Source organism: Micrasema longulum, unplaced genomic scaffold (assembly GCF_059751315.1).
Source record: "Micrasema longulum isolate JH-2025_06_02 unplaced genomic scaffold, ASM5975131v1 h1tg000383l, whole genome shotgun sequence".
Classification (NCBI taxonomy): Eukaryota; Metazoa; Arthropoda; class Insecta; order Trichoptera; family Brachycentridae; genus Micrasema; species Micrasema longulum.
This window is the reverse complement of record NW_028277584.1, coordinates 226,625-1,284,363: the sequence shown is the minus strand read 5'-3', so window position 1 is coordinate 1,284,363 and position 1,057,739 is coordinate 226,625. Positions and strand designations below refer to the sequence as shown.

At 31.6% G+C, this 1,057,739-nt stretch overlaps 14 protein-coding genes and 2 long non-coding RNA genes across 21 annotated transcripts; 5 read left to right on the top strand and 11 right to left on the bottom strand.

The window, feature by feature from the left end:
* Positions 1 to 2,363: 2,363 nt before the first annotated feature.
* Positions 2,364 to 16,012, bottom strand: Gasz (ankyrin repeat, SAM and basic leucine zipper domain-containing protein 1). Of its 4 annotated transcripts, none has more exons than XR_015822197.1 (8): positions 15,728 to 16,011; positions 15,230 to 15,359; positions 12,513 to 12,638; positions 10,531 to 10,754; positions 8,323 to 8,573; positions 5,795 to 6,067; positions 3,546 to 3,753; positions 2,364 to 3,012 (listed from the first exon to the last, which is right to left on the bottom strand). XR_015822197.1 is itself a non-coding variant. In XM_088225733.1 (8 exons), the coding sequence occupies exons 1-8, from the start codon at positions 15,797 to 15,799 to the stop codon at positions 2,869 to 2,871; spliced, it is 1,407 nt and encodes a 468-aa protein (XP_088081859.1). In that variant the 5' UTR covers positions 15,800 to 16,012; the 3' UTR covers positions 2,364 to 2,868. The 4 variants fall into 4 exon arrangements, 2 of the variants coding, with proteins under 2 accessions (XP_088081859.1, XP_088081860.1); XR_015822198.1 differs by having other exon boundaries at positions 5,795 to 6,046; positions 8,323 to 8,425; XM_088225733.1 differs by having other exon boundaries at positions 5,795 to 6,046; positions 15,728 to 16,012.
* A 6,894-nt stretch (positions 16,013 to 22,906) lies between these two features.
* LOC148282027 (cytoplasmic polyadenylation element-binding protein 2-like) lies at positions 22,907 to 36,303 on the top strand. Its single transcript, XM_088225761.1, has 8 exons — positions 22,907 to 23,090; positions 24,095 to 24,166; positions 26,699 to 26,821; positions 27,054 to 27,166; positions 28,688 to 28,984; positions 30,395 to 30,496; positions 31,077 to 31,181; positions 34,031 to 36,303. The coding sequence occupies exons 1-8, from the start codon at positions 23,024 to 23,026 to the stop codon at positions 34,145 to 34,147; spliced, it is 996 nt and encodes a 331-aa protein (XP_088081887.1). The 5' UTR covers positions 22,907 to 23,023; the 3' UTR covers positions 34,148 to 36,303.
* Positions 36,304 to 39,236: 2,933 nt separating this feature from the next.
* Positions 39,237 to 40,429, bottom strand: Ssu72 (Ssu72 CTD phosphatase). Its single transcript, XM_088225717.1, has one exon. The coding sequence runs from the start codon at positions 40,141 to 40,143 to the stop codon at positions 39,559 to 39,561; it is 585 nt and encodes a 194-aa protein (XP_088081843.1). The 5' UTR covers positions 40,144 to 40,429; the 3' UTR covers positions 39,237 to 39,558.
* Positions 40,430 to 62,871: 22,442 nt separating this feature from the next.
* GlyT (Glycine transporter) lies at positions 62,872 to 111,214 on the top strand. 2 transcript variants are annotated; one of them, XM_088225732.1, is made up of 13 exons: positions 62,872 to 63,486; positions 76,780 to 76,972; positions 89,976 to 90,254; positions 92,976 to 93,129; positions 95,766 to 95,898; positions 97,253 to 97,387; positions 99,700 to 99,803; positions 100,532 to 100,769; positions 104,143 to 104,271; positions 105,900 to 106,109; positions 106,902 to 107,075; positions 107,218 to 107,406; positions 107,484 to 111,214. In XM_088225732.1, the coding sequence occupies exons 1-12, from the start codon at positions 63,433 to 63,435 to the stop codon at positions 107,359 to 107,361; spliced, it is 1,947 nt and encodes a 648-aa protein (XP_088081858.1). In that variant the 5' UTR covers positions 62,872 to 63,432; the 3' UTR covers positions 107,362 to 107,406; positions 107,484 to 111,214. The 2 variants fall into 2 exon arrangements, with proteins under 2 accessions (XP_088081858.1, XP_088081857.1); XM_088225731.1 differs by lacking the exons at positions 62,872 to 63,486; positions 76,780 to 76,972; positions 89,976 to 90,254; ... (6 more) ...; positions 105,900 to 106,109; positions 106,902 to 107,075 and having other exon boundaries at positions 107,353 to 107,406.
* LOC148282025 (uncharacterized) lies at positions 83,890 to 87,309 on the bottom strand. Its single transcript, XR_015822194.1, has 2 exons — positions 87,151 to 87,309; positions 83,890 to 84,186 (listed from the first exon to the last, which is right to left on the bottom strand). It is a non-coding gene; the product is annotated as an uncharacterized LOC148282025 (long non-coding RNA).
* Positions 111,215 to 117,594: 6,380 nt separating the features above from the next.
* LOC148282023 (uncharacterized) lies at positions 117,595 to 121,735 on the top strand. The gene is made up of 2 exons (XM_088225714.1): positions 117,595 to 118,311; positions 118,669 to 121,735. Exons 1-2 carry the CDS (start codon positions 118,129 to 118,131, stop codon positions 120,157 to 120,159), a joined length of 1,674 nt encoding a protein of 557 aa, XP_088081840.1. The 5' UTR covers positions 117,595 to 118,128; the 3' UTR covers positions 120,160 to 121,735.
* Positions 121,736 to 121,848: 113 nt separating this feature from the next.
* On the bottom strand, positions 121,849 to 125,104 carry LOC148282022 (uncharacterized). The gene is made up of 2 exons (XM_088225716.1): positions 124,775 to 125,104; positions 121,849 to 124,045 (listed from the first exon to the last, which is right to left on the bottom strand). Exons 1-2 carry the CDS (start codon positions 124,903 to 124,905, stop codon positions 122,878 to 122,880), a joined length of 1,299 nt encoding a protein of 432 aa, XP_088081842.1. The 5' UTR covers positions 124,906 to 125,104; the 3' UTR covers positions 121,849 to 122,877.
* Positions 125,105 to 126,022: 918 nt separating this feature from the next.
* On the bottom strand, positions 126,023 to 129,519 carry LOC148282021 (E3 SUMO-protein ligase ZBED1-like). Its single transcript, XM_088225703.1, has one exon. The coding sequence runs from the start codon at positions 127,916 to 127,918 to the stop codon at positions 126,023 to 126,025; it is 1,896 nt and encodes a 631-aa protein (XP_088081829.1). The 5' UTR covers positions 127,919 to 129,519.
* Positions 129,520 to 134,649: 5,130 nt separating this feature from the next.
* LOC148282020 (transmembrane reductase CYB561D2-like) lies at positions 134,650 to 136,798 on the top strand. The gene is made up of 2 exons (XM_088225730.1): positions 134,650 to 134,973; positions 136,078 to 136,798. Exons 1-2 carry the CDS (start codon positions 134,749 to 134,751, stop codon positions 136,597 to 136,599), a joined length of 747 nt encoding a protein of 248 aa, XP_088081856.1. The 5' UTR covers positions 134,650 to 134,748; the 3' UTR covers positions 136,600 to 136,798.
* A 2,563-nt stretch (positions 136,799 to 139,361) lies between these two features.
* LOC148282019 (cytoplasmic dynein 2 heavy chain 1-like) lies at positions 139,362 to 164,773 on the bottom strand. 2 transcript variants are annotated; one of them, XM_088225725.1, is made up of 27 exons: positions 164,629 to 164,773; positions 163,539 to 163,737; positions 161,695 to 161,860; positions 161,331 to 161,523; positions 160,160 to 160,374; positions 159,021 to 159,254; positions 157,820 to 158,029; positions 156,383 to 156,596; positions 156,202 to 156,302; positions 155,128 to 155,284; positions 154,296 to 154,450; positions 153,979 to 154,205; positions 152,612 to 152,721; positions 151,802 to 152,089; positions 150,387 to 150,542; positions 150,193 to 150,306; positions 149,917 to 150,112; positions 149,598 to 149,758; positions 148,620 to 148,868; positions 147,562 to 147,724; positions 146,350 to 146,597; positions 144,742 to 144,862; positions 144,527 to 144,666; positions 144,270 to 144,419; positions 142,981 to 143,212; positions 141,521 to 141,666; positions 139,362 to 140,211 (listed from the first exon to the last, which is right to left on the bottom strand). In XM_088225725.1, the coding sequence occupies exons 1-27, from the start codon at positions 164,767 to 164,769 to the stop codon at positions 140,053 to 140,055; spliced, it is 4,845 nt and encodes a 1,614-aa protein (XP_088081851.1). In that variant the 5' UTR covers positions 164,770 to 164,773; the 3' UTR covers positions 139,362 to 140,052. The 2 variants fall into 2 exon arrangements, with proteins under 2 accessions (XP_088081851.1, XP_088081852.1); XM_088225726.1 differs by lacking the exons at positions 161,695 to 161,860; positions 164,629 to 164,773 and having other exon boundaries at positions 163,539 to 163,670.
* Positions 164,774 to 178,217: 13,444 nt separating this feature from the next.
* Positions 178,218 to 187,312, bottom strand: LOC148282018 (cytoplasmic dynein 2 heavy chain 1-like). The gene is made up of 9 exons (XM_088225702.1): positions 187,308 to 187,312; positions 186,133 to 186,352; positions 182,902 to 183,138; positions 181,323 to 181,702; positions 181,104 to 181,245; positions 180,911 to 181,030; positions 180,156 to 180,344; positions 179,656 to 179,879; positions 178,218 to 178,427 (listed from the first exon to the last, which is right to left on the bottom strand). Exons 1-9 carry the CDS (start codon positions 187,310 to 187,312, stop codon positions 178,226 to 178,228), a joined length of 1,719 nt encoding a protein of 572 aa, XP_088081828.1. The 3' UTR covers positions 178,218 to 178,225.
* A 7,286-nt stretch (positions 187,313 to 194,598) lies between these two features.
* Positions 194,599 to 202,407, bottom strand: LanB1 (laminin subunit beta-1). The gene has a single exon (XM_088225724.1). It carries the CDS (start codon positions 202,262 to 202,264, stop codon positions 196,904 to 196,906), a length of 5,361 nt encoding a protein of 1,786 aa, XP_088081850.1. The 5' UTR covers positions 202,265 to 202,407; the 3' UTR covers positions 194,599 to 196,903.
* Positions 202,408 to 249,014: 46,607 nt separating this feature from the next.
* On the bottom strand, positions 249,015 to 250,338 carry LOC148282016 (uncharacterized). Its single transcript, XR_015822196.1, has 3 exons — positions 250,312 to 250,338; positions 250,061 to 250,228; positions 249,015 to 249,121 (listed from the first exon to the last, which is right to left on the bottom strand). It is a non-coding gene; the product is annotated as an uncharacterized LOC148282016 (long non-coding RNA).
* A 296-nt stretch (positions 250,339 to 250,634) lies between these two features.
* On the bottom strand, positions 250,635 to 266,912 carry LOC148282015 (cytoplasmic dynein 2 heavy chain 1-like). Its single transcript, XM_088225701.1, has 20 exons — positions 266,876 to 266,912; positions 266,647 to 266,780; positions 264,883 to 264,988; positions 264,315 to 264,441; positions 262,413 to 262,546; positions 262,097 to 262,326; positions 261,458 to 261,557; positions 261,106 to 261,248; positions 259,713 to 259,937; positions 258,867 to 259,010; positions 256,862 to 257,083; positions 256,015 to 256,200; positions 254,497 to 254,625; positions 254,235 to 254,380; positions 253,981 to 254,133; positions 252,395 to 252,607; positions 251,249 to 251,498; positions 251,020 to 251,169; positions 250,725 to 250,934; positions 250,635 to 250,649 (listed from the first exon to the last, which is right to left on the bottom strand). Exons 1-20 carry the CDS (start codon positions 266,910 to 266,912, stop codon positions 250,635 to 250,637), a joined length of 3,054 nt encoding a protein of 1,017 aa, XP_088081827.1.
* A 916-nt stretch (positions 266,913 to 267,828) lies between these two features.
* On the top strand, positions 267,829 to 278,380 carry CCT2 (chaperonin containing TCP1 subunit 2). The gene is made up of 10 exons (XM_088225728.1): positions 267,829 to 267,908; positions 268,095 to 268,268; positions 269,747 to 269,882; positions 272,490 to 272,703; positions 272,783 to 272,921; positions 273,430 to 273,638; positions 273,770 to 273,944; positions 275,104 to 275,281; positions 276,447 to 276,650; positions 277,842 to 278,380. Exons 1-10 carry the CDS (start codon positions 267,906 to 267,908, stop codon positions 278,012 to 278,014), a joined length of 1,605 nt encoding a protein of 534 aa, XP_088081854.1. The 5' UTR covers positions 267,829 to 267,905; the 3' UTR covers positions 278,015 to 278,380.
* Positions 278,381 to 285,458: 7,078 nt separating this feature from the next.
* On the bottom strand, positions 285,459 to 921,382 carry LOC148282013 (semaphorin-2A-like). The gene is made up of 13 exons (XM_088225727.1): positions 920,336 to 921,382; positions 388,495 to 388,582; positions 336,449 to 336,500; positions 309,078 to 309,248; positions 306,250 to 306,520; positions 291,822 to 292,052; positions 289,408 to 289,669; positions 288,309 to 288,463; positions 288,026 to 288,218; positions 287,488 to 287,763; positions 287,015 to 287,149; positions 286,831 to 286,939; positions 285,459 to 286,288 (listed from the first exon to the last, which is right to left on the bottom strand). The coding sequence occupies exons 1-13, from the start codon at positions 920,490 to 920,492 to the stop codon at positions 286,220 to 286,222; spliced, it is 2,169 nt and encodes a 722-aa protein (XP_088081853.1). The 5' UTR covers positions 920,493 to 921,382; the 3' UTR covers positions 285,459 to 286,219.
* Positions 921,383 to 1,057,739: the final 136,357 nt, after the last annotated feature.

Genomic DNA, 1,057,739 nt, shown 5'->3' with positions numbered 1-1,057,739 from the left:
GTCTTTAGCCAAAAGCGCTGTCATCAGCATTTCTGATGTTGGACAGATTTACGCCACCAATGGACACTCCTCTGTCCCATCCATCAAGAGCCCTGTGTATTATGTACCTACATCAGGGTGTCATTTTTAAAAAACAAAATAGTTTCTGTAATTTTCAAAAGTATGATATATGGAAAAAATCTATGTTGAATGAGATTCGACATTAGACCGGTAAGGGTTAAATGCGATAATTATCATGGTTTGAATGACCGGCATGATACAGACCTTGTTTTGACAGAACTAGTGTTTTTGCGATCCATAACGTAAGAAGTGTTGGTGCAACAAGTAAACCACGACAATGTGAAGGTGTTGGACTTTTTGATTCCCTGTCACACACAATCAATGGAAATATGCGATGTCTTGGTGAAAAAAAATACGAGAAGTTTTTATATGCGCCACACAAATTTGAAAAAAGCGATGCAGACATTTAATTCTAAGAAAGATTTTAAATTAAGTTTGTTTGCTTATTTTTTTTTTGATGTACTTTTTTATAGTTATAAAAACTTTATATTTTATTTTATTACCCATAAATAAGCTTTAAAAAGTCTAATGACTGCCTTAAAAACGCATGTTAAATTTCGTGTCCAATATGCTATTTTTTTTGTTTGTTTTATCTGTAGTAAATTTAATTTTATTTTGTGATTTTGTTTTTTAATGAGTAATTCAATTAATGTTATATGTTTTGAAAAAAAACATAAAATTTTTGTTTTTTTTATAATTTTTTTCTTTTAGAGCAATAATTTTATCATTTTTTAAATTTTAATCCATTTTAGAGAGCCAACGATGATTTTTTTAGAAGTTGTTTTTTACTTTTCTTATTGCCATAACCCAAAAACAATTTTTGAGACCTATTACACCAAAAACAAAATAGTCTATTTTTTTCGTATGGAGCGTGACACAAATCTACATATCTTCAGATTTCTGGCACAAGTTGGTAACTAAACTTTACTACTTATGAGATATCGCACTTATGAAGTGAAAAGTTCATCCCAAATCAACTATTCAAATAAAACTGTAAGTTAAATATTATAAAATATTCTTTTTTGTTTTTATAAAATTTGAAATAATTTTATTACTTTTTAAATAAAGATTATTTGATGCCATTTATGAAGACATCTTATCTTTCGACAATTTGTAATAACCAATTTGTGCCAGAAATTCGATGATATAGGAGTTTCAGAAAGGTTAATTTTTTTAAAAGGATTAACCTGCTAAGCCTCTATTTAGAGGCTTGTCAGCAGGTGGGAAAGAAAGGATATAGAACACCCAGACTAATTGAGAAAAAAATCTTCCTTGAATTTTTTTCTTGCAACTGGCGGGAATCGAACCCGCAACACCAGTTTCAAATTTAGCTGTCTAACCAACTGCGCCACGGCGCCTGCCTGTTCATTCTAGTAAGGTGTTTATTCAATCTCCAGAGCCCTGTAAGGGGTACAATCAAACTTGGCAGGGACAACCAAGAGGTGGAGATAGCGAGAGGTCTGGTATGGGCTGCCTTTGAGAGCTATCCTATATTCTCAGGCCTAAAAATTTTTCAAGTCATTTAAAGAAAAAAATATTTGACATTTGTATCCTTCCAATATTAACACAATATGGTTTTGAAACTTCAACTTTTACAAAACTCACGATGCAAAAACTCCGTGTAACAAAACGAGCAATGGAGGGGATTTTTAATATTAGTTAGGGAGACAGAAAACGTAATAAATGGATTGGAGAAAATATTTGGGTTATGCATATGTATGCAGCATACAAAACAGCCTTACTAAAGTGGAACTGGGCTAGCCATACTATTAAAACCGCAGATTATAGATGGACCAAACGGATCCTGGAATGGCGACCGAGAACCGGCTACAGAAATCCAGGCAGGCCACAAGCAAGATGGTCCGACGATATTAAGAAGATGACAGGGCATCAATGGCACAGACTGGCAATGGACAGGGAACTGTGGAGGTCAGGAATGGAGGCTTTTTTTCAACACCGGACGAATGAAGGCTGATGATAATGTTTTAAAAGAAATACAGTGACAATAGCTGAAGCTATAAACTTAGGAAAATGATGGCCTTTGTGTGAACAGACCAAGGAATTAAATTAAATGTTTATAAATACTTCCAAAATAAATGTGAAGCATTGATGGAGGTAATTATTATGTTAATATTCTAAATATTAATTTAATTAACAAGTTTGCGGTTGTGTCAAACTAAAAGGCATTGGTAGTGAAAAGACGGCTTTAGCCTACGTAAAACTTAAGTAATTTATGGTAGGAGATATTGTGTCCCTATAAAAAATGAGGGAACATTTTATGAGGAGATATGACAAACAAGCACTCGCTGTTAGCATTATAATTTAATTATTTTTTTTTTCACCACAATAGGCCAGGAAGCCCAATTACAATGGTGAATTACATCACAGAACACTCAGGCTTGAGAAAAATCACATTTATTTTTTGTATTATCACCGGGAATCGAACCCGGAACCTTGCGTGTATGAATTAAGCATCTTGACCATTACACCACAGAGGCCACCAAGATGTTTTGCCAAGATATTGAAATATTTCTTAGATTTTGATACTGGGCTTTTCTTTGTTTTTAGGATCATAAGTCTTTCAAGGACTTAAACTAAATCAACAACGTTGGACATTGGTTTCGAAAATTTGCTGTAACGAGTGTTTTTGTAGATATAAATGTGTTTTTCTTAGTTTAGATTTAGATTGTGTAGAATTTGATTCTCAAGCCCACTGCATTTAAAGATCATTTTTGTCAAAAATGGTCAATAGGACTAACAAGTACTGGGGCGACGACGTGACATATTATTTAAGCAGGTCCTCTACCTTTACTTTTTTAAACTAACAAAGGCAATACACACTACTACAGATGATGCAATGCAAAATATGATTTTAGTTTTCTTGAATGACTTTGCTGATAGAGGATTCTTTGGCTTGATCAAGTCAGGGGGAGATAGATTGTTCTTGTTTATCTGAAAGAAGATATGTAGTTAAAATTTTAATTAAATGGATTTGAAGCATTTTTATCATTGATATTTAAAGCATCAATATTACGATTTTGGATGATAAACCATTTACATTGTTTAAAGTAACTAAATTATAAAATACCTTATTAAAAATGTGTTATTATTAAGAATGTCCCACAAAGCGATTGCTCCTTTTCAAAAATCCTCATTCAGAATGCAGAACATATACGCATAGTATTATTTTGAAATGTAAGGGATAATACAGTGTTAAAACACGTTTGTGACGTTGGTACAGTAATTTTACTGTGCCGACTTTTGTGTGCGCAAAATAATAATGTTTCTTTAAATATTCAACTGTGAAAATGTTTTTTTTTCTTTGCCAATCAATAAATTAAAAACCCGTGGTATAAATTAATGCTTTGCTGTAAAAGCAAGATTTTTTATGAATTTCTTTTTTTGTCCCAACTTAACACAGGACAGAAGTCCTATAAAATTGGGACATGGTATATATAAAAAGACAATTGTAAATGTAACATTACCTTAAGAAGACTTTGTTTCAAATAATATAATTCAATTTTGGTATCCTTTATTACATCCAAAAAATTATAGCCCAACTTAATTACTTCCTCGGAATCAAAAATTGTTGGATTATCCTTATGTATTCTGTTCTCGTTGTATTCTAAATTAGATTTCAATACGGAAATAATTCTGAAATAAGATCCCAGGTCAGTGAGACATTCCGCAGGCCTGAAAGAGAAAAATAAATTGTATTCTAGTGCAATGAACATTACAAATTATCGGAATGTTAAAAATGCACGCACTAGTCAAAATAATTCCACTAATGAATAGATGTACGTATATATACAAGAAAAAAACTTTATTTGTGGGACACTGGATTCTTGTATTTAATAAAATAAGTTTTCAATTATGTAATTTAATATATGTTTATCATACAATCATAGAAAAAATAAACAAAAACATGCACTTTACACTTTCAAAAAAACATTTCTTGAACTGTCTAAAACGAGCTCGTTGCAGCATCATTGCATTTTGGCTGTTTTTTTGCCAGCCGTGACCTCATATTTATTTCCTTCAATTCATATAACAGAAAGTCATATTTTGTTAGCTCTGAATATTCCATTTTATTAAACTCGAACGAGTAGGGGAAAAAAAATGGCATTAATATCTCAAAAATGGAAAAAAAGAAATGAGACTGTTTTAGCCGTAAAACTATATAAATAAACAACTTTGTATCTATTAAAATTTGGTTTTAATCAAATAAGTACGCACATTTGTGCCATATTTTCAGTGGCACAAATAGTACAAAATGGTCTTAGTAATATAAGTAGACACATTTCTATCATTCATTGAGTGGTACAAATAAAGTTAGTTCTAGTAGTATAAGTAGACTGAATTCTGTCCCATCTTTGATTGTTCAAGTAGTGTATTTGAAATATTTCTGTTATTTATTAAAATTACTCCTAACACAGAAAAAATGATCTGTAAATAATAACCCATTTCGCAAAATATGAGTTCTGTAGCGAAATAATTAGGTTCATAATAATGTAAGTTTGCTCTCCAGAAGTTACACTTTTGTGATTTTACTATTATGTCTGCCAATCAAATATTTATGATTTATATTAATTTGTCTTGTATTATTTCATATTGTTGACTGTTAATCATGATCTGTATGCTTTTTATGGTTATTGTTATTTTATCATAAACATAAAAATATAGATGTACAAAAATACATATATTTTTAATAAAAATATTCATATTTAGATTTCACACTACATGAGTATCTTCTGGTTGTAACAACACTGTCTCCACATAATCAAATCAGTCTATTGTAAATTTCTTATGTTTGTCTTACCTGTATATTTTTAGATAATTCTGTACCTACCATTTAAAAGAAAAAATGTTTTGCTGAATATTTTTTTAAAACTAAAAATAGCATACATGTTTTTTTTTATGTGGAATATTTATTTTGTAAATTTAGAATTTCGAAATAACTTTGAAGGCAATGAATTTTCAGTGACATTTTGTAAAATTACTCCTCTAACTTAGTCACAAAATCTCAGGTATCAACTGGCATAAAGATTTAATATAAACGTTGATTGGGATTTGTGTACATTTTATTAAAAATAGAAAATTAAAAATAGGGATTAAAATGATAAAGTCATTGTTTGCTTTGTTAACCTCTATAAGAACCCGTATCTTACATGGCTCAGCCCATTTAAGGATTGTGGAATATAGAGCCATATTCTATTTCTTTCTTACTATAAAGATTGCAAAACATAGACAACACAATGATGAAGTTCAGTGGTTTAAAAATAAATAAATTATTAATAGACTATCAAATAAAGCAAAATAAAATAGTTTTTATGTATCGTATTATCAAGGCTATGGTTTTTTGAAATTACTCTGCCCGTGGCGGTTACATACGGCACATTAAATGCTTTAATTTTTTATTATTACCATAATTATTTAACTTTTTGTACATAATGTAAATTTCACTATGGCAGGCTTATTGCCAAATGGCAATTTTTTCCAACCAATTGATAAAACAAAAGTTTTATTTATATTATTTAAGTTACAAAACGTATTCCATAGAAAATAAAATAAAAAGCTAAAGGTATACAAAAATAAAAAAAAAACTGTATATACATTACCTTAAATAAATACTATTACTCAATGGGAAAAAAGAAAAAAGAGGAAAAAGGAACGTGTAAGAAAACATTTTTCTTTTCTTTTTACACTTTTCATTATTACAACTTTGTAAACTTACATGAATTTTATTCGTTTGGTTGCTTTAAATCCCAAGACTGTTTGAATATTCCAAGGTCGCATGTGAAATTTTTGTAGGCCATTTAAAATTTTTTTCCTTTCAAAGGGAAAATTTACACCTATTTTCAATAATGTTTTATCATCAGCAGCAAGGAATGTTGCCAAATCAATTTCCTTCTCCACAAATAAGGGCGTTAACCTTTCGCATTTCATCCCATGTAGTATTGGAGGAATGTCAAAATAGAAAGCTGGTCTAAAACAAAATATTATTTACCTAAAAAAACAAGAAAACTAGCAAAGGAAAATACATAGTAACGGAATAGAGTAGTATTGTGTATTTAGTAAAACAACTCGGTAGTTGATAGAAAAAGGATATCGCTTTTTGAAAACATACATTTTTACATAAAACATGCTAAAATTTGATGCTCTTTCATATGACAAAAGGATAATATCGTCTATTCAATTCTGAACTATCTTTAATGCCAAAACGTTAAGTTTGCTGGAGAGCGATTTTTCAACTTCACAAACAGTATGTTTGAGAGTATTGTAAATGCCGTGTTATTGTAAAATTGTTAAAAGCGAGAAAATCCTGTTAAGAATGCAAAGTATAATTGCCATTTAAGAGCATCCTAGGGCCTTAGGATAGTTTAGATAAATGATTTTGAGTGTTTAGGATAAACTTAAATTTCATTTCAATTTCGAAGGAAAGATAGAGGGCGGGCAGGGTATGGGGCGGAAAAGAGCATCGTGGTTCAGTAATTTTAGACAGTGGTTCGGTGTGCTGGATGCAGAAGCTGATTAGACTGGCCCAGGATCGTGATGAATTCAGAATGATGGTCGCCAACCTCTGGGAGGAGCGGCAAAAGAAGAAGACAGAAATAATTATTTGGTTGTCCTGTACAGTTAAGAAAATTACAGTTATACCCTTTTGCCATCCTGCTACCGAACTACGTCTTTTACTATTTATTTTTCTAAATTATAAATACAGTAAAACCTCGTTTTTACGTTCTTCGATTTTATTTTTTCCCGCTTTTTACACCGAAATGTTCAGTACACATTTTTCTTCATACATTGTCATGCAAATATTTCCCCCCAATTAACGTTCTTTACATTTTAGATCACCCTGGTTTAACGCTTAAAATTTTTCAGAATTCATTTGATGTGTCAAAAAACCTAATTATGTCGTAATAATGATGCCGCGGCCCGCGCGCCACTGCGTGTGCCACGTAAATGAAGAATAAAAACGGGTAAACAACTAATAAAGGATAAATTATTGTCAACCTAAATTCAAAGCAGGTTCAGTGTAATTGACCTTTTTGTTTAAGTGTCTTCCTTTAGGGTTGTCTTAGTTTTCATTTGAACAAAAACATCGTATTGAATTGAACAAATCATAATACGCAGTTGACAAACGTTTAGAAACAATTTTAATATCATTAAATTGCGATGTTTAAAACATAACAATACATATTTAAAGTTATAAAAAAGATGGTTTAAAAAGTTGACATAAAAGTGGAAACAATTTTTCAGCGATCTTTGAGACAGTTGTTTTGAGTGATGCCATAGAAAAAAAGTGATACCATATAAATAAAATTTCCCAACATGTAGGGGAAAAAATATTGTATGTTATTTTATGCAAATTAAAAACTCTAATTCCATTTTTTTTTTATTTACACACAAAGTAATTTTAACACGCTGTTTTAAATCAAATTTTTAAAAAATTGCACAATTTTGTTTGAAAAAATTATGGAATATTTTTAGTGAATTTTTTGACAATCTCCACTTATCACCGTTTTTACATTTTTTCTGGAAGTATACAGGCAGTTCATTAAACCCTGTCACATCCGTATGATGGTCAGTATGAGCAAAAAGACATATTGGCACATAAAAAAACATATATTTAAAAAAATATTTAGAACAAATAAAATTTAAAAAAATAAAATATCAAAAAAAGCAAACGGTTGCTTACTTCTGCAGGAGAGAAACGAGGAGGGAGGGGGGAGTATGATACTGCACCGCGCTCCCCTCCTTTCCTCCTGCAGAAGTAAGCAACCATTTGTTTTTTAAAATTTTCTTTGTTCTAAATATTTTTTTTAATATGCTAAAATGTCTTCTTGCCCATACTGATCATCGTGTGGTTTCGGATGTGACAGGGTTTAAAGAACACCTGTATTTACACTATAGTGCAGCAAATCAATTTTATTTTGATGTAATTCCTATATTTTCCATACATTTTTCATTTCTCACTTTAGCGTTTTCCTCAGTTTTACACTTTTTTTTCTTGCTCCCTTGAAAAAGGTAAAAAGGGGGTTTTACTGTATTCACATTATTCATTTGAAATATTAATGCACTAAGAATATTAGATTAACCATTACGAGTCATATAACTTTTATTACTATGAGGCTTACTATCGGAATGACAAATTTACCAATGATGTATACGCAATTGTCTCTTCTCCCTACCTTTCCTTTTAGAGAAATGGTTACAAGTTATAAAAAATTAAATAGGTTTGTACATTATGTACCCACTTACTTTTTGCTTAATATTCCTGGAAACAAATCTTGCCAACATTCATCAGTGCTTAATACATTTTTTTCATTTTCATCACAGTCATCTTGAAGAAAAGAATATTGCCCTAAGACAAACAAGATATCAGGATTATTTTTACTAAGAGCGAGGTATTTCAATTTTTTTTTATCTTCAACCTCGTTTCCTAAAGCTCCCCTTTCAGCAAGTTCTTTTAAAATATCTGCTTTTCCGTGGTCTATTGCATAGTAAGTTGCCTGAAATAGTTGTAATGAAAACCTTTATTGTAAATTCTTGAAATTAAATAAACAATAGATTAAATACTTTTTGAACACCATTATTAACATACAATATTTTTAATGATTTCCTCTGATATGGCATAGTGAGTAAAAGGGGAATAACCTTTTACATTTTTGGAAAATATGAACCAAAAAATTATTTTTTTGTATATACATTTGGAATTACTAATAAATTAACAATATGTATTCATATTCATTTATTTATTCTAAATTAAACGAGGTTAACATATTACAATACGAACTTATGAATATCATATGAACTTTGAAGAATATAAAAAGTAAAGGATAGTAAATATAAAAATAAAGCAAGGATAGTAATTATAAAAATAGAGTAAGGATAGTATGGGGAAGTTCAGGCCTATGAGAAATTGGACATAAAAAATGTTTTCTTACAAGTGGTAAAAATTGGAGCATTAAATTGTACGGCAAAGTTTCTTAAAAATGCATTTTTTTTTTGTATATTTTAATAAAAACAAACTATTTTGCATGACGTTACTAGTTCTTCCAAATCAACCAACGATAAAAGAGTTGTGATACATTTCCAAATTACAGTAAATCAACTGACCAATCAGCAGAACTCATCGAGAAGAAAGGAAAGAGAACTTGAGATATCACACGCAGAGTAGTTTCAAAAATTTATAGAATCACACCCTTAGAGTATATACAAATAAAGAGGGATAACAAAACATTTTACCAATCCAATGCATGATGCCTGTTATAGCGTACTCATTTTTTACAATATGTTCTAAATGAGAGAAAGGAAGACAAAAAAAAATTCGTGGGTACGGTCCTCATTTTTTGTTTTGTAGTCGATTTTAGAATTTTACGATGCTTATTTTTTACGTACGCGGCTAGTATTGCTTCGAACTGTCAAACGCTCTGTCGGTATTTTGATGATTGTTTAACGTATTTAGTGCTTATTACATCAAAATTCATTATGCCGACTTGTGCCATGAAAGGATGTTCAAATAGAACTGGAAAAGGGAGAAAACGCTTCAGTTATCACAGGTATTTATCAAATATTATACATTTTCACATTAATACGTTTTTTGGTAGTTTTCAACATAAATGCACCACTATTTTTGTACTATCATTTGAGCAATTATTATGGCATTTGTTTCTGTGTAATTCAAATACCTTATACATTTGATTTATCTACCTTTTCGGTGAAACGGCGTGATTTCTCCAAATCACCAAATTGGAAGCGGTATCTTCACTCTATCCAAAGATACGAGTTTAAATAAAAAAAATAATAAAGATTACTGTTTTCAGTTTTCAAATCAAACAACGAATTCGGAAAATATTTTGGCATTGGAGACCCCCAAACGGGGGTTTAACCAGTTTAACCAGTTTTTAAAGATGTTAGTTACAACCTGCCGTCAGAGTAAGCCAATATTTTAACAAATTAGTTAATTTACAAACTCAATAAATTGACTTTATTGCAGTTTTACTCGTTTATTATATGTAATTGCATATTTGTTTATAAAATTAATTTATGTACCCAACAATGTCATTTATAATGTTTATTATTGCTTAGTTTTATGTATGAAAAATATTTTTGGTAAACTTGTTACTAAATTAAAATAAACATTTTTATTGTACTTCCTACTCCCTACCAATCTCTGTAAAAAAAACGCCTTAAGTCGTGCATTTGTGACAACCCTGTTTTATAAACATCTGGAAACTTAAAACGTCTTCACTAAACAAACGACCACGCCCCCTTTTCAAAAATTTTTACAAACTTTGGAATAGTACGGACTCTAAGATGTATATACTCTAAGATCACACCGCTGCGCTGATAATACACTAAATAAATATTTGGCTTTGTTTAATACTTTATTTACAAATAAAAAATTTAAAAAAACCAATGAACTTCCTCATTATAAAAATAAAGCAAGGATAATAATTATTTTACCGTATTTCTGGAACAATCCTGCATTTCTATGTTGGCGGAGGTTAGCAATAATTTGACAACATCAACTTTGCCAGTGATGACCGCTTTCATAAGCGGAGTAACACGGAATTTATCACCAATATTAATGATTGCATTTTTATCAAGCAAACTTTTCACACATTCATAATTAGCAATTAAACGTGTACTAGGACTTGAGCACGCACACATTAACGGTGTCTCTGAATCTGTAAAAATAATGTACAGACCAATTATTTCACCGTGATCATAGAACAATGACGGATGTACGAAAAATGCAACATTGACTTTTTTTATATAAGATCTTGGTGGGAAAACGAATTCCCACGCGGGTGGGTGCGGGGCGAGTACCGGTACCAGTACCGATAAGGGCAGGTATGAAAGTCATAAAAACGTTAATAAGATATTGTTATAAATTGAGTATTACAACCAGAATTATCTTCTTTAAAAAAAAAGTTTTAACTAAAATATTTCAATAAAGATTTTTTTTAAAGTATTACTGAAGGCATAATTTTATGTAGAAATAAAGAAAAATGTCACAAAAATGTATGTGATTTAAAATGCTTGTAATTCTTTTTTAAAAAAATAAAAAAAAATTGTTTCTGCCACTTCCATGTTTAATTTATTATCTTCAAATTATTACAACAAATTTTAATTTGATACATAGTCTTTATTGAGATCCCAGATACCTAAGTTTAGTCTAAATTTAAAATGGCATAATATGCAGCTTTAAGTATATTTTTTACCTATTACCTTTAAAAATTATTGTTTTTTTCTAATTTGTTTTTTTATTATTGCGCGATTAAAAAAACATTGGTTTTAAAATGGCAAAATCGTATGATTTCCTCGTTTTGCGTGCGTTTTACCAGACTACAGCGTTAATGGTTTTTCATGTTGGTTTAAATTTTTTTTTTAGAAAAAGATAAATTTACGTTCTTATGATTTACCCAAATATTTAATTTTGAGGGCCATTTTCAACGAGTTGTAAATAACTCATTATTAGAAAATGAGAATCAAGTTGGGGTAGAGTGGAATTCAAACCACGGACCTTTCAGTTGTGAGTCCGAGACACTAGCCATGGGACAACAACCCGAGTCAATAATTAATTAATAAATAATTGGTGTCCTGACAAAGAGACAGGTACATCTTGAAAAACCGGCAGACATAGAAAAGTCGGTTAGTGGTTATATCCAAATATTTAATAACATTTAGTAAATTAATTATATTATTTCCTTGTTATACTATTAGACTTTCCCAATTATATCGATGTGTTAATAATATACATAATTATTATTGATATATGTCTCGTAGTGTAGTAGTTCTACACTGCAGTATTTCATTGTTTCTGGACTAGCACCTGAAGCGTAAGACTGATCACTCACCTTCAACATAACAAAAATTATCAAGATATTTTGCAATTGGAGCGCCAATGTAGCACCCTATGCACCACTGAGCATGGAAGGGGAAATGATAGTGATGGACATTTACATAAAATGTCTTTCAGGTTACTGAGAGTTAAATATTTAAAATTATTGTATATTATAAAGAAGACCTAAAGACATTGCATGACCAAATCCAAAAAATACATTAAGATAAGTCAAAAGTCAGAATAATCAGTGGGCATGAATGAGAATAAGTATGAATGCAGAGGAAGCAAGGTACGTTTGTAAAGATGGAGTGGTGTGGCATTCTATCCACTCTGCCTGCCCCTAACGGAAAACAGTGTGATGGTTTGTTTGTTTGTTGATGTGTTTATAGACAGCATAGAAAGGATGAATTTTAGGGAAGATGTAGGTTAAACATAAAATAAAGGGGATATACATCCCAAACGTAGGAACTTAGCAATTAATAATCAATGGATTCCTCGTCAATACCGCACTCTAACCAATAACTACATACATTGAACTTAAAAAAATGATTATATACAATACAATGGTCAATTTTCAATCAGATAATTAGCGCCTTACCATAGTGAAAATTTGGATCTGCTCCATTTTTTAATAAGAATTCTACGATATGCGATTGCGATTGATAAGCTGCACACATCAATGGGCTTTTACTTATTAAAACTGTATTCAGATTAAATTGAGGATCTGAAAAAGAAAAACTGTGTTTTACATTTTATTTATTTATTAACGGACATTGTCCATGTATACAATTTATAAGGTTTAAATATTACAATAAAAGAATAGTTTAAAACGTTTAAAAAAAAGAAAAGAAGCATTGACAAACATAAGGGACATCGAGACAAGATCTGGACTATTTATGTAATAAATATACAAGGAAATTGAATGTAGAGATCATAAAACCAGAGTTTGCCGCTGGTACGATTGAACAATTAAAGGTAACCATTTCAAAACAGAACATTAGCTCTTTCAGCCCGGATGTTTATTAAAATACATATATACAAAATTTAAGACTGATTTATTTATTTATTACCCACTGAAATTAAAAAGCGGTAAGTTTTTTAAAAAATCACTGGTATACCGTCACTATTTTTTTTTGCTTAAGTTGGTGGTCAGAATTACACAGAAAAGTTTGCTTTTTAGTTTGACAGCTGACTTTTGGCTGGTTTGTTTGTTTTAGATTAATTTCCTGTTGGCCTTCTAAGTTATATTTAAGGCAAGTTTAAAATATATTTAGCTTAAATAATTTGATTGAATAAATATACATTGTAAGACAATAATAAATTTTTCATGAAATGCTCTATTATCAGTTTGAGAGCCAGCATTTATTAATAATTAATGTAAGATCATTTCTAAAGTATAAAAGAAAACATATATATATGTCAAAAATTTAGAATAATTCCTAACTGTGTTTTCATTATTTCTGAAAATTCATATCCAAACTGTGAGAAAACTTTAATTATAAATCTCCTTTTAGCAATTAAAAAATCATAATTAATCTGCAAATTATTTCACATAATCAATACATCAAAATGTACTTTACCATTATGTAAGTTGATTAAGATAGAGAAAGTGAATTACAGTCAAACTTTGTTATAACAATTGCGGAAAAAACAAGATCTCGGATGTAATGAGAAAACATTAGTTGACATTTTAGTTTATGGTTTTCTCCATACATTCATTCACTTTTATAAAGAAGTTTTTCTCGGACATACTGAACAAAAATATTGTCAACAGTTTAGCAAAAACTCTTTAATTATTTAAAACCATAATTTTCAAAATAAGAACCTGAGTAATAAAATCCAAACGGGCGGTTAACTGAGGATCTATGGTGCTGGGTGTCAGGATCGGACGAAATTTATGACACCGTGTAAGTGACAACATTGAAAAATCTTACACATGGTTAAATTGGGTATAAAAAATCCAAGCTTTGTGCTCATTGAGTACCAGCTTGGTACCACATTACAAGTTCTTTTGTAGTTTTTGATCGACATCCTTATTTCAGGGGTTTTTACAATATTTTTTAGATTTTAAAATGTTCTATGGTCAATGCGTAATAAACATTACGAGTGGGTGATAATGTATAAGTTAAAAACTAACCCTTGAATTATTAACATTTCTACCAACAAAAGAAAGTCTCACAATTCAAGAAAAAATGCCAATTATTTGTGAAATAGAATGTGACACGAAAAATGTTGAAGTTTATAAAAAGTTTTCTTTATACTTATCCACAGTGTCAACATTGTAGAAAAAAAAATAATGCTTATTTATTTGCATTTGAAATTTAGAAAGTGGTATGTTTGCAAGCATTTTTAACTATCTGTCTATTTATTTATCCCACCAAATACTGAGTGTGACCTTAGAGCCGTGAATACACGGTTTGGTCGTCGACGCGGATGCATAGCCGGAAAATCCCCATGATTTTGTATACTTGGGGTTATCGTGTTCGATCCATTCTTTGTCCCCAGTCACAATGCGATGCAGAAACCCCTTCCATCTTTACCTTTCAAGCAACTGTAAGCCACAAGCGAAGAAACGTCGTTCAACATTTCTCTGTTTCCACACGTATTGCACCCAATTTTCTTGATTTTGAATCATTCCCATGGTTTTGAGGCATTTTGAAATTGCTTTTTGAGTCACTCCCAATGATCGTGCGAATTCTTTTTGCCTTCATCAAGTAATGCCTCTAATTCTGCATCTTTGAAAATCTTCTCTCTTCCACCGCTACAGAGGTCTTAGACGTGAAAATCACCGTACTTGAAGCATTTAAACCTCTCACGACACGTTCTTCCACTAACATCAGCCTCACCACAAGTACTTGAGAGCATTCGATGAGCCTCAGCTGTAGATTTCTTCATGTTGAAGCAGAAAACCTCCCGCATTTGACAAATTTGGCTTGTAAACTGTCATTTTCAATCGTGAATAACTTTGTGATACAGACTAGTGATTCTATGAAGTTAGGTTGACAGATGCCTAAGTTTATTGCATAACGCGTATGATTTATTTATTTCGACCACTACTTACCCCTACAGCCGTTTACAGGAAATTGGCAGAAGCAAAGTTGTTCGCCTAATAAGTGTCAGTATATATTTGAATAAATGTAATATACCTGTCCCTAAATTAGTTATTTTGGAAAAACACGTATGGAAGTTTTTTTTTTATGTAAGCAATATGTTCTTAGATAAATCAAATTAACAAAAAAAAAAAAGTGGCAGCAAAAGCTACATGCCGCAAAAAATCTGAAGTTTAAACATAAATGTGTAAATAAGTAACATTACCACTGGAAAGAAAATCAGTAACTGTAGTTAAATCTCCATTCAAACATGCAGTCTCTAATATTTCTTCTTTTGGCTTCTGATTTGAAATAAACTTTGTGTTTGGGTTGATAACACGTTTTTTTATCTTATCCTGTAATATTAAGAAACATTAGTATGCATGTAATAATAGTAGTAATTTTATACCCAAAAATGTAAAAACACAAATTTAATCAAAACTGTTAGTTATGTGTTAAGCACTTACTTAGTTGGATAATTTATTTTTATATATTAATTAAGTGGGGAATATGATTTAAATTGATTTGTACATCATCCCTGATTACAATCTTAATCGACCGTTAAAATAAGCAAGCATCTAATAATTTAAGTGCCTTCCGCACCATTAAGGATAATATGAAATAATATGGAAATATAGTTATTGATTTCATATGAACATCAAATTATTCGGCCAAAACACCATTAATAACCATATTAAATATAATAAAACATATTTTCACTTACGAATGAAGTCGAAAAGTTATCAAAAAAATAATCCTCTTCACTGTCAGTGTCCGAGTAGCCACCTGCAAACATCTTTTAATAATTGATGGAATACCTTTGGTTAAAAAAATGCAGATTGCACGATGTGCAATAAACTATAACACAACTATAACGTATTAAATTAAATCACTCTGAATCACTCCACTGGCCACCGGCCCAAATTCGAGTTATTTATTGTTCGGTCGTTTCGTTGTTTGTACCGATGAAAGTAGTCGACTACATTCGATGGGTAAATGTAGTCGACTGAAAGCCCGAATGCAGTAATGTAGACGAATGAATTCACTCAGAATATTAGGTAGCCTCCTCCCAAGCCAAGGGTAAACATCTTTTCCAACTGAAGCCAAATGTAACAGAAAAGCCTTGGTTTTCCAAAGTGATTCTGAACAAGTTTGAGACATCCTCCATATGCAGAATGCGCATTGGGCACTGCTGCAATGGTTCTCACCTGTTCAAAATCCATGTCCGGGACTCTGCCATTTGCGAATGTCAGCTAGAATTATGAGGAAAATTTAAACCATATTTTTTTTGGATGCTCCATAAATGATTGTTATCCTGATTTCCTATCCGACCTCTCTGATATTAATATCCCATTCCCTATTCTAACTCTCCTGTCCCCACCCAATAAACGTGTATTTAAAATCCTATGTAAATATCTAGTTGTAAATGGTGTCAAGCTGTAAACATGTTTTATTATTATATGTATATATTATATTAAATACTAACATACTAACTTGTACATATTATATTACTAACACATGTGTATATTTGTAAAAAAAAAAAACAAAAATACTCGACACTGGCCAGAACACCCAAGTTGAGATGTGAAAAGGCCATGAAAAAACGAAGAAGAAGAATGAATTCACTCGACTACAAATAGACCAATGGGCGAGCTTTACGCCGACTATCGGATGAATGAGTAATTTCCAAACTAATGAATTCACTCGACTACGAATAGACCAATAGGCGTGCGTTATATTTATTCGAGTACAAATAGACCAATGGACGAGCCTCACGCCGACTATCGAATGAATTAGTAATTTCCAAACTAATAAATTCACTCGACTACAAATGGACCAATGGGCGAGCTTTACGCCGACTACTTTCATCGCCAACTAATTCGTTATTACGTAATGGGCGCTGGGATCTGGCGGACGGGATAGTTGAAATAAAATGCTTTTGTTTTTGGTAGTTATGTCAGCACAGATAAAATAAAAATGTAAATTAATATAATTAATATATAAAGTGCATCATTTAACAATAAAATAAAGTGACGTTTGTTTATAGGTCTGCTATAAAATTTATATCAAATCCATCCGATCTAAAACATCAACACAATAACAGCTGATTGTAGTTTTACATGCGTGACCTAAACAATAATTATGAAACAAAAATATTTTTATTTTCATCCTTTCTTTGGCAGATAAATATTAGGTTATGTCAAGTAAAAATAACCACATACTATTACCCATGTAAATACTTATTCTAAATACCATAAAATAAGGATCATGGTTTACATGATTATTATTGCCATAGTAAAAAAAAAAAAAACTGACGTACCTAATGTTTGGATAATGTATATAGCGCCATTTTTGTGAAAATCGCCTCCTACGTAGGTTTATAATTTGTTGCTCTACGGGTGGTATTTTTTAATTTTCAAACCATGTCTCCATTTTCCCATTTGTTTGTTTGAAAATCAGTATTAATTTGTTTTTAAAAAAAAATATTTTTTTGAATTACTTTTTTATTAGGGTCACATACAATAAACACACGACTTTTTTTATATTCACGTCCCGGCTTTCTAAAAATAAAATCCGTATTAGTACGTGACTTTTGTTTTTCATATTATATTATTAGTTTAAGTAAAATAAAAATTCAAAACATTTGAAAATATTCTAGAATGTAACCAACTCTAAGTTTTCATACAATGTAGGTATCGTTTTTTGCTTGTGTTCATGTTGTTATTCCTTTATATTTGTGTTGTTTTTAATTTTAATTTGTAAATCTATGTCACTTGTTTTTGACCGATGTTATCGCGTTTTGGTAGAAGGCTCTTTTTCTTATAAAGAAAAAAAAGTACCTTACATTCCCAAAGCATGGATATTTCTCCCGAAAAACGGAGTTTGTCTTTGAATAAATTTCTGTGTCTATTGTCTATGGTATACCGGAAATAAATGATTCATTCGAATGATTATTTCGATTATTTCCTTCATTCGATTAGTAAATTTAGTCGATTATTTTCATCTCTAGTTGTTTGCATAGATTAAAAAGATTGTAAAAGATACTGACAGTTGTGACATGTTACAAGATTGATAAAATAAATGTTAAGTACCTACTTAGGTGTTTTAATATGAGGGAAAAGTATATCACGGGGGAATACATGGAAAATGAAAAAGATTGTATTATTATGGGGAAATTTGGTTATTTGAGAGAGTGGCGAGGTTGAGAAAAATTGAAGATGAGATTTGATTATCCCGGAGGCTGTAAAAATCAAGTTCTGCGTTCGCGCGCATGAATAGACGGAAGCTGTCTGTCTCTCCGCTAACTAAGGGAAAGCGAGAGCATTCACCGAACGGAAACTTGAGATGTAATAGAAGATCGCGTCTTCCTGGTGCCATATCGAATATGTGGTATACAAGTTGATTCGCCATGTGTTTCTTTGTTTGTATTCCCCATGGTAATAATGTTATTTTAATTAAAACTTAATGGATTTAAAGCCCATAAGAAAATAAAGAAAACTTAAATCTTTTCTGAAAACGTGTAAATTGGAATATAATTGAAAAAGCTTGAATGTTTTATGTACCTATGTTTGTTAAACTAGAAAATGGAAATAATCCTACAGCTAATTATAAACATGAGAACAAAAAAAGAAAATACTTGCAAAGCTAGGTCCTTAATTGAAATTAACAATAGACGGAATATTTGTAAATACTTGGTAACAGCTCAGGTAAATGGATTTATTTTTAAATGTGGTAATTAAATGTGGTTCTTTTCAGAATTGACAAACATGAACTAAAAAATTATTATAATCAAAATGTATTGTTGTTGAGAAATCCTAGAATAGAAAACAAAAGAATGTACTGGAAAGTTTTATTTGTTCTTCTTGAAATATTTTTAAATATCTCCGCGTTTTTTCCCATTACAAACAAAGGTTGATTTTATGGTGAATAATGAAAATACCTGCTTATTTTACGGGAAAAAAGGTTTTAATGCATACATATTTTAGCTTGTATCAAATATGGTAATTTTAAACTTCTTCATAAATTTGTGATATTGTTTGCATTATCTATTGATAAGTAATCACTGACTACTGAAGGCAAAATAATTACAAGTTAACAATTAATGTTTACATTGAGTTATTTAGATAAATACCATTTAAGTTAAAGTTATTGTTGTAGTGATTTTAGTTAAAAAATTACAAAATATGTGTTTTTGCATTGATGCTATTAGATCTTTATTTATTTTTAAATCATGGCTATCCTATGTCCGTGGTTCATAATAAATACACTGTAAACGGTAGGTATTATTCATAATTAATAACCTTATGTGGATATTCATACGTATAAATGATCTAAAATTTAAAATAATGTGAAAACATCTCTAGTATTCAATATTATACGAAGCAATTGAAAATATTTTCAATGGAATGTGAAAAGAAAAGCGCCAGAATGCCTTGCGTTTTTTCTGCATATAGTGTTGTAAATGTGCATATTAGGTAACACATAGATATGTGTTACTTTAATTACATATTGCACATAAGCTTGACAAAATGTTGAAATTACTACATAATTCAAAGCCGATATCCATAAAATTAGGAGAGCGAATGGACGAAGAATAAACGAATGAAATATTTGCAGTGCGAACATCGAAGGGTGCATAACTTAAAAAAATCACAATCAAACCCAATAATTTCCTGAGAGTATAAAACATCGGAAGGTAGTAAAATCTAGGAGTAGGTACAATATTTCATAGGTACTCTTCATCAATTTAACATAGGGGAAATGAAGTGCTTAGTTATGTGTTTTACTTAACATCACAGCTTATGTAAATACATTTAAAAAAAGTCATATAAATATTAAAGGGGAGACTCACATACTTCGACTTCTTGAAATTTCTTGATTTGGCGATCTAGCGGCAAAAAATATAAGCTTTCAGAATTAACCCAAAAATGTAATCATTTTATGGTCATTCTAGTTTGGCTGTGTTTTCAGAGATGTCTCTAAAAGTCACCGTAAAGGTCATTCAGAACGAAGTACTATTTAAAAACAAAACACTGCAACGCATTTTTTTTTTTTACAATTTTAAAAAATATATTTTTTTCTCAAATAATCCAAACACAAGATAATTGCTACCTTTTCTGACAGTTCAAAGAATGTTTTCTAAGATTAAATGTAAGGAAAAAGCATCCGAGACATGTTTATGTTTTAGAAATATACCAAAAAACATTAATAAAGTTACAGAATACATCTCACTAACCAAATATATTATTTAACTTCTTCCACTGAATAACAAAACTTCTAACTAGAAATTAATGTGTAACAAAAACGGGCCATCCGTCGATTTGTTATGTAGTAACTTTTTTTAACTGAGGTAGGCAGTCTGTGGCTAATTTTTTGCTTTTGCGCAAAACAAATTTTTTACGCACCGTCAAACGTGACAATTTTGCCCAGTTTTACCAAACTTTTACAATATCATAATTTTTTTGTATAGGGCTACTCCTATCCATTTTGTTGAATAGTGATAGGTAATGAAACTAAGCTGATTTGGTATTTTAATGTCACAATCAGCAATGCCAGATAATTAGCCACGTGACTCGAATCTCGGCCTTTGGCAGATAAGTGATTTTTAATACTAAATCAATTGAGTAGATATCCAATTTTGAAATCAACATCGATTTTTGATTACGTTTTTTCTTCATACTTGTCACACGTATATAATACTATTCGAAAGTGTGAGTGAAAAACAAAAATCGATTTTTCCCTAAATTTTGACCTGAATGACAAATTCTGTGACAGTCTTCTACATCAATGACATTCTTCTTCAAGTTAAGTCATGTCTTTCTCGGTCTTCCTTATTGTCTTCATTCATTAACATGCATTCACATGGTCCCTTAAGCTATTTTTTGCCATCCATTCGCTCTACATGTCCAAATTAACACATCACTCCATCATATTGCAAGGATCTTGATTTAGTCGATAATGCTTGTCTCAGTCTTATACAGGTGGCCGGAGAAGTGACGTCCAAAGGAAAAATGGAGACGCCTCGTGTTGAGGGGTATTCGAATCACCCCTATGTATGTTCCGCGATATTGCATAGTTTTCGAGTTATGATTTTTTAAATTGGTTTTTAAAAATTTTCGTCTGGATCGGTTTTCATTTTTAAAAAAATAATTTGTGGAAAGTTTTTTTGTTTTTTTTTTGCATCTTATTAAATTTAAATTGTGCTTTCACGCATAAAATAATCAGCTTCATAACATTAATAAAACCTACGGAAGTTTTGACTTAAAATTGAGAATTTACGTTCGAGCGAGTCGGACTTGAATTTTCAAGTTTAAATCAAAAATCCAAAAAGGTGATTTCATTGTTTTTAAATAACTTTGAAAACTGCTCTAGACTCTCAGCTTTCATAATAATACAAAAAAAGTATAACTTAACATTCGCTGAAATCAGCCTTCAAAGTTATTAAAGCGGAAAATTCCTAAGATAGTCATTTGATTAAAAAAATACATTATTGCAATTTTTATCATTCCCAAGGCAAAAATGATAAAAAGTGTGTAAAGTAAATAAAAATGTAAGAAAGCTATGATCTGGATATTTTAAGTTTAATCATGAATATTTTCTCCGAAATGTTTTCAAACATTGGGTTGTCCGTTAATTTTTTTTACCTTACATGTTTATCGTGTTTATGAATATATATTGTATACCAATATTGTATTGCCCTTGTTTGTCTTTGCTACATAGTTTTATGTTATTTTTGTTAAGTTTCTTGCATACACTCGTATGTTTCTTTGTGTAACTGTTGTAATTGACTAAGGCCGTATCCATAATAAATAAATTGACATGTTCAACTGTATTTATTAATGTAATTTATATAGATGGTGTAGAGTACTATGTTTTATGTTTCTTATACTATGTTTTCTTACTATTTTGGATGTATTAACTATGTATGCTATTATGTATTGTCACAAAAATGTTTTCTTTTTATGTAGGTAGGGTCCCAAATAAGTTTTTTTTAAATAACTCCTGGGGTCTGATTTTAAGTCCGTATCACAAGTTAACGCTGAAATCAGCTCGGCCGCGCTTTAATTTAAACATAAATACAAATCCGTATTCTAGGCTGGTATTCCAAACGCTCTCGTGCCCGTATTATCTCGTGTATTTACATACAAAATACAAGAAAAAAACTGTTTTCTAGTGCCGCGAGAGTGGTTCAGAATAGCACCCCTGTTAACACGAGCTTGTGTTAAATTATCGCGAACTTAGAATCAGACTGCTAGGATTATAATATCTACTATATGTATTATATGTTTTATTGGTAAAAAAAAGTATCCGCCCTAAACAACATTTTAAAATTTACTTATTTCTCTATAGCATTTTAAATAGGATTTTAGGAAAAAAAAGGCAACCTCAAAACGACATAAAATTAGAATAAATCGTAATAAAATAAAAAAGTGGTCGGTGGTACCCCATTTTATCACTTTGAATGCGTGGGGTATTTGAACTCTCAGTACATATCAATTTACTTATCTCAAAACTTGAAGAGACGGGGTCGGTAGTAAATCTTCGTGATCACTCGGGAGATTTTATCTTCAACCGTATTATCATAATAAAGGTATGTCACTCTAGTACCGAGAGGTACGTGTCTCCTTGGTACATATCGATGTACCTACCTTAAACTTGAAGATACAGAGTCAGTAGTGTATCTTCCTAATCGCTCAGGAAAGGTCATCGTCAACTATACTGTCAAAGCGAAGGTATGACCTGTGTATCTTCCGATTGTGATTATTGCCCTCCTGATCCAAACGGTTAACCAACCAGCCCCGTTAATATATATATATATTTTTTTTTGAGTACTTCATGAAGAGTTTTGTTTAATGGCAATAATAGTAAGCGCGATAGAATAATTTTCAAAATGATTGTGAATGCATTTCTGTGCATTTATTTTTTCAGTACTTTACCGCCAGTTATAACTTTCGTGTCATTCAAGTTTTCAGTATTATTTTATTATAAATATATTTTGCTGTAATTTAACAGTATACACATGGCGTTTAGACTAGTGCCCCCTTCAACAACGTACATCCGAATTTCACACAACAATTCGAAAAGAAGTGAGCATTTAATTTTCCAATTTTTCAAAAATTTTCTTGTTGCTACGGAGACATGATTTTCCACAAATTAACTTATTTTAAATTTGATTTTACCTCATTAACACAAAATCATGTTATCTGATATTAAATGAGGATTTTTATAAAAACCTTTCTTTCCGTAGCACGTATGAATGAGAGTATTGTTATAAAAGGAAAAGAATAAAAAATGCATATTGTACATACAAAACGATATTTGTATTTTTCACGCTTTGTAATTCAATGTTCATTTTATTTACAAAAAAATATAGCCCAGATCCTCAGATGCACAACGTAATTTTGAAAAAAAAAATTCTTTGAAATGGTGTAAAAATGGCGAAAAAACCAGATTACCGCGTTTTTACATAAAAAAAAAAAAAATTACCACTCCGGTTTCGAATTTTTCTAAAATATTATTTTCTTATATATACTTCCATATTCATTTATAGCAATGCATAGGTCATTGTTTTATATTAACGCAAGGAACATACAAAATATAGATAATAATCCTGTGTTTTTTATAGTTAACATATTTCAAATATTTTTATAAACCCGTAACCCGGTAAAAAAAATGTAACCCGTAAAATTGAAGCGCGTGTATTCAAATTTTCAAGATCATCAAAATATAATACATTTGGATTTACAATAACCTAAATGCAATTAAAACAATCCGATATTATCAAATTACCATTTTTTTAAAATATAACAGTTGAATCAAATAAGAATAATACGAATCCCGAATTTTTTATTTTTCAGTTGTTCATTTTGGTAATTTTTTAGTTGGTACAAAATAGTTTGAAAAATGCAGCCAATGACGAATCAAAATCCCTGTAAATGTCCATATTTTCATTTTCGATTCTCAAAGAAATTCTCTATCTTAGTTGAAAATTTTATCTTTGTGAACTATCTGAATGGTTTAACCAAATATTGGACATAATTCATAATTTGTTAACATTTGTTTGCGTAAGTAATGTTTTTTATATTCGCAGTAAAATATCCATTCTTTCTGGGCCTGGAGGAGCAGGGAATAGGGGCGGCGGGGGGTGACCACCCTTCGCCTGGTAATTTTGATTTATTTTATTTTTTGTACCGTATTAACAAATTTATGCAAAAATTATAATGGCAACTTTAAATAATATTTTACTATGGTTTTTTTCTAGGAATATTTTTCTAAAAATCAGTTTCGCACCTCTTAATTTTTAATTTGTACTTTTAAATAATGAAGTTGATAACAGCTCAGTACAATAAAAAAGTACTAAAAAATTTTTTTCTTGTACTTAATATTGATTCTTACCATTCTAAAATGTATGGAAAAACCATGTAAAATATTAAATAGGTAATTAAAAATATATTTTACCTATGTCGTCATTGCTCACAACTTAATTGGCTAATCATAAACATAAACTCATATCCACATATATAATATATTCTATGTATATATTAAAAATGCATTGAAAAATGTTTTTTTACAGTTAAGCCGTTGCAATTTTAAGTCACTATTTTAAAAAATCAACCATAATATAAAATTTAATTTAATAAACAATATTGTAAAAGGGGTTCAAATTTTAAAATAGTCACCTGAAAAAAGGGAAACTTTAAAATATTTTAAATCAATAAAAAAAACGTTCGTCATAAATTTTTGTTGATAATTTTAATACTCCGAAATTGATTTCTTGCGTCTGTCACTTCTACTCGCGCACTGGAATTTAAGCCTTATTAACGTGGTATCAACGCTAAATCAGGGTCATTTTCGTCAGGTAAAATTTGGCAAATCGCTATCCCAGTAATTTAATCTCCGTAAGCTAAAACTGTAAGAACGGATTGTCAAATAAATGTAAAAATTAAAAAAGTTAAGAGATTTCAATTAAATAGTTGCGGCGAAAGATAAATAATAATTAATTTTTAGATAATTCTCTATATATTTGTAATATTATTACAATATTTACCTCTCAATTTTTTTTTTTAATGAGTTACTAGAATATTTTTCATTTACTTTAAATTTATTAGAATTATTCATAAATTTTTAAATTATCCGATTTTCGATTATAATTCAGGAATATTTTTATTTGGGCATAAAATTTAAATGACTACAAAAATATTAAATTTTCATAAATGCCAATAAATTAAATTATTTTTTACATGGTGAAAATAATTCAATTATATCAAAAATAACATAACTTTGTTTTATTATTTTAATTATTATGGATAACTTATATAAGTATTGCAATTTTTTTAATTTAAATTGTGTATAACTAATATAGAGCGCATCTGAGATCCTAATTTACCAAGGGCCTAAGAGCCAATCAGCTGAGGCCGTTGAACAAGACTATGACAGATTAATTAGTAGGGCTGATTTAATAAGGTCAAAAGAACAGATGCATCAGGGCCCGTAGGGCCGATTCAGTGAGGCCTTAAGGGCCGAATTTAGTATAAAATAATTTAAATTACAGATATTTCACTTTTCAATTTTAATTGCTTACTAACCAAAGTTTTTTTATAGATTTTTAATTTACCTATTTTGTGTGGCATTATTTTATGTGAGAGATTCTTTTTACTACATTCAGACGGCTCTGAAGAGCGTGGCCACCACACTGCATCTGAGGACATAAGTCTATTTGGCAGTGCCCACATACACGGGAAAATTGGTCATTGCCAAACGAAAAAAGCAGCCAGAAGGAGCTCTCTGGCTATCTGGTAGCCTTAGCGTCTAGTACTGTAAGAAGGTAATCCAGAAGTACATAATATACACTTCATTGGATTGAGTAAAAGATAGACGTGAATTGTTCACTGACTGGGATTTAATTAATTGTACATGATCGATTCGCCGAAATGATAACAAAACCTTTTAAAAGCCTTGAAATTCAAGGCACTAGATTTATATATCCAACAGGACCTATAACAGGGCCAAATATAGTAGCGAGAATCTCCATTTAGTAATCATAGAGGGAAAATACCACTGGATGTGTTCAAAAGATTGGTTAAAATATCCGCAGCAGTACGAAGGGGAATTAAATATTTAAATTATTTAAATATTTAACTCTTGTGTGGCTATGATGTCACATTGGTCTAGATAGAATACAAGACTACATATCTCGTCATATTTTGCTATAACAGGCCATAATTATTTAGTTATTTTTGTAAATAATGAAAAATATATTATTATACACTATATAAAAATGCATTCAATTTATGTTTTTAAATACATGTATTTCAAAATATCTCATCTTCCACTTATGAAAAAATAATGATATTACAGCACCGCTTCCAGAGAGATTTTTTGCCTTTTAACAGTTTAAAGTTATTACTTACATGTTAAGTGAAATAGTTATGATTTTATATTAAGTTATTTTCTACAGTGCTTTATATACTTTGAACTGTTTATTGTAATAGCCCTCGGGCGTTTATTAAATAAATAAAAAGTGTCTTTACACCGCAAAACTTCATAGTTTATAAGCATAAGACTGATAATCTTGCCTTCATGACGTGAAGTTAGATGAAGTTAGACAAATCAATATTTGATACGATCGATTGATATTTGATACCATAAGGAGCGGATAAGGGAACAGTGATAGTAAAGTTTACAATGTCCTCAGGTCTGTCGGGCATGATGTCTCCCGATTGCTCATCTTCAACCAGCACGGGCTCAGAGGGGGGCCCTGTGGAGCGCTTCTCGAGGAAGGTGTTTGTGGGAGGTCTACCCCCAGACATCGATGAAGGTAAAATAAGATGCGGAGATCTCTAGGTGGCCTAAATTTTTTTTATTTAATATAATTAAGTATATTATGGTAAAATATGTGTTTATCTAAAGATTCGCCCTTATACAGACATTTAGTTGCTGTGATTATATTTTTATACTTGCATATTAATATTTAATATGTAGGTATGATATTTATGAAAATTGAATAAAGAAATAAAACAAAAATAAAAATTCTGAATTTTTTGTGGCAGATGAAATAACTTCTTCATTCCGTCGATTTGGCCCCCTGGTAGTCGACTGGCCACACAAAGCTGAGAATAAGACTTTTTTTCCTCCTAAGGGATACGCCTTTCTACTCTTCCAGGTAAAGTTTCATGGTGCGACCCTCTAGATAGAATCATTATAAATAAATTTAATCATAGAATCTCACCCATTTATTTTAACTTCCTGGCAGGCAGTTCTCTCATTCCATCGTAAGGTACAAATGCTGCACCTACATTAGTAAAAAGATCCTCAATTTAACCTGTTCTGTGTCAGGCAGAGTTTGGTCATGGAAATTGTAGTCTATCTGGTATCGTCCTGTGGGATAAGTAAGTGAGAAAATGTTTCCGGTTCCTTGATAAAACCAGGTCGAAAGTGAGATTCTTCTTAACCTCATAGGGAGCTGAATAGCTTCTCTGAATTCTGAGGTTGAGTCACATAAAGCCGCCAAGAACTTGAGCAGACACCAAGCCGATATTTCTGTAACCTTTGCAAGACATGATGGCTAGTTTTCATTGAATGAAGTCCAATTTCTTTCTTTTGACTTAGAATTGAATTAAGATTTACCAGTATTATTATTAGTGTAAAAAACATGCTCCTGTGTTCTTATCTGTTCTCAAGACAAGGAAACACTACTTCCCTTTGATGGGAAAGGAGGGCACAAAATATTTGTTCGGTTCATTCCCAGAGACATGACAATATACAAAATTTACTAACCATTCTGTACATTCTCTCGAAGAGAGTTCGGTAAATACCGGTCATGGTATTTATGGGCACCCCTGAAAATCTCCCATTTCTCGATCCAAGAGCTAACAAACAAACCTTTACAGACAATGTTCTCTTTGCAATATGATGTCGGACTCTCTTCACTTCCTTTGCCACCCCTGTAGACATCGACCCGCATTTGTCAACGTTCTCGTCTAGACTAATAAATATACATATGCTAACACCTGAAATAAGTGGAAAAACTAGCCACCAATCCTGCTTTGCTTCGTCGGCCTCGTGGTGTAGTGGTCAGCGCATTTGCCTACCACCCAAGAGGTCTAGGGTTCGATTCCCGACATGAAATATTTATTTTAAAAATGTGTTTTTACTCAAGAATATTTCATAGTCCCCGGACTGGCACCTTAAGCGTAAGACTGATCATATAACCTTTATGTAACAATATGATCAAGATATGCTGCGATTGATTTACCAATGCAGTGCCCTATGCACCGTTAGGTGCGGAAAGGGAATGATGATGATAAATCCTGCTTTAAATTCCACTGCTGATTGTTTGATTTGTTTTTTGTATAGATTCTATGAATACATTGAGAACAATATTCTGTGTGTATTATATTTGTTTTATGTCACCCATCAATGGGAGGAGTAGGCTCCCATACCTTTAGTTGGGTTAAGAATAAAACAAATTTATGATTAAGTGTTATGAAGTGAATGCTGATTCAATTAATACTGCCACGGCCGATCTCTCCTTTTACTAAATGTAACACAACATTACATCACCGTTTCCAGAGGGAGACTTCAACATTCCTTCTCAAGGATTTTCCCTCTGTCAAAATATTTATCAACTTGAACATTTGCAAACATAACTGTTTGGGCTAAAACAAAGTGTGTTTTTCGGCAGGAGGAGAGCTCCGTGCAGCGCTTGATTGAGGCATGCATTTCAGAAGAAGAGAAACTGTACCTGTGCGTGTCCTCGCCCACCATTAAGCTTAAACCCGTGCAAGTTCGACCATGGCGCCTGCAGGACGCTGACTGCGTACTAGACGTACGGGCCTCGCTGGATCCGCGCCTCACGGTGTTCGTGGGCGGCGTCCCGCGCCCGCTGCGTGCGCTCGAGCTGGCCACCATCATGGACCGCCTGTATGGGGCCGTATGCTACGCCGGCATTGACACAGACCCCGATCTTAAGTATCCCAAGGTATCAACCAATTTTTTTTGCCTTGAATGGAATAAATTTCCTTGGCATATTATATGACGTACATGGCGAGTAAAAAAAGGATATATCTTTCTTCAATGGCGCTTCAGACCAAATCGAGCCTTAGCTTTCTTCAACTTTTGCCTCCTACTCCGGCACCATTTTCCAATTTGCAACTTGTAGAAGCTGTGCTAGGTCTTCAAATCCTTCTTCCCCCTGGATGTCCAGTCATGATTCTCGTAGGTACCCGCACATTTGGCATTCTTTGTACGTGTCCAGCCCATCTTAACCTTGCACAGTCTTAATGTGTTGAGATATTAGAGGCTTCATAAATGCTGTACAATTCATCATTTCGTCTACTGCGCCACCACAAAGAACTCTACTTTTGAATATGTCCAGTGCTGAAGCAGACTTTTCTGTCAGGGTCAATGTCTAGTAAGATGTACTTAAACTGAAATAAATTTGGGATTTGTGGAAGCGAGATATCTCGTGCATAGCAGTGTGATACGAGTATTTGTAAGTAAATATTCCGATTATTTTTTACCACTTTCTGAACCTATCTAAATGAATAAAGATCATTCTGTTTTTGAGTTCGCATAATGAGTATCTTCTTACAACACATGTCCCCATTTAAGGTTTATTGGCGGTGATACTGCAATACCGTATAACTATCAATTAAATTTTTTGGCAGGGGAACCTAAAAAGCGTCTTGTTAATATAATACTTACGATTTTAATCAACCAAAAATACCACTGGAGCATCAGAAAAACGATCATTATTTATAATAAAAATAGCAGTGTATGGAATGTATTAAAGTAAACCATTTTCATTTAAAAAAAACAGGATATGTATTTTTTTAAATTATTATTTTTTGCACTACAAGAGGCCAGAAGGCCCGGCCCAATCACAGTGGTGAATTACAGTACAATACAAGCAGGCTTGAGAAAAATTTATTTCACATTAGATTTTTTTTTCACCGAGAATCAAACCCGGAACCTTTCGTGTGTGAGCCAAGCGTCTTAACCACTTCACCACGACGATTGCAGTATCACTGCCGATATGTAAATAATTTTGTAATTACTTGAGCATGTTTTTAATTTTAAATTAAATGTTAAATTAATTTCAGTTTTGTTATTTTCTTCCTTTATAATACTATTCTTGTACTTGAAATAATAAAAATATTTAATTCATAAACTTAGCATGTAATATAATATGGAAACTTCACTGGTTCATTACAATTAAGTCAAATTTAATTAAAACTATGAAACTGTACTGTATGTTTCCTAAATAAAAGTTGTTTTTTTTTAAAAATATGTTTTTCTCAATAACATTCCAAAATCAGTTAAATTTAGTTGATTCTTATGTAATTTCCGGTATGTTTCGTAAATATTTTATTTCCTATTATTTTTGCAGGGTGCAGGACGTGTGGCGTTCAGTAACCAGCAGAGTTACATCGCCGCCATCTCGGCCCGGTTTGTGCAGCTGCAGCACGGGGACATTGATAAACGAGTTGAGGTCTGTTCATTCATGTATCTTTATTAAGTACATTATGGACACTTGTCCTACAAACTTGTAAAGAAACCCCAATAATATTGCGTTTAGGAAATTTTCAAAATATGAAATTACATGTTGATAATTTAATTAATTGAAAAAACAAATATTTTGATACTAATAAATATCTAATGAAAAATGTAACGATTAGTTTTGTTATGTTATCGCTTTTCTGAAATGTAATAAATGCAATCATACATCCATAATAATTTTTCTTATCATTGGAGGCCTTGTCACTGTCCAGAATAGTGACATGTATTCGAAGTGTCCATTTTTTGTATGATTTCTTCCAGTATTAGCTTTCATTTGTGCATTCCGGAATTCTCACTTTCTCAGTAATTTGACACCGGTAAGCTAAGACTAGAAGAAAGGATATTCAAATAAGAGTACAAGTTGAAAAGATCAAAAGTTTAAACGATGTGTTGACCTTATATATGTAAGGCGTAAGTTGTAGAATTTTAAGGAAAGACCAAGTATTTTGGTTTAAAAACATTTTCCAACTAATGTAGTAGGATAGTAGAGTACAGGTATTTCGGGATTGCAGGTGAAGCCGTACGTGCTGGATGACCAGATGTGTGATGAGTGTCGTGGAGTGCATTGTGGAGGAAAGTTCGCCACCTTCTTCTGTGCCAATGTCAATTGTCTACAGGTAGATCACCATATTCTTACACATTTATTAATTACACACTAAATTAATATTTGCGTGGTCACGGGGTCAAAGTCACACTTTGGCAAAATATCTATGAGGTAATTAAAAATTACCTTTATTTTATCTGAGTAAAACGATTTATGCCAAAGGACATCCCCTTGAATGAAAAAACAGTAGAAAATATGGCTTATTTTTTATAATAATGCTTTTTCACAGTAAATTTTTAATGATTAAATATTTTTTTTAATTTTCTACTTGCAGATTTTATTTTGACCTTACTGAAAGTTAAGACTTATGCGTAATAGCCTAATTAGTTTATTTTCATCATAAATATGTACAGAAAGAACACAAAACTGTACATGGCGAGAATGAACGCTAACGTGGGACAAGGACGACCAAGGAAGACGCGGCGTGATCAGATAAACCAAAATCTTAAGTCTGGTTATATCAAAAGTAGACAGAACCAAAGGGCATGTACGAGAAGATGGATGAATGTGGAAGAAACTAGAAATGTATGCCAGGATAGATGTGTGTGGTGGTCCATTCTCTCTGCCTACCCCTACGGTGAAATGGCGTAATGGTAGTTGTAGTCGAACACAAAACTACATGATTGTTTATGTATCCATGTGGATCCACTTCAATAATTATAAATTGATTTGTTATAATATCAAAGTAGCACTTCATTAGTAATCTATTTTGCGTCACACAATATTGTGAAATACCAATCTATCATAATGCGCTAAAGTCTAAAGCATATATGGGCAACCACCGGCCCTCCCTAGCTATTTTGCCAGGCCCTCAAACATCTCAGCAAAGTAATAGAGAAAGAAATGAATAGTTCCAGGGAGGGATTAAATAATGGAGATGGCACGGGTGCTTGCAATGCTCATTTTCTTCCTTGTGGTGGCTTATTTAGATGATTTTGATATTTCAAGTCTTAATTTTAAAATAATGCAAAAAAACATAAGGAGTATTCATCATAACTTTAATGAATTCCTAACGTTTTGTGATGGTCTTAATTTTGAATTTGAAATTATTATTTTTAGTGAATGTTGGCTTTATGATGCTTAGGTCCCCAAATATATACAAAATTATCAGGAATTTTATACTATTAATAACTTTAACCAAAACTGTGGCAATGTTGTCTATGCTAAAGATAATATTCACATTAAAATCTAAGAGATTAATTTCACCTATGCCAACTGCCTTAAAATGATTGTAAATAACTCTTTTTGTATTATTGCCATTTACCATTCACCAGCTACCCAAAATATAGACAACTTCCTAACACAATTTGTCAAATTTTTTAATTATATTAAATCGATGAAAACGCAAATAATAATTGGAGATTTAAATATCAATATTAATCAAAAGATGACTCAACAAGCATCAGACTATCTATGTTTTCTTGTTGAATATGGTTTTGAAGCTACTATAGATAACACAATCATGACCCGAATTCTATTATACAAATTTGTAATAAAATGGTTACTGGATTTAGGTAAAGAAAAATCGGAAAACTTACTAAAAAACATTCACAAAAAACAAAAAGTATATGTATTGTATAAATTTATAATAAATTAACAAGTAGGTAGTCATGTGATTGTTTATTTTTGCATAAAAATGTGTGCCTTAAAACAGGTTGTACCTAGTTAGGCAGACTAGACATAATCCAGAGAAATCTATTACCCAGGTATGTATGTAGTAGATAAGGAAATTGTCATTTTTGTTAATAAACCATTATTATTTTTATTATTCCACTAGTTCATGATCACTAGCGTTCGCTATATTTGCTCGTCCGATGGACGCTGATGTAAATAATGTGCTGGCAAATTTACAGATGAAACTTATTGAGCTTCAGGTGGATTTAGTGCTAAAATCACAATTTAACAACATTGCTTTGACGGTTTTTTATAAATTATTTGTAGTTAAAGAAAAATATACAAATTTACACGCATTTTCAGAAAAATCATTTGTCTTTTTGGCAGCACATATACGAGTGAACAGTTTTTTTCGAGGATAAAACACACTAATTCAAACGATAACAGGTGAAAATCTCGAAAATTCTATGTGATTATCCTTAAGGAGTTATAAACAGTTAGAACCTTGCGAGAATAAGAGAGGCGTCGGAAGACCTAAACAAATATGGTTAGACGACATAGCCCCTGTGTAGGGGGTAACAATTGGCTGCAGGCAGCAACTGAACGAAAGAAATGTAAGGGTATGGAAAAGGTCTATATGTAGCAGTGGAGGACAGAAGGCCGAAGAAGAAGAAAAAGATTATGTCGTTGATTATAAAAATGAAAATATATAAAAGAAGTAGCAACGTGAGTTGAGGAAATATGGATGTTCAAATAAAGGCAGAATGGTGAATGTTACACAGTGTTTAATGTGGCCACTTAAACCAGCCAATAACAGGTCATAAGCCTTGTAAATGTCTAGACTTCCATATTTCCTTCTCAAAAATGTTTTCCCTCTCTGTTGCAATAAATTAAAAAAAGTGGCAACGTGTTTTATTCAATTTAATATTACTTTATTATGTTAAATAATTTGGTCCGGCCCTTGACTCGGAGACAGAATGATAATTTGGCCGGACACCTGGGAAAGGTTGCCCATGCCTGCTCTAAAGCGTCCTTAAGTTGTAAAAAATCAAGTGAGCAGCTTAAAGCTGAAAAATAAACAAATCTTAACAAGAATAAAAAGTCTTATGAGGTTTTGGATGGATTTATACAAATCTTGGTTCAATTTAAAGATCGATTATTGATTAGAGTCCTGAAAATTTCTCTTTCTTTGTGTGGAACAAACATATTAATTAGAGCATAGGTATAATAGTGTGATTGTGATTGCAGTATTTCTGCGAGCACTGCTGGGTGATTTTTCACAGCCAGCCAGGGAGAGAGTTCCACAAGCCGCTGGTCAAGGAGGGAGCTGACCGCCTGCGTGCCGTGCCCTTCCGCTGGTATTAGAGTCATGCATTTTTTTGAAAGATGAAGATTTTATTTAATTATTTAAATAATCTGTTATGTAATATTATAGTAAATTCTTTAGTAAATAAAAAATAAAACCCAATTAAAGTGAAAAAAATCAATGCCAATTTCACTATTCCTGTCAAAATTTTGGCAGAGTATTTTTTTTACTCTAGTTTTTAAGTGATATATTTAATTTTGAATAGTTCAACTTCTTTGTATGGTTATTTATTTTTGTAATACAAAAATGATATAATATTTTAATATAATTAAGTATTTCCATACATTTCTTAGATTTTCCAGCCGTTCGGATGAACAATGAGGTTTTCAAAGTTATTATGCCATGTGCCATATGCAGTCTTTTCCAATGTTTCGGATCACATCACAGTGTCTGTCATTAGGTTTGATATTATTTATGTAGATATATATTATACGACATTATATACCGTGTTGTATAGATTAACAAGCTGCATATTACAACGACTGCAATATGGTACAAATCCCAAGTACACGATATTACATTGCTGTAATGCATACCGAAACATTGGAAAAGAGTGCGAAGAGCACACGACATAATAACCCAGAAAAACTCATTGTGCATTTCTGTACATATCAATAGGGACGAAACATATATAACTGATTTTTTAAAGCTCTTTAAATGAATCTTTTAATCCCGGTGAGTACAAAAGACTGAATTTTACATAGATTTAATTAAAAAATTATTTCATTTCACAAAATCGATAAAAATCTATAAATTTGTATCAGAATTTTAAAACCATAAAAACTTTTCTCAAAAAAGTATTTTACAATGTTTAAAGCAACACTCCAATTTAGTACAGACAGGTGAACGAATTTTCATTATTGGACGTATGATTTGTATTCAAGGGACAAGAAAGATGTTTATTGTATTGTTTTGCAAATGGTTAATTTACCAAACCAACAATACAATTTACATCAGAAAAAAGCTTATGAAAAGTACATTGTTTTTTAACAGAACACCTAGATAATTAATAATAGACAAAAATACAATATAATTCAATTAAATTATCACTTTACTTTTCCAAATAATTGGCTTTTTGTTTCTGATGCGGTATCTGAAGAATGGTTTTTCAAAACATCAAGGATATTTAAATGTCATTCTTACCTATTGCAAAGAAATTAAAAAGATGCTTATTGAAATAATCAAAATGACAGTTTCATCACACATTAGATTAAAAAAAGTTACTAATAGTGCCCATTAATTTATTGATGAGATTTTAAAATTTTAACATTTTACTACCCAAGTATTTATAATCCGAGAGAAATGAAAGTATTATTGGGACAAATGTTCTTTTAAAATACACTTTTTGCATGCATTTTAACTGCTTGTCTATTGAGACATATATTAATATTGTCATTTGATCTGTGTTAATATGTAAACCTACTTTTGTGGCAATTTTAAGAAATCAATCTATGGATATGTTTTTTTCATTTTGATTTTTATAACTTTGTTTCCTGTAAAAGTTAAAATAATTGCTTAGTACAACAAATATTTATTTAATTGGAATATGTTATCATTTTAGAAATTGGAAATGACGAATAATAGTATAAATGAAATCAAATTATAAAATAACATTAAATGTTATTAAATATTTGTATATAACCACTTACTGAAATTTCTATGTCTTTCATTTTCGAGACGTACCCGTCTGTTAGTCAGGACACGAAATAAAACCAACATGCAAAACCCACTATGCACCTTCACCATAGTTGTTGCACAAAAATATAAAACCAAAATGCCATGCGTTGCATCGCAGACGGGTACGTCTCAAAACCGGTAGACATAGAAAAGTCGGTAAGTGGTTAAATACAAATATTTAATAACATTTAGAAAAATGTTTGACCACAAAGTTAATATTTTAAATATCAATAATAATAAAATATTAACATTTCAATTGAATTTGCATTATACAAATCAACAAACAAATTAAATAATAATTTGCCCAAATTATTCCTCTTTATTATTTATTAACGTAGATGATACAATTGTAAAATAAATAATATGTTTTTCACTGTTATTGTTTCAAATATATACATTTTATTTATTGCTGAATCTTATACTATTAAGTTATTCAAGTGCTTTGTGTGAAAAGTAACTATCTCATTAATTTATCTTTTCCGGCAAAATAATTTATTTTCTTCTTAAATCTTATTAAAATGTAATTTTCTTGTTTTAATTGTTTATAAATATAATTATAAATATTTGAAAAAATGTTTTTCATTGTAGTTTTTGTACATACGCAAAGGATATTGAAAATGATGCACAATAGTTATTGAATCAGTATTACTAGTAAAATGAAGTAAACGGTTGACAATGTGGTACAAAAACTAAGAACGATATTTAAATGGAAAGAGGAATATAACATGCTTTGTTAAAAAAATATAGGTACAGTCCATTCAAATCTTTAATAAACTTTGCTTATGTTTCCATATAAATCATGCAAACATTGGTTCTCCAACGAGCACAGACACAGGATCATTAAAATTTGAACGCGCTGTATTTGTTTCTATTATTCATAAATTATACTCGTATTTATAATGAATTTTGAAAATTATGTTTTTGATGCGCTTCAGAGGTCAGAAAACAGATAAATCTAATGACAGTGAATAAAGCGGTTGGTAGAAGGTATGTTGAAATAAAAAATGTATATAATGAATGTAAAAAGAGAGTAGAACAAGTAGTGAAAAAACAATAAAAAACACCCGGGTACTTAAATTTCTCTCATAGTTAAAAACAAAAATTTTACTGTCCATAAAATAAAAACCGTTTAAAATATTTTCATAATTTTAATGATCACTTGCCAAATTAATACGGTTAATAAGTATATGTTTCATGGATTTGGGAAGTTTCCATCCCTGCGCTTTATTTCTTTCACGAAAATATATTTTCAATTAAAATAATACTTTTGAATGTTTTTTATTTGGGGGTTAAATTCTTTTTCTACAGTGACTACACTTAACACTGACAAACGCTTGTATAAAAAAACCGGTTTTTTAAATAATGAGGGTTGCTCTCTTTTTCTCAAATACGGTTGATTTCAATAAATCAATTCAGTGGCAGTGATTTTATGAAATTTTCAGTTAGGTAAATGTTAGGTAACCGTCGGATATTGAATTACTAACCGGTATCCAGCTGGATATTGAGCTACTATCCGTTATCCGGGTAGTAAAATTAGGCTGGATACTGGATTTCCGTTTATCTCTAGTAACAAGGTGTCAAAATGAGAATTGCCGAAGGAAAGGAAATCAAAATGACCAAGAAAGCCCAAAAAAATATCAAAATATTGAGTTCTCCAGAATTGGAGAGTGATAAAAAAATCCCATAACAGTAATGAAAGTGGATCTATGATAACAGTAAAAGGAAAAGATTTTAACAGAAAAATTTCTTGCTATAAAACAGAAGCTTTTCTGCGCATTTTTTTTTCTCTTATTTATTATGGATAACTTATATAGCGCCATTTTCGTAATAAAATACCTCAAGGGCGCTTTACATGGTGATTCTATTGTTAAATTAATTTAATTGAAGCTTTTAAATTTGTAATTTAATTAAAATAATTTATTTTGTTGTCACGTGCTACGGATTTATTCAAATGATTTAGAGAACAAGTGGGTTTTAAGCTTTTTCCGAAACATCACTTCACTTTCACAGCCTCGCACCTCTGCTTTCATGCCATAGGGCCTGCGACCGCATATGCGCGTTCACTAAATTTAGTGCGCTTTGCACCACAACAGGCCAGGAGGCCCAATTACAGTGTTGAATTACATCACAGAATACCCACACGGGCCATTGCTTCTCTGTACAAGGACAGCGCAGCATGTGTTAGGGTAAAAAAAACTCACATCGTGGTTTGACATTCCTAAATGAGTCAAACAGGGATGTGTGGTGTAACCATGGCTTTTCAAAGTACGTATTGATAATTATATGAAAGAACTGAAATCTTTGACTGGGAGCAAAAATGGGTGATTTAACTGTCAATTGTCTTTTGTATGCTGATGATGCCGTGTTTCTTGTTAGCAAACAAAAAGGACCTGCAATACTTGTTAACAAGAGTCTACAATATATGATAAAACAAATGTGATAATTTTTGAAAGAAGTAAAAGTATGATTAAATATGAGATTACTGCGAATGGGGCTATACTGAAATAGGTGAAGAAATTTGTATATCTAGGAAGTATGTTTACTAGGGATGGAATGATTGAGAAAGAAGTTGAAAGGAGGGTGAGTGCCGGGAACAGAGTGAACGACGCACTTAAATCAACCTTGACAAAAAAATGTTTGTCGAAAGAGGGAAAATTAGCAGTTCACAATAGAGTCCTGGTGCAGACCCTGATGTATGGGAGTGCAGAGTGGAATTGGAAACACAAGGATAAAAGTGGGCTGAATGCTGTCAAAATTTGATATCTCAGGCGAATGTGTGGAAAAATGATGTACAAATATTGAGATCCGTACATAATGTAAGGCTAAGAGAAGTATTATCAACAAAGTAAAAAAAGGAGGTCTGCATTTTGTACATGTAGAGCGAATGAACAGTAAAATAATGACTAAAAAGATTTATAATGCCAATGTTAAAGGATGCAGAAATCGAGGAAGACCGGGAAAGATATGGCATGACTAAATCCAACAAATATTTTAAGATGGACATGTCAGAAGTCGGAATAATCGGCCTATGAAAGTGATGCAAAGAAAGAGTGATATGGGAAACAACATGATAATCTCTTTTTTGATTATGCTTTGTAATTTTAGAGATAGGGAATTCATTTAGTGGTTTATTCTTGATAAAACTATTTTGGAAAAAGTATAAGTTAAACTTTCGATGGCGATTATATTTTCACTTGGAGCTAAGGTCGCTTATGCTAGAAACACTATTGTAAAGGGGAATAATATGTAAAGTTTTAATGAATTAGTCTGTAATAATTATATTAAGATCTTCGTATTTTATTTCAACTGATCCCAGAATGGATGTGAAAAAAAAACCAAGTTAAATGAGTTTTTAGACAATTAACTAAAATTTGGGTATCATAATCAAGAAAAGTAAATGAAACAAAAACATTTGCGCTTTATATCAGTTTATTTATAGTTGATTAAAAGTCTAAAGCTGTACAGTAAAAAGTATGAAAATTCTATTGGAAGAATGGATCGTAGCAACCATTATTATAACATATAAAAATATAAGTCATATTGCGAAAAATCGTGTCAATATTTTCAGTCTTCCTTCAATAAAAAAATTTCTGAATTTGATTTTTCACAGTGTATGTAATGATAAACAATTGATAATATAGAGATGAAAATTATGAATAATAATATAAATAAAAAAAAAACACAAATTTACCAGAAGATTAACATAAAACAAATCGTATGGAGTTTATAACTATTAATAAAACAAAACACAATTCAAAATTGACCTATTACATTTGCCTTCAAATTCATGAAGTAATTCATCGATATCATTATCTAAATCAGAGCTCTGTGCCATTATCGAAACCATATCACTTATTAGAAATGCTCCGATGGTAGCTTCTTCGTGGTTATCTTGAATGTCAATATTGATTATATGCACAGGTTGACTATGGCGTGAGGGCTGAGAGGAAAGCCATTCTACGACTTGATCATACACCCTTTCTTCACATGTAATTATTACATCGAACCTTTCTTCCGAAACCTGGAACTTTTCTGGGTGAGGTTTTATTCTTCTATTTCTGTCTAACATATGAAGAAGACCATTTTGTGTGTAGAAAGATTTATCTTTTTCCATCAAATCGTTGTATATATCGTCATACAGCACTCCGAACTCGTAACAATTCGGTCTATCAGCAGAAACACCAGGTAACTTGACTTTTTCTCCAGTACCAAATGATTTCACTCTGAATCCTTTCTTGGCTAGGAAAGCGTGAGCTTCCATGCTACGGTTCATGTTGGACGAACAAATGACAGCGACGTATAAATCTGAATCAGTCATTTTTAATTATAAAATAACCCCTCAAATATAATAATAGGGATGATTTTAACTGAATCCGCTGCTTTTAAAAGTTGTATCCATTGATTGTCAAACGGGTCCAAACAATAAAATTTCTAAATCCCAGTTCATGTTAATTTGATAACTAATAAGGCAAGATTGTGTTGTTGATATATTTATCATAATTTTATTAACGAATATGGCAGAAAAATGTGATTAATACGAACACAAACTTATTTATATTAAACCGGGTTCCCAGCAAAAGTGACGTTTACTGCATGCTGAAACAGAGAATAGAAAGTCAGAGAAAATAACCAAAGATGAACGCGTATTTCGATGAAGCACACACTCAACCATAAACAATTGTCGACTGTAAAAATAATAACACGACCAAAAAAATGTTCAGAGCCTATACAAATTTTATAATAAATTGTAAAACACAAAAATATATGTAAAATCATTGATAATAATTATTTAATTACTCCATCACGATAATGGCTTTATCTTTTTAAAAGCCAAAGCGCAGCACGAAAAACAGATGATAGTTCTTTAATGTAAATGGGCTGTTTAGCATAATAATTATTTTCTCTGAATACATAAGTCTTGACATTGTAATAACGTATGTTTTGATTTAAGATCTGATCATTTTATTAAACAAAAAAATAATTTAATAAATTGTGTTTCACAGTGTATTGGGAGAAAAATAAAAATACCGTTCTCTATGTGAAATAAAACCAGAATCTCAGAAAAGTAATTTCAACTCGATAGCTACTCTCAGATAAAAATAATGAAAAAGATAATCAAGTGTCACTAAAAATAATTTTAATTATTTTTAGTGACACTTGATTATCTTGATATTAAAAACAATTATGTCACAAAAAATAATTTTACTCTTTTTTTAAGGTCCCGGTTGATCATTTTTTTTAAACAACTCTTTTTTAGATAAAATGTCCTCCTCAATAGTTATACGTTTGTTGATGCATTCTTCTTCGTTGTCGGATTCGTTTATTTCAATTGCAGGGACATTATGGCATGACAAGCCCCGACAGAAATGACAGTGAACAGAGCACTTTGGCCCTGTTTTCTGGCACGTGCAACCTCGTCTAGTGCACCTTCTACGGCACTTGCAAGAAATGAATTTTAAGAGAGCTTGAGGAGCTTGGTCTTTTAGTGAAAAGGCCATGAAAAAACGAAGAACGAAAACGAGCTTGGTCTTTTGTTGAAGTGACGGGTTTTTTTTTGTATCAATTGACAACTGAACTGAATTGAATAAAGGTTCTAAAGTGCTTACGTAATTTTACTATGTAGAGTATTTTTATTAACGTAATTTTAATATGTAGAGGTATATTGATGATTTAAAATGAACAACATTAGCTGCAAGATTGTTAAATGGCTAAACTTCCATAACTCTTCTTGATTAATATATTTTGATAAGCATAGTTTTACTTTTGATTGGTCCTTGAGTTGAAATAAATTAATATGATTATAAAATCTAATCGTCAAAAAACAGTGATAATTTATTAGATGTTAACAAAACTATTTTCATATATTATTTAAATTAATGGCCTTTTGTGTATCCCGACTTGCTGGAAATTGAATCCGTGTCAAGTCGGGACGGGACATAGGTTTTTTTTAATTTGTTTTAAACATTTTAACTTCCGCTAATACAAAAATGACATAATAAGAAGTTGGAATATTAAAAAAAAAAAAAAAAAAACAAATTATCCACCACAAAAAAGAATCATACTTTCATACTTATAATATCGATCGATAAGATCGATTTTTAATTTTAATTTTATGAATGTAAAAGGAGTTTGTATTTTTGTCGCGTAGCAATAGATCGACGTGATTTTTGCATAGAAATAACTGGAGAGCTGACGAGTGTCATACCCTGCTACTTTTCATCCCGAAAAAACATCTCACTCCCTCGTGAAAACTATTATTGGATGAATTAATTCTTAGTGGAAAATAAATTAATATCAAAACAGAATAACGGTGCTACGTCGCTATAGACTAACTGATCGTCATATCAATTTATTTTGTGTAGTTTTGGTTGCATTATTTTGAGGGACAGATTCTGTTTTATTACATTTTGATTGCTCCGAACAATAAACAAATATTCTGTGGCCCAAAGGTGCGATAATTCTAGGTGTCCGAAAATATAATCAACCGAGGCCCGAAAGGCCGATCAACTAAGGCCCGTAAGACCGATGAAACCAGGGCACAATTTTCTATCATGTTTTCTAGCATTTCTTATATGTTTTCTGCAAGTACGATTATAAATAAAAATAGTAGAATTAAATACAAATTACTTTGGTGATTAAAATATTTTTAACTGAACAAGAATACGTACTAATCTTAATAAGAAATTAATAATACTTTTAGAAAAGAAAAATTACTCAACCGATATTACCGACGCAACGACGATGTGCTGAATTTTCTATGATATTTATAGTTATTAATAATATAATATGTGTATTTCCGCACAATTTTTATTACAACACCTTTTTTTCAGTGGTAAACGCCATTTCATGGGGATTAGGCAATCAGCATGACACAAGATAGAAAAATATTACAGTTCCGTGCTGATATTCATTTCGAAATACTTTTTCAGTACAAGTTTACCATAAACTAAAGTGCAGGTTGACAAACTTGACGTTAGTTTATGGTGAACTTTATGTTGATGAAATGAACATTTGATGGCCAGTGAACACCGCACGACCGCACGAGCCAGCACAGGTTGCACACTGCACAGTGCATGCTGATAGTTAAGTACACAGACTACAGATATCTTGTTAAGTAGGTGTTCTCTGTTGTCGATAGATGATGCTCTAGTTTCGTTATGACCCGACCTTGGGTAGACAGACATCCAATCGATATAGCTGAAAAGTCCTTTGGCGGCTCGAGGCTGCTCCAGTAACTAGCAACCTGTTAAGTTGAACTTCACTTTTAATTTTTATTGAAAACATGTCTACGTTCCCTCAACTGTCACTGCCATAATGCAATAAATGTTTTTCTCGATCTGTAAAAACATAAAATCAAACCGTTCTTATTTTGAGTTGCGAAAATATAAACATTAGGGTTTTAAATATAAAATGGCGCTGTTTTAGAAATTTAAATATTTGTCGCATTTAATTTGTACAAAAATTGTATTCTTTTACAAATTGACACATTTTGTGTGCTCGTAATAAATAATATTAAAAACAATCATTTTAAGATATTCAGCAGTATTTTGAGTATGTCCTAATCTATATAGACATTTAGATATTTAAATAAAAATGTAGAACGCTCTTGGGAAGGAAATACATAAGTCAAGGTGTACAGAACGCATTTTTTAAATTTGTTTATTTTTTCATCCATATATCATTTACATAGAAATATAATCACAAAAATACACTTTAGAAAAATACATCATAAATTGAAAAAAATGCCCACAAAGACTTCAGCGCCTGAGCGTGGGCCATTCTTTTTTTAATTATTAAAAAGTTTATAGCTCGTAAATATGGTATAAAATGACAATGAAAAGAAAAAAAAAGGAAAAGAAAAGAAAAACCAAATTAACATATGCTGATGATACGAAAACATGATTTCTTACATTTCCTTGGATTGTTTGAAAGACCGCTTTACGCACTATGTAACATTCATTCATTTAAAAAATAAGTGTTTACGTTCTTACGATTTAGCCATATATTTTTATTTTGTGGGGCATTCTTTTCATTTACTTTTTTTTATAATTAAATCATACAAATTTATTTGGTACTCCCAGGAGTTACAAAAATTCATTAAACGTGTTGTAAGTAATCCACTGTAAGAAAATGGAAATCATGTTGTGATAGAGCGAAATTTGAGTCTAGGATCTCTGATCTGTGAGCCCGCGACACTAACCGCTAGATATTTTTTCAGTTCTTCCATCTGTTTATTTTTGTGAAAATCATAAGCTTTGTAAGTGTCTACCATTCTATATTACCTTCTCAACGAAGTTCTCCGTCTCTTTTGAAATACATGTTAACTTTGGGATACAAGGATGAAACGATGGCATAGGAAAAAGTGATAGTTTTTATGTTATGGAGATTACTAACAGGTATGCTGGACCTTTTACTCAAAATGTATGCGTGCATGCACGAACGTTTGTGTTGATCTAGGAGCATAAAGTTGCATTTTGTTTGGTTGTAAGTGTGTAGGTATCTAGGTAAATTAAATAATATATTGATTGTGGATGGATTCGAATATTCAGAAATCTTTTAGAAGTCTTACTGTGCCGTGATTATAATGGGAATTTATTACGGATTAAAGTTGTTTCTTGAAACCGTTCTAATTCATGATTTAAGTACCTAAATAGTAGGTACACGCTTCTTGTATACTGCTCGCCAGATAAGAATGACTACGCTTACTTAGTAACCGTATTGTAAAATATATGTTAGCGTAAGCATTCTTATCTGGCGACGACTTTATCTGGGGATTTTTTCTGAAGATTTTGAGTTATCGCTAGTGGGGTTCTTCTCATCAAAATGTGATTTTTAAAACGGTTTTTTAAAACAGTTGTTTTGATAACGGACAGAAATTGTAACGGTTTCACAAAAACGGTCAAAAATCAAACTGTGTTATGGTCCCGCGGCTAGTATCGCGGATTCACAGATCAGAGATTCGAGGTTCAAATCTTGCTCTAAAACAACTTGATTCGACCGAGTTATTTCAACTCGTTAGAAATATCCCCAAAATATAAATATTTGGGTTACTCACGAAAATGCAAATATTCCCCCTTTAAACGAAAAAAACTCCGATGTATACAACACTATTTAAAAAATATAGGTTTGTCTTCACAAATTCATTACAACTGTTAGAATGAATGTAAACATTGTAATTGTTGGTTGCGGAGAATTCGACAAACGAGAATAAAAGGTCACATTCTCTATTGCGCTATTGATAAAAACTCCGAGTTTTTAATTAAGCAGATACCTGCATTTCTATAGCAGTAACTGTTTTCATTTACAAAGGTAAGCGATGCGGAGGCGAGGCTATACATCATCATTAATATACACTGGGAGTTTTATTCTATAGCATATTCGGAGTTTGGAAGTAGCTACTGCTTAACCAATTTTCCAATCCTCAGTGGGATAAAGCGGGGTAGTAAAATAAGAGCGCAGAATAAAAAACCCTTATTATTTGTTCCATAACGTTCGGTTGACAGGCTGACTTACCGGCGATTTCTAGGTTGCTTTTCTCGGTGGCCCATCGAAGACTGATACATAACATATAGTGGGAATAACTGTTTATGAAAATCGGAAAAATGCATTATTTTCATGACGGAGATTTTCTATTATATTATATTTACGTAATCGATAAGAAAATAAGTTACGAAAATCTCGCCAACCAAAATAATAAATTGACTAGCTTGCAATAGGCAACTGTTACATGCTAGAAAATTCGGTTATTCGTGCCTCATGTTAACGGCCCTGCAGGGTTCGATCAATCGACCCTACGGATCTTAGTTAATCGGTCTTTGGGGCCTCGGTTGTTTCTAATCTCGGGCACTAAGAACCCCTTCATATACTTCCGGATCATTAAAATTAGGGATCTCGATATTATTCGCACAAGAGAGATCTGAGATGAGAATGTACATACTTTCTGCGGGGAATAATAATTGTTTAGTCGTTATAATGATCTCGATAATATTTGCGGGAAAATATTTATTATTTGCACGATATACATTCCAATGTTTGAGTGAGCGGCTCGATTGGCGATAGTAATGAACTCGCTCGCAACTGCGATATGAGAGGAGCTAAGAATGTACTAGAATGAGTCGGCCCCTTGTATGATATTAGTAGACAGCTAGACCCTAGCGTAACTGAGTTAAATTATGAAGATATCATTGTGCCCAGAATAAGCAGATGAAAGCTAATACAGGTAGATAATGGAAGAAATCATACAAAAATGGACCTTTTGCATTATTCGCGTTCGCGACAGATAAGGGAAACGCGCAATTCGGGTTCAAAATCGGGTTGTGGTCCTGTGGCTAGTATCTCGGACTCACGGACCGAAGGTCCGTGGTTCGAATCCCACTCTACCCCATCATGATTTCCATTTTCTAATTGTGAGTTATTTACAACTCGTTGAAAATGGCCCTCAAAATGAAATATTCGGGTTAATCATAAGAACGCAAATATTTATTTAAAAAAAAAAAAATTGGTAGCATACTTATGCATTATCGTTGAATGCAGCCCTGGTGTAAATAATTAAACTTAGTAACAATGGGTTCATTTTTGTGTGACTACTTTTAAAAATATTTTACTCTATTGGGAATGTCCATGTATTATATGTCAATGTACAGAGTTAAAAATAATATACTAGTATAATGCAATTAAGAATTCATAACGTTGAATTTTGAAAAAAAAAACCTACAATGGCTATAACTTTGGTGCGTGGAGCATTCTATAGATAATCTCCATCATCATATTCTTGTTTTACCCGACGGTGCGTAGGGCGCTGTATTGATACACTAAACGCAGCATATATCGATCATCTTGTACATGCAGGTAAGGTGGTTATCCTTACGCTCGGGAAGCATGAAATATTGCAGTGTAAAACCACCATTCTAATGGATATTTTAAATAGACTTTTCCAGAAGTCAAGCAGGCGAACATGCCTAGCACTACACTATAAGGCGTACTTATATTCATTCGATTACCTTATTCAGGATTTTTACGTAAGACTAGTCATCAAATCGAAAGCACTTGTCCAGGATTCTGGTTCCATTTCACACAAATACATATATTCTTAAACAGCCCGGACACCATTGAGCTATAATATAAAGAGATGATACTCCATACAGATCCGAGCTAAAATGTAGTCCCCAAAGGAAAGGGAATGACCAGCGGAGGGAGTAAGTATCGCTACGTCATATCACGTCGACTTTGGCAGGCAAAACAAGAAGTTCAGTAAAAACCACGGACTATTTACATCAGTCCACTGTGAGTTCTATTCAGTATGTCGCTCCCTTCCGCATACGCGTCTTCACCTTTGTTTATCGTTTCACTATACGCCGACTATCTAAACAGGACAGAAAAATGAGATTTGAGTACTGGTAAAATATTAATAAGACGTTTTTTAACATAAAAATGGCTATTTTAAACAGGTATTGATTATGATAAAAACATTACTAACCGATGAAAGGTTATATCATCGCTTTTTCTATATTTTCCAGATCGATTTGTGCAGTATCTTAGCGTACGGCATAGGCATTTTAGTAATTGCGAGGAGACCAATGTTTAAAAGTAACCGGAGAATGCTCTCAATAGACTAAAGTCCGTTCTATCAAACATGTGCTAATTGACCGCAGGTTGAGGGACCATATTTCGAACGCTCATGTTTACTCTAGTTACATACCTCAATGCCGGACACAGAGACTTGTAGATTGTTAGAGGTTTAGGCATGTTCGCTGGCAACAATAAACATAGCTACATTATCTGAACAACCACACATCCTGGCCGAGCCATTCCACGATAGTCTCTCCTATAGTAAACAGCTCGGATCACTTATTACAATAAATGAGTATACCGAATATGAGGTTTTCACTCATTCACTCACTCACTACATAGATCAATCGATGATAATCGGTTGATTATTTCAAAATCGGTTACGTGAATCACTAGTGAGAGGCACATAGATGTGAGAGGCTACAGATTTTGCCGGGGGTGGGATATGTTCTCCTCCCCTAACTCTTGATCCCCCCTATCGATCGACCCGCGACTGCCCCCAGTCCCCTCACCCATGTCCCTGTGGTGACTTAATACTGAAAAGATTGCGCAGATCACGGAAAAAATACCCTTTTCAATAACACATTTATTTCCGATAACTTGAAATAAGAAAAAAACCAATGGCTACAAATGTTAAAACCGTAATAAAGACATTTTTTGTCTTAATGTTGTTTTTTTCAATTAAAAATATTATTTTTTATCTAAATTTCCTTAGCCGCAGCTTGTGGTGCATAGGGCACTGCATCGGCGCTCCAATTGCAGAGTATCTTGATAACTTTTGTTACATGGAAGTTTAGGTGATCATTCTTACTGATTGCCATTTCAGGAACGTTGTGCAGTGTGGAACCACCGAAAAAAACTAGTGTTTCACGTACTAGTAATAGTCTTTTTAGCAATAAACCCGCCAAAATGCACATATTTTTCTACTTGAAGTTTTAAATAAAGTTATGAAATGAATGAATGAAACAACTACAGCACAACATCATTATACTTAAAGGGGATTTAAAGAAAAATAATTGAATAAACAAAGGAAATAACAAGTTCAGTCAGGAATACAACATATTTAAGAAAGAAGCGAAAAGTTATATTTATAATTCTTTTTTGTGCAAGCAATGACTGAAAACACACTTAATTATTTTTTTTTGTGATTTATATTTTATTCTAAAAATATTAATAATTAAAATTACAATAAAGAAATTACTGTAAGACGTCGCTCCTTGTTATGTACACAAGAATAGTTTTTTTCTTTTACGTAACGGGAAACGTCAATGTAAATATATATATATATTTTCTTTATTCAGATAACAAATTTAAATACAATTTTTACATGAATTAAATACATATATTTATAATAACGTTTCCCATTACGTAAAAGAAAAAAACAATTCTTGTATACATATTAGGGAGTGACGTCTTACAATAGTTATTTTATTTTATTTTTAATTATTAATATTTTTAGGATAACATATATAAATTACAAAAAAAATATATTAACGATGTTTTTAATCAGTGCTGCACAAAGAAGAATTATAAATGTTACTATTTCAGTTCTTTCTTAAATATATTGTAATCCTGACTGTACTTTTCATTTTCTTTGTTCATTTCTTACAGAAAAATATTCCTCTGTAAGTATAATGATGTAGTTCTGTGGTTGTTTTTAATTTGGGAATTAAGATATTATTACCACCTGTTCTAGGGCGCGTACTAACGTTTTGTGACCTAGAAACACTACTATTTATTTTGTCTTTATGTATTTGAAGCAAACAATTCATTTTATACAACAATTTTATATCTAAAACCTTCAATTATTTAAATAATTAAATAGTGGGAAAAGTAGACGGATTTTTTCAAATAATTACTTTTAGTATTTTTTCGACCGGTAAAATATTTGTTTTAAAAGCACCCCCCCCATCTGATTATTTCGTACTGTAATATGGATAGGGCTAATGCAAAGTAAATTGATTTCAAATTTTTCGATGGTTATATATTGCTTAATTATTTATTTGCTCTTTCCATTTTATATTTTTATCAATTGTTATGCCTTAATATTTTAGGCTTATTTTTAAATTGCTGCTAATATATTAAATTTATATAAAAAAATATATTTAGCAGTAATATTGTATACTTATTATTTTTAATCTAAATAAACTTGAAAATATAAAATAACGAAAAACAAATATTCCTAAAAATAAACAGATTATGCGAAAATAAATTCTGACTCCGAGCGAGTAAAGAATTACAGTTTTGAATGTGAAAAGAGCCAGAGTCTAGGACGGGCGTTTTTGACATGTAACGAAAATTATAAAAAAAAGCTTGTCAAACGCTACTCCCTCGTTGTCCAGTAATAAATAACCCGCTGACAAAAAGTAATAATATTAACATGGACAAATTCCAACTGTGATGGAAAACATTTTTGAGAAGGGAATATGGAAGCTTAGGCATTTACAGAGCTTATGACCTGTCACTGGCCGGTTTGAGTGGCCACTTTTTACACTGTGTAACATTTTTGGACAACCTCGAAATATTTTAATTAAACCAACTGGTCCAAGAAGAAGCTTTAAAATCGGAAAATTATTTTCAGGCGTTGCCTAGTATGTGAAATAATTCGATCAGATGAGTCTATTCACAATAAAGGTTTCAGCTCTTTTACTTCACTAAAATCAACAGATGTAAGAATAGAAAAAAATATGGATATTTAAACATAGGCAAAATGGTGAATGTTACAACGTGTGTAAAGTCCCTGTAAATGCCTATACTTCCATATTCCCTTCTCAAAAATGTTTTCCATCCCTGTTGTAATTTGTTAATGACCCCCAAGGGGGTGAAATGTAGTCTTTTGTTAGCAAACATTTGGACAAACTCAAAATATTTTACTTAATTAAATTATATTACGGACACAAAAATTGTATGCGCTTACAACAAAAGACAACCGTTTACTGTCGATGCCACGATACCAAAAAAATCTAGCACTAGAGGGCGCGAAATAGGAAAAGAAAATATAACTTTAGGCGTAACTACAAGCTTATATGAAAGTATTAAAACATTTAAAAACTATATGCGCTAAGAAAATAAGGCAAAGTTTTTTTATAAACAATTGACATATAAACACATAGACGCGCCCTATGGAGTTAAATATTTTACAAAGTACTGACACGAAAATGTATATTACTGAGTTCGTTTATTTACAGCTGCTGCAGCTCAATCACAAATGACTATCGACGTGCTAATTAGCGGCGTGATAACAATTTTTCACCGTGGTTGTTTATCGTATGCGCGGTCACAATGAAACATCCGTGAAAGTTACCGATCGGGATTATTATATTTTTTAATATTGTCATACTTTAACCTGATGCTTGGCAACACCTAATATTAAATGTCAAAATTAAAAATATTTACGTTTCGCAACGCATAACCCGTCACATATTTGAATGTTACCGGTGTAAATATGGAAAATATTCCTAAACTGTAAGTAAAATAATTTTATTTTATTTTTTCTTCACAATTTATCATGCTATTTATTTGTTTTAAATCAAATTGAGAAAGCAATTAAACGAAAAAATTGTTGAAGGTATGAACATGATAAACAGCAAACACGTTTTATTTTCTTTGATTTTACTAGGTAGTTTATTATATTATATTATATTCATATATCTTAAGGCATTTGGTGGAAGAGTTATTCTATATATATATATATATATATATATATATATAGTTGGATAATTTATATAGCGTCATTTTTGTGAAAATCACCTCAAGGGCTTTTATATGTTAAATTTAAACAAACCGACTCGAGATTACACGCGCGTTGACTTTTTTGGTTTGACCACAGATTAATAGATTTGACGTTTGACTACGAAACTTATCTATGGCGTTTTCCAACGCGACCGCGATAACTTCAGCGTTTTCACAATTGTTCGTTGTGATCGCTCAAATACTTAGCACGTTTTTAGCACGTCGATAGTCATTTGTGATTGAGCCCCTGGGCTGCATTCAACGATCATACATAGGCTACCAAAAATTGAAGGATACTCATTTTTGCATAAAAAAAGTTTGTATTTTAACGTTAATAATCAACATTCGTTTTTGGTGGATCCTAATCAGATTGTTTTCTCAAATTCTTTATAATTTGGACCCATCCATTTCATTTCACTAGGTTTTGAGGAATGCAAAAATAATGTCTCTACCTTAGAGAATAAAACACGGTCTACTTTTGCCGTTTTGAAGTTTAAAATACAGAAATTATCGCAATTATTATAATTTTATACACCATTTTAAAGTCCACTTTGTTTTAATGCAAAAAATAGCACTAGTCCCATATCCGCTATTTTAATATGTGTTTTTATTATAAAAATAATCGTTATTTTACAATCAAAGTTTTTTACATTTAAATTTTATTTATTTATGAAAAGAAAACAACAGCCATTACAACAAAAAATAAATATTCACAAATAAATCAAATTTATAGGCCAATTATAGTTTTCTATACATTACTAAATACAATGTCAAAAAAAGAAGAAAAAAAACGTACATTGAAATGGCCACTCCGTATCATTCCACACGTAAAAATAAATAAAATATTACAATATTAATGAAATAACAATAAAAAAAATAAAAAGTATTTTGTTTAATCGAACTTAAAAATCCTTTCGCGGGCGGATCCATAATAATACGGAGCTATCATTCCTTCCCTTTTTCTTATTTCAAACAAGAGAAAATAATTACAATATTAAAGTGCAGAAAAAAAAAATATTAGGTAGGTACAGTTAATAAATAATCTCATTTGGTTAAAAAGTTATGATGTTTTGGAAATTGCAGTCACAAAATCTTGTTTCCTGAACATTTCATTAAATGTGACTACCGTGGTTTATCCTCTAAGGTTATTCACATTTATCGTATTTTAAAATATTTCAAAAGACGTTTTTGCCCTAGAATATTTCATAGTCCCTGAACCGGTACCTGAAGCGTAAGACTGATCATCTTACCTTCATGTAACAAAAATGATCAAGATACACTGCGATTGGTGTACCAATGCAGTGCCGTATGCGATATTAGGTGCGGAAAGGAAATGATGATGATGATCAGTGCACTCCTATAAGTACGAAGAGCTTTGCAATTGCGCCACTAGGCGTAGTTTAACGTATACAAAAAATAACACATGTTTTAATATTAAGAATTCTTAATAATTATAACACGTTTTTTTACTGAAATCGATATATATTTCCTCATTTTAAACACATTTAAAGAATATGCTAGAACCCTAATTGAAAATATACATTATAATTTAATCTAACTGTACCTACCCAATATTTATTTTTTGTACACTTTAATATTGTAATTATTTTCTCTTGTTTGAAAGAAGAAAGGAGGGAAGGCTGATCTGGGGTTACTCCGTATGGATCCGCCGGCGAAAGGATTTTAAAGTCCAAATAAACAAAAACTTTTTATTTTTTTTAAATTGTTTCATTAATATTGTAATATTATTTTTTACGCGTGGAATGATGCGGAGCGGCCTTTAAAAGGTACGCTTTTTTCTTCCTTTTTTGACATTGTATTAAGTAGTGTATAGAAAACTATAATTGGCCTATAATTTTGGTTTATTTTTGAATATATTTTTTTGTTAAACTAGCTGTTGTTTTATTTTAAAAAATAAATAAAATAATAATTAAATAAAATAAAATTAATGGTTTTAAGCTTTGTTACTCTGTTACTCACGAACAAATATTTATCAATAAAAAGTAACACAACCCTTACAATGTTTATCCGAAAGGTTTTTACACGCTTTCATGACACAAGCAGGTATTTTAGTTTCGATTCTAAATGTCACGCCTGGCTGCGGTCGAAGAACGACTAAATACGCATTGGGCATGACTGAGCGTTTGGGTATGAGTTAAGTTATGTTTGCTTTAAGATGGTGTAAGTAAATAAAGTGTAACTGTTAGTTTACGTACTATGTAATATAAGCTAATTTTAGTTTTTTTGAAGTGTCATCTTTTTTAAGGGGATGTCTATAAGTATTAATATGTCAATGCTGTAAACGTTATAAGTTGCCTTAGCTATAGGCACAATGAGGAAATTCACTGGTTATTTTTTAAATTTGTTTATAGATTACAAAAGTAAGCCAAAACAAATGTAGTCTTATAGATCGTATTATAAATAAAGCCTTTAGAATCATTTTGAAAAAAAACAGATATACGAGGGTAAAGTCGATGGTAAATGAAATGAAATTATTAACATATAAACAAAGAATATTTTACAATACAATGATATTTGTTCATAAAATTATAAACTCTAATAAAAAAACAGAATTTTGGAAAAAAATTGATCGGAACCAGCATGAACACAATCACAATACTAGAGAAAAGAACAAAATTAGACTTCCATTTAGGAAAAAGGCAAAGTCACAAAATTCAATTTTATTTAAAGCAATTAAAAAGTATTACGAAATGGAAAAAAATATTTATGAAGAAAAAAACATATCAAAATTTAAAATAATGGTCAAGACATATGTGATAAACAATTTATAAATTAAATATATTTGCAATGTTATTATTAGAACACACATAACAATATGTATGATATGTGTGCCCTATTTTAAGATTTAAATAAATAAATAAATAAGCGATATGATTTTTTAATTTTTATTATTTTGAAATTACTCTTCGGTAAGGTGTCCCGATTGGTGAGTTGGCTTCCCGGTAACCGGTAATCTATCTCAACACTATCATTGATTTATTTAGGAGAATACCTAAACGAGACTATTAATCCGGCTCCTGGAGGACTGAGTCACCGTCTCAGTTCTCACTGGAGTAATTCTCATTTAGCGCGTCCTTTTGCTTCAGCAGACCGAAGTGTTTAGGTGGCAAAGTTCGGGTGAGTAGCCAGTATTGCGGGGTATAACGCGACCCCTTGCCCAGGGCTACGGGTGAAGACCTCAACGGCTGTGATGGCGGAGATGAAGTGCATCAGTGCATCGGAACAGGCGGAAGGGGCACAAATCTTCTCTCGGGCCACCCGGACATACTTCGGGCCATGGGCTGTTGGAAGGTTCTGCTGAGGATGGCAACGGATGGGCGTCACGTGGCAACCGGCCGTAAAACAGAAACCGAACAACAAATCTCCCAGTCCGACGTGTAGACTGAGGACTACCAGTTCTGACCTCAAATAAATGGGACATACAGCAAGGAGAAAGAAGAATGACGTCGTTCAAAGTAGTTATTATTTTTTTCATACGTTTTAGAGAAACTTTGCAATACAATTGAACGTAGTTATGCAAAAAGCAGCCAGCCATAAGAAAGTGAAACTGAGATAATGGCAATTTTGTGAAAAGGTGATTAATCATGTCTACACAACAATTGGAATGTTTTTGGCTTAAATAAATGATAAACAATGAAAACATTAGTTTTTTTATACGACAAACAAGAATCTCATTATATATTGGACCAGTTTTAATGATTTTTAAAGAACCATAAGAATTTTTTATTGCTGTGGGTGTTTTCTGCAAATTGAAAAATGTCATTTTTGCAATCGAAACTATTTTCAGAAGGTGATTAATATAGTTTTTTTTGTATGAAAGTGGACTGGCTGTTTTTAGGAGAACATAAAATTGACCTTACTGTACCCGATAACACTAATTTCTTATTTTTTCCTAATTGTGGACTAGCTGCTTTCTGCATAACTACGTTAAATCAAGTGTTTTAATTTTTACCGCGCGTAAGAAAACGTTTTTAATATCCAATTATCCGTAGATATAAAACTTCCTCTTCAAAAGGCTTACAGGCATGTTTACTTCAATTTTTTCCTAATAAAAGAACGTCAAAAAGCTAATAAAAAAGTTTATTTATTCGGTCATTTGTTTAAATTTTCATTGATTTTGCTTGCCGCGAGTAATTTTCGCATAATAAATCTTAATTAACTGTAATATACAATGTCATCCACACAAAAATAATAACAAAGGTATACATAGTTAAATGGCGGTCTTATTACTACTAGAAATTTCTTTCAGTCTTACCAAAACTAAATACAAAATTCAATAATAAAAAATAATTTTAAAAATTAAAAAACGTTTAGAAAATACAAAAATTATAAATGATTATGGTGTCTATTGTTTGCATTATTTATATTTTATATATTTTAATTTATTCTATAGCGTCTTCCAAATATTCGTTTATAGTAAACAGACATATTTATTTACACTTATTTGTTTATAAATTTGTATAAACCAGTGTTAGTTGTCAGTTAAATTCCTGACGATGAGGTAGTAACCTCGAAACCGGTCGAAGTGTAATTTAAAAAAATAAAGTGGTTTATACAAATTTATAAACAAATAAGTATAAAATCTCACACCACAAAGTGAAAAATGTTTTTGATAACAATAATACACATTTATTTATTGAAAAAATCCTTTTAACACTCCTGCAAATTTTTCAATAAAGTTTATTTCCTTAACTTTTTTGGGGAGCTTAATATATTTTTTTACTGTTAGGCATACGGGTCCTCTTTGTATAAATGATTGTTTCGCCAATGAAATTTTCAATTTTTTTTATTCCTGGTATATAGAGTGAACCAAATGAATAATTTTATTTTCTGTCGAACGCAAACTAGTATTTAAAGGGTCAGTCTAGGATAAACAGAGGAGCCGGGCGGATGTTGCGTCGCTTGAGTTATTGTTGATACATCTGCCTACAAAAAAAGGTGTTTTTGTGAATCGTATAAAACACTCAACTCACTCGTGCTCGTTAGCCTAGTGCCTCAACACCGAGAGGGTAGTAGATTAAAACCATTGACAAAAGTATTAACAGAAAAAACTATTGACGAGTGGCAAATTAGGTGGGATGCATCTCTGGCGGGGCGCTGGACGCGTACATTTTTTCCGGACATACGAAAAAGACTGAGCCTAAGGAAAATTAACCTGAATCACTGTAATGATGTAATAACGGTCAAAATTATATGACCTCGTACTAGTGAGAGATCCTAAATGTATTTGCGGGGAGCCCCGTCAGACAGCTGAACATATCCTATGGCATTGTCCGATTTTAGATACTGAAAGGGAAAACATGCTGAACATCTTGACGGAGGTGACAAGGCCGATGTGGAATCCAAGCTTATTGGCTAATCCAACTAACGTTAAAGCATTTTTTCATTTTGTGAGCGAATGGGTGGAAAAATGGGAGGAACTGGGTAAAGGTCCACCATGAGTACTAAATCAGTTCAAGATAAAAGGATACATACTTGTGTACTAGCATCGGTTGTCTGAACTGAACTCTTGTCTGTCCGAGTTGTTTTTGTCCCATAGAAGGGAAGTGGTAAATTACAAATCTAAATAGTAGACTAACTCGAGAGAACCACGCGCCGACCATGCTCTAGGACCCGTTTCGTCTGCTCTAAGGTCTGAGAGATTGTTAGGACGATTAGAGTCTTTGCTTAGGATTGATTCTACTGTTGGTATTAGGATAGTGGTTTTTGCGAGGGATCCAGTATTATGACGAGAAATAATTTTGCCTGAGTTCAATAGGGATCATGCTAGGTTCTGTGTTAGGATTTTGCCAGTAATGTCTTGATAATTTGATGTTCTTCTGTGAGTTGGTATAGATACGTATTGTTTTTCTTCTGTTGCTTGAGTGCATGTTGTATAGGGCAAATCATTCTAATGTTTCCTATATGTATTCGGGTTTTGTGTCGTTGTTTGATTTGTTTGTATTACTACGTTCTTTTTTCTTTCCGAGGCGGGATCTGGAGCATGCGGCCGCGGTCTCAATTTGGAACTAACACTGTATTCATTCACTGTCATACTGGGAAATGAGAAAAAGGTGAAAAAGTGAGGAGGACCATGTGATAATACTTCAGTGAGGGTTATAATAAAAGCTTTTATAGCTGGGTAAGCTGTGTTGTTCTTTTCGCGGTTTGATTGTAAAGAAATATTAAATTTTCGCTTAATTAGTTTTTAAAAAATTGATAGTGATATGCGAAACTGAAGAAAGACACAAGTCTTTATGAACAGTTTCGGGAAAAGGGGTGGGTGCTTTCATTGTATCCTAGTGCCTCTTCTTAATATGAAATAGCGCTGCCCGTGTTTGTTGCATACGCAGAGGGTGATTATTTTTCAGGGCAATTTCCATAGCGTGTTACGACACTGTTTCTGAAACTGAGGCAAGAGGCAGGAGCTGTGTTGTAATAGCAACTTAGTAATTAGTCAGCACAATTAACTAAGTGCACGGAGTATCTCTAGTCCCTAGTTCCTGTTCCCTAGTGATAAGGTTGTACTGAAGTTTATAAGGCACCTACCTAGTATTTACACTTTGCATGTAGGGGAAGTTTGGGTAGCCCCGGACACCTTAAAAAATTGCACATAAAATGTCTGTTTACATTTTACTCTTATAACAAAATTAGGAACTTATTTAATCACATAAATATGAAATAATATAATATTAAGAAAAAAAAAGTCAAATATTTAATACGCATTTTTTTGGCAACACAAAAGACGAATACTAAGAAGTAAATAGTGTCCTAAACGTTTTTCGGCCTAACAAACGTCACGGTAATCTTTGGTATTTTTTATTATTAATATTATAAAGTAATGCCTAGTAGGAGAAGACCCGTGCTAAGGCAGACTAACATAATAAACGTTTATTTATATATTTCCATATACATACACACACACGTGTGTACACATATAAAGATACATACACACATCCATAAACATACATACACGCATACATACACATACATACACACATACATACACACATACATACACATACATACACACATAAACATGCATATATACATACATGTACATACATATATATGTACACACATAAAGATACACTCACCCACATACACATACGTACATATATATATATATATAAATATATATATATATATATACACACACACACACATTTAAACTTTATCCTTCTTTTCTTTGTATTGTAAAGTGTTTAAACTGTCGTTGATACAACTAATAATATTACGTATCTTGCAATGTAGTTTAATAAGCTTTCAGTTTCTTTTCTTCCTAACTTAATAAGCCATTGTTTTATTTTATTTTTTGGCTAGTATTTACATCGGGTTGGGTGAGTAATGTATACTTGAAGCATCAAACACAGTCTTCGTAGGCTTAATCATTGCACTTGTGGCATTGAATTCAGTCTTCCTCAAAGGTTTCTCCACATACGATGCATTTGATCTCTTTACATTGATTATATTGAACAGCCTGAATAATTTTAATTAAGTTTTTAGGGCCTTACTTTTCTTTTTTGCCTCTTGGTCCTTTTGGTTACCCTTATTTTTCTTTCATTCTTCAACATCCTTTTTATATGGTGAAGATGTTAAAGAACTCACTCTGGGGAGTCTTTCTTTTGAGTATTTGTTTACTCTCGAGAGGGCGCATTTAACATAATAATTTATTATTAACAAAAAATTAATTTTATTTCACCATAAAAGTATACCGGCGCACTACTAGAGCCTGTAGTAAAAATTGTAATGCTATATATTTTGTTTATTACCTATATTATTACATTCCGTTTTTTTTTCCAATATTTTTATAAAGCGACTTGTTCAGTACATAACACGTACTTTTAAGGCACTAAAATAACATAATAAAATATTATTTAAGTTTTCTTTTTGTAATGTTAAATTCCTATTTTATACACCTAATTCACGGTTTGCATTTTTTGTAAATCAATAAGTAGAAAACTATAAATGGCCTATTTAGTTGCTACATAACTAAATATGCTATATAAAGCTGTTGTTTTCTCAAAACAAAATAAAATTTTAAAAGTATTACGTTAATGTTTTATTTAATATTTAAGTGTCCGGGGTTACCCGCCATCCGTGGCTACTCGGACTTCTCCTATATATGTTTGAGTGATTAGTTCAGTCGTTTAATTTCGCAAAATCTACCGATAAAATAAATATAGAATTATAGTATTACAAGGAAAGCATGCATTAAGTTTATAATATATTTAAGCATTTATTGGTTAAAAAAATGAATAGATTATTCATAAGCAGGTATCTAATACATGTGGTCCACCTCGTAGTCAAATTGAAAGCGCAAAACACCCAGGCTTGAGAAATATCACATCAAATTTTTGTGATCTCACCAAGAATCGAACCCGTAACCGTCCATGCGTGAAGCAAGCGTATTACTTATCACACAATGGAGGCCACCTTTAGTCCGATTTAGCATTGAAATTCTTTTGTCACAACATGATACGTTATTAGCTTCCTGGATTGCGTATATGAAGCGTTATTAATATTCCAAAAGTTACTTAATTTGATTAGCATATAGTAGATTACGGCAAATGAAAAGCTTTAGGCCCATTTCATACGTGTTGTCTAAATTTAGACGACACGGCAAAATAGAGTAGTTTGACTTTTATTGTATTTCAGTAGATAGATGGCTAAGTATATGTAACTTTTTACAGATTTTGAAGGAGAGCAATTCTAAAGGCTCTGAAAAAATAGAATTTTAGTTTAAAGGCTTAGTTCTAGTGTCACAAGATGCATTGAACATTTGTTGCTCCAAAATTTTTTGTTTACACAAAATGCTAAAAAAATTTTTTTTTTCCAGACTATTATAAATAAGGAAGTTCAGCCTCACTGGAAATTGGATATAAAAATGTTTTCTTAAGCCCGGTAAAAATTAAACCATTTAATTGTACGGCGAAGTTTTTTAAAAATGTATGAAAAATATAATAAAAAATATTTTGTTAAAAACGAACTACTTTGAACGACACTAGTCATTCACTAGTTCATATGAATCAACCAACGCGCAACGGTAAGAGTGATAAGGTAACTTTGGACGATTTTCGTATTCTTCAAGCGGATATATCTAATATGAGTATGGGGAAGGCGAAAAAAAATGAGGTCCAAAAAACGATTATCGATTGTTTTTTTAAATATTAAAAAAAAACTTTATTTGGATAACCAAAAGCTATATTTATCTTAAATATAAAACAAAATAAATTACAAATAAGCCAATTACAGGTTTTCACGAGTAACATCACAGTGAGTTAAAAAATATTGTTGCACGGTATGGTAAAAAATTTTGAGATTCTGATGAGCATTTGTTTTTATGTTCCTGATAATCAAAACATTTAGGTTTGTAATAAAAAATTTTTAACGAACTTCCCATTGTAATTTATTATATTAATAAAAGACGAGTGATACTTTAACCCACGAATTTGGAATATCCAGTGACCGGTTTTATCGCTTTCGCGACATCTTAAAATATAGTGTACTTTTTTGTATGGAGGAATACGCTGTAATGTAATCGGCTAGTTTCATCGTTCACTGAGAACGGGCTGGGGGCTGGGCGCATTTCGTAGATATTTTTTTAGGAAGATATAAACGGTGGTGGTAATTTATAATAAATAAAAAATATTTTATTTATTTTCGCATATTAACTATAAAACATTATTATCGTAAGTCAAATAAAATGGTAAGCTGTGAATAATCGCTTAATTTGACGATTCGCTTCTGATACTTTGCCATCTTTACACTGTTTTTTATATTGATTTAGTGGTTCTTCTTCCTAGTTGGTTCTTCATGACTGATGATCGTGACCACCATGTCGTATTCTTGAGACTGCAGTCCTCCACTTCTGAGGGCTGTCACAAACGAAGGGCCTGTTGTAGTTTTTATCTGGTCCGACCAGCGGACGGAAGAGCTCTCTTGCCCTCTTCTTCCCTTTACGCTGCCGATCCCAAGAAGCTTCGGCAGGCAAACTTCCTCTCTCCTTGCGAGGTGACCAAAATATTGGAGTTCAGTTCCTGTAGAATGGAGACGTTTGTGCGTCTCCTGCCCTGGGTATTCTTAGCATACGCTTCCAGCACCACATCTCAAATGCATCTATACCACTATTGCAACTTTTTTAACTTTCAGAGACAACAGCTGGAGGCATGATGCAGAAGTTTGGGCAAGGAACTTTGTGACATCGGATCAGTGACACTTCATAAAGAACTCACACTTCAGAGGTAGTATTTTACATGGTCAAGGTAGTACAGGACATTGGTAAAATAAACCAAAGTAGAAGACAACATGCAGAACACTCTTCTAGTAGAACGGAGGGCCTGTCGATGACTGTCAACAGGCCGGCCCGCTTCTTCTGAAGAGTTTTAAGTTATTTCCTCTTCGCTAAAGCAAATGCTAGAGAAGTTCCTGATTGGTCCACTTTAGAAAATCCCTTCTGATCTCAACATTTAAAGATAAAATAGAAGCTTATCAAAAGCGGAAAAATCATATTTAATGAATTATAAACCTTGAACATAATACGCAAGATAAATAATTATTGACACTTCCATATAAAAAAACACATTGCAAATATTGCGGTTGTTATTGTTTATTTTTCCGTCCCATATAAAAAAAATTAACAGGATTTACTGGCAAATGTCAGAAAAAATTCTGCAAAGAGAAATCGAGTGAAGATTATTCGGCCTCATGGTGTTCTGATTCGTGCGTTTGACTAAATATTAACGAAAACAAATCATTTTTATACAATAAAAATCAATCCAATCGATGTTATTTTGTCGTGCCGTGTGGATTTTTGCGATCATAAATTAATATAAAATCGGCCTAGACCGAATGGGAACTCGATACTCATTTAGGTCGCACAGTGCCGCACTGATTAGCGCTTCTTCAAACGACGGCTACCCGCAAAGGCCTCACGGCGAACCAAGTTGTTTCAACTTTTACGGATTCCTCTCACAATCACAACAGAAAATAATCATTTCCTCAACCATTTTCTAGCTGAAATTTTACTCCCTAGGCATGTATCAAACGTAACATTGTAATGATTGTTTCCAATCGTATCGAAATAATAATTTATTTATTTAATTTATTAAGGTACAAATAATAAACAGTTGACATTGGTGTTCAAAATTGTTCAATTTACATATTCAGACTGGTTGTTTGGACGGTCAACTGTGCAACTGGCGAAGAGGGTTCGATTTCCGCCAACGCAGTGGCACGAAAATCCAAGAAATATTTGTTCACAATAAGGAAGTTTATTTGTTTTGATAAAGTTCGATTTAAAAGCGTAAGAACTATCTTATTTTGATATTTAAAAATAAAATAAAATGGTAAGGCCAAAGAAGAAGGCGGCCGCTTTTTTACACGCTTTAAGAGACTTGCCTCATACATGTAGGGTTTTGAGTTCGATACCCGGTGAGATAAAAATAATTCAATGTGATTTTTCTCAGGCCTTGGTGTTCTGTGCTGTAATTTATCACTGTGATTGGGCCTCTTGGCCCGTTATGGTGCAAACAAATAGGTCAAAAAAACGAATCATGTATGTAATTTCACAGTGATAAATTTTTCTCCTGTAGGTGATTTTACCGTTTTGAAATTGAATTAGTTATGTTTTCCGAGTGAGATACAGCGCATGGGGATGCTGCGTGGGCGGGGGGGTGGGGGCAGGGCGCCGCGCGCAGCCTTCCCCCCTCGCTCCCCTGTCCGCCCGGCCGGAGCTCCGCCCGCAGCACTCCGGCCCCGGCCGCTCCGTCGTCGTCACGCGCGCCGCTCTCGCCTCCTCCCGCAGCCCTGGGACCAGCCCGCGCCGCCGCCGCCCGCCGCCCCCGCCATGGGGCCCCCTCCCCAGGGCCCCCGGAGACAGGGACCCCGCTTACACCGAAGACTGTTTTAGAAACGCGATATCGACTGAAAGGGTAAATTCGAAATACCGGAATTGATTAAAATGATAATAAATATTTATTCGCACCAGCGCGCGACCCGCGACTCGATACTGACCCTTGGCGTCGGCGTGCCGCCGGACCGTCACCAGGGTTGATTGATAAAAAAATCGGCGCGAATTTTCGCAAAAGCTTTAAAATTGACCTCGAAGGAATTATGATATTTGGATAACCTTTACTAATTTATTCTCGAAGGTGCCGCGAGTTGATGTTTGACATTGACACATATTTACGATGGATCAATTAGCGATAGGCGGCTAAAGGGACACTCAGGTGCTACATCCGAGAAGGTGGACATTCCTCCCATGCAGTCTTCAGCGCAGATATACTACTGACGGACCATCGCCACCATGGAGAGACCGAGCTCCGACTCCAAGATAAAAGTCGACCTAGACATGTGGGATGTGAGTAACATATTTATTTACTCCAATATTATGTGTAAAAAACAAACTGGAGCCCGAAGCTCGTATTTTAGGTTATCAGGGAGAGCGGTTTCTGGATACCGCTGTCGATACTTTCACTAACGATCCGAAAAATGCAATCTTGGGACGTCAACTCATTCATAATTCAAATACTTAAATACAAACACAGCGCTGTGCTTGATTTTTAATACCCCCCAAAAAAACACAGCTGTTTGAATATAATGTTCATTTTAAGCAATGAGTCATTATTAATTACGGCTACCCCGACTTGTTGTTTACACATTGCAAGAACTTTTGCCGCAGATTGAATTCATCTAGTTATAAAACTGCTATTGCGCATTGGATAATTTTCAGAGAGAATGTTATATCAATTTATTGAGTGAATCTAGGCAATATGATGTAACATATTTTTATTAATGCTGGTTGTTGAATTCATGTCCATGATCGGTATAAATTTTGATTGCATATATATTTTATGATTTGGTAATATTGTAATGAATCGAATTTGGAAAAAAAGTCATGTATCTAGAAGGGGAACGAGTATTTATTTCCGTTAAAAATGAATAATTTATTTGTGAATCATATTTATTAGCTAGGATTTGGAACAATGACTGCCATTTTGATGAATACGTATCGTATAAAAATAAATTAAGTTATTCATATCTACTGTATTTAGGACAAAGGCTTCGAACCACAATTTCAGCGAAAGTTGTTTTATTGTGTTTTTTAACTAATAACTTGGGTCATGTACATATTCTGGCAGAAAGGGTGCACCAATAGGTGTTTTCGGTTTAAATACTACTTGCTAGAATATGTATACGAGTATATAAGACTTACGAAATAGTTATACACGTTTAATATAATGAAACTGCTTTTTCCATAATGATTGTGGTTTGAAGCCTTTGTCCTGAACACATTCGATGTGATCTCTTCAGATCTTCGTATATTATCTAATTATATATTTTTTAGTATAAGGTTGCAATTAGACATTAATAAATAATTAATGCTATGTAATGGGCATATGATGATTAATGAAAGGTTTATGATTTTATGCATGATATAAAATTATATTATTTTATTACGTGTCCGGGCAAATAAAATACAAATAGAATTCTGGTTGAGTGCATACGTTCGCACGATGGAGACTAGGTAAAAATTCTAAAAAATAAAATGGAGTAGAGAAAAGTCTGCTCCGTAGTATAGTGGTATGTGTGTTAGTCTACTACATTTGAGGTCCTGGGTTCAATTCATGGCAAGGTCGACATGAAATATCGATATAAAAGGTGCGTTTATCCTCCAATATTTCACAATCCCTGGACATTATTTTAGTGTAAGCATGATCACTTCAACTTCAAGCAATGGATGATCGAAATACTCCGCATTTGTACATCGATGCAGTGCCATATGCACCACTGGGTACGAATAGGGGAATAACGTTTAATATTATTTTATAAATATCAATATCCGTGCATTATGTAAGGCTGAGACAAGAATTATCGACAAAATCAAGAAAGTACTGCGTTGCTTTGGATATTTAGACTGAATGAACAGCTAAAACGATTACGATGTTGATGGATCCAGTAAACGAGGAAGACCGAGAAATATATGGCATGACCAAATTCAACAAATTAATACCATGCAGAGGAACATATCAAAAGTTAAGATAAGATGTATAAATGCAGTAGATACGAGGTCTGGATGCAAAGACAGAGTGATGTGGGGTTATATCATGTTTACCTACCGCCACGGGGAAACATCGCAATGGCTTGTTTGTTGTTTCTTGCAAATAATTTTCATAAAACGGGTAGATTATTTTTAAAAAACGTCCTAGTAATTGAATTCTAGCCTGTTTTAAAAAATTTCATCCAAAATATTGACTTTGAATAAATGCTAGTACATTTGGTACCTACATACTGTATACTTGTGACTTCGCGCGAATGTCGTTTACGGCGTTCTTACCGTGTGACGTAAATACTTCTTAAGCTAGGGTTTCCTAGGACAGCGGTGCCCGTATTTTAACGGCCGTAGTGAACGGTGATGCAGTGGAAAGCCATCGTAAAGGTGATTAGAGAGTGGTTTCCTAGGAAAACGGTGTTAAATGGTGTTGATAACACCGTTTTCCTAGAAAACCACACTCTAGTCACCTTTACGACGGCTGTCCACTGCATCACCGTTCACTACGGCCGTTAAAATACGGGCACCGCTGTCCTAGGAAACCCTAGCTTTACTGAGTGTACAGGTGCTATTCAGGCAAAATAAAAATCGCTTTCAACATCTACCTATAATAAAGCCAAGGGAATGAGGCAGTTCAGTGGTTTAAAAAAAATGTCAGTAGACTATTAAATTAAGCCGAAAAAAATATCAACAATGTTTGAATATGTCCAAATGCTTGCAGAGTAACTGGATTTCCTCCCTAGGGAGTTGTTCATAAATCATAATTAATTGGCTATTCTAAGCAGCTGTTCACTAGAAACTATGACGTTTTAAATTAATTCATTTTCATAATAAAGTATGTTTTTTTAATTTTTTCATATATTTTAGAGAAACTTCGCCAAACAATAAAATGCTGTAATTTTTACCGCGTGTAAAAAAATATGTTTTATATCAAATTTCCCGTAGCACTGAACTTCCTCATTGAATATAGTCAAATCGAAGTGCAGATGGTGTAAATTGGAATAATCATTCTCGTGGTCGAACAAAACAAACAAACTAGCATGCCGTTTCCCTCGTGGGGGTAGGCAGAGAGGATAGAACGCCGTTTTAGTATGCCTTTGCATGCAGACCTCGTTTTCTCTACATTCATACATCTTCTCTTGCACGCACGACAATTATTTCGACATGAATTATTTAAGAATTTTAGTGAATTTTAAAAGTCACGCATATATTGATAAAATGAAGATGCTTGGGTTTGTTTTGAGAGTGGCATCAAATTTAAAAATTTATTTACTGTTAAACAATTGTACTGCACTTTAGTAAGGAGCAGACTTGAATACAATTCTTCATGCTATTGAAAGGGTACAAAATAAATTCTTGCGCTTTATAAACTATAAATTAAAAATACCTTTAGAAGCCTTAAATTATGATTTTCTTAGAAGTGAAATGAGATTTCTTGAATTGTCAGACCGATGAGTTACAGCTGATTTGTTATTCTTATTTAAAATAATGAAATCAATAATTGACAGCCCTGCTTTACTTGAAATAATTCAAATTCGAATACGTGGTAGGTACACTAGAAGTAAAGAATTATTTTATTGTAACAATTCTCGTACCAACTTCGAAATGCATTCACCTATATTCAGGATACATACGTACTGGTGGATTTTTATAAGCTGGCGCGTGCGCTATACTTACACATACGCATTGTGTAGTATCAGTGAATAAGCCCATGGTATGATATCGCACGGCATACGCATTATAAATATAATCTCTGTCTCTCTCGCGCTCAGACGCGCTTATGAGCGTGACATGGACAACTATTGCTTTATTAGTTGCTAATGATGTGGTAATACAATATACACAGGATGCTTCTGCGTTCGTCTGAGTTTCGCTGCGGCTCTTAATAGTAAAAATATAATAATATGTACAAGTATTAAGTTACGAATTAAAAACACTGGTTCATAAATATGTAGGTATTTTTATTCAATCAAATCATGAATAGGTCGATTATGTAGTGATGGCGCTTTCGCAAAACTTACACAAAAACACTTTTAATGTACAGAATACTGATTTTAAAAACCTCGATACATGTTATATTGAATGTTTTTAAAAATCTCTTTTGGATTAGAGCGAAAAAAAACAATTACTTAAGAAAATGTCATATATTTATGAGTTTTTATTCAATATTTAATATTTTGTGTTTATCATAATAATACTTAATAGAATGTAATTAAAATGCACAGTACAAATTATTTCGGAGAAAATATGTATACAAATACCGGTATGGAAATAAGTTCGAACAAATATTTGTAGGATTTAGTAGTTAGGTGTTTGATTGGAGTTCCTACCCCAGTTAGAGATTGACAGAGAAGACACGAGGTTGCTGTTTGATGTTCATTTATTACATGGTGAATAAATAATGAATTATGTCGGACGAGTGCTACGTCGATAAGGAGTTGAAGAAACTGCACTTGAACTACATGCTGGAACTGTGTGATGTCGTCGAGCTGGTATGACGTGAACTGAACTGACTGACTGACTGACTGACTGACTGATGTTGGCTGCGTCCTGTGGTCTCTTTATAGACGATGTTCCTTTGTAGTTCATTTCTTCATGGTAGGGACGGTGTGAATGTACTGTAGAACGATGCCCTCCGATTTCATGTGAAATACTCAGAGTTGCATTTTACAAATGTATAGGATTCGATTGAAAATGATGACATTGCATCGTCGGTCATTAGTCTCTTTTAGGTGAACTAATTTAACACGTGTGTGTCATAGATTATGGACTATGGACCCTACATATTTGATATTTTCAATACAAACTCTGTTAATGCATTAAAATGTAATATCACTCGTTAATTTTTAGAAAAAGAATTAATTGATTAAAAAATATACTAACAAATTTAACTTTGTTTTCTTGGATACGTATTTATGTTTATTTCTCAATATATAAATTGTACATTTGTAGATTTGTTGCCAAATTCCAACTTCTTACAACCAACTGATAAAATAAAGGTGATATTAAGACTATTAAAGTTTTCATATTGCTCTATAAAACGTATTATTTATAAAGTATTATTGTAGCATTATTTTTCTTTTTCATTACTACCTAGCTAAATACTAGCCACATTATGTTTATGTAAAATTATTCTCAACTATACTTTGTTATATTTATATTTAGAACATAAGATTTTCTCACTTTAATTATCTACTACTACTGTTTTTATTTTTTATATTTTACTTTCACTAAGTTGTTTAGTTTTAATTATTCAACTATATTTCATATTATATATTACATAATCAATTGTTTACTGCTGTGATTATTTCTGTAAAACTTTTTACTGTAAAAGGTTCTTTGGACCGTTGATATTTTATATATTTTCAATTCCTCTGTACGTGTGATGTCACCAAACGTCTCCTAAACGGCTCAATCGATTCATGTGCAGTTTTCAGAGAAATATAGATCTTTGCGCTGTGCGTGTTCGTAGATATTAAAATCTTCAATCTAATTTGTAAAAGAGAAGTAAGAAGCCTAAATGTTTCATTTATTGATCTACTTGGGTTGCATTCGAGGAGAATGCATTTACAAAAAGATGTTGTTTTTTGTGTATAAAAAAGTTTGTTTTTGAATTTTTACAAAAAGCATTTGTTTTTGTGGATCTCAAACAGATTCTTCCCTTAAATTCCTTATAATTTCTACCCATTTATTAACTTTAATTGGATTTCTGGTAATACTTATTTTTTTAAAAAATAAATACATTTTTAAAAGTCGTATTCCTACATAAGTACACCCCTTTGTTGGTGAGAAGACCGTTTGACGTTTGCAAAAAGAATGCCATATTTGAAAAAAAACTTATTTTATGTTTTGGAATTCAATCATAAACAGGTACCAACTTAAAGTCAATATTAAAATATTAACAATTTTTAGTTTTGGAATTTTATCACAAACATGTACCTAGGTACCTACTTATCAATGAAAAGTCTTTTTCCAAGGTAATAGCAGGCAAGCCAACGTTTGGGCAGGACAACGTCTGTCGGGTTCGCTAGTATATAAATAAATAAATATATTGCATTTAATGAAAATCGGTCCAAAAAGGAATTAGCCAGTTTGGCATTATAACCCTATAATTTGCGACCCTGAGCTGAGGGCAGGTACTCGTTACTGAGTGCAGGCACTGTGCAGTGTGCAGTGTGCACTATGCAGCTGTGCGCATATTTCAGGGATGTTCGATAAAGTGCTAACTCTATTATAACGTGAAAACGCTTTTGGAAAAGCTTTTAAAAGGTCCCAACAGAGTTAGCGATGAAACGCTTTTCCCGAGTATTTGAATAAAATTAATATTTTAATTAGTCGTGAAGTTTCGCGGTAAATATTATGTATTCTATTAAATCTGGGCCCCGGTTACAATGGGAAGTTAACGTAGGCAAAATGGTGAATATTACACAGTGTGTATAGCGGCTACTAGAATTCCATACTCCCTTCTCTAAAATGTTCTCCTTCTCTGTTGTAATATGTTATTCTTAATGACCCCCTAAGGAGTATCGAGTATTTTGTCTAAAAACATTTGGACAATCTCAAAATCTACTAATAAAATCAACTGGTCTAAGAAACAGTTTAAAAATTTGACAACTGTCTTTAGGCGTTGCCTAGTATGTGAAATAATTCAATCAAATGAATCTCTTCACAACAATAAAGGTTTCAGCTCTTTAACTTCACTAAAAAATCAGCAGATGGAAGAATTTAAGGCATATGTATGTTCAAACATAGGCATAATGGTGAATGTTACGCAGTGTGTAAAGTGGCCACTTAAACCAGCTAACGACGGGTTATAAGCCCTGTAAATGTCTAGACTTCCATATTCCCTTCTATAAAATGTTCTCTTTCTCTTTTGTAATTTGTTAACAGAGTTATCTAAGATAAAATTCAGTGATTTAAAAAGAAAAAAAATATTTGTTAATAGACTATCAAACTATTCCAAATTAATTTTTTAATGTTTATATGTATCGTATTAATATCGTTCTGACCCAGGGTTTATAAAGAGTAATTGCAACAACTGATATTCGTAAAATGTAACCGCAAGATTTAGAAGGTTTTTGTGTTATATCATCGATATGATGATCGCATTTAAGTCTGAAATTAACTATTAATTATTGTCTATTTCATATGTACAATACGTTTTTATTATTTTATTTGAGAATTGAATTGATAAGCATTTATCTTTATTAAAGTAAAGGACATTGTCGTTGCACCATGTAACTAATGTATCAAGATTTTTTTGTAAATCTTGACCGTCTTGAATTTTTTTCCATAGTTTTAAAAATTTTTAGGTCGTCAGCAAACAAAAGGAATTCAGAAAATTAATGTTTGTTGTTATGTCATTAATATATATCACAAATAGTAGAGGTCCGAGGTTTGATATTTGTTGAATACCTGCAGTTACGTAATAGAGATCACCAGAAAATCCACTAATTAATCCGATCTGTGATCCCCGCGTGAAATATGTTTTAAACCAATTTAAATTTGTGATTTTAGAAGTAATATAATTTAATCAACTCTGTTTAAAGCGTTACAGAAATCTGTATATACGGCATTCACCTGTAAATTTTTGTCAATATTGCTGCTGATAAAATGAGTATATTGCATTGATGCTACAGATCTTCTGGAAAAGAAGCCATCTTGTTATGGTAAAATGAGTTTTTGCACATGAGGAAATAATAAGTCGTAAATGAGTGATTCTGAAATTTTACTGAGTCTATATTTTTTTACGTGTCACCTTTTTTGAAGATAGGAGAGATATGATCAGTTTTCAAAAGTGATGGAAAGATTCCAGTTTCGATTGTTTTATTATAAATAATATATAGTGGCATTCCTAAGAATTCGGAGCAATTTTCAATGAAAAGGGAAGGGATTCCATCGGGACCTGCACCTTTCAGACATTGAATAATTTACATTTATTTTTCATATTTTATATTAAAATAGTAAATTTGCCTACACAATTAGGTCCTATTGCGTCTTATTGGGAGAAAGTGAAAGAGTTGTGAGATATATTATATACTGATTTAAAGTATTCAGTGAACAATGTACTAATTTCTTTACCCGCAGTTGCGATTTTTTTTCCTATAATTGTAGAATCTAATGGTAGTTCAATGTACATTGCTTAGGTACTCGTATGTTCGAAGTTGTTTTATGACTATTTATGACAAAAACAACAACAAACCATCACGCCGTTTCCCCTTAAGGATAGGCAGAAAGGATAGAACGCCACATTACTCTATTTTTTCATACAGATCTCGCTTCCTCTACATTCATACATCTTCTCATGCAAGCGCGCCGATTATTACGACTTTTGACATGTCCATATTCAAGTACTTGTTGGATTTGGTCATGCCATGTCTTTCTCGGCCTTAATTTATTTCTGCATCTATCAACATTCGCATTGTAAATGTTGTTAGCCGTTCTTTGGCTGTCCATTCGCTCTACATGTCCAAACCAGCGCAGAGCTCCTTTCTTGATTTTGTCGATAATGCTTGTCTCAGCCTTACATAATGTACGGATCTCAACAATTGTGCATCTATCGTATATAGTTTTACCACATATTCGCCTGAGAGATCACATTTCGACAGCCTTCAGCCTACTTTCATCCCTGTTTTTCCAAGTCCATACTTCGCTCCCGTACATCAGGGTCGGGACCGGGAATCCGTGAATTGAAATAAACTATATGTGTCAATGTTTTTTTATTTGTTTTTCGAGATAATTTTTACAACATTTATTTACATATTTTTTTTAGACTTCTCAACAATTTAAAGACAAATTGTCTAACTCGTTCTCATATATATATATATATTTTAGTATCTGCATTTTTCCTTAATTCTTTTTATAAGATTTTTAGAATTTCGTTTAGGATATCCTTTACTATTTTTTTTAAGTGGCGCATGCTTTCGTATTACGGCGTTAATATTTTTATAAAATAATTTTAATGTTTCATCAGCATCTAGATTATGAAATAAGTGAGTGCAGTTCATGTAGTTATTTGTCCGAGTTAATTTTGTCATAGTCACATTAAAAAAAGTTTGATCTTATTATATTGTTATGAGGTAAATTGTTCGTGATAATCTATCGTTACTTCTAATGCAGGGTGATAAGGATCTTCTTTTGTTACTGTATTGAGGCATCTATTAATTTATAGTCACTAAGAATTAAGTCTAGAATTTTACCTTAATGGTTTAGTATATCGTCAAATTTTAAAGTCAATTTTTGTGTCAAGTCATGTCAAGTTTTTAACTGCACGTTGCATTTGTACAGAAAATTTCTTCATGGGGTCGATTATTTGGGATAGTTGCTGAATGTGCATCTTGAGTGGTTTATGCTATGTATATGTGCCGCATGTAATGTATATGTTTGTGTATGTTTTATATGTGCATTCATGTGTGTGCGTGGATGGCTCGGTGTGTACATTCTGTATTTTTATTTATTTTAATATATTACCTCCATGGAAAACGAAAATGTTAACAATTATTCTTTTCTCACCTGAAATTCGCATTTATTTATTTTTTTGTCACATTTAATGTTTATATCTTTTGCATAATTTATGAAAACTTAATTGGTCTTTTAATGTTAAAAAAATGTAGTTTTTAATACTTATTATGTACGACTGTATGTTGTTTTCTGAATAAAATAAAATAAAAAATAAAATAAACAAAATAAAATAAAATAAATTGCTTGAGATGGTAAAATGAGAGTACGAGTAAATTACAGTTTCGTTAATATTGTTAGAAATTTAAGAAAAAGGAATTAAGTTATGGTCTGGTTTGAAAAACCAGGAGAGGTAATGGGTCAGAAGCTTATAAGAATTGAATTATATTATAAGGTCTCCCATCCACGATATCCATAAAAGCGAATTGAATACGCGCAACGCATATTTCTAAAAACAATTTTACCTATCAAAACAATTTCATCAATACTTAAGATAATTATTTCGATGGACTGTAATATATTCATATTTTTTACTTGGAATTCAGGAGAACTTTAGCTTCATCGAGAGTTTTACATAAAATTTTATCCTATAAGATGGATGCTCAAGATGTTATATTTCAAATTAACATCAATGTTCCAAATCTTGCCATTCGTAATAACACTTTATTTGCTGTGGGAAATTACAGAACCAACACTGGCTTCTTTTCCCCAATGATGAAACAGCTGTATGAAACGGGACTTATGGTTTTCTTGTTGTATTACTGTAGAATGTTTTATTATTTAAAATTTCTACTGAATATGCTGTAAATTTTAGGTTAATTTTTTTAATATAAATTTTGTACAATTTTTAGGTTTATTTTTTTTTTATAAATCTTGGGTATAAGGAAATTTATGTTTTTAAAAAAACTTTTTTTTTAAGTAAGCCAAATATATAGTATTATAAATGTTTGTAAAAGGCAGATTTGCCGTTTATGTTAATAAAATAAAAATAAATAAAATAAAATTACCTTCTCAAAAATTTGGACAAACCCAAAATATTGTTGGTATATAAATAAGTTAAAATATTATAAAATACTTAAAGGGTTAGGTGTAGTCAGAGGCGTAAAAAATTGTCATATACGAGTATATAAAGGTATACTAATATAGATATTATTAACTTAACAAAGGTAAAACATTTTCTATGAAATTAAAATTGCATACTACTCTTACTACACGACATTCAAAGTTACAACATGCAGAAATATATGAAATGGTTATAAAGTGTGATATCGGTTAAATATACCGCTCAAGGGTTATTAATTTCCCAACCTTCGCTTTGGTCCCGACGCGGAATCGATAAATCATTTATGCAGATGTCCTATACATGAGATATTGATAAAATTTCGCTGACGCCAACAACGCTTATATCTCTGGGTATGATTATATTAGTCGCGTGCATACAGTTTTAAACCAGGGTAGGCAGCACTAAAATAACGCACTCCGTATTATATGTGAAAGTTGAATCTTACCAGACAATTTCCTTCACACAGGTGTTATGAATCATTATGTGTTGGCTTGTAGTGGATATTGAAATTACTCGAGCCACATCAAATATCCAAATAAGCGCTATATTTTTTATGTCATTCCGAATTTTCGTAGGTTAGAAAATAATATACAACTGGAACAATATAAACGGTTGAAACCATAGCATTAAGAATAGTCCAGAAGGAGCGTAGAATCATATTTGAATACATCGGACTGTGTCCAAAAATGCCCTTACTATGCCCCCACTTTCGACGCGCGCATTCGTGATGTCGCCGCGTAATGTTGCACGATGGGACAAAATATAATAATAACACAAATGTAAAAAAAAAGAATCCGTTAATTTCTCTAAAGTTATATTGTGCACGCGGAAATATTGATTGACACAACAGAGTAAATAAGTAAAGGGTCATTTAATAAGAGTGATTGAATTAATGAACTTTGAACTTAAAATAAAAAACAAATTTTATTTTTATATCATGTTAAAATATTATTTAACGAAGAGAGGAGAGGAGATGGGACAGAAAGAAGAAGGTGAAAGGAACAACTTAAATATTTAGATAGTGACAATCTTGATTTAAAAGTAAATAAAGATGGGGAGTCTCTAACATTAGTGGGTTGATTATTCCACAATCGAGCAGCTACTATTGTTAAAGAGGAGGCAAAGGGTTCTCTCATTACTAGAGCGAAGAGAAATTCAATGTTGTGATAGTTGCGTGCGATATTCGGTTATGTGGTCGAATTTGCGACGATTAAAGATATACCGTATACAAACATTCTGCAATCGTTCCAACTTATTAAGCAATTCAGAGTTAGCATCTGGATATCATGCATCTGCATAATCAAGGAGTGGGAGAAATAAGCCCTGGACTAATAAAACTAAAGAACTAACGATAGACATTTGACATGGAAAATTCATATCAGCAATTTAATTAGCAAAGTAGCGACATTATCGAGTCTTATTTTAAAATCAAAAATTTTGTTTCAAAAACGAAAAAAAATAAAATATATGAAGCCTATGTATAAACTAAAATATGTTATATGTAACTACAATGGGGGAACAGGATATAAAAATGACATAAACAGACTACAAAGACAACAAAATAAAATATTATAGTTAGTATATGACCTTCCCTATCTAACAAATAAACAATTAAATGTAACCGAACTCTTTCAACTAGAATCACTAAAATGTCTCCATAAATTAGCCACTGATGTAATTGTAGACAAATAACTAAAACTTGAAAAAAAATGTAGTAAACATGGGCACAATACGAGAATATCAGAAAAATATCATATCCAACCTTCTAAAACGAGACAAGGACAGTTGAGACTAATAAACCAGGAACTAAAATTAAACATTAAACTACCAGACCAAACTAAACAAAAGACTCAGACAAACTTTTCCGAAGATGTAAAAAATATTATTATCAATATGGAGTTATATATTATTTTTGTAAAATGAATGTAATAATCCGTAAGGGTTATTAAATAAATTAATTTGCAAGAAATTCTGCAATTTTTTAAGTTAGTGCAAACTGCTATAAAGTTTACGACTAACTTCGTTAACCTGACCGTGCCACCCTAAATGCTTATGTACGATAATACCTAAGTTTTTGACTGAAGTCATGAATGGAATTTCTGTGCCATTTAGTTTTTAAAAAAATTAGAGAAGTCACCGGAGATAATATTCATTCAACTTCGAATTTGAACGTTGAATCCCAAACAATAGCTTTGAATTCCATGGCTTTCACTTTAACAAATACAGCCTTATTGTTTTAATACACGGCGCTGAGACAAAGGCAAACAGACAAACACGCTTCTCATAAATAATAATTTACTAGAGTTATAGAGTATATATTTGAAAGATAAATAATCAAATCCGATTATCAAAGAATAAATCCACCATTAATAGGATCGCATGTTGAAAATATTATCCTACAAAAATGCGAATAAATTTTGCTTCACATATGGCTACACTGATGATTAAACGTCAAATAATGAATATAAATGTCTAAAAAAAAAAAAAAACAAATACGCTTTGTTCAATTCGCCCTAATTAAGTTCTTGTAAATGTCGCAAAATGTTCTAAATTAAAATCATCATGTTTGTTTTCCCGTGTTCATATTTATTTGGCCTTTAATCAAAATGCAAAAAATAAAAACCCCCAAATCAATCACACGATTCAGAATAGCATCACAGGTGTGTTGTTGAAAAACACGTTACCCGTGATATGCTGCTCAAAATGAAAAATTAATTTTAAAAAAATTGCATGTTGAATTATTAAACGATTAAAAATATAGGATAGATGAAGATAGTTTGAAATTATGCCAAATGAGATCTGGTGGCAAAGACAGGACATGGATATTTAAAAATAATAAATTATTAAATATTATGGCAGTACACAATATTTCATTTAAACATGAATAAAGCATTAGCTTTTTGTTAAAATTAGCTTAAATTAACATAAGAAAAAGGTTGTTTTTATCTCATTTTAATTAAAAATATTTTTTTAATAGCGCGTTTTTGAATAAACGATCTTTTAAAAAGTAAACATTGTATATTTTCGTGCGTTTAAAATGATGGTATTTTGAATCCTTGCTAATTGTTGTTTATTTCCAGTCGGACAAGATATCCGTGGCCAACTCACAGGCCCCTCTAGCGCCGTGCCCCTCGCCGGGGGCGCGCGGGGGCCCGGAGCCGGAGAGGGGTAATTGGACCGGCCGTTTTGACTTCCTGCTCTCCCTGCTCGGGTACAGTGTGGGCCTTGGGAACGTATGGCGGTTCCCATACCTGTGCTACAACAATGGAGGAGGTCAGTTTTACATTACATAAAAAACGTGTAAAATCATCACAGCACAGTGCGTTCGAATGTTTCATAATCCTTAGTGACTGTCGGTAAACCCAGTAAACATTTTTTTTTGAAAACTGTTTGTCACGCACACATAAACACAGGATATAAAGGTTTGAATGGACCATAAATGTTTCTTGAGTTCATGTTTTTTTTCCTTTGCGTAGTAAATATTCTTTGCGTTTTTATGATTTACCCAAAAAGTTCAATTTTGGGTGCCATTTTCAATAATTGTTAGTAAATATTAGTATTTAACACTTATCGACTTTTTTGTCTACCGGTTTCAAATATTTGAGTTAAAATAACTCCCTATTAGAAATTGTGAATCAAGTTATAGTAGGGTAGGGTTCGAACCTAGGACCTCTGATCCGTGAGTCTGCGACACTAGCCATGGGGCCACAACCATTTGAAGTAAATAAATAATTTATAAATTATTTAAAACCAGTCGATAACGCTAGACTTCCATAGTGCTTTCTCAAAACACATAAATAATGTTCATTAAATTTGAAATCCACCAATGACAGATCGTGAGACGTATGCTCTATAAATGCTTAGGCTTCCATATTCACTCAAATCGGTTCTCCATTTATAAAGATATATATGTCAATCTTAATTACCTCCGTAGAAGGTTAGGTTCAATGCTCGTCTAAAAAGATATAAACATGGGTAGCTACTCAATATTCTGTTAAAATCATTATGTACCCCATGTACTTATAATAATGTAACATGCTTTTTTTAAGGGAACCAGAAAGGTTTGAAATTTCGAAAAAATCCATATTTGTTTTTTTACATAATCGGTTAATACAATCTTTTAAAAACATTTTGGCCCAAAAAAACTTCGATATTCCCAAAAATGAGTTCAGGAGAGACAAAAATGTAAGGCCGTGCACGGCCGGCAGAGTGCCCGTAATCCTGTTCCAAAACTTTGACTGCGTTTTTCTTAAAACATCATTTCCGCTAGTTTTGCCGCGATGACTCAAGAACGGCTAAAGGTATTGACTTAATTTGAAAAAAAATGGAAATAATGATAAATTACTCGTACATAAACTAAACCAATCTCTGGATATAAAAAATATTTTTTTAATACCGTTTTAACCACAAATAACTTAAATTTTTCGACGTTTTTGATTAATTGGCCGCCATTGCTCCATTTTGACGATTCTTAATAGAATTTAAGTTCATTCTATAGAAGAAAACTTTACCAACAAAATGGCGCTAAGAAAAAAAAACTCCAACTCGTTCACCCGGAATCGCGGCAAGAAGAAAGCAGTTCGCGAGTTGCGCGGTCGCCTTTAGATATAAATATACCTCCCAATTATAAACGTTTTTGGAAATTTAGATGCTTGTTTTGTTCATCAAGAATGCATAAAAAACTTGCAAAACGAAAATTCGTTTATGTGTATTTGTTCGTCCACAACCGTCATTCGAATCTCACCCAGTGTTGGGCTGTATAAACCTTTCTGGTCCCCTTAAGCGCATGTTTTATGTCAAACCATTTCAGTAAAGGCACGCCTGGTTGAATACATTCCGCATAACATTAAAACATTTTATTGACTACCATGAAATTACAACACAATACAATTTTTTTTTTTTAAAAACTAACAAAAAAGTACTCAACTGAAATATTCTTTTTTCAAATCTAGGCAGGTCCTAAGGTACCTATCTAAAAATATCAGGAAACCATAGAAAAAAAATCAATTTTGGAATTCATTCGAATCAGCGTGAGTTTTGTTACCATTTTTGTAGCGTTCGTTTGTTTTAGTATTTGTTTGACAAAAAACGAAACAGTTTTAAAATATTTGTTATTAAAGATAAGAACTAGAAAAATACTGTTTCTGGTATATTTAGCAGGTTACATAAATTTTCAATTGTAAAAAAGGAAAAATAACGAATGTAAACGTATATTTATCAGGGTGTTTTTTTCATATTCAGTGATAGTTTATTTACATTATGAATTATTTACCAGTATGTTGTGTTGGTGTCTTACTATGCGTGCTGATCAACTGTGTCCACTAGTTTAATTCTGACGAAATAACAATTTTCGTCGAGTCGGTGATGACATTCTGTTTACAAACATAACTAAATTAAAGAGTTGATGTTGTTGAGCTAGAGAGCGAAATAAACAAGAGAGTGCTAATGATCACGGGACTTGATTACATGGTTTGTATGCAAATGATTTGATTAAAGGGTTTATGTATTTTCGATGGTACCTGTTTTACAAGCAGATTGGAATTACAGCTAGGCAGATATTTCCATGTTTGTAATTAATATACGAGCAAGAATATTTAAAAATAAATACGTAAGCGTATAAAATTAAGAATAGTACAGAAACCGCATACGCACATCAAACAAAAGGCAACTAAACTACTCATAAATGAGTAGGTTTATGTTTGGACCCATTAGTTTCTTTATAGATGTCGCTCAGTGCGCTACTCCTGATTTGAATTCAACTATGCCGTGTTGTGTCCTTTTAAAGTGTAAAAATACTGCTAGGATCTTAAAGAAACAGTATGGTATTACATTTTATGTGTAATTATCAAACGAATGTTTAGGTAGCGAATGCATTACTTAAACATTGAATTATTTTTCTATCTTTTAGATTGTCGAAAAAACAAAATGAAAATTTCGTTAGTGTTGCCAGGGTATTATTTTTTTTTACCCTACTTGACTTATTTCATAAGAGAAAAAATGAAAATTGAACCTCAGATTAAACAACTTTGTGGTGGACATTTGACCGACATTATTTTAAAAACATCAAATATTATTTAACATGATATAAAAATATCCGTTTTATGTAAAAAAAAATTTTTTTTATATTTTAAGTTTAAAGTTCATTAATTCAATTACTCTTATTAAATGACCCTTTACTTATCTACTATGTTGTGTCAATCAATATTTCCGCGTGCACAATAAAACTTTAGAGAAATTAACAAATTGCTTTTTTTCCCTTACATTTGTGTAATGATTATTTTTTTTCCCATCGTGCAACATTACGCGGCGACATCACGAATGCGCGCGGTGAAAGTGGGGCATAGTGTGGAGATTATTGGACACAGTCCGATGTATTCAAATATGATTCTACGCTTCTTCTAGAGTATTCTTAATTTTATGCGTAAGCGGGTTGTTTTGATTTTTTCAAAATTTCATTCCTTACTCGACTCGGTCCACGTGTTTGAAAATATATATTATTAATACGCAGGTTGTGGTCCCGTGAATAGTGTTGCGGACTCCGGATAAGGAGGTCCAAGGTTCGAATCCCGCCCTGCTCAAACGTGTTTCCCATTTTCTAACACGGTTATTTATAACTAAAAGAAAATGGCCCCAAAAATTGAAATATTTGTTAAATCATAATAATGGAAATATATTTTTTTCCCAAAAAAAAAGATGTTTTAAGCCATAATTTATTTTCAAAATTAAAGACGAGTTATATTTCGGTAGTCAGATGGCAGAAGGGACCATCTGTAATTTTGAAAAATGTTCAGGAGAGCTGAAATCCGTCTCAATTTCAAGACTTTAATCGACAAATTAAAATATTTTAGTGTTGCTTTTCAATAATAAATTACCATTCTGAATGACGCTGGTTTTTTAATTTTTTTCATGCGTATATTTACTGAAATATTAATTAAAACTTTTGAAAACTTAAACATAGACCAAAATACAGATGGTCCCTTTTGCCATCTGACTACCGATTTCATCAGTTTAATCGCTTTTACGACAGCTTCAATACCAGATTATGTTAAATTACAATAAACTTACACTGAATAAAAATTCTGTGAAATTTCACTGAAACTTTTATTTTTGCTTTCTATTAAAAGTGTTAATGAAAACAAAATACTTTGGATGTTTTAAGATTTTTTTTCTGCCAGCCTTGGGTTTGCCTACCATGCAAGAGGTACCGGTTTCGATTGAAATATTGATTTTGAAATATTGATTTTAAACGGTGTTTTAAACTGGACTGACACCTGAAGCGTAAGACTGATTATCTTAACTTTGTAAAACAAAAATGATCGAGACACGCCGCTATTTATTTATTTACGCCTAAAGGGCTTTTGTATATTCAGAGGTTATAAACAATTTACATATATAAAAAAAAAAACTAAATGAAAAATACATTTATTCACACCTTTTATCAAAAATACAATTTTACTTTCACTTTGCCCAGCTAACAAGGGTACATACCCCGTTCCAAGCTAGGCAATTACATTCTAATAAATGATAATAGTTAACAAATTAATAGAGAGCACAGACTAGAAAAATATAAACTTACTCGTATACACGTTTTGATACATATACATTCACACATACGCATCTCGTATACACAGATATATATATATATATATATATATATACACACACATATGTATATATACACGTGTAGTTACATACACACACACGTACATACACCCATGCGCGTACACATACATACATTCATAAAACATAGACAATTTATTTATAATGCGAAACTTCTGTATTTATTTATTTTAAAATGATTCTTTATTTTCATATTTTATTTTCGACATCCAGTAAGAATCTCCAATCCGTGGCATGCATCATCTTTCCTGACTCCCTACGACCAATGTCTTGAAAGTGCGAGTACTTTTATTTGTATATATATATATATATATATACCTATATATATATATAACTAAAAGTACTAGAAACTAAATTATTATTTTTAAAATTTAGAAACAATTAGTTTTTGAAGTTTGATAAAGTTATAGCAAATGCATCTATTTATTGTCGTATGTGTGTTTGTTACCGAGGGGGTGAATTCTCGGGAACAGAGAATTAATGTGCGAATTTGACATAGATATGCAAATATAAATAAATGTATATATCTAAAATAAGTATGATACCTCACTGGCCTATCTGGCCTATAAGGCATATTGAAATATATATATTTGACCAAATCAGGAACATCAAAGGAATTATTTACAACTTTATAAAAAAAAACACATAAATTATCATTCTTCTATCACTTATTTTAAGTAAATTCAATGTATACAGGTTGGCCGAAGAAGTGACGTCCAAAGGTAAAATGTAGGAGCCTCATATTAAGGGGTATCCAAATCCCCACTCATGTCCCGCGATTTTGCAGTTTTAGAGTTATGATTTTTTTAACGAGTTCAATGCTATTGGTGTAACAACGCAGTGCCCTATTTACCATTAGTGTGCAGAAAAGGAATGATGATGATTTTTTTCTCAAAATTAGTCTGTCTTTGTCCATCATTTGTACCGTGCGTTTGCATGTTTGTGAGCCTGTGTTAATGTGTAAGTGTCTGTCGGCAAACAAAGTAAATAAACATTTTTTTCTTGTGTAAGCACGCACATTTAAATTATTTATATTTAAAAAAATGACACTCACGCATCAGCAAAGTTTACTAAATATTTGAATGGACTGAATTTTATTAGAAAGAATCTAAATGCATAATGTAAGATACAATTTTTATTATTTATATTTTTCTATTATAATTTTTATTATTTATATTTCTCAATTATTATTTTGTATATTGTTTTGATTATTTTGTATATTGTTTTGATTATTTTGTAAATTGTTTAAATATGTTAATATTTTTTTATATTTATATATCGAAGAGTCCCGACTTAACACGGAATTTTCTAACAAGTCGGGACATAAAAAACATACAGTTGTGTCTATGATAAAATTGTGTATTTTTGCATTTATTAAAAAATTAATTAATTAAATAAAATGTAATATTTAGGCAAAGAATTATAATATACCAGAAGGCGAGTAGAACCAAGTTTGTATGCATCGTGCTGTGCCCAAAAGTCCCCCCTCTACCCGAAATCCCGTCTGCGCGCATGGGTGAAGTGGCCCCGTAATGCTGCCAGACAGTGAACAATATAGACATATATAAGAAAAATTCGTATTATGTTATGTTATGTTTTTTTTTTTAATATTTGACTGACTGGACTGTAAAAAACAGGTACTTTTACTAGTCAAACGTTAAAAAACTGTGAAATGATCATTTAGTAATTAAGTAAATTAATACCGTTTGATGACCAAGGCTTATTAATAGAAAGTAGGGTAAAAAAATGTGACGACCCTGGCAATACTAGTACAAAATTTCCACCTAATTTTATTTAACAATCTGACAGATAGTAAAAAAATCGAATTCTTGAATAATATTTCTTGTGAATTCGCTTCTTACACATGAAATATGATCCTACCGTATTCCTTTTTAATCCCAGCAGTATTTTGACACTTGCCAACGACACAATACGAGATAGTTGAATTAAAATCGGCAGTTGCGTACTAACCAACGTCTACAGAGTACCTAATGGCCAAAACGTAAAACTACTCATTTGGGAGTAGGTTAGTCGAATTCAGTTTGATGCGCGTATGCGGTTTCTGGGCTACTCTGATTCTATGTATTTAGGTTTTTAAATTATTATTTTATTAAAGGCTTAAATAAAAAATAAAACTGGGATTCTAAATAAAATCGGCACGTAGCAAGCTGTAATTAAATAGTTAATTAGTAAAATTTTATATGTAATTGACAGAATCCTAATTAGTTTGAAATAAATTGATGTTTTTCCATTCATAAGTTTTTCGGGAAAACACGTTACAAATTATTTATGTATAAATACGCAAATAGTAAAATTACCAATTAAAATTTGTTATAAATTAAATATACAACTAAATATTTATCGATAACATATTTTGTTCATATTATGCAAACAAATCATTTTTATTTTTATTCCTACAATTTGCGAATGAACTATTGAATAAACGACTGTTTACTCATGCTCATATATAATACAAATAACTTTGTTTCACAAATAATATAAAAACGCTACTACGGAAGCCAAATAAATAATACAAGTTATGGATATTAAAAAATAAAAGATCTAATGTATAATTTTGAATGAGGAAGTTTATTGGTTTTAAAAAAAATAAAAATTTGTTATAGACTATCAAACTAAGCCTAAATTAAATTTAAAAAAGAAAATGCATCGTATTATCAGCGCTATGGTTTTTTTTCTTCTTCTCTAAGTGCCCTGTCAGGTATCCCCAGCGTTGGGAGTCAATCTGGCGAAGGTCTCTCTGTCCTGTGCTGCCCGGAAAATCTGATCCACGGTCCTGAAGTCAGTTCAATCTCGTATAGCCGGGACATCTTCCTTCTTCCAGCTCCTCGGTGACCCTCAATCTTGCCCTTAAAAATGAAATGAAGCAGTTGGTACTTTTTTCCACGAATTATATGCCTTAGATACGAAATTTTATATACTTTTATGATGGTTCTAGCTTGACTTAAGACTTCTGAGTTCGTTATCAGGTCTGTCGAAGTTGTCTAAAGCATTCTGCGATGCAACCATATCTCAACAGCCTCCAGCCTGTTTATAGTATTCACCTTTAGACCAAGTACAACAACGTTTGTCCAAGTCTCACAGCAATACAACAATACAGACCACACATAACACATAACGCTTATCCAATATTTACCTAATTTTAAAGATCAGATAATAATCATTGCAGAAGAAGGATTTCATTTTGTTAAAAACCGCTCTTGCTGCCTCAATTCTGCATTTAACTCCTATATCTGGGTCGAGGGTCTCTGTTAAAATGTTGCCGAGGTGCTTAAATTTGTCCATCTTTTTAATGTCACTACCCTTGAATTATTTAGAGAGAAAATGCGGAGTAGTATGATTTTCTTAAATATTGATATTACTATGCCAGTAAAGTCACAAATTCTAGTCTGTGAGGTCTACTGATTGGTGAGTTGCCTTCCTAGAAACTGGCAATCTATCGCAACACTCTGTCATTGGTCAATTTGGAAGAGCTTGTGTAGTAGTTAAAGTAGGGAACTCATTTTTGAGAAGGGAATATGAAAGTCTAGGCATTAACAGGCCATTAACCTGTCATTGGCTGATTTTAGTGGCCTTTTTACACACTGTGTCACATTAACCATTCCACATTTTTTTAAACAATCACATTCCCTCAACTCTTCCATCTGTTAACTTTTGTGAAGTAAAAGAGGTGAAACCTTTATCATGTGGGAGAGATATACGTGGCCACTTAAACCAGCCATGACAGGTCATAGGCCCTGTAAAAGCCTTGACTTCCATATTCCCTTCTCGAAAACATTTTCCTTCTGTTGCAACAAATTTAGATATAAAACACTCCCGAGGTACATTTTGACATACTTAAAGCATTGTTAGTTCAGTGTGTTTTTTTTTCATACACTTTCGAGATAGTTCTATATACATACAATTTTTTTTATGCTTTGATTTTTACCGCGTGAAAGAAAACATTTTTTATATCCTAACTTCCTGAATCCTACTTTATACAACGTACATACCTAAGATGTGAAAGGAGGCTGGAATTATAATTGCCAGCTTTATCTATGCTAGTACAAAGTTTTATTGTTTAATATTTTAATGTTTTATTACAGTTTAAATACATCGTTAAAACATATATTTTTTGGCAACTAAAATCCCACTTTTGATGCCTTGAAAAAATTCAAATAATAATAATAATACTTAAAAATTCAAAATAGATTGGAAATAAAATAATAAAATGGAAATGAAATAAATTGGAAAACTTACCAATAATAATAAAAATTTAATAATAATTATAAATTAGAAAATATACCGTTAATTATTAGAAAATGAAACATTAATGCAAATTACAAAATATAACGATAGTGCTACAAATTGAAGCATTAATATAAATTAGAAAATATATCACTAATAATTAAAAAAAATGAAACATAAATATGAATTAGAAAATATACCATTTATAATTAAAATAATAAATGTAAATGCTAATAAGAAAATTAAAACAAATATAAATTACAAAATATAAAAAGTAAAAAATTTATATATAAATAAAAAGAAAAAGGAGATATTCGACATTAGGATAATAAAAAAATAATTACTAAAAAATAACGTAGAAAATATTGGCATACATATTGTCTGTAATGAAAAATGAATACATGCGAAAAACAGCTCTTAAATCTAAGACTTTATAAACTAATTAATTATAAACTTAAATTGACTCATTAAGAATATTGTAATTTAATATTATACATGTACTCGCATGTCTTTGCCGACCTCGTGGTTTAATAGTCAGCGCGTTTGCCTATCATGCAAGAGGTCTCGGGTTCGATTCCCGACGTGGTTGATATGAAATATTTATTTAAAAGGGTGTTTTCACACGAGAATATTTTATAGTCCCTAAAGCGTAAGACTGATCACCTTACCATCATGTAACAAAAATGACCAAGATACACTGAGATTGGTGTTCCAATGCAGTGCTCTATGCACCATCAGGTGCGGAAAGGGAATGATGATGATGATGATGTCTTTGTTCTCAGGGTGACACAATTAAAAAGACCATTGAAAGGCAGGGGCGAACCATGTATAAAAGCATTTATGCGCAACTTAACATTATATTTGACTGACCATAATAATGTTTTCTGTAACTTTATTTACAGAAAAACAAATAAATAATTACTACAGAAAAAAAAAAGAATAATTACTATTTTTTTAAAATCATTTCCACCGTTTGTATTTTTATCCTAATATAAATATTGATATTAATAAAGCGCGCCTAGCGTCTGCGGTGAGCCAAGAAACTAGCCGATTATTACAGCTTATTTTTTCATACAAATAAGTATACTGTATTTTTAATGTCTACCCCAGCACGGGTTTTTTCTGCCAGATTAAACTTGCAGATTACACAAATTATTAGAAGATTCTTGATTTGGAAAACAGTACTTCAAACATTATTTCTTAAGGGCTATTTTTCTTTGAGATGGTACTTTTGACATAAGACCATTTACTTTCATGCGTAATATTGCAGAATATATAGCGCTCGACGCGGCCGTTTTTAGCACTATTAATTTCTAGATCAATTCGGCCATTGGACATTTCAATTGAATATTTAATATCGACTAAATTTGAAGTGCTATTTTTTATTTATTTTTAAATGAGTTTTGTATTAAAGGAATGGATAAAATATCAAGAAGTTACGTCGCTTAAGTTCATTTCAAGGATGAAAGTTGTTTTATCACACAGAACCACACAAAAATATCAATTTATAGTATAATAATACAACTTACATTATATTATGTACCTTCTATGTAGGTACAAATATATGATATTTTTTAATAGCTTACCTGTAAATAAAATCACCATTCGCCACTGTTGAAAGGTGTACTATAATGGCTTCATAAAGCTGAGATAGGATGTTACGTAACATTTTGTAGGTGCGAGGGAAATTCAACACAATAAAGCACGGATGTACACTCTTAAGTTCCTAGTTCCTGTCGCTTGTCACCGAGCGGAAGAGAATGTTCCGTGTATGCTATTATCTCTGAAGGCAAAAGATACATATGTACATTCGTACACATTTACTAGTAGACTGATAATATATGTCGCTACATAAGCATATTTCCAGCGTGCAGTGTTTCTACTGGACTTTCCATTTTCCAACGGATATTGGAAATGCTGTTTGCCTATGTCTCTCGTACCGGGATTGATCGTTCATATTTGGAACGCGTTCAATAATCAAACTTTCCACAAATTAAACAAAAAATACATGCACTTTTAAAAAAAAGTTTGTTTTATTAGCTAAGCTTGTGAAATGCCGTTCGCAGAATTACTAAGTTGCTAAATCTTTTATGGCAATTTTTTAGTTCAAATTACAATTATTTGTATAATATACATAGTTTGTTTGATTCTCCATCATCATCATTTTCTTTCCGCACCAAATGATGCATCGGGCACTGCATTAGTACACGAGCCGCAGCGTATCTGAATAATTTTGTTGCCTACACGAAGACAGGATGAAAGGCCTTATTTTCATTTCATATTATTTACGTCCGGAGGGCTTTTACATGACAGGTACAAAATTGAAATTCAAACGTTTTATGGTATAAAAACTCAATATGTAGGTCTAATAAATATTTATCTAATAAACATGTATTTTTTTTTAGTAAATTTCGAATAACATTATGATTTATAAATAAATTCATCATCATCATTCCCTTTCCGTACCTAATGGTGAATAGGGCACTGTATTAGCATATCAATTGCAGAATATCTTGAACATTTTTGTTACATGAAGGTAAGATAATTAGTCGTACGCTTCAGGTACCAGTCCAGGTTCCTGTTGGAATGGCAATAATTATGGTAGCAGAGGTGAAATAGGCTCGAGTATCTAGATCTATACCTACTGTAAATATATGATGGGCTCATACAATAAATATTGAAGTGTAAAAACACCCTTTTAAATAAATAATTTAAATCAACTATGTCTCAGGAATCGGACCCGAGATCTCTTGCATGATAGGCAAACTCGTTGACCATTACACCACAATGCCGATTTATTTAGAAGTACGTAAATATGCACCACGAGGCCGACTATAATTATATACAGGGTGTTCATTAAACCCTGTCACATCCGAAACCACGATGATCAGTATGAGCAAGAAGACATATTAAAATATTTTTTTAGAACGAATAAAATTTAAAAAAATAAAATATTTAAAAAAGCAAATGGTTGCCTTCTTCTGAAAAGCTGAAAACGAGGGGGGGGGGAATCTGATACTGCGCCGCGCTTCCCTCCCTTCTCCTCTGCACAAATAAGCAACCATTTGTTTTTTTAAATATTTTATTTAAAAAAAAAAACTTTTTTCTAAATATATTTTTAAATATGCTAATATATCTTCTTGCCCATACTGATCATTGTGGTTTCGGATGTGACAGGGTTTAAATAACATCCTGTATACATAAATTACCTCTCTTTATTTTTCTTCAATCCGTCAGCGCTTAAATTTTTTTTTGGGTTATCTCTGATCACTGGACTTCGCAGTTTTTATAAGGCCGCGGTAATTTAATGTCAAACTATTTGATTATAATATTATTGATATCCAAATAAGTCTTCATCATGTGGTCTTGCACCTTTCCCCCTCTCTATGATTACCGAATGGAGCTTCTCGCTACTATCCGTGGCCCTGCTGTAAGTCCTGTCGGATATACAGATCTGGTAGTTTCCAAAAAGAATTTCAAGGCTTTTAAAAATGTGTGTAATCATTTCGGCGAATTGATCATGTCCAGTCAGTTTAATAATCCCAGTCAGTGAAGAATTCACTTCCCTCTTTTCTCAATCCAATAAAGAGCACATTATGTACTTCTGGATTACCTTCTATTAGCATAAAGTCTACCAGATTACAGAGAGCTCCTTCGGGCAGCTTTTCTCGTTCTGCAACGTGCAACTTTTCCGTGTATGTGTGCACCGCCAAGGAGACATGTGCGGTATGCGCTGGGCAAGTTACATACATATATATTATAGATAAATATAAAATATTACGTAAAAGTATGTAGGTACACGATTCGGCAAAAGTTTTAGGCAAAAAACTTAAGCAAACAGTAGGTATGATTTAAGTGTAGATAATTAAAATGCAAAAACTTCGTTTACATTATCATTGAAATAACCAGTGTAGGTTTGTATTTTAAAAAAATCAAATAAAAAGCACTAATACTCTGTGTCGGGCTCCGTTGGATTAAGTGCGGCTCCCAAAGACTTGATAAAAATATAGATATTTACTTCTTTCCCCCTTTTATAAATAAATGTTGCTAGCATATTAAAAAAAATAACAACGTTCAAAAAATTAAAGATATTTTGGGTACTGATAAATAAACTTTTTATCGTGTTTTATTGAATACATTTTGACGTTTCTTTCTCATATTTATATTTTCTTTGGTGTGTTTTTTTAACATTGCGTAACAACTAAGATTTATTCAAAATATTTGAATAAATTTGAACTTGCGTATTTAATACTATGTGGGAACATGACTATGGTGTGGGTTTTTGTATATACGAAAATCGAGAATGTGTCTTCCGTTTACCCTTATTCCGCACCCTCGGTATAAGGAAAATAATTGAAAATACATAAATGTAGAGAAGTGTTATTAAATGTTTTATTTCTTTGTTGGTTAGGGGCTTTCCTGATTCCGTTCACCATCATGCTGGTGATAGCGGGCCTGCCGCTTATGTTCATGGAGCTGTCGTTCGGGCAGTTCGCGGCGTTGGGTCCCGTGGCCGTGTACAACAAGTTCTGTCCCCTGTTCCGCGGACTCGGCTACGGCATGGTCATCGTGTCCACCGTGGTCATGCTCTACTACAACCTCATCATCGCCTGGACTATCTACTACATGTTCGCCTCCGTCACCACGGTGCTGCCCTGGCAGAACTGCGAATCCGGTTGGAGCACTCAGCGTAAGTCAACCTTACATATTTACTAAATCTATGTCCTCTTCCTAGGTGGAACATTTGACGAATTTATAAAAATAATAATGCAATACGGAAATATCACTTAATGTTTTTTTACATTTTAAATCAATAAATATACCTATGAAATATTGTCTAATAAAAAAAAACTTTTGCTGCTTATTAGTTCCATTAATAATATTTTAAAATTCAAAATTTTTAATTCGCCACGCCTCTGATACGTCATGACGCCTTTTTATTGGGACATATTTTGTTTATATTTTCTTTTTAAAAGTTATATATGAAAACATTTTTCTACAATATCCATATTGATTTTGAAAACTCAATTTATTTTTGTAAATCCATTTCATATATTTCTATTGGTATTTGTAGTATGTGATATTTTCTCATTTAGGCGTGACAAACCAAAATATGACTTCATTATTTAAAAAAAATAAGAGACATATTATATCAATTCTATGTAGACTCGTGTGAAATCATAGCCATGATTCACTAAGTCTCTCCAAGCCTCTCTCAAATCGGATCCGCGTCCCTTGGTCAGATCTGATATTGTAGACGAATTGTTAGCTGTAGACGTTCAAGACTGCGAAAACCCGAAAAAATTAGGATATTTTACTCTATGATTAACACAACGATATAATTTTGGGGATCATTTTCTACATATATAATATACAGTTGTTAATAATTCACTATGCAGTAGTAAATAAAATCTATATCAATGTCGCACCTTTGTGTGCCTATAAAAGTAAGGAAAAAAAAGACTGTCTAAATCTTTGATTTTAAATGTTACATTTTACCATAAATAGACTTTTTTTAAGACGGCGATGGTGACATCTGAATATGAACGCGGGGATACTTTCTATGCCAGTAAACATATGAATATAATATTATTATGCTCTAAAAAATTAATAATGCCACACCAATATTCGAATTTTTAGTGTATTTTATCGACACTGATATAATTTTTAAAAACCCATTACAGTTACTTATCATATCACCCTCTAATCTGCATCTAATGGTGCATATAGCACTGAATTAGTACACCAAGTGTGGCATACGTCATTCATCTATCACGTGAAGGTGCGGTGATCACATTTACGTTTCAGGTGTCAGAAACAATTAAATATTGCAGTAGAACCACCTTTAAACCGAATATTTTAAGTCCACCCTGCCAGAAATCTAGCCCGGGATTTCAAGTATGATACACGAACGTATCAACCACTACACTTAAAGGCGGATTTATGTCCAGTTAATTTATTTTTTTAGGATTTTACCTGAGAGTAGCCATTGAATCGAAAACACTCTTCCAGAATTCTGGTTCTATTTTACATACATAACTGTATTCTTTATTCGCCCGAACATTTATTTCATTATTTATATTTACTGGGTATTAAATCATATGAGGGGGAAACCGCCAATTTGCATGATCACTGTTTTTGTTAAAACCACAAAAAAAACATAATTTATTTTAAGTTCAATGTGCAACTTGAGCATGGTATAACAGGTAGCAAAAAGACTATTCATTTTAAGTTGAATGTGCACATTGAACTTAAAAGAAATAGTCATTTGACTACTGGGTTCTTCCTATAAAATAGTAATCATACACAGTGGCGGTTTATAGGAAATTGAGATATAGAATCACTTTATACAGTATACGCGTATTTGATAAAAAATGTAAAACGTGTAAAAGACATTTTTAAACTCATCAGTTATGCATGTATTCGAACTGAGGAAAATCGCAATCTGTTTTTGTCAGCAAAAAAATCTTTCGTCTTTGTGTTCAGTGCTAGCCAAACTCTTAACTTATTTTTGGCATTTTCCAAATTGGCAGGCACTTACATAATATATAGGTACACTTTAAGCGTCTTTATATTGAATATAAAAAGGTACCAACAATGTACATACCACGACAAAACGCATTATTACCATTCTCAATATTCTGAAGAATTTATTTAATGGGAAACGTTTATCTAATGATATTTGAATATCTATTTTATATTATTATAAATATAGTCCGGGTAAGTATGTAATTGCCAGTTATATCAATTGGCTTTTAACATGTTTATCGATTATGTTTAGTCGAATATAAATATTTTTTAAATCTGTCATTTATGCGATAAAATAATGATTTTATATTTATTTTACCTACCTAATTCAATTCTTATAAAAACCCGGTCAAATCAGCGTGCTTTTATGTTAAAATATATTTTGATCACACGAAAATCTTATCCCGTTACTAGACTGCATTTAAAAAAAAAAATATTTTGCCTCAAACAATTCTACAACAAGGTACCTCTTGAAATTCAGGCTTTGCCAACAATTTTTTTAAAAGATTTTGTTAAGCTCAGGCTGTTTGGAAAGAGTCACTATAGAGTCGAAAAATATTTGCAGGACAAGACAGCTTTGCATTCGATTCGTGTTTATAGATTTTACTTTGTTGATTGAAATAGTGTTGATGATTTGAATTTATTCGTTTGTTAGGTTTAATTAATGTTGTTGGTTGTATCAAATCAAATCCAAAACAATGAACATTAGCTTAAAAGCGCAGTTAAAATCTACTGAGAGAGTTATAATAATTATACAGAGTTCTTTAAAAATAAAAAAAATTGTTACGATCATTTTGGCATCGGGTCTTTCAGTCATTGGTTGGAATATCTGGTGGGTGGATAGTAAAAATAAGGTGTTGTTACTTTTAACTCTCGGTTTCAGATTGCTATTCATACGAACAGGCAGACCAGTGCCTGGCAACGAACGGAACCTTCTACCTGAGGAAGTGTTACAACCAGAGTGATACGGAGAAGTATAACATATCGGAGTTGGCTGACAATGCTGTGAGGAAACCTCCCGCGGAAGAGTATTTCACGTGAGTTTTCACTGTTCGATTATAGAGAAACCTGTTTTCATTGCGCTTAAAAGTGTACAATGTGAGACAGTATGTTTTCATTGCGCTAAAAAAAATATATTGTGAGGCGATAGTTTGTTTTTATCATCCTTTGATTATAAAATATTGTCGTCTTGTGGAGGATAAAACTGAGCCACAATATCATAGTTTTGAGAAAAATTACTTTTAAGTTAGTAGTGTTGTCACTTATTTAGCAATGTTAATAAAAACTTTATGAAATTTCAATTACCTGCCAAATATAGGTAGGTACAGAGTTGTAAGGTATTTTCATCATTGATCTTTTCAGTGTAGACGACGAAATGTTCACTAAATTATTATTTTTCTCATCATGGCCCTCCAAGAAACTAACATTCTTCATTATTTGATAGTCCAATTGTATAATTTGTTGGCTGGTTTAAGCGATTTATTTGCATACCATACACTACAACTTTCACTATTCGTGTACCTATTAAAATTATTTATCTGAAATTTACATTGGTTAGCAGGAAATATATATATAACGAGCTGAACCCGGCAATGCTTTTCTATTGCTTTATTTTAGTACAAACTCGTATTATTTTTTGTGTTTCGGTTTACATAAATTTTGAGGACAGATAATTTTGATAAATGTGTATTCGAACATTGTTTTCCTGTCACTGTCTTGCAGATGCCTTCCCGGTACTGTGCGAAAAAGACAACTGCATGTCAGACCTTTTCTTAGAACATACAAAATTGACGTTTTGTTGTCCCGTTTTCCACGCCTCAAAAGTGAACCGATTTTGTTATTTTTTTAGACCGAGCATCTGAATAAAATTTTCTGTATCGGTATGTTTTGTGTTTTCCAAAAAAAGTTATATTTGTATACTCTATGCGCCCGAAGAGAGCAGATAAAACGGTTGTTTTTTACAGGTTTGTGAATGGTTCTAGTTCCCATAATAAACAATTTTTATAAATACGAAATAATTGAGACACGCCAATGGTAAATATCTATAGTGTGTATTAAAAAACACTGCTCTTGTGCCATTATTGGATGGGCATGCTCTACTATTTTTAAATATACATTTTTTCAAAGTTTCTATTTACAATCATTTAATTTGTACATCTGTTTGTATTCGAAATAAATAAAATAATATAAAATATTTTTAAAATCCAGAGAGAAAATGTTAAACCTAGGTACTTGTTTATGATTGAATTCCAGAACTTAAAATAATTCATTTTCAAATACTAAATTTAAGTATGTACCTGGGTACTTGATTATTGTTGAATTCCAAAACATTAAATAATTAATTTTCAAATATATTTTTTTTGCAAATGGCGGACATGGGTGCACTCTATTTAGGAATGCAAATTAAAAAAATGTATTGAATGTCAGTTAATAATATTTTAGTTTACCAAAAATCCAGTAAAAATCAACAAATGGGTAGAATTTATAATGAATTTAAGGAATATATTCGATTAGGATCTATAAAAAACGAATGTTATTTGTAAACATTCGCGACTAAACTTTTTTTAGAAGCAAAAAACCACATCCTTCCATTTTTTAGTATATGCATTCTCGTCGAATGCAACCCTGGTGATGGATGAAAAAACATTAACGCTCCTAAATTTCTTTCTACTTAATACATTGAAGATTTTAATAGCCATAAATACGATCGTGGGAAAGATCTACATTTCGCTGAAAATCTCACGTAAATCGGTCCGGTAGTTATTCATTCTATTGAGGACACATATACGAACATAGCCTTTTTTGTTGCAGATTTTTCATTTATTTGTAATTACATAACGTAATTGAACATAAACGAACTTGTTTCGCATTTCAGTTAGGAATTAAAAACAAATAAAATTAAGCTTATGTTTTCATGTTTGTTTCGGTATATGCGCATTTGTTAACACAATCGAATTATTTTTCCTTTATAGTATAATACCTATGTAAAATTTCGATTATTGAATACTACCTGTTCGTATTACGTGCCGTAATGCTTCATATCTTAAATTTAATTCATTCTACAAAACACAACACAGCACGTTAATTTTTTTGCTTGGTTTAAATGAAATGAAAATATAAAAACCGCCAATAACTAATTTTGGTATTACTATAGGCGTTCTATTAATTTAAGGATTTAATACTTTTAGGGGCTTCTTTGAATTAATCGGATACATTGTCCGCTTGATTTAAATGAGTAAAATGTAACGGGGAATGTACCGAAGCCATGATAAGGCTTCGGTAGTCTAATCCAGGTAAGACTCGTTTGGTCAATTCATCACCTTTCAGGATTTGTACACTGATAACAGAAGGCTTGTTGTGGACTGTATAGAAATGTTAACTCACTGTTAAATTCTTCCGTAAGTTTATTTAATTAAGCACTTCACTTTTATTATCGCACAGATACCAGTGTCGTGTAGATGTTGATGAGATGTATGTTTTGGGCTGTTTTTGTAACACTATTTTCACTTCGTCAGAAGTATGCAGATGCAGGTATATTATAAAAACTTATCATAGTAACAAAGGAAGAATGTAGGTAGGATCGAAATATTTACAGCCTTATGTGAGTGGCAAGTATAAAAAATGTAAATATAGTACTTAACACTCGTATTAAATCTTTTTTGTTTAACTCCAGGAATCACGTCCTGGGATTGTCCTCGGGAATAGAGGAAACGGGAACTATCAAAATTAGTATGGCGCTTTGTCTGTTTGGTGCGTGGGCGATAGTTTTCCTTTGTTTGTGCAAAGGAGTGCAGTCTTCTGGAAAGGTAATAATTTTTTAAAATTATTTGTTAGCTGACCCAGTTCACCCTTGTTGAAATATTTGTTGAGAATAGTTTAGAGTATGTTTAGGTTGTGTATTGTAATATTCATTTTTCATATTGTTTATTGAATCAGCAATAAAACTTTATGGAATAACATGTTTTTTTTTTTTTAATAAATATTTGCGCTCTTATAATTTACGCAAATATTTAATTTTGAGGGCCATTTTCAACGAGTTTTAAATAACTCAGTTGGGGTAGAGTAGGGTTCGAACCACGTACCTTTGATCCGTGAGTCCGAGACACTAGCCACGGGACCACAACCCGATTCAATGTTTACCGGTTTTAAAACGTACCCTTAAATGCTTGACCACAAAATTAGTATATTGTATTTATTAGTGCTTTAAATATAAATATTATAATATCTTACGGTTACCTTTTATATTTATTTTTGACTGGCGTTATATTTTACGTATTACATTAATTTATGTAAAAAATACTTAATGAATAATATTCATTAGTGGATAGCAAAGCCGACATGTCTTCAAAAGTTTTTGTTTCAATTTTGGTTTGACATAATTATATCTAAATCATCAAACCCTTATCCGCACATGATGGTGCATAAAGGACTGCATTGATATAGCAAACGCAGCGTATCTTGGTTATAGTCGTTACACGAGGGTAAGGTGTGATCGTCTTACGCTTCAGGTGTCAGTCCATGGACTAATATCATATTAGTCCATGGACTGACACCTGAAGAATGATATCATAATATCATTGAATAAATATGTCATGTCAACCCACGTCGGGAATCGAACCCGAGACCTCTTGCATGGTAGGCAAACGCGTTGATTAATACCAACGCAAATTGTATTTAGTAATTTTCCATCCATTTTTTTAAAACAGTAAACACCTTAATTGTGAAAGCATTCCGAAATGAAATATATAAAAATTAAATAGAACCAAGTAAAGGTCCTGAATAAAGAAATCGAGTACAGATAAGTCCATCTTGTTGTGTAGTAGTTGACACATCTCCTACCATTCTTGAGGTCTTGGGTTCGATTTGGCAGAACGGACGTGAAATACTGATTTTAAAGGTTTTTTGAACTGCACTTTTTTGTTGCTGGACTGGCACCTGAAGCGTAAGACTGATCACCTTGCCTTCGTGTAACAGTTGATCGAAATAAGCTACATTTGGTTTATCAATGCAGTTTCATATGCACCACTGGGCGCGGAAAGGATGGTGATGATTATGATGATGAAATATCTAAATTGTGAAAACATTCTGTTTTTTTAAAAATTATATATTAACGTAATGAGCAAAAGAAGGATGTTAGCTGAAACGAAGGGATGTTTTCAGGTGGTATATTTTACGGCCCTGTTCCCTTACGTGGTGCTCGTGATGCTGTTTGTGCGCGGAGTTACCCTCCCCGGAGCGGGAGATGGGATCCGCTTCTACCTCACCCCGGACTGGACTCAGCTGGCCAACGCTCAGGTCGGCCCTCCTATCTGTCCCTCCTTATTCCCTGTTTTCTTTCTATTCCCTGACCTGACGTATGTAAAATTATCAATAGAATATATTTTATTGTGATAGAAAATTTTGAGAAAATAATTAAATAAAAGTTTCATGTTTTAAACCAGACGTTAAAAATACCTTAGGATTCGCTATCGATATGAATCTTCAAATTTTAAAAAAGTGAGCTGTCGTTTATAATAAACAAAACTTGTCGGCAATAGCGAAATATCGCATAGTACGAATACCGATAAAAATATATGGAATGGATTTAGAATAAGTAATGGTATTTTCAAAATCAATATGGGTGTTGTGGAGAAATGTTTTCATACATAACTTTAAAAAATAAATTATTTAAAAAAGGTGTCACTAGAAAAACACAACATGGCATTGATAATTGTAACGTCAAGATTCGTGACGATGTTCTATAAAAAAATATGATTACGAAAAAAATTCAAAGTTAACATGAATCGTGACGTATTAAGGACATGTCCAATGCAATGACCGTTTTTGCTGGAATTAAAAATTACAAGTTTCAAATTATTTTTTTTGCTACTTTTAAAATTTTTTTTTTTACTCGACAGTATTTCATAGACCCTTATTACTTTAAAAATGTTAAAAAAATTAACGTGTATTTCCCTATTCTGGCAAAGAAACCATCTATTGCGGGGTTAACAAATTTTTGTAATGTTATTATTATTTTTTAATATACCATTTTATTTTAGCACAATTATTTTTTCCGACTTGTTAGAAAATTATGTGTCAAGTCGGGACTCGATCATTGACTCGAGATCATGTTAGCCACATGTAGATCTCAATTCGCAAAAATGCGTGCATCTTAAAGCGGTGTTACATTGTTTTTAGTCCAATTGCACGGATTTTGGTTAACAAATCGAGGTATTGCGGAAAATTTCAAACCCATCAAACTATTTTTTCAAAGTAAGAATCTCACTTTATAGGAGGCGCTACTGAATGAGGAAGTTCAGCCCTACAGGAAATTTTGTGTAAAAAATGTTTTCTTTCTCGCGGTAAAAATTAGAGCATTAAATTGTACGGCAAAGTTTCTTGAAACTGTATAAAAAAAAACATATATGTGTATTTTAATGAAAACGAACTACTTTGAATGACGTTACTAGTTCTTATAAATCTACCAATGATAAGAGAGTTGTGTTGAATTTACGGATTACTTTAAGTCAACTGACGAATCGGTAGAAATGATCGAGAAGAAGGGAAAGATAACTGACGTCTCACGAGGAGTAATTTGAAAAATACAGAATTTATAAAAATCGTAGCATTGACAATACTATAGTGTGTGCGGACCAACTACTGCTTCACAAAATTATGACAGGAATAGTTGATTGTGCAGAATTACTTAGTTTAATAACCATACATGTTCCAGTCAGGATTTGTAGACGGGACCACCTGTTTCATGTACCAATAAGTAAAACATCGTATATTAAAAATCCTTTTTTTGTAGGACTTTTTCAGTGTACAATACAGAGTTTAAAGACATAGACTACACAAACATCACTATTTCAGATTTAAAATTGACACTAAAAATGCATTTTGTAACTTAGTAGACATTATAAAAATAAATATCTACATCTCTCTTCCCCTTCTTATCCTCTCTTCATGCATACTTGTCCTAATTCCGCCCAATTTACAATAACTTACTCTTCATTTTAAAAAAGTATTTTCTTTGATTATCAATAAATATATACGTGAAAATAACATTTTTATATGTATTTACACAATATGTTTTATATTTTCTTAACTAACTTTGTACACTTTGCGGAAATCTGTTATTGGTTCTGCTTTTACTTTTCTTACTTTAAATATGTATGAAGAACTGTTGGTTTCCCAAATTAAATTACATAAAATAAAAAATTAAATTGGCTTAGTTTAATAGTCTATTAACAAATGAAAAAAACATTAAACAACCACTGAGCGTCCTCATTATTTCAGTGATTATAGCCATAAAATTTATATGTATTTTTTCATTGGGATTTTCCCCTTTTTCACATAAATATTATATGAATTCTTCATAAGTATCCATATTCTTTTGTTGATGTCATTTTATGGCGTCATACGGTATCATTTATTATTATGTATTATTGGTAAAAGGATTGGTTCTGAAGATTTACAGCGTATTGTAACTGTAATGCCGAAGGAAGCAGACATTTATTTTGTATACTAATAATCTACTATAATGGAAGTTTATTTAAATAAATATGATTTAGTTACGATATTGAAACTATCTGAGTATTAATGGGGATGATAAAACCCTTTTTTAGGTTTGGGGAGACGCTGCTGTCCAGATATTCTTCGCTCTGAGTCCCGCATGGGGAGGTCTCATCACGCTATCGTCTTACAATAAATTCTCCAACAATTGCTACAAGTAAGTTCTCTTCATTAACAGTAAATAAATACAGCACTTATTATTTATTTATTTTCAAACTTGAAACAGGGCGCACATAAACATATTCTTATGTGTGCTTCAATAATAACAATGTACATATATTTAATTTATATGTTATTTAACACATATTTCCTCAACCTTCTGTTTGAATTTTGATTTATTTTTTCCCATTTCATAATATTTTTTAACTGCCTTATATAAAATTTAATTTTGTGATTTCGCCTTTTTCCCAAATAGGAGTTTGATTTTTACATATTCTTTGGTATTGTGTTCATGTTGGCTTTAATAATTTTTCCCGAAATTCTGTGGTTTTAAAAAATATAATAATATTATACACAAACATCGTCGTATTGTAAAATATTATTTGCTTTTATGTTAGTACTTTTAATTAATTGAACATTAAATTTACACCGGGGGGGGGAGGGTGTTGCCAACATTTTTTCTTTTTTACTCATAAAAGATTTAAGTATTCAAAAAGGCTGAAAAACATTGCATAAGAGAAATAAATCAATTTAAAAAAAAGCGCAATAGGTTTTTTTTAATTTTTACACATTCTTGCATAATTTACGTGTTGCCCTTTACAGCATTTAAAATTTCCGCCGAGTGCGTCAGTATATACGCGGAACCAAAGCGTTTTATTTAAGGATTACTTCAATTTAAAATTTATCGAAACTATGGTATTTTAATGAGGGTGATAATTCTTCCAGGGACTCCCTGATAGTCGCCATCTCCAACATTCTGACGTCATTCTTCGCGGGGCTGGTCATCTTCTCCGTCATCGGCTTCCTGGCGCACGAGCTCAACGTGGACGTGGAGAAGGTGGTGGACCAGGGAGCCGGACTGGCCTTCATCGTGTACCCTGAGGTGGTCACGCGCCTCCCCGTCTCCCCGGTCTGGTCTCTACTTTTCTTCGTCATGCTGCTCACCCTCGGCCTCGACTCCCAGGTGATGAGTGAATATTTTTTCAAAACTACATCGATATAAGATCATATGAATATTTAATTTCTTATATTTTTACGAAATTATTATGCTACGGCATACGTGTCGTTCATACTCTTTTCTGGCGTTTCGGATCACATTACAGCGTCCATCATCAGAGTTAATGTATAAATAAGAAATTGGTAAAAGTGACAACATTAACCCCGATGATGGAAATTGTAATGCAGTCCAAAACAGCGAAAAATATTTCATTTAAGTCATTTTGTACATTAATATTATAATTTATTTATTTATATTCTTTGTTTTTATAAACGTATGCATTCCATACTGGATTTTGGGAAAAAAAAAAATTACTGTTTTAGAATGGGGTTGTAGTAGTTGTGTAGTTTTACCCTAATTTGACGGTAAAAGTAATATGTATTAACATATTACAACAGAGATAGAAAACATTTTAGAGAAGGGAATATAGAAATCTAGGCATCTACAGGGCTTATGGCCTGTCATTGGCTGGTTTAAGTGGCCACTTTACACACTGTGTAACATTCACCATTCTGCCTTTATTTGAACATCTACATGCCTTCAATTATTCCATCTGTTGATGTTTGTGAAGTCAAAGAGCTAAAACCTTTATTGTTGCAGGTGAGATTCATCTGATTGAATTATTTTACTCACATACTGGGCAACGCTTGAAATAATTTTTCAATTTTTATACATCTACTTGGACCAGGTGGATACATCAACAATGTTTTGAGTTTGTCCAAATTTTTGTAGACAAGAACTGGATTCAACCCCCTAGGGAACTGTTAATATTAACATGTTACAACAGAGATGGAGAACATTTTTGATCATATAATATCATTGGCTGGTTTATAATATGTATTATTAATGTTTTAATTAAAGACATACGTGGGTGAAGGCTTTACGTCACAAATTTTCAAAAATTCAAATGTCAAAAATTTCAAATTTTCAAAATTTTTTTTTTTTACATGGATGAAGATTTTATGTAGAGCCCAAGTAATTAAGAATAGTTTATAAACCGCATACGCGCATCAAACAGAAGGTGGCTAAACTACTCCTAAAATAGTAGTTTTACATTTTGACCCATTAGTTTCTTTGTAAACGTCGCTCAGTACGCAACAACCGATTTGAATTAAACTATGTCGTGTTGTGTCGTTTTAAAGTGTAGAAATACTGCCTGGATCTTAAAGAAACATGATAGGATCACATTTCATGTGTAATTAGAAAATGCGTGTGTAAGTAGCAAATGCATTACTTAAAAATTGAATTATTTTTCCATCTGTCAGATTGTCGAAGAAAACTAAATAGACATTTCGTTAGTGTTGCCAGGGTAGTAAATTTTGTTACCCTACTTTGCTCATCTAATGAGAGAACTAATGAAAATTGGACCTTGGATTAAACAACGCCGTGGTGGACATTTGACCGACATTATCTTTAAAACATCAAATATTATTTAACATGATATAAAAATATTCGTTTTATGTAAAATAAAATTTGTTCATATATTCAATTACTCTTATTAAATGACAATTTACTTATCTACTCTGTTGTGTCAATCAATGTTTCCGTGTGCACAATAAAGTTTTAGAGAAATTAACAAATTGCTTCTTTTTTTTTTTTTACCTTACATTTGTGTTATGATTATATTTTTTCCCATCTGGCAACATTACGCGGCGACTTCACGAATGCGCGCGGTGAAAGTGGGGCAAAGCGGGGGTATTTTTGTACACAGTCCGATGTATTCAAATATGATTCTACGCTCCTTCTGGACTATTCTTAATTCTATGGTAGAGCCGTTTTATAAAAAAAACTAACAACACCATCAAAAAGTGGCAGAAAAACAATTTTGAGAGCGAATGAAGGTGTTATACTCGTATTATCAATTATTGTACTGGTGTTCCAAATTTTAACTCCAGATGCTAGGATTGCCAGTTTTAGACTCTTCCTCTCTAACTATGTATCGTAATGTGTTTTAGTGACTTATAAATCTTTGTTTACTATTGGTTTTATGGACCTTATAATCTATTGTGCTGTTTTCAAAAATGTTTTTGAAATTACCTAATAATATAATTAATGTACACTGTAATTGGCAGTAGTACCGATTACAATAGTACATTTAAATAAATAAATATATATATCTTTTTTTTTTGTCACACAAACCTTAATTCACTTGTGTCTTCAATTTTAAGTGTATATGATAAATAAATATGGCATGCTTTGAATATATATGAAAATATGTTCGTTCTAGGGAGCCTGACAATCTTATAGAATATATATTTTTATTTTTACTACTGGAATAAATATTGTAATGGGCTGTAATGTAAATGCTAATTTCAAATAAATTTGGCAGAATAAATTCTGTGTGCGAAACAATAGTGTTTACCATGTGTTGAAAATGTGATTGCCTACCTTATTTTATCAATGTATTATTTATCGGTTGGGACACATTATTTTTGATGTTTGATATTTTGTAGTCGGCCTCGTGGTGTAGTGGTCAGGGAGTTTGCCTACCATGCAAGAGATCTCGGGTCCGATTCCCGACACGGTTGACATGGAATATTTATTTAAAAGGGTGTTTTTACACTAGAATATTTTGCAGTCCCTGGACTGGTACCTGAAGCGTAAGACTGATCATCTTACCTTTATGTAACAAAAAAATATCAATTTACACTGCGATTGATCATCTTTTCTTTGACGGTAACGTGTTATTCCTTACGTTTCGGTTTCCAATCCGAATAAAATATTGCAGTGTTAACCCAATATTTATTCATTTTCATTTATTTATTTAAAGAAAACAACAATACAATAAAGAAAAAACAACATTTACAAATAAACCAAAATTAGAGGCGAATTGCAGTTTTCTGTATGTACTCGATACAATGCCAAAAACAAAAAACAAGCATTCTTGTGTTGGGCCACTTCGTGTCCCTACATTAAAAAAAAGTATTATAATGATATTGAAATTGAAATAAAATCCAAAATGAAAAAGTTTTTTGCGGACTCTGTTTTAAAAAATCTTATCGCTAATGAATTCACAAAGAGTAACCCCAGATTAGTTAACTTAAAAAAAAAAACTTTTTTATCAGTTTATTTTTTTGCCATGCCGACCTTGCCAGAAATCTAATTCGGAATCTCGAACACAGTAAACAAATGCCTTATTTGTGGACTTATTTCCACTCCTTATAGATTATATAACATTAATACACAAATATAGCAGCTATCGAGTCAAAAATACCCATCCAGGATTGTGGTTTTATTTCACAAACATTCTTTAGCCACCCTGCATCATTGCATAGAGACATTATTATTATTTTAGAGTTGTAAATTTTTAAAATATGTTTGTGTTTTATTTCTTTTTTAGTTTGCTCTCATGGAAACAGTGACTACCGCTATCTTGGATAGGTTCCCCAACCTAAGGGAGAAGAAGATTTGGGTTGTCCTCGCTGTCGCCATCTTTGGCTATTTCGGAGGCCTCATTTTCACTACAAACGTAAGTGATAGAAAAAGCTTGACCGCGGCGCGAGGGTCAAAATGGAAGATATTGCTACTGTCAGATTTTTTTTCTCTATTTTCGTGATTTACTCGGTTGTCTTTTTGTGGATAGACCCAGTTTTTATTGATTTCGGGGGTTAGGTTTATTAAAAAAAACATACATTAATCTCATAGCGTCACTCTATTTTTTTAAAATACTGAGAAATTTAATATTCTAGATAATATCTTCGATTTAAAAAAAAGAGAATTTTCCAACGTATTTCTGATAAAAAATATTCTTAATAAAAAGTTTTTTTCAACAAATATAAACACTTTTCTATCGGAATGAAACGAGTCTTAAAATTCAGACAAAACTTAGTACATTGGTACTCATATAAAGACGAAGTTTTAAAGTGAAATTCGTTCTAAAGATTTAAAAATAAATGATGCAAGATAAATAAACAAATCGTACAAGAGAGTTATTAAAGAAAACACTGAAATTTTGGTTTTAAAATAAAATTAATAATTTTAAATCACACAAATTTTGTGGTATTTTTGTTAAATTATATGTAAAGTTTTGCCTTCTCAATATCCTTATATATTTTAACTCATAATTGTATTCTTTATCCACCCAGACCTTTAAATCAGACGCAATAAATACATATTATCACGGTGTACGCGCGACAGATTTTGTAAAAAAAAAAAATTGAAATTTCGAATAATATACCGATTCCAGTAAGAATCTAGTTATATCGTCCTAAAAATGAAATGTTACCGATTTTAAGTACGTAATAAGTACCTATTGGGTGTTAAGTAACATAAGTTGTGTCTGTTTTTTTTCCAAATTAAGAGGACACAACTAATAAGTCAATAATGCATTCTCCTTAATCATTTTACAACAAATTAGTTTATTATTTATAGCACCTTCACCGTACATTGCGAGAGAAATATCGCGAGCAGCTTTGGCAGCCCTATTTCCTCGATTGAACGCAAACAGAAAGAGATTTCGAAAATGTAATCATGACATGAAATGGCTTGTAATCAAACAAAATAATATATGTAACGTAAAAGCAAAGACAATATCTTGTAGAGTGAAAAATTCTTTTATTTCTTTCCAATGACGTATAGTGTTTACCATTTTGTTTTTCTTTTGGTGCTCATTTTAAAATTTTGAAAAAACGTACATAACTTATGTTAACCTGATGTTTACAGGGGCTCGCAAAATTTGAGCGAAAAATACAATCTCGTGATGGGGCGAAAAGCAAAAACACCACTGTCCATGATTTTTGGAAAGACTAACAAAATCAGTAGTAAAGAGACAATTTCTTTTAAGGTCATTGTGCACATTGAACATAAAATAAATAGTATTTTCGCTACACCACGCAAATTGCACTTAAAAAAAAAAAGTATTTTTGCTACTGGTTTTGTTTATACATATTCCCAAAAACAGTGGTCACAGACGGTTCCGTTTCCCTTTGAACCCCCTCATTTATACGATTTTGACGGTGTTCTACACTACACAATATTTCCAATCAAGTCATAATCTGATCAGTTTTCTAATTCGGATAATACAGATTTAAGACTCGATAAAATCAGTTCTTATGTTTGGAATGTTGATAATGTTTCGTGGCCTTCTACGATCCACAGAGTGGCATGTACTGGCTGCAGCTGATGGATAAGTACGCGGCCAACTGGTCCGTGCTGCTCATCGCCATCAGCGAGTGTATCCTCATCTCGTGGATGTATGGAGCCGAGAGGTTCTGTCAGGACATACAGGACATGATCGGGCCTCGCTCCCGCGCCTGGGTCCTCTTCTGGAGCTGCATGTGGAAGTTTGTCACTCCCTCCGCACTCTTGGTAAAATTTCTTTTTGCCTTTTTTAAATACAAAAATATAAATTATCAAGACTTCCTTTTTTAGTTATGTTTTGGTATTTATTTTTTATTGCGCAACCGGTATAAGATTGTTTAATGCCAAAAACTGTTTAAATGTCGCTGAAGAAGATATGCGGTATGTTAGGATTTCGACGAATAGGTAATAGAACATTATTTTTCTGTCTCTTTTTCTCAGATGCCTCCCCTATACAGTGCAAAAAAGACAACTGCATGACGGACTGATTTTGGCCAACTAAAATTGACAAAAACGACATTTCGGTTTTTGTACCTCAAAAACTGAACCAATTTTGATATTTTTTTTGGAAGATTATAAAAATAAAATTTTATGTGTCAGTGCCTCAGTTTTTCAGAATTAATAATCATATTTGTATAGCGTACGTCCGACGACGGCAGTTAAAACTTGGTGCTTTTTTGGGTTTTTGGATGATCGTAGATCCCATAAGAAACAATATATCAAAACAATAAAGACACGCCAATGGTAAATATCTAGTGTGTAAAAAACAAAAATTACTGTAGTACCATCTGCTCTAGTAATCGAGGGAGAAAATATGGTACTACGATTGTATTTAAAAAAAGTAAGGCCGTGTTTCGTCTTTTCAGATCTCTGGCTCTCGGAGCCTCATTTAGTCTACACAAAGGAAGAGTCTGTTTTTATTGGTGGAATGATTATCATATTTAAAAATTTTTGACATTAAATAAAGATAATTTCAGTTCTGATTTTTTACAATTTTCATGTTTGAATATTCATTTTCAGTTTATTCTATTCTTCAACTGGGTGGAGTACAAGCCTGCCTCGTATGGCCACTACGTGTACCCACTGTGGGCGGACGCAGCTGGGTGGGTTATCGGGGTTCTGCCTGTCGTTGTCATTATCATCATGGCCATTACGCAGCTCTTCAATGGCCCGAGTGAACTAAGCATTTATGAGGTAAATAATATTATACCTTCTCCTAACCTAGAACCTTTTAGTCTCTCATCTTTGCGATCGAATTTTTTTAACTAAATACGACTGCGAAGCCGACCGTCACTGACACCTGTAACTTATATTTAAAATGTTGTGATATTTTCAGAAAGCTTGCGCTCTAGTGCAGCCAACTTCAGAGTGGGACCCTTCCTGCCGCGGGGAGAGTAGCACTCAGTCCTCGTATCAGGCAATACAGAACACCATCATCATGGTCAACGGGCGCCCCACTATCCGCAGCCGCGGGGCCTGAGGGCGGGGCCCGGCCTGCCTACAGCAAGCGCCGGGACTTTATCAGGTTAGCGACATCAGTAATTTACATTCGATAATAGACTCCTAAAATATATAATTTTTAACGATTTACTTTTATTCTAGACCAAAAATGGAGATTGCGATACGCCTATAACTAAAATGCTAGAAGCGAGTCCGTGTAAAGTTCCCGGACCGAGCATTCTCAAGTCATCGAAAAATATCAAAGCCAAGAACGAGATCCTCGAAGATAACGACCCGGCAGCGGAACCTCTTATTAAAAAGTGTGACAAAGAAGGACACGAGGAGGGAGCTGCTACAGGAGACACGAAGAAACACGCCAATAAAGATATGAAAACGAACGATTCCTTCTCGAGGCCGCTGTTACTCGATAGTCCAGAATTTTCCAGGAAAGAATTCGGAACTTCTAATGACTTATCGACTGGTGGTATACTGATGCGAGAAACTGGTGATTCTAATCGGCTAGCCAGTCAAAATTTACACAAAGACAATATCAAAAAAGTTGCCGAAATTAAACAAATTAGAAATACGTGTATATCGAGTTTCTCGTTACTAAGCGAACAAAACAAGTCAAATACATTGGAAGAATTGGTCAAAAGTAGTAATAATTCTATTAACTCTAAAATCGATGTAAAAATACCCCAAATTGATTCGGAAGTTAATAAATTACGCAACGATGCTGTTTTAAAGACCGATTGTGAACCATTGATACCATATAAAACGGATTCATCCAGTATTATAAAAAAAGTAAAAGATAGTGATTCGTTTATGGGAAATGGAAGCCAAGGAATCGGAAAAGGTTCGATCAATTTTAGTAAAAAATCAAACGCGCTCGATGGAGGAACTGTAAGTTTACCAATTGTGCAAAAGAATCCAATATCAAAAACTAAGCCTAAAATATTACTCAATGAAATCACTCCCAGGGTGCCAGTAACAAGTGCACGCAAATCTACTGACGGATCCACAATATTCACTGTTGCCAAAATGGGTGTCAAAGAAGACGATTCGACTAAGGCTTGTCAGTCTATCGCAGCGCCGATTTCATCATTTTCTGAGAAAAGTGATTCCAACAAACCTAATGACTCAAAACCTCCAGCTAGTACTACTACGCTAGTAACGACACCGCCGAAAACTTTTCAGCCCAGCGTGAATCTTGAAAAAATTAATCCCTCCAAAATTATATGTTCAACACCTAAAACTTCTTCCCAGCACTCTCCTTATATTTTCAAGGATAGCAAACTTCCCGATGCATCAAAAAACAGAACAGAACAGAAAATAACTAACAGTGAAAGTGTTATTAATGTCCCTCTTGTAAAAGTTGTTCCTAACACATCAATTTCATCGATACATAATAATAATAATAATATTAAAAGCGCAACAACATTGTCCCAGGACCATGTCGCCAGCAATTCCAGAAATGACCTAATTCAAGAGAACAAGGAGTCATTGACAGGAGCAGGAGAACCCAAGTTGGCGCTCTCCACAGTAAAAGGTGGACCATTAAGTGACAGAGATACCAGTAAAATGGTTCCACAAACTAATAAACCCATAACTAGTATGAAAAGTAGCAATGATAACAAAGATAATAGTATTAAAAATTCTAGTACCAAAAAACCGTTTATTCAATCTGCGACTGTAAGCAGAACAGCTGCAGCCGCAAATAAGCAGACAGAAATTGTGCCCTTACTTCAGAGCATTATTAGCACGACAGACAAAAAACAAGAATCACTTCAATCAAAACCAAACAGATCCGAAAAAAATGATCTTCAGAAAAAAGGTGACGAAACAAAACAGAGCGTTAGCCTAAAAAGCGGCGATAAAGATGTCAAAACCCCGGAGGTTTCAGTGTCAAGTGACTTAGGAAAATCGGTTAAGCCGTCTAATAACATGTCTGAAAACAAAGAACCAAAAAAAAATTCCAATAGACAGGATACGAGTAAAGTGAAAAGTGATAACTCTAAATCTACTCCAAACCCTAAACTTTTAGGTAAATCGGATCCGTTTCCGTCAACTGTAACTCTCGCTGGTAGTACTTGTAGTGCTCCCAGTACAACGGAAGTAGTGACGACCCGGACTGGTGAACCCGCAACCGAGTCAACTGTAACCCTCGCTGGTGGTAATTTTAGTGACCCCGGTACAACAGGAGTAGTGACGATCCGAACCGGTGAACCCACAACCAAGTCAGCTGTAACCCTTGCTGGTAGTGCTCATAGTGCTCCTAGTACAACAGGAATAGTGACGACCCGGACTGGTGAACTCGCAACCAAGTCAGCTGTAACCCTCGCTGGTAGTACCTCTAGTGCTCCTAAGACAACGGGAGTAGTGATGACCCGGACTGGTGAACCCGCAACCAAGTCAACTGTAACCCTCGCCGGTAGTACTATAATTACTTGTAGTGCTCCCAGTACAACTGGAGTAGTGACGATCCGAACCGGTGAACCCGCAACCAAGTCAGCTGTAACCCTCGCTGGTAATACTTCTAGTGCTCCTAAGACAACGGGAGTAGTGACGACCCGGACTGGTGAACCCGCAACCAAGTCAACTGTAACCCTCGCTGGTAGTACTACAATTACTTGTAGTGCTCCCAGTACAACTGGAGTAGGGACGCTCCGAACCGGTGAAGCCGCAACCAAGTCAGCTGTAACCATCGCTGGTAGTACTCGTAGTGCTTCCAGTTCAACAGGAATAGTGACCAACCGAACCGGTGAACCCGCAACCGAGTCCGCACTTGGGACAAATAAACCTGGAAACGAACAGTTAATAAGGGAAAATAATAAAAAGTTACCATCGGATTCCAAAAGTGTGGCCAAATTAAAATAATTATAAAACACTATTTATTTAATTAAATTTAGGAAGATTTTATTCACAGAGGCTATACGACTTACGGTACTTATTGTTGAAAATATTAATATTGTCGAAAAAGTACTGAAAAATAAGCGCGAAAATAATTATTGTTCGGTTATCGTTTTATATTATGTGACTTATTCACTGAACTAACAGGAATATGTGTTCTCTATGTACAAATATTTAATAAAGTAGAAGAACATTACGGAATATGACACTTGTTTAACAATGGATGTTTCTCAAATCAGAGATAGATTTGTTTCGCCAAAAGACTTTAGCGTAGTACGTAATTATACAATAATGTAAGTGACGAGTGACGAGTGATGAGTAATGGCGTGTACTCCTATATATGTCACTCGGAACTTGTGACTGCAAAAGTATTATATTCTTCAGTCCAGAGTTGTGGACGATTCGAGAAAGCTATACTATGAATAGTCGAGTTGCTGCTACTGTGGGCTTAGTTACCACTTACCACTCGAGCGGATACATTGTCGTATTTTAGCCACCAGTATTCGGATAACTTGTATAAATATTTAGATTGTTGAATGTTCGGTGTACCTTAACCTAGTGACTGTTTTATTAGCTGTGATCGTTAGCTCGTAATATGGAAGGATGACAAGAGAACGCTGCCAATAAATTGTTTCGATATTTGCCTTGAGAATTGCACTTATCATTCAAATATTTTTATACCGTATACAATATATTTACAAAAGTATTTTTGAATGCGTGAGTGCTAATTTTCACAACGAAGTTGTTACTCTACCTGGAATGTGATAATGCTGGAACTTTGGATTTCCCTACTAGGAAGATGTCATAAGTTTAGTATTAAAGTAGTTGAAGACTGTAATATAGTAATAATATTCCTCCAATCGTCCGCCTGTGTATGCCCAACGCCCACCGAACCCCCCGCCCCCTCCGGCAACTGTCACCTGGCGCAGAAGCGAACGGTGCAGACTGCAGGGTGCAAGCGATGATGACGCGGTCCCAATAAACTCACCCTTTCCGTGTATGTACATAGATAGATAGTTTGGAGAATCGATAGTGTTTTCTTATGATTGCGAGCTTTTAGGACAGATATAGTATGTATACGTACTATGGACCTACTTACCGTTATCATGCTTAGAGGCGGAACTTGCTTGTCTGAGTACCACTTGAAACAATTTGGTTCACTGTAAAATAATTCCCTTGCAAATACCCAATAATATTATACCGTCGTAACAGAGTTAAAATATAAGGTAATCTATACCATAAAAAGTATTCATATTGACAAGCCACTCCCTCTGAGAAAAAAAACATCAAAAATATATTGTATGTATGTACCTAATGTTATACAGTTAAATGTTTATGTATGTATGTAGGAGAAAATAATGATTTGAAATCGACTAATTTTCTCAAAGCAAATCTGTTTATAAATTGAATAATGGTTTTAGCTGTACCTAAATGTTATTAGATATAAATGTGCCAAATCTATAAATAATATAATGTACCTAATAAAAACTTGGTTTTATATTCAATGTAATTAATTCTGCATTCAAAATGCAGCGTGGGTAGTAGAAATATCACGATATTGTCAATTATGCACTCTGATATGGATCATTTAATTTTGTGTGTATATTATATAATATTTATGTATTTCCTATAAATGAAGTGCTAATTGACTATTTATTTTTTCTAAAAATTAAATGTACCTAACAGTTAATGTTTCGATAACATTAAAAAAATATTTTTTGAAATAAAAATAATTAATTACACATTCTGTACGTATGGATTTCGGAAATTCGCTGAATTTTAAAAATTAACTTAAAATATTTACGTAATAAATTGGTTGTTGATATTCTTCTGAGAAAACAGATTGATTAAGAAATGTAACAATTTTATATACATATTTAATGTTTATCTATGAGAGCTTATTATATTTGACAGAAAGTTCACTATTTGAGTTAGTAGAAAAGGGAAGATTTATAACCATTTTTAATATACACATATTTTTTTTATCTATTCATGTCTGTTATTTTTTCGTCCTTGGTATTTTTTTATAAAACTTTTACACATTACTTGTGTATTACATTAAATTTCAGATAATAATTTCTGGAATAAAATACTTTCCCAATTTTTCTAGAAAGGGTCTAACTGTTAAGAAAATTAAATACGTGAAAAATAAAACAAGTACAGTGGAAATCGTTTTTGACAAAGTATTTCAATACATCTTACCATTTTAAGTTGAGAAGAAAATCTAAAACCTAAAAAATATTAGTTACTAAATAATACTCGTAATATAGAACACCGATTGTTTATTAGGCGAAAAAAACGCAATATCTCCATTATTTTACCCTAAATTATGAAATATGATAATGTATTTGAAAAATACTGTAATACCAAAAATTATTTTGAATAAATATCAGTTAAATTATTTTGTATAAGACAGATTTGTTGTAAACATTTTTTTTTTGTGCGAAGCAAAATTACAAACATTTTAACGAAAAAAAAATTATAATTATTATTACGAGTATATTTTTTTATGATGAAATACAGCGTTAAACACCCAATATTATTGGAATTGATTTCTGAATCTTTGGGCATAAAAAAGGCTCCGATTCACCACAGAGGCTGTCTGAAAATGAAATCATTATGTTTGATTTCATAAACAATAATATTTTTTTGGACTAAAACTATAAATTCGATTCGCTGTATTTGATGTGGTGGCAGATGATGCACATTTATCGCAATTTATGCGTACCTACCTCCATTGCCTAATTAATGATTTACAAATCTACATAATCTTGCGCAAAATGTATAAGTCACCCGGGTCGAACCGATACCTATAGACATTTACATAATAATACATAGGACATGCCCTGAGCCCTAAAAAATTTATGACACTTGACGACTTGACTTGTGCCCAAACGCTCAGTCATGCCCAACGCGTATTTAGTCATTCTTCGACTGCTAGCGGGGCGTGACGTTTAGAATCGAAACGAAAATGCCTACTTGTGTCATAAAAACGTGTTAAAATCTTTCGGATAAACATTGTAAAAAGGATTGTGTAATTTTTTTTGGTAAATATTAAGGCTTAAAACTATTAATATTCCAATAAAAATGATATTTTTTGTGAACATGAAACTATGCCAAACAGCGCAATAGGGAAATATCACATACTACGATTAGCGATAAAAATATATGAAATGGATTAAGAATAATTAATTGTATTTTCAAAATCAATATGGATATTGTAGAGAAATGTTTTCATACATAAATGTAAAAAAGAAATTCAATAAAAATATGTTAGTAGAAAAACGCGATGTGTTTGACCTTGGTTGTTGTGACGTCAAGATTCATGAAATTGTTCCACACAAATTTCGATGGCAGGAACAAATAAACATGAATTGTGACGTATTAGGGGCGTGGCCAATGGAATCACCGTTTTTGCGGGAATTCAAAATCACAAATTAATAAGTATTTTTTATGCTACTAATAATTAGCAAAAAATTTTTTTTTTACTGGACAGTATTTTAAAAACCTTTATTACTTTTTTTTTTAAAAAAAAAAAACGTGATATTTCCCTATTGCGAAGCTTTTCTTGATTACAGTGATGCACTGATAACAATATGTTTTTTAAATATAATAAACGTGAGTTTATATTATCTTTTCGTTCCTAAAAATCCAGTGAAAAGAAGTAAATGGGTAGAAATTATAAGGAATTTTAGGAAAGAACCTGATTAGGATCTATCAAAAACGAATGTTAATTGCTAATGTTAAAATACAAACTTTTTTTATGTACCAAAAATGAGTATCCTTTAATTTTTCTGAGCGTATTCATGCACGTTGAATGCAGCCCTGGTGTATAAACACCACTTGGTAACTATGGGTACGTTTTCGTGTCACTACTTTTAAAAATATTTACTCTATAGGGCATGTATTTTATTTAAATTTATATATGGATGAGCAAATCGAAAGATTGTAACCGTGTCTATGATGCTTAAGTACTTACTAACGAATTCTCAAACATTCTTAAAATTACAGATGCCTTACAGCGAAGCTGGGTTGGTCATTTTGCTAAATAATATTTTGTTTTGAATGTAAAAACAATATATACGATACAAACCTACAATTATGAAGGAAAATATAAGCTTTCTCTATTATTCATTCACCAAATGGGAGTGCAATTTTTTAGGTTATAAATATTTCTTAAAAACTATGCTGTAAAAAAAATATGAATTATTAAATTAAATTAAAAATATAAAGTTTGAAATGAAGATTTATAAATATTTTACTCCATAAAATATATTTTTTGTGATCAAAAATATATACAATTATTTATTTTATGTCTGTATACCATTTGAAAGTATTTTTGTAAAATACACTACTTGTATCAATTTAAATTTCTTGTGAAGTGAAGATTAAGAAGAGTGTATTTCAAATGCATTAATTATTGTGTGCTATAAAACCCCACGTGTTGCAGTTATCCATTGTATTATAATATATTTACACAAAAAAATATCGATGTATTGACGCTGAGCGTATGAAAAAATAATCTTTAAAATGATTTAAATTTTAGAATTGAAAAAATATATCTGTAAGTTTTCCAAAAACAATTAAGGATTTAAAGTGTAGGTTTTCGAAAATTGTTATTAATTATTGTAAAAAATGTATATGGACCCTCCCCCCTCAATGGAAATTACTTACTTGATGTCAAGAAAAGAATGAAAATTATTTTATTTGATTTTTCATTGTACAATATTAAACTTAAATGATTTTATTTCAATTTGAAGTGCTCGCTGTATTTGTGAAATATGTTTTTGTTTCTAAAACCCACATATCGTTCCTTCGATCAATAAAAAAATTATGAAGTATGGATTCCCAGTATCAAATTAATTGTATAAATATTTGATATACTGTTTGAGGAAATAAATAGTATATTTTTGTGTCGTTGTTCTATTACTTTTATTAGTTTCATTAAAAATACCCTCTCGGCCCCCTAGCCCTAGTGCATAGTTACCAATACATGAACATTTTAGGAAACACGAATTTTATTTACCTAGAAAGACAATTTGTTTTTTATTTTTATTTTTAAACCAACAGGCATGCACTCCCTAAAAAGAAAACTTTTACGGTCTAGCTGCTATACGGCATAACATTTCACTGGATTAATTTTATTATAAAAAATTAACTTTATATTTTATGTAGGAAAACCACAAATTTTATTGTTCATTGTAGATTTTCTGTTTGAAATGAATATTTTTATAAATTTAAACGCTCTCTGCCGGCTATTACATTTTTTTAAATGATTACATCGTTACATGAGTACACAGGTACACAGATTTCTAAATGGTAAAGTGATATGATATACAAAATAATCAAATACATGTGGACAAAAAAACAAAAATTAAAAATCATTATTATTAAATATTATAAAATCATTAGTCCGATTGGACTCTAACACAAAACGGCTGAATGACCCAATAAATATTTATTTTATTAAATGATATTGAACAGAAAAAGAAAATCATATCAAATACAGATTAATTCATTGCAAAGTTTATGTAATTGAGTGAATGATATGATAATTATTAGTGCTAGAGTATTGTTGTAACTTTGAACTGTCAATTGGTAGACATAATTCTAACGCTCATTGGTCGAATATAACCAGAGACAAAAATTTTACCATAACCAATAGTAGACTCAAAACCATAGACCTTTTACACAATTGTGCATATTTATATCTGAGGAATCATAGACAATTTTTAAGTTGCTTCTTTATTTTTTAAATACGAAATGAACTGTAGCAAGTGTGTTCAATCGGTAAGTCCCGTTAAAGCTCTAAAATGTGCACGATGTTATCTAACTGTACATCCCAAATGCGTGGGAACGACAACAGAAATGTTTAAAAAAATGTCTAAAATATATCGAGCCAACTGGAAATGTGACGAGTGTAAGATAGATGATCCACGATCTAGTACCAGTAAATCTCCAATAGTTTTTACAGAATCCTTTAAGGAGAAAAGCGTAACATCTTCTGGAAAAAAAAATATGGATATTGATTGTAAACTAGAAAAAATTCTCAATCAGAATGATAAAATATTGGAAACTATCTCTTTCCTGTCATCAAAATATGATGACTTACTACTTAAGGTCACAAATCTAGAAGGCGAAAACAACTCCCTGAAAACCGTTAATAATGAACTAGTGACAACAGTCAAAGAGCTAAATTTTCGTGTCTCACAGATGGAACAACAGTCAAGAGAACATAATATCGAAATGCAGTGTATTCCGGAAAATAAAAATGAAAACCTTATTGATTTGGTGACTCAACTGGGAAGGACTGTCAGAATGAAATTAAATGATTCTGACATACTTTCATGCTTTAGGGTGTCTAAATCAAACAAAAGTAGTGATAGACCTCGTTCAGTCATCGTAAAGCTATCTAGCACTAAATGTAGGGACGCCCTGCTTGGTGGTGTTATGAAGTTTAACCGGGAAAACCCAGGAGATAAAATAAATACTTCGCACGTTGGAATTGGAGGAACAAAATTTCCTATATATATTAGTGAACATCTTTCTCCTTCAAACAAAACCCTCCACGCAGCTACGAGGATTAAAGCAAAGGAGAAAAAAATCAAATATGTGTGGACACGAAACGGTCGTATTTTTGTTCGACGGAATGATACATCTCCAGCTATTTTAATTAAGAGTTTAGATTGTCTAAATACTATTAGTTAATTTATAGGTGATTTCTCTTCTTATTTCTTATGCAACAAATGTACATGAAATTGAACAAATAAAATTCTTTTCACTTCGTTAAATATATATTATCAAAATACAAGAGGCATGAAGACCAAAACCGAAAATTTTCATCAAGAGGTTTTAAATAATAACTATGACATAATCTGCTTGACGGAAACTTGGCTTAACTCAACAATATTTAGTGAAGAAATATTTGACCGGCGATATGCTGTCTTCAGAAGAGATCGCGAAACATCAAGTTCTACTTCAAGGCAAGGTGGAGGAGTTTTGATAGCAGTCTCGAAAAAGCTAGTGTCCAATAGAAATAAAACATTTGAAAGTGAAAATGAAGACATTTGGGTGGAAATCAAATCGAATATTACTTCAAACTTTAGTATTTATCTTTGTGTAGCATATATTCCTCCAAATTTAAATATCTCTAACTATAATAGCTGCTTTCAAAAGCTTCAGTACAGATGTCTTCAACGTAAATCAAATTCACAATGCATCATTCTGGGCGATTTTAACATACCTGAAATTAAATGGGTATCAGATGCTTCAGGTAATAATAATTTTCTCTGTCCTACAAATTATACTAGCCCAAAATCATTAATTTTGGTTGACTTTGCATGTATCTGTAACGTTTATCAATTTAATGAGGAAGTTCAGTCGTTTTTTTTTAAATTTTTTTTTGTTAGTGAATTATTAAACTAAGCTAAAAATATTTTTTTTTTTTTTTTGAGTATCCTAATACCATCGCTATGATTTTTTTAAGTTTTGTGATTTTGAAAATTCCCACAAAAACTTCTAAATTACTCCGCGTGTGACGTCACAGGTTCTAGTCGGCTAGTGATCAAAACACACATTTGAACGAAGAACGTAACTGACAAGAAGCAAAGAAAATAGGGGTTTAAGTGACATTTACTTTTCGAACCGCCGTTTGCATGAGTTTAACGACATTGTTTGACATGATCGGACAAGTTTGTTAGAACGACATACAGTTTATTTTTATTGCTGACGTTTAAAAGGTAGACCCCGTAGAATTTATTATAATCACAAACTAAACAATCTAAACATATTAAATACTGTCATAATTGATTCGCTCTTTGTTGAGTTAACTGCTTAGTAAATTTCGATTTTTCGATTAGATTTTATTCTGTGTCCTTATTTGTGATTGTATTTAAATATGCCTTCGAAAGCATGTGCAGTTTTAAAGTGCAGAAACACGTCAAAAAATACAAAACTATTTTTTATGTGTCCGCGTGACGGCGACAGAAGAAGGAAATGGTTTAGCGCTATAAAGTTTCACGGAAAATACAAAAAAGAAGAAACTAAGTCCGTTATTTATGTATGTGGAGACCACTTTAATGTAAGTTTGATTATATTTTAAGTACCTATACCATAACATGAACGTTCTTTTGAAGTTTTTTATAGTTTAAAAAATAATTATTACCTCACCTTTATTATTTTTGTTATGAAAACGTAATAATTTGTTTTAACCTTTTTAAATATCGTTAGGAATGCGAATGCTTTATTTACAAGTTTATAATTCATCTATTCAATTAGTTTGAGAAGAAACATAACCTCTAAACTTAGAAACTTTTTAAAACAATGCAAAACAAATTATGAAGAAGATATTTAACATATTTTGACTATTATAATCTTAATTATTTTAATAATTTTTCACAAAGATAATGCCAATATAAAAAGTGTTTTTTTTTTTCAGCTTGATGAAGATGTAGAGAATTTAATTTCGCATAAGATAACTGGAAATAAAATGCGACTCAAGAAAGAGGTTGTTCCACATGTATTTAAATGGCAGCATAAAAAAGCTGGAATATTACAAAATACGCCTCCAGAATCAACTCGTATCAATTTATTTGCAGAATCCGCTCCTTTCAACGTTGATGATATTTTACTGCCTTCAACTAGTTCACGTTCAAAAATAGATATATCCCCGCACATACTTGGAAGTCAGCGCTCGGCTATCGTTACACACACGGAAACCCCTCAGCATCAGCATACCTCCGCTGATAATATGCAACGGATCTATGAACTGCATACACTAGACCACCCGCCAAACTCTACTGTCAGTTCTGTATGTGACAAAGCGGTGCAAGCAAATATCAAAGTGCGTTGCCAAAGCTTGGGAACTAATACAGTTTCCAAACTAACGTCACTTTTATGTTCTCCGACTAAAGTTAGAAGCGAGAATATAATGTATTCACCGAAAAAACCGCAACACCTTCTCCTGCAATCTTCTGGCAGTGATGTTTCATTAGAAGAAAAAGAGTTTTCAGTATATACATCTGACACAGATTATTTAGCATCAGAAATAGATGTAGAAGAATATAAAGCCACTATGTTAACGGGAATTTTAATGTCTGTTCTGAGGGAACCAAAACTATGTTTAGGTATACCGAAAAAGTCTTACTATCTTATTTCTGTTCTGCAAGAAACTGTTCCTTTATCTTATAGAAATATTTTGATAACTCTAAAGAAGCTGCGCTTAAATGATTCATACGCAATTTTAGGCATGCATTTTGGCTTATCTTCATCTAGTATTTGTAGTATTTTTAATGATTGTTTATATCCATTATCCGCTTGTTTAAAGCAACTTATTGTGTGGCCTGAAAAACATACTTTAAAGCATTTTATACCAGAAGCTTTTAGATATAGATATTCCGACATCACATGCATAATAGACTGTTTGGAAATAGAAATTGAAAAACCGACTGATTCTTTGAATCAGTCTTTAACATGGTCAGAATACAAAGGCTGTAATACCATGAAGTATCTAATCTCGTGTACAGCCGATGGATTAGTCAACTATGTTTCAACTGGTTACGGAGGGCGGGCCTCTGATAGTTTAATCATTCAAGATTGCGGTTACTTAGATTTATTAACACCGGGAATGAAAATTATGGCTGACAGAGGGTTTAAAAATATTTCTGGGGCCTTGTATGCCAAGGGTTGCGAGCTTGTGAGGCCTCCTAGTGTTGTAACCAGCACAAAACCCACCGCCGAAGAAGTTATGGAAAGCAAGAGAATAGCTGCATTAAGAATTCACGTAGAACGAGTGATAGGAAGGCTACGAGAGTTCAAAATGTTGTTACCTCATGCTAGAATTGACAATCACCAAATACACACAATAGATAATCTAATTCTTATTGCTTCTGGCATCATTAACATTCATGATGCACTCATCAAAATGTAATATTTTTTATATTTACATAGGTTTGAAGGCCTAAACTTGTAGTTTTGCATTTTTATTCTGATTATTTTTCTTATATTTTTTCCATTGTGTACTGTTTATTTTTTCTGACCAACTGACTTTTATCAGGGTACTTATAACCTGTATGTCATTATGTTTCTACACATGTTTTCAATCAAATCCGTTTCAAACCTTTTTTTATTCTAGACTTATAATCTGATATGTTATTGTATAGTTATTTTCTTTCTGTAAATGTACCTGTAGATACAAAGTACGTTATTTTCTCTCAAACCTGTTTTCATACTAGATGTGTAACCTGATATGTTATTGCATACTTATTATCTTTCTTTACATGTGCCTGTATATACAAAGTACGTTCTTTTCTCTCAAACCAGTTTTCATACTAGATGTGTAAACTGATATGTCATTGCATACTTATTATCTTTCTTTACATGTGCCTGTATATACAAAGTACGTTATTTTCTATCAAACCTGTTTTCATACTAAATGTGTAACCTGATATTGCATACTTATTATCTTTCTTTACACGCGCCTGTATATACAAAGTACATTCTTTTCTCTCAAACCAGTTTTCATACTAGATGTGTAAACTGATAGTCATTGCATACTTATTATCTTTCTTTACATGTGCCTGTATATACAAAGTACGTTATTTTCTATCAAACCTGTTTTCATACTAAATGTGTAACCTGATATTGCATACTTATTATCTTTCTTTACACATATACAAAGTACATTCTTTTCTCTCAAACCTGTTTTTATACTAGATGTGTAACCTGATATGTTATTGCATAGTTATTATCTTTCTCTAGACGTGCCTGTATATACAAAGTACATTCTCTTCTCTCAAACCAGTTTTCATACTAGATGTGTAAACTGATATGTTATTGCATACTTATTATCTTTCTTTACATGTGCCTGTATATACAAAGTACGTTATTTTCTATCAAACCTGTTTTCATACTAAATGTGTAACCTGATATTGCATACTTATTATCTTTCTTTACACATATACAAAGTACACTCTTTTCTCTCAAACCTGTTTTTATACTAGATGTGTAACCTGATATGTTATTGCATAGTTATTATCTTTCTCTACACGTGCCTGTATATACAAAGTACATTATCTTCTCTCAAACCAGTTTTCATACTAGATGTGTAAACTGATATGTTATTGAATAGTTATTATCTTTATTTACATGTGCTTGTATATACAAAGTACATTATCTTATCTCAAACCTGTTTTCACAGTAGACGTGTAACCTGATATGTTATTGCAAAGTTATTATTTTTCTTTACATGCATGTGTATTTACAAAGTATATTCTTTTCTCTCAAACCAATTTTCATACTATAATAGACTTGTAACCTAATAGGTCATCACATAGTTGTTCTCTTTGTCTATGTACATATTACCCATTACATAATAATAAAAAAAAGCATCTTTTCAAATACACCTTCATGAAAAATGTGTTCTATAATAATTTCTAGTGACCAAAAACATGTACTCATATTTAATGATACGTTTTATTTTAATAAATATATTCTTTTTTTAAAGCGCATTTTGTTATATTCCAACAATATTTTTTTAAAAACTATTTATTGAAACCATGGATTAGTTATTAAATATAAAAAAATAAGTGTCTATTTTAAATTATTATGAAAATAAAACTTTGTTATTAGTGTTACACAATTTTTATTCTTTTACAAGAACACTACTACAGTTTCGGGAGAGCACTCCTCCCATCGACGGGTGATATAAAACTAATATAGTAAACACAGAATATTGTTCACAATGTCATAGAATTTAAACAAAAATAAACAAATTAATCAGTGAAACTTGGAGCAGGGGTTTTTTCCCCTTATCTAAGGTGTTAGCAATCCAAGTTGTTCGATCACTTTTTAGTGCTCTCATTGATGACACACCATTGAGTTTAATTTTTACGTTAACATATTTCGGAACTAAGCTATGTTTGAGGCACTGTTGGTTAAAAAATAAATCTAAACAAATAGTTCTGTATCTTCACATTAAGTTTTTATACATCATTGCCTGGTTTGCCGTACTGGCCAACATTTTTAATATTATGTATATGTATGCAAGTAGGTAAAACATATTTTAAGATAATATTCAACAGTAAAAAAAAAATACAAAACATATGCACTACTTTTTATTCTTCAAATATATACATAATTTTCCCGAGTTTTTTAATTACTCATTTTTCAACAGTGTCAAATGTATACAAAATAACAAATGTGTGTAGTAAAAAGTAAATAAGACAAACGGTGTAAAAAGTAAATCAGTATTTTAATATACTTAAAAGTGAAATAAACTAAAACAACACTTAGTAAATTATACAAATAAAACAAGAAACAGGACAATTTTTTTTTTATTAAAGCACGGTAAAGAATTAAGTAACGTTAAATAGGAAAGTTAAATAAATTAAAACATCCATAAATACAGTAAGAAGCAAAATATAAGTAATTTATATTATTATTTAGCAGGAAACAAAAATGAGAAAAACAAAATAGAATTTAGAGTCTACATCTATGCCAGTCGGATATTCTTATGATTCAGGAACCACAGCCAGGAAGTTCGCTGGATCACAGGGGTAGTGTCTTGCTGGGAAGTCCTCAACAATATGAATAATAAGTGATTATAATGCGGGAAAAGATTTTTGTTAAAAACAGTACATGTACACATTTATTTTATTTTGGGGTAAATGGCGTTAAACCAAAATGTATTGCATTTTTTTATCAAATCCTCACAAAATATTTTGTCATACTCTACAGTCAATGTAGTGATGTTTTTGGTTTTCTCAAAGTCAGGATGAGCTATACAAAATATTCCGGAAGTTTTCTTGGCAAAATGCATCTGTAGTTGTATCTGCGCTAAGTATTTGTTAGCTGGCTTCTGACCTCTAGTATATGTTTTAAAAGTATCCTCGTTGATTGGGCACTTCACCTCCACAACAAAATCATCCGCTATTGCATCTGGAGATGCACCGAGTAGCGGACACTCTCCGTTTAGCAAAATGCCAATTTTCTTCATTCGTTTATTTAGCATTTTACTTAAAACGCCGATAACCTCAGCTTCCAAGTCTCTGCCTCTTTTCATTGCCTTGGTATCTTTAATCGATATGCCACCGAGGATTCTTTCAACAAGGGTACCGTCGAATGTGTGGCAATGTGCAGCTTCGTTTGCCTTGGATGCCGTTATCCTTCCATACCGAAGCTCAGACCAGAGGCCACTATTTGCTTGCTCTTTTGTGGCTTCTGCGGCTTCTTGGCATTGTGTTGAGCTCATCTTAGAACGGAAAAAATTGAGAACTCCAGGAATTCCGATTCCCTCTTCTCGGGACTTCAAAGTTAAATGCCAGAGCGACAGTAGCCTAGTAGGACTTATGTCACTATAGTATTTAGTGAGTTGGGTGTCAGTAACACCTAACTCTGCAGATTTTTTTAAAAAAGCATTTAAAAACTTTCCAACGGGAATGGTTTTTGATGATTGACTGGGTACATTTTTTGTAAAATCTTTGGCCTTTACGAATTTTATTGTTGTTCCAATTTTCGATAAAACTGACTTGGTCCAGTAGCACTTTGTGGATGTAGTTGCCGGCTCCTCACTTCGTCGGTGCATCCATGTGAGAAAGGCAATAGCGTGTTTACAACCACCTTGGCTTGCAGCACAGCCTTCACACTTGACGGATTCTATTTTTCCATCATTTTCATTGCAGACCAATGTAACTCCATAGCCTTGGCTGCGCACTTTATGTTCGGGAGTTATTTTTGCTTTTACACTGCAAACACCTCCTGAACGCCTCAGCTGGACATAACCAACAGCATTATCACCGTAGCTCTCTCTTGTTGATCTGAAAAATAAATACTCACATTACTATCATTTATGTGTGAAATATTAAAGATATTATTTTACTTTTTTCAATGTTAAACAGCTTTGAAAAAAAAATTCATCATCATCATCCCCCTTCCGCACCTTATGGTGCATAGGTCACTGCATTGATCGCAACTTATTTTGATCATTTTTGTTACATGAAGGTAAGATGATCAGTATTACGCCTCAGGTACCAGTCCAGAGACTATGAAATATTCTAGTGTGAAAACGCCCTTTTAAATAAATATTTCATATCAACCATGTCAGGAATTGAACCCGAGACCTCTTGCATGGTAGGCAAACGCGTTGACCATTACACCACGAGGCCGACATTTTTAAAGAAAATTATTAAAATAAAAAAAATTTAAAGGAATGAATATTTTCATAAAAACTTTCAATAGTAATTTGAAGATTAACATTGAAAAAATAAAAAGCAAAAATCGATTTTGAACTATTTATGAATCTAAAACACCAATAAAAATATTTATTTTAATGTTAAGTTGAAGTCTTCATGAAAACATATCTGGTTTCCATTATATTCCTTAGACAAATAAAAGAACTTTGAACTATTTATTACTTCGGAAATAAATCATTAATAAATAATGTGAGTAAACATTTTGAAGTTTATTGAATATTAACTTACAAAATAGATGAAACTACATCGACGTGATAAAATATATTACGGGAAAAAGTAATGAAACAAACAAACCTTGCTGCTTTAACTCCTTTAATTTCTGCACTTATAAAATCCTTATTGTTACAAAAATACTCGGCCATCATTATCGAATCAATTTTTGGCAGGTTATCGGATCTCGCCTCGACAAATCCACTTTCCGTCATTTAAAAAAAATGGTTATGGAAATTATATTATATATGTATGTATGTTTAGAATACGTAATTCTAATTTTTAAACCGTTTTTCGTTTAAAACGTTGAAAGCACAATGAAAAAATAACAAACACAAACACGGCAGGCGAATCAAGACCGAAAACATCAGATGTAAACAAAGTTATGTCAAAGCACCGGCTGTCAAGTCAAAACAAAAACACGCTAACGTTGCTGGTAATGGTGGGAAGAATCGAATTAAAATAATCGAAATATTCGATTATTAAAAAGATCGAGACATTTCGAAATGCTTAAAACTAATCGAGTTCACTCGTACTAATCGGAAAAATAATCGAGATATCTCGAATGAATTCATTCGATCTTGACATTTCGAGACAATCGAGATATGATTTCGATCTTGACATTTCGAGACAATCGAAATATGATTTCGATCTTGACATTTCGAGACAATCGAAATATGATTTCGATCTTGACATTTCGAGACAATCGAAATATGATTTCGATCTTGACATTTCGAGACAATCGAAATATGATTTCGATCTTGACATTTCGAGACAATCGAAATATGATTTCGGACTTGAGATTTCGAGACAATCGAAATATGATTTCGATCTTGACATTTCGAGACAATCGAAATATGATTTCGATCTTGACATTTCGAGACAATCGAAATATGATTTCGGACTTGACATTTCAAGACAATCGAGATATAAATTTGGACATGACATTTCTAAAGCAATGGTAATCAATTTTAATAATTTTTCGGAGGTGTAAAATATCACTCATGTTCATTAAAATTCAAATATGTAATGTTAAATAAATTGTTGCTATGGGTTCATATTTAATATTTATAATATAAAGGGACTAACCTGATAAGGATGTAGGTAAACATTTACAACTTTTAATTGATTCCAAAAATTGATACAAATGTTTGAATGCTGATTTAAAAAAAATACAAGTTCCAACATGGTTTTAACACGACACCTTTGTTAAAATTATCACTTATTCACTTAAAAATATTGTAGTAATATTATAATATTGTTTTAAAGTAGACAATGTTTTTTTTTTTGTCATTCATAAAATGTTTTTTTATACACATATACATAATATTTTTACTCAATTAAATTATCGTTACTATTTAAAAAAATTAAGAAATCCAGATTTTTTGGCAATAAACGATTTCGCCGTAAATTTGTAAGTTGTCCTGCTTTGGAAAAAACTCTTTCAGAAGGTACAGATGTTGCCGGTAAGCACAAATATTTTTTTTGCAATTTATATATTTCCATCAAAGATTTTGCGTGGGTCTGACAAAATGGTAAAGGGTTATTTGAACGCTGTAGATGGGGCAAGTCTATAAACTGTTTAATCATATTGGTACTCGTAGAAACGGGAGTGACAGTTGATTGTTTTTCGGAAATTTTTGCGTCAAAGTGTGACCAAACATCATCTAATTCTACATCCATTATCTCACTTACTGGCTCTGGATCTATTTCAATTGCATGTCTGGAAGAATTGATCAGAGTTGACAATTCCTCTGTGACCCATCTCTGGGCATTATTGGCATTGTCTTCTGATCCAAAAGCGGTTTTCTTAAATCTGGGATCCAGGAATGTTGATTTTGCTACCACTTTATCATTTTCTAAATTGCCAATTCGCCTTGAAATAATTTCAGTTAATTTAAATCGCAATAGTCTCCCGCTCTCCGTAGTAGAGCTTCTATTTCTAAGTGTGAGTTGAAGTCCTCGAATTAGTGGTATAATCATCGACATCGTGGGATATTTTTCTCCTGACAATTGTGACGTGATGCTGTCTAGTGGCTTTAATATTGGCGTTATATCAGAAATTAATAACCAATCATCGGCATCTAAATTAGATGATTGTGGAAGAGAAGACAATGCTGCTGAAAGAGGAAGTTTCACCTGAAGAAGCCGCTCTAACATAAATAAGGTAGAATTCCACCGCGTGGACACGTCTTGCTTTATTTTTAATTGAGGTAAATTCATCTGCTCCTGAATTTCCCTCAATTTTTCTGATGCTAACACACTATGTTTAAAATACCCAACGAGTGACCTGCATTTTTTTAAAGTAGCTGTTACTTGAACCACTGACTCTATTGCTTCCTTTACACTTAAATTTAAGGTGTGAGCTACGCAGGGATGATGTCTTTTTTTTAAGTGAACTGTTACAGCATTTTTCATATTTGCTGCATTATCCGAAACGACAACAAAAACTTTATTTAATATATCCCATTCTTTCAAAATGCAAGAAATAATGGACGCAATATTTTCTCCACTGTGCTGATCCCGCACTTCTTTCGTGGCAATGGCTGGAGCGAATAATTTGTCTTGATAAATAAAATGACATGTAACCGTTATATATGCCTTGGTACTGTCGGATGTCCACATATCTGTAGTTATTGCTATATGTTCAACGTCTTTCAGCATAGTTTTTAATATTTGTTTAATGTTATCGTACATTTCAGGCAACATTTTTGTTGAAAGTATTTTCCTACTCGGAAGTGTATACCGTGGATTTAGCTTTTTGAGAAGATTGCGAAAACCAACATCTTCAACTATAGACAATGGTTGGTAGTCCGTTACTATCATTTGGACAACGGCTTTGTCTATTGCATCCATTTCCGATTGTGGTAACTCCGTTGACTCGTACTGTGCCATAAGCCTAACTTGTCGAACGCGTTTTGGCTGTGAAGGCGCGGATGAAGCACACATTGATGCTGATGCTCCTGACGTAGATGGAACATCTATATTCCCTTGTGCTCGAGATGTGGAGGCTTGAACCTCGACGTTGATATTTTCCGGCTCAATCGTTATTGCTAATGCCCTATTCAATTGAATAGGATGTTTACATTTTATGTGCACATTTAAATTAGTTGTATTACCAAAATACTTTATGTACGTTTTACACAAATTACACACACAATGTTTTTTATCATCAGAAAACTTAAAAAACTCCCACACGACCGACCTTTTTTTCCCTGACCTCATCATTTTGATTTAGGAAAAATATTTTGCGAACCGACTTGAACCACTCGAATGAGCTAGACCAAACAGACGAATTATAACAATTAACAATAGAAGTAAAATTGTACAGATAAAATGTTACGTATTATGGAATTCCCATTGCTATGGGAATCCCCGATGTCAGCCGTCTAAAGTGGGGGATTTTGTTTCCATTAGCTACCTAGCTATTATATTGAGGAATGTTTAAAATAAAAATATATTGTGTATTGTATAATGAGGAAGTACGGTGCTACGGGAAATTGAATTTAAAAAAAGTTTTACCATGCGCGGTAAGGTTAGGCGAAGTTTCTTGCAAATGTATGAAAAAAAATATTTTGATGAAATATAACGCGGAGTAATGAAATTTAAAAATGACAAAACTGTACCAAATTAAATACGTACCAAAGTAAAAACGTACCAAATTAATAAGGAAGTTCAGTCTTTTTAATTAAAAAAAAAAAATAGTTTTATAAAGCGCTATAATTAATAAAATTAAATATTCGTTTTTATTAAAACAATTTTTTAATATATTCTCATGAAATTTGAATGCACCGTTTATTGCTCCTAAACATGTTTTATACTTAATTTCCTGTAGGGCTGAATTCCTCATTATTATTTATTATTTTGATATACTTTGTTATTACAAGTGTACATGTTTATCCCTCCTCCTCTCAATGCTTCAAATAAATGTCAGCAGGTTTTTTTTTTTTTTTTTTGGCCGTTTTCTGACATTTCACGCATTAAAAAAAAAAATCGATTAATTCGATGTTTGCATTCGATTATTTGCATGTCTCGAATGCTTGTATTTCGATTATCTAAGTATTTCGATTATTCCCATCACTAGTTGCTGGTATCGAAAAAATGGCTACGCCGGAAACCGGAAATCTCTCACCGGTCGCCATAACTACATTATAACGTTATGATTTATTGGCTATTATAAGCACGTGATCATGAGAACCAGTGACGTATTAAAGTAGTGCATTTTATTAAAATCATTTTTAATAATTTTTTCGTACATTTTCCAGAACTTTCATAATACAATTAAATGTTTTAATTCTTATCACGAGTAAGAAAACATTTTTTATATTCATTTTCCCGTAGGGCTGAAGTTCCTCATTATCAATGCAATCATAATGGTCGAATATTGGATCTAGTTTTCTCTGATAAAAATAATTTAAAAGTTTTTCCAGTCGACGGTCTTGTAGCAATTGATCAGCATCATCCAGCAATCGAAATTTCATTTGAAATTGAGAATACTCAATTATTGAATGAAAATTGCGAAACTTTCAAATACAACTTTAAAAAATGTAATTACGAACTCTGCCGTCAAGACATATCATCTGAAGACTGGAAGATGAAGTTTGGAGAACATAATACAAATGATATGGTCTTGATTTTCTACAACATTTTATGGGAAATAATAAATAGACACGCCCCATTTAAAAATAGTAAATCAAATTGTAATTATCCACAATGGTTTAGTAAACCATTAATTAAGGTTTTAAAAGAAAAACATAAAATGCGGACGAGGGCGAAAAAATACAATAATCCACTGGATTATGAGGCATTCTCCATCCTAAGAAAAAGATCCAAAGCTTTGCAAAAGAAATGCTATAGAACTCATATTAAATCTGTTGAGGAAGGCTTAGTAGACAATATGAAGGTATTCTGGTCATTTTCTAAAACACAGCGTGCTACTAACTGTATTCCAAAAGTTATGATATATGAAAATGAACGCGCCAGTGATGGAATTGCCGTAGCTGAAATGTTCTCGAATTATTTTGCCTCTGTTTTCAGTAAATCAAACATTGTTCAGAATGTATCAAATACATCCAAAGTATCAAATGATAGATACTACCAATTTAACCTATCTGATTTAAAAATTAACGAAGATGTAATCAAAATTTCTCTAAAAAATTTGGATATTAATAAGGGTCCAGGGCCTGACCAGATACCAAGTATGTTTTTAAAAAACTGCAGTAATGAATTAAGCAAACCATTGTACATGATATTTAATAAATCTCTTAATGAATGTATTTTTCCTGATCTGTGGAAGATTGCTAATGTGACCCCCATCCATAAATCTGGGGATAAATCGTCTGTCACGAATTACAGACCTATTTGTATTCTTTCATGTTTTGCCAAAGTTTTTGAATCGTTAATCTATAAAGTTGTTCTGGAATATGTTAAGCCATTAATTTGTCCCAAACAACACGGTTTTCTTCCTAAAAGATCTATTAATTCTAACCTTCTGGAATATTGTGACTATATTTGTTCATCATTTAATAAAAAATGTCAGGTGGATGCTGTGTATACAGATTTCCAGAAGGCCTTTGATAAAGTTAACCACCATATATTGATACAAAAGTTGGAAGCAATCGGTATACATGGCGATCTTCTAAATTGGATGATATCTTATTTGAAAAACAGAACCCAAATTGTATGCATAAATAAATTTGAATCATCACCTTTAACTGTAACATCTGGTGTGCCGCAGGGCTCTAATCTTGGACCATTATTATTTTTAATTTTTATAAACGATCTTGGCTCCCTCTTAGAGTGTAATTATCTTTTCTATGCTGATGACTTGAAAATATTTCGTAAAATTGAATCAACAGATGATCACGCAATGCTTCAAAAAGATCTTGATTCCTTAAGTGAATGGTGTAAACTGAATGATATGCACCTTAATGTTAAAAAATGCTATCAAATAACGTTTACAAGAAAAAGAACTCAAAACTGTTTTACTTATAGCATTAATAATATTGACCTCAACTCAGTAAGCACAATCCGAGATCTTGGAATCACATTTGACTCACGTTTAACTTTTTCCAATCATTTCAATATTGTTAAAGAGAAATCTTTACAAATGCTGGGCTTCATACACAGAATATCCAAGCCATTTAGAAATGCAGCATCAATAATTTGTTTGTATAATTCTCTTGTACGTAGTAAGTTGGAATTTGGAAGTATTGTTTGGTCACCTCATTATGTGATTTATAAAAATATAATTGAAACTGTACAGAAAAAATTTCTTCGTTCTTTGTCGTTTAAGTGTAACATGGGCAGAATACTTCAATGTTATGAAGAGCGCTTGGAGTATTTTAAAATTGAAAAGTTAGAAACTAGGAGACAAATTATAGATATGATGTACTTGTATAATATAATTCACAATAATGTTGATTCAGTGTTTTGTGTTCAAAGTGTGTCATTGTACGTTCCCCGTAGGCGCCTTAGATCACCTAATACATTTTACCTTCCAATTTTTACAAACAATATGGCACATTTTAACCCTCTTGCAAGTATGTTAAGACTCTATAACAAAATGGAAAAAAAAGTTAGCATTGACATTTATCATGATAGAGCAAATAGTTATAAAAAAAACATTACTATGTATCTTAGATCAAATGCCTAATCCATAGTTTTGTGTATGTAAATTAATTTTGGTCTTTTTTTATTATATCTTATATGTTTTTAATTTCTCTTTTCTTTTCTTTAAAAAAAAAAAAAATCTTTCTTTATTTTTACATTTCACTAAACTTAATCTTTACCATTACTTAAATTGAATTTACACTCTTATTTTATATAATTTATGAAAGATGTTGAAGTTCTGTAATTGAGAATATATGTAAAGAACGTTAGTTATGCTCACTTGAAAAATGTATGTATTGTATGTATTCTTGTTGAACTTCCAAATAAATTAAAAAAAAAAAAAAAAAAAAAATTTGTAAATATTAAATAATGCTGTCTGTGTTTATCGTGTACAAGTTATAGGAACATTAAAATTTATAAAACTCGAATAAAGCGAGGGTGTTCAACCAGCCATTAAAAAATAATATAAAATAACCAAATCACTAATTGTCTTTCTTCTAGATATGTTTTTAAATTATGATATAAATAAATTAATTACAATGATTTTTTCTGATCTGATGATGCTGGTGAGACTTGTAAAAAGGAGAGCAAACTGCGGAATTATATTCTAAATTCTTTCCAACATGAGCCAAACAACATTTTGATTTATTTTAATATTTTACTGTTCCTAATATTTTATAATACTGGTTTTAACCAAGACATTTTATGGCTGTATTGTTAATATGTACATTGATCAAACGTGAGACCCATTTTTGTGAAACGATATACGAGTAAAATGACACTTATCCAAAAATTTGGAAAATGACACTTATCCAAAAATAAAATGAAATAATTTTGATTACCTACATCATTTACCTGATTTTTCTAGATTTGACTCGAAAACGTTATGATGAGGTTCATTGGTTTTTCAAAAAAAATATTTTTTTTTGTTAATTAGAGACTATTAAACTAAACCAGAAAAATGATATTATCAGCTATAGGATTTTTATTTATTTATTTATTTATTTATTTATTTACGGACAAAGTCCATTATAAACATTACAATTAAAAGAAATTTTTACAAAGGAATAAAAAAATATAAGGAACAGAAATAAGCAGCAAAGACAGATGATAGATTTTTTAGATTAAGTAAAAAGCATAGGCTAACTATACAGATTCTTTAGCTGATTTGTAAAGAAAGACATCCTTACACCATAATAATCAAGATCTTGATGATCGTTCACCCGCCTGATCATTCTGGGCAAAGGCGACTGTGCACCATAATTGGTCCTGTAGTGACCGAGGAAAAGCATTTCATTATTTCTTAGTCTACGGGTGGGAACGTTAAAAAGAATCTTTTGCAAAATTTCAGGGGCATCAATGAGACAGTTCATAATTTTATACATGCAGATTATATCTGCAATGCATCTGCGTTTTTCAAGACTTGATATGCTTAAAAACCTCTCCATATCAGAATATGAATAGTCTCCTCTTTCCAATCCCATCTTCCATGCAATTTTTCTTATAAAACGATGTTGAACTGATTCAAGGCGCTTGATATGAACAGCATAATGAGGGGACCAGATTACAGATGCATATTCAAGAATAGGGCGAACTAAAGAGCAATAAAGTGTTTTAAGTGTAAGCATACTTTGGAAATCAGACGTAGTTCTATTAATAAAGCCTAAAATTTTTAAGGATCTGTTTACTATATTATCAAAGTGTTCCAGAAAAGTTAGTTTATTATCTAGGATCACTCCAAGATCTCTTATAGAGGTGACAATCGAAAGAACTTGGCCATTAAGTTTATAATCAAAAATAAAAGGATGTTTACATTTATGGTATGAAATAATTTTGCATTTATCGATGTTAAGTTCCATGTTATTAGTTTTGCACCAAGTATGAAATGCATTTATGTCTTCTTGGAGTCTGACACAGTCATCAATATTTTTAATTTTTGAAAGTTTTGTAATTTTTAAATTACTCCACCTGTGACGTCATAAGTTCTAGTCGGTGAATTCTGCTGATTGGTAAGTTGGCTTCCTGGAAACCGGAAATCTATCACAACTATCATTGGTTGATCTTGCGAAGTAGTTCGAAATGGTTCATTTTTATATTTTTTTTCATACGTTTTCAAGAAACTTCGCAGTACAATTAAATGCTCTAATTTTTACCACGTATAAGAAAACATTTTTCTATCCAACTTTCTACAGCATTAAACTTCTTAATTGTCAAACAAGTAATATGTGTGAATTTTTTAGGTCATCAGCTAATAAAATTATAATAACTCCATCAAATACATGAACCGACACGTCATATCAGTATCAGTAATGGTCCCAAATGAAAGCCTCGCGTTACACCAATAATTGATGTACACGTTAGAATTCGCAACCGTTTAAAGAAAAGCCTTTTTGCTGTATTGCATAGAACAAAAGCATTCCAAAATTTTGGTTTGGTTTTCTGTTGGTGCAATGGGCGCTTTTGGTTTGATCAGACCTGAGTACCCCATTGTATTGCTATAAACTGTAGCTAACTTCGTGGTTAATAATCATATAATGTTTTTTGTCCATATGGGGGACTCTACTAATGGCGTACTATTACTCTAAGGAATAAACACAACCTCCGATATTCACAGATTTTTTTGTTTGGAACAAAAGGCGTGGAGATCTGATTTATTTAAAAATTAAAGAATATGATTTATTACCTACACCAAACTACAATGATAATATTTTTAAATAATAAAATATTTTACGTTGGCTTGATTTTTTGTGTTTGTATAATAGAAACTGTAAAAAATCGAAAAAGGCCAAGCTAGTACAAACAACGCCATTTATAATATTGACCTAATACTATTAGCTTAGCTTTATTTTTCAAACTAGAGTTTTCTGTAGACCGATAAATTCGGAATCGTATGATAAATAAATTAAGGAAAAGAAAAGACCTCTGGCAGTCTAAGCACCCCTAAACTCTAAAGCCCTGAGCCACCTAAGAATGTCGTTCGAGATAGAAAACGTACATAGTAGGTATCGGTATCAACTCTAAACATCATAAATGTCTGGACAGATTAATGAAAAATAAGACCTAGACTTTTCGGAAACTGGAGTGCAGATTTTTTTTAAAAGAGACAAATTTAATATTATAGTCCTTTCTCCAAAACGAATTTCAATACCATTTGTCAATCAATGAAAGTATATAATTTATTATAAAGTCAAAACAAATATTCCCCTTAACAACATTGCCTTTAAATAAATTTATTTTTATTGTTGTATTATAAAAAGGGTTCGTAGTTCCTACTTAAAAAGTAGGTACTATGTGGTGCCTACCGTCGGTAAACGATCGATATGTCACTAGCCACTAGTTGCTCGCACATTCCCACACATGTTGAATGTTGAATTCTAATTTGACATTGACGTACGATATAAAGTTTTTGTTGTTATCTCGTGACGTGACGTTTTAAACAAAATCAAATGGATTGCTTGGAAGAAGAGAGCGGTCAAGATTTGGACGAGGTGGCAAGAGGCGATTCTTCCGAAAACTCACGGCTCGTAAATCCTCCATCTAACGCAAAAATGAATTATTTAAATATCGTCAACAATGTTGGATGTTTAGTATTTACAGCGTACATAATTTATTTATGTTTTATGGACGGCGTTACACTGTTTTCATTCCACCCGACATGCATGACAATCGGCGTAAGTAAAATCACCAATTTCTCGAATATATTCCTTACCATATGTTAAAAAGTGTACCGAAAGTAATGCATAATGTACGATTAAATTATGTTTATTCTTATATTTAACCTATTCAAACTAACGTTTTGGTTAAATGTCAATATAATTCTTATGTTACGGGTAACATAACACCCACATCAATATTTTATTATAAACACGTAAATAACACAATACCAATTTCAATTAAAAAATAATAATTTGCATATAAATCTATTTATCATTTATATCTAATATTTATCTGCTTAAATGGATTTCATTCTCTGTAAAATATTATTTTGTTAATTTTACTAATAGAAAAAAATATACAATTAAAGTTTTTTGAGTAAAAGTTTAAAAATTCTAATTTTGACCAAGAATTTCTAGTACCTAGTTTTAAAGATCTAGAATTAATTTATTATTTTACCAGAAAATGATGAATATTCTGTGTTAGGTCCAGTATTTGTTTATTTATGTTTTATTAAGTAAGTTTATGACATCTTAGGAACTAATAAAAACATATATTTAATAACATTAAAATTTTATTTCAAAATTTATCGAGACCACATATTTTTTTTTAAATATTTCAAAGCTTTCCATTTCTTTTTCACCGTATAAATTCCTTGAGCAATGAGTTTTGAGACTCTGTTTTTCTCATCATTGGTAATTTTTATATATTTCTTATCTCTAGTTTCGTACATACATATGACATTGTTGGTTAAATTTGATTAAATTTTTATTTTATTAAACCCCTATTTATGTAGGTATAACTGAATGTAACTTGTTCATCATGTCGGTCTCGCGGTGTAATGGTCAGCGCGTTTGCCTACCATGCAAAAGGTCTCGGGTTCGATTCCCGACATGGTTGATATGAAATATTTATTTAAAAGGGTGTTTTTACAATAAAAATATTTCATAGTCTCGGGACTGGTACGTGAAGTGTAAGACTGATCATCTTACATTCATGTAACAAAAATGATCAAGATACGCTGTGATTGGTGATTAGGTGCGGAAAGGGAATGATGATGATGAACTTGTTCATTGTAAATCACCGTCGTCAAACTATTTACAAATAATATTTGTTTTTAGTGGCTTCTACTGATGACAGTAGCTGTGAATTCTATGAGTCCGGGAGATATGGCGACTGAATGGATGCCAGTAAAGAACCGTACCACTCGCCATTGGATATTGCAATCTTTAGCTCTCGTCATACTTACTATTGGCTTTCTGGCAATAGTCATCAACAAATTTCTCTTAGACAAACCTCACTTTGCAACTCTCCATGCTAGTTTCGGACTGTCAGCTTATATTCTGGCTCTGGGTGCAGCGAGCGGAGGAATTTCCGCCAAGTATAGTATGAAGTTCAAAAAGTTTATCGCACCATTGTATATTAAGTTTGTTCACATCGCTGCAGGTCTAGTTACATTTGTCCTCGGAGTGATGACCATTATTCTGGGACTGTACTCTGGATGGTGGAAAGGGGGTGACAATATGCGCTATTTCAGTATTATCATTTTGCTGCTTGTTGTTATCATGACCGTATTACGTCCGGCCGTTAAACTGTTTGTTCGCGTAAGAGAGAGGATTACTTACATTAAATCTTCCTCTTAAATGAGATTATTTCATTATTATTCTGCAGTGTATTTGAATATTTTTTTGGTGCTCGATATACGTACGTTGTATTAGTTACTATTATTTAAGTAAATGCAGCTTATTTTTATTGTATTTCATATAAAATAATCAGCCTAATATTATTTAAGTATAGCTTAGCGCATTGAATAAAGAAAATGAATGTGCAGTGATAAAAAAATACATGAATTTAATATTTAAAATTACCTAAAATATAAAGATGCTAAACAGCAACAAGAAGAATGTTTAAAAATGTACATTTCATTCTTCGTTAATCAAACATGTGAATTTGTGATAGTATATACAATCATGATTATCACTGGAATTAATATTAATTCCCATTTATCTCAAATATTAACATAATTTGTTATTATTATTATTAATAATTAAGGTCAAAAATTACGGGTGATGAATTACAGCATAGTACACTCAAATTTAGGAAAAAAGTATTTGAATTGTTTATGCATAATTAAGCTAGGATTTTATTTAATCTCGCTGGGAATCAAACCCCTAACCTCTTGCATAAAAACCCCGAATCTTGGCCATTATACTACGGAGCCGTCACTGATGATAAGTATTTTTAATCCCTTATATGTGTGACTGTAGATTAGTTATATAAAAGTCATTATGATAAATAAAAAACTTGCATTTTTATTCAACCTTTCAATGTGAATAATCATTTACTTTGACTTTTTAAAGTTGAAGTTAAAATGTATGTATGATTTTAAATTTGAAATATTCCCTTTTACTACTAAAAATCCACATTCCTAAAATATAATAATAATTATAGCCTAAAAATGTTTTTATTATGTTTTTAATCACTTGGTTCTTTTAATATTATAATTTTAACATTACATTTTGTCATTCTTTCAGCGAAAACTTTGATAAGAAATATCTGTACTTTGATAACATTTACAGCACTTTATTTTTTATGTTAATTTCAATAGATACCCACCTATGTGCTAACATATTTACATAATATGTTTTTAATTAGTTTAATTTATAATTTATATGTAATCCTACTTCTTTAAATTTTTCATCTCATTATGTATCATGATAAAATTAATGGATGTTGTGTGTATATTATAAGCACCGTGTATCAGTGTCGAACTATAACTTTAAACAAATTTTATCAAAGGTCTACTAAATTATAGGATCATGTATTTATAACTTATATATTGCAAACAAGTTTATTAAAAACCTAACGCATATCATAACTTTATAATTATGCGCATGTTTTTAAAAATATTTATCAATATAAATAAATCAAATCACACACTTTAAATGCACAGATAACAAATGAGTGCCTGATAAATAATTTGTCACTGAACTATTTCGCCGGTAATATATGAAATATTTAGGTTATATTTTATTTGGTACTGGAAAAATTGACTGGCCAATTTATTAGCATCGCTATCGTGTATCATAAATAATATGACTTAATAATTTAATTCCATGTAGCAAATTAAAATAATAATTGGGTTTGATTGATTAAAAATGACAGATCTCTTAATTCAATGGGATAGGTTTCAGATTTTACTTGAGATTACACAGAGTTTCACCTTTTAATATTTATAATATAGATTATGGCAATCAGTAGGGAAAGTCTTCATACTCACGATACAATTTATGCATTCAAAATATACATACATATATTTAATATAATACATGTGCATATGGTACGGTATTAAGAACTGTTTTTTTTTTTATTTCTTAATTTTTTTCACATTATAAACAATTAATAATAAAAATAATGTGACCTCACTTTTTTTTACCTGTGCTGAGGACACAACAATATACTTTTATATTTTTTTACATGTACATTTTGTTTTATACTTACAAATGAATTGATTTGTAATATTTACGGCCTTTTTTGTAAATAAATCCTGTATTTTCAGTACACCTGTGAAGCTCTTATTTCAGGTTAAAAGAAATTATCATGATGTATTATTTATTATGATTCTTATACATTAAAGTCTACATATTTAACTTAAGCTGCGTTGGAAAAGCTGGAAAAATAAATATATATAAATGCCATTGTAACACATAAGCTGGCCTTGCCTACGCATGTAGATTTTCATGAGATTACATACATGGTATGGATTGCCAGTTGAGTAAGAATCGACCATATAATATAGTATAAAGTTTGAGTCTGGAAGGAAAAATAAATATATAAATAAAATACAAGAGAATACTAGATGGGTGATACTCCCGTGTTCACCGCGCTAGACCAGTTGCCCCACGTTGTTAATTAAGTAAAAAATAAAAAGTTTGCCCAGTGGGAAAGTTTATTGTTATCTGAAATTAAATTCTTAAAATGTTTTCTTAGATTTGACAACAATATAAACATTAGTTTAATTGCATGTAAATACTTCTTTGAAACATACAAAAGAAAATTGTTTCAACTTTTACACATTTCGAATCTTTAACTAATTTATTTTTGGTTTACCAAAAAAGGGATAAACTTTAAAACATCTCATTAATATTTATGTAATATAAATTATGTGAAAAATATAAATTGTTATGCTCATAAACTTATAAGCTTTAATGTGTTGTTTTACAAACATATATTTAATATATTATAACATTATTGTTGTAAAATGTATACAAATAATATTGGTGTCTATAAATTATATTGCAAAGTATATTAACCTTTGTTTTATTGCTAGCATTAATTGTTTCACAAAATTACTTATCTTAAATACTTTTTTGGGTAAAGGGAATAATATAAAATTAGACACATATTCAATTATTTCATTTATTTTAAGGCATAAATAAATAACAATGCTGAAAATAATTAAAACCTAATGACTAGAATCACAAGTCGATCAAAACTTCTTTACGCAGAAGCATTTCTGACCTATTTTTTTTTTACAAAATTTTATACGGTTGAATCAATTATCTCTTAGATTGTCTTGTTAGCGCTACAAAATATTTATTTTTTAGAATCTTTTGCCAAAAAAGAATTATAACCGAAACTCATTTATTGTAGTTGTTCCAAGTTTAACAGATATTGTTCCCGCTAAGATATTTTGAACATTTTAAACTTTAAATAAAAATTGTTAGAATTACTGCGAATATTACTGCCAACTATTTCATCCCTTCCCCCCCCCCCCTTTTCTTTCCTTGCAGTGCTTCTCTTTTTATTTTTGTAATTGTTTTGCTATTTTTACATATTTGTGAAAAACTTTAATTGGGTTCATACTTATATTGTTTTTATACTGTCTGTAATTAATTCATTTGTATTATGTTGTTTGCCCTAATAAAATAAAATATATACATAAAAACACCGTGCAACTATTCCCGGTGAGATCACAAACATTAAATGTGTTTTTTCACTGGGCCTCTTGCCCTGTTGTGGTGCAAGAAAGTAACACAAATAAGTTTGTACTTAATTAATTAAATTAATAATACTTAAATTAGGATTCCCCGGTTCTACGGAATGATTAGAGCAGTTGCATTAAGAAGCCATAGGTTGATATTAAATTGGTCAGCGAGAGGAGCTCCAATGTTGAATACGAGATATTTTCGATCTGATGATGTGTAGATAGGTATTTCCACATTGTTCGTAATGTGCTGATCTTTTGTCGAATTCTGAAATGAAGATAAAAAGAAAGCGATGATAATTCAATTAGAATAAACAATGTAGAAAGCAAGAAGTTGAGTGCTACCAAAACTGTTTTTTCTCTGGGTCCAGGCGGAAGACGAATACGATTCCGTGTGTGGAATAGAACCAGAACCTTAGATGAGTGTTTTTGATCTAATGTCTACTGCTACTCTTGAATAAACATCCTGGAAAGGGGTAGAGGTAAGTTTGCCTCGTGGTGTGGTGCTTTTTGCGTATGCCTGTCACACTTGAGGTCCTGGGTTCAATTCCTGGCAGGATGGATGTGAGATATTGATTTAAAAGGTGATTGGAACTGTAATATTTCATTGTTCCTCAACCCGTATTACAATGGGAAGTTAACATTCATCTTCAATATTATCTACAAAGTAAAATTAAGCTTTCTGTATGGAAAATAGAATGTGGATACACTTTTTTTTCCAAACATATTTAATTACAGGTTATCGACGAAGATACTTTAAATTTTCATACAAATATACACATTTTCGTACATGAATATTGATTTTACTTTATACCGTCTCGATATGTACCGATAAAGACATCGTTTTTAATTGCGGCCCTGCCTTCTATGTAACAAAATTGATTTAGATACGCTGTAATTCGAGTACCAATGTAGTGCCCTTTGCAACACTGAGTATGTATAGGAACACAATGATGGCGATGAAGCATAAGTATAGAAAAATGCTTCCATTTTGTAAATATATAAATGTTAATTAAATAATGTGGACTAAACATTAGCATACAACATCGAATGTACCATTCTCATAACTAGAAGTAAAGGAAATACTTTCTTAATAAATTTTACTTTCGCTTACGTATAATAGGCCCTGTTATAGGTCCTGTCGGATATACAGATCTGGTGGCTTCTAAAAAGAATTTCAAGGCTTTTAAAAAGTTTTGTAATCATTTTGGCGAATTGATCATGTGCAATCAATTTAATCCCAGTCAGTGAAGAATTCACTTCCCTCTCTTCTCAATCTAATGAAGTACATATTATGTACTTCTGGATTACTTTCTTTCAGCACAAAGATGCTAAGGCTACCAGATTTCAGAGAGCTCCTTCGGGCAGCTTTTCTCGTTTGACAACGAGCAAATTTTCCGTGTATGTGGGCACCGCCAAGGAGACTTATGTCCTCAGATGCGGTGTGCGGTATGTGGTGGGTAAGCTACGTATAATAGGCCTTCCCACTAATAGCTATAGCCTATATATTGGGGTACATGTTGTCATATATTAAGGCAAGAAAGTGCTGTTTTGGAAATAAACAAATTGTTACTCACAGTGGGTAGATACTGCAGTGCTATGGGAGGCGCTGGTGTGGAGGTTGCGGTGTGAGAACGGCACGGCTGCAGTTTCCCCCCCTCCCAAACGGCCCCCTCCAGCCGCAAGTCTCGTAAGATCATCTTTCCTTCTGTGACAGATTCATCTGAAATTATTCCACGAAAACACTACGGTAAAAATAAGAAAATGCTGTATTCCATCTCTTACTGGGATTCTGACTGGATTTTTTTTCCTGGGGAACAAATTAGGCAGACCATCAGTCTCAATCAATCCATATTTATGATAAGTTCTTGGCTCTCATCATCATCATCATCATTCCATGTCCGATCCCTGGTTGGAGCATATGGTGTCCACGAAGATCCTCCAGGCATCTCTGTCGGCTGCCAGCTCCTGTGCGTCCTCCCAAGTCAGATTCGCGTCCCGTAGTTCTGATATGAACTGCCGACGAACAGTCAGCAGTGGACGTCCAGGACGTTGAGAACCTGATGCCTTGTAGTAGACAAGCATGGTTGAGGCTATCGGGAGGCATCCGCAGTACATGGCTAAGCCAACCGTATCGCCCCCGCTTGATAACAGTTGTCACTATTACTTCATTCCTTACAAAGTCCAATCACCGCACACCCAAGATTCTTCTGAGACATCTATTCTCAAAACTCAATATTTTGCTGTTTTGGGCCCTAGTGAGGTGCCACGATTCGCATCCATAGAGAAGAATAGGTGTCATGCAGGCGTTATATAGGCGGTATTTGGTTTTCAATGAGTAAATATCCCATCTCCTGATAGCCTTCATATTTTTTAATGTGGCGCCTGCTACTCCTAGCTGGAATCCCAGTTCTTTTTCAAAACTGCCATCTTGGCTCTAGTTTGTCGATAAAATGAAACAATGATATTGAATAGCAAAGAATTCTTGTTTTTTTTTTACAAACAGAATATTAATGTGTTTCTAAATCAAAATATGTTCAATTTTCTTAAAAATAAATAAAATTTATAATATTATTTTGACTCTCATAATTATCATCATACAGATCCATAAATATTTTGAAATAAAAATGACAATAAATCATTGTCATGTTAGATAATATATATTATATTATTGTTTAAGTTTACATATTATTTAACACGTTACTACCTCTCTAAGTCATGTTTAGATATGGAGTTTCACATTTTTTATTTTATTTCCTATTTTACATTAAACTTTTTAAACATTTAAAAAATAATACAGACATTTAAAAAAAATCAAAACTTGCGTTAACTTATGTTAGCATAAGTTATGTCGGTTTTATATCAGTAAAACAAAAAGCAGCAACAATAAAGTCTTTACTATTTAAAGCGGTTAATTGGGACTAATATTTTTTTGTAAAAATATGTCTTTTCTGAATAAAAACTTTTGAATAAATAAACGTCTCAATGTTAATGTTTTCGATGTATTCCTCACTAGTAAATTAAAATATTCCCAAACCTTCATCTCCCCAGGTAGTGATGAGAGAGAGTCGCTCGGGGGGCAGGCCGTAGTGGGTGGCGGCGTCCCACAGCAGGGCTTGGGGGGCGCGGGCAGGGCGCAGTAGGAGGGCAAGGGTCGGTGGCGCGACCGGGGCGGCGCGGGCGGCGCGCGCGCGCACGCACAGTCCCCGCAGCAGCGAGGACGCGGCCCCCGGGCCCCCCTCCCACAGCAGCAGCCAGGACTCCGGACTCTAGAGATATTTTTATTTATCGATTTGATAAATCGGCTGAAATATATTTTTTTATCCTCTAGCATCCCCGGGTACACGTAATATGTGGACTTCTAATTTTCAATTATTTTTTTCAATACTGTGGTGAGGGATGTAAATAGCAGTCGGTTAAATTATAGTTACTTCTTCTTCTGACAATATAAGGAGCCGGTAAAATGACTGACAATTTTTCAAGATAAATATTCTCACACGAGACAAATATGCCATAAACACTAACTTACCTTGAGTTACAGTACTCGGCAATATATATCGTACGTCGGCATTTAGAAAGAGACCTTCGGATATATTTGGCTTTGTAGAGCTTTGTCTTTGTCATATACATGTCACTTGTCATTACAGACATTCTGCCAGTGGTTGTTAAGCGCTCTTAAGGACGGTTGGGACAATTTTAAATTAACTATCAGACTTAAATAAAAACTATCAAACTATAAATAAAATTAACTACCAGAAGTTTCGATAATTAAATAACTGCAAGCATTTTTATAACTGATGACTTATGAGATGTCAAACGTTAGAGAAAAAGTGAATGAAGTGAAAATTTTTGTTCGATTTACAAATTAATATGGTATTTTTAGGTTTACAAATTGTTGGGAACAAAAAAAACCTAATTAGAGGGTAATAATGGAGTTACGGAAAACACCTCACAATTAAAAGAGGTGGGTACATTAATATTCAATCAATTTTGGAAATCCCAAATAAGAAATTATTGAAAAAAACCCATTAAAGCAATTAAAATAAATTCAATTTAGAAGTTATTCGATTAGGTACAATGTTTTATGTGTAAATATGACGAACCGTCTGGGTCATAGTAATGACTCATGAGTTGAAATCGAATATGGCTGCATTGACTGATAAATACTACATTATTAAATTTATGAGTGGTACACAGTTTAGCAATTTATAAGTGGTATTTCGCACACACGTTGGTATCGCCACATGCATTGTCAAGTAAAAAAACTAAAATTCTTTTTTTTAGGAATAAAAGAAAAGAACATTTTGTATACTTTAATTTCCATACCTTGTCAGCAATGAGCTGTGTCGCCAATTTTCTGGATATTGCATCTATTGGTCCAGATCGCAATGATGAAAGGTCAGAGTGTATCGTATGAACTAACACGATAGCTGTCTCCCATTCTCTTTGTATCAATCCATTGTTCTGATTTTTCACCTTGAATAAGAAAAAATATCAATTTTATAAAAAAACCTGCATATTTTACTATAGAGTGTCTAAATGTACAATAATTGTTTGTAATATATAAAAAATGGATAATAAACCTTGACATCACTTAATTTTGCTTTCACTAGTGAATCCGGGCCAGAGTTCAGTTTTTTCCATAGAGAAAATATAGGTGCCAATTTCTTTTTCCATAATTTGTCGTCAAATTGGTAGGATACTTCTCCATGGTCATACGATTCTATAGAAAAATTATATTGGCTTTAAGATAATTAGAGAAAATGACATAATAAACAGGCTAAAGAAAGATACTCGCTTAGTTGCATAATGACAGTGTTGCCAGCGTGGTGTTCTCTCGCTCGGTGTATATTATTGGATAGCCCAAGTTGCGCAGGATTATCATTGTTAGGAAATTGGGTTAAGGCTGCGAGGTAATCCTGAAAATATAAAAGTCATGAACTTATTATAAAATAATACTTAAAAATTACCACTGTTGATCATTCAATATTATATTTATATTGAAAATGTAACTTAAGCTAGCAATGTTTTTACTGTTATCCTTTTGAAATAATTATTGTCACAAATGTCTTTTATGGATTTGGCATGTTTTTATGCTTGCGCAAATGAATTGTTAAAAGTGAAATAGGATGTGCAAAAAAGTATCTGAAAATACCTACCTACAGCATATTATTGTTTTGGTTCTGATTGCAAATGATAGGCTGTTAAATAATTTTTGCATTATTTTTTTAATTATTACAATTGTCAAAGTTTAAGATCAAATGGCTTAACTACTATTTTTTCAGATTTATTTTGTAACATTATAGTTATTATTATGGATAACTTATTTAGTGCCATTTTGTAATATAGTACCTATATAAAGGATGCTTTGCAGTCATTCCATGAATATTTATTTAAATGTAAATTAAAATTTACATAAAACTTTTTAGTAAAACAATTTATTTTGTCATCACATCTAAGAATTTATTCAAATGATTTAGAGAACTGGTGGGTTTTAAATTTTTTCCGAAACAAATTTTCCACTCTCACAATTTCGCGCTTCTGCTGGGAGGGAAGAATTTATTTAGCACAAGAGTGACAGAGTGTTGGTTCATATGTAGCGGAAACGAGAGTAAAATACGATTTCGATAGCGTTGGAGTGAGATGGAAATATGGTATGTGAACTAACTTATAAAACGAAGCATGCTAATTGAAATTGAAAGAAATTATTGATATAATTATTTCATATGTCGGCAATATTTACTAGACTGTTTTTTCTTTATATTATTATTTGTTACGAGTAGGCAGCCTTTACTGGGTGCGCCTATATTTCTCATGAACTGCTTTTTGTTTGCGTCCTTCTGTCTTCAAAGAAGCATCCAAACGGTTGACCCGAATGGAATAGAGAACTAGGCTTGGAAATTTATTCCAGTCTGAAACCAAAAGGAAGCTTTTCTTGGAATGGGGTGGAATTGGGGATGATAGACCTTCCAGTTATGACCCCATAAATTGGTGTTGGGATGAAATTAATACATCTCGTGCAGGGGGCAGTTATAGTAATCTGTTCCGGACGCGCGAAAGTAGAAAGTCCCAGAGCAAGGGACCCCGGTATATGTAAGCTAAGTGCTAGACCGTCAATAAAGACAGATAGGGTCTGGCCTTAGCAATACATATATAAAGTAGGATTTATAATTGATTAATTAAATATAAGCAAAATGTTTTTTCTTGTGCTGTGGTCCTCAGAAGGACAGCTATAATTTGTATGTAATATTCATTGTAATGTGTACATGTTGCGTGTGTCGCGGCTAACGGCAAAATAGCCTATACTGGAGGAGCCTTCCGGATTTGCTTTTTGGCTCTGCTTGGGAGAAGGGTAGTGACCGAATTTTCACCAGTTTTGCGTGAGACATTCATAAAACTAAATAACCTGTAAGTTGGTGGTCATGGGGAGGGTCACATCCAGCCCCAGAGGTTTCCAGGCATGGCCGAGCACCGTCTCGTGAAAGTTCTTCTGTATGATAGCCGCCACCAACCGGGAGTCTCGGGGGCAGGTCACCCGGCCCGCGTACAATGCGGCGCTCAGCCCCCCTGCCGGGCCTCCGCGCCCCCAGCCCCTCACCCCGGCGGCGCTAGCCTCCGCGTCGCTCCACCGGAAGCCGTAGTCGCAACGCCAACCTGACATTACAAAGCGAATAAATCATTATCAGATTTAAAATTTATATTTGAAGCACTAAATTTGTGGTTATTCATTTTATAATTAAAATAAAAACTTTGTTTCTAACCACTGAATATTGATTTTATTACTAGAATATTAAAGTATATCAAAGAACACTTTTTTTAATAAAATGGCGTCGCACATTAAATGATGCTTTTACCAATGTCATGTTGAATTATTTTATGAGCAAACTAGTTTGCAGTACGCAATCAGGTCTAACCGTCGGGTCTGCAATATAAACATAGGCAAATATAACAGTTCCAAGAAAATCCTCTCTTTTCTTGTTTAAAAACTAAAAAGGAGAATCCCTCATAAAATAAAATAAATGAAATGAAGCGCGAGAGTAACGGTGATAACTGAATTGAACTCGTTGAATCGTTTTTTTAAGTTAGTCTTCTTTGTTTATTCTCAAATGTAATTTTAAAAAAGCATATTGTTAAGTGTCCTCGGCACGGAAAATCCCAGTGAGGTCACATTATTTTTATTTTTAATTATAGTTTGTAGGCAAAAAATATGAATAAATAAATAGAACTGATCTAATCTATTTCATATCTAAACTAAACTTCACTGATATACTGTACCACTACCGATGGTACTAAAGGGTGCTACTGCTTTTACAGCAGTTGTCCATAGTGTTCCATTTACTTCTGAGTGGGGAATCGAGGACATCTTCTATTTCCCTTACTGTCAGCAATTTGATATCCATGTTATGTAATTAGTATTTCGTATGTTTTGATATATGTGGAGAAAAAGCATGATTCTGCACAGTCTTTAAGATGATAGCAGGTCAGGCGCAGTGGGCATTGGTTTCCAAGTGAGTCCCAGACATTATTATTGTAATTGTTGTTTTGGTAGAGCATACTCTGCTTGAAACTGTTATTGGTATTTCTTAAAACAACAATTCTTCAAATAAGATAATATTACCCTGTGGAATGTAGGCACAGCGTTCCTGGATGATGCTGTGTGTGAGGGCGAGAGAAAACTCCAGCCGGGTTCTAACTGCATCCCTAGGTCCGGGGGCAGAGCCTCCTTGGGGGGCCCATAGCGACAGGGTGCGCAACAGATTGTTTTTTATACCCGTCGGCGCCTACAAATAACAATAATTTAAATTAAGATGTAATCTAAAATTCCATATTTGAGAGTTGGATATTATGAAATTAGTTAATGCTCAATTCTTTAGCAGTATTTATTCTTGTAAATTTACCCCTTTTTTATGTAAATTATCTACAATTTACAGCAAATAAATGTATCAACTAAGTATTTTTCCATTTAAATATTTCACTGTCTCAAAAATAGCAATAAGATTATTCATATATCGTTTAGTTATCTTCGCAAATACTTGAATATCAATAATCGAATAAGATTTTACGTGTACACTAAGAAAATAACATCAATAAACATTCATATAAAAGTGTTCCAACAGATTTGTGAACAGCTAAAGTCATTGTTGTTATAAATAAAATTGTTATGTACAGTACAAAAATAACAGAAGGTACCCAATAACACGATCAACACACAGTTTCATAGAGATAAGGTTATAGGACACTCGAGATACAGCACGAGGTCACTGCCGAGCGGGAATTTAAAAACTATTTGGCCATTTTTTCGCCCGCTCTGATTAAAATATTTTATAATTTATACAAATATAATACTAGGAGTTATTCAGAGATGTCACTCATCACCAAATGTCCAGGGAATATTTCGGTACAAACTTTTTGGCCTATCATGCACTTATCAAAGTATCAGCCTGTAAAGTCGAAAATGTCTAAAGACAGTTGCCGCGTACGGGGCTCGATTTTTCAGACTGTCTAAAGATAGTTCTCACTGGGATTGGGTTAAATACGGACATAGCTTATAGTAACACATATTCAGGAACAACCCATGACCGTGAACTTGCCCTGACTCGCTATAAAATCCGTTTTGAGTCGGAGCACTGTAAAAAGGTCCTTTAGTCAAAAATAATTCAATTACTAGGTAATTACCTCCATTGTTACATTGACACACAAACTGGCAAAGAGAGGAGGAACGGAGGAAGCATCTTCCGTGACAACCCACAATCTACACTTGGGGTTGGCTTCGTGCGAGTCCAGGAGAATACTTGTCAGGGAAGAGTGAGCCCAAGCTCCTGTACCGATAAGAACCGCCAACCAGCCACCAGAATCTTTGGCCCATTGGACTGAGGATGACAAGTTGGTTAGACCAGCGTCTCCCAACTCTTGAGAAACCCATATCTGAAAAGTAATTAGAAAGATAGGTACACTTATACAACTTAAATTATAATTTATTTTATATTAACCCTTGTCACACGAGTCTACATAGAATACAAGACATTTATTGTTCAAATAATGAAGTCGTATTTTGCTATGACAGGCTTAATTTATATGATTATTTTTATAAATTATGGAAATAATTCTGAATTATCAGAATTATCACTGACAAATGCCTACAGAAGAGCACTAGACAGTTCCAGATGGAGGGAGACTGACCACAGATGAGCCATGCCTGGAGTCAGGCGTAATCACCATCCTCAGACTTGAGGCATGGATTGAAGAGATATATAAACATGTTTAATTTTTGCTTTTAAATACCCGTATTTCAAAATATACCGCATTTTGCTTAATGTAACACGACGTTACGACACAGTTCGAAATGGGTTTTTTAGCATAGTCTTTTAAGAGTTAATAAAAACTACTGTTGTTTAAAAAACAGTAAATATATTTTTACACAATTCCAATAAATAAACTGTTAACTGTGCAATGTGTATTTTAAGTTAATTGTTTTTTTAAATACTGATTGATGATTTGATAATTTAATGCAGAAAAAGATTGTTCTTTTGATAATAATGTAATACTACTTTACTTTAATAATTATCAACATGCAATATTAATTAAAAGTAAATAATTGAATGTTTCGTGACAAGTTATAATATAGTGTGTTTGGTGTGTGGATCCAGACAATACCTGTCTAAAATGAGAAGCTCCAACAATATGGTTCGCTCGTATTTTGATCTGATCTATAGGGTCCGTTCCCGGTGCTCCTACTATTAGGACGGGCCTATCTGGTGCCCCCCAGCGTTCCACCACGGCCAGCAAATCTCCTTCAGGAAACAGCTGATTTACACCTATAGAAATAATTACAAAGGTAGCTGGAAAAATTATTTTTGTTTTGAAAAATGAAGGTCAGTGCTATATAAGCTCGTGACGGGTCACCGTAAAGATTTTACCACTGTCAATTTAATTTTTATTACTGATTGAATGTGTAAAGTTCAAATTAAATTACCTAATATTTGCGAAGCTGCTTTCAAGAAGCAAGAATATAATTTATCTGGTTTCATTGCCCAAATGATAAGAATTTTTTGGAATGGTCTCAGGCGAACATCTCCCGGAATGTGGTCCCAATCACCAGATGCATAAAACTTTGCCCACATGTCTTTATTTGTCAACTGCAGACATTCATAAAGCTCCGGAAGGTTGGTCTACAGAAATAAAAGTGAGTTTATAAACAAGTAAGAAGATACTAAATCGACAAACACTGATGTTAATTTTAACTGTATACCTGAATTATATTAACATATGCTCGCCTGTCTTCATTTACCCATGACGGTATATTTTGTAAATCGGAATTATTTTGTATTTGGCTCTCTGTGCTACTCGTTAAGACTTCCCATTCCTAGAAGTTGCACAATCTGATTAATGGATATATTCCAAAGTAGATGCATTGATATTATCTTGGTTTGGGAGTGGCCGTACCTGAGTTGGAATATGTTCAGGATAAATAAGATGTAGAAGGAAGAGAGTAATGGCACAGTGATGCTCTTTATGCAATGCCGTAAGTACCCTTTCTAGAATTCCAATCACAACATGGCGACTCACTGACTGCTTCTCCGGATCATCAGTGGACGATTTCTAGAAAGATATTCAATGTAGTTTTGATAATTTGAACATTTCTAATATTGCATTAGAACATATTATGTAGTTATGAATCGGTGTTATTAATAAAAATATAAAATTAAGTTGGCCAACTCAAAATCAGTACATTTAGTTGTTTTAGTGGTATAAATTAAATGATTGAAAAGCAAACAATATCGATGTTTAATTAACATTTTTAAAGCAAACAATTGATGCAATATTTTTTTTGTAAATTAATCCAGTTTTATTGATGTTATTTTTATATAGTTAAAAAACAAAATACAAATCAGTAATTTATATATATTAAAATATCTTAATGAGATTCATGGAAAGAGTTATGTATTTGATTTTGTAAACTAAATGTTAAATTGATGTTGAACCGGGTTGTGGTTCTGTGGCTAGAAGACATCTATTAAAAGCTTGATGAAACACTAGGACACAAGCAATTATTAAAATTATTAACATGACAGCAGTTCAAATGAGAGCTGTTTGATGTTTAACTTGCGTCGATAGTGAAGCTAGTTACGCCAAATTACTCTATGTGTGTTTAATACATTGACTAGGTTGAGGTGTTAAAATTTATTTGCTGATTAATTTATTTTATTATATATTTCTTTTCTTTGTGTTGTATTAATTTTGGATAGAAGAATGTACGTTTTATATAATTCCATTTTTTGTTTATTTGTTCATTTTAAAATATATTTTTACTTGTTGGGACCTAAATACGATGTGTTAAAGATTTATTGTCAGTTTTTAAAAATAGCTTCTCCTACTTAAATAATTATTACTTTTTCTATGGCTAAATATTGCTTAAATTTAACTTCGTAAAAAAATCTTGTTTTCTTCTACTGACTGAAAATGGAAGGAGAATATGAATGTATGAAGATATGTATAATGCAAGAAATATATAATGATGTAGAATATGAATGCATGTGGCAAGTAACAACACGGACACTAAAGGCAGCGGTGTCTTAAATGACACATCGTATATTTATTACGTAAGTTTTTATGACTCTTTTTGACACATATGTTTTTAAAATAATTATTTTCAGTTTTATCTTTTCTAAAACTTGCCTTAAATTTCGCGGTCTGCTGAGAATTGCAATAGCAATACCTAGCGGCACAGAAAAGGTTAACAACATAAAAAAAGCAAATACGAGAAGAAACACAATATGACTTGTACCGTGGCTCCTCTGCACAATCTCTCTCCCTCTTTACCTGAACGCCACAGAATTGAAAAGCTGATAAAATCTCACTCTCGACTGTGCTAGAGCTTCCAGGAAGACAGGCAGCACACTGTCCACCGGCAGCGCGGCGCGCGGGTGGCGGCGGGATAGCGCGGCCGCTGCCAGGCAGGCGCGGGCGGCGGGCGCGGCCGGGGCGCAGTACGCCAGCCGGCGCGCGTCCGCAGCCGCGCCCAGCCGCGCCGCGCGCTGCAGGGCTGCGCCGATCTCCTCACTCGAGCGCTGGGTGTCTTCCAAAGACTGGAGGAGAGAGGCGTTGTGCAGAATGTCCCCCGAAGAGAGTTGACTCAACAGTGTAACCTAAAATTTAATATTAACCGCTGAAAACTAGTTATCCACATGTAAATAATCCTTAACTGGGAATGCATGGCTACAGTCATTTGGCGAAAAGAAGAAATGCATTTATTTTTTCCGATTGACGCATGGTATTACGATCAACTTAGGTGTAATGGAAAGTATTTTTCTGTATGTTCCTAATAACTACCTTAGACTTTGGCGGCTTAAGCTGTTTTATCTTCCTGCTTGCAAAACTAGCTTGCCAATGGTGATGTCAGTAGGAAGAGCAATGTCTTTATTTAACCGTATCTCTTTGGATATCGACCTCTTTCATGTTACTAAAAGTTTAGAGGGGATAGCTTTCTTTTACTGTAATTACTGGGTATTCTTATTTTACCATTTTTTCAAATTCAAATTGCCTTGTTTTTTTTTGTGTTATGTATGCCTTGAATATATTTTTCGCAATGCACATGAACCAAATAAATAAATTGAAAATCATACATAACCGGAAGTCAGAATATCCAAATTGAAAAATAAATATTAAACCTGCAGTTTAGTTTGCTGAATATGCAGACTGCTTTTTTCAGCTTTGATTTTGTTTAGTTGATCTTGTAATTCTGGTTCTTCTTGTTGAACAGACCGGTTGACAAATTGATCTGAAAAAGAGATTTTGGATCGTAATTATGAGTTCACGGTACTATTCCTGCGTCCAATGATGTGTAAATAAATAGATGCACTATTACTGCCACCCAAAAATAGTAAAATATCAAATTGGAAACTATAATAATACAAAGGAAAGAAAACAGAACCATTAATGTAGGTATTACAAACATAAAATGAGATACACAGATTTTCTTAATAATTCATATTTTCTCATAATTTTAACATTAATTAAAAGTTTGAGAATGAAGGCAAGTAGAGCAATTACCTTAGTTTCAAATACTATTTATATTTCTATAGTTGAGAACATAATTATCTGCATTATGTGAAATAATTGGAAATACATTACGCAATAATAAATGGAAAGTGGAGCTGGGTAGGAGTAAAATGGATGGTCTCATTCACCCAAACTAATATTGAATGAACTGCTCCACAAATGTATAATTTATGTTATTTTTTTGTTTTTTTAATGTGCGTTTTATAATATTAATAATAAAGGTATACATAAATTATATATAAACATAAATACGTAGTGTTTAAAACTGTCTGAAAATTTGGTCAATTATCTCTATATATTAAGTCTTCTTTGAAAAAAGACAGTTATGTGGTTGGAATCAGTTTTGGCAAAATTTTAATTCAAACAAGGGAACTCGATGTAAAAATATACAAAATTCCATTCGACCTTCTCCCTGGTATAATAAATTGTCAAAAAGAATTGTCTCCAATATTATCAGACTGAGGATTGGCCTCTGTATTATGAATAAAAATTTGTTTGAAATCAACTTAGTGGACAGTCCTTGGTGTGAGTATCGGCTTGACGAGGAATGCATAGACCACGCATTATTCGAATGCATATCCTTTGTATTGGAAACTAAACCTTCCCCTAAATTCATCCCATATCTTGTTAATCTTATCCTCAGAAGTGGTTTTGCACTTATCCAAATTTATGGTTCTAAATTATGTAAATTTTTAATCTAAAAAAATGATATTCTCAATACGGAACAAATCATCCTTGTAAGGATGGGTTGCCTTAACAACAAAAAAAGTCTTCTTTTTATATTCTTAAAAGTAAAAATATTTTTTAAAAAATATATTAAAAAGCGTCCTCAGCACGGGTAACCACAGTGAGGTCACATTATTTTTATTATTGATCATTATTTATAATAGAAAAAAAATATAAAAAAATTACATATTAAAACTTGATAAAATTGTGTAATTTGCTAATTTAGAAAAGTGAATAATTTTTTAGTAACCTATTAATCCTTGTAGTTGGGGTGTGAAATCAACAATGGAAATCAGGGCACGATGGTGAGGATCCATTCTGCTAACTAAAGTCTTGTCTCTCGAGCAGAGAATCAGGCGGAAAGTAGGATTTATACTGTTAATGCCCATAATGCCGGGAGGTATTACTCCTCTTAACAAAGAACTCCAACTATCGTCGATAGAAGTTAATTCTTCAATAATTAAGACTTTTCCAAATCTGTAAATAAATGTATTAAGTGATTTGAATGAAAAAATGTATGTATAAATAACTATCAATGGTACTTTTTTCTTATTCAAAAGAATATACCTTATTGCATGCTGAAGCGAAGTGTTGAACTTTTCGCTATATTGGGGCAAAACATCCTTGGGAGTTTTAGAAAGTCGACTGAGTAGCCATTTTATAGAGCCACCATCAGGATCGATTATCAAAGGTACGAGACCGCATTTTGATTCTTTCAAAAACTGAAGAAATAATAACATTAAATATAATATATCGATGGTCCCTAAGAAAAGAATTGTAAGTGTAAATTTGTTATTTTTGGCTACAATTTTCTAGTATTTGGCGACTCGTAATAAACTCTAACAGTATGAAGATAAAATATTTACTGGTCTGCTATATATTAAGACTTTGTATTAGGTGTTAACATAAGTTGTGTCTGATTTGTACCAAATTTAAAAATGAGCACCAAAAGTAAAACAAAAAGGTAAAGGTCATTGGAAAGAAAATTTTCTGCTCTACGAGATATTGTGTTTGTTTTTACGTTACATATATTATTTTGTTTGATAACAAGTCTTCAAAATGGAATGTCTAGTAGACGAAAGTGAGCATTTTCGATACTTCCTTTTGTTCGCGTTCAATCGAGGGAATAAAGAAGAGAACAAATAAGGAGGATAAATTATTGACCATCTTGTTGTAATTTTCTTAATTAGGAAAAAAGCCGACTTTATTTATGTTAACACCCAATATATTAGTACTAATTACTAATTAGTACATTGCGGTTAATAGAAGACCCTAAAGTACCCAAGAAATATAGCAAACTGAAAAATACCAATAAACACTTCAAATACTTTTCTCGGGGACCGTTAATTTGAAAATAGTTTGTTGAAAACACTACAAAAAAAATTATAACTTGTTTTACCTCATTTATAATTATTGCATTATGCAAAGCAGTAGAATCCGAAGGTAAACCATTGGACGTCCATTGCATTTGGTCATCGTGTGACATAAGAAAATCTTTTATAGAGAAATTATTTACATTATTCTTGATTTGTTTGCACCAACTTTCCATAATATAACTTGAAAAAAGAATGTGCAATTATAATTCCGATAGATTCCGCGTTTACATTCCTTAGCCAACAAATTTAGTTGTGAAATAGACATTTTTAATATGACAATTATCAATTTTAAAACGTTCTTAAATGCACTGTTTGAAACTAATTATTAATGTCGTAATAAAACTTTCTTTTTCATACAATTCTTTCTCTGTTTTTGATGTGTATTATTATTATCTTGTCTCTTTCTGATATTAATTTATCAAATATTTTTGTGTACCGTATATTATATTATTTTCACATATATACTTACTGTTAACTAATTTTCATTATTTGTTTTTAACAATAATTTGTTGATACCATTTTTTTTATACTTATAAGTATATGAAAATGTATTTATTTTTTGTTTGAATTCTTTACAAGTTATTTACAATTTGCTTTTTGATTCAATTACTTTTCTTATATCCATTTAATTTTTAATTTTCTTTTTTACTATGTAAAGTTTTACTTTTTATTTTGCATGGCAGTATGCTTCTTATTGTTTCTACATGTATACAAAAAAGCGTTGTTTATCTTTTAAATTTTTATGCACTATGTTTGTACTTACCTGTATATTTTTTGTAAATGCCCCTTGGGCGTATTGTAAAATTAAATAAATAAAAATAAAAAATAATAACTTCTTAGTAAGTTTTATATCATAACTTGTTTGCGGTTATGCCTGAAATGGCCATCAGTCCAACAGACATTGGCAGTGAAAAGACAGCTATAGCCTATGTGAAACTAAATTAATTATGCAACAAAAGTGTCACAATACAATTTTTAACATCTTTACTTCAAACTATCAACTATGGTCCAACCAGAAGTTAAATATTCCAAAATAATAAAATAAGAAAGATGTGTCCCATGTGAGTGGATTCTATGATAAAAAAGAAAATACTTACGTTCTAACATTCTCTTCTTCATTTGAAAGGTAAGTAATAAATCCCGCAGCAAGGAGCGCCCTCAAAGATATGTCGTCACACTCGGTGGTCAATTCTTTCAACTGTAAATTTAAAAATTGTGAAAATCACGATACCATTGGGTTGATTCTTTTCGCAGTCGATATTTAAATAAAATCTTTACATTTGCCTGCCATCTGAAGAATTCATCAGATAGCTTTGAAACAAGCTGTTCGGCTTTGGCGATAGTTATCTGCGCAGCTGAGAGTTTGATTTCGATTTCGGTGGCTTCTTTGGTGTATGTGTTCAACTGATCTTTAAGTGCAGCCACACGTTCATCTACCGTGGTGAGACCGGTACTGAGATTTTGAACTTGGCTCGCCGTGTCTGTGAGATTTCTAAAATAAAAAAACAAGTTATATATTATTTCAATTGATAGAAGACATACGTGTCCGTATTTCATCGCCATATTCGGCTGATCTTCATGGTGGAAATGCAAAACCGAACACAACTCACATATTGTCTATTTCCGTAAATGGGATGAGGGTTTATCTTCTAATACACTGACGAGTAGGGCTAGGAGGCATGTATCGTTCGGGGGTCGGGCTGGGCTGCTCCATCGCCGCCACAGGTGTGTTATTAAGGACGCTGTCCTAGTATGCAGGATTGGTTTTTCATATTGCGAGGGGTAAATAAGGTTGGTTGATGACTAGGACGATGTCAGGTTTTGAAAAGGTTGATGCTAGGTTTTCACCTTGAATGGGATGGTGCTAGGAATAGATCGAATTTATGAACAACAATTTTCTTTTGGGCATAATGGGCTTGAATTATTTGGCCGGTGAAGGGGTGGTGACGGTTTCTGGTTCTCTCGATTGGACTTGTTTCTACCGGTTTGCTAACAGGCTAATGAACTAACATACCTTATCGCCGTCAGAATTGCGAATATGAGTTAGGAAGTGACAGATAAATTGACTATATGTACTAAGGTTGCTCAGACGACGATAGGGGCATTGAAAGCAGTAAATGTTAATTCTCAAAAAAACATGAATCTTTTGTAAACAAAGAACATTTGAAAGCTAAAAAAATGAATTGTTTTTGAAATATGTGGATCTGAAAAGAGGCCATAAGACCTTTAAAATGGATCTAGGTAAGCGGGTGGGGCTTTTAATGAGCCTAATGTCTCTGGGTATGAACTGATCCAATTATTTTTGTACTCTCCTTTCCCATCAAAGGAAAGTAATATTGTCTATATAATTTACATCATATTTTATATGTTATGTTCAATATTAAATAAATTTTCTACACCATTGATATTATAATACATTTTAAATTTTTTATTTATTTATGGTAATATTGTAAATGGTAATAATTGCAGCAATTCACATTTAGTTAAATAGTTACACATGTTGTTAGTTTTTTCCTGGTGAGTCACAATTTACTATTAAAATTTGAAGAAAAGACTTGTTACTAAAATTCAAGACAGTGGAATGTTAAAAAGTAAATCATTAACATACGATAGTTTCAAACATCATATAACTGAGATAAAAAATTCTGAAGTTCTTCAATAATATTTGCAAAACATTTATAAGCGGAATATTCTAAATTGAATGATTTTTCATACTTGGTAAGGGTCCTTTGTTCCATCTCCAATGGAGCAATTTTATGCAGGACATGTGCATATTTGATATTTGCCAATACCCACGCAGCGAGGGGAGCGCAAGCTAGAGAGGCTCTCTTAGCTGTCTTTTCAGAGAACGAAGATGGCCGAGATGCAACTAGTTTCTCTACTGCTATGAGGCTCTCTTGGGATATGTTGCTTGCATTAAAGTTTCTGTGGAATATAAAATAAACAATTTTAATAAGCAATAAATTAGAGGGAAAGTTTACGGGGAAAGGATACAAATAAATCAATTTTAATCATGGAACTTTATTTTTCATGATTTTTATTTATGCACATATTTTTTACTTTAAAAATTGAATCTTATATGATCTTTTTGCTAGAAAGTAATTTACATAGATTACTTGCAAGCAATATTTTCTCTACCACCACAAGAGCGTTAAGAATCACATTGTAAACAGTAACAGCAATTCACCAATGTAATTCGGCTTCTAGGCCTGTTATTTCTACAATATTATGTATGCAAATGGAATCAGTAAACATTGACTAAAATGTGTGCAAAATAATGCAGAAATATTATTTTCATCAGAGGCTAGAAAAATGTTACAAGTGGTGCAAAGAAAATAATTTTAATTTTAATTATTATTTAGTATGATTTATTTTTGCCTTTGCACGACAAGAAGCCCAGTTACAATGATGAATTACAACACATAATTCTCAGGCTTGATAATAATTGTGATCTTACGGCGAATTGAATTTAGAACTCTTAAGAGGATGTGCTGTCTGACTTTTTTCTTACAAAAGTATTCCCGTATTTTCTTCCTGGATTATGGCACTAGAGTGATTATTTTTTTACACACTATAGATATCTATCATTGGCGTGTCCCTATAGTTTTTTTTGTTGATAAATTGTTTTAAATCATCTTTGGACATATAATATGACGGCTATAAAAAAAAACAAAATCAGTTCAGTTCCAGTAAGGAAAATGGCAATGCGAGACCTTGATTTTGTCGATGTTAGTTAGGCATAGTATTCGGGGAGGCGTTTGTGAGAGGGTGACCGAAAAACTATATTCAAAAACCTATTCATCAAACCGCTCCCTTCCGCCGCATATCTTCTTAAGCATCGTAGCAATTACACCACGAGGCTAGCAAATCTTTTACAAATTTTGAGATTTAATTTTGCGGGAATAAGAATCTTCACCTTATGTCCTCTTTGATGCCCCTCCTAGAGAGAAACTGTTTCATGGAGTGCCAGGAAGTGTCGGCTATATCCATGAGGCGGAGTACAGCTTCCAGCACGTCCCGGACCGGTTCTGGTGGGGCGCGCAGAGAGCGCACTTCGCTGAGCGACTCCGGACGAATGTCCCCCACGGCTGAACGCGCCTCAAGAATCACTGGCTCTACTTCTGACAATTCTGCTTCGATGGCCGTTTTCCTAAGTAACATATATCATTTAACAAAAAACTTACGCTTATAATTTTATGAAATAAATGTTTTTTTTCCTACACTTAGTAGGATTTTCATAAAACTATGTTGCTTAAATTTCTTTTTCACGGCCGTTCACATTCGATATATCCGAGGCCGTAGCCAGGGGTACGCCAGTAGCCGCTAGCCAGAACTTGCTCCTTAGCAAAATATTCTTACCAAATATTATTATTACGAACATTTGTTCTAATTAGATATGAAAATAATCTAACGAATTTACTAATTTAATTATTAATGAGGACATTCATAAACATTACAGATATTACATAAAGTCAACTGCACAAGTGATTACATTTTTGGCTGTTAATGAACTAGGGTATAATTGGGTAGGTAGGAAGAAATTGCCTTAAGGCAATATGCCCTCCCTTATATGTATATTTATTGTATATGTATATAAAGTGTCAATAAAATAAATAAAAATAAACTAGCATTTTGCGGTAAATAACGCGGAACATCCATAATATAAATTGCCCACAGATAAATCAAACTTGCGGAAAACTCTAAATACATACCAGATAAAGCTACGTATTTATCTTAGAAAATATTATTGAAATATTTATTAAAAGTGTGGTTCTCCACTGCAATATTTTTTGTTCCTGGACTGGCACCTGAAGCATACGGTTGATCTCCTTACCTTCATGTAACAGACGATGGGCATCCGCTGCATTTAGCGTACCTACTAATGCAGCACCTTTCAGTTGTGGACGTATGATGATGATGATATTTTCCTATGCATATGAGTATGTGTATAAAACATTAAAAATCAACCTGCCATGACAATTTTCGAGACTGTCGACAAAGCCAACAAAGTCCGGCTACGGCCCTCAATATATCTAATTCTAGCTTCTGCTATACCTTTCTTGCAGTTTGCTATTTTCCACCTCCATGTTTTTCATGAGAATCTGCATCTCTTCCTTGTGGGTGGTGGCCGATTGCATAGTGGAGCCTATCTGGTTCAGGGCTATAGTAGCTTTCTTCTGTTTCTCTGCCAAGATCGTGCCTTGCTCAGCTGCTTCCGCCTTCAGGCGAGCTACTTCATTCTGAGCCTCAGTTAAAGCTGTCACACCCGCCTGGAAAAAAACCATAATTATTAACACAGTTATAGGAAAATATTAGAAGTTACAGAGAGATAAGTTTGTATTACTGCACTTGAAACTATTTTCTAATATATTGTCTAATTTAATTAACTATTAACTCTGAGGTCCATTTCCAAAACAGTAGTCTATTTGAACTCGGAATTATTGTTGCAAGTCTGCTATTTATATATTTTTTTAATTTAAATTTTTTATTTTATTTATTTAAATTTTTTTGTTTTCTTACAATAAACATAATAATCAAACAGAGTATTAAAAAAATAAAGCATATTTACATATCAACGAAATACATATTAATAGAAAAATAGTAAACAAAAAAATCCCACAAAGGCATGGCCTATGTTTATATCTATACAGTGTTATTTATAATATCATATATATTTGTTATGTACTAGAACATAATATAAAAAAATGTAAATAAATGCCTCGACACGGGTTATGCTCAGTGAGGTATTTATATAGAAAAGAAAAAATATAAAGTTTTATGTGAAATGATTCCGATAGTCTGGTACTAAAAAAAACATTTTTAAGACGATTGTTTACCATGTTTCAACTCTTTACTATCTAATATACATGGCGATTAATTAACATATTTCTATAAATCCAATAAAAACACATTGAAAATAATCCAACGATGTTGGGAAAGCATTTAAAAACAATTTAATTACATAATTAGATGAAAAATGTTATTTAAATAACTCAAAATTTCTTTAATTAATTTACTAATGTGGTAGAACCTGTTGGTTATTTTCAAAATAGTTTCTTAAGTTTTCACGGCTATTCAAATTCTCAGAGCAATTATGAGATTTTAGGTGGTAAGTAACAATGTTTCAGTCCTTTTGTGAAAATGAGTTCTAATTATTTTCTTCAATATTCACAGTTGAGATTCTTGGGACACACCATATAAAATATAGAAATAAAATTTTAAATACCTGTAATCTGGATCTCTTTTCTTCCAAACTAAGTTTGCGCTCTTGGTAAATATGGAAATAGGTTCGGAGGAGTGAAACATATCGGTATGGAGTTACCAAGTCATCTTTGGTTATTGTAGAATAAATGTCTAACATGTCACTAACAGGTATAGTGGTGATATTTATTTCACTTTCGCTGCTATGCGACATCATCCTAAAATTATAAACATGTTTGTAGAACAGCTGTAGTTGGAATCAAATTAGAAAGTAAATTGAAAGCATATATTTGAAAGATACAACAGTATGCATTGTAGTAATTCGATAATAATGTGCACTGTGTGTTAACAAATTAAGTGCTTTATGTGCAATTATAGTATAAAAGTACCTTTTAGCCATTAGTAAAGGCATTTCTTTAAGTGTTGTTTCAGACCATTTGTTTAACCAGATGAAATGACACCTCTCATAAAGTAAACGGTTTTGTTCAAGTAGAGTTTTCATATTTTCATTCTTTACATCCAAGAGCAAAACTATTCCCATGTATTTACGCACATCTATAAAACATTTATTTTTCAAGGGTAATGTAATATTACATGACAAAATCGAACAGATTGGTTGAGAGGTGCCAAAGTACCCAGGCAGTACCTCATTCATAGAATTATAACACACTATTTTATAATATTATACAGGTGTTCTTTAAACCCTGTCACATCCGAAACCACGATGATCAGTATGGGCAAGAAGACATATTAGCATATTTAGAACGAACAAATATTTTCCTATCTTTATGTTATCATAAAATGCAAAGTAATACAATTTTCAATATTTTGTGGCTCCTCCGGCAACTATTCGAGACGGCATTGATAATATTACATTTACAATAGTTGTTTCCAAAATCTCTCATCCCACGTATTTTCTAGTGCTTTTCTGAGCTCCTTTGCTGTCTGGGGTTTTGGTCTTTGCATTTTAGCTTGGAAATTTTCAATTAGATTCAAATCGGGGTTATTTCCAGGCCACTGCTAATTTACACTTGACACAATTTCTAAAAACCTCAAAATATTAGCTGATGAAATATCCACAACTGCTATTGTTAGTTATTTGAATATAGTTATTCTGTCACAATCTGGCAGATGTCTCCCCGAATACTGTGCAAAAAGACAACTGCACGTTGGACTGATTGTGTCTCACTTAAATCTACAAAATCGAAGTCTTGTATTCCTGTTTTCCGCACCCCAAAACTGAACCGCTTTTGTTTTTTTTTTTAAGAAAGAGTATCAGAAAGAAATTTTCTGCATAGGAGCATTTTGTTCTGCTTTTTAAAAAAATAGTTATTATATCTGTACCTTAGAGGCAGGAGATGGAATGACATTTCGATTTTCGTATTCAATTTATGATCATGTCCATTGATTTTGAAGAAATGTAAGTCTTATAATGAAAGAACCAATGTATTAAGATACTGAAAATACAAATTAATGTTCTGAATTATTAGAAATTACTTAGAGAAAGTAGATTCTTTAGGCTATTGTTGAACATTTGACGTTTGGATTTGCATCCATCTGCCTATAAGGTGCAGATATTTGTATATCGTACGTCCAAAGACGGCAGATAAAACAAGACACTTTTAAGCACTTTTGGATGGTTCTAGCTTCTATAAAGATAATTTATAAAAAATAAAAAACGACGAGGACACGCCATGCCAATGGTAGATATCTATGGAATATACAGGGATAAAATACAGGAATATGTTTGTATGAAGAAAAGTCAGACTGCGCATCCTCGTGAGAAGTGGGGATTTTTATTTTATACCAAAATATGCTAAGAAGAAGAACAATACCAAATTTTTTGGATAGATTGCAGGAATACAGTATCAGGAATCAGTAAAAATTGAGCCATTTTTATTTATATAAATTACAAGATAAACTGACTAAATGGTGGGTGAGAGTGCCGGATTTGCATAATTCGTAGCCGAGTCTCAACGCCAGATCTAATAGGATTTAGTGCCCCGTCAAAGAGGGATGGGAATATACACATTTGTAAATGAACACGAGCATATTATTTTCTCCTCCCTTGTAAGTGTCTAGCGGTAGGTCTAGATCTGCCTACTGTTACATGCATGCATATGTTCTCACAATTCTTTGTACTCAATTCTAACAGTCACGCGGTAATTGAATTTGCAAGTTTGGAGTTGTTTATTTTTTTGGATGAGTTTTTAGGATATTTACATAAACCTACTTTTGACAAAGCTGTGGATGTTCTTTGGTTCAGTGGATGGTGTTTTGGCTTGTGCAATCATGGCCTCCATCTCTCCCGGTTCTAGCGGCAGTCCGCCTGCCATTATCCCCTCCAGCCGGCCCAGTACCTCCACGTCACTGGCTGCTCCCTCCTCTATCACTACGAGAGTGGGAGTTCCTTCACCACACCAGGAAACAATCTAAAATTACATTAAAAATGGAAATATCAATGAATATTCATGTTGAATACCTAGATAAGACTTATTGATAATATTTGTTGTTTTCATTTCATCATAAACAATCAAAAAGTGTTATTTATTGAATCGGCATCAACTTTATGGAACAACATGATTAAATGAATTAAAATAAGCACTTTGTTATGAAACCACTTTAATTTATTTTGGAGAACTACTTTATAGTTTTGAAAAGCGCAGATCTTTCCATTTACAGGTGTAGTTACATAAGAATATTTTATTATCCTTGGACTGGCATTCAAAGCGTAAGACTGATCATCCTACCTTCATGCAATAAAAAAATATCAAGATACACTGAGATTGGTTTACCAATGCAGTGCTCTATGCACCATTAGGTGTGAAAAGGGAAATGATGATGATGTTTTTATTATACACATTAAAATAAAACTTCAAAACTTTGGAAGTGGGTTTTAGAATGTGTGAAAATTACTTGAAAAAAAAATTACTGAGTGAATCGGACTTTCAAAATTAAAATATTAAACATAAATCTATAAATACAAAATCTATAAAAAATTGTAAAAAATGTAAATATAAATAAAAAACAAAATAGATTAAATTACGATTAAATAAGCATACAATGGTGTCCGATACAGGTCTCTTTCCTTAAACAAAATACAATTATGAATATTTTTCCTTATGGCTTTTGTTTTGGACAACTTCATAATAAATTCACGAATTTAATCCCGGGAATTCCATATCTTTTCCAAGAATATTCCATTGTTGTGAAAATTTTTTTTTGATAAAATGTGATGAATGTAAGAATCAATATGATCTGGGCAATAACAATGATAACGATTTGGACAAAATCAAAGTATTGAACATTTGGGTTTAACTTACATTTTTGAATTGCAACATGAACTGTTGGGAAGTGGTTAGACTGACCACCTTGGCCCCTATAATGTTGGCTGCAATGGTGACTGCAGCCCTCCGCCCCACTCCTGCACTTCCAGCCAGGACTGCCCCCCCACCCCCGCCCATTACTCTCCCCACACACACACAAAGTCGCATTAGTTCTGTAGAACATTCCACCCCGAGTTCGCCAAACGCGCTACTTGAATTGCTATCCATTTCAGAATCTAAAAACAAAATAATTTATTTAAGAGTTTGTTGAAAATTGAAATTAATATTATTAAAATATAGAAAACTGTGTTTTGAGTTAAGAATGACATTTAATAGAATATGGAAAACTGTGTTTTGAGTTAAGTAAGACATGTAATAGAATATGGAAAACATGTTTTGAGTTGAGCATGACATTTTATACCATATGGAAAATTGTGTTGTTAAGTAAGACATTTAATAGAATATGGAAAACATGTTTTGAGTTGAGCATGACATTTTATAAAATAAGGAAAATTGTGTTGTTAAGTATGACATTTAATAGACTATGGAAAACTGCATTTTGAGTTAAGTATGACATTTTATAGAATATGGAAAACTTAACAAGTATGGCATTTAATAGAACAGGAAATTTAGTACACTGTGCCAAACTGCCATAACTAAAAAGTTTATTATAACCGCATATGGAGTGCATAATAGCACTGTAACATAATATTTGTATAAAATCTTTTATAATTTGTCAAGACTAATAATACGAAATCATAGAGTCATAACGTATTAAAAATAATTGTTGTTATTGAATGTATATAAAAGTATATTGAGTAAATTGTTTCATATTGGTCTGTGGTAAAAAATTACAAATGTCAAAATCTTCAAAGCCGTGGGACTCTGGACGGCAGGTGCAAAATAGGCAACACTTAAATTAAATTAATAACTTACTACACTGATTAATAACTTTATTGATAAAAAGGTTCCAATTCTCTCGATCTATCAATTCCATGGAAAAGCCTCTTTGACTAACAACTGCCATAAAGTAATGTTCTAGGGTAGAACTTCTACCGAAAAACTTCATTGAAATCGCATCAAATAGTTTTTTATCTTCATCAGAAATTAACCTGTCTCTAAATATACACACTGCCTCCTCGTAAATTACCTGCAACAAAATGGGAAGCTTTTTACAAATAGAAAGATAGAGTTTTAACTATTGTGGTACAGAAAAAAATAAAATCAATCGTACGTGTGTAACTAGGTCAAAATTATTTATTTTGTAGTTTCCTAAATTTTTACACCAAGCAGTCAAATCTCTGGGAGTCCACTTGTAGTGTGTCTCTGATGTAAATGTTTCCAAACACTAAAAACAATTTCAGAGTATTAGAAAATAATTTAGGAATAAAAATAAAGTGACAAAATTCATATAATGTATTTAAAGGAATATTTATTTTGTGAATGGTATGTATGAGAAATATAGATTAAGTAAAATGCTAATTGAAAACAATATGATCATTTTTTTTGGCGGCCTCCATGGTGTAGTGGTCAAGACGCTTGACTCACACACGAAAGGTTCCGGGTTCGATTCCCGGTGAGAACACAAAAATTAAAAGGTGTATTTTCTCAAGCCTGGGTGTTATGTGATGTAATTCACCACTGTAATTGGGCCCCCTGGCCTGTTGTGGTGCAAAAATAAATAAAAAAAATAAATTTTGTTGTCTAGTCTACCTCCAAATAACAGGTTTAGAGATGATGAGAAAATAAGAACTTTTTTGTATGGTCATAATTTCACGTATTTCAAGGGATTTATTGCAGAAAGCATCTAAAGTTAGTAAATAATTATGCCTTTTTATTAACAGAAACACTAATAATGGATATATGTGTATGGTAAGTACTTCTCTATAAAGCGAAAACATTGGAGTGCTTAGTTCTTGAGTTTTAGGTTTTTCACTTTTAGATTTAATGAGAAACTGAAGAGAATTATCCAAATGTAGTGTACATATTTGAGACAGTTCTTTTTCGTCAGGTCCCCTGTAAAAATAATGTCATTTTATTGATTATTTAGTTTTTTCCATGTAGACATTAGAAATTGTACCCACATTAGGAAGCTTCGGGCTAAAATCAATAACTTCCAGCTAACCAAAATATAAGTGGTTTCATAACCTGTTTGTAGTATTTGATATAATAATTGATGATGGTTTTAAAAAATATAAAATAAAATAAAAATATACAGAAATTTACTTTATTTATATTTATTTATTCATACAAATACATACATATTACAAAAAAAATACAAAAATAACGTATCCCAAACTCTATAAGGCCAAGGGCCAAGGGATACAGCAAAATGGGAAGTGGGAGCACGTACATAATTAAATAATAGCAAAAATAAAAATTAAATATTATTACCTAAACATACATATATTTCAAAGGGCATCTGAACAACACGCTTAATAGTATAAAAATCTATCCAATATCTCGCAGCACAGAGTATTTCATAATTTGCAAATAAAAGTATTCACAAGGTAGGATATATGAGAAGATAAGAAGGATTTAAAGAACAGTGGAATTTGATTAATTATGAATAAGTTATGTTTATATAATATCGGAACATATGTAAGTAAGGAAAGGTAGGAAAAAAATTGAAATATTAAAACAATACATTGTAAACTTACTCAAGAGAAGTAAGTTTCATACAACTGGTGAGGCGAGGGCACAATGTAAAGGATCCATCTCTGGTGGTTGCTGTTATAATGAGCATGAAGGAACGTAGACTAACCCAGCGCAATGCTCCCCCTTCAACTCGTTCCCAAAATCCTGCATGCTGTACTAACTGTAAAAATGGTTTTATTGAAAACATTGTGCTGGCAAAGCTGTGAGGTAACAAGAGTGCTGGAAGCAGATATCCCTACCTATTTGTAATTATAAAGTATTATGTGAAGTAGAGAAGTTAAAATATTTGTGAATAAAATTATTTTACCTGCAAGAGAAAGGCCTGAACAAGACTAGAATTCCACTTATCGAAGCTGGATCTATGTAAAGATCTAATAACCAAGACAACCCTTCCACCAGATTTACTTCCACCGAGGTTAACAGCTGAATTCTGTAAAAATATTTATTTTTTGGATAAATGACAATTAATTTATTATGGAATAATAACAGACAACTGGACATACAAATATAGATAGCATAAAGATATATTATATTCTAGACATATTACCTTTTAAAATTGTTCACAGCATGCAAGGAGTTATAAAACAATAAATTAATAAAAATAATATAATAATAAAGAACAAAAGCTAAAGAAACTAGTTATAATAATAGAAAAAAAATAAGAAAATGAATACAAAATATGTACGTAAAAAAGTGTAGGAAAAATGACTCAATAATAAATTAAGGAAACAGACTTAAAGATAATACATTCTTTTGAATTCCCTTAAAGAATTTCCAAAAATATCTTTATCTTTTGCACTGTGCTTATGAACCTTATTGTAATGCAAGAGAGGGGTTTTTTTTCCATTTATTTATTTATTCATATTTTTCTCTTACAAACTATAATTAATAATAAAAATAATGTGACCTCACTGGTTACCCGTGCCGAGGACACTTAACAATATACTTTTTTTAAATATTTTTATAATGTATGTACAGACTTTCTATATAAAAAATATTATTATTGTTGTACCTGTTTGAGAGCTCGAATAATATGTTGCTCACTGAATACCGGAGTGCACTGGAGGTCAATAACTGTATAGTCGCGAACTTCTTTGAGCAAATGCTCAACAACCAGACTGTCAAAAATAAGAGAGGAATTTCAAAACCGTGTACACATAATTTATACAGTTTGAAAACTTTTTCAAACCAGTATTACCTCTTTCCAGATGCAGGAGGACCGAGAATCATAAAGTGCTGGAACGAATCAAGCCACACTTGAGTGAGTTCTAACATGGATTTAATTCTGTCACTAATTAAAAGCGTATCACTTTGTGTGGGAGTATCCCATCCTAATTCCATGAGAGATTCTGTTTTCCAAAGGAGTACATGTGATGAGATGCTGGTCCATTCAGAAATCTGGGAAAAATAAGATAACTTCGGATTACAGAATACGTTTTGATAATCATGTAGCTATCAAATCAGTAACTACATAAATAAATTATAAATCTCAAATGGGAAGAACTCTTACGAAGGATTCCCATCTGGGCATAAGTATACCTGTTCTATAAGGGCGTCGATTGCTTCCGAGCTCATGATGCAACTTAATCCTCTAGAGAGAGCGACGGCAACTGCTTCTTCAATACCTTTAGCATTTACATCTACAGTATTGAGAAAGCTTAACACTTGATGAACCTGTAAATAAGAGTGAACATAATTTCACCCAATTGTGCTTTGTTTCATATTATAAGATAACATATTATTTATTTTATTTACAATGGACATTGCATGGCAAGGAGCCACACATTTATTTGCATTGTTAGTCATCCAATCGAGTGCCTTGATCATATTCTGTTGGATAAATGGAGTCATTTGTGATTTAGTCTCTTCTGGTGCACCACTAGAAGAAACCCAAGTCTGGATTGCTTCCTTGGAGCAACATTCCTGCATACTGAAAATAAGGAAAACTTTTGAAATATTAATAAGCCATAAACATTTGTCGAGTTATCATTTTATGCAAAAAGTCATTTTCAAAAAATATTGGCGTGATTAATTGATTTGTTTTAGTATTTTTATCTCCATACCTTAATAAAATTATTCCCATTCTTGTTATAGTTGCGGGGGAAGCATAGCTGAGATTGTGAGTCTCGAAAATAAAGTTGACATTGTCACCGAATTGGATTCTCCACCCGGAAGGAAGAGTTAATAAGCGATTGTCATCCAACACGGAATTCAGAGATTCTATCCACTCTGGATCAACATCACCATCGCACACCACCCATGACCAAACATCTGGAATAATAAACATTTAATGTCCAATTGTGAGGGAAAGGCAATCAAATAAAAGTCAGAATTTCTTCATCAATAGTGCATTATCTTACTGAATACGATGTAATATTTGTTTTGAATGAGTAGTAGGGCAATTATTTTTCTATGCTTTAAAAAAAAATTCCTTGTCTATTTACATTCATTAATTTTTTGATCACATCTATTGAATAAAAGTTTATTTATAATTAGTAAAATATACGAGCAATTAAAATGCCGTGACAGCTGTCATCAAGCGGAGGCTATATGGTTGGATGGGCCATATACTGTGGATGACTCCTGAGAGCCATGCCCATGCTTGCCTACTTTATAGGGATTAGGTTGTCAACATCCTGGACGTTCGCTGCTGACTGCTTGTCAAATTACAAGGTTTCAAACTTTTATTTTTTAAATGCCAGTTTTTATTTACCTGAAGGTTGATTGGACACATTTAAAGCTGTGGATGAAATTACACCATCATTCCACTGTCGAGTATCGGCATCAATGTAACCAAGCAGGTCTGTACGGTTCATTGCTTTAGGACAAATGATGTGTTGTGACACATTTTGACCAATTTTAGTCAAAGCCTATAAAAACATTACTCCATTAATCATTACGTAACATCCTATTAAATTGTAAATATGCATCAACCTGTTCGTGAGCCCGAAGAAAATGTTGGTCAGCAACAACAACAACAACAAACCATCACGCCGTTTCCCCGTAGGGTTAGGCAGAGAGGATAGAACGCCATAACACTCTATCTTGGCATACAGACCTCGCTTCCTCTACATTCATACATCTTCTTATGCATGCACGCCGATTATTCCTACTTTCAGGTATGGTCAAATTTTAATTGATCACAAAATAAAATATATTCATTTTACTGGTGTAATTCACAACAATATCAATTTATTTTAAGGTATAAATACGCTTCATAGTTTAGTTTGTAATGTATTATTTATAGGAAATTCGCGGATTGAAATGATGAGATTACGTATTTCGGTAATGTTACAAATTGAGAAAACAGCGAGGCTAAGAAGGTGAGCAAAAATGTGATGTATTAAAGGATTAAAAAGCAAAGGCAGACATAAATAATTGTTAAAATATTATTTGAAATAAAGATTTTTAAACTTACATGTTTGAGAAGATGTCTCACAGTGGTTTTACCTGTACCAGGTGGTCCAACAACAACTACTCCCATTCTTTGTTTCAATTGCTCGTATAATTCTATGCATTTCCGCATCTAGTAATGAAAAAATCTGAATTTGCTGAAACCATCCTATTTTTCAAATGTTATGACCATGGGAGTTTTAAGTACAATAAAACCCCTGTTTTACGTTTTTCAAGGGAGCAGCGAAAAAAAGGCTTAAACTGAGGAAAACGCTAAAGCGAGGAAATGAAAAACTGCAGAAAAATTGTAAAAACAGTCATAATTGGGGTTTATTCATATTTATCTAAGATTTCATTAAAAATATTTTGTATTTTGAAGAAAATATGTTTAAATAATTGTATGCGTATAATAAAAATTTGAATTTGCATAAAATGCATACAATGGTTTTTTCCCTAAATAATGGGAAATTTTGTTTATGTGGTATCATTTTTTTTAGTATGGCACCACATAATTTCAACTGTCATTTACATCGCGGCAAAACTGTTTCACACTTTTATGATAACCGTTTAAACAATCTTCTTTCCAAATTATGTTTATAACTTTAAATACTATTTCTATTGCCAAATTTTTAAACTTTCTGCATCGTAATTTATTGATGTAAAACTTAATTCTTCCTAAACATGCGACAACCGCATGTCACAATTTAGTAAAATGATCAAATTAGACACTTAAACGAAATGGTCAATTGCACTGAACCTACTTTGAATTTGTTTTGAGATAACAATTTACACATTTCTTTATTTACCCTGATTTTATTCACCATTTTGGGCAAACGCGGCGGCGCGTGGCTCGGCGTCTTTTGACAGATGGAATGAGTTTCGAAAAATTTTCAACGTAAAACCGGGTAAGGAAAACTTAACAAACTTTAATTGGGGGAATATTTTAATTCTCATTCTCACATTCTCATGTATGGAAAAAATGGGAATAACACAGCATAATTAAATTTAAATCGGCAGTTGCGTACTAAGCGACATCTACAGAGTAAGTAACGGCCAAAACGTAAAACTACTAATTTATGAGTAGTTTAGTCGGCTTCAGTTTGATGCGTGTACGCGGTTTTTGGACTATTATAATTCTATGTAAAACATTTAAGTTTGTAAGTGAAAATTCTTGATGGAAGTTCATTGTAATTTATTATGTAAATAAAAGACGAGTGATACTTCAATCCACAAATTTGGAATATCCAGTGACCGGTTTCATCGCTTTCGCGACATCTTCGAGACTGGTATCTTTATTAAGGAGTTTAATGTATTTATAAAAAAACAGAGGTAAGGATAGATAATTCACAGTTATTAGTAAAAATATATTACTTTTTACTCTTTGTTTTTCAGAAATCAAAATTTACAAAAATCACACTCACGAAGGACGGGATATTAAAAATAAAATATAATACTTAAACTCATTAAAATAGCATTATATCAACTCATTAGTTAATCCGAAAAAAAATTGATAATGATCCTTAAGATAAAAATAACTTTATTTAATTTACTTTCATATAACTTTGAATTATCTATCCTTACCTCTGTTTTGTATAAATACACTGAACTCCTTAATAAAGATACCAGTCTCGAAGATGTCACGAAAGCGATGAAACTGGTCACTGGATATTCCAAATTTGTGGATTAAAGTATCACTCGTCTTTTATTTATGTAATAAAAAAAATAATTCTATGTGTCTGATTCTTTGTGCCAACTGATCCTATGCTAGGTCCGGTTCTGGTTGGAAGATATTGCTCTGTAGCAATGGGTCAGTCTTTTTATCGTAATTGCAGATAGTGTCTATAAATAAATAAGAGTAAATAGTACCTGATTTTCATTAACAGTAAGATTTAGGGCTTGGTAACTTTCAACGAGAGCTTCGCGTAGTTTATCGGGTATAGTATTGGATATTTCCACTCCTGGGAATACTATTTTGATTAAATTCTCAAAACTAAAACAAAAAGCATATATCTTTCATAAGATAAATAACATGTATCTTAGAAGCCTCCAATTTGTCTAGTGAAGAGGTTCTGCACTAATTGTAAAACACACCAACTAGCATGTAAATATTTTCATGTCGATGATGATTTTCATTTCAGTCGTGATTTCAGAGTGGTATAACTCTGTTTCTGTAATGCACAAAATGACCACTAGTTGCATAAAGACAATAACCTCAAATTAAATTTTAACTGGTAGTTAAAGAGTCAACGGGCTTTTCGACACTAGCTGCAATAAAAACGAAATATCGAGCCAGGTAACTAGTAAGTTGAACTCTCTACATTGCTTACGAGATTTGATAAACTTTGTGCCAATAAACAACAACAACCTTTGCATTGAATTCTGATGCGATGGATGTAGCTGGTTTAAATTATTTTTCAAAATTTATACATAATTAAATATACGCGTACGTGTATGTTATAGCAAAACCTTGTTATTATTCTATTCATTGCTGTTTTCATTTTTTCAAATATTTTTTCATCTGTTTAATCTATATATCTATTAAAAAAATTGAAAACCACTGCCATAGAGAAAATTCTCTGTATCCTTTGTTAGTTCAGAAATTGTAATTGAAATTTAAGACACTTGTAGATGGATATTGAATATAGTATTAAGAACCCATCTCACTTAGAGTAATAATACGCCACAGGCTAATAGTCGCCCATATGGACAAAAACCATTTTATGATTATCAACTACGAAGTTAGCTACAGTTTACAGCAATACAATGGGATGTATGTACTCAGGTCGAGAATTGCAAGCGCAAACCGAAACTGTCCATTACACGTTTGTTGTTAAACTAAAACCTTGCCAAAATTTGGAACGCTTTTGTTCTATGCAATAGAGCTAAAGGGCTTCTCTCGAGCGAATTATTACTCTAAGATTAGATACCTCGCATTTAAGACGCAAGCGGTGTTGTTCATCCTGACTCGCGATGTCACACTTGCCATTTCCGCCTAGATTATGCCATATACCTTTTGTTAATTATACATTTTGTAAATTTAAGTAGATTTTAAGACTATTAAGACTATTAGGGCTTACTTAAGCCTGTTGATTGGCTTATTTTGTCAAGTATGTAAAAATCAACAGTTATTTTTTTAAAATTATATTTATATATATATTTAATACAGTAAGCTTACATTTGATATTATGGAGTGTGATAAAATATACTTGGGTGCGTCAAAATATTATTTTAAATACCAATTTTTATAATGTATGATAACAGGGTAAGAGATTAAAAAGTTAATACCTAGTAGAAAATATTTTTTAAATAAATTTCTGCATAAAATTATACAATACTATGCAGATATTCTTATATTTTTTATTTAAATAATAAATGAGCTATATTTTTCAGTTAGTTCATAATTTTAGAATTTATAAAACCCGTGAACAAATTATGTAACTTCCAGAGTTATTAAGAATACACAATAAAGAAAGTTCAAGGTAATTTGATTCACTAAAGAGCAAATTCTTTTACCGGTACAGAGTACCGTAAATATAAAATTTCTAAAATGAATACGAGAAAAGATAAAACAAGTCCAATAAGTAATAATATGAATGGAGTTTTAAGGTGCCTTAGTTTGATGACTACAGGTTTATCACTCAAACGGACTGTGGGCCATTGGCTATCCTCTAACCATTTATCTATAAACCCAGTCTCAAATATTTTGTAAATCCAGAGATTAGAAGCGTCGACTAATGGAGAAAACTTCTTGAAGGCGAGGGTTACGATTTGGGACCGGAAAATTTCCTTCAAAGTGTTTAAGTATCCATATTCTTTAAACTTGTCATTCAATTCTGGCATTCGAGATTTAAGATGCAAGGCTGCTCCGATGACCTCTCCTGTAGCAATTTTTTTAGTTATTTCATCAAAACCATCATCCGTTTCAGAAATAGCCAAATTTCTCAGGATGTACTCGACCGTTTCATCGGGGATATTTTTCATTAAATTGGCAGACTGATGAGTTCCGAAAAAATAAAAGTTTTGTTCGATCATATCTCTCATTGTAAATACTTTTTCGTAATAGTCATTATTAGTCAAGAAGCCAACCAACGATGCCTGATACAGATTGCGAAGAATCATAGACATATATACCCATAGTGTCAACACGCAGCGAGCGAATCTTCCACCGGGCATGTATTTTATAGTTTGACCGAGAGTCACTTCCCAAACTGACCCCATAACACTATTCACCGAAGTGTACTGGTAAGGATATTTACATTTCAAATAATATAGCAATACCATAATAGCAATAATTGTAAACCAAATCAGGAGCCACGTATAGGGTCCAAAAGGTTTAGAGAGTTTTCCGAACACGGAGACCTTTTCAAATCTTGGAATTGCCCATACTATATCGATAGAGTCGTATCCAAATGAGATATCAATAACATGAAACATTTGGAGATCAGGAATATAAGCGCCAACACCAATTTCCGCTCTTCCATAAATAAGATCTCCACAAGCGCCCGTCCAAAACGAACCATTCCAGGAGCCCCAATTGTATTCGTCTATTGGTTCTGTATAGATCAGAGTAAAGTTTAACAACAAAGACAACATTTTTAATAAATTTCCTTCCACTCCCTCGATTATAAGAGAGCCATTCGAGTATCCCTTGGATTCTGTATGCGGAGTTCTCGCTATGGCGGTGACAACAATAGGACAATTATAAAACTGGTATACTTTTGGAGGATAAAGATTATTCTTCTTTTCCATTGTGTCATTATTCCACCTATTTATTTCTACAATATCCGAGTTGCCGCATGAATTAGTATTGTAGGGAAAAAATGTAAAAATATTTGGTTGGTTACAATGTACCACAATGAGGAGATTTATCATTTTTAAAGTCCAACAAAAGTTTAAAATATCTTGCGCCATCTCCTTGGTGGAATTCGTTACACTTGTATCGGTTTTTAAAATGATAATAATTCTACCATACACGGAGAAAGTAGAGTTTTCGATTGAGTAAAGGTGGTCTGATAACGTCATAACGTCAGTTGTAACTATGATATAGTTTTGATAAACAATTTTTGAAACAATGTTTACATTTGCCGCTACGAAAATGGCTGAATATTTGCTAACATATTGAATTAAAAGGTTTATGGATTCAGACATAGTAACATCACTCATATTCACCGCCAATATGATGGGAACATCTTCAGGTCTGACAAAATATTTTCTACTAATTTCAGCAACACAGCGACCGATATTTTGATTATTAACATATTGTTTATTGTAATTTGATATGGATTGCTGAATAAAGACTGAAGAAAGGGCAAACGAAAACATGCAGACAACAATGAATAATTTCATAATTAAACTGCTATTATAGAGCAATTACTTTGAGAACAAAATCGTATTTGTTGGATCACCAAAATTTAAGTGAAATTCATTAGGTACTATGCACAGATTTTACTTTTTTATTACATTCATATCATGAATCTACCTAATTGGATTGCAGAGAATTTCAAGCTTTAAAATTATATCTATAAGTAAGCTTCAAAAATATTTTTTAAAACCAGCCAAGCTTACACATTTTGATTATATTTAAAAATTTAGAAATGGTTAAAAATTCAAAATAAGTTTATGTAATCGAAATTCTTATTGAAAACTCCACTTAAAAAAGTAATTATTAAATTTAATTAAGAAAGAAAAATCATGTAATTCTAGCCAGCAGAGCAGCTCACCATTATATGAAAGAAGATCTCATATTTATTTATACATAATTTTAAATGTTAAATACAGTACAAAAAGATAATTATTGATTGGTTTGGGCTTTCAAAGATGTTCATTATTTTTTTTTAAAAATGATCTAGAACAATGTTCTTCAACCTGTGAGTAGCGAAGCCTACGGGGTTGAGGGGTTTGCGGTTGCAAGCAAGGTAAAAGTAAAATAGGTCATCCACTACAATAAAATTACAATAATTTCAATGAGAAAGTTACTCTTGCTTATTTATTCAACAATTTGTAGAATTTTGGTTGTATTTTTGAGACAAAAATAACCAAGTTATTTTGGAATTGGAGTCGTCTATTTCTCTTTTCAGTGTTTATATCCACCATTGAAGAGAACCTTAGTTCACACAGGTAGGATGTGGTAAATAGTTCTAATAATTTCAAAGCTTCCCTTGCCAGCTCTGAAATTTTAATTGTCTCCGCGTCCAGAAGATTACAATCTAAATCAGAAGCAAGATTTATAAGATTTATAGACCTTGCTGCTGACGGACCGCAGCGATTGCTCCTACTTTGCGTATTAAAAAGGTTGAAAAAACACTAATCTAAAAGAACAAAAATCTTGAAGTTTGTTCATTTTTCCTTTGTATAATAAATTGCTTATATAGAACAAAGTACATTTATAAATAAAATAGGCAAATCAATATTAAAAGAAAAAATACTAATTTATAAAATCCAAAGATTGAAAACATCATAAAATAATATGGTGTCATTAAAATGCACGATGACATTGCAATAAATTGAGCTATGTATTTTAGTATTGTTTTTATTTTATGTATCATATCACACATATCTAATAGTAAATCCATTTTAAATCAAACATGCAATATGGCAATTAAATTTAGAATCAAAACACTTTCTATTTAAAATTTTATGATTCAAAAATAATGGTGCAAGAAATGGACTAATGGATTCCAACAGTGGTCACTCACTACCATGTTGTGAGACAACTGATGAATTTTTCAAATTCAAATTAATTTATTAGACAAAATAACATAAATAAAAAAATAACATCCAGTCTTTATAATGGAATGAAGTATTAGGGTAAGCTTATAATTTACTATGGATCTTTCTTTCACAGCTAGCCTAGTTTCAGCTTTTTCACATCACAAAAATCAGAATGAAAAAAAAAGAAGATTTTATATAAGCAGAATGCTGAAAGCTTCAAAGTGCGTAAAGTGATCACTTGAAATAACCAATGACAGGACATAAGTCCTGTAAATATCTAGACTTTTATATTTCCTCCTGATGATGTTCTCAATTTCGTTTGTAATATTAAATGCTTTGTTATAATTTTAAAAGTATAGTACTATTTTTTTTTAAACCTGTACATGTGAGCTTTCCAAATTACTATGTTAAGGTGAAACGGCACTAGAGCGTCGTTGCGCTGCACAGCATGGCGCGTTGCAGAAATATGAAATATTACTTTTACTGTTTTGGATTAAACAATCCGCACTCTAGCTGCGCTCCACTGCGCAGCACTCTGTAGAAAATGTTGACGCGCAGCGATGCTCTAGTGCAATTTGACCTTTAAGTAGGTTTTCTGGTACAGATATTTATGGTTCCTGTAGAACTTACTATATTTCTATGTTTGTGAAATGATAAGAAAATAATAATAATTTGTCAATATTTATTCTATGCTAGTACATAAAATTAAATATACCTACTTGCATCGACCTGTCAGTGAATTAATTTGATTTTAACTTTTTTTTTATAAAAAAAACATTAATTAAAAGTTAAAAGTGATTAGGAGTCAATTTTTAGGAGTAAAGTTTTTTTTTTACCTCTGTGCATCTTCAAAGGACAGTTTAGAAAGTGTGTTAAGCCGCAGGGCTTGAACTGCGAGAGTCATCTGCTGATCATCACTAGGGAATGTTTTATTGTTCTGGATAAAGTCTCTAATGGCTGTGCCACAACTGCCGATGACAGTTTTAAGTGCTCTCAAACCCCAATCGTAATGGTGCTTTGGGCTCAAAAGAGAACTACAAAAAAATTAATAAAAATTAGAAATGAAAAAAAGTTTTCCTAAAATTAAAGTTTAGTGGTCAGTTTTATTTAAAGAGCAGCCTGCAACATTCTCAATAATTAAAAATGGATACAATAAATAAAACACAACTTTTAGCTATTTTGTGGCCTAGTTATTTGTTGTACAGTAAAACTCCAATTATTGGATCAATGAGTGCTAGATGTTATCCGGATATGCAGAAATCCGGCAAATTAAATAAAGGCAATGTTTTGAAAGAAAATGCATAATTTACTCTAAGATCACTTTTTTACTGCTTATGAAATAATACAGCGAATTGGAATCACATTAAAAACTTACTTAAACATGTCCAGCAAAGTTAATTGCTTTTATGAAGAAACGCATTTACCCTTTTTTATTTGTTACATCACCTTTATTTTTTATTTCCTGATAACGATCCGGATATTTGGCAATCCGGATGACTGGAGTTCGGATAAACGGAGTTCTACTGTATTTAGAGGATACGCGGTCTGACTTTTCTTCATACAATTTTAGCAACATAGCGATGATTTTTTGCACTCAATAAATATCATTTGTTTTTGTTGATAAATTGTCTTTTATAGAATATTCCTAAGGAATACAAACTCTATGCAGATAAGAGAGGGGAGAGGAAGACAGACAGAGGCCAACATGTTGTCTCCACACCTCAGGATCCCCTTAAAGCTTCTGTTTTTTTTTATTACAAAATAAAGTATCTACAAAATTTACAAACAATATACCGAAATAAACAATTTTAAGTCAATTTGTCACTTATGGACTTTTTACTTCTAAACCCTTTCTTACATTTTCAGGAGTCCCACAGGGCTCTAATTTAGGTTCACTTTTATTCTCTATTTTTATAAATGACATTACTAGCGTAGTATCGCATTCACAAGTTCTGTTGTTTGCAGATGATCTAAAATTGTTTCTGGAGATTTCCACCTTGAATGATTGCCGCCGTAACACAGAACATAGTAAAAATATTTAATATATGATTTTAAAAAAAAACAAGAAGATTTACTGATAGAAAAAAAAATACAAAAACATGAGTATAAAATGAAAAAAAATCATTTCATAATGTATACAATATTAAATTACAATAAATATACTTGTAATTGAAATCAACGGCGCGGAAAATGCCCCGTGTAAAACAGCAAATATGATTGTGCAAGATTTGGTATAATAATTATTTTAAAAACTACAGATACCTTGCCATTTGGTAGCATATAACCAGTTTTTCTGCCAGGAGCGCAGAGTGCGTAAAAGAGTGTGTGGCCAGCAGGGCGCGGGCTATGTGCAGAGAGCGGGGGCTCCACATGGCGGCCGGCCGCAGCAGACGGCTCAGGGCCCCGGGCAGCTCCTGCCGCCCCCCGTACCCTGCCCCCGCTGGATTCAGGGTCACAAACACTCCGCACCCAACACTCACAGAGATCTGTTGATTGAAAGGATACAATATTGTTAAATTGAGACATTAGTCCTGGTCGACATCAAACATTGACATGATTCATTTTACTCTATGTTTATTTTGTAACAATAGTAACAAGACATTTATAAATTACACTTCTCCTTTTATTTTAGTACTAAATATATTTTTTTAAATATTGTATCTTTTAGAACCTAACTAAAAACGTGCATGACTTTTTTTTCCTTCTTTTGTTTTGTGACATTAGGTTTTACATTTTATTTGCATTACAGTATTATAATTTACCTCATTTCCATTAAGAGACGCAGTAGGATTATGATCTTTGCTTCCGATTGCGCCCAACAGAGAAGCAAAGTCTTGAGTCACACCGGAGAGAGTATTCTGTTCCAATCTATTGAATTCATCAAAACATCCCCAAGACCCACTTAACGCTAGTCCAGAAAGCAGGCGAGCAAGCGTAGTCTTATCCATCCCCTAAGAAAAGAAGAAACATATTATTTCCATGAGATATCTATTCTTGAGCCAGGGTGTTTTTAAGTTAACGGTTAGTAATTATATGCAAGGTACATACATAGAAATAAAGGTTTTTCTCAGGATCTAAAGTCCACAATAGAAATTTTGAGAGAAAGGGGATGAAAGAAGGATGAATACTATTGGAGTACAATCTCTCAGGTAATTATAGGCCAAAAGTATAGACAATAGGTGTAAAAGCTGATTTTATTGACAAAATAAAATTAAAAGAACTGATATAAAAAATACAGTGTGCGTGTAAATGGATGGAAATTCTGAGGTAAGCGAGGCATGGTAGGATCAAATTCAACAAATTCTAGAGAGAGGGCATGTAAAAACTAAATAATTGGTGTGCATGGATTAGAAGATTCGTGAATGGAAAAAAATCAAAGAATATTATATAAAGATAAAGTAAAATTATGATCTTTCGTCACTTTCTACTACAACTACAAAAATATGGCGTAGTGGTTAGTTAGTTGGAAATAAAAGATCAAATGATGTGGCAAAACAAAAATGTTTGTAACATCTACCTCATCACAGTTGAAAACTAGAACTAGTCTCCCTAAGAGACCTCCCAAAGCTTTGACCGATTCTGTTTTGCCCGTTCCAGCGGGGCCAAAAGGATTTCCAGCTTGGCCGAGGTGAAGAGCCTGAAACAATTTCAAAAATTAAAATATGAAAGAGATTTCTTTTAGTAACAATAAGAAAAAAAAAATTAGTTACCTGAGTTAAAATCAAGAAACATTGGTCTGTTAACTGAGTGCGAACAAGTGTTCCTGTATTTGCACCGAGATATTCGTAGGTGTAAGGTAATTTAGCCAAACCCATGCACGCAAAAATTTCAGTTTTATTTTCAACATAAAATCTGTAAATATAAAAATATTAGCTAACGATTTAAACTAGCCGTAAGATTAGAGCATGCTGATAATGTACACTACTTACCGTAGTTGTTTCTGCCATATCCAATGGTCCAAAGATGAAACCGAATTCTCAATAAGCTCCATTAAGATATCCAAATGATTGTTACATTGAAGTATCAAAGCTTGGAGTTTGCTTCTTTCCGAATACTCATCTTCTTCGAGAAAGTCAGTTTTAATATAACTTTCCAGTTCTTTCTGTACATTGTCTCGGAGTACATGAAGGCCTCTTCCAGTGATTGCTGCTTCTGCACTCCGAGTGAACTGAATGCTCTGAACTAAGCACAATACCTGGGTCGGGTAAAGCAATGAATCATATTGACCGGAAGCGCCGGATTGTAAACATTGTAATACGCATGTACGTAATGAGCTTTTCATTTGTTCCTCTAGACGCTTCAACCAAATCTGAAACGTTTATTTTAAAACAGTAACATAGATAGATAATGAGAGTTCATTCATTCGGATATGAAATTTAATTCAATCAAATATGAGTACAGAAATAATTGTAAATAATATATGAAATACAATTTATTATGAGGGTTTCCTAACCTCCATAGGCTAGGGTTGTAGGTTATAGATATATGTACCTCGTTCTTAGTCAGTAAAAAACAATATTATTATTACGAAAATGAGAACCTACCTAACACATATTTTTTGTGTAATTATTTTTTTCACTACTGTACACTTGAGCCTCTATCATTCTTTTAGCCCATTTTTCCTAATTATAATTGGATACATTAGAGATCTGTATGGGAAATGGTTGGAAGACATCGCTTCATCCATTCGACTTAGTGTGCTAAGCACAAGAGTCGACAGTTTTTTTGTATGTAGCCAAAATTAACAAAAATTCAAATTACTAGAATCAGAGTGAGATACATGGCTGTATGGGATACGAACAAACTTGTAAAATGAAGTCACGACATGCTATGCGCAGGTTTAACTAACCAGCTATTGATTATATTTTTGGGAAGAACAGCATCGTAGCTAGGGTCATGAGCAAGATTTTAATTTTGCACCCCCCAAGACTTATTTTCTAGGAAGAGAAAGAGAAAAGAAGGGTGTGGGTCTGCAAAGTGCGCCCTGGCAGCCGCCCACTCGGCCAGCCCCTAGCTACAACGCTAGGGAAGAATAATAATTATAGAAATAGTGCACACATCAAAATATTTTATTATGCGTGCTCTAATAATAATATCACATAATTTTTCATATTTAACACATTTTTTTTTTTATTTTTTTATTTTTTATTTTTTTTAAATACCTTTATTTGAGCATAAATAAACAATACATTCAGTAGAAAAATGAAACACTTAAGGTTGAACTTGCCAAAAAAGAGTCTAGCTCTTGTGTTTGGCAAGTTTACAAAATAACATAAAAATAAAACATAAGATGCACAGTAGCGAGCGTGTGTGTTTGTGGTGCAGCGCGCGGGCCAGGTGGATGAAATAACTGATTGTTTTATTAGATTTTTTAACGGGGGATAGTTCATGGATAAACATTTCATTTTAAAACAAAGGCGTAATTCAGTTGAGCTTTCAATAAAATAAGCAGAATTTTTATGCACATATTTTTGTTTTTAAAAACATATAAATCATTACTCAAGTTACCTCTACGGGCACATCAATGTCCACAGGGGAGTCCAAAACAAGTTTCTGGTTCTGTCCACTCGTGAGGGCGGTCAGGGAGCCCCCGCCGGGACCGAGCTGCAGGCCCGTAGCCCCTGGGAACAGTTTGCGAAGGTGTGCCTTCAGAGCAGCCTCGCGCCCTCCCCGGACGGCGCCCGCAAGCTCCAGTAGATCGTCGTCACTTAAGAAGTATAGGCGGGGAAATATCGAACGCTTTTCCTGGTAAATCATCATTTACAATTTTTAATTTAAAATATATATACATTTTAAACAAATAAACAAACCAACATGCCGTTTCCCTGGTGTGGTAGGAGGATAAAATGTCATATCACTCTGTCTTTGCATACAGACCTAGCTTTCTCTACATTCATACATCATCTATGCACCTGCCAATTATTCCGACTTTTGACATATCCATCTTCAAGTATTTGTTGAATTTTGCATGCCTAGCTTTCTGTACATTCATACATCATCTATGAATCTGCCAATTATTCCGACTTTCGACATATCCATCTTCAAGTATTTGTTGAATTTTGCATGCCATGTCATTCTCAGTCTTCTGTTTTTTCTGCACCCAACAAGATTTGCATTGTAAATCTTTTTAGCCGTTCTTTCACCGTTCATTCGCAGTACATGAAAAAAAACAACGCGGCAAAGTACTTATTTCAATTTTTTTTAAATTCACATAGTATTTGTAGAATCTCCTGCAAACATCAATCAATTGAAGACATGAATGGATAAACGCCCCATGTGGCAAATATTTTTTTTTTTACTTTTCTACATAAACAAAAAAATTATGCACAGGCCTTTCACATAAAGCCAACTACACCATCAAAAGGTAGGAGAAAATTAATTTAAAAAGTGAATGTAGGTATTATTTTACTGACAATTGTACTTGTGTTCAAAACTAACTCCAGATATCTCAATCCACTCATGTCTTCAATTGTACTTGTACAATTCAAATTTACAATTTAAAATCAGAAAACATATTGACAAGCTGTTTTATCTTCTAAATATTCGATAATTTTTTAACAAAACTTTTAATATAAACTGACAATTGTAACTTGTGTTCAAAACTAACTCCAGATATCTCAATCCACTCATGTCTTCAATTGTACTTGTACAATTCAAATTTACAATTTAAAATCAGAAAACATATTGACAAGCTGTTTTATCTTCTAAATATTCGATAATTCTTTAACAAAACTTTTAAATTTGGTTATTGACAAAGCTTGAATATTATTCAGTTCTTTGTAATAGAAGCGTATACAGTATACAGTTTGCTTAGAAAAAATTACTCATTTTTTGAAGTTTAGTAGTGAGCACAACTAGTTTTTCGTTATTTCTAGTGTTAATACAAAAGAAATCTCTGTTCATTAATAACACTACATTTTCATAAATATATTGACATGTGACCGTCAATATGTTGATTTCTTTAAACTTATCTCTAAGTGACTCTAGGATTCATAATATACTATATATTGCCCGAACAGCCTTCTTATGCACTGCAAAAACAGAATTTACATCTGCTGCATTTTCTCACAGATGTATATTAAAATCTTTGAGGGTTTTAAAACCCTTATCCTGGTCTGCGATTGCAAACAATATCTTCATCGGTACAAATTGAGATGGCATAAAGTAAAATCGATATTTATGTACGTAAATGTGTATATTTTTATGAAAATTTAAAGTATCTTCGTCTGCAACCTGTAATTAAACATGTTTAGAAAAAAAATTATACATATTCTATTTTTCATATAAAAAAGTTAAGTTAACGTCTTATTGCAATACGGGCCCTGGGCTTTAACTCTCTCAGTATTTATTTTAGAGATGAATAAATTCTTACATACGAATATAAAACCAAGACGAATTAAGAAAAAATCTTAATTTGGATTTTTTTCGTGTAACTTGCAGCAATCTAATCTGGAACGCCAGTTTCACGGTTGACTATCTAACCAAGTGCGCTACAGCTACAGCTACACGCTTTTTAAAAATAAAAGTAGCAATAACAGTTACCGTTTCACAAATTAAGCTGTTTCATGAAGACGTTTAAAAAATACCAGTTTCGTGTATTTTGTGGAATAAGTATTATATGTACATTAATATTAGTTTAACATTTATAATAAGTTACCCACGATAAATTACCAATATTGTGTATACAAGAAATTGTCAGAGCAAACATGAGAATATGTGTTAGTTAAATTGGGCGGGCTTTTTTACTTACACTTATACTGAAATTGAGCCACATAGTAAACTTGGCATTCTTTTTATATTACTTCATCAATGTGTTATCATATAAAATACAATACCCATTTTAAAATATGATATTCATTATTCGAGGCATATGTGTTTATGAGGTCCTAATTATGAATTATTATCATAATGGATAGAACGGCAGGGTCGGCATTTTAAAGAAATTGTGAGCTGATTAAGTGCCTCATTACTGTATGTTAATTCTGATAATATTGTATGGAATCAAGATGGATAGGTCAAAAACTAAAAAACAGCGCCCAGCAACTTTTCTTAGAAATGCGGTTGTTTTCAAATGGTGTAGGCTCACAGTTATTTAAAACAGTGAAGTTTTCCGTTTTTTTTTCAATGTATTAAAGGTTGCAACTGGTTATGACACTGTTTCAGTTTAATTAGCGACTCCGTTGTGGAAACACCTTCAGTTTTTGGTGTTCTTTTATAACGGTAACGACTTGGTGCTGTTTAAAATTTCGGGACTGTGCGGGTGTGGGTGATGTGGAAACGGGCTGGGGAGATTTCATGGCATAATATGCGAATGTACATCTTCCTTGGGAGATTATAATACGAGTAGATAGGTATTATGGATAAATATTTGAAGTTAGGGCAAGGCGCGGTACGGAGTGAGTCGAAATGTTTTTTTTTATTTGCTTCTGAGCTTGGTGATTTAGTTTTCGTTTTTTTTAAACGCTTGAATTTATTTATGTGAAACTGTTTTAGGTGTTTTGGAAGGGCAACTGTTTTAAAACAGCAGTTACATTTTTTTACCACCTCTAGTACCAATGCAGTAACCTATGCGCCATTTGGTGCGGAAAGGGAATGATGATAAAATAATGAGACTTCTAGTAAATACTGAGAGTCAGGACGGCCGCCTTGTTAAGTCCACCGCATCACGACATATCATAGGAAATTTTAGTTGAAGTCTATCGAACTAAGTTCTAGGTAGTACTAGGGTGTTTGACTAACGGCTATATATTGCTGCAGGGCCGCCTGGCAGCGCCGCAGCTGGGGGCCGAGGCCCGACAGCAGGGGGCCCAGCGCGGGCAGGCGCGCCAGCAGCGCCGCGGGGCGTGCGTCCGCCGCCAGCGCGCGCGCCGCCTGCCGCCAGTCGCGGTCCAGGCGCGGGAAGGCTGCGCCCTCGCCCCCGCCGCCGCCGCCCGACAGTATCGGCTCCAGGTACACCCATCTAGTTTATGGACATTTCAAAATAAATAGCGGCGACGGAAATTTGAAATCAAGGGACAAATTGTACGTAAATAACATAATGTCATCCTAACTTGTAAAACTCGTAAGTCCACAAATGGTCAAAAATGATATTTTAGAATTTAAGTTTGATATTTACGAGTTTTACAAGTTAAGCCGACAATAAGGGAAACATACAGGTTATTACAAAAAGATGTAAAATATGATCTACAGGGTGTTCTTTAAACCCTGTCACATCCGAAACCACGATGATCAGTATAGGCAAGAAGACATATTAGCATATTTAAAAAAATATTAAGAGCGGAGAAAATTTTTAAAAACAAAATTACAAAAAAAAAAAATGGTTGCTTACTTCTGCAGGGGAGGCGCAAGGGGGGCACGGCCGTGCGGTTGAAGGCTAAAGCTCGGGTTTCCTAGGACAGCGGTGCCCGTATTTTAACGGCCGTAGTGAACATTAATGCGGTTGACAGCCGTCGTAACGGTGACTAGAGAGTGGTTTCCTATTAAAATGGTGTTGATAACACCGTTAAAAAATAAAACCACTCTCTAGTCACCACTACGACGGCTGTCCACCGCATCACCGTTCACTACGGCCGTTAAGATACGAGCACCGCTGTCCTAGGAAACCCTAGCTTTAGAGTATATCCATCTAAGGTTGACGGTGTATCAGACTCCCCCCTCCTCGTTTCACCTCACCAGAAGAAAGCAACCAATTTTTTTACCTTTATTTAATTTTTTAAGATTTTAGTCGTTCTAAATTTTTTTTTTAATGTGCCAATATGTTTTCTTGCTCATACTGATCATCGTGGTTTCGGATGTGACGGGGTTTAAAGAACAACCTGTATAAGTACTGAAATTAAAGTCAATATTTAAATATCAATTTCTGAAAATGTATTTTAGTTTATCCTTTCCCTTTCTTCTTTCCTTTCCACTTTTACCCCATCATCTCCTCATAGTATAGTGTATTTTTTTTACTTTAGATATTTTCTATTTCCTAAACAAAAGTATCTTTATTTAGTTTTATGGAAAAAATAAAATTAAAACGATTGTATTATACTTACAATATGTTCATATTTGCCATTTATTTTTCATATCAAATAGTTTGGGTAGGCAGGAAGAAATTCGCCTAAGGTAATATCGGGTCTAAAAAAAGTTGCCTTAAGGCTTAAGTCTGAAAGGGTATGTTTATATGTGCGCCTGTATATATATGCGGCTGTATATATAAAATATATAAACATTATGTTGCAAATAAAAATGAATACGTTGTGAAATAAAAAATATAAAAAAAAAATATATTGTCAACAATATTTTGAATGCGTCCGAAAGTTTGAGGACATGTATTGGACATCAATATGTTTATTTTTTGGGTGATAACGTGTGTGTTGGATTTGTTGACGTTTCGGCTACCATTGCAGAAGCTATATTCAGGGTAAACGGTGTGTTTTGTAAAAAGGAGTAAGTGTTTAAGTACTAGTAATTTGTACCAAATGTTACTGACAGGATAGCCAAAGTGCTGAAGAAACATAATATTGAAACACTGTTTGGGATTGTAGGAAAAATAAAAAACTATTTATTAAACCCAAAAGATAAGAATCCCCTGGAAATGGAAGCTGTTTATAAACTAAGTTGCCAAGGATGTGATAAAGTGTACATAGAACAAACAGGGCGGGCGCACAGCAAAGAAAAGGATTGACGAACACAAAAGAGCGTGTAAACTTGGGCATCCTGACAAATCCGCAATAGCTCAACACTTTATAGACATTGGACATATGTATTTCCGCTTTCGAACCAAAAATTTTACATACACCCAGTAATTACAGTGCACAAATAATAAAAGAGGCAATTGAAATACACAAATACCCGAATAACATAAACAAAGACGACGGGCTTAAATTAAACTCAACATGGTTCCCAGCACTACATACTACAAAAACGAATAGAAATGTGTCTACTGCCGACTGCGACACGGTACAAATTACTAGTACTTAAAAACTTACTTTTTTCTACAAAACACACAGTTTACCCTGAAGATGGCTCCTGCAATGGTAGCCAAGCGTCGGAACAAATCCAACACACACGGTATCACTCCAAAAAGAAACATATTGATAACAGTGACCGATAAAACCTTCGCACTTATGTATTGGACTATTTGTCTGTGGATAAAGAATAAAGTTCTATGTACATAGAACCAGAATCTTGGACGTGTGTTTTTGACTCGATGGCTACTCTCAGGTAAGAATCCTGAAGAAGGAAATCGAGTGGAGATACATTTAATTAGTCAACTTATCCACCCTTAAAACTTTACTTTTCATCATATCTTTCCACTTTCTTCCTGGATCCCCTTCCAGACGCCTTGCCTGAACCCGTGGCCTATGCATCATAAAAAAGTATAGTAATAAACCGTTATATATGTACAAGCACTATCTGCCGCTAGCAAAGGGCTTCCCAAAATATGTAAAAACATCAAACACCAATCTTTTTTTTATTGTTAGGAAGAATTACTTAAAGCAGTGTTCAGCAACTCATTAGTCAAAAGAGCCAAAAATCAGCATTACGACAATTCAAATTTCTTTTGAGAGCCAAATTCCTTTTCGTTTAGCTACTGTTTCATGTTCAAAGCCAACGAACCTTATTTATTATGCAGTGAAGATTCCCGTATTTACTTTCTGTTATTGAGTAAACATTCTTTAAATTAGATATGGAAAGGAGATTTAACGAAAATTGTGTTGACAATATAGATTAACAAATCCATAACATTAGAAATTTTTCACCTCTTGATGAATGATGCAATGTTAAACAAGTGCCCGGTGATCAATATTTTATTGACTTTTTTGTGACTTTCAGACCAGCCCCTACCGAAAACGATTAGGGCAGGTCTGAAGGTCATAAAAAAGTCAATAAGATATTGTTTTAAGTTGAATAATACAACCAGAACTATCTTCTTTTTTTAAAAAAAAAGAGAATACAATTCTATAAAAAAAGGTTTCAACTAAAGTATTTCAATATATTTTATTTTACGTAGAAATAAAGGAAAATGTCTCAAAAATTTATGTGATTTATAATGCTTGTATTTCTTTTCAAAATCAAAAAATAAAAATTTGGCTTAGGCCACTTTCACGTTCAATTTTTTATCGTTAATTATTATAACAAATTTCAGTTAAATACTTAGTCTTTATTGAGATCCCAAATACCTAAGTTTAGTCTAAATTTGAAATGGCGTAATCTGCCGGTCTAAAAGTAATTATATTTTAGTTACATAAAACTTTTAAGAATATTCTCTGACAGAAATACCTCTTAAAAACATTGTTTTTATCTTATTATTTTTGAATTTTATTATTATTACGCGATTTAAAAAAATAAAACATTAGTTTTAAAATGGCAAAATCGTATGATTTCCTAATTTTGCGTTCGTTTTACCAGACTACAGCCTTAAAGCTGATATGCTTAAATCTATTTAAACGAAAGTTAGTTGTTGGCGCACTTGAACTTTTCCGAAAACAAATCTAGTCCATTTTTAAACCCATTGAGACTACACATTGAGATCAGCTCTTGTGGCAGCTTATTTCAACCATCAACAACCCTATTGCTCTGGAAATGCTTCCGTGAATTTAGATTGAATCTCGTTTTCTCCAGCCTGAGACTGTGGCCTCGAAGACGAGCATCTTGTTTAAGCTTAAACATGGGATCCAAATTAGGGCAGCGATAGTGACTGTTGAGCATCTTGTATGTCTCCATCAGGTCAACCCTTTCTCGCCGTTCCTGCAGCGTTGCGAGACCGAGAGTTTCCAGTCTCTCCACATATGGAAGCCGTTTAAGGGTCGGCGACAACTTTGTAGCTCGTCTTTGGACTTTTTCCAACAATATTATATTTAAATTGAAATAATTTCATCAAGTTTGATATTATGCTTGTCCATGCATTCGATTACAGTATTTGCAATATCCTCAGTTATTCAAAAGAATAAATAAATTGAACAAAAAGTGTAACTTGCGGTGTGTGAGTCGCACTCGAGTGGCTAGAGCCGCATGCGGCTCGCGATCCGCGGTTTGCCGACCACTGACTTACAGCAACAAGTTTGCCAATCCGAAAAAGAAAATCAAGTGGGGGATACATAAGTCCACATCGATGAATACTGGTTAGAGCATTTGATGATCGGGCTTACAGTTTTGAGTTTAATTCCCCGCAGGATCGACATTTTTGGAAAATTATTTTCACGGCAAAGTTTTCATTTCATTTTTTCATTTTTTTTCACATTATGAACAATAATAAAAATAATGTGACCTCACTGGTGTTTACCTGTGCCGAGGACACTTAAAAATGTTCATTTTTTTTCATGTGAGAATATACAAAGAAGACTCATACAGAGATAAATCACAAAATGATGAGACACTATGAATTTATGTTTATATTTAATTTATGTACACTTATATTATTTAAATTATAAAACGCACAATAAAAGAACAAAAACATGACATAAACTATCTACAAGAGTTGTTGTAATTTAACTTCTATTTTTAAAAAATGGTCTCTTATTTAGTTTTTTCAAAATATCACTTAAACTCTTAACTTCATTGTCAATTTTTTTTTTTTTTAATGTAAATAAAGGCTGGATTTCTTACTGTCCATGCGCTCTGTAGCTGCAAGACGTGCTGTAATCTAGCTCATATATATCATAATTGGAGACGAGGAACTATAATCTCAGCCGTCCATGCGCTCTGTAGCTGCGAGAGATGCTAGGATATGTATTAATTGTACAACGCTCTTGGGGTGATTTTCACAAAAATGGCGCTGTATAAATTATCCAAAGATAAATATATAAATATGTTTGTGGAGCAGATAGTAAAATATTGTTTTTTTATGGTTCTTAGACTGGATCTGAAACGTAAGACTGATCATCTTTTCTTCACATTTAAATATCGAGATTCGCTACAATGAATTAATTATAATAAACAAATACCGGGTTATAGGCACTGTAAATGCCTAGACTTCCATATTCCATTCTCAAAAATGTTTTCCCTCTCTGTTGCAACAAACTTGGACATGAATAACTCCTTAGGGAGGAAATCCAGCCAGTCTGCAAGCATTTGGGCAAACTCAAATCATAGTTGAAAATTTATTAGTATTATCGTGGTAAAAAACATGTGTTTACTAAAATGATGGCAACAATTGCTATTTTTTTAAAATTTTATTAGCTAGAAACCGTAAGGCTATTAATATGCTAAAATTAATATGTTTCCCATTATCAGGTATAGTTCCTAAAATCATATTTCTCCAGAATTTTTCAGAATTTATATCTCAGATTTTTTTTCTCACTAAACCTTCTTTCTCTTATTCCTTTTTTTCGGAAAGGAAAGTTATTTAGGAATTTTTAGGAAAAATTAAGATTTCTCCCTTTCATTTTGAATATCAGATTTTTTTAAAAATGTTTTTTAGTTAATTAGAAAAATTTATAAAATGATCGATCAATATCACAGCGGATTATAATATTATTTATGCGTATGCTATTTTGTTAGGCTAGGCATACCAAGTTGACAAGTTGCCGTAATCAAATTTCAATGAGATTTTTATTTTTCAGAAATCATTGAAATGAGCGATTGCTTGGGAAAATTCTTGTGAATCTACACTGCTAATGCTAAATTTGTCATGACTTGATTGTAAATTATAAATAGACAGAAAACCACAATAGAAAAACTCCAACAAGAACAATATATTTCAATGCATCGGAGCTTTAAAGTTTAGAAGGATAAACTCACGATAACTTCATTTTGTCACTGGTAGGCCCTTTGATAAGTGCATAACAAATTAAATTTTAATTATTTTCAGAGCAATATTATACATAATATATGAATATCTAAAGAAAAGGCAGAACGAAATATACAAATTTCTGACAAAAATGGTTTTTAAATTTCACTTATACGAAATATTTAAATGAATATACCTACCAACTAAAAAAACTTACCCAATTCCGACCTAAATGTCATCGTACAAACCTTACTCCAAAATCACATTTATCCTTTTTTTATTAATTGATTTATTATTAAAAACATTAAGATACATATTATTAGAAATACCACAAAAACGAGGCTCGCACAGAGACATGCATATTTTCTAGTCCCAAAAATTTTCAATTCTCTTTTTACTGATAATATTTCATTGATTCCAAACTTTCAAAATTTTCCTTCTTTTAAAAAACATACACTATCCTGGATTCAAACTACAGATATGAACTCTTTTTTTCTATGATTTATTTTGTTGCCCTTTAATAATAAGGAATATTTTTGTGTTTTTTTAAATATTTTTTATTTCCTTTTTTAATCACAAAAATATTATAACTATAGATTATTTATTATAGGAGCAAAAATTCATTAACACTTTCTTGTATACTCACGAACAGGCAATGCCCTTGTGGGATTTTTTCGTTTACTATTTTTACTATTAATATGTATTTCATTGCTATGTAATTATACTTTATTTTTTGAATACTCTGTTTTTAAAAAAAAAAAATTCACTCGTAACATTTGATTTTTTACAACTGAAATCCCACCAAGCCACGTTTTGTGTCTTGTTGGTAATGTAACCTGTACGCATACATATATTTTTAAATATAGGGTCGTTTTTTACGAGAACAACTCATTTTTCAAACAGGGTAACGTTTTAGAACGCAATTAAAATATGCTTGTTTCAAATAAATTGTAAAGTCGATAAAATTCACAATAATTTGTCAAACAAAAGACAAGAAAACCTAGCTATAATAGACATTGGCCGATTTCAATTGTTCAATTCACGGTAAAAATCCACGCGGCACTTTAAAAGAACATTGAAGTGAATTTATATTTATTGTTATATAATTATTCTTTTATGTTGGATCCCAACTCAACACAGGGCTCTTGGCTTCATAGAGTTAGGGAAACGTTATTATACAGGATTTTTGCCTGATAGTAGCCGCTGAGAAATTTTTTATTAATTACAAAATATGTTATCTAACAAAGGTCAATCCACCCTAATTTTACCGGATCGTGTGGATTTGAACGATACGTGTGAAATGGGCCAACTGTAGGAAAACTCGGATTCTTTAACAATGTTTGAGTATCTCCAAATGCTTGCAGACTGGCTGGATTCTGGCAGCCAGAATCCAGTCAGTCTGCAAGCATTTGGACATACTCAAACATTGTTGAATTAACTAACTGGTAAAAGAAGAAGTACAAAAATTAGAAAATTGTTTTCAAGCATATTCCCTTCTCAAAAATGTTTTACCTCTCTGCTGAAATAAATTTAAATCGGATCCTTTAGTATGTAAATATTCAAAATCGACAATCTCCCCGTTATCCTATAAAAAAGAACTGCAAAATTGCATTGAAGATGATGATAAAAATAAAGACGATACACAAAGCAGGACCAAAAAACTCTGCTTTATTTTTTTGTGATAATGTTTTGCTGACTTACCATTTAGAAAGTATTCTGAATGTAATTCATTTCATAATATTACAAATAATATTATATAACTTATAAATTTTATATTTGAAGCACTAACATTGTGTTATTTATTCATTATAATAAAATAAATTAAACAACTTTGTTTTTAACCACAATTTTTTTTTCATCGACTGGTTTCAAAGCAAACAAGCATCTTATTTTGATTCATTGGCTCCACGTGTAGTATTTAGTAAACACGATAAAAATAAACTAGGAAAGAATTCATTAGTAACGTAAACCTTGACGAAGAAGCTTGTTTGCTTTGAAACCGGTCGGTGAAAAAAAAAATTAGTGGTTAAAAACAAAGTTGTTTAATTGATTTTATAATAATACTAGCTTAGCGGACCCGACAGACGTTTTCCTGCCCGAACGTTGGCTTGCATGCTATTAGCTGGTTGAACAAACATTTTTTTCGTATTTAAAATTACGCACGTTATTTATTTTGGACTTTTTTGAGCAATTTATATATTCGTGATAAGGGCTTGTTTTTCGTTTTATCTCCACATATGATTGGCTAAGAGGTCTCATCGTGCTCAAATCAAAATCGTGCAAAAATCACTAGTCTAGTTATAATAATATAAATACATACCTATTTAGTTTGTCTAAAAACAATAAAATAAAATTTTAATTTATACGGCCATTATATTACATAACATTTAAAATTTACTTTAGTAATTTTACACAAACTAATTACGAATTACAAATATCAATTTTACATAATAAATAAACCAGGAGCTAGGAAAAAGAAAACAATTAACTAAATGTGTTTGTTTATTTTTTTAAATTCCACATATACAAACAAAATATACTTTCGTGCGTCCATCAAGCATCATAATACATATTCGTTAATTTAATAAATGCACATTTTGAATATCTAAGCGAGTGAACACTTGCCTACTTTATTTGTAAGAATATACATGAGAAAAAAATTAAATAAAAAGAAGATGAGTTAAAAATAGATGACAGTAAATATTTGCATATAGCAGTCGGAAAAATTCACTCATACAGTAGTTGTCATATTATTTGTTTACATGATTATATTTCAAAAGTATGCAAAGTATTTTAAAAATCATTATAAAATAATTATGACACATGCATAGGTAGTAACGATAAAATATACGTATTTTACCATAGTGCTAAGTTACATTTTCTGTTCGTTCGGTCGATTTCGTGAAAACATATGGGCCTATAACAGAGATATTCAAACGAAAAAATATCACCATATTCAGATTTGAATTTCGTTAGCATTTTTTTATCGTTTATTGTTGGTTCGACCTGTACTAGGGACCCTAATTAATTAGGTGCAGATACCCATCAATGAGGAACTTCAGCCCTACGGGAAATTGTATTTTTGTAAAATAATTATTTTCTTGCGCGCGGTAAAAATTAGAGCATCAAATTGTACGGCAAAGTTTTTTGAAAATTTACAAAAAAAAATATTTTAATAAAAACGAACTACTTTGAACGACGTCATTAGTTCATATGAATCGACCGATGATAAGAGAGCTATGAAATATATTCGGTTTACTTACCGCCAAAGGATCAATCGGCAGAACTGACAAAGAATAACCGGAAGAGAACTTCTGACGTCACATGCGGAGTAATTTCAGAAATACAAAACTTTTAAAAATCATAGCGCTGGTAATACGATATACATTTTTTTGGCCTAGTTTAATTGTCTTTGACAAATAATAAAAAAACCACCGAACTTCCCCATTGTCTAATGTATATAATATATTAACAAGTTGTTAAATATTAATTGAGACAACCTTTCGTGACGTAACCTTTCAACACTTTCCAGCTATGCAATATGACTACGTTCTAAATTAAATTAAAGATGCACTTTAAAATTTTCTTGATAAAATATAAATAGATTAAGGCATTGTGAACCGTCAACATATCAATAAATAAATCTTTGGGTTACAGATTCTCTTAGCAAATATTTATATAAAAATACAAGTAATCTATGTAAAGAGAGCAAGGATGGTGAGTTTTAAACATCCTTGACAATGAGGACGAAAGCAATTTCAAAATAACTTTAAAGAGAAAAGTGAACATATATTAATATTACTTTACACTTACTGGTTATTTTTAATGTATTCGTTCATCAAAAAAATATATCATTTAACTTAAAGAATATGGATCTTTAGTTCACACAACTGTGCCATTTAAAAAACAAATTAAATTTAAGTAAATTTATAAATGTGTAATATAAAGATCTGATTACAAAAAAAGGTTATATGGGTATTTATTTACTTAATTCGTTAATAACTTTAAACAATAATGAACTATTAAAAAATGTACTAAATTTATTTCCTGGTGATAAAAAACTTTAAATGTATTTATTAAGACTTGTTGATTTCAGAATTCAAATAGCAAAAAATTAATTCCCAATAAAATGTCATTTTTACCAAAAATAGCGGGTACAATAAAAAAATACATAAATGATTATTTATGGAACTCTTTACGTAAATAAACTGAAAGACATGTAATAGTAAGTCTTAATGTAAATAGAATATGATTATGGGTAGGTATTAGGTATTATGTATAAGTATGTATTGCCCGCGTAACTACATAATAATATGATATAAAAATACAAAATACCTTCCGATCCAACACAAAATATAAATACAAACAAAAACACACATGACTTATATTACCGAAATACATTTACATATACTATTATTTTTGACAGAACATGGGTATGTTTTAAGAAGTTACAATTATCAATTAAAATTTAATTCAACTGAAGTTATAAAACAAAGTTGCAATATGAGTCATCGTGATCTTTAAGTAGGTACTGGCATACCCAAACTTGTAACGGAAAACGTAGGTAAAATACGGCAGTATTATTTGAGTGGATATGATAAAGGACAAAATATGGCAATTAGGTGGGCTCTGTGGGCACTACCACTTTATTCATGATCACAGCACGAGTGTAGTAAAAATGTCGCAATTTGTTTCATCACGAAATGGCAACTGAAAAGCACTTTCATGGATGGAGAAAAGTCAAATGAACGCGAACATAATTAAACTTTGGTTTTCGTTTGATCTCACCGCGGCCTACGTTGTACAGGATCTGTAGTCGTCCGATTTCTTAGTGATCTCGGCGAGGTAAAAGGCTACCTGCCTGTTAAGCTCGTCTATGTGCTCTTCCAGAACCTGAAAAGAACCTGCGTGGCTGTACATGCCTTCCATGGAGCGCAACGTTTTGAGCTGTTGGTCCGTGCTGGCAGCTAGAAGAGTGGCCCGGCTGAGCAGCTCTTGAGCTCGCTGGCGCGAGTCGGCGGACTGGTCGGCTCGCTCAGCTAGCGAGACATTCGCCTGCTGGTACTTCTGGCGCAGCTCTTGCGCTTGTTCTTGAGCTTCCTCGGCTTTCATCACTACTTCCTCTGCCTCTACCTTTACTTGCTGGGCGTCGTTTTCTATTTTCAGGATATTTTTTTGCAAATTTCCTAGTCGTAATCGTAAACTTTCTACTTCTTCTGTGGTATCATTGGCTTTCATCTGGGCTTCATCTGTTTTACTTCCTATCGGCGTAAGATCATTCATTGCCGCTTTTATGTCATCATTTGCCTTTTTGATAGCATTTTCAGCCAATGTTTGAGCTTCTGACGCTTTATTTAAAGCCTCGATTACATTTTCGGTCATTTTTAAAGTATTAAGTGCGTTTTCCTTAGTAGAATTAGCCTTTAATTTAAGATCTCTGGCATGATTTAAATCAACACGAGTATCTTCAATAATACTTTCGATATTAGTCAATTGAGAAACCGTATCGTTAATTTCCTTAGATAATTCAGTTATTTGTTCCGGTTTAAGCTCGATAGTCATATTTAAAATTTGATTTGCTAAGGTACGCACATCGGCGGGAGTTGCACCGGTATTTGACAAAAATTGTTTAAGATTTTCAGTTAGATCACTACTTTCTTTAACTATATTTTCCGTAAAATTTTTCGCAGCAATAGCTGTATTGTAGGTTTTTTTAGAAGCCACCCGAGCTGCAGCCATATCTTGTTTAGCCAAAGAAATTCCTCGTAATAGATCATCAGCCATTAGTTCGTGCTCGCGAATTCTAATTTCTGTTTTATTTGCAAAATCCAGTGCTTGGTCGGCTTTTGTAAGGGCTCCTCTTTCACACGAGAGTCCTCCACATTTTCCACAACCAGCTCCACCACACAAGTCACAAGTGTCATTAGCGTGGCCACACATTTTGTCATTCAATTCCGGAATTTCAGATTCTAGTTCTTTCAATTCTTCTTGTAGTTCAATAAGATTTTTGTCATTTTCTTTCTGCGTATCATTGAATGCTTGATATTGTCTATCTACTAACTGTTTTGTTCCTTTTAATTGTCGTTCAGTATCCCTAAGAATGATCTGGGCGCTATCAGCTTCATCAGCCGCATCAAGAGCCCTCTGTTTTGCTTCACGCGTTAGATTAAGTGCACCTTCTAAATTGGCTTCTTGCAATTTAGTAGCGTTTATATCCAATTGAAGAGATTTATCTTTAAGTATGGCACTGTTCTCGCGTAAATCGTCAAGGGCAATTTTAGCTATGTTGATACTAGTTGTTGCGTTAGCTAATTCAGAATTAACCCGAGAAACACTATCGTTAGACGATCTCAGTATATCCTTTAATTCGTCAACTTTATCGTCGAAACTCAAAATTTCTTTTTCACCGACCAGAGTGCTGTCTACTAAATTTTTAATGCCCTTTAGTTTATCTTCCATTTCATCAAAATCACGTGTATATGCTCCTGTTGCGCCTACAGTTTTGATTTTACTAGCATTATTAATAGCATTGTTGGTTTCATGAAGTATACCGGACACAATTCGATCCCAATTATCGAAACATTCCCCACATGGAGAACAAGTTGGCGACTCTCCCAAAAATCCTCGAGCACACACGTCGCAATTGAATCCACCGATTCCGGGGAAACATACACAAGCGCCTGTATCTCTTTGACATTGCTGAGAAGACGAGCCGTATTGGTCGCATTTACAAGGGAAACACTCGTTATTGGGGTCACCCCAATAATTTGTTTGACACTGATCACACTGGCGACCTCCAAAACCTGGTTTACATGCACATTGTCCGTCAAACTTATTGCACTGTTCTGATGTGGAACCCACTGGATCACATTCACAAGGATCACAACCTTCACCACTAGCAATTCTCCAGTGATTTTCTAAACACTCATTACACTGTTTACCAATCACATTTTTATAGCACGGACATTGTCCAGTAACACGATCGCAACAACTTGCAGTAAAATTGGTTCCCAAAATTTCACAAACACATTCATCACAGGTTTGCAGTAATGCATCGCCATAGAAGTTTGGCTTGCAGTATTCGCAATTATCTCCATCTGTATTGTGTAAGCATTGTAAACATTTACCAGTGTGAGGGTCACAATTTCCTGGTCTAGTTACGTCAATATTTTCGTTACAATTACAAGCTTCGCAGGAACCACCAGGTTGTTCTGGGTGACCAAAGTAATTGTCTCCGCAAACATCACAACGCGATCCAGCATAGCCTTGTTCGCAATCGCAAACAACATCTTTAGTCAAATCATCCAGGGCACAACGAGTAGCAAATGAGTGTGCTGATTCTTTAGTACCAGGGCAAGGACAAGCTCTACAAGGAATATCTATTCCTAAGCGTGGATCCCCATAGTATCCTTCATCACATCTATCACACCTGTGACCTTCGGTAAAGTCTCTACAATATGTACAAGCACCAGTTTTAGGATCACAGACATCTGCGTGTCCATGACATTCGCATTGTTCACATGACGGGAAATTCCAGTAGCCTGGTTGACATTCATCACACTGACGACCGTAGGTGTTGGGTCTGCATTTACACTGACCGGAGGTGGCTTCGCAAAAATTATCAAGTGCACCAATATTATTACAGTCACAAGCTTTGCAACCCTCGGGACCAAAACCATAGGTTCCAGGTGCACACCGATTGCATCTTTGCCCTACTATATTTTTTTTGCAAGGACATTTTCCACCATATTCCATGCATTTGTAGCTTGTCGATCCAGTAGCATCACAGTGGCACGAAAGTGATCCATTGAATACATAAAATCCGATGCTAGTATGGAACTTTTTACATATGTCCGAAGCATCGGCTTTATTTATGTTGTAATAATATTCATCTTCACATCGTGCACGAATATATTCTACACGATTTGCTTCTGCCGAAGGTGAAGTAGAATTAAAGAAAGGCAATGTCAGTACTTTTGGAATTAAAACAATAGAATCAATTAGTACATATGCTCTCGAATTCGCTACTTTTGCATCTTGGCTCATGAAACCTATTATTACAGAATACTGCTTTCCAGCTTCTAAACAAACAGATGGTTGAACAATTGCACTACGACTTTGATCAGATAAAACCACATATTTAACGTCATCTTGGGGCATTGAATTAGCACAAGGAGAATTAAGGTCAATAGAATCAGGTCTTATAACCGTTACTGAAACCATTTGCCAATCACCTCGAATTTCTGGTTCATATCGTATTTGTATGTCATATTCCATACTGGTTGTTATTCCATCCACTATAAACTCCAAGTGATCATTTTCAAATACTTTCATATATCCAGCTCCAGTCCAAGAATCCTCACGGCCATCTCGGAAAGGCTCTTTAATATAAATTTGACAATTATTATTGATAGCGTTGTCGTCGGATCCTGAATTACAAGTGGAAACTTCAGCTTCATAAATAAGATTATCTAAAGCACCAGAAAAGAAGTGTTGTAGAGGTTGATCACATTTTCTACCTTGAACGTTAAGTCGACATTGGCATTGTCCTGTTCTAATATCGCAGTTATTGTTCATAGATCCACCCATATCACAATCACATGGGCTGCACCCTTCTTCAATCTCAGAAAGCCCATAAAATTCTGGAAGACACTGATCACAATTATGACCAACGACATACCTTTTGCAAGTACAGTCGCCAGTGTACACGTCACACCCATGATTATCAACAGTACCTAATGGACTACAGGTACATTCCTCACATCCATCGGGATTATTTTCATCGAAATTCCAAAAACCATTTTTGCAACTATCGCACCTCCTACCTTCAATATTGGTTTTGCAATGGCATTTTCCAGCTTCTTGTTTGGTAGCAACGTCGGTAACTGGATCACAAAGTGCTTCATCTAATGAACCCCTAGGATCACAATCGCATGGCTTGCAAATGTCAGGATGTTGAATGTCAAGGTTTGGATCTTGATAAAAGAATGGTTTACACTGTTCACAATTAGTACCCATCGTATTGTGCTGACAATCATCACAAACTCCGCCGCTCACTTTGGCAGTGGATGCATAAACAGCCGCATCAAAATGGCAGGATGTTGAGTGATTGTGACACGTACAGGGTTTACATGCATTTGTAGTTTTTCCGATGGCAGGTTTCCACGGTAAATCATTGAAGAAATCTTCACAGAGTTCACAGTTAAGGCCTTTAGTATGATGGGTGCACTCACATCTCCCGTGAACCATATCTGTTTTAGACTCTACTCCAGGAAGTGGAAGACATCTCGAAGCATGGCCATAGCAAGAACAAGAGCCTCGAACAGTCATATCTGTAATAGCATAGTAATATTTTTCTTGAATTTCAGCACGATTGTCAAGCAAGTCATCACCAAGTGTATGCAATTTGGTAAAGTTAATTCGTAAATTTGTCATTTTTAGAAGATTTTGTACTTCTTGCGAATAAGGATTATCTACGACGATATTCGGTGGTAACACTCTAAAAATAATTTCTCCATCAAATGATGGAGCCACACTGGAATACTTTGTTTCACATACAACATCGGTAAGTTTTGTTGGCGAATCTGTTGACACATTGGGGAAGCTCTCATAGCAATTATGGGCAAAGTATCTGTAAACTCTCCAAGTTTTCCCAAAATCGAAAGATCGTTCGACCAGCATAGCAGCGGGTCGGAATGTTTTGAAAACAATAATCAAATGTGTGAAGTGAAATTCAGCCTCCAGATCTAGTTGAATGGTGACATTTTCAATACCATTTCTCGATTGCCACCAAGATCGTTGTCTGGTGCCGGGGTGATATCTGTAGATAATGTTAGAAACCCTGTGGTTGAGGTTCGGTTGGTTGCTGGTCTCCGGGCGAGAGTTGCACCAGAAACATTTTTTCCGGTCTTCTAAGTGCGAAACGATACAGAACCGTTCTTGGTCGTGTAAGCCACAAGTTGAGGATGCGGACAGCTTTGATTCGCGGCCGATCAGGAGATTTCCAGTGGCTGGGTAGCAGGAGCTTTTCTCGCAAGGGTGAAGTCTTTTGGGAATGAACCCTTTAACAGCGGGATTTCTGGCACGGTCCCGCCCATATTGCGCTGCATCTACCATAAGCCACAGGAGCAGCAGGCTTGTCGCGCTCCGCCACATTTTCCACTGGGCGACCAGTCTCTGCACACATCAACACTCACACTCACAGTACGCGATCTACACCAGACACCGGGCTCTGCACCGAACCGACTAGCAACAAACGCGCGACACGCAACTTCGTGACTCCGCTCGCGGCGCGTACTGTGTACTGTTGCCGCCTGCCGCAGTTGCATGCCCCCCGCCCGTCCCCGTCCCCCGCCGCACTAGCATAGTGCGAGTGCCAGAGAACCTCTTCTGTCTCCTCAAATTACAGAGTCGAATTAAGGAAAAATTTCCTTCACAGTAAAAATGTTTAACGATAATACGAGTACATATATATATATTATTACGTACTACGTAATGAATACTTGCACTCGTGAAAATTATTACTGTGGATAACTTGTATGGCACCTTTTTGTAATATAATTCAAATATAACTCAAACAAACAAACAAACAAACCATCACGTCGTTTCCCCGTAGGGATAGGCATAGAAGATAAAACGCCACATCCTTCTGTCTTTGAACACAGACCTCGCATCCTCTACATTCATAAATCTTTTCATGCACGTACGCCGATTATTCCTACTCTTGACATGCCCATCTTCAAGTATTTGCTGGACTTGATCGTGTCATGGCATGTCTTCCTCTATTTCTGCATTTATCAACATTCGTATCGTAAATATTTTTAGCCGTTCTTTCGCTGTCTAAACCAACGCAGCACCTCTTTCTTGATTCCGTCGATAATGCTTGTCTCAGCCTTACATAGTCCACGGATCTCGACATTTGTGCACCTTTCATACATAGTTTTACAACACATTCGCCTAAGAGATCGCATTTCGACAGCATTCAACCTACTTTCATCATTATGAGTGCTGGGAACAGGGTAAATGGTGCACTGAAATCTACTTTGGCATACAAATATTCGTCGCAGGAGGCAGAGTTCTACTGCCAATCCTAATGTATGGGAGCGAAGTGAGGAATTGGAAAAATAATATCTTAACGGTGTTTTTAAAAGTGATTCGATTAAGTGAGCCTCTTAAATAGAGGTATAGCAGGTTATTCCTTATTTATTTAGAAATAAATATAATTTGACTTAAATGAATTTAAAACACTTTATTACAAATTTAGGATTTAATAAAGTAATTAAGGAAAGAAGTGGGTTTTAAAGTTTTTTCCGAATAGATATGTATGTATGAAAAAATAAATTGAATTATTTATTTATTTTGCACTAATACAGGCCAAGAAAAATGACATTTTATTGTGATCTTACCGTGAATCGAGCCCAGAACCCTGCGTACACCACGAAGGCTATCCGGTTAATTTCTCTGATAGGAACGTACTTATGGTCAAATTAATAAAGGGTTGTGGGTAAAAAAACATAAATTAAAAGTGCATTTAAATAATTTTAATATTTTTTTGATAAATTATGAAGACAAGAACAAACATTTATTATACAGGCGCAGCATCAGCATGTGACAAGCCAAAATCATCAATATTAAAATGGAGTCGCTTGTGTTCGCACTCTCACCGCCGCCACCGGTATCGGTCTCAATCAATTTTATTTCTGGCTCGATTTATGAAATATAATTAAGAGAACACTAGTATACTTATATTTAAAAAAAAAACAACGTTAATATGTCCACACATAAATTACTGTTCATCGATACTTTTTTTATGCAATGAAAGGGAAACTAAAAATATTCTAATTCTACAGAATAACGCAATGAGAATAATACTCAAACGACTCAAAGACAATATTATTTCATATTCAAAGCCCATTTTAGAATAGAATGCTTAAATTGCATTAAAAAAAGATGAGAAAATTGGAATATAATAGAAGTTAATGCCGATTAAAAAAAATAATAATAAGTTCATCCGAAGGGAAGATACTAGGGGTTAAAGAAAAATTTAAGTATACTGGGCTGGTATTCTGAACGGAATTGCGCGCAAAGAGCGCGGTTTTGCGTTCTGAATACCACCCCTGGACATAAGAATTTTAAATGAAGCGCTAAATGAGCGATAAGCGTAAGAGCGGGGATGCTTGCCCGTCAGTTCTACAGATGTAGCGACAAAGTTAAGATACTTTTATTCAGTAGGTACTTCACATCCATCTACGCCAGTAAACTTTTAATAAAATACACAACGTCGCAAATGTCAAAATAAATATACACTTTATTATCTATAATTTTATAATGAATATTTTCTTACTATTCAAAAAAATATTTCAATTTTGGGGGGAAATTTCCACGAGTTGTAATTAACACACTATTAGAAAACGGAAGGCAAGTTGGGGTAGAGTGGGATTTGAACCTCGGACCTCTGATTTGTGAGTCTATTACACTAGCCACGAGACCACAATATAATACTGTAATACAACAGAAATGTTTTGGGAAGGTAAGATTCCTTCTTTCAATTCTCTTTTGGAACGGAAATTATAATAAAAAAGTCTTCTGTAACTAAAATTTTAAAAAGTCTTATACTATAACTAATTCGTTTTGCAAATTCATTCGTATCAGATGAGTGGGAGAACGAGAGCGAAATACGACATTGATTGAGTGAGATGGATATATGAGAAACGAACGAACTCGCGAAACGAAATTGTGACGGAATACGGCCTTTGAAATCCAGGATCCGTAGGTTTCAGGCGATAGTCGGAAAAACAAGAGATTTTCGTGAATCTCCTGATTCTTGCAATCCAACCATGTCTCCATGGCTGAATTCGCGTTGGGCTTGTTAAGATTCTGAAAGATTTATGTTCCGCAACACTTAAAACATAAAATGTAGTCTATTAGTTTAAAAAATGTAAATGGAGAGCAAGTATTGAACTGCATTACTTGCTTCCTGGAATAAAATATTTATTATTTATAACTCCTATTATATTTGTCGGCCTCGTGGTGTAATGGTCAGCGCGTTAGCCTGCCATGCAAGAGGTTTCGGGTTCGATTCCCGACATGGTTGATATGAAATATTTATTTAAAAGGGTGTTTTCACACTAGAATATTTCATAGTCCCTGGACTGGTACCTGAAGCGTAAGACTGATCATCTTACCTTCATGTAATAAAAATGATCAAGATACGCTGCGATTGGTGTACCAATGCAGAGCCCTATGCACCATTAGGTGCGGAAAGGGAATGAAGATGATGATGATATTTCGAATTGTACAATAATTATAATAATATTAAATTATTATTACATTAAATAAAGTAAATAGAATGGGCATTAATTCGCCTAATTCGGCCCGGTTTCAAGAGAGGCGCCTTCCGCCCGCGAACAGGCCGAAGCCGAATCCCCCGGAGAATGGGACGGGCCCTAAACTTCCGAGAAGAGAAAATAAACATAACTCCGGTCTCCGGACTCCGGGCTCCGGGCTCCGGGCATGTGCAGACATTGCCGACTCGCCGACTGCCTACTGCCTATTGCGACTACCATATGCCATATGCCATGGACCATTGAGAGGCGAGCAAATCTGACAACTTCAATTCACAGTATTTGCACTCATCGACTAGTAAACAAATCGACATAAATGAAAAGCTACGTAGGTATTTAAAAAAATATATAATAAAAAATAAATCTTAGAGATTATATTATTTATCCAAATATTTAAATTATCAGTCAGAAAATTTCCTAAAAGTCGTAATTATTATTATTTCGGATAACTTATATAGCCCCACTTTCATAATATAATACCTTAAGGGCGCTTTAAAAAAGTGTTTCTTTAAATAACTTAATTTAATTTATACTTTTTGAATTTGTAATTGAACATGGTTATGCTGAATGCAAATAGGACAATACAGTTAATTTGTGTTGCTGAACGAGTGTTTATATTTTGTTGGGTTCTTTTGACCTCACTTAATTTATCATAAAATTTAAGTAGTAGGCACCTCACAAACAATTGTCTTACATCCAATATCTTTAACTCAGCGAATAGACCTTCCGTTGGATACCTCAAGGGTTTTTTAAGAATGATCTTCATGATCCATTTTTGTGCTATTTTCACTAGTTCAAGGATTGAACGAGAGCAACCTTCCCAAGCTAAATTGCAATATGATAGTTTGCTTTGGCAAAAAGCAAACTATCTTGACTTGCTTTATCTATGGTTAGTTTGGTTTGCTTTTTGTTTTAATTTTGTAGCAAAATTTTGGATTTGTGAACAAATATCGATGCTTCGTCACCATATACTAACAGATTATCGATTTTTTTTTATAACTTTAGTTGGAAGACTAAGCAACTTTTAATCCGGATAAAATATATTATTCAATTCGGAAAACAGTAATTAATAATCAAAAACTCTAATCGATAAACGACGCATGTAATTAATTACCTACATAATTTCTCCCTAATACCACGCGAGCGAAGCCGCGAATAAAAGCTGGTCATATGTATAAGTCACATAAACGGGAAATGTATTTTTCAATTTCTAGGTCGAAGTACTTATCCAAAATAAGGGCACGCACGAGAGTTTCTAGAGAGACAAATTGTTTATGGAAGCCATATGCTCCAACTAGGGAGCAGATGTGGAATGATGATGATGATCCCAAATGAAAACCTGCCCTGCCACAGTGAGTGGATTTCGATATAATTATGTAATAACGAGATTTTCAACAGAAATTTAAGATTTTGTATAAAATATTCAAGAAGGTTTAAAAATTCAAAAAGTTCACAGATTGTTTTATTTATTTATTTTTTATTTTATTTTATTTGGGAAATCAACAGTTCTACATACATATTTTTAGTAAACAAACAGATATAGTGTATAAACTCAAAACTAATAACAGATTTCCACATAGTATACAAAGTTAGTAAAGAAAATATATTACATACAATTTATACATATAAAAAGGTTTTTTTTCATGTACTCAATAATCAAAGATGTTTAAAATATTTATTTTAAGAACATTAAGTTACTGTAAATTGGGAGGGATAAGGACAAAAATGCTTGAAGAGAGGATAAGGAGGGGAGGGGAGATGTACATATTACGTGCGCCGAATCCCGCTCTACCCCAACTTGATTCCATTTTCTAATAGTGAGTTATTTACAACTCGTTGAGAATGGCCCTCAAAATTAAATATTTGGGTAAATTATAAGAACGCAAATATTTCTTTTTCAAAAAAAAAAAAAAAAAACATACGATGTTTTACTTATTGGTACATGAAACAGGTGGTACCGTCTACAAATCCTGGCTGGCACATGTATTGTTATTAAACCAAGCAGCTCTGTACAGTCAACCATTCCTGTCATAATTTTGTAAAGCAGTAGTTGGTCCACACACACTCTGCGGTATTGTAGAGAAATGATTACATGGAAGGTGGAGGCAGTGAGAGTAGATACATAAGAAATACCGGTTTTGTATTTAAGGTACTTTATAAATTTGTTTTGAATATTTTGACATAATCGACTAAAATTGCACGCGAAACAAATGAATATAGTAACAAGAAATTTTTGAGTAAAATACGAGTTATCACAATAGTAAAATTAGTCGGATACAATAACTTTTCATCTTAAAATTAAGTCAATATAAATGTAAGGGTTTTAGATTATCGTAGAATAGTTTATGATATCCGAATCACGTAACAAAAACAAAAAAATATGTAACAAGAACCACGTGTGAGTTAATACATATATGCATAATGCTGTATGTATAATCATTACCTACTGCCTACTAGTATGTAACTATTTCAAATATGTATGTACTTTTGTGAAAATATTAGATTTTTGTGAATGAAATTAGAGCAAAAACACCAATGACGATAACACTGTAAAACCACTATCGAACTTTTGGTCGGGGGTAACACGAAACACGACACTTATGTAGGTACATTGAACAAAATTAGAGCAGATAAAAATATTACTAAGATATTTCGTTTTCGAGACCAGGAGTACCTAACTACTAGATAAAAGCATAAATATGCATAAAACAACTAAAAAAGCTACTGTCAGTTTTTTAGTTTTCGTCAAAATGGAATGCTTTATCTTACTTTCCTTTATAAAGTCATCTTCTTAGTCATGAATTTTAAAATTACGGCAATGCTGTCGTATATGTTAATAAAATAAAACTCATTTTTACGAAAATGTGTCAATTATTTAACTTTTTTTTAGTGCAATATTTTTTTAACTTAGCGAGGATCCAGTTAACTTAAAAAAGTATTCATATTTTTTACTAGATACGCATAATTTAAGGTTTATATTAGAATAAATTATTATTTACAAAATTCATCAATTTCTGATACTAAATTTATGCAATAATAATTAATAGTGATAATAATAATTAGTAGTCTTACAATGATGTCCTTTCTTTTTTCTCTTAAATAAATATTCCTATAATTACAAAGCACAGAGTACTTTTAATTTTTAAATTATTTTGTATTCCTGACTGTACATTTTGTCATTTTATTAAAGCAACAAACCGACAATAAGGAAGTTCAGTGCTACGAGAAATTGGATACAAAAAATGTTTTCTTACGCGCAATAAAAATAAGATTATTAAATTGTACCGCGAAGTGTACGAACGATTGCAGAATATTTGTATACGTTATATCTTCGCAAATTTAACCACATAACCGAGTATCGCACGCAACTACACTGGCTCAGTATCAGGCATAGAAGAAACATTCACATTCTATAACTTCTTCACAATATCTTAAATAATCCCACTTCGCCTTTTTATCTGAGAGAGCTCTTCCAACCTCTTTCACAAAACGGACTATCTCTTCGTTCTAGTAACGAGAGAACCCTTTTAATACCCTGTCACCGCTCTAATTTTCTTGCCTCCTCTTTCACAGTAGTAGCCGCTCGATTGTGGAAAAATCTACCCATTAATGTTAGAGAAGGCAAGATTGAAATGTCACTATCTTAATATTTAAATTGTTCCTTTATCCTTCTTCTTTCCTTCCCATCCTATCTCCTCTCTTCATAGTATAGTGTTATTTTTTAAATATATTTTTATTTTGTTTTTAATTTTTAAATAAAATTGTATGATTCAATATGTCCATGTATTTGTAATTTTCTTAAACTGAATGGTTTGGGTAGGTAGGAAGAAATTGCCTTAAGGCAATATGCCCGCCCTTATATGTATATATATTGAATATGTATATATAAAGTGTTAAATAAAAAAATAAAAAATAATAAGTGTATTAAACATGTATGAATAAAATAATAATAACTAAATACATTGAACGACGTCACTAGTTATTTCGAAGCAATAAATGATAGAGTGTTGCAATGGATTTCCGGATTACGAGAAGCCAAGTCATCAATCAGCAGAACTCATTGAAGAGAACTTGTGATGTCACACGCGGAGTAATTTAAAAATTACAAAAAATTTAAAAATCATAGCGCTGATAATACGATAACTTAATTATTTTTTAAAAATTTTAACTAAGTTTGATAGTCAATTAGCAAATAAAAAAAAACATCACTGAGCTTTTTCATTGCTAATTCGAATATGGCTTAGTAGATACAGCGACTAACAATCTGGGCCGCGATTATAAAGGCTATCTTCATCGGTACATATCGAGTATACTTAATTTCTGTACTATCTCTATCTACCTCGGTATGTTCTACCGACTTATCTGCTCGACGTCATATGGTCGAATCCAACCAATTAATGACGCCGACAATGAATTAGTCCGCGTTCCTTACTTAATTAACATATACAATAGTTTTCATTTATATTTTAAATAGGCTTCTGTGATAAAAAGCGGCCACTTTAAGCGATTATAAACTCTATTAAATCCCAAGTCAAGCAAAAAATGCTGGCTTGGACATGATTTTTCTGGAGACTTCTAAAAACTACCAAAACGGTATGCTTAACTTTCGTCTGTATTTATCTACCGAGGTATTAAAAAGCTGCCTCTTTTGACATCTCGATACGTACACCCAGAAAGATAGTAAAATAGATGTTTTTTTTTTTTTTTTTTAATATTTTTTTTTTATGGTGGGATTTTTTTTACGGCTAGATGCTCTTATATGTTAATAGAGCAGCACCTAGCCAGTCTAGCCACTGCATCCAGCAGTTCAGAATTAAAACTGACAGTTATGTCAGAATTTAATTCGACTTCGAAATTGACTTATTTCTCTTTCGTATATTAAATAGGCTTTTAAGAAAAAAACTGGCCGCCTCAAAACGATTAAATAAATTGTAATTAAAGCAAAAACTGCTCGGAAGAAAAAAAATTGTGTCACTTTCAAGGAGTATATACGTGTACCGTGAGGTACTAGACCCGTCGGTACATACCGATGTACCTACCTAAAACTTGAGGTGGGGGGTCGGTAGTGTATCTTCGTAATCCATCGAGAGAATTTATCTTCAACTATGAAGTCTGTCACGGTGAAGGTATGACGTCCGTAATATGGCCCAGGTGACAGTGCATACAGGTTGAGCACAGCTTGCGCAGATGATGTAATGAATTACCTTTAAACCTAGTATTATTAATGTACGTATAGGTACTACGTGCTACGTCTGCACGAATATTACAAAATGAACAGTAGGCAGTTATTATAACAAAATGTAATCTGATTAGGTCACTGTTTGTTTTCACTTGAATCGTTTATCTAAAATAATATTTATGTCGTTTCCTGTGACAATTGACAATACACCCAGAGAGTAACATGCTGTAAAGAGACAAGAAATTGAACATTAAACTGTTTTGAGTTCTTGATAAAATGGTTTATCTCGTGGTGTTGTGGTTAGCGTGTCGGGCTACCATGCACGAGGTCTCGAGTTCGATTATCGACTGCGAGCAAACACAAATCAAACGATTCCCTTTTATTTTGGGCATTGTGTCACCATGAAACTCGAGTGATTGAGATATGACATATTGTGTTGTTATCTCAAACGGAAAATGGCCGCTTTAAAAAATTGTAGGTACAACACCTGCATAACTCCATAGCGGCTATCTTCATCTACGGATGCGAATCGTGGAGTCTTATAAAACAGTAAGCCATTAAGTTTTTAGAATGGGTGCCTTCGAATAATTCTGCGAGTGCATTGTGCATAATGTGCATGCTCCACACAAATATACCTACAAGTTGCTTTGTTTTGTGGGGACATTTTAATCGTTATAGAAGTTCCCATTCTGGATAAAGTACCTACATATATATAAATGATGTGATAAACAGTCACCTTTGCCCTCGCCCGACCTACAAGCCGGTCCCGTAGATATATTTGTGACCCCGCTAGCATATTTGGAAGAATTTTTATCGGTTTTATATTGACTAATGTCGTAAACTCTTATCAAAGTAGTTTCGTTGACATAGCGTTAGGAATTCATTCAACATTCTAGCACTATTCATTTGTCATCTTTATTCATGTACCTATGTATTGCATCATCATCATCATCATCATCATCATAATCACCCCATATTGGTATAATGCAGTGCGGGGTGCGGGGTGCGTCATAGACCTCCCCGTTCTCTATTTTTTAAAACGCAGATGGCTCGACAATGTCGAAAGTGACATTAGAGCAATGAGGAACTTCAGCCCTACGGGAAATGTTACAAAAAATGTTTTCTTACGCGGGGTAAATATTAAAGCATTTAATTGTACCGCAAAGTTTCTTGAAAATGTACAGAAAAAATAATAAAAAATATTTTGATAAAAACGCACTACTTTGAATGACGTCACCGGTTCATGTGAATCAACATATGATCTGAGAGCTATGGAAGATTTCCGGTCTGCTTGTCGCTTCTGGACCAATGGGAAGAACTGAATGAGAATAAGCGGAAATGAACCTCTGACGTAATGGAAGTCTTTTAGAACCCCGGACGAATGTTTTCGACTTGATGGCTACTCCCAGGAAATAATCCTGAAAAAGGAAATTGAGTGCAGATGGGTCATCCTCCTAGCGTTTTATAAACTAATTCTACACGGCAACATTTCATTATCCTTGCCCTGGCACCTGAGCGCAAACTGATCACCTTACATTTCATCCAAGAAAAACGTCCTAGACACGCTGTAACTACTGGGTTCGGACCGATGATGACGATGATCTTGTAAGTTATAGAGTAGGAATAACTGGCTTTGTGGTGCAGGCCAAAAAGTAATAAGTGGAGACGCGGTGGCTGAGAATTTTGAAGTATAGGTATTAAAACATTGTTTTTCTGTCGCTCTCTCACAAATGCATCCCCGATACTGTGCGAAAGATAACTGCACGTCGGACTGATTATACCTAACTAAAATCGGTAAAATCAACGTTTCGCTGTCCCGTTTTCCGCACCTCGAAACTAAACCGATTTTGTTGTTTTTTTAATAAAAAAAGTATCAGGATGAAATTTTCTGAATGTTTCCTATTTTACCTACCCATAGACTTAACCGGTTTTTTAAAAGGAATATCAGAAAAAAAATCTGTGTCGGCAAGTTTTACTTTTATCAAAAAAACTGAGCGATTTTAAAGGTTTTTGGGTGTTCCTAGTTCCCATAGTAAACAATTTATATATATTAAAAAAAAAAAAAACGATTGGGACATGCCGATGGTAAATATCTTCGTCTACAATTACATCAGTGGCTAATTTTAAGGATTCTAATTTAAAGAGTTCAGTTACATTTGATTGTTTAGTTGGTTTAAAAACTTCTTTAGTTGCTGTTAGATAGGGTAGGTCATATGCTAACTTTAATATTTTATTTTGCTGTCTTTGTAGTCTGTTTATGTCATTTTGATTTCCTGTACCTCATAGTTGTTGCATATAATATATTTTAGTTTTTACTATTATTTTTTTTCCCTTTTTGGAACAAAGTTTTTGATTAAAAAAAAAAGACTTGATAATGTCGCCACTTTGCTAATTAAATTGTTGATATGAATTGTCCATGTCAATTGCCTGTCTATTGTTAGTCCTAAGTATTTAACATGTTCAATTTCAGTTAGTCGTTCATTATTTATGTAAGCATTTACTTTATGTCATTTTTTTCTAGATTCAAAATGGATAATATTGCATTTTTTTTCATTAAGTGTAAGTAAGTTTGTGTTTGTCCATTTAGTCAACATAGTAAGGTCTTCGTTTATGTCATTGTTTGTTAATACGTCGGTTTGATTTTTATAGAATAGTCCAATGTCGTTGGCATACATAATATTTTTACCTTTAAAATTATACAGTGATAAGTCATTAATATATAAAATATATAATTGTGGACCCAAAATAGATCCTTGTGGGACTCCAAAATTTACTGTTTGTATTTTACTTTTTTTTTCATTTACAAAGGTATACTGCTTCCGATTTGTTAAGTATGATTTTAATAGTTTGCATTCTTGAGATTTTACTCCTATTTCATTTAATTTTTTTATCATGGTCTCAATATGTGCCGCATCAAAAGCTTTTTTAAAATCTAATATTACTCCTGTGGTTGGAATTCTAGCATCCATATTTGTTTGAATGTAATTAATTAAATTTACTAGGGCGGTTCCGGTTCCTTTTTTTTCTTGAAAACCATGTTGGTTTAAGCATATTATATTAAGATTTTTTATATGACCCATTAATCGTATATGAATATATTTTTCGAAGATTTTATTAAATACAGTTAAATTTGCTATAGGTCTATAGTTACTAGTGTGTAAACAACCATAGCTTTAGTGCCATAATCTAGGGAAAAAATACGGTAATAGGTTTGTATCAAGAAAAGTCAGACCGCGTTTCCTATTAATGAGTTGAATGGCGGAGTTTAAATCAGAAAACGGACCGGGAATCAGTACCGCCCACGCACAAAGATAAAGCAGCAGCCGAGAGCGAAGCAGAAGCGGCATTGTATGGTGGCTGGCTGTATACATATTAAATTATATTGTCACAATGTGTAGTTTACTGCGCGCTCTTCTTCCGCTGTGATACGACAGGATCAGATTGATAGGGACGCGTGGTGCTTGAAGATGTGGGCGGACTAACTGTATATTGCTGACCATGGTGACGCGATCAAATGATTAATATTGATTAAGTACCGACAGTTCAGGATCAGGATTCACTTGCGGCGACGCCAAACTATTTACTCATAATTTATTCCATTTGTGTTGCAACGAAAGATCTGGCAGCTATTCCACAAATCATTAATTTTTAATTTAATATATTTTGTCTACCTTGGTATGGAAGGAAGACTTGTTATTTAGTATTACCATTTGGAGTCCGTCCAGCATCGTTTTCTGAGAAGAGTCGCACGGTTGCTCCGCTTTGAAAGAGGGACCTATTCCTTTGCTGATATAGAAAAACGTTTACAAATGTCTTCATTGGAGAACCGTACAACAGATTTGGACCTTATATGTATTTTTAGAATACTGAATTCAGTAAGTGATGTCCCTTCTCTGTTACAAACAATCTCTGTCCATGTTTCCTCTCGTGTAACTAGAAACCATAATCTTTTACGTGCTAAATCTTCCAAATCTAACTATGGCTCCAATTCCCCGATGTCAAGAATGTGTAGACTAGTAAATTCTTTCAGTGACCTGGAGTTTCTTGAGCTGGACCATCTGCGTTATGCAGATCTCTTGTTAATTTCAGGTGTGGGGGATACCATGGCTAAACTGAGCTACTGTAAGACTTATTCTCTCTAATTTACTGCTCTTTTTTCAGTGTCTTGATAATTTGATGTTCCCCTGTGATTTGGTATAGATACGCATTGATTTTCTTCTGTTGCTTGAGTGCATGTTGTACAGGGCAAATTATTCTAATGTTTCCTATATGTATTTGGGTTATGTGTCGTTGTTTGATTTGTTTGTATTACTACGTTCTTCTTCCTTTCCGAGGCGGGATCTGGAGCATGCGGCCGCGGTCTCAACTTGGAACTAACAATGTATTCCTTCACTGTCATACTGGGAAATTAGGAAAAGGTGATTGTGCTGACCATGTGTATTTGATTGATCACAAATTGACAATACTACAGCGAGGGGTACAATGAAAGCTTTTAAAGTTTCTTTGTTTTGTTATTTTATTAAATTTTCGCTTAATTATTTTAAAAAAAATGATAGTGATAGGCAAAACTAAAGAAAGACACAACTCTTTATAAACAGTTTCGGGAAAGGGGTGGATGCTTTCATTGCTCTTCTTTCTGTCTTTATATATTTATTTTTGTTCAAATAATAACATGTGTAAATTGGGTTAGGCCGTTAATAAATATACGATAAAGAAGCGTTTACAAGGCTTATGATATATTATTGGCTATTTTAAGGTTTAAATGGTTTTAGTCGACTGTTGGACTGCCGATTGTTATTAAATATAAAGTGGCAAGTATGCTTATTTTGGAATCGTATTTAGTAATATAAAAAAAAAAACAGAAAGCCTATAGTTTTGGTTTATTTTAAAATTTATTATTTTTCGTCGTAATGGCTGTTGTTTTTTTAAAATAAGTAATCAAAGTTTGCCTTGTGACATTTATTTATTTTATGTGGAACACACATAGATTCTTAATCTTTAAGGTGGGGGTCAGTGCTATACAAGCTCCTAATGTCATTGCGACCTGTAAAGATATTTTGTGACGGGTCCTCGTGAATAGTTCTCACCCTCCAAGCCCAGTCTTTGAAGAGGCCGGCTACTGAGTGGAAGGCAAGAATTCTCATTTTGCTAAATCTCTCCTCCCAAGCCCTGATCCGTTAAGTATTGGGCAGGTAGGGGGCCAGCTCTTTAATTACTCGAGGTTTAACCAGTGGTCCCCCGAGGATGCGACTTCTTTTATGATGTAAAGCATCACATTCACATAGAATGTGTATATATAGGATAATACATAATATTGTAAGACCAATCACCCATTATAATGAGGCAGTTCAGTGTTTTTTATTTATTTTATTTTATTTTTTAATTACTATTAAACTAAGCCCAATTAAAAAAAATCATATTATCAGCGCTATGATTTTTAAAGTTTTGTATTTATGAAATTACTGCGCGTGAGACGCCTTAAATTCTCTTCCGTTTCTTCTCGATCGGCTCATCCGATTGCTATGTTAAATTACCGTAAACCGGAAATCTTCCACAACTCTCTTATCATTGGTTGATTTATACAAACAAGTGACGTCGTTCGAAGTAGTTCGTTTTTAAAATATATTTTTCGTACATTTTCAAGAAACTTTGCCGTACAATTTAATGCGTACCTCGTGTAAGAAAACATTTTTTGTCTCCAATTTCCAGTAGGGCTGAAGTTCCGCATTGTTCACAGAGTGCAATGTGTGCAAAACATAATTTAATAAAAATAAGAATTAGGTAAGTACAAAAGTCAGAGAAAAATGACTTCAAATTATGGAAAACCAGCTTACGATTATATTCTGGAATTTTGATAAGCGATTAAAGGCTTCGTTCATTAATTTGATGACTGTGTTCTTTATATTTTTTAGTAAAAAAGTAACGGGATAATGATAGTTAATTAATTAGCGAAATTTTATGAATCTGGCAAGAGAAGAGACAACAAGGGGACCAAACAAAATGCCAATCGGGGATCCGAGTTCCAAGTATCTACCATATAATATAATATAATATGTAGCAGCAAGTTAGTAGACGAGCGGAAGCACTGGACTGTATAATGATATAATTGTCCGGGAGTACATATACAAATGTTGATATCGTTTGTTCCAACTGGGAGACATTTAAAATTTTAAAGGTCGAAGCCGTAAAATTGTTCCGCTGATTTTTTGTTTTATGTACTAATAGGATGCGCCGTCTGACTTTTCTTTATACAAACGTATTCCCGTATTATCTACCTGGATTATGTATGGCACTAGAGCGACGATTTACACACTTAAGATATCCACGATTGGCGTGTCTCTATCGTTTGTTTTTTTTTGTTGATAAATTGTTTTATAGAGCTAGGAATTATCCAAAAACCTTTAAAAGCACCAATGTTTATCTGCCGTCTTCGGACATACTGTATACACATCTGATGATTTTTTTTAGAAAAACATGGAAAATTTGTTTATGATACTCATTTAAAAAAAAACAAATCAGTTCAGTTTCGGGGTAGGAAGAGCAGGAATACGAGACCTCGATTTTGTCAGTGAAAATCGGTAGATTCACTATCCACATAAATCCAATTGGGGATGTGGGCGGCTGCTATCATGACAATGATAATTTTAAAAATTGTTCAACTTTCAGAAAAAAACAATTCTATGATGAAAATACATATTCTATGGAAAAAAAATACAGGGAAATGTTACATAAAGGTTACGGTAGATTTCTCCCAAAAACGGTAGGGTTGGCAACGCTGCACCGAATACTGGGCGAAAAAGACAACCGCACACAGCGAGATATTCGGTGCAACGTTGCCAACCTTACCGATTTTGGGATCAATCTACCGATCTTCCGATTTTTAAACATTTTCCCGCATAGTAAAATTTCAATCTAAAAATGGTTTCATTTGTGCGCAAGGCTACTGTGGAAATAATGATCTAGAAGAGGCCGGAAATGATGGCCGCCCCTCCCCGCCGTCCATGACACTCGGGTTGATAACGAATCTACCGAATTCTATCGATTTATTTTTCAGAATCTACCAATTTACGCTTGATAGGAGGTTGCCATCGTGATTCGGTAAGGCATCTGTGAAAATGAGAGAAAAACTATATTCAAATACCTATTTATTAAACTGCTTTTCGACGCATATCTTCCTAAGGGTAAGCTGTACCAAAAAAGTTAAATGTACCGAGACGAAACAAGCATTATCGACAAAATTAATTAATGAAAGGGGTGCAGCGATGATTTGCGGATGATGAGCGAAAGAACAGCTAGAAAGATTGACGATTCGTGATTGAATGAATTCCTCAATATCCAGCCGCGTTTTGTCAAATTGTTAACTAACTGAACGGTGTTGTTCTACAATCGATCGCACATTGCTCTGTAAATAAAGAGCACACTGCATATTAGTACAGAGAATCAGTGTGTTGAAAAACATTTTGCTTCAGAACATTTTAACAAAAGATATATGCGTACTTTTTGCTAACAACAAAGAAGAACTGCAATTCTTGGTAACAAAGGTCTACGATAGCGATTTGCTAATGAATGTCGATAAATCGAATGTGATGGTTTTTGAAAGAAATGAAAGTATGACTAAAGGTGAAATCACTGTGAATGGAGTTATACTAAAACAAGTAGAGGAATTCGTGTATCTGGGAAGTATGTTTACTAGGGATGGAATGACTGAGAAAGATATTGAAAGAAGGGTGAGTGCCGGGAATAGAGTAAACGGTGTACTTAAATCAGTTCTAAGAGTATGGTGTATTTTACTGACGGAGGAACAAAGGAGTGTCACGTGGATATGTAGAACGAATGGACAGCAAAAGAACGGCTAAGAATATTTACAATGCGAATGTTGAAGGATGCAGAAATAGAGGAAGACCGAGAAAGATATGGCATGACTAAATCCAACAAATACTTGAAGATGGACATATCAAAAGTCGGAATAATCGGCACGCGTGCGTGAGAATATGTGTGAATGTAGAGGAAGCGAGATCTGTATGCAAATATAGTGTTGTGGCGTTCTATCCTCTCTGCCTACCCTTACGGCGAAACGGCGTGATGGTTTGTTGTTGTTGTTATATGCGTACCGATTGTCACAACGACTCTGCTCTACACTAGTTAGGTTAGGTTAAATTATTATATTTTGTCCCAATTGAATAATTGTATTATTTTATATACAATTCATTTTATTTTTCATTATTCCCTTTCCGCATCTAATCAAGCATAAGACACTGCATTTGCACACCAACCGCAGCATATCTTGTTCATTTTTGTTACACGAAGGTAAAATGATAAGTCTTACCCTTCAGGTGGCAGTCCTAAGGCTATGATATATTCGAGTGCAAAAAATTGATTTTTAAATAAATGTTTCACGTCAACGCTGTCGGAAATTTAACCCGAGGCCTTTTGCAAAGTAGGCAATAGGGAAATATCACACACTACGAATACCAATAAAATTATGTGAAATGTATTTAGAAAATTTAATTGGAAAAAAAATCGTGATATTTTCCTATTGCGCCTGGGTATTTGACCATGAGATGGACAATAATACTAGGATACTGATCGAGCCAAGTATTTCTTGGTTAACCTCATCCTACGTCCTCGTATCTTCGTCCTAATCATTAATCCTGCACATATAAATCTACTTTTCTTTTCTTCGCCCATTCTAGGGTCATCTATTTGTTTCACGCGACAAAAACATTTAGGTATTTTTTCCCTTATGTAGTATAATCAATTATTGTTTCAGATTTGTAATCTCGTCTGACTAAACCATTCGTCACCCTGCCATAAATCAATTTTGTCTAAGAGATCGCATTTCAACCACGTTTACTCTGCTTTCCAGTGCAAGTTCTATGTTTAACTTCCAAAAATAAGTGTTAAATAAATACACGTACATTGTTTAGCAATTTACAGAAATACGTATATTTATTTTAGAGTTTCGAGAGTCCGGTTACGTATAAATAGGTCACAAGTTGATGAAATCTTGTCCACTTTTGTATTCTCGCGTTTTCCAAAAATCAAACCAACTCAAGGCTTCAGTTTCAAAATTATCAATGAGGTAAACCTGATTAATGGTAGACATTATATCCTTAAACTGTTGACGATTCAGTTTGCACAATTTCGAAGAATGTAGCAACACTAAGTTGAATTGTGCACTATTGGCTTCACAAAATCAACTCTCCGTTGAGTTAATTAGAAAATCTTAGTATGGAATGAAAACTGTTTGTTTGAAATACTCTTCAACACTTATGATTCCCGGATTACTTCGATGCTTTTATCTTCCACCCTGTCTTGGGATAATCAGTTCAATATCCACTTTCTGTGCGAGTTGTACTGTTTTCTCAAAAATATCCCTGAAATAGTTATCGGAATCACCTCGGTGAATTTTTACTACCCTGAGCAGGTTTTGAACTTGCAGTTGGACTTCTGGAAGATCAACTTGAACAGCTTGAAGAGCCTGAGTAACTGGTTCCAGTATGACAGAGTACTGCGAAATATGACGATGTTGCTCCAGGCTGGCCAACGTTCTGTCTCTCCACACTTTCTTTATTTTCAATCAATCCAGGGGGGGGCAAGTGCCCCCCCTTTTGCCACCCTCTGCGGGCGCCCATGAATAGGTGTCTCTGAAGAATTCTTGGGTGTGCGGAGGTTTGATTGTGTATGGGGAAACAAATACAAATTAAAGCTTCAGTTTTTAAGAATTTTAACACTACTTATGAAAGAAGTTTTGAGTTTCTAAATGCTAATCTGACAAACTTTACATTGTTGCTTCTTGTCTATACATCACTGTGAGATGTAAGCATTAAGTACCAATGTGCATTCTAGTTCAGAAAACCTACATAATCTGAAGCGCCGTATTTACTACATAAACTGCATTTTAATCGGACATTTAAATAACTAAGATTCGAGAAATAAAGCGACATGACCTGGTTGTAGGCGGCGGGAAATCATTCTAGGAAGGACAAAAGAATTAGGGTTTTCAGGTCAAACTACTAGAAGATCTATTAGGCAAAAATGCACAAAGGATTTTTAAAATATAGGATAAGTCTTAGTGTAAGGTCCATTTCAAAAGTGTCGTCCCGATCCACCCGGCACGAAAAAATTAGGATGGGTAGATACTTATCTATGATTTTATATTTTCGCTTTATTTCTTTAGTTTTTATACGCTGGTGAAAATTTTGCTAAAGGAAATCGAGTGGAATTAGTCGCCTTAAACGATGTAAATGGCCTTTGATCGTTTTAATAAAAATAATAAATTTTATTCCAGTAAAGCGGCTAAATAGTGCAGAGCCAATTCTACCATACAAAACAAAAATATATTAAATTTTAATATAACAATGTAGAGATAACTCAAATGCATAATATATTTATTTATTTTTTTAAAGATTAAAACTACATATTTTTTAAAACTATAGTATAATTAATTTATGTTCTATTTTATGTTTATTTATATATATATAATAAAGCATAATGCGATTCAGGTGTATTAGCACGATACATGTGGAATGGGCCTAAAGCTCCAACTATTTCATGTAACCTATACTGTACCGAACATATAAATTGAAACAAGATACAAAGTTTCAGAGAATATTTTTTTAATATTTTTTATTATTAATAAAACGTATAATACATAAAGTCGATATTATGCTACCAGGAGTTATAAAAAAAAACTCATTTGGGACCGTACATAAAAAGAAAACATTCTTTGTGACAATACATAATATCATACATCCGAAATAGTAAAAAAACATTATGTAAGAAACAAAAAACACTGTACTTTACGCCATCTATATAAATTATATTAATAACTATCACTATCAAAAAGACTTAAGTAATATTTTTTAATTGCGAAATTTTTGGATTTGCTATTTTACTTTTCGCGTTTTAGCTCATCGGGCAGTTATTAAATTCGGAAAGGCCAATATTTTCCAGAAACCTTTTGCCGAACTTCGTTGAGCAAAACTTAGATACATAAAGATTCCCTGAGTTACGCGTATTGTAGTTGTGAATATGTGTGAGCAGAAAAGTATTGGTTATGTCATGCACTGGCATCAGCTTGAAAGGAAGTATTTTTGTCTGTCGCTAGATATCCTTGACATGGGAATCCCATTTCAGTCCAAGAATGTTTCTCAGAGCTCTGTTCTGAAGTTCTGTTATTTATCATTTTAAAAATATATAGTTTTAGGGTAAATACCACAAATCAATAATTCGTAAAATGTATTAAATGTATTTTTATTTTTTCTTTTTCTTTTTATATCCCACAAGTTTTTTTTCTCATGTACTCGTATGTTTAAAATTATATTAACTTTGATAAATAAATAACTATAATAGTGTAAATTACTCTCCAAGCACAAGAGCTAGTCTCTAGTTTTTGTAAGTTACAGTTATAGATTTGTATTAAATTTTGAAAAAAACTTCACTAACATCAACAGATTGAAGAAATATGGATGTTTAAACATAGGCAAATTATGAATGTTACACAGTGTGTAATGTGGCCACTTAAACCAGCCAATGACAGGTAATAAGCCCCGTAAATGCCAAAACTTTCATATTCCCTTCTCTAAAATGTTCTCCATCCCTGTTGTAATTTGTTACATTTATTCATACCTAATATTTCAATGAGCGTACCCATTGCACAGAGTAGCAAATTTAATACCTACGTATTTTTCCTAATATTTTTTTATATTTTCTAGGATTTAGAAAATGGAGAAAAAAATATTTTTCCAACCATTTTCAGCATATGAAATATTATTTTAATTCTTAAAAAAAACAAACAAAAAAATCATATTATGAAGAATAAAGTTGGTAAATTGTTTGCAAATTTTCTGAAATTTTGTATGTGCGTTCTGATAGACATCAGAACGCACATTTATGTTTTGCTAAGTAAACAAAGTTATCTACGAGTATAAACAACTCTACATATCTACGCACAATGAAAATGTGACTGATAAGGGTCTGTTAGCAGTTATATATCGCTGCTTCAATTCAAAAGGGCCAAAAATCGAAAACCCCTTACTTTTATTGCAAAAATGATATTTAAATCGGTCATATTTTTCTATAAGAAAACGACTCACGGATTTTGCATTATTTGACCCAAATAGCACAATAACCCTTTTGGCATTTTGCGTTTTGGTGGCTAACTTATGAGTTTTATGGGTGATAATTAGCACAAAACTCCAGAATTAAATAGATGCATATTAAAACATAAATATAAAAAGTAAGATCATAAAGAAAAAACTTAATACGTTAAAATCTTTGATTACCTCGATCGAAAAGTAAAATTTCAATTTGTGGCCTTTTTGAATTTAAGCAGCGATATGTCGATAAAATATGGTATAATAGGTTAGATACCCTAATCTTATACTTCATTCCCAGTGCTAACTTATTATTTTTACTACTACTACTACTACCATCACGCCATTTCCCCGTAGGGGTAGGCAAAGAGAATGGACCGCCACACACGTCTATCCTGGCATACAATCCTAGCCTCTTCCACATTCATACATCTTGTCATACATGCCCTTCGGTTCTGTCTGCTTTTGACATGACCAGACCATTATTTATTTATAATTTTAAAAATCCGTTGTTACTTCATACTGTTGATAGCTTTTTGGCCAGTTTAGCTTTCGTGAATATTATTAGAAATTAGGAACATTGAAATGCAAACGTTCAAAATAGCTGTAACAACATCAGAGTAATAATGCGTGAACCTATAAAGAAGCCCTATGTTTCGTAGAACACAAGCTATGTTGGTTTGTTGGTTAGCAACAGATTGGTGGCCATTTTGTTTTGTTTGACAACATAAAAATAACGGTTCAATCGGATGCTTTTGTCGCTGTCCTTGGCTTTGTTTGTAAATAACTTGGATATTTACGTAATAATAAATCAAAATCGACTATGGTGAACTGCAGTATGTTTGGTTGCAGCGGTGATGAAATTTGTGAATTAAAGTAAGTTTACTGTTTATAATGACAGTTGATTATGGGCAATATGTCAGGGCCGCGCTAGGCATCCATATAAAGTTTGAGTTTTTATCGAGTAGAGGTCGATTAAAGTATTACTGAAAATAGTTAACCTTGAAATCGCATCTAAAATGACGTGTCCAAATTTCAGGCCGCTACGACTCGCCGTTTCGGAGATGTGACGGACAAACAAACAAACTCAACACAGGACTTTGGTTCCATGGAGTTCGGATTTATGCCTCAATAAATGTAACATAAGTATATTGTGAATAAAAAAATAAACACACACATGTATTTTCAGTTTTATAAAATAAATATAGGCGAATTATAGAAAAATTAATTGGAATAACCCTGCAATAATAAATACACAGGTACATATTTAAAAGTGTATACAATGCAAATTAGTATACATTTGGCGATTCTCGACCTGAGTACGGCCCATTGTTTTGCTGCGAATTGTAGCTATCTTTTTTTATATTTTTTATTTATTTTTTTGTTTTTTTTACATTAAACATAAATGATAAAACAGAGTATTAAAAAAATAAAGCATAACTACATAACAATGAAATACATATTAATAGTAAACAAAAAATCCCACAAAGGCATGGCCTGTTTGTGGGTATACAAGAAAATTTTAATGAATTTTTGCTCCTATAATAAATAATGGACAGTTATAATATTTTTGTGTAACATAAGAAAGAAAAAAAATAGATATTCTGTAAAAGATAATAAGTTATTTTTTTTATAGAAATCAAAAAAAGGAAATAAAAAATATTTAAAAAAACACAAAAATAAATCACAGAAAAAAAGAGTTCGTATCTTTATTTTGAATCCAGGATAGTGCATGTTTTTTAAAAGAAGGAAAATTTAGAAAGTTTGTAATCAATGAAATATTGTCAATAAAAAAATAATTAAAAAAAATTGTGCCTATAAAATATGCATATCTCTGTGTAATACCCAACTTAATACCCAATAGTCATAGAATGCTTTTCCTACGTTTGGGCTCCTCTATAGCTTGGCGCATTATTACTCTGAGGTAACAACATTTAAATAATGAACTAATGTTATGATGACTTATGACCAATGTTTACATGAAATCAGAATCAAGATATAAACATTGGTGACGCGATATACCTTTTATAGGACAGCAGTTGTATTTTTGGCACAGAACGGTATTGCCTGTACCGGAATAAAAATAGCATACTAATTACGTTTCTTGCGATGAGCAAGACGCTATTACGGGGTGGAGCACTTCTTTACTTTCGTTTGAACGATACGAACCAAATGGTATTCGGAGACTTGCAGAGTGGAGAGTGGAGACATGTGGCGGCGCGGTCGCGGGGTCGCTAGCCATACATTCCCATAACGGGCAAAACTGGTTATTTGTGACGCCGACCATGCGCCGTTAGAACAATGCAAGCTTAACCACGGACGCCAGATTACACTAAAAAAACATACACCGAAAAATGCCAGATTGTCGTTTATGTTTTTACTGATAAACGGGCCTAAAATTGCTTCTGTTGCGTTGGAAGTTGGAATGGGACGTGGACGGCCGCAGATGATAGCGTCTTTTTCAGAGCACGTACATAGTAGTTGCTATTAAAAAACATTGAAATTAAATTTGACTGGTAGAATAGCAATTTGGGAAGGTAAATTAGTTTGTGTGTATGATTGCAGCGATTTGTATTTTTTCCTTGTGTTATTTTGGCTACTCGAACTTTAAAATTGGATTTATTTATTTATTTTTGAAACAATAACAATTTACTAGCACCACTCGCAAAGATACAAACAAATCAAAACATAGCTGGGCCAGTAATCCTTTATAACTGTCCACATCATGCGAGTTTAAAAAATCATACGAAATTGCAAATATGAAGCAAAACTGAAATCAAAAAACAATAAAAATATTTAGAAAAAACTTGATTTATAGCATAAATAATTTATATGTATTTAAAGGGAATATTAAAAAAAAAAAACGATTTTCTTTTTTTCAAAAAGAATTGGTTTAGATTACTTTATTGAGTATTGATTATATTAAAGCATTTGTACCGTGTTCATAAATTAAATCTCATACACCAAAGGTGACGACTAGAATTTTATACGATTGCAAAATTCATGTTATGTAACGCTATTGATTCTTTTGTATTTCACTGACTGTAGAGATGGCATATTGCAGGAACCACAGAAGATATAATTTTTAATATTTGAAACACTTCACAGAATTTGTGCGTTAGGTTAGGTGAGATTTTTTTATTGATAATTCATAAACTCAATTGAATGAAAATATATTAAACGAGGCGATGTCGGTTTGGTTGAATTAAAAAGTATCTAGTACTTATGTTATATTATATTATTATAGAAAATCATAACTTTTCTTCATACAAACGTACTCCCGACTTACACACTATATATAATTTTGTTTTTTTGGCCCAGATTTATCGGCTGTCTTCGGACGCCGGTATACAAATTACAAATATGAAACTACCGAGTATTTTTGAAAAGCGCAAAAGATACCGATACAGAATTTTTCATTACGATACTCTTTCTTTAAAAAAACAACAAAATCGGTTCAGTTGTGGGGTGCGGAAAACGGGAAAACGAAACGTCGATTTTACTTAGGCATAATCAGACCGAAGTGCGATTGTCTTTTTCGCAAGAGAGTGACAGAAAAATAATGTTCAAATACCTATTCATCAAAATTCTTCCCCCGCATATCCTCTTAAGGTGATTCTAAACGTAAATATGAAACTAATTATTCATAGATGGCGCTTTTATATTTTTTAATAAAAAAATGCCATTTTTACGTTTATTTTCAATGGAAATTTTAACTAGCAGTTCACAACGGAGTTCTAGTTCCAACTCTAATGTATGGGAGCGAAGTATGTAATTGGAAAAATAATGATGAAAGTAGGTTGAATGCTGTCGAAATGCGATCCCTCAGGCGAATGTGTGGTAAAACGATGTATGATAGGTGCACAAATGTCGAGATCCGTGAAGTGTGTAAGGCTGAGACATGCATTATTGACAGAATCAAGAAAGGGGTGCTGCGTTGGTTTGGACATGTAGAGCGAATAGACAGCGAAAGAACGACTAAAAGGATCTACGATGCAAATAACGAGGAAGACCGAGAAAGACATGGAACGATCAAGTCCATCAAATACTTGAAGATGGACATGTCAAAAGTAGGAATAATCGGCGTGCGTGCATAAGAAGATGTATGAATGTAGAGGAAGCGAGGTCTGTATGCCAAGATAGAGTGTTATGGCGTTCTATTCTCTCTGCCTACCCCTACGGGGAAACGGCGTGATGGTTTGTTTGTTTTGAAATTTTACGAAAATTGGTTTGCGGAAACTTTACACTATATTTATTGTAACAAATACCATAGCAATATAATTGAGGTGCCTTTACAAAATGGTGTACAAAACAAAAAATATTTATCTTATTAAAGTTTCCGCAAACAAAGTTTTGTAAAATTTCCATTGAAAATAAACATAAAAATTGCATTTTTCAATAAAAAAATATAAAGGGCACATCTATACATAATTAGTTACATATTTTCGTTTAGGGAAACCTTAAGAGAAATCGCATTTAAGACATTATTGCGATATCACCATGAATCAAACTCAAAACTTACGTGAAGTATTGCATGTTGTAGGCATATTTTGTTCACAGTAAGTTGTTAACGAGTAAATAAATATTCGGAAAGTATTTTCATGGAATAAGAAAAATAAATATTCAGATGCCAATAAACGTCAAAACGAAAAATTTATATTCCATGGCCACAAAAATATGAATTCACCATATTTATTACATTATATTAGCAGCTGTCAGATGATTTGCATACACCACATAAAATAATTCATAATGTTTAATCGAGGCAGGGAATACTAATAATAATAATGAATTGATGTTTCCAAAAAAACAAAAAAAAAACCCTCCTGCGCTAATATTCTAAACGCTCGCGTGGCCGAAGAAAACGCCTGTATAGCGCGTTTTTATTTTATTTTGTTTTATTTTCAGCATTCTGTATAATGTTTGAGGTAGATGTTACACAATATTATTTACCTCTGTTGATATCTACATATTTTTTTATTTAATTAAATGTATTAATTTATTTTATTGAGAAACAATAACAGACAGCTGGCCAAATGTATATTACATATAATATTGCAATACCCGTCACCTTTTATAATTGTTCACAGCATACCATGTATCAGAAACAATAAATTAATAAAAAGAAAAAGTACTAAAGCTAAATAACGCAATTTGAAAAGAATAAACGAAAAATAAACATTTTTGAAAAGACATTGGCGTTGGATTGTACATGTAGAGCGAATTGATGGCGAAAGAGCGGGTAAAAAGATTTAAGATACGAATCCTCAAAGATAGAGAAAATTACGAAGACTGAGAAGAACGTGGCATTTCAAAGTCCAAAAAATAAATAATTGATGATGGACATGTCAAAAGTCGCGTGCATGAAAAGATGTATGAATATACATAGATGAAGTATGCAGAGGTCTGTATTCTGTATGCAAAGACAAAGTGATATGGTGTTCTATCCTCTCTGCGAGCAGCTGCGGGGTAACGCCGTGATGGTTTGTTTGTAGAGTTAAATAACATGATTATAATATTGTAGGTAATGGAACATCTGGGATTATTTTGTTATGTTTTAATAAATTATTTCCAGTGTTTTATAAATACGTAACTCTTAATGGACTGTGTTAAAAAATGCCTCTGCAAATGATGCTGTATCGTCATGTTACATTGAGAAAATAACGGGATATTTTGAAATACAGGCATTAAAAAAACATATCTAATATATTGATTGCTGTTTTTTATATATTTATGACCGTCTTAGAATGGGGTAAATAACCCTAGTTAGACAGTCAAAGCAACTTTGCATAAATTATAATTTTGTGTATGTAATATAATGATAATAAACAAATAAAATAAATAAATATACACTGTTTAATAATCTATTTTCAATAATTTATAATAATAACCGTATAATTTAGGACTGATATAGCAAAATACGACTAGATTGAGAAGTAAGAAATGAGAAAAATAATGTAGCGAGTCTTGTATTCTATGTAGACTCCTGTGACATCATAGCCACAAACAAGAGTTAAGTACAGCAAAAAGTAAGTTCGATTTTTTAATGTTTTGCGAATAATGTATTACGTATTTTATTTATTTATTCATATTTTTCGCTTACAAACTATAATTAATAATAAAAATAATGTGACCTCACTGGGGTTTTACGTGCCGAGGACACTTAACAATTTAGTTTTTTTAAATTACATTTGAGAATAAACAAAGAAGACTAACTTAAAAAACAAACATAATTAACAAATATTCAGACAGTTTTAAAAACAAGGTATTTATGTACATCTATATTATTTATATTACAAAACACACAATGAAAACAACAAAAACCTAACATAAGCTATACAGTTGTGGAGCAGTTGATTCAGCATTGGTATGGGCGAACGAGACAATCCATTTTACTTCTACCTAGCTCCACTATCCATTTTTTTATAGCCTTTTTAAACATTTTCTCATTACTAATTGCTTTAATAGATAGTGGAAGTAGGTTATAGATTTTAATATATATATTTATTATATATATATTTATATATATATATATATATTTACTATAATATTTCACCAAAAGGGTAAGACCTGCGATAACGCTGCGATTGGTGTACCAATGCAGTACCCTATGCGCCATTAGGTGCGGAAAGTGAATAATGAAGGTATCGAAAAACAACAAAGAAAAAAAAACATAATGTTCGTACGTTTTGTATTTTGTATCCCTGTCTGGTGAAACGCAACCTCAAACAAAAGGCAGTAAAGAAATTTAGAGCTGAATTCCCTCTTCCGTGTATCTACTCGTACATAATATAAATATCTAAATACATAGCTTTGTTATAGAGGCAGTGATATTCTTGCAATTTTGTCGCTCCCATAGAACTAATCCCTTGCTTCTAGCAAGTTCTGGAATAGTCTGGCCACATGTGGGCCGCCAGTGAAGCTTACGATGCTGCCTACTAACTGCCTACCCTAACACGTGTTCAAAGAATCTTGAGACCGCTAGCTTTGGTTATAATCTAAGGTCACTTTGTTCTGAGCGAACAAAAAAACATGTAAGTATTATTATTTTTCTTCTATATTGATGCTGTAGTATTTGAGAACCGTGAGAAGAAACTAATTAACGAGGATCAAATTAATAATGGACTCAATTGAATGCTGGTGAAAACATTTAAGAAACAGCCAGTAGAAATACGTATACTCGTATTTACTTTATTGCGGTTATTGCAATTAATCAGGAGGTAATCTTCAAAAATCGTCATGTCCGCTTTTGTTCAAATTGAGTAAATGCGACGTCAATTTAAAAATGTGTAAATGGGGGCAAGATTTCTTATCATCCATGCGCTCTGTAGCTACAAGACGTGCTGTAATTGAGCTCCTATATGTTATAATTTAAATTGATCTTAATTGGAAACGAGGAATTAGAATCCCAACCGTCCATGCGCTCTGTAGCTGCAAGATGTGGTGGGATATTTATTCACAAAAATAGCGCTGTATAAATTACCCAACTAATTATATATATCTAGTTTCTGAAGTTTCTAAATTGAAGCAAAACATTAAGCAACTTAACCAAATTTAAATTTTTGCTATTTAAAAACATTTAAGTTTTGTGCAAATAGAAATGATATTGATACATTTAAAGGAAAAGCGATGCTTGAAAATTAATGTATAAAATTATTCTGAAAAAAATAATTAATAAAATATTTTTGGACTAGACCATTTTTAAATATTACCTCCTAGGCCCCGATAACAATGGGAAGTTAACATATATCTTCAATTTTCTACAAAGTAAAGTGAAGTTTTCTGTATGAAAAGTCGAATATGTATATTTTTTTGTCGAATATGCATACATATGTATATTTATAGTCGAATATGCATATGTTCAATTATAGGTTACCGATGAAGATACTTAAATGTTCATGCAAATATACTTATTTTCGTACACAAATATCGATTTTTCTTTGTAGACAGTCAAAGATAACTCTGTTAACTTCCCATTGTAATCGGGGCCCTGAAATACACGAGTCTGGTTTTATATTCGGATGAATAAAAAAGTAAAATAATCTACAAATACGGGGATAGAAAACGTCATTATAGCATTCGATGAACGGTCGCACGTCCTGTGGCATGGAATGATGGAATAGTCTCCCAACAGAAGTGCGAAATGGTGAGAATAAAGTGAGGTTTCAGAAAACTTGAGACCCACCTGTTTTCTAAATCGTTTGAATATAAATCCTTAGCATGTGATGGCAAAACATTTTTTAACGGGAAAGTTTCATCAAATTTTTAAGTCAATTTAGATTCAATGTTGCATAGAACCGCCTTTGAAAAGCGCCTTTGAGGTACTAACAATGGCGCTGTATAAGTTATCCATAAAAATAATCATCTGAGGTAAAAAAAAAAAGTAACAAGGGTCGATTCTGAACGCTCTTGTGGGAGTAGAGAACGCTTTTTTAACGCATAATTAGTACGTAAATTATTACGTGCAAACGAAGCGTTCTCTACCTTCGCGAGAGCATTCAGAATACCAGCCCTGGTATCCGCTAAAACACGAACAATGTTTAAATTACATTTAAAGGGTACAGGATATAAAGGATGAATGTCAAAAAAGGAAGTTTTGAGACATATTTTTTTTCGTTTTAAAACCTCTTGAACATTTAAATGAATGTATAAAGGAACCTGCCTGATGTAAAAAGCCATAACTGTTTTAGATAATCTGAAATGGTTTTGACTTGACATCCATCCTTCTCTTGTTCAGTACTTGGCTAGTACTTCATTCAACAGAAGTGTAGATCATATTGTGAACTGCCGTCAGATACCATTATAAGTTTAAAACATCAAAATTGACATCAATCCGTTATATCCAGTACCTACCCTTCATTTGTGATTTGACATAATACAACACATGATCGATATTATATAAACCATATCAAAAATGATGACGAAATATCATTTTTAAATCTAAGTCATCGAATTATCGTGGTCCATACATTTTTTATTCAAAACTTAATCGATTCGTTCCACGCATTAAAATCACTAGCAATCATTCAACCTTCTACAGATGACAACATGTAGTACGTAATCTTCTTATACATGGGTGATATTTGGTATAAAATGCTTGTTCAAATGTACCAGTGCCTCGATTATGATCGCTATCTTCATCTGTATATTTATTTATTTATTTATTATTTCACGTTTTACATAAAACTTTTTTACATATTTTTTTAAATATGAATACCTCACTGGGCACAACCCGTGTCGAGGCATTCATTTACATGATTTAATATATTATACTTATAGTGTCTAATATATATATATATATATATATATGTGTGGTAACTTTCTGGCGCATATAATCGGTGTCTGACGCCTACATTTATTGTTAATAGGAGAGAACCTAGCGACATTATTTTCACATCTAGGCGTTCGTTTTATTAAAGTGACAGTTATGTCGGAATTTGATTCGGCTTCAAAACTGACTTATTTCTCTCTTATATTTTTAATAGGCTTTTAAGAAAAAAAGTGCCAACCTCAAAACGATTAAAATTTTTAATAAATCATAGTTAAAGGAAAAATTGCTCGGAGGAACAAAATTTTTGACACTTTTAATGCCTTGATACACGTATCGAGGGGTTCTAGACCCGTCGGTAAAAAATGATGTACTTACATCAAAACATGATGGTGGGGGGGGTATCGGTACTATAGCTTTGTAGTCAGTCGGGAGACCTTTGTATTCAACTATGACGTCATACTGAAGCTATGTCATTTTAGAGCGTAGATATGTGTAACGTGACGTACGCTTTCCCATGATTCATATCGATGTACCTACCCAAAACTTGAAGGTGGGGGGTCGGTAGTATATCTTTATAATCGCTAGAGGGAATTTATCTTCAACGTATGATGTCTTTATCTTCCCATCATAATCGAGGCCTTGAATTATACGAATATCATAGTATAGTCCGCCGAAGAGAAGGATCGATAATAACATATAAAAATCAACAGCCGGAAAGATCAGAATAAACATGTTTATACAAATAATAATATTTAAATTTATTTTTTAAATACAAGAAAATATATGAAAAAATAAAATATTTACACCTAAGCTACTATTCATATATAAACTCTTGATCGAGTAGCCACTCTCTTATTTTGCTCTTGTTACAATGTGAGTTTAATTTAAGTTCTTTTGGTAATAAATTAAAAATTCTAGGTACTAAATATTTGAGAGTTCTATTTCCATATTTATTACATACTTTTTGGTACTACCAAGCCATCATTAGACGTGAAGCGTGTATTATGGTTATGTTTGAGAGGAAACTTGAATGTATTACTATAAAATTGTTCCAAAATGATGCAAAGCCACAGTAAAATAAATTATAGTACCAATAATATTATTATATTTATAATTTATTTTGTTTCTCTTTTCACCATTATACAGGGTGTTCTTTAAACCCTTTCACATCCGAAACCACGATGATCAATATGGGCAAGAAGACATATTAGCATATTTTAAAAAGTATTTAGAACAAAGATTTTTTTTAAAAGTAAAATATTTACAAATGGTTGCTTACTTCTGCAGGGGAGAAGTAAGGAGAGCGCGGCACAGTATCAGACTCCCCCCTCCCTCCATTTGCTTCACCCCTGCAGAAGTAAACAACCATTTGCTTTATTGGATATTTTATTTTTTTAAATTTTATTCGTTCTAAAAAAATATTTTAATGTGCCAAAATGTCTTCTTGCTCATACTGATCATCGTGGTTTCGGATGTGACAGGGTTTAATGAACACCCTGTATAGTCTTATTTTGTATTAAATTAACAATTGGTAATTAAAAATAAATATTTAATAATGTTTTCAATAATTATTATAAAATTTTGTCAATAGTATTCAAAACATGTTTTTTTATTATTACTTTTTGTTTTTTAATTTTGCGCTGTCGTTGTTATGAATATTTGTTTGTATTTTTGAATAAACACACATTCTGATAAACTGTCGCTTCAGTTTTGGGGTGCGGAAAGCGCGAAAACGAAACGTCGATTTTAGTTAGGCATAATTAGTCCGACGTGCATTTGTCTTCTTCGTACAGTATGGGGGGGAGAGAGAGAGATAGACAAAAAAATAATGTTCAAATACATATTCATTAAAATTGACTGGCACCGCGTTCACCGAACCATCGTTCCGCAACGGTCAACAAAAACGAAAACATCTTGAGAATTCCTTTGAAATTACTGCCGCTAAGATGGGATTTGCTTCGGCGAAATTGCCTACATCGGTGTTTTTCAACTTGTGGGTCGCAATCCCCTGGTGGGTCGCGAAGCCTTTTTAGGGAGTCGCTGTCACAAGCAAGGTGTGAAAGCAAAGCAGAAAAAAGTAAGGTGTGAAAAACTAGCATTCTGCGGGGGAGGGGTCACGCCAGGTCTTTTCAGATCCCCCTCCCAGGACCTTAATTTTATTTGAATTTTGCCTTGCTCCTCGTGACTGCGACCCCCTCCCCCCAAGCAAGGCAATATGACAATCCTGGGAGAAGGGATCGCCAGATATTTTCTACTCGTAAGCGGGCGCGTGTTTAAAAGGTCGAATAACACTCGTCTACATCAAAAATTTCTAAAATAGTCGAATTGGGTACATACGTGATAGCAGTAAAATAAAATACGTGATACAAAAAATAAATTGACAAATTACCTACACATAGCATAATATGACTATCATTATTTCTAGAGCAAAAGTATGATAAGTTTTTACTGATAATTTCTTGACCCGGAACAGGAACCATTAATATTTTATCATCTTTTGTCCACAACAGAACTTAACTCGCGTAGAGCGTGACCCTTTGTTCATCGAACAGTTTCATTTTTATCTTTCATGCCAATTTATCTATGTTTTTCTAGCAAATAGGCTAGTAAAATTAATCGTTAGTAATAAGTATTCACCGATGTTTTTAATATGTCGAAATATTTGCAGACAGGCTGAATTCCCTCCATAGGGAGTTATTTAGATCTAAATTTGTTGCAACAGAGAAGAAACATGTCGTTGGCTGGTTTAAGTGTCCACTTTACACACTGTGTAACGTTCGCCATTCTGCCTATGCCTAAAAATTGTATGTTCATCATGATCATTCACTTTCCTCTTCTAACGGTGCATAGGGCACTGCATTGGTACACCAATCGCAGCGTATCTTGATCATTTTTGTTACAATAAGGTAAGATGATCAGTCTTATGCTTCAGGTGCCAGTCCAGGGACTCTTGAATGGTACGCATTCGCGCTGACCATTACACCACGAGGCCGACAAATTGTATGTTTACATAGGCTTATTAAACATTCTAACGCTCTGTACCTATTTATTTTGTATAAAATCACTAAAATAAATTGATCATGCCGACCTGTTTCAGAACACGACATCCTTTGTCAAAGCTTAAAAATAAATAAGCCACCAGCGTATTAAATTTATTTTACCAATTTTAAACAAAATAAATATCAGCATATGACTGCCAGCGCAGTCAAATTATTTTTATTTTTTTGATATGTATGTTTTCATGGTATCTAATCTATTTAGCTATAAATATGTTGTATGAATTTCAGTTATATCCCAATTCTTATTTTCCTTATGGCATGTCAGTTTCTGGTCCCATGGTAATGTTGTTGACATCAATTTAGAGATTCGAAGTTCACTCCCCAGTCTCCGCTCTAACATAACATTATTACAACTTTCTAACACAACGAGGAAGTTCAGTGCTACGGGAAATTGTGTATAAAAATGTTTTCTTATACGCGGTAAAAATTAAAGCATTCAATTGTACGACGGAGTTTTTCGAAAACGTACGGAAAAAATGAACTACTCTGAACTACGTCAAAGTTCTTAAAATTCAACCAATGATAGTGTTGCGATAGATTTCCTGTTTCCGGGAAGCCAACTCACCAATTAGCAGAACTCATCGACTAGAACTCGTGACATCACGGGCGGAGTAATTTGAAAATTGCAAAGCTCGTAGCGCTGATAATCAGTCCGTTTCTCTCCACTGCTGGATGCTGCCTCTTCCAAATTTTTCCATGCTTTTCTGTCCTGGGCACTGTTTACATCCATGGCCCACGAGTTCGACGACGCTGCAGCCCATCTCCTCTGTGGTCTCCCACTTTCCTTTTACTTCCGTAGGGGCTCCAGTTTAGTCACACCGGAACTACCGTCTGATAATACGATATATAAAAATATAGATTTTTTTCTGCTTAGTTCGATAGTCTATTAACAAATAATAAAAAAAAACACTGAACTAACTTATTGTTTACGACTGTTCAATTATTAAAACCTGTTCAAAATGGCCGCGTATCAAAATGTAGCCTCAAAGGGTTTAAAAATGTACTAGATTTATTTTGGAAAAGTTAAAGTGCGCCAACAACGAACTTTCATTGAAAAAGATTTAAGCATAATATCAGCCGCTTAAAATTAATATAATAAAAATAATAAGTAGGAACTCGAATTAGGTTCAATTTCGCGCATTCCGCTTTTTAAATAATATTTTATAACTTCGATTGTTTGTGTCCATATTATTTTTATTTTCTGTTTGCGTTGTTCTTTTGTTTATTGTAAATTAATGTAACTTGTTTTTGGCCGATGTTATCATATTTTGGTAGAAGGCCCTAATAAAGGGGAAAAAAAACCTTCGTCTTCCTAAGTTTTTTTTAATCAAAAATAGACCGGTACTTCCCGATTTCAAAATATTATGGACGATTTCTTTAAAGTAAGCAGAATTTGGAAGCAAGGTTTGTATTTGTATGCAAATACAGAGCAAAGTTGAGTTCTCCTGTGGTTTTCTTTGTATAATTTTAGGTTGTCAGGCGAACGATGCAAGCTTCTACATTGTACAATGTAAATATTTAAATGTTTAACTATTTAGTCAATGCTGCTGTTATAAATAATTATAAGCAAATCGGAAATGAAAATGTAAATAAATGATGTCAGAAGTAGATAACATAACTTTTTCGTTTGCGTATGCAATGTTTCTCTAACTGTAATATCTTTGTGATAGTTTTAAAAATCCGATAGCTAAAAAAATAATTTATTGGACTCGTATTACATAAAAGCTTTAATGGTTTATAGGTGGTCGGCTAAAAATGCATTTACACCTGCAAGCGGCACGCCGATGTCGATGCTTTGACTAAAGTGGGACATAGTACGATGGTACTAGCTACCAGTGGCGAATGGTGATTTTATTTACGGTATTACGGTAAGCCATAAAAAAAAATATCATATATTTGTACCTACATAGGAGGTACAAAGTATAATCTAAGTAATATATGCTATAAATTGATATTTTTCTGTGGTTCTGTGTGATACAACAACTCTCATCCGTGAATCAACTCAAACGATGTAACTTCGTGATATATTATATTATATAGATATATTATGCATGACTTTAATACATAATTCATTAAAAAATAAATAAAAAATACCACTATGAATTCAGTCGATATTAGGTATTTTATTTAAATTTCAACTGGCCGAATTGTTCTAGTAAATAATAGTGCTAAAAACGGCCGCGTTGAGCGCTATATGTCCTGTAATATGACGCATGAAAGTAATTATGGTCTTATGTCAAAAGTACCATCTGAAAGAAAAATAGTCCTTAAGAAACAATGTTTGAAATACTGTTTTACAAATCAAGAATCTTCAAATAATTTGTGTAATCTGCAAGTTTAATCTAAGAGAAAAAACCCGCACTGGGGTTAATACATTCAAAATTAATATAGTATACTTATTTGTATGAAAAAAATAAGCTGGAATAATCGGCTAGCTTCTTGGCTCACCGCAGGCGCTGGGCGCGCTTTATTAAAATTTATATTTATATTTGGATAAAAATACAAACGGTGGAAATGGTTTAAAATAAATGTTAAGTATTTATTTGTTTTTCTGTAAATAAAGTTACAATAAAACATTATTATGGTAAGTCGAATATAATGGTAAGCTGCGCATAATCGCTTCTATACACGGTTCGCCCCTGCTAGCTACAAACTTATTGAAAATATCGATTTTAAAAATTGGATATGAAAAATATAGGAAACTAACATCAGTACAATAACTATAATATTAATAAATAAATGAAGGATAACGTATAATAACTCATAAGGCAATTATTCGGACTGCCTAGGTACTGCAGTGCCTCCGAAATGTTCACAGCTGGACGGGTAAACACCTTTGCTACCCTACTTCGCCAAAGAGTCTGGAGCCTATGGGAACGCCTGAAAAGCTCTAGTAACGCGCTTCTCCAAGCCACTGCAGGGTGGATCCATAATAGAACGTAGTTATACAGAAAGCAGCCAGCCATAGAAAAGTAAAACTGAGATAATAGCACATTTGTAAAAATAGTAATTAATCAAATCTACACAACAGTTAGAATGGTTTTGACTTTGACAAATGATAAACAATGATTACATTAGTTTTTTTTAAATATTATAAACAAGAATCTAATTACATATTTACCAGTTTTAATAACTTTTCAAGTACCGTAAGATTTTTCTAGTGCTGTGGGTGTTTTTTGCAAATTGAGAAATGCCATTTTTGTGATCGGCACTATTTTCAAAAGGTTACAGCTTTTTGTATAAAAGCGGCCTGGCTGTTTTTAATAGAACTTAGAATTAACCCTGCTGCACCCGATAACACCAATATCCCATTTTTTCAAAATTGTGGACTGGCTGCTTTCTGCATAACTACGTTCCATTCACCCTTGTTCGAGCGATGGCGGGATATGTTGAGACCACCATAAGTGCTTCAAATATAAATTTTGTTTTATGTGGTAGAATTAGCTCTGCACTACATAGCCATTTTACTGGAATAAAAAATAAATAAAATAATAATAATATTTGGCTGATTTATATAGCGCCATTTTTGTGAAAAATCATCTCAAGGGTCCTTCACAATAGGGTAATATCAGTTTTTTAAAACATTTTTAAAGTAATAAAGGTCTATGAAATACTAACCAGTAAAAAAAATTGTTAAGTATTAGTACTTGGCATAAAAAATATTTTTAAATTTGTAATTTTGAATTCCCGCAAAAAAACGGTCATTCCAGTGGCCACGCCCCTAATACGTAACGATTCATGTTTATTTGCTCCGAAGATACGAATTTATTTAGAACGTTGTCACGAATATTGACGTTACAACTGACAAGGCCCAAACATGTTGCGTTTTTTTAGCGACGTATTTTTTTTTAAAGTTCTTTTTAAATTTATGTATGAAAACATTTCTTCACAATATCCATATTGATTTTGAAAACAAAATTAAGTATTCTAAATACATTTTATATATTTTTTATCGGTATTCGTTGTACGTGGTATGAGTATGTGATATAATACGTAAACTTACATTCTAACTAAGCTAAAGTTACATATTATATTTTAAATTGAGGGTAAGAATCGGGTTGTGGTCCCGTGGCTAGTGTCTTGGACTCACGGACCAAAGGTCCGTGGTTCGAATCCCACTCTACCCCAACTTGATTCCATTTTCTAATAGTGAGTTATTTACAACTCGTTGAAAATGGCCCTCAAAATTAAATATTTGGGTAAATCATAAGAACGCAAATATTTCTTTTTAAAAAAAAAAAAAAAAAACTGACTGGGACTGTCAATGATTCGCTAGTTTGAAGGCAATTGGTTCCAGGCAGAGGGGCCGGCAACGGCAAAAGCACGATCTCCGAATCTAGTGTTTGGGGAGCGCCGGATTTCGACAAGTTTTCCTCTGCCTGAATCAAATGCTTTTGTAGATTGGAGTAGATTTCTTTGACAATACATAGGTCTAATACATAGGTCCGATGGGTATCTTGGAGTCATTTAATGAAGGGATTTGAATACTGTCCAGCAAAGCTTGTATTTTATTCTGCAAATCTCAAAAGATGTGAGATGTGAGAATATTTTTTTACTTCCGTAATAAGCCATGCTGCTGCATTGAAAACAGATTGAAGTTTATTAGTTTGGTATTTTGGGAGATTTGCGTATATCCTATTACAGTAATCTGGACGCGAAACGACGTAAGCATTCACAAGAGATTTAGTTGCGTCTATAGGAATATTTCTGCATACGGATTTGATTTGTCGGAGACGGAAGAAACCAGCGCTTGCCGTTTTATTGACCTGAGAATGAAAAGAAATATCTGAATCTAAACGAACACCTAGTAGTTAAACATTTATACTAGAAGTAAGATCAGAACTTGTGATTGAAATTGGAGATCGGTCTAAAATGTGTTGTCGCTTTTTGTCGCTGTCAATAGAAGCTCAGTTTTAGATGGATTAAGTCTGTTTGATGACATCCAGTTATTGACGGTTTGGACGCATTGAGACACGCGATTTTTCAAGCTGGTAATATTATATAATAGGTATGATATATAATATTACCAGCTTTCACGGGCGGGTTCGCTCGAGTGGTATTAGGAGAAATTAGTTAATTAATTAGTTTTGTCGTTTAGCAACAAGAATTTTCCTGATAGAATGATACATTTTTTCAGGATAAAAAGTAGCCTGATCGATTACCGGTCCTCCAACTATCGCTATCTAAAAACGATGATCCGTTAGTCTATGGCAACGAAGCTCGTTATTATGTTTGATATGAATGATTTTCATTATTCATTAAGAATTTTCCGAGAGTGATTTTTTTCAGGATGAAAAGTAGCTTGTGACACTTGTCAGCTCTCCGGCTATCCCCGCGCGAAAATCAGTTGCAAAGTGAAAGAAGAATTCATTTTTCCACTTAATTTTTTCCGAGGGAGTAATAATTTTTTTTCGGGTAAAAAAGTAGCCAATTTTACTTCTCAGTTCTACAGATATTTCTATGCAAAACATAAAGTCGCTCTGTTGCGACGCGAAGGTAATACAACAGACAAACACACTAACACACTTTCGCGTTTATAATATCAGTATTGTATGGAACAAACAATTTATTATAATTCTATGGTATGGAAGTATGAAAGCATGGATAACAAGTATACTGGCTTTCAAATAAGCAAGCGGACGCTCATAGGGTAACCATGGTGAAAACATGAAAAAAAGTATTTTATATTTAACATGACTTTAGTTGAAATTATGATTTGCTCATACCAGGATAGTAAAGCGATCGAATATACATTTAAAATAGATTTGAAATTTGAGAAATGCGCTCAATATAAAAACGTAGGTGACTTTGGTATTAGAATGTTTAAATTCAATCGATAATTGTAATAAAAACGAATAAATGAATAATTCTAGAGACAACATGCAGTTTTTTATGTATTCGTTTTGCGTAGAAATGTAGGCATTGAATCCCGTTTTATTTGCTCTAAATTGAAATTAGTTAGCACATCTATATTTTGAAATAATAAATAACCCTTTTTATATTGTTCATAAATTATAGATTTTATCATAGAGAATAACAAAATATTTCAATTATATGGAGTTGTATATATACATATAAAATATAAAAACAAATAAGTAAAGAATATTTTTTTAATCAAAAAGGTAAATTATAGAAAATGAATCAAAATTTATATCACAACAGGGCACCGATTACGATGGGAAATTTACAGAGTTATCTTTAAATATGGGTAAATAAAATGAAATCAGATTTTCTGTACGAAAATCGGTAAATTTGTATGAAAGATTGAAATATCTTCAAGTAACCTGTAATTAAAGATCTTTAAAAAAAAAACTATTACGTAAATAGTTAAATTTTCATACAGTAAATTTCCTTTTAGTTTATAGATAATAGAAAAACTATGTTAACTTCCCATTGTAATTGAGGCTAAGGGCCGGTATTTTATTGGGAAGTTAACATCTATCTTCAATTTAATCTACAAGGTTAAAATAAGGTTTCCGTATGAAAAAAAATTTTTTGAAAAATATTTTTCTAAATATATTAAATCTCCATACAAATATACAAAATTTTTGTGCATACATTTTGATTTTACTTTATAGACCGTCGAGGTTAGTTTTTTATGAGTGTACACGGCACAAATGCCTTTTATTTTATTTTACTCAAACGCCCTAGCGGGCTTTTACGTTATAAAAAATACACGTATATGGTAATTATAAACTTTAAAGTACATAGTGATAGCGAGTTTAAAATAAATTAATACAAAAATACAATTCAATGGAAAGAAATTCAAATAAATAAAACCAAAAAAAACAATAGGGACTCAAACGCAAAATGGCTAAATGACCCAATATCTTTTTACAAAAAATATGAAATAATACAAAAACAAAGTTATATTAGAGAGTTTTCAAAATTATATTAATCTATTGCACTATATTATAATACTGTGCGTTACATTGTATTTAACATACTTAGGTAAATAAAAATAAAATTAAAGCAGTAAATTACGAATCGCAAAAACCGTATTTTTTTAATTTGCTGTAATTATTATTGCAATGTCTTGATATTGAATGCCCTACGTATAATACAAACTGTCTTAGACCAAGACCTCAGAGATTCACAACTAAAAAAATAAAATAATTATTACCTATTTAATTAAAAAATCTAGTCACACGTATATAAATATATATATACGTTAATATACGTGCATCCATACTATATATATATATATATATATATATATATATATATATATATATATATATATATATATATATATATATATATATATATATTTAACATATATTTATTTAAACATTTATTTTTCTCTTTCTACAAATTAACATAAATATTTAAACAGTAGTTAGATTCCTAAATCATTTTTTTAATAGCAAGTTAATTTAATTTTGTCAACTTCCAATTGTAATCGGGGCCCAGGTCTCTCAAAACTTTTGCCATCAGACACGTTAAAAAGTTAAATGATTTTTTGGTGAGATCATCAAATATTTCAATTCCCGTTCCTAATATTTAGCTTCAGACATGGTCACTGTATTTTTCTGTAAACTAACACACGTTGCTATGGTCACCAAACGAAGTTAAGTAATTAACGCAACCAGCGCAACATTGAGATTTAAAAAAAAATCATGTGTTTTCTTATATATAATGAAAGTCAGTCTAGCTATATTATTTTAAAAAATCAACTTCTCCAAAAAGACGGCATTGGATCAATGTTTATTATTTTGCTAGGAACACATCGCACATTGAAAATAATAGTGACACTACACAAAAATTGTTGATTTTCAGAAGTCACTTGTATTATTTTTAGATACGTATAGGTATATTACAAAATTTGTAAGATGGACGCTGTAATGTGATCAGAAACGTCGGAAAAGAGTGCGAGCGACACACAGCATAATAACTAAAAAAAAACTCATTGGCATTTGAACGGTTGCGGCCGTGAATTTTTTATATATTTTTTAAAACGTTGGCAATTCTAGTTCTTATTTGCATTCAAAACCGATATCGATCATTTAACTGAAAACAATATTTAGCTTTCATTTATTTTACTGATAGGGGATAAATCATAAAATGATTGAGGAACCTTTAGTCAGAGTGCATAGAACTTCACGAGTGACTCAACAGTCGACAGCTGAACGTGCATCCATACTATTGTAGGTATGCGTTTTATTTCCTACTACAGATGGAGTTCAAATGAGATTTATAGGGAAAGCTCCCCTCATCCAGAAATACTCGCGTCTAATATTATAAAATCACAAATACGAGTATTCCGACTGTTCAAGCGACCGAAACACAAGACGGGGGAAACATATACAGTTTGTACCTACCTACATACACATAATGGAGTGTTTTTTTTTTGCTACCGTGCTCAGGGACGAAGAAGCATATGAAGCAAGTGAGGCTGAGCCTCACTAAGAAATCATTGATATTCACCAGTACCTAATATGTATTTTAATTCGCATTATATCAACACATTGTGAAGATAAAAAACTAGCAACCAATATAAAACTGCTCAAAGATGCTTACAAACATGGTCCGTACTGTGTTATTTACTGTAGGTACATACTTAACATTTACGCATATTATTTTACTTATCCTTAAAATCTGAGCTCACTAGAAATTTGGTATCAATGACGCCACTGGCCGTGCCAATAAAACGAAAATATCGTAGCAAATAAACAGATAATGATGAAGTATGGCAGGTAAAAAATATTCTTCCCAAAAAACTTTATGTACTTTTTTTGGTGTCTTTTCACTAAAAAACTCAATGACCCTTTTTCGGTCTTCAAAGGTGTTCACGTATTTAGAAATTTTTCACTTTACGGTAAATAAATTCTTCAAAGATTTTTGTTTGTTTTTTTTCAAAGATTTTTTGTTTGTCGGCCTCGTGGTGTAATGGTCAGCGCGTGAGCCTGCCATGCAAGAGGTCTCGGGTTCGATTCCCGACATGGTTGATGTGAAATATTTATTTAAATGGGTGTTTTCACACTAGAATATTTCATAGTACCCGGACTGGTACCTGAAGCGTAAGACTGATCGTCTTACCTTCATGTAACAAAAATGATCAAGATACGCTGCGATTTGGAGTACCAATACAGTGCCCTATGCACCATTAGGTGCGGAAAGGGAACGATGATGAAGATTTTTCGTAGTTTTTCAGTGACGTAAATTGATGGCCTTTTCACGGTTTTGGATTTTCGGTAATTTTTCACTGAAATAAATTAATAACCCTTTTTCGGTCTTCACAGATATTTTGTAATTGTTTTATTGATAACCCATTTTGTCTTCAATGACAGCCTTTTTGGATACATTCAAAATTAATCGGGTAGTGGTCCCGTGGCTAGTGTAGCGGACCCACGGATTAGAGGTCCGGGTTTCGGACCCCACTCGACCCCAACTTGATTTACATTTTCTAATAGTGAGTTATTAACAGCTCTTTGAAAATGGCCACCAAAATTAAAATATTTGCGTAAATTATAAGAACGCTAATATTTATTTTCATCAAAAAGAATAATTAAAAATATATATATGTATTATTGGTAGGTAGGTATTATTGTTAAATACTCAAATGATGTATTATGTTAGCAGCTTAAAACCGATACGTTTAATGCACATGTTTATTTTCAATACAATCTTATATAAAAAAATAATATATCGCGGTCATAAATTTAAAAAAAAAAAAATAAACCGGTCACATTCTTGAGAAGACTACTTTAATAGTTCACGACTAGGTTTGTCAAAAAGTGCTGCCTGAAGTTGGATACGGATGAGGCTGTAATTAACTTTGATAAATAGCCTTGTAGATGTTGATTGTTGTTTGTAGCTGGCACATATCGGCATCCGTTACAATCAACGATCAAAGCGATTAAATAAATGTAAGTAAATATTTGTATATAATCACTTACCGACTTTTCAAAGGTCTATCGATTTAGAGGAGCATGTGTAGGAATGAGCCATGGGGGGGAGTGATTTATTGACCATAGACTGTGAAATACGATTCGAAACGTGTGAAATCAGATTTAATACGTTTCGGATACTCGTGCTCGTCCATCATTTAGTTGTCTCCCGAATTTCGTCACAGGTGTGTGAGCTGACAGTGTCGTCCACGCTTTTCGATGTAAGTAAAATTTACGTAGTTTTTAAAAAAGTGTTAAATCTAGAAGTATTTTATTTATTTAACACTTTATAAACATATAAGGGCGGGCATATTGCCTTGAGGCAATTTCTTCCTACCTACCCAAACCGTTCAGTTTGAGAAAATCATAAATACATGGACATATTGAATCTTAAAATTTTATACAAAAATTTTGAAAAAAGATTAACAACTCTCAAAAAAGTGTTTGAGGTAATATTTCACATAAAATTAAAATCCATTCATCAAATATTTTGGGTGCTTGAGGAGGACTAAACTGATTTCGACTGCATAAGATTGAACCATGGGTGATTCTTTGTCGGCCTCGTGTAATGTTCAGCGCGTCTGCCAACCATGCAAGGGGTCTCGGGTTCGATTCCCGACATGGTTGATATGAAATATTTATTAAAAAGGATGGTTTCATACTAGAATTTTTCATAGTCTCTGGACTGGCACCAGTAGCATCAGACTGACGTCTTACCTTCATGTTACAAAAATGATCAAGATACGCTGCGATTGGTGTACCAATGGAGTGTTCTATGCGCCATTATGTGCGGAGAGGAAATGATGATGGTGATCATGATAATTTCTACCTCGCAATAACTTCAATTAAAAAAAAAATATCATTATTTTTTTGCGTATTTAGTTGTCTCGAAAACATAAAAGAAAAACAGGAAATCCAAGAACTACCAAAAATATAATGAGAAATGCACAGAATTGAATAAATACACAAAAAGTATCGGAAAACCGGGAAAAATATCTAATATTTCATATCCGTCATTACTGGAAGACGGTAAAGTTGGGTAGTGATAACATACTTGGTTCTGTATTACATACATATTCTACCGACTACTTGGTTCAACCCTACCCGTACACGGGTAGGAATGAGCCAGTAGATATCTTGCTATATTTACAAAAATAATAAAGAACTTATATGCATTACGAAATTCGTTTTAATATTTTCACAATTACAAACTTCGCTAACATAAGCAATTTACGCTGCTGATATATCTTGTTCCCTTTTCCCAGGACAACCATTAAAAAAAGTGGTTCATTCCTACCCGTGGTCCCCTACCAGTCTCTTTAGAACACTAATTCGACAAACATGCAAATCCCATTATACACCTTTGCCATAGTAGTTGTAACAAAATATAAAAACAAAGTACTGGTAGTACACACGCTATTATAAGATAACACCAACGTACAGTGGTTTTATTAAAATCAGTTCACTTTGGTATTAGCCAATAACAGCATGTGTTCTATCAGCACATGTAGACGTAGAAAAGTTGCTCTGTAGTTATATACAAATATTTACAATCATTTATTAAATCGTTTGACCACAAAGTTGATGATTTAAATATGCATGAAATTATTATTAGTTATGGTTTTAATTTCATTTTCGAAGACCTCTAAAAAAATCGATTTCCGAAAAGAGGAAATAGGAAAAATCAGATCCACCCAGTTTCTGAAAAGATTTCGCAGATAAAAACATCTAAAAAAGGTCGTTATTTGAGTGAAGAGCGCTTCAGTGCTGGCAACCTGACAGTGTTTATAAGGGTGTGTTCGATTCCGCCACAAGAGAAAGAAATACAAAAAATCGGTCATAAAAAAAGCAAAAACATTCTTTAAAATCCTGAAAAAAATTGTGTCTCCTGAAAAAGCTTGCCCACTTGGCGTAGAAGAAGAATTCTTAAAACTCTAAAGAATTGAACATGGCAATAATATTTTAAAATAAATCAATTTTATAGTTATTTAGTTTTTTCATTCACCGAAAATATAGATAATAGGGAAATATCACGTTATTTTTTATATTTTTAAAGTAATAAAGGTCTATGAAATACTGTCCAGTAAAAAAAAATATTTTTTGCTAATTAGAAGCAGGAAAAATATTTTAAAATTTGTAATTTTGAATTCCCGCGAAAACGGTCATTCCATTGGCCGCGCCCCTAATACGTCACGATTCATGTTTATTTGTTCCTGCCCATTCAAAATTGTTTAGAACATTGTCACGAATCTTGACGTCACATCCACCAAGGTCAAACATGTTGCCTTTGTCTAGCAACGTATTTTTATTAACATATTACAACCGAGATGAAGAACATTTTAGAGAAGGTAATATAGAAGTCCAGGCATCCACAGGGCTTATGACCTGTCATTGGCTGCTTGGACTTGTATATTACATTCTCTAAAATGTTCTTCATCTCGGTTGTAATATGTTGATATAAACAGCTCCCCAGAGAGTTGAATCCAGTCCTTGTCTACAAAAATTTGGACAAACTCAAAATATTGTTTTTTTTTTTTTTTACATTTATGTACGAAAACATTTCTCCACAATATCCATTTTGATTTTGAAAATACAATTAATTATTCTAAATCCATTTTATATATTTTTATTGATATTCGTAGTATGTGATATTTCCTTATTTATGATACCCACAGTAAAAAATGTGAGCAGATTTTTACACTTTCACAGAGCAATAGTAATAGCAAATTTGGCATGCGAATGAAATATAATAAAAATTAGTAAAAGAAATTGACTCACTTGCGCTGGATATGTGACAGAGAAGTCAGGGCTGAACGGAGTTGAGACAAACGTGTTTCCCAGAGGGCCAACTGGTCCGAACCTCCACCCGCAGCTCGCGCTGATCCTGCCAGACTCTCGTATTCCTCTACCTAAAGGAACAGAGTGACAGATATCAGAGTGATTCTTTATTCAAGGAATTTGCTGTGCTTGATTTTCGACAGCAATATTTACCGAGGCAGTGGTGGTCGCTCACACTAACAGAGATGTACATCCATCAGGCTCTCATCATTATGAGATTCGAAATTCCAATAGTGATCTGATTTGACAAAAACCGTGGAAATGTCGTAAGAGTCACATGTTCAAGAAGTTACTGACAGCTTTCCTTAGTGAAATTGGTTGCGGAGAGTCTGAGAGGTTGATGATGGCTGATGACGCCCAACACATATTCTTGGTAAAATTGTTTTTTTTGACCAAGGAATTTTGGAGACCTTTATTATTTTTACTCTATAACCGCCTTTTTCTAAAAATATTGTTATGAATTTGTTTTTTCTGTGCCTGTGGCTAGTGTTGTGAACTCACGGGTCAGAGGTCCGAGGTTACTCTACTCTACCCTAACTTGATTCCTATTATCTAACAGTGAGCTCGTTGAAAATGGCCCCAAAATCGAAATATTTGGGTAAATCATAAGAAAGCAAAAAAAATATTTTTGAAAACCATTTTAGATGATATAAAACAATATAGGCTATTTACATTAAGCAGGTTCCTTTATATTTAAAGGTTGTTAAAATGTCCAAGAGATTTGAAAACTTAAAAATGTTCTGTCTCAAAACTTCCTTTTTTGACATTCATCCTTTATATCCTGTACCCTTTACTTGTGTTCATACATGCCTTAGAAATCAACGAACGAAGATTTGTTTCTTTTTGCTACATAATTTCCCTATCCGCACCCAGTGGTGCATAGGGCAATGCATCGGTACTCCGATTGCAGGGTGTATAAATCAATTTTGTTACATAGAAAGAAAGGTGATCAATCTAACACTTCAGGGACAATGAAATATTCCAGTGTGTTTTTACTTTATAGTGGCTGCAAACGAAAACACTCATTCAGGATTTTGGTTCTATTTCACACCCAGAGCCAGTGTAGTTGCGTGCGATATTCGGTTACGTGGTCAAATTTGTGAAGATTAAAGATACAACATATACAAACATTCGTTCCCACTTTTTAAGCAATCGAGAATTAGCATCATACGTGCCTTATTAAGTATATCCTTGTAATCCTTGATAATTGGAACTTCTTGTCCTTTGCTGTCAATGTGTTTTACAATGATAAACCTTGCACCGGCCAACCATAGTTCTAACTCAGCGACTGCTCCTCTAACCACCGCTTCTTGCGATGCAGATGACCAAATTTTCTAAGGAATGATAAATAAAAGATTAAAAATAGAGAAGAAAAATGCAAATTTGAATTTGAAATTAGAGAGGAACATTAGTTTCCTTTCTCGTGGAATCGAATCAAAACAAAAGAACTACATTTCTTCATCATTATCGTTATTCCCTTTCACTGCATTGGAGCACCAGTCCTTGGTCTCGGGCGATGGTTTTTGGGCATACATTTACCTGACATACCTAAATGAGACCATTAACCTGGCTCCTGGAGGACTGAGTCGTCTTTTCAGTTCTCACTGGAGTAATTCTCATTCAGCGCGTCCACGTCGCGGGGGTGGGCACCTTTCGATTCAGTGGAACGAAGTGTTTACGTGGCGAAGTTTGGGTGAGGATCAAGTATTGCGGGGTGTAACGCGATTCCTTACCCTGAGTAACGGGAGAAGACCTCAACGACTGTGATGACAGTGATAAAGTGCATCAGTACAAAGGAACAGTTAGAAGGGGCACAGATCTTCTCTCAGGCTATCCACACATAATTCGGGCTATGGGCTGATGGAAGACAGTTTTTTTTGGCTTAGTTTAATAGTTACTTTATTAACAAATAATACAAAATAAAAAAACCACCAAACTTCCTCATTGAGGTTTTTCATTTCTAATATTCTGTATTAATAATAAGTCTTATGTCACAAAAATATTGTGGTAACATACACTGGTAAATCAGTTTTTCACTCAGCTTTTTCATAAGCAATAGGTTTATTATCTTAAAAAAAGAATGTATTATATTAAGTTAAAAAGACGTTAATCAACACAAAGTATGTGTCCTATAAAGGGTCAACAAATAAAAAAATATTTTGTGTAGATTTGGAAAGAATACGGCGCATTTAGAGTAGGTATTTGACCTCTGATTCCCTGTTGGTGGAGACTTAAAACTCAGCAAATTAGAAAAACAGTGCTGAATTACATACCTGCAAAGATTTTGAATTAATTTTAATACAATTAGCTACATTCAGTAGATCGCTTAGCAGGAGTTCACCGGGTGGCTTAGTTGGTATTCCGAGTAAAGAATAAATTTCTCTCCAATGGTTTTCAGTAAAATCATTTCCTCGTAGATGTTTCAGAGATGGAATAATATCCTGCAAAAATATAAACAATAATTTTTATCCTGCTGTTGATTAACTAGACATAAGTCGTGATCACGAAAAAATTATATGAGTACCTTGAACTGGTTGATTTCTTTCTTTATAAACAACGTGATGGCTGTAAGAGGTTCTAATTTTTTACTCCATTCATTAGAAAATTCCTCCAAAATGTGTAGTTTCTTTTGGAATATTACCCACTCCTGGGAACCGATGGATTTATAGGCTGAAAAAAGGTGATGTAATATAAAATGATGTAATATTTTATAACCTATGAAATACAAAATATTTTTAAAAATCACCATCATTGTAGAGACTAAAAGGCTCCCAAAAGGTAACTTCCTTGTGAATGTTTACCTCTACTTCTTTCCAAAGAGGTTTTTCTTCCAATTCAAAGTCAAACTTACGACACTCGATTCTAAAAAATAAACATTTGAAACTAAGTACATACAGCTATAAAAAAATATTGTATACAATAAAAGCCTAATTGAACTTGCATCATATTTTCTTTGTTTTCCTTGAAATTATTCCAATTTTCAAGAGCTTCAGTGACGATTTGATATTTCTCCTGCAGCTCCACAAGAGTGGCGTTATTTAGCTGATCAGCTTTTGGTTTATTTTGCATCCATCTTGAGAACCAGACCTCCAGTGAAGAATATAGATTGGACCACTCGCTCAAGAGACTAGATTTAACTGACTGCGCCTGAAAAAGAAAAATGTGTAAAAGAGTTATGATATAAAATATGTTTCATAAATATTGAGATAAAGAGTACAATTTAACTACGTACCTGATGTATAATCAATTGTTCATGATTCTGCATAACTGATGTTAAATTTTCCCACTGTTTAGCTAGATGATCCAAGGATCGAATTCTTTCACCTCCCCAAGCACGAACCATACTTTGTTTTTTACGCAAACCATCAAGAAGTTCAGCCATCTATAATAAAGACAACAATTCATTTGATGTCTTTTAAAACACAACCCATAACAATAACAAGATTTCGTAAAGAACTTACCTGTGTTTCTTTTTCTTTTAGAAAGCGAAATTCCTCATTAGCTGAAGCTAGTTCTTTAGCATTTTTGGGAACACTTTGGCCTAGTGTATTTTGGGCAGAGAAAATATATTCCTCTAAAACAGTGGTGTCTCTCTGTACACTGGCTTGTAGGGAAGTCGTTAAGGCAACCCAATACCGACGGTTGTGAGCTTCAAACTCACTTCTGAGTGATGCGCTGCTAATCCAGATCCAATCTATGCGCTCTTCTTCCCTAAAAAATATTTTAAAAGGGGCTAAAATTACTTCGAAATATTCTATGAAATATTTTGTCAAAATAAGGTGTACAAAATCTCAAACTCTCACAGCACAGTTTTTCATTAGAGTATGAAAAGATGATTCGAAACACACATTTCAAAGTTTGAAATCATTTTCAAAGAATCCTAATCGTTTATAATTTAATTTAATTTAATTTAAATCTTAAAGTAGGGCACACATATCATACATATAATGACAGTTTTAATTTAAGGTTCATCGATTCCATAGAATTTGAGGTATTATTAACAATTTAAAAATGCAAAGGAACTACTAAAGCTCGCATAGGTTTGCCTTTGACCTAATGAAACTTTGCCGAAAGCAAATGATAGTTATCACTAGTGCCATTACAGGGCACTGCAGATTAAATGAACACCTCGCTAGAATTAATCTTTCTGAAACATCTAGATGTAGGTTCTGTAGTGAAGATTATGAAACACGAACACACATTCTACGTGAATGTAATGCTTTACATCACAAAAGAAGCCGCATCCTCGGGGGACCACTGGTTAAACCTGAGAATGTCAGAGCGCTCGCTCCCTACCTAATAACTCGATGCTTCGAGGACCTGGGCTTGGAAGAAGAGATTTAGCAATATAAGAACACTGGCCCTCCACTCAGTAGCCAGGCTTTTTAAAAGACCTAGGCTTGGAGGGGGAGACTAATTTATGGGGACCCATCACAATAGATCTACAAAGGTCACAGTGAGGAGCTTATATAGCACTGCCCCTTATTTTTCAAAACACAAATAATAACTATTTTAAATGTTAAACTTTACTTTACAACATTCCATTTTGCTGCTATGTACTAAAAATAGACAAAACTAAGCAGGAATCAAGAAAATATATTTGTTACATGGGCAGTTTGGCTATAGCCTGTCCGAGGGCCTTGCACTCCTTGAAGTTCCGATCCCAGTCCTGTGGCTGCTGCAGGTGAAGCTCACACAAGCTGTCCAGATCCCCAGCAGCCCCCAGAGCACCCCAATGGCTCCACCTTTTGGTCACATCCTGCACCTTCTGTAGTGTTTTCTCCACTTCTTGCAGAGCACCACCAATCAGCCAGCTGTTCCTAGATAATATACACATATATGTGTTAATTTATTCATTTTCTTTTGTTTACATTATTAAACACATTGAGATACAATATTTGAGTTTGTCCAAATGTTTGTAGACAAAAGACTGGATTTCACCCCCTCGGGAGTCATTAAGATTAATCAATTACAACAGGGATGGAGAATACCTTAAATAAGAGAATATGGAAGTCTAGGTATTTACAGGGCTTTTGACCTGTCATTAGCTGGTTTAAGTGGCCACTTTACACACTGTGTAACATTCACCATTTTGCCTATGTTTGAACATCCATATTTCTTCAATTCTTCCATTTTTTGATTTTAGTGAAGTTAAAGAGCTGAAACCTTTATTGTTGTGAAGAGATTCACTGACATCCATCGTCCCTTATTTAAGGTATTCTCCATCCCTATTGTAATTTATTAATCTTAATGACTCCCAAGGGGGTGAAATCCAGTCTTTTGTCTACGAACATTTGGACAAACTCAAATATTGTAATGAAACCACCTGGTCCAAGAAGAAGTTTAAAAATTGAAAAATTGTTTTCAGGCGTTGCCTAGTGTGTAAAATAATTCAGTCAGATGAATCTCTTTACAACAATAAAGGTTTCAGCTCTTTAACTTCACTAAAATCAACAAATGGAAGAATTGAAGAAATATGGATGTTCAAACATAGGCAAAATGGTGAATGTTACACAGTGTGTAAAGTGGCCACTTAAACCAGTCAATGACAGGTCATAAGCCCTGTAAATGCCTAGACTTCCATATTCCTTTATTTAAGGTATTCTCCATCCCTGTTGTAATTTATTAATATTGAGATACATTTTAAAGTCAGTGAATCAAGTAAACAAACAAATTTCGTTTATGTCAGTTCCCTTTCCGCACCTAATGGTGAATAGGGCACTGCATTGGTACACCAATCGCAGTGTAGCTTGATATTTTTATTTTTTACATGAAGGTAAGATGATCAGTCTTATGTTTCAGGTACCAGTCCAGGGACTATGAAATGTTCTATTGTAAAAACACATTTTTTAAATAAATATTTGATGTCAACCATGTCGGGAATCGAAACCGAGACCTCTTGCATGGTAGGCATATGTGCTGACCACTACACCACGAGGCCGTGTCAGTAGGCACACTGGAATATTTTATTATAAAACTTTTTATCGCTAACACATTAAAATAGAGTTATTGAGCATTAAAACGCATGGCATATTCATAAACATATTTTATAAACTAAAAACTCCCACATAGTCATGGCCTGAGTGGGCATATTAATACTTAAAAAATGTATTTAAAGATTTAATGTGTTAAATTATTTTTGCAGTAATAAGAAAAATTACTTAAATAATATCACATGTAATTGGCAATTAACCTTGGAACTATGGATACAAAAACAGAATCATTTTCTGAAATTGTGGACAGAAGGCCTATAAAGTGACGAGGTAAGGCAATTAATTTCTTCAACTGGGCATGGCAACTCGCTCTCAACTCTTCCAATGGTGGTTGCAAGCGAACTTCTTGCTGCCTGTCAAATGAAAACAATAAACACTATGAATTAATATTGAACTTTTAGTTGCTTTTCTTTGTTTTTACATAAGGACCAGAAGTACATATTACATTGTGTACCTAAAAATTAGTTCAGCTCTGATGACAGCCAAATGCGGAAGGGGATTTATCAATGTACTACGATACTGATGCTCAAGGGCTTTGTAAAGTTGTATATCCCAGTGCGTTTTCCACACTTTATTGTTAGTAAAACCTTTTGCCTCAATCTAAAAAAACATTTCAAAATAAACATTATTTAATACTTCAGATTGTAATTTACCAACTTCGTCTTGCAGACATAGATTCATTCATCAGATTACAAAGTTAATATTGGAAACATTACCTGGTCTAAAATATCTCTCATTTGTCTTACTCCCTTTTTCCAATCTCCTTGTTTCTGAAGAAGTTCAGTATCCATCAATTCCATAACAATATTCCTCATAGCAATGTGTTGTTCTGTTAAATATGTATTCTGCAAGAAAAAGAAAATACAAATAATGTGGTTATTTTAATAATGAAGTAAATTATTCCACATTTTCCTACTTTCAGATAGTGGGAAAGGGAATTATTTATCAATAGACTATCAAACTGAATTTTGTATTTATGTTGGTATTGTATTATTATCATGGCTGTGATTCTTGTAAAGTTTTGTAAATTTTGAAATCCCCTCGAAAACTTCGAAATTACAAGTCGCAACATCACGAGTTCAGGTCGGCGAGTATTTCTGACATTTAAAAGTTGTGAACCCCGGACAAATTATTTGTACCCGCTAAAGCTATAAGCTTTCTCTAGAACATTGTTAATTACCTAATTGACAGCCCAGAAATTGTTAGAATTATTTCATATCGAGTCCCTGTCCGTAGAACTCGTCATTCTGTACTCTTCGACATTCCGAGCTCACTGATTAATTATATGAAAAATAGCACTCATCGAAGAATACAGACCACCTATAATGACAGTTTTGGTGACATCTACATATTACACTGTAAATACTATATTTTCATCAGATCTGTTAAAGACATTTAAAATTTATCTCCTGCTTAAATCTTTACTTTTAGTTTCAACTTATACATATTATGAACACCTACTACTTGCATCTAATTAATTACTGTTGGTTGTGAGTTGTTACTAAGAAAAATAAATGTTAGTGGAAGCAGAGAGAGAGGGGAGGAAATTAGAGTTGGAACTATACAATGAATTCTCCATTTTATTTACTTTTTATTTATTTAATTTTTATAATATTTCTTTTTCCTTTTGTATTCAATTTTTTTTCCCCTCTCCTTCTGTATTCATAATAAATTAATGTAAAATCTGTAATTGGTCTTACTTTTTTTAATTGTTCTCTTGTACCTTGTATTTGTAAAAAAGATGCATGATTTCCATAATAAAAAAATAATCGTTGAAAAACATGGCTACCCCAGAAACCAGAAATCTTTTGCTGGTTGCCGCAACATATACATGGATTGATTATTGTAAACACGTGGTCGCATGAACGCAATGTAGTTCAATTTTTTTTTTTTTTTTTCATACATTTATGAAAAACTTTGCCCTACAATTAAATGCTCTAATTTTTACCACATGAAAAAAACATTTTTTATATCAAATTTCCAATAGCACTGAACTTCCTAATTAACAGGCATTAAACTTCATCTTTTGAAATCCACATTGGTAAAGAAATGTTTTCAGTATAAACTAACAGTAAATATACACAGAAAAATCTCCTGTTAAGCAAAAACATATTAAAAATTAAATAATTATGTACTTTAGTCTCAAGAAAATAGATATAAACTACTAGAATACAATTAAGCCATTTAAGCGCTCTATTCGACTTTGATGTGTTCATTAAAAGATTTGTAAGTACCTGAGAAACAAGATTCGATACAGCTTCTTTAAGTTTATCAACATATTTAGAGACGGTTGATATATCTTTCCATGGTACAGCGGACTGTTCTTTGACGAGTCCTGCGAGCTTCACAGCGCCCTGCAGCATCATGGGTCGCTGGGATAAAATCATACGCTCTGCTTGAGTGTTGTGAAAATTCGCAACCTAGATGTAAATGAAAGAATCCTTTAAAAATAAGAACTAACAATAAAAGCTTTTGCAATATGAAAATAATATGCATAAATTTATTAGAATCTATTTTTATATGAATGCCTATACGGGTTTTGCATGGATACAATCTATACACAAATAATAAAATAATGAATGTACAAATACCAAATTATTCATTCAAGTTTTTTAGAATACATAAAACCTCAAGAGTAATGATGCTCTACTGCTTATAGAGCCACTCATACAGACAAAAACCATTCAAGGATTATCAATCACAAAGTCATCTACAGTTTGCAGCAAAATAATGGGCTATAGGTACTCAGTTCGAGAAGTCCATTACACGTCTGTTGTTTAACTAAAAATTTGCAACGCTTTTGTTCTATGCAATAGAGCAAAATGGCATCACTATAAGCAGGTCGGGAATTACTCTGAGTATAAAACAGATCTAAATCTTTACTGGAATGATTTGCAAGTCGCTGTATGTGGGTAATTGTAATGCCGGATCTATTGGAATCTAGTGCTCCATCACTTACTAAAAAGGGACAAGAATATGGACATTTGTGAATTAACACGAGCATATTATTCTCCCATCCATTGTAAGCAAGTGTCTGGTTCTTCTGAAGCAGTTAAACATAATTTATTAACATTTACGTACCTCCTGCAAAGATCTAGCATGTTCCATAAACTGAGCCGCATGGTTGACCGCTTCCTTCACTGCCGTGGGTACTGCAAATCCCAGAGCTGTCATGTGACGAACATCCCTCTCTAGAGATACCAAGCGGGGGTTAAATGTCACGTGCATTAAATTGTTCTCTGCTGAGAAAACTACTACTGGAGAGTCCGGGGACAAAATAAGCGACTTATTGTTCAATTCAACCTGAAATATATAAATGAAGTTTGAATATTATACACACAAAGCGAAAAGCGATATTGAACAAGACCAGCTTCGCAAGTAGAAAAAAAAGCGTTATTGCACCAAAAAATAACATAACTCGACAAAAATATCAACATCAATTTTACCAAATAGATTGCTGTTCATGACTTGGAAGAAATATATGATTTACTTCTCGTTACCCAGAATTAACTTAATTTATTTTGTAAATAAGTTCATCCATATTTAAAAATTAAAATTCTTGGTAAGATGACTGATACTAAAATCCATGAATTTGTAATAACTAGCTACCGATTTCATCACTTCAACGACAGCTTGAAGCCGGCTTCATTATTTCCGTAACATTCTACGGCCAATGTCAGAAAAGCGATGAAACCGGTTACTGGTTATTCCAAATTTAAGGATCACTCATCTTTTCTTAATAAATGCATAAAATTTAGTAATTTCTGGCCTTAGAACAGGCACATAATATCTAGTTAAGCGGCGATATTGTGAATTAACAGTGCAAAACAGGAAATAAATGTATGGACAGGGTGTGTTCCAGGCCGATGTTATCTGGCTGTCATTTTGGTTTGGTAATCATTTGTCGGCTCATATGTCGGAGCATCTAACTCTCATGCAACCTGTTGATGCATTGCCCCTTTTTCAGCTTTCAAAGACAACAGCTGGAGGCGCGATGCAGAGGCCTGGGTGAAGATCTATGCGACATCCCATCGGTGATAGGTAATAAAGAACTCACACGAGAGGTAGTATCATACATGATAAATATAGCGCAGGAAATTGGTAAAATAAACCAAAGTAGGGAACAAAATGCCGAACACTCCTCTAGTGGAACGGAAGGCCTGTTGACTACTGCCAACAGGCCGGCTTCTCCTGAAGAGTTTTAAGTGGTTTCCTCTCCACGTGAGCAAATGCTGAGAAGTTCCTGATTAGCCCACATTAATATATCCCTCCTGATCCCAATAGTTTAGATAAATTTTAAGATATTTAATAGCAGAAAAATCCACTTTTTGAAATATAAACCTTGTATATTATAAGCAAGGTAAATAATAAAGCAACTCCCATATGAAAAAATAAAAAAAAACTCTCATGCAACGATGCTCATGACGACACAGCTCATGCAACGATGCAAATTTTCAGAGGAACTTTTCTCGGCCAAATAATGTCAAAAGGTGATGATATCAACTGACTTCCACCATCCTCTGATTTGACCACCCACAAACATAAAAGAGAAGGCAATTTACATCAATTGACATCATATTTCAAACAAATTATTAAAAACTATTAAATCAATCAATGATATTTAAACTATGAAATTATGTTTCATTAAAGATATTTAAAAAAAAACGTCGACCTGAAACATAAAAAGCACCCTGTACATTACATGTGTCTAAAATAAAATCCATTATTTCATTATAATAATTTCCTCAGCCACATCCAGTGGTGCATAGGGAACTACACTGGCACTCCAATTGCAGCTTATCAGGATCTTTTTTTTTTAGATGGAAAGAAAGGTGATCAGTTTTACGCTTCATGCACAGTTTGAAACCATAATTTCTCATTCACCTAGCCAGAAACCAAATCTACGACTTAATTACTTCATTACGCCAACCATTACCGAATTTTCATCAGAAAATAGCCATCGAGTCTAAAGCACTCATTCAGGATTCTGGTTTCACAAACAGAACTGTATTCTACAACTGGTCAGACACAGAAAAAAATATTTACAAATTATTAGAAAATATTTTTATGAAGTCATTTTTGTTACCTGAAGCTCTCTAGTCCAATCTTCATAAAGCTGTGTCTGAGAAGTGGATAAATCTTTTTGTACTGATAGCACCAAATCCTTCAACCCGGTGTTTTCATCTAGGTTATTAAGAAGGTTTTCTGTTATGTTATCAATCTCCGATACCTGTTGGTTATAAAACATAAGCATCAAACTAAATTTATCTCAAGAATTCTTTGCATTGCATTGGTATAGTAATTTTCAATCAATCGCATCATAGTGTAATTTGAGGCCAAGATAATAGTAGTCTTATGATTCAGATGCCCGTCAAAGAAAATAACAAAATAGAATAATGAAAAATTTTTTTTTTAAATAACATCTGTTTTTGAAAAATTTCGTTCTTGAGAAGGGAATATAGAAATCTAGGGATTTACAGGGCTGTCACATTTTTTCTTCTTCTTCTTTATCTCTTAAGTGATCCTAAGATCTGTGTGACAGAAAACTAGTTGTTCTCGTGAGATGATGAGCTCCAACTGTTTCTCCATCTCTTGAGTGGTCTTCCAGGCAGACATTGTCCAGATGGGATTTCATTGACTGCAGCGTATACAAGTCTGTCATTGCTCATCCTGCCCACACGGTCCCTTCAATATCTTCGTCTGCATATTCTCCATTGCACGATATCCTCTATTTCACATGTACCTCTAATTATAGTACTACGCAATACAATAAAACAAGCAGAATGTGTGAAGAGACCACTTAAACCAGCCAATGACGGTTCATAAGCCCTGTAGATGCTTAGAGTTCCATATTTCCTTCTCAAAAATGTTTTCCCTCGCTGTTGCAATAAATTGCGGTATCTGTTAACATTTAAAGGCATACTCGATTCACCTTATTCAACATGTTCTTGGTCCACTGCAACTGTTGCACGAGAGGCGACATGTCTGGAATTGTAAATTCTTCTTCCACAAATCTTTTTTCTTCGGTAATTTGACTTTCTATACCCTTTAACAACCCTCCTAAGGCATTACGAAACACTTCACATTCTTTTTGAAGAGCGGCATGGACTGTGGGGCGCTCAATAAGGGCAGAATATCTTCCGAATTCATGAAGCATCTGAAATTATAATCAATGCATAAAAATACTATCTATTTAATGCCTTGTCGCAGTCTCCTGCATATGTATAACATGCTGATCATGGATTCCCGGAAACCAGAGATCTATCGCAACACATAAGTGTGGCTATTCTAAACGGACGTTGACCAGAACCCATGACGTTTTAAAGTAGTTTTTATAAAAACATATTTTTATTATTTTTTCATACATTTTTGGAAAACTGCGCTGCACAATTTAATGCTGTAATTTTTACCAAGTGTAAGAAAACATTTTTTATATAAAATTTCCAGTATTACTGAACTTCCTCGTCATGTTTCATTATAGGTTTTCTAGAGGAGGAGGTTATTAGCTCAACTCGCTGAACTCCAACCTCGCTCAACCCCCTACTAGAGGTCATATGAAACTGCTTAGATTAAGATGGGGAGAATACATACTGGGAATGCCTAATTCACACATCCTTAAAAGACTAATGAGTAGACACCAAAGTGGAAGGAGATCAGTAGGAAGACTCAGGTTGAGATAGGAGGGTGAAGTGAGAAAGGATGCAGCGCAACTTATCCAGGTGGCGAATCGGAAGACAGCGGCTGAGGATAGACGGAGTTGGAGGCGAAATTTGCAGGAGGTCAAAGCTCGATACAAGCTGTGGCGCCATCGGCGAGAAAGGAAGAATTATAATTTTTCACCTATAAGGCAGTAAATAAATGATAAGGTGAAGCGCTTTATACAGTATTATAAAAATAGGTTGGAAGAAATAATAACCCGAACATTTAATGGTTAGGCAAAACTCTAGAATGTAGGAAAAAAATAATTAAAATTGTTTTAAAGTTTGCAAAATTTATGTTGTCAACTTTAACAAATTAGTTGGCCCAATCATAATTATTGTCAGTTGAAAAAAAAACACAGATCTAGAACTGGATAGAAAAGGTGATGCATGATGATGTCACAGGGTAAAATTAAAGCAGGGATAAAAAAGTATTAAACAAAATATTAATGCATTGAAATAACACTGATAAAAAAAACTTTTTGGTAACATTAAATAAAAGAACACTAATAAATTTCAATATTAAAAATGAACACTTAGTTTCATGTTTGTTTCCTCATTAATACATAAATTACTTGAATTTGCCCAAGCATGAGTAAGATATTTATTATTAATTTCCAAACGTACCTGTTTTGTTGAGGAACCAATCAATCTTGGACGCAACTTTGCAGCTATTCTATCTTCAGCCGGTTTTAGAAGTCTTTCAAACTGCGACTTGGCCTTGATCCAGTTGGAATTACTGCTTGGAGTACATTGCCATAAATTGAGACCTATGAAAATCACATTTTCCAACAGTATATAACTAGCAGGTACAAATATAAAAAAAAATAATTATGCCTTATAATTTTACATGTGTCACCCATATGCCACTAATTTATGGATTTAAGTATCAATCGTCTTTTATTTTTGTTTAAAAAATCAAACATGCTCTAAAATGGATGACATTATCTATGTATATACACAATCAATGAAAACTCACCTTCAAATGGTAGAAACATTTGAGATGTTTTTAATTCCTCTTGTTCTGAAGCAGACAAAAGCTTCGTAAGTTGCAAATGTATAGAACGTACATCAGTAACCTACAACATTAGAATATCTATATCAGTTTGTTGAAAGTTAATATAAAATAATATTTAAAAGCAGGTTTTCCAAAAAGTTTTGCTGTTCCTTCAAAAAACGTTGAGTCTCAATGCGTAAGAGTAATGTAATTATGCTAGTCATTTATGGAATTCTCTAAATTGCTATTTTACTTACTAGACGTAGAAAAACATTGCATTTTTACGATTTTTTAACTAAAGAGCAAATTTCTCATTTTTTAGGTTTAAATGCATAGCAATCACAAATATCATGAGCTTGAAAGTGTAAAAGGGAAGTAAGTTTAAATTAAAACATTAACGCATAAAAATAAAAGAACATTTTTAAAAAACCCAGTATTTTGAAAAACTTTTGCTTAAGCAAAGTGAAATCTTCAAACCCTCATATCTCATCTAAGTTTGGCCAGTTCAGCTTTTGTGTATATTAAATACTGAAATGCAAAGGTCCAAATTGATTTATACCACTTTCAAAATAATGGGCAAAATTAAAGAAATATATTTATATTTAATTCAGTATGTTTTACGTGTTTGAGTCTCTCTTGAAATGTTTTCAAGTAGTGTGGAACATGAGGTTGGCCTTCCCAAGCATGCAGAGAATGGTGGGGCCAATATTTTTGTGTTAAGGAGTAGCATGCAGAGAGCCAGCAAGTCGCCACTGATGCGCAGTCTTGAAATAGGGTCAGGACACTAACATCCTGGCCCCATACATTCACAGAACTCAGGATATCTTGGAGTTTTACCACACAGGCATTTCCTACATAACATAATGAAAAAATGATAAAACAATATGTAATTTGGAAAAATAAAATAAATAAAAATAAAATAAAACAGTTTTTATACCTATAACATCCATGAGATGTATCATTCTTTTCTGGGGATAGATATAAGTTGAATGTCTCCATAGATCATCTAGAAGGCCTCCAGAACTTTCTAACGACTCCTGTATTTCTGAAATAGAATTTATTTCCAATGACCTGTAATATAAAGCAATACATTATTTAAATTTTGTAATAACCTAATTTTAATTCATGAAACCTGTAACTTTATTTACAATAAAAAGCATTTTAATATTCTGTATAGTATTTTCTACTATGTAGAATATTCTCCACTCTAATAGTTTATATTTTATATTCATATAGAATATAGATAAAGTTTATAATTTTTCATAAACTCCATTTTACATATTTTTTATATAACTTGCACAAAACAAACATCTGAATAATAAGTAAAAGCAAAAGTTTAGAGATATTTAGGTTTAACTCTTCCTTCCCCGTAATATGTAGCTAGTACACATTGCATCTAATAACTTTATTTATTTAACACTTTATATACATTTACAAGTTATATACATATAAGGACGGGCATATTGCTTTAACGCAATTTCTTCCTACCCACCCAAACCGTTCAGATTGAGAAAATTACAAGTATATAGACATATTCCAGGTTATTATGCAGAATCTTTTAATTTTATACAAAAATTTAAAACAAAAATTACACTATAATATGAAGGAGGAGAGGAGAGGGATCATAGGAAGGAAAGAAGAAAGAGAAAGGAGCAACTCAAACATTTAGATAGTGACATTTTAATCTTGATTTAAATATAAGGGCGTCTCTAACATTAGTGGGTAGATTATTCCACATTCGAGCAGCTACTACTGTGAAAGAGGAAGCAAGAAAATTAAAGCGGTGAAGAGGTATAAAAAGGGTTCTCTCGTTATTAGAGTGAAGAGATAGTCCATGTTGTGATAGAGGTTGGAAGAGCCCTCTCAGATAAACAAGTGAAGTGGGATTATTCAAAATATTGCAAAGAAGTGATAAAATCTGAATATTTTTTCTATGCCTGATACTGAGCCAGTGTAGTTGCGTGCGGTATTCGGTTATGTGGTCAAGTTTTAGAAGATTAATATCTTTCATTAAAATTTATAAACAAAAATTAACAAAATCTAGAAAACTAATAATAAATAAAAATTTATAAGCGCATTTATAATATAAACAAAAATAACAGGAAATTATCATTAATTAAAAAAAATCTATTTAGTATCTGTTTTTGCCTGTTTATTATTTCAATAAATAAAATTAAAAGAATTCATATTAAGCTACCCATTGTGAAAATTATAAAAATATAATAGGTATTGAACTGAACTTCTGTTGCGGCTGCCACAGACAAAGTAAACCATGAATACAGCCAAAAAAATTAGCATACTTCAGGGGCATGTATATCAACGTAAAAAAAACTATTTAACAATCGGACTCTCCAAACCCGCAAAATTGAAAAATTCCCGTTATTTTCTGAGCACACCTCGTATATAGGCAACCTAAAAAATACTATTTATGTCATTAAGGGAAAAATATCATATACGTACAGAGAAGAAGGTAAATTGATTATGTAGAAATGAAAGAAACCAAAGAACTAAAAATTGACTCCTGCCTGTCATGGATAATTTCGGGATCAAGAATAGAGAGGCCTGATGATTTTTGGATGGGGATATTTTTTCAGGGAGGAGTACAGACTATATTAATCTATTATTCAGTAACTAAAAAATATGTGGTCTGGAGTCTTGAGATCCAGACAGCATTCACATTATGGATTTTCCACCACATTGATTTTGAATAGATAGTTATTCACGCTACAGTGACCAATTCGTAACTTATATATGCAAGAGAATTATTTCTTAGACAGGGTTATTGAATGGTACCAAGGAGAGTTTGGAATTCTGAGGGAACAAAATAAATAATACATACCTTATTTCTTCAGCCAGGGGATGTAGAATGGAGATAAATGACTGGGACATGTCTGTTTGTTTGCGTGTTTTGCTATCTGAAGAAATTGTTTTCCAATATTCCAGTTCATCATCCACAGTTAACACAACTGAAAATCAGTAATGTGTTATTTAATTTACAATATATCTTTAAAAATTAGGCAATAGCAAAACAAATCAAAATTATAATGAGACATTATTACTGCATTGTTTTTGGACTGAAGAAATCAAAAATTAATATTCGTACACTACACGGAAGAAATATTATGTTATGTGTATAATATTGTAACGTCACAAATTCACGGAATACAAATCCGAGGTCTGAACCCCTTCTGTACCACAACTTGGTTTCCATTTTCCAATAGGGGGGTATTTACAACTCATCTAAAATGGCCCTCAAAATTGAAATATTTGGGTTAATCATAGGAAGGCAAAACACTTTCTTTTTATTATAAAAAAATTATAAAAAATATTTATCTCGCATAAATTGTAAAAAAAATAATTTTATTATGAGGTTGAGTAATAAGAATAAAATAGAACTGCTTAATTACCCATCAAACTTGGGGCACCATCTTTTCCATAGGCAGCTGACCTTAGCGCTGCTTCTAGCTGAGACAACATTTCCTGAATCTTTGGGTCCAAAGACATCGAATTATCCTATTTAAAAAATGATAACTCAAGGTAAAAATTGGTAGAGTCAGGTCATTTAAGTCATGTGCAAATTATTATGAATCCCATGTGCACGTGGTAGAACTAATCGAAGCAAATTCGGACTATGCCTATGTCAGGGACTCTCGGACTCAGGGACTCGGACTCAGGGATTCTCGGAGGGGAGAAAAACCACTTTTTCTTTATGATGCTTAGCTCCAAGAGAAGCACCAATTATTATACAAGAGTACAAGAAGGGATTCAATAGCTATCTCAGAATTATTCACCTCCCTTTGGAATGGAAGACACAATGAAGGCCTGTCACCAGCCAGAGAGAAATACTACAGAAGAAACTGCTGAAATGCATTTTGAAAATCAAGAACCATTATTTATTTATTTATACTTTTACATTGTTTGTATTCTTTTTTTATACAGAATAATGTTCCCTCACTGGGGTGTCCCGTGCCGAGGGAAACATTCTACAAAATGTGAAACGTGCCTAAGATTAGCTATTTAACAAAGTTAACATAATAATACAACAAAAAAAACGTAATTAATCCAATTAACCTAATTATCATTAACATAATAGACAGTAAAAAACACAACCAATTTATACAGACCAATAGAACAAATTTCATAAACATTACACAAATTTTACCTATTTGGCAACCCACCTCAACTATCCATTTCTTAATAGCAATTTTATATTGTGAGAACTTACTAATTGTCCTTATGGATAATGGAAGTAGATTGTACACTTTAACCGAGTAGTGGGCCAATCCTCTTTGACCAAAGGTTGTATTTATTCTTTTATTTTTTTGCAGCATCAGGGTGGAGTATCTAGTAACTCTTGTATTTGTAACGGAAGGTAGAGAATAATTTTTACGTGCGTATAGTAACAGAGCTTTAACATAAAGTTGTTTTATAGATTTTACATTATGATTTTCAAATATACCGAGGGAGCTAGTTCTGATCGGGACTCTTAAGATAATTTATTAGAGAATCATAGACTGGTTTGGCAAATTTCAGAAATAATGCATCACCACAACCAGTGAGACTAAGACGCCTAGCTGCTTTTCTGTTTAGACTCCTATTATAGAATTAATTAATTTAGGTATGGGTGAGTGTGAAAAATGAACATTCATAAATATTACTTGTTCATTTGTTTTTCGTTTTTTGCTTTGTCAAAATGATGCATATATTTTTCTAATAAGAGCTTTTTTAAGTAATTCTATATGACATGGTAAGACAAGTATCAAATACAGAAAAAAAATTCACGTAGAGAACAGATAAATATTCCACGATTCATAAAAATATTTATGGTGATTGAATAAAAACAAGTAAATTTGTTCATATTACCAGTTGCAACAGAGGTCCATAAATATGATGTAAAGAGAGATATAGAGATTCCACTGGGTTGTTTGTAAAAGCCGTGATACAGACATGTTGCAGTGCATTATCAGACTCTAAGGCCACTGGAGTTATTTTATGGAAATAAAGACATCCACTTGCACCTTTCACAATCTAAAAAAAACAATTAAAATTACACGAAAAACGAGTGTCAAAATTAGTTTATTAGATATGATCAAGACTAAATTAGATTTTAATAATCACAAGGTTAAAAGCAAATACGGTTAATGTAACACGATAACGTGAATTCACCCAACCTCCGAGTAATATTCCAGCGAATTATTGCTGTTCGTTATGCTCAGAGTCAGACAGTGAGCGTCATTTATAAACTTTTCTAAAGGTTCAAATTTCTTCACCGGTTGTGCCAATTCATCCACACCAAAGTAGTGACCTAAAATAATACAAAGATAAGAATATTTTTTAATATTCAGTTTCACTCTATTTAAAAATATATATTAATTCTAAAGATAAAAAGTCTCCACTGACAACTGATTGACGAAATAAATTTTCGAATGTCAGTCATGATGAATAATACCACTCTATAACTATATCTGATTTTTGACTAGTTTTATGATGATTGATAAAATAAACTCAATTGAAATAAAACTGCAATAGTTGTAGTGAATTTCATATTGTGCAAAAAAGTAGTTAAAAGTTGTATAAAAGTTGCAATAATAAAAGTCGAAGATTGAAGAATTTATTTTTCAAATTCATCACTATGGAAACCGATAACACTGGAAACGGAAGCGGTGTTACTATATTGAGAAATTCGAATAAATTATTCATAAACATGCGAGGTTACGTAAAGTAGCGTTTACACAAGGACATGAAAACATTGCCTTGTCCTAGCATCCAAAACAAAAGACAAATTATAATAATAAAAATACGTTTATAGTTTTATTCCACTTTTATTTACAATTTTTACCAGTGACCGGGTTTCTTCATGTCCGACATCGTCAGACTGATGGAGAAAATAAATGGAGAAACAAACGAAACAAATTTCAATGTTATATACCAGTGCAAACTATAAACACATTTTTATCATTATAATCAAAATTCAGTTCCACCAAGAAATGTCAGTAGAAAAACTCAATCTATCAAAATAGAAAAATTGCACAAATTTATTCATAAATACGCACAAACAGATACCAACCGGAAGAAAAAAAATATATTTACCTACACTTGTTTCAAAATAATAATAATATCCAAATAAAAGGTAAAACTTTAATTAAGTTATGTACTAAAAGATTCAATTTATTTTTATAACTGCATTTGAGTTTCAGTCAATTATTCATTGTTTTTATTTAAAAAATAACACGGCCGTACTTTAGTAAATAGTCGCGTAGCTACTTGTGAAGACGTTGTTTGTGAATTTATTCTTCTTAATTGTCTATGGCAGTCTCGTGTTCTTGTTTCAATGATTTATCTTTTTAAACGCTGTTTCTGTGGATTTCTCTGCGTCGCCGGTCGTCGCGAGTTTTTGTTTCTTCACATTTGATTGTTATAATATACTAAAATGGTAAATAAAACGTATTTGATCATTTATCATAACTATTTTTTACGTTATTGAACTTAGTGCTGTGTCAGTTGATTTGAATCGCATTGCGTGTTCTCGAAACACTCATTTTAGCTAACATGATTTTTGACAAACCCACGTGCATTGTGCGGTTCTAGATCCTTCTAACATGAGGATATTATTTTTTAGGTTTCTCTTAACCCCGTCAGAGTGTTAAAGGATAATGCCGAAGAAGAAAAGGGAGAGATTGCCCGTATGTCCAGTTTCATTGGGGCCATTGCGATCGGTGATTTGGTTAAAAGTACCTTAGGACCCAAAGGGATGGACAAAATATTAATTTCCTCTGGAAGAAATTCCGGATCTGTATGTATTTCATTCAAAATTTACTCTTATGTTAAATTTGTTTTATTTATAATATTTAACTCTATTGATATTATTCACATAATTATGTACGTAAAATAAATCGGGGAGTGTCATTTTTATTGAGACTTAATTTTTAGTGCATAGAGTGACCTTATGGCATTAGTAATACAATTCCAATTATTTACCTAGGCTATAAATGCTATGTGTGTTTTTTATTACTTATGAGTGTTAACTATTATTATCATTGGAAGTTGTACAAATTGCACAAGAATGCATCTGTATTTACAGCGGAATGTATCACAATTAAGAAGCTGTCGAGTAAGCCTTAAGCTCACAATATAGAAAGTTCCTTATCCTGTCGGATTCCCTGAGTACCTTACAAAAAATCAAAACACCTCCATCATCTTATCCTGAGGACGAGCTCTGCGTGGAAACTCAATTGTCAGTTGTCTTGTATCCCTACCCATTGTGATATTCCCAGGAACGAAAAAGTGGACGCGTTAGCAAAGTAGGCCGTTCATTCCGGGGATCCTGCCTATAGTAATTTACTACCACTGGGTAATCTCCTCGTTATGACAAAGGAGAATGGCAAGAATATTGGGTTGCCTCCTCCCAAGCCAAGGGTAGAAATTTTTTCCAACCGAAGCCAAATGTAACAAAAAAGCTTTGGTTTTCTAAAGTGATTCTGAACAAGTTTGAGACATCCTCCATATGCAGAGTGCGCATTGGGCATTGCTTCAGTTGTTCTCACCTGTTTAGAAACCAAGTCCGGGACTCTGCGATGTGCGAATGTCCGCTTGAGGAAGATGATATAAACCATGTTTTTTTGGATGTCCCATAAATGATTGTTATCCTGATCTATCCGACCTTTTTGATATTAACATCCCATTCCCTACTCATATTATAACTCTCCTGTCCCTACCCAATAAACATGTATTTAAAATTTGTAAAGGTAAATATATAGTAATAAATGGTATTAAGTTGTAAATGTGTTATATAATATGTAAAGTGTTCAAAATATTAAATACTTACTCTCTAACTTGTATATATTACTAACACTTGTGTAAATCTCTAAATAAACAAAAACTCGACACTGGCTAGAACATCCCAGCTGGGAGCTGAAAAGGCCATAAAAAACAAAGAGCAAGAACTATTAATTTAGCCCTAAACTTGTAATTTATTAAAAAGTATTTTTCACTCCCGTCATTTATGTAAAAAAATCTCTATGATCTTAAAACATCTAAATATTTGAAACTCTTAGTAAATATTCTTCCAAAAATATTTTTTTTATTTTATGCTTCTTGAACCAAAGTTTCCAAAAAAGACCATGAAAACATCTAAAATATTGAAAGCTTTTACCTAAATTACTTGCATCCCACATCTTGTGATATTTTCACTGCTCCGCACTGATAATGTAGGGATTTATGGGATAGTCAATTACATAAATAAGTTTTTTAATGAAATTTTTTGCATTTTAGGTTCAAGTTACAAATGACGGAGCGACTATTCTCAAATCAGTGGGTGTAGATAATCCCGCTGCTAAGATTCTGGTTGACATGTCTAAAGTACAGGATGATGAAGTTGGCGATGGAACTACGTCTGTCACAGTATTAGGTATGGATGTGTTATTACAATATTTGAGTTTGTCCAAATGTTCGTAGACAAAAGACTGGATTTCACCCCCTCGGGACTCATTAAGATTAACAAATTACAACAGGGATGGAGAATACCTTAAATAAAGGAATATGGAAGTTTAGGCATTTACAGGGCTTATGACCTGTCATTGGCTGGTTTAAGTGGCCACTTTACACACTGTGTAACATTCACCATTTCACCTTTGTTTGAACATCCATATTTCTTCAATTCTTCCATTTGTTGATTTTAGTGAAGGTTAAGAGAGATTCATCTGACTGAATTATTACATACTAGGCAACGCCTGAAAATGATTTTTTAATTTTTAAACTTCTTCTTGGACCAGTTGGTTTGAAACTAATCTCTTCACAACAATAAAGGTTTCAGCTCTTTAACTTCACTAAAATCAACTAATGGAAGAATTGAAGAAATATGGATGTTCAAACATAGACAAAATGGTGAATGTTACACAGTGTGTAAAGTGGCCACTTAAACCAGCCAATGACAGGTCATAAGCCCTGTAAATGCCTAGAATTACATATTCCTTTATTTAAGGTATTCTCCATCCCTGTTGTAATTTGTTAATGGAAATCTCCTTGGTGTCTGCTCAGGTTCTTAGCGGCTTCATGCCACTCGACCTTAGAATCAAGGAGCTTGCAGAAGCTTATGAGGTCAAGAAGAGTCTCACTCTGCAAGACTTGCCAACTGATAGGTTTTATCAGGGAACCGGAAATTTTTTCTCCCTTCCTCATCCCGCGGAGCGATACCAGATAGACTATGGATTCAATGACCAAACGCTGCCTGATATGAAAGAGAACGAATTGAGGATCTTCACTGATGGCAGTCTTTTAAATGGCAAAGTAGGTGCAGCATTTGTACCCTACGATGGCGTAAGAGAACTGCCTGCCAGGAAGTTTAAACTCGATCACTTTTGCTCAGTATTTCAGGCTGAAATATACGCTATTAGAGAATCTATAGCTTACGCTTTAAAAAAACCGCCTAATAGATAGAAACATATAACGATTTTGACAGACTGTAAATCATGTATTCACGCGATTGCGGATCGTAATTCGGTGAACCCAATGGTCATGAGTATACGAACTGATATCCAGATATTAAAAAATCGATCGCAAAATGTGTACATTGGCTGGATTCGAGGACACTGCGGAATAATTGGCAATGAAAGAGCTGACGAAAAGGCTCGGGAAGCAACATTAAAAAAAACAGTTCCTGATTTTGCTGACTTCCCAATAAGTTTTGCTAAGAGAAAAATAAGAAGCAGAACTTTACAGCTCTGGAATGATCGCTATTTAGCAGAACCCACAGGAAAGGTAACAAAAATGTTTTTTCCATCTATTTACCATGCTTTTGAATTTAGGAAACTGCAGCGTGCAGGATACGAACTCACACAAATCCTGACAGGACATGGCGGATTTATGAGTTATTTACACAGATTCAAAATATCTGAGATCAACACTTGCCCATGCGATGATGTTACTCTCCAAGATGTCTCCCATCTATTGATGCATTGCCCCTTTTTTAGTCTGCAGAGAATGCAACTGGAGGCGCGATGTAGAAGTCTAAATGAGGATTTACACGACGTGCATGTAGTGATTAGTCACAGGGACTTGTCAAGAGAGGTATCATTATACATGACAGATATAGTGAAGGCAATAAAAGGCATCAATGATAGCAGGACACCAAATGCCGAACACTGTTCAGGTGGATCGGAGGATCTGTTGACGAATGGCAACGGTCCGCCTTCTTCTGACGAGTTTTCTGTCCTTACCTCTTGAAACAGGTCACAGCCGAGACATCTTACTGATCCTTTTATAAAGTGACGAAATAAAGTTTTTCAGTAAAGTAAATATTTTTAAGTAAACAAGTTAATGGCTGTCGCTTTGAAGTGTATATTAACCTTGTACATTGCAAGCAAGGTATTGAATAATGCAACTTCATATATAAAAAAATTTGTTAATGGATGTGTTATATTTCAATACTTCATTTCCTGGGAAGGTTTATCTATTTGTCTGCCCTGTGCAAAAAGGTTATATATATATAGATATATGTATATATATAGTGTATTTGGCTACCATGCGCCATGTATGAGGTCCCAAGTTTGATCTCTGACCAAATCAATGTGAAATATTAATGATATTTTTAACTTATTATTTAAGTATTTCATTGCCATTTAAAATCATCGGGTGATAAGTATAGCGTACATCATGCAATTTTCAATACTAATGAATGCTGTTATTGTTCCCTCTAATTTAATCCACGTAGAGTTAAGTTAACACAAAAAATATCCTACACATAACTGTTTTCCATTTGTTTCAACTTAATTAAAATTAAACAACTTTGCGTTTACTAAATGTTTCGACTAATTTAAAAAAAAATGTATATGCTCTATCATGCTATAAATTATACCTTGATAAGGAAGCTTGTGTCACTTCAAAACCTGTTGGTAAAAACAATAAAAATATGAGGGTAAAAACAGATTTTTTCAATTTGAATTATAACAAATAACCACAAAGTTAGTATTTCAAATATTAAAAAAAATATGCTTTCAACTTGCTTATTTATACGCAGCGGCTGAATTACTCCGTGAAGCAGAGAAGTTGATTGAGCAGAAGATTCATCCCCAGACGATTATTACCGGATGGAGGTTGGCTACACAGACTGCTCGCTCTGCCCTCGAGGCTTCCTCACAGGACCACTCTTCCGATCCGGTTGCGTTTAGAAATGACCTCATGAACATTGCTCGCACTACTCTAAGTTCCAAAATCCTTTCACAGCACAAAGAGTAAGCACCGATACATTATTAACTGTTTTATTCCATAATTTCAAATTATGTCTTATTTAATGCTAATATTCAATTTTAGATATTTCTCAAAACTGGCTGTGGATGCAGTGTTGAGACTTAAAGGATCAGAAGACCTTAAAGCTATCCAAGTTATTAAAATAAAAGGCGGTCTTTTAGAAGATTCTTTCCTTGATGAAGGTTTTCTTCTTGAGAAGAAAGTAAGAATACATGAACAATATTAATTCAATAGTGTCTAAAACTGTCTTAACATTTTGTGATTTCTCTCTGTATATTAAGTATTCTTGGTACATTTTCACATGTAAAAAAAAAGAAAGTATATTGCTAAGTGTTCTCGGCGTGGGTAACCCTAGTGAGATAACATTATTTTTATTATTGTTTATAACGTGAAAAAAAATATAATCAAAAACAATCTCAAAGTAATTTTCTACCAAAGACATATTTTATTTATTTTTTAATAATTTTTGTATTATTATTTTTTTACATTAAAGATAATATTCCCTCAGAAGGAAACATTTTACATTATTTTGAAACATGCCTTAAATACATATTAAACATAGTAAAATCATATAAAATGAAGAAACAAAAAAACTTTAAATAAAAGGGTTTTTTTTAATACCTGTTATTAGACTTGATTCACTTATCAATCTGTGCGAAAGAACTCATTTAAAGAACTTCTGAATACTATTTAAATTCTCTTTATTTCAGGTTGGAGTTCATCAGCCAAAGAGAGTAGAAAATGCAAATATTTTAATTGCCAACACGCCCATGGATACAGATAAAATCAAAATATTTGGTTCAACTATCAAGGTAGACTCAATGGCTAAAATAGCTGAACTGGAGGTTGCTGAAAAAGAGAAGATGAAGGATAAAGTCAACAAGATCTTGACCCACAAATGCAATGTTTTCATCAACAGGTATGGCTTTATTTAAGCTGCATAATTGTATATGTTCATGTTTTGAAACAAGATGAATATTTTGCATTTCAGTGATTTTCATTAGTCATTTATGCAATTTTATTTCAATAAAAATCTTTTTTTTTCACTAGACAACTCATCTACAACTACCCCGAGCAGCTTTTTGCTGATGCTGGAGTAATGGCCATTGAGCACGCAGACTTCCAGGGTATTGAGAGGCTCGCTCTGGTTACCGGGGGAGAGATTGTTTCCACCTTTGATTGTCCTGGAAAGGTCAAGCTGGGCAAATGTGATGTTGTTGAGCAGGTGAATTTTATTGTGTTTTTCTTGAATTTTAAAATTACATCTATTACAATAATACACTCATTGAACCTAATCATTCCCTAATGGTTTTTATGTTAATCAAGGCTGTATATACAAATATTTTATTATGTTTTTTGGGTAATTCTGCTATGATTTTAAATGCAAACATAACTACGTACATTGAAAATGCAAACGGTATAATTTGTCTACAATATTATGAATTTTTCCAATGTAGACAAGCGTTGGATTTCACCCCCTAGGGAGTTATTAAGATTAACATTACAACAGAGATTGGGAATATTTTAGAGAAGGGAATATGGAAGTCTTGCCACTATCGGGGCTTATCACCTGTCATTGGCTGGTTTAAAAAACTGATAGTTTTGAGATCGGTGACATTAAAGTCTATATTTATTTAATTTTACAAGTTATGAACACCCTTATATGCTTAAATCATTCTCATATGACGCACAGAGGTTTCGAATCTAACAAACCTATTTTTTAAAATCTTTTCATGAAAATAAATATAGAACACATCGAAAAATATAAACTAAGCACATATCTTTAAAAAAATTCAAATATATCTTTTTTGGGTGATCCTGTGTAAGAAGAGTTGCTTATTGCCGAATGAGAAAAGCTGGTTGTGGAAAAGAGGGAAGTGAATTCTTACTGACTGGGAATAAATTAATTAGACATGATCAATTTGCCGAAATGATTACAAAACTTTTTAAGAGCCTTAAAATTCTCTTCAGATTTCACCAGATCAGATGTATATCCGACAGGATCTATAACAGGCCCATGGATGGTAGCAAGAGGCTCCATTCGGTATTCATAGAGGGGGAAAGGGATGTTCTATGGGATGAACATAGTTAGAATGGTGAATGTTACACAGTGTTAATGGCCACTTCAACCTGCCAATCACAGGTCATAGGCCCCGATAATGCCTAGACTTTCATATTACCTCCTCTAAAATGTTTTCCATCTCTGTTATAATATGTTAAGCGTAATTTGTGCTTATAGGGCAAATTTTGTACCAATGTGCCTTATTGTGAAATTTTGTGACTGCCAAAAATGCTATGATTTGGGATACTGTTTACTAAAATAATATGTTCTGCTAAAGGTCTACAATATGTATATTATATAATATCCAATGGTTTCCTTTCAGATTATGATTGGTGAAGAAACTCTGTTGAGGTTTGGTGGTGTAGCGCTGGGTCAAGCGTGTACTGTAGTGATCCGTGGAGCCACTCAGCAGATTATTGATGAAGCGGAGAGGTCACTCCACGACGCTCTGTGTGTACTCGCAGCCACAGTGCGCAACACACAAGTTGTTCTCGGAGGAGGTAACGCAAACCTGTTATCCTATCTACATTGTTTATTGATACCAACATAACTTAATGCACAGGTGGACTCTGTCCAAAATCACTCGTGTTTCATTTCATTCGATTTTGAAAACATGTACTATAAATACATATTTGTTTTAAAATTATAATATCATGAGGTAATTGCTACAACTGGGCAACTTAAAAATCAGGATTTCCGAGTTGACAATTAAAAACACATTTTTTTATCTTCTTCCATGAATGCTTCAAATAGATAAGTCTTGTTGTATTTAAATAATATTATGATAATTTTAATGCTCGACGAAATTTAAATATGTCAATCGTAAATATTTTTAGCGAGAGAATGGATAAAAGGATTTACTCAAATCTAGGTAGAGCGAGATTGACGTGGCATGACCAATTCCAACAAATACTCGAATATGGACATATCAAAAGTCAGATCCAGCCCACGCATCGGAACACTAAATCCGCCATTGCTTTTGTTTTATACCCACTAACATTGTACGCAACTAAATCACATAAATTCATACCAATATTCTGTCAGTATGCATGTTCTAAGTAAGCTTACAAGCTAACTACATGTCTGCACATGCGCCAGCACTGCACGGATTATATATATTGTCTTCTCCCTCTAATTCGTGATTTACTGCTATGTAGTATATGTAGATTTCACCAGATCTGATATTTTTTATACAAATTTGGGGTAAAAGCTCGTACAAATCAAAATGTGCACATTCATGATTAGCACATATGTAAAATGACAATATAAGATAAGATAATCGTCTGCTAGAGTTGATCTCGCTAGATCTTTAGGCGCTAGTATTGATTAAAATATACATGTAATGTTACAATGAATCCCCGCTCTTTTATATTACATATACACACATATCTACTATCAATTATTTACATTTTTACCTGGCAGTGCACTTGCGCATACTAAGAAACTGCCTTGGTGATAATATAAACACGGTAAAACCCCCTATCTGCAGTTTTCAAGGGAGCAACTAGAGAAGTCCAAAACAGGTTTTTTTTTTTCTATTGCTGAAAAACACTGGTCTAGACTATAAATGTAAATACTGTCAGAAAAATTGGCATTGTAAAAATGGATATAATTGGAGATTATTACATGTTTAATGGTAATAAAAATGTCTTAATGATTTTTTAGGTTGCAGCGAGATGTTGATGTCCTGTGCTGTGGAAACTGTGGCCGCGCGTACTCCCGGGAAGGAGTCTGTAGCGGCTGAGGCGTTTGCTCGCGCCCTGCGTCAGCTCCCCACGGCCATCGCCGACAACGCCGGATATGATTCTTCCCTTCTCATATCTCAACTACGAGCTGAACATGCAACCGGCAAGAACACTGCTGGACTCAGTAAGTTTAAACACCTTGTATTTAATATTTATTTAGAATAAACTACACCCATTGCAAAAGAGGCGGTTAGCCCAGAAGTGACGTAACTCACAAATAGGTATAAATTGACTTAAACCTTGGAAAAGGTCCGTAACCATGTGTTCTATAAACCGGAAGTGATTGGATCCATTTTTTTCCGTCCATTAATAAATGGCACTGCTCACATAACATGTACACAGGGTTATGTATATGGCTAAATTTTGAATGCAAGTATCTCGGTTCCACATGTTTGTGGGTAACGTCACTTTTGCGCTGGCCGCCTCAAATATAACTAGTCTAATTCCGCTAAGAATGCCCACGGTTTTGACAAAAATGTGTCGTTACTGCGCATGACTCCACTATGCATTTTAAACATACCAATTACTCCACGACGGTCAGTCATTTCTAGTGTCCGGTTGGGCTGCACTGCCATTTTCTCCCTTTTTCCAATCATTTTAACCCGGTATTACTAATTTATCTAAAAATATTAATTATAGAGGGGGTATAGGGCGTTAACCTGCTTGGCCCATAGTACATTCTTAGGAGAATCAAGAGTATAGACGTTACAGTCCCTCTGCCTGGAACCAATTGCCTTCAAACTTACGAATCATCGACAGTCCCAGTCAGTTCAGATCCCAACTAAAATCTCACTTCTTTATTTTATCATCCCCTCAAATTTAAATCAGAAAATGTAATATGTAACTTAAGCTTAGTTAGAATGTAAGTTTACGTATACAATTGTAAAGCGCCCTTGAGGTGATTTTTCACAAAAATGGCGCTATATAAATCAGCCAAATATTATTTTTATTGTTATTATGGCATTCAATAACTTAGTTTTGGAATAAAATTCGATTTTAAATCATGCAAATATTCCAGATTTAATTTTAACATGATGGTTTATTAATTTAAATTGATGAATACTGACAATTATATAAAACCATATATTTTTTTAATGTTTTATCGAATTATCTTAATGTATTGAGTTTTTCTACTGACATTTCTTGGTGGAACTGCATTTTTAATTATAATAATCAAAATACGTATACAGTTTTATTCCACTTTTATTTATAAATTTTTACCAGTGACCGGGTTTCGAATTATCTTACTCATATTATGAAAACTGATTATTATACTTTTTTAGATTAAATTAAAGCAATACTTAATCTTTTACAGATATGGAGGAAGGTAAAGTCAGTTGCATGAGGGAGTTGGGCATCACAGAATCCTTTGTTGTAAAGAGACAAGTACTACTGTCTGCTGCAGAAGCCGCAGAAATGATTCTTCGGGTAGACAATATTATCAGAGCTGCTCCGAGGAAACGCGTGCAGGACAGGCGCCCGTGCTAACCATTTGTTCACCACGTAACTCTAATTTTGCTTTTATTTCACTACCATTACTGGTTGAGGTTTATGAGCTCAGTCCAAGTATCACAAACACCACCAGACTCATATCGCTTTCTCGTATCATAATACGTTAGCTTTATTTATATTTCCATATAAACTCTAATTAATTAGCACATGCCAATTGTGAGATTTTAATGATCAAAAATGTATCTTATTAACCTATTAAGTATTCCAGGTTTCTGGCTTTATATCAATTTGGTACATATTTACACAAATTAGTGTAAGGTTGATTATAAATTACACATGCTATTATCTCACTAATAATTTATATAAGTTTTTATCAGAAAATTAAAATATTCAAATTAACAATTACTGTATTTTTATTTATCTGCAATACTTTATATGCATTGTTCTAGATAAGAGGGATACTTGTAGTCTGGATTGCTGGTGCCATACAGAAGTTTTAAAGATACTATACAAATGTATGCATTATTTTAATCTGAGTTTTAAACATTTTGTTTCTCCTTTTACAATTTTTGTATTTAAAAAAAGAAAATGATCTCTCACTCCGTCCGGTTCCGGTTCGTTAATCCGTGCGCAACCCACCTCCATCATCCAATTCTTGAAAGCAATTTCATAGTATAAGTGCTTTAAGAGGGAAATCTGGGAAAATGAAGCGAAGATTTTTTAAGAATTTTTTAAATGTTGATTGTGCCTATTGAACTTAAAATGAATAGTATTTTCACTTCTAGTTATAACACGCAAGAGCTGCACGTTGAACTTGAAAGAAATTATCCTTAGCTCTGGTTTAATGGCCTTCCCAAAAACAGTGATCGTGGACAGTGGCATTTTACCTTTTAAGCCCCCCCCAAATGTCCTTATGGACAATGGAAGTAGGTTGTACACTTTAATCGAGTAGACCAATCCTCTTTGACCGAGAGTCATGTTTTTTGTAATTTTAAATGGCTTTTGCAGCATCGGGGTGGAGTGTCTAGTAACTCTAGTATTTGTGCTTCGTGTCATGGGGGGTTGTGTATATTTCTTTAATGTATACTTTCATCAGAATTAAAAATACAGTAAAACCCCTGTTTTACGTTTTTCTAGGGAGCAACAAAAAAAAGTGCAAAACTGAGGAAAATGCTAAAGTGAGGAAATGAAAAATGTAGGGAAAAATGTAATTACATAAAAATGTTAGATTTTATTGTACTAGACTATCCTAAATACTGCAAAAAAATAGTAATAAGTGCCATAATCGGGGATTATCAACCTTTGATTTCATAAAAAATATTTTGTAATTTTTCAATCCATACTGTGTTTTTTTTTATTCAATAAAAAAAAAAACATGTTTAAATAATTTTACGTAGGTACTTAACCTTAAAAACACGAAAATAAAATTTTTAATTAGCATAAAATACATACAATGGTTTTTCCCCTAAATGTTGGGAAATTTAATTTATATGGTTTCACATTTTTTAGTATGGTACCACAGAATTTCAACTGTCATTTACATCACGGCAAAAATGTTTCACACTTTTATGATAACTGTTTAAATATCCTCTTTTCACATTAGGTTTATAACTTCAAATAAAATTTCTATTGCCAAATTTTTGAACTTTCTGCATCGTAATTTATTGATGTAAAGATTTTATTCTTTCCAAACATGCGTCAACTGCATGTCATAATTTAGTAAAATGTCAAAATTAGACACTTAAACAAAATGGTCAATTACACTGCACCTACTTTGAATTTAGTTTGAGGCAGTAATTTACACATTTTTTTATTTGCCTCAATTTTATTCTCCATTCACACGGCAGCGCGCAGCTCGACTTCTTTTGACAGATTGAGTTTCGAAAAAATTTCAACGTAACACCGGAGTTATAAAAAACACAAAAACAATGATTGGGGGGATAATGAATCAGAATGTATGGAAGAAAATGGGACCTTAATGTTTCGGCGTAAAAAGCGGGAACACGTAAAATTGAGGAATGTAAAAACGAGGTAGTTGCAAGCAATTTAGACACAATTATTCATCACACTGTCTTTTCGTTGGGATAGGTAGAGAATAAAACACCATTCTGCTCTATTTAAACATATATACACACAGACTTTAATTTCTCTACATTCATGTAATTGAACATTATTGCAATCCAAACCACTGTTTAGTCTTTCTACTAACAAAACAAAACCCAAGAAATGAGCATTTTAGTTGGGTTAAACTCGAGAGGTGTATCGCAACCCATTCCTAAAAAAATGAGTGATTAATCTCTCATTTGCGATTTATTTTTTTGTCTTCTAATACTCTACAGATACCTATAGGGTGATTTGATAAAATAACTTTGCAATTTTACTATAATGTGCCATTAAATGCAAGCCATTCATATCATTTTTATTTTTATACTATGTTATTTTTTAACACGCTTATGGTGTACAGGCTTTATGTTTTCTTCGAAAGAGTTGGTTCAATTAAGCTTACCTGCCTATAGAACATGATGATAGAATCACTATTGATGAAGAATAATAGTTAACAACAGGCAAAGGTAAAAATAAATTGGGGAATGTTTAAAATTATTAAGTGTGTTAAAAGAAGTTGGATATTTCAAACGAGGTAATTGAAACACATTATGAAAAAAGTTTTTGTTTATTGCTCTAACTTAACCAATTTTATATATTTACAGGGTTTAAAAATACTTAGATAATATAGAATATATTTTAATATGTAAAGTTAATAAAATGTGGATTTTGCGAAAGAAAATAAGTATTTCTCTCTCTAAGGCAAATTAGTATTGAAGAGTCCTGCCTGAGTATCTGGCAACAATTTAGAATATATTATTTTCTTATTAATTGGTGCTATAGAGCTATGTATCTCGTCTAACGTGTTACAGTGTTATGTGTTTGATTTATATTACGTTATATGTATATTTATAGTTTCAATGTTGAAATAAAGCAACATAAAGTATTTTACACATTATAACACTATGTTTTTCAGTCATTCTTTTACCTCGACAGATACAAATTTTATTTCTTGGAATATAAATCCATTATTCGCAAAAAAATGTATTTTATGCCTTTTAAACTCTGGTATTTGTTATTTTAACTTATATTTTATTGCCATTTGCTGATTCATTTGAAACATAATATTATATTAATATATAATTATTATTCAATTTGATAAAACATTTTACAACCTGCGATTGGCACCAGAATAAAATAAAAAAATAATTATATGCCTCAACATAAAATAATACATTTGCATCGCACTGTCGTGCATTTTATTAATGAAGTATACATATTTGTACAATAATTATTCACAAAAAATAACTAAACCCTTGAAATGCATTTTTCAATAAATAAATTTTAAAATCCTTTATTTTCATCGAGTTTATTTCAGATAGGTACTCTAAAAAAATCAGTTACAAGAAACTGTAAGCAATTATTATGGTCGAGAGTTATTAGTCCCATAACACCATTAAAAAAATAAACTCAAATGACCCGTCAAAATACTTTAAACATATAGCAATATTAGGGGAAAAAATATTTTTCAAATGTCTTACTGAATTACCTTAATTTATAGTTCAGCAAATGACAGTATTTCTTTGAAGAATCCATTTTTGTTTTCTTTGTTGAAAAAAAGTTTACACATATAATATTTATAGGTTGATACTAAGTCCCTGCTAAAAAAAAATAATATAAATTTACATTGTTCGATCATAGTTTCGAGGAATTTGAATGTTCCCAACAAACTTACATTAATATCCTCTTTTTTGTTTACAAAATTAACAAAAAAAATTGTGATGGAATCTAATTTTTTTCATTCCATTTGTAATAATATTTGAACTCTTAGTTTATGACATTTTAAAATAAAAAATGTGTTTTAAATATAAAACAGAACGCACATACATAAATACAAATAAGATGTTGATTCAGTAATTAATAATAATAATGATTTATTGGCATAACAATTCTTACAATCTACTACATTTTTGTGACAATAGCTTCTCTGGATACATGTTAATTCGGCATTGTCTCATAATATTGATTTAATGAGATAATCTGCAAGTATGCATTCGATGTGTGTGCCGCGCAACGATGCCGCCTCGGCCGTGAAATCGGTTTGAAAGTACAGAAAATTATATATTTCCATGCTAAAAAATGGTTTGCACTTCTAAAATCGCGATACTCGGCTCTTTTAAAACAGACATTGTTGTATCTAGCTTATATTGGACCCAGGGTGTAATAAGTTCTTGGTTTTTGATTAATACACAGCGCAATCTTTTAATGGTTTCTGCAGTGCGATTCTGAATGCTCTCTAGGGGTAAAGAAAGCGCAAGTATTTCTACCTTGGAGTTTGTTCGGAATCATACTGCTGGTCATTATTGTAGTATTATAGTTGGAAAATTTATATAGCGCCATTTTTGGACTTGACCCTAGTATGTGTACATATTCCTAATGTATAAACTCGTAAAATGTATTCTTCGGCACAGGATTTCCCAGTGAGGAATACATTATAATCAAATCATGTGCATTCTTATATGAATTTAATACTTAATAAATAAATAAAATATCTCGGTAAAACACAGACGGTCGCTGTACATTTTACGAAATGCCATTTGAATTCTATTTTACCGTTTAGATGAACAATCAGTTTTTTTAAATTGTGTCTCCTGAGCTGTGGTGAATGGGCCATTTGATCTTATGTACTGCGAACTTTATACTAGGGTGACTATCCAGCTCAGGTCACATATTGTCACCCTAACTTGTAAAACTCATAAGTTCACAAATGGTACCAGGTGTATGCGTAAGTTTTTGCGGTAAAGAAAACACGTAATTTTCAAGGGAAATTTATTTTCTGTTTATTCAAAATATTGGCCATCGGCTTCTAAACACTTCCCAAATCTTTCAGGTAAGTTATGAACACCATGCCAGAAAAACTGTTTGTCTTTAGCGGTAAACCATTCGTCGAGCCATTTTCCAACTTCCTCGAAATTGCTGAAGCGCTGCTCTGCGAGCGCGTGCCCCATTAATGCAAAGAGGTGATAGTCAGATGGCGCCAAGTCTGCGAAGTATGGCGGGTGCGGAAGGATGTCCCATCCAAGCAATTTCAAGGTGTCTTTCACTGGTTTGGCTGTGTGAGACGGCACATTGTCGTGTAACAAAATCACTTTGGCATGTCTTCTGGCCCATTCCGGTCGTCTTTCAATTAATATGTGATATAAATTAATCGATTTTTGGTGATAATGTTGTGCGTCAATGGTTTCGCCGGGCTTTAAGAGTTCATAATACACAATACCGCTCTGGTCCCACCAGACACGAAGCATGGTCTTCTTGCTGAAGCGATTTGACCTTGGTGTTGAAAAACCGGCTTTGCCAGGTGACAGCCACGATTTGCTCCGCTTCGGGTTTTCAAAATAAATCCATTTTTCGTCACCCGTTATAATTCGGTACAAAAAAGGTTTTTTTTCGTGGGGTTGAAGCAGCATTTCACAAGTGACTTTATGATTTTCTATTTGCTGTTCATTAAAACGAAATTTGTTGATCTTCCCCATTGCTTGTAAACGTGTGCTGATTGTTTCTTGTGACACATTTAATGCTTTTGCCTATTGCTGTTGAGTTTGAGTTGGGTCATCATCCAGTAACACCTGCAATTGCTCATCTTCACATTTTTGTGGTCTCCAGAGCGCCACTGTCTTTTACATTGAAATCACCGTGTTTAAATTGTCCAAACCATGTTTCACATGTTCTAATCGATGGAGCGTGTTCACCATATGTTTCTACCGGCAAACGATGACTTTCCACAGTCTTTTTCTTTTGATTAATAAGAAAAGCAATACGAGCCGCAAATGTTCTTTTTCAGGCACAAACTTCAACATGATCACTGAACGCTACAATGCGGACACTATTGTTTGGCGGACTCGCCTTGTGTGTGTTTGTAGGTTGATATCAGACGAACAAACTGATGAAGTGTCAAATTCATATGCTGCGTACTGTTCGGTGGCGTCATCTCTTAGTGAAACCGGAAAAGACTTATGCATACACCTAGTAAAAATAATATTTTGGCATTTTCCATTAGGACTTATAAATCTATATGTATGTAAAACTTGTAAATTTGTACAGTGTACCATTATTTGTAAAATAATGTCGGTATAAAAAAATCTTTGTTACCATTTGCTACTCAAGGAAAAACTGTTTTCACTCTCCGCTGAACAAAAATAACTTTGGACTTAGGAGTTTTACATGTTAAGCCGACGATATGTAATCTCGGAGTGAGTGCTGATCGGACTGCCTGATCGGAATCGTTGAATATCTTTATGCTGCTCAGAGTGGCCAGAGAGTTCCTTCCTTTGCCGCATTTATGGGTACATATAGAACTGTGTAATCTAAAGCCCTCCCTGTGATCGCTGGAGTCCTTCCGATAGTTTTCGAGACAAGTGAGATGATTGTAAGTTTCAAACGTACTAAGTTTAAATGCTTATAATCGGGATGTGTGTGCGGAGATGGCCTTTAATCGGTTCTGTATGCTACATTGATTCATGTTACTCAAGTGAAATGTGGATCTGATGCTCTGTGAGATAAAAGATTTCAGTAAAATTAAAGTTGTATGCAAGATTAAAGAGTAAAAAATGGTCTAAGGGCCATAATGACCGCATCGATTACGCCACGGTAGCTATTTTTTTGATCGGCACACACGTCCAAATGTTCTTCAATTAACTTTTAAAATACATTATTTTGTTAAATGAATAGTTATTTTATACATTTGAAACTAAGTGTATTTTAGGGATAAAAAACAGATTTAAATTCCTAAAAATACTTCAAATGGCTAATACATTGCGATTTAGATACATCATCCAAGTGCACAAATCGGTTTATGCATTGTAGATGAAGCAAATAAATGTGTAATCATTGAAATTTGTGAGGTAAAGAAAATACTAAAAATAATATTGTCACCCTAACTTGTAAAATGTCCATAAATGGTAAAAAATGGATACTTTGGCATTTTTTGTTAGGACTTCAAATAATCTATAATGTGTGTAAAATTGAAATATTTGCAGTTTTCCATTATTTAAAAAAATGCATTAAAAAAATCTTTACTACCTCGCTACTGAAATAATGGCTGTTTTTACCCTCCCCTGAACAAAAGTACGTTCAGGATTTACGAGTTATACAAGTTAGGATGACGAAATGCATTATACAGAAAAGTTTTTCCCACTAAAATTATCTTAAACAATAATGGGTACTTTCACTGTTATATATCTATGCCTAATATTGTCAAGAATGCTTCTTGTAATAGTAAGGCAGTTTTTACATAATCTTTATCAATTTCAGTAGTCTTTCATCACAACATTACAAATTGTACCTATGTGCATTTATTATTAAACAATTTATAAAATAATAATTTTTATTTGATCATTTTTAAGGGCAGAATATGTTCAACGTATGACTTGAAAATACATACAGTTTGTACATTATGAACACCATTATGACAACATTTCACCTGTCTGTATTGAATTATTGAAATCTAATCCGAGACAAATCTAAATTATACACGAGGATTTATAAAATAACATGTTCATTTAATAGAGGTAAACAATTTTTGTTTTTTTATACTTTCAATAGGTATGTTTATATTATAAAACTACCTATGACGATTTACTTCTAATTTATAAATTAATTTCAAGGCATTCTCAAAAATCTAATGGATTTCTTTTCACAATCTTAAGAGGAGCTCATCTATTACTTGATAAGGGTTAGGTACCTATCTATTTTACTATAAAATGTTCTTATCGAGACATTAGATGCGCAATAGGACCGAAAGATTACCCTAATATTATTGCTGTATTAGTGGGGATTTATGAAATGTGACAACAATATTCATTTGTATGTAGTGCCTCTTAATTAAATGATAACATTGCTTTTAAATTAAAGTAGTAAAACTACTAGTTTTTCATATAAATAGCATTTACTGATACAAAATTCATTATAACTATGCTAAATTTACTCATATATCTATATACGAAACCTAACAATACTGAAGGCTTAACATTGAAAGTATTCTCTGTTAAAGGTAAGCATAAAGCTTAAAGTAACAATAATGAACAGTTATTTGATATCACAGAAAGTTGTAACGCGTGATGGTAATACATACATATTATACATACTGCCGTGCAGTTACTCATACTGTTATTACATTGTCAATGAATGCCTGTCTTTTTATCACCGGAGCGTTGAGGTTATTTCATTTGATAACATGTTCTGTTGGCTCGCATTCTGCTTTGTACATTGCTGAAATAAACGACAAAGCATTATTATAGTGTCACAAACATATCTGTACAACAAAATAAAAAAACAATATCATTTGTCAGATTCTATTCAGTTACGAGTATGATATGGCCGTCGATTGTATTAATAGGTCGATGGTCGTCAATATATAAAATTAATACTAGGATATGGTTATAAGGTTATACGAGTATATAATACGAGGTATATTCAGAAAGTTAGTTCACTTAGACAGGTTAAACAGAACAAGAACATATTCAGAAAATAAACTATTGTGAAAAAATCTTTAGATTTTAAACTAATTTCCTACATAACTCCCAACAGTAAGCACCTATAGTGTTTCATAAGCTTTTGTATCCGCTTTTCATAAATGGGTGCTTGTTATGTGGTTTTCGTGTAAGAGATTTCAGAACAAAATGAGAAAGTTTTTGAAAATCCAGTTTTTAATGATCAATTTCATAAATAAGTGATTATGAAATTTGGAAAGATTCTATAGATAGAGCTGAAATGTAAACTTTCTATTAAATTATTTTTAATGTGTATTTTACCATTTGTTTCTTTTCCCACGCTTTCATGGCGTTTTTGTATTTTTCAAATTCATGACACCAATCTGCATAAATCTTCTTATATTCGTGTGTTTTATTTGGATGAGAGCACCTGAAAAAAGATATATATTGTTAGGTGATATTTATTTTTAAACATTTTTTGGATATCTATGAATTTAATTTTCACCTGTGAGAATCTACTTCAATATTGTATGATGCGATTAGTGTTGGTCCCATTAAACATTCATATCTTCCGCCATCAGCTTCTGTCACTGACAATATTACTAGACCATTCTCTATTGTTTGGATTATTCTATCAGACCTGTAATAAACATTAAAAATATATAGCACTGCTCAAATGGTTCAACTGACACCATTTTTATTTCCTCCTATTATTCGTCAATGCACTTGGAATGTGAAAATATGATAATTACTCATGTTTCCTTACACTGGACTGAATTCTGTGACTCATCGATCAATTTGAGCAATAGTGTTAAAGTAAATATATGGTTGTGGCAATGATAATCTATAAACGTCAATTACAGCATAAGGGTCCAGTGCAATTTTCACAGTCTTATTGTTCCAAATTTTAAATAAAGTTGTAAGCATAAACTAAGGCAAAGTGTGTTGAGTGCTTGTTTTTTTAATGTGTTTTCTTACCCAAATTTGATTTTGTATCGCCCCTTTTCTTTAGAGTAATGAAACCACGTGACTGTTTGTGTTTTGAAAACTTCTGGCATTTGCAGATAACTGCTCAAGTGTAAACTTTGTCCATAAGAAACAACCAGTAACTTCTTCATTACAGAGTTTTCACATAGTCCAGCGGTAGAGTTGGATGCGTCTTGCAGTAGTCCTGGCATGTACGGCTTACAGGTGTTAGTGTCTTTATCCCAACCACAATAGGGATCCAGAACGCAACGGACACAACTATCATACCTGAAATTGATTGATTGAATTGATAATGATAATGATATTCCAATCTATTCGCAAAGAGTATCATAATTTAAAATGTTATTTATATTAACAGATCTATGGATCTATGAATAATTATATTGCTTATGCACAGCTTGTTCCGAGCTGTATTGTAACTTCCATCGACAGATACAATATTCAGCGCTTCCATCCAAGAAGTAACGAGAATAAATAAACATTTTGTTTCGAGAAAAATACATAGCATAGAAAATATTTCATTACATACCTCTTTGAACAAGTGACAAGAGGTAGTTGTCGTACTCTTAAATCTGTTGCAACATACAAAGATGAATGTTCACGAGAAATTTGCAAGGCTCTTATTGGTTCACCAAATGCAACTCTCCATACATCTGCCACATTCCACTTGGATCCACCTTCGTTTGTGATCCATTGTACTATTTTGTATACATGGCCATCGTCTAAAATAGTTACAGAGATATATTACAATTAGATTAAAACAAACAGTTCTCAATTATGTAATGATGTGAACCATCTAGAAAACTACTCACTCGTTCCTGCATAAAATATGGTGTAGTGCCTATCAGCTCCGAGCATGTCTATGAAGAGCCGATCTACAACTAGTTGGGTTAGGATTATATCTCGTTTGTAGAATATCGGGGCATCGAAATCTTGGCGAACAGCTTCATCCATCAATGGATGCGATCTGAAAACAATATAAATTAAACAGTCTAAATTTGTTCCATCGGAGAGGGAAATCAAAAATGTTTTCCCTCTCTGTTGCAATAATTTTACATCTTAATAACTCCCTAGGGAGGAAATCCAGTCTGTCTATAAACATTAAGACATACTCAAAATATTGTTGAATATAAACAATAGTAATAGAAATAGTAATAAGGTATTTAAAAAAAATATAGTTAAAAATAGTCTTAAAATATTGAATTATTTTATTCATATTTTTTTTTTTTTTTTAAAAAAGAAATATTTGCGTTCTTATCATTTACCCAAATATTTAATTTTGAGGGCCATTTTCAACGAGTTGTAAATAACTCACTATTAGAAAATGGGAATCAAGTTGGGGTAGAGTGGGATTCGAACCACAGACCTTTGGTCCGTGAGTCCGAGACACTAGCCACAGGACCACAACCCGATTCTATATATTTTTACGCCCTCATGGTGTAGTGGTCAGCGCGTTAGCCTACCATACAAGAGGTCGGGTTCGATTCCCGACATGGTTGACTTAAAATATTTATTCAAAAAGGTGTTTTTACACTATATTTCACAGTTCCTGGACTGGTACCTGAAGCGTAAGACTGATCATCTTACCTTCATGTAACAAAAGTGAGCAAGATACACTGCGATAGGTGTACCAATGCAATGCCCTATGCACCATTAGGTGCGGAAAGGGAATTATGATGATGATTTTTAATAAAATATTTGAGATGTTTGAACAACCTATTTTCGAATGTATTTGTGTCCTGACGAAGAGACGGGTACGTCTCGAAACCGGTAGACATAGAAAAGTCGATAAGTGGTTATATACAAATATTTAATAACATTTAGTACATTTTAAATATCTGCATATCATATAAGTGTGGAATTAAAACAAAATAATACCGCAGCTTAAAAAATAAAGTTATAATATGTTACCTTATAAAGTTAAGAACTGTGTCAGGTAAAGCTTCTGTGTCATTGACGCATGTTCCCGGCCTCGGTTCCGGAACCTTATTCCTCAGGACTGGAAGCCACGCGGAATTGGAAGATGCCTGGTCCTTGAATTTACCAGAGAATGCCTCTTGAATGTTGCTCATGGAGAAGCTGCATATAGCTGACCCCACCAGACCATCGCTGGATCCCGTGGTGAAGGCGGCGTAAAACCTGCTGTTGTCATCTGGCATTTGGAATACACTCTCTGAAAAAATAAAATAATAAATATTAGATTCACCATTATCATTTACCTATCCGTAGTGATGCATAGAGCACTGCATTGGTACTTCAATTGCAGAATCAGTATTATTTTTATCCATATCTGGATTATTTTTGTTACATGGAATTTAAAAGTGAGCAGTATTAAGATTTAGGTGTCAGTCAAAGAATAATGAAATATTGTGGTGTAGCTTTTAAAGACTGTGGTAAATATTTTTTTTGCGTTCGGTGATGTAACATCGTGTTACCACAAGCAAAAGACGGAATATTCAAAATTTCAGACATTTAAAAAAACCACGGAGACAAATAATTCCCTTTCCATAATTTATAAAAATAAACATACAATTTAGCCCTATTATAGCAAAATAACTTAAAAATCATAAATACGCCGGTCACCTTACGTGCGTGCGTACATCCCCCATCACTGTCAATAACCGACTGAATCTCTTCTCATAAACACCGGCCACAGAACAGCGTCTCTGTATTTCTTGTTATGAATTCTATATTCGTGCTTTCTCTTATACATATTTATTGCTGTATTGGTGTCACATTCAATGATAAACATTTTTTGTATTAGATTCAGCACAGTTATACAAATTTTATTTTCCAAATCCGGTGTGAAAATGTCCACTTGAAGATTACAAAAAAGATAACTTTACCATTTAAAAAAATAAGACAGATATATTGTATAAAGTCTCGTATCGTATGTAGACTAGTGTGACATCACAGCCACATACAGAGTTGTGAATATTTAATGTAAACCTTCCCAGAAATCGAACCCGGGACCTCAAGTATGACAGGCGAATGCGCCAACCAATACACTACGAGGCAGATTTATTCCCACTCGGTTTCCTTATTCAGGATTTTTACCTGAGCGTAATCATCGAGTCAAAAGCACTCGTCCACGAACTGAATACACAGAACTGTATTCATAATCCGTCCAGAAACACTGTCAATTATTCACAATGTGTATATTTTGGCTTCATAATAGGCCAGGCCAAGCGACTCAATTAATATAATGAACATGGGCTTGAAAAAATAACATAAAATTATTGTTTTGATTTTACCAGAAACAAGCAGAGAAAAAAAAGACAATAATTTTCAACTTTTTATCTGTTTTCTTTCATTCCAATTTGGAAGTTATTGTGATTGCTTAGTGTTGATTGGCGGCCTCCGTGTTGAAGACGCTTGACTCACGCACGGAAGGTTCCAGGTTCGATTCCCGGTGAGAACACAAAAATTAAAATGTGATTTTTCTTAAGCCTGGGTGTTCTGTGATGTAATTCACCACTGCAGTTGGGCCTCCTGGCCTGTTGTGGTGCAAAAAAGAATAATAATAAAGTGGCATTGATTATATCTAGAGGTAAAAAATAATACCGATCACAAAGGGTCTACGCATAATTTTTGCGCAGTTCCTGCAAAAAGTTTGAGCCCATTTTTGGTCAGAAAATGAAAATTATGTTGAGGAAGACTGGAGAGCTAACCTTGGATATCAAATTCAGAGTCTACAATACTACCACGGAGCCATAACTCAACCCATTACAAAATAAATGAATTAGGACATACATATTTTATGTAGGTTAAGGCTGCTTAACCTAATTTTTGAAATAAATGTGATATCTGACATTGTGTTTGTCGCAATAATATTCTTATTTTTTTATATAAGGCATTAAGTCAAATGTTGACAGTAACAAGTCGCAAATATTTTGCTCTGTTAGTGATGGGTGGTATTAATTTTTACATAATTAAGATTTGAAAAAACCTTTTTACAAACATATGTTGATTCGAAACTACTTAAGAACTGCAATGTCAGGTCAGTTATCACAGTAAAGTCTTCTTTTGATACCAATTTACAGAAATCTGCAAAATCTTCCGAATAATGTTGTAGTTTCGAAGATAATTTTTCTGCAAATATGTTTTTTTAGGGCAAAATGGTTTTATAGTTTAGTGAGTTCTTGGTTGGTTTAATTGGCAGTTAAGCTAATTATTTCAATCAAACTGATTATAAAAGGATTGATAAAAATCTGTATATTTCGTGTCTTAATGTGGGCCATTTAAAATTCGTAGGCGGGCTACAATGTGACCCGCGGGCCCGGGGATGAGCAGCCTTGATGGAGATCAACAAAACGGAAACTCACGGATCTCGTCAAAATAGAACGGAAACTCTCCCGGAATGCTGCAGTTCAGCCTGGCCTTCAGATAGGTTGCCCAGTTTTGGCTGAGGATGTGCTTCCCGCCCGTGTCTCGCTTGCACACGCGCGCCACGCGTGAGTACACGGCCTTACCGCAGTTCATGTATTCCACAGCCGTCTCACGGAAAAACATGAATACGTACTGCCCGCTGTCGAACGAGCCCACGAAGTTGGTTTCTGTGGAAGAAAAAAAAAATTCATTTTATGAAGAGAAGTAATAAATACAGTTAGGAAAATAAAGCTAGGGTGCTTTGGACATTTTATAAGGGAAAAGAAATGCGAAATAGTCCGTATCGTATTGCGAAGGAAAGTTAAAAGAAAACGCAGTATAGGAAGACGACGTATCTCCTGGCTTGAAAACTTAAGAAAGTGGTTTCACTGTAGCCTAAAATCCTTATTTAGAGTAAAATAAGATATTTCATTTTGATAGTCAACTTCCACCGTGCAGTGGAACCATAAGAAGAATAATAAAATTAATAAATCCATAAATTAGCCACTAATGTAATTGTAGACGAAGAACTAAAACTTGTAAAAAATTGTAGTCAACATGGACATAATACGAGAATATCAGTAAACACCATATACAACTTTCTAAAACAAGACAAGGACAATTAAGACTAATGAACTAGGGACTGAAATTATACAATAAACTACCAGACAAAACTAAACAAAAGACTCAGAAAAACTTTTCAAAAGATATAAAAAATATTATTTTGAACAACAGAGTATGAATAAAAAATGTTTATATTATTTTTTGTAAAATTAATATAATAATCCGTAAGGGTTTATAAACAAATTTTCAAATAAAAAAAAAAAAAGAAGAATATAATAATTATATTAGCCTATCGAAATGTTCACGCTTTACACGTATCGACCGTGTTCAGGACACAGGTTTTAAACCACAATTACAAACGAAACGTCTATTGACTTGAATCCTTTTGCCAGAATGTATGTAAGTCTTACGCAATTGGTATTAAACACATTTGCAATAATGAAAACGCTTTTTTCTAGAATTGTGGTTTGAAACCATTGTCCTGAACACGGTCCATATGTTACACGCGTGTTACACACATGTAACACATACGTTCCATATATGCTTCACACGTATTGAACTAATTAAAACCAACCAGTTTGGGTATATTTTATACAAAGTGTATGTACCAGGGGCGTGAGGTGGGGTTTTTGATTAGGGAAGCAATTAATATATAAGTAATTGGTACATAATAATATACACTGCCCTTGAGAAATTAAAGGCAAACTAAATACTTTATACATATGATTAGAAATAGTAACAATAATTTTACATATCTAGTAATAAATTGTAATAAAAAATCAACCAACTTCACTATAATATATACTATAATAAATAACTGCGAAGTATTTTGTGGCGTTATATTTTATTTGACTAAAATGCAGTGTAACCAAAATATATATTATCTTGTTAAAAAACATGACTTTTTAACGAAAAAGAATATGTCATTATTTGAACCCGAAAAATCAACATATGTAGTAGATTATAAACTTTTTTCTTATAAAAATCAACATTATATTGATGTAATGTTTGAATTAAATTCTAGATTTTACCTTGTATTTCTACTATATCACAAAATGACGATTAAACTGTTATTTCCAGCGCCAAAATACCAAAATCGCATCTCTGTGCTGTGCTGCGCGGCGCGGCGCGGCGCGGCGTTGCGTTCGCGTCGTGTGTAAACGTAATAGTTCTACATTATCTCTGGTGTAAACTACATGGAAAATAATGTATTGAAATGTTTCGACTGCTTCCGTTGCCTAGTGAGAATTGAAGTCTGCGCCTGCGCCCGGACTGCGCGTTCAGTACGGCGCTGGAACGGAATTTCGAATATGCTTCCATCGCGATCATTCTTTAAATCGATACCCAGCCAGCCGGTAGCAAGTACTCGCCGGTCAGTACGCGCATGACAGCGCTGGTAAATGGATGTATTGGAGGATACGTTGCTTTTTAACATATTTTTATAAGGCGATAGTAAAATTCCTTTACAATTTATCTCAATTATTAATCAAATTATTATTACATAATTTGTTAATAGTAATTTAAATGTTGGGTATTATGACTGATAATTAATTTATTAAATATGCTATTTTATAAACATTATTTGCCAAAATGTTCCATGCGTTCTATGAACGGACCGCGCATGGTATGTACCAAAAAACAGAAGATAGCAATTAAGTTTATTACATAGTAAAAAGATGAAATAACATTTTTTACTGAATTTGTATTAGTTAGAAAGGTTAGAAAGAATTTAAGAATCGAATAAGCGCATTCAACGAGCAGCTTACGTGACAGTTTAGTTTTACTGTTTCAGATCCTGGCGTGAACACTCGACCGTAAATACGAGAGTGCTCTAAATAGGCACTAACTTAGCGAGTACAGCCTTATACCTAGGAAGGGCGGTTTATTTCCGCTATACTTCCTTCCGAACCGAAAAAATGTCGAGATAAGAAAACAAGAAAAGTCCGATAGCCGCATTTTATGTCATCCAGCGGCGCTACGGTCAAAAATTACAAATGTACGACTAGAAATGAAATGGCGTTTTTACGATTCAAACGTTTTATTCGCGAAGCGAAATAAATAAGTGTCCCGTTTTTATTGCGATTTTTTAGAGAATTCTCACGAATGAATGTCTTCGGAAATTATTTAGTTTCCGTTGTTTTTATGAGAAATATTTTTACAGCGAATAGTCATGGTCGCTTGTCACGCGGGAAATTTCAATGGAATCTGTTTTTACGTAAAATGTTTTTCTCAGTGTTGATTAATTTTATTTTATATATACGAAACAAATTTATTTCGTGTATTTATATTATATTAAATTCAACATGTAACTTAGTGTAGCCGGCTTCGCAAATTGTACTTAATCAATTAATATCTTGGCAAATGCTATGAATATTAATTATCATCAAATCTTCGAGTAAACCTTAACCTTAACATAAAAGAAAAAAAATATATCGCATTTAGGTAACTTTACACACAATATTTTGTCAATTAGGATGTCCTAAAATGACACTGAACTTTGTGAATGAATGAACTTTTTTTAATGACGTCACAAGTTCTTTAAAATCAACCAATGATAGAGTATTATGATAGATTTCCAGTTTCCGGGAAGCTAACTCACCAATCAGGACAACTCACCTAAGATAACTAGTGACGTCACGGAGTAATTAAAATTACAAAACTTAAAAAATCGTAGCGAAGATAACACGATACATATTTTTTTTTAGTCCACCGAATTTCCTCATAAGTTGCCGACAAGAGTTAGAAGAGGAAATAATAATATATTTGATTTAATAACTTTTTTAAAAAAGGTTTATTTATTTTTTATAAAACTGACCATTAATTTAATTTATAATTACTTAGATACTTCGGTACGTATATTTATTACCAAGGAATCTAAACACTACAAGAGTATGTTAATTGAATATGCAGTGTCCTTTGGTTAGGTTAGTCTTCATCTAACATCTAATTTAATTTATAGTTTGTAAAGGACCTTCATTAATATTATAATGTCGGTACTGTTGGGTCCTATATTTAGAGTATTCTATTATTCCAATGTACCTATAATAACCTTTACTTTCATAAGTCTCTCAATGAATTAATGATAAATAATTACAGAGGACTGTTTCCAAGTACAAATTATGGTCCTGTGTTGTCCCGGACAGTCCGACATTGGTGTGGGGGTCAGGAAATATTTCTCCTCAATACCGTATACATTAAATATAGAGGACATAGATCAAATGACAGAGAAAATAATTACTTCAAGGGCGTAATTACTAATCACTTGTACTTAATCATTTAAATATAGGTTATTGTATTCTATAATATTCTGTTTCGCCTACACTGGAATTATATAAATCTATTTTATTTATTTATATTAATATACATTTTTACAATAATTTAAATCCCACCAAGCCATTTCCTGTGGCTTGTTGGTGAAATACTAATATTATAAATGCGAAAGTGTGTTTGCTTGTGTGTCCTTCACGTTTCAACGGAGAGACCGATCGGTATGATTTTTTGCACAGGTATAGCCGGAAAAATAGGAAATAAAATAGACTACTTATTTTTTACCCCGAACGTTACAAAAATACACTAAAAAAGATTCAAATAAAGTAATAATGAACAACATTATTTGAAAAATAAGTAGGCGGTAAGGTGGGATGTCAAAAATAATAAATTTGAAATTAATCAAAAATATTTTGAGTTTGTCCAAATTTTTGTAGACAAGGACTGCATTCAACTCCCTGGGGAGCTGTTAATATTAACAGTTCTTCGGACACATAGCTAGACGTAACCCAGAAAATCAGAGGCAGAGCTGCAGCTCGATGGATCGACCAGGCGAAAACAACCTCACGGGCGACCCTGTATGGAGCTGTGGAGAGGGTCCAGAGCCGTGAAGAGTGGAGACGCTTTGTCAGTGGAATGGCTGGTGAGAGTACCAATGATCACGACAGAGAAGAAGAAGTTGGAAGACCAAGCTGCTTTCAATCCCGATAAAATCTTTCATTCCATCGTGAATTTTTTTATCGATAAACGACACAACTAATTTATTACCTAAAAATAATTTCTCCTGAATGCCACGTGAGCGAAGCCGCGAGTAAAAGCTAGTACTCTATATCGCTATCCCAAAGCAACAGTGAGATAAACCCGAAATTTCTGATTTTAAGATACACGTGCAGATATGTTCATAACTTAAATAAATCAATGTTTTCAAATAATAAAATATTGAAGTTAGATAGTTAACCTATGTAAAAATATAGTATTTCACAATCTACTTTAAATAATTAAATTCCGTCAGACCCTTCGCACACCTCAAAGTCGATTATCTGAGAATAGGTTTTTTAGAGATATAATATCACTGTTGCTTTGGGCTAGCGATATACAGTTTGGACGCGTCACACCCCACTCCCCACATTTTCCGCAATTTTGCGTAGTTTTCGAGTTAAGATTTTTAAAATAAGTTTTTGAAAATTTTCGGTTTTAATTTGAAAAAATTTAATTTCTGAAAGTTTTTTTTCAAGATTATTATTTGTAACTCATTTTTTAAAAATTGTACTCTTACACATAAAATAATCAGCTTCGTAACATTAATGGAAGCTACAAACGTTTTGACCTAAAATGCAAAATTTAAGTTCGAGCGAGTCAGACCTGAACTTTCAACTTAAAAATAAAAATCTAAAAGGGAAATTTCTTAGTTTATGAGTAACTTAAAAAAGTTTACAAGAGTTGGTCTCTTTTTTTGGAGAGTTATAGTTATTACCTTAGAGTATATACATAACATTTACTAGATGTATAAAAGTAGATTTGTATAGAATAAAAAAAACATGTACCATTTATGAAATATATTTATGGAATATTCATCATTATCAACATAATATATTTATATATATTATGTTGATAAAATTACATATTCTACTATATATGTAGATGTGTTACTATTATTACTTTATTGTATTATTTTGTATTTATTTTTACTTTAAATTAATTACCGAATTGAATTATAAAATTACTATAAATTATTAATAACATATTGCCATGTAGGTAGATATAACTTTTCTGCGTTCCGTTTTTCGACATGTATGAATTTTTATTGTTTATATTTTTCTATTATGATTTTGTATTTTGTTTTGATTATTTTGTATATTGTTTAATATGTTAATATGTGTTTTTGATTTATATATAGAAGAGTCCCGACTTAACACGGAATTTTCTAACAAGTCGGGGCATAAAAAAATATAATTGTGCTCTATGCTAAAATTGTGTATTTTGTAAAAAAAGAAAAGAAAAAAAAGCGATTCCTCTGACTTTTCTCTGGTTATTTAATAGTATACCGAAGGATTAAATAAATAAATAAACAGCAAATAGATAGGAATGAAGCGTCCTTTTTTTATCGAAGGATTGAATCTCAAACTTGTATTAATTACTTTCGGAGAACACGTATAGTTTTCCATGCAAAGTCCTACTGCGAACGTATTCAATAGGCCGCGTTCGCCGAGGACTTGTCAATTTCGTATTCGTATAGGAAGGTACCGATGTCGAGTGACTACAGTCCGTACAGTAAATCGGTTTCCGCATGTAATCCGCTTACACGGATTTACCGTCGAATTACTAACACCTCCCGGCAAAGCTTCGAAGTAAAACAGGAAAAAGATTTTACAAACACGTGCATTCGGCAAAAAATAATTATCTCTTGGAAACCGTACGATTACCTTGTTAGTGGCGACATTCTGACACATTGTTGCGTGTAATCTGTTATCTTAAACACGTTGAAACATGAATCGGACTGTAATACCCTTCGTACAGTAATTAATTTGGAGGCGGTCGACGGACATTTTTGTATTTCTGTGATTCTCCCGTGTTTTTAAAATGCTTCAAAATATTAAATAAATATAATGGTGTGTCAGTAGGAGGTGCACGGTTTGCATCGTGCGCCATTTTTTGTCTGTCGAATTTAGAAATGTAATATGTCGATATAATGTGGACCTTCCAAGCAATCGAACCCGAGGTCTTAAGCATGGTAAGCGAACGCACCAACCACTACACTACAAGGCTCAGTTATCGCCACTCGATTGCCTTGTTCATGATTTTTATCTGAGAGTAGTTATCGAGACGAAACCACTCGTGCAGGATTTGGGTTCCATTTCATATTCTTAATCCGCCCAGACAGATTAATTGAAATGAGAAGTAATATTATTAATTTAAATAGGTATATGAAATAAACGAACGCATTTGTCGTTTCGTAAATATATATTAACCCTTTTAAACCTGAATTAATTCCTGTGGATATAAAAAAAATGTATTCTCTTTGTATCTACAAAGGAATTATCAGATATTTTTATTGCTATAACTAACATAAAAATGTTTTACACCTTAGAAATTATTCAACGTTCATTTTTCTGATTATTTATAGAAAAAAATCGGGTTGTGGTCCCGTGGGTAGTATCAAAGACTACCGGATAATTTGAGATTCAAAACTCAGTTTACCTTGAAAATATATTTTATAAGGACAACAGAATTAAATTGCACACTTCAATAACTTGATAATATATATATATTTTTATTATTTTATCTTTAAAACAACATTATCTTTAGTATTTTTTGTTCGTTACATTTTTTATTTATTTTGTAAACATTTTTACTGTAAAAAAACGTCTGGACGATTCCAAATAATAAACTAAATAAAAAATTTACATTTGAATATCTAATTTTGTCGTTATTAAAAAAAAAGTTGTAAAAATACTTTGTTTTTTAATATATCAAAATACTTAGAAAAATGTGGATAAAAACAAAGTTGTCTTTTATTTATTTGATTAAAATTAAATCAATTAAAACATTCAAGCCACATTTCAAACGTATTTCTTTAAAATTAAATTGATTTTATCGACGCATATTTAGTGAACTTTTCTCCTTAAGAAAATGAATATTTGCGTCGTTTATAATTTACCCAAATATTTTGATATCGAGTTTATTAGAAAAAATGAACAGAGTTGAGAAAAACTGAATTTTGAATCTCAAACTATTCGGTAGTCTTTGATACTAGACACGGGACCACAACCCGATTTTTTTCGATGAAAAATCAACGAAATTATATTTATAAGGATGACAGAGAGTTGCTCCAATAACAAGCAAACCAGCCAATAGTCAGCTTTTAAACTAAAAAAACGAGCTTTTCTGTGTAATTTCGACTACTTACATAAGCAGAAAAACAATAGACGTATTTAGTACCAGTACAATAGACGTAAAGGTCCGTATTCTAATGGGAAGTAAAATTTATATTCAATTTTATCTAAGAAGTAAAAATGACGTAATAACTTATATTTAATGAGTTATTAATTAAAAATACTTAGTACACTTATTTGTTTGACCAATTAGCGCTTTTACCATCTAATGTACATCTTCAGACTAGTAAATATCATACAGTGTAAGGATAATTTATATAAAACTAAATATTATCTTAAGCGTAGGTACATTGGAATAATAAGGTTTGTGAAAGCAAATTATTCTACTAAATGCCAAAAGGAACACTCCCACACTACCAGCAGTCAAACTAAAGGATGGGTCGTGGGGTCAACCACAAATTCTGAATTCGGGCAAAGAAATTTCATGTTTCTGGGCCCCAAAATATTCAATATGTTACCCGAATATTACAAAACCATGACCCGAATTCTATCAAACAAATTTGTAATAAAATTTAGTTAGAGAAAAATCAGAAAACTTACTAAAATACATTCTAAAATAATAAATGGTATGTATATTGTATAACTTTATAGTAAATTAACTAGTAGGTAGTCATGTGATTGTTTATTTTTGTATAAAAATATCTGCCTTAAAACAGGTTGTACCTAGTTAGGCAGACTAGACATAATCCAGAGAAATCTATTACCCAGGTATGTATGTAGTAGATAAAGAAATTGTAATTTTTGTTAATAAACCATTATTATTATTTAAAAATAAGTTGAAAGAGATACAATTGAATTCCATTAAGATTCGTCAATAAATAATTTGAATCAAAGAACATGTTTTTATTATTTTTCTTAACATATTTAATTACAGGTTACTGACGAAGATAATTAGAATTTTCATACAAATATACACATTTTCGTAGAAAAAATATTTATTTTAATTTTTACCATTTTGAAGTGCACCCATGAAGATAGCTTTTTTAATCGCAGCCCAGTAATTAAAAGTTAAGTAGCAGCTTTTTAGTTTTGGTAGATACGTAAGTAAACCAATCTAAAATTTCGAGTAGGTATATTTGAATATGCACCCGGGACGAAAAGGTTAAATTCAGCTTCTATCTATTCAACAGAAAAAGTATAAAATATATTTTTAATGGCGCAAGAAAACTTTTGCTACCTGTTACGAACTCAACTAAAGTTTGCAAACTTTCGTAGGAAATACAGTATTTCAAAAATGTTCACGGGAGATATAAATGTATTTTTATAAATCATCGGCGCAGCGTCGGTTAAACTCAATGTGAACTATTAATATTATAGTCATCGATAAAATCTTACTTTAAAAACATAAAAAAATTAAAAATAGTAACACATGTTTTCATAACTATCATTTTAGATAAGCGAAAATACATTACAAAAAATTTTCAACCCTCAAAAGTCCGTGTTAAAAAATTTCTCAACAAACGGTGTTCTAACTTTGTGTTACACGCGAAAGACAAGATATGTTGAAATCGCCTTCATACGGTGTCCAAAAGCAGCCTCTATGCATCTCTATTGGCTGTCGGCTCCTGTGCGTTCTCTCAAATCAGATACGCATTCCGTAGTTTTGACTTAAACTGCCGACGAACAGTCGGTAGCGGACGTCCAGGACGTCGAGAACCTGATGCCTTGTAAAGTAGGCAAGCATGGTAAGGCTCTCAGGCTCTCAGGGGGCATCGGCAGTATATGGCCCAGTCAACCGTATCGCCTCTGCTAATGACAGTTGTCACCAGGGTTTGCTGCATCCGTTCTCTTATTACTCATTACTATGTTGAAAAATAGGCAGGTATTAAAAAAATAATACGGATGTTATTAGGTGTTCGTTTATCCCAAATTTAAAAATAGGCACCAAAATTAAAACAAAATGGTAAAGGTCATTCCAAAGAAACTTTTCTGCTCTACAAGATGCTGTGTTTGTTTTTACGTTACAAATATTATTTAGGAGACCACGACGCCGACAAAGCGCGTTTGCTCAGCACGAAAGAGGTCTCAGGTTGGTTTCCCGACATGGTTGACATGAAATATTTATTTAAAAAGGTGTTTTTACATTAGAATATTAACTAAAGCGTAAGACTGATCATCTTACCTTCACGTAACAAAAAAATATCAAGATAAGTTGCAATCGGTGTACCAATGCAGCCTTATGCACCATTAGGTGCGGAAAGGGAATTATGATGAGGATATTTATTTGATTACAGGCCCTTCCAAATGGAATATCAAGTAGACGAAAGTAAGCATTTTCGACATCTTTTTCTGTTCACGTTTAATCTAGTGAATAAAGCTCCAAATTATTTATATTTTTTTTTGTCGTGTTCTCTTGTTCTTTTCATTCAGAAAAATAGATAATACTTATATGTAAACACCAAATATCGTATATTATTATACTGTTTAATAATGTATTTTCGATCGAGAATGTACCCTGAATGTCACTAGTCGGCGATTGAGATCATACACCACATTTTATCTTCCAACCTTCAATAATAATATGGCTCTCTTTAATGTATAATCACGTATGTTAAGATAAAAAAATGATGTAGAAAGTTATGCTGATATTGATATCTTTAACGATTTATAAAATAATTATAGGAGATCAGTAAAGCAATGAATTAAATCAAATAGTCCCTTATGTTACTTAGGAACAATAATTGTAATAAACTGTTAGTATAATTTAGTTTCATAACTTTAATAATATTTATAGAATTTCACTAAGCTTGTCAATTTTAAGAAGAAATTACATATATATACTTTTTTTACTAATTTGCGCATGTTGTGTTCACATATAATTGATGAACAATATCTAAACATAACATTTTGTGATTATTATACCATTTTTTTATGTATTGTTTATTGTTTTTGAACCATAATAAATAAAATAAAAACACGTATAAAAATAATCATATAATAAATCAAATATAGTTCAAAGGCATGGGTCGTTCCTGATTGTGTCTTTATAAACTGTATCTCTGTCCTCAATAAATGTATATACAAGTACAATGTTACTACAAATAAATTTAAAAAATAAATTCAGGCCTGTTATTGCAAAAAAGCTTTTTTTTTTTAAATAGAGAGATATGACATATATCTTGTATTCTACGCAGGCTCATGTTATATCATAGTCACACGGTATATAATATAAAATGATCATCATAAAACTAGAATCCACAGCTAATAGAGCAAAGGGCACTGCACCGATAAGTACATGTAGTTTTATCTTGATCAGGAAGGTAAGGTGATCAGTCTTTCACTTAAAAATCTATAAGCAAAAATTTCATGTTGATCCTCCCAGGAATCGAACCCAGGACGCCAACCACTGCAAAACGTGGCCGACTTATCTCCACGACTTCCTAATTTAGGATTTTTACCTGAGAGTATCCATCGAGTCAAAAGTCATTGTCTAGGATTTCGCTTTTTTATCACACACATAACTGTATTTTTAATCTGCCCGGACACAGAGAAATACTTTTAAGGGGAATTTATCCATACCGAGCAAAGTTAAATTAAGGTGATACATTTAATTGAATAAAAATAAAAGAAGCTAGATATAACAAATTAGGAATTTAACACTTTCGTTTGGGGATAAACCGTCTAATTTATTTGTACCCAATTTACTCGTATCCCGACTAATCTAATCAATTATGTGGCACTCGCTTGTTTGTTAGTTGGCAAATTCATTAATTGCGTCTTACCCTGTGTTCTGTGCTGTGCTGATCTGTTATATGCTGTGCTGATTGGATATATTATGCTGAGTTGTATTGTGCTGTGCTGTGTTAACTGAACCTTACGGCAGCGACGTATTATTATTTATAGACCAAACAAACATGGATTTGTTTTGATTCTAGGGAGACAATTATTTTGAAGGAATATGATGGTTTGATAAAAAAATGCAAGGAACATTTTGATTTCGAATTAATTATGAAATTTTAAGATTTCACGGTCGTTTTGTAAGCGTCGTGGTTTTTGACAGACAAACTAATAAGACGCGTTTTGGTGTGATGATCCAGATTATTCCAGAGTGAAAATGATGGAGAGCTTTTCCGAGCCTAAGCGTGAAACAAATCCGCGAGTTCCAGAAATACCCCAACTAAAATGTTATAAATACGACTTTAAAAAAATAAAAATATTTGTTAACATACTATTAAACTAAGCCAAATAAAAAAATAAAATAATGCGTCGTATTATCAGCGCTACGATTTCTTAAAGTTTTGTCTTTTTGAAATTACTTTGCGTGTGACGTCTCAAGTTCTCTTCCCCTTCTTCTCGATGAGTTCTGCTGATTCTTCAGTTGACTTACTCTAAACCGGAAACCTATCACAACTCTCTTAGCATTTATTGATTTGGAAAAAAAACTAGAGACGTCATACAAAGTTGTTCAGTTTAATTAAAATGATTGTTATTTTTAAAAAAATATTTTCAAGAAACTTCACCGCACAATTTAAGGCGTAGAAATACATTTTTTGTATCCAATTTCCCGTCGGGCTGAACTTCCTCATCATAATGTTTGCTGTTTGAACGGGGAAAAGCAAATATAAATAGGTTATTATTATAAGAATTCGTCAGAAAAATATTTTTTAAAATTGATGCATTTTGAACATTAAAGGGTAAGATTATGCAAAAAATTAAATGAATGTGATTATTAACAAAAAAGTTATTGAAAAGAATAAGCTACCGGGAGACTCTAGATACTCCCTTTAGACCCGGATGGATCAATATTTTTTGATGTGTTGGTCAGTTTGCACGTGTGCTTTTTGCAATTTGGTGACTTATTCCAGCCATAACCACAAAAATCCGGATTTCGTGCTTTAAATTGTACATGCATTCCCCCTTCTAACTCCCCGCTGTGCCGTCAGGCTAACGGATGGCGCGACATTAGATCAGTGCTGTTCAACGTGTCACAATGAAAGTAGCGCGATGTCATACATCATCCTATCGCAACAGTATTTTATAAAAAATGTACGAATTTTGCCGAAAACTAGAAATATTATGAAACACTACCATGACAACCATAATGTTTTTTTTTTAAGTCGTATTTATAGCATTTTAGCTGGGGTATTCCTGGTACCTCTCGCAGGAGCTCGCGGTTTTTTTTTCAAGGAAAGGTTAAACTATTAATCGATAAATCGTAATGTTTACTATTTGCACTAAGGGAAAGCAAAGACAAATAATGTAAATTATTATTGAAAGAATTCGTCATAAAATATTTTAATAATTTTGATATATTTGTAACATTATGGGCATAGAATTATAATACATATACCAGTAGGCGCGGAGAATCATGTTTGCATACATCACACTGTGTCCAAAAGTCTGAGATCCCGCCTGCGCGCATGCGTCAAGTGGCCGCGTAATGTTACCAGACCGCGTACAATATATATTATCATATCACGAATATAAGATAATTTTGTGTACTGTTATGTTCTGTTTTCACACGAGAATATTTTACTGATTGGATTAAAAAAAAAACAGATGCTTTTATTAGGCAAACGTAAAAAATCATTCAGTAATTAAGTCAATTAATACCGTTTAATATTATACTAAGGTTTATTAATAGAAAGCCGGGTAAAAACATTGACTACCCTGGCAATACTAACAAAATATCTAGTTTGTTTTATTTAACAATCTGACAAACGCTAAAATAATCTAATTCTTAAAGTATATCATCGTGAATTCGTTACTTACACATAAAATGTGTTCCCTCCTTATTCTCTTTTAATCCCAGTAGTTTTTTGACATTTAAAAACGACATAACACGGCATGATTAAATTTAAATCGGCATTTGCGTACTAAGCGACGTCTACAGAATAACTAAGGGCCTAAACGTAAAACTATTAATTTATGAATAGTTTAGTTGGCATCAGTTTGATGCACGTATGCGGTTTCTGGATTACGTAACGCAATAGTCCAGAAACGTAATAGTCCAGAAAACGGAATAGTCCAGAAAACGGAATAGTCTAGAAACCGCGTACATGCATCAAACTGATTCCGATACGTAATTAATGTATAATTTTATGATGATTAACAAAAAAATATGATACTGTTGGACCCTAGATACCTCCCTTAGGCTCAAAAGAGTTATAAAGGATTTTTATACAAGAAGAAAAAAAACACTGAATCAGGATTCTGGTTCTGTTTTACACATACAGTGTGTTTTTTAACCCCTGTCACATCCGAAACCACGATGATCAGTATGAGCAAGAAGACATATTGGCACATTAAAAAAAAATAGAACGACTAAAATCTTAAAAAATAAAATATAGAAAAAAACAAATGGTTGCTTACTTCTTCAGGGAAGTAACGAGGAAGAGGGAGGGGGGAGTCTGATACACCGTCAACCGCACGGCCGCGCCCCCTTCGCTTCTCCCCTGCAGAAGTAAGCCACCATTTGTTTTTTTAAATATTATATTTTTTTGAGTTTTCTTCGTTCTAAATATTTTTAAAATATGCTTACATGTCATCTTGCCTATACTGATAATCGTAGTTTCGGATGTGATAGGGTTTAAAGAACACCCTGTATAAATGAACCATCATCCGCTCGGACACAGCGACACAGACAAACCCACATTCCCCGACCCATTTAAATCGGTTTGTGATAGTTCGTTTGTTTGTTCGTAATAAAAAAGGAACTTACTGTCTAGCCACTTGGAGTCGTATTTCAGGGTCCTCTTGAAGTGGTATTTCTTCTGGCCGGTTCGAAAGTCATAAAGGTCTGTCCTGAAGATGACGGGGTCCGCCCTGGTGAACTCGGCGTTGGTGCCCGCGTACAGCGCCGGCAGCTGGCCCGGGTTCCCGTGGCGCACCCACACGGCCGTGGAGTTGTCGGACGGGTCATATGGACACTTGGCTATGCCCATGCCTATACCGGGGATGTACTCGTGGCGAGGGAGATGAGTTAAATTAAGCTGAAAAAGCATTTTGTCGTGAATTAAATTGAAATTGAAAAATAAAATAAATAGATACATAATGTGCGATACAAAAAGACACGTCCCAACTCCTTGGGACTACTGTTCTGTTTTGTGATGAGATTAATATTTAAAAAACAATTTAAAACAGCAAACATACGTTTTTTATTATAGCCTTAAAATGATGAATTTCATAGAAAATTTATTTGAAAAAAATACCAGAAAAGTAATAAAGAAAAAAAATATACATAAAGAATTTAAGATGAATAAGTCACTCACATACCAAAATAACATTAAAATTCCTAAATTCCACACAAGTTATGGTCAAAATAGCTTTATCTTCAAAGGTGTATAAAATATAATAATCTCCCCAATGAACTAAAAACAATTAAAAATAATATATATCCATAAATAAATTTAAAGTTAATCTAAAAAATTGTTTTGAACACGTGTAAAAACTGCATTAAATGTTAATTATTATTAATGTTTTTTTCTTTAAATATTTTATGTTTTTATTTTATTTTTATTATTATTTTTTCTCATATGCTCGTATATTCAAAGTTAAATAACTAGTTAGTTAAATTACTAATTAGTTACTCTAATAAATTAACAACTACAACAGTTTAAGTCACTCTCCAAGCACAAGAATTGCTCTCTTTTTTTGGAGAGTTACAATGATAACATTTACTAGATGTATACAAGTAGATCTGTACAGAATTAATAAAAGATATGTACTTCTTATGAAATTTATTGATAAAAAATTTAAAAAATCAATTTAAGTCTAGTTATTCTATTCGTTGTTATTGAAACAAAATAATATGAAAAATTAAATAAAATCTCTGAGGCTTTAAATTGGGACAACATATTAGGCTAGGAACTTATGAGAAATGGCCAATATCATAAAAGCACAATACTCTCTAATAGCAAGAGTTAAGAGTAAACAAAAAATAACTAGTGTGATAGATGTCGATCTCCAAAGTAAATATGTTCAGCAGCATAGCCGCTCTTATTTATCGGCATGGCCAGAGGCAGGTTGTTTCTGGATGTCGGGAGGTAAAACAACAGATATCCATCCGTGATAGCGGAGTAATTAAAAAAAATCATGGCAATGATAAAACGACATAGAAAACATATACAAAAAACATTTTTGACTTAGTTTGATGGTCAATTAATAACTTTTTTAAAAATCACTGAACATCCTCAATGTGAAAAATTTACTTAATAGAGGCTGGAGAAGTGACTTCCAAAGGTGAAATATAAGGTGCCTCATATTGAGGGGTATCCGAATCACCCCCATGTATGTTCCGTGATTTTGCGTAGTTTTCAAGTTATGATTTTTTAATGAATTTTTGAAAATTTTCGACCAGATCGTTTATTTTCTTTTTTTTTTTCAATTTGTGGAAGGTTTTTTCGGGATTCTCATTTTTGTAACTGATTATTTTTAAATTGTACTTTCACTCATAAGGTAATAACCTGTGTAACGTGAATGAAAGCTACAAAAGTTTTGACCTAAAATGGAGAATTTAATTTCAAGAAAGTCAGATTTGAACTTTCAACGTAAAATTTAAAAACCAATTCCTTTGATTTCTAAGTAACTTTAGAAACTGCGATAGACTCTAAGCTTTTGTAATAATACAAAAAAATATTACTTAATAAGCTATTATTCGCTGAAATCACCCTTCAAGGATACTGAGGTGGAAAATTCCTAAGGATAATTATGATAGACAGTTTGTAAACTAACAACAAATATCTGTTGTAGATAAAATGGCGACACAATTGATACATTTTCCACCTCAGTATCTTTGAAAGCTGATTTCAGTAAATAATAGTCTATTATCTATTACTTTTTTGTACTATTACAAAAGCTTGAGTCAAGCGCAGTTTATAAAGTTACTTAACAACTAAGGAATAGCCCTTTTAGCTTTTTAATTTTATGTTGAAAGTTTAAGGCTAACTCGCTCGAACTCAAATTCTTTATTTTAGGTCAAAACTTTTATAGCTGTCATTCATGTTTACCTTATGAGTAAAAGTACAATTTAAAAAGAATCAGTTACAAAAATAAAAACCCCTAAAAAACCTTAGAATCCCGAAAGAAAATAACCGATCTGGTTTAAAATTTTCCAAAAATCATAACTCGAAAACTACGCAAAATCACGGAACATACATGGGGGTGATTCGGATACCCCTCAATATGAGTCATCTACATTTTATCTTTTGACGTCAATTCTCTGGCCACCTGTATAATCACAACTTGTATAAATATTCAATTTTTAAGTATCTACATGTTTATGAATAATCACAGTGAGTCAAGTTTAGTTACTATGATAACAACAATCTGTAGTTATTTCTCGCATTGCCAATGTGAGATGGAATAACGTGTTCATTTATTAAAAGTCAGTATGGCAAATAATATTCGTTATTCATTGTTGTTAACAAATCATTGATTCGGGTAGAAATATTGCTGATATGCGTCTGATTTATTGTATCAATTCTATTCAACCTGAGTTGGAGTTCAATAAGGAGAATTAAAGATAAAATAGAAAGAAAGGTTACTTACATAAAGCACCCAATCCTTGGGACTGTGGGCGTTGGTCCCGCAGACATACAGCTTCTCTCCATCCCCTAAAGGTTGGATCACCCTAATGTGGTTTCTGCACTCGAAGTGTTCGGATTTCCCCTTGGACACGCACTGAGCCACGTGACTGGGCTCCAGAGATAGAGAGTCCCTCTGCAAGAGAAAGTGAATAATTAATCGGGAGATTATAAATACAATATCGCCTGGCGCTAAAATACGAGTATTTGGTGTTAAAGCAAATACACCAATGCCGTTAGTAAGTTTATAACAATAAATTTTAATATTGAGGTATTTGCAACATAATTTTTACCATCCCAGACTGCAAAGACAGCAAAATAAAATATTAAAGTTAGTAAATGACCTACCCTATCTAACAGCAACTAAAGAACTTTTTAAACAAACTAAGCAATTAAATGTAACTAAACTCTTTAAACTAGAATCTTTAAAATTTATTCATAAATTAGCCACTAATGCAAGGACAGTCGAGACTAATAAACCATGGACTGAAATTATACAATAAACTACCAGACAAAACTAAGCAAAAGACTCAGATTAAGAAAAAGATGTTAAAAATATTATATATTTTGTTAAATATATGTAACCAGTAAGGGTTTACCAATAAAATTTAAAAAAATTAAAAAAAACATTAATTTTCTGTTATTTCTGTTTTTCTTTAATTTTTATTAACTTGTAATATGTATTTGTCCAATTTATATAATGTTTGTTTTAAAAAGTGTGGGAGAAATAAAAAAAACATATAAGACTGGCAATACGGATATATAAATGAATTAACAACGATACTAGTCTTCAAAGAGAAAAACGGAATAAGAAGGGAGGAAAAGATGAGTGATTAATGAAGAGAAAGAAGATGTTTCTTTAGGCGTGATTTAAACAGATATTTTATTTTATTTGATTTAGGAAACCAACGGTCTACATACATATTTAAAGTAAACAAGCAGATATAGTGTATAAACTCAGAACCAATAACAGATTTCCACAAAGTATACAAAGTTAGTAAAGAAAATCTAATACATATTATATAATTACATATAAGTTTTAATATATAAAAATGTTATTTTCATGTATATATATATTTTAATAATCAAAGAAAATACATTTAAATAAAAAAAGAACAGTTATTGTAAATTGGGCGGGATTGGGACAAGGATGCATGAAGATATGATAAGGAGGGAAAGGGTGATGTACATATTTATCATTATAATGTCTATTAAATTCTATAATGCATTTTTAGTGTCAATTTTAAATCTGACAGAGTGATGTTTGTGTAGTCTATGTCTTTAAATTTTGTATTGTACACTGAAAAAATCCTACGAAAAAAGCGTTTTTAACATACGATGTTTTACTTATTGGTACATGAAACAGGTGGTATTATACCATTTACAAATCCTGGCTGGAACATGTATTGTTATTAAACTAAATAATTTCGCACAGTCAACTACTCCTGTCATAATTTTGTAAAGCAGTAGTTGATTCCCACACGCTGAAAAATTCTTTGTAAATTAAATTTGTCGGCCTCGTGGTGTAGTGGTCAGCGCGCTTGCTCACCACGCAAGAGGTTTCGGGTTAGATTCTCGACACGGTTGACATAAAATATTTGTTCAAAAATGTATTTTTACGCCGCAAAAATGTATAAGACTGATCATCTTACCTCATGTAACAAATAAAAGATCGAGATGCAGCGCAATTGGTGAACCGTTTACTAATGCAGTGCCCTATGCATCATTCGGTGCGTAAAGAGGAATGATAATAAAAATAATATATTAAACAAAAAATATTTAACATTTTTATTTTATATTTAATGTTTCTACCTTTCCAACGGAGCAAGATGCTTGTTTTTAGAAAGGGAGTATTTATATAAAAATATTTTAATTAAAAATATTTTTTCCTTTTGTTCTGGTTATTTATTGCTTGGCTTATGCAAACAAATGTTTTTTTTTCTAGTTTATATACTGTATAAGTTATTTTGCGCGGGTCTGGGTACATTCCTTTATAAACACATTTAGAAAAATATATACACGAGTATAATTAAGTAAGTGTAGAAACATCTTTAATAGTGGATGGGAGATGATTGTACAGTCGAGCCGCATGGACACTAGATGAGTTAAAGAAGAAGGAGATATTCATCTAACTTTCGAACAGTTGAATTGTTTTTAAATTTTATGGTCGCTGTTAGTAAATTTGTTAATTGCTTACTGTTAAAAGGCACCCTTACTTCTTAAATATCTTTGAAACATATTCAACTCAAAAAGTAAACAAATGTTTTTTTATTAGGCAACATGAAAATGAAAAACAAAATAAATTTAAAAGTCCAGATCTAGGCCAGTTAGATATTCTTTCGGTTAAGGAACCACAGTTGGGGTGTAATGTTAGTTAGGCTCCTCGAGGTGCACCTTAGATAATGCTAGATGAACTGACAACTGGCGTCAAACAATCCCTTAAAAAATATAAAAGAAAGCTTTATCTCGAAAAAAATTCGTTGTGAACAGTGGAATTGTGCTTAACCCATTATGTCTTGTATTTTTAAATTTTAATGTTGAAATAGTGCATTTTATTGATTCAAATTAAAAGCATAAAACTATTTACATTTATGTAAATATGTCCTACTTGATAACATAAGAGATAACTTTATAATCCAAATGTTTTAAAATATCTGCAAGCATGTAATCGTGGACCACACAAAAACGGTCGGAAAAATACGGAAAACATTAAAATTTATGTGTTTAAACTAAAAATTAAGGACATTACAAATTGCGTTTTTAGTCAAAAAGTCATTGTTTCAATGTCACTTCCGCCACAGCGAAATATTAAAAAAAAATACTGGTGATAAAAAAATACTTTGAAAGGCAATAGTAATATTACTTAATAGAAAAATACAATTAAATTATACGTGTACTTGGCAATAACTCAAGATAGCTTCAAAGTTACGTAAATATTTAAATAGAAGAGCCTGTCATATTTTTTAGGGTTCGTTATTCATGGATTATGTTTTGCTGAATTCGAGAAGATTTGATTAAAGTTTCTAAAAGGTCTTTCGATAAATTTAATGAAGCTAACCTAAATACTCTGTATTTCTACTAAAAGAAAATATCAAGTTTATCAACAGTATATTCCTGATGGATTTCTAGAGCTTTACTAATATTTGATGGGTTTTTATGGAGGCGTACGGAATAACAAACATTTTTCATACGAAAACTTCTAAAAGTTCTCAAGAGCACGTCACAAAAATGAATCATTAGTTCCATTGAGTGATTGTGTAGTGTATGTATATTGTAAAGGGATGTCCCTAATTGACCGCTGTAATATAATATGAGATAAAAGCCTCACCTCACACCTCCCCCTTTGGTTATGTAGAACGCCAATAGTACAATAGGTCTATGGTCCTGTAGAATACGCTTTCGTGGCCTAGAGTGAGAAATGCGTTTGGTTTATCCTCCTTAGTGTTCTAAGTACCGAGCTTAGCGCGGATTAAGTTATTCGCGGGAATAACTTAGAGACCCGGGAATTACTTCCAGAATTATCTCTACCCTCCTGGAATGGTGCAAAGAGGCGGAGGGATTATTAACGTAATAATCATTGTTTTCTAAAGATATCGGACTTGCAGAAGACGGAAAGAGGAATAATTTTCAGTGAGTATCACCTAATAATTGAATTGCTTTATCCCACGTTTATAATTCTGTTATTGAGTGTCCAGGATCTCGCCTGTTAGTGACTTGAATGTCAAACGACTTGTTTTGTAGTGGCAAAGAAACATTTTCTCTCAGTGCTTTTGGATTGAAATCTTCTCAATAAATTATCAAATAACGATCTAGAACTTGTCGTTGAATAATAATGAAGAATAAATTATAATAAATAGGCGATTGTGTCTATTTACGAAGTCAATTAACAATCTAGGTATTATACGAGTTAACAAAAGTAAAAATTATGATTTATTAACGCCCAAAGGGCTTTTACATGTAAAAAGAATATAAACAATTTACAAATTTCAAAATGTAAAAAAAAACATATATTTAAAAAGCAAACAAAAATACTAGGAACTAAATTATTAATCAATATTAAAAAATAATTGTTTCTTAAAGTTTGATAAACTTATAGCTAATACATATATTTTATCAGTGTATTTGTTCCCGAGAGAGTGAATTGTCGGAAACAGAGAATTAATGTGCGAATTCGACGAATATATATATATATATATGAAAAGTGTCTGAAAGAATTTTAAAATAAATGTATAAGTTACTGTAAGGAAATGTAAATATATATAGATGATGTAAATGTACATAATAGTTTATATTAGTTTTAATATAAGCAAACTTAAGAAATAAATAAAAAAATAATAAAAAAAAATAAATCCAAAATAAATATGAAATGTAAGAGATATGAGTAAAAAATTGGTAAGCATTAATCGTTTAAGTTGTAAATAATCAGATATATAGGAAATTGAGACAAATTTTAGAATTTGTTATTTATTTATTTATAAACGCCCATAGAGCTTCTACACAAATAGTTTATATATATATATATACACGAGGAGGGACCCAAAAGTAACGGGAATCGCACTGTGGTGGGGAGGGAGAGTAGGATTACCCATTTTTCAATCCGGAGTCCGTTGGGGACACGTCTTTTGAGTTAGTATGCGAAGTTCTGTTGCTGTGAACGTATCAGTTCGTCTGTGGGATTTTTTTTAGTGAATTTTTTTTTTCCATTTCCGAAAACGTGATGGCCGATTGTCGAGACCAACGCGCGGCTGTGAAATTTTGATTCCTGTTGGAAAAATCGGCCGCGGAAACTATTGCAATGCTTAAGACTGCTCATGGAGATGCTGTCCTAAGTAAAACTAGAGTCTACGAGTGGTTTTCACATTTCGAAAATGGAAAAATATCAATTGAAGACCAACCCTGTTCAGGACGCCCCTCAACGTCAAGAACTGACAAAAACATAGACAAAATAAATGCTCTCGTTCGTGAAGACCGTCGCCGAACCATTGTTCAACTCTGTAAGATGTTTGAAATATCACGGAGTTCAATTTAGAGGTTTTGCAAAGATTGAAGAAGAGTATCTGGAAGAAAAGGGCAGATCTTTAGCGCACAAGCAACTGGTTCTTCCATCATGACAACGCGCCGGCTCACACCTCTCTCTCCGTAAAGCTGTTTTTGACCGAAAACGGCATGACACCAATTGTTCACCCCCCTTCTCATCGGATCTAGCCTACTGTGATTTTTTTTTTGTTCCCCAGACTCAAAAGGGACATGAGAGGAAAGCGTTTTGCCACTGTGGAGGAGGTAAAACGAAAATCGCTGGAAGGCCTAAAGAACATTAAAAAAAAATGTTTTGAACAATGGAAGGATCATTTGCAAAAATGCAATGTGTTCAAAGGAGAATACTTGGAAGGTGATCAAAATTTGGTGTAAAAATATTAAAAAATAAAGAAGTTATGACGATATTCCCGTTTTTTTGCGTCCCCCCTGGTATATATATACAAATAACCATACAAAAATTAAAAGCACGAAGCTGAAAATAAAATTATGAATTTAATTTAGGTACAGGACCTGATCACCAACGGCGAGGTATACAATAAATCTAAATCATATCTGTGTTGATTTGTAAGCCGCTTCATGCGAGTAATTAACGAATTTAATGAATAATTAGTACTACGATAATGACTGTGAAACAAAAAATCTGGTTGGTCTACGTGAAATGTGAAAATTCGTGAAACTTAATTTACCGTAAAAAAACAAATTAAAAATAAGATTATTGTGTAGTTAATAGAATTAACATTAGCTGCTGAAATTTTCCTTAGTAGCTAAATAAAATCAAATCAAAGTCTATCTATGACGTTGTTGTCTCAAGTTAAGGATAATGAAGAAACCTTCTTCACATGACATTTATAATAAATTTGAATGATTTGATAATTTATTTAATAGACAAAGTAGTACATACGAAGTAACAATATATTTTGTCTATTTGTAAATCAGGAATACCGTCATCGCCTACAATATGCATGGCGGGATTCTTTTTACTGCCGAAGTGGAGGAATCCATCCACATCTCATCTCATTTTCGATTTATCAAAGCGGGAAACTTTGATCGTAAATACCTTTACAGGGCGGTCGTCTTTTCTCTCTCGAGAGGGGCATTGTGTACCATGTCGGTTCGCAGTGTGTGTGTTGTGTTGAGCATAGAACCAAGGAGGTGTAAATATTTAAGGCAGGTTAAGATGACGGTCCGACACACGGAGGGGACAAGCTAAGATTTTACCACAGGGACTGCATTAAGAGGAAGACTTTAAATCACGACGCAGAATACATTAATAACAACAATTGAAAATGGGAAATTACAAGCGTACATGTTTATTTACTGCATATTCACAGGGCGTGGCGTAATGAATGGATAACCTTACACCTATGTATTGGGGCGTTAAAATTTTATATTAGAAACAATGTTCCTAATTTCAGAGAGTACTCCATATTAGGATTGCCCAGATATCCCATATTAGGAACAAGATCAGTAAAAACAAATATGTTTACAGAAAAAAAATCTACTCGAATTTAACTTCGAAACATTGTGAAAACATAAAATTTAGATTTTAATATTGTCGATCAGTAAAAGATTGAAAATTTCGAGTAGAAAAAAAAAATTAAAAATAATAAAGTGAAACTTACGTAAATATTAAATCGGAAAGGCACAAAAACATAATCATTGTCTCTGACGCTTGTAGTCTGTATGGCATCCGGGCGTGTACTAACATGTTTTGTTCGGTCGGTGGAGAAGTGTGCACGCTGGGTAATAGAGGACGTTCTTGCTTAGTTTTTGAGAAACTTAATTTATTTTCGGCGAAAGAAAATTAATTCTACAATTATTTTTAACATTGGTAAGTTTTGTTTATTATAGAATGAACAAATAGTAGAAATTATATGAATATTGGGAGAAAAAATATACCCCAGGGATACAATATTAATATTGATAATTTAAATATGAATTCTGTTTAAGAAAAAAAATATCTCGGGGTTTACTTGGATAGATATTTGAATTTCAAAACACATTCTCAATATGTAATAAAAAAAAATAAAAAAAAATATGGGAAGATTGCGAAATGTAATAGATGTAAAGAGCAGTGTTCTAATATATAAAACAATCATATGTCCACGCATAAATTACTGTTCTTCTAATCTTTATTTATGTAATGAAGGAGAAATTAAAAAAATACAAATTCTTCAAAATAAGGCGATGAGGATTATACTCAAAAGAAATATTTATTCAAATGTAGAAAGAATGCGTAAAGAAATTGGCTTGCTCACAGCAAAGCAGCAAATTAAATATAATGTAGCAATTTTTATAAATAAAATAATTAAGGCAATGAACAAAATAAGAACAATTATAAAATTTTACCAACAATATGAAACAAGGGATAAAAAAAAAGATAAGATTACCAAGGAGGAGAAAAACAGAATCTCAAAACTAATTGTACAAGGGATTGAAGCTGTGCAATGAGTTACCTGAAGAAACAAAGAAGATAGAAAAGACCGAAATATTTAAAATTAATTTGAAAAAAATTTGATTAAAAAAATTGTAATGTTATTTTTTTAATTTTTTTTTATTTTATTATTTTTTCACGCCCATAAGGCTTTTACATACATGAAAGTTTTACAAAATATAAGTATATAAACAACATTAAATTTAAAAAATACAATATAAAGCAACAAAAGATAGAACAGTGTTATGAAGTAAAGTTGGTATAAAAAAAGAAGATGAGTATATAAACAACATAGATTTAAAAAAAAAACACAATATAAAGAAATAAAATAAAAGAACAAAATAAAGGAACAGTGTTAAGAAGTATAGTTGGTATAAAAATAAAAAGATGAGTGTATTAACAACATAAATTTAAAAAAAATACAATATACTGTAATAAAATATAGAACTGTGTTTAAAAGTTAAGTTGGTTTTAAAAAAATTAAAGCAATATTTATATATTTCTATTTTTTAATAAGCTAAAGAAATACAATTAAAGGTTTAAAGCAGCTAGGTACATAATGTTATAAAATACAATATGAACAGAATATTAAGTTCTATTTGATAAGGAACATATACATTGATATTTAAAATTTACAAGACTCACGCTAAAGACATCGATGTTGTTAGCATATTGGTTCGCGAGTACATGCATCCGCATTACTGGCGAATTCGCGCTGTAATTGGTCGATGATGGACCGCAGTAGAACAAAGTATTACATCGGGTAACTCGACCAGGCACTCGCACATTAATCAAATTGATAAGTTCACAACAATCGAACATCGACATTATTATTTTAAACAAAAAAAGCAAGTCATTTAATTTTCGTCTGTTTTCTAGTGTTTGGATGTTTAAATAATCATTTAAGTATGAGTAATGTATGTATTCAATCGGTATACTTATTTTAAAATTGATAAAACGCAAAAATGTATGCTGAACTCTTTCGATGTCCTTAACATGAACCCTGTAATGCGGTGACCATATAACTGAGTTATACTCGAGTTGACTTCGCACTAGGGCAATAAACAATGTTTTCATTATGTTTATAGACTCAAAATCCCGTATCGTTCGCAGCAAAAATCCCAAGGTTCTCATGCTCTTATTTGTAATGTTTTGTATATGTTTAATAAAACTCAGTTCTTCGTCAAAAAGAATACCTAAGTCTGTCAGTTATTAAAAGTATTAAGATGTTATGAACTAACTTAACAAATGATAAATAAATAAAAAAGATAGAATTTTATAGTTAAAAGTCTTTAATTTTTATTTTAAAACAGGTGTCTAGTGTCTAGTCGATTACCCTCTGTGCTTATTTTACAGTACCAGTTATGGAAGGCAGTGTATTGTATGATGTTTATGTATATGTACATATATTTATATACAGGTTTTACACCAAAGGGTAGGTTCGTGTAATCCCTTTAACGAGCTCACAGCCGCAGTGTCATAATTTCAATTTCCTGCAGCTCCGTGTAATTTGGTGTACTTAAAAGAAAATCCACCCTTTCACTGGCTCGAATGATCAAAAGCCCCCCCGCTTGGGGACGCGAGTTGGGCCCTAAAGTTGCGCGAGCTGCGTAATAATATGTTCGAGTGACTAAATTTATTGTAGTATTGAGGATCCACTGCTATTGACAGCTGTTATTTATCGGTACACTTTATTTACGCATGACTCCATTTTAATACTGTTTCCGATTCACAATACGTGCGTTACTTACTGATACTCGGAAATATAGTACAATGATAAGGTTTGAAAATTTATCTTTGTTTGGTTGGCCAAAGGGATTTATAGAACGAACGTTAAATAGCATGGAAAAACAGTAGGTACAGGTGAAGAAAGACAAAACTAATTATTTATTTTTTATAATAATTTTTTGTTTTTTTTACAATATACATAAGACAAGGACTGGATTCAACTCCCTGGGGAGCTGTTTATATTAACATATTACGACAGCGAAGAAGAACATTTAAGAGAAGGTAATATAGAAGTCTAGGCATCTACAGGGCGTATGACCTGTCAATGGCTGGTTTATGTAGCCACTTTACACACTGTTTAACATTCACCATTCTGCCTATATTTAAACATCTATATTCCTTCAATTCTTTCATCCAAATTTTCTGTTGTAATATGTTAATATAAACAGATCCTCAGGGAGTTAAATCCAGTCCTTGTTTACAAAAATTTGGACAAACTCAAAATATTGTTGATAAATCCACCTGGTCCATGAAGAAGTATAGAAATTGAAAAAAAACATTTTCAGGCGTTGCCTAGTATGTAGGTGAAATAATTCAATTAGATGAATCTCACACGCATAAATAAAGGTTTCAGCTCTTTAACTTCACAAACATCAACAGATGAAAGAATTGAAGGAATATAGATGTTTAAATGTGGGCAAATGTAAAGTGGCCACTTAAACCAGTCATTGACAGGTCATAAGCCCTGTAGATGCCTAGACTTCTATATTACCTTATCTTAAATGTTCTTCATCTCTGTTGTAATATGTTAATATACATAAGAGGTAAAACAGAGTATTAAAAAAAAAAGCATTATAACATAGCAAAGATATACATATTAACGGTAAGAAAACTGAACAAAAATCTCACAAAAGCATGGCCTGTTCGTGGGTATAAAAAAAATATTTTTGAATTTTTGCTCCTATAATAAATAGACAGGGATAATACTTTTTATAAAATAAGAAAGAGAAAAGAAAATATTCTGTAAACATTGGAAGGTACATTTTTTTTATAGATATTAAAAAAGTAAATAAAATTAGAAAAAAAACATTTATTTATTCCTTTTTATTAATAGGCAACAAAATATATCATAGAAGAAAAAAAAACTTCAGTTTGAATCCAGAATAGTGCGCGTTATTTAAAAGAAGGATAATTTGGGATTTACGTAAAAAAAGAATTAAAAATTTTTGGGCCTATAAAATATGCATGTCTGTGCTGGCCTCGTTTTAAAATGTGGTATTTTTAGCACACGATTACTTCTTAAACTTGATATTTGTCTTTAAATTACTTGTACATAAATTTTGGTTCGTAAATATATATTTTAAACGTTAAAAAATAAATTTGTCTTATTTCCAAAAGTTTAGCGTCTAGCAACAATTGGTGACGTATTTCAAATTTCAACATGAATTTTTAAATCCTTTTAGACTTCATACATAATCTGATGATTCTTTAGCCATGATATTTAAAACCAGGTACATAAAAAAGGTTAATAGTTGTCAATTTTCGCATAAACAAACAAAATAGTTTACATGAAAAACGTTAGATTATAATTATTTTTACATTGAAAATCAACTCAAGAGCGCTGAACAAAACAAAAATATATCTCAGTACGTCTTGCAGCTGCAGAGCAGAAGTTTTTTGATCATAACTAATGAAAATAAGCTTTTCCCGGTTGTTATGGTGTCCTCGAATAAAATAAGGTAATCAGTACCCGTATTACAATGGGAAGTTTAGGGAATTCACGGTGAAAGACAATTTTGATGAATAGATATTTAAACATTTTTTCGGACAATCTTTTGAAAAATAATGCCTCCCCGACTCTGTGCAAAAAAGACGACTACGTTAAACTGATTATGCCTACAAAAATCGGCAATATCGACGTTTTGCTGTCTCATTTTCCCCACCTCAAAACTGAACCGATTTTGATGTTCTTTTTTAAAGAAAATCAACGTAAAATTTTCTGTGTCGGTATTTTTTGTGTATTCCAAACATATTTATCATAATTGTGTACCATATGTCTGTAGATGACAGATTCAACTGGTCGCTTTAAGAGTTTTTGGATGGTCCTAGTTCCCATAAGAAACAACTTATCAACAGCAAAAAAAACAACATGAACAAGATAAATGGTAAATATTTATAGTAAGGAAAAAAAATCACTGAGTGCCATAATCCAGGAAGAAAATACAGCAATACGTTTGTATGAAAAAAAGTGAGACCGCGTTAACTGAGTTATCTTAAATTGTATATAATAGATTAGAAATTTATGAACGAAGATGTACATTAGAGTCCAGAATGTCAAATAGTTGTTTTTTTTTTATACTCCAAAATTTTACTTATTTTTCACCTGTGGTGCATAATTATTCCATATCTACACATGTAAATGGAAATTATGATAAAAAAAAATATATGCCATTATAATGTGATAAATTCAAAATTATACACGTTGCTAAATGACGTACTTATTGCCTCTACCAATTTCTTATAGTCTGACCAAACAAATAAAAATAATAAAATTAAATTTAAAAATAGGGCCCTATTTTAATAAATGTTTTTTTTGTCAAAGTGATTTTTAATTTACTATTATTTTTTGTGTTCTGAAAAAGGCTTTTTTCCTGCATACCAAAATATTCCGGTCTTGATTTTACAATAAGTCAAAGTTCCATTATATAAATACTCTGAAAATGCATGGACATGTAAAGCTGGCGCCGTTTTCCCGAATCAACAATTTGCCAATTATTTTTTATGTTTGTATACATCTACTTATTATAAATATGACAGAGACCCGTGTTAATCAAATATTTTTTATTTTGCCTAAAACGACGCGGATGTGAAATAATAATTAAATTGGTTCTGGCTTGAAACAAGCGCGAAATTTTATTGGTCTTGGAAAGGCAAAATACGAAATTCCTCGAGGGATATCCGATGTTTCATTCATTTGAAATTGGCCCAAATTAAAGAATTGCGGCACGATGCGGCGAATTAATTTAATAATATAAAGAGAACTAGAATACCGGCTTTTTGTTCCGACTGGGTTCATATATAATGCATCTACCGACATCTGGTGCTTGGAATAAATACGACGCTTCGAAGAAAATTTCATTTCCTTTGCCATCGAGTTCCTAGCCCTCGCAAGATCAACTTAAAAATATCGATAGAGAAGTTTGATCAAATTTGAGAAACGAATCACGTAAAATGTCGAGATTTTCATGGATTCTTATGAATATCTCTTTGTCTTATACACATTGAGCGTAATATTACAGGATTTGTGAATATATCACATGCATTGCAAACGTGTTAAAATGGCGTTATTTATGGTATATTTTGGGTACTTACGCATATTGCTTTTATTTAAATAAAATAAATTTGGAGTTCAAAATATGTACTTGTTTTCAAGAAGCAAAATAAATAAGTAGACTATTATATGACACTCGAAATATGTATTTAGGATAATATAAAAAAATATCAATAAATTTTTAAAAAGTTATTAAAGGCAAAAAAAACTACATATAATATTTATACTTTAAAGGATAAACCACGGGGAGTTACATTGAACGCAGTGTTCAGGAAATAGGATTTTGCGATTTCCCAAAACATCAAAACTTTTGATCCAAAATAGATCGTTTCAACCCATAAAATACTTCAAATGTAAAAAAATGATTTTTTAAATAATAATAATACATATTAAAAAAGCATATCCAGGACCACTGATGTTTTGTGCATAAAAACAAAGTGGACTTCTTATTTTCATTTCACCTTAAAAAAACATTTTTATGACGAAAGTGCACACTGGTGTTTTATTAACTCACAATATGGCTTATTGCGGTAATTTCTGCATGTTTAACTTCAGACAGCAAAAAACGGACTTTCGTGTTTTATCATTGGAGTGACATATCACACAAACGAGCGGATGCGACAAATAAAATAAAAATGCCTTCAACAACAATCATAAAACCTTTAAAATTAATCATGTATTCCCAAAAAAGTTTTAGATAATATATTTGCATTTGAAATTAATTTAAGTAAAGAGACAAACCAGATAAATCGTTATGTTTGGGAATTCCTCGACTTTCAAGTTCTCCGCTCAAAGTGAGTTTTCAATATCTCTCAAGATATCTCTTGATGTGTTTTGACTTATTTATGAAGATAATGACGGGTATAGAAGAGAGAATAGTCAGGTTTCTCATTAATCCTAAGTCTAGAGGATTTTACGAGAGTAAAATCATATATTGTAGCCACAAAGATACACAAAACAATGCTTTTAATTAGTCGTCTGATGGATTCGACAACTTAATTTATTTTCGTGTCTTTGTTCAATTTAATTTGGCCGAATTTCCGAAAAAAACACTCGCACAAAGGAAATGATTCTGGAATACTCACAGAAATCGTGTTAGGCGTTTTACTGGCGAAATAAAACAAATTGTCTCTACACCTCCTTCCTAAATTGAATCGTAAAAAATCGATCTCATTAAATTAGATCTACTAGGGTAGAGTATTGTTCTCACTCGGCTATGTTTAAATATTTACAATTCTCACTTAAATTGTGTAAAGTCTATTCTTACTTAGTAACACACTTTACTATACACCGAGGAAACAAATACCTTCCACGTAAATATATTGAAGGCCTACATTTTTCAGATCGCAATGGTCAGAAGAGAATTGAAGCGAATATTTTTAACACATTTTTAATTATAAATTTGTTTGTAAATTTATTTTAGTTTCATGAAAAAAGTATCTGTCGAAGTAAGGTGTAATTTAACCGTAAAGTATTTTTTATTCAGAGAAAGCATAAAATACATACTATATCAAATATTAAAACAATTTTCTTTAATTGAATACAATATATTAAAAATTATTTAACATCTACTCATTTATTTCAAGTTCAAATGTATTTACAGTTGGGTTAGGTTAGATTAGGTTATTAACGTTATTTATAAAATCTTTGCTACAACATGTAAATTTCGATAAATTGCCATTCGTCAAAACAGCCCAGAAAAACACTGTCAGTATAATATGTAATCAAAAAAATATCAGCGAAGTTTAATATTTATAAATAACTGCGGTCATATATTTTGATAGGATTGTTTATTGAATATTGTTACTAAAAATTGGGAGGTTAAATGAAAAACTACGCAAATCAAATATGTTTTTTTTTTAAAGCACATGCATTCTCAAAACGTAATTTTTAAAATTATTATTGGGGAAAAACAACGTCATAACTATGTACATAATATTGACGAGTTAGTTACTACAAATTTTGAAAAATAAGATGTGTTTATAAACGGCATCAGATATTTTTTTTTCATAAAGTAAATATTTCATATTTTATAAATGCGAAAAATAATATTTTATAATATTCAACTCGCAACTTTCTTTTAATTGTTGATTTGGGATGAGCATTTAACTTTAACGGTGGAATATCTCACAACTACTAAAATGTGGTCACCTACCTGTGCCGGAAACCCGATGATATAAGGGAATATTTTCTAAAATTGTGTTTTTTTACACTGCGCGCAGGTTGGAGCAATATTTTGACATAAGTTTAGCACTAGCTAACGTTAGCTAACGTTAGCTGCGGCATTTGCTATTAGGATTGAAGAATATATATCTCGGATTAAATGAAACAATTTTTGAAAATTCTTTTCCCGCATTCATCATCCTAATTTAAAAAAAAAGTATATCCCCTATGTTTCGCTCGCAACAATTTCACAGACTTTTAGCAACAGAGAGTAATCAATAAATAAAAAATAACAGCTGCTTTCTAATGCTGCAATAGATTCCGTGAGATTTTAGCTGCATTCCGAGAGCCAAGAGATTAAAAAAAGTAATGGCATATTTCCGGGAGAGTTGGCAATTCTAGTCATTAGCCTTTGTAGGATTGTTTGCTTGTTTATAATACATTCACATGTATCGTTTCAATCCACCCATCAATTAAACATTATCTCTTCGTTTTATTTATTTAGTTTCTACTCGCAGGTTGCAAAAGGAAATCGAGTTAAAATTAGTCGGCCTCATAGTGTACTAGTTAGTGTGTTTACCTGCCATCAAATAAATAAATTATAATATTACAAAAATCAACTCACCCTGTGTTATTTCATCGGGACGGGTTGATTTTTACTGTGGTGTAAAAATGGCCTTTAGCTGAAAGTTTCTTATAGCCGCAGGGGTATCAAACGTTTTGCGGGAGAAAATAATTCCGCATTAATTGCTTGGCTTTTATTTTTAGGAGAAATATTGGAATGATTTGCAGCAGTTCCCCACCATTGCCAGTACAGTTCAGAGTACAGTGCAGTATAGCACAGTACAGTACAGTATAGCTAGGATCTAGGTATATAAACAGTGAATAGAGGACAGAACCGCAGCGGGTTGCCGCAAATGAAAATAAACGGACGGGACACGACCCCTTACACTTTACTTCTGGAAAATTGTTTGCCCTGATTCGACAGGGGTGCATTACTTATATCATAATTGAGTTGCATTTTTTTCAACAGTTCAAGACTTAACTTTTGGTGGTGCATCTGGCCTTCAGTTGGGAGTATACCTTATGTGTTGCTGGATAATAAGTCATAAGGACTTATCGCATGAGGTCATATCATACATGGTACTAATGGTAAAAGTGATTGTTGAAATAATTAAAAATAGGACACAAAATGCCGAACGCTCTCAAAGTGGAACGGAAGGTCTGTTGATGCCTGTCAATAGTTCGGCTTCTTTTGTATGAGTTTTTACCACCAGATCCTCACACTGTAGTCAGAGAAATTAGAAGGAACATACCTTTTGCAGTTATTATTAGTCTTGTACATGATAAACAAGGTAAAAAATAGGCAACCCCTTTATTAAAAAAAAAAAAAAATGCCTTGCTGGATTCCTGCATTGTTCCTACACGAACAGTTATTTCTCTTCTTATTCTTCTTCGGCCTTGTTCTCTCCACTGCTGGACAAAGACCATTTCCAAAAGTCTCCATTTTTTCCTATGACCTGATTTTATCATTTATGTTTTACCGGGTATCGAGGCAATGCCACCGACCCATCTTTTTGTGGACTTCTAACACTTCTTTTGTTTGCCCATGGTCTCCATTTTATTATTCTCATTTTACCTTGTCTTGCCCATTGTCATTTTGTTTTTCTTGCACGATCCATAATATCTACGACTCATATTTCTTCATTTCATATTCTGTCTCTTAGCACGAGCATCAAACACCGTGCATCTGTTTTTCCATGGATCGTTGCATGCATATAAGTTTCTGTCACTTCTTTGTCACAGACATGGTTTTTAGTCCGTAGGCTGTCACCGGTAATTTACACGATTCATAAACTTGTCTTTTTAAGCATACTCGGACTTGTTTATTTACAAAAATATACTTTAGCTTGCTGAAAGCAGACCAACACAGCCCCATTCTTCTTGGGAACTCCTCTGTCTGGTTTTATATTTGTAGAGTTTAGAATAGTCCAGAAACTGCATACGCGCATCAAACTGAAAGCGACTAAACTACTCATAAACGAGTTGAGAAAAGTTGAATTATTTTGTCATCTGTCAGATTGTCAAAGAAAACAAAACGAACTTTATATATTTAAAAATGCACTTTTTGCACCGTTATTCCCACTGCAATATATGTATGTCCTATATGAATGTATAGTATACCTATATATTTTATACTAATGTGTAAAGATGATTTTTTCATAATTTTAATTTTATTTTTATTTTTCTTCTTCATTTTTTTTTACTTTTGTGTAAAATACATGTCTGTCTTTATATGTATATGTAAAAGCCCACAAGACGTTTAAATAAATAAATAAATTTGTGTGATGATAATATTGTTCGGGATCTGGCAACATTACACGAAAGTGAGGCAAAGTGGAGGGCGATTGATGGTTTTTTGGATACAGTTTAATGTATTTAAATATGATTCTACGCTTCTTCTGTATCTAATATTAATTATATGGTTATACCTAAAAACTCTTATCTCAATGTCTGTGAGATATAGGGGATCTAGCAATTATCAACTAAATCTCACAAGATTATCAGTTTTGTAAAGGAGAAAGTTAATGATATATTTCTTAGCCGTTGTGGTTTCAGTCTGGACTTGTACGGCCCAAGCAAGATTGGAGCCCTAACTAACGGGGCTCGGGTCACAGGGACCTAAATCTTGCAGTCGGATCGGGCACCTCTAGGATATGCTTGTCCGGCACTGCTTATTGCGGTTTTAATTACAAGCTGTGGGATCATCTGACCGCATTTTCATTTCCTGCGATCAAAGACTTTTCTCAAAACCTCACACAGTTATTTGATTGTTTTACATTATTAAATGATTAACATAATTTTAATTTTATAACAATCCAAAGCGGTTTGTGGTCGGCTTAGATCTAAAAACATAGATTCAGTTCCGCACTCCGGCAAAAATTTGTTTGTATTTTACAACATGATTGGTATGTTTTAAATTAAGTTAAAAATTCCGGAGAGATTAATTATAATATTGACATGGAACGTAAGTTTGCTGTCTCAATTGAAAAATATTAAATAATAAAAAAAGTTTTTCGTAACTGGTTGCGCGAGTGGTTGGTGGGATTGAGTGGCTTGTGGCTGGATGGATCGTCAGAGGATAAAGGTCCACCTATCCTACCCATCCTGTGATCACCCAACTATCAATGTTTGTTATTCTCCTCGTCTCTATGGCCATGGGTAGCTACGGTTGCTATGGGAACAGTTTTTTATATCCATAGCAACCAACATCAACAATTACACATTTTTTATCTTCTTGATAATTTCTGCCAACTACCGCATGTTCATAATTTTATCTGCCCGCATCTGCTCGTCCTTTAATCATCTGCCCGCATCTGAACATTTTTACATTTTCTGACCGCCGCTCCGCCACATTCATCTTTATATTTTGCAAATAACTACAGTGAAAGTGCCGTGTTCACCAAAAAAGGAAAAAAAAATACCCAGAAGCCAGGGCTTGGTGATATCATCCGGATTCCTGTCCCCGATTCCCTTTCCCGTCTTCCTAAAGGTAGGGTTTTTGTTTGCTGTAGTTTGTTTGTCCGCATACTGTTCTTTTCCACATCTGCCATCATCGCGCGAACGCACCTTTTTCTTTCCCCGCAAAAATTAACACAGATCAACGATTTAGTCAAATAATATCTACGCAAATTATAATCGCCACCCCAGTAACTGATATAATATAAAGTAATATCATGTAGAATTCTTAGTTAATATTGTTAATATTTAAAGCATTAACTTTGTTGTCAAACATTTACTTAAATGTTATTATATGTTTGTATATAACCACTACAAATGCCCTAATCAGTGCATGTGTTTATAAAAATAAATAAATAAATAACAGTTTTTTAACAAAAATTACTATTTCTTTATCTATTACATACATACTAAGGTAAAAGATTTCTCTAGATTATGTATAGTCTGCCTAACTAGGTACAACCTGTTTTAAGGCAGACATTTTTATGCAAAAATAAACAATAACATGACTACCTACTAGTTAATTTATTATAAAGTTATACTATATATTTACCATTTATTTTTTTATAATGTTTTTAGTAAGTTTTCCAATTTTTCTCTACCTACTTCTAGTAACTATTTTATTGCAAATTTATTTAATTGAATTTGGGTCATGGTTTTGTAATGTTTGGGTAACATATTAAATATTTTAGGGCCCAGAAACCTGAATTTTTTTTTGGCCGAATTCAGAGTTTGTGGTAGACCTCATTACCTATCTTTTATTTTGACTTCTGGTAGTGTAGGAGTGTTCCTTTTGGGATTTGGTAGAATAATTTGCTTTCACAAACATAATTATTCTAGATATTTATAATGGCCTTATTTCTAATATATCGAATTCCTCGAATAATTTGACGCTGGGGCACCTGAAGGACTTTTATAAAATTATTTTAAGAATCGATTTTTGGGCAGATTCGAGAGGTTTTAATATTTATTTTTTGGTGCCTCTCCATCCTATTATGCAAATACATATCGTGTTGGTTTTATATTTTTGTTCAATAACTATGGTGAAGGTGAATAGTGGGTCAAGTCAGTCTGCAAGCATTTGGACATACTCAAACATTGGTGAATAGTGGGTTTTGCATGTTGGTACGTCTCGAAACCGGTCGACATAGAGAAGTCGATAAGTGGTTATGTACAAATATTTAATAACATTTACTTCTTAGTTATTTTATTCTTCCTTCATCCTTAGTAAATTTTCTAAAAAAACATTATATTACTCAGTGTAATTGATTAACAACACATACGAGAACTTCAAAAGTCAGTATTTGTATATTATATTAAATATGATTGAGGATACATCGAATGTAATATAATAAATATATTATATAGTCCAACAGAGCCTTGTCTAAACATCAAAACTAAATTTAAACCTTAAAGGTAGCGTTCGAATAATATTAATAATGCATTATTTTAAAGATTCACGGTCCCTAATCCAGTTTTGGGATAGGGATTAATATTATTTAAGGGACAGAGTAGCCCTAAAATTCAAGACACAAGGTTTGTGCTCCAGCCGAATTAATGTGATATTTTGTAGTTTACCTAACGAGTAAACGTTTAATAAACACATTAAAGTACCCACCTCTTTATAATAAATAATCATTATGGGGGAATTCCCTTTGTTAGGACGATAAGCCGCATTGATTTATTCAAATACTTCGTATTAAGGGTAACATTTTAATACAAGGGTTGAGTTTTAATTTAATAACATATTGCCGTAATCGCATTAATGATACTAAAATAGGGATTGTTACAAAAATCTTAGGATTCAAATTTGATCAAATTAAAGCAGTGATTCATATTTATTTGTAATTCATGAAAGTACCACTGATCAATTATAATGGTTAACCAGATACATTTGAAATAAAGCTAAAATAACAAATGTAAGAGATAAAACAAAAATAATAACATAACTTTGACCAAAAATTCAATGACGCCAAGACAAGATCTGGACTATTTATTAAGTGATCGTATAAATTGCGATAAACTTAAACCAGAGAAGTCCAGGCTTGTTTTTTTTTTCTATTTATAAAGTCTTACTGAATTGCAAGACAGCAATTTGTCAGTAGGTGCTAATAACTATGATCTTATTTGTTTAATATACATTTTATCTTAATTCTATAGCTTCCAAAAATCTTAATAATTTGAAAAAATATATACTCATGTACATCGAATTTACATAGCTACAAGATAGTGAATTAAAAACAAAAATAGTCAAAAGAAGGAAATAAAATCAAATACAAAAAAAACGCACTACAGAAATTCACGTTCCAAAAGCCAGATCCTTGGCATACGTCTCTCTCTTGCGTCTTATATTTATATTTTATGCTTTAAATTTTTAATGGAAGCATGATACATTTTTTTATCGAATTATTTAATGAATTTTGGAAGAATTAACCTGTTTATACTAGTAAACATAGTATTACGTATATGCTCCGATATATTTGTATATTTAAATAGAGACGCATGCTAAACAACTAGCTTATACCGTAATAATAAAACCATTATAATTAACAAATAAATTTAAAAACATTGGTATAAAAAATAAATGTTAAATACAATTAAGTAGTTACCTCTTTAATAGGACTCAAAATACAAAAATAGAAAATGAAATTAGCTCTCAAAGAGAACAAAAACATGGTATTCCACAAGGGACAAATCTGGGTCCACTGTTACATCTTATATAAATGAACTATTGTGATCTTAAAGTAGAAGAAGAAATATTATCATATGCTGATGACACTGCTATTATTGTTTATGATAAAACGTAGGAGTCAACCTTTAATGACCCTACAAAAAGTACAACGATAGGTAATAACTGGCTTGAAACAAATTTACTTAGTTTAAATTAAGAAAAAAACACGTATTTGCCTTTTCAAACCTCAAACAAATGTAGCCCTTCACAGAATTTTTCAATTAAAATTTATGATTTAAAATATAATGTAGATATTTGTAATAAGTGTTACAAAATAAGTTTAGGGGAAAGTTATAAATATTTGGGTATATACATAGATTAAAGGCTAAAATGGGAAAAACATACAGCGAAACTAACAGATAAACTCAGATATTTATCTTATGTTTTCTAAAAACTGAAAAATATCTGAACCAAAGTAAAATTAAAAATGGTATATTACGCTTCAAACCAGACTTCAATAACATATAGTATAATAGGGTGGGGAGGAATCTTAGACGCGCATAGTCGCTCAATAGAAATTGCACAGAAAAAATATAATTAAAATAATGTACAAAAAACATAAACTATTTCCTAGTAATAAATTATACGTAGAGAGTGGACTCCTGAGTTTTAGAAAATTATATTGATTTCAGTGCCTGAAATATGCTTACTTGAATAGGGAATTGTTTAGTAATAATTTATATCGTATTAGTAATAGATCTGATAGTGTACTGTCAGTTTCAGGATGCAGAACTAAGTTCGCACAGAGGCACTCCTTACATGTTGGTCGAAGATCCTTCAATCTTTTAACCAAGGAACTACAAAACATTTAATCACTGGTACAGTTTAAAGTAGGATTGAGGTCTTGGATTAGCATGGAAGGAGCAGATAGACACATTCTTTGAAAAAAAAATAATTTAAAATAAATGCATACTGCAAAAAAATCATATTTTCGTAATTTCAGCATATGTTAACTTAGTTTTTCTTTTATTTTTCTTTTCTTTTATTTTTCTTTTCTTCTCTTTTCATGATAATGTCAAAACATATGTATATATACTTTTATATAAACTTTTTAATAATTAAAAAAGGAATGGCCCACGCTCAGACGCCGTAGTCTTTGTGAGAATTTATTCCAATTCATGTTATAGCTTAATTTTAAGATGTATTTTTCTAAAGTGCAATTTTTGGACTGCCAAGGTACTGCAGTGCGTCCGAAATGTTTACAACTCGACGGGTAAACTGCTCTACTTCGCCAAGGAGCCTGGAGCCTATGGAAAGCTCCAACAACACGCTTCTCCGAGCCACTGCAGGGTTAATCCATTCACTCTTGATCGAGAGATGGCTGTAAATGATGAGACCGCCGTAAGGACATAATATAAGATAATATATTTTAATTTTAAATTATTTTCAGGCGTTGCCTAGTATGTGAAATAGTTCTATCAGATGAATCTATTCACAACAATAAAAGTTTCAGCTTTTTAACTTCACCAAAATCAACAGATGCGAGAATTGAAGAAATATTAATGTTCAAACATAGGAAAAATGGGAAAATGTTACACAATGTGTAAAGTGGCTACCTAAACCAGCCAATGAAAGGTCCTAAACCCTGTAAATGCCTAGACTTCCATATTCCCTTGTCGTAAATTTTCTCCATCCCAGTTGTAATTTGTTGTTCCTTTTATGTTTGAAAGTGTATTAATGTTTAAAGTGAATTTTACCCCCGCTCCGATGGGAAAGATAAATCTCGGTGATGTAAATTACCTTGTCATCTGCAGGGGAGTCATTGGATTTGTTTGAACTGTTTGTGGTAAATAGACTGATAACACTCGAACTGGAATTACAGTCACAAATGACATGTATCTTAATTTAACATTCCTTTAATTTTTTAAACGAATGTCCCAATCAAATCAATCGATTCTATATATGGAAACTTTGAAAAAAAAATCCTCATCATTACATACCTGCTTTCTAGTCGGAGCATCTCTTCAAGCTTTTGGTTAATAATTTGTAAATATGTATTTTAACTATTGCTTTGATGCTACTTCGTTCAAATTCCATATTTTCGAACCATAAGACGCACTTTTTCCTCTGAAAACTCTATAACAAATAGGGGTGCGTCGTATGGTCCGATGCGTTTTATTGTCCGCAAAATACGGTACCTATTCATTAAACTGCTCTGCCCCTCCTTATACTCTTAATGACTGATGCGCTATAATGTTAATTATGCTGTAGAGTATATTGAATATTTCTTTTCTAATTATTATCATGAATTCCAAAACTATTTAGACATGACAGGTGTTATGTAAATTAAGGCTATGTAAGGTGGGTAAAAACGTGAAACAGATTTTTAGTAAATTAAAACGACAATTCGTAAAAACATGATATGAATCCGCTGATTTTAAGAACGCCGTACAAGAGGGTTTGGGATGTAAACGCCAAAATTTACGTAGGTACTTCTTCTCATTGCCGAAATCGTTTGAAAGACCGTGGGTCTTCCTAACGGTTCCTCTCATACAAAAAGCAATGTTTTTTTTGTCTATAAACGAGTAACTCCTTTGAAACTTTCAAATTCACATATCGCGATTTTATTTAATTAAACATACTTTTACACTTCCCCTTTAACTGTGAGTTTGGTAAATTATTGGAGGGCCTTTTTCAGATATTATCATTCATTTTCATGACCATATAGCAAACACAAATGGTAGCAAAAACTGTATTTAATTGTATAACATTAGCCAATATTTGTACTACAGTAATTTCATAAATTTAATAACATCAGGGCCGCGATTATGATAAAAAGCAAGGTCGTCATACCTTTACCATGACGATATAGTTAAAGATAAGTTTTCTCTAGCAATTACGAAGATACACTACCGACCTCCCACCTTCAAGTTTTGGGTAGGTACATCGATATGTAACAAGGGGAAGCGTACGTTACGGTACACAGATCTACGAGCTTAAGTAGCATAGATTTATTATGACGTCATAGTTGAAAATAAATTCTCCTGAGCGATCACAAATATTCACTACCGATTCCCCCACTATCAAGTTTTGATGTAAGTACATTGGTTTGTACCGACGGGATAGTACCCCTCGATACGCATATCTAAGCATTAAACATTTTGTTTCACAGAGCAATTTTTCCTTTGATTACGATTTATTTAAAGTTTTAATCGTTCTGAGATTGGCACTTTTTTTCTTAAAAGCCTTCATACCCAGAGACTTTGGGCTGGACAGTAAAAAAATTACGTCTGATATCCACGGGTGTCAAATCATACGATGCAGCTTAAATTTTGAGAAGAATTGCAATATATATTTATAGTATGTACAGCCACTTGGTCAGACGATATGATACTTTGTCATTATTGACATTTCATTATATATTTCCAAAAGGATTTACAAAAGGAGATTTACAAAAGGAAAGATTTTCTAGTTTTAATGAAATATTTTAGCTAAAACGTCGCCTTTTTGAGCTATCAAAATGTCTCTGAGAAAATATTCAGGTATTTTCTTTATTTAAAAAAAATTATATTAGATTTTAATCAAAGAAAAATAGGTTCTTTTACGCAAATAATATTGTAGGTAATATAAATAAATATTTGGCCCTACTCAATTAAAAATATGGTAGTATTATTTACACTTAATGAACAAAATAATCATTTTAAATACACATGTAAAAATAAAATATATTATTAGAAGTAACATAATATATAAATACATAATAATTAGATAGTTAAAATAATCTTACAGATGGCACTTTTAGTTTATTTTTTAATTTATAAAATTTCATTGATGCATTAAATTACATTGTTAATGAAAAAAATGTATAAATGGTGGTTAGATTTTTTACCGTCATGCACTCTGTAGCTGCAAGACGTGCTGTTATCAAGCGCATATTTGTTATAATTGAAAGAGATCTTAATTGGAAACGGGGAACAAGAATCCCAACCCTCCATGCGCTCTGTAGTTGCAAGACATGCTGTGATATTTATTTATTGTACAGCGCCCTTGAGATAATTTATACAAAAATAGCGCTATATGACTTATCCAACTGTAATAATATAATGATAGTTCATCCAAATTACTTGATTATATTTGTGCAATGATTGGAGGAAAAATTAACAGTTCACAATGGAGTTCTGGTGCCGACCCTGATGTATGGAAGCGAAGTTTGGACTTGAAAAACAGGGATGAAAGTAGGCTGAATATTGTCGAAATGAAATCTCTCTGGCGAATGTCTGGTAAAACTATGTACGATAGATGCATAAATCGAGATCCGTGCATTATGTAAGGCTGAGATAAGCATTGTTTACAAAATCAAGAAAGGAGCTCCGCGTTGGTTTAGACATGTAGAGCGAATGGACAGCGAAGGAACGGCTATAAACATTTACGATGCAATTTTTTATGGATGTAGAAATAGTGGAAGACTGAGAAAGACATGGCATGACCAAATTCAACAAACACTTGAAGATGGACGTGTCAAAAGTCGGAATATTCAGCGCGCGTGCATGAGATGTATGAATGTAAAGAAAGCGAGATTTGAATGAAAAGACAAAATTATATGGCGTTCTATCCTCTCTGCCTACCCTTACGGGGAAACAGCGTGGCGGTTTGTTTGATTGGATCTACGCTCAAATAATTTGATCCCTTTTCGTGTTGCACTAAATAATGCTCTATTTATCTCATAAAGCATTGTGACGAAAGTGAATAAAATTACTTAAAGATGGCAGACTAGTTTACGATATGAAAGGAGATTTAGAAAGTCAGAGGGGAAAAGGAAGAACGCAGACTAAGTTATTCGGGGGCGTAAAGACAAACCCTGCGGCACTCCACTGGTAATACATATTTATGCCTGGGAACTAATTGCCTGGAAACACCTTACGCGCCCGACTCTGTAATTGGAATAGTTCTCCAAGGAGACAAGGAACTGCAGCAAAGACAAAGAATATGGCGCTATTATGCTACCACAATAATTATTATTGCAGAAGACGAGTATTAACCTAATATGAACCCAAATTGCGGTTTGCATAGTAACAACTCTAAACCTTACCACGAGTTTTCCTTTACATTAAATAATATACAAATTAATTGTCTTAGAACATTACGAATGTGTGTTTCTGCAGATGAAAATTTTAATAAATCATAAGACAATGCTCCATGGAAATTTTATTATTCTTCAGTAAAACATACTAAAAACATACTTTAAATGATGCGCCTAAATTAATTAATCTAAAATAATTGATTTACTTTGAAAAAACAATAGCCATTACAGAAAAATACGTTATTTACAAACAAATCAAAATTAAATGCGGATTACAGTTTTTTTCTACACAATCTTAAATACAATGTCAAAAATAATACTTGAGTAATGTAACTGTATAATTCCCACTACTTACGAAAAAAAAAAAACGAAAACCAAAATAATGCTTCTTATTTGCTGCAGTCTTTAAAAAAAACGTTGTCTTCAACGGATTACTTGGAGAAACCCTAGATCAATTTTTTAAAAACAAAATAAAGTACGTGAATATTATTTTTTCAGATCAAGTTGTTCAAATTAAATATATATACCAAGAGTTCTTCTAATGTATAAAATTATACAAAATAGTTTAACTTGCTAAATAGAAATTAAAATAAATAAAAAATATTTTTAAAATACGTAGGTACTAGGTACGCCATAAAAAAATTACGCAGGAAAAAAAAACGTAAACTTGAAAAAAAAATTTCGTTCACGTAAGTTACATAAAATTATAATAATTATTTATAATAAAGGCTCTAGCACCTTTTTTGCATTTGTTTAGGGTACAAAAATGTGTATTTAGGATCCTAGGTATTAAGTACAAATATGTTTTTAAAACGCAATTCGATACACTTAACCTGGACATATAAACGGATTTGAATTATCCGAATGATCCCTACCTCAAATACGGCGCAAATGAAAAACTTAAAGTTAATATAATATCGTTTTTTTATCAAAATCCTACTTTCGAGTGTGTTCTCGAGTTTTATCATACGGCGTCTACGAAAAGTCTCTTAGCCTATCTGTTGACTTTTAAGTTAGGTCCATGTTCCCTAGTTTTAGTATCAACTACCAATGAATTATCAGTAATAGACGTCAAGAACCAGATGCCTTGTAAAGAAAGCGGGCGAGGTTAAGGCCTCCCTAAATATCCGGGGTATGTTGTCTAGTTAGCCGTATTGCACGCGCTTGATAACATTATTAATTAATTTTTCAAATGGTAAAAAAACAAATACACTTTGTGGAACAAACAAAAACAAACACAGGTGTGGAATTACTGTTTTCACAAAAGTACAAGATTAACAAAGAATAATATGGATCTTTTTCATTTAATTATTTGGGCATCTGGTCAAGTGTATAACATGGGAAAATTAGTGGTAATAAATTAAAATTCTTACCTCACAATGCGTTTGGCTTATATCAGTCATGTTGAGTTTGAATAATCGGTCCCTAAAAAGAAGAAATATAGTAGTCAGAAAATGAATTATTTTACAAAATATAAACAGAAGGCACACGAGATATAGCGCACAACCAAAGACTCGGTCATAAAAACTGATAATAATAATAATCACGTTAACATATATTTTATATAAAAATACATAATCACAATACATAAAAACAACGGTCGATCGATCAACAATCGAAACCCAGTTACTGGTAAAAATTTATAAATAAAAGCCAAATAAAACTATATCCGTATTTTTATTATTTCAATTAAAATGTAGTTCCACCAAGAAATGTCAGTAGAAAATCTCATATATTACATAAAAACCTATTAATTAACATATTACAACAGAAATAAAGAACATTTAAGAGAAGGTAATATAGACAGGTCACAAGCCATGTAGATGCCTAGACTTCCTTACCTTCTTTTAAATGTTCTTTATCTCTGTTGTAATATGTTAACATAAACAACTCCCCAGGGAGTTTAATCCAGTCCTTGTCTACAAAAATTTGGACAAACTCAAAACATTGTTGATAAATCCACCTGGTCTATGAAGAAGTATAGAAATTGAAAATATACATTTTTCAGGCGTTGCCCAGTATGTAGGTGAAATAATTCAATTAGATGAATCTCACCCGCATAAATAAAGGTTTCAGCTCTTTAACTTCACAAACATCAACAAATGAAAGAATTGAAGGAATATAGATGTTTAAATATAGGCAGAATGGTGAATGTTACACAGTGTGTAAAGTGGCCACTTAAACCAGCCATTGACAGGTCATAAGCCCTGTAGATGCCTAGACTTCTATATTACCTTATCTTAAATGTTCTTCATCTCTGTTGTAATATGTGAATATACATAAGAGGTAAAAAAGGCAAGTATACCACAGTGTGTTGATTATAACAAAAAAATATTACATTCGGTTAAAAAAATTCAGTGCACTTCTAGTAGCATGCGTCCTGTTAGCACGTCGGTTTCATATTTTTGTGTGACTACTATAATGTTGAAAGTGTAAATGGAAAGTGGGATTTGCATGTTAGCATTTCAAAACAGGTGGACATTAAAACGTCGATAATTGGTTAAACACAAATATTTAGTAACATTTATTGAAGATGTGCGTTTCCAGAAACTATCTACCAGCCAGCGGGCCACATGGCGACGGTATCTACCTACTGTCTACAAACGCTTCTCTTCGGACATCTATCTCCCTTTGCTAACCATGGAGTTGAAACAGTGTTTGATTTATTTAGTTTTTTATTGCTTACTTCTTGGCATGAACAATTTACTATTATACTCTATTTTAAAAAAATTTATTGATATTGTTTTAACTTTGCTGGAATTCCTCTCGTCCATGCGCTTTGTAGCTGCACGATGATTGGTTATCTAGCTTTCATATATCAACTTTAAAATACCAAAATTTTGTAAATGTGGTCTAGAATTCCAATCGTCTATGCGCTTAGTAGCTGCAAGACGTGTTGTAATCTTACTCCTTTTTATTATTATTTTTTAATACACTAAATTTATTTGTCAATTTTTAAAATGTGTAAATGGGGGCTAAATTTTAAACTGTCTATGCGCTCTGTAGCTGCAAGACGTCCTGTAATCTAGCTCCTATCTGTTACAATTTTTTATTGATCTTAATTGAAAACGAGGAACTAGAATCCCAATCGTCCATGCGCTCTGTAGCTGCAAGACGTACTGGGATATTTATTAATTGTACAGCGCCCTTGAGGTGATTTTCACAAAAATGGCGCTATATAAATTAACCAACTATATAAATATATCTCTATTAACTTTATATTGTAATACGGGCTCTGGACTGACATCTGAAGCGTTAACTGATCACCCTATCTTCAAGTATCAGGTTATTGAGATTTTGCTGCATTGCAGTGCGCAATGATGATGTTGATAGTGTGACAGTTAATCGTGGACATATTATACTTAGATATTCAATCTAGATTGAAATATGATTTCGCTTCCCGTATAATTTATAATTGTAGGAAATATCATTTGAATCCAGGCTAAACATCACCCCCGCGCCTTTCAAGAGAGCGAGCTTTAAATCGAATTAAAATCTTTTTTGCAATCCCAGAAAAGTGTCACCTCGGAGGAGAGCAATCTCAGCTATCTGCTGGCTGATGGTTCACTGGGATTGTAGGCCTTACACCAGCCACCCTCTGAGGTCAAATATTATTTCCACTCCAAACTTGGTTAAAGTTCACTTTAAAAAATTTCAAGTGAAAGTCTCGAATTAATGATTTTCCCGAAGCGCCTCGGCCTTGTGTACATTCGTTAAGTAGCGTGGTTCTAAAACCATGGGAAAAAGCAATTTTTTTTCAAAAACAAATTATGGTTTTTGACTGCCTCAAAGGGGGTATAAAACCCTAGTAAGCCGTCAAAACATATTAAAAAAATTAATTGTTTTGTACATATCTCAGGTAAAAATCCTGAAAAAATAAATACAGCGGGCACAAGTCCGCCTCGTAGAGTTTGATGCAAATGCCCATTATGCTTGAGGATCCGGGTTAAATTTCTAGCAGCGTCAACGTAAAATATTTAATTTAATGGCAGTTTTTCTATGCAGTATTTCAATTCTTCTAGATTGGCACCTATATCGTGTAAGACTGATCATGATCAATTCAAATGCAATCCCCTATGCACCACTGAATTCGGCTAATGAAATGATGTTGGTGAGAAGGGGTATAAAACTTTACTAGGTCTTACGAAATATTAAAAAAAAAACCTCTTTAGGTACCTATCTATTATGGTTGTTACTGTTTCTTATAAATACAATATTAAGAATTGAAATTCAATAAATAATAATCCAGATCGGTTAGATATCGCAACGGAGACGAAGAAAATATCATTGAAAAATATGTATCTTAATTGAGATGAAGGAATTATAAGAGAATGTGGAAATCTAGGAATTTAAGGGCTCATGACCTGACATTGGCTGGTGTGAAATATTACTTTTTACCTTAGAATAAAACGGCACTGGCTAAACCGTATGAACAAAAACCATTCTTTGATTTCAAAACACGAAGTTAGCTGCAGTATACAGCAATAAAACTGGCCGTAGGTAATCAGTTTTGTTGTCAAACTAAAAATCAAAGCAAACATTTTGAACGCTTTTTTTCTATGCAATGGGTTTCTCTTTAAGTGGGAGCGAATTATTACCCCGAGCTTTATAAATATATTAAAAATCACCGTTATATTCAATGTTTGTAATTTAAACAATTTTCGGAAGTTGCATATAGAGTTAAAGTATGCAGTTTTAAAAAAAAATAAAAAAAAATAGGGTTCTTATGATTTACCCAAATATTTCATTTTGAGGGCCATTTTCAACAAGTTGTAAATAACTCACTATTAGAAAATGGGAATCGAGTTGAGTAGAGTGGGATTCGAACCAAAGAATTTTAGTCCGTGGGTCCGGACCCTAGCCACAGGACCACAACCCGATTACTTCACGTTATCAAAATATTTCTCATATGTGACATCTGTTGATCATTTGGTAAAGTTTCATAACAATATGGATTGTATATGATATTGTGAGACTTATTCTAACGGATTATACTGTCCACCGCTACAAATATTTTTTTTCAATAAATTAAACTCGTTTGAGGTCCCAGGTCCGATACCTGGTAAGGTCGGCATGAAATATTTAATTTTAAAGGGGATTTTACACCGAAGTATTTAATTGTCTTTTGACTGGCATCTGAAGCGTAAAACTGATCACCTTTACCTTCCTGATACGATTATAATTATTGAAAATAATTTGAGTGTGTCTAAATCATTGTAGACACTAAAATCAATACTACAACAAATACCAGATTTTTGTGATTTTTACATTAAAAGTCGTTTTCGAATAATCCTTAATTGTTATATTCGACTAAAAAGATTTGAAAATAAAACTGACACATTTTTAATTAACATATTATCGTTATTTCATGAAAATAAATCTAAGACAGAACTTTATTTTAATTATTACAATCATTACAACTATATATAAGTCTTGTTAAAGAGTTGCAGTGATTGGTGTGTGTACAGAAAGTATAATAATACAGAAATCTAACTCGGTGCTTCAGAGCCAGATCGCGAACATCAGAGGAATATTTGTCATGGTAAATTTTTTTTAAATCCCAAAGAATAAAAAAAAAAGTTTTTTAATGACAAAAAATAATCATTATAATTTGAAAACAGAGAAAATCTTTTATGTTTCGGGCTAGCATCCCTTTCCACAAACCCCTACTCCTCCCCTACCCAACAGCTTCCCTGACCGCGTCCAGTGCGTATCGTTTCGTCACCAAATACGTTTATGATGAAAAAACGCGATAAAAAAAAAAAATGTTCAAATAACGTTTTTAAAAGTACATCATAAAAAATGTCCCTCTGAAGTTTCGCGGCATGGCCCTGGATGTATATCTACTCCATAGATTTCATAATGTATTCTAGATCTAGTATACCCCTCACAGGCCATCCTTTGTGGGATTTTTTTGTTTTAATTTTTAAAAAAAATCTTTTTTTTAAATGTAACTTGTAAATCTTTTAAAAAGAATACATTTGGCTCTGTCTGATTTTTTTGAGAAAGGCTACTGTTAATTCAATATATGAAATTTCATCAGAAGGCTCAACCTTTACAATAGCCTTTTCAGTGAATTAAATTTATCTTTGAATACTGAGTTAATATTGATTAAATTATTCAGAAGTAATAATTCCGTTAAAAATATGCTTAGTTGAATAAAATTTATTCATCTTCTGAATCTGAGCAAAATAACTTAGTTGGAAAATCAAAAAGCTTTTAAAGACGTAATTAATTTAACTCCATTCATATCAGCAAGGATAAAAAATATTTTAACTATATTATACGATAAGAAAACAACTCGAACAAATGCAAGCGTATACCATTTTTAGTGAAAAAAGTTATATGCAACTGGGAAATAACCCTTTTTTTATTATAATTTAAAAATAATAAAGATCTATGAAATACTGTCCAGTAAAAAAAATTTTGTTGATTATTAGTAGCATAAAAAATACTTTTAAATTTGTAATTTTGAATTCCCGCAAAAACAATGATTCCATTGGCCCCGCTAAATACGTCACGATTCATGTTTATTTGTTTCTTGCCATTGAACTTTGTGTAGAACAATATCACGAGCCACCAAACAAGAAAAAAGAAAATAACGATCCTGACAGATTGCAAATCTGGCGTCCATGCAATAATTGATGCTGATTTAAACATTCTCGGTTCATAGTCAGAATACTGTTTGTAAAATAAAATCAGAACGCTACCCTGAAGGAGTATTTTCGAGTTGAAAAAAACGTTTTTGGATTTTTTCTTGCAGCTGGCGGGAATCGAATTTCACAGTTACATTGTTTTTATTGTAATTCATTTTATAAAGTAATTTAACGAAGGTGAATACCTGAAAACATTTTTTTTTTGGTAGATATTTTTCGATACAATTTCACATGCGTATCGACAATGAAAAACAAAAAAACTTACTGAGCGACATGTTGCAACTGAACAGAACAGCCAATTAAAGTTTTGTCGTATATATATTTTTTTATTAAATTGTGATGCACCCCCTGCGCAATACCGAGTAAGTAAAGGGGTATGACAGTTCAACAATGTTTCGAGTATGTCTAAATGTTTACAGACAGGCTGGATTTCCTCCCTAGGGAGTTATATTGATCTAAATTTGTTGCAACAGAAAGGAAAACAATTTTTGAGCAGGGAATATGGAAGTCTCGGCATTTAGAGAGCAAACGACTTGTCGTTGTCTGGTTTAAGTCGCCTTTACACACTGTGTAACATTTACAATTCTGCCCATGTTTAAACATCCACTTTTTCTCAACCCTAGAGAGCAAACGACTTGTTGTTGTCTGGTTTAAGTCGCCTTTACACACTGTGTAACATTTACAATTCTGCCCATGTTTAAACATCCACTTTTTCTCAACCCTTCTATCTGTTGACTTTTGTAAAGTAAAGGAGCTGAAACCTTTATCATGTCAATGTTACACAGTGTGTAAAGTGGCCACTTAAACTAGCCGATGACAAGTCATAAGCCCTGTAAATGTCTAGACTTATTATTCCCATCTCAAAAATGTTTTTCTTCTCTGTTGCAACTAATTTAAGTAAAAATAATGTTTAAATAATGTAAACCTTTCAATAACGTATTCTAAATCCTATAAATATCTGTCCTTTTTTTCTCATAGTAACAGTCACTGTAGAGATCTCCTCGATGAATTTACGAGACATGTATTTGAATTAAAATTAAACAATAAATAAGAATCTCTGATGAGTTGAAACTACAGCGAGAAAGGCTTTCCTTAAAACCAATAGCGGATAGTTTGCGAATCCATCGAGTAAAAATAGAGCAACATTAGCCCAGTTTACACGACCTACCCTTGCAAATCTACCGAAGGAAAGTTCAATAGAGGGAGGCTATCCCTTGTAGGATTCCAGCTACCCTGACCAGTGGTGCAGTTCTAAATCTGTAAAGCCTCGCTGGGCGCAGTCACTTGGACGGAAAATCCTGTCAAAGCGACCAAAAATTATGAAATAATCTCCTCTCCCCTCGAGGGTGGCAGAAGGAAATTGCCAGATTAAATCTGCTAAGGATCAAGATTTATAACCGAGAAATAATCCACCACTGGAGAGCACTTGGCGAACAATTATTTCATTTCGAATAAAATAATGTTCAGAGATATTACACCGATTTATAAAAATGTTGTTGATTTTTTACTTGTCGAAATATTAAATTCAATTCCTCTACGCCATGCATTAAACGTGTATGTGAATTTATTATTCAAATACGTCGCTTAAATTGCTTATTACATAATAATTAATTATATGCTTCTTACCATTTAATTAACAACATTTTGAATATTTTAATAAACAAAAAAAATAAATTTACACATACATACTCGTAGTTATTTTGACAGTCTACAAGGTAAATAACTTTGTTCTAAGACGGTAAAAAAAGATTATTTTACCCAAAAACACAATGTAATACATCTAATACACAAAAAATGAACGAAAAATCAAATAAATACACAAATAAATAAATTAATAAATTAGTAAATAAATAAATAAATGAATTAATTAATAAATGTGTAAATAAAAAAATAAGCATATGTTCCTAAAAAACAGTATTTTTCTAAAGAAGTGGTTATACAATAAAACTTTAAAAAATATAAAGAATAAATGAACAAAAAATATCAACTCAATAAGGAACATTAGTGTTATTATACTCGTAAAACGAAATAAAGATAAAAAATATTTTTTACAGTTTTCATCTGAATAAAGACATTGTCGTGAAGCATATTTTATATGTAATTTAAAACATGGTAGTAAATATTAATTGATTGGAAAACATCAAGTGAGTGCTCCAAACATTAAGAACATAATTAAATAATATATTTATTACTAGTGATCGACCAAAATAAGATTTTTAGCCAATACCGAAACCAAAATTATAACTTTGTTTACAATTTAATTTTAAATAAGTAAAAAAACTAAAATAAGTGTTAAATAAAATACACAATGAAATAAAATGCATCAATATGATATGTAAAATAGTTTATTTTAAGCGCTTTTTTGTTCGTTGTGATGTAATACATATAACTTATATGTAACAGTTCTTCAATGTACGCTATAGAAACTTTAATTTATTAACTATTATGGAATAACAAAAATATACTTATCCGACACATCCCGACTGCAGGTTTCGCCCAATTTAAGGCCGAAATAGAAACTTGGGTCAGTCACTATTTATTACGATTCGGGCTTTTGATTAAAACGAAACAGTAAGAGATATGATAAATTAATTGCTCGTCAAACTTTATTAATAACGCGATAAGTACTATAAAATCGAGAAAACAACTTTAAGTTAGACAAATACTATATGATATTTTAGTATTTGAAATAGAATGTGCCGATGAATCTCTTTTGTTTAGTTGTATTTAATCGGGGGTTGGATAATAATTGTATGATTAAAATTAAACAAATGATCGAGGTATGCTGCGATTAGTGCACTAATTCAGAGTCCTAAGATTTATGTGTTTTTTTTTAAATTAAAAAATAAATATTTTCGTTCTTATGATATACGAGTACCTAAATATTTCATTTTGAGGGCCATTTTTAACGAGTTGTAAATAACTCACTATTAGAAAGTGGGAATTGAGTTGGGGTAGAGTAGGATTCGAAACACAGACCTTCGAGTGAGTCCAAGACACTAGTCACGAGGCCATAAGACAATTTAAAAAAAAAAATCCTCATGTAATGGAGCATACAAGAAGAATTCAATCTGTGAAATTAATTATTGAAACAAGAAATGTTTAAATAATTAATGCATGTAAACTTAAACTAAACAAAATTACTGAAGACTGATATTTTTATGTTTTTTTCATTATGTATTTTTGTATTATTTAATTTAGTACTCAATCTTATTTGGCATATTATTTATTACTCCTATTTTTTTCTATAGTGTGGAGTGAGTTTATAGAAACCATATCTCAATTATAATTTCAATTATGTTTTTTAATTTATATTCTTTTTCTATTGAATCTATTATTTTGTTTTTTTTCACACTATATTTTACTAATATACTTTTATTTTGTTGATTTCAATGATACTGTTATTTTGTATATTTGATCATGTATTAATATAAAATTTATATAATTTATAATTTACATTTTAATATTTATGTATAATTATCTCCTTTAAATTGAATTTTTTGGAATTTTGTTATTTATTACTTACTTATACCTTTTTAGGAATTTTATTATTTATTACTTACCTCTACCTTTCTTTTCTGGATTGTTAGTATATTGCATTTGAATCTAAATAATTTTACTATGTATTTTTTATTGTTAATTATTATAATTTGACATGGGCACAGCCAAAAAAGCCTTAATAAATTTTGAATGAATAAATAAATAAATAAATAATAAATATAAAGAAAATGGTCAAATCCCAGATGGCGAATTCGCTAGAAGCAGGTAACCGAATGTTGACAGAAGAAATGCTAGTAAGATACGTATGGTGTTGGTTGTCACAAAGTACCATAGGTCAACAAGGTAAAGACATTTCTTCTTGAAATGGATGAAGGTTCGGTGTGTGAATAATGGTGCTAACATTGTATAAAGACGGAGGATTCTAAACCAGCCCTAACCTATACATTTCACCCTCTACAATCCACAGCCTTCCTATGTATCTTCGACGGCACTGAACACAAGGGGCGTTCGTCACATACAGCTTTATTTAGCGAGGTTGTAAATATGAACAGACTTTTTTCACATAAGGCGCTAAATTATCATCTGAATGTTTAATGTAATATCTGTGAATACTGCGAAAGCTTTATCGGGCGCAAATAATTTTCGTTTGCTGAAGAAACCAATGTGTGAACCCAAAACGATGATCATTTATTATGAACCCAATGCCAGATTTACAAACAATGGTATTTTATTTGCTTATGAATAAAGTAAGCACTTTTACGTTTTCTGTTTTCTGTTTTTATATTAAAATATTTTCCCTCATCAGAACTAAACAAAGCATATTTATAACAGGACAAAATTAAATTTGGAGCCCGTCCGTAAAATAAGTCCAACACGAGAACAAAATCCATCAAACGAGGAATCTTATCAGGTTTGAAATTATATTTAGTATTATATTATAATTGTTTGCATAGATATTTTAGTTCATATCGTTTTTTTTTTTAAATTGCTGTATCTAAGATCATTTCTTTCATTTTTTATGTATTTACTTATTGACAATTAAATTTGATTTACGTTTATTAAGACACAAATCCCAATTCCATGGAACCAAAGTCTTGTTATGAATGGGACGAATAAAAAACTTAAACAACATAGGACCATATTTTAAAAATATAAAACAAAAACATTCATGTAAAAATAACAAATACAAACATTTAATTTACATATAACATATTTATGTATCCCTAATTCATCAATTTTAAGTAAAATAAAAATATATCACAACACATTTATAAGAAAATTCAGTTAAACAAGGTTTTTTCAATTTTCAATGTTAAATAACTAAATAGAATTGTATATTATTAGTTTTCATATTTCCTCCGTTACAAATTCATTAACTTTCCGAGTAGCCCCACTGTGAAGTTATCTCCCGTACAATATTTAAGATGTTTCTACGGCGACTTTATTTCAATCCTCCTGGAGAAACATTTCCAATCTCTTCCTTAAATACTCTTTCCTTGCTTTTATTTCCCCTTTCCTATTAAAGATTTGTCTCGAACGAATTAACTTATATGTACATACTGCAAGTTCTATGTATATATGATAATAATAGTGTATTGTATACAAACCTTAAAAATTACATTTTTAAATTCCAGACGCGGGGAAAGACACTTATTTTTCTTCGCTCCAAAACTGTTTAATGCGTTTCATACGGACAATATGATATTATGATATGCATGTTCATGCATGTTCATGTGTGTATATGTATGTATGTGTATGTATATATGTGTATGTTTGTATGTATGTGTATGTATATATGTGTATGTATGTATGTATGTCTATATATATATATGTATGTATGTATATATATAGATGTGTGTGTGTGTATGTATATGTAGATATGTATGTTGTATGTTTACATAAAAAAAATATTTTTTTTTTCATTGTTTTACATTTACTTACTATTTCTTCTTCTTCTCTTCCTTCCCTATTTTCCCATCCTACTTCCTTTCACCCCTAGCGAACTGTAGGTTTTGTTTTTTTTTTATATTTTGGTTCCTATATGAAACCCATAATTGGTCTGATATTTGTTGTTATTATTTATGTATTGTTTATTACTATGAATTTGTTGGTTTCAAAAATAAATTTAAAAAAAAATTCAATAGATTAATTATTTCAATTCGTTTCGATTCAATTTTTTTTTCAAATTATGGATAAAAAAACAGATTAAATAGCTTATTTTTTTAATGAAAAGCATATACGTACTTTATTTATATTTTTTTCATTTTTATTATCAAAGAAGTTGTGTTGTAATATTAGCAATTATATTTTATTATTTGATATCTATCGTATTCTTCCAGTAGCAATTATTTACATTTCAAATAAAATGTATGCCCACACATACACATGCCACGCCTTTGTGAGATTTTTAAAAAATGTTTATGTGATAGTTTTTTTTGTACTGGTAACTTATGTATGTCTATTGTAAAATGCAAAAAAAAAATATAATAAATAAATAAAAAAGTAAAAAAAAAAGTAACATTATTTATGTTATTGGTTAGTTGCAAGATAAACAGCTCGCTAAGGTAAACAAATATATATTCCATCACTATGAAAAATCATACGCTTTTCGTCATTTTTTTCTTTTCTAATCTGTACGTTGTGGAAGAAAAAATATACCAACTTTTTAAATATTTTTTTAATTCATTTTTCGAAAATATTTACAAAATAGTATTAAATTAAAGTCTTGCTGAGTTGCATACATACAACTCGTCAGCAGGTTCTTAAAAATTACATCGATTATTTACACTTAACCTACATTAACAATAATTTTACTTGAAAAACATTACAAATAACATTATGAAAACCTAAAAACTATCACTAATACAAAAAACTTTTTTCCAATAACCATAATTTGAGCAAACGTCTCACTCCTGTATTTAACTCAGTATTTTTAATATTGTTTGGTAACATGTTGAATATTTTAGGTATACTGTATTGCAGTGTCTTTTTGCCATATTTATTGCAATATCTAGGAACAGCTAGCCCTTCCACACTAGTAAACCTGGTGCTGTAATCATGTAGCAACTTGTGTTTATACTCGGAGTGCGACGCATGCTGACAAATTAATTTGTATTATTTACAGATTTCTACATCAATGATATTAAAATATTGTGTCTCTGGCGGTATACATCTTTATGTAGAAGCAATTTTATCTTAGAATTTTGATATTTAAAAAGTAGGTGTATTAAATTCATAAATTTTCCGGGTGAAATATTATAAAAATTAGCACAAAACACGGAAGGGATCATCATGCTTCATAGTTTTATTGGTCCGAGAAACCGTAGATAAAGGGATACGATATTTAATATCTTCTCCTTCCGTCATTACGGGAATGAGATTTCGGGTAGTTTGGTCTGGCACTTACAATTAGTTGCAGCACGATGTGGTGCGTTATGTCATTAAATTTTCCCCTATGACTAAAGACCTTAGATGGATTGACAAGATGGACGGGAAATAAATATCAAAGAGTCAGCAAAGAAACGTATTCTTATTATTATATTTTATTTTATTTTATTAACATAAACGGCAAATCTGCCTTTTACAAAAATTTATAACACTAATTTATTTGGCTTAATATATGTATATTTTTTAAAACGTAAATTTCCTTTTACCCAAGATTTATTAGAAAAAAAACAAGATTTGAATTTAAAAAAATTAACCTAAAAATTTTACAAAATATTCAATAGAAAGTTTAAACAATCCAAGAATAAATGTAAAAAAGGAATTAAATAATAAAATATTTCAAAAGTAGTATACCAAAAAAATCATAAGTACTGTTTCATACAGCTGGGCAAAGTGAACAAAACATTGTAAATATTATAAAATACATAAATAAATAAATATAATTACCATTCGGCATCTTTGAAAAAGTTCAAAAGGTTTGTTCTACAGGAACAATACCCTACACTAAATATATCAGATAAGTGGAAATAACTATTGCCCAGTTCATGAAGTCTGTTTAATACGGCGTTACAAGTATACACTGTCCGTGAATTGTTGCTACAAAACGGTGGCACCTGTTTAGTCATTCTTCCAGGTACCCTGAAGTTGATGAGAGATAATAGTTTAGGGCAATCCCATATTAAATTTACAATTTCGAATAAAGAGGTCTATAATTTTCTTCTATCGTTAAGTTTTAACAAATTTAATGTAATAAAATTCCTCAAGGGCGCTTAACAAAGTAATTCTATAAATAAATAAATTTGATTTGAGAAAAACAATTTACTTTGTTATCACGCGATACGGATTCATTCAAATGATTTACAGAATAAGTGGGTTTTAAGTTTTTTTCCGATCACTTCACTCACGCAGTTCCGCATTTCTGCTGGGAGAGCATTCCATGCCAAAAAGCCTGCGACCACAAATGTGCCACTAAATTTAGTTCGCTGTTTGCGTAGAGGTATAATAACCTTTCTTTTCGACGTAGATATAGCCTATTTAAGCGTAATACGTTTTTCAACTAGTTCAACTGGAATGCAAAGTTCCCTTAGATATTCCGGAGCAGAGTTGTGCAGTGCCTTATACATAAGCCAACATAGTTTGTACTCCACCCTCTGTGGAAAACGTAGCCCGTGTAATTCCCAAAGTAGTGGAGTTATATGAATGAACTTAGAGATTCCAAAAATAAGTCTCGTTGCGGCATTAAATATAGGCTGTAGGCGAGTCATTTTATTCATTGGTGGGCCTGCGTTGATACCATTACAATAATCGACTCTAGACATTACAAACGCATTTATTAATTAACGGGCAGCACCAACCGGCAAATGTTTGCGTATGCATTTAATTTGTTTCAGCTCGTAGAATCATGAACTTATTATTGTACTAATTTAAGCGTCAAGAAAAAGGTATTAAGGAAGACTCCCAGTAGTTTAACGGTGGGTAACGCGGTCCTCCTGACATCGGGTAGTGCCGTATCCTGAATCAAATTCTGTCGCCTGGCTGCAGCCATCCATAGTTGTTTGGTTTTAGATGGGCTTAATGTTAGTCTATTTTTTTTAAGCCATCCAGTTTTCTATTTTCTCAATACATCCATCAATTAAATTAACATGCGCACTTCTTTCGCCCGTTGGCGTGAACAAACATATTTAAATATTTATTTTGAATAAATAATAATTATATCTAAACCGACTTTGTTTCTAGAAACTTTTAAATAATATGCAGCGCAATTTGTATAACATCAATTGCATTACACACAGTGAATTCAATTTTTAAAATAAAATTATGTTTTATAATTTTTTTGTAACTTGCCAGAAAAAAATAAGCAAGTGGATTGATTTTTTTTTTCTAGACAACACATCAAATTATATAGATTTGTAGGCTATCAGTATTTATTTTTATTCTTTGGGTTATGATTTTTCCCTTTTTTAACAAGACGTCTTCCGAAAGTAATTGAAATTATTAACTCAAAGTTTACGTTTTATTTCGTAAACTAAGTAAAATACTCATATTTTGATTCAATTATAAATTATTATAATATGTGGCCCATCAATGTTCATTAAGTATAATCAATAATATTATATTGATGAAAAAAGTAATATATTTATGAATGAATTTATGTGATATAATTTTTAATGTTCTCCTAAAAAATGTATTAGATAAATAATAAAAAAAATGGCAAGAACATTGCAGTTAAGTTAAATTTTGGAAAATGTGAATTAATGTATAATATCAAGAAGTATCTTAAATTTAGTGTCAAGATTCAGTGTGAGTAATCTAAATTCCACGCACTAATATCTCTAAATTCCGCCACCTTCGAGATCATAAAGTTCACCCCTAAAATGTATCTTGTTGGGGGCATTAGTACCGGAGAAAATACGAGGGCTCTTTCGCGGGACAATTAGGGCTTTGATGAAGGATTGGGTCCATACTCCTTATTATATTACCGAAGGGAAGACCTATGACCTAAACTATAGTTCAAACGTACTGAAACTAAATATATTATAGTCTAAATTCAGTTAATGATCAAATCTTAGTAGAATTTTCTACAATACAAGGACGGCTAGAAATTACTACATAAAATTTCAACAATAAGACAAAAAAAAACAGTCGAGATTTAAGACCAGGGAACTTAACTCTAAAACATATTTTCCCCGGTATTTAAAAACAGTCATTTTTGGGCTTGGAGTAAAAAAATTAACGGCTAATTTTAAAACCTTCATTTCATATAAAATATTATCAGTAAATATTAAAGAACTCAGCTGAAGTGCTCCTTTTTGAATGAAGAAATTAAAAAATACATGATACCTAAGATTAATAATGGTATTATGAATTCGAATTTTTTTTTATCATCAATACTTTATGTAGTATACTCAAATCTTGTAGGTTAGAACTGCAAAAGGCCTAAAAAAGACAGCTATTGTACAATTATACATGGCACTCAAAATGAAACGTTTGGTCAGAGGAGTCATGTATACCTTGCTCCCAGAATTTTTAACACCGAATCACTCTATTCAAAAGTAATCAAAAATACAACAGCAATTCACATCATTAGCCAAAAAATGGTTTCTTTATTTGGGTCACGATATTTATCATTTCTGATTAATATATTATCTTTCTGTTTTTTCACATCCGTTCCTAAATGGAGCATGTGGACATCACCAGTTGCCTCCAAGAGACCCCTTTGTCAGCCAGCATTTTTGCCTCTTCCCACGTCAATCCAGCGCCCCTTAGTTGCGCCGATTAAAGTCGAAAGATCGTCATCGAGGCTGCTGCGTCCGTTCATTTTAGTTATAATTCAAACCATCTTGTACCTAATATTCTTTTCAAGCACTTACTCTCAAAACTCAGAAGTTTGGTGTTTTGAGATTTAATAAAGTGCCAAGATTCGCACCCATATAAGGAGTACTAGAATTGAATTTCGTTTTGACCGAGTAAAGACTAGAGTTCCAGACAACACGCATTATGTTAAAAGTTGCTCCAGGAATTCCTAGGCGGGTTGCGAGTGAAACAGAGGTGTTGTTGAATTAGCGGACATTCATTCTTCGTGTAGCAAGGATAAATATGACATAAATTGTATATTATTATAGTTATACAAATTTTACTTTCTAAATCCGGTGTGAAAATGTCCATTTGATGAATACAAAAAAAACTAGTTCATCATTTAAAAAAAAAAAGAGAGATATATTAAGTCTTGTGTCCTATGTCGACTAGTGTGACATCACAGCCACACAAGAGTTAATAGAAAATCTTACACATTATTTATTATAAAGGTTAGCAATAAATCAAAATATCTTTTTCTTCGTGAAAGGTTTCATTAATTAACACTTTTTATTAGATGATTTAGAAAATTAGTAATTATTCTCATCGTTGGGTATTCCGTAGGTATAATGAGCTTCATGTAACCTAAATTGTTATAAATGGGAAATAAATTGGTTTTAATTACAAAGCTCGGGGATGATTTAAGTGCCCATATTTTTATTTTAATTAAACCCTCTAATCGCTGCGAGCGAAATTGCTGCGAAAAATATTACTCCAACTTAAATTAATTTGAAAAAGGAACTAAGTTTAGTTTTTTACATTCCGAGAAATTTAAACAAAGAGATAAAGGTTGAATTAAGCTACGAGTTTTAATAAAATAGCGATGGTTTGATTGTATTAAAGAATCAACATTTTGTTAACGCGAGACAATCTTATTTAGAGCTTAAGGTATTTTTGGCAATTTCTTTTGTCGTCTTTATGGCATTCGGAGTTATTTTCGTAGAACCAATTCAGACTTGGTAAATACGCTTACTTTGCTGAAAATATGTAAAGTTGACAGGTTTTTATAAAGCGAGAATACGACAGAATATCGCCATATTGACTGCAAAAACGAGTCGCAATATGGCGTCAGTATGATTTTATACAATCTTTTTAATTGACTCGTCATTAAAGTATCGTTAAGGGCAAAGAAACTTGAAGATTATACTGTAGTTAAGTGTAGTGTACTTACTGTAGGATAAAACAACGCAATAATCATTGTACGTATTATTAACTGGATGGTGTTATGCATAAATGTGTTAAACTACACCAACCTCAAACTGACATAATTGTTGTTTAAATTAATTATTTAGTGGCAATATTTCACTCTCCCTGGACTGTTCCAATGCATATTAAAATAATCACAACATTTTTTCAGTGTACTTCAGGGTTCGCAATATAGAACTCAATACAAAACTCTTAGATATGAGATAAAATGCGCTTTTCTTGTTCTTTTAGTGTAAAAGTAGGTGGGTATCCTTTTGACTTATGAGAATACATTATCATTTTGTTTGTTAAATCTGCGCCACAATTATAAACGCTATCTTCATCGGTAGATCTCAAGACGGTATAAACTAACGTCGATTTATGTACGAAAATGTGTATATTTATTTATACAAAGTATCTTCGTCGGTAACCTGCAAGTGAACATGTTTAGAAAAAAAAAGAAAATGTGTTCTATTTTTCATACAGAAAACTTAATTTTACTTTGTAGATAAAATTATGGATAAATTTAACCTTCCCATTAGAATAAACACACAGGACCACGATTACAATGAAAAGTTCACACTTACCTTAAATTTTATCTAAAAATTAAATTAAGTTTTCTGTATGAAAAGCAGAATATGCACACAATATTTTCTTCTAAACATGTTCAATTACAGGTTACCGATGGAGATACTTTGAATTTTCATGCAAATATACTAATGTTTGTACGAAAATATCGGTTTTTCTTCATAGACAATCGAAAATAACTATGTTAACTTTCCATTGCAATCGGGGCCATGGAATGAAATAATAAGGTATTTTCCAATTTTACGTGGATAAAATACAATGCTCATCTGAATTGCTAGTTATCATGGTTTTGTGGTTAACTGGTAACTTATAAAATAAAACTTACAGTCAAACAATATTCTTACAATAAATACTTAACCTATAAAAACAATTTTCGTTACTTTGCTAAGCCTTTTATTATAATATGTAATTATATTTTCAGAATTCATCAAAATATTATGATCTCAATATTAAATGGTCAAAAAACATGTTTTGACTTACGTAATTTGATGATATTAAATGATTGTTCTATTGAAAACGATGTTATGAATTGCATTATTTTTTTCGCATTCATTTTAGTGACATGGTGCAGATTTTCATTAAAATATAGCTGTCGGCTCGCAGCTGTCAATTTCGAAAATGCAAATATACAAATACAGAAATCAACAGTACAGTAAAGTACCGTTGATACACCTAATACACGCGTGCTATTAATATATTTTACTTATTAAATAATCACGCAAAAATTCTGTCTATCTGTATCTTTCTCTCTTTGGCAAATTAAATATGAAAAGTACATCATAAATTGACAAATGCAATGTTAATAAATACTTTTTTTACTTGCTTCATCTTGTAGCTGTATGTTTTACGCATTTGGTGGCAAATCGTAGGATTTGAATTATAGACTACAGACATAAGTTTATTGCATAAAAAGTACTTAATAAAACAACAGAACGCCATAATATCTTTTTAGTAAATGTAAAATTCTAAACAATGTACTTTTTACTTTGATGGAAAAATAAAAATTTAGATTTTTTAATTTTTTTAAATAAAAGCTTTATATTCTAAACCAGACGGTTAAAATACGTCGGGATTTACTGTCAATATGAATCCTCAAATTACTAAAAGTAAATTGCCGTTTGTAATTAACAAAATTTGTCAGCCGTTTTCTCAAAGAATGCGTCTTTTTTTTCAATATTTATGTTAGCCACATATTGATCTCAATTCGCAGCAATACGTTAAGCACCTTAAAGCAGTTTTACATTGTTTTTAGTCAAGTTGAGTGGTTTTTGGTTAACATATTGAGGTATTACAGAAAGTTTGAAAGCTTAAACTCATCAAACTATTTTTTTAAAATTAAAGCAGTAATTTTTAGATCATGATTCCGACACCAACTTAATATTTTCGATTGTGTGACTTGACACATTTTTGTATAACATCATCCAACTAAACATAGACACTAAATAGATTCAAATGTTTGTGACCCGAAGTTATATTATATATGGATATTGTTGGTTTAACTTCTGTAGTAATAAACAGTAAGTCTATTAAATTAATAGCAAAATACGTTTAAAGCGGGTCGGATAATCAAATTGGTGTTATTAAAATAATGGGTAAATTCGCTATTTAGTAACGTAAAATGATAATATAAAATGAATAATGCAAATTTAATGTAACTCAAAATTTTCAAGCAATATTTAAGATGTTTAAATATTAATAATAAACATGGAAATGATGCTTTTTACGTAATAAAGACGAAATAAAATAAACAATAGACTGCTAAAAATATGAAATCGAAACAAAAATTATTATTAGCGCACCAAGTTCGGTCGAATGTGAAGGTTTTGCTTACAGTTTTCTACAATTGCAGGGGCGTGGTGCATCATGAGTTCTTGCCACAAGGTAGATCGGTCAAAAAGAAATATTACCCGCAAGTTATTCGCAATTTGCGCGAAGCAATCTGCCAGAAACCCCCGAATTTGTGGAAGAACAAAACCACGGACCAATGGTCCGTGGTTTGAATCACACTCTACTCCAACTTTATATCCATTTTCTAATAGTGAGTTATTTACAACTCGTTGAAAATGGCCCTAAAAATAAAATATTTGGGTAAACCATAAGAACGCGAATATTTATTTTTTCTTTTAATAAAAAAAAAAAAAATACATAAATGTATATAACCTGGCGATAAGACAAGTCAAATAATATTATGTTTTGAGTGGCTAACCAAAAGAATATACATCAACAAAAAATATTGTTAAACATATTACAACAGAGATGAAGAATATTGAGGAGAAGGTAATATAGAAGTCGAGGCATCCACAGGGCTTATGACCTGTCAATGGCTGGTTTAAGTGGCCACTTTACACACTGTGTAACATTCACCATTCTACCCATATTTGAATATCTATATTCCTTCAATTCTTTTATCTGTTGATATTTGTGAAGTTAAAGATCTGAAACCTTTATTTATGCGGGGGAGATTCATCTAATTGAATTATTTCACCTACATACTAGGCAACGCCTGATTTTGTTGAATCCAGTCCTTGTCTACAAACATTTGGACAAACTCAAAATATTGTTGATAAATCCACCTGATCCATGAAGAAGTATAGAAATTTAAAAAAAAAACATCATCAGGCGTTGCCTAGTATGTAGGTGAAATAACTCAATTAGATGAATCTCACCCGCATGAATAAAGGTTTCAGCTCTTTAACTTCACAAACATCAACAGATGAAAGAATTGAAGGAATATAGATATTCAAATATGGGCAGAATGGTGAATGTTACACAGTGTGTAAGGTGGTCACTTAAACCAGCCATTGACAGGTCATAAGCCCTGTAGATGCCTAGACTTCTATATTACCTTCTATTAAATGTTCTTCATCTCTGTTGTAATATGTTAATATAAACAGCTCCCCGGGGAGTTGAATCCAGTCCTTGTCTACAAAAATTTGGACAAATTCAAAATGTTGTTGAAAAATATTGTAATCAAAAAGGATAAAAAAATTAAATGAAATATTTTAATATTATGTATTCCAAAATGGAACAAATTAAGGCGGTTGATTGATAAATATTTTAAACTGTAGTTTGAATTTAGCGTGGTCTTTGACAATTCTTAATTCGTGAGGCTAATTGTTAAATAAGTAAAATTACCAGGTACATTATTATATAAAGTAAAGTTAAATATAACCACGCAATAATATGTTCGTAAGAACTATGATAATCATATTGTAAACTTCGGTTGGTGAAGTTATCAAGTTGAAAGTTATTTGTCAGTCTTGAAGTCGTCGGGTGAGGAAGTAGGGAAGAAAGGCATTAGTTCTAGTATGTCACCTCAGGGCCCATTAATTACCTGCCCCTTCAAATTAATTTATTAATTGACAATATAATTAATGATGATTTATCACTAGCCACAAGGGGCTGAGGGCGTAGAGCGGAGTGCAACCCTAACTCGTGGAGATGGATAATTTTTACAAAGTGCTTGTGACACGTTTAACCTTTTAATGTTTCAGGCCTTAGGTTTTATTGAAATATTAACTGAAGATTCGTGCGTTGTATAAATTATGATTGCCGTAAATAGGATGCAGGATTGCAGAATTCTGCTGTTTTAAAGATTTTATAGTACACGAATTTGTACTTAATATGTATATGTTTTGCAATTATTTACAGTGGTTTTAATTTTCTATTCTATTTATGTTACATTTTTATGGTATGTTTTCTGGTATATGCTTCAACTTTTATTAATATCGGAAATCAAAAATATTAATTTTCTTATTTATATGTATGTTTAATTTTTTTATTATTAATAATACATTTTCTAATATTATATTAATGCTATAATTTTTATTATGATCGGCATGTTTTAATTTTTTTATTTAATTTTCATTTTTTGATATTGTTTTTATTATTATTTGTATTTTTACGCATAATTTGACGAAAATTATATTTTTTACTGGTCTTTCAAATACCTTTATAACTTTTAAAATGTTAAAAAAATGTGAAATGAAGCGAGACGTAAACGACGGTAACTCAAATTTATCGTCCTCTATTACAAGGTAAATAGCATTAACTCCTAATTTCTTTAACAACAAGGATATATTTTTCTTATTGTTGTAATTCTACACCACATTAGAGGTTAGGGACAGTAAGAAAACATACAATACTGCCTTAGATTTTAGAAATGTGTATTTTCGTAATGTGTATTAATAAATTTAAAGAAAACGAATTTTCTTTAAGACCTTTCATTGAAAAATACAAGATGTTTTTTGCATAAAAAAAACACTAATTTGTCTCTCCTGAAAAGTTGGAAACGAACCCCGCTGATTTGCTATTCCAGTGACGCACCGCCCTGGTCTATTTTCCATTGCTAGTCAGGGTATCACAATTCGTACCAAGCGATGAAGCCACCCCTTATAATTGCCAAACAACTGATAATTTGTATGGAAAGTGCCGAATCATACAAATAATGTTGTTTTCTCATTATACAGTTCACACACGCATGTGATAAGACCGCTTTATAAGTGTTGATTAATTATCCTCTATTTACAAAGCGAATTCAAAGACTTTTAGTTTCCAGCCGTGACTATTCCATAACATTCGTTAAAGGGAATTTAAGATGTTAAAAGTTAAATCGCGAAGGTTTAATCGTTTAACTAAATCATGCCGCAACGATAAAACATGGCCAATTTTTATAATTATTTATATACGTCGACACCATAGATCTCATAATTTAAATAATACTCATATTTTTATACTATTTTTTATTTATTCACACGAATACATTTATATTTCAAAAAAATAAATAAAATGTATCCCAAACTCTATGAGGCCAGGATCTTTGTATTAAGTTGGGATACAACATAGTGGAAAATGGAAGCTTGTATTGGGATAGGAGATTCTTACTGAATGTTGAAAATAAAATACAAAAATAAAATCATAAAGTTTCGCATACTCGTATATAAATTAAATTTAGTATATTTTATGTATTTATGTATGTATGTGTGTGTGTATGTGTATGTATGTGTGTATGTATATATATATATATATATATATATAAATAGGTGTATATATACGTTGGTATGTGTGTATGTATCAATATGTGTATACTAGTAAGTTTATTTTTTTTTTGTCTGTTCTTTCTTTTAATTTGGAAATAATTATTATGTATTAAAATGTAATTGCCCAGCTTGAAAAGGGGTATGTACCCTCGTTAGCTGGGAAAAGTGTACAAAAAAATGTATGTAATATTATAGTTCGTATAAATAAATAAATAAATGTACATTATTATAAAAGGGCAAAAACAAAAAAAAAAAAATTACATAAACATTTATTTTAATGAACATCTGGACAGCACGCTTAATAGTATATAAATCTATGCAATATCTCGCAGCAGTCTCCTGCAATGGTCTCTTCCCTTAAACAGAATTCAAACTTGTACACTCTTTCTGAAAATGGTTTTCGTTTTGAAGAACTTATTATGCAGATCCAGGACATTAAACACTCTTGGGGCCAGAAAAGAGAAATTTCTCTGAGCAAAAATCGTACATATTTTCGGTATTAAATAATTCATATAGGAAAACCTTGTACGAGCATTCTGCTGGGATCTACTCTTGTAAAAGCGTGACCAGAAATGTGTCAAACATGATTTTCTTTAAATTGTCTAATGTCCAGTACCTTCATGAACTGGAACAATGACTCAGAAAGGAAAGTGGGGAGACATCGAAGCATCACTCCAAGTATAAATTTTGTACATTTATTAGGGGGTTCATGATCTCATATATAAAAGGAATAACCCGCTAAACCTCAACTAAAAGAGGCTTGTCAGCAGGTGTGAAGGAGAGGATATAGAAAGAAGGAAGTTAAGAAAATACATCACAATACCCCGACCAATTGAGGAAAAAATATTTTTTGGATTTATTTCTTGCAACTGGCGGGAATCGAACCCGCGACGCCAGTTTTCCAGTTGGCTGTCAAACTAACTGCGCCTCGGCGCCCAAATATGCATTCTATATTTAGTATACCTACGCACAGGCCATGATTATTTTTTTGTTAAAAAAAATGTAGTGATATATGCAGGTAATGAAAAATATACCAAATGAAAAGTGTAAACAAAAAAGTATAAATAAATAATAACAATTCAATTACTTTTTAAATAATGAATAATTGTAAATAATTATTTGTGTCGACCTCGTGGTGTTCTGGCTAGGGCGTTTGTCTACCATGCCGGAGGTCTCGGGTTTGATTTCCGACATCGATAAAACGAAATGTTTATATAAAAAGGCGAAATTTTACACTAAATGTTTTATAGTTCCTAGAACCTGAAGCGTAATACTGATCATCTTACCTCCATGCAACAAAAAAAAGATCTTTATACGCCTATGCACTATTAAGTGCGAAAAGGGAATAACGAATAAATCACCAATATAATTTTAATAAATTAATTATTAATCATAATATACATTGCAATACATACAATATAAGAATACAAAGGTATGGATGGTTAAATAGAAAACTTATTGCCACTGGCAATTTTTTACAGTCTAACTGAATAAAGTTTAGAAAATGTGTATTACCCAATATTGATTGTTTTTACAATTTAAGTTTCAATATACCCCTATTTTTAATACGATAACATGAAAAAACTGTGGTTATCTCCCTAACAAATAAATAAAATATAAACCGTTAAAATATTTTATTGATTATTACGCCTGGAGCTTAAAATATTTCCTATAAAAGCATTTACATTTACTCCATTACACCTTATTGCTTTGCAAATATTTAATATTAATATGGTAAAATTTATAAAATAAAAAAACTTTAAACACAATTAATTTACTCTACTGTTTCTGGTAGTTTAATTATATTTATACGGCTATCTTTGCATGAATAATTTTCTGCTAACGGAATTATAGATTTTCTTTTATTTCCTATAAACAAAAATAATCAGTTCTTGATTTTACAATAAAATAATGTTCCATTAACGATAAAAACTAATAAATTGAAGTCGATTTCAATGTTTTGAGTATGTTCAAGGATTTCTAGATAAATACTCTATTGAAACCGCTAACGACATAAAGGTATATTTTTTTAAAACTATACAGTTTTTCAAATTGTAAGTTAATATTATAGGAGTTGTGCTACCATTATGTAATCATTTCGGCGAATTAATCATGTCCAATCAATTTAATCCCTCTCAGTGAAGAATTCATTTCCCTCTTTACTCAATCCAATGTCGTGCATATTATGCACTTCTGGATTACTTTCTTTCAGCACAAAAATGCTTAGGCTACCAGATTACAGAGAACTCCTTCGGGCAGCTTTTCTCGTTTAGCAACGAGCAAATTTTCCGTGTATGTGGGCACCGCTGAGATGCGGTGTGCGGTATGTGGTAGGCAAGCTGCTACCATTATGTAGGTCAAAGTGTGATTTTCGATTTTGGTATAATCTATTTTAAAGGCGCATTTAAAAACTTCGTTAAAGCATTGAGTTCATTTTTAATTGTAGGTATGCAAAATATCTACATGTAAAATTCAATCAAAAAGTTTTACATAAACTTAGTTTATTTTTTTTTTAAATTCAGACCATTTCCTAAAAGTTGTAAATAACTTTTGCGGGAAAAATAGAAATCGAGTTGTGGTAGAGCAGAATTTGAACTTTGGACCTTTGGCCTTTGAGTCTACAATACTACCACGGGACCACAACCCGGTGCAAAACTGTTTTCATATTTTATGACCAACAACAAATATTCCTGGAAAATTGATATAAAATACAAATAAAAGGTAGAAAAACAAAATTATTATCAAATTACCATGGTTATTTTTAACATGTGTTAAAATTTTAACGGGTGTGTAAAGAATAGCAACATATGTAAATCTAAACTAGGAACATAGGTTTACGGAAAGAGTAAACAATGACTCGACTGAAATACATTTTGGTAGAAAATTTTGGAATATACAATGAATAACAGTCACAAAATATACAAGGTGTGAGTGTAGCGATTTTTTTGTATGTACGTATATTTTCCTGAAAGGAAAACTTCTTTCTGTTTTGCGAGTTTATGTAAATGTGTACAGAAAACAAGAGTTTCCATTACGTTTACATTTCAAAAGTAAAAAAAACTTGCTACGTTTTAAGCGGGTTCCTAGGCTTACAAAATATATTTCATAAAATTAATTGTATCATGTGATTTATTCCCTAAAGTCCAACTCATGCCTCAGCTTCTATATTGATAAAACAAGTACGATTATAAATTGTTCTATTTCATCTCTAAAATTTGAGGTTGATTTAGTTTTTTGAAGGGGACGTGTGTTTTCAACATCAATGCTCGTATTAGGTAGGTAAGTACACGAAACCGCAAATGATCTACTTATAGTGATAAAAAAATCTGCCAACTAAGAGGTTTTTTAACTCTAGAAGAATTTCCTTTCTCTTGAAAAAAAATTATTGGAAAAAAAAATACTGAAAAAACACAAATATTTTTTTGCTCAATTAACTTTCAATTGAACGTAGTTATGCGGAGAGCAGCCAGTCCACAATTTCGAAAAAATAAGATATTGATGTTATCGGGTGCAGTAAGGTCAATTCTATATTCTATTAAAAATAGCCTGACTGCTTTCATACAAAAAACTGCATTAATCACCTCTTGAAAATGGTGTCGGTCACAAAATGGCATTTTTCAATTCGGAGAAAACAGCCATAACACTGGAAAAAATTTACAAAACTTTAAAAATCATTAAAACTGGTCAAAGACATAAGTAGATTCTTGTTTTTAATATAAAAAAAAACTTATGTATTCATTAAAAAATAACAACAGGGATGGAGAATACCTTAAATAAGGTTATATGGAAGTCTAGGCATTTACAGGGCTTATGACCTGTTATTGGCTGGTTTAAGTGGCCACTTTACACACTGTGTAACATTGACCATTTCGCCTATGTTTGTATTCATTGTTTATAATTTGTTAAAGTCAAAAACACTCTAGCTGTTGTGTATACTTGATTGAACACTTTTTTCACAAAAGTGTCATTATCTCGGTTTCAGTTTTCTATAGCTGGCTGTTTTTTGCATAACTAAGTTCCGTTATAAAAGAAATCTCTAAAAATAATCACTATGAACCATTTTTTAAATAGGCAGAATTATAGTAATTTATCGGAAATCGAACTCCTAACCAGTATGGCCATTAATATCGTTATAAAATTTCACGTAAGACATCGAAACGCTTTAATTTAATATTTTGATTGATTTAATGCCTATATCGTCTCAGTTTCTAAAATAGAAGACTTTTTGCATAGTTATTTTTAAATTTATTGCGATGAATCTTGAAATTTTTTCCTAGACTCAATAACAAGAAAAAAAAATGTTGAGTGACGCATGACGTTAAGAAAATATGAATATTTGTTATCAATAGTTATAAAATGCTCGATAGATTTTCCGCGCGTGTCCTTTATTTGTCAGTTTCATAACACTTAAACAAACTTGACATGATGTCATGTCTAAGCACGATAAAATTAAAAACATTGATTGATGGGAAACAAATATTTAATAACATAATTTCCCACAACGTCCTAAAGACCATGACAAATTGCTATCGCTTCCCGTGGAATTTAAAATGTGAACGCCTCCCGCGGGCGGAGGCGGGGTCGGCAGCGGCAGCGGGAATATTGTTATTGGGGGTTGAAGGGGGGCTGGTGCAGGGAGGTTGGGGCTAATTTGTTTCGAATATGCCCGATCATGCCGCAGCGAGCGAAGTTTCCCTGTCGCGGCATACTGATTCGGGATACCAGCGGAAAAACGGTGGCGAATTGCCGCCAAACATTCTTGAGATGGTTTTGATTTCGTTAAAGTTCAACAATTCCGGAAGGGCTGCTAGGTACACATTAGCGATATCTGTGTGATAATGCCTTATTTGGGAGTTGTGAAAGTAGGTTAAGGGGTATATTTTGCAAAAATACGATTATACGCGTGTCAATATTCGTATATTGTTTTCAAAATGAGTAAAAAGTAGTTTTATGTAAATTAAAAAATCTTGATTGCGTGTTTCCGCTCCCTAATTAAGCATAGGGTGTCCGCAGAGCATCCAAGCATCTTTATAGGCTGCCAACTCCTGTGCATCCTCCTAAGTCAGGTTCGCGTCCCGTGTTATGATATAAACTGCCAAAGAATAGTAACCTGAACAGAACCTATACCCTGTAAAGCAGGCAAGCGTGGTTAAGGCTTTCAGGAGGCATCCGCAGTATATGGTCCAGTCAACCGTATTGCCTCCGCTTGATGACAGTTGTCACTGGGGTGTGCTGCGTCTGTTCTTTTTTCAATTTATTCCTCACAAAGTCAAACTAACGCTCGCTCAAGATTCTTCTGAGACACCTATTCTCAAAACTCAGTATTTTGCTGTTTTGGGCCCCAGTGAGGTGCCACGATTCGTAAACACGAATCATTTCCCATCCACCATCAAAGATGTTATTACATTATCTCTGTTTAAATCACGTCTGAAGAAACATCTTCTTTCTCTTCCTTAATCTCTCCTTTTCTTTTTCCTCTTTCCTCTTTTTTTCTTTTTCCCATTGAGTAATAGTTTTGATTTAAGGTAATTTATAAACAAATACGTTTATATTTTTATATATATCCCTACAGAGATGAGGTAGAATTTTTTCAAATTCAGGATTATGGATATTCGAGCGTTTACAGGGCTTATGACGTGTCATTGGCTGGGTTAAGTGGCCACTTTAAGTAGGTACTACAACATTCCCCATTCCGCTTATTAGCGAATATCCACACAGGTAACATTTTTGATTTTTGTATATATGTTACGAATACGTTTATTATATAATACGAAAAAATACGTTTATTTCTATTTTTATATATTTTTAGCTTTTTAATCTTTTTTTTCTATTGAATATGTTCTATAACTTGAATTATAAAAATAAAACTTTTATTTTATTGGTTGGTTGGAAGAAATTGCCATTTGGCAATAAGCCCGCCAATGTACAATAACATTATGTACAAAAAGTTAAATAAATAAATAAATATCCGATCTTCAGATAGCCTTCATACTGTTGAATGTGGAGCCTGTTACCTAGCTACACTCCTAGTTCATTTTGAAATAAACTGGGAGAGTGGCTGCCATTTTTGCAAATTAAAAGCAACCCATTAATTTTTTTTTTAAATAACTATTTGGTTCATTATATCTTGACTAAAATGATTCATATATAACAAGACATATAAAGAACATTTTAGAGAAGGAATTATTAATGACCTGTTAGAAGCCTGGCGTTCCTTAGTATAAAGGATGAATTTCACCTTCATCATTAAAGGTTTCAGCTCTTCAACTAAACATAAAATAACACATGTAAGAATTGAAGAACTACGGAAGTTCAATGCAAGCCATTGCGTCACTGCATAAGGACGATACAGCATGTGCGAGGGTAAATGGGTCGTTTAAATCGTGGTTTAACATTCCTAAAGGAGTCAAACAGGGTTGTGTTATGTCATTGTGGTTGTTCAAATGTATGAAAGAGCTAAATAATTTAAGAATGGGAGCACACATCTTTGATTAAAATGTCAATAGTCTTTTGTATGCTGATGATGGCGGGCTTCTTGCTAACAGCAAAGAAGACTTGCAATTTTTGGTAACAAAAGTCTACGATGTATGGAAGAAAAGACATTTGCTTATGAATATTGCTACTGAAATTAATTTATTGATATTTAAAGCATTAAATTTGTAGTCAAACTTTTTACGAAATGTTGAAGAATTAAATATTTGTGTCTAACCACTTTCCAACTTTTCTCACTTACCGACTCTTCCCCCAATATTAAACATTTTCATAAAATTATCAGTGCATGTAAGGTTTGCCTACTAAAATCATGTGGTTTAAAATCGGCATGTTGGTTTTATATTTTTGTGCAACAACTATGGTGAAGGTGTATAATGGGTTTTGATTGTTGGTTTTAGTGGTGTCCTGTTAAAAAAGCGGGTACATTTCAAAACCGGTAGACATAGAAAAGTCGGTAAGTGGCTATGTACAAATATTGATAACATTTATAAATTAATTGTTAATTTTTTTACAATTGACTTGCTTTAACTATCTATGGTTACTTTGGTTGGCTCTTCGTTTTGGTTTTGTAGTCGGATTTTGGGTTTGAGAACAGAATAACGATGCTACGCCACCATAGACTATCGGATCACCGTATTTCTTTCATAGCAATAGTTGAAAGACCAAGCTACTTTCAATCCCGATAAAATATATCTTGCCATCGGGAAAATTCCTATGGATAAACAAAAACTCTTAAAAACCTCCGTACTTTGACATCACCATAATCATTTTTACATTTACAAACAAACGGTGCGAAGAAAACTGCATTGGTACTCTAAAGTATGTCTTGATCATTCGGTACACGGCGGCAAGATGATCAGTCTTGCGCTTTCGAACCATCTAAGGACTATGAAATATTAAGTATAGAATCAGGTTGAGGTCCCGTGGCTAGTGTCTCAGAGTCACGGCTCAAAGATTCGTGGTTTGAATTCCACGCTACCCCAACTTGATTACCATTTTTTAATAGTGAGTTTTCTACAAATCGTAGCAAATCAAATCATAAATCAAAAGAACGCAAATATTTCGTCTTTTTCCAAAATCAAAAATTAAAAAAAAATTAAAAAAATAAAGTACATATTTCATATCGACCACGGGAATCAAACAGAGACCTATAAATAGCACATACAGTAGGAATTTAACAACAATGAAGTACATTAATCTGGAATTTGGAGCTGAAAAAACTTTCTTGAGTCGTGTGGTAACCCGAAGTTAGGTAATGATGACCTACTAATCACTGTCTCTTTCAATCTTTTTAAAATTATATGTGTTTTAGCCTTAGAGTATATACATACTCTAAAGTTTTAGCTTAGTAATCTAATGAGAATAGAGAAGTCCAAGCATCTACAGGGCTTATGACCTGTCAATGGCTGGTTTAAGTGGCCACTTTACACACTGTGCAACATTCACCATTCTGCCTATATTCGAACATCTATTATCCTTCAATTCTTTCATCTGTTGATGTTTGTGAAGTTAAAGAGCTGAAACCTTTATTTATGCGGGTGAGATTCATCTAATTGAATTATTTTACCTTTAAGGTTTCAGTGTGTAAAGTGGCCACTTAAACCAGCCATTGACAGGTCATAAGCCCTGTACATGCCTGGACTTCTCTTAAATGTTCTTCATCTCTGTTGTAATATGTTAATGTAAACGGCTCCCCAGGGAGTTGAATCTAGTCCTTGTCTACAAAAGTTTGGACAAACTCAAAATATTGTTAATAAGAATAGATTTATTTTTCTCAAATGAATGATTTATATATTTATCTCAGCGTACTCAATATGCCGTACAAAATATTCAATTAAAAATTATCTGATATACCTTATTATGCGATATATTTTTTTTCTTATATATTAAGTTTAATTTGAAGATTTGGGGTAATATTTCAATTAGTTGCCAAGATATTAATTAATTAAGTACAATTTGCAACGCATCGCAAAAGGAAAGTGTCCTCGCCTATATATTTAAGTATACGAGCACATAACTACTTTTGTTTGCTTAACATCAAAGAACTGCTTTAATACAAGAACGGAGTAAATGAGAACAGCAAAGAGAACTGATTTTGTACAAAGAACAAAACTTTTAAAATATAAAGAGTAAATAACTTGTCAACGACGCGACGCGTCTAATGTTCCAATGTTCCAATGTTATTTGTAGAGCAATTTTTACAGAAAATTATTGATAAATTTTATCTCAGTATACTTGTTCAAGGTATTCAGTTCAAAGATGTCCATTACCATTTTAAAAATGTATGTAATATTTTATGGGAGGCATATGAGTGGGAAACTCTTGATGATTTTCCGAATATACAAGTATGACCATCTTTTTTTCTCGCTCTTTTTAATTCAATGTAAACCAATATTTGAGTTTGCTGTTTACCGTGTTAATCTGCCATACATTTATGTTTTTATATTTTATTTAGCTTACACATGATTTAAATTTTAATTTAATTCCGTAAAGATTAACCTAGAAATATTTATTGCTTCACATCATTATTTTTATACTACTCAGTATGTTTTTTTATAAATAAAACACAAAATAAACGGTGTCATATTTAATATTAAGGTAGTATACTTTTATGAAAATGAAAGTATTGTATTGTGCAATCCACTTGTATTTTTCATGTTAATTCTTCCTTTGTTTGAAGAGAATATATTATTATTTTTATGCTATGATCATGAATTTTTCTATAAAATGATTTTCATCCCATCAAGTCATTGATGTTAGTTAATATTAAATTTTGCAAATCTCTAATCCTAATTTATATTGTATTGAAAAAGAGTTATCCTACATTGAATAGATTATTCAATGTAGGATAACTCTAACATTGAAGAAATTATTATAAACCATATTTCCAAAAAAAAAAACTGTTATTAAATTATTCTGATGGATATGAAATTTGATTATAACTTGAAATATCAAAAATCAAACACTGATTTGAGTCTACTGAACACTTTATTTCATTTTTACAAATATAAAAACAAAAATTTCGTGACAATTGTTTCGCTTTGTTAGGGCATAATACATGAATCATTTTACAATTGCATTTGTATATTTTGTTTATAAATTCTTAGAAATGTAAATGATATACAATAATGCATTTGTGTTTGTGTAAATTTCTTCTTAATATTTCAATCATGAATTAAAATTAAAAAGAACACCAACCTATTATAATATTCAACAATGTTTGAGTATGTCCAAATGCTTGCAGACCATACTCAAACATTGTGAATTAACTACCTGGTAAAAGAAGAAGTATAAAAATTGGAAAATTGTTTTCAGGCGTTGCCTTGTAGATGATTTGGTTCAGCTGGATGAATCTCACCCACGTGATAAAGGTTTCAGCTTTTTTACTTCACAATTTCTTTTATTATATGATTACTCAAAAAAAGATTGTAAAAAAATAATTCTTAAAAAGCCCAGAACTTACCCATCAAAACTAGTATTCGAAGAACTTAATATGCCAACAATTGAAGAAATTTTTACTAAATCCTCTATCTTACAAACTTTTAAAGAAAAAACAATTGAAGCGCAAAATTCAATTAACTCTAGATTTTCTAATAGTTTAATTTTGCACAGATGTAAAACAACAGCAGCGTTAAACCATTATACGTACATAGGTAAAAAAAACTTTAATAAACTTCCGGAAAACTTAAAATCTATATAAAATTATCAAACTTTTAAAACTAAAATTAAAAAACATTTAAGACTCACCCCTTCCTAGACTCCACACCAAAGAATGTTTATTTTTTATTTTTAATTTACCTTGTTTATTTTTATTTTTAATTTTAATTTACTTTGTTTATAAAAAAAAAAATGTAAAACGAACTCCCTCTCTAAACACAAGTATCTACTTTATTAGAGAGGTAGAAACGTTACATATATAAGATGTTCTGTATATTTACCTATTTTGTATTTCAAAAATGTATTTTGTAAAAAAAAAATATTCAATAAAAAATAAATAAATAAAAATTACATCTATTTAAACTCGGGATTTTTGTCCATTTTAATAAAATGGTTGCAACAGTTACTGTTTCGTGTACACACCTGTTTTCCTTGAAAAATCGTTTAGTCGCTTAGTAAAAAAAACACAAGAAGTTTTAACCTACTACGCACATACATATGTGTAAGGATAAAAGAGAACTGTATAGAAACAACACACAAAATAGAGGTCCAGGCGTTTACAAAAAATATGATTTATCACTAAATGGATTAAAATAATTACTTTACGCGCGTATTTATTACCTGACTTTGTTGAATTAGTATTCTTAGTTTAAAAATACTATAACACTTTTCAATATTTTAAGAGTAAACTTCAGAGCATAGAAATATTCCAAAAACTGTTGTGACAGGGAGTTCCTCCCCTCTCATAGAGACGTAATATTCATTTGATATACTTTGGACCGGTTCGCAGTCCATAGATTTTTTGAGAGCCATCGAAGGGTATTTTCCCTTTAAGAGGAATTTGATAAATGGTCTGAGGGTTGTTGGTGAAGGATTCGGTCGGAGGGAGGAGAGGTGAGACGATATTTTTGCACTCAACGTATAAAAAATATGTTTCAAGGATGATTTATGCGAAATCCTACCAAAATATGCACATACCTACGTAAATCGTATTTATAAATAATAATATTATGTCGTTCACAATAAGTCGTGCGTTTTCGATTTTAGTTCCATTTCTATCCCATATATTTGATCATCATAATTGTGATCATGACCATCACCGTCATTTTACTGCATTGGTACAATAATTGCTACAAAGAGCCATTTTTTAAAATGGTTTTTTTTATGTCAACCATGTAAGCACAAGCCGGATTTATGAATGAAAAATTTTACATTCGAAAATACGTTTATTGAATCTGCATTTTTATTATAAAAATAAAAATTTATTTTATATTTATTTATTCATTCAAAATAACATTAGTTTAAATATTAATGAACTTATTAAGGCTTTTTCGGCTATGCCCGTGTCAAGCCACAATATTTAACAATAAAAATACACAGTAAAATCAATAAGATCAAATTTTAATGACATAAAATAACAATCTAGAAAAAAGGTAAATATAATAAATAATAAAATTCCAAAGAATACAATGCAAAAAAGATAATCAGAAATAATTTGAAAATATAAATTATATAAATTAAGAATCACACATAATCAAATATACAAAATAATGGTATTATTAAAATCACCAAATAATAGTAAAATATAGTAGCATTAAAAATGTAGTAATGTAAAAGTGTAGAGTATCATTGAAATCAACAGGAAAAGAATATATATATATAAAAACATAATTGAAATGATAATTGAGATATGTTTTCTAGAAACTCACTCAATACAATCAAGTAAGAAATATAAGAAATAGGAGCAATAAATCATATGCCAAATAATAGTACGTACTAAATAGGAGCAATAAATCATACGCCAAATAATAGTACATACTAAATTAAATTATACAAAAATACGTGTGTAGTTTTATTCCTCTTTTTTTATAAATTTTTATTACTGAAAATATGAATCAACCGTTTTCAATATTAAACTTTCTACAACTCTAATTTCTCTATGCGTTGTATATAAAAACGGTTGTTTTTGCTCCAAATATAATTAATAGAAATAAAGGCAATAAATTGTGAGTGAGAGAGAGAAAATCAAGAGTGAAGCATAAAAATAATATTGTTTCTGTACACATTTTTACTCAAAATAATGTACGCATAACATATGAACGATTAAGGGATGAATCTCATTTGACCCAAATTCCAACATTGTATAACTGACATAAAATATCATCTTGTCCATCAAAGTTCTCATCTCATCATGCGTTGTGTACAAAGGCGCCGAGACGCGCTGCGCCTCACGCGTCCCGCGCCTCGCCTCAGTTCGTCTCCTCTCATGAAAACCTCCGTTTCATTCACTTAACTCATCCCTCAAATATGTTGAGAAAGTGAATGACAGTGACACTTTTATTATTTGGCATTACCCAGATACACGTCGGAACTTATTTCGCGAGAATTATTGTAAAGGTTTGTTATCTGGAAACCTAATATAAGATTTAAAGCGAATTACAAAGTATAAATCGCGGATAAAAAACACCTTGATCGATTACTCAAAACTAAATCGACATTAATAGGAAAATTACTTAACACACGGACTTATTTATAGCTTCCACATGGAGGGTGTTCTAGAAAACATACTATAAAAGGCTCTATGGGAACTTTTCTGTTTCGACTCGATGGCTGCTCTAAGGTAAAAATCGTGAATAAAAAAATCAAGTGAAGATAAGTTTGCCTCATTGTGCTGCAATTTGCGCGTTTGCCTACCATTCTTGAGGTGCTATGTTTGATTCCTAGCAGGGTGGATGTGAAATACTGAATTTAAAGGTTGTTCAAACTGAAAAATTTCATTGTTCATGGACTGGCACCTGAAACGTAAGACTGATCATCTTAAATTTTTGTAATAGATGAATAACACATACAATTGAATTTTAATTGTATCGTATTTTAGTAAAATGGCTGAACAGTGCAAAGCCAATTTTACCATAATATAAATAAAAAACTTTGTTTAAAAATAGTGCTTTCATATACAATTGAAAAAACTGGTAAGTCTAGTGTCTAAATAAAAGAAGCCAAATGTTTGAAAAAATATGATAAATAAAATTAAAACGAAATTATAGCGAAATGAACGTTGTTGGAATCCAGCCAAAAATGAATGAGGAAATTTGGTGATTTTTTATTAATATTTATTTGTTTATTCTATTAAGCTGCATAAGTAATGTATAGTATTGTCAGCGCTATGATTATATTTTATATGTTTAAGTTTTGTATTTTTAAAATTACTTCGCGTGTGGCGTCTTAAATTTTATTTCTCTGATGAGTTCTGCCGATTAATCAGTTTACTTAACGCAACCCGGAAATCTATTTCAACTCTCTTATCATTGGTTGATTCATAGTGACGTCATGCAAAGTAGTTCGTTTTTATTAGAATCATTTTCGACAAATTTTTTCAGACATTTTTAAGAAACTTCGCCATGCAATTAAATGCTGTAATTTTTACCGCGAATACAATGATAACGAACTCAGAAGTCTTAAGTCAAGCTAGAATAAGCAGAGAACTCTTAACCGTTATAAAAGTTGGCAAAATTTCGTACCTGGAACATATAATGCGTGGAGAAAAGTACCACTAGCTTCATTATATCATAAACATTACAAACATATATTCAATACGTACATATTATAAACAAGAAAAAAAATACACGAAAGAGACTTATGTCAAAGTAGTAGGAGAACCCTGCTCCAGAAAACCCCTTCGGATACATGGAACAGATCAATATCCAGAGCGATAGTGTTCAGCATAGCGGTAGCCCTTCCAACAGGCATAACCATAGGCAGGTTGGTCCTGAATATCGGAATATGAAACAATCTATGCTGACGCTGTCTTAGGTAATCATCAGGAACATTCAAACCAATTCTCATTATAATCTCAGAATTATCGTTCATACCGCGCAACAATCAATAAAAATGTGTAGTCAATACACATGCCTTCTAGTTTCTAAACTGTTATAGCCAAGCATACCCTGGAGAAACTCGGTCGAGTAGAGCCAAGGATTATACCCGCACTCTCTCATGTAGAGATATTTCAGAAACTTCTTTTGGATTTTCTCTATCGCAAGAGAGTACTTCAGTTCATGTGGCCCCCAAATCATCCAGCCACTCTCGAGTCTATTTCGCACCAAGGAGTTGTAAAGAGTTTTCAGTACGCGGGTATTCTCGAAAACCCTGGCAGTACGCAGAACAAATCCTAACATCTTCAATGCATAGGGACACCTGGCAGGACACCAAGAGAAGAAGAAGGAGAATATATTTTTTATGTTCAATTTCCAGTGAGGCTGAACTTCCTCATTGTAAGAAAAGAAACGGGAAATATACTAAGGAAATTGGAGCCGAAATGCGTTGTGATTTTAATTCTAGTAATCAAAACTAAACGCTTTACCGATAAAAACATACGATCCCCGATCGGATATCTATCCAGATATTTTGTAGGTTCTGTTTCTAGTAGCAAGTTGTAAGGTGGTATATAAGGATATTAACAATGTTATTAATTTCCCCAGAGCTCACTATGAAGCAGAACTTGCCATTTTCTTCCCCCTACGCGGGCACAAAATTACAGTTCCTAGGATAATCCATATTATTTTTAATAATACATAAAATTTTGTGGGCTCCGTAAATGGAGTGACGTTCCATTCTGTCTATCTCGTTTTCACAGTAGAAAAACTATTTCAAAAAACTCTATAAAAAACGCGCAGAAGAAATTGGAAATGTTAGATTATTGTTTTGTTAAAAGTTTAAGAGATGTATTTATATACGTACACATTTTTTTTTTCATTTATTATTAATACATTTCATTAATAGTACGTGATTTTTTTTTATTCTATACAAATGTACTTTTGTTACTTACACTGTTATAGTTATTTACTTTTAAGAGTTTATATAATTTTAAATGTATGAGTACATGAGAAAAAAAACATAGGATCTATAAAGAATATCAGAAAATAATTATACATTCATACTAATTAAAACTTAATGCAGTTTTTATACTTGTTCAAAAAATTTCTTTAGATTTAATTTGAATTTGTTTATAGATATATTAGTTTTGATCGTTTTAAGTTCGTTGGAGAGATTATTGTAATTTTTGACACCTTTCAAGACAAAGCTATTTTGACCATGACTTGTATGGAATTTAGAAATTTTATTATTATTTTGGTATTTGAGTGACTTAGTCACCTCAAACTCTTTTATTTTTTCTTGTTTTATAAACAAGAAAAAAAAAAAAAATTTGGATAATGAAATTTATTTTATAAATAGTGTCTACTGTATGAAATTTAAATAATTTGTAAAGACTTTCAGTATTGGATGTTGAGGGTTTCTTTAAAATGACTTATTAGGTTATTTATTTTATCACTATCGAATATATTTCTGTTTAAAAGTTGAGCACTGTTGCTGGAGCCCGACAACGCGTTGAGTCAATTTATTTTTCTATCCACCGACAAGTTAAGTAGTTCACATTTCGAAAATTTATTTAACTACTTCTACTACCATCACGCCATTTCCCCGTAGGTATAGGCAGAAATAATAGACCGCCACACACGTCTATCCTGGTATATATCCCAAGATTATTCCACATTCATACATCTTGTCAAACATGCCTTTCAGTTCTGTTTCCTTTTGACATGACCAGACTTAAGATTTTGGTTTATCTGACCATGCCACGACTTCCTTGGTCGTCCATGTCTCATGTTACCGTTCATTTTCACCATATGGACTTGTTTTACCATTCTTTCGTCGTCCATTCGTTCCACACGACCAAACCATCTCAGAGACCCTTTCTTAATCTTATCAATTATACTTGACTCAGATTGACACTCTCGCCTGATTTCATCATTCGTAAACCTGTCATACATTGATTTCTCACACACTCGTCTAAGATATCGCATTTCTACCGCGTTCATTCGGTTTTCATCCTTCTTCTGCTAGTTAACTTTTTTAGTAAAAGTATTCAATATATTTTTAAAAATTATTTTTATTATTAATAGAACATGCAATACATGAACCAAGTATCACTCTCAAGAGTTATAAAAAAAACTCATTTGAGACGGTTCATAATGAGAAATTTTTTTTTTTACATTATTTAATATCAGTAATACAATCCAAAATAGTAAGAAAACATAATATAAGAAATATGAAACTAAATTATATTAATAACTACTATTCTCAAAAATATTAAAGTAACATTTTAAATTGCAATACTTTTAGATTTGCTATTCGACTTTTCGTTTTTTAGTTTATCGGGCAGTTTATTGAATTGAGAATAGCCAATATTTTCAGAAGACTTTTAAAAAAGTTGGTAGTAAGTGGTTAAATATTAATATTTACCAACGTTCATTAAAATATTTGACCACAAAGTTAATGCTTTGAACGTTAATTGAATTTGGATACACGAAGATTTTGTGAGCTTCGTGTATTGTGGTTATGGATACGAGTATTTGTGTATTTTAAATTTGCGTGAGCAGAAAAGTTTATGATATTTAAAATTTGAAGGAAGGCCTTGAAAGGAAGTATTTTTGTCTGTCGGTTAATATCCTAGACATGGGAATCCCATTTTAGTCCAAGAAATGTTTCTCAGAGCTCTGTTCTGAAAAACTTGTATCTCCGAGATCTGATTTTCATTGGCATAATAGATAGGATAGGTGGGAATTTATCATAGCGTAGTAGACGGCAAATAAAACGGAGTGAGGAACGCAGTTACGTGTGCATTTTTTTATTGTACATGTTCAGATAGGTAGCTGCATGAATTTTTGGAGCCAATAAATATCCACAAGTATTTAGTTACATTGGTCTTTTCAATAAAGACAGTTCCGAAAGAAATGTTTTTATTTAAGTCTTGATTGTTCCCTTATGTACATAAAAATTGTTAAACTAAGCGAGAGAAGAAGACTTATTAAATTTGTTCAAAATTGTAAATTCAATATGGGATTGCCCAGAACTGTTATCTCTCATCAACTTTGGAAAAATTACTAGACAGCTGCAACTATAATACAGCAACAATTTACGGATAGTGTATACTTGTTATGCCGTATTAAACAGACTCCAGGAACTCGGTAATAGTTATTCCCACGTATCGGATATATTTAGTGTAGGATATTGTTCTTATAGATCGGGTTGTGGTCCTGTGGCTAGTGTCTCGGACTCACAGACCAAAGGTCTGTGGTTCGAATCCCACTCTACCCCAACTTGATTCCATTTTCTAATAGTGAGTTATTTACAACTCGTTGAAAATGGCCCTCAAAATTAAATATTTGGGTAAATCATAAGAACGCAAATATTTATTTTTCTTTAAAAAAAAAAAAAAAAAACCTATTGAACTTTTTTCAAAATGGTGAATGGTAATTAAACCTTTAGTATAGTTATTATACAAAACAGTGTTTTATAATTTTCTTGTTAATTTAATCTTTTCAAATATTTAACTACTTAATTTGTTTTTTACATTTTTAAAATTGTGTTAAACTTCTACGGAATAGTTGATATAATTTTTAGGTTTAATTTTTTTTTTCTAAACCTTGGGTAAAAAGTATTGTGTGCGTTTTGAAAATAATTACACCAAACATGTTTATGTTGTAATTTTTGTAAAAGGCATTTTCACCTTTTATGTTAGTAAAATAAAATAAAAAGTATTTATATTTATATAATGGACCTTTGTACTGAGTCACAAGAAAATCGTTTAGTGTCTTTTTTATATATATTTAATAACGTGGAAATGTAACTTTCTTCCAAATATATCATCGAAATAATATAACAAAGAGAGAAAATAATGTTCTGAATGTTATTATAAAAACCTTGATATTAATTTATTCTTGGTATCTATGTGTGTAAAATCTTAGGGTCTGACGCAACGGCGAATTCCCCAGATTATTTGGTCGGCAGATTTTATCCACAAGCCTCGTAAGCTAAAGCCAAGAAATGTTAGTCCTTAAGGATTCTTAATACACAAACGTATTATACAGATTTGATTGGGTCAGTAGAATCTCCAGCCACAAATAGGACTATATTTTTTATTGAGGTATTTTACTGTCGTTCATGATAAGATTTCGGAATAAAGATATATCAGCTCATATAAGAATACAGAAAGCAAACTCTAATACGTGATTTACTATGAAAATACGTATTTAATTTTGTAACCATATTATGAGTTTGTCAAAATGTTTTTGGACAGTTTATCCCCTATGGAGTTACTTAGATTATCATATCAAATTACAGATGGAAAACGTTTTAGAAAAGAAGATATGGAAGTCTAGGCATTTACAGGGCTTACGCACTATCATTTCAACAAAATTTGTACGTAAAACGATTTCCCATAAATTATATCTCTGTGTCCAGGCGGATGAAGAATAGAGTTCTGTGTGTGAAATAGAACCAAAACCCTGGAGTGTTGTTGACTCGGTGGCTACTCTTAGTTAAAAATCATGAAAAAGGAAATCGAGTGAAGATTAGTCCACCGCGTTGAGTATTCTTGAGGTCCTGGGCTGGTGTTATTAAATTTTATCGACAAAATAAAATTATGTTTTCGGTTTGAATTTTTTATTTTTATTTCTAAACATTTTGAATTATGGGTAAACGATGAAGGTACTTTAAGTTTGTACACAAATATTAACATTTTCGTTCATGAATATCGATTTTACTTTATACCGTCTCGATATATACCGGTGAAGATAGCGTTATTTATAGGGAAATATCACATACTGCGGAATCCGATAAGAATATATGAAATGGATTTAGAATAATTAATTGTATTTTCACAATTAATTTGGATATTGTGGAGAAATGTTTTCATACATAAATGTAAAAAAGAAATTTTTAAAAAATACGTTGCTAGAAAAATGTGACGTGTTTGGCCTTGGTTGTTTTGAAGTCGAGATTCGTGATATTGTTCTACACAACTTTAAATGACCAGGAATGAATAAACATGAATCGTGGCGTATTAAGGGCGTGGCCAATTTAATCACCGTTTTTGTGGGAATTCAAAATTGCAAATTCAAAAGTATTTTTTATGCTTCTAATAAATAGCAAAATAATGTTTATTAATTGGACTCTAAAAATGTTTTTAAAAAATATGATATTTCCTTATTGCCTCCTTGGGTTCAAATCTTGGCAAGGTGGAAGTGAACTATGATTTTGAGGGTTGTTTCAATTGCAATATTTCATCTTTTCGTGACTGGCACCCGAAGCGTAAGGTCGATCACCGTTCATTACCAATTATTCATGTAAAAGATGATCGAAATAAGCTGCATGTGTTTTACCAATGCAATGCACCACTGGGTGTGAAGGGTATGATGATGATACGACGCATCATAAAGCGGCATTTGTATCGAGCCGTTAAATCATGTTAAGCGTCTTACGATGATTTTAAAACATGGGCTAAAGGGCCCCGCCCTGAAGGTAGGATGGGGTATTGGGAAAAAACATTTATGGGCGGGCGACGAGACGGTGGAGGAGCCAGGGCGGTAAAAGCGCCGGATGATTGATGTCCGCTTCCCTGACCTGAGGTAAAAAACGGATATCGAGCAAGACCTCAAATGCACGGAACAAGACGTCAATAGCAGGCGACAGGAGCGGAGTGCTCACGAGGGAAGCTCGATATTGATGGCGCGGGCCACTCCTACTCGCGATAAAAATGTGTTTTTAATAAATAAAAACTGTGTATCCCAAACTACCGCAAACACTCACCAATATTTTTTTCTCAGCAACGATTAACGCCCAAACAAACATCAGTATGAGTAGCTAGTTTCATCACAAGGAATCGAAATTAAAAATAAGAAAAAATATATTTGTTTGCGTTCTTACGATTTATTCATATTAAAAAATTTGGGGGCATTTTCTACGAGTTGTAAATACCTCACTATTAGAAAATAGAAATCGAGTTAGGTTGGTGGGGTTCGATTTTCAAACCTCGCATCAGAGAGCAACATTAGCCGGGGGACCACAACCCGACTCAGTATATTAAGTTAAGGATTTACTAGTTGCATAAAAATAGTATTATTTATTACTATTTTTAAAACCCGTACGGGTTATTTTTATTTTATTTTTATTTTCTTTTATTCAGGAAACATACAGTACAGTTACAAAGTTTAATATTTTACACAATTGGACTTAATTCTAATGGACCAGTGAAGTTTCCATATTAAAAAGCAATTAAATCTAATGTTAATTATGAAAGTATAAAAAAGAGAAGGAAAAAGAAAACATAAATGAAAGTTGTTTAAAAATTTAAATTTAAGTGAAAAAAAAAAATATTTTAAGGTTTGTAGTTTGTAGTGAGTATTTACAAATGGAAATAATATTAAAAATGAAGAAAACTTGTAAGAGTAATTAAGAATTAAGAATGGAAATAAAGAATGAAAAACATACTCAGATGTAAAAATAAAATAAAATAGTAATAACATTTTTTTTTTTTAAAAAAGGAAAAACATAAACACATATTTATTTTAAGGGATTCAAAGAAACGATGAGAAGAATCTTTAAGTGAAATATAAGACAGTAAATTTAAATTTAGGTCAATTTAAAAAACATCTTCAAAATTAATGACACATTATAGTAAGAGCAGCAATATATTGATTTTATTAACATATATAATATAAGTAATTAAAAGTAGTTTAAAAGTATAACAAGTATAAAAACATGCCAATGGCAGCAGAGAAAAAAGAAAAAATAAAGTAGGAATAACAAGTATGGCAAGTAATCATTTAAAATTTGAAAAAGCAATATAAGGAGAAGATTTTAAACCAAGAAAAGTCGATAAAAATTTCATTAAAGCGATTTTAGAAGTAATACAAAATTTCAAAAGAGAAATTTATTTTATAATAATAATATGAATGTATGTAATTTGAGTGATATAAGAGAAAAAGGGACCAACCGGAGTTTTATTCAAAAGTTTTCAATACACTATTTTTAAATAATTGTAATCCTGTATGATATATATCTATATGGTTAAAAAAGCTGTTAAAAGTGGAACACGATCTGTGTAAAAACGAATTCTGGCAATAGTTCGTATTGACACTAGGTATTCTAAAGGTTGGGTGATTTCGTAGGGCACGTGATGGACAGTTAATTTGAATTTTATTTAGGAGCTGGGACGAATCAGCTAGACTGTTAATAATTTTATAGAGGAATGTGAGGTCCATTAATGTTCTCCTTTTTTCGAGGTTAATCAGTTTGTGAAAACGTCCAGATAAGTCATGATTTGGAAATATAAGAGAGCATCGGAAATTCAAATGTTTTAAAAATTTGTTTTGTACTTTCTCCAGCCTGTCAATATAAGTAATGTATTGTAATATAAATTAATGTTATAAAATAAATATTATATGAACGCCAATTACGTGTTCTATTTTTGATTTAACATGTTCAAATAGGTTACTCCATGAAAGTTTGGAGTCAATGAATAGTAACATTGGTCTTTTCAACATAGGTCCGAGGGATATATTGATATTTTTTTAATTTTTAATATTTTTTTTCTTTATTCGGATTACCAACAGCTATATTTATCTTATATTAAATAAAACAAAACAAATTTAAAATAAGCCAATTACGGGTTTTTACAAGTAGCATCGCAGTAAGTTAAAAAATATTCTCAAAAATATAATAAATAGTAATCTTATGTAAATCCAAAAGAAAAGAAAAAAACACTGCGAATTATTTCGAACGCAAACGCCGCACGTCTTTATGATTATTCGCAAATAAATATATGTTTAATGATTTTGTTATTACATTAAAATTATTTAAAATTCCCCGTAAGTATGAATTTTGCCTGTAATTAGATGAAACGGGAGGAATATGAAGAGGAAGGTTATTCCTAAGAACTTTTGGAGAAACATAAGAGAGTTTGCATAGTAGCTCAAGATAGTCAATTGAACTAGAGGCAATTTTTAATAGATAAATTACATGAGCTATTTCACGACGTTTTTGCATAAACATTTTAAGGTCTTGTCATGTTAGCGTAGTCATCATGTGCTTTTTAAGGTTCATATTAAATATGTCTCCAGTGTAATTTGTCAAGCGGTAAGGCAAGTCATTGCAGTGTTTAAGTCCATTGTATAGTATTTTTTAACTATCTTACGTTTAAATCATATTTCATAGAAATAGTAGCTTATGTGTAAATATTTAAATTTTTCATATATTTTCTTGTATTTCAAAAATAAATATACATATTATTACTTGTACTATATATATGTATATTCTGATCTTTCCAGGTGTTAATTTATATCTGTTATTAATTGTTTTTATTAATGTAAATAATATTAAATAAGTTAGTATAACTATAATCTCCACCAATAAGATACAGAAAGTGGCTTGGTGGGATTTTAGTTTTGGTAAAAAATACATTAGAAATTTTAAAAAAAATTGGAAAAATGTATGATTATATTATTTAAATAAAATGAAAAAAAATAAAAATATCTACCCTACCAGGGATCGAACCCTGTACCTCAGAAGTGGCAGGCAAACCCAACAACCACTACAGAACGAGGTGGATTTATCTCCATTCGATTTCCTTTTTCCGAATTTTTATCTGAGAGTAATCATCGAGCCGAAAACGCTGGTCCAGAATTCTGGTTGAATTTCATCCGGGCGATTGTATTCTTTATCTGTCCGGATACAGACGATTTCAATTTTAATATTAGCTTACGTAAGATGTTGATAGTTTTATTAAATATAATTAAGTGAATGTAATGATTCATATTTTCTAATTACTCATCCACATTATGGAATTTTCTATAGATACTCGTCGGTTGAAATAAAGAAAAGCTTTAATTTAATTTTTGTATGCTCGTCTACAGACGATTCTATATAATATGCAGTCACCCCGAGTCATTAGTGTGTGGTCGGAGGTCGGACAACCCTTCCTTAGGAGTATAATTGGAGGAAAAATATTATATTTCAGTTCACATACAGAGTTCAAATTATAATTATCCCTCCACTAACGAATCAGAATACAAAGAAACTGCTTGATAATAACACAAAGGAAAGATTAATACAGTACGAAAATGGGTAAGTATCAATTAAGAATATTTAATTATCAATATATGAAATAATTTGACACATATTAAATATATTGTTTTGAATTTTTTTATTGAACGTCGTATCTAACTAGTGGATTTCAATAAAACAAATGTTCATTTAGTACGTCAATATATTAGCGCACTTAATTCGCGCGTTTGCGGTTGCAAACTCCATGGCGTGGAATGCTCTCCCAGCAGAAATGCAAAACGGTGAGAGTGAAGTGATGTTTCGGAAAAAAACTTTAAGCCCAAAAGTTTCTAAATCATTTGAATAAATCCGTTGCATATTATGGAAACACCAATTGATTTATAATTAATCTTTACTTTAATGTTAAATTTAAGTCAAATTTAAATCAATATTCATAGAATCACTTTGCAAAGCGACTTGAGGTATTATATTAAGGAAATGGCGTTATTAAACTTATCCACAATAATAATTATATAAAACTATGGAGGCAAAAGAATTTTTCGAGAAGGCAATATAGAAGTAGAGGCATTTACAGGGTTTATGGTCTGTCATTGGTTGGTTTAAGTGGACATTTGACATACTGTGTAATATTTACCATTTTACTGATTGATTTGGTTTTTATTTTGTGAACTTCATATTTTAACTTATAACATAAAAAATCAAATACTAATTTGAGTCTACTGAACACTTTATTTTATTTTACAAGTATAAAAACAAAAAAAATCGTGACAATTGTTTCGCCTTGTATTTAGGGGTATTTTCAAACGAATGTAAAAATTAGATGGATTGAATGTCCTTATATAGTTATATAATTTAAGGTTCTTAGGTAAAACATTAAAATAATCTTATTAAGTTACACCATGTACATTTATCAGAATTGTGGGGAATATCCATAGTTAAAGGCAAGGCTAAGTGTTAAAAAGGTAATGGGGTATTTAGGAATTTGAGTTTCGGAACAATTTATAACAAAGTAGGTATATTTGGACACACATATATGTATTGTGAGATAATTAATGAAGCTTCATAGTTTTATATCTTAAGATAATTGTTGTGTAAATTAAATGAATAATAATGTCATAAGTTTGTGATATTTTTCATTTTAATACACGATTGAAATATTACGAAGAAATTTATGTTATCATAAATATATTTTTATAAAATAATTTTATTTTTAAGAATTTCTAAAAATTTAAACGCAATTATAAAGTGATTAATCTATTTAAAATGCATCATGCAAGTGTATACATATAGGTACATAGTGAAATAACAGTCTATTTAAATATGTTTAATAGTAGTGAAGATATTGGATTGGTTTGTTCCTTTATTGTTTTAAATTAGGGTTGTTAACATATTTTTGTTTTAATATTAGTAAAAATAAAATAAATTTTTCAGTAGACTCAAATCAGTGTTTGATTTCTCAAATTATAAATTTATTATTTTGCCTACGTTTGAACATCCGATTTTTTTCAACCATGCCATCTGTAGATTTTTATGAAGTTTAAGAGCTGAAACCTTTACTGATGTAAATAGATGATTCTGACTGAATAATTTCACCAATAGACAAAGTCTGAAAATAATTTTTGAATTTTAAACATTTTTTATAATTTTATGAAAGACTATCTATTTAAATTTAAAAATAAATAAATAAGTTAATACATAATATTTATTTTTGTTAACTTGTGTTTATGTAGATACTCAAAAAAATAATATATAATATCCGAGGTTCAATCTTTTTCTACCATATCTATATTCCATTTCTCCAGCCCAAGCTATTTACGTCTTTTAGGATATGATAAAAAAAGTATACTTCAGTAAATAATAAAAAAAACAAGAAAAGTTTGACTTGTCGACGTACTCTTCTACCATTATTGAGGTCCTGGGTTCAACCCCAAGCAGGGTGGACATGAAATATTGATTTAAGAGATTGTTTTAGTTGCAATATTTCATTGTTCCTGAACTAACATCTAAAGCGTTAGAGTGATCACCTTACCTTCACCTAACAGATGATCGAAATACGTCGCATTTGGTTCACCAAATTTAGTGCCCTATGAATCACTAGGCGCGGAGAGGGGAATGATGATTATGATACTGACGAAATATCCGCTTTGACGAAAACAAGTCCTAAATACGGAGAAAAGTAAAAATTGTACCACATGTCAAATAAATAAAAATTAACTGCAGTGCCAACAATATCTCAAGGGATTATTCTAGTGGAAAAAATATGCGATGTGTTTATTCGTTTACTGTTTACTGTTTTATGACTTGGCTTATTGCCAATGTTCTTTCTGATAAATTAACTTCATACTGCTTTGCAGAACATCTGCATGATCTCTACAATACTGTCTTATATAAACACTGAGATAATTTAATTTGTACCGTTCTTGCATCGTGAAAAAAAACAACGTACAGTTTTGTTCATTAATTTTCATTATTTAACGAAAATATTTGCGTTCGAATAATTAATCCAAGTATATGAATTATGAGATCATTTTCAAAAAGTTTTGAATAAATTTGTCAGATAACGAAAGCCAATATGCAAATATTGGATATTCTAAAGCGCGATAAAACTTTAAATTCAAATAAAAGAAGCAAAAATTTGCTGGAATAAGTTTGTTTTTATTAAAGTTCGAAGGATGAAAATACATTTTTTTTTTTGAAAACGTGCATGTTTTAGGTAAAAGCTGTAAAAAAAAAACTAATGTTTTAGTAAAAATTTAATTTCATAAATCAATACACACATGAAAAAAATATTGGAATTTTATGGAACAGATGTCTTTTTTTTCTTATATGCAACAGAAAACATCTTCAACAATTTCGCGATTACTGAATCAATGTTCAATATCTTCATTTTTTTGCTCACATTATGGGTCAAAATGAAAAATGAAAATCGGAAGATGTTTGGTAATTCAGTCATGTCACTACTTTCTACTTTTAAGGAATTTGCATCATTGAGAAGTTAAGCTTTCAGAGAATGTATTGTCATCTAAGCTTCTAAACTATTCCTTGAGAACTTTGTACTCTTTAAATAGTTTTACATCAAAAGTAGTATCCAGTTTTTAAAATAATTCTGCAGATGATGCCATATTTATCCACCGGAAGGAGAAATCTTCGAAATTTTGGTCAGTTGCTCCAAATAAGTGAAATTCGAAAATACCTGCTGAACGCCTCTCATATGTTACTCCAATCCGCGTCAAGCAGTTAGAGCCCCCGCTGGTTGTGTCAAGTGCTATGGAGATATATGAGACTGCGCTCACTGTGGCGACATGACGACATGACGACAATACGGTGACAAAAAGTTCCAGCGTGACGTGACTGTCACCCGGCCCCGGCCTGTACATTGCTATGGGAGTGCGCTCACTTGGAACGTTTTGTCACTCTGCCGGCAGACGCCTACCAAACAGACGTGTGTTGTAAATTTTTCAGTTATATTCAAGATTAACATATTATAACAACAGTGATGAAGAACATTTTGGACAGGATTATGACCTGTCATTGGCTGGTTTAAGTGGCCACATTACACACTGTAAATATTCACCATTCTACCCATATTTGAACATCTGTATTTCTTAAACCCTTTCATATGTTGATTTTCGTGAAATTAAAGAGCTGAAACCATTATTTATGCGGGCGAGATTTAAGATGGCTGCTTCTCTGCAAGAAAATGATATTGAGGACGAATTGTCAATAGAAGACACAGAGAAAAAGCCAGCATTGCCTAGAAAAAATTAAAGGAATTCTCTGATATTCATTTGGAAAGAAAATTGTGGGACAAGATTTCAATAAAATTATTTCAAAACTGTTTATTGAAAAACAAAAATAATTTTCAAAACTTGAGAGGATATTGACGTAGTTTAGAATACAGAAAGTAAATTTTTCCTTTAAATAATCGTTCATTATATATGGGCTGTACCCAGTAGTGTTTCTGCGTAATTCAAGAGTGCAAATCACTGCGACCTCTTTGAAATCCATCGCTAAACGAACATTTTGTCACCAGTAGTGAGTAGTGAGCGCACCCACAGTGACACAACGTGAAGTGACAAAAAATCACAGTCAGCGGGTGGTGTTAAAAAACGCATTCTGTCGGTCCAATTTTGGACGACTTAAAAAAAAACGGGGCGTAATTTCTAAAATGGTGCGTATCATATTGGCTTTTATTTTATTGTTTCAATAGTTTTTGCTTTGTTTCCATAGACCATGGACTTAACGTAGCCCTATAAGAAATAATCCAATGGCGTCAAATCACATGATCGTGGAGGCCTATTAATAGAATATAATGGAAATAGAGTTGTCACCAAACTCATCGCGCAGTAAATTCCTGCTTTCACGAAACGTTCTAAATGTTTTTACCTAACTCGTCAAGCAGTAAATTCATGGTTTCACTAAAATTAAAGTTATTTTTAAAGTAAAGTTCCACAATTTGCAAGAGTTGCGCGTTGCTTGGGTGTAAGGTGTCCCACTATTAATTTAAAAGTTTTTACTGTTAATATTTTCAAATAGGATAGTATTCGTTTGTAAATTACCATAAGATAAATAAACACGTAGTAGCTCAGAAACCGATCGGTAGAAAAATAAATAAAAAGTGGTTAAATACCAGTGTTTTTATTTTAATTTTCTTTAAACGCGGTATTTCAGGACCAGACCGCGAAACTTCAGAGGAACATTCCTCGTGGTGTACTTAAAAAAAATAGGTATATTTTTTTCCAAAAACTAACTTTTTAAAGATTTTTTTATTATTTTTAACATTTGAAAATGGAGTAAATATTTAATTTCTTGGACTAGCATTTCTTCCGAAAACCCCGACTCCTTCCCCGCAAAAAAGAAATAAAAAATGTGTTTGACTAACGAAGCGATACGCACCGGACGCGGACAAGGGAAGCGGCTGTTTAGAGGCGGGGTAAGGGTTTGTGGAAGGGATGATATTCCGAGAAATTAAGGATTCACTCCATTTTCAGATTATATATTTAAAAAACAAAACAGTTTTTTAAAAATAAAATTTTGCTGTCTGGCCCTGAAAGGAACGTAACAAACAAGAACCTTGAAATAATAAAAATAACATCAACTGAAATAATAATAATTATAACTATTATTAACTGAAAGAGGTTCTTCACTTCTGTAAATGTCTGTCAAGTATGTTTATAGTCAATGTTGTAATTTTCTAGTGAATTTGTAAACATTATCCAAAATTAATTACCAAAATATCATGTTTTCACTATCGTGCTTGACATGTTTTAAAATGTAGTAATCGACTCACTTGTACGCTAAATATTGTGATGCACGGAACATTATTTAGTCGTAACCAGTTGGGAATGAGAGGCATCAAACGAGTATGGCGTAGCGTTGACGACGTAGATAAACGGGTCCATAATGCGAAATTCATCAAGGAAAACACATTAACAGGAATGGTTATGACAGCTAAACCGGGATCGGCTTGAGTGGCAGGTGAAATAGTTAATAAATTCCTGGATATTGTAGCGTTAATCAGATGAGATTTGGGAATCCGTAAGATAGCTGACAAGGACTGAGCCATATGTTGGGACTAGTTAATTACAAACCTATCACATAGGTAATGAAGAGCACGTCTTCTTAAATATTCAGTACCAATCTGAAGTATTTCGGCACAAAGGAATCTGATAATAAACTTAAACTGAACACAGTCAATAAGTCAGAAAGTAAAACTCCGTCTTTTACACATTACCATATTAAAAATCGCTATAATTTCAGTGAATAACTTGTGATCAAAGCAGTAATTTGATAAAAGAAAGATTTTGCTATTTTAAAACGATGTTTTTTTTTAAATCTCGCCAATAAAAAATTCAAGTAAAAATAAATATGAAATACAAACAATTATTTTTAAAAGATACCGATAAAAAATATATTTGGAAGTTTCGTATAACTAAAATATAATTAGTTTAACATTGGTACTTATGTACGGAAAAAGTATTTAAATATGTATTTTTTCTAACAATTTAAAGAAAATAAATTAAATAAAAAAGTTACCAAAGAAAAAAACTGGAATTTCGGTTTTCGAAAAGAAATACAGGCATTTTGAATTACACAAATTTTTTGTAAAAATCAAAGTTAAATTATACCTTCTATTATCGTTGAAAAAATTAAGTAGTTAAAATTTAAAACTTTGTTTTAAACACTTGTTTATGGAATGACGTTTGTTGTGTTTATTTCAAAAATAATATTTTGGTTGTACCTAAATATTTTATTTCTATCGCATGTCTTTAATAAAATTTCAATTATGTCGAATGGGGCCCACATGAATATTTAAATTTGGATAAAAAAGGAATACTACAGAAAACAAAATTTATTTCTGCGAATTTGAAAAAAAAACGGATTTTTCAGAAAGCAAAATCAGATAATTAACTAACTTTTTAACAGACAGCCTGGTCTACGAATCGTAATCCACGTGTTACCAGATTCGTATTTCACAATTCAATTTTTATTCTGCTTATCATTTTCTCTAAATGTGTAAGTAAAATGGTTTTTACACCCTGGAATTTTTATTGCATAGAGTTTCAACAGAGTAAAGCAAATGAGATTTTTACTTACATAGCTCCAACGTACATCACGTCCGATTTGATGTCCATCAGCAATGTTCTGTAGAATAGGGCACCACAAGAAAATTCTCGCATGTGATCTGAAAATAAATGAAAAACCTTTAAAATAAATGTATGTGAATAAAAAATTGTTATAAAAAAAAGATTTAATTATATGTAAAGTAGAGATTCAATTACATTCGAATTTCCTAATTATAATATGTCACTAATAGTGGCAATTTTTCATTGTTTCAAAAAGAAAATCCACAACACAGATCAATATTTATGTATGGATAGGTCGGTTAGTCTATTACGTAAGAAAATAGGCTAAAACAATACACATCTATCGGAATTTATGTACTTCATCATCATTCCCCTTACCCAACCGGATAGTGCATAAGGCACTGCATTGGTACACCAATCGCAGCTTGTCTTGATAAAAAAAAATATACGCGAAGGTAAGATGATCAGCCTTACGCTTCAGGTACCAGTCCGGGGACTATGAATTATTCTAGTGTAAAAACTCCTTTTTAAATAAATATTCCATATCAACTATGTCGGGAATCAAACCCGAGACCTCTTGCATGTTGGGTAAACACGCTGACCATTTCACCACGAGGCCGACAATTTATGTACCTACAAACATAATAATAAGTATACAAAATGTGAATATTTGATAATAAAACACATGTTTACCTACATATTTCAGGGCTTTTAGTCCCATGGAGTTGATACTTTAAGTGTGTAAATAAATACAATTTTTTTCTCAAATAATGCTGTGTCAAAATTATTTGTAACATTTAAAAAAAATAAATTAATCATACTGTTTGGTACAAAGCAGTATTTATTGATACTATTCCTGGCCTATTTATTACATTTCATTCCTATCATTCTCTTGAATCATCTTCAAGGTACCTTCTTTAACATCAAGCTGCAAAAATTAAAGATTATGAATCAAAAAAATATTCCAAATTTGAATAAACAAAGAATTCTTGAAATCGTGGTGATTTGTCGTTATCGAAATTGATAAAACAATGAATTGTGCAATACAGTAGTTTTTATCATCCAGTGCACTAATGATGAATTTTAGTGGTTTTTAAAAAAAAAATCGTTTGTTATTGAACTATTAAACTAAGCCAATTTATTTTTGAAATTTTGATGTATCGTATTATCAGCGCTATGATTTTTTAAAGTTATGTATTTCTGAAATTACTCCGCGTGTGACATCTCAAGTTCTCTTCCGCTTCTCCTAGGTTAGTTCTGCCAATTGGTCCATTGACAGTAAGTAAACCGGAAATCTTCCACAATTCTTTATGATTGGTTGATTGAAAGCCGTTCGTTTTTATTTAAAAAAATAAAAATTTCGTACATTTTTAAGAAACTTTGCCGCACAATTTAATGCTCGAACTTTTGCCGCGCGCAAGAAAACATTTTTTACATCAAATTTTTCGTAGTGCTGAAGTTCCTCATTAAAGAACAGTGCATAATTTTCACATTGAAGATAGGTCCACTTAAGTGCTCCTTTCCTTTTCTCAAATATTTCAATTTTTTAGAAAAGTAAATGATAATTATTTTTTTTTATAATTACAGTCCAATTTTTAATATTTGGTCCTTTGCGCCGGATATTATTAGGTTTTAATAATTTGTTTAGTTTTGTTAGAAAAAAAAAATTCAATTTTATTCATAAAATATGCTTTTTTGTTAATCGTAGTGGTATTTTTTATAAATATCGATTCAGTTGAATTCGAAATTTGAAAAATATAACTATTATTAATTTAACTATTGCAGACTAGTACTCAATTCAAAGTAGGGAGACCACAGAGGAGATGGGCTGACGACGTCGTCGAACTCGTGGGCCATGGATGGAAACAGAGTGCCCGGGACAGAAAAAACATGAAAAAAATTGGAAGAGGCCTATATTCAGCAGTGGAGAGAAACGGACTGATTAGAAGAAGAAGAATAAGTACTCACCGATCTCTAAGTAAAATAAAGAAAGTACTTACTTACTACTTACATTGTCGCATATAATTTACTCATACCATTCTCTAAGTAACAAACATTTATTTTAACACCTCTGTGAAATATTTTGTTTTGATACTATTTTCAGCAAATTTAAATTGATCAAAGTGATACGAGTGAATCTGCAAATAATAAAAAAAAAAAACGCAACATTCGAATTTTATATTAGTGAAAAAGTTTTGTTTTACAATTGTAGTAGACAGTATTATATATTTTGTATGTATTAAGCTGTACATACATCCTATTAAATATCTTTTAGTTAAATAAACAAAAAATAGCATTAGTCGTTTTGATTAAAAACGTAGAGATTCAGATTTTGTAAGATTGATGTGTAAAAAAATAACTGATCAAATAGTTTTAAAATGTTTTTCATCGATTAGCGATAATTTATTATTCACTTCAGCGCTTAATAATAGGTTAAGTGATTCGATCTTACGCACATTAGCGAGATTGAGATTCGTGAATAATTAGTTCAAGTTTCGTGGGCACAAGGCAAAAGTACTTACCATTTGCTCCAGAAATTGATATAGAAATAGGGATTGATAGTATTTATTTACATATGATTGCTTCGCCATATGGATCTGACAAATAATGTTAATTAATGACATGCAAATCATATTAGGGAAGGGAAAGCTTTGGTAGTGCCATTAGCGCTTCATTAGAGATCGCTAGAGTGATTTATTGTGAGTGGAAGGATTAATAACTAGAATGACAGATCGCATTTGTTATTGTCAAGCTATCTTCAGATAACATTTTTAGGGTCTGCCCATTAAGCCAAGATTACCTTCAGTTAACTCCAAGTTGATAAGGATTTGATCGCGATTTTCATTATCTTATAAATTGTTAGTAAAATAACTTTTCGTACGTAGTATCGCCCTGTCTATTTACAAAAAGACGAAGATGTGAGTGAAAAATGTGAGTGAAAAATAACTAAAATCCTTGACGAGCGATTTAAATTTGTTCATGACTTTCGAGATCCTGAGTTCGGTTTCTGGGAGGGTCGACATGAAACATTTGTTCAGAAGGTGTTTTTTAAAAAAAATAAATTAGAATTAATTATTTATTTATTTATATAAACGCCCAATGGGCTTTTTTAAGGACATATTTAAACACAGAAAATTATTATAAAAGAAAGTAGAAAGACACAATGGTGTATAGTAGACTTGGTGGGAGTGGAGGCGGGATAGAGGTGTTTATAATTGAATTTGATTCAAGATCGTTTGAAAGAAGACAACTTGTTATCAAAGAAATCAAGACTGGTATGTTTGTTGGCAGACCTTAGAATTCTGGGCATAGGGGAATGAAAACCATAGTTAGTTCTATGGTTATCGGTATAAAAGAGTAAGTTTTGTCTGAGGTTTATAGTTGGGATATTTAATTTTATTGAGCTCGGTAGTTCAGGCGCATCAAAGAGTGAATTAAAAATTTTAAATAGGACTAGAAGGTATTTAGACGGTCTTGAAAAAAAAATGTAAGCTAGTTTCTAATTCATTATACGTATATTGGTCTCTGGATAAGCCCTACCTTTAGTTGATCGATGTTGAACTAATTCAATATTTTTGATATGAACCTCATAATGTGGAGACCAGTTAAATAGAGGAATACTCTAGGTGCAGGTGAACTAGTTATTTCAATTTGTAAATTTTGCGACTTTGTTCTAAAAGTCGTTAATAACTTGAGCTAAAAAAATTGGAATCGTGCTGGGCAAGAGCGGAGTTCGAACCTCTGGTCTTTGATTCGTGCGTTCACAACATTACCCTGGGACCAGCGATTCGAAATATTCACTCTGCAACATTTCATATTTATCTCTGGGTAACAGAAGATCGAGATGCGGTACGTTAATGGAAAAATGCAACGCCCTACCCGCTATCGGTGCGAAAAGGAGTATATATAAAATATATGGATTAATATGTTCGTGTTTAGAAAACAAATGGCATCCAATATTTGTTGAAAAATGCAGTAGGTATTTAATTAATGAAAATAGTAAAGTAATCCAAATAATATACAATAATAAGGGTACATCATAACATGATGTGTTTCCGGTTTGTCTCTTTTCCAGTGGCCTCGTGGCTGGCGGACAGATATGGCGGTAGGAAAAACCCCCGTTTGAATTATGGCGGGAAAAGGTCGGATATGAAACCGGCCATAAAACACATACATTTCTAGGTTAGGTACTTCATCATTTAAGTGCGGAGGGCTAAATTTAAGACGCTTAATATGTTTAGTTGCGTCATTAAGGCTAAATTTTAATATATAGTGAAACTCGGGAGGCCTCTTAGGAGGAAAAATATGTGCATAATGGCCCCCGATTTTGTTCATTAAATGCTCAATATATTAGGAAAAATGACTTTAAAAAACTCGTGTTAATATAAAAAACCAATAACTCAAATTTATTTAATTTTGTATCAAAATATTATATGCTGACGGTGTTATTATTTTAATATTTCCTGTATGTGCTTTTGAGCGCTGTTGGCAAAATGTATGGAAGAATACTGATTGAGAGAGTAAGAAAAGTTACAAAGGATAGAGTGTGGGATATTCAGAGCGATTTTATGAATGGAAGAGGATGTATGGATTAAATTAAATTATTTAATTGTTACTTTATCCTTCTTCTTTCCTTTCCACCCCCTCTCCTCTCTTCATAGTATAGTGTTATTTTTTTTTATACATATATTTATTTTTGTTAATCTTTGCTTTTAATTTTTGTATAAAATTGTAAGATTCAATATGTCCATGTATTTTTAATTTTCTCAAACTGAACGGTTTGGGTAGGTAGGAAGAAATTGCCTTAAGGCAATATGCCCGCCCTTATATGTATATTTATTGTATATGTATATAAAGTGTCAAATAAATAAATAATAAATGTGGATTAAATATTTGCTTTACGAAACATGACAGAAAAATTTCTTGTTAAAAACCAAAAATCTTTTCTGCGCATTTGTCGATCTGCAAAAAGCGTTTGATAGATTTGACAGAGAAAAATTATGGAAGGTGTTATCGGAGTACGGAGTAAGCGGAAATCTAACACGTGCTATTGCTTCTCTGTATAAAGACAGCACAGCATGTGTTAGGGTAAACGAATCATACACATCGTGGTTTGACATTCATAAAGGAGTGAAGCAGGGATGTGTTATGTCACCATGGCTGTTCAACGTGTATATCGATAAATGCATGAAAGAACTGAAAGGCTTAAGAATGGGAGCGAAAATGGGTGATTTAAATGTCAATTGTCTTTTGTATGCTGACGATGCTGTACTCCTTGCTAACAACAAAGAGGAACTGCAATTCTTGGTAACAAAGGTCTACGATGTATGCAAGAGAAGCGATTTGCTGATGAATGTCGATAAATCGAATGTGATGGTTTTTGAAAGAAATGAAAGTATGACTAAATGTAAAGTGACTGTAAATGGAGTTATACTAAAACAAGTAGAGGAATTTGTGTATCTGGGAAGTATGTTCACTAGGGATAGAATGACTGAGAAAGATATTGAAAGGAGGGTGAGTGCCGGGAACAGAGTGAACGGTGCACTTAAATCGACCTTGGGAAATAAATGCTTGTCACAAGAGGCAAAATTGGCAGTTCACAACGGAGTCCTGGTCCCGTCAAAGTATGGACTTGAAAAAACAGGGATGAAAGTAGGCTGAATGCTGTCGAAATGCGATCTCTCAGGCGAATGTGTGGTAAAACTTTGTACGAAAGATGCACAAATGTTGAGATCCGTACATTATGTAAGGCTGAGACAAGCACTATCGACAAAATCAAGAAAGGAGCTCTGCGCTGGTTTGGACATGTAGAACGAATGGACAGCGAGAAAACGGCTAAGAATATTTACAATGCGAATGTTGATTGATGCAGAAATAGAGGAAGACCGAGAAAGACATGGCATGACCAAATCCAACAAATACTTAAAGATGGACATGTCAAAAGTTGGAATAATCGGCGCGCGTGCATATGAAGATGTATGAATGTAGAGGAAGCGAGATCTGTATGCAAAGATAGAGTGTTGTGGCGTTCTATCCTCTCTGCCTACCCTTACGGTTAAACGGCGTGATGGTTTGTTTGTTTGTTTGTGTTGTATTATTTTAACGTTGGAATTGCTTTATTTTAGGTATCTCCAAATTATTACTTGGGCTTGGAGAAGGAGATTTAGCGAAATAAGAACTCTCGTCTTCCAATCAGTACTCAGACTCTTTAACTCTTGTGTGGCTGTGATATAACACGAGTCTACAAAGGATTCAAGCCTTGATATATCTCTTTGTAATTTTATAATGGACATTTTCTCTCTGCACTTAGAAAGTAAAATTTGTAAAATATACTGGATTTTGATACGAAAAATATTTATCCTTGCTATGCGAAGGTAGCAGGGAAATATCACTTTTTTATACATTTTTAAAGTAATAAAGTTCTAAGAAATACTGTCCAGGAATAAAAAATTTTTTTTTGCTAATTATTGGTAGCATAAAGATAAAATTGTATTAAAAGCGTTTTATAATTTATAAATTAAAGCAATAGCCTAAGAATATTCAATTTTTCCGATTAAAAATATCTCAATTTTGCATGCGTAATAACTACACATCACCGTAACGCGAGGTTGTTTATGACACAGTAAGAAAAAAAATGTACATACTTTCCTAAGGGAGTTAAAATCGATTATAGTGCGTTTGAATGATTAACTCTTAAAATACTGTGGTAAATATTTCCCTTTGCGCGCGGTGATGTAACATCGTGTTACCACTAGTAAAAGATGGAATATTCTAAAGTTCAAACATTTGAAAAAAAAATAACATAGAGACGTATTCATGCAAATAACATATTATTTAGCCCTGTTATAGCAAAATAAATTAAAATCACAAATAAGCCGCTCATGTTACGCGCGTGCACTCCCCATCACTGTTATCAACTGACTGAAGACTGAATCTGTTTCAGACAACACCCACCGAAGAAAAGCGTCTCTGTCTTCCTTGTTATGACTTTTATCTTCGTGCTCTCTCTTGTATAAGGTATCTATATAGATCTGTTGCTGAATTAGCGGACGTATATTCTTTGCGTAGCAAGGATAAATATTTTTTATATTAACATTTAGAATAGTTACACACATTTCACTTTCCAGATTGGGTGTGAAAATATCCATTTGAAGATTGCAAAAAATACGAATTTATGATTTAAAAAAATAAGAGAGATATATCAAGTCTTGTGTCCTATGTCGACTACTGTGACAAGAGTTAATAAGGGTTGTTCATGTGTTAGTGCCTGTCGGTAAACTAAGTAAATAATGTAAATATACACATTTATTCTGTGTTGGCCGGCACACTAGAATATTTTATTTAAAACAATTTGCGTCCCGCACACAATCTACAAAAGTTTTTAAAATATTTAAATGGACTTGAGGTGTCTAGATATACTTAAACACTCAAAACATTGTGTATAGAGTTAATTTTCTCAGATATGCAAAGATATATATTTGATTGAGGTACATCAGACATTAGATATTTTGAGGGTAGAGTTAAATAATTTGTGCCCAATAGAAAATTGAATTCCTCGTAACCTCCCTACAACCATATTAATGTAGATATGTGAGTGTAGTTATCCTTAAATACGCGTTCTATATTACCGTTCTCCTACTCAATTGTCTCGGGATCTCGTCAAGTTTTCCTCACACCCTGTGACTAACAGGGTTGCCACCATTGAATCTACAAATGACAACTATATTACAAACGCATTTAAAATCACATAAATCTATTTTTTAAATGTTAATAAGTTGGAACTAGAAAAAATTAAACTAGTCATTGTCCTCTGAAGTAATGGCCAATTCCTGGTAATCTAAATAAAAAAATGAAATGACGACGCATTTCACACGATGGCCAAAATCCACACGACACGATAAAATTACATATCAATTTGATGCATTATTGTATTTTTTTTTGTTATATTTTATTACTCGTATGTTTGATGCCAGGCAAACGCAATAACAGATTAACCACAAGACCGAATAATATCCACGCGATTTCATTTTGCAGGATTTTGTCCCAGGGAGTAGCGGCTGAATAAATTTTAAATAAATACAAAACCGTAAATTTGAATTAAAATTTTGTAAATTCTCCAATCATCAGACTAAACCGGCTCGAAAACGAGTATGAAGAAACTGACACGTTTCGTTTAACATTTATTAGTTTTTAAGCTTTGATTATTAACCAAGAAGTTAATTACATATTACAGCAATACAACGGGCCGCAGGAACTTTGATTGAGAATTGCAAACGCAAACCGAAACCGTCCGTTATACGTTTGTTGTTAAACTAAAAACCAAACTAAAACCAAACCAATAAATTAGAACGCCTTTGTTCTATGCAATAGAACTTAAAGGCTTCTCTAGAGAATTATAACTGTGAGAGTATATTTCTAAAGTATGTATGTATAATGAAATTCGATACAAAAAAAAAACGGTTTATAAAATAATTACTTACATATTGACTTGTAATTCCATGAAACACTTGAATTAAAGTTTCGTGCTTGTCATGCAAACGCCCTCTGGGCGTATATACATATATAAAAAAAGATAAAATAATAACATAATAAATGTCAATCCACGCTATAAATTTAATGTGCGCGTGGATTTGGACGATCCATATTAAATGCTCTTACAGGCGCAAATTTACGTTATTTTTTCTTTTGATTGAACTTAAAGATTTTGTAAAAGGAAAATTCAAATAAAGTAAAATAATATTTAAGGAGTCTAAATGAATTTAGTTAAAGCCTTAAAGTTAAGTAAATGAATGTTGTCTTCTCTTTATTATTAACGTTTGATTGAACGCGAACAAAATAAGGTGTCGAAAACGCTCACCTTTTTATGCTTGACATTCCATTTTGAAGGCTTGTGATCAAATAAAATAATATGTTTAACGTAAAAGCAAACACAGTATCTTGTAAAGCAGTTTTTTTTTCGAATGGTGTATCAATTTTATCTTTTTGTTTTACTTTTAATGCTCATTTTTAAATTTGTAAAAACACCGATAAAACTTGCGTTAAGACCTAATACATATTGTATACAGTTGGGAACCCTGAAAATATGATACACCTTGGCTGAGGATAAATCGCCTTGGGACACTGCAACATCATGATGTAATGTGTAATGGATAGAGCAACCTTACATGGATTCTGCCAAGACTATTTAATTAATCGCGATCAGGTACAGCCTTGGTTGGTGCTAAAGGATTACCTTCGCTGGACCTGGGATAATTGTATTAATGCTCCCCCCCTTCCCGAGGCAGGAGTGAGGATCAATAAGGATCAGCTTTAAATTGAAGAGCAGTCTTGATGCCCCGAGGAAATCTCCGCAATTATTTAATAATGTGACTCGCCACAGGGCACGATCTTACGGCGTAGGTTTACATCGGAGCTTTTCCAGGCTCTACTTTTAAATGGCGAAAATAACATTATGATTGAAATCGGTTGCAACAGAGACGGAAATCTTCATCATGATAAAATGGTCAGTGAGTTTTCCTACGTAAAAGAGGTCTTGGGTTCGATTCGCAACATGGTTAACATGAGATATTTATTTTCAAAAGTGTTTTACACTAGAAGTCTCAGAACTGACACCTGAATCGTAAAAATTATCGTCTTAGCTTTATGTGAAAACAATGACTAAGATACGGTACAGTTCGTGTACCAATGCACATCCTATGCACTATTATGTGCGGAAATGGAAAAATTAATAATTAAGAGAGTGAAAAGATTTTTAAGCAGGTAATAGGAAAGTCTTGGCGTTTACAAGACTTATGTCATGTCATTGGCTAGTTTACGTGATCACTTTACACACTGTGCCAAATTCACTATTCTGATTACATTGGAATATTCACATTTCCTCGATACTACCATGTGTTGACTTTTATGAAGTTAAAGAGCTGAAACCTTTATTATGTTGGTGATATTCATCTGGTTGAATTATTTCACCTATAGGGCAACGCCTGAAAACAATTTGAATATGTCTATGCACAGTTTAAGGGATGCGAACTTATAATCCTTACTGATCCTTCAACAACCACCAAGTGAAAATTCAATTCAATTAGTGCTTGTTTGAAACCAGTGGTTTGTTTTTAAAAAATGTTTTTCAAAAAACCCAAAAAAAACATACTAAGCATATTCATCATAAGACGTGCCTGGACAAATAACTATTGCCTTAAAATAGACATCTTTAGTGGTAGCGTGCAAACATATAAGAGATTTATACATTTCCTTAAAAAAATATATCTATACTTTTTCTTTTAGCTCATAACTCGTATTTAATAATTATTTTGTTAATTGTTTAATTTATTTATTGACATAAAACTTTTTATTGCATTTTCGTTATGTATAAGTAAATATGTTAGTAATAAACTAGAATCCCAACCGTCCATGCGCTCTGTAGCTGCAAGACGTACTGGGATATTTATTAATTGTACAGCGCCCTTGAGGTGATTTTCACAAAAATGGCGCTATATAAATTATCCAACTATATATAATTTATGGTAACGTCATTGATCATTCTTTTTTTAATGTGCGATTTTTTTTTATCGGTTGTATGTTATCTAAAGAATAAATATTTTTATTTTATTTTAAATGAATTATATTCGTTTCGACCTCGTCATGTGGTCTGCACATTTGCCTAGCATGCAAAAGGTCTCGGGTTCAATTCCCGACATGATTGACTTGAAATATTTATTTAAAGAGATGTTTTCACACTAGGAAATTTCAAAGTCCCAGGGATGGGACCCGAAGCGTAATTCTGATCATCTTACATTCATGTAAAAAAAAAAAAAAACACCAATGCAGTGCCTTGCGGACCACCAGATGCAAAAAGGGAAGTATGCTGATGAAGATAATATTCGTTACTTATTCAAAAATTAATAAACTTGGTTCCAGTCATATAAAGATGTCCCAAAATAGTTCCGAGATATTTTCAAAATAAACTAAAAAATAATGAGTTCTTTCATAACTATGCAACAAGAGGATCTAAAAATATAAGACTGGAAAAGAAATCAAAAGCAATATCCCAGAACTTCCTTATGTACAAGGGAATACAATTATTTGAGGAAATGCCAGAAAGCATAAAAAATGAAATAAATGTGAATATATTTAAAATTAAATGTAAAAAGTATATAAGTGAAAAATATTAGGTAGTATATAGTGTAAATAGTGAATATAATTAATGAAAATTTACATATGAAACAGTGAATATTATAAATTAGGATATTAAGTGTATAATAGTGATAAATAATGTTAGAATAAGTATAGATGTAAATATTGTGTTGTAAATATATATTAGACTATGTTAATCATAGAACTAAATAAAATAAATAATAAAAATAAAGCAAGATTCGAATTTGCCGCCATTTGTGCAGTAGATTGTTTGCAACATTGAAAAAAATATATTTGGTAGCTGACAGTTTAGGGTTAGTAAAAATGGAATTATTGAACAATATTTCAAAAAGAATGAAAGTTTGGCATCCGCAATCCGAAAATTTCGTACAAAATATGGTGAGAATAGTGTTTTAACTTCGTCAACTGTGAAGAGATTAATTGAAAAGTTCAGAGAAACTGGATCAGTTAGAGACGCTTACCACATTGGACGTCCAAAAACAAGCCATTCAAATACCAAAATCGAAGCAGTGCGGGAGAGTGTTGGCGAAAATCTCGGAACATCGATTGGGCGTCGTGGACAAGAATCGCAAATTTCAAGAAGCTCTCTACAGCGTATTCTCACAATAGATCTGTGTCTCCGTGCTTATTTGTAATCAAAAGTCTTCGTCAACAAGCCCACAACCACCCGTGCATTGCAGGAGAAAACTAAACGCTGCATTAACAAAACTCAGTTATGACAAATTTCAACAAAAGAGTGCGTATGTGCCAGCAAAACCGTAAGAGCCATAAATAACCCTATCCTATGTACTTTATGATTCAATAAAAAAAAACAATCTTAACACTAAAAACTGTGTTTTCTATTTAATTCGAATCTCACTTTAATTTTGGGACAATCATAACATAGACACGAAATATAAGAATAAATAAAAAAAAACCCAAATTAAAACTAACAGAAATATTTATTTTTTATTTTTATTTATTTAACTTTTTGTACATAATGTTATTTGTACGTTGGCGGGCTTATTGCCAAATTGCATTTTCTTCTAACCAACCAATAAAATAAAAGTTTTATTTTTATAATTCAAGTTACAGAACATATTCAATCGAAAAAAAGATGAAAAAGCTAAAGATATATTAAAATAGAAATAAACCTATTTGTTTATAAATTACCTTAAATCAAAACTATTACTCAATGGGAAAAAGGAAAAAAGAGGAAAAAAGAAAAAGGAAAGGAGAAGACATTAAGGAAAAGAAAGGAGATTTTTCTTCAGACGTGATTTAAACAGAGATAATGGAGTACCATCTTTGATGGTGGATGGGAGATGATTCCACAGTCGAGCCGCATGGACACTATATGAGTTGGAGAAGAAAGAGGAATTGTGGATGGGTATTAAGAGATTGCCTTGAGAATTAGAACAAAGAGGTAAACCATGAACTGATAAGCGTTGAAATTTTTCACGCAGGTACATGGGAGCGTTAGGACTATGAAGTACATTGAACAGAAGTGAGAGGGAGTGATATTCTATCCGTTGTCTAATTTTGAGCCATTTCAGTTGCCTACGATAATCAGAAATGTGGTCATATTTCTTAAGACCAAAAATGTACCTTATAGTCTAATAATAATGGTAACATGTATATAATTTAGAGCATAAGTGAAAATTAACGGTGGCACATATAACAATAATTCCGCTTATGTTTACGAATTCATTGAGCTATAATTCAGTATTAATTGTATTAAACCCACTTTTCTATTTAACTGGTTTAAATAATAAACATACTTCCCCATCTGTGAGAAATAATCGCAAAATGCTATCGCTGATATTCAAGAAAATCTTTGCAATAGTTATTTTAAGCAAAATATAATATAAATATGCGCACGCTACGAACAGTCATACACGCGAGTACTTGAAAAGCCTTTTTGTTTAGCCGAATGTATAGTACTCGTACACATTATGCGGATGACGACTTTATAGCAAAACAAACCGACTATTCACTCACTCAGCACGCATATTGAATTGAAACAATAACAAATTGGGTGTTTTTTAAGCGTAAATTAAAAAAAAGAGCGAATTTTTGTAGGAAAGGGATTGTTTTCATAGTGAGAACGGAAAGATATAGGAACGTAAATTTTCACGGCCACTGTTATCAATATATATCATCGTTTTAAAGAATTTTTTGATATTATTATAGTTATTTGATTTTTTAAAGCATCATTTAACGAAAAAAAACACATGTAAAAAAGAAGATCCTTCCTAAACACAGGAATTTTCTAGCTAATTGGAATTAAAACAAAGAAACTCCGTACATTTCAAAACGGTGAAATAAAGTCTGGAGTCAGAAAAGTTGATGCATGCCACGGATTGGAGAACCTTACTGGATGTCAAAAATAAAATATAAAAAATAAGGAATAATTAAAAAAAAAAATATTTATAGATGACAACCATGAAGTTTCGCATAAATAAATTGTCTATGTTTTTATGAATGTATGTATGTGTATGCGCATGGGTGTATGTACGTGTGTGTGTATGTACATGTGTATATATGTGTATATTTATATATATGTGTGTATATATGTGTATGTCTGTATGTATATGAATCAAAATGTGTATCCGAATAAGTTTATATTTTGTTTGTCTGTGCTCTATATTAATTTGTTAACTATTATAATATATTAAAATGTAATTGCCTAGCTTGGAACGGGGTATGTACCCTTGTTAGCTGGGCAAAGTGAACATGGAATTGTATTTTGATAAAGAGTGTGAATAAATAAATAAATAAATAAAATAAAGTGATCCGGTAGTGGTAAAATCCTCTAAATATGTTATTGATCATACAGAGAAAAATAACTTTAAATGTTTTTTCAGTTCAGTTTAGTTCAGAGCCGGAATACGGCATTAAAAAAATTAAATGAAAAAACAAAAAAACGATTGACTTGTAAAATGGCAAGAAAACATTCCTAGTAGCTTCACTAGATATAAAAATACTTCTTCTAAAGCTACATATATGTATGTGCATCAAAGAAAAAAATTATATCACTGTATCATAATAAAAATAGGAAAAATAAGTTATTAAAAAAAAAATTATGATAAAGTATAAAAAATGTCAAACTTTGGAAATAAAATTAAATTAAAAAACGATAAGAAAAATTGGCAGCTAACAATCTCAATTCCAAAAACTAAAATAAAGTATAAATGTGAGTTACAGATTATAAATTAATGTATAAAAATTTTTTGCGTTTTATTCAGCAATTGTTTTTCAACATATTTTGCAAATGACACTTATTTATGAAACCATTTTAGTTTTAACTATTTATTGTTTCAGCATATTAACTTCTCTTACCAGTACCCGATAATGGGTAGTCAGAATACCTGAAACTAGTTACGTTAATAACAGAATACGTGTTATAATATTAAACTCGTGTGCGGTATATATATACAAAGTGTTATATTTTAAATATATGTTTAAATAAATCTTAGTTTATCTAAATTGTTTCAATAGTTGAGATTTGGAAAAAAATACTATTAGACGGAATAAGAGGTTTTCACTAGAAATTAAAAAAAAAAAATTAAAAGAAAAAGTTCATGATTGCTTTGCAACTAAACCTTCAAAAAAATAGAGCATTTTATCTGTTGATAAGCCTTGGAAAATGGCATTCAACGGCATTTCATCAAAATCATTCCCTTTCCGCACCTAATGGTGCATATGGTACTGCATTGTTACACCAACAGCAGCGTATCTTAATTCTTGTTGTTGTTACATGAAGGTAAGGTAATCAGTCTCACTCTTCAGGTGATGGTTCAGAAAGTCCGTTAAAGAATAAAGGCACGAAAGGCAATTACCCACAAATTGAAATAAATATCAGTTTCTTCGCGCTTGTAACGTGTCTTTATAATAAAACGTCATTGGCTACATGGAAACTTACTCCAACCAACAAAAATAACAATAAAAAACATTTCAAATTTAAGACCGTTTTTTAATTTCATAAAATGGGAATCGAGTTGCAATAGAGCAGAGTGAACCTCTGATCTCTGATCCATAAGTCCATGACCCTACCATGGGACCACAATCTAGTTCAAAAGATTTACATTGCAATATTCTGTATCGAAGTAGATAAAAAATACAGTTCTGTGTGTGAAATAGGACGAGAACCCTAGATAAGCATTTTCGACCAGATGGCTGCTATCAGGTCAAAATCCTGAAAAAGGACATTGATTAGAGATAAGTCCGCCTCGTAGTTTAGTGGTTGGCGCGTAAGTCTATCATGCTTGAGGTCTTATGTTCGATTTCACGGGCGGACGTGAAACATTGATTATAAAGGTGGTTTTATAATTCAATATTAAATTATTTCTGGACTGGCACCTGAATAGTTACACGGATCACCTTATTTTCCATACAAAAACAACTGTTTATTCACACTGCAGTTGGACTTTCAATGCAGTGCCCCATGCACCATTGGGTGGTGATGCCAATGATATGTAACAGATGATCTAACTACAACTAAATAACTCTTTAAACAAACTAAGCAATTAAATGTAACTGAACTCTTTCAACTAGAATCCTTTAAATTTATTCATAAATTAGTCACTAATGTAATTGTAGAAGAACTAAAGCTTGAAAAAATTGAAGTTAACATGGACACAACACGAGAATATCAGAACAATATTATAAACAACCTTCTAAAACGAGACAAGGGCAGTCGATACTTATAAACAAGGGACTAAAATTATATAATAAACTACCAGACAAAACTAAACTTAAGACTCAGACAACATTTTAAAAATATGTTTAAAATATTATTGTTAACACTATAATATGAACTTAAAAAAGCAAATTAAAAACTTGGTTAATGTAATTCGTAAGGGTTTATAAACAAAATTTAAAACAAAAGTAATTTGAAAAGAGATTTACTGCATTTAATAATCTAATGCTGTGCTCTATGCACTATCGTGTGCCAATAAGGGTGTGATGACGATGGTGTACACATTTCTCACAAATAACATTATTAATGATTGTTGTACGTTTATGTGGGCGGTTGCGTTGTTTTCCAGCTCTCTATTTTTCCATCGATTTCGAACATGGAAATATAATATCTGTAATTGGAAACGGAATGAAAATAATTTAATGACAGGGGATTGGAAATTGCACGTAATGGAGACGTGCCCATTATTAGAGCGGCAACCGTGCGCGTCGCCGCCGCACTGTGCCGTGTGCCGTGTGCCGTATGCCGTTCCGCCAGATACACACAATACTTTAAAGCACACCCAAGTTTCTGCAACTTCGTAGTTTTTATCAATATTTAAAAATACAAATGTTTTATTCATTCAAATAAACGGCACTTTGTATTTTTTTGAAGTAACAGAATTATTAATTAAATGTTAAACAGTTAAATCAGAAATTTGGAAATAAAAAGTGTAAAAAGATAATGGAAAATAATGTTCATGCGTATCGTCGGTGATACATCAACACCGCGTAACTATCAATCGAATTTTTTGGCAAGGGATTTGAAAAATCGTTCCGTTATATCCGAATATTATACATTACTAATGATTTTAATCAACAATCAACCAAAAATACCACTGAAATATTAGAAAAACTATCATTATTTTTAGTAAAAATATCAACAATTTTAAACTAACGGCTCTAAGTCTCGATAGCGAATTTATTTCAGTAAAACATTTTTGTAAAAAAAACAGGTTACGCGGTGTTGCAGTATTACCGACGATATCACGAATAATAAGAAACAAAAATAATAAAAACGAATGAAAAAAGGAATTAATTAATTAAAACAGTATTTAATATTAATTTTAAAAAATGTTATTAATCATTCGTTAATTATTTTCAAGTTTGTAAGTGAAAGTCTCGGTGGAAGTTTATTGTAATTTATAAAGAAATAAAAAACGAGTAATACTTATATCCACAAATTTCGAATAAACAGTGACCGATTTTATCTTCGAAAAGATGTGAAGTTGTAGATTTAAGTATCATTCGTCTTGTATTTCTATAGTATAATACCATTAAACAATATTTTTACTCCACAACAGGGCAAAAGGCCCAACTACAGCAGAGAATACCCAGGCTTGGGTGAAATTACATTTATTTTGTGATCTCACCGGGAATCGAACGATTATTTTTGAACATTTCATCGTCAATTATCTCGGTTAGATTTCAAACCGTCCATGCGTTTTATTAATACGCACAGCGTTTTAGAAGATTTTAACAACAATTAAGCCAAATGAATTCTTAATTTAACTTAGCTCTTTTAACATGAACACTTAAAATTCATTTATAAATTAGCCACAGGTTTAATTGCAGACGAAGAACCAAGACTTTTAAAAAAAATGTAGTGAAACGTAGACACAATACGAGAATATCAGAACAACATCGTATAAAACTTTATAAAACGAGACTAATAAACCAGGGACAGAAATTATACAAAAAACTACCAGACAAAACTAAACAAAAAACTCAGATAACCTTACAAAAGATGTTAAATATATTGTAAAGAACACTATCCCAAAAATGTATAATATGCTCCCATTAAATATAAAATATCAAAAAAACTTATCTGGCTCAAGAGAAAAACGTCTGCTGAGAATCTGGTTTTTAGAACGTGGTTTTTTATACTGAATTTTTTTTTTATTTAGACATTTTTTTTATTTTGGATGTACAATTGTACATGTTTTCTTTTTTCCATAGTTATAAGAGTTTTTATATGTTTTTAGAATTTAAGAGATAAGATTATGTATTAAAACTTAACTATAAGAACCTGCTGACGAACTGCATTTTATGCAGCTCAGTAGGACTTGATAATTTAGATGTTAACTTTTGTACGCTTTTGATAAATAATAATAAATAAAAAATTATAATAAAAAAACACGAATTTAAAAAAAATACTTTTTTTGTTGTTGAATGTGTGTAATTCGTAAGGGTTTAAATATACAATTTCAAATAAAAAATAAATAAAAGATGTAGGCATAAGCGTCGGCAGATGGTCGTGTATATTGGAATGTGGAATAGACTATGTTGACGCTGTTTAAGGTATTAATCGGGAGCCTGATGCTTCAAATAGTTTCACGGTAGTCAAGGATACAGCATAACGTTGAAAATAATTCCTGGTTAGGTTTTAGTTATATCCCTTATTATATGAAGGTACACCTTGATGAAATTCCTAAAGGGTTTAATTTAGTCATCTTCCAAAATTATTTTGTCGCATTTCCTTCTTCATAGCCTTACTTAATACAGAGTCGTGGTCTCCAGGGCCTCGATTATGATGTGAAGTTAAAATTTATCTTTAATTTTATCTAAATAGTAAAATTAAGTTTTCTGTATGAAAAATATATGTTTACTTTTTTGTTTTCTGAACATGTTCAATTACCAGTTACCAACGGAGATATTTTGAATTTTCATACAAATATACACACTTTTGCACATAGATATCGATATTACTTTATACCGTCTCAGTATATACCGATAAAGACAGCAGTTTATAATCACGGCCCAGGGATGTCATATATTATGTATGATACGCCTTCATTTTACTCCGTACTTTAATAAGGACCCCATTTCAAATTAAAATATTGGTAAAATATAAATAGTTTAGTCAAAGGAATGAGATGTCCGCAAGAAAAAATAAAATCATAATTATTAAGTTAAGGAACGTATTTACTATAGTTGTTACTTAGATGATAAATATAGGTGTAGGATTCATGATTGTTAATGCAGAAAGCTCCTACGCCGGTAGGAGGTGACAGAAGAAAACGCAATATGCTTCGATGTGTATTTATTACAAACATGTTTAATAATTTCAAAGCATGAGAGTGGAGGCGAAAACTGCAGACTGTTTGAACTCTCCAAACTGAACTGATTTACTTCTTACTTTTTACTTACTGCTTGTAGTAAAGATTTCACGGCTTTTATAGTAGCCGTCCTAATTGTTTCATCTTCTTTAATATGGCGAATTGAGGTCATTTTCTATTTCCCCAACTGTCAGCAATTTGACATCCGTGCTAGGTTTTTTTATTTTTTTATCACTTTTATTTTATTTTATTCAGGAAATGTACAGTACATATTTTATAGTTCATAGTTTTAGAGCATACACAATAAGACTTTATTCTGATAAACCAGCAAAGTCTCCACATTATATTACATGCTAAGGTCATCATTTAACAATTGTAATTATTTAAAGTAAAATAATAATATTATAAGTGAAATAAACATAAGAATAAATAGAGTAATAATATTATAAGGGATTAAATTAAAATTAAAAACATGGTCAAAGTAATGACAAGAAAAAATAATATTTAATGTTAGTCAAAAACGACGGGTTAAAAAGTCATATTAATAGTATATAATCAATATTCACATAAGTAAAAGTAATATTAGAAATGAAAAACATACTAAAAGTACTGAGGTAGAATTAAATATATATCAATGACTAAAAGTACTTGGTTAAAAAATAAGAATTTAAATAAATAAGAAATGTTTTGAGTATGTTCAAATGTTTGTAGACTGACTGAATTTCCTCTCTAGGGAGTTATTTAGATCGAAATAGTTTGTATACCATGTATAAACCCACTAATGAAGAAATAAATAATTTTTTAAAAATCCCTTATTTGGTCGACCATCTAGTAGCTTCTCCCGGATTGATCCTGTTCTACCAGAGACACTTCTTGTTCTTTCTAGAAACATCTCCGAAACAGCATTTAATTTAATGAAATATTATTTTATTTTTATTGTTTGAAAGCCACTGATTCGTTTCCTTGAATTATTGCGGTAATAAATGTTTTTCTTTGAATCCGACTGACGTCTTATTTGTATGTTTTGTCAGCACTTTGTTTAAGGGTAGTTTGTTGGTACGCGATACAGCCTGCAATGTTATGGAAACAACACTACCTTTTGTTCAATGACAAATATTAATTAATATCAAATAATTAATTTTTAGTTTTTTTAGATGACGTGTGCGATAACGTTTTTGAGAACACGAATGTCTAAAAAATAAGGTAAAATACTTATTTGATAAATATAATTAATTTGAAATGCGGGGAGGGAAAATAATTTCAGAACATGAACTGCATCAAAGGGTACTTACGCATGAATGCGGGAAATTAGAAAATTAATCTGCTGAATAAAACGTAAACAAAAAATGTATTTGTTTAACTCTTATCTGGCTTTGATGTAATACGAGTCTACATGGAATACAAGACTTGATATATATATATATATATTTTTGTCAATTAGCATACATATATAAATGGTACATGTTTTTTTTGTTCAATTACTATCTTATTTTCCCTCCCCGCATTTCAAATTAATATAATTAATTTGAAATGCGGGGAGGGAAAATAATTTCAGAACATGAACTGCATCAAAGGGTACTTACGCATGAATGCGGGAAATTAGAAAATTAATCTGCTGAATAAAACGTAAACAAAAAATGTATTTGTTTAACTCTTATCTGGCTTTGATGTAATACGAGTCTACATGGAATACAAGACTTGATATATATATATATATATATATTTTTGTCAATTAGCATACATATATAAATGGTACATGTTTTTTTTGTTCAATTACTATCTACTGTTTTATGTTTAGTTAAGGTTATAACTGTTACTTTCCGAAAAAGAGACTAGCTCTCGTGCTTCCATCTCTCTTATTTATTTAAATCATGAAGTTGTATTTTTTCTTAAACTTCAAATGGGCATTTCCACATCGGATTCAGAAAGTAAAATTTATATAAATATCCTGAATTAGGATCCAAAAAATATTTACCATATGAAGAATAATTATTAGACGAATGAAAGTGATGCCAAATACCACAATACATCTGTTTTACAGCATACGAAAGAGTATAAGAATAGAACTTACAACAAGGGAGACGGAGACGCTGTTCTGTGGCCGGTGTTTGTTTAGGCTTTAGTGTATGCAGTTATATGATCGGCGGGTTAATGATTTTTAATTTATTTTGCTATAACAGGCTTAACTTATGTAATATTTTTTTATAAATTATGAAAAAATAATTATTTAACAATATGTCAGAATATTCTGTTTTTTTCTTATGGTAACACAATGTTACGCTACTCCTCCATTTAGTGGCTCGGTTTTTTAAAGGCTTAGACAAAAATGGTAATATAAATATGTAGTTATTTAGCGTGATGCAATCTTCAAAATATGCCCTTAGGCACAAAATATTGATGTAATCGAAATGGTCATTATTTCATTAATCTTGACCGTAATTAAATTATCATGATTGATTGTATCCTGCCAGTCAAGCAGTGGCTGCTTTTACACCTTATCAAGAAATAAGATCCTATTATTAGCCTTCACTGTTTCTTGTTTACCATTACTACGAGAACGAAGTAACCAAAATCTTTAATCCCTTCGCAAAACAATGAACCGTAAATAAAGGAAACTAGTAAAATTAGTAATTAAAAAATATGTAACGCTTTCTTTTATTTTTTATCGAAACCACTGTAATATAAACCCTACAATGCCCAATGTAGACGATCTGCTACATACCAATAATCGGTGTATAAAAGTGATTTCAAACATGTTTATCATTCGGCCACTAGTTTATTATATTGTATACCTACATACCAGCCATTATAATTTATTTTAAAAAGTCACTACCAGGGTAAAGTTTTTCGATAAAATTTGAAACAAAAAGTCAGTTGCACGTATTCTGTCAAAAGTGTAATTAAGCTAAAGTTAAAAGGGTAAATTCTTTAAAAAAAAAATTAAGGTTTGAAATTATAATTGTTTCCGCAACTTTCATTATTATATAAAAATGTGTTATACGAATCGTAATTTCTAAAATTATTATTATAAAAATAAAACTTTGTTATTAGTGTTACACAATTTTTATTATTTTACAAAAACACTACTATCGTTTCGGGAGAGCACTCCTCCTATCGACGGGTGATATAAAAATAATGAAAATAGTGTATCACTAATAACAAAGTTTTATTTTCATAATAATAATTTATGATGAATTAACATACTACGACAGAGATGAAGAACATTTGAAAGAAGGTAATATAGAAGTCTAGGCATCTACAGGGCTTATGACCTTAAACCAGCCATTGACAGGTCATAAGCCCTGTAGATGCCTAGACTTCTATATTACCTTCTCTTAAATGTTCTTCATCTCTGTTGTAGTATGTTAATATAAACAGATCCCCAGGGAGTTGAATCCAGTCCTTGTCTACAAAAATTTGGACAAACTCAAAATATTGTTTATAATGAATTGTTACGTAGTGAATGCCGATTCAATTAACGTTAATAATATCATTATTATTTAACTTACATTTTGGTATATTTTAACATTTTTATGCCCGATATAGCATATTGTCCACATAAACATAAATATGAAAATAAAACAGATTTTTTTTTCATTATTTTTCCTTGTAATTGCATAAAAAACACCCATAAAAATATGCTTTTAATTAGAATTAGAAAAAAAGAGTGTTGAAGGGTAAAATTGTAATTGATTTTCCTTTCTTATAAGATGGCGATCACCAGATCAATGTATGTGTATCTTCTTCAACAGTCGTCCAGAGGGAGACCTACGAACGCCTGGATAACTCAAGGCTGCAAAAACTAGTAGAGAAACAGCCTAGATAAAAGACTCCTAGAACTGAAGAATATACTGTTTTATAATGAGAAGAGCCGACCCCAACAGCCTATCTAGGCAATGAGTTGGGATAGTGCCAGGAAGAATGGGAAGATTCTTGCTTTTTTCTTTACATGTGACGTCACCGTTTGCCACCCTGCCTGATAGATAGTTATTTTTTTAATTTTAAAAAATATATTTTAGTTCATGAGAAATAAATAATTACGATTGTCATTTTTAATTTGTTTATAAAGAAACCTGTAAAGGTGTATATTTACATCTCATTTAATCTCAAAATGTATAAAAAACATAAAGATTTAGACATAACTCAAAACATTATGAGTAGAAATCATCTGGTTTAAATAAATAATGTTACTAAAAAATTTAAAAGGTTAAAGGTTAGGTTAGGTTTTAAAGGTGGCTGAGAATTTTAATCAATAGGAATTTGAACATTGTTTTTCTGCGACTCTTTCGCAAATACCTCCCCGATACTGTGCAAAAAATAAAACTCCATGTCGGACTATTTATGCCTAATCAAAATCGACAAAATCGACGTTTCATCGTCCCGTTTTCCACACCGTAAAATGGAATGAAATTTTTTGTGTCGGTACGTTTTGCGATTTTTAATATTAGACATTTTCATTTGTAAGCCATACAACCGAAGACGGCAGATAAAATTTTGCGCTTTTAATGGTTTTTTGGATGGTTTTAAATCCCATAAAAAACAATTTATCCAAAAAACAAAACAGTAGAGACACGCCAATAGTAAATAACTAGGTATCACTCTACCCAACATCAGGAGAAACGTAGCAGCGGACACAGAGAGACACAAACAGACCCATGTCCCAAGACACCCTCTATACGACCATCGAACGGCTCCTCCCAGACTGGGATCGAGAAGAAGTTTCCTCAAAGTCACAACTGACTTGGAGACTTCTGCAGAAAAACGCAGAGAGGATCTGTGGAGAGAGGAACTTGGCGATAGGCTCTGGATAATACCATCTGAAAGCACAAACACCACCCACAATTTGGACTTCCCTACTTGGAAAGTTCATAGTAGACTTAGGGTAGGGGTGTCTAGGTGTAAATATAACCAACGGAGGTGAGGTTTTCTGGAGGGAGATGACATGAACTACGATTGTGTAGAGGTGCAGGATGATCCTCATCTGCTGCGGTGCCCACAAATGCAGTTAACTTGTTTTGAAAATTATTTGAAGATGGCCACTGACAAGGCGATATATGTAGATGCACACTGGAGTGGCAAGGTCTAAAATCCGGACCCGATAAGTAAGTAATAACTATAGCGTATAAAAATTTCGCTGCTTTAGTGCCATAATCTGAGGAGAAAATACGGGAATACGTTTGTATAAAGAAAAGTCGGACTGCTTTTCCTCTTAAAATTCACGCAGTTGCGTTGTTAGCTTGACTCAGGCACGCAAGAACACGAAAAGTAGATTTAATTTTTCTCAAACCCGGTTTTCTGTTCTGTAATTAAATACCGTTATCGGGCCTGTTACTTGGCCTGTTGGGGTGCAAATAATAATATAATAAAAACCAATAAAACAGAAAGCTTTATTTATTTATTTATTTTGACACTTTATATACATATACAATATATATATATATTTATGAGGGTGGGCATATTGCCTTAAGGCAATTTCTTCCTACCTACCCAAACCGTTCAGTTTGAGAAAATTATAAATACATGGACATATTGAATCTTAAAATTTTATGCAAAAATTAAAAGCAAAGATTAACAAAAAAAATATACATAAAAAAAAAATACTATGAAGAAAGGAGAAGGAATGGGAAGGAAAGAAGAAGGATAAAGGAACAATTTTAATATTTAGATAGTGACATTTCAATCTTGAATTAAAAGTAAATAAAGATTCCACGCCTGTAAAAACTTACCACCTTTCAACAATAATAAATGTTACTTATTTTATCAATACGTTGATTCCCTAAAGGCCTAAAGTAAACCAACACGCAAAGGTATGTAATATTAAAAACAAGCATGTACAGAGAATACAAAATAACGATTTGTGAACATAGAAATAAAATTATATGCAGAATGATGAATGGTACACAGTATATAAAGTGATCACTTACTGCATATGACCGATCATTAGCCTAAACATCTACAGTATTTATTTAACTTTATGTACATAATTTAAGTTGTACATTGTGGGTTTATTGCCAAATGGCAATTTTTAAAACCAACAATATAAAAACATAAAATTAAATTAAAATAAATAAAAACTTAAGACATACAAAAATATAAGTAACAATATTCGTATAAAAATTACCGTATATAATTAAGTCAATACTAGTACGCATTGGGAAAAATAAATAAAAAGGCAAAAGGATAGATTAAGAGAGAAATGAAATATTTCTCAAGACGTGATTTAAATAGAGATATTGTAAACATAGACGCCTTTCATATTGGATAGGAGACGACTCCACACCTCCACAGTCGATCCGCATGACACTAGATGAGTTAGAGAAGAAAGAGCAATTGTGAATGGGAATTAAAAGGGTGTTTTGAGAATAAGAAATAAGAAGTAAACCATGAACCGATAAGTGTTAAAATTTTTCAAGAAGGTATATAGGAGCGTTAGAACTATCAGTTACAGTGAACAGAAGAGAGAGAGAGTGACATTGTATATTTCTAATCCTTCCTTCGTCTCTATTGAGATGTCTAAAAACTATTCAAAATTTATATTGCGCCCTTTCCATGCTGTCAGTGATTTAGAGATAAAAACTAATTCCGCTTTGCCGCCGGTAGATGGGGCTTGTGTAGGCCAAGGGTGGGTGAAAGTGGTTTGGGTCTTTGCTATCAGATTACAACCCTAAAACGCATGCAACGTCTCGTGTGCTGTATTAGTGACCACAACTTCAACATAAAAAAAAACTGAAAATTACTGCAACATCCTTATGTTTTTGTGGACTATTTATTATTTTTTTTAAAAATTATTTGGAAGTTCAACAAGAATACATAAAATACACACATTTTTTAAGTAAGCATTACTAACGCTCTTATCATATATTCTCAATCATTGAACTCCACCACCTTTCATAAATTATATAAAATAAGTGTTTAAAATCAATTTCAGTAATAATAAAGATTAAGTTTAGTGAAAGATAAAAATAAAGATTGAGTTAAAGAAATAAAATTGAGTTAAACATAAAAAACTACATTTTTTTTATTAAAGAAAAGAAAAGAGAAATTAAAAACATATAAGATATAATAAAATTAATTTAAATACACAAAAATAAGGATAAGGCATTAAATTTAAGATAAATAGTAATATTTTTATAATAATCATTTGCTCTATCATGATTAATGTCAATATTAACTTTTATTTCCATTTTGTTATAGTCTTAACATACTTGCAAGAGGGTTAAAATGTGCCATATTGTTTGTAAAAATTGGAAATTTAAATGTATCAGGTGATCTCAGACGCCTACGGGGAACGTACACTTTTTCGTTTTTTTTAAACGTTTCGAACGAGACAATTCAAACTATTAATTTATAATTTTTTTAACAAAAATGGACATATTTGTAAAAATGCTTTTTTTTTTTAAATATGAAAGTGAAATAGTGCAGTGTCAAATCGCCTTTTTAATGAATACTTTATGGCAACTTTGCCAGAAATCAAACCCGGGACCCCAAGAATGGTAGCAAATGCACCAACTGCAAGGCGGACTTATTTCCGCACGATAAAAAAAAATACTTGTAATTTGTTTTATTTCATTTCATGCACAGGACTGTATTTCTTATCCGCCCGGACACAGACGCTCTTTACTAGGCGAACGTAGTAATAAAAATGTACAAATAAAAAAAAATGCGGATTTTATATGACGTAAGTTAGTTTTTGTAAATGAAATAAATAACTTGATTGAGATGAATTCATTTTTTATTTTTAAAATATATACATGAATTATTTTTAGTAAAGTTAAACAACGTAAAGTGTGTTATGGTCACCCTTTTTAGTTTATCGTGTTGTGATGTGCGTTTTAGGCGTAAGTCGTGTTAATAACAAAAGTTGATAAGTCCGAATTCAAGATAATGGTAGGGGAAAATATATGACCCTTATGAGATAATTAGGTTTAAATTCATACGTACACTGAATTTAAACACCAATCATTTGTTTGAACGTTTGAATGTTAAATAATAAGATATTATTATAATGAACTATTTGAAGATCAAATACTTCTTTGAATATTTATGAAATTTTGACGTAAATGCGAATAAACATCTTATGGATCGTACTCAGTGTCGCGTAAGGTTTTACCGCGACTAAATGTTTGTACTTTCGAGGGTTTCGTGTGCAAAAACTGTAAGGATATACAGAATACCTAAAATTATGACTGGATAGCCCATTTTGTCAACTTCCGGAATATTTTTTTAGACAAATCATCACTCCACCACCTTCAGACTTATATGAAGCAGAACAATCACAATGAAAAATGATGAATTCAGTACGACCAAGTTCAGCAGATGAGACTTTATCATTTAGCCAAGTTTCGGTAAAAAATTAAGTATCATAATCACAAACAGATAAATTAGATATGAGAACATTCAATTTAGTGTTCATGCCTCTGACGTATTGATAATAGGAATAAATGTCATTAGTGCACGTATCGTATCTTGTGTTGGTATTTAGTCAAAAAAAAAGATTCGGGATAGTTCACATCTTTCAGCAGATAGGCGAGCTGGGCAGTCTTGAGATCCAGTAGAGTGAGAGGCAGATTTTTTGAAGAATGTACATTAGAGGGGGCCGATGATGTATGAGGTTTTTTATTTATTTAGACATCAAAGTGAAAGGGGTCTAAAAAGTTGCAATTTAAATCACATTGAACGTAAACATTATTTAAAAAAAAATTCCATACTACTTTTGGCCCTCAACCGAGGTTTGAAGTTTATCACTGTCTGAACATTTTGTTAATTTTCTATATTGATAACATTATTTTTTGTCAGTAAATAAATAACTTAATTACATTACAAATTCAAACGCGCTTTAAAACTACCGAAATGGAAAAAGTTTACACTCCGTGGAACTATTTCCATCGAGCGCCTGGCTAATATTGACGAAAACAATGGCCTATTAAAACAATGCTACCCATTTATTACAAAACAAAGTGCAACTCACGCCCTTAGATGCTTATTTAATAAAATTTAATGCATATTATAACATTTAATTGGACTGATTTTCTTACTTAAATACGAAATGACAGCCAGATTACTCCAAAAAATCTACTTTTTTGAAAACTTCAAGCTCTGGTTGAGGGCCAAAAGTAGTATCGAATATTTTTTTTGATATTTTTTGCATTATGAGTAATCTAAAAGGCAACTTTTTAGACCCCTTTCATTTCGAAATTCAGAAAAAAAATTATTGGCCCACCCTAAGTACATATAGCACAAACGGAAACTTTATCCTTTTTATTACATGCATCGCGGTTGTGACCAGTTTTAGCGCAGTAAGAACAGGTGGGTATTTTGACTCGACATTTTGAAGCTACATGCCCATAAAGTTGGCAATGTCCACATTTCAACAAATCTATCCAGTCTCGTACTTTGTGTAATTGCCAATCCATGGCCAGTTTGGTATAAGAAATTAATAAATGTGAAACAGATGGAGGAACAATATATATATGAATGCACGTTCCAGTGCGAGGGCCCGCTTTGTGTGAGAAGATAGTTACTTTTTTTAAGTCCTCAAGAGATATCCCAGTTTCATTGGTGGTCTGATGGTGGATTGCGCTAATTATATCATCGGAAGAAGCGTCCTACGATAGATTATGAATTGCAATGCGAGGTAGTTTATGAGTCGCAACTGATGCTTTTAGACCGGCTTTCGCTAGGGCAGGGTTATTAGCTAGTTTTACGGCTTCTCCGTTTGAATTAGGATGTATTACTACAACGCCATTTTTAATTTCTTTAATACCAGTAACTGTAATTCCAACTTTTGTCGGATTTACAACACTCTTGATTTTCTTGTGTGTTGGAAAGTGTGTGTTGGAAAGTGTGTTCTGACAAAGTTGACTTGTCTTCTGGAAGGATTATTACAGCAGGTCTTGCAGGAAGTGCTGGCTCATTATTTTGAGTGATGGGAGGTAATTTTTTATGCTCAATACCGCGAAAATTTGTTGAAGCAACTAAAAACGATATGCTGTGATGATTCGGTCCAATATGTTAGGACCAAACTATTTTTTTATGTGTATTTAATTTGTTCTTAAGTTTTTAAAAATGAAAGTGAGTTATTAACTGATTTGTTTCAGTGAGCATTATATTTTTGATACTATCAAATTAATAGAAAGTCTGTCAAAACCCACAAACTTTAGATCAGAATACAAATTTGTTTTTTTTTTATGAAGATCAAAAACATTAGGGGTTAATTAATTGGTTAAGTTTAATTTTAATATTATGTTTCAGTTCCGCTAAAATTCACATGTGGATTTGAAAGCATTTGACGGCGACAAGGCTGTATTATTACAATATTATGTTGGGTAATAAAATATTCGAATATTTTTGAGCTAGAACGTGTGTGGTAGCCATGCGAGATCTTGAAGTAAACACGGGTGCGGGTTGGGGTAGTGAGGGTGGTGGGTGCGGGGGCATGTGTTACGCATATTTTTGTATTTTGAAGAGGTAAGGGGCTTAAATAACTAATTTGTCGGGACATGTTTGCGACGCAGAAAGAAACTACTTGACGAGTTGTGCATACAAATTCAACCATTTGTCCGGTTTTAAAGCTGGCAGATGTCGAAATATTACGAATCCGGCAAAAGCGGCAACTCCGACAAAACATAATTTATGAAGTTATTTTACCTACGTACTTTTTTACACGTCTATTTTTAGTACTGCCGTTTTATTATTCTGAATTTCAGACGCTTTGTCACAATTCTAGATAATTTAAGCTTATTTAAGCTTTAAATGTTAAAATAAGTGTACTTTAACCTTATTTTTACCAAAGTCTGTAACACGCATTCTTATTCATATACAATAGTTTTATCTTATGCTATTGTTTGCTATGTGTTTCAAGTTAAAAAAAATAAATTGTTATTTTTATAATAAATACAATGAACTTCCATTAAGAATTTTTACTTGAAAACTTGAATATTTTGCTAGTGTCGATTATTTCTTGTATATATTTAAATCTAAGAGATTATCGACAAAATTAAGAAAGGAGCTCTGCGCTGGATTGGATATGTAGAGCGAATGGACAGCAAATGGACAGCGAAAGAACAGTTAAAAATGTTTACAATGCGAATGTTGATGGATGCAAAAATAGAAGATGACCGAGAAAGACATGGCATGACCAAATCCAACAAATACTTGAAGATGGATATGGCAAAAGTCGGAATAATCGACGCGCGTACACGAGAAGATGCATGAATGTAGAGGAGGCGAGATCTGTATGCAGAGATTGAGTGATGTGGCGTTCTATCCTCTCTGCATACCCTTACGGGGAAACGGCGTGATAATTTGTTGTTGTTGTGGATACTTTAATCTAGTTTTTATTTGTTTTCTTTATTTGTACGAGTTTTGCTTACTTTTTTTCACATTTGTTAAACATTTTAAAGCATGTAAATAATCTAGATGGTGTTGTCAGTTAAATGTCAAATTTTACCCCGCGCTCAATATCAAATTAAAATTGACTTATTTCTCTTTCGTATTTTAAAAGGCATTTGCGATTTAAAATAACGGCCTCAAAAATATATTTTAAAAAACGCAATTAAAGCAAAAAGTGCTGGGATAATTATTGAATCCTTAAGAATGGCAGGCGAACGCGCCAACCACTACACAACTAGCGAACTAATCTAAACTCGATTTCTATATTCAGGATTTTTACCTAAAAGCAGCTTTTCAGTCGAAAACACTCGAGCAGGGTATTTCACTTACAGAACTGTATTTTTTACTCACCTGAAAACATTTTCAAAAAGACGTTACAATTCAATTTGAAATCATCATAAACCAGAGTTATGTGATGTTTTTTGCTCATTAAGTATGTACAATTTATGACGTGTTAGAGTAATTGACTTAAATACGGTATGCTATAGGATAATGTGATAAAAGTAGAGAAGGCTGTAATTAGGAATATTAGTTGCCATAAAATTAATTCCAGTAGAAAAGTCTCCGCCGTACTAAACCTGCCCCAATTAAGGTTATTAATGACTAAATAACGATGTTGGGTCATTTTTACTCATAAAATATATTCCAATTAAACGAAAATCTTTTCGTAGTAGTGAAATGTTTCAAAACTGCAACACTTATTTCTTTCATTGAATACAAGCGACACAAATTATACAAAGTTTATTATTTCAGTACATAGACCTATTATATAATATGTAGGTATAAAAATAGTTTTCCAGACAATAAGTTAAGATAGAATATTTAAAAAGGCGCGGACGGGTAGAATTATTAAAAATAATGTGTCATTTAGCCAAATCGATTTTGAATTCTCTATTCCATTTAAAATACATTTTTTAAATTTATTTTTTTTATTTTAGTTTTATATGTTGTTTATATTTTGTACATATTCGTACATACTATATTTTTTTTTTCCAGAACTTTTGAGGAATAAATTAAAAATAAAATATTATATTTTGGGACGCGCCAACCCATTCATTGAAAAAATATTGAACATGAAAAAGTAACAAATAAATAAGTTTTTCATCTTGTTGCGTGTCCGGGCGGATGAAGAATACAATTATGTATGGGACGCGACATGAAACCAGAATTTTGAACGAGTGCTTTACACCTTTTGTTTTATTCTGAGGAAAAAAAAAGTAGAGTGGAGATAAATCCGCCTCGTAGTGTAGCGGTGGTTGGCGTGTTCAGCTACCGTGATTGAGGTCACGGGTTCGATCCCGGTAAAATCAAAATGAAATATTAATTTGAAATGTGGGTTTAAATTTAGATGTTTTTTTGTTTCTAGAAGCAAAAAATTTACATGCTTTCATGTAAAATAATATGTGACACATAAACAAAGGGAGCTATCTCCATTGTAAGTGAAACCTAATAAATTGCTGAGTAAATAAAACAGCGATCAAAGTTTTTTTAAATGTATGTTCATAAGTTAACGAATTACATGTGAAATAGTAATAAGGAATATTATGATAACAAATTAATAATGTGATTTTAGCGGCCTACGAGGTGTGGATTCGGTTCAATTCCCGGCGAGAACACAATTTAATTATTTTAAAATAATTGTTTGGATTTGTTACATAATCACGATATTTATTTATAAAAACAAAAAATCCCTCATAGGCATGACCTGTGCGTGGGTATATTTAATTAAGCATTTATAAATACATTAAAAAAACATATAATACAAAAATTTAAAGTTATATTCTGGATTTTCAAAAAAATATGAGAAAGTGGAAAATTTGAAATAGAAAAAAATTAATGTTATTTCTATCAAGCCTGGGTGTTCTGTTTTGTAATTCGCCATAATTAGACCTCCTATCAGGCTATCAGTTGAACGTAGTTATGCAGAAAGCAACCAGTCCACAATTTCTAAAAACTGAGATTTTGGTGTTATTGGGAGCAGTAAGGTCAGTCATATGTTCCGCTTAAAACAGCCAGAGCGCTTTCATACAAAAAACTGTATTAATGCCCTTCTGAAAATAGTGTCAATCACAAAAATGGCATTTCTCAATCAGCAGAAAACACAGCACTAGAAAAATATTACGGTACTCTAAAAATCATTTAAACTGGTCAATACATCATTAAATTATACTTTGTAATATAAAAAAAAAACTAATGTATTCATTGTTTATCATTTGTTAAAGTCAAAAGCATTCACTCTTTTCACTAAAGTGCTGTTATCTCAGATTCACTTTTCTATGGCTGGCTGCTTTCTATATAATTACGTTAACCTTTCCCTTACTGTCCCAAAAACATCCGCGCGTTACGGTGCTGTGTAGTCACTACACATTAAAAAATAAGATATTTAAAAATGGAAACATGGAATATTTATATGGAATGGCTTTAATTAACCATAATTTAATTCAAAGAAGATAATATTTCAAATCTAACTGCTGAAAACATGAAAAAACCATTGGGTATCACTAACGATTTGGGCGAAACGTGCACCCGCGCCAACTTCTCGAGAACTACTAAGTAGCTAGGACTGGACTACGTGACTGACTCCGCGACGGGCGTAATTTTTTTTTTTTTTCATACGCAACTGTGAATATAATTTATCCCCGATTTCCAAAAAAATGTTTTTTTTTGTGCCTAATAAGTACTTATTATTTAATAACGAATTATTTCAGTTGATATGTAAATGTGTAATAGAAAAATACTAAAAATCTAAACCCAATATTTATTATATTTATAAAGATATTAAAGTTATTAGACGCAATGTGTACAAGCTACACATCACCGGGGAGGGAAGGTTAAGTTGTGGATAAAAAAATATAAAAAGTAAAAATACAATATTAGTATGAAATCGCTTCGTGTATTTTTTTACATTACATTTCTTAAGCCTAAAGAACTTTGTGTCAAAAATGACAATCTCCGTTTGAAAACGAGACTACATAGTTTCCATAATTGAACGCATTTTTCATAAACGTTCAAAAGCATAAAATGTCAATAAAAAGTTTTTAACACGCAGCAAGAAATAAAAGCGATTAAGTTTTTTTACGGGGTAGGTTAATCGTATTTTTCATGTCCCAACCGCGGCCCGGGAAAGTATGAATTCAATTTGAGAAAACACAACCTCATTGTTTTACGTAGTAACTTTTCCAGCAAGATATAATAAAATGCAAATAAGCCCAATCTAATAAACACGCTTCGAGAAATCCACATCCAAAAATCGAACTTTGAAATTTCAAACAAGAAAAGTTCACACCGTAAGCGTAATGCCATTTCACGGGCGCTTCGTCAAACGAGTCTTAAAGCGAAAAGATTCACGAGACACTTGATGAGAATGTATTAATACAATATATTAGTATCAAACATAATGCCTCCACTTATGATGTGCTTTTCTAGTCGTGTGGTTTAATTTGTATAAATTTTTGTTTGTCGTCCGTCTCGCATAACGATGATTTAGATTGACTGAAGCTTTTTCATTATATAGAATATAATAAAGTTTGAATTTGTAACAAAAAGAAGCTTAGTATTTAAATAAACGTGAATGGGTAGGTTTAAAAATTTTTTCGTGCCCAGGGGGTTTAATAATATAGTTCGTGTATATACAAGAACCAGGATCCTAAACGAGTGTTGACTCGATGGATGTTTTTTAGGCAAAATAATGGAAAAGGAAATATTTTTCTTTTTTAAAAAAAATAACAATTAGGTTGAAGTAGAGTCGGGCCTCTGATTTGTGAGTCCGCAACACTAGCCACGGGACCACAACCCAGTTGATTTTTTTATAAATGTCTGTAAAAAGTACGTTAGTTTAATAAATAGCTAGGCACACGTTTTTTATGTACTTTTCACCTTGTATGTATTATTTATATAAAAAATGTATCTATTTAAAAAAAATATATATTTATACTTTTACAATGCTTGTAATATTTTTTTTATACAGAATAATGTTTCCTCACTGGGGTGTTCCGTGCCGAGGGAAACATTTTACAATAAGTGAAACATGCACCAAATTAGTTATTCAACATAATTAATATAATAAGAACATTTATAAGTAATAAATCTAACTAACCTAATTATTATATAAAACATAATAAGCAATATAAACTAAAATAATCATAAAAAATATAACAAATTCATATAGACTTGTAGACTTAATTTCATAAACAGGGCACAAATGTTTACCTATTTGGCTTGATCCACTCATCGATCCGTGCGCAACCCACCTCCACTATCCATTTTTTAATAGCAATTTTATATTGTTAGTACTAACTTATTGTCCTTATAGACAGTGGAAGTAGATTGTACACTTTAACCGAGTAGTAAACCAATCCTCTTTGGCCGAAGGTTATATTAATTTTTAATTGTTTTTGCAGCATCAGAGTGGAGTACCTAGTAACTCTTGTATTTGTGAAATGAGTTATGGAAGATAGAGAATAACGTTTGTGTACGTACAGTAACAGAGTTTTTACGTAAGTACAGTAACAGAGTTTTTACGTAAGAGAATATTCAATGCTACACAATTCTGATGAAAAGGTATTTAATCATTGTTTTTCTTTTACTCTTTAGCAAATGCCTCTCCGATACTGTGCAAAAAAGACAACTGCACGTAGGACTAATTTTGCCTAACTAAAATCAACAAAATCGACGTTTTTTCCGTACTACGAAACAGAACCGATTTTTTAAAAAGAAAATATTTTTTTTTTTTTTTTGTCTATTTCTCTTCCGTTTTTCAAAATTATTGTTCATGTTTGTATGCCATATGTTCGAAAACGGCAGATGAAATAGGGTGATTTTTTTGGTTTTTGGATGGTCTTAGCTCCCATTAGAAACAATTGATCAAAAAAGCAAAACAATAAAGACACGCCAATGGTAAATACCCATAATCTACAAAAAAATTATTGCTCAAGTACCATAATCCATGGAAAAATACGTAAATACGTTTGTGTTAAAAGAAACGAGACCGTGTTTCATAGAAACTGGGTTATCTTCAATTGTTTCTTCAAACGAAATGTATGTACAAAAATGTGCGTAAGAGGCCGGGAAATCAAATAGTTATGGTTTTTGTAGCTCTCAAAATCAAACTATTTTTTCACTTGTGGTGCTTAACTATTCAATATGTAAGTGGATATAGTTATAATAAAAATCTTTATCAACTATTATAAAATGCGATAAATACAACATTATAAAACTAAACAATAAAAAAATCTTATTTATGTTCAAAGCATTAACTTTGTGGTCAAACATTTAAATTAATGTTAGTAAATATTTACCACTTACCGACTTTTTATGTCTACCGGTTTCGAGATGTACCCGTCTCGTCATCAGGACACTCACGACACCAACATGTAAATCCTAAAATGCCCTATCACATTTACCGTCACCGTAGTATACAAAGTATTTATATCAAATAACATAAATTACATGCAAAATTGAAGGGGATGTAAAAATTACCATGTCCAAACATGCACTAAAAACATACACTTTAACTCTGCATGAAATTAGTGTTTTTTTTCGTAAATACTAAGTAAATATCTAACAAAGCTTAAAAATTATTAGAATTTGTACTAAGAATCGGAAGAGATTAAAATAATATAAATATATTTAAATATCTTTACACATCTCTAGCTACTCACTTTCTCAGAGTCTATTGAGAGATTTTATATTAAGTTTCATAGACATATTAATTTTAAGATGGGTTTCCCTAGTAATCAATTAAATTATAACAAAATTCTAGACTCTCAACAATTACTGAATTGCGAAAACGAAGAACATTGACTTACGACTTTATATAAAATAATAAAACCTATGTTTGATACCCATGATCTATTGAAGTTGATTTTATTATATGTACCATTTATGTTAAGCAGAACATCTACAATAGTTTATTGTCAAAATTCTCGAACGGTAGCTCAATATAACTCGCCTATTTTTAGATTACAGAATACCGGGAATGAATATGCATCATATTTTGACATATTGAGTTTATCTCTGCATAACTTAAAAAATAAAGTGACTCACATATTCTTATCAAAAAAAACAAATCAACTTCAGGAGATCGGGCTAGAATAGTTATAATTTGATTGATTAAAGTATTTTATTAATTTGTTATTTTATAGAAACCTTATTATAAATTTAATTGATTTAAAATATGTATGTTTTTCAAGTTATTTATAATGTATATAGTATATTAATATATCATACTCGATTTTTTTTCAAGCACTCTTTAAACCACATATATGTAAATGGCAGAAATGCCGTACATAAATAAATATACTACGGTGATGATAAAGTGTATTTTAGTATTTTCATGTCGTTGAATTGAGTGTCCCGACGAAGAGACAGGTACGTCTCGAAACCGGTAGATGTGAAAAGTCAGTAAGGGGTCAAATACTAATATTAATTATAAAAAATCATTACTCTAATTCAGGGAGAAAATAAAAGAATAAATAATTTTTAAAATAAAAAAAATACTTAAGTAATCAATTAGGGTTTTCTCGGTTTGTTTGGGTCTCGGGTTAACATAGTGTACGTGGCGGGTGAAGTAAGGGATGGGTGAGGTTCGCAAAATTCGATTTTTACGCCGAAACAAACGTGCCCCGTAAACCCGTCACCGCGTGTCTATTTTATCGACAGCAATAAAGCGGCCGAGCCCAAACTCTTCAGCTTGTCCCACCGCAGAAAGCATGGAGTATAGAGCCATTTTTCACCTAACGCTTTAATCGATTCACTTTGTAAAGGTCTGTTTAGGTGTTTTAGGGTCAACATAATGAACACAAAGGAGTTTAAAGGGCAAGTAAAATTCTCCAAAAACAGCTAGAGTAGGATAATCATCATCATAATTCTATGTCCGCTCCCTAGTCGGAGCATACGGTGTCCACGAGGATCCTCCAGGCATCTCTGTCTATGTAAATTATACATTATCTTTATATACCGGTATAGTAATCTACAGAAAATTTTTATTTGGAAAAATAACAGTAAATTTATAAACTATTCATGCTGTAATATAGTTTATTAGTCCAATTAAAGTTTTTCGCGACTACATAATACTTTTTGTAGACATACTAATGAACAGATGAAAAAATAAAAATATGTGCGAGTAAATAATAATACTTAAAGAATAATAGACAGTGAAATTAAATAATAATGATTTCGTTCTCAAAGCGTTAGGAGGGATGAAAAGGATAAGAAAAAATGATAAAATAGGAAAAAGGAAAGATTTTGTTGATGAGATTACCCTTAAAATGCATATAAAAAATAGATACAGGAGAATAACCTGATAGTAATACATACTAACTAAAGTAGTTCTAATATATATATATTTTTAAATGAGAAAGTTTTTAATCAAATATATCAAGGGAGGAACAATTTTTGTTATATTCTGTGCAGCTACGGTTTTTTTTTATTTTTTTTTTTTATTATTAATAAAACATATAATACAAAAATTACATATTATATTCCCAGGAGTTATTAGAAACTCATTTGGGACCGTACATAAGAAAAAACATTTTTTTGACAATACATAATATCATACAAATTAATACATCCGAAATAAAAAAAAAACATTTTTGTATAAGAAACATAAAACACCATTTTATAAAAACTACATTAATAATTATCAATATCAAAAAGATTTAAGAAATATGAATGAAAGAATGAAAGAATTTTGAGCGAAGTTATTGGATGGTACAGGATTGTAAAAAAGTCGGACTTGTCTGGTAAATCTGGTAGGGCAGTTTAAATTGATGCTTTTTAAGAGATAGGTACTATTATACTATTTAAGATCTTGAATAAGAATCACAAGTCAGAAACAGTTCTTCGTTTAGTGAGAGAAGTCAGATTATGGAAAGAGGAAGAGTCATCATACGAATCGAATGTTACACGTGCTTTACGGTTGAGAACTGTGAATGATTGTGACGGTTTAGAATTATCATAAATAGCGATTTTTCTGTGGTTCTGTGAAAATCAACTTAAACAACATTTATTATTTACATAGCGATTAACGTTGCTTTATTATACAACACTTGCACAAAAGTTTATTAAAAAATAACCACAATGACATTCAGCAGGAGTTTTCATTATGATTAAAATGTCAACACTGAGCATTTACCGATTCCCTTTAAAATGAATAATATAGAAAAATAGTCTTTCGGAAATAATGTTCGAAACACTGGTTTCCAAATTGAGAATCTTCAAATAATATTTGTAATCTGCAAGCTTGTTGCAGTTATAAAAAACCGCGACTGGGTTAAAGCTGTAAAATATAGTGCACTTTTTTGTATGGAGAAATAAGCTAAAGTAATCGGCTATTTTAATTGTTTACTGAGAACGGGCACTGGGCGCACTTTGTAGATATTTTTTTTGTAGAAAGATGTAAACGGTAGTGGTGATTTAGAATAAATAACAGTTATTTTATTTTTTTTCTGAGCATTTTTCTGAGAGTTTTCTGGCAATTAAACCGATCATTAGTTACGCCAAATTGAAGTGTGGATTGAAGTATCATCATCATCATTAAACTCTAATCAGCATATGATGGTGCATAGGGCACTGTATTGGAAAAGTACATGAAGTGTATCTCGACCATGTGTTTCAGAAAGGTAAACTAATTAGTCTTACGTCTCAGGAGCCAATCTGGGGATAATGAAATATTGCAGTAAAAAACCACCTTAAATTTGTTTTTCTGTTGAACTTCCCAAAAATCGATCCCATGGATCGAACCCAGAGCATGCTAAGCAAATACGCCAGTCACTACCCTACGGGGCGGACTTTTCTTCACTCGATTTCCGCGTTTAAGCTTCAGGTTCTATTTCACAAATAGAACTGTATTTTTCATTCCCCTGGATGCACAGTATTTAAGTACTATCATCATAATCGCTCTCCTTTGGAATCATTTTTGTTACATGAATGTACGATGATCAGTTTTACGTATCTAGTGGCAGTCCAGGGCTATGAAATATAGTAAACGCCCTATTAAATAAATATTTCATGTCAACCATTTGGGGAATCGAACCCAAGACATTTTTCAAGGTAGGCGACCACGGCACCACGAGGCCGACAAAATTTATTGATATTAAGGTATCACTTATGTGTAATTTCGATAATAAGTAACAATGAACTTACCAAGAATTTTTACTAACAAACTTAAATGTTTTATTTAGGTTACGAAAATTACTTACAAACTACTTAACTTTGCTGGTGCGATTGAATTAAAAATGTACAAATTATTTTTCATTGAATTAGTCATAAAAGAAAGTATGATTGATATTCGTGTTCAAAATCGCAAAATTAGCCAACGTAATTTTTGTTTTAATGTGTAATTCTGTAAATACATCGTAAAAATACGTTTTCTATACACGACTTTGCGGTTATAGGGTTAAAGAGATTAGAATCTTAGTTTTAAAAACAAATAAAGTCTAGAAGTATCCATAATATATACATAAGCGTGAAAATCCATTTCAGTAGTTTATAGCCAATTGTAAAGTTAAATCTTTGCATAAAATTAGGTAGCGCGATCCCAATGCTCGGATCGTGATTTCGATCAAAAATATACTGCCCATTTTAATATTGGGTATAAATTTAAGCTTTCGTTCAACGGTTTTATCGTTTCGCTGCGTAGACAATAAAATATTTATTGCCTAATTCGTAAAAGTTGCCGTGAATGTATTTTTAAATATGGCTCGATGCGCCATCAACTATAAAAAAATAATCAAAAAGGAAAACATCCATTAGGTGATTAATTCAAAAATAGTTAATTAAATGGAAGCAGAGATATGCTGGTATGATAATTAATGTTTTCACGCCCTTTTAAGTAATTTTAGTTACATTTGTAAATCTTATTAAGGTCGTACACATTACCTCAATATTTTGACCTAACTTACATAGTTTTTTTTGGGCGACTAATAATTATTATTTAATTAATTAATATTCATAAAACCCCAATATTCATGAAAAACAGAGATGGTAAATGTTCGAAATGAATCGGGTTGTGGTCCCGTGGCTAGTGTCTCGGACTCACGGCTCAAAGGTCCGTGTTTTGAATCCCACTCTACCCTAACTGGATTCCTATTTTCTAATAGGGAGTTATTTACAACTCGTTGAAAATGGCCCTCAAAATAAAATATTTGGGTAAATCATAAGAACGCAAATATTTATTTAAAATTAAAAAAAATAAAAAATTGAGAAGGATATAGAAATCCGGGCATATAAAAGGCTTATATTCTGTCATTTACTGGTTAATGTGGCCATTTTACACACTGTGTAATATTCACCATTCTGCCCATGTTCAAACATCCACATTTCCTCAACTCTTCCATCTGTTGACTTTTGTGAAGTAAAACCGCTAAAACTTTTATCATGTGGGTGAGATTCATCCGGCTGAACTGATTAACCAACTAGGCAACGCCTGAAAACAATTTTTAATATCTTCTTATACCAGTTAGTTTAATCAAAAATGTTTTGAGGATGTCCAAATGTTTGTAGACATGCTGAATCTCCTTTCTAGGGAGTTATTTAGATCAAAATTTGTTGCAACAAAGATGGAAAACATTTTTGAGAAGGGAATATGTAAGTCTGTTCATTGACAGGGCTTATGACCTGAACTTGATATTTTATTCAATTAAAGATAAATTGTAAGCTGTTGACATAATTTACAGAAAAAATGTTCATGCATGATTTTTTACCATAATTATATAAACCAATAGAGAAAACATGTAAAACAGAATAATGACGAGCACCATTTTAAAAGATACACATTTTGGCAGGTTTTTAAAAGTCAGTAAGTGTCTCTTGATTCTAATTCATTAATTTTCTATTTATGTAAAAAAAATCATGATAAATAGGTATTTGAACGTAGTTTTTCTTTCAATCTCTTGCAGACGCCTCCCTCATACTGCGTAAAGAAGCCAACTGCACATCGGACTAATAATGCCTAACTAAAATCAACAAAATCGACATTTCAAAGTTTCGTTTTCCGTGCCTCAAAACTTAACAGATTTTGTCGACTTTTTTAGAAAGAGTATCAGAATTCAATTTTCTGTGTTATATTTGTACACCTACGTCCGAAGACATCAGATGAAACTGGACGCTTAAAATGATTTTTCTAGGATGGTTCTAGTACCCATAATTCTAATACCCTAATTCTTAATATTTTATATATTTTTGACACTTGCAATAATATTTACACACATGTCCACCCTCATTCCATTATAACACCCACTCACCCACCCTCTCACACACTTACGCAAACATACTAGCATGTATTGTACGAGTATTTAAGGTATTTCTGTGGATATCTGTCATTGGTTTTATTCTCTCTATATTTTATTTGCTATATTTTTTTACATGTATTACTGCTGATATCCCTAATAAAAAATTATAATTGATAAAAAAAACATAACAATAAGGACATGCCGATAATAAATATCCATTATGCGTAAAAAAATTACTGCTCTAGTGCCATAATCCTGGGAGAAAATACGAGAGTTCGTTTGTATGAAGAAAAGTCAGACCGCGTTACGCATACGTTTTTCTTCCATTTCCTCAAAAGGTATAAGGAATTTAACGTTTTTTATAACAACGCAATACAGTTTATAGACAGTTTTTATGTGCCTGTCTTTTTCCCCGAATGAAATATACTGTGAACCAATGCTACAAAAATTCAGAAAATATTAGAAAAACCTATTATACATCAAAATTACATAATGGTTTCCTCTGAACGATAGTTTGATGCAAGTTTTATGCAAGTTAGAAAATCTGTTGACTAAACCTGCTGTCTCAGGGAAGGATGACGTGTCTTAGTAAAGAAATGAAGTTACCAATTTAAAGGCTAGATGGCGTTAGATCACGATACATTTTTATGCAGTTGGCAGCTTAGTAACACGAAAACATTAAATTAGCATAAATTTTTATGTTCCAATAATTGGCACGTCTCAAATATAAATTCATGTTATTAAAATTTCCAACAAGTATGATTTCTACAGTCTTAATTTGAAAAAAAAACACGTTTCCATAGCATTCTGACCGGTTTCAGAGCACAATTGTACGTTAGAAACGTACATGTAACATATATTGCACAGTATTAGCAATATTAAAAATTATTTAGTATATTTTTACGCCACCACAAAAGAACGTCGTCTTGGCATTTAAATATATTTTTAAAAAATGTCGACAAAAAAAAAATAAGCGGTATATTTTTAAAGAATAAAAATCACCAATTAAGTGCTTTTAATATTCATTTGAGCTTTTATTCCGTGTATTTTTTTAGTAAAATATGTATAATCGAGGTATCGTTTTTTTAAAAAATAATACATGTTATTAACGATTTAAGTTTAATTTCCAAATTTGTTATTTCAATTTAAAGATCAATGTATTTTAAAGTTATTTAAAGATTATCTGATTTTTCTGCCTTGTTTTACTCCCATTTAACATTTGTAAATATTGTATGTTTCTGGTTAATGTTACCAAAAATAGTAAAAGCCATAACGAATGAAATTTAAAAAAAATATTTTTGAATGTCACACTCATGGAACTATTAATATTTTATTTAATTTATTTTATGATTAAGGCGAGAGATTATTACGGAACAATTTGATTAATAATTATTCACATTAGAGCGGAAAATCAATTCGCATATTTTTTATCAAAGAATATTACAGAAATTCTTATTAAATGAGTTCCATAAAATCTGCTAATCAAATTTCTGTTTCAGAATACACTCGAACCACTTTTTACATCGTAGATACGTTTCAAACAGCATTGTATAAAAAAAATACACTTAAAAAGGTGAGGATAGGTTTTCATTATCATAAAATTTTTCATTAAAATCAATTCGGTATATGAAAAATCAAATCGTTAACTATTTATAGTACGTTAATTTTATTAAAAATAAAAAAATGTTGCAATTTTTTCAATACGAAATATTTACAAAAATTAACTTATCCAACATTAAAATCAAACAATATCAATATTGCAACAAAAAAAACTTACCTGCCACCATAATGAGAAACTTCAGCCCTACGGGAAATTGGATACAAAAAATGTTTTCTTACGCGGGGTAAAAATTAGAGAATTAAATTGTACCACAAAGTTTATTGAAAATGTACAGAAAAAATAATAAAAAATATTTTGATAAAAACGGACTACTTTAAATGACGTCACTGGTTCATGTAAATCAACCTATGATCTGAGAGCTATGGAAGATTTCCGGTCTGCTTGTCGCTTCTGGACCAATTTTAAACCAGCTATTAACAGGTCATAAGCCCAGTAGATGCCTAGACTTCTATATTACCTTCTCTAAAATGTTCTTCATCTCTGTTGTAATATGTTAATACATATAAACAGCTCCCCAGGGAGTCGAATCCAGTCCTTGTCTACAAAAATTTGGACAAACTTAAAATATTGTACATATTATTACTTGTTACTATATTATTATTATTACCATACCTTTATGTAAATATTATTCTGTCCCGAAATAAGTTTGTTGTAACTCCTGGGAGTACAAAAAAAAAAGTATCATTTAATAAAAAAATAAAAAAAGATGACTGAAACTACTCTCAAACGTCCATATAAGTACCAATTCTGATTAGTTACATCAAATGCCTATGAGTTATTTTACACCATTATATATGTGTTACGTCAGGGAGCAAAGGGTTAAGAGATATATAGAGAAAAGAGATAAGTTATAAATAAACCTTTTTTGCACGGCTTTCAGTAACCGCACCGCATCAATTCTTCTGGCGAGTTTAGTGATACCTGCGGTTAACATGTGATTTCCATAAAGTTTATGGAAAGTGGATAGTTCTCGGGGCCCGGCGCGGCGCGGTGGGTCACGTCTAGCCGCGTTTTAAATTTCCATACAATTATCATTCGCCGATAGGGGAGTCTATTATTGTCAGGCCACTTCGGAATTACTGAAAAGAACTTTTCGTGAGCGAATGGTTTATTACATGAGTAATTTCCATTTCCAAAATAAGACCAAACAATTTATTTTACAATTTATTTTAATTTCAGCGTATCAAACATAACAATAATACGAATCGGCAACATGTTCTTTTGTGTAAAAACATTTAAGTTTGTAAGTGAACATTCTTGATGGAAATTCACTATAATTTATTATTACAGCTTTAATCCACTAATTTGGAATATCCAGTAGCCGGTTTAATCGCTTTTGTGACATCTTCGAAATTGGTATATTTTTCTTTTTATACAAAACAGGACAGAGAATTCAAAATTATATGAGAAAAAATTAAATTCAATTATTTTTGGATCATTAACAAATTGTTTCAGGTCAACAAATAAGTTGATATAATGATATTTCTAATGAGTTTCAGTATTGTATATATATATTATTTTTATTTAATTGTATAATTTTACAATTATTTAATCTCCTCGTGGGGGTAGAGAGTGGTTCATTGGTAAATTTTTTTTTGCATTTGACTACACTTTGCTCCATATATGGCCACACAGATGGTTAAATGATAAATTACGTAAAATAAATACAAACACGTAAAACTAAACATGATGACTTTCATATAATAAAATAAATTAAACGAATTTGTTTTTAACCACTATTTTTTTCCACTGACCGGTTTCAAAGCCAAACAAGCTTCTTAACTTAACTTTAAATTCTTTCTTTTTTTATTTTATGATATCAGTATGCTGCCCATAAAACAAATAAATCAAGTCTCTTTTTCTTGAATGGATGGTAATGTGAGCTGCATACGTTCGAAACTAGACAGGAGTGGACTAAAATAATGGTTTATTCGGTTATTTATTATTTTTTTCGTATTATGAATCGCATTTTCAATTTATTTATAAGGTACTTACAAGGTGTCAAGTTTTAATATTTTATTTTTAACATGAAGTACTTTTAATCCAATATCTTTATTGAAATTATAATTATTTTTTATCAGATGATTTACGATTTAAAAGAAATAAAAATATTTAGGCACCTTAAGTGTTCTTTTACTCTAATATTAAAGTTTCTTTTAGTTTTTTTTAATGTAGATTGAATCGCGATCATTACAATTTAATTAATATATGCCAGATTTATTATATTTATAATCTTTGTCTTTGTGATTTTTTTAACAACGTTCCTTTATAATTAATTATGTCGAATGCAGGCTTAATGTTTGATGAAAAAAAAAAGAGTGATTAAAAACAAATTTAATTTATATATTTTAGTAAAATGAATAATCACAAAGTTAGTGCTTCAAATATAAAAAATTATATACATAATGATAAAATAATTAGATTTCTGCCGTGATTTAAATATAAACTATGATGGTTGATTAATTATTTAAATTTTTATGTATTTTTTTTAAAGATCATTTTCTCGCTGGGCCGATTCGATTCGAACCTTAGTAAGATGTAAAAAAAAATATTGAAATATTTTAAGGGTAGGTTATTTATTTACGTTATTTTCAATATTTTTTACATAAAAAAAACAAAGTTTTTAAAAATTAAACGAATATTAGGTGAAATTTTATTGTACCGAAAATTTGATATAGTCAGTGTTGCGAAAAATATTTTAAAGGTGGACCATTTGTCAAAAAGACATTTTTAATGTATTTGAATACATAAAAACTAGCAATAACATGCAATAAAACAATTCTAAAAATTACGATTTTAAGTTTTTTATTTATTGAATTTTTTATTCAATTACGTACAGGTAAACAAATATTATAAATTAAGAAAAGCTAGACCATACAGGAAATAAATTGCAAATTCGAAATGTTCAATAAACAGATATTGTCACTTCGAAAATAACCAAAAGACAAACCCGTCAAAAATTGAATTTAAATTTGAATATTGAAAGTATAAAATTCACATCATAACAACCAAAATTGTATATAACGATCAACTTACTTTTGTCGAGGAATAGCCATGAATAAAAGCGAAATTTAATTCCTACATAGTTTTTACTGTGCTACACAGCAGTGAACCGTTGTTCGATACGAATTTCCATATTTGTATGTAAAATTGTGTGTATGTGAAGGATTTATATCCTGCAGTAAAGATTTATTTTCACAGGAAATATATTTAAGTAAGCAATATTTACATAGCAGAAAATACGGTCCATATATTATTTACAGCCATTTTATTATTCCATTACGTAGAGCTCAATAAATCTCGCCACGATTAAATTAATTAGAGAAAGTGAGAATGAAAGCGTAAATCGTATTTTGTGTTTTTCAATTAACAGTATACTAAAATTCAATAATATATGGTGTTAAAATGCTTGAACGAATGAAAAATAAAAAAAATAAATTATTGAAATGAAGAAAAAGTTATTATGGATAAATAGATGGTAAAAATATTCGTTCGCGTATCAGCTTGAAATATAAACTAAATACAAAGATAAATAATACAGTAAGAATTTTCAATTAAAAAAGAACCATTCATCGTTTATAAGTTTCACAAAACTTTTCATAGTAATTCTCTATGGAGATTCAGTAGAGCTTTTGTCAAAAACAATCTGATATTCATCATCATCATTCCCTTTCCACACCTATTGGTGAATAGGGCACTGGATCGGTACAGCCATCGCTACATATCTAGATTAATTTTGATTCATGAAGGTAAGGTGATCAGCCATACGCTTCAGGTACCAGTCCAGGGACTATGAAATATTCTGGTGTGAAAATACCATTTTAAATAAATATTTCATATCAACCATGTTGGGAATGGAACCCGAGACCTCTTGCATGGTAGGCAAACGTGCTGACCATTACACCACGAGGCTGACAATTATCATAACGAAATTGATAAATTTTAATAAAATAGTCTTCATAAAAATAAATACTATATAAGAACACACTTTTTTCTTCAACGTTTATATATTTTTTTACGTTTTTATCTACGTAAAAAAAAACGTGACGTTTTACAGTAATCTGTTTTCTATTTTATTAAATAAAATTATAAATGATATCATGAAATTTATAATATTTTTTATAAGTGCCGTATAAAAAAGAATCAAAAACATGTTATTTTAATGTCTTTTTGAAATATTTTGTATTCCTGATTGTGTTTTTTGTTTACTTTATTCATTTCAAGAAAAAAAATATTCCTCTGTTACTACAACAATGTTTTTTTTATTATTTTAAATGTTTTTCACAAATATTTTGATTTTTAAGCCATTTTCAACGAGTTGTTGATAACTCACTATTCGAAAATGGGAATCAAGTTGGAGTAGAGTAGCGTTCGAACCTCGGACCTCTGATCCGTAAGTCCGCAACAATAGCCACGGAATCACGGGATTCATTGCCGATCTGTTATCGTTTTTAATCAAAATATTACCGATTTTTCTGGATGTTGTACTTACATTAAAAAAAATAAATTATTATAAGTTTTAAGTCTAGAACCATGACATTCTTGAACAATCGGATATTATTTACTAAAAACGTATGTTATATTTTTACGCGGTATGTACAATTCATCTTATTTATATATATTTTTTTTGTATGTCATAATTATTATATTCCTAAACGTTCTGCGATTAAAATTGACCGAAGGCACAACAAACGTTCTAACAAATCTGCAAAATGAAGGCCTGTCATTTCCCATAATGTACAAGTCTAAATTATTGACATCTAGAATCGCATATTGTATAATGGCTATTATGTAGGAACATGTTTGCAAGGCGGGGAAATGGCAAAGGTAGATGTGGGAACATCGCGTGGCTAGATAAATATTATTTATTCATACAAATCGGCCGATAGCTTTGAGAAGCTAGGGGCCGATTTTTGCATTCTTATTTCATGAACAAACTTATGCATTATTGAAATACACCATTTTGAAAATGCTACAATTGCATTTGCCGGAGAAATCGGATAATCTACCAGGGTCAGTCTTCTGTATTATTGCAATCCAAGCAATGAAATAACATGTATTCCTAAAAAATGTTTAGTAATTATTTGTTTTTTCTTTAAGTAAAATATAATTGAGGATAGTTTTTTAAAAACATGGTGATATTGATTGTGACCACAAAACACGCTAAAAATCGACTTAAAAAAATATCAAAGGAATATAATTTTTTCAAAAACACAATATTTTATCGTTTACTTATTTCAATAACTCATATTGGGTGCTTATGAAATGTAAAAAAAAAATTCTTACTTTTTGCTAGTTTAACATTATTTTTAGACTTAGTACTAAGGTGTTATTTTTTAAAACAACGATTGCTCCTGTGATTTAAGGTGAGTCACATAAAACCCTCTCTTGAAAAATTACGTTTCGAGCGATAGCCGAATTTCGAAAAAACGGTTCTCAAGTTTTGATATTTTAGGATTAATTTACATATTTTATCTTTTTTTTTCATATCATAAAAAATGAGAAAAAAAGGATAAAAAAAATGATTTAAGAGTCCTTCTCACTAGGATAATCCATTTTAAGGAAAACTTTAGAGTTCTCTTTCGAATAATTTATATTGTTCACAAGTCACTCAAATATTTTTTCATCTTCTATGCTTATACCAGTATATATGCTTTAGCCTGATTTAGATATCTTTTTAAAACAATTTTGTTAACTTGATTTGTTCATCATAATCATTCCATGTCCATTCCTTAGTATGAGCATATGGTGTCCACGAAGATCCTCCAAGCATCTCTGTCGGCTGCCAGCTCCTGTTCATGCTCTCAAGTCAGGTTTGCGTCCCGCAGTTCTGATACTAACTGCCGACAAACAGTCAACAGTGGACGTCCAGGGCGTCGAGAACCTGATGTCTTGTAAAGTAGGCAAGCGTGGTTAAGGCTCTCAGAAGACATCCACAGCGCATGGCCAAGCCAACAGTATCGCCTCTACTTGAGGACAGTTTTCACTGGAGTTTGCTGCATCCGTTCTCTTATTACTGCATTCCTCATAAAGTCTGCACACCCAAATTTTTTCTGAGATACTTATTCTCAAATCTCAGAATATTTCTGTTTTGGGGCCCCAGTGAGGTGCCACGATTCGCATCCGCAGAGGAGAATAGGTGTTATGCAGACGTTATATAGGTGGTATTTGGTTTTTACTAAGTAAATATCCGATCTCCAGACAACCTTAATACTATTGAATGAGGCGCCAACTATTCCTAGCCGCACTCTCATTTCTTTTTAAAAGCTGCCATTTTCCGTAATATATACTCCCAGGTATTTGAAACTCTCGACCCTTTTGATGACTTGATTTGACAGAGTCAGGAGATTTTGGGTATCAAGGCATGAAGTGTTACACAGTACATGGGTTTTTGCAATTTTGGATTTTTAAAACCCATGCATGCGGAGTACCTATTTAGGCTATCTATAGAGGCCTGAAGACTTATTTTATTTTTTTATGTTATTTATTTCGAATACAAACAGATGTACAGGTTAAATGATTTTTTAAAATAAAAAACTATTTAAAATGTATACATAGTAGGGCCTGCCATCCAATTATATGTATTCACTTAATAATACTGTAATAAAGCGACGACGGCTTGAAGTTTAAACTATATAAATAGTAAATATAATATATATTAAAATCAGATTAATATGGACAAAACAAGGAGATAGTGGAAAGGAAAAGAAGGAAATTGATAAAGAGCGGTAAAGGATGATTGAAGGAAAGTGAGAGTGGAAAATTGCATTTGATTTAATGATTAAATGAATTATGAATGAAGAGCATGAATCAAGCCTATTAATTCTCTTCTGTACATATTGTATGGAGTGTTAAATATATCAAGACTATTAAATTTTTTGTTAAATGTTTCACATATACGAGGGATCGTAGAATGTTTCCGATGATTAGTTTTAAACACGATATTAGAGAAGCATATTAAATAATTTGGATGAACAATAAACCTTGCAACCAAATGTTGTGTTAAAAGGAGGAATATTAACAATGATATTATTTCTTGCCCTGGTTATAATTATATTCACGCCCCTGAACAGGGGGATGTCCGTCTCCAAAGCGGTATAGCAGAATAATTTAAGCGTTTATAAGTGTACCTCAGGCACATCAAAGGCTTTAAAAATATACATAGAGGGAGTTCTTATCGGTGCCTTAATGTATACATATAATGCATCTAATTAAGTGTATTTTTTTGACGTCAAGCCATCAACGCGTCGACTAAACGCAACGCAACGGCTCGATGATTACTTCAGGTAAAAATCCCGAAAAAAGGAAATCGAGTGGACATAAATCCACCTCGTACTGTAATAGTTGAGGTTTGATCCCTAGAAAGGTCGAAATGAAATATTGTTTTGAAATGTGGTTTTAAAATTCAATTGCCCTGGGACTGGAACCTAAATCGTAAGACTAATGACCTCACCTTCGAGTAACAAATTATTAATTTGTGCTGCGTTTGAAGTACCAATTCAGTGATCTATGCACCACTAGCTGCAGATAGGGAAATGATGATGATGCCAAACAATTTAGCCTAAACCCATCAATAAATCATTATTATATTAAATGTTTTATGGGATTTAAAATACGTTTTTGATATGCATTTCACGTCTAATAAATTTTGGAATATTCCGAGGTAGCGTGTTTCATGGCGAAGAATAAATGAATGGTGGTATGCAAAAATGTGTCAAGCCACACCAATCTCAAATTGAGATAATTGATATTTGACATCAGGCACATTTTTCAAAAATATGATTAATAATTTAGCTGTCAAGTTTTATATATATAAACCATTTAATAGGTAACACTTAACTGAAAAAGTTGATGAAATTTTTGTATACATAAATTTAACAGTAAAGTCGGATATTTTTTTTCAAAACACCTTAGAAATTATTACCTTTAAATAAAAAAAAACGAAATTTTTTTTTAGCAATGTTACTTACCAAAGAAAAAAATTATATACGTAGATCTATAATTACTACAATTTTTTTTAATGTGTGTAAAACGATGTATGATAGGTGCGCAAATGTCGAGATCCGTGAACTGTGTAAGGCTGAGACTTGCGTTATTTACAGAATCAAGAAAGGGGTGCTGCGTTGGTTTGGACATGCAGAGCGAATGGACAGCGAAAGAACGGCTATAAGGATCTACGATGCGAGTGTTGATGGATGCAGAAAACGAGGAAGACCCAGAAATACATGGCACGATCAAGTTCATCAAATACTTGAAGATGGACGTGTAAAGAGTAGAAATAATTGGCGTGCGTGCTTGGGAAGATGTGTGACTGTAGAGGAACCGAGGTCTGTATGTAAAGACAGAGTGATATAGCGTTCTATCCTCTCTGCCTACCCATACGGGGAAACGGCGTGATGGATTGTTTATTTGTTTTTTTTTACATGTAAATTTATTAATAAATATATTTTTTTGTGATGGACAATTTTAAATAATAAAATGATTTTTTTTTAAATGAAAGCTTCATGTTTTAAACCGGACATTAAAAATACTTTGGGATGCACTCGCAATATGAATCCCCAAATTGCAAAAAAGTAAGCTGCCGTTTGTAATAAACAAAAGTTGTGGGTGATGAGGAAGTTCGGCTCAACGGGAAATTGGATACAAAAAATGTGTTCTTACGCGTGGTAAAAAATATAACATTAATTTTTAAGGCGAATGTCTTGAAAATGTATGAAGAATATATTTAAAATGATTTTTATAAGAACGAACTACTTACACGACGTCGCTAGTTCTTCCAAATCAATCAATGATAAGATAGATGTAATAGATTTTTGGTTTACGGTAGGTCAGCTGACCAATCAGCAGAACTCATCGAGGGGAAGAGAACTTGAGACGTCACACGCGAAGTAATTCCAAAAATACAAAACCTTAAAAAATCATCGTGTTTATAATAATTTGCCAATAAATAAACCACTGAACTTTTTTATTCTGGCTAAGAAAGCGTTTATTGCGAGGTAAACACATTTTTGCAATAGTGTTATCGTGTTAGCCACCTATTGATCTTAATTCGCAACAATGCGTTAAGCATCGTAAATCAGTGTTACATTGTTTTTAGTCCAGTTGCGTGGTATTTGATTAACATATCGAGGTATTATGGAGAACTTCCAAGACTCTACTAATAAAATTACTTATAGATATTTAAGATATTTTGAGACTAAAATATTTTAACAGAGATGGAAAACATTTCAGTTATATCATGGATGGAGTAAAGCTTGAACGAGCGTCGACGTCCAGGGATCTCGGAGTGCTGTTTGACGCTAAGTAATTATTTAAAAAAAAAACATTTTTTTAAGCCAATCAACAGGCTTAAGTAACCCCTAATAGATTGGCAATAATGAGCAATACTTAATCTAAAAAATGTTTAAATCTACCTTAATTAACAAAGTGTATAATTAACAAAATGTATGTATATAGCATAATCTAGGCGGAAATGGCAAGTGTGACATCGTGAGTCAGGAGAGGCAACACCGCTTGCTTCTCAAATGCCTGCCCTTGCTGTAGGAACACATCAACAGTACCGTTTAGTGAGATTTCGTTCACTGTTCTGAGGGTCCTTGGCAGAGGGGAAAAGAATCCGATATTAGTTTTATAATTTCCCACAACAAAGGCAGGATTGGTACGCAAGTTACGGCGAGGTACATTAAGGTTTATCTGAGCAAGGATATCATGGGCATCTATACAGTTAGATATTAATTTGTGCAAGAATATCAAACCAGCCAAAATCCCTCAAAACTAAAGATATGAAAGTACTCTAGACGATCATTACAGTTGATTATGAAAGTATTTTTTATCAATATTCCTACAGAGATGAGGAAGAATTTTTTTTAAATTCAGGATTATCGATATTCGAGCGTTTACAGGGCTAATGACCTGTCATTGGCTGGGTTGAGTATATTGATAAAAAATATATACCTACTCCCCCTCGGGAGAAATCCAGATTTGTGTATGTACAAAAATACACATACCAAAAAATAATGTTGTGGATTATGAAAGTATTCGATCCGATTCTAAATATTAACGATTTTAAAAATTTACATTACACCGATTCAATCCGCGTTACATAAATATTAAAGAATTAAATTCAAGCAAACTACGAACAAATAATTTATACAAGGTTATTGCAATAATTTATCCATATATAATATCATTAAACAGTAACCATTTTAAAATGCTTGAATTTGTTCTTAGAAATGCCATGATTTTTTCAAATATTCAGGTTCTGAAAACATTGTATAATTCCTTGGTAAGAAGTCGCTTGGAATTTAGTTCCATCATTTGGCCGCCAAATAAAACTACGTATTACTTAATGATAGAGAGGGTACAAAAAAATTTCTACGTTATCTGTATCTCAGGGAGTGTGGATTTTACCCATGGCTTTTCCCGACTGACTAGGAATGCTGGGCTACCAATCATTTTTGGGGAGAAGGGATATTCATTTGGGTGTTCACTTTTTTCAAATCATTGGTGGTCGCATATACAATTCCGTTATTCTGAATGAATTCGGTCTATTTGCCCCTGATAATTATCTTCGACAGGTTGTTCTAACTACCACGATGCAAAACCAAACTGCCAATAGGTAGAGCAATCGTGTTATTCAATTGTATTGCCTCGGATGTCGATATGTTTCATGACAGTGGGATTTCCCTTACGAGGGCAATTTCCAAATTGTAATATGTATGTAATTTTACATGACTTTTTTTCTCTTTTCTATTTAATACATCTGATATGTATATTTTGTAATATGTTGAGAATTAATTTGATACTCTATAATGTTCTCAATGTAACTAAAAATAAATATATGAAATATGATAAAGAAATATATAAGTCTACTATAAGACATATGAGTATACAATCACAAATATAGGATCAGACACTCAAATATATATTTTTTTAAACAGATATATGGCACATCAATATGGTTAACAGTAAACTCAAACATTCGCATTGGCTGGTTTAAGTGGCCATTTTACACACTGTGTAACATTCACCATTCTGCCTAAATGTGAACATCGAAATTCCTTCAATTCTTCCATCAGTTGATGTTTGTGAAGTTAAAGAGCTAAAACCTGTATTGATGTAAACAAATTACAACAGGGATGGAGAATACCTTAAATAAGGGGATATGGAAGTCTTGGCATTTACAGGGCGTATGACCTGTCATTGGCTGGTTTAAGTGGCCACTTTACACACTGGGTAACATTCACCGTTTTGCCTATGTTTGAACATCCATATTTCTTCAATTCTTCCATTTGTAGATTTAAGTGAAGTCAAAGAGCTGAACCCTTTATTGTTGTGAAGAGATTCATCTAACTGAATTATTTCCCATACTAGGCAACGCCTGAAAACAATTTTTAAATTTTTAAACTTCTTGGACCAGTTGGTTTCATTACAATATTTGAGTTTGTCCAAATGTTCGAAGACAAAATACTGGATTTTAACCCCTCGGGAGTCATTAAGATAAACAAATTACAACAGGGATGGAGAATACCCTTAATAAGGGAATATGGAAGTCTAGGCATTTACAGGGCTTATGACCTGTGTTTAAGATTCATCTGATTAAATTATTTCAAAACATTGTTAAAATTATTAGTTTTGGATGATGATTCTGATACTAACTCTTTTTTTTTGTTTTGTCGTTTGACACATTTTTGCACAACAGAATTTATATATCCCATCCGAAAATTGAAGAAATTCTCGCATACTGCACGCATGGTGATTACGGTGTATCGCTACGAGTCCGAAAATTTATGAATACTCTCTAAATTCGTTTATGTGTTGCATGAATACGCTTTATAGCTTTGTGTCCCTCATTCTGTAACCTTATCTCGGTCTAAATGCTTTACTTGTCCAATGTTCGCGTGAAATATTTACTTTCAACCCTTCTACATTGAAACCCCTTGCTGCAAAATATTTCAATAGAAAAGGATTCTTAAACGTCTATAAATAATATTGATTTTCAAATTTGGAACTACGATTTTTTTTCTTTTTATTTATCTATTTAAAATTTATTTATTATAAAATTATTAAACCCGTGTCTAGGTATTAATTTACATTATTTTTATTTTATGTTTTAGTGTGTATTTAATAAATATGTAGGGTCCATAGTCCATAGTCGATGACACACACGTGTTAAATTAGTTCACTTGAAGTAGACTAATGACCGACAATGCAATGTCATCATTTTCAATCGAATCCAATACATTCGTAAAATGCAACTCTGAGTATTTCACATGAAATCGGAGGGCATCGTTCTACAGTACATTCACATCGTCCCTACCATGAAAAAATGAACTACAAAGGAACGTCACCTATAAAGAGACCAGAGGACGCAGCCAACGTCAGTCAGCTCGTTCAGTCAGCCCAACAAAATCAGTGCAGTTCACTCAGCTCCAGCATGTAGTTCAAGTGTAGTTACTTCTACCTATCATCACCGCTACGCTCGCGCTACACAACCAAGTGCTGTATCTTATTTGCCATGTAATAAATACGAATTAAACACTAACCTCGTGTCTTCTCTGTCAATCTCCAACTGGGGTAGGAACTCCAACCAAACACCCAACTACTTATTCCCACAAATATTTATTTATTTATCAATTCTTACAAAAACATACATATAACAAAAAAAAAAAAATAAAGTATCCCAAAATCTATGAGGCCAAAGACCCTGTCTTGAGTTGGGATACAACATAATAGAAAGTAAAAGCACGTAGATAATAAAATAATAGCAAAAATAAAAAATAATTATTATTAATTAAACAAACATATATTTCAAAGGGCATCTGGACAACACGTTTAATAGTAACAATATAACATAATAAATAACACTGTATGGATATAAACATCAATTATAAAGAGCGGACATGCAACCCGAGTTCAAATAGACTACTGTTTTGGTAGGGGGACCATCTCAAGGCATTTCTCGGGACACAAATCCAGAAACCATTTTTTAACAAATAATTTGAATTTCTGTTTATTTGTATTTCATTTGAAATCAAGAGGTATAGTGTTGTTTTGGGAGCAAGGTACATGTGACTCATCTGACCAAACGATGTTGTCATTTTCGATGGCACGAATAGTTGCCTCTGTTTTTATCGTCCAGAACGCCTGCTCGTACAAACGCCTTCGTTGTGGGTGTTCCTTGAGTACATACTTTTGTGCTATTTCCAAGGTATGCATAGCACTTTTGCTGGCTCCACCCCATGCAATTATTCCATAATTTATAATTGTTTGACATATTGAGAAGTATACTTGATTGAAAGTTTTTTTGTCAAGAATGTACGGTATTGTACTTACGGTATTCAATATATAAAGTTTTAAAACTTTTGCACAAACGTTATTTGAGTGAATTGTCCAGTTCAAGGTATAATCGATTTCGATCAATTAATATCTTAATTTTTGTACACTGTTTATCCAGATCAGTTTTATTGCGGTTCTTTATCAATAATTTATTACACTTAGGTTTGTCGTTTTTTGTCATACTTAAAATGATGAATTTTGTATTTTCTTCGTTTAATGCCAAAACCCTTGATCGTGGAAAGCACTTTTCTTGCTGTTTGGTAAGTTTCTTCTGAAATGTTTCCACCAAAAAGAACAACAGTGTCTTTGGCAAAGCTTATTTTATTTATTTATTTTATTTTATTTGGGAAATCAACAGTTCTACATACATATTTATAGTAAACAAACAGATATAGTGTATAAACTCAGAACTAAAAACAGATTTCTACAAAGTATACAAAGTTAGTAAAGAAAATATATTATATATTAAATAAATACACATAAGTTTATACATGTAAAAATGTTGTTTTCATGTACTCGTAAATATTTTTCAATAATCAAAGAATTTTTTATATTTTTTTAAGAACAGTAAGTTATTGTAAATTGTGCGGGATTAGGACAAGAATGCTTGAAGAGAGGATCAGTAGAGGAAGGGAGATGTAAATATTTTCTTTTTGAGGATTAAGCGACATAGAATTGTTTTTTTTATCAATGTATTGAGTATCTTCAAATGTTTGTAGATAGGCTAGATTTCACTTCCTAGTTCTTAAGCAGTGATGGCAAACCTTTTTGAGAGGAAGGTCAAATTTTGTTCATGATTTTTTCAGTGCTGGCTCGTGGGTCATTAAGTCAGTGGCGTTACTTGAAAAGGGAGAGACAGAATGGTCAAGTTAAGTTTATGACTGTCATGAATCGTATGCCTCATGACAGTCACACGCCATGTCACAAATGGACGAAGCACTACGTTTTAAGAACATTTACGTCATTCACAGGAGCAGTGATACGATAGAAAATCATCCAACCAATGTACAATTGGAGATATTTTTTTATAAATTTGACATTAGGTTTAGAAATTAATAATCTCCATAATTTAACTATAAGTTTGAATTGAATCTCTGTTTTTTTTGTCTATTCAATTTGTAAATGTGAAATTGATTTTTGAATAACAAACAGGTAAGAATAATAAATTATCTTAATGAGAATTGACTTTATCTATTCTTAGGAAGCGGGTGTCATGTTCGGTGCTCAGAAATGGTATTGTCAAACTAAGAATCAGATTCTAAGAGACTATAAAGAACTTCAATGACATTTTATCCCAAGAAGAACAAGAAACCAGAGAAACGTCAATGTATTTCATTCTATTGAATAGTTTTGATTTTGTTATTTGTCATTAATATTAATTATGTTTTTAAAAACTTACACATGTACCTGCATAGAGCTTACTTTTTTATTGCCATTATCATATTTTATTATTTACGCCTTTATAAAGCCTTTACATTCCCTTTTCATTTGAAGCGTACACGGAAGAAAACAGGCACATTGAATATTTTCGATTTTCGACATATTAATGCCATTATTTTATCCTGAATAAGTTCGATGGAATGGAATATTCAAATTATAAAAATAAGATTCCTTATTGAAAAAATAGATTGAGAATAAAAATAATATTTTTAAAAAATATGGGGTCATGGCTGGTAAAAAAAAACAATAAAAATGCTGCGAATATTGCAATGAGCTCATTTTTGTTTGATTCAGTACGGATTTTTAAAAATAAACATGTGTTTTACAAACATATTTTACGTTAACTGAAACTCTATTTCGTTACAATTACATATGATATGAACAAAGCGTTGGATAAATTAGAGTTTTATTTTTATTTTTCCTTTCCCGTTAAATTAACCGTACATTCATAATATTAATTATGATAATATTATGTATGTATGTAAAAATATATCTCTCTTACAAAAAAATAGCGACAATCATTATCATAATACTAGAAATAAAGACAAATTGGTAATCCCGAAATTGAAGCTAAGTACGGTAAGCACATCGTTTGTGGGGCACTGCGTACGCTTCTACAATAGAATACCCGACAATGTCCTAATTATGACGGACAATAAATTTAAAAAAAATCATAAAAAGCGTACTTCAAAAAAAGGCCTCCTTTGAACCTAATGAGTACATGAAAGATAGCAGTATATGGAATTAATACTATTATTTTATTTATGTTAGTTTATTTGATTATTTTTGGAATGTGTAGTTATTTATTGAAACCTAACTATCTCTTTGTGTTGTTTTGTTAATTTATTTATAAATTGACTTTCAATAAGCGTATAAATTATTCTTTTATTGAAGAAAAAATAAAAACTAAAAACTAACCATTTGTTAATAAGCACGTTTTTGCCCAGTACTCTTCATTACGGGTGACACTTTGACCGAATATTTCACCTACATGAAAAGAAACGCCTGAAAACATTTTTCGGTTTTCATATTTCTTCTTGGGCTAGCTGGTTTAATCAACAATGATTGAGTCCATTCAATACTTTTGTAGACAAGAACTGAATTCAACCACTTTAGGAGTTATAAGTCTTAATATATTACAACTGAGGCAAAGAACAGAACACAGTGGCCACCCACATCATCAATTAAGATTGCCTCCGTGGTGTAGTGGTCAAGACGCTCGACTTACGCACGGAAGGTTCCGGGTTCGATTCCCGGTGAGAACACAAAAATTAAAATGTGATTTTTCTCAAGCCTGGTTGTTCTGTAATGTAATTCACCACTGTAATTGGGCCTCTTGGCCTGTTGTGGTGCAAAAAAAAATTAAATGAAAAAAAAAAAGATCTCAGCTCTTTAATTTTATAAAAATCAACAGACTTTTTCCTTTTTTATTCATTTATTTTTTTAAAAATCTTTTAAAAGAAAAATTAGTTTTCTAATAGTTTACTGATCAATATTTTTCCTTTGGATTACCTATTTAGGATTGGTTTGGAAATATTCATAAAACAAAGATTATGAGCCCAACGGGGAGAAACATTTTAATAACAATAATAAAATCAAAATGGTTGATGAATACATATATCTAGGACACAAAGTCAAACTCGGTAAAGATAACCAAACAGCGGATTTACCAAAAAGAAAAGGGCTAAGTTTGGCTGCTTTCGGCTATCTAAAATATATTTTTGATAATAAAGAAATCCATATATGCTTAAAAAGACAAGTTTATGAATCATGCATATTGCCGGTGACAACACACAGACTAAAAACCATGTCTGTAACGCAGAAAAGTAGCCAGAAATCAGAATGCACCCAACGATTCATGTAAAGACAGACGCTCGGTGTATGTCTAAGAGAAAGAATAAGAAATAAGGTGCCGGAGTCGTGGATATCATATATCGTGCAGCAAAATTGATATGGCAGTGGGCAGGACACTTGGCGAGGCAAAATGATGGCAGGTGGACACCCAGAATAATAAAGTGGAGACCATGGGCAAACAAAAAAGTGTTGGAAGGCCACAGAAAAGATGGATCGATGAAATTGCCTTTATAGCCGGTAAAACATGGACGATGAAAGCGGGTGATAGGAAGGAATGGAGACGTTTGGAAGAGGCCTTTATCCAGCAGTAGAGAGAAAAAGGCTGATAAAGAAGAAGATTGTAAAATGAAATAAAATCATAATGCATCGAATAATAGGAAAATTTCAAAATTTCAGTTCAGTTTTAGTGCCGTGAACTTCTGTGTATTTAACCATAGAGAAAATATTTAATGTCTGGTAGAACATTCTGGCAGGGTAGTTGTCTGCAGTCTAGTGGTTAGTGCCTAGTTTGTTTCTCCTGTGGCTAAGAATTATTTATGATATAAGTGGCGGTGGAGCTGGCTTATTCCGGTACCCTTTCCCCAGAAGGGAAATACGAGAAACCGTTTATAGCTTTAAAATGAGTGCATTTGTTCCGCGCACAGAGGTGTTACAGAGAACGACCCCGTTGAGAAAAGAACACATTTTATAGTTTTCAACTGGGCCGTTCTGTTACGTTTTCATTTTATTAATCCTTTAACTCTTAAAAGGCGATGCTAAAAGGTTTCATTACACGCGGTGATGTTACATCGTGTTACCCAAAGCAAAATACATTCTGTTCAGTAATCATTTTTTAATAAATAAAAAAGAAGTTGTATAGTTTTGGCCTGTTATAGCAAAATAAATTAAAAACCTTAAATACGCCGGTCATTCAACTATCTTACAACCCCACTCACTGCTAATAACCGACTAATTGAACGAATTCTTTCTTTTGGTTTTGTCTCTTTCACACAAACACCAGCCACAGAACAGCGTCTATATCTTCCTTGTTATAAATTATATTCTCGTGTTCTTTTTTATACAGTAAAACGGATTTATTGTAGTATGGCCATCACTTCAATCGGAAAATTATTCTTCTCATAGCAAGGATGAATATTTTTTTATTTTAATCCAGCATTTTTACACAAATTTAACATTCTCAATCCGGCGTGATAATGTCCATATGAAGGTAACGAAAAATAAGACTTAATCATTTAATTCAGCGGTCCAAAAACTTTGTTGTCTCGTAGACCCCTTGTATTTTTTTTCTGTTTTGCGTAGACCCCCTTCTTTCACAACCTTTTTTGAGAAGTTTTACATCCCATAGACCCCTGATTTTTTTTTCCACTGCCATGCACCCCCTGCAGGTCGTGGTAGACCCCTAGGGGTCGATAAATATCACTTTGGGAATGATTGATTTAACAGGAGAGATATGTTTACTCATGTTACATTCCGGCCACGTAAGATTTAGTGTATGTATATTTATAAATTTATTTTTTTACATTCGAAAATGTTTATTTTTTCGCATTTATATGTTTTCTGTAGACAATATGTGTTTTCGTATGTGTATTATTTTTTGGGTTTTATCATATTATTGTTTCATTCTAACTAATTTAAATGGCAGAAATGCCGGAAATAAATTCGTTAAATAATTTTAGATATAAATAACATACATATATTTAATAAAAAGCAACGATTTGGCCAGTAAAACTGAAGTGGTTGAGCTTGTTAAGACAAAATGTGCCTAAATAATCTCTTTTGCATAACATTTATATAAAATGGTATTAATATCTTTTTAAAAATTTAAAAAGCATAGTATTGCACTGCCCTATTTTAAATACCTAATACACTAAGGTATAATATGAACTATTAGCTCTGTAACGACTAAAAGGATCATCAGATGGAAAAAACAAAAGAATACGGATGATAAGCATTTAGGGTTGTAAATTACTCACTATTAAGAAGTTAGAAACAAGTTGTGGGTTGTGGTAGGTGAAATAGGTTTCTCATCTTGGACCTCTGCTCCGCAAATAGGCATACGACTCTAGCCACGGGACCAATCCCTGGTTCTACATTAGTGATTCTGCCGGGGCGCCAGCGCCCCTTGTGGACATTTTGAAGTTCTGGCGGGGCGTTTTTAAATTTTCAGCATTGAGGGGGCGCTTCAGAAGATCGAGTGGGCATTGTGTCAATAAATATATTGTAAATATCCGCGTGTTTACTTATGTTTGTTGTGCAAATTATGTTGGTTGTGCTACTATAGTTTTAAGAAATTGTTTTTGTATATTTGGATACGTTTATTTATGTAAATTGTTTGTGTAAATACATATTTTTCGAATAAAAAAAACAGAGGCATTGAGGGGATTCTAAGGGATGAAGAACAACATGTTGGCCTTTGTCCATACATCTTGCTCCCTCCTCCTTTATCTGCATAGAGTTTGTATTCCTTACGAATTTTTATAATAACTTTCTTCTACAGAGAGTCCCCCAGGACTCTATAACAGCTGCGGAATTGGATTGGGTTGTGGGCTTAAAGATCTCCCCTCAAAGTGTCAATAAAGAAATATAAGTTCAAAATCATGTTCTTCATTTAAAATATAGGCTCATAAAAAAAAGTTTAAAATATCTCCTACGAGTGAAAGTTTTGTACCGTCCAAGGCTGGTAATCCATTTTTATCGGACGTAGAAAGTGTCAGTTCAAATTTAAAAGAGCATTTTATTGACTTACAAAATGACCGCGAAGCCAAAGAAGTATTCAATCAATGTGATTATATTTAGTAGAGAAGGGTTTTAGTACAGTTGTTAATGCATTTTTTGAAAAAATCACGAAATCGATTACAAATTAGTCAAAGAAGAGATTTGAGATTATATTTGATTAAACTTGAACAAAATATTACAAAATTGGCGCAATCACACGAGTCTCGAGGATATCATTAACTTAAAAAAAAACTTATTTTAAAAACAAAAATTATATGAATGTATGTGATATTAATATGATATGAAAGGCAATGAATACATAATTCTTTCAGTATGGTCAGGAAACATTGTTCTATATTATCGTTGAATTTCATTACATTCATACTCGTATGTATCAAAAAGAAAGCAGATAAGCATGTGTTCAAAATAATAATTTAATTAACAAAGTAATTTAAATATTGAGTTAAATGTATACACAGAGTTCCAAATAACCTATTAACTAGAATCGTTTGATTTCAGGATTCGGATGGAGGGACGCCAACGCACGACGCCGACGCCAACGCTGACGCCGGCGCGCGTCGGTAGGCTCGACAAACCTATTAACGAGCGTTTATTGCGTGAATTTAATATAAGGCTATTAATTCAACACATGGAACAAGGTTACGATGTATTTTAGGCTCAATAAAAATAGCACCATTACAATTAACACGTAACGTATTATTATTTGGAATAATTTTTATTTGCATTTCTAACGTATTATTTTTCTCGGCCGGTAAAATACATACTCAGTTATAGTTTGACTTCAAGATGTTTTTACGTTAACTAAAGTTTTCTCCAAAAAAAACTAAAATTTCTCCTCGAGCAGACTATGAAATTATATTCCTCGGTCATCATAATACTAATGTTTCATTAAAATTATTTATTGACAATTTTTGATGGGATTCCATTGTAATGATGTAATAACTTATATATTTTTTTTTTTTTTATTTTTTTTTTTTATTTACCCAAATATTTAATTTTGAGGGCCATTTTCAACGAGTTGTAAATAACTCACTATTAGAAAATGGAATCGAGTTGGGGTAGAGTGGGATTCGAACCACGGACCTTTGGTCCGTGAGTCCGAGACACTAGCCACAGGACCACAACCCGATTTACTTATAAGTTATTAATTTAAAAAATACTTGGTACACTTCCACTTATTTATTTTGACCAATTAGCGCTTTCACCCTCTAATGGGCATCTTCAGACTGGTGAATATTATACAGTGTATGGATAATTTATTTAAAACTAAATATTATCTTAAGTGTAGGTACATTGAAAAAATAAGTTTAAAAAAAATACAATACGCAATATTGCAATGGAACAGAGTGAGACAAATGATCGAAACATATGTTGGCGGTGTACTTTAAGAGGATATTCTATGTTATGAAAAATATTTATTGTTTTATTGCAATGTACATGGTCTAACTAAGGGGGCTAATAAGGGTGAGTTTTTAAATTCTATCTACTGATTTATTAAAATTCTATCGCTATTATTTTTTATCCTATTTATTTCTAAAATTTCAAATCTATCTAACTTTGGAAATTATATCCTACATGTAAAATTTTGATAAAGAAAAAAACATAAAAATTATTAAGTTATGCTTTTATGTCGTGTTACTGTATCTATGTAAATTGTACATTTCGCAATAATACTAAGTTTAAAAAGAACTCAATCCGTAAATTCAATTAAAAACATGTTTTTTATTGATCAAAAAAGTTTTACAAAATAAAGATAAAATAACCTAGCGTATATATTATATACATAATTACTGCTGACGTCTCTACCTCTCATAATATATAGAAAAACATGTGTTTAAGAAGAGAAGAGAAAGATACTTTTTTATGGTTATTTTTATTTTCTAAACAAGTCCCTTAAAATATATTTAATTCAGAAACAAATTATTTTCTACTGTATGGAATTTAATATAAAGTGAGTCTCTTAAATCAAAAAGTTTTGAATAAATCGAAAGAATCAAGAAAAATACAAATATTAAATGCAAAAAACATGTTTTTTGAAATTCCACATAACTTATACACATACATGTATCTTAAATAAAAAAAAACAAGTATTACTGAAATCCATAATTCTGAAATAGTCAGTGATCAGTTTCATCGCTTTTGCGATATCTTTGAGACTGGTCAAAAGCGCTATAACCGATCACTGGTTATTCTTGATTTGAAGATTTAAGTATCACTCGTCTTTTATTTCTCGAATAAATTTCAATAAACTCAAACTAATAATTATCAGAAACAAACTTGAATATTTTTTAAATTATAAAACAAAATTCATATGACTATTGAAAATCTATTGTTTGGACACCATAAAAAGTACTACAGATATTTACCGCAATTTTTTAAATTAAACAAAATAAACACCACAGTGTTTGTAGAAATACGTTATTTTGTCATTTTTTTTTTTACATCAATAATTGTATTATATAAGTACGTTCGAGAACATATAACCGTACTATTGTTGTCCTATAAAATACACGAGGATGTTGCTGAACATGGAGAAAATTTATCACTCACTCACAAATAATAAATATTCATAAATTTAAATATGAACAACTCCCCAGGGAAAAAATCCAGCCAGTCTGCAAGCATTTGGACATTCTCAAACATTGTTATATTTATTAATGTTGTAATATTGTCACCATTAATTTATTATTGTGATAAACAAGTTTATTAGTTTCCTTTTGCTTGCGTGTTCAAGATGCGAGTGAAATCAGCTAACTGGAATTTTATTTGTCCGAGTAACTCTACGTCGGGCCATTGAAGTCCATTAGCAAAATAGAATAATACTCCGTAAATGCAAACAGAACAATCTAATTTTATTAACGTCTTGCCAAACTTTATAGATAAATTACGCTTAGACAAATAAGGAGAACGAGTTGACAGCGTCAACCATATGTCTTACTGTTTATGGTTCTGCCAGTGTAAGATTTGGCATGACACGGAGATAATTAAGATATATAGCAATTTTTGCAGGACTAATAACAATAATACTGCCGTCATATGAAAGAAGGACGTTTCTACATAAAACAAAAAAACGGAGAAAATAAATATTTTATAGCTCGGAGATTCGAAAATTCACTGTGTGAAAAATACTACAAAAATTAAGTATATTATTATGCAACAGTATGTATTATAGTTTGTCCTAACGGAATCTTTACATTAATTTTAATCAATTTTACGTTTTATATTTAAAAAATAACATTTTCTTCTTCTTTTAAGTAAAAAAAAATACAAGAAAATATGTTATACTTCAACAAAAAGAAACGCTCGTTTTATTTAATAATTAAGTAAACGTCTTTCTTTTTTGTGTTAATATGCCAGTTGGTTCAACTCAACTAAATAAAATATACGTTACTGGCCATTTTTTCAAACTAGTGACGCCAACCTAATAATCAATTAACTTCGAAATTACCAGCAGATCTTAAATTTAATTGAAAGCGAGTAGATACATTCATTTCAGATGAATGTACCTACTCCTAGAAGATGCGGATTAAACTATTCATTCTGTTAGATACTTTTTAAACATTTTTTAATATGTAGATAAATTATTTTTAAACATTTTTTTTTAAAAGTCGAAGAACTATCAAAATACGCAATATTCGATGTATCAATACAGTATTTTATGCACCATTAGGTAAAGTTAGGAGAATAAAAATAATAAATGTATTAAATTTAATTTAAAGGAATAACCCGTGAATTTATATTTAAGATTCTAGTCAGCAGGTGTGAAAATAGGATAATATAAAAGGAGGTTATGATAAAATACACCACAAAGCCCAGACCAATAATTGAGATTTTTTTAAAAAATTGTTCTTGCAACTAGCGGAAATAAAACCCGTGACGCAAGTTACGCAAATGGGCGTCTAATCAACAGCGACACGGCACTTGTCAATATTAATATAATTTATTTTGTCTATTTCTGAAAGGTTGACGAATGGAATGAACAAGATAATGATTTGTCTTAAAGTCACGATCATGTTTAGTTCAGCAGCAGTGTATATCCTAGTCCATTGTGGATGAGAGACGTCTGTAGCCAGAGATCATAATGGCAAACTTTCCAAATACAAGGAATAACGGATTGCCCTTACCCCCTCCACACTCTCTGCCCGCTCCCTTCCCGGGGGCTGAAATAAGAATAGATGTCGTTCTTCCAACAACATAAAACTCGCATCCCCTTTGCGAGTCTATATCGCTCTAGTCAGCCGGCAATAAAAGACTTTTCATTCATTTTGTGATATTATGACGAATGGCTACTTGCGACTTGATATTTGAGGCGCTGAGAGCCAGAGGATCTCAAGCGACATTTGAGTCGTTTTTGGTAAAATGGCAATCAAGCATTTTTGACTTTTTAAAATGATGACTACAGTTAGTGTTACATCTTTAAAAAAAAATTCGGAAAGGAAATCTAAAATTTATATTTGAAGAACTAACTTAATGGTTCCATCAGAATATTATACAACCCTGCAATTGTGATATATTAGAAAATATTAGTGAGTATGTTTATTTAGAATTAACTATCAATTGCCAATTTAAATGGGATGCTCATGTACAAAAAATGTGTAATAGACTTAGATCAATAGTTGATTATATATATATTTAAATATTATGTCCCTGATATTACTTTAAGAATAATTTATTTGTCATTTTCAGAATCAATTATAAGATACGCTTTAACCTCATGTGCTTATTCAAGTAATACAAACATTAACCTTGTTCAGAACTTACAAAATTCAATGACCAAATTATTAATTGAAAAAAAATTGTACTATCAGCGACACGATATTCCAATATCCTTATTGTATAAATCTATACATATTTTATCCGTTAGAGTTTTATTATGGTCCAAGCTGGTTTCTCAGCATGCGTCTCCATCTGAATATAGAAATACATTGGAGCATGTTTATAATATTCAGTTCACTAGTGTAGATGGACTAGCTCTCCCTAAATTTAATAATAAATACGGGAAAAGAACACTAGAGTACAATATACCAAAAATGTAAATTATGCTCCCATTAAATATAAAAATTTAAAAAAACTACCTGGCTCAAGAAAAAGACGTCTGCTGAGAATCAGGCTTTTAAAACGTGTTTTTTTATATTTGAATTTTTTTGTGTTTTTCTTTTTTATTTGGAATTTTGATTTTTATTTTCGATGCACATATTTTCTTTTTTTCCATAGTATTAAGAGTTTTTATATGTTTGTAGAATTTCAGAGATAAAATTATGTATATATATTAGAACTTAACTATAAGCACCTGCTGACAAACTGCATTTTATGCAGTTCAGTAGGACTTGATAGTTTATATGTTAATTTTTGTATGCTTTTGATTTAAAAAAAATAATTTTTTTTGGGTGATACCGTGTGTGTTGGATTTGTTCCGACGTTTCAGTTACCATTGCAGGAATCATCGTAGAAAAAAAGTATGTGTTTGAGAACTAGTAATTTGTACCGTGTCGCAGTCGGCAGTAGGCACATTTATATTTGTTTTTGTAGTATGAGGTGCTGGGAACCATTTTGAGTTTAATTTAAGCCCGTTGTCTTTGTTTATGTTATTTAGGTGTCTGTATTTCAATAAACTCTTTTATTATTCGTAATTGTAATTACTGGGTTTATGTTTTATCCAAAAAAGAAACATATTGACCGGTTTCAAAGCTACACAATGTTTTTATCGAGATATAATTATTAAGTAGTGAATCTGATCCTTTTTTATTTCAACAGTGTTTAATAAATATCAAATCTAAGCATATTAAGGAAAGGAAATCAATCGACTGTAGATATACAGAAACCAATCTGTATTATCTGTTACAGTAAGGTCCATTCTATGTTTTGCTGAAAACAGCCAGATCGCTTTCATACAAAAAACTGTAATAATCTCCTTTTGAAAATAGTGTCGATCACAAAAATGGAATTTCTCAATTTGCAAAAAACACCCACAGCTCTAAAAAAATCACACGGTACTTTAAAAATCTATAAAATTGGTCAAATACAAAATTAAATTCTTGTTTTTAATATAAAAAAAAATAAAGGATTCATTGTTTATCATTTGTCAAATTCAAAATTATTCCAACTGTTGTGTAAATATGATTACTCACTCTTTTCACTAAGATACTATTATCTCAGTTTCACATTTCCATGGCTGGCTGCTTTTTGCATAACTACGTTCAATTATGCAAACGGACAACTTATACAAATTTGGCAGTTATGATTCTCTGGCATATTTTTTTAATGAAAGTTTATTTTAGTACATTTATACAGACTTTTTTTATTTTTTTATTTATTAAATCAAACAATTTTTTTTTTTTTGTACTCCCAGGAGTTACAACAAACTCATTTTGGGACAGAAAAATATTTACACATAGGTATGTTAACAACAATGATATAGCAACAAATAGTAATAAAGTAACAAGTAATAATATGTACATAAAAACTGAAATAAGATAGCAAGCAAATATATGATACAAATCATACATCCGCTTGCCATCCTTTAAACAATCCATAATAAAAATTAAAAATAAAATTGTTATATTTACATATTGCAAGAAAGAAATATTTAAGGGAAAAAATAACTCAAAACTAAATTTCACCCTCCACGTACCTCCTCAAGTAGTAATTTTTTAAATGAATACTCTTGTTATTTATTGACGTTCTATAGGACTTCGGTAGCCTGTTGTACTCGCTACAAGCAAGGTATAGCAGAGACCTTAGACCATACCTTGTCGTGCGTGATCCAGGTACGTGAATATTTTGACGCTGTCGCGTATTATACTGATGGACGTCACGATTAAAGGTATAGCCAATATTAGTCAGAGAGTCTTTATTCACACCTTGAAGCACCGTTTTTGTAATCTTATGAGATTACGGTATGACCAAAAATGGGAGAATGTCAGTAAGTTTGTAAATGTCTTTGACATGCGTTTCCATTGGTATACCGTATATGTTTCTTATAGCTCTATTCTGTATTACTTGTATTTCTGATATACACTTTTTTGTGTCAAATCCCCAGATGCACGACAAATATACCATATGAGAGTGTATCATTGAAAAGTACACTGCATTTTTAAAAAATATTTAGCTTCCAGCTATAGAAAGTTGCATTAGTGTGGCTTAAAACATAGGATTTTCTTACATCTAACTGCATACTCGGATTAAAATGATATAAAATTTGACTTAAGCTCCTTTTGCTCTCAGCGCCCCATTAGATACTCGCTTGAAATTTTTTATACTTGAAATATGTTAATAGAGAACACCTGAGGTGAAAAGATTAGTTCAATGACAAATTTGATATTTTTATTGCTATTACATTCACTATTATACGAATGATATATATTTTAATGTAATATTTAAGATGGTTTATATTTTTATCTTTTAAATAATAATAAATTGCTAGCACACAAAATGTCATTGGGCTAGCAATCCTTAATAACTACCCGTAGCATGCAAGTTACAAAAATCATGAGGATTTTTTTTAATGGAGCATAAAATAAATTGAAATATAAATTTTGAGAACTAGACTTAAACATATGAACAAAACGAAAGCAAAATACGTCAAAAAAAATCTGGAGAACATTTATGTGATTTCGTTCACGGATTTTTACGTTTATGAATTACATAAAATTTAAATTTCATAATTAATTTATTGAAATCATTTTGCTTCAACATGGGTTAAAACCATGAAATTGATACATTTAGAAAACTTAATTTGGTAAATATTTACCGGACTCGTGACGTATCATTGACTCCTTATCACTTTACAAGCTGTGTAATATTCATTCTGCTATTAAAAATACAAACAGTATTTTTATATGCTAGTAAGTTCGAATCTGTTTAAGATAGTAAATATGAAATGTAAATAAAATAAAATACATATGTGTGTACTATATACATATATAAATAAAATGGAATGTAAAACAAATTCCCTCACTAAACACGTATTTTCACCCCCTTAGAAAGGTAGAAAAGCTGTTATTGATTATGTATGAACAAAACATTTATAATTTGATACTTATTTTGTCAAGAATAAAAAACAGAGTTCAAACATTAACATCATCAAAACATTACAACAAGATGAAGGCTTAAAATTGTCATTGGCTGGTTTGAGTGTCACCACTTTACACACTGTGTAATATTCACCATTCTGACAATAATTAAACATCAATATATTTCTTTAATTCTCTAATCTGTTGATCTTTGTAAAGTTTAAGTGCTCAAAATTTCATTGATGCGGGTGAGATTTTGACATTATTATCATTATTTTATCTACATATTGGGCAACGCCTGAAATACTTTTCTATTTTTATGCTTCTTTATTGACCAACTGCTTTTATCAATAATATTTTGAAGTTGTCCAAATTTTAGTACATAAGAACTGGATTTAACCCCTTTGTAAATTATCAATATTAATACATTTCCACAAAGATGAAGAAAATTTTATGGCAGGGAACTATTTTGAGAATTTCAAAGGTGCTGAATCCAGTTTTTGTCTTCAAAAAGATGACAAACTCAAAATATTCCCGATTTAATCTTTGTTAATTTTTTACTCAATACATGTATTCGAGTCTTATAGTATTATAACGATTCATTATTTAAATCCTTCAAAAGACGGGTATTTTGATTCATTTTATTCATACAGTGTTCATTAGTAAAAGCTTCGTACTTTTCATTGAAAAATCAATGAGGTGTACGCAATTTACAAGAAGTACGAGTGTAAAATAATAAAAAACTAACGACCGTAACTCTTCATATCACTGGCACAACAACTTCAATTAAAATGGCCGATTTGCATGAAGACTAGGCCGTCAGAATCATAAATATTTCGAACGATTTTCAAATCAACCATAGAAGTTCACTCGAGCATCGTGTTGTAAAGTACCGCCTAACCATAGACACCACTAGTTCGGTTCCTACACAGGAAGTCAGCCGAGTCAGCGCTTTCTACGTTTGGCGCGCTTTTGTGCAGCGTCGCCAGTCCATGAGTCATGGAGGTCGAACTTTTACATGGCAACAAGGGATTTTTTCCCTTCCTAGCAGGAGAGCATTTTTTTACTGGCCGTCGATGTTTTTAAAATAGAAGTACCTAGTTCCCAGATACTTACACAACCACAATGTGACAAAATTATCTAATGAACGAAGGAAGATTTAACTTACGACGCAATTTCCTCACATTATTTTGCTAGAATAAAAAATATTTTTATTAATAAGAGCACAAAAAGATGTTGAGGTTCTGAGTTCTTAAGCAATATACTAAATAAGTAGACACCATATTATTTAAAACATTAGCTTTGTGGTCAAAGTAGATAAAAAGTTATATTTTTAAGTAAATATTCTCAATTTTCTTAAGTACATTAAAAATAACACTGACAGTGACGAGTTATACAAAAATACATCGGTAGTCAGATGGCAGAAGGGACCATCTGTATTTTTGTCTATGTTTAAGTTTTCAAAAGTTTTAATTAATATTTCAGTAAACACACAGAAAAAAAATTAAAAAATCAGCGTCATTAAGAATGATAGTTTATTTTTGAAAAAAAACACTAAAACATTTTGGTTTGTGGATTAAAGTCTTGAAATTGAGACGTAATTTAGCTCTCCTGAACAGTTTTGAAAATTACAGATGGTCCCTTCTGCCATCTGACTACCGAAATAACTAATGAAAGATGTATTTATTAATTTGTTTGGTTTTGTACAATTTATGAATAACTTTTTTTACATTAAAGGTAATATGGGATGTGCCGTGCCGAGGGAGTTATTTTATATAATTTTGAAACATGCCTTATTAAACATAATAAAATCAAAATCTCAAATGCATATAAAGTCTATTAAAATACATAAAATCAATTATAGAATTTATCATTCTTACATGAATGTTTGATTAATCCTATTAAAAAAATACCGAAAACTTAATATTTACTAAATCTAAGTTAATATATATAGAATTGTTTTCGTATGTAAATGCGCCCTCCTTAATAATTTTACAGATACATTTGTTGAACAGTACGATGCTTTATACTTTGTACTATCTTCGCAATGAATTGAACAAGACTAAATTGGATGGATTCGTCATGTTTGTTGAAGAAAATTCGGTACAATCAAATGATTTGGAAAATTGTGCTTTAGTTATATGAGCCGTAAATGCGTTGTCTAGTTTTGCTTTTAAAAACGTATGCAAACCTGCACAGTTTTATTAAAAAATCCGTTTACAGAATGAGTACAAATTGAAAAAGATCTGATGATGTTTTTCTAAGTTGTTATGCGGTGAGTCGTTGGTCTTTCTTGCCGACTTTTTGGATAACATTACAATATTTATGACACACGGCTAATAACCCGGAAAACATTATCCTATCAGTCATCCTAAGCAAATTTGTAAACTGAAACGGAACTGTCACAAGATGGATAAAAGCAAAGTAAATGATAATTTTAATAATATAATCGAATAATACTATTGAGTTACGCATTTTGAAATTTAAAGGGAATGGAAATATAAATAGGTATTATCAAATTTCGTCATTTCAATTTAGTTCAGTGCCAAAAATTGGCGTTTATTATAGTAAATAATACAATATGTCTTGTTTGCGAAACAGCGAAAAAGGTTCAATTAAGGAAAATTGAGTGTAATGCAATAATGTAAAATTAAATTATAAGCAAACATATTAGACACATATACTCACACTAGGTATAGTAAAAATACCTGTTTTGAAGTAGGCAGAATTTATCTATTTTTTGTGTGACGCAGCATATTTAGTTTAAGTAATGTCTAGAGATGATTTAAACATGGAAATCTTACAAAAAATAAATAATATTTGAATACATAAAAATTTTACAAATATAATGGCTGCAGGTTGTGTTGCAAGACAGCTCTTATTTGTAAAGGATTGTGGAAAAAATAATAAGAAAAACAAAAATTCAATATTTAAATAATGTAAATGAGGATTCAGTTTCATACCGTCCATGCGTTTTGTAGCCGCAAGACATTATGTAATCTAGTTCCTATCTGTTATCTGTCATTAAATAAAATTATATTTGGAAACTAGGAACTAGAATTCCAACTGTCCATACGCTATAATAAAATAAAACAAAGTATATATGTACATTTGGATCTCATTGCGCTCCAAAGGCTTCAAGATGAATAATAAGGGAACAACGGAGATTTAATGGTAATAAAATCAGTATGAATATTGTAGCGAAATGTTTTCATATATCACTTTAAAGAATACATGATAAAAATATGTGTCCCTACAAAAACCCGACATGTTTGTCCTTGATAATTGTGACGTTAAGATTCATGGCAGTGTTTTATTTCAATTTAAACAGTCAAAAACAAAGTAAAAAATTTACCCGCATAGTGACATATTAGAGGCGCGGCCAATTCAATGGACCGTTTTCACCGGAATTCAAAATTATACTTTTGCCACTAATAAGTAATATTTTATAGACCATTATTAATTTTAAATTGTAATAAAAACCTGATATTTCCCTGTTTGTTATGTTAAATTTAAGTAATTGTAATAATACGCATCTTTATACTCTAATACTCTCTTTTTCTATTTTATTTAATATTGTTGGGCGCAGAGAATTATATAAAAAAATAACACCTTTAATTGCAAACGGCGCGGTGCATACACGTGTCAAAAGCAGGTTTGAGACAAGCTTTTTCGACAAAAAAGGGGTAGTGTGAATGGAAAGTGATAGATGTAGAGAACGAGGAAGATAGAGACAGAGATGGCATGACCAAATTTAAAAAAAAAACTGCTTGAAAATAGACATGTTGAAATTTGAAATAATCAGTGTGCTTGCACGAGGTGATATATAAATACAAAGAAATTGTGGTATGTATGTTAAGAGTGATGTAGCGTTTTATTCTTGATGCCTGCGTAAAAAAGGGTCGAGGTTTGTTTCGTGCTTGTAATCATTATTCGAACTTGAATATACAAATTTTAGTAAATTGTAATTAATTAACAAATGTAATTAATAAATGAATGAATTCAACCATCAATTATTTGATTTAATTAACGAGTCAGAGAGGTTGGTGCATGCCGTGGATTGGAGATTCTTACTGGATATTGAAAATAAAATATAAAAATTAAAAATAATGAAAACAATACAAAAGGCAATCATGAAGTTTCGCATAGGTGTATTGATTAAATTTTGTATATTTTTCGTATGTATATATGTGTATGTATGTGTATGTGTGTATGAATATGTACATATATGTGTATGTATCAATATATGTATACTTCTTCTTGCGGTGCCTTGTCAGGTTGACTAGAGCGAAAGCATCTCGGTCCTGCGCTACTCCGAGGCCAGGAAAACTGCTTGTTGGATGCACTCGCCATAGTGATTCCTGGAAAAAGATGACCAGAGTGGTTTCCCGTTGCCTTCTCTGTGTATACTAGTAAGTTTATATTTTACCTGTCTGTTTTTTTTTAATTTGTAAATTATAATATATAGAAATATAATTGTCTAGCTTGGAACGGGGTATGTACCCTTGTTAGCAGGGCGAAGTGAAAAAAAAAATAATTAGGTAATATAAAAACATGTACAAATAAAAGAAAATGAAATAAAAAAATAAGATTTTACGTATGTGTGTTTAAAAAGCTTAACTTAACGCGATTGTAAAAAAATCGAAATATGGCAAAATAAACGTTTGTACTCAAATTTGAGTTCTGTTTTCTTTTTTTATTATGTAAAATATGTTTCAAGTACTAGAAACTAGTGGAATTCGAATATATTTCTTAAACACGTATAAAATTGTTGATTTTTTAATAAATTGCTATAATATGCTAATGCATAACACATTGAAATAGCAAGCCTGAAGCTGTAGTCTATTTCTTTCCATATCAGATCAAAAATCGACGTGCGACAGTCCGGCGACCATGCGCCTGGGAGGGAGCAAAGAATCGAAAAATAATTGCATCACGGAATCGTTCTCAAAATGGAGCCAAATAAAATGCACGAAATGTGAAAGAGGTGATTGCAACGCTGTACTCTTCACATCGCAAGTAGCCGTGTCAGCCCAGAAGCCATTACTTATCCAACTAACGTTATGGCTGCTATCAAGTTCAATCTACTGGATTGATTTCTGTGGATGTTGGTAGTGGATCTGTTCAGCAAATAGTCTGAGCCTGTACAAACTTCAGAGATAAACAAACTGCCGGTATATTAAAATAAATCTGCCATTTTCTACGGAGCTGGGTTTTCCGAATCTTGTTTATTTACTTACAATCTTTACGAATTTTTGTTTGGGCCGCGTTCAGTATGTCGTTTTAGTTTTTAGTTTTTGTTTGTATGAAATAACTTGTTTATAATGTGATATTTTACAAATTTGAGAAGATACATAGATTAACATATCACAAGAGACATGAAGAACATTTTACAGAAGGGAATATAGAAGTCTGGGCATCCACGGGGCTTATTTATTTATGTATTTGTTTATTAATGAAATCATACAGTCTTTTTATAAAACAAGGTACAAAAGAACAATTTTAAAAAGTAAGACCAATTACAGATTTCACACTACTGAATGCAGGAGAAGAGGGGAAAAATAATTTATTTCTAAAAAAGTACAAATAAAAATATTACATAAAAAGTTCATAAAAAGGAGAAGACATTGTAAAGCTACTCTACTTTCCTCCCTCTCTCTCTGTTTCCATGAACATTTCAATTTAATTGTAAAAAAAATCACCACTAACAATAAATTATTCGATGCAGGTAGTAGATGTAGGTAAATATAAATTAAGAGTTGAAATCAAATGATTAAAATTAAAAGTAAAAGTTAAAATTAAAATAAAAAAGTTTAAATTAAAATTAAGTTAAAAGTTTAAATTAAAAGTTAAAATTAAGAATTAAAATAAAAAAGTTAAAATTGAAAGACAAAATTAAGAATCAAATAAAAAGTTAAAAGTCAAGCAGGAGATAAATTTAAAATGTCTTTAACTGATCTGATAAAAATATGGTATTTACAATGTAGTATGTCGATGTCACTAAAACTGTCATTATAGGTAATCTGTATTCTTCGTAGAGTGCTATTTTTTAATGACCTATTTCTTATGACCTGTCATTGGCTGGTTTTAGTGGCCGCTTTACACACTGTGTAACTATTCACAATTCTGGCAATATTTAAACATATTTTATTAATTTATTTATTTTTATTTTTTGCTAACAAACTATAATAAATAATAAAAATAATGTTACCTCACTCGGGTTTCCCGTGCCTAGGACACTTAACAATATAATTTTTTGAAATTAAATTTGAGAATAAACAAATAAGACTAACTTAAAAAACAGAGATAATTAACAAGGTATTTATGTACATCTATATTATTTATATTACAAAACACACAATGAATATAACAAAAACCTAACATAAGCTATACACTTGTGATGCAGTTAATTTAATATTGGTATGGGCGAATGAGACAATCCATTTTACTTCTACCTAGCTCCACTATCCATTTTTTATAGCCTTTTTAAACATTTTATCGTTACTAATTGTTTTAATAGATAGTGGAAGTAGGTTATAAATTTTAATAGAATATTACTCAAAATCCCTTTGTCCAAAAGTGGTATTAGTTAGTATTTGTTTAAGTTGTCTTTGTGTTGAGGATCTAGTGATTATATTATTTGTATGTAATGTATTGTGTGTGTTACGTCTTTCATTTGAGTAAGAGTAGTTTTTGAATCAATAAGTGAGTATTGTTTTAGCGTATAATTGTTTTGGTGTCATAAGTTGTGATTTATGAAATATTTCTTCAATAAATGTCTGTATTGGGATTCTAAGTATTATTTCAATTATGGATTTTTGTGCAACAAATACACTATTTAAAACTGTGTCACTCGCACCACCCCAACCAATTATACCGTACTCCAAAATTGATTGGCACAATGCAAAATAAATCTTTAAAAGTTCCTGTACATTAATTATATTTCGAATTGTTTTAAATATAAACGTTAGTCTCGTTAGTTTATTAGTAATATTTTCAATCTGCTGTTTCCACTTTAAATTTATATAACAATGATAACTCCTAAGTATTTGACATTGTCTATCCTATCCAGTATTGGGCAATTACAATGAGCACTTTGAAGACAATTATTATGTATATTTCTTCGACTCTCGCATCTGTTGACGTTTTTGAAGTTAAAGAGATGAAACCTTTATTTTTTTGGGTAAAATTTATCTGATTCAATTATTATATAATACATATTTAATTAGCCAATAACAGGTCATAAGTCCAGTGAATGCTTAGACTTCTATATTCCTTTCTGTAAAATGTTCGTTGTGCCTGTTGTAATATGTTATTATTAACAGCTCCCTAGGGGGTTGAATAGTACCTAGTCCTTGTCTACAAAAATTTGAAAAAACTCGAAAGATTGTGGATTCATAGATAATAAACGATTTCATTTCAATTAAAGTGTTTAGCGCAATTATCTGGGCAGTTTAGTTAAGCGTTCACAAAGCCGTCAAATTTGAATGTGGCAATAACTACTGTGCATTTTGGCTCAAAACTACTGCATAGAATACAACCGATAAAAGACCATGTTGAACTATTGATAAATATATAGACCACAAATGAGCCATGTTCACGAAATTAAAACCCTGATCAACCCGATTTCCGATAAAATAGCAATAACAGAAACAAACAGGATTTTCAGAAAAGCCAAAAAAATTTAGACATTGTCTTAAAACCATACATTTTTCATTGTGTTTTTTCGTTTTTTTCACCCATTAAAGCAATGCCAATACGTCATATACATTTGGATTTGTTTTTGAAAAATACGTTTTTTTTAATCAAAAATTTTGAATGTCATCAAGAAAATAGTTAAGATATTAACATATTACAACAGAGATGAAGAACATTTAAGAGAAGGTAATATGGAAGTCCAGGCATCTACAGGGCTTATGACCTGTCAATGGCTGGTTTAAGTGGCCACTTTACACACTGTGTAACATTCACCATTCTGCCCATATCTGAACATCTATATTCCTTCAATTCTTTCATCTGTTGATGTTTGTGAAGTTAAAGAGCTGAAACCTTTATTTATGCGGGTGAGATTCATCTAATTGAATTATTTCACCTACATTCTAGGCAACGCCTGAAAAATATTTTTTTCAATTTCGATACTTCTTCATGGACCAGGTAATTTATCAAAAATATTTTGAGTTTGTCCAAATTTTTGTAGACAAGGACTGGATTCAACTCCCTGGAGAGCTGTTTATATTAGATTACTTCTCTTAAATGTTCTTCATCTCTGTTGTAATATGTTAATATAAACAGCTCCCCAGGGAGTGGAAGCCAGTCCTTGTCTACAAAAATTTGGACAAACTCAAAATATTGTTAGTTAAGATATGACTATGTCAAAGGAACAGGGGCGTTCAAATAATTGTGTTGGTGTGAGTTCGTCACACAGCCATCAATCGAGTAAATCGTAAAGCTAGAGTTTTGCTAGAACTTTTTAAATGATTTATTATTAGACTTTAAACAGTTTTTCTTGTTTTCGCTCTATTTTAACATCAGAGTAATAATGCGCCAAGCTAAAGAGGCGCCCAAACGTAGGAAAACCATTATATGACTATTGGGTATTAAGTTAGCTACAGTTCGCAGCAAAACAATGGGCCGTACTCAGGTCGAGAATTGCCAAATGGATATTAATTTGCATTGTAAATACTTTTAAATATGTACCTATGTACTTATTATTGCAGGGTTATTTCAATTTATTATTCAATAATTCGCCTACATTTATTTAATAAAACTGAAAATACATGTATGTGTTTATTTTTTTAATTTATTTATTAATTTTATTCATAATATACACAGAAAATTCATTCAGGAGAAGCCGGACTATTGCCAGACACCAACAGACCTTCTGTTCCACTTTGAGAGTGTTCGGCATTGTGTGTCCTATTTTTATTTATTTCAACAATTACCTTTACTATTTTTACATGCGTATGATATTACCTCGTGCGATAAGTTTTTATGACTTATTACTGTTACAATATCTTCTAGGTCCTCATCCAAACTTTAACATCGCGCCTCTAGCTGCATTTACTTTAAGCTGAAAATGGCACAATGCATCAACAAATGAGAGACATCTTGGGATGTCTTGTCATCACATGGACAGCTATTGATTTCTAACAGCTTAAAACGGTGAAGATGGCTCATAAAACCTCCGTGGCCGGTGAGAATTTGAGTCAGTTTGTAGTCAACTTGCTACGTTTTCCTGAAATCAAAGGCATGAAAGATTGTTGGAAAAAGTATTAGTTACCTGTCCAGTAGTTTCACTTAAATAACGGTCGTTCCAGAGCTTAAAAATTCTGCTTATCATTTTCTTTTTGGCAAAACTTAAAGAAATACTAGCAAAATCAGGCGCTGTTTTCTTGAGAGTAGCTTCTCGGGCCTTCTCATCAGCTTTTTAATTGCCTTAGATTCCGCAAGAGCTTCTTATCCATCCGATATACACATTCTGTGATCTGGATTTTAGTTTTTTTATATCTGTATGAATGTTCATTATAAGAGAACTGAGAGAGCAGAGAGCTGGTTTGATATATATTTGTACATTAGGTACATAACTTACTACTTACATTAAAATATATTATAACACTAGTCCATAAACGCGTGTGCTTAAAATTTCCTTTGAAATATATGCACAATTTATTACCATGTAAATTGTTCCCCAAAGTAAACAAATACACACTGTACACAGTGTGAGTATAAAGCTGATAATAACAAATCGGAATTAATAAATTTCCTGGTTTTATTTGACTATTGCGAATTCTTTCGTTCGCCTACCCCCGACAGGCGCGTTAGTATTGCGTTAAGACCATTGTACGGAAATGCCCGGGGATGTTTTTCAATTTTGTATCTGTTACCGTTCATTGTTAATGTTCGGAACGGAGAATCGCTCGGCTTAATTTATTGATAAAGTTTTATTGAAAAAAATGTGTTTACAACATTTACGGAAAAGTTTTAATTAAACTCCGAATTGGTACGCGCTTTACTTGTACTATAATTGAAACATAACGGCAATATGTTTGAGTTTGCTGTTTAGCATATTAATGTGCTACATATTTATTTTTTAAATAATTATTATGTTTCTGATCCTAAATAATATTTGTGGTGATATACTCGTATGTTTGTTTAAAATAATTACTTGTTCTAACTCAACGCAAAACTTTGGGTCCCATGGAATTGGTACTTACGTCTCAAAAAATGTGTGATGAACTAATTAAATAAATAAACCAAAATGGAGAAATAAATTGACCGCTATAACATTACAAATATAATTGCAATGTGTACAATAGGTATAAATAAGAGTAAACATGTATGCAAATAAACCAACATTTTAACAAATGTATTAAATCAAAAAACAAGCATTCATTTAATATTTTATGCGAAAACGTTAATTTGGACTTCAATTTCATAATGAAAATCACTGTAAATTAAATAAAATTGTTTATTTTAAATTTTAAATAGTGCACACACGTTAGTAGTTAAAATATGGTTCAATAATTGTGTTGTAAATATTTTTTCAAGAATCAATCAATAAATATTCTAATTCTTGAATTTTACCTCCTACCATTTTATCTTAGCATTTTGATGAAAAAATGTAAGTTTCGAATCCATCATTAGAACTAAATATTTAATTTCACTAACGTCACTTGTTTGTTCATTCTCTTTTGCAGCTAATAAGGGTTACTTTATCATGTACTTTGATTGATTAATTAAATTTCACGACATACAAAATATACTTATTTGCATCAAATAAGAATTATTTTCGCCGATAATATTATAAAATATACATATATTTAAATAATCATATAATATATGCATGAAAAGCCATTATTGAGACTTGGTCAAAAAAGATCTTTAAAACATTGTTTAGATTTTTTAGAGACGTTTTATTAAGCTTGTTTAACCGATTAAAAAGTTTATAAATTTCATGTGTTATTATTATTTTCAAATTAAGTAGTTTGTACTCTTAAAATATTTATAATTACGTAAATGTCTCCTCTGTAATACTGACTATGTTACCATCGGAAAATTATGTGAAACATCTGGAAATTATAAAAACTTCAGATTATTTTCTTTAAACCGTGCCAATGAGTAGAAAAACAGAACTTCAAAATTCATTATACCTAGAAGGGTTTAAAATCATACAATCAGCTACCCAAAGAAATGAAATAAATATAAAGCAAAAAAATATTTAAAATAAATTTTTAAACTATGTTCTTGGCAAATTTATAAAAAATGCATGATATGAATTGAATGTTTATATTATATCATAAGAGCTTATTATTATTTTTAATAAAATATAAATGATTTAATGTGTATCTTTTATACTATACGTTTGGTGTAGGTTAGGGCATGTGCAATGCGGATTTGTAAAAACATTTTTTATGGCATTAAGAATCTTTTCCTTACTACTCTCTATGTTTTTTGACGTGAGGCTGATGGTTTTTGACTTCGAACGCGAAAATTATGAAACATAAAACTCGTCACACAAAGTGCAAAAAATAAATGTTTTGTTATTCAGCGATGTCAAAGCGATCGCGATACTTCGTGACATGTATAGTATAGTTTGTGACGCAAAAAGCGATGTGACGTCCGTCTGTAGTTTCCTGTTTTCCCAGGAGATTCCGAATATCCTGGGTAGTTAAATATCTAATAAAAACAAAAAAATAATAATTAAAAGGAGAGGACATATTCTAAAGAGCGGTCTTTTACTTGTTTTATTTTTTTAAACGTTGTGATATTTCGATTAAAAATCGAAAGTGATGGTCTTCGAAAGAGATGAAAGGTACCAGTGTATGACTAAATGGGAGATCATTGTGACCGTTTCAATTTTTAATTATATATATATATAATACTAATTAACATAGTTAACTTTAATTGTGTGGGAATTACAATGGGAAGTTAACCAAGTAAGCTTTAATTGTGTGTAAAAACGAATTTTTTTAACGAAAATGTGATATTTTTTCATCATTTACTTGTAATAGAACATGTTTAAAAACAATGCCGTATGAATAATTAAATTTTCATGTAGAAAAATCAGTTTTGCTTTGGACAATTGAAGGTAACTCTTTTAAATTCCTATTAAATTTTAATTTTCAATTTTATTTATTCATATAAATATGTACATTACTAAATTAAATATTTAATTCATACATATGGAAATAATGAAAATAAAAAAGTGAAATAAGGTATTTATAAAAATATCACATGTTATGTTAAAAAAGCAAGAGAATCCCTTAAAGACGTTAAAAATGACAATGTCCAAAGTAATATTGTTCAACATAGAGATAGCCCTTCCAACAGGCATAACCATTGGCAGATTGGTCCTGTATATTGGAAAGTGAAACAGTCTATGCTGACGCTGTCGAAGGTAATTATCCGGAATATAAAAACTGATGCTCCGCACAATTTTAGGTTTGTCAATGATACGGCACAACAATCGAAAGAAATACGTAGTTGAATACACATTCCTTCTGGTCTTCATACTGCTGTAACCGAGCATACCTCGGAAGAACTGTATTATAATACTGGGCCGGGTGGTTTAGTTAAAACAAATTATATTTTTCAAATGTTCAAATCCTTTGAGAAGATTTGTAAAAGTGGTAATACTACGAGTATTATTATGAGAGTGAAATTGAACCAGAATCCTGGACGACTGTTTTTGACTCAACACCAGGATCCCTTATCCGCACCTAATAATTCATTGGTACATCAAATGCAGCACATCTCAATCATATGGTACAAATATAATTTCATTGTTTGAAATCGGTAGTCAGATGGCAGAAGGGACCATCTGTATTTTTTTATGTTTTTTAGTATTCAAAAGTTTTAATCAATTTTTCAGTGAATACACAAAGAAAAAAAAAACCCTTTAATTTAGAATCGTAATTCATTATTAAAAAGCAACACTAAAATATTTTCGTTTGGGGATTGAAGTCTTGAAATTGAGTCGTATTTCAGCTCTCCTTAATATTTTTGAAAATTACAGATGGTCCCTTCTGCCATCTGACTACCGAAATATTGTCCATCTCTGTTGTAATATGTTAATTTTAAGAAGATATGCGGTACCAGACTATTTAATTAATAGTAAGTTGCACATTGTTTTTCTGTCACTCTCTCGCAAACGCTTCCCCGATACTGTGCAAAAAAGACACTATACGTCAGGCTGATAATGGCTAGAAATAATCGATAAAATTGATATTTCGTTGTCCCGTTTTCCGCACCTCAAAAATGAATGGATTTTATTGTTATTTTGAGAAAGAGTATCGGAATAAAACTTTCTGAATCGTTTCCTTTTGCGTTTTAAAAATAGTTATCATATTTTTTTACCGTACGTTTGAAGACAACAGATAAAATTCATCAATTCTAAGAGTTTTTGGATGGTTCTAGTTTCTATAATAAACAATTTATCAAAAAGACAAAAACCACGTTAATGTCAATTTTGCCCGGTGCTTCAAGCATGGCCGGCGAACGCGCTAACTACTACACTATCGGGCGGATTTATCTCCACTCACCTTCCTTTTCAGGATTTTAACCTGACTTCAGCTCTCGAATTTAAAACATTTGCCATGGATTCTTGTTGTACATAATTCACAAAAATAACTGTTTTTTTATTGGCCTGTACACGAATAAAACCGGCGTGCCTAAAGACTTTTACTTTCTCTCTCGGATTTTTTTTCAATCTCTTGATTATTTATTTAAATATACATTTCTGAATAGCATAATCTTACGAGTGGTCATAAGCATTTGGATATAACTAAAATATTGCCTCGGAAAGTCCTTAGTCCAAGGCAGTTACCGTCCCTTAAAAGGAATCCTCCACCCCCTGATAATCTCAGCTGGGTCACTTGACTGTCGGCAAGTATTACAAAGGACCCTTAAGGACTCCACCTGTCATAATATTTCACTGTTCCTTTCACAGTAGTAAATAAACACGCGACTTGAAATATTAGGTACATACTACATACCTTACCAGTGGTTTTGTTGTTGAGATATAACTTTCGATTGAAATAACTGTCTCTTGATGACAATTTGTTTTTCGTTTATGCTCTGAAAAAATATTTCAATTAAACCTCAGCACACTCTAACAACGCTTGCTATAGGGACATATCATATTTTTAAAAACAATTTGAAATTATAAGGGTCCATGAAGTGCAGCCGAAAAAAAATTTTTTTTTGTTTTTATTAGTAGCAATAAAAATATTTTTATGATGATGCATAATTTGAATTTCCCGCAAAAACGGTTTATTGCATTGGCCACGCCCCTAATACGTCACGATTAGATAATTTCGTAAACATTATTTGTGAACATTTAAATTTAAATAGAACATCGTAACGAATCTTGACATCAAAATTGTCAAGACCAAATATGCCACGCTTTTTACAAAACTATACAGACATATTTTTTTACAATTTTAGTTTTAGTATGAAAAAATTTTAGAAACTTTGCTGGTCTGTCTTTAAACTGTATTTTTTATGTTACTATATCACTGTCGACTGCTTGTTTCTTAAAAATAAATTAAGTAACACTAACTGCTGGATTCAAGTGCATAAGTACAATATGAATAGTAAGAAAAAAAAATGTGGACAACGTACTTTGGATTATATTGTTCCAAAAATATTTAATTTGTTGCCACTTGACATGAAAACATGTCATAGTAAAAATAAAATTATGTTTCTTTTACGTAAGTGGTTAGTAGACAAAACGTTCCTGTTCTCACATTGAATACATTTTTGTTATTTTCTTAGGTTAACCTTTTCTTTTATTACTTTCTTATTTCATTTACATTTTTTAGATCTTAATTTTAATATGTACTCTTAATTTTCTTACTATTTTAATTGTTTTCTGTAGATATAAATTGAAATTCTTGATTTACTTTATTTTGTTTAATTCATTTTTTATCTTTTTTTTATTACATTTATGAGCACACACTATGAATATTTGTGTTTATTATTTTTTTCTTATATTTTAAATATATTCAAGAGAATTGGTATTCTTTAATTTTAATTGTATTATTTTACTCTATTTTCTTACTTAAAAAAAATGAAATTCTTAAAACTATTTTTTTTGTTTTATATTTTATACGTATACAGTATTATGTATGTACTCTTCTTATTTGATTATTAATTAACACTTATATTTGAGCACCCGATGACAAACTATTATTGAAAAGTTTATCGGGACAAAATATATCATAATACTTTGTTTTCTTTATAATGTATGAATATTGTAATAATGTGTATATTTTATTGAATAAAGACTCGATGAAAAAAAAATTTTTTTTTTTTTGAAATAATATTTTTATATCAAAATTTGTTGTTTATAAAGACACCTGTTAAGTTTTTTACTATGAAAAACCATGGTGTACCATTTCAGGAAAGTTTAAAATGTCTCTCACTTCAGTCTTGAATCCCCTCAGTCTGTGCCGTAGGCCATTGTACATTTTCAGTCCATTGTTTGGCAGTCGAGACCGTCCTATTTTTGTTTTCGCCGTCTTTATATGGTAATTATGTGAAGTTCTCGTGTCGTGGTTGTGGATGTCAGTTACTTTTGTAAGTGTGATGTCGTCAACCTTGATGTGGCCCAGTGTGAGTTTGTGCATTATGTATTGGGGAGTGCCTGAATGTGTTTTACTTAAATATATCAATTTAATCAATCAATTTTATGATTGTAACATTGATAGCTTCCTCACAAAGCAACGGAAACACAATCGATCCTCTCCGGTAGCCAACAAGGACTCCCAGACGACATTGATATGCTAACCTAAGTAGCTTAGCTCCGTCGAAAGGATCTATTGCACTTTAGATACGAAAATTCGACAATTTTACAAAGGATCGCGTGCCATCCGATATCAAAGCGATTCGACAACAAATACTTCCTCTTCTACACAAATACATATTACACATTTGCAAACTTCTCCAAGCCATTTGAATCAAGCCCTAAATTAACATGACATGTCTTATCCATAAATAATGTATACATTATGTTTTTTGCCATGTTTACGGCTAAACTTTTAGGTTTTTGCATAAATGTGTTGTGATTTATGCTTAAATAACAAAATTTAGTAGCAAGGCGCAAGTAATTCACAAACCCTAAAATACCTACACAAAAATTAGCTAGATATTTATTTGTTGCATGTCAAAATTACAAAATTTTTCTACATAGAAAGGTTTTTGATGTATTATTGAAAAATAATGTTTTTTAAAGAAAAAAGTGAAATTAGCGTTTACTTAGGGTTTAACTACAATTTACATATTTTATTTTTCATATATTTATCTATTCTAGCTATTTATCATATAATTGTGAATTTAAAAGCCGTTTTTTTTATATATTATTTAAATATCTTATTACATATATTTACGCTGTGCCTCTTCAAAAAAGAGACTAAGATGACTTTTATAGATAATTTGTATATTATTCTTAATTTAGGTTGTAAGTACACCTAGTAAAGCTCAGCCAAAATCAAGTGTTTGAGCTTGCAATACTTCCTGGGTTGGTATTGTGATTCTTCTCGGGGGGGTAGAGAATAGTTCGTTTGTGATTTTATTTGCATGTGCCTGCACTTTGCTTCATATATGACCACACAGATGATTCAATGTCAAATTAACTTAACATGATGATTTTCATTTAGAATATTATTGCGATCTGAAGCATCTCCCAAAACACTTAATTAGGTTGAATGAACAAAATCGTAGTAGTTTTTTCGAATGACTCTCTACCCTCGCGGGAAGATTTAAAATAGCATCCCAGTTGACCCAAGATTTTCCGTGATATATTTTAATCTCTTGAATTACATGGTGAAATGTTAGTATTTAGCTGCGAAGCGAAAAAATATGTAAGTTCATATGGGTGACAAAATGTAGGTAAGTAATTAAACGATGACGCGGATTAAATTTTTAATCAAATTGATAAAATGGTGTTTTGGTGGGAAATTGCTGTGTCATTTAAATTTAAAGGGAAAAATGTAACATACTTTTTATTTATTTATTCATATTTTTTTTCTTACAAACTATAATTAATAATAAAAATAATGTGACCCCACTGGGGTTTCATGTGCCGAGGACACTAAACAATATACTTTTTTGAAATTACATTTGAGAATAAACAAATAAGACCAACATAAAAAAACGAAGATAATTAACAAATATTCAGACAGTTTTAAAAACAAAGTATTTATGTACATCTATATTATTTATATTACAAAATACACAACGAAAATAACAAAAACTTAACATAAGCTATACACTTGTGGAGCAGTTGATTCAATATTGGTATGGGGTAATTAGACAATCCATTTAACTTCTACCTAGCTCCACTATCCATTTTTTATAGCCTTTTTAAACATTTTCTCGTTACTTATTGTTTAAAATAGATTTTGATTGAATAATACTCAAAATCCCTTTGTCCAAAAGTGGTTTTAGTTTGTATTTGTTTAAGTTGTCTATGTGTTGAGTGTTGTTAATATTATACATTGTGCTTAGATCAGGTTGTTAAAAAATCATTTCATTCAATAAGATATGAGTAAAAAGCATAAGTATCCACATAAACAAAATAATGATACTAGAATTAAGTACCTCGCATGAAGAGCAAGACATCTCTTGTTCGCAATCGGGAAATAAAAATATAAAAAATTACCAAACATTCTGGGAGTGAAAAATAAAAATATTCACAAAATTTAAAGATACACATTGGATGAAGTTTAAAGTTTAAAGTTTATAGCTCATTTGTAAGTGATGTTCTATCCCAGTAACAATCAATTTCCTTTCATGTTCCCAACCGTGTCACCAGAAGTCAAAATCTGCTATATAGCAATTTTTTTAAGAGCTCCAATATCCAGAATATGTAGGTGAGCCAATTCGTCACACCAATTGGAATTCTTTGAGGTACATCTTTTGGCTTTTTGTAGATCTCTTCGCCATTAACACAGTGTGCCATGAAGATGGATTGGCATGGGTTAGCTCGACGTCTTATATGTTGATCGTGTTTATGAATATATGATATGCCATTATTTTATTTCCCGTATTTATATTTGCTACATAGTTTTGTGTTGTTTTGTTTAGTTCCTTGGTCATATATTTATTTATATAACTGTTCTTATTAGCTTAGGTCGTATAAACAATAAAAATATATATTTAAAACTTTGGGATCTGCCTCCTTTTTGGCCCGAAATTAATTAATTTTTATTTGGGTCGGGGTCCCGTGGTTAGTGTTGCAGACTCACGGATCAGAGGTCCGAGGTTCGAACTCCACTCTACCCCAACTTGATTCCCATTCTCTAATAGTGTGTTATTTTTAACTCGTAAATCTGTGTAAATCTGCGTCAAGTATATTTGAGAAGATTAAGAAAGGGTCTCTGAGATGGTTAGGTCATGTAGAACGAATGGACGACGAAAGAATAGTAAAACAAGTATATATGGCAAAAATGAACGGTAACGTGAGACGAAGACGACCAAGGAAGACGTGGCATGATCAGATAAACTAAAATCTTAAGTCTGGTTTTGTCAAAAGCAGACAGAACCGAACTGCATGGATGACAAGATGTATGAATGTGGAAGAAGCTAGGAATGTGTGCCAGGATAAACGTGTGTGGCGGTCCATTTTCTTTGCCTACCACTACGGAAAAATGGCGTGATGGTAGTAGTAGTAGTAGTAGCTTTTGATAGTGATAGTTTTTCATGTAATTTATAAAAATAGGTTAATTTACTGTGTTTTGTGTTTCATATATTATGTTTTCTTTTGCAATGTATTAACTATGGTTGATATTATTTACTGTCACAAAAATGTTTTCATTTTATGTACGGTCCCAAATTAGTTTTTTTATAACTCCAGGGAGTATAATATCTACATAATGTATTAATTTATTAAGTTAAAAATAATAAAAAAATGTTGATTAAGTTTAAAACATTGAAAGAAAAAAATTAGAAACTGCAGTCGAATTGTTTGCTGACAATTTAGCAGGACTTTAATTTTAAGATTATTAGGTAAATATTTAAAAAAAAAAAATGTTTTCCCTTTGGGTACAATAGTTTTTTTTTAAAATACAACACAAAAATCATAATAAATTGTGTTTAAACCATATTAATGATTGTTTTTTGCAAAAAGGAGGTATCTCCGGATCTGTTTCCGTATTGCACTTTAATGTACTATGTATGGTGACAGTTAAAAAATGGTGCAATAGCTTGCTTGTTTTTCAACGGAATTGACTCTCTTGTGCCTCAAACGAGAGCATTTGTTTTCACAAACGATGGATGAAAAAAGTGCAACGGCAAAAAACATATCTACTCTCTCTTCATGCACGGTCTTCAATTGCATTCGTATTATATTCGTCCTTCTAAAAACCGAACACCTGCACCCCGAAGCAACTTTATTTTAAACTAAGAGTACTGTACACTATAATAGGAAAAAAAACACCCTGTTCTACAATTTTGAAGTAATAAGTCCTATGGACTTATTGCATGAGCTAATATCATACATGGTAAAAAAAATAAAGGTGGTTATTGAAATAAATAAAAATAGGACACAAAATGCCGAACGCTCTCAAAGTGAAAAGAAAGGTTTGTTGGTGCCTGTCAATAGTCCGGCTTCTCCTGTATGAGTTTTCACCACCAGATCCTCACACTGTAGTCAGAGAAATTAGAAGAAATATACCTTTTGTAGTTAATATAAGCCTTGTACATAATAAGCAAGGCAAAAAACAAGCAACTCCTTTATTAATAAAATAAAAAAAGTAAAAAGAGTAAAAAAAAAATGCTGTGGAGTAAAAAAATTGTTTATTTCTTAATTGTGATATAAAAAATCTTTTTGAATTTATAATTTTGAATTCCAGCGAAAACGGTCATTGAATTGGCCACGCCCCATGATTAATGTTTGTTTTGAACTTTATTGGAAACCGTTAAAATTTTTATAGAACATTGTCACAAATCTTAACGTCACAATTATCAATGCCAAACATGTCGAGTTTTTCTATTTACAACTTTAAAAAAAAATAAATTATATGAGTTTTTTTAAAAGTTAATGACTTCCCGGAAACTCGAAACCTAACAGCACATAATTGATTGATTGTTCTAAACTGCCGTTTACTAGAACCTACGACGTTTTAAATTGGTTAATTTTTCTCAAAACGTATTATTAATATTTTTTTCGTACAGTTTCAATAAAATTCGCCGCAAAATTAAATGCTCTAATTTTTCCGCGTGTAAGAAAAAAGTATCTGATTTCCCGTAGCACCGAACTTCCTCATTCTAGTTGAAAAGCTACACTGAACCATCGGATGCTCAATTCATTAGCAAAATAAGAGGAAAGTTAAACATGAACCTATATTTATTATATGTGTATAGTTTTTAAATCACGAGAACCTGAATTTATAAAAGCTTCGTGAATTATGACCTTTTTCGAGCATACTTTCGTGAGGGAGGTGTTAGGTATTGGTATGGGGAACTCCATACTTTGTTCTGACCCAAATATCAAACTACACTGAAAGAATAACGATTTATGCACTATTTTTATTTTACTTTTACTTAAAAATTATATTTATACATATATAAATAGTATAAACATAATATTGCGGGGTAATTAATACAACTAGGTAACTTTAAAATCGGCATTATTGAGTTAAACGAATTTTTTTACTCTCCTCCATGAATCCTTCAAATATATAAGTCATGCATTCAATCATCGTATTGTGAAAATACGATTTGTCTACAGCATTTAGGGGGACTAATTGCGAAAAGCAACATCTTCCAGCCAACCACAAAACAGACTGGTCAAAAGAAGAATTTGTAAAAAAATTGTACCGAAAAACGAAAATAACTATGAAAAGACACATACATGGGAAAAAAAAACATAATTATTAAAAATAACAGCTTTTGTTTGCTGGAGAGATAAGGCTTGCGCATATTAATGATAAAAAAATACATTACGTTATACATTATACATATTAAAGAATAAGGAATGTGGAATCAGATAATGAGTTTAGAAAGAGAGATAAAAAGGAACCAAGGAAAGAAAAGGGATAAAAAAATATATTTAAAAAACAATAAAATACAGGGAGTGCAGGATTCTGAGGATATAGTAAAGTAATGTTTCACTCAGGTTTTGTGTCGTTTTTTGTTTTGTTTGTATTACTAAGTTCTCCTTATTTTTTGAAGCGGGATCTGATGCGTACGGCCGCGGTCTCATTTGGAACTAACACTATTCTTTCGCCGTCATGCTGGAAAATTAGAATAAGGTGATTGTCGACCTCGTGGTGTAGTAGTCAGCGTGTTTGCTTACCATGCAAGAGGTTACATTAGAATATTTCATAGTTCTTAGACTGGTACCTGAATTGTAAGACTGATCATCTTATCTTCATGTAATAAAAATGATCAAGATACTCTGCGATTAGTGTACCGATGCAGTGCCCTATGCAGTATTAGGGGCGAAAAGGGAATGGTGATGATGATGATTTATTTATTTAATTGTATTATGATGTATTTGATTGATCATCACAAATTGACAATACTGCAGTGAGGGGTACATTGAAATCTTTTGTTGTTTCTATGTATTGTTATTTTCGCGGTTTGACTGTAAAGAAATATTAAATTTTCGATAAATTAGTTTTAAAATATTTATGGTGATGTTGTGAAATTATAGAAATACACAAGTCTTTACAAACATTTTCGAGAGAATTATTAGTGATTTCATTGTACCATGATTAGAGATTCGAGTTCGTTTCTTAACACAGTGGACATTTTTTTTTTAACAGGTCGTTTTCCACCACAGTATTTTTCTGTCTCAGAACTTTACTGATAGCTGAAACATTTTACAACAGAGATGAAGAACATTTAAGAGAAGGTAATATGTTAATATAAACAGCTCCCCAGGGAGTTGAATCCCGTCCTTGTCTACAAAAATTTGGACAAACTTAAAATATTGTTGATTAATTACTTGGTCCATGAAGAAGTATAGAAATTGAAAAAATAATATTTTCAGGCGTTGCCTATTATGTAGGTGAAATAATTCAATCAGATGAATCTCACCCGCAAAAATAAAGGTTTCAGCTCTTTAACTTCACAAACATCAACAGATGAAAGAATTGAAGGAATATAGATGTTCAAATATAGGCAGAATGGTGAATGTTACACAGTGTGTAAAGTGGCCACTTAAACCAGCCATTGACAGGTCATAAGCCCTGTAGATGCCTGGACTTCTATATTACCTTCTCTTAAATGTTCTTCATCTCTGTTGTAAAATGTTAATATAAACAGCTCCCCAGGGAGTTGAATCCAGTCCTTGTCTACAAAAATTTGGACAAACTCAAAATATTGTTGATAGCTGAAACATAAGACAGATCACCTTTCCCCAAAACATTAATGTTTTTTTATTTAATCACATCATAATTACAAACAAATCTAATGAAAAGATAAAGCTTATATTGACGCAACAAGAAACATCCCATGCCAGTTGTGTACTTGCCCCGACTCGCAACCGATGTTAAAATGTTTTTTTTTATTTATTTAATCATTAAAATACTTTTAAAAAAGTCCTTTAGGTATCCGTCAAGTTGTTCGAATTCGATATTTTAGATATAAGGAAATTATATATATCTAGAATAATTATGTTTGTGAAAGCAAATTATTCTACCAAATCCTAAATGGAACACTCCCACACTACCAAAAGTCAAACGAAAGGATGGGTCATGGGATCTACCACAAACTCTGAATTCGGGCAAAGAAATTTCAGGTCTCTGGGCCCCTAAATTCATATTAGGATGTAGGTCTATTCGTACCTGATAACTATCTTCGACAAAGACAGCATCGATTGTTTTACCTACCGCGATGCAGAACCAACCTGCCAATGGTTATGCCGGTTGGTAGAGCAATCTTGCTACTTAATCGCATCGCCTCGGATGTCGACATATTTCACGACAGTGGGCCTTCCCTTAGGAAAGCACTTTCTAACTTTTAATTTTTCTTTTTACATTTTGTTATATTATTTTAATAACATAACTATCTACTGTAATTTGTGATCTTTTATTGTATTTAGAATGAATTGGGTCTTTTTTCTGTAATGTTCTAAATATCTGAATAAATAAATGAAATTAATGAAATGAAATAAATATTCAATATGTTACCCGAACATTACAAAACCATGGCCCAAATTCAATAAAATATATTTGTAATAAAATGGTTACTGGATTCAGGTCGAGAAAAATCGGAAAACTTACTGAAAACATTCTAAAATAATAAATGGTATACATATTGTATAACTTTATAATAAATTAACTAGTAGGTAGTCATGTTATTGTTTATTTTTGCATAAAAATGTCTGCCTTAAAACAAGTTGTACCTAGTTAGGCAGCTTAGACATAATCCAGAAAAATCTATCAGATAATTATGGATGTATTAGATAAAAAAATTGTAATTTTTGTTAATAAACTATTATTATTATTGTTATTGTTGTTTTTTAAACTTCAAGCTCAAAAATATATGCACTTTAGCGGAATTGTTAAAAGCTTTCGGCCACCGAAAACACGGTGAAAATTATTAATATACTCGTATGTTACACAATAATTTATATAACAGATGATCGAGATAGGTGCATACAAGGGTGTGACGATAATTAAGATACTGACGTTGTGAAATTCAAAGAGTTATTGTGGTTCAATTTATTGTTTATGTTATGTTTAGCCACACAAATGTGGTGATTTTCCTATCCCCTATTACAAGAACAACAGTCAATGAGAGCTGAACTATCAGAGTGTGTAATTATTTATTCATGTAGGTAGTGAAATAACAAAAGCTCAGCTCAGGACAAAGTTTGTGTTGCGAACTTTTATGGAGCAGGGAATATTTGATGGAAATGTTCCAAATGAATCACGAAACCCTTTCACTAAGGATTTAAAAGTGTTAGCTGAAAAAATCTACGGAAAAAAGTTACGACATGAAAAAATAAACACTTTCACGTCAAAAAACGTGAAACTCTTTGATTTATTTAATTTATTTCTTGAATAAGTTTAAATCAGTAAAATAATTTACATTTCTATACCTTTATTCATTATCATCATACCCTGTCGGCACCCGGAGGTGCATATGGCACTGCATTGGTATACCAAATGCATCAAATTTACCCTTTAGATCCCAGTCAAAGTGTTTGGCATAAAAATACAAATTGATTTATTTAAAATATTATTCCACAAAGTAAACGCTGAAACAATAAAAGGAATGTGGTGTATTTTTTTTTTTTTATAAATAAGAAGTTTAATGCGAGGGGAAATTTGATATAAAAAATGTTTTCTTACGCGCAGTAAAAATTTGATAGTCAAAATGTACTGTTAAGTTTATTGAAAATGTATGAAGAAAATATTAAAAATGATTTGAATAAAAACGAACTATGTTTTGAGTACGTCCAAATGTTTGCAGACTGGTTGGATTTCCTCACTAAAATAACGTCTCCACCCATAAAAAAAACGAACTTCTTTGAACAACGGCACTAATTCTTTCCAATCAACCAATGAAGTGTTGTGATAGATTTCCAGTATACAAAAAGTCAATTCACCAATCAGCACAACTCACCGAAGAGAATTTGTTAACTTACACGCGGAGTGATGTCAAATTTAAAAAACTTTAAAAAAACATGGCGCTGATAATACGACACATTGAAAAATGCCTTAGTCTAATAGTCTATTAACAAATAAAAGAATATAAAAAAGACACTGAACTCTATCATTGTTGAAAGGTTAATCGACTCAAATCGTTAGTAAGGAAAAACATCGAGGTACAAAAAGCTATAAAGGCGTAAATGGCTTTTTGTTGATATATTGCCTAATTGTTAATAAAGCGTGTGTAGATAATTGACATTTAAAAACAAGATAATGGACGAAATCGTTAAAAATATCGTTTTATGTAATTGGTGATTTGATAATGTATGACAATTACAAACTAGGCACCCATATTGAAAGAAGTATTTATAGTCGTTGTACCAAAAGTGCTTAAATGTCACTGAAGTTTGTCGCTTTTATTATTATGGCTATATTTGCATTGTTAGGCATGACCGATTCGTAAATCCAGCTGTAAATCTAGAATTATGAGGAATTTGCAGCAATACCTTATCGATAATCCAATGTTAGCTGTGCCATCGAATGGAATGACTATGAAATTCAACTTCCAAGCGCATTTTATGGTGCTCATACCTAATACGGAACAATGTCTGCCCGATAGCCCCCTACCCTACAGGGAAGAAGACATTGTATGGTACACCGATGGCTCCAAGGAAGATGGACAAACAAGCGCTGGGATGCACGGAGTTAGACCCGCAAAAAGGTTCTCCATTAGCCTAGGTCTCTATCCCACTGCTTTTTAAACGGAACTTTATGCCATCTATGTCTGCGCAAATGAAAATTTGCGCAGACAATACAAAAACAAAATAATTTATATTCTTTCAGAAAGTCAGGCTACTCTAAAAAAACTAAACTGTGTCGAGATCAATTCTAAATTAACATTGAAATGCCTACGGATACTTTATTGTGTCGGTGAGTGTAACAGTGTGACATTAATTTTGGGTACCTAAATACTCAAACATCGACGGTAATGAGACGGCTGATAAATTGTCAAGGCTGGAAGCTGAAACAGCCCCAGTAGGATCCGAAACTTAATGTGGATTGCCTAAATATGCTCCTCGTAATGAGCTTAGGTCATGGGTCTTGAAGCAGAGCGTAATGCTTTGGCAAAAAGTACCATGCAAAGGAAGTGATAAATGAACCTTTCCGAAACTTCTAGATGTAAGTTCTGCAGTGAAGATGAAGAAACACCTTTACACATTCTAGGTGAATGTGATGCTTTATATCACAAAAAGGAGCCTCATCCTCGGGGAAACACTGGTAAGTAATGGTAAGTAATCTGAGGATGTTAAAGAGCTCACCTCCAACTTAATAGCCCGATACTTTAGAGATCTGGGCTTGGAGGGGGAGAACTATTCAAGGAAACCCGTCAAAATATATCTTCATAGGTCGCAGTGACGTCAAGAGTTTGCATAGCACTGACCCAAACCTATAAGAATAAGAATGATATTTTCAGATTTTTTCGAAACATCACTTCATTCTTACGTTTTGCACTTCTGCTGGGAAAGCATTCCATGCCAAAGAGCCTGCGACTGCAAATGCGCGTTCACTGAATTAAGTTCGCTGTTTACGTAGAAGGATAATAACCTTTCTTCTTGACGTAGATGTAGCTGATCTCAGCGTAAAACGTCTGTCAGCTAGTGCATCAGGAATGTAAACTTTCTTAAAATAATCCGGAGCAGAGTTGTGCGTGCAGTGACTAATACGTAAGCCAACCGAGTTTGTATTCCACCATCTGTGAAAAACATAGTCAGCGTAATTCCTGAAATTGAGTAATATGACCGAATTTAGAGATTTAAAAAAAAAGTCTCGCTGCGGCACTCCACACGGACGGTAAGCGAGTGTTTTTAGATATCTTATATTTTTATGATAAAAATGTCCCCAGTAACCTTTACTTTTAGGTGACAAAGATGTTCAAATGGAATGCAAAAAATTCAGACGCTAAAAATTATATTTGTTTTTTGCAAATTCAATCGTGGTGATATTGAACTAAAATTTACCGAATAATAACGTTAGCACCCGTTTGGCTTTCTCCGTTCGAAAAGCGATAAAATTTTCCAAACTCGTGAAGCAACGAAATCACCAGAGCCCGAAGTTTGGAAAAAGCCGTGGCATTTAGCCAAGATACGAAATGGAATTAGTACCTCGTCATGTTTCCTAGCATGAGCCGTGATTAGGGGAGTCGGTGATTGCATTTTGCATTATTAATTCAGGCATTAAGAGGTCCCCCTTTGTAGGAACAATCAGACAATATTGAAACGATCAGTGATGCATTTATTATTAATTCATTATGCACGCTGTACAGCACAAACAAGATTAAAACTACATTAAAAAATAAAAGCTAGTTGCCATTGGTAATAATTATTTATTGAAAAATACCACGAAAGTATAATAAATATTTAAAAAATGTTACAAAAGACAGAAAACATTTTTGAGAAAGAAATATGGAAGGCTGGTTTTTGGCAAAAAATTATGATCTAACCTAGGGAGAAAATCCAGCGTGTCTACAAACATTTAGACATTTCTTTTTTTTGTTGATAAATAACAGGTAATTCCTATACGAACTATACTAATGTATATTACCAAAATTTGCTCTTCAGGTAAAAAAAAGTAGTTTTTTTGGAAATCTTTCCATTATGATAATATTATCAACACTGTTTTAAATTGTCCTAATTTTAATTTTATAAATAAAATAATAAATTCATAAAAAAGTTGTTTTGACTATCTAACTAGGGTTATTTACCCCGTTCAAAGCCAGTCAAAAAATATTTAAAAAACAGTGATATACTTAGAAAAAATAATACATAGAAAAAATAAATAAAGGTAGCAGACATAGTGAAAATATAGTAAAAAACATAGTGAAATACATATTAAATAATATAGTAAAAAACAAAGTAAAAAAATGTATTTAAAAACCCGGTAAAATACATAGTAAAAACAAAATAGAAGGTAAGAAACATAGTAAAAGACATAGTTAAAGATATGTCAAAAAATATATTTACATATGTTTAGCAGATAACATATTAAAACATATATAAAGTAAAGATGTGATAAATGAAAAAATGTGTTTAAATAGTAAAAAAACAGAGTAAAAAGTAATGAGTATCTTCAAAAATTCAAATTAGAACATCTGTTGGCCACATCAACCGATACAGCCACCATCAACCCCTCAGACTCTCTGCGACCAATTTCACTGTGAAAAGTGGTCAGTAACTTCTTTAGCTTGTGGCTCGAAAACATCGAATTGCTACTGGAAATCTTCTCTTAAATGTTCTTCATATTTGTTGTAATATGTTAATATGAACAGCTCCCCAGGGAGTCGAATCCAGTCCTCGTCTACAAAAATTTGGACAAACTCAAAATATCGTCTTATACTTATGTTCAAATATAATTATTGATCAAACATTTGAAATTAATTGGCGTACCTATATTGATATCTTTTACTGTTTGTGGACCTTAAACTTAATAAATAAATAAAAAGAGAAAAGTCCGTTTATACTTTTACGCACTTAATACTGCTGTTTCCATATAAATGACAGACATAAAATACAAATATTCAAATATGAAGGAAAACGAGTAAATCCCATTTGTGGAACTTTATTCATTTCTTTATATTCGGAATCGTTTGACGGGAATAAAATTTCATCGTAATAAATCCGGGAAATTTTTAACTTAACTTTTATGTCTGTGGCACCACAAACCGTAACGGTAATCGTTAAAGCGTATTTTAAATATTTGGCAAGTATTTTATCGCTTTGATATATTTTGATATATTATGAATATATTTAGAGTTTTCCACTCAATGAATTCTTTAGTTCGTCCTTTCTTGTATACGCGTCTGTAAACACGATCCTATTTTAACGCCGTTAGAATTAAATATTGCCACGAATTATAATAAATAATACTTTAAAAATCAACAAAAAATAAAATTATTAAAAGTAAGTATCTTCTTTCGTTTCCACATCCGCTCCTAAGAGGAGCATGTGGACATCACCAGTTGCCTCCAGGAGACCCTATTGCCAGCCAGCATTTTCGCCTCCTCCCACGTCAATCCAGCGCCCCTTAACTCCGCCTAATAAAGGTGTATATTTTAAATTATGTAATGTCCTGCTGGTAAAACGACTTTGTGACTACTGATTGATTGTAGATCACTTTGTTGATCTGGAATATAAAAAAAGAGTTTCCCACACTCACAACACTAGATAAAAAACTAAGGGTTCCCTGTTTGTTCCCCGAATTACAAATTATTTCGGAGAGCGAACATTAAATTGCGTTGTTCCAAGACTGTTTAACAAACTATCATTAACATGAAAGATCTTCAAATAATAAAAAAAAAGAACTGAAGAAATATCTTATTGATAGTTTATAGTGCCTGTTTATAAATAAATTTGTAAAATATAAATAAAATAAATGTAATATAAAAGTGTCATAAAAAAAATGTGTCCCACCGAAGTCTTTAGACTAAGTGGGTATCAAATTGTTATATGCATTTTTAAATTATTAAATAAACGCTGCTCTGCAGCACTGAAACTGAAAAGTCGAAACTTTGTCATCGATGGCTTTCTAGGACGACATGAGCCTGCAGGTTTAAAGAAGAGGCAACTTGGGTTTAGGTTATCTTGAGGCATGCGCAGCACGTGCCGCATCTTCAAGACGCTGCTGCGTCCGTTCTCGGACTCGGAAATGTTAGTTATAAAATTGAACCACCTTATACTTAATATTCTTCTCAGGCACTTACTCTCAAAACTCAGAAGTTTGGTGTTTTAAGCTTTAGTAAGTTACTAAGATTCGCACCCGTATAGGAGTAAGTATAAGTCAACGATATTTTGAGTATGTCAAATATTTTGGCTTGGGATAAATAACATGTATTCAATTAATTTATTTAAATATAACATATACATTACAAAAATATATTCAATACGTACATTTAAAAAAAAAGAAAAAAATACATGTAAAAAACTCATGTCAAAGAATTAGGAGAGTCCTGCTCCAGAAAACCCATTCGGATACATGGAACAGATCAATATCCAGAGCGATGTTGTTTAGCATAGCGGTAGCCTTTCCAACAGGCATAACCACAGGCAAATTGGTCCTGTTTATCGAAATATGAAACAATCTATGCTGACGCTGTCTTAAGTAATTATCAGGAACATACAAACCAATGCTCATCATAATCTCAGAATTATCAATCACACCCAGAACAATCGATAAAAATGTGTAGTCAAATACACATTCCTTCTAGTCTCTTAACTGTTGTAGCCAAGCATACCCTGGAGAAACTCGGTCGGGAAGAGCCAAGGATAATACTAGCACTCTCTCATGTAGAGATATCTCAGAAACTTATTTTGGATTTTCTCTATCATAAGAGAGTACTTCAGTTCATGTGGCCCCCAAATCATCGAGCCACTTTCGAGTCTACTTCGCACCGAGGAGTTGTAAAGAGTTCTCAGTATGCGGGTATTTTCGAAAACCCTGGCAGTACGCAGAATGTAATCGTGATGTATATAACCTGATTAAAATGAACTGAAAATAATAAAAAAAATACATGTCACAATACATAAATATATTCTGCATGTATATTTGATCATGCCGATGTTAATTATTTGATTACCAATCTGAAAATATCCGTCAATAAATTATGTCATCCTCACAAAGCATTATTATAACACAAACGTATGTTTGATTTTAAACTGAATTCGATGACGTGTGTAGGTTTAGCATGAGCCTAGTAGGGTGTATAGGTATAATATAATCTGCCATGCATTGAAAGTAACCAGTTTAAAATAAAATTAACATAATCAGATATGGCCAGTGTACCGGTATGCGAATTAATCCTTTGCAATAATGGATTTAATACACGCAACTGCGTCAGTGGATTTTGAAAATAAATAAAAAAACAGCTTTACATGTAGAGTAGAAAACACTGACTTAAGAAAACTAATATACTTTAAGGTAAAAATAGATTTTTAAATGTATAAAAAATCATGAATGAGTAAAACAGAGTAAAAATGTGCATTTGTTAAAGATATTCATTAATATACTTAATATTTCAGTGAAGAAGGTTGTTAATGTCAAGCACCAACTTTAGTAGCATGAACAACGCTGTCCAATTTTTTGAGGCCCCAGACTTTTTTTTCTTTAGCAAACATTTTGGAGGCCAAAGAGGACTCGTAAATGAAAAATCAGTTAATGTCAATTCTAAAGGTGTTTTATTTATACGAAAAAAAACAAGTGAAAAATAACAAAATTCCAGAAATTAAAAAACAATATAACAGAATATTATTAAGTTGTTTTATTGGAATTCCCATGCACGAGTAATTTTTTTTTCCTGCTTAGATTGGTAATGACGCTTTAAGTATTTTTTACATACAGCTATAGTTTGTCAACCTTCTAAAAACTGTGGCTCACCTTTGTCAAGAATAAATATAAAATCTATCTCCCACCGTTCTTAAAATTCTTGATTTTCAAATTCAACCTTTTTTTATTAGTAGAACTTATATTTGTGAAATGTTTTAAGTAACGAATAAATATGAAATTCAATCGTGTTCACACTATACTAAAAATAACCCAAAGTAAATTTTAATACAGCCGTCCGTTATTAACTGATAGACAACAATGCAAACGCTCGGACCACTTTCGATCAATCGGGTCGTCAAAGGATGACGTTAGACAAAATGTTGCCTAACAAATAAAAAATATTCATAATCATCAGTCGCGCTACAGCCCGTTGTGAGCTCTAATTTCTTCCCGACTCTGTCTCAATTCCTCCCCGAATCCCACGACTTTTCTCCAGTTTGTCAAGCCAATTGTTCTAAAGTCACTATTTACATTGTCCAACCTTTTTAATTTTGGTCTGTCTCTGCTTCATTTGCCTCCTGGAGTGGTAAAAAGAATCGTATTTGGCATATAAATATCATTAATTCTGGGCAAATGGCCCAACCATTGTAATCTTCTTATTTTTATGAATTGTGCAATGTTGGGTTCGCCATACAGTGCATCCAATCATAAAACCGTCTCCTCCACACTCCGTTTTGGTTGACAGCATCAAATATCTTCCTTAATAATTTTGTTTCAAATACTAACACCATGTTTTCATCTATTTTGGTCATAACCCAGCATTCAACACCATATGCCATGACCGGTCTGAGGACAGTTTTGTTAATAATAGTCTTAGTTTTTTTAGTGAGCAATTTGGATCCCAGACGTTTAAGCGAGCCATAATAACATATGTTTGCTGCCGATAGCCGTGCTTTAATCTCGGTTCTTTAATTATTGTTATCATTAGTTATTTCAGTACCTACATATTTAAAGAAATTGACAATGTCTATGTGGTGTGACATAACGTCAATTGCCTGCTGTGCATAGTTTGTTTGTGACTTTCTTGCTAACATATACTCGTATTTAATCTTTAATGTGTTTATTTTAAGACCCATGTCACTTGCAGCCATCTCTAGCTTTAAAAAATCACACTTAACTAAATGAATAATAACCTAAACTAAATTTTAACACAGACGTCCGTTATCAACTTTAGGAAAAGAACGTGAACGCTCCCCGACCACTTTCGGTCAATTGGGCCGTCAAGGGATGACGTTTGACAAAATAAATTAAAACATTTTTTTTTATATTTAGTATTATAAACATTAAAATGTTTTCATATTTTAATGTATGATGTTTTCATATTTTAATGTAAAAACATTTTTTTTTTTTTTTTTTTTTCACCGGACATGTCTTATTCTTATTTTTAGAGGTGGGGGTCAGTGCTATGCAAGCTCCTAAGGTCACTGCAACCTGTGAAGATTTATTACGACGGGTCCCCGTGAATAGTTTCCCCCCTCCAAGCCCAGGTCAATAAAGAGCCTGGCTACTCTGTGGAAGGCGAGAGTTAACATTTTGTCAAATTTTCCCCTCCAAACTCAGATCCGTAAAATATCGGGCTTTTAGGCAGGGAGCGGACTCTTTAACATCGTCAGGTTTAACTAGTGGTCCCCCAAGAATGAGACTCTTTTTATAATGCAAAGTATCTCACTCACATAGAATGTGTGTAGGTCCTCATCAGTGCTGCAGAACCTAAAATTAGAAGTTTCGGAAAGGTTCATTCTAGCAAGATTCTTTAATCTGTAGTGCCCTGTTAAAGCTCTAGTGATAACCGGACATGTCACGTCAAATACTAATTTTGACGAAGTTTTGCTCCTCAATGTTTGCTGAATACTTTCCTGTAAAATGTACGGCTAGCGGGCCGCAAAAAAGTTTCACGGGCCGCCAGTTGGACAACGCTGCTCTGGAAGGCTAAAAAAGATTATTGGAGAGTACATATCTTGTCAACGATGTAAAAAATATTATCTAAGTCATTGTATAAAGCTCAAGTTATAAAACAATCGAAAACTGTCTCATGAACTGTAATTCTGGGTTTGATTTCCGAATAAATCGCAATCAGTAATTGTTTTTTCTGCCTAGGCATTTATTGCCCGTTACAATAGATCTTCACAGGTCGCAGTGACGTCAGGAGCTTACATAACACTGACCCCTACCACTAAAAAAAAGTTACGATTTTTTGAAAACCGGAACATAAATCTTTTGTACAGATTAATTCAATGACTTGTAAAGGAAAATAATAATGATTTCATTTACTGCCTAATCAGCATTAGCTGACATTGTTGCGTAGTTTGAAATAAAGGGTTTGATATTTAACTGGCAATTTTTTTTATTTTATAAAAGGCAACTCAAATATTAATCATCAAAGCGAAATGTTATGTAGTTCGTAACTTTTAAGGTCGGTGCTATAATAAAGACTTTTATGATTTTGCTAATCAACCTAATGGGTTGTTTTATATCATTCCACGTAATACATTATATTTCCTATATCATACAATATGTGATCGCATTGTATGAATTTTTTATTATCTATTGATATTTCAGTTTGGAAATTAAGAAGTTCCGAAATTCTTTCGATTATTATCAAAACAGATAATAGAAAATATTTGGCTAATGAATTTTAATTATTTACGCAGTCAAAAGAATGTGTATTTTTTTAACACTGAAACGTACTGGAATGTGGCATGTGATACGAAATATATTACATATGTTATTGCACCTTTTTTAATGTAATTAAAGAGTGGATTAAAAATAAATAAATAAATGTATACAACATTGATCGAATCAAAAATAATTGGTAAAAGAAGAAGTATAAAAATTTATTTCAGGCGTTGCTTAGTAGGTAAATTGGTTCAGCCGGATGAATCTCACCCACATGATAAATATTGCAGATGGAAGAGTTGACGAAACATAAATATTTAAACACAGACAAAATAGTAAATGTTACACAGTGTGTAAAGTGGCCACCTAAACCAGCCTTTAAACAACCATGAAAGTTATAAGACACACGACAGCCATTTTAAAATATAATTAGTATTCTAGAAAGCAAATTCCAAAAGGTTTACAACTTAGCTGTGACAAAGAACTTTGCATTTCTGTATTGTTTATAAATTGACTACTTCTTAATACATTTGTTAAGCCTTCACGCAAAAGTGCACGAACTCTGCAATTGTATGAATAATGCTATCAAATAATAAACCCGTTTAAGGTCTTGACATCTAAATATATCTACCACATAAATATTGTGAAACGAACGAATATACATAAATCACCGCAGTGAATAAGCTGTGTGTCCACAGTTCTTTTCTAACTAAACGACTCTTGTACTCGTATATATCAGGCATGAGGGTTAATAGTTAATACCAAAGGTTTTTTACTCATGACATAATATTATGTAGTCTAGAAGCAGAATGCAGAAAAAATTCAAATCGATTTATTTAATGTTATTTAAATTTTATTTTGAATCTTGAAATAGGGCATAAATAAATATATTCCTATGTGTACTATACTAACTATGTTTATATATCGTGGGTACAAATAGTCTCTAGAATGTATGATGTATGCCTGGAGAGCGAATTGGCGATGAACGAAAGTAAGTCAAAAGTGATGGTATTTAAAAGGGATAGTGAGGTTACTGACTGCATAATTAATGTGAACAACGAATGCCTCAAACAAGTAGAAGAATTTGTGTATCTGGAAAGCATGTTTTCAAGATATGGAAAAGCAGAAAAAGATGTTGAAAGGAGAGTGAATGCGAGCAACAAAATGAACGGAGCACTAAGAACAGTAATTGCTAATAAAAATATGTCAATCGAAGCTAAACTGGTAGTGCACTACGGAGTTTTAGTCCCAACACTTATGTATGGAAGTGAAACATGGAACTGGCAGAGGAAGGATGAAAGCCGAGTGACCGTGGTTGAAATGCGATCTCTTAAACGAATATGTGGGAAATCAATGTATGACAGGGTTACAAATGATGAAATCATTCGAGAGTGTAAATCTGAGTCAAATATAATTGATAAGATTAAGGATGGGTCTCTGAGATGGTTTGGTCACGTAGAACGAATGGACGACGAAAGAATGGCAAAACAAGTATATATGGCGAAAATGAACGTTAACTTGAGACGAGGACGACCAAGGAAGACGTGGCTTGATCAGATAAACCAAAATCTTAAGTCTGGTCATGTCAAAAGCAGACAGAACCGAAGGGCATGTATGACAAGATGTATGAATGTGGAAGAAGCTAGGAATGTATTCGAGGATAGACGTGTGTGGCGGTCCATTCTCACTGCCTACCCCTACGTGGAAAAGGCGTGATGGTAGTAGTACCATTTTTCCTATGCTTAAATCTCCATATTTCTTCAATTCTTCCACCTATTGAATTTAGTGAAGATAAAGAGATTTAAATTTAACTCAAAATCAGTAATAAAAAACAAAGTTGTTTTATTTATTTTATTATAACTGCAAAGTTAGTGCTTCAACTATAAAATTTATGTAAAGAGATTTAGTTTATAAATTGTTTAACGCATATATGTGTCTTAACCTTATGTTTGATTTTTTTTCTGAACTTCTGATTTTTTTCCGGAAAGCAAAATTTTTATAACTATGCTGGATGTTAGTAAAAAAAATATTTATCCTTACCACGCGAAGAATGAATCCCCGCTAATTCAGCAACACATTTGTATAAGAGAGAGAACGAAGATAGAACTCATAACAAGGAAAACAAAGACGCTGTTCTATGGCGGGTGTTGTGTAAAACAGATTCAGTGAATTCAGTTTTCAGTCGGTTGATGACAGTGAGGGGGGACGCCCGCGCGTAATATGAACGATGACTTTAAATTTATTTTGCTATATATATGTTTATTTGCATAAATTATGGAAATGGAATTATTAAACAGTTTGCCTCCATATTTTTTTTAAATGTCTAAACTTTAGACTATTCCGTCTTTTACTAGTTGTAACACGATGTTACATCACCGCGCGCAAAGGGATTATTTACCACAGTCTTTTGAGAGTTAGTAAATGTTTTATCCCATTTTATAATATTTTTAACTGCCTTATATGAAATTGACTTTTGTGACTACGCCGTTTTTTACATTTTTTTGGTATTAGTTGTTTGATCATTTTTTTCCAGAAATTCCATAGAATTGTATTAGTCCAGTGCTTACTGCGTACGTGCATCAAATTGAAGCCGCCTAAAATATTCATAATTGAGATATTGAGTAGTTTTACGTTTTGGCCATTAGTTACTGTGTAAACATCGCTTAGTGTGCAACTGCCGATTTAAATTCAGTTATGCCGTGTTGTGTCGTTTTGAAGTGTAAACATACTGCTGGGATTAAATGAGAACTGCGTGGGATCCCATTTGAGGTGTAAGTAGCGAATTCACAAATAATATTATTTCAGAATGCGATCATTTTACTGTCTGTCAGATTGTGAAATAAAACAAAACGGACATTTTGGATACAGTACAATGTATGCAAACTTGATTCTACGCGCCTTCTGGAATATTTTAATTCTATGCGAAGTTCTGTGGTTTTTTAGAATTTATAATTTTATACACAAAGGTATTGGTTTAGATATATTGATAATATTGTAACGTTTCTTTGCCTATGTGAAAGTATTTGTAATTAATTAAATATTGACTTTACCCTTGTTAATCAATTTATTTAAAAATAATTCTTAAACCTTTTTTCTGTACGAAAGTTAATTTGTTTCAATTTTTTTGGTGTGAATTATTTTTTCATTAATTTCAATTTTTATGAGACTTCATAGCACAGCTCTTTGAAGGTACGAGTATATGTACCTATACGTAAAAAAAAATGTTTTATTGAAAACCAACAAATAAATATAAATTTGTGTTTAGGTTTTTCGGTCACTGTTATCAAGATGTTTCTCTTTTGGGTAATCTCGTGTAAGTTGGATTCGCTTTGACGTTCATCTTCAGGATAAACGGAGTGAAAGTAGCCGAAACGTCGGAACGAATCCAACTTACACGGGATCACCCAAAAAATATTTTTATGAATAAAATCATAACTATTGGAAAAATTACAAGCAGTTGGAGAAATCAATACACTTTTGCCTTTATTTATTTTTATACTTACTTGCCGAAGAAACCCAACCATTATGATGAGTTATAGTACGGCATTTAGTTATTTTATTGTACTTAATCTAGAAATGAATGCAAAGCTGTTTTAAAATGTCAATCTTTGAAGTTAGTTTTAGTGATATCGCGATGGTATTTTAATGTTTTTAGGTGTGGAGTCTTTGGTTGAATTCTATGTATGTCGCCATTTCAATTCAGTATGATCGTAAAGTCGGACATCGTAAATCTGGGTGTAAACCTATCGTAGGGCGAGACAGCCGCTTCGTGACCTTGCGGGGGGGGTGTTATGTACCCTGGGAAGAGGAGGGGCGCTAATCCCGAAGCTTTACCACACGAAAATAGAAACAAACACGAATTTGCGCACTTTAATAATATACGAAAACGAACGACCATAAAGAAAAAAAAAACGTTTTCAAATAGAAGCTCGAACAATGCATGCTAGCATCAAATTGAGTTTAATTGATATTTTTTGCTCTTTAGTATCAAAATATGAATTATTATTTATCTTTTTTGTGTTTAAGTTATATCACTGTTTTTTGCATTTATTGTTTTTTCCCTTTGTATTTGTTTATTTTGTATACCTGGGTAAAATAACATTTTACTGCTCATTTGACAGAAGCAATTTGGAGTGCATCGGTGATTTGGACTCCCCAATATCAGAGTGATATATATCTAATTGAAACATTAAACACTTATTTCTAAAATATGTGTCTACAAAAATGCATAGGCAGAATGGAATTATAAATAATGGTTAAATTTTGAGAACTTCAAAATTAACACGTTTAAGTAGCCGAAGATTTTAACATGACATTGTCTTTTTATATAAAATGTTAAACAATATTTAAGACTATCTATTATTGTTGAATGAAATCAACACTTGCGTAACAAATTACATTAAAAAGAACTGCCGAATTTTTCTCCCAACTTTGGCAGTACTAATAATTATATGCATTGCAATGCTCTGGTTAGAATTCAAAGAAACAGAAATGCTTTAAACGGTAATGTTGATTTCTTCAAAACATTTTTTTTAATTTGATTTTTTAAATAACACTGTATCAGTTGTTTAGCTTATTTTATTTTATTTTATGTTTTATTTCCTTCGTTTTTATTTTTAATTGTTTTATTTTTTCTTTGTTTTCTTTACTATATATTATGCATAGTAAATAATGCCAGAAAAGGAATAAAAAATATTGATTTAAATAAATAAATAAGTAAAACCACTGCGCCTTTTAGCAAGTATAATAATAATAACAGATCTCTTTTAATCTTAATAAACATTGTGATATCTTCACACAATACTAGAAAACAAAGACATATAAATGGTAATGGCGGACTTATTGCCTTTGAAAATTTCTTACCGTCTAACGCAAAAAAAAGAAATATGACAAAATAATATAAAAAGTTGAGCAAATAAAACACTAAAAATATTATATTAATTATAAACCAAGCACTTACGATATTTAAATTTTACATTTACTCCGTTGCCTTCCAAATATTCCTTAGTATTACAGTAATATTTATTTACCAAAAACACTTTTAACACTTTCGTCAACACTTTTGTACAATTGATTTCCTTTGCTGTTTTTTAAAACTTATTTATATATTTCGGCCCTCTTTTAAAGAGTATTCTTTTTTCTATTAAATTTTAAGTTTACGTTTATTTCTGGCGGTGACCTTTTTCCTAGTTCCAAAAATATTAAAGTATTTTTTTTACAACGAGATTAAGTTCCAACAATCCAAGTCAATGTTAGTGAACTCAATTTAATACAAATTGGTTTGCATGTTGCCAGGTAATCAGAGTTTGACGTTTTTCCATCTTTTTTAATTGTAAAGGCATCCTGGACATTTGTAGAGTTACCCCAAAAAATAATTCTACGTTTCAGAATGAAATACACACATGCGTTATAAGTAGACATAACACATTCATTGTTTACAATTTTATTCAGTTTCTCCAACACAAATACAAATCTAACTACAGATTTTCGAGACAAGTCTTCACATCTATTATTATTTTCCTTTTAAGTGTTTGTCCAGATTAAATATCTAATAGAGAACATATTAAAGTTGTTTTTATTGTTGTGAAATTATTACATTCAAATTTGATGTGGATCCTTGGTTTGTTCGAAAATTTATAATTGTGGTTTTCACAGTATTTAAAAAAAGGTTTGTGAATGCAAACCAATTTGAATCTGATCTGCAAATTTCCACCTAAAAAGAAGGCGTTCCTCTGTTATTGGTGGCGTCCGTCTACTCCCAACTGAAGGAATGTCTCAATCAAATATTAAAAAAATGACATTAAATGCTCTTCTTAATGCTTGGCAATCGCGATGGGAATCTTCCTCTTCAGGGAGGGTTACCTTTCTTTTTTTTTCTTCAATCCGTCAGCGCTTAGAATCTTCTTGGGTTATCCCCGATCACTGAACTACGCAGTTTTTATCAGGTCATGGTAAATTTAATCAAAAATTATTTGTTTTTAATATTGTTGACTTCCCTTCGTGCTGCTGCGGATATCCTAACCAATCTTCTGAACACATCCTGTGGTCTTGTCCCTTTCGTCTTCTCTATGATTACCGAATGAAGCTTCTCGCTACTATCCGTGGCCCTGTTATAGGTCCTGTCGGATATACAGATCTGGTGGCTTCTAAAAAGAATTTTAAGGCTTTTAAAAAGTTTTGTAATCATATCGGTGAATTGATCATGTCCAATCAATTTAATCCCAGTCAGTGAAGAATTCACTTCCCTCTCTTCTCAATCCAATGAAGTACATATTATGTACTTCTGGATTACTTTCTTTCAGCACAAAGATGCTAAGGCTACCAGATTTCAGAGAGCTCCTTTGGGCAGCTTTTCTCGTTTGACAACGAGCAAATTTTCCGTGTATGTGGGCACCGCCAAGGAGACTTATGTCCTCAGATGCGGTGTGCGGTATGTGGTGGGTAAGCTGATATTTTTCACTCATATTTACATAGATATTATTTGAATCACCTGTGCAGCATATTTACCAAATTGTTTCGTAACAAACAATGTTAGAACTAACAACAAAAAAACACTAACGTTTGTATGTAGGTACAAAGAAGTGTAAAAATAAAGAAATTGAAAAACTTGAATTTTACATCTGAAAATTGAGATATTTGTCAGAAATATTTAATTTAATTATTAACATAAGATCATCGGAATATGTAATAAGAAAATTAAACAAATTTCGAGATAGAAGATTCGAGTTGACAATGAACTTCGGTAAAGCGTTTACCGTCTTTTTGAAATTGAATACGAAAGTTCGTACGAACAAAAGAGAAGGTCTTTGTTTGTTTGAACTTGGTTACGTTGTGCGCTTGGACCGAATAAAATTTTAAATTTTACGACTTAGTAAATTAGCGAATGCTTGCATTAACCACAAAAAGCAATGTGCAATATAAAACGGTTTTATAGCCATGTTCATATTGGTGGAGATTATATAGATTGCACGGTTAATAGCAGTCACCATATACGAGTATATTACAATTTTCGAAATTGAGTCGTTAAAATCAAACCCAAATCGTTTATAAATGCAGATGGTTGAACTTCTTTTGTAAAAGTAACTGAAATGTATTGCATAAATCTGATGACAAAAAAATTTAAAGAAAGGCAATATTATGTTGTATTATACATACAGTGCTAGATATTTATAAAATATATAAAATATGAAGTTCTAGAGCATGGGTAGCCAACCTTTTCAGCAGCCGGGCCAGATTTTGGAAATGAGATTTCCTACCGGGCCGTACAACAAAATTTCTTCTATTATTCAATGCAAATAAGAAATATTTACATTTTTTTAGAAGATATAGCAAAAATGAGAATCAAACATATTTATTAGATTAGAGTTGCAATACAAAAAATAGCAATCCAAAAAATTATCATAAAAAATAAACAAAATATAATAAATTTTATATACCGTAGGTATGTAATATTATAGCAAATGGAGACAGATTAAAGCAGGTTGAAGAATTCGTATATCCGGGAAGTATGTTTACAAGAGACGGAAATGTGGATAAGTACATTGAGAGAAGGGTTCGTGCCGGAAACATAGTTAATGGTGCCTTAAAATCGATAGTGGCAAATAAGAACTTATCGAAGAAGCAAAATTGGCAGTACACAACGGAGTTCTAGTACCAACCCTTATGTATGGTAGTGAAGCGTGGTGTTGAAAAAAGAAGGATGAAAGTATACTGAATGTTGTCGAAATGCGATCTCTCAGGTGAATGTGTGGTAAGATTATGTATGATAGGTGTACAAATGTCAGAATTAGAGCAGAGCGCAAGGCTGAGATAAGCATTATCGACAAAATTAAGAGAGGGCTCTTACGATGAAAGAACGGCTAAAAGATGTTATAGTGCAAATGTGCCTGGATGTAGAAGCCAAAGAAGGCCGAGAAAGATACTTCCATAATATGGGATATGATACAAACTGTGCACGATGGAATGTTCTTTTGGTGGTTTTATGTACACCATTAAATTGCCCTTGGTGTATATTTATACGAAAACGGCGCTACATGCATTATCCATAGAAATAACATTTTTTTATTTTTTTGCATAATATGCCCAACGGGCCATTACCAGACACCCAGCGGGCCGCATGCGGCCGCGGGCCGCGGGTTGGCCACCCTTGTTCTAGAGCTTCTTCCACAGGGCACTGCAGATTGAATAAACACTTTTTAAGAATACACTTTTCTGAAAAGTCTAGATGTAAGTTCTGCAGTGCAGATGAAGAAACATCTATACACATTCTATGTGAATGTGATGTTTTATATCATAAAAGAAGCTGCATTCTTGGGTCTCATAGCGCGATACTTTACGGATGTGGGTTTAGAGATTTAGCAAAATGAGAACTCTCGCCTTCCACACAGTAGCTAGGCTCTTTAAAGACCCGGGCGTTGAAGGCGAGAACTAATCCACAGGAACCCATCACAATAAATCTTCACAGGTTGCAGTGACGTTAGGAGCTTGTATAACACTGACCCCCCTTCAAATAATAAGAATAAGAAATGTGAACATAAAAAATAACTATGTCATTGCAAATATCATATTTACAAAACACTAAGTAAAATGCAGGTGTTCAAGACTAATATCAGTAAAGAGTATTTGATATTTGATGCATGTGTAAACAGTTTAAATAAAACGACAGTTTAAATAAAAAATGATTCGAAATATTCTATACATAATTATGTATCGAGTATAAATTCAATTTGAAATTTAAAAGCAGTTTAGTTAAATGTAAATTTTTGACACACATAATATGTTTATTGTGTATACAGATAATTAGTAGAATTCAAAATTAAAATTTGCTAAGGTATCCAAAATGAAACAGTTTTATTGGATTTGATTCTACTTTTATTTAATTCAAACGGAATCAGCCAATCGAAAGAACCCTTAAAATTCATGAATGTACAAATGCAAGGAACAGCGACTGTGACTGCCAAACTATAGAAAAGGTCCATCATACAAAATATCTAGGTATGCACATTGATAGTTACTTAAGATGGAACATACACGTAGATAAGACTGCAACCAAACCAAGAAAAATGATATATTTATTTAAAAACATTAGAAACATAAGCAAAACAACTTTAATTAATGTATACTATGCTCTAGCACAATCAAATATCATTTATGGAATAATAAGATGGGGAGGAACAAGTGAAACCACATTGGAGCCATTAATGAAAGCACAAAAAGCCTTACTAAGAGTAGCCAACAAAAAGCCTTACCAATACTCTACAGACAGATTTTTTACAGAATTTCCAGTACTAGACGTAAGAAAAATATACATAAAGACAATTTTAAGACATTTCCATTAAAATCCAGACAGACATAATGACGGACAACAAATTTACAACACTAGGCAAAGACAAAAAATACTTCTGCTCCCAAAGAAAAAAACAAATTACGGACGAGGGCATTATACTTTTCTGGCCCCTAAACTATACAACTTATTAAGCAAGGACATATTGGTGAACAAAATGAAAAACAATATTTTCAAAGCTCGAGTCCATAAATGGATTGCTAAAAAGACTAGACAGGAAGTTAAGGAATATGTTTCATACATAATAATATAATTTTTATTTCTTGAAAATGCTTTTTTGTTTTATTGATGTAGGTATGTCTCATTTTTTTTTATTTCCTTTCAATTTTCACACACAATTGATGTGAAAGTATGTACAATTATATATAAAATAAATAATACACTGACACTCCGGAACGTGCCTGTGGGCCAGTGGAGTAGCTACATCTATAAATAAAAATATTTGAATGTACCTATTGTATAAACATTTTGGTAAACTATGTATTTGTACTTTATATTGGTTTAAATAAATAAATAAACAAAAATTAATCCTAGTTTCATATTCTATTTTATTATGTGACGCGTTTTGTCTTGTTAGGACATTATCAAACTGAGCTAAATATTTACGAAGTATCCTTGTATGCCAACAATAATTTCTGTTTAATGATATAGGTGCATAATAGTGTTAATAGTTTATGGGGGATTTAACAAGTATTGAGGATTTTTATACAGACGAATAAAAATAATCTAATTAAAAATTAATTAGAATATACTGAGTACATTATGAGTATATTGGGAAAGCCTTGCATTAGTTAACATGTTTGAAGTGGTACGGCATTACAATTAATATCATAATTTGATTTTAATATTGATTTCGTTTTTTTGTTAATTGAAAAAAAATATATATTGACAAAGTAAGTATAAAGTTATAAATATTTTGTACAAACATAGTTAATTTTAACGTTTCTACCTCTTTAATAAAGTGAAAACCCGTGTTTAGAGATAAAAATAAAAAGGGAGTAAGCGTTATAAGTGGATTATTTACTAAACCATAATACACGTTAATTGTTGACTATTCAAATTCCCTAATCATACGATATGACTAATAGGAGTATACCGTATGTATTATATTTTATCACCATTTCATTTTTACTATATATAACAGATTCCTTAAAATTATTTATTATATTCTAAAATACACACAATTTTCCACTGTTTGGATTTTAGGATGGGGTGGGTCTTGTGTGTTTTTTAATTTATATTTAAATGTTTTAATATTTCCTATTGATTTTAAGATTTCCGGAAGATAATTTTGAAAAAAAATCCCAACATATGAATAATGATTCAAAACCGCAGTTGTGTTGCATCTGTGTAAAGGTAAATTATTTGGAAATCTAAGAAAGGTTACTTACTACTTATTTAAAAAGGTTTATTTGGAAAATTAGTTAAAACTCTACATAAGTGTTTTATTGAATTATAAATTCAATGAATTTAATATTTATATAATATAAGTTTCATGTATTATGAATGATACAATATAACATATTTTATAAATATACATATACACAATAATGTAGTGCGTAAATATAAGTTTCATTAATTAATATTTATGTTAAATGTCAACTTACGTACAAATAATAGAGTACGATATATAATTAGTTTATTGAACATAATACGAAAAATGTTCTTACAGGACAAAACGCGTCACATTTATTTTAAAAAAATAAAAGTAGAGTGAAATACAATAAAAGTGTTTTATTTTGGATACTTTATCAAACTTGACATAAAATGTGTTAGCATTGCATTCGTGCTGCATTAACCGGTTTAACGATGATACCATTTACAGGATTAGTCGGTACGAATGGGTACTTCAACTTCAGTGTATTATAATAATTACGAACTCCGTGTGGTTTAGTAGCAAACTACAAAAAGTTGAAGCAAAATTGCAGTAGTAAAATACAGTTCGCGAATGTCACTCTAGCTAAAATTCTAAGCCAAATTCATTTTCAAACTGCCCTACTACTGTTATAATTTTGGAGCGTTTTCCTGTTAAGGAAAGGTTTAATGGATGCAAATTATGGTTTAATAGCGAACTAAATTATTTCTAGATGAAAAGTCTATAGCGATGCTCCGTTTAGCACATTAACCGATAGGATCAATTATACGAAACTTAATATTTTATAACCGCCAGTCACGCAAGCACGAATGAGACCGCCACATCCAAATGCCGCAAAAACAAACATTATTCTAAAACTTTTCTACTGTTCTACATATTCACGCAATATTTCCCGAAGTTTTTCTCTTAAAACAATCGAAGGGCGAAACGGCGGCGCGCGAAAACAGCGTAATTTCTCAAAATGTCTCATTAGCGAGTGTGCTATGCTTTAATCGACGACAGCGGGGACGGGTTTCTTTGCAAATTGCAACTAACGCTCCATAAATCAGCCGATTTACCGCTCGCTTTCGTTCGCAAGCGTCCGAGAGGCCAAAGTTGCCCACCTCCCTGTTTATTTTTTCCCCCGCTCGTATAAAAATGACTAATGACCGAAGTTTTACGCGCACATCGGTGCATGATATCGCGGTCGGGGCTTGTCATTGTGCCCAGCCCCAGCGAGGATGGGTGCTAGGCACTGTAACTGGCCGCAGACTTTACTGCGGTTGCTAACTGTACAAGGGAGAACCCGGCTCGGAGAAACTAACTTCACAAGATATAAACTATATAAAACTGTGTCCCGTAAGGCCCACAAGACGAGGACTTTAATGGAAGGAAGGATCACCGCGTCCAATATTTTTATTGCACACACGATGAATGAATTAGAATTCAAGCACTTTTGGGGGGAGACATTATACATATATAATACATAATAGACGTATCGTCTTTTTTTGCTCTTTATTTCTCGACATAAAATCAAATGTAATTTTACACTTATTTGTTTATAAATTTGTATAAACCACTTTAATTTTTTTTTTATTACACTTCGACCGGTTTCGAGGTTACTACCTCATCGTCTGGAATTTAACTAACTTATAATTACACGCGTTGCTATTTATAAAATAAAATATTGTATGAAAGAATAGAAAATTGAAAGAAAGAGAGAGAAAGAAGATAAAATAAATCATAACGGGAATAGTTTTAAAAGAGGACTCGAAGTTAAATTTAATTAATTATTTATTATTTGAAGTTTTTGGTTAATGGCTTTACTAATTTCTAATCGTTCTAAATTATCCCAACGAAGACCATTTTTATTGACATGCAAAATTTCTACACACGTTTCTTGATTAAATTCATGGTTTTCGGATATAAGATGATTTGCGAATTCTGAAAAATTATTATTGCTAGTAAAGCCATTAACCAAAAACTTCAAATAATAAATAATCAATTAAATTTAACTTCGAGTCCTCTTTTAAAACTATTCCCGTTATGATTTATTTTATCTTCTTTCTCTCTCTTTCTTTCAATTTTCTGTCTCTTTCATACAATATTTTAATATATAAATAGCAACGCGTGTAATTATAAGTTAGTTAAATTCCTGACGATGAGGTAGTAACCTCGAAACCGGTCGAAGTGTAATAAAAAAATTAAAAAAATTAAAGTGGTTTATACAAGTTTATAAACAAATAAGTGTAAAATGTCATACCACAAAGTGAAAAATGTTTTTGATAACAGTAATTTTACACTCCAACTTTTCTTCATTCATCCTCCACCACTCATGACTTTCCTTTTGTTACCTTCCCACAATCTCTTTGTTTCGTCCCTATTTCTTTAGTTTTTATTTATATAAATAACATTGTTTCATATAAATTTGTTCAAACAGAGAGAAAGAAAACTTGTTTCAATTACTAATCATTTTTCATATAGTTTAAACCGTCGCCGTCGGGCGTAGCTTTATTTCATTACAATTAAGTAAATACATGTTATTAATTGGCGGGCCCTACTATTGATATACATTTTTTATAGTCTCTAAGCATAAACATTTAACCTGTACATATACAAATAAAATAAAACAAATAAAATAAAAGTATTTATTTTGACTTTTTACCGTAATTATAAGCATTTAATTCCTTGTGTTAGTTTTTCTCTCGCATTCTTAATGTTTTCAATACGTCAAAGTCATCGAGATATATATATATTTTTATTTATTTTATTTTTTGTACATTATTTAAATTGAACATTAGCGGGATTATTGCCAAATGGCAATTACTTCCAACCAACCAATAAAATAAAAGTTTTAACCAACTATGTTGTGAGTATGTCCAAATGCTTGCAGACTGGTTGGATTTTCTCCCTAAGGAGTTGTTCATATTTAAATTTGTTGCAACAGAGAGGGAAAACATTTTTGAGAAGGGAATATGGAAGTCTAGGCATTTACAGGACTTATGACCTGTCATTGACTGGTTGACCCTTCAGGTCCTGACCGGTCATAAGCCCTGTAAATGCCTAGACTCCTATATTGCCTTCTCAAAAATGTTTTCCCTATCTGTTGCGACAAATTTAAATATGAACAACTCCTTAGGGAGAAAATCCAACCAGTCTGCAAGCATTTGGACATACTCACAACATAGTTGGTTAAAACTTTTATTTTATTGGTTGGTTGGAAGTAATTGCCATTTGGCAATAATCCCGCTAATGTTCAATTTAAATAATGTACAAAAAATAAAATAAATAAAAATATATATATATCTCGATGACTTTGACGTATTGAAAACATTAAGAATGCGAGAGAAAAACTAACACAAGGAATTAAATGCTTATAATTACGGTAAAAAGTCAAAATAAATACTTTTATTTTATTTGTTTTATTTTATTTGTATATGTACAGGTTAAATGTTTATGCTTAGAGACTATAAAAAATGTATATCAATAGTAGGGCCCGCCAATTAATAACATGTATTTACTTTATGTACATAATGGTATTTGTACATTAGCTGGCTTATTGCCAAATGGCAATTTCTTCTAATCAATAAAATAAAAGTTTTATTTTTATAATTCAAGTTAAAACATATTCAATAGAAAATAAAAATGAAACAACGCTAAAGATATATAAAAATAGAAAAAAATGGGAAAATGGAAAAAAGAGGAAAGAGGAAAGGAGGAGAGATTTAGGAAGAGAAAGGAGATGTTTTTCTTCTTCTTTCTTATTAAAAAGCTATGAGTTTTTTTTATTTTGTTTTTTTGTTTATTCAGTAATGGTTCTAAGAGTATATTATAAATACCTCTTAGCAGTCAAAATACTAACATGATTTAAGATTCAAATTTTGCATTTCTACTGGACTTTAAACAATATACATTATATTGACGGCGTAATGCATCTGTTCAATTAAACAAATACTGATTCATCACGGAGACAAATAATCATTTTAAACATAGCCTCAGGAATACGCCTATTAAGTTGCATAATAACACCCGTCTTGGGTGTAATGATTCAATTACCTGACTAAAACACGAATCCGTTCCTATCTCGATTTCTGATACGCCCCAAGGCATGAATGAATAAAGGGAGCATAATTAAAGATACTTATTGTAAGAAGCTACAAGATAAATGCTAAGTAATTATTGGTATCAGGATAACATGTTTATTTGAGGGTATTTATTGGAGCCCCATAAGACGCGGCGCGGCGGGCGGTCCTAGCGTGACGTCTCCGCCGGAGGCTGCCCACAGCGCCAGCGGTACCAAGATGCTACCTCCTACAGATTTATGATTCTCCGATAGGATAATAAAAATGAATTTGTCAAATAAAACCGAAATCAAATACTTTTCGTAGGGGTGGTCTTAGAGGATATAACACCATGCGTAATATTTATGTTTCGGTGGCACATTTTTTAATCGCATATATTTACGATTATCGCAACTTTTGCCTTGTTCACGTTTATGTGTATCGGTTATATGCATCATGTTCGTTAACCAAATTGCTAATTACTTCTGAAAATGAATGCTCAATTGCGTTATTCCAAGATTGTTTAATAATGTTCTGAAAAACATTTTTAGCATGGAAGATCTTCAAATGAAAATAAAAAAATATACAAATAATTTTGTTTTTAACCACTTTTTTTTCTACAGATTGATTTTAATGCTACACTCGCTACATTATCAAGGTATATCTAACTAAAGTTCTTAAAATGTAACATGATTAAAATGACAGTTGTCAGAAAAAGTGATGACATAACTTTGCAGTAACGTCAAAGGAGTTATTTATATTAACACACGAAAAATCATTTGTATCTGGCCTGTTGATTTATTTTTTTAATACAATGCTTGAAACATAAATCAACATTAAAATATAAAATCAGCCTTAAAACTAATAGAAAACTAAAATAAACCTAATTATTAACGACGTTCTTACAAGATGACATCATTTTGCAAAAATGTTAGAGATGGACAAATTGATCGAATAAAATAATAATTCATATGATAATGTTCATGAAAAAAGTATCAATGTCTTATTTTTTGGCAAATAATTGTGTTCAACACACTAAAATAGGCTTGTTTTTCGCGTTTTTTATATCAATTTTTGGAAACAGAGTTTCATGATTGCATGAAATAACTGATAAAACCGATTTGATCAGTGATCCGTAATTTCCCATCATTAATGAAATTAGTTTCACAACTGTCATTGTAATCAAGCTATATTTTAAGGAATATAATGAATTCTATCATATATTACATTTACAGCTATGAATAAATCGGTAGTCAGATGGCAGAAGGAACCATTTGTGTTTTTGTCTATGTTTTAGTTTTCAAAAATTTTAATTAATATTTCAGTAAATACACGCAGCAAAAAAATAAAAACATCAGCGTCATTTAGAATGGTAATTTATTATTGAAAAGCAACACTAAAATACTTTAGTTTGTGGATTTAGTCTTGAAATTGAGACGTATTTCAGCTCTCCTGAACATTTTTGAAAATTACAGATGGTCCCTTCTGCCATCTGACCACCGAAATATTGTATTACTGATACATATTAATATCACGTGTTTTTGTCATGTCGGCAAAAGAAAAAAACATTTTTTTAAAAATACGTTTTGAATATACAATTTTATACATAAAGCATTTGTTTTATTGGTTAGTTGAAAGAAATTGCCCTTTGGCAAGAAAGCCCGCCAGTGTGGAATTTGTATAGTGTATAAAAAGTTAAATTTATTAAAAATAAATGTTTTGTTAATCATAAACTGTTTGGAAAGGGTTATTATGAAATTATAAATGTTTAGAAGACAGAACAGCCTGGCAATAAATTTATCTTAATTCTTATATTTAAAAAAAAAATTGATTCGTATTTTATAATTAATTAATAGTAACAGGAGAATCAAGGAATCACATGCAAAAAAAAAATGTATGAAATTGGTTAAAAACTTGAATATTATTATATACTATATTTGTTCAGCTGTTTTCGGTTTTGTTAACTAACAAAACGAATAAGAGATAGTAAAATCGAGTCGCAGATTCCCTAGACATATTGGTGTGCAAATTAAAAGAAAAACCGTTTTGAAATAAATAATAATTTTGACGTTTCACATATTAAAGACGATTTTTCATATTGGAAACACCACCATATTGAAATAAAACTGAGTCCCATAAATCATATTTCCAATTCCAGAGTGACGCCATGACAAAATAGTTCAAATCGCATTTAATGTGCATCGGTGGCAAATGTTCAACAAAATATGACAAATCCACACATTTTCATTTAGTTTTGCGGAGCGCGAGCGTTCGCGTTTTCAACCTCTTCTCTCATCTTGGCTCCTGGTAGCTACCTGTCGCTTGTAAACAGTAGTAATAGCAATAAGAGCATATTAATTTCGGAAGCTAAGCAACTTAAGTGCTATTGCTTAATTCGCATTCCTTAAATGGGGTATTGGTAATAACGAAATTCAAAGATTGTATAGTACTCAAGATTTTTTTTTGGATCTTTCAAGACAATATGGTGCAATAATGGCGCTTTAAAAATTATTCATTTATTATATTAAAAAATAAAAATATAAACTCTATTAATCTAAACGATATTATTATTTTGTATCTTGGTTTATGTTTGTTACTTCATATGAATGTTTTGTTAGTTTCATAAGCTTTTAATGTTATTTCTTTAAATTGAATTGTTATTTTTAATTTGTTTTTTTTTTTTAAACATTGTTTCATTATTATCAAAAAATTGAATGTTATTTCTAGAATTTAATAACTTTTTATTTTTTTTAAATATATTGCATCATATGTAATTATTAATTATTTTATCAACAATATTCTGATTTTGCCCAAAATTTTGTAGACAAGGCTTAAAATTCAACTCCCTGGGGAGCTGCTTTTATTAAAATGTTACAACAGATATGAAGAACGTGTTAGCGAAGGTTATATAGAAGTCTAGGCATCTACAGAGCTTAAAAGCTATTAATATAAACAGCTCCACTGGGAGTTGAATTCAGTCCTTATTTACAAAAATTTGGACAAAATCAAAATATTAATGATAAATTCACCTGGTCTACAAAGTATAGAAATTTAAAAAAAAACATTTAAGGCGTTGCCTTGTATGCACATGAAATAATTCCATTAGACGAATCTCACCCGCATTAATAAAGGTTTCAGCTCTCTAACTTCATAAACATAAACAGATGAAAGAATTGAAGGAATAAGTGAATGTTACATAGTGTGTAAAGTGGCCACTTAAACCAGCTGATGACAGGTCATAAGCCCTGTAGATGCCTAGACTTCTATAATACCTTCTTTAAAATGTTCTGAATCTCTGTTATGATATGTAAATTAATTTATTATGAAACTAAAACTTTGTTATAAGTGTTACAATTTTTTTCTTCATTCACAAGAGCACAACTACAGTTTCAGGAGAGCACTCCTCCCATCAACGGGTGATATAAAAAGTTTTATACGTTGTCATTTTTTTCTTAAGTGCTTTTTTATTATTAAAACAAAAAGTTTTTTGTCCGAGATTTTATTTAATTTAAGATGTTTATGGTTCAATTAATTCAGAAAATAAGTGGTTTTATTGTCTTCTTAGTAAAAATGAAAATAATGACAAAATTTCAAATATTTATATTGGTTTTAGAATTTCGAAGTGTGCGTTTTATTGCGCTTTTGTTGTTAAAAAATAAAAAGTAAAATGATATATTGACGTTTTCATAGGAAATCTCATCAATCGAAATAATAAAACAGTGGATAATAAGTGTTTTATTATTTATGAAAAATCTTTTTTTTTAAATCAACAAATAAAATAAATAAACACAAAATATACAAAAATATTTTGTACACAGGTCGACCTAGCCCACAAAAGGTATATTAGGTAATATTGATCAATTATAATATCTTAAGTAACGTACAAAACGTCGAAGTATGTAAGGGTGTATTATTTTATATATAGTTTAAAATCAAATTAAAATATTTTTGAAAATGTTTTTAATTAGTTGTTATTGCTATTTTTTGAAGTCTGAATTAGCAATGCTAACGCTAATTTACAAGACTAGCGCTCTAGCACGCGTTCGTAGTTAGGGCGTGTTGTGGAGACAGCAGATTCCACAAGTGTCTCGGGGTCCTAAGAGTTATACTAAGGGTAGTTTCTGCAGGCGTACGCCGTCAATCCCTGACTCAGTAGCTTCCGTGACAAATATTCAATATCCCAGTGTACGAGCGTGTCTGACAACTCTTGAATATTGCAAGTGCTCCGGATATTGAGATTCTCAGAGTTCCTCTTTGGAATAGAGAACTGCTTTGAAAGAATTTAGCCAGCCAGGAAATCGGTGTCTTTTCTTTAAAATTGCTGTAATGCAGTGTTTCTAGTATAATTTAATTGAAAAAAAAAAATACGGCCTCATCACGAATAAATAAATAATAAATTTAATAATTTTTAAGTTTTAAAAAAAAAAATTTCATTATATTTTTTTGTGAATTTACTTATGTTACAAATTTACTTATACGTTTAAACTTTAAGTTAAATAGACGAAATAAGGAATGAATGATAGTAAAAAAAACGATGATCCTGATTTCATAGGAAATTTCTAGACGGTAAAGACTAGAAAAATATTATATGTTTTATATGTATTTTATGATTGTGACCCGGAAGACGAAGAATACAGTTATGTGTGTAATCTAGAACCAGAACTCTGGACAAATGTTTCTGATTCTAAAGAAGATAAGTATAGTAGGCTTCATTGTGTAGTGATAAGCGCGCTTGCGTATTATTGTTTAAATGTTGTTAAAAATTCAATATTTTATTTTCTTGGATTGGCGGCCGAAGTTTAGGATTGTAAAAAAGATAAAGGGCTACTATTTTAAACGCTGTCGTGGCCGTTGAGAATGCTTTTATATCGCGATTAACATACTACGTACCAAAAACGCGCGTTAAAAGTGTTCTCTAGGGCCGCTATAGCATTCTGAATACCACCACAAAACTAAAGAAATGTTGGAGCATGGTTAAAAGTGCATACAATCCAGGTCAGAAAATATGAATATTTTTTTTTCTTATCCACTCAGAAATAGATCATGGGTCCAAGAAAACAATCAACTCTCGTATATAATAAAAGATACATTATTTTTTTGATAAATTTTTCATAATTTTAGTGCAGACACTAGATTCAAAGTTTTAAGATTTAAAAATGCTTATAGTAAGAAAAAAAAACAAATAAAAAGTATTCATCTCACTTTACACCTCCTACCTTTACAAGAACAACAAGACAAAAAGGCTTTACTTATAAGCTCCATATGTTTCGGTTAAATATTTAGGGAAAGCTGTAGAAAATAGGATAATAATTATTAGTTAATAACATCTAAATGAAGAAGCTTTTGTACTTTTGATACCGGTCGGCAGAAAAAAAATAGCTGTTAAAAGTTGTTTAGTATTTATTTTATGATAAAATACATGTTTTTATAAACGATGCACGACTTATTGAAATTAAACATGTTTAATACATAAAACTCAAAATAGTCTTATGTATTGACATGGACAATTCCTATCAATAATTTAAATTTCACTACCGAGTATTTTTTTAAAATTAAATTTTTGGTTCCAAAAACGGAAAAAAAATGTATGAAGCCTAATTAAAATCTGAAATTTGTTAAATGTGTCAATTGTGGGAAACATTAACTTAAATGACGTTAACAAACTACAAATCAAACAAAATAAAATATTGAAGTTAGTGTATGATCTCCATCTAACAGTTATTAAAATAACTCTTTAAACTAACTAAACAATTAAATGTAACTGAACTTTTTCAACTAGAATCCTTAAAATATATTGATAAATTAGCCACTGATGTAATTGTTGACAACGACCTAAAGCTAGAAAAAAAACGTAGAAAAACGGACACAATACGATGATATCAGAACAATATCAATAACAACATTCTAAAACGAGACAAGGACAGTCGATACTTATAAACCAAGGGCTGAAATCATACAATAAACTACCAGACAAAACTAAACAAAAGACTCATACCCATATGCAGAGACAAAACTTAAGGTGAGGAAAGTACATTCTAATTTCAAATGCAGAGAATAACCCGAAGGTGAATACAATAGAATGTACCTTCCTCACCTTAAGGTTTGTCTCTACATACGGGTATAAGCATTTTGACCTCTCATATAATTTATTTTTCTTTCACTCCCCTTTTCAAATATTTTTTTTGTTTTAAATATATTTATAAATGCTCACAGATTTCTTTCATTTCACAAAATAATTCTAATGTTCAAAATTCATATTCTGTTAATAATGATTATATTTTCAACATCTTGAAAGGTTGTCTGATACCCGTATGCAGAGACAAATCTTAAGGTGAGGAAGGTACATTCTATTGTCTTCACCTTCGGGTTATTCTCTGCATTTGAAATTAGAATGTACTTTCCTCGCCTTCAGTTTTGTCTCTGCATACGGGTATAAGTATTTTACTCTGTAAAAGCACAGTACGATCGACCGTTATTCCTGTAGTAACTAAACTTTTGTAAAATATATACGAGTAAGTAATACGTGCACAAACTTTGCACAAACCCACAAATAGACTGATTTATTATAAATAATTTATTCTGACGGTTGAAAATAACAATTAACGCGGAATCAGCATCGGAATAAATTAATAATTCGTGTATTTGATATTTAGCGGACACAATTGTAAAATGGCGTTATTACTAATTACAAATGTACATTTTTTTTTTTTTTTTACTATCTATTTATTTTACAGTTATTAAATGTACATAGTTTCTTTTGTTTTAGGTCCCGACCAGCCAGAAAATTCCTGTGTTTAGGCAGGACCTTCTTTTTACAAATGATTTTTTTTATTAAATGATTAATAAAATCATTAATAATAATGTTATCAAAAAATTAAAGCACAAATACAAATTAGACAATAAATCATCAATAATTAAAAAATGAAACATAATTATAAATTAGAATACAATATACAAATATACAGCGATCGATTCCCGGCGCGTACCTACATTTATAATATACGGGATAAGACACCTAACAGCGGTTTTAGTACTGGATAGATAATCTAGGCCTTACCATTTCACCCTTGCCGGAACATAAAGGGTGTACCGATGTAATTTGATATTACCGAAGACGATCCGTGAAACAAGGGTTTCCGGCCGCGAAGGGATTTGATCCCTGCACCTCTGATTGGTCCACAAATGAACATATAATAGTGATGGAATAACGTGATTATTTCAGTAATCGAACAATTTGACTGTTTCGATATCGAACGAATACATTTTTTATGTTGTTAACGTTGTCACCACATAATTCTGGGTTGAATTCCCGATGCAACCACTAAAATCAAATTTAATTTTTTCAGGCATCGGTAGTTTGTAACGTTTGGCACATTCGCCTACCATGCTTGAGGTCTTGGGTTCGATTCCCAGGAAGGCTGGCATAAAATGTTTGATTTTAAAGGTGATTTTACAATGTGGCATTTCACGTAAAGCACACGTGATTGAAGAAATGCCAAACATGTGTCTATTGTATTTCAAAAGACACATGTTTGGCAATTCTATAGTATGCAATAGCTTCTTTAAAAAATGTCAAGCTTTGTTTTTGCTCTCCTGTAAACCTTTCAAAATGCAGTTTCGACAGTAACGTAGGGACCGTTGATATGGTTATTGTCGCTTTTGTTCGATTTTGTCCAGACCATTTGTAACATAATTAAATTAAGTGTACATGAGTTTTGATAAAACCTTTATTTATAAAATTCAAAAAAAAAAAATGTATTTTTGTAAATGTTCAAGGATTTTTTAATATATTTATTTTGATGTTTAGGGGTTTTTTAATGAGTTGTGGTCATTATTTATTCCAATTTCATAAAAAAAAATTAAAGCTCTATTTTTGCGAATTAGAGTTTTGGTCTGTTGGACAAAAATGAAGAGAAGCGACTATATGGCGAGAATGAATGGTAACGTAGGACGTGAACAATCAGGAAAGACGTGGCATAATCAGATAAACCAAGTAGTTTCAAGTATCAATGTAGTGGTCAAGATGCATAAGTCACGCATAGAAAGTTCCGAATTCGATTCCCGGTGAAAACATAACAATTTAATGTGATTTTTTTCAAGCCTGGGTGTTCTGTGGTGTAATTCACCACTTTAATTGGGCCTCCCGGCCTGTTGCGGTTTTTATTTTAAAATTACAAAAGCACATATTTTACGCACATATATTTATTTTTGGTTTTCCAATTTCCAATTTCGATTCTCCTGTAATATAATTTATGACACATTATGTACATTTTAAATTGTAAGTTTGAAATTATTTTTGGTCTAGTATAAAGTATCTATCATATTATTACTGAATCATTGTGCATATGACTGTAGATTTAAAAAAATAAAAATATAAAAAATCTTAAGTCCGATCATGTCAAAAGCAGACAGCTGAAAGTGCACGTATGACAAGATGCGTGTATGTGGAAGAAGCCATGTATGTTATATATAAGCCAATGTATGTCAGGATAGACGTGTGTGGCGGTCTATCCTCTCTGCGTGATGGTAGTAGTAGTAGTTTACTCAATTTTATAATAGAATGATCGCATCACTATAGCATATTAAATAATATGGACAAGGAACGAATATGTACCTACACGATAAGCCGTGAATGTACGTAGAGACGCGTGAGGCGGTGCGGCGCGGCTGTAACGCACCCCCGAGTATTGAAATATTAATAATACCATCTTCCGTAATTCACAAGTCGGCAGTTGGAGGGTACTAGATACTAATGAATTTTACAAGTTCAATTCCCGCGAGCGTTTGCCACTGGAACATGTGCATTATGGTATTGAGTAGAAATTGTTTGTAAGACTTTTCTTGGCTATGTACAATATAATTTTGTTATTGAATATTTCTTTAAAATATCAAAAAGTGCAAAATAATGTTAGATTAACTATTTTTCTTACTAATGGCATTTCTGCCATTTACATTACATATTATTAAAGAGTTTCCCAACTATAGGATTGCGGTCCAGTTAATAGTGTTGAGGACTTAGTCCCGTTTTAAAAGACTGTTTTTGCTACGGTGCGTACATCCGTTTTTTGCACCGAACCATTATCCGTTGGACAGTTTCCTTTGACTAGTATAAATAAACGGATTGTCAACGAAGGAACCCGTTTCTCACCTATCCGTTTTCATGGTCGTTAGCGGAGGTCATAAAAAAACGGGTAAAGGAGAGTGCCTATGAATGGGAAAATCGAATCCCAACCAAAACTAGTTTAAAAAATCCTAAAAAAAGTATCAGAGCGAATTGATAATTTTTTTTATTTTGATATAACAGGACTTAGTCATTTTTTTTGTTTTTTAAAGATAAATACTTAAGTTCCCATTATTTACTCATATATTTAAATTTGTAGACTATTTCCTGAAAGTCTTAAATAACTTGTGCTGGAAAAATAGAAATCGAGTTGTGGTAGAGTGGGATTTGAACCTCGGACCTTTGGCTCGTGAGTCCACAATACTACCGCGGGACCACGATTCGGTTCAGAATCGAAATTATATTGATTTTTTTGTAAATTGTGGAAAAGCAATTATTAAACAGTATGAAACTTCGATTTTGTTTTTCAAACGACAAAGCTTTAGAATATTCTGTCTTTTGTTTGAGGCAACTTGATGTTACTTCACCGCGTGTAAAGAAATTTTGTAGCACAGTCTTTTAAGAATAATAAAAAACATAAAGATAAAATAATAACATACATAACATCGCATTGATATAAGGTATTACAGTAAATTGATCATAAACAGGAAACATAAATTTCGACACAAAATTGAAAATGATTCATTTTACTCATTTTTGCAGCTATCTTTTTGCTTTGTTGTTTCTAGAAAAGCCTTCATTTTATTTCATAGCTTTTTGTTTTGTTTGCTATGCTATGAAAAGCACAACTGCACAAACCTCTATACTGTTGTATACTATTATAATATACTGCGACCCCGTCTGGCGCGTGTGCAAGTCCTATGGGAATATATATTATAATATTAAATACGGGAATCAATTACCGTCACGCCTGGTCACGTGCGCCGTGTATTGTAACACCCACGTGGCAGGCAACTAACGCTACTTCGAGGAATCGACCCTATCGTAAATAGTCGGTGCCAATGCCAATGATAAGACGGCGCCAGATACACGAAAATTGCAGTTTACAAATTGCCACTTCGTTAAGTTGGGCGACTTGCGTGTCGTCATGGCGTATGGAGCCAATATGGAACGGCATTTTTGTACGAACTTGCTCTAACAACTTCATCGTTTAAATCAGGTCTCGTTGCATTAAAACAGCATAAGCACGAAGATATTATAGACTTTAAAACTCACTCCAGCACATATCACAATGAGAAAGGAAGAGATTAACCCACGCTTATGGTTTTCCACATGAAAATTTGTATGATAATTTTTAAGCAATACAATGAGGAAGCTCAGTGGTTTTATTTATTTATTATTATTTGTTAACATACAACTTCATTAAACTCGGCAAAAAAAAATAATTTTTTTTTGACGTTTCGTATCAATGCCATGGTTTTTTAAAAGTTCTATATTTTTTTAATTACTTGGCGTGGCGTTTCAAATTATCTTCCCCTTCTTCTGGATGATTTCGTTATTTTAAAAAATTAAACAAAAAAATAAATATTTGCTTTCTTATGATTGCCTAAATACTCAAATAAAAAATGGTGAAATTCTTCAATAATTACATTTTGAGTAGGTATGAGTGGTGGCAAAAGTTGGTTTGCAACCAGTAGTCTTTGGGTAAGTCTGCTGCTTTTGGGTGCGCTGCCGGTGACTGGCCTAGACTGTCACCTGGGGGCGTTCTGGTGCTCCAGAGAGTAGTAACTAACGTTTCCTATCACTGTCAACCTAAAGGGGTTTGAAATGGGTTAAGGATTTATTTATTTATTTTATTTATACTTCCCTTTGTCCCAACCTTTTAGACGATGAGAAGTTGTTTTAGAGCGACAGTGAAAGGGACATTGAAAGTTGTAAATGTAAATATTTTTTCGCGCTTTTCCTTACTGACTTTGGTTAGTAAAAGATGAAATATAACCAATTTGTAATTTAAAAAAAAGATTCGGGTATGTGGTGGATGTTTTTAATGACCTACCTCAATTTAGAAATACTTCAATTTTAGGGGCTATTATTAACGAGTTGTAAATAACTCACTTTTAGAAAACGGAAACCAAATTGTGGTAGAGCGTGGTGCAAACTTTGGACCTCTGAACCGGAGTTCGCGACACTAGCCAAGGGACCACAACTCAGTTCGCTAATTATTCTGCTGATTCGTCAGTTGACTTAGCGTAAACCGAAAATCTATTAAAACTCTCGTATTATTGGTTGATTGGGAAGAACCAGTGACGTCATACAAATAAGTTTGTTTTTCATTTAAAAAAATAATTTTTTTCATACATCCTTTTTTAAAATAGTTCGCCGTACACATGCTAAAATTTTAACTGCGCGTAAGAATATATTTTTATGTCTAATTTTCGATAGGACTGAACTTCCTGATCGTTACTTGATTAGTGCTTAACTTTCTCGACAAAAGTCAATTAGTATTTATTTATTCACATTAAAGTTTTTTTTATTTTTTTTTTATTGGGACACGATTCCCAAATTCTAGGGACCAAAAACCTTGGGTCAAATATGTAAAAATATACTTATTCTACAAAAAAATATACAAAACAACAGCATTAAAAAATAATACACGGCACGTTAATGTAAAAAGAAAAAACATTGGCAAATATTTAATTATCGTGAAACAACCAACTGCAATAATTAAAAAAATAAGTATTGCCTTACTTTTACATTGTTATCGATGACCTCGACCTTAAAGAAATGGAAGCCACGAAAACACTTTCATTCAAGTTTTTCCTTTTATTTATGAAAAAAAAAATTATGACATTTTTAACCGAAAAACAAAACAAAGGAATTGAACAAATTTACAACAAAGTTACGACGAAATGATTACCTTTAATTAATGCGGAAGTTCAGCGGTTTTTTCCTGTTTTTGTTTGTTATTCGACAATCAAACCAAACAACAACAAAAAATTGGTTTCTTCATGCTAAGATTTCTTAAAGTTTTGTAATTACGAAATTACACTGCTCGTGTCATCAGGAGTTTAAGTCAGTGAGTTTTTTTACCATTTCAAAGTAGAACCTGTCAAAACACGCTAAACGTCGAAAAACATGGCTACCCATAAACCGAAAGTCTATGACAACGCCATTGTTGATAGATTATTGTGCCTACTTATGGTAACCGATATTTTAAAGTAGTTAATTGTTATTATTTTATTTTATTATCGAGAAACATTCTTCTACAATTAAATGCCCTAATTTTGACAGCGTGTGAGAAAATATTTTTAGTATTAGAGTTTCTGTAGCACTAAACATTCTCATTGTAATTAATTCTGCTAAAGTAACCGTGTTTCATTTGTTAAATTATTTTTAAATAATTTGTTATAATTGATTAAAAAAAAATGTTTTTTGTATGAACGGAAAAAATAGATAGACATGTGATCTGTTTTAATTTAAAAAATTGTACTAAAAAAATATAATCTTATAAGTTTTATCTAGTAACAAGTATTATCTAAGTGAAGGCGTATAAAAAAAAAAATTAAAAAAAGTATTATCTATTAGTGTACAAACTTTACTATTTTTCTGAATTTATTTTAATATCTAGTGTTAAGCAGAAAACTCAACAACTGAACTTACGTGCATATTTTTTTTGTTATTAGGAGAGGAAACCTTAAAAACGAAAAAATAATTGATTTCACCCTTGTTTATTTCGGAGGGTTTATTGTTTTACAAACGACCCTATTGACATCTAAAAGTGGCCGTAAAAAGAAACAAGAGTGGTTAAATAAAAACAGGAAATAAAACTAGCAACACTAACCAACACTTGTCAAACTCTGAGTGATTTTATAGGTTAACTAATCGTTGGGCGCAGATGGTTTTAGAAATAAAAGGACATTTGAGCAGGTTTTCAGTGGGAATTGTTTGGCTCCCATTACCCTAATACTGACCTTACTTTTTATTGAGGGATTTTCTAAAAAGTTAAAATTAGTTTTCCAATTTGTTTTCAAAATGCTTCGTGTCTAAACACATTAAGATTTGATATATCAAATATTACAATTGAAATTCTAGTTTTATTAATAATGACTAAATCATTGACATGTCATGACCACCGCCAAGTACTGATGTATGTTATCATTCATGACAAATACGAGTAGAAATTTTTATCCGTATATGGATGATTCTCTTTGCCAGGTAGATGAAGAATATAGTTCTGTCTCTAAAATAGAACCGGAACCCTGAACGAGTGATTGCGACTTAATGGCTGCTCTCAGTAAAAAATCCTGACGAATCTTTAAGATACTGTGTGAAAAACCTTCTCAAATAAATGTGTGGTAACCTGAAATCACCTTAGGTTAACCTGAGGTAACCTGTACAATTATAATAGAATATAATATATACTTAGAATGTTCCCAATTGGCGATTTAGATCGTAGAGTATGTTTTATCTTCCATCCTTCAATAATAACATGGCGCACTTTAATGCAATATCACGATCATATAATTATGTAGAAAGCAATGCTGATATTGATATCTTTAATGAGACATTTAATAATAATAGAACTGTAGCTAAATTAACTATGTCAAATAGTCCCTCTTGTTAGGTAGGTAAAATTGTAATTACCTGTTAGTATAATTTATTGAAATAAGTGGATAACATTATAATATTTTTTGCTTGTCCATTAAAAACATACGAGTATTTATTTATACTTTTACATTGTTTGTATTCTTTTTTTTATACAGAATAATGTTCCCTCACTAGGGTGTCCCGTGCCAAGAGAAACATTTTACAAAATGTGAAACATGCCTTAAATAAGCTATTTAACAAAGTTAACATAATAATAACAACAAAAAAAACGTAATTAATTGAATTAACATAATTATCATAAATATAAACAACAAGAAAAAAATTAATGAAAAATATAACCAATTTATATAGACCAATAGAACAAATTTCATAAACAGTACACACATTTTACCTATTTGGCTTGATCCACTCATCATTCCGTGTGAAACCCACCTCCACTATCCATTTCTTAATAGTAATTTTACATTGTGAGAACTTACTAATTGTCCTTATGGATAATGGAAGTAGATTGTACACTTTAATCGAGTAGTAGGCCAATCCTCTTTGACCGAAGGTTGTGTACTAACTTTTGAAAAAAAATTGTACATGTACTCATATAAATTGATGAACAATATCTAAACATAACAAATTTTCTATATTTGTTGCAATAGAGAGGGAAAACATTTTTGTGAAAGGAATATGGAAGTCTAGGCATTTACAGGGCTTATAACCTGTCATTGGCTGGTTTGAGTGGCCACAATACACATTGTGTAACATTCACCATTCTGCCCATGCTTAAACATTCCTATTTCCTCAACTCTTACATCTGTTGACCCCTGTAAAGTAAAAGAACTGAAACTTTTATAATGTGGGTGAAATTCATCCGGCTGAACCAATTCACCCACTAGGCAACGCCTGAAAAATATTTTTCAATTTTTTACTTATTTATTTATTTATTTGTACATAATGTTAATTGTACGTTGGCGGGCTTATTGCCAAATGGCAATTTCTTCTAACCAACCAATAAAATAAAAGTTTAATTTTTACTATTCGAGTTGAAACATATTTAATAGAAAATAAGGATAAAAAGCTTAAGATATTTAAAATAGAAATATATGTATTTGTTTATAAATTGCCTTAAATAAATTCCATTACTCAATGAGAAAAAGGGAAAAAGAGGAAAGAAGAAAGAAGGAGAGATTAAGGAAGAGAAAGGAGATGTTTCTTCAGACGTGATTTAAACAGAGATAATGTAGTAAAATCTTTGATGGTGGATGGAAGATGATTCCACAGTCGAGCGGCATGGTAAATTACCAGAAAATTAGTGTTGCCTAGTAGGTGTATTAGTTCAGCCGGATGAATCTCACCCACATAATAAAGGTGTTTACTTTTTTACTTCACAACAGCCAACAGATGGAAGAGTTGAGAAAATATAATGTTTAAAAAAAAGCAGAATTGTGAATGTTACAGAGTATGTAAAGTGGCCACTTTAACCAGCCAATGACTAGTCACAAGCCGTGTAAATGACTAGACTTGCATACTCTCTTTTCAAAAATGTATTTTTTCTCCGTTGCAACAAATTCAGATCAACGAAAATCTATCCTGTCTACAACCATTTGGATAAACTCAAAACATTGTTTATAACAAATTGTGCTTATTATATGAATATTGTATATATTGTTCATTATTTGATTACCATAAAAAATACAAAAAACTACTTTGGTGAAGGTGTATAGCAGATTTGTATTTAAGCATTATTAGCGTCTCGACGAAAAGACGGGTGTATATCTCTAAACCGGCACAAAAAATAATAGTATTTATGTTTATCAATGAAGAAACTGTAATTAGAAAATAAAGAATCAATAATGTAGTTTACGGAGTAAAAACCCTTGTTTCTATAGTAATTAACCAATGCTCAATAAAATAAAAGCTTTTAACAAGAAGAATTCATATTTCAGAAGATAATATAATACCGTTAAAGTATTGCTAAAGTTAGTAAAAGCTCATTGCAAATTGGAAACAATAAATCCGATTGCATTAGAAACCGCAGTCGTTGATTGTCTATTACACAGTTTCTCAACTTGTGGATCGTATTTAATTCAACTCAAAATGCTGCCCTAGTTCTTGTATGTTCAATTTATACAAACATATTGAGTTTTTCTAGTGACATTTCTTGGTGGAACTGCATTTTAATTAGAATAATAAAAATACGTGTAAAGTTTTATTCCATTTTTATTGATAATTTTTTACCAGTGACCGGGTTTCGTCGTGACCGACATCGTCAGACTGGTGGGAGACTAGACGAATGTCGATGTTGTGTACAAGTACAAGCAAGTCCCACCAGTCGATTTTGGTCACGACAAAACCCGGTCACAGGTAAAAAATTATAAATAAAAGTGGAATAAAACTAAATAGGTATTTTCATTATTATAATATATAAATACATATAAATATATACATAAATATAGACGATTGTTAATTATACCGTCTTGTGAATTGTCAAAATTAATATCAAAATCATGTTCACACGAGCATTTTTTGCTTGCTTGATGTTGGTCACGACGAAACCCGGTCACGGGTAAACAATTATAAATAAAAGTGGAATAAAACTAAATAGGTATTTTCATTATTATAATATACAAATACATATACATATATACATAAATATAGACGATTGTTAATTATACCGTCTTATTAATTGTCAAAATTAATATCAAAATCATGTTCAAATGAGCATTTTTTGCTTGCATTGGGATTAATTGGAGTTTATGATGGCTTTCAAGTACACTTTTTATCAAAGAAGCCTATATAAGATGTTACTACATTATCTCTGTTTAAACCACGTCTGAAGAAACATCTCCTTTCTCTTCGTCAATCTCTCCTACTTTCCCTTTTCCTCTTTTTTCCTTTTTCCCATTGAGTAATAGTTTTTATTTAAGGTTATTTATAAACAAATACGTTTATTTCGATTTTTATACATCTTTAGCTTTTTAATCTTTATTTTCTATTGAATATGTTCTGTAACTTGAATTATAAAAATAAAACTTTTATTTTATTGATTAGAAGAAATTGCCATTTGGCAATAAGCCAGCTAATGTACAAATACCATTATGTACATAAAGTTAAATATATAAAATATAAATGAGAGCTATTTGAAATGTTAATGACGTAAGGAACGCGGACTACATTTTTGGGGTCATACATTCGATCTATTCGATCATATGACATCGAGATGATGACAAATAGGCAGGAGAAAATACGTAAATACGTTTGTACGAAGAAAAGTCACACCGCGTACCCTCTTAAAGGTTGAGGAACGATGGTGAAAACAGGGCGGCGGGGGCGCGGCGGGGCGTCAAGCCTGCGGCCGCCGGGCGGGACCCGCGCGGCGTGCACGCGGACATGGGGGCTTCGGGAATACAAACGCGACCGGCAATTATTTCATGTTGCTGCAGAAATATTGATCTCATAAACAGTGCGGCAGAAAACCGCGGGCGGCGTAATGGAATGGCCGCGGGGTGGCAAATCCGATTGCTAAAACAATGCCGGGCGGCATGTCAAACTAAACTGTTTGTGGGCGGAACAAATTAGCTGCCAAATGGACTCGCTACCCGACGCACTACTCACTGAAGCGCCGGATATGGGATTCATTCATTATGCTAATATTTACACGGATTGAAAATTGAAAGCATTTATCCACCAATCGGCGCGTTAATCAACTTAACTTGGAATATATCAATTTTGTAATCCTGGGTGTTTGTTCAAATTAGCACGTTCAAAATGAGCACTCAGCTCTGCGAACATTTTATTTATTCAGCACACAAATAACATGACGTATAAAAAATAATACCAATTTACGAAAGAATATTTGTATTTAATTTTTTCAAAATTTATTTTTCATTTATTCACTAACCCTACGGATTATTACATTCATTTCACAAAAAGAATGTATTTATATTTTTCGAAACTCTGTTGATAATAATGTTTTTACATCTTTTGAATAGTTTGTCTGAGTCTTTTGTTTAGTTTTGTCTGGTAATTTATTGTATTATTTTAGTCCCTGATTTATTAGTCTCGATTTTCCTTGTCTTGTTTTGGAATGTTGTGTGCAATATTGTTCTGATATTCTTGTATTATGTCCATGTTTATAATAAATTTGTTAAAATTTAAGTTCATTGTCTAGAATGATATCAGTGGCTAACATATAAATAAACTTTAAAGATTCTAATTGAAAAGGTTCATGAACATTTAATTGTTTAGTTATTTTATAAAAAAGAAATAAAAATAAAAACATTTTTTACAAATTAATTATGGACCGGTTTCGGAGCTACACATTTTCTCAAACAAGTATCATGGCATTATTTAGAAATGAATATAATCCTACTATGTAATTTTAAAGGTGTACATAAATTTAATACATATAAAGGTTAGAAATCAAATCTTTAATGTAAAGTAGTATTTTTTGTTTGCGGAGGAATGAAGTGAGGGGTTAGGGGGGTTAAAATTCGATTTTTGCACTTATTTTTAGCAAATTACAAAGGATTGGAATAAATATGAATTTTCGTATATGCATATTGGACTCGAAAATATCGGGAAAGTGATGAAACCGGTCACTGGTTGCTGAATTAAAATGAACTTTCAACAATTTTCACGAACAAACTTGCATTTTTTATAAAAATATACCTATCAATTGATGTTAACGAAGTTAGTCGTACACTTTATAGCAGTTTGCACTCACTTAAAAGATTACAGAATTTCTTGCCAATTAATGTTAAGCAAACATTAGTCCAAAGCTTACTTCTTCCACTCCCTGACTACGCGGATGTATGTTATCCAGATGCTAACTCTGAATTGCTTGATAAATTAGAACGATTGCAGACTATTTGTATTCGTTATATCTTTAATCCTGGCAAATTTGACCACATAACCGAGTATCGCACGCAACTACACTGGCTCCGTATCAGACATAAAAGAATCATTCACATTCTATCACTTCTTCACAATATTTTAAATAATCCCACTTCGCCTGTTTATCTGAGAGAGCCCATCCAACCTCTTTTACAACACGGACTATCTCTTCGTTCTAGTAACGAGAGAACCCTTTTAATACCCTGTCATCGCTCTAATTTTCTTGCCTCCTCTTTCACAGTAGTAGCCGCTCGATTGTGGAATAATTTACCCACCAATGTTAGATACACCCCTTCTTTATTAACATTTAAGTCAATATTGAAATGTCAGTATCTAAATATTTAAATTGTTCCTTTATCCTTTTTCTTTCCTTCCCATCCCCTTTCGTCTCTTCATAGTATAGTGTTATTTTTTTATATATATATATATTGTTAATCTTTGCTTTTAATTTTTGTATAAAATTGTAAAATTCAATATGTCCATGTATTTATAATTTTCTCAAACTGAACGGTTTGGGTAGGTAGGAAGAAATTGCCTTAAGGTAATATGCCTGCTCTTATATATTGTATATGTATATAAAGTATCAAATAAAAATAAATAAATATCAATATTCAGTTTTCTATATTTAAAAAAATGACAAAAATAAAGTGATAGGCATAAAAAAGATCAAATAAATGGTTTTAAATATATAAAATCATAAACATTTAATCATAATATTTGATAAATAAGTCTTAATCGTTTTAGTATAAAGTTAGTTTTTGATTAAAAGTTTTCAATTAGCTTTTTATTAGCAGAGTATTTAATAAAAATAGGTTCTCGAGTACGTCTCTCAGATACTTTAATTACTCTGAAATTGCCCAGACGTCTGACTGTTAAATACGTAGTTGTCAAATAATTAGATTTGTCTTTCTTCAATGTCATTTTCAACAGAGTTTTCTCAGAATAAAAACTTTGAGTTATGTAAAAAAAGACAACTCCTAAACATTATATCCTTTCAGAAATATCTTAATTACAAACACCACGTGTACAAGACTATGGGAGAAGCGAATAGGAGGTAACGAAAAAATGGTATTTAAATATAGCTATGTATGAATATAAGGAATGTATAAAAATGTTCGTATTGAGTCTGATACCCGTATGCAGAGATAAAACTTAAGGTAAGGAAAGTACATTCTAATTTCAAATGCAGAGAATAAACCGAAGGTGAAGACAATAGAATGTACTTTCCTCACCTTAAGGTTTGTCTCCGCATACGGGTATGAGTTTCCTAGGGAAAGCGGTGCTATTACCTAGCGGCCGTAATATGCAGAGATGCGGTAGGCAGAATAAGACGGTCGGCTTACGGTGTCCATAGCCTTGATTATGATGGGAAGATAAAGAGGTCATACCTTCACCTTGACGGTATAGTTGAAGATAAATTCTCTCTAGCGATTACTTAGATCCACTACTGACCCCCCACCTTCAAGTTTTGGGTAGGTACATCGATATGAAACAATTCAATATGACGTCATAGTTGAAGATAAAAGTCTCCCGACCGACTAATAAGATACACACCGATCCCCCCAATATCATTTTGATGTAAGTACATCGGTTTATACCGACGGGTCAAGAACCCATCGATACGTTAATCTACTCATTAAAAGTGACAAAAATTTTGTTCCAATGAGTAATTTTTTCGTTAATTACAAATTATTACAAATTTTAATCGTTTCAAGATTGGCACTTTTTTTCTTAAAAGCCTATTCAAAATACAAGAGAGAAATAAGATAATTTTGAAATAGAATTAAATTCTGACATAACTGTCAGTTTTCGAAACGAGTGGCTAGATGAAAAAAAACAATGCCACTAGATTCTGCCCTATCAATACATTATCTCACATTATCAGTATCTAAGTGTAAGAAAGTTGCCACTATAAAAACAAATATACACTACATTTTTTCCGTCTGTTTTACTATCTTCCAGAGAGTACGTATTGAGACGTTAAGGGAGCCGGTTTTGTAGTCGCTTGGTAGATAAATACAGACGATATAAAGCATATCGTCTTGGCAAGTATCAAAAGTCTTTTGAAAAAAAAGAAAAAAAATCATGTTTAAGCGTTTCGTTACCATCTTAGTATTTTAATGAAATGTTAGTTTCAAATCCATTATTACACTTAAATATTTAATTTCACTAACTTCATTTAGTTTTTTATTGTCTAGTATATTTGATGGCGTTACTTCTATTATTTTGTTTCCTTTATTTGTTTATTTTGTTTTGACATGTTTCGAAAAATAATCCTACAAATTTTAAAACAGAAAATTAGATATTGCTTTATAGACAATATAATATAACTCTGTTAACTTTCCATACTAATGGGGCCCTTGAAAAAAGTGAAAATCATTGGCATCCTGTATTTTTGTCGGGTCGATATTGTTCGTTAGAATTCTGTTTCATTAATTCACGATTAAAAATGAATGGAAACAGAATAAAACCATACGAAGGTTTCTGTGGGTTTGTATGATTGTGATGGGGATGCGCGGAGTTGTGGTGAATGTGGTGAGTGGGCGTATGTGTTGGTGAACGTGTGTGGTAAGGGTAGGAGGGGTGGACGAACTGAACGGAAAAATACAAGGTTCAGTATTATTTGTTTAAAATGTGTTATTAATAATCACACAACTAAAATAATAATGTATGCACCATAGTATGACTAATAAACAAAATCTCGCTGCGGCTTCCTGCAATTGTCTTTTCCCCTAGACAGAATCCAATTTATAATTATTTTCTCAAGGATATCAACTTGTGGGACAGTGTCCTAAGAAGAGCTACAAAGTTGTCGCCGACCCTAAAACGGCTTCCATGAGTGAAGAGACTGGAAACTCTCGGTCTCACAACGCTGCAGGAACGGCGAGAAAGGGCTGACCTGATAGAGACATTCAAGATACTCAACAATCACTATGGCTGCCGTAATTTGGATCCAATGTTCAAGCTTAAACAAGATGCTTGTCTTCGAGGCCACAGCCTCAGGCTGGAGAAAACGAGATTCATACCCGTATGCAGAGACAAAACTTAAGGTAAGGAAAGTACATTCTAATTTCAAATGCAGAGAATAACCCGAAGGTGAAGACAATAGAATGTACTTTCCTTACATTAAGGTTTGTCTCTGCATACGGGTATCAATCTAAATCCACGGACGCATTTCCTGAGCAATAGGGTTGTTGATGGTTGGAATAAGCTGCCACAAGAGCTGATCTCAATGTGTAGTCTCAATGGGTTTAAAAATGGACTAGATTTGTTTCGGAAAAGTTAAAGTGCACTAACAACTAACTTTCGTTAAAATATATTTAAGGATATCAGCTTTAAGCTGCTCACTTAAAATTAATAATAATAATAATAATAATAATAAAAACCACAATATTTCTTCTAAAGATAACTTTTGTTTTGAAAAATTAAATTTGTTTATCCAGGATATTAACAATTTTCAAGGCTACAAAGGAAACAAATATTTGTGCCGTCGTAAGTGTTTTAGGTATTAAGTCATTCAAAATACAGGAAAATCTTCCGAGTAATGTGCAAGCACTCTGCTGAGATCTATCTCCTCTTGAAGTTGTATGGTCAGAAATGCGTCAATTACTCTTTTATAAACATTTGTATTATATCTAGTACTTTCATCAATGAGGAAATTCAGTGCTATGGTCAACTCAATTTAAGAATGGTTTCTCACACGCGGAAAAAAATAGAGCATTTAATCGTAAGCCAAAGTTTCTCGAAAACGTATGAAAAAATTCATATAAATACGTTTTAAAAAAATAAAACTACTTTAAAACGTTACAAGTTCAACTAAACAGCTATTTAGAACCGCCAATCAACTATCTGTTTTGATATATTTTCCGCTTTCCGGAAAGCCACGTTTAGCATGTATTTATACTATGTGGTTCACTTTTCAAATATCAGGTCAACTCATCGATGACAACTAATGACGTTACGGGCGGAGTAATTTCAAAATGTCAAAATGTCGAAACTTAAAAAAATCACAACTATAATAATACAATACTAAAAAAAATTACATATATAAAAAAACCACTCAATTTCCTCTCAGGAACAGTGTTTACGATGGAAACGTTGGGAGAAACCGAATCATTTTAAGGGTTTTTTTTGTTGTAAATACTACGTATACTACGGTGACGGTAAAAGTAATAATGTATTTGATTATTTGCATGTTGGTGTAGTGAGTGTCCTGACGAAGAGACGGATATGCCTCGAAACTGGTGGACACAAAAAGAAGCTGAGTGGTTAAATACTAATATTTACTCAAATTAATAATTATTTTTGGTACATTTATCAGGAGGCACTAGAAGTATTATATATATTACCAGCGGACCCGGCAGACATTGTCCAGCCCGAACGTTGGCTTGCCTGCTATTACCTTGGAAAAATTCATTGATAAGCAGGTACCGGGAGACTTGTTAATGATTAAATTCCAAAACTAAAATTTGTTGATTTTTAAATATTGAATTTAAGTAGGTACCTAGGTACTTGTTTATGGTTGAATTCCAAAACATATATATATTTATATATTTGTTAAATATGGCTTTTTTTTTTGCAAACGTAAAAACTCCGGTCTTCTCACCAACAGAGGGGTGTACTTATGTAGGAATACGATTTTTAAAAACGTATTGAATTTGATATTATTTTAGTATAACCAAAAATCTAGTGAAAAGAAATATATGGGTGGAAATTGTAAGGAATTTAAGGTAAGAATCTGATTTGAGATCAAAAAAAAAATGTTGTTTATGAACATTCAAAAACAAACTTTTTTTACACACAAAAAACAATATCTTTCCATTTTTTTGTAAATGCATTCTCCTTGAACGCAACCCTGGTAGATCGATGAATAAAATATTTATGCTCCTTACATCTTTTGTACATATTAGATTGAAGATTTTCATATCTACAAACACGCACAGCGCAAAGATCTATATTTCTCTGAAAACCGCTTGTAAATCGGTTAAGCCGTTTAGGAGGAGTTCAGTGACATCACACGTACAGAGGAATTATATATGTTATAAAGATAAGCTTTGACTGTGTGTTAGTTTACTATAGTGAATAAAAGTTTGGAGAAAACTAGCAACACCTATAGTTGAAATATATTTTGGTTATTATTTACATAAGCTCAAAGAATCCCTTGATTTTCGTATTCTAAATAGCTTCATCTGTTTTGAAAAACATTTAATATTGATATCAATCCGATCAAATATTATTTACATCGATCTTATTTATTACCTGAACGCGCTAAAATTGTCATCATTCTGATTCCATTTACGTAAATAACGTTTTCGTAAGTGCGCCATTTTTCTTGCATCATTTGTAGTTTTCAGGATCTAACTATCCGTTCTAAGGTCGGGCTAGGGTAGGCCCGCCCTCACTTGGAAATATTTGCTAATTTATTTTTCATTTAAATAGCACATTAATTTCAACGGCTTGTTAAATGCTACTGATAAATACTAAATAACGTTCCGAAAGCAGAATCATAAATTTTTCCGAGAACCGAGTTTTAATTTTTTAAAATATATTTGAAATATACGCACTCCAGGAATAAAAGAGTCACAACTCAATCAACTCATTTTTAAAGCAGAGCAGTTACAAACAAATCCGTACTATCTAATGATAATTGACATATTACAACAGAGATGAAGAACATTTTAAAGAAGTTAATATAGAAGTCTAGGCATCTACAGGGTTTAAATAATATTTTCAGGCGTTGCCTAGTATGAAGGTGAAATAATTCAATTAGATAAATCTCACCCGCATAAATAAAGGTTTCAGCTTTATAACTTCACAAACATCAACAGATGAACAAATTTAAGAAATAAAGATGTTTGAAAATCAGGTTGTGGTACCGTGGCTACTGTCGTGGACTCATGGATCAAAGGTCCGAGGTTCGCACCAACTCTACCACAACTTAATTTCCATTTTCTAATAGTGAGTTATTTACAACTCGTTGAAAATGGTCACAATATTAAAGTATCTGGGTAAATCATTAGAACGCAAAGATTTCTTTTTCATAAAATAAAAAAAATAAGGGCAGAATGGTGAACAGGTCATAAGCCCTGAAGATGCCTAGACTTCCATATTACCTTCTTTAAAATAAACGATGTTATGCAGAAAGCAGCCAACCATAGAAAAGTGAAACTGAGATAATAGCGCTTTTGTGAAAAGGGTGAATAATCGAAACTACACAACAGTTGGAATGTTTTTGACTCATACAAATGATAAACAATGATTACACTTGTTTTTCAAACAAAAAATTTATTATGTATTTGACCAGTGTTAATGATTTGAATGTACCGTAAGATTTTTCTAGTGCTGTGGGTGTTTTCTGCAAATTGAGAAATGCCGTTTTTGTGATCGACACCATTTTCAGAAGGTGATTTATACAGTCTTTTGTATTACAGCAGTCTGGCTGTTTTTAGCAAAACATAGACTTGAACATTGTTATGCAGAAAAAAGCTAGTCCACAATAAAAAAAAAAAGAAAAAAAAAAAGAAAAAAAGAGATTTTGGTGTTATCAAATGCAGTAAGGTCTATTCTTTGTTCTGCTAAAAACTGGCTGGTTGCTTTGGTACAAAAAACTGTAATTATCAAAATATTGATGTTTTTTGTTGATATTTCTTGATAAAACTCCATAGTAAATTATTATGATAAAATTATAAATAAAGTTATCAATGAAACTTCTTAGTTTAGTTTTACTTTTTATTATTTTGACCAACGAGCGCTTTCGCCTAAGTACGCATCTTCAAGACTGGTATTGTTTCCAACAAAATCTCCAAAATATGTTAAGAATAGTATAAAAACTGTAAATGTTGTAAACAATTCATCAGTCTTGAAGATGCCTACTTAGGCGAAAGCGCTCGTTAGTCAAAATAATAAAAAGTAAAACTAAACTAAGAAGTTTCATTGATAAGTTTATTTATAATTTTATCATAATCATTGTTATTATCACCTTCTGAAAAAAGTGTCGATCACAAAATTGGCATTTCTAAATTTGCAAAAAACACCCACAGCACTAGAATAATCTTACGGTATTTTAAAAATCATAAAAACTGGTTGAATACGTAATTAGATTTTTGTTCGTAACATCAAAAAACTAATGTATTCATTGTTAATCATTTGTCAAAAGTCAAAACATTCCAACTGTTGTGTAGATTCGATTATTCACCCTTTTCACCAAAGTGCTATTATCTCAGTTTCACTTGGCTGGCTGTTTTCTGTATTACTACGTTCAATTGACCTTACTGCACCCGATAACATCAATATCTCATTTTTTCAAAATTGTGGACTGGCTGCTTTCTGCGTAACAACGTTCAAACGTTCTTCATCTCTGTTGTAATGTGTTAATAATTTTTAAATTTCATTATGATTTCACGATACTAATGCTATTGCTAATTATTCCATTACTAGTCAGCAGAGCCCTACGCCGCCCTACACACGGAAGAGTGAATTATTCGGAAAAGTCGTGGCTCATTGGCCATGCTAATTACTATGTGGCTGGCGCCGCTGCTCGCAAATTGACCGTTTTATTTCATACAACTTACTGCATAATGGAACGGGGACTTGTACGAACAGTGGAACATACTATACTTCCGGTAGGATATTGTCGCACTGTATTGGATTTCTTTGTACCATTCGTGAGAAGTGTAATTTGACTTTTCAATCATGATTAAAAAGTGTACTATGCTTCAATAATCCGTATTTTTTAAACGTAAAAAAGCTATTTGCTCAGAGTTGAATTATTACAAAGAAACTTTCAAGCCCGAATGAATAAACTACACAACTGAAAATATTTTTATAATGTAGGAGTAAAATAATAATAAAAGGTATAATAACATTAGCACAAAGAAGGAGCGTAGTATCATATTTGAATACATCGGACTGTGTCCGATAATTTCCCCACTACGCCTCACTTTAGCCGCGCGCATTCGTGAAGTCGCCGGGTAATGATGCTTGATGAAAAATTTTTTTTATCATGACACAAATGTAAGGTAAAAAAAAGCAATCTGTTAATTTCTCTAAAATTTTATTGTGCGCGCGGAAACATTGATTGACACAACAGAGTAGATGAGTAAAGGTTCATTTAATAAGAGTAATTGAATGAATGAACTTTGAACTTAAAATATAAAACAAATTTTATTTGACCAAAAACGGATATATTATATCATGTTAAATAATATTTTATGTTTTGAAGATAATTTCGTTCAAATGTCCCCCACGGCGTTGTTTAATCTGAGTTCTAATTTTCATTCGTTCTTTCATTAGATTAGCGAAGTAAGGTAAAAAAATTTGCTACCCAGACAACACTAACGAAATTTCAATTTTGTTTCTTCGACAATCTGACGGATGGAAAAATAATTCCATTTTTTTGTAATGCATTTGCTACTTGAACATTCGTTTGTTAATTACACATGAAATGTCATGCCATCCTGTTTCTTTAAGATCCTAGCAGTAATCCTACGTTTTAAAAGGACATAACACGGCATAGTTAAAATCAAATCAGGAGTTGCGTACTGAGCGACGACTACAAATAAACTAATGAGTCGAAACGTAAACCTACTCATTTATGAGTAGTTTAGTCGCCTTCTGTTTGATGTGCGTATGCGGTTTCTGGACTATTTTTAATTCTATGTATAATAACTTGAATCTGAGATCTGAGACTTACCACAAGATGGATAGCAATAATCGCTTATGTATTGCCAATGTTGCTGTATGGAGTGGAGAGTTGGACTCTTAAAGTTTTAACCATGAACAAAATTGAGGCCTTCGAACTTTGCCTGTTCAGAAGAATGCTTCAAATCTCATGGACTGATCGTTTCTCCAATGAAGCGGTTTTAAGTATTATGAACAAAGAGAGGGAGTTATTGACCACTGTCGAAAAGAGAAAAGCCTCATACTTTGGTCCCATATTTTGTAGTGAAAAGTATGCCCTTCTTCAACTTATTATGGAAGGAAAGACAGAGAGCGGGCGGGATATGGGACGGAAAAGAGCATAATGGCCCAGAAATCTCAGACAGTGGTTCGGTGTGCCGGATGCAGCAGCGCTGATTAGACTGGCCCAGGATCGTGATGAATTCAGACAGGTGGTCACCAACTTCAGGTAAGAGACGCAAAAGAAGAAGAACTTGAACGACAACTAAAATCTAACAATCGGTAGCAAAAATAAAAACAGCGTCTGGCAGAAGGTTGCATACCTTGATCCTAAAATTTTAGATACTCTTCCAAAAAGCACTGGAGATCTTCTAATTGTGAACGGAAAATAAAAAGATTTTCAACTCACAAGAAATTATAGTTACCAATAATAAATTTGTTTAGTATAAGTTGAAACAAAAGTAATTCGTCTTTTGGCAACAGCGCAATGTAGTGCGCCAAATATGGTTTGTGCATTTAAAGAATATTAATTGATGAAAATACGTAATTCAAAAACTTGTCTTTATTTATTTTTGCTTTATTAAGTTAGTTCATAACATCTTAAGAACTAATATAATCTTTTAAAAACCTTACAACTTTTTATCAAAATTTCTCAATAACATATTTTTTCTAATTAATTTGAAATATTTCAATCTTTTCTATCTCCTTTATTTCTTCGGGTAACTCATTGTACAGCTTCAATCCCCCGTACAATGAGTTTTGATATTCTGTTTTTTTCCTCATTGGTAATCTTATCTTTTTTTATCCCTTGTTTCATATGTATGACATCGTTGGTTAAATTTTATTATTGTTTACAAAAAACTTTTAAAATGTGTTCTTTGTATGGGGTTTTCAAGTTAAACATATATGATAACTAAATCCTGTTTATTTCTTAGCCAATGGAATATAAAAAAAAAAAATTATTGCCGCGAACTGTTTTTATTTTGGCTTGTTTTGCACATTATCATGATGAATTTAGTTAACGGGAATGTAAAACTGAGGTAATGTGGTGTAAAACTGGTGTCAAACAAGCTTATAATAACTTAATCTTTGGATTAAACGAACCTTTATAATATGTGACCTATCTACTGTAAACTTCTATACTTTACATGGTCTACTGCTCATGCCCAGTTATTAGTAATGGGATTACTCCGAAATAACGTTATGAATCCAATTATGAACACCTCATGTTTCTCGTGCCAAAGATATAACAATTAAATAAATTGATACCGTCATTATCATCCATTATTAGTCAGAAACATCCTCCCGTGTCCGGGCTGAATAAAGAATACAATTCTGCGTTTGAGTAGAACTAGAATCCTGAACGACCGTTTTTGTCCGTTTTAAAAAAGGAAATCGGATAGCGATTCAGAAATTAGCGTCTAATTGGTTAGCGCTTTTGTCTAATTTGTGTTTAGTCCTAAATTTAATTCCTGGCAAGGTGATATGAAGAAATATTTTACTCAACTGGATCAGAATTTTAAGACCTCATCTTGTTTATATGTATTAGTTGATGCACTGCAATTGTAGTACCAAAACAAAACCATGTACACCACTTGGTGCCGATAGGTAAATACATTTTTTAAAATCAATAAACGAAAACTACGAAATATCCGTTTGTGCATGTCCATCGGGTTTGACATGCATACGTTTTTTCATCAGGACACTTACAAAGGTAACACGCTAACTTTTTTCCTCTGAAAACACGAGCATCTTCCCCCATTAGAAAGGGTAAAAACGTGATGCCATAGTGTAAACATTACATTTATAATGTTTGTTTGAATTTGTATTGTATAATATTTTTAATAAAATAAATGAAAAAACGTGAAATAATGCACACTTATCACGCTATAAGCTTAGTGTGTATGCACTGACTGTTTAAAATTGACTCAGAATTCCTAAAAATAACTCGGATTATGTCACAAAATATTTATTATAAAATTAATACAAAAGAATAAGAGTTTTTATATGTATTTATTCTGCTTGTGTAAGAAAAGGTTTTAGGCGTATATATTGTTAACAATATTTTGAGTTTGTCCAAATTTTTGTAGACAAGAACTGGATTCAACTCCCTGGGGAGCTGTTTATATTAACATATTACAACAGAGATGAATAACATTTAAGAAAAGGTAATATGGAAGTCTAGGCATCTACGTCAATGGCTGGTTTAAGTGGGTTGTTGATAAATTACCTGGTCCATGAAGAAGTATAGAAATTGAAAAAATAACATTTTCAGGCGTTGCCTAGTATGTAGGTGAATTAATTAAATTAGATGAATCTCATCCGCATAAATAAAGGTTTCAGCTCTTTAACTTCACAAACATCACCAGATGAAAGAATTGAAGGAATATAGATGTTCAAATATAGGCAGAATGGTGAATGTTACACAGTGTGTAAAGTGGCCACTTAAACCAGCCATTGACAGGTCATAAGCCCCGTAGATGCCTAGACTTCCATATTACCTTTTCTTAAATGTTCTTCATCTCTGTTGTAATATGTTAGTACATATTGTTGTTGTATATTTAGTTATAAAGGTGCTAAACTTGCTTTGTTTCTTTGTTGTTCTCAATGTGTGTTATTTTCTAAATGCTAATATTATTTATGTCCCGAATTGAGTGGTTGTAACTCCTGGGAATGTAATTCAACGTGTTATACTTGTAAAATACTTTGTGTTTTATGATTTATAAATAAAAAAAATTTAAAAAAAAACTTTTTCATTAACAGGAATGTACAAATTAAACACTGGAAAAAGGGCCAACCGTGTGATCTGAAAGTTCGATTTGTAGAAAATGCTATGTGCCAACGGAAAGATTGTCCAAAATGGCGTCGCGTATTGATGATGCCGACCGAGGAACGTTTCTAGAGTTAACAGTCAATAGCGATTACTTGATCGCGTTCTAATCCTCCACAACGCAAACAAGTTAATGACAATTACGTAAATGTACAGGCTTTCATATCCCATTTAAAAAATAAAATTCTCCATCTCGGTCCATGTTTGAACACTCATCAAATGACATCACTAAAACTGGCCAGTAACTAGTGATTAACACCGCAAGATATTCATGAAATATGTCTCTACTGTTGTTGAGAAAATTGTCTACAACTAATTGATTCCAATTGAAAAAATAGAAAATGGTTAACGATTCGAGAATACTTCATTAATTAGGTTAGCAAATCTATTTTCCGATCCCTACTCGTATTGAAAACCACAACGCATTTGCTGCTTGTAAACAAGATATAGTAATTATGTCTGTCGTTTTTTGCTACAAGTTCTTGCAATCAATTAACAGCAAGCTTTGCGGAGCTTTTGGAGTGAGGCTCCATTAATTTTCCCCTCGTTTTCTTGCGGAATGGAGGCAAAAAGGTGAATATTTGGCACTGACCATTGAATATGGAGCATAGTTAGAAACTTCATACAAATTAACAGCTAGAATCCGAAAATAAAATGTCTCTATCGAATAAATTACCAAGATGCTATAATTATAAAACACTATCCTCAAAGAACTATCGCTACGCTAAGGTTATTCGGTTAGTTGCAGTACTCCTGAAAGTCTGAACCACGCTTGTCTACTTTATAAGGCACTTATAAATACACTTGAATTAAAAATATTTTTCAAAAACATCTGATAATTTATTAAATATTTTAATTTTAAAATCAACATAAATAAACTATGGTCTGTGTCCAGGAAAATTAAGAATACAGTTTTGAGTATGTAATAGAATCAGAATATGGGATGAGTGGCTTTAACTCGATGGCTCCTCTGAGGTAATCGTGTGGAGAAAACTGCGCCTCGTATTGTAAAAATCGACAAATTTGCCTACCCATGCTTGAGGTTCTAGGTTGATTTTCTAGAAAAGTCAACATGAGACGTTTGTTTCAAACTGAAGTATTTTAATGGCACCAGAGTTAAGCGTTAGGATGAATCACCTTGCATTCCCGAAACAAATGATCTGTAAACAATAAATTTTATTTAACAATACAGTCTTCTATGCACCATTGAGTGCGGATAAGAGTTTGATGATAAAAACAACAATTGAATTTATGTGATAGATTAAATGATACAAAGTTAATTTACTACAATATGATTATAAAATTATTTGTCATAAAAATTACAAGAGTTTGTAAATATAAACAACGCGTTATTTTTACAATTTTAACGGTTTAAAAATAGTGAATTTTGTATCCATCACTATTTCTCGTAAGGATACTGGATTACAACACCCTTTAAATCTTGTCGTCATATTTCTGGAAAACATTTCTACTAGCCAATTTCTAGAAGTAAATATAATATAATCTTAATATACTGAAAGAGATAAGTTTGTATATACCCTAAATCTATACTCGAGCGAGACTTTATGCACTGTTTTACGAACCCAGAAGCCGTATAAATGCAAGTCACAATTCACCCATTTATAGGAATACGGCTGCTGGACATAATATGTAAAAAAATTATATTTGTTATTTATTTTTTATTGATTCTACCTGATATCCTTGACCTGACCAATCACAAATAACTATCGACGTGCTTAAAAACATGCTAAGCATTTAAGCGATCACAATAAACGATAATGAACATGCTTAAGTTATCGTAGTCATAAGTCAACGCGTGTGTAATCTCCAAGTCGTGTCAGTTTGTTTTTTGTTTTCCTCCTAAATAAATTCAGTTCATTGGCGAAAAATCGGCGTTTACTATAAAGTATAATACAATATATTGCATTTTCAAAATAGTAAGGAGTATCTAACAAAAAAAAGTGAAAATTAAATTACAATTACTATGGCAACTACTTTTCTTGACATTTGGCTTGCCAACCGCCGGCTAAATGCAATGAATAGCATGATAAATAATAAATAAATAAATAAAAATATCAGTTTTGGAATATTTTCCATATTTACACCGGTGAAATTCAAATATGTAATTGCGCAGCAGGATTATGCGTCGCGAAACGTAAATATTTTGACATTAAATATTAGGTGTTCACAAATGTTCCATTGTGATCGCGTATACGATAAGCAACCATGGTAAGAAATTGTAATTATGTCACTTATTAGCGCTTCGATAGTTATTTGTGATTGCACTACAGAAATCCTTGAGCAATGGTTCGACTTTATTAAGGTATGATACTTTTCAATAGCAAGAATATTTCCCTTTTAAACATAGTTTCACCGATGTAAAATATGTCGATCTCCAAAGTAATAATGTTTAGCTGCCTAACTGCTCTTCCGATCGGCATAAGCAACATGCATAATAATTGTGATTGTAGAGGATAAAAAGTTAAAGATTTTCTTTATTTAGGCTCATTCATCTCTGCGGGTGGTGCATGCACTTTAGAAATTAAAAGACGTATCCTTATAGCAAAAAATACCATGACTCGACCGACCAAACTTTGGCAAGATTGGTGCATCTCGAAAAAAAATAAAATATTCATAAAGCGGACGCCTGTGTTCCCAATATTCTTGTATAGCGCAAAAACGTGGACAATTAAAGCACGTGAGAGAATAGATGCCTTTGAGATGTGGTGTTGGCGTCGAATGCTAAGAATACCATGGATAGCCAGAAGAACAAATGTCTATATACTGGAAGCACTCAATATAAAAGTTCGCCTATCGGCCATATGCTGCCAACGTATGCTGCGGTTCTTCGGTCACATAGCTTGACGTGACCCAGAAAATCTGGAGAAAATAATAATCACGGGCAGTGTGCCAGGACGAAGAAGCAAAGGCAGAGCTGCAGCTCGATGGATCGACCGGGTGAAAACAACCTCACGGGCGACGCTATATTGAGCTGTGGAGAGGGCGCAGAGCCGTGAAGAGTCGAGATGCTTTGTCAATGGTGAGAGTACCAATGATCACGACCCTCAGAACTGAGGAACGACAGAGAAGAAAAAGAAGAGGATAAACAGAGTGCTTCTAAAAATACAAATTCGTAAATAATTACAAAAACAGAGAAATCGATTTAGATTTATTTTCTTTTTATTCTCTTGTATTCGCGAAGTGTTATTCTGATTGTGAATTATTGCTTTGTGAATTATCGCTTAGAAAATCTCAGGATACCTTCAACACTCAACTATTCTAGAGTAAGAGTGTGGTTAGATATAATAATATAAAGCTTTTGGGTGAAGTGTGGATTCAACATTCACGGATTTATAGCTTTTTATAAGAAAAAGATCGAGTAATGTTGTAGTTACAGGTCATGATGTAATAGATAAAAAAATGGCAAGATTTATTTGGATAGTGAAACATTAAATTTTACCATGTTCCACTTAGTCAATTTATTCACTTAAAATTATTATTTGTTTTAATAATTATAATTACTTACAATTCATACGCGTCATCGTTGCGTCTTGGAAACCGGCTACGTGCATTCATTTTGCAAAATGTGGGTTTTACGCCAAATAATATTTTTAACCACAATAAAAATAATAAATAACTAATTTTCTGAACGTGTGCTACAGTTAAATATATATATTTTTTTAATGTTCTAGATATTTTTAAAATTATTTTTTGATTATAAATTAAACATAATATTACAAGATATTATTCTTTTGGAAGCATTAAAAAATCTCGTTTGGGACAGCACATAAAAGGAAATAATTATTTTAACTTCTCAAATACTTCCCATAATAATCGGGGTTCTGATAACCATTTTTAAAAAAATGAATTTTAATTTGTATTATTTATTAAAGTTTAAAGCATTCACTACGGATATTTATATCATACCCCTTTTAAAATAACTTTAATTAAAAAATTGAATGCCATTTGAAGTATTAATTTACACGCTTTTTCAAAGTAAGTATATTGTCTTCTCTCTCTTATGCACGATTCACCACTGAGAAGTGGAATCTATCTTTAAATCACGGTTTTAGAAGATATGGTATTGTTCAGAAAAATTCAGAATAAAAGATTGTGCAAAACAGAATACTTTAATTTTATTCCTTTTCCCGCTATTTTGAAATTTCTTGCAAGGTATGTGTCTAGAAGTTTCCATTTTCTAAAAGAGCACGAACTAGGCTGCATAAAAACAATAGAGTGAGCTTGACAAGATAGCGGCGGGGCAGAGATCCCCCCTCCGGGAGTCGGGAGGGAGTAGCATGTTGCATCCCTTTATGACATTTCAAAGGAACAAAATAAGACAAGGCTCTTTGAAATTCAGCTGCCAAAATTAGAAGCTAGCTGCGACTACTTTATACTGCCTACTTCATAAATACTACGACATTGCCTTCTTCATAGCTACAGGATAAATAACAAATATAGGCAGAGTATCTTGTGCTGTTCGTGCAATGTGAAAATGTACATTTTGATGAAGACTGCAAGAAAAGCAAAGTGCTGCAGAATTTATTCCACGTATTAGAGATAGTGACTTACTTCACTCTACTGTCTACTACAAAGATTCATAACTTGATTTTTATCAAATATTAAGTAGATATATTTGTAAAACGTTCTGTTTAAGATCAAAATCTAATTACGGTACGTAAAAAATATTGATATTTTCTTGATTGATTGATTTGGTTTTTATTTTGTAGAACTCCATATTTAAACTTATAATTAGAAATCAAACACTGATTTGAGTCTACTGAACACTTTATTTTATTTTTACAAATATAAACATATAAAAATAAAAACTTCGTGACAGTTGTTTCGCCTTATTAGGGCATTTTCAAACGAATGTGAAGATTATTTGGATTGAATGTCCTTATATAGTTATATAATTCAAGGTACTTAAGTAGAAAATAAAAATATTCTTATGAACTATAGCATGTACATTAATCATAATTGAGGGAAAAACCAATGGTTAAGGGTGAGGCTAAGTGTTTAATAGGTAATGGGGAATTTAGGTGTTTACATTTGAATTTCGGGGAAAATATAACAAAGTAAGTATTTATTGACATTGATATTGAATTGTTACGAAGTTTTTATTTTTATATGTTTATATTTGTAAAAAACAAAATAAAGTGTTCAGTAGACTCAAATCAGTGTTTGATTTCTAATTATAAATTGATATTTTCGTTTTAAATATTAACTTGAATAAGATTTCATGGATTTATTTGCAATGAACGGAATTTATACTATCAGATTAGCATTAAACTAATTTGATTTGTACATTACAATTAATTGACAGTAACAATACATGTTATGAACAATGAATTATTCGGATTATGACCATTTTGAGCTTAAAATCTGTTATTTAGGTAAGTTATTTTTGAAGAAATTTAATTTGCATTTCTGTAATCTACCCAAATATTTTATTTTGGGGTCATTTTTAATTTATCTAATACTTATATTTTCGATAATATAAATCATTTTATACAACATGAATAGAGTTACTGTATCTTAGTCGAACTGTGATCGATACCTTAAGGTGTAGTATTGTTTCTGCGAAGGTGTATTATCCTCAAATATACATATTTTTTAGGATATGGCTGGAGTGGTAGCCATTTCTGGGCTAGGTTCTCGAACGCATTTACAGCACGCTATAACGCGTATTTAGTACGCAAAAACGCGCTATACGGTGCTAAAATTGCGTTCGGAATACCAGCCCTGGATTGTATTGCATAATAGAGCCATATATCGACGAAAAGTTTGATATTCACGTCCAAAAAAATGGAGCTAACTACAAAGCAATCATGTGAGTTTGTATTTTTTTTTTAAATGTGTAATTGGTTAAAATTTTTAATATTGTTTTGTAGGTACTATATTTACCAGCATCGAGAATAAGACATAGTAATATCGAGTGGCAAATTGGTAAGAACAATCATCTCGCAGAACACGTCTCAAATTTTGTATTAGCATGTTTTTTTTTTAATTCCTCAAAGTTTTGATATAAGGGACTATTTTAATGGTTCACATACTAAAAATGATTTTTAATATTGGAAACACCACCATATCGAAATAAAACTGAGTCCCATAAATAATATTTCCAATTCCAAAGTGACGCCATGACAAAATAGTACGGGTGCGTCGATGGCAAACCAACAAGATACTATATGACAAATCCACACATTTTCATTTAGTTTTGCGGAGCGCGAGCGTTCGCATTTTCAATCTCCTCTCACCTCTCGGCTCCTGGTAGCTACCTGTCGCCTGTGAACAGTAGTAATAGCCAATAAGAGTGTATTTATTTCTCAAGTTAAGCATCTTAAGTGCTATTGTTTAGATCGCATACCTGAAATGGGGTATTCTACAACAACAACAACAAACCATCACGCCGTTTCCCCGTAAGAGTAGGCAGATTTGATAGAACGCCACATCAATATATCTTTTTTTGTTATTACTATTATTACGGATAACTTATTTAGCGCCATTTTCGTAATATAATACCTTAAGGGCGCTTTACATAGTGATTCTATAGTTAAATATATTAAATTGAAGCTTTTAAATTTGTAATTAAATTAAAACAATTTATTTTGTTGTCACATGCTACGGATTTATTCAAATGATTTAGAGAACAAGTGGGTTTTAAGTTTTTTCCGAAACATCACTTCACTTTCACAGCCTTGCACCTCTGCTGGGAGAGCATTTCATGCCATAGGGCCTGCGACCGCAAATACGCGTTCACTAAATTTAGTGCGCTGTTTGCGTAGAGGTATAATAATTTATTCTCTCGCCGTAGACGTAGCTGATCTAAGCGTGAGACGCCTGTCAGCTAGTTTATCTGGAATGCATAGTTCCCTTAGATATTCCGGAGCAGAGTTGTGCAGAGACTTATACATAAGCCAACAGAGTTTGTATTTGACCCTCTGTGGAAAACGTAGCCAGTGTAGTTCCCGAAGTAGACTTGCATTTAGACTTCACATACAGATATCGCTTCCTCTACATTAATACATTTTCTTATGCACGCGCGCTAATTATTCCGACTTTTGACATGTCCATCTTCAAGTATTTATTGGATTTGGTCATGCCATGTCTTTCTTGGTCTTCCTCTATCCCTGCACCCAACAACATTTGCAATGTAAGTATTCTTAGCCGTTCTTTTGCTGTCCGTTTGCTCTACATGTCCAAACCAGCGCAGAGCTCATTTCTTGATTTTATCATAAATGCTTATCTCAGCCTTAAATAATGTACGGATCTCTTCATTTGTGCATCTATCGTACATAATTTTACAACACATTCGTCTGAGAGATCACATTTCGACAGCATTCAGCTTACTTTCATCCCTGTTTTTCAAATTCCATACTTCGATTCCATCTAGCAGGGTCTATTGTGAACTACTAATTTTTTCTCTTGCGACAAACATTTATTTGCCAATATTGTAAATACCTTTATTGGAATAAAAATTTAAAAAAAAAAAATATTTTAAATATACAAGAATGTATTATGTGACACGTTTCGTCTTGTTAGGAGCATGAGCTAGCAAAATAAGTTGTTTTAACGAAATAACAAATTTGAAAGCTTCAATTAAATCGATTTATTTATTGAATCACTATGTGAAACACCCGTGAGGTATAATATTACGAAAATGACGCTATATAAGTTATCCATAATGATAATAATAGTAATTGGAAAATTTCAACAAACAGTAAAAGTATTTTATTTTGGATACCTTACAAAATTTTTATTTTTTCGAAATTTCGACTACTTTTTTTTATTTACAAAATGGTTGCCATTTTTTGGTATTGATAATTTTTATATTAAAATCATATGGCTCACTCATCAAAATCACTGATATATTTTTTTTAATAATGAAATTATTGACATTTATCGGTTTAGGGTTAACAACGCAACGAAAATTAATTTTGATTATATTCTATCGAATCTTTCATGTATGTGTTTTAAGATAATTAAACAATAACAAAGCGCCTACACGACAAAAAATTAATTTATATTTAAGCTATGTAATTGGTGTACTGAAGAATAAATTCACGTGGGTTATCTTGCCCATAATACATATGCATTGGATTCCATACACATGCATTACATTCATATACATATATCTACATTCAGTATACAATAGATCAATCAATATAGCGGTTATCTTCAAAGAAGCTATTATACAAAATTCAATTGAACGTAGTTATGCAGAAATCAGCCAGCCACAGAAAACTGAAATTGAGAAAATAGCACTTTTGAAAAACCTGTAAATAATCGAATCTTCGCAACAATTGGAATGTTTTTTACTTTGAGAAATGGTGAATAATGCGTACATTAATTTTTTGTAATACAAACTAAGAATTAAATTATGTATTTGACCAGTTTTTACGATTTTTAAAATCTGGCTGACCACACAACTTAAGATATGCATTTTGTAGAAAACAGCCAGCCCTAGTAAAGGTCTGATGAATGTTGCGTCATTATGTATTAAACATATTATTTTTTATTTACATTAGGGTACATAATTGTAAAGAATGACTTAATTAAGCATTACCTAAAATACACATTTTGCAGAAAACAGCCAGAACTAATATTGAATAATACGTCATTTAAATTTGAATATATAATGTTATGCTCTGTATTAAAACATTTTTTTATTACAGGTATTTTAATTAGTGAATTTATGAAATGAAAGTATTTATCCACTTAAATTTATTTAAGATAACTTAATTTCTCGAGACAATTATATTTCCATCAGCATCTATACTACTCATTTTCTGATTCCACATTCCATGTCATTTAATTTGTAAAACACAATGTATTTTAAAAAAAAGTTAAAATGTGCAAGCCTTATCTCCCAATTAAAAAACAGCCGATTCTTATAGTAAATTAGGTTATTTTTATTTTATGAATGTATCTTTTTATGTATATAGATGGTTTTTAGCACAAAATTTTGACCAACTCTTCTTTTGACCAGTCTGTTTTTTGGTTGGCTAGGAGAAATTGCTTTTAGCAATAAGTCCGCCAAAATACTTATTCTTTGTACTTGAAGTTTTCAATAACAATATTGCTTGATTTTTCTTGTGCTGTAGGTGTATTCTGCAAATTAAGAAATGCCATTATTGTGATCAAAATTATTTTCAGAAGGTGATTATTACAGTTTTTTTGTGTGAAAGTGGCCTGGCTGTTTCGACAGAACATAGAATTGACCTTACTGCACCCGATAACACCAATATATATTTTTTTCAAAATTGTGAACTGGCTGCTTAATGCATAACTACGTTCAATTATCAATTCATTGTTTCGATGAAATCGTAAACAGATTCAAGATAATTATTACAATACAAATATGTAGGTTGACCGCATCTGTACTGAAGAGAAAAATAATTCATACTTCTCTTGAGATGTAAAAGTATTATTTATTTTAAGACATTAACGTGGTAGTCAAACATTTCAATTGTTATTAGAAAATATAAGTACTTATATAATCACTTACCGACTTTAATATTTACCGATAACGAGACGTACCGGACTCTCATTCTTGTTTAACATGTAAATATCCACCGATATTCAAAGTTTTTTTCCAAGCTCATGATGAGTTGATGTTTATTTGATTTTATAACGTGATTATTGAAGAATTTATTCGAAGATTTAACTTTTGTACAATACGTAGGTTTATTGGTAAGCTTTTTGCTTTAGTTTAAGCAGTATCTTCCAACCAACCAAATACAGACTGGGGTGAATTTATTGGTCATGGCTTGCAGTTTGTACTTAAGGTTGTAATCTGATAAAAAAAAACATACAATTTTATAAACTTGTCCTTTCAAAATTGCGCCATCTAAAAATAAAGCCAGTAAAAATTACGTAAAACAACTAATTTTTAAGGTATTACTGTAAAAAAATAAACCTACAATTTTTTTTTTACTATAGTACGAGTACAATTACTTAAAACTTTAATCTAATCAAAATGATCGATGTGAATATTTTTTAAAAATGCCAAAAACATGTATATTAGAAGTGAAATATTTTCAACATAAATATTCTTCCTAAAAATATTCAAAAATACGATAAAAATAAATAAAAAGGGGTTTGAACTAAAAAGTTTCAACTATTTTGATACTTAAAACCATTATAGTTTTATAGCAAACTGTTTTTAAATAAATACTTTGTCTTTGTATATTGTGTGCCAAGAAACCTTAGTTTAGTAAAAAATTCAAGTAGCGTCATTTATATTTTATATTATATTTTAGTAATATAAAACTTTTGAGCTTATTTAGTTAAGCGTAACACTTCAGAAAATGCTTTTTTTATCTGATGTCTTATTTCTTTTTTTAATGGCACCATAAAAAAAAATGCAGTTTCAAAATACAAAATCGCCTATGGAAAGACACATGTTGGGTGTCTCCTTAAGAGACCGAATAAGGAATGAGAAGACAAAAATGGCAGTGGGCAGGTCATGTGGCGAGACAAGAAATCGACAGATGGACCGTATGGAAGTAAAAGGAAAGTGGGGAGACCACATGGGAGATGGAATGACGACGTCGTCGAACTCGTGGGCCATGGATAGAAACAGTGCCCAGGACAGAAAAACATGGAAAAATTTGGAAGAGGCAGCATCCAGCAGTGGAGAAAAACGGTCTGATATGAAGAAGAAGAAGAATGACACCATTAAAAAAAAACGCAGTTTCAAAATACAAGATCGTATGATTTCCATACATTTTATCAGGTCTTTAGAGCGAGATTTTTATCAAACAGAACAAAGCGCGACATATCAAGATACAAAAGTTGAATGGAAGGAATAAGAATCTCATCACTCGCTTTGCTTATGACAATAACTCTTTACTTTATGCAGTGATGCAAGAAATAGTTCAAATAGAGATCGAATGTTGACGTGATTCATAAACCTACCTATCCGTGTATTGTTACGTCCATAATATAAAGGTGTGAACAAGGTAGGCGCAAGATATGAAGGAAGGTGTGCGTATAATTATTTTCTTTGTATTTTTGTATCTTCGCTTTTAAAAGTACCTAGTGTTTTATGTTGACTATGAGCTCACAATTACTTAAGTGTATCAGAACACATTTCACCATAGAAACATTTTGGGCCTTACTTTTATTATACCGCCATATTAAGGATGGTATCCCATTCTCATTCTACCACTATGCCTAGGCGTAATTTTATGGCAAATTCAATTAGTATATTTGAGTATATTTAAGTAAGTACAAAATTAGTATATTTAAGTAAGGCCCTATGTCGTTTAATTTTAACAAAGAAAAAAATCCAAGATTTGATAAAAATAAAAAAATACAAGTCATTATCATCATCATACCCTGTCCGCATCCGATGGGAAATATGACATTGCATTGGTATACTATATGAAGCGTATATCGATCATCTGTTACGTGAACGTAAAGTTTTAGTTTTGGTTTTTATTTTTTCTTAATTATTGGTATAATTTATACGCTTATTGAAAGACAATATATAAGTAAATAAAAAACAAACACAAAGAGATAGTCAGACACGTTCCAAAAATAATCAAATAAACTAACACAAATAAAATAATACTATTAGTTCCATATTCTGCTATCTTTCATGTACTCATTAAGTCCATAATAGGCCTATTTCTGAAATACGCTTTTTATGAGAATTTTGAATTTATTGTCCGTCATAATTAGGACATTGTCGGGTATTCTATTGTAGAAGCGTACGCAGTGCCCCACAAACGATGTGCTTACCTTAGCTTCAATTTCGGGATTACCAATTTCCCTTTATTTCTAGTATGATTTATGATTATGATTGTCGCTATTTTTTTGAAAGAGAGATTTATTTTTACTCACATACATAATATTATTATAAATATACTGACGATAAACAGTCATAATTTATATATTTTTTTAAATATTTCTTAAAGAATCGCGAAAATTTAAGTTGTAAATACCTCTCACTGCCTTCTTTTGCAAAACAAAAATTGTGAAAATATCGGAAACCCAACCCCACACTAAAATGCCATAAGACATAATAGTGTAAATGTAGCTAAAATAGACTATTCTCGTTGTAGCTACATCCGTTATTAGTCGGATCTTCCTGACGGCGTATGGTGTTCAACCTTACGTTTTTAATGAATAAGATTATTATCATTATTTAAAACGATTACATAACTCTATCGACGCCCTTTAAAGAAATCATCAAAAGATTCTTCATTAATAAAACACCGGTAACAAAGTACTTTCATCAAATATAAATCTAAAACTGCGCACCGGAAACGTAAAACCAATCACCTTATCTGCCATGAAACAAAAATAATGAAGATACGCTGCAATTGAAGTTCTAATTCAGAGTCCTGTGTGATAATATTTATTTTATTATTTATTCAATTTAAAATAAACAAGTTGGCGCCATCTCTTTGCACATAAATGAGTGAATAACTATCGAGCAACAAGGGGTGAAGGAATATATTATAGTAATTTGTGTATATTTTTCACTGACAAAGCGACAGAGATTTGACTATAAGATAAAGCTGAAGCTTTTATAGGGCGTCATTGGGATTTCCTGCGAGAAACCTTAGAGAAGGGGGAGGATACAAAAAAGTTAAGTCAAAATAAGTTTGAAGTTGAACAATTGAGGCGTTTTCGTCGAAATGGGCAAAACCAGTTGTTAAATATTAGCCATCTTTTTTTTAAATGAAAAAATATGTATTTTCATAATCATGATTCACCCAAGCGTTTTAATTTTGGGGCTTTTTCAACGAGTCGTAAATAACTCACAATTAGAAAATAGGAATCAAGTTGAGGAAGAGTGGGGTCCGAACCTCGGACCTTCAATCCGTGAATACGAGACACTAGGGAAAACTCTTCGTTCTCGGATTTTGATGCATCAATTGATTGACGTTGATAAAAATATTTCGAATAAAGATTTAAATAAAAAAAAAATTGGGCCCAAAAAAAAACGTTGAGTTTAAAGTTATAATGATTGTTGTGTTTTTGCCAAATGAACAAAACCTATCGCTTAAAATGTAAAATAAAACATCCCGTTTAGACAAAAACGCAAAAAAATATTTTGCATTAAACATTTTTTTTTTTTTTTTGTGTTTTGTCAAAAGTATTTCAAATCTGTTGTAAAAAAATATAGTACAATCAATGTATAAAAAATATCATTATCATAAATATTCTCTAATCCGTACTAGAAGAGTGCATTAGGCACTGTATTCGTACATCACCACAACGTATATTTATCTCATGTACTGGAGACAAATTTTAAAATCAATATTAAGAAGCACATGGAGACTACACTAACCGGACGAGACACTACATGACTTGACATATAATATTTTTACAAAATTCTAACGGGTTTTTGAAAATTTCAAATTAATTTTTGAAACATAAAAGTAAGTCTGACGTTTCAGGTGCCAGTCCAGAGACTATGAAATACGAGCATATTCTAGAGTAAAAACACACTTATAAATAAATATGTCATGTCAACCATGTCGGGAATCGAACCTGAGACTTCTTGAATGCATGGTAGGTAAACGGACTGACCGTGAACAAAAAAAGCATCTCTGATAATAAAAAAAAAATTGAAAAGATTTTCAATAACCATGCTCCTTATTCCGTGAAAATAAAATAGCGTTATTATACCATCGATTTTTTAAATATCATGTATAATTTTTAAAAATCTGAATGACAGACAGACAAATATTTCGAAAATCCCTTAACAAATATTATAAACTATTGATACTGTGAATCGGCCGATTCATATCAAAGTTATGTAAAATATATTCGCTCGATTCCAAGTGGAATTGAAAATTCCGCTTAAATAAAACATGTCTATAATAGAGTCGTTGAGTTTTCACGGCGAAACATGCGCGGAATGTGCGCGGAATCCCCTCAGAACTGGGAGATTTATTCCGCCCTCGGGTTGCTCCATACATTACCGAGGATTTACAGCTTTACACGGAAGGACATTGTTTCTTCAGGAACTTTGTAACACGTGTTAACGGAATTCCTGAACGAAAATGTTCAGAACCACGCGTCAGAATAGCGCTGCGCTGACCCGATTTTAAAGTGGGAAACAGAAACTCAGTTTTCAATATTTTTCTTATGAATTCAATCGTGAACTTTTGTTAGGCGATATTGCTGTTAAATTATAATAACAACGTATATTTTTCAGATCAAAATATAAAGGGAATTTTTAAAATGGATTTAATGATACCCTGTAATACCATGTGCGAATGTCAGCTTGAGGAGCAAGATCTAAATCGTGTTTTTTTGGATGCCCCATTAATGATTGTTGTCCTGAGTTCCTATCCGACCTCTCCGATAGCAACATCCATTCCCTATTCGTATTCTTACTCTTCTGGCCCCACCCAATAAACGTGGATTTAAAATTATATGTAAATATATAGTTATAAATGGTGTAAAGATGTAAATATGTTATATGTTTATATTTTATTAAATACTAACTTACTAACTTGTGCATATTATATTACTAACACATGTGTAAATATGTAAAAAAAAAAACTCGACACTGCCCAGAACGCCCGAGTTAAGAGGTGAAAAGGCCATTGAAAAACGAAGAAGAAGACGAAGATTGAAGTACAAATGTTTATTTATTTGACACTTAATATACATATACAATATATATGAATACATTGAATACAATTATTGTTTTGCCCTTGTTTGTCTTTGCTAAATAGTTTAATGTTCTTTTTGTTCAGTTTCTTGCATTAATGTTTCTTCATGTAACTGTTGTAATTGGCTTAGGCCGTATATATAATAAATATAATATAATAATAAATATAATATACATATAAGGGCGGGCATATTGCCTTGAGGCAATTTCGTCCTACCTACCCAAACCGTTCAGTTTGAGAGAATTATAAATACATGGACATATTGAATCTTACAATTTTATACAAAAATTTAAAACAAAGATTAACAAAATAAAAATATAGAAAATAAATTAACCCTCTACTATAAAGAGAGGAGAGGGGATGGGAAGGAAAGAAGAAGGATAAAGGAACAATTTAGATATTTAGATAGTGACATTTCAATCTTGACTTAAATGTAAATAAATAAGGGCGTCTCTAACATTAGTGAGTACATTATTCCACAATCGAGCGGCTACTACTGTGAAAAAAAAGGCAAGAAAATTAAAGCGAGGTTATTAATACCAAAAACACGTACGACTTTTTCTTGGAGAAATTTGTCTTTTGTGGCCTGCGGAGTGTTCAATATCCTGAATGAACATATTAAGTTCTCCGAAAAGAAAGTCATTTTTAGGAGAAGTGCACACGTTTGGATTTTGTCTAAGGGAAGAGACCATTGCAGGAGACTGCTACGAGATATTGTATAGATTTACATATTATTAAGCGTGATGTCCCGATGTTTATTGAAAGATGTGTTAATGTAATAACTTTTCATTTTAATTTTTGCCATAGTTTAATAATGTGCATGCTTCCACTTTCCTTTATGTTGTTTCCCAACTCAACACAGAGTTCTTGATCGCATATAGTTAGGGATACTATTTTTTGTCTTTTGTGAAAAGAGTGAATAATCAAATTTACACAACAGTTGGAACGTTCTTTAGTCTGACAAATTATAAATAATGCATGCATTGGTTTTTTATAAGACAAAATATACTTTTATTACGTATATGACAAGATTTTATGATTTTTAAATCTGGCTGACTACATAACCTAAAATATGCATTTTGCAGAAAACAGCCAGATCTAATATTTAATGAAACCTCGTAAAAACTTTGAATCCATGAGGCGACATTCGTTTTCATGACATTTTGACATGAAATTTTCATAAGGTTATTATTACAGTATTTTTGTATGAAATAGAAATTTCAAGCAAAACATAGAATTGACCTTCCTGAACACGATAACACCAACATTATCTTTTTTCAAATTTGTGGACTGGCTGCTATATACATAACTACGTTTAATTGATCTGGGTGTTGCAGTGTATTTTTTATTTTCTTTCTTTCCCACCTGGTGACACAATTTTATATAAACATGAAAAATAGAGACTTTTTATTTTATTTGGAAAATCAACAGTTCTACATACATATTTATAGTAAACACACAGATATAGTGTGTAAACTCAGAACTAATAACAGATTTCCACAAAGTATACAAAGTTAGTAAAGTAAATACATTACATATAAAATAAATAAATGTAAGTTTACACATATAAAAATGTTATTTTCATGCACTCGTAAATATTTTTCAATAATAAACGTTTTTTTTTGTTGTTTAAGAACAGTAAGTTATCGTAAATTGGGCGGGATTAGGACAAGGATGCTTGAAGAGAGGATAAGGAGGGGAAGGGATATGTACATATTTATTATTATAATGTCTATCAAGTTACATAATGCATTTTTTTTTGTAAATTTTACATCTGACAGAGTGATGTTTGTGTAATCTATATCTTTAAATTTTGTATTGTGTACTGAAAAAGTCCTACGAAAAAAAACATTTTTAGCATACGATGTTGTACTTATTGATACATAAAACAGGTGCTACCGTCTACAACTGGCTGGCACCTGTATTGTTATTAAACTAAGTAGTTCTGTACAGTCAACTATTCCAGTAATGATTTTGTGAAGCATTAGTTGGTCCGCACACACTCTGTCGTATTGTAGAGAAGTGATTCCATGGTAAGTGGCGGTGACTTCGTGACTTAGCGGATTGATCCTTTAAAAAAACATATGTCTATTTACACCCAGTGGTGCTAAGGGCACCTTGTTGGTACACCAAATTCAGCGTTTTTTGATCATCCGTTGCACGAAGGGAAGGTGATCCAGTTGATGCTAAACCAGATGGCTAAGTTATATATAGCTATAACTAGAAATTACTCGTTTAAAGAAAAAAGATAATTATTCGTCTTGTGGGTCTCGTGGTGTAGTGATCAGGGCGTTTGCGTACCATGCAAAAGGTCTCGGGTTGGATTCCCGACATGGTTGATATAAAATATGTATTTAAAAATATGTATTTTTACTATAATATTACATACTTCCTGGACTGATACCTAAAGAGTAAGACTGATCATATTACCTTTACGTAACAAAAATGTTCAAGATGCACTACGATTGGTGTACAAATGCAGTGGCCTATGCACCATTAAGTGCGGAATGGGAATGATGATGAGAAATGGCTGATTAAAGTATTGACATGTCCTAATTGATTTCTAACGAATAATTATTAATAATAATATATCCCCTTAAGTAGTGAAATATATATTATGTAATATATATTTAACATATTATAACATACATGAAGACAATTTTACAAAAGGGAATATAGAAATCTAGGCATCCACATGGCTTATGACCTGTCATTGGCTGGCTTAAGTGGCCACTCTACATATTGCGTTACATTCACCATTCTGCGTATATTTGAACATCTACTCGTATATTCCTTCGACTCTTCAATCTGTTGACCTTTTGCTTAAACCTTTATTGTTGCGGGTGAGATTCATCTGATTGAATTATTTTACCTACATTCTAGGCAACGCCCGAAAATATTTTTAAATTTATATACTTCTTTTAAGACCAGGTTGATTCGTCAACAATGTTTTGAGGTTTCAGCTCTTTAACTTCAAAAACGTCAACAGATTGAAGAGTCAAAGGAATAAAGACCTGGACTTCTATAATCCCTTCTGTCAAATGTTTTTCATGTCTGATTTAATACGTTGAACAGCTTCCTAGGGGGTTGAATCCAGTGTACAAAAATTTGAACAAACTTAAATCATTGTAAGTATATATTTATGTGAAATATAAACACACTATGTAGTCACTTGTTTAAGCACAAAATTCGTTATACAAATATAGAGAGATTGTTAAGTTCATTTCCAAATTGAAATATCTGTCTAACATGATAAAACTAATAATTTTTAAAAGTTATAGCTTTGTATGCATAATATAACTCAAAACTTCAAATGTTTTGGTTATTCCTTTATGGAACTGAGTCTAGGACATATTTATTTTTTATATTAAAAACACAGTTGATGTATGTCTTGTAAAATGAATGAAACTAGCGGCACGAGGCGGCCGGCCTTATTTATTCAGGGTTTGCCTTCCTAATCGGTCACAGGTTAATTATATTGAGGTCTAAGAATATAGTTATTGTTTAAAGAAATATCAGAGTTTCGTTCAGCATACAAGTATTTATCGAACCTTTCAAATTGTGTTCACTTGCGCCTGGATAATTTAAAGATCAAGGCCAAGGATTTTACGCTAAGTTTAATTAAACATTTAAAAAATTAAAATGACAGAACTTAGGTAAAAAATAAAGATAAGAAAGATACACAGATGGCGTTATTTTTAGTTAGAAAATTTTGTCTCCAGCTGGTTATGTAAAGTTCCGCCAATATCTGAGAAGCGGTCGATTTGCGACCGGAAGTAGAATATTCTTACGGGTGCTAAAATGCGACAAAACGCATTTCCCGCCCCGACTAAACTGTGCCCCCTCCCCAGTCCACCCCATGGCACCAATAATCATTTACATAATACTGCACTATATATTCATCCCTATAGACGGCACTCAGATGCCCGTGTAATCTATTGTTTTCTATCCAGATAAAGAGATCATACTTCTACATAGACAATTCTTTCTCTACGTCAGATGTAAATGCGAACAGAGGCGAGTAATGATTTAGATACCATCTTTATCAAAACATGTTTTTTCTGTTTTCCTTTTCTCTACACTGAAATAAACGTAGAGCAGGCTTAAGTAAAAAATAATATCACTCGACGGAAGAAAATAAATCTAAGCGTAAATCAACAGGGTAGTTCTTTTGCTATCAGCCCTGAGACATTTATTTATTTTTTATGAGATAAGAGATTTAGTATTATTTGGTAGGTAATCCGTACGCAATTTCAAATGTAAGTAAATAAAATAAATAGTCTGTTGCAAACAGTCAACAGTAAATAAGAAATATTTATTTACCCCAATTCGGCGACATCAATGTCAAATTTAATTGAAAATACCACGTTAAAAAAAATAAAATTTAAGGCACAATTGTAAGAATAACTTTAAGTTTCTTTTTAACAAATACTGATGACAAAGACCCACCATCAGCATCAACATCCCCCTTTCTGCATCCAGTGGTACATAGGGCACTGCATTCGTATTTCGATCATCAGTTACATGAAGGTAAAGTGATTAATCTTGGTGACAGTCCAGAACAATCACGTATGAAACGTCACTTCCCGTATATAAGAGTTTTCGTTTCTTCTCCTCCTTTCCTTTCTTACCCCTAGCTACCCCTCCTCTCTTCGCAATATAGTGTAGATATTAAGCCAACTTTTTTTTCTCAAAAAATACATTTGTTCAACATTATTTTGTTAAATAATAAAAATATTATAATATAGTATACCAAGATCCTGCTGATTTTCTTAAATTTAACGGTTTGGGTAGGTAGGAAGAAATTGCTTAAAGGCAATATGTTCGTCCTTATGCCCGCCCTTATGCATATGTATGTAAACTGTATATGTATACACTTTGCTCGGTCTAGTGGTGTAATAGTCAGCGCATTTGCCTACCATGCAAGAGGTCTATTTGAAATATTTATTTAAAAAGGTTTTTTTACACTAGAATATTTCAAAATCCCAGGGCTGGGACCTGAAGCGTAAGACTGATCACCTTACCTTCATTCGAAAATTGATAAAAATACGTTGCGATTGGTGTACCAATCCAGTGCCCTATAAACCATTAGGTGCGGAAAGGGAATGATGAAGATGATGTATATAAAGTGATTAAATAAATAAATAAACAATGAGATATTTCAGTTTAAGCAAGCATTAAAATAAATATTTCACTTTCACTCTGCCGAGAATCGAACCTTAAGAATAGTGGGCAAATGCGCCAACCACTACATAACAAAAGCAAAATTATTTTCACTCGATTTCTTTAGGTGTTTTACCTGAGGGCAGCCATTTAGTCGGAAACATACGTCCAGGGTTCAGGTTCTATTTCACCCAGACAACTGTATTCTTTATCCGCCTGGACACACACTCAGTGTTAAACTAAATAAATAATTATTTATTTATATGTGTAGGCTCAAAGCGCAATAAATAAAACCTTAAATTTTAAATTACAGATTAGAGTTACAGCTAAGCCTAGAAAAAGGAGGGTTTTTATAAAATTTATTGTTTTATTTATTTATTTTTATTTAACTTTTTGTACATAATGTTATTTGTACATTGGCGGGCTCATTGCCAAATGGCAATTTCTTCCAACCGACCAATAAAATAAAAGTTTTATTTTTAAAATTCAAGTTAAAATTACATATTCAATAGAAAAAAAAGATTAAATAGCTTAAGATATATAAAAATAGAAATAAATGTATTTGTTTATAAATTACCTTAAATCAAAACTATTACTCAATGGGAAAAAGGAAAAAAAGAGGAAAAAGGAAAGGAGGAGAGATTAAGGAAGAGAAAGGAGATGTTTCTTCAGACGTGATTTAAACAGAGATAATGTAGTAACATCTTTGATGGTGGATGGGAGATGATTCCACAGTCCAACTGCATGGACACTATATGAGTCAGAGAAGAAAGAGGAATTGTGGATGGGTATTAAGAGAGTTCCTTGATAATTAGAACGAAGAGGTAAACCATGAACTGATAAGCGTTGAAATTTTTCACGCAGGTAATGTTGTTGATTTAGTTGTTTATGTAAAATTGTTTAATAAATTTATAAAAAAAAAATAAAAAAACATATAATAACGATAAGAACGCTTTAATTTTCCAATATGATATTTTGATGTGATCATTAGAATCTCGTACGATTGACACAATACCTATTTCAAGCCTTTGTTTTATTAATTGAAACGCCTAGTGTTGGATATGTCCGCAATTAACCGTATATTTCCATTGCTTTGTATTGTGTCCATAATAACACGGAGTTGGTTCTTTGAGAGACGCCGACAAGTCTGTCATAATGTTGACACCAACATGCGATCTACAGTTCTGCTGTGACTAGAACTGAACTCGACTCACTAACACCACTCCAGGTCCACTGCAGTAATTACCTTTCAATTGAATGTTCTAATTAAAATATACGCCCGGCAACTCAATTCAATACTAAAAAGCATAGTAGAACACTCACGAACGGTGTAAAAATTACAATAAAATCAATTTTTAACTACGCTTTTCTTTTGTACCTACTTAAGCTTTAAATACATTGAAACCCATCCACAGACTTACTTGGATCCATTTTAGAGGCCGGTTGCCTCTTTTTTGTAGCTTAAGCATAGCTTTCTCTATAAAATTGTAAATAACCTAATTGATAGCCCAGAAATTGTTAGAACCATTTCACATCGAGTCCTTGTCCGTAGAACTCGTCAATCTGTACTCTTTGACATTCCTAACACAATGACTAATTACATGAAAAATAGCACTCTTCGAAGAATACAGATAACTTATAATGACAGTTTTAGTGACATCGACATGTTATATTGGAAATACTGTATTTTTTATCAGATCTGTTAAAAAAAAAAAAAAATTATCTACTGCCTAACTTTTAGCTTTTAATTTTGACTTTCGATTCTATCTTTTAGTTATAATTTTTTTAATTTTAATTTCAAATTTTGATTTTAACTTTTAATTTATTTAAAAAAAAAAAGAAATATGGAAGTTTTTATGATTTACCCAAATATTTAATTTTGAGGGCCTTTTTTAACGAGTTGTAAAAAACTCACTATTAGAAAATATAATCAAGTTGGGGAAGGGTGGGATTCGAACCACGGACCTTTGGTCCGTGAATCCGAGACACTAGCCACGGGACCATAACCCGATTTAATTACATTTTTAATTTTAACTTTAAAATTTAATTTTTAATATTGACTTTTCATTTTAACAATTTTTTTAAACTTATTCATATGTCCACCTGCATTTAATTAATTATTGCTGGTTGTGAATTTTTACTAAGAAATATAAATGTTCATGAAAACAGAGAGAGAGAGGGTAGGAAAGTATAGTTGGAGCTATGCAATGTCTTCTCCCTTTTATTTATTTTTTATTAAATATTTATATTTTTATATACTTAGGTATACGTATTTTTTTAGACTTTTCCCCTCTTACTTTTACTTTTTACTCTTACTTTTCCCCTCTCCTTTTGCATTCATAATAAATTCATGTGAAATCTGTAACTGGTCTTACTTTTTTTAATTGTTATTTTGTACTTTGTATTTAAATAGAGACTGTATGATTTCCTTAGTAAAAAAAATAAATGAACGGTTAACTATTTTAGCATAAATTATTTGTTCACAAATGATTCGCGTTATTTGAAGGTGACAGGCAAATTTACTATGTGTATACTAAAATGCACTAAAGGATTGAACGAAGTTTTACACACATGCAATCAGATATTACATCATTGCTTTTTGTAAAATTAAAAAGCCTACTCTACTTACCCGAATTAATTTGAAGAGATTTAGTGGCCTCTTTTCAAATCTACAAAAACTTACATTGGCATTGAAGGTGACAGAAAAATTTATTGTATTAATTTTTATTTATATAATTATTTAATCATATTTTTCTCTTACAAACTATAATTAATAATAATAATCACTAAGGTTACCCGTGCCGAATACACCTTTTAACAATATACTTTTTGAAATATATTGTTAAAAAGTGTATTCGGCATAAGTGTATTCGGAGATAATTAACAAAATATTCACAGTTTTAAAAACAAGGTATATATGTACATCTTTATTATTTATATTACAAAACGCACAATGAAAATAACAAAAACCTAACATAACATTATCCTTGTTGAGCGGTTGATTATATTTGGTTTGGGCGAATGAGACAATCCATTTTACTTCTTCCTAGCACCACTATCCATTGTTTTATAGCCTTTTTAAACATTTTCTCGTTACTAATTATTTTAATATATAGTGGAAGTATATAGTATTGAGGTGCACTAACATTGAAAGCAGTTTTACATACAAACACAAAATTTGATTTTATGTTATGGTTTTACCAATTGCATAGGGCACATGTTGCATTTTATCAGCTGGGGGTAGATAATAACGTACCACTTAGGATTCAAAGAAGGTACCTAGTTTCCAGATGCATATAGCCTTTTAGCAGTTTGCTAAAATAATGGGTCTCCCTATAGGGTGACACTTGTCTAAGATTATCTGTAATACTAAAAACAGTGTATTTTAGATTCTGTTATCTACATGGGGGCATGTAGACAGAAATAATCATGAAGTTAAAATAACTATTTTTATCTTTACCATTCTCTTCCACAATGACTCAAAATGGTATTGTATAAGTCCATACACAGTCCTTTGGGGGCGAGTTAGGAATGTAATCTTTCGAGGTTACGACGTCACTCTGACGTTATACTCAGTTTAAATAAATACGGTAGCTTTCAAGTGTAACAGTATAACGCTTTTTGTATTGTCTTTTAAATAATAAATTAATATAAATCTTCGTGACTTGTCAATTTATCTGTTGGACTTCGAATTTTTATTCTCTGTGTGCTACACTACATCGACACATAACAATTATATCATTGCTAACTGTAACATTAAAAGCCCTTTCTACTTACTCGAATCCATTTTAGAGGTTTTGTGACCTCTTTTCAGATCCGCACATTGCAAAAAACAACTTTCAAGGTATAATGAACACGCAATTACTTTTTTATTTATTTAAAAAACGTATCAACACGAGTTTTGTATTTTTACGTACATCCCGACTCACAAGAAAAAAAGTTTTAAATCGGTCATTTGAATATGCAGGGTGCTTAAGAATAAACATGAAAAATTCAAACCTTTATCCAATGCTGCGATTTTTCTTTTAGTTGTTTGCATAAAAATAGTTTAATTTACCTGAAACAAAATAAAACAATCATTAGTTTCACAGTTTTACGCGTACAAACAAAATAATGTTCATTTCGTATGGGAAAATATGCAGAAACGTTATTTTTTTAAAACAATAGAAAATCAACTTTGTTTTAACACGAGAAGATCACAACACTACCACCTGTAAAGAGCCAAAACAAGAACATGTCAATTCCGACTTATGAACAAAAACTCAAAACGTGCAATTACTTACCTCACAATAGCCACTACACAGAAATTAAAAATAAAACCAAAAAATCTGATAAAAATCAACTTGTTTTTTACAACGGTATTTAAAAAAAAAAAAAAATTCAAAAGGATCTATGAAATACTGTAAGATAAAAAAAATATTGAACTTACTAATAGAATCGAAATTATTTATATTTTTTTAATTCCCGCAAAAAAGTTTGAAAGGTTAAATTTTGAAATTCGTTTGAAACCGTTTAAATTAAAATAGAACATCGTCACGAACCTTGACGTCACAAAGAGGAATTTCAACCATACGGGAAATTGGATATAAAAAAAATATTTCTTGGGCGCGGTAAAAATTAAAGCATTAAAAATAGTTGCTTATGGGTTAATGTTTTAATTGTTCATATATTTTCTTGTATTTAAAAAAAATAAAAAAAACAAAGTTTCTTGAAAATGGACGAAAATTTTTTTAAAATAAAAACGCGCTCCTTTAAACAACGTCACTGGTTCATATGAACCAATCAATGATATGAGAGCTGTGAAGGATATCCGGCTTGCTTATTGTAAATGAACCAATCGGAAGAACTGTTAGAGAAGAATCTCTGACGTCATGCGTGAAGTTATTTCAGAAATACAAAACTAAAAAAAATCACAGCGCTGATAATACGAAATATAAATACAAAAAAAAAACAATTTGGCATAGTTTAACAGTCTATTAACAACAAAAAAAACACTTAGTTTCCCATTGTCAAGGTCAAACATGTCGCGTTATTGTGAGGACATATTTTTAAAAAATAAATAAAAAATCATGTGTTAAAACATTTCTTCGCAATATTCACATTGATTTTGAAAATACAATGAATTGTAGCATGTAAAAATGTTCTACCTAAAGAATCACAAAACATAAAATCACTGATACCGTTTAAAGTAGGTTTGAGGTCTTGGATTAGCATGGAAGGAATAGCCTTTTTTTAAAAAAAATATATATAATGAAATACTGAGTATAAATCCTGTCTTTTGTTCTATTAGGATATGTTAATCTTGAATGCTTTTTTTTCTCTTTTTTCTTTCTTCATGGTTATGTCATACCATATTTATATGCTATAAACTTTTTAATAATTAAAAAGAAATGGCCCACGCTCATACGCTGAAGTCTTTGTGGGCATTTTTTCCAAATTATGTTACAGCTTAATTTTGAGATGTATTTTTAAAAATATATTTTTGTAATTAAAATTCTATGTAAAAATATGTTTGGGAAATAAACAAAAAAAAAGGTTTTTTTAAAAATTATTTTAATGTAAGGTTTCTTATGTAACAATAAAAAAGAATGTCATGAAAAATGTTCTTAGGTGTAGATGTATTTTTTTCCATTTTTATTCTTGAATATTTGGTTTCGAAGTTCATGAAGTCATTCGCAATTGTAAGCTAATAAATCGTTTGTGTAGATTTATTCACAGCTCGCCCTTTCTCGTTAGTTCATCCCTAATCAAGCGTGGGTGCACCGCACCCCGCAAGCGTCTTACATCGTTTTCTTAACATTTTATTCATACGGTTTTCTATATCAATTATATTCTTATAAGACATGTTCGCCGGCAAATGAAGTGGAAATTTATGCCTCTCCATCTTATAAACCACAATCAATCTTCCAACGTAATTCTTTGTTTGATATTGGTTCAGTACGACTCAGTGAAATATAAATGCTCCGCATTTTTTTCTTCGTATTTTTACGTTATAAGAAACGATGTGCTTATATAAATTGACTTGAACTTTCCCAATTATTTTTTTGGATTTATTAAATGATAAATCTTTTGTTGAAATTCCAGTAAATATAATTTAACTTGCTCGTTTCTGTGATGTAACCGGCGTTGAAAACTGCACTTAATTCATTAGTATCTCGACAACTTCTCTTTTAAAATCAATACCAAATTTTAAAATATTTAAAACTGAATTGAAAAAACAAATTAGCTTTACCTTATCTTGAATTCTACACCGTATAACATTATATTGCTTTTAGCATTTAATGTCTAATTTTAAGGAACTTGTTTAGGAAATATTTGTAAAACAAACTTACAAGCTTTTACTCAATTATAGAGGCACGGAAAAACGTTATTATGATTTATTTATTTTGTTTTTTATCTTTGAATCAATAATTAAAAATGATGAAAAAAATTATAAAAAGAGACAGTGATTATCAGGTGATCATTTCCGAGCCTCAGGTTACCTAACGTTAACTTACGGTAACCCCAGGTTACCACGCAGTGACTCGAGAGAGTATTTTCGCACAGTATGTGAAAGGTCAAAATAAAATTACACGATAACTGTAGGAATCTTTAAGGATGGTGAAAGTTATTTTTAAAAAACAGTGAAGAAGAATTGTAACGTCAAAAAAATGTTTGCAAAATACAAATAAACTAGTTAGCTTGACGGGCGGATTAAGAATACAGTTCTGAGTGCGAAAACGAACCAGAACTTTAGTGGAGTGTTTTAGACTCAATGGCTATTACCATTTAAAAATCCTGAACAAGGAAATTGAGTGGAGATGAGTCCGCTTTGTCGTGCAGTGGTTGATGCGTTCATCTACCATTATTGAGGTCCTGAGTTTAATTCATGGCAAGATGGATGTAAAATATAAGTTTTAAAAGTGGTTCTACATTACAATATGTCAAGGTTCCTGGACTGGCACCTAAAGCGTAAGACTGATCACCTTACCAGCAATGTAAGAAAAATAATCTAGATACGCTGCAATTAGAGTGCCAACGTCTGTGGCGAGATGTGATTTTTTTAAATTGGTAATCTACAATAAATCTTCATAAATGTGTATCTACGTATAAATACATACCATAAGGAATATATAAATGGCTATTTTTTCTATGGTTCTGTAAATATCATATCCCTGCTTCAGCTGTTGGCAACAAACTATTATTACCAATAATCTTTTAAATTAATCCAATTAGCAATTATCATTTGCTTCGTGATATACGTATGAATCGATATTTTACAATATATTAATACAACACTCACAAAAGTTTATTAAAAAATACCATAATGACATTCAGCAGATATTATTTTCATTATCATGGAAATGTCAACACGAAGCTCTATTCCGACTGTCTTTTTAAATGAATAATCTCAAAAAGGGCGAAGTCAAGCACCACATGTCCTATGTCATATGTCAGCTGTAAAATATTTAAGAAAAATAGGCCTTAAGAAATCATGTACGAAATACTATTTTTCAAATGGACAATCTTAAATAATCAAATAACAGAAACTTGGTTTTAAGAATTTAAATACTCTTATAGTATACATATTTCTATGAAGAAATAAGCTGAAGTAATCTGCTGGTGTATTCATTCACCGCCAATGGGCTGGGCGCACTTATTTTTATTCATATTTACTTTTGGAGGAATATATTGTTCTAAATATCTGAATAAATAAATGAAATATAAACAGTGATGATAATTTATAATTAATGACAATTATTTTAATAAAATAAATACAATTCAAATTTGTTTTTAACCACTTAAACGTACGGGTTTTGAAGCTACACAAGCTTGTTAATCAAGGTATACTCAACTAATGAATTTTATTTTATTTCATTTTTACAGCGATTACCGAATACTACATCGATACATATGGAACTAATAAGTCAAGCCTTTTTGTCATGTTGTTCTTTGAAAGATCGAAAGTGTGAAGTGAGATGGATTTGATCTTTAAAACTAGGCAGGAATGGACTTAAGAAAATATTGTTCATTTTGTATTTTTTTAATCATGAGTCCTTTTTTTAATTTCTAAGATTTCTCAGTTGTCTAATTTTAATATTTAATTTTCAACATAGAGCATTTTTGATAAAGTGTCATTATTAAAATAGTGTTATTTTTTTTTTTTGTGTGTTTTGAAAATTCAGAAAAATGACTAATATTAAGGCATCTTTTTTCTTTTACTCTAACAATATATATATTTTTTTTAGTTTTTCCAAGATAGTTTGAATCACAATTATTATAAATTCATTAATATTTGCCAGATTTATTACCTTTAATAAACATGCATGGCATGTAAAAAACAGGAATACAATCATTATTCTTATCTCGATCACGCTGATAACAATACAAATTATATATCTCATTCTAACCTTCTTTCATTCGTATTGTTTATCTCACACGAGACACTGTCCCGCGTTCATGTAATTTTAGCGAGGTGATTTAAAATCTTTTCGAACGAAGGTACGTTTCATCACATTCATCGGGAAATTTTAGGAATCCGCGCTGAGAAATATGTAGCGCGGATTTAGGTAGGGAAATTTTTCTGTATAGCATGCGATATAATAATATATTAATAAAAACATGCATATTAATAGGTACTTATATATTTAAAAGCATTATTTTGTTTAACATTAGAAAACCTAATTATATTATATTACATACTTTTTTTACAATAAGTACAAGGAACAATTTTTTAATTGGTCGAAAATTTTGAGGGGTCATTGACCCAATGGACATGAGGCAAAACCGTCACTGAGTATACGTTATATCTAGAGAATAATATGTTAAAAAAGTAAGAGAATCTTGTAACGAAAAACTCCCTCAGAGACGTGAAAAATGTCAAGGTCTTAAGTAATATTGCTCAACATAGAGATAGCTCTTCCAACAAGCATACTCATTGGCGGGTTGGTCCTGTATCTTGGAATTTGGTCGGGGAACACCTGAGTAAGTAATAAAATTTTTCGATGCAAACAAGCCATGTGAAACGTATTGATTGCGGTTTCGGGGGTAGCTCGCCATGAGAGAAAGCTGCGCATAATTGCTTATATGGACTATTCGCTACTGGCCAACGCAGTACCCTATGCTCTACTAGGTGCGGTTAGAAAATAAGTGGTATGATTTGTGAGTGTGCGGATTACGTGAGAAATAGTTTTTTTAGCTATGTAGTTTATTATGTGTTTCATGATGAAAATTACAAGTTTAACTATGTTTTTGATACTAGAAACTTCCGTATACAATAAGCTTATCGTCCACAATTACATCACTGTAGAATTATGTATATTTTGTGTTCAAATTAAAGTGATACCTAATCTAAATGTCCAATTCTCGTTCATTCTTGTTTTGTTAGCTGAAAGAAAGCGTCCCATATTTCAACTAAATGCTCCGCGGATACAGAGAACGAATTAAGTTTTATGAGGTTCTCGGCAAAATAAACCCAGTCGATTATTATGTAATAAGGGGTTTAAGCAATGCTGAAATTACAGAAAAACACAGAAAACCGCGATAAGCAGCCATTCCATTTTATAAAGAAAACAGAGAATAATCGGCCTGCGTGCTCGTTATGAAAACTAATCAAAATATATAATTATGTATACTCGTGAATGTAGGTACCGCACATACTTTGTCCTTTTTGTCATGTAATGGTAACAGCAATTGACTGTTATTTATGTGCTTAAGGTTCAATACCCATGAATAGTTTATTTATTTCAGTTTTAAAATGTGCAGAGGTTCTTTGTTTCAGGTCCCGACAGGCTAGGAAATTACTGTGTTTAGGCATTAGACAGAACCTTTTTTTTAACATGGGTTTATTTTTCATCAAATGATGCTTAATAAAATTTTTTTAAAATATCAAAAAATGAATAATAATTAGAAAACAAATCGATAGTAATAAAAATTGAAGTATTAATATGAATAAGAAAATGTACCATAACAATTAAGAATTAAAAATGATTTTAAATGAGAAAACATACTTATAATAATGAAAATTGAAGCATAAATTAAAAAGTATATCATTTATAATGAAAAACTGAAAAACAAACATATTTTGAATAAAATATTTTTTTAAAATTATTTTTTTTATTGACAAAACATATAATACATACAGTACATATTATACTCCCAAGAGTTATTAAAAAAACTCATATGGGACCGTACATAAAAAGAAAACATTTTTGTGACAATACATAATATCATACATGGTTCATACTTCCGAAATAGTAAGAAAACATAAAATATGAAACATAAACTACAGTACTTTACACCATCTATATAAATTTATTTATTTATTTAAATCTTAAAATAGGGCACACATATCATACATATTGTTATGTGTGTTCTTATAATAACATTGCAAATATATTTAATTTATAAATTGTTTATCACATATGTCTTGACCATTATTTTAAACTTTGAAATGTTTTTTTCTTCATAAATATTTTTTTCCATTTCGTAATACTTTTTCATTGCTTTAAATAAAATTGAATTTTGTGACTTTGCCTTTTTCCTAAATGGAAGTCTAATTTTGTTCTTTTCTCTAGTATTGTGATTGTGTTCATGCTGGTTCCGATCAATTTTTTTCCAAAATTCTGATTTTTTATTAGAGTTTATAATTTTATGAACAAATATCATTGTATTGTAAAATATTCTTTGTTTATATGTTAATAATTTCATTTCATTTACCATCGACTTTACCCTCGTATATCTGTTTTTTTTCAAAATGATTCTAAAGGCTTTATTTTGTAATACAGTTAGTTTATCTATGTTTTCTTTGTTTGATAAAAATAAAATGCTACTACAGTAGTTAACGTGTGGTTCAATAATTGCTTTGTAAATAGTTTTGCAGGAGTCCTTATCAATAAATCTTCTGATCCTTCCCAAAATTGATATTTTTTTTGCAATCTTATTTATTACCATCTTAGCGTTTTGGTGAAATGTAAGTTTTGAATCCAACATTACACCTAAATATTTAATTTCAGTGACTTCATTTAGTTTTTCATTTTCTATTACAATTGATGGTGTAATTTCTATTCTTTTGTTTCCTATATTCATATATTTAGTTTTGTTAACATTTGCATCAATAACTATCACTATCAAAAAGAATTAAGTCATATTTTTAATTGCGACGCTTTTGGATTTGCTATTTGACTTTTCGAGTTTTAGCTCATTGGGCAGTTTATTAAATTCGGAATGGCCAATATTTTCCAGAGACCTTTTGCCAAACTTAAAAAAAACCGATAATACTCGTAATAAAAAAGTGTAAAAAAAAAATTAAAAATATACAGTTTTTAGTAAAAAAAATTGCACATGAATGTAATTACTAATAATTACAAGAAAATAGAAAATAAATATAAATTACAAAACATAGAAAATTAAAACTATATTTAAACAAAATTTTAAAGATGTAAAAAAGGATGAAAAAGTTGCAATATTGATATTTTACTATGAAACAATCCCCACTATAGCTAGGCTACACTACACGGCATTCCATACAAAATATTGTCGCGCAGCGCCGCTCAGTCCAGCGATGCTGTAGTGCAGTTTTACATTAAACCTTTGCTTCACATATTTCCTAATAATTTGTTTATGTATTTATTTATACTTTTACATTGTATTATTTTATTATACAGAATAATGTTCCCCCACTGAAGTGTCCCATGCCGAGGGAAACATTTTACAAAATGTGAAACATGCCTTAAATTAGTTATTTACTAAAGTTAAAATAATAATAACAATAAAAAAACGTTACTCATCTAATTAGCCTAATTATCATTAGAAAAATAAACAATATAAACTAAAATAATCATAAAAAACATAACCAATTTATATTGACCAATAGACCAAATTTCATAAACAGTACACACATTTTACTTATTTGGCTTGATCCACTCATCGATCCGTGTGCAACCCACCTCCACTATCCATTTCTTAATAGCAATTTTATACGGTGAGTACATACTAATTGTGTTTATGGATAATGGAAGTAGATTGTACACTTTAACCAAGCAGTAGGCCATTCCTCTATGACCGAAGGTTTTATTTTTATTTTATTGTTTACAGCATCAGGGTGGAGTATCTGGTAACTCTTGTATTTATAACGGAAAGTAGAAAATAATGTCTAATGCCCTCAACCCTTATTTTATGATGATGGCAAATTCCCAGAGTGTATTTAAGTGACCTGATTGTATAACTAAAAAAATACTTCATCTGATAAAAACGGACAAATCTCAAATAACTGTTTTTCTCTCAACGATCTTCCTTGGGTCACAAAAATCAATCTTCAATGGGTGGTTCGGTGGTTTGAAAAAAAAATATTTGTCGAAAGACTGTTAAACGAAGTCACATTAAAATATATGTATAAATATGAATCGATAATAATAATCTGATAATAATCAGCGCTTCGATTTTTTTAAGTTTTGTATTTCTGAAATTAATCCGCGAGTTACGTCTAAAGTTCTCTTCCCTTTCTTCTCGGTCAGTTTTATTTAAAATTGTAATTTGTTTTTTTATTAAGAAAAACAACAGAAATACAAAAGAATATATACAACATTAAAAAAAAACATGAAATGAAGCCAAATCAGTTTTTTGCATATATACAATTATAAAAATCCAGTTCAGTTAGTTTTTGTGTGTTAGATGCGTGGGTACGTGAGTGGAGTGTGGTTTTGGTAGGTATGTGAATATGTGTGTGAGTGTATATGGGTGTGAGGGTAGGTTTATGGACATGGTGAGTGTGTGTTTGATGTGAGTGAATAGAAACTACTTAAATTATTCATGTGATTTTTTTTATTTTTTTTAATAGAAACATAATTCTTTTAATCCAATAGTTTTTTTATTCTGGTTTTAAAAGTGAGTTTACTGCAAATAAATGTATACACGTTATAAAAAAATACGTTATAATTAAAATTATAATTACGCGCCAAGCGAATCGGAGGATTCTGATTCGCTTGGCGAATCAGAGGTTCTGCCGATTGGTCCATTGATGGCAAAGACATCGCAAATTTTCCGCAACTCTTTTATCATTGGTCGATTTATATGAATTGCTGACGTAGTTTCTTTCTGACGTAGTACATAGTTTGTTTTTATTCAAATATTCTTTTCTTTCATTTTCAAGAAACTTTGCCGTAAAATTTAATGCTCTAGTTTTTACCGCGCACAGAAAACATTTTTTGTATACAATTTCTTGTAGGGCTGAAGATCCTCATTGGGGCTGGTTGCAATTGTGCTCGTCCACGCCTGATATCGTGCAGGGCAAGATAAATAATTGTAAAATAATTAGTTTCTTAATATAAATTTAACTAGAACCCTAAATGATAGAAAGGTTTAGTTTAGATTTTACCTCATGCCATTCCAGTTTCTCGCTATTCGGAGCCGCAATATTCGGACCTCGGTTCTTGGTCGTCCGTGCGTGAGGTTAAACCGCTCAAACGAAAATTAAAAATTGGTTTGTGGCGTGTCCGGAATGTGCTCTAAAAATATTATAATGGACTGGTATTTTAGGTCTCGGTCAACCTATGACCGTTTATGATTTAACTCGTGATTGTTTCTAGATTCTGTAATGTTGAACTTTGAAAAAACATGCGGACGAAATTAATTTTCGAAGTTTGAAACATGTGCACGTCGATTTGCAAAATAAGATAAGAAAGTATTTTTATTTTATTTTATTTGGGAAATCAACAGTTCTACATACATATTTTTAGTAAACAAACAGATATAGTGTATAAACTCAGAACTAATAACAGATTTCTACATAGTATACAAAGTTAGTAAAGAAAATATATTACATATCAAATAAATACATACAATTTATACATATGAAAATGTTATTTTTATGTACTCAATAATCAAAGATTTTTTAATATTTATTTTAAGAACATTAAGTTACTCTAAATAGGGCAGGATAAAGACAAAAATGCTTGAAGAGAGGATAAGGAGGAGAGAAAGGGTTGTACATATTTATTATTATAATGTCTACTAAGTTACATAATACATTTTTAGTGTAAATTTTAAATCTGACAGAGTGATGTTCGTATAATCTATATTTTTAAATTTTGTATTGTACATTGAAAAAGTCCTACGAAAAAAAGCATTTTTAACATACGATGTTTTACTTATTGGTACATGAAACAGGTGGTACCGTCTTCAAATCCTGGCTGGCACATGTATTGTTATTAAACCAAGCAGCTCTGTATAGTCAACCATTCCTGTCATAATTTTGTAAAGCAGTAGTTGGTCCGCACACACTCTGCGGTATTGTAGAGAAATGATTCCATGGAAGGTGGAGGCAGTGAGAGTAGATACACAAGAAATACCGGTTTTGTATTCAAGGTACTTTATAAATTTGTTTTGAATATTTTCTATTCTACTTATATATATGGCATATTGGGGATTCCATATCTGAGAGGCGTATTCCAAATGGTATATTTTCAATAGTTTTTTAAAGTGTTAAGCAGGTATTAAATGAATCAGAAAATGGTACAAGACTTGAACCAATAAACATTGTGTCGTCTAATACTGCCGTCATAAGAAAGAAGGACGTTTCTACATAAAACAACAGCAACGGAGAAAATAAATATTTTGTAACTCGGAGATTGAAAAATTCGCCGTGGGAAAAATACTTTAAAAAATAAGTATATTTTTATGCGACGGTATGTATTATGGTTTGTCCTAACGGAATATAAATATTAATTTTAATAAATTTTACGATATATATATTAAAAATTAACATTTTTATTTTCTTTTCTGTAAAAAAAGTATAAGAAAATATGTTATACTTAAAAAAAAACGTTTATAGCTAGAAACGCCCTTTTTATTTAGTAATTAAATAAACGTCTTTCTTTTTTAGTGTTAATATGGCAATTGATTCTACTCAACAAAATAAAATAGACGTTACTGGCCATTTATTGTTTTTCAAACTAGTAACGCCAACCTAATAATTAATTGACTTCGAAATTACCACCAGATCTTAAATTTAAGTGAAAATGAGTAGGTACATTTATTTCAGATGTTTTGAAATACGGAATAGAAGAAAAAATAAGTATTTTAATCTGGCTTTAATAATTATATAAGTCAGAACAGCCTTTTATATTTAGTAATCTTCAAGATTTTTTGCAGTTTAGTCTCATTTATTATTAAAAATAAAGGGTTGTGGTTATTTTAGGAAGATAGATGTATTTTTAGAAGATGCGTATTTTTTCTTGATTCTGAATATGTATTTAACTCATTTTTTAAAAGAATGTTTGATGCGCCCTTTTTTTTATGACGGCAGAATACACAACTTAGGTATAATCTGAGGTTTTCACAAAAAATAGAACGCGTCCTGTTATTCAACAAATATTTGGAACTAATGCCGCATTCCTTCTCTGTTATACAGGGAAACTATACTGATCATGTGTATTTCATTGATCACTGATTGACAATAGGAGTATAATAAAAGCTTTTAAAGAACTATGTTAAATTATTTTCGCAGTTTGGCTGCAAAAAATTGTTTGATTTTTGCTGAATCAGTTTTCAAAAATTGTTAGTGGTTATGCGAAACTGAAGAAATACGCTAGTTTTTATGAACAGTTTCAAGAAAAACGTGGGCGCTTTTGTTACATTTCGAGCGTTGTTTGATTATAAAGTTTTACATTGTCAATTTAAGTATAATTACCCAAAATCGTCATCATTGACAAAAGATACGACAAAATCATTACAAAAAAATTACCGGTGCTATGTTATACAACTGATCTTCTTTTGAACTTTGATGGTTTGATCGTCAGATGTTTATTAATCAAATATCTGTCCCTTGTAAATGCGTACTTTTTTCGGATACATTACCGCTTTACATAATATTAAATAGTTAATTATGGAACGGTTCGTGACTACCACTAAATTACCCGTTAGAACTAATTCGAACTCCATTATTTGAAATGGAATATACTCAATTTTATATCCGATAAACAATTTCAAAACAAGGCTTTTGGAAAATTAAAACACATCTAGTAAGAAAAGTAAACTTGCATGTGAGATCTAAAGATTTCTAGTAAAAGCAAATGCTTCCAAATGTAACATGATTTAATGCCTTGCTCAAATGCCAATATAGCCTAAACAAAATAAACATTAATCGCACGATTTGCGGAGAAAATTAGCCTTGTTTGATTTTAGCCAGATCACATTTTGATAAGTAAACAAAGCAGTAGTTAGGCAAAAATCAAAATCAAATAAAAAATTCGTATTAAGGAAAAAGGCTCATTATGTTCTATTTAAACAAGTAATAAGATTAAATCGTAATTTTATTACGTTTAAGTATCATGAGCAATTTCGTTCAAATTAAAGCAAATAAATAAAATAAGATTGGGAAGTTGTGTGAAAAATATTTATAAAATGGAATTTAAAAATGTTGAAGTACACAGACACCCAAATAACATAAACAATGACGACGGGCAGAAATTAAACTCAACATGGTTCCGTTCACTACATACTACAAAAATGAATAGAAATGTGCCTATTGCCAACCGCAACACAGTACAAATTACTAGTACTTAAACCCCTGAAGATGGTCCCTGCAATGGTAGCCGAAACGTCGGAACAAATCCAACACACACGGTATCACCCAAAAAATAAACAAATTGAAAACAGTGACCGTGAAAACCTTTGTACCGATTTAAAAAAGTTTATTTTAATTTTGTTTTTTAATAAAAACTAGGAAGATAAACCACGGTACAAGGTTTATTATTGCAGAAAAAAATACACAAATAAAATGGGCAAAATACAAGTTTAAAAGGGTCTACAGATAAAACAGGATCAACGAGTCAAATAAAATATATGTTTGAAACACAAATTTATTATATAATTAAAATCGAAAGAAAATATATATCCATAATAACAAAAACCTAGCTACTAGTAGTCTAAAAACCGAAATGTAAAAATGAATAATAAGTGGTTAATAACAAAATGATTTCACAAAATTTTTTTTTTCAAAAAAAGGTCTATGTAGGCTTAAATTTTGATTCAAATAAAACCCTTTGAACGAAATAATTCTAGAAATATTATTATGTTACTATTTAGTCATAGACAAAACAATAACGGTATTTATTGTCAAAATTGATTTATAGAAATAAAATAAAAAACGATTTTAAATTTCTTAACAAATTGTCCGTCATTAAAATCACTTATATCCTCTGTTAATAAAGAGATAGACCTTTGTACCTATGTCCATTTTTTAAATGTTTATTTATACATTTCATCTAATCTCTCGTAAAACATTCTATTAAAAATGACTTAAAATCTGATTTACCTACGTTTATTGTATAATAATTATTAAATTACAGGTAATCTGAAAATAGCCTCTGGTCATTACCAAATTGGAAACCGTTCACGTAAGTGGAATATAAGTTAAAATTATCGCTGGGTAAGAAACGAAGTGGGAAAGAATGATGCCAGAAACAGATGCCTTATGATAAGAAGCAATAAAAAGCTCGCTCCTAGCATTACTGCGATTTGCAATCAATCATCTGTTATCTGTCTATAAACACCCCATCTAACACCTTTCTAATACCCATTCCTTTGCACTACCACGGTGAGTTGTAATATTATATTTGCAAATAAAAATGATTACAATGTTTTCTCAATTTTGCTTTTTGAGTTAGCTGTTAGTAGTTAGCTTTGTTAGTTTATCTTTGTGATGCTAAACGATCCAACGGTGGTCAGCGATTGCGATTTAAAGATGTCTGTAAACGAGACATGAAGACTTTTTGCATTGACGCTGATCATTGAAAGATCTCGCCAGGGATAGAAATGTGTGGAGAGGAGCCATAAAAGAGGGAAAAGCGGCACACGACGACCTCTGGCTGGAAAGTCTTAGGCTTAAAAGACTGCGAGGAAGGCAGCTACCTACTGGAGCCCCCCCCACAACCTGGAAGTGTGAGAAATGTGGCCGACTGTGCTGGTCCCGTATAGGACTATAAAGTCAACGGAAAAGCTGTCTTTCCCAGTCATCAAATTAAGTGTACATCACTATCGTCTTTTGAAGACGGACGGTTGCCAAAAAGATATTTATATATTTATATATATATAGTAGTTAGGCGTTTCAAAATCCAAAATTTTTCGCTTTTAAAGCAACGATATCTAAATAATATCTCAAAATGTTCAATGTTCAATTTTTAAAGTAAGAAAGAGTACAACGTGAATTCTTTAGACTCGCCAATTACAAACTTAATATACTCACTAAAAATATTGATTATGTTTTTTTTTTGTGTACACTAAATATGTAAACTCTTTACAAAAGGAAAATTATAAATGATTTATTAAACTTGTATAAAAGAGCAAATGGCGATTTAGACGTTTCGGAATTAACAAGTATTATCAGCATGGAAGTACCTGTTTGAAATACTCGGCAGCCAATGTTATTTTTTTAATCTCCCGGCAGTCATAATTATTATTGCAATTCACCAATATCTAGACTACACCCAAAAGATATATATATATATATAGTAGTTAGGCGTTTCAAAATCCAAAATTTTTCGCTTTTAAAGCAACGATATCTAAATAATATCTCAAAATGTTCAATGTTCAATTTTTAAAGTTAGAAAGAGTACAACGTGAATTCTTTAGACTCGCTAATTACAAACTTAATATACTCACTGAAAATATTGATTATGTTTTTTTTTGTGTTCACTAAATATGTAAACTCTTTACAAAAGGAAAATTATAAATGATTTATTAAACTTGTATAAAAGAGCAAATGGCGATTTAGACGTTTCGGAATTAACAAGTATTATCAGCATGGAAGTACCTGTTTGAAATACTCGGCAGCCAATGTTATTTTTTTAATCTCCCGGCAGTCATAATTATTATTGCAATTCACCAATATCTAGACTACACCGGCTAGGTAACGAGTAAAGTGAAGTTGATTTATTTTGTGTCTTTATATAGTTATGGGTTAAGTATTCTAAAGGCTATCAATTAATCTGAATAAAATTTCTTGATATTGTGCTTTATTTACTAAATTTTACAAAATGATTCTTCATTTTTTTAAGTATCTCTATAACAATGCGTATATTTATGTGTACGTGTATGTATATATGTATAAATGTGTGTACACATGTATGTATATGGGTGTTTATGTATGCGTATGCAGGTGTATGTATGTGTGTGTATTTAGGCATGTAAAAATATTAAATATCTTTCCGTATACCTCTATGTGGGTACATTTCATTATTTTGACATTATATTTTTTCTTTAAGTTTTTCTTTTGTTATTCTTACTTTTAATCTAATGTATATACTTATGTTATTTTTCAACACTTTAATCTATTACCAATAAATGTAAAAGGCAAGGCGTATAAACAAATAAATAAATATAAAAAATAAAATAAAAACAATTTTTTTATTTTTATTAATTAATTTTTTTTTCTCTTTATATAACGCAAAAATATTAAAACAGACTATTTATTATAGGAGCAAAAATTCGTAAACATTTTTTGTAAACCCACGAACAGGCCATGCCTTTGTGGGATTTGTTTGTTTACTACTTTTACTGTTAATATGTATTTCATTTCTATGTAATGAGCCTTTATTTTTAAAACTCTGTTTTACCTCTTATGTTAACTGTAAAAAAACAAAAAAAAATCAAATTAAAAGAGCCCAATAGTTATAATAGTATGTACAGGCACGTCTAATGAATGAATTATGTGCATTTTTCACTTAGGTACGTGGAAAAATAAAAGTAGTCTAGTACAACGAAGAGGACAGCGCAATTTAATGTTTCCAATTAGGTATGATGAGTCTACAAAACCATTCAAGATTTTACAAAGAAAAACTAAATTATAATTATAACGCATTTTGTTAAGATGCCATTTTAAAATTAATTAAAGAAGTATCATAATCACTCTATAAATAAGCGGTGTTGATGTTAATTTGTATTCATGCCTGTAAAAATCAGTTGTAAATCGGCATTATTTAATCCTGTTTACAGTATAATCAATTGATTACTCTTCCGTCACGTCTATTTGCGAAAATAACTGCATATCGCATTATGCAACTGGATAAATATAGTATACGCGGGGTATCATGCACATTTCATAAATTAATTGCATACTCACAATTGGGTATGTGCGCAGCAAAATAATATCAAAACCGAATTTTCGAATTCGTGCAATAAATAAACAAGTCCAGTATTATTCACCTATGGGTATAAAGTAATTTGGTATTTCATTAATTACTTATACAATTAGTACAATGTTGCTGTCAAACGTTACAAGGTATTAAAATTTCTCTAATGAGGTAAATACGAAAAGCTTACTGTTAAAAACTTTCACTATGGTATTATTTCTTTAGTTTAAAAATTAAATATAACCAGTTCTTTAACCGCTTCTGGGTCACAAGCGAGGTATCTCGCGAAAGCTGTTCATTCGTCATGGGGTAAAAAACTAAGCACTGCACTGTTAAAGATTTTCGATTCTTTCGAATATCTTTTGAGGACGTATTTACACGTTTATCGAATTCCGATCAACTAAAAATCTTCCGAAATGTATAATTTCGTAAAATGATTAGTTTGACAGCCGTCAGATGACATAAGGGTGAGCACATGATAAGTTATTTTTATTCTAGGGATAGAGAAATCAACGCGCATTTAAAAATGACATAGCGTGTTTATTTAATTTTCAAGGTTAACAAATTACAACAGGGATGGAGAATACCTTAAATAAGGAAATATAGAAGTCTAGGCATTTATAGGGCTTATCACCTGTCATTGGCTGGTTTAAGTGGCCACTTTACACACTGTGTAACATTTACCATTTTGCCTATGTTTAAACATCCATATTTCTTCAATTCTTCTTTTTTAATTTAAGTGAAGTTAAAGAGCTGATATCTTTATTGTTGTGAAGAGATTCATCTGACTGAATTGTTTTCAGGCGTTGCCTAGTATGTGGAATAATTCAGTCAGATAAATCTCTTCACAACAATAAAGGTTTCAGCTCTTTAACTTCACTTAAGTCAACAAATGAAAGAGTTTAAGAAATATGGATGTTCAAACATAGGCAAAATGGTGAATGTTACACAGTGTGTAAAGTGGGCACTTAAACCAGCCAATGACAGGTCATAAGCCCTGTAAGTGCCTAGACTTCCATAAATCCTTTATTTAAGGTATTCTCCATCCCTGTTGTAATTTGTTAATCTTAATGACTCCTGAGAGGGTGAAATCCAGTCTTTTGTCTACGAACATTTGGACAAAGTCAAATATTGTAATATTTAAGTGTTTGCGGGTTTTGGCTTCGAATATTTAAGATTGTTTTTTATGATTTTAATTAATTTATTAGACGGATTGTGATTTAAATGTTCAAAATAATATTATAGACGATTTACACACAGTTTATTAGAAATTTAAAAAAATAGATGTTGCTCGTATACTAAGTGTGTAATTATAATTTTCTGCTTATAAATTTAATGATCCCTTTTTTGAAGCATTAAAAGTAGCTAATGACATATTTACAGCCCTGTAAATGCCAAGAACTTAATCTTCCACATTCCTTTTCAAAAAAACTTCCTCTTCAATCAGTTTCCCATGGGGTTACATCCAGTACTTATCGATTGAAATTTGGATTAACGTACGTAAAATATTGTTATTTGAGAAGTGTTATTATTAAGAGGCTAGGTATGTCGCAATATAACTACGTAAATAAATTAATTTTCATTGAAAAATTAATTTTCGACGCGTTGTAATATTCCCCCTCTCTGCAAACGACAAAATCTGCGTTGTATTGTTGAATCCATTATGATATTAACCGTTCATTTTAATAACCTCATTTGAAACCGCTCACTGAATACGGCGTATGTGTTTAGAAGTACTCCACGGACTTGATGAAATGGCAAAAGCAATAGAAAAAAGTGCCACATGTTTGTCGTATTATAAAAAAATGTAAATATGTCACATGAGCACTGAAAATGTTATAACAGGATTTATAAAAAAAATATTTAATCAGCCGTTTTTAAAATTATTGTTCTAAATTTTGATACAAGCTAATTTGAACCTGTTTGTGGTCCTCTCAACCACGTGGACTTTTAAATTAAAGGTTCAAGGTTTAAATCTGAATTTGCCGCAACCCAATTCGCATTTTTCTTTGAGGAAATGGTCTGAATATTTAAAATAATAACCAAAATATTAATTTGACTCTACCGACAGACTTGATACAGAATTTCCGAAACATAATACTTTTCGGCAGCAGTTTTACAAAAAAACTGACAAACGTTATAACGTCATTACGGACAGTAAAAATATGAACCTAGACAAAGACAAAAAACAGTACTTCTGCAAGAAAAGTTTTAAAAAAATACCGACAGGGACACTACAATTTCTGGCACCAAAAGTTAATATTTTTTTAAAAACCAATAGAGGTATTATCTGTTGGAAAAATAAATAAAAATGATTTAAAAACATTGGTTAATACATGGATAGATCAAAAAACTAGAAAATAAGTCGAGAAATATATTATATATATTCTAAGTATATTTATTATGCATTGAAAGTCTTTTCTTTTCTTTTTATAAATATTTTCAATCTAACATTATCATTTCTTTTTAGATTTATAACAAACTAAATCAAAAATGTAATCTATAGGAAAGTATGAATGAAACATGAATTAAAAAAATACACTTGACACTCCGAAACGTGCTTATGCGTCAGTGGAGTGACTACATTCACAAATAAAAAAAATATAAACTTAATATTTTGTGTATTTTGTAAACTTTGCATTTATTTTTTAATTGAATAATTGAGCCGGAGATTACACATTAGGGTTTGTTCGAAAAGTGCTTGAGATCATGCAGTTATGCCGTTAAACGTTATTTTTTGGTTAAGAAATATTTGTAAAAAAATAATTAACAGGTGAATTATGAATTTTGTTCCAGGCCTTTGGTCTAAAAAAATTATCCAAATATAAATATGAACATTTAAATGCTCTAGCGTTATATTTATTTAATGCCAAATAAACAGAAATCTGTTGTTATACGTAAAAAAAAAATTAATAATATAATAAAAAATATTTTATCAAAAACCACAAAAAAAAAAATCGAAAATCCACAGGTAAATGAAATTTAAATTACACTAAAAAAAGTGTACTTAAAGAATACGTTAATAGTGGCAACCTATTTGTAAAATTATTGAGCAAAGTGCGCTTGAGAAAAAACACAGTTTCCACGTTTTGTGTCAGGGTTACACTTTACACTTCTCATAACATGTCAAGTGTTTTGCGACAAAACCAGCAGCGCGGCCTTTATCCCATATTGCCTCGTATTTAGAGAACCGGCAAAACGCTGTAACTTTTATGCTGCTGACAAAATTAGTAACAAACATAAATTATTATGGCGGCCTCCATGGTGAAATGACTAAGACGCTTGACTTACACACTGCGGGTTTCAGGTTCGATTCACGATGCGAACACAAACAAGTTACTTTTTTTAGGTCTCAGTGTTTCGTGCCGTAATTCACAACTTTTGGTCCTACTGGCCTGTTATGGTGCCAATAAAAATTGGAAATTTGCTTCAGTAAACATTGATTACAATATGTATCAGAAAAAATATATGTTTATGTACTAGTAATTTGTATCGTGTCTCAGTCGGCAGTAGGCACATTTCATGTATATTTGGAGTGTGTAGTTTCGAAAACGATGTTGAGTTTAATTTTAAGACTTCATCTTTGTTTACGTTTTTTTTTTTCTGAAAATTCTTATGTACCCTGAAAATGGCATCTGCAATGTTAACCAAAACGTCGGAACAAATTCGACATATACGGGATCACCTTAAAAAGATACATATTGATAACAGTGACCAAGTAAATCCACGCACATTGATTTATTATTTTTTATTAAACTGGGTATTTATAAACGTTTCATTTTTTTTATGTCCTCCTTGCTTGCCTTGTAGTCTAATGATCAGCAAGTTTGCATTGTTTGGCCTTCAAGGTGCAATGGCTTAGTAGCTTGTCTTACGCACATAAGGTTTCGGAATCGATTCCCGATGAGGAGATAAAAAGAAGTAATCTTTCTCAATACTGGATGCTTGCTTTAATTCACCATTGTTTTGGGCCTTTTGATTTTTCGTGGTGTAAACAAAATAGAAAAAGAACCAGAGCCCGCATGATGATGTTCCAAACTCTGTTATGTGAAAATTTAAAAATGGCTGTTTCTTATTTACACCGTTCTGCGATTTAACGGTCACGATAGGTGCAGAGTAGGCAGGGTCGGCTCAGGAAGCCGCAGATTACAGGATCAGCCTCGAGTCGCAGATTACAAAATCGGATCACACCGCAGATTACAGGGCTGGCTCAGAGCAGCAGATTACTTACTCCGACATGCATATTACACTATAGTATCGGCTCTAAGAGTGAATTATTAACTGGGGAATTTCATGGGGATGACGTCGCAATATTTTTCCTTTTTATTTATTTGCATCACAACAGGCCATGAACCCCGCCCCAACTTCAATGGTGAATAACAACACAGTACTCCCAGGCCCAGGCTTGTGAATAATCACATTTGTTTTTCGTGTTCCCACCGGGAATCAAACCCAATACCTTCCGAGTGTGAGTCAAGTGCACCACGGAGGCTGCGAAATATGTCGACATTGTCTCGCATAAATACGAGGCTTTGTAATGTAATGTTACTTGTAATAATTGTACTTGTAATAAAAAAAAGGTTCTTAGAACCGTTGATATATAAATAAATAAATACATACTAGCCACTTTACGTTTATGTTAAATTATTCTCAGTTTTACTTTGTTATATTTATATTTAGAACATAAGATTTTCTCACTTTAATTGTTACCTTTTATTTGTCATCTTAGATATGTTATGTTTCTTTTTTACTTTTTTGCAGTTTAAAAAAAAAATACTTCAGCAAATTTTGTTTAGTTTGAATTATTCAGTTATATTTCATATTATATATTTCATAATGAATTGTTCACTGCTGTAATAGTTTATGTAAAACTTTTTATTGTAAAAGGTTCTTTGAACCGTTGATATATAAATAAATAAATAAATTCAGAAACTTGTACAAAAAAAACCCTTGTAATTCCTTAACTAATACATACAATAATGTATTGGGTATTGAGTTGTGTGATATAAGTTGTGCCAGTTTTTTCCCAAAATTAAAAATGAGCAGATAAAGTTTTTAAAAAAGTATAAAGGTTATAATGTCATACGAAAGAAAATCTCTGCGAGATATCGTGTTTGCTTTAACGTTACATGTATGAATTAATTTGATTATTAGCTTTCGAAACGAAATGTCAAGTAGACGATAGTAAGAGCTTTTGACAACTTTTTCTGATCGCGTTCAATCGAGGGAATAAAGTTACCGGAGCTTTAACTGCAGGCAAAACCATTAACGTGAAGCCGACTTACCTATTTACCTTACTCGATTTAATTTTGCGAAATTTATACCTGTGAGTGCAGAAGCCACAATAAATAAAAATAGTAATCAACAGTCAATCCACTCTAATTTTACCATGTCGTGTAGATATCTATGACCGGTGTAAAATAATAGATAATAAGTATCTATGGCTTTGATTTAGGTATCCTTGTCTCATATATAGTAATCGTGGGGTAATATATGAGATCACTGACCTAAATTTGTCATGGAGTTTAATTAAGCAACTAATATGCCCTAATCGGTGCGCGTTGATGGGATATTTACGTTGATATATTAAATAAATTGGCCACAGTAATAATGTGCATTTATATGTGCACATAACGCATGTGTTAATACTTATTTTTTTAGATATATTCTTCCCTTGATTGCTATGGTTAGTCCGCTATCTGAATGAATTAAACAGTCTTCTTTCTTTACAATATTTGAGTTTGTCCAAATGTTCGTAGGCAAAAGACTGGATTTCACCCCCTCGGGAGTCAATAAGATTTAAAAAAAGTTACAACAAGGTTAGAGAATACCTTAAATAAGTCAATATGGAAGTCTAGGCATTTATAGGGCTTATGACCTGTCATTGGCTGGTTTAAGTGAAACCAACGGGTCCAAGAAGAAGTTTAAAAATGTACTCGGCACAGGAAACCCCAGTGAGGTCACATTATTTTTATTATTAATTATAGTTTGTAAGCGAAAAATATGGATAAATAAAATAAAATAAATAAATGATGGGAATCAAAGTGGTGGCAGCTTTGGAGGAAGACGCTTAAGAGGTATACTATCAAATTTGTATTATTCAACTTCATTTTTTAGTTTAATTATCGTTAAATATTTTTTTCATTAGAATAATATTTTTCCTTATTTTTGATAATTGCTTTACTCTTCGTATTGGTTATATGCACTACCTGCCCATTCAAGCTGCAATAAAAATATTATTATCATTAGATAGCTAATCCTAATATGTAATTACATTTGAAATACTCACGGTAATTTGGATTGCATTTCCGAGGAGTAATATTACTATGTTACAGTAACATTGTGTATGAAACCAGCTGCGGTAAATGCTATTTGGTATCATAATGAGATACAGATAAATCCATCATCACCCTAACCAGTTAGGGTTCACCGTGATCTCCACTGAAATGGCTGCTTTCAAAATAGGCTTGTGTGTCATAGGATTAGAAGTTCCCAGTAACCTAGATTCTGGAACTATTACAATGTATTGCCGTGTATAGACATTTGGTAATTGCAGCCCCCTCCCCTATTCTGTCATCCTCTAATGCACATAGAAACATATTTAACATCCCCAAACCATCTGCCCAAGCGCTATTTGCGGTATGCAGTATTCCATGTTTCCTCAAAATTGAAATTTAGGTAGAAGTAGACACAATATGCGTGTGCAATACAGAAACGGAATCTGCATTAATCCTTGCATCAGATTCACAAATGGGTTTATGAGTAAGCATTACTATACCGTGTAATTATTTAATTGCTTAAGATTCATCGTGTACTGTTTGTAGTGGATAATTGTTGGTTATTAATATATCAATTTATGCCAAAAAAAGTATTCATTCATATATGCATATAGACAGTGGCATACTTTCATATAGACACATAAGCAGTGGCTACTCTCATAAAATTTCATTAAAACAATAACAAAAAATAATATAAAATATGCAAGTAACTATTTGTAAAATTTCAAAAATGCGCCAGATATAATTCAGTTATGTACCGTATCGTACCGATCGGCACGCCGCCATCGGCCAGGATCGGCCAAGGCACAAACTGCAAATGATTATTTTATTCATATTGCAGCTTTTACTTACATGAACAAAACGTGTATTTGTGCGTTTTTTTGTTGTTGTTATAATTACGCGTGTATGAATAATTTTGTAGGTAGTTGTTTTCATGAACTTTTGTGAATTGTTGAAAAAAAAAAACGAAAACGTTACTGACATCTTTTGACAGCGTTTTTTTCTATTATTATTTATTTTTATTATTATTTTTTTTACTATTGCACCACAACAGGCCAGGAGGCCCAATTACAGTGGTGAATTACATCACAGAACACCCAGGCTTGAGAAAAATCACATTTAATTTTTGTGTTCCCACCGGGAATCGAACCCGGAACCTTCCATCTGTGAGTCAAGCGTCTTGACCACTACACCACGGAGGCCGCCATTATTCAATCAAACATGGTCAAAGATCAAATGTCAAATAAATAACCTAAAATCAATTCATTCATATAACCGAAAATATGGTCCAGGTTTACTTTCTTAATAAAAAATTGAAAAGGAATTCTGTGAAACTTGTATTATTGACGAAAATGTATTTTTAACCGTTTTAAGAAACAGCGCGTTTTTTCGGTTATACTATAGGGAAAAAAAATATATTAGCAAAGGAAGGTGCACTCCAAAATATTAATTTTTTTTGTCATTCAATGTTACACGTTTATTCAGTGTCAAATGTTATGAAGAGTTTAACTGGCTAACCGGGTGTGTACATACAAAACATAGTGATCCAAACTAATGTGGAGTTTGGTAAAATTTATTACATATATTGTATAAAACGTACTTTTTTTCTACTGCCTACCGTAGTTAAAAACTTTGTGCACGTGACTGCATATGGGTGCGATAATTGGTATGAATATAAATCTACAATGATCTACCGCACAGACTATGTTAACAGCTGTTTATGTATTTAAGTTGAGACATATTTGAAACCCTTCCTGAGATCACACAAATGTATTTTTGTTTAAAAAATACTTGATAAGCAATTAATTTTTACAAATTTTAAAACCACGATAATGTTTGTCATCTGGGATACGGTATGCAAAACTGGGTTGTGGTCCCTTGAATAGCGTCGTGGACTTACTGATCAGAGTTCCGAAGGTCAAACCTTATTCGATTCCCGTTCTTTTTATAGTGAGTTATTTACAACTTGTTGAAAATGACCCCAAAATTGAAATATTTGAGATTGACGTGTGGAAGAGGCGAGTTATGGCTTTGTTTATTTATTTATTCAGGTTAATTTAAAAAATCACCTCAAGGCGCTAAACAATAAACATCCCAACACGAGCGCATAGGCGGTCGGGATTTTAGTTCCCCTTTTCCAATAGATTATTTAAAATTTTAAAAATACATAAGAGCTAGATAAAACATGTCTTGCAGCTACAGAGCGCACGGACGGTTACTATCTAGTCCCATTCACATTTTTTTGCAGTAGGGTCTTTTAGAGGCGTCCGGTGACGTCCACTGTCCACATATTCTACTTAGAAGCAGATGTGGATTAAGAAGAAGAAAAATATATTGTACAAACGCATTTTAAAAATATTAAATATATTGTGTCAGCAATCATTATAATATTGTAATTCTAATTGGAAGAATTGGTTATTGACGATAAACTACAAACGACATCGATTCAATGCAAACATTGTTGTGAACATTGTTGTGAAGTATATCGACATCCATCCATCAACAACAATACTATTGTGACAGGTGCGAGTGTTTAAATTTTCTCTTCAAAATTTAAGTGTTTTTTATCCAAAAAAAATATCCACAACACTAATGGCTCCTAAAAAAGACATAAAAATCAAGGATTTGGTGGTACAACCTAATTCTCCTCAACCACCCTTCTCTATAGGCATAGATGTAGGAAATGCGATTTCTGCTTTACAAGGTGAAGTTAAAAGAATTGCTGACTCCTACGACGAATTAAAACAGAACTTGGCACAAGATGGGGATAGATGGAACAAAGTCCTAGAAAATCTCGAAATTGCGGAAAAAACCATTTATGAATTGAAACAAAAAAATCTGGAACTGGAAAATAGAGTGACTAAACTGGAAAGAATTGCTGAGATACAGGAACATGAAAAGAAATCCTGCAACATCGAAGTAACAGGGGTAATCGAAGACAAAAGTGAAAATATCATGGACAGCTTCACGAGAATATGTAAAACTATCAAAACATCGATAACTGCCTTGGATGTTGAAACTGCATTTAGAACCAATACTAAACCGTCAGAAGACAACACTCCGCGTCCCATTATCTACAAACTAAATACAAGAATGAAGAAAGAAGTGTTACTGAAAGACGTTAGAAACTACAATTCAAATAAGAAGCCGGAGGATAAACTTAGCTCCAAACAGGTCGGTTTCTTAGGAACAAACAGGCAGATCTACATAACGGAACAACTAACATTTCGGGCTAAACATTTATACTACTTGGCGAGGAAAGCTGGAAAGGACCGAGAGTATAAATTTGTTTGGACCAGGAACGGAAAGATATTCATGCGAAAAGATGTCGGTGCTCCTATCATTCCAATTTTATCTGAAGACAAACTCCCCAAGTAGTTCCAGGTTAGATTTGAATATTGTTTTTAAATTCACACTGTTAATATTTATAATTCATCAAATATTTATTATTATTAGGAAGAATTTGAAAACTAAATCAAGTTCCTATTATTGTAGAATTATATTTTATACACTTAAACTCACTTTTGATACAAACCAGTTATTATTTATACCCAAAAAGACCTTTCTTTTGGCATTTATCATAGTACTTTATACTAAAGAAATAAAAATCATTCAACAATCGATGCCAAATTTTTCAATGTTATTTTTTAATTTGACATATTACCATTCAAGAATAAATTACAGAAAACAATTTTATCAGTCTTACCCTGAAATAAATATACAATCTATGAATAAAAAAAAGAAGTGCATAATGAACCAATTAAGAAATCAAATTGAAGTATATTATATTATTCATAGAGGTCCTCTACTAGAACTTCATTATATGATAAATACAATGAGTATATATATCATTCCAAATTTATTTTTAATATGCATGCATATTTCATATTATATTCCTAAATACATCCATAACACAATTCACTTCCTTTTATCTTATTTATTTCCAATATTCTTAAAAATACTGTTTTTGCCATTCTCATATCATTGTTTTGTTGTAAATTCACGATTTATAATTGAATATAGTGTTCAACAAAAAAATAATTGTCTAAAACTGTACAAAAATGTATTGCTTAAATATCGTTATGATTTGTATTTTGCATTTAAGATATCAATGGCGATAACCCACTTACAACAATTATATTTTTATCAATCTATTTGTTCAAATATAAGTCTATTTATAGGAAATGAAAAAAACTGTGTATATCATAATCAAAATGCGACATCTACATACGGAACCACAAATTACTATGTCAGAAAAATATTAAAACAAATGTATTATTCTTATATTCAACAATGTGCCTGCTTCTCATGTACATTTTGTATTAGAAATGAAAGAGGTAATAATTATTTACTAAACTTGAGGATTTTTCACCTTACTTGGATAAAAACATTAAGACACATTGAATGTGTTTACACATTTAACATTTTTACTTTTTTTATTCCAGTTGTCACAGTGAAAAAACTAAAATGTAAAAATATTTCACACACACAAAAAAATATATATCTGATATCTTATTTTTATATCCATAACTTTATTGCTAGGCCATATTTTTATTGTAAAGAATACATGATTTCTAAATTTAAACATATTCCGGATTATATTATAACTATCATGAATATTTCAAAAAACTCTACAAACAAAGTTACATTACAAATAATAACAAATTTCAAAGTAACAACTTGCATTAAATCCATTCTTATAAATCTGTTGAGAGTTTTAATTGAGATATGTAAAAAGTTACTATTCAATGTAACTGCTAATTTATATCACTTGTACTACTTTATAATCTTATGTAAAATGAAGGGTTTACGACATTTATATTATGCAAGTATTATGATGATCTTAGAAATTATTATAAGCTTTTTGACAATGAATTTGAGGTTTATAAGAATGAGTGAAGAATCATTAAATGTTATATTGTCATTAATATTATCATTAAAAATTCAAATTTCAAATGACAGTCACCAATTAACATTGATTTCAAAATCAAAAATAGTTATGATTTGTATATCTAAAATAGAATATTTATATCGCAACCATCTTTGCAATCTAGTATATATAAAAATAAAAAAATACTTATGACGGACTCAACAGATATTCCGGGCAACTTACATTACGAACATAACAATATAATTATTGATGAAATTAACCAACTGAATAAATGGGACTGGAACAAATATAACTTAAAAATTGTTCACCAAAATATAAGAAGTATGTCGAATTTGGATATCTTTCTGATTTTTCTAAACAACCTCTCATGTGAATTTGATATTATTATTTTATCTGAATGCTGGTTGGATCTACACTACTTACCCAGAAACATAAACAAATACAGCGAATATCACACAAAAAAATATATAAACAAATGTTCTGGCGTAGTCGTGTATGTCAAATTAGGATTACATGTTAATGTAGAAGAAATTGTATTAATGCAAGCAGATTGTTTAAAGGTTACCATAGATCAAAATTTTTCATTGTTGGCAATTTACAGGTCACCATCTTTTCAAAACATTGATCCATTTCTAGACTCCCTCGATGTTATCTTAAAGGATATGAATAATACAAGAAGTCAGGTCGTTATTGGAGATACCAATATCAATACCATACTTAATAAACACAGTCAAGCTAACGATTATGAATGCTTCCTTGCGGAACATGGATTGAATCTAACCTTAGACTCCCCCACAAGGGAGCGAGGTGAGAGCAAATCATGTATTGACCATATTATTACCAAACACATTTCAAACTTCGATACTTTTATTATTCACTCTGATATAACAGATCACCACTCTATTGCGATTTGTATCAAATCTATAAATCTTCCAACTAGAGAAAAGATATCTTGCATATCGACATTGAATTACTCTAGTTTTCTTAATGATTTTCAAAGAGAACAATGGGAAAACGTTTACACGGAGACAGATGTTGATAAAGCAATGGATGTGTTTGCTCAAACCTTTAACCACTACATTTGTAAACATACCGCTCTCAAGTTTGTTCCACATAAGAAACTAAAATTAACTCCTTGGATCACCCATGCTCTTGTCAAATCTATTCACAAACGTAATGTACTACACCAAAAAGCTAAAAAACATCCACATGATATTACCGTACAACAAGAATATAAAAACTATAGAAATAATTGTAAAAAATATATAAGATTAGCCAAAGAAAAATACTATAGACAACTCATCTACGATAACAATAATTTTAATCCAAGTCATGTGTGGAAAATAGCTAAAGAGATTACTAAAACAACAAAGAACAAAACATCATTTTTACACAAAATTGATCTAGATAATAAAACAACAACTTCAGATACCCAAATAATATCTAATTATGCAAACAAATATTTTACTTCCGTTGGTGAATCCTTATCTGAAAAGATTCTGAAAGAAACAAAATCTAACGAAGATACTCTTTTTAATAATATACCTTCTACTTCACCACTACAAAAACTAGATTCTATTAAAACAACGACTGATGAAATAATAAAAACCATTGACTGCCTAAAACAGAGTAAATCTATGGGCCCAGATAAAATCACATCCAAATTAATAAAATTGTTAAAACATGATGTAGCAAAACCACTAACATATATTTTTAATCTTAGTTTTGAATGTGGAGTATTTCCTAAACACCTAAAGGAGTCAATTGTGATACCTTTGTATAAAAATGGTGAGAAAAATCTAATTCAAAACTACAGACCTATCTCTTTACTAAACACAATCTCTAAAATAATTGAAAAAATTGCCAAAGCTAGACTAAGCTCTTTCATTGAAAATAATAACCTTCTCTCTGATAATCAATATGGTTTTAGAAAGGGCATGGGTACGGAAAACGCGATAGCAAACCTAACCCAAGAAATTACTAAACATCTCGATGGTGGTAAAAAATGTATGGCAATATTTTTGGACTTAGCTAAGGCTTTCGATACGATTTCCTTCAAAATTCTCTTAAAGAGACTAGAAAATTTGGGTATAGCAGGAAACCTACACAATTGGTTTGAAAGCTATTTGACCAATAGAGTCCAAAGAGTTAGGGTGAACGACACTATAAGCTGCCCTGCTAATCTTAATTTTGGAGTTCCTCAGGGTAGCACATTGGGACCACTACTGTTCTTGGTATATATTGATGATCTCTGTACGAGAGAGTCTTTGGGCAAGTTGTTTTCCTTTGCTGATGATACAGCTATTGTTTACAATGCCTCAAATTGGTTCGAGCTCCATAAAAAAGCAAGTACTGATCTGACAAGGATTAAAAAATGGTTGAATAACAATTTGCTTACTTTGAATTCAGAAAAAACAAAATATATTTGCTTTAGCATAACTTTGGCAGGGCAACCACGTGCCAATTACGATTTACAGCTGCACCAATGCCACGGTGAATTAAACTGTAATTGTGTACAGTTGGAATCGGTCACAAACATCAAATACCTAGGTATTAAAATTGATAGGTTTCTAAGGTGGAATTTTCAAATTGAAACGATTTCATATAAGATTAAACGCTTGATACATTTTTTTCTACCTCTAAGGAATATACTTAGACCCAGAGACTTAAAATCCTTCTACTTTGCACTGGCAAACTCTATCATGACGTACGGTGTAATTGCTTGGGGTAGCTGTACCAAGACAGAGTTGGACCCAGCAGCAAAAGCACAGAAGTCATTGATAAGAACCATTCTAAAAAAGCCTTTTAGATATCAGAGTGATTCTTTATTCAAGGAGTTTGCAGTGCTTGATATAAGACAGCAATATTTACTGAGAGCAGTGGTGGTCACTCACATTAACAGAGATATACATCCATCAGTTGCCTATCAATATGAGACTCGGAGTTCCAGTAACGATCTGATTTCTCGACAAATAGTTAGAACTTCCTTGGCACAGAGACAATACTCCTACATAGGACAAAAGCTTTATAATATAATGCCAGAGTCATGGAAATGTTGCAAGAACCACAAGCTAAAGAGGTTGCTGACTACTTTCCTTGGAGAAATTGGTCGCAGGGAGTCTGAGGGGTTAATGGCGGCTGTTAGATGGCCAACACATGTTTTAATTTAAATTGTTAATATATATTTTTAGTTTTTTGCTGATTTAATTTTTTTGCTGATTTAACTTTTAAGATCCTCATGACTTTTTAACTTGTTTTAACTATGTATTTATTTTTTTAAATTTTTATCATATCTTTTACTTTATTCTTTAATATGCTGTTTTTTTTTTTTCTTTCTTTAAATACGCTTTTTGCTATACAACATACATTCATTTTTTTATTATGACTTTAAATATGTTTCTTACTATGTATTCTGTTTTTATGTTTTTACTGCATTTATTACTTTGTTTTAATAATTTATTTTTTTTGCTACGTTTTTTTTACTACATTTTTTACTATGTTTTTACTACATTTTTACTATGTTTTTACTACAATTTTACTATGTTTTTACTATGTTTTTACTACAATTTTACTATGTTTTTACTACATTTTAACCATGTTTTTACTCCATTTTTTACTTTGTTTTTCACTTTGTCCTGTATCTTTATAACTGTTTCTATAAATTGATTACTGTTTTTTATATTTTTTTTGACTGTTTTAGAACGGGGTAAATAGCCCTAGTTAAACAGTCAAAGCAACTTTACATAAATTATAATTTTGTGTATGTAATATAATGATAATAAATAAATAAATAAATAAATAACTTTCCGTGGTTTATATTAGAAAATTTTTACTAATTGTCATACGGAAGTAGCGTTTACGTTTATTATTTTGGCATTTATTCAGGACAGGAGTTGTCCCCGTTATTAAAACTGCGGGAAAACATAAACTCGTGTTAATTTGGCGGCTCTAGGATTATTGTAGTTTGGAAGTGGAGCGTGGCGCTGGCATCGTCCGCCATGTTGGCTTGGCAGTGTTGCCAGTGGGTCAAGCCTGGATCAAATAGTCACGGGAGGTACCTACGCAATTTTTCATAATTCACCCCAAAATTTAAAACGTGATTAATTTCATCGAAAACGATCAAAAAATACAAAGGCTGACAACACTGCACATCACCCACAAACAGAGAATCAACTAAAGCGCTTATCAAATTCACTTTCGAACAATCGCATCATGTGTCCATTTTACTTTACTTTAAATTATGCAACATTGATTGCGGGTTCTAAAAGAAACGAAAACATAATTCTTATTTTACATGGAGATAATGCGTGATTGGGTCACCCTTAGGGATAGCCTTTTTTGAATAAAATATCTGATTCTTTGCAGAATAGTGATACAGGAGAGCTTAGTGGTAAACAGTTCACCTTGTCTTAGAGAAATGGTGTGATGGTAGTAACAGTACCACCTACTAAGTACAATTTGTGTGATATTATGAAAATAATAATTAATATTATTACCATAGTAAAGTATTATGTGTTTATACTATTTACTAGCGGACTCGTCAGACGTTGTCCTGCCCGAACGTTGGCTTCCCTGCTATAAGCCAGAGATAATGTAGAACTATTACTAATTCTATAAGCTTGGAAAAAGACTTTTCATTGATAAGTAGGTACCTAACTACTTGTTAGTGATTTAATTCCAAAACTTAAAATTAATAATATTATAATATTTCGTCTAAGTAGGTACCTAGGTACTTGTTTATGGTTGAATTCCAAAACTTAAAATAAATGTTTTTTTCAAATATAACATTCATTTTGCAAACGTCAAACTCCGGTCGTATCATTAACAAAGGGGTGTACTTATGTAGGAATACGTTTTTTTTAAATGTATTGAATTTAACAACAATATTTTGAGTTTGTCCAAATTTTTGTAGACAAAGACTGGATTCAACTCCCTAGGGAGCTGTTTATATTAACATATTACAACAGAAGAAGTATAGAAATTAAAAAAAAAACATTTTCAGGCGTTACCAAGTATGTAGGTGAAATAATTCAATTAGATGAATCTCACCCGCATAAATAAAAGTTTCAGCTCTTTAACTTCACAAATATCAACAGATGAAAGAATTAAATGAATATAGATGTTCAAATATAGGCAAAATTGTGAATGTTACATAGTGTGTAAAGTGGCCACTTAAACCAGCCATTGACTGGTCATAAGCCCTGTAGATGCCTAGACTTCTAAATTACCTTCTCTTAAATGTTCTTTATCTCTGTTGTAATATGTTAATATTGAATTTAATATTATTTTAGTGTTACCAAAAATCTAATAAAAAGAAACAAATGGGTGGAAATTATAAGGAATTTAAGGAAAAAGTCTGATTGAGATCCACAAAAAACAATTACTGTTTGTAAACTTTCAAAAACCAACTTTTTTTAAACACAAAAAACAACATCTTTCCATTTTTCTGCAAATGCATTCTCCTCGAATGCAACCCCAGTAGATCGACGAATTAAACATTTATGCTTCTAACTTCTTTTTTACATATTCGATTAAATTTTAATATTTACGAACACGCACAGCGCAAAGATCTATGTTTCTCTGAAAACCGCACGTAAATCGGTTAAGCCGTTTAGGAGTACGGTAACATCACACGTACAGAGGAGTTATATATATAAAGATTAATAATAATTATTGTTCAGTGTGTAATTAAAAATTTGATCCCATATAAATTGAAACATTATGTCTAATTGTGTTACTTCGTTCAAAAAATGAATCAGTAAGCACAAAATTATTATGATTCCAGTAATACAATTAAAATAAAAAATTAACGACGCCGTTATTATTTCAATTTGCTTTTTGGAATGTTCCGCAGTGTACATATTGAACTAACTCAATGGCCACACACACTTTTGTCTGTTAAGCCTTTTCAATTTTTAGTTGATGTTTCTAAATGAATTTTTAGCTTATAACGTATTTTCGAGAAACGTTAAAAAGGTAACGTATTTTTTATGCATTGCTGACTAAGGCAGGAAAAATTTAAACGTTGATTAAATATTTGATATAAGTTATTTATTGACAATTCTTGATGGAATTCCATTGTGATGATGTAATTACCTATATCTATTGACAAGTTACCAATAAAACATATTAGGTATACTTCCGCTAGTTTATTCGACCAATTAGCGCTTTCATCCTCTAATGCCGATCTTTAGACTGGTAAATATTATACAGTGTAAGGATAATTTATATAAAACTAAATATTATCTTAAGTGTAGGTACATTTAAAAAATAAGTTGTATTTTGTTGTTTAGTATTGTTATACGTATTTGTATTTTAATATCTAATTTTAGGGAATCTGTTTAAATTAACATAATACAACAGAGATGAAGAACATTTAAGAAAAGGTAATATAGAAGTCTAGGCATCTACCGGGCTTACGACCTGTCCATGGCTGGTTTAAGTGGCCACTTTACACACTGTGTAACATTTAACATTCTGCCCATATTTGAACATCTATATTCCTTCAATTCTTTCATCTGTTGATGTTTGTGAAGTAAAAGAGCTGAAACCTTTATTTATGCGGGTGAGATTCATCTAATTGAATTATTTCACCTACAAACTAGGCAACGCCTGAAAATGTTATTTTTTCAATTTCTATACTTCTTCTGTTGCAATATGTTAATATAAACAGCTCCCTAGGGAGTTGAATCCAGTCCTTGTCTACAAAAATTTGGACAAACTGAAAATATTGTTGAATCTGTTTAAGATAGAAAAAATAAAATGAAAATAAAATATAAAATATATGTGTATAGATACCAAATATACATTTGTATAAAAATAAATGTAAAACAAACTCCCTCTCTAAACACGAGTTTTCATTATAATAGAGAGGGAGAAACGTTGTTATTAATCGTGTGTGTACCAACTATTTTGTACATCATATTGATTTTGTCAAGATTTTTTTTTCAATAAATATTAAAAATAAAAAGTATTATAATACGTAAAAATATTACGTATTGTACCTCTTTCGGCTTATTTTTTAAATGTAACTACACTTAAGATAATATTTCGTTTTATATAAATTATCCTTACACTGTATAATATTTACCAGTTTGAAAATGCCCATTGAAAGCGCTTATTGGTCGAATTAACAAGTTGACGTGAACCAAGAATTTTAAATTAGTAATTTATTTATGAATATAAGTTATTACATCATTCGACTAAATAGTACGAAAATTACGACTTTTAGCCCTATTTATATTAGAATATTACAAAACTAAAGGCGTATTGATAACAAAAGTTTCCTTAACTCTTAAAAGACTGTGGTAAATAATCCCTTTGCGCGCGGTGATGAAACATCGTATTACCACTAGTAAAAGACGGAATATTTCAAAGTACAGACATTTAAAAAAAAAAAACATAGAAACATACGGTTTAATAATTCTTTTTCCATAACTTATGCGAATTAACATGTAATTTAGCCCTGTTATGGCAAAATAAATTTAAAATCACAAATACGCCGCGCGTGCGTTCCCCATCACTGTCATCAACCGACCAAAGACTAAATCTACTTTAGACGGCACCCGCTGAAGAACAGCGTCTCTGTCTTCTTTGTTATGACTTCTATCTTCGTGCTCTCTCTTATTTTTTTTAATGATGAATTCGTTTTTATTGTAATCTTGCAAATGGAACATTTTCAGAACCAGATTATAAAGTAAAATTTGTATAACTATTATAGTTTTACAAATTTTACTTTATAAATCTGGTTTGAAAATGTTCATTTGAAGATTACAATAAAAACGAATTCATCATTAAAAAAAATAAGAGAGATATATCAAGTCTTGTGTCCTATGTCAACTAGATTAACATCACTTATAGATTATACTATAGATTAAAGATGCCACGAATAGTGATTTAACCGAATACCGAATATTCGGCCACGCTCTGCGCCGAATATTCTGCAAAAGCTTGGAGCATTTTGCGCGTGACAGGTTACGACCTGTCTCATTACGGTGCGTGCAGTGGTAACAGGGCGGGCGCATTAGCTTAATTTGCGAGTAGATCATGTCACGACTCGCGTTATTTGTTCATTATTACATTACATTGTGTTACTAACAGTTAAAAGTCCTTTTTACTAATTATTATTATTGGTAATCAATAATAATTATTAGTAGACCTCACGCAAGAGGTCTCGGGTTCGATTCCCGAAATGGTTGACACAAAATATTTATTTAACTAGGTGTTTTTACAATAGAATATGTCATAGTTTCTTGACTGGCACCTGAAACGTAAGAAGCATAAAATTAAGAATAGTCCAGAAGGAGCGTAGAATCATATTTGAATACATCGAACTGTGTCCAACAATTCCTCCACTATGCCTCACTTTCGCCGCGCGCATTCGTGATGCCACCACGTAATGTTGCACAATGGGATTTTTAAAAAATTATAACACGAACGTAAGGTAAAAAAAGCAATCTGTTAATTTCGCTAAAATTTTATTGTGCACCCGGAAATATTGATTGACACAACATAGTAGATAAATAAAGTGTTATTTAATAAGAGTAATTGAATTAATAAACTTTAAACTTAAAAAATAGAATAAATTTTATTTTACATAAAACGGATATTTTTATATCATGTTAAATAATATTTGATGTTTTAAAGATAGAGTTGGTCAAATGTGCACGATAGAGTTGTTTCATCCGAGATCCAATTTTCATTAGTTTTCTCATTAGATGAGCAAATGAGGGTAAAAAAATTTACTACCCTGGCAACACTAACGAAATTTTACTTTTGTTTCTTCGACAATCTGACAGATGGAAAGATAATTAATTTTTTAGTAATGCATTTGTTACATACACATTAATTTGCTAATTACACATAAAATGTGATTGCATCCTGTTTCTTTAAGATCCTAGCAGTATTTCTACACTTACTTTTTGTACATAATGTTATTTGTACATTGGCGGGCTTATTGCCAAATGGAAATTTCTTCCAACCAACCAATAAAATGAAAGTTTTACTTTTATAATTCAAGTTACAGAACATATTCAGTCACAGAACAGTCACAGAACATATATTCATCATAAAAAAAATTAAAAAGCTAAAGATATATAAAAATAGAAATAAACGTTTTTGTTTATAAATTACCTTAAATCAAAACTATTACTCAATGGGAAAAAGGAAAAAAGAGAAAAGAGAAAAAAGGAAAGGAGGAGAGATTAAGGAAGAGAAAGGAGACGTTTCTTTAGACGTGATTTAAACAGAGATGATGTAGTAACATCTTTGATAATGGATGGGAGATGATTCCACAGTCGAGCCGCATGGACACTATATGAGTTAGAGAAGAAAGAGGAATTGTGGACGGGTATTAAGAGAGAACAATTATCAAGGCTAAACATGTCGCGTTTTGGTAAACATATTTTTGAATAATTTTATTTTAAAGGTTATGTATGAAAACATTTTCCCATAATATTTATATTATTTGGAAAATACAGTTAATTTTTCCAAATCCATTTTACATATTTTTATTGGTATTCGTAGCATGCAATATTTCCCTATTGTATTTACTTCGGAAAAATTTGAAACTGAAACGGAAGCGATTATTATTTCACTATTGAACGAAAAATCTTTTTTTGTATTTAAAAATTTATTTATAAACCCTTAAGGATTATTACATTCATTTTACATAAAATAATATATACATTTTTCATTTATACACATTTTTCATTTATACTCTGTTGTTCAAAATAATATTTTTTACATCTTTTGAAAAGTTTGTCTGAGTCTTTTGTTTAGTTTTGTCTGGTAGTTTATTATATAATTTCAGTCCCTTGTTCATTAGTCTTGATTGTCCTTGTCTTGTTTTAGAAAGTTGTATATGGTATTTGTCTGATATTCACGTATTATGTCCATGTTGACTACAATTTTTTACAAGTTTTAGTTCTTCGTCTACAATTACATTAGTGGCTAATTTATGGATAAATTTTAATGATTCTAGTTGAAAGAGTTCAGTTATATTTAATTGCTTAGTTTGTTTAAAAAGTTCTCTAGTTGCAGTTAAATAGGGAAGGTCATATACTAACTTTAATATTTTATTTTGTTGTCTGTAGTCTGTTGATGTCATTTTGATATCCTGCTCCCCATAGTAGTTGCGTAAAACATATTTTAGTTTTTACATAGGCTTCATACATTAGAATTTTTTCCGTTTTTGGAATTAAATTTTTGATTTTTAAAAAAAGACTCGATAATGTCGCCACTTTGCTAATTAAATTGTTGATATGAATTGTCCATGTTAATTGTCTGTCTATTGTTAGTCCTAAGTATTTAACATGTTCAATTTCAGTAAGTCGTTCATTATTTATGTAAGCATCTACTTTATGACATTTTTTTCTAGTTTCAAAATGGATAATATTGCATTTTTTTTCATTAAGTGTAAGTAAATTTGTGTTTGTCCATTTAGTCAAAATAGTTAGGTCTTTGTTTATGTCATTGTTTGTTAATACGTTGTTTGATTTTTATAGAATAGTCCAATGTCGTCGGCACAAATAATAATTTTTCGCCTGTGAAAATTTACCCTAGAGCGCAAAAGAATCACATTATAATTTATTCAGTAATCGAATTAGCATCACTAATCGGTTTGAATCGGATTTCAACACCATGATGATAGGATTAATATTGGCAGGACCGAAATGGAACCAGATCTATGGCTTAGTACGCCGCAACTCCCCAGGGTCGAATCGGTAATAAAATAGAGCTCTCTGCTTCGGGTTACGAATACATTATAATACCCTTAACGTAGTTAGTTATCTAAGAGTACAAACATATTACTAAGATTGTTAAAGATAAAACGTATTCAATTAAAGTTAATTCCAGATAAAATACACATTGGCTTATGAAGGTACCTATCTGCAAACATTTCGACATACTCAAAATTATGTTTATTAAACTAACTATACAACTGGTCTGAAAAAAGAAAAAGGTCAGTAGTAAAAAAAAAAAACATCCAAAAGTTAATGGGCTGATCAACTTAAGGCTGACTGGTCAAATTTCTATAATTTATTGGTGAGTAACCAATAAATTTTCAATTCATAAAAAATTTGGAAAAAATACCGAAGAATAAAAAACAGAAATTATTATCCTATCTAATGTGTAAATCTTTATATTTGAAATTTTTATATATTTTTTCTTGTATTTAAAGTAAAAATAAAAAACAGTTTATTTGTTTCTATATTACTGATCTTTTTGACATTATATCTGTAAATTCATTGTTTTTATAAATGTAGGTAATATTATATACGTAAATAATCTAATAAATTTTCGCCAACACATAAAGTGGCTTAGAAGATTTTTGGTAACTTAAATAAATTTAAAAAGTGTAAAAATGTACCTATTTTAATGTAAACAAAAAATAAACAGAAAATATTTTTTATTTATTACTATTTATTAAATATTAAATTTTAATAGGTTAAGTTTTATAAAAATATTTTTTTAAATTAAAAAATGGATATTTAAAAATAAAAATAACAAGAAAAATATATTAACATACAATCTTACGTCAAAGTAAAAATTTGAAAAAGTCGGTATATTATGAACATAAATGAGTTAACAGTAGATCATTAGCATACGAGTAAGAAGTTTTTGCAAATTAATCGTTAATTGTTTTAAAAGAACATCATAAAATATTTAAAAAGAGATGATTTGAATTCATAGAGACTCTAGTAAAAAATGTCGATATGAGAGGTACATCAATTTCCTAGTCTGTGCATACGCGGTATATGTTTTATGTCTTTATGTTTATGTTTTATGTCTTGACCACTACACCACGGCGGCCCCCGTGGTGTAGTGGTCAAGACGCTTGACTCACGCACGGAAGGTTCCGGGTTCGATTCCCGGTGAGAACACAAAAATTAAAAATGTGATTTTTCTCAAGCCTGGGTGCTCTGTGATGTAATTCATCACTGTAATTAGGCCTCCTGGCCTGTTGTGGTGCAAAAAAAAAAAAAAAAAATGTTAAAATGTGAGTGACAAAGATAGTTGGTTCGAGAAGAGTTAATCTTAATTCTTAATCTCTATATAAAAATAGCCATTCTGCTTCGTTTGCCGCTACTATCAGAGGTTGACGAATTCTGAATGAGGAACTTCAGCCCTACGGAAAATCAGAGACAAAAAATGTTTTCTTGCGCGCGGTAAAAATTAGAGCATTTAATTGTAAGGCAAAGTTTCTTGAAAATGTACAAAAAATATTATTAAAAATCTTTTAATAAAAACGCAATACACTAAACAACGTCACTGGTTCATATGAACCAACCATTGATATGAGAGCGATGGAGGATGTCCAGTTTGCTTAGCGTAAACGAACCAATCAGGAGAACTGACAGAGAAGAACCTCTGACGTCACAAGCATAGTTATTGCGATGCTCTTTTTCGTCCCATACTCCAACTGCTCTTTATCTTTCCTTCTGCAATAATTTAAAGAAGGGCATATTTATAATAATAACGTAATAATACATCTATATTATGAATATTTGTCAACCATGGTACCGAGAGGTATTTACAACATAAATTTTAGCGATTCTTTAAGAAATATCTGTAAAAAAATAAACACTATGACGGTATATAGTCAGTAAATTTATGAAAATATTACGTATGTGCGTAAAAATAAATCTCTTTTTCAAAAAAATATCGACAAACATAATCACAATACTAGAAGTAAAGACAAATTGATAATCCCAAAATTAAAGCTAAATAAGTTGAGCACATCGTTTGTGGGGCACTGCGTACGCTTCTACAATAGAATACCCGATAATGTCCTAAATATGATGGACAATAAATTCAAAAATTGTATAAAAAGAGTAATTCTAAGAAAGGCCTATTATGGATTTAATAAGTACATGGAAGAAAGCAGTATATGGAAATGACCATATTATTTTGTTTGTGTTGATTTATTGGATTTTTTTGGAATATGTAGTTATTTATTGAAACCTAACTATTTTTTTGTGTTGTTTAATTTTTTCATTTGTATATTGACTTTCAACAAGCGTGTAAATGATATCTACATTGAAGAAAAATAATGTTAATAGTAAAAATGTCTGTAAAGAAAACCGATATTTGTGAACGAAAATTAGTATATTTGCATGAACATTTAAAGTATCTTCGTCAGTAACCTATAATTAAACATGTTTAGAAGATTGAAATGAATGAAAAAATACAAACAGAGAAAACTTAATTTTACCTTGTAGATAAAAGAAAAGATAAATGTTAACTTCCCACTGTATCGGGACCCCGAAAACGCTCCGTTTTGACTTTCTAATTATTTAGTTTTATATAGATTTTCTTGTATGAAATATGAAAATTGTACTAAAATCAAAAACAAGACTTTTTCATGGTGCATAAATGCATAAATAAGGTTGAAGATCAATTTTTTAAATTACCGTTATTTTGTTATCGTAAATAAAAAACGTATGTTATAATTATATGTCATTTGATTTAAGTAATTTATTGTCAATTTTTGATGGAATTCCATTGCAATGATGTAATAACATAAATTTATACGTAAACTACTAATTAAAAATACTTGGTACGCTTTCACTCTCCACAATAAAGCGCAAATTGGTTGACTAAACAAGTGGAAGTGTATTTTTAATGATTAACTTTAATATAAATATATGTTTTAACATCATTACGCACAAAAGTTCTGAAAATGATTTAACTTCTAGATACTATGACAATTGATCAAAAAATCAAATTCAATGTTGCCAATGAAATAAACAAAATTATTATAGGAAAAGTCCCAAGATATTTTCAAAACAAACTAAAAAATAATGAGTTCTTTCATAGAAACTATGCAACAAGAGGATTTAAAAATATAAGACCGGAAAATAAATCAAAAGCAATATCCCAGAACTGCCTTATGTACAAAGAAATACGGTTATTTGAGGAAATGCCGAAAAGCATAAAAAATGTAAACGTATTTAAAATTAAATGTAGAGTCCATGGGTAAAAAATACTAGGTATATGGTAAATAGTGAAAATACGTAGGTTAATATAGGTTTACATATTGAATAGTTTAAATATTATAAATTAGGATAGTAACTGTACATTAGAGATAAATAATGTTAGAATGAGTAAAGATGTATTAATTGTGTTGTAAATATATGTATATGAGACTATGTTTACCATAGAAAAAAAAAAAAAACAGAAACAAAAAAAAATCTAATGTCTGTTTAAAATGATTTTTTTTCGTATTTGCTACCTTATGAAGTAAATACAAAATAGAAAGAAACTCTGGTTTAGTAAAATATTACAATAACTTCCGTGGGATTCTTTTGTGTTATTCGAAAACTTGGCGTCGCGTCGCGTCGTATTAAAACCCAACTCAAGTATCTCCTATCCCAAAAGTTATGGAAATCCGAGCTTGCAGTTAAAAATACTTCGCGTGTTACCCTGTGTTACCTTTAGGCCTGAAGAAAACGAAGTACGACCAGAATGGCTTATGTAAATGCAGGTCTAACAGAGTTGTTTCAAGATTTACATACGGGAGATAGTGTTCACGGGAAAAGTTTTATGCACATCGTTTGGTCACAGGTCACAGGTAAATCTCTGAAGAAATTTCTGATCCGAAATCTAAGTATATACCCTATTTAATTTAATTATTTAAGTTGCGAGGTAAAAAAAACTCGTGTTCACTTTTGATTGATTTGACATTTGTTTCCCGATCTATCGCAACTTGTATCCAATTTTTTAATACGGTTGTATATTTTCTTTTTTTATATCAAGCTAGGAATAAAATATATTATAAAACGTAATTCGGTTACTATTCGTATTTTTCTTAGTATTGAGAAAGATAAATTATTATTGGTCAATCCGAAAACGATATTATATAACTATAGTATGGACAGGTGTTAACATAAGTTGTGTCCGTATTTTCCAAATAAAGAGAACAAGGGGACGCAACAAAAAATCACAAGAAATTAGTCAATAATGTATTTTAATTCGTTGTTTTACAACAAATTAGTCGACAATTTATAGCATCTTTAACGTACACTGAGCCAACATCGCGAGCTCCTTTGGCAACTTTATTTCCTCGATTGAATGCAAACAGAAGAAGGTATGGCAAATGCTCACTTTCGTCTTCTTGATATTCTATTTTAAAGGCTTAAACTAAATCAAATTATGAATGTAACGTAAAAGCAAATATCTTGTAGAGCAGAAAATTTGCTTTCAAATGGCGTATCACCTTTATTATTTTGTTTTACTTTAGGTGCTTATTTTTAAATTCCAAAAAAATCGTATTTAACTTGTGTTCATATCTAATATGTCTGTAATTCACAAGTGAAAATATTGGAATTATAAAACGAATAAATATTTTGAAACTTGATAATTTCCCGATAACATTATTTTTCAACCATGGAAGTAACATGATAGACAGATTTCAAAAAATAACTTTCGACACTTAATTTTGTAAAGCAATTTTATTTATTTATTTCCTTATGAAAAAATAACCCAGTAAGCCTCTATTGAGAGGCTTCTCAGCAGGTGTGAAAGAAGGGATATGGAAAAAGGTTATGAAAAATACATCACAAATCCTAGACCGATTGAGAAAAAAAATCTTTTTTTAAAAAAAAGTTTCTTGAATTTTTTTTTGAAACTGGCGTCTAACCAACTGCGCCACGGCTTGTTGATTAAATTGGCACAGTTTTAAACATACAATAAAAAAGGTAATAAAAAACAAGAATACATAGGAAATATAGGAAAAAGAAAAAGCAAGAAAAAGAGTTAAAAGTGTAAGTACAAACCTTTCATTAAAAAAAGAGAGTAACATTTGTAAAAAAAAGGAAAAAGTGTGAAATAGTAGCTTTATGACAGTTTGCGAGTTAAGTTTTGTGAAACGAGAATAAATGTTTGACCACTGTACCAAAAGTGAATGATTAAGAAAATCATATAGCATACGAAACCAAAAAAAAAAAAAAAAACATGTGTTGTTTAAGTTCTTTAATGTCAGAATATAGGTTAAACTTGACACTTTTCCAATGAGCATGATTGCATCTAGTAACTTTCGCTAAGTTCGAAACGGCGCATTGCTCCGCCCGCAGGCAGCAGCCGCAAGCATCAATCACCAAAGTTGGCGGGAAAAGGTTCGCGCCTCGCCGCCATTGTGCTTCCGACAAGCTAAACCCCTAATCGCCCGAACTTCCCTCTCAAGTGGGTACTATGGACTGCGGACCGCACTGCAAACTGCGGAGTCTTTCCTTCGCGTATCACTTGAGTGAAAAAAAATCATTTTTAGTGGTTTTGCGCATATGATTGTTATCAAACCGATTTCAATGAACCAAAATAGAAAATTGAGCGCTACGGAAAAATGGATATAAAAAATGTTTTAATACACGTAGTAAAAATTAGATCGTTTAACTCTAAGCCCAATTTTTAAAAAAATGACTGAAAAATGAAATTTTACTTATATTTTATTTTATTTATAAATCATATGACACAAACTATTTTACATGTTTTATACGTTGAATAACGTTTCCAGGAGTTACAACAACTCAATTTGAAACATAAATAATATTAACATTTAGAAAATAACACTTATTGAGAACACCAAAGAAACAAAGCAAGTTTAGCACCTTTATAACTAAATATAGCACAACAATATACACTCCAAAAATAAATAAAAATGTTTTCAATAAAAATGGAAAACAGTAGGGCCTCGCCAATCCGGACCCCTGCTTATCCATCGCGGTCATCCGGACGAATGGGGCAGGGGCGTTCTTGTGGGAGGAAAGAGGCGTTTTAAAATTTGAAAAATATAGCGATGCTGAGTGTGATAGTCTATCAGAAAAATAAAAAACTGGACTCACTCATTGGACACTATTTATTAAAATGCATTTAAATGTTGGATAAAAAATAAAAAAATGAAATCAAGACAAATTGTTGAATATGTTAATGATACTTTAAAACAAACTGAACTGAACTCTCTATCAAGAGTGCCATAAGTCTAAATACCCATTTGCCAGTCGATCTTTAAGTTCGTAATTTTTGCTTACTGATCAATACAAAACCATCCACTTCCATTTTATTTTACTGCTATATACATTCAATAACAACTACTGTTTCGCCAAAAATCCTGGTGCCTATTAAAAAACCTTAGAAGCTCCAATAATTCACTTCTCCAAGCCACTGCCGGGATCCACTCATTTCTGTTCACGCATTGGCTATAATAGCATAATGAAATAATATCATTTTTAAATATCATCTTGGAGATGGTGACAACATAGACATAATTTAATTTCGCAGTAAAATGTTGACGTCAAAAAATCTATTTTAATCGCATTCAGTGTAACGTCTAACAAACATGCGTAAAATTAGACAGATACTAAAATGCAATAAGAGAAAGGAGTGTCATAAAAAAGACATTGAAATCAATTGCAGCTATGCGATCCGCCATTTTCATCCCTTACTCCAAGGCTTTCCGGATTAAATTTAAATAAAAAATAAAATGAAAACTTTTGGCTTGGAAATATAATACAGCTTAAAATCGTATTAAAGAAAAAGAAAACAATACTTAATTCTGTAATTTTGAAATGAAAGATGACCGATATTATCGCCTTTGTCAGACCAGTTTTGAAGATGTCGCGAAAGCGATAAAATCGGTCAATGGTTATTAAGATTTCTTAGATTTAAGTATCACTCGTCTTTTTTCGTCTACATTTTGCCCTCTCTATGAATACGGAACGGAGCTTCTCGCTACTATTCGTATATTGAATATCAAATGTAGTTTTTTTTTGCAAATGTCAAACTTTGTTTTACTCACCAACATGGGTGCAATCTATTTAGGCAAGTGGTTTTCAAAAATGTATCGAATGATAGTTGATATTATTTTAATATTACCAAAAATACAGTAAAAAAAATAGACGGGTAGAAATTATAAGGAATTTAGGGAAATAACCAGATTGGGATCTATTAAAAACGAATGTTGTTTGTAAACATTAAAAAATAAACTTTTTTCATGCACTAAAAAATAAAAATAGCATCTTCACATTTTTTTTATTTTATGCGTTCTCGTCAAATGCAACCCTAGTGACAAATAAAAGTGCCATTAACGATCTTATTTTTTTTCTAATAAATTGAAAATTTTAATAACTATAAACACGCTCGTGGCAAAAATCTACATTTTGCTGAAAACCACACGTAAATCGGCCCAGTAGTTATTCAGTCCATCGGAAATACACAAACACACATTGCCTATTATATATATACATAATCATCATCATTTAAAAAAGGTTTCTTAGAATTAGATATTACATTTTGAAAGATTAGTTATTATATTCTATAAGACATAATTTTCTACTGTCCAGAGTTCTGGATAGGGTGAGTCTTATGTGTTTTTAAAAAATAATTTTTAAATATTTGATATTGATTTAAAGATTTCTGAAAGATAATTTTTTTTTTTAACTCACGCATGATGGTTTAAAGCAGCAGTTCTATTGCGTCTACGTAAAAGTAAATTTTTTGTAAATTTTTGGTTTCGAGAAATTTGTAAATGACTGGGTTCTTTTTCTTTGAAAGTTTGTATAAAATATGTCTTTATTTATTTCTTCAATTATTTCATCAATTACAATCATCCCACACAAATGTTCACCAATAAACTTAATCATTCAACCCATTTTAAAACGCCAATGCTGCTGCGCCAATGTTTCATAATCCATGAATTTCATAAATTTACACAATTATTTTTTTTAGTTTCATTGTTTTCTATAGTAATAAATACCATTGAGACAAAAACATAAATCTGTTATCTTCATTGTTTTCTTTTTTTCAAATTTTTCATTTATTACCCTTTTCCACCATTAACTATCCTTTCGGGGGATAACAAATTCACGGACCGGAAGAGTGTTTTTTTACCAAATCTTGTATAGTCCAATTCAGTCCGGAAGTTCTTTTGATCATACATAGCTTCGGATCAAGTTTCTTAGAAGAAAATAGAAATGCCCGCTCTAACGACATTTCTTTCTCGGAGCGGTATTCAGACAATCCGATTGTCTTTTGTTCACTCGGAAGCGAAACAAAAGAGCTCCGGTATTATCTAAACCAGGTAATCCAATTTTGGCTACGAATCAAACGGTCCCCGGGGTTAGTTAAGGGGAGGCGAAACAGCTATCGATGACGTCACGTAGGGGTGATCGTAAAGAGCAAACGTTTGGCTAAGGTATTGCTTCAGGCGAATCTCCTTCGCCGGCTGGAGACCCACGACTATGCTACTGTGGATCTGGGAATCCAAACCAGATACGATTTCCGTTACATTATTTTCTTTTAATGTTCTCCCTAACAACTGTGCCACAAGCTGGTTGCTTACTGTAAAATAAGTTCTACAAAGTTTGCTGCGCAAATTATGAGGTTTTCATATATTGAATTTTTTAATTTCAATATAAATACTCTTTTAGTAGGGCGGAGTTCAGTGGATTTTTCATTTGTCAAACTAAGTCAATAAAAAAAAAATATTTTTAACTCTTTCCTATTTTAAAGTTTTTTGATTTTGAAATTACTCCTCCAATGACATCACAAGTTATAGTAAATGAGTTCTGCTGATTGGAACATTCTATTATTGGTTGATTCCGAAGAATTTGTGACGTTGTTCCATTTGCATTAATTTTTCAATAACACATTTTTAGAGTACAATTAATTAAATACTGTAATTGATACCGCGTGTAAGAAAACATTTTTATATCCAATTTCCCGTGGCACAGAAGTTCTTCATTATATCAATATCTACTCACGAGTAAATGAATTACAATTCGCACTAAAACTGTTTACTTATTAATTTATTATATACACGGCCTAAGCCAAGTAAAACAGATATATGATGAAGAAACATATGAAACTGAACAAAAAAACATAAAACTATGCGGCAAAGACAAATAATGGTCTACAATATGATCATAAACACATAAGACTTTGAGCTAAAAAATGCCAATTCATCTTTATCCCACACTGTTTTAGTGGCGAAGAGATCTACGAATAGCCGGAAAATCTATTCCAAAGAATTCCAAGTAGTGACGAATTGACTATTTTACATATTCTGGACACCGGGGCATACAAACAAAAGTTGATCTTAGAAGATTTTATGCTTAATGAACAGATAACACACGTGCATTCTCCATTACTATACATATTGTAATATATTTTTACTAATGACTTTTTATCCATTGTTTTTCAGAAATCAGAATTTACATAAATCACACTCACGAAGGATGGGACACTAAAAATAAAATACTTAAAATCATTAAAATAGCATTATATCACCTCATTAGTTAACCCGAAAAAAATTAATTTGATAATGATCCTTAAGATAAAATAACTTTATTAAATTTACTTTTATAAAACTTTGAATTATCCATCCTTACCTCTGTTTTGTATAAATACATTGAACTCCTTAATAAGGATACCAGTATCGAAGATGTCGCGAAAGCGATGAGACCGGTCACTGGATATTCCAAATTTGTGGATTAAAGTATCGCTTGTCTTTTATTTATATAATAAAACTTTGGTACTTTAAAACTGTTTTTTTTTTAAAGTGATACTTCCCTATTGTGGAGTAAAATGTAACGAGAGTAACAATGTAATTACCTATAATTGAATACATTTGAATGGCTAAAAACTCGTAAAATGAAAATTTCAGTCAAGTTTTTGTCAAAAAGAAGGTATTCAGTGTATGGCCACGAAATAATAATACAGGAAACAAATAATAGAGACGCTTGTTTGTCTAGTGAGGGGACGCCTTGGCGGGAAGCCAGTTTACTTGGGTCAACAGGCTAATTTGTTCTCCCCTCTCCTTGCAATGGAGCATGATAAAGAGGCGTTTTATGGCTGCACTTTACTTCATCAAATGGAAATCTTTTCTCCGGAACAGGAAAGGAAAACAAGGCACGAGTCACATTTCCCGCCGTCGAGATAATGGGAACATTGCCTATAAATATGATTGACTAAACATACATATTTGAAAACATAAAATGTGCATCCAGCCAAAGTTCTAACTGTGTCACGGGAGGAGTAATTTCAAAAGAGGAAAACTAAAAAAAATCATAGCGATGATACGAGGTGTGTTAAGAAAATAACGGGAATTGTTTAATTTCGCGGGTTTGGAGAAACTGATTGTCATTTTTTTTATTATGTTGGTATACATGCCCCTGAAGTATGCTAACATTTTCAGTTGTGTTAAATGTTTACTTTGTCTGTGGCAGCCGCTAAGGTTAGGTTAGGTTACTGTTTTTATGAGCTCGGCGATTTACGTTTGTTAAAAAACGGATCAAAGAATGTGTATCAAATTTCTTGTAAAAAAATAAATTAAGTGTATGAAATGTTAATAAAGGCTTATGATGAGTTTGTTATGAGTAAAACAAGAGTTTACGAGTGGTATAAGCGTTTCCAAGATGGCCGTGAAGACGTTGAGGATGACGGTCTGCCCGGACGCCCAAGCACATCAACATCTGATAAAAACGTAAAAAAAGTTAATAAAATGGTTATCAACGATCACCGAATCACAATCAGAAAAGCCGTTGATGATGTTGGCATATCAATTGGCTGATGCCATGAAATTTTTTCGGATGTTGGGCATGAAACGCTTGGCAGCAAAATTTGTTTCTAAAATTTTTGCATTTTGAACAAAAACAGCGGCGAATGGAAGCCGCTCAGGTGTCACTAAAACGTGTTATGACAGGTGACAAAACATAGGTTTAAGGATATGACGTCGAAGCTAAGGCTCAATCGGCCCAGCGGAGGCATTCTGGATCGCCAAGACGAAAATCGCTGAGCACGCTGAACACGTCTAACCTTAGCGACAGCCACAAACAAAGTAAATAATAAATACATCTAAAAAATTTAGTAAACTTCAGAGGTATGTATACCAACATAAACAAAAATTGACAATCGGATTCGGAAATTGTAAAATCCGTTATTTTCAGAACACATCTCTAAATATACGAGTATATACATTTAATTTTTACATGGCTTAGTTTGATAGTTCATTAAACAATAATATAAAATTAAAAAAACATTAAACTTCCTCATTGTCCAGAAACATTAAGACTCAAATATTGTTGAACAAATTTTTACTACAAATATGGTCTTAATGTTTGTTATTTATGAACATAAAGGTATATTGAGTTTGATTATTAACCCATAGTAAATTACACAGTTTTTTACAGTATAAACACTTTCTCCATGAAAATTTAACAAATAGGGGGAATATAGAGGCCGGTAATTCAATCATAGTTCAAAAGTACGTAATGACTGCAGTTTATCATTAATCATTCTCGCGTATTGGGTACTGCTTGTTCAAATAAATTACTCCTGATATAAACGATATAAACTCACGAACATAACTTGGACTGTACCTATACCAAGGCCCCGATTACAATACGAAGTTAACATTAATCTTCAATTTTATCTACAAAGTCAAATAAAGCTTTCTGTATGAAAAGCTGAGTATGCATACAAGTTTTTCTTTTCAACATTTTCAATTATAGGTTACCGACAAAGATACTTTAAATGTTCATGCAAATTTACTAAATTTCGTACACAAATACTGGTTTTTCTTTATAGACAGTCGAAGATAACTTCCCAGGATAATCAGGGCCCAGTACCCGTATAACAAAGAGGCGATAAAAAATATAGACGTTGGTTCATAGAAGGTTCATAAAAAAAAATTCCCCCAAACTCGTTCTTAAGATCTTCCAATTGCAATCTCTTCTGCTTCAGAAACAACATTCAGTTATTTTGCTTAAAATATTTTAAAACCATTTTTCTGCCCTCATTTTTCATATTTCCCTTTCCTATTATTATTATCATTGATAATTTAAAAAGCGCCATTTTTTATAAAATCTCTCGGGTAATGTAGCACAACTAATCCAATACGTCTTTCAGCTGCATAGAGCATGGACAGTTGGAATTCTAGTTCCTTGATTCCAATTATGATATAATTTAATATTTGAATCAGGATGTGGTCCTGTGACCAGTGTCTCGCACTCACAGGTCAAAGGTCCGTGTTTCGAATCCCACTCTACCCCAACTTGATTTCCATTTTCTAATAGTGAGTTATTCCCAACTCGTTGAAAATTTCCCCTTCAAATAAAATATTCGGGTAAATCATAAGAACGCAAATATTTATTTTTCCCAAAATAAAAAATTGATAGCAGACGTGAGCTAGATTACAGAACGTCTTGCGGCTACAGAGCGCATGGATGGAATGACATTTAATCTCTATTTAGATTAATTGAAAATTGACCTTTTGTTGTTTCTGTTTTTTTTAATCGTTTACAAATAAGAGCTAAATTACAAAACGCAGCTATATAGCGCATAAGCGGTTGGAGTTCTAAGCTCTATTTACAAAATTTGATTGCAAAATAATTTGATATTTAATGACATTTAGACACAGACAAGGATCTTGCAGCTATAAAGCGCGTATCATTAGTAAAACAAACCCAAGTAGGATTCAAAATGCTGGACACTCAACAGGCCGGCTTCTCCTGAAGAGTTTAAGGTGGTTTACTCATCACAAGAGCAAATGCTTGAGAAGTTCCTGATTTGCCCACTATAGATCCTGTCGCTCATGATTCCAACACCAAGATAAAATAGAATCTTATGAATAGCACAAAAATTCACTTATATCAAGTATTATCTTGTACATAAAAAACAAGGTAATTAATAAATGAAAATTCTATTTTTAAAAAAATAATGAAAAAGCTATAAAGCACATGGAAAAATGGAATTCTAGAAAAATAAAAGAGGTTTTAACAAAAAATATATATTGAGCAGAGCAGTAAGTTTTGCTAAGTGTTCATGATATTCAAGTAAATAAATACAGCATTGTTTTGAAATTTACTGAAAGAAAAGTATAAACAGTTATTTTGTGTTTATTTTGTATTATTTAAGTATTGATCTTGGCCCGTATATGTTTCACGTTTGATATTAATTTAGTAGTATGTAAAAAAAATATCTATAAACCCACGAAGTAGATAAAGTTTTATTTACATAAATATATGTTTTTTAGCGCGTCTGCAAACGGGTAATGTAAATTTTCTTATTATGAGAATAAACGGTTCCAGACAATTTTGATGAATAGTTATTTGAAAATAGTTTTTAATTGCACCTCAATATTGGGCTGATTATGCTTAGCTAAAATCGACACAATCGACGTTTCTTTGTACCGTTTTTTGCACCTAAAAACTAAATCTAATAATCTTAAACTAATCTCTCCGTAATATATTTACTATGCACTGGGTATCGCAATTCCGTCTAACTTCTTGACTCTGGATTTTGCCTCTTTAGTACTTTCATCTCTGACATTCTGAGCAGTTATTTGGTTTTCTATTTAGTTTTTCTACTTGGTTTTTCATATTTTTTATTTTCTCTCTAGCTATCCTCGCCTCTATTGTATACACCATGATCGGTCTGACGCAAGTTTTGTAAATCCAAAATATGTTTCGAATAATCATGTGTTTATTATCCTATACGACATTTCTTAGGCATCCAAATGTTTACTTACTAAGATGGATATGTTCTGCATCATCTGCATGGCATGTAATTTTAATGACCTTATCTCCCTTAGTAGATTCACTATTTTTTTATTCTCAAAAGCGTTTTTTTGATATATTTATTCTGCTTGTGTAGGAAAAGGTTTTGGGCGTATATATTAGTGAGCCATATTTAGTTATAAAGGTGCTAAACTTGATTTGTTTCTTTGTTGTTCTCAATATGTGTTATTTTTTAAATGTTAATATTATTTATGTCCCTAATTTAGTTGTTGTAACTCCTAGAAATGTAATTCAACGTATAATACTTTGTTTTATATGATTTATAAATAAAAAGTTTAAAAAAACGAGTTTCAGAATAAAGTTTTCTGTCAGTAATTATTGCGTTTTTCAAAAATATTCATCATAATTATATACAGTACCTCCAAAGACAGCAGATAAAACTGGGCGCTTTTAAAGGTTTTTGGATGATTCTAGTTTCCATAGCAAAAAACAAAACTACAAGGACACGCCAATGGTAAATATCTATAGTTTGTAAAAAAGCGTTGCTCTAGTGGCAAAGATTTTTTTTTCTCCAAAAAATGTGTTTCCCAATAAATGTACATTTGTTTTTATGAATGTGTAATGTTGAGTTTGTTTTTAACATTATTCATTTAGAAAAAATTTTCTGCTGTTTTTAATTAATTCTTTTTGTCGGAGCGGATGAAAAATACTATTCTGTACGTGAAATAAAAACAGAATCTAGGACGAGTGTTTTTGACTTAATGGGTACTCGATGCTGCGGTTGACGATTTGCCTACCATACTTCAGGTCCCGAGATTGATTTCTGGGAAGGTGGACATGAACTTTTGATTTACAAGTTGATTTTACACTGCAATATTTAATTTTGCCTAGACACCCTCCTGGCACCTATGGCGTCATTTATATTTAATTGAATTAAAAAATAATGAATCACGCACAGGTATCACAGGACTTCAATAGTTAGTTACTATTGAATTCTTTTTTGATTTGAACAGAAAAATCAACATGCGCACTTAACTAAAAAAATGTAATTATGAATACTATTTAATTTCTAAACGTGGTTAATATTTTTTTTAAATTTATCGATAAACCATGAAATAACTCTTATCGTGTCTTTGTAATTGAGGTACTGCTTCAACTCGAAAATGAATTATTACACAAACTGACTTGCAGGAGGAAATTCAAAAATATATTGTTCTAAATATTTAAGATTTAGAATACAAGCAAAGCCATGGTATTCAGGTTGATGTGGTTATCACGTTTGACCATCATGGTTTAGTTTTAAAAGTCGATTCCTGACAAGGCAGATAATTATAAAATATTTAAAGCTGTTTTTTACCCAAAGAAAGTCTTCCGTTACATACACTGGTAACGTAAAACTGTTCGCCGTGTCTTTATTTCACAAATAGGAGGAAAACACTGCAATTTGTTAAGTTACTACAACATAATTTGAAAATATGAGTAAAAATAAGATAAAATCAATTAGTAAAATTATATTCTGAAAACATCTATTGTATATAAAACTATTGTACTCTAAAAAGCAAAACTCGTGTATATTTCTAAAGATAGATAACTTTTTAAAAAGGAATATAGAAGAAAAAGTATTAACTGAGCTTATTTCCTGTTATTTGATGGTCAAAGTGTTCTATATCTAAAATAAATATCTAACATCAACAAAAATTGTAAAATGCTTGAAAAGAGAATTTAAAACTTGTCTACGCTCAAAACATAGTTTTGACAAGAACGAACTTACGTTTAGAAGGTAATAAAAACTGGTTTACTTTATTTTAAATTATACACGGAGTTTTAAGGACATACCGTAAAGGAACATTCCTCATTCCTAAACTTTTTTTTAAATCCTGATTTTTTTCCCAACAGCTTTTTCAATGTTTTTTTGTTTATAATAAAAAAATGGCGTAAACCAAAATTTTTTTGGACTACCGTCTTTTCTGTAAATCCCTACAGCTCCCCTACAAAAAAGAGATAAAAAACGCATTTGACCAACGAAGCGATATGCACCGGACACGGACAAGGGAACGACAGGGTAGGAGAGGAATAGAGGTTTGTGGGTGGGATGCTCGTCAGAGAAATTAAAGACATACCACATTTTCAAATTATAAAGAAAAAAAATAGTTTGGAAAAAAATTATTAGGATTAAAAAATATCATAAGGTATGAAACTCGGAAATTTCGCAGTCTGGCCCTGAAACATTATGTTCATTACTCCTAATAAGCCCCATTTAAACATTATAATTTAAGATTATAAAATATATGTAATGGAAAAAAATATGGTTAAGGAAAAAAAAGATATTATCATTATCATACCGTTTGCACATTACGGTGCATAGGGCACTAAACTAGTATACCAAATGTAGCGCTTATTAATTATCTGTTACATGAAGGTAGGTTATATGATCGGCCTAACGCTTCAAGGGCCAGAACAGTAACATTAAATATTTCAGTTTGGAATAACTTTTTTAAATCAATATTTTTTTAAATTTTATTATTTAACTTTTTGTACATAATGTTATTTGTACATTGATGGGCTTATTGCCAAATGGCAATTCCTCCCAACCAACCAATAAAATAACTGTTTTATTTTTATAATTAAAGTTACAGAACATATTCAAAAGAAAAAAATATTAAAAAGCTAAAGATATATTAAAATAGAAATAAACGTATTTGTGTATAAATTACCTTAAATTAAAACTATTACTCAGATGGAAAACAGGAAAAAAGAGGAAAGAGGAAAAAGGAAAGGAGGACAGATTAAGGAAGAGAAAGGAGATGTTTCTTCAGACGTAATTTAAACAGAGATAATGTAGTAACATCTTTGATGGTGGATGGGAGATGATTCCACAGTCGAGCCGCATGGACACTATATGAGTTAGAGAAGAAAGAGGAATTGTGGATTAAGTAAGTGTTAAGAAAGTGCCTTGAGAATAAGAACGAAGAGGTAAACCATGAACTGATAAGCATTGAAATTTTTCACGCAGGTATATAGGAGCGTTAGGACTATGAAGTACATTGAACAGAATATATAATATTTCAGGTACACCCTCCTAGAAATCAAACCCGGGACCTCAATCATGGTAAGCGAATGTGCCAACCACTACACTGGGAGGCGGACTTATCTACACTCGATTTCTTACTTGAGAGAAATTATCGAGTCGAAAACTCAAGCTCAGGGTTGTGATTTTATTTCTCAAGGAACTGTATTCTTTATCTGTTTGGACACAGAATACAGCTCATTTAGTACGTTTTGACGAATACACAACAATAATTAAATATATTTTTAAATTGAAATGGTTTGAAAAATTAAAATTTCCTTTTCAAAGTTCCAAGATGAAAGAAAAGCTTTGGTCGTATTACGCATTCATCTGTTCCGTCGTAAAACCAAGTACTGTTATGATCCCACCATAGAAAGCAAAGGGGAAGGAGAATAATATCCACTGGGGTTAACACTTTTATGGTAATGATCCGTGTAATAAGGAATAAAATCAGGGACGCGTATTTTCAATACGGATAGAGTATTTTAATTTAGTATCCTTTCTCAAAACTCGTTAGGGTTAAGTAGGTTTTTTACGAGAATATTAATTTACGAGTTTTTGGTGTAAAATTCAAATTTTTATGCTGAAGATGTAAAACTTAAAGAAATCAACTTAAAAGCGCCATAAACTTTAATATACTACCCCACTACGCTTTTTAAAAACATTTTTTTATAACTCACTGTCCTATAAAATAGTATAAAAATATAAGTATTTGTGAGACACACAATTCATACAAACATTTTATTCATTTCAACATTTCTGGGACACACATTTTCGTATGGCCTTCAGTAACGTCAGCGATTCAGTCTTTATCTCCTTCGTGGTAGCGATTTGTAGTATTTTTATAGCCCAAGAAAAAGTCCGGTGAATACTGTGGCTGGTGCATCAATGCGGTCTGTTTTTTTGTCAAAAAGTGCAAACAAGCTGCGCGGCGAGAGCAGGTGGCGTCATTTTTGCTCTGGAATAATCGTAAAAATTGGCCTATCACACCAAAACGCGTCTTACTAGTTCGTCTGTCGAAAATCAACACGCGTCCAAAATTGCGCTTTTAGTGTGTGGCCACTGTGGCGAGCGTTTTGCCGCGCGAGACGTGGCGCGGGCGAGGTTCACGCGCGTGTTTCAAGGTCTGACGACTTGGTTTGCGGTGAAATCAAATCGTTAGATCTTGACACGCGCGATACGACGTTTTGTACTACTTGTGTTATGAAATATATTTAATTTAAATAGCTGTATAAATACAATTTCAACCCCTTCTCATACTTCTAACATCTAAACTAGTCAACAATATATACATTTACAAAAATATTTAAAAAAAAAACATTGTTATGAAATCTAGACGTTTTTCGAAGACTTATTTACCTATATGGATGTTTGTTTTAAAAAAAAAAATCATCGCCATCCCACGAAACGATGCGATAGACCCAGCATCCCTAATCTTTTTTGGCAACTCATTAAACATCTTAAGTCCTTTATGATACAGATTGTTTTGAGTTGCCTGGATTCTTGTTTGGGGTCTGAAACCTTCAACTCCCCTTGTAGGATAGCGATGAATTTAGTTATTACGCTGAATATCACCAAACATGTTTTCCGGCAGAAACTGTTTTTTTATTTAAATATTATCACTAAAGTACCCCAGCGTCAAGTTATTTGAGGAATTTGAGATCTTAGATATAAGTCAATTATATATTTTTAGAATAATAATATTTGTGAAAGTAAATTATTTTATCAGATCCCAAAAGGAACACTCCCACACTACCAGAAGTTAAACTAGAAGATGGGTCATGGGGTCTATCACAAACTCTGAATTTGGGCAAAAGAATTTCAGGTTTCTGGGCCCCAAAATATTTAATATGTTACCCAAAGATTGCAAAACCATGACCCGGATTCAATTGAATAAATTTGTGAAAAACTGGTTACTGGGTTTAGGTCGAGAAAAATCGAAAAATCTACTCAAAATACATTCCTAAATAATAATAATAAATAAAATAATAAATTAATTAATATAGTATAACTGTATAGTAAATAAACAAGTAGGTAGTAATGTTATTGATTATTTTTCGCATAAAAATGTCTGCCTTAAAACGGGTTGTACCTAGTGAGGCAGACTAGACATGATACACAGAAATCTATTACCTAAGTGTGTATGTAGTAGATAAAGTAATCGTTTTTTTTGTTAATAAACTTTGATTATTATTATTATTATTATTATTAAAAGTATTTCAAAATACTCTTTGCTTTGTGTAGGTTTGCAAACAAGCAGTATTGTATCTATAGTGAATAAAGAACTAAGTGAAAAAAAAGTCATCATCATCATCATTCTATTTTCACACCTAGTGGTGTATAGGCCACTGCATTTGTACACCAATCGCGGAGTATCTTGATAATTTTTGTAACATCAAGGTATGATGATCAGTTCTATGCTTCAGGTACCAGTTCAAGGGTCATGAAATATTCTAGTGTAAAAAATAATATTAAAATAAACATTTTATATGAATCGAACCCGAAACGTACTGCATGGTAGGCAAACGCGCTGACCATTTCACCACGCGGCCGACGAGAAGAAAGTCCCGAAACTGCGAGAAAAATAAAATCGCAAGCGGCTTCTACTCTCGCCACTGTGGCCAAGCACTTACAATGACGTAATTCAATTCAAAACTTAAATATTCCGTTTATTTATGTAGTAAACTTTGTAGGCTCGTCACCATAATTAAACAAAAAGATTAACAAAAACATGATCGTTGTTTAATACGCAATAAAACGGTGCTTAAATAATTACACCATATCGATAATTATTTTTGCCTTTTATACTTCTACGTATCGAAAACTTAATAAACTGAAGACACTTATACGCCATGAATAATTTATAGAATGTAAAGTGCGTGTTAAAAGTAAGGAGTGTTTCATGTATCGTAATGTTTATATTTTAACGAAAATGTATCAAAGTGAGAACAATTACTAACGTTTCCTTGAAAAATACTTAAAATTGTACGAAACAAATGGCCAGCAATATATTATTTAAGTGTGGTCTAAAGTTATTTCCACACTTTAAATAACTTTTACGTTTTCTCTCCAAGGGTGAATTATTGATTTTGAGAAGTATGAAAAATACAATAGGATGTTAGTATTTTCTCTGAATTTTTTATTATTCAATTGCTACCGAAGTGAAAGTTTTGGGACCGAGGCAACGAATGGGGGACATAAACACATGTATTTAATATCATATTTTTCCAGTTTTTCGGCCATTAAACATTTTCAGTAACTTTGTTCAAGACTTTTAGTAAAACTAAGTCAAACAAATTTGTGTGTGAATAAATTATAGTCACCCATTTGGGTACCTACTTTACTAAAAATATTTTTAAGAGTAATTTACTCGCAGAGAAAAATCTTTTTTAATGATTTATCAAAAAATATTATGCCGAAAAAGAATCGAGTATTCAAAAGTTAAGTGAATCAATGAAACATTTGTAAGATGTAAAAGTAAAAACGTCGTTTGAGTTATGGTAGAGCTTCTATGTAAATACTTATGTAAAGCGAAAATGCTTTGAGTATGTCAAAATGTTTGTAGACAGGCTGGATTTTCTCGGAAAGGAGTTATTTAGCTGTTTGTTGTAAGCTGATGATGCAGTTAGCAAGCAGCAAGAAGGGTTTGCTTCAAATAGTCTCTAGAATGTATGATGTATGCCTGGAGAGCAAATTGGTGATGAACGGAAGTAAGTCAAAAGTAATGGTATTTAAAAGGGGAAGTGAGGTTACTGACTGCGTTATAAATGTAGTCAACGAATGTTTTGAACAACAAGAAGAATTTGTGTATCTGATGCAAGTTTTTAAGAGATGAAAGAGTAGAAAAATATGTTGAAAGGAGAGTGAATGCGGGAAACAAAATACTGCACTAAGCACAGTAATTGCTAATAAAAATATGTCGATCAAAGGTAAACTGGCAGTGCTCCACGGAGTTTTGGTCCCAACACTGATGTATGGAAGTGGTAAAGGAAGGATGAAAACTGAGTGAACGCGGTTGAAAGGCGATCTCTTTGACGAATGTGCGGGACATCAATGTATGACAGGGTTACGAATGATAAAATCAAGCGATAGTGTAAATCTGAGTCAAGTACAATTGATAAGATTAAGATACGAAAGGGTCTCTGAGATGGTTTGGTCATGTAGAATGAATGGATGACGAAAGAATGGTAAAACAAGTATATGTGGCGAAAATAAACGGTAACGTGAGACGAGGATGACAGATAAACCAAATTCTTAAGTCTGGTCATATCAAAAGCAGGCAGAACCGAAGGGCATGTATTACATGATATATTAATGTGGAAGAAGCTAGAAATGAATAAAAGGATAGACGTGTGCGGCGGTCCATTCTCTCTGCCTTTCTCTACGGGGGAAGGGTGTGATGGTAGTAGTAGTAGTAGTAGTAGGGAGTTATGGAGATCTAAATTTGTTGCAGCAGAGAGAAAAAACATTTGGGAGAAGGAAAAAGAAAAGCTCGGCATTTATAGGGCTTATGACACAGTGTAACATTCACCATTCTTCCTATGTTTAAACATTCGCATTTCTTCATCTCTTCCTTTTTTTGACTTGTGTGAAGAAAAAGAGCTAAAAATTTCATCATGTGAGTGAGATTCATCCGCTCGAACCAATTCGCCTACTAAAAATGTTTTCCCTCTCTGTTGCAAACAAATATAGATCTACATAAATAACACCCTAGGGAGGAAATCCAGCCTGTCGAAAAACATTTGGACATACTAAAAATATTGTCTATTAAACTAACTGGTGTAGGTGGAAGTATAACAATTGGAGAATAGTTTTTTAGGCTCTTCTTAGTAGGTGAATTGGTTCTGTCGAATGAATCTCTCCCTCATGATTAAGGTTTCAGCTGTTTTACTTCACAAAACTTAACAGATGGAAGAGTTGAGGAAATATGGATGTTTAAACATCGGCAGAATGATGGATGATACTGTAAGAGGTAAGTATATATAAGAGGGTGAAGTAAATTATTTGGTCCCAGTTGGGCGACATTATAAAGGTATGTTATCACAAACTTATTGAGCGAATTTTTAAGATATGGAAAAATATTGAAAATAACCAAATAAAGTACCTACAAACAACTTACCCATCACCAGTTTCGCTCAATCGGCAAGAACATGAGAATTCTCCAAAAGAATAAGATTATGTTGTATAAATTTAATTTTATGAACGGCATCAAAAACGTTATATATAAAAAACTTTACTGTAAAATGGAACAAATATGACTCAAAGATCTGAATTCTATGAAATAAACAACTCGTTAGTGAAATACAAAATTTTAATAAAAGAAGCAATCCTCTACAAATGTAACAAGATTAATTAATATAAAAAAATCAGAATTCTGCCTAGCTGATATGAATAAATGGTTGAAAATAAATTTATCTAAGAAGTAAATATTCGTAATAATAATAATGACAACTGAAATAGATTCTTGATTGTTTTCTTCTCGCCGTAATATGGAATAATGTTGATTTTACGAAATAAAATCCGCAGATGGAATTTGATATGTGGCGTCTTCGGTTGATATGTTTGAACTCATGATTGGCTCAGTTAATGATTTCCCAGAAGATTGTTTGTCAACATCTGCATTCAGTAAATGATCGTCTGCTTCATTGCATTTGTTCATTTGTGTCTCATGATCTTGAAGAAAATTTTAAAATCTGACATCGAATTTTCCAGGTATTTACGAATAACTTTCGTAATGATTAGTGATCCATTCACATCATGCAGTAAATATAGCATATTGTAAAATCTTTATCATAGGACAAAGTAGATAATAAGGTGTAGGAAAATGAAGAAAGGGAGATAAAAGTGGAAGAAAGTAGAAAAAAAAAGTAGAAAAAAGGGAACTTGTATAAAATACAATCTCATTAGAATATGATATCTCTCTCTACAAGAATTGCGCTAATAAATTAAAAACAAATAGGCTCACGTTACGTTGAACGTTCCCTTTCTTGAAGGACTACATTTTTGAAATGTGTGGTTGTCTGCCCTTAGAGTCCTACCGCGACAGCTAGACTGTTCGTTCCGAGTTTTCAAATGGAAAAGAATTTATTTCTAGAGCACGGGCATCATATGGGTGAGTTACTACCGCAGCCGTTAGATGGCGCTAAATCAGGCAACATAGAATTATATTCCAGTACTAAAATGCTTTCAAAAACGGGGTACGTTGGACTTGTTTTTTACAACGTTACAATACACAGTGTGTAAAGTGGTCACTCAAACTAGCCAAAGACAGGTCATTAGCCTTATAAATGCGTAGACTTCCATATTCTCTTCCCAAAGTGTTTTTCCTCTTTGTTGCATAAAATTTAGTACTTATAAGAAATTTGAATTAAATATTTAATTTTTAACCAATTGAAAATCTCTCACTGACGTGAAACAGACCTTAGTAAAAGACAGTTTTTTAAATATTTTTATTTGAGTACCAAATACCGTTTTATAGCACGCGGGTTAATTTTATTTTTGACCCAATGCCATATACAGCGAAAAGACAAGCGCGTAATAGATGTAATTTTAATTTATGGATAGTTACCTTAGTTTCCTTCATTATCAAACGGACTTATGTCTCGATCGGACGTAACTAATGCCGTCACGTGTAATGAAAAAAGTATTTAATTTCAAAGTGACCTTTCCAGTAAATTAACCTTCAAGAATCGCGCATCGAGGCGAAAACGTTATTCCAGAATTCTGAATCTATTCCACACACAATAATGTATTCTTCATTCGCCTGGACCGAGACTATTTGAAATACAAATTGAAATTTAAACAACAAAAAAAACGCTATGTAAACTATTTAACTAGTACAAAATCAGAGTTAGGAATTTTAAATGTTTATTTGAATTTGTATTTTGAAAGGAAAATTTAATTCGCTTTTTAAGTCAAATTTGTGCATGTTGAAGGGCGCAATCATGTAAAAGGCCAGGACTTTGAATTCAGAAAGAGTAAACATGGCGAAGTCAAAGATCTCGGACGATCACAGGAGAGTTAATTCTAAAGGAAACTTATCAGACTGAGGGAAGTTTGGAAAAGTTCAACGGATTTCTTCCGGCGGCTGAAAGGGAGAGAAACTATGCTGGGCGTGCCGAGATCTTAATTGGGCCAATAAATCCAGCAGGTTACATCAGAAAAGGTGAAACTTGAATAAATAAATGAGAGCAAAATAAATAAACATTCAATATTGCGACTTATTACGTTTGTGATTCTAGTCGGTTCGGCAGATTCATTTACGAGAGAATTGTGGCAATAACGAATAAATTTAATTTTATCTCATTTTTCTCATATCTTACCCCATCTCGTCTATATTTATTTAATGCGTACTGGATAAATAATTTATATTTTTAAAATCAATAAGAAGTCAAATATCCTATTTTTATGACATCATTATGTTTTTATTTATCTTTCCAAAAAATGCTAGGATTTGTACTGTTTTCTGTTACATTTCATTAATATTGCTGTTTATTCCTTTTTTATTTTTTTATTTATTCCTTACCCTTTTCACACTTTTTTTATAATTTATCAATTGATGGTTTACAGATCGTTTCTTTCAAAATTATTTTTATTAGGATTTTCATAGATTTTCGAGAAAATTCGCCTTACAATTAGATGATATTATTTTTACCGCGCGTAAAAAAATATTTTTCCTATCCAATTTTCTGTAGCGCCGAACTTCCTCATTTAACTAATAATCTAAATAACTTACCTATTTGGTGAGAGAAAATTACCTCAAAATTAATTAAATGATGCTTACCTAAGAACCTACATACATTTTTTTATTTTTTTTAGCAACTTGTTTACGTCCTAATATTAACAGGCCAGAATCTAGCGACATTATTTTTCGCATCTAGACACTCGTTTCGGAAACTGACAGTTATGTCATTACTGGAAATGGCACAAAGCAACAATTTTTCAGAGGAGTGTTTAAATTTAATCATCATCATTCCCTTTCCACACCTAATGGTGCATAAGGCACTGCATTAGTACACCAATCACAGCGTTTTTTGTTCATTTTTGTTAGATGAAAGTAAGATGATCAGTCTTACGCTTCAGGTACCAGCCCAGGAACTATGAAATATTCTAGTGTGAAAACACCCTTTTAGATAAATATTTCACATCAACCATGTCACGAATCGAACCCGAGTCCCCTTGCATAGTAGGCAAACGCGTTGACTATTACACCACTAGGCCGAAATAATACTTTAACCACTGGTTTAAACTTAATATCACGGATTAATTATTGTTTTTATGTCTATGAATGAAACAAAATTATGGATATACTTTAAGTGCACTATACAGAAGTTGCAAATTTCATAAATAGAAGTTGTAAATAAAATGTTGGTGTCAAATTTGCTACACAATATTTGAAATTTTGTGGTTTTTAACTATGCAAAAAATAAAATAATTATTTTAAATATAAATAGCGGTTTTTTAAAAACTTGTTGTCGAACTCTCCATATTCAAATTTTTAAAAATATTCAACAAAATAATATTTTTTCTTAATTCATAAACATTGAAGCGAATAATTTGTTTTCACAAAAATACCATATGTTTAATAGTGAATTGAGGTACATAAAATTTTAAGAAATATTGGAAAAGAACGATTGTACGGACGCATAGACAGAAAATAAAAAAAAACAATAATTTCATTTTGGATTTTGGTCATGTGATGTTTTAAATACGAGGCCTTGAATTATGAGTCTTGATGCAAACACATTTAAATTTTAATTTGGTTTAATACGCTCGAGACATAGTAAGAGCTATTTTGAAATAAAATCACCTTGCAAGGCGAAATAGCTGAACCAAACTAAACAATTCTGTATACCTGTTTTATCTGAATGTGTTTCGCGTAAATGTATTCGAGGGACGGAAAATATTCTAGGCAAAGTATTTATTGAAATTAGCATAAAAGACATTTGCTAGGGTTATAAATATCTTCGACGCGAGAGAGGCTTAGCTTTTGCTATCTAAATGAAAATTGGAAAAGTCGAACTAAATCGGGTCGGGAAAGTGACGATTTTTCGTTGACTTTGTTTTGCCGTACTTTTGGGTGTGCGTGTTGGGGTGTTTTCACGAAAGATAACATAGTAATACCTTCTGTTAACATTTTGTGAATCAGTAATTTATGAAGACATTTATCTACAGCAGTGTTCTGGCTAGGTATTTATAAACCTTCCCAAAAAAATTGAAGTTTTACATTTTTAAAAAGTATTTTTCAATGTTGATCAACTTCGAAGAAAATTAAAACCAATAAAATAAAATATTTTACTTTAGTGATCATTTAACCTTCTTAATTGGTTTCTTCATTTTTTCCTTCACTCGTCTAAGCTTAATCGTTAATCTTTATTATAAGACATCAAATTGAACGTAGTTATGCAGAAAGCTGCCAGCCGTATAAAAATGAAACTGAGATAATAGCACTTGTGTGAAATGAGTGAATTATCAAATCTAAACAACATTGGAATGTTTTTGACTTTAACAAATGATAAACAATGAATACATAAGTTTTTTTTTTATTACAGCAAGAATCTAATAATGTATTTGACCAGTTTTAATGAATTTAAAAAAACATAAAATTTTTCTAGAGATGTGGGTGTTTTCTGCAAATTGAAAAATGCTATTTTTGTGATCGAAACCATTTTCAGAAGGTGATTAATACAGTTTTTTTATGAAAGCGGTCTGGCTGTTTTTAGCAGAACATGGAATTGACCTTACTGCACCCGATAACTTTAGTATATATTTTTTTCTAAATTGTGGACTGGCTGCTATCTGCAGAACTACGTTCAATTTTAAATCAGAAAATACATATGCGTGTTTGTTTGTCTATCACAAGAACTTCCCTGAAACACCAAGTTGTAGTCGAAGTCGTATACTTTTAATATTTTAAGCAATGACTTTGCAGTCAAACAATTTATTAAGTTTATTACCTGTCATTAGCCATGTAAATACCTAGACTTCCATATTCCCTTCTCAATTTTTTTCCCTCTCTGTTGCTACACATTTGGATCTAAATAACTCCCTTGGGAGGAAATCCAGCCTGTCTGCAAACAGCAAAGTGTAAGTAAATATTTTTACGTAAACACTTATAAACGATATTAGAAAATAATTAAACATAATATTAAAATACATAAAGAGGAAATTAAGCTAAGGAAGAAAAGCCATTAGCGTTACGAAAACAAAAAAAAACAAATTTTCGTTTACTACTCTTCAACATTTAAAATTTTTTATCCTCGTCCCTGTCGATGTGCAGCAGCCTATTACAAGCATTTTTTTAAAAATGCATTTGTACTTGTAGAGTTTTTTTTTTTATGACTTCTAGAAAATGATTGAAAAATTAATTAGCCAGGAAGGATCACGAGAAGAAAAAAACTTTCAAACACCAATTATTTATATAAACAGAATTGCTATTGCAAATGTCACCAATTTTAAGGTCTTAGGTGTGATTTTCGATGACTATTTAGCCTTAAATGCACATCTGAATCACATTTGTAATTTTACAAGCTTAATAATATTTATAAATAACTAACACGAGCCACGGCTACTTGGGGACCAAAGAGTGTGATTTTACAAATATATAATAACGCCAATTGCTGCTTACGGCTCAAGTGTATGGAGTGATTCAGTCACGAAAAAAAAGAACATTAAAAAGCTGAGCAGTGTACAAAGAATGATTGCCATTCAAATTATAAAAGGATACCGAACTATTTATACCGAGGCATCACTGGTAATTGCTGGTACTGGTAGCCCCTAGATATTGCAATAACTGAAAGATTTAAAATATATCATGCAAAACAATACGGATATGTGGATGACATTCCCGAGGATAGAAGTATTTAGAGATACATAGATTATAAAAATCTACGACACCCAGCCACTCTTATTAAAATAAATATAATTGATGAAATATATTGATGCTGAAATCACGAGCAACTTGTATGAAATAAACATCTTTACCGATGGCAGTAAAATGGAAGGACAAGTTGGACCAGCATTTGTCATTTTCAAAATAAAGTTGAAACTGCTAAAAGACAAATAAAGTTGGCAAATGAGTGTACTGTCTTCCAAAGTTAACTAGTGGCTATAAGGGAAGCTTTGAAGTTGACCCTAAAACATGCCGAAAATTCTACAATTATGCTACATAGTGACAGCATGTCAAACTTACAAGGATTGAATGATCCAAAGTCCACAGATCCAATTATTTACAAAATCAATGAGCTTGCTAAAAAAATACCGAACATGTAAAAAACGAAATTGCAATGACATGGATTTAAAGTACACGATGGTAACATGGAAAATGAGCGAGTGGATGAATTAGCGAAAAAAGCTTCCGAAATGAGAACTTTCTCTACCCATGACCATATTCCCATATCATACATTAATAAATTAGTGCAAGAAAAATCAAACGATACTTGCAAGCAAATATATTTATCAAAGGCAAAATAACGAAATTGTTTTTCAAAAATTCAAAAGATGCTGAGATATTGGATACTTTTGGGCGGACTTACGAGCTAACTCAAATGCTTTCAGGTCATGGTGCTTTTCGAAAATATCTTCATAGATTTAAAAAAATGATAATGATTGCTCCTTTTGCAATGGACTTAGCTCTCAGAACGTCCTCCATATATATTACACGATTGTCCTATGTTTAACGCCGAGAGGTTGAACTGCATACAAATGTGCGCACAATACGGCCAAATTTTTGTAAACCCAGAGGAAGTAATAAAAAATGAAGCACTGCCGAAAAATACATTGACTTTCTAAAGGCCATATTCACAATAATGAAAAAAAATAATTGACTCAGACCCGCGAAAAATCACTATTGTGCAAAATATACATACCAGGAAAAAAAAGCTTTGTATGCATAAGCAAAGCAATGAAAAGCGGGAACAAGAGGAAAAAAAAAACAGTACCCAGAAAGGTAAATTTTTATTTATTGTGTTGTCAAAACAATCAAGCTTAATAAAATAACCGTTACTTATATCTACTTGGTTTGAAAGTTTTTGTATTTAAAAGTTAGTTTCCTCTCTAGATTCATGTGTACAAATACGTGTTAGTAATCTGATAGCACAAAGAAACAGACAAAGTAATGTAACGTTCATACATGAGATCATAGTCCCACCTGGGAACTTTTTATTTAGTCTTCATCCATTCGTTTACGCGAGTTTATGTGTAATAAAATTCAAGCAGGTAAATTGAAAAACATGAAAGTTTGCCAGTATGCCGGTTTGCCATTTAAAGTGCTGCTGCAACAGTGTTTCTGAAATAGGGACTACTTAACCTGTTTATTCGATCGACAGTAAAAGCACACCCTCTTTTTAAATATGAGCCTTTAGATTCACAATTAAAATATAAAAAATGTCGAAAACTAAAAAAAAAATTGTTTTAAGTTTGATTTCATAAACCGCGATTTTAATTGAAATTTAATCAACAGCTTTCATCGCCTCTTTTACAAATAGTTTGGGAAATATTTGAGAAAGGATAGGAACATGGAATGCATACCTACCTTTAATATGATCTGAATGTTCTTCAATTTTTGGCAATGGATCACAAAATGAACTAAAAAATATAACAATGTTTTCCACGACGTGCAACGATTCCAACCACTTTTTTTTCCGATTTTATATGAAGTCAAAAATGTTGGTTGGTTTTTGTTCTTAATCCGAATCTTCTAATTTTGAATATCTTCTAGCTTGATGTTAAGTAGGTACCATAAAGATGGGTCAAAGGAAGGATGGGAACAAAAAGTAATCGGCCAGGAATAGTATCGATAAATGCTGTTATTTACTTAACAGACAGTATAAAAATAGTAATTTGACAATGGCAATTAAATTAATTAAATACAATATTACCTTCATTGAAATTGGCTTTAGTTAAACACCACATAGAGGGACTATGCGTAATTTTTCTGTTTTATTTATAATCTTTAATTATTAAAAAAAAAACAAGTAGTTTAACAATGAGAATATTCAACCCTTACGATGAATGCTGAAATGCAATCCAAAATGTCTGAAAAAGTGTAACGGACACAAAACAATAACACAAAAAAACTTCATGTGCATTTAAACGGCAGTTAAATATAAGAAAGCTCAACAATGTTTGAGTATGTCCAAATGCTTGCAGACTGTCTGGATTTTCTCCCTAGGGAGTTATTCGTATTTATATTTATTTCAACAGAGAAGGAAAACATTTTTGTGAAGGAGATATAGAAGTCTAGGCATTTACAGGGCTTATGGTTCAGCCAGATGAATCTCACCCACGTGATAAAGGTTCCAGCTCTTTTACTTCACAAAAGTCAACAGATGGAAGAGTTGGGGAAATGTGGATGTTCAAACATAGGCAGAATGGTAAATGTTACGCAGTGTGTAAAGTGGCCACTTGAACCAGCCAATGACAGTTCATAAGCCCTGTAAATGCCTAGACTTCCATATTCCCTTCTCAAAAATGATTTCCCTCTCTGTTGAAATAAATTTAAATAAGGAGAAAACTCATTTATACATTTAAAGATATGAAAAGGCCATAAAAAAAGAAGAAGAAGAACGTAGAACGTTTTAAGATTGTACTATATATCTAGATGACACACTAACAGGATTTGTTCAGAATAACAGAGAATGGACGTTTTGACTCTTTTTTGCTCTTTATCATTAAATCTAATGCAATTTTCCTTTCCTTCATTCATCCTTCACCCCCCCGTCAATTTACTTCTTTTCTTTCTTACTACCCCCGTGTTGTATCCATATTTTTTTTAATTGAATAAATGGTATATTTATTATTTATGCAGTTTAAACTGTTGTCGCTTTATCTAAATATAATTAAGTGAATGCATATTATTAAACGGCAGGCCCTATTATTTTCAAATATTCAATTTTTTATAGATTATGTATATAATCATTTAATTTGTACATCTGTTTGTATTTCAAATAAAAAATATATATTATGTCCCTTGAATATGGAGATTTTGAGAAAAAGTTGACAGAATTTGTGTTGAAATGAATGACATTATTTTTTGTTAATTGACATTACATGAAAGTTTGTAAGTGAACATTCTTGATGGAAGTTCATTGTAATTTATTATATAAATAAAAGACGAGTGATACTTCAATCCACAAATTTAGAATCATGGTCTAATAATAAAGATGATTTAAATGTTGCCAATCATTTAATATTATTGATGTTTTTTGTTGATATTTCTTGATAAAACTCCATAGTTAATGATTATGATACAATTATAAACTCTTTGTTAAAATACTTATTAATTCTTATCTCCAAAATACGTTAAGAATAGTATAAAAACTGTAAATGTTGTAAACAATTCACAAGTCTTGGAGATGCCTACATAGGCGAAAGCGCTCGTTGGTCAAAATAATACAAAGTGAATATAAGTTTATTTATAATTGAATCATAATCATTAATCATTTAATAGAAAATAAACATTTCTTTGAATTGAAAAATTATTCATATTGCACCTAAAGGCCATAAACTTGACAAACTAGAAATTCACGAAATAAATAGATTAAAAAGTAAACCCGACGTAGAATTACTTAATGAACATATAACACACGTGCATTTTCCATTACTTTACCCAATGTAATAGATTTTTACAAATTATTTTTTACCCTTTGTTTTTCAAAAATCATAATTGACAAAAATCACACTCACGAAGGATGGGACACTTAAAATAAAATACCTAAACTCATTAAAATAACATTATATCAACTCATTAATTAACCCGAAAAAAGTTTGATAATGATCCTTAAGATAAAAATAACTTTATTTAATTTACTTTCGTATGATTTTGAATTTTCTATCGTAACCACTGTTTTGTATAAATACATTAAACTTCTTAATAAAGATTCCAGTCTCGAAGATGTCGCGAAAGCGATGAAACCGGTCACTGGATATTCCAAATTTGTGGATCAAAGTATCACTCGTCTTTTATTTATATAATAAGACATTACATGACATTATTTTTATTTAACAAAATTTACATTTACAATTTCATGCACCTAATTAAATTCTCAGCAAACTGTAAAGGAAGTTTCATATAATGATTTCTCCAAACAAAAACCATACGAAATATAAATAACACAATATAAATTTATTTATTGAGTGAGCGTTTATTTTGAAGAACTCGATATTCTCAAAAGTATATCCATTCATAAAAAGGCAAAACAAAAGTCCGATTTTTTGATTTTTGTTTTAACCCTTTATTTAAAAAAAAAATGCTGACAGAGTTTGTAATAGAACTGTCACATAATACTTTAAGTGTAAAAAAATAAAATAAACGAAGTAAGAAGTAAGTTGACTTAAATAAGTGTTTAATTTTAATATGGAAAATAATTTTAAAAATACTGCCCTCTAAAAAATATTCTTCGTCTATCTTGTATCATGATTATGTCAAGAAAGCATTTCTCACTGATTTACTCTGCATAAAATACTGAAGGAATCCAAATCCTCTGTGTTTTTAGAACTCGTCATTAGGTGTTTCTTTTTTTCTCCAGATAAATTGTTTTTCTTCTTGCTAATGACGAATAAACAGTCAAGGGATATCTAGCGAGCAAACAATTGGGTAAACTACCTCCCCCGTAATTTTGTATTGCATTTATGTACAATGATTATTCTCCGCTGGAGAGAAACTTGTGAATAAATAAATAAATTAATTAATGCGCAAAGCGTTCACCAGACGCAGCAAGTTTTACTTTCAGATAATTATTTAAATAAAAAACAATATCGGTTTTTGCTCTTTTCCCCTTAGATTTATGTCGATCATAATATTATATTATGGTTTTACGCTTTTCCTTGCGTTTTTCAAAATTAAACTGACAGGAAAAGCGTTAGACTGATCACCTTCCTTTATGTAGAACATAACCGATATACACTTTATTCGTTGTACAAATGCAGTGCCCTACGCACCATCAAATAAAGTTAAGGATAAGGTGACGAAGACAATAAATTGCTTATTTTTTATTTTCATTTATTATTATTATTATATTATAGTATTTATCATTTATAATATACCAATGCAGTGCCCTTTCCACCATTTGGTGCGGAAAGGGAATATTTATGAAAATGATCAGTCTTCTTTATAAAGCTTAACATTACAATTAATTTTTTTCTTATTTATTTAATGTATTTTTTTACATTTCCGTATTTTTATTTTTTTTGTTAGGATTTTTCCGACAATATTTTTCTCTATCTTTTTAAAAAATATGTTGAAGTTTTTGAGTACTTCTAAATTGTCGGTCTTTCATTGCTTTCAATTTATTTTTAAATGTATTTTTTTGTAAATAGCTGCACTCTATTCACTTCTACATTTGTTTAAAAAAAAAAATTATCTCTTTGAATAATATGCATAGCACATATTAACGTTTATGAATGAAATCTAATACAATAATTTCAAAAACGAGTAAAGTTTTTAAAAGAATATTACTAAAATGAAAATTAAAATCGTTGGTTAAATGTGTCAAATATTGTATTATTCTCTCGCTATTATTTGTCCTTATCTATTTTCGGTATAAAACTGAGTGTTTAACAGTATTTATACGAAATTTGTTATCGTTAAATGGCGGATACCAGTAACGCGCGTTTCAGAAGTATATGACATTTATGTTGCGAGAGCTTTTGAAAAATGCGTAAAAAAGCTTCCAGGAAATATATTAAGGAATTTGTTAAAAATTCCACAACTTCATCTTTATAAATCCACTTGAGCTATATTTCTTCCAACATCTGTTGAAGACAGCTATTCAATACAGACGCACACTTTGCGGATTCGTCATTCCTTATTGTGCGCTTGGAGTTTGGAGTACACTTTACTAGTAAGAACTGTATCCTATCATCGACCAACTGCAGTCGAAGGTTTCGACTTCGCTTAGCAAAATCAACTTAAACGTTTTTACCATAATGCAGTTAGTGAAATAAAATATTTTGATGTAATGATGTATTCGAAACTTATATTTCATCATACTATAAAAAGGTAACGTAAAACCCTTGCAAAAAAAATCAATTTAGGGAAGAATTAGAAGATTTGTTGATAAGGATTCATGCAAAACTATTTATAACACAATTTTTGAACCACACATTAAGTACTGAAGTAGAATTATATTTTTATCAAACCAAGGGAATTAAAACAAACTAGCAATATTACCAAACAAAGCTTTAATTATCATTTTGAAAAAACACCGATACATAAGTGTAAATTTGATGTTAAGTAAATTGAAAGTACAAACATATTTTACAATATGATGATGTTTGTATTATTAATGAAAAAAAAAACATAATTTTTGAAAAAAATTGACCAAAACTAACTTGAGCATGATCACAATATCAAAAAAGAGGTAAAAATCAGACTCTCATTTATAAAAAAGACGAAGTTACAAACATCACTATTATAAGTATATTAAAAATCTGAATATATGTATCAATTATCCGTCACGATTCCAAAAATTATTTATATGAGCTTAAAACAAAATTAAAATATTTTAATACAACGTTGTTATTTAATTTATGAAATAAAAGTGGCCAAATAAGCCATTCTTATTTAAAATAAAATGAATGATACAAATGAACTATTTTTAAACTAAACCTTTGATTTAGCAAATAAATATTTGTTTACAGATAGCGCGGATTTATATTGTGTAACTGCTCTCCTGTAAAAATATTTTTTTTGAGTTGTTACAGTATTTTAGTATTTTGTACAAATGTTTGTAGACAAACTCAAATATTGTAATAAAACCAACTGCTCCGAGAAGAAGTTTAAAAATCGGAAAAATGTTTTCAGGCGTTACCTTATATGTGAAATAATTCAGTCAGATGAATCTTTTCACAACAGGAAAGATTTCAGCTCTTTAAAATCACTAAAATAAACAGATGGAAGAATTAAAGAAATACGTATGTTTAAACATCGGCAAAATGTTACACAGCGTGTAAAGTGGCCACTTAAACCAGCCAATGACAAGTCATAAGCCCTGTAAATGCCTAGACTTCCATATTCTCTTCTTGAAGGTATTCTCCATCCTTGTTGTAATTTGTTTTTGAGTTGTGTTCCTGATATTCTGGGTGCAAGTTAATTTTTCATTTGATATCAGACAATAAATTTATTCCTTAAATGAAATAAAAAGTGTGTGGCTGTAAGCCATTATTTTTTTTATTTACATGCTAAATTCTTCGATGATCGAAATCACAAATATCATTAAAAATCAATCAGTTCGAAACTTATATAACATAAATTCTAAATTAGGAATGGCAAAGACCTGCGGTAGCTAAGATGACTTGGTAAAAAATCGAAGTAACCTTCCGAACCTTATTTTTTGGTTTTTAAGATAGAAATGACTTAAATGCTTATACAAAAGTGGTAAGAAGATCAGTAACTGATCCTTTGAGCCTCTACATAATTGTTTTTCAAAAAAAGGAATTATGTTGAGATCAATTAAAATGGTTTTGTTTTTTTTTATAAAATTATACTTTTTTTTGTACTCCCAGGAGTTAGAACAAACTCATTTTGGGACAGAATAATATTTACATGAAGGTATGGTACTAGTAATAACATGTACATAAAACAGAAATAATAAAGCAAGTTGAGTATATAATACAATGATTTTAAAACAAATCATGATAAAAATGAATTTTAAACATTTACATACAGTAAGAAAGAAATATCCGAGAAAAAAGAAGAACTTAAAACTAAATTTCAACTTCCACGTACCTTCTCAATTAGTAATTATTTAAATGAATAGAGTAATTTTTTGGCGTTCTATAGGACTCCGGTAGCCTGTTGTACTCACTACAAGCAAGGTATAGCAGAGACCTTAGACTATACCTTGTCGTGCGTGATCCAGGTACGTGAATATTTTGACTCTGTCGCGTATTATACTGGTGGACGTCACGATTGAAGGTATAGCCAATATTAGTGAGAGAGTCTTTATTGAGTGAAACATATAAACATGAATTTGGAATGTTCAAAAAGTAAAAAATAAATTGAAATTCTGTCTTTGAAAAACCAACAATCTAAATTCAATGATGTAAGTTTGTAAGTGAATTCTTGATGGAAATTAATTGTAATGTATTATATAAATAAAAGACGAGTGATACTTTAATCCACAAATTTGGAATATCCAGTGACCAGTTTCATCGCTTCCGCGACATCTTCGAGACTAGTATCTTTATTAAGGAGTTCAATGTATTTATACAAAACTGAGGTAAGGATAGATAATTTAAAATCATGTGAAAGTAAATTAAATAAAGCTATTTTTATCTAAAGGATAATTATCAATTTTTTTTCGGGTTAACTAATGAGTTGATATAATGCTTTAATTTCAATGAGTTTATAAAAAAAAAATTATTTAATTAATTAAAAAATTTAATGAGAGTTGATTAAAAGATAAAATCGACGTAGAATTACGTAATGAACAGATAACACACGTGCATTCTCCATTACTTTACCCATTGTGATATATTTTTACTAATGTCATTTACCCTTTGTTTTCGAAATCATAATTATCAAAAATCACACTCACGAAGGATGGGACACTAAGAATAAAATACTTAAACTCAATAAAATAGCATTATATCAACTCATTAGTTAACCCAAAATTTTTTTTGAAAATAATCCTTCAGATAAAAATAACTTCATTTAATTTACTTTCGTATGATTTTGAATTTTTTATCATTACCACTGTTTTGTATAAATACATTGAACTCCTTAATAAAGATACCAGTCTCGAAGATGTCGTGAAAGCGATGAAACCGGTCACTGGATATTCCAAATTTGTGGATTAAAGTATCACTCGTCATTTATTTATATAATAAATAAAATTCAATGAATTTAATGAAAAAAGCAATGAAAACTTTTCGATGAAATGGTTCATTTTAAAACAAGCTAAAACTTTTTATTTTAAATATTTTTCTCAGCCATAAGTTTTGTATGCACTTTGTTTGAACGATATGGCATAATAGGGTACATTGCCAAATACCTCGCATACAGTGCCATTGCTCAGTGGCGTTACATATATGTATAATATTAATATATTAAAGCCGTATGCCGGCCCTGACGTGTTCACACAATGGGATGAATGCTTTATTAGAATTTAATTTACGCCATGGGCGGCAATGGCGTATTGTAATACGAGTAGGAGTATAACGTGTTGGTGAAGCATTTAAATTATTCCGTTTTTTTTTGTTATATTGCGTTTATAATAATTGGTATCTACACCGAACGTGCATACCGAAGTATACACGGTTTTTCAGGGCCAGACCGCGAAATTTAAGAGGAACATTCCTCCTGGTAAGCTTTAAAAAACATCCTTATAAAATTTTCCCGAAAATTCATTTAAAAAATATATATCATCTCAAAATGAAAATGATATCATATATTTATTCTCGAAGCTATCTTATACAGTGGTATACCCCTCGATGAAATCCAATTTTGAATTTATATCTTAAATAGACGTTGTTTTGGAGAACTAAACATGTTCATCCATAACGTTTTCGTTTACAAATTCGACAAGGGAAGATAAACTAGGATGGTATTGTCCCTTACCTATTCCTGGCTTCTTCCTCTTTCTTGAAGCACTTTCTTTTAAATTGGAACCTGACATCATAATAATGGTACGGTGGTCGCGTAGTCAAGGCCAAGTGTAACCGATACGCGTAACAAGAAAAGCCTTCGGCGGCGATTTTCAAGGCACAGCACTGGTGAAAGTGGATGAAAACGTACAGCGGCTGTTTCAGTTTTATTTTCAGTGCCGGTTGTCAAAGAACTGATGCGGGATGGGAGGGCAGATAGGCGGAAAATATTTTTGGCGAATTTGAATCAGTAATCTTAAATTAAGAAATTATAAATAATAAATGAACAGCAATTTTTTTTTTTATAAGTAACAAAACACAAATGATTCGTAAAAACGTGCATTTTTTACATTTCAATGATACAACCTTCACTAATGTTTTGAACGCTATTTCTTTTGAATTTACACTATTGAGTTTTATCGTTCTAATAATATTATTCGTCTGAGTTGTATAGAGTTTTTAAAATTCATAAAATCGGGCTAAAATATTAATCTCAGAAGGATGTTCATTAACGTAGTTTATCCAAAATATTTCGCCCCTTAGAAGACAAGGGACATTAAGGGATTATCAAAACAATCGAATTATAAATTTACTCCTGGGAGTATATCACTCCTCACTCCGGCTTTAATTCAATCCTCGGGGTACGCCGAACTTGATAAGATTTTGCAAATTCACACTGTCTTGTCTTTAGTTTTATTTAATTTGCTGTTTCTCTTCTTCTGTTCTCGCCTGATGTGACATGACGGAGAGAAGCTGACAAACGGATTATAATACAAAATCCGAAGGGTTGTCATCGTTTATTTCATTGGGAATATTGAATTAAGGGCTGGTTTGTTTATCCAAAAAAACTTTGCAAAACAATCAAATCTGCATTTAGAATGAAAATTTATGGAAAAAGATTTCTTTTAAACAAAAAACAATAATAAATTTTCACGAAGCAAATTTTTTTAAAATTCGATGGATTTATTTAACTTAAAGTGGCATTTATTTGTAATCTAATTAGAAGAAATCGTTTTCATGCATTCGCGGTTTTCAGTTAATTTCAGTATTATGAAAAGTCAATTAAATCATTTGCGTAGATCGTTTACGCAATGTAATGTAATGTATTTATTTAGATGTTTGTAAAAAAAACTTAAACAACTAGTTAAAACTTGCATTATGTAAATTGAGTAAAAATAATTTCAGTTATTCAGGCGCATTATGTTTCCTAATTTCGTTATCGTTTTTTCTGTTCTTCATTTAATTAAATTATTTGAGTAGCTTTGTATGAGTCATCTCCCTGTTTTTGAAGTTTACGCGAGGGTTGTTTGAAGTGAATAAATAAAAAACTAACACTTTCAAGTAAATATCAAACCTTGTACCTAACCCCCCCCCATTATTGGTAAGTTTTCAGTTTTGAAGTGAACAAATTAAAAACTAACACTTTCAAGTGAATATTAAACCTTGTACATTATAAGCAAGGTAAAAAAGTAATACATCTCCGACTAACGAATTTTTTTAATGAGCTACTATCTGTTAATAAGCTTAGTAAATTCAAAGTCTTCCACAATACTTTCTAAAAATATTTTACATCTCTTGTTTGAATTTGAAGTTAACTTGCTAGAATTAACTTTATTGACGATTGCTCGCAAATACTTTAAGATAGTTCAATATTTGCAAGCATCTCTTGGAGCATTATCTTATTATTTCAATAAATTCCATCTATTTCAAAACTGATATGCTTGAATATTAATAATATATCCATGATTTCCTTGCTTAATTTATGGCAACATTGAGGCTGTCAAGCTAGCCAGTGACTTATTGTAATACAAATTAACTAGCTCATAAATCTCCCTTAACGGAAATCTGTAGAGAGCACAGCTTCAGATAGGAACTTATCTCCATACAGAGCTTGGCTTGGTTTGGAGTACATGCTAAGAACAGAACTGAACAGTACACGAGCAGTAGGTGATTCGATAGTGATTAAATAACCGAATAATTCAAATATTTGAATATCTCAAAACATTTTATCATTCTAATGATTTATGCATTTTCGGTTTTGCAAAAAACGGTTCACATGGATAAAAATAACAGATAATAATATTTAAAAAAAACAGTTGATAAAAATAAATCTAATATGTTCAAATTGGAAATAATCGATAAGTATTGGTTCGGTTATATGACAGAGACAAAATATATGAGTATGTATGCATATGCATATATATATATATAGAGGCTTTACTGACATAATGCATTAAGTGCAACAGCGTCAAGCTATATTTTTTTAACATAGGTGCAAGATGTTGATTTAAATTTTATTCTATGCCTAGAATATAACAATACTCGTTTTAAATTTTAAAAAGCAACAATGCAAATCGTGGTAGAAATAATGCGTTGAAAGAATAAAAAAAAGTGCTATTATCTCGGAACTTGTTTTAATGATTTAATGCATTCTGTCAGTAAAGCCTCGATATAAAGTATGACTACGTAAAACTTTTTCGCTCCAAACTCAAGTGGCTTCGTTTTTATCAGCGCATAAACTTTAAATCTTTCTCAATTCTTTATAATATTCTTAAAAATCCTTGCGCTCCAAAATATATTGCTAATAATTTTATTTACCTTTCTGATCATGGTCTTTTGTTTCACTCTTCGCAGAAGAGAACGCTTTCCATTCTTCGACAAAGCATATCATTTTTCAGCTATTTTTTTACCATTCGAGGTGCTAGATTTTGGAAAGAGCTTCCTCTTCATATAAAAAATGAACATTCTCTAGCCATCTTCAAGAAACGCCCAAAATATTCTATATATCCTCAGAAACCTGAACTCTTTTTTTATTTACATTTTTATCCATTTTCTATCCCTGGTTCCTCTTTCATTCTTCTTCTAAACTCATTACCTGATTCCACATTCCTCATCCTTTAATATATAAAACATAATTTACTTTTACTAAAGTTAATATGTGCAAGTCTTATCTCCGCATTAAAAATCAGCTGTTATTTGTAATTACTTAGATTTTTTTTTCCTTTTGATCATGATCCTTTATCCCATTTTTTTGCTGTCCATTTGCTCTAAATGTCCAAACCAACGTAGCACCTCTTTCTTGATTTTGTCAATAATGATTGTCTCAGCCTTATATAATGCACAAATCTCGACATCTGTGCACCTATGATACATCGTTTTATCATCACCATTTTGACAGCATTTGACCTATTTTCGCAATTATTTTTCTAATTCCGTACTTCACTCCTATACACGAGGGTTGGGACTAGAACTCTTTTGTAAACTGCTAGTATTGCCTCTTGCGACAAACATTTTTTTGCCAAGGTAGATTTTATTGCACTGTTTACCCTGTTTCCAGCACTCACCATCCTTTCAATAGCTTTCTCAGTTTTTCCATCCCTACAAAACATACTTCCCAGATAACCAAATTTTTCTACCTGATTCAGAATATATCCGTTCACACTGATCTCACATTTCTAATCTCATATTTTTAATCAGAATTTTGTAACAGGTTATGTCACCCGTTACTTTTCAAAGTCGAATTTTTCTGTTAGTTATAACATCTAATTTTATCGTTTTATAGATAAAGAGCATCGTAACCAGTACGTTTTGTCGTCGGGGATTTCCAGTTTATTAAAGAGTTTGCGCTTACTTCAGGCAATCTTGCCATGTTTCTCGACCAATCATAGCATGCCGTCCGACTCCCTGATTGGCTGGAAATCTCGGACGAGCAAACGTCCTGGTTACGAGGTTCGTGTTTTGTAAAACAGCAAAATAAAGGGTCGTAATTAACAGAAAAAATCAGCTTTGAAAAATAGCACAATATTAAAAGTAATAAAAATAAATGTAGCAATATTAAAAATAAATTTAACATTGAAATTTACTGTCAAACAATATATTTTACTTAATTTATTAGAAAAACCATACAATTTATTTTTTATTACAAAAATACGACAGAATTATTTTTAAAAATTAGAAAGACAATTCATCAAGTCTAGTATCCTATGTTAATTCACGTGACAACTGCCTCACGAAAATTAAGGATCTTTCATTCCCTATTAGACTAAAGGTAGGATTACATTGTTCTCGCGTGTCGTGGGTTGGTGTCTCGTAATCCTACCTGAAGACGATTATGAATACATGATAATCGAATTATTCCGTTTCAAAAATAATCGTGTTATTCGATTATCACAGCTGTTTTTCACATCACTACACTGCAATACGGCTGGAGGCAGGGCCCTCGCAGCTAAATGGAATTTATTTTACCTCCAGACAGCATCGGGAATCGAGACGTCGAAGGTAATTAATGCATTACGTCCAATTCGAAAGAGCGAAGCCTCTTCTTCCCCTCTTAAAACCGAATTGTAATGGATTCGATTTTAATATCATTTAACTGATTTTTAAATTACTATTAAACATAAATATTTAACTGCTATCTCTGCCTTTATTTACATTTAAATAATATTTTTAATTATTTATCGAGTTGGCGTTTATTTTATTGAGCCCCATATTATTGTGGGGTAATTATTATAACTAGGTAACTCCAAATCAGCATTTTTGAGTTACAATCATAAACCAACCAATGACAGGTCATAGGCCCTGTAGATGCCTAGACTTCTATATTGCTCTTTGTTCTTCATTTCTTTTGTTATATATTAACATTTATTAAGGTAAGGTTAACAGCTATCGGCATTTTAGAAGATGATATATTATTTAGATGTCGGCCTCGTGGTGTAGTGGTCAGTGCGTTTGCCTACCATGCAAGAGGTCTCGGGTTCAATTCCTGACATAGTTGATGTGAAATATTTATTTGAAAAAGAGTTTTTTCACAAGATTATTTCAGTCATTGGACTGGTACCTGGGCGTTAGACTGATCGTCTTACCGTGATGTAACAAAAAACATATCAAGATATACTGCGATTGGTGTACCAATGCAGTGCCCTATGCACTATAAGTTGCGGAAAGGGAATGATAATATTATTAAGATAAGTACATAATAAGATCCGTTTATGATATTTGAATGAAAATAATGTTTTTTATATTTCTTGATTATTAAAAAAATTATAGATAAATAAAAAACATATAGTCTTAATAAGGAGAAAAATATTTCACGTAGAATTATAATTTGTTGCGATTTTAATAATAAAATCGGAAATCCACGAAATACATTGTTTTCTATACCCGTATCAATTAAATACAGGTTGAAATTAAATAGCAAGTTAATTCTTTCATAAATTAATCCCTTAGTAAATTGGAAAGACGTTCAGAGGGTGGTATCTACTACCGAAGAAGATTTATTTAGCACGCAAGGATTGCGATAAGTCAATTTATAAACCAGTTTATGGAAGTAGGGGTGAAATACTTAACTGGATTCCCTACCATTTTTGACAAATTTATTGATAGCGGAAACAAAAGAAACTGACGGAGAAAAAAACATTATTTTCTTATTAAATTCACTTATCCTTTAAAGATTTTCCAGGAAATAAATATTATTACAATGGCATTTTTTAAATGTGTGGAATTTAAAATTTCTATTGCAATGTAAACCATTTTTATTTTTAAAAATATACTGATGAAAAATGAGAGACTTCAGTCCTACGGGAATTTGGATACAAAAATTGTTTTCTTGCGCGGTAAAAATTAGAGCATTTAATTGTACTGCAAAGTTTCTTAAAACTGTACAAAGAAAATTTTAAAAATATTGTAGTAAAAACGTACTACTTTAAACGACGTCATTAGTTCATTGGTTCATTTGAATCGGGTTGTGGTCCCGTGGCTAGTGTCTCGGACTGATCAAAGATCCGTGGTTCGAATCCCGCTCTACCCCAACTTGGTTCCCATTTTCTAATAGTGAGTTATTTACAACTCGCTAAAAATGGCCCTCAAAAATTAAATATTTGCGTTAATTATAAGAACGCAAATATTTCTTTTATAAATAAAAAAATAAAAAATATGAATCAACCAATAATATAAGAGTTGTGAATGAAATCCGATTTGGTTACCGTAACGAACAAAAAGTTTAAAAAATCATAGCGCTTATAATACGATACACAACAATAAATAAAAAAAATTGACTCAGTTTAATAGTCTATTAACATTAAAAAAAAACACTGGCATTTTTCATTATAATGAATTCAGTACTAATGTAATAATTTTAATTGCCCATTGAATAGGTGTAATAATAATAATGTTTGGATAATTTATATAGCGCCATTTTTGTGAAAATCACCACTAACGGCGCTGTACAGTAAATAAATATCCTAGCACGTCTTGCAGCTACAGAGCGCATGGACGGTTGGGATTCTAGTTCATCGTCTACAATTATGATATATTACAATTATGATATTTAGGAGCTAGATAACAGCACGTCTTGCAGCTAGAGAGCGCATAGACAGTAAGAAATCTAGCCCCTATTTACATTTTTATTTTTAAACATTTTATTTGACAATGAAGTTTAGAGTTTAAGTGATATTTTAAAAATGAAATAAAAAGCACATTTATAAAAAAAGAAGTTAGGTTACAACAAGTCTTGCAGCTACTGAGCGCATGGAAGGTTGAAATTTTAGACCCCATTTACTAAATTTAGATATTTGATAGTTGATAACATTTACATAATATGATAGCTTACATCACAAAAAGTCTTGCAGCTACAAAACGCATCGACTAATGAAATTTCAACAATATAAGAATGATTTAAAAAAGTTAACAATAAAAAAAAAAAATAAAACACAATAGTAATATATTGAACAAAGAACTAGTAAGTATGGCAATTAAGTGAACATATAACAGCACAAAAAGTAAAATATAAAAAACTAGACAAAGATAGCATTAAAATAAAATAAATAAAATAACTTTGTTTTTAAACACTAATTTTTATTTTTCACCGACCGGTTTCAAAGCAAACAAGCTTCTTTGTCAAGGTTTACGTAACTAATGAATTGATTCCTTTTTATTTTTATTTCTATCATGTTCACTAAATACTACACGTGGACCCAATAAATCAAGTGTTTTTTTTCTTACACGGGTGGTAATCTGATATCATTATTTTCGAAGTAAGCCAGGAGAGGACTAAAAGAAATATTAGAAGATAGACGCTACTTCGTATATACCGAATATGTATTTGTCTGTTTGTTTTGAATCAACGTACGCATACTGTCATACCTACCTTGTTTTATTATTGATATTATATCGTATTTACAGCATTTTGTGGTAAGAATAAGGTTTTGAAATTAACCATAATTTAAAAAAAATACAATTTATAATATTTCTTGACTAAAATTTTAAGAAAAAGGTTTTAAAGGAAGGTATTGACTATTTTTTAAAATAAATAATTACACTTCTTACCAACCTCTTTCCTGAACCGTTTTCAATATAATCACAAGTTTTAAATTATATATTTGTTTATACTTACGCACCCACACACACGCACCCTCTCCCTCATTTACTTTCACACGCACATGCATCCTCTCCCTCGTTCATTCACGCATACACACATTCACATACACACACATAATTACAAACGTCACACACATACAATTACGTAAACTCATTTCTTATATATTGGGTATTATTAGATTTACAGTGGATTTTTTTTATTTGGCTTTAGTATTGTTTATTTATTTCTATTTATTTTTTATGTTATAGCTGTACCCAAACAAAATAACATCAATAAATATATTTTCACAGAGTTGATTATTTGGAATATTTGCTTAATGTATGTACAAATTGTGAGATTAATAGGATGTATGACGTATGAATGTATATGTGCTGTATGTAATGCATGTAAATGTTGGTTTTATACATGAATGTAAATGTACGTACTTATGCATGCACATATACGAGTGTGTATTTGTCTTTGTACGTGTACGTGTATGGAACCATCCAAAAACCCATAAAAACGTTCAGCCTTATCTGCGGTCTTCGGGCAGTATACAAATATGATTACTATTTTAGTAAAACATAAAACGTACTAATAAGGAAAATTTTATTGTGATACTCAGTTTTAAATATCATAATCGGTTTAGTTTTGAGGTGCGGAAAATGGGACAGCGAAACATCGATTTTGTCTATTTTAGTTAGCCATAAAAAGGTCCGAAATGCAGTTTTCGCATAGCATCGGGGAGGTATCTTCAAGACAGTGACAGAAAAACAATCTTCAAATACCTATTCATCAAAATTCCTTCTCACCGCATATCTTCTCATTTTTTTAAATCAGAAACACTAAAAAAATATTGTTTATGTACATATTTACTTTTAACTAAATATAATATTTTTTATCAAACTTTTGATTGTGTTTATTTAATATATATATAATATACGAGTATGTACTTAAACCTAGCAATGGCAAAGTATTCCCGGGTTCAGTTCGTAATTGATATAATTGATTAAATGTTTTTCTAATTAAAATAAAATAAATTAAGAATACTTAAGACCTAGATCCTTAGTACACGAAATAATATACTAAAGTAAACAAGAACTAGATCGCACCTAAATAATTATAAGTAATAGTTTGTCAGAGTGTTTCTAATACAAAAACCATAAGAAATTATTAACATTATAAAAACGAACAATAATAAATACATTCAACATTTTTGCACTGTAAAGTCTTGATTTTTGAAGAAAAAGTCGTTTTATCATCTGCTTCTTGCTAGTAGAGCCCTTTTAACTGTTTTCACAATCAAATTACTTGGTTCAATGACTCTTCATAAAAATACGTACATTAAAGTACAAATGCTTTTTGAAATTTTCTTTTCTGTTTCTTGGTGTTTTCATTTGTTTTATTTTTGAATCTTGAAATAGGCCACACATAAACCTATTATTATGTGTGCGATAATAATAACAATATACATATATTTCTTCTATAAAATGTTTAACACATATTTCGTAACCCTCTGTTTAAATTCCGATATCTTTTTTTCTTCATAAATGTTTTCTCCCATTTGATAATATTTTTTTACCGCCTTTTATAAAATTGAATTTTCTCACTTCGCCTGTTCTTTAAATGGAAGTCTGATTTTTACCTCTTATCTGGTATTGTGATCATGTTCATGTTTGCTTTAATTTTTTTTTTTTTTTGCAAATTCTGTGTTTTTCTAGAATAAATAATATTATACACAAACATCATCGTTTCGTAAAATATTCGTTCCTTATATTTATTTATTTATACATCAACGGTTCTAAGAACCTTTAACCCATATAAAAAATGAGTTACAAAAATAATCACAGCAATGCACATCAATTTTGTAGTACATAATATGAAATAGTAGAATAATTAAAACTAAACAATTTAGTAAACATATAATACAAAAAAAGTAAAAAAGAAACATGAACTTTTATTTTTATAAATTTGTTTTTTATTTAATTTTTTAAAATATCACGAAAACTCTTAACTCCATTGTCGAATTAAAAATAGAAATGTAAAAAGGGGCTAGATTTCTTATTGTCCATGCGCTCTGTAGCTGCAAGACGTGTAATCTAGCTCCTATATATCATAACTGGAGACGAGAAACAATAATCCTAACCGTCCATGCGCTCCGTAGCTGCAAGACGTGCTGGGATATTTATTTACTGTACAGCGCCCTTGAGGTGATTTTTACAAAAAACGGCGCTATATAAATTATCCAAACACATATATATATATAACATCTCTAAATAAAAGAAAACAATAACCATGAGAAAGTCTTATGTTCTAAATATAAATATAACACAGTAAAGTTAAAATGGTAAATACACAGTAAATATTGGTTGGTTGGAAGAAATTGCCATTTGGCAATAAGCCCGCCAATGTACAAATAACATTATGTACAAAAATTAAATAAATAAATAAAGTTGAGACTAACTAGATAATAATAATAAAAAAATTAATGCAACATTAATACTTTATAAATTATATGTTTTTAAGGGCATTTTCTTATGTCGGTACTTTTAATTTATTTAACATCAATTTTACACTTGTGTATCGCTGTTTTTCCAAAACGATTCTTAAAGTTTTGTTTGGTTATATGGTTAGATTGTTTATTTTTTTTTAGTCTGGCAAAAATAATAAACTGCTGCAGTACTTAATGTGTGGTTCAATAATTATCCGTCATTACGCCGGCAATATATGTTAAATGACATTTCAAATTTTTTAAAGGATATAATTAAAACAATGTATCTTTTAATGATGGATGTTTTTTAAAATACATTTTTATTGGTATCAAAAAGGAAAAATACGTCATTTTATTTTGACAATATATATTTTGTTAAAACAAAATTGTTTAATCTAAATGAGAAGTTAAAAATACTTTTAAAAAAAAAACACTTCACAGATACTGCCGGCGCAACGATTAATTGTATTATAAATAATTTTGTATGAATCCTAATCGATAAATATTTTTTTGATTGTTCCCAAAATTAAAATGTTTTTAACATTCACGCACCGACTAGCTGGAAATAAAAGACTTGAAGTATTGAAGCTATCAGCCCTCTTAAAATTATGCAAATTGAAATACGGATGCTATTAGTTTTATGGAGACAGTTGTTCAAGAATAATCGATAACAATTATCGATTTTAATTTTAAAAAGAATTTTTATTTTACATGTTTTAATTTGAGTAAATAATATTATCATAGATCCACAACTGAACAAACAATAAGGAAAAATGATTTTAAAAATTATCTTTAAATAATGTAAATTTCTGAAAGTTTATTCAAAGTAAATATATATTTTGTCACGCACAATCATTATCTGATCCACAAACACACCCTTATAAATTATAAAAACGTACGTTAATTTGCACATTCACCCGCTTAACCTCTTCATCATCATGATTCAACTTTCACACCTAATGGTGTATAAGGCACTACATTGGTACACCAATCGCAGCGTACCTTGATTATTTTTGCTGCATAAAGGTAAGATCAGTCTTTCGGTTCAAAGACTACGAAATAATCTAGTGCAAAAAAAACCTTTTTAAATAAGTATTTCGTGTCAACCATCTCAAGAATCGAACCCAAGGCCTATTGCATGGAAGGCAAACGCACTGACCACTACACCACGACGCCGACATTTTTTTAATATGTTACGGATGAGAATTAGAATGATCTAGAATTTTATATTTTATTAAATAAATCGTATGGTAAAATTATTCGGACCATATACACTGATGTAAAATTAAAAGAGATTATGCTTCATAAAACGATATTTTATAATTATGTTCCGAAAAATAAGCAATGTCGCGTGAACAAAACGCGCAGTGGAAAAAAAAATTGTTACTGTCTGTGCCAATTTATTGTGAATTCAAAGCTGTACGAATATGTTGCGCCTTTTCACGCTGATTCACATTTAAGGACTACTAGTTAGGTTCCGGAACTTAGGTTAAAAGTAACACAAGATGGGCGCTTGGTGCTACATTTATGTATAAAAAATATATCAATGGCCATATATACCCAGTCCATAATGGCCATATATAGTCCAGAGCTTACTTCTCCCACTTCTTGATTATGCAAATGTCTGTTACCCAGATGCTAATTCTGAACTCCTTGATAAGTTGGGATGGTTGCAGAATATTTGTTTACTTTTAGTCTTTAATCTTCGCAAATTTGACCACATAACCAAATACCGCACGCAACTACACTGGGTCAGTATCAGGCATAACATAAATATTTAAATTTGATCACTTCTTTACCAAATTTTTAATAATCCCACTTCACCCGTTTATTTAAGAGAGCTCTTCCAACCTCTATCACAACATGGACTATTTTTTCGCTCTAATAACGAGAGCTCTAATAAATTCGCTCTGATAACACCCTTAACCGCTATAATTTTCTTGCCTCTTCTTTCACTGTAATAGCTGCTCGATTGTGGAAAAATCTACCCACTAATGTTAGAGACGACTTCTTCATTTACATTTAAATCAAGATTGAAATGTCACTACCTCAATGTTTGAGTTGTTCCTTTTTTTTCTTTTTTCCATCCTATCCTCCTCTCTTTAAAGTAAAGTGTTTTTTTTTGTTAATTTTTGTTTTTAATTTGTGTACAAAATTATGAGTATAAATTTTTGAGTAAATGTTTGTTTTAAATTATTAAATAAAATTGTGTTCTGTTAAAATATGTCCATGTACATAATTTTTTCTTAAACTGAACAGTTTGGGTAGGTAGGAAGAAATTGCCTTATTTCAACATCCCGCCCTTCTATGTATAATTGTATATGTATATAAAGTATAAAAATAAAACAAAATAAATAGTTCAAAGTGCTTGAAAACCCAAAGTATAACTTAGCCATATTTATTAGAGACAAAATACATTTTTATTTTTACACTTTAAGCTAAGATAAACCACAAGCCAATCTGTATGCGGTAAGGAGTTAACATATACTTAATAAGAGTATTATGTTACCTTAAAATTTTTACTTCTTGAAATGTAATTAAAACACATTATATAATATACAATAGGTACATTGAACATACGTATTTTTTAATTTTTTGACGTCTTGTCATAAAAAGTATTTGTAAATTGGCGGGCTGATTGCCAAATGGCAATTTCTTTCTACCAACCATATTTACACTGACCAAGAATAATAATTACTAATATATTGCAATACACTCTGTAATTTTTTTAAATGTGCTTTGCTTTATACGAGAAAACTTTAAAATAAAATAAATAAATAGGAGCCATCATCAGTAAAACAATAAGATTTTTTGAGGTGTCGATTATTTAATGTATTTTATTTTCGAATTTTTTAAAAGTTTTGTCACTTAGATTTCTACGTATTCCGTCTATTAAAAAATGAATATTTTGAATAAAAATTAAATGGGTATTATTGAAATTTGACTTTTACGTGATTAGTACCCACCTTGTAAATAACAAAAGTTCTTAGGGAAAAATAGAGTTGACCAATCAACGAACATGCAGAATTTTTCGCCGTTATTTTTTTATTCACCTCAAGTCTTTTCCAGTTTCAATGGAATTTTCCAAATCTAATTGATTGGGATTTGGTGTGTAGTACTAAACCCCTTGAAGGAATATAATTGGCAATCAAATTAATTAAACATAAGCTTGTTAGACAAATTAACACAGAAAAATGCTTTATGTTTGAAATGAAGCAGTGTAATGTTTATTTTTAGTGTTCTTATAAAATACACTTTATTACACAAATTATTTTTAGGGGCCAAAAAATATAATTATGTTTTTGAATTACGCGCTTAGGTTTAATTTTTTGTATCTTTCTATATTTATACTAATATTATTAAAGGAAAAGTGTATTTGTTTGTTTGTTTGTGTATCCTTCACGTCTTAACAGAACGACCGATCAACTTGATTTTTTGTACAGGGATAGCCGAAAAGATAGGAAGTAAAATAATTACTTACTTTTCAATTTAATAAAAGTACTCTATAAAATAATGACGTATAACAACAATGAGCAACATTATTTGAAAATGAGTAGGTGGTAAGGTGAAATGTCAAAAATAATCATTTTGAAATGAATTCTTTAAATTCCTACAATTGACTTGCATTTTCTCTTTAAGTCAAGGTTAGTTTGGTTTTCTTTTCGTTTTGGTATTGTAGTAGGATTTTGGATTTGTGAACAGGATGCTACGTCAGTATAGAATAGACTAATGGATCATCGTATTTATTTCATAGCGATAGCAAGAAGACCAAGCTACTCCTTATCCCTACTACTCCTTATATATATTATAGAATATTTTTCTTTAATGTAATGAACAAAGGAAATAAAAAGTGCAGTCAGAAATACAACATATTAAGGAAAAAAATGAAAAGATATATTTATATTAACCTATTATTACAACAGAGATGAAGAACATATAGAAGTTAAGGCATCTACAGGGCTTATGACCTGTCATTGGCTGGTTTAAGTGGCCACTTTACACACTGTGTAACATTTACCATTCTGCCCATATTTGAACATCTATATTACTTCAATTCTTTCATCTGTTGATGTTTGTGAAGTTAAAGAGCTTTATTTATGCAGGTGAGATTCATCTAATTGAATTATTTCACCTACATACTAGGCAACGCCTGAAATTTTTATTTTTCAATTTCTATAGTTCTTCATGAACCAGGTGGATTTATCAACAATATTTTGAGTTTGTCCAAATTTTTGTAGACAAGGACTGGATTCAACTCCCTGGGGAGCTGTTAACATTAACATATTATTACAACAGGTTGTAATAATATGTTAATGTTAACCTGTTGTAATAATATGTTAATGTTAACAGCTCCCCAGGGAGTTGAATCCAGTCCTTGTCTACAAAAATTTGGACAAACTCAAAATATTGTTGATATATTTATAATTCTTTTTTGTGTAGCACTGATTGAAAACACCGTTTATTATTTTTTTTGTGATTCATATATTAAACTAAAAATATTAATAATTAAAAATAAAATCAACAAATTATTGTAAGACGTCACTCTCCATCATGAACACATTAATTGTTTTTTTTTTCTTTTACGTAATGGGAAACATTAATGTCAATATACGTATTAAATTTGTATGGAAATTGTGTTTACTAGTAATATTGTTACTTATACACTAAAAACACACGTTTTTATATGTCATTCCATCGGAAAAAAAATTATCGATAAAAGAAAACTTTTATTGATAAACAACACAACTAATTAATTACCTAAATTATTCCTCCCCTATACCATGTGAGCGAAGCTGCGGGTGAAATTGATTATTTCCATAATACCGATATTATAAATGACTTATTCAACGGAGGCTCTGTTGTACACAACAATTGGTGGCACGTATTTAAAAGGTCCATTTTTTGTATGATTGAAGGAAATAATATAAAACTACCAAGTCGAAAAGTTCAAAAATTGTTGGTGTCTTCGATGTTTTGTGCTAATTAATTAACAGCGCTTATGACAAAAAGTTATCATCTTCATTTCCGTATCCACACCTAGTGATACATTGGTGAGCCATATTCGGAGTAATTATTGGTTTTTCTACTGACATTTCTTGGTGGAACTGCATTTTAATTTTAATAATAAAATACGTGTATAGTTTTATTCCAATTTTTTTTTTACCAATGACCGGGTTTTGTCGGAACCAATACCGTCAGACTGGTGGGAGACTATACAAATTTCTAAGTTATATACAAGTGCAATCAGGGGTCGTTAATTATGATTTTATTAAAAAATTAGGACAATAAAACAGTTCCAATTAAAATAACTTCTGTATAAAGTAAAAACATTTCTATGAATTTAAGATTTGTTTGAATGTATTAAATAAAAACAGATACGAGTACAAAATATTTGATTTCTTCTTAAAAAAATAATTCATAGAATAACATATTTTACATATGTTTTTATTGTACATATTCAAACAAATCTTAAATTCATACAATTAATATAACTTTAAAATTAAATAATCAAATTTTTTTTTTTTTTTTGAAATTTGATAAAATCATAACTCACAAGCCCTGCTTGCACTTGAATATAACATAAACATTTGATCAGTCTCCCACCAGTCTGACAATGTCAGTCACGACGAAACGCGGTCACTGGTAAAAATTATAAATAAAAGTGGAATAAAACGTACGAATTTTTATTATTATACTATGCGGCGAAGTTCGGTTATCTGTTAAATAAGATTATTAGCCTTACGCGCCAGGAACAATGAAATATTGCAGATAAAAAACCTATAAAATCATTATATCACATCACCCCTGCCAAAAATTTAACCCAGACTTCAATAATAGTAGGCAAATGCGTCAAAAATGCCCAACGACGCGAACTTATGTCCACTAGATTGTCTTATTCAGGATTTTTACCCAAGAGCCACCTTCCAGTCATGTTATCCTCTGTGCTTACCTCCACGGGAAAAGCCGTATTAGTTTGTTTTTCAATACTTTGTTATTCATAGTAAAAATCTATTGCAAAAAATTGTATGTAAACGATGACAAACATTCATTTTTTATAAAATAATTACGACGAGTCACAATTTACAGTATAAAACCATTACCCGTAAAGAGCTAAATATATTCAAAAGACTATGACATACTCCTTCCTGCACGGTGGTATCACGCTTTTCGTGAATAAGTACTACTATTGTACATTTCAAATAATCCCAATGACAAGCAAATTATACTATGTCAGTTTGATAATGGAACAGCATGCAAATAGCGACGAGGTATTAGTTGAAAGCCTACTTGTCTTTCAAATACCTCGAGAATTCCTATACACCCTTCAAAGAAAATTGGTTTTCGTTTCGTGTAGGTTCATATTGATATTTTTTTCATGACTCGTTGCTTGAAAGAATATTAAATTCTTAAACAAATCTAAAATATGAAGGTATAAAAGCAAAGGAAGCGTTTTACCACCAGGGATTTGGAGAAAATCGATAAAATCGTTATTAAATAAAATGATGATTGTTTATACATTTTCTAGAACTAATAAACGATTGAACTCAGCAAATGGTTTGAAAAAATTAAGCATGCGCATTTGCGTCACTTTTTAGTGGCACAAATAACATAATACATGACTCATTTCTATCATTAATTGAGTGATACAAATAGTAATGGGAAGTTAGTTTTTGCACTAAAAATTGACTAATTTCTATCGCATATTAAATGGTTCAAGTAGTATATGACAAATCCTCTCCTAACCCTGATCAGCCTTTTTGTAATCATGGGCAGAGGATTAAGAAAGTTAACAGCTCTAAATACTTGGAAGACCACATAATTAAGGAAGGAAGCATGCACAAAGAGCTCGCAACCCGCCTAGGAATTTCTGAAGCAACTTTTAACATGATGCGTTTGTCTGGAACTTTAGTTCATAATTTAGTCAAAACGAAATGCCGATTATTTAACTCTTGTATAATGCCAGAACTCCTATATGGGTGCAAATCTAGGCCCCTTACCAAAGCTCAAAACACCAAACTTCTTCTTTTTGAGAGTAAGTGCTTGAGAAGGATATAAGGAATAAGGTAGTTCGATTTTATAACTTACAATGAAGTCCGAGAACGGACGCAGCAGCTTCATTTAACGAGCGTCTTGAGGATGCGGCGGTGTACCTGGCTTGGTCACGTACTAAACATGCCTCAAGAGAACCTAAACCCAAGTTTCCTCTTTTTTAAACCTGCGGGCTCACGCCGTCATGGAAGGCCGTCGATGACGATCTTTCGACTTTATTCGGCGGAATTAAGGGGCGCTGGATTGAGATGAGAAAAAGCGAAAATGTTGGCTGGCGATAGGGTCTCCTGGAAGCAACTGGTGATGTCCACATGCTCCACTTAGGAGCGGATGTGGAAAAGAAGTAGAAGGAGAATATATCTGGAATATTTCTGTTATTTGTACAAATTACTCGAATGTAATTACACTGATAGAGTGATTTGTAAATAATTATCCACTTTGCAGCTTAATAATTAGGTTCAATATAGATGTTTGTTAGAGGAGATGTTTGAATGATTAATTCTCATATTTTCGCGCTCGCTTCTTACTTTATAAAATTGCTAATTTTTGCTAAATGGTAAATGCTGCACATTGGTGTAAAGTGGTCATTTAAACAAGCCAACGACAGGTCATAAGCTCCGTAAATACATAGACTTCTATATTTTCTTCTTATAATTGTTCTCCATTTCTGTTGTAATAAGGGGTGAAATTCAGTCAATGTCAACAAAAACTTTCATACATATTGTAGATTATTAGAAGCAGTGTTTTTACAGTATCTACCTAAGAAAATATTCGTATTATGTTCAAATTCAATTACTTTTCACTCTATAATTTGTTTACCCAGTATTAACATTGGTAGTTGGATTTATTATCAACACACTGCAACAGAAATAAAGAACGTTTATGAAGAACATTTTTTATCAACATAATGCAACAGATATGAAGAATGTTTAAGAGAAGGAAATATAGAAGTCTAGGTATCTCTACAGGGCTTATGTGTAACATTCAGCATTTTGCCAATATTTGAACATCTATATTAAAAAGTTAAAACTTTTATTGATGCGGGTGAGGTTCATCTGATTATTTCACTTACATTAGTATAACGCTTTTTATAACATTTTTTCAGTTTTTTTTATTTCTTAGACCAGGTGGATTTATCATCAATGTTTTGTGTTAATCCACATTTTTGTAGACAAGGACTGGATTCAACCCTCAGTGTGGTGATTAATATAAACATTTTGCAACGGATATGAATAACGTTTAAGAGAAGGGAATATCGAAGTCTAGGTCTAGTCTAGTTTAACCAACCAATGACAGGTCATAACCTCTGTAGATGCCGAGACTTCTATTTATCCTTCTCTAAAACGTTATTCGGCCTCCTGGTGGTCAGTGCATTTGCATACCAAGCAAGAGGTCTCGGATTCGATTCCCGACATGGTCGATATGATATATTTATTTAAAAGGGTTTTTTTTTTAATATATATATTTAGTCTTAAAAAGTAGAAAAATAATACAAAAATGTCTTAAATTAACTAATATCTAATTATCATTCAAATAAATACTAATAATTAACATTTCTAAACAATAAATGTACACTTGAAAGCTATCGCAAAAAAATATTGCCGAGATCAAAAAATTTGAAACAAATTTACCATATTACAAAAAAAGCTCAAAGAATAATCCCGAAAAAAAACAAATACACAAGGGTAAAGTCGATGCTTAATTATTTAATTAAAGTACTTTCTCATTGTAAACAAAGAAAACCCCTTCAATTCAATGATTTCCGTTCAAAAAATCATTAAATCATTATTTTGAAAAACCCACAAAAAAAGCCAACCCGAATACGATTACTTTTTAAGAGCTAACTTATCTGCTACACAAGTGTTTTTTAAACTTGAAATTTTTACATCAAAATATTTCATAGTCCCTGAAGCGTTAGACTGATCATTTTATCATAATACGGATTTCATAGATACATATTTTTATTTCTTATTTTTTTGTGATAATATATGCTTGCTTGTTAATTAATTTAGCTTAAAAATGTTTTTCTTACTTACCGTAACACTTTATTTATTGTTTGCTTTACAAAATTTATTTCATAAGCTTATATCTTTGCATTTTTGTTTATATGCTTGCTGTTTTTTCTTGCATACCTTTGTTATAATTGTTTTTTTTTACTTTGTAAAACTTTTTATATTACCCTTTTTAATTAATTTCACATTTTTTCTGTACATTCTGTGTTTATTATTTAGTATGTTAGCATGTATTTTACTTTTATTTTTTGTAAATGCCTTTTGGGCGTTAATAAAGAAAATAAATAAATAATGTGACAAATAAAATGATCAAGATACGGTGCGATTGGTGTACAATGACAATGAAAACGTTGTTCGTCTCTGTTGCAATATGTTATTATTAACAGTTCTCTAGGGGGTTGAATCCAGTACTTGTCCACAAAAATTCCGACATACTCAAAACATTATTGAATTATTTATTAGATGATACGTAAAAATTGTCTAATTAAAAATGCAAATTAGATCTGTGAATAAAGAGGTACGTTTTTGCACTAGCATGACCTAAATATTACATTATTGAAGTTTCTTCCATCTCTAGTGATGACGTTCATTAAATTGCAAAAAGCGCACCTGTCTACTCCACACAAGCCCAGGTGCACTATCGATGCAGTAACGACGGCCTTTATTGTCACATAAAGCGGAACTATACTAGAAGGGCTATATCGACATACGGGATACTATAAGAACGTATATATACATTCGTATATGCATATACGTATTTACACCGTGACGCGCATATCCGATAAAAAATATCGATTAATACGATCAACCTGTTATTTTTGATATACTTTATTTTGAATAGATATTCTTTTTAATTAGTGTTTGATAAATTATACAAGTAAGCTAAGAGGAAAGGCGGTGTTACTTTTCTTTATAGACGCGTTGTCTCGTATTTCTTGGATTATGGTTCTAGAAAAATGATCTTCCCATATTAACACATTATAGATATTTATCATAAGCGTATTTCTTTCGTTTTATTAGGAGTTGTTTGCAACTACGAGTACGTACGTAGGTACTAACTATGCACGACACTCTCCGATTCCGCGTTTACATTCCTTAGCCAACAAATTTACTTGTGATATAGACATTTTTAATATGACAATTATCCATTTTAAAACGTTTTCAAATGCACTGCTTGAAACTAATTAATCATGTCGTAATAAAACTATCCTTTTCATACATTTTTTTCTCTGTTTTTTATGTGTATTATTATTTATTATTATCTTTTTCTGAAATCAAATATTTTTGTGTACCAGATATTATGTTATTATCTTATATACTTACTGTAAACTAATTTTTATTATTTGTTTTTGACAATAACTTGTTAATACCATTTTTTTATACGTATAAGTATACGTAAAAGTATATATATTTTTTGTTTAAATTCTTTACAAGTTATTTACAATTTGCTTTTTAATTCAATTACTTTTCTTATATCCATTTTCATTTTCTTTTTTACTATGTGAAGTTTCACTGTTTATTTGGCGTATTGTAAAATTAAATAAATAAATAAAATTACAACATTGAATTTGTGTTTAAACATTTTACTAAATCTTATTTAATATTTGTTAGTTTATTTGAATGGTTTAATTAGTGTCCTGACGAAGAGACGGGTATGTCTCGAAACCGGTAGACATAGAAAAATCGGTAAGTGATTTTATACAAATATTTTACAACATTTAGTATGTCTTCCATTTTGGTTTTTTAATAAATTGTTTCTTATGGAAACTAAAATCATCCAAAAACCCAAAAAAGTCTTCAGTTCTATCTGCCGTCTTCGAACGTACATACTTTTTTAAAACAATTTTCAATTAATAAAGGTATATGAAATACTGTCGAGTAAAAACATTTTTTTTAAACTTATTAGTACCTAGCATTAAAGTTATTTTTAAATTTATACTTTTTAATTCCCGCGAAAACGGTTGATTGCAATGGCCACACCCCTAATACGTCACGATTTGGGTAAATTTTGAACTTTGTTTGTGACCGTTTAAATTAAAATTGAACATGACATCACCTATCTTAACGTTACAATTATCAGGGCCAAACATGTCGCGTTTTTGTAGGGACATATTTTGAAATAATTTCGATATTAAATTTATGCATGAAAACATTTCTCCACAATATCTTTATTGATTTTGAAAATATGATCAATTTTTCTAAATTCGTTTTATATATTTTAATCGGTGTTCGTAGTATGCGATATTTCCCAATTATTACAAATGATTTTTAAAAACGGAAAAAATACAAAAAAAACATTCTGATACTCTTTCTAAACAAACATCAAAATCGGTTAAATTTTGAGATGCGGAAAACGGGACAGCGAAACGTGAAATTTGTCGATCTCAGTCCGCAAGAATAAAATGTATCGTAAGACCCGTTTCTATACCATCCTTTTGTACGAGTAAGTAAATAGTTCTTACAGGACGACCAATTTTCTCTTCTTCAGAATTTTATTTCGTATTTAAGTGTTATTAAAGATAATAATATTTTTAAAGAATACATATTATTTGAATTATTTCATTGATTATGGTTCACAGACAATAAACAATACTGACATTATTGGTAAAAAATAACAATTTCAGTTTTTTTAGATATTATTCATCAATTATATGTGAACACATCATGCACAAATAAGTATATAAGAAAAGTTTTAATTGATATATTTTTAATGGAAAAGCTTGATTGAATTCTATAAATATTATGAAAGTTTTAACTATAAATTTTCTTCTTCTCTTCTTCCTTTTATGTGGACATCGCAAGTTGCTTCCAGGAGACCCTATCGCCAGCCAACATTTTTGCTTCTTCCCATGTCCATACAGCGCCCCTTAATTCCGCCGAATAAAGTCTAAAGATCGTCATTGACGGCCTTCCAGGACGGCGTGATCCCGCAGGTTGAAAAAAGAGGCAACTTGGCTTTAGGTTCTCCTGAGGCATGCGCAGCACGTGTTCAAGCTAGGTCCACCGCCGCATCCTTAAGACGCTCGTTATAGGAGGCTGCTGCGTCCGTTCTCGGACTTCAATGTTAGTTATAAAATAAAATCAAACCACCTTATACCTGATATTCTCCTTAAGCACTTACTATCAAAACTCAGAAGTTTGGTGTTTTGAGCTTTGGTAAGGTGCCAAGATTAGCACACATATAGGTGAACTGGCATTACACAAGAGTTGAATAATCGGCATTTCGTTCTGATCGAGTATAGACTAGAGTTCCAGACTACACGCATCATGTTAAAAGTTGCTCCAGCAATTCCTAGGCGGGTTGCGAGCTCTTTATGCATGCTTCCGTCCTCAGTTATGTGTACTCCCAAGTATTTAAAGCTGTCAACTTTCTCAATCTTCTGTCCATTATTATTGAGAGGCTGATCAGGGTCAGGACAAGATTTGTTGCACAGAATCTGAGTCTTTCTTGAATTAATATTAAGACCCAGACGAGTTGAGTTTTCCTGCAGTGTGTCAACAATTTCATGAAAATCACGAACAAACTTTTCAAAAAGGACTACGTCATCTGCATACTCCAAGTCGCACAACTTTAGGGGGGAGTTCATTTCTATACCTCGATCAGATGGTATTGATTTGCAATATGATAAAATCCATCAGTATGATGAATAAGAACGGTGCAAGGACGCAGCCCTGCTTTACTCCAGTGGAGACCCCAAACCAATCAGTCAAAGAGCTACCGATTCTCACACGACAATTGCTATCTATGTGGATAAATTTTACTGACAGGTTATTAAAAATTATTTTACCTAATTAACATAAGGGAAAATTTGATTTTATAAATTGCGTTAGAGTTCTCCTATAATTATTGAATGTGATAGATATTAATATTTGTATTTCTTTCTTCATAATTATGTAATCTTAAAATATCAATAGTAGTTATTTATTATTATTGTTTTACATAAATTTCAGAGCGGTTAAAACCGTTCAATTTAAGAAAATAGATAATACCAAAATATGTTGACACTGTATTATGTAATTATTTTGATTTGTTTTAAATGTCAAAAGGAAAATTTTCACAATTCTGCGAGTGGAAAAAAGAACGAAAGGAAAGTAAAAGGTGAAATTTGTAAAACTGAAATTAAAACTGTGATTTGAATGTGAGCAATCATGGGGCGTCTCTGACATTGGAGAACAGATTACACATATGTATATAAAGTGTTGTGAAGGCAAAAATAATGGTGAGAGGGTGTTGAAAGGTATCTTTCGTCACTAGAACAAAGAAGTTGAAAGAGCTCTTTCAGATAAACAGGTAAAGAGAAATTATTTGATAAATTGTGAGTGACAGAATGTAAAATTTTCTTCTTCACCTGATATTAAGCCATTGTAGTTACGTGCGGTATTCACTTAAAATATAGAATACATTTTGGATGAAATGTTAAACAAAGCAATATAAAGAGATGTGAAGTTCAAAATAAGGGTATAATAAATTGTAAATATTTCACATACTGTAAAGTGATCGTTCAAACTAGCGAAGGTCACGAGCCATGAAAAATCTAGATTCATTTATCATTTTATAATTTCTTCATAACTGTTGACTGTTGGGTTTATTAATCAATAAGTGGATTAAAACAATCGTTGGGTAATTAATTATAAATGAAACTCACCAAAAATGGATTTCTAAAATTTATAGTAGTGTGATTCGATATATATAACTCATTTTATAAAACGCTACAAATATTGAATTATTTAAATCATTAATATGGTATAAAATGTAATGTTTTTTTTTTCAAATAAAATTACTATTTATATGGATTAAGTATGAAATAATTGAAGCTACATATAAAAACCTGCTGACGAGTTGTATGCTTTCATTTAAGCAGGACTTTAATTATAAGGTTATTTTGAAAAATAAACAAAAAAAAGCTTTATCTCAAATAGATCCATTTATAATACATCAATATTTTTTTCATCTCAGTTCTTAAAAGTTCTTTTAACTTTTGGCTATGTCGGTTGTCATTGACACGGAAAAGAAGTGAAATTGTTACATTTTTTGCGGATCGATATATTTGCGAAATACATTTTCTCTCGAAACTGTGAGCATTATTATTTTGTGAAAATACAAAAAGAGTGGGGACTGAAGGGATAACGAAAACAAGTATTTTAAGAAGCGTGTAGGAATATTTTTTTAAAGTCGTCCCAAACAAATCTGAAAATATTATTTTTTTTATAAGGCAAAACTGTGTATGCTAAAAATGATTTATCAAAATCCTTACCTATCCAAGGCGCAAATAACGACTTTTCCAAAATGCACGCTTACCTGAAACGAAAAAAAGACATTGTTAGGTTTAAATATAAAAACTTTCAAAATGAAGGATATCTTAATGAATAAATAAAATAATTATAATGACAAAAAAGGGTTACGAGCTTATTAAGAAATATGCCCCAAAATAGAAATGTTATGATAAATCCAAATATTTCTACAATGTTTTGATTTTGTCCAAATGTTTGTATATATGCTGAATTTCCTCCCTGGGTTGTTGCAACAGAGAAGGAAACTATTTAATCGGTTATAGGCGATGCCTAGTAGGGGGAATGGTTCAGCCGGATGAATTTTACCCACATGATAAAGGTTTCAGCTCTTTAACTTCGCAAAAGTCAACAGTTAATGTTACACAGTGTGTACAGTGGCCACTTAAACCAGCTAATGAAGGTCATAAGCCCAATAAATGCCTAGACTTTCATATACCCTTCTCAAAAATGTTTTGCCTCTCCATTGAAACAAATTAAGACCAAATATTTTTTTTTGTTTAAATAGACAATTAAAATTCAAGTATTTTTTTTACACATTATTTCGTGTTACAGCATTTAGGGTTTCGAAAGAATAAAAGTTTGACCAATTTACTTACTTAAATTAAACTAAAATAATCACGTTTCTTAAAATTGACATGAAAAGTATTTTTAGTGCAATAAAAATAAAGAAAATAATAAGTAAATATAATATAGAATTTTCTATCCTAACGGTTTTTTGGATATATTCGAGTTCGATGAATTTTATAATAAACATATCAGTCTCGAAGACGTCGCGAAATCGATGAAACCGCTAACTAGTTATTTCAAATTTGCGGATTGAATTATTTCTTGACTTTTATTTTTGTAATAAATAGAAGTTAACTAATTTTACCGATATTACAAATACTTTTCATATTCTTAATACTTTTTTTATGCTCTAAATGGGGATACATTTGTTTACCCCTTAATATATATTGTACTACATCAACTGTTGTATAGGAAAATGAAAGTAAAGGATTAACCAAAGGATTTTTTATCGATAATAGAAATTTTATTATCATAAGTAAAAGCAAGTGTTATTAATAGAATACACACATATTTTTTGTTAAGACGAAATATTTTTATATTTAAAAAATAATAAAATGTTAAATAAGTGCCCATAAATCAACAAAGGGGGTTAATTTTTAAGCAACTATTGTTATACAAAATTAGTTTAGATTTAGTAACCCACGGAAAAGTAATTTATTTTAAGAAAAAATAAACTTTATTTTATATTAAAAATAAGAAGAATGTCGGTTTCGTAAAAAAAATTATTAATCGTGTTGTTTTCTTTCTTTTCTTAGAACTATATGTTTTTTTATTGTCTTTTACCTCCAATGTGGTGTGGAGTTACAATAATATAAAAAAATCTTATTTTTATTAGTTTTAGAAGATGAAAAAATTAGTTTCAACATAGTAATAAATTAAACAATTTAATCACATGTGGAGTTATCGTAGTTAACCTCTCGCATACAAATATTTTTATGAATTATATCCGTAGTTTTATAAGTTGGGAAATCATTATACGGATTTTCTTGTATTCTATTAAAAGTGTCAGAAAATCGAGCTTCGTTACAAGGAATTCCTTTAATATCATGCTGTTCGTTGATTTCCGTTTCAGGCAGGGGTGTTTTCAGATTAAATTTATTTTCGCAACTTTCGCGATGCTAAAGCGATTTCTGAAAAGTATTAACTTCATACGTTGGAGAGATAAGGGGAAATATGTGGGAATGGATAAAGAAGAAATTGTATGGATTAAAAGTTTTTCCAGGGTAGTTTATCAGCCGAGGAAACTAAAAAGTATTTTATGCAGTGAAATGTTTTGGCAAATAGTCATTTTTTATAAAAAATACTTTTAGGACTCTTTGGTGCTGCGTGGCATGCATTATTCAGCATATCAGGATGGTTATTTTCAAATAAAGTTTCTTCTAATGTAGGAACTATTACTTTTGATTGCCAAAATAAATAATTTAGTACTCATGCTAATATAAATTCATAAGAAGCATATTTCCTTAGTTTCTGGGCAGACAAAATACAGTTTTGTTTATGAAACAGAACCTTAAATAGTTTTGTAGTGTTTGGAATGTTAGCCTACCATTTTTGAGGTTCTTGGTTGAATTCCCGGAGGATCAGATAATTTTTTTGTTTGTAAGTTGCTTTTAAAGGCTATATTTTATTTTTTCTGGAGTGGCACCTGAAATAATATTTACTTTCCTATAACACATGATCAAGATACACTGCATTTACGTTTCTAATCCAGTGCCCAATGCACCAACAGGTGTGGATTAGGATTTGATGATGATGATATTATACTTATTTTATTTATCATTCAGTCTTAATTTATTACCCATAAACATAACGCGGCCTCGAATATCACGCGAACTGTTTATTTAGAGCAGGAATGAAAGTAAAAATTCACTAATTTTTACCCCGAGCATAACGCGAATGTTTTTTTTCAGAAAAATATTTTGAGAAGAAAATATCGCATTATATTTAGACTAATACGGTACTGTTTTATTTTTTACATTTTTCGCCTTTTTATCCGACAACCCGGCACCGAGAATTAAAATAAGAATACGAAATTAATTATTTATTACATTTTTCTAATATTCAATTCAGAATCCAGTAAAATTCACTCTAAAAAAATCTAACGAATTTTTTTTGAGATAAACCATTAATATACTCATTTTACGTTGAAATGGTGTATGAGTGAACAAACATAAGCATAACACCACAATCTTTTCATATTATGAAGGTTAAATGATCAGTTTTTGTCCAGAAATGCTTTTAAAAAAATAAGAGTGGTATATTATTTATTTAAAACGTAAAATAAAAGTTTATCAAATTGAGAAAAAAATAAAATCGCAGTCAATCACGTAACCCAGTACGTTACAAGACGGAAATTTAGAGTTTAAAAAATGTGCAGAAATTTATTAAAAAAAACTTATGAAAGGTTAGAGCTTAGAGCCATTTGAAAGGTGGATGCATCGTAGAATGCTACGTCAAATGATTGACATGGTCAGCAATTATTCAAATGTGCCCCAAAGAGCAAGAGTTGATAGAAAATTGTTGACTGATAGCAAAGTACGGAAGGTGTCCTACCTGGAGAAGATTATGCTTAGAAGAGAGAAGTACGAATTATGTTACCTAATAGGCATATATATATGTTTAAATTCATTTTTAAAGTAATAAAGGTCTATGAAATACTGTCCTGTAAAAAAAATTATTTTTTTACCAATTATTAGTAGCAAAAAAAATATTCTTATATTTGTAATTTTGAATTTCCGCAAAACTGGTCATTCCATTAACCACGCCCCTAATATGTCACGATTCATGTTTATTTGTTCCTGGCCATTTAAATTTGGTAAGAACATTATCACGAATCTTGACGTCACAAAAACCAAGGCAAATCACGTCGCGTTTTTCGAGCAATGTTTTTTATCAAATTTATTTTTAACATTTATGTATGAAAACATTTCTCCACAATATTCATATTAATTTTGAAAATACAATTCATTATTCTAAATCCACATAAAATATTTTTATCGGTATTTGTAGTATGTAATATTTCCTTTTTATAAAAGTGGTAGACGAGGCGTGGGCAGAAGGCAGATCCCTGTCTATGGAACATTAGAGACTGGACGGGGATTAGAACAGTCGAGGCGCTATTTAGAGCTGCCCAAGACAGAGGTACATACTCTCAGGTAATAGTCGACATCAGGGGGACCAACATGATCCACAAAAGGTAGAACTGAAGACATCATTTTAAAACTTATACGTGTTTTTTTTTCTTTTATGAATAATTGGAAAATCAAAGTGGATTTTTTTTTATTTGTCTCCGTTGCATATGAAACCACAGACAATTGCGCTTGTTTTCGAATCTTATTTTACTATTATTATTATTATTTTATTTATTAAGGAAAAACAACAGTTGTTACATAAGAATACAAAATATAAAAAATAGTACATACATCCAGTTAAAGTTTTTTACAAATATTATGAGAGAACATGTTACACAGTAAAGATAAAAATAATATATTATATAAGACATGATAAAAAAAAGAGCTCTTAAGAAGGTTAAGGGATGAGGAAATAGAGTGGGGGAGTGGAGGAGAGGGATTTTCATTATATAGTTGACCAATTCAAAATTTTGATATTATTTAAAAATAAACATAATTAAAGGAACATAAACTTATTACACACTGACAAATGTTTTATTTTACAGTGTTTCAAAAGTTTTTTTTTGAAGTCACAAAATTTTGTACTAAAAATATCTAAATGGGGACCAAGTAAATTAAATTTGGAGCAGCTACGATAAATTAACGAGTTTTGAACATAATTTTTTTTTGGCAATAAATTGTAAAAAAAATTAATATGTCGTGTTGACTTTACGGGACAATTGATTGAAATACGCTTCAAGAGATATGGACTATCAATAAAATTGTTTAAATTGTTTAAACTCGTACAAATTAAACGCAAAAGAACACTTTAATCGGTGAAACAAATTATTAAATTTTTGCCCTTTCAAAATAGTTTTTTCTTTAGTATGTACATAATATATTCTTACACAATAAATATTAAACGCACGAAAGAATATTGTAGAAGTAACCTTTGCTGACCGGTAACTTCCTATTATAATTTTGAATCGTGTATTCTGTATAGAAGGTGGCTTATACAGGCGCCGAAAAATAAGCATTACCCTTTTGCTCTGCTCACTATTCTCTGGGTCGATGTTTCTCAATATTTTACTTTTGCGACCCTTTATTCGTTGTTTTTAGGTATTTGCAAATTGTATAAATTTTGAATAAAAATTAACAGACGTGTTAGAGGGAATCCAAAGAGTGGAAACGACCTGTAAACATCCGTCCATACATCCTCGTCTCCATTTTGTAATCTGCATGGAGTTTTTATTCCTCGGGGATAATTAGGTCAATTTTTATCAATGCAAAGAGTTTCTTAAAACTCCAAAATTTTTATTTTTTATTTTTTTAAAACCAATGGCTCTTAGTGCCTTTAACGAATAAGTTACAAATACAGTTAAACATATAAGTATAATTTTAAGTAAAACAGAGCATTTAAAACAATGTTATCAATTTACAAATTATTTTCTTATTTCTTTATTTAATTACTTACTAAAAAAGATAAATTAAAATTTTTTTTTAACCAGTTATAGAATAACAAATAAAAAATAAAATTGAGTATTTAAAAACTTTGAAACAGTTGAAAAAAAACTAAGAAACAGTTTTGAAGAACACTAAACAATAAAAATATATATGTATAATCGATGTTAAAACTTATATTTACATAAAAGTTATTAATTTTAAAGTAGTTGGTACACTTTCACTCATTTATTTGAGCAATTAGCTCTTTCAGCCTCTAATGGGCATCTACAGACTGAAGATACCCATAAGACGGTGAAAGCGCTAAATAGTCAAATAAATAAGTGTACCAAGTATTTTAAAATTAATAACTGATATGTAAATATAAGTTATTACATCATTACAATGGAATCCCATCAAGAGTTGTCAATAAATAATTTCAATTAAAAAAAAGTAATATTATTTATTAACTAATACTAAAGTATATATTTATGGATAAAAATAAATAATGATGTTAAAAAAAACGATAAAGATAAATATTCTGAACTTATAAAAAAAATCAAGCAAAGAAACAAAAAAGGAAAAAAACCCTAATAAAGAAGTTAAAACAATTTTGAACAATAGTTACAAATAAGTATCTAGAACAAATTACGCATGAAATACAGAATAAGAGCCGTTGACTGGAGTGTTTTATTTGTCCTTATACTTGAATAAGTATAAATGTTAAGCATTAAATATCCCCTTAAACTCATCGCGACCTCCTAAAACACCAAAAAATAAAGTCACAAACGATGAACCCCTTAACTCTGTATTTGAAATTCATCAACAAACAGCTCTTTATAATTCAAAATTCAAAAATCAATCGTCATTTAGGTAATTAAAATATGAATATAATCAACACTAAAAATGTTTTTAAAATATAAAGCTAGAAAGTTTATGGCAGGGTTACATGTAATACAAACATGTATTGTATTACATGCTTTATATTTTTATGAAATTAGGCTGTAAGTAAATATTAAAGAAGAGTTAGTCTATAAATATAATTTCTGTTTTTATTCAAATGTACAGCATCCTTAAAGTTATTACAAAGTAATGGTGTTGTAACAATACGCAATAAACGTTATTATGAAATTTTTCGTAATATGTAAATATTAAATAAATAAGTAGAACGGTATCATAAATGTTCAGTTCAGATTTTTTTTTGTTGAACTACATTTTGAAAATTAAATTGCAATTCTATCAATAAACCACTAATACAATAAACTTGTCTAGATAGTCACTTTACGCAATAGGTAATATTTACAGTTTTGCAATTATTTTGAACATTCGTTTTCCATCTGCTGATTTTTTTAAATAAAATATCTAAATCCTTATATTTGTGAGGTTTCACTAAATTTTATTTTATCACTAAAGTTTATTCAGTAAAACTTCAAATATCCGAATTGATAAGAGCCGACGTCATCCGGATATGCAGAAATCCGAATAGTTTGATTAACCATTAAATTACGGCAATTTTTAAAAAAGAAAACGCAATTTACACTTTGTCACTCATTGACAACACCACTATTATTATTAACATATTACAACAGAGACAAAGAGAATTTAAAAAAAGGTAATATAGAAGTCTAGGCATCACCAGGTTATAAGCCCAGTAGATGCCTAGACTTCTATAGTACTTTTTCTAAAATGTTCTTCATCTCGGTTCTATGTTAATATTAACAGCTTCCCTGGGAGTTGAATCCAGTCCTTGTTTTCAAAAATTTTGACAAACTCGAAATATTGTTGACCACTCTATTTAGTTAAGATGACATTTTAGTTAGGCGTCTTGTACACCCCACCGCTATTATCGTAACACCTTTTTTATTTTTTATTTCCCAATAACGATCCGGATATTTGCCAATCCGGATGGCTGTAGCTCGGGTAAACGAAGTTCTACAGTACAACCAAAATGTCATATTAAAATATGTTTATTTTAAAGGATTAACCAATTTAATGTGTAATTTTCTTGACTTAGAACAGGGTAGATATCCTAGACCAGATGTAAAACAGATAATTTAATTTTGCACAAAAATATGATTGTGACACCCAGTTTGAGAAAGGACGCTTTGCCTTCATCCCCTAGTCTGTCCCTTCCTAAACAACCCTAAGAAGAGTATTATATCGGAGATATTATGTCGACAACAATAGAAGGTTAACACGATCCCCTAAGAACTCGTATCTACTGAGGATTATTCTTAAGATTAGCTTAGGTGAAATTTTCACTATGGGCAGTAAAATATATTAAAACTATGTGACTACAAAGTGCGTATATATATTTATAAAAGCCCTTATTTCAACCCAATTATTTTAACCCAAAACCCCGATTTATTCAGGTTTTTATTATATGATTTACACGATTAATTTACATAATAAAATAAACTACCTGTAATAATAGTCTACTCCTAAGTAGTATATGTACGAGGACTTCATAAAAATATTATAACAGATATTGAGAATAATTATTAAAGCATTAACAGGGCGTATGTCCCCATTTTGTATAAAGTTTGATAATTTATATAGCGCCATTTTTCTGAAAATCAACTTAAGGGTGCTGTACAGTAAAAAATATACCAGCACGTCTTGCAGCTACAGAGCGCATGGATGGTTAGGATTCTAGTTCTTCGTTTTCCACTATGATTTATTCAAATTATAATAGATAAGAGCTTGATTAAAGCACGTCTTGCAGCTACAAATCGTATAGACCATAAGAAATCTAGCCCACATTTACACATTTTTAAAATTGACAGAGAAATTTAGTGTATTAATGAAATTAAAAAAAACAAAATATTAATAATAAAAAGGAGTACGATTACAACACGTCTTGCAGCTACTTAGCGCACGGAAAGTTGGAATTCTTGACCCCAATTACAAAATTTAGGTATTTTAGAGTTGATAACATTTCCATATCGTGGTTATACAAGTAATAGTGTCCATTTGCAAAAATGAGGAAATTGAGATTATTGACTTTTTGACATCGTATTAGCATAATGCTTGACTGGTAAAAATGCCAAGTCGATCCGAAGCTCTTAAAAGAATTTAATTTGTAAAATATGTGACCATTTGATGGAAGCTCACAGATATTTGACAAGTAAAACTGACCAACACACAAAGTCACGTTTATTAGTAAATTTAAGATCCAAAGAATTGACCAAGTAACAGTCAGTCAAAATCACTTGTAGGTGATGTCACCAGTGAAAAGTTAGTTAGAGTTAGTAGTCAGTAGTTAGTAAGTTAGTTTACGTTTTGTATTTGACAGATACGGTTTTTTTATAAAAAAGTTCATCAGTAAAATTTATTCTTTAAATTATTAAGTAACGCTTCTTAATTATTTGTTCTTTTTCATTTATTTTGTATTTCTGTGTTTATTTAACCTTTATAAATATAAAAAATGGATTATTCAACAGATCGTAAGCCCTGTTAATGCCTATCCTTTCATATTTCTATCACTTATTAATCCTCAATCTCTTTGGTAATATTTCAATAATAATAACTCCTGAAGGGGTGAAATCCAGTATTTGTTTACGAACATTTGGACAAAATCAAAATATTTCATTTATAAAATTTTTAAAAAGACGAGTGATGCTTGCAAAATCACAGGTTTTGATTAACCAGAAATCGGTATTATCGCGAGCGGGTACATCTTCAAGATGTTTTATTATAAAATCAATTATATTTGTTTTTAAAAATTAGAAAAGATAGAAAATTTAAAAGAAATTTTATTGAATTTTATTATTTGTGTAAAAACGACAGTTTATTTAATGTTATTTTTATGAGTAAAGCTCATATGGGATGGGTCAGATAATGGTACAAGATCTTGTGTAAGATTTCACTTGGAGAATATTGTGTCATGTAATACATAAATTTGACGAAATCTGTTGTCAAATACAGACAAATTAGAAGACGTCTTATTTTTTACATATATTTGAACCAAGACCTGCTTGTTAATCCCACACCTAAGATAATTTTAAGTGTCAACTTTATCTGCTAATCTTAACTGTCGACGCGTATTTGTTGTTGCTAGTACTAATTCATTTATCCTTATTTATTTCACTGAACTTTTTCCCTTCAAGCTTGCCTTTCTTTAATGGAAATATTGATTTTCAATAACGTTTATCATATGTGTTGTTTTAGGAACCTAATGTTGATTGTTGTTAAGAATAATGTATTGTTAGTTATCAGTTGAAAGATAAATTAGTATTTCCAAAATTAAAACTGAGTAAGATTAACATGTCGTTCGTGGGGTGCTGTGTATGTTTCCACAACAGAATACCCTACAATTTCGTAAATCATCATCATCACATCATTCCCTTTCCGCACCTAATGATGCATAGGACACTGCATTGGTACACCAATAGCAGCGTATCTTGATCATTTTTGTAACATGAAGGTAGGATGATCAGTCTTACGCTTCAGGTACCAGTCCGGGGACTATCAAATATTCCCCTGTGAAAACACCCTTTCAAATAAATATTTCATTTCAACCATGTCAGGAATCTAACCCGAGACCTCTTGCATGGCAGGCTAACGCGCTGATTATTACACTACGAGGCCGACAAATGTCGTAAATATGACAAATTTTAGATTCTAAACTCTCCTAAAAGAGGTACTTCAGAAAAAGGCTTACTATGCATGAAATTAGTACATGGAAGGAAGCAGTATACGGAACTGACAATGTTATTTTACTTGTTCAATTTTTAATTGTTAGTTTTAGTAGAATGTTTTTTAAAATAAATATTTCTGTATTTGTTTACAAATCTAATTATTAATAAAGTCTAATTATTTAAACTTGACTACCTCTTTGCACTGTTTACATATTGACTTTTACCAAGAGTATTAATATGTTTACCTGCATTGAAATAATCAAACATTAAAATTGAATTAAAGTCGCTTCCTCACTATAACTCATTTTGTCAACTGTAAAACTGCCCATTATTTGTTGTGGCTATGTTTTTGCACACTTTTCGATCAGAACGAATTAAACAGACTCCATAAACTTGGTAATAGTTATTCCCACGTATCAAATAATGTAGTATATTGTTCCTATAGAGCAAACCTTTGGAGCCTTTTCAAGATGAATGTTAATTAAACTTTTACTTGAATTATTATATGAAACAATAACTTTTATACTTCTACTGAACGTGTTATATACTTTTAGGGTTTAATTTTGTTTCTAAATCTTGGGTTAAAAAAGTGCATGTTTTTAAAAATAATGTAACCAAATATGTTCAAATTATAAGTTTTGTAAAAGGCGATTTGCCGTATATGTTAACAAAATAAATCAAATAAATAATAATCCTAGAATCTGCTCCGTTAAAACAGTAAATTAAATGGCTAACAATTTGACAGGAGAATTATTGAAATGTGCAAGAAACTGCCTAAAACCTTGCGCAAGATCGTGTATCATTTTTTGACCCATGTTATTTATTTATTTATTTTTGCACCACAACAGGCCAGGAGGCCCAATTACAGTGGTGAATTACATCACAGAACACCCAGGCTTAAGAAAAATCACATTTTAATTTTTGTGTTCTAACCGGGAATCGAACCCGGAACCTTCCGTGCGTGAGTCAAGCATCTTGACCACTACACCACGGAGGCCGCCGTTATACAAGCTTTAGTTTTTTTCACCATCAAGACGACTATAAATATACATAACTTTTCTGTCAAATCGATTGTATTACGTACCACGTTCTTTTTTTAAAATCAAAAACCAAAATTATTAATTAGTGTAAACAGTTTTCACTTCATTTATTAAATATATCATAATAAATAAATAATTGTGATGTGATTAACGCAAATATAAAAATTTTGAAGCCATTTACAACTGCTTGAAAATATGAGTAAAGTGAAATTGTGGTAAAGCATTGAACCTGTAGGAATAGGCTGCTGAGGGTTGGAGCTCCTACCACAGTTAGAGATTGACAGAAGACACGTTCAACGCATATTTATTACATGACGAATAAATAATAAATTGAATTCTGTAGCGCGAGTACTACAGCGATCAGGAGTTAAACTGGCTTCACTCAGACTACATGCTAGAACTGATTTGCTGCAAGACTGGGTTGACTTGCTTGTGCTGACTGTTCGTGCTGACTGGGGCTGACTGGACATTACCATGCCCTGTGATCTCTTTACAGGTCACGTTCCTTTATTCTTTATATCTATATGGTAGGAACGATGTTTATGTACTGCAAAATGTGGCTCTCGTTGTTATGTGCAATACTGTTAGACTTGCATAATATGTTGTATTGCATTCAATATAAAATGGTAATTCGCGTCATCGGTCGTCCATCTATATTTCAGGTGAAATGGTTGCACGTCTGTGTGCCATCAATAAATGAAATATGAGCCCCGCCCCACAAAATTATGAATTTATTTCTTATGGCAATTTTTTTTTAAATTTGGTACATAAACGCAAAATGGTCAGTCTAACGTTGAAATATCATAAAAAAGAATAACCTTATTATGAAGTCTATCTTACGACGAAGATGTGACGTAAAGCTTTTGCGAGAACTTTTACGCATTATCGTGAATAAAGTTAGAGTTATTCTTAGTCGAGTTGATTCAGTTATTAAGGGATGAAAATGTCTCGTTTACCCCCATCCCCCTTGATAAGCCGCAGCCACGGGACCCTTAATCAAAGGAATGTTTTAATTAATGCGAAGCGGCGACCTTAAATAAACATTTTGAGGTAACTTAGAGAATTACAGAATTCACTTTGATATTTACAAACACGTAATTTTCTTTAATTTGTACGTCGACCTAAATGGTCCCATCGAAAACAAGTAGTAAAATTAAATACCATTTAATTCATGGCTGACATGATAACCCACTTAAGATAACGATGATGCTAAGCTATTTATTGTACTGTTATATCACTGAACAGAATTATACGGGAATTTTTTTTATTTATGATTTATTATTCCCAAACTCAAGTAGAATAAGAATATCGTTTTGCTTGTGAAATAGAACCCGAATTCTAAATAAGTGTTTTTCATTCGATGCGATGACTACTTTTATTATAAATCCTAAGAATCAAGGAAACATTAGATTTCTCTTGGTGTTCATTTACTTTTTTTAGAATAATAAACGAAAAAAGAATATATTATATAAACAGAAGGAAAAAATTGTATCAAAAATATTATCGACTAGTATCATAATGTACATAAATTATTTTTTTTATTTATTTATTTTTAGTTCACAGACAGTAAAAGATATCACAATATAAACACAATTTATAAAAGGAAAAAATAATAACACTTAACTTCTTTTACCAATTATATGTGAACACCAATAGTCACAAAAGAAAAATTAAAAATTGTGTATGGACAAAAATTTAGTTTTCATTATATGTTATTAAAGCAGTTCATTAGAATTTGTTTAAGATTAATTTTAATAGAATTTAATTTAAAATAGATGCAATTTATATAATTGAATAGAATTTCACTAGAATATTAATAAAGTCTCGAAGTAATAATAAGTTTTTTTAAATGTATATTAATAATTGTAGTAATAATAGTCACAATAAAATATAAAAAAATATTTATGAGAATTTGAATTTAAATAAACTAAAAAATATAAAAGATTAAACTTGAAAATGAATTATTGTAAAAAATTTTTCGACGATATTAAATACATCGTATATACACATGTAAATATTAATAATATAAGTATTTAAATAAAATTAACAAATGTAAATATGAATATTTGAGTTATCAGAAAGCCTTATATCATCATGCATCAATCATGTGCATGGTACATGTATGTGTATATACAAATCATACACGATCCTTTCATTTATTGGATGAAACTAATGCTTCCCTTTAAATTTGACTCTACAATCAGTAATTTTTATTTGTAATAAAATCAGCTACAAGTGAACTATTTCACTTTTCAAATATCTAACTATAAACAAAAAAATGTTTTTAACTATTTTGTTGACTGTTGTAGCGATTTTCAATGGGTTTGATAGTCTCATTCATAAATAACTACGAAAAAATTACGACAAACCACACGCGTATTCTCCCTCTTGAAAACCGTCGCGCTCCGTCTTATTCTGTAAAAGCATAGGTAAATTGATTACGTGTTCTTATTCTGAAAAAAACTTTAATGATTTTTCCCTTATTTTTCCACATCCGCCCCTAAGTGAAACATGGTGCTGTTAGACGCTAAGTTAATACATATAATATCATTATGCAGTAACTCCCTTAAAATGCTTGGATTTGTTTTTAGAAATACAAAGATTTTTTAAAAATATTGAGGTTTTAAAAATATTTTATAATTCCTTGGTTAGAAGTCGCTTGGAATTTAGTTCCATCATTTGGTCGCCAAATGAAACAAAGTATTCCTTAATGATAGAGAGGGTGCAGAAAAAATTTCTGCGTTATCTGTATCTCAGGGAGTATGGATTTTACCCGTGGCTTTTCCCGACTCACTTCTTACTAGGAATGCTGGGCTACCGATCATTGTTGGAGAGAAGGAATATTCATTTAGGTGTTCACTTTTTTTAACTCATTGGTTGTCACATACATAATTTCGATATTCTTAATGAATTCGGTTTATTTGTCCCTGATAATTATCTTCGACAAAGGCCACACAGGTTGTTCTACCTATCACGATGCAGAATCAACCTGCCAATGGTTATGCCGGTAGGTAAAGCAATCGTGATATACAATTGTATTGCCTCGGATGTCGATATATTTCATGACAGTGGGATTTCTTTTAGGAGGGCAATTTCCAAATTGTAATATGCATGTCAATTTTACATGACAATGTTTTTTTTTCTTTTCTATTTAATAAATCTAAAATGTATATTTTAAAATGTGTTGAGAATTAATTGGATACTCTCTAATGTTCTCAATGTAACTTAAAATAAATAAATGAAATGATAATTAAATGAAAATTAAATGTAAACAACATCAGTGAATGTACATTCTTCCACATACCCGAAATCGTTTTAAAGACGGCGGGCCTTTCTAACAGTTGCACTCATACAAAAAAGCAATATTTTTTTGTCAAAAAACAAATTACTCTTTTACTTTTTTTTATCGACTTTAATTCTACTTCTTTCACCGGTTTGGCAAATTATATTGTGAGCCTTTGTCGGATATTGTAATTCATTCTTATGACCATGCTGCAAACACAAATGGTAGCAAAAACTGTATTTACTCATATCGCAATAATCTATGTCCATGTGCAAAGATCACCAGACGCCCCCAGGAGACCCTATCGCAAGCTAGCCCTCCAGCTTCCTCCAACGTCTTTCCCGCGTCCCTCGGCTTCACCGATTAGAGCCAAAAACTCGTTATTGGTGGACTTACAGGACGACGGGAGCCTGTAGATGTGAAGAAGAGTAAGGTCCAAGCCAGGTCCACCGCCGCATCCTCAAAACGCCTGTAATAGGAGGCAGCTGCGTCCATTTTTGGACTTAAAAGTAATTTATGAAATCAAATCATCAGACCTAATATGCTCTTCAGGTTTTTACTCTCAAAACTCGGAAATTTAATATTTTTTTCATTGTACATAATTTTTTTGTTGTTGTTTATAATTTCATTTAAACGGAGTATTTTATATCGCTAAGCAGGTGCTCAAAAGAGGTAAGTAGCCTTAAATAAAATAAAATAAATACAGCTGAGAAGAGGTTAATTTGACCAAATGACTGCTTGAATAAAAAATTTAACGGAATGAAAATTTGCCATTTGAAATAATTCAATTGTGCCAAGTAGACGCGCATATACCATACAAACTAAAAAAATAAAATGCTGTATATAGAAACGAGATACTATTGACAAGCGTTATTTTTATCGTGACCAAAATCGTCAGTCTTGTAGGAGATTCAAAGAAATCCTACGAGATTTGCAAGTAAAAGGAAGGTTTGTCAATTATATTTTTTTATAATTAAGGGAATTCGGAAAAATTTGATTATCAGGTGATTTAAATTCTGTGGATTTCAACAAAAATGTAATTCTACCAATGAATGTAGGTAAATAAACTAAATTTTATTTAAAGCAATAACTATTTTAATAAGGTACAAATAAAAATAATAATTGTATTCAGTTTGATGACTAAAAAATATACTGAAATTTGTAAAATATTTTTGATTTTATTTTATCAAAAAGCTAAAATATATTTATAATATTATAAATACTCTTTGAAACGTGAAATTAGATGCTTATTCTTTATATTGTTGGCATAAATGTCAAAAAAATATAATAAAATAATGTAAAATAACTAATGATAGGTACACAACTTGTAATATTATTATTAGTACGTAAATGTAATTATATGTAAAATCACAATAGTGTATCGTCATCATAACTCTGTCCGCATCTGATGGTGCATACGGCACTTCATTGGTACACTAAATACAACGGATATCGACCATCTGTTACATGAAGGAAACGTGACCCTCCTTACGATTAACATGTCAGTCCAAGAACATGAAATATTGCAAGGTCGACTTTTCAGGAATTGAAAGCGGGAGTTTAAGCATATAGGCGAACGTGCCATTACACTGCGAGGTGGACTTATCCCCACACATTTTTTTTATTAAGGATTTTCACCTGCAAGTAGCCATCGAGTCGAAAGCACTCGTCCAAGATTCTATTTTTTTTTTACAAGCAGAACTGTATTCGTAAACCGCACGGACACACATAAAAGTAAGTTATATAATTATTTAAATTATTTTGTTACTAACGTGACCCTGCCTCAGAATGACAAGAAATAAAAAATGTATTTGAAAAAACACAATAAAACACAACGCACATTTTAACTCAGCTGAAAACCATCAAAACCTTAACCATTTTAAAACATATCATCATCCTTTTTATTTGTCTCCGTGGTTCATAGGATACTGCTATGGTTTTCTAATTGTAATCTCGCATCAGATACTTGGATAGAGACTATGAAATATTTCAGTTTAAAAACAACTTTCTCCGCCAGCTTTACCCGGAATTGAATCCAAAAACTCATGCACGATGTCGAACGCGGTAATATCACATACTACGAATACCGATAAAAATATGTGAAATGGATTTAGAAAAAACAATTATATTTTCAGAATCAATATGAAAATTGTGGAGAAATGTTTTCACACATAAGTTTTAAAACAAAAACGCGACATGTTTGGCCTTAACAATTGTGATGCCAAGATTTGTGACAATGTTCTATTTAAATTGAAGCGATCACAAACAAAGTTCAAAAGTTACACGAATCGTGACGTATTAGGGGCGTGGCCAATGCAATGAACCGTTTTTGCGGGAATTTAAAATCATAAATTAAAAAAATATTTTTTTATGCTACCAAATAGCACAATATTTTTTTTTTTACTCGTTGAAATTAGTATTTCGTAGATCTTTATTTATTGAAAATTGTAAAAAAAAAACGTGAATATAGCCATTTGCTCGTTTTAGGTTCTGGTTCTATCTCACGCACTGAACCGTGTTCTTTATTACGCCAGGACACAAAATATTTATAATTCACAGTTGTGTATAAATAATTAAGTCGAGTGAGAGTTGAAAATGCACAATTTTCGCTTTTCGTGGGCCGTTAAATTATCCGGATGGCCGGCATAAAATTGGAGAGAAAACGAAGCCTTAAATCAGTTGTAGCCCGGAATTAACGGCTATACTTTTCTATTTTTACGATCCCTGCTAGAAGCAGAGCAGGCCGATATATCTCAAGACCGGCGTTAATAAGGCTTTTAGGGGAACAACCCAACGTTTTAATTAATTCTTAATGTATGAGTATAGCCAATGTTAGCCTCGTTGGGTGTTGCGAAATGCAGCATCTGAGTTCATAGTTACAATACATAAATATATTTTGTATTTATTTTATATTATATAATATACAATTATATTGATTACAGGTTTCATTCAATTATATCGCACTTTTAGGACGAAAACGACTCAACTAAAAAAAACGACTTTTTGGAAAATTGCAAAAGAAGAATTTATTGTGACACCTTCGTATTCTTTCGTTGATTGTTCGTGTTTTTTGAAGAAGGCACCAAATTTTGAGTTAAAAATTATATCCAAAGTATTCAGCTATAAATCAATGAAAAAAAAGAAAATTTATCAAATAATTGTTGTTTGTTTAAACAGGACATGTATTTGATTGAAAAAAAAACAAACAAAAGCACTTAGATAAATAAAATAATTACATCATTTTTATTAGGTCAGATCAGGTCACCAAACACATATTTTTATTTATCCACGAAATGACATACAACTTAAATAAGTTACTAAGATTATTTATTGATAATTTAAAAAATTAAATGACATTTACTTGAATAAGTCACTTAGATTATGGGTAAGTCAGAACGAAACAATCAAAAAGGTCATTTTAATATTTTTTAAATTTAGTAAACATTCCATTTGTATCGGAATAAAATCGACTTAACCGGCTTTTGGTCACTATATGTTTGTCTGCGTTGAGTCCTTCACACAGCAATGTAAACACAACACTAATTGCATCGCTTCCATACAGACATGGTATCTGGATTCTCTGAGTAAAAAAGAGACCGATGTTATGGTTTTGTCCTATTCCCACCCGAATGTTGCGTTTTCTAAATTCAGAAAGATGGATAATGTACATTGAAGTCGTTTTATGATCTTAACTGATTTCGTCGTTTTCGTCCTAAAGGTGCGATATATAAGTTTAGAATTTTGTTATTTTGATGCTGTTTTTTTTTTTTTTTTTTAAGTTTTTGTGCTTGGAGAAGGACTTACACTGATTTTATAGTAAGTACAAGTATTATTAGTATTTTATAGAATCAAAATAAAATACATTGAAATTTTTCACTAGTCCTTATAAATCATAAAGTTGTTTTTTTTAAAGGTGTTCCGAATTAAAAATAAAAATGATAAAAGTAATGAATACTTGGTATTTATCAGTATCTTTTGTCGATATGCTTATTTGTTTCTTAAATATACGGCCTAAGCCAATTACAACAGTTACATGAAGGAACATAAATATTTACTTATTTATTAATGGTACGAAATTTATTGATTTATTTCACTTCAAATCTTAAAATAGTAAACACACGGGCATTTTTAAATCTGTATTCTAAAAATAACAAGACGCATATCACTATTTAAAAAAAATTCATACATATCGCTCATGGGTACTTATTAAGTCTAAAATAAGTCATTTTTGAGATAAGTACACAATTTTGTTCTGAATTTGCCAAATCAATGGAATATATATTTTTTTGATACTGCTAAATGGTATAAAAACACTTAAGTATTGTAAAAATAGTTAAAGAGGTTTAGTGCTTTACTATATTATTAAGACATAATACACCAATGCATACGCACTATTAATATTATTGGTGCATTTGTATTTTAAATAGAGATAACCCAAACTTCTAGGTTATTAATATAAGATTAAGTTTATTAATATTTTTATTATTCTGTTGTAATTTTTCTAGTTATTAAGTTCTATCTTCCTTCTAATTTTACTGTAAGTTTCTATTTTCTGTTGAATATGCACTATCAGGTTTTGGTGGGTTTTTCTGTTAGTGCCTATTTCAATTTATGTTGAAATTTTTATTGGTTTGGATATGTGTTTATTATTACAATTTATATTTTGATGTTATTCTTGTACTTATATTTTGTTTGTATGTATATTGTTATTCCTGTCTGTTTATGTTTTTCTTATGTTTATAAATGTAACTTGTTTTTGGCCGATGTTATCAAGTTTAGGTAGTAAGCCCTAATAAAGAAAAAAAAAAAAAAAACTGCTAGGTTATGTCAAATTTTCTAAAACAAAAATACGAAAATCAATTTTATTATGAATTTACTAACTTCAAATGCTCATACCTCTAAAAAGTGTGTTTTATGACCAAATACACTCATGTTTTTCTAGTACGATATGTCAACTTTAGATTTAAATGTTGATGTTATTTTTTCTACACATGTATATATTTTTCCCATTTTGTAATATTTTTACCACCTTGTTTAAAATTGAACGTTGTGACTTTGCCTACTTTCTAAATGTGATTTTTACTTTTATTTATGTATTTTGAAATTCTGTGGTAAAACAATAGGGTCCCAACAAAGCAAATAAATAATTCAATTGGATAAAGAATTCAATTTTACGACGATTCATATTTTATTCGCGTATCTAGTTATTAAGTAAGTAAGAATTCATTGTATTACATTGTATTAAGTCCGAGAAAAAAATGGCTAAAAAACAGCACATATTTAAATAAATAAATAAAAAACTTTATATAAAATAAACGAAGTCGCTTCGATAAAGTAATTTATTGTCATTATTTTAAAACATAAAAATAAATATTATCGACTTATCTTAAAATCCAATTGCCTGAGTATTAACGACAGTCGCGTCCCTCGGAAATCCTTTGTTTAATTTTATTTCTCGCGCGGTTCGAAGATAATAAGGATTAAAGTCCTTATCGTTGAATTTACAAACTTCTTAATGAAAATCAAACTAAGTTTATTTCGGACGGTCTTTCATTTGTTTCTGATCCCTTTGTTTAGGAGCAGAAAGTTTACAAATGACAAAAAATTGTGTTTATAAAAATATTGTCTAGTGTACTTTTTAATAAAAAAATATCATGTTATGTAAAAAAATATACAGTATTGAGTAGGACAAAATCTTATCGTTAATTGATGAAAATTGTTTTACCCTGGATAATTGAAGTTCAACGTTTAATGTGGCAGAGAAAATAAGAGACCGGTGAAATAATTAATTAAGGATAGTAACTCGCTACTCAAGCTCAGGTGAGCTTTATACGTGGTTGGTGTTGTGGTTAGTGTTGTGGTTGATTGATATTGCTCTAATTCACATTACGTGTTGGTCGCTCTCTTGTTGATTCAAGAATTTTTACTCTAAGGTAACTTATTGTGAAAGTTTCCAATAAAAACACATTCCTTAAAAAAAGAGTTCGCTATTTATGTTAGTAGTAAGATTTTCTTTGACTTAATTACAATAGGTATTTTTATAATGTGTAATATGTTTAAATAATAAACAAAATAAATAACTAGGTCTACACTATACATATTATAAATAAACAATTAAGAAATAATAATATAAACAAGCTGAAATTTATTTATATTTTATTATTTACATACTATTGGTAAAACAAGTTGAAATTTCTTTACTAGGAAACGCAAACACAAAATTCAGGTGTTTTTTTTTTACATATTTATTACAGCAACTTACATTGAATCATTTAAACAATAGATTAATTGAGTAGTAAAAGCATGCATACTTTTTTTTTTGTTATTGCTGGTGAGTCATCTAAACTGCCTAACTAGGGGTAGTTTCACCGTTTTAAGGCAGTAAATAATGTATTTTATAACATAATATAAAAAAAATTACAATTTTATTATTATTATTAAAGCACACATAATAATATGCTTATGTGTACCCTATTTCTAGATTTTAAAGTAAATAATAAATAAACCATGAACACCTAAATAATATCTTAATCCCAAAATCGAAAATCCCAAGTCATTACCAGTAAAACAAAAAATCAGCTTACGTCCTTCTACATCGGATAATGATTTCTCTGACTCCCTCCGACCAATACAAATTAAAACTGCAGTAATAATTACTTATCTAAATTCTTTAATTACCTAATTGAATATAATCACACGTTTGTAAATAATTAATTAAATATCCCATTTATCCGTAATAGAGGACGACTAAACCAACCGGTAAAGCACAATGTGTCGATAAAAAAAAAATCATTCGTTTCGAAGTGAGTGAAACAATTTCCGTATCCATGTGGTTAAAAATACAGATTTGTTAAAGGAAAACGAAGAGATCAGTAACGGTTCAACGATATCGTGTGTAAAACAACTTTATCCAACAAAGTCTTCAACCAATTCTACAAACATGTAAATGCAATGTACTAAATTATATTTTTTTAATTAAGGGGTACTTGCAAAGGTTGGGTTCCGACCTAATGAAGTTCAGCCAAAATCAAGTGAGGGTTTATCACGAGAGCCCTTACTGGCAGCTAAGCTTTTTAAAGGCTTGGAGGGCAAGAACTAACTTACGGGGACCCGTCACAATAAACCTACACAGGTCGCAGTGAAGTCAGGAGCTTATTTAAGACTAACCTCTTATCTACAATACTGAAAACAAGAAAAATAATTTTTATTAAATATTACGCCACAATAAATATTACAAGTAAAAAAATATATGTATTAAGTGAAATTATGTACTCACCCTTAATTTTTTCATTTGTGTAAAGACGTGAGTTGCTGTCGTATCGATTTTAGACGATCTTCATTTGTCGCCGAAATATAGCCACCAGATACGCTCAATATTTAACAAATATCACGTGTCAACGACAAATAATACAGTATTTTGACTAATGTTAGTAAATAACAACTTACCGAATATTTTTGTCTACCGGTTTTGGGACGTACCCGTTTCTTCGTCAGAACACTCACTACACCAACATACAAATACTAAAATACACGTCCACCTGCACCATCATCGTAGTATAAATAAAGTATTTCCAAAAATACATAAATCACATTCAAATTTAAAGAGATGCAAACACCACCTTGTCAAAGCATGCACTAAGCTTGGTTAAAAATATTTGATCGTATATTGAAGAATTGGTGGGAAGTTGAAAAGGAGGGGGGTAGAGGTAGGGTTACCCGATTGGTTAATTTTTAATTAAAAAAGAGGGCTGTGCTAAAAAAATTATTTGAATATTTATTGAGGGAATATCATTTTTTTAAGGCTTTTTTAAAGTGAAGTATCTCCATATTATTTAGATTAAGTTCTTTTTTATTATTTGAATGTAAACTTTTTACTCTTTTATCCTTACCAAAATCTTCATTTGAAGTTATAAGATGATTAGCAAACTTTGAAAAATTATTATTTATCTTTATCTGATCTCATGTGTTCTTTAATGCGAATATTGAAGCTACGTGACGTCTTCCTAATGTATCTCAATGAAAAAACGGGTACGTTTTGAAGCCAGTAGACTAAAAAAGTCGATAAGTGGTTTTATACTAATATTTACTAACACGGGTTAAAATGATTGATCACAAAGTTAATAATAAAAATTATAATTATACTTTATTAACAAAAATAACAATTACTTTATCAACTACATACACACTTAGGTAATAGATTTATCTGGATCATGTCTAGTCTGCCTAACTAGGTACAACCTGTTTTAAGGCAGACATTATGCAAAAATAAACAATAACATTACTACCTACTAGTTAATTTACTATACAGTTTTACAATTTTAATTTATTATTAAAGAATGTATTTGAGTAAATTTTCTGATTTTTTTCGGCTTAAACCCAGTAACCAATTTTTTACAAATTTATTAAATTTTTTATTTTTTTTATTTTTTTTATTTGACTTTTTGTACATAATGATTATTTGTACATTGGCGGGCTTATTGCCAAATGGCAATTTCTTCCAACCAACCAATAAAATAAAAGTTTTATTTTTATAATTCAAGTTACAGAACATATTCAATAGAAAAAAAGATTAAAAATTTAAAGATATATAAAAATAGAAATAAACGTATTTGTTTATAAATTACCTTAAATCGAAACTATTACTCAATGGGAAAAAGGAAAAAAGAGGTAAGACGAAAGAGGAAAAAGGAAAGGAGGAGAGATTAAGGAAGAGAAAGGAGATGTTTCTTCAGACCTGATTTAAACAGAGATAATGTAGTAACATCTTTGATGGTGGATGGGAGATGATTCCACAGTCGAGCCGCATGGACACTATATGAGTTAGAGAAGAAAGAGGAATTGTGTATGGGTATTAAGAGAGTGCCTTGAGAATGAGAACGAAGAGGTAAACCATGAACTGATAAGCGTTGAAATTTTTCACACAGGTATATAGGAGCGTTAGGACTATGAAGTACATTACTTATCGTTAATTGACTCCGGTTTATGGTTTTGGAATCTTTGGGTAACATATTGAATATTTTGGGGCCCAGAAACCTGAAATTTCTTTGCCCGAATTTACTTTGTGATAGACCCCATGACCCATCATCTAGTTTGACTTCTGGTAGTGTGGGAGTGTTCCTTTTGGGATTTGATAGAATAATTTACTTTCACAAACATTATTATTCTAAAAAGATATAATTGTTTTATATCTAAGATATCAAATTTCTCAAGTAACTTGACGCTGGAGTACCTGAAGGGTTTTTAAAAAAATATTTTAATGATTGATTTTTGAGCAAATTTGAGAGATTTTCATATCGATTTATTAGTTAATGCTTTAAACATAAATAATGGTTTTTTTTTCGTAAGCACTTTATTTTGTTTGGCGTTGATTCAATGATAATTGATGCAACTAAAGAAAATGTGCTGAAACATTACTAGGATGTATGATTTGTTCTGCAGATTAACAAAACGAATCCACAAAATAACACACTGAGTGGACCGTCATTAGATTATAACGCTATCTGTCAACAGGAAACTAAGTTACTTTATTAGCAATCAGTATTAACGGTTTTTGTCCGTTACAAAATGGCCGGCAGGGATCAAAGGGAAATGTTTTCCGGGGGTAGGATTTCATTCGGCGGATTGTTAAATCGTCGCGTTTTTACAATTCACAAGATTTACCAGTTAATTAAGGGTGGTTTCGCGGAGGTGGGTGTTGAATAATTTTGGGAAAACCTTTATTGAAAATTGTGAAATTGACGTACGACTGAACAAACAAATACTGTGTGGGAAATGGAATTTTCCCTTGAAAAAATAAAAATCAAGTAGACTAAAAAAGTATTAATAAAAAATAAAAATATTTCGAACAATAAAACTGTTTATGATTGAATTCCAAAACTAAAAATTATCAATATTGCCGAACATTGGCTTGCCTACTATAAGACATAATCAGTATTTGTACTATTTAGTAAAAGCGTGCAAAAACTCTCCGGATAAAAGGAAAAATACTTTTCATTGATAAGTAGGTACCTATATACTTATGTATGATTAAATTCCAAAACTAAAAATGATATTTATAATATATTTAAATATTTAAATAATGAATTAAAGTAGGGACCTTGGTACTTGGTTATGGTTGAATTATAAAACATCAATTAACTGATTTGAATTATATATTATTTTGAAGATGTTTTTATATTGACTTAAATTTATTTTCTTTTTTAAAGATTCGTCTCATCGTTTCTTTGAATCCCTTTAAATATGTATGTGTATATTCATGTTTTTCCTTTTCAAAAAATGTTGTTGTTATTTTATTTTATTTTTACATCTGAGCATGTTTTTTATTCTTTATTTTAATTAATGTACTATTTTTATTACCATATACTTTGCACTTTTATGTCTTAATCTTTTACATAAAAACATGTAGTGGATAAAGAAGACACATAGTAAGAGCAGCAATATATTGATTTTATATACATATACAATATAAGTAATTTAAAGTAGTTTAAAGGTATAAAAACATGTGAATGCAGCAGAGAAAAAAGAAAGAATAACAGCTAAAGGTAATATTTAAAAAAGCAATATAAGGAGAAGATTTGAAACGCGTCTTAAAACAAAACAGCTATACATGGCACCTAAAATGACAACATCATTTGGTCAAAGGAGTCAAATATACCTTTGACCAAGAATATATAACAATATACCATTTGCCACAAAAGTAGATAAAATTCTTGAGCAATTTTATTTATTATTTTTTAAAAAATGGCTACTTGATTTGGGTCCCGAGAACTGTCTTGAGATAGTCAACCCACCAAAGCAGTAGACTTGTTTATATAAAATCATTTTTGCATTTCATGTTTTGTATTTGTATCCACACAGTGTATCGAGGAACAGTATGTCATATATCTTTGCTATTTGTGTGGATGTTGGGTCACCGGGAACTGGCAGTAGCTTGTAACTTGACCTAATGTCGGCCCAGTGAGGTTTAATAAGTCAGCTGTATTAATAATATAATTTTGTTTTCTTTTTTTTTTCTTTCTTTTTTTTCTAACTATTATTTGTGTATATAAGGTTTATTTTATATTTGTTTTATAGACTCCATAAATATATATTAAATCATGTAAATGAATGCCTCGACACAAGTTGTGCCCAGTGAGGTATTCATATAAAAAAAGTGTCATGTAAAACGTGAAATAAATAAACATGCAATAGCAAAAAAAAAAAATTTAACTTGTATAAGTTAATAGTAAACAAAATAAATATAAACAAATATTAATGAAGGGGACAGGATATAATGGATAAATGTCAATTTTTATCTGTTTTAAACTAAAGGTAATGGCCGACAGCAGTTCACACGATCTATATTTCTGTTAAATAAAATTTGACATAAAGGCTTCACTTTCCAAGATAATTCAAGAAGAAAAAAATGCAAACAAAGGATAAAAGGTAGATGTCAGTTAAATATCACTCTGGAAATAAAGCGATTTTTTAATATAATTAAAAACCATATGATATTATATGAAACAGTATAGGCAATTTACATTAAGTAGTTTTTTGTATCTTCACAAGTTTATTTTAATGTCGAAGAAGTTTGGACACTTAAACATGTTTTATCTCAAAACTTCATTTGTTATCATATCTATCCTTTATATCCCATACCCTTCAAGTATATACACACAAAATCAACAAAAATAAATTATAATACACTTTAATTTTATGAAATATGTACACAAAAGTGGATATTTAATAAAATTATCTTGACAGGGACGAAGGATATTAGCTTATTACGAATATTTTGAGCTTGTTCGATTTTTTGCAGATAACAAAATGGTAAATGTAACACAGTGTGTAAAGTGGCCACTTAAACCAGCCAATGACAGGTCATGAGCCCTGTAAATGCCTAGACTTCCATATTCGTTTCTCTTAAATGTTCTCTATTCCTTATGTAATTTGTAAATATATATTTCTTTATTTACGAATCATTCCATGTCCACTCCCCAGTTGGAGCATATCATCACTTTTTGAACACACGCTGTAAAATTTACCATGCTGCCTAGTGTTTGTGATTTCCACACACTCCACAATTTTCCGATGGAGTACATTATTATAATATATCAAGTCAAAGCAGGTGTACTTTCACATTATTATGAATTTCCCCACAGGCGACATCTTTTGATGTTTTAGTAAAGTTTTATAGGACGTAATATTCTTTATAATATGCGATCGAAAATTTTAACCAACTAAATTCTACCGCTAAAGTATTTATTCTCAAAAAATTCTCGATTCTCAAAAAAACACTATAGCTCGGTTACGTTATCTATCAAAGGTATTTTTTTCGTCTCTGTTTAAATATCGGTCTCAGAAGGTTGTAAATAATTTCATACGACTATATAAATACTCCAATAGAAAACCAAAATCAAGTCGAAATAGATTAGAGCTCGAATCTATAAAAAATGTCATAAAATAGATGCTTACATAAATAATGAACGACTAACTGAAATTGAACATGTTAAATACTTAGGACTTACAATAGACAGACAATTGACATGGACAATTCATATCAACAATTTAATTAGTAAAGTGGCGACATTATCGAGTTCTTTTTTTAAATCGAAAACTTTGTTCCAAAAAAGGAAAAAAAATAATGTACAAAGCCTTTGTAAAAATGAAAATATGTTATATGCAACTACTATGGGAAACAGGAAATCAAAATGACATAAACAGACTACAAAGACAGCAAAATAAAATATCAAAGTTAGTATATGACCTACCATATCTAACAGCAACTAAAGAACTTTTTAAATAAACTAAACAATCAAATATAACTGAACTCTTTAAACTAGAATCCTTAAAATTTATTCATAAATAAGCCACTGAGGTAATTGGAGACGAAGAATTAAAACTTAAAAAAAAACTCTAGTAAACATGAACACAATACGAGAATATCAGAAAAATATCATATGCAACCTTTTAAAACGAGAAAAGAACAATCGAGACTAATAAACCATGGACTGAAATTGTACAATAAACTACCAGACAAAACTAAACAAAAGACTCAGACAACCTTTACAAAAGATGTTAAAAATATTATTATTACAGTAGAGTGTGAATTTTAAAAGTTAAAATATTTTGTTAAATGTATGTAACCCGTAAGGGTTTATTCATGAAAAATTTAAACAAAAAAAACCTCAAACCCCTGATCCGTGAGTCCACTACACTAGCCGCTGAACCGCAGCCCAATCATGCTAAATGTGTTCGTAATTAAAAAGTTAAACAAAACTTTTTTAGTCCGAAACAACAATGTTGTCATCCCTTTTGTTTTGAATTTTCAAATAAAAACAAACGTGATTTATTTTGTTATGCAAATGGCGCGCCATGAAGCACTGTCGATTTTATTTCTTATTGTAGAAAGGGGTTGTGAAAGGATTCTGTATCTAGTTTTACGGTTTTATCGCCTTATGTTACAGCAAGGTCCGAGTTATTGCGGTCAACATGTCTGAATTTAAATTATTCGGGATCAGGCTTTCTAAAAATACTGCTGACACAACGGAGTCCAGAGAAGAGAAGACGGAATTCTCAATTAACTACACAATAGACAAATGGACAGCACTTTCTGGAACTTCCGACCAGGAAGGGTCAAGACAACGTCGAAATCAATGGCATTCTTTACCTCTCAAATAAATGTCCATTTAAAATGAATCCGTGTTCTTCGATCAAGCACTTACCACATTGTGAAATCAAATAATAATTTAAAACCTACGTTGTTTTTCCCACGGAGAGATATATTTTTAGCATGTTAATAAATATAGTTAATTTTAAGTAGAAAACAATAATACTCGATGCAAAACTTTGATATTAATATACACACTCACCTAGGACTTTTTGATTCAGATATCACATATGTATTTCTAAAACTGACACAGTTAAATAAATGACGTTTTGGAAAAAAGGCAAAAAACTGTTTGTGAGTTTGGTTAAATTAAATAAATGACTAAACCAAAACGATTTTACAAGACGCTAAGAAACAATTATTACGTTTGATATTATAGTTTTTTAACTCGAAAATACTTTAACTCTTATGTTCAAAGTGGAATAACTCGAAATAATAACAAACTTTGTACATATATATCTTGATCAGCAAAACAGATACAACTAGAAATAAAACGCTTTGTTTTTATAAATATTTAACTGCAGTTAACTCACTTTTAAAACAAAAATTAAAAAACTATTATATGAAAAAAATATATTTCTTAATAAAAAAAATAATTTTAGATTGTAAATTTAAGTGTTTCTATTCACTTATATCAAACACACACTGCCATAAACCCACCCTCACACCCATATACACTCACACACATATTTACATACCTACCAAAACCACACTCCACTTTTTTACACACGCGTTCTCACACAAAAAAAAACTCGCACACATGCACTTTCCATGAGTTAATATGCAACTGAACTGAATTTTTACTAGTGTATTTATGTGGAAAACTGATTTAGCTTTATTTTATGTTTTTTTAAATAATGTTGGGTATATTTTTTTGTATTGCTTGTTTTTCTGAATAAACAAAATAAACAAAACAAATAAATAAAACCTTTCGACAAAACTGTTTTTATCTCTAAATGCTACACAAAAAAGTTTAGCATTTCATTTGAATAAATGACATAGCTCAAAATAATACCGTTTTTTTTCCCCGTCCCCAAAAGTACGTATACGTACCAACGTATTACTTAAATGTTTTTTTTATCTGATAAAAGTAAAATTTGTTGAATTTTTTTTTTAGGTACTTGAGATGCTGATAGTTGATCTATGTAACGAGCTAAGTAGAACGCTGCGTTTAAAACATCAAAGCCAATTGATGTTGTAATTTGTAATTCCCTTTATTGCGTTGTAGACATGACGCGATATGCATTGTATTCCTAGCTAAATGTTTTTACGACATGCGCGCCAACAATTGCAATTGGAAACAAGATCAAAAGCGACTGATCTTTGTTAAATGGGGTAACAATGCCGCCTAGGGTTAAAGGGTCTGGTTGTTTACTCATGAAGCGTTTGGTATTCGTAATGAGCAATTTCTATGCTAATTACAGCCCTGAGAAGGGCCTCCGACATAGCCAAATATCGGACGGGACTAACGGCGGCCCCGAAAGGTACACAATACACCTGAAGATGCTGTAAAAACCTAAAGGGGTAGCGAGATCATTGCGTAATTGAAGAAGTTAATCACAAAGATGGGCCCTAAAAAGAGGCCATATCTGTCGCCAGAGTTTAGATAAATTCGCACGTATAAATAATTAACTATTGAGAGACCCCATTCCGCCTTGAATCGCGTACGGGCTAAATAGAAAATGCCTACAGTACTCGTTATTTCACACAATTGTTTGGATACGTAAGTAAAATGTATTATCATCATTCCTCTTTTCGAATTAAATGGTGCATAGGGTACTGCATTGGTAAACCAAATGCAGGGTAGTTCAATAATCTCTTTCACGAAGGTGAGGTGATCAGTTTTATGATGAAATATGACAGTTCACATATCCCTTAAAATTGATATTTTACGTACACGCTGCCAGAAATCGAACCCAAAACCTCAAGTATGGTACACGAACTCGCCAACCACTACACACAAGGGCGGACTATCTTCACTCGATTTCCTAATTTGGGACTTTTACCTGAGAGAAGCCATCAAGTTGAAAATACTCGTCCAGGTTCCTTGCGTATTCCCGTATTTTATCTTTGAATTATTGCACTAGTGCAGTGATTTTTACACAGTATAGGTATTTAACATTGACGTATTCCTTCTTTTTCGCTTTTTTGAAAAACAATTTCTAATCGGAGCTTGGGCCATCATCACAAGTATAAGTGTTATATTGCACGTTTTTGGACGTACGGTATAAATATACAAATATGATCAATAATTTTGATAAACAGAAAAGGTATTGACACGGTGAATTTCAATCTGATACTCTTTAAAAAAAAACAAACAAATCGGCTCAGGTTTGAGGTGCGGAAAACGGGACAGAAAAACGTCGAATTTGTATATTTTAGTTTAGGCATAATCAGTACGACTTGCAGTTGTTTTTTTTTGCACAGTAACATGAAGGCATTTGTAAAAAAAAAATATTAAAACAATGTCCCAAAAACCTATTCATCAAACTTGTCTAGTACTGCGTATCCTCGCTGTGAAATACATTATCTTAAAAATAAGTGTTTGATACAGTAAAAATGTAGGTACGTGGCACGACAACCACATTACAGTAATTAAACATAATTCGTACTATTTTAAAGTTTATTTAAATAGTAAAAATACACAGCCATCATCACTTGTAGAATTTTTCCCCAATAAAGATTCTACAACAACACCAAAGCAATTATACTCGGCTCTATAAAAGCTTGCACTAATCTAAGTTTCCCGAAGGTTTGTTCTTCTTCGCACAAACATCTGCACGCCACGGCCATTAAGCGGTTCATTTTAGATCGCAGCTTTCAAGTTACTCGGTTAAATCCCCAAGTGCAACAAGATTCGTGATAGGGCCAAACATCTCGAGATAACGACAGAAGCTGGAGAAGGTATTCGGGAAAACGGCGTCTAAGTGTCTAGCCGTAATCTGACAAGAAAAGGTTAACAATTTTGCCAATGATTCTACAAATGAAGCAATGTTTTCATTTAGTGTAAGCGATGGTGCGCAAAATACGATTAAAGAGCAAGAATTTTTATATTTTTCAAGAAAGCGTTGAAGTAAATGAATACATTACTTTAAAATTCAATATTTATCTATATATTAATTGCACTGTAAAATATTGTATGGATGTTTGTAGTTCGTACTTATACTATACAAAACAAAATTAAAATTTGTTTAGAAAACAAATCATGCATATTTATTAGGTGTTAACATAAGTTGTGTCCATTTTTCCTAAATTTGAAAATAAGCACAAAAAGTAAAATAAAATGGCAAAGGTTCCACGTGATTCAAAAGAAAATTGTCTGTTCTACAAGGTATATTTATTTTAACGGTACATATATTATTTTATTTGATAACATTTCTTCAAAACGAAAAATAGACAAAAGTGAGGAATTTAAACATCTTCTGTTCGCGTTAAATTGATGGAATGAAGCTGTCAAAGCTGCTTGCGATATTTGCGCAATGTCCGGTGAAGATGCTTTGAATAATTAAATATTTCTTTGTAAAAAAATGAAATATATTTATTTAATTAAAACTTCAAGTACAAAAAAGAAGTACTTTTTAGAAAAAGTATTGCTGAAAAAAATATCTTCCAGCCAACAAAAAGAAGAGATTGGTCAAAATTTTGTATCAAAAAACCATAAATACATATTAAAAGATACTTACGTATGAAAACCTATTTTATCAAAAAAAACAGCTGTTTTTTAATTGGGAGATAAGGCTTGCACATATTAACATTAATATATTCTTTTTGAAAATATTTTGAGTTTGTCCAAATTTTTGTAAATATTATTTTTATATTATTTTTATATTTATATTTTTATATTCATTATTTTTATATTATTTTAATAAATTATTTTTATTTTAAAGTACATTATGTTTTACGTATTAAATAATGAGGAATGTGGAATCAGATAATGAGTTTGAAAGGAGAGAGAAAGAAGAACCAAGGAAAGAAAAAAGGATAAAACCTATATATATTTGAGACAAAAAAAGCAGTAGAAACTAGGAGTTTAGGATTCTGGGGATATATAATAATGTTTCAGGCGTTTCTTGAAGGTGGCTAGAGAAGGTGAATTTTTTATATGAAGAGGTAGCTGATTCCAAAGCCAGCAGTTTGGACGGAAAAGAAATAGCAGGAAAATGATGTGCTATGTCGAGGAATGGAAAGTGTTCTGTCCTGAGAAAAGCGAAGCAAAAGACCATGATCAGAAAGGTAAATGAATTTCTCAGCAAGATATTTTGAGAGAGATTGAACGCGTTGTTGACTAATTTGATGGTGTTTAATAAATATGAATGTAAATTGAAATCTACTATTTTTACTGCCCGTTTCACTAAGAATTTGGCCAATTATATGGAAGACCTTTGTTGGATATTGTCATAAAAATTGACTGATGGAAGAAATAAAAAAAAAATGCTAAAACATAGACAAATACTGAATGTTACACATATTTATGATATCCATTTCTGTTGTAGTTTATTCATTTGAACAAGTCATAAAAGCACTATGTATTTTATTATTAGTGTGTGAATAATCTGCTAACGAAAAACAAGTATCAACGTTTAAAAATAAACCGTAAAGATAAACGACATCCCTTTATGGCTACTTTCAGACCTTTTGATCTGTCTGTATAATTTGCGCTTTTAATAGGAGAATCGGTTTCCTCTGACAGATTTCCTGTTTGGCATTTCGATTCGCACAAAGGGTAAGAGAGATTACTCTAGCCCGATATGACCCATAAAAAGAGAGGCTTTATTAGACTCAAAACAATAAAGCCTTTATACGGAAACATCAGACCAAATTTTAGACTGTTATAAATTACGATTTCCTTTTTCTCGTCCTTTGCGCGACAGTAAAACAAATAAAAATCCTTTATTACCCTCTGTTTCCTCCCCCTCCGTCAGGCGACAACCATCACGCAATTTCGTCAATAATAAAAATTGAATAACGTTGATTGGTTAATTGACCCGTGTCGTCATTTTAATTTTAAAAAAACCCGTGAATAGTGTGTTTCCTTTTTTTTTCTTTTAAAATATGTATATGCATATATATATCATTATATATAAATGATAAAATGAACAATAAGTTACTCGCGTGCAGTGGCTTGCAAATTAATACAATGATAATTCCTATTTATTTATACCTTCCCGTTGATGATTAATTCATGTATTACTATTGAACAGAAAACAAATGAATTTATTATTTGTTAGTTCATAACATTTAAAGAACTAATAGAAACTTGTAATAAAATGAAAAAAAAATTTTTTTTTCTCAAGAACCAATTTTTTCAAATTAACTTCAATTTCAATGCCTTTTATTTGTTTTATTTTTTCAGGTAACTCATTGTACAGCTTCAATCCCTTGTACAATGAGTTTTAAGAATCCATTTTTCTTTTAACTGGTAATCTTATCTTTTTTTATCCCTAGTTTCATGTGTATGACATTGTTGGTTAAATTTGACTTCATTTTTTATTTTATTTATACTATTAACTATTTTATGCATAAAAATTGATATATTTTATTTCATTTGTTGCTTTACTGTAAGCAAGCCAATTTCTTTGTGCATTCTTTCTACACAAGAATACTTTTTTCTTTTCAGTATAATCTTATTGAGTTTTTACTTTTGTGTTTTTTTTTTTTTTTGCATATATATTAGCATAAATATTACTTATGTATATCATGATGTCCTTACAAAACCCCTTTTAGTGATGATAAATATATATTTAAGTAAACATATGGGTATAATTGATATTACTGTCTGAATATGAAGTTTTCAATGCGTACTCTTATTTTTAAGATGGACGAATCGAAGAAATATGGATGTTCAAACATAGGCAAAGTGGTGAATGTTACACAGTGCGTAAAGTGGTTACTTAAACCAGCCAATGATAGTTCATAAGCCCTGATATTGCCTCGACTTCCATATTCCCTTATTTAAGGTATTCTCCATCCCTGTTGTAATTTGTTAATCTTAATGACCCCCGAGGGGGTGAAATCCAGTCTTTTGTCTATGAACATTTAGACAAACTCTAATATTGTAATGAAACCAACTGGTCTGAGAAGAAGTTTAAAAATTAAAAAAATGTTTTCAGGCGTTGCCTAGTATGTGAAATAAATCATTCAGATGAATCTCATCACAACAATAAAGGTTTCAGCTCTTTAACTTCACTAGAATCAACAGATGGAAGAATTGAAAAAATATGGATGTTCAAACGTAGGCAAAATGGTGAATGTTACACAGTGTGTAAAGTGGCCACTTAAACCAGCCAATGACAATTCATAAGCCCTGTAAATGCCTTGACTACCATATTCCCTTATTTACGGTATTCTCCATCCCTGTTGTAATTTGGTAATTAAAAGTAGGTTTATTGTAAAGAGTCCTCCGTAAAAGTTTCTGTAGGGACGAATTATTTTTTATGATTTATATTTAATGAAAAGCAAAAACTAATAAAATGAATGAACGTATTTTTTTTTTACAAATCGTTAAAATTTGCCAAAATTAAAAAAAGGTGTGTACAACAAGTATACACACTTCATAATATATTTTTACGGCTTATTTCAGGGTTTGTTGATGAAACCTAAGTATACATATTTCCCGCATCTCTACAGCTCTAAAAGACACAAAAGCTTCTGTAACAGTTTGTTGTGATGGAAGATAAAAAGTGAATAGAATATTTGCGGTTGGGTCTCGAATTTCCTTCTTTGGCCTCTGTTCTTCTTTAATGAGCTTTTATGATCAGAAATGGCGGAACTAAAGCTCCGACTTGCTGTGGTGAGCTTTTGCGTTCCATGAACCCATCGTTAAATGAAATTAATTTCTAATTATTGTTTGTTTATTTTCCTAAGAAAACATGATCAAAAGGAAAAAAATGTTTGAAAAATATTTTTACTTGCATGTTTTGTGAAAAACGGTTGCATATTGTATGTGATCTCGAAGTAAACATAATACGACGATAATACGGGATTGTATAAAATATCTCTATGACCAAACTTTTGAACAAATTTTTTTTATTTACTTATTATAATATTTTACTTTAAGTTAAACATGAAATTATAAATAAGTTATTGACAGCCTTTTCGAATAAATTATAAAAGTTAAGACATTTAAAGGTATTATTACCTATAACTGGCTGATTTCTATGTCCGTGCGGATGAAGAATACAAATTTGTCTGTGAAATAGAACCAGAATTCTAGAGAAGTATTTTTGACTCGTCACTCGTCGTTTTGCCCAGTCACATGTTAAAATCCTGAAAAAGGAAGAAGTTGGGAAATAGTTCCGCCTCGAAAAATGCTGACCCACCCGTCAGTCTACTGCTCGACTTGCCAGGTTTGATTCTTTGCAAGTTCAAAATGAAATATTTGCTAAAAAAGTGATTTGAAACAGAAATATTTCATTGCTCCTGGATTGGCTCCTGAAGTGTAAGGCTGATTACCTTACCTTTCATGTAAAAAAGTATGTGTTTAGTTATTTTGGTTTCGATGATGTACATATATTATGTTAGAGTTCACCTAATATGATATAATATGTACAATTTCAGAATTACTAAATTATCTCGCGTGAAGTTTGAGAACGAAAAAATAAGTATAATTTATTTTTATTACCCATATTTTTACATAACGGCATCAAATTAGCTTTCAGCTGTAAAAATTTATTTTTCGGTCTCAAGAATTATTATCCTGTTAAAACAAAAACATACATTACTCCAAACCACATCTCTCCACAAACCCGCGCAACGCCGCCACCACCAACCGTGGCGCACTAACTTCATTACTTACAAATTCATAGAAAAAGCGTCATTATTCCCGTCCATTCGGAAGTAGAATGCGCCGGTATCGTCCACTCCTCATCCACTAGAGATGCGCATAACTGATTTATGGAATAATCGAAAAATTGACTAAATTAACCGCAAAACGTATATTTTAAACTATGGTAACTACACGTTTTGGTTATTCTTCTATTTATGTTATGTTTGCGGTAGAAACTTGCATAAATAATAATAATAATGTAATAACTAAAATTTAAATATAAGTTATTAATTTAAAAATACTTGGTACACTTCCACTTATTTTTTTAACCAATTAGCGCTTTCACCCTCTAATGGGCATCTTCAGACTGGTGAATATTATACAGTGTAAAGATAATTTATATAAAACTAAATATTATCTTAAGTGTAGGTACATTTAATAATAAGTTTAAAAATAAACAATACGCAATATTTCAATGGAACCGAGTGAGACAAATTATTGAAACATGTGTTGGCGGTGTACTTTAAGAGAAGATTATAATATATTAAAAACGTTTGTTGTTTTATTGCAATGTACAGGGTCCAACTAAGGGGGCTAATAAGGGTGAGCTTTTGAATTCTACCTGCTAATTTATTTCAATTTTATCTATCGCTATTATTTTTTATCCAATTTGTTTTTTAAATTTCTAATCTATCTAACTTTTGACCTTTATGTCCCAAATATAATTTTTTTGTGTTTTTTGATTTGTCAAAATTATGTTTTAATTCAATTAAATGCGATGCAGTTTGATACATCGTTATCTAATCTATATGAAGCTAAATGCTCTTTCAGTCTATATTTAATTGTTCTCCCGCTTTGTCCTATATATACACCAGGACAAGTACATTTTAATTCATATATTCCGCTATTTTATAATTTATTTATTGTGTATGCCGACAATTGGTAGAATTCCATATTTAATTTGGTAATGTATCCAAAATAAAACAAGTTTATTGGATTGTAATTCTACTTTATTTTTTATAAAATATACAAAGGGTATATTTTATAAAAAATAAAGTAGAATTACAATCCAATAAACTTGTTTTATTTTGGATACATTACCAAATTTTATAATTAGTCGACCTGATCTTTACTTTTGATTAATGTTTGGCCCAATTTTTTATAATTACAAAACGAAACTAAAAGATTATTTTTGGTAACACTTGTTTTATTTTATTGGTAGTATTTCCAATATAATTTAATTTTACCCACTTTTTATTCTTATTTTTGTCGATAGATATAAGTCCTGCTCATGATTGAGACACTGTATTTTTCTTTTGTTTTTTTCGTATTGTAAATATAAGTTATTACATAATTACAGTGGAATTCCAAAAAGAATTGTTTAATTAAATTAAAACCCGACGGTGAAAATATTACTGATAACAAGTACATTAAATAGGAAAAAATGAAGAAACAGGATATCTAAGAAAACAGGTCAATAATGTGTTTGATTATTCCAACAGAGAAAAAACATAATTTTAGAATAGGAAATACGGAAATCTAGACATTTACAAGGCTGTAAGTTGTCATAGGCTGCTTTAAGTGGCTTTTAAGTGGAAACTATTCTGCCAATATTTGAGCATCATAAATTCATTCAATTTTTATAAAGTAAAAGAACCAAAATCTTTATAAGTGCAGTATTAATATTGAAGTCTGAGAACGGATGCAGCAATCTCCTATAACGAGTGTTTTGAGGGTGTTTAGACATGTGCTGCCGATAGATCAAGAAGAAAACCTTAATCCAAATTACCCCTTCTTCACACTTACGGGCTTTTGTCATCCTAGAAGGCTGTTGACGATGATGTTTCGGCTTATTTCGACAACGGCGACGCGAGATTGACAAGAGCGCCGGCTAACGATAGATTCCCAGGGTAATGTTCACATGCTTCACTTAGGAGTGGATGAGGAAAAATAAATACAAAGCTTAGATAATAATACGTATGCCTACTACTAGGGTTAGTCAAAAACTAATGCCTCCTAATTTTTTTATCCATTTAATTGTCAAAAAATGTCTTCAAAAGTCCATTTCACTCAAAATTCACTTTTCAATATAACCTCCGTCCATTTCCACAGTTTTGGCCCATTTTTTTTAACAAGTGCATGTATTCCATTATTGTTAAAAGTCGGTTAACATTCTTTGAGTACCCCAAATATCGAAAAATCATCATCACACTGCCTTAACTAAGGGAGATAACAATTCATCTTTATTTATCCGGCGGTCACTACGAATGATTTTATCGACTCGCTGAATGTTGGATGAGGTCACTGCAGTCAACGGCCTGCGCTCCACTTTTCGCCAGCCAACAGTGTCTGTCCTTCAGCTTCATTACAGCGGCGAACCCATCCTCTTACAGTGCTGACATTCACTATTGCATAAGTAAGTAACTTTATTAAAGTTTTAAAAAAAGGAGGCATTGGTTTTGTCTGACCCTCGTATGTTATATAAACTAACAAAAAAATAGTTTCCGTAAAAACATGCCAAAAATTAAATCATAATCTTTTTGCGAGGTAGGCAAATACACTGACCGTCAAACCACAAGGCGGATACTAAAAATAATATTTCTTACTTTATGTATATTAAATACAAATTTTATTATTTCACTCTGTATCTTTTTCTCTGGGTATTTTACTTGCCAAAATCCCACCGGGCATTATGTGAGTTAATCAAATAATAAATGACCCAAAAACAGATGAACAATTCTATAAAAAAAACACTATAATCGATTACTAAAACTAAATATCTGCTTCACTATTGTTCCTATACTTTGCCTCTTACCTACTTACCTACGGATATAATATAGGTAGGTAATAGTGTTGTAAAATATCAAAACGAATCCCGGCTCGTATTAACGCGGGTACTAAAATAAATAACATTTTACACGATGTCGTGTCGGCGGAATGTTCCCAAATTACTTTTTGTCTTTCCGGTCGCCATTTTAATGTTTTCCCATTTTCAGTTACGCTACTGATGACAGGAGGGCTACTGTACCCAGAGTTTAATTATTCCATTTTACCGGCAAATATAAAATGGAAACTCATATCTTCTCGTTATTCGAACATTATTAGGTAATTTGCAAATGACCGATAAGTTCACAAAAAACTCCCCGAGTGATTAGTGAAACTAATTGAATTTGAATTGATTGTTGATGCATGTGTAACAATGAATTAAAACAAGGGACACAGGGAGATCAAATTATACATATTTTTTTTAATATCTAGGTATTTTTAGCAGGTTTAATCCTAATTTATTTATTTTATTTATTTATTTTTATTTATTTAATTTTACAATACGCCCAAGGGGCATTTACAAAAAATATACAGTTAAGTACAAACATAGTGCGTAAAAATTTAAAAGATAAACAATGCTTTTTTGTATACATTTAGAAACAATAAGAAGCATACTGCCATGCAAAATAAAAAGTGAAACTTTACATAGTAAAAAAGAAAAAAAATATTTTAGATGGATATAATAAAAGTAATTGAAATAAAAATCAAATTGTAAATAACTTCTAAAGAATTCAAACAAAAAATATATACATTTTCATATACTTATAAGTTTAAAAAAAAAAATGGTATCAACAAATTTTTGTTAAAAACAAATAATGAAAATTAGTTAACAGTAAGTATATATGTGAAAATAATATAATATACGGTACACAAAAATATTTGATAAATTAATATCAGAAAGAGATAAGATAATCATAATACACATCAAAAACAGAGAAATAATTTTATGAAAAAGAAAGTTTTATTACGACATTAATAATTTGTTTCAAACAGTGCATTTAAGAACGTTTTAAAATTGATAATTGTCGTATTAAAAATGTCTATGTCTAATGGAAGAAGTGTAAATTATAATTTAAACGTGTAAAGATTTCTTATTATTTTTCAATATCCGCTCCCAACTGGAGCATGCAGACATCACCAGGCGCCTCGATAATCCCTATCGCTAGCCAGCACTCCCGCATTCTTCCACATCAATCCCGCGTCTCTTAATTCTGCTGAATAAAGCCAAATGATTGTCGTCGACGGCCATTCAAGATGGCGCGAGCCAGCAGGTGTGAAGAGGCAACATTGGTTACAGCAGTTTAGAGACCAGAAGGAATGTGTATTTAATGACGCACTTCTTTCGATTGTTGCGCGGTATTATTGACAACCCAAAAATTATGCGAAGAATTAGCTTTTATGCTCCTGATAATTACCTTAGACAGCGTCAGCATAGACTGTTTCACATTCCAATATACAAGACCAACCTGCCAATGGTTATGCCTGTTGGAAGGACTATCTCTACCTTGAACAATATATTATATTAATTATTTTCATGACTAAAAATTGTGTTGCTTTTAATTGAAAAAAATCTCTTATTGTTTTCATGTATATTTCATTTGTACTTTCTATGTTTATTCATTTACATATGTCTTTTTTTTCTTTTTAATACTAGTATTTTAACCGTATCTTATTTTTTTTTTAAATTAAAAATGGTATATTCTGTAATTTATTTTTGTTCTTCAATTTTTAATTACTAACGATATATTTTCAAATTTGTATTTAAGCTTCAATTTTTATTGTTATCGGTATGTTTTCCAATTTATATTTATGATTCAATTTTTATTATTATTACTTGCATGTTTTCTAATTTATATTTATATTGATTTTTTCTAATGTTATTATTATTCTTTGAATTTATTAAGCATCATTTAATGAAATTAAAAATAAAAAAAAACACATGAAAAAAATAAGGTTCTTCATAAACACAGGAATTTCCTAGCTAGTCGGGACCTGAAACAAATAAACTCTGTACATTTTAAAACTGTGAAATAAAAAAAAATATAAAAAAATAATTATATTTTACTTTAGACATCGTCATTTTTCACGTCTCTCATTTACAAGATCCTCTTACTTTTAAAAAATATTACTTTTAGAATATTATGTATACTTAAGTGTTATTATTATATATACTTAATTTTACCTTATTGTTATTTTAATTATTTCTATATGTATTAATTAAGAAATTCCATTTTGTAATGTACGTATATATGAATAAAAAAAATTGAAATTGAAAACGTGGTTTAAAGCTATCCTGAGGCTTTTGCAGCACTAGTCCAAGCCATGTCCACCGCCGCATCCCCAAAACGTTGGTTAAAATGTGGTGTGAATACATCAAATTTAAATGTCACTTTATTTTTTATGATTAGATATTCGTATTATCTTTAGTTGAAAAATGAAGTTAGAACATTTGAAAAAACTTTTCCAAAAACATGAAAACATGCACACAGAATTAGCGAATTTTTCACAATTCGCATCATAAATTAAACAAGCACATGAAAATTTGTTGTAACAGAGAGGGAAACATTTTTGAGAAGGAAATATGGGCGTCTAGGCATTTACTTCACAAAAATCAACAGATGGAAGAGTTGAGGAAACGTGGTTGTTCAAACATAGGCAGAATTGTGAATGTTACACAGTGTGTAAAGTGACTAATTAAACCACCCAATGACAGGTCATAAGCCCAGTAAATGCCTTGACTCCCATATTCCTTTCTCAAAAACGTTTTTCCTCCCTGTTGCAACAAATATAAATATGAACAACTCCCTAGAGAGAAAATCCAGCCAGTCTGCAAGCATTTGGACATACTCAAAACAATTTTGAAGCACAAGAAAAATTATCAGCCCTATAAATGTTTTGATTTCCATATTCCCTTATTTTTTTTTTCCTTTTTAGTTGGAATATTTTATCAAGTTTTATTATTTAATTAAATATTTATAAAATCAAAACCGAATATTGTCTTTAGTAGAAAAAAAAGTGAAGGGAGAGAAAGGGAGGAGGAAATAAATAAAATATGTAAAATGTTTCTTCAGATGTGATGTAAATAATGATAGAATAAGATTTATTTTAGATTTTATATTTCCTTACTCAATATTTGATGTATTTGTCAGTAAAGAGATTCCATATCCATACTTCTATATTGATATAATATTATAAATGCGAAAGTGTGTTTGTTTGTGTTTTCTTCACGTTGCAATAGAACGACTGATTGACTTGCATTTCTGTCTACTTTTCATTCCGAAAAAAATCCTTCTTAATTGAAAAATGAATCAATATTTAAACGATGTTATGTCCCCATAGATTAACGGTTCATTGTTATTTTGCAGAGTGATAGTTGGAGGATCGACAAATTATATAGGCTATTTTTTGTAAAAAAAAATCTGTAAAATTAATAAACTTATTTCTTCCTAATATGACCCGAGCAAAGCCGCGGGTAAAAGCTAGTCACATATAAACAACAAACTAAAATATATTTTTTCGGGAAAATACAATTTGTTGATTGTTATAGTAAATAGTGTAATATAAAGTCATTTATGAATATGACGTTTACATTGTGTACGTAGTCGTTCAGATAAAACAAAAATTGAATCTACAACAATCAAATTGTTATTTTATATCTCACTTGTATTGTCAAATAATAAACTTAAACGAAAAACGACCAATAATGTTTCGTATAGTGTCAAAAAATAAATAAATTTCCTGGCTAATAAATTAATAATCTCACCCTATTTTTAAATTCTAGTTAGTATTTCTGGCTCAACAGTTCATAAATAAAAGAGACTAACCTTAACAAGAGCAAAAATAATAATTGTTTAGAAGAGACAACAGTTTTGATTACTTTATTCAAATGAATTCACGTACAAAGAGCGACCGACAAGGCTTTTGTGCTTTTTCATTTAAACAAATGAACATTTTTAGGCGTTTGAGGAAAAAAATATAGGGATGATTTTTTTTAAATATGTTGATTAAAATTCGATGCCTTTATTTAATAGAATTGAATAGATAATTTGATTTTGATTAAAAAAAAAACGATTATAATTTTACGAACTAGAATGTACCAAGTAGTATTTCATTTTCTAAAAAAATACATAAAATAATTTCTCTAAAGGTGCACCAATAAAAACATAAAATTGTATTTGTTTATAAAGTGTTAAATAAATACAAATATAAGTGCAGTCAGGAATACGACATATTTAAAAAAAGAAGTGAAAAGTTATATTTATAATTCATTTTTGAGCAGAACTGATTAAAAACACGGTTTATTTGTTTTTGTAATAAATATGTTATACTGAAACAAAAGAAACACATTATTGTAAGACGTCACTCCCCATTATATTAAAAATTTTATTTTTTTATTTTACGTGATAAGAAACGTTAGTGTAAAAATACGCACGAACACAATATAAAAACTGCAATTAGTTGTAATATTGTATTCTAATGTTTTTGTATGAATAAAAAAGAAAATTAAAAAAGTAAATGTATGTGTAAATATTAATATAAGTTCAAACGTAAATGTAAATAAAAATGTAGGTGTAAACATTATTGTTAATTTAAGTGTAAATTTAAATGTAATTGGAAATACACATGTAAATGTAAATGAAAGTGTAAATATAAATGTAAATACAATTGTACATGCAAATATAATAATGAATACAATATGCAATATAAACAAAAATAATAAATTTACTTGTGAATAAAAGTATAAAAGTGATAAATTCGTACTCATAAGAGTATATTGTATTTCTACGGTAACATTTTTCACTTTGGGGTATAACATTTTATTAACACTGGTTAATTTTTAAATTTCTATGAACCACTTAAATATTAGTTGTATAAACCATTTAAACAGTTCGGATCCTAATGATGAGGATGTTAGGACGTATAACTCTAAAGTTAAAAGGGTTTGCATAAAATTATAAATAAATAAGTGCCCATAAGTAACCCATAGAAAATTTGTTGATAATGATCCTTAAGATAAAAATAACTTTATTTAATTTACTTACATATAACTTTGAATTATGTATCCTTACCTCTGTTCTGTATAAATACATTTAACTTTTTAATAAAGATACCAGTCTCGACGATGTCGCGAAAGCGATGAAACCGGTCACTGGATATTCCAAATTTGTGGATTAAAGTATCACTCGTGTTTTAATTATATAATATAAATAAGTGCCGTTTATTAGATTGATTTCTTTGTAACATATTATCAAACTAAAGTTCTGTGATGGATGAAATAATTCCATTATTTTTAGGGAATAACTTCGCCGATGCCGATAGTATCAATTAAATTGTATAAAGACAGGGCACGATTCATTATTATTGATTTAAGTACATAAAAAATATGACGTCTGCCTTGTCGGAAATGGATCCGGCACCCGAAACACATCAGACATGTAAGGCAAACTTGTGAAATACTGGACCTAGACAACGAGGCGGAATCATCCCTAATCAATTTTCTTTATAAAACCGGGTTGTGGTCCCGTGGTAGTATTGTGGACTCACGGGCCAAATATACGAGGTTCAAATCTCACAATACGACAACTCGATTTCCATTATTCCAACACAAGTTATTTACGACTTTCAGAAATGGTCTGAAAATTGAAATATTTGTGAATATAATCATCGCACCATCGCTCCCTTTCCGCACCTAATGGTGTATAGAACACTGCATTGGTACACCAATCGCAGCGTATCTTGATCATTTTTGTTACATGAAGGCAAGATAATCAGTCATACGCTTCAGGTACCAGTCCAGGGACTATTAAATATTCTAGTGTGAAAACACCGATTCAAATAAATATTTCACATCAATCATGTCGGGAATCGAACCCGAGACCTTTTGCATGGCAGGCTAACGCGCTGACCATTACACCACGAGGCCGACAAAATAAATAAAAAGAAAATAATAACTAAAACTACTTTGGCAAACAAATGTTGAAAATAATAACTAAATCTACTTTGGCAAACAAATGTTGATCGCAGGAGGCTAAACTAGCAGTTCACAACGGAGTTCTAGTTCCAACTCTAATGTATGGGAGCGAAGTATGGAATTGGAAAAGTAATGATGAAAGTAGGTTGAATGCTGTCGAAATGCGATCCCTCAGGCGAATGTGTGGTAAAACGATGTATGATAGGTGCACAAATGTCGAGATCCGTGAAGTGTGTAAGGCTGAGACATGCATTATTGACAGAATCAAGAAAGGGGTGCTGCGTTGGTTTGGACATGTAGAGCGAATGGACAGCGAAAGAACGACTAAAAGGATCTACGATGCAAATGTTGATGGAAAACGAGGAAGACCGAGTAAGACATGGCACGATCAAGTCCATCAAATACTTGAAGATGGACATGTCAAAAGTAGGAATAATCGGCGTGCGTGCATAAGAAGATGTATGAATGTAGAGGAAGCGAGGTCTGTATGCCAAGATAGAGTGTTATGGCGTTCTATCCTCTCTGCCTACCCCTACGGGGAAACGGCGTGATGGTTTGTTGTTGTTGTTGTATAACAACTAAACATTTGAAAAAAATATATTGTTACCTAAAAGCAGCGATCAAATCGAAAACATTCTTCCAGGGTTCTGATTCTATTCCAGACGCAAAATTGTATTCCTGATTCCAACCAGACACGATTAATTATAATTCGAGTTTGATATTGATGTTAATTGTTAATATTTTATTCAGTTTGAATTTCAATACCACTTAGTAACAATAACGGCCTATGAACACGGACAAATGTCCATACTCGTGTGTTTCAAACTGCAACTGCAGTTGCTTGCATGACAAATAATTGTAATTAACGCATACGACGCGCGACGTACTGAAATCTGCATGAAATTCAAACATCCACTTAGCATGATGCTTTCACTTAGCAAATAATAACATTTATACTAATATTATTATGAGTGCGAAAGAGTTTTTGTTTGCGTTGAGGTATAAAACGAGTATAAAGAAATGACACTTTATCCAAGTCCGAGCTAAAAAGTCGTCCCCAAAGAAAAGAGAATGGCCGGCGGAGGGAGCAAGTATCGTCACGTCATATCACGTCGACTTTGACAAGCAAAAAAAGTAGTACAGTAAAAAGCACGTACTGTTTACATCAACCTACTATAAGTTAAATTCAGTATGTCACTTGCTTCCGCATCCGCGTCACCTTTGTTTATATACCAGTGCGAATGGTGATTTTTTTACAGGTAAGCTGTAAAAAAATATCATATATTTGAATCTACATGGAAGGCACATAATATAATGTTAGTAACATATACTATAAAATTATTTTTTTCTGTGGTTCTGTGTGATACAACAACTTTCATCCATGAAATAAACTCAAACGACGGAACTTCGTGATATATTATATGATATAGATATATTATCCATTATTTTAGTACATTACTCATTAAAAAAGAAATAAAAAATAGCACTATGAATTCAGTCGATATTAGGTATTCAATTGAAATGTCAACTGGCCGAATTGTTCTAGAAAATATAAGTGCTATAAACGGCCGCGTCGAGCGCCATATGTCCTGCAAAATAACGATGAAAGTAATAATGGTCTTATGTCAAAAGTGCCATCTCACAGGAAAATAGCCTTTAAGAGAAAATGTTTGAAATACTGTTCTCCAAATTAGGAATCTTAAAATAATTTGTGTAATTTGCAAGTTTAATCTAGGAGAAAAAACCCGCACTGGGGTTAAGACATTCAAAATAAAATATACTTATTTGTATGAAAAAATAAGCTGGAATAATCGGCTAGTTTCTTGGCTCACCGCTGGCGCTGGGCGCGCTTTATTAATATTTTTATTCGTATTAGGATAAAAATACAAACGGTGAAAATGATTTAAAATAAAAAACAATTATTTATTTGTTTTTCTGTACCTAAATAAAGATACAGTAAAACATTATTATGGTCAGTAAAATATAATAGTTAACTGCGCATAATCGCTTCTATACACGGTTCGCCCCTGCTATATACGCCTTCTAAGTACGTAAAACAGTGCATGAGATCTCGATCTACATTATATAAATATTTAATCGGGTTGTTGTCCTGTGGCTAGTGTTTCGGACTCACGGACCAATGGTCCGTGGTTCGAACCCCACTCTACTTCAACTTTATTTAGATTTGCTAATAGTGAGTTATTTACAACTGGTTGAAAATGGCCCTAAAAAATAATATATGGGTAAATCACAAGCACGCAAATATTTCTTTAAAAATATAAATATATATATTGGGAACATACAAACTGATCACTTTCAGTATATTTAGATTAAATATACTTTCAGAAATCGGCTTACAGAAATGTTTTCCAAGAAAAATTTGATGACGAGATTCGAGGGTGTTGTAATCCAGCATCCTTGCCAAAAATAATGATGGATGCAAGAATGTATAGTTATTATTTTCTTTAAGATACAAGTATCTCAAAAATCACCGTTGTATCTTCTCTATTTCAAGGATGTAGTTTAATTAAGTAGGGTCCTTAATTATGGGCCCGTATTCAAGTATGCTGCGGACTAGTGTACATATAATACAATGTGCGGATTGCAGTAGTGTTATCAAAATACCTAGAGCAGTGTTTGTCAAGGTGGGGCGGGGCGTACGCACCACCGGTGGGGCATAACGCCTCAGAGGTGGGTCACCACGCTTCAGATATCGACACGCCAGAATTCCACAGATAAAGGGGAATACTCATCGGTCATACAAAAAAATGCCTAAGATGTAAAAATTGAAATGCACGTCAAATTGTACTAAAAATAGAATAAAACTCGTAACAATTTCAATAATGATCTAAAAACACAGAAACTGTGCTGGATGTAGGAATAATGGCATGGATTTGCGAAGAAACTAACACAAAATATCCTAATAGTACTTTGCATGCCAGAAAATTATTATTACCCTTTCCCTCATCTTATTTGGTGGGGTTTTAGCGCCATTTTTTACCCATTAAAAAATTAAATCGATTTGATATAATTAATAAAGGTATAAAGGGGACCTAAGACTGAAATTAACTAAGTTAGATCCGGACATCAAATTTTTTTGTAGCAAGCGTAAGATATATGTGTTTGTACTCAATTTTCATTGTCACTTGTGTTTTATTATTGTTTTCATTTTGTTTTTATTCTACTTAATTACATTTTCAATTTATGTTTTGAAATCATTTCAGTTATAATATATGTATTAGAATAGTTTTTATTGAATTTCATTAGGGGTTCATATGTTTACAAACAAATGACAATATGATTTGAAAATTTACGTGCTGTTTAATGAAAAAAGATGCCGGTGGGGCATCTGACTTTTGAAAAGACTACGGTGGGGCATGGCAAAAAGAACGCTAGGAAACATTGATCTAGAGTCATCTAACTTCCTACGTAGAAACCAAATAACAAAAGGAAACTATTTTATTTTTCAGTACTTGTTCAGTTAATTTGACTTAAAGTTTAGATTATTCAAAGAACAATCTCGTTTGACTTGCATGAATAATATACGTAGAACTTCCCATTTTATTGCAGTAATAAAATGTATGAAATTGTCTCTTTTCCCTGGACTTGGCGGAACATATTTCTTTTCTCCGGTTGAAAAGTAAACCCCATCTTGCCATCTTGTGGATTGGAGTTAAGTAAGTAATGACTTCTCGCTGAAGACTCGGTCAAATGAATTAAAAGTTTTTTAATAAACGTGGAAATTTACTTCTTTCCTCCATTCGATGGCCGGAATGTGTTTAGCACACAAGATAGGGAATGAATTATTCTTCTTTACAAACTTCTGCCAGCTTTCACCTATATTTTAAAAAGGTAAAACTTTTCTGTTTATAAGAATTTAAAAATGTAATTTCTAATGTAGTTTAGGTTGGTTCGTATTCATTAATTTTGGCGTTTGTTGGTTGAATTTTAACGACTACAAGAATAAATTGAATAAAATCATGTTTGTTTTTTAAAAAAAGGTTATATGCATATTTTTTTGGTGATGCGGTGTTTTAAATTTAATTAAATTCAATTGAATTTAATTCAATTAAATTAGATTAAATTAAATACAAATCAATTCACTTCAATTAATCTATTAGAAAATAACATATACATTACAAACATACATTCAAGACGTACAAAAAATTTTTTAGCTCAGTTTAAAAGTCTATCAAAAAATTTAATTTAAAAAATAAAAAAAATCACTGAACCTCTTCATTAAGCGTCTTCCGTCTGATATTGAGAAAAAGAAATCAAATAAAAACGAGTTAAAATGACAATATTTAAATAACTTGTTTTCCATTTTTATTATTAAATAGGCCGAAGTCTCCGCTCAAATAATCATACCATCGAGCCATTATCAAAACATTAAGATATACCAAACATTACAAATTATAACATTTAAGTTTGTAAGTGAATTTTCTTGATGGAATTTCATTGTAATTTATTATATAAATAAAATCGCCATCGCGAAAGCGATGAAACCGGAGACTGGATTTTCCAAATCTGTGGATTAAAATATCACTCGTTTTTCATTTATATAATAAATTACAAATTAATTTCAAGTAAATTATCAAAACACTGAGTACGACATTGTCTTTAAATTATTTTTATGCATTAATCAGTTTGTAATTTTCAACAAGGTTTTTACAAATATTGTTTGGCAGATATGTGATTTTGGCCTTGACTCGATAAGGTTATAAATGCGGATATGTTTTAACTTTTTAAATTTAAATGTTACGTTTTTTTACTGACATTTCTTGGTGGAACTGTATTTTAATTATAATAATAAAAAAACTTTATAGTTTTATTCCACTTTTATTTATAATTATTCTATAAATTTGTTAATTATTACCAGTCTGACGATGTCGGTCACGACGAAACCTGGTCACTGGTAAGAAATTTATAAAATAATTATAAATAAAAGTGGAATAAAACTATAAATTATTTTTATTATTATAATTAAATGTTACGATTTAAGAAAATTGAAACTGATTTTAAATGTTCCAATTTTCGAAGGAAGTGATCACCAGAAGGGACTTGAGCTAAATGTCACCAGAACCGTTGGTCCGAGAATTCGGAGCAGAAATTAATTCCCTTTCCTATGAGAACTTCCTTGGCGCAGTTGTGTGACAATTGAAAAGAAATTTCAAATTACTACCGCCCCATCAATATATCAATTTGCTCCAGTTCTCCAACGACCCCCTTTTCAGTTTTTCCCACCCCCAGTGCTAGAGAAGCCACCCTTACTGGAATATCCTGCCTCGAACATAGGCGAGAGCAAAGGACCAGTTATTACTTCTAAAATTGAAAGATGGCCTTATATGACAATTTTTGACCTAAACTTGGTAAGAACTCCAATATGATTAAACCGGCGTTTAAGACTTCATCAGAATGTACAGTATAAATGCAAAACATTGTACTGTAAATAGTCAATAAAAAAAAACATTGTACGCTCAAATATCTCAAGCTGATTTCAGTTGCCATATTATCAAAGAATTATTAAACAACACAAAAAAGAGTTTTCTCAATCCTAGGGCTCTTAACGGTGCAAAAAATTGCTTTGTATTTTTTTTAAATATTAAGGAAAAGATGTTCGACTCTTCGTCATTGTTAAAATAATAATATCTCTTCAAATTTGTATGTACCTTTGTATATTTTAAAATTATTTTGTTATGGTAAAAAATATGTTTTTGCCTTCAGAAAGACCTGGGAAAGCGGCTAGGATTAGCAGGCGCTGCAGTCAACAGTGTAAAAGGTGTATGGATATCAAACGTTTACTCAGTCAAAACAAAATGTCGTCTATATAATGCCTAAATATCACATATTTTCCAATGCAGATGCAAATCGTGGCACATCACAACTTTAACCAGCCAATGACAGGTTAAAAGCAATGTAAATGCCTAGACGTTCATATTTTTTTCTCAAAAATGTTTTCCTTCCCCGTTGCAATATATTAAAATATGATTTAATCATTTTAGTGACCACACTTTAGGTTAGGAAATATTGCCTAATACATTGATTCAACTTAATTACCTTAATGCTGATTTAACATGCACATTTATAACTCATTATATCTGGCTGCGATACAATCCCACTTGATTTTTAGTGATGCACATGCTTACTCGCCCAAACACTTGCTCTTATACAAATACAAACAAACACAACCTCTTAAATATATATGCACGCGCACGTTTAATAGTGTAAACATAATTTGAGATTATTTTTTTTTTTTTGGTACGTGTACTTATACACACACAAATCTGGATTTTCTCCCAAGGGGGAGAAAATCCAGATTTGTCTGTAAACGCTCGAATATCCATAATCCTGAATTTGAAAAAAATCTACTTCATCTCTGTAGGGATATAAATAAAAATAATTTGAGATGTTTGTTTATTATTTAAAAACTTCGCTGGTCTGTCTATCAACCTTATCTTTAATATGTAATTTCATAATTGTTAGCTGTACGTTTTTTTTAAATAAACAAATATTTTTTTAAATATTGAAACAAGGCAGTATCTATAATTTGAGCAGAGTCAAACATGTGAATAATTTATGTAGTCTAACTTTTCTGGTAAAACTCAGGTCTCGTCTGAGTGCAAGTCCAAATTTGCCATGTTTCCATTTGACGAGGAATAAGAGATGACGAGAGAGGGGGAGAGCAGTCAGGAAGCGGATAAACCCGTCAGTCCGAAGTTCATTTTCATTACGAGGAAACAAACAAATCAATGTCTGCGCTTTGAAACTAAAAAGCTGTTTTTATGTTTTTGATACACTGCTCAAAAAGCTTTTAGCTCCAAACTTTATTAAAGTTTCCACTTCACTTTTTAATACAATAATTGGACACCTTTCGTCGAAAAGACGGGATTATAAAAACACGCTATGTTTATTTTTTCAGAAAAGAATATTGGACTGTAAAATATCGAAAATTTACGAACATCATTTAAAATGTTATTTTAATTGAGATTTTTACAGCTATTTCATACTACAATAATTAGAAATACATAAAAAATACTCGAGCCAATTAAAAGAATCCACTGTAAATATAATAATACCCAATATATAAGAGAAAGAGTTTACGTAATTGTATGTGTGTGACGCTTGTATTTATGTGTGTGAATGAATGAGGGAGAGGGTGCGTGTGTGTGAGTGCGTAAGTATAAAAATGCTAATAATTAAAAACTTGTAATTATATTGAAAAGTGTATAGGAAACAGATTGGTTAGAAGTTTGATTATAAAAAATAAAATTAAAAACTGATAATTTATATAGACTTTCAAAACGTTTTTGTAAATATTTAAGTCAAGAAATGTTATAATTTTTTTTTTTTTTAAGTATGGTAAATTTATAAACCTTATTCTGAAAAAAAAGCATTTTATTTTAAAATTTAGTTGATACAAATTGAATGAATAATGTGCAACGAGTCCCATACAATACGGTAGGTAACCACAAAATGCAGTGAATACAGTGTAATGTCAACAATAAGACATGGTAGGTTTGACAGTACGCGTTCGTTAATTAAATTTTTATTTTACACCTCTTAGATTTTATATCTTTGAGAACAATCAAGATCGGAATTGAATTCTAAATTTGTTACAACAGAGGGAAAACATTTTTGAGAAAGGAATATCAAAGTCTTGGCATATACAGGGATCTGTTGTTGGCTGGTTAAGTGGCAACATTACACCGGATGAATCTATATTTTGAATGAACAAATATTATGTATCCAAACATTTGGTCGAATTTAGAATATTGTAGGCATAGAATTAAGAATAGTCCAGAAACAACATACGCGTATCGAACAGAAGGCAACTTAACTACTCTAAAACGGGTTTTTTTACGTTTGAACTCATTTGTTTCTTTGTAGACGTCGCTCAGGACGCAACTCTCTATTCGATTTAACTACGCCGTGTTGTGTCGTTTTAAAATGTAGAAATGCAGTTGGGATCAACAAGAAACAGGATGGGATGACATTTCGTGTGTAAGTGGCAAATACATGTATAGGTACCAAATGCATTTTACATTTTTTTTTTCCATCTGTCAGATTGTCGACGAAAACAAAATTGATATTTTGTAAGTATTGCCCGGGTACTTACGGGTTTTTACGCTACTTTTTATTAATAAGAACATTGGTTTTAATTGATAAAAAGGGAATTTTAGTTTCCTGCTGATGATAGAAGGAAAACAGAGTGGATAAAAATAGTACAAAGAGTACAGCGAGATGAGTTTTGGAAACCAACAAAGCGGAGCATAGTTTGCTCAATGCATTTTGAGGAGAAATGTTTTTATGACACAAAATTTTATCTTAATGTACAACACTAATGATTAGTTTTGTTTCTAAAAGACAATATTACGAAAAGCTTACTCAACAAAGAGGAAATTAAAACTATCAGGTAGACTGTATTGATAATATGTTCTTAATAGAAAGATATTATTCATAGAAATTAGTAAATTGGAACAAAGATTTCCTGAACTTTTCATTCGAAAAAAATAGTTGGTGTCTTTCTCTCGAAAACAATTAAAATTGTTTTTTTTTTGACAGGGCATACACATTTAATTTCTTTCTCTTTTATAATACAGTCTTCGAAACTCGGCACCTCGGTATCTATCTGAGAATTTAATTTAACTATCCAATCATGGACTAGCACTTAGCTCATATAATGAGAGAACTAACGAAAATTGGACCTCTCGAATTAAACAACGCCGTGGTGGACATTTGACCGAAATTATTTTTTAAACAAAAAATATTATTTAACATGACACAAAAATATCCGTTTAACGTAAAAAAATATTGTTTAATTTTTTACGTTCAAAGTTTATGAATTCAATTAACCTTATAAATGACCTTTACTTATCAACTCTGTTGTGTCGATCAATGTTTCCGCGTATCCAATAACATTTTAGAGAAATTAACAAATTGTTTTTTTTTAAACACATAATTATCTTACATTTGTGTTATGCTTATATTTTTCGCGATCTAGCAACATTACGCGCGGACTTCAAGAATGCGCGTGGCAAAAGTGGAGTAAAGTGGTGGGATTTTTGGATACAGTCCGATGTATTCAAATATGATTCTACGCTCCTTCTGGACTATTCTTAATTATATGATTGTTGGTATTTGCATTTTGTTTAAAATTGTAAAACACTACTTATAAATAATTAATATGTAGTACGCGTGAAAATAATTTTTCAAATCTCTAATATCAAAGTGTTCGATTATGAAAATATAAAGAATTTCTGGGTTTTTACCATACAAAAAATTATTTTTAATTTTACATTTTACTAACATTCTTACTCATGTGATATGTTTTTTTTATAAAACAGGGCTATTTACCGACAGCGACTTCCAGTAATAACTTCATCTCTGAGTAATGCAAACGTTGAGATAATAAAGAAGATGAGGCTATATTTTCCAGAAATCCTTTAATCTCTCGGCTATTTATAGCCACTGCAGACTAAATTATCCCAAAACGAAACAAAAGATTAATCTTGACGTCTTGAGAAAATTTCTACTTTCTCAAAGAGAAATAACGTTTTCCAGCAGTACTTGGACGAAGGTACTACGTTTTCATTTTCAGATCTAAGCTTGTTTGGCAAACGTAAATTTGGAATCGTTTCCTTATTAAAATGACCTCATCCGAAACGATAAGCCGTATTTATGTTTCAATCCAAGTACTTAATTAGTTTTATCCATCTTTTTATAGTAGTTAAATCAAGTGAATTTTTTTATTTTATTTCAATGAGTTTTTTTCTCTAATATACGCTTTAATTTATATACAAGACAGATTTAAGGATGATAATGTTCAGGGACAAACGTATTTGTCTAACAAGGGAAGAAATAATATCACTATTAATGTTCCTCGTGTTTTTTTTATACACGTCTGTATTTATAAAAAATGTACTTTTTACAACAAAACATACAATTATAGTTGTATAAGTGACCTGATAAACCGATTCTTAAACAACTTGCTATCGGGCGCTCAAACATAAGTTAAATATTTTATTAAGCTAAAGAAAACAAATACAAAAGTGATAGGTTCAAGAAGGCACACTATGATCGGATTGTGGTCCCGTGGCTAGTGTAGTGAACTCACGAATCAGAGGTCCGAAGATCGAACTCCACTCTACCCCAAATTGATTTACATTTTCTAACAGTGAGTTATTTAGAACTCATTGGAAATGGCCACCAAAATTGAAATTTTTGGTCAATTATTAGAGATAATAAAAATTATTCAATACTTAATAAACATAACAGTAAATGAAATTATGTACAAAGGAACATAAAAATATACCCATAAAATCAAAATTAAATAAAAAAAGATACATCTGTAGACATGTCATCCTTCTTTATTTACGCTTATCAATCTAAAAAAAAAAAACATTTATATCTAAATAAGTACCGAAAAACACCTCTCTCACAATCAATTATTTTATTTTATTAACACTTACGACAACGCTGTCTTTTTCAAAACTTATAAATAATATGAAAATATTTAGTTTGATTATTTTTAAAGAACATAAATTTCTTTTTATTCAAGATTAAGAAATAAAAGTCAAACCTTAAAATAATGCATATGACACATTCAGTAAAAGTTAAAAAAATAAAAAAAAAATGTAAAAATCAAATAAAATAACAAAATATTTTAAAGAATGAATATAACGAGAAAATTATAAGAATACAGTTTCATATAATAAATAAACACAAGGTAAAATTACCATTCTCACCATCTTTAAAAAAGTTTGAAAGGTTTAAATTTGTTGCAACAGAGAGATAAAACTCTTTTGAGAAGGGTATGGAAGTCTAGGCATTTACAGGACTGAACAATAATACAACTCCCTAAAAAAGAAATCCAGCCAGACATTACTCAAAACCGTTATATTTAAATATTTAAAAATGCACTTCTGTTCTTTCCACTTTTATACTAATATGTAAATATAATATTTTTGATATTTTTCTTTTTCTTCTAAAAACCATTTATATATTTTTTGCTACTTCTGTGTAAAATATATGTCTGTCTTTATTTGTATGTAAAAACATGTACAAGCCTAAAAGGCGTTTAAATTAATAAAAAAATAAAAAACATTGTTGAATTGAAAAGGGTTTGTTTGTTTCACATTATGCAACATATTATAAAAGATTTTATTTAACTCTGGACATTTTATTTGATTCAACATATTGAAAATGTTCGGTGTGATACGCTCCGACCATATTTATTTTTAAATTTAGGAATAATAGGGAAATACCACTTTTTTAACAATTTGAAATTAACAAAAATCTATGGAATGCTAATAAGTTCAAAAAAATATATATGTACTTATTTGTAGTATTAAAAAAAAAAAATATATCGTATAATTTTATATTCCCACGAAAATGGTTCATTGCATTGGCCACACCCTTAAAACGCCACGATTCGGTAAAATTTTGAACTTTTTTTCTGACCATTTAAATTTAGATAGAACATCGTCACGAATCTTGACGTCACAATTGTCAAGGCAAAACATGTCGCGTTTTTGTGGAGACATAATTTTATTTTTAAAATTATTAAAACATTTCTTTACAATATCCATGTTGATTTTGGAAATGCAAATACTTTTTCTAATCCGTTTTGCATGTTTTTATCGATATTCGTAGAATGTAATATTTCTCTATCAATCCATCAACAGAAGCAAATTATCTAAAATAGTTATGTTCCAATCGTTCTACTTGTTTATCGTTTTTTAACCTAACGTCGCACGAATTCAAATCAAAAGTAATTGTAATGGTTCTCTAAAAGTTAAAGTTAAGAGGTTTGTTGTTTTGTGAACAGGTATTTGTAACACTTTTCCAGGAGAACACGGGGTAGCCAGTTCGTGCTGATGGTTTTCTTTTCCCAGCACATTAATCCAGTTTCAATGCAGGAAGCAATTTTGATAGTTTGAATGTACGCTATTGCTATTAAGCAAGTACTTGACTCCTCCGGCTTCTCGTTCCCTTAATATGAAGCCATTTGGCCCAGAACACGAGGTAAAAGGCACCAAAATCACTCGCCTGCTCGAGTGAAAGGAGTTCATTTAGCTTCGGATTATAAGAAACGTTATTGTATTACCTTCGCATCCAGCAGTTCAGGGGGTCGGTTTTTTTTATTTTTCCCGCCTTTGCAATCACTTTCGCACCATTAAGTTCACCACAAATCACAGTATCGCTGTGGGTAGATTTCACCACCACCCCTATCCCACGGGTGGAAATCGCGCTAAACTTTACTGAAAGTAGAAATAGGTCTTTCCACAAATACTAAACTTTTTCAATAAAAAATAGGTTGATTATTGACTTTTTATGTCAATAGAAGAAGGAACCGATTAGCATAAAAAACCCAATGTCATTTGTATTATTTTCACCTCGCACCTAATCGTGTATTTTTTTTAATGAAGGTAAGAAGATCAGTCTTACGCTTACGGTGACTTAAGGTTCACTGGCAATGAAATATTCTTGTGTCAAAGCACTATTATTAATAAATATTTCATGTCAACCATGTCGGAAATTTAATTGAAACATCTTGAAAATACGAGACATATATTTTATTTTTTATTAAAAATGAATTAAATTTATAAATCGTTACAGTGATACCTAGTGAATTAACAAAACGGTTTTTTTAAAAAAAATTTTAAATATATTGGAATACAATAAATTGTTTGTCCCGACTTGTCCGAGTTTAATTTCGTTTTAAGTTGGGACTTATAACTAAAAAAAAAAATTACCCAAGGATGTAAATTCAAACTCTTATTAGCATTTATAACATTAGAGAGTTTCCTAAGGAAGAGACTGGTATAACTCCAAACCGGTAATCCAAACATAATATTTACAAATGATAATTCACAAAACATAATTACATAATATGATAATGATAATAATTATTTCCGAGACAAATCATCATAACTACTTTGAACGACGTCACAAGTTTTTACTAATTCAATTGATCAACTACAGCGTTAGATAGATTCCAGGTTTTTAGGAAACCATCTCACTGACGATAACTATTGGCGTCACTGGTGGAGTAATTTCAAAATTACAAAACTTTAAAAAATCATAGCGATGATTTTACGATACATAAAAATACAGTTAAAAGTTTCTGGCTAAGTTTGATAGTGTGTCTATTAACAAATAAAACAATAATAAAAGCAAAACAAAAATTCTCCATTATTGTCCAATTATTTGATTTCACGAGAATGAAATAAGGGGTGAAATTTAGTGTTGGCATATGCTGGATCTGCTTTTTCATTTAGATTGGCCGAATTCGGTGCAAAGCGGACAGTAAAAAAAAATGAGTGGGAATAGTCACTGTGTCACGAGAGTCCCGTATCACAGTTACTGTCACAGGTCACAGGTTACGGGGAATTTCACCTACGTATATGAGGAGTTAATTGAAACTTGTGAGTTTAATAATGTTGCGTTTCTAACCTTTAAAGCCATGACAGGAGTACAAATGCAATCTTGAAGGGTTTTTCTTGAAATCTTGAAGGGTTTTGAGGATTTATAAAAACACTAAAATGGGACATGTCTATTCAGTGCAGTGGTTTACAAACGTTTTTTGGCCAGGGATCACTTTGTTTTCTTTGTTGTTGGCAGGAGTCACAGGGTTCAAATAAAATAAACTGTGTCAACTTAAAAAAACGTATTTGTTAAACTCAAAAGCAGCATTCATTAACTGTGCTGTTTTAATATAAAACATAACATTTGTACTGGAAAATTAAATTCGGTTTGTATCAATGTAATTTTTGAGCTTGCATCTTTTGTACAAGTTGAGTAATCCTGGGGTTAATATTATTCATGAAAGCTACACGTACATACCTACATAAATCAATTCATGAACTTTTTTAAAACTACCTGCAAAGCAGAAAACCCTTGTTTGCGTAAATGAGTTGAGGAAAAAAGCATTGGATAATAAAATAAAAGAATTGTCTAAATATTTTTCTCAATTTTTCGTAGACCATATTTCAGCTCATGCGTACCACTGGTGGTCCGTGGACCACTAGCTGAGAAACAATGATTAAGTAATATCGGGATTTGGGTCAATTTAAAAAGTAAATATTTAATGAGGTTAAAGTACTGAATTATTTTATATTATTGATGGAATCGGCATTAACTTTGTGGATAAACATAAGATGTATTTATTTTATTTATTAATATATATCTAAGATACAAAAAAAAAACATATCCCTAACTCTATAGGGACAAGAGCCCTGTGTTGAGTTAGGATACAACATTATTGAAAGTGGGAGGATGCATATTATTATATATTATAGATAAAAAATATTAAATAAACATAATTTTTAATAAATATCTGGACAACATGCTTAATAGTTCTGTATATAAATCTATGCTATGTTTCACAGCAGTCTCCTGCAATGGTCTCTTCCAAACATGTAGACTTTAAAATTAAATATATAATCAATAAAAACGCTTTGTTTTTAGACCATATGAGTTTATTTTAAAGGTCCACTATTTTCGAAAAGTAAAGATCCTTCATTCTACAGGTATTATTATAAATTATTTATGATAACATATAGATGGAAAGATTTGTGTTTTTCAAAACTAGTCGCGCTTTAAAATATACTCAAGTGGTCTAAGAACAAAGTGTTTAATTGATTATATGCTGAATTATTGTACGCAGTCATCTCGCAAGTCCTATCGAATATACATATTTTGTGGAAAATCATTTTCATCGCCATCATTATCATTTTACCCGATGGTGCATTAGAAACTACATTGGTACAATAAATTATCCCGATCGATCATCTTTTACATGAAGGTAAAGGTGATTAACCTTACGGTTCAGGTCGAGCCAGGATCAACAAAATATTGCAGCTAATAAAACTTAAAAAATCAATATTTCACGTCTACCCTGACAGGAATCGAATTCAGAACCTAAAGAATGGTAGGCAAACACATCAATCATTCTTACACGAGGTGAATTTACCTACATTCAACTTTGTTCTTCAGGATTTTTACCTGAGAGCAGGCTTTGAATCGGAAAATTTCGAATATAATTTTATTATTCACAATAAAATTATATTCGGGCGATTAGATTACAGAGCAGCTGTTCTCGTTCAGCAAACCTTATTCCTAAAAATAAGGATCATTGCTTTATTAACTCATGAAGCTACTGCGACATAAACATTTTTTTAAAGCCAATCAACAGGTTTAAGTAAGCCCTAACAGATTGGCATCAATGAGTAATACTTAATCTTAACAGTCTTAAGATCGACTTAAATTAACAAAGTGTATAATTAACAAAAGGTATGTATATAGCATGATCTAGGTGGAAATGGCAAGTGTGACATCGCGAGTCAGGAGAGTCAACACCGCTTGCTTCTTAAATGCCTGCCCTTGCTGTAGGAACACATCGACAGTACCGTTTAGTGAGATTTCGTTTACTTTTCTGAGAATCCTTGGCAGAGGGGAAAATAATCCGATGTTAGTTTTATAATTTCCCACAACAAATACACGATTGGTACGCAAGTTACGGTGGGTACATTAAGGTTTATCTGAGCTAGAATATCATGGGCATCTATACAGTTAGATATTAATTTGTGCAAGAACATAAAACCAGCCGAAATCTTTCTGAATTCTAAACTAAAGATATGAAAGTACTCTAGACTATCTTAATAGTTGATTATGAAAATATTTGATCCGATTCTAAATATGAACATTTTAAAAAATTTACGTTGCACCGATTCAATCCGCGTTATATGAATGTTTTAATTGGAAGACCATATTATAGAATTAAATTCAAGCAAACTACGAACAAATGATTTATACAAATTCCAATTTTTGGGCTTTTGAATGGCTTAGATATTCGCAAAATAAATCTGTAGATTTTTGACGCTTTCTTTGAAATGTGGTCAATGTGATGGTTGTATTAAAGTTTGTTTTCAAAAACAATCCCAAAACCTAAAATGATCTATACTTTTATACATATTTAGTTGTGTTATAAAGAGACAAAAAAAAATTAAATCGCTCCCATGTAAAGTTGAGGAAAATCAAATGTGTCGTTGTTCTACAACCATGACGAATTGTTAAATGATAATATATTTTTTTTAATTTTGTGCAAACACAAAAATCTTACAAAACAAACCCTTTGCTGCAGAAAGAAAGAAATAAGAAAAACAAAAATTGAAAAGATTTAGGTCAATTTGAAGAATCCTGATCAAAAATAAATATTTATCAATTTTATCTGCTAAATAATTGCCAATTTATAGTTATATGGCAAAATGAACCTGTTAGCATTTGGTTACATATTTATATACACGTACACCCCTTTTAAAATTAATTAAAAATTCAAGTTTCTCTTTAAGTATGTTTATCAGTTTTACATTATTATCAGAAAAAATATGTTCTACTTTACATAATTTTACTCTGCAAATAAAGTGGTGAAGAGAAGTAATTATTGAAAAATGTTTGAAGATATTCCAGATTGAAATAACTTGATAATAAGGATCGTTCCATTGAAAGACCCCTTTGAGAAAGAATACTTAATTTAAATCTAGGAGCGGTAATATCTATTTTCATTTGTCGGGAGTCTTTAGCGAAAATATTTTTACGGTCAGTCTTGGCAACGAACGCCATTTAAATACGAACATAATGAGTGCCCCGACCCTTAACTCCTTTATTGTAACTGCCCCGGGAACAAATGTCTCTCTGGAATACTTTGGTGACAAAGAACTAGTTGAAAAGTTATCAATTTGGGGGGAAGAAAGCTGGAGAGCTTCCGGCGTGGCGCCGTCGCCATCTTTGCTACTTCCGGTCCCTATCATAAAGTCGGCCGAGTGTCTTTTGTTCTCTTATATAAATAATATGCGGAATATTCGGAAACATAGCGATGTTGTTAATATTTCGCGACATATGGATATATTTTCTACCCATTTGATTTATATGTCAGTTTTATTTCTCTATAAGTTTACGAGCCTTTTATTTTCATCCGATTTGGATTTTTTTACCCAAGTTTTATAGCGATAACATATGTTTGACCATAAAACGATGTTTTTTTTGTAGTATTGATAATTTTATTTCTGCAATATTATATGGTTATACTAACATCGTTTAATAAATTATTAAGATGACAAATCTTTGGATCATTAAAAAAACATTTCTTACTATATTATATTACACAAAAAAATGTATTATAAAAAAATAATTTCTTAATATTCAATATTATGCAGTTATTTGTCTTTTTGGATATCACATATATATTATTAGCCTCCTGATTGGATTTTATAAGTTTTTTTAACTTTGTTGGACTTTGATCGATATTTTGAATTAAAGTTATTACCGTTAGTGCAAAAATATTACTTATGAGGAATAATCAAATAAAATAAATATATTTACTGTATAAGCAAATGTTTCCTTTTCATATTTATGCAATGCTTATTATTTGTTTTATTATTAATGCATCGTTAAGTTATAACATTTAATGTAAAAACTTATCAAGAACATATTTATTATTTGATTTTAAATATATTTATACTTTCCATTTCTGAAACTTCTTCAGGTCACTTAAGGTAAGAAAACCTTATGAAAAAATTTAAGATTTCCAAATAATTTCAAATTACCAAAATGTCATACTAAATGATACATTTTGCATATATTTATGAATAAAAAACTTTAAAAGCCTCCCCATAGAAAATAAGCAAATAAAAAGTATAAATTTACTGAAAATAAAATAAATGGAACACTGCAAAAAAAGAAATTTACTAAATTACAAGGTTTTATATTTTTATTATTTAAATATTTGTTATACCCGTATTAATAATTAGTCCCTGTACAAGCAGTACTTTGGAGAAGAACAGTATTAAAAAAAACAAAATATTATATTTTTGTAATTAAACTGTAATAAATGTACCTTAATTATTATAATTTATTATTTGAACTAATGGTACAATTTAAAACAATCAGTTTAAAAGACAATTTTTTTCCTTTTTTATATTTAGTTTAGTGTTTGGCTTTGTTGGTAAAATTTGAAATGTATGTTTAATGAATAAATATGACTTTTATACAATTATTTTAGTAGTTAAAATATTTATTATTGTACTGTAAAACTATTTTTCTATTTTCAAAAATAAAAATGTCTAATAGCCAATTTTCGCAATAAATACTGTCTTGAACACATCTTAATATAACTAGTAATATTAATTACAATTACAATATAAAAATGCTTTTTAACGATGAAATAACGTCAGCAGAGAAGTTTAATATATTAATAAAATTATTTTACAAATTGACCAATGGAAAAGTTAGAAAGTCTGATTCTTAATACGTAACAGTGTATTTCAAAATATTTTCATAAACAAAAACCGTCGTATACATTTGATAAATTGTGGCACTACATTATTTGTCATAAGATTTCTTGTGTGTGCTAAATCAGATTTATGAAATAAAAATAAAAACTTGGTCAACAACTTCTTTTATTTTCTTGTGGGTACGAAATCCATTATTTATTCTTGAAATGCTAAGTTTGGTATGAATAGTTTTAGCTCTGTTATTATTTTTTTACCTACACTTTATGTGAGTCTCAAAACTTGTTGTATGACTACAGGGGTTTAATATTGAACAATAATTTACCTGGAGAAATAAAAAAAAGAAAAACTCTTAAAATATTGTAAATCAATAAATAAACATGTTTTTGGTACATTTTAATATAAAATGTAATGTTATGAAAGGTACATATCAATTTGTTAGAAGGATGTTATTAAATAACTCAATAATGCATAGCTAAATAAATATTGATAATTTATTCTCCGTGTTCGGGCGGATGAAAAATACAGTTCTGTGCGCAATATAGAACCAGAATCCTGAATGAGTGTTTTACACAATATTTTGAGTATGTCCAAATGCTTGCAGACTGACTAGATTTTCTCCCTAGGGAGTCATTTATATTTCAAAAGCAAGCAAGCAAGCATTTGGACAAACTCAAGACATTGTTTAATTAACTACCTGGTAAAAGAAGAAGCATAAAAAATGGAAAATTGTTTTCTGGTGTTGCTTAGTAGGTGAATTGGTTTAGCCGGATGAATCTCTCCAACATTATAAAGGTTTCTGTTCTTTTACTTCACAAAATTCAACAGATGGAAGAGTTAAGGAAATGTGGATATTCAAACATAGGCAAAATGGTGAATGTTACACAGTGTGTAAAGTGGCCACTAAAACCAGCCAATGACAGGCCATAAGCTCTGTAAATGCCTTTCTCAAAAATGTTTTCCCTCTCTGTTGCGACAAATTTAAAAATGAGTGCTTTCGACTCGATGGATCAAAATCCTGAAAGGAGGAATCGAGTGGAGGTAAATTTTCCTTTTTGATTAGCGCGTTAACCTATTATTGAGATCTTAAGTTCAATTCTTGGAGTGATGGACGTAAAATTGTAGCTTTATAGGTGGTTGTACACTGCAAAATTTTATTATTTCACTACAAGATCTGTAAGATTTTTTTATCTATTATATTTTATTGATATCTCGTATGTATAAAAATGTATTAAAAAATAAAAGTTTTATCAATTATTTATCCTCATAAAAAAACTAAACGTCGAATCGATTTTCAACCATGTTGAATAAAAATAATCACTTATTTATATAATATTATACATATTTACCAGCGTAAGATTTAAAACTGCCGTTATGCAACAAATGATCGAGACTGATGTACTAAGTCCTTTGATTGATTCATTTATGACCCACATATAATAAATGATTCACAATGCAGATACCATTGTACAATATAACATAATAAACATTTAGTTGAATTAGGGGCTGCTGATTGTGTAAGATTTTTTTTTTTAAATTACCAACGTTATTTGTTAATGTAATTTCTTAAATGGAAAGTAAAGTTATAGCATTAGAATTAAAGCTGTCTGAGTTGGTCGGTTAGTTGATTAAACTACGTTGCTATGAAAATTACGGAATTTCTGAAACTCTGCAATTATTTTACATTTAAATTGTGAGCTATAAATAAGTTTATCCAGTGATGCAATTCTCTCGGACATTCCGGACTAAATAACGTAATTTACCAGAGAGCTTATCATTGCTCTAAATTTGTTATTTAATACACGGAACTGCACTTAGTCGAAATGGGATGAGGAAAATTTTTAAAGGCATGTACCAGCTCAATTAGATTAATAACAATTGAATATTTTAATACGTCAAGCAAAAGAAACATTCAATTAATTAGAGTGTGAGAAATAAATACTAATTAGACTTTAAAAAACGAGAAGAATAGTGATCTATTGAACAGCTAACGAAATGATAGTAATTTAAAAAAAAACTAGGTTTCATGGTTTATAATGCATTTTATAGTTACTAATTTACGTTTTATTTGGTTTGACTAAAGTAAAAGAGATTGTCTTGCTCGCTAAATTCTGTGTTTCTCGGAAGACCAAAACAGTAAAGAATTATTTATTATAATATTTTGCTTATTTTTATCATTTATATATAACAGTACTCTTATAGATCCGGTGAACAGTAAACTCTAAGCTTTACCGTTCTTGGAGTATGTCTGTGCGTCTTGCAGTTCACAGAATGTCACAAAACTTGTCAAGAGAGGTAACATTTTCCATGATAGATATAGTTAAGGAAATAAAAGGTATCAATGAAAGCAGGACACTAAATGCCTAACAATCTTAAAGTGGATAAGAAAGTCTGTTGACGAATGACAACAGTCCGCCTTCTCCTGGCCAGTTTTTGTGGTTTTCTCACCACACAAATGCCAATAAGCTCCCTAAATAGGCTACTAACTGCTGAAAAATTCAACTCCATCCTTACATATTGAAAATATCACTATATAATGTTTTTTCTGGAGTAAATTTAAAAGAATATAATTTTTTGAAGTAAAAATATAAATAACATCACCTTTGAAGTAAATATAAAGATTGAAAGCAATATAAAAAAATAATAGTCTCATATAAAATATTTTAAAAAGTTCTCAGAATGCGTAACATTCGTCTTTAGTACAAAGTATTTGAAATACATCGAGAATAATAGATTTTTAGTTTCTTGACAATAAAAAAAACAAATTAAAATAAGCTATACATTTGTTATTGAGTAGTTTCAGTTTTTTTTTATTTGTTATTTTCATATTAGTATAAAACTACTTATGTTCTAAAAGATAAAAAAATTCCATCTTAGAACAGGCTGAGCCACGTTAGATGAAGACTAATACAAACAGAGAACCCTCCGTTTTCATTTTTATTTTTTTTTTTTATATAGATTGCCTGTTTTAAAATATGTATACTAATTTTATGTAATAAATTTATAAAAAAATGTTTTTTATTCTAATTAAAGTACTGATGCAACACTCTGTGCGCTATTGGGTGTAGATAAGTGAACAATCTGATGTTTATATTTTAAAAATCAGAAAAAAAAAATCATTTATTATATTGGATGGGTCAAAGGCACATCAAAATTCTAGGTGACGAAAGAGAAGATTTTTCGGAAAGTTATGCTTAAAAGTACAGTTTCCATTTTTTTGAGTTTTTTCTTAGTTTTCATAAAAGAAAAATTTAAAGCAGCACTCTGTAACTCTGGTAAGAATTTAATTTAAAAGAAATCATAGGACAGGTAACTCACATGTTCTTACATGGAGGCGCGACGCAGAAGCGTTGGTGGGGATCAAAGGCACGTCCATTCCGTATTGAGTCGCAATGACAAATAACAAAAGGCAATTTATCGCGTCGTTAGAATAGTTCAGATAATTAAGACAACAAGACACAAAATGCCGTAATCTTTTCGAATCAAACGGAAGACGAATTACTGTTTATCAATAGACCGGTTTCTATTTAATGATAACTCTGTGGTTTTATTTTCACTAAGCAAATGCTGAGAAGTTCTTATGAAGGTCCATTGCCAAAACTCTTTCTTCTCCTAACAATACTCAAGAAAACAAGATCCAACTGTTAAATATAAGCCTTGTACATTATAAATAAGGTCATTTATACTAAAATTCTTATATTTATATTTTTTAAATACATAAGTGTATTTGATTAAAATTATTTATTCACAATTCTTTATGGAATTCCATTTTAATGATGTAAAAACTTATATTTACATATAAGTTACTAATTTAAAAAAGAATGGTACACTTCTATTTATTTTTTCAACCAATTAGCGCTTTCACCTTCTAATGGGCATCTTCAGACTGGTAAACATTATACAGTGCAAGGATAATTTATATAAAACTTAATATTATCTGAAGTGTTTTAGAAATAAATAGGATAGAAAATAATAGCGATATAATTTTAATAAATCAGCAAATAGAATACAAAAACTCACCCTTATTAGTTTCCTTAGTTGGACCGTGTACATTGTAATATTACGTATTTTTTTCTGTTTCAACTTAAATGTAAATGTACCCACACTTAAGATAATACTTTGTTTTAAATACATTATCCATACACTGTATAATATTAGAGTTTGAAAGCACTAATTGGTCGAAAGAATTAGTGAAAGTGTACCAAGTATTTATAATTAGTAACTTTTATGTAAATAAAAGTTATTACATCATTGTTTTCGGGTTCGTGGTGTAATGGTCAGTGCGTTTGCCTACCACGCAAGAGATCTCAGGTTCGATCCGCGACATGGTTGATATAAAATATTTATTTAAAGGGTGTTTTCATACGATAATATTTCATAGGCCCTGGACTGGTACCTGAAGCGTAAGACTGATCACCTTTCAACACAGGACTTTTAGTCCCATGGAGTTGGGACTTATGTCTCAAATAATGTACAGTAAACTTATGTAAGTAAATAAATAGATAAATAAATTAATGAAACAAAAAATGATCAAGATACGCTGCGAATGATGTACAAAAACAGTGCCTTGTACACCATTAGGCGTGAAAAGGAAATGATGATGATGATCATTAAGATGATGAAATATGTATTGCTTTAAAATCTTTATTTACATAATTCTTCTGTACGCGTGATGTCACTGAACTTCTAAACGGCTTAATCGATTTATGTGCGATTTTCAGAGAAACGTAGAACCTTGCGCTGCGCGTGTTCGTAGATATTAATATTTTTAATCGAACCTGTAATAAAAAAGGTAAAAGCATACATTTTTTTTCGTCGACCTACCAGGGTTGCATTCGACGAGAATGCATGTACAAAAATGGGAAGGATGTTGTTTTTTTTGCGTATAAAAAAAGTTGGTTCTTGAATGTTTACAAACAGCATTCAATTTTAGTGGATCTCAATCAGATTCTTTCCTTAAATTCCTTATAATTTCTACCAATTTATTTACTTTTTACAGGATTTTCTGTAATACTAAAATAATATTTACTGACATTCAATACATTTCAAAAAACCGTATTCCTCGATAAGTGCACCCCTCGGTTGGTGAGAGGAACGGAGTTTGACATTTGCAAAAAGAATCCTATATGAAAAATATTAATCTTATGTTTTGGAATTCAACAATTACCTACTTAAATTCAATATTTGAATATTAACCATTTTTATTATTGGAATTAAATCACTAACAATTAAATGTCACTTAGTATATATGGTTTATCGGAAATTCGAATATCGAAAAAACATTTGCTAAACCAGGTAATGGCGGGCAAGCCAATGTTCGGGCAGGACAACGTCTGTCGGGTCCGCTAGTAAACTATAAAATAAATCGATATTTCTCTTACTTGTCCATGATTAAATTTTCTTAAAATGAGTTGAATGCCAAGATTATACGGATATTGAAGCGGATAATGTGTAGTGAACCCCTTCAACTTACACTCTACCCACGAGTGCATACAACTCTTGTAACTTCTATTCTACGTTAAGCGTAAGGGTTGGTCCAGTGACGTGCCTCGCAAAAATCACATGTTATAAAAAAAAATCTTATTTAAATTTATTTCAACAGAGAGGGAAAACATTTTTAGAAGGAAATATGGAAGTCTAGGCATTTACAGGGCTGCAAGCATTTGGACATACTCAAACATTGTTACAAAAATCTTATTTATTTATTCAAAATTACACTAGTTCAAATATTAATGAACTTATTAAGGCTTTTTAGGCTTTGCCTGTGTCAAGCCACAATAAATAACAATAAGAAAACATAGTAAAATTAATTAGATTAAATTATCATGACATGTGATGCAATAGAATAACAATCTAGAAAAAAAGGTATAAGTAATAAATTTCCAAAGAATACAACGCAAAAAAGAAAACCAGAATTTTTTTTTCAAATATAAATTATACAAATTAAGAATCATGAATTTCGTTTCATGCTGAAAGTATGCAGAACCATGGAATAAGCTCTCTTAAAAATCGATGAATAATGTTTGACGAGTTATTTTTATTCAAATTAATAAATAATAAAATTGATTCTCCAAACCTACTAGAAAGATTTCTATTCCGTGTGCCATCTAGACCGACAAGACAAAATCTTTTGTTTTACACTGAAAACGCGTCAACAAACTATTTTAAACAATCTACAATACCTAAAATATGCGACCAATATAACAATATATTTACCGAGGCTGATATTTTTTGTGACAATGTATGTAAATTTAGGTCAAAAATTATAGACATTTTGAGAGAAGCAGACATTTAACTTTATTATAATTATTATATAAATATTTTTTCATTTCGTTTCTTTTACATTTATTATATAAAAAAAAAAATAATTAAATCAAATCAAATAAATAATTTAAATTATTGTATTGAGTGTAAACAATTTTTTTGGTGTGTGCATGAGTTTCTTACACTAATATACAAAGAAATTGGCAATAAATGTGTACATTCTGTTTGTTTACCTAATAAAATAAATAAATAAATATAGTTTTTAAGATTTTTATAAAATATTTATGAATATTCACTTCACTACCCGACCCTGGGTAGTTTTACGGTGCACAGAGGGCCACTCGCGGTCTGTACACTACCATTGTGTTCCCAGAGAGTGGTCAATGTTCCCGGGACTAAAGCCAACAGATTCAATAGAAAGAAATTCTTAAAATATATGTTCGGAGGATTTATCTAATGCTTCATGCGGGCGACGATCTACTCCCAACATTTTCTAGACATAATGTATCAAATATAATGGCCGCTTAAAGAGCTCGCCAGGGTAATTAATAATAAAGGATGTACAAATGGCGACCTGTTGCATTTAACTTTATAAACCTTTCAAGAAAATATCCTGGCTTTGTAACTAACTATTTTTTTCTTTTGTGTTGTTGTCTGATTGAGAATACAGTTTTGTGAGTGTAACACTTGAAATTTATTTGATTAAGAAGGTGGCGTTACAGTGAAATATTTCATGTTCTTGAACTGACCTCCGAAGCGCAAGGCTAGTTACCTTATTGTCATTCAACAGATGGCAATGCAGTGCCTATTGGGTGTGAATAGGAGTAAAAGAATGATAATTGGAATAAAAAAAAATTCAAAGGAAATAAATTTTAAGTAGGTACCTAAAATAAGTGAAGAATTTGATGTAATATGGCTTATTTTTTTTACTGTTTTTCAACGAAATAAAATAAATAATAAGGAACTATATTTAAAAAATGGAATATAACCAGAATCTTGGATCCATGCTTGAGGTTTCAATTTTGATTTGTAAAAATATAAAATATGAAATTTTTGTTTTAAAAAAAAAAACTTTAATTGGCTCTTCCGTCGAGTGCTGCATGCTTAGTTATTTTTGCTTTTCCACCATATTATATTATTATATAAATAAAATTACTCTTAGCAAATTTTAAAAAACAGCATATACAAAATTTATTGAAAACAAAAGACGTTTCTCATTGAAATAATAGGTGTGATAGTTTAAATCATTTTACTTCATAATTATGTAAAGTCAATTGAAATTGAGTTGTATGAGAAATAAAAAACATATTTTTTAACGCCACAACACGCCAGGAAGCCCAATTTCAGTTATGAATTACTCAAGCTTGGGTATTTCTCAAAATACCCAAGCTTGAAAAAATCACATTTAATTGTGTGTTCTTATCGGGAATCGAATCCGGAGCCTTCCGTGCGTAAATCAAATGTCTTAGCCATTACACCACGGAGGCCGCAAAGTTTTGAATTATGAATTTTGTTACACTATAATTTTATAGTCAAACTCAAAAGAAAAATATATATGTATAACTACTACTACTACCATCGCGCCATTTCCCCGTAGGGGTAGGCAGAGAGAATGGACCGCCACACACGTCTATCCTGGCATACAATCCTAGCCTCTTCCACATTTATACATCTTGTCATACATGCCCTTCGGTTCTGTCTGCTTTTAAAATGACCAGACTTAAGATTTTGGTTTATCTGATCATGCCACGTCTTCCTTGGTCGTCCTCCTCTCACGTCGTTCATTTTCGCCATATATACTTGTTTTACCATTCTTTCGTCGTCCATTCGTTATACGTGACCAAAACATCACAGAGACCCTTTCTTAATCTTATCAATTATACTTGACTCAGATTTACACTCTCGCCTGATTTCATCATACGTAACCCTGTCATACATTGATTTCCCATACATTCGTCTAAAAGATTGCATTTTAACCAGATTCCTCTGCCAGATCCATGCCTCACTTCCATACATAAGTGTTGGGACTAAAACTCCGTTGTGCACTGCCAGTTTAGCTTCGATTGACATATTTTGATTAGAAATTACTGTGCTTAGTGCTCCGTTCATTTTGTTGCCCGATATACCCTTGCCCGTATAACGATTCAAGAAAGTGTCACTTTAACACAAAATGATGTACATTAATGTTACGTGACTAGTCATAATTATAAATATAAAATGGTGAATTAGCAAAGTTAATCATACCATCCGTGTTATTTTTAATCGGAGATAAAATCAGAAATCAAAATAGCAACGATGAATCAAAGGCGCCTTGTTTAATTAATGCAGCCGTTCCGTTTCATCGTGGTAATTAATAATTTTAAATCGCCTATTCCATCACTTGGGCCACACACAGTCTGTTATGGATCAAGTCCAAGCAAACACATTTTATGATAGCTTGCAAAATATGGCGCGCGCTGTTTGTCTGTTTATCTTTGTACTGCTTATTCAAGATAAAACTTATTCCCTTAGTCGGACACAAGTTTGAGCAGATTACGCTGTTATGGCTAAGCTGGTTCATTTAAACCGCAGAGCCAAACAAATACAGAGATGAGAGGAAAATAAATCAAGCTTGAATGATAACCGTAAGATTTATACCTTCCGCTGTAAACACTGTCTTAGGGGACCATACGCCAGACGCAGTTCAAAAAAGGATCAGAATCATGTTTATCCAAAGGCAATAGTAATAACCTCAGATGTTATTTACAATTCATTCACAAACAGATCGCTTCGTGGAGCAAAAATTCCGATTGGTTTAATCCCCGGAGTATCGAAGATGACATATCCTTAGATTGACTACGAAACCGTTTTCAGAAATACGTATTTTTCCATTTATTTACGCGGTATCATAAAGAATACCGAATGAAACATTAATTCCAAATAAACCTTTGTGGTATTTAAATCCAAAAGATCGGGGCCTTCATTCAAAATAAATAATTAAGTTTACATTATATTGTCTTAATTTGAATAAAACATGAGTATTTTTTTTCTGTATTTGAGGTTATTATTATTATTAATTTAAATATAAAAGAAGTATTTGCGTTCTTATAATTTACCAAAATATTTCATTTTGAGGCCGATTTTCAACGAGTTGTAAATAACCTACTACTCGGTTAAAGTGTACAATCTACTTCCATTGTCCATAAGGACAATTAGTAAGTACTCACAGTATAAAATTGCTATTAAGAAATGGATAGTAGAGGTAGGTTGCACACGGATCGATAAGTGGATCAAGCAAAATAGGTAAAATGTGTGTACTGTTTATGAAATTTGGTCTATTAGTCTATATAAATTAGTTATGTTTTTTTTATGATTATTTTAGTTTATATTGTTTATTATGTTAATGATATTTAGGTTTATTAGATTGATTACGTTTTTTATTATTATGTTAACTTTGTTAAATAACTAATTTAAGGCATGTTTCACATTTTGTAAAATGTTTCCCTCAGCACGGGACACCCCAGTGAGGGAACGTTATTATGTAAAAAAAAAAATACAAACAATGTAAAAGTATAAATAAAATAAAAATTAAAAAATATTCCGGAAAAACCTGCGATATATTGGCTAAATAATACGAAAGCTCATTTTAATGGATTTTCCTCTCACGTTTGGCGCTGTCCCGTAGCGCGAGGGCGCCATAAAACTTTAATGTTGTCCCTCATTTAATAAAGGAAGATGCTCGTTTCTGTCACACTTTTGCACATTAAGCCTTGCACTCGACACAAAGGATCGCTGCAAATTGGTGCGCATCAGCCCCGCGTCGGCCCGCAATAACAATTAGGCGTCATTTCGCTATGCCGGGGACCTCCAAGCTGTGGCCCAAGGCCCGAGACCGGCCCGCGAGCATCTTGAAACTACGCATCTATCCTGGCACACAACGTGCTGATTGAAGTTTTTGTTGGATTTAGTCATGCGAATGCCACGTCTTTGAAAGTGTTGTTTTCTGCATCTTTAAATATTTGCATTATTTTTTTATTCATATAAAATATGCGATTTAAAAAAAAAAATTATTACCATGAAGAATATATATCTGAGGATTTGCGGTCTGCCTCAGAAACACATGCACATATATCCAAACTAACGCAGTACCCTTTTACTAATGATGTCGATAATGTTCCTGAGCCTAGCATACTGCAATTCTATGCTTACTTTCATACATTAGGGTCGGTATAATGACTACATTCTGAACTAATAATTTCGCCTCCTGCCATAAATATTTATTGGCCGAGGTTTATTTAAGCGTGCCATTTTCCCTGGTCAGGTACTTAAAATAATTTCTAAATCTTTCTCTGTATTTCCATTCTTAGTAAACATTCTTCTAAGATACATGATTCTTCTTATTTCAAGATACCAGAGTAAAAATAGTTTTATGAATAAAAAATTTTAAAAACTAAAAAAAAAAAATACTTTTACACTTCCTCATATATATTTTTTCCAATTCACCGTATTACGGTCATCTTTAGGTGACAAATATTTTACAGTGGTGAAATTTATGGCAAATCTTTTATAATTTAAATAAAAATATTTCGTTTTTAACCAGGTATTATTAATTTATTAACCGATTGGTTTCTGAGCTTCTACGTGTTCCTTTGTAAATTAATTATTTAGGAAATTATCATAAATTATATATTGACAAAGGAGCAAGTAACAGCTCAGAAACAGGTCTGTAGTAAATAAGGTTGAATTGAATCGGGTTGTGCTCACGGATCAAAGGTCCGTGGTTCGAATCCCACTCTACCCCAACTTGATTCCCATTTTCTAATAGTGAGTTATTTACAACTCGTTGAAAATGGCCTTCAAAATGAAATATTTGCGTAAATTATAAGAGCGCAAATATTTCTATTTTTTTTTTTAAAAGTAATAAAACACAAATAGGACTTCTGACCAAAAATTTGAAGACCTCTGCATTATGGGATAAAAAGTCAAGAGGGAAACTGTATAATAAGGCTTTGTCCTCATTAGGCGGGAGACGCGAGTCGGAGGATTAGACGCGTTTAATCCTTTTAGGTAGTGCACCGCGATGCGCCCCTTTGCGGAATTAAAAGGGAAAAAGTATCAGAACATGGCACAGATGGCGTGTGTGACAGGACTTTATGGTTTACCGCAAAGGCAGTCGTTGTTGCTCTAGTCTCGTTTGTTTTACGCTGGAGGCAGTAGACAAAAAGGACACATTTTTATTTAAACAACTAAAAAGTATTGAAATAGTTAAACTCATCTACTTTCACTGCCCTTTTCACTATGGGTTCTTCAAATTATATGAAGGGCCTTTTTTGGATATTCTTATTCTTCTTATGACCATATTGCAAACAAACACGAATGGTAATTAAAAGTATGTTTACTTATGTTGTTTTATTAATTGAATAACATAAAATTTGAATATCATCATTATTTTTCAATTTCTCTGTTATCACTCGGCAACTAGTTTATTATATTATTTACATACTGGCCATTATAGTTTATATTAAAAAACGCCACTAGGGCAGAATTTTTCGATAAAATTTAAACAAAAAGTCAGTTACACGTATTCGTTAAAAAGTGTAATTACACTTTAGCTTTTAAGCTAAAGTTCCAGGAGAGATTTTTTTGTTTTTTTTTTCAAAAAAATTTAAGTCATAATTTTTTCCGCAAATTTCCTTATTATATATAAAGATGTTCATAAAAATATTTATTTCTTGTTTTCCTTACATTCTTTTATTTTTTAACCTTTGGATGCCTGATGTAACATATTGTCAACATACACTAAAATATGAAATAAAAACTGAAAATATTAAACTTTTTTTTTCCATTATTTTTCCCCGTAAGTATTAAGATATTAATATGTTTTAGGGTGTACTTAGAAAAATTGGGCATTGACGGGTTAAAAATGATAGGTTTTAAGCCATATAAATGCCTCGACATCCACATTCCCTACTCAAAATGTTAATTAGATCAGTGATACATGTCAAATAGTATAATAACAACATATTTCCGTACCTTGGAGTCCACTTTTTGCCGTTTTGAAGTTACAATTGCGGAAATTATCGCTATAAGCTATTTTATACCCGAAAAAAACACCGAAGTACACTTTTGTGACAAAACTATTTATAAGGTTAAAATAAAAATAAGAAATCCACATTGTTTTAGTGCAAAAAACATTAGTACGCTATTGTAGTATGTACTTTTACTATTAAAATAATCATTAAATATTATTAAAAGTTCTTTGTAGATTGAAATTATCTCATTTGGTTTAAAAATCTACCTCATTTTATTGAAAATTGCACCATCACAAAATCTTGTTTCCTGAAAATTTCATTAAATGTGACTTCGATAGTTTATCCTTTAAGGTACTGATTTATTTCCTAACACCGAGCTCGAAATCACAAAAGTACTTGTTCTGCTAGCGGTACACCTGATTTTTGAAGGCAAATATAATTTCTCTTAATGGCCATTAAATCACACGACCTGTTGTTTGCGCATTCATCAAATTCCCTAAACTTATGCTAAAATGTGTGATGTCAACAAAAATCTCCCCTAGATTTGAGAGGTGAACACAACGATCGTCAATATGGGTTTAAAACTGCAAACAGAGGTTGTTTAAATCTGTGAATTAGGCATTAAGCCCCCCCCAGCCCCCCACAATCTACCCCCAAGCCTGCCCCTGCTTGGGGAGAATACCTACATCCGCCCAATAACTGCGCTGTTATTAAAACTCGAGTCTCTCTTTAGACTTTTGCTAAGGGAAGAGAAAAAGGTGATATAATGGGTAAAGCAAAGTGTAAAGTCTGTTTGAAAAAAAAAGTAGTTTTTTTTTGTTTTGTTTCATTATATTAAATTTCAATATCGTTAATAAATAACTCATTCAATTAATTCAAAAAGAAAAATACTTATTTTTACCAGTGAATATCTCTGCCGGTCTCATTTTTCTTTATACAAGCACATTATCTTATTTTCTCCCTGGATTTTGTCACATGTGAAGTGTTTTTTTAACACATAATAGATATTTACCATTTGCATGATTTTATTATTTATTTTATTATCACATTAAAGATACTTTTATAAGGGAAAGAGACACACTTTTTTTGTGACACAACCAGAAACAACCCTTGCCTGTGAATTTGCCCCAAAGAAAATCCGTGTTGAGTCGGGGCACTTGAAATGCATTCATAAACTCATAAACATACAAACACACACATATGTTTTCGTATGAACATAGTCATATTTATTTCATGCATATTAAGTTTATACATATCATTACTATATTACGTAACCTATTACATTCTTATAAAATTTTACATTTATACATATATATTGTTAGTTCACCAGTTATTCCACATTCTATTGCAGTCGTTCATTCCCATTCGAGCAAACCAATTACTCAAACCAGATTCAAATTTTTGAAGTTTTGGTTTTTTGATAAATTGTTTCTTATGGGAGCTTAGACTATTCAAAAACCCGAAAAAGCAAACATCTGCGGTTTCGGACGTTCGCGGTGTACAAATATGGTGAATAATTTTTAAACATTGAAAATGTACCCGGACAGAAAATTTTATTGTGATGCACTTTTTTTTAGAAATAATATTATTGGTTCAATTTTGAGATGCGGAAAACGGGACAGCTGGACGTCGATTTTGTCGATTTCATCAAATTTAACTAGGCAAAATTTATCAGACGTGCACTTTTTTCGCACAGTAAGGGTTCGCAAAGGAGTGACAGAAAAACAATATTCAAACTTTTTTGAAGATTAAGGTTTTCTATCGACATTTCTTGTTGGACAACATTTCAATTATAATATAAAAATACGTATATAGTTTTACTCCCCTTTTATTTAGATGTTTTTACCAGTGACTGGGTTTTGTCGTGACCGACATCACCATCAACCAGGCTGACGATGTCTGTCACTGGTAAACATTTATAAATAAAAGTGGAATAAAACTAGATGCATATTTTTATTACGATATTTTTTCTAAGATGATGAATGGAACGTTGATATGCAGAAAGCAGCCAGTCCACAATTTAAAAAAAATAAGATTCTGGTTTTGTCGGGTGTAGCCTGAAAAGCCTGGTGAAAGCAGCCTGCTGAAAACAGCCAGGCTGCTTTCACCTAAAAAATGAAATTATCACTTTTTAAAAATTGTGTTAATTTTAAAAACAGCATTTTTAAAATTGCAGAAAAAACCCACAGCTCTAAAAAAAATTTACGGCATTTTAAAACCACTAAAAAAACTAATCAAATATTTAATACGATACTTGTTTAAAATATTTAAAAAAATATTGTTTAACATCTGTCAAAGTCAAAAACAACTGTTGAATAGATTTGATTGTACACTGTTTTCACAAAAGTGCTATTATCTCAGTTTGACTTTTCTGTGGCTGGCTGCTTTCTGCATAACTACGTTCGATGGTGATTAAACGTTTAGTATAATTTTTATACGAATGAGTAAATGATTTTCTTGATAGTAAATTTATCCTTAAAATGATTTATTATTTCATTTGATTTTTACATTTATTTGTAAATTGTTTTAAATATTTACCGAGTGTATTATATAATGCTTAGGTTTAACTTATGTTTCTAAATTTTGGTTTAAAAAAAATGTTTGTCTTTTAAAAATAATAAAACCTAATATGTTCATAATATAAGTTTTGTAAAAGGTAATTTTGCCGTATACGTTAATAAAATATAATAACATTCATTAAGAGAATTTTACATAAAATAGTATCGAATTTTAGGCATGCACAGGGCGTATGACGTGTCATTAGCTGGTTGAAGTGGTCACTTTACACACTATGTAACATTCACCATTCTGCCTTTATTTCAACATCTTTTTCATTCTTCTGATTGAAGTATTTCACCAATATACTAATTTGGACTAACTCAAAACATTGGTGATGAATCCACCTGGTTCAAAAAGGACTATAAAAAAATTAAATTACTTTCAGGCGTTGCCTAGTATGTAGGTGAAATAATTCAGTCAGATGAGTCTCACCCGCAACAATAAAGGTTTCTGCTCTTTAACTTCAAAAACGTCATCAGATGGAAGAGTTGAAGGAATACAGATGTTCAAATATAGGCAGAATGCTGAATTTTACACAGTGTGTAAAGTGGCCACTTAAACCAGAAAATTACAGGTCATAAGCCTTGTGGATGCCTAGACTTATACATTTTCATCTATAAAATATTCTTTATGTCCGTTGTAATATGTTAATATTAACAGCTACCTAGAGGGGTTGAATCCAATCCTTGTCTACAAAAATTTTGACAAACTCAAAACATTGTCAATTAAATAAATACCTATTCATCAAAATTGTCTCATCATTCTTCTCTAACCGCACCTAATGGTGCATAGGGCACTGAATAGGTACAGCAACCACAGCGTATCTTGATCAGTTTTGTTACATTAAGGTAAGATGATCAGTCTTACGCTTCAAGTACCAGTCCAGGGACTATGAAATATTCTGTAGTGTGAAAACTCCCTTTTAAATAAATATCTCATTTTATGCACAGAACTCTCCTCTGATTCGCTTGACGCGTAATTATAATGTATTTTTCAATAACATAGACATATTTAACTGCAGCAAACTCACTTTTAAAACCAAAATTGAAAAACTGTTATTTGAAAAAAATTATGTTTCGTTATAAAAAAAAATATATATATTTTTAAATTATAATTTTTAATTGTTTCTATTCACTCATATCAAATACACACTTACCCTTTCCTTAAACCTACCCTGACACCCATATACAATCACACACATATTCACATACCTGCCAAAACCACACTCCACTTTTTTACACACGCATCCTCACACAAAAAAAAAACTCGCACACATGCACTTCTATGAATTATATTTAACTGAGCTGGATTTTTATAATTGTATTTATGTGGAAAACTGATTTGGCTTTATTTTATGTTTTTTTTACAATGTTGTGTATATTTTTTTGTATTGCTGTTGTTTTTCTTAATAAACAAAAATTAAATTAGAAATTAATCAAAATTGTCGCATCTCTTAAGAACTTAAATACAATCATTATTAAGAAAAAAATTGGAGATGATGATGAGCCGTGAAGAAACATGCAAAGATATTTGTTAGATTTTTTTTTTTTTTTTTAAAACGTTAAATTTATTGAACAGACTATAATATGATTATATTGTCATGCTGGTCGCAAAGTGGCTTTTTAACATTGTTTATGGAAATGAGACGACTGTTTAGGTTCGGAAATTCTCAACAGATGGTTGTCTGCATGGAACTCGTATTGAGGAAACCCTATCTTTTAAATTGGTACAAATATTTTACATTACGTGATCAAAATACCGATCGTGAAGTTAAACAGGGAAAAATAAATATAGAATTGATAGTTATTACAGGAGAAATGAAAACTGTAGGGATATGATCTGGTGTTTGATTGTCCTGATTAAATACATTACTAAAAAACAGGCAGATATAATAAAATAAAATATCACTCATGCGCACTGACTATTTCGAATTTCAACATATCCATTTTCAAGCATTTGTTGGATAAATATTTTGACATTTAGTATTACGTGTTCACGGGCGTTCCATTGTAATCGCGAATACGATTAACAACCAGGGTGAAAAAAAAATATCACGTTGCGTATTAACACGTCGATGGTTAATTGTAACAGGCAGATCTTTGAATATTTGATTCAAAGAACATAAAAGTGCATTCATTAAACAAAAACCTGAAAAATCACAATTTGCAAAACACCTCATAAATAACAAACATAATTTAACAAACAAAAACAAACCTGAACTATTACCCATAAAAAATAAAGGCTATAGACTCAATCTGTTAGAACAGCTAGAAATAATAAAAAACGACAATAACCCTGCTAATATACTTATAAATGAACAGTTAAACCCAGTTAATTCACCTTTACTTAATATTTTCAAAAATAAAAACTAAACTATTTATAATTGTCATCTTGTAATTGTAAATTTGTTATTCCATATTATGTACGAGTATAATTTTTTTTTTATTATGTACCTACTAAATATATGAAAACTTGTAATGTTCCCAATAAATTAAATTAAAATGAAATAATATTATAAAATCTGAATGTATTTTACCTTAGTTGACATTAAACATGAATGAAATCTGTGTAAAACACCAATGTAGAATTTCAAAAATAATTTTCAAAATAAACCTGTATAAATGAAATCAATATTTTTATAATTATTACATTAATTTTAAAGTCATACCCTTACAAATGTTTTTAAATAATGGAAGGTTTTTCCCCAATATAACCAAAATATTCCTCTTATATACTCAGTATACCCTAATTGAATTTTAATTACTCTACTTATTTTGGCTTGTATAGAAATCCACAAACATAAAATCGCTATTTTTTTAGTATATAAGGAAACTTTGTAAATATTTAAGTTAGTTTGTTTGAAAATGTCCTAACAAGACGAAACGCGTCACAATATACCCTTTGTATATTTTATAAAAAATAAAGTAGAATTACAATTCAATAAACTTGTTTTATTTTGGATACATTACCAAAATAAAATATTGGTTTCAAAGATGATCCTCTACTGCAATATTTTATTCTCCCTTGACTGGAACCCGAAGCGGAAGATCGGTCACCTTACCTTCCGTGTAATAAAATTGATCGATTGATTGGAGTACTAACGCAGTTCCCTATGTGCCCTTGTATGCGGATAGGGAAACGATTTAATATTTTCTAACTACAAATAAAATACAATATACTTTGTGAATAAAAATGATATCACTGTGGTACTTACGTATAAATGTACGAAGATATAAAAAATCTGGCAGTTTTATTAGAGGCGTAAAGTGCTGTAACTACGTTCCGACGAAGGTGCGCCAAAAGCTCATTTTCCTACCTGAAAAAGAAAAAGAACACATTATTAAAGTTCCTCTCCATAAGCGTACATTTTGAGAATAACGAAAAAATATAAATCACCTATATTAAACTCAGGTGACTCTATAAACAAAAATGTTTAAAGTGGGAATAACAAATTTTATTATTTAAGAAAATTGTTTTTTGGAAATTGGAAACACTTTATCAGCTTACTTACAAGAAAAAATATTTTTAAAAACATGTTTTTTTTCAAATTACAACAGTTCGAATCTTAAGATTGAAATATTGCATAGTTAAAATAGAAAACAAGCAGGTTAATATCGAAGCAGAATGCTTTTTCCATCAGACAGAAAACTTGTTAACAATTGTAGGTTAATTTGTAGATACATAATATATTAATATTATAAACATACTTATATTGTATACATACTTACATGTGTGATAGTCAGTGCGTTTGCTATTATGCTATTATGCTAGTCATGCAAGAGGTCTCGGGTTCGATTCCCGATATAGTTGACATGAAATATTTATTTAAAAGGGTGTTTCATCTTTTTATTTCGTAATTTATTATTCTATTCGGACTCAAAATAAACGCTCTCAAAACCAAATGTCTCCAGTAAACAGAGAGCATTTAGATCGATCTCACTAAAGACGGCAATGGGATAGAAAATGTTATTTTTGTTTAATGACGAGTAGAATTCAGATTCAGAAATAAAGACCAGAATTGAAATTGCGAGATCAACCTTCTATAAAATTCGCAAAATTTGTGTGCAACCTATATCTGAGACTGAGAACATGATGGCAACAACATGGCGGCCTCCGTGGTGTAGTGGTCAAGACGCTTGACTCACGCACGGAAGGTTCCGGGTTCGATTCCCGGTGAGAACACAAAAATTAAAATGTGATTTTTCTCAAGCCTGGGTGCTCTGTGATGTAATTCACCACTGTAATTAGGCCTCCTGGCCTGTTGTGGTGCAAAAGAAAAATGTAAAAAAAAAAAAAAAAAAAAAAAATGGAGAGCAAAGAAAGTTTATGTATTGCCAGTGTTGCTGTATGGAGGGGAAGGTTTGACTCTCAAAGTCTAATGATTAACAAAATTGAAGCCTTCGTTACTTTGGTTGTAAAAAAGTATGATTCAAACCTTATTGACAGATTGTGTCTCGAATGAAGCGGTTTTAATCATTATTAACAATGAGAGGGATTTACTGACCACTGTCAAAAGAAGAAAAGCCTCATACTTTGGTCACATATTCCGCAATGAGAAGTATGCCCTTCTTCAACTTATTATGGAAGGAAAGATAGTGGGCAGGCGAGGTATGGGACGAAAAAACTCATCATGGCTCAGAAATCTTAGACAGTGGGTCGGTGTGCCGGATGCAGCAGCGCTGATTAGACTGGCCCAGAAGCATAATGAATTCAGAATGATAATCGTCAAACTCCGGTAGAAATTATAAAAATAGGAGTTTCTCTCAGGCTTATAAAGATAGTTGGATAAATTATATAGAGCCATTTTTGTGAAAATCACTTAAAGGACGCTGTTCAATAAATAAGTATCCCTGCACGTCTTGCAGCTACAAAGCGCATGGATGGTAAGTTATCTAGCCCCATTTAACATTTCGTTTAAATTTGACAATGAAGTAAAGTGCTTGTATGATATTAAAGTAAACACATTAAAAAAACTCCTTTTTAAAAATAAAAGTTCAATAATAACAAGTTTTACAGCTACTGAGCGCATGGACTGTTGAAATTCTAGACCCCATTTACAAAATTAATGGTTGATAACATTTACATATTGAAGCAAGATTACCAATCGTCGTGCAGCTACAAAGCGCATGGACGAGTAAAATTCTAGCAACTTAAAACTATATCAATTCATTTACAAAAAAAAAAACATTAAGAAGAGTAGATTAAACGTCAAGTGTTCATGCAAAAAAGTAAGCAATACATCAATTAAGCACTGTCCCAACATTATGTTTTACGAAATAAAGAAAGATATCTGAAAAATAGCTATTGTACACTGTAAGTATCATATCCGGACATGTGGCCAACAGGCTGTTCGCTTATCCTTGGAACTGCTATAACCTAGAGATGGTTCCAAGTTTTTTTACCAAGTATGGATCTCTTTATGGATTGTGCATTTGAGCCTTTTACATTTTTGAAAGTATCACTGTCTCCAGTCGATACTTCAGCACGATTCGAAGGTTTTTCTTTTTAAACCAATCGGTATCTCATTGTTTTGAAAAATATCTTTAAGTTCGCCAAAAAAATCCCAACTCATTCCAATTTGTTTTGGCGATTCCGGTGTTTGATTTTGTTCCCATTTTATTAGCATTACATTTCATAATAAATAAATGAACACATACGCAGTTCAATTTTAATTAATTACTTTTATTAAACAAATAACAAAAAGATCACTTGTAGAGAGTTTTAATGAAAAATATTTCGTAAGAGGAGACAAATGAGGGCGGTGCAGGCTAGACTTTTATTTACAACACGTACACGGGTTGTTAATTTCATTATAGCACCTACCTACCCCCATTTCACCCTTCCATCTCACTTATCTAATCTACGATACTACTGAGTCATACAATTTTGTAGCTGGTGAAAAATAAAATATTGTATGAAATGAATAAATATTTTAGGTACATCAAGAAGCTTATTTTTTTTTAAATGAATAACTAGGGTTTTAATAATTTACTCAAATATTTCAATTTTCAGACCATTTCCTAAAAGTCGAAAATAGCTTGTGCTGGAAAAATGGAATTCGAGTTGTGGTCGAGTGGGATTTGAACCTGAGACTATGATCCATGAGTCGACAGTACTACCACGGAACCACAACCCGGTCCAAAAAAATATATTTAAAAAAAGAAGAAGCTAATAAATTATCGGAAAATTATAAATTACATTTTTAAAAGTTTTACCTTTATGCAATGTCAAACCTCTAAAACCATAACTTTAGCTAATCTAGCAAGATTCGAAACTGAGACCACAGGCATGACAAACAAATGCGCTAACAACTACATTACATTACGAAATTGACCAAGAACCAAATACTTTTTTAATACTGAATTACAAAATCGTCCAAAGGATACGGGATTTTTCAATCAAATACAGAATATCTCGATCATAAGTTTTACATTTTTTATAATTTATTTTATTTAGTTATACGGTAAACATAGTCATATATAAATAAAAACAATATTTACCTCTTTACTTATTCTATCATTCAGTCTTATATTTTTAGATCCTCTTGTTGCATAGTTATAAAATAATTCATTATTTATTTATTTTGTTTTGAAAATTTTTCGGAACTATTCCTTTAATAATTTTGTTAATTTCATGGCAACATTGAATTTAATTCCTTGATCTCATAATATCGAGAAGTTGAATTGTTTTCTTAACTTTTGTGCATCCGTCACATCTTAATATTATCGTCATTGCTTTGTTTGGTATTATTTGAAGTCTTTTTAGATCTCCCTCGTTACTTAAGTATAAAATACTGGAGAGTTACAGGAAGGTTAGGTGATCAGTCTTACACTTCAGATGGCAGTCCAGGAACAGTGAAATATTTCAGTGTAAAACCACCTTAAAAAACAAATTTAAAAAAACATAAATCTTTACATTAATCGAAACCGAGACAGCAAGCATGATAGACAAACGCGTCAACCCCTATACTACAAGACGGATTTTTCTACACTTTTATTTGTAAAATAACTTTGAAATATTATCTTGTATAGCGCACAAATGTAATTTTTCTATAAGTTTGCTCACAAAGAATTAAAATTAACTTATATTATATGTCTTCGACCTGCCCTTTCAAAACATCGGGAAGACTTTAAAATTTACGTCACATGTTGAACTTTGTAAAGGCTCTCCGAATTTAAAATGAGTTTCAAATATTTTAAAACCTTATTCATATATAAATTTAACACGCGTTTCCCTTTATTCATTTTAAACTTTAACTAATTTGTCAACGTACTTGTACCGGTCCCAAAAAGTTATCTTCAATAAGAAAAACAACAACAAAAACAGAACCGGAGACGTCTTGCATAGTTAGAAGGCAAACATACTAACCATTTGGCAATGAGGCGGACCCCTATTTTTAGTAGTCTAGTAGTTAAAAAGCCCTTTAGAAATTGGGAATCAGGCTGTGTTAGAACAAGGTTGGACGTAAAAAAAATAAACGTACCTAATTTTCACCCCATTCACTTTTTGGACAGTAAACTTATTTTGATTTCCTTTAAATAAAACCCTTTTAAAATATGTAGTTCTAGTGTTTCAAAAAACGAATCTCTCATTTTATAGAGAAATCAAAGTAGAGGGTTAGGACTGAGAACAAAAGCTTTTCTAGCAACCTGATAAAGAATTTTCTAAAGTTTATGACCTAATTCCTTTACGAATTCGCTTACATAACAATAAATAGACTTCGTTTAAAATATTCAATTTTTAAATTGTAAATCACTTAAAGGTATATTTAAATAAATACATTCAAGCAAATAATATGTAGGTTTATCGTAGGGCCGCGATTACAAACGCCATCTTAATGTGTACATATCGAGACGGTAAAAAGTAAAATCAATATTTATGTACGAAAATGTATATATTATTATGAAAATTTAAAGTGTCTTGGTCGGAAACTTGTAATTGAACATGTTTAGAAAATAAATGAATACATATTCTATTTTTCACGTAGAAAAGTTAATTTTAATATAATTATTAACTTCCCATTGTATAGTAAAATGGGCCCAGGCTTCAGTACAAGGATAGGGCTGATATATTTGCTTCTGGACCTAAGAGTTATAAGATGAGTTTGATTTATTTTTATTTTTATTGCAATATAATTCATGTATGATTTTCAGGCGTTGCCTAGTATGTAGGTGAAATAATTCAATTAGATGAATCTCACCTGCATAAATAAAGGTTTCAGCTCTTTAACTTCACAAACATCAACAGATGAAAGAATTGAAGGAATATAGATGTTCAAATATAGGCGGAATGGTGAATGTTACACAGTGTGTAAAGTGGCCACTTAAACCAGCCATTGACAGGTCATAAGCCCTGTAGATGCCTAGACTTCTATATTACCTTTTCTTAAATGTTCTTCATCTCTATTGTAATATGTTAATAAATAAACAACAACAATATATTCGCCTAAAACCTATTCTTACACAATTAATTTGCTGTATAAATAATTCATTGAAAATTGCTGTAATCAATATGTAAAAAATAAATAAATAATAATGCCAACGTATAAAAAATGCCCTGATCAATGCTTTGATTAAATCCAAAGCCGAGATAGGGAGACATCTATTAAACATGTGAACAACTAGATCCGTTCAATAAAAGTATTAGGGAGTAATGCCATTAAGGAGAGCTAAAGACTTTATGTTCTGCACTTATAGTGATTCTTCCCCACATTTGCAGGACGAATCAATTAGAGGTGAACAAAACGTGTGCACACTATCCCTGTACACTGTACAAGGCACGTGGTTTGTATGCTACTTGTTACATTGTACGGGATTCATTTCAAATCAGACAATTGCATTGGCACTGTGGGTGAGGCAGTTGAAGACATAAAAAACATAATTGAAAAGGGTTCTGAGGCTGACGAGTTTTAACCCCGACATATACATGAAACCAAATAATAATATTGTATCGAGGTTTGGTGTTAAAAAAATATCTTTGTTTAATCCTCAAATCTGTCTCTGTTATTAACATAGAATTAAGAATAGTCCAGAAGGAGTGACGAATCATATTTGAATAGATCGGACTGTGTCCAATAATTCCGTGGAAATATTGATTGACACAACAGAGTAGATAAGTAAAGGGTCATTTAATAAGAGTAATTGAATTAATGAACTGTAAACTTAAAATATAAAACAAATTTTATTTTACATAAAACGGATATTTTTGTTAATCTATCATTTTAAATAATATTTCATGTTTTGAAGATAATGTCGGTCGAATGTCCACCACAAAATTGTTTAGTCCGAGGCCCAATTTTAATTATTTCTCTTATTAGATGAGCAAAGTAGGGTAAAAAATTTACTACCCTGGCAACACTAACAAAATTTTCATTTTGTTTCTTCGACAATCTGACAGATGGAAAAATAATAAGATTTTTAAGTAATGCATTTACTATTTAAACATTCCTTTGCTAATTACACATGAAATATGATACCATCATGTTTCTTTAAGATCCTAGCAGTATTTCTACACTTTAAAAGGACACAACACGGCATAGTTGAATTTAAATCAGGCGTAGCGTACTGAGCGACGTCTACAAAGAAACTTTTGGGTCAAAACGTAAACCTACTCATTTATGAGTAGTTTAGTCGCCTTTTGCTTGATGTGCGTATGCGGTTTCTGGACTTTTCTTAATCCTATGGTTATTAACATTAAAACACAAATATTTTTTATGCATAGAATTAAGAATAGTCAGACTCAGTGCAATGTATGCAAACATTATTCTACACGCCTTCTGTTATATGATAATTCTAAGTATTTTATACTTAATAAAATCATGGAAATAAAATTTAATAAGTATTTTTACCTTGTATGCATTACTAAGCAATAATGTGTAACATGTTTTAAGAACAGTTTTTAACACGTTTTCATAACAGTTTTAGATGGAGTTAAAACACGTTAAAATAAATGTAGATTTAATTACTTTCCTAATGGAATTCCCGAATGTTCCGTAGAATTACAATTCCGGGATTTCAATACAAGTTGTGTCCTAAAATACCGGAAAATGTAGGTCTGAAATAGGAGAGTAAAGGAAGGAAGTGGGAATAGGAGAATGCCTGAGTGAGAAATTGTGTCCACCTCACGGTACCTACTTAATAATTCTTGTCATTTAGTGTCTAGGCTTTACTCACAAGAAACTTACAATACATTCAATTGTACTATTAAAAAAAATATAGTAAATATTCAGGTTCGGACTAGTAAAAACTCAGGTTCGGTTAAATATAAAATTTATATTTGAACCACAAGCTTTGTGGTTATTTATTATAGTACAATAAATATAAAACAACTTTTTTTGACCACTTATTTTTGAAAAAAAAATTTGGCTACTTCTTTTTCTACCGACCTAGTAAATATTAAGGTTTGGACGTTTAAAATGAATTGTTTATCTAACATAAATATAAAATAAATATAAAACCACTTTCTTTTTGACCGCTTATTTTTGTATTTTTTTTCAACCGACCTAATAAATATTCAGGTTCGGACGTTAAAAATGGGTTGTTTATCATACAAAAGTTTAAAAAAATATATTTGAATCGCTGGTTTTGAGGTTATTCATTAAAGCAAAATAATAAAGATATGCCGTCTACAATATTTTGAGTTTGTCCATATTTTTGTAGACAAGGACTGGATTCAACTCCTTGGACGGCTGTTTACATTAAAATATTACAACAGCTATGAAGAACATTTAAGATGGTTTAAATCTGGACAGAATGGTGAATGTTGAAGTGTGTAAAGTGGCCACTTAAACTAGCCATTGACAGGTCATAAACCCTGTAGATGCCTAGACTTCTATATTACCTTATCTTAAATGTTCTAAATCTCTGTTGTAATATGTTTATATGCTGTCTACTTTAGAACAGGTATTTACTATACCTAGTGCGAAAAGCCAGTACTATGTTTGCTTATGTTATATTAAAATTTTGCTTATTTGTATAATTCTTTACTCTCTTCACAATATAATAATACTATGCAAATAATAAACGCTGATTTTCGGCACTGAACTAAACTGAAATATAAAACAACTTTATTTGTGACCACTTATTTTTTTATTGTGATTTTTTTTCTACCGACCGGTTTCAAAGTTACACAAGGTTCTTTATTAAGGTTTTTGTAATCTTAACCACCATAAAACCGGAATGTAGAAAAAGAAGAAAAAAAAAGTTGTTAAACAGAGTTGTTTTAGTTTATGGTTTTTTTACGTTTCGTTCGTAACGTAACGTTACGTTCAACCAGTGAATTAAACAGACGTTTTTATATATATTACAATTAATTTAATTACTTAGAGGGGCAAAGATAAGGGATATGAATCAACAGACATACATATTATATTTCTGAAAGGCGATTACAAACGATATCTTTGTCGCTACGTATCGATAGGGTATACTAATAGGTTTCTCTTTTTACCTAAAAATAACGAAGCTTGCTCTATCTACATATCGTGTTTTTAAGAAGAAAGTGAGAATATTTTATTTTTTTATGAGGTGTCATTATGCATATATGCATTTTGTCATATTGAACGACAAATGATCTAATCTGTAACTACCTAAGATTTATAAATCATCACCAAAATATAATCAAATTTAAACAACACTGTCGTTCATATGAATATAGGGATAATAAAAGATGAGATTACAAATGAGGAGAAAAACAGATTCTCAAAACTCTATGTACAGGAGATTTAAGCTGTACAATGAGTTACCTGAAGAAATAGAAAGCATCAAAATAATTCAAATTAATTTGAAAAAAAAAACTTTCTTGAGAAATTTTGATAATAAATTGTTATGTAAGATGTTTTGAATTCACCTAATAAAGCATAAATAAATAAACTGTCAAACTTAACTTCGCTATTGTCCAATTAAAACTTACTTTTTCCTTTGGCTTCTGTGACAAAAAGTATCCACTTCAAACGATTTAAAATTGAGCGCAAATAAAGCTAAAATTTCTCTCTTGAACATATTTTGTGTCACTTTCAGTGCGTTGATATGTGTACCGCGGAATATGATGCTCGCGATACCTGTCGATGTACTCACGTCAAAACTCGAATCTTCGTAATCGCTCGGGAGAATTTATCTTCCGATCGTAATCGCCGACCTGGTATGTGTGAGTGGTAAAATATTCGGGGAATCCGCACTGGGCGGTACTAGGAAAGGAGAAAGGCAAGGAGGTGTCTCACTCATTATTAAGGGAGGAATCTTATAACGGTCATCTAGTTATCTGTAATATTGGAATACCAACAACCTTCACAGAGCCATATACCTAACACAATCCAGTAATGAGAGATGAAGAATTTTATTTCATTAATTCTTCCTGCGACTTGACACATACATTCATACATTGGCATTTTCTCACACACAGGCAAGCTTCATTTAAATAACGCATTCTCGCGTAACTTCTGCAAGGCACACTTTTATTAAAAATCTCTTTTTACATTTATACAATAACCTCTTTTTTCCACTATTTCTCCTACAACATAAAATATCTTAATAACATTATCAGTGCATGCAACGTAAGCTTATTAAAATGCATGTCGTGTTGAATTTTATATTTTTGTGCAATAACTATGGTGAAGGTGTGTAGTGGGTTTTGCATGTTGGTTTAATTGGTGTCCCGACGAAGAGACGGGTACGTCTCAAAACCGGTAGCCATTGAAAAGTCGGTAAGTAGTTATATGCAAATTTCAGAACAGCCGTTCCAATACATGAAGGTGCTGGATATAAGACAACTGTACCTAAAAGAAGCACTTACACACTTCTGGTCAAACAAGAGGTCTCAGCAAAATGTCAGTACGAGGTTTTCCCAGAGCATGATTTATGTCATACCCAAAACCCGTACGACTTTTGCTCAGAGACATCTCTCATTTATCGCACCGAGAGTGTTTAATATTTTAAGAGAACGTATAAAGCTCTCAAGGCCAAACATTATTTTTAAGAAAGGAGTTAAGGACTAGATTTTCCTTAGTGGGAGAGATTTGAGTAGGAAACCCCTTGATGATTTTCCAAATGCTTGAGCTTACTGTTTGCCATATTGATGTGCCATATTGATGTGCCATATATATAATTATGATCTATTTTCTTGATAAAACTCCATAGTTTATATTATGATAAAATTATAAATAAACTTATCAATGAAACTTCTTGGTTAAGTTTTACTTTTTATTATTTTGATCAACGAACGCTTTCGCCTAAGTAGGCATCTTCAAGACTGGTGAATTGTTTACAACATTTACAGTTTTTATACTATTCTTTACATATTTTGGAGATAAGATCAAAATAATAAAAAGTAAAACCTAACCAAGAATTTTCATTGATAAGTTTATTTATAATTTTATCATAAATATTGCCATGTACATGTTTTTTTAAAATATTTTTTCGATTATTTTTTTATGTTCTTCATTATATATTTGTGCTGATATACTCATGTCTCTGTGTCATATAATTGCTCGTCCCATCTCAACACAGGACTTTTAGTCCCATGGAGTTGGGACTTAATGTCTCAAATAATGCAAAACAAACTTATGTATGTAAATGAATAAATTTAATAACATACAGAATAATTTTTGACTTCAAAGTTAACGCTTTAAATATCAGTAATATTAATAATAGATTACAGTTATAAATCACAGTAATAATTTACAAGAGAAGCCTTTTAACTCTTTTGCATAAAAAAAAGCGTTCCAATTTTTTGGTTTGGTTTTTAGTTTAACAACAAACGTGTAACGGACGGTTTTGGTTTACGCTTGAAATTCTCCACCTAAGTACTCGTACTTTCGGCCCGTTGTATTGCTGTAAGCTGTAGCTTACTTCGTGATTGACAATCATATAATAGTTTTTGTCGGTATTGGCGGCTTTATAAGCCAGTGGCGTGTTATTACTCTAAGATTATTAATAAAATGTTAATTAACGTGATATAAAATATCCGTATGTTTATTTAATAATATATTCTAATTTTAAACTTTTCATTTAGAAAGTTGATTTATTTTATACAAGGCAGTGAAAGGGTCTTTGAGATGGTATGTAGAACGAATGGACGACGGAAGGATGGAAAGCAAGTATATATGGTGAAAATGAACGGTATCGTGAGATGAGGACGACCAAAGAAGACGTGGCATGATCAGATAAACTAAAATCATAAGTCTAGTCATGTCAAAAGCAGACAGAACCGAAGGGCATGTATGACAAGATTTATGAATGTGGAAGAAGCTGGGAATGTATGCCAGGATAGACGCGTGTGGCGATCCATTCTCTTTGCCTAACCCTACGGGAAAATGGCGTAATGGTAGTTGTAGTAGTAGGTAGTTATTAAATTGCTGTTTCTCAATACTTTTTAAAAATGTAAACAAAAAAAATTGATACACCGTAGATTTCATATTTCGAAATAAATTTTCGAGAATATGTTCTTGATAAATTTTGCTATTGAATGTGATGTAATAAAAAGTTTTTAAAGATTTAAATGTTATTGAAAATACCGACTAATTTTTAGGATGTTATAAACTAACTTGATAAAGCATAAAAAAAAAACAGAAAAATCGCATATTTGTGTTTCAGTTTTTTTTTGCTCTATAATAGGCCAAAATACAGAATTTCAATCGTGGATTGCTGCAAAAAACGCCCAATATTTTTCTTTCTAGTGCAATATATGTATGCACTATCTGTAAAGTACACCCATATACTTTTTATTAATATGTAAAGATGATTTTTCTTTATAATTTTTTATATTCATTATTCAGATTTAAATATTTTTTTTACTACTTTTGTGTAAAAAACATGTTTATCTTTATATGTGTGCAAAACATGTTAAAGCCTATAAGGCGTTTCAATAAATAAATAAATTATTTTTAAAAAAAGTTTAAAAATTATATTGCGTGAGAAAAAAAAATCAGACTCGTTTTATAACTATCAAGTCCAGAACCGAATACATCAGTATTATGCACTGTGTTACAACTTCCTAGAGTAAAAAATCTCGTAGATACTTGTCTTGCTCATTTGAACATGCTCAATTTTTTCGTTAAATGCGTTAACTATAATAGATTTTAAAAAGTTTGCGTTTTTAAATCGGATTAACTTAAACCCGAGAGCTGAATTAAATACTATAAAAGAAACACGGTTTATTTGTTTTGTATTTGCGCAAATAGAACGAGTGTTTGGGGAATACGCACTCTTATTGTTTTAGAGTAAGGTAATCTTTTAAAAGTTTTGTTGGTAATAAGCTTAAACAAAAGCATGAGAACGCTTTTTACACCTCACGCTGCGCTGCTTCGTGTTTCCGCAGAAATGACACGCAATTGCTTTCAGACGTTTGCCAGTGTTATAAGTTTATAAAATATATTATAAAATGCTCAGAAAATATCTCAAAAGAAATGGAAAAGCCCTCCATAGCCATAGGTGTTTGTAAATTTAGTAGAAATGTCTCTCTATTCAGGCGTAGAATTTAATCAAAGACACTAATCATTATGCCGTTTTTTGTGTTCGTATTTATTTAATTGAAACTTCAAAAACAAATAAAACGTACTTTAGCGAAATTTTTGCTAAAAGTATTATCTTCCAACCAACCAAAAAAAATATCATTAAACATACATACTAAATATGACGAATTTTTTAATACTATTTTTATTTTGAAAGCATCTCAACCAAAATACACATTTTTACTATTTTATATGTATACAATATAACGTCCATTCTTATTCGTATTCTTAGAGGTGTGGGTCAGTGCTATGCAAGCTCCTGACGTAACTGCAACCTGTGAAGATCTATTGTGTATTGTGCCGGTTCTCCGTGAATGGTTCTCGCCCTCCAAGCTCAGGTCTATAAAAAGCCTGGCTACTGTGTGGAAGGCGAGAGTTCACTTTTTGCTAAATCTCCCCTTTTTAAGCCCAGATCCGTAAAGCATCGGGCTATAAGGTAGGGGGCGAGCTCTTTAATATCCTCAGGTTTCGGGTTACCTTTTATTAACTCATATTAGAATTGATATATCTTTAGAAAATAATTCATTGGAATGTTGATTCTACATTTTGTTTATAGAATGTACCCCTGTATGTTCCCAGTTGGCGATTTAGATGGTACACAACATTTTTTTTTCCAACTTTCAAAAATAATATGGCGCACTTTAATGCATTATCACGTATGTTAAGATTGTATAATAATGTAGAAAGTAATGATGATATTGATATCTTTAACGACACATTTAATAATTATTGAACAACTGTAACGCAATTTATAAAACTAAATAGTTACTTACGTTAGTTAGGTAAAATAATTTATTGAAGTAACTTTTTTAATAAAATATAATTCATTTAGGCTATTCAATTTAAAAAATATATGTTACAAAGTTTTTTTTTTCTTTATTTCTGCATGCTGTGTTCACATATAATTGATGAACAATATCTAAAATAACAATTTATGATTATTATACCAATGTCATATGTATTGTTTATTGTATAATAACAAAAATAAACAAAAGAATAAAATAATTAAATCTGTATTATTTATTTTTGATCTTAACTAACTAACTAACTAAATAACTTCTTCTAATTTTAAGATTATTTTAATATACGTGAATTAAGAAAATATTATTTTAATAAAAGTGAAAATGCACTTCTCTTCTCTTCACTACAATAAAGTATGTATGTACTATATTACCCATATATTTTTTACTAATCTGGAATATGTTTTTTTATATATATATATTTTTATATTCTTCTAAATTCATTAAATAGGTGGGAAGGTTTTCACGGTCACTGTTATAATAGGTTTTTTTATTTTTTTGGGTGATACCGTGTGATACCGTGTACACACGGTATCGCGCATAAAAGAAACTTGTTTCTAAATTCATTATTATTTTTTCCTACTTTTGCGTAAAATACAGGTCGGTCTTTATATTTAAAAATAAAATAAATATACCATTAAATATTACAAAATATCATTGCTGATTATATCCATTATTTTCTAGAAAATCCCTCTAACTTTGTTTAAACTGCGACATAAAATTTAAATGTAAATATAAATATTTAGGAATAATATCCGGCGATCTATCCTAACAACGATTAGCAAAAACTCGTTTCATGTTAACACGTATATTTACATAAATTTACACGTATGCATTTTCAGCATACTTCCTGATATGTTAGAAATGTAATGAATATTCAAAATGCATTGAAACAAAGTACATAGTAAAACAGCTTAATGTATTTTACCCCATACCGTCACTCATCCCCTGGCCCCTCTTTGAGGAAAAGTGTCTGGAGGCAAAGACAAACGTTATGCTAAAAGCTTCGTAATTCACTTTATCGCGTTGTCTGCATGTCGGAACGTCGCAAGAACCCTCTCATCCCTTATAACTAATATCCTTTTTCTTGTCAGGGGGTGTTTGTCACCTTTGCTGCGCTTTAAAGGAAAGTGGTGTAAACGCTTTGGCAAATTATGATACTTCACGATTTAATGAAGGGAAAATATTTGAATATAAATCTCACTAAGTGTTGATGCAAATGTAACTCATTTTCCATAGCGTTTGACTAATACGCTGAAGTTATAGTTTAAAAAAAAAAAAAAAAACGAGATGAAATCTGACAATGTTTGATTATGTCCAAATGCTTGCAGACTGGCTGGATTTCCTCCCTAGGGAGTTGCTCATATTTAAATTTATTTCAACAGAGAAGGAAAACATTTTCGAGAAAGGAATGACAAGTCATTAGCCCTGTAAATGCCTAGACTTCCATATTCCCTTCTCAAAAATGTTTTCCCTCTCTGTTGAAATAAATTTAAATATGAACAACTCCCTAGGGAGGAAACCCAGCCAGTCTGCAAGCATTTGGACATAATCAAACATTATTGAATTACTACCTGGTAAAAGAAGAAGTATAAAAATTGAAAAATTGTTTTCAGGCGTTTCCTAGTAGGTGATTTGGTTCAGCCGGATGAATCTCACCCACGTGATAGAGGTTTCAGCTCTTTTACTTCACAAACATCAACAGATGAAAGAATTGAAGGAATATGGATGTTCAAATATAGGCAGAATGGTGAATGTTACACAGAGTGTAAAGTGGCCACTTAAACCAGCCAATGACAGGTCATAAGCCCTGTAAATGCCTAGACTTCCATATTCCCTTCTCAAAAATGTTTTCCCTCTCTCTTGAAATAAATATAGAGATATAATCTGTTTTGTATATTTATTGGCTGTAAATCACATATAATAATTTATGTTGTTAATCTAAAGAAAAAAATATCCAAAACACCATTTTTACATCCTCAAGTCATTGTTTCCTTATTTGCATCCGATGGTGCATTGGGCATTTTATTAGCTCTCCAATTGTAGCGTATCTGGATATTTAAGTTAAACTGAAGACAAGGTGATCAGCTTTAGGCTTCGTATTACAATGGAAAGTTATCAAAGTTGTATTCAAACTAAATGAAAATTCAATGAATATGGAAAATGTATTTGATTTAAAATATGTTCAATTACAGGTTTCCGAAGATGAAACTTTTAAGTGTTTTACAAATATGCACATTTTTGTACAGGAAATTCTATTTTACTTTAAAGACAATATTGAATCTAATCCTGTAAACGTACTTAATTGCAGTGAAAAACCACAATAAATCCAATATATTCCCACCCTGCCAGGAATCGAACCATGAATCTCAAGCATGGTAAGCAAACGCGCATACCAGTACACTACCAGTGGACTTATCTAAATTTGATTTTCTTTTTTAGTTTTTTTCGAGTTTCCATGGAGTCGAACTCTTACACCACGAGGCTGACCTTTCTTTTTAGTATGAGCGAAACCGATAGGAAGGCTCAAGGTTTTTAAAACGGATTTCGGGTATGTAGAGAAATTACTTTTGCTGTTGACTCTTGCAAAGTTAAGGAACTAAAACTTGTATTGGTCCGAGGAAAATTCATATTGCTGAATAATTCATAATCCAGTTATTTCTACAAACGTTTAGACATATTCAAAATATCGTTAAATAATTGGAAGTTTGCAAAATCAAACTTCGATAATTCAAATACCAATTACTCTCTCTACTTTTCCAACAATTCACGAATTCTTCATAAATTACTTCAAATTTTGAGGGACCCCATCAAAAACTGTTTTTAGTTTGCCAAGAATTTATAATAATTTTGTGTGAAGAGTTAACTCGATCAACTTTTCATAGCTATCGGAAAATTTGAAATTCCATTTTGAATCACATCAAGACACGTGAATGTTTCACAGTGTGTGTGATCACTTGGCCCAGCCGATAAAAATCTTAAGCTTTGTAAATTGGTCAACTATATTATAAAAATCAACCTCATTAAAGTGCTATTGTTTTCTTTTCTTATTTGATATTTTATGTTTTCGTCTTTATTGTGTAACATGTTCAATCAAATATTTTTGTGTTCATTTTGTTTATTATTTTATAAAACATTTTGTTCAAGACATACGCCGTTGAGTAATTAAATCATAATAAATGTTTCATAAAACTTAAATAATACTTATTGATTTCTGTGTCAAATCAAATAAGAATAATTCCATAAAATATATTAGTTTAGTATCTCGTACACAGGAATTCACGTCTTGGGCCCTGGAGTGACATGAATTTAAGTACGCTTTACATAAATTTTACTTCTTGGTTGAATACTTAGGATATTTAAGATGCCTTTATAGGGCTGTTAAACATTCTTAATGTTCCTAACTTCGGCACCATACATCAAGATAACCACAGAAGGCCTCTCTATTAAAATGAACTATTTTTCGCGCTAAGAAACGTGGCTAACTTATAGATAGATCTCAAATAAGACAGAGTATCACATTTCGAGATGATAAACTATGTATGCCAATGCATGTACAAGGATTATATTATGGCTTGAAATAAAAACTAAATTTTTTGGTTGGATGAAATTAATGTTTATTTATTAATTTACACGCCCTACGGGCTTTTACAAATATTAAAAATTACATTCAGTTCAGCAGTGAACCATAAATATGTAAATTTAGTTCAAATTAAAGATAACATAAGAAAAACTAAAATATACAATAATAAGTAAAAATAAGGAAATGTACCAACATAAGTATAGGGTACATGGAAAAATATTTAATAAATTTACATATGAAAACATACACACAAACATATAAGTTTATACATGATTATAGAGATACACGAGAAAAAAAATAGTAAATAAAGAACAATATTAAGAAATTTTATACAAAAATAATTCATAACACATACATATACATACATATAAGTTTATACATGATTATAGAGATACATGAGAAAAAAAATAGTAAATAAAGAACAATATTAAGAAATTTTATATAAATTAATTTATAACACATACATATAAGTTTATACACGATTATAGAGATACATGATAAAAAAAATAGTAAATAAAGAACAATATTAAGAAATTTAATACAAATTAATTTATAATACATACATATACATACATATAAGTTTATACATGATTATAGAGATACATGAGAAAAAAATAGTAAATAAAGAACAATATTAAGAAATTTAATACAAATGAATTTATAACACATACATATACATACATATAAGTTTATACATGATTATAGAGATACACGAGAAAAAAATAGTAAATAAAGAACAATATTAAGAACTTTTATACAAATTAATTTGTAACCTTTTGAATACTTACCTATATTGATGACATTTGGCTTCAACAAAATGGTGCAACCCGAAACAACGTAGTTAATGCAAATCAAATTTCCAGGACGAGTTATCCCGCGGTGGGGAGAAGTTATTTTACCACCAAGATCGTGTGATCTATAACTTCTAGATTATGTATTTGAGGAAAAAGTGTATGCAAATATCCACAGTCAGTGCTGAAGCTCAAAATGGAAATTCTATGAGTTATTGGCGAAATTCATTCACAATTACGTCAACATGTGATCAAAAACTTCGTGAAAAGGATGAACGTATACCAACAAAGCTAAAACGGCCATTTTTTTAACGTTGTGTTTCTCACGTAACCCCGTGTCCATATTTGCATTGAAAAGAAAACACCCTTAAAATTCAATCGCAGTCTGCGTTTTAATAAATAAATTTAAAATCAAGTAGGTTTTGAGACACTTTTACAACTATTAAGCAAACACCTGTATAATCTATTAGTACAAACCTTGGCTAACGTACACAAGTCTGCGCCACTTTACGCACTGTATCACATTCACCATTCTGCTTATGTTTGAACATTCACTTTAACTAAACTGTTGACTGATGTGAAATAAAAAATCTAAAGCCTTCATTGATGTGCTGAGATTCATTTGGCTAAATTATTTCACCTTCTTGACAACCTAAGACCTAGATTTTAATACTCTCCTCTCAAAAATGTTTTTCCTTTCTGTTGCAATAAATTTCAACCTTGATAACTCCACAGGGAGTGGAATCCAGACTTATCTACAAACATTTCGATATCCACAAAGTTTCTAATGTATTGTTAAAAAAGTTAATTAAATAAATATAATTCAATGACAATACTGTATAAATGAATATTAAGGGAGGGAGTAGAAGTGTAGATTGGGACGGGGGTGAACGCTGAAACCGCTTTTCAGCAAGTTCCCGCCGAATTCCCGACCGATGATTTATCAGATAACAACAATGCTCGCCTAAACGGTTATAGTTGTACCATTGTTTAAGATTTATTCATACAAAGCCGACATTGAATAATGCCCAACACCATAAACAGGTGCTCCTAAGAATGTCACCATAATTCCCGGATAAATACAAACACCACCCATTATATCAGAAATTAAGGCAAGATAGGGTAAAGCATACAATTCACCGATACACCTAGTTTTTGGAACTCTTTAATTTGAATGCAAAAAAATAAGAACGTTCGACGACTGATAGATTTCAAAGTGTTATTTAACCTTTCAATGCTAATTTTTCTAACTCTAACTAAAACATATCTTTTGTTTTGTTTTGTTTTGTTTTTTGATGGAAATACTGGGAAAATTAATGAAAATATAAAAAAAATATTTCAGTTTTAATTGCACATTTAAGTTTTTGTGGAGAATATGCTACATCGGGCATAAAAAGATTTTTAAAAAATACAAGAAAGTAGGTAAAACAAGATATAACGATCCTTATGAACATCTTTTTTTATATATTAACGAAAGTTGCGGAAACAATTACAAATTCAAATATTTAAAAAAAAACTAAGAAATCACCCTTTGAACTTTAGCTTAATTGCACTTTTGACAGAATAAGTGCAACTGACTTTTTGTTTAAAATTTTTACCCTAATGCCGACGAAAATAAATTATAATGATGATTATGATAAAATTATAAATAAACTTATCAATGAAACTTCTTGGTTTAGTTTTAATTATGTTTCTGTCCCCTGTTAAAATACTTATTTGATCTTATCTCCAAAATGCCTTCATATTTAAAAATGCACTTCTGTTCTTTCCACTTTTTTACTAATATGTAAAGATGATATTTTTGATATTTTTCTTTTTCTTATAAAAATCATTTGTATTTTTTTGCTACTTCTTTGTAAAATACGTGTCTTTCTTTATTTGTATATATGTATGAAAACACTTGTAAAAGCCTAAAAGGCGTTTAAATAAATTAATAAATAAATAATAAATATGTTAAGAATAGTATAAAAACTGTAAATGTTGTAAACAATTCACCAGTCTTGAAGATGACGAAAGCGCTCGTTGGTCAAAATAATAAAAAGTAAAATTGAAACCAAGAAGTTTCATTGATAAGTTTATTTATAATTTTATCATAATCATTAACTATGGAGTTTTGTCAAGAAATACTAAAAAGAACATCAATATTATTCAATTAAATGGCTAGTACGTACAAGTAAATAATATAATAAACTAGTTGCCGAGTGATAAACATGTTTGAAATCACTTTTATACGCTGATTGTCGGTATGTAGCAGTTTGTCTGCATTGGGCATTGTAGGGTTAACTCTTAGATACACTTTTTATGATAAATTTAACGCAGGTTGTCTACCACCAGAGTGCGTCATAATTGTACTATTTATTTATTTGTTTACTGACATTGTCCATTTTTACGATTTAAATGAATGAATATTGCAATACAAGAACAGATAAAAATATTAAAAAATAATCAAAGAAGCATTGCCAAACATAAGGGACATCTAGACAAGATCTGGACTATTTATTTAGTGCTCGTTTAAATCGTTGGAGAAAGAGATTTTATTTGAGATTCTATTATTGCCTAACGAAGTACCGATTTTAAATCTGATAGTGATGGTTGTGTGTTTTGTCAGGAGAGAGACAAAGTATTCTGTCGTGATATTCTAAATCAGAATTTAAAATAAGTATTCATTAAATTGAGTTTTGTTGCTGACATTTCTTGGTGGAACTGCATTTTAATTATAAGAATAAAAATACGTTTATCGTTTTATTTTACTTTTATTAATAATTTTTAACAGTGAGCGATTTTGGTGTAACCGACATCTAAAAACCAGTCTGACGATGTCGGTCACGACCAAACCCGGTCACTGGTAAAAAAATATAAATCAATGTGGAATCAAACTATATATACGTATTTGTATTATTTTATGAGTATTTAAAAAAAATAATATTTACAATTTTAAAAAACCCGTTAGGGTTACATTAGAAATTTAATATTGTCAAGTCATTTTGTGTCTTGTCTAGTCTAGTTAGTTCAGTCATCATGTGCTTTTTCAGATTGATTTTAAATTTGTCTCCAGTAAAAGTTTTCAAGTAGTAGGGTAGTTTGTTGTAGTGTTTAAGTCCATTATGTAGTATTTTTGACTGTCCGTTTGTTTTTCCATCTGTTTTTTTATTTCAATTTTTTTTAATTTAAAATAAGGACAGATAAATCATTAAACCACTTTTCTTTAAATTTAGCATTTGGACATGGTGACGAATATCTGTTAACAAAACAATGCAGTGAGTTTTTATCGGCATCCAAATATGAAAAATATATTCATGCGTGTTTTTGAGACTAATTTTAAGAAAAAAAAAGTTGTTTATATTCAAATACTATTTAAGTATTTTATTAAGTAGTTACCTAAAAAATATATCATATCTTAAAGTGCAGATAACTGTGTACTTTACCCTCAATTATTATTATGTAATGCTGCTTACCATTTTTTTTTCTTATGACGCTAAACATTTTTCAAAGCTAAAAATGTTTGTGCGTAAAACGAAACGCGGCCAGAATTTTCATCATACGAACGTATTCTTGTATTTTCTCCCTGGATTATGTCTCTTGAGCGGTGAAATTTTAACACATTATAGATATTTACCATAGGCGAGTCTGTATTATTTTGTTTTTTTTTATAAATAGTTTCTTATGGGAGCTAGGACAATCGAAAACACCATAAAAGATTTCAGTCTTCGGACCTACGGCAAACAAATATGATAAATAATTTTGAAGAGCGGAAAAGGTACAGATATGAAAAATTTCATTCTGATACAATTTTTTTTTTAATCGGTTCAGTTTTTGGTTCGAGGGGTTACGGAAAACGGGACAAAACATTGATTTTATTGATTTAAGTTAGACATAATCAGTCCCAAATGCAATTGTCTTTTTTGCATAGCATCGAGGAGGCATCTTTAGTGAGAGAGTGACAGGAAAACAATGTTCAAATACCTATTTTTTGAAATTATAAACATTGATTTATTGATGTAGTAACTTATATTTACATTTAAGTTGTTAATTTAAAAAATACTTAGATCACTTCTACTGATTTATTTGACCAATTAGCGCTTTCATTCTCTAATACGCATCTTCAGACTGGCGAATAGTATACATTGTAAGGATAATTTATAAAAAAACTAAATATTATCTTTAGTGTAGGTACATTTAAAAATAAGTTGAAAAAGATACAATACTCAAATTTCAATGGAACAGAGTGAGACAAATGATTGAAACATGTGTTGGCGGTGTACTTTAAGAGAAGATTATATTATATTAAAAACATTTGTTGTATTATTGCAATGTACAGGATCCAACTAAGGGGGCTAATAAAGGTGAGTTTTTGAATTCTATCTGCTGATTTATTAAAAAGGAATTTAAAATAGATTTAAAATAGATCAGGAGAAACGATGGCTCCATACGTTTTATGGACGGATTGCGCATGGTATAATATTTACCTAGTCACTGAATTTCTGTTTTGAAAATTGTTTAGAATTTCGAACGAATTCAAATCTGCATTGTATCAATTCCGCTCAATTTGTGGAGTTCCAGCAGTGCCTGTCGAAGTTATGCGCACTGTAGTAAGCAAATACCTTCCTAAGTTCCTACCGTGCAGAACAGGGTGGCAGAAACGCTTTAGATCGTTAATCCCAGACTCCAATGGTAACAATAAATAGCCTCCAGTAATTCTGCCGCCCCGTGCTGATGGAGATATTTATGGACGGTCACGATACAGCTCAGCGGCGCTATCTCATAGAAACAGTTAACATTGCAATCTATGCAGATAACTTGGAGCTGGGCGGCTCTGCTTACGTGGCCGTTTGAAGGAGGTATATTGCTAGACAAGGCAACCCTAAACATGTTTTTAACTCCAAATTTTCAGTAAAAACATAGTTAATATCTTCGATTCGCATGACAATCTATGTAAACCAGAAGTGTGTGATATGAAAAAAGTATTTTTTTTTAAATTATTATACATACTAATTTATATAATAGATGATTCAGAATCGTTCTAATTACTTAGAGTCAGCTGCAGGAAAAACGTTAAATTTAATGCTGTTAAGTCTTATAATTTTAACTTTGTACCTGTTTTATAAAAGTCCTTCGCGAGTTTATAATAAATTAATGATTATAGAATTTTTGTAAAAATAGACGAAATGTCTTCTTCCATCATTAAAAAAAAATGCAATCCAGTATTTTTATCAGTAGAGGAGAATAAGCCGTAATCTCTCTCAGCTCTTTTTTAAAGCTGCTATTTTTTATTTATTTTTATTTATTAACACCTTTTTTTGAAAATACAATTTTACGTTCTCAGCTAACATAGATACATACCCCGTTCCAAGCTAGGCAATTACATTCTAATAAATGATAATAGTTAACATATTAATAGAGAGCACAGACTAATAAAATATAAACTTACTTGTATACACATTTTGATACATATACAAACACACATACATATATATACACAAACATATATATATATATATACACACAAATATACACATATGCACACACATACATACACCCATACGCATACACATACATGCATTCATAAAACATCTATTTATAATGCGAAACTTCATGATTGCCATCTGTATATATATTTTTTTAAATGATTCTTTATTTCCATATTTTATTTTTGACATCCAGTAAGAATCTACAATCCGCGGCATGCATCAACGTTTCTGACTCCCTACGACCAATGTCATGAAAGAGCGAGGTCAACGCCTTTCGCAACTTGAGAACACTCCCGTCTTTCCACGATTCTGGCAAAAGGTTATGGACTTTTTTGCCTACGTAATAGTGTTGTCTCGATGCCAAAACAGTGTTGACCCCTTCACTTAAGATCAGATTCCAATTAGAGTATTTTGTATTATGGTTGTGGTTGACGCTAAGGTAAATGTTTCTATTTATGTGTGTAACCACTACCGTTCTCAATATTTACTGTTAAATAATATTCAGTACTCTGAATTTTTTGAAGAGCAAGTCACTTATTTTCCATTACATATACTCTCAGATTCTTTAAACTCTCAATTAAATAATTTTGGTAAAGAAAAACTGTTGACTAACAGTTTGTCAGTAGGAGCTCAGACAGAATCCTAAGATTATAATGAGCATTAGTTTGTATGTTCCTGATAATTACCTTAAACAGCGTCAGCATAGATTGTTTCATATTCCGATACACAGGACCAACTTGCCGATGGTTATGCCTGTTGGAAGGGCTACCGCTATGCTGAACAACATCGTTCTGGATATTGATCTATTCCATGTATCCGAAGGAGTTTTCCGGAGCAGGATACTACTTTGACATGAGTCTCTTTCATGATTTTATTTATATTTATAATATGTACGCATTGAATGTATTTTTGTTATGTATATATTTATCATGTTACATATATAAAAAAATAATTGAATTGAATTTTATTTAATTGAAAAAGTCAAAATAATTTAAAATATGAGAGTTAAGTCTAATAAGTTGATTATCTTTAAAAATAGAAATATATGAGTTTTATGCTTAAAACTAAATAATAATAAAATGCTTAAAAAAATCGTAAAGAAAAAAATACGAAGAAATATAGGGCGCTGCATTTGAATACCAAATGCCATTTATTTTGATCATACATTAATGAAAAGGGATAAGACCGGGAACCATTAAATAATGCAGTTTGAACCACCTTCCAATTCAATATTTTACATCTGCCCTGCTAGGAATCGAACCCAGAACCTCAATAATGGTATACAAATAGACTTATTTCCACTCAGTTTCCTTTTGTAATATTTTGACCTGAGAGCAGCCATTGAGACGAAAACACTCGTTCAGGGTTCTGCTTCTAATTTACACACAAAAATGTAGAAGTCTAGGCAACAACTGGGTTTATGACCTGTCAACGGCTGGTTTAAGTGGCCACTTTACACACTGTGTAACATTCACCATTCTGCCCGTATTTTAACATCTATATTTCTTCAATTCTTTTATCTTTTGATGTTTGTGAAGTTAAAGACGTGAAATCTTTATTTATGCGGGTGAGATTCATCTAGTTGAATTATTTTACCAACATACTAGGCAATTCATGCAACAGGTGAATTTGTCAACAATATTTTGAGTTTGTCCAAATTTTTGTTGACAATGACTGGATTCAACTCTCTGGGAAGCTGTTTATATTAACATATTACAACAGAGATGAAGAACATTTAAGAGAAGGTAATATTTAAGTCTAGGCATCAACGGGGCTTATAACCTGTCAACGGCTGATTTAAGTGGCCACCGTATCATAAATATTCTTCATCTCTGTTGTAATATGTTAATATAAACAGCTCCCCAGGGAGTTGAATCCAGCCATTGTCTACAAAAATTTGGACAAACTCAAAATATTTTTGACACAAAAATGTATTATTCATCCGCCTGCAGCTCAATCACAATGGGCGCACTTGTCGGTTATAACGGAAGCGATAAAAGTTTCTCACCGTGACTATTTATCGTTTCAGCGATTCTAATGGAATATCGACTAAAATTATTAATCAGGGATAATAATAGGATTTTATAAATCCACACACTTTAACCTCACGCGTGGCAACACCAGCAGAACTCGACATATTACTTTATTTGGCACCGTTTAATTATTATATTATTTAAAGAATGGGAAATACTCAATACAAATTTGCTTTTTAATTTTGTGATTATTTGTGAGAAATTTATCAAGTTATATGTTTATTTTTTGAAACTCAATTTAAAACAGAAGCGAAATTGATCATGTGATATATTTATTTTTATTCAATTTAAGACAAAAATAAAATGAAACATTAGGTTAACACAGTTTATAATATTATGAGAAAAATGACAATATTCAATTTTATTTTATAAGGTAATTTAACAAAGATACATACTAGAAAACATACAATTAGTATGAATAAATGAATGCATTTAAAGCGTGGTATAGCGCGTTTTTAGCACCATAATACGCGCTATACCGCACCATAAATGCGTTCATAATGAGATCGGGTTGTGGTCCTGTGGCTAGTGTCTCGGACTCACGGACCAAAGGTCTGTGGTTCGAATTCCACTCTACCCCAACTTGATTCCATTTTCTAATAGTGAGTTATTTACAACTCGTTGAAAATGGCCCTCAAAATTAAATATTTGGGTAAATCATAAGAACGCAAATATTTCTTTTTTCAAAAAAATAAAAAAAAAATAATACCAGCCCTGTATTCTGAATCTTCTCCACCCCCTAGAAATTGATAAATCTAGGAACTTTTATTTTTTGCGTGCGTTTGCACATTGCTTTATACATGACCACACTGATGATTTAACATCAAGATTTACATTTAGAACATAATCGCAAAAAATACTTAATATGCTTGAATGGACCAAACCGTATTTGTTGTTTTCCGTTATTTAAACAGTTTTATGCATTATTTGACGTTAAATCATAAGTGTGGCCATACATGAATTAAAGTGAAGTCGCATGCAAAAAATCAAAATCTCTTAATTTTTTTCTTCTCTACCCCCGCGATAAGATCCATACTAGCACCTCTGCACAAATTATTCATCATAATAGATGGAGCTTAACTGATAACTTAGGACATTTTTTATTTCAGTAACATGTTCTTTATGTGGACGCTTTAAGTTCCCAACTGATTGAGAATCCCACTAAGAATGGAAGCAGTATTAATTCGTGCTTCGTGGCCCCAAGTTCGGTTCCTGCCTCATTGTTTTATATTGCTGAGTCGTGCGTCTGGCTTCGTAGGGGGAAGTGGACAAGGGTGAGTAGAGGGGGTGTCATCAGGTACAAGAGGAGTATCAACCCGTTAATGAATAAACTTAACAAATAAAAAAATTAAAATATTTTATCAACTACCTCGTCATAAACAATAACAAACGAACGAGAGGATAAAACCAAATCACTTTGTTTTTGCATACATACCTCCATTCCTCATACATTTATTTTTATATTTATTTTTGCTTTTTTCAAGTCAGTTTATAAGTTATCCTTTTTATTACAAGAAAAATACGTCAGCTTTATTTTTACGAAAAAAGTCTTCATTTTTGAGAATAAATAAAGTAAAAAAAACGAATTCGTCTTCGTAGAAAAAATAGAGTCATCTTTATTTTTGTATCTACTCGTAGTTTTTAAAAAAATATTTTTAATTTTTCCATTTTATATAAACAGAATTCAACCAGGCAAAGTTATCAATCTATATAACAACGTGATTAACACGATTCACCTGACTGGTTTATAAAAAAAACCACAATATTCTTCATTGTATTATTACAGGTTTAATTTTTCATTGTATTATTACTGACGGTTTTTTTTCTGAACATTACTCAAATTGGTTTATTTAATTAAAACTTAAGTTAATTATCATTTTATTTTAAACCGAAACGAATGCGAATGTAACACTCAGCCAACGGGTTAAGGGATGAATCGTAGTGGGTGTGCCAATTAATTTGTCGCAGGCTCTAGACCGCGACGCTCGCGGGAGGAAACTTTCGGCGGGATTAAAGCCTGGACCGACCGCGACTGTAAGTGGGGGGCCTAAACCATGAGCCAAGCATGTGCGGAACACACACTAGGCACCGGGACAATGCGTCATACTAACACATGCATGCATAGTAATAAAATGCAGCGGAGTCAGCGGGCGTAAAACATGTCTTATGTGCCCGGATTAAAAAAGCTTATTATCGCGTCATAATTCATGATGCGGTCCTCTTTCATTATTTATGACTTATTTTGCACGGTACAAATACATTTTTTATGTTGCTTTTTAAGAAAAACATCAGCATTACAAAATACAAACAACATTATTTTATGAAAGCATAAAAAAACTTATAAAGCGTTCCAACGAATATACAATTACAAAATCAAATGGAGTTAGGAAAATAAATCATAAAAAATACTTAAAATAATTATGTTTGTGAAGGTGTGGGGTGTGGTTTGGTTTTGGTGGGTTTATGTGTGTATGAAGGTGTTTGAGTGCAAAGGTGGGTTTAAATGTGTGTGTATGTGTGATTGATGAGTAAATAGTTAAGAAATTATAAAGTGGAAATAAATTAAAGAAAAACAGAATTATTGTATTTAAATTATTTAATGACAATTCTTGATGGAATTCTACTGTTATGATGTAATAACTTGACCCTGTACATTGTAATAAAACAAAAAATGTTTTTCACAAAATAGATTCTTCTCTTAAAGTACACCGCCAACACATGTTTCAATAATTTGTCTCACTCTGTTCCATTAAAATATTTCGTATGGTATCTTTTTCACCTCATTTTTTAATGTATCTACACTTTAGATAATATTTAGTTTTATATAAATTATCCTTACACTGTATTCAGCAGTCTGAAGATGCCCATTAGAGGGTGAAAGCGCTTATTGGTCAAAAAAATAAGTGGAAATGTGCCAAGTGTTTTAAAATTAATAACTTTTATGTAAATATAAGTTATTACATCATCAGAAACAGAATTTATTAAAAATATTTTTTGAGAACCCTCATTTTGAATGAAATTTACCATCTATACTTATATTATAAACGTGAATGAGTGTATGTTTGTTTGTTTGTGTTTTCTTCACGTCTCAACGGAGCAATAGATTGACATATTTTTTTGCATTGGGATAGCCGGAGAGGTGACAGGTAAAATATGATACTTATTTTTACCACGTATTAAAAAAAATGAGAAAATATTAAATATTGCTATTTTTGAGTTACAGCGCGCCATGGCCTTTCAAAATAATTCTTACAATACATTAATCTATTCTGAATTTGTTGAAACTGAGGGGAAAACATTTTTGAAAGGGGAATATGGAAGTCTAAGCATTTACATGGCTTATTTTTAGTCATTGGCTGGTCGTGGCCATTTTACATACTGTGTTACATTCACGATTCTGCCTATATCTAAACAGCCACATTTCTTCAACTCTTTCATATGTTGACTATTGTGAAGAAAAAGAGCTGAAACCTTTATCATTTGGGTAAGATTCACCCGGCTGAACCATTACACCTACTAGACAACGCCTAAAAACAATGTTTCAATTCTTCTTTTAATACCTGTTAGATTAATCAGCAAAGTTTTTAATGTGTCCAAATGTTTGTAAAGTGGCCACTAAAACCAGCCAACGACAGGTCATAACCCTGTATAACCCCCAAGAATTCCATATTTACGTCTAAAAATTGTTTTTCTTCTCTGTTGCGAGTAATTTACATCTAAATAATTCCCTATGAGGATGTCCAGCCCGTCTGCAAACATTTAGACATATTCAAAACATTGCTCATAAATTTATTTGTCGATTCCGAGACAAAATTAGATCTAGACGTACCGTTGTTTTAAATTGTCAACTTTTTAAAGGGTAATTTGCGTCTTGGGCATTGACATATTAATACATAGACGCGCTCTACAGAGTAAAATATTTCAAAAAAGTAGTGACACTAAAACGTACCCATACTTACTGAGCTTGTCAAATTAAGTCAAATAAAAAAAAATGTGTTTTGACGTTAGTAATCAACATTTGTTTTTGGCGGATTTCAATCAGATTCTTTCCTTAAATTCCTCATAATGTTGACACTTTTATTTCTTTTTACTGGGTTTTTGGAATGCATCAATAATATTAACCCACAATCATTATATTTTAAAAACGTATTCCTATTATTGTAGCACTGTGGGTCAAAAGAGCTTCGCAATTGCGCCGCTAGGCGTTTTGACGTTGACAAAAAATAATATTTATATTTGAATATTAATTATTGTTTTAAGCTTTGTTAATTACTCATGAACAAATATTTACCAATGAAAAATTGCACAATATTTTTTACAATGTTTATTCGAAAGATTTTTCACGCTTTCATGGCACAAGCAGGCATTTTGGTTTCGATTCTAAACGTCACGCACGACTTAATACGCGATATGCATGACTAAATGTTTGTCTTGGGTTATGGGTCATCATTTTTGAGGGCTCAAGACATGTCTATGTGTATTAATAATGTCTACGTGTCTTGGGCATTATTAACGCTGTTCTATTCCGGCGCTGAAACTTAACTGAAAATTCTCGCCAAGCCTAACGGATTTTTTCAATATACTATGCCTGCGTTTGGAGTGGAGCTTATAAATTCCCTTAAGCCGTGTTCATCGTAACGATAGCATCATGCGGTCATTGTTTAGCTCAAGAGGGCGAAGGGAGGTGGGCTATATAATTTCCCGAAACGGAAATTGTAACAATTAACCCCGGTCGCCTATTTCGCAATTTGGGGCGTCAGTTTTTAAGGAATATCGTTGGAAGTATACCTTCTAATAATAATACTTTGCTTGTAGATGGATACGAAATTGAGTAATATTCATAAAACCATAATTACCTTTTTTCAAGTTTAATCTCAGAACGTAGCGTTATTTTTTAAGAATTCGGAACTAATAACGACGATGCACACTAGATGCCATGGTAATTTGCCTTGGTATTTGAATATTTTGTGATGATTTGTACATCCATACATACAAGGGGCTTTTAATACATTTCAATTCCAATTTTTTAAAATAATATTTGTACAATACAAAATGGAATATCTTAATTCATACATAAAGAAATAATTAAAATAATTAGGTAAATTTAAGTATATATAAAAAAAACACATAAGTATACATAATATTCAGAGAGTAATATGTTAAAAAAGTAAGAGAATCTTGTAACAAAAAACTCCCTCAGAGACGTGAAAATATTTTTCTAGAGCTGTGGGTGTTTTCTGCAAATTGAAAAATGCCGTTTTTTAAATTAACTTTATTTTTAAGAAGGTGATTATTACCGTTTTTTGTACGAAAGTGACCTAGCTGTTTTTAGCAGAACATACAATTGATCTTACTGCACCCGATAACACCAATATCTCATTATTTTTTTATTGCGAACTGGCTGCTTTCTGTTTAACTACGTTTATTTAAAGAAATGTGGATGTTCAAACTTTAGACCTGTCAATAAATGCTTAGACTACCATATTCTCTTCTCGAAATGATTTCCGTCTCTGTTGCGATAAATGTCAATATCGATAAATTCCTGAGGAATAAAATTCAAGCTTTTCTATAAACATTCGGGCATGCTCAAAATATTGTTTAAAAAATATTTATCAGTACTGCGTTGGTAATGAAATATTTATACCACAAGACATTCAGCAAGACTTTTTTTTATTTATTTGAGACAGATTTTTATTTTTCATGTGAAATACAATACAACGAAATGTTTATTCTTAAATATAATTTGATATTTACTCATGCGCATTGCGCAATTCGAGATTTTGTATCATAAAATGGCGTACGCACATACAAACGCTTCGAGAAATTTTAATAAACATATTTTTTCGGTATTTCTGAATTCTGCGGTAAAAAAGAAATTCTTAAATGAATTTCACATAACAGGATGTTCTGGTAAAAATGTATTTCTTAAAAGTAACAGTAGCATAATAATAAACAAAATATTTTTTAAGCTTCTGTCAAGTACACTTTATTTTATTGTAGCAAATAAATATTTGAGTTTTTATTATTTATGCGTGCGTATATTTCAATTTATTGTGACTAGGCGGGTAAAGAATGCAGTTCTGTTAGTGAAATAAAATTGTTTGTCGATGGCTGTTCTCGGGTAAAAATCATGAATCCTTATTCATCGAAATCGGGTGGAGATAAGACCCGCCTTGTTGTGTAGTAGATGACGTGTTCGTCTATTATTTTTAAAGTCCTAGGTTTGATTCCTGTTCACCTTTATATTTATTATAAAGTTGTTAACGTGTGTCCGACAAGAACTAGATTTAACATGATTCAAGGCGCCGTGGCGCAGTTGGTTAGACGGCCAACTGTGAAACTGGCGTCGCGGGTTCGATTCCTGCCAGTTACAAGAAAAAAATCCAAGAAATATTTTTTTCACAATTGGTCTGGGTGTTGTGGCGCATTTTTTGTTACCTCCTTCCATATCCCACTTGCTGACAAGCCTCGAAATAGAAGCTTAGCGAGTTATTCCTTTAAAAAAAAACCCCCCTTCAATTAGATAACAATATTAGTATATCCCAAGGGGGTTTACTCCAGTTCTTGTTTTTACAAATTTGAAAAAACTCAAAATATTGTTGACAAAACCAACTGGTGCAATAAGTATATAAATGGGAAAAAAATTAGGTGAAATTTCACATCAAAAATTAAGGTTTTAGCTATTAAATTTGATAAAGATCAAAAGAGATAAGGATTTGAGGAAAATAAGAGTTCAAATATAAGCAGAATGGTGAATGTTACTGACTTTTTTTTAGTGCAAATCAATTATTTTAAATAAATTAAAACCCTACTTTAATAACATGTCATAAGCCCTGTAAATGCCTTGACTTCAATATTCCCTGTTTATTATTCCCAAAATGCTCTTTTGCTATACATTAATGTTATAAAAATTTCAAAACAATAAAATTTATGGTAAGTATGTTACAAGCAGTAGAATGACCCTTGAAATCAACTAAAAAATATAAATACCTCCATTATTTCAATACACTTCTTAATATTAGGGTAGAATTGTATCTAGAATATGTAGCATATGGTGTGTCGTCTGTAGTTCTAGTTTCTAACTTGTTTGCTTTCATTCGTGTGAAAAATCGTTTGAAGTTGTTCACTTGGGACGAGTAATGTGCTCAGCATGACTCTATCACGTAACGGGCCAGTAAAAAATAACTACAAAAATCAGCAGAAACGATTTTACTACGCTAAAAATAAACAAAATTGATAGGGTAGTAGTGCCTTTGATTGAGCAGTACAAAAATACACTCCCGTATTGAAATTTTAAACGGTTATGGTTACCTTTGACCGAAAATTATTTTTACAAATGGTTTTTAACTCATGTGTGGCTGTTGTGTAACACGAGTCTACATATGATAAAAGACTTGATAAATCTCTCTTTTTTATTTAAACGGTGAAGTTGTATTTATCGTAATCTCCAAATCGACATTTTCATTCAGGATTTGTAATGTAAAATTTGGATTTATATGCAGAATACAGAAAATATTTACCCTTTGAAAATATAAGTCAAAGTGAAAATATATGTGTGAAAGTGATGCCAACACATAGATAAATCTGTTTAGCTGTATTAGAAAGAGCACGGGACTAGAACGTATAACAAGGAAGACAAAGACGCTGTTTTGTGGCCGGTGTTTGTGTGAAAGAGACAAAAACAAAAAAGATAATTCATTCAATCAGTCGTTTGTTGGCATTGAGTGGAAGTGCACGTTTGTTATATGACCAGCGTATTTGCTATTTTTTTTTCTTTTAAAGTCCTGAATTATATTACAATTTTTATAAATCATGGAAAAGGAATTATTTATCAGTGTGTTTTTTTTTTAATTGTCACAAATTTTGACGTTTACATTAAAAACTCTCTTGTATGACGTTTACAAACCCAGCGGATTTCACAAAAAAATTGACTAACATTTAGATTAACGTTAAAATCCACTTTTGGTATTTATCCAATATGGTTTTGAATTAAAATAAAAAACGTTACGCTTATTGTTTCTTTAAAGAAGCTTTGATTGAGTCTCTTGCAAAATTCCCTTTAGGGCGCATCAGTCATTTAGCCTTTTTACCCTGAATTTGAAGAATATTTACCCGGAAATATTCTCAGCCGCCCATGGTAACCACATCCGCCCACCACACCGCCGCCTAACGCGGCCGCCCTCCGCGCTGCACGTCTAACCACTGAAACGTGTCTTGTCAGACTTGTACAATCTGTAAACATAATAAACTTGCGTCTTCTTGTTTGTAGGTGACGTCAAAAGAGTTTACTTTTTTTCGCAGGGCAACTCGAAAAAAAGTAATAACGGTAAAGATGGCACATACACGATTTTTGAACAACTGTTCCAGAAAATAAAGGGGCTTTTAAAAATATTACATTAAGCGAAAAATAAAAAGATTTTAAATATGAAATAAGGCCCGCGTGGTGTAATAGGTAAGACACTTGCCTCATACACGAACTAGATGGCCGCTCTCGGGTAAAAATCCTGAAAAAGGAAATCGAGTCGAGATAAGTCCCCATTGTAATGTAGTGATTGCTCCGGGTACAGGGTTCGATTTTTGTTAGGGTCAAATTAAATGTTTTATGCAAAGAGCAATATTTCACTGTCTCTGTACTGACACCTGAAGCGTAAGACTGATCACCTTACCTTACAAGTAACAAAATTGAAGTAGATACGCTATAGTTGGAGTACCTGCCTACCAATTCAGTGTCCTTGTGCGGATGAGGCAATGATATAAAAAATGTAAAGACATTAAAATTAAAGACATAAATAAATGGAAAGACATTTTTTCATTTTAAATAAAATAAAATTACAAGCGATTGAAGAATTTACCCAAATATTTAAATTTTGGTGGCCACTTTCAACGAGTTAAAAATTGGAATATTAAAAAATTGAAATCAAGTTGGGGTAGAGTGGGGGTTCGAACCTAGAACCTCTGATTCGCGAGTCCGCAACACTAGCCACGGGACCACTCATTTTCATTTATCAATCCTAGAATGTGTTTAGTAAAAAAATATGCCTCTGCCATTGAATCTTGTCGAATCACCTATAAAACCTTTTTGCAATTTATTTTCATTAAGGTATACATATCGTAATATATTGATCAAGTAAATATAGTTTTTTCCCGGAAATAAGGACTTATTGCTGTTTAAATCTCCTGTGGCAATTTTGTTTCCTTATCCTATCCCAAGACGGAACGAAACCAAAGTTGACCTGCCCGCTTTCGAAAAACGTGTAAATATTTTACGCGAGTCAGGACTATTGCGTCCCACTTTTATAACCCAACTAAACATTTCCTTCTCCTATGGCTTTCCAATACCATACATTCTCGATAATATTTTAAACATTTATCATTCCAAACATACTTTCGTTTGATACGTACAATTATCAAGGCCAAACATGTTGCTTTTTTGGGAAGACGAATTTTTTACCATTTTCTGTTTTTTTAACATCAATAAATTTTTCAAAATATCAATATTGATTACGAAAATACAATTATTTATCAAAATCTTTTTCACATATTTCAGTCGGTATTCATACTATGTGATATTTCCCTATTAGGTACGTAAAAAAAAAAAAAATTTTTTTTTAAAATTTTTAAAAAGTACATAGTTTTAGAATTTAGCAGATACGCATTTTATTCTAAAGATGCACATTTTTTAGGTTAGCCAAAAAATGTACGTAATGCAAATGTTGATGTTTTTTTACATAATGTGCTAATAATTAAGCCAATCAAACTTTGACATGAAAAAACCAATTTTAACAAAAATAGCAATATTTTGAAGACAATTTTTTCATCTTTGTTTATTCTCAAATGTAATAAAAAAAAACTAAATTGTTAAGTGTCCTCGGTTCGGGAAACCCCAGTGAGGTCACATAATTTTTATTATTAATTTATAGTTTGTAAGCGAAAAATATGAATAAATAAATAAATAAATAAATTTCAAATAGGAATTCATGTCACTAAGATTTTTTGTTCTAAAAAGGGCTGTACACCGTGGAATTTATTTTTTCACGTATTTTAATATGTTTTTTGATTGGTTTATTTGCAATGCACGTAAGCTAAATTCAGAATTTTTATTTTTATTATTTGAATATTGCAAATCTTTCATCTCGCAAATTTAAAACATATATTTAATCTTAATATCCACAACCACAATAAACGCAACTAAAAAAAATACAGATGTCTTAATTTCGTTCAACAAAGTTTGGCACTCAGTCTCTAGAAAACATTAGCCACTCACAATTTAATAAACTGCCGATGAATTTAAAACCAAAAAGTCAAGTAAATTTCCAAGCGTAGCACTCAATAAATATTATGTAAATAAAAGACGAGTGATACTTTAATCCACAAATTTGGAATATCCAGTGACCGGTTTCATCGCTTTTGCGACATCTTCGAGACTGGTATCTTTGTTAAGCAGTTCAATGTATTTGTACAAAACAGAGGTAAGTTCAAAATTCAAATCACAGTTTTTTCGGGTTTACTAATGAGTTGATATAATGCTATTTTAATGAGTTAAAGTATTTTATTTTTAGTGTCCCAGCCTTTGTGAGTGTAAAATAACTTTATTTGATTTACTTCTATATGATTTTGAATTATCTATCCTTACCTCTGTTTTGTATAAATACATTCAACTCCTTGATAAAGATACCAGTCTCGAAGATGTCGCAAAAGCGATGAAACCGGTCACTGGATATTCCAAATTTGTGGATTAAACTATCACTCGTCTTTTATTTATATAATAAATTACAATGAACTTCCATCAAGAATGTTCACTCACAAACTTAAATGTTTCAATAAATATTTTTTGAATTTTTTTAGTACCTTGTGATAGTTTTAATACATACTGTTTTTTTAAACTATGTAATACACAATTTCAATAAGTTTTAAAAAAAACTAATTTAGGGAGCAGTATGTATTTTTATTTAATAAAAAGGTACCATTTTTACAGATTAAAATAGATTGTCATTTTATGTTTAACGTTTTTACTTATAACAACAATATTTATTTATAGACGTACTCGTATTTACACTTTAAACATTTTTTTTACAAAATGGAATACAAATTATGATTTATAATAAATTTAAAAACACTTCGAAATAAAATGTAAGTAGCCTGGTTTTTTAATCCCGAGCTGAAAGGGTATTAAAAATTGCATACCTATGCATACACAATTCTTGAGATCAACTAAGGCACTATAATTTGTTTTAAGTACTTCTGCAAAAATAATATAATATCAATATGGGCGTCGATAGTAAGCCTGTTCAATTATACGAGTGTCAGTAAAAATGATCATCGTCATGTTTTGTAATAAAAAATAGTTATTCTTCTAGTATTTAAATAAATTTATATTAACATATTTTTTATACTTGTTATTTACTTACTTATTTTTAATACATATTTTTACATAATTTTTTAATTGCAAAATTTATTTTATTTTGTTACTGGGATATCATAATTGAATTCACTAATACTTTATTCGCTGTGGAAAATGTACGTTGACAGTTTTTTAGAAATAAAATTTATTACATTTTTATTTATTCGTATTTAAGTAAAAAATGTTGTTTTTTTCCAAATATACAAAAATAAATTAAATAGGTTATAAAATGTGTGCATTATAATATGTTTGATTAAAAAATACATAAAATTTTGCGGATAACGTACTTATAAATATGATTCCATAAAAGAGGCAGAATAGTATGAATTTACATAAAACTGTAATGGAAAATTTTAAGCGCGTCCCGAATCCGAATTGCTTGAACGGGACAGGGCAAGGAAACGTGCGTCAGTGAGGGCGTCACCTCTTGTAATATGCAGATATCCCAGCGCAAAATTTTCCCGTGTGTGTAAAATATGAATGCAATATGTGAAATACGTGGCGTCATATTTCTGTCTGAGAATAACAGGGTGAGGGAAACAGGCGAAGACGGGTATACCTAGCGCCGGACCTGGGACCTTATTACGGAATTATATTTATTCATTAAATAAAACAATTATTCAATTTAGTTTACACAACTGAATTATAAAACTACGTCGACCGGCTTTGTAACAACCGATCCAATTTCAGAACGTTAAATAATTTATTTTATTTTGGGGGATCAAAAAGCCTGAATTCATCATTAACGGCGTCTTAGTGGTGTAATAGCAAAGATCTCACGTATGAAAGGTTTCGGGTTCGATTCTCGGTGAGAATACAAGAACTTAATTTGATTTTTCTATGCTGTAATTTTTTTAATTTTTTAAAAAGTTTTATTCATTTTAACAAATCGGTAACATAATTGTATTTTTGTTCCCGCAAAGCCGAAACTTGTCTGCGGGTTACATTGCATTAAAAAAAATATATGAGTAAGTTCATAGTTTAATAATAAATGAAGAATAAAATACATTTATATGCACACTTAAGTTTCACTTGCTGTTGAATAATTTTTTGACTATTTTCTTTTACCACTGTTATTAGACCTTCTGGCCTGTCGTGGTGGAAATGTAATAAACACAGTAAACCCACCAGGCTTGAGAAAAATCAAATTTGATTTTGTGTTTTCAACGGAAATCGAACCCAGAACCTTCCGTGTGTGAGGCAAGTGTCTTAACCACTACGCCACGAAGGTTTTTTTTCTCCGCTAATAGATAAAATCCTCTTCCAAACCTCTTCACTCATTCTTACCATCCGCTTTTATCATCCGTATTCTACCGACTATCGAGGCAATGTCGTTGACCCATAGAGAAGAAAGAGCGATCAGTGAGTCGGTATTTTTATCTGTTTACCTACGTCACTGATCCTCTGTGTTGCCAATCTGCCATGTTTGTCGTCTATGCTCGACTGTTGACGGTACCTATTTCTTAAGGCACCACATATTATTATGAAAAATGAATGAAAAAGTTCTAACAAAAATATACAAACAAAAACAAAGAGATAGAATGAGTAAGAATTATAAAAAAATAAAATAAAAGTAATATTATTTCGACTCTAAAAATGACCAAAATACCCAATAACTTATTCTACTTTCTTCGTATATTTTTTCAATTTGAAAAGTTTCTATTTTCACATGGATCACGTTCCGTATTACAGGTCCTAGTGAAGAATAATCCTAGTATCCGATTGAATATTCAGCAGCGATTAATAATATGATAATTATTCCTAGCTGACGTCACAAAACACATATTGGTCCGATTAAGTATTCAATCATTTATTCACGACTGACTGTGGTTTTCTTGTTTAAATATTCAGGGCAGCTTAAAGATACTGAAAGTGATCTGATTTATAATATCTATATTCCAAATAAACGGTAAATTACAGGTTTTTCAATTCTAAAACCATTTAAACCATTAAAATTTTACTCAATCAAATAATCATATACTTGTGATAGTACATTATAATCCTCTTTAATCTGTTATATTTCAAAATATTATACAATGACTTTAATTCCATTTAACCATTTATATGTGTAAATAGTTTTGTAAGGTTTTTCATATTATATTATGACTAATAAACATTATTTTTGGAATTTTAATAAGTTCTTGCCATTTTTTCGTGAAAATAAATGTGTATTTTTTTAATTAGTGAAAAACACGTCATTAAAAGTACTATCCATCGTTAGTGACGAATTTCTCCCATTTTTGTGGCAGCTGACAAACATAATATAAATCTATATTTCTATTGATTTACTCTTTACTACTGTTGTCACCAAAATTCTCAGGAAAGAGCCCAAAAAAAATCTGAATGTACATAAATTTTGAACTTGTAATTAGTAATGAACTTTTTAAAAAAAAATTTCAGTCTTATGAAATTTATTTAAAATTGTTAATTTAATATGGGATTACCCAGAACTATTATCTTTCATCAATTTCAGGGCACCTGGAAGAATGACTCGACAGGTGCCACCGTTTTGTAGCAACAATTCACGAACAGTGTATACTTGTAATGCCGTATTGAACAGACTTTCAGTTAAAACCTGGTTTTGGAGTGAATAGGGATGGTTATATGGTGATTTGAAACAAATTGTGAGGCAAATAGATACTTGTTCCAACGATTCAGACTTTGTGTGTAGGTCGTGCATTGAAAATGAGATCCATTTTATAATAATATAATTGTTGTTTTCTTAGGTTTTCATTTCTTTTATCCACTAACAGTTTCCGCTTTTTTTGTTGTTATTATTTCAGTAAAAATGTGAAATTTTATTGTAGATTTCGGAATTCATGAATTTAGTGAAAAAAAACATTTGTTTTTCTCCATGAAACAGTGTAATCAAAAAAATCTATTTACTGTCCCTATTCACCTCATTGTATTTAATAGGGTCAGAGCGAGTTTTTTTCAGAGGCAATTTAACCTTATTTTAATTGAGTACAGTTGTATTGAAGAATCATAGACTCAAAAACAGGAAATTGATAAATATTTGGATTCCTTAAATGGATCGATTTATGAAACTAAAAACACTTTTATCCGTCCAAATTCACCCAAAATACAGGTAGTCGTTTTCTTTATTTTAAAAATGAAATAAAATGAAATAGCCACATTTTTCACAAAATGTAGTCCTTTATGTGAAGCAGATATTATTAAGAAGGATAAAACGTGCTTAACTGTGTCCTGGGATGGCAGTTTAAGGTTTGTTTTTCTATGTACCTCAGGGTAAATGTATAAATACTATTATATTTAATAGGTTTACTGATGATCCCAGAAAGGATAAGATTTAATAGGGTAAACATGTTGCTAACCTTCATTTAATTTACCCCAACTAATATTTAACTTGGAATTTAATCCATTTTAATAGTATATAAGAAAAAGTATATATTAAAGTTGTGTAAAGTGATTATTTAAACCAGCCAAGAACAGTTAATGAGGTCTGTCAATGCCTAGGTTTATCGAAGTTATTATATGCTGAGATGTCGATCTTCAAAGGGGTCTTAGTAAGTTCAATCATTTCAAATTTACTGGTGAGCTTGGCCATGGTTGTATCGCAAGAATCAGGAGGCTCCTTGTTTTTCCGACTTTTGCCTGAAACAACAAATCCTGCATACAGGAAAGATTTGAAAAAAGGAACCACAACAACCTGAAACATCGTTCATACCATAATTCACGATATCATTTTACCATAATACTGTAACACAAATTAACCAGAATATTTATAATATTAAAATAATGTTTTCCTATTTTACAAAAACAAAGTTTAAAGTCAAAGAGTATCATCCCTAATATTTTATTGTGCAAATGTAGTTCAACTAGTTTCACTGGTGGACCCTTTTTTCGTTTTTAAAAGTGACAAGTTTTTTTATTTGTCCGTGCGGATGAAGAATAAAATTCTGTTTTTAAAATAGAACTTGAATCTTGAGCCAGTGTTTTCAACTCGATGCGATGGCTGCTTATTTGATGGCTGAAAAAGTCCGTAGTGCAGTTGTCGGCACCCTTGTTTTTCATATTTGAGGTCTCGGGTTCGGCTCCTGGATAGGTGGTCAAGAGATATTATTTTGAAAAAAGAAACCTCCAAAATATTTTATTTTATTTACCCTGGACTCCATCTTAAGAACAATACTGATTTTTAATATTATGGGTAACGTCGCCTTTTCGTAATAATATACATTAAGGATGCTTTGTGATTTTAAAAATACTTAAATCAATTTATTTTAAAATTTGAGTTAAACTTTTTAGTAAAACCATATTTTTTTCCATTTTATGGTATGGATATATTTAAATAATTTTAAAAACAGGAAACTTTTAAGTTTTTTTTCGCACTTCTGCTGAAAGACCGTTCCATGCCATAGGCCCATTTCACATGTTTCGTACCAATCCACCAGGCTGCGGCTCGGTAAAATTAGGGTGGATCCTCACTTATTATTTCCTTTTTTAGTTTTATTTCTTTAGTTTCCACTCTCGTGCGAAAATTTAGCTTAAGGAAATCGAGTGGAGTTTAGTCGGTCTCATGGTGTACTCGTATATATATACTCGACAATATTTTGAGTTTGTCCAAATCCGTGTAGACAAGGACTCCCTATAAAGTAGATCAACCCCCTATAAAGCTGTGAATATAAACATATTTTAACAGATATGAAGAACACTTTAGAGAAAGTAATCTAGAAGTCTAGACATCTACATCTACAAATATGGGCAGAACAGTAAATGTTACATAGTGTGTAAAGTAGCCACTTAAACCAGCCAATAACAGGTCATAAGCCTTGTAGATGTCTAGACTTCGATATTACCTTCTCTAAAATGTTCTTCATCTCTGTTAAATTATGTTAATATTCACAGCTTCCTAGGGAGTTGAATCCAGTCCTTGTATACAGGGGAACTACTACAAACTGTTTCGATCTGATCATGAAATGTCAGGGAACTCACAAAAGTGATGCCTAGATTTTTAACCTTCGCAATCCGCATAAGATTCTGGTCATTCATTCTATAGCGGAAGAATAGCGTTTTGTGGGCCCTGGTGAAAGACATAACTGAGCATTTTGAAATATTGAACAATAATTTATTTCGTCTTCCCCATTCAGATACGTTTAATATATCCGTTTGGAGAGAACGAAAATCATGCAAAGTTTTAACCCTCAAAAATAGCTTAGTTATGTATCCTTTCCTCCGTTTTGTATAAATACATTGAACTCCTTAATAAAGAAACCAGTCTCGAAGATGTCGCGAAAGCGATGAAAACGGTGACTGGATATTTCAAATTTGTGGATTAAAGTATCACTCGTCTTTTATTTATATTTTGAATTACATTAAATTTTCTTTGAATTTCGTTTTCTAATGCAGTTTCCTTTGAATTGCATTCCTGTGTTGACGATATCGTAACACCTATAGTCGTTTTCTACTATATACTATGATTTTCTACTCAGATTAGAAGAAAATAAAGCACTTCGTGCAATAAGCTAGTATTGGAGTGGTAATTTGTGCCTAAGCCGGGATTATATCACGGTAAACCTAACTTGTACATCTAAACAACTGTTTACCGAAGTGATAACTGGAGATTAACCATCCCTCGGACTCTTGGTTGTTGGAGGGCATTGGGAAATTATTTTGTAAAGAAATTAGCATAATTATCTAAAGCAGCGAATCTGCTAAACGAGGTTCTTATGTAAATGCTATTTTATTTAACTCTTGTGTGGCTGTGATGTAACACTAGTTTACATAGAACACAGGACTTAATATTTGTTGAAATTTTGTAAGCTGTATTTATTGTATTCTTCAAATGAAAATTTTCACATCAGATTTGGAATTTACTTCATAAATTAGATTATATTTACGAATGAAACAATATACAATAATACACATGAACACACATGTACACTTACTCTCATACAAATACACATAAACACATCCTTTTGTTGTATTTTCAATTTTATATGATTTTTATTTAGAAACTTTGCTGGTCTGTCTTTAAACTGTATTTAAAAAATAAAAAAAAATTAAATGTTTTTATATCATTGTCGACTGCTTGTTTTTTTAAAATAAATAAATAAATAAATACTCGAATTCGTTTTGTTTTTAAATGTTTTAAAAATTAGTTTCACATTAATTAATTTTATATTTAATTACACAAATATCTTTGAAAATCGCCGTATTTACAAGTTCAATACGTGTGCGTATAATTTCAAACACTTTGGATTTCCCGTTCGCCTGCATTGGTAAAATTTAGCATAGGTTCGGATCGAAAAGAGTCCTTTGGGGTTTAATTACAAATTGAGGTGCTGCATTTCGGCCGTTCTTTCCCGTGACATATAACTCTAGGATTCGGGCAATAAATATGTCAATTCAACCCGCCAACGGACCCCGCTCTATCTCGATCCCCTCCCACTCTCCCCGGACCTTCCCCTAAGTAATCCCAAACTTCAACATTCTGCGGCCATCTTATACTGGAATTACTACACAAGTTTCAGGGGTTAATCTCTCGCTGCAAGTTTCTTAATCCAAGTGTTTTGGGGTAACATAAATACTTCAGTGGCGGTGGGTTACATAGACCGCACTCACTTAGTGGAGAATCGGGAATGCAATGGACTGCGTTTTTCTTATAGCGCGTCGTAAAGTGAGCTGGCTTCAAAGTTTGATTACAAGTCATATTTACGCTTTTAGTTCCAACCCCTGAAAAAGTTATTTACTGTTGTAAAATTATCTGCATTACATGCTGATTGCGTTGTTTGAACTAGCAACCGCACTTTTTTATAGTATATTTCAATATTTGTAGGTAAATTCGAGTCCAGTTGAAATTTATTCACTAAAGACAGATAAAACATTTTTAAGGAAGGATATGGAATTCAAGACATTTACAGATGTTTAAACAAAGGCAGAATAATGAATACAACACGGTTGGTAAATTGGCTTTCTTAAACACCCAATGACAGGTCATAAGCCATGTAAATGCCTAGACTTCCATACTCCCTTCTTGAAAATGTTTTTCTTCTATTTTGCAATAAATTTAGATCTCAATAACTCCTAAGGCAGTTAAATTCCGGCCCGTCTACAAACATTTGAACATACTCAAAACATTGTGCACTTAAATCGACCTTGGCAAATAAATGCTTGTCACAAGAGGCAAAATTGGCAGTTCACAACGGAGTCCTGGTCCCGTCCCTGATGTATGGGAGCGAAGTATGGACTTGGAAAAACAGGGATGAAAGTAGGCTGAATGCTGTCAAAATGCGATCTCTCAGGGGAATGTGTGGTAAAACTATGTACGATAGATGCACAAATGTTGAGATCCGTACATTATGTAAGGCTGAGACAAGCATTATCGACAAAATCAAGAAAGGAGCTCTGCGCTGGTTTGGACATGTAGAACGAATGGACAGCGAGAGAACGGCTAAGAATATTTACAATGCGAATGTTGATGGATGCAGAAATAGAGGAAGACCGAGAAAGACATGGCATGACCAAATCCAACAAATACTTAAAGATGGACATGTCAAAAGTCGGAATAATCGGCGCGCGTGCATGAGAAGATGTATGAATGTAGAGGAAGCGAGATCTATATACAAAGATAGAGCGTTGTGGCGTTCTATCCTCTCTGCCTACCCTTACGGGGAAACGGCGTGATGGTTTGTTTGTTTGAGGTTGTGGTCCCGTGGCTAGTGTTGTGGACTCACGGATCAGAGATCCGAGATTCGAACCCCCCTCTACCCGAACATGATTCCTAGTTTCTAATAGTGAGTACAACTCGTAAAAAATGCCACCAAAAATTTAAATACTTTGAATTGAAAACAATTGGAATTTTTTTTGGGCCAGTTGCACATAAAATGAAGTAACGTTTTCGTCAAAATGAACGAAATGTGTTGGTATGGGGTAATTTTTGACAATCCAGAGGAAGTTATAACAAACGAGGTCACTGCGGGAAGATGTATCGACTTTTTGAGGACCCTAGTTATTGGTGAAAATGAAACAATTCACAAAGGAATAAAAACGATTTTTTACAAATCTTTGTATGTATAAGAAAGCAACGGATAAAAAAAAACGTTATTGGTTTCCGATAATGACAGCTGTTTTGAGCCAGAGTAAATTCCTTAAATAAGGCATTGCTCGAGTATCTAACTGGTAGTTACAGAATTACATTGAGTATCATTTAACGCGCTTTGAAAAGTGTATCTATATGAAACTTAGCGGAACATCCCCATCCTATATAACCTAATGCTGCCTCAATCGGATGCCAAAAATATATTTTGGTTGCTATTTTTGATGCTAGGAATCTTCCTCTTTAGGCAGAGACTTTTCTTTTTTCCCCTCAATCCGTCAGTGCTTAAAATGTCATTCAGTTATTCTGTTCACTGGACATTTTATTTGTATTTTAAATTGTGCTGCTCCTAATCAATATTCTAAACACATTATGTGATCTTGTATCTTACTCTCTATCCATGAATACTGAATAAAGTTCCTCGCTACTATCCGTGGCCATGTCATAGGTCCTGTCAAATAAACGGAGCTTCCAAAAAAACATTATTTTTTTTAATTAAAAATTTTAATTTTTTTTTTTATTATTTTTTAATTTATTTAATTTTACAATACGCCCAAGGGGCATTTACAAAAAATACACAAGTAAGTACAAATATAGTAAGTCATCATTTAAAAAATAAAACAACGCTTTTTTGTATACATGTAGAAACAATAAAAAGCATTCTGCTATGCAATATAAAAAGTGAAACTTTTTTTTTTATATTAAGGCAATCCATCCTAAGAAGGATGATTAAGTGAAACTTAACATAGTAAAAATGAAAAATATATGGATATAAGAAAAGTGATTGAATTGAAAAGCAAATTGTAAATAACTTGTAAATAATTTAAACAAAAAAATAATAAATAAATACATATATAAGTATATAAAAAATGGTATTAACAAATTAATGTTAAAAACAAATAATAAAAATTAGTTTACAGTAAGTATATATGAGATAATAATATAATATCTGGTACACAAAAATATGATTTTGGTAAATTGATAATTTTCTAATCAATTAAGCTCACTTTCTTCTTTTTTTTCTCAATTCAACGAATAACATAAAATGCACTTTTGGATTATCTTCTTTCGGCACAAATACATCAAGGCTACCAGCTAACAGAGATCTCCTTCGGGCAGCTTTTCTCGATAGGCAATGAGCAATTTTTCATTGTATGTGGGCACCGCTAAGGAGACTCAAATCCTAAAATGCCGTATGCGGTATGTGGTGAGCAAGCCACCATAAGCGAGAATGGGGTTACACGGAGACTGGTTCCCTTTTCAAAGATCCTGCACTGACAACTTTTACCAGCTAGATCCTCGATTTGCTGTTTTCATTTTAAATTGTCATCAATTTTTTTTTTAAATTTATTTATTCACACTCTTTATCAAAATACCATTCCATGTTCACTTTGCCCAGCTAACAAGGGTACATACCCCGTTCCAAGCTAGGCAATTACAATATAATAATAGTTAACAAATTAATATAGAGCACAGACAAACAAAATATAAACTTATTCGGATACACATTTTGATTCATATACACACAGACATACACATATATACACACACATATACATATATATACACATATATACACATGTAAATACACACACACGTACATACACCCATGCGCATACACATACATACATTCATAAAAACATAGACAATTTATTTATGCGAAACTTCATGGTTGTCATCTATAAGTTTTTAAAAAAAAAAATATTCCTTATTTTTTATATTTTATTTTTGACATCCAGTAAGATTCTCCAATCCGTGGCATGCATCAACTTTTCTGACTCCCTACGACCAATGTCATGAAAGAGCAAGGTCAACACCTTCCGTAACTTGACAACACTCCCGTCTTTCCACGATTCTGGCAAAAGGTTATGGACCTTTTTGCCTACGTAATAGTGTTGTCTCGATGCCAGAACAGTGTTGAGCCCTTCACTTAGTATCAGATCCCTATTAGGGTATCTTGTGTTATGGTTGTGGTTGACTCTTGGGTAAATGTCTCTATTTATGTGTGTAACCACTACCGTTCTCAATATATACTGTTGAATAATATTCAGTACTCTGAATTCTTTGAAGAGCAAGTCACTTGGATAGCGAAATGTTTTTTTTTTAAAGTACTCGGATTAAAGATTTCTGTGCAATTGCTACCTATAAATCAATAGTGGATCCAGTCAGTACATGGTGCCAATATTAGAAGTCGTTGCCAGTGGTTGTAAAACATTGTTTGTACAGCTTAAGATAAATACATGTCTTCAAACATGTAGGTTAATTCAGTACTCCATGTTCCAGCCTAGAAACGATTGCCAAATCCTGCAATTGGATAAACGTGTAACGGACACAGCTAAATAAATTGACCGAACAAGATATATTAGGGCCATTCACAAACGTGAACAGAATGACATTCAAAGTTACAAAAGAATAACAAGTTTGAATCATTAGTGATTGAAATATTTTTCCCGTGACGCAATAAATTCATAACGCCATTGTGAATTTTTTCACCTACTGTGTAATATCTACGTAAATATATTAACTGTTATGTGGCTAATGTCACACTAGTTTACAAAGAATACAAGACTTGATATATCTCTCTCATTTTTTTTATGATGAAATTGTATTTTTTGTAATCTTTAAGTAGACATTTTCACATCGGATTTGGAAAGAAAAATTTGTATAAATATGCAGAATTTTAATACAAAAAATATTTATCCTTGTTATGCGAAGATTAAGAAAAAAAAAATATTTTAATCGGCCTCTTGGTGTGATAGTCAGCACGTTTGCCTACCATGCAAATGGTCTCGGGTTCGATTCCCGACACGGTTTTTATGAAATATTATTTAAAAGGGTGTTTTCACACGAAAATATTTCATAGTCCCTAAACTTGTACCAGACGCGTAAGACTAATCATTTTACCTTCATGTTCCAAAAAAATCAAGAAACGCTGCGATTAGTGTACCAATGCAGTGCCCGATGCACCATAATATGCAGAAAGGAAATGACGATGATAAAATATTTTAACTCTTATGATTTACCAAAATGTTTTAATTTTGGGGGGCATTTTCAATGAGTTGTAAATAACTCACTATCAGAAAATAGGAACCAAGTTGTGATTGTGTGCAGTTCGAGTCTCGGTCCTCTAATCCATGAGTCCGCGACACTAGCCGCGGAACCGCAGAATGGTGAATGTTACACACTGTGTAACATTCACCATTCTTATATTCCTATTTATATCATATTTGAACATCTATATTCCTTCAATTCTTTCATCTGTTGATGTTTTTTTTCAACTTAAAGAGCTGAAACCTTCATTAATGTGGGTGAGATTCATCTGATTGAATTATATCACCTACATACTTGGCAGTGCCTGCAGTTTTTATTTTTCAACTTTTATACTTCTTCATGGACCAGGTGGATTTATCAACAATATTTTGAGTTTGTCCAAATTTTTGTAGACAAGAACTGAATGTGGCCACTTAAAACAGCCAATGAAAGCTCATAAGCTCTATAGATGTCTAGACTTATATATTACCTTCTCTTAAATGTTTTCCATCTCTGTTGTATTATGGTTACTATTTGTTACATCTCAATATGTTGCAATAGAAATGGAAAGCATTTTTGAGAAGGAAATGTGAAAGTCTAAGCATTTACAGGGCTGTCAATGGCTGGTTTAAGTAGCCACTGTACACACTGTGTAACATTTATCATTCGTCCTGTGTTAAAACATCCACATTTTCTCAGCTTTTCCATCTGTTGACTTTTACTTCATAAAAAAATGCAGAATGGTAAATGTTACACAGTGTGAAAAGTGGACACTTAAACCAGCCAATGACAGGTCATAAACTCTGTATATGCCTAGACTTCCATATTACGTTCTCGCAAATGTTCTTCATGTCTGTTGTAACATGTTTATTTATTTTATTAACTTATACTTGTTAGTACTCGAGTCGAAAACATTTGTCGAGTGTTATAGTTATATTTTACACTTTATACTTCATCCGCCCGAACATAGTGTCCGTACGTTCGTCTATAACACATAAGATGATTGATATATTGATCTGAATAAATCATTCGCGAATATCATAAGGGATTATTAATATCAAATTGATACGAACATACGTAGATGAATCTGAGTTCACGTTAGGGCCAAGACGCTATTCTGAAGGGCTCTCCCCTTAGATAAGTCAATGTCATTTTGCCACCCCATCCCTCATCCATCCCGTGACCATTAGCAAGATATGATGATGTTTACAAGGGAAGCAGATTGGGGTGTATTACGCGATCCCCTAAAGCCGTTTCAGCTAGATGTACGTATGATGAATGTACTGAAAAGTGGCTTCCGTTCTCATGTCAGCCGTGTTTATTTAATAAAAATACCGTACAAATATTTGTATTAATTTTTTGGATTATTTTCAATTTAAAACATGATATTATTTTTTGCTGCTAAAACGTAAATAATTAAATGTATGTATATTTTCTATGTTATTTTTTTTTCTGTTTTTTACGCCAGCGGGCATTTTTTCATCAGGTGAATGTGATTGGTACATAATAAAACTTGAAATTACATTTATGATAATTCAAAGGAAATACACCAATAAATTAAACAAATATTTAAAGCGGGTAGTGGTCTCGTAGCTAGTGTCGCGGACTCACTAATCAAAGTTCCGAGGTTCGCACCCTGCTATACCACATTATCTTTATCCAATAGCGAAACTAATTGAAAATGGTGGAAAAATAAATCGTAAGAACGCAAGAAACTGATTTTTAAATAAATAAATAATTTAACAGATAACATAAAAATAGTTAATTAAAAATTACTAAAAAAGTCATTTGTGTAGAGATGATAACGTTTTGGAAAAATATCACTCAGCAAATTGGAAAGAAATTTTTTTACCGAAATACAGGAATTAGCTAACCCAAGGATTCAAGGAAAAACAGAGGGAAAATGGAATTATTAGGAAACATTAACTGATATTTTTTTTGTATAATTTCTAACTAATATTATTTTTTTATGGTGCTCGAATTAATTTTTCATTTGACATGCAGAATATTAAAAATTGATTGGCGACCTCCGTGGTGTAATGGTTAAGACGCTTAACTCGTGCACGGAAGGTTCCGAGTTCGGCATAATTTTTCTCAAGCCTGGGTTTTCTGTGCTGTAATTTACCGCTGTAATTGGACTTTCTGATCTGTAATTTTATGCAAAGAGAAAAAGAAAATATTTAAAAGGTAAAAAATACATTCATTGATTATGATTGAAAAAAAATCATGAATTCCAGAACTAATAAAAACTTAAAATAAATGTGGAACTAATTAAACACGGGATTACTATAAAAAAAGATCCATATTGATAACAGTGACCGAGAAAATCTATGAATATATTTATCGATCAAATTGCTACTCTATAAAAATGTACACCGCCAGAGACACAATATTTAAATATCATTCATGTATAAATCTGTAAATAAATTATCAGCTCTACTTTGAAACAGCTTAATTTGTCAGCATGCGTCGCACTCCGAGTATAAACACAAATTGGTACATGATTACTACACCAGGTTTGCTAGTATGGAATTATGGAAGGGCGAACTGTTCCTAGATATTATAATAAATATGGCAAAAGGACACTGCAATACAGTTAACTTATAATATTAAGCATGTTACCAAACAATATTAAAAAAAAAATGGTAAAATATAGGAGTGAGGCGTCTGCTCAAATTTTGGTTAATGAAAAAAAGTTTTTTGTATTAATGATAGTTTTTAATCTTTACTGATATAATAGAATATGGTACGATATGTAATGTTTTTTTTAATTAAATTATGATTGATGTAAGTTAAGTATGAAAAATCGAAGCAACATATGTGAACGTGCTGACGAGTTGTATGCTTTCAATTCAGCGGGATTTTAATTTTAAGACATTCATATAAATATTTTTTTTTTTTTTTTTTTAAATCGTAAAACCATGCATTATAAAAATAATGCTGCTTCTAAAATACAGATTTTAATACAATAATACAAATCCCGTACAAATGCCTTGTGTCACAAAAGAAGCCACATTCTCAGGGGACCATTGGTTAGAGGTGAAAACACCCCTTGTATAATGGCATGGTTATTAAAAGATGTAGGTTTAGAGGGTGAAATTTTACTATCCAAAAAAAATCATAATATATATCATGGTCTGCATAAGTTGTATGACTGCAAAAGCCAGTTTAGTAGGTACGCGTCTATATAATAATGTACTATGGGTTATGGTTTCCGAATCCACCAATACAGTTAAATGGTTTTTTGGGTATGGTTTCTGGTATTGTTTTATAATTTACATTAATATCAAACCAAAAAAATCAACGACAAATATTACAACTAAATATACAAGGCTATGAGATGTAGAAGTCTCCAGCAGCATTGACATATATAGTGAATGTACAAGCACAAACTAATTAAGTAACAGCTTTGGCTGGCTGCTTGCGCGAGAGTAGAAAATAAAGAAATAAACGCAAGCTTACCGAAAATGTCAGGAGACATGCATTCGCCGAATTATGACATACGGAATAAAAATGAGAGCCGATATCAACAGGACCAAAAACCTTCTCAGGGTGGCAAAAATGAAAACCCTAAACTCCACCTCAGGAAGAACTCTTAGAGATCGGATCAGAAATGAGAAGATAAGATTTCTCTGCGATGTTGAAGACATGATGAGGTGGAGAAGAGGCAGAAGGCACTTCTAGAGAAGACTCCGTGAACCGTATTAATTTGCGAAAATTCCTAAAACAGAAAGTTCGGCAGAAACGCCGCCAAAAAAATGGAAGGAGAGCCGGACGTCATCATTTCAAGATAACCCACCGTAATATATAGGTCATACAAGCTAGACCAAGTGGAACAAGAAGAAGACAAGACTCATATATTAATTTATATATACGCCTTATAGGCATTTATAAGGACATATATATACATATTATTTTGTAAGAAAGTAGAAAGACACAATGGTATATAGTAAACTTGGCGGGAGTGGAAGCGAGAGAGGGGTGTTTATAATTAACTTTGATTCAGTGATCGTTTGAAAGAAGACAACTTGTTATCTAAGAAATCAAGACTGGGATGTTTGCTGCCAGACCTAAGAATTCTGAGGGTAGGAGAATGCAAATCATAGTTAGTTTTATGGTTATCGGTATGAAAGAGTAAGTTTTGTCTGAGGTTTCTGGTTGGGATATTGAATTTTATTGAGCTCAATAGTTCAGGTGCATCAAAGAGTGAGTTGAGAATTTTAAATAGAACTAGAAGGTCAGATTAATTTCAAAGGTCGTGAAGAGAAGATATATTTAAGCTAGTTTCTAACTCAGTGTACGTATATTGGTTTCTAGGATTAAAAATCGATGTGGAACTGATTCGATTTTTTTTATGTGAACATCATAATATGGATACCAGATAACAGAGGAATACTGTGGGTGCAGAAGAACTAGAGAACAATAGAGAGTTATAAGGGTATTTTTTTTTAAAGTCAGTTGTGCTTCTGTTAATCAAAGGAGTTTGAAGGATTTATTGGTAACATGTTCAATGTAAATTGTAAAAGAAAGTTTAAAGTCAAGTATAATACGCAAATCTCGTCTGCATATTTCAAAAAAACGTATTATTTGGTACAAGTTTCTATTTTATTTTGTGTGTTGTGATATAAACCCCGATATGAATTAGTCACGATAGAGCTGCTCTGACAACGACATACACAGTAGCAACACATGTATGAGGACCATACACAATACACACATGACACATTAACAGTCGAGAGAAGTGCAGTGAAGTAGGAAAAGATAGCTTGTCGTGCAACAAAATGCAGCGGACCGGCTGGAAATCGGAATATAGCGGAAATTCGGTTGCAAGAGTTCGGAATTGTACGTATTATTATTCAAAATGCATATTTCACATAACTTTCCATATTTACCTATTCATATATTACTTTGCATCGGGTTATATATATTTATATTAAAACATTTTACATACATATGCAAATTCCCTTCAGGCATTTTTTTACTACATTCCCAAACCGTACAATTAAAAAAATATAAAATAAGTAGTATTTAACATATTACAATAGAAATGAAGAAAATAATTTTGATAAAATAATCAATGAAACTTCATGATTTAGTTTTACTTTTTTATTATTGTTCTTCTTATCTCCAAAATATGTTAATAGTATAAAAGCTGTAAACGTTGTTAACAATTCACCAGTTTTGAAGATGCGTACTTAGGCGAAAGCGCTCGTTGGTCTTAATAATAAAAAAGTACAACTAAAACAAGAAGTTTCATTGATAATTTTATTTTTAATTTTATCAAAATCATTAACTATGGAGTTTTATCAAGAAAAATCAATAAAAACATCAATATTAGAAATGAAGAACAATTAAGAGAAGGGAATATAGAATTCTAGGCATCCACGGGGCTTATGATCTGTCATTGGCTGGATTAAGTGGCCACTTTACACACTATAACATTCACCATTCTGCCTATATTTGAACATCTTTATTATTTCGATTCTTCCATCTGTTGACGTATGTGAAGCTAATGAGCTTAAACCTTTATTGTTACGAATGAGATTCAAATGATTGTTTTATTTCACCCACATACTAGGCAACGCCTGAAATAATTTTTATACTTCTTCTTGGACAAGGTGGATTTATCAACAATGTTTTGAGTTTGTCCAAATTTTTTTTAGCTTATGACCTGCCTGAATATTAAATTGACTAAAAAAGAAATTCGTTTTGACGAAGTTATTACATATTATGTGACATATTCCACAGCTTAACATACATGTACACAATTTGTATTTTTTTTTTTTTTGGTGGTGCTCCAACACGCTAGTGAATGGTTTCTCATTTAATAAGATATATACAAGAATCAAAATGGTACCGGTGTCGATATTCGCTAATAAGCGGAATGGGGAATGTTGTAAAAAACGTAAAGTGGCCACTCAACCCAGCCAATGACAGGTCATAAGCCCTGTAAACGCTCGAATATCGATAATCCTGAATTTGAAAAAATTCTACCTCATCTCTGTAGGAATATTGATAAAAAAAAAATTGTATTTTATTCGAATGTCGGCCTCGTGGTGCTAGTTTGTTTGCCTGCCAAGCAAGAGGACCCGGGTTCGATTCCCGACATGGTGGATATGAAATATTTCTTAAAAAGCGTTTTTTTACACCAGAATATTTCATAATCCCTGGACTGGTACCTGAATCGTGAACTAATCATCTCATCTTTATGTAGCAGATTTTTTTTTATTAAGATACGCTGTGATTAGTGTACCAATGCAGTGCCCTATGCATCATTAGATGCGAAAAGGGATGATGATGGTGATGATTATAATAGAGAGAGAAAACATTGCTGAGTAGGAAATATGGAAGTCTAGGCATTCACAGGGTTTATAACATTGTCTTTGGCTGGTTTAAATTGCCACTTTATATTTTTTATTATTTTATTTATTTAACTTTTTGTACAAAATGTTAATTGTACATTAGCGACCTATTGTCGCTATTGTATTTATTGCCAAATGTCAATTTCTTCCAACCGACCAATAAAATGAAAGTTTAATTTTTATAATTGAAGATACAAAACATATTCAATCGAAAATAAAAATAAAAATGCTAAAGATATATTAAAATTGAAGTAACTGGATTTGTATATAAATTACCTTAAATCTATACTATTACACAATGAAAAAAAGGAATAAAGAGGAAAAAGGAAAGGAGAAATGATCATATTTTCATTTTACAATACTTTACACACCGACATTCAACATTCTGCCTTTGTTTAAATAACTATATTTCCTCAACTCTTCCATTTGTTGGTGTCGGTAAGATTCACTTACCTGGCTGAAGTATTTCACCTACTAACTAGGCAACGCCTGAAAACAGTTTTTAAAATTTATATTTACTATACAGAGTGAAACATGTTTAAACAGAGAACGGTGAATGTTACACATTATGTCAAGTGGCTACTTGAACCACCCAATAATAGGTCATAAGCCCTGTAAATACCTAAACCTCCATATTTTCTACACAACAATGTATTCTCTTTCTATTGCGACGAATTTATATGAAATTAACATTAAACAGTCTATTTTTCGTTTTGTAAAACAGTATTTTTAATATCGTTTTTTTTTAATAAAAAAATAAATTAAATTGTAGGAGGCATTCATAAACACTACACGTGATTTTAAATAACAAAACACATTTGAAATGAACAAAGAAAACCTCCAATTTCCCTTTTGGGGATGGGTGAGAATTCAATTAAAGTGATACAATAATATGACACGTGTGACATAAGGGTAGGTGAGGATACAATTGATACGCTTTTTCAAAAGCCTTTTTCTTCCCCTATAGCTGATTTCCACTCGGAAATGTTACGGTAAACAATGGAGTTATCTTACTCTCTCGGTTGAGTGACCACTCTTCAAAATGAACATGGTGTCGAATGCTCACCTCACAACGCTCTAATATACTCGTGTGGATGAAACGATAAAGCTACATGTCCATAATATAACCATACACGTGTCTGACAAGTGAAAAAAGGTCTGTTTTACTTAGAAATTTTGTCGCCGGGTGAATAAATGTCGAGAATCTGCTTTATCTCAAAAAATTGGAAAATATAAAATTTATTTACTTATTCAAAATCACACTCATTTTAATATAAGTGAACTTATTAAGACTTTTTAGGCCATGCTCGTGTCAAGCCATAATAAATAACGATAAAGAAAACATCGTAAAATTAATTAGATTCAAATATAATGAAATGTGATGCAACATAATAAAAATATAAAAAAAAAGGTATTGGTAATAAATAATAAAATTCCAAAGAATACAATTTAAAAAAGATAATTAGACATAAATATCAAAATGTAAATTATTTGTATTACATTTTTGTAATATTTTTTTAAAATCAGTATTGGTCGGAGGAAGTCAGAGAATTGTTGTCCGATGTAAAAAGACGTAAGTTGATTTCTAGTTTTATTAGTGATAACTTCGGATTTAGGTATTAGTGGTATATTAATAATATATTTTTAAATCTGGAATTATACACACATAAGCACGTTCTTATGTGTGCTCAAGTAATAATTATACAATAGAGTTAATTTTTTATATTATATTTATTTCAAATAAAAAAATGGATGATTTTGTAAAATGAATGGAAATGGAAATGGAGGATTTTCTCGCGGATCTGAAAAAAAATAATATTACGGTACGTGATCGTCATACACGAACGTAAAATCTTTAAATTGAATTAGTAGAAGTATAAATGTTGTTTTGTTGACTTTTATTTTGACAGATATTCAGCTAATCAAACTACTCATTTTTGTACACTTAAAATGTAAAACGTAATAAAAATCGCAAACACAACAAAAACAATACTTTTCAGGATCAAAAATGAGTCCAGTTTCAAACCTAAAAATTAGCACCAAAAGTAAAACAAAATGGTAAATATTTTAAGTCATTCGAACGAAAAATTTTAGTTTTGGGGTAGGGAAAACGGTATACGTGTCGTATTTTTTTTAGATTTTAACTGGGCATTATCAGTCCAACGTGCAATTGTCTTTATTGCATCGGGGGTTAAGGTTCATAAGGGCGAAACTACAAAAACACAGTTTTGAGATAAATGATAAAACAGTTTTCAAAAAATAATACTGTCTTTTAAGGGTAACAAATAAAGAAAATAAAAAATACAGTTAATAGAGCATAAAATGTTTTAGAGACAAAAATATGAAACTACGCTTTCGTCTATATGACCCTAACTTGCGCTTACATTAGTAAATTAACAAAATGATGTAAAAGGTGTTTTATTCTTCTGACTTTAAACAAAACGCTTCATTTGTAGTTTCACACTAATTTATCTAGGTAACTACTTATCGGATGAGTTTCATCTTTTTGTCACTAACAGGATATTTTGTTTGGATATCAGATTAGTACTTAACACAAAACAGCATTTTTTGTAGTTTCGCCCTTATGACCCTAAGCCCCCCGGCATATTATGTATTTATTCCTATTCTATTATTATGTTAATTTTTATTATTATATGTATTTAATAATTGAATTATTTTTTTAGCCTAAAATCATTCGTTCAGGAGTTAAAGTGTTAAGGCTTAGCGTGCCAAAGTTTGTTTTCGTTCACTAAACAAAGGGTTGAGCTGTGTTTGGCCGAATAAAATCAAGTGGGCGCTTATTTAAAATCTTATTTTTGAAAATCCTTTTCGGTTCGCTCGGCCGAGATAACATCGACTCGTAAATAATTCACAGAGAAATACCTTCGGCGAAATGTTCGGTCACGTGACGAACCACCCTAGCGGGAGATTTAGCGAATCTCTCTCTCGATCCTTCGCCCCTGATACAGGATTCCGGCTGATAAGGCTCATCCTTTTTTCCCAGAAAAGCTAACATGCTCCCAGAGCCTTTCCAACGACTTCATTGTTCTTGAAAATATTAAATAAACATCCTTAAATTTTGTTTGTGAATAAAAACACAGTTAAATTCGAGTATTTTGGATCGATTTTCTTGAAAAGAGTTGTTCATAGATACAGATATTTTTGAAAGAAAATTACACATTGACATATTACAACAGAAACGGAGAACATTCAATAGAAAGAAATATGGAAGTCTCGGTAATTACAGGGTTATTTTTAATTCCATTAGCATTTTTTTTATTAAAAAAAGTAGGAAGACCCTTTTCGGAAAAAAACAAAAGCAATGTGCCAGAATTGTCATATGTACACGTATACAGTTGTTTGAGGAAATTCCAGAAAGCTTAAAAGATGAAAAATAATGTAAATCTTGGTTTTGTACTTCGTACATGTCAGGTATTTAAAGATATCGCGTGTATTTAAATAGTCTACTTACTTACTACTACCAAAATATGTCACACATAAAGAAAGGTTCGAGAAAATTCAATGTACATTTCTTAGACATCTTAACTGGAGATGCAGGAATACCAATCTTAATTATATGTCTTCCAGCAAAAAGCACCGCTTGTTTAGTTAAAAAGTTCGCCGTCTACTATTAGACACGGGGGTCCTACATGACATACTTAGTGGACGCCTTGATAGTCCGGCTCTTATGTCGGAGTTATCATTAAATGTCCCTGGCTACCGCACCCGTCACACGTCGAGCTCTCTATTTCCTGTGCCAGCAGTTCGTAAGAACTATGCCCAGAACTCTCCACGTATACGTTTAGCTCGTGAATATAATTTGAACTTTTCCCTTATTGATTCATTTGATTGTAAACAATTACCATTTAAAATGCGTGTTTTAAAACATACTTTTTTGTGTTATATTTAGTTTCTATAAAAAAAAAAAATTATCTCTAATTCTTAATATTTTTTTTTTTTTGTTTTTTTTTTTTTATTTATTGGGGATATCAACAGTAATACATGTAATACAAATATAACAAATAACATATACAGAGAATAAAACCAATGACAGATATCCACAGAAATACATTAAATACACGTACAATACATACTAGTGTGTTTGTGTGAGTGTAAGTGAGTGAGAGGGTGGGTGTGTGGGTGTTATATTGGAAAGAGGGTGTCAGGTATCGAAAATATAAATATATATAAAATATTAAGAAATAGAGATAAAATTTAATAAAATAAAATAAAACTTTATTATTGAAACTAAGTATAAGACAAAAAAGAATGTTTTAAGACGCGCATTTTAAATGTTATTATTTTACAATCAAATGGATCAATAAGGGGAAAGTTCAAATTATATTCACTAGCAAAACGTATAAGTTGAGAGTTCTGGGCATAGTTCGTACGAACTGCTGGCACATGAAATAGAGAGCTCGACGTGTGACGGGCGCGGTAGCCGGGGACATTTAATGATAACTCTGACAAAAGAGCCGGACTATCAAGGCGTCCACTGAGTATGTCATGAAGCACCCCCATGTCCAACAGTAGACGGCGATCTTCTAAAGTAAGCAAGTTGTGTTTTTTGCAGGAAGACATATAATTGAGATCGGTATACCTGCATCTCCAGTTAAGATGTCTAAGAAATGTCCATTGAATTTTCTCAAACTTTTCTTTATGTGTGACATATTGTGGAGACCAAACAGAAGAGGCATACTCGAGCAAACTGCGAACATGAGCAAAGTAGACCATTTTAATACACGCGATATCTTTAAATACCTGACATGTACGAAGTACAAAACCAAGGTTTCTATGTGCACGTGTCAGTATGTCATCGAAGTGATTCTCAAATGTAAGTTTGCTATCAAGAATAACACCCAGATCGCGTACGGTATCAACTCTCTGAACAGGTTGGTTTGATAATATATAATGATATGGGATTGGATGTCGACCTCGCGAAAAAGAAATAAGCAAACACTTTGATACATTGACGTTAATACGATTTTTCAAATAGTATTCTGTCAAACGGTTAAGATCATCTTGAAATTTAAGACAGTCAAGGGGATTCTTAACTTTGAAGTATATTTTTTTATCATCTGCGTACATCACAAATCTTGCATTCATAAATACAACATAAATATCATAGAGATACGCATTGTAAAACAATGGTCCCAAATGTGAACCCTGGGGTACTCCGGAGGAAATATCAGCAAACTCAGATCGAAAACCACCAAGAACAACAGCTTGGCTTCTATTGCTGAGATAAGATAAGATCCATCTGTGAACGTCTCCTTTTACACCCAAGTTTAAAAGTTTTCTCATAAGAATGATATGATCCACTCGGTCGAAAGCTTTTTCGAAGTCTGTATAAATTACATCAACCTGCTCAAGTTTGTCCATACAATGAAAAACATAATCTATAAATTCTATCAAATTGGAGATAGTAGATTTGCCTTTCAGAAACCCATGTTGTTGGGGAGGTATTCCTTTTACTATGATTGGATAAATCAGAGAATAAACTATTTTTTCGCACACTTTGCTGAAAGTATTGAGTATGGAAATACCTCTATAATTAGAAATTTTATTTTTTGAACTTTTTTTGTGTATTGGTAAGATATGAGCTTCTTTCCATTTCAGGGGAAAATATCCTTGCTTGAGAGATAAATTAATTATTATATTGAGAGGGATACATAATGATTTTGCACATTTTACAATAAAATATGGAGGTACTCCGTCACTTCCAGCACCTCCATTTACGTCGAGTGTAGACAAGAGCTTGTGTACCTCCCTTTCAGTAGTTTCAATTTTATCTATTAAACTACCGTCATCACAATATGGTGGTGCAAGATTTTCTACAGAATATGAAGTGCAAGGTTTGCTGAAGACCGAACTGAAGAAATCATTGAATCCTTGACAAATAGACTGACCACTGTTATATTTCTGATCTTTATACTCGAAGGATTTAGGGTAAGCAGAGCCACCTCGACGTTCTTTTATATATGACCAGAGTTGCTTGGGGTTGGATTTGATGTTATTTTGTAAAGATACAACATATTTTTGAAAACAATCTTCCTGAAGTATTTTTTGTCGATGACGCAACAGAGCAAACTCATCGTAATCGAGAAGGTTACCAAACTTTGTCCATTTGGCATGAACTTTCTTTTTTTCTTTAATTATGTTTCACCCCTTGATATCATGATGAGGATTGCTAAGCTCGCTGGAGTGTCTCTGAAGCCTGATGATATCGAGTTTGCACATCGCGTGCAATCTTTTAAACCAGAGGCCGGACGTCCGAAAACCATAATTGCAAAATTAAAAAACCGTCAGCTCAAGGACAATATATTATCTGGTATTCGGAAACACAAAAATTTCTCATCTGCGAACATTGACCTACCCGGTGAACCTAGGAAGATTTTTGTTCACGACCATCTGACTCCATCTAACAAGAAACTTTTTAAAGACTGTAAATTGTTGTGTAATTCTTTAAAGTTCAATTATATATGGGTGAGAAACTGTAACATTTATGTAAGAAAATCCGACGGTTCACCACGAATCCATATTAGAAACGAATCGGATTTTCTAAAACTAAAATTATCAAAACTCGCCGTATAGTGTTATATAATATATTGTATCACTATTTTATCTTTTTTTACATACAACTTTTTACGGTACTTCCATTTGCACAATTGTTCTACACACACTTGCACAATCTACCACATACATTTTTATTATTATTAAAAATCAAATATTCAATATTTCACACTATTTTATTGTCAGAAAACTGTATCCTTATAGTGTACTATCATTTGCACACTTGTCCTGTACACACTTGCACATTCTACTGCACACAATTTTATTATTAAAAAAACAAATATTCTATATCTCGCACTTTTTTATTGTCTTTAAACTGAATCATCATAGTTATGCGCCTTTACCAAGGAGTTTAGTCACATTATTTATGGAATTATCTAAAGGTATATATTTTTCTCAGTTATATTATGTTTATGAAAGGCGATAAATTACAAATTCTTTATCAAAATATAAGGGGAATTCGCTCTAAATTATCTCTATTTTATCAGAATGTCTTAAGTAACTTTTATGATGTAATTATAATCACGGAGACTTGGCTACGTGAAGGAATCCTCGATTCCGAAATTTGCGACAGCAGGTACGATATTTTTCGCCGCGATCGTGATCGCGTTGAAAGTGGTAAGCTCGACGGTGGGGGTGTGATGATACTGGTACATCGGAGCCTCAGTGCACGGGCGCGTCCCGAGTGGTCGCGAGTGGGTTCGGAGTGCTTGTGGGTTACCATTCCTTCGGAGTCCTTGCGCTCCCGCATGGGTTCGGCTGCGTCTTCTTCAGCTTCTCGCAACTTACATATTTGCTCTTCGTATGCCCCTCCTGACAGCATCAACTATGTAAACAAGGGTAAGAACCAAGTTTTCCTATCTCAACATATATTGCGTTTAACTTCAATATTTGAAAGTGTTTTTGAACTTGGTGGCGATGATTATTATTTTGTTGCGGGTGATTTTAATCTATCCAATATTCAATGGATTTCTTTTGACTCCCCGGTTTATATCCATAAAGGGTCAGCCGAGTTACAGGAATCAGCCAGGAACTTGATCGAATTACTCATAAGAAATAACTTTCGTCAATACAATTTGAATAAGAACTCTAAAAATAATATTCTCGACCTTGTTTTTAGTAATTTTGCATCGGAAGTAAGTCGCTCTAATTCTCCTTTAGTAAAGGAAGATGTTTTCCACCCCTCGTTAGAAATTTTCATTAATGATATTTTTACTGTCCCTCTTAAGGAAAACAGTTTACCAATTAGAAGGTTTCGGAAAGGAAACTACGATCTGATTAATGAAAAGTTTTTACAAATTAACTGGATTCAACAATTCCTCGGCTTATCGTTGGAAGATACCGTCTCCAGGTTTTATGATTTAATTAATGATTTGATCGTAACACACATTCCTCTCGACACACGTAGTCGCAAACGTTCATATCCTACTTGGTTTAGTGATTCTTTGTTAAAATTAATTAAAGAAAAAAATACACATTTATATATACTTATATTTTTGACACTTGTGCAATAATATTTATACACATGTCTACCCTTATTCCAATATAACACCCACTTATCAGTCCTTTCACACACTTACACTCACACAAACACACTAGTATGTATTGTAAGTGTATTTAATGTATTTCTGTATATATCAATCTGTCATTGGTTTTATTTTCTGTATATTTTTTAACATGTATTACTGTTGATATCCCCAACAAATAAAATAAATGAAATTTATAATTAAATGCAAAGAGTATATATGTAAAAAATACTAGTTTGTATTTACATTGTAAATAGTGAATATACATAAGTTGATATAAGTGTACATATTGAACAGTTTGAATGTTATAAATTAGGATAGTAAATGAACAATAGTAAAATAATGTAAGAATAAGTATAGATGTAAATATTGTGTTGTAAATATATATTTGACTGTGTTTTTCAAGAACTAAATAAAATAAAAACTATCTTGGCAAGTCTTGGGCTTGCATTTCAATGGGAAGTTAAAATTTATTTTTAATTTAATCTACAAAATCAAATTAGGTTTTCGGTATGTAAAATAGTACACGAATATATATTTTTTTTAAACATGTTCTATTACAGATTATCGACGTAGATACTTTAAATTTTCATTTAAAAATACACATTTTCGTATATAAATATTGATTTAACTTTATATATAATATTACTATGTACCGATAAAGATAGCGTTTATAATCGCGGCCCTGATTTTGTCTTAATTTTACGAGACGATAAATTCGATGTTTTATTTGTACGCATTTATTATTACAGTAAGTTTACAGGTGGGTCTTTGCGTTAGCTGACTAACTTCAAACTACCCAAATGCATTTAGTTACAAATGGAGTCAATTAACACGAACATACCGATTAGCCGACATTCTACATGTATATGAGTCGGTATTCCCTCGGGAAGGACATTGACGATCCTTGTTCCCCGCCATTAGGGATGCAATGATGTTAATGCAATCGACCTTAACGACCATCGCAATCGCTTTGCGTATCACAGTCACTGATCATAATTACTATTAACCAGTACAAGAAGGTGTTACAGGTTTATCTTCAAGGAGATTGAAGAGATTCAGGTAATATTAGTACATTACACTTCATTGCATCTGCAATCTCCATACTATACTATTTTCACCACATCATAATCTTACGCTAGAAGTTTGATTATGTCGTCATTGATTAATACAATAAACGTAATTAAGGTTTCTGTATTGTTTTCGAACCGTGACAATCTTACACTAGTGCAAGTAAAACGTATTTTTTCTATGAAATTATCAACCCTCAACAATCTTACTCTAAGTCTAAAATTATTTGGACAAACTCAAAAATGTAATCTTACTCTAGTAACCTTACGCTATATTTGGATTCACGAAATCTTTCAACTGATAACCCTTTACTTTTACAGTCCTTCCCAGAACTCGGTAGAAATTAAATCAGTCATTTGAAAAACCCCATAAGCCTGGTCTTTGGCGAATGTCACTTTGACTTAAAATGTACATAGTTTCGTTAAGAAAAACCAATATCAAAAAAATAACTGTTACAATAAAAAAATACGATATAAACTACTTTTTTTATGTTAGTGAGAGAAAAACATTTTTTTCGAAGTTTTTTTAAAAAAATAAACGGTTTTCCGTGATTTCTGAAAAATTTAGACTGACTGGGTTTCTCAAATTATCGATTCAATTATGTAGTTTGACTATTTTTCAGGCTTTAAAGGAAAAAAAAATCATTCGTAATTCTCATTACCAGACGACTCAAGTCTTGGTTTCTACTACAATGGGAGACAAACGTGTTTTTTATTTAAAATTTCCAACCATCTTATGGGGTTATTTTAATTTAATTTCCAACCATCTAAAGATTTTTTTCTGTAAAATTTTCAACTCTCCAAAATCTTTCGCTGGGGTGAGCTAAACTTGTTTATCCAGTAAAATTTTATTTTTGTACGAGTACCATTGTTATATTTTCCAATAAATACTAGCAAAAGTAAGGTAAACAAATTAAAAAGTACTAAAATTTTAAATCAAAACATGTTTGCGGTTATTCATTATTAAATCACATGAATTCATAAAATAAGTTTTGAAAAATGATACAGAAAAAAAGCGATCTTTGGAAATTATTACGAATAGTTGTGGAGTATCCACGTAGCCTGATACCCATACAACTTGCGTGCGCGTGAGAAATATATATGTTAAGTTAGTGACGCATAACATGCTTAAGATTTGAAAGATTGATGATTACTGATTTTTTAAAATAATCATGCATTTGATTAGATATTTTCATAAACGTCAATACTTTGCTTCTTAATGCATCACATCATTTGAATAATTAAGTATTAGAGAAGTACTGCGATATTGTGTCTTTGGTATGTAAGTGACTGGAATCTGCATGCCGTGCAATCTCTATTTGTAACTTAACTGCTCTTTAGTCAATCAGATGCAATAGCATGCCTGGAAGCTCGTTGCATATCTCAAAAGCAACACAACTCGAAAGCTCTTAATTAGGTATAAAAGCTCCTGGTCTTGGTTTCGAAATGCTATCCAGACCAAAGCTGGACCCACTTTCCATAAAAGACGTACTCGAAAACCATGAATTAGATGAATAAATGATAAATTTACTTTCAAAAAGTTTAGAAATAATAGGAAATAACAACATTTTGATAACAATTTTTTTTGTTGTTAAAAATGTTTCACAGTTTTTAAAATTTATTTTGTATTTAATTTAATAATTTTACATTCATAACAGGATCATGTGTCTTTATTTCGTCGTGATAGTGGAACAACGACAAATATGCAAAAAAATATGACATCGACTTTCTGTTACTTTCTATTTGATCGTGAAAATGATAAAAGCTTTATATATATATATATATATATATATATGTTTTATTTTGTTTATTTTCTTTTATTTTTTATTTCTACCAAAATGCATTACATGTACTCCCCATGAGTTACAATAACTAATTTCGGGCCTTAGATAATTACGTTAATTATAATATGCATTCACGACAAAACACACAAATATTATAAGCACTAAAACAGTTTTCCAGTTCTGAAAAAAAAAAGTATAACTAACACAAATATCAAATTATTTGCATTTGTACTTTTCAAATTGTGGCATAAAGTTAAGAAAAAAAATTAACCCGCTATCACGTTAAGTTAAATAATTTACTAACCGCAATGTGTCTTGATAATTTTTGTTGCATAAAAGGTTAAGTGAACTCAGGGGCCACTAAGGATGATTGTAATATTGCAGTGCTAAAACCACATTTAAAATCAGTATTCCACGTCGACTCCGCTATCAATCAAACCCAGGACCTCAAGCGCGGTAGGTGAACACTACAAGGCGGATCCATCTCCACTCAATATCCTATTTTAGGATTTTGACCCAATAGTAGCCATCGATAAATATAAGAACAATACTAAACGAGTACTGACCCTAGTTAGACTAGCAAAGACATTACATATTTTTCAAAAACATACATAATGATGGATAAAAGTGTATAACGTACTCTCTATAAACCAAGATGCAGTTTGTTTGGTTTTATTTAAATAAAACTAATATGTTTCAATTTGGCAATCTTGACCAGATCCAGAAAAATATTTTTACTGATTTCGTTAACTGCTTATATAAAAGAAAAAAAAATTTCTAGAAATTTTACCATATCTTTTTAAAAAAAAAAACAAAATATAAGCGTTTTTGTGATTTACACAAAAATTTAAATTTTAGCGCTATTTTTTTAGTCGGTAATAACTGTGTAAGAAAATAGAAAACAAGTTGTGTTAGGGTGGGATTTAAATCTCAAACCTCCTGCTCTCAACATTATTCCAATTATATTATTAAACTAACGACCACAAAAAGTTAACTTATAAAATGTTTCAACAAAAATAATTGCGTTTTTATAAAAAAAGGCAAAGTGAATGGTATTTTTTATATGTTTTTAATGCAAATCTTTTTGTCCACTTTGACGAAAACGCATGAATTATTTAACTTAAAAATGTTTTGTGAAATACTGACTTCTTCTAATTGTATTAAACTTGAGTGTGACATTCAAAATATAATTCATTGGAGCAAACAAAACAAATTATTCTTCAATTTCTCCAAATGTTTTGTACTGGCATACACAAGAGCATCCCATGGACGGTGTGAGGCTTGAAAGGGCTTCAACGTCCAGAGATCTCGGGATGTTGTTTGACGCTCAGTTATCTTTTAATCTTCATATAGTTAATCTATGTAATGACTCTCTTAAAATGCTTGGTTTTGTTCTTAGAAATGCCAAGATCTTTTCTAACACTCAAATTATGAGGACATTGTAAAATTCCTTGGTAAGAAGTCGTTTGGAGTATAGTTCCATTATTTCGTCGCCACGTGAGGCTCGATACTCTTTGATGGTGAAGAGAGTGCAGAAGAAATGTCTGCGCTATATGTACCTAAAATAGTGTGGATATTATCATTGGCTCTTCCCAACGGTCTTTTTACTGGGGATGCTAGGCTATCAGTCATTACGGAGGGGGAAGGAAGTTCATTTGGGTGTTCACTTTTTCCAGGTGATTGGTGGTCGCATACATAACTCAGGAATTCTGATGAATGTAGGTATGTTTGTACCTGATAATTATCTTCGACAAAGACAGCATCGATTGTTTTACCTACCACGATGCAGAAGCAACCTGCCAATGGTTACGCCGGTTGGTAGAGCAATCTTGCCACTTAATCGCATCATCTCGGATGCCGACATATTTCACGTCAGTGGGCCTTCCCTTTGGAAAGCACTTTCTAACTGTTAATTTTTCTTTTAACATTTTGTTATATTATTTTAATAACACAACTACTACTATAATTTGTAATCTACTATTGTATTAAGAATGAATTGGGGTTTTTTATGTAATGTTTTATATATCTGGATAAAATAAATGAAAATAAATAAATAAATGAAAATGAAACAATATTAACATTATTCAATTTCACTTTTTTGGTACAACTAGAACTTATTGTGTTATATATCATAATAGTTATTACAGAATAATATTATGGAAATATTTATTTTCAATGAAACTTTCTAGGACCATGATTTCTTTGAAATAGAAACTGAATATTAATGCGGTATAATATTTCACAGCAATGTAAAATAAATGTCTACGTATTATTTATCGTCATTTTGTTGTCACAACGGATTCAGTCACAGATTTCATTTCATATTTAAATATTCAATTTCCACATCAATGAATCATTGTTTCCAATACCGCGGAAACATATTTAAAGACCCAACATGTATATTTATGTAAGTTAAGGTACAATATACAAACTATAAATCATAAATCCACGGTGCAAAGAATTCACTTGTTTTGTTTTCATGTTATATTTACGGACCGCCATATTTTATGTACGGGCGGATATTAAAAGCAAACTATAGGTGGAAAACTGTACGAAGATGGTTTATAGTTTATATTACGAAAGCTTGTTTTGTAAGCGGGTGAAGTCTAAATTGGTACATTTTAAGACTATTAACACTTTTCATACATTTATTTTATTTAAAAAAATAAAAGTAGCATTTGAGAAAACGTTTTTTAAATATTTAATGTAAACCCTTACAGATTACATTTATTAAACAAAATGATTTATTGAAAAAAAAAAACATATTGTATTGTTTTAATAGTTTTAAAATATTTTGTAAAGGTTGTCTGAGGCTTTTGTTTAGTTTTGTCTGGTAGTTTATTGAAGTCTTGACTGTCTTTGTCTCGTTTAAGTATCTTGTTTATGATATTGCTCTAATATTCTCGTATTGTGTCCATGTTTACTACATTTTTAAAATAGTTTTAGTTCTTCGTCTACAATTACATTTGTGGCTAATTTATAAATAAAAAGTTCAGTTGTGTTTAATTATATGTTTGTTTAAAGAGTTCTTTTGTTGCTATTAGATAAGGAAAATCATATACTAACTTCAATATTTTATTTTACTGAACAAAGACAGTTTATGTTATATTTACATTTTATAAGCCTAAAGTTCTTAATTCCTAATATTCACCAGTCTGAAGATGCCCATTAGAGGGTGAAAGCGCTAATTGGTCAAAATAAATAAGCGGAAGTGTACCAATTATTTTTAAAATTAATAACTTATATGGAAATATAAGTTACTACATCATTAAAGTTCTTAAATTTTTTGCGGCCTTTTAGATTTTTAGCGTTTTTCTGGGTTATTGTGTTACAGCGTTCATTGCTATTACTATCTATGGAACATGTGCAAGAAGGAGTATTAATGCTCGGTATAATAACCCAAAAAAACATCAAAAGAGTTTTATGAGCTATTTATAGTTTTATACTAATATACCTTTTCTGTAAAATTGGAATGTTTTACAAAAAAATAAATAAAACAGCAATAATAAATATTGTTTGCATATTTAAGGTAAACAGTTAAAATAAACAAATTTTTTTATTTAATATCACAAACAAATCCTTAGGACCAAAAAGGAAAAAGATGAAGAAGTATAACATAAACTAGGAATTGAGAAAAAAATAAAGAAAACTAAAGTAATAGATACGGTTTGCATATTTGATTTAGGTACATTTATTTATACGATGTTTTGAGTATGTCCAAATGTTTGCAGACAGACAGAGATACGATTTGAGAAAATCTGGATGTTAAAACATAAGCAGAATGGTGAATGTTATACAGTGTGTAAAGTGGCCATTTAAACCAGCCAATGACAGGTCATAAGCCATGTTAATGCCTTGACTTCCATTCCCCTTAGCATCAAATTAAGATCTACATTTATTTGAAATGAGTAAAGTATGTTGATAGATTTCTTTAAACTTATATTAAAGTGATTCTCTGGGATTCATATTGTTAATTGGTCGGACATCACGTCCTGTTTGTCCAATGTAGACGTTATTACATTCTTTTTTTTTTTTTTTTTTTTTATACTCGTTTGCGAGTGATTTTGGATTATTACATTCTTGGCAGCTCAATTTATAAACAATACATAGTACTTCAATTTCCAAGGAGTTCTTGCCTTTCAAATTAAATAAGCGGTCCTGTATATTTTTACTTCACTCCCAAATGTCTTTAAAATATTTTGTTTCTTAAGCACTTTGGCTATCATGTCATTACCATTTCGTACATATGGTAATTATGTAGTCCCCTTTGTAATTTCTTTTTAATTTATCTTCTTCGTATGTAAAAAAGTACGAAAATCTGAAAAATCTACTATGGTAAAATAAACATGATAAAAATATTGGAAATAAATAAAAAAAAACTTGAAGTATCTGTACTACCCTAAAAAGCATAAAAGGGTCGTTTTTTGAAAGAAATCACTATGTAAATATGAGGTTATGTTATATAAGAAATTTTGAACCATTTGATATAAAACAAAAATCAGTAAAAAAAAAATTACCGCACGAAAAACTATAAAACGTTTTTAAACTTATTAAGGCATTAATACAGTATCTGCAGATTCATAAACAAAATCACAGTGTAGATATGACACAAATAGGTTTTATACTTAAAAACAATTGACATTACTGTATTTTTACTTATGATGATTAACAGTTTTTTTTAATTTGCATAAAGTTGATAAATACTAAAAAGTGTTTTATCTAAAAATACAACTTTTGCAATGGCTGCTTTTTAGCTTATGGGGGCAGTAAACTAATATTTTAAAAACTTATATTCACCACACATTGTCACATACATACAATACTCACACACGTTCATACACATGTTACACACACCCTCACATAATATTTATGAGCTCACCCTCACTTACATGTACAATAATAACACTGATACACTAAAACAGTACTTAGCATAAATATTATTATATTATAATAAAAGTTATCCTCATAATGTATTCAAGACACATTTTATAGATATATATATAAATATATATAATTTTTTTTTACTGGCATATTGAAACCATTGTATACATTATATTATGCGTGTTGTTTTTATGAGAAAAATAAAATAAAATAAATATGATTTTTGTACTTTGACCGATATTGTAGTGAGCCAACATATTACATACTGAGTAAGTGCATTTCATTATGTATGCGTGTTATTTTTGGTTGGTTTAGTAGTCCGCTACCATAAATCTTCACGGCACTATTTTACTATTCACTTTACTTACCGTATGACGCAGGAGCTGGCGGTATTTAGCGGCGGCGCGGAGCGGCGGTGCGGCGCGGCGGTACGGCGCGGCGGTACGGCGCGGCGGTTCGGCGCGGCGTGCGATAGGTGGAGTCAACCGTACCAAAAGCAAATACAATTTTAAAAATGAATCAAAAACAAGCCTCCGCGGAGTAATGGTTAAAACACTTGAATCACGCACGGGAGGTTCCGGATTCGATTTCCGGTTAGTTTCCACAAAATTTAATGTCGTTTTTCTCTAGCCTGGGGGTTTTGTGCGGTAATTCATCACTGTAATTGGGCCACCTGCCCTGTTGTGTAAAATTGTAACATTATGAAAACAAAAAAACAATATCTAACGTTTGCATTTATTAAAATATTTAACATACTCTTTTATTCCGCGTTCACATTCTTTAGCTAACAAATTTACTTGTGATATAGACATTTTTAATTGAAATATTACCTATTGAAATACATTTTTAAAACGAACTATTTAAATCGTAATAAAACCTTCTTTTTCATGCAAATTTTTCTCTGTTTTTGATGTGTATTATTTTTATCTTATCTCTTTCTGAAATTAACTTTTTAAATATTTTTTATATTTGTACCATGTTTATTATTTATCCGTTTTGCTTACTGTAAATTTATTTTTATTATATGCTTTATAATGAAAATTTGTTAAAACCAAATTAAACCAAGTTATTTAAATTTTGATTTTCAATTCTAACATTTTTCTTATATTATTTTTTTTATACTATACAAAGTTTCACTTTTGATTTTGCATTGCAGCATGCTTTTTTTGTTTCTATATGTGTACAAAAAATATGTTTATTTTTATTCACATACATTTTGTTTTTAATATTATTACTTACTATGTTTTGTATTTACGTGTGTTATTTTTGTCAATGCTTCTTGGGCGCATTTTAAAATTAAATTACATACCTTAATAGAATTTTCATTAATGCGATGTCTCAATTTTCAAATACAACATATTGCATCAACATTTTAATGGCTAATTGCACCAAAATAAGTTAAAATAAAAAAAATAGTGGGTTGGGAGAAATGGGTTATTTTATCGTACGTTTTTCAACCAACCTATTTTTTTTGTGTAAATTAAATCTTATAAATATTATCTCCAATATTATAAATGCAAAAGAGTATTTGTTTTAAATCTTTTTCATTATTTTTTTTTCCTTTTTTTTTTTTTTTACACCACAACAGGCCAGGAGGCCTAATTACAGTGGTGAATCACATCACAGAGCACCCAGGCCTGAGAAAAATCACATTTTATTTTTTTTGTGTTCTCCCCGGGAATCGAACCCGAAACCTTCCGTGCGTGAGTCAAGCGCCTTGACCACTACACCACGGAGGCCGCCTATAACATAATCTATACCAATATTATAAGTGCTAAAGAGTGTTTGTTTGGTAATGTGTATTTCTTTCGCGTCTCTAAGGAGTGACTGATTGACATATTTTTTGCATAAGGATAGCCGGAGAGGTGAAAAGTAAAATAGGATACTCATTGTTCGTCCCGAAATAAAAAAAAAAATAATGAAAATAATTTGTAATATTTCAACACTGATCAAATTTTTTTGAAAATAAGTAAGGTGGGATTTCAAAAAGAATCGATTTATAATTAATTGTTTTAATTTCTATAATTGAATGGCTTAATGGATGAGCTTTTTGTTTTGGTTTTGTGGTAAGACTTTGGATTTGAGAACAAAATAACGGTGCTACGTCACCATAGAGACTAAAGGATCATCGTATTCCTTTCATAGTCATATTTGGAAAACCAAGCTTAAAGTCCGTAAAACGCAACAAATATATAAATATTTGTATATTTTAAAAAATATATTTATTATACCGGGTGTTTTTTAAACCCTGTCACATCCAAAACCACCATGATCAGTGTGGGCAAGAAGACATAGAACAAAGAATTTTTTAAAACAAAATATTTAAAAAAACAAATGGTTGCTCACTTCTCTAGGGGAGAATCGAGGGGCAGTTGTCGGCGTATCAGACTCCCCCTCTCACCGGCTCGTTTCTTTCCTCGTAGAAGAAAGCAACCATTTGCTTTTTAAAAATATTTTTTTAATGTCATTCTTTCTAAAAAATATTTTGAATTGCCCATATGTCTTCTTGCTCATACTGATCATCGTGGTTTCGGATGTGACAGAGTTTAGTGAACACCCGGTATATACGGCCTAAGCTAATTACAACAGTTACATGAAGACACGTGAATACAAGAAAATTAACAAAAAGAACATAAAACTATATAGCAAAGACAAACAAAGGCAATAGAATAATGGTATACAATATATTGATAAAAACGAAAGACATAAGACTTTGAGTTAAACCATGCTAATCCAATTTCATCCCACACTTTTTTAGTCGCAAAGAGATCTACGAAAAGCCGGAAGATCTATCCCAAATAATTCCAAGTCGTGTAATGAATTGATTGATCTACACATTCTGGGTATTGGGGCATAAAAACAAAAGTTGCTCTTAAAATATTTAATAAATAGAATATAAGATTTAATAAATGGCAGATATAAACTTCTTTTGGGGCAACTGGTAGTTAAATAAATCAATTCGCATTAGTCTGATTAAACAAACGCCGTTAAATTTGTTACAAGCCTAACATTTTACATGCGTCGTCGACAAACAAAGAAGTAGTGATTTTCACAATGCAATTAAAAAATACTCCTAGAAAAACTCATAAGATATTAGTTTGAAGTTCACGGGCAACAAGCAGGAACCATGTGTTGCAAGCTTTAGTTGCATATTTTAGTAGAAATGTTTGTAATCAAGGGCCATTGTTTGGTTTCGCTGCAAAGTTAAGGAATGTTGACTCAAAATGTAAATTATGCCGGCCATATTACTTGCACGACGGTGTGTACAAATACACGAACATAATAATCTACAGCGCATTGGGTATATTCAAAATAGTCTGAGATTCGAAATATCGCCCCTAATACATTGATATATTTGTATGCACTAGATGCAGCACTAAGCACCCGTCTTGTGTTCCATTTAACCTAAGTTTCGGAACCTGATTTGTAGTCGGTAAACGTGAAGCAGCGTAAAAAGGCACGACATACGCTTTGATTTCTTAGTAAGCTGGCATAGGCTAAACAGATAGTTTATTTTATTCTACTACACGTTTTTCACGGAAATGTTCACCACGCGACAACGCTCATTTTATGGGCCATGATCTCGAAATTTCGTTCTATGAAGGATCATCTCTATTTAATTATACCTCAGTGTCCGCATATCATTTTGTTTAAATCAGTTATTTTATTTTTTCACCATAAAAAAATAAATTAAGAAAAAATTAGCTTTACTGCAATATATAACTGTATATTTTTTGTTTAAATGTTAAACATGGCTTATTATTTTTATTCATCTTGTAATTTTATTAACATTTCCTTGTTTTATTTTTGTTTATTTTTCGGTATAAATAAAAACTATTTTTTGTCATCATCATCATTGTTCCCTTTCCACACCTAATGGTGCATAGGGCACTGCATTGGTACACCAATCACAGCGTATATCGATCATTTTGTTACATGATGGTTGATTATAAGTTTGCGCTTCAGGTACCAGTCCTGGGACTATAAAATATTCTGGTGCCAAAACATCCTTTTAAAAAAAAAAATTATGTCAAATTTGTCGGAAATCGAGCCCGAGACCTGTTGCATGGTAGGCAAATGCGCTGACTATCACACCACGAGGCCGACAATTTATTTTAATGATTCCCAATATTATGTATACAATAACTACTTTTCAATTTCTTTCACTTGTACGTTTTCAAATATATTATGTGTTTATGCATGTAAAACATGCAAAAGCCTACAGGTTGTTTAAACAAATAAATAAATACAGAAAAGCTCTTTCTCCATACATATTTGTAATGAATGTATAACAACGACTGCAACTCGGTAAAAATTATATACTATTATTATTATTATCTTAATTCTAAAGCTTAAAGCTGATACGCTTAAATCTATTTTAACGAAATTTAACTGTTGGCGCGCAACTTTTCCGAAACAAATCTAGTCCATTTTTAAACCTGTTGAGACCACACATTGAGATCAGCTATTGTGGCAGCTTATACCAAGCATCAACAACCCAATCGCCCAGGAAATGCTTCCGTGGATTTAGATCGAATCTCGTTTTCTCCAGCCTGAGACTGTGAGCTTTGAAGACGAGCATCTTGTTTATTTATTTATTTTGTTAATTAATGCCCAAATGGCATTTACAAAAAATAAAAATTAAATACATGCAAACATACTAAATAATTAACACAGAATATAAAGAAAAAATATTTGAAATTAGTTGGAAAGGATATGATAAAAAAAAATTACAAAGTAAAAAAAAACAATAATAACAAAGGTACGCAAGAAAAAACCGTAAGCATATAAACAAAAAATGCAAAGATATAAGCTTATGAAATAAATTTTGTAAAGCAAACACAATAAATAAAGTGTTACGGTAAGCAAGAAAGACAAATTTAAGTTAAATTAATTAACAAACAAGCATATATTATCGCGAAAAAAGAAGAAATAAAAATATTTATTTATTTATTTAACTTTTTGTACATAATGTTATTTGTACATTGGCTGGCTTATTGCCAAATGGCAATTTCTTCCAACCAACCAATAAAATAAAAGTTTTATTTTTATAATTCAAGTTACAGAACATATTCAATAGAAAAAAAAGATTAAAAATTTAAAGATATACAAAAATAGAAATAAACGTATTTGTTTATAAATTACCTTAAATCGAAACTATTACTCAATACTATTATGTATATATGAAATGCGTATTTGCTAAAACTACAATGCAATTTGATATAATAGTAAAAAATAAAAAACAAGTATAAGGTAATAAAAATGAACAAGTATTTTTTTAATTTATGGAATTGAATTGCCAATAATAGTTTGACGAGCAGCTACAAATAAACTTTATATTGTGGACTTTATAAGATAATAAAGTATTGGACAGAATGTCTGCAGCCGTTCAATTAGTGTTACCTAACCTATGCAGTCTCGGTATCAATGAATTGTTTTGTTGGTTGGAAGAAGTACTGGAGCAATTAAACAATAAAGTACTCCTAGTGTTGACAGCAGGTACTCTAAAATTAATCAATTCAAGTATTTTTGGTACGTCAAAAAGAGAGTTTACAATTTTATACAGTACAATGAGATCATAAATAGTTTTTCTTTCAGAAAGTGTTGTTAGGTTGAGCAGTGTTAATAAATAGTCATAATTAACATTTTATATTGGAATGTTTAATTTGTAGTTTATATATCGTAGAAATTTATGTTGAATGTTTTCTATATTATAATCATGAACATTAAAGCAGGGTGACCATATTGATGAATTAAAATCTAAATTACTTCTTACAAGAGAACAGTATAATATTTTCAATGTTCGGATGGACTTGAAATTTTTTGTGTTTCTCGAAATAAAGCCCAACATTTTTAATGCTTTGCTTGAAATTTCATTGACATGATATACAAAAGACAATTTTTTATTGAAATTGTTTATGCTTGCACATGGGATCCAAATTTGGACAGCTGTAGTGACTGTTGAGTGTATATAACATAAACAAACACCCATAAAAATTACATCAACCCTGATAGTTTATTTAGACATCAACGTCAATTTGCCCTTAAAGGTCTTTGAAATAACGCAGCATTTTGTGACGACGATGGCAGTTTCTTGATTTGTTCTTTTCCAAATTAAAAAAAATAAATTATGTTTGTTATTTATATAGTTTATGGACTACATTATCATATTAACCCCTAATCCATTAATATTAAATAAATTTAAATAAACAACATGGCATTGGCCATTTGAGTCAGAATCGTCACCGAGTAAATATATCTTTATATATATAACTTCTCTGTACGTGTGATGTCACTGAACTCCTCCTAAACGGCTTAACCAATTTACGTGCGGTTTTCAGAGAAATGTAGATCTTTGCGCTGTGCGTGTTCGTAGATATTAAAATCTCCAATTTAATTTTTTTTTTTAAAAGTAAGGAGCATAAATGTTTTATTCATCGATCTACCAGGGTTGCGTTTGAAGAGAATTCATTTTCAAAAAAATGGAAAGATGTTGTTTTTTAGCGTATAAAAAGATTTTGTTTGTGAATGTTTGCAAACAGCATTTGTTTTTTGTGGATCTCAATCAGATTCTTTACTTAAATTCCTTTAAATATCTACCCATTTTTTACTTGTTACTGGATTTTTGGTTATGCTAAAATAATAAAAAACTCAATACATTTTTTAAAATTGTATTCCTACATAAGTATACCCCTCTGTTGATCAGAAGACTGGAGTTTGACGTTTGCAAAAAGAATGCCATATTGGAAAAAATATATATTTATGTTTGGGAATTCAACCATAAACAAGTACCTAGGTACTAGGTACCTACTTAAATTCAATATTAACAATTTTAAGTTTTGGAAATTAATCACAAACAAGTACCTCGGTACCTTCTTATGAATGAAAAGTATTTTTCTAAGGTAATAGCAGGCAAGCCAACGTTCGGGCAGGACAACGTTTGTCGGGTCTGCTAATACATAATAAAATTTATAATATGTCAAAAGGGGATACGATTCAATTCCTTCCATTTTCGACGCCTAGTTCATCCGGAATGAAACTTTTAGAAATTGGACATTACTAGAAGTGCCGAAGGTCATAGAAAAACTAATAGAATATTAGAGCATATTTTTACCGAAGTGGATATCGTTCTGTCGGCTAACGTCACTCGTTACATCGTACCTAGAGGTACTTTATGCAAAATCATCAATATATGAACTACGAGATCAATTTACTAATGGGTTTAACCGATTTGAAAAACAATTGAGGTTCAAACCGTCAGTAGGGTCCCAGTGAGTCACGTCTTGCTGGAGGGTGTCATTCTATAAAATGCTGCGAACGCCAAGTTGAATTCCACCGGCAACACTACTGACTAGTCCAACTCATTAGCGTCCACGTCGCGAACCTTGGTCATTGGGATCACTTTCATAGCGGTATGATTACAGCAGATAACGAGAGGGTCAAAGGCGAGTTTCTGGCGCCTCCAAACCAGAACCAAGCAGCTATGGGAAGGTAACCTCGACAGAAAAATCCACTAAAAAGGGCAACGGGAAACCACTCTGGTCATTTTTTCTCAGGAATCACTATGGCAAGTACATCTAATAAGCAGTTTTTCTGGATGTGAAATATGAGAGTAGCGCAGGACCAAGATGCTTCCGCCGTCGGGCGGACTCGATCAGGCACAGCAAGAAGAAGAAGAAACAATTGGTCATTCATGAAACATCTTACAATATACAGAAAGTTTAATTTTGGTAAGAATAAATTATTTAAACTATTACTACTACTACTTCTACCACTACCATTACACCATTTCTCCGTAGACAGAGAGAATTTCGACTTTTTTTATTTAAAACTTTCCTATAATATCATTTAAAAGGACAACCGGAATTCTCTCCAAAACGAACAAATTAGCCAGAAACTAGCTGTCAAACTAAAAAGAACTTTTCTATGTAAAGTAACTACATCAATGTTTTGTAAATTGTTAAGCCATTTTTTTTTATCAGTATCATTGTCAAAATCACAAGCTAAAAGTTTTAGCTTATATAACATTAAGACGTTCTTAAGGCTGTAGTCGGCTAAAACGAAAGCAAAATTAGGAAATCATACGATTTTGCCATTTTAAAATTAATGTTTTTTTTAATCGGGCGATAATAAAAAAAACAAAAAAACATAAATTAGATTTTTTTTTTTTTTAAAGGTATTTTTGATAAAAAATATCTCTTTCAAAAGCGATTAGGGCTGGTCTGAAGGTCAGTCTAAAAGTCAATAAGATATAAAAAAAATAAAACAATGTAAAATTGTTTTAAATTGAATATTCTAACCAGAGGTATCTTCTTTTTTCAAAAAAAGAGAATACAATCCTATAAATAAAGGTTTCAAATAAAGTATTTCAATATTAAAGTTAAATTAAATAAAACTTTTAAGTATATTTTTTAACAGAAATACCTTTAAAAAATATTGTTTTTATCTAATTTATGTTTTTTTGTTTTTTTATTATTGCCCGATAAAAAAAACATTCGTTTTAAAATGGCATGATTTCCTAATTTTGCGTTTGTTTTACCCGACAACAGCCTTAGGTATAACAGTATGTAAATATTCAAAAAATAAGTAGTGTTTTTATTTCGGTAGGTATATACGCGAGAAATGAACACATGGTCCAAAGGAGTGGAACATCTAGTGTATACCACAAAGTACTCATTTGATTAAAAAAATAACTAGCACAAAAAAGATAAAGCTTTATAACTCAAATATATTTTTCAACAAAACACATAAACATGCTAATGTACGAGTAATTCTAAATTATCCCACAGTTTCGTTCAATGTTATTTGAACCACGTGTATGGAGTATGGTATGAAACATTGACTAATTTTATATCTCTTAATGTGCAGAGAAAAGCGAGGCGAACCACCGCACGAGGTAAAAGGAAATTGGTTCACTAGACACTAGGGTTAGAGACTCTATGTGTTGATATGTTTTTGTGTTCTTTGTAATAAATGCACGGAGTAAAAACCGATATGTGGAGGCACAATATTTTGCTGTCATTGACGTTTGGCTTGTATCCCGGAAATTTAATGCCCTCGCCTTTTTCTGTTCGTAGGTATACAGGAATGATAAATGCATTCTGCAAATTGTCCCAAAGCGTCATAACTGAAATATTTTTATTTTGCTATTCGGTAATGGCAAAATAATTTATGAAGTTAATATGGTAATAACATAACTGTGAAAGATTTTTTACTTTTACATTTAAAATCTGTGTGTAGAAGAATTATGGACTTATTTGTAAAGAGAAATATGCAACGGACTAACAGTTAAGTTTTTTTACTGTTCAATCACATCTGTTCATAATTTTAATGTTTTCTTAGGTACCAGAAAGTCTCGGGGAATCTGGAAGCGTTTTAACTTTTCGATCGAAATGCATTGTTTACATGTGGTATGAATAATATATTTTGTAGAATTTTTTATTTTAGACACTTTATTAGTTTTAGTTTTGTTGTTTATTTGATGTATTTTTTTATATTTTTATTTATTTATTTTATTTATTCATTATATTCATTTTTTTATTTTAGTTATTTTAAATATTTTATTTACTTTATTTATTTCATTCAATTTATTAATTTTATTTATTCAGAATTATTACGGCTATTATATAAAAAATAATTAGAAATATATAAACAATACTAGAGCCAATGTAAAAAAATCCACTGTTAATCAAAGTAAACACATAATACATGAGAAAAGAGTTTACGAAATTGTATGTTTGCGACGTTTGTATTTATGTGTGTGTAATATGTGTAAATAAATTTGTGAGGGTGAGTTTTTTGCGCATTTTAGATAAATGTAATTAATATTTTAGGTACACAAACTAAATAAATAAAAATAAATATACTGTCGTACCATTGATTTCGATAAGCATATATACATATAGTATAGATTTCAACAGTTTTACATGATTTAACTTCTACCTAAGTAAGATGGGTCCGATTAGACCCTATAAACTAACTAAACTATTGGTTAAATGAAAAGTATATGTTATACGTCATTTTTCTTAACTAAATCGTGAAAAATTGTACGCAAAACATATTTTCATAATTCAGAGCATAATATTGTGACGAAGAAAAAATATTATACAACCCACAGAAATGCATAAAAAGCAAAGTTTAAAACTAGGTCTAATTTTACTCAACACCGCCACGTACATATTTGTTTGAGCCAGCGGGCTTTAAGAGTTAAAAAGGTGGTTGATTGCTATCCTCAGAATGATTTTTTTTAAATCTTAAAAAAACAGATAAACATTAAGTATCACTTTTCAATAAGTTCACTTATATTCACTAAAGATTGTGACGCATATGCTCATACACATACACACACTCGCACACCCTGATATGCCCTCGTATAACACTGATACATATTAGTAAACAAATTTTATAAACATACATTTGCACATTCACCCTTTTAAAATTTATTATTAGTAAAAAATATTACTTAAATTTATTTTTTTTGCCATCGCCATATTGTTATTTTTTTATTGTTTTTTTTGTAGGTCAATTAAATAAAATAAATAAGACAGTAAGACAGAAACACAACGAAAAGGTATTTTAAAGAAATAATAAAGGAATCGTTTAAAAAAACTAGCTGTTTTTTTTTCAGGTTTAAATAAAAACACCCTATGGTGAAATAAAAAACATTTTTGGGCTGGGTTTAATTTTGAAAATTATAACCATACCCAAAATGGTAGTTCATTCAGAGTTCAGACTAAACTTGAGAAAACATGAATACATCTGCAACGTAATCACAAGATTCCGGATCCATAATTGAACTCTAACGTGCCCCTTTTGGCATAATGAAAAATAATGCAGAAGACCGAAAAAGTTTTCCTTTTAAACGAAACTACAAGTTTTCCATCTTGAGGATAAAATCTAAGTGAGCCATTAGCATCCGCCACTAAACGCCGCTGATTCTGACGGGAACAGGGTCGGCCTGTGACAGAATTTAAGTTCCAGAACTCACTTTGGTTGTATTCAATTAGCGCTCAATTTGCATTCCGCCCTCCCCGTCGCTAGTGATAATGGCGGGGGAGCGCACCTCGCCAGGACCTCCCCACCGGGAGTGGGGAAGTTTACCCCGAGTGACATTTAACCCCGACCGCCTCCAAGAGTGACATCTCAGGTCGCAACTTTGTCTTCATTCGGCTTTGAAGTGTAAAGCAGGCAATTTGGGATTCGGATGGAATTTGATTTGGGTAATCGATTTTAAAACAAGTTAATTTCCTTAATTAATTAGTATTGAGTGACTGTGTCAAGTAGCTTGTTACAGTCACACGATACTTTGTTTTGTTACGGTTTGATCTAATCTATTAGTAGTTAGTTGATGGAATATTCATATATTCATTTCAGTTTGAGTGCTGCTGAGCAGCGTTTATTTAATCATTTAAAAAACACTACAATATTTGAGTTTGTCCAAATGTTCGTAGACAAAATACTGGATTTCACCCCCTTGGGAGTCATTAAAATTAACAAATTACAACAGGGATGGAGAATACCTGTTGTAATTTGTTAATCTTAATGACTCCCAAGGGGGTGAAATCCAGTCTTTTGTCTACGAACATTTGGACAAACTAAAATATTGTAATGAAACCAACTGGTCCAAGAAGAAGTTTAATAAATTGGAAAATTGTTTTCAGGCGTTGCCTAGTACGTGAAATAATTAAGTCAGATGAATCTCTTCTCAACAATAAAAGTTTCAGCTCTTTAATTTCACTAAAATCAACAAATGGAAGAATTGAAGAAATATGGATGTTCAAACATAGGCAAAATGGTAAATGTTACACAGTGTGTAAATTGGCCACTTAAACTAGCCAATGACAGGTCATAAGCCCTGTAATTGCCTAGACTTCCATATTCCCTAATTTAAAATACATGTTACAATTTGTTACCCACTAAGTATAACTGAGTCTGACTTTTTTTTTCTAATGACGGGTTTATTTTACATTAATTTATTTATATAATATAAATTTATTTAATAACAGGCACTATAAAAGATTTAGAATATATTTCTTTAACTCTTTTTTTTCCATTTAAAGATCTTTCATGTCAATGATGGTTTGCGCGAAATCATTGAACAACCTTGGAATAACGCAATTTAATGTTCGCTCTCCGTAGTAATTTGTAATTCGGGGAACGATCAGGGAGCCCTTAGTTTTTAATGTTGTAAGTGTGGAAAACTCTTTTTTTATATTCCGGATCAACAGAGTGATCTACAATCAATTTGTAGTCACAAAGTTGTTTTACCGGTAGGACATTACAGAATTTAAAATTTAGCATTTTATTTAGTGAATCATTGGGAATTTATAATCATAAATCAATAAAAGTGAAATTAAAAGGAAAATAATATTATGCGATGCCAGAGAAATTAGATGAATAGGTATTTGAAAATAATTTTTCTGTGACTTTCTCGCAAATGCCTCCCCGATATTGTGCGAAAAATACAGCTGCACGATAGACTGATTTTGCCTAACTAACATAGAAAATCGAATTATGTGTTAAAAAATCGTTGCCTGGTGCCATAATCCAGGGAGAAAATACAGGAATACATTTGTATAAAGAAAAGTCAGACCGCGTTTCCTCTCAATACATGTAGGTACAGTTTGTTCGAATGTTTGATAATCAACGTTTATATGTTAGTGCTTGTCGGTGCACACACATCATAAATATTTTATATGAAAACTTTATGATACGCACACATAAATAAAGGCCATTAAAGATTTAAGGTTTATGTAATTTAACATTCAGTTTAACTGTTTTTTTCTCTCTTATTAATCTGGTTGAACATTCAAATTGACCCGTCAGTGTAGTGATTAGATCGCTCAGGGCATGACCTCGCAGGTTTGACTACCAACATGATCTAATTATAAATTTTATGCAATACAGTGACATAAAAAAATCTGTAGGTGGTTTTATACAAATATTCATTAAAATATTTAACTACAAAGTTATTGTTCTAAATTTGAATAAAAAATTATTGTTAGTTCATATATAAAGCATTAACTTTGTGGTCAAACATTTGACTAAATTTCATTAAATATTTGTATATAACCACTAACCGACTTTTCTATGTCTACCGGTTTCGAGACGTACCCGTCTCTTCGTCAGGACACCAATGAAACCAAAGTGCAAAACCCTTTCCCATAAAAACATTCGATTATTGATATCACTTACACAAGTGTTTTGGTTTATATAGGTATTTTCAATTGAAAATAAATATTTGGATTTTTATGATTTACCCAAATATTTTATTTTGAGGGCCATTTTTAACGAGTTGCAAATAACTAACTATTAGAAAATGGGAATTTAATTTGGGGTTGAGTAAGGTTTTATTAAACCATGGACCTTTAATCCACGAGTCCGAGACACTAGCCACAGGATCACAACCCGATTCATATTAATAAAATGTACAAAAATAGTGTAGGATAATTTTAAAAAACCTAATTCAATTTAATTGATTATTTTATTGTGTTATTACTTTCTTAAAAGGTTATTGACGTTATGATTTACCCAAATATTATATTTTGAGGACCATTTTTAACGAGTTGCAAATAACTCACTATTAGAAAATGGGAATTTAATTTGGGGTAGAGTAAGGTTTTATTAAACCATGGACCTTTAATCCACGAGTCCGAGACACTAGCCACAGGATCACAACCCGATTCATATTAATAAAATGTACAAAAATAGTGTAGGATAATTTTAAAAAACCTAATTCAATTTAATTGATTATTTTATTGTTTTATTACTTTCTTAAAAGGTTATTGACGTGAATCATAGCCTATCATCAAAGTGGTGATAATTAATATTAAAATAGGGGAGAAAGTGATTGGATAGGAAAGTGATAATTTATTACCATGCAGGGGTGAATTCCAATTCAATTTGGGGGTCGGAATCAAAAACACAGTGCATAAAGTGAATGGGTATCAGTCAGCAGATAAATCATTCGGTTTCATATTTTATTCTTAAAAATCAATATACGTACCTATCTGGTTTGCTGTTAAAACCTAAAGCATTAACTTTGTGATCAAACATATCAAAAAATGTTGGTATTTTTTTGTATATAACCACTTAACGGTTTTAAGATGTTCCCGTTTCTTTGTTTGGATAATATTTACGCAATATTTTTTTTTATTACAGATTCAGGACTTGAAATCTGACATACGAATAATAATCACTTAAAAGTAAATAATTTTGAAATATTACACATTAAGACTGTGATAAATAATGTCTCGTTTTTCAGTAGATGCATTTTCTAAAAGTGCGCATACGAAAGCAGTGCATGCACTTTAGGGTGCGGATAGCAAACCATTTTTTTAATATATTTTTTTTTTTGCTTTTTTGCCAAACCATTAAGAAAATAAGAGTAATTGAAACTTTAATTGTAAAACAAAACTATATATTTTTTCCACAATGATATAAGTTATTAATTGAATTGTGCCCACGTAAAGGGGCATATGCCATACAATCTTAAAAAAAACAGTTTTATTTGTATTGTGTGTAAATTAATTTTAGTCTATTTTTATATGTTTTTAATTTCTCTTTGTTGTTTCTTATGTTTAACTCAATTTTATTTGTTTAACTCAATCTTTATTCTTATCTTTCATTAAACTTAATCTTTATTATTACTTAAATTGATTTTAAACGCTTATTTTATATAATTTATGAAAGATGGAGTTCTATAATTGAGAATATATATAAAGAACGTTAGTAATGCTTACTTAAAAAATGTATGTATTTTATGTATTCTTGTTGAACTTCCAAATAAATATTGTTAAAAATATAATAAAAAAATAAAAAGTAAAATGGTAAATCAGTAGTCAACAATCATTGAATTTTGTGAAATAGGCTTCTTTCTTTTTTTTATTCAAGAAAGCAATACAAATTACTTAATAGAGCTTTGCCTAAAAGTTTTATTGAATTACTCTTAACAAAAAAAAAACAAAATATGTTTTTTTTTCATTCTCTCCTTACAAGTTGCCTTTTTTTTTCATTTTGGATGTGTACTTAAGTTAAATTTTTTAGGAATCTTTAATGTTTATATTTTAATTAATATGTAAGTTTTCTTTACATTGTTGTTTTAAAAAAAAAAGTTTTTGTTTTATATGGTAGAATCAGCTCTACACTATTTAGCAATTTTACTGGAATAAAATTTATTATTATTATTATTATACTCTTCTACGTAGGCGTTCTTGGGATAACCCAGTAATAAAAAAAACAATTAAGAAATGTTACAAGTAAAGAAAAACGAAGAAAAAAATATGTATTTAAAAATGCCTTTGTAATAACATTAAAAAATAAAAATACGAATTTCAAAAAATATTGCAGAAAGTACAAAATAAAATAAGGGAACCTATTTATTGACAGACATACTTATATATCTAAACGAAAAACTCCCATAAAGAATCTATCCACTAAAATATAATCTTAGTGGATAGATTTTTACTTAAACCTCGATCAACATGGCTTACGCGTATAATATTTTAATTGATATTTATTACCATATTTAGTATCTATTTGTACGGCGTTTTTATTAATTTTTTTTTTTTTTTTGGTTTTTGATGAAAATTATCACTATAATAACGCTATTTATAACACTTTTTGATACGTACAAAACAAAATTTTAAAATGCATATTTAAGTCATTTTTCATCTCACGATCATAAGCGAGCGATGAATCTGGGCCAGCCAAAGATATAAAGAAAATGAGGAAAACTGTATTTTCCGGGAAGATTTCCAACTTTGCACGCCATTCGGGAATAAATAATAAAGTTGAAACAATTGAATCAACAGCTGCCATGTGAAGTTTTAACTGCATCACAAGATACTCCCCGAACTGAACTGGGAAGAAAGGTAACAGGGAACAAGGCACAGGGAACAGGTAATAGTTTAACCCTGTTTCTTTATTACCAGGCTTCCGTAGAACCAACTAAAATCTTCCACTAACTTATTTTGATAACTGTGACAGGTGTGCTTGCAGTGAATAATAATATGCAAACTACCTGAATGTAACATTCTTTTTTATATCTCAACAGCCACGGTAAGAAAATGTATTTCATATTTATATTTATTTATTATATATACGGCCTTAGCCAATTACAACAGTTACATGAAGAAACATAAATGCAAGAAACTGAACAAAAAGAACGTTAAACTATGTAGCAAAGACAAACAAGGGCAAAACAATAATGGTATACAATATATTCATAAAAACATAAGACTTCGAGCTAAACTATGCCAATCCAACTTCATCCTACACTGTTACGTCGCGAAGAGATCTACGAAAAGCCGGAAGATCTATCCCAAAGAATTCCAAGTCGTGAGATGAATGGACTAATCTACACGTTCTGGACATTGGGGCATAAAAACAAAAAATGCGCTTAGAAGATTTAATAAATAGCAGATTTTGACTTCTGGTGACATGGTTGGGAACATGAAAAGAAATTGATTGCAACAGAGATAGGACATCACTTATAGCATCAAGTATTTTAAAAATGCGTATAAGGTCCATCTCAGTTCTATGTATCTCCAATGAAGACAGATTAAGAGATTGCTCTATTTCAAAATAAGAATAATTATATTTATATGCATAATTACTTTAAAAAAAAACTTTTTTATCTAAAAAAAAAATGTACATAATTACAATGATAGTTTCGTAAAACAAAAAAAGGTTATCTCCCGAAACTTATGTATTTCGAATAAAATTGTAATTGATGAAACTAAGAGAACGATTTTTTTAATAAATTTGTATAATAGTTCTTAAACATCCACAAACCCTTGAGTTATCAACAATTACTAATAAAGTCAAATCGAATTTGTGCAAAAAATTCATGGATCTTCGTCTGTTACCTGTAATTAAACACGTTTATGTATTTTTTTAATCACGAACGTATTTTTTTACAAAGAATATTCGATTATATTTTATATGGGTACAATAATTGAAAATAACTGTAAAATTCAATTGTCTTAAAAATATAATCATATTTTCTTTATGAAAAATTGTACATAAGTATAATTTATTTTTAATATATGTTCAATTATAGATTACTGACAAAGATGCAATAATTATTTATACAAATATGCACATTTTCGAATCTGAAATTTGATTTTACTTTAAAGGATGCCGGATATGAGACAACTGCAACTAAAAGAAGCACTTACACACTTCTGGTCGAACGATAAGAAGAGAACTCAGCTAAATGTTCGTACGCGGTTTTCCCAGAGCCCAAATTATGTCATTCCTAAAACCCGTATGACTTTTACTCAGAGATATCTTTCCTTCATCGCACCAAGAGTGTTTAATATTGTAGAAGAGCATATTAAGATGCCAAGGACAAAAACTATTTTTAAAAGAGGAATTAAGGACTGGATTTTCTTCAGTGAGAAGGATTTGAGTGAAATACTCCCTGATGATTTTCTAAATGTTTGAGTTTGCTGTTTACCATATTGATGTAGGTACATATATTTATTTAAAAAATATAATATTATGTTCCTGATCGTATGTTATATTTGTGGCGATAAACACGTATGTCTCTGTTAACTAATTACTCGACCCAACTCAACACAGGACTTGTCATATGTCCCAAAAAATGTGTGATTAACTACTCATAATTAAATAAAATAAATGAATAAATAGTCAATTTTATTGAAGATAGCTCTAAAGTCTTTTTTTTTTTTTTTAAATATATTATTTTCTTTATGATTATATGTTATATTTGTGGTAATATACAGGTATGCCTGTGACATAAGACTCAATTCCATGGGACTTTTAGTCCCACGGATTTGGGACTTATGTCTCAAAAAATGTGTGATTAACTACTCATAATTAAATAAAATAAATGAATAAATAGTCAATTTTATTGAAGATAACTCTTAAGTCTCCATTGTGATCGTTACCAGAATACTATTTTCTAAATCAATATGTTATACAAAATTTACGACTGTGTGGTCCCAAGAAAATCTACATATACAGTTTCAAATAATATTGATTTCATGGTTACTCACGGTTAGTTCTTGAATACCAGCTCAGTGCTGTAACCGTACTTGAAAAAAACCCTCCATGATTTGGTGTCTTACCTGCTGAAGAAAGAAAAAGTTTTATAAATGTCTGAACATATTGTGATTCAATTAGTTTTATTAAAAATAACACATGCAAACAAAATAAATGCATGGAAGAGACTCTTGTCAAAGTAGTAGGAGAATCCTGCTCCGGAAAACTCCTTCGGATACATGGAACAGATCAACATCCAGATCAATGTTGTTCAGCATAGCGGTAGCCCTTTCAACAGGCATAACCGTCTGCAGGTTGGTCCTGTATTTCGAAATATGAAAGAACCCAGGCTGACACCGTCTAAAATTATTATCAGATACATACAGTAGACAAGCCAATGCTTATCGTAATTTCAGGATTATCGCCCATACGGCGCAACAATCGATAAAAATGTGCAATTAGTTTATGTTTTTTTTTTCATTTATAAAAGTTATCAAAAGTATTTTTGAAACAATTTATTACATTTACTTCAACGTACATTAACAAACTATGTAACATAATACATAATTCATAAATACCATTCTAACAAGTACTTCCATAAAAAAAATAGATAAATACACATTTAAAAAAATATATATACTCACTTACACTGTGATAATCACTGATGGTAATACTTAAAAAACGGACAAAGTTCACAAATGACAGCAGAGATGGAGAACATTTTAGAGAAGGGAATATGGAAGTCTGGGCATTTACAGGGCTTATAACCTGTCGTTGGATTGTTTAAGTGGCCACTTTACACACAGTTTAACATTCACCATTTTACCATGTTGAAACATCCATATTTATTCAATTCTTCCACCAGTTGATTTTAGTGAAGTTAAAGAGCTGAAACCTTTATTGTTGTAAAAAGATTCATTTGACCGAATTATTTTACATACTCGGCATCGCCTGAAAACGATTTTCAAATTTTTTAACTTCGTCTTGAACCAGTTGGTTTTATTACAATATTTTGAGTTTGTTCAAATATGTATATTTTTTTTTATAAATTTATTTTATTTAGTTCTAAGATTAACATAGTTTAATATATATTTAAACACAATATTTACATCTATACTTGTTCTAACATTATTTATCACTATTATACACTATTTGTTGACAAAAGACTAGATTTAACCCCGTAGAGAGTCATTAAGATTAATAAATTACTACAGAGATGGAAAACACAATTATTATGACTCCCTAGGGGATGAAATCCTGTCTTTTGTCTACAAATATTTGGACAAACTCAAAATATTGTAAAGATTAAGTTGTTTAATTTTAATTTTAAGAAATATATACTTTTAGTTAGGAGCTGTTTCGTGACCTTTTCTGAAAAATAGGGGTCAGTGCTATAAAGGCTCTTGACGTCACTGCGTCCTATGTAGATCTATTGTGACTTGAAGTGTTTTTGAAAATAAATATAATCCGTTAAATTCCTTAAGGGTAAGATCCAATTTTGCTCTGCACAGATTTAGACAGTCAGGGGTGTTTAAAATACAGGTTGGTAATAATTTTTGAAGAAAAATGGAAGTAAGTATTGACACTGGCAACATTAAATTCCAGGTCCACATATATACCAACCTAACCAGGCACCAAACGCAGCGAAACGGAAACGCAAACCAGGCTCTCTGCGATCAGCACTGGTACCGGTCGACCGACTGACATAGCTAACGACATTCATCGTAAATGTAAATTCAATTCGCGTTCATTTAACACGGTTTTATTTCATTCAAAATTGTCTACATCTCTCTCTCTCTTTTTACTGTCATGGTTAAATAACTTATAAAATTAGCAAATAAAACTTCACGGGTAAGTCTTTTTAATACACGCAACCTTGTAACAAAACTTCTGGAAAGTTCAATAATCAATATTTACACGAAAACAGTTCACTACAAAATTAAATGTTACTTATTTACATATTTTCTTGAATTTAATATATTTTTGAAAGTTTTTGCCAACTAGTCCCACGTTTTGAAATTCAGTACGAAAAACTATGAAAATATTGAATGCATAAAAAAAAAATATTTCATTCGATTACATATTGAATACAGCGCGTATCGAAATTTTATAAAACACCAAACACAAAACGTTTGTAAGTTAAGTGGGGTTTTAAGTGAAGTTCGGTTAAAAAAAACCTCATACGTAACAAATTCAATTGTTGGTCCATATGAAAGCTACATGGAGCACTTTGGCAACAGTGCCTGGTTCGTATGCAAAACTCTGGAGTTAATGTGTTTTCAGCATACAGCAATGGGAGACACTTTAGCAAGACACATTTCAAAATGTGTGCTTGATCGTTAAACTAAAAGCCTATCCGGTAGGGAATGAAAAATGTGTCACAGTTCTGTGGAAATAATCCAATTGAAAATAGTTAATTCCACACAAACTATTTTTGGTAAAAAAACACTAATAAATCTTAATTATGAATGTGCGAGAGCTTTCAAACAAAACATGTTTTTGTTATTGTCAAATAAAAATACTTTATTATTAGTGTTACGATATAATCAAATACGATTGTATTAAATTCATCGCCATCGTCCTTTAGATATCGTCCGTAACTTGATCATTTGTAGGTAAAACCATCAGTTTTACGCTCCAGGTTTTAGTTTAGGGACAATAATATTCACCAGAAAACCTATTAGTTTTGCTCATATTTAATTATCTTCAAATTTAAATACCTTAATATTACCGTGTTGATTTAAATTGTGTACCTTTATAAACTTACAAATATCTGTATTCTTATTTATTATTTTTTTAGGTTCTTCTAATTTTAAGATTCTTTTAATATAACTGATGTGGAAAAATGCACTTCACTCCACTGCAATATAAATACATATGTACTTTTTGTATTTCCATATTTTTTTAGTAATATGTACGCCAGTTTTTGATATATATTTTTTTTCTTATTCTTCTTAATTAATTTTTTAAAAAACATGTCGGTTTTTATATTTATATATGTGAAATATGTTAAAGCCTACAAAGCGTTTAAATAAATAAATACTCAAACAAAATGTTGTTCTGTCAATAAACAAATTTCTTTTGAAAGATTCAATTGAATAAACAGAGATTTTATTTTAAATTTAAAATTACTGCTCATTGTATCCTTTCAGTAAACGTTTGGCAATTTGTATGAAAGACTTCTATCGGATAATTTTTACTTTTTTTTATTTGACCAAATTAACATAACTTATAAAACAAAACATTAAATTGACACAACACAGATTTTTTAAATTGAATTTTGAAAAATTATTTAACAATTTGAATAAATTGAAAAACAATGTAGGTAAGTAGAACTATTAGGACCATGTTAAATAAATACCAAAATAGGATTTTAATGAATATCTATAAACGTTAATCTTAAAAATAAGTCCAATTTAGTGATACAGATTCGTTGATTTAATGAACTTCGTACAAGAAGGTTTTTAATGCAATCATCAAAATACATAAATACGTTTTTTTTTTTGACTCATAGTTTGCCTTGAAGAAAGCTCCTTCAGCGGAAGCCAAAACGCCGGAACGAATCAAATCCACACGGGATCACCCAAGAAAGACGATACATATTGAAAACAGTGACCGTGAAAATCTACGCACCTATTTAGCCAAAATTTACGCCCAGCTCGTACGACGCAGCCTAAAATTCTGGTAAAAGTCGTATAAATAGCTTGATTTCGGCTATAGTTGCGCATCAGTCACTTAGCCTTTTGACCGTCTAGGTATATGTGATACAGTACAATACTTGTGTACCTACGTATGCACAAAAGTCCCGTCCAGGGGCGTATCGCGTAATGGGAGTGCGGATATGTTTGCCAAAATACAACTGTCACCGGGACATTCCGGTTTCGGGACACATTGCCGGGGCCGCGGCGACGGGAGGGGGAGAGGGGGACACAGGGGCGGCTCTGGAGGAAATTAAAAAGGGCCACTTCCAGCGCCAACGTTTCAGACTATTATTTTCAAGTAGGCGCGTATTTTATGTCTAGTGCGAGGGGGATTCAGGATATGATATTCGCAGCGAGGGGACCGTATTTGAGATAGTGAAATTGCCGATAAAATACAAAGATTTTTTCATTTCAAAACGTGAAATATTTCAAACAATCCCACTTCGCCTGTTTATCTGAGAGAGTTCTAGTAACGAGAAAACCCTTTCAATGCCCATTTAACATTCTATTTTTTTTGCCTCCTCTTTCACAGTAGTATTATTATTTACTTATTATTTAAACACTTTATACACATATAAAGTTTACACACATATTCATAAGGGTGGGCATATTGCCTTAAGGTGATTTCTTCCTACCTACTCGAACCGTTCAATCTGAAAAAATCAGAGGTATAATAACATATTTATTGGTTTATCAATAATTTACTTATACAGCAAAATATTGTTAAAAATGAGAAGTAAAAATTGACTAAATATCTACACTATACTATAAAGAGAGGAAAGGGCAAAGAAGGAAGAAAAGAGAGAGGAAAAATGAATGACAAAAATATTTAGGAAGTGACAATTCATACGTAATTTGAATGTAAATATAGTGGTGTCGTCTCTGATATTAGTAGTAGCTACTTGATTGAAAAATATACTACGCACTCATGTCAGAGACGCCCCTTCTTTATTTACACTCATATCAAGTATGAAACATCACTACATGAATATTTGAGTTTTTTCATACTTATCTTTCCTTCCCTCCTTTACTTCCTCTACTTCTCATAGTATCGGGTAGATATTTAGATAATTATGATAATTTCGGCCTCAGCGCATATGCCTTCCACGCAAGAGGTCGTGGATCCAATTCCCGACGTGGTTGATATTAAATATCTATTTAAAAGGGTGTTTTTATACCAGAATATTTCATAGTCATTGGACTGAAGCGTAAGACTGATCATCTCACCTTCATGTAAAAAAAATGATGAAGATACACTGCGATTGGTTTACCAATACAGTGCCATATGCACCATAAGGTGCGGAAAGGGAATCATGATGATAATGAATTGAATAATTTGTATTTCTTTAAAAAATATGTATGTTTATCAATACTTTTTGAAAATTTTATTTTAAAACGTATTTAGTAACCGGAAATCTTTATAAAACTAGTGATTGGAAAATAAAAACGGAGTGTTCTCTGTTTAGGATAGTCTCCATCTAACATGCCTCAGCCTGTTCTAAGATGTACATTTAATGTTTTGTTCTTTAATGAAAAATTTATAATGTACCCACAATATGTTCATATACCATTGATTTTCTTCAAATTATACGGTTTGGGTAAAAAAAAGATAGTTCTGGTTGTAATATTCAATTAAAAACAATATCTTATGGACTTTTAATGACCATCAGACCTGCCCTTATCGTTTTCGGTTTAAGAGAATTCAATTCTATAAAAAAAGGTTTCAACCAACTAAGTATTTCAATAAATTTAATTTTTAAAGTATTACCGAAGGCATAACTTTAAGTAGAAATAAAGGAAAATGGCACAAAAATGTATGTAATTTAAAATGCTTGTATTTCTTTTCAAAAACAAAAAAATAATAATTTTGTTTCGGCCACTTTCATGTTCAATTTATTATCTTTAAATTATTTGAACAAATTTTAGTTCATTAGTCTTTATTGAGAAACCAGATACATAAGTTCAGTCTAAATTTTAAATGGCGTAATCTGCTGGTCTAAAAGTATTTATATTTTAGTAAAAAGAATAATAAAACTGTTAAGTTTATTTTTTAACAGAAATACCTATTGTTTTTATTGTTTTTATCGAATTTATGTTTTTTTATTTTTTTTATTATTCCGCGAAATAAAAAAAAACATTCATTTTTAAATGACAAAATCAAATGATTTCCTTCAATCGTATGATAGCCTAAATTAAATAACGAAGAAAAATCATTTAAGTATTTACAAGATTAAATCCGCTTCTGAGATATACAAGAACGAGAAAAATAACTCAACGACATTTCCAACACGATGAATCTGTTTATTTATTGTTAAAAAACGTTTTATTGGTTGAGGGGGTAATTTATTGAATCGGAAAAATCCTACCTCAGGACGAGGGAATAAAGGAAACAGGAATTTGGTGATGTTGTACGTCGTGTGTTGGATCTCTTGGTACTAAATAACACAGACGACATGGCATGCGAGATGCAACATGGGCGCAGACATTTTTATAAATCCTCCATTTGTTTTTACTGACGACTAGTATTTGGTGACTGAAAATATCGGGGTTTTTAACTTTTTTCCACGTATACTACTAGGCGTTTATCACATAAGCGAACTAATTATCCATTTCATTATCCAAGTGACTAGCTCTTCGAAGAATTCAGAGTACTGTATATTATAATTCAACAGTATATATTGAGAACGGTAGTGGTTACACACATAAATAGAGACATTTACCCAAGCGTCAACCACAACAATAATACAAGATACTCTAATACAGATCTGAGACTAAATGAAGGGGTCAACACTGTCCTGGCATCGAGATAACACTATTACGTAGGCAAAAAGGTCCATAACTTTTTGCCAGAATCGTGGAAAGACGGAGTGTTGTCAAGTTGCGGAAGGTGTTGATCTCGCTCTTCCATGACGTTGGTCGTAGTGGGTCAGAAAGGTTGATGCATGCCACGAATTGGAGATTTTTACTGGATGTCGAAAATAAAGAATAATTTAAAAAAATATATATACAGATGTAAATCATGAAGTTTAGCATTATAAATAAATTGTGTATGTTTTATGAATGTATGTATGTGTATGCGCTTGGGTGTATTTACTTGTGTGTGTGTATGTACATGTGTGTATATGTGTGTATATATATAGTTTTGTATATATGTGTATGTGTGTATTTATATGTATCAAAATGTGTATGCGAGTAAGTTAATATTTTATTAATCTGTGCTCTCTATTAATTGGTTAACTATTATCATATATTAGAATGTAATTGCCTAGCTTGGAACGGGGTATGTACCCTTGTTAGCTGAACAAAGTGAACGTAAAATTGTATTTTTGATAATAAGTCAGTTAGATTTTTATTTAAATGTTTATTAAAAGTGTCATAATAGGCAAACAAAAAAGAACAACTATATTTCAAAAGCAAATAAAGTTGTAGATGACTAAACAGGACAAAATAGGATAATATCTTTATTTTGAAATGACGTGAAAGTAAGTGAAAAAAAAATAAAAATAGTTGGCCTCCGTGGTGTAGTGGTTAAGACGCTTGACTCACACACGAAAGGTTCCGGGTTCGATTCCCGGTGAGAACACAAAAATTAAAATGTTAATTTTTTCAAGCCTGGGTGTTCTGTGATGTCATTCACCACTGTAATTGGGCCTTCTGGCCTGTTGTGAATAAATAAGTAATTATTTCACAAAGAAAGGCAATTTGTAAAACTATGAAAACTATGAAACTATAATTTAGTTTTTTTATTTTATGTTATTTGTTAAGTTATTTTGTTTTCTTTTTGTCAATATCTATGTATAATTTATATTATATTATTATTTATGTGTTGAACGTTTTCTTTTGGATTAATGTACATAATCGTCTAACAAGTTGATTATTTCTAATCATTTTTGTTTTGTACTTTAAAGATTGAGTTTTTCTTCTGACATTTCTTGTGGAGCTGCATTTTAATTGTTATTATAAAAATACTATATAGTTTTATTCCACTTTTATTTATTAATTTTTACCAGTGACTGGGTTTCATCGTGACTGACATCAGTCACCAGTCTGACGATGTCGGTCACGACAAAACCCGGTCACTGGTAAAAATTTATAAATAAAAGTGGAATCAAACTATATACGCATTTTTATAATTATAATTTTGTGCTTTAGTTTAAATTGATTAAGAAGTTTTTATGTTTTTAAATTTTTATTTATATATTTTGAAAGTTATCTCTCTATTATTGCGTTAAAATGAAATATTAACATATTACAACAGTTTAGAGAAGGTAATATAGAAGTTAAGGCATCTACAGGACTTATGACCTGTCATTGGCGAGTTTAAGTAGGCACTTTAAAGTAAAGTGGCAACTTGCCTGTAAATGTTGCACAATGTGTAAAGTGGCCACTTAAGACAGACAATGACAGGTCATAAGCCCTGCAGATGCCTAAACTTATATATTACCTTCTCTAAACTGTTGTAATATTTTAATATTAACAGCTCCTTAGGGAGTTGAATCCAGTCCTCAAAATATTGTTGAAAATTAAATATGTTTATATTTTATATGGTAGAATTGGCTTTGCACTATTTAGCCATTTTACTGGAATAAAATGGAGCAATATTATTATCATTTTAATATTTTTATTGCATATAACGAATAAGTTTTTTTTTTGTTTTATTAATTATTATGGTTTAACACGGGCACTTCCTTGTGAGCCGTATTAAGTCTGTGAATATGTACACTGTAAATGAATTCAAAACGAATAAAAATGGAAAAATATTCTACTCAAATAATATAGACTACGATTTTTATATAATTTATTGTTTCGGTATTTACTTTGTAAAATAAAATGTGTTATTTGAAATAAGGTTGAAATTTATTACAACGGAAAGACAAAAAAAAAATACATGGGAGTCTTGGTTGGTATAAGTATCAATTTTTTTACATTTTTTAGTATGTTTATAGTGAAAGCCGTGCAAACTCCCTAGCCCACTATACCATAGTTCTGAAAATTACACATTTCTGAGAGTGCCAATGTCCAAAATGCTCCTAAGCGAGCAGTTTCATTTAAGGACTTAATTTTATTTAGACATATTCATAGATATTATTTAACATGTAATGTATTTATAAATTTTAATAAAACCTACAAATTTGTATGTTAACACATAAATTTTAAAAGTGGGTTTAGAAAATACTCAGTACAAAAAGCTTTGAAACAATTTGAAAACTTTCGTACGACAGAACGCTGCAAAGTGCCTACGAAGCTCAACTTACGCGCTTGAACTACGAATAGGATTATTCTTATGCCGGACCTGGTAAATAAGGCTTGAAGTTCAAGAGCATCGAGTAAAAAAACGCAAGCTCTTTCAATCTTCTTTCATACTATGAAAATACATTTTTACAATAGGGTGAGTTTTAAAAGCGGTGGCTGGATGAACAGAGGCGCATTTTGTAAAACAAATATTGTACACTGTCTAGTACAGATGTAAAATAAGTGCAACTGGTTCTAAGGACCATTTTGTTCGGTCGTGAGCTTTTGTTTTGCGAATATTTACAATTATGGCGGAAAATGAAACATAATAATAATATGATACTACGATACGGAGGGAGGGATTTAAAAATTCCAACAAAATTTAAAAAAGAATGAGGCAATGGTTTAAGCATGTGGAGTAAATATATAAATAAGAACAGCATTAATATTATTTTGGTGAAAGATAGTGAATCCCTACCCCTTAGAATAATCGATAATATTGCAGTACATAAACAGTGTAAAACTTCGGAATACACGCATAAGGTATATTTTTAGTCTTGGGAAATATGCCTACATTTCTCATTATAGTAGACAACTGACATGGCTCAAAATCAGACAGCGGAGAGATTATTACTCCTTCTCACTTCTGTTCACTATACTTCATAGTCCTAAAGCTCCTTTATACCTCCGCGAATTTTTTTAACGCTTATCAGTTCATGGTTTACCACTTTGTTTTTATTCTCAAAGTACCCTCTTAGTACCCATCTACAATTTTTCTTTCTTCTCTTACTCACACAGTGTCCATGCGGCTCGACTATGGAATCATCTCGCTTCCACTATCAGAGATGTCAATACATTATCTCTGTTTAAATCACGTCTGAAATAACTTCTCCTTTTTTCTTACTTAATCTCTCCTTTCCTCCTTTCTCTTTATTCCTTTTTCCAATTGAGTGAGAGTATTGATTTAATGTTATTTATATACAAATATGATTATTTTGATTTTCGTATATCTTTGGCTTTCTTATTTTTCTATTGAATATGTTTTGCGACTTAAATTGCAAAAATTCAACATTTATTTTATTGGTTGGTTGGAAGAAATTGCTATTTGGAAACAAGCCCGCCAAGGTAAAATTAACATTATGTACAAAAAGTAAAAAAAGTTTTTTTTAAAAGTGAGTACATAACTCTGTATGGAAGAATAATATAGACCATAAGGGTACTTATTATTGGTCACTTATAAGACGGAGAAATTTAAAATACCGAAATTTCGTTAGATATAGTAGAAAATAAAGTAGTCAATTACTAAGACGTATGTTGGAACACCACTTGAAAAATAATTTGTTAGAAATAAACTCCCCTTAAAAAATTACTCGATTCTATACTTGGGAAGAACAAAATACCTACTATTTAACCCTTGTATAATGCTGGTAATCCAATATGGGAGCGAATCCTAACTCTTTGACAAAAATCAAAACATTAAAATTTTGAGTAATTGTAACAATATTACCACCAATACTCAAGCTGAGAACGGACGCAGCAACTTCTAATGACGAGCGTCTTAATGGTACGGAGGTGAATCTGGCTTGTTCACAACATCAACTCCAGCCGTGCCGTTCTGGAAGGCCGTTGGTGACGGTTTTTCGTTGGTATTCGGCATAAATCGAAGAGGAATAGGCTTAAGTGCTGGCTGGTAATGAGGTCGCTTCGAGACATCTAGTAATGTCCAACTCCACTTTCGAGAGGATGTTAAAAAGAAGAATAAAAAAAGATATTATTTATTTTAGCTGGTAGTATGGCGGATAAAAACAACAGATAAAAAATTAAATTTTATTAAATAAAAGCTTTCGTTGCTGAACATTCAAACCATATTATTATGAAAGAAAAAACCGACTTTTTATAAAGGAAACTCCGTGTTTTTGCAATGAGATCAAAAATTTATTGTAATACCCGACGACCTAATAAGAATCCAGATTATAATGACAGCATGTTTATGAAAAATACGTTTCATTGCCGCGACGGTCTCAAAGGTGTCGTGAAATGAATGAAGCTATTTACTTTATGTCCCGTTTTTATCAGTTCCTTGGGCATTTTTCGTTGTATCGAATTCGTTTCTGTTTCCTGGCCCGCTTCCTTCCGGTTTGTGAAGCTTCCCGCCAAAAGGACGACGGATAACGGGGTGAAAGTAAAAAAAATACCACAAAATGTCACAAATTGTACGTTTAATATTATCTTGTAACGTTTTGGCGTGCGGTTTGTAGTATGACAAGCTGTAAAAAATTAAAATAATAGCGGCCTTTGAAATTAGAGAGCAAATGGACTCTTTGTTATACAACTTTTACAATTATTTTAATTAAGGTAACACCACTTTTACACAGACAACCAAAATGAGAAAAGTTTTAAAAGTTGTCTGTAAAATATTTGACACGTGTGTAAATTTAGAAAAACAATATTACATTTGTTATTGTAGGTTTACTAAATTATCATGAATTTCATGATTTATGTTTTCGAAAAATCTCTTGACTACACAATCATATTTATTTTAAACTAACAAATGGAATAAGAAGAAGTATACACGGAAGGTTCCGGGTTCAAAACCCGGTGAGAACACAAAAATTTAATGTGATTTTTTCAAGCCTGGGTGATCTGTGTTGTAATTCAATTGAGCCCCCTGGCCTGTTGTGGTGCAAAAATAAAATAAAAAACCATAAAGAGTTTTCAGGCGTTGCCTAGTAGGAAAAAAATCTTTTTATAACAAAAAAGGTGCTAGCTCTTTAACTTTACCAAATCAAGACGTGAAAAAATTAAAGAAATAATTGATGTTAAAAAAAAATGCAAAATGGTGAATGTTACACAGAGTGTAAAGTGGCCCCTTAAACCAGTCGATGACAGTTCATAAGCCCTGTAAATGCTTAGACTTCCATATTCCTTTTTAAAAAAAAAAATCCTTCTGTGTTGTTGTTCGGACCAATTCTCAACATAATCCATATCTACCTACCCGTCGTTCGCATTTCCTAGCGCACTCCATGTAACAATAATTCTACGTGTGAGTGCCGGAATAAGCATCATAATTATCAGTACTCATCTAAGATCAAACAAGTTAAGTGCTCAACTAATCGTTCCTCAAGCGAGCTGTGCCTACGTTCTTTGAGACCGCCAGCTCCATACAAGCTGTGCCAGCGTCTCACAACCGCCAGTTTCACCAGCCAGGTTCCAGCACTCATCACTCCTCATCATCAGCAGGTTAATGGAGTTGCGCAACCTTCCTTCCTAACAATACAGTCCATTTACTTAATTTTCCTTTTCCTAGGACGAGAAATTCTTGACACCTAGTCCACTCCTCAACAGTCGTAATAAATTAAATTTAGCAAGTTGAATATCAACAATGTTTTGAGTGTGTCTAAATGCTTACAAACTGACTGGATTTTCTTACTAGGGAGTTGTTCAAATTTAAATTTGTTGCAACAGAGAAGGAAAACATTTTTGAGAAGGGGATATGGGTTCTCTGTTGCAACAAATTTAAATATGAACAACTCTCTAGTGAGAAAATCCAGCCAGTCTGCAAGCATTTGGACATACTCAAAACGTTGTTGAATTAACTACCCGGTAAAAAAACAAGTATTAGAAAATTGTTTTCAGGCGTTGCCTATTAGGTGATTTTTTTCAGCCGGATGAATTTTAAATAATAATAAATTTTAATAAAGGTTTCAGCTCTTTTACTTCACAAAAGTCAACAGATGGAAGAGTTGAGGAAATGTGGATGTTCAAACATAGGCAGAATAGTTAATGTTACACAGAGTGTAAAGTGACCACTTAAACCAGCCAATGACAGGTCATAAGCCCTGTAAATACCTAGACTCACATATTTCCTTTTCGAAAATGTTTTCTCACTCTGTTGGAAAAAATTTAAAAAGTTTAATTTCATTAAATTTACAAACATCGGTAACTACAAAAACATCAACAGAAATTAGCTCATCATGCTGTTGAAGATAGCAACATAAATATACAACATAATATCTATTGAAGGAGTAATTACTCTCGGGAGGAAACATTTCATTAATCCGACAAACTTTGAGCTCTGAATAGTTGTAAAGAAAGATGTTAAACAAAATTAGAGCAAGTAATACAAGAATGAATAAGAATAGCTCAACTTTAACTTTATCATTTCTCTTTTAATTCTTAAAACAAGACAAAGACAAATTAAAAGCAAGCTACTACCCGCGTATTGTACAGTTACGGGTTATTCGGTAATAACCTTAGAGTAATAACGCGCTACCGCTTAACAATGATTTACTAAGGTATTTATTTGTTGGAGAACAATTGAACGTAGTTATGCAGAAAGCAGCCAGTCCACGATTTTTAAAAATTGCGATATTGGTGTTATTGGGTGCAGTATGGTCAATTCTATGTTCTGCTAAAAACAGCCAGACCACTTTCATACAAAAAACTGTAATAATATTTTTTTTATATAGTTTCGATCTGAAAAACGGCATTTCTCGATTTGCAGAAAACACCCTCAGCTCTAAAAAAATCATACAGTACTTGAAAACTACTACTAAAATTGGTCAAATACGTAATAAGTTACTTATTTCAAATATAAAAATCTAATGTATTCATTGTTTATCATCTGTCAAAGTCAAAAACATTCCAACTGTTGTGTAGATTATATTATTCACTCTTTTCACAAACGAGCTATTATCTTAGATTCACTTTTTTATGGCTGGCTGCTTTCTGCATAACTACGTTCAAATTAGATATTACTTTTTTTACATTAAAGGTGTTACCTCACAGGGGTATCCCGAGCAAAAAGTGACATTTTATTTAATTTTGAAACATGCTTTGTTAAAAATAATTCAATCATTATCTCAAAAACACATCAAACATAATAATAATTTACTTTTACTTTTAAATTTACGTATTTATTTCTGCAATATGTAGGTATTAATAAATAAGCACATCTCCCTTCTCTTCCTTATCCACTCTTTATCCATCCTTGTCCTAATCCCGCCCAATTTACAATAACTTACTGTAATAAATTCTTTGATTATTGAAAAATATTTACGAGTACATTTAAACAACATTTTTATGTGTATAAACTTATATGTATTTACTTAATATGTAATATATTTTCTTTACTAACTTTGTATACTTTGTGGAAATCTGTTTTTAGGTCTGAGTTTATGCACTATATATGTTTGTTTACTATAAATATGTATGTGAAACTGTTGGTTTCCAAAATAAAATAAAATAATAAAAAAAAACTGCATTTAACTGCGTTATAACAAGACAACTTAATATGACAAATAGCATTTCAGTGCTTTTTTGAGTTTGAGGAACCCTTGTCCTTAATTTGACAGGTCATAAGCCCTGTAAATGTCTAGACTTGTTATCTTTGATTATTAAAAAATATATACGAAGACATAAAAATAACTTTTTTATATGTATTTATATAATATGTAATAGATTTTCTTTACTAACTTTGTATACTTTGTGGAAATCTATTATTGGTTCTGAGTTTATACACTATATCTGTTTGTTTACTATAAATGTGTATGTAGAATTGTTGGTTTTCCAAATAAAATAAAATAAATAAATTAAACATGCATTATTTTAGGGTGATTCCAATTGACATTTTAATAATTATGTTAACTCGAGACAAGATCTGGACTTTTTGGTGTAAGTATTTATATATTTAAAAAATCACTAAGATAGACCGGATCTTGTCTTGAGGTAGTATTTTTTTTTTGTTCTAGCTTTAATTTTATTTAGTTGTATTTTATTTGATGTATTTATTATAAAAAAATGTTAATACCATTGTTAGAATAGACTTCAATTAAATTAAAGAAAAATAAAATTATATTATTATAATATGGACATTTTCACGTTATTTATGGGCATAGCCAAACACATCAAAGCATTTGTTACACGCCTGTTGTTGGCAAGCGTCGTGGTGCAGTTGGTTAGACGGCCGACTGTGAAACTGGCGTCGCGGGTTCGATTCCCGCCAGTTGCAAGAAAAAAATCCATTAAAGATTTTTTTCTCAATTGGTCTGGGTGTTATGGTAAATTTTTCACTAACTCTTTCCATATCCCCTTTTTTCCACCTGCTGACAAACCTCCAAAATAGAGGCTTAGCGGGTTATTCCTGTTAAAATAGTTACAAAAACAAAAAACAAAATAAAATAAACCAAACCAAAAATTTCCAACGCTTTTATTATATGCAATGGAGCGAAATAACAACATTTATTTTTAAACCTAAGATTTAAAAAAAATATTTTTTCTGTATAATGTATGTTATCATCCAAACCAGCCGATGACAGATTATAAACGCTGTAAATGAATAGACTTCTTTATTCCCTTTTATAAGATGTCCGTTGTAATTTGTTAATCTCAATTATTCATTGCATCAAGCCCACGCCACGCCGCGCTGTACGCGCTAAGAAGCTTATGATCTGTTAATTTTTTAACATTGTTAAAGTCAATTAACAGGTTCATGAAAGCCGTAATCGATTGGTACTAATAAATTCATTGAATCAATACCTAAACAATCTTAGTATCCACTTAAATGTCCAATAGATATAGTCTTGGCATGATCTTGGTAGACACTTGCACCGATTATTGAATGCTTGCCTTTGCTGTAGGAACACATCAACTGTACAATTTAGTGAGATTTTCTTTACTGTTTTGAGGATCCTTTTCAGAGGGGAAAGAATTTGACTTTGGCCTTGGTTCTAAAACAGGATGAGATGGTTCGTACGATTTGGCAAATAGAGTCAAAACGTACAAACCATAGAGTCGCGACAAAACAGTTGTTGAGGGGAAAATAAAAAAAGGGATGGAAAGAGGGGAGGACTTTTAATTACCGACCGAAGTTGCTCCCTAAATGAGTATTAACACCGGCTAAATATTACAATATTACGATTGTTCCAGACTTTTCCTAACGCGAGTGGTCTCATACATAAACGCTTTATGGGAAGAACTTTCAATTCATCCCCAAAATTCAAATTCGTATATAATTATGGTAAAGCACTCCCTCCACATACTCGAAAACCGTTTTTAAGGCCGGGGGTCTTCTTATTGGTTTCGCTCTTATTGAAAACCGTTTTCTTTTGTCAAAAATCGAGTAATTTCAATTTCATAAGCCGCGAGGTTAATTTAACTCGACTGGTTTAATTGCTCCTTTCACTGTGAGTTTTGATAATTATATGGAAGGCTTATTTCTCATGACCAAATTTCAATTACATGAACAGTAAAACTAAAGTTATTTTATTTAGTCACAAAAATCTATTGCCATTACGATAATTAATATAAATTTTATGGCATGAAGTTAGTTGTTTATCATAATTATTTTGAATGATTACTTATCTCTCAGATGAATTTCTTAATCATGCAATTAACACTGCTTTTTTCGGAGTTATTAACTATCTACTTCAATTTGACATAGTCACAGTGAACAGAACATTAATATTATTTGTGTATTATTTTTTCATTGACGGGCGGCATCAATTGGTAAATTTTTGCAAATGTATTTTATCTGTCCCAGTTGGTAAAAGCATGAACTTATCGTTTTACTAATTTGAGCGTCAAGAGAAGGGTCAGAATTAAGGAAGGACTCCCAGTAGTTTACGTATCCCTCTCATATATTTTTTTTATTGTTCGTAAACATATAAAATTAATCAATTTAAAAAATAATCTGAAATAGAGTTATTATTTTTTAAATGCTAAAAGTTAGATTATCCAGTTACAAACCAAATAAGTATAAAAATATCATTAGTATTACCGATATAATATGTTTTAAGCATATAAATACAATGTTTGTACAATACAAACCATATACTATACATATTTGTATTATAACGACAGTCATTGTTATTGACGGCTTAAAGTGATATTGTATTGTGAGATACTTCTATTTAATTTACATAATATCCGATAACAAAAGTAATATGATACAATTCAACAATCAAAAATGGAAACCTATGACACAAATGCGCGCCTTGTGTGATTTTATTACTTCAAGTTACTTTTTGAAAGAAAACATAACTTGAGTTCAACAATATTTTGAGTTTGTCCAAATTTTTGTAGACAAGAACTGGATTCAACTCCCTGGGGAGCTGTTTATATTAACATATTACAACAGAGATGAAGAACATTTAAGAGAAGGGAATATAGAAGTCTAGGCATCTACAGGGCTTATGACCTGTCAATGGCTGGTTTAAGTGGCCACTTTACACACTGTGTAACATTCACCATTCTGCCTATATTTGAACATCTATATTCCTTCAATTCTTTCATCTGTTGATGTTTGTGAAGTTAAAGAGCTAAAGGCGAAGAGTTAAAGGCGTTGCCTAGTATGTAGGTGAAATAATTCAATTGGATGAATCTCATCCGCATAAATAAAGGTTTCAGCAGCAGTGTCCAAATGGACATACTCAAACATTGTCAAGGAACTTATTTCATAATTCTCATCCCCATGTTTATGTATATGTATGTGTGGGTGAGTGTGCGTGTGATTATGTTTATATTATACATACGCGAGCGTTGGCGCATGCATGCATACAATATATATACATATACATGTGTGTGTATACGTTGACTAAAATTATTATATTATTTCTCAGGAAACTTTGTATATATTTAAGTTAGTTTGATAATATAAAGTTTATATTTGAAGCAATAACTTTGTGGTTATTCATTATAATAAAATAAATAAAACAACTTTGTTTTTAACCACTAATTTTTATTTTTCACCGACCGGTTTCAAAGCAAACAAGCTTCTTTGTCAAGGTTTACGTAACTAACGTTTACGTTATTTATTAGTTTGATAATGTCCTAATAAGGTGAAACGTGTCCATTATACACTCTTGTATAATTAAAAAAAATAAAGTAGTATTAAATCCAATAAAAGTATATTATTTCGGATACCTCACAATATTTCAATATAATTAAAATAAGTATTTCCATTAATTAGGAAATATTATAAACTAGATAAAGAAATTGTTGTTTTTTCATCGTCATTTCTTTTCTACACATAATGGTGCATAGGGCACTGCATTGCATTGGTATACCAACCGCTGCGTATCATAATTATTTTTGTTTCACGAAAGTATAATCAGCTTTGCAATTCAAATGCCAGACCAGGGACGGTAAAATATTTTAGTGTAAAAACACAATTTTTAATAAATGTTTCATGTCAACCACGTCAGAATCTAACCAGAGACCTTTTGCATAGTAGGTTACGCGCTGACTATTAATTAGACCTCAAAGCAGACAACTTTTTTTTTTTTTGTAATAAATATTTTTTTTACGATTTGGAAATTAATAATTAAAAAGTGGATAAAAAGTTATAAACGTAATGTTACAGAGCAATGATTTAAAACGACTGTTATAAAATAGATTTTTGTTTTATTTTCTCACCAATTAAAACCACGGTTATCAGTTTTTTGTTTTAGAATGACCGTTTTATGTAAGTAAATCATAATTTCAGCGTGCAATATGTCTTGTAAGTTAAACCTACTAATTTTCTCAACCTGTTTCTAGACGAATTCATGGAGAGTATTATGGTAACTTATGATAATTGTATTCAGCATAAACTGCTTTCAAATTAAAATGATATACGACATAACTTCGTTAAAAATGATTGATCGTGGCTTGTTTTCTTTAATTCCCGTTATAAATAGCTTGATGAAACTCAAGATAAAAACAAATTGAAAAATATTCCTAACTAAAACAACATGTTTATGTTTAAATGACAACTATTTGATTTGAGGAATAATTATTATAATGCAGTGGGTAAATTAATGAAAATTTAAAAATGATATTCTTTAAAATGTATTATTGAATAACTTTCTTAACAATATGTTTCATACTTTGTCTTTATTTTTTCTTGTACCTTAAGGCAACTTTCAAAGGTTTTTACAATCAAAAACGTGTTTTTTTTATCAGTTTTTTTCAAAGCGCATGGAATATTTTTATTTTTTTTAGTAAAAAGGAAATATTGTCGTTCTTATGATTTACCCAAATATTTAATTTTGATGGCCATTTTCAACGAGTTGTAAATAACTCACTTTTAGAAAATGGAATGGAGTTAGGGTAGAGTGGGATTCGAACCACGGACTTTTGGTCCGTGAGTCCGAGACACTAGCCACAGGACCACAACCCGATTAAAACTAGTTTTTTCAAAAAAACATTTGCAATCCTAAAGAATTATACTCGTAACATTACAAATAAATACATTTTAAATACATCCGACAGTGGGACACAAAACAAATAAATATACATACTGCACAATATTTAAAAAAATGCATATTTTATCGCTTATTTCATATTTTGAAGCAAAGACGTTTATACTTCGGTAATGTTATATATATTTCCAAATGTTTGTCTACAAAACATGGTTGAATTAACTTACTATTATAAAAAGCAGCATAAAAAATTAAAAAATGTTTTCTGGCGTTGCCTAGTAGGCGAAGAGGTTCATCCGGATGAATCTCACCCGCATGATAAAGGTTTCAGTTCGCTAATTTCACAAAAATCAACAGATGGAAGAGTTAATGTAATGTGGATTTTCAAACATGTAAAGTAGCCACTGTTACCATCCAATAATAGTTTATAAGCCCTGTAAATGCGTAGACCTCCATATTCTCTTTTAATAAATGTTTCTCTTCTCTTCTGCAACCAATTTCGACCATTCACTTTTTTTTTTTAAGTTCTGAATACAAACATTTTACATTTAGAGTATTTAATTTTATGTTTAAGATTATCCCTACCAACAGTACATTTTCAATCTTGTCTACAATGCTGATTGATGATTTTTTCAGTAACGTTAATAAAGGCTTTTACTCTGTTAAACGAAACCAACAGATGTCATAGAACCCAGACAGTTGCGTGGTAATTTCCCATAAACGTTTTCAGACGAACCCGAGACCGACCCCATAGCTTTCAGTCGGTGATTTTTAAAATGCTTAAAGTAAATTTTGCGGCAATTAATGGAGTTTTATGCATCCTGGAATCATACGATAAATTTCAGACAGTTTTAAGGTGGGGAAACGATCATTGAATTTAAGTTTTTGTTGAGAAAATTACCACAGTTAGGTGAGACGAGAAAATAACAGCTTTCAGCATGTTTTTCAAGTGAAAGTTTTGTTGTTTTTAAAGTCGATATACATAGTTACTTTTATCTGTTAGAAAACGATACCTTTACGTGATTCTTCGGTTACTTTTGTCCTTTACCAAACGTTAAATATTGAGTTTATTAAAAAAAAAAATTAAATCTCTTATCATTACGCAGATTTACAGTACATGTGAATAATAGAACAAAAAGATAGTTTAAAAAAATCCCACATAGGCATAGCCTGTGCGTGGGTATACTTGTTTAATCAGTTCAACATGACTCCACGAATTTATGAACAAAATTATACATAAATGCTGATATATACATCCACACACATATCCATACACAACATACATACATGTGTAATCGTGTATATACACACATACTTGCATAAACCTATACACGCATACACATATATAAAAAATACATACCTTAAATATTTTAGTTCAAAAAACAAAAAAATAATAAAAACCAAAGAGAAACATATTTTGCCAGTAATTTAGCTAAAGAAATCAAATTCGTTTCTTTCCATGACCCATTTTTTAAAGGTGCGAGTGGTTAAATTTTTTAAGTCTTTCATATTGTAAGTAAATACGTTGTTTTGTCTGGGAGCGAGAAGAAGAGTGCATGTCTCTCTCGTAAGTTATTTTGTAATATTTATTAAAACAGAAAATATAAAATTACTTGCTTTATTTGTTTAACATTTATTGCAACGAAGAGGGACAACTTTTATGAAGACTGAAAATCGAAGTCTCAGTATTTATGTAATGGATTTATAACTTTTCGTTGGCTAGTTTTTAAGTGACCACGAAACACACTGTATAATATTTACCATGCTCCTTATATTTCAACATCCAAATTTCCTCAATTCTTCCTTTGTAAACTAATGTGAAGCAAAAAAGCTGAACCCTATATGCTGTGGGTGATATATATCTGGCTACATTATTTCACTAACTAGGCAACACCTAAAAATACTATTAAAAAATTATGATTCTTCATAAAAAAATATTTGACATACTAAAAATATATTTTTGTATTAAGTTCGTAATGTATCAAAAAGTAAATATCGGGCTTTCGATAATATAATGTCATATATAAAAAAAAGCCCTCGTGGAGTAGTGGTCGGTGCGTTTGCCTACCATGCAAGGGGTCTTGGGTCTGATTCCCGACATGATTGACATAAAATATTTATTTGAAAAGGATGTTTTTACACTAGAATATTTTCAATTCCTTGGACTAGCACCTGTAGCCTTAGACTGATCATCTTACCTTCATAATTATCAAGATACGCTGCGGTTGGTGTACCAATCTAATGCCATAGGCACTATAAGGTGCGGATAGGAAATTATAATGATGAAAAACATTTATTTAAAAGCCACCATTTGAAAAACGTGTCATATTTTAACGATTTCGTTTAAGAAATATACATTTTTAATCTGACCAATCTAAATACATACATATACATATCCCAGGAAGATAATTTTCCTAGATAGTTTATAGAAAATTATCGTCCTGGGAGGTGTCAAAGGGACAATGTCTCGTGGACGTAAACCGACGAGATGGAGTAGCTTGGTTACTGAATTATCAGAATTATCACCCCCAAAAATGCCTACAGAACACCATGTAAAATGTTTACTACGGGAACTAAAACCACCCAAAACCTGTGAAAACGCAATTTGCTGTTTTCGAGCGAACGGAACACAAATATTGTGGGTGTAGTATCGTTTTGCGTAAATTTAATTTTGATGTTTGGTTGTTCATTGAAAATCAAGGTTTATTTTTTTTTTTAAATACTTATAAGTTATTATTCATGAAACATATTTTTATACATTACAAAATTTATATGAAATAAAAAGCAATATAATTTTGAGAAAAAAAATTAATTCAAATAAGAAAAATAAAATCCGCATTTAGCTGATTTTCCTTGTGAAGAAATTTGTGCTGGTTGAGTTAGCCGGCAACATTGTCTAACTGAATTTGAGTTGTATCAAATTCAACACTGTCTTGATCTGCAGATAAAGCATCTATCACATTAGCGGAAGTGGAAAGACTCTATTACCAATGATGGAATTCTTCGGGAATGACTCCTGTTTTGCATAACTTAAACAAGTCTTTTTTAACATAGTTTTTCGCTGTAGTACGGCAGATATTTTTACTTCGATGAAAACTAGCTAAACATAGTAGTTGTTTTTACTTGTAATAGAAACTTTGGATGTAATATTGTTATAGTAACGAAAACCAGACAAAGACACTTAACCGTTTTTGCTTGTATATTCATTATTAAAAACGTAAACTTCAATTCAAAAATAATCACTTAAAATCATTTAAGTGATTTTCTTTGTAAATATTTTAGAAGAAATGCTATTTATACGTTTTTAATCGCTCTACAATTCTCTAAAACTCAGTTTATGGCGGTAATATCATTAAATCGATTATTTCTGTAGATAGAGGATAAAATTTTTAAGTTAATGGTATTCATAACTCAAATATGCCAAAAACTTAGTTAACCGGTTTTCCTTGTATTCCCACTATATAATAACTAAAAGTATTTTTTTAAAACGCAGAACCTGTACAGAAAATTTTATTCTGATACTCTGTCTAAAAAAATAACAAAATCTGTTCAGTTTTAAGATGCGAAAAACGAGATAATGAAACGTCGATTTTATCTATTTTAGTAAGGCATAAAAGGTCAAAGATGCGGTTGTCTTTTTTGCACAGTATCATCTAGAGGCATCTGCAAGACAATGACAGAAAAACAATTTTCAAATACCTATTTATCGAAATTCCCTGTCACCGCATATCCTCATTTAATCCGAAACACTAAAATAATCATGTAAATGTTTAATTTTTACTAAATACAATAATTGATATCAATCTTTCGATTGTAATTAAGCAAATCATTGCCAGGTGCAGCTTGTTATAATATAAAATGCAATTGGTTTTATATTTGAGATGAAATATTTATAAGTGTTATGGAAATTTTTGTTTTTTTTTATATTGTAAGGTGTGAGAAATGTGATTCAAAATGTAATTTACTTGAGAAGCAAAAGCTTGAATTTCAATTACATAACACAAGATGTAAGTACGGGGAGTATTAATAATCTTATTTGTTACATTTTCTTGATATAAGATACTCCAAACGAAAATTATGATAAAACCACACAGATTCCATTATTATTTTCTTCACAAGTAGAAAGTAATACAGTAGGAAGGAAGTATAAAGCTCTTTGATCACGACATCAAAGGATATAATTAAGACTTTTCTAACATGAGATTGAAAAACATGCATGCGGTTCTAATTTGAAAATCTCGTTATCAAATTTAATGTATTATATATAACATGTAAACGAAGCTATTCATATTTTATAATTTTTTTAAATTAAAAAACAGATTTTGAGTTAAAGCACAGATTGAATTATAAAAAAATCCAACAGATGCTAAAAACCGACATAATTCTAGCTTTAACGGTTTTTACCGCAAGACGGCTTTATGACATATTTTTACGCCACCATTCTCTAACAGTGGCATATGTTAATTGTTTTCTCTGAGAAAATCGAGAGAATCTTTGAAAACGTATTATAATTTTTTGAGACAATTGACAAAGGACACACCGACATTGATTTAAATTATCAAAAAAAAAGAAAACTCTATGAAGATAAATCGTCGGGTTTCTGGGACAAGTTGGTAACTACATAATAATATAAGCAAATGTCAAGCTATGAGATTCTATAAAATAAAATATCCGATTCTATTGAATTACATGTTAAATCAAATTAAAATTACTGATGTTTCTACTGTGAGCGATCTGGGTGTTTTGTTCGATTCAAAATTATTATTTAAAGAGCACATTATTAAAATATCTAACAAAGCTGTAAAATTATTAGGATTTGTACTTAGAACCGGAAAAGATTTTAATAATATAAACACATTAAAATATCTTTACACATCTCGAGTTAGAAGCCAACTAGATTATAATTCTCCAATATGGTCACCTAATCAAATCAGATTCTCAGATTCTATTGAAAGAATTCAGAATAAATTTCTTAGATATATAAATTTTAAGATGGGGTTTTCTGCTGATCAATTAAATTATAACAAAATTGTAGACTCTCTTAAATTAACTAAATTGCAAGAACGAAGAACATCGACCGATCTTACGAATTTATATAAAATAATAAAACCAATGTTTGATACCCCTGATCTACTGAAATTGATTTCATTAGAATGAATGATGTACATAGATGTACCACTTAGATTAAGCAGAACATCTACAATATTTTATCGTCAAAATTCTCGAACGGTAGCTCAATATAACTCACCTATTGTTAGATTACAGAATACCGGGAATGAATATGCATCACATTTTGATATATTTAGTTTATCTCTGCCTAACTTAAAAAATAAAGTGACCAATATATTTTTATCAAAAAGAGCAAATCATCTTCAGAGGATTGGGTTGGAATAGTTGTAATTTGATTTATTAATGTATTTTTATACTGTATAATTTCTTTAAAATATATATGTATTTCAAGTAATTAATAATGTGTACAGTACGAGTATATTAATATTTCATACTCGATTTTTTTTAAATATTTTTATTTTTAAGCACTCTTTATACCACATATATGTAAATGGCAGAAATGCCGTATATAAATAAATAAATAATAATGCGTGGTTCTTTGATCAGCACAGCACATACTATGTAGGATTGCATGCACCAATGTCCCGATTGTGTCGCATTGTAAACTCGAGACAGGATCAGGACTTTTTGGTGTAAGTATTTCTAGATTTTATCAATCACTAAGATATAACAGATTTTGTCTTACTTTAATTTTCTTCGTTTGTATTGTATTCAATTGTACCTGTTTGTATTTTAAAGATTTGTGCTGGCCATTTTTTGAATGGACTAAGTCCGTTAATAAATTAATAAATAAGTTACAAGTTTTCAAAAATAGAGATGTCTTCACAAATGGCATGATATTGTTTGCTTAAAAAAAAGAAAGGCAAGTAGTATAAATTTACTATGTTCAGCGTGACCATAACAATATCTTAGTTTATATTTTGGAAGTCATTGTTAAATAAAATTTGTTCATAAATAAGTAATATCAAGTAACCTTGTAATTGACTTAGATAGTGTTGATTTTTATTTTGTGCTGTAAAAAACTGTATGTTTTCCGCTTTAATAAAATTAAAACACTTATATAATGGCAGATGGCAAGTATCACTATAAATTTGCTATAACATTTTTTCTTAGAACAAAGTAACAATTAAAATTGATATTTTTTCGTCATGGTCGACATGTTTTAACGCGTATTTGCCTTGTTTTTATGTGATTATTCAATTTTCATAACAATGCTCCATAAATTTTAAGTAGTTATGATAAAACTTTAGATATTGAATTAACATACGCGAATTAAGACGAATGAGAACACAATTACCTTCATAATCAGTAATCGTTAAATATCTCTCAGGAATATCTATTACGCAATTAGACATACGGAACATTTCTAATGGCTTATCTCTCATATAAGTAAAAAAAACTATACCTCTAGACTTCTATAGTAAAAAAGACTTGTATTATAATATCAATTTTGATTTAAATACAAGGTTAGTAAATATCAACATAGATGGAAAATATTTAAAAGAAGACAATATGAAAGTCTAGGCATTTACAGAACTTATGACCTGTCATTTGCTGACTGAACCAATTCATCTACTTGGCAACGCCTGAAAAAACGATTTTCATATTTTTATACTACTTTTTTAACCACAACCATAATACAAAATACTCTAATAGGGATCTGACACTAAGTGAAGGGGTCAACACTGTTCTGGCATCGAGACAACACTATTACGTAGGCAAAAAGGTCCATAACCTTTTGACAGAATCGTGGAAAGACGGAAGTGTTGTCAAGTTGCGGAAGGTGTCGGAAACCTCGCTCTTTCATGACATTGGTCGTAGGGAGTCAGCAAGGTTAATGCATGCCACGGATTGGAGATTCTTACCGGATGTCGAAAATAAAATATAAAAATAAAGAATGATCTAAGAAAATATATATACAGATGGCAATCATGAAGTTTCGCATTATTAATAAATTTTATATGTTTTATAAATGTATGAATGTGTATGCGCATGGGTGTGTCTGTATGTACATATGTATCTATGTGTGTATATATATTTGTGTATATATGTGTATGTGTGTATGTATATGTATCAAAATGTGTATACGAGTAAGTTTATATTTTATCAGTCTGTGCTCTCTAATTTTTTGTTAACTATTATCGTATTTTAGAATGTAATTGCCTAGCTTGGAACGGAATATGTACCCTTGTTAGCTAGGCAATGTGAACGAAAAATTGTATTTTTGATAAAAGGTTTAAATAAATAAATAAATTATTAAATATTAAGTGTCAAATAAATAATCAAACAAATATACACGTCTTCCCAAAGAAAATTTTATTATATTTTTTTCAGAAAAAAATATGATAAGTATAATTATTCTACAAGCAATTTAAGAAAATACTTTTGACGTTTACACGCTTATGAAGTTCTGTAAATATTGACAGCTAAGTGTAAGAAATAAATGCCAAACTTTATTGTTATAGTCGTCGCAATAGTGACATATCGCCAAAAAACCTCACTATTGATCGATAATATCGACTTTATATTGAATATCGAATTATATTGTACGTGTTCATTTTAAGGAGTTCGCTGTACGATTAATTAAATTTAATCGACGATAATGTTTACGTCGACCTTATTTATGCGCCTTATTAATTAAATATAGTTGAACTTTAAAAAATAAGATATGTTATAATGCGCAATGGTCACTTAAAACGAGGTATGTTCACAAAACAGTAACTCGCACTGTCCAGAGGTGTGAGAGTAGATAATATTTTAGATAGTGAAATTATAATTAATGTGGGAGTTGACAGCAGAGACGAGAGCCATAGTAATGTGAATGAATGAGACTGAAAGATATAATATAAAATATTTTTATTTTAGAAAACTGTGTTTTATTATTCTTATTCATGGTAAAAACCAGCGGCATTAGCGTGGGTTATACGAGTTACGTTTTCATGTAATATGTGTTGTTTTTGATCCATACTTCAATTCAATATGTCAAAAGATGACACTCTCGAGTTCATCTAAATAAAGCAATTATTATTTTTATTTTAATTGTTTAAATCTATATCTGTTTCTATCTCTGTCGTCTTATAATTATTGTTGAAGGCATATAATAACTTTTTTTTTTGTATTATTTTGTTTTACCTTGATTTATGTATTCCTGTTGAATGACCAGAGTAAACATCTTTTATGCTTTTTTTACTTTATTTTTTAAAGTAAAAATCAAGATATTTTGTCGTAAACATGAGCACCCGTTTCTATTCACTGAAGGAAAATTATTCTAAATTTAAAAATCGATATCAAAAATCGAAAGAAAAAGACTGTCACAACACTATTGTGAACTGTCAAAAGTATCTTCTTATTTTGACTGAACTGTAATGTTAGTAAATATTAGTATATAACTAGTTACCGACTTTTTATGTCAACCGGTTTCGAGACACACCCGTATCTTCATCAGGGCACTCACTACACCAACTTGAAAATATTCTCTTACTAGATTAGATAAAAAATTTGGTGTTAGGAAATATGACCACATTTCTGATTATCGTAGGCAACTGAAATGTCTCAAAATTTGACAGCGGACAGACTATCACTCCCTCTCACTTCTGTTCAATGCACTTCATAGTCCTAACGCTCCTATATACCTGCGTGGAAAATTTCAACGCTTATCAGTTCATGGTTTACCTCTTCGTTCTAATTCTCAAGGCACTCTCTTAATACCCATCTACAATTCCTCTTTCTTCTCTAACTTATGCAGTGTCCATGCGGCTTGACTGTGGAATCATCTCCCATCCACCATCAAAGATGTTACTACATTATTTCTGTTTAAATCACGTCTGAAGAAACATCTCCTTTCTCTTCCTTATTCTCTCCTCCTTTCCGTTTTCCCATTAAGTAATAGTTTTGATTTAAGATAATTTATAAACAAATACGTTTATTTCTATTTTTATGTATCTTTAGCTTTTTAATATTTTTTTTCTATTGAATATGTTCTGTTACTTGCATTATAAAAATAAAATTTTTATTTTATTGGTTGGTTGCTTGAAAGAAATTGCCATTCGTCAATAAGCCCGCCAATGTAAAAATAACATTATATACAAAAAGTTAAATAAATTAAATAATAAAATAACTCTAAGAAAACTTAGATAACTATGTTAACTCCCTCTTGTTCTAGGTGCCCAGATCAACAAAACATTGTTAAATGTAGTTGTTCATTCTTCATCATGTTAAATATTACAGACTTTCTTTTAATAATTCAAACAGTATTCATCCATTTAAAAACAGTTGTAAAAAATCATAAAAGTACAAATCTCGACCAATTTACACGAATCTGTTTTTGGTCGTTTGGAAGATATTTCTTATAGCGAAAAAGCTACCAAATATACAAATAAATTGTACAAAAGTTTAAATAAAAAACAAAATGTTTTTTACTTTACTCAAGTTTGTTTTCTGGGCCGTTTGGTCGACTGTTTTCATTAATAAAATCTAAAAAAAGGTTTGGCTGCTAATGTTCTGAATAGTCATATAAATTTCAATACGGTTAATATTAAGTTGGGTTTTTATGACACTTTCTAGCGTATAAGCATTAATGTGACGTTTTTTAGTGAAAATATCTCAAATGCCTAATGAACGCCTAAAATAATGGTATTCAATTCTCACGTCTCCCTCCGTCTGTTAGGCGATTAGATAACTTAATGTTCCGTCAGAAAAAAATGGTTAATGACACTTCAATTTGGTTGGTGAGCTTTAGTCAGAGTCCGTATCTTAAATGATTAAAAAAAAAACACAAAATAAAATAAATAATTTGTTAAGTATGTTTAAGAGCCAGATGCATTAAGAAAATATCAAGTTTAAAAACTGTTGTAAGCTAAATGTTTTTTACGTTTTTGTTAAAATGGACAAATTTGTTTCATGAAAATTGTAAGATAAAACAAACTATTTTGACAAAAAACGCAAAAGTTATTTAACTTTTTATAGTGCAAATTGCTCTCAAGTCATTATTAATAAGTAATATTCATTAAACTCAATATCATCATTCCCTTTCTGCACTTAATTGGGCATAAGGCACTGCATTGATACACAAACCTCAGTGTGTCTTGATTTTTTTGTTACATGAAGGTAAGATGATCGGTCTTATGCTTACAGTGCCAACACCTCCTTAAAATACAAAAAATACGGCTATAATAAATTTTACAAAATACCTCAATAAATGCAAATTTACTTCTGGTTTTCAATAAATATAGAACCCAAAAGAGAGACGAAGAAGAGAAGTAGATATAAAAAGTCGGTAAATGGATATATACTAATATTTACTAACTTCGATATTTTCTTTTCGAATTATGCTATTTATATCTTTAAAACCTTTGCATATTTTTCAATATGGTTCTATACTGCAATGTTTCATAATTTTTTGACTGACACCTTAACTGTTATACTAATCACAATAATAAATTTTATGTGACAAAAATGATAAAGACACACTGCAATCGAAGTACCAATGCAGTGCCCTATACACCACCGGGTGCGAATAGGGAAATAATGTTGAAAATATACTGAAAATATAAATTGCATATTTATGAATCACGATACCCCAAATCTCCGTTTGATTTTACTTTTAAAATATTGTGGCGAGCTATTGGTATTCAAAGCAAATGCCTGAGGACAAATATTCTACATGCGAATATATTCGGATTATTTGGACAATAATCCATTCTACGGATTCCATCCGCGATGATATTTATTCGAATATAATTGTACAAATCAAACACTTTGTATTTTTAGGCAACACATTACACCTGATGATGGGTAATTCTGAATACCCGAAACATGTTCTTATATCAAACACGTATGTGGGGTAAAAATACAACGAGTTTAATGTATTATATATTTAAAAGTTTATTTCACAAATTAAATACAAAACCAATATAGAATAAAAATATATTCATTGAACTTTTTTGCAGAATTTAATTAAAATAATGTTAACAATGTTTGATTATGTCCAAATGCTTGCAGACTGGCTGGATTTCCTCCCTACGGAGTTGTTCATATTTAAATTTATTTCAACAGAGAGGGAAAAAGTTTTCGAGAAGAAATTTGGAAGTCTAGGCATTTACAGGGCTTATGACCTGTCATTGGCTGGTTTAAGTGGCCACTTTACACACTGTGTAACATTCACCATTCTGCCCATGTTTGAACATCCACATTTCCTCAACTCTTCCATCTGTTGACTTTTGTGAAGTTAAAGAGCTGAAACCTTTATCACGTGGGTGAGATTCATCCGGCTGAACACAGTGTGTAAAGTGGCCACTTAAACCAGCCAATGACAGGTCATAAGCCCTGTAAATGCCTAGACTTCCAAATTTCTTCTCGAAAACTTTTTCCCTCTCTGTTGAAATAAATTTAAATATGAACAACTCCGTAGGGAGGAAATCCAGCCAGTCTGCAAGCATTTGGACATAATCAAACATTGTTGAATTACTACCTGGTAAAAGAAGAAGTATAAAAATTGGAAAATTGTTTCCAGGCGTTGCCTAGTAGGTGATTTGGTTCAGCCGGATGAATCTCACCCACGTGATAAAGGTTTCAGCTCTTTCACTTCACAAAAGTCAACAGATGGAAGAGTTGAGGAAATGTGGATGTTCAAACATGGGCAGAATGGTGAATGTTACACAGTGTGTAAAGTGGCCACTTAAACCAGCCAATGACAGGTCATAAGCCCTGTAAATGCCTAGACTTCCAAATTTCTTCTCGAAAACTTTTTCCCTCTCTGTTGAAATAAATTAAAAATAATGTTCTTAGTTTTACATTATATTAATGCTTTAGTGGGGGAGATGGAGTGGAAAACTCCTCGATGATTTTTTTTATAAATGACCTCCATATTTTTTCTCTCTTTTTTATTAAATATAAACCAAATGTTTGAGTTTGCTGTGTATCATATATTTATTTTTAAAATTCTATGTAAACTTTGTAGTGATAAACTCGTAAGTCAGTGTAACTAATTATTCGTCCCAACTCAACACAAGACCTTTGGTCCCATGGGAGTTGGGACTTATGTCTCAACAAATGTCTAATTAACTGTTTATAAGTTTAAAAATTTTTTCGAAAAAATAATAATCATCCTTATATCTATATCTAGTTAGGCATTGTGCAAAAGGCATGTTTTGTTTTAAAATCTGCCCTTATTTCCAGTATAAAAGCACCTAAACAAACTGCCCCGTTTTCATTTATTAACCACCCGGACAGCACTACTGATGGTCGCATTCCTTAAGGACTTCAGGTGGGAACGAGATCCGTTACTTCGGAAAAACGGCGATTGAGACATTGCGGAGAGAAAACAGAAACCGGGTAGAAGGAGGCTGTGACCAGGCTCCAGAAGCAGGGATTGGGAGGAGTCTACGCCAGTGCCCGAGGTGGAGCAAAATCCTGGCGGCAGAAGCTGCAGCAGTGATAAGAAGCTTCCTGTCTCTTCCTCTCCCCATATTTTTATGAATATAATCACTTAATTCTAGTAAGGCGTATTTATTACTGGTTTCTGGTTCATATATTATGTATGTGACATTCAAACCTAAGCTGTGTCAGCTCCCTGGGTCTTAAAGCCTGATTTATAATAGACGCAGCATAAGAACTTTTATCAAAGCATATCTGCGCGCATTATTTATTCATTAAAATAAACCTGAACTTAACCAATTAGAGACGCACAAACGAATTAAAAAAATAATATTGAATGAACTTACAGACCCGAAATAAAATATGACAAAAAACAGTACTTGACATTCATATGACACTAGATAGGCTAGAATCTCCTTTATACAAACATTAGGCAAAAACAAATTAGATTCGTAAATCTATATCAATTATTTGAAGTTCTTACAGTAGACACTATTTACAAAATAAATTTGATTATACAAATTACAAAGAAGAAAAAATAAAAGAAATTTGAGATGAATAAATCACTCAGATCAAAATAATATCTAAATTCCTAAACCCCACACAAGTCATTGTCAAAATAGTTTTGTTTTTAAAGGAATAATCTAAACTATAAAAATATTAAGTTTATAAAGTTTATATTTGAAGCACTAACTTTGTGGTTATTCATTATAATGAAATAAATAAAACAACTTTGTTTTTAACCACTAATTTTTATTTTTCACCGACCGGTTTTGTTAAAAAATCACAAAGACAAAGTCCATAAATATAATAAATCTGGAATATACCAATTAAGTTGTAATGATTGCGATTCAATCTACATTGGAAAAACTAAAAGAAACTTTAATATTAGAGTAAAAGAACACTTAAGATGCTTAAATAATAATAATTTTTCTGAATTCGCAAATCATCTGATAGAAAATAATCATAACTTCAATAAAGACACTGGATTAAAAGTACTTCATGTTGAAAATAAAATATTAAAATTAGACAACTTAGAAATCTTAGAAATTAAAAAAGCGATTCATAATAAGAAAACAATAATTAATAACCAAATAAACAATATTTCTTTTAGTCCTCTCCTGGCTTACTATTTTTTTTATTTTTTTTATTTTATATACGCCTCCACTCGTTTGCGAGTGATTTTGCCTGGCTTACTTCGAAAATAATGATATCAGATTACCACCCGTGTAAGAGAAAAAAAAACGCTTGATTTATTGGGTCCACGTGTAGTATTTAGTGAACATGATAGAAATAAAATAAAACGGAATCAATTCATTAGTTACGTAAACCTTGACAAAGAAGCTTGTTTGCTTTGAAACCGGTCGGTGAAAAATAAAAATTAGTGGTTAAAAACAAAGTTGTTTTATTTATTTTATCTTAGTGCATGGTTAGACATGGTGGTGTTCGCATCTCTATTAATCTGCATGTGATTTATGTTTTTTTTTTAAATACTTTATATTTATATACTACGGTGATGGTGAAGATGGAGTTGTATTTTAATATTCGCATTTTGGTGTAGTGAGTGCTCTGACGAAGAGACGTGTTCGTCTCAAAACCGGTAGATCTAAAAAGTCGGCAGGTGGTTATATACCAATATTTACTCACATTAATTAATATTTCAGTTCTTCCATCTGTTGATTTTTATATTCCGTTCTCTAAAATGTTCTTAATCTCTGTTTTAATACATTAATCTTAAGAAATCCAGGGGGTTGAATCTAATCCTAGTCTAAAAAAATTTACAAACTCAAAAATGTTGCTACCTTCAATGTATTAAAACTGATCCGGATACGATGCAATTGTTGCTTTATCAATAACTGGATGCTGATATTGCAAATTTATATTTTTAATATTTTCTGCAATAACTTTGTGTATCATTTTAAATTAAATTTGGAGAAATAAAACTTATACTCCTCATCCTTATCCTATCCAGGATCCTCATCCTTATCGACACCCACTAATTTGTTCACTGTTTCTTTTATGTATGTTTAGTTATAAAAATACCCTGAAGAAGGTAACAGTTGGTTACCGAAACTAGTTGGTAAAAATAAAGTGAGTGTATCAAAAAACAAAGTATAAGTTTTATTTCTCCAAATTTATTGCAAATTTATCGTTGTATTTTTTTATTCAAATAATAGCAATTTTATGCACTATCCGGTCTTGCGGTTTATTTGTTTCTCGAAGGCTTTGGTCCGTTCAGTTGCGAGTTCATATGCCTTATATGGAGGCAAGATACCCTGAAACACGCCGCGTTAGAGACTATCGAGTGTAGTACTGTAGTGTATTGAGTATTGAGAGTTTAGAGTTCGTCGAACCAACAAACTCTCTGATCCGCCGCTAAGGAATTTACTGTTTCTGCCTTCGATTGCCTTCCACTTGCATGAATAGAAACTAAGAAAGACGTTTAAATAAATATAAAGTACTTTGTAAACAAATTGATTCGTTTACTCTAATATAATACAATTAAAATGCGTTTTTTACCAAACAATTATTTAATGTTTGAGTAGGTAATTCTTTATTTAATGTTGTTTCTCTATAAAAAAGGGAAAACGGAACAAACACTGTCGTAGTATCCACGGCAAAATAATTTATTGGTATTTTTTATATTTTTTTTGAAAAATAAATATTTCGTTCTTATGATTTACCCAAATATTTAATTTTGAGGGCCATTTTCAACGAGTTGTAAATAACTAACAATTAGAAAATGGAATCAAGTTGGGGTAGAGTGGGATTCGAACCACGGACCTTTGGTCTGTGAGTCCGAGACACTTACTAGCCACGGGACCACAACCCGATTTAAATTTATTGTAACGGAGAGGGAGAACATTATTGAGAATAAAATATGGGAGTCTACGCATTTACAGGGCTTATGACCTGTCATTGGCTCGTTAAGGTGGTCACTTTACACACTGTGTAACATTCACTATTCTGCCCATGTTTACACATACACATTTCCTCAACTCTTCCATCTGTTGACTTTAGTGAAGTAAAGGAGCTGAAACCTTTATTATAAGGGTGAGATTCTACCGGCTGAACCAAATCACCCACTAGGCAACGCTTACTAACAATTTTCCAATTTCTATACTTCTTCTTTCACCAGGTAGTTAATTTAACAATGTTTAAGTGCGTCCAAATGCTTGCAGACTGCCTGGATTTCCTCCCTAGGGAGCTATTAATATTTCATTTTTTTGCAACAGAGAGGGAAAACATAATTGAGAAGAGAATATAGAAGTCTAGGCATTTACAGGGCTTATGACCTGTCATTGGCTGGTTTAAGTGGCCACTTTACACATTGAAAACATTCACCATTCTGCCTATGTTTAAACATACACATTTCCTCAACTCTTAGATCTGTTGACTTTAGTGAAGTAAAGGAGCTGAAACCTTTATTATGTGGGTGAGATTCATCCATCACAAGTCATAAGCCCTGTGAGTGCCTAGACTTCCACTTACCCTTCTCAAAAATGTTTTTTCTCTCTGTTGCAACAAATTTAGATCTAAATAAATCCTTGGAGAGGAAATCCAGTATGTCCGCAAGCATTTGGGCACATTAAAAATACTACTGTTCGTCACAGGAAGCAAAATTAGCAGTTCGCAATCTGGTGTTAGCCCTTATGTATGGGAGCATAGCATGGAATTACAAAAATAAAATAGATGAAAGCAGGCTTAATGCTGTCGAAATTTGATTTCTCAGGCGAACGTGTGGTAAAGATATGGAATATCGAGATCCGTGCATTACGTAAGAGCATTTTAGACAAAATTAAGAAAGTAGTACTGCGTTGGTTTGGATATGTAAACCGCAAAATAATAGCTATGTGAATGCCAAAGGATGTAGAAAACGAGGAAGACCGAGAAAAATATAACATAAATATATTTAACTCTTAAAAGTCTGTGGTAAATAATCCCTTTACGCGCGGTGATGTTACATCGTGTTACCACAAGCAAAAGATGGAATATTTCAGAAATTCAAAAAAAAACGTGAAGACGTACTATTTAATAGTTTATTTTCCAGAAATTATACAAACACACATATAGTAAGCCTTTTTTTAGTAAAATAAGTTAAAAATCATTTAAAATCATCGCGCATGCGTCCCCCATCACTGTCATTAACCGACTGAATCTGTGTTACACAACACCGGCCACAGAACAGCGTATATATCTTTTTATTATGAGTTCTATCTTCGGGCTCTCTCTTATACATATGTTTTGCTGTATTGGTGAACATTCATTCCTCGCGTAGCAAGAATAAATATTTTTTGTATTAACATCCAGCATAGTTATACGAATTTTACTTTCCAAATCCGGTGTGAAAATGTCCATTTGAAGATTACTAAAAATAAGATTTCATCTTTTAAAAAAATAAGATTTCATCATTTAAAAAAATAAGAGAGATATATCAAGTCTTGTATCTGATGTCGACAAGTAAGACATCACAGCCACACAAGAGTTAACAAATACTTGAAGAGAAACACGTCCAAAGTATTTAAAGAATTTTTTTATTGATTTGTTCATAATTATATTTTTCATTGAAATAATGTTCCATCACTTCGTAACGAGAGAAATAAATATATTTTTTAGCATATTACAACTGATATGAAGAACATTTTAAATAGCCACTTTACATATTGTGTAACATTCACCATTCTGCCCATATTTAAACATCTTTATTCCTACATTTTTTCATCTGTTGATATATGATGTCTACAAAAATTTTGGACAAACTCAAAATATTGTTGATATATAGTTTTTTTTTTTTATTGTTGATATATAGAACTAATATGTTCCAAAAAGGTAAGGTGATCAGCCTCATGCACCAGGTGCAAGTCTAGGGACAGTAAAATATTGCAGTGAACTACCTTTGAAATTAATTTTTAGACTCGATTTCCCTTAACAGGATTTTTATCTGAGAGTTGCCATCGAGTCGTAAAGGCTCGTTTAGGGTTTAAGTTATTTTTTCCCACACAGAACTGTGTTCTTCTTTTGCCTAGACTCGGTTAACTCAGCAACTAAAAAATGTCCTATATTCGTATAAATCAATCCATGCTTCAAAATTGAAAAACGTGAAACTAATATGAATAAATAAGTTCTCGGAAAAATCAATAAAGGTTATTTGATAATACCAAATCAAATATGTGTACGGTATAATTACTGGCGGAATAATATCTTTCTTTGATGGAATATTCCAACATGTCGCGTAACATGACAGGTGCCGTGGCGCAGTTGGTAAGACGGCCATGTGAAACTGGCGTCGCAGGCTCGATTCCCGCCAGTTGCAAGAAAAAAATCCAAGAAATATTTTTTTTTCAATTAGTCTGGGTGTTGTGATGTATTTTTCATTACCTCCTTTTTTCATTTAAACAAAAAACATTTTTTTAAATATTTAATAATTACAAAAAGCGATTTCATATATAACGGGTTTTTTTAGTTTTATTATTGTTATGCAGGTACAACAGTTGGACTAAATAAAACAGTAAGCCTAACTTATAAACCTGGTATAACATTACGCCTGGGTATAGTGGTATACATTTCTACCAGTACCTATGCCTAAGCATTACGTTAACCAGGTTTATAAGCAAGGCCCTCTGTTTTTTTAATTTAATAATACGCTACTTCCTTTATGAGTAAAAAAAAATGTGAATACCTCCCTAGGCCTTAATTTTATTACACTAATTCGACAAGTTCAATTTATTTTTTTTATTTTTTTTATTTGATTAATATAATTATACATTGTTATAGCTTTTAAATTCCAATTATCATATTTTTACTAAAACTAAAATCCCACTGCTCATGGCATGTATGAGGCGAGATATTCCCCCGTTTTGAAGAGAGTTCAGAAAAAAATTCTGAGGTATCTCTACATGGGGTGTTTTAAAAAAAAATATACATGCACGAGTTGCTTATTTTTTGCCTTGCTCTTTATGTAAATGGCTTATTTTAACTGCAAAAGGTATGTTCCTTCTAATTTTTCTGACTATAGTGTGAGAATCTGGTGGAATAATCGGTTCTGGTTTTTTTAAGAAACTTCTTTGCATCTGCATTAAGAATAGAAAACCATAGAAAACTCATTCAGGAGAAGCCGGACTATTGACAGACATCAACAGACCTTTTGTTCCTCTTTGAAAGCGTTCGGCATTTTGTGTCCTCCAAAGTGGTAATATTCAGCTGTCTGACAGCTCTTCCAATCGGCATAACTAGAGGCAAGTTGGTCCTAAAAGCCAGGAGATAAAAAAGTCTGTGCTGACGCTGTCAGGGTTGTGAAAAGTCCATGAAAAAACAAAGAAGCAAAAAAAGACGCTGTCGGGATCAGGAAAGTAAAAATTAACACTCGATAAAACCTCTTAAAAATAGGTCAGTGTGAACCCATCACCTATCCTTTGTTGCAAACAATTGGTCCCAATCATGTCTAAGAAGAACGCGATAGAATAGAGCCACAGGTAACTACCATACTCCCCCATGTCCCATTTTAGAGTGATAATTTTTAATTTCCTGACAGTTATCCCCGACAGCGTCAGCACAGACTGTTTTACCTTCTGGTTTTCAGAACTAACTTGCCTCTGGTTATGCCGATTGAAAGAGCAGTCCGGCAGATGAACATCACTACTTTGGAGATCGACATTTTTCACATCAGTGAAATCATGTTGAAGAGGCAAATACTCTTGCTATTTGAGAGTATTATACATAATAATGTCAAACCATCGCTCAAGTTGATATGTTGTTCTAATATAACGCCTTAAATATTTTGTTATTTGTAATATACATGTTTTTTTTTATTCAATTTTTTGTGTTTTTTTACAATAAACATAAGTGATAAAACGTAGTATTAAAAAAATAAAGCAGAATTACAAAGCAATGAAATACATATTAATAGTAAAAATAGTAGACAAAAAAATCCCATAAAGGCATGGCCTGTTCGCGGGTATACAAGAAAATGTTAATGAATTTTTGCTCCTATAATAAATAACGGACAGTTATAATATTTTTATTTGGGAAATCAACAGTTCTACGTACATATTTTTAGTAAACAAAAAGATATACCGTATAAACTCAGAACTAATAACAGATTTCCACATAGTATACAAAGTTAGTAAAGAAAATATATTACATATCAAATAAATACATACAATTTATACATATAAAAATGTTATTTAAACAGTTTGTAATGGTTTAATATGATTTAATATATTATTTTGGTAAAATAAATAAACTTGAATTTGAATGCTTAGAATAGAATTTGATTTGCAGAGGGTTGACGTTTTTTGGATGCAGAGACAATAATAATAACCAGAGCTGCTAAGGAAAGCTTTGAAATTATTAGTACCATTTGCCGCATCCTACCTATGTAAACTAACGTTCTCTGCAATGGTCGAATAAAATCTTTAAAAAAAAATTGACTCTAATTGTATATAATAATTTGCCTCTCAAAAACAGAACCGTGATTCGACAAATAGTTAAAATATAAACAGGGGCTTCTCTTCGGTCATCTATCTCCCTTTGTTAACCATGGAGTTGATACGGTGCTTTATTAATTTAGTTTTTTATTGCTTAGTTCTTGGCATGAACACTTGACAAACTTACTACTATGCTCTATTTTTTATAAATTTATTGATATCATTCTAACTTTGCTAGAATTCCACTCATCCATGCGCTTTGTAGCTGCACGATGATTGGTTATTTAGCTTTCATATACCAACTTAAAAATACCTAAATTTTATAAATGGGGTCTAGAATTCCAATCGTCTATGCGCTTAGTAGTTGCAAGACGTGTTGTAATCTTACTCCTTTTTATTATTCATATTATTTTTAATTTTTTTTAGTATCATTAATACACTAAATTTATTTGTCAATTTTTAAAATGTGTAAATGGGGGCTAAATTTCTAACTGTCTATGCGCTCTGTAGCTGCAAGACGTCCTGTAATCTAGCTCCTATCTGTTATAATTTTTTATTGATCTAATGAAAACGAGGAACTAGAATCCCAACCGTCCATGCGCTCTGTAGCTGCAAGACGTACTGGGATATTTATTAATTGTACAGCGCCCTTGAGGTGATTTTCACAAAAATGGCGCTATATAAATTATCCAACTATATATATAGGGGCAACTTTCTCACTGAAATCATTGTAGTGTGTGACCTAAACCCTTGTTTTTTGCTTGTTACCACGAAACCCTAAGTACAGCCCCCTTGGGGGTCGCGACCCACAGGTTGAAAAACATTGTAATAAAGGAATAAAATTTTGTATTGTAAAACATTTTTTAGTCCATAAAGTAATGTATACAAAATATATAAAGTAATGTAACTTTTTGAAACACTGTAAAATAAGACATTTGTAAGTGTATAATAAGTTTATGTTCCTTTAATTATGTTTATTTTTTTATAATATCAAAATTTTGAATTGGTCAACTATACAATGAAAATCCCTCTCCTCCACTCCACCACTCTATTTCCTCATCCCTTAACCTTCTTAAGAGCTCTTTTTTTTCTCATGTCTTATATAATATATTAATTTTCTCTTTACCGTGTAACATGTTATCTCATTATATTTGTGAAAAACTTTAACTGGATGTATCTACTATTTTTTATATTTTGTATTCTTATATAACAACTGTTTTTTTCCTTAATAAAATAAAAATAAAAAAATAAAAAAAATAAAAAATAAAAAATGTTTTATCTAAATATTTTAATTAAATAATGCTCACACAGATTTTTGAAATTTTCTCGAAAATAGGTACAGGGTCGTTTAGCCATTTTTAATACTGAGGGCCTTAAAATAATTAGTCATACAAGAACTTAGTACGTTATGTAAATCAGATATTATTTACGAAATAAAAGTGATACATTCAATCCACAAATTCGGAATAACCAGTAACAAGTTTGGTCTTCGTCTCTGAAAGATGTCGCTGAAGCGATGAAACCGGTAAAAAATCAAAATGTTCCTGTCGCATTGTCCTATCACGACGAAAGTCTAATAGATAATGAAGGCAAATAATGCAATAAACCACGAATTGAAATCTCATATATTACGCGTTTGTTACGACGCGAGGTGTCTATTAAATATTTTATTGTTATTGACCATTTAATTTTTATCGTATTTTTCTTTTATTCTTCTCAAACGAACACCAATCTTTATAGCTTGTGAACAACACTATACCATGTTCTTATAGCTTTGTTTGCAGTTTGCAGTGTGCAGTGTGTGACAAAATATTTTTAAATGTATTATCTTACGATACTTTAAGCGAACTACTGAAGTTGTCAGTAACATTTCTTCGAAATAGCTTTGTTTTTCTGGTTTTCAAATATTATAATTCAGATAGCATTTATCCGCCATCTTACAAAACGACGCTAATGACACCATCAACTTAGTTCAGGAAGTTGGGATGCCATGCACCAGTAGCGGCTAGCGCTATTCTGGACACACGTTTAAATTAAATGGGCCTTACTCATAAATTCGGGGTAAAGTTACGCCTAAGTATAATGGTATAAATCGGATGAGAATACCATCCTTATTCTACTATTATAAGAAGGAGGCTATTCCCATTCGAATTAAACCACTATACTTAAGTGTAACTTTATGAGTAAAGCTAGGGTTTCCTAGGACAGCGGTGCCCGTATCTTAACGGCCGTAGTGAACGGTGATGCGGTAGACAGCACTCATAACGGTGACTAGAGAGTGGTTTCCTAGGAAAACGGTTTTATCAACACTATTTAACACCGTTTTCCTAGGAAATCACTTTCTAGTCACCGTTACGACGGCTGTTCACCGCATCACCGTTCACTACGGGCGTTAAGATACGGGCACCGCTGTCCTAGGAAACCCTAGCTCAAGGCCCAGTATTTTAATCTTTTGACTACCCACATGATCGAGAATACCTATGGTGCTTCCTTACAGAGGATGTTGACTGACATGTATGCTTACTTTTACTACTGAATTAATTTGTTGTATAAATAATAACTTGTATATTGCTGTAATAAATATGTAAAATAATTAAAAAAATATAAAAAAATAAATAAATAAATAAAACAGAAAAAAGTCAATATATATGTTTTTTTCATGATGTACATAATTACTGAGGAATGAATTATTTTTATGGTGGAAATATTAAAAAATTTCACATCGCGTCCTTCCAACAGAAGCAACATCATTGATGATTGAACTCATATTTATTCTATACAGCTAGTTGAGTAAATATGTAAGGTATATGGTACAGTGACTAAAATCTCATTTTTTTTATAATCCCATGAGAAACAAATTAAGGAACTTGTGAAATTACGCTACTTATACTGATACAGAACCCAAAACTTACGAAAACGCCTTTTCTGTCATGCTCCGTGCGCCTGTTATAGTTTTGTTGTTTTATAATTAAAATCCTTTGATATCTTAAGGGTGATATTCCAAACACTTTCGCGTCCGTTGAAAAAGCTTTTATCTATGAATATTGGCGCTGATAGCACGCGCGAGGCGAGATATTCCCTGATATTGAAATGGGTTCCGAAAAAAAATTCTGAGGTATCTCTACATGAAGGAGTATGGTAGTTACCCATGGCTCTATTCCATTGCATTCCTCCTGGGCATACTTGAGACTAATTGTCTGCAAGTATTTTTTACGGCTGCGAGAGCGGTTTAGAATAGAACCGCAGGTCAAATAAGTTTTAAAATATTCGAAATGCATTAAAACCCCTTTAAAGAAATTATTTTTTACTGTATTTTAATCAAACTTTAGAAATATTTCGAAGCACTGGAGCCACCTATCTCGATATAAATAAATACTTGTTTAATTCAATAGTATATGTTTTGGGCTCTCAGAGCCGAGGCGTTTTAATCTTACACTGGCCAATATAGACGATCTGCTACATACCGATAATCGGAGTATAAAACAGATTTCAAAAACTTTTATCACTCGGTGACCAGTGCATTATATTGTAAACATATTAAAATTTACAATTTATTTCAGAAATCACCACCAGAGAAAAACTGTTAAATGAAATTTGAAAAAAAAGTCAGTTACACGTGTTCTGTCAATTTAATTCTAGTTTTCCTTGCATTCTTCTATTTTTGAACCTTTTATGCCCTATTTATTATATTTTCTACATACATAAAATATGAAATTAAAGTTGAAAAATAAATATAATAAAATAAACTTTATTTTCGGTCCCTACATACAAAAACAAACACAAATTTATATTTTTTAGTTAGAATTTGAAAAATTAAGTATTTAAATAGTTCCATCAACGCGTGAATTTTTTTGTTAGTTCTGAGACACATTAAGCTAGACGCACCTTAGCGACCAGTTAGTTTGTGTCATGGGCCTTAATGAGTACTAATATACTTTTCCGATTTTGCTAAAGTCAGTAAATATTTTTTTTTCTTTTTTTAAATAGTTAATTAAAACTATTTACGATATAAACGATAAATATGATAAATATGATAAATATTTACGATAAATATGTGCACAAGCATTGTCAACATAATTTAAAAGAGTTTTTCGTTGGTTTGGACATGTAGAGGGAATGAACGGTGAAAGAACGGTTAAAAACGAACGGACTGTTGATGGGTGGGGAAAACGAGGATTACCGATAAAGATATGACATGACAAAATCGAACTAGTGTTTGAAGATGGACTTGTCAAACATCGAAATGATTGGGGCGCGCGCATGAGAAAATGTGTGAATGTATAAACGTTCTATTCTCTGTGCCTACCCCGACGTGAAAACTTGGTGAAAGCGTGGTGGCTTGTATGTTCGTTTTTTTATTACAAGACTCTTTTTTTCAGCCACCCTATTTTTACTAATTTACTTTTTACATAAATATTTTTATTTTTTTTAATATTTTTACTACCACGTTAAATAATAAAAATTTAAAGGGCATTCAGAATAAGAGCATCTAAAATGAGAGCACAATTTCCAATATTGCCTCTATTCCGGGTCCAGCCGCCCCTGCTTTAACTTATTGCTATCGACTGTTACTAAATTATGTTGGATGGAAGCGACTGCAGTATGTAGGTAATAATATATATTACCCAGTATCTTGGTACCAGAGACAGAGGCAGAGGCAGAGGCAGAATGATTCGAGTTTCTATTTCAGGAATATGAACGGATAGTTTACCGTCACTGTTTCAATGCACGTTTAATTTCATTCTCAGTCGGTAGAAATGCCATCTCCAGTTAAATTTCTCCAGCTTTCCAAATAAGTCTGGACAAAAGTTTGGACTGATTTTTTATTTTTGTTTTATTTTATTATCACATCATAAACAAACAATTATTCATTTACACAAAGTTGCTTTGACTGTCTAAGTGTCTAACTAGGGTGGTTTATCCCGTTCTAAGACATCTAGAAAATATAAAAATAGTAATCAATGCATATAAAAAAAAATAGTAAAGTTAGTAAGTAAATGTAGTAAAAAAGACACCCAAAAACAAAGTAAAAGACGTAGTAAAACATATACACATATTAAAAATATTTTGAGTTGGTCCAAATTTTTGATCAATCAAACTCAAAATATTGTTGATAAATCCACCTGGTCCATGAAAAAGTATAGAAATTGAAAAAATAACATTTTCAGGCGTTGCCTAGTATGTAGGTGAAATAATTCAATTACACGAATATCACCCACATAAATAAAGGTTTCAGCTCCTTTCCTTTACAGACATCAATAGATGAAAGAATTGAAGGGATAAAGATGTTCAAATACGGGCAGAATGGTGAATGTTACACAGTGTGTAAATTGGCCACTTAAACCAGCCAATGACAGGTCATAAATCCTGTAGATGCCTAGACTTCCATATCACTTTCTCTAAAATATTATTTATCTCTATTTTAAAAGGTAATATACATATTTGATATAATAAAATTTAAATACACATTGTTCAAATACGTTTTTATTATAAAACTTCATAAAATTATATGATTTATATCCGTTTTCATTATATACATTCACACTAAACATAAATTCATATAATTGTTTTTAATTTATACTTAAATTATTTTGATTTAATCTCTTTATTCCCATAATTACATAAAATCCTGATAAACAACCCCCCCTGCTTGCACTTGTATATAACAAAACCCGGTCACTGAAAAAAATTATAAATAAAAGTGGAATAAAGCTATTTACGTATTTTTATTATTATTATTATGTATTATTGTGTCTGGAGATTTACTCATTCAAAACCAAATGCCGCCTTTATAACGGCTGCATAACACCTATTCTCGTCTACGGATGTGAATAGTGTCGCCTCACTAGAGCCCAAAACAGCAAAATTATAAGTTTTGAGAATATATGTCTTAGAAGAATCTTGGGTGTGCAGTGGTTTGACATTGTAAAGAATGAAGTAATAAAAAAACGGAAGCAGCAAACTCCGTTGACAACTTTCATCAAGTTAAGGCGATACGGTTGGCTTGTCCACGTGCAGCGGGTGCTTCCTGAGAGCCTTAACCACGCTTGCCTACTTTACAAGGCATCAGGTTCACGACGTTCTGGACGTCCACTGCTGACTGTTCGTCGGCAGTTCGTGTCAAAACTACGGAAGTGAACCTGGCTTGGGAGGTTGCACAGGAGCTGGAAGCCGATGAAAGAACGTATTTTTAAAAAAAGTAAAATACGCAGTAAAAACAAAAAACAGAGAATGAGCTAAAACCTTTAATGGTGCAGGTGAGATTCATTTGATTGAATTTTTTCACCTTCACACTAGGCGACGCCTAAAAAAATATTTTTAATTTTTATACTTCTTCTTGAGCCAAGTTCTCTTTGACTTCACAAACATCAACAGATGGGTAAATTAAAGAAATACAGGTGTTCAAACATCGGAAGAATGGTGAATGTTACACAATGTGTATAGTGGCCACTTAAACCAGCCAATTACCTGTCATAAGCTTTGTAGATGCCTAAACTTCTACATTTACATATCTCTCTTCATCACTGTGGTTATATGTTCTTTTAACATCCCTTTGCAATCGAATCCCTTCTTCTTTACAAACAAAACGTTTATTTTAATCAAAATATTAAAACAGTCAAAAAGCTCATAGAATTAAAACTTTGAATACAAAAGTTTGATCATTGTGACAGTTAGTAACTTTACCCGCGATGGGCATGTCTAAAGATACGATTTAGACAGCATAATAATAACACATTCAGCGTTTTATTTGTAAACCGTGATATTCATATAAAAAATAACGGTTCGCCTATTAAAAAATTCATTCGATCAGTCTATTGCCTTAAATATGTTTATTTATGAACGCTTTAAATTATTTACTGGTTTCCGACCGAGATGCTAGACTAAAAATTAGGATGATCTAGAATACATTTGATTCCAAAAGATACAGAGCAATTAAAGCAATTTATGATGGCTTAGGATTCAAAAACGACTTAGATGAGGCGCTGGACCAGAAGATAAAATTACGATAGTTAAATTAGATTATAAAATCTCAAACATGGCCCATAAATTAATTTGTAAACTGGTATAATTCATTTTCATATTACATACAACATTCGCTGGATAATATTATACGAAATACGTTGACATTTTGTGGACAGATATTATGCATGTAGTCAATAACCAAATGTCAGAACATAAATATGTTATGAAATAAATCTTATAATTTAATACAAATATTATTAATTTTAAACCGTTCTTAAATAAATTGTTTGAAGCTAATTATTAAAGTAGCTATAAAATGTTCTTTTTCGTGCAATTATTTCTCTGTTTTTGATGTGTATTATTAATATTTTCTACTCTTTCTGAAAATATTTTATTTAAATATTACATGTGTACAACATATATTATTGTATTATACACTAATTGTTATTATTTTTATTTTTTTTAATACCATTTTTTTATGTATTTTTCAAACATTTACTAGACAAGTCTAATGATGTCAGTCACGAAAAAGCCCGGAACGTTTTTTGTATATATCCTATAAAATAAATCACGGCTCGCCACTGTTTCGTAGTGGTTGAAGCGTTCGACTTCCAATTTTGAAGTCCTAGGCTCCACTCCTGGCAATATACAATATTTAACAACAATATTTTGAGTCTATCCAAATTCATGTAGAACAGGAAATAGAAGAACTGAAGGAACACAGATGTTTAAACAAAGGCGGAATGGCGACTGTTACACAATGTGTTAAGTGGCCACTTAAACCAGACAATTTTATTTATTTAAAAAATGTATTTATCAACATTAATATACATTGTACACTTTTAACATATAACTTTAATTTTTTTTTTACGAAAAAACCAAAACCCATCAAGCCCCATTCTGCGGCTTGTTGGTGTTACATTGACAGATCATAAGCCCTGTAAATGCCTAGACTTCTATATTCCCTTCTAAAAATATGTTATCATCATAATATTTCTATTTCAGCACATAATGGTTCATAGGGCAATGCAATGCAACACCAATGCAAGCAGTGTATCGTGATCATTTTTGTGACATAAAGGTAAGATGATCAGTCTTACGCTTCAGGTACCAATCCGGGGGCAATGAAATATTCTAGTGTATAAAAACCCCTTTTAAATTTTGTTTTCATATTAACCGTGTCGGGAATCAAACCCGAGACCTCTTGCGCGGTAGGCAAATGAGCTGACCATTACACCACGAAGCCGACTGTTGTAATGTTTTAAGTAAAACATTCATTTGAAAAGTTTTTGAGCTACAATACTTCATTTTTTCTAGACTGGCAACTGAAGCGTTAAACTGACCATCTTACCTTCATTTAACATAATATAACATAATTACCTTCTCGCGCTTGATGGTGCATAGGGCACTGCATTGGTGCACCAATTGCAGTGTATCTTGATCATTTTTGTTACATGATAGAAAGATGATCAGTCTTACGCTTTAGGTGCCAGTCCAGGGACCATGAAATATTCTAATGTAAAAGCACCTTTTTAAATAAATGTTTCATGACAACCACGTCGGGAATCGAGCCCAAGACCTCTTGCATGGTAGGCTAACGCGCGGACCACTTCACCACGAGGGCCGAAATTCGAGCATTCATATTGAGCATTATGTATTTGAGCATTATAGCCGAGGCATTCATTTAACAGATGATCAAAATACGCTGCATTTGTTTTTCAACTTATGGACCACTAACTAGATGTGGAAAGAGGAACGATGATGATTTACGGAGAAAACTTCGGTTTTGGGAATATAATCGGTAATTTACCTGTAAACTAAAATATACGAAGAAGTCCGAAAAGTCATAATAAATGAAATACGAGAAACATAAAATAATATTTCTAGTTATCGTAAATATGTTTAGGTTTGTGGGTCATTTTGCCCCCACTAGATTTGACTCATATATCATACCCGGCATTGTATATTGTAGTGATGCGAATGGTGACTTAGAGCAGACGAATAGCTTGGTTTTTATAAAAATTAAAAAATTTACATATTTAAAGATCCGGTCACGTAGTTTTTATTTTCTTTCTTATTTTATTTTTTATTTTCTTTTATTCAGGAAACATACAGTACGGTTACATTGTTTTATATTTTACACAGTTAGACTTAACTCTAATGGACTAGTGAAGTTTCCATATTATATAATAATTATATTATGTAAGTTTATCAATGAAAGTACAAAAAAGAGAAGGAAAAAAAAACATACAAAGGAGTTGTTTAAAAATTAAAATTAAAGTAAAAAAAGTTGGTTAAAAATTTGTTGTTAGTATTTACAAATAAAAATAATATTAAAAAGAAAGAAATTATCTCTGTTAACGTAACTAAAATTTAAGAATTAAAATAAAGAGTGAGAAACATGCTCAAAAAAAAATAAAATAAAAAAATATCTTCAAAAAGGAAAAACATACACATACACATACATATTGTATGAGATTCAAAGAAACAATGAAAAGAATCTTTAAATGAAATAATATAAGACAATAAATTTAAGTAAATTTAAAAAAACATCTTTGAAATTATTGATACATTATAATAAACAACAATATTTAGATTTTATATACATGTACAATATAAGTAATTAAAAGTAGTTTTAAAGTATAAAAACATCAATGCAGCAGAGAAAAAAAAAAGAGAAAAAAAGATAACAGGTATAGCAAGTAATCGTTAAAATTTAAAAAAGCAATATAAGGAGAAGATTTTAAACCAAAGGTAGTTGATAAAATTTCATTAAAGCAATTTTAGCAGTAATACAAATTTCAGTACAGTTTTAATTTTCAATAACAATTATTTAATTTTTGATTTCAATTTAACTAAAAATAAAAATATTAATGTATGAAAAGTGAAGTGATTTAAGAGAAAAGGGGATCAACGGGAGTTTTATTCAAAAGTTTTTAATAAACTATTTTTAAATAATTGTAATCCTGTATGATAGATATCTATATGGTTAAAAAAGCAGTTAAAAGTGGAACGCAATCTATGTAAAAACGAATTCTGACCATAGTTTTTATTGACGCTGGGTATTCGAAAGGTCAGGTAATATTGAAACAGTCCCTGTTTCCCTACCTGTTATTAAAAAAGTAAAATGTTTTAATATATGTCATTACTATTTATTTATATATGTATGTGTATGTATGTGTTTTATGTATATGTATGAGTTTTCATTATGTATTTTTGTATTATTTAATTTAGTACTTACTCTTATTTGGCATATTATTTATTACTCCTATTTCTTATATTTCTTACCATAGTATAGAGTGAGTTTCTAGAAAACATATCTCAATTATCATTTCAATTCTGTTTTTATATATATTATTTTTCTAAAGATTTTTTATTTTTATTTATTTACAATTTTAAAAAACCCGTTAGGGTTACATTAGAAATTTAATATTGTCTAGTCATTTTATGTCTCGTCTAGTCTAGTTAGTTCAGTCATCATGTGCTTTTTCAGATTGATTTTAAATTTGTCTCCATTAAAAGTTTTCAAATAGTAAGGTAGGTCGTTGTAGTGTTTAAGTCCATTATGTAGTATTTTTGACTGTCCTGTGTTTGTCTTTGCTTTTTCAATATGATAGTGTTTTTGTTGTCTGGTGTTATATTTATGTATGTCAGCATTTTTGACTAATATTATGTCGTCGTCTTGTATGTTTCCCAGTGTTATTTTGTGCACAATTTTTAAGGTCTCAATTTTAGTCAAGTAGTTTATGTCAAACTGGTGTGTTTTTTTGTACAGTTCAGTCGTAGAGGTCAGGTAGGGTAGGTTGTATGTTAGTTTAAGAATTTTATTTCAATGATACTTTTATTTAGTTTTTTTAATAGGTACTATTTTAGGTGACGTAGGATAAAAACTTGAAAAAAACTGTAGTTAGCATAAACACAATACGAAAATATCAGAAAATTATCAAATACAACCTTCTAAAACGAGAAAATGACAATCGAAACTAATAAACCATGAACTGAAATTATACAATAAACTACCAGACAAAACTAAACAAAAGACTCAGACAACCTTTTCAAGAGATGTTAAAATATTAACAGTAGAATGTGAATTTTGAAATTAAAAATATTTTGTTAAATGTATGTAACAATGAAAATTTTAATTTTTTATTGGTATCAGATTTGAATGATACCATTATATGTATTTTTTATTGTATCATGTATAAATCTAAAACTTTAGAATTTATATTTTAATAATTATATCTGATTATCTTTTTTGCATTGTTCTCTTTGGAATTTTATAATTCATTACTTGTAAGTTGTTTTTCTATATTGTTATTATATTGCAATACACATCGTTTTAATTTGATTTTATTAATTTTACTATGTATTTTAATTGTTCACCATTATGTCTTGACACGGGCATAGCCTAAAAAGCCTTAATACGTTCATTAATATTGAAACGAGTGTAATTTTAAATTAATAAATAAATGCATACATTTAGGTATGTGTTTTCATGCGCATATATTAGGTATACTAACTACTGTAATTAGAACATAATATAAAAATGAATTCCTCAACACGAGTTATACCCGGTGAGATGTTCAGTGCATATAGAAAAGAGAAAAAAAATTATTGGATTTTTATCGTGTCATCATTTAACCAAATACACAATAAAACTAATGTATTTTTTTACTGATTATATTAATCATAATAAAAAAACAAAATCAGAGCGTTACATTTGTAGCTTTTTAAATTTAGAATCAAGGGGAAGGCGTGATATATACATGGCTTGTATTATTTGTAAAACATTATATTTTTTCTTTTTTATATAAACACCTCACTGGGCATAACCCGTGTCGAGGCATTCATTTACATTTTTTTTTTTCTAGTACATGATAAATATAATATAATATAATAAACTAGCGGACCTGACAGACGTTGTACTGCCTGTACATTGGCTTGCCTGCCATTAGCTGGTTCAGCAAACGATTTTTCTATATGCAATTTTTCGATAAACTATATACTAAGTGACATTTGACATTGAGTTTTACATTTCAATCTTTTCGTTTCGTCATTGTGTGATTTGCTGTTGCCCAAAGCAAAACCAAAAAAAGTGTGCAATACCACCTTATCCTGCGCCGATAATAATAATATACAGGTTCATATTTACGGCAATAATAAATACACAGGTTCAGTTAATAAAAAAAAATAAAAAAATATGTAAAAGTATTTACAATGCAAATTAATATCCATTTGGCAATTCTCGACCTGAGTACGCTAACTTAATACCCAAAGTCATAAAATGATTTTTCTACGTTTGGGCTCCGCTATAGCTTGGCGCATTATTACTCTGAGGTTATTTCCGACTTCCGAGGAAAATATCATTAAAATGCCAATAGTAAAAAATAACAGTATTATAATAGTGATTTTAAAACCGATTTTAAATTATTCGATTATTGATGTTGCGCACTGCTAAGTTATGGTGGTAGCATCTAGAGAAAGGGCTACTCGAATGTTCGATTTTTATTACAAATGCACACAAAAAGTGTGAACCTGCCAAACCCGCGAACGGAATATATCTGCCTCGTAAATCTCCTTTAGTTCGGGACGTGGGATTGCACTTTAGCCTAATATCCCCGAGGTCAATACTTACATAATATAAAGAGAAATCTTCGGAGCAGAGCTTAAAACCGATCCCAAAGCAAAGCGGTAAACACACCAAACCGGAGTAGCTGTTGGTTGCCAGTTGCCAGTTGCCAGTAGTAGTTGGAACCAATTTCAACGTTAAATTGTTCTTACTCCGTTCTGTCTGCCGACGCGCGCTGTGGCCAATGAATTTCGCTCACACTATTCTACTGGTAGATATTCTCACAGATTCACAACAGAATGACACGAATTTAATTTAACTTCAGCAAAAAAATCGCTTTTAGAAATTGAAGATTAATTTTTAGAGTCCTGAGTTAAAATGTATGAATTTCAAATTAAGAATGCCAGTGTAATCACAATATTTTTTTTTATTAACTGTCACTAAATTTGATACTACGACGCTTTAAAATTTCGTATATTTTCTCAAAATGCTCTCAAAAATCATTATTTTAATAAGACTGTTGATGGCACATTATCAGAATGTATTTCAGTGATCTGATTGCACGACTCCGAGTCTAAAATTGCCTAAATTATTCCTCGTTGAGTAGGTACGGTAGTTCACTTAACAAAACATAAATAATTGTCTTTATAGAATCATTTTTTCATCGGTTTTTATCTTTATTTATTTATTAATAAAACAAATAAAAATGTATTACAAAAAAAACGTACTTTTCCAAACTCTATGACGCCAAGAGCCCCGTGTATCCTTTAATATTTATGAAATTAATAAAAAGGAACAAAACGCAAATAACTGTTTTTCTCAAAACGATCTTTTTCGATTTAGGCCACAGGAAAAATCACTGTTCAGTTACTATTTTATAGGTAATAAATAGCAATACAATTATATCTGCAAATATGTCTAAAACTGTTGGCATTTCAGTAGTTTACATCGATTTTTAGAAAAATGGGACTAATTTTTTTTTTTGTTTTTTTAACGGCTTAAGCCTTTTACAAAGTAAACCGCTTTTGTATATAACTAAAATGAACGAAAAATCTTAAGTATTTAAATCCATAACTTTAGCATACAAGACAAAATAACAGAGGATAAAAATAATGTTTTTGGGATGAGAGAGGCAATGTGTATCATAATAGAATCCTTTGTATTTAGGTAATCTTAAATAAGTACAATTTGGAAAAAAAATGTTTTAAATGTATAAATTTTTATTTCAAAATGGATAAATGAATTAAATGTTTATTATTTTGACTATTTTGTATATTATTTTTAAATCAATACCTACATACCTACATGGTTACTCTGTTTAGAAATATAAGGCCAGATTATCTTACTCCAGCCGATTTTACACCCGCTGTAGTCACACAAATCTACACGACATGTTAAAATAAGGGTGTTTTGATTTATATCACATTTTATATTTTATTTGCTTAGAAGCTACTCTCAGGTGAAATCCTACAAAAGAAAATCGAGTGAAGATTAGTCGCCCTAGTGGTGAATAATCGATCTACCCTTTGTATTGTTATTAGAGAATGTGGGGTTTAGGCAATCAAAACATATCATATATATATTGTACGGATTAGTAAAGATATACAAACAATGATTTTGAATGCAACAGATTCATGGATTAAAATAACTAGATGAGCCTTTTAGAAAAATGTCATCAAAACTTTGTTTTTTTTTTGGGTTTTGCGATGCGAAATATCAAGTTTCTTGTTTTTCTTGTCTCTGAAACACTGTGGAGTACAAAAAAAATATACTTATCACTAGCATAATTTTTTTTTCAAATTTGTTGTTTCAAATTCTCGCGAAAACGGTTCATTGCATTGTTTTTACAGTAATTTACTAGGAAAAGGACAATAGATCCTGTAAACTGGATACCAAAATAAAACAGGGACCGTTCGAGTAGTGTCTATCAACTTTTTAACCTAAATTACAACTTAAGGAATGCTATCTTTGTCTAGTTTTTTATATTTTACTTTTTGTGCTGTTACATGTTCACTTAATTGCCATACTTACTAGTTCTTTGCTCAATGTATTATTATTGTGTTTTTTTATTGTTAACTTTTTAAAATCATTCTTATAAAGTTGAAATTCCATTCGTCGATGCGTTTTGTAGCTGCAAGACTTTTTGTGATGTTAGCTATCATATTATTTTTGTCATATTATGTAAATGTTATCAACTATCAAATATCAAAATTTAGTAAATGGTGTCTAAAATTTCAACCGTCTATGCGCTCAGTAGCTGCAAGACTTGTTGTAATCTAAATTCTATTTTTATAAATTTCCTTTTTATTTCGTTTTTTTAAAATACCACTTAAACTCTAAACTTCATTGTCAAATAAAATGTTTAAAAATAAAAATGTAAATAGGGGCCCAATTTTTTTTACTGTCCATGCGCTCTGTAGCTGCAAGACGTGCTGTTATCTAGCTCCTATATATCATATTTGTAATATATCATAATTGGAGACAAGGAACTAGAATCCCAACCGTCCATGCGCTATGTAGCTGCAAGACGTGCTGGGATATTTATTTACTGTACAGCGCCCTTGAGCTGATTTTCACAAAAATGGCGCTATATAAATTATCCAAATATTGACAACGCCCCTAATACATAACGATTCGGTTAAATTTTGAACATTATTTGTGACCGTTTAAATTGAAATACTAGGTCACCACGAATCTTGACGTCACATTTGTTAAGGCCAAACATGTCGCGTTTTTGTAGAGACGTATTTTATCTTTAAAATTATGAATGGAAACATTTTATGGCAATATCCATATTGATTTTGAAAATTCAATAATTTTTTCTAAATCTTCGTTATATTTGATATTTTTCTATTCCCTTTCTCAATAATTGGATCAAAGATTAAGTGAAACATTTCGTTTAAGTTTTTCATACATACCACGCCAAGGATATGCTATGATACCGCAACTACATCCCCAGAACATGGATGAACGCAGCGCTTCTATATTTTAAAATTCTATTAAAAAAAACAAATATTGTTGTTGTACGATTGATTTCTTTTGTAAAATTGACTTACCGAATTCCGAAGCAGCGTTGCAAGATGTACCAGCACATTGCGTACATGAGTCATAAAATTATTTTAGCTCAGCTTTAAAACAATCAAACCAGGAATCTTTTGCTGGGCAAAGCAATGTAATAAACAATGGATCTCACTGTAGGTTTATGGACTCTTCAAAAATAACGGTTTTCCAGATATGATGTTTCAAAGAAACAACTAGTAACGAACGCTGAGAATTCCTCGTATTTTATAGCTTTCGCTTAAAATTCTTATATCATTCTTCATTCAACGGAAATACAAATCGGAATTTCTCCACAACAATCTCAATCAAGATCGTTTATCGGAATTCTTCATCGAAATTGTCAAATTCTTTCTTTTTTATCCTACCTAAATAAAACATTGATCTAAACTCTTGACTGCAGTACAATAGTATTTGTTGATACGGGCGGCTTGATTTTGTTTTTAAAAAAAAAACAGCAATATATATAATGACATAATTGATATCAATGTTAGTAAATATTAGTATACAAACAATTACCGACTTTTAATGTCTACCGGTTTCGAGACGTGCTCGTCTCTTTGTCATGATACGTAGTTCACCGACATTAAATAACATTTTATTTTAAAAAAATAAAAAAATAAAACAACTTTGTTTTTAACCATTAATTTTTATTTTTCACCGACCGGTTTCAAACCTTTTTTTTATCAAGGAATTAATTCATTAGTTACGTAAACCTTGACGAAGAAGCTTGTTTGCTTTGAAACCGGTCGGTGAAAAATAAAAATTAGCGGTTAAAAACAAAGTTGTTTTATTTTTTTTTTTTATAATGAATAACCACAAAGTTAGTGCTTCAAATATAAATTTTATAACCTTTTATTTATTAATGCTTTATTAAGTTAGTTCATAACATCTTAAGAACTTATATAAACTTTTAATAAAATTACAATTTTTTTATAAAAATTTCTCAATAACATATTTTTTCAAATTAATTTGAAATATTTAGATCTTTTCTATCTGCTTTATTTCTTCAGGTAACTCATTGTACAGCTTCAATCCCTTGTACAATGAGTTTTGAGATTATATTTTCTCCTCATTGGTTTTACCCCTTGTTTCATATGTATGACATTGTTGGTTAAATTTTATAATTGTTTTAATTTTGTTCATTCTCTTAATTATTTTATCATAAATATAATGAAGCATATTAAAAATTTTAATTTAAAATTCATAAATATAATATAGCATATTAAAATTTGCTACATTATATTTAATTTGTTGTTTTACTGTGAGTAAGCTAATTTTTTGTGCATTCTTTCTACATTATAATAGATGTTTCATTTGAGTATAATCCTCATCGCCTTATTTTCAAAAATTTGTATATTTTTCATTTCTTCTTCACTACATAAAAAAAGAATGGAAGAATAGTAATTTATATGTGGACATATTATTACTTTAGAAAAATTATTCATATTCTTATTATACTACTATGCCTAAGCGTAACTTTATACCAAGTTTAAAAGTAAGGCCCGATTAGTATTTAGCTACACTAACTTTAATATTAAATCTGGAAACAAAATCAACGAAAAAATATTACTTTTAAAATTAAAATTAAAATAACTGAATTTTAGACAATTAACCTAAAACAAAAGTTTTAATTGTTTGTAAGATATTTTGAAAAAAAACAGTTTAAATGCCGCTTAAGTTCCGCTGGTTCTCAGCATCTCATTTGTAAAATGTATGCATAATATATATATTTATATTCCCTTTAAATAAAAAACGTATTTATTTACTAAGTAAATTCATTGAAATTAAGGTGTTGTTTTCATTTATAGTAAATCGTAATTTCTAGAGCAAATATTGTGTATTTACAGAAAAAAAAAACAGCTGTCGTTTTCAGCATCGCTTTTAATTTTTACCCTGCAATAAATAATGAATATCCGTTTCTGACCGTACAAAAAGGCGATTCATTCGTTACGGACCGCCCGTCGTTAGCAATGCCGTTTACCGTTCACATTTAGGCGTCCTTTCGTAAGCGGCGCCACATGACGCCTCGGCCGCGCGTCGCTTGGCGGGCGTCCGTCTGTCAACAAACCTAACTGGAAGGCGAAGCACTTAGCTTTACACTTCATGATGCTGCTGAAACTTTGAGATATTTCAGACAAACAGAAAAATCTGTTTTCTTTCGTCATATAAATTAATGTATTCTACACGTGAATAGGCGATACGATATCTACATTTGTGTGCTATAAATCGCAATCGTTTAACCCAATCGTAAAGAATATTTTGCATTCGAATTTCATGCTGAAATTTCAGAGAACGATTGTTATTCAAGTTACAAAACTAACTTTTTTTTCATTTCTAAAATTTTATTTTGCCACCCTCACAGCTGTCTGATTCAGAACCAGTCTGAAGATGCCCATTAGAGGGTGAAAGCGCTAATTGGTCAAAATAAATAAGTGGAAGTGTACCAAGTATTTTTTAAATTAACAACTTATATGTAAATATAAGTTATTACATCATTACATTGGAATTCCATCAAGAATTGTCAATAAATAATTTAAATGAAAAAAAAAGTTGTATTAATTTTAAAAAATACTAAAAGTTGTATCAACGAACTGTATGTATTTTACAACTCTTCATTTAGAAAAATGATTTTTTTTATGGTTTACAAACCTCTGTTTTTACATTTTATAAAAAAATTACTTTTTTACAACTCTGAAATTGCAACTCGGCTCAAATCGTCACACACAGATGAGTTCATAGCAAATAAATTTTAACTAGTAAATATATGCATTGAGACTAGAAATAACTGTTAATTGGTAGAGATTATGATAAAAAATATGTACATCTCCCTTCCCCTCCTTATCCTCTCATTAAGCATCCTTGTCCTAATTCCGCCCAATTTACAATAACTTACTGTAATAAATTCTTTGATTATTGAAAAATATTTACGAGTACATTAAAACAACATAATGTATAAACTTATATGTATTTATTTAATATGTAATATATTTTCTTTACTAACTTTGTATACTTTGTGGAAATCTGTTTTTAGGTCTGAGTTTATGCACTATATATGTTTGTTTACTATAAATATGTATGTGGAACTGTTGGTTTCCCAAATAAAATAAAATAAAAAAAACTGCATTTAACTGCGTTATAACAAGACAACTTAATATGACGGATATAATTCCAGTGCTTTTTTGAGTTTGAGAAACCCTTGTCCTTAATTTGAGAGGTCATAAGCCCTGTAAATATCTAGACTTGTATATTCCTTTCGCAAAATGTTTTCCCTCTCTGTTGCAACAAACTTAGGTCTAAATAACTCCCTAGGGAAGAAATCCAGCATGTCTGCAAACATATAGACACACTCAAAACACTTAAAATTAAACTGGTATAAGAAGTATAAAAATTGGAAAATAATTTTCAGGCGGAAGGCATTTTCAACGCTGTAGATAACTTACTATTATAAAATGGACATCATGTACTAAAGTGGAGTTCGAATCTCCGGCTTTTGATCCTTGAGCCCGTGACTCCAGCCACTGGACCACAAACCGGTTTCATTACCTCTAGTCCATTTAATTCTTACATAAACTATGCTTATCTCTGAGTGACAGAACGTTTTCAAATATTCTGTAGCTACTAACACAAATTATTTATTTATGTTTACTTGGTTCACCGATAGGCACTTACAAATAAGCATAGGTTTATTAAACAATCAAACGCACTTTACTTGCCTTTTGCTTGTTTTTCGTTAATATATTTAATTATTTTTCAATATTTAACATTTGTACTTTATATAATAATTTATTACTATTTCTTACAATTCCTTTCATTTTCCAGCAATACTGTATTATGTTTGTATTGTGTCTATGTATAAGTTGATAGTAATTTGTTATACAGTAGAACTCCAACTATCCGAATCAACTGGGACCGGATGATCAAATCCCCATTTATTTTTTATTTTTTTTATTTGGGGAAAAAAACAACAGTTTTTACATATATTGTATACAGAAAATAAGAATACATATGAACGAAAATTGGGAAAACAGTCAATAAAAATTTTCCACAGTGGTGTTAGATATTGATTAAGTACACTATCGGTATCAAAATTAACAATTGTTAGGCACTTAGAAGTTGCAAATAAAATAAAAATACATATACTTTTATTCAGTTATAAAAATAAAGTTAAAAGAAACAAGATAAATGTTTATTTAAAGAATAAGAAAAGAAAAAAGTTATATAAAAATAATGTCAAAGGTACAAAAATATAATAATGAACATATGAATACATACATAATTACAGACATCGTAAAACTAAACGGGTGTACTGTCTATAAGGATTTTTCTATATTTCATATAAGAGAGATGAAAAATGTCTGCGTGAATTTAAAATTTACCCCATTCCCATGGATAATCCCATTGATTGGTGGGTTGGAAGAAATTTCCATTTAGCAATCAGCCCGCCAATGTACAATTAACATTACGTACAAAAAGTCAAATAAATAAATAATCAAAAATTTAAATAGTTGGATTTTTTCCAAACAAAGGTATATTTTTATTAATTCCTAAATGTATGTCGAAATTGGGAGGAAAATCTAAGTTCCAAAAAAAACTTTAAATTAATTAAATGAACAGGCAACACTTTTACATGTTAAGCGTAGTTACAAGTGCTGTACATTAGTACAGTATGTACGTACCGAACTGTGAATGAAAGTCATTTCTTGCCGAACATCTCGGTTAAAGTAAGCTTTGACTGTCAACATCCGTTATCACACACTGACTTATCAAAACGAACAGTAGAGAAAAGAAGGACAACTCGTGGAGGGAGGACAATGGAGCGCGTAGATAGAATAATTTTTTTTCGAATCGCAGTACGTTTCCGTCATATTCTTTTTTCTTAAATTCTGAAAGCGATACGGATAATCAGCGATTCAGATAGTCGGAGTTCGGATAATTGTAATTCTACTGTTCACCAAAAAATAAGTCAATGGTATTTAAATTTATACGGGTTATCACTTATTAAAAAAATTAAACAACTTCTAATAATCTACCATTACCAGCACCAAATGACACGGAATTATTACTTTAATTGCAATTTACCAGAAAGCATATGTTATAATTACAATTATTGTGTTTCTAAACGTAGTCTAAGGACTATGAAACATTGGTGTAAGAAATGACTTAGTAAACAAATAATTTACGTAGATTTCCCAGGTAATAAAACCCAGGATCTTAGACATGATAGGCAAATGCACTAACAAGTACACCAAGAGGCGAACTCATGCTGTAATGAAATTATTTCATTAAAGCCAGAAGAAGTATTGAGCGAAATAAAAAAAAATCCTAAAAAACTTTTTTTGGAGTGATTTATTTATTTAATTTATAAAAAATAGACAAAAAAACTCAGAATCAAGCAGATGCCTACTCTCTAAAATCAAAAAAAAAATCTGTAAAATAATTAAGATTTGAAAAATGTGTAACAAATTCATTTTGGTATGGGCGGTTCGTGAAAAATACCACGAGAGCATGAAAAATTCTAGCTGTGAACACTATAAATCAATTGATGCTATCTTAGAAAAACTCCCATGCATTTGCACCTTATCTGCTTCGGCCAGCCCCTTACATAGAATATGGAATAGTGGTCCAAGACCGATCGGACTGCAATTTGAAACTCAAAATAAAAATCACCCCCACATGCATCTCAATGCCGAGTGCATCTCTGAAGTGCATCACGATTTATGGCCCAAAGCAGTAGAGAAAACATTCCAATATTTCAAAGGCCCGTTTGCAATGCAATTCGGTATATTTGGTTAGGCCGGCATACCATTATTTGTGTTTGTATAGATCAGTGGACGTATTTGTTTAGTGTCTTTCGTAAGAGAACGTAAGAACAATATTTACTGCGGCCCGGCCGGTTGGACTCACGCGGGTACTGTTTGTTCCTTGAATCTCAATTAGGGAATATGTACTTGAAAGGGTACGTGGTCTGAAGGGCTCTACAGAAAATCACCGATTGACAAAGACTCGACACTCTTCAAATGAACTTACTCATTAACGAACTTCCGGTAAATAAATACAAGTCCTTCTAAGCATATTAATTGGAAGGTGTGACAACTTTATTTCACTGGGAAACCATTGCTTAATTAAAACGATTGTAGAATATTTGTATTTGTTATATCTTTAATCTTCGCAAATTTGACCACATAACCGAGTATCGCACGCAACTACACTGGCGCAGTATCAGGCATGGAAGAAACATTCACATTCTATCACATCTTTGCAATATTTTAAATAATCCCACTTCGCCTGTTTATCTGAGAGAGCTCATCTTAACTCTTTCACAACACGGACTATCTCTTCGTTCTAGTAACGAGAGAACCCTTTTAAAACCCTGTCATCGCTCTAATTTTCTTGCCCTTCAATTCTTTCATCTGTTTATGTTTGTGCTATAGTTTTAAGAAAATGTTTTTGTATATTTGGATACGTTTATTGATGTAAATTATTTGTTAGCATATTTTTTTGAATAAAAAAAAACAGAGGCATTGAGGGAATCCTGAGGGGTGGGGACGACGTGTTGGCCTCTGTCCATACGTCCTCCTCACCCCTCCTTAATCTGCATAGAGTTTGTATTCCTTAGGAATATATCTAATAACTTTCCTCTATGCGCAGCTGACAGAGAGTCCCTCGGGACTCTATAACAGCTGCGGGTGGATGGTGGGCTTAAGGGTCTCCCCTCAATGTTTCTGTTTGTGAAATTAAAGAGCTGAAACTTTTATTTATGCGGGTGACATTCATCTAATTGAAATATTTCACCTACATACTGGGCAACGCCTGAAAATGTTATTTTTTCAATGTTCTTAATCTCTGTTGTAATATGTTAATATAAACAGCTCCCCATGGAGTCGAATCCAGTCCTTGCCTACAAAAATTTAGACAAACTCAAAATATTGTTAAAAAAATATTGTTGAAAAAACGTTTGTCTTAGTTCTTAGTTATATTTCAAATACGATAGCCAAAAAAAAGAAAAAAAAATATATCATGTATGCATGTGCTATTTACTTGTATTTATGCAAGATTAACTTTCTGATCTTTTTGTGAACGGTTTTGTAAACAAATAAATAAAATGAGTTTTTCCTGCTTGGTTTTGTGAAAAGATAAAGGAAATTGTAAGTATAATGGTAAGGAAGAAATTTTACATAGGAATGTAAAAATACATCGCTTAATCTGCTCAGGGAATACAAGGTTATCTCCTTTTCTATTCCACCAGTAAACATTAAAAAGCCATTTTCATTACTGCAACTTAAACAGAACATTTTAGTGTCGGACGTTATCTTCTAAATGCACATTTCTAATTGGTTTGCATCTGCAGCCGTACGTATACCGAAGTAAAACCATATGCCCTAAACAACGCCACACAAACCATTGACGACACGGTTGAAAAACTTTTCGGTATATGTACATCTACATTATATATTATTACACAAATAGAGTTCGGAGAGAGACGGCCATTAGAGTGGGGCCGATGATGTGTGAAGTTTTTTTTTTTAGATATCAAAGTAAAAGAGGTCTAAAAAGTTGTTTTTTTTTATCGTATTGAACGTAAAAATTATTTTAAAAAATATTCCACACTACTTTTGGCCATCAACAGAAGTTTGAAGTTTATAACTGTCTGAACATTTTTTAATTATCTAAATTGATAAAATTATTTTTTTGTTCGTAAAGATATAACTTTATAACTTAAATCACATAACAAATTCGAACACGTTTTAAAACTACCAAAATGCAAAAAATTTACACTCCACGGAACTGATTCCGTTGAGCGCCTGACTAAAATTGACGAAAACAATGGCACATTAAAACAACGCTACCCATTTCTTACAAAACAAAGTGCAACTCACGCCCTTGGATGCTTATATAATAAGATTTAATTCAGATTATACAATTTAATTAGACTGATGTTCTTACTTAAATACGAAATGAAAGCCGGTTTAGGGCAAAAAATTGTCTTTTTCGAAAACTTCAAGCTCTGGTTGAGGGCCAAAAGTGGTATCAAATATTTTTTTATATATTTTTTGCATCCCGAGTAATCCAAAAGGCAACTTTTAAGACCCCCTTCATTTCAAAATTCGGAAGAAAAAAATTATCGGCCCACCCTAACGGCCATGTATTATTAGACAGCCGTTAACTTTGAAATATGAAATAAAACGGTGCATCAATAAGCGTATAAAAGATTGATAAAAAAATATACATAATATTTGAATTTCGAATTCAAATTATAAATACTTTATTGTAAGAGCCATTTTTTTCTAGATTGGTTCACATGTTCACAATTGAACCGATAGCAGGCAAGTTATGATACTGATATTTTAATGGTGAAGTTAACTCATTCATCATTGCTTATAACTTGAATGGAAACACGGCATAATAACCCAGAAAAACACTATCTGTATTCTGAAGGCCGTGAAAACCTACGAACCTTGGCCACTTGACTAGCCTATTTTTCAGTAGTCAGGTAAGGTTAAGTCCAACGGTAAATAAATATTCTTAAGAGGAAATGCGGAGTGACTTTTTTTCAAAAGTATTCTCGTATTTTCTCCCCGAATTATGGTACGAGAGCAGTGGTTTTTTTTACACATCATAGATATTTACCATTGACGGGTCTGTATTGCTTTGTTTTTTTGATAATATGTTTCTTATGGGAGCTATGATCATTCAATAACCCATAAAGTCGCCCAGTTTTATCTGTCGTCTTCAGATCTAAGGAAAACAAATATGTTATATAATTTAACTACCGACACAGAAAACTTCATTTTGATACTATTTCCTAAATAATAAAACAAAATCGGTTCAGTTTTAGAGTAGGAAAAACGGGACAACGAAACGTCGATTTAAGTCGGCCATAATCGGGTTGTGGTCCTGTGGCGAATGTCGCGGACACGCGGATCAGAGGTTCGAGGTTCGAACCCCACTTTACCCCAACTTGATTTCCATTTTCTAATCTATAGTGATAATTATTAATATAGTTTATTTAAGATGGTGTTTTATGTTTCTTATACAATAAAGTTTTCTTTTTATTTCGGATGTATTAATTTGCATGATATTATGAATTGTCAAAAAAATGTTTTTTCTTATGCACGGTCCCAAATGAGTTTTTTTAATAACTCCTGGGAGTATAATATGTATTTTTTTATTAATAATAAAAAATAAATAAAATAAATAAATAAAATTTTTAAAAAAATTAAAATAGTGATTTATTTACAATTCGTTGAAAATGGCCACCAAAATAGAAATATTTGGATAAATTATAAGAACGCAAATATTTTTTCTTATAAAAAAAAAAAAAATATTGGTTCCACGTGCAGTTGTATTTTTCGCACAGTATCGCGGAAGAATTTTTTTTGTATTTGACTGAATAAAAAAAAAAAACAAATTGATAAGTTAGTAAGATTTTGTTCCAATCCAGATAATTCAGTCAGTATCGGAAATCGTTATTTGTATCACATGAACCAACCTTGTAAGGAAATTTTTAAACTTTGTTTTTGCCATAATTAATCTGTCAATTTTCGGACACTTTAAAGGCGTAGTTGGTTTTTGACAGACGTTTCGTAAGACACGTTTTAGTGTGATCGGCGAATTTTTAAGATTATTCCAGAGAAAAAATGACAGACTCCCGTTTCGCGGCTTGTTCACGGTTCTTTGACAAAAAAAACCTAAATAAATGTGCGCAAACAAACGATTATAATTTAAGTCATCGGCCTCACAAAGACAGTGGAAAATATTTATTTTTTTAAATTTCTTTTTTAATTATCACAAAATATTATTTAAGCCGACGTACGAGACACATTTCTCGGTGAAAAAGTATTTAAATTAATTCCCCATAAGTCCTAAGGGTTTGATAAGGGAAGCAATTGGCTATGAAAATTCTCAAGAGAAAGACGATTTATGGAATTGTCAAGGCTTATTTTTTCAAGAGCCTTGAAACAAGAATTAACAACAGTTTTCCACAAGACCGTAAATTACAGCCAACTGCCGTCAAATTTAAAGTTTTTTAATGCATTTTTGATAACTCTGCAGAATGTTTAACTTCATAGAAAGTTTATTATTGAATATTTATAAACCAAGTTATTAATGGGGAAACATCAATTTTTAAATATAATTTTTAATTGGAGATACTGTCGAATAAATTTTAAAAAAATACTTTTAAGTAACATATATTTTTTTTAAATTTATAATTTTAATCCCATGCGAAAACAGTATATTGCATTAACCACGCCCGTATACATCACGATTCAGTTAAATTTTGACTTTTGTTTGTGACCGTTGAAATTATAAAGAAAACCGTCACGAATCTTAAGGTCACAATTGTCAAGGCCAAACATGTCGCGTTTTTATGGAGACATATTTTTTTAACAATTTTTACTTTTAAAATTATGGATAAAAACATGTCTTCACAATATCCATATTGATTTTAAAAAAAATATTCATTTTTCTAAGTCTATTTCACATGTTATTATAGATATTAATGAAATATGATATTTCCCTATTCTGGTTCTCATAAATTTTGGATTTAAGGTGATTCTCAACGAAAATATGAAACTAATCATTCATAGATTGCGCTTTTATAATTGTTTATTGAAAAATGCCATTTTTACGTTTATTTTCAACGGAAATTTTACAAAACTTGGTTTGCGGAAATTTTACACTAAATTGATTGCAACAAATACTACAGCAAAATAATTGAGTTCCTTTTCACAAAATGGTGTACAAAACGAAAAATAACTTATCTTTTTTATTGTGTTTGTTACAATAAAAATAGTGTAAAGTTTCCGCAAACCAAGTTTTGTAAAATTTCCATTGAAAATAAACGTAAAAATGGCATTTTTCAATAAAAAAAATTAAAAGCGCCATCTATGAAAAATAAGTTTCATATTTTCGTTAAGAAAATAAGTACCTTATTTTCATACTCAATATTTATATTGGAAACACACACCACGGTATTATTTTTTTATTGATAGATAAAAGGCGCGCCATAAAAATATTTAATTACATTTTTAATTGGTTAATTTAAATTAGCTACTTGTTTTTAAAATTAATGTATTCTGATATTCAAATTAACATTATTAATACAGTATTTGATTGTATATATCTAGCCATAGGGTGCTAATGTCATGTTATTAACGATATTTAAAAAAATATATACCTACATAGATTACTAATAAATGCCACGTTTTTTTTTTGTATTATATTAACTTTTCCTTATAAAATGTTTTTTAAAAACTCTAATTTATTCTGTGTTTTGTTTCTGGATAATATTTCTACAATACAGTTAATAAAAGCGATAGAAAATGTTTTCTTTAAGTGATTCTGTTTTACATGTTTCAGTACTTATTGACATATTTATTGTTTAAAAAATATATCGCGTTCGTTCATTTCATTTGAAAGGTACAGGATATAAAAGGCTATAAAAAATGGATAGTGGAGATAGGTAGAAGTAAAATGGATTGTCTCATTCGCCCAAACCAATTTTTAATCAACCGCTCCACAAGTGTATGGCTTGTGTTAGGTTTTTGTTATTTTCATTGTGCGTTTTGTAATATTAAAAATAGTTTTTAAAACTGTAAATATTTTGTTATTTATCTCTGTTTATTAAGGTAATCTTCTTTGTTTATTATTTAATGTAAAAACATTTCAAAAAAGTATATTATCAAGTGTCCTCGGCACGGGTAACCCCAACCCAGTGAGGTCACATTATTTTTATTATCAATTATAGTTTTTAAGAGAAAAATGTGAATAAATAAATAAATAAAAATAAAAGAAAGATGTCCATCTTTGGGTATTTTAAACTAGTATTTATCGATCCACATATGTGTTGAATAAAATTTGAAATTATGTTTGTACATTCCAAGATACTGGAACAAAAAAAAATGCATACTGGGGATAAAGAAAGATATCAGTTAACTACTGGAAATAATGCGATCATTTAATATTAATGACCACCGTTTTAGATAATATAAAACAGTATATATTTGGTGTACCAAGACAGGGGCATATGTACTAGTTAAGTTAAGTTTTTTAATTCATATTGTACGTTAAGTATTTGTCTTTTTAAAGTAACTATATCGACAATAATACATCGAGTTGTGGTCCCGTGACAAGTGTCCCGGACTCGTGGATCAAAGTTCTACCCTACTCTACCACAACTTGATTCAAATTTTCTAATATTGAGTTATTTACAACTCGTTAAAAAAGGCCCCAAATAGTAAATATTTCGGCACGTCAAAATAACCTTGATATTTAGTTTTTATTGTTAAACCTTACGACGAGTTTATGAAAATAAGTTATAAATAAAAAACACAATAAAATAAAAGGTATAAATTTAATGAGTAAATTTGTTTATTTTTAGCGCTTTTTAGATCGTCGTTATGTTAAACGTATAAATTATTTATAACATATATTCAATTCACCCTATAGGAACTTAATAACTTTTAAGGAATTTAAAAAATATAAATATGAAAGGTCACGTGGCGGAGTCACGAGCCATAAGATGAACCCGAGTACATCCGAACGTAATCCGACACACCCCGACCGCAGGTTTTGGCTGAGCCGAAGTTTCGATCAATTTTTTACAAACTTCGGTCGGTCATTAATTGTTTAATACAATATTCTTTCTGTCGTACAATTAAGTATCGGCCTGAAATTATCTCGATAACCAGGCGTTTAATTCCATAAACACGTTTTTTAATTCAATTCCGTATATAAATTTTATTCAATAAACACGCGAAAAGAAAGTAATCAAGTATCCCTGAGTAGCAAAATGATAAAATAGACCCTTCGTCCTTCTATTCATAGAAATATCGTGAATCTGCGTTGATTTGTATTTACACATCACGTTTCCGGCGGACCCTCGCTGATTAAAGGATAATTTCGGGGTTTCAGGATATGACGTCGAACGGAAGGCCTTTCCGGTTATCAGCGACCCCTTTCACTTGGGGATGCAGAATGTTAGGGAGAGGAGGCTGGAGGCTGGAGGCTGAAGGCAGAAGCTCGTTAAGGGACATTTTGTTTTATCTGCCCTGCAAGCCTGTTAACTGTTAACAATGTTGAAATATGGGTTTTTAGATTACGAGTGACTAATTTTTAAATCCCAACAATTGCAAAAGGCATTCGTTTATTTCAATATATTATCGTTTTATTCAGATTTGATTTATGTCAAAACATTAAATAGACCCATTGTGAAATATTTTCAATATAAAGTGTGTAATTTTTCTTGTGCATTCGCGTGTTTTTTTAATATATTACTTCTGTATTTATTAATTTATTACAGAACAACACAGAAAAAAATATAACATATCGTTGCTCTAAAAGACAAACGTGCTAAGTATAAAAAAAATAGTTTTGAAGTATTAACGTCAAATTTATTCAATAAGCATGTCGTACCATTTTCATTCACTAAAACACTATTTTTTATCTCTTCCTAAACCGTACTTGCATAATATCTACAGTTACATTGTAAATGCGAAAGTGTCTTTATTTATTTGTTTATTTGTTTTCCTTCATGTCTCAATGGAGCGGCCGATTAACATATTGTTTGCATAGTGATAGTCGCCAGATAGGTAAAAAGTAAAATATATTACTCATTTTTTATTATTTGAAAACCAATAGGCGGTAAGGCGGAATGTTTAGAGGAATCTAATTAAAAGGAATTCTTTAAATTTCTATAATTGATTTTATTTACGATTAGCTTGCTATTCGTTTTGGTTTTGTAATAGGATTTTTGATTTGTGAATAGAATAACGATGCTACGTCGTCATAGACTAACGATTCGTCAATTTTTTTTCATATTGGTAGTTGGTATAACTACTTTCTGTCTAGAAAAAAAAAAAAATATTATTAAAAAAAAAAACAAGTTTTAAGATATAACGTTATGAGCACTTGCAACACTGGACACATAAAACTTCAAGTGACAGGCCTGCCAACACAGAGGCGCAACACGACGCCAATTACTGAGGAACTTAATTCAGACCCTCTCCGACCATCATTGATTAAATTATATTATCGTAACAATATTTTGAGTCTATCCATTTTTTTGTAGACAAGAATAGGATTCAACCCCTTAATATATTATGAGTTATTTATATATTATAAGCCAAGCAATGAGAGATCATAAGCCCGGTAAATTAACTAGACTTCTACGAGTATATTCCCTTCTATAAAACGTTCTTTATCTCTGTTGTAATATATGAATATGAATATACTATAGCAGTCAATTCTATTCTTATTGAGTGAAGGACCTTTTAACCAAATGTTACTGGGTAAATAACACAAAAGAAACCGGTCACTAGTTACGTGGATTTAAGTGGCGGCCTCTGTGGTGTAGCGGTCAAGACGCTTGACTCACGCACGGAAGGTTCGATTCCCGGTGAGAACACAAAAATTTGAATGTGATTTTTCTCAAGCCTGGGTGCTCTGTGATGTAATTCACCACTGTAATTAGGCCTCCTGGCCTGTTGTGGTGTAAAAAAAAAATGTAAAATGTAAAAATGTAAGTATCATTATTTTTTCCTCGGTCGGCGTGCTTACCGCCAATCTTCTACATAAACTTTTTCTTAGGAGACTGTTGTTTGAATCAAATCTAACGCATTATTTGCTCCAATACGCGGTTTTGTCCTTCTTCAGAAAGCTAGCCTATTATTGGCTTCACGCGTATCGTATGGTCAGGGAACATCCAATAAGAGTTTGAAAATCCCTCCATACGAAAAATTAATAAATAAATAAATTGCAATGATCTTTCACTAACAAATAATGTGTTGGGGGATCTTATTTAATTAGTTTTTGCCGTTAGCGTTGAAATATATTATAATTTTGACGACTACGTATTAACTATAAAAGCAACATTAATAAATGTTACTGGAATTCACAACAGATGGAAGAAATAAATAAATGCGAATGTCCAAACAGATGCAAAGTGGTAAATGTTATAGGCGTATAACTTTGCTTCAGCCGTTTTCTTGTAAGGCTTAAGTGGTAAGTAGTGGTCAAAATAAATAGATCATACACGAAAGTAGTCAAGACATACTTGGAAACATTGAAATTGGAAGCCCTACGACACCTGCCGTATTCTTCAGATGTGGATCACTTTTTTCGATCAATGGCATACGGCCTGGCTCACCAGCATTTCTGAAGAAAAAGAATGAAGAAGTAGAAAAATTGATTTACTCGTTGATTGCTTCAAAAAATTACCAGGTTTTTCAATGCGGGATCCGTAGGCTACCCGAAAAATGAGAGTAGTAGCCAGCGATGAACAATACTTTGAATGATATATGTTTTACCAGTTTTTTACAGTAAGGCTTCGAATTTCCGAAAAAAAGGGGGAAGCAAAGTTGTAAACCTATGCACATAATACAGTAAAGTAATCACAACCAGCCAATGACAGGCTATCTAAGTAACTTTTTTTTTTCTTCATTGATCAACCTTTACGGGTTACATACATTTAACAAAATATTATTACTTTTAAAATTCACATTCTACTGTTAATGATAATATTTTTAACATATTTTGTAAAGGTTGTTTGAGTCTTTTGTTTAGTTTTGTCTGGTAGTTTATTTAATAATTTCAGTCCATGGTTTATTATTCTCGATTGTCCTTTTCTCGTTTTAAAAGGTTGTATGTGATATTTTTCTGATATTCTCGTATTGTGTTCATGTTTACTAGAGTTTTTTCCAAGTTTTACTTATTCGTCTACAATTACATCAGTGACTAATTTATGAATAAATTTTAAAGATTATATTTTGAAGAGTTTTGTTACATTTAATTGTTCAGTTTGTTTAAAAAGTTCTTTAGTTTCTGTTAGATAGGGTAGGTCAGATACTAACTTTAATATTTTATTTTGCTGTCTTTGTAGTCTGTTTATGTCATTTTGATTTCCTGTTCCCCATAGTAGTTGCATATAACATATTTTAGTTTTTACATAGGCTTCATACATTATTTTTTTTCCTTTATTGGAACAAAGTTTTTGATTTAAAAAAAAAAGACTCGATAAAATCGCCACTTTGCTAATTGAATTGTTGATATGAATTGTCTGTCTATTGTTAGTCCTAAGTATTTATTTAATTGAATTTACATCTTATTTCTACTCATTTTTTTCGAATCAATTAAAGAGTAATAAACTTTTAACGCTTCACGGTAAACTAAAAATATCGATCCAAGAAAAAAATAGAGATCTCGCAGTAAAATCCGAAATCCAAGATTTTTTAATACAAATTAACTGCTCAGCGTATTCTCCGCGTTTACGATCGCTATAAAAGCGTAAGAAACTTCCTCGGGGCGTTATTTGAGATTAAAAATCATACGGAATGCAATTCTACCCTGATGAGATCGTAAATCCTTGGGCAAACATCCCCCAAGGCGCCCCTGGACAAATAAATCACGAACAGTCAATTCGACGGAAGTTTACGCCAGTTAAATAAAGGGTTGATCACAATCTTAAATCATAATAAACAAACCTGTTTATGAGATTTTTTAAAAAAGGGGTCAAAGAGTTATTTAAACGCAAATACGAGGGTTATCGTTTATACCTAATATATTAAAGTTATCAAGACGTCTTCTTAAAAAAAATCAATTTCTCAACAAAATATGCCCAAGTACTAATTTTATATACCTATACTTATCTAGATTTATGGGTAGAGTAAGGATCGAACCTTAAACCCCTGATCTGTGAGTCCGCTAAACTAGCCACGGGACTACAACCAAATGTATAACTTTTTTTTCGCTTTCTGCATTTATCTTTTATTTTTCAATAAATTTTCAAAACAGTGTTCCCGTTGGCCAGTATTTTATGTCCAAATATCGACTATGAGTGGCATAAAAAAACCAGTTCAAAATAAGTGCTAAGGCAACATGAGTTGCTTTATCTAATTTTTTTCATGCATTCCATTTTGATGTATTGACGAAAAGGTAACAATTATTTAACTTGAACATATTTCCGTTTCAACTTTTTTCAGTGCAGCCAAATCTTCGTTTTCTGTTAAAACCGTCATTTTAGGAACTCTGGGTAAATTTAATTGCACATAAAAATTCCCATATAAAAATACATTTCATACTGCTTCATCATATCACTTAAATAATTTATGTTTTAATAAAGGCTTGGCTACTGAATTTTAATATGGACTTCGACAAATTGATCTATCGGACTGACCGTAAAATAGGTCAATTAAAATTTAACGTCAGTTTGTATTGGACTTATTAATAGTGTTCGATTAAGCTATAAACCCAATTCGTGGTATAGAAGCAGTTAGTCAATCACTGTTTTATTAACCCTAGGAACAAGTTAGACAAAGATTTGTTTACTAAAATATCTGGAAGTTAACGCTAGAAGATTTGTTTGAAAGGAAAACATGATTCACGTATCCTGCCAATAACTACATACGCATTTGAGACCATGGCCCTTACAAAAAAAAATGTAGATAAACTCAAATGCTCACAGACATCCGTGGAAAAATACATGCTTGTTATAAGTCTAAGAGACAGAAAAAGAAATAATGAAATTAGGAACAGAATTAGAAGACCGGATATCAATTTTTTTTTTATATATACCTAATTTTACCTAATTATTTCTGTATGTATGAATTAAGATATTCCATTTTGTAATGTACATATATATGAATAAATAAATAAATAAAAAAATTGTAAAATTTAAATTTAAAAGACTGAGGTGGTAATGGGCAGGACATGTCGCGATACAAGACCCTATAAGATGGACCCCTAAAATATTAAGATGGAGTCCTTTGGAGGATAAGAGAAGCGTTGGAAGACCTTAAAAAAAATGGTCGACATAGACGCCGTAAAAATTGGGGGCAAGCAGCAACCGACCGAAAAGCGGAAGGATATAAAAGAGGCCTAAATCCAACAGTAGAGGACAGAAGGCTGAAAAAGAATTCTAGAAGTGCCTACGTCAGAGTTTGTTAAAAAAAGCGTTATGTTTCTTTTTTATACGCTGTAAATTTATTAAAATCCAACAAACTTATTATTCCTACTTACAGAGGACAGTTGTCAATAACTCTTAACCATTTCATTCCGGGTGTTCATCCAAATATATACGAAATTTCAGATTTTTCAAGTCGCGTATTTACCAAAATTGAAAACCGGCGAGAATGTTTTTTTCATTATTGAAACCCCTAAGTACGTTTTATTTTTTTTGCATACGTCGGTAATCAAATATTTTTCTGTATAATCCATTGATGGGAGGAGTCTCTTCCGAAATTTAAGTAGTGTTCTTTTAGTGTAATAAACTTTTTTATGACAAATAACGATGTATTCATTTTACAATAATATTTAATAAATAATACTTCAAGTAAAAAGCGCGGGAACGGTTTGAAACTCCGCGGTCGTCTGTGTGAATTTATTTCGATGGCTAATAACGTCGTATTTTCGTATTTCTGTAACCATGTTTATTTCGGCTCTAGGTTTGTGTTCACGCTTTAGTTAATTTCATATGTGTACAAATATACAGTGAATCATTGTGTATGTTTGTGCATTCTCCCCATATAATGAAACTACCGGATGGAGAAACAAAAAACTCTTTAAGGCATGTATGTGTGTACTAGTTCCATCATTAAAACAATGACATTTGTACTTTAGGCAATTTGCGGTGGATGCTTTTATAATGAGAGCATTGTTGGGTATCAAAATGAGACCACTCCTCTCAGTAACTCTTAAATAAAAATGACGTAGAGGGAAAATCATTTATAGAATTCATGTAAAACACGACAAATTATTTCAAATAAAACACTTAGCATTTTTTTATATGAAACGAGTTTAATATAAAAACGTTACTTGTTTTGGGTATTCTGAATTACCCATCATCAGGTGTAAATATAAACCAAACTAAAAATATAGTAAATTCTTACCCCCAATACCCAACCCGCGTTCTATACAAACAACAATTTAGGGAAAATATTTGATAATTCCAAATCGGAAATTGATCTTTTATAAAAAAGCGGTTTGTATAGAATTAACGCGTGGAGATTGTAACAGTAAATATATCGGCCAAATTGCAAGAAATTTAAAAATTACAGTTAATGAACACCGCCGCGCCGTGGACTTTTTAGCAATAGTTTTTTTGAATTTGCAAACCATGTTATAGATACAAACCATTATTTTCATTCGCACAAAATTAAAATTAAATATGCAAAAAAACAAGTTTTTTTATATTACAATTCCCTGGCAGTACAAAATTGTTTAACCCTTTTTTTATATACGAGTACATACAAAGAGTTTTAAAAAAAAAACTATAAAAATATTTAATCATTTTCAAGCTATCAATTACATATTTCAAAAAGAAAATAAACATGTAAGTAAATATTAGTATGTAACCACGAATTATTTTTTTTTGTCTACCAGTTTCGAGACGTATCTACCCATATCTTCGTCAGAACACTCACTTCATCAATATACAAACGCAGTAAAACTTCAATTATCTAGATTAATGAATGTCAGACATAATCACACAAAAATAAGTCCAGCAAAGTCCCTCGCTTCAGGTTCCAGTCCAAGAACAATGAAAAATTAGAGATGAAACAATCTTTTACATCTACCCTGCCAGGAATTGAGCCCAGAACCTCAAGAATGGTAGGCGAACGCGCCATCCTCTACACAATGAGGCGGACTTATCTTTACTCGATTTCTTTTTTTAGTGTTTTTTTATCTGAGAGCAGCCATCGAGTCATAAACACTCGTCCAGGGTTCTGGTTATAATTTACAAACGGAATTGTATTCTTCATCCGCCTGAACAAACGAAATATATACGTGAATAATTGCACGTGTATCGTGATTTGCTATCACTTCTTATTTAAATTATTGAGAGCAATGCAATATTAACTCTGTTTTAGATTTAACCCTAGTATAGGAATAACGTATCTATTTATTATACGTCAGTGTTTAATACATTATGCCAGCTACAGATTTAACCACAAATCATTTTAACGTAACCTTTACAAATTGTTAATTGAAAATAAAACCGGTTCGTTCTACAAACGCGCATTCCTAATTTGCATTTTAATTCAATAATATCATATGTCAACCACAAATCAAATTTCTGACATAAAAATGACATCAATCAAGTTCCTGTTGTATTATTGTGAGTTGTGGACTTCGATCAATAAAATCATTTTGATATCACTGTAATCATTTGTGCTCTGAAACAACAAGGATTTTATAGTGAGTCGTTTTTCAATGTCGCTTAACCTGTATATTCGAATCATCTATAGCAGCGTTGGCTAACCGATCGCGATCGGCTGGTCCAGTGGTCGGCAAACTCACTAGTCAAAAGAGCCAAAGATCAGCATTACGACGATTAGGATTTCTTTTGAGAGCCAAATTTCTTTTCGTTAAATTGTTTCGTCTTCAAAGCCAACGAACCTTATTATGCAGTGAAATTTATTTCTTGTTATTGAGTAAACATTCTATAAATTAGCAATGTAAAGAAGATTTAACGACAGTTGGGTTGACAATCTTAAATACCAAATCCACAAAATTTGAAATTTTTCGCCTTTTGATGAATGATTTAATGGTTAAAAAGAATCTCGTGATTAATTTTTCTTCGAAAATAGAAAAAAAAAAGTTCTTACTTCAGTCATAATTTTAGCTCTAAATGTTGAAATTGGAATAATTTTATCAAGTTTGGTATGATGCTTCTCCAAGCATTCGATTACAATATTTGCAATATCTTCAATAATTCAAAAGGCAATAGTCCTAGAAGTTTTTCTGTGGAACCTGGAGACTAAATAATTTTAACAAAAAGTGTAACTTGCGCTGAGCCGCGGTTTGCCGACCACTGGACTGGTCGATCGTAGATCGTAGCTATTAGGACTTTCCTGTGATGGTTTTGGAGATGAGGCTGATTACTAATTTTTCATTTTATATACCTACATATCAGGTACTTTTTCTCCGATTCGATATCTTTATTTACCAGGGGCGTGTATAGAAGCGATTATGCACAGCTTACCATTATATTTGACTAACCATAATAATGTTTTATTGTAACGTAATTTACAGAAAGACAAATAAATAATTACCATTTATTTTAAATAATTTCCACCGTTTGTATTTTTATCCTAATATAAATATAAATTTAAATAAAGCGCGCCCAGCGCCCGCGGTGAGCCAAGAAACTAGCCGATAATTCCAGCTTATTTTTTCATACAAATAAGTATACTATATTTTGAATGTATTAACCCCAGTGCGGGTTTTTTCTCTTAGATTAAACTTGCAGATTACACAAATTATTTGAAGACTCTTGATTTTGAAAACAGTATTTCAAACAGTGTTTCTTAAGGACTATTTTTCTATGAGATGGTACTTTTGACATAAGCAAAAATTACTTTCATGCGTCATATTGCAGGCGCTCCACGCTAATTACTAAAACAATGCGGCCAGTTGACATTTAAAAAAAAATTCATCATGGTATTTTCTATTTATTTTTTAATGAATTATATATTTAAGTGATGGGTAATATATCTATATAATATAATATATCACAAAGTTACATCGTCAGAGTTTATTTCATGGATGAGAGTTGTTGTTTCACACAGAATCACATAAAAATATTAATTTATAGTATATATATTACTTACATTATAGCTTACCTGTAAATAAAATCACCATTTGCCACTGATATTTACTCGTATATTATCTCTCGCCAACTAAAACTGTCAAAAATGCCCCGTATTCAGAGACAGAAACAACAAATACACAAAATGAGGCCCAAAGGGCTTGTTTTTTAGGATGTTTTCTGCTAGTAATTATAAATGTTGCCGTGTCTCGTTAAACTATTTTTTTGACATAAATGTATTACATACACAAAATACCCAAAAAGGAAAGATCAATTTAAAAAGCAATAGACCGCGGAAAAAAATTGATGTTTAAATAATGTGACAGGGAGTCATAGATAAACCCGTATCTGTTGACATTGCCACTTTTCGTTTATTTTATTAAATTCTCGAAGTATTTATGAATGGTAATTTGACAAAGAGACGAGTGGGTGACAATATGTCACATCTATCTAGCATAAAGCTCCTGAGATACATAAATAGTATATAAGTAATTTTTAAAATGAATATTTCGTGTTATTTTTTGTGGATACATTAAAAGCTAATTGAAAAACACCACTATGACCAGTGGTTAGCCTAAGAACTCTAACAGTTCATGAGAAATATACTTTAATTGCATTTGACAGAGTGCTGTGAAGTGATGTGTTACATTCAAAGTTAATAAAAATTTCACAATGTTGATGTTAAGCATTAAGTTATCTAAAATGGGCTCTCATTTTATCTACGTATTATGTCACGACACATTTCTGTGTTACTGATTAAAAAGTACATGTAGAATTAGTTTTTACTATTGTTAATTAAAACACAATTCTGTGCACTGACATTAAAATAAGACATTAATCTTATACTAGATACATCTCAGATAGAGCCATAGAGGTAATTATTACTGGATAGAGTACATATTGTGATGCCTTAGCAATTTGAAAAAAAAGGTATTGCAAATCACGTTACTCAAATTCCACATTCATATTTATTTGAGTGTAACTCGTTGCCATTAATGCGATACTAGCAGGCAGAAGTCAAAATTCTGAAAAATAAACTTAAAATATAACTATTTATATATTAATTCAATTGGATTACATTCACGAATAAAATGATACTCATGTTAGTATTTCAAGCAAGTGACCAGTAAAATTGACCAACACGTCAGGTTTATTAGAAAATTTAAGATCCAAAGAATTGACCAAGTAACATTTAGTCAATTTTACTTGTAGGTAATGTCACCAGTGAAGAGTTAGTTAGAGTAAATACTCAGTAGTTAGTAAGTAAGTATGCGTTTTGTATTTGAAAGTTACGATTTTTTTATAAAAAGTTCATGAATAAAATTTATTATTTAGATTATTACGCAACACTTCTAAAGTATTTGTTCTTTTTCACTTATTTTGTATTTCTGTGTTTATTTAACCTTCATAAATATTTAAAAAAAGGATTATTGAAATAAAGAATCCCAAAAACATAATTTAAAGTTATAAAATAAAATACTACCTTTCTCAATGAACGAAACAAAAATGGTTAAGTGCCAAATTTCATGACAAATTTTACAGGTAAAATTTACTAAGTTTTTAAAATTATTTTTTTATGTAAATGTGATAAAGTTTTTAAAATCTGTTTATACATCACATGAAAGTTGAAAGTACCGTACATTTAATGTAAAATTAACAACCACCTACTTGAAAATTTTGATCTTTGAGAAGCAATTGAACTCTAGAAAACCATTAAAATGGCTCCCTTAAACATTATTGATTTTGTCACTTGATCAATTTCTCTTGTATGCCCACAATATATTTCCTCACTTTAAACAAATTTAAAGAAAATGCTAGAACCCTAATCAAAAATAGTCATTTTAATTTAATCTAACTGTACCTAACTAATATTTTGTTTTTTGTGCACTTTAATATTGTAATTATTTTCTCTTGTTTGAAAGAAGAGAGAAGGGAGGGCTGATAGCTCCGTATTACTCCGTATGGATCCGCCGGCAAAAAAAGGATTTTTAAGTTCGATTAAACAAAAAAAAAAAAAAATTTTTTAGTATTCTATAATTATTGTAATATTTTAATTATTTTTTACGTGTGGAATGATACGGAGTGGCTATTTCAATGTACGCTTTTTTCTTCTTTTTTTTTACATTGTATTTAGTAATGTAAAGAAAACTATAATTGGCCTATAATTTTGGTTTATTTGTAAATATTTTTTTTTGTTTTTATGGCTGTTGTTTTCTTTTAATAAATAAATAAATATCAGTAAACTTTAGTTTTTTCCAGTGAAATTTTTCAAGCAGCCGCATTATTTATTCTGTTATTTATTTATGCTCTATTAAGTTTAGTTCATAACATCGTAAGAATTAACATAAACTTTAAATAAAAGCCATTATCATTATCATTCCCTTTTCGCACCTTATGGTGCATAGAGCACTGCATTGGTACACCAATCGCAGCGTATTTTGATATTTTTTTGTGTTACATAAATATAAAATGATCAGTCTTACGTTTCAGGTACCAGTCCAGGGACATTGTAATATTTTAGTGTGAAAACACCCTTTTGAATATATATTTCATATCAACCATGTCGGAAATCGAGCCCGATACATCTTGCATGGTAGGTAAATGAGCTGATCAATACACCGCATAGCCGACAGAACATTCAGAAATTAATTTAAAATATTTTACTTCTTTATAGTAGTGTCACGTCTGGTCCCGATAAAAGTCTGTTAGATAATGACGGTGAGTGTGAGGCAATTACGCACAAATTGAAATGCCATCTATTACACACTTGTAATGTCTCTATTTAATTATACGTCATTGATTATGTGTGAGAAATAGAACACGAATCCTGGACGAGTGATTTTGACGCGATAGCTACTCTCAGGTAAAAATGTTCATTAAGCTTAAAATAATTCATGAGTTTGACGTTTACAAAAAAATTTAAACTACGCCTAGCGGCGCAATTGCGAAGCTCTTCTTATTTGCACTCAGAGTAACTATTAAGTACTTGAAGGGCTGTGATGATAGGAATATGTTGTAAAAATATAATAAATGGTAATTAGTGGGCGGCCTCCGTGGTGTAGTGATCAAGACGCTTGACTCACGCACGAAAGGTTACGGGTTCGATTCCTGGTGAGAACACAAACATTAACATGTGATTTTTCTCAAGCCTGGGTGTTCTGTGATGGAATTCACCACATTAATTGGGTCTCCTGGCCTGTTGGGGTGCAAAAAATAAAAAATAATAATGATAATATCTACAGGGCGTTCTTTAAACCCTGTCACACCCGAAACTACGATGATCAGTATGAGCAAGAAGACATATTAGCATTTAAAAAAATTATTTAAAACAAAGAAAATTTTTAAGAATAAAATATTTTTAAAAACAAATGGTTGCTTCTTTTAGCTGGGGAGAAAAGAGGTTAGCGGTTGCCGGCGTATCAGTCTCCCCCCTCCCCCCCTCGTCTCATCCCTGCAGAAGTAAGCAACCATTTGCTTTTTTTGGTATTTGATTTTTTTAAATTTTATGAGTGCTAAAAATTTATTTTCGTGTGCCAATATGTCTTCTTACTCATACGGATCATCGTAGTTTCGGATGTGACAGGGTTTAATGAACGCCTTGTATATTGCATTCTCCAAAATCCAGCGAAAATAAAAACATGGGGCGAAATTAAAAGGAATTCAAGGAAAAAATCTGATTGAAGTCCACCGAAAACGAACGTTGATTATGAATGTCAAAAAATATTTGTAAATAAAGTTTCGAGGCAAACCCGTCTCTTCGTCAGAACACCAATTAAACCAACATGCAAAAACTACGACACCTTCACCATAGTTATTTTATTTATTTATTTATTTAAATCTTAAAATAGGGCACACATATCATACATATTGTTATGTGTGTTCTAATAATAACATTACAAATATATTTAATTTACAAATTGTTTATCACATATGTCTTGACCATTATTTTAAATTTTGATATGTTTTTTTCTTCATAAATATTTTTTTTCATTTCGTAATACTTTTTAATTGCTTTAAATAAAATTGAATTTTGTGACTTTGCCTTTTTTCTAAAGACGGGCACGTCTCAAAACCGGTAGACACAGAAATGTCGGTAAGTGGTTATTTATAAATATTTTATAACATTTTGTAAAATGTTTGACGAAAAAGTTGATGATTTAAATATTAATAGTAGTTGATTGTTAAAATTAAAATACACATTTTTATGTACCAAAAATGAGTATCCTCCAATTGTTTGTATCATATGGATGAGCGTTGAGTGCAGCAATTTTCGTGTCACCACATTCAAAAATATTTTACTCTATAGGGCACGTGTACGTATTATTATGTCAATGGATACATATAAAGGTGATATTATATTTGAAATCAAAGGTCTTAATTACATTTGTTGAGATTTACATGATATTCAAATAGCAATATATATCTAAGTCAAATCGGGACGTATGATATTATATTTGAAATCAAAGGTTTTAATTATATATGTTAAGCTTTACATGATATTCAAATGGCAATATATATCTAAGTCAAATCGGGACGTATGGTTGGTTAGCTTATGAATAACGAACAATATACAGTTAGATTATTAAGTTCGCACAGAGGCACTCCTTACATGTTGGTCCAAGATCCTTCAATCTTTTAACTAAGGAACTAAAAAATATTAAATCACTGGTACAGTTTAAGTAGGTTTTAGGTCTTGGATTAGCATGAAAGGAACAGATAGACACATTCTTTAAAAAAAATATAAAAAAATTGACAATTAATGCTTACTGCAAATAAATCTTGTTTTCGTAATATCAGCATATGTTAATTTGGTTTTTCTTTTCTTTTTCTTTTCTTTTCTTTTCTTTTCATGGTCATGTCATTCCATATTTATATGCCATAATTTTAATAATTAAAAAAGGAATGGCCCCTCGCTCAGACGCTGAAGTCTTTGTGGGCATTTTTTCCAATTTATGTTACAGCTTAATTTTTAGATGTATTTTTCTAAGGCGTATTTTTGTAATTTTATTTTCATGTAAATAATATATGAATGGAAAAATAAACAAATAAAAAAAATATTTAAAAAATTAAAAAACTCTTCTTTAATAATTGTTCCATAATCCGTAGTCAAAAGTTAAATCAATTCATTCGAATGATTTTTTAATGATGAGGCTAATGACTGTCGATAATTTGACGTCACTAAAGCGTAAAGTATAATATCGGCTATTATAATTAAATGGCTAATAAAAAATGTGTGCTAGCTGTCAAAAGATAATAGGCACTAATACAAAAAACATCGCTAGGCATCATTATAAAACATAACAGTTTTACATTTTATTAGTTAGGTACATTATTTTCTAATACAGTTAAACCCAGCAATGATTATATTTAAAAATGTATCATAAAGTTCATAAACCTCTTTATGTAGAATGTACAATCCATTCAAATATTGAATACCCTCTGTTTAATGTATGAGTAACAATAAGATTTCATATAAATCATGTTAGTGTGCCTACTTAAACAAACGAAATTGTTATATTTACTTGATTCACCTGACATTTTACACATACACTTAAAACAATGAGATACTTACAATTTGTTATTAACCTTATTAGGATTTATTTATTCAATTCATATATTTAAATAAAACATATACATTACAAACGTACATTCAATACGTACATATTATAAAAAAGAAAAAAATACATAAAAGAGACTCATGTCAAAGTAGTAGGATAATCCTGCTCCGGAAAACCCTTTCGGATACATGGAACAGATCAATATCCAGAGTGATGTTATTCAGCATAGCGGTAGCCCTTCCAACTGGCATAAACATCGCTAAATTGGTCCTGTATATCGGAATATGAAACAATCTATGCTGACGATGTCTTAGGTTATTATCAGGAACATACAAACCAATTCTCATCATAATCTCAGGATTATCGACAATACCGCGCAACAATCGATAAAAATGTGTAGTCAAATACACATTCCTTCTAGTCTCTAAACTGTTGTAGCCAAGCATGCATACTCTGGAGAAACTCGGTCGGATAGAGCCAAGGATAATACCCGCACTCTCTCATGTAGAGATATCTCAGAAACTTTTTTTATATTTTTTCTATCATAAGTACTTCAGTTCATGTAGCCCCCAAATCATCGAACCACTCTCGAGTCTACTTTGCACCAAGGAGTTGTAAAGAGTTCTCTGTACGCAAGTATTTTCAAAAACCCTGGGAGTACGCAGAACGAATCCTAACATCTTCAATGCATTACCACTGATTGTCTCTATGTGTTCATGAAATGTCAGGGTGCTTACAAATCTAACGCTCAAATCCGTAACATTTGATATTCGTATCAAATTCTGGTCATTCATTTTGTAGCGAAAAAATAGAGTTTTTTGGGCCCTAGTGAAAGACGTGACCGAACACTTGGAAACATTACGTATCAATATACGGCCTAAGCTAATTACAAAAGTTACATTGTATGGATAGGTGCGCGTGAATTGATTTGAGGTTGAATGAGAAAGATGGATTACAATTGAGGTTATTTATTGAGTAGATACACACGAATTACATCCTTACAATTTTGTACAGAAGGAATTTACAATGGCAAACACTGGCGAGGAGCTGGTGAACGGATGACACGAAATGCCAAGATGAAATGTGTATATTCTTTCGCTGCACGACGCGACGTTTAATTACTTGTCCGAGCTGACGTTGCGCCGGGTTACGCGTTACGAGCCAGAACGGCGTTCGGCCCTGCCAACTTTACGGCTTGATGGTGATAACCTCCACAACATGAAGAAACGTATTCACAAGAAACTGAACATAAAACTATGTAGCAAAGACAATCAAGGGCAATAAATTGATGGTATACAATATTTACAACTTCGAGCTAAACCATGCCAATCCGTTTTAGTGGCGAAAAGATCGACAAAAAGCAGAAAGATCTATCCCAAAGTGTTTCAAGTTGTATGACGAATGTACTACACTTTATGGACATCGGGGCATAAAAACAAAAGTTGAGCTTAGAAGATTTAATTAAAAGCAGATTTTTTTACTTCTGATGACATGATTGGGAACAAGAAAAAAGTTTGATTCCAACAGAGATGGGACATCAATTATAGCATTTAGTATTTTGAAAATGCATCCATCCAAAACGGTCCATCTCAGTTATACGTGTACTATACGTAACCTTTTTAAGGCCCGTATTACAAAGGGATCTTTGAAACAATATTTTCTGTAAAATAAAATGTATTTGGTTTGAAAATGTGTATATTTGTATAAATATTTGAAGTGCATATCTTCATCGCAGGGGCGAATCGTCAAAGTAAGCGATTATGCACAGCTTACCATTATATTTGACTTTAAATTATAATAATTTATAGTAACCATGTTTATGGGAAAATGTATAAAGTAATTGTTATTTATCACCGTTTCAATCACCGTTTATATTTTTCTACAAAAAAATATCTATGAAGTGCGCCGAGCGCCGGCGCCCAGTCCATTCTCACTGAACGATAAAACTAGCCGATTACCTCAGCTTATTCTTCCATACAAAAAAGTACACTGTATTTTTCGTCTTTAACCCAAGTCGGCTTTTTTAGTACTAAAACAAACTTGCAGATTACAAATATTTTTAGAAGATTCTCTATTTGGAAACTAGTATTTCGAACATTTTTTCCGAAGGACTATTTTTCTTTGATGGGATACCGTTGACATATTTTGTATCACATAGGACAGGTGGCGTTCGCAGTGGCCGTTTTAGGCATTATTCATTTTAAAAGAAATCAACCAGTGCTCAAGTCTTGACAGTACTGTCAATGACAGATCATAATGAAAATATTTGCTAAATGTCATTGTGGTATGTGATAATAAACTTTTGTATGAGTTTAGTATTCTATTAAAATAGTGTAGAATAAAGCTACGTATATCGCGTGGTTAGTAATAATTGTTGTTTGAGTTGATTTTCACAGAACCACAGAAAAAGTAGTAATTTATAATTACATTACTTACATGTTATGTAAGTACTTATATGTAGTACAAATTCATGAACATTTTTAATAGATTACCTATAAAATAAATCACGGCTCGCCACTGCTTCATCGGTAACATTATTTGAGCATATTTTATTTACTTATTTATTTTATTGGGTAATCAAACGATATGTACACAAATACTGACAATTTATTTGTATATTAGTGTAGGACACTCATGCACACATTAAAAAAATGATTAACACTTAATACAATAATTTGAATAATGTAAAATATAATAAATGTAAAAGAAACGAAATGAAAACATATGTATAAAATAATAAAATTAAATATCCGCTTCTTTTAAAAAAAATTGATTGCAAACGTTATTCAAATCCAATTTATATTGAATATTGACATAACTTTATTTTACATATACATTCATTATTTTTTTTGCACCACAACAGGCCAGGAGGCCTAATTACAGTGGTGAATTACATTACAGAACAACCAGGCTTGAGAAAAATCACATTTAAATTTTTGTGTTCTCACCGGGAATCGAACCCGAAACCTTCCGTGCGTGAGTCAAGCGTCTTGACCACTACGCCACAAAGGCCGACCAAATAACCGACCGAGATAAGTACTTCAGATTTTCAAACAAACGCATATACACATTCTTGTTAGGAAAATTCTGATTTACTTTATAGATAACTGAAGATAACTCCTCTAAACTATAATGAACTTTTGTCGGCCTCTTGGTGTAATGGTCACCACATTTGCCTACCATGCAAAAGGTCTCGGGTTCGATTCCTGACATGGTTGAAATGAGGTTTTTTATTTAAAAGGGTTTTTAGAATATTTCATAGTCCCTGGACTGGCACTTGAAGCGTAAGACTGATCATCTTACCTTCATGTAACAAACATGATCAATATACGCTGCGATTGGTGTACTTATGGAGCATTAGTTGCGGAAATGGAATGATGATGAAGATAACTCTGTTAACTTCCCATCATTATCGGTACCCAGACCTGAATTAATTTACGTGGATATTAAAAGTATTTTATATTATTTTATCGGTATTTTTTTATTTATTTAAAGTTTATTTTGAAACAAGACAGACTCTCAAAATGATAATAAAATGACAAAATTTTTGAAAAGTATAACACCACTTTACAATAGATATTTATTTAATTAGAAAGTAGACTGAATGCTGTTGAAATGCGATCCCTCAGGCGAATGTGCGGAAAAACAATGTATGATAGGTGCCCTAATGTCGAAATTAGAGCAGAATGCAAGGCTGCGTTAAGCATTATCGACAAAATTAAGAAAGGTCTTTTGCGATGGTTCGGTCATGTGGAGCGAATGAATGATGAAAGAACGGCTAAAAAGATTTATGATGCGAATGTGTCTGGTTGTAGAAGTCGAGGAAGGCCGAGAAAGACATGGCATGATCAAGTACAACAAATTCTTGAAAGTGGTCATGTGAAGAGTCGGAATAATCGACGTGCGTGCATGAGAAGATGTACGAATGTGAAGGAAGCAAAGGAAGTGTGCCAGGACAGAGTGGTGTGGCGTTCTATCCTCTCTGCCTACCCCTCCGGGGAAATGGCGTGATGGTTAGTTAGTTAGTTAGTTAAATTACCTAGTTCAAATCTTGCCGTAAAGTCATTTAAAAGGACAACAGAAATTTGCTCCAAAACAAACCAACCAATCAGAAGCCATCTATCAAACTAAAAATCAAACTGTTCTGTGTAATGCAGAATTCCATCATAAGCAGAAAATAAATACAGACATACTTAGGAAAACCGGTGATTATAAAATAATCTTGCCGATTATTCATTTTGGTGAGTAGGTATTTGAGTAAATAAATCTTAAATTTTGTGAATGTTACATTTGAAGTCCAGTGCCTAGCGTCGCAGACTCCGGATAAAGACGCTCAAGATTCGAACCCCGCACTACCACAATTTGTTTTCCATTTTCAAAAACGGTTACAAAAGACCAGGAATAAAAGTAATGTAAAAATTCCATTGACAAAACAATCAATTATACAAAGAGATATGCATGGTAGTCAAAATTAAAAATAAACTTCCCTAATAATTCCCAAGAAATAAGTTTCATTGAAAAAAAAAATTTTTTCTTCATTTTATAAAATTTCATTTTAATTTAAACTCGTAAGCTATGAATATAATTATAAAGGACCTGTTATATTTTGTTTTGTGTGTGTATATAAGGGTGTTGCTAGTAGTTTAATATTGTTACAAAAATAAATAAACGCGTAAGTATGTTGAAGAATCTATACGTATACTATCTACTTTCATTTTTTTATATTGTGTACATTATGCAGTGCTTGCTTATATATCATCAAGATTAATAGTTAAATTAATTGTCTTGCCTGAATCGGAAAATCTCGATTGAAGTTTACTGTAACATTGGAAGTAAATTTGACTATGCTTTAATTTATTACTTCATATATATTTTTTAACAGTTAAAATATTAGTGAATCTAGCTCTTGTTATTTGTAAACTATAAAAAAAAACACGAAAGAGAAAACGGGGTCAGAGTTTTCTTAATATAAATATATTCTCGTGTTTTCTCCCTGGATTATAGTATTAGAGCAATGATTTTGCTACACACATGTTTACCATTGGTGTATCGCTATTTTTTTTGCTTTATTGATAAAGTCGATGGCTCAGTTTCATACAGAGATTACTAGAAATTGCTTGTTTTAAAGTTTTGACAGACCCGAATTGATTTGTAACAAATAATTATTGACATTATTTTAAGTGTAGTATATATGAATACATTTATGTAAAATATGAACAAAATGATTACTTGTTTTAGTATTAAAGGTGTTATACAAATTATCACAACGTTTTCATTAGTTATGAAGAGATTGTTAAGTTCGTTTTTTTTCATAGGAAAACATTTGTCTTCTATGATAAAATCAATAGTTTTTAAGAGTTACACCTGTGTAGAATTGAAAAAGGATGTTTTTTTTAATATAATGAATAGTATAACTTAAAACATATTTTTTTAAGTTATCCCTCTATGGAACTGAGCCATCGAATTGGAGCTAGGGACCATCTAAAAATATAAAAAAAACACCAATTGTACCTGCCGTCTTCGGACGTAAGGTATACAAATATGATATTTCATTTTAAAAACGAAAAATGTACCGACACAGAAAATGTTATTCTGATACTCTTTCTTGAAAAAACAACAAAATCGGTTGAGTTTTGTGGTGCGGAAAACGGGACAGCGGAATATAAATTTTGTCGATTTTAGAGAGTGACAGAAAAACAAAGCTCAAATATGTATTTATCAATATTCACGGACACCGCCAGCGAAAACAAAAGGGCCAGGATCACCAGATACATATATACCTCGCTCATTGAATCGATTATATCTTACGGAGTGCATGTCCGGGGTCTCACCTTCCAGTCTCATCTGGGTGAAATTTTACGATATTCAGGTGAGACTGTTAAAGGGGATTGTACCGGATAGCATAATCTATGAGGCGAAACAATATGTTTCGCCCATATAGGCGAAAGCGTTTATTTTAAATTCTGTAATGTCCTGCCGGTAAAACTGACTAAAGCCGGTTGTGACTAAAAATTGATTGTAGATCACTTTGTTGATCTGGAATATAAAAAAAGAGTTTCCCACACTCACAACACTAGATAAAACACTAAGGGCTCCCTGATCGTTCCCCGAATTACAAATTACTTCGGAGAGCGAAAATTAAATTGCGTTATTCCAAGGTTGTTCAATGATCTCCCACAAACCATCATTAACATGAAAGATCTTCAAATGAAAAAAAAAGAACTGAAGAAATATCTTCTAAATGCTTTTTAGTGTTTGTTAATAAGTCAACGGAGTTTTAGTCCCGACACTTATGTATGGAAGTGAAAAATGGAACTGGCAGAGGAAGAATGGAAGCCGAGTGAACGCTGTTGAAATACGATCTCTTAGACGAATGTGTGAGAAATCAATATATGACAGGGTTACGAAAGATTAATTTAGGCGAGAGTGCAAATCTGAGTCAAGTATAATAGATAAGATTGAGAAAGGGTCTCTGAGATGTTTTGTCACGTAGAACGAATGGACGACGAAAGAATGATAAAACAAGTATATATGGCAAAAATGAACGGTAACGTGAAACGAGGACGACCAAGGAAGACGTGGCATGATCAGATAAACCAAAATCTTAAGTCTGGTCATGTCAAAAGCAGACAGAACCGAAGGGCATGTATGACAAGATGTATGAATGTGGAAGAAGCTAGGAATGTATGTCAGGATAGACGTATGTGGCGGTCCATTTTCTCTGCCTTCCCCTACGGGGAAATGGCGTGATGGTAGTAGTAGTAATAATAAGTCAACTAATATAATATAAATATAATAATGTAAAATAAACCAGTCATTCAAAAAAAAATGTGTCCCACCGAAAAGTCTTGAGACTTAGTGGGTAACAAATTGTTATATCTGCCTACCCCTACGGGGAAATGGCGTGATGGTAGTAGTAGTAATAATAAGTCAACTGATATAATATCAATATAATAATGTAAAACAAACCAGTCATTCAAAAAAAAATGTATCCCACCGAAAAGTCTTGAGACTTAGTGGGTAACAAATTGTTATATGTATTTTAAATTAGTAAATAAACGCTGCTCTGCAGCACTGAAACTGACCAAATGTGAGAAAATGCTTAAAGATACTGGAAAAAATTGACCCTTTGCATTATTTGTGTAAAGGGACAAAACCAAATGCACCTCTGATTTAGAAGAATAATAATATTAATTACTATTTCATCGCTCTCGCGCCTAGGCTGGAAAAAAAATCACAAGCAAAAAAATATTCGAAATAACATGAGCCTCGTTTTTTAATCTCAGAAATGTTAATTAATGAAAAATATTTATTAAAAGCTTGAACTATCAAAAACGAATACAACGTCTAAGTGACTGTAATAGTCTTACTTTATAACTAACATCTCCAGAGGTTGTATAAATTCATTTGTAATGTTTGACGCGGCAATATCTGGCCTAAAGTTTACGAGAATTCCCTTTTTATTGCAGTAATTTATAAATACGTCTATAAAAATATGAAGTTTTTAAATGAATATACTTTTTAATGGACGTTGTCGAGAAAATGAATCAAAATGATACCTAAGCTATCTAAAATAATTGCCTATCTGTGTGTATTTATTATTTACTGATAAATTCTTATCTTTATGCAAATGAATCATTTTTATCAGTGAGAAATTTACTATGACTTAGTGTAAATAAAAACACGTCTGTTGGTTCTTAATAAACGTACTATTTTTACATTCTATAGCAAATCATTTTTTTTAATGAAAATATTTGATTTTTTATTTTAATGGACGATTTATGTTGCACAAACGGTGTTGCGTGTTACTTCAGATAGTGATATAAAATGCTTATTTATGCTACACATATTTTTTTAATATGTATGCTTTCCATGGTATGTCTAATGGAGTTTATGATACGTACGTTACTATTTTACTTCAGATTACCTTATGTTGTAATAAATTTAATAAAGAAATGTTAGGTATCTATATTTTACATTTTAAAGTTGGTATTTGAATGTCAAGAGATAAAAACTGTTTATAAAGCTTTTTTTTTCTTGTAATTTTATTATAAAATGAATGCAAGCTATTATTTTCTTTATTATTTTTGATTTACTTAATTTATCTTAGAACAACTACCCATGGAAGAAAACTTATTTAAATAAAATAGAGTGTTGTCTAATTTATTTTTAGTCTAATGATATTTTATCATAGATAGCAAATTTATTAACATTTAGTTAATAAATTTCATCTCATTAAATTAACGATAACCTGGTGAAAATTTGCATTAAAAGTTGATATGGGCATGAATAATACAAACAAATATTTGTAGAATAAAATTGTACATGTGTACTTAACCTTTAAAGGATGTTATCATAGACACGAGGCAATTGCATATTAATCTATTTGTGAAACCTAAAGTTAATCTTTAATCCTGTCAACTGTTATTGTGCATGGATCTTTGATAAGCAGTCAATTATATCGAAACAAACAATTATTTTTTAAAAATTTTGTATTTTATTTGGATATCGTATGCCCCAATTGAGTAGCGGTTATTTACATTATTATTATTTTTACATTTTTCCTATCAATTACATCCAAACACTAATAAAAAACATGTTTTTCAAAGCATTTTTATGCTGAACAAACAATTTAATAATACATCTAAATGATTAAAATAAAAATATTATAAACGCAATCTGCCGTCAAATATGACGATTTCCGTGCTTTTAACATTTATCAATTCGTTATCGCGGTAGAATCAACGTTGTTAAAGTAACTAACGTACTTTTTTTTACAAGAATCATCAAAAAAGAAAAATCTTTGAATAAATTCGAGTATATAAAAAAAAATAATCTAAAATCACTCGCACACGAGTGGAGGCATATTAATAAAATACATAATAACAAAGCAAAAAAAAGAAACCGTACAAAAGTCGGTTTGAAAAGTATGTGTCAAAAAAAAAAACAATTTAATACTATTTTTTAAAAGTAAAAATATACAAGAAAACGGACATGGAATGATGATGACGACAAATTCACTAAGATAGACCAGATCTTGTCTTGAGGGAGTAATTTATTTTTTTTGTCCTAGCTTTAATTTTATTAAGTTGTATTTTATTTTTGGAGTATCTTTTATAAGAAACTGTATTTACCATCGTTAGAATGGACTACATAAGTCCGTCAAATAAATAAATAAATTGAAAATATTAACGGATAAAAATTCTACCTCTATGATGCCGAATCCTATGGTGGCCCGCCGGGGCCCCACAGCAGGGCTGCTCCAAGTAGGCGCTCCACCCCTCTGCCCCCGCCCCCATTTGCACCCCAAAAATCACCATGCTCAACACACACACCCAAATCATTGTCAAGCACAACATTTTCATTTTAACTTTTAACTCAAATCAGCAAATTGTAACCATTGTCTGAAGAAAAACTTTAAAATAACTTTGATTTGAATAATGTCAAGTTTTTAAAACGCACTCGTCAAAACCAGGCTTGAGTAATTGTATTAAATGGGTCCTTACTTAAACATCAGTTTTAATTTATCAATGAGTAGGAAGTTTTAAAGAACTTGTGTCAAAATTAAAAAGCAGTTTCTTAAAAAATATTTTGATTTCAATGTTTTTCTTTATGTCATATTCGTAAGTTCATATTTTTGTTTATTATGGAGGAGCAAAACTTTGGTAATAAATTTGCAAACTTCTAAACTTTAAGTAGTCTCCAATCTCGGTATTTTGAAAAATACACCTCCGATGTTACTTTTCGTTGATTTGTATACAAAGTTTTCATCTCATTCAACTCTTTCACTAAGTGTTCCTGAGCGTTATTATCATTAATATTAATGTGTTTTAAGTTGGACTGATAATAATCCCGACAAAGAAAGAAGCGATAAAACTTTTACACGTGTGTGATAAATTTAAAGATAAAATTTTATCGCAATGGCACTACTGTCTTACAAAACAACGCGTTTGAATCACAAATGCAACAATACTAATTATCCAAGTTAGAACTTGAATCACTTTTTTCAAATTGTATTGTTTACGGAAGTCTGAAAAGTCAAAACAAAAAAATAACTTATTAATCGATCGTTCTGGAAAGTTTATAAAGTCAATTGCACAAACTCCAATAGAGCATCGCGAGTAATTTGATCGCATGCTTTTAGTTTATCATGCGAATTTCATCTGAATTTCGAGATCGGCAAAATACGAAACATAGAGCCGCAGCGGTGTAAGCCAGCGACAGAACCTACCCCGCCGGTGTTCAAAACCAAACTGAACGCGAGGAAGATTCTCCGAAGTCAGGTATATTTTGACTAGTGCGGCATATCGTCCAAACACGCGGCTTCGGAAAACGGGGAAACCAACAAGGAACAACTGGCAACTGAGTAGAAAAGTTGTACTCTGGAACGCGGCGCGTAACCGAAACGAAAGATTTTCTTTCCGAGTGTCTCATTCCTGTGTTGGAATCTTATCGGATTCGGGAGAAGCCGCTTCGGTTAATGTGTAAGAGTGGTCGGGCGATATCTGTAATCTCTTTCTGCGCACGCCAGCTGCGCGGTCGGTCACGAACTTTTATAAAGTTTGAAGTTTGAATGCACCGAAGGTTTTGCCGCATGGCAACTTTGAAAGTTTTTCAAAAGCAGGAACTCACGGCGCACGCGCATAAACAGAAGCACGTTGCATGGGACAACATTAGCGACCGGTTTTAGATAATCAAATTAGTGTTGAATCTTATCGCTCGATATCAAATTTAAATAATTACTTAGGTTACTGCAAGCATCAAACTTGTCATCGTTCTATCGACATCCAGTCAATTATTTCACTTTATGTGTAACCGTATTTATGATTAAACCGTATGTTAACCTTAAATTAAGGTACGCTAAAATATGGAATCAATAAATTATTGTAAGGTGACATTGAAGTGAAGGTACTCGTATTAGAAGAAAACTTTAAAATCTCTAACAAAAACGGAAAATTAGCTCTGTATGCCAAAATAAACCATACAAAAAAATCTACCTTTCTAAAGATTATCGTAATTCAAAACCGTCTCTAAATCTTGCAAAAACCGATTTAAATTATACTGCTTGACACAACAAACTAAAAATTCGCCATCGAGTTAGTGAAGCATAATTAGAAATCTCACAATTTTTTATTTTTTTTACTTTTTCGCAAATATCTCAGTAACTTTCAATGGAGATTTCTAAGTTTGCTTTTAACACCCTCAAATGATCTGGATTATCAATAGAGCAGTGATTTTGTTACACACTGTAGGTATTAACCATTGACGTGTCTCTATTATTTTGCTTTTTTGATGAATTGTTTCTAATGGGAGCAAATATTATCCGAAAATCCAAAAAAGCGTCGAGTTTTATCTGCCGTCTTCGGACCTATGGAAAAATGACCTAAACAGAAAATTTCATTCTAATAATATTTCTCAAAAAAAAAATATCGGTTCTGTTTTGAGGTGTGGAAAATGGAGCAATAAAACCTCGTTTTTGTCGGTTTTAGATAGGCATAATCATTTAAACGTACAATTGTCTTTTTCGCACAGTACCGGGGAAGCATTGCGAGAGAGAGACAGGTAAACTATGTTCAAATACGTTTTCGTCAAATTTCTCTGGCACAGTATTCCCTTTTAATAATGACGCAATATAAATTGGCCATTGGCACGTTTATAATTCGATAATTGAAGGAAACATGATCAGTATTACGCTTTAGGTATAAGGTTTAGTCCAGGGTCAGGGGTCAGGGACTATATACTAATAATATGTTTTAGACTGCATTTATTAGTAATTTTGGTCGCGGAGAGTCTGAGAGGTTGATGATAGCTAGAGATACGTGTTTTTAGCATCTATTTTCGAAAAAATAGCATTTTGATGTTACAATTTAGCGTTTTGGAGCAAATAAAGTAACAAATTTTAGCATCTATTTAGCGTTTATTATTTTAATTAAAATATTTATTTTAAACACAATTTAATATAAAATATGCAATTCAGTAGTAAAAAACATTAAAAAATAAGTAAATATATGAGAATTTCTTTATAAATAAAAAAGACACGTTAAAATTTATTAAAATATAGCATAGAACATGTCTCAATGGATGATTCCTTAAGTCTAGTACGACGATCAGTGACAATTAAATTATAAGTGCTAAAGTAGCGTTCTGCATCTACACTGTTTGCAGGACACCAAATTGATTGTATGGCCGCATTACCAAATTCCAAGTGTTTTTTTTTTGTGACAAGTAAGAGTTGGAGTGTGGCTGTTTTTACTCCACTTTTAATACTAGATGCTAAATTATTTAAATAATGTGAATAACCCTCTAAACATTGGATCGTTGTTAATACCGAAAATAGAGGTAAATTCCTAAATAATAATAGTACTTCGTCGCTTTGGAAATTGCATTTACTTCCAGCTACAGATGGATTGAACAGTTGGTTTAATGATTCATAAAAAAGATTAGTCTCATTTATAGATAAATGAGACTCGTGTTTCGATAGAGCTTACCGGAAGCTTCCTTGAGCATATTTATTCAATCTTTTTTTGTATTTTCATTACTTTCAGTAAGTAAGTTTTGTGTTTTGATAGGAAAAATGCCACCCATATTGTAATATAAGGAATCTTTTATCCCCATAATTTCTTCCCACAAAAAATGAGAATAGGGGTACAAAGATCCTTCCAGTTTGTTGATTAAATTGGTAAATTTATCGCATATTTCGCCAACATATGTACATTCAATTTTTAATTTAATTGTATCGGACTCATATAATTAGATGATTTTTTGCAAATCAAATTATTGTCATCATTTATATAAAAACCATATTTTTTGTATGCTGCAGCTCTTTCTTTAATATCAACATTTGCTCGACCCATATTGTTGAAACTGAAAAAATACATATAATAAAAATATTGAATAAACGTTGTAATAAGTAAAATAAAATATTCTTTGACATGTAAACTCACCGAGTGATATTGTGACGAATAATTTATTAAGTTGTGGAAGAAAACAGTTCTGACCGTATGCTCGCGTGTATATGTCAACAACACATTACCTCAAAAGATGCGAATTTCAAATGTAGCGTCATAGACCACAGACAATAAGTTAAGCATAGAGTTCGGGCAGACTGACCATAGACATTGAGAATCGATATTTGGAATAATTATTTTGCGATTTTAATTTTTTCACGTCTATTCGCATATTTCAACAATTTCGCAACAATTTCGGATATATCACGTTTATCGCTTTTATTTCGCATTTATCGCAAAACGCGATAATCACGTATCTCTAAATGATAGCCAATAGATGGCCAACACAAGTTCTTGTTTTAAAGTTATTTTATTTTTAGAACTATGATTTTTTTTAGCTATTAATAAAACATAAAATACATAAACAAGAAATAGTATTCTCAGGAGTTAAAAAAAAAAACGCATTTCAGACCGAATATAAAAAGAAAACATTTTTGTGACAATACCATTGAGATATAATATATAAAGGTGACACTCCATACAAATCCGAGCTAAAAAGTCGATTCTGAAGGAAAAGGATTGCCCAGCGGAGGCAGCAAGTATCGTCACGTCATATTACGTCGACTTTGACAAGCAAAACAAGTAGTACAGTAAAAAGCACGGACTGTTTACATCGGTTTACTGTAAGTTCTATTCAGTGTGTCGCTCTCTTCCGCATACTCGTCACATTTGTTTGTCGTTTTACTATATGCCCGACTTACTAAGCAGGACAGAGATAGGAGATAGCTTACAATAACGTATAAATAATACTTGAAGCATAATAATAAAACATTTTTTATCACTAAAAGAGCTATTTTAAACAAGCATCTATTAAGATAAAAACATTATTTACCGGTAAAAGGTTTTAATATCGCTTTTTCTATCTTTTTTAGATCGATTTGTGCAGTATCTTAGCGTAAATATGGGCATTTTAGTAATTGCGAGGAGAAATGTACCCGGAGAATGCTTGCAACAGACTATAGCCCGTTCTATCAAACATATGCCAATTGGCCGCATGTTGAGGGACCATAGTTCAAACGCTCACGTTTACTCTAGTTAAATACCGTAATGAACAATACATAATGTTTTACACGTTGTTTTTGTTCAATGATTTTAAAAGAACTTTTTTATTTTTATCATGTAACCACTTGGTTCATTTAATATTGTTTTTATTCATTTTCACATATACCTACAATATACAAAAGGCACATGATACAAATGATGAATGTCAAAAAAATAACTTTAAATGTAGAACGTTTATAGATTTTGAAACCTCTTGTACTTCCAAATTAAAAAAATATGAATATAAAGGAACCCGCTGAATGTAAATAGCCAATACTGTTTGTTTTATTTCACCTACAATGGCTTTCATTAATAAATATTAAATTATCGGTTTATTTGTAGTATTCCACTATTTATCCCCTTATTTTTTTTTTATCTATTATCTTGGAAAGTAGAGCCTTAAATCAAATTTTATAAAACCGAAATGAAGATCGTGCAAACTGCCAGAATTCATTCATTCATTATTCCATGTCCGCACCCTAGTTGGAGCATATGGTGTCCACAAAGATCCTCCAAGCATCTTTGTCGGCTGCCAGCTCCTGTGTATCCTCAAACAAATTTAAGTTAAATTAATCAAGCAAGCATAATATATTATCGCGAAAATAGAAGAAATAAAAATATGGTTATATGAAATGCTTATTTGCCAATACTTCAATGCAATTTGATATAAAAGTAAAAAATAAAAAAAACAAGTATAAGTTAATAAAAATAAACAAGTAAGTACTTTTTTTAACTTATAGAATTGAGTTGTTAGTAATAGTTTAAAGAGCAGCTACAAATAAACTTGATACTGTGGACTTACAAGATAATTGATTGAACAGAATTTCTGCAGCCGTTCCATAAGTCTAACGTTGTATTGGTAGCTATGTTGAAGTGTGGCGTACAGTTCACCATAGCATTTATGAGAGTAATTGCAGACTAAAAATGAACATTTGGACAATGCACAATTGTACAATATGAACATAAACATAATAATATATAGATATATACACGTGTGCACACTACTGTCTGTCTACCATCGAAATTGATTAATGGACTTCAAATGGTTTCCTGTTCTAGTCCAGAACGTCAACATACTTAAGGCTATTATGATAATACTGCCATTATACATAGTCGATAAGTACATAAAGATACATAACTTATACACATACGTGAGCATAAACAGATTTTTCTTTGATTCAGAAGAAAAATCCTTCTGTGTATTCTCGAGATACTTTGTTCTAACATTATCATTAATATTCGTGAAGAAATCAGGCGAGAGTGTTTATCTGAGTCAGGTACAATTGATGAGATTGAAACGGTTTCTGAGATGGTTTGCTCATGTAGAACGAATGGATGACGAAATAATTATAGAACAGGTACATATGGCGGGAATGAACGGTAACGTGAGACGAAGACTTTCAAGAAAAACGTGGCGTTATCAGATAAACCAACATCTTAAGTCTGCTCATGTCAAAAGCAGGCAGAACCGAAGGGCGCGTACGATAAGATGTATGAACGTGGAAGAAGCTAGGGATGTATATTAAAATAGACGTATTTGGCGGTATATTGCGTAATAATAGTAGTAGCAATCGTTGATATTTAAGAGTATATGCGATGCCAGGCAATTTTGATGATCAGGTATTTGAACATTGTTTTTCTGTGACTCTCTCGCAAATGCCTCCTCGATACGAAATGTGCGAAAAAGACAACTGTATGTTGGAGTGATTATAATTAACCAAATTCGACAAAATCGAGATTTTTGTATCCCGTTTTCCGCACCCCAAAACTGAAGGGATTTAGTTTTTTTTTTTTTTAATCACAACGAAATTTCTTGTGTCGGTACCATTTCCGTTTTCTGTTATTATTTATCATATTATTTGTATACCGTGCGTCCGAAGACAGTATATAAAACTTGCCCCTTTTTTAAATTTTTGGATGGTCTTAGCTCCTATAAGAAAAGCAAAAATATATTTTATTTATTTATTCATATTTTTCGCTTCCAAATTATAATTAATAGTAAAAATAATGTGACCTCACTGAGGTTTCCCGTGCCGAGGACACTTAACAATATACTTTTTTGAAATTACATTTAAGAATAAACAAAGAAGACTAACTTAAAAAACAAATATTCAGACAGTTTTAAAAACATGGTATTTATGTACATCTATATTATTTATATTACAAAACACACAATGAAAATAAAAAAAACCTAACATAAGCTATACACTTGTGGAGCAGTTGATTCAATATTGGTATGGGCAATGAGACAATCCATTTTACTTCTACCTAGCTCCACTATCCATTTTTTATAGCCTTTTCAAACATTTTCTCGTTACTAATTGTTTTAGTAGTGGAAGTAGGTTATAGATTTGAATTGAATAATACTCAAAATCCCTTCGTCCGAAAGTGTTATTAGTTTGTATTTGTTTAAGTTGTCTAAGTGTTGAGGATCTAGTGATTATATTATTTGTATGTGATGTATTGTGGGGGTTATGTCTTTCATTTGAGTAAGAGTAGTTTTTGAATCTATAAGTGAGTATTGTTTTAGAGTATAATTGTTTATAATTAATATAAATAAATAGTTGAATAATTCATATTGCCCAATTTTCGTAAAAATCACTTGAAGAGCGCTGTTCAATAAATAAGTATCCCTGCACGTTTTGCAGATACAGAGCGCATGGACAATTGGGACTCTAGTTCCTCCTTTCCAATTATGATTTACTTCAATTTTGACATATATGAGCTAGGTTACAGCACGTCTTGCAGCTACAGAGCGCATGGGCGGTAAGTAATCTAGCCCCCATTTATAGGTACATTTTGTTTTAATTTGACAGTGAATTAAGTGTTTGAATGATATTATAATAAAAAACACATTTTTAAAAATAGGAGTTAGATTATAACAAGTCTTGCAGCTACTGAGTGCACGGACTGTTGAAGTTCTAGACCCCACTTACAAAATTAATGATTGGTATTATTTACATATTGAAGCAAAATTACTAATCGTCCTGCAGCTACAAAGCGCATGTAAAAGCGTATGTTTTAAAGTGAACAGTGTATAAGATGAACTGATATTTCTACATATTATATTCTAACACCATGAGGATGGCTCCTGTATCGGAGGTTGAAATGTTGGAGAGACTAAATTCTATACAGGTCGACCCAAAAAACAATACGCTTTTGACAAAACGTTTTTTTTTAAAGATGCTTTGTTTTTCTTCTGAACCCTTAAATTATTACTAGTTCCGAGGTACCTGTTTTAAGGAGAGGACACTGAATACCAATCCCACGAATGTGTCAGGCATTGTCACTTCGATCAAATGGAGGTGTGCTAAGTGTATTATGTGTATAACGCAATATTCAGGGTTGTCACAAAATTTTATTTGGATATGTTATTATTTATCGAAAAAACTATTATTTTTTATTACAATTATTTGACTTATCTTCAAAGCCCGACGCTTAACTTTAACAATATTGTATGACCCTTTTCTTGGCAATGTATCCTATGGTAAACTTGTAAGATTTTAGTTTTTTTCACAAACCAAAAAACGAATAAAACCGCATTCAGTCAAAACTGCTTTATAATATTTTTAATTTATAACTGCGTTATCACAATTCGTAAGAAACTTTGATTAAAGCAACAAAAAAAACGTTCATTGTATTGGATTCTAAAGCCTTTTTAACCGTCAAATGTGTAAAAAAAAATTCGTTCTGCCAAGATAAGGATTAGTATAGTATGAAAATCAACTATAAAATCGTTACCATCATTAAAACCTACTCAAACGATTGGTAATTACTTTATGTTTTCAACTAACCAAGTATTTAATTAAAAATATATTTAAATACAAGTCAAACCAATCGAATTGAAATTATCTTTAAAACAATTTATTTCAACAAATTTCAACGTTTTCAGTAATTTGCAGTATTATTTCAATACTATTTTAATACACAGTAAATGTGTCGGCCAAGTGGTGTAGTAACCTACGCGTTTGCCTACCATGCAAGAGGTCTCGGGTTCGATTCCCGTGATGGTTGACATGAAATATTTATTTGAAAATGTGTTTTTACAACAAAAATACTTCATAGGCCCTGGACTGGCACCTGAACCGTAAGACTGATCATCTTACCTTCATGTAAAAAAAATTGATCAAGATAGGCTGCGATTAGTGTACTAATGCAGTGTTATGTGTATTACTGGGTGCAAAAATGGAATGATGATGATGATGATGATGAAATGTGCATTACGTTTTAATTTGAGTGTAATAATTGTGGTAGTTTTTGACTCAAAAAATGATCAAACATTGTCATAAATATGCAATAATTTTACTTTAATTTTACTTAAAAATAAATACATACGAGAAATATATTTGTTTTTACGAGTAACACTTGAATCTGAGCAAAAATAATTAATAAAGGTTTAATAACATATAAAAAAATTAATACAATTTTTTTGCTGCTGCCCTAATTCAAGTATCCAAAATATTTTGATTGAGCAATTATTATGACCCTTTTTTGCCCACGCAGTGGTTTGTATTTTTAGAATGATCTTGGTAATTAATCGCAGGTATAGGGCATTATCTTTAATAACCGATGCTGTGAGCACTAAAAAACTGTTATAAAAATCTGTTTTAAAAAACTGTTTTTTTTTATATTATTACTAGAGATGAAAATAATCGAATGAATTCACAAATCCTCGTTAATGCAACAAAATTGAAAAATGGTTAATGATTATGATAAAATTACAAATAAACTTATCAATAAAACTTCTTGGTTTATTTTTACTTTTCATTATTTTGACCAACGAGCGCTTTCGCCTAAGTAGGCATTTTCAAGACTGGTGAATTGTTTACAATTTTTACAGTTTTTATACAATTCTTAACATATTTTGAAGATAAGATCAAATAAGTATTTTAACAGGAGACAGAAACATAAATATTTACAACTAGTTTGCTAAACAGTTCATTTTTGAGAGTTTTTAGACCGAGATTGGGATTAAGTTTTTATTATTTAAAAGGTGGGAAAAGAACACGTGGCGAAATACAACAGAGTGGAAAATACACATTTTAACAGATTAACTTAGCACAATACTTGATTTTTGACAGGGAAGTTTACATACCTATTGATGAATGACGAAATATGAAAGCGCTTGTTGGTCAAAATAATAAAAAGCAAAACTAAACCAAGAAATTTCATTGATAATTTTATTTATAAATTTATCATGATCATTGGCTATTGAGTTTTATCAAGAAATATCAACAAAAAAACATCCATATTATGAAAAATGGTTGTCAATCCTTATTTTTTTATAATACCCGTTTTTCAATAAGGAAAATATTGTTATTACAATATTGTGAAAGTGTCCACAGAAACTCACTTGTCTAAATACGAGTTTACATAACAAAGCAATTAAAATTGTTAATTTATTCTTTACACTTCAATCCAGAGCTCACATCGAACTTCCAATCAAAGTCATGTAGGTATATTATTTATTGAGAAGCAATACGCATGTAATCACATCTATTCTGAATGACTTGGTTAGACGGCCAATTGTGAAACATGAGGTTATGTCATTTGTGTGTTTATAAATAATAAATGTATTGTTTAATTTTATTTATTATTTAGCAACTTGAGGAAATACTCCACGTGTAACAATATTATACCGCACAGCCATTAATTGCGCGAAAGTTCCTTAGATTATGCACTAATGGCGTTGCAAAAGTGCCCATTTACTCACTATTCACTTACGGAGAACGAACCGCATGGCGATCGCAGCGAAATAGTTATTGAATTACAGCTGAAAACCAAGATAAGCCTGTAAATATATTCACGTAAAGTTTTTTAAAACTATATTTGTGATAGTTATTTTATCAAAAATAGCCGCTGTTGAGGAATTTTTCAGAATAAATTTGCAAAATGAGGTCCATGACCCGCAACTTCGTGTTTGTTTGTGATGCCTTTTTGAAAGCGTTTTGTTTTGACGTTTAGAAAGTCACGTCACATTTGGGGTTAGATGCTACAGCTAGCTGGGGTTTTATGCTAACGTGCTTTAATTTATTTGAGAATGCTTCGACAGTACGAAACGAAACATCTTAGATTACGATGGACGAAGGAAGCACTGCAGAAAGATGTAAAATGTATTGTGGTAAAAAAGGGCTCTATTCGCGAGATCTCTGAACGTTTCAACGTCCTTGGGTACACTTTAATGCGGCGCATGAATGATATTAATTTGGAGAAGACTCCTCTCGGTTGTAAGTGCTATTTGGTATAAGAAAACAATAAAAAAATAGTCGTGTATGTGTAATAAACTTTGTAAGATGTATACGCTTTTTTTATTCTCTAACTCACATAGTCTCCATGCGGCATGACTGTGGAATCATCTTTCATCTACTATAAAAGATGTTACTACAGTATCTTTGTTTAAATCACGTCTGAAGAAATATCTCCTATCTCTTCCTTAATTTTTCCTCCTTTCATCTTTCCTTTTTTTTCCCTTTTCTCAATGAGTAATAGTATTGATTTAAGATAATTTATAAATAAATATGTTTATTTCTATTTTTACATATCTTCAGCTTTTTAATTTTTATTTAACTAATGAATCCCATAGAAAATTTGTTGATAATGATCCTTAAGATAAAAATAACTTTATTTAATTTACTTACATATAACTTTGAATTATGTATCCTTACCTCTGTTCTGTATAAATACATTTAACTTTTTAATAAAGATACCAGTTTCGAAGATGTCGCGAAAGCGATGAAACCGGTCACTGGATATTCCAAATTTGTGGATTAAAGTATCACTCGTGTTTTATTTATATAATAAATTACAATGAACTTCCATCAAGAATTTTCACTTACAAACTTAAATGTTCTATTGAATATGTTTTGTAACTTGAATTGTGAAAATAAACCTAATATTTTATTTGTTGATTAGAAGGAGTTGCCATTTGGCAATAAGCCCGCTAATGTAAAAATAACATTATGTACAAAAAGTTTAATTTTTTTTTAAACACCCCACTAGTAGGGGGTAATATCGCACTAGTAGGGGGTAATATGTGTTTTTTTTCTTTAATTATAAAAGTATTTATAAAATGATTTTTACTTTTAAATGGTTAGTCGTGCTTAATTAATAAACAAATTGTTGCCTGGTATTTGACTTTAGATTATATTGGCGGCCTCCGTGGTGTAGTGGTCAAGACACTTGACTCGCGCACGGAAGGTTCCGGGTTAGATTCCCGGTGAGAACACAAAAATTAAAATGTGATTTTTCTCAAGCCTGGTTGTTCTGTAATGTAATTCACCACTGTAATTGGGCCTCCTGGCCTGTTGTGGTGAAAAAAAAAAAGATAAATAATAAGTGATGATAAATAAATTATTCCTTTTTCCGTATACAAAAATTCACAATTCTTCTTTTTGTTGACATAATATTACCTTTATTTTCTATATATACGGCCTAGCCAATTACATTAGTTATTTAAAAATACATATGTACAAGAAACTGAATAAAAAGAACAATAAACTATGTAGCAAAGCCAAACGAGGGCAATAAAATAATGATGAACATTTATTTAATAAACACGATCAACATGAAGACTTCGAATTGACCCATGCCAATTCATTTTCATCCCACACTGCGTTAATGGCGAAGAGATTTACAAAAAGCCAGAAAATCTATCCGAGAGAATTCCAAGTTGTGTGACGAATTGACTAATCTACACATTCTGGACAATGGGGCATAAAAACAAAAGTTGCTTTCAGAAGATTTGACAAACATAAGATTTTGACATCGGGCAACACGATTGGGAACATGAAAAGAAATTGATTACAACAGAGATGGGACATAATTTATAGCATTAAGTACCTATTTTGAAGATGCATATAAGGTTGATCTGCTTTTTGCGTTTCTCCAATGAAGACAGATAGAGAGATTGCTGTATTTCAAAATAGGAATAATTACATCTTTGTAATCCGAGCAACCATGCCACTTTTCTTAGAAAACGGTGTTCGACAGACTCGATATGATCAACATGAGTCCTATGAAATGGAAACCAAATTGGAGAAGCATATTCTATATGAGGTTGAACTGTTTTACAGTAAAGAGTTTTGATGACAAAAAGTCCATCGTCATTCCATCGATAAAACCAAGAAGTTTGAGAAATTTGTTTACGATAGGAGGGAGAGTTAACTATCTAAAGTAATGCCAATATCAATATTTTGTGTTAACGTTATTATAAGAGCACACATAAGAATATGTTTATGTGTGCACTTCTTCAAAATTAAAAATAAAAATATAATATATTAGCGTCGCCAGTTGCAAGAAAAAAAAACAAAAAAACTTCAGGGGTTTTAAAAAAAAAATCTATTAAAAGACTATTAAACTAAACCAATTTTTTTTTCTTCAATTTTTACGTATCAACGCGATAATTCTTTTAAAGTTACGTATTTCTGAAATAACTCCGCGTGTGGCGTCTCAAGTATTCTTCCGCTTCATGTAGGTCAGTTCTGCCGATTGGTCCGTTGACGGTAATTATACTGGAAGTCTTCCACAACTCTCTTATCATTGGTTTATTTATATAAACTTGTCACGTCGTTCAAAGTGGTTTGTTTTTAATAAAATATTTTCCGTATGTTTTCAAGAAATATAACTAATAAGTATAATTTAATGGTCTAATTTTTACCGCGCATTAAGAAAACATTATTTGAATCCAATTTCCCGTAGAGATGAAGTTCCTCATTGGTCTTGGAATTTTTTTCATAATTTATATCCATATCCTCTTTTTCCCTCCTGCTGACAAGCCTTAGCAGGTTTTTTTTAAAAACACATTCCTTTATATCTTTGAAAAACTTTTTTGGCTTGTAAAAATATTTGATAATTACGTCAAAATTTTAGCAAATTTTACATTGGTCTTTTTTGATTAGCTAGAACATATTACTTAAAGCATAAAGTTTGCAAAGAGCATAACATGTACCTAAAGTACAAAACAAAAAATATTTTTTCTCTAAACATGTAATTCTGCTGCATACATGAACGCCATGTAATAAAAGTATTTAAAATGTTAATGTGAGTCATGTTCCATAGGGAATGAAAGGTGTTTTTCACTAGTAAAACACTGTTTTGTAGAGCTTTCCGAATATCATAATAAATAATTGATCGATTGACCACACGAGACCAAAAAGATTCGAAAGCTTTTAATATTGAAAAAAGGAACTTTTCATATTTGACTTAGTACCTATGTATCGTTTAAGTCATTTTTACGCAAGATTGACCGAATTTTTTTTTTTTACGTACTACCTTTTAAACAAGTAGATCTTACCAGGAATCGATCGTAGGACCTCATATCAAAGAGCAAACGATACAACCATTCAACTTTATTAAAAACTAATGTTAACTCAATTTATTTTTTTGTGGTTTTAAATAATTATAATATATACATATATGTATATGTATATATTTTTTTTTCATTAAAGTTAATATGTGCAAGCTTATCTTCCAATTTAAAACAGCTGTTATTCTTAATTTATTATTTTATGTATGTATCTTTTGATTTATGGTTTTTTTGTACAAAATTTTGATCAACCTCTTCTTTTGTTTAATCTGTTTTTTGTACTTGTCCTTGTCCTTTGTACTTAAAGTACTTGTCCTTTGTACTTAAAGTACTTGTCTTTTGTACTTAAAGTACTTGTCCTTTGTACTTGAAGTTTTAAATAAATAAATAATACCATTAAGACAAAAACACTTGTTCTTGGTTCTGGTTGTATTTTAAATACATAATTAATGAAACACTTCATTCCACCCAATACAGTAAGATTTGATATAAATAATATTCTTTATAAATAAGTTCAGTGTTTTTTTTAAATATTTGTTTATAGACCATCAAACAAAGAAATTTTTTTTTTGAAAATAATTTTTTGCGTCATATTATCAAAGCTATTATTTTTCAAAGTTTTCTTATTTTGTAAATGTTCCACACGTGACGTCATGAATTGTCGTCGGTATGTTGTGCAGTCATTTAAATTGCTGCCACTATGGTTGTATCGTCTGCGTAGCATGTGCTATTAACGACCTTATCTCCCTTAGTTCTAGATTTACCACTTCCTCCATCCTTGAAAGCGTTTTTATGTATTTATTTTGTTTGGGTAAAAGTTGTTTGGCTATAAATTTAGTTATGAAGATGAATACATCTTGCAAGTACAAGTAATAGCTTTGTTCGAAATATGTGCATTTAATAAAAATATATTGCTTAAGTCCCGAATCGAGTTTTTGTACTTTATTTTATACTTTGTATTATATTATTTTTAAATAAAATTAAAAAATAAAAGTAGTAAGTACTTCCGTAGCCGTCAAAACGCACTAAAGGTAAAAAAAAAAGACTACCCGGAATCCAGATTTCTATCACAACACATAACAGCGCTATAATTGATTGGTTCAGGAAACTTGTGACGTTTCAAAGCAGTTCGTTTTTATTATTATTTTCATACATTTTCGAGAAACTTCTCGATACAATTAAATAGTTTTTACCACGTCTAAGAAAACATTTTTTATATTTAATTTCCTAAGTAGCACTGGACTTACTCATTGAATATTATTTTTTATTACAACTTAAAATATATTTAATTATTTTTTATCCGATCGATACGTAATGGAATTTGTATAAGCACATTCTTTGCTGACAATCTGAAACCTGAAAACAGACTGCTTCGTGTTATTTTAAGAAAAGTAAAAATAATTCATCTGTTGATATTATATCAGATACATGCGGCTTGTAAAGAAAATTTTAGTGTGTTGTTAACCCGTCAGGGTATTGCATTATATTGTCCTTAGGTTTTTTAATAAAATAATATGTTGGCTTAACTTGACACTTTACAACAAAGATGGAAAACATTTTAGAGAAGAAAATATAGAAGTCCAGCCATTTACAGGAAGTATGGCCTGTCATTGGCTGGTTTAAGTGGCCACTTTACACACTGTGTAACATTCAGTATTCAGCCTATGTTAAAACATATATGATATTCCTTCAATGCTTCCACCTGCTGATCTTTATGAAGTTAAAGAGCTGAAATCTTTATTGATGCGGGTGAGATTCTAACTGAATTATTCCGCCCACATACTTGGCAACAACTAAAAATACTTAATAAATTTTATGTTTCTTTTAGGACCAGCTGCTTTTATCAACAATATTTTGAGTTTGTCAAAATTTTTGTAGGCTAGAACTGGATTCAACCCCCTTAGAAGTCATTAACATATAGATATAGATAACATAAGATCCGTGAAGTGTGTAAGGCTGAGACATGCATTATTGACAGAATCAAGAAAGGGGTGCTGCGTTGGTTTGGACATGTAGAGCGAATGGACAGCGAAAGAACGGCTTAAAGGATCTACGATGCAAATGTTGATGGATGCTGAAAACGAGGAAGACCGAGAAAGACATGGCACGATCAAGTCCATCAAATACTTGAAGATGGACATGTCAAAAGTAGGAATAATCGGCGTGCGTGCATGAGAAGATGTATGAATGTAGAGGAAGCGAGGTCTGTATGCCAAGATAGAGTGTTATGGCGTTCTATCCTCTCTGCCTGCCCCTACGGGGAAACGGCGTGATGGTTTGTTGTTGTTGTTGTTATAACTTTGGAAGTGATGGGATATGTAAAATGCAGTCATTTAATATATATTTGGTATTACAACAGACATGAAGAACCTTTTATAGAAGGTAATATTATAGTCTAGGCACTAACAGGGCTTATAAACTGTCATGGTCAGGTTTTAGTGGCCACTTTATGATCAAACATAGGCAGAACAGTGAATAATTCCATATGTTTTAACATCCACATTTCCTCAACTCTTTCCTCTGTTGACTTTTGTGAAGCAAAAGAGGTAAAACCTCTATCATTTGGGTGAAATTTATCCAGCTAAACCATTTCAACTACTAAGCAACGCCTGGCAAATATTTCATAGTCCCTGGACTGGTACCTGAAGCGTGAGACTGATAATCTTCCCTTTATATAACAAAAGTGTAACAAGATTGTCTAATCCAGTGCCCTATGCACCATTAGGTGCGGAAATAGAATGATGATGATAATGAAGCAACGCCTAAAAACATTTTTAAATTTTTATACTTCTTATACCAGCTAGTTTAATCAACAATGTTTTGAGTATGTCCAAATGTTTGTAGGAGGGTTAATTTTCTCCAGCCAATGACAGGTCATAAGCCTGTAAATGCCTAGACTTTCATATTCTCCTCTCAAAAATGTTTTCCCTCTCTGTTGCAACAAATTGAGAAGTAGTTTTGTTTTGTAAGCAACACTGCGTTTTAGCTTTTACTGTTATATTTTTTTGCCTTGAAGTAAATATGAAAAAGTTTTTTTAAATAATTAAAGATAGATTGAGTCTTGTAATCTCACTTTTGAATAAAAAATGTAGCTATTCAAAGAAACGTATATTTCTATAAAATTCAATAAGGATGAATTTACATTACTGAAATTCTCCCTTATTACTTTTAATTATTTACGCAAGTACCTCTTTAGAATAATTTGTAATGTGAATCGCATTGCAATATGCGCCCTCGCTGAGCCTAGTACTCAAATTCAATAATCTTATTTCTAGGGGATGGTTATTTGAAGAGTTCTAGCCCTACCCGGCCTGAGGCTTCGCTCCGTCAAAGATCTCAGAGGGGTAAGTTAAAAAGTTATCGATATTTGCATAGCTAATGCCTCTATCTGGTCTAAGAGTCGATAAGCTAAAGGACTAGGGCTGTGTACATATCTAGATGCAGAGAACTTCCATGGAATCTTATCAAGATTTGTCCACCCAATCTCGTCTTGTAGGTACCCCAAAATCGGACTCAAACTTTTGAAAACTATATTCTTACCAATGGATCACAAAATAATCTAATTATAAAACAATAATAACATATATTTATTTGATGATTTTACAAAAAGCAAATGTTTGTTATATTATTTAACTAGACAGACATGGTTGACATGAAATATTGATTTAAAAATGTGTTTTTATACTAGAATATTTTAAAGTCCCTTGACTGGCACTTAAAACGTAAATCTGATCATCTTACCAAGCATTGATTGCTGTTCCTATGCAGTGCTAATGCAGCTTTTGGTACGGAAAGGGAATGATGATGATGATTATGAACAAATTCTTAGAATAGAAAATGTAACACTATGCATAGACATAGACACGTTTTTTTCCAGTGCCCTTTTATTTATTATACGAGATGTGTTCAGAAAATAGCGTGAATTTTTTAATTTCGCGTGTTTGGAGAGTCAGATTGACAGTTTTTTTTATTATGTTGGTATACATACCCCTGAAGTATGCTACTTTTTTCAGCTGTATTCATTGTTTACTTTGTCTGTGGCAGCCGCTAAGTTTAGACGTGTTCGGCGTGCTCGGCGATTTTCGTCTTGGCGATCCAGAATGCCTCCACTGGGACGATTGAGCCTTAGTTTTGACTACATATTCGTAAACGCATGTTTTGTCACCTGTTATAAAACGTTTCAGTAATTCTGAATCGTCGTTAATTTCATTTAGCAACTTCCATTCGCCGCTGTATTTGTTCGATATTCAAAGATTTTGGAATAAATTTTTCAGCCACGCGTTTCATACCCAAATTATTCGAAAAAAATTCATGGCATGAGCCGATCTATATGCGAACATCATCAACAACTTCTCTGATTGTGATTTGGCGATCGTCCATAACCATTTCATTCACTTTTTCCACGTTATCATCGGTTGTTGATGTGCTGGGGCGTCCGGGCCGTTCGTCATCTTCAACGTCTTCACGGCCATTTTAGGAACGCTTATACCACTCGTAAACTCTTGTTTTACACATAACAAACTCAATACAGGCCTTTGTTCTAATTTTTTTCATTTTTTACACAAAATTTTATACAAACTCTTTGATCCATTTTTTTAACAAACAAAAATTGACAACCGGACTAAAAAAATTTACAATCGGACTCTCCGAACCCGTGAAATTAAAAAATTCTTCATATTTTTTTAACACACTTGTATACATATATACGGCCTAAGCCAATTACAAACGTTAGCGAAGAAACGTATACATAAAAAACTGAACAAAAAGAACATAAAATGTGGTAGCAATGACAAAGAAGGCCCAATAAAATAATGAAAAACAATATATTCATAATCACGATCAACACGTAAGACTTGCATGCCAATCCATTTTTATCCCACACTGTTTTATTAGCGAAGAGATCTTCGAAAAGCCGAAAGATCTATCCCAAAAATTCTGAGTTGTGTGACGAATGATCATTTGGACATTGGGGCATAAAAACAAAAGTTGCTCTTAAGCTAGGGTTTCCTAGGACAGCGGTGCCCGTATTTTAACGGCCCTCACTAGGGCCGTTAAAATACCGTTCACTAACGGTGATGCGGTGGACAGACGTCGAAACGATGACTGGAGTGTGGGAAACCACTCTCTAGTCGACGTTACGACGGCTGTCCACCGCATCACCGTTTACTACGGCCGTTAAAATACGGGCACCGCTGTCCTAGGAAACCCTAGCTTTAGACGACACGGTTGGGAACATAAAATAAATTTATTACAACAGAGATGGGATATCATTTATAGCATTAAGTATTTTTAAAATGCAAATAAGGTCCATCTCAGTTCTACGTTTCTCCGGTGAAGGCAGATTGAGAGGTTGTTCTATTTCAAAATTGGAACAATTACCACTTTACAATCCGAGCAACCATGGCATTTTTATTACAAAACGATGTTAGACAGACTAAGTATGGTCAATATGAGTCCTATAGAATAAAAACCAAATTAGAGAAGGATATTCTAGATGGGATCGAACAAGTGAGTAGTAAAGAGTTTTGATGGTTTAATATGATTAAGTCTGTCGTCATTCGATTGATAAACCAAAAAGTTTTAAAGGTTCGTTTACAATATTATCAATGTGTTCACGATAGGAGAGTTTACCAACTAAAGTAATGTCAAGATCCTTTTTTGACGAAACCATTGAAAGGGAAAGTTGCCCTTAGAAGATGTTTTAAACGGCAGATTTTGACTTCTGAGGACATGGTTGGAAACATAAAAAGAGATGGCTGTGCTAAATTTTTTCTTCAATGAGGAAGTTTAGTGCTTCGAGAAATTGTATTTCAAAAATGTTTTCTTACAATCGGTAAAAAATATTTTCAGCGTTTAATTGTTCTGCAAAGTTTTTAGAAAACGTACGAAAAAACTAAAAAAATATTTTTAAAAATGAACTACTTTGATTTACGTCAAAATTCTAGCTAATCATTTGATTAACAAGAGCGTTGGATAGATTTCAGGACACCAAAGATAAATAGTGACGTCAAGGGTGGAGTAATTTCACCATTTAAAAAAATCATGGCGATGATAATTAAATATTTTTTTTTTACTAAGTTTGTACACAAATAACAAAAAAAAACATAGAACTTTTTCATTCTTCCATCTGTTGATTGTTGTGAAATACATAAGCTTTATGCAAAGCTTTACCTTTCTAGATAAACAATATTATTTTTGAAAGCCCTTTTATTGGTTGGTTGAAAGAAATCACCGTATCTCAATAAAATCGTTAATGTTAAAGAATCTTGCTACAAAACGCTAAATAAATAATTAAAATATTTCGCAATTCTGAATAAATTATTTTCTCCAAGTTCAGTGGAAAAGCGTAGATAAAACCAGTAAATCGGTATTTGTGCAGTGTATTATAAATATATAATTATGTTTAAAGTCCCTATAGGTTACCTCCACTAACTAGGTAATGATAACCTGTGTCTACCTCCATGTGGCGTGAGATTAACCAAGCAGATAGTAAGATTCAATGCAAGTAATTCCTATTCGATAAAATAGCTTCCATTTTATCAACGTTTATCCGTTAAGCCAAAGGTACACGAGACAAGTTAGAATAAAAACCTTTATAAGGAACTGGTTATATCATTCAATCAGCTTGTTACCTTTGTCGTTCTTTGGATCCAACTAATGTAATTCCGATGCTTACTTGGTACCGTAAACGTGTATTCTGTACGAAACATAAATATTGAGTGAAATTACATCACTTTTAAACATGTTTGATTTAATGAGACAAATTAAATGCTTACGCAAAAATTTGCCGATTAATGCCGCCCGTCAATTAATAAATGCGTTTGTAGTGTCTAGAGTCGATTATTGTAATGGTATCTATGCAGGTCTACCAATGAACAAAATGACTCGCCTACAATCTGTTTTGAATGCCGCAGCGAGACTTATTTTCGGAATCTCTAAGTTCAGTCATATCACTCCACTGCTTGGGAACTACACTGGCTACGTTTTCCACAGAGGGTCGAATACAAACTCTGTTGGCTTATGTATAAGTCTCTGCACAACTCTGCTCCGGAATATCTAAGGGAACTATGGGAACTATGCATTCCAGATGAACTAGCTGACAGGCGTCTCACGCTTAGATCAGCTACGTCTACGGCGAGAGGAAAAGTTATTATACCTCTACGCAAACAGCGCACTAAATTTAGTGAACGCGCATTTGCGGTCGCAGACCCTATGGCATGGAATGGTCTCCCATCAGAGGTGCGATTCTGTGAAAGTGAAGTGATGTTTCGGAAAAAACTTAAAACCCACTTGTTCTCTAAATCATTTGAATAAATCCGTAGCATGTGATAACAAAATAAATTATTTTAATTAAATTACAAATTTAAAAGAATCATCATGTAAAGCGCCCTTGAGGTATTTTATTACGAAAATGGCGCTATATAAGTTATCCATAATAATAATAATAATTAATATTCATTTTTAAAATACTAACTTTGTGATCGAAAATTTCGATGTTAGTAAATATTTGCATTTATCTGCTTACCCAACTTTTTTACGTCTGCTGGGTATATTAATGGGGTTTTCAACTGTGATTAAAATAACTATTTGTTTTGACACGGCGCGCGGCGCGCGGCGCGCGGCGTCAATGAACCTATTTTATACTACGCGGTGAATGGACAGGACACCTATAATTAAATAAACATTATTCAATAAATTGTGCAGCTATGTAAAAAAGAAACAAAAACAGACTTTGAAAAACGATTTAAAACAAAATAAAATATACCTACTGGGTTTTAAATTAAAACATTATTTTTCAGAAATGATGAACGTAGGTAGATACTATTGAAAAATAATATTTTTTATGGCATAACATAAAAAAAAAACTTAAAAGAGTTATATATTCCTCTACTGTATGTGCCTTAAAATGTTACACAAACTATAAACCTGAATGTGAGGCACCCGAACCCACTTTGAACCCACCTATCTCAGCCCACGCGCAAGGCACTACTAAAACAAAGCAAACTTTTGATATGTCTGTTTGTTTACTGCAGCTACTGAGGAGGGATATGATTTTTTCTAGTATTTAAATAGTGAGCGCTTAAAAATAAGCTAGGTGTCTCACACCCAGGTTTATTGACGCCGGATTAAAAAGACGTGATACATTTTCGAAAAAAATATACAGTTTTTTGGTCAAAAATTCTTAAATAAACAATGAATTTCCTTTTTTTGCGTATTCGAATGAATATACAAACTCTGTTTGCACAATTAAACCAGAATCCTAAACTACTGTTTTTCGACTCGACGAGTGTTATATTCAGAAATCGAGTAAAGATAGTCCATTTTGAAGTACAGGGTAATTGAAGCGTCTTCCAAATTCTTAGAACTCATGACCAACCAAAATTTTGATTTGATGTTTTATTTCGTCGCTCTGTTTTGAACGCAGCCAATAATGTAGCGGATACAATATTGGCGCCAATAATCTCATAATACAAAATCTATTATTGCTCATCATTCATCATCAATCCATGTTCGCTCTCTAGTAGGATGATGTCCCCAAAGAACCTCCAAGCGTCTCTGTGAGCTGCTATCTCTAAAGCATCCTCCCAAAATAGGATAGCATCCGTAGTTCTTACCTGAACTGCCGACGGAGAGTCAGAAAAGAACGTCCAGGATGTCAAGAAGCTGTTGCCTTGTAAAATAGGCAGCGCGGTTGAGGCTCTCAGAAGGCATCCACAATATATGGTCCTAGAAAATTGTATTGCCTCCGCTTTATGACAGTTGTCCCTGGAGTTTGTTGGGTCCTATTTTTTATTTGTGCATAACTCAAGAAGTCAAACCACTACACACACAAGATTCATCTGAGACAGCAATTCTTAAATCTCAGTATTTTGCTGTTTTAGGCCCGAGTAAAGTGCCGCAATTCGCATCTGCTGGCATTATATAGGCGGCATTTGATTTTAACTACAGCTTTTTTTCAGTTATCTTTATTTTACGAGTGTGCTATGCATACAGCAGCGCGTTTATTATTTAAATGCCATTTACACGTGGACAATACAATGTTGTTCTATCCCAGGATATTTTCGATTCAATTCAATTAATTTATTTAAAGTAATTTATACATTACACACTTAAATTGAAGACGTTCATATTATAAAAAACACAAAAAGAGATTCTTGTCAAAGTAGTAAGAGAATCCTACTCCGGAAAACCCCGTCGGATACATGAACAGATCAACATCCAGAGCAATGTTTTTCAGCATAGCGGTAGCCCTTCCAACAGGCATAACCTGCATATTGGTCCTGTATACCGGAATATGAAACAATCTATGCTGACGCTGTCTTGGTAAACTATCAGGAACTCACAACCAATGCTCATCATAATCTCAGAATAATTGATCATACCACGCAATAATCGATAAACATGTGTATTTAAATACACATTCCTTCTTGTCTAATTTTAGCCAAGCATATTCTGAAGAAACTCGGTCTAGTAAAACCAAGGATAATATCCGAACTCTCTCATGTAGAGATATCTCAGAAACTTATTTTGGATTTTCTCTGTCATAAGAGAGAACCTCAGTTCATGTGGCCCCCAAATTGCCAAACCACTCTCGAGTCTACTTCGCACCAAGGAGTCGTAAAGAGTTCTCAGTACGCGGGTATTTTGAAAAACTCTGGCAGTACGCAGAACGAATCTTATCATCTTCAATGCATTACCACTGAGTGTCTCTGTATGTTCATGAAATGTCAGGGTGCTCACAAATCTAACGCCCAGATCCTTAACATTCGATGTTTGTATCAGATTCTGATCATTCATTTTGTAGCGAAATTTGTCATTCACACATTTTGTGTGAACGCGCATAGACAAGACCTTATGATAATAGCGATTTGCTCAACGTCTAGGTACGTGACGCTCCCGCGTATTTTTTCTGCCTCAGAAATGTCGACAAAAAAAACATTTTTATTATTTGGTCGTTCTTTAACAATTCCAATACATCTTGGTATTAAATAAATTATAATTTTGTGAACTCGCTCGTGATAAACACCGTCGTATATTCATCTTCCCAGTGTTCACGAGTAAACTGCGCCCGAATTTTCGCATTGTCCCAGCGTTATATCCTGTGTGGTTGAGGCTGGTTCACGGAGCTAGAAGAAGACAATATTGTCATATCTATTGTATCGTCCGCGTGTGAACGATACTTTAGTGTAAATCTTACACCATGTACAAACATCCCTAAAACAAAAAAGGTAAAAAGCTCTTGTAACATGCATGGATGTTTTTAATATCGGGGATCTCAATTACTATGCAACCGTATAGGTAAAGGAAAACACTATCCTCTCAACCATCCAATAGTTCTTTATTGAGGTTTGTATGCAAATATGTTCACGTGAAGTATAATAGTTAGTAATTTATTACTTTTACACAACATGAAGGAAAATGAGATTCAGAATCAAAATTAAAATAATGACAGAACATTGAAACACATGTTCAAACTGAAGATTTACTGCTGTTAAGATTACGTATTTTATTTTAGGTTTTCACATTAAATAAATAATTTACATACAACATATAAGATGATCATTTTTGTCGCTTGAGCAACAGGTTAAGTGATTTAGTGATATAAATATTATATTTCAAGCATTTTGTGCCAGAACGCACATAATCGTTGGATGATGTGGGAGTTCTTCTAAATTTATTTATTTTGTAAAAAATCGTTTGTTTCCTATGAAACGCACTCATATTACAATCATACAGTATCTATTTCACTTAATTCACCAAGACCAGTTTATTGTTACCTTTTGCATTTTTGAAAATATTATTGTGTTTTGAGCAACAAGAGTAAACATGAGCGCACGAAATATGGTCCCTCAACATGCGTCCCATTGGTATATGTTTGATAGAACTTACTTTAGTCTGTTGCGAGCATTCCTCGGATACTTTTTCTCCACGCAATTACTAAATGCCTATGTGCACGCTAAGATACTGCACAAATCGATCTGAAAAAGCGATGGTATAATTTGACCGGTAAGTTATGTTTTTATCTTAATCAATACTTGTTTAAAACAGCTCTTTTAATGTTAAAAATGTTTTTTTAATATTATGTTACCAGTATAAATTATACGTACAACGTAATTGTAAGCTATCTCCTGTCTCTGCCTCGCTTAGTTATTCGGGCATATGGTGAAACGATAAACAGACGTGACGAGTATGCGGAAGGGAGCGACACGCTGAATAGAACTTACAGTAGACCGATGTTAACAATTCATGCTTTTTACTAAAATACTAGTTTTGCTTGTCAAATGACGTGACGGTACTTGCTCCATCCGTTGGTCATTCCCTTTTCTTTGGGGGTTACTTTTAACTCGGATTTGTATAGAGTGTCATTACCATATATATTATATCTCAATGTTTAAAGAAGTTATTGGTTATAAAATGTAATGAAATTTATATGCATGTTTTATATAGATGTATGCTATGTAGAATTAAGTCAAAATTGAAATGAGGAAAATGTCCTTAAAATTGTTTTATTTGCGCTAATTACCCCAAAAAAAGTTAAGTGAAACAAAGTGTAGAGTTAAATAATTGTTGTGTTTTCGTCAAAACAGACAAAATGGCGGGCATGAAAAAAAGTGAAACTAAAAAAATATTTACTTTTTGTGGTCCAATTGGCCTTAAGAAAGTAACAACAAAGTCCTAAAAAATCATCAATAATTGCAATAACGTCATCTAACTGCTTATTTAATCATTATCTGCGAAAAATCAAAATTACAACCAATTTTATTGTTAATAAATCTTATTATACTCATATTGTTTGAATGATTTCAAACTAATGTTTCTTGTTTTATAAAATAAATTTAAAAAACGGTTGAAATAAGAAAAAAACTTCAATTTTCTTAACTATTTATAAATACTGATGCCAAAATAATACTTGAACACATTTTTCACAAGCGTGTTTTAAGTGTAAAAACGATACATGAAACAAATAAAACATTATTAGAATATTATCACAGAATATTTTTTTTAAATGTTGAGTTATTTTTCTTTGTTTAAACTGCATTATTTATTGTTTCTAGACTGGCACCTGAGGCGTAGGACTTAGTTCTTACTTCCCTTTCTTACTTCCATCCTTACATGTAACAAATTATCTAAATTCGCTGCATTTATAATTTTCGTAAACGTTTTTTTATTATAATATTAGTGTGTAAGTAGTATTACTTAATTTATCTCAAAGAAGTGATTTAATTGTTTTTTTCATATGTTTAAAGTAAACGTCCAGTTACAAAGTCGTTTATTACGATTTAAACTGATAATAATAAAGTGTTAAATATAAAATAAAGTGTTTCAACCTACCTTGACAGCTGTTTTAACTTACCTCGGTACTAGGAGGGTTGACACAGTTGGATTGCTCTCATTCAATTTCAATTTGTGATCAATTAGAATTATTTTCCTTATAATCATAAATAAAATATAAAATGCATTTTCTAAAAAGTATTTGTTCATATTCTTATTAGTAAAATCAGGGTAGTTATGACCAAAAATTTTAAAGTTTGTGTTAACCACCTTGGTCTTCCCTACAAGGGATTAAAACTGTAGAATTCGTTACACGAAGAAATTAATGAAATTGAAAACATTGGAATATTTCAAGTTAATTTGAAAAAATGCGTTCTAGAGAAATTTTGAGAAAAAGTTGTTATATTACGAGTATATTAAGTTTTCATAAGTTTTTAAGATATTCAGAATTAACTATAGCATAAGTAAATAAATAATATTAAGATTCCGAATCAAATGAGCATTATTGAAATTTGCTTGATGTCAACAAAGAGAAAAAAAAATATCGATGGTGGAAAGGCAAACTTTACTAAGCGACATGTAGCCAAATTTACATAAGAGCCAAGTGCTTTAAAAAATTTTTATTTTTTTTTAACTAATTATGTATGAATCACGTCAATATAATATTTTTTAAAGATAATAAATTTATTTAAAAACAAAAAACCTTAATTGTCTGTTTCGTAAAGTTGGTAGGTACATGTCGCTTAGAAATTATTGCCTTTTCACCGTCGATATAATAAAAAAAATAAAAAAAGAACATATACACAAATAATAATCGAAAACAGAAACGTATTAACGTTTTGTTCATTCAACACAATAATTAGACTGATAACGGAATGAACAAGCAGCATTATTCATTAAGTTACAAATGACACGAAGTAATTCCAGTTCTGGGTAAGTGAAGGAATCCTGCTTGACCACTCGATGTAGAGTTCATCTAATGATGATGACGGACGATACTGTCAGAAGACAAATTAAATTATTATTTTTGAAAGCCGACAGTAGATAAAAAACAAAAGTCATTAATTTTCTCTACGCAAACAGCTAGGCGTAAGTCAGTATTCAGAATCATATATTTATACTTGTACATATTTTAAAGTGACAACAAATCGGCAGGTAAATGAAGCAATTGCAAAATAATCATTGTAAAAAAGGAAATAAATGCGTTCGTTTATAACAAACAAAATAAAAAAAATCAATATTAAGGTCCATTTTAAAAGAGTTGTAAATAACTTTGTATTAGAAAATGGTAATCAAGTTGTGATAGAGCGGAGTGCGAACCTTGAAACTTTGATCCGTGAGTCAACGACACTAGCCACGGGTCCACAACCCGATTAATAATCAGTCTTTATTTATTTTTTTATTTCTTCTATAGATATTAATAATTATTATCCATTTAAAACTTTAATACCTTTTTTCTCATCTATTGACATATTTAACATGCCCCTTAATTTATTTTAAAATAATATTTTAAAATAAATTAAGACTCATTTATTCTGGCTGCGAGACGCTCCCACTTGCTATTTAATGATGCTCACGCTTACGCCACCTGAACACTTACTCCTACACAAATACACACAAACATACCTCTACACTTACTTTCATACAAATACACACAAACTCACCTCTACACTTACTCTCATACACATACACACAAACACACTTTTTTGTTGTACCACAATGTAATATGTATAATTTATTTATTTAGAAAAACTGTATCTTTTTATGTTATTTTATCATTGATGAATGTTTGTGTCTATAAAATAAATGAATAAATAAATTATCATTTCCTGTGTCCGGGCGGATGAACAACATACGAGTATGCATATATTTATGTTTGTGAAATAACATAACCAGATACCCGCACGAGTTTTTTTGACTAGATACCTACTCTCAGGTAAAAATCCGAAAACGGAATTCGAGTGGAGATAAATCGTCTTGTTGTAAAGTGGTCGGAGCGTTTGCCCACTATGCTTGGAGTCCTAGATTCGATTCCTGGCCGGGTCGACGAAAATACCTATTTGTTTTTAAGGTGGTTCTGCACAACAATATTTCATTGTCATTTGACAGTATGATCTTTACGTAACAGGTTATCGATGTACGCTGCTTTATTTTTTATTTCATTGCAGTGTACTCGTATATGCTTCCTGATTAAATACGAATACTAATACTCTAGACAGTGATTTAAATTGAGGCGCCAGCGCCCCTTCGAGGGCGTTTTTAAGTTCTGGTGGGGTGGTTACCTATCATAGCATTTCCATCTTCCTATTTAGTAGAGAAAGATTTTATTGCAATGCATGTATGTATTAAAAAAATCACGAAATCGATTCCAAATAAGTCAAAGAGGAGATTTGAGATTATAGTTGACCAAACTTGAACCTAATATTACGAAATTGACGCGATCACATCAGGCTCAAGGATCTCATTAACTTTTTTTAATTTTTAATAAAAAACTGACATTGAAAAGGGAGCGATTTAAATCTGCTCTAGGACATGGTGATATTTGCATCCCCTTTAACTCTGCATCTAATTTGTGTATTTTTTAGTAAATAATGTTTACTACGGTGATGGTAAAGGTGAAAGATTATTTGAATGTTGGTGTAGTAAGTGTCCTGACGAAGAGACGGGTACGTCTCGAAACCGGTTAGACATAAAAAGAAAATATGTGGTTGGATATCTTTTTATATATTTTTTATTAATGAATTTTATAAAAGATACAGGTTTTTATTAAATTCTATACATGTCTACTTTTATACATCTAGTAAATGTTATCACTGTAACTCTCCAAAAAAAGAGACTAACTCTTGGGCTTGAAGAGTGACTTACACTTTATATACTTTTACGTAATATAGTTTTACGTGCTTAGGTTACGTAACTTCCCATTTTTATTTTATGTCTCTATTTCACTTTCGCACCATATATTTCATAATATATTTTACATTTATAATAGTATACCCACGCGCAGGCCATGCCTATGTTGGATTTTTTTCATTAGATATATATAGTTTTAAATAAAATAATAAATGCACTTAAATGTTAACAACAAATAAATAAAAAATATTTATAAAACTTAAAATTTGTAATAAGTCTATTTTAATGCTAAATTTTGAAATTGGTTGTTTTAATAACTGATTTTTCTCTATTAAAGTTTTTTTAAACATTCATCGTAAAAAACAAAAGTTTATTTTGTCATAAAATTTTTAAACTGTGTAAAATATGTATATATTTATGTTTTAATTATTGAATGAAAGTTTTTGTAAGAATGGAAAACATTGCTCATTCTTAATTGAAGTTAATTCTTACATCAAATTAAATTGCAAGAGAGAAGAATGTTTTTTTAATGGGAAGATAAACTTTAAAAGGGGAATATATTCGATGGAATAATTTATTTTAGTACATAATATCGTATTTAGTTTAGTACATAATATCGTCGTTGCTTAAGTTATTTTTTTTTATAAAGAGGGTAATTTAAACAACGTACCTTTCGATGGAGGATGATTCTTTGACTTATTTTTTTATTGATAACAAAAAGGAAAATTACGTAATTAAGAAAAACATGTATTAACGTTTATTTTTCTGAGACAAAATTGTAAAATCTTGATGAGAAATTCAAAATTTGAAATCGTTTTAAAAAAGAAAAATTACTTGATATATCGTCACCTCAGTTTGTTTTCATCCAACGAACCAAAACCGAAATCTGCAGAAACAGAGCTTTTAAGCTTTGTTTATGAAATAAACGTAAATAATGACCACAACCCAAGACAAAATTTGTTAAAAAAACCCCTTAAACATAAATAAAAAATTAAAAATACAGGTTTTCTCAAAACGAACTAAACCGACGATATATTGCGGGTGCAACGGTAATATTATGAACGTGTCTTTTTTAATTTTCGTTAAAACAATTGTTCAAGTCTTTCGTCAGCCCTTTTCAACACGGATAGTAAAATTAATGAAGACAAATATTTTATTTAATAATATTGTCTTATCAGTATTGAAACCATCGTAATAAAGTGTTCCTTATCTACTTAAAAGACGATAAATCCTGGGATCTCACTCCCACATTGCGTTGGCTCGATCAACAAACACAATTTATGTGAAGCGTCATTCTAGGTGACAATCATAATGTTGATGCTTTTATCAAGACATTCGTGATTCTTGAGAAGTGATGGAATCATTAGCATCGCTAATTCACTATGAATTAACAATAGCAACTACTAAAGGGACTTGCTAATTTTGATTCTTTTTTTGGTTCTATGTCTACGACTAAACTACTTAAAAATGAGTAGTTTTACGTTTTGACCATTAGTTCCTTTGTAGATGTCGCTCAGTGCGCAACTCCCGATTTTTTTTTCCTGAATGATCTGTAAAAAAAACAGGCATAAACTCCACAAGTTTCCAAACAAAAGACAAAGTATTTTTTTTAATATAGCAATATGGTATACCCATATAAATATACAACACCGATGAATATCGGTGTTATATATTATTTTCCTGAATAGGAAGAAAGGTTTGTTAATTATCACATATTTGACTTGCACCCAAATGTCTTCTGCGTAGCTTTCCCAGGTTAAAATCCTACGAGATTTTTTTTTATATCAGTGGTGCGAAGCACTCCTTCACCGTCTTTTTTTATTCCATGGATTCTGTATCTCCTGTAGACCTCGTTTTTTTTATCGAAAAGTTCTTATTATTTATTGAATCGTTGAACTTTCACTTAGTTCAATTCATCAAAGTTGTTTGCTCTTATGTTTACTTATATTTAATTAGTTTTTATTCTGGTTCTTCTAATCATCATGCAGTATGCAGTTAAATATATTTTGGGAAGAAATGGAGATCAACAGTAGGTATACTCTACTAATAAAGAAAAAAAGGGTTTCGAAATTAAATTAGGTATCAGTTATTTATGGTGTCTTTTATGTACTGGAATTTCTCTTCGGAGTTGATTGATAAATAAGAGAGGCGATGTTTTGGCAGATAAATATTTTTTTTTGCTTCTCTAGTTAGGTGGATTCCCAGATGTACTTCCATCTTCTGAGGAGTCTTTCTCTTTCAAGATGAGTCTCGTAAGGTTGATTGTGTCGTGTAATAAAAAGAAGTCTGGTGGTGTCCATTCTTTGGACATGACCCTACCAGTCCCCTCCTCGCAGTCTTCTCCATCTTACGATTCCTCAGCCTCACATTTCTCTTTTATTCTCTTGATCTTCGCGTGATCTCTTAGAGTTTTACACTGCTATCATCATCAGTGTCTTCATCTCGGAAGTCCGAAATACTTGTTTAGTCTTGACTGTGTTATCTTTGCTTCAACTCCATATGTAATTATTAGTGTTACGCATGCTTTATATTTACTTTAAATAATTTTAAAAAACTCTATTTCCTCATTAGCAATAGCATTAAAATGCTGAGAAAATTAGTTTCGCACGCTAAGAAAATTGACTCAAAGTAATAATAATTTTATTTACTGTTTCAGAGAGTTTATTAAAGAAAATACCTCCGTCGTATATTATGATTGATATCTGTAAGAAAGTAATATGAACATCACTGGCAAACATAATTAAAACACTTGAAGATTTCTCAAAAAACGGGCGGAGAATACAAAGCTCTTGATGTTATGTTATGTAGATATAATCACCATTTTACGAACTTGTTCAAAAAGAAATGACGAACGCATCATGTGGAGTGAGACTTTTTAATGACACAGATAAATATGTCTTATATGTGAACAGATTTTTCTTAATAGCTGACAGGTCTAGTTTCAAAGAACTTAAACATCTAATATTAACTAATCACAGCTCAGTAAGACCAAAATACATCAGGAATTCAAGATTTAACACAGGTTTAGTATGACAGCTTATAAGACACAAATCATCTTCAGCATAAACATACCTAATTGAAGTACCTACCTAGAACATGTTAAGAAATGAGTTTGGTAGGGTTGACCCAAGAACCTCAGATTATTTTTTTGCAAATGCTTTTTCCTTTCTCCTAAAAAATGCCATTTTATACGATACAATAGATTTTTTTAATGCTTCCAAATTGTACTATTCGTTACGTCTCTTATATAGTTTATATTCCATATAACTTTTCTTCTTCTTTTCCACGTCGTCAAGAAAGATCGTCATCGACGGTTCCAAGACAGCGGTAGCCTGTTAGAATAAAGAAGAGGCAGCTTGTGTTTGGACTCTCCTGAGGCATCTGCAGCACGTGTCCATGCGAGGACAACCATCGCACCATCAAAACGCTCCTCATAGAAGGCTGCTGTTGCTGCTACTGAAATTCTCCTCAGGCACTATTAAATCTATCTATCATTTGCTGTTTTGAGCTTTAGTAAGGTGCCAAGATTTACAAACGCACATATAAAAGTACCGCCATTACACAATACAAAAGTTAAAGCATTTCGTTTCAACCGAGTATAAACCAGAGTATCAGACGGCACGCATCATATAAAATGCTCCAGCAATTCCTTTTGTTAGTTATATGTAATTGATAAATTATGGCATAAAAATAAAAAAAAGCTTTTTTCTTTTAAGTTTTTAAAAAATATGGTTATGCTTAAGTCAAAATAGGTTGTTTTATTTTACTTTCTTATGCTACATATTTTGTCTTTATTGACGAAAACATAGTAGTAATTAATTTTTTGATTAAACTGGCCCTAATTGATTAAGATTCAATAACTGTTTTAAAGTTTCTTGTTTCATTTATTTAAGCTAAATCATTTCCTACATAACTATGACAGGCGCCGTGGCGCAGTTGGTTTAGACGGCTGTCTGTGAAATTGGCGTCGTGGGTTCGATACCCGCAAGTTGCAAGAAAAAATACAAGAAAGATTTTTTTCTCAATTGGTCTGGGTATTGTGGTGTATTTTTTGTTACCTCCTTCCATACCCTTTCTATCCCACCTGCTGACAAGCCTCAAATTAGAGGCTTAGCAGGTTATTCCTTTAAAAAATATATATATTGTTTGAAAATCAATGTTTTCAATTCTTATTTTTAATACCGTATCTATTGCACTTACATTTTTTTGAATTTATTTTTTTAGATTCATGTAGATTCGTGCATAAAAAGCATGTGTAAATAATAATTCATCATTTTAATCGTAATATTTCATTGGCGTTTCCTACATTCTAGTTTTACCCATATGAAACTTTCATACGAATTTTTTAAGAAACTTTATTATAAGGATCACGCACCGATCGAAGATATTTGAAATTTCTTGTGGCATTAATACATTACATACATATTTATTTTTCAATGACTTTTATTTATAAAATGAGATGACTTCGTGACTAAAGAGGCATAGCATACATCCACCCAACTCAACCGATTGTCAATCTTACGATCTGCTTGCGTGATTCATCATATTCCTGGTGTGGTTGTGAGCGAAACGGGATACATAATATTATATGACCAACATGTTTGTATCTCTTCTTAATCTACCAGAATATACGTGGGTGTTTGGCTGACTGGAGCAGTCTTATTTATTAAGGGAGTTTTAATGGACATTTGACGTGGCAGGATGTTAAATGTGGATTAAGCCTAAACTTTCGTCAAAACGTTGTATTTTAATATCTTTGGTTAGGAACATTAATTTGTTCATCTTCTAATAATAATTACTAACTATTATTTTTTTTACTGTTTATGATCACACCACTCTTCATCGGACTGGACATACCAAAAAAGTGCAATTACTTGTACTAAAAGTGCAAATACGTTTTTTTAAATTGAAATTTTAATTACTCCCGGATACGGAATCGTGAAAAATATGATTGATAATTGGTAATTCAACAATATTTTTAGTATGTCCTAATGTTTCCAGACATGCTGGATTTCCTCGCTAGAGAGTTATTCGGATCCAAATTTGTTGCAACAGAGAGCGAAAACATTTTTGAGAAGGGAATATGGAAGTCTAGGCATTTCAGGGCTAATAACCTGTCATTGGCTGATTTAAGTAGCCACTTTACACACTGTGTAACGTTCACCATTCTGGACTATGTTAAACATCCACATTTCCTCCACTATTTCACCTGTTGACTTTTGTGACATCAATCGGCCGAACCATCCTGTGGCACTGTGTGCTATTGGATGATGCCAGAGATGAGTTACTGAATGGTTTGACAGGGGTCATGCGACCAGCGTAAAATGTGGATCTGATGGCCAAAGTACGAATTTTGCACTCTTCCGTCGGTTTGTCCGGACTTGGGTATTGCGTTGGGAGCTCTTCAGATGTGCGGACGCGTAGGTGGGTTAAATATGGAGGGACAGGCAACTGTTTCTGTGGGATGCTGATACAGTTGGGACTGTGCTTCCTTCCGAGCGGAACACGCAAGTTCTTTTGTTTTGTCCTCCTCTTACGGGGGTAGCATTAAAATCCTCTATCTCTGATCACCCAAGGAGTCCTTCTTTATTCAAGGCCATTCTTTCATTGTAAATATCTGTGTTTTGAATTATGTTTGCTGTGTTACCATAATTTCAAGTCATTATTTTTGTTTTTTGTGTAGATATTTTTTAATAAAAAAAAAACAGAGGCATTGAGAAGATCCTGAAGGGTGGGGACGATGTGTTGGCTTCTGTCCATATATCTTCCTCCCTCCTCCTTGATCTGCATAGAGTTTGTATTCCTTAGGAATTTTCATAATAACTTTCCTCTATGCGCAGCTGACAGAGAGTCCTCCTGGACTCTACAACAGCTGCGGGTGGATGGTGAGCTTAAGGATCCCCCTCAATGCCAACCTTTGTGAAGTAAAAGAGCTGAAATTTGTATCATTGTGGGTGAAATTCATTCGGCTGAACCAATTCGCCTACTAGGCAACCCCTTAAAACAATTTTTCAATTTGTACACTTCTTTTTTTACCCGTTACTTAATTTAACAATGTTTTTAGTATATCCAAAAGCTGGATTTTAAATCAAAAGAGTTATTCAGATCCAAATTTGTTCCAAAAGATAGGGTTTATGACCTGTAAATGCCTAGACTTCCATATTCCCTTCTCAAAAATGTTTTATTGCTCTGTTGCAACAAATTTGGATAATCGGTAACCTTAAAACAAAGGGTATCGGCATCAACGTCTGTGGTCCGCATCATATCCTTTCTTTGGAAATAGATAAATTAGTATTATGCGTAGGCGTGGTACCTCAGGCCGCCAGGTCCCTCGTACGGCCCCGGGCGTGCGTTGCTGGGGTGCTATGCCGCTATTTCATATGGTAATTGATTTGAGTTGTTCCCCGTAAGTGGACAGATAAACCATGTATAGACAGACACCCTAGATTCCGGTTCATCTTCTCCTCATTTGTATGCCGACCCTGTCTGAATCAGGGCTGGTAAAAACAAATAAATAAAATAAGAAATAATTCAAACAAAAATATAAAATAACTTAAGTTTTAAACAACATTTTTTTTATTATTTACCGACGGGTTTTGAAGCAACACTTGCTTCTTTATTGAGGCATCATTCTTAATTAAATAAAAGTTATGTTACTTTAATTTTAATTTTAATAAATAACTACATGATTAGTGCTTCAAATAAACATTTAAAAATTATAATCAATTAAACGTGTTTATTAAGTGTATCTTATCTGTATCTAGACAGGTGAAAAGTACAGTTCTGCCTGTGAAATAGAAAAGAGTGTGTTTGACTCGAAAGTTGCTCTCAGGTAAAAAAATCTTGAATGAGGAAATTGAGTGGAGATATGTCCGCCTCGTTGTGTGGTGGTAAACGTGTTTGTCTACCATTTTTGAGGATCTGGGCTTAATTCTTGAAAAGGTGGTTATGAAATATTGATTTTTAAGGTGGTTTGAACTGCAATATTTTATTCTTCCTGGACTGGCACCTGAAGCATAAGACTGATAACTTTGCTTTTCATGGTGACAATAATGACGATCCATATAAGTTGAAATTTAAGTTCCATTTTTAATGCGCTGTCTATCACCGGGTGTGGAATTTTATATTATTTTCCAGCCAGCCAAAAACAGACTGATAAATAAATTACCTAAATTTGTACCTGCTTATTAGAAAACGAGAAAAATAAATAAATTTGCCTTTACACACCTAATGGTGCATAAAGCACTGTATTGGTACACCAATTGCAGCGTACTTTGATCATTTTTGTTGCATAGAGGTAAGATGATCAGCCTTACGCTTCAGGTATCAGTACAGGGACTATTAAATATTCCAGTGTGAAAACACCTTTTTAAATAAATATTTCACATCGACCATGTCGGGAATCGAACCCGAGACCTCTTGCGTAGTAGGAAAACGCGCTGACCATTAAACCACGAGGTTGCACATATAAATTAATTAAAATATAAATACTGTGATTAAAAGCACATTTTATTTTATGATTTGGCATTACTCCGCCAATGCATAAATACGAATGAACAAAAAATAAAATAGAAAAGATGTTTGAAAAAAAAATGTATATAGGATATGTGATTAAAATCTCCGATAGTGACAAAATCGTAAAAGTATTACTTGAACATTCAAATATAAGTTCTCCTACACGTATTTTATTGTATTTTTGCTCTGTTAAATAGGTGCTATCAATATTTTGGTGGTTTTTTTTTGTTAGTGCCTATTTCAATTTATGTTGGAATTTTGTTAAGTTTAGTTTTTTTGTTACATTTTTAAAATTATTATTTTATGTTATTCTTGTACGTATATTTTTGTTGTCTACTGTTCAGAAAAATATTAAGGAAGATATTTGGTGCTGTCAGCCAAAACGGAGTGTGGAGGAGACGGTTTAATCATAAATTAGAGGCACTGTACGGCGAACCCAACATTGCACAATTCATCAAAATAAAAAGATTACAATAGTTAGATCATGTGCACAGAACGAATGATAACCGTACCTCAAAAAAGATTATTTATACCACTCCGGAAGGCAGACGAAGCAGAGGCAGACTAAAATTAAGATGGCTGGATAATGTGGAAAGTGACATTGGAGCGAATGGCCTGACGAACTGGAGAAGAACCGCGGGATGCAGGAACGAATGGAAACAAATTCTGGAGGAGGCAAGGGCCCACAATGGGCTGTAGCGCCACTGATGGTGATGATTGTTCATGTCTATATTTTATTTCTTTTCTGTTTGTGTTGTTGTTATGTTTATTTATGGTTAATTATTCAATTTAACTTGTTTTTGGCCGATATTATAATGTTTTGGTAGAAGGTCTTAATGAATAAAAAAAAAAAAAAAAGTAATCAAATAATTTATCAGTAATCTTATGACAGTAAAATTCTATTCGAATTTTGTTCAATCCATAGCATAGAAACTCGTCTAATACGCATAACCCAACCGTTGATAGTATATAAATCAAATTCTTCCACGGATATTGAATGGTCTGTTACATATTTTAATCAATTCTAGCACACCTCGCCGAGAGCTGGTGGACTATTTTGTACATTTTTATAGCCGTATCAAATGTTCAGTACCATGTTCTAGCTATAAAAACAGTTGTGTGAAGACATAAATTACCCTTGGAACATTTTATTGATATAAGTAATATGTTGGATGTAATTCTATATCTGAATTGTCTTAGAAACTAAATATGGATGTTAAAATATTAATCGATAAACATATTACAGCTAACCATCCTACACGGTCTCCAAAAGGACAGTTTCGCTATTACACTATTAAAATTTTGATAAAACCCTCTTAAAACATGGCTTCCCATAACACGCTTCAAACAAAGTTGAAGTGTACATTTATTTCTCTTGATGTAAAAATTCAAATTTACGATCGCATTTTGAATGGAAATAAGAGTCATAATATGACATTGCAAAAACTCTCTCTTTAAACAAAGCAACGATTCGAACAATTATAATATCACTGTGTAGAAAGCTCTAAAAATTTACAAACTCCTTAAATAAAATGGAGAATCATTTGTCAGTCCAGATTTTGTGGCAAGCAAAAGGTGGTTTAAAAATTAAAAAAAAACGTTTTGCGATCTCCAGCATGAAAATGCAATAAAACTCTGGGTCAGCTGATTATGAAGTTGCCGTACTTAACCAGAAAAAGTACTTCGAAATATTTAAGAACATAGATACACGCAAAATTAAGTTGGGTGCAAAGTTGGTCTTTGGTTGATCAAATGCCTAATATAACGTTTATGAGATAAAATATCTAAAAAAAAATAAAAGGTAATTTTTCACCGTTTGACAAATAAATACGATTGTTTTATTTTTAATAGATTGAGCTTTTCTACTGACATTTTTTGGTGGAACATAAAACTATATCCGTATTTTTATTATTATAATTTTTTCAATGATAAAAAAACTCTTGATCTTATTTTATTATCTCATATATTATGTAAAATGGTTTTGCATAACGTGGCATTTTATAAGAACCGATCTACCGTGTTTAAGCTTTATTGAATGTATATTACAACAGAGTTAGAGCATTTGAGAGAAGAAAACTTGGATGTCTAGGTGTTTCCAGGGCTTATGACCTGTCATTAGCTAAGGCTAAGAGTGACTTGCTAGTTAAAATAATTATTTATCAAATATCGGCGCTCTGCGAAGACGACCATTATTAAAAATCGTCTAATACAATAAATAAAATATTTTTATGAATGATGAAATCAGGCTAGAGTGCAAACCTGAGACAAGTATAATTGATAAGATTAAGAAAGGGTCTCTGAGATGGTTTGGTCACGTAGAACGAATGGACGACGAAAGAATGGTAAAACAAATACATATGGCGAAAACGAACGGCAACGTTAGACGAGGATGACCAAGGAAGACGTGGCATGATCAGATAAACCAAAATCTTAAGTCTGGTCATGTCAAAAGCAGACAGAACCGAAGGGCATGTATGACAAGATGTATGAATGTGGAAGAGGGTAGGATTTTATGCCAGGATAGACATGTGTGGCGGTCCATTCTCTCTGCCTACCCCTACGGGGAAATGGCGTGATGGTAGTAGTAGTAGTAGTTTATATATTATACATAGATATCATCAAAATTTAAAATGCCCAAAAAATAAAGCTTGCACAAAAGAAAAAAATGATCTACCTTATTTGCATAAATAAAGGTTTCAGCTCTTTAACTTCACAAACATCAACAGATGAAAGAACTGAAGGAATATAGATGTTTTAATATAGGCAGAATGGTGAATGTTACACAGTGTGTAAAGTGGCCACTTAAACCAGCCATTGACAGGTCATAAGCCCTGTAGATGCCTAGACTTCCATATTACCTTCTCTTATATTCTTCATCTCTGTTGTAATATGTTAATATGAACAGCTCCCCAGGGAGTTGAATCCAGTCCTTGTCTACAAAAATTTGGACAAACTCAAATTATTGTTATTATATTTTTAATAGTAAAAGTTTTTTCTTGATAAACTGCAAGGTTAGTTACCAAACAACAGTCTGGAAATTTTGTGTGAAAAATACAAAATGTTTGTTTTACATTGAGTTTAAACTAACTTCAAATGATCGATGACTCCCGACCAGAGGGCGTGTCTTCTGAAAGAATAAATTGCCGAAACTCCACGTTCGTTAAAAATTCTTAATTACATCGCATGTAATTCATTATATTAATAGATATACATACTTTACAATGCCCTCGTTTGGAAAAACGGGGTCTCTGTTCTCCTGTTAACCAAATTGAAATTAAAAACACATCAGACTGTTTATATTCAGTTACCTGTACATATTTTTTTTAAGAGATGAGAGAATTTTAGTTTATTTTCTCTGCTAAAGCATACTGCCATCATAATAAAGAAATACGTTTCTTTTTAAAACAAAAGACAAAGAAAATAAATATGTTGCAACTCAGAAATTTAAAAAGTTGCTGTGTGAAAAATACTACAAAAATTAAATATATTATTATGCGACAGTATGTATTATGGTTTGCCCTAACGGAATATATATTTAATTTTTATAAATTTTACGTTATATATTTAAATATTAACATTTTCATTTACAAGAAAATATGTTATACTGCAATAAAAAGACGTTTCTGGCTAGATACGCCGTTTTTATTTTGTAGTGAAGTAAATGTTCTTCTTTTTTAGTGTTAATATGCCAATAGATTCTACTCAACTAAATAAAATAGACGTTACTATAGTAGGGCCAATTTAATAGGTCACATTTGACATTTGTCGGTTTTAGCTTCATAGTGAGGTAACCTGCTTAAAAACATCGATTAAAGTGAATGAATCGATTCGGACTTCAAACATAATATATGTCAATTGAATTCAGTTGCTATGAAAAAGTACTTATAGGTACTGTAATTTTATTTTCAAAATCACAAGTCGAATCCCTGTCCCATTATTATTTTCTATCTTAAATTTAAGGAACAAAATAAGATATGTACATAATTTAACAAAACTATCAACATTCGATTTTTCTGGGTAACATCCCTAGTGTTTAAAAAGAAAAAGGGTTCACTGATGCAACATTGTAACGACCGACGTTTAGAACAGAAAAAGTTTATTATGTTAAGAATGGTTTATTAGTGAAAGTAAATCATAAAATTACCCTCTTTTGTCATTATTACAATAAATATGTAATCGTTATTGAAAAAAGTTAAGCAATTGAGCAGTTCTAAATTCGAAAAAATAAATAATATTTTATTACCGCCCTTACAAGGTTATGTTGTTGAATTTTGATGAAGTGTCAAATGTGACCTATTAAATTGACCCTACTATAGCCATTTACTGTTTTTCAAACTAGTAACGCCGACCTAATAATCAATAAACTTCGAAATTTGAATACAAGTGGGTACATTAATTTCAGATGTTTTTAAAAACGGAATAGAAAAAAAATGAGTATTTTAATCAGTCTTTTAAAATTATTTAAGTCAGAACAGCCTTTTATATTTAGCAATCATCAAGACTTTTGGTCGTTAACTTCTACTACTACTACTATTACCATCACGCCATTTCCCCGTAGGAGTAGGCATAGAGAATGGACCGCCACACACGTCTATCCTGGCACACAATCCTAGCCTCTTCCACATTCATACATCTTGTCATACATGCCCTTCGGTTCTGTCTGCTTTTGACATGACCAGACTTAAAATTTTGGTTTATCTGATCATGCCACGTCTTCCCTTGGTCGTCCTCGTCTAACGTTGCCGTTCATTTTTGCCATATATACTTTTTTTACCATTCTTTCGTCGTCCATTCGTTCTACGTGACCAAACCATCTCAGAGACCCTTTCTTAATCTTATCAATTATACTTGTCTCAGATTTACACTCTCGCCTGATTTCATCATTCGTAACCCTGTCAGACATTGATTTCCCACACATTCGTCTAAGAGATCGCATTTCAACCGCGTTCACTCGGCTTTCATCCTTCCTCTGCCGGTTCCATGTTTCACTTCAATACATAAGTGTTGGGACTAAAACTCCGTTGTGCACTGCCAGTTTAGCTTCGATTGACATATTTTTATTAGAAATTACTGTGCTTATTGCTCCGTTCATTTTGTTGCCCGCATTCACTCTTCTTTCAACATCTTTTTCTACTCTTCCATCTCTTGAAAACATGCTTCCTAGATACACAAATTCTTCTACTTGCTTGAGGCATTCGTTGTTTACATTTACTTTCAAATACCATCACTTTTGACTTACTTTCGTTCATTGCCAATTTGCTCTCCAGACATACCTCATACATTCTAGAGACTATTTGCTGCAAATCAGCCTTACTTCTTGCTAACAGAACTGCATCGTCAGCATACAACAAGCAGCTTACTGAAAAATTATCAATTTTCGCTCCAATACCCATACATTCTATCTCTTTCATACAGTTGTCCATGTATAGATTAAACAACCATGGTGACATTACACATCCCTGTTTCACGCCTTTTGAGATCGCAAACCAAAATGCAAATCCCCCATTAACTGTTATACACGCTGAACTCTCCTCATAGAGAGACGATACTGCACGTATAAGTTTATTGTTTACTCCATACTTTTCCAACACGCCCCACAATTTCATTCTATCTACTTTATCATACGCTTTTTGCAAATCGACAAATGCGCAGAATAGTTTTTGACTTTTTGCCAAAAACTTCTCCGTTAGCATTCGCAGCGCAAAAATTTGATCCGTGCATCGACGTCCACTCATTTGCACTCCCACACTTTGTCTTTCGTCACCTTTCTTACTTTCTCGATTATAATTTCCCCATACAGTTTACCGACAACTCAGAAGACTGATGGCCCTATAGTTTCCACATTCCGCACGAGATCCCTTTCCCTTATATAAAGGCATGACAACTGCGCTCCTCCAATCCAAAGGCGTATGTTCTTCCTTGAGGCAGAGATTGAAAAGTCTGTGCAGCCATGTACCCACGATCTGGCCACCACTCTTCTTACCTTATCATACCCAACGGATTTTTCAACGATCATACCCATTTATTAGTGAAAATAATAGGTTTTTAGTTATTTTAGGAAGATAATTCACCTACCAGTAGATGCGTATTTATTTTCTTATTCCGAATATGTATTTAACTTGTTTTCAAAAAAAATGTTAGATGCGTCCTTCTTTCTTATGACGGCATAATATAAACGGCTAGTTCTGAATTTAAGTAAAAATGTCATTTTTTTCACGATGGGTGATTGAAACATTTGTTACATGATCTAATGTTTATATTTAGTAAATTTATAAACAATCAGGTGTATTTAATATAAAAATGTATTTTTGTAAGCTTATGTGATCATACTTTATGCTTAAAATAATTTAAATACATTTAAATGCATCCTCACACACAAAAACTCCCTCACATGCACTTCTACATGTGTTAGTACTCGTATCTAACTGAACAGGATATTTATCTATTTTGCTTTATTTTATGTTTTTTTTATAATGTGTGCATATTTTTTGGATTGCTATTGTTTTTCTGAATAAAAAAAATCAAAATAAAAATGCATAATACAAATATTTTGCTAACCAGATTCAAGATTTCAGGAATTTATAAAACGTAGTTCCGTGTTTAATTACAAACTGAATAAAAAAAAACCCTCGTTTTATTTGTATCATAGTATTATTATTATAAAAAACAAGTATAAAAATCAAAAAAGCCTTTAAAATTTCTAGCTTCAGTTTTATACCAAGTTGTATCGTGACAGTGTCTTGGACATACAAATCAGACGTCAAAACGTCAACGATCCATATATCACATTGTGATTCCTTTTATCTACCTCTAGTAGTTCTTTTTGAATTCAGATAAAATAGAAGATTTTTAAGTTCGATTAAAAAAAAACTTTTTATTATTTCATTAATGTTGTAATATTTTATTTATTTTTTACGTGTGGAATGATACGGAGTGGCTATTTCAATGTACGCTTTTTTTCTTCTTTTTTTGACATTGTATTTAGTAATGTATAGAAAACTATAATTGGCCTATATTTTGGTTTATTTGTAAATATTTATTTTTTTGTGGTAATGGCTGTTGTTTTCTTTTAATAATTAAATGAACAAATAAATTATGGTTTCGTGTATTTTCCTTTGACAGAGCATTCAATTGGTGCGTATTATTATTTGAACCTTAATCCAGCCCGTGTTCACTTATTATATCTCTATTTTTTAGCAGTATTTTATATTATAAATATGATAAATTCTCCATTTTCTTTAGCCAGACGCAAAGCGCAGACGAAATATTGAGTAAAAATAAAACTTACCATCGTCATAAACATTACTTTTATCGTTCAAGCTTGAGTTTACTTCACATTGGCCACACTCGTTCAGAAGTCGTTTTTAGCTTCATCGAGTCAAGTAATAAATACAATAATTCACAATACAAACGATGTTTTGGCAGGATAATTATTGGCAGACACGCAACATATAAATTCTCTCCGTTACACGTGCTTTGGGAGGAGATCGCTCGTTAAGGTCAGCACACTCCGGGCGGGGTCCGTCAGCGTCCCGGGCCGTGTTGTGTCAATGACAAAATATCAACTATCAATATTAATGAAAACGTATTTGAATTACATGTATTAAAATTTAATTAAAACTATAACAGGGGCCGCTTGTTGGTAGTTCCATCGACAGCTATGTCTCCGGGCCCGGGGGGTAATTAAGTGATTCTCTGAAAGCAAAACTTCCCGGCAGTTAATTCTTATCGATTAGTTTCATTGTTTGTATTTTAATGGCTACAATAATAGAGAATGCACGTGTGTTTCTTTATAAAATAATTATAATGGAGAATGCACGCGTGTTAATTTATAAAATAATTATAAATAAAAGTGGAATAAAACTATAAAGTATTTTTATTATTATAAAACACAATTAAGTCAAATATAGTGATGACAGACGATCTTAGGTAAATAAAAGAAAACGTACGATGCTTCTGTCCTTGGCGTGTTGCCCGTCTCGGAGATTATGACGGAGACGTGTGAACAAACCTTAAAATGGCTGGTAAACGGAAAGATTGATGGTAGGGGTGTCAGTTGGGTCACTAACACCGCAGATTTAACTCAGTGACGCTTTCAAAATAGACGACTACTGGACCGTATCGAGATTTCTCTGGAATAAAACTAGAAGAAATCATTACTCATTTCTGATCATAAGTTTATATGACAACTACATAGATATGTACAAATACAAAGACAATTACCATATTTTTCTAGCAAAAAAAATTAACGCTCTTCTTGATACCACCGAAATGTTTTAACGGTTTAATTGATATTATTTTTCACCATTCACAATATTTAAAACAACAATCATTATTTTTTCATAAAACAATTTATTTTGAGACAGTTATTGTTCCTTACATGGTTAAAACTAAAACTGAGCAAAGGCATAGGCAAAATCTCTAACATGAAAAACTCAAATAGCGGAATTTAGATTAGCGGAATCACACAAGATTTTTTATTTTTTTATTTAACTTGTTAATTCTGAATTGGCGGGCATAGTGCCAAATGGCAATTTATTCCAACCAACCAATTAAATGAATGTTTTTATTTTATATTTCAAGTTACAAAACAAATTGAATAAAAAATAAAATACACAAAAATAGAAATAACTAGAAAAATTAAAAAGGTTCTTTAGATGATTTTAAAAGAAAATGTTGACAAAGCTTTAAAGAAAGAAATAATTTAATAGCTTATATGTAACAAAGCCTTATTTGATTATCATTTTATGTCATCTATTTTAATTTTTGTAAGTAAATTTTGTGTCAAAAATGGGTATGCTTTTAGTTCCTAATAATGCTTATATTACATTTTAAATTTATATAATTTCTCTAACGTTTCTCTTTGTAAAGGAAAAATAAGAAACCGGCTGACAAGTCGGTTTCGCGGTTTAGTGGGTTTCATTATTTTTCCTTTTATATTTTCCGTTCATGTTTTACCTTCTTTAATAAAAATATATACAACAAAAAAACTGTATTTGCATATAAAGTTACTTAAATCAATACTACGACTTAACGGGACGAAGGAAAAAAGAGAAAAGAGGAAAGGAGGAGAGATTAAGGAAGAGAAAGGAGATGTTTCTTCAGACGAGACGTGATTTAAACAGAGATACTGTAGTAACATCTTTGATGGTCGATGGGAGATAATTCCACAGTCAAGCCGCATGGACACTATATGAATTATAGAAGAAAAAGGAATTGTTGATGGGTATTTCTTAATACCGTCTCGGGTGCTTTGAGAATTAGAACAAAGAAGTAAAAACTATGAACTGATAAGCATATTAACACTGATCTATATGAAGAGAAGAATCCTAGACCAAAATTTTCAAATACAACAGAAACCGTCAAAAATTAGCAGAAATTTCTGAATGAGAATCTTACGATTCAGGTGCCAGTCCGGGGACGTTTTTTACCTACCAATTTCCATACCTATGATTTCAGAAGAACGCAGAAAGCTGGCTACGAACTCACCCAGATTCATACGGGTCATGGTAGGTTTATGAGCTACCTGCATCGCTTCAAGCTCTCCGAGATCGACAGCTGCCCATGCGACGATAAAACTCCTCAAGATATCCCTCACCTGTTGATGCATTGCCTCTTTTTCAGCTTTTAGAGACAACAGCTGGAGGCGTGATGCAAAAGCCTGGGTGAAGATCTATGCGACATCCCATCGATGATAGGTAAAAAAGAACTCAGACGAGAGGTAGTATCATACATGGTCAATATAGTGCAGGCAATTGGTAAAATAAACCGAAGTAGGGAACAAAACGCCGAACACTTCTCTAGTGGAACGGAAGGCCTGTTGACTACTTTCAACAGGCCGGCTTCTTCTGGAGAGTTTTAAGTGGTTTCCTCTGCACATGAGCAAATGCTGAGAAGTTCCTGATTGGCTCATTTTAGCATATCCTTCCGGTTCCCAACAGTTTAAGATAAAATTTCAGTAATATAATTGCAGAAAAATCTATTTGTTAAAATAAAAACCTTGTGTAAAATAAGAACGGTAAATAATTACGCAACTCCCATTTTTTTTTTTTAATAAGTACAGAGACGATGAAATATTTCAGTGAAAATCAACTTAAACAAATATTTAATATCGGCCCTCCCAGGAATCGAACTAAAATTAACAAGAAAAAGTCTGAATTATTTCAGCATACCATTGCTGATAATTATTGTCGTCTTTCTGCGTACTTTACTCGAGTTGCTGTTTAATAATTTTCATACATCATTTAAAACAGATTGTCAATTTTAAAACAGTAAGGAGAGTAAAATCATTTATCTTAATAACACTTAAGACCCGTGGTTCGTTCTTGCAATAAATTTGTCTGCTAACGTATAACAATATACAAACATGAATATTACACACGTACAGACAAACCACATCACAGTTAACTTATTAAAATATTAACCAGGACTGATTTATGTACAAATTTAATTTAACCAATAATTTTGAAGGATATATTATTACATCATATTTTTAAGGTTTTATTTACATGTGTCAGATTGTAAAATGAAATAATATATTACAACAGAGATAAAAAAGATTTTATAGTAGGGAATATAAAAGTATAGACATTTACAGGGCTTTTTTTTTAAATTTATGAATTATATAATACAAAGTATAATATTATACATTCCCAGAAGTTACTAACACTTAATACGGGACATAAATAATATAAACAAAAATTACGCATTCTGAATAACAAAGAAACTAAGCAAGTTCAACATCTTTATAACTAAATATAAAAAAATATATACAAAATTGAAAAAGTATAAATAAATAAATATATCACAACAATATGTTAACCAAAAAACTTTTCTTACATAGACAAAATAAATATATAAAAACGCTTTCCAGAATGGGGGAAGTAATAAATCTAGGACTAGGGGAGGTAAGATCGTTAATATCTCATGGTAAGCAGACGATGCAATCAAAGTGACAGTGGCATTGCCTGATGATTAAAACATGTCTATCTCCGATCTCAGTTAGTAAAACAATTATTTTTTTTAGGTTTAAAAATCCCAAGCCACGGGGTTCTAAACTCCGAAGTAAGCTAATGTCTGTATGACCTGTCATTGGCTGGTTTAAGTTACGACTTTAAACGCTGTGTGACATTCACCATTCTGCCTATGTATGCTAAAATAAATATGTTTCGTATTGTCATTGTCATTGCTATGATTTTCTTATGTTTTGTGAGTTTTTATTACTCCATGCGTGACGTCACTATTTCTCTTTGTGGATTAGCTTTCCGGAAACCGGAAATCTAACGCAGCACTTTACCGTTGGTTGATTTATAATAACTTGTGACATCATTTAAAATAGTTCATTGAATCGTTTTCATTAATTTTTTCATACATTTTTGATAAACTTTGCCATAAAGACGGGCCAAATCACTCTTTTTTTTAATAATAATTTATAAGATCAACTTTGTAGAAACGAATTTAAGTTGGTATGTGCTTCAAAACTCTGCTTGAAAAGATTTTAAGTTGATAATATTTCAACTTTCAAAGGATTTTATTGAATTAACGAATCGAACTTTCGAGAATCGTGAAAAGTTTCGGTCTGACACTAAGCAGGATGATTCTACCGAAATCTATACATTTATATTATATCTGTTTTATACATGTATGAATGTTCATCAGTCGGCTGATAGCGTTAGTGGAGTAATCTGCATTTATTATATTAATATTATTAACAACTGAAATTAGAAAATATGCATATTTAAATTAATAGCACCCAATGTGTGGCAAAACGATGTATTATATGTACATATGTAAGGCTGAGACATGCATTATCGACAGAATCAAGAAAGGGGTGCTGCGTTGGTTTGAGTGTAGAGCGAATAGACAGCAAAAGAACGGCCAAAAGGATCTACGATGCGAATATTGATGGATGCAGAAAACGAGGAAGACCGAGAAAGACATGGCACCATCAAGTCCATCAAATACTTGAAGATGGACATGTCAAGAATGAGAAGATGTATGAATGTAGAGGAAGCGAGCTCTGTATTCAAAGACAAAGTGATATAGTGTCCTATCCTCTCTGCTCACCCCTACGGAGAAACGGCGTGATGATTTGTCTGTTTGTTTGTTTGGCACCTGTTTAAAAACTCATACATTTTTCGCATATTGGTATCTTACTCTTACAACATAGTTACGTATCAACAACTCCTCTAACATGTGCAGTAGGTTTGCATACACTCGTATTCGAAAGCGATGCCTTTTTGACATCCCTTCAGCCACCTGTGCTTACCTCATGCCCCACGAGGCCCCTAAAATTGTCATCCCCCCTCATTTTGGCTTTTATAAGGCAGATTTCTAGCTCCAGAAGTCAGAGTAATCCGGGTCGTCTTCTAAAATTCTGCTTACGTATCTTCTTGGTACTTTTTGGTAAAGGCACCTACTCAGGGCTCTCCTAGCAAACCAGCTTGCTTTCTTTATCTGGAACTCTCAGGTTCTTGGCTACGCCTTGGCTCTCTTCCTGTAGGTCATATAATACTGTCAGCCCTTGCTAACTTAGTCGCATACCTTATTTGGTACAACTGAGTTCTTTAGCCAGACATATAATTTGATTAACCCAGATCATAGTAATTTATCCCGAGTACCTACTCAGTGAAGTACGAAGGCTGGCAGTTTGGCTCTATCGCAAACTTTTGAATACGGTACGAGACATATGTTACTAAGAAGAGATAGTTCGGCAAACCGAAGCACCGCACCACGTGTTTCGGCCACCCGGAACCATAAATCAACCCCGAGTATTGAAACAATAACTCTGTTGCCTCTTAATCTCTAAAGTCAGTGCTTGTCAACCCGTGTAACCAACGATATTGTATTACTTTAAGTTCCTACTGCTTGTACTATATATAATTAATGAACTAAATCAATAAATAAATAATTTTTAAATATACTCAGACATGTTATAACAAATTAATTTAAAGAGTAAAAAATTTGAACAGTTTTTCATTAATCCGTTTATACGTAGCTAGAAGATTTAAAATAAAAAACATTGAGACATTTTTTAATTTTTTTTAAATTAACAAATTTCTTAAATGGTACATGTTTTTTTATTCTACACAAATCTAGTATTGAACATCTAGGAAATGTTATAACTGCAACTCTCAAAAAAAACACTAACTCTTGTGCTGAGACTTACACTGTTAGAGTTGTTTATTTATTAGAATTTATATAATTTTGAATATAGGTACGAATACATGAGAAAAAAAAACTTATAGGATATACAAAGAAAAACGGAAAATAATACATTCATTCTCATCAAAATTTTATGCAGTTTTTTCATTTGTTTCTTTAAATTTACTTTGAATTTATTTGTTGACATTTTAGTTTTAATAGCTTTTAGGTCATTGGGAACATACTGTGTAATAATTCGTTTTCCATAATTAATAAAAATTATTACATACTAAAGGCATGTAATTACAAATTAAATTTTAAAAATCATAAGTACACTAGTCATTTAACAAGCGTGCACTCCTGTTCACTGCCAATGGCCGCCTGATTGAAGGAATTTCTCATTTTGTTTTTGTCTCCTTTACACAAACACCGGTCACAGAAAAGCGTCTCTGTCTTCCTTGTTATAAGTTCCATTCTCGTGCTCATTCTCGTGCTCTATCTTTTTCGGTAAAACAGATTTATTGTGGTATTGGAATCACTTTCATTCTTACAAATAAACATAATTACGCAGAAAGTGGCCAGTCCACAATTTTGAAAAAATTAGACACTAGTGTTATCGGGCGCAGTAAGGTCAATTCTATGTTCTGCTGAAAACAGCCAGACCGCTTTCATAGAAAAAACTATATTAATCACCTTCTGAAAATGGTTTCGTTTACAAAAACAGCATTTCTCAATTTGCAGAAAACACTCACAGCACTAGAAAAATCCAACGGTATTTTAAAAATCGTTAAAACTCGTCAAATATATAATAAGGTTTTTGCGGTAATATAAAAAAAAAACTCATGTAATAATTGTTAATTATTTGTTAAACTCAAAAACATTCCAACCTTTGAGTTATGATGATTTTATTAGTCACCATTTAAAAAAAAAGTGCTATTATCTCAGTTTCCCTTGTCTATGGCTGGCTGCTTTTTGCATAACTACGTTCTGTTATTATTCGCATAGCGAGGATAAATTTTTTTTATATTTTAATGGATTTAAAAAACAAAAAATGTTCATTCTGGCTTAATTGAAAAAAGAAAAAAAAATCTCAAATGAATGTAATCCGCCAAGGTTTATAAATAAATCAATTTCAAATCCTAAAATATATGAAGAAATACTTTTAAATTTTAAAATTGTGCCATTTGCGCTCTCATCCGAGCATGTTCGACAGGGTTCTTTGACCCGGTTTCGCGATGATGTAAAAAATTACACAAATAAACACACTCGTACATCTCAATCAACCTTTCACGGCTACATTCGCAGAATCTGAACATCTGTTTTACGTCCAATACTTATAAACAGGCAACCATAGAATTAAGAATAGTCCAGAAACCGCATACGAGCATCGAACAGAAGGCGACTAAACTACTCATAAATAAATAGGTTTAAGTTTTGACCCATTAGTTTCTTTGTAGACGTCGCTCAGTACGCAACCCCTGATTTGAATTCAACTGTGCTGTGTTGTGTCGTTTTAAAGTGTAGAAATACTGCTAGGATCTTAAAAAAACAGGATGGAATCACATTGCATGTGTAATTAGCAAATGAATGTGTATGTGTAACATTCACATTCTATCACTTCTACACAATATTTTAAATAATCCCACTTCGCCTGTTTATCTGAGGGAGCTCATCCAACCTCTTTCGCAACACGGACTATCTCTTCGTTCTAGTAACGAGAGAACCCTTTTAATACCCTGTCATCGCTCTATTTTTTTGCCTCCTCTTTCACAGTAGTAGCCGCTCGATTGTGGAATAATCTACCCACTTATGTTAGAGACGCCCCTTCTTTATTTACATTTAAGTCGAGATTGAAATGTCACTATCTAAATATTTAAATTGTTCCTTTATCCCTCTTCTTTCCTTCCCATCCCCTCTCCTCTCTTCATAGTATAGTGTTTTTTTTTATATATATTTATTTTGTTGATCTTTGCTTTTAATTTTTGTATAAAATTGTAAGATTCAATATGTCCATGTATTTATAATTTTCTCAAACTGAACGGTTTGGGTAGGTAGGAAGAAATTGCCTTAAGGCAATATGCCCGCCCTTATATATACATTTATTGTATATGTATATAAAGTGTAAAATAAATAAATATGTAGCAAATACATAAATAAAAATTTGAATTATTTTTTCATCTGTCAGACTGTCGAAGAAAAGGTAGTATTTTTTTTTACCCTACTTTGCTCGTCTTATGAGAGAACTTCTGAAAATTGGACCTCGGATTAAACAACTATGTGGTGGACATTTGACCGACATTATCTTTTTAACATCAAATATTATTTAACATGATATGAAAATATCATTTTTTATGTAAAATAAAATTTGTTTTACATTTTAAGTTTAAAGTTCATTAATTCAATTACTCTTATTAAATGACCCTTTACTTATTTACTCTGTTGTGTCAATCAATATTTCCGCGAGCACAATAAAGTTTTTGAGAAATTAACAGATTGCTTTTTTTTTTACCTTACATTTGTGTTATGATTATATTTTTTCCTATCGTGCAACATTACGCAGCGACATCACGAATGGGCGCGGGTGAAAGTAGAGTATAGGGGGGGGGATTATGGGACACAGTCCGATGTATTTAAATATGATTCTACGCTCCTTCTGGGCTATTCTTAATTTTATGCAGGCAACGTAATCTTGTGATTTCTTGAATAATATTGGAATACGTTCAAAAGGAAACATTTCAAAACTCCGTTGGTAACGAAAAATATCATGCGATATCTCGCAAAAACAGATCAAACAATGTTTTTTCATTAACATACACTAACAGAGAAGGTATTATAGAAGTCTAGGCGTCTACAGGGCTTATGACCTATCATTGGCTGGTTTAAGTAGCCACTTTACATACTGTGTAACATTCACCATTCTGCTCATATTTGAACATCTATATTCCGTAAATTTGTTCATCTGTTGATGTTTGCGAAGTTATATATGCATACATATGTATATATATATATATATATTTGTATAATTTATATCGCATTTTTTTTTATAAAAATCACCTCAAGATCGCTGTACAATAAATAAATATCCTAGCACGTCTTGCAGCTACAGAGCGCATGAACGGTTGGGATTCTAGTTCCTTGTCTCCAATTATGAAATATTACAATTCTGATATATAGGAGCACGTCTTGCAGCTACAAAGCGCATGGACATTAAGTAATCTAGCCCCTATTTGCATTTTTTATTTTTATTTTATGTTACAATGAAGTTTAGAGTTTTTATGATATTTTAAAAAACTAAATAAAAAACAAATTTATTAAATTAGAAGTGAGATTGCAACAAGACTTGCAGCTTCTGAGCGCATGGACAGTTGGAGTTCTAGACCCCATTTACTAAATTTAGATATTTAATAGTTGATAATATTTACCTATTAAAGCAGCTACTATTATTGTGGATAATGCATATAGCGCCATTTTTGTGAAAATCACCTCAAGTGCGCTTTACAATATCCCAACACGTCTTGCAGCTACATAACGCATTGACGGTTGGGATTCAAGTTCCTCGTTTAAAATTATAATTTAATTCAGTAACAGATAACAGATAGGAGCAAGATTACATTATGTCTTGCTGCTACAGAGCGCATGGACGGTATGAAACCTAGCCCCCATTTACGTTATTTAAAAATTCATTTTTGGTTTTTCTGTTGAGATAGTGTAAAAAACTTTCCAAGTGTTGTGTAGATTAGATTATAAACCATTTTCACAACTACGTTCAATTATGTTTTGTGGTAAATTTCCGGTTTCCGGGAAGCCATGTTTAGCATGTTTTCATACGTATGGAGTTCTCTTTATTCATTTCAACTCAATTTACCGACAAAAACTCGTGACGACATGGTCGGAGTAATTAAAATATGGCAAAACTTTAAAGAATTATAGCGTTGTCAATACAATACACAAATAATAATAAGAAAAATGCGTAAGCTTGGTTTGGTAAAAAAAAAATAATACTTCATCAGTTAACTTTTGTGAAGTAATAAAGTGAAAACCTTAATTGATATGAGTGAGTTGCAACTAGCTAAATCATTTAACATAATACTACTGAACAACGCCTGAAAATGCTTTTCAATTTGTGTGCTTCCTCTTAAACTCAATGGTTTAATTAATTCAGACAATCTACAGACCGCTCATGATAACCCAAAAAACCACACTAAAAATAATATTTAAATATCCTCCTACCTTTTCATTGAATTTATTGTTTAAAGAGGCCAAAGTCCTTTCAATTAGACAAATCTATTATAAGTCATGTCTGATCAACTTTTGGACCACAAGTAGTAAACAAAAAACACAACAGGAAATAATAACAAGATATTCCTCAAAAGTAAATTACTACGTACCAAAAAGTAAAACCACTTTGGCTAAGAGACATTTCTCTGTGGTAGGTCCAAGAATTTTTAATTTACTAGATCAGGTAACAAAGGAATCTGAGTCATTTTCGAACTTCAAATCTGGTTTGAGTAACTGGTTTGCTCGAACGGGAATGGATTTCTGCGATCAAATATGGACTAACTGGTAAATGATTAATATGTATTCATAAATGTAAAATGTAATAATGTGTACAGTATCAATGATGTGTTTAAACTTAATATATATGTATATGTATGTATAAAATATAATATAAATATGTATGTGCGAATATATATGTATATATGTGTGTGAATGTATTAAAAGTGCCCCGAGTCGGAGCAAGTTCACAGACATGGGTCGTTCCTGATTGTGTCGCTATAAACTGTGTCTCTGTTCTTAACAAATGTATGTATGATGTAATTAATTAATAAATAAATAACAATAAAGCTAGGGCAGAATTGTGAATATTATTCTGTATTTAAAGTGATCACTCAAAGGCGCCAACGAAAGGTTATAATATTATGTTTTTTCCTCTTTTGTGAGATATATTGACAAATTATTTTTTACACTAGACCAATAATGGACGAAAATAAACATAATTTCTTCTAACCCTTATATAAAGGTAGTAAAATAATGCAAATTTAAGATTAAAGGGTCGTGGGGGTTATTAATATGTCGTGCAATAATTTGATGGAGCAGTTGAAGGATAACCACACTTCCACGGGTTCCAACCCTAATCCGTTTGATTTTAATGTTCCATCCCTCAATATTTCAAGCATTACCTTCCCCCAATTGGCGGGAATCCCCAGAGACCCTAACCTCGAAGTCATTACCATAATAAGTATTCACAGAATTATGATGATGTTCAAATTTGCCGAAAGTAAGTATCTACTTTCATCTTCCCCATAAGAAGATATTTACCCTCATTTAATGAATATTCCCCGTTTTAACGTAGTGTTTTATACATACTTTTCTTTTTTTCATTCGGTTTTTATTTAACGGGAATTCGAAACAATGCTTTTAAAAATAATTAAGGTCTTTGCTAAATTCATGTTAGTTGAAATTGAAAATGCTCATTTATAAACTAGCCGTATATTTGGTTCCTTTAAAGCATATTTGAATAATTCGTCTTTTTTTTTTTTTATTGCTTTTGTTTTATGCAAGGTTTTATCGAATATATTTATCTTAAAATTGTGTTCAGTAGACTTTAACATTCTTCCACCGAAGATAATTATAATAAAAATCAAAATAAAATCTGAATCAAAAAGGGGCTTGGTGAAGTTTTTGTATTTTTTATGTTTATTTCTTTTTATGTATCTTAATTTTTATTAATGTGTACTTTTACAATTGAATACATAAATAAAAAAGAAAAAAAAATCTAAAATAACAAAATAACACTTTGAAACGGAGTTTCGCAAAATTCTCACTGAATATGATCTGAATCATCAAAAGGTAAGCGGTAATTTTTTGTATACAATTTGTCATAATTTCGTTAAGGAAAATGACGCATAATAATTACTTTTCGCACAGTCAATAATTTACCACACTACTGGGCATGATAATAACTTTTCACATAATCAATAATTTAAAATACTACTGGGTCTAACCGGAGGCATTTCTAAGATAATATCATATTAATAGAATGTCAATATTAACATAGCAGTGTATAAATTAAGGAGCAAATAATTGCTAATAATATATTTCCACTTAGCTGCTAATATAAATAATTAGCGATATGCTAGTAAGTACTTACTTGTGCTAAAATTATGTTAAGGTATATTATTGTCTATACAAACATTACGTACAAACATTCATGTACGTGGGTAAATATACTTACACTGATTTATTTGCATTGCAACTTGTTATTTATTGGAAAACTCGATTGCAAAATATGTAATCATTATTTGTGTAAGGGATAAGCAAACATTTCTAGTGGTTTTTAGGGAAAGACTCCGAGAACGAATGTTAACGGGTGGCGATGCCTAGCGGCTTATGTGATAATCTTCTTCTTCAGGTGCTTTGTCAGGTCTGTCTGAGGATGGCGATCACTGCAGCGAAAGCATCTCTGTCCTGCGCTAATCGAAACAGCTCCTAAACTCTCCTTATCGAATGTAATCACCATAGTGATGATAACGAGATATCAGGATAAATATTTTTTTTAATCAAAAACTTTGTTCCAAAAACGGAAAAATTATATTGTATAAAGCCTGCGTAAAAACTAAAATGTGTTATAAGCAACTACTATTATTATTATAAAAAGCCAATCAGCAGACTTAAATAAGCCCTAATAGATTAGCATTAATGAGTAATACTTAATTCAAACAGTCTTAAAATCTAATTAAATTTACAAATGTATAATGAACAAAAGGTATAATAAAGATAATGTGGCATAATCTAGGCGGAAATGACAAGCGTGACATTGCGAGTCAGGAGAGACAACACCGCTTGCTTCTTAAATGCCTGCCCTTGCTGCGGGAACACATCGACAGTACCGTAAAGTGAGATTTTGTTCACTGTTCTGAGGATCCTTGGCAGAGGGGAAAAGAATCCGATGTTAGTTTTATAATTTCTCATAACAAAGACAGGATTGGTACGCAAGTTACGGCGAGGTACATTTAAGTTTATCCGAGCAAGGATATCTTGGGCATTTATACAGGTGGATATTAATTTGTGCAAGAATATCAAACAGCCAAAATCCTTCTGAATTCTAAACTAAATATATAGATAAAGATATGAAAGTAGTCTAGACGATCATAATAGTTGATTATAAAAGTATTTGATCCGATTCTAAATATTAATGATTTTAAATAAATAAACAGACTACAAAGACAGAAAAATAAAATATCTAAGTTAGTATAATATATGACCTCCCTTATCTAACAGCAACTAAAGAACACTTTAAACAAACTAAACAATTAAATGTAACCGAACTTTTTCCACTAGAATCCTTAAGATTTATTCACAAATTGGTTACTGATGTAATTGTAGACAAAGAACTAAAACTTGAAAAAAATTGTAGTAAACATGGACATGATACGAGAATATCAGAACAATATCATATACAACCTTCTAAAGCAAGACAAGAACAGTCGAGACTAATAAACCAGGGACAAAAATTATTCAATTAACTAACAGACAAAACTAAACAGAAGACTCAGACAACATTTACAAAAGATGATAAAAATATTATCATTAACAGAAGAATATGAAGCAAAACATTTTTGTTAAATGTATGTTATGTGTAAGGGTTTATAAATAAATTTTTCAAGATGAATGCGATGCGATTCGCGGTGGCGTTCATCGTGGCGTCAACCCTACTAGCCTTGCTTATCGTTTACAAATTTGACTTCGAAGACGGACTAGGATGTAATAGCAACTAACCTGTTTCTGGTTTCTTTCTCCTTCATGCAGCACTTTCCTATGGATAAGATCCTTACACTTAACACCATTAATAGCGCGGCAGTCGTGATGATTGCGTAACACGGGACACGTTCGGCAGCGATCTTCGAGACACAACACTGGCGCGAGCGGATGAACATGCGTAGCGGCGGTTTCAGTTCTAGATTCAATGACGGTTATCAAATAATTCAGAAGTGTTCGCGCAAGGACACATGCAGGATGGAAGGGTCATGAATTTTTGAAACTTTCAGACAATAACAACCGACGCCAGTTTTAACTTTCGGCTTTCAAAATGTCCTTCCGTGCTAATCTCGATGTACGCACCCACGTTCCTTCGTAGCAAAGGCCACCATTCTATTTAAATTTAACAAATTTACATTGATCATGGGTAGGAAATTAAACTTGCATGGTAGGCAAACGCGCTGACCATTACACCACGAGGACTTACACCAAATTACAAGTACATCAACATATACTTTTTTCTACAAAACACACAATTTAAGATAACTATGTTTTTTCTCCATTGTGATCGAGACTCTTGTTCTTTTTTTACATACAAAACTATTAGTTCCCACTCAGAAGTGAACGTTAAGTAAATATTTGATACAGAATAAAGCCCTATTTAATTTATTCTGTAATTATATAAACAGGTTAGAGTATCATGTTAAGCGATTGTTAGATAAGTAAGTTCGTAGAGTGGATTCGGGAAATGTGATGAACTTTTAGTACCCAAAATGCAACAAGATGGAGTTGAATGATTGCTCTCTCTGGATAAACCTTAATAACGCCGATCAGAACTCGTATTGCTGTCGTAAAAGCTAAGAGCCCGAAGCTTCATAGAGCTTAGTAATTGCGAGCTCTCTATCGCCGTATTGCTTAGGTTTTAAGCTCCTCAAAACGTAAAATATACCCATTTAACGTTAAATATATCATGAAACCCCAGAGATGAGCCCAACTACATGCAGTCGTAATAAAAAACTTAGCGGATTTAATAGAAAAAGCACTTGGGAATTATTTATAACATTAACTTTGTGGTCAAATATTTGAAATATTTTATTATTTTTTTTTTCACAAAAGTCTAGGTGGCCTAATTACAGCACTTGGTATCCAGTATTAAGAAACTCGCATTAATTAAAATATTCGTTAATATTTACCACTTTTAAGCATTTTTGAGAATACTTTATATGCCCCCTGTTGTAAATGGTACAGGTGAGTCAGTTTTTTTGTTTTATTTATTTTTAGTAAACTTTAGTCATTTAGATGATATTTTAGTTCTTTAATCGCTTTATAAGAGTATTCCAAAATTAGTGAAAAGAAATTTCAAAATTAATGTTTTTACATTGTTTCAACGGTATAATTTTAAAACGACAGTTAGTTTATTTCAATTCACATTTGTATGCATATTTAGTAACATATTATGGCTTTCTACTAGGTAGTGCCCGGGTTAAGCTATAATAATTAACAACAGAAAAATGTAAAGTAAATTAAAATAATTAATAACTACATACTCGTATAATACTATATAAATAAATTAAAATAACAATCTGAATACGAGAAATAACATTAAATACCTTGAATAATGATTAAATGTAGTACAATATTAAAAATAAAATCCAAATAAAATAAATAACATTAAAAAGCTTATAAAAATAATAAAATACAAATCATACATATAAAGTAGCAAACATAAACCGGTATACAAAATAATAATATCATTAAAATTAATAAAATACTGTGCAAAAATGTAATTGTTATAATAATTTGAATATGGTATATAAATAATAAATTAAAGTTATTAATAATGTAACAAAATAACGGTTTACCCGATATTAAAAAACAAAACAGTCGACAATATATCGTGGGTATACTGGCAAAAAGCTTTAACTCTCAAATCCCTGTTTTGAGAAATCAAGCATTTAAGTTTTGTTTCAATTTTACTCTTTTATATCTTTTTGAAATATAGTAACACGTTAAGTGCTCATTTAAAACCATATTTTTAATTTTTCCGTTTCTTTATAAAATTAAATAAATATTAAGTTATTTAAGGCTTTTAACCTGAATAAAATACTTGGTACACGACTAAACCTTAAGTTTATTTTTAAAACTACAGATATATGAAATTTTAGAAGCACGCGCGTAATATGAGCCGCGTATTTATGATTCTTAATTTATTTTGCTATAACAGGGTTAAATTATACATGTTTATTAAAATTGATAATGTTTAGTTGCATAACTTATGGAAGAGGAATTTTTAAACAGTGTCTCCCTATTTTTTTTATAAGTGTCTAAACTTCAGAATATTCTTTTTTTACTAGTAGTAACACGATGTTACATCACCGCGCGCAAAGGGATTATTTACCATAGTATTTTGAGAGTTAAAGAACTTAGGGGCTAGGAAGGTAAAACTTATTTGTGCCAGATTTGAGTTTATTTATTTATTTTATTTTTATTTTATTTTATTTAGAAAACATACAGTCATACAAAATCAGTATTAAAAACAAAAAAAAATTAACATAAAAAGACCAATTAAGTTTTCATAAATTAAAAAGATATAAACATTAAATGTGACAAAAAATAAAAAATAAATAAGAATTTTAAGTGAAAAAAGGATAATTGTTGACATTTGCGTTTTCCATGGAGGTAATAAATTAAAATAAATAAAAATACCGAATGTACACTCCGAGCCATCCACGCACACACATGAACGCACATATAAAACATACACAAACATATACATTACATGCGGTACATATACATAGCATAAACCACTCAAGATGTACATTCAGCAACTATCCCAAATAATCGACCCCATGAAGAAATTTTCTGTACAAATGCAACGTGCAGTTAAAAATGTCTACATCAATACTGAGTCCGTTATAATTAATGATCAATAAACAATTATTATAAATTATGGAATTTTTAAGTTACATAATTTAGAGGCAAAAACTATTTTCAACATCGCTACGCATGTTCTACACAAAATTTATATTTTATCGTTCATTTTTAAATTTGAAATTTAGGTCAGTTGATCTATTCAATAAGTACAGATACATTTTTATTATTAAGGCGAATCTACGATGAGAACCTCGGATATTTAACTCGAACTATATATTTTTCAATCAATGAATCAACAGCTGTTTCAAAAATTACTTCTCCTCACTTTTAGGCAGGAAATTGGAAATAACTCTCAGGGGCATTTCAAAAATAAACTCTTTAGATCTGCAAAAATGTTGAAAACAGTGGTAATGGTGAAAAAAACAAAAAATATTGAATAAGAATTTTATATTATTTTTATTTATTTATTATACAGCACAAGTGCCTTTTACAATATAACAATATAATCAGTTAGTTAGAAATACAAAAAATTAAAAAATAATTGTGAAACATGGGTATAAAAAGAGAAAGAAAAAAAACAAGAAATATATATTTATACACGTATGTATGTCAGCATACGAAATATATAAAAAAAAGTCGATATATTATGAATATAAATTGAGTTAACACCATATCATTGGCATAAGTAGCTTTTACAATAATTCGTTAATCGTATATTATGGCAAGTAAATGAAAGTAGCGTGGAATAAGTTTGCGGTTTGACTTTTTGTTACACAAATGTCATATTATATTTTTTTTAATGTTGTTTTATCAAATTGTTCATACCATCATAGTTTTGATTTTTTTCAGTTGTTGTAAATTTTCTGTTGCATATATTTATTCTATAATTTTTAATAAAATTTCCATATTTAAATCATCTCTAAACATTTCTAATACTAATAATAATGTATTATATAAACATAAATTAACGCTGCCTACCTCTGAACAAGCATTTACTGTACCTAGTGAGGATAAACGGTGTCTTATACGTTTGCTTATAATTTAATTTTACATAATTGTATTACACCTAACTTTACTTAATTGTACCCTTTTCACTGTTTTACAAACAAAACATGTTGAATTATTTTCTTTAATAAACGTCGATTTTCAGCACAAAACTGAACAAAAGTACTCCCTTATTTTCTCCCTGGATTACCTGATTTTTTTATAATTGGCATGTGCCTTTTTTTAAAAATATATAGTTTATTATGGGAACTAGTACCGTGATAAAATTCTTAACACCGCCCGATTTTATTTGCCGTCTTCGGACGTACGATAAAAATATATAATTACTTTTTTATAAAAAACGCAAAAGGAACTGATACAGATAAATTAATTTTGATACTTTTTCTTTAATAAAATAACTAGATCCGTTCAGTTTTTAGATGTGGAAAACAGGATAACGAAACGTCGTTTTTTATCGTTTAGGTCGATTTTAACTATGCAATATCAGTCCGACATGCTGTTTTCTTTTACGTTCAGTATTGGGGAGACATTTGCGAGAGAGTGTCAGGAAAACAATGTTCAAATACATGAAAATTATCATCGTATATCCTATCGAAAACACTTTTCTACAAACACACTACAACAACGTAACCAAAAGTAAAAATCTGCTATTTACAAATATTCTAAGAGAAACTTTTGCTTTTATGCCCCAATGTCCAGAATCCGTAGATAAATCAATTCGTCACAAAACATGGAATTCTTTAGGATAGATCTTTCGGCTTTTTGAAGATCTCTTTGCCACTAAAACAGTGTGGGATGAAGATGGATTGGCATTGTTTAGCTCGAAGTCTTATGCGTTTATCGTGTTTATGATTATATTGTATACCATTATTTTACTACCCTTATTTGTCTTTGCCACAGTTTATTCTACATATGTTTCTTCATAGAACTGTTGTAATTGGCTTATAAAATAAATAAATATATATCATTATTTTATTGCTCTGGTTTATCTTTGCTACATACTATTATGTTATATTTGTTCAATTTTGTCTACATATGTTTCATTATGTTACTGTTGTAATTGCCGTAGGCCATAAATATAATAAATAAAATAACATTGAACAGTGAAAATTAGCTTTTACATGATTAAATTATTGTACAGTTCGTTTGAAGCCGCTATCACTATATTTGTTGAAGTAAATGTTTTGTGTGTGATTTATTTTTAAGTGTATAATAGCAGCATTAAATATACTCAGTATCTAAGTGTTTGCTAAAATATTGAGTCTATTTAAAGTTACCCGCTCATTGAAGAAACGAAGTTTCGGCGAGGTATCACGCTGCGTTTGTTATCTTCCTACGCTAGGGTCCCCAAACCTTGAAAGCTAGATGGGATAGGGAGTATTTATTTAATAAAACCAAGTTATCATCATCCCCTTTTCCGTACCCAGTGGTGCATCATTCGATCACCTGTTACATGAACGTAAGGTGATCAGACTTACTATTCAGAAACAATAAAATAGTGCAGTTTAAAAATCCTTTCAAATCAATACTTTCGTCCATCCAGCCAGGAACCGATCCCAAGATTTTAAACGTGGGAAGCAAACGCGTCAACCACTACACAACGAGGCGGACTTATTTTCACTTGATTTCTCTATTCAAGATTTTTACCAGAGAACAGCCACTGAGTCTAAAACTCTCGTCCTAATCTCTGGTTCTATTTCACACACACACAGATAATACATTGATACTTTAATCTAAAAAGACCAATATGTCGACAGAGATCATGGAAATCATATATCATGGTGTTAATATAGAAAAGAAAAAATAAAGAGTTTTATGTTAAATAAATAAATATAACTTAACACGGAATTTTCTGCTAAGTCGGGACATAAAAAAATATATAATTGTGCTCTATGATAAAATTGTGTATTTGTCCATTAAATAAATAAATAAATAGATATCTCAGCCGAAATGAAAGGGATTATATAAGTATTACTATAAAAACGTCGAAAAACGTCAACAGATGTCGATTTATTTCCCTACGTACCATCGGTTGTGTATAAGGGTATGATGATGATGATTACCCCACAATACAACACATACAAATAATATAATCACTTGATTCTCAACACGGAGAAAAAGGGGATTTTGGATATTATGCAATTAAAATCTATAACCTACTTCCACTGTCCATTAAAACAATAAGTAACGAGAAAATGTTCAAAAAGGCTATAAAAAAATGGGTAGTGGAGCTGAGTAGAAGTAATATGGATTGTCTCAATTACCCAAATGTATTGTTCATTTTATGTTTTTGTTCTTTTATTGTGCGTTTTTAAATATAAATAATATAGGTAAACATAAACGAAATATAAACATAAATATGTAGAGTATAAAACTTTCTGAACATTTTGTCAATATCTCTATCTTTATAATATTATGTCTTCTTAGTAAAAATATTTTAAATATGGTATTTTGTTAAGTGTCCTCGGTACGGGTAACCCCCGTGAGGTCACATTATTTTTGTTATTAATCATTGTTTATTATGTGGGAAAAAAATGAATAATTAATTCAATATTTTCGTTATTTGAGAAGTCAAGCCCTAGGTCCTATTCCCACTCTCCCACCACTAACATTTACTTAATTAATAGACTTTTTATATACTAATCTGATTAGTGAAAAATAATATACTCGAGTCGTGGCAGCCATATAGTAGCCATAAGGAGATAGCGGGTTTGGAAAAAGACGACTCATTTATAAAACGTGGTTATTTACAAACTAATACGGATGCGGTTGGATGGGCCATATACTGCGGATGTCTCCTGAGAATTTTTACTACGTTTGCCCACTTCACAAAGCATCAGGTTGTCGACGTCCTAGATGTCAGGTTTTTGTCAGAACTACGGGACGCGAATCTGACTTGGGAGAACGCACAGGAGCTGGCAGTCGACAGGAATGGCATGAAGGCTCTTTGTGGAAATACATTCCATGTATGTATGTATGTACGAAAAGGAAAATGGCTCAAAATTTCAATAAATTTATTTATTTATTTTGTTCATTAGCGCCCAAAGGACATTTCCAAAAAAAAAAAAAAATACATTCTAAAAGAATTAACACAAAATATACAGAAAAAACATGTGAAATTAATTAGAAAGGATACAATAAAAAGTTTTACAAAGAAAAAAAAAACAATAATTACAAAGTTATCCAAGAAAAAACAGTAAGCATATAAACAAAAAATGCAAAGATATAGGCTTAAGAAATAAATTCTGTAAAGCAAACACAGTAAATAATATGTTACGGTAAGCAAGAAAGACAAATTTAAGTTAAATTAATAAACAAGCAAGCATATATTATCGCGAAAAAAGAAGAAATAAAAATATGTACATATATATGAAATGCGTAATTGCCAATACTACAATGCAATTTGATATAAAAGTAAAAAATAAAAAACAAGTATAAGGTAATAAAAATAAACAGGTAAGTATTTTTTAATTTATGAAATTGAATTGTCAGTAATAGTTTGACGAGCAGCTACAAATAAACTTGATGTTAAGGACTTATAAGATAATAAAGTATTGTACAGAATGTCTGCAGCTGTTCCATAAGTGTTACCTAACTTATGCAGTCTCGGTATCAATGAATTGTTTTGTTGTTTTGAAGAAGTACTGGAGCAATGAAACAATAAAGTACTGCTAATGTTGACAGCAGGTACTCTAAAATTAATCAATTCAATTATTTTTGGTACGTCAAAAAGAGAGTTTACAATTTTATACAGTACAATGAGATCATTAATAGTTCTTCTTTCAGAAAGTGTTGTTAGGTTGAGCAGTGGGAATAAATAGTAAAAATTCACATTTTGTATTGGAATGTTTAATTTGTAGTTTATATATCGTAGAAATTTATGTTGAACGTTTTCTATATTATAAACATGAACATTATGTATTTAATATAAAAATAAAAATATTTATTTTTACTACAAAAAAGCATAGATAAATAGGAGCAGGAGCGTCGATCTTTCCAAAACGGTCGAATAGTCACCCTTTGCCAAACAGTCTTCCCCCTCCCCCGACATTCCCAATATCCGCAAGCAAAAAGAAAGGCTCGTCGGCATGTCAAAACTAAGCGAGGTACAGGAAATGGGTACCCGAGCTGGCTAGGAGATTCCTGAAGGGAAAAGCAAGTCACTGCAGATATTACGTGCCTCGTTTGTACCTCCACACTAGAGGATGAATGATAAATCAATAATACCACCTATCATGTACTTTGAATAATTTTATTGTGAAAACTCTGAGCTTTTATGATCATAAGGAATTTCGTAGATTTATGGGAGGGGGCAGAAATACGAACCGCACTTCTTTAGTGCCAGAGACGTTAAAGAGAGTTAAGTAGTACTGTAGCTCTAAAGTTGGCCTTGTGGTGTAATGGTCAGCCCGTCTGCCTGCCATGCAAAGGGTCTCGGGTTCGATTCCCGAAATGGTTAACTCGAAATATTAATTTATTTAAAAGGGTGCTTTTACACTAGATTATTTCATTGTCCCCGAACTGGTACCTGAACGTAAGACTGATCATCTTACCTTTGTGTTACAAAGATGATTAAGATACGCTGCGATTGATATACCAATGCAGTGCCCTATGCACCACTAGGTGTGGAAAGAAAATGGCGGTGTGGTAGTGTTAACGAAAAGGCGGACTGTAAATAATAAACGAATTTCATTCAGTTTTGTTATAGGGAAATATTTGAGGAAAGGATAGGAACATGGAGTGGATACCCACCATGATCTGAATGTTCTTTAATTTCGGGCAATGGTTGACAAAATGAGCTATAAAATGTAACAATGTTTTCCACGACGCGCGACGAATCCAAGCACTTTTTATCCGATTTTATGTGAAGTTAAAAACGTTTTGTTTTTGTTCTAAATCCAAATTTTCTCATTTTGAATATCTTCTATATTGATGTTAGGTAGGTACCATAACAATTGGTCAAGGAAAGAATGGGAAAAAAGGTGATCGGCCAGGAAGAGTATCGATAAATGCTGTTGTTTACTTAACAGGTAGCTCTAAACGAAAGCTACTTAAATCACTAAAAAACATTGAATCAAATTCAATAATAAACACCTGTCTCCCGTTTCCACTCCCATTGAGTCTGCTATATTGTGTCTTTCTACTTTCTTTTATAACAGTTTTCTATGCTTATATATGTTCTTAAAAATGCCCATTGGGCGTATATATAAATAAATAAATAATACAGTGATCCAGCAGATATCGGACCACAGCACTACCGGATTACTTAAAATCACTAATAGTGACACATTAAAAAAAAATACTCTCATGTAATGCTTTCAATTTTTTTTTTAAATGACCATACACATATATTTCCTACATTACTGTTATTTTATTAAGTTACGCCATGTTTGTGTTCATCAGATTTGAAAATACCACAATAAAATTGTAAAATCGGACCTCAGCAATAAAAATAAATGATAATTTTTATAGCGCAATTTATGCAGACATTTATTTTCCTTCCCCAGTGTCTGTACTTTAGTGAGGTTAAACAAAATTGTCCATTATAAACATCATAAGTATACTTTACATTACGGTTAAAAGACTTATTGAAGGAAAATCTTCCACAATGAGGGTGCCAAAACAGTGCGCTATGCATCAAAGTGTGCGGATGGGGAAATGATGATAATTCATAAAATGGAACTGTGAGATAAAAAGTTTACACAATAATACGCTGCACTTTATAAGTCTTAGTAAGCTTCTATTATTTTATGAAGACAAAGACTAAAGAGTAAGCCCTTTTCCCTTTATAGACGGAGTATGAAGAATGGAGTTTGGTGTATGCCCTTGAGACTACGATATCCGATGTCAGAAGAATTCTATTAAAACGCGTTTGTGCGTGAAAGCCTCATCCAGCGAGGCTTTGTTCAACAAATCTTCTTATTGAGTTCCCTGCATGGAAATTCCTCTGATATTGAAACACCTTCCTGTGTATACGGCATTATTTTCAAATTTCCTGCTCCAAAATGGAGTCGAGTCGAACTTGAATTGTGTTTTGCAGATTGTTTTTTTCGCATTTTGATCAAAATTCAACATGTATCTATCAGAATCTCTCAAAATATTGAATAATTCTAAGGTAAATAATATAGTATGGAATATATTACATTTCCGTGAGTTTCGTGTGAATATTTTGTTTTAACGTGTATGTCATTGATTTTCTTTGAAATCGATATTTGGAATACAAGGTAAATAAATATAAATATTTTGTGAGTTATATACAAATTAAGTTATGTATTTAATTAATATTTTTGTACAAAATTTTAATTAAAAACCAAACAGAAATTTAGAAAAAATACGCGAAAGTTAAATGAAATATTTATCAATTTTTGGAACAACAAAAAATCACTGGCAGCACTACACAAAACAAAATGTAACCGGGCCAGTTATCAACAATGTTTTGAGTATGTCCAAATGTTTTCAAACTGGCTGGATTTACTACCTAGAGAATTATTAGGATCTAAATTAGAAATCGACCTTCTTTAAAATCCATAAACTCCTGTGCAACCGAGATCTGATCAATAAAAGCTTATGTATTGCCAGTGTTGCTGTATGGACTGGAGGGTTGGACTCTTAAAGTTTCAACGATAAACAAAATTGAGGCATTCCAACTTTGGTTGTGAAAAAGAATGTTTCGAATCTCAAGGACCAATCGTGTCTCCAATGAAGCGGTTTTGAGCACTATGCACAAAGAGAGGAAGTTACTGACCACTGTCAAAAGAAAAAAAGCCTCATACTTTGGTCACATTCCACAGTGAGAAGTATGCCCTTCTTCAACTTATAATGGAAGGAAAGATAGAGGGTAGGCTGGGTATGGGACGGAAAAAAGCATCATGGCTCAGAAATCTCAGACATCGGTTCGATGTGCCGGATGCAGCAGCGCTGATTAGAATAGCCCAGGATCATGATAAATTCAGAACCAAGATCGCCAACTTCGTAGGAGCGGCAAAAGAAAAATAATAAGAAATTAGTTGCGACAAAGAGGAGAAACTTTTTTCAGAAAGGAATGTGGAAGTCAGGCATTTACAGGACTTGGGATTTGTCATTTAAGTGGCCACTTTAGACTCTGTAAATGTTTTTGCCTCCTCAAAAATGTTTTTCCTCTCTGTTGAATGAAATAAAGTGGCAGTAATCTTTACTCTCCACAGCATGCTAGTTTCAAAAATAAAGAAAAAGATAAATACAATACAAAAAATACTTAAGAAGAAACAAAAAAACATAATTTACATAATACCAAAGACAACAAAAATATCAGATTTCCATTTAGAAAAAAAATCGAAATCATAAAATATAATTTTACACGTGGTAGTAAAAAATATGGATTATTATGAAGAAAGAAGCATGGCAAAATTTAAACAGTAGGTTAGTTAAAGCTTAATAAATGGATCAATTATGTTTTTTTAGATCACAAATATTCGTTGCACTTTAAGATTGTAAATCAAATTTACAAATTGAATAACTCATTCATAATTACTTGGCACGAAATGATTTTAAACTCTCAGAAATAAAAAACATACAACATTTTATGTCTGTGTGTTCTATTTACAGTAGGTAATTTTCCGGAACACTTGTGGCTTTAATAAATGTGAAAAATCTTAATGAAAGAATGCTCCGCGGAAAAAAACAGTTTTTAGTGGCGTTTATTGTCTGTGACAGTGTTCAACATGCCGTTCATTTCTTAATTCCTTTTATAAGGTTAATTTTTCTTCTAAACATATCGTAAGAATCTCTCAATTTGTAACAATTAATAAGCTGAAGACATATAAAAATATCATCGGTCAACTGATAAAAAATCATAATGCGTTATTGTCCGTTTTAAGAAAAATCTATTTAAACGTTTAAATCAACAAGTCTTTTCCGGAAATCCTTATTCATATTTTAGACATACATTTAATATTTAAGGTGTTTAGTTACAATATTTATCCTTCTTCTATTAGTGCCCTGTCAGGTATCCCCAACGTTGGCAATCACTCTGGAGGAGGTCTCTGTCCTGTGTTTCTCGAAAACTCTGCTTCACAGTCCTGAAGCCATGACATCTTCCTTCTTCCAGCCCCTCGGTGACCCGCAATCTTGCCCCTCAATATTCAATGAAGCAAGTGGTACTCTTCATCGTGCATTATATTCCCCAGTACGAAGTTTTACAAACTTTTATGGTGGTTAAGAGTTTTCTGTTCGTTCAAGCTCGACTTAAGACTTCTGAGCTCTTTATCAGGTCTGTCCAAATTGTATTCTGCGATGTAACCACATTTCAAAAGCCTCCAGCCGGTTCATAGTGTTCACATTTTAAGTCCATGTCTCACAGCTATTACAATACTTTTTAAGTATTTTTTTTTTTGAAAAACCTTTCCTAGCCCATAAAAAAAACATGTAAGGTGATACTTTAAAGCATTTTATCTAAACAAAATAAAGAACTGTGCTTGGAATGTTAAGCTAATAAAAGCTTTAAGTGTAATTAGAGTATTTCAAGTGAATTGAGTGAATAAAACAGGTTGATTTTTAATTGAATGTGTTGTAAAATGAACTCAGTTTATGAATACTTTTAATATAAAAATCAAACATGAATTTAAGACTTCTGAACACTTTATTTTATTTTAACAATTTTAAAACAAAAATTTCCGTGGCAATTGCTTCACCTTGTTGGGGCATTTTCAAACGAATGTGAATATTGAATGGATTAAAGATCCTTATATAACTTCGTAATTCTAGGAACCTAAGTAAATAAATTAACCTTATTAAGTATGGCATGTAGATAAATCATAATTGTGGGAAAAACTAATAGTTAAGAGCAAGGTTTGTTTAATAGGTAATGGGGGATTTAGGTACGTTTGTTTGTCATTCGGACAAATTTATAATACATTAAACATTTATTGACTGTATTGTGAAATAATTAATGAACCTTTAAAGTTTTATACTTTAGATAATTGTTGTGGAAATTATATTAATAATGGTGTAATAAGTTGGTGTTCTTTAATTTTAATACATGATTTTAAATCATTTTAAATTAATTTAATCTTCAAATTCGTTTGAAAATGCACTAGCAAGGCAAAACATTTGTCAAATAAATTTTTGACTCAAATCAGTGTTTAATTTTTACATGAAAAGTATTAATATGGAGTTCTACTAAATAAACGACAAACCAATAAATAAATAATTCTATAAATGCTGTAATGTGGTAGGTATGCAATAGGGAAAATATAGGCATTATTCAAAACTTTCAGTAAGCATGCATGTATTATGAAAAAATAAAAAATGTTTGTGGTGCATTATGTTGAAAACTACCAAAAAAGCGTATTTAAAAACGAAAATATAGGCATTATTCAAAACTTTCAGTAAGCATGCATGTATTATGAAAAAATAAAAAATGTTTGTGGTGCATTATGTTGAAAACTACCAAAAAAGCGTATTTAAAAACGAAAATATAGGCATTATTCAAAACTTTCAGTAAGCATGCATGTATTATGAAAAAATAAAAAATGTTTGTGGTGCTTTATGTTGAAAACTACCAAAAAAACGTATTTATGTGAAGTGTATAATATTTGATAAATACCTGTGATAACTGAAGCGTTTTCTCCCTTTTCCAGTTCTATTTGAACATTCTTTCATGGCACAAGTCAGCATAATTAATTATGATGTAATTAGCACTTAATACTTAAAATAATGATCAAACTAACGACAGAGCGTTTGAGAGTTCGAAGCAGTTCTGCCCGCGTACGTAAAAAATGAGCATCGTACAAATTCTGAAATCGACTACAAAATAAAAAATGAGGACCGTACCCACAGATATTTTTTTGTTTCCCTTTCTCTCATTTAGAACATATGAGTTAATATAGGCAACATGCATTGGATTGGTAAAATGTGTAGTTATCCCTCTACAGATGTAAATACTCTAAGGATATTTCCCTATTTTGGGAAGTGCTTTTTTTTTTCTTTTTTTTATTGAATATTTTTTTTTTTACAAAATACATTTTTGAAAAACAAAATAGGTAAATAAACAGAACATCTTATATATAACGTTTCTACATCTCTAATAAAGTAGATACTTGTGTTTAGAGAGGGAGTTTGTTTCACTTTTTTTTTTTATAAACAAAGTAAATTAAAATTAAAATTAAAAATAAACAAGGAAAATTAAAAATTAAAAATAAACATTCTTTGGTATGGAGTCTAGGAAGGGGTGAGTCTTAAATGTTTTTTAATTTTAGTTTTAAAAGTTTGATAATTTTTTATAGATTTTAAGTTTTCCGGAAGTTTATTAAAGTTTTTTTACCAATGTACGTATAATGGTTTAACGCTGCTGTTGTTTTACATCTGTCTAAAATTAAATTATTAGAAAATCTAGAGTTACTTGAATTTTGCACTTCAATCGTTTTTTCTTTAAAAGTTTGTAAGATAGGGGCTTTATTAAAAAATTCTTCAATTGTTGGTATATTAAGTTCTTCGAATACTAGTTTTGATGGGTAAGTTCTGGGCTTTTTAAGAATTATTTTTGCAATCTTTTTTTGAATAATAGAGAGTGATTTTAAGTTTGTCCTATAAGCTCCTCCCCAGCCTATAATTCCATACTGCAGAATTGACTGTATTAAAGCATAATAGACTGTTTAGAATTACATATTACAAATCCCAACATCTTGGAAGCTAAATGACTCACATTGCCAATGCGACTATGAAACGTTAATGAGGTTTTAAAGGTCACTCCCAGGTCCTTGGTTTCCGAGCTATGCTTCAAAGAATCATCAGCCATCTTATGGTTATAATTCAAAGGAAGAATTTTTTTGTGAAACACCATGCACTTATCAATATTAAAATAATATTTTTATACACTCAAATTCAACAAGCTTTAAAAGTTATTTTGATATTTGCACAGAAATCGATTAAATTATAAATAAAACCATGGATATTTTACAGGGTTGATTGTAATGCATAGGAATAGTTAATGGTGAAAGTTTCCTCAGACAGCCTCCTAAAGAAGATATCTGTAAATCTGTCTAGGCGGAAATAACTCTTGAGTCTGGTGTTTTGTGTTCCCGCACAGAACTGAAAAGTAGGAAACACGTTTACAAAACTTATTAAATAACAGTTGCATTGCAAAGACACTTACGTTGCATTTGAATATTAAAAAATTCATAATTGCATTTATTTTTCGTGTCCCGTTGATCAATAATTGATTCAGAATAGCGAAAAAATTGAAAAGAGTATAAAGTAGTCATTAGCTGGTTAAAGTGGCCACTTGACACACTGCATAACATTTAGCATTCTGGCTATGTTTAAATATCTCATCATTATCATTCCATGTCTGCTCCAACGAGCATATGGTATCCACAAAGAGCCTCCATGCATCTTTGTCGGCTGCCAACTTATTTGCGTCCTCCCAAGTCAGGTTTTCATCCCGAAGTTCTGACATACACTGCCGGCGAACAGTCAGCAGTGGACGTCCAACCGCATTGCCTATGCTTGACGACAGTTGTCACCAGAGTTTGCTGCGTCCGTTCTTTTATTAACTCATTCCTCACAAAGTCAAACGACCGCACACCCAAGATTCTTCTGAGACACCTATTCTCAAAACTCGGAATTTTTCTATTTTGGGCCCTAGTGAGGTGCCACGATTTGCATCCGTACCTAGAGAAGAATAGGTATTATGCTGGCGTTATAAAGGTGACATTTGGTTTTTACTGAGTAAATATCCGATCTCGAGACAGCCTTTATACTGTTGAGTGTGATATCTAAATTTTAAAAATTCTTCCATCTGTTGACTTTTTTGAAGTAAAAGAGCTGAAAACTTTATTTACATAGGTGAGATTCATCTAGCTGAATTATTTCATCTACTAAGGAACGGCTGAAAATAGTTTTTTATCAATCAGTTTATTCAACAATATTTTGAGTGAGTACAAATGTTTTTCTACTGGCTGGATTTCGTCGGTAGTGAGTAATTAAAATCTAAATTTATTTCAACGGAGAGGGACTTTTAAGAAAGGAATATAGGTGTCTAGAACATAGGTGAACGAATGGAAGAGTTGAGGAAATGTAGATGTTTAAACATGGGCAGAATGGTGAATGTTACACATTATGTATAGTGGCTTAAACCAGCCAACGACGGGACTTAAGCCCTGTAAATGTCTAGACATCCATACTAAAAATGTTTTCCTTATTTATTTAAACAAATTATACATACATACATGCAATCATATATGTACTTGTGTATATGAGTACTTACAAATATGTTTATGTGTATTTTTTTTGTTTTTTATTACTTTTTTAAAATATTTTTATTTTGATTTTAGGCTGAAGCGTTCTTAACAATTTAACATCGATCGATAAGGTGGTTGATAAGTTTCCTCATTAAGGTTTAAAAAAAAAGATAATTTTTGATAATCATTGTTTAATTAGTCTACTTATGTTCAATACATATTGTCACATACATACACACATACATACAATACTTATACACCCATACACATACACACACATCTTCACAACACTGATAACAACACTTCATAACACTGATACACTAAAACAAGTACTTAGCATCAATATTATTATGTTCTAATAAAAGTAACCCTTATAATGTAATTGAGACACATTTTATGTATATATTTCTGCCGACATATTCAAATCATTGTATAAATCCTATAATGTGTTTTGTTTTTATTAGAAAAATAAAATAAAAAATAAAATAAAATACAACAAATATTGATCTTAATAACTACCTAGGGAGAAAATCCAGCATGTCTACAAACATTTGCATTAAAACTTCATAGTAAAATTCGTTAGAATGTTTCATTTTTTAAATTATTTTAAAAATAAGTTATAAAATGTCAAATTTCGAGATCGAGCGTGATCGACAAAATCAAGAAAGGGGTGCTGCATTAGTTTGTACATGTAGAGCGAATGAACAGCGCAAAAACGGCTAAAAAGATTTAAGATGCGAATTACGAAGAATCCAAAAAACGAAGAAGTCCGGGAAGGTATGACCAAATCCAACAACTGCTTGAAGATGGACATGTCGAAAGGCGGAATAAATGGCGCGCGCGCATGGAAAGATGTATGGATGTAGATGAAGCGACGTCTGTATGCGAAGATAGAGTGATATGGGCGTTCTATCCTCTTTACTACGTCTTCGGGGAAATGGTGTAATTAATTGTTTTCTTTTCTCAACATTACTCCATGCACGTTTAAGATCTTTAAACACTTTTAGACCTGAATTAATTCCTCTGAATACAAAAAAACATGTTTTATTATTTTTGTGTGCTAAAGAAATTATTAGAAAAACTTTGAAATTTTCAATGTTTTCAAATATTTTATACTGCAAAAGTTACAATGAATCAAATTAATAATTACCCAACAATAAGGTTTCAATGTGTTTTTTTAAAGAAAAAATAAATATTAGCGTTCCGATAATTTACCCTTATATTTCAATTTTGGTTGCCATTTTCAACGAGTTTGAAATAACTCACTATTCATCATCATCATTTCCTTTACGCACCTAATGGGGCATATGGCACTGCATTGGTACTCCAACCGCAGCGTATGTTGATCATTTTTGTTACATGAAAATATGATGATGAGTCTTACGTTTAAGGGACTAGGAAATATCCTAGTGTGAAAACACCTTTTTAAAACAAATATTTCATGTCAGCCATGTCGGTAATCGAACTCGAGACCTCATGCATGTTCGGCAAATGCGCAGACTACTGCACCACAAGGCCGACTTACTCACTATCTTCTTCTTCTTGCAGTGCCTTGTCAGGTCTCCCCGACGTTGGCGATCACTACAGCGAAAGTATCTCGGTCCTGCGCTACTCTTGTATTCCGCAGCCAGGACAACTGCTTATTGGATGTACTCGCCATAGTGATTCCTGACCAGAGTGGTTTCCCGTTGCCTTCTCTGGTAGATTTTTCTGTCAGGGTTACCTTCCCTTAGCTGGATAATTCTGGTTTAAAGGCGCCAGAAACTCGCCTTTTATCCTCTCGTTATCTGCTGTGATCACACCGTTATGAGTGTGATCCCATTGCCCGGGGTTCGCGACGTGGACGCTAACGAGTAGGACTAGTCAGTAGTGTTACCGGTGAATCACACCCTCCAGCAAGATGTGACTCACTGTGACAGTTTGAACCCCGTTTGAACTCACTATCAGAAATTGGAAATCAAATTGGAATCCGCAACACTAGCTACGGGATGAGTTATTATCCACAAGTGTGTTATTATCCTACAATATATGTTTATTTAATAAAATTATTTTTATTTTACTTAGACATGTGTAAAACTTGCCTTATCAACATTTATAAGACCGACAGGAATTTGCCTCAAAACAAGCAAACCAGCCAGAAACCAGCAAGTTAAAAACTTTTCTGTGTAATGCTGATTACCGACGCATACAAAAAAATGGATACGTACTAGGGGGTTCCAGTGATTCAAAGATTAACTCACCATTGTTTTACTTTTGGTACGTACGAGAGTAAAAAAATCTTAAAGTTCGTGTATATTTGAATGAACACCCAGGCTAAAAGGGTCAATGCCAAGGAAATTTTCTTCGGGCGCGAATACGCTCATATTTTCAAAAGTGTTGTTTTTTATTAATGGCGCACACTATCAAATAAAGTAAGGTTTCAACAACAGCAAAAAAAGAGGAAAGTATTATAAACTTTTGCAGCTTTAACAGGCTAAAACAAAAACAGTATTTCCATAAATCGTTTTAACGTTTGGTTGATTTTTGCTGAATGGAGTCATTCATCCGTACGTTATAAATAATTCAACACAGACGTTCTCGGCAGCCAAATTTCAAAACCTAGTAACGGACAAATTTGTAAGTTGTTAAGTAATACGTTTTTAGACTTTTGAACACGGTGCGATGTATGCGAACTTGGTTCTACGCGCCTTCTGGTACGTTATAATTCTATGCATAGTCAGATGCCGCATGAAAAAAATATTTTTATTGTGCTAAAACAGCTCCATCCAGCGTAAGCGCTTAAGCTAGGGTTTCCTAGGACAGCGGTGCCCGTATTTTAACGGCCGTAGTGAACGGTGATGCGGTAGACAGCCGTGGTAACGGTGACTAGAGAGTTGTTTCCTAGGAAAACGGCGATATCAACACCATTTAACACCGTTTTCATAGGAAACCATTCTCTAGTCACCGTTACGACGGCTGTCCACCGCATCACCGTTCACTACGGCCGTTAAGATACAGGTACCGCTGTCCTAGGAAACCCTAGCTTTAGAATTGTCTATGCTGGATTTGTCCTTGCTACGCGAAGAACGAATGTGACGCCAATATGGCAATAAATCTGTATAATAAGAGAGAGCATTAAGACAGAACTCATAATAAGGAAGAAAGCGACGTCGTTATGTAGCCGGTATTTGTGTGAAATAGATTCACTCGGTTATTGACATTGATGGGGTATGCAAGCATGTAAAAGATGACGAGTGTATTTATGATTTTTATTTTATTTTGCTATAACTGGGCTACATTGTATGTTTATTTTTATACATTAAAGAAAAGAAATGATAAAACAATATGTCTGCATGTTTTTTGTTTCAAACGTGTGAACTTTATAATATTCCGTCTTTTGCTTGTGGTAACACGATGTTACATCACCGCATGCAAAAGAAATTATTAACCACAGTATTTTAAGACTTAAGTTGTCATCTTAAATTTCACTCTTTCTGATATATTTAAGGTGTCGGCTTAAATAAAAAATAAACGTAACGTAGTTTAAAGAAGTTATATTTAATTTACCTAGCCGGACCGAAGGGGGGAATTCGAATCCCCCTTAGACCGATTTTAATTCGATAGCTCAAGTATTATTTAAACGATTTGCCGTATATTTTTTTGTAATCGTGAAATTAATTGAAAGAAGCATTTTCCTGTTTTTGTTGTTATATCTTGAAATAGTTGTTTTTTTAAATTTCATTTTTTAAAAAAGACGTAAATAATACAAGGGTAAAATTCACTTTATGTACATAAGCATTCGGCAAACTAACAAAAATGAATGAAATACACGAATGAGTAAAATATGTGTACGCGAAAACATGAATAAATTATTGCACGATCATAAACACTTCCAACGTTTTATTCTCCTGACGCCATTACAAGTAGGCGCTGGGGTCGTATGGTCGTCCCGTTCGGATCATGCGTAATTTTTGGATGCTTAGTGAGGGAAACGTTATTATCATTTTTATTTTTCCTTTTGTACGTTTTCGAGGAACTCCGCCGTACAATTAAATGCTTTAATTTTTGACGCATATAAGAAAAACATATTCCGTATCCAATTTCCCGTAGAACTTAACTCCCTTGTTTATAAAAATACACTTGCGAGGTTTTGATATTTGCCAGGCGTTCTATTTACGCATAAATTTACCGCAAACAAACGGCCTTTAGAATATCGCGAAATGCGCATATCTCGCTCCTTCGTTGTGGATTGTGGCGGTGCGGGCACAATAGCTGTCACTCCAATATCCAAACAACCCACTACACCGCACACAGGTACGAATACGTATTAAAAAGAATAAGTGGAACTACGAGACAGCCTAACAATGGCTAGATATTTGTTTAGTTTTCAAAATCCAAGTGTTTGCAGTTTTTTTTTTACATTTATTTCATGATCGTATCTTCGATCTAAATTATTTTTAGCATGCTGCCATTTAATGTATAAGCATGCGTACACATCGTACCATGCCTCACCTGAATGTTTGGAAGTTAGATAGAACATATTATAATATAGACCAGTGGTGTCCAACCGAATTTGCCCCAAGAGCTACTTTGAAAACATTGCATTGCCATCTACGCGGGCACCGTCTAGTTAAACTTCAATCTTAACTGCTCAAGGCTCGTTTTACTCTTCTTTCACTATGTATTCTACTAACTGATATTTATTTATATACTTAATATTATGAATAAAATAAATTTATACAGTTAAATAAAATAATATAATCTTAATAATAAAGCACGTTCATTTTATATACAGAAAAAATAAATTAATGTGATATTTGACTATTTACATTTTCGAAAAACTTCCTAAAATCCGGTTGCTCTGATGTGCATGCCAAAATCATGTTTTTTTTACGTGCTCGTCAGTCAACGTTTTTTTGTACTTGTTTTTCATTATTTTTAATTCGAAAAAAGCCTGTTCACATAAATAGATTGACCCAAAAAACGCTTTGACAATTAGTGCACAGTTGAGTGTGTTTTTATATTTGGTTTGGTCAATGATCTTAAAAACTGCATCGTTTTCGTTAACAGTATTTTTCAAAGCAATATCAACGGAGTGAAATTATTTCCAGCTCAACTTTTACTTCACTGATAAAACGAAGTGTTTCCATAAGTGAAACGTTATGGTTCATAAATGGATTTAGGGAAAAAATAAATACATGTTCCATAGAGAACATAGTCATATATCGCTTTTCAAATTCAGAAGCTGGTGAAAAAAAATACTTGGCTAAACTTACACTCTTTAGCCATAAATTTTTAACGACGTGTATTTTCAAAGGTCAAAAATTACAACATTAACTTTGCAATTCGATATTAAGTATTCTTCTGTCCATCTATATTCTTTTGTTTGCGGGCGCCTAAAATATAGGTCGCAAGCTACCGGGCGCCCGCAAACTACCGATTTGACCCCACTGATATAGACTGACGAATATACAAACATTTTTTTTCCCATAGCAAATAACTGAAATTCAGTGAATCTGTTTCCAACTTCTAAAACTGGTACAAACTTTTAAAAACTGAAAAATTTAACCTAAGAGTAATAACACGCCACTGGCTAGAGTCGCCCATATGAATGAAAACACTCTATAAATATTAGCTACGAAGTTGGCTACAGATTACAGCAATACAACGGGCCGTTGGTACTCATGTTGAGAATCGAAAGCTCAAAATGAAACTGTCCGTTACATGTTTGATGTTAAATTAAAAACAAAACCAGAATTTGGAACGCTTTTGTTCTATGCAAAAGAGTTAAAGGGCTTCTCTAGATTTAAACTTAATTTTACTTGTAGGATTTAGGTTGCTGGGTGTTAATTGGAGTTCCTACACCATTTAGAGATTGGACAGAAAATGCGATGTTGATGTTTGAATGTTTATTTATTACATGGCGAATAAATAAATAATTTTATCGGACGAGTGTTACGTCAATGATGGGTTAAAGAGACAGCACTTGAACTACATGTTGGGACTGAGTGAACAACACTGATCTTGTTGGGCTGACTAAACGAGCTGACTGATGTTGGCTGCGTTCTCTGGTCTCTTTATAGACGACGTTCCTTTGTAGTTCATTTCTTCATGGTAGGGACGATGTGAATGTACTGCAGGGCGATGATCCCGTTTTATGTGCAATACTGCTAGAGTTGTAATATTAGTTGTATTGGATTCGATTGAAAATGATGATATTGCATCGTCGGTCATTGGTCTATTTCAGGTGAACTAATTTAACACGTGTGTGTCATCGACTATGGACTATGGGCCCAACATACTAAATAGCTATATTCATTTATTTAACTTTCTGTAAATTATAAGATAATGTTAATTGTACACTAACGGACTTATTGCCAAATGGTAATTTTTCCCAACTTATCTAAAAAATATAAGTTTCTTTCAAATAATTCAAGTTACAAAACATATTCAATAGTCCATTTATTCTAATTAATCCAGAGCTTACTTTTTCCACTTCTTGATTATGCTGATTTATTTTATCCAGATGCTAACTCTGAATTGCTTGATAAGTTGGAACGATTGCAGAATATTTGTATTCGTAATATCTTTAATCTTCGCAAATTCAGCCACATAACCGAATATCGCACGCAACTACACTGGCTCAGCATCAGGCGTAAAAGAATCATTCACATTCTATCACTTCTTCACAATATTAAAAATAATCCCACTTCGCCTGTTTATCTGAGAGAGCTCTTCCAACCTCTATCACAACATGGACTTTCATTTCTTCGTTCTTGTAACGAGAGAACCCTATAATACCCCTTTACCGCTCTAATTTCCTTGCCTCCTCTTTCACAGTTGTAGCTGCTCGATTGTGGAATAATCTACACTCTAATGTTAGAGACGCCTTTTCCTTATTTACATTTAAATCAAGATTGAAATGTCACTACCTAACTATTTGAGTTGTTTCTTTCTCCTTCTTTCCTTCCCATCTCCTCTCCTCTCTTCATTGTATAAAATTTTAAGATTCAGTATAATTCCTTAGTATGTGTCCATGTACTTGTAATTTTCTGGGTAGTTTGGATAGGTAGGAAGAAATTGTCTTAAGGCAATATGCCCGTCCTTATATGTATATACATTGTAATATAAAGTAAACATATTACAACAGAGACGAAGAACATTTAAGAGAAGGTAATAAAGAAGTCTAGGCATCTACAGGGCTTATGACCTGTCAATGGCTGGTTTAAGTGGCCACTTTACACACTGTGTAACATTCACCATTCTGCCTATATTTGAACATCTGTATTCCTTCAATTCTTTCATCTATTGATGTTTGTGAAGTTAAAGAGCTGAAACCTTTATTTTCTTCGTTCTTCGTCTCTGTTGTAATATGTTAATATAAACAGCTCCCCAGGGAGTTGAATCCAGTCCTTGTCTACAAAAATTTGGACAAACTCAAAATATTGTTGTAATATAAAGTATTAAAAAATATAAAAAAATAAAAAAAAAGTCAAAGCTGACTGTTTTTTTTTTAAATTACAGATTCTTCGCTGTTCAATGTTAATTACTAACCTAACTTTTTGCGTAGATATTGAATATATTATATCTGTACATTTTGTGCGGTTTTGGTAGCATTATTCTGAGTAACAAATTCTTCTTTATCGTATTTAGATTGCTCCACACAAAAAAATGGTGAGCTCCAAATGGGCCATATTTCAAGGTGCTCGAGATTCTAACCAACTGAGGCACAAGGCCGATCAACTGAGGCCCGTAGAGCCGTAACACAAGGCCCGAAGGGCCGATAACATGAGGCCCGAACTGCCAACATCCCCAACATGGAACAGTCAGTGTTTATATTATTATGAAAAATTAAAGTATCTTCGAAAATAATCTCACATTGAACAGGTTTTTAAATAAATATTTTTACATTATATTTTTCTGTACGGAAAATCAATTTAACTTCTTAGACAAAACGAGGATATGGTAAATTGATTTAACTTTTGAGACAATTCAAAATAATTTTGTTAACTTTTCATTGTAATATTGGCTCTGGATAGGTGTTTTCGACTCAATCGCTACACTGGACAAAGTCAATTTCGTATTTACTTTCGTGATTAGTCAGAACTGTTGTGTACCACATATCCTGTTTCCATTGAAATTCTACTAAATTAGGGAAATGTGAAAATTGGCTATTTATTGAATTATCCAAACTTAGAATTTATACAGACATCCAATGAAAAGGTCTGAAAAACATATTATTAAATTATTTTTTGTTAATCATTTTACGTCGTCGATCAAACAAAATAAAATACCAATTTATTTACACAATCGTTTTCCTACATCCCTTACATTCGTTTTAAAGGCAGTGTTTACCAAAACATCCTGACAAGTAGATGTTTATTCATGTTTTGTAAGAATGCTCGGTCCAAATGCCAGAAAGGAAAAGGCTATTGTTGTGGGATCGGATTTGAATATCCTTTAAATCCTTTAATAGTATCGTGTTTCACTTCTCTCGGGATAGCTTTGTTAGCTCGCGATTGAGTAGGAATTTGCATTTTATCTTCAATTAAATTAATTTCAATTCAAAACAAAATAAGTTAGAATCAGATTTTCAATTGAACTAAAATAACACAATATTTTGAGCATGAACGTCCTTATATTTTAAGACCTTAAAAAAAAGGTAAGCAAAAACCGTGACAAATAATTATAGATCATAGCATAGAGCACCAATGCTTGATAATAAATTTATTGTAACAGATATAGCATTAAGTATTTTGAAAATGCATATAAGTTCTATCAGTTCTACGTTTTTCAAATGAAAGCAGATTAAAAGATAGCTCTATTTTAAAATCAAAATAATTACCACTTCACAATCCGAGCAACCATGCCACTTTTCTTGAAAAACGATGTTGGACAGACTCGATATGGTCAATATGAATCCTAAAGAATGGAGACCAAATTGGAGAAGCATATTCTAGATAGGGTCAAACTAGTGAGTAGTAAAGAAGTTTGATGGTGTTCACATTTTTTAAGTCTGTCGTCATTCTATTGATAAACCAAGAAGTTTGAGAGATTTGTTTACAATAATATCAATGTGTTCACGATAAAAGAGTTTACTATCTAATCTAAAGTAATGCCAAGATCCTTTCTTGACGAAACCATTGCAAGGGAAATATTTTTTAGTTTATAGTTGAATTGAATAGGTTTTTATCGTCGCGAGAAAGACATTATTTTACATTTATCAACGTCATTTGTAAAATCAAAACAATTAATATCCTGTTGAAAAAGAAGACAATCATCATAATCATATAAATTAATGAAGTAAATAAGATATATTTTTTTTTTAATGTTTAGGTCTGACATTGGCCGGATTCAATAGGTACTTTACACACTTGGTAATATTCTGCATAACGCGTATTTTTTAACATCTACATCACTTCGATGTTTCTATCGATTCTAACTTAAATTCAGTCTAGGAATATTTTGAAAAAGTAACCAAGCACAATGTATAGGATAAACCAAAAAAAAATAACCTTAATCCTCTTTCGTAAAGTAACTCAGTGAACAAATCTCTTCCCAATTCCCACAAACATCTTTTACTTTTCAAACTTCGTGGCTTTCAGTTTTCAACGGCATTGAATTCCTGCGATTCGAGAGAATTTGCGGTTTTGTGGCTAGAAGAAATATTTCCATTGAAATCTTTATTTGAACAGCCATTGTATAATTATGGAAAAAGCAGTTCCAAAGTACATTTACTATTTTATATTTTATTCAATTTCATATGACTTTGACCATTGGATATGTTAAATAAACTTATTTTAACAATGTTTGATTATGTCCAAATGCTTGCAGACTGGCTGGATTTCCTCCCTAGGGAGTTGTTCATATTTAAATTTATTTCAACAGAGAGGGAAAAATTTTTGAGAAGGGAATATGGAAGTCTAGGCATTTACAGGGCTTATGACCTGTCATTGGCTGGTTTAAGTGGCCACTTTACACACTGTGTAACATTCACCATTCTGCCCAAGTTTGAACATCCACATTTCCTCAACTCTTCCATCTGTTGACTTTTGTGAAGTAAGCTTTAAGTTTGTGAAGTAAGTTTTTTATGTTATTAGGCAATTCAACAGAGAAACATTCTTTAAAAATACATATTTTACAATTTCTAGATATTCTAGTGCATGTATTTTCAGTTACATCTCTTTTCCGTATACTAACAGTTCGCACAAACTATGCACAGAACTCTCGTTGATAAGAGTTGATTCGCTTGGCGCCTAATTATAATGTATTTTTTAATAGAATAGATTTATTTCATTATAGTAAACCCACAATTAAAATAAGAATTCACAAATAATTATTTTTACAAAATTCTGTTTCTTTATAATAATTTGTTTTTACATTATAAATTTAATATGTTTCTATTCACTCATATGAAACACACACTCACCCTTTCCACAAACTTCCCCTCACAACCCATATACCCACCCTGTCTCACACACAAAAAATCGCACACATGCAAATCTTTATTAATATGTAACTGAACTGGATTTTTATAATTATATTCATGTGGAAAACTTAATTAGCTACATTTTATGGTTTTCTTATAATGTGTATATTTTTCAGTATTTCAATTTATGTTGTTTTTAGAAACTATATCGCACATAATAAGTTGTTCGCGTGTACTTATAGAACACTGTTAATGAAATTTATTCCTAAGAAATTATTTGTAAAAGCTGGGAAAGGATCATGAAATATTTCTATCTTACCATTTTGGCAGCATTTGTAATATTCCCGACACACGCGGACCAAAAGTGTATGGTATGTTGCATTGCTCGAAAACAAAGCAGTTTGAATATGTTCTGATGTTTGAGTGTTCTCAAACCCTCAATTATTTACATTGTACTGAGGAGGTTTATTTATTGTGTAGACAGATATAAATCCCGGCGAATTTTTTTCACCTTTAGTGATTTGCCTCTCATTTTGTACCGGAAGTTGACTTTAGGGATCTGGTGTATTTTTGCAGAGGTAGCCTTGCTCTACATCCTGAATAGCTGCAGCCACGCCTCCTTAAGAGCACTGTAGCATTTTACCTAATATTGGAGATATGTTGGTTTTGCAAAACCAATAGTTGACATCATTAAATAATCCAATAGTTGACAGTGTCTACTGTTTTTTTTTTTCATTTTTAAAAATATTTACACAAAAATCCTAAAATTAAAGTCCCGCTGAATTGTAAGCATATAACTCGTCAGCAGATTCTTATATATTGCTTCGATTGTTTCATACTTGATTTACATTAATAAATAAAAAAAAATGAAAAGCATTACAAATTATACCATATTTTATGTATATTATTACAAATTTAAACTATCATTAAAACAAAAAACTATTTCCATTAGTCATAATTTGAACATACGTCTCACTCCTGTATTTAACTCACTATATTTAATATTATTTGGTAACCTGTTAAATATTTTTGATATATTTGGTATTGGAGTGTTCTTTTTCCATATTGATTACATTATTACATATGCAATTCCATACTAGTAAACTTAGTAAATAAAATTGGTAGAAATTGTCAAAATAAAATATTATAATAAAACTACAGAAAATCTCATAATTACTTTTTTACCAAAGCGGAAGAAAATTAGTCAATTATTTGATATTTTTTTAATATCCTACCCTATAAGTTGAAATTATTTGATATTTTGATATTTTTTTGATATTATTTGATTTTGATATTATTTTTTTGATATTTTTTTGATATTATTATTTGATTGATATGAAATTATTTGATATTTTTTTAATATCCTACCCTATAAGTTGACAGTGTCGTTTTAGACGTTAAAAGTAACACTAATCTAGTAAAATTTATATCAAAACAAGCCTCTACTCGTATATTGTAGCATAGGTTTTTTAATAAATTTTAGTCATATAGAAATAATAAAACAACATGTTTTATATTTCAAAATTACGCACGTCCTTATCAATCTCGCTAAGAAAATTTCAATAAAGAGCACAAATTTTAATGCGAATATTTTTAATAGGATAAGGATAGAGCATATCGTGGGCATACAAGAGAAGTTGAACAAGTGACAAAATCAATCAAATTATGTTCAAGGGGGGGCATTTTAGTGCTTTTCTAGAATTCAATTGCTTCCTCAAAGATCAGATTTTTCAAGTAGAAATTGGTAATTTTACGTTATATGTACGGTACTCTCAACTTTAATGTAAAGTATAAACGTATTTAAAAAATATTATCACTTTTATATATGTATAAAAAAAAACTTAGTCAATTTTACCTGTAAAATTTGTCATGAAATTTTGCAGATAATCATTTTTGTTTCGTTCTTTGCAGGAGGTAGTATTTTATTTTATAACTTTAAATTGTGTTTTTGTGATTTTTTATTTCAATAATCTTTTAAGAAAATATTAATGAAGGTTAAGTAAACACAGAAATACAAATTAAATGAAAAAGAACAAATAATTAAGAAGTATTACGTACTATTCTAAAGAATAAATTTTATTAATGAACTTTTTATTTTAAAAAAAACCGTATCTGTCAAACACAAAACGTATACTAACTTACTAACTTACTTACTACTAACTCTAACGAACTCTTGACTGGTGACACCACCTACAAGTAAAATTGGCTAACTGTTACTTGGTCAATTCTCTAGATCTTAAATTTACTAATAAAAGTGACTATGAGTGTTGGTCAGTTTTACTTGTCAAAAATCTGTGAGCTTCTATCAAATGGTCACATATTTTACAAATTAAATTCTTTTAGGAGTGTCGGATCGACTTGCCGTTTTTACCAGTCAAGCATTTTGCTAATACAATGTCAAAAAGTCATAAATCGCAATTTTTTCATTTTTCCAAATGGTCATTTTTACTTGTATAACCACGATATGGATGCACCGCCGAAACTGAACGTAGCCTATTTTCTACCGTAGTTATTTACTGGTTTAAAAAAGGTTTCTGAATGCACATATTTGATTAAATCTTTGCCGAATAATTTTATCAACGATGTGAATTTATAACCAAATTAGACTACTTTATTATTAATAGTAAGTAGGATAGTGCTTACGCTGAAATTACTTCAATTGTACACACGCCAATTGCATTTGATTGTAAATGTTCAATGGTCATTGAAATCAACTGCATTGTCAGTGCAAATATCTATTGACAATGTGGTCTGCCTAAACCAATTTAACTACCCAAACACAATGAATGCGTCCACCTTGATTAGAATGATGTCACACCTGCTTGCATTTATTATTTCTATTCCCCTTACGAACTTTATTTAAACCTTTCAAATTACCCAATTAGTGAAATTGCCAGGTGAAAACTCAAAGTGTTTTCATACGTTTTTAAGAAAATAACTCTTCGTTTTATAAATTTGGCGTGGATTAAGTTGTTCTATTGATATTATTCTTAGTGAAAACGCATTTTAATTATTTTATTTATTTTATTTTTATTTTATTAGGGAAATCAACAGTTCTACATACATATTTTTAGTAAACAAACAGATAAAGTGTATAAACTCAGAACTAATAACAGATTTCCACATAGTATACAAAGTAAGTAAAGAAAATATATTACATATCAAATAAATACATACAATTTATACATATCAAAATGTTATTTTCATGTACTCAATAATCAAAGATTTTTTAAATATTAATTTTAAGAACATTAAGTTACTGTAAATTGGACGGGATAAAGACAAAAATGCTTGAAGAGAGGATAAGGAGGGGAGGGGAGATGTACATATTTATTATTATAATGTCTACTAAGTTACATAATACATTTTTAGTGTAAATTTTAAATCTGACAGAGTGATGTTTGTATAATCTATATTTTTAAATTTTGTATTGTACATTGAAAAAGTCCTACGAAAAAAAGCATTTTTAACATATTATAATAATAAAAATACTTTAAATTTAGTTTTTTCCCACTTTGTTTATAATTTTCACCAGTGACCAGGTTTTGTCGTGATCGACGTCAAGTCCTGATAGATAACGAATACAGATTTGTCTGAATTAGAACCAGAACCCGGATGAGTGTTTTCGACTCGATTACTGCTCTCGGGTAAAAATCCTGAATAAAAAAATTGAGTGCAGATAAGTCCGGCTCGTTGTGTAGTGGTTGGCGTGATCAAGTTAAAAAATGGACAGAGGATCGCGCCAACCTGATGGTTTGATTCCCGACGCGGTCGTCGTGAAATATTTATTTCAAATGCGGTTTTCAGACTAGAATATTTATTTGTACCCGGACTGGCTCCTAAAACGTAATTCAAATAAAAGGCGAGTGGTACTTTAATCCACAAATTTGGAATATCCAATGACCGGTTTCATCGCTTTCGCGACATCTTCCAGACTGGTATCTTTATGATGAAATTCAATGTATTATACAAAACATCGGTAAAAGGATAGAGAATTTAGAATTATACGAAAGTTAATTAAATTAAATTGTTTTTAATAAAATAACCACAAAGTTAGTGCTTTAAATATAAAATTTTATAATAAAATAAATAAAAACAACTTTAGTTTTAACCAACATTTTTTTTTCCACCGACCGGTTTTAAAGCAAACAAGCTTCTTCGTCAAGGTTTACGTAACTAATGAATTATTTCTTATTTTATATTTATCATGTGTATGTCGCTCAAAGATGTCGCGAAAGCGATGAAATCGGTCACTGGATATTCCAAATTCGAGAATTAAAGTATCACTCGTTTATTTCTACAATAAATTACGATGAACTTCCATTAATTTTCACTTGCAAACTTAAATGTCCTAAAACATAAGATTGATTGATCATCGTACGAAGGTACACGCAATAAAATATGATAAAGATTTTCTGCGATTTGCATAACAATAAAGTGCCTTATGCACCATCAGTTGCAGAAAAGGAACAGTGAGACTGACGGAACACTAAACAAATTCTTATGTTCAATACAAGTAAAGCGGGGCTTGCTTACAAATCATGATTTTATTTATTATAAGTGTAGGAATAAACTAGTTTGATTGACAGAACTTAAGTAAGAATGTCTACAATATTTTGTTTGTTTGGTAAAGGCGGCCTCATATACGGGAGGTTTCGGGTTCGATTTCCTGTGAAAACACAGAAATCAAATATGAATCTAATTCACCGCGTTTATTGGGCCTCTTGGCCTGTTGTAGTTCAAAAATAAGGGAAAATTTTTATGTACAGATATTTTCGACCACAAAGTTAATACTTGATTAATAATAAATATCTTAACAGGATAAACATATTACAACAGAAATGAAGAACATTTCAGAGAAGGTAATATAGAAGTCCAGGCATCTACAGGGCTTATGACCTGTCAATGGCTGGTTAAAGTGGCCACTTTACACGCTGTGTAACATTCACCATTCTGCCGATATTTGAACATCTATATTCCTTCAATTCTCTAATCTGTTGATGTTTGTGAAGTTAAAGAGCTGAAACCTTTATTTATGCGGGTGAGATTCATCAAATTGAATTATTTCACCTACATACTAGGCAACGCCTGAAAATATTATTTTTTCAATTTCTATACTTCTTGATGAACCAGGTAATTTATCAACAATATTTTGAGTTTGTCCAAATGTTTGTAGACAAGGACTGGATTCAACTCCCTGGGGAGCTGTTTATATTAACATATTACTACAGAGATGAAGAACATTTAAGAGAAGATATTTTTAACTTTTTTAATTATGCCTTGTTATAATTACATCCCACTTATTAAAAATACTCCTAATAATATTAAATATGATAACAAACTTATTCTCAATTTTTGATCCCTCTACTAAAATTTTTAATTTATCTTTAAATTGAACAAAAACTCTAAATGTTCTTCATCTCTGTTGTAATATGTTAATATAAACAGCTCCCCAGGGAGTTGAATCCAGTCCTTGTCTACAAACATTTGGACAAACTCAAAATATTGTTGATCTTAACAGGAATAAATCAAGAGTTGAGTTGTGGATTCATTAGAATTTGCAGTCTTCGATTCACAATTTTGAGTTCGCGCCTCGTTCAAGCGGAAAAATATTTTTATTTTCTAGAACACTAATTTATAATAAATATATATTTTTATTTCATTGGAAAGTCAACGGACATTTATAAGTGTATTAGATACAATCGTACTATAAATACATATCATAAAGTTCATTAGAGGCTTCCATACAATATTGTTATTGTAAATGTTGCCATGAAAAATATACATAACATAAAATAAATTATCATGCACAAGTTATAATATTACTAAAAATGTAAATGAAATACATACTATTAATAATAAAACTACTTTAGAATATTAGTCACACAGTCATTATAACATAATATATTAAAACTATAGTTGACCATACAGTGTACACTTATTATGTGTTGTGTATACATAAATGCACATAACCTGCATAATATAGGCTGCGGATTCAAAGCGCAACATCATAACTAGATTTTTTTTGGTAAATTTCGTTATTAAATTACGTTGAAGATATATTTTTTTATATCAATATAATTTGATTGATGATTACACATACTACATATTCGATTTGCAAATGAATTTTGCAAAGATTTAGTGGAACATTTACGACAAGGAAACTGAAAATGGCAACGATATTAATGTATTAAACTTTGTCATAATAATTCAAATAATCAAATAAAAATATCATGGTGTTTTAGCTGGTTTCATTGGCCATACTTTTTTTGCAAACAATCACACAAAGATTTTATAGGTCATCATCTATGCTCGGGGAACCAAAAACGTCACCATAATCATTTGTCTTCTACTCTGCTGCATAAATTCCACAGAATGTTTTGGATATAATAACTTACCGTGAACTATTGAGCTCGGTTACATTGAAATGCGATTATCCCCTTCTGTTCAAACAATCTGTCAGATTGTGGCGAGTTATATCGACGAATAACCTAGTTGTGGAATTACCAACAATGGTTTGTAATATACATGTCGTCGATAAGTAAGCTTAAAAGGTTAGCGGTTGATTTAATTTTATCTGATTCTCGCACTCCTTGTGAATAAAACAAGCTTATATCATATAATTAACAACCGCCTACTATTGATCCATATTAGAATTTGATGAATTATTATTGATCTTACGCTGACCGTTTGATTCTTTTTCTTCTTTTGCCACTCCTACCGGAGGTTGGCGACCATCATTCTGGATTTACCACGGTTCTGGGCCAGTCTAATCAGCGCTGCTGCATCCGGCACACAGAACCACTGTCTGAGATTTATCTATCTTTCCTTCCATAATAAGTTGGAGAAGGGCATAATTCTCACAAAGGGTCCTCACTAACCAACTAAGTCTTTCACAAAGTACTCCATAAAAAATATATTTCAATTGACAGCACTCACAGAAGGAATGTCTCAATCGAATATAAAAAAAAGACTTTAAATGCTCTTCTTAATGCTTGGCAATCGCGATGGGAATCTTCCCCTTCAGGGAGGGTTACCTTTTTTTTTCCTCCAATCCGTCAGAGCTTAGAATCTTTTTGGGTTATCCCCAATCACGGACTACTCTTCTCAATCCAATGAAGTACATATAATGTACTTCTGGATTACTTTCTTTCAGCACAAAGATTCTAAGGCTACCAGATTTCAGAGAGCTCCTTTGGGCAGCTTTTCTCGTTTGACAACGAGCAAATTTTCCGTGTATGTGGGCACCGCCAAGGAGACTTATGTCCTCAGATGCGGTGTGCGGTATTTGGTGGGTAAGCAAGCACTCACAGATTTTTCCCGGGTGATCTGACGAATATTTATTTATTTATTTACATACATAAGTTTATTGTACATTATTTGAGACATAAGTCCCAACTCCATGGGACTGAAATTCCTGTGTTGAGATGGGACTGGCAATTAGTTAACACAGACACGTGAGTTTATCACCACAAATATATATTTCAAAAACATAAATTTTTTTTTTTTTTTAATACATATTTATATGGCACATCAATATGGTTTAACAGTAAACTCAAACATTCAGAAACACATCAAAGAGTTTCCCACTCAAATCCCTCCCACTAAGGAAAATCCAGTCCTTAACTACTTTCTCGAAAATAGTTTTTGTCCTTGAGAGCTTAATACGCTCTTCCAAAATATTGAACACTCGGTGCGATAAATGAGAGATGCCTCTGAGCAAAAGTCGTGCGGGTTTTGGTTTTAACATGATTCATGCTCTGGGAAAATCTCGTACGGACATTTTGCTGAGACGACTCCCTATTGTTCGACCAGAAGTGTGTAAGTGCTTCTTTGAGATATTAATTAATTTTATATTAATGAAAGATGTCCGATAGGTACAATACAAAGTTTATTACAAGATAAAATGTATTGATAATTACAATATGAAGCTCTATTTTTAAATTTACGATAAACGATCAGTTTTTATTTAGCGACTAGAAAACTACAAAGCTATCTAACTAGGTGAATTTAATAAAAATACAATTTTCTCAGAATTTCAATCATCTTCTTGAGGATATCCATGGTGAGATTCCATCCCAATCATCATCTTCTTCATGAATTTTTTCGAATATACGTCCAAATTATCATCACTATTTTCCTATTTCCAACCCGTGGTGTATAAAGCACTGCATACATGCTCCAATTGCAGCGTAACCAGCTGATTTTATTTTTTTTTCATTAAAATTTATGAACAAAAGTGAGAGCAGCCATCGAGTTGAAAATACTCTTACGGGGTTCTGATTGACACAGATATATAGTAGAGTCATTAAAAATTAGGAAAATAACAAAATTAAATTGTTTATTATTAACTTTATTTCATGTTTTTATTTTTTAAATTATTTACTTACTTTGTAATATATACTGAATTCTGTTTTACGCCCACAAACGTGATCACTTGATATTTTATAGTTAATTATTATTAAAATTTATTATTTGTATGTCCAAAGAAAAAATCATTAAAAACTTACTACCACAAAAGCAGAGGACTGCATAAAAAACACGCCATTAAACATTGAGTGAATAAGTATAATTACAACGTCTGTTATAATATTGTTTCCAGTAGTCGATCATGGGGTCTTAAGTAATGCTTTGCCTGTTCTACTGAATAAACATCAACCCTTAATAGAGACCGGATTGGCATCGAATCAGTTGAGGGGTTTTTTCCACCCTTCATTTAGCATCCAACGATGATTCAAATAATTAATTAAACTGTGATTGATCACTGGGAAGCCCTAAAGCAAATTATACATATATTTAAGTCAGATGTTTGTTATCAATAGGTACAAATTTTAAATTATACTATCAAAATTCTTAAGTTAATCTTTCCCCTCCTCATAAACCGTTTTTTAATAAAAATATATAAAAATAAGAAGTCCTATGATTCAAGTTACACAAAAGAAATAATTAAAGAAAAAAAAATTAAAAATACTTCAAACGCGTCCAAATAATTGCAAATAAGACTGGATTCCACACCTTTGGAAGTTAATCAGTTTTTTTAAAGTCAACAAATGGATGAGTTAAATGTTATATTGTATTTTAAAAATTGCAAGATTATTAAAAGTGTTTCTAATAAATAAATGTTTTGAAATTATAAATGAGTACTTGGAAGACGCAAATAAATAAATTAAAATGTATTAAATGTAAGGAATGTAAGCAATACACTCTTTACCTAATTTTTACGGGTTTATGCTAAAATTGTTATTAATAAAAACCGCAAAACGCTCGCCACTATGGCCATGCACTTAGGCCTACCATGAGGTAGCCCGGTGTTGACTTCTTTGATCACAAGTAGTCTTCTTTAATGCGATTACTGGATCAAATTCAGTTATAACCATCTCACTTCCTCTTTCAGTCCTACCTAGTCCAATTTCGTTTCCTCTCTTCCTAATTGCTATGGTTTTGTCCATATCCTTTTACTTTTTCTTTCTCGCGGAGCCTTGTCAGATCCCCCGACGCGACGTTGGTGATCACTACAGAGAAAGCATCTCTGTTTCGGACAACTGTTTATTGGATGTACTCGCCATAGTGGTTTCTGAAAAAAGATGACCAGAGTGGTTTCCCGTTGCCTTCTCTGGTGGATTTTTCGTTCGGGATTACCTTCTCTTAGCTGGTTGGTCCTGAATTGGAAGCACCAGACTCTCGCTTTTGATCCTCTCGTTATCTGCTGTGATCACACCGCTATGAGTGTGATCCCGTTGCCCGGGGTTCGCGACGTGGACGCTAACGAGTAGGACTAGTCAGTGGTGTTGGCGGTGGAATGCAACTGGGCGTTCGCAGCATTTTATAGAATCACACCTCCAGGAAGATGCGACTCACTGCGACCCTACTGACAGTATGTACTTTTAATAAATAATATTATGTATATGTTGTCTCCGTCATTATAATGTACATCGTCCATGTAAATGCTTACTGAGTTTACGTGTAAATAAATAAATATTTTTTTAGTGAAGATAGATCATATTAGATTGATTTTTTTTTTAAATAACATAAGATTTCTCAAAATAACAAGATAATGAATAAATAACATGAGCCCTTCTCCACTTTCCTGACATTTCCAGGAGTACGACGAACGGGAATATACGTAGCTTCCGCGCGGAAGAAAATATTCATTTATTTGCTTTCTGTCATGAAATGGAGTACAAAGTAACATTAGTTACAAAGCAGCGAAGCTTGACGGGAAACTTTTTCTTGGTTTATACACCCCTACGTAACCTACCATCTATGATTCATACATACATCAAAACTGGCTATAGAGTATAGAGATGTACTAGGGATTACACAAAATGGTTTGATGCTACTAATAATGTTTTTGCTTCTGTTATTTTTAATGCACCGTATGATTCATATAAATAAATGCTAGTGAATCATTTAAAAAATGCGATCATGAATGCTTAGTACTATTATGTTTTTTACATTTATCGCGCTTTAAAAAAATGCTTTTCAACGTATATACACATATGTGGAAAATAAAAAAAATCGTCACCGTTTAGGCAATTCAATGATCAAATTAAGAATTTTAAAAAAAGAACTGTCAGCGACACAATATTTCAATATCCTTGTTGCATAAATCAATACTTATTTTATCAGTTAGAGCTTTATTATTGTCCAAGCTGGTTTTTCAGCATGCGTCTCTATCTGAATTTAGAAATAAATTGGAGCATGTATATAATACTCGGTTCACTAGTGTAGATGGACTAGCTCTCCCTAAATTCAATAATAAATACAGGAAAATAACACTAGAGTACAATATACCAAAAATGTATAATATGCTTCTATTAAATATAAAAAAACAAAAAACTCATCCGGCTCAAGAGAAAGACGTCTGCTGAAAATCTGGCTTTTAGAACGTGGTTTTTTATAATGATTTTTTTTGTGTTTTTCTTTTTTATTTAGACCAATTTTTATTTTTCTACGTGTAACATATTTTTGATGCACATGGAAATACATATATTCTTTTTTTTTATAGTTATAAGAGTTTTTATATGTTATAGAATTTAAGGGATATGATTATTTATATATATTAGAACTTAACTATAAGCACCTGCTGACGAACTGCATTTTATGCAGTTCCGTAGAACTTGATAATTTGTGTTTTAATTTTTGTTTGTTTTTGATAAATAAATTTTTAAAAATAAAAAAAAAACTATAGTGACTTACCCTAAAAATGACCATTTTGAGTTAAATGTGTCATTCGAACCCTAAACTTATGTTCTTTAAGAGGCAAAAGTAACTAATGTATGTAACTAAAAAAATGCTTAAATCCAAACTATTTGTTTTTTACTATAAGACTTTATATCAAATGTTCACCATCGTCGTCATTCCATGTCCGCTCCCTAGTTGTAGCATATGGTCTCCACAAACAGCCCCTATCCATCTCTATTGGTTGCCAGATCCTGTGCATCCTCCTAAGTCAGGTTAGCGTCCTGTTGGATACATAAAACCTCTAAAACACAGAAATCTGATTTTCATGGGTCTCCAAACTTTCAAATTGCAATTTCTCAAAATAATGTTTTTTGGGTTAGTGACTTTTTCGTGAAAGGCGACGATATGTAAATATATATAATAAAAAACCACTTACCGACTTTTCTATGTCTACCGGTTTCGAGACGTACCCGTCTCTTCGTCAGGGCATCAATTAAACCAACATGCAAACCCAAATGCAAAACCCACTATACAACTTCACCATAGCTGTTGCACAAAAATATAAAACCCACACGACATGCATTTTAATAAGCACATGCACTGATAAGGACAAACATGCACTGATTAAATTATGAAAATGCTGTTGTTTGAGAATTAATGAAAAAAGTAGAGGGGATGGAGGGAAGGGGTAAGCTTAATAGGGTGACCAGTACAGTGGAACATCGTATAAAGGACTATATTGGAAGTTGGTTTGATTATTGATCAAAGGAACATAATTGTTTAAAGCTTTCCTAATGTGAAATATTTCCATATTATTTACTTTTAACCCTTAATTACCATTTTGTATTTAAGATTTTAACTCCTGTATTTTTATTAAAGTCATGATTTAAATTGATTAGGTGATTTGCGAATTCAGAGAAATTATTATTGAGAAGACACCTCATATGTTCTTTAACACGAATATCAACATTTCTTGATGTTCTTCCAACGTAAACTGAAGGACAAGAATTGCATTTTAATTGGTAAACACCTGAATTATTAAATAAACTATTTTTATCTTTATTATTAAGCAATATATAAATGATATATATTTGATTAATATTCATGTTTAGGTTCATGTGTCTCTTGTAAAAACTCCATAACTGATGAATTTGCTAAAAAAATATCATTGATATTCCTTAGTTACGTTTTACTCTGTGGTTATGCGTAAATGTTTACTGCTATTAGTATGTTTTGGCTTTACCTTGAGAAGTAGGAACCTGAGCCTGGCAGTACCTACCGTATTGCAATAATTTACAAATTCCATATTTAAAAATAAAACGGACACCTTTTGTATATCACTGAAAACAAAAGAATATAGTTTTTGTGATCCGCATGATAAACTGAAAACAAAATTAACACGCCCACCGATGTATTCATATAGTTATCGCTCAAACAGTGCCAATGGCATTATTATCACCGCATCCAATATCTAATCATGATACACAAAGCCGAATTGAGATAGAAGTAAACAATGGCATCATTCCCGAAAATAATATTTGGTGGAGCGATTGGGAACACTTCAAATAGGTGATTCGATTTCCATTGCATATTAAGTGGTAGTCGTAGAATTAAGAATAGTCCAGAAACCGCATACGCACATCAAACAGAAGGCGACTCAACTACTCAAAAATGAGTAGGTTTACGTTCTGACCCATTAGTTTCTTTGTAGACGTCGCTCACTACGCAACTCCTGATTCAAATTTAACCATGCCGTGTTGTGTCTTTTTAAAGTGTAGAAATACTGCTACGATCTTAAAGAAACAGGGTGCAATCACATTTCATCAAATGAATGTCTTTGTCACAAGTGCATTACTTAAAAATTGAATTATTTTTCCGTCTTTCAGATTGTCGAAGAAACAAAATGAACATTTCGTTAGTGTTGCCAGGGTAGTAATTTTTTTTGCCCTACTTTACTCATCTAATGTCTCTTAGTTTTCTACTAATGAAAATTGGATCTCGGATAAAACAACTCTATCGTGGATATTAGACCGTCATTATATTTAAAACACCAAATATTATTTAACATGGTATAAAAATATCCGTTTCATGTAAAATAAAATTTGTTTTATATTTTAAGTTCAAAGTTCATTAGCTCAATTACTCTTAAATGACCTTTACTCATCTACTATGTTATGTCAATCAATGTTTCCGCGTGTACAATAAAGTTTTAGAGAAATTAACAAATTGCTTTTTATTTTTAAATATGATTATCTTACATTTGTGTTATTATTATATTTTTCGCGATCTGGCAACATTACGTGGCAACCTCACACATGCGCGCTGTGAAAGTGGGGCAAAGTGGGGAGTTTTTTTAACACAGTCATATATATTTAACTATCATTCTACGCCCCTTCTGGACTATTCTTAATTCTATGGTGGCAGTACACGTCCTTTATAATGCGTATGTTGGCTGACCTAGATGGATCATCTTGGATTAGTTCATGGGCTCTCTAACTATCGAGAAAATAACTTTTTTGCGCCTCTCTCTCGCGTCACCACTTGGTTTAATTTTCACCAACGCGAGTATTAGAACTTAGGCCCAAACGCTTGTAGGTCAAAATTAAATAATGTGTAGGAAAACTTAACCAAGGATTTTTTAAACATTAATTATCAAAATCATTTTAAATTGTTTTTATATTTTTATATTTTTGTGAGGTATGCAAACAGTTTGTACAATATATCAATGGTACAGTCGCATACAGAGATAACTAGAATTTATTAGTTTTGAGAAATGGATGACCAAGATTTGAAAAATGAGAATTGATTTGTATCAAATAACTTTTTGTACATATAATTAAAATAGTCCGGAAACTGCATACGCGTATCAAGCGATTATGCGAAGCTTACCATTTTATTTGACTAACCATTATAATGTTTTACTGTTACTTTATTTACAGCAAAACAAATAAATAATTACTATTTATTTTAAATCATTTCCATCGTTTGAATTTTTATCCTAATATAAATATTAATATTAATGAAGTGCGCCCAGTGCCTGCGATGAGCTAAGAAACAAGCCGATTATTTCAGCTTATTTTTTCATACAAGTAAGTATACTATATTTTAAATGTCTTAACCCTAGTGCGGGTTTTTTCTCCTATATTATATAGGAGAAAAAATAAATAAATGACTTGCAGATTACACAAATTATTTGAAGATTCTTGATTTGGAAAACAGCATTTCAATCATTTTTTTCTTTAGGGCTATTATTCTTTGAGATAGTACTATGGACATAAGACCATAATTACTTGCATGCGTCATATTGCAGGACATATGGCGCTCGACACGGCCGTTTTTAGCACAATTAATTTATAGAACAATTCGTCCAGTTGACATTTCAATTGAATACCTTATATCGACTGAATTCATAGTGCTATTTTTAATTAATTTTTTAATGACTTATGTATTAAAGTAATGGATAATATATATTTATAATATCATATGTCACGAAGTTACGTCGTTTGAGTTGATTTCATGGATAAGAGTATGTAGAGAATGTTGTATCACACAGAACAACAGAAAAATAACAATTTATATTAAATTTTATGTTTAAAAAATGCTGTTTTTTTTTACTTATTATGTATGACTATGTTTTCTGAATAAAATAAAATAAAATAAATTAAATAAAGTAAAATAAATAAAATGAAATAAATATTACTGACATTAGATTATGTACCTTCTATGTAGGTACAAATATATGATATTTTTTATAGCTTACCTGTAAATAAAATCACCATTTGCCACTGCCGTCTCAGTATATACCGATGAAGATAGCCGTTCATAATCGCGGCCCAGATAAACATATGGGGCGAAAATGAACGGTAACGGGGGACGAGAATGGACAAGGAAGACGTAGCATGATTAGATAAACAAAAATCTTTAGTCCGATCATCAAAACCTGACAGAACCGAAGAGCATGTATGCCGAGACAGACGTATGAATGCTACGAATGTATGCCAGGATAGTAGACGTATGAGTATTTTTGCCCAATCAGTATTTATTGTGTCGACCAAACCCAATGCCGACGTTTCGGATGGCATTGCAGCATCATCAGGCCTGATGTATCTATGTGGGTATTTATGTAACCTCATGTGTTCACTCACATCCACGACCACGACTGACTCCTTAGAGAATAATCCTTAATCCAACCCCCTGTACATACACCGGGTCTCCTGTTGAACCAACATCTACTAAGATTCCTCCGTGATAATTCTCCGCCCGTTTTCTGGCATGAAATATACCCATTTGTGGCAAAATGCGCATTCAATTGAGAAGGGGTTATTAATTTACTGCACGTTTAAGAAACTAAAACGTTCATCCGTATTTACAATAGTCTAAAAAATTATCCATTTTCATAATAATACAACCACTTTAACGACATTTAAGTTTGTAAGTGAAAATTCTTGATGAAAGTTCATTGTGATTTATTATATAAATAAAAGACGAGTGATAATTTAATCCACAAATGTGGAATATCCAGTAACCGGTTTCATCGCTTTCGCGACATCTTCGATACTGGTATCTTTATTAAGGAGTTCAATTATTATTAAATTACATTTTTTTTTCATTCAATATGCTGATAGATATCTCAATAGGATGGAGAAACTTTATGAAAAGGAATATGGAAATCTGGACGTATGACCTGCCATTGACAGTTTTAAGTGTTGACGTTGACGATCGCTTGGGTGAAAGCTTCCCTATCCTGAGCTGTGCGAAACAGCTCCTCCACAGTTCTAATCTTGGTCCATGCTCAAATGTTTCGAAGCCAGGAAAGCTGTTTTCTTCCGACCCTTTTACGTCCCTCGATCTTCCTCTTCATGACAAGCTGAAGTATGGCGTATTTATCACCTCTCAACACATGAAAAATATGAAATCTTACGGAGCTTAACAGTGGTGATAGTATTGGCTCTACGTAATACTTCATTGTTGGTTATCATATCGGTCCAAGATATTCTTAACATTCTACGGTGGATCCACATATGTATACCTACAATTTAATAAACTAGTCGCCGAGTGATAAACATTTTTTAAATCACTTTTATACGCCGATTATCGGTATGTAGCAGATCGTCTACATTGGGCATTGTAGAGTTTAGAGTTAAAAAAATATAGGACATACAAACAAAATAACTCCATTTAATATTTCAGCTCGGAGACTATCATCATAAATGCAATATGTTAGCTGAACTGATACTGCCGACACCTTACGAGTGACTTAACCATGTTTCCTTTTGCCACGCTACAAGCCATTGAGTTATCGATGGCCTGAACGTCCATTGCTGACAGTCGTCTGAACTAAGGAGTGCTTACCTAAAGTGGATGAATTTAAACATCAGCAGTCGAAAGAATCTTGAACATTATTAATCTGTGGAAACAATACACATATTATTTGTTAATCATGAAAATAGCAAACGTGGCATGTACCATGTATGTATTTATTTACATTAATTTTATATTCCACAAAAGAGAAAGTGTTTATGTGGATTTTGAATAAAGCCATTTTGTGATTTGCAAGAAGATTTGTGCCAAAGGAAACAGAAAAGTGAATTCACAATGAATGGAGATGTTCATTTGTTTCAAATCTACGATCACGATTGCTCCATGTAACATATTTTTCTTGAATACCGTCGCACACAGTAACTTTTTCCGGTGGATCAACTCACACGTATTGTGATATACCTCTTTTAAAGTGAAATAACACTTTTCAACTACTTCCGTAAGTGTGGTGTGTTGAAGATTTGTTAAAATATCACTAAAAAATACAGTGTTAACATTATATTTCGTTTTAGAGGATGTTGTATTAAAGGGAAGGTAAAACTTTCATCAACGTGCATTTAATCAACTAATAGGGATTACGAAAATTCATTCACCGGATAATGCAATAATTTTCAAGTTCTCCGGTTTGATTCGACTATTTTCCGGTGGTGGCTAGTGATGAAAATAATATTTTTCAAACGTTGAAGGTAATAAATAGAACTCTTCGCTAAAATTCTTATTGTTTTATTTATTTTGACGTAAAATATTTTTTAAAATCATTACTAAGTTATGATTAAAAAACATAATATTTATTATTAAAGTTTAATGAAAGGTTCCATACCTAATGATAATTTATTGTAAAATTTTACTACCTTGAAATACATCGACAGAATAAAAAAAACTTTTAAAATTAGGTTAAAAATAGAAAAAATAATAATAATCAAACAATAAACATTTAAGGCATTTAGAAACTTTAAAAAAATGCATTGATTAATTTCAAATTACACTTTTTAGCAAACATATTCACTAACCTATTATGACCTTTTAGGCTGTTCCCGTGTTAAGCCATATTAATTGCCATTAACAAAATGTAATATTCCTTGAAATTAATAATAATTACGTTTGATAAAATAATGGAATAAAATAATTCGAAATACAAACAGAAACAATATCGTTAAATAATAATTATGTGTTTTTGAAAATGAATTTAAAAAAATTAATCACAATCCTTATTTAATGAATAACATTAAATGCCTTAAAAACTTAAGTCATAGATATAAATATATAGTTGTAGATAGTTGAAGATAGAAACAAATATTACCAGTATACAGAATAATATCATTAAAATAAATATAATAATTGTATTAATAAATTTTATTCCAGTATAAATAGTGCGGAGCCAATTCTACCAAATAAAACGAAAACATGTTTAATTTTACTATTACAATGTAGATATAACTTACACGATAGATAATAATATATAAATAACAATTTTAAAAGATAAAAACTTCTTTAAAAAAATGTATAAAACAAAATTAAATAAAAATAATCAACCTTAAGGAAAGAACGAAAAAAAATAGAATTAAACTAAAATAATAATTGAATGATTTTTTGCATGAATGAGATAAAATAAAATCAATTGTCCTATATTATGTCCTAATGGTGGTCTCAGCGTTCCCAGCCATAGCAAAACGTATCACAAAAACATAATTGTGATAGTAATTAAAATATGGTTTACAAGGTGTAAATTAAAGTTCTCAAAAATGCAATTAAATAACGGTTTAAGGTATTAAAAAATAAAATGGCTTCAAAATAATAATATTAGAATAAATAGTAAAAACGCGAAGCTTTCTCTTTTAAACATATAATAAGTACTATGGTTACAAAATACGTTTGAATGTAACCCTTTTTTTACTCAACCCCGGGCAAAGTTACAATGTCTCACGTTACCGAAACCCCCGCCATGAATTTTCCGCGGTCGGATATGTTCCGGAAAAAATATACATATGAATACACGCTCATACCATCTCATCTCGTCTCCGGCACAGTAAGCATGACGCGGATCTTTGAAATATCTGATTTGTATCCGGGATACAGGAGTATATAAGTGGGAAATGTTCGGATAGCTACAGCTAAATTGATTTCACGGATGGAGAACCATTATCAAAGTGATAGACGTGATGCAGGGAGGGGGTGATGGAAGAGTTGGGAGAACGATTATGTCGCTTACTTTGACGATAATCACCCGTTCATTCATTCGGAGTGCGTCCTTCTGCGCGATCGGTCACGCTGCGGTCACCCATGCGAAAACTGGTGGCTTCTTTAATGTAGGTGATTTTAGACAAGCGAGCGGAAACTAACCTAGGAACAGTTTTTTCTTCTTTTGATGCTTGGAAAATCCAAGGACACCCGAACACAACCCTTTTGATCAATTTGTGATATAATCTTTCTTCCGGCATTTTATTTTAACACTTTAATCTTGAGGTGTTTAATGTGTAAAGCAATTTCGCATTTTTTTCATTGTCAATAATGTCAATTTGACACGGGTACAGCCTCAAAAGAAATGATGAGTTCATGAATTATGTAAATTGTAACTCAAAATCTGTAAATTAGATAATGCATATGAAAATTAAGATATAAATTAGTCGTCCATTTCCATAACCCGCTATCTCCTTTTCCTATGCCCGCCATAGGAAATAGCTGGTTCAGGAAAAAGACGACTCAAATATTAAAAATGGGAGTCAAAACATTTTGGTTTCTCGTTATTTGAAAGTGTGTACGTGGGAATCCCAAATTTTATCATGCATAGTTCGTAAGACTATTGATTCTTTAATACAGTGCATTTTCTGTAAGAAAATATAGTTGAAGCCTTGACAAAGAAACAGTCGTGTACTGAACCTGTCGGCATATTAACTTTATTTTAATAATTTTATACTAACTAAAAACGTAGGTATTAGTTATATAATATTTTTCAGAAAAAAAATTAAACGACAGTAAAATATGTTTCACTGTGCGTTATCACATACCGGTAAGTTTCATCTATCGAAAAATGAGCTGACTATATATTTTTCTGTAACCACCTCTGCTGTAGTAATACATAAACATACGTCATTGTAAAGCCTGAGCATTATATGTAAAGGTGAAAAAAAACCAGTGTCGAGTGTATATGATTGTTGTTACATAACTTATGTATATGTGCATAAAACTATTGTCCCGTTCAAAAAAAAACTTTTTTTTTTTTACATAACATTGATGAACACATACTATTGACGGATTTTTAAAAACATATTTAAGCACTAAAAATTGGACATTATAAAATAAATAAAATCGCATCACAGAAATAACAGTAGCACAACTCGAAAAACTTTTCTTTTATGGGAGAGCAGTTAAACACACACCCGCGCTATACGTAAACTAATATTCGTTCCAAGAACAAAAACGTTACAAAGTTCATTGATTTCTTTCTTAAATTTGATTAAAATATAATTGTAAACTATTGTCATACTTGCTCGTAAACGTTTAAAAGGATATGGAAATATCACGTTTTAATTTTTTTTAAATTGAAGTAATAAAGGTTTATGAAATACTGCCCTGTAAAAAAATTTTTTTTGTTAATTATTACTTTTAAATTTGTAATTTTGAATTCCTGCAAAAACGGTGATTCCATTGGCACGATCCTAATACGTCACGATTCATGTTTGTTTGTTTGTTCCTGTCATTGAAATTTGTGTAGAACAATTTCAGAAATCTTGACGTCATAACAACCAAGGCAAAACACGTCGCGTTTTTCTACGAACGTATTTTATTGCATTTCTTTTTTACATTTATGTGTAAAAACATTTCTCCACATTATCCATATTGATTTTGAAAATACAATTAATTACTCTAAATCCATTTCTTATATTTTTACCAGTATTCGTAGTATGTGATATTTTCCTATTATGCCGTTAATTTTGCGGTTAGAAAATATATTCACGAACATTTCTGCATACTTGATTTTGTACTTGAGCAACTTTTATCGCTCAATTGCGAAATACATTGAAAAAATCAGATACCAAGGGCAATTATTCTTATCGAATACACGCAATGAATAATATCACTGTACTTCAATAACTAAAGTATTGCAAACAATTATATTTTTCTATTTTTCACTTAACGCGTACCTTTACCATTACCATTTTAAATTATTTTTTTTGTTATAAATTTCATAAAATGTACATGTTTTTTTTATTTTTATTCTAAACATATCTACTTTTACACATCTAGTAAATGTTATCACTGTAACTCTCCTAAAAAGAGACTAACTCTTGTGCTTGGAGAGTGACTTACACTGTTGTAGTTGTTTATTGTTTATTATAAGAGTTTATATAATTTTAAATACGAGTACATGTGAAAATAATAGAAAACATAAGATATATAAAGAAAAAACATAAAACAATAATACATTCATACTAATTAAAATTTTATGTAGTTTTTACACGTGTTCAAAAAATTTCTTTGGATTTACTTTAAATTTATTTATTGATATATTATTTTTAATAGTTTTTAGTTCATTGGGAAGATTATAATATTTTTTTACACTTTTGAAGACAAAGCTATTTTGACCATGACTTGTGTGGAATTTGGGAATTTTAATATTATTATTGTATTCTACATCCTCAAAATAAGAGATAAACCTCCTTTCACTCCCAATTTCAAATTGAATAATTTTCTAATACATAGATTCCTACGTGACAGTTAACGCCGTGACAGCAGATCTCATAAATTTGAATTCATTTTTTACTCACAACGAATGTTTCCTTTCGCATATGACGTTAGGTAAAGAGACCCTATTATTGTATTTTATCTTTTAAAGGGATTAAAAAAAGTGAAATAGGGAAATATCAACATTTTGTAAGTGATTTTATCGTGCAACGAAATTGAAATGGCAGTGGGCAGGAAACTTGGCGAGACAAAATGATGGTAGGTGAACACCCAGAATAATAAAGTGGAGACCATGGGCAAGCAATAGAAGTGTTCGAAGGCTACAGAAAAGATGGGTCGACGACATTGCCTCTATTGCCGGTATAGATAATGAAAGCGAGTGATAGGAAGGAATGGAGACGTTTGGAAGAGGCCTTTATCGAGAAGTGGAGAGAATAAGGCTGAAGAAGAAGAATAAGTAGAAAATGATAAGGGTCTATAAAAGACTATAGAGTAAAAACAAATGCTATTTATTAGCAGCATAAAAAATAATTTTAAATCACTTGGAGCTTTGTGTGTTTTCAGCACATAAATATATCGTAGTATGCTATTGAAACCGGCATTAAACTCATTTTTAGCATTTTGAGGGTTGGGTGCTCTCTGCATAACTACATCCAATTGTCAATGCCAAACATGTTGTGTTTTTTTGGCGACTTTTTTTTTTCAAAGTTATGTATAAAAAAAACATTTCTCCGCCATATCCATATGTATTATGAAAATACAATTAATTGTTCTAAATTTATTTTATTTATTTTTATCGGTATTCGTAGTATGTGATATTTCCCTATTCACTAAAAAGTATTAAAAGTATTACGCTCATCATATATTATGTTATGTCTTTTTTACACATGTATTAATTTAAAATATCGCTGTCAATCAATGTGAACACGAATATCAAACAAAAAATAAACTATGGCTGCGATTTTGTAAAAAGGCCAATCACAGAAATCGTTGATGCACCGAACTGTAAATAATATAGAAATATGAGCAAAAAACGTAATTTTATTTTAATCTTAGTTGAAAAAATATGTGTTTGGCAAATAGATTAGTTTTTAAAAAGTGTTAAGTACACTGATCTGGATAATAAATAAATGGTTTATTGATAATTAGATTTAAGTTAATATTCATCATCAGCATTCCATGTCCGCTCCCTAGTTGTAGCATATGGTGCCCACTCAGATCCTCCAGGCATCTCTGCCGGCTGCCAGCTCTGTGCATCCTCCCTAGTCAGGTTCGGGTACCGTAGTTCTGACATGAACTGCCTACAACAGTCAGCAGTGGACGTCCAAGACGTCGAGAACCTGATGCCTTGTAAAGTAGATAAACGTGTTCTATTATTACTTCAAGTTAATATTATTATTTCAATAGGTTGTACGACAATATTAATTATTGCGTTTTAAAAAGCTTATCTTCAAATTACAATTTCTTCAAACAAATAAATAAAATGAAAGGTGTTTTTATCATTAATGCGTATTTAAAAAAAAAAACGAAATGACTGCAGCAATCATCAAACAATCCCTTTTGTTAATTCGGTAAAATTGTAAAACCTGTTCGCATAATTTACTTTTTTTTTTAACGGCCAATTATTAGTGGCAAAAAAAATTTTTTAAATTTATAATTTTGAATTGCATTGGCCACGCCCCGAATACGTCACGATTCATGTTTTTTTCGAACTTTGTTCCAAATCATTTGAATTATTTTAAAACATCGTCACGAATCTTGACGTCAATTATCAATGCCAAACATGTCGCGTATTTCTAGTAACATTTTTTAAACTATTTATTGGTTAAGGCTTTATTTAAAAACATATATACACAATATCCATATTGATTTTGAAAATACAATTAATTATTCTAAATCCATTTAATTTATTTTCATATATTTTTATCGGTATTCAGAGTGTGCGATATTTCCCTATTACCATGCATCGATCATAGGGGATGTTCCTTAATATAATAAGTTTTGATCGAATTTCTCACGAAAAATGTGAGCTTTCGCTGTATCCGCACGTATAGAGAGGCTGCGATACATCCTCCCACACATTCCAAGCTCAGTTCATGTCGTATCACTCAGGTGGAATGTTCCAGATTACCATAATATAATTATGGACGAAACAATCGATGGTTATGGCAGAGCGCGATACAACTGGAAGCTGCAGTTAGGAGAGATAAGAGGCAACACCGTACACCGTATACCGTACACCGTATACCAAACCCGTCTGGAATATTCTGATTCTAAATTTAGTTTGACAATAATTTGACACTTGAAACGTTAAAGGAAAATAATTTCAGCAAGAGTAAATGTTACGTCGCACACTATACGATTTGACCAATCTAACTGGACGAAAATTGAAATCAGACTTGTAAGATTTTAAATAACTCGAAGTGACAGTTTGGGGATGTACCAGCAAATGAAACATGATTCTACTCAATTTATATTGATTTAAAAATGTTTTATATTAGTTAAATATTGTTTGCTGCTTTTCTTAGGCATTCGCTAAAAAGAAATGTTGGAATCAGATGAAATTCATACATATTTAATTTAACCATGATTTTATTCAAATTTTTATTAAAATATCAATTTGTTAATAAAAATTTTTTTCGTATATAAAAAGGAAAAAGGAAAGAATGATTATTTATTATTTCCTTTTTATTTTTGTTATTTACTTAATAATATATGTACTGTTTTTCATTATTGGTCCCAACCCTGATGAATGGGAGCGAGGTATGGACTTGGAAAAACAGGGATGAAAGTAGGCTAAATGCAAGTCAAAAGCGATCTCTGTGGTAAAACTTTGTACGATAGATGCACAAATGTTGAGATCCATACCTTATGTAAGGCTGAGACAAGCGTTATCGACAAAATCAAAAAAGGAGCTCTGCGCTGGTTTGGACATGTAAAACGAATGGACAGCGAAAGAACGGCTAAGAATATTTACTATGCGAATGTTGATGGATGCGGAAATAGAGGTAGACCGAGAAAGACATGGCATGACCAAATCCAACAAATACTTGAAGATGGACATGTCAAAAGTTGGAATAATCGGCGCGCGTGCATGAGAAGATGTATGAATGTAGAAGAATAGAGATCTATATGCAAAGATAGAGTGATGTGGCGTTCTATCTCCTCTGCATACCCCTACGGGGAAACGGCGTGATAGTTTGTTGTTGTTGTCGTTTATTTTTTAATGGATATTTTTTACACCTAACTATTCATATTACATTATTTACATTTTTTTATTTTTTTAAAGTACGCAAAGATTTTACTTTTGATTTTGCATTGCAGTATGTTTTTTTAGTTTCTACATGACTCATTTTTTTTTCTTTTAATTTGTTTTTGTTTATTTTAAGAGGATTACTATGTTTGTACTTACCGGTAGTATTTTTGTAAATGCGACGATACGTTGAGAACTTTTTCATGCCTTGATGACCCAAAATTAAATTATGCTATTTTTAGTGTTTTGAAAATAGTATTTTTAATGACAAGATTGCTAAGTTTAAACGAATATTTTGGTGAATTAAAATGCGACGATAAATCAACCATTACCTCTACTTGAAGAATCTATTACTAAAAAGTACTTTAAGTTACATAAAACACAGTTACATTTGCACAAAGTTTACGTTAGCGGTCACCCCGAGCGAGCCGCCGGCTACGTGCATCCGAAACAGTAACTTCACATATTGTTTTTAAGAGGACCATGGAACAATAAATATTTTGGAGTGCATTACCGGTTGAAGGAAACATTCTAGGCCATAGCCATATTAAAGAGAAGCAATATTTAAATATTTCAATTAAGGACTTTTGTCTCTCTAGATTAGTCAAATCGTATGATGTGCGTCAACACCAAAAATAAAACACGATCCAAGAAAATAAATGCACATAGGCATAGCCTGTACGTAGGTACAAATATTATTTCATTATTGACAGTAGGCATGAAGGTATGTACCAAACAATTAAATAAATACATACACACATACATATCATCATATTCATTCCCCTTTCCGTACCGTGTGGTGCATAGGGCACTGCATTTGTAAACCAAACGCAGGGTATTACGATCACCTGTTTCACGTAGATAAGGTGATCAGTCCTACGCTTCAGATGCCAATCCAGGGACAACAAAATATTGCAATTTGAACAACCTTTTCAGCAACCCTGCCTGGAAACAAACAGGTGAACGCATGAACCAGTACACAACAAGCCTGATTTGTTTTCACTCGATTTCCTTACTCAGGATTTTTACCTGAGAGCAGCCATCGAGTCGAAACTACTCGCCATCTTATATGCAGAACTGTACATTTCATCCACCTGGACATAAAAATATATTTATGGGTATACCCATGTTGCTATGTACTTCTTCACACCTGCTGGCACCTGCTATAGCGAAATTTCGCCTCAATTCGGTGGAACTAAGGGACGCGGGATTGACGTGGGAGAAGGCGTGAGATCTGGCTAGTGATAGAGTCTCCTGTATTTCAATCACAAATAACTATCGACGTGCTTAAAAACATGGCAAGCATTTGAGCAATCACAATGAACAATAATGAACATGCTTAAGCTATCGCAGTCATAAGTCAACGCGTGTGTAATCTCTTAGTCATCGCTCGTATCTGTTTGTTTTTTATCTTTCTCGTAAATAAATACAGTTCATTGGTGAAATATCGGCGTTTACTATAAAAAAATAATACAATATATTGCATTTGCAAAATAGTAATCAGTATCTTATACAAAAAAGTGAAAATTAAATTACAATTACCATGGCGACTGCTTTTCTTGACTTGCTTGCCAACCACCGGCTAAATGCTATAAATAGCATGATAAATAATAAATAAATAAATAAAAATAGCAGTTTTAGAATATTTTCCATATTTACACCGGTGAAATTCAAATATGTGATTGCGCAGCAGGATTATACGTCGCGAAACGTAAATTTTTTGACATTTAATATTAGGTACTCACGGATACGATAAACAACCATGTTGAGAAAATGTTTGTCACGTCGCTTATTCGCACGACGATAGTTATTTGTAATTGAGCCACTGGAGGTGTCTGGCGACGTCCACATGCTCCACTTAGGAGTGAATGTGCAAAAAAAACAAGACAATACATAAATAAACATAAACATAAATATTATAAAGTATTATATGTAATTAAAAATACATAGTATAAATATTTTTGAATAATAATTTTAATAACTATTTACTAGCAATTTGGAATTTTGACAAAATAGAATTTAAAAAAAAGGAATATGGAAGTCTTGGCACTTACGGGACTCAAGACAACTCTCCCAAATCTCTGAAAATATCAAACGAATAAACTTAAATCTGTTTTCAATGCAGCAGCAGGGCTTATAACGGGAGTAAAAAAATATTCTCACATCTCACAACGTCTTCGAGATTTGCTCTGGTGAAAAAGCCCAGAGATAATAAAATACAAGCTTTGCTGGACAGTATTCAAATCCCTTCATGAAATGGCTTAAAAATGCCTATCGGACCTTTGTATAAGGGAAAATACACGTCAAAGAAAATCTACTCTTAGGTCAGCATTTGATTCAAGAAGAGGAAAACTTGCCGAAATCCGGCGCTCCCCAAACACGAGATTTGGAGATCGTGCTTTTGCCGTTGCCGGCCCCTCTGCCTGAAACTAATTGCCTTTAAACTTACAAATCATTGACAGGTTCAGTCAGTTCAGATCCCAACTAAAATCTCACTTCTTTAGACTATCATACCCTCAATTTTAAATCTGAAAATATAATATGTAACTTTAGTTTAGTTAGAACGTAGGTTTAGGTATACAATTGTAAAGCGCCCTTGAGGTGATTTTTCACAAAAATGGCGCTTTATAAATCAGTCAAATGTGATTATTATTATTATTAACTTTATTGTGTTTTTGGTTTGTTTGTTGCCCCAAAAGTAAATTGTACCCGACCTAACAATATTTTTGTCTAATTTTGGCTTTATCAAATAGTAATTGATAGTCCTTACATAACAATTATAATAATGTGAAAAAAATACACAAATAAAATAACGTTTGTAAATAAAATACTTTTTTTAAACTTGGAATATGATTTGTTGACAACTAATTTAATACGTTCGTAATGAGATCCTACACACAAAGAAAATACCAGGATTCCATAATTTTCTGATTGCTCTGTTATTTTGGCCCGTTCGTTGTTTTTTTACTGTAGGATCTTATTAGCTCTGTAAACATGAAAAGCTGTATTTTAATTTATATTGCCACACTTTAAAAAAACAAATTAACACCATAATGCCGCCATAAAGACTGTTATATTCTTTCGCACAAAGAAAACATCTGCCAAACTGTCCATAACTAACGTGGCGTTGGTAAACAGTGTCGGTTATTACAAGTCTTAGTGCTTAAAAATGTATGATTTGATAATGGACGATAGAAGGCTTTACGTAATAAACTTGTGTACTTAAAGGATAATCCAAAAACGAGGGGTGAGAAGTGAGGGATTAAAGAAAAGGGGGAAGGGAAGGAAATAATCCGACGGGGAATTATTTCTATTGACCCGTAAAGGAAAGTTAATCAAAAGTCTGCTTCATTGCTTCTTATACTGTTTAGAGTTTCACAGGTTTGACGCTTGCCCAATAACAGGAAAATATCACATACTACGAGTATCGATAAAAATATATGAAATGGATTTAAAATAATTGATTGTATTTTCAAAATCAATATGTATATTGTGTAGAAATGTTTTCTTACATAAATGTTAAATTTTAAAAAAATAAAAATCCCTTGCTAGAAAAACGCGACGTCTTTGACCTTGGTTGTTGTGACGTCAAGATTTGTGATAATGTTCTAAACAAATTGCAATGGCCAGGAACAAATAAACATGAATCGTGACGTATTAGGGGCGTGATCAATGAAATGACCGTTTATGCGGGAATTCAAAATTACAAATTTAAAATTATTTTTTATGCCACTAATATTAAGTTAATTTAAACATATATCTTATTTTGAAAAAAACAACTATTATTAAGAAATACAGTACTTACAAATAAACCAAAATAATAAGGCCTTTTATGGTTTTCCATGTAATCTTAAATAGAATGATAAAAAGGCATACTTTGTGCACTACTCCATATCGTAAAAAAATAGTGATATAATTATTTTTGATTTTTTTATTTGTGAAGTGGATAGTACGTTCTTAAATAAAATAGAAATGTATGTGTTCATTTTGTAAATATTTATATTTATTACATTGTATAAATGTATTTTTTTTATTTTTTTTTATTTGTTTATTTTTCCATACATATATTATTTACATAGAAATAAAATTACGAAAATACACTTTAGAAAAACACATCTTAAAATTAAGCCACAACATGAATCGGAAAAAAATAATTCAAAACAAATATAAAGTTTTTAGATTGAGTTTTTAAAAAACAAATAATCTGGAAATAGTGTGTTTTTTTTTCTTTTTAATTGAAAAAAATATTTATTTTATTGTAAATGGGTACAAAAAGCAGAAAGAAATAATAAATAAAAAAGAAGCACACCTAATAAATACAATAACCTAACCAAGTCACTTTTTGTGGGTTGATGGTGAAGTTAACCTATATAAATATTCTTCCTACTTTTAAATAAATAACCTCACATAAACAATTATAGTCAAAATGAGAAGCAGTAGTTAGACTGTACCCATTCAATCAAAAAAAGAATATAATAATATGAAAAACAAATAAATAATCAAAAATAAAATATACATATAAATCAAATTTGAACACATTATTTATAGAACGTTAATATAAAAATTCATTCTTGTACTTATGTATAAATAAAGTTAAATAGGTAGGTAAATGGTAAACGTAATAAATATAAAATTAATTAATAAAAAAAAAGGTCGGAAAAAAATCTTATTAGGTATATCATTAACAAACTACGCAATATGTATATCTTTACATACTTCCTCTGTACGTGTGATGTCACTATACTCCTACTAAACGGCTTAACCGATTAACGTGCGGTTTTCAGAGAATTATAGATTTTTGCGCTGTGCGTGTTCGTAGATATTAAAATCTTCAATCTAATATTTAAAAAAGAAGTAAGAATCTGTTTGTTAAATGTTTTATTCGTCAATCTACCAGAGTTGCATTCGAGGAGAATGCATTTACAAAAAAATGGAAAGATGTTGTTTTTTTGTGTGTAAAAGAGTTCGTTTTTTAATGTTCATTAACAGCTTTTGTTTTTTATAGATCTTAATCAGATCCTTTCCTTAATTTCCATATAACATTAACTAAAAATTTTGACCAAAAAGTTAATTCTTTGAACAAAAATAATATATTTGATGTATTTTAAACGCTCTGGGTAAGCTATTTTTCTTTTCTTTTTTTAAAATGGATATATTGGTTGATATAATTGTAAAAAACTGAGAAGTGATATACCTATGTACAATACAAAATAAACAAACACAAAATTCGAATGTACACAATAAAATATATAAAAGATAAAGAATATTAAAAAAAAACAATAGTGGAACTCGAACACAAAATAGATAAATGATCACATAAATCAATCTACTGTTAATAAAAGCCTTTCCTTAATTTTTTATATTGAAAAGCAAAAGATATGAATACAGCTAAATTTATTACGTAGATAAAAATACAAAACTGGAGTAGTTACTTGCGTCAACGGGTATGTTAGTTTAATTTTGAAATTTTGAAGCGCATTGTTTATTCATTAGTTATCCGGTAATTACATTTTTTCTACATTTTCACACAAGATGGCGGAGCGGCGCGGAAATCAAATCCCCCTTTTCTTGTACACACTACGTCTGACGACATTCCATTCTTATTTGGCCGCCATTTATTATTCATGTTGCAATTTCACGGCCGGAAAGCTGTCACTAACCTTACGATTATAACTCCAGATTTAAACTCGCAGGTTCGGGGACTGGGAAAAGATTATTGTGATGGGGTAAAGCGAAAACGTATGCGTTCGCGCCGCCATTTTGTGAAGCCTTCGATATATTACCATGAACTTTGACTCCATACATTTTGCAGGAGTTTTTAGGATTACACTCGGTTACATTATCATAATTTTATATTTAGTGGCGCCACCGCGTCATAAAGACGGTAAGTAAAGCGGACCTTAAAATGTCGTAAAACCCGCGCAGAACCAAACGAAGTGCGCGTGCGGTAAAAGTTTTGCGTTCCTAATATGAAATTTAAAAAAACAAGCTCAATACACGCATATATTTGGATGCCAATACAATATGTAGGGCATTATCATCATCATCGTATTTCTACCAGCACCCGGTGATGCAAAGGGCACCAGTGGCGAGCCGTGATTTATTTTCAAGATAATCTACGAAAAATGATCGTTAATTTATACCTCCATATAAGTACATAATATATCGTGGGCATACAAGATAAATTGACCAAGTGACAAAATCAATAATGTTCAGAGGAGCCATTTTAGTGTTTTTCTAGTGTGTAATTGCTTCTAAAAGATAAGATTTTTCAAGTAAGTGGTTGGTAATTTTACATTATATGTACGGTACTTTAAACTTCAATGTTAAGTATAAACGTATTAAAAAAACATTATTACTTTTATATATAAAAAAAAATGAAAAACTTAGTCAGTTTTACAAAATAAATGAAAATTAACAAATAATAAAGAAGTGTTACGTAATAATCTAAAGAATAAATTTTATGAGTGAACTTTTTATTTAAAAAAACCGTATCTGTCAAATACAAAACGTATACTAACTTACTAACTACTAACTCTTAACTAACTCTTTACTGGTGACATCACCTACAAGTAAAATTGACTAACTGCTACTTGGTCAATTCTTTGGATCTTAAATTTACTGATAAAAGTGACTATGTGTGTTGGTCAGTTTTACTTGTCAAAAATCTGTGAGCTTCTATCAAATGGTCACATATTTTACAAATGAAATTTGTTTGGAGTGTCGGATCGACTTGGCATTTTTACCAGTCAAGCATTATGCTAATACGATGTCAAAAAGTCAATAATCTCAATTCCGTCAATTTCGAAAATGGTCATTTTTACTTGTATAACCACGATTTAAGTAAAATAATTAAAAATTACATTTTTTTCTCTGGTTCTGTGATAATAAACTCAAACAACATTTTTTATTAACCACGCGATATACGTAGCTTTATTCTACACTATTTTAATACAGTACTTTTACAAAATTTTGTTGACAAATACCACAATGACATTTAGCAGTGATTGTCGACACTGAACATTTCTTTTAAAATGCCAAAAACGGCCACTGTGAACGCCGCATGTCCTATGTTATACATAATACGTCAACGGTATCCTATCAAAGAAAAATAGTCCTTCGGAAATAATGTTTTCAAATAGAGAACCTTCAGATAATATTTGTAATCTGCAAGCTTATTTTAGTACAATATAGTGTAGTGTATGTAAAATACAGTGTACTTTTTTGTATGGAAGAATAAGCTGAGGTAATCGGCTGGTTTCATCGTTCGCTGAGAACGGGCTGGGCGCACTTCATGGATATTTTTTGAAGGAAGATATAAACGGTGTTGGTGATTTAAATAAATAACAATTATTTAATTTATTTTCCCATAAAAATATTCACTAAAAAAAATATTATTGAAAGTCAAATATAATGGTGATCTGCGTATAATCACTTATTTGACGATTCGCCCCTGTAAGACACTGCATTGGTACACCAATTGCAACGTATATTAATATGATTGTGTCATGGAAAGTAAGGGGATCAGTCTTTCGCGTTAGATGCCCGTACATGCACGGTAGTTTAAAACCACCTTCTGAACTAACATTTCACGTCCACCATGCCCAAGAACCAAAGCTAGAAGTCCTAGAACCTCAAGAATTGTAGGCAAACGGGCCAACCACTGAACAACAAAGATAATTTATGCCTAAACAATTTTTTTTTGAGTGAAAACACCTGTCTAGAAAATTTTATCAGCAAACATTTTTACCTGAAGACTCGGTTCTTTAACATTCTGTATTTAATTTAACCGTGGGAGGAATTGTATATAATACCTTTTCTCCATACGTATTTGCCCGTAGTTAGAAACTTAGAAAATAAACAAGTAAATTAGGGGCAAGGTAATGCTATAGCTTTTTCAACAGCAGGTACACATAGTTTTAATGGAGCTAGGTGTCTAGGGTTTAATAAAAATATACCATTATTTCAATGGATGTCATGATAAGGGCTAAAAAATCAGTATGGGTGAAGAAAGGGGGGGGGATCGAAAGACTGAAGAACACCCGATTGGTTAATTCAATATAAAAAAGTCGGCTATATTGAAATTTATATGATTATTATTGATTATCAAAACCTACGTATATTTTTTTTCAAAACTACTGAGTGTCCGAAATGGCTGAAAATTTACAGATTAATTATTGTAATTGTGTGTACATCTAGAAAAACTTTTTTATTATTAAAACGTAGGTAGTAATATTACTGTGTAAATGAATCACATAAACCAGCCAATAACAGATCACTCGCCCTGTAGATGCCTAGACTTCCAAATTCCCTTCTCAAATTCCAAATTCTCTTCCCTTCGTTTTCCATCTCTGTTGTAGTATGCAGAGGCAAATCAATAAGTCATTTTAAAAATATTGAGGTTACTGTAAGTTCCCTACATTAATGGTGGTAAAGTAATGGTGTCGATATTTCCATAAGTTGTTTACGGATAAGTATTGGGCATAAACCCTCAGTTGGGAATAAAATATGTCTTAAATTTTACTAAGACGATATAACTTACCCTCAGAAATGTTTCATCTCTTGCAATCATAATTTTATATGGCTTATTTGGTTTCGGGAATAGTAGGTACTGGGGCGCAAAATTAGGTTACATTCAAAATATTTCTTATTTACACTCATTCAATTTTTTATTTACACTTAAATATCCACTTAAAATTACAGAAATATATTGCAGGAATAAAAAATATATAGAGGAAGAAAAACTTTCAGAAGAAAATGTGGGAGTCTAGGTAAACATATTTTTATTTATTTATTTTACAAAAACATAAAGTCGACAATTATTAAATAACATAAAAAAATATAAGGTTTAAAGGCTGACCAGTGAAGTTTCTAAATAAAAATCATACGTATTCAATTATGGTTCAATTTTTAATGTGTGCGTGCGTATATAATATAGGTATGTAATATGTAAAAGGGGTGTGTTTTGTTTTGTATGAGAGTAAGTGTACGGGTGTTTTTGTGTTTATTTGTGTGAGAGTAATTGCTTAAGTGTGTGTAAGCGTGTGTATCATTAAAAAGCAAGTGGAAGCGTATCGCTGACAGATAGAATAGTCTTAATTTATTTTTAACTAAATTAATCGGCATGTTAAATATACCAATATATATTTTTTTTAAACTATAATTTGAACAAGAATGATAAAGGAAAGAGTGTTGTGCATGGTTAGTGCTTCAAACTGACAGATGAAATAAATATTTACTTCTTGTCACGCGAAAGGGGACTTTAAAATTAATTTTGCAGAGTAGGTTTAAAGAGTTTGTGAATGTTACACAGTGTGTAAAGTGGGCACTTAAACCAGCCAATTACAGGTCATAAGCCCTGTAGATGCCTAGACTTCTATGTAACTTTATCTAAAATGATCTTCATCCCTTTTGTAATATGTTAATATTAACAGCTCCCCGGGGAGTTAAATTCAGTCCTTGTCTACAAAAATTGGGACAAAATCAAAATATTGTTAGTGTAGAATATATTTAAAAACACGATCAACATATAAGACTTCGAGCTAACCCATGCCAGTCGATCTTCATCGCACACTGTGTTAATGGCGAAGAGATCTACGAAAAGTCGGAAGATCTATCCGATCTATAAGACTTTCTGGGCACAGGAGCATGAAATCCAAAGGTTTTTTTTTCCTGGGCAAAGCACCCAAATTTGTGTGATACTTGTCTTAATTTACCAAAATGATTTTTGCAATAGTTATTAACGAAAGAGCTTACAATATTTAACGAAAGGATCCCTCGTAAACAACTTATAGAAAAGAGCTGAACAAAATAATAATTAATTATATATTTAATTTGAATACACTTTAATTTCGTAATTAATTAGTTTGTAAGAATACATAATTCGTATTTTAAAACTTTTTTCTGAATTTAAGAAAAAAATGACTATCATAACACCCGTGCACATAGAAATCTTGGTTTTGTACTTCGTACATTCGTATTTAAAGATATCGCGTATATTAAAATGGTCTACTTTGCTTATGTTCGCAGTTTGCTCGAGTATGCCTCTTCTGTTTGGTCTCCAGAATATGTCACACATAAAGAAAGGTTCGACAAAATTCAATGGACATTTCTAAGACATCTTAACTGGAGATACAGGAATACCGATCTCAATTATATGTCTTCCTGAAAAAGCAGCATTTGCTTAGTTTAGAAGATCGCCGTCTACTATTAAACATGGAGGTACATACTTCATGACATACTTAGTGGACGCCTTTATAGTCCGACTCTTATGTCGGAGTTATCATTAAATGTCCCTGGCTACCGCACCCGTCACACGTCGAGCTCTCTATTTCATGTGCTAGCAGTTTGTACGAACTATGCCCAGAACTCTCCACTTATACGTTTAGCTCGTGAATATAATTTCAACTTTGCCCTTATTTATCCATTTGGTTGTAAAAAAATAGCATTTAAAAAGCGCATTTTAAAACATACTTTTTTGTCTTATACTTAGTTTCTTTAATAAAGTCTTATTTTATCTCCAATTCTTAATATTTTAAATATATTTATATTTTTGATACTTGTGCAATAAGATGTACACACATGTCCACCCTCATTCCAATATAACACCCACTCACTCACCCTCTCACACACTTACACTCACCCTAACACACTATTATGTATTGTACGTGTATTTAATGTATTTCTGTGGATATGTCATTTGTTTTATTCTCTGTATATGTTATTTGTTAAACTTTTTTACATGTATTACTGTTGATATCCCCAATAAATAAAATTTAAAAAAATTAACCATGGGACAGTTCAAGGAAAAAAGTGGCGAACATTAAGTGAAAAGGATAGACCTATTAAGTAAATTAAAAAAACAAAAGTTGCTCTTTAAAAATTTGATAAACAGTAGATTTTAGCTTTTTTTAAATATAATTTTTAATCGAACGTAAAATGCATGAATAAAACTAAAAATTCTATTTAATATGTTATGTGTGTTAACGTTTGATAGGCATTCGAACTAAAGGATAATAAAGCGGCCATTATTAGGTGGTATATTATTGCTCAATGTTTTGGAAATCTGGTCGTAAAGGAGATTGTGTGGAAATTTATTATTGATCGTGTGAGAAATTTTACTACTAAATAATTTTAATAAAAACTCACCCGTGTGAAAAACAAATCCATACAAATTACCCAAAACTGTTTGCCAAATAATTTGACCTGTTTCCGAGCGGAATTATTCATTTTTATCAATTTTATTTTTTTGTGCCACGACTCTGGGGCAAGTTCATACAGTTCATAGGCATGTGTCGTTACTAGTTACATCTCTATAATCAGTGTATTTATTCTTGCTTATATATTTACTATTTAATTTAATAGATGTTTGTTTTATGTTGTTATTAAATCGTCGCGATCGTAGAACAACGACGGATGTGTGAAAAATGCGACAGAGGCTTTCTTTTACTTTGGATCTTGAAACGGTTTTTATTAAGGTTTTTTATTCCAGGTTTTTACTAACCTAATTATCAAATAATACACTTTTGTACTTATCAAGTTGTGACATAAAAAGTCCAAAAAAAAATTATACCGCTCTCCTGTAAAGTTGAAGAAAATAAAATACGTCATTGTTCTACGATCATTGCGAAATAATTCAAGTAATAAAAAAGAAAATTATGGACAATGACCTAATTACGAATTTCTCTTATTTTAGTAGCTATTATAAAAAAATAAATTAAAAGAAAAAGAAGATCTTTGCGTTTTTATGATTTACATTTTCAACTTTCAATATTTCAATATTTTGGAGCCATTTTCAACAAGTTGTAAATAACTCACTATTAGAAAATGGTAATCATGTTGGGGTAGAGTGGGGTTCGAACCTCGGACTTCTGATCCTTGAGTCCACAACACTTGCCACGGGACCACAACCCAATTCATTGATTTTTGTGTTATGTTATCATCATCATCATCAAAACTTTGTCTTTAGCTGATGGTGCATATGGCACTGCATTGTTAAACCAAATGTATCGTATCACGATTTTATGTTAATAGAAGGTGAGGTGATCAGTTTTACGCTTCAGATGCCAGTCAAGGGTCAATGAAATACTTAATTGTAAACCACACACGGCGGCATTTATTACGAGCGAGTTTACGAAAAGTATTTTACACCAAGGTTTATTGGAGTTGCTAAAGATCGAACTAAATAATAAAAATATGTTTTTTCTGTTTCCGTTTTCGGCAGAAAAAAAAGGGGGTGACACGCACGTGTCGACCAAATCGCTATTGTCATAAGGTATGTCCGTGCGCGTTCACAGGACAATTCGGCCGCGCGCGGAGATGGGGATAATCATCTCCGTGACGACGTCTCGGAACAATTTTCTATTGTACAAACTGCTATTTACATGTAGACAATGGTCAAGTCCTAGGAAAGAACATTATTGTTTTTTCATATTTCATTGAAATAAACGGCACTTAGTGCATTTGAATATAAGCTGCAAATTGCATTTCATACGGACAGTATGATAGATATTAATAATTATTTGAAAATATTTCGATTAAAATTTTTGTTGAAATTATGGATAGAAAAACGGATTTAAATACCTTATTTTTTCAATGAAGAGAATATACTTTTACAATAATTTATTATTTTAAGTGACAAAAAAATTGTGTTCTAATATCACCACTCATTTTTTAACCTATTGATATCTATTGTATTCTTCCCGAAGACTTTATTTTAATCAATAATAAAATGTTTACCCACCACACGGGCCATGCTTTTGTGGGATTTTTTTTGTGTTAATGTAATAGTTTTTTGTGTATTCGTAAATGCAAAAAAAAAAAAATATATATAAAAAAGTGCATGTTTAGAACCTGTGGTTGTCAAATCCCTTGACTCTTAAGTGTTATTAAATGTTTTCCTTATTTCTATGTATACTGTGGTCTTCAATGATCAGGGAGTTTGCCTAAAACACGAAAGATTCCGGGTTTGATTCCCGACCTGGCTGACAATTATTTTTTTTTTAAACTAGAATATTTCACAGTCCCAGGACTACCACCTGAAGCGTAAGACTGATTATGTAACTTGAATATAACAACAAAGTTCCAAATAGGCAGCGGATGGTGTACCAATTTATTGCCCTAGTCACCATTAGGTACAAAATGGGAAAAGTGGTAATGTACGTACATATATTTTTACAAAGTAATAAGAGTTTTTTGGCATTTTCTGTTAGGACTTCAAATAATCTACTACATGTGTGTAAAACTTGTATATTCGTGCAGTGTTCGATTTTTTTTTTTTTTAAAAACAATATCGCTTCCATTCGCTACTGAAGTAAAAAATGTTTTTCACCTCAGAGTAATAATGCGTAACCTAGAGAGCAGCCCAAACGTAAGTAAACCATTCTATGACTATTGGGTATTAAGTTAGCTATAGTTTGCAGCAAAACAATGAGCCATACTCAGGTTGAAAATTGCCAAATGGATACTAATTTGCATTGTTATTACATTTAAATATGTACCTGTGTATTTATCATTGCAGGGTTATTCCAATCTATTTTCCTATAATTTATTTATTCATTTTATTCACACAATACATTTATGTTATATGTATTGAGACATAAATCCCAACTCCATTGAACCAAAGTCCTGTGTTGAGTTTGTTTGTTTGTCCGTCACATCTCAGAAACGGCGAGTTGTAGCGGCCTGAAATTTGGACACGTCATTTGAGATGCGATTCCAAGGTTAACGTTTCTATTTTCGAGTGAATTTTTTATCGACCTCTACTCGATAAAAACTCAAGCTTTATATGGATGCCTAGTGCGGCCCTGCCTTTTTGCCCATAATCAACTGTCATTATCAACAGCAGACATAATCAATTCACAAATTTATCCCATAAATTGAGAAAAAATAGTATCTGAAGTAAATATGTTGATATAAGGAAAGTTTTTAAGCAGCGTAATACACGTGTCGGACAATGAATGCCAAAATTCAATGTAAATCATGGGCAAATATTCGAAATCAACTACCTGTAAAAATTGACTTCTTAAACACCTTCGACGCTCCTACTGCTGCAACCAAACATACTGCAATTCACAAAAGTCGATTTTCATTTATTATAACGTAAATATTCAAGTTATTTACAAATAAAGCCAAGCACAGCTACAAAAGCATCCAATCGAACCGTTATTTTTATGTTGTCAAAAAAACAAAATGGTCACCAATTGGTTGCTAACCAACATCGCTTGCGTTCTATGAAACATAGTGGTAGAGCTTCTCTCTATGTTACGCATTATTACTCTCCCCTGAATTTGAGTAAGTTTGAGACTTAAGAGTTTTACAATTAGGGCGACGATATATAAGAAGAAGAAAGGTCTATGAAATACAGTCCAGAAAAAAATTTTTTTTTTTTTGCTAATTATTAGTAGCATAAAAATATTTTTAAATTTTGAATTCCCGCAAAAACAGCCATTCTATTGGCCACGTCCCTAATACGTCACGATTTGTGTTTATTGTTCCTGGCCATTGAAATTTCTTTAGAACATTATCACGAAATTTCTTTTTTGCATTTACGAATTAAAACATTTCTCCCCAATATCCGTATTGATTTTGGAAATACAATTAATTATTCTTAATCCGTTTCATTAATTTTTATCGGTATTCGTAGCATGTGATATTTCCCTATTGAGCGAAAAAGACAACTGCACGTCCGACTGATCATGCCTAACTAAAATCTGAACTGAACTAATGTTGATTTTCTTTTTAAGAGTATCTGTGGGGGTACTTTTTCCGTTTTTGAAAATGATTTTTCACAGTTGTATACCGTACGTCCGAAGACAACAAAAAAAACTGGGCGCTTTTTTATTTTTAATTGTCCTGGTTTTAAGAAACAATTAATCAAAAAAACAAAACAACGAAGATACGTTAATGGTAAATATCTATATTATGTAAAAAAAATCACAGCTTTAGTGCCATTGTTTAGGGAGAAAATACGATAACACGTTCGTATGAAGAAAAATCAGACCGTGTAATGTGATTTGAATTTGAATTTGATTCAATAATAATTAATGCGTTGTGTTTTTTTTGTAATTAAATTATTATTGAAATAAATATAATAATGTAGTTGTGTCCTGACGAAAAGACACTAAAAAGTTACGATGTGATTTTATAAAAATATTTATTCACATTAATTGACTTGTACTTTATTGTAGATAACTGCACGATTTAGACGAAAATAAAAATTTCTGATTGATAATTAAAGTTACCGACGATTGTGGCAGTACGAACTGAAACATTTATTTTTTCATGTGCACTGAGAACTTTCAGTGAATTTCATTTCCCTGAAAACCTCATAAATTTTAATGTTCGTAATATACAGCCTTCCTGACTCCGTGACCCAAGGCCGTGAAGTCTTACGAAAACAACTTCAATGGTCCCCATAACTTCACCAAATTTTCTTAAAGAAATATCGTTCATTTATATGGGAAAATAAATTCGACATCATTGCCGTTTGGTTATTTGAGATAGTATTTAGGATGTTTTTGTAGAAAAAGAAGATAATAAATTGATATCTAAATCTTCCGTATTTCCTTATAGAGTTTTTTCAGTTCAGTATGTTATTAACTTCTCTGATTAACGACTTTATATTTTTTATTGATGATACCAAGTTCTCATATTATACGTTTTAAATCAAATTAGTCTGTAAGTTGGATTTATTTTCATATCTTATGACAACTTGCTAAGTGAACTGACTACGCTAATTTATTTGGTAAAGTCAATAAAGTTATGTAATTTTTGAGGGCTTAGAACATAGAGTTCATTCGTATTCTTTAAAAAAAAAAAACAAATAATAAGTCTTTTGAGTTAATTATTAAATATGAACAAAAGTTTTGTCGTTTTTTGGCCAAATTTTAAAATGAGTACTAAAAGTAAAACAAAAAGTTAAAGGGTAAATTATATTACAACAGAGATGAAGAACATTTAAGAAAGGTAATATCGAAGTCTAGACATCTACAGGGCTTATGACCTGTCAATGGCTGGTTTAAGTGGCCACTTTACACACTGTGTAACATTCACCATTCTGCCTATATTTGAACATCCATATTCCTTCAATTCTTTCATCTGTTGATGTTTGTGAAGTTAAAGAGCTGAAACCTTTAGTTGATAAATTACCTGGTCCATGAAGAAGTATAAAAATTGAAAAAATAATATTTTCAGGCGTTGCCTAGTATGTAGGTGAAATAATTCAATTAGATGAATCTCACCCGCATAAATAAAGGTTTCAGCTCTTTAACTTCACAAACATCAACAGATAAAAGAATTGAAGGAATATGGATGTTCAAATATAGGCAGAATGGTGAATGTTACACAGTTTGTAAAGTGGCCACTTAAACCAGCCATTGACAGGTCATAAGCCCTGTAGATGCCTAGATTTCCATATTTCCTTATCTTAAATGTCCTTCATCTCTGTTGTAATATATTAATATAAACAGCTCCCCAGGGAGTTGAATCCAGTCCTTGTCTACAGAAATTTGGACAAACTCAAAATATTGTTGGTGTTTAAAGGGGAAACGTTATTTGAAAGAAAAAAAAATGCGCCACAAGATATTGTGTTTGCTTTTACGTAATAAATAATATTTTGTCCTTTCAATTAGACAAATCTATTATAAGTCATGTCTGATCAACTTTTGGACCACAAGTAGTAAACAAAGAACACAACAGGAAATAATAACAAGATATTCCTCAAAAGTAAATTACTACGTACCAAAAAGTAAAACCACTTTGGCTAAGAGACATTTCTCTGTGGTAGGTCCAAGAATTTTTAATTTACTAGATCAGGTAACAAAGGAATCTGAGTCATTTTCGAACTTCAAATCTGGTTTGAGTAACTGGTTTGCTCAAACGGGAATGGATTTCTGCGATCAAATGTGGACTAACTGGTAAATGATTAATATGTATTTATAAATGTAAAATGTAATAATGTATAAAGTATCAATGATGTGTATAAACTTAATATTTATGTATATGTATGTATAAAATATAATATAAATATGTATGTGCGAATATATATGTATATATGTATGGTTATGAATGTATTAAAAGTGCCCCGAGTAGGAGCAAGTTCACAGACATGGGTCGTTCCTAATTGTGTCGCTATAAGCTGTGTCTCTGTCCTTAACAAATGTGTGTATAATGTAATTAATAAATAAATAAAAAAATAAAAAAATATTACTCTGCCTGTACACAAGAAAAACGCAGGTACAAAAAAACAATGTAAATCTTGAGTTATCGTTTTATAGATATATTTGGCTAATTTAAGAATAATAATAAATGATAAATTCATTAATTAATTATTAATTAATCAATTAATTTTATTTGATTACAAGCCTTCAAAATGGAACGGCAAGTGGACGAAAATAAGTATTTATCAACACCTTCTGTTTGCGTTCAATCGAAGAAAGTTGCTCGCGATATTTGCGCGTACGGTGAAGATGATAAGAATTATTGTCTTTTTTTGATAAAATAATAAAGGAGAATAAATAGATTTATTGATTCATTTATTTTTATTTTATTCATGAATTTATTGAGGCTTTTTAGGCTGTGCCCGTGTTAAGCCATAATAATTAACAATAAAAAATACATTAAATAAATTACAATAACATTCCATGCAATAGGATAAGAATCCAGAATACAAAGTATAAATAATAAAATTCAAAAGAAAACAACGTAAAGAAATAATCGGATATAAATTTTTAAATCAAAATTGTACATATTTAGTTGCATACATAATCAAATACACAAAATAACAGTATTATAGGATGGACACGCGTGAGCTGATTTGTGGTTAAAATGAAAAAGATATTCACGGATTACATTTTACTTTTCCGAATCAAATATAGTCCATTTTTAAACTTATTGAGACTACATATTAAGATCAGCTCTTGTGGCAGCGTATTCCAACCATCAACAACCCTATTGCTCAGGAAATGCTTCCGTGTATTTAGATTGAACCTCTTTTTTTTTCAGCCTGAGACTGTGGCCTCGAAGACGAGCATCTTGTTTAAACTTGAACATGGGATCCAAATTTAGGCAGCTATAGTGACTGTTGTGTATCTTGTATGTCTCTATCAGGTCACCCCTGTGATTTGTTATAGATACGTATTGTTTTTCTTCTATTGATTGAGTGCATGTTGTATAGGGCAAATTATTCTAATGTTTCCTATATGTATTTGGGTTTCGTGTCGTTTGATTGATTTGTTTGTATTACTACGTTCTTCTTCCTTTCCGATGCGGGATCTGGAGCGTGCGGGGGCGTTCTCAATTTGTGAACTAACACGGTATTCCTCCACTGTCATACTGGGAAATTAGAAAAAGGTGATTGTGCTGACCATGTGTATTTGATTAATCACAAACTGACAATACTGCAGTGAGGGGTACAATGAAAGTTTTTAAAGTTTATTTGTTTTGTTATTTTCGCGGTTTGATTGTAAAGAAATATTAAATTTTCGCTTAATTAGTTTTTTTTTTAAATAAATTGATATTGATATGCGAAACTGAAGAAAGACTCAAGTCTTTATGAACAGTTTCGGGAAAGGGGTGGATGCTTTCATTATCAGGTCACCCCTTTCTCGCCGTTCCTGCAGCGTTGTGAGACCAAGAGTTTCCAGTCTTTCCACATATGGAAGCCGTTTTAAGCTCGGTGACTTTGTAGCTCGTCTTTGGACTCTTTTCAAGTTGATATCCTTAACAAAATAGGAATTTAATATCTGAAACATGTATTCAAGAACAGGTCTGGTTTAGGACTTGCATATTTTTAGTAGCATATTCGGTACTTAACTAATAACTTACTGGTAACTAACACTATTTTGTAAAGAACCTAAAGCGTACGTACTAGTGGCTGTCATCGCGATGCACTGTGGGCTTTTTCCGTTTTACTTTGAGTTGGATCGTCGGTCGGGTAGCAAGTGCAACGCTTTGAAACAATGTTTTCAGGTTTCACTTTCACAATTGGAAAAGTGTCAATCTCGGCTGAAGCCTTTTGGCGCCAAAAGGATAAACGTCACCGCAAAGGTTATCAGGTCCGCCGCCAAAGTGCCGCTTTCCAATTTAAATACAAATCGAACGCCCGAAGCGCACGGAATATTTTTGCATTTTGATAAGTGAAAAAGCGGAATCATCCCTAACTTTGTATAGAACCCACAGAAAGAGCATTAGTTACATTTGGGCAACCCACCACCCCTCTGTTTTATCTCTTTGATGTTTATTGAATGCGATGCGTTCAGTTTTCAGTCTATTTAACTCATCATGCGAGTACACACCGCATTTAACGATCGCATTCATATATATCCCTATCCACACGTCAGAGCCGTCCCTCGCACGTAATATTTTAAATATTATTATTATTTCATTTATTTCAAAGTATTACATTTCTTAACAAGATTACATTAACTTAATTATAGGAATATAATGAAATATAGGGGACTTTAATATTTTAATTTATATTTCAATTTTATTTAATAAATTTTAATGTTAGAAAAGATAATGACTCCCCTGTTTTGAAAATCCGAGAAGCTGATGATATTCAAATGCAATAATAAAAAGGAACAATAAAATAATTATTTTTAAAAATCTCACAGTTGAATTATTTTTTAAATTAAAATGTTCAATTTAGGTAACATTTCATTTTTATTGTAATTTTTTGTGAAAGATATTGGTAATTATTTTAAAATATGTGTTAGATTGTTGATTTTTTCAAAATGATTTAAGATTATTAGTCAACTAGTTTCATATTTATTTGGGAATTTCCATATTTTTGCATTTTTATTCTAGCGCTGTGATGCTGCAATTAAATTCATAAAATATTTTTTATTTGTATAAAAAAAGTCTACATACGCTAAGTCATTATTATTTTTTGGCATGTTTTGATGAAAATTTCAGCACAAATTAGGCAGACACTTCTGTTTGCATATTAATAAACATGATTAATTTTTGTATTTACCTCTTTTCCTAATTGGAATGTTTGTGCACGCCACTGCTCTTTATACCACAGATAAAATAATAAAAAATACAACATAAAAAAATGCTAACTCGAAACGGATATTTGTGAACAAATTATTTAACTATTTTTATCTGTGATAATTTTTATTACATACATGAAAGGTGTATGTACATATCAGTGAAAGTACTTCCTCCACATACCCGAAACCGTTTTGAAGACCATGGGTCTTTCTACCGGTTTCACACATACAAAAAGCAATTATTTTTTCTCAATAAACGAGCTTCTCTTTTCAAATATCGGGTAATTAATTTAATTGAAATCTTCTGCTATACTTCCACCGTGAGTTTGGCAAATTATACGGATAATCTTTGTCGGATCATCCTCACGACCATATTGCAAATACGAAAAACTGTATTTAATTCACTAATAGACTAACTAACTAACTAACTAACCATCACGCCATTTCCCCGGAGGGGTAGGCAGAGAGGATAGAACGCCACACCACTCTGTCCTGGCACACTTCCTTTGCTTCCTTCACATTCATACATCTTTTCATGCACGCACGTCGATTATTCCGACTTTTCACATGACCACTTTCAAGAATTTGTTGTACTTGATCATGCCATGTCTTTCTCGGCCTTCCTCGACTTTTACAACCAGACACATTCGCATCATAAATCTTTTTAGCCGTTCTTTCATCATTCATTCTCTCCACATGACCGAACCATCGCAAAAGACCTTTCTTAATTTTGTCGATAATGCTTAACTCAGCCTTGCATTCTGCTCTAATTTCGACATTAGGGCACCTATCATACATTGTTTTTCCGCACATTCGCCTGAGGGATCGCATTTCAACAGCATTCGGTCTACTTTCGTCCCTTTTTTTCCAACTCCATGCTTCGCTTCCATACATTAGGGTTGGTACCAGAACTCCATTATGAACTGCTAATTTAGCCTCTTGCGATAGACACTTATTTGCTACGACAGACTTTAAGGCACCATTAACTCTGTTACCGGCATTAACCCTCCTTTCAATATCCTTGTCCATATTTCCATCTCTAGTAAACATACTACCCAGATATACAAATTCTTCGACCTGTTTCAAACTATCTCCATTTACTACAATCTTACATTCAGTCATAGTTACATTTCTTTCAAAGACCATGACGTTCGACTTTTGCACATTCATTAGCAAATCACTCTCCTTGCACACTTCGTAAACCTTTGTAACCAAGGATTGCAGTTCCTCTTCGCTGTCAGCTAGGAGGACTGCGTCATCGGCGTACAGAAGGCAACTGACAGTTAGATTACTCATTTTCGCTCCCACATCCATACTTTTCAATTCTTTCATACATTTATCCATGTATATGTTGAATAACCACGGTGACATTACACATCCCTGTTTGACTCCTTTAGGGATGTCAAACCAGGAAGTTAATGACCCATTTACCCTTACACACGCTACACTATCTTTGTACAAAGAAGCAATAGCGCGGACAAGGTTGTCACTCACTCCATACTCCGATAGAACCATCCATAATTTTTTCCTATCAACTCGATCAAATGCTTTTTGCAAATCAACAAAAGCGCAAAAAAGCTTCTGGTTTTTCGCCAAAAACTTTTCTGTCATATTGCGTAATGCAAATATTTGATCCATACATCCTCTACCATTCATAAATCCACTCTGTACATCCCATACTTTCTCCTTGGTCACGTTTCTTACTCTTTCTATCAGTATTCTTCCATACATTTTGCCGACAGCGCTCACTAATAGTATACGTCCATTATAGTAATTTTATAAATTGAATGAGATCAGAGTGGATTATTATTATCATTATTTTAAGCGTATATAAGGTGATCAGTCTTGCGCTTCAGGCGCCAGTCCATTAACAATGAAATATTTTAGCGTAAAATCAGCTTTGAAACTAATGTTTCACATCCACCCAGCCAGTTATTGAACCTGGGAACTGGGCGATTGCGCTTACGACGAAACTTCAAGGCGGACTTATCTCTTGTCAATTTTTTTTTATATAATGTTTACTTGAGAGTACCCAACGAGTCGAAAACATTACTTTGAGGTTCTGATTCTATTTCACACAGAGAACTATATTCTTCATCCGCCCAGACAGAGAGTAAAACAATACAGCGTTAAACTATGACGTTATCTTTATTATTATTTTTTTTATTAAAATAAACGGCACTTGCATTTTTTTAAATCTTATATTTATTCCCCCAAAGAGATTTACAAAAACTGCACAGGTAATTACAAACATAGTAATAATTTGCAAAAAAAATAAATAAAAGATATGTAGAAACTAAAAAATCACACCTGCAATGCAAAATAAAAAGTTAAACTTAATCTCATAAAAAGTAGAAAAAAAAAAGAATTTTACACTACTAATTATGTGCAAAAATACGAATTTTTATATCAAAGATTATTAAATATATGTACATACATCGTCAACATTATCATATCGTCATCCCCTTGCTCAGGGACATGAATGTATTACATTTAACAAAGGCAAGATCATTGTCAATATTCTTCCCTTTAACACGACATTTGGTCAACGATGCAAGGATTGTTTTTCTGCCAAATTTTTCACTATGCTTCCGTATAAAATTGAATTTACAGATAACAAACAATATTTCAAAAGAGAAATCAAAATCTGATTGAAAAAAAATTGGATCAATTTTTTTTTTATTGCATTCAATAAAAAAAAAACGTCATTACGTGTGAAACATGTAAAAAATAATAATTTGAACACTGTACAGTCCCCCTCAGAACAGGTTTTCCTAGTGAGGAGGACTCTTAAATTATAAGGTACAGTCACCAAATACCGCACCCCACTTTGTTTCTAATTTCTGACAAATTAAATTTCTGATTAAAAGGTTGAAAATAATACACCAGTATCCGTTTATAATTGGCTTAATTAAAAATACATAAATTTTGCTATATGGCAATACAAAACTGACAAAAAATATATAGTACAAAATAAGCCAATTTTTTTTTTATTTGAGTCCTAATACCGCTCCCGGGGATGAAATTGGACTTAAAAAATTAAACAGAAAAATTAATAAGAAATACGTACTCTATATCAATGATCTAAAGATATAGAACAAATAAATTTAACATCTGAAGACTCCGCACAGACTTCGTGGCACCAAGAAAAACACTTAGTGCACCAAAATTTAACATGTCATTAAATCACAAAAAGCTGTAATTAGAATAATCAACAACAAAAACCCATCGTTATCCATCAAGTTTGCTGTTTTTATAATTTCCTTTCTTAACTATTCAATAAATATTTACTTGCATTTATACACAAAGCCATACACACACAAAAATATACAGACCATTCACACCACACTAGAGCTACCACAAACAAATTCCTCATTGTTCCCAAACTAACGACCACATCAGTAGAGCACTACCACTACTGAAGTGGAATAAAACTATATCACTTAGAGGTATAAAACCACTATAAAGGTTTTCAAGAGCTGTGGTTCTTGGACAAGGCACAATGCCCTTAAGATATAGCATATTACTCATGTATGTGTAATTCTCTTTTACTGCTGATATGTTTATGTACTTATGGGATATATGGTGAGCGGTGATAGCGGGGTGGTCCGCTGTCGTTCGGGTGAATGTAAAAATATTTGAGCAAGTGCTCGTGAATCACCTTGCTGCCGCTTCCCGTTGTGCTGCCTGCAGGTGCGATACCCTACCGAGACCACACCATATAGATACAACTTGCATCTATCTTGGTACGGGTTTACCTAACACAGACAGATGCTACAAAAAACTAATATTTAACATCTGAAGACTCCGCGCAGACTTTGTGGCACCAAGAAAACACTTAGTGCACCAAAATCTAACCTAGAACTTTTCATTAAATCACATAAAGCTGTAATTAGAGTACAATATGCCATGTAATATACATGGCACATTGTACTCTACTATTAGGGATTTACACATTGTACTAATATTATTTGTGCGAAATATGTAAATGCGATTTTTTTCTTAAAATGCCTAAAATTTTTTTTATTATTATTATCTAATCAACTTTTCGCCTTCTTTATCCTGAGAAAACTTATGCTCAGAATATGAACATATGGCATCATTATTGTCACTGTCTTCATAATCAGTGAAAATAAGGCTTATTGTATCCTCTTCTGATGTTTCGTCCTCAGAAGACGATTTTCTGGTGAAGGTTATCTTCTTAAGAACGTGAGGATTTTTTTTATTTGAATTTTCCTTTTTGGGTTTCGTTTCTGTTAGTTAGTTATTTTACGCATTTCTTTAATACGTACTGCACGCATCGCTTTTATCATTTCTTAGCGATTCCGCGTCTTCTTTGACATCACTCGAACAAAAAAAATAAATTAACACAACTTCAATTACTAATCTAAAAAATACCAACTCTTAGAATAATTAATCCAAATACCGCACCGAGGAGAAATTGAGCACAACGGTGAAGGCGGTATTAGGACCTTAGGTAAAGGGCAACATATTGGCATTCATTTAGAAAAACACATTTACCTATCAACTATCTAAGAAAGTCTGTTTTCATATTGAATAATATTTTATAAAACTAGAAACTAAGTAAATATTAAAATATATGAATAAAACATTATTTTAGACATTGACATAAATGTGAATAAAAGTAACTCATTTTTCATAGATTATTTCAAATTTGTTTTTCTCCTCTCCGACAGAACATACTAGGTTATTCAAAATGGCGTATTAACATGAAGTTGCATTAGTACAAAATGCGTCCGCGGATTCTGCCGGTTACTATACGAGAAATGCCAGGGTGCGGTATTTGGTGACTTACCTTATTTAGGTATAAAATATGTAATAAAATAAATATACTAAAAAATACGAGTACATGGAAGTTATAAACAAAACATAGCATTTAAAAATAAATTAATTCTAAAAGTTAAACCTTCAATAATTAGGTAATATAATATTACAATCAAACACATGAAAAAAAATTTAAAAAAGATTTTGAAAAATGTTTTGTAGATGACATATTTTGTAAGGAAATAAAACCGAGATTTTTTTGTTAATAGACACGTTAAAATAGCGTAAAAAATATCATTTTAATATTTGCTATTCTCGCATCTCTTTATCACATAAATATTTGTATGTTTATCTTAATTTGCCATTTCTTTTTTTAAAATTGTTGAAGGCAACGCAATATTTTTAAGAACTGTTTTTTTTTTATTTGAAAATTTATTTATCAATCCTTTAGGATTATCACATTCATTTTACAAAAAATGATATATAATTTTTTATTCATACTCTGTTGTTGATAATAATATTTTTAACATCTTTTGAAAAGTTTGTATGAATCTTTTTTTTAGTTTTGTCTGGTAGTTTGTTGTATAATTTTAGTCCCTGGTTTATTAGTCTCGACTGTCTTTGTCTCGTTTTAGAAGGTTGTTTATGATATTTTTCTGATATTCTCGTATGGTGTCTATGTTTACTACAATTTTTTCACGTTTTAGTTCTTCATCCACAATTATTACATTAATGAATAATTTATGAATAAATTTTAAGGATTATAGGATAAAGAGTTCAGTTTTATTTCATTGCTCGGTATGTTCAAAGAATACTTTAGTTGCTGTTAGATAGGGGAGGTCATATACTAACTTTAATATTTTATTCTGCTGTCTCTGTAGTCGATTTATATCATTTCGATTTCCTGTTGACCGTAGTAGTTTCAAATAACATATTTGATTTTTTACATAGGCTTCATTCACTAGATTTTTTTTCCGTTTTTGGAACAAAGTTTTTGATTTGAAAAAAAGACTTGATAATGTCGCCACTTTGCTAATTAAATTGTTGATATGAATAAAATTATTTTCCAGGTCAATTGTCTGTCTGTTGTTAGTCCTAAGTATTTAACATGTTCAATTTCAGTTAGTCGTTCATCATTTATGTGAGCATCTATTTTATGATAATTCAAATGGATAATATTGCATTTTTTTTCATTAAGTGTAAGTAAGTTTGTGTTTGTCCATTTAGTCAACATAGTTAGGTCTTCGTTTATGCCATTGTTTATTGATAAATCACTTTTTATGTAGTAACGAAGTAACGTGTCTATAATGTGTCAATGGCGTTAAAGATTACATTCATTTTCATTTCACCTTTAACGAAATGTGATGATGTTACTTTAGCCAGATTATGTCTAGATATGATGTTAAATAATCTGACAACAACCCCCACTCTCTCCCTTATTCGTCCTCCCCCTGCCCATGGAAATGCTTAATGTTCTACATAACTCCACGAAACGGGCCCAGGCCGTAATCAAAGGAGCGTACTTAATGGTCCGCAAAATTGGATTGAATTATTTATTGAATATTATTTTTTCCCCTTCCACCGCCATCATTTGATATAAATTATGCTTCCATTAATTCTCTGGGTATTGTCATCCGAATACTTTAAAGCCAAGAGCGACATTACGAAATATTTTGATTTTAAACATAATGTAACTAGCCGGGGTAAGCGAGTTAATTTTATCACTTATTTTACGTATCCATCCAATAGTTAATTTATTTATTTATGTTGCATAAAATATAACTTATTATAATATTTTTTCTTCAATATTATTTTTGGTATGTGTATATATATTTACTTATTTATACACACACAATTCTGGGTTTTATCCCAAGGGGGAGTAGGTATTTTTTCTTATTTTCCTTACCACCATCAAATGTAGCAGTGGGCACGGCGATCGAAACATCAGTTGATATTTTAACAGAAAATATCTCATCTTTTTTACTAATGAATAAATAATATTTATAACTAAAAGGTATTTCACCTACTCGCCCGCCTCGTGGTAAGCGCGCTTGGCATAATATTTCTGAACAATATTTTTTATAGTAAAAAAATATCGAAAACGATGCTCTTGGTATACCTACCGAAACAGTGTCCTATGCACCAATGTGTGCACATAAATAACTGTTAGACAGACAATTTCATATGCTCATGTAAAAATTTTACTAACTAAAAAATAAAACCCAACATTTTTCTTTCGGGGTGATTAGAGGCTTGTCCACCACATACCGCATCTAAAGACGTAAAAATAAATATGAAATTGTAGGATGTTTACGTGTCGAAGCGCGATGCTCCTACCCCAGTTGAAGATGATAGCAGAAAAACGACGTTTAGGCTTCGATGTATACCTATTTATTACATGTTGAAAAATACGGAATCGGTGATTGACTGACTGAAGTAAGTGTTTTTAACAGATTGAGTAACTGCTGTTACCTAAAAGAGCTACTTCTTTTATAGAAATTGTCCACAGTGTTCAATTTACTTTCTAGTGGGGAGTTGAGGTTATTTTATATTTCCCTTACTGTCAACAATTTGATATTCGTGCGTGTCAGCAATTTGACATACGCAATTTTAATGTTTTAATTCATTATTGTTTTATGCATATTAATAATATTATAAGTTGTCTACCATTCGTTATTTTACATTATGTACGCAAGTATGTGAGAATTATTTATGTTACCAAAATGTATTTAACAATTAAAAACCGGATTTTATGTATTATAAAAAGGCTGAAATATGTACAAAAAATGCTCAAAATATGCAAGTAAAATGTGTTCTTTTTTAATACGGTTATTATTATTTTTTATCAAGAAAAAGAAAACAATCTGTTTTAAATATTTTGTTAGTACATTTATAAGTGTTGCACTGATAATGCATTTTTCTTAATTTTTCTGTTTTAAGGTTGTTTTCATCAGTCAAAATATTTTTATAAATTTCGGATGAAAGTTCCACGTCCACCAAAGTTACCGGGCAGTGCTCGAACTTGGGTGCTATGTTAGCTCATACTGTTTCAGGCGAAACTAGGGTTGTTTTGTAAAATGTTCTCAAACTTTTCTCAAGTTTAAAACAATTAACTGTGTTTAATTGTAGACAAGAGCCGCGCGGCTGCCAGCGCTAGAGGGTATATACGAGCCGTGCGTTTGCTTGTTTAGGTTGGCTGCAACTATAAAGATAATGTAAAAATAGCGAATACGAGTGTATTATGTCCCATGAGAAGGTTTTCATTAAGATATGCTTCAACCTATAAAAATAGCTAAAAAGTGCTAAGGAATATACAAATAATTCGGTCGCTAATAATAATACAGTATTGTGCGAATTAATGGAATAAGAGCAATTTTTATCAATTTTTACGTATGGCAACACTCATATGTGAATTTGTCAATTTTTTAGCGCCAAAAAATATGACTTACACTTCATTAATTCTTTGGGAGCTAATATTGGCCTTTGTTGGTGTACTATCTGTTGATTTTTTAAATATTTTCTCAATAAAGAACTAATTTTATAAATTGCTTGCATATTAAACAGTGTTTTTGTGTTGGTTTAAATCATGAATATCATGCCGAGGAAAAAGGAAAAGATTATAACTTTAAGTGAACATACCAATAACCCTGAAGGAGATTGCACATTATTTTTTTGTAAGTCAGGGAGCAGTCAGCAAGATTTTTAAGCAGAAAAGAGAAACAGGGTCAGTTGAAGTAAAGAGAATTGTGAAACGTGGAAGAAACCGGAAAACTAGAGTCCGAAATGAAATATCTTTAATCAGAAATAGTAAATTAAGCCCTAGAAAAACAAATTACGAACTTCAACGAGATTCGACAGCCACTGGAGTGATGATACATGACTCAACAGTACGAAGAAGACTCATTGAATCTAGAAGAAAAGCAATTTGACCACAAAAGAAACAACTCCTCACGGCACGAATGATGAAGCAAAGACTCATTTGGGCTAGAAAATGTACC

Bases quoted from the DNA above. Each gene is read 5' to 3' on its own strand.
- GlyT (XM_088225731.1), top strand. From the start codon at position 107,520: ATGCTAGAAGCGAGTCCGTGTAAAGTTCCCGGACCGAGCATTCTCAAG.
- LOC148282019 (XM_088225725.1), bottom strand. From the start codon at position 164,769: ATGGGCGGGGGTGGGGGGGCAGTCCTGGCTGGAAGTGCAGGAGTGGGG. The intron at 161,861-163,538 runs GTAGGTTTATGT...AATGTTTTATAG, and splicing joins CATCCACAGCTTTGTCAAAA to ATGTGCGTAAATACATGGGA. The intron at 144,667-144,741 runs GCGAGTATCTTT...ATTTTTCTATAG, and splicing joins CACTGTCATTATGCAACTAA to AATCGTATGACCATGGAGAA.
- LOC148282027 (XM_088225761.1), top strand. From the start codon at position 23,024: ATGGCGTTTAGACTAGTGCCCCCTTCAACAACGTACATCCGAATTTCA. The intron at 23,091-24,094 runs GTGAGCATTTAA...TTATATTCGCAG, and splicing joins ACACAACAATTCGAAAAGAA to TAAAATATCCATTCTTTCTG. The intron at 26,822-27,053 runs GTAAAATAAGAT...TTTTTGTGGCAG, and splicing joins ACCCCCAGACATCGATGAAG to ATGAAATAACTTCTTCATTC.
- Ssu72 (XM_088225717.1), bottom strand. From the start codon at position 40,143: ATGACTGATTCAGATTTATACGTCGCTGTCATTTGTTCGTCCAACATG.
- LOC148282022 (XM_088225716.1), bottom strand. From the start codon at position 124,905: ATGACGGAAAGTGGATTTGTCGAGGCGAGATCCGATAACCTGCCAAAA. The intron at 124,046-124,774 runs GTTTGTTTGTTT...TTTATTTTTCAG, and splicing joins AAAGGAGTTAAAGCAGCAAG to ATCAACAAGAGAGAGCTACG.
- LOC148282020 (XM_088225730.1), top strand. From the start codon at position 134,749: ATGGATTGCTTGGAAGAAGAGAGCGGTCAAGATTTGGACGAGGTGGCA. The intron at 134,974-136,077 runs GTAAGTAAAATC...ATTTGTTTTTAG, and splicing joins CGACATGCATGACAATCGGC to TGGCTTCTACTGATGACAGT.
- LanB1 (XM_088225724.1), bottom strand. From the start codon at position 202,264: ATGTGGCGGAGCGCGACAAGCCTGCTGCTCCTGTGGCTTATGGTAGAT.
- LOC148282018 (XM_088225702.1), bottom strand. The intron at 183,139-186,132 runs GTTAGTCAAACA...ATGATTTACCAG, and splicing joins CCCTGCAGCAATATATAGCC to GAAAAGCGTTCGATATTTCC. The intron at 181,703-182,901 runs GTAACTTGAGTA...TAAACGTTTCAG, and splicing joins ACATTGATGTGCCCGTAGAG to ATTTGGTTGAAGCGTCTAGA.
- LOC148282013 (XM_088225727.1), bottom strand. From the start codon at position 920,492: ATGAAAATGTTGTGCTTGACAATGATTTGGGTGTGTGTGTTGAGCATG. The intron at 388,583-920,335 runs GTAGAATTTTTA...ATTTATTTTCAG, and splicing joins TAGGATTCGGCATCATAGAG to ATCACATGCGAGAATTTTCT. The intron at 306,521-309,077 runs GTAAGTAACCTT...ATGCTTTTTCAG, and splicing joins CCAAGGATTGGGTGCTTTAT to CTTAATTTAACTCATCTCCC.
- LOC148282023 (XM_088225714.1), top strand. From the start codon at position 118,129: ATGCCTTCGAAAGCATGTGCAGTTTTAAAGTGCAGAAACACGTCAAAA. The intron at 118,312-118,668 runs GTAAGTTTGATT...TTTTTTTTTCAG, and splicing joins TATGTGGAGACCACTTTAAT to CTTGATGAAGATGTAGAGAA.
- LOC148282015 (XM_088225701.1), bottom strand. From the start codon at position 266,912: ATGACTGACATTCGAAAATTTATTTCGTCAATCAGTT. The intron at 262,327-262,412 runs GTATAAAAACTG...TATGTTATGTAG, and splicing joins ACATCTCATGGATGTTATAG to GAAATGCCTGTGTGGTAAAA. The intron at 250,935-251,019 runs GTACGTAGTTAA...TTTCTTTTTCAG, and splicing joins AACAATTGATTATACATCAG to GCGCAGTCAGTTAAATCTAG.
- Gasz (XM_088225733.1), bottom strand. From the start codon at position 15,799: ATGTTTGCAGGTGGCTACTCGGACACTGACAGTGAAGAGGATTATTTT. The intron at 12,639-15,229 runs GTAATGTTACTT...TTTCTTTTTCAG, and splicing joins TACTGATTTTCTTTCCAGTG to ATCCTCAATTTAATCTGAAT. The intron at 8,574-10,530 runs GTAAAATAATTA...CAACTATTTCAG, and splicing joins AGGATTGTTCCAGAAATACG to GCAACTTACTATGCAATAGA.
- CCT2 (XM_088225728.1), top strand. The intron at 268,269-269,746 runs GTATGTATTTCA...TTTGCATTTTAG, and splicing joins CTGGAAGAAATTCCGGATCT to GTTCAAGTTACAAATGACGG. The intron at 275,282-276,446 runs GTAACGCAAACC...ATGATTTTTTAG, and splicing joins ACAAGTTGTTCTCGGAGGAG to GTTGCAGCGAGATGTTGATG.
- LOC148282021 (XM_088225703.1), bottom strand. From the start codon at position 127,918: ATGATGAGGTCAGGGAAAAAAAGGTCGGTCGTGTGGGAGTTTTTTAAG.